The sequence below is a fragment of the Elephas maximus genome, chromosome 7 (assembly GCF_024166365.1).
Source record: "Elephas maximus indicus isolate mEleMax1 chromosome 7, mEleMax1 primary haplotype, whole genome shotgun sequence".
NCBI lineage: Eukaryota > Metazoa > Chordata > Mammalia > Proboscidea > Elephantidae > Elephas > Elephas maximus.
This window is the reverse complement of record NC_064825.1, coordinates 48,117,723-49,271,155: the sequence shown is the minus strand read 5'-3', so window position 1 is coordinate 49,271,155 and position 1,153,433 is coordinate 48,117,723. Positions and strand designations below refer to the sequence as shown.

The following is a 1,153,433-nucleotide window of genomic DNA, read 5'->3' as shown; positions in this document are numbered from 1 at the left end:
TTTGCTTTTGTTGGAATTAATGATTGTCTCAATGTACATTCCTGGGAAGGACACATTGTATAGCTAAAGAGAATTGCGAAGAAATCTTAAACAGTGTTTGTTCTCATATTGTGAGCAATAATATGAGTACTGATGGTTTGAAACTATACATACAGTAGGGTATAACAAAAATGTAATTATGTAAATGTCATTGGAAACCAAGATTTTCAACATAAGAGAAAAAAGACACAAATATAAAATTAAAGAGGGGAAAACTACTGTGATCTTAAATTTGAATTGGAAACATCAGTATGAACTCATGATGCATTTTTTCCTTTTAAAAAAAAAAAAAAAATGTATTTCCCTAAAGCTCCAAACCAAAGAACCAAATCCTACGAGATTTTTGGTTGTACATAAGCAGCCTCAGCCATTAATCTTTTTTTTATTTTTTTTTCCCTGTAAACATATCTATTACATAACTTTCACCAATTCAACTTTTTGCAGGTATACAACATATTGACAATTTTGTCTTTGTTTTCTAGTGCTGCCATAACAGAAATACCACAAGTGAATGGCTTTCATAAACAGAAATTTATCCTCTTACAGTCTAGGACATGAGAAGTCATAATTCAGGGCACCAGCTCTAGGGAAAGGCTTTCTCTCTCTGTCAGCTCTGGGGAAAGGTCCTTGTCACCTTTCAACATCTGTGGGCACAGCTTTCCTTGGAAATCTCCATGTGTCTTGGCCTCAGTCTTAGCCTGAGCCTAGGAGGTTCTTAGAGCAGGGACTTTGGGTCCAAAGGATGTGCTGTGCCCCAGGCTTTTCTTTCTTGGTGTCCGTAGGTACCTCTCTTTGCTGGCTTCTCTCTCGTTTTATCTCTTGTAAGATAAAAGGTGATGCAGGCCACACCCTAGGGAAACTCTTCTTACATCATGAGTAAGAGTGTTGCATCCCACCCTAATCCCCTTACAATGATTGGCTAATCACATGAGATCATAGGGGATGATTACATCATTTCATAACTCCCAAACCACTGAGAATCAAAGCCCAGCCAAGTTGACATATATTTTGGGGGGACATAATTCAATCCATGACAGACAGCAATTACGATAATTGACTATATGCAGCCCTACCCTTAATCAATGTGATTTTTCCATCACGATCAGCTCCCTCTTCCCCACTTCCACCTGCCCCTGGTTACCACTAATAAACTTTGGTCTCTATACATTTGCTTTTCTTGTCTTTTTAATATAAGTGAGGTCATACAATATTTGTCTTTTTGTGTTTGACTTATTTCACTCAGCATAATATCTTCAAGCTCCATACAAATTGTAGCACATATCAAGACTTAGTTTCTCCTACTGGCTGAGTAGTATTCCACTGTATGTATAAACCACATTTTGTTTATCCATTCCTCTGTTGATGGACATTTAAGTTGTTTCCACCTTTGGGTTATTGTGAACAGTGCTGCAGTGAACATTGGTTTGAAGTTTGGGGTCATGGTTTCACAGGACATCTCAGTTAATTGGCCTAAGAACGTGTTTAGAGCTTTTGTTCTACGACCTAGTTTGTTGTGTAGTGCCTGGGCTCTTAAAAGCTTGCAAGCAGCCATCCAAGTCACAAAGATTGGTCTCTATTTGCATGGAGCAACAAAGGAAGAAGGAGGGTCAGGAATAGGAGGAGGATATGGAATGTGTGGCTAATTGCCTCCATGAACAACTGCCTTCTTTGTCATGAGACCACAAGAACTGGATGGTGCCCGACTACCATTACTGGACATTTTGATGAGATTCTATAGAAGAATCCTGATCTAAATGGAAAAAATGCAGAATAGAATTTCAAATTCTCAAAAATCCAGACTTTCTGGACCCATTAAGGCTGGATGAACTCCTGAAACTATTGCCCTGAGTTGATTTTTAAACCTTAAACCAAAAATATCCACTGACGTCAGCTTAAAGCCAAACAATTGTCTAGCTCAACTAGTAAAAAAATGTATGCTTTGAGCATTATGCTTCTTTAAGAACTGTCTACGAGGGTTCAAACTGACAACAGCAACTTGAAAGTTTAGATAGGAACCTTAGGGGACACTGAGTTTATGTTAATGGAGCTGGGAAAAGCTCAGAAAGGGAGGGTGAGAATGGTTGCACAACTCGAAGATTGAAATCAATGTCACTGAATTGTACATGTAGAAATGGTAGAATTGGTGTATGTTTTCCTGGGTACATTCTCAACAACAACAATGAAATTAATTTTTTTAAATGTATTTCCTATTCTAACCACTAAATAACCTAGAAGTAATGGCCAGCCCAGTAGTGATGAGAACCCCTAGCACTTGGGTTGTAGTCTAAAATACATTTCCCAGAGAAATGACTGATCCCAGGTCTAAGGCAAGAAATGTACAAGATGTGTCCAAAATATTTTTTTCAAACTGGAAAGCATATTGTTAATATTACTAAGGTAGTGTCTACAGGGTATAGGAACCAACCTGAAATGGCAAAACTGACCCAAGGAGTATTTTGATTATCAAAAAGAATAATGTCTACAATGGATTAAAATAGATACAAATCTGAATCTCATGTTTCAATCAATGAGTTTATAATGATACTAAAAGCAAACTCACAAGTCATCTTTGTAGGTCACTAGCTTATCAAGAGAATCCGTGGTGGGGCATTGATTAAGCACTCCGCTGCTAACTGAAAGGCCAGTAGTTCAAACCCACTAGCCACTCCGAGGAAGAAAGATGTGGCAATCTGCTTCCATAAAGATTTACAGCCTTAGAAACCCTATGAGGAAGGTCTACTCTGTCCTATAAAGCCACTGTAAGTCAAAATTGACTTGACGGCAATGGGTTTGGTTTTTTAGCTTATCAGTGTATTATTCTGAAAATTAAAGGGGAAAGAATTCAGCATTTATCCTGTCTTTCCTATACAAACTGTATTTCAAAGTAACCAAATAGTTGATAAAAGTTCTTCTTTATAGAAAGATCCCAGCCAATAAATGAAGAAGAAATGGTAGAATTAAATATTACCATTTCCCATACCCTCATGAAGTAATAATGCATCTAGGCCCGGGCTATCCAACATGGTACCTACAAGGGGCTATCGAGCACTTGACATACAGCTAGCCTAAACTGAGATGTGCTGCAAGTATAAAATACACACAGGATTTTAAAGGCTCAGTACAAAAAAAAAAAAATTTTTTTAAATATCTCATTGATTTTTTAAAATTGATTATATGTTAAAATGATAATATTTTGGATACCAAAAAAACCAAACCCACTGCCATCAAGTCAATTCTGATTCATAGCAACCCTATAGGACAGAGTAGAACTGCCCCACAGTGTTTTCAAAGAGCAGCTGGTGGATTAGAACCACTGACCCTTCAGTTAGCAGCTGAGCTCTTATGTGCCACCAGGACTCCAATATTTTGGATATAATGGGTTAAATAAAATATATTATTAAAATTGATTTCATTTATCTCATTACTTTTTTAATGCGGTTACTTGAAAATTTTAACTTATACATGTCTTGCCTTATATTTCTATCGCAGAGTTGGTCTAGGCAGTGATCACCAATGGCTGCTACTGGATATATCAGGCTGAAAACATCTGTGCCCACTGACCAATATTAACGTCACAAAAAAGAGAGAACTAGATATTACGTCTTACTGTTGTGATGGATAAGGAAGTATATAACACCATCTATGAAGAATTCTTGCCAAAAATTGAACCGCAATCTGATCAAACCTCTCAATCTTTCAGGAAATCAAGGTACAGAGGAACATGTTAAATGACAATTTGGAGCAGCAACTAGCCAGATCCAGAATTTGAGAACTTTTCTAGGACAAAAGACCTGGTTTTTTCAATAAATAAACGAGAAAAAAGGGGGTGGGAGGAATAGACACTACCGAAGTCAAAGCCAAGGCCCCATCTCCCCCCACGGCTACAAAGGCACAAAGTCCCAACTCCCAAAATACTCAGAAGTCATCTTGAAGGGAAGCAGGAGGAGGAAATCTGAAACAGGGTTGGAAGTGGGGGGCCACATTTAGTTTTCTCTGCCACTCACTGGAGCAGCACTCAGGAGTATCATTGGATCTGCTATAGAGGATAAGGGAACTGCATTTCATTGTACACATCTCCCCAGATAGGAAGACCTGGTGGATACATCTTCTCAGGGCCTGAATTTATCCTTATGTTTTAATAAGTTGTCTCCATCGTGGGGAACCTGGCCTTGATGACTCTAACTGCCCTAAATTCTCACCTTCACACGTTTTCAATCAGTCCTTTAAGGATCTCTATTGCTCTTCTGTTTTCACCCACAAAATGTTGAGAACCTTTGTACCAAAGAACATTGGCTCCTGTGGCTGATAGATGACTCAGCTATTTTTCTGTCTTTGTTATCAGTTAACATGAATGGCCTCTGATAGCTTTATGGCTATCTGTAATCCATCACTGTACAAGGCCACTACGTCCATGTCTCATCAGCTGTGTTTGGTACGTGTGTGTGTATGATGGAATTTGCTGAAGCCACTGCCTAGACAGAGTGCAGGCTTAGGCCAGCCTTTTGCAATGCCAGTGTCATCAACCACTATCTGTATGACAGCCTGTTGGTCCTCTAAGTCTCTTGTACCAGCACTTATGTCAATGGTAATGGTATGTTATCAACCCTCAGCATTGGGGGTAACTTTATTAAATGTGACATCTTGATTTAAGGAAGTATTGTTTTTCTTGTTTAATTTTCAAGTTAATAATGCACTTACATAGTTCAAACAAAAAAATATTAAAAGGTAAACAGTGAAGAGTCTCCCTACCATTGACAATAAGAGTAACCATTATTAGTGGTTTCTTCTTTCTGTTTACAGATAATTGTGTGCATATACAAGTCCTAAAAGCTGTGTGTTCTTTTTTTCTTCCTTTATACACAAAAGGCAGCATGCTATACATACTCCTGTACCTAGCTTTCTTCTGAAGATTTCTCGAAGACCTTTCCACACCAGTACGTTGCTAATGTCAGATGGATCTTGGCTGAAAGCAGAGAATACCAAAAATGTATTTGCCTGTGTTTTTTTGACTCTGCAAAGACATTCAACTGTGTGGATCATAACAAATTATGGGTAACATTATGGAGAATGGAAATTTCAGAACACTTAATTGTGCTCATGCAGAACCTGTACGTAGACCAACAGACAGTCATTTGAACAGAATAAGGGAATACCGTGTGGTTTAAAATCAGGAAAAGTGTGTGTCAGGTTGTATCCTTTCACCGTAATTACTCAGTCTGTATGCTGAGCAAATAACCTAAGAACCTGGACTACGTGAAGAAGAATGCACATCAGAGTTGGAGGAAGACTCATTAACGACCTGCAATATGCAGATGACACAACCTTGCTCGCTGAAAGCGAAGAGGACTTGAAGCACTTACTGATGAAGATCAAAGACCACAGCCTTCAGTATGGATTATACCTCAACATGAAAAAAACAAAAATCCTCACACTGGACCAATAAGTAACATCACGATAAACGGAGAAAAGATTGAAGTTGTCAAGGATTTCATTTTGCTTTGATCCATAATCAACACCCATGGAAGCAGCAGTCAAGAAACCACTGTATTGTATTGGGCAAATCTGCTGCAAAAGACCTCTTGAAAGTGTTAAAAAGCAAAGATGTGACTTGGAGGACTAAGTTGCACTGGCCCAAGCCATGGTATTTTCAATCCCCTCATATGCATACAAAAGCTGGACAATGAATAAGGAAAACCAAAGATGAATTGATGTATTTGAATTACGGTGTTGGCAAAGACTACTGCCTATACCATGGGCTGCCAGAAGAATGAACAAATCTGTCTTGGAAGAGGTACAACCAGGATGCTACTTAGAAGCAAGAGTGGCGAGACTTCTTGTCACGTACTTTGGACGTGTTATCAGGAGGGACCATTCCCTGGAGAAAGACATCATGCTTGGTAAAGCAGAGGGTCAGAGAAAAAGAGGAAGACCCTCAATGAAATAGGGCCACACAGTGGCTGCAAGAATGGTCACAAACATAGCAGTGATTATGAGGATGGCACAGTACTGCGCTGTGTTTCCTTCTGTTTGTAAGAGTCAGAACCAACTTGACGGCACCTAACAACAACAACAACATTGAAAAAAAGCTTCCGGGTTCTGTTTACAGGCCTAATTTACTTAACCAGCTCCCTATAAATAGGCATTAGGTAGTTTGCAATATTTAAAGATTGTTTTATTGATTTCTTAAAAACTGAAATGTATGAAAACCTCAACTCTCTTTATTATGAAGTTTAAACTATTTAACCAAGCAATAGTGTCTATCTAAACCTCAGATTCAATATGTCTGATGTAAAAGTGACAGAGATTTTTGGTACTAAGTGAAAGATTTGCCCCCCTGATCCCAAGGTTCAACGCTCACGTAACTTTGCTTCTTGCTCCACATGCTAATTGTATTACTCTCTCTTTCCCTGCAGTCTCAGGGCCAGCAGGCAGGGCTACAGAGGCCCATGGGGCTCCAGGGGCAGCCTGAGTGGCAGTTCTCTGTGAACTGTCACCTCTTTTGTCATAGGCACTGTGCTCCCTTTAACGTTGACCAAGAACGTATTTACTTATGTATCAGAAACAATTCTGGTGGGCAGGAGTCTGGTAAGGGGGAGCTGGGCTGAAAAGAGCAAGGCCTAAATCCTGCCTCCGAAGTCTTGAGTTCTAGTTCTAAACAACACTTCCTAATTGTGTGACCTTAAGCATGTAGTCTCTCTGAGCCTCACTTTCCTCATCTATAAAATGGGAATAACAAGAGCACCTACTCAGCCTCCATGTGAGAATGAAGCATGACAATGTATGTAAAACACTTAGCACAGTACTCACTCGTAATACACATGCAATAAATGGTAGCTTTTTTATTAGTAGACCTTGGAAGGATGAACAGGGACTCACTAAGAAGATAAGGAAAGGAACAGCATTCCAAGAGAGGGAACAGCATATAATGGCAGAATTTACAAACTATAAGCCCTCAGAACTGGCCATGGGAGGGAGGCAGGGCAGGGATTGTTGACCCAATTTTGTAATTGAGGAAACTGAGGCCCAAAAAGGGGCAGTGACTCATCCAGGTCTCCAATCAATGTGGGTGGAGGCAGAAGAACCTAGACCCCTAAGGAAGAGCATCCGGAGCAGGAATTCCTGGGTCATGAGCCTGCGAATTAACACTTGGTGGGGCAACCAGAATGTAGTGGGAATGGGAAAGGGGAACTTCCAGGAGAGGTGCTCCTGTTCAGGATATGGGCTGACCATACTGCTCAATTGACAGGGAAAACAGGGCAACTTGGGTTTCCTGGGCCTCAGGAAAAAGGCCAGGGATCCTGGGACTGTGGATGTGACTCAAAGAGCAGTACTGGCCCCAAGAGGAGGCCACAGGCACATCAAGGCTGGGAGCTGGCAGGGGCAAAGGAAATCTTGGTAGCATATGGAAGTGCCAGACACAGATCATCTAGCTCTGAGTCTTTCTGGACACCTGCAGCTGCTAAGGTTTCTTAAGCCATGGGCTGAGCCTAGGAGGGGGAGGAAGGGAGAGGAAGAGGAGGAAGTAAGCTTGCTGCCAGACACCACTTAGTTCAGGTCTCCTTAACCTCTCCTAGGGCCAGCAGGGTTGAGGCCTGGCTCCGAGGCCCAGTTCCGACCCTGCATCCCTCTCCTCCTCCTCCGCACCCATATTCCCTGGGCCTCAGTGGCACTACACTGCTCTACTTCTCTTCTTACTGATGTCTGTTCCTCGTATTCAACCCTGAGCATCTCCTCATTTAACTGATGGCTCCATCCTGAACCCTTTGTCTTCTCTTGCCCCTCAAGCAATTTCACCCACTGTATGCCTCAAGAACCAAACATTAAGCTGGTAAATCCCAAATCTGTGTCTCCAGCCCGCTGCCAAACTTAAAGGATGGGATTTTATTTATTTATTTATTTATTAAAGAGTCTCCAGCCTTCTCTGCCATGATGGGGGTGTAGAGATCAAACCTTTGGCTAAGCTGAACCATTTCATCAGAGTGGGAATTTCCAAAGGCTGGGGCATAGTCTCAGGACAAGGCTGAAGTCAGGGCAAGGCTCTGAGCACTCAGGAGGAACTGGGGTCAGTGGGTGGGCCAAGCAAGAAAAAGGGGAGGATGCAGGGGAATAGAGTCAGGGCCACTGAGTACAAAGCAGTCCATCCCTCACAACACACAAGGCTGAATTAAGGGGCAGGCTAAGTAGTTGAACACCACCCAGGGACTCCTCATTAGTCGTTCAACCCGACCAACCCGTTACTGTCGAGTCAATTCCAACTCAGAGCAACTGTATAGGACAGAGTAGAACTGCCCCATAGAATTTCCAAGGAGTGCCTGGTAGATTAGAACTGCCGACCTTTCGGTCAGCATCTTTAGCTCTTAACCTCTACATCGCCAGGGTTTCCCTTTAGTCATTAAAGAAATGCAAATCAAAACTGCAATGAGATATCACTTCCATTCACTAGAATGACTATCTTTAAAAAAAAGGAAAATAACAAGCGTTGGCGAGGATGTGGAGAAATTGGCAGCCTAGTGCATTTATTGCTGGTGGAAATGTAAAATGGTGCAGATGCTGTGAAAGAGTTTGGCAGTTCCTCAAAAAGTTAAACATAGAATTAGCACATGACCCAGCAATTCTACTCCTAGGTATGAGGCCAAAAGAATTGAAAGCAGGGACTCAAACAGATACTTGTGCACCAATGTTCACTGAAGCATTATTCACAAGACCTAAAAGGTGGGAACGACTCAAATATCCATCGGCAGATAAATGGATAAAATGTGGTATTTTTTTTTTTTTATATCGATAGAACGGAATATTATTCAGGCATAAAAAGGAGGGAAGTTCCAATACATGCTAGAACATGGGTGAACCTTCAACATTGGTGAACCTTGAAAATACAGTAAAGCCTGCAGGAACCTGTGTAAGGTGGAAACCTGTCAGAGAAAGAAAACTCAAATATTTTCCACTAACAGAGTGTGATAGAAAAGTGGCGTCTACAAGGCAGACCCTTTGAGTCCTGGCTCTCGCAGGTTTCACTCTGTGATGCTAAGTCAAAGGAGCCAGACACAAAAGACCACACACTATGTGATGTCATTTATATAAAATATTCAGAATAAGTAAACCCATAGGACTAGGAGCGGGGGCAATGGGAGCTATTGCTTCATGGGCACAGAGTTTCTGTTTGAGGTGATGAAAGGTTTTAGAAATAAGATAGTGGTGATGGTTGCACGACATGGTGAATGTAATTAGTGCCACTGAGTTATACACTTTAAAGTGGTTAAAATGGCAAATTTTATGTTATATGCCTTTTACCACAAGAAAAAAATTTTTTGGTCAAATAAATAAATAAGCTATCCCTTTCTGCCCTATGTGCCTCTGATACGAAGTGGGTGAAGGGCACAGGCTTGAGCTCAGAAGCACACAGGATTAAATCCTGACCAAAACAACAACCACAACCACTAATTTCCCCAAATACCATTAAAAATTCTTTAAGCCTTTAACAATCCCATGGTTCTCTGCATAGCATAGAGCTGCACTGCCCAGTATGGCACCCACTAACCAAGTGAGGCTATTTAAGTATAAATGTAAATTCATTAACATTAAAAAATTCAGCTCCTCAGGAGCACTAGACACATTTCAAATGCTCAACGGCCACAGGTGACAAGAGGTCACCGTATTGAGACACAACCCTGTTAAACCTGACAAGGCCTTGCCCTCAAGATGCCTTCAGTCACAGGCACAACCACAGTTCATGACCCTAAAATCTTCCTGGGTCTGTCCTCTGGCCTCTCTCCTCGATCCCTCCACGGGCTAGCTGCCATCCTCCCTTCCCAGACTGTGGAACAGTCTCCTAGCTGGGCTTCTGCTGCCGCCTTGCCCCTCCCACCCGTCCTTCACTCTCCATCCAGCAGCCAGACAAATTTCATTAAAACGATTTTTAATTATGTCATTCTGCTGCTCTAAATACTTGAATGGCTCCCATGGCTGTTCAGACAAAGCCAATGTCCCGAGCGTAGCCACAAGGCCCTGTTGGACTAGCCCCTGCTAGTTCCCAGCCTGTCTCTGACCGTGCCTCCTGGCTTGTAGGGCACCCCTCACTCTGGCTGTGCTTCGATTCCTGGAACATGCCAAGATCCTGCCTGCCCCCGGACCTCTGCCTGGGATTCTCTTCCCCTTACTTTCACCTGGCTAAGTCCAACTCCTCCTCCTGGTATCAGCTAAAGTGTCACTTCCTCTGGGAAGCCTTCCTGGATCTCCCAATTTAAATTAGATGCTCCCCTCCCATTATAATATCTAGCCCTTCACTTTTCCTTCTTAACACTTATCACAGTTCCTAATTATGCATTAATTTGTGTGACTGCTTAACGTCCATGTTCCCCACTAGATTATAAATTCCATGAGGCCAGTGCTGTCTGGGCTGTCTTGTTCCCTTGCATCCTCGGTACCTAGTACAGAACCTGGCACATAGTAGGAACTCAACAACTGCTGAATAAAATGGCTGGCTTATATCTGGGGGCTACAGATCAGGGGAGATTGCAGATACAAGGGAATTGGAGGCCCTTGTCTAAGGGCCGGACTTCAGGAAATAAAAGGAAGGAATAGAGGGAAGGAGAGTGACAGCCAGGAGGAACATTGACATCAATTGAGCACACCCTATGTGTCAGGCCTGTACCATTACACTTACCCTCCCCAGCATCATCCCCACCCCTGCCCTCATCAGCTAGTGATGTTATACTAGCTGGGTGACCTGGGGCAAGCTAAACTCCCCAAGCCTCAGTTCCTTAATCCGTAAAATGGACTCGTAACCAAGGTCCTGGAGTTGTTATATGGATCGAGATCAGTGTCTGACATGGAAAGTGCCACCAAGTCACGCTTCAGGAGTACTTGGGCTCTGGAGTCAGACTGCCTGAGTTCAAATCTCAGGTCTGCCACTTATCAGCTGTGTGGCACAGCTAGTCACTTCATCTCTCTGTGCCTCATTTTCCCTACCTGTAAAATGGGAGTAATACAGCTGAAATTATTATTAGGATTAAATGAGGTAATACATTAGAACACCTTGCACCCTGCCTGGTACTTAGTAGGTACTGAAGAAATAATACTTAAAATAATCCCCTCCCCCCACCCCAGAACTGTAGAATGTCAGACCTGGAAACACCAGAGGAATCATCACTTAAGTCCGTCTACCTCCATTCTACCACCAATACAGAGAGGAAAACTGAAGCCAGGGAAAGAGTCTGAGGGAGTCTGGCCTGGAGTCCAGGGATCCTGGGTCCCGGACTACGGTGCAGTCCCCTAAAGCTGTGGCTTCTTCCAAGCATATCCCGCTTATCCCCAGGAGCTGGCAGCCACAGCCCCAGGGTTCTTGTTGGGCGGGACTCCAGAGCCCTACCTACTCCCCCTCCCCACCCCTTTGTGCTCTCACAGCACTAGGCACTGGGGACATTTGGGACTACAGCTGCAGCCACCACCTACGTGGCCCCTGGGTTCCAGGTTTTGCTTCCTTTGCCGGAGTGAGCAACATCCTTGACCAGTTGGCATCTGGTGCTGCATGGCCCAGGTAAGGACTTGTGCAAGGAACCCAGAGAGAAAGCAAGTACAGGATACTGGGTAGACCTGCCCTCTCCAGGCTGGCTGGCATCCTGGGTGGGGTTCCTGGAGATTCAGAGCTCCTCCTGTGAGTACCGGGGATGTGAATCTGTGTGTATGTGTGTGTGTGTGTGTGTATGGTGTGGACAGTGTGTCAGTGATTGGTGTGGGCAATGTGTGGATGCTGGGTTGTAGACAGGTTAGTGTTCAGTGTCCCAAGTGTGACCAGACGGGTTGTAGTGTGTGTCCCCGTGTGAGAAGTGTGTGTAGTATCTATGGCTGTGGGTGCCTGTGCCAGTGTAACCCAGGGGTTCCATAGGTGTGTGCACTGTGTGGTGGGAGCCGTTGCACCGTGGTGCACTGTGTGCGTGTGTGCACTGTGTATTTGCGAGGTGTGTATTCTTTGTGTGGCCCATCCAGGGTCCCTTGTAGTGTTCTAAGCCAGGTAATGGGGGGGTGGGGGGCAAGGAGCATGTGTGCAGCCATTGCTTCTGACAGAACATTTTCCAGGGCCCCACAGCAGTTCTGACTTTTCCACCCAAGCTCACCCTGGACCTGGTGGAGGAAGCACAACTCTGCTCCATGCTCACCCTCCCATGCTCAGACATACGCACATCAGAGAAGCTTCTTCGAAGATTCATTTTTTTTAATCTTGAAAATTCCTGTGGATTTTGCATTCCTCTCCTTAATATTGCTGAATTTGTTTTAGTGTATAAATATTGTTTCCGTAATTTAGCAACCAAAGACGTGTCCAGCTGGGCCAAGATGTAGCCTGAGAGGGGAAAATGCTGTGTCTTGTGCTGTGTCTCTGGCGAGGCCCGGGGTGGAGTGTGGGAGAGAGGATGGGGGAGGAATGAGGGCTTGGGTGGAGTCCTTTCTCTCCTGACAAACACTAAAGGAACAGAAAAAATGCTACCTGTATGTGCACTTGGGCAGTGTGTGTGGGGGGATGGGTGTGTGGAGGGGGTGGCGCTTGGAGACAATCAGGGGCAGGGCCCGGGTGTCTTCTTCCTGGAAAGAGGAAAATCAAGAATATTTCCAGGAATATTTGGTTCCCTGACCATGGGAGGCCCTGGGAGCCGGAAGAGAGACTGTGAGGTCAGAGTTAGAGCAGGTGGGCCTGGACAGACTAGGCGACCCCTCAGGCTGGGCTTCGTTTCTGGGCAAAAATGTTTGTGTTGGCAGAGCAAGAGCCCCTGACTTCAACAGATCAATTTGGAAAGGTGCCTGGAGGCCTCAGAGGAGGAAGGAACATAAAAGACAGTGTTGGGAGCTGTGGAAACATTTTTAGGGAGGGCACCTTAATATAACCCCTGTGGTGGCGGGGTGCTATGATGGGCTGGTGGAGAAAGCTGGGGCAATGACAGGGGCAGAGGCAGAGGCAGACCATGGTCCCCACTGTCCCCAGCAAGGAAATGCTTTGGCCTTGGAGCCCCTGAGTGCTGCCCCACGAGGTCTGGAGGACAGCGCTGCTGGGCAGCAGGAGGACTGGCCCAGCCCTCAACTTGCTGGGTGATGAGGCCAAGTATCTCTTCTCATCTGTCAGGGAGGTGGATGTGAATGATGGCATCACTTCTGGCACCAATTTCCTTTATTCCTCAATTCCAGCTGCACTTGTTTATTATTCTACCTTTTGAGTCTATCATTCCAACTCAAACAATGTGAAAATCTATTATTCAAACTCCAACTGCCTACACTCCAGTTGCAACATTCCCTGATTCCCGCTCAAGTGTTAGATTCTGACTCCCAGCTCTGGCAGTCCCACGCTTTCAAGCACATAAACTATCTGGAAAAAATATAATAGAGGCCATTTCTGCAAAATGATTTGAGAAATCCCAGGAAATGTCCCCTCCCCCCATAGCCAGCCACAGCTGCCATTGGAGCCACTCCTCTGGGGTGAGAGAAGGCCTTGGGATGGGCAACAGTGAGCCCAGAGTTCCCCCTCCTCATCAGGGCAGTGGAGGTGCTTGGAGTAGCTCAAAGGCTTTCGGGGAGGTGGGTCTTGGAAGGTAGGCATCCCTCAGGATGAGAGAATTGTGGGGCCACAGGGTACCTGGAGGAGGACACGGACAATAAGAAGGAAGAGAGCAAGAGAGAGGGCTGAAGAGACCCCAAAGGCAAACCTCGTTCCATCTGACACTTTCCTGAGCACCTGGGAGTGCAGAAGACTCTTATGGTGTTAGCATGAACAGTGTCATTCATGCCCAAGCCATGTTTGAACCAAGAATGGACTAGGAGTGGAGAACTGACTGCCAGTCTCGACTTTCACTGTGTGGCTTTGGACAAGTCACTTTCCCTTCCAGACGTCACTTCCCTCATCTAGCAAACTGGCAAACAGGACTAAAAATCCCTGCCCTGCCTTTCTCCCTGCCCTGTCTCTCCATTAAGGAGGAAATCAGCGCCATAGCAGAATGCCTGCCCTTGAAGGTCAGGGTATAAACATTAACTGAATGAATGAAGGAATGTGTGATCAGTTGAGTAGATATGAAAATACAGCATAAAGCACCATGATTATGGTCTCCCTTCCCCTCCTCCCCACCCAGCATCAGCCCATGTGTGAGAAATTCATCTCAGAACTAAAAGACTGATGGACATTCGCAGGGGCTCATCCTCTGGAAAGAGCCAGGATTGGCTGAGAGATTGAGGGGATGGGGGCAGGAACTCCCTGGGCCACCTCTTGCCCTGCAGTGTTCACACCACCAGCCCTGCCCCTAGTCCCGGGCAGAAGGCCTCCTGATTTCCCACACTGTCAATTATTTTCCTGGATCATTCCCATCTCCCAATCTGATGATTGAAAGAAGGGCGAGATTCGGGGTCAGTAGCTCTGGAGGCTGGAGTGTTAAGCAGAGGCCCCCAAGGGGGCAGTGTAAAGACTGGAGGCTGCAGGGGTCTTGGGTTCCTGGGAGTGGTGAGGCTCCCAGATGGGGCGCGGGTAGATGTGGCCCATGTTCAAGCAGGGATAGGCACAAATGAAGAGAGCTAGTGCCCATTTACCAGACACCTACTATGTGCAGATATGGTACTCAGTCCTTGCCCAAGTGCTCACTTCCTCCCACCCCACCCTGGCAGGAGGGCAGTGTTCCGGCACATCCTGAGCTTCTTCCTCCATTTCTCCTTCCTCACCTTCCCCATTCAGTCATCAAGCCCCATTGAACCCACCTCCCAAATATCTTCACATTAATCCTCTTGTTTCCATCCCTGTGACCTTGGCCCAGATCTGGAATCCTCACCCACCTCTCCACCTCCAGCCCCACTCCTCCCTCTGCCCCCAACAGCAGCCAGGGCAGCTCCTCCAGCACAGACCTAACTACTCTCTCCCTTCCTCAGAGCCCTCCCATAGCTCCCCATTGCTCTGGTGAAGCCTCAGTTCCTTGGGCTGCCTGCCTCATAGTCCAGGCCTCCACCCCTTGCTGCTACAGCTCCTCTTTCCAGCCATTCTCCAAACCTGACTCTTTCTACCCTCTGTGCCTTCGAGTCTGCTCTTTCATCTGTCAGGAATGACGCCCTTGTGAGCTCTAGTTATGCCTTGGGTCCAGCTCGGGCTCTCTCCTCCCTCTCATGTATCCACACACTCTAGAATCTCAAAGGCTCCAAGTTCTCCAGCCCAGGGGCTCTCCCTCCTTTAACAACCAACAGCAGGGCTGAGCCCCTTCCAAGCGTTTGCAGCAAACTCTGCCATTGTGGGTTCCCATCCCCAGGTGTTTCTTGGACTCCACAGGGAATGAGCCTTGCCCATGCTATAAACCCTCCTGTTTGTCACTTGTTCCCTCTCTCATCCCTTTCTGTGGGAGCCCCTGGCTGTCTCCTAACCTCTGTCCCCAATCTACTGCTCACCCTCCATTTCCCTAAGCATGGCTGACCTCAACTGTAATGTATAACAAGCTTTACCCCAAGCTGGGGAGCAGGGGTGTCGTAAGGGAATCACAAGACACAAAAGGACAATTTTAGCTAGGCTTTCAGGCATCCCTGTTCCTGGAATCTGTTCACAGTTTCCCCCACAGTGGGTGCCCTTCTGTTTGCTCTCTGTTTCTCTTCTTAACTCCTACCTGCTACTATATGGCAGGGGCCCACTTGGAAACCCATCACCCCATCATCCCTGCCCCAGTGCCCAGGGCCTCAACCTTCTCCGGGGCCTCAGCCAGAGGGAGAAAAGCTCTTCAACGCCATCATCCCATTTCAACAGCCAGCTCTTGGGCCTCAAGGAAGACAACCTTGTATAAGGCATCTTAGCTCCTCATGTCCTGGCTTCACCGTGGAAAGGCAAAAAGGCTACTTGGGGGGTTTTTCCCCAAACGCAAGTACTGTGGCCCCAAAGATGCATTCAGGCCCCACCTTCCACAACACAAAAAAAATCTGCAGAGGCTTTACAATGACAGGTTTTTCTTAAAGTTCTCAAAACATTTCTTAGCTCAGATCAAAAACCCTGGACTTCCACCCTCATTCCAATAGCTTTTACAAGTGGAAGTTTCCCCAAAAACACAGCCTTGGATAATGTGTTGTTTGTGTGGGGGCCAGTAGGCCCAGCTCCAAAAGGTCATGGCCCTTTCCTGTTATACCCTCTGCCCTGTGGTTGTCACTTTGCTTGTGTATCTCCCTGGAGAGCCAAGACCATGTCTTTTTTCACCCTGTGTCCCAAGTTCATAAATACAGACAGTGCATAATAATGCTTACTGAATTGGATTGTCTTTTCCTTGGCATGGCTCTCAAAACACCAGAAGGATTACCCAATGGTGGGACCCATTCCTCCAAATCAAATATTTGGCTTCCTTTTATCATAGAGAGAGAGCCATAAAACCGTGTTCTGTTTCCTTTTTTACTTTGGCTGCCAGGAAACTCAATCACCATTTTAGCCTCAGTTTCTGCTACAATTTTTTCTGCCCTACCTCCAACAGGATCATGTGGCATATGTGGTTATAGTCTAAGTAGCCTCCAGCTTTTTCTGGATAATGTTATAAATTCTAAAGCAATCAGAAAGATCTGGTATGTCCTAGATTCTTACAAGCAAGTCCTCTGGTTCCTTGAATTTTTCAATTTTCTTTGTTGCCTCCCCTACCACACTGAAACACTGCTGCTGAATAAGGCAATGTATACAGTTTACAGCATTGTATTCAAACCCTAGCTCTGTTAGTATTAGCAAGTTACTTAACTGCTCAGTGCCTCATTTCCCCATCTGTAATTAAAAAAAAAACCATTGCAGTCAAGTCAATTCCAACTCATAGGACAGAGTAGAACTGCCCCATAGGGTTTCAAACAGCGGCTGGTGGATTTGAACTGCCAACCTTTTCGATAGCAGCCAAGCTCTTAACCACTCACCACCAGGGCTCCCCATCTGTAACAGTGGGATAATAAAGACAATTGCCTCATATAGTTGTGTGAGGTTTAAACAGGATAGCATAAGTAATCTGTTTAGAACAATGCCTGGCCGGTGATATGCACGATGTGTTTGCCAGGATAGCTATTACCTGAATAGGTCTTAGTCATGAGAAAGCCAACAGGGGAGAGGTTGACTCTGTATGGAATATTCTGTACCAGTGCATCTCAAAAGTCACTATATACATGAATCACCTGGCATCTGATTCGGTAGGTTGAGGAGGGGCCTCAGATCCTGAATTTCTAGCATGCTCCCAGATGACACCAAATTCAGAGTGATTAGCTTGAAGCCTCACTTTGAGCTGATGACAAACAGGGTTGGCAGCCTACTGGGCAGGCCAGGAGTCACACTCCTAAAAGGGGCCTTTGCCTGCTTTCTCTGAGCATTCTGGCCAGGGTTGGTGTGAAGTGGCCAGAGAAGACAGGCCAGGCATTCCAGCCTCTCCCTGTCTGTGTGTGTCCTTGGGGAAACCCCTCAGCATCTCTGGGGTAGGGTGGGGGGTGGGGTATGGGGAGCAGAAGAAAAGCCTGGGCATCTGAGGACTTTGCTCTTCCCCTTCATGTCTTTCCTTGTTCTGAATGTTCTTCACAGGAACTTTCTGCCTGAGCTGAGCTACAGCCCTGCGTACCCTGGGCTGAAAAAGGGTGCATACATATGGGGTGAGCGTGTGCATGGTGCAGTGGCAGGTTCCCAATTGTCACAGGTGCCCAGACACAGATGCAGAGGCACCCATGTGAACCTGTGTGAGTTATGGAGCTGTGAGTCATCTGAGTGCACTGTGTATGTACCAGTATGGAATTGCACCAATGGGTACATGCTCCTTACTCCTCCTAGGCTCTCAGATTGACAGCCCAGCCCCCTCTGTTTGAGGAGACCATCAAGCATGCTTCCTGAAAGCCTGAAACAGAGTCACCTCCCTTTGATCTGATCTGAATCCCAGCTGGGGCAAGTCTCCTCCCTCAGACCACAGCAGTCTTCTGTTTCAGACAGAGGACAAGGGTAGTATTTCCCTTCCTGGCTCCTGGGAGTAGCAGGGGCCAAATGGACAGAGCCCTGAGTGCCCAGGATGTGCACAAAGCCATCCATGCCTGCCCATGGCCAATCACCAGTCATAGAGGCCCTTCTCAGCCCTTGACCTACGTGGGCAGAAATAGATTCATTCTATAGCTGGGGAAACCAAGACTCAGGAAGGGGTGAGATCCACCCAAGGGAGGGGCCAGTGCTCTACTGTGAGCCCAGTCCAGTGCCAAGAGTGGGGACCCTGAGACCCACCTGGCAATAGTAGCTGCCTGGGGGGCGAGGCCCCCAGGGGCAAGGCTCCCTGGTCCACCTGTCCAGTTATGGGGAACATCGTCTAACAAAGACATGTGGGGTATAAATTTCAAAGTGCTTGACTCTTTTACAGGAGTCAGGGGCTCCTGCAGAGTGACTGGGGGCCAGAGAGAAGCTGTGGAGTGGTCGGTGCCCACAGGCAGTAGAGGAGTAGAGGGTCTGATGATCCAGGGAGGCAGAGCTTCAGCATTGGGCACACTTCCCAGCAGAGGAGCTGACACCCAGAGCTGAGCCAGGAGAGCCTGAGCCTGAGTTAATCCTCTCAGCCTTCCTCCTCTTGTGTAACTGCTTTTTGTTTCTGGGGAAAATCAAGTCCGCAGTGCCCAGGAACCCCACAAATCTCCCACGGCATCTGGACCGGCCTGGGGTTCTGGCAAAGCCTGCTGAGCCTGGGATAATGAGGCCGGCAGACTGGGGGTGTGTAGGGCTCCTGAGGAGAGAGTGTGCATGTGCACGCGTGTGTACCATGTGCAGAGACACAGGCACAGGCAAACACATGCATGAACAAACATACACTCCTGGGCTACTCACACAGACACACACACGTGTGCACATACATGCAGGTGCCATTCCAAATACAGGCACCCCTGTGCAGACATGTGCACCCTCCAGGTCAGGCCCACCCAGGTGTCAAATCCCCATGCCAACATGTGTGTGCCTGATTCTCATGTACAGCTGCAACCACTCCCAGGCTGGGGGCCTGAGGTGGGGGTGGGTGACCGTCACCATCACCTCAAGCTTATGCCGTCCCCTCTCAAATAAGCTTTCCCAGGCCTCCTGGCCTGTTTCCCATCTCTCCCTCCTCATCTTTTACCACCAGGACAGAGGAGAGGCTCGCCTGCTGGTCAGGAGCAGAGGTGGCTTTGTTTTTTCTTAAGAACTGGTTCTGTAGAATTTCCCTTGTTTCCTATCAGGGGTTAAGGGACAGCTCTGGGAGCTGCCTCAGGACCCAACAAGCACAAGGGAGCTGCTTTTTAGACAAACAGGGAGGTTACGTATATAACAACCTCTTCATCAGGATAGTGCCTAAAACTTTGCAAACTGCCTTCTTGCCAGTGTTTTACTCAGTCTTCATGGCAGCCCTGAGATGTAGATGCTTTCATTTCCTCTATTTGCCAGATGAAGGAACTGAGGCCCAGAGAGGGATGAGACCTGACAGAGTTGACCAGAACTCCAGTTTCCGGAGCTTGGGCTAAGAGGAAAGTGGTTTGGGCCTGTCAGGATTTAAAGTAGGAGAATGCGGTTTGTTAGAGCTGGAGGGTGGGCCAGGCTGGGGCTGCAAGTGGGCCCAATAGGGGAGCACCTCACACTCCTTTGCCAGGAGTTGGCTGAAGGTACAGCCAGCCTGGTCACCAGCCAGCACTCTGCCATGAGAACATTCCGGAGGAGAGGACAGAAGGGGGACAGGACACTTCTGTCTTTCTATGTGATATAAGCACGTCCCTCTCTGGGCCCAGAACCCTCTTCTCTACAATGGGATGTTGGGGCTGGTTGAGGATGCAATCTCTCTCTTTCTTTCTATCTACCTGAGCCCACAGGGCGTTTCCATAGCTCCAAGAGCGGAAGGCAAGCTCAGGATATACCACGACAAAGCCCTGGTAGTCACAAGCCACAGCCTGTGCCCAGGGAGCCCTAGCCCTGCCCTCCGGCCTGCTGCTGAGATCTGCTGAGGCAGGGTCTGATATAGATTGGGGGCTTGGGACCTGGACAATGTCTTCTCCAAACTAAAATAAACTCATCTGCCCCACTAGAATGTAGGCACCATGAGGGCAGGGACTTTGCGTGTTCAAGTGCCTTGAACATTACGTACACGGAACAGATACCAAATAAATACCTGTGGGGGAAAAAAATGACTAATATTATGCAGAAGCCCTAGTGGTGTAGTGGTCAAGAGCTCAACTGCTAACCAAAAGGTTGGCAGTTAGAATCCATCAGATGCTGCTTGGAAGCTCTTTGGGCCAGTTTACTCTGTCCTATAGGGTCGCTATGAGTTGGAATCAACACAATGGCAACAAGTTTTTGGTTTTAATGTTTAGATGGGGAGGGGCCAGCCTGGGCCCACCATGTGCCTGAGGCAGAACTGGGGTTGGAACCCACTCTGGCAGCCTTCTCCTCATCAAGTCCAAGCTAAGGGGATGGTGGCCTGGGCTCAGCCTTTTTTCCTAAAAATCACCCTCAATCTGAGGAGCTGTCCTCAGTCCTCTTAGAGTGAGGGCCATCTGGACCCATGGGGACAGAGCTGCAGACAGCAGTGCTGCTAATCGTGGGATCTCAACCTCTCTTAATGGACCTTCCAGGCTCTGCTAAGAATACCAGGTTAATTGTGTCCTGTAGCAGCAATGAACAGGTCCCAGGACTATGCCCAGACTTGAGAAAGGCCAGGAGAGGGAGGGAAAAGGGGAAAGAGGAGGAGGAGAAAAAGGGTCATTGGAAGAGTGCCTACAGTGTACCAAGCCATTGTCCTTAAATGTTATCTCATACCCTCTTCACAACAGCCCTGGGGTTACATGATTACACCCAGGAGTGGATTAACCAGTAAGCATGGCAGTAGCCGGTTTACAGTAAGCAAGGTATGTATGGGCTTAATTATGTTTACTTACTAATCTTTAGTGCACAATTTCACATGGATTTCACATCTTTGTTTCCTATCATCTCTGTGGTGAAATCCATGTGAAATTGTGCACTACAGATTACTAAATAAACACAATTAAGCCTGTGCATATCTTGCTTATTGGGTAATCTTTCCCTGACACCCATTCTGCGGTGAGCAAACTCAGGGGGGAAGAGTCTTATGCACAGCTAGGTAGTGACTGAGTCAGCCTTGGCGTCAGGGACTTGATCTTGAAGGTTCTTGGAATTCACGTCCTAGCCCTGACAGTTTCCAGCTCTGTGCTGCGGCAAGTTACTTCCCCTCCTGGAGTTTCTTGGTTTCCCCATCTGCTCCCTCCCAGGATTCTATGAGACGTTGCACGTGACAGTTTGTGGCACAGAATCTGTCTAACAGGAGGGACTGCTCCAGGAATCAGAATTTGCTCCAACATTTTCTGCGGATCAAGACGGAGCTCACCAACTCCTGGGTGAGGTTTCTGGGTAAACGCCCTGAAGGTCCTTGAGCCCCCACCTCCTCTAGGAGCTTGCTGAGTGCACGTGGTCCATTTGCAGGCACAATGGCTTGTGTGAGGGGCCCTCTTCCCCTCCTTGGCCTGGTAGTGCCTGGAGCCCGCAGGCACAGCGTAGGGGTGGGGGGTGAAGCACTCAGGACAGGACCGGAGGAGATGGAGACATCAGGGCTGGGTTGTGCTATGGTAGAGGAGTGGAATAGTGTACAATGGGGGTGGGACAGGGTAACAATGATTTCTGTTCTGGTTCCACCTGAGTATTTGAAAATTGCTAAGTGTTGTATACCAGTGAGGGTCCCTCAGGGAAGAGGCTGGGCTCTGCCTTCAGAGAACCTTGAGGGAGGAATGATTAAGTGACCAAACGGGAGTCCGCAGACAAGGCCCTTTGATGGCCTCTGCCATCCCAGCTAAATCTCAAGACAACCTGGACCTGACCCCAGATGACAGGTGGGGAAATTGAGCCCCTGAGTCCAGGTGAGACTTGCCCAGCTAAGGGGGAGAGAAGTAGGGTAATGAGTGTATCTGGGGGAGATGGGTTAAAACTTTCTAGAGTTTCCGTTGCCATTCAACACTCGCTGACACGATAGCAGGGAAAATGAAGGCAGGACAGCCCGTGGGATAGGCCCCAGGCTCTTGAAGATATTGGGGATTCTCTTGTCTTGCCGGCCCTAGAATGGGCTCTAAGCTGATTCAGGGACCGTCTCCCTCACCCCTCCGTATCAAATGAGAAGATTACTGTGGAGGCTCTTTGCGAACTGTGAAGTGCTGTGCCTCTGACGGTGCATCTGCTTGTGTCAGTGTGTGCATATCCTTGGGTGTGTGTGAGGATGTGCAGCTTGTGAGTGCACATGCATGTGTGTGCACATGACCAAGTGAAGATAACTCTCCACCCTGCCCAACATGCCCTGTTTGGCTGAGCCTTTTCTCCTGAAAACATCTTAGAATCTTTTTTGGCATTTCCTCGCTGTTTCTCAGTTTACCAGAAAGGGAGGGGGCCATGGTCCGGAAACCTAGCAATTGTCTGTGAGCCAGCCAGCTCTTCTCCCCTCCCGCCCTCGCTTCATCCTGTGGCTGTCCCTGGAGACCCAGCTGCCCGGCACTGCCAGTATGGCTGGTCTACGGGGCCAGCCGCTTGCCTGGCTCCTCTGTGTGTCCCTTCTGCCACCTGCTTTCCCTCCAGGGTGTTGTGCTGGCTGCTTTTAAATCTTTGTCCCATTGACTCTTCACAACACCCTAGTTTGGGGGTGCTGTTATTGTTCCCATTTGATAGGCAGAAATGAACCCTCTGTGGAGGGACAGTGGGTTTTCCAGAGTTACTGAGTCAGCTGGCAGCACTGCTGGGACTTCCACTCCCACCTGTCTAACTGCAGAAACTTTATTCTTAACTTTGGGGCCCACCTAGTGATATATTCTGGCTGGTTGGCTGAATGCATACACGAATGGAAGAGCAAAATATACGTTTTTTGGTCAATATTGAGCTAAAAGGGGAAGTTAAAGCAATGATAACAATGGTTATCATTTATTGACCATCCCTGAGTGGTATAAACGGTTAAGTGTTCTTCTACTAGCCAAAAGCTGGCTATTCAAACCTACTGTCTTAGTCATCCAGTGCTGCTATAACAGAAATACCACAAGTGGATGGCTTTAACAAAGAGAAGTTTTTCACAGTCCAGTAGGCTAGAAGTCCGAATTCAGAGCACCGGCTTCAAGGGAAGGCTTTCTGTCCCTGTCGGCTCTGGAGGAAGGCCCTTGTCATCAATCTTCCCCTGGTCGAGGAGCTTCTCAGCACAGGAACCTAAGGTCCAAAGAACATGCTCTGCTCCTGGTGCTGTTTCCTTAGTGATATGAAGTCCCCATGTCTCTCTGCTTGCTTCTCCCTTTTTATAGCTCACAAAAGACTGGCTTAAGACACTATCTAATCCTATAGATCTCATCAATATAACTGCCACTGATGCATCTTATTAACATCATACTGATAGGATTTACAACACATAGAGAAATCTCATCAGATGACAAAATGGTAGACAGCCACACAATACTGGGAATCATGGCCTAACCAAGCTGACACATACTTTTGGGGGACACAATTCAATCTGTGACACCTACCCAGAAGCTCATCAGGCGACAGGCCTGGTGATCTGCTTTCGAAAGCTCACAAACTTGAAAACCTCACGTAGCAAAGTTCTACTCTGCACACTTGGGTATGCCATGAATGAGAATTGACTCAACAGCAACTAATCACAACAACAATATCATTTATTGAGCACCTACTATGTGTTAAATCCTTCAAATAAAAGGAAATGGAGCTAGGATTATTGTTATTCCCATTTTTCAGTTGAGGAAGCTGAGGCTCAAAGAAGTTAAAACATCTCGTTCAATGTGGGATTTGGGATTCTAGTTAGTCAGACTCCAGAACCAGAGCTCTGACCCCCAGGCTGTCCTGGTTCCCTAGACACGGGGTGAGTGTGGACAGGTGCCCATTTCAGCAGAGACACTGGGGCCAGTCAAGGCTCTCAGGGAGCTGGCTCCACAGGGCCCACCTCATGATACCCACCCCCACTCTCTCCCACTTTGGAGCCGCTTCCCCATTTGTCTCGGAAATGGGTTTCTATTTCAGTCTAGGATGGAGGATCTGCCAGCCCAGACTCTGGCTCTTCCTCTCTGACTGTTGGAGCATATAGTTCTGGCCAGTACCCTGGCCTGGGATGTGGAGGAGTTCTCTGGGCACCCCCCCTCCAGCCAACCCCAGAGCCAGCCCTATCATTAACAGCTTTCATGGTAGGGCAGAGCCAGCAAAAGATGCAGTGGTTGGCCTGTGGAGAGGCCGCAGGCTGGGTCGAGGGAAACACTGATGTCCTCTGTGCCCAGTTCAGTGCTGAATGCTGGGGATTCAGGGACAAGTAAATCCAGCCTTTTACTTAGGGAACTCCTAAGCTAGGGAGTGAGGCCTGGGAGGGCTGGGACAGAACCTGGCACCCTGACTCCCAGTACGGTGCTGGCTGCTCAGTGGCCCCAGGAGACAGCTGCACCTGTGGAGCATCTAGGAGGCAGATTTGAGCTCAAAGTGAGGAATGACATTGTCTCTGTCACGCCAATGAGATAGGAACTGGCCATTCAGGTCAGCCCACAGTTCCTGAGTGCCTCCTTTTGGAGGAACCCTTCACAGGGGAAAGAAGTCAGACTTTGGAGTCAGAGCTGGGTTTGAATGCAGGCACCTGCATTTATTGGCTGTGTGATCTCAGACAAGCTACTTAAAGTCTTGGAGTCTCAGTTTTCCCCATCTGTAAAATGGGAGTAATAGAACCCTTGAGCTGTTCATGGAGTGGATGAAACAAGATAATGCTTGTAACATTACTTGTAAGTCCTTCAGAAGTCTTAGCTCACTTCCCTCCTCACTCTGGAAAGCCCTTGATCTGAGGGAGAAGACATTCTCTTAGCCCAAAGCTAGCCTGATGGTTGAGGCAAGACACATAACTTGTAAGATGTTAGAATCTACTTTACAGATTCACAGATAGTTGACATTGTGGTATACAGTCTGGTTCCTCATGCCCTCAACATCAGTTCCCACACTCCCAGGGTGAGCATGCGTCCATATCATGAAAAGGAAATATAGGCACAGAGAGGTTGTATTTGAGGCAGTCCAAAATACCTGTGTTGTAAATAGTTGCTAGATAAAGCAAATAATGGATTAGAAACCAAACAGTCCTCAGCCTAGATCTCCTGCCCAAGATGGAAATCACTAGATTTAGACTCATTAGTGAGGTTCACTGAGCACCTTCTTAGTGTCTGGTGCACACCAGGGCTTTATATGGATTCATCTTTACAATTAGAAGTCCTGGAGGCCTAACAGTTAAGCATTCGGTTGCTAACCAAAAGGATGGCTGTTCAAACTCACCCAGCAACTCCTTGAGAGAAAGAAATGGCAATCCACTTCCATAAATATTTCAGCCTAGAAAGCCCTATGGGGCAGTTCTGCTCTCCCAAGGGGTCGCTATGAAAATTGACTCAATGGACAATAACAAGTGTTGGCAAGGATGTGGAGAAATTGGAACCCTCATACACTGCTGGCGGGAACGTAAAATTATGCAGCCATTTTGCAAAAGTTTGTCATTTCCTCAAAAAGTTCAACATAGAGTTACCATATGACCCAACAGTTCCACCCCTAAGTATACACCCAAGAAAACTGAAAACTCGTGTTCACACAAAAAACGTGTACACAAATGTTCATAGCATCATTATTCATAACAGCAAAAAATTGAAAACAACCCAAACGTCCATCAATTGATGAGAAGATAAACAAAATATGGTATGTCCATCTGTTGTCATTGTTAGTTGTCATCGAGTCAATTCCAGCTCATGGAGACCCCATGTGTGTAGAGTAGAACTGCTCCATGGGGTTTTCAAGGCTGTGACTTTTTGGAAACAGATTGCCAGACCCGTCTTCCAAGCTGCCTCTGGTTGCATTCAGATCACCTACTTTTTGGCCAGTAGTTAAGTACTTAGCCATTTGCACTACCCGGGGACTTCTTATCTTTGTTATACCAGGTAGTAAAAAAAAACCCTGGTTTGTGCTCCAGAGAGGGACACTATCACTATAGTCCAAGGCTGTTTGTGATACCAAACATCCTTGAGAAGGTAGCCTGGAACATACAGAAATCTGAGGAGCAGGCGTGAATGTTGAGAACAGAGAGGTCAACAGGAACCAGATTTGGCTTTATCCTCAGGCACTGGGAGTCAAAGAAAGGCTTAGGCAAGGGAGTGATGAGGCCTGATTTTTGCTCCCTCTGGCTACGAAAGGGGATGGATTGGCAGGGGAGATGGAAGACAGGAGAACTATTAGGTGGCTATGGCCTGGGCTGGGGCAGGAGCCATGCGATGAGAAAAAAGATAGCCTGACAGATGTAAAGATGGAGCATGTCTTAGTTATCTAGCGCTGCTACAACAGAAATACCACAATTGCATGGCTTTAACAAAGAGAAGTTTATTCTCTCACAGCCCAGCAGGCTAGAAGTCCGAATTCAGGGCATTGACTCCAAGGGAAAGCTTTCTCTCTCTGTTGGCTCTGGAGGAAGGTCCTTGTCATCAATCTTCCCCTGGTCAAGGAGATTTTCAGCACAGGGACCCAGGTCCAGAGGGCATGCTATGTTCCTGGTACCTCTTTCTTGGTGGTATGAGGTCCCCATGTCTCTCTGCTCCCTTCTCTCTTTTATAGCTCAAAAGAGATTGGTTTAAAACACAATCTAATCTTGTAGATCTCATCAACATAACTGCCCCTAATCCACCTCATTAACATCATAGCGATAGGATTTACAACACATAGGAATATCATATCAGCTGAAAAACTGGTGGACAATCACACAATGCTGGCAATCGTGGCCTAGCCAAGTTGACAGATATTTTGGGGGGACACAACTCAGTCCATTACGGAGCATGAGCAGGACTTGGTGACTGACTTGAAATGCAGCCTCAGCTTTCCCAACAGGGAAATGGTAACAAACAGGCCCTGTCCCCTGGCTTCTTCAGGTGGGTTTGGAGGATGGCAGACATTTCAAACAGTAAACATTTCTCCGTGGGACACTCCCACCCCTGGGCAGGGTCTAGGTCAAGCACAATGCCAGACACCAAGGGCCCTTAGCTGAGTCTGCAAGCTTTAGGGGCCAGAGCCAGGCTCCCCACCCAACCCCACCAAGGGAGAGCTGGTTGGGGCTGAGAGGCACAGCCTGGATGAGCTGTGCTGATGGGGCACCTAGCTCCACTGGGCCCACACTCCTCCCCTCAAGGAGAGGCCAGCCAGGCCCACAGCTCCCTGAGTGAATGGCATGGGGTTTCTTCCTGTTTTGCCCTCCTCAGCCATGCCCCACAGAGACAGAGATGGGATGGAAGGGGAGGGAGTACAACCTGGGGATGGTGCTGGGGACAAGAGCCAGGCACTGGTGACACTGAAACTCCACCCCTCACCAGCTGAGTGTCCCCAGGAATCATGAGTCCATCTGTCCAGCAGCAGGGCCAGGACTACCTGTAAACCTGTTGCCGTCAAGTTGATTCTGACTCACAGCAACCCTATAGGACAGGGTAGAATTGTCCCATTGAATTTCTAAAGAGCGGCCTATGGATTTGAACTGCCAGCCTTTGGTTAGCAGCAGAGTTCTTAATCACTGTGCCACCAGAGCTCCAGGGCCAGGACCAGGACCAGGACCCAGGTATTCTGATTCCCATCCCAAGGCCCAGATGGTCATATTTATCTTCTTTCTGAGCCTCAGTTTCCTCTGCTGTGAAGTGGGCCTGAAGTAGGACAGGAGAGAATTCTGGAAACTCTAAGGGCTCCCTTCCCTGGTCTGAGAGACGAGGCCTATATGGTCCTGGCAGTTGGAAAAAGTCATCCTCTGGACTCCTCTGAGTCCCCATCTATGAAAGCCATACCCTGTGTCCCCAGGAAAGGAAAGCCAGACTGGAGCATCAGCCCTGGGATGAGGCACAGGAAGGGAGGCGCCCCACAGGCTCACTGCAGGACTATAGGCCATTCATTCTCTTGCCTACTCTGGGCCTCAACTCCCCGCCTATGACCTGAAGGGTAGAGTCGACCATCTTTGAGATATCCCTTTCTAAGTCTGTCTTTTTTAGGACTCTGGTTGTCAGGGCTTGCGGAAGGGTATATTGGAGGAGGGGTGGGAAGCTGTTGTGAGCCCAGTGTTCAAGGCCCCTGATTTGACCCCACCACCTGTTGGCCCCTGCAGCCTTCTTGTACCAGGACCAGTGCCCCACTTCAGCCCCTAGTATCTCTGGCGCAGACTCTAACAGCAATCAATCCATCCTCCATCCGACAGCTCAACAGAGCCTCTTAAGTCTCAAATTTGATTATGCCTCTGCCTTGTTCCACAAACCATCAAGGGCTCCACAGATGGCACCCCACAGTGCAGAGGCTAAACTTGGTAGCCAGCATTTTAGGCCTGTTGGGACCTAGCTCTCATGACCTCTCAGCCTCCCCTCCGGCAGGGCCCCTCAGCTCCTGCAAATGCAGACACTTGCAGATGCCCTCGTGCCTTGGCATCTCCAGCCTTTGCCCAAGCAGATCTCTCCACCTGGAATACCCTCCCTTACCTTGTCCATACTTCACAAAAGAATCACCTCCTCCAGGGAGCTTTCCTTGATACCCCAGCTGGGGATAGGGGCCTCTTCTGCCTTTCCAGAGGCCCCTGGGTCTCCCTTTTCATCTCTCTTCCCTACTAGCTTGGACTCCTCTGGGACAGAGACCAGAGCCCAGTGAGGTTCTCACCCATTGTAATGCACCCAGCAAGTGCATGTCAAAAGGATGAATAAATGAGAAAAAAAAGCAAAGGTTGCAAGTGAGGCCATTTCTCATGAGTGTAGCTGGTCTGGGAAATAATAGAAGCTCCACTGAGTGAATACCTGCTGTGTGGCAGACCTTGAGCTAGATGTTCTAGAGCCATTGTTTTTCCTGGGAACCAGGTCTGCTGGGTGCCCAGCTCTGCAGAGGGAACAGGGCGTGTGGCAGAGGGGCATAAAAGCCAGGAATGGGCATTTGGATCTGATTCTGTGGGCTGGGGCTTGAAGAGCTCTGAGTTTCCCAGACGGCTCTGATGAAGAAAGGCCTATTCTATCTAGGAGCAGCTTCTTACTTTTTCTATCCCCAGGGCAGGGCCAGGGAACAATTTGGGGAGCTTTGTTCTGCCCCCTTCACCCTCATCCACTCCATAACCTACCAAAACTAAACCCATTGCCGTGGAGTCAATTCTGACTCATAGTAACCCTATAGAACAGAGTAGAACTGCTCCATAGGGTTTCCAAAGCTGTAAATCTTTATGGAAGCAGACTGTCACATCTTTTTCCCACAGAGCAGCTAGTGAGTTTGAATTGCTGACCTTTTGGTTAGCAGTCTGGTGCTTAACCACTGCACCACCAGGGCTCCTTTCATAACCTACAGGCCCTTTTATTCTGTGATACAGACTCAAACTGATGTCATGAGCTATGCAAAGATATCATTACAACCAGCCCTCTCACACCCCCTATCCAGAATCCCCCCAAACAGATCTTTCACTGCCACCCTGAGCCCTACTCCACCTTCCGGGGCAGAGTCCAGTCTCTTTCCTGGAAGCCACAGAGATGCTCCCCCTTGCCACACACACACACACCAGCCTGGTCCTGGGATGTCACACACAAGGTCACCTCGCAGTGATCTGTTTTTCATCAGGCCTGTTCTGCAAAGGTCACGTCCAAGATCTTCTTTGTGATGGAGCTCAGATGCGCCACTAGCTCCCATGGTCCCATCTCCTCAGCCTCACCTAGAAAGGTAAGCTGCCCACTGCTCTTCACTGAGCTGGGCCCAAAGGCTACCCGTTCTGCCCTGTGCCCGGCCCTAGCCAGGGAGGTTCCTGTCCGGTGAGAGAAAGAAGCCCACGTGTGAGGGTGTGAGAAGTGGGGGGTGGGGGGGGGCGGGAGGAAGTAGAGGCAGAATGTATGGAGAACTTCCAGAAACTAGCTTGTGAAAGGAGGAGGAGGCACAGCTAGAGAGACACATGGGGTCAAGGATGAGGTTTTACTAAGCCGGGAGAGACTGAGGAGTGGAAAGTGTTTGTGGACTAAGAGGAAGGAGTCAGCAGAGATGGCAGCATCTTGGACAGGGCTAGGAGGAGGGAGTTCCAGGCACAGGGGGCCTGCAGAGCAGGCCAAGGAGGTCATGGAAGAAGTAGGAGAGAAGGGAGCAAACTCAGGGGGTTTTCTAGGTGGCTGGGAGGTTGAAGGAAGCCCTTCTGCAAAGACTCTGCTCTGAAAAAGGAGTCGAGGGCAGTTGCGGGTGAGGGTTCAGGGCAGGCAGGCAAAGGCTTAGAAGACAGAAGCCGACAGGACAGGCAAAAGATCAAGGACCAGCGACCTGCTGTGTGGGGTCCTAAGGTACTCTCCCTGGTCATGTCCTCTAACCACTGTCAGCTCCACAGAGCAGGACAGAGCAGTGTGATGATGCTGTGAGCCAGGGGTGCAAATTGACAGGGTGTGTTCAAGGGAATCCTGGGTCCTGGCGTACAGGTCCAGGCTGGCAGTGGAAGGAAGAAAGGCCAGGAAAATGGACCCAGTATGCTGGAGGCCCCTAATCAGAGACCCAGAGGCAGAGAAAGCAATCGTGTGCAGCTGGGAGGCTCTGAGAGGAGAGCCCGATGGAGCAGGGCCAGTGTGGGGTACCAAGGAGATAAAGGTCAGGGAGGGGAGAGGACCAGGGAAGACTTCAGACAAGGCAGATGGAGAGACAGGCAACCCAACCCCTCCAGGCCACATCCTGTTCACCCTTCTTGCCTGGGACTGTTCACAGCCTGAATCTTGCACACACTGCCAGATAGAGGCAGCCCTAGCATACACTTAACCGCCTTAAATTCTATTAGTCCCTAAACCAAAAAATAAATGAATAAAACTGTTGCTGTTGAGTCGATTCTGACTCATAGCAACCCTACAGGGACAGGGTACAACTGGCCCATAAGGTTTTCAAGGCTGTAAAGTCTTTACAAAAGCAGGCTGCCATATCTTTCTCCAGAGGAGCTGCTGAAGAGTTCAAGTCACCAACCTTTTGGTTCGCTGATGAGCACTTAACCACTGTGCCACCAGAGTTGCTATTAGCCGACAGGCCCCCCAATAAACACATAATCTAAGTATCAACTGCAGTTTGCAAAGAGAGCCTCAAACCAAGTCCCCTACCCTCACTCTCAGTTTCCTGTTCCTAAGTCCTCTTCGTGTAGCATTCTTGAACCACTTCTGGAAATTCATTCATTCCCTCATTTGATAAATATTTCTTAAGAACCTACTGTGTGCCAAGCACTGCCCTATGCACCAGAGATGTGGTACTGAATAAAACATGAAATGTCCTCCCCTGAGGGAGCCTACAGTGCCACTATGAGTCAGAATCGACTTGGCAACAACTCTTTTATAATAGTTTATACTTAAACTGCAGTTATATAATTATGCATTATAATTTTATAAGTTCATAATTATAAGATAAACTATTTTATTAGTAAAATGGTATGCTAAAAGGTAAATGCTTATTCAAAATCGCCAAAAGGTAGAAACAACCCAAAGGGTCATCCACAGATGAATGGATAAACGAAATGTGGTGTATCCATACAATAGAACACTATTCAGCCATAAAGAGAACTGAAGTTCTGATACATGCTACGTACAGCATAGATGAACCTTGAAAATATTATAAAAAAAATTTTAAATTAAAAAAAATTTTTTTTATAATTATGCTAAGTAAAATAAGTCAAACACAAAAGGACAAGTATTGTATGACCCCACTTAACATGGAATATCTTGTTGTCGTTAGGTGCCGTTGAGTCAGTTCTGACTCAGAGCAACCCTGTGTACAACAGAATATCTATAATAGGCAAATGCATAGAGACAGAAAGTGGATGGGCAGTTGCCAGAGGCTGGGAGAGGAGCAGTGGTTAGTTGTTACTTAATGGGTATAGAGTTTCTGTTTGGGGTGATGAATAATTTTGGAAGTAAATAGTGGCGATGGTTGCACAACATTGTGAATAGAATTAATTTTTAAAAAGATGATAAATGCTAAGGAGAAAAATACAGCAGAGGAAGGAATCAGAAAGCACATGTGAGGGGTTGAGGCTTGCGATTTTAGCTAGCATGGTGAGGGAAGGCCTTATCAAGAAGGTGCCATCTGAGTAACCCCTGAAGAAGGTGAGGTCTATTCAGAGTTCTTCATAGTTGGAACAACGTACTCCACAGCAGGAACCACCTGCTCACCCCCAGCTCCCACACTGCACTCTGAACCAGGTGCTTGGCCCTGGCTTTGGTCTCCTCCCAGTCGGCCCCTCAGATACCCACAGGGCCCTGCTCCACTCACAGTGTTGGCCACTAATGGAGGCACCAGTCTCACATGACTAGCATTAGAAATTGAGGATTTGGGGTTTGATGGAAGGCAGCCCAAGTCTGACTGGAAGGCCACTGACAAAGTTACTAAACTTTTAGGAGCCTCAGTTTCCTCCCTTCAAAATGGCAAGAAGAAGCCATGTCCCAACTCACAGGGCCCCAGGCAGGGAATGAGACAGAGAGCAGAAAAGGGCTTTGTCCTCAGTGTTAGAATGGTCACAGCTCCCTGACCACATACATGCCGGGTTTATAGGCCTCACTGATGGGTTTCCTCGGGCCTGGGCATGAGCACTGGAATTGCCTGGTGGGAATGAAGACCAATTGATGAATGGTCTTGAGACAAGCTCTGAGGAGAGGCCTGGGGCTTTAGGGCAGCCAAGCTCTGTGGCCCCAGTGGCAGGCTGGACTGGGTGAAGGAAGCAGTTACTAGGGCAGATCTCAGGATTTGGTGTGACAAAGCACATCTGTCAGGGAGATTTCTCATGGTGGAATGTAGTGGCCTGAGACAGGAGTGAGCTCCCTGTCATGGGGAGTATGCAAGATAAGCCCTTCTCTGGTGGGAGGGGTTTTTGGGTCAGATTCTCTTAAGACTTCTCTGGCCATGAAGGTCCAGAAGTCATGGCCCTGTCACTTGACCCCCAGCCTCTGAGGTCTAATTGGGTGTTTTGTCCCTGACAGGTGAGCTCAGGCCCCAGGAGTTGCTGGGGGTGGCCAGGACAGGAGCCAGGGCAGGTGGCTGCCATTCATGGGAGATGAGGGATTCTCAAGGCTCCCTCCACACCCAAACCTTCCTGTAGAGCTTAGTTATCTGGGCCTTAGTATCTGTCTGCAAAACAGGCAGGATTATACCCCACAAGAAATATTCAGGCAGTGTTGGTGGCCTGTCCTTCCTGAGGGTTGGGGTGAAGGGGTAGCGTAGGCAGACTTAGGAATCCTATTCTTGCAGCCATTATGTTCGTTCTCTGTGACAAGTCTTCGCTGTCATCAACGAAGACAAAGTTTTTTTATATTGAGCCAGACAGAACCACAGGCAGAGCCCCAAGGCTCACCTTCGCAGACTGGAGCCACTCATTCGACATTTCCCAGTGCCTCTTAGGGGCTGGAGCCTGTGCTGCTTTCTGAGGCCCTAAAGGCAAAGCAGACTTTATCCCCAATTCTTAACAAAATTAGGGGAGGGAGGAAGTCCAGCTGACATTGACCCTTGGGCTGTTCTTTCCTGCTCTAACTCCTGGCCCCATTTCTTTGCCCTGTCTCAGGTGGCTCTGTTCCTGAGAGGCAAGCTGTCATGGTGGATTTACTGTACACTTTGAACAAGTTCCTCATCTTCCTGGCTTCAGTTTTCTCAGGGCACCTCTCTTCTTGAGCACAGATTTTATCATCTTCGGATCTGTGTCCTAATCCCCACTTGCAGCTGACTCGCTGCGTCACCTTGGGCAAGTCACCAGCCCTATCAAAGCCTGTTTCTTCATCTGTAAAACGGGGATCACAAAACCCACGGCACAGGGCTGTCGTAAGAGAAAATGAGATCCTGCGGCAAAAACACTTAGCTCAGTGCCTGGCACCTACAGAATAGCAAAGAAACTGTCGCTCAGGAAACTGAGGCTCAGGGAGGTGAAGTGACCTTCCCAGGATCACACAGCACGTAGGGATGAATCTGGGACTGGAACCCAGGTGTCCAGCTTTCCTGTTTCCTGCCCAGAAGCTACTGAGGTGATACAGTGGTTACTCCGGGAGCTGATGGGAGAGGCATCTCCTCATGGGAAAAGAACTGAGGAGGGCTTCTCTGACGACCCGCATGGAGGACCAGGCTTGGCTTGTCAGTCCCTCAATCTCCACCTGCTCCTTTGCTGGTGGCCTCCATGTGCACTGCCAGTTCCAGTCTCTCCTGCAGAAATGTTGGATTCTGGGGCAAAAAAAGCTGTGAGCATGGGACAGTAGAGAGAAGAGAGGGGAAGTACAGGGTGCAGGTCTATAGGCAGGACTCCTGGTTCTAAGTCCACTGGTGGGTAAAGCTTCAGGTACAGCTGGAACCAGGCACTCAATGAACTTCTCAGTAGCCTGTCTATTCCCATCTCTAGACTTTGCCGTTCTTTGGCTTTATTTTAGACATTCTCCTCCCTGGTGGTGATGTCTCCAGGGCCTAGGACAGTGCCTGGCACATAGTTCAGCTGACTCCAGAAGCTCCAGCAGCTTCAGCCTCATTTCCTACCAGCTTTGCAAACACAGTGGAAAACATGTCTTCTTCCCAATATCCCAAGAAAAGCCCTAGGACTGACTCGAAGGGGCCCAGCAAAGGTCACCCATCCACCCATAAGCTGGCCACAGGGCCTGAGGGGCCCACTTTTTTCTCACTGGTAGGCCTAGGTCACAGACTCCAGGAGGGTAAAGAAGGAATCCCCTGAAAGAAGAAATAGGGGATGAGGCTGTCATCATGGTGTGGGAGCAGGTGGCAGGGGAGGATCTGGGAGCTGGGTGAGGAGAAATTACAAACCAAAAAAAAACTCAAACCTGTTGCCGTCGAGTCGATTCTGACTCATAGCGACCCTATAGGACACAGTAGAACTGCCCCATAGAGTTTCTGAGGAGCACCTGGTGGATTCAAACTGCCGACATTTGGTTAGCAGCTGTAGCTCTTAACCACTATGCCACCAGAGTTTCAGAAGATAAACTACAGACAAGCAAAATAATGAATGCCTGCAGGGCAGGCCAACCCGCTGGGCCTGGGCCATCTTCTCCCCAGCAGACTGGAGCCTGGCTATCTGTGAGGAGGGGTGGATCCCAAAGGCACTAACTGAGGCCGTCTGCCAACTACACTCCTTGCAGCTGAACAGCAAGTCCTTTCTGGAAGGGAGATCCGAGAGGCAGACCCCTACAGTTGGCACAGGGAGATAAACAGGACAGCCTGGGGGTCTAGGCAAGGAACAGAGACCCTCTTGCTGTAGCTCCAGGGACCTGTTACCAGTTCCCATCAAGCTGATTCCGACTTATGGCAACCTTATGTGTCTCAGAGTAGAACTGTGCTCTGTAGAGTTTTCAATGGCTGATTTTTCAGAAGTAGATCATCAGATCCTTCTTCTGAGGCACCTCTGGGGAGGCTCAATTCTCCAACATTTCAGTTAGCAGCTGAGCATGTTAACCATTTACACCGCCAGGGACTTGAGCTCCAGGGAAAGAACGGTTTATTGGAAGGCTCTGAAGATAATCTCCCAGAGCCTGGGTGGGAGGTGCTATGGCCCCAAAGACATGGACTTGGAAAGCCAGGCACTGTCTCCCCTCTCCCCCCCACCGCCCCCCCGGCTCACCAGGGACTGCCCTGTCACCACTGATCTCTGAGTCTCTATGCTCTCTCTCCCCACAGTTTCTCAGCCCAGAAGTTTGCTGGGACCTCTCAGCCTTGTGCCCACCAAGGCGGCCATGGTCTTCAGCCCCCTTCATTCACATTCCCAAGAGACAATCTCTTATTAATTTTACTGAGCCTCAGTTTTCTCATCGGTAAAGTAGGGCTAGTAATTGTGAAGGGTAAATGAGATACTGTATACAAAGCATTTTGCACAGCACTTGGCACACACCCAATGCTCACTAAAAGCGTTTGCCCCGGTTGTGGCGAGGATTCTGTGAGCTCATGGACGGGCAGCTGGCGCATAGTAGGGGTTCAAGAGATGTAAGTTCCCTCTTTGCTCAGCCTGTACAGGCCAGAAAGAAACCAAAAGAACCAGCCTTGGCCCGTAAATTCCCCCAAAGCGACAGCTTCCCCTTCCTTGCACTTCAAACAGCTGTTTCAGTTCCAGGTTTGATTCCCGTTGAGTGGGAGGTGAGAAGGGGAAGTGGAAAAAGAGAAGAGAAATAAGGTTCCCTACCCTCCCTGTGAAAACCTTGGTGGCGTAGTGGTTAAAGTGCTACTCAGCAGTTCAAATCCGCCAGGTGCTCCTTGGAAACTCTGTGGGGCAGTTCTACTCTGTCCTATAGGGTCGCTATGAGTCGGAATCAACTCGACGGCACTGGGTTTGGTTTTGGCTTGGACCCTCCCTATGCCCTCCCTCAGCCATGCCTGCTTCTTTCGAGGCTAACTTGGCACCACTGGTGGGATTGAAACTTTTTGGGGGAGGGATGGGCTCTGCCCACTGCCAACTGTCTCCTGGTACATCAGGTACCTGGCCTCAGGCTACCCCAATGCAGGCCCCAGGATGTACCCCTTCTGGATGCTGCATGGGATCAGGGCTGGGTTGGTGAATAGAGCACAGAAGGCATAATGACCCTGTAAGGTAGTTCTGTTTACCAAGTGAGGGCCTAGGCTCAGAGAGGGTAGGTGACTCTCCCCAGCCACACAGCAAGTCTGCGGTAGATCCCAGCCTGTCTGACTCCTCAGTGAATGGAAGCTGGGTCTTGACTCCTGTCATCCTGTGCCCTTGCCACTAAGCTCATGGGCCAGGGACCAGGCAAGGGGGTTTCCAGACTTTGTTTCCCAGCAGGCAGTCAAGCCAAGGTTGGGAAGCCTCTTCCCATGTCCACCCTGGTCTGGGCTGGTTCCTGCCTTGGCTGGGTAGCCGGCAGTGACTCAGGCTTCCAGCTCCTGCCTCTGGCCATCAGAATTGCTCATCCCCACAAATATGAGGGCATTGGGGGAGGGGGGTGTGGGGTCATGTAAAGGGGTATCACTTTCTGAGACATAGGATACAAGCAACCCAAGAGGCGTCAATCCTTGTCAGTACTTCCTCGTGTCTAAACTAAATTTCTCCTGCTTTGGGCCTAAACTGACCCCATGCGGTGTCATCTGAATTGAGACTAACCTGGCAGAGGCTGTCCCCTCTGTGGAGTGAGGGACTTGAGTGTTTCTGCCGATGCTACATCTGTAATGGAGGTGAGCAGTGGATGCCTGGCTTCAGGGCCTCTACCTCAGGCGCACAGGGCTCAGCACTGGCCCTGTTGCCCCTGCCAATGTCTCCAGTTGCTCCTATGAGTCACTGTGACCAGCGTGAGAATCTGAGAACAAGGGCTAGAGCCCTTGAGCCTGGGAAGGCCATCTGGGAAGCCGGCCTGTGTCTTGAGGATAAACAGGAGAAAGGCTGGGGACTGGGTCAGGAGAAACTGAGTTTGGGAACCCAGTACTGAGGCTGCTCAGTGCCAGCCAAGGAAAAAGGCCTCTGCTGTATGCAGACCCTCTCTGCATCCCTCTGCCCAGGGCAGCAGACAGCCAGAGCCAGCTTAGCTGTCTGGGGCTGTCCGCTGGTGCCATCTCATGGCAACAGGCCCTCAGCACAGGCAAGACACAGCCTCTCTGGGATCCCGTCATTTGAGCATCTAAGTATGGACTTTGGGGACAGCAATGGAAAAGGGGTTCTTAGAATTGGAAAGACTGTGTTGAAATGCCACCTGGCTGGGACACCTTGGGCAGCTACTGGCCCTTCCTGAGTCTTAGTTCCCTTATCTATGGAGAGTAATCTCTACCCCCAAGAGATACAGACAAAAATCTGGCACAGAGTAGACGCGTAAGAAATGACCCGCGGAGCTAAGGGCCCAGAGACTGATGGAGACTGAAGTAGGCTGAGGGAGGACAAAGTAGGGGGCATTTGGGCTGGGCTTGGAGTTGATTCATTCAGTTAACAAATGTTTATCAAGTACCTACTGTGATCCAGGGCGCCTCACAGACATGGTTTCATTTAATTAAACAGCCCTGTGTGGTAGGTGCCAACAATCATCCTCATTTTACAGACGAGAAAACTATAAGGAGGATAAAAACCAAACCAAACCCATTGCTGTCAAGTTGATTCCAACACACAGCGACCCTGTAAAACAGAGTAGAACTGCCCCATAGGGCTTCCAGGGAGCGGCTGGTGGATTCAAGCTGCCAACCTTTTGATTAGCAGCTGAATGCTTAACCACTGTACCATCAGGTCTCCATAGGGAGGATAAGCAGGAATTATTCAGAGAAAGTGAAGGAAAAGCATTCCTGGGAGAGGGAATAACCTGTGCACAGGCCCTGAAAAGCCAAGTGGAGAAGGTGGGACTGGGCCAAGGGAGCCCTGGCAGGCTTGGGAGCAAGTCAGTGGCATCTGGACCCTGCCTTGGAGGTTTTATGACAAGCCAACCCCGCTCAGGCCTCCTGCCTGGCCCTCTCTTTGCACAACTCACCTCATGCTCTTGCTGCAATGTTTGCTCCTCTTTTCTCACATAGACTGGCCTCGTCTCCCACCGCCTGCCTTTGCTCATACTGTGCACCCTGCCTCTTCACTCTTTTTATGTGCCCAAGCCCCCTGGCCCTTTAAGACTCTGCAACAGGTACACCTGCCCCAGGAGCCCTTGCAGGTCACTCCTTTACAGGCTCCCCTCCTAACCCCACTCCCCCTCCCCCAGGCCAGTCAGGTCAGCGGGCAAAGCCAAGACCTTGTGAGAACAGGCTGTTTCCTTTGCTGTGATTCAGTCATCCTGAGATTCTTTGAAATCCCAAGCCCTGTTATACTTGGCTCAGAGGCCTTGTGAGCCCTAAGGTGGAAACTCATTTGATAAGGCAAAGAACCAAAAGGCTGGGTGGGTAATGGGCACTTGGTGGCTGCTGAGGTGCCAAGCCAGGGGTCCAGAGATTCTAAATGCTCTTGAACCCCTGGGAGGGATCAAGAGGGTGGGGAAGGAACAACAGTCTCTTTCTTTATCTGTGAAGTGGGAGCCAGTGAGCCCTCCCTATGCTCCTGAGGTTGCACCAAGCACCCTTGTCTGGACAAAGGGGCAGGACTAGGGCTCTCCAGATCTGCAGACCTCTGAGTCACCTTGGTGAGGCACAGTGGAGATGGCCTTGTGTTTCCCAGGATGGCAGGAGCCGAGACCGCTGAGGTGGCCAAGCCAAGCCCTACTCTGGGACTGACACCCTCAGGAAGCCCTTGGAGCTGCTGTCATTCCTGGGACAGACAGTACCTCACCCTGGTAGGAGTGGTAGGTCATTCTGGGGACCCTGCAAAGCTGCTGGGCTGAACACTGAGCTGCCTTGCCCTCCTGGACCCCAGCACTGCTCAAAGCAGACCAGGAAGTCCATGCTCTCAGCCAGTGCAAGCAACCTCCTAGCACAGGCTTGAATAAGCAGTAGGTGCTCAAACTGTATGCAACTGGCTGAGCATTTACCAGGTGGTTCAAAGCCTGAAATTTTCCAGTTTGGTCCATGCTTTTGGCCCCCATCCAGTTCTTCGATCCCTTTGCCTATAAAATGGGTTTGGTGGTGAGGTCAGTGGTTTTAAGGAAACCTTCAGCTCCCGACACTCTTGGATCCTAAGATTCTGCACAGCACTTTACAGTGTACAAAGGCTCCTTACTCCCTCCTTGGCAGTTCATCCTCCCAACTTTCTGGAGATCAATGTCACCAAGTTCCACCGAGGAGGCTCAGAGACAGGAAGGGACTTGTCCAGAGTCAGGCAGTGAGTAAAGGCAAAGGTAGGGTGCCAACCCAGGCCTCAAATTCCCAGGGCAGTGTTTTTTTCTCTGCACCATCCTGCCCCCATGCCCAGTTGCCTTAGCCGCTCCAAATCTAAGCCCACCTCTTCCAGGTCACCCTCCCTGATTGCTGCCATCATTCCTGGAGCTGGCCTCCTCGGGACAGTGAAGAACCATCTCTCCTCTGGCCATCCTAACAGCTCTGAGCCCTGCCCTGGTCTGGTGGTGAAGAGGGACCAGAGGAGGGCTTGGCACAGGCAGAGAGAATCTCAACCAGGTGATTTCTCAGGGGCATCACCCCTGTCCCCACAACCCAAACACATCATTCTTAATGAGCTCTAGAACTACCAAGTGGGAGGTGGGCAGTGACTGCTAAATGAGGGAATATGAGAGGATCTGATGGCATATAACCCAAAAACCAAACCCATTGTCAAGTTGATTCCGACTCATAGCGACCCTATAGAACAGAGTAGAACTAGGTGCTTCACAAATGTTTGTGAAGAAAAGGAAGGGAGGGAGAAGGTGGCCAGATAAGTGAGTGTATAAGTGGCTCACTACACAGAGGGCACATCAGTGAATGAGCAACTGAATGAAAGAAGGAAGGAGGGGTAGATAGAGGAGTAAGTGGCTGGGAAGATGAATGCATACCCACTGGCTCCGTGGGTGTTACAGCTAAAGACCTAAGAGTTCTTTAATCATCAGTCTGCTCATTTGGCAAATGAGAAGACTGAGACAGGGCTAAGGGCTGGATCTGTGGGGCTGGCCTTTGACCGGAAGCCTCTGGTCCTCCCCCATCTCTCTCTCCACTCCCTCACCTTCCTTTCCACTGTTGGGTGGGAGAGGGTTGCTGGAAGGAGGCCTTTTTCCCTGCCTCTGTGCTCCTCCAGGCCCAGTTTCCGCCAGGCCTTGGCACTGGGCGGAGGGGGCGGGGGGCAGGGAAGTGACCATCCCCACAGGGGCTATTTCAGTCAGAGACAGGCCCTCCAGGAAACAGGAAGCTGCCTGCCCCGTCAGAGGTGTCCCAGTCTGGGCTGAAGGCAGGGGAGTAGGGAGCCTCAGGTCTGACCTCCCCTTGCCCCAACGCACACAGGGCCACCAAAGTGCTGTGGGAACAGGAGACTGCACGTGAGTGTCAATGTGTTCAAGGTCATGGACCAGTGTGGAGGCTGGGGAGGGGCAAACAGCTGGACACAAGGAACTGTGATTTTGGGCAGACACGCTGAGTCCAACACTGACCTAGAGGAGATCCACGGAACTGTGGAACCTAGAGGAGATGAGCAGAATTGGGGGTTCCAGAGGAAGGAACTCCAGCCAGCTGGAGGATCAGAAAACTAAGAAGCCACTTCGGATCTGGGGATTGATGGGTGGTTAGGGTTTTGACGAATGGAGGTGAGTTGGATGGCACTTTGTGTGAAGGGAACAGCAAAGATGGGGAGGCAGAAGATGGGGTCTGGGCCTCTGGCCTATGAATGGCTGTGTGGCAATCTCAATGTCTGGGGAACAATGTGACCAGAGAGAAGGGGGGCAGGAATGAGGGGCGGGGTGGAGTGGGGCTGGGGTACTTTAGATGAGGCTGGAGGGCTTGACAGGGGCCTTGATTGTCAGGAGAGGGGTTTGGGCTTTTCCCCAAAGAACAGAGGGATGCAGGGAAGGGTGTAGTTAGATTCACCTCTTGGAAAACCCCCAACCTGGCCAGAGTAGTGGCTGGCCAGTAAGAGGCTGGTGTCTGAGCTGTTCCAGGGCTTAGGGCCCAAGAGTAGGTGACAGATGTGAGAGATAGTGGGAACCACATCAACTGTTGCCTGAGGTCTCACTGAACCAGCCCCTGCCAGAAACTGGGAGAACAGCTCACCCCTCCTAGGTCCTCAGAAGGCAGAGCAGATGGAGAAACTAGGCAACAGCCAGCCCTGTCTCTGCCGGCACTACCCTGTAAGTTTGCCCGGAAGGCAAAGGGCTCCCTAGATCCCCTTGTGCAGCCCCCTGTCTCCTTCTGAGAAAGAGGGAAGGGCTCCCGTGAAGGCCAGGAATTGGGAAGGGCAGAAAACAATTGAAGTCTCAGGGCACCTGAGGCAAGGGGCTCTCTCAAGGGGTAGGTCTGAGGACACCAGGCCTCCCAAAGAGAAGCTCGAGGGCACAGTACCCTTCCTCCTACCCACTTTCTCCTCACCATAACCCTCAGCCCTAGCAGGCTGGCTTCCTCTCAGATCCTGCTTGCTTCACCTTCCTCCCCACCTGAGGTATCCTCAAACCCCTCTCCACCATGGAAATCCTACTCAACCACCAGCGCCCTGCTTCATCCTTCAACCTCCTCTGAAAAGCCCCCTCGGTCCTCTGGACTACACTGGTCTCCCCCTCACACTAGCATCTCTATCTCTGCTTCGTGTCTGTATACCGTGCCCTCCGGTGTCCAGCAGGCAGCAAATAATCAGTAAATGTTTGGAATGTGAAAATGAGAGAACAAATGCACGAATGAGTAAACAGCCTTAACAAATGAATGCAAAGATGAATGAATGAATTTTCTCTTTCTTGTACTGGTGTGGGTTCCTGGCTACACTGGGGGGACCACCACGCTTCCTTTTCTGGTCTTAGCTGGGCACCCAACCCTCAGAGCGCATGGGCTGAAGCCCTCAAAGGAGCTTTGATGGTAAAAGACCAGGTGGTGTGGGACATGGGCTGCAAACTAGAGAATCCTAACATCATTTTTGCAATTGCCAGAATTTGAGTAAAATATTTTCATCAGAATCAAATTTAAGTTGAAAAGAATTAGTTTGGAGAGTTTTTCTTTAATACAGTTTTGTAAAATCTCTACTTAGCTGATTCCTACTGACAAAGTATACTCACATTAAGAACAGTTAATACGTGTGCCAGGCCCTGATCCTCACCACACTTCTGTGATGCAGGTACTGTATCACCCCATTTTGCAGGTGGGGGAACTGAGGCACAGAGGTGAAGACCACACCACTCACACATGGGAAGCTGAGATTTGAACTTGACTATTTGGGCCAGGATCCGTACACATGGTCTCAACCTTCTACCACCCTCTGAATGTATTTGCAGGACTTCATTTTTTTTTTTTTTTTTTTTTTGAACCTCAGTTTATCTCGCTAGTAAAACAGGGAGTTGGGAGGATTGGATCCACTATCTCAAAGGCTTTGCCCTAGAGGTCCACTGAATTTAGGCTGTAAATTCTCTCTAGGTGCCAGTAAACATGGAAATCCCAGTTTGGAGGTAAGTATACAGGAGCCAGACTTTCCCTGTCAGGAAACCCCTTAAGGCATTTGTGCTGCTGCCCACCCACCCAAAACCCAACCTGACAGATGAGGGACTAGGTGTGATGTACAACAGCATGGCATTTGTTGAGCACCCACTGCATGTCAGGCCCATGGCACATTTTATTGATAAGAACACAGGCCCAGAGAAAGCAAGTGACACGCCCTAGGTCAAACAACACGGAAGTGAGGGAGTCAGGATTTGAACCCAGACCTGCCTAGCTCTGAAGCTGGGCTTATAACCTCTGCGCCCTGTGCCTGTGAGCTACACCAACTGCCTCCTCTGAGTCACATGATTTATGTTCTGGTTCTGGATCTGTTTCTAACTCAGTGAGTAAGAGGGAGCAGTCACTGCCCCTCCATGTGCCTCAGTTTCCCTCTCCATAATTTAAGGGGTTGACTTGATTGGTTCCTCACCCATTTGCCTTCAGGGAAGCTGTTCTCACTCTTACCACCAGAGGGAGCTGCTGCCTTAGTGGTTCTGCCAGATCAGACTTTGTAGCCCAAGTCAAGTGGAAAAAGGCCTCGGGAAGTTTCTGGATCCCCTCCTTTCTTCGTTTTACAGATAAGGAAACTGCAGCCAAAAGAAGGACCGAGGCTTTGGAAGGTGGAGTCCAGACTGAGGTCATATCGGTTAACTGGGCTAGGATCTCAGACAGAGAGGCACCAGACCTGGCACTTCTTCTCAGGGGGCTTCCAGTCCTCATGGGAAAGACAAGTAGGTCCACTGCAGTCACAATCTCCAAACTCCAGGGAGCCCAGGGATAGCAGGAAGTCCTGCAGTGTCTACTTGACAGCCCTGAGGGGTAGGTGCATCATTCCACCATTTTCCAAGCTGAGGCTCAGAGAAAGTATATCACTAGCCCGAGGTCACACCACTAGTAAGTAGCAGAGTTGGGATTCGAAAGCCAAGTCTGTCAGGCTCCACTAAAAGAGAAGGAGACATTTGACCAAGGTTTTGAAGGATAAATAAGTTAGTTCACCAGGAAGGCTGCTGAGGAATGGATACTATAAAAAAGAAAGCAAATTGGATTTCTCCCAAGCTTGAGTTTTGTTGCACTCCAGGTTCCCTAAAGTGAGGGCTCTGTGGGGCCTCTGTGTGGGTGGTATATATCAGAGATGGACAAAGCTGGTACCTTCATTGTTCAGATGGGGAGATCAAAGCCCAGAGAAGGTCAGGGGCCTATTGGGTACTCAGTGGCCGTGGTCACTGACAGGTTGTGTTACTTCCCCAGTGTCTCCCAACATAGGAAGCCCAGTTGGGTAGCCATGGAGTTGGACAATGGCACTGACCAGGATGTGGGCTCACTACCCAGTAACTGCATCTACCGTGAGAACTTCAAACGGCTCCTCCTGCCACCTGTGTACTCAGTGGTGCTAGCAACTGGCCTGCCGCTTAACGTCTGCGTTATCGCCCAGATTTGTATGTCCCGTCGGGCCTTGACCCGCACGGCTGTGTACACCCTGAACCTAGCCCTGGCTGACCTGCTGTACACCTGCTCCCTGCCCTTGCTCATCTATAACTATGCCTCTGGTGACCACTGGCCCTTTGGGGACTTCGCCTGCCGCCTGGTCCGATTCCTCTTCTACGCCAACCTGCACGGCAGCATCCTGTTCCTCACCTGCATCAGTTTCCAGCGCTACCTGGGCATTTGCCATCCTCTGGCCCTCTGGCACAAGCACGGGGGCCGCTGGGCTGCCTGGTTAGTATGTGGGGCTGTGTGGCTAGCCGTGACCGCCCAGTGCCTTCCCACAGCTGTGTTTGCCACCACAGGCATCCAGCGTAACCGCACCGTCTGCTACGACCTGAGCGCACCTGCCCTCGCCACCCACTACATGCCCTATGGCATTGCCCTCACAGTCGTCGGCTTCCTGCTGCCCTTTGCCTTCCTACTGGCCTGCTACTACCGCCTGGCCTCTCACCTGTGCCGCCAGGATGGTCCGATAGGGCCCGTGGCCCAGGAGCGGCGTAGCAAGGCGGCCCGCATGGCTGTGGTAGTGGCAGCCACTTTTGCCCTCAGTTTCCTGCCTTTCCACATCACCAAGACAGCCTACCTGGCAATCCGCTCTACATCCGGAGTCCCCTGTCCCACGCTGGAAACCTTTGCAGCTGTCTACAAGGGCACACGGCCCTTCGCTAGCTTCAACAGTGTGCTGGATCCTATTCTCTTCTACTTCACCCAGAAGAAGTTCCGCCATCGGCCACACAAGCTAATGCGAAAACTCACAGTCAAGTGGCAGCGCCAGGGTCGTTGAGCCCATGGAGGCAGGACACCCAAGGCCTGGTCAACCATCATGTCTGCCATTGTCACTGGAACAGTAGTTGTTAGGTGCCTTGGAGTCAGTTCCAACTCATAGAGACCTTATGTACAACAGAATGAAATTCTGCCCAGTCCTGCACCATCCTCACAATCGTTGTTAGGCTTAAGCCAAGTGTTGCAGCCACTGTGTCAATCCATCTCTTTGAGGGTCTTCCTTTTTCACTGACCCTCTACCAAGCATCATGTCCTACCCAGCAACTTGTTTCTCCTGATCACATGTCCAAAGTACATGAGACAAAGTCTTGCCACTCTCATTTCTAAGGAGCATTCTGGCTGTACTTCTTCCAAGATAGATTTGTTCATTCTTCTGGCAGTCCATGTATATTCAATATTCTTCACCAACACCATAATTCAATTCTTCTTTGGTCTTCCTTATTCATTGTCCACCTTTCCCATGCATATGAGGTGATTGAAAATATACCATGGCTTGGGTTTTTTTTTGTTTTTTTTTTTTTGAGTTAGGCACACCTTAGTCCCCAAGGTGACATCTTTGATTTTTAACACTTTAAAGAGATCTTTTGCAGTAGATTTGCCCAACGCAATGCATCATTTGATTTCTTGACTGCTGCTTCCATGGGCATTGATTGTGGATCCAAGTAAAATGAAATCTTTGACAACTTCAATCTTTTCTCCACTTATCATGATGTTGCTTATTGGTCCAGTCATGAGGATTTTTGTTTTCTTTATATTGATGTGTAATCCATACTGAAAGCTGTGGTCTTTGATCTTTATCAGTAAGTTCTTCAAGGCCTCTTCACTTTCAGCAAGCAAAGTTGTGTCATCTGCACATTGCAGTTATTAATGTGTCTTTCTCTAATCCTGATGCCTGTTCTTCATATAGTCCAGCTTCTCGGATTATTTGCTCAGCATATGGATTGAATGGTGAAAGCATTCAACCCTGACGCACACTTTTCCTGACTTTAAATCACTCAGTATCCCCTTGTTCTGTTTGAGTGACTGCCTCTTGGCCTATGTACAGGTTCTTCATGAGCACAGTTAAGCATTCCGGAATTCCCATTCTTCACAATGTTATCCATAATTTGTTATGACCCACACGCTTGAATGCCTTTGCATGGTCAATGAAAGAGGTAAACATCTGGTTTTATCTGCTTTCAGCCAGGATCCATCTGACACCAGCAATGATATCCCTAGTTCCACGATCTCTTCTGAATCTAGCCTGAATTTCTGGTAGTTCCCTGTGAGTGTACTGTTGCAACTGTTTTTTAATTATCTTCAGCAAAATTTTACCTATGTGTGATATTAATGATATTGTTCAATAATTTCCACATTCTATTGGATCACCTTTCTTTGGAATGAGCACAAACATAGAACTCTTCCAGTCAGTTGGCCAAGTAGCTGTCTTCTAAATTTTTGGCATAGCTAAGTGAGCACTTCCAGCGTTGTATCCATTTCTTGAAACATCTCAATTGGTATTCTGTCAGTTGCTGGAGCCTTGTTTTTCACCAATGCCTTCAGTGCAGCTTGGACCTCTTCCTTCAATACCGTCAGTTCTTGCTCCTATGCTGCCTCCTGAAATGTCTGAACACTCACCAACTCTTTTTGGTACAGCAATTCAGTGTATTCCTCCCATCTTCTTTTGATGCTTCCTGTGTCATTCAATATTTTGTCCATAGAATCCTTCATTATTGCAACTCGAGGCTTGAATTTTTCTTCAGTTCTTTCAGCTTGAGAAATGATGAGCATGTTCTTCACTTTTGGTTTTCTAACTCCAGGTCTTTGCATATTTCATTATAATACTTTACTTTGTCTTCTCAAGCTGCTGTTTGAAATCTTCTGTTCAGCTCTTTTATTTCCTCATTTCTTCCATTTACTTTAGCTATTCTACATTCAAGAGCAAGTTTCAGGGTCTCTTCTGACATCCGTTTTGGTCCTTCCTTTCTTTCCTGTCTTTAATGACCTCTTGCTTTCTTCATGTATGATGTCATTCCACAACTCGTCTGGTCTTCAGTCATTAATGTTCAATGTACCAAATCTATTCTTGAGACGGTCTCTAAATTCAGGTAGGATATACTCAAGGTCATACTTTGGTTCTTGTGGATTTGTTTTAATTTTTTTTCCTCTTCAACTTGAACTTGCATGTGAGCAATTGATGGTCTGTTAAGAAGCCAGCTCCCAGCCTTGTTCTGACTGATGATACTGAGCTTCTCCATCGTTTCTTTCCACAGACACAGTCCATTTGAATCCTGTGTATTCCATCTGGCAAGGTCCATGTGTATAGTCACCATTTAGGTTGTTGAAAAAAGGTATTTGCAATGAATAAGTCGTTGATCTTGCAAAATTCTACCATGTGATCTCCAGCATTGTTTCTATCACCAAGGCCATATTTTCCAAGTACTGATGCTTCTTCGTTTTCAACTTTTGCATTCCAATCACCAGTAATTATCAATGCATCTTGATTGCATGTTTGATGAATTTCAGACTGCAAAAGTTTGGTAAAAATCTTCAGTTTCCTCATCTTTGGCCTTAGTGATTGGTGCAGCAGAAGCCCCACCAACCCCAGACCATGCATACAGAAAATCAGAGCTCAGCTCAGCTAGGCATGGAGGGAGGTCAACCACAGACCCAAAAATCTCATCAGTAAATATATACTGAGCCCATTCTCTGAGGCAGGCATTCCTAGGCCTGGGTCTAGCCCTTGAGAAGGTCCCAGTCAGCCATGGGGAGCTAGGGAAACCATGTTAAACTGCTCACAAAAATATAATGTGACATATACTATAGTCAGGGGGTATGCTACGTGCTGTCAAGTCACCAAAAAAGGGGAAGAGGGAAGATGGGAGGGGGAGATTAAAGCTCCTGTGAAGGGACATCTGAGCTGCATTTTGAGGGATGACTATGAGCTCTCAGGGAGGGGGTATGACATTCCATTCATTACTCAAACCTTTACTGACACCTTGTGTTTGAGCCTTGGTTGAATCTGGGGACACCAGAAGAACTAGCCCCAACCCTGCCCCATATAGGCTCCCAACTCCTGAAGGTACAGACACTGATACAGTAAGGTCAGAGCTGGAGGTGGGGAGATGCCCAGAGAATGCCTCTGGCATCCAGCCCAAGGAGTCAGGGAAGACTTCACTGGAGAGGAGCCATTTGAACAAGATGTTGAAGGTTGACAGGGAGCTCGGCAAATGAAAGTAGGGAACAATTTTGGGCTACTTGGGCCAGTCTTGTGCTAGGCTTTGCCCTGAAGAGGATGGGCAGAGGGCTGGGGCAGATAGCATATGGCTTTATATGTGAGAAAACAAGAGCTGTCCCACTGCCACCCTCCAGACAAGGGTGAGAGTGGGCCAGATACTCCAGGCTGGAGGAGCTCTGCAGAGGTAGGAATCAGGAGGGGTTCTTGGAAGAGGTGGAGCCTCAGCTGGGAAACAATTTAATAAGCAGATAGGGAGGCTGCTCCTGGTGGAAGGCACTGCGTATGCACAATCCAGAGGTAGAAAGCAGCATGACTATAAAGCAACAATGAGTTTCAGATAAGCCTGGAGGGCTGGGTGTGTGGCGGGAGATGGCTGGAAAAGGAGCTGGGGTCAGAGTATCAAATGCCAGGAAGAGGCCCAGACTCCCACCTCTCCTTCACCCACCCCTTCAAGGTGGTTCTTTCAGGCTCGGTGCAACCTTGGTGCCTGGAATAGAAGTGTGGGGATGTCAGAAGACAGAAGTTGGTTCTTATTCCCTATACAGTGCAATGTCGTGCCAACCAATACAGATATTACCCACCTTAAGACCAGGCTCTTCAATTGCCTGTAGCGGGTGAGTTGGGGGTGAGGGGAGAGAGCAGAAGACAGAGCGTCTCTGCCCCTGCGCACAGCCCAGGCTGGGCCCCTGAGCAGGGTCCCAGGTGACTGTTCCAGCAGACTACCAGGAGCCGGACCTTCTGGTTACTTTTCCAGGAGTCGAAATTTTGGGTCACACGTTAACTCCATTCCCAGCTTCCCTTTGAGAGGCAGAATAGTATAAAGGGTACAGACACCAGAGCCAGACCACCTGGGCATATCCAGGCTCTGCCATTTACTAGCTATGTTACTCTAGGCAAATTACTTAAACTCTTTGTGCCTCAGCTTTCCCAACTGTAAAATGGGAACAAAAATAACACCTACCTTGTAAAGATGTTGTGAGGACTAAATTGATTAATATGTACAAAGCACTTAGAACAATGCCTGGATCATAGTAAGCATACAATAAGTGTTAGTATTATCATTATCTTGCCTTATTGGAACACAGACTCCTCCAGGGTTCATTCTAGGGATAGGCAGAGAAGGTTTCTAAACAGGTGGCTTTACACAAGGGGTTGCAACTCTTCCTTTCTCCCTCAGCACGGAGAGGCAGCTGATCTTTCAAGAAAGTAAGCTCTGCACACTTTTTTGAAAACAAGAGCCATAATCCTTAAGTCCCATCTGTCCCTATAAGAAGGAAAACCCACTTAAATGCCAGTGCCAGGGACTCTAAGCAATATTTAGAGGGCTTAAATTCCTCCTTCTCCTCTCCTTCCCTCTGTCTCTTTCGTCCACCCTCCTCCACTCCCTATCCACCTACTTTCTCCTCATTTTAACCCAGATCGTATTCAGTGATGGTTGGTGGGGCTTGCTCTTGGGATGTTTTGCTTGGCGGGATGGGACATAGACCAGGTCACAGGCAGGGGTGTGCAGACAGAGTGTGGTGGGCTAGGGGACTATGAGGGTTCAGAGGGGCCTAAGGTTAGCCTCTGCTGGGTCAAAGAAGACTTCTGGCTGGATGGAGCAGTGCAGCTGGATCTTAAAGGCTGGAGTAATGGATTGAAGGAGAGAGGACCTCTGGTCCAGGGAATAGCATGGGCAAAGGCATGAAGGTTGTTAAAGGAGGAATTTGAGGGATAAGGCTGGAGAGTTGGTAGAGCTAGTGAGGGAAGGACTTGGGTGCCCTGGAGAGGCTCTGGGGAGCCATAACAATGATAGTGGTCACCATTTACTGGGCCTTCCGGGTTCTAGGTATCTTGCAAAGTGTTTTACACATATTTTCTCATTTAATCCTTATAATACCTACTATTACAGATGGAGAAACTGAGGCCAAGATATGGAAACTGATTTGCCAAGACCACATACTTTGTCAGAGCCTTTCACTAACCCACATACTAGATCTCTCCTGCCTTATCCTCCCTGCCTTCTCTTGCCTTTCCTCACTTGTCAGCCAAGTGCCCACTCCTCCACCCAGTCCCAGCAACTGGGGACCCTTAGAAAGGTGTGACAGAGGCAGCTGGATGCCAACCACAATATCTATTCTCACCACCTTAGGTGGGCACATGGCCTATCAGGATGAAGACTTCATTTCCCAGCTTCCCTTGCAGCTAGGTATGGCCAGGTAACTTACTCCTGGCTAATGGGTGCAAGCAGAAGTGCCCTAGGGCAGAGTGATATGAGAAGATGTTCTTAAGAGTTAGGTGGTGTCTTTTCTTTGCCTCTCCGAATCAACCAAACCACCCCCCCACCACGGCCACCACCTTTTTATTGCTTACAACGTGGATGTGACAGCTGGAACGCCATCTTGGACCATTAGCTTCTCTATGGCTGATGGAGCAGAAATCTGTGGTAGCAGGCCAGCCTAGATCCTTAAATGCTGTCCCTCCTCACCATGGAGATTCCTAAGCTGTGGGCCCCAGCGAACTCACCTCAAGGCCAAGCAGCAGGACGCTGGAAACCTGTGACCTAAGTCTTTATTCCTTTCATCAGTTTGCCCATCTGTGATATGGGGGATAAGGACCTCTATGCCAGGAGTGATATAAAGACAATATGAAGATGTGAAGGAGTTTGGAAAAGTACAAATTTCAGACAGTAGGGGCCATCATATGGGGGAGAGTGGGGGCTCCTGGGATGAGGGTCTCCCTCATACCAAAAATTTCCTCAAAAGAGTGGAAAGAAAAGACTCTAGAGGAGACAAGAGTCTGACTTCAAATGACAGAATCTGAAGGGGAAAACAGGCTGCTTTCCATTAGTTCACTGCTGTTTATGTTAGTTCACTGCTGTTTTCCAAGCCCCTGTTATGTGACCTTGCTGAGGCAGTCTTATGTAACCCTCTAGCATGGAGCCACCTTTGTCCTTGACCAGTATAAAACCTCCACCGCCCTGCTGCTGGGCATGGAGGTCTATCTTGGTCCTCCTGCTGCTGGGGACCACTGCCTTGATATGTAAATCTCCCTAATAACAAACTCCTTCACCGCCACACTGGAGTTGCCCTCCTCTTTCTTTGATCTCCTGGCACCCTCCAATTTTGGAGGCAAATTTCAAGTTACCGGTCCATGCCTGGATAATTGGCAAGCCAACCAGGAGACCAAAGAAATGGTGAGTGGAAGTGAGGCATCCACAGGGTAAATCCTGGGTTGGCCAGCGACCTCCATGTGGGAGGTCTGGCTTGTACGCTTGATGCACGCAGTCCACCACATGAGTACGGGGACACCCTGAAAATGCCAAGTGGCACAGCACAGCTGTGGGAAGACACACACCTTTATAAGTGTGGAAAGGAAGTTAGGGGACTAGCAGCACCCATGGTACGGCCACTGCTTCTAGGCTGTTCAGCTGGCCACCAAGACCCAGCTAATGCCTGAAGCACGCGTAAGAGCCCTACAAAAGAGCTGCAGTTAAAAAGAAATTTTTGCCAGTCCTGTGTGGCAATGCTGGCATATTACGTAGCTGCATCTGAGAGCAGGATGAGCAATTAGAGACCTCACCTGTGGGTTTGTAAAGCTGGGGTAGGGAGCAAAGTGCCAAAGGCAAGGATTAGGGCAGTGCTAATGAGAAGTGACTGGGATGTGAAAAGGTGGAATCCGTGGGAGAGTGGCTCTAGTAGTGAATCTGATGTGGAAGTGACAGTGTGAGAGTCCGACAATGCAGAGCACCCTCCCCCCGCCCCAACGGCCACTCATTACTCATAAGATGAAAGCTAGCTGGGAACCTGATTACCCCAGACATCAAATCCCACCAGCAAACTCCATGATAATGTGGGAGCTTATTGAGTTGTGTGGGTAATTTCATCAGAAATGGAAGGAAGCTATTGCAGCTTGGTTACTACTTCTGTGGGATATTGGGGGAGACAGTGTCTCTTTAAATGGAGCCAAGGGTGAGAAAATGAGCAGTATAACACCCCACCCTTCAGCGGCATTTACAGGAAGCTTGGAACACAGAGGGCACACACAGCCTCACAGATTGGATCACATTGTGTTAGAGAAGAGCGTGGCTGAATGAGGGGGACTGTCCCAGCACGGTTGGGAAATGGTCCTCCATAGAAGAGTTACAGCAGTTAATTCCGGAGTTAGGTATGCGCCACGCCATTTACGCCCAGCACTTCCAGGGCCCAGACTATCGAACTTCTTACTGCAGGAATGAAAACAAGGATCCTGCAGGCGGCTCCTCCCTCCTGGTACCACACAGTGTGTCAGGTGTATCAGGTGAGTCAAGCTGTAGCTGATTTAGGTGAAACCGAGAAGGCTAGGGAGGAGAGGGTGCAAGCTGTGGGAAAAGAAGAAAGACTGAGAAAGCTTTGAGACAAAGCTCCAAGGGCCCTTTGAAAGTGAGCTGAAGGCAGATGTGGGTGGACTTAGCGACTGCTGGAACAGCCGCGCACAAGATAGATAAGCAACTGAATTCAGTTTTGGCTAGCCTTTGGAACGATCCGAAACCAGAGCAAGGAGATCGCCCTCTGGGTCCTACTGCCTCGTGTGACCTGGAGACTAGTCAGGGGTCAAGGTCACCCACAGGTCAGGGCCCTGAAGGGAGACCAGAGGACGCATGTAGAGGTCACAATACATTGGTCAAGAACAAACAAGCAGCGGGTGTTAGCTGTGGTTGATACTGGAACGGAGGGCACTCTTCATCTTTGGGAACGCTGAGTGGTTTCAAGGACGCTCCCCCACCTTGGTAATGGATGGGTATGGTGAGAAGACCATCTGTATACACCAGGTACTTCTGACACTGCACGTAGGACACACTCCCCCTAAACGGTATCAAATTTCTATTTTCCCAATACTGGGATATATTCTAGGGGTGGATGTCCTCATGGGACTGATTTTGACCATGTCTGTGGGAGAATTCCGACTGTGGCTGAGGGTGGTAAAGGCAGTCCTGGGGGGAAATACGGCATAGGAACCAGTGACCCTGCCCCCACCATGAAGGGAGGAAGACATCAAGAAATATAATTTGCTCAGAGGACATAAGGAAATTAGTGAAACTATTTTGTAATTAAAATGAGTAGGTATCCTCCAGGAAGCCCACAGTGCTTTTAATAGCAGTATGTGGCCTGTGAAGAAACCAGATGAGTCCTGGCACATGTGGACTATAGGAACTTAACAAATTGATCTCTCCTGTACATGCTACAGTCTCGAGCATAACTTCTTTGTTAGAAACCCTTAGTAGGGACCTGTGTTAGATCTGACCAATGCGTTCTTTAGCATCCCTCTAGCCCCATCCACCCAGGACCAGTTTGCCTTCACCTGGGGGGGGGGGGGAACAGCAATGGACATTTCAAGTGCTCCCCCAAGGATGTTTACATAGTCCCACTATTTGCCATGGTATCGGAGCTAGAGATCTGACTCTTTTCCCCTTCCCTGCTATGTCCGTTGATTTCATTACATTGATGACATCATCATGTTAACTGCTAAGGATGTTTCTGTGTTACAGGAGTGTCTAGACATCCTAATCATCCCCCTATAGGGGAGAAGATGGGCCGTGAATCTCCACAAGGTGCAGGGGCCCGGAACGTCAGTAAAATTCCTAGGGGTTGTCTGGACGGGTAAGACCCACGTGTTGCCTGAAGCCATAGTTGATAAGATACAAAGTACCCCATCCCTAGGATGCCAAAGGAAGTGCAGGTCTTCCTGGGTCTTTTGGGGCATTGAAGAGTATTTATTCCCCACTTGACCCAGTGTTTGAGACCACTCTATCAACTGGTAAAAAAAAGGGTGCCTCTTGGGATTGGGGTACTGAATAGCAGCAAGCTTTTGAGAAAGCAAAGGTGTTGGTTGCAGAAGTGAAAGCACTGGGCACAATACCGGAAGGGTTACCCTTCCAGTTAGACGTGAACAGTGCCAAGAATGGCTTTGGATGGGCCTTCTGGCAAGGCCATGATGCAACGGAAGTTCCCCTAGGGATTTGGTCCCAACTGTGGAGGGGGGCAGAAAACTGATACAGTCCCATGGAGATGGAATTATTAGTGGCCTATCATGCTCTCTGCCAGGTAGAGCCATTAACAGGGTCAGGAGCTGTCACCCTTTGCACAGCTTTGCCCATATATGGGTGGGTCAATGGGCTATTTTCCAAATCATCATCAGCTATCGCCCAGACAGCTACGCTGACCACATGGCACACATACCTGCAATTGTACAGTGACCTTTCTGCTAGTCTGTTGTCCCAAGTGTTACAGGCTGTACTTGGTCCAGTGACATATCAAGATGACCCCCCAGCACAGGCTAGTGCACAACTGGAGCCACCTCCCCTTTCCTGCAAGAGAGGGGAAGGCCCATTGCCAGCAAACACCTGGGACACAGATGGATCTAGCCAAGGTATGCCACATTGTGGACAGCGGTGGCTGTGCAAGCCTCCACTAACATCATTTGGTTTGAAACTGGCTCAGGGCAAAGCAGTCAATGGGCCGAACTAAGGGCTGAGTGGATGGTCATCACCCATGAACCCTGGCCCTTAACCCTATGTATGGACAGCTGGGTGGTAGCCTATGGGCTGACTCTGTGGATAGGCCAGTGGCATAAGAGGCAGTGGACAATAATGGGTACAGTCCTGTGGAGGAAAGCCTTGTAGCAGGACATCTGGGATCACTTCCAAACCCTGGATGCTGACCTGTTTTTCAGGTAGCAGCCCATCCACCCCTTTCCCCACCAGGAAACCAAGAAGCAGACAGTATAGCACAAATTAGAATGGTGCATCCTGAGGGGGAAGCTGCCCATTGAATTCACCAGAAAAGCAGACACTGTAGTGCCTGTGTTGGTTAAAAAATAGCCAAAGAGGCAAGCGTAACAGTAAAGTATAGGAATCTGGTAAGTGCTGTACAAAATTGCCCCGTGTGCTGTGCCAACACCTAAGGTGTCTGCCACACAATCCTGGGAAGATACATAAGAGAAAACAGCCAGTAACTGACTGGCAGGTAGATTAATAGGGCCCCTACCCCCTTGTTTTTTGTTTTTTGTTTTTTTTTCCACTGCCCCCTAGTGAAGGAGTGAAGTACACTCTCATTTTTGTGGATAGTGTCACCCACTTGACATAGGCATTCCCATGTAAACAAGCAAACCAAGCTGCTACAATAAAGGGATTACAAAAATTGAGTGTTATGTATGGTGTCTTAGTTATCTAGTGTTGCTATAACAGAAATGACATAAGTGGATGGCTTTAACAAACAGCAGTTTATTCTCTCACAGTTTAGGAGGCTAGAAGTTTGAATTGAGGGCGCTAGCTCCACAGGAATGCTTTCTCTCTCTGTCAGCTCTGAGGCACGGTCCTTGTCTTCAATCTTCCCCTCATCTAGGAGCTTCTCAGTGCAGGGACCCCAAGTCCAAAAGATGTGCTCTGCTCCTGGCTCTTCTTGCTTGGTGGTAATGAGGTCCCTCTCTTCTCTGCTTGATTCTCTCTTTTATATCTCAGAAGAGATTGACTCAAGATACAGCCTAGTCGTATAAATTCTGTCCCACCTCATTAACTAACTGCCTCTAACCCTGCCTGATTAACATCATAAAAAAACGAAAAATCTATTACCATGGAGTCGATTCCGACTCATAGTGACCCTACAGGACAGAGTCAAACTGCCCCACAGAGTTTTCAAGGTGCACCTGGTAGATTCAAACTGCCGACATTTTGGTTAGCAGCTGTAGCTCTTAACCACTACACCACCAGGGTTTCCATTAACATCATAACCCAAAACCAAATCCAGTGCCATCGAGTCGATTCTGACTCATAGTGACACTACAGGACAGAGCAGAACTGCCCCGTAGAGTTTCCAAGAAGCACCTGGTGAATTCGAACTGCGGCCCTTTGGTTAGCAGCTGTAGCACTTAACCACTACACCACCAGGGTTTCCATTAACATCATAAAAAAAAAAAACATAGAGGTTAGGATTTACAACACATACAATAACCACAACAGATCACAAAATGGAGGACAACCACACAATAAAGGGAATCATGGCCTAGTCAAGCTGACACACATTTTGGGGGGACACAATTCATTCCATAACATACAGGATACCCCAAAGGGTTCATAACGACCAGGGGATACACTTTATAGGTCATGATGTGCATGAACGCGTGGCTGAGAATGAAGTACAATGACATTACTACCCGCCCTACAACCCCTAGGCTGAGGGCCTGGTGGAAAGGAAGAACGGTGTCCTGAAAACAACAAATTCAAATGCTTACAGGCAAGGTTTCCCCAGCAGAGTGGACCAAGGTGCTTCCTGAGGCTTTCAGGTTGATAAATTCGGTTCCCACTGGGGCTTTAGCCCCCGTATGCCAGACTCTCCAGCAATGATCCAAGTGACGTCACAGACTCCGGAAGCGTATCTACCAAGGTTGTTGCTAGAACAAAACAGCATGGTCCTCCAGACATCCTAGGACCTGGTGCCAGGAAGTGTAACTATCTATTGGCACCTGTCGTGGGTCACCCCACCTGGGTGGATTGGTTACTTCGTCCCTCTGGAGGCAGAGGAACTAATCCGCCTAACGTGGGAACCCACCATCCTACTGCATGGAGGGCCTCAGCAATCACACCTCTCACGGAAGGAAACGACGGCTATACCACGAGAGATTGAAGTGGGTCTCCTTTTCTGGCATATAGCAAAATGGGTACCTTTACTCATAAACTCTCAGGTGACCTCCCCAGGGCAGCAAGTATGGTCTACTTAACCAGGGAAAATCCCTAAAGCAGCCACTGTTCTCACTACCCGAGGGGAAGCCACTAGCGTGAACGTAATAGAAGGGGAAGATTTGTACTTACTAAACATTTGTCTTTTGGACCACAGGTATGGCCTACCCTGCATTCTTCCTTTCTGGGGTGCCAGCCTCTTCCTAGAGTGGGCACAACAAAAGCAGCTGCTGGGTCTGTGGACTACTCTTCTCAAGTGCCAAAGGCATGCCTTGGACTGTGGAGCCCTTGACCAGAACGAATTGTGCAGCCCTCTAGCTGGCATGGCGTTCTTTTCCTGGGTATAGCGATTATCTGCTGTGTTTGTCTGCACTGCTTGTGTGGTCTGTGCCTCCAGTTACAGCAAGGCTTTCTATCCTTACAGTGAAACCTCCTTTCAGGGCCCTCAGGGACTTTGCAGAAGAGGGGGATTGCACAGATTATAAGAGCCTCGAGGATTGGGCTGAAGGGAAAAACAAGCTTTGCAAGGCCAAACATGGCTGCCCTCACGCTTTTCGTTAGCTCACTGCTGTTTATGTTAGTTCACTGCTGTTTGACAAGGCCCTGTTATGTGACCTCGCTAAGGCAGTCTTGTACAACCCTCTGGCATGGAGCCACCTTTGTCCTTGACTACTATAAAACCTTCACCAACCCTGCTGCTGGGCGAGAAGGTCTGCCTTGGTCCTCCTGCTGCCAGGGACCGCCACCTCGGTATGTTGTTGTTAGGTGCCGTCCAGTCTATTCCAACCCACAGCGATTATATGTACAACAGAATGAAACACCGGTCCTACACCATCCTCACAATCATTATGCTTAAGTCCATTGTTGCAGCCACTGTATCTCTTTGAGGGTCTTCTTCTTTTTCACTGACCGTCTACTTTACCAAGGACGATGCCCTTCTCCAGCAACTGGTCCCCCCGATAACACATTCAAAGTATGTGAGACAAAGTCTCACCGTCCTTGCGACCAAGGAGCATTCTGGCTATAATTCTTCTAAGACAGATTTGTGCAGTCTTCTGGCAGTCCATCGTATATTCAATATTCTTCACCAACATCATACTTCAAAGGCATCAATCCTTCTTTGGTCTTCCTTATTCATTGTCCACCTTTCCCATGCATATGAGGTGATTGAAAATACCACGGCTTGGATCAGGCACACCTTAGTCTCCAAACTGACATCTTTGATTTTTAACACTTTCAAGAAGCCTTTTGCAGCAGATTTTCCCAATGCAATGTGTCATTTGACTTCTTGACTGCTGCTTCCATGGGCAGTGATTGTGGATCCAAGTAAAATGAAATGCTTGATCACTTCAATATTTTCTCTGTTTATCACAATGTTGCTTATTGGTCCAGTTTTGAGGATTTTTGTTTTCTTTATGTTAATGTGTAATCCATACTGAAGGCTGTAATCTTTGATCTTCATCAGTAAATGCTTCAAGTCTTCTTCACTTTCAGCAAGGAAGTTTGTGTCATCTGCATATTACAGGTTGTTAATGAGTCTTCCTCCAACCCTGATACACATTCTTCTTCATATAGTCCAGCTTCTTGGATTATTTGCTCAGCATACAGATTGAATAAGTATGGTGAAAGGATACAACCCTGACACATACATTTCCTGACTTTAAACCATGCAGTATCCCCTTGTACTGTTTGAATGACTACCTCTTGGTCTATATACAGGTTCTTCTTGAGCACAATTAAACATTCTGGAATTTCCATTCTTTTCAAAGTGTCATAGTTATCTTATGCTGCTATAACAGAAATATCATCAGTGAATGACTTTAACAAAGAGAAATTTATTCTCTCACAGTTTTGTTTTGTTTTTTTTTTTTTTAGGAGACTAGAAATCCAAATTCAGGGCGCCAGCTCTAGTAGAAGGCTTTCACTGTCAGTTCTGGGGGGAAGATCCTTATCATCAACCTTCTCCTGGTCTAAGAGCTTCTTAGCGCAAGGGCCCACACTCTGCTCCTGGCTCTGCTTTCTTGGTGATAGGAGGCCCCTCTGTCTCTCTGCTTGATTCTCTCTTTTATATCTCATTAACATAACTGCCTGTAATCCTGCCTCATTAACATCATAAAACCTTCATTGCTGTTGAGTGGATTCTCACTCATAGTGACCCTATAGGACAGAGTAGAACTGCCCCATAGAGTTTCCAAGGAGCTGCTGGTAGATTCAAACTGCCAACCTTTTGGTTAGCAGCCAAACACTTAACCATTGTGCCACCAGGTCTCCATTGACATCATAGAGGTAGGATTTATAACATGTAGGAAAACCACATCAGATGACAAAATGGTGAACAATTACACAATACTAGGAATCATGGCCTAGCCAAGTTGACATACATTTTGGGGGGACATAATCCAATCCATAACACAATGTTATCCATAATCTGTTATGATCCACACAGTCGAATGCCTTTGCATAGTCAATAAAACACCAGTAAACATCTTTCTGGTATTCTCTGCTTTTAGCCAAGATTCATCTGACATCAGCAATGGTATCCCTTGTTCCACGGCCTCTTCTGAATCCTGCTTGAACTTCTGGCAGTTCCCTGTCAATGTATTGCTGCAACTGCTTTTGAATGATCTTCAGCAAACTTTTACTTGTGTGGGATATTAATGATATTGTTCAATAAAGTCTGCATTCTGTTGGATCACCTTTCTTTGGAACGGCACATAATGGATCCTTTCCAGTTGTTTGGCCAGGTAGCTATCTTCCAAATTTCTTGACATAGATGAGTTACCGCCTCCAGTGCTGCATTCATTTGTTGGAACATCTCAACTGTTATTTTGTCAATTCCCGGAACCTTGTTTCTCACCATTGCCTTCAGTGATGCTTGGACTTCTTCCTTCAGTACCATCGGTTCTTGATCATACACTACCTCCTGAAATGGTTGAATGTCGGCCAATTCATTTTGGTACAGTGACTCTGTGTGTAAATACGTAAATCTTGGTATGTAAATCTCCCTAATAATAAACTCCTTTGCTGCCACACTGGAGTTGTCCACCTCTTTCTTTGGTCTCTCAGCATTCTCCAATTTTGGAGGCAAATTTCAAGTTACTGGTCCATGCCTGGAAAGAGTCAGACAGGAGCCCCTTGGGGAAAACTAGACCCACTCTTCACTTTTCAGATGAGGTAGCTGAGGCCCAGGCAAGTGCAGAGATTTACCGAAGATCACACTACAAGGCAGGTGCAGAGGGACACTAGGCAACGTACGGCTCTCTGCCTTGCCCATTAATTTCCCAGTGAAGAGGGAGAGATGTGCTTGGTGGCCTTCTTAAGGCAGAGCTGGGCCAAAGCTGGGGTGAGGGAGTCACTGGAGGCTAGTCTCAACTCAAAGAGTTTTCTCCCTACAGAAATTTCCCACAGCCTAAGGTGCTGCCCAGAGAGTAGAGAGTGGGCTCCCCATCCTGGGAGGCATGTGAGCAGCAAGCAAGGTCCAGAGTCCTGGCAGAGTCCTCCCTCCCTCATTCCTAGTCAGGCAATCTGGGTGTCCACCATCCTGCCCTACCCCCATCCCCTGACCCTCCTTCCCCCAGGGCCCTCCTTCCCCCAGTGCGTCCACAATCCCCTTGGCCAGGACTGGGAAGTGGTGATGGAGCAGGCTAGGTAAAGCACAGGCTGCTGTTCTAACCATGTCTACCCCTAAGGCCTGGCCGCTGGGTGAGGGTTGGAGGGCCCAGGCAGGCTTGATGAGGCTGAAGCAAGCTGGGGCAGGGCTGAGGGTAGCATGAGTCAGACCAGGCTGTCTTCTGTTCCCAGGGAGGATAAACCCAGGCCCAAGGAGGAGGGAGAGGCTGCTGGGGGCTCCAAGGAGAGGGAAATCCTTTTTTTCACCAGGAATCAGACCAGGCAAGGCTGTCTGGAGGAAGCATGGTGTTTGAAGGCCCTGAGATCTGGAAGGGATCACAGCAGGAACTATTTCCTGACTTTAAGGCCAACTAGCCAGTCACTTCTTGAGGATTCATAGAGAAGGGGCAATTATATCTACCTCCAAGGGTATTTCGAGGATTAAATAAAATAACTGAAAGAATATCATCCACACACCATTGATTTGCACTCAATGCATTTTCATTAATTCAGATGTAGATACATTTAGGCTGGGCCCAGGGCGATGAATGGGGTCGGGCAGAGGAATAGCTTGAGCAAAGGTCTGGAAGTGCAGAGAGGGGTGACTCCCCCCCGCCATCCCGCCCCAGTTACAGAACAGTGAGAAACCCGCCAGACTAGGCAGAAGTGGGAGGGGAGCTCAAGGACTGGATCAGAGTGAAACTCTGGAGAAGCGACCTACACCTTCCCACCAGGAAGGTGGAGCTGCCGCAGGTAGAAGTGTAGACTTGGTAGTGAGAAGCTCAGGACGTTCCCGTCGAATCTCTTTTTGTGTGTGAGGCGGAAGGAGAGGCAGTGAGCTTTGCGAAGGGATCAGGTTTGAAACAGCCCGGAAAGGACTAGAAAACGACTAAAAAAAAAAAAAAGGAAAGTGAAATCTCGCTGCTTTACCTGTCCAGGGCTCCGCAGGCTGGGAAGGTCGGCCAGTAGAGGGCGCAAGAGCCGCGTTCCTCCAAGCGCTGTGGAAGGAGGGGCGGGGGCGCAGGGCGGAGCATAGAAGAGCAGGGCCACCGAGACGGCGGGGGCAGGTGGAGGGGCGTGCCTGGGGCGGGTCAGCTGGAAAAGTGAGGGCGGGAGGGGACGTGTCACAAAGGGTGGGGTTTCTATAGCGGCGAGGGGCGGGTTAGAGGACAGTCAAAACTGGACCTGCCGCAAGGAGATGAGAGGGGGCGTGGCAAAAGCAGGGCCGGACTGTTGGGGAGCGATGGGCGGGCAGGGGGCGCGACCACCGAATAATTAGCTCAGAGGGGGCGTGACCTGGGCGGTGCAGGGAGCAGTGAGCGCACAGGTCTGCCCGCGGGGCCCTGGGCCCCTCCCATAGCCGAGTCCCGCCCCTTTCCCGGCCGGGAAAGTGTTTCTGCGAGTACCTGAGTATCGGTGTGTACGAGTCTATGGGTCCCAAGTTGCCATGTTGGTGCCCTTAGGGCAGTGGGTGTTTCCGCGCGAATGCAGTTAAACTGTGCTAGGTGCGCCGCCCTGACTGTGTGTCCGCATAGCTGACCAAGCACAGAGCTTGCAAGTGTCCGAGCGAGTCCCTGGAGGGCAGCTCGGCCCACTGGGATCCCAAGGGGCTTATCTGGAGGTTCGCTTTGGTAGGCCAGCGCCCAGGCAGTCTTGTTCCTCCTTCGGCTCCTCCCCGCTTTCCTCCCTCCCCCTGGTTCCCAGCGCGCGCCTGGAGCCCACCCCCTCTTTTCAGCGCGAAGCCCCGCCCCCCGCCCCCTTTTCTCTGCCACAAAGTTATTTGCAACAAAAGGGAGTGAAAAGCTAGCAGCCAAGGGGGGGCGGTGGGAGCCGGAGCGGGAGCGCGAGGGGAGGCAGGCAGGCCGGCGGGCGCCGAGCCGAGGAACGGAGCGCGGGATCCCGCCTGGGCCCGGACAGGCCGCGATGCCCCGGGTCCCGTCGACTGAGGCGGGGGCCGGGCCCGGGGGTCGGCGCTGAGGCGGGAGGGGCCGCAGGGGATGGAGCCGCCGCCGCCCGCGGCCGCAGAAACTTGAGCTGGGGTGAATAAACCTCTGCACAGATCTCTGCACCCTGCCCCCAGAGCCGCCGCGCGCCGCGGGTGCAGGAACGCAGGCCTTCGGACCGCCGCCGCTGCGCTCCTTCGGGGCGGGAGCGCAGGGGGGGTTGGCCGCGGCTCCCCGAGGCCAGCCCCCCCGCAGTGAGTGCCGCCACTATGGCGGACGGGGCGCCCCGGCCCCCGCTTTATCGCAGCGTCTCTTTCAAGCTCCTGGAGCGCTGGAGCGGCGGACCCGGGCGGAGGGAGGAGGAGGTCGCGGACACCCCCGGGCTACGGCGCCGCGCCTCGTGCCGGCCCTCCGCCGCCGGCCCGGGCCAGCCCTCCCGGCGCGTGTCCAAGCTGGCGTCGGGGCCCCCGGCCACCCCTGCGCAGCCGCGCCAGCTCCGCAGCCTCTCGCCGTCGGTGCGCCAGCTCTCCCGGCGCTTCGACGCGCCTCGTCTCAACGACGACTCAGCCGAGGCCCGGGACGGAGGCGTCTCCCCAGGGGCCGTGGAAGAAGCGGCCGAGGTCGCCGCGCGAGGGGCCTGGCCCAGCGTCACCGAGATGCGCAAGCTCTTCGGCGGCCCTGGCTCCCGGCGGCCCTGCGCCGACTCTGAGGCCCTGGGGACGCCCAGCCCCGACGGTGCAGCATGGGAGCCCCAGACCCGAGAGCCCCGGCAGCCGCCGACGCCACCTCCTCGAACGTGCTTCCCCCTGGCCGGCCTGCGTTCAGTGCGGCCGCTCCCCGGGCCGGGGGTCGAGGGGAGGAGGCGGCAGCAGCAACAGGAGCGGGCTCAGCGTCCGGCGGATGGTTTACATTCTTGGCATAGCTTCTCCCTACCGCAGGCCGGGGCCCGGGCCTCCTGCTCCTCCTCCTCCTCCATCGCCTCCTCCTATCCTGTCAGCCGCAGCCGGGCTGCCAGCTCCAGCGAGGAGGAAGAGGAGGCCCCGCCGCCGACAACGACGACGACCGGGGCTCAGAATCCAGCCTACCACGGCGGCCACTCTTCGGGCAGTGACGAGGACCGAGACGGTGAGGGCAGCCACCGCTGGGGAGGGAGGCAGGGGCCCACGCCTGGAAATGTCCGCTTGGGACGTGACTGCAGCCTGGACCGTGATGGGTTAAGTCTGGGCAGCATGGACTCTGCAGGGGGAGCCAGGAGGAGCCCTGAGCCACCAACATCTCCAAGAGCCCCTAGCGAGGAGGGATCCCGGGAGTGGGGTACTGGCACACCACCCTGCACCCTAGGCCCCCAGGAGGGTCTGCGGCCCATGCCGGACGCTGTGGGGGGAGCTTTCCGAGTGGCCAAGGTGAGCTTTCCCGCATACTTGGCCAGCCCAGCAGGCTCCCGTGGCAGCAGTCGTTATTCCAGTACGGAGACTCTCAAGGATGAGGACCTGTGGTCTTCCCGGGGTTTGGGGGGCTGGGGTGTGTACCGCTCCCCTAGCTTTGGAGCCGGGGAAGGGCTCCTCCTGCGGTCCCAGGCTCGAACCCGTGCCAGGGGACCTGTGGGCACCATGAGGGCATTGAGGGATGGAGGATTGGAGCTGGATAAGAACCGGCAGCGGAAGTCTCTGTCAAACCCAGATATTGCCTCGGAGACCCTGACACTGCTCAGTTTCCTGCGCTCAGACCTTTCAGAGCTGAGGATCCGCAAGGCTGGCCGGCATCCTGGGGACCCTGAGAGTGACCCTTTGGATGGCAGAGACTCACCAACAGCAGGTGGCCCTGTGGGGCAACTTGGGCCCATGCCTGACCCAGTCCCAGCATCACCTGGAACCCGCCCCACACTCAAGGATTTGACAGCCACCTTGCGCAGGGCAAAGTCATTTACCTGCTCTGAGAAGCCCATGGCCTGCCGCCTGCCCCGGGCCAGTACTCTGAAGCCCAGCTCTTCTGAGCTCCTGCTGGCAGGCTCTGGTTCCGAGGAGGATCCACTACCCCTCGTTGTCCAGGATCAGTATGTACAGGAGGCCCGTCAGGTATTTGAAAAGATCCAGCGCATGGGCGCCCAGCAGGATGATGGAAGCAATGCCCCCCCTGGGAGCCCTGACTGGGCAGGGGACGTGACGAGGGGGCAGCGGTCCCAGGAGGAGCTCTCAGGCCCTGAGTCCAGCCTGACAGATGAGGGCATTGGGGCGGACCCTGAGCCTCCTGTTTCAACATTGTGCAGCCTGGGTTCCGCAGGGGTATGGCGACCCCTTTCCTCATCTTCTGCCCAGACCAACCACCATGGCTCTGGGACAGGGGACAGTCTGGGTGGGTGGGCCCTCGTGTCCCCTGAGGCCCCTCCCACGCCAGGTACCATCCGCCGGCGACGCAAAGTCCCGCCTTCAGGCCCTGGTGGGACTGAACTGAGCAATGGGGAGGCAGGTGAGGCCTACAGGTCTCTGAGTGACCCGATTCCACAGCGCCACCGAACTGCCACCTCTGAGGAGCCCTCTGGGTTCTCTGTGGACAGCAACCTCTTGGGCTCACTGGGCCCCAAGACAGGGCTTCCAGTGGCCCCAGCTGTGGATGAGGGCCTGACCAGTGGTCATAGTGACTGGTCTGTGGGCAGTGAAGAGAGTAAGGGATACCAGGACGTTATTCAGAGCATTGTCCAGGGGCCTGGTGCCTTGGGGCGTGTGGTAGACGACAGGACTGCTGGCAAAGCCCCCAAGAAGAAATCTCTGAGTGACCCCAGCCGCCGTGGGGAGCTAGCTGGGCCTGGATTCGAGGGCCCTGGAGGGGAGCCCATCCGAGAGGTCGAGCTCGTGCTGCCTCCATCCAGCAGTGAGCCCATCCTTGCAGAGGAACGGGCAGAGCCCCAAGAGCTCAGTCCCGCCAGGGGACGGGCACAGTCTGAGAGGGCCCTGCCTGAGGCCCCACCTGCCCCTGCCACTGCCCACTGTGGTTTCCACCTTGACCCTAAGTTGGCTGACATTCTGTCCCCACGGCTCATCCGCCGAGGCTCCAAGAAGCGCCCAGCCCGGAGCAGCCACCAAGAACTGCGGAGAGAGGAGGGCCATCAGGACCAGACTGGCAGCCTGTCTCGGGCCCGGCCCACCTCCAAACATGTTCGCCATGCCAGTGTGCCCGCCACCTTCACACCTATTGTGATGCCTGAGCCACCCACCTCCGTTCGCCCCCCTGTGGCTGTGCCAGAGCCCATGGGCTTCCCTGCACGAACCCACCCCGCCTTGCAGGCACCATCACTCGAGGATGTCACTAAACAGTATATGCTGACCCTCCATTCGGGTGAGGTCCCTGCCCCAGGGCCTGTGGACATGCCCTGCTTGGCTCGGCTTTCACCGCCCTCTGACGAGGCCAAACCCCCTGAGGCTGCCCGGGCTCCACATGAGCCTGCCCCAGCCAGCAAGTGCTGCAGCAAGCCACAAGTGGTGAGTCGTTTGTGAGGGGCCTTCAGTGGGGTGGGGCGGAGTGGGGCCAAGGGAGGTCCATATGCACCGACTTCGGCAGGAGGAGCCCTTTGAGTGCACTCATTGGGCAGGTGCCCAGATCTGAGGGTGCTTATCTGGTCCTGCAAGTACCCAGGCAGTTTTAAGAGTGTTAATGACACAGGGCTCCTGTCTGTTCAGTCCCAAGGCTTCAGGCTTCGGCTGGTGCTAATATCAAAAGTTCTTGTCTACTCCAAGGTATTCTGGGTGCTAATTACAAAGGATTCTTATCTAGTCTTTTAGGTGTTTCTCAGAGACTGGTTTTAGAAATTCCTACCTGGTTCTTCACTGTAAATACAACAGGGCATATGAGAGTCATGGAACCTAGCTGAATGAAGCTCAGTCTTCCCTGTCCCCCCCCCACCCCCGACTCCCCAGCCTCACTAAACTATTGGTCAGACCCCTTGTAGGATGTTTGGGCTCTAGGGCCCAGAGTTGGCATAGGTTTGCCTCATGTGGCCTTCCTGTGGCAGGTCAGAATGTGGGTCTGTTCCTGGGCCCAAGAACATTTGGGAGGTCCAGGGCGTTACTTAGTCCAGTAGACAAGGGGGCTCAGAGCTCTAACCCCACCTCTGTCCCTGACTTGCTTTGTGACATTGGTGAGGCCCTGGATTTTCTCTTTGACTCAGTTTCCCCATCTCTAAAACCAGGGGGTTGTAGACAAGGTGGTGCCTGTGTTTCTATCCAGGTGGTCCTGCACAGATTTGGGGAAAGTCTGTGGGCTTGAGTTGGGGCTCAAAGCCTTGGGGGCTGAGGCCTGCCAGAGGCTTTTCCAATTAAAATGGGGGTCTTCTAGCAGAAGGCAGGGGCAGAGAGGGGACCACTGAGGCTGAGGGGCCTTTGGAATGGTTGCGGTGAATCTCGCCCCTTCAGGTGGGGCTGCTTCTATAGGTGAGGGTGGAACCCCTGGTCTCTCACAGCTCTGCCTGCTTGCATCTTCTCCCCAGCCCCGCCCCCTTCCTGGTGACTCTGAAATGCTTCCCCTACCTGTTCCAGCCCCTACCTGGGCCCCAAGATCTCACCGTCCCTGAGGCCCCCACTTCTGTGTTCTGTCTTCAGCCATCATCGGAGTCTAGGCTGTGGGTTCAGAAGGGTTCTAGGCAGCATGGTGCCCTGGAACCTGGGTTTGAGGCTAGATTCTAGGCTCTGGGTTCTGGGCTGAGCGCAGAGATGATGGCTGCAGGGATGATGGCCAGGAGATTTCCACCACTGCCTGCGCTCCCGCTGTGTTTGCTGCTGTGTGAGGAGCCTGGAAACTCTAAACCCTGGACTAATTTGGTCACTCCCTGTTCCCAGCGCTCTCACGGCCCCTCTGAACTCTCTCCCTCTTTGTTTCTTTCTCCTTGTCTATTTCCTCCCGGTCCTGGCTCTGCTGTCTCCCACTGAGGTTGCAGAGGGAGTTGGTGGGTGGAGAAGAGGGTGCATTTTGGATCTGTCCTTCCTTCTGAGACCTTGGTAGGGCAGCTGGGTGCCCCTAAACTCCAGTGCCTGTTCTGTCTTGGAAGACAGGGGTTGGGGAGGCAGAAGAGAGGGTGAGAGCAAGGGTAGCTCCTGCCAGGGGTTTGCTCCCCAACTTCTTTTGCCATGTAAATACCTCCTCTGGGAGCCCTGAAGGTTCAACTCGGAGATAGGGAAGGGGTGAACTAAAGAACTTAGGGAGACTTGCAGGGTACTCCTAAGAAGAGGCATTGAGACCCAAAGAAAAGGTGAGAGCCTTTACAGAACATGATGTGACTCCTGTCCCCATCTGCTGTCACGTTCTTCCTGTCCCTCCCCTTTCCCCTTGAGAGAAGCTTAGCCCCACCCCTACTCCCATGGGACAAATCTGCCCAGAACACTGGCTTCCCTCTACCCTGAACAGAGGCTTTTTCCGGCCTCCAAGCCTTTGCCCACTCCAGTCCTCCCACTGTTCCCAGGCGCAGCTCCACATCCCTTATTACCCTTTAGGGAGAGAATCCATGTGTCCTGTAATTAGAAGAATAGGGTTTGAGCCACTGCTCCAGCTCTGTGTGGCTTAGGGTCAGTCACATCACTGCTCTATGCCTAAACTTTCCCTTCTGTAAAATAGGGGTATGGTCTCTGCCTGGTCTCAGACTCCTGTACGAAGAGTGGGTGGGGTGAGGCGCCAGGCCCCAGTTGTTTCTCAGTGACCAGGGAAAGGCTTGGCCCCACCTCTTCTGTCCCCTTCCACCCCCCCACTAGGTTTCTGGACACAGAGCTGGCACATGGGGCCCCAGTACAACCTGGTGGACTTGAGTAGGCTCAAAAGAGATTTCCCCATTCCCTGATCCCTGCCTGCTCATAAAGCCTGGAAGTTCTCCCATCTGCTAGCCTAGATCCCTCCTGTTGTCCCCTTCCTTCTGGCTCCTGGAGATGGGGAGCAGCTGTTCGCCCCCTTACCGGCCTCCATGGAGGAGACAATGTTCCCTTGTTTTGGCTCTGGGGTTCCAGTCACGCTCCCTGGGCTGTGGGTGGAAATGGCATGGCGCGGGCTCCAGAATAAGAAGGAAAGAGAAGAGGCTGTCACACTCTGCTGATGGTGCCGAAACCAATGGGAACCTAGCCAGGGGCTGATAGGAGAGACTTCAGGTTGAGGGGACCCCCCTGGCCCAATTCTGGGCTGTGGGGAGTCACTCAGACTCAGGCTTCTCCTAGCCCAGAATGCCCTTATTCACCCATTATGTGGTGTTACCCCATTGTTGGGAGGCCTGAGTTCCAGGCCTGGTTCTGCCCCGACTCCCTCTGAGACCTGGACGTGGTCCTCTCTTTGGGCCTCTGTTTTCCCATCTGTACGGTGGGAGGTTAGACTGCCTGGTCTTTGAGGCTCTGCAGGAAGGACCTGACCCATCCTGCAGGGTGGTTGAAAGAAATAGGAGAGGTCAGGGGTTTGGCTGGAGCAGAAGGAAAAGAAGGGCTGCTCTGTGCCAACAGCCGTAAAAACCTAGAAGCCCCGGGAATGCAGGATAGCTCATGGTTCATTTATTCTGTGAACACCTGCTTGCATGGGGGGTGAGGAGGTGAAGGCTGTCTGAGCTTCCCTGCTCCCGCCCACACGTCTTATTATGTCCACTTAGGAGCACAATAGCCAAGATGATCAGTAGCTCTTCACTTCAGGGCTTCCCCCAACCTGGCCTTAAAGTACAAGTCTTGTGGTCTTCGGAACCTTTATACCCATTTGACAGATGTAAAAACTGTAGCCCAGAAATAAGAAGTGGCTTGTCCCTCAGAATCATAGATGGACTAACTCACAGAACTTTAGCATAATGAAATAGCAGTAACAATGGCTAACATTTTTTGAGTGCTTACGATGTGCCAGGCACCCTGAACGTTTTGTTCTTTGATGTGAGAGCTTAGAATCCCAGACGGTTAGATTCACACTGAATCCTAGAATGTCAGAGTCTTGGAGGTGAAGGGGCCCAAGTGGGCCCTGTTTCTCAGTGTAGTTGGCCTGCCACCTGAGTGGGCGGACAGTTGGGAACATCATCTCTACACCCCCAAAAGCTGAGCACGTTCATTTGATTATTTAATTCACCAGGGTCTGTGGCTGGAGGAGAAAGAACTTATGTGACCCAGAAAGGGAGAATGCTGGATCTAAAGTCACACAGTAAGGCAGGGCAGAGCCAAGCCAAATCACCAGAACCCCGGTCTTGTCTTCACCCCCTGCCCACAAGTCCCCCTCCACAGCTCCCCGCCTTGCTGAGGCAGGCCTGGACTGCAGCTCCTCTCAGCACCTTTCTTCTGTCTCCCCTTGGCAGGGAAGCCAAGGAGTAGGGGCTATCTCCTTCCCCTCCTTGGCTCTTTGCTGTGATTTGTCCATGGAAACTGGTTCTGGGAGGGGAGGCGATTAGGACATTTGGAATTCTGAGTGGTACCAAATATCTATAATTAAATGTTTTGTCACCCTGCGGGAGGAGGGTGGAAAGGGGGAGGACGGGCAGAAGGGCTGTCCTTTTCCTCTGTTTATTCCCCAGGGGCCCCCACTCCTTCCTGAGGGCCCTAGGCTGTTGGGGGAGTGTGGTTCAGGAATGGGTCCACCCAGCAAGGAAAGATTGGGGGATGGACCAGAATTGAGTCTGACATTTTCCAGCCCCACATTTCTGGGACCAGCTGGGTTTGGGAGGCTGCAAGGCTGCTGCTAATCCTGTCCCCAACCCCCTCTCCCAGTGTGGGACTTGGGCCTCCTGCCTCACTCCTTCCCATCTGTGATTTCTCAGGATGCTCCCCGCCCCACAGTGGGGTGGAGGCCCCCCAGGCTGCCTGGGGAGGTGAGACACTCAGAGCGTTCAGAATCTAGAAGCCAACTAGAAGAGGCTGTAGGATGTTAAGGAACCGGCCAGGGGACTGGCTGGGGAAGCTTCCTGGAGGAGGCTCTGTCCGTGAGTCGGCCTTAGGGACAGAAGGAGCTGGAATAGCCAGAGAAGAGAGGGAAGGGCTTCTAGGGGAGGGCACAGCATGAGCAGAGGCTAGGCGCTGGGGAAGAACATGGTAGGTCGTGGGCAGAAAGAGTTGGTTTCAGAGACTGGGAGGTGCTTGGTGGGGTGATGCATATATCCATCTAGCAGATACTTACTGAGCACCTAGTCACTTAGGCACTCTTCTAGGCCCTGGGGATACAACAGCAAACAAAGCAAAGTTCAGCAGTCATGGAGCTTCCAGGCTAGTTAGGACACCTGTCTGTAAGTTGTTACATTATGATAGGGACCTGGAAGAAAAATAAAGCAGGATAAAGGAACAGAGAGTGACAGGGAGGGGGTAATATTTTAAGATAGCGAGGTCAGGGAAGGCCTCCCTGTGGAGGTGACATTTGAGCAGAAGCCTGGAAGAAGTGAGGGAATAAGCCAGGTGGCATCTGGGAAGAAGAGCATTTTGGGTAAAGAGGAATAGCAAGTGCAAAGGCCCTGAGGTGGAAGCATGTTTGATAGATAGCGGGACAGGGCGGGGGTTATGGTACGATGGAGCAGAGACATAGGAGATGAGATTAGAGAGGTATAGGGAAGATGGAGGTGGTTTGAGGACAGACAGTAAAGATCTTGAAGAGCATTGGGAGAATTCTGGCATTTATGTGGAGTGAGACAGAGCAGATTCTGAGTCGAGCAGAGACCTGATCTGACTTATATTTTCACAGGTCACTCTGGCTGCTGTGTGTAGAATGGACTTCAGGGTGGAAACAGGAAGGGCAGTCAGGAGGCAATTAGAATAATCTGGGCAAGAGATGATAGTAGCAGCTTGGGCTGGGGTAGGAGGTTTCTGTTGCAGCCCAGACAGTTTTGTGAGGGCCTGTCCCCAGCATTCAAGGGGAATACCGCTATGCTCATACGGCTGCATGTGTGGCTGGGTAGTGTGTGCAAGGCAATGTGTAAGGAGTCGCTTAGGGTGGGAAGGGAAGATTGACAAAGCCCCAGAGCTGACCAGGGCTGTGGGCTGCATTGGCCTCCCCACCCCAGCCCCAGCTTGGCTCAAAGGCTAGGAGGGCCCCAACGAGGCAGGTGACAGTGCCGTATCCCACCGGTGTCTCCTCTGTAGCCACTGTGAAGGCCCATCCAGCCCCAGCTTGCATGTCTCCTGGGACAGAAAGCTCACTTTAATCTCAGGCAGCCCCATCCCTCCCATTTGGTCTTCCAGTTAGATGGGCATTGCCATGGCCCCAATGTATAGATGAAGAAACAGGCTCAGAGTGTGCAGGGGTTTGCCCAAGGCCTCACAGCTCAAGTATGGGATTTGGCCCCAGGTGTCCTGACTCCCAGCACATGCGTTGGCCCCACAGAGTTCCCACTGAGCTAAGTTGGCGGGGATGTCAGTTGTAGGGCGGGGGGTGGGGAGCCCATGTTTCCCAGAAAGACTCAAAGCCCTGGCGTACTTGTTGGGAAATGTGCCCAGGCAGCCTGGCGCCTTGTTGGCAGGCCCTGAAATAGGGCCCCCAAGTCCCCTGGGAGGCAGGTGGGGCCAGGGCCTTGGCCCTCCTAAGCCTATTGGATCAAGTGCCCTCCCCCCATGGGAATTGATCCTCCCCTCTCCCACTTCCTGGCCCCCAGGGGATTCCAGGGGTGGATAGAAGTAGAGGCAAACTGCCAGGCTGCTGGGCTCTAAGCAGTGAGCGAGCTCCAGCCTGTGAGATGCAAGAGTCTAGGGGCCCAGTCAGGGTCTCTGAGCCCCCAGAGGGGCATCCACAACCCCCCCAGTGACTGTGGAGGTCACTAGGGATGGCCTGGTATAAAGTCTGGACTAGGAGTCAGGAGACCCGGGTTCTAGCCTTGGCCTCACCATTTTCCTGCTGTGTGTTCTTGAATACGTCCTTTCCCCTCTCTGATCCACACATTCCTCCATGCCCTTGGGCACCAGGATGAAACCTCCTCCCAGGGTGCTGGGAAAGGCCAATGCTGTTCTGTGTGGGATATCAACTTGTAGACTGAGTAGCCATCCCTGGTGAGGGAGGCAGGAGGGCAGGTGGAGGCTTGGCTCTGTTAGGCCACTGAGGAGTGGAGCTGAGACTCAGATCCAGGCCTGACCCCCTCAGAGCTCCTCCTCCAATGCCAGCGACTGCCCCAGGTCTACCCTCTCAGCACCCCACACACATACACACACACGGCCTCTCCCCAGACTTGGGCAGCCTGTGGTGCCTGCTCTGGGGCCTGCTGCCAGAGTGCTCTGCTGCTGGGACATTTAAACGTCCTCTTGTTTGTTTGTGGTGGGGCCTAGGAAAGGCACAGGGGGCTGAGACCTGCCCCAGGCAGGGAGAGGATGAGAGGTGAGTGCAGAGGGCACCTGGGGGGAGGGACACAAGCTGATTCCAGAGGTCTAGGCTGGCAGATAGGTGGGTGGCAGATCGGTTTTCTGTTGTTGCTCTAACAAATTACCACAAATGTAGTAGCTTAAATCAACACAAATTTATTATCCTACAGTTCTGGAAGTCAGAAGTCCAAAATGGGTTTCACTAGGCTAAAATCAAGGTATAGGCAGGGCTGTGTTCCTTTCTGAAGGCTGTAGGGGAGAATCTGTTTCCTTGCCTTTTCTAGCTTCTAGAGGCTTCTTACATATGGAGCCCTGGTGGCACCATGGTTAACCTCTCGGCTACTAATCCGTAGGTTGGTGGTTCAAACCCATCCAGCGGCTCTGTGGGAGAAAGACCTTGTGATCCACTTCCATAAAGATTACAGCCCAGAAAACCTTGTGGGACAGTTCTGCTCTGTCACATGGGGTCACTGTTGTTGTTGTTGTTGCTAGGTGCCCTTGAGTCAGTTCCGACTCATAGCAACCCTATGTAGAACAGAACGAAACACTCCCCAGCCCTGCGGGATCCCCACAGTTGTTATGCTTGAGCCCATTGTTGCAGCCACTGTGTCAATCCATCTCTTTGAGGGTCTTCCTCTTTTTCACTGACCCTCTACTTTACCAAGCATGATGTCCTTCTCCAGGGACTGATCCCTCCTGATAACATGCCCAAAGTATGTGAAACGTAGTGTCTCCATCCTTGCTTCTAAGGAGACCTCTGGTTGTACTTCTTCCAAGACAGATTTGTTCATTCTTTTGGCAGTCCATGGTATATTCAATATTCTTCTCCAACACTACAATTCAAAGGTGTCAGTTCTTCTTCAGTCTTCTTCATTCATTGTCCAGCTTTCACATGCATATGAGGCTATTGAAAACACCATGCCTCCGGTCAAGCACACAGTAGTCTCCAAGGTGACATCTTTGCTTTTCAACACTTTAAAGAGGTCTTTTGTAGCAGATTTCCCCAATGCAATGAGTCTTTTGATTTCTTGACTGCTGCTTCCATGGGCGTTGATTGTGGATCCAAGTAAAATGAAATCCTTGACAACTTCAATCTTTTCTTCATTTATCATGATGTTCCTTATTGTTCCAGTTATGAGAATTTTTGTTTTCTTTATGTTGAGGCGTAATCCATACTGAAGGCTGTGTGGTCTTTGATCTTCATCAGTAAGTGCTTCCTCTTCACTTTCAGCAAGGAACATTGTATGATCCGTGTAACACAGGTTGTTAATGAGTCTTCTTCCAATCCTGATGCCCCGTTCTTCTTTATAGAGCCCAGCTTCTCAGATTCTTTGCTCAGCATACAGATTGAATAGGTATGATGAAAGGATAATCCATGGCACACACCTTTGGGGTCACTATGAGTCAAAAATCAACTCGACGCACCTAACAACAGAGGCTTCCCACACTCCTTGGTTCGTGGCCCCTTACTCCATCTTCAAAGCCAGCAGGTTAGCATCTTCACATCTCTCTCAGACTCTGACCCACTTACCTCCCTCTTATAAGGACCCTTATGATTACATTGGGCCCACCTGGATAATCCAGGATAATCTCCCCATCTGAAGAGCCTAAATTTAATCACATCTGCAAAGTTTTTTACCATGTAAGGTAAACATAGTCACAGGTTTCAGGGATTAGGACATGGACATCTTTCGGGGCCATTATTCTGCCTACCATGGATGGGCAGAGGGACCACGCTCTTAGCTCCTGAGATCCAGAGCCTCCAGCCGGTGCTGGCCCTGAAGCAGAGCCCGTAAAGTCAGACCCACTGCATTTATCCCTTATTCATTCCTTTCCATGTTCATTATTCATTCATTCATTCATGCAGCAGTCAGTCATTAAACCCCTTGATGAGGAGTGGGCACACACAGGGAAAGCTTGCATACTGTCCCTGCTTTCCAGGAGCTTTCAACAAGGGCTAGCCCCCTGAGGTGGTTGGGGTCCATAGGGAAGCTGAGCCCAGGCCTAGTCGGGCAGGGGCAGAAGTGCTAATGGGTCCTCTGGAGACAGGCCCTAGATTTGCTGACTGGAAATTAAGCTGGAATGTTACCAAGAAGAGCAGTTGGCAGGAGAGTTTAGAGCCAGGACAAACAGGGAAGGTAGGGGCCTAAGGCCGTCCCAGCCAAGGGCAGATCTGGAAGCTTGGGGGAAGGTGGGAAAGAAGCTCCCTATCCCCGTGTGCTGGGAACTCCACACTGGGGATTAGCAACTCTGGTGCTGTCAGACTACCCGGCCTGGCAGGTCTTTTCATGCTCTGAGTGGCCCAGGTGCTTCCAAGGAGATGATATGTAGAGGGTCCAGAATCGCCTCTCCCCCCATGCCGGCTTTGGGACCCAGGGCAAGCATTTGGCTCCTCTGAGTCTGTAAAATGGGTGCATTATCCACTCACACCACAAGGGATTATTGTTAGGCTTAAATGGAATAATGCAAAGAGGGTTTACTTAGTAGGTGCTCAAGAAATTCTAGTTCCTACCCTCATGATTGGGCTGCTAAAATGTTATGATTCCAAGATTCTAGGAGATGTTGATTCCTTGATTCTCAGCATCTCTTCCCTGCTGTGAAGCAGCTCCAAGACAGGAGGGCGGGCTGGGGTTCTGGCAGCACCTGGGCAGGGTTGGTGGTAGCTCAGCAGCCTGGGCCTTTGTAGGTAAGGAGGAGCAGAGGAGCCAGGCATTGTCCTTGCTCCTCTCTCCAGCTCCCCCTCTATGTTTGTTCCTCCAGCCCCAACCTGGGACATGTCTGGGACAGCACAACGCAGGGCTAAGAGGCAGAGCAGAGCCAAATCCCTCCCTGGGTCAAAGCTCCAGAGCCATTGGAACCAGCCCGTGAGGCAGAGCTCAGTCCCCTCTGCTTCCCATTCTGTGTTTGGAAGCCTCCCAGTGGAGTCTTGCTTTGAACTCCAGGACTCTACAACTCTGAGGGTCTGTGTGGCTGGTGAGCTTTGGGGTCAAACTGATAATGGGTTAAATTTTCAGCTCTGACCTCACCCTCTGGATGATGTTTAACAAGTCACCAGAACTCGGCTCTGAGCCTCAGTTTCCTGCTCTGTAAAATGCGGACACTTATTAATCCCAGCCTCAAAGGGGTTATTGTAAAGGCTAAAGGAGATTGTTGGTGTGGTGCCCTCAGTCCAGGACCCCCGGTGTAGACACTTCTGAAACATGGCCACTTCAGAAGTGTGTGCTTTTCAGGTTATTGTGTCTGAGTCTAGAATCCTGTGGTTTCAAGATGAAGGATTCTGACTGCTTTGATTCCAAGAGTCCACGCCTCTTAGCTTGATTTTGTTTGTGCTTTTGAGATTCTTACTCCTTGGTTCTGACGGCCTTTGGTTCTGAGATTTTGGGGTCAGGGAGAGGTGGGGCAGGCCCTGGGCCAGCCTGGGCCAGGGCTGTGGTGGGGGTGGGGCATGACAAGGGGCTGGGGTGGCTGAGGGAGCAAGTGCTAGGTTGGTGTCTGTTTCCTGTTTATTGGTTCCCAGGCAGTGAGCAGCCCCTGCTCCCCAAGCTGCTCTGTGGAGCAAGAGGGAGGGAGGCTTGGGTTCCTGGCTGCCAGCCAGCCCCACAGCCTGGCCTCGTGGGACTGCTGAGACCACCCCCCAACCCCCTTGGACAAACATTCAGTCCTTTCCCAGGACAGGGCACGGGGGGTCAGGGAGCAGATGTGGAGGGAAGGGGCGGAAGAAGGAAGAACGGGAAGGGACCCCCTCCCCCCAGAGTCCTGCTGACTCCATCTTTCTTGGCTGCCTGCATCACTAAAATCTCACTCCTGGTTTCTCACTGTTTCCCTCTGTCTCTCTCAGTTCCCCTGGGGTGAGACCTGACGGTGAGATGTCCAGCTTCTGGGGAGGCCAGGAGGGCTAGAAGGCAGGAGGAGGATATCTGCTGGAGGAAGAGGGCCAGGGCCTTGAATTTAAGGATGGCCCACCTGGAAAGACCCTTGGAAGCCAGCTGTCTTTTCTAGCCGCCTCCGCCCCTGCATTATTTGGATGGGGAAACTGAGGCCCAGAGAGGGGAGGGACCTTGCCCAAGGCCATGCAGTACTAGAGCAGACCCAGCAGGCTTCCCCGTGCACTTCACTACTGCTTTTTTGTGCTGGGTAGAAGGGGCTGCTGAGAGTTCTTGAGCAAGAAGGTGACAAGGTATACTTGGCATTTTAGGGAACTGGTCTGAGCCAGGGCAGGAAGGGGAAACCTCTATATGTCCAAGACCAAGAGGGCAGGGAGGTCTCAGTTTGAATGAGATCCAGGTTGACCACCTCGAGTGCCAAGGTGAATAGCCTGGGCTTTGCCCTGTGGGCAGCGGAGAGCTATGGAAGACTAGGAGTGGAGGAGGATCGTGCTGGGTTTCCGAGTTAGAAAGAGTCCCCTGGTCATGGAGAGGTGGTCAGGCTGGAGGGAGCAGGGAGTGAGAAGCCTGAGCTTGTTGGTGGCGGGGGAGAGGGGGATAGGTGATATGGGATGGCAATAAGACTGTTGGGGAGATAATTTGGAGGTAAAATCTGGGCATTTGAACTTAGGCTCAGTGGCCCTGAACAAAAACTGGATTTGGGGAGATGGGGGCCCACTTCTTTGGTTTGAGTCAGAGAATATGGCAGTGGGACAGGACACAGGGTCATCTGAGTCATTGAGGGGGCCTGAGCCAGCTCGGGTCCCTGTCTCTGTGCCCAGTATGCTTTCCCTCCTACTTCACAGAGCTTTAGGCTACACCCCTACTCCTGCCCTCTGTGAGAGGCCTGGGGGTGAGGATAGAGTGCTGGGTGGACGGACAGGCAGGCAGCTTTGCTGGTGACGCTCACAGTGGGTCTTGGAGTCGGAGACAAAGTACTCTCGTGATTTTGGAACCATAGACCCCAAGACAAGTGCTAGTCTGTGGTTGTACAGCCCTGGAGGCCTTCCTGTAGGAGGGTAGGGCAAGGGCCATGGGGTAAAGGAGTAACCCAGCTTTCATGGCCTGATTTAAGCCTCAGTTTCCCCATCACGTGCCTAAGTACGCTTCTCGCTCTGTGTTGCTCCTGATTCCTCTCCTTTCCCCTCCTGCTTGGACCAGCCGCTTCCAGGCTTCTCCCCAAGGCCAGCGGGGGCGTTACCCAGGGCGGGTGAGGAATTTCCGAGGAACAGCTAAATTCAGCCCCAGCTAAAAATAGTCCGGGGCCTGGCCCCAAGACTGGTGGAGGAGGAGAAAGGCGGGACAAGCTGCTTTTCTCCTCCTGCCCCACCTCATCATCTGGGCCCAGGGCCGGGGGCGGCTGCTCCTCTGGATCCACTTGTACTGCCTCCACCAGGCCTTCCTCTCATTGGGGGCTCCTTGCTTTCTTCTCTCTTCCCTCCTCTGTCCTTCGCCCTGCCCTTCTCCCTGGGTCTTGCTCCCTCTGTCTTTTGTCTACTCTGATCCTCTGTATCTCCCTACCTCCTTCAACAGTGCTAGACAGAAGCCCGTGGCAGAGCCGAGCCTTCAGAAGAGGGCTCTGTAGAACTGTCCCCATTGGCATCCCAGCCCAGTGTCAGGACCCCCTATCCCAGGGACACACAGCAACCATTGCAACTCCTCTCTGCTTGGTGGGAAAGAGGCCTTAAGGACTCTGGGGTGTGGAGATGTCAGTGGGGGCCCCAGTTCACCTGTGACCCAGTGCTTGGTTCTGGTCAGGCCAAGCCTTCCCATTTCTGGCACATGGTGGGGCTTCAATGTATATTTATTAAATAAATCATGAGAATAGGATAGGGGACACAGGAGGAGGAGAACTGGGTCCTGCCCTTGGGGAGTCCCCAAGTTGCTCTGAGCTCCACCCCACTGCCTACCCATACCCAGCCCTGTCTTAGAAGCCAGAAAATGGGCAAAGGGTACTGCCCCAAATCAGTACCAGTTTGGTGGCAAGTGGCAAGATACTGAGGCCCAGAGAGGTGAGATACCTAGGTCAGCCTACAGAGCCCAGAAGGAGAGGAGGTGGTATTTGAACCCAGCGCAGCATCCCTGCAAGATTGGGGGAGTTAGTCTTGTCTAATGCAGAGAGATCAGGGAGGAAGCTGATGGAAAGACTCTGTAGATGCAGAGCACCTGGATAATGGTGCAGGTTGGGGGGCGCAGAGTCACAAATAATGGTAGCAAAGCTTACAGCGCTCTCACTGTGTGCCAGGCACTGTTCTAAGCATTTTGCATGTATTAACTCATTTAATGCTTGTATCAACCCCATGAGGTAAGTACTGTTATTATCCTTGCTTTACAGCTGAGGACCCTGAGGCACAGCATGGTGAAGTAGCTTCCCAGATTAGGAGACTAGCCCTCAGCTAGTTAAGTGGCAGAGTTGGGGTTTAAACCCAGGCCGTCTGGCTCCAGAATCCGGGAACATTACTCAGGCTTCTGGCTTTCAGCACTGCCTGGGTGGAGGTGGTGCATCACAGGGGAGGAGAGGGTGGACTTGGCTTTGGGGATATCGATCCCACTGCATTCACAGTCCAGTCATAGCCCCTGGAACTAGCACATAATAGCTGCTCAGTAAATGTAAGTTGACTGGTGCAGTTGAGTTCGAGGGGCCCTTAGGAAGTGAGAGGAGGTGATGGGCAGGCAGATAGAAGGTGTGAGTCCTCCCTTCACTGGCCCATGGATGTTGTTCTTGGTGCTGGAGAGCAGCTCAGGCGGGTGCTGGGCACTTTGCTGGTGGGGAGTGCTCTGGCTCAGGAGGCTGGGAGGGTGCTGAGATGGGCCATGGGCAGCAGGAGGAGGGATGGGTGGGAGCAGGCCAGGCAGTGCTGGCGCAGTCCCGCCTTGCAGTATCTGCAAAGCAGATCTCTTGGGCCATGGCCGGCATGACTCAAATGGAGACAAAAAAACCTTCCATATTTGGACAAAGAGCCCAGAGAGGCCCAGACCCAACGCCAGCCAGGACCGCCTCCCCCACTCATGGCCTCCTGCCCTGTCTCCTGCCAGGCCCCTATCCCTATCCCTGAGTTTAACTCTCAGGCCTCACGCAGCACCATGGTCCCTTCCCCTCAGTCATCAAGCCTTTAGTGTGGCCAGGCCAGGACTGCGGGTGCTGGGGTAGAAAGACCCTATACCCAGGCTAGAGCGGGGGGATACACACTGAAACCGACAATTCCCACACTGTGGAGTAAATCAACAATAGACCCCCACCTATCCCAACACAGGTGAAGCCCAGGCTGCGCTGTATATAGGCATATGTGTACGCACGCACACACGTGCACACACACACACATGTGCAAACTTCTTTTCAATCCCCAGCAGATTTCTATACCCACAGAGACATCTGTGCAGATAGATATCAAAAGTGAAGACGAGCCTTAGAACCCTGCTCTCCTAGCTTCCCCAGAGCAAGCTCGACGACCTTAAGGATATCTCCTCTATAATGCCAGCAGACGGAGTAGATAGGGGCGACCAGATGTCAATTTAGCAAGCACTGTAAATAGGTATTGTCCTCCTGGAGAGATGTGAGCAGAGCAATGTGTCCCTGCACTGAAACTTCCTCAGTGCCCACCATGGAGCTGGGCTGGGCAGTGGGTGCTGGAGCCAGGTGAGTCGGGGGAAGAGCTCAGCCCACCACCTGCCTGGGAGCAGGACCTAATTCCCATGGGGAAAGCCCAGCAATTGACAGAATCAGAGCGCTCATTGCCATGAGTGAGTGGATTCACTCAGAGCTGACTGCACAGCGCTCCTACCTCTTCTAATTAGCCCTGCATAATTAACCCTGGATACGCCCTCAGATTGGCAGAGCAGGCCTGTCAATGAGGAGCCCAGAGTTACCTTTAAAGTTGAATTCCACTGGTGCCTACAGGTACAGTGTTAACACCTGGGCTACAGGATGAAGAAGTGGTTCCTACCCCCAGGGGGCCCATCTGAGAACTTGGGGTCAGAAGGATGCCAGGAAGGGGGAGACTAATGAGGCAGTGGCTGGAAAATGGTCAGGTGGTCGTCAAGCAGAGCCTTGAGGACCAGCAGGGCCTTGACAGGCAGAAATGGGGCAAGAGCCCTTTAGGCAGAGAGTACCATACAGGCAAAGGCCTGTGTTGGAAAAGCCCTGGTGCACCTGGGGTACCATGAAAGCTCCCTTGTTCTGGAGATGCCGGGTGGGTCCTGAGCAGTCTTGAAGGGCAGACCTGGAAGTCTGGACTTGATCCCAGGGCAGTACTTTTCAAGTTTTTAAAAATAGTGGAACCCTTTTTTCTAGGAGAATCTTGACACAGAACTATAGAACAGGACAACCTGGAACCTCACTGATTTAAGTGAAGCTGTGGGGGTGACCATGTCACCCTTCCCATGCACTAACATGAAGCCCCACAGGACACAGGTCTCGGTCAGAAAATCCCTCTTTTGGGCAAAGGGAATCCCTGGTGGATGGGTTTAAAGTAGAACAAGCCTCTACCTTCAGCTTCTCCACCAGCTCAGAAGTTCAACCCACGCAGGCCTCCTGGGCAAAGATAAAACCTGTTAGGACCAGGTCCCCAGAAGAAGCCAGGCTGATGGAGCACCCCCACCTGCCCGTGAGGTTCCTGTGAGCAGGTCGTGCCTGGTGCCCCCCTCTCCCCCAGGGCCTCTGGAGTTGGGCTGGACTCCAAGCCTGGCCAGGCTCTCCCTGTGGGCCCACTTGATCAGGAGGACAACCTGCTAGAGTGGCATGAAGACTCTGTTTGTCCACTGTCACCACCTGGGAGGATACAGGCCCTATGAGGGAAGGTAGGAGCTGGCAGCCAACCATGGCCCCAGAGTGGGGACCCTGTCTGAACCCAGCTCAGTGGGTTACACTGACTGAGGTCAGGTGGAGGCACACTCTCTAGAGGCCCAAGAATCCTCCTTAACTCTCTGAGAGAATTTACGTTAGACATGAAAAAGACTTCCTTGGAGTTTGGAGTGAGCAAAAGGAAGAGTGTGAACAAGTATTCGAAGGAGAAATTCTGAGCTCTGAACCTGACAGGTCCAAGACCCTTCAGGACCTGGATTTTTCCCACCTCAGGCACCAGCACATCAGCTCCCTGGCCCACCACACACTGTGGGCTCCCACCTCTTTGGCCACCAAAAACATAGGATGAGTAGGAAATTGCCAAATATAAAAACAAGGGAGGGTGCACCTGGCAGAGAGACAGCATCTGCAAAGGCCTAGTAGTGTAAGAGAGTGGATGGGTTGGAGAAACTACTACTGTCAGAGCATGATGCAGCTAGAGCACGGTGGGGAAATTCACCCTGATGGGTCAGCAAGTGCCAGGTCACCAAGGGCCTTATAGGTCAGCTTGAGTGCTTGGACTTGATCCTGCAACCAGCTGTGTTGGTGTAATGGTTAGAACACAGACTATGGAGCCAAATGGCTTGGGTTCACATCCTGGCTCTTCCTCTTAGTTTTGTGAACTTGAGAAAGTTTATCTGTAAAATGGGCATGTTGATGATGATGATGGCACCTTTCATAGGGTTGTTACCCTTGAGGGAAGTCAGAAAGCAAGTTGGTAGCCGAGGAAGGGCCCCAGGGATGGAGAGATGTGGATGGGGTCACTGAGAGGAGTTTACAAAGTTATCTTTGGGAGAACTAGCTGAATTCCCTGAGGGAGGTTCAGAATTTCCCCTCAGGCAGCTGCCCATAGGAGAAGGGGCTAAGAGGGGATAGGACTCTGGGTTTGGGGCTCTGCTGGATTTTCACTGGCAAAAATCCCTGTCCTGGTGTCATGCTCCTCGTTGTACAGACGGGTATCCATGGCCCAGAGAGGGGCAGGATTGCCAAAGTCACCCAGTGAGTTCTGACCCCGGGGCCTTGATTCAGGATCAGGACTCATTTCCAAGCTCTGGCTGAGTTGAATCCCAGCTATGAGGCCAGCCTGTGAAGGAGGAATTCAACAATTCTCTGCAGAAGGGGCTGAGCAGAGAATGAACTGAAGTGCCAAGACCCCCTCTGACTCTAAGATGGGCAGGGAGGGCTTCCTGAAGGAGCACCACATGGGAGACTGGAATTGTCCAAGGGGAGACCGATCAGGAAACCTCAGAGAGAAAGCACAGACAAGCTCCAAACTCAGGGTCCCAGAGCGGCCCCTCTCCACCCTCCCCCATTCTTTCATGTGGTCTTCATTCAGCTCATGGAGGCTGGGAACACAGGGGAGTGCCCAGGCTATGAGAAGACAGATGCAGGTGCAGACTGGGACAGACTGGGACAGCATGGGTGATCAGGACAGAGAGAATCCCAGAGTGTCCCAGCCCAGGAGGAAGTGTGTAGAAAAGAGACCTTCCTGGGAAGGAAGCTGAAGGGGGAGCCTTGAAGGATGAGAAGGAAGATGAGGGATGCAAAGGCTGTTCAAAGGCAGCAGGGGCTAGGTGGCGAGGTCCATTAAAAAAAAATCAGTTTCTATATTTGTTGAGGAAACCCTGGTAGCATAGTGGTTAAGTGCTACGGCTGCTAATCAAAGGGTCGGCAGTTCAAATCCACCAGGCGCTCCTTGGAAACTCTATGGGGCAGTTCTGCTCTGTCCTATAGGCTCGCTATGAGTTGGAATCGACTCGACGGCACTGGGTTTTGGGGTTTATGTTTGATGTTTTGAATAGATGATATATTTACGTGGTTTAGTAAAATCAAAAAGGGTAAAAAGCCTTCCCACCTAGCTGCCCAGTACCCACCCTGTCCCACCCCAAGACACCCAGTTATTACTTTCTTGTAAATCCTTGTATATGCAAATAGGAGCAAGTACATCATCTCTGCCCCACATTTACACATGGCGGCATACCATCTGTATACCGCTCTACCCTTGCTCTTTTCATTTAATAGCTCTTACAGTTCTTGCCTTACCAGTACATTCAGTACGTCCTTATTCTTTTTTTGTGCTGCATGGTCTTCCATTGTACATGTGGTTAAATGTATCTAACCACAAATTAAAGGATAGGTTATTTTTCTCTTTGGCTGTAAGGAGCAGTGCTGCAGCAGACAAGCTCAGGCATAGGTCATTTTGCAAGGGGGCTAGTGTAGCTTTAGGGCAGCTTCTTAGGAGTGGAATTGGTGGGACAAAGAGTATATGTAATTGTCATTTTGGTGCCATCCACAGGGACCTACCACCAGGGGTGTGTGAGAGGCCCATTGCCCCACAGCCTCACCAACCCCTACAATCCACAATTCAGACCTCCTGATATTTTCCCAATTCAAGAGATGAAAAATGGTATCTCAGTGTATTTGAATTTGCCTTTAATATCTTGCAATGAGTGAGAGTAAGCATCTTTCTGTATGCCCAAGAGACACTGGATCTTCTGTGAATGGTCCATATCCTTTGCCCAGTTTTCTGTTGGGTTGTTGACCTTTCGTGTTACTGATGTCTAGGAACCCTTTATATATTACGGAGGTTAGTCCTTTGGGCCACGAGTTGCATTTCTTTTTTTTCTGATTTATCACTTGGCTTTTGATTTTGTTTACAGAATATTTTTTAAAATTATTTTGTTGTTGCTGTTGAGAATATAACACAGCCAAACATACACCAATTCAACAGTTTCTACCTTGCTATTTAGTGACACTGATTATAGTCTTCACATTGTGCAATCATTCTTACCCTTTTCTGAGTTGTTTCTCCCCCATTAACATAAACTCACTGCCCCCTAAAGTTCCTAACCAGTCTTTCCAGTTGCAGTTGTCACTTTGATCCCATAGAGATAGTTCTTAAAAGAGCATAATGCTGAAGGCAGACCTTTTTTCTAGTTAAGCTAAACTATTGTTTGGTTTTAAAAAGACTTCAGGGGATATTTTTGGTTTAAGGCTTAAAGATGATCTCAGGGCAATAGTTTCAGTGGTTCATCCACCCTCCTGTGGTATATTTTTTGCCGTGCAGAGGTTTTATTTTTATGTGGTCAAATTTATCAAGTGTTTATTTTATGGCTTCTGGATTTGGAGTCCTAGTTAGAAAGGCCTCTCCCACTCCAAGGTTACAAAGCAATTCTCCCATGCTTTTCTCTGGTACTTCTATGTTTTGTTTTTTAACATTTAAATCTTTGATCTGTTTGGAATTTATCCTGGTGTGTTGTTTGAGTTATGGCTCCAACTCTGTTTTTTCCCCAGATGGCTGGTGCTTTAAGCCAGCGATTTTTCTGGGGTGGGCGTAAAGGTCAGCTGAGGGGAGTAAGGCTTGGCTGTTGAGGGTCAGTAGCAGAGGGGTGAGGAGAAGGGCCTGGGGTGGCACCGTGGGAACTTGGTGGACAGTCAGAGTTGGGGGCATCCACTGGTGACACAACATTCCCAAATTTGTCATCTGTGCTGTGTGACTTTGAGCAAGTGTCATCCCCTCTCTGGGCCTAGAATATTATAGCTGGGAGGGGCCCTTGATATCACCCTGATACTGGGGTTGACTGTGAGGGAAGAGGCTCCCAGCAAGAGGGGGCTGCCCTGTAGGTGGATGACCATGAACCTGGAACCCACTCATGCTTGGCCAAAGTGGGGAATAGGGGTGCTGGCAGCACAGTTTTCTATGTCCTTAGAGTGGGCAGGTGGGAAGGCAGAGAGGGGTGGGCACCTGTTTAAAAATACCCACTGGAGCCTGGCACGGCAGGTGGGGGTGGGGGCAGGCCCTCTGCCAGTGTTCCGGATCCAGGAATGCTGGGGCTGCTGGGGGCGGGAACATCATCAGCTGCCTCAGGACTGTGGGCCCGGCTCAGCCAGGACCATTCTAGGGGCACCCCCTTCACCTACCATGAAGCAGGTACCCTTGTCCTCTCCTGTGGAAAACCAGGGAAGCCAGAGTGGGCAGACCACACCCTCAAGGTCTAGGGCTGGCACCACCCTGGATTTCAGGCGAGTGAGTCCCTGTCCTCTGGGCCTGGAATCCCCATTCATCAAAGAGGATAACTGGCCTTCCCCTACCTGCCTCCTGCTCCCTGCAACCCTTACCCAGGCCCCAGTTTGGAGTAGAGCTGTAAAGAGAGATCTTAAGGTCATGCCTCTTCCCCCTTTACAGATGGGGAAACTGAGGCCAGGGAGGGGACCCTGGATTGCCACCCCACCTTTGTTCTTCCTGGTTTTCCTAGGCCTCTGGACCCTCCTCTCTGCCCCCAGCCTGGCCTGTACCAACTCCCCACCCCCACTACTGGGCCCCAGTGGTCAAATTCCAGGGCTGCCATTGCCATGGCAACAGCTAGAACATGGGCCCCTCCCCTCAGGGTTCTCTACTAGGCCCTTGTCCAGGAAGAGGGCAGAGAGGGCCTCCTGCCCCTGGGGGACTGAAGGGGTTGGGGGGGATGGTGGAGAGGATGGTGGAGACCCAGCTGGTTTCTCATTTGTTTTCTGAAGGAGAAAATGGGAAAGGCACAAAGTGCTGCCAACAAACACTGCTCTGTTATCCCAGAGAGAGTGAATGGGAGGGAGGTGGTCACCTGGGCCGGGGACAGGTGAGCCACTCAGAAAGCCTCTCCCAACCTAATAACTGGAGAATCACCCCACAGAAGGGTCTAAGACCAGTGGATTTTAGAATGGGAGGGGGATCCCAAGGTCACAGTCATTCAGTGCTAAGGGATGCACCCTAACTTGCCCCAAAGTGGAATGAGTGAGCTCCTCAGCCCTGTGGGCATGCAAGCAAGGGTTGCTGGAGGATGCCTGCTCTGCGAAAGGGCTTGTCTAGTGGACCTCTGAAATGACCCTTCTTCCATGAATCTCTGCTACAGTAAAACCTGCAAAAGATGGAACCTGCGTAAGGCGGAAACCAATCAGAGAAGGAAAACTCAATTTCCACTAAGAGAGAGCAATAGAAAAGTGGTAAGACTGCACCCTGTCAAAGGTGGAAAACTTACAAGACTTGGAAAAACAGTCCCATCAGGTTTCAATTCTTACAGCTTTCACTGTATTTCATATTAACAGTAAATATTTATTGAGTACTTTCTTTGTTCCAGGCACTGTGCTAAGTAAGCTCTTTATATTCTCTATTTTATAGAAGAGGAACCTGAGGCACAGTTGTGGGCTTCACGGAGATGCAGGTAGCCATCAGTGGAGGGTGATCTCTGGCCTTGCCCTCTGTCTTAGGCTGGGTTCTCTAGAAAAGCAAAATCAGTGGAGTGTGTATATAGATATATAAAGAAAGAAATTTATCTCAAGGAAATGGTTCATGTGGTTGTAGAGGCTAGCAAGTCCCAAGTCTGTGGGTCAGGCATCAGGCTGGAGGTTTCTCCCGACTCACGTAGCTGCAGGGGCTGATGGTCCGAAGAAGATCACCTGGTCAGACGGCAGGCCACTGGCTCACAGGCTGCAGAGGCTGACAAATACCAAGATCAGCAGGTAAGCTGCTAGCTCAGGTCCCAAGAGCTGGAGGTCAGATGATGACGAGCCAGATGTGGAATCCATAGCAAGAGCCTTGCTGAATATCTATTTATATACTGGAGGCAGGCTCCACCCCCAAGAAAACTCCCTTTGAAACTATTGTCTGCTCATAGCACATCTCATCATGGAGTTGATTATATCATTACATAACTGCCAAACTACATCATAACTGCCAAACCACTGAGAATCATGGCCCAGCCAAGTTAACACACAGCCTTAACCATCACACCCTACTTTTTCCAGGAACCCTGCCCACTGCTACCATTCTGGTGTATTTCTTTCCAGGCTTTTCTCTTTGCATATATAGAAATGTCTGTGATGTTGAGATGGTTCAGTATGTACAGCTCTTGCTTTGTTCATTTAATATGACTCCTGAACATTTCTCCATAGCATTCAAAGATCTCCATAAGTACCATGACTCACTCGACCACCCTCTGGGGTTGGACGTTGAGGTCGTTACCAGTTTCCACTGTTGTGAGGAAGGCTATGGGAGCAGATTCCTCATGCTGGGAGCCTGGGGTGCTTTCTGGGTTAATCCGTTAAGCTAGAAGGTGCCCCTCTCTCTCCTGGGACTATGAAATAGTTGTGGCTTTCCTGACTCCTCTTCCACCTGGGGCTCCCTAGGGACTTGTGAAACCTTCATCAAGGTACTTAACTGCCCTATGCCTCATCGTCCTCCTCTGTAAAACACGGAAATAATAGAGCCTGCCCAAGAAGTTTATTTTGAGGTTAGATATCTCTGAAGTGCTTAGTAAGCAGCACACAGGAATCTCTCAATAAATATTAACTCCTGTTTTTATGCTTTTGTTCTCTTCCTGTCCTCAGGCTCAGCGAGGTTAAGTAATTTACCCATAGTTCTAAGGCAAGTCAGTAGGAGAAAGAGGAATTTGACTCCCACTTCTGCCACCTCTTAGTCTTGAGACCCTGAGCAAGTTATGGTGCCTCACTGAACCTCAGTTTCCCACAGGGCTTCAAACTGGATTGTTCTGGTTCAAACCCCTGCTGAGAATTTGTATTTCTAACAAGTTCCAGGCAATGCTAATGCTGCTGGTTAGGGACCAATTCTGAGTATCAGTAGTAGAGCAGTGGTTCTCAAAATTTATTATATGTAAGAATCACCTGAGGATGCTATTAGAATGTAGATTCTGATTCAGTATATCTAGGATGGAAACGCAAATTCTCAGCAGGGGTTTGAACTGGAAAGAACCAGTTCGAAGCCCTGGTCTCCCCATAGAGTTGCTGTGAGGTTCTGATGAGATTAGGCTCTGCAAGCATTTTATAAACTGTCAACTGCTAAATGGTTGCACTTATTGTCAATTATCATGACAACAAACCTAGAGAGACCCTGGGTTTCAAGGCTGCAACTCAAGGCTGAGGTGCTCAGGGGAGGGGAGTGGGCAGATTTAGGTATCAGAACAGCTTCCTGGAGGTGGTGGCCCTGCCCTAGGGTCTCAAGAGAGTGGAGCCTAGGCCTGGTTCAGTTTGACCTTCAGTCAGTCTTTTTGCCCACCCTGTACACAACACATACACACACACACCACACATACCACATACACACACACACACACACACTCAGGTGGCTGAGGCTGTCTAGGCAACAGGGCTGGTCACCAGTAGCTGCAACAGTGCAGTAATGCCTAGAGGCCAAGGTTGCAGCATGGCCCAGGCCAGCCTCCTGGAGGCTAGGGTCGGGGAGGGGGGTGGTCTTTGAGCGGGGCATGGAGACTACCTTAGTTCTGCCCAGCCTAAAGGAGGGTCTTCCTTGGGCTCTGGGAGGGGAGCTGACTGGGTTGGGCCAGAGTCACTACTTGCTCCCTCCTGGGATTGTCCTCTGGGTCTTGGAATGGGGTGGGGGCAGAGGAGATGGGGATCACAGTACCTACCAGGTGGTTGGTCAAAATATAGTGGAAACACTCCAAGAGCCTATTTCTAGCCTCAGCTGACTGCCTGCTGCCCTGGGGGTCATGAGGTGCTCTCCTCTCTGCCCCTTAGTGCCCCCCATATGTAAAGTGGGAAGGAATGGTCCCTTCTCTGCCTCTCCTTCAAGGGAGGATTGAACCGGGACATTTTAAACTTGTCATACACATTCGTTACGCTGATACTTGCTTTCATCCATCCACTAATTCATAAATCTGTAGTGAGCACCTATGGACCAGGCTCTGTTATAGGCACAGGGTACTACTGGAACAAGGCAGAGGTACCCCTTACCTTTTGGAGCTCACAGACTTCATTATGTATCCTCTAGTACCTTGGGCAACCTGCCCGAGGGCAAGAGTAGCTCGTGTTGTTAGGTGCCATCAAGTCAGTTTCAACTCATAGTGACCCTACATACAAGAGAACGAAACACTGCCTGATCCTGCGCCATCCTCACAGCTGTTGCTGTTCTTGAGCCCATCGTTGCAGCCACTGTGTCAGTCCATCTCATTGAGTGTCTTCCCCTCTTTCACTGACCCTCTACCAAGCATGATGTCCTTCTCCAGGTACTGGTCCCTCCTGATAGCATGTCCAGAGTATGTGAGATGAAGTCTTACCGTCCTTGTTTCTAAGGAGCATTCTGGCTGTACTTCTTCCCAGACAGACCTGTTTGCTCTTCTGGCAGTCCTGTGTTGAAAATAGGAATGAATTGATTGGGGAGTTGTCACAGAGCAGTTTTCTCAGTGCTGGAGCTGTAGTGAGGACAGTTATTGAGGAAGAATAGGTCAGGGAGGGCTGAGGATTTACAGGCGGCTTCCTGGAGGTGGCAGAGCTTAAAAATTAGGTGGCATTTGAACAGCCAAGAGCAGGGAGGGCAGTCCAGATAGGGGAAAAAGCTTGAACAAAGGTGTAGAACTGGAAACAAGCCTGCTGTTGAGCAGGCAACAATGAGGAGAACTGCCTGGCTGGATGTAGAAACTGGCAGTCAGATTAGTAGGCTAAGGGGGAGCTGATAACACCTCAAGCTTCCCCAGGACCTTGATGGCCTTCTGAGATCAATTTCTGGCACTGCAATAACTGAGGAAGGTGGTACCATCCCCAGCATTGTATCTATAGCTCAGGCAGGCCCTACTCCCTCCTCCCTGCCTCTCAGCTCCCTGGGGCTCTGGCCTGAGGCTGGCCTGGCCTTTCCCAGGGTGCCTAGTTCACAGTCCAGTGAGTCATCTTCCGCCTCAAAGGCAGAACACCCCAACCACACACAAACAGAGTTGCCCTCCCTTATGCATGGATAGAAGGAGGGAGGGAACCGGAGGGGCTGGAAACAGACCCTGGATAACTTCCGTTCCCACGATCCCTCACCCCGGCATCCGTGCACATTGAAGAAGTGAGTGAAGGCAGGGAAGGGAGGCTTCTATTCCGGAGCACCTACTGTGCAGTAGTGTTCACTTTCACTTTTCAGGTGACGAAACCAAGGCTAAAGGGAAGGGATGGTCACAGCCAGAAGGTGCCAGGCACTGGGCCCAGGGACCATACGGGCCCAATTCCCTCTGCAGTGTTCTCTATTGCTGAGCAAGCTTTAAACATTTTTAATGAAATAATTTTTAGAGCTGGGAGGGGAAGGCCCTGGGAAAGTCACCTCATCTACAGGTTCTGAGCCAGGGCTGGGACTGCAGGGCCATACCAATACCGTGGGCAGAACCGTGTGTGTAGGAGTTCGATTAGTAAGTAGCTGGTGAGTGTGTGTGGATGGGTGCATTTCCTGGGAGCCCCTAAAGTGGAGATGCTACTAGCTTTAGCAAATCCTACTCGAAGGCATCGTTAGATTCCCAGTGGTAACCCTGATGCCTCTCCTCCACACCCAAAGGTGGGGCATCAGGTCCCCTCAGACTCAGATGTGGGACCCAGAAGATCTGAGTTTCGGTTCCTCTGCCTTAAAGTGGGGTGACAGTCCCAGTTTCCTGGTCAAGGCAGACACTGAATCCAGAACTCACTGGCTCCTCGGATGTTTTTCACATCTGCTGGGGTTTGTCTATCCACCTATCCCCCGCCTACCTCCTGCTTCCGGCCGTTATCCATGATAAGAAAATTTTCCTTCCCAGACTGGAAGGTCCAGCTGTATCTTCTTGAAATTAAGGAGGGAGGAGGTGGGGAGAAGAAGGAAAAAAAAAAAAAAAAACACTGGCGTTAAATTCAAACCACATGCACCACAGCCCCTGCCATGCGGCCCTCTGCTGCCGCCTGTGGGCGTCTGGAAGGAGTGCAGCTCCGGGAGCCTCAACTTCCTGACTGAATCCAGAAGGCTTGATTCTGACACCGGAAATGAGGAAGGTTAAGCTGTCCGTCCCCGGTCTCTGAGCGTGATTTCACTCCTACCACCTCCTTCAGGGATCCTGGTGGGAAGTTTAGAGTCCAGCTGCACTCTTCCTCCTTTCCCATTTATTTACAGAGGAGGGAACTGAGTCCCAGAGTGAGAAGAAACTTGGCTAAAGTCACAGAGCAAGGCAGTCAGTCAATAGGTATGTATTGTGCACCTACTGTATGCCAGGGACAGAGCTGTGAACAAGAGATTTCTGGCATCTGTCTTTATGGACCTTGCAGGCTGCGGGGTAGAGACAGCCAGTGAGACATTCTCATTTTCACCTGTCTCCCAGTTCTCCAGGGAAGAGAACACAGCCCCGCCTCCTAATTCAGGGTGCTCCAGGCTTGGCTTGACTCCTCATTTATGTGCTCTGTGACCCTAATGAAGTCACTCAACCTGTCTGATATGCCAGTTGCTTGGGTTCAAATCCCAGCTTTGCCATATTCCGGTTTTGCCACATCCTGACTTCATAAACCTCTGACAAGTTGTTTTACTTCTCAGAGACTTTGTTTTCTCATCTGTAAAATGGTGATAATAGTAATACATAACTCAGAGGATTGATGTGAGGATTAATAGCGATACTACATGAACAGCACCTCGTTAAATGTTAGTTCATCGTTGAAGCAAGTCCCCACCAAGGATATGGGGATGCACATCATTCCTGGAGGCCCAGGAGGGGGTCAGGAGTATGCTGAGTGGCAGTGTTTCTTCTGGGCCTGAGCCCCAGCATAGGGAGTGAGCTGCCACCTCCATCTTTCCTTCATTGATCAGGAATGGCTCTGGGAAGGGACAGTGAGATTTTCCAGGGCTGCTCAGGATGTGGTCCCAGCTGGACCTCTCTGGGCCAATAGATGAGGTCTGAATCTGCAGAAGTCATCCCCTTGTTTCTCACATGAGGACATTAAGGACTCTGGGTTCATAACCCAGGTCTGCCACTTACTGGCTACATAACCATGGCTCCTTAACCTCTCAGAGCCTCAGTTTCTTCACCTAAGTAGTTCTCACTCAGAGTTTTTCATACAATTGGAGTCAGATAGTGTCTGGGCTGGAATCACCTTAAAGGCTTCCTCACTCACAAATCCGGCAGTTAATGCTGGCAGTTGACTGGGGCCTCATCTGGGCTGTCAGCTGGAATATCTACACCTGGCCTCTGTATGTGGCCTGGGCTTCCTCATGACATGATGGCTGGGTTTCAAGAATGAATGACCTGAAGAGAACAAGGTGGAAGTACATGGCATTTTTATGGCCTCGCCTTGAAGTCACATCATACCACTTCTGTTGTACCTTATGGTCAAGACAGTCACAAAGATCCACTCAGTTTCAAGGGGAGGGGACTTAGACCTCATCATGGGAAGACTGTCAATAAGAAGAGCTTGTGGGATAGAAAATATTGTGGTAGCCATCTTTGAAAAATACAGTCTGCCATACCTCCCTCAGGTGATTATGAGGATAAAATGAGACAAAACGTGAAGTCCTTAGCCCATGCCTAACCTCAATAAACATCTATAGCTATTTTTATTATTATTATTCTTGAAGTTGTCCCTTCACTTTCCACCTCTTCCATAGAACCACGTGGACCACTGCCCATAGACTGGCTATGCAGCCACGTGTCTGCAGAAGACCACTGACAGAAGGGCATACAGAGACACAAAGATGAGTCCCCACAGATGGGATCCACGCTGTGTCGCTCATACTGTAGTCCCACCTCCAGTGCACACACAGTCAGGTACACAGACCCACCCAAACAGGGCAGTGTCACTGTGGCAGGAAGGTCCTGAGGCTCCGTAAGCCCTTACTCTCTCCTTCCCATTCCCAAAGCACGTTCCCCAGAATTACAGGCCCACTCAGAGCAGCCAGTCCTGGGGGAGCCTTTGTGGCATGGACGCTTTGCTTCCAGCTGTCTATGGAGCCTGGGAATGCTATGGCATCTTGAGGGGCTCCCCTTCCAGAAGAGAGGGTATATAGGAAGCAAGACGTGGCTTTGGCAGGCGAGGAGAAAGGACAGATGATGGGAAGGAACTCAGACAGGAACAAATGGAAAGACTGAGGCCCCAAGAGGTAAGGTGGCTTGCCCAAGGTCTTACCACCAGTAAGTGGCTGAGCCCAGATTTGAGCCCAAGCTGTCTGGCTCCAGTCTGTCCTCTTAGTCTCTACACCAAAAGCCCATCTTTTGGAACTTTCATCTCATTGATGGACCCGAGGATGGTAGAACCCCTTAGGTTGGAATATCCAGTACTGACTGCATGCTCGTGAACACCAGTGAGGTCAGGAGCATCAGACAGTCCATCTGGGCCATTAGCCAGGGTTTGTTTGGTTCCCAGGGAAGAAGATCCCCCTTGATCCCAGCTTTGCCTGCGGATGGCATTTTGTTTTCCATCAAAAACTTCCTGGGTCAGGGGAACTTGGTCATGTCACTATCTCAGTAAAAGTGAAGCTGGAGAAAAGCAACTCAGGCAACCAGTACACCAGGGAGGCAAGGGAAAACTGAGCTGAGGGCACAAGGCCAAGGGAGGTGGGATCTCCCCCCACCACAAGGGGAGATGAAGACATGGGCTCTGGAGACAGCCAGCTGGGCTCTACTACTAGAAGCTAGGTAACATCTGTGAGCCTCAGTTTCCTTGTTTGTAAAATAAGGGAGTAACAATACTCAAGCATTTGGTATAGGGCTCTTGGGGGATTAAAGTAGCCAGGGCTTGCAAAGCATTTTGTAGGGTGCCTGGCACATGAAAAGTACTCAAAAAGCATTAGTGAGAATGGGGAGTCTAAGATTATGGCATTCCCAGTGTTCCAGTTTGGGAGTTCTGAGGCCCAGACATCTCTTGGCAAATATTTATATGGAGCTGTACAAATGTAAAAGGCTGAATACCCCCACCCCACCCCACAGGCGTCTGATGAGACCAGCTGCCCCAGAACCTGCATTTCTTCATGACCTACGTTACACTTGTCCTTTGTTCTTCAGTTTCTTCATGGAAGGAAGCTTACATAGACTGAGGTGCCCAGGCGGGCAGGAACCTCTTTTCTTCCCTGTAAACCCCCAGCACAGTGTTTGGCATCTAGTAGGGGCTCCAGAAATATTTGTTGAACTAATCAACAAACAAATAAAATATCCAATTCGCTACTCATCTATCACATCATATGTCTGTGGATCCATTATGTATTCATCTGTCATTCTTTCATCTCTCTTCATTTACTTAGCCATTACTCATCATCCACCCACTTGTCCATCCATATGTCCAGCTCTTCTCATCACTGATCCCCCTGCTGGTCCAGCACCAACTGCAGGACCAAGTAGCCCCCAAATAGTGTCCAGATGCAGGTGGTCTTGGTGGGGCACATAGTAGGCAGTGTGTCCAGAGGCAAGCAAGTAGGGCATTGTGCTTTCCTCAGAGATGAGGCAGTTGTCAGCAGACTGGGCGTAGGTAGGTGTTCCCCAAGACTGGCAGAAGGGTGGTCCCACAAAGCTGGGAGTGTCCAGCCTTTCTTTCCTAGAGCAGGGTGGTGGCCTTCTAGGGCAGAGCTCCTTTTCCCCTTCCCCTCTCCACTGGGCCAGGGGGAGGGGGAGGGGGTAGAGAGGGGTGTATGTGTTATGGTGGGGTAGAGGGTATGGAGAGAAGAGTTGGGCAGGACTTTACTAACCACCCTGTACATATCCAACAACTCTTCTGAGCCAAACCAACTCCAAACAACTGCAGATACCCAAAAGGAAAAAATAAATCAATGTCCGCGGTGGGAGCCCAGAGGAACAAATAGAACCAGATCTGCACAGGGGTGCCCTGGCATACATGGTGCCCCCAGCACACCACCCCCCCCCCACAGCTCCCCTCGCCCTGAGGGGCTCTGATGCCTGTGTGCTGTTGTAGGGACGATCCCTGAAGACCCTGATTCAGCAGCTGTATACTCCTGTTCCTTTTCTCAGCTTCCTTTCATTTCCCTGCCCCCACCAGCTCCCAAATGACAGAGGCTGCCCCCCTTGTTGCCATAGCAACAGGCTCAGATCTAATTAGCCATCCTTAATGAAGCAGCAGCAGCAGCAGCGCCTTTGGCTCTAAGCCCCACCCCTTTCCCTGGCAGGGCCCTCAGGTGAACTCTGCTTTCCAGGCACCCACATGCCTCAGGATCTCTTGACCTCAGGACCATGTTCAAGCCTGTCTCCTCCAAGAAGCCCTCCCTAACTGCCCCTCTGCCCAGGCAGAGATGACTCCCTTCATTGAGCCCCATGAGACGAACCCCATGCATTGTCTGGGAGCTCCTGGAGGCCAGCCAGGGTAGATGGGTTTCTGTAGGGCCTGATCCCACTGAGGTGATGAGGGAGTGGATGCACCTCACTATTTAGCCTGAGCTATGTACCACCTCCCCACCACTCAGAGGAAATGAAGGCCCAAGATCACGTAGCACGAGACAGAGTCAGATGGGGAAAGAGGTATTCCACGTGAATCAAGCAGTGGGCCAGGTGCTAGCGTGGGCTTTTCTGTGGGACTGGCTATCTGGACTGGACCACGGTGCGTGCCCATCCTCCCTGCTCAAACCATGGCTCAGTCAGCTGGTCTGGCTGTTCCAAACTCTGCTGCCACATGCCCAGCCCCGAGAAGAGGAAGAGGAGGAGCAGGCCATGCCCCCAGGAAAGCCCACAATCCTGGTTGGGAGGTTAAGAGGCAGGTGAATTTCTTGGTCCAAACTGGGGACAGAAGGGGAAAGGCCTTGAGGCTGTCCTGGAGGACCTTGGCTTCTGCCTCCCAGGGTCAGAAGGGGCTTGACAAGGACCCGCTGCCCCAGAACGGGACGAGGTAGCCATGCAGGCTCTAGGCCTCAAGGGCTCTGTGCTGCCAGTGCTTCAGAATCACCTGGAAGGTTTGTTAAAGCACAGGCTGCTGGGTCCCACCCCCAAGTTTCCGACTGAGCATGGGATGGTGAGGCTGAGAATGTGCATTTCTGACACACTCCAGGAGATGCTGAAGCACCCAGGGACCGCATTTTGAGAGCCACTGCTGTAAGGGGACCAGAAGAGGGGTTCGTGCAGAGCACACGCTCATGCCTTCAAACTGACTGAGCCTTTCCTCTGGGCCAGGCCTCTCGTGGGGCCCAGGGGAAACAGATGGGTTAATTGATGGTTCATTTGTTTATGCAACACAAACTTAGGCACCTGTCATGTACTGGGCTCTGACTCCCCAGTGCAGCCCCTGGGAGCGGCCCCACCTCCTGTCTGTGTTGCAGTCACTGCTCTGGGATTGGCTGCCATGTGGGGTCCCACTGGTTTTCATCTTGCTGCTCTCTCGGAGTTCTCAGTGCCTGTTTATCGTTGGCTGTTTGGGCCTGTCTGCCGGGGAGTTAAAATTTTCACGTTGGGGCTTTTGGTCTCTGAGGAGGCCAGTGCTGCCAGGGCCCATGGCTTGCCCTCTCAGGAGTTATAGGGAATCACATGCCGTTGGCCAGGTGGGGGGTGTGGACCCAGCTGCTTGAGGGCTGGGATGGGGGGTGGGGGGAGTGGGGCAGAGCAGGACAGGGGATGGGGAACAGGGCCACAGGGATGTCTGGGAAGCCATGCAGGAAACTGCATGAGCTGGTTTGCCTCTACTGGGTGACTGCTGAGCATGTGGGGTGAAAGAAGGGAGGAGGAGGAGTTATTTGGAACCTGTTTATTAGCTAGCTCCTACTGTGTGCAGAGTGCTGTGGCTTACAAAAGGGACATGGACCCTGCCCTACAGTCTCCTAGGAGGAGATGGGCATCGACTTAGTCATTGCCCAAATGTATAATTACAAACTGTTAAGGACAACTGAGAATCTTTGGAAGCACAGAGCAGGTGCACCTGACTTAATCTGGGGATCAGGAGGGCTCCCTGGAGGAGGTGACATTTGAGTTGAGACTGGTCTAAAAGGAAGGGAAAAGGCAATCCTAGGAAAGGGAAAAGCATGGGCCAAGGCCCTGAGGCAGGAGAGAGCACGGTCTGTTTCTGGAAGTGAAGGCAGATGTGGCTGGAGCATACTGTGTGAAAGGGAGTGAGAGGTGGACTGATGGGACTGGGCTGCGCAATGGGGTCGGGATGTCTCCACTGTGAAGTCCCCTGGGAGTGCCGGTTTGGAGAGGGGATCATTTGGAGGCATGATGATGAAGTCAGCCAGGGCTGAGGCAGAGCAGCGGGCCCCCCAGTCGGCTGCAGGGTGCATCAGACAGCCCAGGTGAGGGTGGGAGCTCGTGCAAAATGAAGATTACCCTCCACCCCAGTCCTAATGAAGTAGGTATGGGCTAGGTTCTGGTGTCACTGGGATTTGGGGAAGCAGGCCCTGAGGATCCTGCTTAGAGACATCCTAGACCAACAGTCTGGTGGGGGGAGGGCAGCATAAGTGCCTCAGCCCTCCCCAGCCCCTGCCAGGAACCCTCTGGGACTATTTCAGATAGAAGACACAAGCCAGGCCGGGTAGGGTGGGGGTAGAGATGACTCAGGGTGGCCCTTTTCATGCCCTACCCAAGTGTCCCTCTAGAGCCTCCAGAGATGTATGTTGTTGGGTGCCTTCAGGGCCATTCCCATTCATACTGACCGCATGTGACAGAGTAAAACTGCCTTATAGGGTTTTCTTGGCTGTAATCTCCAGGTCTTTCTGGGTGGGTTCAAACTGCCAACCTTTCTGATAGCTGAGTGCCCGCCAACCTCTCAGCTACTGTGTGCCACCCAGGCTCTTTCCAGAGATGCGTATGTGTGCCTGGACATGTGTTTTGGTCTCTGTCAGTGTGGTAGTAGTGTGTTGAACACAGCAGTGCTCCGGAGTGCACAAGAACATGTCACTGTGTGCGGTACTGGTGGGCCCCATGTGTGTCCGGTTTCGGGTGTGTATGGGACTATGTTGGTATGTGTGCACTTGGGTCTGAGTCACGTGTGTATATGGATCAAGGTCTGAGAGCAGGTTGCCACGTACATGTGTATGTATGTGCGTACCCCGTGTGCGCCTGTCTCCTCAGTGGGGACCTGGGTTTTGTGTGTGCCTGTGCTGGGTACAGGTGTGTACAGAAACTACGTGTGGCAGCATGTGCTCGCCTTTGTCCACGGGTATGCGCCAACTTGTGTCCTGGGGGTAGGGGGGTAAGTCCTCGACTGGATGCCGTTGTATGGGGAAAAGGTGGTTGCCAAGTTGGGTCGCTCTGGGCGCGTTGGGAGAGATGGGGCCGCGCGGGGTGCCGGGGCCGAGGGCGCTCCCCCGTCCCCCCCCTCCCGCAGCGGCGCCGCGCGCGCCAGGCTCGCCGGGTGCACTAGCTGCGCGGAGGAGGCTACAGCGTCGCCGCCAGTCCGCCGAGGCGCTTCGGTCGACGCTGGGACCGTTACCGCGACCGCCGCCGCCGCTGCCGCGCCGAGCCGCCGGAAGGGAGCGAGGGTGGGAGGGGGCCCGCTGACCCGCATCCCGCTGCCGTCCCGGCGCCCCCGCCCCCAGCGGCGGGCCGGCCGCATGCTGCAGATGGTGAAGACCCTGGCCCAGTTCACCATCGCGCTGGAAGAAATGCGCGATTTGGGCCCGGCCGCTGCCTCCGGGGAGCCCGCCCGGAGCAGCGGCGCTGACGCGGAGGAGCCTGTGGAGGCCCAGGTACAGAGGCGGAGGGGCAGCCAGGTCAAGGCCTAGAACTCAGCCCACCCCGGATTGGAGGAGGCATGGGGAGATGCTGGGGCCCAGGGCCTGGAGCTCAGATCAGGCACTCCAGCCTGCTGACCACGGGGCTGGGAGCACTGTGACCCATGATGGGGGAAGGGAGACTGAGGGAGTTGTGAGGAGCCCCGGGCAGGGGGTGGTGCGGCTGGCAGGGCGGCTGGTAAAGTGCTGAGGTTTGGCGCCACCAGGATGCAAGCTCGGGATGGCATAAGGGCTGGCAAACCCAGCTAGGGTAGGGGGCTTATTCCCTGAGACCCAGCCTTGCAAGGTCTAGGGGAACTCAGCTGATCATATGGGGCAGGGTGGGAGAGAGACTGCCCCCAGGGAGATCCTGGATCCACAGGCTGGGGAAGGGGAGCTTTTCCCAAGTCTCTAGAGGCAGCCCTCAGGTGTATCTATGTACTGGGGGTATCCGATTTTGCTCCCCCCTCCTTGCCATCCTCTCCCTGCTGCCAGACCTGCCGGGCCATGGAGGTGTGCTGCCATCGGAATGGTGGTGTCCCCATTCCTGGCTCAGTGTGTGTGCCCCTGTGGGGGAAGGGGAACCTTCCAGGGGCTGTTTCCCTGCCTTTGTGTGTCTCTCTGGGCCTAGACTCTTGTTTGCTCAGCTCTCCCGGGCTCCAGTGGGGGCTGTGGTTCTGTGTTCCTGCCTGCGCTATGGTGTGTCTCTCCTTCCACTGCCTCAAGCCTCTGGGCTCAAGGGCCTGGCTCTCAGCTGGATGTCTCAGCTGCATTTTTTGTTTCTTTGTAGGGTATCGCGGCCTATACAGCTCATGTCTGTGTACGTGTGTTTCTCTTCATGCTGTGTATCTCTCATGGTCTCAGTCTCTGGGCCATGATGCCCCCATCAGACTGGGGCTCTGTCTCCCTGCTATACCCCTCTCTCCCCATACCTCAGCACTCTGTGTATTGAGGATCTGGAATGGAGCTGTTGAGGGATGAGGGGCTCAAGGAGGCAGACCTGGGTACAGCTGGGCCTACAGGGCTATCCCATCTGGAGCAGGTGGGCCTGCTGACCTAGTGGACAGCTGTGTTGCCTGTCTCCTGCTTCCAGGGCCCTGTCCCCCCTACCCCTGCATACACTCACACCCATGTCTGGGCACGTGCAGGAGAGTGTTCAATGCAGTGACAGGGAGCTGGCCTTGTTTTCCGTGCCTTCACCTGACAGCTGAGTGACAGCCCACTGTGCTTTTAAGCAGGGGAGGAGTTCGGGAAAGGCAAGCATTGCAGCGTCAGCCTCCCCGAGTTACCCTGGCCCCCCTGGGCACCAGGCCCAGTGCCAGCCCTCCCTCCCTCAGGAAGCCTCCCTGATGATGACCCTCAATGTGCCCAGCTGGGCCTGGCAAGGGTGGGGATTATGGGTGGAGGAGGGTGGCTGTGCAGCCGAGGGCTGAGCCTGGCCTGGTCTTACTCTCAAGGACTGATGCAGACAAATAGCTTTGCTGACATAGAATAAGAATGGGCACTGAGGACCCACCGTGTGTGGAGAGAGCTGCTCCACCCCCCATCTGCCTGCTTTCACAGTGCTGGGAGGGAGGTATTAGTTCCATTTTCCAGAGGAGGATGTGGGAACCTAGGGTGGTTAGGTGACAACCCCAGGTCACACAAGCATTAAGAGCAGAGCCAAGGACCCGGTGGCCCGAAGCTACCCTGTCATGCTGGGCAAGAACTCTGGGTGCTGGGGCCCCAAGACACAGCATGAGTGGTTGAAGGCACTCTGGTCCCAGCTCTGCTGGTCACTGGCTGTGTGACTTTGATCAAGGTGTGTCTCCTTTCTGACTCTTGATTTCCTGATCTTTCAAGAGGAGACGATGACATCTGTATTGCAGAGCTATGAATGTTTAGCTGAAATGAGGCCATGTCTGTGAAGTGCTGCAGTGTCTCCTGGAGACGGGATGGTGGGGAGACTGGGAGGCTGGGCCTTTTCTTGGGAGGCCCTTCTGGTCCTTGTTGCTCTTCTAAGCTCTCCATCCTAGGGTGGGTCCAGCTCATGCTACCTCCTACTGGAAGATGCCCTGATTTTTAAAGGCCCCAGAACCACTGAAGAGAGATAGTCTGGTTTAGCTGAGGGCTCTGAGGTAGAGCCTGGTGCCTTCTCACCCCACCAGAACAGCACAGGGTGGGGCAAACCAGCCTCCTCTCCTCCCCCAAGGGGGAGTCATTCACACGCACACCCCTGAGTTCCTAGAATAGGAACCCACTTTTCTGAGTGTGCCTCATTGTAGGACAGGTTTGAGGGACAGGCCTGACCTCCAAGTCCCCAGGTCAGAGGGAGGGGGACCTCGAGGTAGGCAAAGCACAAACAGAGCGGTAAGCAGTGGCTGGGTCAGGCAGGCACTGACCCGGGGCATAGCAGTGACCAGGACAGCCCCACTAGTTGAGTCTCTACCCTGAGGGTCACCCTGGGTAGAGATCGGAGGGATGGCACGGACGTGGACGCCCACCTTGGCACTGGCATGTGCAAGGAGTCCTGCTCAGATCTGCGGGTCTTGATGACTGGAGCTCGAAGCAGGGCCAAGTCCAGAGATGCGTGGGCCAGGTTGAGGCCTGGGATGAGGGTGGAGAGGAGAGAGTAAGCCTCAGAGATCTGGGGCTCAGAGGGCTTAGTGGCTTTGTCCAGGGTCACTCCAGAGTCTTCAGGAGGACAGGGAGGAGACCTGGGAGTAGAACCCCTGCCAAGAAAGAAAGGCTGTTGGGGCTGTTGCCATCTGGGAAGGCTTCCTGAAAGAGCAGTGGGCCTGAGCCAGTGGGGCTGGTGAGAGAAGGGCAGTAGTTAAGCTCAGTTCCAAGGGATTGAACACAGAGGGGGTATCCCTAGGCTGGCTTCCAGCAAAGCTTTCCCAAAGGGCAGGGGTCTTCCTGACAAGGATGAGCCTCCTATCCCCAAGGGTGTGGGGACAGAGGCTGGACAACCCCTTGGGGGCTCTGTAATTCAGATCATCAGACCCAGCCACCTGCCACACTGTACACACCACGTACACACCAGGCTCTGCCTTAGTGGCCCAGCCCTCATCAAGGTTCCTCCAAGTGCCCTCATGGGCCTCTACTCTTGGGCTCTGCCTCCTCTTGGGACTCGAGATGTCTGTGCGCAGACCGCTGTGTCCCCACCCTTCCGTGGATATGCCTCCCCTCTGACTGTTCCTGTGGTGACCGGGCTCTTGTTTCTCAGGATGAAGGCAGCAGTGCCTGGATCTCTGCCCTGGCGCTGGTGACTTGGATTAAGTTACTTTGCTTTTCCATGCTTCCTTTTCCGCATCCATATAATGGGAAAAATAATAACACCTACCCCACAGGGCAGTTGGGAGGATTAAATAGTGTGCGTACAATGCTTAGAACAGAACCTGGCACATAATAGGGTTCAGTTAACCTTTTTAAAGAAATAATTGGGATGCAGCCTTGTCTGAGGGTGGCTGGGCCCTGACACAGTCTGACTGTGTGACCTTCAGCACCGACTTCACCCTTCTGGGCCACAGTGTCTTCATCTGTAAAGAGAGCAACAGTTTCTATTCCCAGGAATGGTGTGGAGCCCAATCAGGTGGGGCATGTCCCCAAAACACCAAGCCTGAAGGTGGGGGCTCCAGGGCTGGCAGCTGGAGTTGGGCGTAGCCTGGAGACATTCTTGTTTGCAAATGTAAAAGATTATTTGTTTTTGCTCTCTAAGAAACCTTTTCCAGAGCCCAACAAGGGGGTAAAGAAGTAAACAGAGATTTACAGATCTGCCAACAGCCATGGTGACGGAAGTGGGGTGGGAGGGTGAAGGGCAAACTCTGTGGGGGTGGTGGGGGGGTGTTTGAGATGCAAGGGGAGGGCATTGCCAGCAGGGGGACCACTTGAGCCAAGGACTGGCACAGTGGAGGTCCACCATGCATTGGGGAACAGCCAGGAGCCCTGGGTGGCAGGAAGGCATGACTTGAAGGCCAGGGAGGGGGTGTGCACGGCCCCTCTGGGCCCCAAGTGGCTTCAGGTAGCATGGGCACGGGAGTGAGGCACTGCTCACCCTCTGCCCCCTGTCTCCTCAGGACATGAGGAAGCACGTGACCATGACCCTGTTGGACACCGAGCAGTCGTATGTGGAGTCACTGCGCACCCTGATGCAGGTGAGGCTCATGGCCAGTCCATGTCTCGGACACCTTCAGAAGAGCGGGAACAAACCCGTTTCATGGACAGGGGGCCTGTGCTAGAGAGGAAAGGGGAATGACCAGGGCACACCATTCCACCATGGAGAAGACCCGCATGCCTGCCCCAGGGGAGGAGGAAGCCCTCTCCAGGGCAGAAGACAGGAGCCTCAACAGGCCAGGCCAGGCCTCCCCGAGGGCTCCCTATTCCCACAGCCCCTCCACCTCCACCTGATAGCCCTGAGCCTCAGCTCTGTGGACCCCTCTGGTGTGCCTCCCCCACACCATTTCATTCATTCATTGGGGAAACGTTTTTTCAATGGAATTAAATGTTGAGCACCTACTGTGTTCCAGCCCGTGTTCTGTTCTAGATGCAGGAAGCTCACAGTCCTGCTGAGGACACAGTTGAGTATACGGGGCTCTCTAGAACCACCTAGATGTAGAGTCAGGGAAGATTCCCTGGAGGAGGTGCCGAGACCCAAGTTCTCAGCAACAGGAACAGCATGTGCAATGTTGAGTAAGAAAGGGCCTGGCATGTTCAGAGGTCCGTATGGCAGCACAGAGCACGAGGGGTTGGTCTCACAGTGAAGCTGGGGTAGCCAGCAGGGACCACATGGTGGCACCTTGAATGCCAGGAGAAGGGTTTAGACCCTACCAAGGGCACTGGAGAACCAGGAAAAGGCTCTGAACAGGGGACATGTGTAACCTGATTCATGTTTTACCAAGTGTGATTACTGGGAGGGTGGGTGTCACAGAGAGAGGCTGAGGCAGGTAGAGGCCACCACTGAGGTCAGGCGAGGGAGGAGAGGCCAGGAGCAGGGTGAAGGCTCCAGAGAGGGAGAGCTGCGGACAGATATTAAGGAGGTGGACTGGTCAGCCAGGCATGGTAACTGGCCCAGTGTGGGGGATGAAGTGAGGAAGCCCAGAATGATGCCTGGTCTCTGGGCCTAAGAACCTGGGCACTGGAGGATCCCTACCTGGGAAAGGTGGGACACAGCAAGGAGCAGTTCTGGGGCAAGCTGGTGAGTTCAGGCTCAGATGTGTGGGGCCTGGGGAGGCCCAGGAGCCTGGATGCACATGTAGGCCTGGAGCCCAGGATGGAGAGTGTGGGTCTGGGCTGAAGTGAGACCTGGGGGCCCCCTGGTTGAAGATGAGCTTGCTCAGGCCTCCTGGGCAGAGTCAGGCGAAGGGCAAAGGCTAGAGCTCTGGGAAACATGGTTCAGGAACAGACAGAGGACTCATTCATTCCTTCATTCACTCATTTGCTCCACCAGTCCACACTGAGCACCTTTGCATGGCGGGCAGTGTGCTCTGCACGGGAGGTACAGCAGTGGGCATGAGTGACAAGGTCTTGCCTCCTGAAGCTCCCAGTTTATGTCTGAGACCAACAGTAACCAGGCAGCAGATCATGAATGATAATATAAATAGCGATGCCAAACTACACGGAGATGAGAACGCAGGATGGGGGTCTCCCCAGGTGTGGGGTCAGGAAAGGCTTCTCTGCTGTTGGGGGAGGTTTAGCAGAGACCTGAACGGCTGGTAGGAGTTAAGGAGAGCCCAGAGGGAATCATTCCAGACTAGGAGTCTGGAGGGGGCCTGGAGCAGTCAGGGCACGGAGAGGGGGCCAATATGGCTGCTGGAAGGGAGGAGGGCTGAGCGAGGCCGGAGCCAGGCAGGACCGGAAGCAGCACCAGGCTGTGCAGGGCCCCAGGGCTGCTAGGCAAGGAGCCAGGCTTTGCTGTAAGCACAACCGGAAGTCATAGGAGCGACACAGCCAGAGTTCCATCTTTAAGGAACCCCTCCACCCTGGCCACCAGGCAAGAGTAGACATGCAGGAGTCTGAGAGGAGTCCTATGCCATCTCCTAGGTGAGAGATGAAGGCATTGGGATCAGACAGCCCAGGTTGAGTCGCTTGCCTGCTTGCTGGGTAATACTAGCCTAAATCACCTTGCTTCTCTGAGCCTCGGTGTTTTCGTCTGCAAAATGTCGCTAATAACATCCATCTTTCAGGGAGAGGATTAAAAGGTGATGATTCGGTTCGTGCCTCATTCAGACAGGAGGCAGGAGCGTGGGGGCAGGCCAGGCCTGGGCGTGTCTTTTCCCCTGGAATCTCCCGGGCCTACCCAGGGTTGCAGACATGGAAGACGCAGAGCACCTGTGGGCCGAAGAGCAGAGGCAGGATTGTGCTGAGGAAACCAAGGACTGAGAGTGCCGTTGGGGGAGGTGGAGGTGTGCAGGAGGGTGTCAGCTGAATCCCAGGACTGTCGTTCCAGGCAGCCCTGGAATGCTGTAAGAAGAACTGAGGTTAAGCCAGGGGTCAGGAGCACAGCTCTGGAGCCAGACTGCCAGTGTTCAAACTTAGCTCCATCTGCTGACCAGCTATGTGTGACCTGGAGCAAGTTACATAACCAATCTGTGCCTCAGTTTCCTCATCTGTAGAGTGGGGATAATAATGGTACCTGCCTCACTGTGGGGACCATGGTCTTAGGGAACATAGAGCTCAATTGGCATAACATAGATTATAAAGAAAATGTTCTGCATTCTACTTGGGTGAGTAGCTTCTGGGGTCTTAAAAGCTTGTAGGCAGCCATCTAAGATACTCCACTGGTCTCACCTTGTTGGAAGCAAGAGAGAATGAAGAAAACTAAAGACAGAAGGGAAAGATTAGTCCAAGGAATTAATGGACCACAGCCTCTACCAGACTCAGTCCAGTACAACTTGATGGTGCCTGGCTACCACCACTGACTGCTGTGACAGGGATCACAGTAGAGGAACCTGGACAGAGCTGGAGAAAAATGTAGACAAAACTCTAACTCACAAAAAAAGACCAGACTTACTGGCCAGACAGACTATGGCTCCCAGACATCCTTTTAACTCACTAATGAAGTCACTCCTGAGGTTCGCCCTTCAGCCAAAAATTAGACAGGCCCATAAAACAGAACGGGACTAAAGTGGCACACCAGCCCTGGGACAAGAACTAGAAGGCAGGAGGGGACAGAAAAGCTGGTAATAGGGAACTCAGTGTGAGAAGGGAGAGTGTTGACATGTCGTGGGGTTGGTAACCAATGTCATAAAACAATACGTGTACTAATAGTTTAGTGAGAAGCTAGCTTGTTCTGTAAACCTTCATCTAAAGTACAATAATGGTAATAATGATACCACCTGCCTCAGTGTGCAATACCCCTGGTCTTTTCAGAACCCCACCATCAGGTGAGAGGATTCTGCTGAGCTTTACTTTCTCAAGTTTGTTTTGTAAAATAATCCAGACTTATAGAAAAAATTAATATAAATTTTACTGCACCATTGTATATACCTATGAGTTGGAATCAACTCCAAGGCAATGGTTTTTGTTTTTTGTTTTGTTTTTGCTTTTTTGAAAGCCTCTCTGTCACCTGTAGTTACAGTTCAGACCAGTAGAGGGCGACCTCTCATAAAGTGTATCAGCTGCGAAGCATGGCTGCTTTTGTTCAGGGAACAACACTGGATACAGATTTGAGGTGAAAAATAGGAATTTTAGTCACAGAGTAACCAGCAGATCCACAGCTATTAAAATGACATTCAGATAATGTCACTAAAATTATCCAATGACCTCCTTTATGGCTTCCCGTACCTATATATCCTTTTAACTTACTATATCATCACCACGTGTAATCTATTCTAAGACACATGTTCTTCACGTTTTAAACATCTTCGAGATCGGAGTTCGTTATAATTGACGCCATATGATCATTTAATTGGCAGCACCTTTTTTTCCTAAAAGATAAATAAAAGTAATGATGCATCTTCAACTTAATGAAATGTGTTTTATTTTCTACGCCTTTGTTCTGTTTGATCTGCTTCATTCGACTAGGTTGTAATCTCTATCAGGGTAGGGATGTTTGTCTTTCTTGTTTACTACCGTCTCCCAGTTCCTTGAACTGTGCCTGGCACATATTAAATGCTAAGTAAATATTTACTGAATGCATTAGTGAGTGTGGGTCTCCCACGGGGCCCTGTCTTCTAGCTTTCCGCACGGCAGACTCTGTTCATTCATCCAACTTCCCTGAGCCCCCACCCTGTCTTGTGCCAGGCCCTGGGGTGAGCAGTGTGGGCCGTGGGGATAGGTCTTCCCATTCCCCTCCTGGAGTGCCTCGTCTAATGAGGGAGATCCAGGAGGCAGGGCACTGAGCCCTGCAGGCCAGGTGATTTTGTGTGCACTCACACAGCTACCTGCAGGCAGGGATGTCTGATCACCCATCTGCAGGTGGGGTGGGGGTGCCATCTCTCTGAGGGGACCTGAACTGACCCCATGGGCCCCACAGGGCTACATGCAGCCACTGAAGCAGCCGGAGAACTTGCTGTGTGACCCGTCACTGGTGGACGAGATCTTCAACCAGATCCCCGAGCTCCTGGAGCATCACGAGCAGTTCCTGGAGCAGGTGCGGCACTGCGTGCAGACCTGGCATGCCCAGCAGAAGGTGGGAGACCTGCTCGTCCAGTCGGTGAGTGGCCCTGCCGCCCACTGCTGCTAGCCCCCACAAGCTCTGGCCCCTCCTGGAAGGGGCTGGATGCTGCCATGGACCTCATAACTGGGCACTGACCCTGATCCCAGATCCCACCCTAAAACTTGACCAGACATTGGCACTGAACCCCAGCCCCTGGGTTGGCCTATATGTGGACACTGCCCAGCCCCAGACCTTGGCTGGACTCTGGCATGGACCCCAACAAGACACTGATCCTGACTGCAGACCAGCCCATTTCTGGCAGTGACCTGACTCCTGGCACTAACACTGACCTAGATCTCTGTTGGATGATGCTGTTGGCCCCAGCCCCTCTCTTGACCTGAACAAATCATTTCAAAAGCAAAATTACAAAAATCTAAAAATTTTACTGGAAAGGAATAGCTATTTTGTGGGATGTAGGTGTCTTTTTATGTATCTGTTACGATATGGGGTAGGGCCTTGAACCTAAGAAAGTTTTAGAATGTCCCTACCGACCTGGAAATTGATGTGACCAGAACCTTGGCCCCGGGGATGATGGTACCCCAGCTTGGACTGAGTGCTGACATCTCCAGCCCATCACCACCCTTGGTGTCCCTAGGCCCAGCCACCTGCCAGGACCTTGATGCTGACCATGGACTGAGGTGGAAGCCCTGGGCCCCCAGGAGGGGTCACCATAAGCTACCCTATCCCAGGATCAGGGTGGTTGGTGGGATCTGTCTTCCCTCCTGAGCTGCTTCAGCCTCTGTTCTGCCCCTGTCTCTGTCCAGAGGTGGGGAGGACAGGGACAGTTGGCACCTTAGAGAGACAGGGACACTGAGGCCTGGAAGAGGTCAGAATCACCACCATAGGTCACCTAGCCCATCCATGGTACAGCTGAGACAGGAACCCAGGTGTCCTGACTGCAGCTAGGGCTTCTGAAAGAGTACTCGGTTGTCAGTTGGCCAACGGGTGCTAGGCACTAGCTGTGTGCCCTGCCCTGAACAGGGCTTTCCTGTGGGCAGATGGGAGCATCTGCCTAAGAGAGGGAAGATTTGCCCTGGTGGACCAGGGGAGACTGGAGGCCAGCTGTGGCACCAGGCAGAGTCCTCATCAGGGCAGGGAGTGCTTCCTGGAGGAGGTGGAACTGACTGGAGCTCAGCCCTGAGGGCTGGGTGAGATTGGATGGTAGAATGGCATTCCTGCTGGAGGGAATTATATGAGCAAGGGTCCAGTGGCTGGAAGGAGCCTGTATCTCTCAGAAGACAGTAAGCAGGGAGACCTGCCTGACTGGACTTGGTGAGGTTGGAGACCAAGAGATAGAAATGCCCATTTGGAAGTGAGAGAACCAGGTCTGAGCGCACAGGACATGTCTAGGCACATATAACATACGTGCACGCAGACACATACACAGTAAGATGTATATATGTACCATATACACACGCACACATGCCTAGTCATAGTCACACACATAACACGTACACACTTAGAGACAGCCAGGACAGGGTGAAGTGGGTGAAGGGCCCCAACCTGCCTCCGCCCCCACAGTTCTCCAAGGATGTCCTGGTAAACATCTACTCCGCCTATATCGATAACTTCCTCAACGCAAAGGATGCAGTCCGTGTGGCGAAGGAGTCGAGGCCTGCCTTTCTCAAGTTTCTGGAGGTACCGTGGAGTAGGGCAGGGAGATGGGGCCACCCTCACCCATGGGCCAGCTTTGGGGGCCCCAGGAACTCCCGGCCTGGGCACCATAGCTCTTGCTAGTGGGCCAGCCTTTGCCCTATGGCTGAGCTGGAGGGGCCCCCCCAGGCCTGTCCTTGAACGTACCCTTGCATGTCGTCCCTCACACGGGTGCATATCCACCCTGCTTTGGGTTTCAGCAAAACATGCGGGAGAACAAGGAGAAGCAGGCACTGTCTGACCTCATGATCAAACCTGTGCAGCGGATCCCACGCTATGAGCTTCTGGTGAAGGTGGGTGTAGGGCTGGGTGGGTGGGCAAGGCCTGGAGGCATGGGGGGGATACAGGAGGCCATGAAGCCCTGCTTGGTTGAGCCTGGTACCAGAGACCCCAGGGGTCAGGTAGGAAAGGAAGTCCTCTCTGGTGTCTGCCCACGGTCCCTCCTGCTGCAGCAGTCAGTCTAGGGCCCCGTTGCTGGTCAGGGGCCACTCAGCAGGCAGGTCTGGTCCCCATTCCCACCCAGGACCTCCTGAAGCACACACCTAAGGACCACCCAGACTACCCACTCCTGCTGGACGCCCAGCGGAACATCAAGCAGGTGGCTGAACGCATCAACAAGGGCGTGCGGAGCGCCGAGGAGGCAGAGCGGCATGCCCGCGTGCTACAGGAGATCGAGGCTCACATCGAGGGCATGGAGGATGTGCGTGCCACCTCTCCCTGCCCCCTCTGTCCTCTTGTCTTCGGGGTCCTCATCTCTGGGCACCTTCAGTCATGGCTGTGTCCGCGTCCACGTCTGTTGTCACCTGCGATCATGGCCATGTCATGTCCGTATCTGTGGTCACCTGTGATCTGCTTGTGTCCACATCCGCATCTGTGGTCACCTACAATTGTGGCCATGTCCGCATCCGCATCTGTGGTCACCTGTGATCGCGGCCATGTTCACGTCCACATCAGCGTCTGCAGTGTGTTTGTACCCATGTCTGTGTCTCCACCATCACACATCTCCTCCATCTGTGTCCACATGTCTGTCCGCATTCATGTCTCTTCCATGTTTGTCTCTGACCATGTGTTCCACAGCCTGACAGCACAGTATTCTGAGAGTGGACAGGATGCTGCTTCCACTGACCTGGGCCCATGGGGTGAGGCTGAGGGCTCACTGGGGTCTGTGGAGGGGATTGATGACTAGCCTCCAAGACACCTTGTCCTTCCTGCCCCGCAGCTCCAGGCCCCTCTGCGGCGGTTCCTGAGGCAGGAGATGGTCATTGAAGTGGTAAGAACTGTCCCGTTGTCTGCCCATCTGTCCTTACCTGCCTACTTTGTTCACACTTCTGCTCATACCTGCTTTCCATGGGTCCCCCTGCCTCTTCCATCCCAACAGCAGACTCAGGTTGAGTCCCAACTCTGCCTCTGACTCTGGGCAGCTGGTAGGGGGAGCCTTCACCTCTCCCTGGGCCTCACTGTCCCTTGGGCACTGTGGGCAGGTGGGTGGGCCTCTGGGCTGTGTCCATCCAGCCTGAATCCTGCCCTTGGCCCCACAGAAGGCGGTCGGTGGCAAGAAGGACCGGTCCCTCTTCCTGTTCACGGACCTCATCGTCTGCACCACCCTGAAGCGGAAGTCGGGCTCTTTGCGGCGCAGCTCCATGAGCCTGTGAGTGGCTGGGCCAGGGCCAGGGTGACTTGGGCAGTGGGGAGCAGATTCTTTCCCTGGACCCTACTCTCCCACCCCGGTCAGAGCTCCCAGTGGCTCCCCACAGGTACACGGCAGCCAGCGTCATCGACACGGCCAGCAAGTACAAGCTGCTGTGGAAGCTGCCCTTGGAAGATGCAGACATCATTAAAGGTGGGGTTGGCTCGGGCCTGCTGGGGTATCTGGGTGTCAGAGTCTTCCTCTGAGAAGCCCCCCTGGAGAGTTTGAGCTTTGGTCAAGCCAGCTGCTTGTCTCTGCTTCTTTGCATTGGTGCCTCACTTTCTCATCCAGTACAAGGGAGTTAGCTGGTATGCAGGACCTGCTTGGTATCTGAGGAGCTAGACCAGGCCCTGCCCATGTAGACCACCTGCTGACCACCAGGGGATGAGGCTGGCAGGTTGGGGGCGGGGTGCAGGGAGAGCAGACACGGTCGTCATTAGCCATTGGTTCGTCTGCGCAAACTTGGATAAGCACCTAATAGTAGGTAGTTTTACACTGTTCTGGTTCAGCAGTTTTGTACACAGGAAGAGAGACCTACTCAAGTTAGTACAGGAAAAAAGGTTGACTGGAAAGATCCACATTGTTTCGGGGAGACTGTCAGGAGCTGAGGCAGCTTCAAGGAGCCTGTCCTCCTGCCATACCATCTCTCTCTCCCCGTCTCATTGCATCTGCCCCGTTCTCCTCTCTGCTCTCAGCTTTCTCAGCTTCCCCTTATAACTCCAGCCCTTCATGCCCCACAGGGTCATCTCCAGTGCCAGTGTCCCTGGTCACAGAGCCATTTCCAAAATTGTCAGTTTTAGGATCCATTTCTCCTCTAGTGCTGTCATGATGTCACCCAGGTCTTTCTTACCATTCTGCAACCTGTGGCCTAAATGGTAAATTTGTATCTACCAACAACACACCCTATAAACAAGGTTGGAGGAAAACAGAAAAAGAAATGTCATTCAGGAAAAAGCAAAAAGAAAGAAGCCTCTTGCCCCTTGATGTTAAGACTTGTGTGTTCTGACCCAGGAGGGTAGGGGAAGGTCACAGCCCCATCGTGGGCCACTGGTCCAGAGTGTACACCCCCAGCCAGGCAGGGAGGGGTGCCAGGCTGGCCTATAGGACCTGCTACTTGGAACCGTCAGGTGTGGGATAAAACAGGGAAATCCAGGGCAGTAGCTCCTTGCTCCCTCCCTGGTGGGGAAGTGAGTCCCGTGGTCAGCATATTTGACTGCCTGAGGCTCTGTTTGCTCCCCTGACACCCCCACAGGAGGCTGCACCACTGCAGACACCCCCGTGGGAGGCTTCACCACCACAGAAGTTCAGCATCAGCTAGAGCCGCATAACCTGCCGAGCCATCTGCCTTTTTATTCTTTGCCTGGGCCTGGCACCCTGTGCCATGTAGCTCTGAATCAGGCACAGTCCCCTGCCCCCAGACCTGGGTTTCCCTGGGAGCTGCCTGTTAGCTTGGGGTTTATAAGATCTCAGTTTGTCAGGCCACTCCCTACACCCAGCTGCAAGTTACGCAGTGAAGTGAAGCATGCCTGTCCAAGCCTGCTGTTCTTAACCTCATGCAGATTGTTTTAAGGCAACCCCTGCCACGACTCCGAGGCCTTGCCCACACTGAGCATGTGGTTGGTCTTGAAGAATCACAGGCTTTATGAATGGTTTAGCCTCTGTGTGCTCTGAGCTCCTCGGCTGGCACGCAGCAAGCCCCGCATCCCCTCTGAGCATCTTTTACTTGCAGCTCCACTCCAGGTCTTGTGCTTGTTAGGCTCCTTCGGTTGTAAGGGACAGAGATTCACTCAAGTTGCCTCAAGAAAAGGGGAGTTTATTCTAAGAATACATGAACTGGAACTGGAAAAGTACCAGAAACTGAAGGATCTCTTTGGGCCAAATAGCCCCATGTTTTCCTCATTCTTTTCTAGAATACCTGCTGCGTTTTCCACTGTATTCCAGTTGCTATCTCTAATCATCTGTGGTTTCTATTCCTCCATATTCTGGCTTCTCCGGCGCTCCTTCTACATCACACCTTTTAGCTTCTTCAGCTTCTTCTGCAGACCAGCCTGATTCAAATTTATGAGACATTCTAATTGGCCTAGCCTGTCTCTTTAGGTCAGTCTATTGATTATAGACCTCAGCCAAGCCTCCTAATCTGCTGCGCTTGAGCCAGGGGCTACCCTGGGACAGTCCATTTGGGAGGGTGTCACATGAGAGCAAACATGACTACCCCATTGGGAGGGCAGTTGCCCATAGCAAGGGTGGAGGTGTGGCAAACACTGTCAGGTTTGTCCTCTCCAGTACCACTCACTGCCCCCTTTAGTCCTTATAACCACCCTGGGAGGTAGGAGGTGTTTTTACCCAGGTTACAGTTGAGGAAACTGAGGCTGAGATATGAAGTGGCTTGCGTACATTTGCATGTAGTAAGGGGCAGCGCCTGGCTCTGAGCCCAGCTCAGTCCAGCTCTGAAGCCAGGAGTCTTCCTACAGATCCTGCTGCTGTAGTAGCGTTTCCGCCTGGGAACAGAGTGTGTTTGGGTGTGGGTCAGCAGAAGGGAGGGGGACTAGGCTGCAGCCAGGTTAGAGAGAAAGGCTTCCAGGGCGGTGGAGGTCTTGGGCTCCACATCGTGTGCCCCAGCCTCTCTCACTGACCCTATCTCTCTGTCTGTCCGTGGCCTTCCTCTACCCCGACCAGGGGCTTCCCAAGCTACTAATCGAGAAAACATCCAGAAGGCCATCAGCCGCCTGGATGAGGACCTGACCACCCTGGGCCAAATGAGCAAGCTCTCCGAGAACATCGGTTTCCCCCACCAGGTCTGTGCCCCCTGCCTGAGGCTGCGAGTAGTTCCCTGACCCTGTGTGAGGGGGAGATACAGCCTGCCGCCTGCCTGAGGGAGGAGACATCCCTCCGCTTAAACTGAGGGAAGTGATGGGCTTCGCGTCTGAGAGTGGAGAAGTGGCTCCTTTCCCATTTAAAGGAAGAGAGCGGGCCGGGCCCACCCTGTCTGTGGAGGAAGAATCCAGGCTACCTCTTGGTCTGATGGGGGGAGACAGAATCCCATTTTCTGTCTGAGGGGAGAAGCACTTCCCTACACACACTCCCAGGGTCTGGAGCAGATTATGGTGAGACCGAGATCTGGGCCCTCTTCCCCACAGAGCCTGGACGACACACTGCGGGACCTCTCTGCCGCCATGCATCGGGACCTGTCGGAGAAGCAGGCTCTGTGCTATGCTCTCTCCTTCCCGCCTACCAAGCTGGAGCTGTGCGCCACGCGGCCTGAAGGCACTGACTCCTTCATCTTTGAGTTCCCCCACCCTGACGCCCGCCTCGGTTTTGAGCAGGCCTTCGATGAGGCCAAGAGGAAGCTGGGTGAGCCGGGATTCTTGCTGGCTCTCTTCTCCCAGAACCTTCTCCCCACACTCCCCAACACATACACACACGCACAGTCTCTGAGAAAGCTGCTGACCATGGTGTGTGGCCTAGAAGAGTCTTAGAGACCTCTGGATTCAACTCCCTCGTTGTACAGTTAGGAAAATTGAGGCCAAGGACATAACCCATAGCAACCTCGTTCTAGTGTGGCTGTGATCAGGCCCCTACCTAGAGAGACCCTGAGGGGCAGGGGAGGAAAAAAAATGGGGCAGGGACAGGACCAGGGTGAGGTCAATGCTGAGCAGGGTCTGTCTCCCCCTGCCCCATCCCCTTGTCTGTGTGTTTGTCCATCTCCACCACAGCGTCCAGCAAAAGCTGTCTAGACCCTGAGTTCCTGAAGGCCATCCCCATCATGAAGACCCGCAGCGGCATGCAGGTGTGTCTGCACATGGGCTCTGTTGTGGGTGCACGTATTCAAAGCTGGCATGCATTCGTGTGGTTTTGTTTTGTGTACGTTACATACATATTTTAAACATGGAAATTGCTCATATGCCTTTGACTGTAGAGCTGTCTGTATACACACGTGGGCCCTGCTTATGTGTCATATACGTATGTTATCATTCAGTCTCTATTTGCATTTGAGCCAAGGCTATACATATGATGAGAAGGTGGCTAATTTATGCACTTGTATGCATCTGCACACAAAGCATATGTACAGAGATTACCAGTGTCAGCTTGTTATGTGTGTGTACACACGATCATATTCAGTATGTGTATATATGTGTGTGTGTGTACAGGTATGGATGATGGCGGTATAACATAGGTATAAGTGTATATGATGTGTAAAGAGTGTCATGCGTGCTGTGTGGATGTGTACACATGTGTAGGTAGACGATGTACTGAGAATCCATATACACCCATGCAGGCCTCTTTGCCTCTGTTCTGTTGGGGTCAGGGATAGAGCAGCTGGGAGCTGGCAGCAATTCCTCTATTCACCTTCCCCTGTCCTCTGGCACCCTCACAGTTCTCCTGTGCAGCCCCCACCTTTAGCAGCTGCCCTGAGCCCACGCCTGAGGTGTGGGTGTGCAACAGCGATGGCTACGTGGGCCAGGTGTGTCTACTGAGCCTGCGGGCTGAGCCGGACGTGGAGGCCTGCATCGCCGTCTGCTCGGCCCGCATCCTCTGCATCGGGGCAGTGCCCGGCCTGCAGCGGCGCTGCAACCGGTGAGTCCTGGGGTAGCGGAGGGGCAAAAGGGTGGGCGCACACTGTGGGCCTAGGAGACAGCTTCTGCCCTCAACACAATCTGAGGCCACCTTGATGTGGTCATGGGCAGGCTAGATAGGTATATCCGTGGGCGGGACCTACAGATGGGCCTGTGGGCAGAGCTGGTAGAGACTTGACTCCTAGCAGCTTTCATCCCACCATTTGGTCTCTTTGGTATCGCAGGGAGCGACCTTCCTCACTGAGGAGCCCTCCTGAGACAGCACCAGAGCCCACTGGGCCGGAGCTGGATGCCGAGGTTGCCGTGGACGAGGAAGCCCCTGCGCTGGCAGAGCCGGGGCCCCAGCCTTGCCTGCACATCTCCATTGCAGGCTCAGGCCTGGAGATGGCGCCAGGCCCTGCTGAAGGTGACCCCCGCCCCGAGTTGGTACCTTTTGACAGCGACTCAGATGATGAGTCTTCGCCCAGCCCCTCAGGGACCCTGCAGAGCCAGGCCAGCCGCTCCACCATCTCCTCCAGCTTTGGCAGTGAGTTCCCAACTTGGAGCTGTCAGGCTAAAGGGACTGCCCAGAGGAGGGGCATCTGGGTGGTCCTGATGGGTGAGGAGGGATCAGTGTAAAGACATGGGATCAAATCTCAGGATGTTAGTGCCCAGAGGGATGGGGGCCAGCAAGGTGGACGGGAGCTGACACACCAAGAACTCAGAGAGCAGTGGGACAGTCAGGCCTGATATTGAGGACCCTGGAATGCTTAGTTAAGGAAGATGGAGTCTGGGATGGAAGGGTTGGTCCCTCTGTCCATGGTGTGTCAGGCAGATCATAGGGGGCCTGGCCAGGACAGGAACCTGTGGCACTGAGCTATCAGTGAGCCAGGTAACAAGGCCTGAGCTAATGCAGAGGCCTCAGGGATGGGGAGGAACAGCTGTGGGAAGGCATGGCCAGGAGGAGTATATCAAGGGGAAACTGAGGCCTAGAAAGATATCAGACTCTGGCCTGGGTGGGGGAAAGAAGAGCCTGGAGATAGAGACTCTCAACTCCTTCAGATGAGGAGACCCCAAGCTCCAAGGAGGCCATGGCGGAGACCACTAGCTCAGAGGAGGAGCAGGAGCCTGGATTCCTACCCCTCTCTGGCTCCTTCGGACCTGGCGGTCCCTGCAGCACAAGCCCCATGGATGGGCGAGCACTTCGCCGTTCCAGCCGAGGCTCCTTCACCCGGGGCAGCCTCGAGGACCTGCTGAGCGTCGACCCTGAGGCCTTCCAGAGCTCTGTGTGGCTGGGCACTGAAGATGGCTGGTAGGGGCAGGGGCGGGACCATGGGTGCAGTGTCAGAAGCCTGAGCTCCCTACTTTGGAAACCATGTGCTACCTGAAGCAGAAGCAGGAGGACTGTGTGTCAGACCTGAGGGATACTGCCAGCCAGGTGTATGGGCGGGTCTAAAAGCACAGCAGGGGTCCCAGGGGAGGCTGTGGGATCTCAGTATCTTGGGCGGACACTGGGCATGGTGGAGATGGTGGTGGAGGCAGAGGGATGACTCTAGGGACTAGCGTGCCCCAAGCATTTGTCCCAGCTGCACACCCCTGATCCACAGTGTCCATGTGTACCAGTCCTCCGAGAGCATCCGTGATCGCAGGAACAGCATGAAGCTCCAGCATGCAGCCTCCGTGACTTGCATCCTGTAAGGCACCAGGATGGCCCTTCCTGTCCAGACCCTTCCTAGCCATATATGCAGGCTTCCTGTTCACCTGGGTCCCCCTGCACTTCTTGGCCTTTCCTTTCTGTGGAGGACAGAGGCCAGAGGCCAGGCCCTAGGCCAGCTCTGCCTGTTAACCACTGTGTGACCTTGGGCAAGTCACCACCCCTTCTCAACCTTAGGTTCCCCCAACTTGGAGAACAAGGAGGTGGGAGGAGGTGACCTCTTGGGAGCCATAGCCATTCTATCTGTGATTCCCTGGCCCCAGGTGACCTGCTTTGGTCTCCTAAAATCTCTGACTCCTCCCTCTTTTCCTTAGGTATTTGAACAATCAGGTGTTTGTATCTTTGGCCAATGGAGAACTTGTGATTTACCAAAGGGAAGCAGGTGAGCGTAGGCTTGCTGGTGTTGAAGCTCTCTTCTGGGCAGGGCCAGGACCTCAGGGCCAGGATTCTGAAGATGTGGCTTTGGGCAACTTCCAGGCCCTCTCTGGGCCTCAGCATCCTTGTTTGTAAATAGGGATGTTAACACTTCATTTCAGGGGAGGGTGAGGCTTAAATGTGATACTGAACTGAATTTGCTCTGTTTTCTTTATACCATTCCTGTCCCAGGTCATTTCTGGGACCCACAGAACTTCAAATCAGTGACTCTGGGAGCTCAGGGGAGCCCCATCACCAAGATGGTGTCTGTGGGTGGGCGGCTATGGTGCGGCTGCCAGAACCGAGTCCTTGTCCTGAGCCCCGACACACTGCAGCTGGAGGTAGTTGGGCTAGTGGGGCAGAATTAGTGACTTGGGGTGAGCCAGGCCCAAGGAGAGGAAGATGAGATAATGGACCATAAAAGAACATGCAGTCAAGGGGTTGGGACCTTCCCCTGACCACTGTGTGATAATGGGCCTGTCCCTGTCCTCTCTAATCTGCATTTCTTCTCTGGGCGATGACGAATACAATAAGTGCCCCATGTCTGTTAGAATTCCTTATTTATCCTTCTACTCCCAGCCCCATTTCTCAACTCAGGTACTAGGGTCTTTAGGAAATGGGACAAAGGTCCTTCCTAATGTCAACATCCCTTAGCATTAGACCCTGGCCTTTAGTCCTGACTTCATTTCCATACACATCAGATATTTCCAGCCTGGGTAGTATCCAGGGGTAAGAGGTTCCCTTAATTTCCGTCTCACTGATTGATTCTGTCACCCACTGGGCTGGGAGTAGAGCCCTGAGTTCAGGCCCCAGCTCTAAGACTGACTTGCTGTGTGGCCTTGAGTAGGTTACTTTTTCCCTCTAGGGTCTAACTTCCCCATCTATCCAGGGAGAGGCCAATGACTGGTCATAACCCCCCTCCCCAAGCTTTGAAATTCTCTGATCATTACATCACTCAAGTTTCATGGGGAAAGGGCACCTTCATTTTAATTCCTGAGGATCAAGTAGAGAGGCTCCAGTGAAACCAAGCTTTGAAAGATTAATCATCCAGACCAGGGACCAAGGCTACCTTTACTATCAATGCGGGTGGGCTGCCTGGAGAGGTTTGCTGTGAGTTGTAAGGAGGGAGGGATGGGCAGTGGTGAAGCACAAGGCAGGGAGGGGCTGGGGAAGACAGGCCTGCCACTCACCCTTCTGCTCTCTACCACCCCCCGAACCACAGCACACATTTTACGTGGGCCAGGATTCAAGCCGCAGCGTGGCTTGCATGGTGGACTCCAGCCTGGGTGTGTGGGTGACATTGAAGGGCAGTGCCCATGTGTGTCTCTACCACTCAGATACCTTTGAGCAGCTGGCAGAGGTAGACGTCACACCTCCTGTGCACAGGATGCTGGCAGGTACTGACCTCAAACCACCACTGCACCCTCCTTTGGAACCTTCCTGCCCCTGTCATCAGTGAGTCATTGGGGACACTGAGCCAGGTTCAGGATTTGGCCCCAGCTCTGGTCTGTTTCCCACCCTAGGCTCAGACGCCATCATCCGGCAGCACAAGGCTGCCTGCTTGCGGATCACAGCGCTGCTGGTATGTGAAGAGCTGCTGTGGGTAGGCACCAGTGCAGGCGTGGTGCTCACCATGCCCACCTCACCCAGTACTGTCAGCTGCCCACGGGCACCCCTCAGCCCTGCTGGCCTAGGCCAGGGACACACAGGCCATGTCCGCTTCCTGGCTGCAGTCCAGCTGCCAGACGGCTTCAACTTGCTCTGCCCTACTCCACCACCTCCCCTAGACACAGGTGGGTCTGCACAACCTACCCCAATCCAGGGGCTCTGGACTTTTGGTTTAGGACCCCCGCTGTCCTGCCAGAAGAGGTTTTAAGAGGGAGAAAATGTATAATACAGAGCTGGAAATGGCATGCATTCATTATAGAAAGTAAGCTATGGAAAACTCAAAATGAAATCTAGGAGATAGCACGTGTGTGTAAAATTCTGCCCAAAGAAATAGCATGGGAGCCAGGAAGTGAACAATAGGTTAAGAAGTAAAACTTAGCAGCGGAAGGTATATGCAGCAGGAAATAATATGGGACTAGAAATAGTGTATAGGGCAGGAAGTAGAATCAGGAAATGATGTACAGAGCAGGAAATAGAAATAGCACCAGAAAACAAGACATAAAATGGCATATAGGATAGGAAATGAATGGTGAGAATTAGAAAGTAAAACATATTAGGAAATGATGTACCTCAAGGAAGTCGCAATTAGAAAAGTCTTGGCTTGGAAGGACAGGAAGCCATTTTCCCCAGAGGAAGTGGCGTGTGGGAATTAGGAAAGAGTAAAGCCTTGGTCAGGAGCTGGGTCCAGAGAAGACCTAAGCTATGTAACTGGGAAAGGGCTGTTGGAAGTAGGACACGAATATTAAGGGGACATTATATATGTGGAGCCCTGGTGGCACAGCAGTTAAGAGCTACAGCTGCTAGCCAAAAGTTTGGCAGTTTGAATCCATAAGCCGCTCCTTGGAAACACTATGGAGCAGTTCTACTCTGTCCTGTAGGGTCACTACCAGTTGGAACTGACTTGACGGCAACGAGTTTTTTTTTTTTTTTATGTGTAGTAATCGAAAGAGAAAGGAGCTCTGGTGGGGCAGCCGTTAAGCACTCAGTTGCTAACTGAAAGGTTGGCGGGTCACATCCATCTAGCAGCTCCATGGGAGAAAGACCTGGTCGTCTGTGCCCATACAGATTACAGCCAAGAAGACCCTATGGGGCAGTTCTACCCTGTCACAGGAGGTCACTAGGAGTCAAAAATTGACTCTACGGCACCTAACAACAACAAACAATCGAAAGAGATAGAAATGATGTGTCTGTCCCTGAGATGTAGTAACGCCTGACAAGAAAGTACTGATGAGAGATAAGAAGTGGTCTGGCTGCCAGTAAATGGGCATTTTTTTGCAAATAAGTTCTTGGCTAACAGGAAGTAGAATCCCACACAGGAAGTCTGCATGTCTTTCTTCTGTCTTCCGGGGTACAAGAGCCAAGGCCGTTAATGGAACAGCGAAGCCATCGGCCATCCCCCAGGCTGATGACTCCTCCCTCTGCCCTCCAGGCCCCGAGAAGCTGCCGTCACTGGAGCACCAGGACTCTCCCCGACACAGAGGCCCTGCCTCAGCCAGGCCTAAAATGCTGGTTATCAGTGGAGGTGATGGCTATGAGGACTTCCGACTCAGCAGTGGGGCTGGCAGCAGCAGTGAGACTGTGGGCCGAGACGACAGCACAAACCACCTCCTCCTATGGAGGGTGTGACCCTGTCCACCATGGCCTAGGACTCCCCGCGCACCTGCCCTCAGCCTGCTTGCCTCTTCCTAGCCCACATACAGACTCTGAGCAGGAGTGTCTGACCAGGGGCGCACATGTGCCTGCATGGGCTCCCTCCCCATCTGTACGGAAGCGTTCCTAATGGAACACCACTGGCCAGCCGGGCCGAGGCCTCTCCTGACCCTCTGGCTGCCTGGTGCTCCGAGTCATGATGGTGGGGCACGCAGGCTGCCCAGGACCTCTGTCCCTGGAGCTTCTACCAAAGACATAGCCGGGCCTGGACCTATGTGGCTGGGGAGGGCCATGTGCAATATTTGGAGGGTTTTCTGGAGGCAGCAGGAAGATGGGGGAGGGGGGCAGAATCCCTTCCCATGTACAGTATTTATGTTCCCTTTTTAGATGTGTACTTTCCCAAGCACTTATTTATGCAATGATCTGAGGCAGAAGGTGATTAGAGGAAATGATGGGGAGGATCCCTATTCCTGTCCTGGGGGGCCACCCTGGGACCCTAACAGCCTTCCTGGAGGGAGCAATGCCCCTTGCCCCCAATATATGCATACACACACACACATACACTGCACATTCAGGGCACTAAACCACTGCCCTTTAACATACACTTTCCAAGGCCCTATTCTGATTGGGCTTCCCTCCATTGTCAAGGACCAGGTCCCCTCAGTTACCCAAAACAAGATGACAACTGTTGGGGGCAGTGACTCTCATCTGGGGGACCTCCCAAGCCTTGGCATTTCCCAGCTTGTCAGCAGTGCCTTTAGTGGTTTCTTAATTTGGGAATGCTGATGGGGCCTTGGACATGGTTTTTCCTGGCTTTATCAGGTAAGAGAAAGGTGCCCTCTTGCTCTCCTTGCAATGGCCCCTGGCCCCCAACCTCCTGCCTCCCTGTGTCTCATGCACTGGCACATATGGTCACCTTGGGGGCAGACCCAGGAGTCCCTTCACTCTGGCCACTGAATCCCTGTCTTCATGCCCCTTCCTGCCAGGGGCAACCCCTTCAGGAAAGATCCAAGAGCTGAGGGGCTGGACGTGGCCTCTTCAACTGGGAAGGCTCCCGTTTGAGGGCCGCCTCTCCCCCACCCTACAGACTGCAGGGCATCAGCCTGACCCTCAGCCCCCTCGCTTCTCCAGCTACTACTCCAAAGGTCTGGTTTCAGATGGGGTTTGTTTTGTTCTGTTTGGTTTTGTTTTTGTTTGGGGTGGGTGGGTCCTTGGGATCTTAGATTATGTTTCTCTTGCTACCAAACAGTCATGTATTAACTCTCCTTGGATGATGAAGTTTAAAGAGTCAATAAATAGAAACGCCAAATGCCTGCTCCCTATTGGTGGCCATGGTGGCCTCCAGCCAGCAACCTCAGGGACCTGCCTCCCCAACGCATGGGCCTCCTGACGCTGACTCACTTGAGAAGGGAGGCCTTGGAGACCCAGAAGAGTGCTGGGATGGTGAGCTGCCATTATGTTACCCTGGGCAGGTCACTGCCCCTGTCTGGGCTACAATTTCCTCATCAGGAAAATAAGGGGTTGTGCTAGTCCAGTGCTTTGTAACCAGGGCTTTGTGTTAAAATCTCTTAGAGGTTACACATGTAAATATCAAACATAATACATAAAATAGATATACATTTAAATACACATTCCCAAGGCCCCCTCAAGAGCTTCAAGTCGGTGGGTCTGGAACGGGGAACTGAGAATCAAGCTGACCGTGCTACGTGTGAAGAAGCAGACAGTGCACCCATGAGCTTGTCTGAGGTGAGTCCAGGAAACTTTTCCAGCAAACCCTCGCGGCTGACAAGGGCTGAGGTGAGTCCAGGCTTTGGAGCACAGCTAGGATCCAAGCCTATCTGATTTCTGGTCCAGAGAAGGTGTTAAGAAATCAGACACAAGAATGCCAAGGCCTTCACACCATGGTAGGCCCCGCAGAAATCAGGAGGCTGGCTACTAGAAAAGGGTGGAGCATGCCTCAGCTCTGCTGAACACACGTTTGGACGTTTCCCAACCTAAATGTTCAAAACTTAAATCAGTTTCTGAAGGGGAGTACAGGCTCATGCTTTGCAACCTGGCACTCGCCCCTCTCGGGGATGCCGGTCCTCAGCACGCGGGACACGCGTGCACATTGCCCTGCAGCTTCACTTTACATGGAGGATCTTGGAGGAAGGTTTATATTATACATAGATACATTACAGAGTAGAAGGAACATTCACATGAAATGTAGGATGATACAAAGCATCAGCACAGGCTTTGCTGCTGGACAGACCTGGTTTGAAATCTTGACTTTGCCACTAACTAGCCGTGCAACTTGGGACGAATTGTGTGCCCTCTTAACCTCCACTTCTTCATCTGTTAAGTGAGCCCATGTGCAGGTCTTTGGATTTCAAGGAAGAGATTCATTCAGCTCCTGAAATAAAAGGAGGTTTATCAGTGGAGACATGAACTGGCAGCAAGTAGTCATCAGGAAACACAGTGGCCCGCACATTGGAGCTCCATTTCAGGCGCAGTGGCCTACCCGATCTGGTCTCTGGTTCCTCACTGCCTACCAGCTGTTGCTCTCACTGCTTCATAGCTTCTGCTGCCTCAGGGCCCTTGCCCATCAACATAGGGGCCCCTGGATAGACATTCAATTTGAGCACTGGATACCCAAGGCCAAATCCTCACTGTTTTCACAACTCAAGTGCCTCAGTAGGAATGGGATTGGCCCAGCCAATGGTACTTAGAAGGCCACATCCCAGGGTATTGGCCAGGCCATGGGCAGCTATCTTCAGCCAGGTGCTCAGCCCTGAGCCAGTTAGTTGTGGGCAGGGATGTCCTGGGATGAATTGGGTCATGCCCCAGGCCCAGGGAGTCTTCTGGAAAGACTAGTTCTTTTAAAGCAGTGGTTCTCAACCTTGGCTGCACGTTATAGTCACCTGGGGAGCCCAAACCACATCCAAGACTAAATTAGAATTCTGAGGATGGGACCCACGTATCAGTATTTTTTTTTTTTTTTTTAGAAAACTTTCTTGAAGTATGTTTGAACAGTTAAGTGTACAGATCATTAGCGTGCAGCTTGATGACTTTTCACAAAGTGAGCACACCCAGATTGATGGCATCACTCCAGAAGCTCCTCTCACAGCCCCTTCCAGTCTACCCCCCAAGGGTAAGCACTACCCTGGCTTCTGACACCATGGTTTACTTTTGCCAGTGATTCCAAAGTGCAGCCGTGGCGAGATCCACAGCTTTAAAGGTATGGCCATGGTTGGCCACTGGGTGGGAGAAGGTAGGACTTAGCTTTGGTGTGGAGGGAACAGTTCGTGCAAAGGCAAGGAGGGGTGTCATAGCCTGGTGTGGGGGTCCCTGGTAGAGCCCCACTTGGAGCAGAGGGAGAAGAGGAAGAGGCAGGGGAAGTTCCATGAGGGCAGACTGTTTTGTTCTTTGCTCTCACTGCTCTCACTGCCAGGCCTGCTACCGTGCCTGACACACAGTAGCTGTTCAATAAATATATGTCGGCTTGAATCTGGAGAGTTAACTTAGGCTCCAACTCTAGGCTTTGAATGCCATAAATCAGTAATCCCAGCTGTCATTTATTTAGTGCAGCAAGCAAGGCACATGGATCATCTCATTTAATCCTCACAACAGTCCTGTAAGGTCAATGCCATTATCAGCCTCTTTCAGATAAGGAAATTGAGGTTCAGAGGGGTTAAATGCTTTCCTCAGAGTTAAGCAGCTACTGGATTCACGTTCAGTCTATCCACTCATGTCTCTGCCTCATGAGGGGATGGGTGGGGGCTGGAGGTCAGTAGAATGGAGCCTGAGTGGCCAGAGCTACATCCAGTCACTCATGAGGGGCCTGACTCATGTTCCTCAGACCAACTCTTGGCTCTGGGAATTCTGACCCCAGAGGAGTGGGAGAGTTGGGGCCAAAGGCCATCTCCTCCCGAAGAGGATTCTCTAGGTGGTCCCTTGGGCTAGGAACAGAGGGCCGGGTTTAGCCGGGCCATCCACCTCATGCGGAAGATGAGGCACAAAGGGTTAGGGACTCACCCGAGGTCACACCAAAGCAACCTTGAGGCTGGGGGGTAGAGTGGGAGTAGAACGGTCAGAAGATCAGGAATGACCCTTAAAAACCAGAGGAGACAGAGGGCTAGACTAGTTAGCCTCTAGGGACCCCATGGCACATGTAAAAAGCGTCAGCACTAGTCTATAGGTCCAGAGGGCTTGGCAGAGGGAGCAGAATGTACAAGTAAGTCTTTGGCTTCATCCCAGGTGAGGCCTGGGAGGGGGCAAGCTCAAGCCCCAGCTCTGGCTTTCCCATGCTGTGTGACTCTAGGCAAGTGTCTACCCCTCTCTGGACCCAGGTGACCTCTAAGAGCCCTTCAGATCCTTTGCGGGCCTGCCAAATGCCAAATCTCTCTTCTGTCCTCACAGACCTTATGCCAAGGTCCAAGCTGCAGGAAGTGGTAAGGGGATGTGCTATTTTGAGCCCAATTATGGCCAATGTGGAGCCCTGTCTGGCAAAGGCATCCCAAGCTGGGTCAGGGTAGACTGCAGGGCTAAGCTGGAAAGGAAGATAGTGAGCAGGCTCAGAGATAAACGGGTGCAGGCACCCAAGCTCTGCCTACCCTGCGGGTCCACCGGGAGGAACACAAGGAAAAACGGCATTGAGGGAAGGGGGAGGAGATGGAGCAGACAGCTTCCAAGCACAGTGGCTTGGAAGAAGCTGGTACCCCCCACATGGAGTCTCCATATACTCATAACATTCTGGCTGAGTGAGTTTACATTCAGAGAGGTGAAGTCACTTGCCTAACGCCGCACAGCCTGGCAATGGCAGACTGGGACTTGGTCCCTATCTGTGTGACCCCAAAGCCTGTATTCTTCCATTTCCACCCTCAGATTTTTCTTCTCTGGGCTCCTTAACCTCAAATGCTTCAGCAAGCCACCTGCCTCCCTAAGCCTGGGTGCCCAGCCCCTGGACCCAGAGGGTAACTGGACTGAAAGTGTGACCTGGGAAGCCCCCAGGGGTCTCCCCAGCTGCACTGCCTACAGTTTGTGACTCTGAGTTCCTCTCAGACCCACCAGGAACTGAGAGGTCAAACCAATAGGGCTCAAGCCAGAGATGGATACAACTAAGAGTATTGGATCTCCTGTGAGGGAGCCAGTGAGGCCAGGGTCAAGGACTTGAGACCCCAACCCCAGTAGGATTCCAGACCCAAGCCAAGGTCAAGACCTAAATGTGGGCTGACCTTGGCCCCAGCTCAGCTCAGCTCTTGCCCTGGCTCCACATTGAGCCCCACCCTGACCTCCTAGCCCCAGTTCCTCCTCAGCAAGAGCCCACCCTTCCCCTGGAGACAAGGCACAAATACGAGAGGGCAGCTCCCCTTCCACAGGGGTAGGACTTGGCAAGCTGAAGGTCACCCAAAGACAGAATATTGAATTTTTAAGTTCATGCCCTCGACATTCCTCCTGCCTTGGACTTTCATGTTGGAATTCTAGCGCAGCCAGAAGGGGGTGCCACCATTTCTGGCCCACAATTCCAGGGGCCATGATCTACTTAGACCTCCTGTAAATAACTGCACATACATGGTTCTGATCTGTGGTCCAGGATCCCCACAGGATCCAGACAGGGCTGGAGTAGGCATTGCATCCATGCCCTTGCCACCAGGTCACTATCACAGCTCATCCCAGGTTACTGGGGCCTTGTTCTGTGCCTCCCAGGATGAGCTGTGGGCTTTCTCTGGGCTTGCTTCCCCAGCTGTACTATGAGAGGTTCAACAAGATGGGCTCTCAGGTCCCAGCTCAGGGAGTCAAATGCTAAGATTCTGCGGGTTCATCTGAGACTCCAGGATTTTAAAAGCCTATGGTTTACACAGTAAAAAAAAAAATCCTGTGATTCTGAGAGTCCTTTGTTCTCCAGCCTGTGGTTCTCTAAGCTCCATAAAAAGCCAGTCTGGGTAGAGTTGCACGGCTGATGATTGTAATTGCTGTCGATAAGTTGTACACCTGTAAAAAGAAGAATTGGCAAAAATTGTACGATAGGTATATTTACAACAATGACCAAAAAAAAAAAAAAAAAAGCTGCTGAGGCTGCTTATGTACAACCAAATACCTCATGAGATTTGTTGCCTTGTTTTGGAGGTTTAGGGTCATGGTTTCATGGTACACCCCAGTTAATTGGCCTAATAACGTGTTTAGTGCTTCTGTTCTACCTCCTATTTCATTGTGTTCATTGCGTCGTGCCTGGGGTCTTAAAAGCTTGCAAGTGGCCATCCAAGGCTCAACAATTGGTCTCTATTCATCTGGAGCAACAGAGCAAGAAAGAGAGTCAGGAATAGGAGGAGGATATGGAAGGTATGGCTAATTGCCTCCATGAACAACTGCCTTCTTTGCCGTGAGACCAGAAGAACTGAATGGTGCCCAGCTGCCATTACTGAACATTTTGATCAAAGATTCCATAGAAGAATCCTGATCAAAAGAGGAATATGCAGAATGGAATTTCAAATTCTCATGGATTCTAGACTTTCTGGAGCCATGGAGGGTCGGTGAACCCCTGAAACTATTGCCCTGAGATAATCTTTAACTCTTTAACCAAAAACATCCCCTGAAGTCATCTTAAAACTAAACAATAGTTTAACTTTATTATTAAAAAAAGGTCTGCCTTGAGCATTATGCTCTTTTAAAACTATCCATATGGGATCAGGTTGGCAACTCAAAAGATTAGATAGGAACCTTAGGGGGCAGTGAATTTATGTTAATGGGGGAGGAACAACTCAGAAAAGGGTGAGAATGGTTGCACAACTCAAAGAATGTAATCAATGTCACTAAATTGTACGTGTAGAAACTGTCGAATTGATACATGTTTTGCTGCGTATATTCTCAACAACAACAAACTAAATAAAATTCAGAAAGAAAACAAACAAAAAAAGCTAATCTAAATCTCATCTGTGGCCTCCACAACTCTTTCTGTCTTCCCAGTGGGGTGAGGGGAGAACTTGATGCTCCCAGAGTCTCAGGGAGGGTCCCATCTGCAGTGGTTTGGCAGTCGGAGCCAGCTAGAAGAGGAGATGGCCTTCCAACCAGCAGTAAATAATAATTAAGTTCCATCATAACCTGAGGGGTGCAGGGGGTGGGAAGGTCAGAGGGGTTAGGGAGGCTGTGTAGGCTGTGGCTTCAGGACTCCTGACTAGATAGAGCCGCATCCTGAGAGCCCAGGGTTTTTGACAAGGGCTCCAGAACCATGGGGAAAACATGCCTCACCCCCTCCACCCCTGATTTTTTTCTTCTGGCTCAAGTCCTTGATCCCCATCTTTACAACTCAGCCAGAGCAAGGAGATGGCCTCCTTCCACAGAGAACTAGAATGTTATTTAGGCAACAAGTTCAGCACTCGAATTTTCAGACGGGAAAACAGCCCTGGGGAAAGGGGGAGGATGATCAAAGCCTCACAGAGAGCTAGTAGTACAAGAGATGGGCCTAGACCCTCCTAGGATGTCTGATTAAAATCCAGCGTTCCTTGACCATAAAGCATATTCCCCATTTGGTCCATTGAGCAGCACCTGAAATGCCACCAACTGGACTCCAGAACTTGGAACTGGGGTATGGAAGGTCCCCTTACCCAGAAAAATTTCTGGGAGTAAGGGGCAAGAATAAACATCCTTGGACCCACATGCCAGCATCCTGAGCTGCCCTGGTTCCCTCATTAGGTCCCCAGCATGGACCCTCTCTGGGGTCCCTTCATGGCTGGGATGTGGGACATGGGATCCTGGGGGTCGCCACTGACACAGGAGGGGGCTGGGACCATGATCCTGATGTCAGTGACCTGGAGGTCTTTCTGCCCTCCCCTACAACCTGGGCATGGCCCAGGGAAATGGAAACTCTTCCTCTGACGTCCTCCTGCCACAGGTGTCCAGTTCTCTTCCTGGAATCTCCTGGACTCTGGGGACCTGACCCTCCCCACATCCTCACTGGGAGGCTCAGATTCTCTGACTCGGTTAGTATGTAATTCTGCCATCCTCTGTCTATCCCCAACAGACTTACCTACCTGCCTCCACCTCTGTCATGGACTATGATTATCCTGATCCCAGCCACGCCTCTGCCCCCAACACTTGGCCCTCCTTGCTGTCTCAGTCTCCTCCCAGCCCTGCTGTCCTGGGGTCTACCTGGGATCCCCTGATTGGTTTTGAGTCAGGGAAAACTCTGGACAGCTGAGCTGCTGTCTCCGGTCCTGGCCCACCACATGGCACAACTCCAGGGGACACAACTCACAGAGCCAGGAATACAATGTCATTAGTGCCCTGGAGTTTGCGCAGCCGTGCCCCTGGCCACTGTTCTTGTGGACACCCTGGGCGTTGGGTATCCGCAGGGGTGGGAGATCTGGTGGTAGGGAGGGAGAGCAGTGTGTCACTTGTTCTGCTGGAGGGAGGGACTAACTACCCTGGCAGAGCGATATAGGGTGCAGAGTGGTGGCAGGAAAGGCATTCAGAAGGAAAGAGATTTGGGCTGGACCCTGAGGGGTGTGCAGGAGCCCACCACGTGAACCTCCTTTATAGACTCACCTTCACTGGGGCTTTTCTCACCAACTAGGTGGGCCCTTCCAAGGGACAGCCTGAGTCTCATCTTTGCTGCTGATTTCCAGGAGGAAGCCGAGGTCTATAAGGGACAGCTGTTGTAACCCCAGTTAAACAAGCAATGATGACGGGACCAGGAGTAGCATCCAAGTTTCCAATCCCTTGATCTTTCTTGGCTTGAAGCCCTGTAGGGGGCTAATCCCAGAGGGCCCCCTGGGCTCCGCGGCCTCGTCCCGCGCAGTGCCCTGCAGTTCCCGGGGAGCGCGAGAGATGGCGACGCAGAGCAGCGAGGTCAGGCCGGACAGACGCGAGCCCCTCCGCGGCATCACGCGGTGGGGGGGCTCCGCGGTACAGCCCGGGGCTTTGACGTCTGGGCCGGGGCCGGCGGCTCTGACGCGGGGGGCGGGGCTCCGCGCCTTCCCGGCCCCGCAGGCGATTCATTCAAAAGGCGCGCAGGCTGCGCGGCGGGGCCAGGCTGCCGCGTTGAGCGCGGAGCGGATCTGGAGCTGCGGCTGCGCGGCCAGGTAACGAGGGCGCGGGAACCCCCACCCCCGCCCGGATCCCTGCGCGCAGGGCCCGGGGGATGCGGACCCGAGTGGCACCCCTGCCTCCCCAGCGTCTCTGAGGAAGTTCGCCCGCCCGGCTGATGCCGCAACGCCGTCCCCGCGCCTCCCTACCCCCGCTGCTGTCTCAGAGCCCCCTCACCCGGGCCGTGTCCCCTCCTGCCCCAGTCCTCCGCGTCCTCCGGCCGCGACCTCGGGCCCGGCCCTGCGCGGCGCGGTGTTGGGAGGTGCGTGAATGGGAAGGGGAAGCCGCGGCCGAACTTGCAGCTTGAGGAGCCGGCGGGGCCTGGAAACTTGAACCGAGACCAGGACCGGGTGCGGGACCCGACTGTGGCGCCTCGGTGAGGCCGCGGCGTGGGGCGGCCCGGGGTGGGGTTGGCAGGGTCTGAACGGTGTCAGCCAGTGACCATGGGTGACACGGCGCGTGAGACAGCCCGGCCTGGGCGAACGTGTGTCTCGGACACTGAGCAGGCAACACAGAAGGGCTCTGTGTGTCAGTGACAGGCAAGTGTGTGTGTGTGTGTGATTGTGTGTGTGGGTGAGAGACCTCGGATCACTGTGTGACCGTGACCCCTAGCTCACTGTAATACCCTGGTCACCGGGGTCACTGAGTGTGTGTGGCCTGTGGTGTGACCAGGGCAGGGCCAAGGACCCATGGACAGGCGGTGTGAGTATGTAAAAGGGAGAGAAACTCAAGTGACTGTGAGAAAGAGCTCATGAATCACTGGGGCCATAGTGTGTGGGGGATCAGGGTGTAGTGTCACTGTGCCAGTATGTATGTGCCTCAGGGCAATGAATAAAAGGTAGAAAGAGGAGGGACCTCAAACGTTTGAAGGTTGGGAGGGGCAAGTCTGAGCTATTGTCCCCAAGAGAATGCCCCCTAGGAGCTCAGTTTGGTGAATAGTGTCCACTCAGTTTAGTAAGGGGGGGACCCTAAATGACTTGCCCTGGCAGCAGCAGAGGGCTCCCAGGTAGCATCAGACTCAACTCCAAACAAATACACTGAGGTTCCTGAAGCCTGACAAAGCCCTGGCACCCTGGTAACCTGTGTTCTCACTGGGCCCAGGCACAGTCTTGCTCTCTCAGACCCTGCCCCCACTGAGCCTCAGTCTCCCCATCTGCGCACTGAGGTGTTGGGCTGTGAATGAGTTGTGAATCATCACTTTGGGATTTTCTATTGTTTTTGGGTCAACCACCTCTGTTCTCCCTTCCCTTGTTCCAGGCAGAAAGACAGCAGTGGGGGGTGGGGCAGGGTGTCTGCTGGGGAAGGAGAACCCTCTCCACAACTGGCCAAGGAGACCTCACCTCCGATCCAAAGTCTGCCTGATCCTGGGACAAAGCCCAAAATTTTGATCTGTAAACTCCGACTTCTCTGGCCCAGGTTTCCTTTCTTCAGTTCCCTGGTTGGAGGTGGGTGGGGGTGGGAGGGGAATAGATTTGTTCCCCAGGAGTTCCCCAGGTCTAGGAGGCTAAGTTCGGGCTAGAGGGCTGGAGCAGGGACCCTTCACCATGTGGGCCGGACCCCTCCAAGGCCCCCCATGTCCACAAGAAGGTCTGGGGTTCATGCAGGGTGGAATGGAAATCGGGCTCCCTAGCCCTGGAGGTGGTGGAGAGCACCTGCTGAAGGGTCTGGAATTTGTCTTCTGCTGTCATTCTCTGAAAATGTTGATTGCATCCGTGAGGGTAGGTAGGGGCAGCAGTGCCAGGCACTGTGCCGAACACTGTCGTGCGCTGTCTTGTTGAATCCTCATGGTGGTTCTGGGATTGCTTACCGTTTTTCAGAGAAGGAAACTGAGGCTCAAAGAAGTAAAGTAACTTGCCCAAGGTCATGTAGAGTTAGAACAGTGCCAGAACCAGAATTCAGGTCTTCTGACCCTGAATGAGATGTGAGATGCTTAGAGAGGACCACCCCTTTCCTAATACCTGCTCATGGCTTATCTAGGCTTCCTACTCTCAAACTCCGTTGGCAAGCATGGCCTTGCCAGGGTGTCCCACTGTGAGCTCTGGGTGTGGCGTGTGCGTGCACTCATGCCTGAGACTTTGAGGGTAGATGGGTGGGTTATGTGGTTTTCCTGCTCTTCTTCTTCCTCCTTATCCTCCGCCCCCTAACTAGTCACCCCAGCCAGAGGTCACCAAAAAGGCTTATCTTCTGCCTTCTAGAGCCTGCAACTGGCTTAGGAAGTGTCCACATGGCTCTGAAGAGTGTCCAGAGTTAGCAGCATAGCTCAAACTCCAAGGGACAGGGTTGGCAGGAATAATTGAAAGTCCCAGGTGACCTTCACCATACCCAAGAGGCCACTATCCTACTCTTAGTTGTCTAGGGCACGTTCCCAAATCCATCACAATCTGTGGTGGGAAGCAGGCTGGGAGTGACCTTGAGCTGGTGCCTGCTTTCTCTGGGCCTCAGTCTCCTCGTTTTTCCTGAAGAGAGGCCCCTCCTAGCTCTGATCACTGCTGCTCCTTTGCTGGGAGCTGGGGTTGGGCATCATGGTGGCCCTGGGTTCTCTCTGGAATGACTGGAGCAGTGTTTCTTGGGGCTGATCGAAATAGCTGTCCTGGTCCCCAGGGGCTAAGCCCGAGTTATTTCCATCCCCAGCAAAAAGGTAGAAATAGCTTAGGGCCCGAGAGCAGGAGATAGAGGGGAAGGGTTAACTTTCTCTTCTCATCCCAGTCTTGCTGGAGGCTCCCCTGTGCCCCATCAAACCAAACCTTTTCAGGTGGGGCCAGGCTAGGTTTCCACATGTGGCGCCAGTTGGGACTGGTATGATAATTGGTGGAGGGAAGTGAAGTGCCTGTGTCTGGCCAAGGAGGGGAGAAATCAAGGGACAATGAGCACCCACTCCTACTCATAGGGTCAGGCAACAGAGCCAAGAGGCCTAGCCCCATCTTATAGAGGGAGAGGCTGAGGTTCTGAGAAGTGCAGGAGTGCAGGGACTTAGCCAAGGCTCCCAAGAACCCTGATATCCTGATTCTGCCTTCCAGAGTACCTACCGTCTGTCTTGCCACACGTTCCCAGATGACTGGGAAGGACCAGTCTGGCCAATCTGAAGGGGAAAGGAGTGTGGGTAGGGCTGTTTAACACCTGACCTTGCTTGGCAAGGCGAGACTCCCTTCGTTATGGGGCCAGCCCTTCTGCCAGGTAGACAAGAGGAATGAACCAGAGACGAGTTTGTCCTGAGGGCCCGTCAGGCCCTATCCCTCACTCAGGATTGGGTGGCACCAGAGTATATGGTCCTAGGCAGAGCTCAGCACTCCCCGTGTACTGAGGCCTCGTGTGCCTCAGCCTGGGCTTGGTAGTGCCACTGGGTGGGGCGAGGGTGGCAGGAAAGACAGGAGAGAGCCAACGCTGTCCCTATGGGTGCCCAACCCTGGGATTTAGGGCTGAAATTCTCACATCCTCAGCCTCATGCTCCAGGAGGGTCATCAGTTCCCTCCAGGTCCAGGCAGGGAAACCAAGGCCCAGAGAAGGGAAAGGACTTGCCCATGGTCACCAGCAAGACCGCAGTGTTGCTGGGATCCAAACCCAAGTCTGTCTGCCTCGAAGGCCAGAGTTCTTTTCCTTGGCCATCCTGGGAAAGATGAGTAAGAGAGCTCTATAAATAACCTGCCCATGTAGCTTCGAGCGTATGCCCTGGCTGGTTGGTTTTGACAGACAGGGACGGAGGGGCCTCCACAACCAGTTAAAGGCAGGACCTGAGTGTGAAGGTGGGAAGAGAAGGGAGAAGGGCTTCCAGGAGGAGGGACCTAAACTTGGACCAGCACATCCTTACTTGGCAAGGGGACAGTGAGAGCAGGGAGGGACCCAGTTGTTCCATACTATGGCCCTGCTGCATGCCCAGCCTCCAGCACTTACCTGTCTGCCCTCCCTCCCTCAAGGAGCCCCCATCCCTTCCCCATGTCTTAGTCTCAAGATAAGGAAAACAGTAATGGCTGATGGGGCCAAGGCCTGAGGGGGCCGGGGGAGGGAAGGGCTTCCTGAAGGAGGTACCTGGGCTGAGTGAGGCCTGGTTGTAAGAAGAGCCACTGTTCCCTCCCTGTGAAGTCACTGCATCCTCTGGCCACACTGAGGTCAGCTGAACAGGCACAGCTGTCCTGAATTACAGAGGAGGAAACTGAGGCTTGGGGCTGTGGGACCGGGTCCTGACCGCTGAGCCGCTTATGCTCAGCCCTTTCACCTTCCTGACTGACCTCAGCTGGCATGGGAGCAGGTGGGCACAGGCCTGTAGAGGGACTAGGAAATGGGCATTGAGGCTCCTTCTACGAAAGTCAAGCCCCTCCACCCATGCTGCTGGGATTTATGTTGGGTTCCCCAATACACTCTTGCTGGCTTCTAAGCCACTGTGTGACCTTGGCTGGGCCCTGCTCGTTCTGAGCTTAGGCTCCTCCTCTGGCCCTCATGGGGATATGGTGAGAAATGATACTCAGGAGAGACCATCAGGCCAGGCACTGCGCAGCACTACTCACAGTGGCTCCCCTTATCCCCTCAGCATCCCATGAGGCAGGGGCAAGCACCCCTGTGTGCAGAGGAGGACCCCGAAGCTGAAGGAGGGTAAGTAACGTGCCCAAGGTCACAGGGCTGCTAATTGGCAGAGCCAAAGTTTGAACCCAGGTGTGGCTGTTCCAGCCACTCTTCACCCCTTCCCACTTCACATGTGCTGACCCCAGTCTTCACGACAGCTCCGTTGGGTAGGGCCTGACACAGAATTGCTCAGGGATCTCTTTCCCAGCACCCTGAGTCTGGAGGAGTTGGAGAATGGGGCAGGCTGGGGCTATGGTCTCCCCAAAGTCTCTCCAGAAGTCTCCATCCAAGTCTTCCCGGGAGGGATGGTGGTGGGCAGGGTCTGTGCTGAGCAGGCTGTGAAACGCCCTGGCACTTTGGTGATTCAGTTCCAGATACATAGTTGTGGCAGGAGGCAAAGGTGGCCTAAAGCTTCTCAGAGGCGGAGGTGGTTGTAGGGTGATGGGTGCAGTAGCGTGTCCCCTAGCCCATCCCAAGCCTCTTGCCTTCCCCGTCTTAGGGCCTCCCCCTGCCCAGGGCCATGCACGAAGCCCCACAGTGCTGAGTGGTTGAGTGGTGGGCTAGAGGCAGGACAGGGAGGAGCAGTGTGGAGGCTGGGCAGTGGGAAGGCTGGGCCTGGGATGGGATGGACAAGGGCTGCTGCTGCCTCCCCCACCCAGGGTTGATAAACCTTGTCTCCTCTGAGACCAAGTTGTTACAGGTCATCACTTAGCCTCTCTAAGCCTCTGTTTCCTCAACTGGAACCCTTTCTTTGAGGGGTTTGGGGGAATCCTGTCTGAAAAGGGCATGGGGCATGTAGTAGGTGCTTAGTGAGGAGGGTGATGGGGAGCCCCAGCTCTCCCGCAGGGATGACTGTCTGGTCTCAGACACCCCTCTTCCCTAACCCCAGTCTCAGCCCAAGGAAGGGGGAGAGGATTGCATCTGTGCCATAGCCAGACAGGGAGGAGCTGGGTGGGCCAGGTCTGGCCACCTCAGCCCTTTTCTTAGTCTCAAGGGGCCAATTAGCCCCCCTCACCCCCTCCTGAGCCACTGAAGCCTGGAGGCAGCCCAGGCCTGGAGGCAGCGGGGATCTGAAGGGGAGAGCTGTGGGAGCTGGGCCGGGGTGGCCAGGGATGTCCAGGGAACAGCTCCTGCCTGTCCATGTAGTATTGCAGGGTAAAGCTCCAGCCTGCTTGGAGTACTCACCCCAAGGTTGTAACCTGTGAGATCACGGCTGCCCAAGGCCTGGGAGGGGGCGGGAATGGGGGCTCCCTTCTTGCTGGGTGACCTTTAGTCAACCTCTGCACATCTTGGGCCCCCAGCCTGAAGCACTAGGGAGCTGGGACCCCACCCAGCTTCTCTCTCTGGGAATTCCCAGCCTTCCCAGCTTTCCGAGCCTTCCCCAGCCTTTCTGCTTCTTACAGTTCTCTGTACCCCTTCCCGCCAGAGCTGGCACAGACTAGGACAATAGGCGAATGAGTATGGGTGCAGGCAAATCTCAGGGGCCCCAGAGACTGCTGAGGTGGGGCAGCACCTGCTTCCTGGGGGCCCATCTGGGTCCTTTGTGTGCATACACCCTCCGTTGAACCACCTACTGTGTGCTACTAGCTCACTGGCTAGCCTCCACCAGCATGTAGGCAGCTTCTTTGAGCATTTGTGTGCTGAGCCCTGGGCTACTCCTGAGAGTGAGGAGAGGCAGAAATGAGGCAAAGACTTAAAAATGAGGTGGAAAGTAGAGTCAGGCAGCCCTGAGCTCCATCTCTGCTTCACCATTAGTAACTATGTAACCCACACTGCCCTGGCCACAGTTTACCCAGATGTGGAACAGGGCTGTTCATCTCTCTTGTGAGGTGCACTGGGTCCCTGCTTCGGGTGGAGAATGGGAAGTAGGCAGACCTAGCTGTCCTCATCGCAGCCTGCTGTGGGCACTGCCCTATTTCAGCCCCAGTTGCCAGGGAACCATCGGGTTCCTTGCTAACCTGAATTTCTCTATTGATGGGTGGCCTTTTTCTTCCTGCGTCGGGTGCAGCCACCTCCGGGGGAGGCCCGTGTCCAGCTGTGTTTCCAGGCAACCCTTGCCTCAGGAGGCTGAGGGAGGTCCACAGGCTCTGGAGCAGCTGTCCGGGGAACAGAAGTGCCTGCCTCCTGGCCCCCTCTGCTCCGGGACCTACACCAGAGAGCCCCTGCCAGATATTGGGTACCTGCCTCCCACCACCATCTTCCCCAGTCCTGCCTCCACTTGGCAGGCAGCCCAGTGAACCCTCTGAAATGCAAATTGTTCCACATCTCTCTCTCCCCTGCTTAACCCTTCAAGGCTGCTGTATGCCCTGGGGAAGGCCAAGCATCTCAGCTTGTAGGTGAGCCTTGGTATGACCTGGGCACTGCCTACCAACCTTTCCAGACTCCTCTACCTCTCTGGCACCCCAACCCTCAGATTTTCTCCACAGCTAATTGGACACCTCCTGTGTACCTGGCTCGGTGCCAAGCACCACCCATAAACATAAATGAGAATATCTCATTTGTATCTCACAGCTCCCTGTCAAGTGTGTGCCATTACCCCGTCCCCAATTTACAGATGAGGAAACACGCAAAGGGAATAGCTGTTGTTGTTAGGTGCCCTCGAGTTGGTTCCAACTCATAGTGAACCCCCCAATTTACAGATGAGGAAACACGCAAAGGGAATAGCTGTTGTTGTTAGGTGCCCTCGAGTTGGTTCCAACTCATAGCGAACCCATGCACAACAGAACGAAACACTGCCCGGTCCTGTGCCATCCTCACAATCATTGTTATGTTCAGCCCATTGTTTTAGCCACTGTGTCAATTCATCTCATTGAGGGTCTTGCTCTTTTTCAATGACTCTCTACTTCGTCAAGTATAATGTCCTTCTCCAGGGACTGATCCCTCCTGACAACATGTCCAAAGTATGTAAGATGCAGTCTCGCCATCCTTGCTTCTAAGGAGCATTCTGGCTGTACTTCTTCCAAGACAGATTTGTTCTTTCTTTTGGCAGTCCACGGTACATTCAATATTCTTGTGATGGTTATTGCTCTGCGCCAGGCCCTGTGCTGAGTGCTTAATATGAATTTTCTCATTTTACCTTCTGGGCAGCCCTCTGCAGGGGATCTCCAGCCTCAAAGCCAGTGAAGAACAGAGCCAGGCAGGCTGACCGCAGCACTTGACTTACACAGTGTATACCCCCAAGTGAGCCCAGGGGTTCAGATGCCAGTTCAAACCCACCCCTGCCTAACCCCAAGCTCTGCGCTCCTTAACCATCACCCAGCTCTCTGGCCCTCCCTACCTTGGCATAGGCTCTACCCTCTACTGTGAGCGCCCCTTTCCAGATCCCTACCTCCCTGCCCCCCATTCAGTTCAGCACCTATCTACATACCAGGGGCGGGCCCTGCACTTGGCATTGGGGATGGAGGGCAGCACTTCGTCGATGGGGAAGGGGCTGGTAAACAGGATCATCACACGCAGGGATGGCAATTAATGCTGAAGGGGAAGTGGTGGCTGGGGGGAGGAAGTGACTTTGAACTGAGCTCTGAAGGAAGATGTGTTGGCCAGGTGATGGGAGGGGCTTCAGGGCAGAGGAAACGGCAAGTACAAGGGCTGGGGTAAGGGACAAGTGTATCTGAAGGCCCAAAAGAAGCTCAGGTGGCTGAAGTATGTGGGCAGGGAGGGACGGTTGGCATCAGGACGCCATCTGAGAGTGACAGGCTGGGCCAAGACCAAACCTCCTTGTCAGGATACCTTGGCTGCAGGGTGGTTCTGAACTGGAGGCAAGAAGGGAAAGGTAGAATTATCTTCAGGATTTGGGGTTCAGTAGAGCTGGCAATGGAACCCTTTGAGGAAGAAGCAGGGCCAGGACAGGGGACAGGGGAGTATATGGGAGGAGAGGAGGACCCCAGGCTGGGGGAGGGAGACATGGCAGAGGTCTGGGTGACCCAAGCTTCAGTTCTGGGAAAGGGGAAGTTGCCTATGGACTGGGCAGGCGGAGTGGCCGGCTTCCTCTTTCTCTGAGGACTCTCAGGCTGCACCTCCCTGGGCCATACGCCTCCAGCTTCCACCTCTCTTTGGGGCCCAAGGCTGGGACTTTGCTAGTTGGCTTCTTCCCAGGAATTTCTCACTCTAATTGTGTTGGCATTTTTTTGTGGGAGGAGGGGGCAAGTCTGAGGAAGCCCTCCCCCCAACCTCAAGGAGCCTGTTTTATGGAGGCTTGCGCTGGGCCCCAGACACTAGACTGAGTGTGGGGTTTTGTGGTAGATAAAACAGACATCCTTGCGCTTGCTACTGTCTGGTGGGGAGTAAGCAATAAACAAGTAAGCAAACAAATACCTAATTACAAACCAAGATAAGCGCAAGCAGTGCAGAGGGGAAAAAAGGGGCAGGGGAATCACACCACCTACTTTAGACTCATTACCTCATCTAAGCCTCGTGACAGCCTTGCCATGGGAGATGAGCATCCCCATTTTGCAGATGAGGAAATTGAGACCCAGTAAGGCGAGTCCCTGGTGGCATAGTGGTTAATAGCTACGGCTGCCAACCAAAAGGCCGGTGGTTTGAATTACCAGGTGCTCCTTGGGAACCCTTTGGGGTAGTTCTACTCTGTCCTGTAAGGTTGCTATGAGTCGTCATCGACCTGACAGCAATGGGTTTGGGGTTTTTTTTTTAGCAGGAAGGGCCGGGCTCTTGTCCCCCAGGGAGTTGCTGGTAGTGGGAATAGGCCCCCAGCTTAGGAGACGTCGGGAGGAGAGGCCTCTAAGCTAACTTTCTTCTCTGCTAAAACCCGCTGGGCCAGACGATGATGAGGCTACTGGGAAAGTGCTCAGTCCACCCTACTGCAGCTGCAGAGGGGATCTCCTGGCTGTAGGCTGAGGGTGCTTGCACTCCCTGGGGCCTTGGTCTGCCCCTCCTGACACCTTCCTCCAGGAAGCCCTCAGGAGGCGCTTGGCTTTGGAAGGTCACTGACTGTTCAGCCTTCAGCACAAGGCAGAGGGATGGGGATAGGGCCTTCATAGCTGCCCAGGCAGGCTGATTGGCTTCTAAATGAGCTTGCTTTTAGGTCATGGCTCCAGGGCTAAGGGACTAGACACCACAGGTTTAGTGGGGAAGGGGTGCATGTGACTTGGGGGCCGGAGCAGCAAGTGCATGCACAGGTGCAGACAGGATCTTCAGGGCAGCCAGGCTGGCCCATCAGGGTTCTGTCTGGGCTGAGTGGGGGCTGAAAACAGAGACTCGGGCAGCCAGACTGGAGTAAGTGCCGGTTTGGGGGTAATTAGAAGGCACGTAATTAGAAGGCAGAAGGCACATGTAGCTAGGCAGTGAGTGTCTGTGAGTGGGCCCCCCGCTGGCATCATGTCTGGGCCTTTGGGCCACATTTTCCTCCCTGAAGTGTCCAGGTTACGGGGTGCCTCTTCTGACTGGAGGCAGCGGGGCACAGCGCCCCCTGCAGGCTGAGACCACTCAGCCAGTGCCAACCAGGGTGCGAGATGGAATGGGGGCTCTCTCCTCTGTACTTGCTTGGCCCCACGCTTTTCACCCTCCATTCTCCCCCACACCACTTGGCTCACCCTGGACGTGAAGGAGTACTAGGGGTTGCGCAGGGCTGTGGGGACAGCTGAGAACCTAGGGTTCATGTCAGGTCTGTGGGTTGAGTCCCTTGGAGAACAGGGAAAAGGGTCATGGGGAGATGGGCCTCAGGGGGAGGTGACCGTGGGCCAGGGGTAGGGACACTTTGGGGGTAGAAACTGGAAATGAAGACTTGGCGACCGGATTTGAGGAGGGACAGTGGGTGGGCGAATCAGGGAGTGCCATCTGCTGGGTACTGACTGCTGGGTGTGGCCTTCACCCTGCTTTGTGGCCAGCCTTTTCCTGTCCCGGTTTTCCCCTGAACTGGCCCGGGGCCCAGAGCTGCTGCCAGCGACCTGGAGAGTCCCGGGGATGATGTGACTGCCACCCCTCACCCTCCTCCTGGGACGTAACTCAAACCCCTGGCCCTGAAAGGTCTATGTACGGCCAGGCAGCGAGGTCGAGTGGATTGGTTTCCTCAGCTACTTTTCCAGTCGAGATGCCCAGCCACCCACAGGCAAGGGGCCCTCACATGATCTGTGATCTACTTCAACCTGGCTGTCCCATAAGGCTTGGCATCAGACAGTGCAGGTTCCAGCCAGGGTCTCCCTAGCCTGCTGGAGTGCCCTGGGCCTCTTTCCTGATCTGAGGCCTGGGAAACAGGGATGTTGCCCTTGGGGTTCAGAGGCTGCGTGTGGCCTGTTGCTACCGCTGGGCAAATGGGCTTTCCCTCACCTACCTGACCCTGAAGCCAGGCCACTTGGCAAGTACAGGATGGAACTCCTGGCTTGCCACAGTCCCTTTTGTTGTCTAATCCAGACCCTTCTTTCTGCTGTGTCAACCTTGTCTACTGACTCTACTCTCACTTGCTTTGTTTTTCTTGCTGCTTTCCACCTTCTGGCAGAGGATCACTCTCTGGAATGTGAGCTCCCCAGGACAGGACTTTGTCCCTTCAAACCTATTGCCCTGGTGCTGAGGGCGGTGCTTAGCACACAGTAGGTGCTCTGTACACAGTAGGTGCTCTGCACACAGTAGGTGCTCAAGAAGTGACTGGAGGCTGGTGCTGGCCGCCATGGCCACCACCACCCCCACAGGTCTGCCTGACCCCAGCCTTCGCCTGATACCAGGGCAGAGATATAATCAGACGTGTCCCAGCCCTCCTTTGGGGATCAGCCAGCAGTGGACAACGGGCCATGGCCACGTGGAAGGACTAGGAATGTGATGGGGTGGAGGTGGGACACACACAGGAGCTCTGGGGGCCAAAAAAGACCCTGACCCAGCTTTGGGGAAAGGTGAGGTCTAAGGAAGCTTCTGGAAAAAGAGGTATTTGTACTGGGATTTGAAGGGTGGGGGAAAGGGTCTTCCTTGGAACAGAAATGGCAAGAGCAAGGTCAGAGAGCATAAGAGAGTTGGCATGCTTGGGGACCTCCAAGCAGTTCTGGGTGGCAGGAGTCTGAAGAGTTGGAGATAAGAGTGGAGAGGCTAGGGGAGGTGGTGCCAGCCCCTCAGTCCCCTTCTCCCCCAAGGGCCACCTCGGGCTTCCTCCCTTGTAGGCTCCCCTGGCTGTGGTCCAGGCACCTGGCTGTTTATGGAAGAGGAAGAAGCCCTTCCTCCTCGGGAAAGCCTCCCAAGCCTGGCAGAGCCTCTGCTTCCTTTCCCTGGCCCCCCACAGGGCACCCCCGCTTCTATCCAGGCTTCAACAGATGGTGTAGGCCAAGCTCCTGGTGCTTAACCTGCCCTACAGCACCTGTAGGTCCAGCCCTGTTGGCCTGCTCCTGCCCCCCACTGAGCCTTCCTCCATCTGCTCTAGGCTGGTGACCGTCCTGGACCTGATGATGAAGCTGAGCCCCCTGCACTGGTCCCTGTCCTGCCTCCTTGTGGTGAGCTGGGGATGGGACTGTGGGGAGCTGAGTAGCCAAGTCCTGAGCCCTGAACCCCAGCCCTCTAGGGAGGAACCCCAAGGTGGGGTGGGGGCTGGGTTGTCGGCTCTTCATTTGAAGAATCTGAGGCAGTCAAACCCTTGGATGCCCTCCTGGTCTACCCTGCGGGGAGGGAGAAGGCAGGACTTGCTGGCAGTTGTAGACAGGCCAGTGTGGCTGAGGGCAAGATGCCTATGAGGCGTGGGAATAGAGCAGCAAGGAGGATAGGCCGGGAGAGAGAAGAAATCAGGCAAAAAAGGCCTGGGATTTGGAGCCTGAGAACCTTAGAGCCTCAGATACTGGGACCACCCCAGAGTCCAGATCTCAGAGTCAGAGACTGGCCAACTGCACAGAGCCTCATGGGACCTGGTTACAGACTTGCAGCCTCAGGCGGTACCTTAGAGTCTGGTCTGGGGTCTGTTTTTCTGCTGTGACACCAGAAGCCCAGGGAGAGCGAGATGTGGCTTCAGGCCTGGCCAAGGCTACTCCAGTGCAAGAGGTCTCCAGGGCCCAGCAGGTGCTGGGAGCCAGGCCTGGGGAAGGAGGCGGTCCCCGGAGCTTCTAGTGTGGCATTCTCTCTGCCCTCAAGAGTGGCTTTCACTGATCTGTGCCCCCCTTCCTGCAACCAGCACCAGCCTAACCAGAGGACAGTGGTCTCCCCACAGCAGAAGGAATTAAGGGAGACAGGTCACACCTGAGAATGGGAGGCAGTGGGAGGTCCTCTCCCAGTGGAATAGGCTGGGGGGAGAGGGGACACATTCTTTTGGGATGTACCTTACCCTCTTTGGGTGCAGGGGTGTGAACAGAGTGGCCTTGCATGGTGGGAGGTCCTGGAGGGGACTGTGAAGATGCGGAGGGACGGGAATAGGAAGCACCAGCTGCAGACTTGGCCCCAGGGAGAATAAGCAGAAGCCAGTTAATGACATGTCCAGCTGTGATGGGGGTGGGAGGCAACCAAGGTAGCAGGAAAGGGGGTGGAATTTGAGAGAGGAATTCGGAAGCATTTCCTCCTCATCCTCCTGGCTAGCTGAAGAGGTTGTGACTCAGAGATGCAAGAGCTTGAGATCCTGATCCGGTCCTGTCTGGGGCTTTCCAGCACTTTCTGGAAGCAGATGTTGTTCTCTGCCTACCCATGTGGATGGTGATGCCACAGGCCTGGGGCAGGACAGGTTTCACGTGCAGTGTGAGGTTTGGGGTTAGAAGAGTGTCCCTGGAGCTCGGACAGGGTGGCCGTGTGTGGTCAGTAGTCCCTACCTCTGAGGCCTCAGGGAAGTGGGTTGTGGATGAATGTCCCAGAGACCCCATGCCCTGGCACTTTCTGCCTCCCTCAATGCATTCCTGCCTGCTCTTCTTCCAGCTGCTGCCCTGGCCTCCGGCCACTCCAGCATCCACAACACCTTGGCAGTGCCCACCTGGAGAGGAGCCCAGCTTGGTGAGCATGGCCCTAGTCTGTTCCCATCGCCTAGTCCTGGGAAGGCTGTTGGGGACAAGGGGAGGATTCTCCAGGCCTGGCTTCCCCTAGTGACCTCAGTCCGGGCTCCTGGCTTTGTTCTCACCGTTTCCCTCCCACAGGACTTGGGGCAGGGTGCGTTGTGCAGGTCCTGCCCCCCAGGCACCTTCTCAGCCTCATGGGGCCCCAGCCCATGCCAACCCCATACCTGCTGCAGCCCTCGAGGGAGGCTGGAGGCCCAGGCGGGCTCGGCGACTCGAGATACACTCTGTGGAGGCTGCCGGCCTGGGTGAGCCACGGGTAGGGTGTGGGGCTCATGGCCGCGTGACCAGGACCCTGGGTCACCCCCACCCTGAGTAGGCCTCAGTCTCCCTATCTGCGAACTGGGATTGGTCAGCACCAAGGAGGGTGCCTGGGTAGGAGTCCAGCCTCTCTTAAGGATAGATTTTGGGGAACCAGTAACATCTTCCCTCCCTGCAGGTGGTTCGTCCCTGAGGGGGCCCCCCATGTTCCATGTCAGCCATGCTCCTGGGCACCTCTGGGTACTCGTGGCTGTAATGGTGAGTGGCAGTTTGGGGCTAGGACAGGTGGGGTGATGTGTGTGGGAGGGACGAGCTTGAGCCCAGGAGCCCTGCAGTGATCATCTAGGGACAGAGAGGTCCTCACCGTGGTGGCCCAGGGAAGGGGTGCAGCCAGAGGGTGCCCAGTGGGACATGGCCACTGGCTGCACTGGCTCTGTGTGTCTGCCCACCTTGTTTCGGAGTAGCAGAGACCGCCCAGCAGGTGGCAGCCACAGCTGGACCCGCACAGCACAGGGGTGGGCGCTGGGCACCTGGGGCTGGTGAGTTCACATCCCGACCAGCCCCCTCCCCAGGCCCCTCAGAGACCCATGTAGATGAGTGAGCACACTCACATGCATACATTTGCACACACATGCACGTGCACACACCTCCTCTCCTCACCCATTGGGTCAGTCACTTTCTGAGGCAACTAATCCACATACCGAGTCATGGGGCTGCCCATCCTGGGTCCCTGTGTCCACATGTGTGCCATGTGCACCCTCTGCTCACCCCCTTGGCCCCAAGATGTTGGGTAAACAGGGGGCCGAGGGCTGGCTGTCCAGAAGAGGCTGCAGTAAGAGGCAGGAGAGAGGCCTTGAGGCTGAGGAATCAGATGGCTAAAAGGAGCGGGGAGGGACGGATTACCCAATAAGAAGCAAAGTACACAGGGGCTTACTTGTGTTTCTTTACTAATCTGTAGTGTACAGTTTCACAACCCATATGAGACTGTACACCCCAGTTTAGTAAATAAACACAGGTAAGCCTGTACATACCTAGTTTACTAGTTAATCCGCCCCTGGGAGGGGGAAGGGTGAACTGGCCTTTGCGTCCCCAGTGTGGTGGGAGTGGGCTGCTCTGGACACCTCAGTCCTACCCCACTACCTCCATCTACCCACTCTGCCTCTCTGTGTTTCTTTCTGCCTCTGTCTTTCCTTGCCTCAGTGTGGGGGCGCCGGGCCAGGCGCGGTGTAGAGGTGGCAGCAGGGGCCAGCAGCAGTGGGGAGGCCCGGCAGCCTGGGAACGACACACGGGCGGGGAGCCCTGAGGAGACGGCTGCGCAGTATGCAGTGATCGCCATCGTGCCTGTCTTCTGCCTCATGGGGCTCCTGGGCATCCTGGTGTGTAACCTGCTCAAGCGGAAGGGCTACCACTGCACAGCCCACAAGGAGGTCGGGCCTGGCCCCGGAGGTGGAGGCAGCGGTGAGGGCCAGCCTGGGGTCACGGTGGGGAGGTCAAAGGGCATGGGTTAGCCCAGCCCCGGCTCAGCTTGGGGGCTCCCAGAGGGAACCTACCTTGCCAGGGAGTGTGCTAATCAGGAGGGCTTCCTGGGGATGCTACACGTGGGGCCACAGGGGTTACAGCTGCCTGCCGACTTCAAAGGGCAAAGTGGCCGGAGGTGTAACGGGAGCAGAGCAGAGGCAGGACAGCTGGTCAAGTGGCTTCAGCAGGATTCCAACCCTGGGTGAAGCCCCGCCCAGCTGCAGGGTTCTGAACTCTTTGGGGCCTCCAATTGTGTGTGTGTCTCAAGGGTCAACTGCCTCCTTGGTACTCAGTGCGACCTCTGGCATGGAGCAGGTGGAATTCCCAGTGTCAGGAGGGCTGGTATGGGGAGCTGCCCAGGGCAGGCACCACAAGAGGGCTCAAGTTTCAGCTCCAGGCTGGGGTTTGAGTTACAAGTCCTGGAGCCAGAGGGAGAAACGCATTCCTCCCTCCCACCCTAGGACGCTGCCGCCTTCCCCCTTCTCTCCAAAGGCCAGTAGGACAGGGTGCCCCCACATGCGCATACACTATCCTGGGCCCACAGGAGCCTGTTGCTGAGTCAAGATTAAAATGACTTCTCCCATGCCAGCACCTCAGGCTGTCTGGGGGCTGGTCCGAGCCCCTCTCAATTACTAACACTAAAGTCTGGAGGTGGCAAGCAGGCAGAAAGATGGTGACTCAGGGTCATTATGCCTAGGATGGCACTTGTTTTCCTAGCCTAGTGACTTCCTTTAACTGCTAGCTGCTGTCTGGGTGCAAGTCCTGGGAGCTCTGCTGCTGGCCCCAGGATTGAAGACAGTGGCTCTGTTCTCACTCCCTTGAGGTTTTGGCCCAAAATTGATCAAGGGCCCTCAGTTAAATAGTTATATAGACAGGGTGATGTGCAGGAAGTAGTATGCCTGGAATGGCTGTGTGTGCTAGAGATGGGGGCTCTGGGCAGGGAGGCAGCCCCAGGAGTTCAGATGGCCCCCAAAACCACTAAGCATCTGGGGTTATGGGGTGCAAGAAGTGGAGATGATGAGTAATAAAGGTGATAATGGCTTTTCTGAACCAAGGCTGAGGCCAAGAGTCCCATGTGTGCAGGGCTCTGGAGACCCCGGCCACCTAAACACACAGATGCGCACACCCTCAGCCTTGGCTGCTGTGTCTCAGGTCTGGTGCGCCCTCTGCTGGCAGATCCTGGCATAGCTCCTGAGCCCGCAGTCCTCCCTCAGACTTCCTGAGATCACGGTCCTTCTACTTACTCTCTTTCCCAGGGATCAACCCTGCCTACCGGGCTGAGGAAGCCAACGAGGACACCATCGGGGTCCTGGTGCGCCTGATCACAGAGAAGAAAGGTGAGGGGATAGTCCTACCTGCCCCAGTGCCCCCTCGTCCGTGCAGGCCCCTTTCCTCCTGTTCTTGCCTGATGAGGGTGGAGGAAGAGGCACACAGCCCAAGTTGGGGGTGGTGGGTAGTAGATAGGGGAGGCCTGCACGGGGCGGGGGGCAGCGCCCCTCATGGCCAGAGCTGGGCTCTGACTGCTGCTGTTCACAGAGAACGCGGCAGCCCTGGAGGAGCTGCTGAAGGAGTATCATAGCAAACAGCTGGTGCAGACAAACCACAGGCCGGTGCCCAGGTGAGCAGGCAGGTGAGGCAGGAGGGGGGCCAGAACCCACAGATGATCAGCCTGCTTCCTAAGGACTCAGCACCTGGGCATTTTCCCTCTCCTGTCACCCTGACTCCCCTCCTCCACCTCCTGGTGTCTCCTGGCCCTGGGCTCTCATGTGTGGTTTTTGCAGGCTGCCACCGGGCCCTCCCAGCACGCCACACATCTGCCCGCATCGCCACCACCTCCACACGGTGCAGGGCCTGGCCTCACTCTCTGGTCCCTGCTGCTCCCGATGTAGCCAGAAGAAGTGGCCTGAGGTGCTGCTGTCCCCTGAGGCTGCAGCAGCCACCACTCCTGCCCCCAGCTTCCTGCCCAGCTCAGCCCGGGCTCCTAAGGCTGCGGCCAAGGCGGGACGCCAGGGGGAGATCACCATCCTGTCCGTGGGCAGGTGAGGCAGGCACAGAAACCGCAGGGTCAGGGCAGCTGTGTAGGGTGCCAGGGCCCTGGGTCAAGCCCTGAACACCCTGCTCATGGGTGGACCCCCCTTCCTGGGCCTCAGTGGGGTCCTCTCTGAGCAGTGGGGGTGGCCAGAGAGAAGTCCAGCCCTCCCAGCACGCTGTGTCTTATATGGAGCCCTGGGGTCCCCAAGGCAGGCAGGATCTTGATCCCCATTTAGGGCAAGGGACAGTCCACCTGCAATCTAGGGGGTGGGGGCTCAGGGGCTGGGTACAGAGTGAACCCTCATCTGCAGGTGGGAGGGTGCTGACAGCTTCAGGGTTTGATCTGTGAACTTGCTGTGTGATCCTGGGCAGGTGCTGTCCTTGCTGTGCCTGGCATTCCCCACCTCTAACGGGCGGGGGGCCGCACCACCTCTCCTCACAGATTCCGTGTGGCTCGCATTCCTGAGCAGCGGACAAGTTCAGCAGTGTCTGAGGTGAAGACCATCACAGAGGCTGGGCCCTCAGGGGGCGATTTCCCTGACTCCTCACAACCTGGCCTCCCCCCTGAGCAGCGGGCACTGCTGGGCAGTGGCGCAAACCACTCTAAGTGGCTGAAGCCCCCACCGGAGAAGAAGGCCGAGGTGAGGGTCAGAGAGGGGAGGTGTCTGTTGGCATGTGGCCCGACCCTGACCAAAGACAGGGCAGATGTGGGGGTGCGGGGGGCCCTGGGCAAGGGCCGCTTTCCCGGAGCCCAGAAGGCCCCTGACTCAGCTCTGACCCTCAACTCTCCCCCAGGAGAACCGCTATGTGGTCCGGCTAAGTGAGAGCAACCTGGTCATCTGAAGGGCTGTCTAGTCTGCGGACACTGCAGCCCTGCCCTGGGAGGTGCCAGTGGCTTCCTGAAGGAGGTAGAGCTGCACCTGGCCCCGTGAAGACCAAGAAGCAATGGCCCAGCAGATAGAACAGCAGAGGCCAAGACCTGGAGGTGGGACCAACCACCTAGTGGGGAGGCTGGCCGGTTGGCAGGCACTGTGTAGGAGCAGAGCAAGAGCCCACCCCAGGCCCCTGCCGCCCCTGTTCCTCCCCTGCAGGATGCCCCTACACCTGCCCTGGCCAGATCCTAGGAGCCTGCAGGATTCTTTGTACCAACAGGGAGCCTAACCTTGGTACAAGGGAGGGACCCTCTGCTCGGCATTCCCGGCCCCACCCCTGCTTCTGTACAGGGCCCCAGAGCAGAGGTGCCTCTTCCCCCTCTTCCAGCAGGTCCTATAAAGGGAGGGGGCACCAAAAAGCCCTGGACTGGGGGCTGAGTTCCTGGGTTCTAATCCTGGGCAAGTCCCTGTCCATCACTGGGTCCCAGCTTTTTGACTGTGAAGTGGGGAGAAAAGGATGTCTTGGTGCCCAAGGCCTGTCCAGCTCCTTGCACGTTCTGGGCTGGGTCCAGTGTGGGTGACGAGCTTGACTCTCTGCCACCCCCCTCCCATTAGTAGCTTTATCTGGCCCCGTTTTTGCTGCTGCTGGGGGCTCTGCCTTTAAGGCCCCCATGGGGTTGTTCCATCTGTGCTCTGCCTACCAAACCCAAAATCCAAACCCATTGCCGTTGAATCGATTCTGACTCATAGCGACCCTATAGGACAGAGTAGAACTGCCCCATAGGGTTTCCAAGGAGCGTCTCGTGGATTCAAACTGCCGACCTTTTGGTTAGCAGCTGAGCTCTTAACCACTATGCCACCAGGGTTTCTGCTCTGCCTACAGAAGAGGCCTAATGCATGTGCCTGCCCCTCTTCCCACTGTTTTTAATGAAAATGGAAAAACAGACTTGACCTGGGTGGGGCTGTGGTACAGGAGCCGCAGCCTGCCTAGCCACCCCCTCCCACAGGATCTCCGGAGCTTCGGGGATGGGGGAGACGAGGCTAGACAGGTGCCTGTGGCCTCAGTGGTTCCTGTGTCCCTGTGGTGTTGGTGTGTCTGTCCCTTAGCCCTGGGCAGCGCGGGCGACTGCCTGGCCCAGTACCTGTCCCCACACTCTGCTCAGCAGCCTGGTTATTTATGTGGGCGCCGTGCAGGCGCGGGCCCACTGCCCCCATTATTTTATTTATTGAAACTGTGCTGTTGTCCTGTCCTCACATCCCCATCCATTTATTGAATAATAAAAGGTGGGAGAGTGGTGTCGTGAGGAGCTTCTTTTGCTGCTGCCTCCTCAGGTCGTCTGTCCATTCAGCAAATTGCTCAAGTGCCGCGACTGAGTTGGGCACTGTGTGCTAGGTAGACCTCCCTCCCTCCCAGGGCCTGGTCACCTGCAGGTGAGGACCTGGCAGCAGTGAAGCAGGGCTCCTGAGGAGGTCCCTGACCTCACCTAGGTCTCAATGAAGTGTCTGAAGGCAGTGCTGGCCACAGAAATAGAATGTGAGCCACATATGCCATTTAAAATGTTCTAGTAGCCACATTTTTAAAAAAGTAAAAAGACCAGGAAGCATGGCAACCCCCTATGTGTAAGAGTAGAACTGTGCTCCATAGGGTTTTTAATGGTTGACTTGTCTCCAGGCCTTTCCTCTGAGGCGCCTCTGGGTGGACTTAACCTCCAACCTTTCAGTTAGCAGCCAAGAGCATTAATCATTTGCAGCACCCAGGGACTCCAAAAAGAAACAGGTGAACTTAATGACAATAGTAACGTATTTTATTTGACCCAATAATATCCAGAATACTTTCACTTCAACATAAAATCAATTTAAAAATTATTAGTAAGCTCTTTTACATTCTTTTTGGTAAAATCTGACGTGTATTTTACACTTTACATATTTTACATCTCAGTATGAACTAGCATATTTCAAGTGTTCAAAGCCACATGTGGGTAGTAGCTACCATATTGGACAGTACGGCTCTAGAGGAAGTGAGAGTCGTGTGGCACCTGGAGGATGACTGAGGGTAAGCAAGACACACAGGGGGCTTGAGAATGTGGGAGGTGGGAATGTGTCCAGGGAGAGGGAACCTCACGTGGAAAGGCCAGGGATCAACAGAAACATGAAGAGCTGGAGAAATTGGAAGAAGTACAGTGCGACTGGGGCATGGAGACCCAGGCCAGGGAGCAGCAGAAAGCAGGCCATGTGGGCTCCGGAAGCCATCAGCCTTACACCAAGGGTGCTGCAGAGCCTGTAAAAGGCTTAGGAAGGGAAAAGCACGATACTTCACCTCACTCTTGGCCACAGTGTGGAGAACGGGCAGAGGAGGAGCAACAGGAGCAGAGGTACCACAAAGAAGCTGATGCAGCCATCTAGGCAAGAGATGATGGTGGCCGGGCTGTGTGGGTGTGATGGAAAGAAACAGTTGGACTCAGGAGATTGGTCGGACTTGGTAACAGAATGTATGGGTCAAGGGATTGGGGCAGCTGGGAAAACAGGAGTATCAGTCCTGAGGGCAGCAGTGTCAGTCAGGGCCTGGAAAACAGCCCTGTGGGAGGTCCTGAGGCATCTAGATGTGAAGGCCTGGAGCTCTCAGGAAATAGACCCAGGCTACAAGACTAACTAGAAACAGGTGGGTGTTTATGCCAGGACTGGGCTAGGGAGGAGGGGGCATGTCCCAGGTAAGGCCCAGGGGCATGGCAGAGATAGCACTGCCAGGGAGGTGGGAAGAAAATCAGAGAAGGATGAGTGTGTGGGGGCAGGGCTAGGCCACAAGGCCAGGTGCTGTTGGGCAGTCAGGACTGCAGCATTCCCTGGGCTAATTGACACAGGGACTTGGGTGGGAGTCACTTCAGGCCAAGTCCCAGTGGATTGAGGGAGAGGGCAGAGGGAAATAGGGCCAGTGCCAGCATCCAGACAGCTCCCTGCAGAAGCCTGGCTATGCCAGGCATGGCTGGTAAGACTACCGGAAAGAGTAAGTTTTTTTCTTATCCGATAAATCGTTTTATTTTCCATCAGACGAAGCTCCACACATAGAAAGTTCATGGATCTGAGATAGGGTTCTTTCATCAAAAGGTAATTTAACTCTACATGATTAATTAATTTTGTTGTTGTTTGGTATGTTTTTTAAAGATGGAAGAAGGACACACATTTAAATTCTAATGGAGGGGGGAGGTTGAAGAACTAGAAAGAAGGCAGCACTTGATGGAGCCTGGGGAGGTGTAACGAGGGACAGCCCATGTGGAGTCTCAGGCCTGCCTAGCAAGGGGGCTGCAGTGCCTCAGACTCTGGGGGGCCCAGGGGCAGCCATACTGGGGCCAGAGGAGGCCAGGCATCTCCAGAGTGGAAGCTGAGGTGGGGGCCTGGCCTAGCAGCTGCTGAGGACACTCCCACCCTGGGCAGAGGCTGGGCAGATGGCTTTGAGATTTGACCTCCCCCCAGGGTAGTGGACACAGGCTTATGTCTGGGGTTCCTTGATTGGGCAGGAAAGGTATAGAGGCACCTGAGGGCACCAGAGACGGAGCTTCATCTGCACTAGGAGAAAGGAAGCAAGGAGATGGGGGGAGGGAGATTAGACACTAAGAGGAATTTTCTGGAGCAGCAAAGGCTGCCAAAGCCTAAATAAAACAAGGTGTCCATTTGTACGGAACTAGTGGGTATCAACAGAGCCCTGGTGGCACAGTGGTTAAGCATTTGGCTGTTAACCAAAAGGTCAGCAGCCACTCTTTGGAAACCCTATGGGGCGGTTCTACTCTCTGTCCTATAGGGTCACTATGAATTGGAACTGAATTGACGGAAACAGGTTTTTTTGTTTTAAGTCGGTGTCACCAGTGCACCCAAGGAAATGCTCCTTAGGGCCACCAGGATACACTTGGCATCCCTCTTTGCCAGCTCTGTAGGTGTATCTCAAGATTTGGCTTTTCAGACGTGGCTGTCCCCTCCATTAACCCTGCTTCCGTCGGGACTGGGATGACACACCACCCACTCTGAGGTGGGGAGGGTGATGAGACAGCACCTGACGAGTGGGGTGGGAGGCTGGACCCCATCCACTCTCTGGCCTCAGCCTCCCTCCCCGTGGGAAAGCTAGACTCTGGCCTCAGCCTCCCTCCCCGTGGGAAAGCTAGACTCTGGCCTCCACATGCCCTTTCTCCCACCTGCCCACCCAGCCCAGAGTGAGCCACAAACAAATGCCAGCCATGGTGAGGATTTCCAGGTAAGGGTCACCCCTGGATCCCAGGGTAAGCAATCTGCTCCCCTCCAGACCACGCCTGTCCCAATTTCCTGTCTGCTTGGAAGGGTGGGGTTGGTGAGGATATGGACCTTGCCTCAGTTCCTTCACCTGTCTCTTGAGGTTATTCAGGCCAGCTCCCAAAAGAGTAGGATGAAGAGCTGAGGTATCAGGCGGAGTGTGTATGATGACCATGGCCCCAAGGGCCGCCGCCCTCCCCCCCATCTGGAAGCCCTACTGGCTTTCATCTTCCCAGGCTTGCCCTCTCTAAACCAGCAGGTGAGGGGGCTGGAGGCAGGGAGAGTTCTGATGAGTGTGACCCCACCTTATTCCTTCCTTCACTCTTCCGCCACAAGTTAGAATGGTGGCCCAGGTCTCAGCCTCCCTGCCTGCTCCTGGTCCTCAGCCCTGCCCTTGTGAACTGGAACTGAGTTCCTGGGAAAAATCCCATCTTGCCCTGTCTGCTATGACACAGGCCAGACAGTGCCTCCTGTGGCCAGAGATGTCCCCCACTGCGATAGTGCTTTCTGCCCAAAGGGCGGGAGAATGAGTCAGGTCAAGGGAAGGAGGAAAGACTGGGGAGGGGGTTGCAGAGGCACAGGGTAAGATTTGGCTTTAAGTCCTGAGTTTTAATTATAGGTTTAATGTGAGCGGGTTAAGCACTAGACTACTAATCCACTTGGAAGAGCCTCAGAAGAATGGCAATCTACCTTCCAAAAGGTCACAGCCTTGAAAACCCTATGGAGCAGTTCTATTCTGCAACACATAAGGTCACCACGAGTTGGAATCAACTCGATGGCAAACTGGCTGAGTTTTTGGTTTGGTAGTGTGAGCCAAGTCACTTAGCCACTCTAGGCCTGTTTTCGTCCCAGTTAAGGAGGTTGAATTACTTGGAGGCACAGCCATAAACTGGTGGCATGAAGGTAGGGCTTGGAAGTAGGGCTCTGGCCACAGTGTGGAGCATAAACTGTAGAGAGCCAGGTCCTGGGAGGGACTGAGGGACATGACGACCCAGCGAAGAAGCCCAGGCCTGAAGTAGGGTAGTGCTGGCTTTACCCAGAAGAGAGTCAGGGGATTTAGGAGATGAAAGTGACAGCACTTGATGTCTGTTTGGATGGTGGTCACATGGCCAGCCTTGAATCTCCTTTAACTACAAACCGCCATGCCCCTCAGTGTCCCATCTGGCACATCTACCCTTTAAGAAAGCTCAGGCATTGCCTCCTTTGGATGGCAGGAAAATGTGGGGCTAACCGGGCTGCCCTCACAGTGTTGTGAAGATTGAGTTAACAAGCATGAAGTGAGCAGTGCCAGCCACATGTCAGCTCTTACCATCAATGGCCTCACTGGGCTCCCGTATCACACAACATAGCCCAAGGTGCCAAAACTGCCACTTCATATCAACCGTGAGACCGGAGGACAGGACCCCTGCCACATCCACTGTGAGATGTATCAGGTATTTCTTGACGGGTAAAAACAAGTTTAGAATCAACTAGAAAGATGCCCAGGGAACTCGCTGACCCAGGAGGTGGTCTTCTGGGCCTTCTGTCCCCCTCTCCCAAGAAGCACTCAGTCTGGTCACCTAGGACTTTTTTTTTTTTTTTTTTGGAAACTTTTTTAATAGTTACTGAATGTTCTACAGCTTACAGTAAATACCATAGTTACAAATTCTTGGCTTCAATCTTTCATGATCACTATCTGATCTTAAAACAGAAAAACCCAAAAGAATCCAAAACAACAAAACCAGATTTACACTTCATACATACAAGTGAGGCCATGGGGCTTTCCCATCTTTACACTCCAGGCTATGTTTTAAAAACATCTAGAAGTTTTTTGATCAAACTACTTGGAAGACACCGGTCAAAGGTTTATTATTATTTTAAATGCTTTTATTTCTTTCTTAAAATGTGAGTTCCAATAAAATTTAAAAATTAGACTCCAACCTGTAGATTAAAATGAATTAAAAAATACAAAATCATATACAACGCTCTCTCACAGGGATATTACATGCCATGAGAACAGGTTTCTCTCTCACGTGATATGAAACAGGGATGCAGAAGCCTTGAAGTCAGGAGATGGGGGCAGGCCCTTGGACATTTAAAGGTTATCACAGGACAACTACAAGTTGCTAGAGGCCTGGCTTTACCTCTCGTTTAGTAAGGAGGAAGTTGAGTCACACCACAGATCCAGACAATCTGGTTGACCCAAAGGAGGTCTCTGGGCCAGTCCTACATTCACGGCCTCTAGGCATGAGAAAGGCTGGAGCCTGGAGATGCTGGTCTTGCTAGGATGGGACCCAAAGCTGATTTCACCCATTGATTCCTGGTACTTCTCTGCAAGGCTGCTGTATCTGTTCCTTTCAGGAAGGAAAACACCCCCTCCCAGGGGCTGGAATGATATAGGGCCTCACTGCCACAGCAAGGATACCTAGGGATTATGAATACAGCCATAGGGAAGTGAGTGCTGCAGCTTCCCTTTCTGGTTTTGTGGCAGCCAGTTCCAACTCCTGGACTCCTCACTTGGCCTCTGGGCTGGACTCCACAGCATGCAAGATAGCAAATACCCACTGAAGAAACAGAGAGAGGAACTCAAGTCTGCTTCAGGCAAGGTTGGCCTGTGGAATGTTGAAGCTGGACTGCCAGGAATTTTGAAGGCTGGGCCCTAGAACCATGTAATGCCTAATTTCAAAAATAAGGAGTCTCATAGGAGAGGGGAATGTAGACAGGTAACGGACAAATCCAGCAGCCAGTGTGTCGTGCCTACAGAAGCCTGAGCTCTTAGAGGCTCAGGTGTGGAATTTAATCAGTTTGCCTGGCTGGGTTCCTTCCAGTGAGATACTGCTTTCCAGGTCTGGTCTTCTGGGGCTGCACACCAGCACGAAGCCTGCTACCTACTTGCCCACTCACTACCCGACCTGCCCCCTTTGGATTTACACCTTGTGGCGGAGCCCTGATGGTGCAGTGGTTAAGAGCTCAGCTGCTAACCAAAAGGTCAGCAGTTGGAATCTACCAGCCACTCCGTGGAAGCCCTATGGGGCAGTTCTACTCTGTGCTATATAGGGTTGCTATGAGTCGGAATCAACTCGACGGCCATGAGTTTTTTAGTGATGTGGTGGAATACAGGATGTCAAAGCAGAGCTTCCACATACTTTCACTCCAGTTGAGACGCATAAGTGCCGCGGTGAGATCTAGATGACTGATGTAGCCAACGTGCTGTGATTAAGACCACAAGGCCCAGAGTGGGACCCATCCCCTCTGGGTCCTCCCCGTCTTGTCACAGAGCAGAGCCAAGGGAATTTGATATGCTGGCTCTAGTCCTGCCTCAACCAGTGCCTTGTTGAGACCCTGGATATGTCCTGTGTCTTGTCTGCACAATGGGGACACTAGATCTTGGTGTATATGGGGCCTGCCCTACTTTTATGTTCCATGTGATTGATTTCTGAAGGCTCCTCAGAACAAAATAAGCCGCTGCAAAGAAGTCCCTGCAGATCTCTGGGAGTGGAGTACCTTAAATTTGGAACAATTTGGGTGAAGCCAGGGGAAAGGATTGGGTAGGGACGCATGAGGCCTACTCATTCAGTGTCTCTCTAGGTCCTGGTTCTCGTCCATGGGAAAAGCAAGCCTAGAGACTTGAGTCCAGAATGCTTTTGGCCATTCAGGGCCACACCAGGTCCCCTTGAATTGCCTGTCCACTGGATCTGGGCAGCAGCCAGGCTCTCTGGGATCAGAAAGCAAGAGTGTGCAGGCGTCTCAGGGACAAGAGTGTTTTCAGTCCTGGCCATCATGACTCCAGAGTATTTTATTCAGGCCTTTTGTTGCCAATTCTCATCCTCCCTGTGCTGCCAGCTGGATATATCCCCAGTGCCTCCTCACAGGCCCTGGCCCAAAGCAAAAGCTCACAAAAATCTGCTCAGTTAGGAGGACTAAGCTTCCCAGGTGTCCACTGAGCCTTCCTCTACTCTGGGGCAGACAGGCAGCCCATTCCTTCTTCATGCCTGCCACTCAGAGACCCACCAGGTGCCAGCAGAGGACTGAAGAGTTCAAATCCTGGCTCTTTCATTTACAAGCTGAGTGACCTTTGGCAAGTCTCTTAAGCCTTCTAAGCCTTAGTTTTTTCAACGACAAAATGGGGATTTTTGGCAATCAATGTCGAAGTACTTTGTACCAAGAAAACTCTTGACAGACACATGTGTGCCTGTATATGTGTGTCCCTGTTGAATACAATACAGAATGAGTGTGTTTGGGAAAGACGATACACACTGTAGGGTCACTGCCAAGAATGAGAGGAGCAGCAACTGTCCTGTGTCATGGGCAAGAAACTAAATCTACTCCCCACCGCCCCACCCAAATGTGGCAAAAGATTGTTTCAGGCATTTACCACCTGCGGACAGTCCAGCTTCCAGGCTCAAACTTCTTTGGCCCCAGGCTGGTAAAGAGAGGAATCAGGTAGAAGTGGGGGAAGCCAAGAGGATTTGATAACTGAAACCACCTCTACCTCTGAACCTGGTCACCATGCTTGTGGCACATGGGGAGAAGCACTGGAGTGGGATGGAGATAAGGGTTTGCTTGCTGGTCCAGCTCTGCAGTTCACTGTCACAAGGACATGCCCTCTTGGCTTGCCTGCACCTTCCTACAAAGAGAGGGCCTGTCCAGCTCTGACCTTCTTTCCATCCTGACCACTAGGCTATCTAGAATCTTTGGATGATACCTATAGTACCTCCTAACAGGTGCCTGTGACCTTACTGGAGGCACACTACTGCACTTGTTCTCCTGGACTCAGTCCCTATGCACTGACTCCCCAAGCTTGGCCAGGCTTGTGGATCTCAGTCAAGGCAAAAGGGTGAGGCCAGATGAACTCTGTGCTGACACTGAGAAAGAAATGCTGGGCCTGCACTCTCCCAGACCATAGCCTTTCAGTGCTTTCTCTTTGATCCTGAATTACATACTAGGGGCTACAATAGAGTGCAAAGCATAGATACTTGAGTATGTGAGCCTGTGTGTGGAGTCAGAGTGGAAGGGAAAGAAACAGCAGACAGACTAGGATTCAAGGGGCTCTGCTGATATTAGCAAGTCAGTTTACCTTTCTTTCCGAGCCTCTGTTTCCTCATGGATCAAATAAGAGCAATAATCTCTACTTCATAGGTTGTTGGAAGGATTAAACCAGATGAAGTATATGAAATTGCTTTGTGAACTGTGAGGTAATAGATGTTAGATTTTTACTTAGTCATACAAAAAGCAAAGTGACAGGGTCATTTCTAGGTCTCCTCCTTGCCTCCTCCCTCCATGGTTCTACCCAAGCCCACTGGGAAGCAGCAAGGTTTGGGGAGCCTGTCAGGACACCAGCGTTCTGCTCACTTTGAGCAAGTTCGTTTTCCTTCTATAACCTGGGTTTCCTCTTTTGTCCAGTGGGTGTAATAGCTCTGGACCCTGTCTCTCTCTCTCAGGGTCAGTAAAATAAAGGCTGTGAAGTGCTTTGGAATTTATGAAGCACCTGACAAATGCAAAGGTTCCCTATTATTATCAGTATTATTATTTTGGCATTTTTGAAACACGTATGACATAATCTAATATAACCTTTACCTACCCTTACAAAACTACAGCAAATGGGAGGAGGTATCTGCAAAAATGGATTAACACTGGAAAACTTCCTGCTGTTTTAAAACCAAAGCTCTTCAGCATCCCAGAACTAAAATGACCATTCACAACAGTTGGATTTTTCCTTACTGGTTCTCAAGCTCCCTGGAAGGCCAGGAGGGTGGGCCCCTAACTCCTGGCTCTGGGCCAAGGATACTGATGGGCTTTTGCCCTCCTGGGAAGGGCTGGACAGCTTCTGAGGTCCTGCCAGCCCAAGGGTTTGTCCTCATTTTTTCCTCCTTTAGGGAGACATTGGGGGAGGGGGCGGGGGGTAGGGGGAAGAGAATATCCAAGTTTGCACCAATTTAAAATAAAAACACAAATTTCAAAGTCCCAAATGTTCTCAATGATCCCATTTTGTACAGTAAAATGTCAGGTTCCTGCCCCACCCCAGAGGGGTTGCTGGCCCAGCCAAGCACTGGAGGGCAGGAGAGCAGTGCTGGGCAATCCAGGCTCCTAGCTCAGACAAGCAGGGGCCCCTTGTCCCTGGGGCACCTCTTCTCCCAGATAAACCTATGTCTGCTGGGCCTTGTCCTCGTCCTCCTCTCCTGATGGCTTCCATTTTCCTCTCAGGAAGCTCTTTTTCCTCTCCTCTCAATGAGGGGATACTGTCCTAAAATCATGGCCTCTCCTTTTGAGCCCACTTGCTCCCTCTCCTAGGGTTGGAGTCAGGTATAGGATGAAAGTTGCAGATGTCTTCGCAGAATTTCCAAATGCTATTTCTTCCTTTGCATTTTCTGTTCCTGCCATCTGCCCTCATGCGGCCTCCGCCCAGTCTTCAACCCCTACCTTTGGAATCCATGAAGGAAAAGAGCAGAAACAAAAGCCCAGAGACTGTTCCAGAGTTTGCCAGGTGTGGGCACTGTTGACTTAGTTTTTTAAAAAACCAAGCCAGTCCATCCCTAGGTAAATTTTTGTAGGGAACATGCCCCAAGGTAGGATGGCTGCATTTAATGCTAATCTACTGTGAGGTCTCGGGAAGTCTTTTCCTCCTGTCTGGGCCTCAGTCCCTCATCTGTCACACGGAATGGATGAGATGATTGCTAAGGTCCCTTCAGTTCCATGAGTCTATGAAATGTTTATTGCTATTGCTTTCCTTCACTATCATGACCTTCAGAGCTGCCAGCACCCACCTGGAATATGGTTCCTTCACTTTGGCCATGAATGGCACAAGGTAACCAAGAGCTTGGCCTGCCTGCCAGCCCCACGGACAGACAGGTGAGCCCTGGCACTGGGAAGGCCTGAGGGAAAGGGAGAGAAATGCTGCAAGTTCCCATCCCAGTCAGGAGGAAGCTCCTCATCTAAGTGGGTATGTGAAGGCTCAGAGGCCAAGGTTTGGATTACACAGGGCACCTGGCCTTCCAACGTCTTGGGACACTGCGGTCCCACTGCCCCATAACTGCTTGGCATGTCTAAGGTCAAAACCACCTTTTGAGGAAGTGCCAGGTCTGTTTACATCACTGTGCAAATCAGAAGGTCCAGGCCCAATCTGGCCAGAGACCTTTCAAACAAAGCCAGCAGGCAAGCACCCTCTCCCTTTCTTCCCTCCCCCTTCCCACCGTGCCCTACCTCCCCCACCCTCCCCCAAGTTCTCCCAAGGAAAAAGTCTGGTTTTCCCAGGTGCTCAGCCTGGTGTATCAAGCGGCTATCAACACTCCTACATAATCAGGTGGTTTTGTTCTTGGTTTGTTGCGATGGTTCTCAGAAGATATTTCATTTGTGTCAGGACACAGTAATGCCCTATACGAATCTTGCTTAGGAAACACCCCCTCCCCCCCCCCACCAAAAAAAAAAATAAAACCAGAGATGTGGCCTGCTCAACAGCTCTGAGTTCCTACCCTGGACCTGAGGGCCACATCTGTTTATGCTCTTCAAATGAAATTGAGCCTTCAGCTGAACCAATGCATAAACCCCATTCACTGCTTGCCACTAGACTGGGACCCCTGGGAACTGAGTACTTGGGGAAGAAAAGAAGAGCAGAGAAGATGTGGCTGGTCAGGTAGGAGGAGGGGGTGGAGCTGGAAGGGCAGCCGGCTAAGAGAGGAGGCAGTCGGGGAGAGGCAGGAGATTAGAAAAAGCAGCTTTTACAAAAATCAAAAATAAAAACCAAAACCACTAAAATGCATAAAGTGACCCTTGCACTTCTGTTGTCTCTTCTTGCAAATAGAGGTGGTGCTGCTAGGGAACTGCTCCAGCACCTGTGTAAGACTTGAGTAGTTGCATACAATGTGTGACTCCAGATCTGGGGAAGAAGGGGAAAGTCGTTAGTGACAGTGATATTCCTGTAGCCACCTCCAGAAGCCTCTGGACACCCTCCCCCAACTTGGGAGTACCCCTAAATGGAGCCCTCTGTGCCTTCCCAGTGGAGCTGCTTGCTTCCACCCAGGAAGATGTGCTCCAGCATCAAGAGCTCCTGGAGGAGGTGAAGGCAGGGGAGACGACGAGGCCAAGGATTTCACACTGACATCCCTGAAGCCCTGAGGTTCACTGGCACTGCCTCAGGAGCTGCTGGGGGCAGTGGGAAAGCTGGCGGTTGGGCAGGCTCCAGGTTCTCCACCCTGCTCCAACCACAGCTAGCGTGTGATTTAGGTAAGATTACATTTCACAAATGGGGCCCACAGTTAAAATAAGTCTGAAGACTATAAAGTAGTAAGGAGGGAATTTAAAATCAAAGGATTGGAATTCAAGTTCCGGCTTCATTTTTACTGGTTAAGTGATGTTGAACTATGTGTTTATATGTGAGAGAGAGCTAATGGTCCTTATTTCATACAGCTACTGTCAGGATTAGGAGATAACCTGTGAAGTATCTAGAATATCTGTAAAGTGACACCTATTATTATGAGTGATATTACTGAAGCTGGAGCAGGACCACAACTGATAACTGCTGCCTGCCATCTGCTGCCACCTGTGCTCCAGACGCAAGCCAGGGGCTTTGTAACAGTTCCTCTATGTATTCACCCTCCTACCTCTCCCGCCCAGGGCCCCACTCACTTGGATGGGCTGCAGGCTTTACCAGTGAGGGGGCACATAGCTGTACGCAGGGGTTCCTTGGGCCCTGTATGTTGGCATGGAGACAGGGTGTGCCCCGATCGCAGTGTGCTGTGGTGTAGTCAGCAGGGTACCTGAGCATCCAGACAGAGAAGAGTAAACCCAACAAAGCTGTACCAAGGCACCCCCCCACTCCCCCGCCAGCCTGCCTGATGACCTGCTGTCTGTCCCTCCCTACTCTGCTTCGGTGGCCTCCTCTTCACTTTTCTTTGTATGCTTCTCATCATTACAAATATCATACTGAGTGGTAATTGTTGGTCTATGTGTCCATTTCCCACTAACCTGGGGGCTCCTCAAGGGCAGGGCTCTGGTCTGATTCCTCTCTGGTCCCCAGAACCTGAACAAGGCTGACACTGAGCAGTCAACAGCTTGCTGACCGGATCTGAAGAGAGGACCTCAACAACCGCCAAGAGAAGCAGAATACAACTCAAACTCCCACCTCCCGCCCACTCTTCCCCTTATATTCTCTTCCTTTGATCATGACCCAGCTGATTCATGAACACTTGAGTCTCTAAAGGTTATTCATTGCCCTCTTGTCTTCTCATGCTCTTTATCTGAAGATCCAGTGGTTATTTCTCCCTGGGTGTCAACACATCCAGACTTCCCTAAATCTGCTCTTCCTCTAGTGTCCCTTCCCACCCTCCACCTTCAAGGTGGCATAAGTCAGAAATGTGAAGGGGTCATCCCCTGGACTCCTCCTCTCCCATCCCTATAATTAATTATTGCTCAGGTCCTTAAGACCCTGTCTGTTAATAGCATTGCCCATGTGCCGTCCTTTCTGGGCTCCCTGCTTCTACCTGGGTCCTAGCATCATCTCTTCCCTAAACTAAATCAACAGCCTACCCATGGGCCCGTTTTTTTCCAGCCTCCACTCTGCAGCCAGAGAGAATGTTTAAGCCAAACCCATCCCTCCTCTGCTTAAAACCCCTTACTAAAAAAAAAAAAAAAAAAATTTTCCCTTACTAGCTCCCTGTTAAATAAAGGTATTCAAGACTCTTTACCATCTTATCTTTGCCAACTGCTCCACCCACTCTCCCAATTCCATACCCCTATTTTCTAAGTGCCTAGACCGTTTCCACTCTGTGAACATGACATATTCATGTCCTTCCTGCCTGTACTGCCCTTTACTCTTTCATCTGTCTGGTAAGCTTCTGTTCGCCCTTTAATGCCTAGCTTAACATGCCCTTCTCCATGAAAGCTTCCCTCATCACTGCAGACAGATTTAAAGGGTCCTTCCTCTGGACTTGCAGGCCCCCCAGCATAGGACTTCTCAAGCTATACTGCAGTAGATTCCATGACTGTGTTCTCCACTCTGTCACGAGCTCCTGGAGAAGAAAGATGACTATTGATGGAGAAGTCCTCACCCGCTGACATTGCCATGGTGGTGCCTGCAACCATGCCCATGGCCACACCGTTGGTCCTGGGGGCAGCGACGGGTGCTGGGTAGATGGCAGAGGGAATGCTGTTGGGCTGGACAACCGTGGTATGGTGGATAACATGGGGCTGGGCGGCGTATACCGGCTGTGTATAGTAGGCTCCCTGGGAGAAAGAGACTAAGGTCACACAGGCTTTTGGAGAGGTGGGGTGGGACCTGGAGAAGTGGAGTGGGACCTGGAGAGGAAGAGGGGAGGGGAGCCTCTGTTCCTCCTAGACCCTAAGACCTGGGCTCCAAGCTAGGGCCCTGCTTCTACCTTACACGACTGTGGATAGTTCAGTGCAGCGCTCAGCTTTTGGACTGAAAACTGTGGCTCACAACCCCATCCTGCCTTACTCCTAGGGCTGCTATGACGATCTAATGGAATAAGAGCTCTACTCCTTTAACCCTGGTTTTAGCATTTTAAAATGTCTGTTTCTTATTACAATGTGCTTTTATAAGCTGCCTAAAATTTAGAGACAGGGCCTACCATCAGTTCATTAACAAGGCTGTGAACATGTGTGGTGAACCCCAGAGCACAGCAGGTACACACGAAGGGCTGTTAGTAGTTGCATCATCACACTGGTGTGAATGCTGGCATCTGTGCTTACTGAGAATATGTCACAGACCGAAAGCATTTCCCAAGATGTTTCTTACTATCTATTTCCCTTTAGGCAAAAAGGTGAGGATGGAGACTGATTTGAGGTGACGTCCCACTGCCTGGGTCACATGGCTGCTTCCTGCTGCTACAGTCCACTGGCCTGCTGACTTCTGAGGGGAAGCAGATAGAGACCCTTGAGATCATTTTAATCCAGAGCTTCTCAAATGTTTCTATTAAATAATGCCAAGAGCCCCAGAATGTGGGTTTATAACCTCATAGGTCGGACAGCATAGTCCAAAGCAGCCTACCATAAATGAGAAAAATGTATCTTGAGCCTATTGTCTTAATCTTTTAACAGTTTGCATTCTACACTATAAAATAGCTGTTTTTTTAAATTAAAAAAAAAAAATTGTTCTCACCACTTAAACCTCATGTAGAATTGTCACTCCAGAAAAACGTGCCATGTGTATGCTGTCACTTTATGTAATCCCTATCTCATAGCCATCCCCTCAGAGCACACACTCTCCAGTTTACAGAGGCCAGATGGGGGCACTAAGGCACAAAAAGAGAGAAGAATTTGCCCAAGGTCACACAGGGCAGTGGTCGAAGAGCGTGGACACTCTTCTCCTTCCCACTTGGCTCACAGACTTTATCAAGGAAGGTAGATGTGGGGTAGCAGGGAAACATGGAGACATATGGCATCTCACTCTGACTCAACCAATAGCTCACCGTGCCTAGGACAAGTCACTCTCATCTCTGGGTTGCTGCTTCCCTACTGTGTAACAATGGAGACGAGCTAGATGATCACTGAGGGCTCTTGTCCCTGACATTCTGGGTTCTATTAATCTAAATAACTTTGCACATCATACCTCTGGGGGCTGAAGTGGAGTGAGGGAGTAGGCAGACTGCAGAGAGGATGCTTCAGTGACACAATAGTGACAGTGGGCCCAAGCCATGAGCTCTACTTCCCTCTCTTCTTCACCCCATCTGATCCTACCCTACCCCACCTGGCTGATGGCTCCTCTGCCTGCAGAAGAGGTGGGCCCAGGCTTCCACAAGTACTTACCTGGGCATACAGATTCTGCTGGGGGTAGGCACTTCTGATTGGATACATGGCCGTCTGATATGGGTTGGGTGATGGGGAGTAGGGGGGCGGAGCAGTATTACTCTGGGTTGGTGGGACCTTGTATGGTGTCCCTGCAGTATATCCTGTACCAAGGCAATAAGAGAAACTTCCAGTTAGTTGGCAGAACAGCATGGCTGGAAGGCAGGAGGTCCCAGTCACGACTCCCCAGACAAGGATAAGTTGAATCCAGGCTGGAAACACAGGTAAGAACAGACAGAGAACAGGGCTCCTCCCACAAAGCCCTGGTCCCAGAGGCAGCTCCCTCAGTCCTGGTGCACGGGGCTGCACGTGTGATTCTGGGCATCTTTTGTTTCTCTGGGTCTCAGGGCTCTCATCTATAAAATAAGGCTGGGACGAGATGATCTCTTAAGGGACCCTTTCAACTCTGACAGTCTAAGATTCTGAGCTATCTGCTGTGAGACAGGCAGGGGCACGCAGGTGAAAGACCCTCAACCCACTTGCTCTTTCTTGCTATTCTCCATCTTCTTGCTTTTCTGACTCCTCACCCAGTACCCCAGGGTTTCTTCTACTGCTGTTTTCATCTTTCTGTCACTTTCTCCTTCACTCTCTATTTCTTTCTCTCCTTACATCTCTATCCCTTTTTGGACTTCACATCATCATATCCCCTTCCTCCACACCAAGTTTTGAGGTCAAAAACCCATACAAAACCCTATTCATAGATCTTCAGCTTCTGGGATGCTGAAAAACTACTTTGTTTTATAGAGCTGGCTCCTCCCACCCCCATCCCCCACCCAGGATTGGGTGAGGGCTACCTCTACCTGAAGAGCCAGAAGTCAAAGATCACAAAAGTTCACATCTACCTGGAACCCAGGCCATGTCTATGCCTCAGCAAGGTGGACAAAATCTGGGGCTGGAGCTGAGAAGTCAGGCCCCAGGGAGCCAAACAAACAACTTGTGCTGCCTCTGTATCCTCTGGAAAAGTCAGATTCTGTGTTCACAGGAAAAATTTGAAATACAATCACTCAAAAATAAGACTGTATCCTTAGAGAACCATAAAGTGGAATGATTCTATGAAATCCAAGTGATCATAAAGTGACCCCAACCTTCTCACTTTACACACAGGGGATACTGGTGCTCAGAGAGGGTAGGCCCTGTTTAGAAACTTCTGAAGACTTTAGGCTTTTATTTCTGAGTTGAAGGGACACTGCCAGGGGACCTTGGTCACAGAGCCCTAATGAGGTAGTATTGGGGTTTCTTCTTCTCTGTGGTTCTAGTCCTGGTTGGGTCTGGCCAACATTAATCACTGAACCTCTCTGGGCCTCACTCAGCTCTTTCAGCTGTAAGATGCTCTCACCAACGACCCTTTTGGCTAGCTCCAAGGTGCTGTTTCTTCAAGGAGGGACTAGGGGCAGAGTATAGAGGGTACTACACTGGAAGAGAAGAAATCTAGGCTTTAGTTCTGGCTTTCCCTCTAGTTTGCTGTGACTGTTGCTGAGTCTCTGGGCATTTGTTTCTTTGGTTGTAAAACGAGGAGGTTAAGAATAAAGATTCCTTCCTGAACTAAAATTCAATGACTCTAAAGATACAGGGGTTCTTCTACCCTAACCCTGAGTAAAAGCAAGTCACCCCATGGTTATAAATCTCTCAATCTATATCACAGCCTTGGCTTGGCACTCCTCAGCCCCTGATGAAGTACTCAGGAGGGCAAGAGAGCTACTGTTCAGTTACCACAAAAGGCAACTGCTAGTGTCCTGTCCTCGCCCCTGGAATGATGTCATTTATTTTCCCACCTGCAGAACTATAGTTTGTTGCATGAAAAACTGGTTCTGTGGTCAAATATGCTTGGGAAATAAGCATCAGTGAGGATGGAGTAGAAAGGATGCATTAAGGAAACACACCTAGAAGGCAGCACTGATAAGAACTAGAAGCTAACTGGCAGAGGGGATGGGAAGTCATTTGAGGGAGACGTCTACAGCAGATTCTTCAAAAAAGTTTCTAGATTACAGAGCTAATAATGGGATGTGGCTGTAAGAAGAGAAGTAGATACTATGGGGAAAAATAGGGAGTCTAGGTTTGCAGACATCTAAAGGAGCCATCTGATGAGTACTTCACCTCATAGCCACAGTTTATTTACCTATAAAAGGGGTACACAAGATGGGCATGTCCCAAGTGTGTGTGATGGGCTCCTGATTCCCAGAAACCTTAATAGCTGTGCCAAAAAAAAAAAAAGTTCCATGGTCCTATAAGTTTGTGAAGTATCATATAAAATAGAGATAAATAGGGTTTTTTATTCCATGAACTAGGAAGTTTTTAAAATGACAGGGTGAGCTGTGAATCTCTAAGACAGGAAGATGTAGGAGACTGAATTTCCCAAATTTATTTCATCACAGAACCTTTTACTCATACTATTAACATTTCAGACAGACAAACCACAGCCAGTCATTTTTGTAACTGCAGCCTGCTTTGGTAAATAGTTTTACTGTAACACAGTCACGCCCATTCACTTAGGATTGACGTTGGCTGCTTTCCTGCTACAACAGTAGTTATGACAGAGACCATATGGCCTGCAAAGCCTAAAATATTTATCTGGCCCTTTACAGGAAAAGTTTGCCAACCCCTGATTTAAAGGAATAAAATAAGGTGTGGGAGTTCGGCCAAAGTGGAGAGCACCTCTTCTCTAGGCAGAAGAGCAGAACACCCTGAAGCATGAGATGCCTGTCTCTGAAAGCTGTGTGCCACAGAATAGTGGTGAAGAATGGTCTGGAGCCAGACTGACTGACTGGGTCCCAACCCCACCTCTGCTACTTAGCTGCTGCAGAATCTCTACATACCAGTCTCCTTACCTACAAAATGGGGATAATAACAATATCTATTTCAAAGGGTTACTATGATAAATATGTTAATTAATAAGTACAAAATAGTTAGAACAGTGCCTGACACAGTGTAAGCACTTCATAAGGGTTAGCTATTATTATTTTCTCACTGTCTAAAGATTGTAAGTTTTTTGTTCTGAGGATGTACAAGAAGAGGCTGGTCTGAAAGGCTACAATAGAAAGAGGTTAAACTATGGTTTCTATGGTCTGTTCCAACTTGGAACATACATTTCAGGATTCAAAGATTCTAAAATTTTATGGTTTAAAATGCCACGGTTTTATGATTTGTTCATCTTAGCAAGCCAGTGGCTTTTTCCTTTACGCTCCTCAAGAATTTACTCTGCAATTTTTATCTTCCCTGGGGCAGCCCGCACTACTCCCTGTCTCCCTCCATGCCAGCCACAAGGACAACCATATTACTAAGGGTTGAGACTATCTCTCTAAGGAAATTCAAAAGACTCTAAAAGCTTACAGTAGAATTTGGTTTCTACATCTAAGAATAACCTTGCCTGAGAATGTTTCTCTTTCCTTGAAGTTATGAAATGAGACATAAGCATACTCAGAATACAAAATCAGTAGCCAAAACACCCTTGGCAGACAAAGCGATGATGCTGCAGAAGAAGGCCTTGATGTTTGTCCAGACAGTCTGAGGTGGGAGAAGTGAACTGCCAAAGCACCTGAGGTCTTATAGATCATTTAGACCAAACACAAACATTTCACAGATACCCAGTAGATGCCTAAAGAGCGAGCGACTGCTCACAAGGGCCCACCACTCAGTTCTTCCTCTAGCTACACTGGTTCTCAAGGCTTTCGTTTGTCGGGAGGATCTTACATGAGTCTGCAGAAACTGTCCTGGGCCCTCATCCTGACTCTGTCACTGACTCACGTCAATTCCTCTCTCAGGGAATAACATCATTGGGATTAGATCATATCAGAGGGCCTTTCTGATGCTGACATTCTAAATCTCTGAGTATTTCAGAGGCTTTTTTGGGGAAATCATTGCACAGAACTTTCTACAATTAATAGTGGTCCCGTCCATTTCCTTGGGGAACAATGGAAATTCCCCTGGGGCTGCAGCCAGAGCTACCTTGGGTATGACAAAATCCAGGATTTATTACTTTGTCCATCTAAGTAAAAGAAGCTGTTGGCCTTAATGGAAAAAAAAAAAACTCATGGATTTTACCCAAATGAACTGACTCAACTCCCTCACTGGATGTCTGGCTATCGTGAAAGGAATTGTACCTCTATCTGAATTCTACCTAAATCTGAAGGTCATGGAATTAGGACTTTCGGATGCTATGCCTTAAAGACAATAGATTTGTACTCAACCCTCTCTGTTTCAGACGAAGAACCTGGAGGCCAGAGAAACAATGACTTTCCCAAAACTGCACAGCAGATCAGTGCAGAGCTGGGCCCAGGGTTCATGGCTGATCATGTCCTGGGCAGAGCTCTTTTCTGAGTGAAAGGTCTCTGTAGTCCATTCTCAGGCATTTGGTATATTAGCTTTTGGGCCCCCATTTCACTAAAAAGCAGTATCATGAGAGTAAACAATTTAATCACTAGCTGTCCCAGCTCTATCTTATGAAAGGGGCTTTGTTTATGACGCCCTGTTCTTTCTCTCGGGTTCCTAACCATCATTTTAAGCTCCATTAAACAGGATGATAAAGAGAATGTGTACATTAGCAAGAGAAAACCTATTCAGCCCTCTCTTCAGTCCTTTGGCACTGTCATAAATCTTTTTCATTGTTGTGCTCCTACTACCTTCAAAGGCACTGATCCTCACGTAATGGATACCTTTTAGACTAATCAGTTTATTGATCATCAAATGTGTATGTTGGAACAAAGTTCTATGTCGGAATCTTGCTTTGACCCCCAAGTCTCCTTGTTGGTAGCTGAACAAGGAAGTGCTGAGTAAGTAGGAGGGAGACCTAACTACAAACGGGCTTAGCAAGTATTGGTGGAACTGAACTGATTTTGTCTAAGTGTCCTGAATTTCCTGTGGCACTAGAAGCCAGAAAAACTTAGTGCTGGGAGGGACCTCGGTAAGCACGGGAGGGTCAATCAATCCCAACTCTATTAAGAGATTGCAAAGGTTCATACATTGCATCCTTAAAAAAGAGGGGTATGTTTTGGTCCTCTTCAGGGACTGTGATGGCCTGTCTGGGAGGCAAGCAATGAGATACAGCTACTGAACTTCAGGAAGAGTTCAAGAAATTATAAGGCATAGCTTTCTAATACTCAGACTTTCTAACTGTGGAAAGGGCTACCCTGGAAGGAATGAGTACCCTATCTTTAGAGACATGTGAGCAAAGAATAGTTGGCCAGCTACTTGTCAAGGTGGCTAGAGAGGAGGTCCCTGCCAGGGTAAGGGATACTGGGTACCCAGAACTAAGGTCACAGAATCAGGAGTCCAATAGCTAGTGAGAACCTTAACAAATACCTAGCCCAGCCCCTTCATTTTAGGGTTGGAAAAACCAAGGTCCAGAGCATGGACATGAATTATCCAAGGTTACACACAGCCAAGTCTGGAATCCAACTCTTCGGGCTTCCGCTCCAGGCCTCCTTCTGCTACATGGTGGTGGTAGGATTGTTAGCTGCTGTCAAGTCAGCCCCCGACTCATGGAGACCCCATGCATAACACAATCAGACAACTGTGATTCATAGGGTTTTCACTGGCTGATTTTTGGGAAGTAGATTGGCAGGCCTGCCTTTCTAGTCTGTTTTAATCTGTAAGCTCTGCTTAAACCTGTTCAGCATCATAGCAACACACAGGCCTCCCCTGACAGACAAGTGGTGGCTGTGCTTGAAGTGTACTGGCCAGGAATTGAACCTGGGGTTCCTACCCGGAAGGCGAGAACTCTACCACTGAACCGCCACTGCCCCCCTACATGGTGGTAGGTGTATCTACATACATCTACATCTATATGTGTAGATCTGCATAGTGAGACTGTGTATACGCCATTTGCATATATAAACTTAAAGATGTTCCGTCAATTCCACCTGAGGCATCTGGAAAAGTTGTCTGCCATCCCTCTTCTAAAGAGACAAAATTAATCTCACGAAAAAAAGTCAGTAATAGAAATTTAACCTGCGCTGAGTATCTTTTTCCAGTTGTGCTGCTTACTGGCTGGGTGGCATTTCATTACAGTTTGATAGCTGAGGGCTCAGTTATCAAACTGGAATGAAAATCCACCCAAATAACTTAAACAGGACTTCAGTGTGGGTTCAAGAAGAGGGTGGTTATGAAAGCATATTCTCCAGAAGATGAGAGTTGTCCCCCTAAGCTGATGTTGGCATCTAGGAGCAGCAACTACGCAGAGAGTGACATGGGGTATCTTAAAGAAAAAATGTAATGAATTCTTTTAATCTATTTAATAGATTAATAATTTGCTGAACCACAGACTATCAGGCCTAGTCTACAACATCCCTCTGAGGGTTCGACTAGCCTCTGCTGGCACAACTCAAGAGACAGGTGCTCACCACATCCCAAGGCAGCCATTCCTTCACTAGACAACTCCAGCAAGGCACAAAGCTCTTCCTCACATGAAGTCAAACGCTACTCAGTAATTTCCTAACATTGGTCCTAATTTTACCCAGCAAAGCCATCTTGTGTTCAAAATCAGCTTTTAGGGTGGAGGTATCAGTCACCTTACTGAGCCCAAGACGAATGTGACCAATCTGACTGGCTAGACAGTTTCTGTCCTCCCTAAGGACTCCATGTACATACCTTTCTCCTACTATGTGGCTTCCACTAGGGCGGGGTGTCTCACTCAGGGGGTAGTTTTGCCCTTCAGGGGAGATTTACAATGTTTAGAGACATTTTTTCATTTTTACAGTTGGGGTTTGCTACTGTCATCTCATAAGTAGAGGCCAGGAATGCTACTAAACATCCTACAATGCACAGGGCAGCCCCGACAACAAAGAATTATCTGGTCCAGAATGTCAATAGTGCCGAGGTTCAGAAACCCTGCATGAGCGGAGGAGCCATCTCTGTCCAAAGGCTCACAGGCCTGCAAAATGTATCCTCTGTCCTTTCCTCTAAAATGCAGTAATAGTCCTTCTCTAACCGAACTTACTTCCTTCTCCTTCCCTCACTGCTCTGTATCTCCCCAAAGCTGAGTACATGATCAGAGAGATGACCTTTCCTGAAGGAGGGGGAAGTCTCTTAAAAGTTTCTTTTAAATGTCATTTTTAAAAGTGCCCTTTCCTTTCTGCCTAAGAAACAAATCAGTTCCAACCAAGGGGAACAAGGAAAGGAGATACAGGCTGTATTTACTGAAAGCCGCAGAGGACGCTTGATAAGTTCGGTTCTCGGTCCCGGTGTCCACTGGGAGGTGGAAGGTGCCTTCAGGGCCACAGGAAGACGAGTTCTGTGGCCAGGCCTGTTTCATCAGCAGAGTTGCTTAAGGGAAGACACAAGAATGGCATTAGGCAGAAATAGGAAGTGGGCACCACCAAACACAGACACAAAACAAGGCTCTTGTGCTGAATGAAAATATAACGCAAGGGGCCCTATTGAGACACACAGGATGGTTCAGCCTTTCTGAGATGGGTTGGTGGGTTGGGAGGGGTACTGAAGAAAACTTCCAAATGATTTGAAACCAGGGAAATCTGAGCTTATACTAAGAGAGTCAGGATTTTCTACTACTATACCCTGATGAGGCCTATGAATACCACCCCCACTCCCTGACATGCTGGCCTAAGGCTCTGGGATATTCTTTAGCAGCTTCTTCATTAATGTGTAGCAACTTGGGGCCTTGGACTGTATACTGGGCCAGATCAACTGAGTCTTCTTTTTCATGTCTGAAGTCTCATCTGGAGGTGTATTTAATAAGTTGCTTTCAAAGAGAAATCCCAAAATAATCACCGTATTACATGAACCTGGATGGACTGCCACCTCTTTTAAAGGGACTGGCAGCTTAGAAGGCACAGAGGCAACTGAACCTAGTAGTTGAGTGGGGTACTGCCTGATACCTTTTTCTCCTGTACATCCATCTGGAGCCAGAGAGACCTACCTCTTGCGTACCTCTAAATATCTCCTGCTGAATTGCTCCTGAGCGCCCCACCTGAGATATCGCCTCATGAGTTAAAGAAAATCCTCTGGGCCATGAGGAAAGTAAATGTCAAACTTGAGGTAGGTGTGAAATACAGCTGAGGCCCAGCTTGGGCTCTGCAGAGACATCTCAGGCTGACTCAGAGCTCAGCTTGAGAAATTTGAAGGACAAGTGACTGAAAAACTTACCTTTTGGTATCCTGAGGAAAAGAAGAGAGGAAACAGGGTTGCAAAGGGGGTGAGGGGTATAAAGGTATTTCCTTTGCTATACTTTCAAACACTAGAAGAGAAACATTTTGACCCAAATTTCCACTTATGGTAAAAAGAGTGCTTTTAGCAACATCCCTTCCACTCAAATAAGGTCTTGGGAGTCATGGAGGTGGGATATTTCAAAGTATATTAGCAAGAAGCAGAGCTGCATTGGCAACAGCCAGATATACTTGAAAAAAAAATTTTTTGTGTGGGTTTTTAAAAAATAATAATTTTTATTGTGCTTTAAGCAAAAGTCAGTCTCTCACATAAAAACTTGTATACACCTTGCTAAAAAAAAAAAAAAAAAAACACCTTGCTAAATACTCCCAATTACTCTCCCCCTAATGAGACAGCCCACTCCCTCCTTCCACTCTCTCTTTTCGTGTCTATTTCGCCAGCTTTTAACCCCCTCTACCCTCTCTTCTCCCCTCCAGGCAGGAGATGCCAACATAGTCTCAAGTGTCCACCTGATCCAAGAAGCTCACTCCTCACCAGCATCCCTCTCCAGCCCATTGTCCAGTCCAATCCATGTCTGAAGAGTTGGCTTCGGGAATGGTTCCTGTCCTGGGCCAACAGAAGGTCTGGGGGCCATGACCACTGGGATCCTTCTAGTCTCAGTCAGACCATTAAGTCTGGTCTTTTTGTGAGAATTTGGGGTCTGCATCCCATTGATCTCCTGCTCCCTCAGGGGTTCTCCTCTGTTGTGTTCCCTGTCAGGGCAGTCATCAGTTGTAGCCGGGCACCATCTAGTTCTTCTGGTCTCAGGATGATGTAGTCTCTGTTTCATGTGGCCCTTTCTGTCTCTTGGGCTCGTAATTACCTTGTGTCCTTGGTGTTCTTCATTCTCCTTTGATCCAGGTGGGATGAGACCAATTGATGCATCTTAGATGGCTGCTTGCTAGCGCTTAGGACCCCAGACACCACTCTTCAAAGTGGGATGCAGAATGTTTTCTTAATAGATTTTATTATGCCAATTGACTTAGATGTCCCCTGAAATATACTTGAAATATTTTAACAAGGGACTGAAGTAAGAGAGGGTGGTATGAGAAGAAAGTACCCCTGTACACCCTCTAATTCTACCAGGACAAAGATATTCCACCTCCAGACATTCCACAACCCTCTCTGCCCATCAGAGGTAACAGGTAATGCCTCTGGTTCCTTCAATCACGGAGGTACTAGGACCAGAGAAGAAATCAATAACTCTGTTAGTTTTTGTTGAACCAAGGCTAGAAGTGTAGCTATTCTGGGCTGACCCTGCACTTGCATTAATGGCCCGCAATATATACAGCTGATGCTGAGAAATGAGAAGGAAATCATGGGCAGAGAAGTGACACTAAAAGGATAATTCTGACAGAGGAAATGTAGCCCCTGCAGAACTTCCATGCAGAACGAGAGGAGTCAATTTTAAACAATCATTTTGGGCTTCTTTTCCTCAGGGGGTAAAATTAATAAAGGATCCAATTGATGTTGAAAAGTCTTATCAAAATGTCTCCAAATTTAGAGCCTGCCATGACAGAGGCTGGAAAGCCCCCAGCCACCCAAAACAACTCCCCAAAAAGTGAGCGACGTAGCTCTGAAAAGTCAGACTGAGCAAGCCCATGCTCTCAAGATCCCATGGGACACCACCAGGCGGCAGGAAGCCTGAATTTGGCTGCAAGGAATCTGAAGAATTTGGAGGTCCTGTTCCATTCTAATTTTCCCCCCAAGTGGTGCATATTTTACCATAATTTTCATCATAAGCAAAAAGTCTGACATTAGCCTGAAGGGCTGGGTAACAAAGTAAGTAAATAAAAACTAACCAAAGAGTGACTGAGGCCTACACTGCAGTCAGCACTGAGGGGAGCGCCACAGTGGACAAGAACACATGTGGGTCACAGTCACCGCACACAAGATACTTATGGCCTAGCTGGGGATGCAACACAGCCACACGCCAACCAGGGAGTGAACAAGACAGCATTATACGCAGTAAAACAACATTCCAGGTTAACCAGGAATGAGATAAGTGTGACTTGTGCCTTTGATTATGCCCTTCCCAACTGATTAAGTGAACAAGCTATGTTTCTTAAGAAGGAGGTATTTTCTTTTGGTTTCATTATAAAGAGAATAAGGAGGTCAAGAGCTCTGCTGTATGCTTACGCTGTATATAGAATACTTAATAACTTAAATACTTATGTAAATACGAAGATTAAAAACAACAAATATAAGCTGTCAACTTGGCCTCATTAGTTGTACCGTATGATCTTCCTCCATGTAGTTGGTGGTAACAATTCAGAGGGATGAAGATAATCCCAATGAAGCTTTTAGAGGCATGGTAATAGAGGAGGCTGCTCTGACATGTATGCCCGCTCTTGGGTGCTATGAAAGGTACCACTCTTAGAAATGTTTAATATTTTGAACTGGGTAGTAGTTAATATAAGTGTACACATATGTTAAACATTATTAAGCTGTACTTTTAAGATTAATGCACTTTATGTACTTTATATATGTTATCCCTCAATTAAAAAGAGAGAAAAAGAAAAAGAGAAGGAAGAGGGAAGGAGAGAGGGAAGAAAAGTGGGCGAGAGAGGAAAAGGGGAGAGAGAGAAACGAGCCCTTGGCAGTGAAGGGCTATATGGGCTATGGGCGCAGGCACAGCATACCACCCCACCTAAATGCTGGATTGTTCACTTCCCCAGATACGGGGCCCTCACGCCCTCTGACACTTGAACAATTGTTAAGCACAATTACAAGGAGGCGAGGCAGCAAGGGACCATCATCCTGAACAATGAACTGAATCAGGAAACCTGAGTTCTAGCCTGGGCTCTGCCACTTATTAGCTGTGAGACCTTGGGCAAGTCACGCTTTCTAAGCTTCTTTTTTTTTTTGTCTCATAAAATAGCAATAATAATCACTCCCTGCTAACTTCATAGTACTGATGTGAGGCTAAAAAATGGTGTTGTCCAGTCTTGTAGTCTCTAATTCTTGTGTCTATCTGCCCACTCTTCCCTCCCCACAGTTGCCAACAGCTGTAATTTAAGCTGTCACCATCTCTCACCTGAACTGCTACGACTGTTTCCTGACTGTTCTGTTTGTTCTTAAACCTACCCTCTGCAATCCATCCTCCAAGCTGCAATTAGAGTGATATTTCTAAGACCTACACCTAATCACAAAACTCTTTCTTAAAAACTTTCCATGGTTCTCCACTGTCTATAGGCTAACGTTTGAACTCCTTGTATGGCATTCAAAGCCCCCATGATCTAGTCCTGATGATCTCTCTAGCCTCCCTCTCATTGTGCTCACTCTCCAACCCTATACTACAGCTTATGGTTCCCAGAATACGCCAAGGAGCTTCACATCTCTGTGCTTTTGCTCACACTGCTTGCTCTTCCTGGCATGTATTTCCCCAGCCTCTACCTAGTAAGCATTTTTAATCCATCAGTCATGAGCTAAAGACCTGACTCTACTCTGAAGTCTTTTCTTCCCCCCACCCCTTGATCACAGTCCCCTCACATATCCCATATAGCTGGCTAACCCAGTTCCTGGGATCCTTACATGCCCCTGTACTTGTGGCTGGTCTGTGTCCCCCACTCAACTGTGTACTCCTTGAGAACAGGGACCTTGTCTTACTGGTCTTCAAAAGGTCAGCTTAGGGCCTGGCACAGAACAGTCTGTGAAGTGAAGAGCTCCATCCATACTCTCTATAAACTACTTCCATTTCAGATGCTTTAACCAGGAGGGTGAGGAAGCATGAGAGCCTCTCTTACTCTTTACAGAGTCTTCTGTCCAAGTTCATACATCCTGAGGCAAACAAAAAATGACTCCCAATAAATGATGAGAAACAAGTCTGCCATTAGCAAAATCAAAATAATGAAATTATAAGAGGACAGAGTGTTAGCATTTAAAGGGACCTCAGAGATCATCTGGAATAAAACAACTTTGTCTTATAAACTATGGCCTGGAGATATTAGCAAATTGCCCAAGATCACACAGCCCACAGCAGTGGCAAGGAGGAATTTCAAAGCTCATCTCCTGGAAGATGTGCCACAAGCAAATTCAATTCCAACATCCAAATAATTCAAGGTTAAATGTCAAGGAAGGGTACAGAGATTTTACGAAAACATTGTCCTGAGCAGCCCAGGTGAGGGTGGTAAAGGTGATAAGTCCCTCCCATGGTCCCTTCCTGTCTATGACAAAAAGGACCTAGTCAAGTTACACTGCTGGGACCCTCACAGGTGCCCAGAAGTTCCTGTGGTGCCTTGGGCCTGGAGTCCACACTGTCCACAGAACCCACTTCTGGTCTCTGGCTCATTAGCACACTTGGCCCCCAACTCTCACCCTCCAGGAAAATGCCCTGCAAATGAGTCCAGAGCTCAAGACCTCGGCTGAGGAGAGCAGATTGCACCTAAAGTCAACCAGGTCTTCAAACACGTCAGACTGCCGACAGAGATGAAAACGCTGACCCTGGGGCAGACTGGTTTTTGGGTTCTTACAGGCATCAATCAGGTACTCCTCCACAGGAGCTACGACTTAGCCAAGAATGGAGGCTCACACAGGCCCAGGAATTTTTGTTCATTTGTTTGAATTCAGCAGCCAGGTTAGGTGAAGGCTTCTGACCTAGGTCAGACATGAACCCCAGAGGTGAGGAGGGGAAGAGGCGCCTTTTAGTGCCATGACCTTCACTGCTGCCTGGGCACAGTTCACGTGTGTCTCCAAGCCATGATTCTGCACCATCAGATACGTTCCTGCATGCTTGAGGAACTGCTGCTGAGCCACCTGGGGAGCGCCCAAGCCGAGGGAGGGGGTTTGGGACGGGAAGGAGAGGGAGTCCACCACTGTCACAAGGTAACACAGTCATAGGCCGTAATAAAGATGAGGAAAAATAGCTCTCCTACCATAAGCTGAATGCAGGAACTGAAACTCTGTTGGATAGAAATGTTAGTTGAAGTTATCACTAAGAATTTGTGGAAAGATGTACACATTGCAGTTATATAAACAGACTTTGTCTTGAAATAGCGGTTTCCCCAGGCTACACAAGAAACAGTGAATCCAGAGGGTGCAAAGTGCATCTACCCTGGAGGAAGGTGACAGGCTTGCCATCCAGGAAAGCTCACGGAACAGAAGCATCTCCCTAGATGCCATGGCACCTTCCAGGAAGCTCACCCAGAAGTTGCCTAAATATGGGCAAGCCCAAGCTCCTACCCTTTCTTGTCCATGACAAGAATGGTTTTTAATTCTCCCAAGTACTGCAGAGGGACTTCATACGTGACACAGTCTTTAGATGCTGGAAGAAGTGAAAGTTCAGGGACAAAACTGCCATTTTCTGTGTCTGAAGAGCACAGCCCCAGAGAGCTAGGACTAATGCAGAGGCATTTCATTCCCTAGAGCCTCTGTGGTAGTATAAGGCTGTAGAAGGAGCATAGGCTATGGGGTCAGACAGACTGGGTTTGAATCTCACTCTATTACTTTTTTATTGTGAAACTTTGGACAAGTTATTTAACCTCCCTGAGCAAAACCGAAGGCAAGAAACTGTAGCTCACAAGGCTAAGGTGAAAATTAAATGTTTCTGACATGCCTTGCATAGTGCCTGGAACACGGCAGATGCTCAGAAAACACAAACTCCTTTCTCCTGCTCTTCCCCTGGTTCCTCATATGCAAAATGGGAATAATGTAATTTATACTTTACAGGGCTCCTATGAAATCAACTGAGACAACAGATGAAAATGTTTCATAAACAGATTTCCTGTGAGGAGGTATTTTACTTTTATCTATTTAGTTATCCTGTTTATCCTCCCTCTTCATTTTCAAGTCAGATTGCCATTAGCATGACACATCTTTTGGTCTCCAGATTCTGAAAACCAAGTCTCAGTTGGCTCCTGCCTCCTGTGGGGTCAAATAGTTCTTAAATAAGATCTCTGAAGTCATTAAGAGATTGGGGGAAAAAAAAAAAAAGCTCCAAGTGCTACACTGCTTTCAGAACCAATGCAAGAGTGAAACGTTTCCCTGTATCCTGGACAGATGACATCTTAGGGTACTCAGAGCTGCTAAAAATAGCTCTCTCTAAAGCAACTTCTTGGTCTCCTTGAAGCGGCTGAGAGAAATTTAAACCTGAGAGCCTGGCTTCTTTCTAGACTTCTAGCCCAGCAGGCTTCTTTCTGTATTACAAATAGGCTGGCTCTGGGAGGAGGCTCAGAGTAGCCTACACTGTCCTCTCTGACCTTCAGCCAGCTCCTCCATGGTAGAAGCTTCCTTCCCCACTGCAGTCAGGAGACCTGGTGAATGATGCAGAGGCCAGCATCCAACATATGAAACAGACCCAGGTGTGTGTATGCGTGTATATAAATGTGTGTGTATATTTTTTAGCTCAAAAGGGAAACTGACCTGCCCAAGGTCACACCAAAAGCAGTAGCGGAATTAGTGCTACAACCCAGATCTCCCAACTCCCAGTTTGGAACTTCTGACACAATGCACTAACAACTCTCTCTCCCTTGGATTTTATGGGGTTTTGAGAAAATGGTCTGGGTTAGTTTGGTCATAGCTTAGAAGTATTGTTGGCTTTCCAAAACATAAACATGAGGAAAACCAAGTTAAACAAGGACTGATTTTGTTTTAAAATTAAAACCTAACCAGTACTTTATAGATGCAAGGGGCTTGCAACCCCTCCATTTTTTGAGACTCAGGCTCCTCCTGTCTGCATTCCCTTCTCTCTTTAGCCTGGTTGCTCTAGTCTAACACCTCAATCTCCATCTGGCCAAATCTCTTAACTGTAATGAAGTAGTTAAGAGCACATGTGGCCTTGGTGGCAGGATACTTGGGTTTGTATCTTTGGGCTAGTTACCTAATTTCTTCAAGGTTTAGTTTTTCCATTTGGAAAATGAGGATAACAACAGTACTGACTTCAAAGGTCTGTTGTGATATAAAACAAGTTAATATCCATAAAGAGCTTAAAATAGTGCCTGGAACATAAGAACCATTCAATAAATATTAGCTATTTATTTCCTGTCCTTCCATTGCATCTTTCCAGCCAAACTTTAACCAGAAGTGCTGAATATTATGAGAAAACGCCCCAGTGCTGTGGATTAGAGCCATGACAAATTTACAAACTCCACCCTCAGAGGGGATCCAACAGTACATTTACAGGACCTTGTTATCTTTTGGTAGTTTCCTCTTCTGCTACTTACTCTCTCCTTAAGAACCCTTCCTCCAGCCTTGCTCACCTCTGTCTCAGCAATTTACACTAAGGATGTTCATCTGTGACAATTCCTTCAATCTCAGAGGAAGAGCTGCCCTCTTCCTGTGTGAGGCACCCCACCTCCACCTGCCACCTGACTCCCCAAAACAAAGAAAACTGAACTCTGGATTTCCCACCCCCACATCAGCCTCCTTGGGGCCTGGCTCCATCTGGCACCCCTTCTCCTGCATCTCTGTCTGTCCTCTCCACTTGCTCCTTCCCATCAGTACTTACTTAATCATGCTCATATCCTAAAAATCCCTTTTAGTTCTGCATTCCCTTCTAGTCAATGCCCTCTGCTCTCCTTTCCCTTGTAGCCAGGCTTCTTGTAAGAGTAGTCTGTACCTGCTAAATCTACTTCTTCAATTTCGAGTTCACTGTAGTCTGTTTCCAGCCTCACCACTTCACTGACACTGATTCCACTGAAGAAGTCATTGGTGGCCTCTTGACCAGAAAGACAATGGATCTTTTCTTCAGGACCGATCTTATCTGACCTTCTGCAACAATTTACCTCATTTTGTTTTAGACTGGATAGTTTACAAAGTTAATTTACAGATCTCACAGTATTTAATTACTTGATAATCAAAACTACAATAGCTTTTAAGATAAAACTTACCAAATCTGATTAAGTATTTTATCAGAGACAATTTCTGTAGCCTTAGTAAAGGAAATATATATTTTACTGATCAAAAGTAAATATAAACATAAAATAAAATACGCTGAGATGCCATTACAGATTTTCAGCTCATGTGTCACTGCTCCTCTCAAAAGCTCTTTCAGGGCAGTGACTACAGCTTCCTCAACTTTGAATCATCTACAATGTCTTCCAGAGTGTCTTGGGCATAACAGGGACAAAATAAATTTCTGTAGAATAATACATCTATGGAAGCTCTTTAGAGGTTAACGTCACTTATCTGCATAAAAAATTCGTTTGCTTAAAAAAAAAAAGAGAGAGAGAGAGACTGGTAACTTCATGCTGTTGTTTATGCTGTTGTTGTCAGTAGGTGCCACTGAGTCGGTAGCGACCCTATAGGACAGAGTGGAACTGCCCCATAGGGTTTCCAAGGAGTGGCTGGTGGATTCAAACTGCTGACCTTCTGCTGAGCAGCTAAGCTCTTAACCACTATGCCACCAGGGTTCAATGGTGTGTATATGTATATATAATGTGAATTATGATATAATTCCTGCTTTAGAGATGAAGAAATTAAGGTTCAGAAAGGTCAGCTGACTTCAAGATTGTTCATCTAGGATGTGATGGGAGTCAGGACTCAAATCTAGGTCTTCTGACATAGCCCACGCTCTTCTGTCCTTTAAATGTCTCATAAGAAAGGAAATGGCAGTAGAATGAGTTCTGGATTGGTACAGAAAAGAAAGAGGCTGAGAGACAGGAGATCTGCCAAGGGTTTTTCTAGTCCACATGCTGTTGGCTGATTCACTGGGTAATTGGGACAAAATACTGCTCCTCTCAGGATCTCCCCTATCAAGAAAAGGATTCACTGAACTGGAAGATCTCTAAGGCCTTTACAAGATTTCTAATTCTATAATAATAATTACTGAACAAGCAAATGGAGGTACCATCATGAAATTGGAGCCCTGGTGGTACAGTGGTTAAGAGCTGGGCTACTAACCAAAAGGCTGACCGTTTGAATCTACCAGCTGCTCCTTGGAAACCCTATGGGGCAGTTCTACTCTGTCCTGTAGGGTCACTGTGAGTTGGAATTGACTTGACAGCAACAGTTTTTGTTTTTTTTGCCTGCTTGTTTGTGTTTAATTATGACATTCAAGGTCTTTTCAGATTTGGCCCTTGCACATCTGTAGTTCAGACTTACCTATGATCCTCTCACATTCTATGCTTCAATCATTCCCACTACCTTCTAGGTCTCTAACCATGTCATATTCTCAGATCTCCATGTCTTTGCCCATGCCTGCCTTTGTGTGCTTAAAAAAACTCCAACTTCTCCCTCAAGTATCTATCGCTAGCCCCACTGAGAAGCCTCTCTTAAGTTTTCACACTCAGATAGACAGTTATTCCCTCCTCTCTTCTTGTATGTATTCTTTTTATAAAATTTATCACACCGTATTACAATGAATTTGTTTATATGCCAGGCTCTCAAGTGGACTGTAAGCTCCCTCAGACAAAGATGGTATCCTTGCATTTCTCCATCCTAATGTGGATGACATTCAACAAATAAATACTTGTTGAACAAATGAAAAGAAACTTATATAAAGCCATCCACAACACTGAGGTAGGTGGCTGCATTCTTCAGAGAGGTGAAGTGATTTGCCCAAGGCTTCACAACTAGTTGAGTTGAATAATCAGGATTCAAACCCAGGACTTTCTAACTGCACAGCCCATCCTCTTTCACCTACTCCTTGAGTGCTGAAGAATCGCTGAGCGTGAAAGGATTAAGATCAGTGTGGTAATATCTCTGTACCACTGCTCCTGCCAATCAGAACAAACCTTTGCGAGGTTTTCAAACCTACTTCAACTTCTATCCAAGGAGTATGGAGCCATTTTTATTTTTGAAAACAAGCAGCTAACCAGTTCTTTACCATCTGATGGCAAGTCTCTCACCTCTTCCAAATCCACACCCAGGAAGCCTGCCTATGTATGTGTGTATATGCATGTGTGTGTTTCCCAATGGCACCCTTAGGGGAAACTAAGCAAAGAAACAGATTTGGACAATGTTTGAGAGAGCAGAAAAGGTTCTATGAGGAGGGCACATGTCTTGGACATTCCAACAGAGGAGAGGTGGGCCAACCTGAAGTCTCAGGGAATATGGAGAAGGTTCTACTCCCACCCTGAGCTGAGGTTGATGGGCCCCAATTCCCAGAGGCGACTCCCAGGAGAATCAGATCTGGACAGGCTGAGCCCAGAGCAATTCAGTACAGGGCAAGGACAGCACATGTGTTTGCTTTTCTAAACAGAGCCCCACCTTCATCCCATTCACCACTGCTGTTCCCAAATTCTCCTCACCTGGAGCATAACTGGGACTATTGGTGGGGTAGAGACTGGGATTGTAGGCAGGAGCCGCTGCTGGGTAGGCCGTGGGGTAACCTAAAAAGAGACAAGAAAAGGCCCATTTAGTTGGGCAAGAAGAAACAGCAGATTTTGGAGGAAACAGAACCCAAGTCCCAAGCTTGGTCTTCAGCCTCTTCATGTGCCATTTCAGATAGCATATGCAACTAGCTTTTAGCCTCTCAGAGGAAAAGCCACCAATCCCACATTCCCAATATATGCAGATTTTTCATCCCTTTTTTAAAAAAGTACAAGAAGTATATATCTATATGGTCACTGTAAAAAATTCAAACAATATTGAAGTGTATATGCTAAAAAGAGTATGTTTCCTTTCACACCCTCGCCACAATACTACTCTCCTCCCCAGAGGTAACACCATTACCAGTTTGGTATCTATCCTTTCAGAAATAGTTTTCTATTTCTTTTATATGTATATATTCAGTGGTGTACTGATAAGTATTTAACCACTGGCTCAAGGGGATGGGAGTAGTGGGATGGGAGGCTAGGGTTGTGTGGAACAGCCATAGTCTTTGTAAATCCCACCAAATGCATAGTCCCACCATATGCAAATGAGGTGCTTGTGGCCCATCAAAGGGATTAGATAGTTTGCTAATAATGTAAACAAGGTGCACAGCACCCTTGTGAGATGGGACCATGCAAATAAGGTATACGGAACCCTAACAAGGGGATTGCTCAGTTTTGCCATCCTGCTAGGCTCAAAGGGAGACACTGAGAAAAGAGTTGTAACGTGAAAGTGAGAAATGGTTGGCACAGCAGTACCAAGAGCAAGAAGCAATGGCAGCAGAGACAGCAGAACTAGGACACTTGACAGGAGATGGCACAGTGGGCTTCCTGGCCCACTGAACAAGAGAGCTGAGCGCCTTTGGGCTGAGGCTTCCAGATAGAGTGGGGTGCCCCCAGGCATCTACTGGCAGAGCCAAAGAGCTTTGTAACACTTGCTGGAGTAGGGCAGTGTCCAGGCTGAGGGGCTAAGGGGCCAAGGGCTAGAGAGAGGCCTGCCTGCAGTCACAGCAGAAAGGTGGCTATTCTAACCGGAGAACTATATCCTGAGTATTTCCTGATCCTGAATTGTAACCTGTTACTTCCTTAATAAACCCCATAATTATGAGTATGATCTGTGAGTTCCGTGTGGCCAGTACAACGAATTACCGAACCCATCCGAGAAGTACAGAGTGCCCTGGGAGGGAGAGAGAGTCTCAGAATTGGTAAAAAGGTTGGGGAGAGGAGGTATGTCTGACCTCCATCTCATAACAATCAGTCTTGGGGTGTTGGTGCTGATAATGATTCTCTCTCTTTTCCCTTGTGGAGTTAGAAGAGGTCAGACACCTCCTCCACACCATTTTTACAGGCTGGTAACCCTGCTTTGTATTGTTTGCCAATTTCTGCCGTGTAAGTACAGATTTCATGGCTGAAATCTGTATTCAGCCTCATGTGAGAGACTAAGCAGACACAGATAATCACATCCCTGATTTTGTCTTTTCAGAGACCTTTTACTTTAGGGACAATTATAAAATCTTCCTACAATGTTTCCAAGTACTCCCACCATGGCCAGTTTCAAGCCACTGACATCACTGAATGAGTAATTACGAAGAGATGCTCAAAATCAGTTCTACAGAACCCACACGAGCCAGCTCCAGCCCACTACTGCGTATTATATATAGTTTTCCCCTTCAGCATTATAAGCATTTCCCCATGTAATTAAAATTAAAAAAAAATTTTTTTAGTTATCTTCATACTATTTCATTATGTGGATAACAAATGATTCAACCATTACCCTGTTTTTAGGCATTTAAGTTGTTTGCAAGTTTTCAGTATTATAAAAGCTATCAGAACAATCTTCTAACTAAACCTTTGGCTCCATCTCTCATTTCTTTTTTTTTTTAATTAACTTTTATCGAGCTTCAAGTGAACGTTTACAAATCAAGTCAAACTGTCACATATAAGTTTATATACACCTTACTCCGTACTCCCACTTGCTCTCCCCCTAATGAGTCAGCCCTTCCAGTCTCTCATGACAATTTTGCCAGCTTCCAACTCTATCTCTCATTTCTTTAAGAAAGAATTCTAGAAGTGAGATTTCTAGACCAAAGGACAGGGCTATTTTTAAAGTTCATCCATTCAACAAATATTTGAAGATCTACTATGTGTCAAATGGTGTCCTTATGGAGCTTACATTTTAAGGGAGTGGGAGAAAACAGACAACATACACTAAGTATAGACAAAGGACATCATGTTTGGTAAAGCAAAGGGTCAGCAGAAAAAAGGAAGACCCTCAATAAGATGGACTGACACAGTGGCTGCAACAATGGGCTCCAGAATAACAACTGTGAGGATGCAGCAGGACCAGGCAGTGTGTCGTTCTGTTGTATGTAGGGTAGCGAGGAGTCAGAACCGACTCGATAGCACCTAACAGCAACACAGACGAAGATTTTAGTACTCTGAACAAGAGAAAAAAGGGCAGGGTAAAGAGCATCAGAAGCGCCAGACGATCAGGGCAGGAAGGAAGGGCACTGCAATATTGAATAGTGATCGAGGTAAGACACATTGAGAAGTACGATTTTGGTAAAAACTTGCAGGAAATGACAGAGTTAACTAAGCAGGTAGCTGAAGGAAGAGCATTTCAGACCAGGGAAACAGTGCAAGGGCCCTAAATTGGAAGCATACAGGATACAGAGCATGTTCCAGGAACAGCAAAGAGGCCAGTGTGGGAGGAGAGGAGCAAACAAGGAGGACAGTAGTAGCAGAGGAAGTCAGAGGGATAAATGGCTGGTCAGTTCAAGCTGGGCCTTAATAGGCTACTGCAAGGACTTTGACTTTTATTCTGAATGAAACGAGAGGCCATAACAAGGTTTTGAGCAGAAGAATAACATGATTTGAGTTATGTTTGAAAAGGTACACTCTGATGTCTGTGCTGAAAAGGGGGGCAGGAATAGAGAAGCATAAAGACCAATTAGGAAGCTACTGCAAACTCCTGGCGACAGATGATAGAGCTCAGGATCAGGGCAATAGCAGGGGAGGTGATAAACAAGTGACATGCTGAGAGTCTTCACATACTTTGCCACACTGCTTTCTAGAAAAACTGTATCAATTTTTACTTCCACTAAACATGTAAGTAACTGTCTCACTGCTCCCTGTAGTTTTTTAATGCTCATTGGTATTTTGACTGACAATGCAAAGCTGATTTTAAAAAGTCAAAGATTAAATCCCTAAATCCCTAAAAGCTTCTTTAGGATTTGTGAATATTGGAGCTTTAATAATGTATCTTTGTTAATATGCCTTTCCCTAAGTTCTTTCCAACTCCAAAGAAATTTCATCTCTCTTTACCCTCAATGATTTTCTGCTTTCAGAAGAGGTAGCCAAATTATTGCCACCTAATTAGTAATCCAGGGTTCTGCCGCTTCTGGAGAAAAGGGTCAGGGGTTTAATCTGGGAAGCGATGTGATCCAGCCTCATGGCTGAAATCTGTATTCAGCCTCATGTGAGAGACTAAGCAGACAGAGATAATCACATCCCTAATTTTGTCTTTTCAGAGACCTTTTACTTTAGGGACAATTATAAAATCTTCCTACAATGTTTCCAAGTAGAATTATTTGTAGTTCACCTGAATTTGGCAGATTTCATAGAATGGCAGCACTAGATCAGGGCTAATGTGCTACAAGTCATACTTGTTGCTTGCCACTGAGTGGATTCCAACTCATGGCAACCCCATGTGTGTGGAGTAGAACTGCTTCATAGGATTTTCAAAGCTATGACCTTCCGGAAGCAGATGACCAGGCCTGCCTTCTGAAGTGCCTCTGGATGGGTCTGAACTACCAACCTTTCGGCTAGTAGTCAACCGCTTAACAGTCTACGCCACCCAGGGCCTCCATATAATTCACACTAGCACTTGCTATTTTCTAGTTATTTTCTGCTGGAACGACCTCCTCCAAGCATACTCTGAAGACTCTCCTAACAGGTTCTGCCACATCCACTTGAGCAGAATGCATTCCAGGTCCTGGTCCCCTCAAGGCTGCCTGGATCTGCTAAAACTCATCAGATGTAAAGCACAGTGAGTTGAAATTATATGCCATGTGTACTTAACCCACTGTTCATACAAAGGATTATTTTTATACCTGCTATTCCATTTGAGCCTCAAAATAACCTAACCTTATTTCCCCCACCCACTCTGTAGATAAGGAAACAGAGGCTCTGGGAGGTGTAGTGGCTTTTTTGACTAAGATTATTCAGCAAATCAGTGGTAGAGCTGGGACAGGTATCCCAAAAGCAATGCCTTTTTGACACCTACCAAATAACTACAGCTTGGTCCTTGGAAATAAGTCTCCCCCTTCTGTATTTATATTCTTTCAAGGTTAAGAGCGAAGAGATAAAATGAACACAAGTCAGCACTTTTCCTTTGCATCCCAAAGGCTGTAGTTGTGATCAGGTTTCCTAGGATTCTAATGTGTACATTTTAATTGCTTTATAGATGTCAAAACAATCTAATACCCTCATCTTGTTGTTACTAGGACTAGGACTGAGGAAATGTAAAGCTATTTTTTTTTTTATTAACTTTTATTGAGCTTCAAGTGAACGTTTACAAATCCAATCAGTCACATATAAGTTTACATACATCTTACTCCGTACTCCCACTTGCTCTCCTCCTATTGAGTCAACCCTTACAGTCTCTCCTTTCGTGACAATTTTGCCAGCTTCCCTCTCTCTCTATCCTCCCATCCCCCCTCCAGACAAGAGTTGCCAACACAATCTCAAGTGTCCACCTGATATAATTAGCTCACTCTTCATCAGCATCTCTCTCCCACCCACTGACCAGTCCCTTTCATGTCCGATGAGTTGTCTTCGGGGATGGTTCCTGTCCTGTGCCAACAGAAGGTCTGGGGACCATGGCCACCGGGATTCCTCTAGTCTCAGTCAGACCATTAAGTATGGTCTTTTTATAAGAATTTGGGGTCTGCATCCCACTGATCTCCTGTTCCCTCAGGAGTTCTCTGTTGTGCTCCCTGTCAGGGCAGTCATCGATTGTGGCCGGGCACCAACTAGTTCTTCTGGTCTCAGGATGATGGAAGTCTCTGGTTCATGTGGCCCTTTCTGTCTCTTGGGCTCTTAGCTGTCATGTGACCTTGGTGTTCTTCATTTTCCTTTGCTCCAGGTGGGTTGAGACCAATTGATGCATCTTAGATGGCCGCTTGTTAGCATTTAAGACCCCAGACGCCACATTTCAAAGTGGGATGCAGAATGTTTTCATAGTAGAATTATTTTGCCAATTGACTTAGAAGTCCCCTCAAACCATGGTTCCCAGACCCCCGCCCTGGCTCCGCTGACCTTTGAAGCATTCATTTTATCCTGGAAACTTCTTTGCTTTTGGTCCAGTCCAACTGAGTTGACCTTCCATGTATTGAGTGTTGTCTTTCCCTTCACCTAAAGCAGTTCTTATCTACTGATTAATCAATAAAAAACCCTCTCCCTCCCTCCCTCCCTCCCCCCGTCGTAACCACAAAAGTATGTGTTCTTCTCAGTTTTTACTATTTCTCAAGGTCTTATAATACTGGTCTTATACAATATTTGTCCTTTTGCCTCTGACTAATTTTGCTCAGCATAATGCCTTCCAGGTTCCTCCATGTTATGAAATGTTTCACAGATTTGTCACTGTTCTTTATCTATGTGTAGTATTCCACTGTGTGAATATACCACAATTTATTTACCCATTCATCCGCTGATGGACACCTTGGTTGCTTCCAGCTTTTTGCTATTGTGAACAGAGCTGCAATAAACATGGGTGTGCATATATCTGTTTGTGTGAAGGCTCTTGTATCTCTAGGGTATATTCCGAGGAGTGGGATTTCTGGGTTGTACGGTAGTTCTATTTCTAACTGTTTAAGATAACGCCAGATAGATTTCCAAAGTGGTTGTACCATTTTACATTCCCACCAGCAGTGTATAAGAGTTCCAATCTCTCCACAGCCTCTCCAACATTTATTATTTTGTGTTTTTTTCGATTAATGCCAGCCTTGTTGGTGTGAGATGGAATCTCATCGTAGTTTTAATTTGCATTTCTCTAATGGCTAATGATCGAGAGCATTTTCTCATGTATCTGTTGGCTGCCTGAATATCTTCTTTAGTGAAATGTGTGTTCATATCCTTTGCCCACTTCTTGATTGGGTTGTTTGTGTAGATTTTAGAGATCAGGCGCTGGTCTGAGATGTCATAGCTGAAAATTCTTTCCCAGTCTATAGGTGGTCTTTTTACTCTTTTGGTGAAGTCTTTAGATGAGCATCGGTGTTTGATTTTTAGGAGCTCCCAGTTATCGGGTTTCTCGTCATCATTTTTGGTAATGTTTTGTATTCTGCTTATGCCTTGTATTAGGGCTCCTAGGGTTGTCCCTATTTTTTCTTCCATGATCTTTATCGTTTTAGTCTTTATGTTTAGGTCTTTGATCCACTTGGAGTTAGTTTTTGTGCATGGTGTGAGGTATGGGTCCTGTTTCATTTCTTTGCAAATGGATATCCAGTTATGCCAGCACCATTTGTTAAAAAGACTATCTTTTCCCCAATTAACTGACACTGGGCCTTTGTCAAATATCAGCTGCTCATACGTGGATGGATTTATATCTGGGTTCTCAATTCTGTTCCATTGGTCTATGTGCCTGTTGTTGTACCAGTACCAGGCTGTTTTGACTACTGTGGCTGTATAATATGTTCTAAAATCAGGTAGAGTGAGGCCTCCCACTTTCTTCTTCTTTTTCAGTAATGCTTTGCTTATCCGGGGCTTCTTTCCCTTCCATATGAAATTGGTGATTTGTTTCTCTATCCCCTTAAAATATGACATTGGAATTTGGATCGGAAGTGCATTGTATGTATAGATGGCTTTTGGCAGAATAGACATTTTTACTATGTTAAGTCTTCCTATCCATGAGCAGGGTATATTTTTCCACTTAAGTATGTCCTTTTGAATTTCTTGTATAGGTCTTTTACATCCTTGGTAAGATTTATTCCTAAGTATCTTATCTTCTTGGGGGCTACTGTGAATGGTATTGATTTGGTTATTTCCTCTTCGGTGTTCTTTTTGTTGATGTAGAGGAATCCAAGTGATTTTTGTATGTTTATTTTATAACCTGAGACTCTGCCAAACTCTTCTATTAGTTTCAGTAGTTTTCTGGAGGATTCCTTAGGGTTTTCTATGTATAAGATCATGTCATCTGCAAATAGTGATAACTTTACTTCCTCCTTGCCAATCCGGATACCTTTTATTTCTTTGTCTAGCCTAACTGCCCTGGCTAGGACTTCAAGCACGATGTTGAATAAAAGCAGTGATAAAGGGCATCCTTGTCTGGTTCCCGTTCTCAAGGGAAATACTTTCAGGTTCTCTCCATTTAGAGTGATATTGGCTGTTGGCTTGCATAGATGCCCTTTATTATGTTGAGGAATTTTCCTTCAATTCCTATTTTGGTAAGAGTTTTTATCATAAATGGGTGTTGGACTTTGTCAAATGCCTTTTCTGCATCAATTGATAAGATCATGTGGTTTTTGTCTTTTGTTTTATTTATGTGATGGATTACATTAATGGTTTTTCTGATATTGAACCAGCCTTGCATACCTGGTATAAATCCCACTTGAACATGGTGAATTATTTTTTTGATGTGTTGTTGGATTCTATTGGCTAGAATTTTGTTGAGGATTTTTGCATCTATGTTCATGAGGGATATAGGCCTACAATTTTCTTTTTTTGTAATGTCTTTACCTGGTTTTGGTATCAGGGAGATGGTGGCTTCATAGAATGAGTTGGGTAGTATTCCGTCATTTTCTATGCTTTGAAATACCTTCAGTAGTAGTGGGGTTAACTCTTCTCTGAAAGTTTGGTAGAACTCTGCAGTGAAGCCGTCCCGGCCAGGGCTTTTTTTTTGTTGGGAGTTTTTGATTACCGTTTTAATCTCTTTTTTTGTTATGGGTCTATTTAGTTGTTCTACTTCTGAATGTGTTAGTTTAGGTAGGTAGTGTTTTTCCAGGAATTCATCCATTTCTTCTAGGTTTTCAAATTTGTTAGAGTGCAATTTTTCGTAGTAATCTGAAATGATTCTTTTAATTTCATTTGGTTCTGTTGTGATGTGGTCCTTCTCGTTTCTTATTTGGGTTATTTGTTTCCTTTCCTGTATTTCTTTAGTCAGTCTAGCCAATGGTTTATCAATTTTGTTAATTTTTTCAAAGAACCAGCTTTTGGCTTTGTTAATTCTTTCAATTGTTTTTCTGTTCTCTAATTCATTTAGTTCAGCTCTAACTTTTATTATTTGTTTTCTTCGGGTGCCTGATGGATTCTTTTGTTGCTCACTTTCTATTTGTTCAAGTTGTCGGGACAGTTCTCTGATTTTGGCTCTTTCTTCTTTTTGTATGTGTGCATTTATCGATATAAATTGGCCTCTGAGCACTGCTTTTGCTGTGTCCCAGAGGTTTTGATGGGAAGTATTTTCATTCTCGTTGCTTTCTATGAATTTCCTTATTCCCTCCTTGATGTCTTCTATAACCCAGTCTTTTTTCAGGAGGGTACTGTTCCTTTTCCAAGTATTTGATTTCTTTTCCCTAGTTTTTCTGGTATTGATTTCTAGTTTTATTGCCTTGTGGTCTGAGAAGATGCTTTGTAATATTTTGATGTTTTGGACTCTGCAAAGGTTTGTTTCATGACCTAATATGTGGTCTATTCTAGAGAATGTTCCATGTGCGCTAGGAAAAAAAGTATACATTGCAGCAGTTAGGTGGAGAGTTCTGTATAAGTCAATGAGGTCACGTTGGTTGATTGTTGTAAGTAGGTCTTCCGTGTCTCTATTGAGCTTCTTACTGGATGTCCTGTCCTTCTCCGAAAGTGGTGTGTTGACGTCTCCTACGATATTTGTGGAGGTGTCTATCTCACTTTTCAATTCTGTTAAAATTTGATTTATGTATCTTGCAGCCCTGTCATTAGGTGCGTAAATATTTAATATGGTTATGTCTTCCTGATCAATTGTCCCTTTTATCATTATATAGTGTCCTTCTTTATCCTTTGTGGTGGATTTAAGTCTAAAGTCTATTTTGTCAGAAATTGATATTGCTACTCCTCTTCTTTTTTGCTTATTGTTTGCTTGATATATTTTTTTCCATCCTTTGAGTTTTAGTTTGTTTGTGTCTCTAAGTCTAAGGTGTGTCTCTTGTAGGCAGCATATAGATGGATCGTGTTTCTTTATCCAGTCCGTGACTCTCTGTCTCTTTATTGGTGCATTTAGTCCATTTACATTCAGCATAATTATAGATAAACAAGTTTTTAGTGCTGTCATTTTGATGCCTTTTCATGTGTGTTGCTGGCCATTTCATTTTTCCACATACCTTTTTGTGCTGAGACGTTTTTCTTAGTAAATTGTGAGATCCTCATTTTCATAGTGTTTGACTTTATGTTAGTTGAGTTGTTACTTTTTCTTGGCTTTTATCTTGAGTTATGGAGTTGTTATACCTTTTTGTGGTTACCTTATTATTTACTCCTTTTTTCTAAGTAAAAACCTAACTTGTATTGTTCTATATCGCCTTGTATCACTCTCCATACGGCAGTTCAATGCCTCCTGTATTTAGTCCCTCTTTTTGATTATTGTGATCTTTTACCTATTGACTTCCATGATTCCCTGTTATGTCTGTGTTTTTTTTTTTTTAATCTTAATTTGTTTGTTTTTGTGATTTCCCTGTTTGAGTTGATATCAGGACGTTCTGTTTTGTGACCTTGTGTTGTGCTAGTATCTGATATTATTGGTTTTCTGACCAAACAATATCCTTTTGTATTTCTTGTAGCTTTGGTTTGGTTTTTGCAAATTCTCTAAACTTGTGTTTATCTGTAAATATCTTAATTTCGCCTTCATATTTCAGAGAGAGTTTTGCTGGATATATGATCCTTGGCTGGCAGTTTTTCTCCTTCAGTGTTCTGTATATGTCGTCCCATTCGCTTCTTGCCTGCATGGTTTCTGCTGAGTAGTCTGAACTTATTCTTATTGATTCTCCCTTGAAGGAAACCTTTCTTTTCTCCCTGGCTGCTTTTAAATTTTTCTGTTTATCTTTGGTTTTGGCGAGTTTGATGATAATATGTCTTGGTGTTTTTCTTTTTGGATCAATCTTAAATGGGGTTCGATGAGCATCTTGGACAGATATCCTTTCGTCTTTCATGATGTCAGGGAAGTTTTCTGTCAGGAGTCCTTCAACTATTTCCTCTGTGTTTTCTGTCCCCCCTCCCTGTTCTGGGACTCCAATCACCTGCAAGTTATCCTTCTTGATAGAGTCCCACATGATTCTTAGGGTTTCTTCATTTTTTTTAATTCTTTTATCTGATTTTTTTTCAGCTATGTTGGTGTTGATTCCCTGGTCCTCCAGATGTCCCAGTCTGCATTCTAATTGCTCGAGTCTGCTCCTCTGACTTCCTATTGCGTTGTCTAATTCTGTAATTTTATTGTTAATCTTTTGGATTTCTACATGCTGTCTCTCTATGGATTCTTGCAACTTATTAATTTTTCCACTATGTTCTTGAATAATCTTTTTGAGTTCTTCAACAGTTTTATCGGTGTGTTCCTTGGCTTTTTCTGCAGTTTGCCTTATTTCGTTTGTGATGTCTTGAAGCATTCTGTAAATTAGTTTTTTATATTCTGTATCTGATAATTCCAGGATTGTATCTGCATTTGGGAAAGATTTTGATTCTTTTGTTTGGGGGGTTGGAGAAGCTGTCATGGTCTGCTTCTGTATGTGATTTGATATGAAGTGCTGTGTCCGAGCCATCACTGGGAAACTAGTTTTTCCAGAAAATCCGCTAAAAAAAAATGCAGTCAGATCCCTATCAGAGTTCTCCCTCTAGCTCAGGCTATTCGGATGTTAATGAAGCCGCCTGGGGAGGGTGGGGGAGGGATCAGAGAGATAGGAGAGTAGCACCTCAGAATATAGCCAGAGTTGCTTGTCTTGCTTGGAATGACTATTATATCTGAGATTCCTGCAGGCCGCGTCGTCTATGTGTGCTGGCTGTGTGGAAATTGCCCCCGGGGGGTCTGGCCCGCTGAAGTCACGGTCAGATCCTCCGCTGCCAGCCCCACGCCCAATGTTAAGGTTCCCCTGCTGGGACAGTGCACTCTCGACTCCAAAATCAGTCGTTGCCTCCCGGGGACTTCTCGTCCCGCCAGCCGCGTCGCCGTGCTGCTCCCACAAACCGGCTGGGCCCCCTCCCGGAGTGAGTTCGTGGGCTAGGGCTGGGCCCCTTGTTTGTGCCGTCTGCTCCCCTGGGCTCTGCCCCTAATCGGGCGCCGAAGGTTACCTGACTGGTACGCTGGCTCCAGGCTCTGAAAACAATCGCTGCTTCCCCGTATTTGTTCGTTCTCCGTCTCTAAATCTGTGTTTGTTGTTCAGGGTTCATAGATTGTTATGTATGTGATCGATCCACTTGTTTTTCCGAGTCTTTGTTGCAAGAGGGATCCGAGGTAGCGTCTACCTAGTCCGCCATCTTGGCCCCGCCTCCAAGTATGGTCTTTTTATGAGAATTTGGGGTCTGCATCCCACTGTTCTCCTGCTCCCTCAGGGGTTCTCTGTTGTGCTCCCTGTCAGGGCAGTCATTGGTTGTGGCCGGGCACCAACTAGTTCTTCTGGTCTCAGGATGATGTAGGTCTCTGGTTCATGTGGCCCTTTCTGACTCTTGGGCTCTTAGTTATCGTGTGACCTTGGTGTTCTTCATTCTCCTTTGCTCCAGGTGGGTCAATTGATGCATCTTAGATGGCCGCTTGTTAGCATTTAAGACCCCAGATGCCACATTTCAAAGTGGGATGCAGAATGTTTTCATAATAGAATTATTTTGCTAATTGACTTAGAAGTCCCCCCAAACCATGGTCCCCAAACCCCCGCCCTTGCTCCACTGACCTCTGAAGCATTCAGTTTATCCCAGAAACGTCTTTGCTTTTGGTCCAGTCCAGTTGAGCTGACCTTCCATGTATTGAGTATTGTCCTTCCCTTCACCTGAAGCAGTTCTTATCTACTAATTAATCAGTAAAAAACCCTCTCCCACCCTCCCTCCCTCCCCCTCGTAACCACAAAAGTATGTGTTCTTCTCAGTTTATACTATTTCTCAAGATCTTATAATAGTGGTCTTATACAGTATTTGTCCTTTTGCCGCTGACTAATTTCACTCAGCATAATGCCTTCCAGGTTCCTCCATGTTATGAAATGTTTCACAGATTCGTCACTGTTCTTTATCGATGTGTAGTATTCCATTGTGTGAATATACCACAATTGATTTACCCATTCATCCACTGATGGACACCTTGGTTGCTTCCAGCTTTTTGCTATTGCAAACAGAGCTGCAATAAACATGGGTGTGCATATATCTGTTCGTGTGAAGGCTCTTATTTCTCTAGGGTATATTCCAATGAGTGGGATTTCTGGGTTGTATGGTAGTTCCATTTCTAACTGTTTAAGATAATGCCAGATAGATTTCCAAAGCATTTGTACCATTTGTAAAGCTATTTTTTGATTAATATGGAAATTAGAAATTACTTTCAGGAGAAATCAGGGGACTATTTTTGATACTACTTGATCTTTAGGAACTAGAAACAGCAGAGTGTGAAAAGTTAGGGGAACCTCCTAGAAATTAAATACTTATGCTTATCAAAAAACTTTACCAAGAGCTGGACTATAAGATAGACAATGACAATGATACTGGTGAGGAGTGAGCTTCTTGGCTAAAGTAGACACATGAGACTATGTAGGCAATTCCTCTCTTGTGGAGAGATGGGAAGGAAAAGGGGGACAGGAGTTGGGTGAATGGACATGGGGAATACAGGATGGAGAGGAGGAATGTGCTGTCTCATTAGAAGAAAAGCAGATAGGAGTACACAGCAAGGTTGTGTACAACTTTTTGTATGAGAGACTGACTTGATTTGTAAACTTTCACCTAAAGCACATTTAAAAAAAAAAAAAAAAAGCTTTACCAAGAGAGTAAGAAGAGAACCTATAGAATGAGAAAAAAATCTTTGGCAACAACATATCTGATAAGCGTCTAATCTCTAAAATATAAAGAAAACTTCAATGACAAAAAGACAATCCAATCAAAAAATGGACAAAGGACATGAACCAAAGGGTACATTCAGGTAGCCAACAAATATATGAAAAAGTGCTCATGATCATTAGCCATTAAAAAACCAAAAAAACCCATTGCCATCGAGTCGATTCCGACTCATGGCGACCCTACAGGTCATTAGCCATTAGAGAGATGCAAAGCAAATTACAATGTGGTAACATCTCATACCTGCAAAAATGGCAATGATAAAAAACAACGACAAATGTTGCTGAGGTTGTGAGGCAACTAGAACTCTTATACACTGCCGGCGGAATTGTAAAATTGAACCACCACTATGGAAAACAGTATGGTGCTTCCTCAAGAAGAAATATCTTATGATGCAGCTATCCCACTCCTAGGTATACATCCAAGAGATCTAAGAGCAGTGACATGAATAGACGTATCCACACCTATGTTCACTGCAGTATCATTCACAATAACAAAAAGATGGAAGCAACTTAAGTACCCATCAAAGGATGAATGGATAAACAAATTGTGGTCTATAAATACAATGGAATACTATGCAACTATAAAGAGTAATGAGGGATCTGTAAAACATCTTCTAACATGGAAGAATCTAGGGAACATTATATTGAGTGAAATAAGTCAATCACAAAAGGATAATATTGTATGGTCCCACTATTATAAAAAATCAAGAATACACACAGAAAACAACATTCTTTGATTGTTACCAGAGATGGGAAGGAGAGGGAGGGGGAATCACTTTCTAGATAGCAGACACTTGTTATTTTTGGTGATGGGAAAGGCTATACCAAATATGGGTGAAGTCAGTACAACGTGACCAAGGTAAATAAAGACATTAAGAAGTACACAAGAAAAAAAGGACAATTTCAGTAAATGCTATAACATATAACTTTGGAACAACAATAACAATAACCAAAAAATATGTGTGTGGTTACACAGGTAGATACTTCTGCTTTTATGCATATAAGAAGGTATATGCAAGTAACTGCACGTGCATGTAGAAGTGTATCTGCAGGCATATGTATATACACGCTCGTGTGTGCTGCGTACATGTCCACATATATAAAAAAGCACTTAGGAGGCACAGATACGGAGGCTTCCTAGATAGATCCAAACAACTCGGGGATTGGTTTACCGGGTTGGAAGGCTTAGGACCACAGTCTTGTGTGACAACTTAGTCAACTGGCATAATATAGTTCATAAAGACAATGTTCTACATCCTACTTTGGTGAGTAGCATCTGTGGGTCTTAAAGACTTGCAAGCAGCCATCTATTGGTCTCTACTCGTATGCAGCAAAAGAGAATGAAGGAAATCAAAGGCTCAAAGAAGAAAATAGTCTGTACGACTAACAGCCCACAGGAACCATGCCCTCTTCTAGTTTGAGACCAGAAAAACTAGATGGTACACTGCTACCACTACTGACCGTTCTGACCAGGGACGCGAGAGAAGGTCCCAGATGGAATGGGAGAAAAATGTAGAACAAAATTCAAATTCCTATAAAAGGCCAGGCCTCTGGACTGACAGAGACTAGAGGAACCCTGAAAACAATTGCCTTAAGATAACCTTTGAACTTGGAACTAAAGCTATTACCAGAGGTCACCTTTCAGTCAAAAAATATATGGGCTTATAAAATAAACAATATCATCCGTGAGTAATCAACTATATGAGACCAAACGGTCAACATTAACCCAAAAGATGAGACGGCAAGGAGGGGAAGGGAAGCTAGATCAATGGAAATAGAACAAACAGAATGGAAATAATGAGAATGCTGACACATTGTGAAAATTGTAACCAATGTCACACAACAACTCATACAAAAATTGTTAAATGGGAACCTATTTTGCTGGGTAAACTTTCACCTAAAACACAATAAAATATTATTGGGAAAAAAAAAAAAAGGAAAGAAAGAAAGGCTAGGGGAAGACTAACTCCCCAGCTCAGGAAGACGAAGAGGATTGCTCCTTTTTGGGCAGGGGCACACTTAAAGTCATTTTAAGTCTGAAAGGCATAATTAAAAAAAGAAAACTTCCTCCAAGGCCAGAGTGACCAAAACAAACAAACCCCACCCAAACCCACTGCTGACTCATAGCAGCCCTATAGGACAGAGTAGGACTGTCCCATAGGTTTCCAAGGCTGTAAATCTTTATGGAAGCAGGATGCCACATTTTTCTCCCACAGAGCAGCTGGTGGATACAAATGGCCCACCTTTCGGTTAGCAGCTGAGCTCTTTAACCGCTATGCCACCGGGGCTCCTTATCGACCAACTAAGGCAACTTTAATTCTCTCAAAATAAAAAACAAGACAAAAGAGGAAGGAAACAGTTTTAAATCTGTGGTTGTTCTGGGTATTGTGCTAGTCACTTCTTTATTTTTTAATTTTCACCCTACTGTTGTTGTTGGGTGTCATCTGGTAGATTCCGATTCACAGCGATCCCATTTGACAGAGTAGAACTGCCTCATCGGGTTTTCTTGGCTGTAATCTTCATGAAAGCAGATTGCCAGGTGTTTTTCCCACAGACTGCTGGGTGGGTTCAAACCACCAACCTTTTGGTTAGCAGCCAAGTACTTAACTGTTGTGCCAGTAAGCTAATCTTCACCCTAATGCCATGAAATGTATGATTCATGCCATTTCAGAGATTAGGATATTGAGGTTTAGATTTACATTACTCTCACAGCTAGTAAGTTGAATGGAGACATAACTCTATACCTACTGAGTGAGACAAAATCCATCCCTACCATCTTTCCTACCAGCCTCCCTACCTCACCTCAAAGCCTGCGTCTTCTCAGCGTAAATCTCAGAATTTGACTGCCATTTTCTTTCCCAAGATTCTTTTATCTCTGCTTTAAAACCAGAGAAAACAGGAAATTACTCTGGAGAGTCAATCTGGTCAAAAACAGTTCAGTTACAAAAAAAGCCATTCTACTCCCACTCAGTGTCCTGATATAGGTTATGCTCATGTTACCGAAAAATATCACACAGGCACTGCATTACAGAGTTGGAAGAGGTATTAGGGGTGATTGAGTCCAATTTGCAACTCAGCACTGGACTGCCCTTTACAGTGGCCCGCGTGGCTGGCAGCACGGCCTCCGCCAGCACACCCTTCTAATGATGGTATGCTCAGAACCTCTTTGGGCAGTCAAAGCTCCTGCTGGAGAGCTCTGCTGGCTAGAAAATTCTTCACTTTGAACTAAAATCCACCTTATTAGGAATCTTACCCTGAATACCTTCTCAGCCCTCACAAAACATGTCTGTTGCCTCTGCTCTAGGACAGTACTCTAGAGATAGGAAAATATCAATTATTCTTCCTGAATCCTCTCTTGTCCAAATTCAACAGACCCGGTTCCTTCAACCCTCCTCCATCCTGATTACCCACTTCTAGCGAGACATTAGTTTGCATATTCTCTTCCCTTAAAACAATTCGATTTTCTTCCTGTCTTGTTCACTATTCCGCTGATGATTTTGTCCTTACTCTGTGCCAAGCATAGTGCTAGGCTATTTACATAATTTTTTTTTTTACAGGCTAGTGGAAAATAATTTATTTTATTAATATAAATGCCTATGTTATTTTCCACTAGTCTCTAATCTCCTACATAAACAGCCTAGCACTATGCTTGACACAGAGTAAGCATTTGCTAGATGCTAACTCCGCTCATGGGTGATGACGAAGGCATCTGGATTAAATCACTTCAGGCCTTCACTAACTGCCTATCACCAAAATCTGGTTATGTCAATTCAATTAAAAAACAAAACATAAAAACATCAGGAGGAAAAAATCATCAGCGGAATAGTGAACAAGACAGGAAGAAAATTGAATTGTTTTAAGGAAAGAGAATATGCAAACTAGTGCCTCGCTAGAAGTGGGCAATCAGGATGGAGGAGGGTTGAGGAACTGGGTTTGTTGAATTTGGACAAGAGAGGATTCAGGAAAAATAACTGATATTTTCATATCTCTGGAGGACTGTCCTGGAGCAGAGGCAACAGACATGCTTTGTGAGGGCTGAGAAGGTATTCAGGGTAAGATTCCTAATAAGGCAGATTTTAGCTCAAAGTGAAGAATTTCTAGCCAGCAGAGCTCTCCAACTGGAGCTGTGACTGCCCAAAGAGGTTCTGAGCATACCACCATTAGAAGGGTGTGCTGGCGGAGGCCGTGTTGCCAGCCACGCGGGCCACTGTAAAGGGCAGTCCAGTGCTGTGGAAACCCTGGTGGCATAGTGGTTAAGTACTATGGCTGCTAACCAAAAGGTCGGCAGTTCCAATCTACCAGGCGCTCCTTGGAAGCTCTATGGGGCAGCTCTACTCTATCCTATAGGGTCGTTATGAGTCGGAATCAACTCGATGGCAGTGGGTTGTTTTTTTTTTTTTTTATAGGCAATATATACGTAATCAGAGAATGTTGGGGTGTTATCAGAACAAGGAAGAGGTTAGGGAGCAGAGAATGGCTTCTCAGAGGAAAAAAAAATTTTTTTAGTTGGTCTTAAATAAAATAGAAGGAGTTTGTAAGAAGTGTGTGGGGCTGAGGACAGAGAAATATATATTTATTCCAAGCATGAAGACATGAAAGTACATGTCATATTAGGGAAATGGTAAATAGTTCAGTATGGTTAGTTTACAGTGAGTTGAGGAAAAGTGGCAGGAAATGAAGATAAAAGGGCAGACTGGGGACAGAGTGTGCAGGAATCTGAATGCCGGGCTAAGAGATGGAATTTATCAGTAAATAATAGAAAATCATTGGAGGGTTTTAACTGGGGAGTTTCAGATTTGTGTTTTATACAAACTACTCTGGCCGCAGTGTAGAAAGTTGCTCAGAGTAGGTGAGATCATAGAGAAAGTTACTGCAGTAGCCCAAAGGAAAAGTTAAAACAGTAGATATTGTTGTCGTTAGGTGCCACGGGGTCAGTTCAGACTCACAGGGACCCTCTGCACAACAGAAGGAAACACTGCCCAGTCCTGTGCCATCCTCACAATTGCTGCTATGCTTGAGCCCATTCTTGCAGCCACTGTGTCAACCCATCTCACTAAAGGTCCTCCTCTTTTTCGCTGACCCTCTACTTTACCAAGCATGATGTCCTTCTCCAGGGACTGATCCCTCCTGACAGGTCCAAAGTATGTGAGAATCAGTCTCGCCATCATTGCTTTCCAGCAGCATTCTAGTTGTACTTCTTCCGAGACACATTTCTCATTCTTTTGGCAGTCCGTGGTATATTCAATATCCTTCACCAACACCACAATTCAAAGGCATCAATTCTTCTTCAATCTGCCTTATTCATGTATGCATATGAGGCAATTGAAAACACCATGGTTTGGGTCAGGAGCAGCTTAATCCTCAAGGGGACATCTTTGCTTTTTAACATTTTAAAGAGATCTCTTGCAGCAGATTTGCCCAAAGCAATGCGTCTTTTGATTTCTTTACTGCTGCTTCCATGGGTGTTGATTGTGGATCCAAGTAAAATGAAATCCTTGACAACCTCAATCTTTTCTTTGTTCATCACGATGTTGCTTATTGGTCCAATTGTGACGATTTCTGTTTCCTTTATGTTGAGGTGTAATCCATACTGAAGGCTGTGGTCTTTGATCTTCATTAGTAAGTGCTTCAAGTCCTCTTCACTTTCAGCAAGCAAGGCTGTGTCATCTGCATAATGCAGGCTGTTAATGAGTCTTCCTCCAATCCTGATACCTTGTCTTTCTTCATATAGTCCAGTTTCTCGGACTATTTGCTCAGCATACAGATTAAATAGGTATGGTGAAAGAATACAACCCTGACGCACATCTTTCCTGACTTTAAACCATGCAGTATCCCCTTGTTCTGTTTGAACAACTGCCTCTTGTTCCATTACAAATTCCTCATAAGCACAATTAAATGTTCTGGAATTCCCAATCTCTATAATGTTATCCATAATTTGTTATGATCCACACAGTGGAATGCCTTTGCATAGTCAATAAAACACAGGTAAACATCCTTCTGGTATTCTCTGCTTTCAGCCAGGATCCATCTGACATCAGCAATGATATCCCTGGTTCCATGTCCTCTTCTGCAACCGGCCTAAATTTCTGGCAGTTCCCTGTCGATATACTGCTGCAGCCGCAAAACAACGGTAATGAGACAAAATAGAGGGGGGAAACTACAAAGATGTTTAGGAGACAGAGCCTACAAAACCTGATACTGATCACAAACTTCACTTTATTGCTATGAGCTGAGAGGCTGCAAAGAAATATGAAAAACATTCTTGCTGCAAGGTTTGCAGGTTTTTATGTATTTGTCTATTTTTAATTAAACGAACCTTGAATTAGTTAGCTCCAGAGAACTGCCTGAATCTGAATTCCTCTTAGTAGCTGGGAGGCCTGGCTGCTGAGAGAGCTATACTGGTGAGAATGTAGGTCAATCCAGACAGGCAGTGGTTCTGCAGTGCTGGCTCTGGGCCTGCCCACCAGATCTGAATCTTGAAGGGACCTCTATTTCGGGTTCAACGTCCACCTACCCACCCTCCCACCAATGAGTCCGAGAGAATTGTAAAGGGTATGAACTGTAAGTAAGACACTCTTCTTTCCAGTCAGGGCAAGGCGACTCTCCCTCGGTTCTTCTACCAAGAAAGAGGGAAATATCCAGAACCAACTGTGCTCCAAATTGTGCTGCATCATCAGGGAGAACATGCCCACACAGGCAGAAGGCCAGCAACCTCTGGATCATTCACCTAGGCTGAGCCCTAGCAGAGGCAGGCTGTTAAAATGAAAGCAGGCTCAACTTGATATGTCTTTAGTGTAGAAACAATGTCAACAACAACAAAAAAGACAAGAAAATAGACTGCTAAAAATCTAATAATATAATTGCTCCTAGGTAAACATATAAGGCCAAGTGCATGCTGTTCCTCAGGCGAAAAAACTCTCTAACAAATCTAAAAATATCTCTGCAGTTCTCTATCTGCTGGTATGGGAGAAATTTTAATGGAAAGCAGATGGCCTGTTCTGTCTCAATCTATACTCCAAGACTGTGCTCCATTTTTCCTCCCTGCATCTGTGAGGTGCTTGGGAGGTATCCAGGGCTTTATAGGTTGTTTGGTGAGTGGTTGTTCCTGCCCTTGGGTACATATACCTTCTAAAAACAGGCAACAGAGCAAGGTAAAATTCTGCAAAATGATGACTCGATCCATTAATTCCTGTCCCTCCCAGACCAATTCAATCTTTCATTTCCATTATCCTGTTTAAAGAGATCAGGCAAAGGGAAGAATCTTGCCCACATTAAAAAAAACATATCAGGATAATGTTTTCCATGTGAAGAAAATAACAACAAAATTAAATCCCTACCTCACACGTCTCTAATTCCAGAAAGACCTAAATAAAAAAATAAAAACTTTAAAACTATTAGAAAAAATATAAAGGAGAGTATTATTATGACCTTGGGACTAGAAAGGATTTCTCAGATGAGTCCAAAAGGAAAAACCACAGAAGAAAAGGTTAATAAATTTAACTCATCAAATTTAAGATGCTGGCACAGTGGTTAAATGCTCAGCTGCTAACCAAAAGGTTAGCAGTTCAAACCCGCCAGCCATTTTGTGAGAGGAAAATGTGGCAGTCTGCTTCCATAAGGATTACAACCTTGGAAACCCTATGGGGCAGTTCTACTCTGTTCTATAGGGTCGTTATGAGTTGGAATCAGCTTTACAGCAATGGGTTTGGTTCGGGTTTATTACAAAAGATATCATTAACAAAGTTAAAAGACAAGCACTAAGTAGGAAGATGTATTTGTAAAACATATAACAAAGGATTAGTATCAGAAGTTAAGAACTCACAAAAATCACTAAGAAAATGAAAACAAGTTAGTAGGATGTGATCAGGAAATTCATACATGAAAACACTCAAATGACTTCAGAGAAGGGGAAGAAGAGAAAAAGATGTTCAACCATACTAAGTAATTAGCAAAATGTAAATAAAACATTATTTAACACCTATCACACAGGCAAAAATTTTAAAGTCTGATGATATCAAATGTTGGGAAAGATCTGAAACAATGGGAATTAGTAAAACCATTTTGAAGGGCAATTTTTCATTACCAAATAAAGATGTGCAACCTAGCAACTCTGTTTCTAGGTATATATATGCTTGGAAAACTTAAACTTAAGTTGAGCCTGTGGAATGGGTAGGATTCTGACAGGCAAAGACTAAAAAACTGGCATTCCCAAATAAAAAAGAATAGTGTAAACAAGTCACAGAGAAAAGAAAACCAGTGTTCAGAAAACAGCCACTTTAATTTTGCTTCCGCACAGAGGGCCCAAAAAGCATGTAATAGGAAATGGACAGAATATGTGGATGATCAGATCACAAAAGGTCTTGAATAAGACATTAAAAAGGATAGGATGTATTTGATGAGTGACAGGAAAGCAATAAAACTTTCAAACACATGTTCTTTAGGGAAGAGCTCTATGGAGGATATGTGGAAGATGGCCTGGAAGAAGGCAGACAGACCACCTAAAAATGATGAATCTGATGTTGAGTGAAAGAAGCTTGACACAGGAGTACATACTATATAATTCTAAGTTCAAAAACCAGGGAAAACAAATCTATGGTGTTAGAAGTCAGGATAGTAATCATCCTTAGGGGGTGAGTAGTTGCTGGGAGCTGGAAGGGGCACAATGGCAGTTTCTGGGGTGATGTTACATTCTATTTCTTGATTTGGGTATAGTTTATATGAGTATTTTCACTTCGCAAAAATTCATCAAGCTGTACGCTAATATAATCTATGTATATTATACTTCAATTAAAAAAAAAAGATAAATCCTGAACTAGGTGAATGGCAAAGAATTAAAAAAAAAAAAAAACTGGGTTGTTTCCACTTTTTGGATATTATGAAGAATTCCACTAAGATACCTGTGTACAAGTTTTTCAGTTCCACTGATGTATTTATCGCTACGCCAATACCACACTGTCTTGATTCCTGTAGCTTTGTAATAGGCTTTGAATCAGGAAGTGTGTATCTTCCAACTTAGTTCTTCTTTTTTCATATTGTTTTGGCTAATATAAAAAAAAAAAAAAAAACCCACTGCTGGCGAGTCCATTCTGACTTACAGCAACCGTAGAGAACAGGGTAGATCTGCCCCATAGGGTTTCTAAGGAATGGATGGTGGATTCCAACTGCCAACCTTTTGGTTAGCAGCCAAGCTCTTAACCACTGTACCACGAGGGCTCTACTTTGGCTGATATGGGTCCACTGAATTTCCACACGAATTTCAGGAATAGCTTGTCAATTTCTGCAAAGAAGCAAACTGGAATTTTGATAGCAATTACATTGAATCTGTGTATCAATTTTGAGAGTATTGTCATTTTAACAACATTAAGTCCTTCGATCCATGAACATGGGATGTCTTTCCATTTATTTAGACCTTCTTTAGTCTCTTTCAGCAATGTTTTTATTTTCAGGGTGTAAGTTTCGCACTTCTCTTGTTAAATTTATTCCCAACTATTTTATTCTTTTTGATGCTATTATAACTGGAATTGTTTTCTTAATTTCATTTTTGGATTATTCACCACAAGTATATAGAAATACAATTAAGTTTTGTATATTGATCTTGTATCCTTAACCTTGCTGAACTTGTTTATTATAATATTTTTTATTGGTTGCTTAGAATTTTCTAGATGAAAGATCATGTTATCTGTAAATACAGATAGTTTTACTTCTTCCTTTCCAATCTAGATGCCTTTTATTTAATTTTCTTGCCTAACTCTCCTGGTTAGAACCTCCAGTACAATGCTGAAGAGAAGTGGTGAAAGTGGACATCATTGCCTTCTTCCTATATTACCCCTATATTAGGGGTAAAGGATTCACTCTTTCTCCATTAAGTATGATGGTGGTGGTGGTGTTAGTTGTCATCGAGTTGGCTCCAGTTCATGGTGACCTTATGTATAATAGAACAAAATGTTGCCTGGTCTTGTGCCATCTTCAAGATCATTGGTATGTCTGAGTCCATTATTGTGGCTACTGTGTCACTGCATCTCCTTGAGGGTGTCCCTACTTTTCGCTGACCCTCTACTTCACCAAACAGGATGTAGCTGTGGGTTTTTTGTAAACATTCTTTACCAGATTGAGGAAGTTCCCTTCTATTCTTAGTTTGTTGTATGTGTGTGAGTATGTGTGTGTTTGTTGCTGTTTTTATATCATGAAAGGGTATTGGATTTTGTCAAATGCTTTTTCTGTGTCTGTTAAAATGATTGTTGGGTTTGTCCTTTATTCTTCTAATATGATGTAATACATTAATTGATTTTCCTATGCGGAACAAACCTTGCATCCTCAGGATAAATCCCACTTGGTCACAGTGTATAATCTTCAGTCTCTCCATAATAATACCTTATACACATATGATGGGCGTTAATTTTTTTTTAACATACACTTATATAACACTCAATATGGGCCATGTAGAGTTCTAAATGCTCTCAAATATTAGCTCATTTAATCTTAACAACTCATGAAGTAGATACTATTAGTTTCTCCATCTTACAGATAAAGAAAGCAAGGTATGCAAAAATTATTCAGTCAAGGTCACATGGCAAGTAAGTGATGAAGCTGGTATTGAAATTCAGGCAGTCTGACTCCAGAGTCGACGCACTGAATCCCAAAGTTATTTTGATCTTCTATGTATATATCACAGTAGGTTAAAGCACAGTTCTAGAGTCACAGAGAATCGGGTTCAAATTGTGGCTCTGCCGCTTACTAGCTGGGTAACCCTGAGCTTTATGTTCTTATCTCTACAAAGAGGATAATAATATTTCCTAAGCCATAATGGAAACCCTGGTGGCTTAGTGGTTAAGAGTTGGGCTGCTAACTAAAAGGTCAGTAGTTCCAATCCACCAGGCACTCAAATTGAGAGGATAAAGTGAAATAATTAAGATAAAAACATTAGGCATGGTAGCTGACACAAATACATAAGAAATGGTAACGGTTATTTGTAGGGCGCAATACAGAGTTCTCAGGACATTTTTACATACATCTGGGAAATCTGGGAATCTGGATTCTAGTCCTGGCTCTGCCTGGAGGATGAATGGCAGTTATTTAGAACAGATGAAATGTGTAACAATAGGATATTAATGGAACCTACCTAAGAAGACACTAGTAAGATCATTTGATGGTTTCTTTTGTTGTTTTCCCTCATTTCCAAAACAATGTGTGCTCATTTGAGAAAAATCAGAAAATTTTTACAAATAAAAACATAAAGAACATCCATAATTCCCCTGATTGAGGGACAATCACTGTTAACACGTTGTGTATCTATTTCTCCAGATGTTCTTATAGGAATACACACACACATTATTCTTCAACAACGAGATCATATACTGTCCTGTAGCCCACCTCAATTTATTTAAGGAATTGTGACTTGTTGGGTCACTTAGACTTGTTTCAGTCAACCCCGTCATTAGAGATTTAGGTTACTTAAGCATTCACTATTAATCAACAGAACGAAGCAGAAATATAGACTAAAAATGAATTAGAAATAAAAAGGCAAAAATGTGTGGACACCTTTATTTACACATTTTTAAAAAGGAACAAAAATGCTTTACAATGCACAGAAGATTGTAAACACACACATATACATAAGTGCACAAAAAATTAACTCTATTCAAAGAATAGTGACTGGTTTGTTGTTGCCACAAAAAAAAATCCATGCTGACTAGAAGCTTGCTTTTGTCCAGCTCATATTTGGCCGAAGGGCAACAGGCATGATCACCTGAAGCCATGTGGGGAGGAACAAAAGGCAGGAAATGAGGGACAAGACTGAGGATCTGGAAGCTTTTCATCAAATAGTCTAAAAATCTATGGGTAAAAACAACCATTTCCAACAAGGAAATTTTAATGAAAGGGATGGGGTAGGGGACTAACATTTATTGAAGCACCTACCTGCCTGTGCCAAATATTTATACTAGGTATTTGCACGCTACCTCCTTTAATTTTTTCGGCTGCCAGACAGAATATCCCTGTACTCCTGAGACTAGGGTGAAGGGATGTGCCCAGTCTCATGTCTGGTAAGTGGTACAGCTGGCTTTCGAATCCACATTTACCTGCCTACAGGGCCCCTGTTTATCCCATTGGACTGTGATGGCTAGAAGATTCTGCTTCTAGGTATGGTTGGCATCTGTCTCTCTCCCAACCCTACAGCACATTCCTACAGAATCAAAGCCTCTTTTCAATTTTACAGTCCCTTAACAGGGATGGATGACCCAGTAAGCAAGGTAAACACAAGTAAGCCCATGCTTACCTTGCTTACTGGGACCCATCCCACTACAAAGAAAGTCCAAGACTCCTCTGCTCACTTTCCTAGCCAGCCCACATGCAGATATAGGAGAAGGATTATAAATCATTTTTAAATGGTCTACCTGCCTTCTTCCAGGCCATCTTCTGCACAGCCTCCATAGGGATCTTTCCTAAAGCACGTGTTTTTGAAAATGTTTACTGCTTTCCTGTAATCCACTAAGTAAAACCCATCCTCCTTAACGTCTTATTCAATAACTTTTGTGATCTGATCGTCCACAGGTACTGTCCCATCTCCTATTACATGCTTTTTGGACACTGTGCAGCAGCAAAACTAAAGTGGCTGTATACTGAACACTCACTTTCCTATCTCTGACTCTGCTTACACTGTTCATTTGGGAATGCTAATCCTTTTAACTTTGCCTGTCAGAATCCTACAAATTTAAATGGCTGATATTATAGAGACTTGTCAGCCCACTGGTGGAAACAGGTGACAAATAGGTATAATGTGCATATACCAGGATTGGGCTTCCAAATAAACTGAAGTATGGAACACATCTTAGGTCAAAAAACCCCCCAAAATACTACTTGTTCAACACATTTTTTGTTTATAGCTGCCACTAGGTTACTATGTGACCTGGGCAAGGCCCTAGCCCTCTCTGAATCTCAGTTTCCTCATCTGCAGAATGATAATAATGACAGGATTCAAGGAGCCTGAAGAACCCCTGAAACCAGTGCCCTGGGATAATCTTTAAACTTTAAACCAAAAAATTCTTCTTAAAACCAAACAGCAGTCTAGCTTAACCAATAAAAAATGTCTGCCTTAAGCATTATGCTCTTTTGAGATCTATCAACAGCAACTGGAAAGATCAGACAGGAACCTCAGGGGGCAGTGGTTTATGTTAATGGGGGAGGACCAACTCCAAAAAGGAGGGTGATAATGGCTGCGCTAACTTCCAAGAATGTAATCAATGTCACTGAACTGTACATGTAGAAACTGTTGAACTGGTATATGTTTTGCTGTGCATATTTTTCACAACAATAAAAAAAAAAAAAAGGACAGCTACAATAAGTGAATATCTCCCATATTGCATTTTACAGGTAAGAAAACTGAGGCTCTGAGAGGCTAAGAAATTTGCCAACAGTTATGGACATGCCAGAGTTAAGATAGAAACCAGATCTATTGATAAAAAAGATTAGGGAAAAAAAAAAAAAAGAATTGGAATGGGGAACGTTAGCTTCTGCTTCTATGTGTTATTTTATTTTTTCCTTTTCACACTTAAGAAGGCATCAGTAGAACTGTCTTTGTGTAATGAAAATGATACAGTGCACTCTGTTGGATTGAATTAGAAGGTGCACTGAATTACAATTAACTCATGGCCTTATCCTAACAGCTGGGTAATCAGATCAATCTAATTTTCTGAATTTTACTGCTTGTTTTATTATGGCATATAAGCAGTTGAAATTACAATGGGAATCCAAGTGTCTTGCACAAAGATAACACACTGTAAAGAACATCTCTTACTCTGGGTGATAGCAGGAGGTTACTGAACCTCTCTGCACCTCAGTTTCCAAACCTATAAAACAGAAAAAGTAATATCTTGACCCACGGTTGTCAAGGTGTATTAAATTTAGAAATGCCAAGCAATAGGAAAAAAGGTAATTCCCTAAGGGTTATGAGAAAATTACCTGAGAAATATCTAACAGAAAAGCTCCCTGACACACACCGGCCTCAATACTCCTGAGAACTCAGTGATAAGCATGACCAACCACCCTGTTGCCTAAGCCAAAGCAGGCCTGGGATAAGTCCGGATTCCTCCTCGCTTACTCCTCAAATCCAGTGTAAAGTCCTAACTTACTTATTCATATTCCACAAATATTAAAAGTCTACTGTATGCCAGATACTGTTCTTTCGAAAGATGTCTCAAACATGTCCTCTCTTCTCCATCCCAAATACTATCCCTAGTTCACTTCTCTTGAACTTCTCCTAACTGGTCTTTTAACCTCCAGTTTCTCCCTCTCCAATCCATCGTCCTCACTGCATCCAGAAGGATCTTTCAAACATGCCAATCTAGCCATCATGCCTACAAATCTCTGTTGGTTCCCCATCGCTAAATGTAAAATTCCAAACTCCTTGGCATGACATTAGGACTCTCCACGTCTGGCTCCTGTCCATCTAAATGTCCAACTTCCTCTTTTGCCAATCCTCGTCTGGCATTTTACACTTCACCAACACCAAACGCACAGCTGTTCTAGCACATTCCATTTGACTATTCTGTATCCATGCCTTTGTTCAGACTATTCTCAACACTTGGCTTGTCCTCCCTTCACTCTTCACTTCATTTGCTTCTCCTAAAGTCTTCCTTGATCCTCCTCCAACCTGGCTAGATTAGGGGTCCCTCCTGGCTACTCCTACAACTGACTTTTCTGATAAAATCGAAAACCAAACCCATTGCTGTGAATTGATTCCGACTGCCTTGTAGGGTTTCCGTGGCTGTAATCTTTACGTGAGCAGAATACCATGTCTTTCTCCCATAGAGTGGCTGGTGAGTTCAAACTGCAGACCTTTCCGTTAGCAGCCTAGTGTATAACCACTGTGCCACCAGGACTCCTTAGATTTTCTGACAGATTAAATTTCCGTTGATCTCAAATATTTAGCCCCCAATTTGGTGGATGTGGTATCAGTCTAGTGATGACCACCTAAGCCATGGTTCTCTTTGTACCTGTATGTCCTAGACGAGGGTGTTTCCTTGGGCTCTCACCACCCAAATCTGTTCTTTTCAGTCTCCCTCCTTCAGTAGTCACCAAGTCTCATGGCTGAGGCCCTGGGTTTTCCCAAGACAGACTTCCCAGCAAACCAGCATTTCCCTACTGACTCCACTTTCAGCCCAGAAAAAGGAGCATGGAATTTACATTCAGATGTAGATTCTAATACCGGTTTTGTCATTGCCAAACTGTTTAAGTTCAGACAACTTATTTCCAGTCACTGTGCTTCAGCTATCCCATGTAAAGTAGGATAATAACTTTGCAGAGTTGAGATGATAATAATGCTAATAATAAAACAAGTAATATTATTAATTTGTCAAGTATTATGCTAAGCACTTTACATTTGTTTCATTTAATCCTCACAAGCCCCACATGAGGTAGGCTCTACTATTATCGCTATTTTATAGATTAGGACACCATTCAGAGAAGCTAATTGCCCAGGTCATTGTGACAGACATTATGAACTGGCTAACCCAACGCTCATTCCCAACTCCCTTTGCCCTTGCCTGCCTCCACTACTAAGGCTGGAAAATGTAAATACTTTCCCAGCCTTTCTGGCACCTAGGAGTGGCCATGTGGCCCAGTTCTGTCCAATGAGATGTACAGAGAAGGTTGCTGGGGAATTTCAGAAAAGCCTTTCCTTTCCTAATAAAAGGACAGGCATTACTGATGTCCCCTACTCTCCTCTCACTTTTTTCTACCTCAATCACAGACATAATGCCTGGAGCTGTAACAGCCATCTTAGATGAAGAGGGAAAGGCCAAAAGAGTCATGAGGATACTAGTTTTGAAATCACTGACCTAATGAATAATGCCACCTGCCACTGACCTCCAGATTTCTTTTTATGTGAGAAAAATATACCTTCTATTTGCTTAAGATACTGTTGGTCAGATCTTCAAGTACTGCATCTTTAGGTATTTATAAAAGATATACAGTGATCAAATGATGGAGTTGGGATTCAATCCCAGCCAGTCTTAAATACTAAGCTACATGAAAAATGCTTAGCACTGGGCTTAGTAGAGAATGGATGCTCAAATAAGGAAAATGGTTATATCAACCACTCAGCCTACCTCCTAAAGGCTCCAAGCTCCTGTGGAAACTCAGGATTGTCACTAGCCTAAATCACAACAAAGCTGCTTAGGAACCAGGGCTTTGAACCAGTTCAGTCATGGCCGACAAAGCGAAACCAGAACAGACCCAAATTTTTACAGTTTGGGTGATCCAGAACGATAACCAGAATAGGAAAAATTATAGGTAGAAGCCCTGGAATGAGAGACTCAGAAGAGGTGTAGTAAGCCCTTTCAGGTGGTTGATGCGGGAGACTGCATTACTGGCAGAACTGTGGAGAATGACACACTTTCAAAGCAGTATGATCAGCCACCATCTTTGAGTGAGGCACCATTGTTTTAGACACTGCTCAAAATCCCATGGGCAAGAGATTTGGTTGCTATGCAACGTCTACGCTGCCCTTGTTTTCTAAGAGGGAGATTAGACTTCTGGCTGAGCTCTGACCTGTAATTTTTCACATTTCAGTTATCATTTGGTTCACCTAAATTTTAAAAAGTCAGGACTGTTCCGGTTTCACTTACTTGGCCATGACTGAACCTGGAAGAACTGATTTGAAGCCCTGTTAGGAACAAGCTACCTCTCTGTTTTCCTCTCTTGTCCATATTTCTGAAATCAGTTCTCCCAGTTCAGGAGGGAAGAGGAAGGTGAGGTCTGAACTCATGTCTTAGCTCTCTATTCACCCTTACCTATTTCATGGTATCACAAAGATTCCAGGGCTCCTGTCATGCAGTCACAAGACAACAGAGTTCAATAAACTCAGCATAAACTTACAATCATGACAGGACTTGTGGTGACATTAGAGGCCCAAATTTCTCCCTGAAAGTCAGTGACCTTTGGAGGAACAAGAAGACAGGGACTATTGATTTTTCTGCCTCTTCTCCTGCTGAGAGCAGTAATAGCAAAAATCTGATTTAGACACTTAAATTCAAGTACCTTCACCACCAGCTGAGCAATTTTCAAGTAATCACACTTTTAACCTCACCCAACATGAGTCCTTTAAAAGGCAATTTTTAGGGCCAGTTATTTAGTTTTCCTAAGATGTGCAAGGAAAAAGGCAGTACTGTTGGTTATCCTGCTGGGAACTGTAGCTTTTATCCCCATGTCCAGGGTTTAGGGTTGCCTGTTCACAGATATCCCAATCTGTCTGAAAGGGGGCCAACTACCTATAGTTGACACATGAACTCTGCTTCTAAAGCTGTTTGGAACTCAAAGGGCATTTCCCAGAGAAATCATGACATGTATGACGGTAAGAGTCTAGACAAGTTCACAGAATTGGGAGAGAAGTGAGACTATTGAACATTTACTAAATGGGAGGTATGTGCACCAGAATCACCTGGAGGGCTTGTGAAAACAGATTGCTGGGATCCGCCCCCAGTTTCTGATTCAGAAGGTCTGGGCTGGGGCCCAGGAATCTGTATTTCTATCAATTCCTACATCCAGGGACTACACTTTAAAAATCATTGCTATGAAATTAAATCGATCAATCACAAAGACTCTGGAAACCCATACTTGGCACCTCCAGATGTTGACAAAGTCTCTTCATCCCTAAGAAGAAGTTCACTATATCAGGATATTCATCTCATTAATACCCTTTATTTATTTACTTTTACAAATAAATAATTAATTAAAAACAAAGTCAATAGTGACAGGTTTCCAAATGCTTTAGGACGCTGTACAATGCCTGTAGGTTTTCATAAGGCAAAGCTCTCTTAAAAAGATGCTTTGAGTTCAGAAGAAGTCTCCTAGAAGCTCCACACAACACATTCTAGAAGACAGGGCAAGTTTGCAGTGGGGGTTCACCAATCTCTCAGAGTGTGCACATACTACCACAAGCTGCTATTAAGAAAAAAAATCTTTAAAAGAACGATTCTCAAGCTTTTCCCACAACACACCTGTGCTCACCATAGTAATGTTCAGAGGTAGATGGGTACCAAGATGGAAAAGAGAGAGTGTATGTGATTGTGGGGGAGGTGTGATGGGGAGGGAGAAGAGACAGACAAAAACCACACAATTCCGAGATACACTTCATGGTAGCTTAAGGTGTTGTAAATGGGTTATAGGTGAGTTGAGATACTGATTCCTTAAGCTCTCAGGTGTTTGGGAAGGAGGTGGGGCACAGGAGCTCTTGGGCAGCCTTGTCTGTTTATCCAGGGTATTCTACAAATATTTTCTGTATGGAAGCACTAGCTTAGAGCCGACTGTGAATCAATGCTTTAGAGAAGAGCCTCAGAACAAAAGAGTCTATTTCAAACCCTGAGGTCAATTTGCCAGAAACTTACGGACCTCTGAAAGGCTTCGTTATTAGGGACTGGATCATTTAATCACTCATTCATTCAGCAAACCAGTATTTACTGAGAGTTTACTTTGTGTTGGACAGTGTTATGCACTGAAGACATAGTGATTGCCTAAAGGAGCTATGGGTATTACAGAAATACTGTATAACTGTAAGGCAGTAAATAATATAGTAGACTACACACAGCTCAGTAGTTAAGAGCATGGAGTCATCCAAACTTAAGTTTGATTCTGGCTCCACTATTTCCTGACACTGTATACAGGGACAAGTCTTTTCATCTTTCTTGACTTGTGTATACATCTATTAAAGCTTTGATAATAAAGATTAAGTAAAATAATGATAACATAATTCTGAAACTGGTTATAGGTATGCCCATGGATATTCAGCAATATGCTGGAGGGTACATGAATGCATTAGATAAATATGGTACATCTTCCTGGGGTGTTAATTTTACCACATGGTAAATAATTCATAAATATTTGTTTTACAAAAAACAAGTACGATTATATAATAGTGCATTAAGGCAAAATTCATACGAATTTTGTAGATAAGACATAGACTTTAAATAAATTTTAACCTTGGAGTAGCTGCTCTGGGCTATTCCCCCATGGATCCTGGGAATGAATTCATTCTCCTCTGATGTTAGGTACATTTGGTAGGAAAGTTTGCAAAACACTAAGCATGGCCCATAATGGATGCTGAACAGATAAACAGTAACCATTATTAAGAACCGATAGCTGCTATTCTTAACCCGCCCACTGGAGACACAAGCTTACTCTGTGGTGTTTGGGGCATAAGATAGAGCCCTCTCTAACCAAATATTCTTTTTTTCTAAGCTGCTCTGGACCTCTCTAGTTACTGCCCAAAAGTCCAAGATGACTCTATGGGAACTAGAACTCTAGAAGGCTCTGCCCCCAAATGTCAGGGTGAGTTCTCTTCAAAACAGAGGAGAAACATTTCAACACTAGTAAGGTAGCTCATCTCATTAACCTCCTGGCCTGCGGCCTACAACCTGCACAAGCAGGTAACCTCTAGGATAAGAACAGTTAAGTTCAATTACTGACCCAGCTCTACCATAACTAGCTTTGCCTCATTTACAAAACTCTTACAGACCAATTATCTCTTTAAAGTCTTACAAACAAGTGACAGAGTATGTATTATTCTTACTTTATAGAGGAGAAAACTATGAAGTTTCCTCAGAAGTGAGCTTGTTCAAGTTTTTAGTTAACAGGCAGAGCCAAGAGTCAAACGCAGGTCTTCCGATTTCAAGTGCAGGCTCTCCCCATTAAATTAAGTATGTGAAATCATTCCAATAAGAATCTATGCAGTTCAGCCAAAAGTTCTTCAAACCCTTTATCAATTTCTCACTAATTTTCAGCTGTATTCAGGGCCAGAAAAATTATATTGCCAATGACCAAAAACCATAAATAGCTAATAAAATCTTAAATTGCATAAGCTTAATTAGCAGAAAAAGGAAGCTCACTCACTGGTGGTGACTACAGCTGACCTTTCACAGGGGGATACTTGTGAAAAGGCTTTCATGGTTTCCTATTAATCTTGCCCAAGAATGTCAGGAGCTCTGAGGCAAGAAGTCCTGGGCTGACAGAAAGTATTGCCACCATAGGAGAGGGCTCTGAGTTAGGGTACTGGACTCACCTCATCTTCTCTCTCATTGAACCTTTCACTAACACCAGGGATTCCAAGAAAGACACCAAAAAACGTTTTCAAGAGGCAAAATAAATGGATTAAAGCAATGAGTTGATCTACAAGAAAAGAGATCTAGCAAAAAGTTATAAATTCACAGAATGTTAGAGCGGGAAGGGAAACTGCTGAACGCTCATGGGAAACTGAAGGCAACAGAGACAGGTAGGACTTGCCCAGTGTCTCGCAGTCATTAGTAAAAAAACTAAACTTGGAACTCAGAACTCCTTGTGCTTCAAAGACCTAGTTCCACATTTGCCTTCCTAGAAGTCTTTCCTGATGCCAACCTCTGATGGAGTTGTGGCCCCCATCCCACTCCCAGCGTGCTTCCACAGGAATGTCTGTATCCACTCATGATGCTAAGCTCTTAGAACACAGAGGCACATCCCTCTGATACAGCATTCGTTGCAGTATGCTGCAACTGTCTCCATAGACGCCTGTGTCTTTCCCCTTCTCACGTATCTGTGCTAGTTAAGGTGGAGAGTCTCTGCAGGGACTTTAAACACAAAGAACACATAGTCATTGTGGCTGTATCTTCAAAAAGCTGATAATCTTTTTTTTTTTTTAATAATTTTTATTGAGCCTTAAGTGAACGTTTACAAATCAAGTCAGTCTGTCACATATAAGCTCATATACACCTTACTCCATACCCCCATTTATTCTCCCCCTAATGAGTCAGCCCTTCCAAAAAGCTGATAATCTTGTAATTTGAAGACTAGAATATATAATAAAGCTGAAAGATCAAAGTTCATCTAGACCAGTTCATTTAGGCCCCCTCCTGTGGTGGCAGAACCCTTTCTTAAAATAAAATCTTGCCTGGAAGCCTAAACTATAAAATGGGCATGAGCAGATCTTCTCTACTGAAAAGGAAGGGATCACCTATGTGGTATACCCCTGCCCTTTAATAGCTCCTAAGGCATCTCAGTCTCAAGGGGTAACCTCTTCATTTCTTGAGTGAGGAAACTGAACCAAAATAAAGAAACTGTTTTGTTCTAGGCCTTCCCTTCATTCAGCATGGGACAGTTTCACCTTTGGAGCCAGGCGAAACTGGAATGAAATTTTCTCTGACCTCGGAAAAATTATTTAACCTGCCTGTGTCAGTTTTTTCATCTACAAAACTCAATAATAACATCTATCTTGCTCTGATGTTATGAGGGTTAAATGAGATGAAATATACATATATAAATATATAAGCAGTGCCTGGTACAACCAAGATGCCTGATACAATAAATAGTCACCACAGAATAACTAAGTTACTTAACTCAGCTAAGCCTTATTCTCTTAGAAGTAAAATGATAAAAGCTCTCCCTTGCAGGGCTGTCATGGAAAATGGAGACAATTTTTGAAAAGTGCCTGGTGTGCCACTGACAGTCATTAATGGTAGTTATTAATATAATAATTATTAACAGCAACATTAACATTGTAATTAAAACAAAATAATAATTATTAGTATTTAATTCAACACTTATTTTTTGAGTAACTGCCACAGGAGTAACTAACAGACACAGGAGGTACATGACTCCTACCCTCAAGGAACTCACAGTCTAAAAAGACATGCAAAAAGTGAACAACTCCCACAGAGAACAGGAAGCCAAGAAGGATTTAGGAGCAGGGGAATAACAACCCAACACATCAATACTTCTTTCTTTGGGGGAAAAAGTTGGTCTTTTCTACAGAGGTGGAACATAATTTTTTTTATCCAGGAAAGTAAATCAGTCACAAGCCAAACAGCAATTCAGTTTCATGTGCATGTTTCTTGCCCAGACAATATTCAATCCATCTGCTTTTTGTACCGGCATCACATAAAGCATAGCAGTGATAGCCGCACTCAATGCTTGTGTTTATCCCCAAACCCACAGAGGCCTTGCCTGATAGCTTGATGGAATGGAGAGAGCATCCAATTGGGGTTTCAAGCCTAGCAAGCCTAAGTCCTAGCCCTGGCTTTGCCATTTACTGGCAGTATGACCTTGCATACATGTATTAACCTTTAAGAGTCTTTCTTTCTTTAACTGTAAGATGAATGTTTTAATGGAAATTTCTGAAACCTCACAATACTGTTATAAGAATTAACAGATCACAAATGATAATGAACTTTTAAGTTGTAAAGTATTATAGTTCTTATCTATTATTATATGGTTTTTAGGGCCCTTGTTCTCTCAAGCTTCAGAAAAAATTTGTCAAAGGAAAGTTGTCTTAGTTATCTAGTGCCGCTATGACAGAAATAGCGCAAGCAGATGGCTTTAACAAACAGAGGTTTATTCTCTCACAGTTTAGGAGGCTAGAAGTCTGAACTCAGGGTGCCAGCTGTAGGGGAAAGCTTTCTCTCTCTTTTAATTCTGCAAAAGGTACTTGTCATCAATCTTCCCCTGGCCTAGGAGCTTCTCACCGCTGGGACCCCGAGTCCAAAGGATGCACTCTGCTCCTGGCTCTGCTTTCTTGGTGGTAGGACGTCCCCCGTCTCTCTGCTTGTTTCTCTCTTTTATATCTGAAAAGAGGTTGACTTAAGACACAACCTAATCTTGTAGACTGGGTCCTTCCTCATTAACATAAGTGCCTCTAATTCTGCCTCATTAACGTCATAGAAGTAGAATTTACACACATAGGAAAATCATATCAGATGACAAAATGGTGGGCAATCACACAACACTGGGAAGCATGGCCTAGACAATTTGACACATTTTAGGGGGACACAATTCAATCCATGACAGAGAGTCAAATTTTGTTTTTAAAAATTAAATCTGGCTTTGTTGGCAAAGAAGCTGAGACTCAAAGTGAGCCACTCCAAAGCTGAATGCATAGGTAATATAGGAGGTTTGAGGATGGCTCTTCTTTGCCAGAAAGCTCAAAAGAATTGTCAGGGACTTCAATTATCATTGTTCTTAAAAAAAAAAAAATGCTACAAACCAAGTAGACAAGGCAAAAGGGGAGAGGGCCCCCTGTTGTTTTCAGTGAGGGTCTCTGCTTATCTCCATACAGACTTATAAGCAGAAAAATCTCCCTCCTCCGGGTGTTTCTTTCCATCTGCTCCATCCAGAGGTTGACCAGTCACAACAGATCATTCCAATGAATTTTTCTGAGCCTCAGTTCATCACCTACAAAGCAAGAACAATCTCTCCCACAACAGCTACCTGTCCCAGGCTCTCCTTGTCCCATCAGAGGGCTACTCATTAGCAGGTGTACCCAAGTCAAAGGCATCTTTCTCTCAATCCCTCCTCATACTTCTCTGCTACGGCCTGTTTCACTTATTAGATTCCCATCTTCTTCCCTTTATTTCTTTCTTCCCGCCTTCCCTTTCTTCCATCAAAATATACTGAGAGTCTTAACAACAAAAAGACAAACAATCCAATCAAAAAATGGGCAAAGGACTTGAATAAAAAGATATACAAGTGGCAAACAAGCACATGAAAAGATATTCAATGTTATTAGTCACTAGGGAGGTGCTAATCAAAACCATAGTGAGGTAACGTTTGATTCCTACTAGGATGGCTATGATAAATAAATAAATAAAGGAAAACAACAAGTGTTGACAAAAATGTGGAGAAATTGGAACCCTCATTCATTGCTGATGGGCATCAAAAATAGTACACAGCCACTGTGGAAAACATTTTGCCAGTTCCTCAAAGAATTAAACACAGAAATACCATATAACCCAGAAATCCCAATCCTGGGTATATATGCAGAAGAACTGAAAGCAGGAATGCAAACAGAAAATTGCACACCAATGTTCACTGTAACACTATTCATAACAGCCGAAAGATAGAAGCAACCTAAATGTCTGTCAACAGATCAATGGACAAAATGTGGAACATACAAAAAATAGAATATTGATTATTGATGCCCTTTATCACCATTCATATTTAACATTGTGCTGGAAGTCCTAGCTAGAACAACAAGGCAAAAAAAGAAAGAAAGAAAGAAAGGGCATCCAAATTGGAAAGGAAGAAGTAAAACTATCCCTATTTGCAGATGATATGATGCTATACATAGATTCACAAGATTCCACAAGAAAACTACTGGATTCAGTACAAAGATTCAGCAGGTAGCAGAAACATACAAAAATCAGTTGGATTCCTATACACCAACAAAGACAACTTCGAAAAGGAAATCAGGAAAACAATACCCTTTACCATAACCACCAAACTAAACCCAGTGCCGTTGAGTCAATTCCGACTCATAGTGACCCTATAGGACAGAGTAGAACTGCTCCATAGAATTTCCAAGGAGCTCTTGGCGGATTTGAACTGCTGACCCTTTGGTTAGCAGCCATAGCACTTAACCACTATGCCACATAAAAAAAAAAAAAAAATAGCCCCTAAAAAGTTAAATACTTAGTAATAAATCTAACCAGGACTTAAAAGACCTAAACAAAGAAAACTATAAAACACTATTGCAAGAAACCAAAAGAGACTATATAAATGGAAAAACGTACCATGCTCATGGATAGGACGACTCAACATTGTGAAAATGTCAATTCTACCCCAAGCGATCTACAGACATAATGTAATTCTTATCCAAATACCAACAGCATTCTTTATCAAGATGGAAAAACTAATCACCAACTTTATATGGAAAGGAAAGAGGCCTCAGATAAGCAAAGCATTACTGAAGAAAAAGAACAAAGTAGGATGCCTTATACCACCTGATCTCAGAATCTACTGTACAGGCCCAGTAGTCAAAACAGCCTGGTACTAGTACAACAACAGACACATAGACCAATGGAACAGAATTCAGAACCCAGATGTAAATCCATCCACCTATAATCAGTTGATCTTTGACAAGGACCAAAGTCCATTAAATGGGGAAAAGACAGGCTTTTAAACAAATAGTGCTGGCAAAACTTGATGTCTATCTGTAAAAAAAATGAAACAGGGCCCATACCTCATACCACACACAAAAACTAACTCAAAATGGATCAAAGATCTAAATATAAAACCTAAAACAATAAAGAACATGGAAGAAAAATAGGAACAACACTAGGGGGCTTAATATATGGCATAAATATAATACAAACCATAACTAGCAATGCACACAGAGCAAAAGGTGAACTAGATAACTGGGAGCTCCTAAAAATTAAACATTTACGCTCATCAAAAGACTTCATCCAAAAGAGTAAAAAAAGGACCTACAGTCTGGGAAAAAAAATTTAGCTACAAAATAACTGACAAGGGTCTAATCTCTAAAATCTATAGAATGCTTCAACACCTCAATAACAAAAAGACAAATAATCCAATTAAAAAATGGGCAAAGGTTATGAACACACACTTCACCAAAGAAGACACTGAGAAGGCTAACAGACACAAGAGGAAATGCTCCAGATCACTAGCCATTAGAGAAAAGCAGATGAAAACTACAATGAGATACCATCTCACCCCGACATTACAACACTAATAAAAAAAAACAGAAAACAAATGTTGGAAAGGTTGCGGGAAGACTGGAATTCTTACGCAGTGCTTTTGGGAATGTAAAATGGTACACCCACTATAGAAAATGATATGGAATCTACTTAAAAAGCTAGAAAGAGAAATACCATATGATCCAGCAATCCCACTCCTAGGAATATACCCTAGAGAAGTAAGAGCTGTTACATGGATACACATATGCACACCCATGTTCACTGCAGCACTATTCATAATAGCAAGAAGATGGGAACAACCTATGTGCCATCAACAGACGAATGGATAAACCAATTACAGTACATACACACAATAGAATACTACACAATAAAGAATAATGATAAATCCACAAAATATTTCACAATATGGATGAATCCGGAGGGCATTATGCTGAGTGAAATAAGTCAATCACAAAAAGACAAATATTGTATAAGACCATTATTATAAACACTCAAGAAAAGGTTTGATTGTTGTTGTTGTTAGGTGTCATCAAGTCAGTTCTGACTCGTAAAGACCTTATGTACAACAGAATGAAAACACTGCCCAGTCCTACATCATCCTCACAATCATTGTTATGCTTGAGCCCACTGTTGCAGCCACTGTGTCAGTCCACCTCGCTGAGGGTCTCCCTCTTTTCTGCTGACCCTCTACTTTACCAAGCATGACATCCTTCCCTAGAGATTGGCCTCTCCTGATAACATGTCCAAAGTACATAAGCCAAAGTCTCTCCATCCTCGCTTCTAAGGATCATTCTGACTGTACTTCTTCCAAGACAGATTTGTTCGTTTAGACACAGGAAAAAAAAAAAAAAAGATCTAAGAAAGACAATACACAACACGGGAAGTCAGCACAACTTGACCAAACCAAAATCACAGAAGCTTCCTAGACACACTCAAACACCTTGAGGGACCGAGTTCCTGAGGCTGAGGGCTAGGGTTCCTGGTCTCAGGGGACATCTTAGGTCAACTGGCATGACATAGTTCATAAAGAAAATGTTCTACATCCTACTTTGGTGAGTAGTGTCTGGGGTCTTAAAAGCTTGCAAGTGGCCACCTAAGATACATCTATTGATCCCATCCTGTCCAAGACACAAGGAAAATATTAGTCCAAAGGACTAATGGACCACATGAACCACAGCCTCCACCAGGCTGAGCACAGAAGAATGAGATGGTACCCAGCTACCATCACCAACCACTCTGACAGGGATCACAACAGAGGGTCCTGGAGGGAGGGGAAGAAAAAAGTAGAACAGAATTCAAATTCACAAAAAAAGACCAGACTTACTGGCCTGACAGAGACTGGAGAAAGCCCTGAGACTATGGCCACTGAACACCCTGCTAATTCAGAACTGAAGTCATTCCTGAAGTCCACCTTTCAGGCAAAGGTTAGATAGGCCTATAAAACAAACAATAACACATGTGAAGAACATGCTGCTTAGTTCAATCATGTATACGAGAGCAAATGGGCAATGCCTGCCCAAAAGCAAAGACGAGAAGGCAGCAAGCGACAGGAAAACTGGATGAATGGACACGGGGCACCCAGGATGGAAAAGGGGAGAGTGCTGACACATCGTGGAGACTGCAACCAATGTCACAAACTGATTTTTGTATAAATTTTTGAATGAGAAACTAAGATACGCTATAAACTTTCTCCTAAAGCACAAACCAAAAACCTGTTGCCTTCAAGCCGATTCCTTGAAGCAACCCTATAGGACAGAGTAGAACTGCCCCATAGAGTTTCCAAGGAGCACCTGGCGGATTTGAACTGCCAACCTTTAAGTTAGCAGCTGTAGCACTTAACCACTACGCCACCAAGGTTTCCCCTAAAGCACAATAAAATTAAAAAAAGAAAAAAGAATATTACTCAATCATAAATAACACTATTTTTTATGATAGCGTAATAGTCTATATTTCAAGAAAAATGAAGTCCTGGTACATGCTACAACACGGATGAATCTAGAAAACCTACTGACTAAAATAAGTCAGTCTCAAAAGGACAAATATTGTATAATGCCACTTACACGAAATACCTAGAGTAGGCAAATATACAGAGACCAAGGTTTATTAGCGAGTACCAGGGGGCGTAGGGAGCGTGGAAAGGAGAGTCACTGCTTAGAAGGCGCTGATTTTCTGTTAATGGTAATGGAATAATTTAGAAACACAGTGGTCATGGTAGCATAACATGATGAATGTAATCAATTGTACATGTAAAAAATGTTGAATTGGCAAATGTTTTGCTTTATGTATTTTTATCACAAGAAAAAAATTCTGTAAAAAAAATTTTTTTACTGAGCATCTACTCTATCAGTCCCTTAGCCAGGTGCTAGAGATATAATGAACCAATAACAAAACAATGACTACTCAGTTCTTTAGTATCTAATAAAAGCCGAACTACACACCAGATGCTGTATCCATATTATGTCATGTAATCTTCAAAGCACTATGAAGTAGGCAGTTACTACTATCCTCATTTTATAAATGAAGCTCAGAAAGGTGGACAATGACATAAGAAGATGATAGAGTTACCCGTTTAAATGAAATCTAAATAGATGTCTTGGAAATAAAAAAGCAGCCTAAGGTGGACAGAAGGAAAACTAAATTGGTTTCCAAAGTTCTGGGTTCTACTTCCAGCTTTGACATTTGTCCATCTGTCCATTTATCTTAAAAATACTCGATCAAGATTGATGGTGTGCCAGGGGCTCTGCTGGGTACTAGACATACAGAAGTAAATCAGATATCGAATTCATTGCGAGTCTGAATAAGTGCTTTCCTTAGGCACTTACTACACCTCAGGTTCCTTGCCTATAAAACAAAAGGATTAGACTTGACGATCTCGAATAATGTTATTGCTCTAAATGAAAACATACCACCAGCCACCAGCTGAACTGAGGATATACATAAATAAGAGAGGCAGGAAATCGGTTGGAAATATCAAAACAGGTCATAAGTATCTCCTATTTTATACCAGGTTAAGGAGTCTGGACTTTATCCAAAGGACGGTGAAGAATCATCGAGGGGTTTTAATAACCGGAGTGATGTGATCAGATTTTCAAGTTAGAAAATGATTCCGGTTGCTGTGTAAAGAATCGACTGGGGAAAAGGTATGTGACAGGAGTCAGAAAGACCAGTTAGGGGCAATTCAAATAATCCCAGAAAGAATGATAATGGCCTGAGTGATAAGGCTGGGAAGGATAGGGAAGAAAGGTCTAATCTGAGAAATATAAAGGAGGTTAAAAAGAAAAGCAGGACTTAGTGATTAGACAGAAGACAAAAAGACAAAGGGATACCAAGGATGACTCCCATATTTCTGATTTGAGGAGAACTGGGGGATTGTGGTAGCAATCACAAGTTGATAAAGGGAAAAATGGGTTACAGCCAAAGTTAAGATAATAAGCTCGGTTTTATACATGATGAGTCTGAGCAAAGTATGAGATATTCATGGAGGAGATGTTTAGAAGAGAGCTAGATAAACTAGTCTAAACCTCAAAAGAGATTTGCTGCAGTTAGAGTTTATGAATCATCAACCTACAGATAGTAGCTAAAGCTAAGAAGAGAATAGGGCCAAGGCTGGGCCCTTGAGCAATACCAACTTTTTAATGGGTGAGTGGAAGAAGAAAAGCCTGAAAAGAGTCTGAGATTCACGAACAGCTGAAGAATAAGAAAGGAAAAAATAAACAGAAAAAGTACTGCAGTACCAATGAAAAGCAAGAAAAGAGAAACCTTAAAGAAGTGAGGAAACCCTGGTGGAGAAGTGGTTAAGTGCTACAGCTGCTAACCAAAGGGTCAGCAGTTCAAATCCACCAGGCGCTCCTTGGAAACTCTATGGGGCAGTTCTACTCTGTCCTATAGGGTCACTATGAGTCGGGATTGACTCGATGGCACTGGGTGTGGTTTGTTTTTTTGGTTTAAAGAAAGTAAGTGTCAGGGGTGTTAAATAACATATAAGAAACAGAAACAAAACCCATTGTCCTGGAGTTGAATTCCGACTCACAGTGACCCTATAGGACAGAGTAGAAGTGCCCTATATGGTTTCCAAAGCTGTAAACTTTATGGAAGCAGATTGCCACATCTTTCTCCCATGGAGCAGCTGGTGGGTTCTAACCGCAGACCTTTCAGTTAGCACCCAAAAGCTTAACCACTTCACTACCAGGGCTCCTTGTCAAATGACAAAAACTCATTCCCATTGAGTTGATTCCAACTCATAGTGACCCCATAGGGTTTCCAAGGCTGTAAATCTCTACAGAAGCAGGATGCCACGTCTTTCGCCTGGGGAGCTGCTGCTGGTTTTGAACCTCCAACCTTTCGGTTAGCAGTCGATTGCTTTAAATGTCAAATGATATAAAGGTGTCAAATTAGATGAGGACTAAAATGGGTCCATTGGATTCAACAAGGAGATTACTAGTAACTATGGTGAGAACAGTTAATAAAAATTCTCTTCAGAGGCTCATCCATAGATGAGAAAGTAATTAGGTGGCCTGAGAGGTCTTAGTTTGAAGTGTCACGGATTGAATTATGTCCCCCAAAAACATGTATATCAATATGGCTGGGACATGATTCTCAGTATTGTGTGATTTTCCTATATGTTGTAAATCCTGTAGGGTGGCTATGAGCTGGAATCAACTCAGCAGTGGGTTTTTTTGGGTTTTTGTAAATCCTGCCTCTATGATGTTAATAACGGAGGATGGGCAACAGTTGTGTTAGCAAACCAGGATTCAATCTACAAGATTGGATTGTGTCCTGAGGCAATCTCTTGAGATATAAAAGAGAGAAGTGTACAGAGATACAGGGGGACCTCATACCACCAAGAAAGAAGCACCAGAAGCAAAGCAGAGTGTGTCCTTTAGACCGGAGACCAGAGGTCCCTGCACTGAGAAGCTCCTAGTCTGGGGAAAGACTGATGAGAAGGGTGACAGAGGGAGAAAGCCTTCCCCTGGAGCTGACACCCTGAATTTGGACTTTTAGCCTACTTTACTGTGAAGAAATTCCTCTTTGTTAAAGCCATCCACTTGTGGTATTTCTGTTATAGTTGCACTAGATGACTAAGACAGTAAGCAGAGGAGATCAGTTTGAACATCAAAGAGGGTTTTCTCACCGGAGATCCTAGTGGTCCCCTAGATGCAGCCAAGTGTGCTAGAGTGCTAAAAGCACTTGCTTTATAACTCAGGGGGTCCCTGGGTTGTACAAATGCTAACACAGGTGGCTGTTAAACAAAAGATTGGAGGTTTAACTCCACCTTGAGGTGCCTTGGAAGAAAGGCCTGGTGATCTACTTTTGAAGAATCAGCAACTGAAAACTCCACAAAGCACAATTTACTGCACTGAAGTTTTTTTTTTAACATTTTACTGTGCTTTAGGTCAAAGTTTACACAGCACATCAGTTTTCCATTCAATAATTTATATACAAATTGTTCCATGACATTGGTTGCAATTCCCACAATGTATCAGCACTCTACCAATTTCCACTCTGGGTTCCCTATTTCTAATCGTCTGGTTTCCCTGCCTCTCCCTGCTTTCTCATCTTTGCTTTTGGGCAAATGTTGTCCTTTTGGTCTCATACAATTGATTTTTCCATGAAGCACATTCCTCATGGGTGTTATTGTTTATTTTATAGGCCAGTCTATTATTTAGCTGAAAGGTGGCCTCTGGAAGTGGCTTCAGTTCCAGTTCGAAGGATTGTCTTAGGGCAAGAGTCTCAGGGGTAGGGGGGAAAGGGTTCCTCAGTCTCTCTCAGACCAGTAAATCTGGTCTTTTTTATGAATTTGAATTTTGTTCTACATTTTTCACCCATTCTAACAGGGACCTTCTATTGTGTTCTTAGTCAGAGTTGTTTGGTAGTGGTAGCTGGGGACCACCTAGTTCTCCTGATTTCAGGCTAGAAGAGGCTGTGGTTCATGTAGGCCATTAGTCCTTTGGAGTAATTGATTCCTTGAGACTTTGGTTTTCTTCACTCTCCTTTGTTGCAGATGGAGAACAGACCAATCATATCTTAGATGGCCGCCCGCAAGCTTTTAAGACTCCAGATGCTACTCGCCAGCCAAGGATGTAGAACATTATCTTTATGAACTGTGTTATGCTATCTGACCTAGATGTTCTCCAAGACTATGATCCTTAGCCTCCGGGCCCAGTAGCTCAGTCCCTCGAGGTGTTTGGATATGTCTAATAAATTTCCATAACTGTGTTCACTATGTGCTCTATTACATATATGAATATACATGCAACACATACAAATATTCATGCCGAAACAGCCACAACCATACCTATATATGCATACAGGTGTACTCCCATATGACCTCCCACACCTATTTAGCATACATATCTACATATGTATCCACTCATAAATTACTGTTTGTAATTTCTGTTGCAGAATTGTACATGTTATAGTATTTATCATAGTTGCCCTTTATTTTTACATACCTCTCAATGTTTTCCTTTGTCTTGGTCACGTTGTGCTCACTTCTCCCGTATTGTGTATTGACATCTCCTTGACCAGAATTAACACATGCCTATATTTTTTTATTATATATTTAGTGATTGTCCCTCCCTCTCCCTGTGCTTAAGTATTTTAAAATATTACACATTACATTCTCTGAATTCACTTTTCCAAGATGTATAAGGAGTTAAAAAAAATAAGGAGTTAGTTATAACTAATTCATCAGATTGTTTTAAGTATAAAAATATACAATGTCTTTAAAATGCTGAGCTTGGTTTTCGGCACACAGTTAAGTACTCAGCAAAGGGTCTGTTGCTGTTAGATGCTGTTGAGTCAATTCCAATTCATGCAGATTCCATGTGTGTGGAACAGAACTGCTCCATAGAATCTGCAAGGCTGTGACCTTTCAAAAGCAGACCACTAGGCTTGTCTTCTGAGGCTCCTCTGGGTGAGTTCGAACCGCCAATCTTTTGGCTAGTAGTCTAGTACTTACCGTTTGTGCCACCCAGGGACTCTTCAGTAAAGAGTAGTCATAACATTATAAAAAAGAGTGAGAGAACACTGTCAACTGGCTAGATGACAGCTGCTCACTGGAATATACTGCACTGCAAAGCTATACTTTATTTCCCATCCAAGCCTTCAGAGAGAATTTCAAATTTTGACCCCTTTTTCTCTGTGGCCACCACCTCATTGCCTCTGAAGCAGATTACACTTATTATAACAGACTTGGCCTTCCAATTTTGCGTCTTCTGACCACCCACCTCAACCACCTGTTGGCCAGGAGCAGGCTTCTAGCTCCTCATAGGGGAGGCCCCCAGTCCTCTTAACTGAAAAGATAAACTTCTCGTAGTCTGGCTCATTACTGACAGCATTGAAAGGAGCTTATATTTTAAGACAGATCAGCGTGCTATAACAGAAACCACATATACTTTGAAATCATGAAGACTTGCGTTCAAATCTTGACTCATCCTTTAGAAGCTATATACACTGGCCAAATCATATGACCTGAAATTAAACTACCAGTTTCTTTGTCTGTAAAAGAGGAGTACTATGAGGCTTATGATCAATAAAGATTACAATTGATATGTATACATAAAGTACTTTTTAACATGACCATTATTGTTACTGGAGCCCTGGTGGTGCAGTGGTTATGAGCTCAGCTGCTAACCAAAAGGTCACCAGTTTGAATCTGCCAGCGGCTCTCGTTGGAAACCTTAAGGGGCAGGTCTACTCTATCCTAAAAAGTCACTATGAGTCAGAATCGACTCGACGGCAACAGGTTTGGTTTAGTTTGATGAGGTTTATGATCATCAATAAAGATTACAATTAACGTACATATGTAAAGTAACTTTTAACACAATCCTTATTGTTACTAACAATAATAACAAACGTTGACTATAATGTACTATATCTGGCATTTGTTTACAAATTATTTCACTTGGATCTTCTATTTCCAGCAATATGGATGAAAAAATAACTTGAAAATCTGCCTACTGCACTAACACCTAGAAAAGCTTAATAAAGTGTAACAAACACCTCATTCATAGGCAGAACTGAGACTTTAAAAAAGAAAGAGAAATCCCCAGGGGCCAAAAAATAAAGAGGAAACTAAGCAGTAAGTTGATGTTGGACAGCTCTGGGGAGGTTTTTGGTTTGGGCAATCAAAGGCCTTGCTTTTTTACAGCCACCTGGGGGTGGGAGATGAGGCTTTGGGCCCTGGAGAGACCAATGCTGGAACTCAAATTCCCATGGCATAAAGTTGCTGAGACCTCAGAAGAATTATATTGCCAGTTTAAAAAAAAAAAAAAAAGTCAATCCAAAAGTAGAGAGAGACAACAAGAAAGCTTTGGGTTAAAAAAAGCATTTGAAACCCTGGCCTGTGTGAAGTCTAAATTTATTCTACTTGTGTGAAGTCTACACTACCTGTGTGGTCCTAGAATCTCCAGCACAGGAATTAATTTAAAACAGTTTCAGGCTGATAATATTCCTTGGTGATTAGTAGAAACAAACATAATCTTCCCTCCCTCTGGAGCAATATGAATTATATCAGTTAATTCTCACAACTGCCCTATGAAATAGATATATTATCCCAGTTTAGAAAAGAAATTAAGTTTAAGGAGGTTAAGCAATTGTCCAAATTCACCCAGCTATTACCTGACAGAGCTGGGATTTGAACCTGGCTGTTGTTCATTCAAGGAGCCCTTGTGGTGCTGTGGTTAAATCAATCACTGCTAACCGAATGCATGGTGGTTCCAACCCACCCAGTGGCTCCTCAAAAGATGTGGCAGTCTTCTTCCATGAAGATTTACGGCCTTGGAAACCCTATGGGGTAGTTCTACTGTCCTTTAGGGTCACTATGAGTCAGAATCAGCTCAATGGCAATGGGTTGGTTGTTTTTTGTTTTGTTGGGCGGGGGGCGGGGGGGAGACAGGGGACTTAGTTCATTAATTAAAACACATTGACCAAGTTGTGCCAAACAGATACAAGGTCTGTTCCCTTTCCAATATATCACACAGCCTAATCTTCTTTGTGCAAATCAATAGACAAATGCAACTGTTTTCTTCCTTCTCAAATTTAGCAACTCATTAAAAATGAAGGATTGTAGCAAACTGGAAACCAAAGTCCCACAGGATTCCCTAGGGTCTGTCTGCCAAAGCAGCTCAGTTCTCTGTGGCAAAGGAATCTAGTTTGCTGGAACACCCTAGATTGGGACGGGGAAAAAGCAACAGGCTCCCTGAACTACTGGGGTGTGAGGTTGGTGTGTATGTCCAATGGGTCCTGGTTACTGGAATTAATTTTATTAATATAAATATATAGTAGAAGTTCAAATAGAAAATATTTTTAATGTTAAATAATACAGACAAAGAAGCTGTTGTGATAAACAGAACACGTGAAATTGAAAGTTAAGGATGACAACTGCAGTCATATCAGGCTCAACCTCCAATGTATTTCTGAACGTCATACAGATTGCATAGCACTCAGAAAATCCTGTGATTTTCCTGAGAAAAATTAAAATTTTTTTAATTAACATGTATTCTTAGAAGCTTAACACATTGGTCATCTTATGTGTGTGTGTGCATTTTATAAAAATAGTTCTAAATATTTTTTTCAAATCAAATGAAATGTTTGAGGAATCTCTGAAGCACTCCCCTAAGGTTCTTGTAGAACAGTTTGGAAACAACTAGACAAAGAGTTCTCTGAGATCTCTCCAGTTCCAATTCTAGGATTCTACACACCATTATTGTGGTTGTTGTTAGTTGCTGTCACGTCAGTTCTGACTCCTGGCGACTCCGTGCATGCAGAATACAACTGCTCCATAGGGTTTTCAAGGCTGTGACCTTTTGGAAGCAGATTGCCAGGTCTGTCTTCCAAGGAGCCTCTGGGTCAGTTTGAATTGCCAACCTTTCAGCTAACAGTCAGCGCTTAACTGTTTGCACCACCCAGGGACTCCTTTTCCACTCTTTACCCCACCTAATCTCAAGTACTGACCACACCCTGACTGTATTGTCTTACCTCCATGTGTCTGCTTATACTGTTGCCTTCGCCCTGGATTTAAACCCAGTAAATATTCTCTAAGACTTACATTGTCAAGCACTATGCTAGACAATTACATATATTTTTTTCATTCACTTCCATTGCCACAATCCTGCCCACCTTTAGTTATATGTAAATAATAACAGCCATCATTAAGCACTTACTTTGTGCCAGGTATTAAATGCTGAGCACCTTATACTAGTTTATTTAAGCCTTACAGCAGCCCTATGAAATAAAAAAAATGAAATAGAGTAATACTATTTTTTTATTACCCCCATTTTAAACATGAAAACACCACAGCTCTGGAAGATTAAAAAATTTGCCTAAGGTCAAGTGAGGAAGAGAATGTTTCTTGGAAAAGTGCTGTCTGAGCTCAGAGCTGAGTTCTAAAAAAATAAGGTAAAGATGTCAGGGGACAAAGGCATCCCAGAGAGATGCACCACAATAAATGAAAGCAGAGAAGTGGGAAACAGTTCGGTTATACAGTTCAGGACAAAAATCAGCCTTGAGAATCAGGAGGCCTGGGCTCAAATATCTATCCTTGTTTCGTTTTGTGGTGTCTTACTGTAACTATGGTTTTCTCAACTGTGAAATGGTGATAACAAGTACACCTTGTAGAAATGCTTTAGGGCTAAAGTGAAATAAATTATGTGAAAGTGCCTTGCACAAGGTCAAGCCCATGGTAGGTACTCAATAAATGTGTCTTCCTTCCTTCCCCCTAGTTGACAATTCAATGATCCTTAGTTTCAAGAGCATCATTTCCATCTCCACTAGACCCCAAACCTTCAAGTTTCCAAGCTTTACCAGGGCTTTATGCAGGTTCAGTATACCAAGTCATTCACCAAGTTGTTTGGTAACATCCTTAACCACCATTTCTCAAAGTGAGAGTCATTCTCACACCACTTACCTGTGTAGGCCATGTTCTTGGGGTTGCCATAGGGAGCCCCAGGCTGCACGGGGCTGTAAACAGGGTTCATTGTGGAAGACTGAGGATCCTAGAGAGAAAACAAAGAAAATAGTGTTGATTATTGATTGCTCATTCTAGTTGACATCAGTTTCCCCTCTAAAACCTCCAGTTCATGCTCAAAGGGAATCATCATCACAGTGTTGTGGAAAGAGACCAAATAAAAAGCTCATTTTTTTTGTACTTGGCCCTATGCTAGATACTTTTCTCATTTTACAGAGAAGTAGAGTGGTGCAATAACTTGCCTAATGTCAACCCAGGCCTTTTGACTCTCAGTTCAGTGTCAGTCCCAATATGCCACAGACTACTGCCACTACCAGACTATGTGGCAGTAGTCAAGTCACTTCCCTCTCGATACTTCAATGTCCTGGTGTAAAACAAGATAATTAGTTTAGGATACTGAGTCCTCTTATAACTTTAATAATGCTAGTCCAAGAGCTGGGAAAGGACATGCTTCTACTGCTCATTAGGGGAGCCCAGGTATCTGCTGATGAACACACACACTGCTAGAAAGAAGAGCAGCAAATGGCTCACCTGCCCCTCACACCTGCACAGGACAAGATAACACTTACTAACAGCTTTGAGAAAATAGGAATTTATTGCCATTGACCATTTTAATGCAAACCAGGAAACTTAGCCAGGATATCTTTCCAAATTTATTCAAAGGAAAGAAATAATCTTGGAAATTTGTGTGTGGTAAGTACCGCCTGCACAAGTATTCTGGTTAATTATCTTAATGAAGCACTCTCCATTCTGATTAACAGAAAATCCATCATTAAACTCTATTATCTAGTCAATTTGTCCCACCTTCTTTCAGGAACCATTTCTCACATATAGGCTGCTGAAACAAGTTTGAAAACATGTCTCCAGTTATATTATTTACACATCATAAAACTCAAACAATTCCCTCCTAACTAGGCTCACATGATAGATATGTAATTTTGGGGGTCAATAACTTCTCCTGTAGCACCTCAGGATAGGAAACAAGTCAAATGTTGAAGGTAGGCAGTCAACAGCTGGTTTGATGACAACTGCTCTGTGGTTAATTAGTTCTGGAATAAGAGGTGCAGAAACAATGGATTGCCAAGGAGAGGAAGCTGGGGCAGTCAGACAGGTTAAAAGCTAAAATACTACTGGTCAATTTCAGAGGACAGACCTTCTGGAAACATACCCCAGGTACAGCCCTGGCAAACCACTCCAGGGCAACGACCTAAATTAACGTGGCATCAGTTGCCAAACTGAAAGTAGGACAATTTGGGGATGAAAGTTAAAGGAAGGTATGTTTCAGCTCAAGGGGCCCTGGTGGCGCAGTGGTTAAATGCTCAGCTACTAACCAAAAGTTGGTGGTTTGAACCTACCAGCCACTCCATAGGAGAAAGATGTGGCAGTCTGCCTCTGTAAAGATTTACAGCCTTGAAAATCCTTGGGGCAGTTCTATTCTGTCCTACAGGTTCGCTGAGCCAGAAGTGACTCGATGGCAACAGGTTTTTTTTTTTTTAATTTCAGCTCAACTGAAAGAAAAACATATTCTTACAGCCAGTTACCCAAGAACACAGTCAAGTAACACTGTATCTCTAAATATTAGCACTCACCTCACCAGATACTGAGAGAATCACAGCTGTTAAAATACATTACAAACTATAAAGTGGTACGCAGATATAAACAATGATAATGATGATGATACAACAGTAACACAGAAGACTGCCTGTACACTTCGCCTGCCTTTTGATCTCTTGTAAAAACAGCGTGGGGGCAGTGTCTGAACTCTTCTAATTTCAGAAGGGGAAAGGAGAATCAAGATTGACAGTTCAAGGCTGATTCCCATGATTCGGAGGTCAGACACGCCTTCTCTCTCCACCACCTTCACCAACTCTGACATCAACCATCCCTCTCACAGCACTCCCTGCTCCTCTGCTGGGTTCGATAATTCATTGCAATGGCCACGAAGAACTCACAGATCATACTCATGATTATGGGGCTTATTAGGAAAGTAAGAGGTTACAATTCAGGCAAAGGAACATACAAGGATATAGTTCTTCCATCAGGACAGCCTCTTTCCACCTGTGTTCAGAGGCATTCCTCTCCTGATCCTCGGTCTCTGCCCAAAGGCACTCAGCTTTCTCGCTCCACAAGCTGGGAAGCCCACTGTGCCTTCTCCTGCAAGTCTCTCCTGCTGATCTCTCTCTCCTTTCTTGGTGGTGGTAGGTTCTCTTTCCCACCTCTGGGGTGGCTCATTTCAAGTCCAGTGGGATGGCAAAACTAACCAATCCCTTTGGTGGGCCACAATTACCCTATCACACAGTCCCACCCAATCACTTGGGAGGGAGTTACAAGACCGTGACTAGAAAGGAAGTTATCTATCATGCAGCATCTCTCCCCTACCCAACCAGTTTCTCTACCTAATAAGATGGGGCGGGCGGTGGGGGGGGGGGTGGGGAGAAAACTGTTAAAGTGCTAAGCTGCATAACTGGTCCTATAAACATCTGAGTACTCTCTCGCTGAGAAGGCACTCTGTGTCACTGATTGGACAAAGTATGAAATTGCTTCTCATAACCAAAGAAACTCATCAGCTTTGAAAATGGTCTCCAGCTGCTCCAAAATGAGGGCCACAGCCACAGAACGGGATCATGCCTGGGGCAGCATTCCATAACAGCATCAATTCCAATCCCAACTAATGACTGACAGAAATGAGATCTGCCAGGGGTTCAAAATTTGGTATAAGAATGTGACAGCCACTTTTGGGGAGCTACGCAAATGCAAGCAAAGTTCCTGGCTTCTAAGGGAAGGCCTGCCTTTTACAACAGAACCTACATACTGTTAACAGCTTCAGAAAAAAAACCAAAAACCCATTGCCTTCAAATTGATTCTGATGCATAGTCACCCTACAGAACAGAGTAGAACTGCCTCATAGGATTTCCAAGGAGCAGCTGGTGGATTCAAACTGTCAACCTTTCGATTAGCAGCGAAAAACTTAAACACCGCCAATAGTTTCAGAGAGATGCTAAAAATGAGTAGGAAGAATTCAAGTTCTACGATCAGACAGATTTAAATTCAAATCCTGGAACTGCCACACACAAACTATGGGATGACAGGAGAGACTCCTAACCTCAGTTTCCCCTAACCACAAAATGAAAAAGAATAATACCTACTTTATGAAGCTGTTAGAAGGTTTTCTTGCTTTTGTTTTTTTAAGTCAGGTTTATTGAGATACAATTTATATATAATAAAATTCACTCTTTTTGGGTATATGCTTCTATGAGCCCTAATAAATGTATATGGATGCACAAACACTACCACAATCAAAATATAAAATATTTTCATCACTCCAAAGAGTTCCCTCATGCCACTTTATAGTCAATGCTCTCTCCCCCAACTCCTAAGCCACTGGCATACATTGACCTACTTTCTGTTCTAATGATTTTATAGGTGTGTGTGTATGTGTCCCCTGGTACAATTAACTGACCACTGTTATTATTCTTTCAGATGAGATTAAAATGAATTGGTGAAGAGGAAAAATAATCATAAAAATAAACTGGGCTGTACATTTCCTTTATCTTCATCTTTTCCAAGTGGAAAGTCTAGGGAAATGCTGTCCAATAGAACTTTCTACAATAATGGAAATGTTATATATCTGCTGTTAGCCACTGGCCCATGTAGCTATTAAGCTTCTAAAATGTGGTTAGTGTAACTGAGTGAATTTTTAGTTTAATATTAATTAATTTAAATTTAATCATATGACACTATTCATTCAGAAGGGCATTTTATTCAGAAGAATAGTATTCATTCAAAAGGATGCATTTTACAAAGATATCAATATTCTACTGCATTTGGAAAGCACCTTATATGTCCTCTGCCCAAGTTCTTTCCCATTTATTATATCATTTCATAAATCACAGAGAAGAAAAGTTTAGGGCTAGAAAAGTAACCTTAAATTTAGCTAAATTTTACAGATGAAAAAGTAGGGCTAAGAAAAGGCAAATGAATGGTCCAAGGCCACAAAGCAAGTAAGAGACAGAGTCAAAACTAGCCCTGAAATAGATCAAAGACCTAAATGTAAGATTTAAAACTACAAAATTTAAAAACATGAAACTATAAGCCTCTTAGAAGAAAGAAGAAAATGCAGACATAAACCTTTGTGATCTTGGATTCAGCAATGGTTTCTTAAATACGACACCAAAAGCACAAGCAATCGAAGAAAAAAAAACAGCTAAATTCTACTTCAAAACTTTAGTGCTTTGAAAGGCACCATAAAGTAAGTAAAAAGATAACCCACAAAATGGGAAAAAATATTTGCAAATCATTTATCTGATAAGGGGTGTGTATCCAGATTATGCAAAGAACTCTTGCAACTCAAAAAGAAAAAGACAAATAACCCACTTAAAAAACAGGCAATTAAACATCATCCTAAAAGGAGAGAGACTGAAACCATTCCCACTGAGAACAGGAACCAGACAAGGATGCCCTTTATCACCACTCTTATTCAACACTGTGCTGGCTGTCCTAGCCAGAGCAATTAGGCCAGATAAAGAAATAAAGGGCATACAAATTGGTAAAGAAGTAAAAGTATCTCTGTTTGCAAATGACATGACCTTATACACAGAAAAACCTTAAGAATCCTTAAGAAAACTATTGAAACTAATAGAAGAGTTCAGCAGAGTATCAGGATACAAGATAAACATACATAAATCGGTTGGATTCCTCTACATCAACAAAGAGAGCGACAAAGAGGAAATCGCCAAATCAATACCATTTGTAATAGCCCCCAAGAAGATAAAGTACTTAGGAATAAATCTAACTAAGAGACGTAAAAGACCTATACAAAGAAAACTACAAGACACTACCACAAGAAACAAAAAGAGACCTACATAAGTGGAAAAACATACCTTGTTCATTGATAGGAAGACTCAACATTGTAAAAATGTCTATTCTGCCCAAAGCGATCTATAGCTACAAGGCAAACCCAATCCAAATACCAGTGACATTTTTTAATGAGATGGAGAAACAAATCACCAACTTCATATGGAAGGGAAAAAGGCCCCAGATAAATACAGCATTACTGAAAAAGAACAACAAAGTGGGAGGCCTCATGCTACCTGATTTTAGAATATATCATACTGCCACAGTAGTGAAAACAGCCTGGTACTGGTACAACAACAGATACATAGACCAATGGAACAGAATTGAGAATCCAGACATAAATCCATCCACATATGGGCAGCTGATATTTGACAAAGGCCCAAGGTCTGTTAAATGGGGAAAAGACAGTCTCTTTAATAAATGGTGCTGGCATAACTGGATATCCATCTGCAAAAAAATGAAACAAGACCCATACCTCACACCATGCACAAAAACCAACTTGGAATGGATCAAAGACCTAAATATAAAATCTAAAACGATAAAGTTCATGGGAGAAAAAATAGGCACAATGATAGGAGCCTTAATACATGGCATAAACAGTATACAAAACATTACTAGACCTGCACAAAAAGCAAAAGAAAAATTAGATAACTGGGAGCTCCTAAAAGTCAAACACATATGCTCATCCAAAAACTTCACCAAAAGAGTAAAAAGATTACCTACAGATTGGGAAAAAGTTTTTAGCTATAACATTTCTGATCAGCAGCTGATCTCTAAAATCTACATGTTACTGCAAGAACTCAGCAACAAAAAAAGACAACCCAATTAAACAATGGGCAAAGGACACATAAACCAGAAACTACATCAACCTGAGACCAGAAGAACTAGATGGTGCCTGGCTACAACCGATTACTATCCTGACAGGGAACCAACAGAGAACCCCTGAGCAAGCAGGAGAGCAGTGGGATGCAGAACCCAAATTCTTGTAAGAAGACGAGACTTAATGGTCTGACTGAGACTGGAGGGACCCCGGAAGTCATGGTCCCCTGACCTTCTGTTAGCCCAAGACAGGAACCATTCCCAAAGCCAGCTCTTCAGACAGGGATTGATCTGGACTATGGGATAGAAAATGATACTGGTGAAGAGTGAAGCTTCTTGGATCAAGTAGACACATGAGACTATATGGGCAGCTCCTGTCTGGAGAGGAGAGGAGAGGGCAGAGGAGGTCAGAAGCTGGCCAAATGGACATGAAAATAGAGAGTGGAGGGAAGAAGCGTGCTCTCTCAGTGGGGAAGAGCAACTAGGAGTATATAGCAAGGTGTATATAAGGTTTTGTATGAGAGACTGACTTTATCTGTAAACGTTCACTTAAAGCACAATAAAAATAAAAAAACAGGCAATTAGGGGACACTGAGCTTCCGTTAGAGCCCTGGTGGCACAGTGGTTAAGGGCTCTGCTGCTAACCAACAGGTTAGCAGTTTCAAATCCATCAGCCACTCCTTGGAAACCCTATGGGGCAGTTCTACTCTGTCCTACAGGGTAGCTCTGAGTCAGAATCAACTCAAGGGCAATGGGTTTTAGCTTTGGAGCTTCTGTTAAGAGTGATGAAAAAATCTGGGAATAGTTAATAGTGATGGCTGAACAGCATGATGAATATATTTAATTTCACTGAACTGTACATGTGAAGATTGTTGAAATGGCAAATGTTTTGTTATCTACATATTTAACCCCACCAAAAAAAATTTTTTTTAAAAAATTGGCAAGCTGAGTGAAGTTTTCCAAAGAAGATATACAAAAAGCCAACAAACACATAAAAGATACAAATCCAAAGAACAATGAGATGCCACTTCACACCCACTTCAGCTGCCATCCACCAAGTCAATTCCGATTCAGAGTCACCCAAAGATGGCTATAATAAAAGAAGACAGACAATAACAAGTGTTGGCAAGGGTGCAGAGAAACTGGAACCCTCACATTGCTGGTGGAAATATAAAATGATGCAGCTGCTATGGAAAACAGTCTGGCAATTCCTCAAACATAAAACACAGTTACCATATGACCCAGCAATTTCACTCCTAGGTATATGCCCCCCCCCAAAAAAAAACCAAACCCATTGCCATCGAGTTGATTCCAACTGATAGCAACCTTATAGGTATATACCCAAGAGGACTGAAAACATGTTCACACAAAGACTTGTGCATGAATGTCCATAACAATATTATTCATAATAGCCATAAAGTTTAAATAACCCAAATGTTCATCAACAGATAAATGGACAAAATGTACCATATCCATACAACTGATTATTCAGCAATAAAAAGGAATGAAGCACTGATACATGCTACATGGATGAACCTTGAAAACATTATGCTAACTGAAAGAAGCCAAACACAAAAGTTACCTATTGTATGATTCCATTCATATGAAATGTCCACAATAGGGAAATCTATGCAGACAGAAAGGAAACTAGTGGTTGCTTAGGGCTAATGGCTACAGGATACGGGGTTTCTTTCGGGGTTTTAAAAAAAAGTTTAAAGTCAGGAAAGGTGTGTGTCAGGGTTGTATCCTTTCACCATACCTGTTCAATCTGTATGCTGAGCAAATAATCCAAGAAGCTAGACTTTATGAAGAAAAACGGGGAATCAGAATTAAGAGGAAGACTCATGAACAAGCTGCGTTATGCAGATGACACCACCTTACTTGCTGAAAGTGAAGAGGACTTGAAGCACTTACTGATGAAAATCAAAGATTACAGCCTTCAGTATGAATTACGCTTTGACAAAAAGAAAACAAAAATCCTCACAACTGGACCAATAAGCAACATCATGATAAATGGAGAAAAGACTGAAGTTGTCAAGGATTTCATTTTATTTGGATCCACAATCAACACCCATGGAAGCAGCAGTCCAGAAATCAAAAGATGCACAGCATTGGGCAAATCTGCTGCAAAAGACCTCTTTAAAGTGTTAAAAAGCAAAGACATGACTTTGGGGACTAAGGTGTGCCTGACCCAAGCCATGGTGTTTTCAGTTGCCTCATATGCATGTGAAAGCTGGACAATGAATAAGGAAGACCGAAGAAGAATTTACACCTTTGAACTGTGGTGCTGGTAAAGAATAGTGAATATACCATGGACTGCCAAAAGAACGAACAAATCTGTCTTGGAAAAAGTGCAACCAGAATGCTCCTTAGAAGCAAGGTTGGTGAGACTTCGTTCTCACAGACTTTGGACATGTTATCAGGAGAGATCAGTCCCTGGAAATGGACATTATGCTTGGTAAAGTAGAGGGTCAGTGAAAAAGAAGAAGATCCTCAATGAGATGGACTGACACACTGGCTACAACAATGGATCTAAGCATAACAATTGTGAGGATGGCGCAGGAGTGGGCAGTGTTTCATTCTGTGCACACAGGGTTGCTATGAGTCAGAACTGACACAATGGCACCTAACAACAACAATAAAGTTGATTGCGGTGATATGTTAAATTGGTAAATTATACGATATATGAATTGTATCTCAATAAAGCTGTTTTTCAAAAAACGGAATCAAGAATACAGGTTACAACATGGATGAACTTTGAAAACATTATGCTATGTGAAAAAAGCCAGTCACAAAAATTACATATTGTATAATTCCATTGATAGGATATGTTCAGAATTGGCAAATCTATAGGCAGGAAGTAAATTGGTGGCTACCTATGGCTGCAGTAATAAAATTTAATTAGAAATTAACAATAGAGTAAATTTAGGAACTCCACAAATATTTGGAAATCGTTTAAGACACTTAGAAATAATCCAGGAGTCAGAAAGTATAAATTACAAGGACAATTGGAAAATATTTTGAGCTTAATGAAAACAAAACATCAGACTTTACTGAAAGCAGCTAAAGCAGTGCTTTGAGAAAAGTTTCTAGCTTCTAACATCTATATTAGAAGAGAGATCTCAGATCAGTGACCTTCATTCCATTCTAAGAAGAGTAAACTGACCAAAGCAGGCAGAAGGAAGGAAATAAAGATTAGAACGAAATTCAATGAATTAAACAAACAGAGAAAAACCAACAAAACCTAAAGTTGGTTCTTTGAAAAAAATGAATAAAATTGACAGCTAGACTGACCAAGAAAAAATGAGGAATCAAAATTACCAAAATCAGTAATAAAAGAGGCGACACCACCACCAACTCTACAGAAATTAAAAGAATTAGAAGGGAGTAATTATGAACAATTTTATGCCAACAAGTTAGACAACTAGAAAGACACAAATTACCAAAACTACATTAAGAAGACACAAAAAAATCTGAATAGACCTAACAAGGAAAGACACTGAATTAGTAATTTAAAAAACTTCCCCCAAATAAAATCCCCAGAATAGGCACCTTCAATGGTAAGTTCTAGTAAAAAACTGAGAGAAGAATTAATACCAATCTTTCACAAACTCTTCCAAAAAAAGAAGAGAAAGGAATACTTCCAAACTCATTTTATGAGGCCAGTTACCCTGGTATCAAAACCAGGCAGAGACATCACAAGAAAACTACAAATATCCCATTTCAACACAGATGTAAAAATCCTCAACAAAACACTACCATACAGAGTCGAACAACATCTTAAAAGGCATTATACACTATTACCAAATGGTATTTTATCCCAGGATGCAAGATGGTTCAACATAGGAAAATCAATCAATATATATATACCATATTGGAAGAATAAAGGATAAGGCAAGAAAAACAAATAAATGATATTCAAACTAGAAAGGAAGAAGTAAAACTATCACTATTCCCAGATGATATGATGATACTATACATAGAAAACCCCAAAGATTCCACAAGAAAACTACTGGAACTAATACAAAGATTCAGCAGAGTAGCAGGATACAAGATCAACATATCAAAAATCAGTTGGATTCCTATACACCAACAAAGAGAACTTCGAAAAAGAAATCAGGAAAACGATACCATTTACATTGGCCCCTAAAAAGTTAAATGCTTAGCAATAAATATAACTAGGGACATAAAAGAATTCTACAAAGAGAACTACAAAACACTATTGCAAAGGAGAGACTGGAAGGGCTGACTCATTGCAGGGAGAGTAAGTGGGAGTATGGAGTAAGGTGTATATAAGCTTATCTGTGACAGACTGACTTGATTTGTAAACGTTCACTTAAAGCTCAATAAAAATTATTAAAAAAAAAAAACACTATCGCCAGAAACCTACATAAATGAAAAAACATACCATGCTCATAGATAGGAAGGCTCAACATTGTGAAAATGTCAATACTACCCAAAGAGAGCTACAGATAGAACACAATACAAGTACCAAGAGCATTCCTTATCAAGATGGAAAAACTAATCACCAACTTGATATGGAAAGGGAAGAGGCCCCAGATAAGCAAAGCATTACTCAAGAAAAAGAACAAAGCAGAAAGTTTCACACTACCTGATCTCAGAACCTACTATACAACCACAGTAGTCAAAACAACTTGTACTAGTAAAATGACAGGAACACAGACCAACGGAAAAGAATCCAGAACCCAGACATGAACTCATCCATCTTTGACAAAGGATCAAGGTTCGTTAAATGCGGAAAAGATAGGCCTTTTAACAAACGGTGCTGGTAAAACTGGTTGTCCACCTGTAAAAAAAAAAAAAAGCAGGATGCATACTTCACACCATATACAAAAACGAACTCAAAATGGATCAAAGATCTAAATATAAAACCTAAAACGATAAAGATCATGGAAGAAAAAACAGGGACAATGGTAGGGGCCCTAATATATGGCATAAATACAATACAAACCATAACTAACAATGTGCACACAGCAGAAGGTGAACTACATAACTGGGAGCTCCTAAAATTAAACACTTGTGCTCATCCAAAGACTTCACCAAAAGAGTAAAAAGAGAACCTACAGACTCGGAAGAAGTTTTTTTAGACAAGGGTCTAAATCTTGTCTAAAAAAGTTTAGACCAGGGTGTAACCTCTAAAGTCTACAGAATACTTCAACACTTCAACAGCAAAAAGATAAACAATCCAATTAAAAAATGGGCAAAGGATATGAACAGACAATTCACCAAGAAGACATTCAGGCAGCTAACAGACACATGAGAAAATGTTCACAACCGTTAGTCATGAGAGAAATGCAAATGAAATCTACAGTTAGATTATCATCTCACTCTGACATTACTGGCACTTATCAAAAAAACAGAAGGTAACAAATGTTGGAGAGGTTAAGGGGAGACTGGAATGCTTATGCACTGCTGGTGTGAATGTAAAATGGTACACTCACTATGCAAAACCAGATGGCACACCTCCTTAAAAAGCTAGAAATAGAAATACCATACAATCTGGCAATCCCACTCCTAGGAATATAACCTAGAGAAATAAGAGCCACCACACAAAGAGACATATGCACACCCATGTTCACTGCAGCATTATTAACAATAGCAAAAAGATGGAAGCATCCTAAGTGCCCATCAACAGATGAATGGATAAACAAATTATGGTACAAACGCACAATGGAATACTATGGAACGATAAAAAGCAATGATAAATCTGTGAAACATCTCACAACATGGATGAATCTGGAGGGCATTATGCTGTGTGAAATAAGTCAATCACAAAGGGACAAATATTGTATGAGACCACTATTACAAAAACTGAAGAAAAGGTTTACACGCAGAAAAAAAAAATCTTTGATGGTTACAAAGGAGGTTAAAGGGAGGGAAAATCACTAACAGATAATAGACAAGTTAACTTTGGTGAAGGGAAAAACAATACATAGTACAGGGGAAGTTAGCACAACTTGACCAAGACAAAGTCACAGAAGCTGCCCAGACATATCCGAACACCTTGAGGGACCAAGTTACTGGGGTTGAGGGCTGGGGACCATGGTCTCAGGGGACATCTAGGTCAAACTGGCATAACATAGCTCATAAGGAAAATGTTCCACATCCTACTTTGCTGAGTAGCATCTGGGGTCTTAAAAGCTTGTGAGCAGCCATCTGAGCTGTATCTATTGGTCCCATCCTGTCCAGAGCAAAGGAGAATGAAGAAAACCAAAGACACAAGGAAAATATCAGTCCAAAGGACTAATGGACCACATGAACCACAGCCTTCACCGGCCTGAGACAAGAAGAACTAGATGATGCCCGGTTATCACCACTGATGGCCTTGACAGGGATCACAATAGACGGTCCTGGACAGAGCAAAGGAAAAATATAGACCAAAATTCAAATCCACAAAAAAAGACCAGACTTGCTAGTCTGACTGGAGGAACCCCGGAGACTATGACCCCCAGATAGCCTGCTAATTCAGAACTGAAGCCACTCCCAAAACCCACCTTTCAGCCAAAGGATAGGCCTATAACACAAACAATAACATATGAGGAATGTGCTTCTAGTTCAATCAAGTATACAAGACCAAGTGGGCAACATCTGCCCAAAAGCAAAGACAAGAAGACAAAAGAGACAGGAAAACTGGACGAATGGTCACAGGGACCCCAGGGTGGAAAGAGAAAGTAGGAAAGTGCTGACACTTTGTGAGGTTTGCAACCAATGTCACAAAACAATTTGTGTATAAATTTTTAAATGAGAAACTAACTTGTGCTGTAAACTTTCACCTAAAGCATATGTATTAAAAAAGAATAAAAGGATAAAAACTACTAGACCTAAAAATGAGCTCAGCAAAGTTGCAAGATATAAGATCAATATATAATAAACCAATTGTATGTCTTACACTAGACATGAACAACCCAAAAATGAAAGCATAAAAGAAATTCTATTCACAATAGCATCAAAAAGAATAAAATACTTAAGAATAAATTTAACAAAAAGGCACAAGAGCTGAACTTGGAAAGCTACAAAACATCGCTGAGAGAAGTTACAGAAAATTTAAATAAATGGGAAGACATTTCATATATATGAATTAGAAGACTCAATATTTTAAAGATGGCAGTTCTTCTCAAATTGACCTAGAGAATCAAAGCAATCACTACCAAAATTCCAGCAGGTTATTTTTGCACAAAATGACAAGCTGATCATAAAATCTATATGGAAATACAAAGAACCCAGAACAGCAAATAAATTTTTTGGAAAAAAAAAAAAAGAACAAAGTTGGAGGACTTTCAGTTCCGGTTTCAAAACATACTGTACAGTGACAGTAATCAAAAAAGTGTGGTACAGCCATAAGGATAAACATACAGACCAATGGAACAGAATTTAGTGTTCAGAAATAAATTCTTACCTTCAATTGATTTTTTATAAAGATGCCAAGGCAATGCAATCGGGAAAGGGTAGTCTTTTCAACAAATGGTGCTGGGATAACTGGATATCACATGCACAAAGATGAAGTTAGACCCCTGTCTTACATCAAAGAAGTCCTGGTGGCACTCAGCTGCTAACCAAAAGGTTGGTGGTTAGAACCCACCCAGAGGCTCCATGGAGAAACACCTGGCAATATCCTCTCTGAAAGATTACAGTCTAGAAAACTACATGGGGCAGTTTTAGTCTGTCATATGGGGTTGCTATGAGCTGAAATCAACTTGATAGCACCTAACAACAACCTTATATCATACTTAAAAATTAACTCGAAATGGATCAAAGGCCTACTTATAAGAGCTAAAACTATAAAACTTTTAGAATATAACTCTTAGAGAAAATCTTGTAACCTTGGGTTACACAAAAAATTTTTAAATAAAAAATCAAAAGCAGGATCCATTAAAGACAAAATTGATAAATACACTTTCATTGAATTAAAAACATTGGCACTTTGAAAGACAAAATGACAGTAGCTGCTGAGGCTGTTTATTTACAACCAAACACCTTATGGGATTTGGTTCCTTGGTGTAGAGGTTTAGGGTCATGGTTTCATGGGGCATCCCGATTAACTGGCCTAATAACGTGTTTAGTACTTCTGTTCTACCTCCTAGTTTGTTGCACAGTGCCTGGGGTCCTAAAAGCTTGCAAGTGTTTATCCAAGGCATGACAATTACTCTCTGTTCTCCCGGAGCAATGGAGGAAAAAGGAGAGCCAGGAATAGGAGAATACAGAAGGTATGGCTAACTGCCTCCATAACAACTGCCTCCTCTACCATGAGAACACAAGAACTGGATGATGCCTGCTACCATTAATGAACATTTTGATTAAACATTCTATAGAAGAATCCTGATCCAAAGGGGGAATATGCAGAACCAAATTCCAAATTCTCACGTAATCCGGGCTTTCTGGATCAACGGAGGCTAGATGAACCCCTAAAACTATTGCCCTGAAATAATCTTTAAACCTTAAAACAGAAATATCTCCTGAAGTTTTCTTTAAACCAAACAATAGTTTAGCTTAACTAGTAAAGAATGTCTGCCTTGAGAGCTGCATTCTTTTAAGATCCCTATCTATACGGGATCAAACTGACAAAAGCAACTTGAAACATTAGACATGAAAATTAGGGGGCAGTGAGTTTATGTTAATGAGGGAGGAATAATTCAAAACAGTAGGGTGAGAATGGCTGCACAACTTGAAAAATGTAATCAATGTCACCGAATATTACATGCAGAAATTATTGAATTGGTTGTATGTTCTGCTGCATATTCTTCACAACAACAAAAATAAATCACTACAAAAATGAAAAAACAAGCCACAGGCTGGGAGAAAAGTATTTGTAAATCATACATCTGATAACGAACTCCTATCTAGAATATATAAAGAACTCCCCAAACCCAGTAATAATGCAAATAATCCAATTAAAAAATGGGCATAAGATCTGAATAGCCATCTGTGATGGTTAAGGTTATATGTCAACTTGGCTAGGCCATGATTCTCAGTGGTTTGGCAGGTATTATGTAATCATCTGACATGAGCAGCCAATCAGTTGAAAAGGGAGTTTTCTTGGAGGTATGACCTGCAGTCAATATATATATAGATGTTCTGGCAAATCTCACACACTCTCTCAATCCTACATCCAACTCTTCATCTCTGACCTCTGGTTCTTTGGATGTGAGCCAGTAGCCTGCCGTCCAACCTGCTGGTTTTGGGTTCATCAGCCCCTGCAACCACGCAAATCAGGAGAAACCTCCAGCCTGACACCTGACCCACAGATTTGGGACGTGCCAGCCTCTACAGCTGCACGAGCCATTTCCTCGAAATAAGTATCTTTCTCTGTCCCTGTCTCTCTATCTCTCTGTATATATACTTCACTGATTTTACTCCTCTAGGGAACCCAGCCTAACACATCTGTTACTGGGAGTGTGGTACTGCTCTAACAGATACCTAAAATATGGAACTGGTTTTGGAATTGGGTAATGGGTAGAGGCTGGAAGAGTTTTAAGCGCCTAATAGTAAAAGGCTAGATTGCCTTGAAGAGACTGTTGGTAGAGTTACGGACATCAAAGGCAATTCCGGCAAGGGCTCAGAAGGATGTGAGGGAGCCACAGAGAAAGTCTCTGTCATCTTAGAGAACACATACAGCACCAGCAACAGAATGTTGCTAGAAATACGGGTATTAATGTGCCTCTGCTGAGGTTTTAAGAGAAAATTATGAACCTGTGATTGGACAATGGAGGAAGGGTGATGCTTTTTATGCAGTGACAAAGAACTTGTCTGAATTATGTTCAAATGTTTGCTGGAAGGTAGAACTTGTAAGTAATGAACTTGGATATCTGGCTGACGAGATTTTTAAGCAAGATCTTAAAAGGACCATGTGGTTTCTCCTTGCTGCAGTAAAACACGAGAGGAAAGAGGCAGACTTCAAAATGAACTGTGCAAAGTAAAAACAGAACCTGAAGAACTGGAAAAGTCTGTTGTACAAACTAAGGACACATGTACTAGAATTTTCACGAAGAACGTGGTTACACAATGTTTTGTTAATTGGTGGATGTAATCGGCTAATATTTTGTGACTAGTGTTATCTAACCAACTACCACAGCAGAAAACCCATTAGTTTAGACTGAAGGCAACAGAGAGAGAACAAAAAGAATGCTGTCTGCCTCTTGGAATTCTACAGGCAGGAAACACAGGCCAAAGGAGCTACATCTGTTGTCCTCCAAGAAAGGAAAACGACCATCCCCGGAGCAGTGTGGAGATCAGCAGAACTGTTGGAAGGAGCATAGGAAGCAAGGCTGCACTGGTTTCAAAGGGTAGAGTCATAGCCTCCTAGGTTTAAAAAAGTCAGATCTTCACCAACTCGGTTCCGCTGTGTAGGGCTGCTGTTCACAAGTGTCAGGGGTATGGAACCACAGCCCAAAGCTGAAAGGGTGGGGCTGCCATGCCTAAGGGGCAGAAGAATGGGTGGGGCCTGCCAAGGCTGAGGGGGTGTGTTCGCCACTCAGATGAGCTAGGAGAATGGGGCCGCCCAAAGCTGAGGGATCAGAGTTGCCATCCCAGTGGGCCTGGAAGGCAGAGTTGAAGCCCAGGGCCCTCCCACCCGGAATACAGAGGGTGTGGCCAACACCCAGATTCTAGAAGGCATACCCCTTGCCCAGATGGTCTCAGAGAACAAAAGATTATTTTCAAGGCTTGAGAGCTAATGTAAATTGTTCTGCTGGGTTTTGTACTTGCTTGATGCCTGTTATTCCCTCTTTCCCTCCAATGTCTCCCATTTGTAATGGAAATGTCTACCTTGTGCCTATTCCACTATTGTACTTTGGAACTAGATAACCTCTTTAGATTTCATGGGTTCACAGACGAAGAGGAATTTTTCCACAGGATGGAATACGCCTGAAGTCTCACCTATATGTGATTTATATGATTCAGAAGATAAGATTTTGGACTTGGAGTTGATTTAAGAATTTTGGGATAACGTGATGGGGTAAATGTGTTTCACATGTGGCAAGGACATGAATGGGGGGCAAGGGATGGAATGTTATGGACTGAACTATGTCCCCCAAAAACACGTGTTGTAAATCCTAAACTATGCCTGTGGTTATAACCTCACTCGGGAATGGGTTATCTTTTTTATGTTGATGACCCAGGATTAGTGTAGGGTGTATCTTGAGTTAATCTCTTTTGAGATATAAGAGATTGAATAAGCAAGCTAGCAAGCAGAGACGGTGGTAGATGCCAAGCCACACAAAGATCACCCAGGATGAGAAGCTCAAAAGAGACAAGAGACAAGGAAGTTCCTCTGAGCCAACAGAGACAGAAAGCCTTCCCCTAGAGCCAGCACCTAAATTTGGACTTCTAGCCTCCTAAACTGTAAGAAAATAAATTTGTTTGTTAGAGCCACCTACTTGTGGTATTTCTGTTATAGCAGCACAAGATAACTAAGACACTATCTCATCAAAGAAGATACATATGAATGGCTAAAAAGCACATGAAAAGAATATTCAACATCATTAGTCATTGGAAAATGCAAATTAAAATCACAGTGAGATACCACTTCAAATGCACTAGTATGGCAAAAATCAGTAAGACAGACAATGCCAAGTGTTGACAAAAATGTGGAGAAAGTGAAACCCTCATTCAATACTGGTGGGAATGTCAAATAGCGCAGCCACTTTAAAAATTTTGGTAGTTTCCTAAAAAATGAAACATGTGAAACATTTGGTGTGTATATTTTCACAATTTAAAAAAAAAAAAGACAACAACGAAGAAATGCACAGTTGAAAGAAAAAAAGTGAAACATAAATTTACTCTCATTTACCATTTACCATATGACCCAGCAAGTCCATTCCTAGGTATCCGCTCAAGAGAAATGAAAACACATGTCCCCACAAAGACCTGAATTCGAATATTCATAGCAGCATTATCTGTAACAGTCAAAAAGTGAAAACAATCCAAATGTTCAATAACTGGTGAATGAATAAACAAATGTGATATATACACAATGAGCTATTATTCAGCAATAAAAATAAATGAACTATTGATACATGAGATGACATGGATGAACCTTAAAAATACTATGCTAATATACAAATGATGGAATATAACTCAGCCATAAAGAGGAATGCAGTCCTGATGCATGCCATGACATGGATGAACCTAGAAGACATTATTCTGAGTAAAAGAGGTCAGTCACAAAAGGACAAATACTGAACTACCTTACATGAACTCCCTTCCATGAAATAATCAAACATATAGAAACAAAAAATTATTAGTGGTTACCAGAGGTAAGAGGGAGGGAGAAAGAGGGTGTTTTTGTTAGGGTGCATTGAATGTATGCTAATGGTGGTAGAATAATTTGGAAAAGGATAGCAAGGACGGTTGCACGACTTGAAGAACATAATTAATGTCACTGAATTATACATATAGAAATGGTTGAGCTGCTGCATGTTTTGTTGTGTACATTTTCACCACCACAATTAAAAACAAAAAAACACTATGCTAAGTGAAAGAAGCCAGAACAAAAGACCACATATTTTATGATTCCATTTATATGAAATGTTCAAAAAAGGCAAATCTACAGAGGCAGAAAGTAGATTTTTGGTCGCCTGGGACTTGGAGTGAAATGGGGATTGAACGTAGACAGGATTAGGTGATCTCTTGGGGGTAAAAGAAATGGTCTAAAACTGGATTTTGGAGACAGTAAGTTTATAAAAAAGTTTAAATTATACATTTAAAACGGGTGAATTTTATTATATATAAATCATATCTCAATAAAGCTATTAAAATACAAATTGATGATTCAAGAAATAGTCACAGTTTTTTTCTTTTTTTTAAATAAACTAAGAGTTAAGGCATTTAGTTCAACACTCTCATTTTATACACATAAAGTGAGATACTTCCTGTGGCAGGCCCTGTGCAAGGTATTATGGATTCAGAGATAACAAGACACAATTTCTATCTCTGGGGTGTTTACAGTCTGATTAGGAAGACAGACGAGGAAACTGACAATTAATAGCAATATAGTACTGTTACTGTACTGAGTGCTAAAAATTGAAGAAAGAAAACTAACTTGGGCAGGGGTAGGGGGTGCAGAAACTCTCACTAGTGGCAATATGTTCAGCTAAAAGGATTCTATTTCCCAATCCCTCTTGCTTGTAGGTGTGGTTATGTGATTAGTTCTGCCCAATGAGATATAACTAAAATATTGGGTAGGACTTCTGGGAAAGCTGCTGAAAGGAAACTGTCAGCTGGGAGAGATGCTCTTTATTTTTGTCATGCCCTCCCCTCTACTCTCTCCTGCTGTCTAAAATTAGGACATGATGGTTGGAGCTCAGCAGCCTTATTTTCCATGAAGTGATCTTGAGCATGGAAGCCCGAAACCAAGGATGGCAAAAGGAGTCTGGGTTCCTGATGACTTCATGGAAAAACCATTTAGCCCAGGACTACCGACCTCCGTACTTCTATTATACGAGAGAATAAACCCCTATATTTTTTAACCAGAGCCCTTGTGGCGCAGTGGTTGAGAGCAAAAAGTCAGTAATTCGAATCTACCATCCACTCCTTGGAAACTCTGTGGGGCAGTTCTACTCTGTTCTATAGTGTCGCTATGAGTTGGCATAGACTCAATGGCAATGGGTTTGGGTTTTTTTTGTTTTGGTTTATTTTTTAGCCACTGTTACTTTGGATTTCTGTTACATGTAGCTGAGACTAATCCTATTTAATTGAAGGGAGAGGTACTGAAGGTTTCAAAAGGATGTGTCATCTGTTTTGAAGGAAGACAAATTAATCTGTTTTGAAGGAAGACAAATTCTACAGAGGGAAAAGGAGAAGGAAAAGCCATTTGTGAAATTACACCATGAGAGGGCAAAACACATTCAGAGAATACAAACTTCTAGTTCTGGAAGGCTGAAGCATAGATTCTGAGGAAAAACATGGCAGAGATGCTATCATCCTGTTTCCTGTCTCCATTTCTCAATTGTACCCACTCAGCTCTTATGCAGGATCTCAGAAAACTAGGTAGGGCATGGCTACAGGTCATTCTGTGATCTCAGAGCTCTCTTAACTTTTGTTATAAACATTCATTATAACCGTAATTTGCTTGCCCAAATCTTTTCTTCTTGCTAGGTTTTAGGCACATGAAGTCAAGGGACCATGTCTGTTTTGCTCACTACTGAATTCCTAGAAAAGGGCCTGGTATAAAGCAGGGTGCTCAATAAATATGACTGAATTAATGGGTGAACAAAAAGATGAAAACCTTCTTTTAGAATTCAACACATTAACTTAAGCTTTTTCTTACCAAATTAAAGAAAACTCACTGTTTGAGTAGAGTTTTTCCTTAATTCCATCAGTATGATATACAAGGAACCCCAGTTTTTTTTAATAGTAGCTAATTTACAGCTCTATATGTAACATTTCATCTTAGAAAATGTCTCAATCTGAAGATAAAATAGAGAAGAACTCTGATTTCTAGGAACCTACCAAAGAGGATTTCAATACTTTAGGGCTTCCACAGTCAACAGAAGGATTTTTTCACACATAAACTCAATAACCAGCTTTTGTGCCTGCCTGTAAATGAGACACTCATCTGCAAAACATCACATTTCAACCACGAGGACACTCACCCCATTGAAACAGCCTTAAGAAAAAGACTTCTGGCTAATCAAAAACCCAACAAAACTGTCTTTAAAGCCAAATGCTTGCAAATAATACAAAATTTCTTCTCCAGGATTTTTTTTTAAGGGCAAACAAATTTTAGAGGCACTCTCCCTTAATATAGAATTCAATTTTTCATTAAACCACACAAGTACTTTGGGCTTACTATGTGCTAGGTCTCTGCTCTTTTTAGAAGAACTCATCACCTTTTAGTGGGGAGACAGTAATGTATAAGACTGACTAGAATGCAAGAAGCTATACTAGAATAAAGAGCTTGAGGCAGAAAAAAAAAAAGATGTCATTCTGGTTGGCAGAAGGGTCAAGGAAGGCTTTCATTTGTGTAGCACTTTTATAGCTATATAAGGAAGAGTTAGCAATGACTATTTTGCAGATAAGGAAATGGAATCAGAGACATTAAATGATTTGTCCAAGGTTTCATAGGTGGTTAGTAGAAAGCCAGGGGCTCAAATCTAGGTCTTCAGACTCCTTTGCATGATGTCATGCTGTTTCACAATCCAGATGTGATGCCTAAAATGGTTGTAATTTCAAAATAACATCCTCCTACCTTCACACTTTGTACTCGAACACACTCGATCTTTTTGAGTTGTCTTGCCTCTGACTCTTTACACATGCTATTCTCTTTGCCTGAAATACCATCCTTTGCTATCATTTCTGGGTTGTCCTTCATCTTCCCTATCCCGTAGTCCTGATTATTCCTACTCTTCTATTCAGAGCTCAGTCAGATATTATTTTTTTCTGGGAAGTTTCTGTAGTATTTACCACAATGGAATGTAACCGTATCCCATCCCTGACTATAAAGCCCACGAGAACAAAGACTTGTCTTGATCAAGGGTTTTATTCCTAACACCTAGCACAAAGTCAGGGACATAGTAGATGCTTGGAAAATATCTGTTGCATAAATTGATAAAATACTATGGTTTCACAACTGTACTACCCAATTACCTTAAATTATCATACACCCTAGGAGGGAAGTTATAATTTGCTGCTAGCCTGCTGAATTGCTGCAAGCAGACACCCCAAAATATAAGCAATGATCAGGCATTTCTAGGGAGACCTTCTTTAATGGTTACTTACAAGAGGTTAGATTTGCAACGCAAATATATAAACCAGGTTTTATTTTCTTAGTCAGATAAGGCCGGATGCAAAATACAAAAATACTGGTGCTCCCTTTCAAGAACACAACCGCCACATTACCTACCACATCTGGTTGCAAACAGCTAGTTAAAGAGGTCCATGGTCACGGCCCACCATGCATCTGTCAGTTTGTCATACTGTGATGGTTTGTATGTTGCTGTGATACTGGAAGCTTTGCCACCAGTATTCAAGTACCAGCAGGGGCACCTAAGATGGACAGGTTTCAGCAAAGCTTCTAGACTAAGACAGACTAGGAAGAAGGGCCTGGCAGTCTACTACTGAAAAAATTGGCCACTGAAAACCTTATGAACCAGCAGCAGAACACTGTCTGATACAGTGCTGGAAGATGAGCCCCTCAGGTTGGAAGGCACTCAAAAGACGACTGGGAAAGAGCTGCCTCCTCAAAGCACAGTCAACCTTAATGAAGTGGATAGAGTCAAGCTTCTGAGACCTTCATTTGCTGTTGTGGTATGGCTCAAAATGAGAAGAAACAGCTGCAAACATCCATTAATAATCAGAATCTGGAATGTATGAGGTATGAATCCAGGAAAGTTGGAAGTTGTCAAAAATGAAATGGAATGCATAAAGATCAATATCCTAGGCATTAGTGAGCTGAAATGGACTGGTATTGGCCATTTTGAATCAGACAATCATACGGTCTACTATGCCAGGAATGACAAATTGAAGAGGAATGGCGTCACATTCATCATCAAAAAGAACCTTTCAAGATCTATCCTGAAATATAACACTGTCAGTGATAGGGTAATAACCGTACGCTTACAAGGAAGACCAGTTAATGCAACTATTGTTCAAATTTACGCACCAACCACTAATACAAAAGATGAGGAAACTGAAGATTTTTACCAACTTCTGCAGTCTGAAATTGATCAAACATGCAATCAAGATGCGCTGATAATTACTGGTGAATGGAATGTGAAAACTGGAAACAATGATGGATCGGCAGTTGGAAAATATGTTCTTGGTACTAGAACAACGTGGGAGATCACGTGATAGAATTTTGCAAGACTAATGACTTATTCACTGCAAATACCTTTTTTCAACAACATAAATGGCAACTACACACATGGACCTCACTGGATGAAAAACACAGGAATCAAACTGGCTACATTCATGGAAAGACAGGATGGAAAAGCTTGATATCATTAGTCAAAACAAGGCCTGGGGCCGGCTGCGCAACAGACCATCAATTGCTCATATGCCAGTTCAGGTTCAAGCTGAAGAAAATTAAAACAAGTCCAAGAGAGCCAAAATATGACCTTGACTGTATCCCACCTGAAATTGGAAACTATCTCAAGAATAGATTTGACGCACTGAACACTAATGACTAAACACCTGATTAGCTGTGGGAAAACATCAAGGACATCATACATAAACAAAGCAAAAGGTCATTAAAAAGGTAGGGAAGAAAGAAAAGACCAAAATGCATGTTGGAAGAGACTCTGAAAGTTGCTTCTGAACACAGAGTACCTAAAGAGAATGGAAGAAATGATGAAGTAAAAAGCTGAATGGAAGATTTCAAAGGGCAACTCAAGAAGATAAAGTGCTATAATGACATGTGCAAAGACTTGGAGTTAGAAAACCAAAAGGGAAGAATACATTCAGCATTTCTCAAGCTGAAAGAACTGAAGAAAAAATTCAAGCCTGGAGTTGCAATACTCAAGGATTCTATGGGGAAAATACTGAATGACACAGGAAGCATCAAAAGCAGATGGAAGGAATACACAGAGTCACTGTACCACAAAGAACTGGTAACATACAATCAAGAACGGATGCTACCGAAAGAAGTCCAAGCTGCACTGGAGGCATTGGCAAAAAAACAAGGCTCCAAGAACAGACAAAATACCAATTGAGACGTCTCAACAAACGGCTGCATCGCTAAAGGTGATCACTTGTCTATGTCAAGAAATTTGGAAGACAGCTACCCAGCCAAACAACTAGAAGAGATCCATATTTAGGCTCATCTCAAAGAAAGGTGATCCAACAGAATGCGGAAATTATCAAACAGTATCATAAATATCACACATAAGTAAAACTGAGCTGAAGATAATTCAAAAACAGTCGTAGCAGTGCATTGAGAGGGAACTGCTGGAAATTCAAGCAGGATTCAGGAGAGGACATGGAACAAGGGATATTACTGCTGCTGTCAGATGGATCTTGACTGAAAGCAGAGAATACCAGAAAGATGTCTACCTGTGTTTTATGAAAACATGAAAAGCTTTCGACTGTGTGGATCACGACAAATTATGGATAACATTGAGAAGAATGGGAATTTCAGAACACTTAACTGTTATCATGAGGAACCTGTACACAGATCAAGAGGCAGCCATTCGAACAGAGCAAGGGGATACTACATGGTTTAATATCAAGAAAGGTGTGCGCCAGGGTTGTATCCTTTCACCATACTTATTCAATCTGTACGCTGAGCGAATAATCCAAGAAGCTAGACTATATGAAGAATGTGGCATCAGGACTGGTGGAAGACTCATCAACAACCTGTGATATGCAGATGACACAAACTTGCTTGTGAAAGCAAAGAGGTCTTGAAGCACTTACTGTTGAAGATCAAAGACTACAGCTTTCTGTGTGGATTACACCTCAACATAAGGAAACAAAAATCCTCACAACTGGACCATAAGCAACATGAGGATAAATGAAGAAAAGATTGAAGTTGTCAAGCATTTCATTTTACTTGAATTCACAATCAATGCCCATGGAAGCAGCAGTCAGGAAATCAAACGACTATTGCTTTGGGCAAATCTGCTACAAAAGATCTCTTGAAAGCGTTATAAAGCAAAGCTGTCACTTTGAGGACTAAGGTGCATGTGACCCAAGCCATGATATTTTCAATCACCCCATACACATACGAAAGCTGGACAATGAATAAGAAGACTGAAGAATTGATGCCTTTGAACTATGGTGATGGTGAAGAATACTGAATATACCATGGAGTGCCAAAAGAACAAGTCTGTCTTGGAAGAAATACAGCCAGAGTGCTCCTTGAAGCGAGGATGGCGGGACTCTGTCTCACCTACCTTGGACTTGTTATCAGGAGGGACCAGTTCCTGGAGAAGGGCATCATGCTTGGTAAGGTACAGAGTCAGTGAAAAAGAGGAAGACCCTCGATGAGAGGGATTAACACAGTGGCTGTAACAATGGGCTTAAACAAAGCAATGATTGTGAGGATGGAACTGGACCGAGCAGCATTTCATTCTACTGTGCATAGGGTCACTATGAGTCAGAGCCAACTCGACAGTACCTAACAACAATATGGTCATGGCATATAACGATCTTAGTGTTTTTTTTTTTTCTTTTAGAAGAGAAAAATGAAATGCAGAGAACAGAAGGAACTACCTTAGAAATACATTCCAAGTCAGGGTCATGGACAAGACCATGAACAAAACCCAGGCCTCCAGGCTTTAGACTCGAGCCTTTCCACTGTATCACCTTCATGCCATCCTCTGGATGGATAATGCACAAATAGTGAGATGGAAAGACAAATGAACAATGAGCTCTATGACAATACTGTCCCAGTAAACCCTCTCTTCCACCCTTTTTCTGGTCATAGATCTTCCCTGGTATTTTAAAGCTATCATAAGACATAAGAAACTGAGGGAATCTAAAGAAGTGTACCTATTTGTTGAACTCATACAGTCAAGGTGTTCAACCAGAATATGTTAGTTCTCTGAAGCATACTCATGAATCTCATTAGATTGGAAATACTAGCAAGTTTACAGCATACAAAGCCATCACCTTCCCTGGAGAAAAAACATGTGCAAAGTGCTGCCTAGAAACTTCAAACAGTGACTAAGAACATAGGTTTTAAAGTCACAGCAGCTATGAAGTCTTAGATAGCTTACTTAATCTGTTTCCTCTCCACACACTGGGAATGCTAGTAGCATCTAGATCCTAGGACTTGTGGGGAGAATTAAATTAGATAATATATGTTCTGCCTGAATACATGTAAACAACTAAATAGTGGTTTTATCATTACTTCATCTGAAACATCTTCATCACATGTAATCTTCAATATTCCACAGCTGTAATGTCCACAGGGACACTCAGGGCTCTTGACTGACCCTTGCACCCAAGCCTAGGTTTTCAGGAAGGTAATTATAGAGAGCCTCAAAAGAGTCAAGGGACATATCTACGTTCATTGCTGTATTATTCACAACAGCAAAAAGATGGAAACCACCTAAATGCCCATCAATGGATGAGTAGATAAATTGTGGTACATCCATACAAATGGAATACTATGGAACTATAAAGGATAATGAGGAGTACACAAAACATAACACATTTAGAGGACACTGTGCTGAGTGAAATAGGTCATTCAGAAAAGGACAAATATTGTATGGCCCCACTACTATAAAAAGTCAAGAATAGGTATATACAAGGAAAGCAATGTTCTTTGATGGTTACCAGGGATGGGAAGGGAAACGAGGGGAATTCAACTTTCTAGACAGTAAACCCACTGCTGTCGAGTCGATTTCAACTCATAGAGACCCTATAGGACAGAGTAGAACTGCCCCACAGAATTTCCAAGGAGCACCTGGTGTATTTGAACTGCTGACATCTTGGTTAGCAGCCGTAGCACTTAACCGCTACGCCACCAGGGTTTCTAGATAGTAGACACTTGTTATTTTTGGTGATGGGAAAGGCAACAAAGGGTCGCTGTAAGTCGGCATCAACTCCATCACAATGGGTTTGGGTTTTTTTGTTTTCTGCTAAGGGAACTATATTGCTTCAGAGCAGCCAGAGTCTTCATTCTTGAAGCTTGCCCTGCCCCCTCTCCCCGCCCCTTTAAGCTTTCATCTAGGCATTTATGGCCAGGGAGGTTCCATGTTGAACTATACACACATCTTTGTCCCTGACTTACCAGCAGCAAGTCCCTTAGAATCAATTTTCTTATCTACCTACCTCTCAAGGCTATTCTGAAGATCAAAAGAGAGACAGAGTACATATGAAGGCACTTACTATACTGTAGAATACTATACAAATGTAAGGTGTTGGGAAGGGGTTTCATTATTTGTAATATAACGTGAGTATGGCTGCTCAAAGTTTAGGCAGGCAGTCTTGTAGGCACTGGAGGCTCAAAACAGCGGTTTTTAATAACATTCCAGGCTTTCCATTTCAGATAAAGATGATCACAAACTACAAGTCTGACCACCATTTATTATCTTCTCAAGACAAAATGAAAAGTTCACTAAGATTTTTTTTCCTGTAGCACTCTCGAGGTTTCCAGATTGATTTGTAACCTAGAATAACTACTTCTAAATAGATCATTTAGATGGAGCATCCTGCTACTCTGAAAATAAACTCCAACATGTTCATTATGACACAAGATGACCCTCAATAAAAAAGACAATGTGATATCAATGTTTGAATAAAGAAGATTAATGCTTAAAACAAGCTACTGATCTGCTCTGGTACTGCCAAATGCATTTTCTTATCGGGGAACAAGTGTGCACCTGTCTGGTTTTTATAATGTACCTACAAATGTTTCATATTTGTCATGAATTATGTCCCCCCCAAAATGTGTCTATCAAATTTGGCTGGGACATGACTGCCGGTATTATGTGATTTTCCTATAGTTATAAATCCTGCCTCTATGATGTTAATGAGGGAGGATGGAAGGCAGTTGTGTTAGTGAGGGCTCAATCTACAAGATTAGGATTACATCTTGAGGCAACCTCTTGAGATATATAAGACAAAGGCAAGCAAAGAGATGGGGGACCTCACACCACCAAGAAAGCAGTGCCGGGAGCAGAGCGGGTCCTTTGGATCCAGGGTGCCTGCAGGGAGAAGCTCTTAGTCAGGGGGAAGATTGATGAGAAGGCCAACAGAGAAAGAAAGCCTTCCGGGAGCTGACGCCCTGAATTTGGACTTTTAGCCGACTTCATGGTGATGAAATAAACTTCTCTTTGTTAAAGCCAACCACTTGTGGTATTTCTGGTATAGCAGCACTAGATGACTAAGACAATATTCCGAAGTAGTATGTTTGAACATTTGCTAATAAATTTACATCATCCACACTGATGAGTCATGGATTATTTTTTAACTAGCAATCAGGTCTTATTCCAAATGTCATTAGAAGACTAATGCAAATAGAAGTATGAATGATTTCACTACGATCAGAGAAGACCTCAGGAGAAGTTGGGGGTGGTGCTTGCTTTTCTTTTTTTGTGAGGACATCCAAGCCATCCCTCATCTCCCAGACTCTAAGCCTATGTGGCTCTGTAAACTGCATTTTCTGACCCCCATCTATCTCTCCTCTTTATCTCCTGACCTTTTCCACTGTACCCTCTGGAACTGAAAGACTGAAAAAAAAAATTCCTTTGTATCTTCAACCTCTTCTGTGACTGTCCCCCTCACCTTCTTGCTCAAACGGAAACCTGGCTCTCCTTAATGACAATGTTTCCTCTGCAGTCCTCTTAAACCAGGGCTGTTTTTTCCTCTCATTCTCCACTTGCCACTGGGCCTTGAACCTCATTGTTGTTTCCAGATCCTCTACAATATAAACATCCAGCTTTGAAACTGACATTATCAGACTACATCACCCAGCACTCCCCCATTACAGCCATTTATTACCTCCCAGTACCCCTTCTTATGCCTTAAAAATTGTAGCTCCTGGCTCACTGAAACTCTCATCAACACTACTTTTGTAACAATTCTTGGTAATTTCAATAACTACACAAAAAATGGTTATAATACTCTGGCCTCTCAGTTACTTGACTCCCTCTCTCTCTCTTCTACTGATCCTCCATCCTACCTCAGTCTCTCATTTCCATGGTTATACCCTTGATCTTGTCATTACTAATAACTGACAACCTTCTATATAATCTTAATTTCAAACTTTTCATTCTCCAGCCACCATCTCCTGTCTTTCTGGTTCATTCACTGTAGTAGCCCCAATTCTAATAATCGTTCAAACTATCAGGGCATTAAATCTACTGATCCTACCTATGTTTTATTGCCCATCACCTTCCTCAAATTCTCACTTGCCTCCTAACCCTAGCCTTAAATTCCGTGGTCAATGTTTACAATCACTCCCTTGCACCTCTATCACTTTTATTAACACTAAAGAAAGCCAAAACTAACACTAGTTTGGCTAAATTCAATTTACCACCTACTCTATGCCTATAATTGTACAGGTCTTGGGAGGAGAAAATTATGCTCACTGAAGTTAAAGTTTCACTTTAAACTTATGATCACTATTTTCATGTGATCCCTAAATGCAGGCTAACAATCATTTTATATTTGCCTAGACCATTCACTTTCCTACAAGACTATTTCATGCTTTCTCACTCTCAACGAGTGATTTTGCTTATTTATCTAAATAAAATTAAGCATTTAGAAGAGAACTTCCACAAACTCCCAACACATTTACCTACCAGACTGCATCTATACACATATACTTGAACTTCTCTCCTATTACTATAATAAGGCACATCCAACCCTCCAGCGATACACTAGATTCTATCCCCTCTCACCAAAACAAAGATACTACTCCAGTAATTTCCTCCCTCTTTTTTCATCAGATTTTCCTCCTCTACAGGAATACTCCTATTAACATACTATTACTCATCTCATCTACATAAGTTAATTAACAAAATAAAAACCTCTTCCTTGATTTCATCTAACATACCAGCTACCAGTCCATGTCTGTCCTTCCTTTCACAACAAAGCTCCTAGAAACAGCTGTTCATATTTGCTTTCTCTTATCCTCCCTCCCACTCTTTGGAGCCCATTCCAGTCAGGTTTTCACTCCTACCACACCACCACAATTGTTTTTATCAAATTTATCAATGATCTCCACCATGCTAAAACTAATGGCCAATTTTCAGCCCTCACCTTTCTTGACATATTTTAGCAGCCTCTGACCCAGCTAATTGAGCTCTCCTATTTGAAACACTTTCTTCATTTGATTTCCAGATACTACACTGACCTGGTTTTTATCCCCATCGTTTTGGTAGCTCCCTTCTCAACTTCTAAACTTTAGGGTGACCTAGACTCAAGTCTTGGGCCTCTTCTCTTTTCTGCCTACATGCACTCCTAAAGTCACCCCATCCAATCTCATGACTCTAAATACCATCTATATTCTTCTATTCACTAACCTCTCCTCCAAAATTTGTTTATCCTGAAATCTTCCCCAGTTCAGTTAAAGGGAACTCCGAACTTCCAACTGCATAGGCCAAAATTTTGGTGTCATTCTTTTTTTTTTTTTTTAATGATTTTTTATTGTGCTTTAAGTGAAAGTTTACAAATCAAGTCAGTCTCTCACACAAAAACGTACATACACCTTGCTACATATACCCTCCCCCTAATGAGACAGCCCACTCTCTCCCTCCACTCTCTCTTTTCATGTCCATTTCACCAGCTTCTAACCCCCTCCACCCTCTCATCTCGCCTCCAGGCAGGAGATGCCAACACAGTCTCAAGTGTCCACCTGATCCAAGAAGCTCACTCCTCACTAGCATCCCTCTCCAACCCATCGTCCAGTCCAGTCCCTGTCTGAAGAGTTGGCTTCAGGAATGGTTCCTGTCCTGGGCCAATAGAAGGTCTCGGGGCCATGACCACCGGGGTCCTTCTAGTCTCAGTCAGACCATTAAGTCTGGTCTTTTTATGAGAATTTGGGGCCTGCATCCCACTGCCCTCCTGCTCCCTCAGGGGTTCTCTGTTGTTTTCCCTGTCAGGGCAGTCATGGGTTGTAGCCGGGCACTATCTAGTTCTTCTGGTCTCTTGGTGTCATTCTTGACTTCTCTTTCTCTCACACCTCACAACTAGTTCGTCAGCAAATCTTTTGAATTCTACCTCTAAAATATATTCAAAATTCAATCAATTCTCACTATCCCCACCTTCCACCACCTTAATCTAAGCCACTATCATCCCTTACCAGGATTAATGGAACTGCCTCCTAACTGGTCTCCCTGCCTTTGTGTTTACACTTTTTCCTATCTATTCTCAACACGCAGTCAGAATGATTCAATGAAAAAATCAAATGAGGTTACTCCATCAAAATCCTCAATGACTTTCCATCTCACTCAGTGGAAAAGTCAAATCTTTACTAGGATCTAGAAGCCCAACAAGATATGCTCCCATCCCAACCTTTTGATTTCTGTTATTATTCTCCCCCTTGATCACATCACTTCAGCCATTCTAGCCTCCCTGCTGTTCCTTGAGACATGCCAGGTCCAGCCTCAAGGACTATGCACTTGCTATTTACTTTGCATGGAATGGTCTTCCTCCAGTTCACTCTCCCTTTCTTCAGATCTTTATTAAAAGTTACCTTCTCAGTGAGGCCTTCCTTGGCTCCCTATCTAAAAGTGCAAACTTTTATCCCTTGTTCTGTGATTACACACAGATCATGGATAATGCAAACTCTTAGTCACTGCCTACTGTATGTCAGGTGCTAATTCCAGTTGACCTCACTGATGTTAGTCCATTTTCTCCTCCTAATAATCCTGAGCCTTCAAGGACCAGTTGTTGACAAAAAACAAAACACACACACACACACACAACTCTCAGACAACTGGGAAGAGTAGGAGGTTAGGGGCTAATACCAAGAAAAAAATGCAAACCCATTGCCATCGAGTCGATTCCCACTCACAACAACCCTATAGGACACAGTAGAACTGCCCCATAGGGTTTCCAAGGAACACCTGGTGGATTCCAACTGCCAACTTTTTGTTTAGCAGCCAAGCTGTTAACCACTACACCACCAGGGTTCCAGGGGCTAATGGGATATGAGAAAACGGCCCATAGAGAGGGAGAATCACAAACAGAAAGGAGATATGATGGGAAGTTACTTATGGTAATACCATTCCAGTGAGAGGCCAACCTGTTAATGTTTGATCATCATCATGGTGGAAGCCTTCAGGTTTATACTCTCACATGGCTTCTATTCCATGATCTCACATGGCACAATTCTTCTCACTGGACTGGCAGTCCTGGGGGACTGTCTCTTTCACCTCTGCAACCTCAGAATCCTGATAGCACAGAATAGACTCCCATAAATGTTTGTTAAACTGAGTAATTATTTGAGGTATTTATTGAGCAATATTATATAAGATGCTCAAGGGCAAGTATCCTCTAAGTGACAAGCCACAGATTTGAATTCAACTTCCCTATTCTTTCTCCTGTACCACACTGTTGTTGCTGTTATACACGAATGATAATCTCCGAACACTGACCCTCTCTCCAGTTTCATCTCGTATCTGGGGTTCAGATCTTTTTCCCCAGCTACACTCTGACAAAAGATGTCACAGACAGGATCTTCACAAGGCAAGCCAAGTGCCCAAACTAAACCCACAAGTTGGCAAATCCCACATTCAAGTATTTGCCCCTTCCCCAACCACCCCCTTTGTTCACTCCCTTAATTCATGTCCATTCCTGCCTGCCCAATTTACACTTAAAATCTTTGGAAGGCAAAGGCCATGTGTGATTCTTCCTTCTATTCCTCTTATCCTCTAGCACAAGACTTAGCACATTATAGGCACTTGTGAACATTTGTTAAATTAAAAATGCTAAAAGCCAAAGAAATAAAGAGAGTGAATTTTGACTTTCTAAAACACTTCACAGTCACCTGACCTGGGTATTCAGGGCTGGGATTAGCCTCTACTTTACAAATGAGAAAACTAAGTCCCAAAGGAGAGAAGCAACTTGCCCAGAATTTACCCTGACTTCGCACAGTCCACGCCAGTGTTCCTTTCATCACGTCATAATGTTCACTATAATTCTTAGAGGCAAGAAGATGGCTGAGGCAAGAAAGAATAATCAAGATTGACAAAAAGACTGTCACATATTATAAATTAATCACTTAACAACAAGGTACATTCTGAATAAATAAGCAAATATGACATCCATATCACAGCAAGACACTTGGTTTAAAATAAACAATCCCACATCTAATGGCACTCTGCTATGGATCACTTGTTACATGAAATCAGTTGGAACAGGCATAGATGATGAGAGAATAAGATATACTGTTTGCTCGTACAAGATTCAAAGTCTAGTAGCAGAAGAGACACCAAACACTCAGAGCTTAAAATCCTGGTGCCAGACCAAATGAGAGGAGCAGTTTGAACTCATAATTCCAGATAATAAAAGGCTAAGGGAATTTTACAGGTAACTTGTACACCTATACAGCTATCACAGGAGTTCAGAGAAGGGAGAAAAAAATCAATGTGACTCTGTGTATGTGTTTTTAGGTGTTCTTTGTATTTTAGTTGTTGTTTTTGTGAAAACTGTGGCAGATGAAGAAGGAAATGGGCTTGGAGACTCATATGGAGATGAAGAGAGGAAAGGATAACAGAACAGAGGTGAAGACAGGACCAAAGGCTCAAACACTAACCTCTACATGAAGTTTTGCGGATCCCTCCAGCTAGAACTAACAAGTCTGTTCTCTGTTCCACCCATACTTATTGATAGCCCCATTCTAGGCCTACTTCAAGTTCAAAGACCCAGTTATTTATGTGACTGCTTCACTCCTGGGCTATGAGCTCTGTGAAAGCAGAGGCTGTCTTGCTAACTATGGAGTTCCACAAAATGTCTAACACACAGCTAAGCACACATAAGTACAGAATTTGATTAAGTGAACTGAACCAAAGAATGTTAGAGCTTAGAACCTCGAAGATCATTTAATCCAACCCCTTCATTTTGCAAGTTAGAAAACAAAGACCAAGTGACTTGTTCAAAGTCACAGAGCAAGTTGGTAACAGATCCAGAACAGGACCTCAGATCTCCAGAGTTGTAGCCCCTTAACTCGGCAATGAAGCCACTCTTGTACCCAATGCACAAGAGATCTCCTCTACTTACTGGTTATTTCAAAGACTACTAGGCCCTTGCAGTGGGAGGTCCAAGGCTCTGAAACAAGAACTTCTGCATTCCGAACAGCTGAGACTGATGACCGGGCCAAGTTCTTTGTCTCAGGACAGAACGACTTCAAAAAACCTGGCAGAACCATCCTTGTTATAATGCAAAGGCCCCAGGACTCTCTGGGCTGCAAGCCTGGGCAGAGGATCAGGAAGAGTTCTATTGCCACGAAGCTGAAGAAAAACTGGGGAAAAGTATGGAAGGAGGCAGCAAGGAAGAGGTAAGATTCCTATCCAGCAGACACTAACACTGAGAAAGCACTTTTTCTTGTAGTTATCCTAGATTATTTTATTACACATATGTATTAAAATTTTAATAGATAATGCATTAATATAGTTTAAATGTCAAATATTTGAAAAGTAAACGTGAAGTCTCCCTTTTATTTTCTGCCTCCATTTACCCAGTTCCAATCTCCCAATATATATATTTCTATAATATGTATTAGCCTATATATTTAACACAAACTATAAATATAAATGCAAATATACATATATTCTGTTTAACCCCTCATTCTTATGCTAATGTAGCATAAAGCACAACTTTCTTTATACCTCCTTTTTTCGACTGAGAAAGCACTATTAAAAATTAGAAGAAGCTAAAAGCTCAGGAAATGGGAGAGAGGGTAATTTCAGGACTCAGTTAAGACTCCCCTATCAGAATCACCAGGGGCACTTATTTAAAACACAAATTTGTTTTGGACCCATGCCAAAACAATTACATCAGACCATCTGGGAATCAGAATTGTAAATGACATCCCCAGGTATTTCTGATATATGGACAAATTCAGAAACTGCTGGTTTCAAAATAAAGTTCAAACTTTATTTTGGCATCAAAGCCTTCCATGACCCAATCCCTATCTCTCCATTCTTTCCATTTGCTCCTTCTTGGACTTTGGCCTTTCTACCCCCCTGCACCCTTCCCACCTAGGTAGGACTAGAGCACCACTATCCCATTGAGCTTTCTATGATCACGGAAATGAAACGTTCTACATCTGTGCTATCCAATATAACAGCCATTAGCCACATGGGGCTACTGAGCACTTGACATATGGCTACCAGTTGCCACCTAGCGGATTCCAACTCATGGTGACCCTATGTGTATCAGAGTAGAACCCTGCTCCATAGGGTTTTCAATGGCTGATAGTTTAGAAAACAGATTGCCAGGTCTTTCTTCCAAGGTGCCTCTAGGTAGACTTGACTAGGGGCTACTATACGGAATAGCACAGGACTAGAGCAACAGAAGAGTCCCTAGAAGTCCCCAGAAGAGAGAGGCCAAGCACAAACTCAAAGCAACTCCATATAACTTTTTTCTCAAATATACATTGATGTGAGAATTCATTCGTTCAGTCAGTCATTTAACAAATGTTTATTGCTTATTATGTGCCAAGTACTATTTTAGGTACTGGGGATACAAAAAAAAAAAAAAGTGAACAAAACAAACATCGCTGCCCTCAACAAACTTATGTTCTAATGAGGCAGTATAGTACAGTATAGCGGTTAAGAACAAGATTCTGGAGCCAGAGAGCTTAAGTTCAGATTCCAGCTCCACTGCTAACCACTTGTGTGTTTTTTGAAAATCACTTAACTTCTCCATGCCTCAGTTTCTTATCTGTAATCTCGATGATAATAACAACAACAACAACAAAAAAAAACTACACAAACTCTCTGGGTTAAGGGATTAAAATGGTTAAAGGCACAGGCCATTAACCCACCCTGACTACTCTGATATGTACTCTGGACAGCCACTTCCTAAGCAGCTCCACACCAGGACCTCTATGTTAACTACAGGTTGTGCATAGAAAACAGGCATTTATTAAGACCAACAAGCCTCAAACACCAGGAAGGAGAGGTAAATTATACATCATAAATAAATGCCACTGCTTCCAGCCAGGCCTTTGAAGAAACAGCTCTGCAAGATGTGCACTGTTGGGAAACTATGATCAAAAGTTAGGTTCAACCTACTGAACCTTTTCTAATCTAACCTTGGTACACAAAATATATAGAAATAAGGTTGAAAGGGGAGCGAAATGAAACCCCATGTCCTTACTGTACATATAAAGAAGTCAGTAGTTCGAAATACTTTCAAAAATATTTTCTCTGTATGTTTTAACCATGCTCATGAAATCTCTGTGAAAATATTGGCAATTTTTTCCAGAAAATGATTAGCGCTGCCATGAGCGGTAGATTCTAGTCTTCCTCAAAAACTTACAAGAAAAGTCATTTCCCCTTTCTGAGCCCCAGTTCCCACATCAGTCAGAAGTAAAGGCTACACTAGATATTCTCTAAGGGTCTCATCTTCAGCCCTTCACAGCATGTTATATTAACAACAAGACAGTATCTGAACACCTTCAGACTCAGACCCAAAATTCATTCACTCAATAAACATTTACTTACTCAATAAACATTTATTGAGTACCAACAGTACGTGAAACACAAACATATTATAAACAAATAAATTCATGAAAAGTTTCACATATGTTGCTTTTCTCACTTACACACATAACATTTTCTCACTCATAAAAATTTCAGAGTTGCGTTCCTGCTAAAAAACAAAACTTGGCTCCATCCAAGTTTCTGTAGTTTGAAGAAAAAAAAAAATTTCACACATAAGAACACTATAGATCTTTTACTATGTACACTATACTTTTAAACCCTCAAAAAAAAAAAAACTGTCCTTATTAAATCATAGCTCACACTGACCTTTCCCTTTTTAAATCACACATAGCCTGAACTACCCATTCAGGGTATTTTTCCCACTTACTGTCTGGTGAGAGCATCTCTAATTGTCATGCACATGTGTTTTTCTTACAACCAACCATTAGTTTCTTGAAAACAGATCCAACATCTTAGTGTTCTTTGCATCTCCAATAGGGCTTTTTAAAAATTTACTTATAATTCATACAAAGACTAATCTGAAAGAATGAAGTGGTTCATCTTATTAAGGAATAATAATAATAAACAAAACCCATTCCTGCAGAGTTGATTCTGACTCACAGTAACACTATAGGATGAAGTAGAACTGCTCCATAGGGATTCCAAGGAGCAGCTGGTAGGTTCAAACTGCCCACCTTTTGGTTAGCAGCCAAGCTTATTACCACTGCGCCACCAGGGCTCCAATAATAAAAAGACAGCCTTATTTGTTAACTTATTCTGGACTGCCAGAAAAATGAACAAATCCATCTTGGAAAAAGTACATCTAGCATGCTCCTTAGAAACAAAGACAGTAAGGCTTCGACTCACATACTTTGGACATGTTATTAGAAGGCACCAGTCCTTGGAGAAGGACATGCTTCGTAGAGGGTCAGCCAGAAAATAGGAAGACCCTTGTCAAGGATTGAACTGGGTCCCCCAAAAATATATGTCAACTTGGTTAGATCATGATTCCCAGTATTATGTGGTTGACCTCCATTTTGGATTGTAGTTTTATGTTAAAGAGGATTAGGATGGGATTTTTAGCACCCTTACCCAGGTCACATCCCTGATTCTATGTAAAGGGAGTTTCCCTAGGGTGTGCCCTGCACCACCTTTTATCTCTCAAGAGATAAAAAGGAAAGGGAAGTGAGTAGTGAGGGGGGACCTCATACCACCAAGAAAGCAGCATCGGGGCAGAGCATATCCTTTGGACCTGGGGTTCCTGTGTGGAGAAGCTCCTAATCCAGGGGAAGATTGATGACAAGGACCTTCCTCCAGAGCCAACAGACACAGAAAGCCTTCCCCTGAAGCTGATGCCTGAATTCGTACTTCTAGTCTACTAGATTCTGAGAGAATAAATTTCTCTTTGTTAAAGCCATCCATTTGTTGTATTTCTGTTATAGCAGGACTAGATGACTAAGACAACCCCCAATGAGATGGACTGACAATGGCTGCAATAACGGGCTCAAACATGGCAAGGATTGTGAGGATGGTGCAGGACCAGGCAGTGTTTCATTCTGTCATTCACAGGGTCACTAAGAGTCAGAGTCTACTCATCGGCACCTGACAACAACAAGACAGCTAAAAATCAAAATGAATTTAAAAAATCAATAGGAAGACAGATTTTAGGTCAAATTATCAAAATCCAGGTCCTATATTATCATAGGGAGCTCTGGTGGTACAGCAGCTAAGTGCTCAGATGCCAATCAAAAGGTTAGCAGTTCAAACCCACCCACAGCAGCTTTGCAGAATAAAGACCTAGCAATCTGCTCCCATAAAGATAACAGCCTAGAAAACCCTACAGGGCAGTTCTACCCTGTCATATGGGGTCACTACGAGTCAAAATCAGTTTGATGGCACCTAACATCAACGATAACATATCCACCATATATGTGCCGTGTGATTACTAGCAAGTTATAATCCCTAAGAAGTCTCAGCTTGCTCATGCATAAATGAAGATACAATCTCCATATCTCAGAGAGTCGCTAAAGCACAGAGGTTAAGAAAATCAGCTCTGGAGCCAGGCACTGTGGGATTCAAATCACAGCTTTACCACATATTAACTGTGTGATCTTTAACCTCTGTAAGCGTCAGTCTCTTCATCTGTTTCAAATGGGAACTATACCACTTGTACAGCGGATATAAACGTTAAACAATGCGTGTAAAACACTCAGCACAGTGTCTGTCACATAGTAAGTATTCAATAAAAAGTAGCTGTTTCCATGACCTCCAGGTAGTTTTTGAAGATATATTATATACGAGGGAAAGGCTATGGCATTTAAAGTGCCATGAAAACGTCTGGTATCACAAAATTACGGGGTAGATTAATAAAAATGTGTTCAAAGAGAGTTGTCTTAAACAACTTTAAATATAGTTTCTTATACCTCTCTCTTTTGCACTTCCGGCCTCCTTTCAAACATCTTTAATACTGCAGTAAGGACAGGAGTGGAAATGCAAGCTGTTCACTTGCAACTGATAGGAAAGATGAGGCTTGAGGTTTTTCTACCTAGTTGGGACAAAATTGCCATGCCTCCTCCTTCTAGCCCTTCAGGACAGGCTTTTCCCATGGCTGCCTGAGCAGGAATTGATCATCTGTAGCTTCCAGGAAGGCCAATGAAACTGAAGCAGCTGGTTGTCTTTTTTTCCCCCTAATACTAGTAGAACACCCGCCACATGTCTGTCAGTTTGTCCTACTGTCGGGGCTTGTGTGTTGCTGTGATGCTGGAAGCTATGCCACCGGTATTCAGATACCAGCAGGGTCACCCATGGAGGACAGGTTTCAGCTGAGCTTTCAGACTAAGACAGACTAGAAAGAAGGATCTGGCAGTCTACTTCTGAAAAGCATTAGCTAGTGAAAACCTTATGAATAGCAGCAAAACACTGTCTGATATATTGCTGGAAGATGAGCCCCCCAGGTTGGCAGGCACTCAAAAATGACAGGGGAAGAGCTGCCTCCTCAAAGCAGAGTCGACCTTAATGATGTGGATGGAGTAAAGCTTTCCGGACCTTCATTTGTTGATGTGGCACGAATCAAAATGAGAAGAAACAGCTGCAAACATCCATTAATAATCGGAACCTGGAACGTACAAAGTATGAATCGAGGAAAACTGGAACTGGTCAAAAATGAAATGGAACGCATAAACATCGATGTCCTAGGCATTAGTGAGCTGAAATGGACTGGTATTGGCCATTTTGAATCGGACAATCATACAGTCTACTATGCTGGGAATGACAACTCGAAGAGGAATGGTGTTGCATTCATCGTCAAAAAGAACGTTTCAAGATCTATTCTGAAGTACAATGTTGTCAGTGATAGGATAATATCCACACACCTACAAGGAAGACCAGTTAATACGACTACTATTCAAATTCACGCACCAACTACTAGGGCCAAAGATGAAGAAATAGAAGATTTTTATCAGCTGCTGCAGTCTGAAATTGATCAAACATGAAATCAAGATTCACTGATAATTACTGGCCAATGGAATGCGCAAGTTGGAAACAAAGAAGGATCAGTAGTTAGAAAATATGGCCTTGGTGATAGAAACAATGCTGGAGATGGAATGATAGAATTTTGCAAGACCAACGACTTCTTCATTGCAAATACCTTCTTTCACCAACATGAACAGCGACTATACACACATGGACCTCGCCAGATGGAGCACACAGAAATCAAGCTGACTACATCTGTGGAAAGAGACGATGGAAAAGCTCAATATCATCAGTCAGAACAAGGCCAGGGGCCGACTGTGGAACAGACCATCAATTGCTCATGTGCAAGTTCAAGCTGAAACTGAAGAAAATCAGAGCAAGTCCTCGAGAGCCAAAACATGACCTTAAGTATATCCCACCTGAATTTAGAGACCATCTGAAGAACAGATTTGATGCACTGAACACTAGTGACCAAAGACCAGACGAGTTGGGGAATGACATCAAGGACATCATTCATGAAGAAAGCAAGAGGTCACTGAAAAGACAGGAAAGAAAGAAAAGACCAAGATGGATGTCAGAGAAGACTCTGAAACTTGCTCTTGAGCGTTGAGCAGCTAAAGCAAAAGGAAGAATTGATGAAGTAAAAGAATTGAACAGAAGATTTCAAAGGGCGTCTCGAGAAGACAAAGTAAAGTATTATAATGACATGCAAAAAAGAGCTGGAGATGGAAAACCAACAGGGAAGAACACGCTTGGCGTTTCTCAAGCTCAAAGAACTGAAGAAAAAATTCAAGCCTCGAGTTGCAATAGTGAAGGATACCATGGGGAAAATATTAAATGGCACAGGAAGCATCAAAAGAAGATGGAAGGAATACACAGAGTCATTATACCAAAAAGAATTAGTCGATATTCAAACATTTCAAGAGGTGGCATATGATCAGGAACTGATGGTACTGAAGGAAGAAGTCCAAGCTGCTCTGAAGGCATTGGCGAAAAACAAGGCTCCAGGAATTGATGGAATATCAATAGAGATATTTCAACAACCAGATGCAGCGCTGGAGGTGCTCACTCGTCTATGCCAAGAAATATGGAAGACAGATTCCTGGCCAACTGACTGGAAGAGATCCATATTTATGCCTATTCCCAAGAAAGGTGATCCAACCGAATGTGGAAATTATAGAACAATGTCATTAATATCACATGCAAGCAAAATTTTGCTGAAGATCATTCAAAAACGGCTGCAGCAGTATATTGACAGGGAACTGCCAGAAATTCAGGCTGGTTTCAGAAGAGGACGTGGAACCAGAGATATCATTGCTGATGTCAGCTGGATCCTGGCTGAAAGCAGAGAATACCAGAAAGACGTTTACCTGTGTTTTATTGACTATGCAAAGGCATTTGACTGTGTGGATCATAACAAACTATGGATAACACTGCGAAGGATGGGAATTCCAGAACACTTAATTGTGCTCATGAGGAACCTTTACATAGATCAAGAGGCAGTTGTTCGGACAGAACAAGGGGATACTGATTGGTTTCAAGTCAGGAAAGGTGTGCATCAGGGTTGTATTCTTTCACCATGCCTATTTAATCTGTATGCTGAACAAATAATCCGAGAAGCTGGACTATATGAAGAAGAACGGGGCATCAGGACTGGAGGAAGACTTATTAACAACTGGCGTTATGCAGATGACCCAACCTTGCTTGCTGAAAGTGAAGAGGACTTGAAGCACTTACTAATGAAGATCAAAGACCACAGCCTTCAGTATGGATTGTACCTCAACATAAAGAAAACAAAAATCCTCACAACTGGACCAATGAGCAACATCATGATAAACAGAGAAAAGATTGAAGTTGTCAAGGATTTTATTTTACTTGGATCCACAATCAACAGCCATGGAAGCAGCAGTCGAGAAATCAAAAGACACGTTGCATTGGGCAAATCTGCTGCAAAGGACCTCTTCAAAGTGTTGAAGGGCAAAGATGTCACCCTGAAGACTAAGGCGCGCCTGACCCAAGCCATGGTATTTTCAATCACATCATATGCATGTGAAAGCTGGGCAATGAATAAGGAAGACCGAAGAAGAGTTGACGCCTTTGAATTGTGGTGTTGGCAAAGAATATTGAATATACCATGGACTGCCAAAAGAAGGAACAAATCTGTCTTGGAAGAAGTGAGGCCAGAATGCTCCTTAGAGGCAAGGATGGTGAGGCTGCGTCTTACATACTTTGGAGATGTTGTCAGGAGGGATCAGTCCCTGGAGAAGGACATCATGCTTGGCAGAGTACAGGGTCAGCGGAAAAGAGGAAGACCCTCAACGAGGTGGATTGACACAGTGGCTACAACGATGGGCTCAAGCATAACAACGATAGTAAGGATGGCGCAGGACCGGGCAGTGTTTTGTTCTGCTGTACATAGGGTCGCTATGAGTCGAAACCGACTCGATGGCACCCAACAACAACAGTAGAACACAGTGGTGCCTCTGGGCCTCTGGACTGTTCCACAGGTACAGCCAGAACATGACGGCAGCAGAGGACAGGGCACAAGAAAAATACACAAAAAGCCAGTGTAGCATAATCACCAATGGAAAGAGTTTCAGGCATGTCAGCTGAATAATCCAACACGTATGCAGTCACTGATATAATTATGTTTCAATCCATTATGAACTGAGCATATGAAGAGTGTTTAAAGGAAAAAAAAAGGCTGATTTGTGTCCCATATACATAATCAAAAAAAAAAAAAAGCACCCGTTGCCATTGAGTCAATTCTGACTCATAGCAACCCAATAGGACCGAGTAGAACTGCCCCTAGAAGGTCCAAATACATAGAATTCTGAAGTAACAGAACTAGAAGAGCCTTTAGAGATTATCTAGTCCACCATTATTGTCACTATGGATTTAAGAACTAAGGACCAGAGAGGGCAAGAGGCTTACCCATGGTCACACAGGCAAGTTGAGGGGCAGAGCTGAGTTCAGAAGCCAAGAAACCAGGCTGACTGTGGACTTGAGTACAAAGCGTATGGGAAGAGAATATATTAAGAACCTTATCATTTGTAAACAAATACCCAGAGAGGGTTTAAGAATCACCAAATTCTCATGAATAAGGACACAAAAATTCTCAAAATTCTAGCCAATAGAATTCAGCATCATATATATATAAAAAAAAAAAATACAGCATAACCTAGTGGAATTCATACCAGGTATGAAAGGATGGTTCAACATGAGAAAATCAGTAAAATTCACCACACAAATAGAGCAAAAGAAAAGAGTCACATGATCATCTCAATCGATACAGAAAAGGCATTTGATAAAGCCCAACACCCACTCTTGATAAGAACTCTCAATATAAGGAAAAAGAAGGGAAATTCCTCAGCAAAATAAAAGGGTATCTATACAAAACCAAGAGCCGGAATCATTCTCAACAGAGACAGGCTGAAAGCATTCCCCTTGAGAATGGGATCAACACATGGATGTCCTTTACTACTACTCCTATTTAACATTTTGCTGGAAGTCCCAGCTAGAGCAATAAGGCAAGAACAACAACTAAAGGGCATCCAAATGGAAAGGGAGAAGTAAAACTCACCCTATTTGCAGAATATATGATCCTATACATACAGAACCCCAGAGATTTCACAAGAGAACTACTGGAACTAATACAAAGGTTCAGCAGAGTAGCAGGATCCAGGATCGGCATACAAAAATCAGCTGGATTCCTAAAGACCAACAAAGCTAGCTCAAAAAGGAAATCAGGAAAACAATACCATTTACAATAGCCCCTAAAAAGTTAAATACTTAGGAATAAATCTAACCAGGGATATGAAAGACCTATACAAAGAAAACTAAAAAATATTATTGCAAGAAACCAAAAAAGACCTACATAAATGGAAAAACATACTCATGGATAGGAACACTTAATATTGTGAAAATGTCAATTCCACCCAAAGTGATCTACAGATATAATGCAATCCCGATCCAAATACCAACAGCATTCTTTAATGAGATGGAAGAAATAATCACCAACTTTACCCGGAAAGGAAAGAGGGCCTGGATAAGGAAAGCACTACTGAAGAAAAAGAACAAAGTAAGAGGCCTCACATTATCTGATCTCAGAACCTACTGTACAGCCACAGTAGACAAAACAGCCTGGTACAGGTACAACAGACACATAAGCCAATGGACAGAATCAAGAACCAAGATCCATGCACCTATGGTCAGCTGATCACTGACAAAGGACCAAAGTCCGTTAAATGGGGAAAAGACAGGCTTTTTAACAAATGGGGCCGGCAAAACTGGATGTCCATCTGTAAAAAAAATGAAATAGGACCCATATGTCACACCGTACATAAAAACTGGATCAAAAAACTAAATATAAAACTAAAACAATAAAGATCACAGAAGAAAAAAATTGGGACAATGCTAAGGGCCCTATACGTGGTATAAAGAGAATACAAACCGTAACTAACAATGCACAAACACCAGAAGATAAACTAGGTAACTGGGAGCTCCTAAAAACTAAACACTTATGCTCATCAAAAGACTTCACAAAAAGAATAAAAACAGAACCTACAGACTGGGAAAAAAAATTTTTGGCTGCAACATAACCGACAAGGACCTAATCTCTAAAATCTATAGAATACTTCAACACCTCAATAACAAAAAGACAATCCAATTAAAAAATGGACAAAAGATACAAACAAGACACGTCACCAAAGAAGACATTCAGGCAGCTAACAGACACATGAGGAAATGCTACTGATAATTAGCCATTAGAGAAATGCAAATCAAAACTACAAAGAGGTATCAACTCACCCTGACATTACTATCACTAATCAAAAAAAACAGAAAATAACAAATGGAGAGGTTTCGAGGAGACTGGAACTCTTATGCACTGCTGGTGGGAATGTAAAACGGTATGCCCACTATGGAAAATGATATGGCACCTCCTTAAAAAACTAGAAATAGAAATACCATACAATCCAGTAATCCCATTCCTAGGAGTATATCCTAGAGAGATAAGAGCCATCACATAAGCACGCATATGCACATCCATGTTCACTGCAGCATTATTCACAATAGTAAAACGATGGAAACAACCTAAGTGCCCATCAACAGATGAATGAATAAACAAATTATGGTACATACATCCAATGGAATGCTACACAACAATAAACAATGATAAATCCTTGAAAGATCTCACAGCCTGGACAAATCTGGAGGGCAATAAGAGATCGCTATTATAAAAACCCAAGAAAAGATTTACACACAGAAAAACAAAAACAATCTTTGATAGGGAGGGGAAATTACTAGCCAGAGAGTAGACATATGTTATCTTTGGTGAAAGAAAAGACAACACACGATATGGCGAAGTCCACACAACTTGACCAAGTCAAAGTCATACAAGCTTCTTAGACATATCCAAACACCTTGAGGGAATGAGTTACTGAGGCTGAGGAATGGGGACCATGGTCTCAGGGGACATGGAGGTCAATTGGCATAACATAAGAAAATGTTCTACATCCTACTTTGGTGAGTATCTGGGGTCTTAAAAGCTGTGACCAGCCATCGAAACTCCATCTATTGGTCCTATCACGTTCAGAGCAAAGAAGAAGAAAACCAAAGATCCAAGGAAAATATTAGTCCAAAGGACTAATGGACCACATGAACCACAGCCTCCACCAGCCTGAGCCCAGAACTAAATGGTGCCAGGCTACCACACCAACCGCTCTGTCATGGATCACAATAGAGAGTTTCGAACAGAGCAGGAGAAAAAGGTAGAAGAAAATTCAAATTCACAAAAAAAGACCAGATTTACTGGTCTGACAGAGACTGGAGAAACCCCAGAGCCTATGGCCCCCGGATACCCTACTAACTTAGACCTGAAGCCACTCCCAAAGTTCACCTTTCAGCCAAAGATTAGCCAGGCCTATAAAACAAATGTGAGGGACGTAGTTCAAGTAAACGAGACCATGTGAGCAACACCTGCCCAAAAGCAAAGACGAGAAGGCAGGAAGAGCAGGAAAACTGGAAGAATGGACACGGAGAGCCTGGGATAGAAAAGGAAAAAGGAGAGTACTGACACATTGCAGGGACTGTAACCACTGTCACAGAACAATTTGTGTATAAATTTTTCAATGAGAAACTAACCTGTACTGTAAACTTTCATCTAAACCACAGTAAAATTTAAAAAAGAATCCCCAAATTTATGAATTTCACTAATTGTAAAACAGATGCTGGCTGGCTGATAGGAGGCAATCCTTAGCTAAGCCATACCCACCCATCACTGCCTCATCAAGTGCTTTTCAAATGTCCGCCTCAGGAAAATGGTAAATCACTACCTGCCAGGGACCTTGGAGAACCTCTCAAGAATAGTCAAAGCTGCCTATGGTAAATTCATCAAAGTGAGATACCTAAAACAAAGCCCAAATTTGTAAAGAGTAACGAAGGTAGAGAGTTCACGACGCAGCTGCTGTCTAGGGCACAACCCATCTTTGAAGAGGGAACACATCTACACTGGTATTAACAGAAATAAAAAGTAAATCCTCAAATATAGAATTCCAGGCTCTTTAAAGCCTAGTCTCAACCTCTAGCACTCCTCACCCTCTGACAATGCTCTAACCAAACTGGACAGGTACTTGGCTTTCCAACATTGTTTAAGGAGAACGAGCAGTGTGCTCACTTTCCTCCACAAACCTATGTCATACCTGTAAATTCAAATACTAACCGTCCTTTAGGCCCAGCTCAAAGCTTCCATCTCCAGACAGCTTTCTCTAAAAAGCCCACATCAAAGTGATCTCTCCTCTTTGACTCTGAATCCTTTTCACCTTTTTTTCTAGCATCTCCCACTGTTCCCCCACTCTGGCCTCTCCACCCCAGCATAACTTAATTCAGTCTGTGCTCTGACCACATCAGTCTAGTTGCTTCTCTCCAGGTGCAGCAAACACTCATTGCCTTTGGAGCTTTGCTTTGTCTGGACTGTTTTTCCCAGATCCAAATCATACCAGTCCAATTATAGGGTACCAGAAAGAAGACTGAACAACTTGGGCTCAGAAGATCTGAGTTGGAACTCTAGCCCTGTCAATTCCTAGCCAAGATTCCCACCTAAATCTATCTAGCTCCTTCAACTAGGCAACACGTCCTCCACATGTAAAACCAGGTAATAACTACTGAGAAGTTACACCAAATAACCTAGGCTCTCTGAGGGAAGTGAAGGTACATAAAGCTGATCTGTGTCCTCTAAAAGTTTATGATCTTTATGGGAAAATAGGAGGTAGTAGAGCCTGATGGGGAAAAACTGTCCTGGCATCATCGGGGTCCTGCTCTCACCCCTACCACAGAATCTGTAGGATTTGGTTAGGTGCCTTCCCTCTCCTGGGCCTCCACTCTCCTCTTCTGTAAAATGAGCAGAGGTTAGACTCAGTGATTTTTAAGGATGCTCCCAGCTTTGATATTCTATGGAAAACCACCACAGTACTAGCTAGTTCATGCAGCAAGCCAAAAGGGCAGTACAGATAATGCCTAATATAACCAGAAACAAGTTGCTGCGTTCAAAGGAAGCTGCTCTGTGACTGTCTGATCCAAATGGAACCTGAAGGGGGTAGAAGTGGGCATGGGAAAGTTGAAGCCAGATGATGAATGCATCTGCTGCTAGGAAGTCATGGCTAATCACAAAACACTCTGCATTCAGGAAGCTCTGCACAAACCCTTCATTCAGGCCCTAAGGTCCCTTCCTACACAAAGGAGCCTCGTGGCCCAGCGAGGGTGAGGTACCCATCAGGAGCCTGGCAGCAGAGACAATGGACAAAGTCAAATGGGGCAAAGCCCATCCTGCTCAGAGCTGAGGCCACATCTTAGGCCTTTTCAGGTTTTTTCTTGCCAGAGCAGGTAAAGGGGAACAACAGGACAGACAGCAGGGCTCTGGCAGAGTTGAATTTTTCAAAACATGTAATGAATCTCAAAGCTTTTTTAGCCAATAAAATATTGTTTTTGCTTTGCAGGGCTTATTTACAAATTTCTGAGAAATAACAGCAATTTTTTTTTTTTTTTTTTAGTAAACATCAGAAATAAAAAAGCACACATTATGTAATTGATTGGATTCCGGTTCAAATCCCAGATGAACTACTTACTGTTTGTCTTAGTCTTCTAGTGCTGCTAAAACAAAAATACCACAAGCAGATGGCTTTAACAAAGAGAATTTTATTCTCTCACAGTCCAGTAGTCTAGAAGTCTAAATTCGGGGCACCGGCTCCAGGGGAAGGCTTTCTCTCTCTGTCGTCTCTGGAGGAAGGTCCTTGTGAAACATCAGACTTCCCTTGGTCTGGGAGCATCGCAGCACAGGAACCTCAGGTCCAAAGGACACGCTCTGTTCCAGGTACTGCTTTCTTGGTGGTATGAGGTTGCCCTGTCTCTCTGCTCACTTCCCTCTTTCATATCTCAAAAGAGATTGGCTTAAGATACTATCTAATCTTATATATCTCATCAATATCACTTCCGCTAATCCATCTCATTACATCATAGTGATAGGATTTACGACATATACAAAAATCATACAAAATGATGGACAATCACACAATACTGGGACTCATGGTCCAGCTAAGTTGGGGGGACACAATTCAATCCATGACACTGCTTAACCCTGGGCAATTTACTTAACATCTCTTAGCCTTAGTTTCCTCATGTATAATAATGTAGCTAAGAACCTCCAACTCACAGGGTTATCCTCAGAATTAAATAAAATAAATGAGAAGCATAAAGCAGCGACTCAATGTGAATTCCTTTTTCCTTCCTGCTCCCATATCACACTATATTTACTTCTAATAAAAAAACTAACCACCACTTTACTGTACTCCTCTCCTTATATAGCTGCCTCAACCATGATAAGATTGTGAACAGCTTGAGAGCCCCTAAACAGTGCCTAACACAAAGTAGGGGCTTGGATGAGTATGTCTACCACGTGTCCAATCTTATGCTCAGTGCTATACAGGGAACAAAGTAACGATCATGATAATGTTGAAGATAATAGTAATAAAGTAACAACGAACACACAGCATTTACTCTGGGCCAGGCACAATTCTAAGCCCTTTACATTAACTCATTTAATCCTCATAACAACCTGACGAGGTAGTTACTACTCCCACTTTATTGATGAGAAAACTGAGGTACAGAGGGTGAAATAACTTGGCCAAGTCCAGAACAGGCAAATTCACAAAGAAATAAAGTAGATTAGTGGTTGCCAGGGGCTAGGGGGAATGGAAAATGAGAAGTGACTGGTAATAGGTATGGGGTTTCTTTTGGGAATGATGAAAGGTCCTAAAATTAGATAGAGATGATGGTTGTACAACTGTGAATATATACTAAAAACCCACTGAATTGTATAACAGGATGAATTTTATGGTTTATGAATTATATCTCAATAAAGCCCAACTTCACAGAGCTAGTAAGTGGTAGATGTAGAATTCTAACCCTTAAAATCTGTGCTTTTGACCACTATTATATACTGCTCTCAAAGAACTTAAAATCTAGTACAATCTAACTGTTACTATTACTTACTAAGATATTGCAGAAAAACACAAGGCCTGGAATTGCAGGTGTTCAATAACATTTCATTGAACTGAATGGAAAAACAGTAAGCTCGTTTATTAATTTAATTCCTGACGTCAAGGCACTTACAGTATAAACTGTGGCCCAGACTTATTAACACAAACTATCCCTAATGTAAGCTAGAAGGAAACAAGTACTCTGTAAAAATAATTTCCCTAGGGAAGCATCTGTTGTGAAGTGGTCTGGCAGAGATATTCACTATTCACTGAATATGCATGAGCTCCTCTACAGTTCCTGACTATGGAACAGACCATCAATTGCTCACATGCAAGTTAAAGCTGAAACTGGAGAAAATTAAAACAAGTCTACAAGAGCCAAAATATCACCTCGAGTATATCCCACCTAAATTTGGAGACCGTCTCAAGAACAGATTTGTCGCGCTGAACACTAATGACTGAAGACCAGACCAGCTGTGGGATGACATCAAGGACATCATACTTGAAGAAAGCCAAAGGTCATTAAAAAGACAGGAAAGAACAAAGGGCCAAAATCAATGTCAGAAGAAACTCTGAAACTTGCTCTTGAATGCAGAGTAACTAAAGCAAATGGAAGAAATGGTGAAGTAAAAAAGCTGCAAAGAAGTTTTCAAAGGGTGGCTCAAAAAGACAAAGTAAAGTATTATACTGAAATGTGCAAACACCTCGAGTTAGAAAACAAAAAGGGAGGTGCACACTTTGCATTTCTCAAGCTGAAAGAACTGAACAAAAAATTCAAACCTCGAGTTGAAATACTGAAGAGTTCTATGTGGAAAACACTGAACGATACAGGTAGCATCAAAAGAAGATGGAAGGAATACACAGTCACTATACCAAAAAGAAATGGTTGATGTTCAACCATTTCAGGAGGTAGCATATGATCAAGAATCGATAGTACTGAAGAAGTCCAAGGTGCACTGAAGACCTCGGTGAAAAATAAGGCTCTACGAATTGACAGAATACCAACTGAGATGCTTCAAGAAATGGATGCAGCACTAGAGGTGCTCACTCATCTATATCAAGAAATTCGGAAGACAGCTACCTGGCCAGCTGACTGGAAGAAATCCACATCTGTGCCCATTCCAAATAAAGGTGATCCAAAAGGATGTGGGAATTTCAAACAATATCATTAACATCACACGCAAGTAAAATTGTGCTGAAGATAATTCAAAAATGGTTGCAGTACATCAAGAGGGAACTGCCAGAAATTCAAGCCAGATTCAGGAGAGGATGTGGAATCAGGGATATGACTGCTGAGTCAGATGGATCACAGCTGAAAGTAGAAAACACCAGAAGATGTTTACCTGTGTTTTATTGACTATGCAAAGGCATTTGATTGTGTGGATCATAACAATTATGGGTAACAAATTACGGGAATTCCGGAACACTTAACTATGCTCATGTAGAACCTGTACATAGACCAAGAGGAAGTCGTTCAAACAGAACAAGGGGATACCGTGTGGTTTAAAATCAGGAAAGGTGTGCATAAGGATTGTAATCTTTTCCCCATACTTATTTGATCTGTATGCTGAACAAATTATCCGAGAAGCTGGACTACATGAACGAGAATGGGCCATCAGGATCAGAGGAAGACTCATTAATAACATGCAATACACAGATGACACAACTTTGCTTGCTGAAAGCAAAGACTTGAAGCACTTACTGATGAAGATCAAAGACTTCAGCCTCCAGTATGAATTACACCTCAACATAAAGAAAACAAAATTCTCACAACTGGACCAATAAGCAACATCATGATAAATAGAGAAAATGCTGAAGTTGTGAAGGATTTCATTTTAGTTGGATCCACAATCATCATCCATGGACACAGCAGTTAAAAAGTCCAACAACGTACTGCACTGAGCAAATCTGCTGCAAAAGACCTCTTTAAAGCATTAAAAAACGAAGATGTGACTTTGAGGACTAAGATGTGCCTGACCCAAGCCATGGTGTTTTCAATCCCCTCATATGCATGCGAAAGCTGGACAATGAATAAGGAAGACTGAAGAATTAACACATGTAAATTATGGTGTTGATGATAAATACTGAATACACCGTGGACTGCCAGGAGAACAATGTCTGCCTTGGGAGAAGTACAGCCGGAGTGCTCCTTGGAAGCAAGGATGTACTCTGGACATGTTATCCGGAGGGACTGGTCCCTGGAAAAGGACATCATGCTTGGTAAGGTAGAGGGTCAATGAAAAAGAGGAAGACCCTCGACAAGATGGATTGACACCGTGGCTGCAACAATGGGCTCAAACATAATGATTGTGAGGATGGCACAGGATCAGGCAGTGTTTCGTTCTATACAAGGTCACTAGGAGTTGGAACTGACTTGATAGCAGCAAACAACAACCACCACCTCTACAGTTACCGGAAAGCACCATGTGACTCGTTTTGGCCAATGTTGTTACGTCCAGGCAGAAGTATTAACAGCTGGTGTATGATCTGCCAGCTCTCTCTTTTCTCCTGCAAAGGTGTCCTGGAAGTCTCATGGTGAGATGGTGGCATAACAAGAATGAAGCAGTCTAAATGCCTGAGTCATCACATCCTAGAGGACAATTGCCCTTGTACAATCCAGCAATCCCACTCCTTGGAATATATTCCAGAGAAATAAGAGCCTTTACATGAACAGATATATGCACACCCATGTTCACTGCAGCACTGTTTACAACAGCAAGAAGATGGAAGCAACCAAGGTGCCCATCGATGGATGAATGGATAATGGACTACTACACATCGATAAAGAACAATGATGAATCTGTGAAACATTTCATAAGATGGGGGAATCTGGAGGGCATTACACTGAGTGAAATTAGTCAGTTGCAAATGGACAAACATTCTATGAGACCACTATTATAAGGACTTGAAAAATGGCTGAAACAGAGAAGAAAATATTCTTTGATGGTTATGGGGGTGGAGAGAGGGAGGGAGGGGGTTTTCACTAATTAGATAGTAGATAGGAACTATTTTAGGTGAACGGGAAGACAACACACAATACAGGGAGGTCAGCATAACTGGACTAAACTAAAAGCAAAGAAGTTTCCTGAATGAACTGAACGCTTCGAAGGCCAGCGTAGCAGGGGTGGGGGTTTGGAAGCCATGGTTTCAGGGGACATCTAAGTCAACTGGCATAATAAAATCTATTATGAGAATTCTGCATCCCACTTTGGAGAGTGGCATCTGGTGTCTCAAACGTTAGCAAGCAGCCATCTAAGATGCATCAATTGGTCTCGATCCACCTGGACCGAAGGAGAATGAAGAACACCAAAGACACAAGGTAATTATGTGCCCAAGAGACAGACAGGGCCACATAAACCAGAGACTACATCAGCCTGAGACCAGAAGAACTAGATGGTGCCCGGCTACAACCGATGACTGCCCTGACAGGGAACACAAGAGAAAGCCCCTGAGGGAGCAGGAGAGCAGTGGGATGCAGACCTCAAATTCTCATAAAAAGACCAGGCTTAATGGTCTGACTGAGACTAGAAGAACTCCAATCGGTCATGGTCCCCAGACCTTCTGTTAGCCCAAGACAGGAACTATTCCCAAAGCCAACTCTTCAGACAGGGATTAGACTGGACTATGGGATAGGAAATGATACTGGTGAAGAGTGAGCTTCTTGGATCAAGCAGACACATGAGACATGTGAGCAGATTCTGTCTGGAGGGGAGGTGAGGGGGCAGAGGGGGTCAGAAGCTGCCCCAATAGACACAAAAATAGAGAGAGGGAAGGAGCGGGCTGTCTCATTAGGGGGAGAACAACTAGGAGTATATAGCAAGGTGTATCTAAATTTTTGTATGAGAGACTGACTTGATTGCTAAACTTTGACTTAAAGCAAAATAAAAATTAAAAAAAAAAAACAAAACTCCCCCAAAGCATCAAGATTTCCTTTTAGGGGAACATCTCAGAGCTCTATAAAATGAGCCTATAATACAATACAAAGAGATCTGATCTTGTCAAAATACCTTAATGAGTCCTGGCTCTGTTCTTTACCAACTGTTACCTCAGGAAAGTTATTTAACCTCTTCTCTGATCTCAATTTCTTCATCAGTAAAGTGGGGAATAATACCTTACTGGATGACCTTATGGGATTGCTGAAAGAGTTAAAGGAGATAAATGGCTGAAAAAGTGCCTGATAAAGTGTAAAGCATTTAAAAATTTTTAAGAGATTGATAGTAGCACATGTAAAATTAATATCCTTGTGATTAATACCCTTCCATTTCTATACCATGAAAGAATAAGCTTAAGTAATCTTCAATTTTTAAATTACTGCTAGAATTGAACATCAGTACATTTCCAATAAACATATTTCAAACTCTAAACCCAATTAAGTTTTACTTTTAAACACAGATTCTTCACCCTCTTCTCTAGCCTTCTGTAGAACTTCACATGAACTTCTATTATAATTTTTTTCCTTGTCCATCTCTTCTAATAGACTTTTGAGTGCCTCTAGGGCAGAGATTATAGGCAATTCACCTTTATTTAAGTGCCTAGCAGTAAAGGCCTGGTCAGTCTATAAATTAATCAATGGGCCTCTGGTACCCTAAAGAGTTGTCTCCGTGTAGTAGAAAATCCTTTGTTCATTCATCCAACAAATATTTATTAACTGCCTATTATGAGCCTGGCATTGTGCTGGATCTTACAGAAGAAGCAATGAACAAGGCAGACATGATCCCTGCCCTCATGGAGTTTATTGTCTAGTGGGGAAGACAGATGACAGATATAGAACAAATAATTACAAGCATACTGATAAGTTGTTAAGAAACGAATACAGATTGCTTCAGGAGCTTATAGTAGACAAGATCATGTGGTCACAGAAATTTACAGCTGTGAGGCACCTTCAAAGTCAGAGTCTACATACTTTTTTTTTTTAATTTAAGAGAGTGAGTAGTAAACAACCTCCCCATCTTAACTTCCACCCACCACCACCTCAAACAGTTAGTCTAAAATCCAAGTCGTCTGACTGCTAGATGCTACTGCTCTTTTCACTATTCCAATTCATAGATTTCTAGGTCCAAAAGAAATTGATGTTATATTATTAACAGTTAAAGAGCACTGTTTAATTGGGGGGGGGGGGGAGCCTTATACATATCATGATGGATTGTGCTTGCCCATTAGTTCTCTGAAGGTATACTCCGAGCATACATAAATACTTTTAACCCTCAAGGAAAAATGACGACAACTCCAAAGTTCCTATTACACCTCACAACCTTGGTCTTGGCTTGGGGATACCAATTATTTTTTTGAAATACCTAATAATGACCTGGAGTGTTTTTTAATATGAAGGTAGATAATGCAGCTTTTCAATGCAAGACAAAAAAACATAAGCAATTCATATTAGGGTCACTTACAAAAGCAGAGATTTGGAACCATTCCTTTCAGGATAGGTCATGGCTCAATAGTAAATGCCTATAAAAAGGGCTGTGGAGTTTAGGGGGGAAAGGAGGGAGTCCCAGTGACTCCACTCATTGATTATGTGACTTTGGGGCAAGGGCAAAAGCTCTCTGATTCTCTATTGCATTTTCAGTGCCTTATATGATGTCCAAGTCTTGGCACATAGTAGGTACTCAAAATACATTTGTTGAAAGCCTGAATGAATGAAGAAATCTCTTAAGTTTTTCGATAGGTTTTTTGTTTTTTATTACTACTGATGCAATTCGAATCCACCAGCCGCTCCTTGGAAACCCTATGGGCAGTTCTACTCTTGTTCTATAGGGTTGCTATTAGTCAGAATCGACTCAACAGCAACGGGTTTGGTTTTTTGGTTTGAATCTGGGCTGGCCTGCCCTTATGATACACTTATAACCAATAGAATGCTGCAGAAGTGATGCTATGTGACTTCTGAAGCTACATTAAAAACAGCCATGCATCCTTTGCCGGGTTCTGTTTGGATGCTCCCTAGAAAGGATCCGTGAAAAAAAATTTTTTTTAAGATACTCCTTCATTCATTAAAGCTTTCAAAAATATTTGTTATGAGTTTCTATTATGTGCCAGGCCCTGGGCATTGTGTTACACACTGAGAATGCAATAGTGAACCACTCAGCTGCTGTCGTTATCCTCAAAGAGTTTATACTTTAACCAAGGAAAGAGATGAAAGGCATGTGGAATAGACTACTACATCCTATAATTGCAACTTGTAAGCGAATCTCATAAGGAAAAACAAACTCAGAGACTTGCTTAAGAATGGCAAGTCAAGAAAGGATACTCCCAGGCAATGATGTTTAAATAAGCTGTAACACAGGAGAAGTTGGCCTTGGAGAGAGGAGCAGGGAAACATTTTAGAAAAAAAAAAAAAAAAAGCAGTGTGGGCAAAAGCACTGAGGCAGAAAAGAACTTGGCATGCTCTCCAGGGGAACTGAGAGATGACAAGTGTGGCTGGAACAGAGTGAAGGCAGGGAAGAGTGGCACAAGGACCAGAGCATAGATTTTTGAAGTAATACTCTTGGGTTAATCATAGGTCAGTGAGTACAGCATATCAGCAGATGCACCTCTTAAAATTATAATTTAAATTCATTTTAAAGTCAGCTTTAAGTAACTTCAGATATAAAACAAAACAACTCAAGTAACGAGTACTGATACTGAGTACTGTAGAGCTAGATGTAGTTACCTGCACATTATGTAAAAATTGGAATGTGTCTAAGACAAAGGAACATATGGTTTGAAGCCCTTCCTGTAATTAACCCCTTCAGGATTTTAGGACACAGACAGAAGTGACTTTCTCATTGCCTCACTAATGGTGCATTTCATAAATCATACCTGATAATATTATTTGACCTAGTTTCTTTAGCAGTTATTGAAAAATGTTCCACTGAAATCATAATCTTTAAATGGGGAAGATGATAAAGCCTATCACCAAAGGATGTCTTGTCTAAAAAGAAACTTATTCCTTTAATGGAATTCAGAACATCAAAGTGGCTTCCTGCATACCTTACCCGGTTTTGTCCTCTCTTATCAGGTGTCAAGCCCTTGGAAAAGAAGAATTGGGTTTACACATTATTTCACACTACTGTCAAACATCTGTCAGAGAACCCAAAGACAAATGAAGTAACCGAGTCCTTCCTGATAATGGCTTCCAAGAAAGTCCCTCATGGGACCTGGGACCTTCCAACAAACACTACCTTATAGCAAGGCTTTCTTCCTTTCGTCTAGAAGATGTACCCCTTACATTGGTTGAAACTAATAGGTTCCAAGTTATAAATGAGCTGATAAAATTTTTTTATGGTACAGTAGTTTCAGTAATCATACCAGCTATTCTTTTAATAAGACTAATTTTAGTCTTGTAACTTAAAAGTGTTGATGGCTTGTTATACATGTGCAACCTAGCCTATGAATGTTGATTACTCTCAGTGAGAACAATGATATCTAGCTATGCCTATCACAGAAGGAGCCCTTTGGCCCCCTCTCCAGGGCAGTCTGAATAACAGAACATACACTCTGTACTCCTCAGGGACAAGAGAGAGGAGACACTACCTACTGTGGTCATGGGCACTTGACCAGGCTAAGCCCTCCCCCCTTCTTCTCCACTAAGCCCAGAGATGACAGGGATAAAAATAAAACCCTGTTCTTGTTTTTGCTCATATCTGCTCTGGGGACAATAGGGAGAAATAACTGCTCTTAATTTCTTCTTAAAAACTAGGAAATTAGTAGACAAAACAGCCACGGAACAGACAAAAGCAAAGAAAACTCAGGGATCTCGCAGCTGATACCTGTGGAAATGAATGTTTTAATGGTAATAACAATGGGAAGGGGGATAACCTAGTAGCTGAAGTAAACCACCAGGACACTGACTCCTTCTGAAGCTTTCACTCTGTGTTTGAATCTTGGAGTTGGCACATGAGGGCAAAGAATGAATCCCCCACACTAGACAATGGGGTTCCTCACTGAGAATAAAATTCTCATGCATGATGGATGAGTGATAAATGATTTACACAAGTGTTCCAAAGGACTATCTGGGACACAGAAAATTGGGAACACTGGAGTTCAACAAGGAGTTCCTAGATGACACGAAGAGTTAAGTGCTTGACTACTAGCTGAAAGATTTGCAGTTCGAACCCACCCAGAAGCATCTCGGAAGACAGGAGTGGCAATGTGCTTTCAAAGGATCACAGCCTTGAAAACCCCATGGAGCAGTTCTACTCTGCATTCATGGAGTTGCCGTGAGTTGGAACCAACACATCAGCAACTAACAACAACAAGGAGTTCAACAAAGGTGTCAAGGAGGGAATTCTCAGGGAAGTTGAAACTAAAGCTTAAAAAACAAAGGAATTATATTCCACTAAAAGGAAGGGTGGGGGAACAAACCAATAGTTCGCATTCAAATCCTCTGACTCCCGAACCCAGGCTCTGACTTCCCTATCTTATGACAGAAGTGTTTCAACAGAAGCCAAGAATCAACTTTTAAACTGAACAAGAGTACAGATACATGTAATTCCTATAAAAGAGTTATTCCCAGTCCATCAAAAGAAAAAAAAAAAAATGAACATGGTTGCTGAGCTGGCATTTGGGAAAGCAGTTTCATGGTAATTTTATTGCCCCAGCATCGGCTACTCAGGAACTGGGTCATTAGGACTCTTGTTTGCCCTGTCAGGCACTCCGCAGTGTCCCACATGCAGACTCAGCATCATCCAGTATAAGAAATACTGAGAGGACACTGTTGGAAGCAAAGGCTTTCACTCCTATGAACATTACCAGCAAACACCTGAAGCAAAGTGGAGCAGAAAAAGCATTAGTTAAGACTCAAACAGCCAAAGCTGGGTATTCATTCTAAAACCCTGGGCCCCTACCGCTCTCAGCCTTATTTCCATGTACTGTAATAACCCTTTATTTCACATGCTTTTAGGGGAAAAGGCCGTAATAATTATTTTAGAATTTAATCTAACTTTATTTTTTATCAAAGTTAATACGTATATAGTTTTACAAGTCAAAGTCAATAATACCATAAAACTCATAACTAAAAAGCAATAGACCCCCCTAGCCTATCCTGATTTCTGCTTCCCAAAGGCAATCAGTTTCCATTTTTAGCTCTTTCTTCTAGTATTTATGTCATTATTTCCAAATAACATACTTACATGGGCATTTTGTTTGGTTTGGTTTTGTCAATTTTAGTCACTATTTATTGTCTTCCTGTGATGTGGATTTCTCTTTTATGCCATCATCATCACCTCTAACACACACATACCACGCTTACGTATAGGAAGACTCAACATTGTAAAAGTGTCAATTCTGTACAAAGTGATCTACATATATAATGGATTCCTGATCTAAATACCAACAACATTCTTTAAGGAGATGGAAAAATAATCACCAACTTTATATGAGTAGGAAAAAGGCCCTGAATAGGTAAAGGATTACTGAAGAAAAAGAACAAAGCAGGAGGCCTCACACTACCTGATCTTAGAACCTACTATACAGCCACAGTAGTCAAAACAGCCTGGTACAGGTACAACAACAGACACATAGACACATGGACAGAATCCAGAACCCAGATGTAAATCCACCCACCTATGGTCATCTATCTTTGACAAAGGACCAAAGTCCATTAAGTGGGGAGAAGGTAGCCTTTAATAACAAATGGTGCTGGCAAAACTGAATGTCTACCTGTACAAAAAAATTCAAACAGAACCCATACCTCAAACCATACACAAAAACTAACTCAAGATGAATCAAGGACCTCAATGAAAAAACTAAAATGATAAAGATCACAGAGGAAAAAATACAGACAGCACTAGGGGCCCTATACATGGCACAAAAAGAATACAAACCATAGCTAATAATGCACAAACACCAGAAGATAAACTAGATAACTGGGGGCTCCTAAAAACTGAACACTTACCCTCATCAAAAGACTTCACCAAAAGAGTAAAAAGAGAACCTACAGACCGGGAAAAAAATTTTGGCTACAACATATCTGACAAGGGTCTAACCTCTAAAATCTATAGAATACTTCAAATGCCTCAATAACAAAATGACAAATAATCCAATTAAAAAATGGGCAAAGGATATGAACAGACCACCAAAGAAGGCATTCAGGCGGCGAACAGACACATGAGGAAATGCTCGCAATCACTGGCCATAAGGCCATTAGAGAAATACAAATCAAAGCTACAAGGAGATAGCGTTTCACCCCAACATCACTGGCACTAATCAAAAACACAGAAAGTAAACATTAGAGAGGTTGAGGGGAGACTGGATCTGCAGTGCTGGTGGGAATGTAAAATGGTACACCCACTATAGAAAACTATATGGTACATCTCCTTAAAAATCTAGAAATAGAACTATCATACGCTCCAGCAATCCCACTTCTATGAATATATCCTAGGGAAATAAGAGCCGTCACACGAATAGCCATATGCACGTCCATGTTCACTGGAGCATTATTCACAATAGCAAAAAGATGGAAACAACTTAAGAGCTCATCAACAGATGACTGGATAAACAAACTATGGTACATACATGTAAGGAAATACTGCACAACAATAAAGAACAATGATGAATCCAAGAAACATCTCACTACATGGATGAATCTGGAAGGCATTATGCTGAGTGAAATAAGTCAATCGCAAAAGGACAAATACTGTATGAGACCACTATTATAAAAACCCAAGAAAAGGTTTACACAGAGAAAAAAAACAATCTTCGATGTGAGAGAGGGGAAGAGTGTTGAAGGGAAAGACAACACACAATATAGGGTAAGTCAACACAACCTGACCAAAGCAAAATCATAGAAGCTTCCTAGATGCTTCAAAACACCTTGAGGGAATAAGTTGCTGGGGCCCATGGTCTCGAGGGACATCTAGGTCAACTGGCACAACACAGTTCATAAAAAAAATGTTCTACACCCTAGTTTGGTGAGCAGTGTCTGGGGTCTTAAAAGCTTGTGAGCAGCCATCTAAACTTTATCTTTTGGTCCGATCATCTCTGGAGCAAAGGAGAATGAAGGAAACCAAAGACACAAGGAAAATATCAGTCCAAACGAGTAATGGACCACATGAACCACAGCCTTCACCAGCCTGAGCCCAGAACAACTAGACGGTGCCTGGATATCACCACCAACTGCTCTGACAGGGATCACAATAGAGAGTCATGGACAGAGCAGAGGAAAAACGTAGAACAAAATTCAAATCCACAAAAAAAGACTAGACTTACTGGTCTGACAGAGACTGGAGAAACCCCCAAGACTATGGCCCCCAGACACTGCTAACTTAGAACCGAATCTACTCCCAGAGTCCACGTTTCAGCCAAAGATTAGAAAGGTGTATAAAACAAACAGTAACGCACATGAAGAACGTGCTTCTAAGTTCAATCAAGTATTCGAGACCAAGTGGGCAACAACTGCCCAAAAGCAAAGACAAGAAGGCAGGAAGTGGCAGGAAAACTGGGTGAATGGACACGGAGAACCCAGGGTGGAAAAGGGAGAAGGGAACAAGGGAACACGGCTGGCACACTGCAGGATTGTAACCCATGTCACAAAACAATTTGTGTATAAATTTTAAAATGAAAACCTAATTTGCACTGTAAGCTTTCACCTAAAACACAAAATTAAAAATATATATATATTGCACATTGTGGTGCTCTTTACACACATACTGTATCAATGTCATTTTCCTAGGTTTGATATTGTATTGTAGTTATGCAAGATACAACCAACTAAAAAAAAAAAAAGATAACAATGGGGAAAACTGGATAAAGGGTTTACAGGACCTCTCTGTAGTATCTTCCTGTAAATCTATAATTTACAATTTCCTTTAAACCTATAATTACTTGTAATTTTTAAAAACTTAACTAATATTCAAGGTTTACCTTATAATTATTTTCACATCTGAGCCACACAATATATTATGATTGTATTGCTTTTCTTGGACAGCTAGAGTTCAACACAATTTTTTAAAAAAAAGAGAGAAAGCAAACCCCATGATCACAAGTCTACTCTGACACGCATGTGGTCACCATGAGTCAGGAATTAAGCCCGGTGGGGCAGGGGGAAGGTATATTAATGATGTTCAGTGATGCTATTAAATGGAAACAATCCACATGTCTATCTTAAAGGGAAAAGTTTAATAAATTATGACACATCCATATTACAGAATACTGTACACCATTAAAAAGGAGGAGATAGGTTTTGTGTTCTGACATTAAAATCACCAAGACATATTTTCAGGTGATAACAACAAGCTGCAATCCTCACAATGTGACAGCACTCTCCCCCTTTCCACCCTGGGTTCCCTGTGTCCGTTCCTAGTCATAGCAACCCTTCAGAACAGAGCAGAACTGTCCATAGGGCTTTCCCAAGGAGTGGCTTGTGGATCCAAACTGCCAACCTTTTGGTAAGCAGCTGAATTCTTAACTACTGCACGAATGGGAGGGGAGGGTTGGAAGGGGTAGTGAAGGGAGCACAAGGAGAGCAATGCTCCCAGTGATGATCAGAAACCTAGCACCTAAAAATAAAACGGTCTTCTTGCTCCTGAGTCCTATTTCTAGCCTTACTCTTGACTTAGTATGTGACTGAACAGGTCACCTTCCCTTCTCTGGGCCCCAATTTCCTCATCTGTTAAAAAACAAAAAACGTTAAAAGTATCTAATCTGCTTATCTCACAAGAGTGTTAAATGAAGTAAAAAAGCAACACCGGAAGAAATCTAGGTTTGGTTTCACCATACGACGTCAAAAAAGTCCTCTAATCTTTCTGTTCAGTATTTCAAAACCTCTAAGAATTCTATGAGAAAAAGGAGGAGAAATGAAACCCTTGAATTGAAACAGGTGGAATTCATACTTCCCAGGTTCTCAGGAAGGAAGAAGCTAGTAGATCACTGCCTCACTTTACAGAGACATCCAGTTTACTGGTTCATAAAATATTTTTTACTAGCCAACCTCGCCCTTGGCTTGTACCAAAGAAATAGTGAAATAATAGCATGACCACATCTCCTTGAAGGCCTCTCACAAACCATTCTTAGTCTTGTCTACAAGAGACTGGACCTAGAAACACAAGCTACTAGAGGTTTTGAACCACAACCCAGCTTTTACAATCTACTTTCTCTATAGGGAGCAACTTGAACAGTAGAAATAGCACAGCTTGAGAAGGCAACTCCCAGGGAAAACAATTCCATTGTTCTGTCTACAGACATAGTAGGAGAAAGAACACTAGCACACCCAAATAAAACTGTCCCTAGTGGAAAAGACGAGTGTTCCCACTGAAAGAATTGATCAACCAGACACTCCACTAGACGCTTCCATTTATATCATTTCGTTTCTTTCTCAAACCAAACCTACTGATGAGGAATTACTGCCTACATTTTACGGATACACAGAGGTTCAGAGAAATTAACATATTTACCCAAAATCATAATCATGGATCACTATTATTATCACTGTTATTACTTATTGTCTTAGTTATCAGTGCTGCTGTAACAGAAATACCACAAATGGATGGCTTTAACAAAGAAAAATTTATTCTCTCACAGTCTAGGAGGAATTCAGGGCGTCAGCTCCAGGGGGAAGGCTTTCTCCCTTTGCTGGCTCTGCGGGGAGGTCCTTGTCATCAATCTTCCCATGGTCTAGGAGCTTCTCTGAGCAGGGATCCCGGGTCCGAAGGATATAGTGTGCTCCCAGTGCTTCTTTCTTGGTGGTATGAGGTCCCCCTGTCTCTCTGCTTGCTTCTCTCTTTCATGTCTCAAAAGTGATTGGCTCAAGACACAATCCAATCTTGTAGATTGAGTACTGTCTCATTAGCATAAATGCCGCTAATCCCAACTCATCAACATAATAGAGACAGGATTTACAACACATGGGCAAATCACATCAGATGACAAAATGGTGGACAATCACACAATACTGGGAATCATGGCCTAGCCAAATTGATACTCATTTTTGCGGGGGACACAATTCAATCCATAACACTTATCATTACTCTCATTTTAATGAGAAGTAAACTGACCCTGAGAAGGGATAAACAGCTATTAAGTTATTAAGTAGCAGAATGGGGTTTTACCCCAGATGCTTCTATCAAAGCCCATACTAATTTCACTATACCGCATTCAATGCCTTTCTTGTTCTATGCTCAACCACAAAATGAATGTAAGATTTCAACTTCAATGAGTATGCAGCTAAAAATAAATGACATGTATAAATTCTTTTTTCAGTTCCTTTCAAATAATTAACATCGTCCCTTCTGGAAAGCAGCACTGTTTACAGCAAGGAAAGTCAAGGGGAAGGAGACTATCCTAAGATAGTACCAAAAGGGAAAATGATGTTGGTCCAATGGCTTCTCACTCTCATGATGAAATTACACTGCCAAGAATAATCTCAGTGGTCATCCCACTGGGTAATCACAAAATAACCAGCTAAGTGATTTGATTGGCAAATCCTAACAATACCGGCCTCACTCAATGCCTTTACTGTAATAATGCCTCTCTTGGAACAATATCTCTCCCAGGCAATACGCAATACTACGACTCTTCAAGCAATGAGACAGGCATCACGGTTCCCAAACGCTGCCGACCTGAGAAAGGAATAGCTGACTCCCAAATCTAAATAATTTACGTAGAAGCTTTGTCTGTGCTGGCCCAGAAGCAACCACCACACTAACCTCATAAACTTTGCTCCTTAATAATAATTAAATGGTCTATCTAGCCTCAGCCTCAGGAAAAGGAAAGAAACCTGTAAGAACAAGAGAAGAGAGGCTTAATATCGCAGGGAATGTATCAGAATTCTTTTGTGAGCTGTTAATGTGGGATTTAAAAAATGAATAATACCCTGCTGCCAGATAGCAAATGCTTCACAAATAAGGCGTCTGAAGCTCACGCTCAAACTGGCTTATTTAAAAGGCCAATTATTAGCAAACACTAACACTGCAGCCTTGCCAGCGCTGTTATTTGGCTCTGCTGTTACCTGTCTCAGCCTAAATGGCCAAAAAGAGAAAACAATTCCACAGATTTCTGCCAGCAAAAACTCTGTGCTTGCCCTCATAAACTAGAAGAAGGAAGAGAGTGTTGCCTTGTTCAAATTTTAGAACAGCCAAACCTCGGCTCATATCCTAGCTATTCTACTTACTAGCTGTATTAACTCTGTTCAAGTCCCTCAACCTTTCTGAGCCTCAGTTTCTCCACCTGGAAAATGGAGATAATACACTGGAGTGTGGGGATGAAATGAACTAAGAACATGGCACAGAATACATTCGTCTCTTTGCCCTCCTGAGGCATACCCTTGTGTACAAAGTAATTACACTAGATTTCAGATCATCAACCTTTAGGAAAGGAAATGTTTAATTTCATAGAATACATGAATGTTAACAATAGAATGTTCTCCCTGTCTTTACTTCAGTATCTAACGCAGATTTTGCACGTTAACAATAGAATGTTCTCCCTGTCTTCACTCTTGCATCTATTATCTAACACAGGTTATGCACATGACAGACACAAGACAAATGACATTCGATAAGGCTTTAACTTACAGAATAACAGAGCTCCTAGGGAAGATGCCTAGTCCTGCCCCCAACCCTTCCAAGAATAATCAGACTTAAGCCAACCTAAAAAACACCTAAATTTCCCTGTCTTAGAGCAACACTCCTTCATTCAAATAGCATCTGCTGACCAACTCTTTAGTGCCAGGCCCCATTTCGGGCAATGCGGAGAGAGACAAAACAGACACAGTTCTAGCCACCATCGATCTCATGGTACAATGAGGAAGACAGATATCGAAACAACTACAATATACCAAACCAAATCCACTGCCGTCAAGTCGATTCCAACTCATAGCAACCCTACAGGACAGGGCAGAACTGCCCCATTGGGTTTCCAAGACTGTAATCTTTATGAAGAACACTGCCACATCTTTCTCCCACGGAGAGACTGGTGGGTTCAAACTGCTGACCTTTCGTTAGCAGCTGAGTGCTTTAACCACTGTGCCACCAGGGCTCCTAATTACAATACAGAAGTTTATAATGATTGCCTTACAGCTCCAAACCAATTCTTCATTGCCCTGCTCTATGATACCAGACTGGACTCTGCAGACTACCAGTTTTCCTTTCCCAGATAACTTCATGTTGGGTTCTGTCAATAGATGGTGCTGAAGGGAGAGAGACTACAAGGCTAGTGGAGGAAGAAGGGACTTTCCCTGTTTCCAGTGTTCTGTTTTCGGCAAATAGATCAGCATGCTAGATTTCACTACAGTGGTTCTCCAGGTTCTGAGGCTATTGCCCTCCAGCCAGTTTCTTCTTCACCAGAGCAACAGACAGCGTGTTCCCACCACAGCATACACTCTCCTGAGAGGTCTGTGCAATTCTCTGCTAAGCTCCTAAATTCTTTCCTTGTTCACTTTTTGTTCAGCTTTTAGGGATGGTAATCATTTTCTACAGTTGCTACCTACATTAATACGCCTTAGAGTTCTTTCTTATTTCTTTTAGTAGTTAACTATCTTTTACCTACTTAACAATTCTTTGTATTGAATTTTACCTCTTCAAATTATTGGTGTGGTTTCTGTCTCTGTAACTGGAGCCTGGCTGATATAAATAGAATAAATGCTACGATACTGGTCAATGAGTACAGCCTCCATATTTTACAGATAAGAAAACTGGAGTCCCAAAAAATGTTAAGTGACCTGCCCAACACCACACAGTGGTAGAAAATGGGACTAAAACTTCTAGTTCCTAACTCTCAATAAACAATCAACATGTACCAAACCTCAATTCTGTGTCCAGGCCTTAGATTGGCTGCTGAGTAAACAAAGAGGTGAACTAAAGCAAATTCCTGCCCTCAGGGCTCCATAAGCTAGTAGGGGAGACACACATTGCAATAAGAGAGTTTTAGGGCAAGGTAACAAGCACTAAGACAAAGAAAAAAGGAATTATTTGCTCTCTCTGGGAGGGTCAGAGAAGGATTCCCAGAGGTTCTCATTTCATACTTTACTCCTCAAATTGAGAGATTCCTGAGATGAATGGAAGGTTAAACAGCCTCAAAATAAACCTGTAACCAAGAAATTTAAGTAACCAAACGATAAGCCTTCATTCTGGGCATAACCAAAAATATCACTAATGGTGACTCCTTCAAGAAAGGAAGCATTACAGAAACAAACTATGGATGAACAGCCATCAACATTAACTGGGGAGCTGAAGTGCACTGGCTCACAACGGGCAGCACAGCTCTGGAGAAGAGAGGTATCAGATGGGCCAGAACGGCCACGAAGGCTTTATCACAAAAAAAAAAAAAAAACACCAAACCCATTGCTGTTGAGTTGATTCCAACTCACGGCAACGCTATAGGACAGCAAAGAACTGCCCTAAAAGGTTTCCAAGGAGCACCTGGTGGATCTGAACTGCCAACCTTTTCATTAGCAGCCCTAGCAGTTAACCACTATGCCACCAGGGTTTACAGAGGGTAATCATGCCGGGCAATGAAGAAAGGCTAGCAAGACTTGGAGAGGGGAGGCAGCCTGTTTTAGAGAGCGCTTACATGAAAAAAAAAAAAAAAAAAAATTTTTTTTTTTTTTTTACATATGAGGAAGAAGAATAGATCTATGGGGACCACAGGATAATAGGAAGAGTCCTTGAGAGACCGGGACCAGAGAGAAGGCCTAGTTTACCTTACTTTCCAGTTCTAGCTGCACTGCTTAAATTCTCACCGGGTTCCTTCAAACAGCAAGCTCTTTCGTATTTCTGAAATTTTGCACATATTGTTCCTTCTGCTTACAACGCCCTTCATCCTCTTTCCGTCTAAACATCTGGCCCATCCTTACAGGCACAAATCAATCATCTTCTCTGTTAAGTTTTCTCAAATCACTCCCCTTACCCTTGACCTGGACAGAATTCATCATTCTCTATTCCATGTTCTTTGTATATCTCAATTATAGCATTTCATACACTGTAATGTAATTATCTGCTTGTGTCTCTCCCCCAACTATACCATGGGATTCCTATTAATGCTTATTAATATCCCAAGTACATGGCAGAAGCTCAATAAATATATACAGAATTGTTCTACTGAACTGACTAAATAAACCCAGCCTTTAAGCCTAAGAATGAAGGGATTTTAGAGTCCTAACATTCCCTGATGCATAATGAATCCCTCCTGTGGTCCAGAACATTAAGCTGTACTAGAAACCCAGTAAGTATTTCTTCTTGAGAGCTTAAGTATTTCCTTGTGCTAAACTGGCAATGCAACTATGTATCTTTAGTGCTTCCACTAAAGGAATTAAGTTTGTTTCAAGTCTAAACACAACAGGTCTTTATCCTCCTCCTTTACATAAGTTGGACAAATAGCTGGAGAATGTCAATCAGCTGAACACTCCCAGGGAAGAGGACTTAGCTGTTTACTAACATTTCAAACCACTGCTGTCTAATATCTATGTGGCTGGCATATTATCTGTCTTGGGAGCTCATCCAAATTTAGGGAGGAAGTATTACACACTACAATCAGCGACAAGGATTTGGAGTCAAAAGAAGAGAATAAGTCCCAGCTCTGTCAATACTTGCTTTGCCTTGTGATCTTGAATAAGTCATTTAGCCTCTATGAGCTTCAATTTCCCCAACAATACTACCTGTCCCACTGCGCTACCATAAGAATCAAATGAGGACTAAAGGGTATTTCTTTGCATTGTGCTCTGACCTTATGAGTTTGACCCTCTCTGTAGAAAGCCACATGCAAAGAAACAGAACAGTGAAGAGACAGAGCACTAGGGCTTGAGTCAGACAACCTGAGACTGGCTCCAGCTCTACCTCAATTATGTGATCTGAGCAAGTCAATTATCTCTCTGAACCTCAAATTGCCGTATCTATAAACCAGGAATAATTCTACCTGCCCTATTTACTTACAGAATCACCATGGGGATTAAAATAAAAATCAGACGATATGGATGAAAGCGCTTTACTTGACAAACTTTGAAGTTTTATTATAATACTTCACTTGTATGAAATTCTGCAATCCAATAACCTTGTCTTCCTGGAACACAGAGAGAACCTGGAAGTAAGCCAAAAAGGCCTCTCCAAAGCCAAACTAATGATCTTTAATTCCTCACACTTTACTACTAGGCTGGTCCCTAGAGCCCTGCCTTTCCTTTAAAAGCACTTCTAATAAAAAAATAATAATAATAAGCTTAGTTATTTGGGAGCACCACCCATAGGTGAGAAATGACAAAGTAAGAAAGGACAATAATATTCTCTGTTGTGTTTCTACACAAACAGCAAGAAGAAAGGCAGAAACTAATTTGAAAATAATTACAAGACTCTATACACCAGCAATGAAAAACCTGAAAGGGGAATTAGGGGAACAACTCCATTTACAATAGCATTTAAGAGAATAAAATACCTAGGAATAAATCTAATCAGGGACATGAAGGACTTACACAATGAAAACTGTAAAACACTGCTGAAAGAGATAAAAGAAGGCTGTAAATAAATAGAAAGATGTTCCATGTTCATGGATTAGAAAATTTAATACTGCTACGACGTCAATACTAACCAAAGTGATCTACAGATTCAATGCAATCCTGATCAAAATTCCAACAGCCTTCTTTACAGAAATAGAAAAACCAAGCCTCAACTTTATATGGAATGGTAAGAGGCCCTGAACTGCTAAAACAATGTCGAAAGGGACGAACAAAGTAGGAGGACTTACACCTCCTGATTTTAAAACATGCTACATAGCCTGGAAACCTGGTGGTGCAGTGGTTAAAAGCTATGGCTGCTAGCCAAAAGGTCAGAAGTTCGAATGCACCAGGCACTCCTTGGAAACCATATGGGGCAGTTCTACTCTGTCCAATAGGGTCACTGAGTCGGAATTGACTTAACAGCAACAGGTTTTTTTTTTTTTTTTTAAATACAGCTACAGTAATAAAAACAGCCTGGTACTAGTATAACAATAGACACATACATCAATGGGATAGAACTGAAAGCCCAGAAATAAACACACACATCTATGGTCAGCTGATTTTTGACAAGGGTGCTAAGTCCACTTGATGTGGAAAGAAAAATCTGTTCAATAAATGACACTAGGCAAATTGGACTTCCACATACAGAAAAATGAAGCAGGATCCATGCCTCACAACACACAAAAAAACAAATTCAAAATGGATTAAGGATTTAAATGTGCACACTAAAACCATAAAATTCTTAGACAAACAAAGAGGGGCAACACCGTCATCTCTAGCTTTCAACAGTGGATTTTCTAATATAACAACAAAAGCACAAATAGCAAAAGATAAAATAAATGGAACCTCATAAAAATTAAAAACTTCTGTTCATCAAAAGACTATCAAAAAAGTGCAAAGACAAGCTACCCACTGAGAGAATATCTTTGGAAACCACATATCTGACAAGAATTACTAACCAAAATATACATAAAAACTCAACAACAACAAAAAGACAACCCAATCATAAAATGCGCAAAGGACTTGAATAGACATTTTACGAAAGAAAACATTCAAATGGCCACCAAACACATAAAATGATGCTCAGTGTCATTAGCCATCAGAGAGATGAAAATCAAAACCACAACAAGATACCATTTCACTCCCACTAGGATGGCTTAAAAAAAAAAAAACAGAAAACAACACGTCAGCTAGTATACGGGAAAACTGGAACCTTTACCCATTGCTGGTAGGAATGCAAAATGGTACAGCCATTGTGGAAAACAGTGTGACGCTTCCTCAAAAGACTAAGAACAGAACTACCATATGACCCAGCAATTTTACTCCTAGGTATACACCCAAAAGACTTGAAAGCAGAGACTCAAAAAGACACTTGTACACCAACGTTCACTGAAGCACTATCCACAATAGTCAAAAGGTAGAGACAACCTAAATGCCCATCAAAAGATGAATGGATACACAAAATATGGTACGTACATACAATGGAACACTACTCAGTCAGTAGGAGAAATGACATCTCGATACATGACACAGTATCGATGGAGATTATACTGAATAAGCCAGTCACAAAAGGACAAATATTGTATGGTCTTATTTACATAAAAAGACAAGAAAAGGTAAATGTATAGAGAACAAAGTTTATTAGTCGTTACTAGGGGTGAGAGGGAGGGGAAAAAGGGGGGTTAATGATGATACGAATATCACATTGATTAAGGGTAGGGTTGCACAACCAATTATTGTAATTGCTGCCAAGGAGTTGTACACCTGAAAAATGCAGAACTGGCAAAACTTGTGTGATAGATATATTTACAACAATGACCAAAAAAAAAAAAAGGCATCTGCTGATGCTGCTATGTACAACCAAACAACTCATGGGATTTGGTGCCTTGGTTTGGAGGTTTAGGGTCATGGCTTCATAGGACATCCCAGTTAAATGGCCTAATAATGCGTTTAGTGCTTCTGTTCTACCTCAGAGTTCGTTGCGTAGTACCTGGGGTCTTAAAAGCCTGCAACTGGCCATCCAAGGACCAATAATTGGTCTCTATTCCCCTGGACAACAGAGGAAGAAGGAGAATCAGGAATAGGGGGAGGATAGGGAATGTGTGCCTAACTGCCTCCGTGAACAACTGCCTCCTTTGCCATGAGAACTGGCAAGGGCTGGATGCTGCCCAGCTACCACTACTGAACATTTTGATTAAAGATTCCACAGAAGAATTCTGACCAAAAGGGATAAACTGCAGAATAGAATTTCAAATTCTTATGGACTCTAGACTTGCTGGAGCCATGGAGGGTGGATGAACCCCTGAAATCATTGCCCTGAGATAATCTTTAAACCTTTAACCAAAAACATCCCCTGAAGTCATCTTAAAACTGAACAATAGTTTAACTAGTAAAAAAGAAAAAAAAGTCTGCCTTGAGCATTATGCTCTTTTACAAACTATCTATATGGAATGAAATTGAAAACAGGAAGACAAATAATTAGATAAGAACCTTAGGGGGCAGTGAGTTTATGTTAGTGAGGGGGGAACAACTCAGAAAGGAGGAAGAAGGCCTCTCATTCCATGGCACTTCACCTTCAGAAGTCAGAGGAGACTGCACAGAAAACATGACGCTCAAGAAGAGCTCTAAAAAAGAGTAGAAGCTTGTCAGGCAAAACAGATGGGTAGGAAAGAAGTACAGCATAGCAGAAAGACTAGCATGGGCCAGAACATAAATGAGCATGGAAGGATTGAGAAGATGCAAACAATGCAGTGTCACTAGAGCACACGCAAGAGCAGTGGGAGACGAGGCTGAAAGGGTAGGCAGAAGTCCTATCAAGAAACACATAGTATGTCATAGAAAGAGTCTGGACTCTAATCTGAAGGCAACAGGGAGCCAATGAAAAATTTTAACAGCGAATTGAGATGACCAGATTTTATCTTTAAATAGATCATTCTGATGATAACGTGACAGATTTTGCTGTGGGAAGGAAAGGACTGGTGACTACAACTTTCCAAGCTATGTACTAGCTGATTCCAATATGCAGTTCTCATGCTTACAAACCCCAGGTTCTGTTCTCAGCTTATTATGAAGCAGATTATTCTATCTTTAAGAGACCAATAGCTACCAGACACTCTAATGGTCCTCCTGAGGAAACCAGCATCCCAAGGCCGCCACCTCCAGGTTCTTTCTTTTTCCCTCCTAAGGTTTTCTTTAGGACTATGAATAAGGGAGACTGAAGAAGAACTGCTGCCTCTGGATTGTGGTGTTGGCAAAGAATATTGAATATGCCATGGACTGCCAAAAGAACAAACAAATCTGTCTTGGAAGAAGCACAACCAGAAAGCTCCTCAGAACCAAGGCTGGCGAAACTGTCTCACATACTTTGGACATGTTATCAGGAGGGATCAGTCCCTGGAGAAGGATATCATGCTTGGTAAAGTAGAGGGTCATTGGAAGAGAGGAAGACCCTAACAAGATGGACTGACACGGTGGCTACAACAATGGGCTCAAGCGTAACAACAATTATGAGGATGGCACAGGACCAGGCAGTGTTTCGTTCTGTTGTACACAGGGTTACTATGAGTCAGATCCAACTTGACAACACCTAACAACAACAACATCTCATTAAGAGTGTATCTTCCAGACTTGTTTCAAAGAAGACACACATCTGCCCCAAACCCTCACCTTCCAGTTCCCAATGACTGTATGGCAAATTCCAACCACTTGTTGTTGTTGTTGTTCTTGCCGTTGTTAGCTACCACCCAGTCAACCCCCAACTCATGGTGACCCCAAGCACAAAACAATGATATGATGCCCAGTTCTGCACCATCCCCATGATCGGGTGTGGACTAGACTGTTGTGATCCACATGGCTTTCACTGACTGATTTTCAGAAGCAGATCACAAAATCTTTCTTCCTAGACCTGTTCAGCGTCATAGCAACACGCAATCCTTCACTGACAGACGAGTGGTAGTTGTGCATGAAGTACACTGGCTGGGAATCAAACCCATGACTCCCATATGGAAGGTGAGAATTTTATTACCATACCACCACTGCCCTCAACCACTTCTCACAACTATATTAAACACACACACACGTCGCTTATATCATGTCTAATTTCCCTACGTACAGTCCTTAAGGGGATGGGAAGAAAGATGGAAGGAAATATTTAATGAGCACCTACTTAATGCTTGGCACTAAGCAAGATCCTTTCCTATACATTCTCCCGTTTAATTCTCAACAATAACCTTGGGCAAGGTGGATATTTGTATCTTCATTTTCAGAGGTGAAGAAACTGTGGCTCAGAGTTTAGATGATTTACACAAGGTGACAGAGCCAGTGTAAGGAAAGCTGAAAAGCTCTTCCACTACTTTGCGCTAGGTTCCCCTGTACATTATTTTATTCATTACTGACTGAATCTTCACTTAATACAATCTGTTGAATTGCACTGTACTGAGCCACTCACTGAATGGATCAGCAACCTGGAAAGACAAAGAGAAAAACAAAGGGCAAGCAGAAAATTTGGACGACAGATGCAGGTACCAAAAAAAGCAGCAGCAGCAGCAATCCCAACAAGTTCTTCAGAGCCCTGGCTGATACTGGCAAGAACTGGAATAGCAAAGCCCATGGTGACAGACCTCCATTCCAGATTTTTATCTCCTCTTCAGGCAACCTCAGCAGAGTCCTGGTAAAATACTGCCTAGGTCAGGCACACATCACAAATGAATTCCAATAAGCAGATGCAATCTCCTCTTGAGGTCTTCCCACTCTTATAAAACCACCAGGAACTGGAAAAAGCTTTTGTTCTCCATCTGAACAATTGCCTGCAAGCCCTTGGTGGTAAAGGGAAAATGGGTTCGAGAAGCAGATGGCTTGTCAAAAGGCCTACAACCTAAGGTAAAAAGGAAGCAATTTACTAAAACTAACCATTCTAAAAGGGAAACCAAGCCTCTCTGAGGTAACACAGAGTGTTGTCATAGTTGTGAGTACCCCTCCAAATAGAGACTCTCCAAAGCACCTTGTAGGAGGGGCAGAGGCCATTTTGGTCAAGATTCAGACTAACTCTAGCTGTATTCTACCACAGATAACAACACAGGCTCACATTAACAATCTAGATTTTTCTGAAAGTAAACATCACTTCTTTGCAGTAACTGTGTTTTGTTATGGATATTTGATTATGGAAGAATTCTGTCATGGAAGAAAAATACTATTACATTATTAATTAGACCCTCAATATAATAAGGGGAAAAAGAAAGGAACTTAAGGGCTAAATAAGATAATGTAAGTAAAGAGCCTAGAAAGGTATCTGGCACATCCGTCACCCACCCATTGCCATCAAGTTGATTCCAACTCCTAGAGACCCTATAGGACAGACTAGAACTGCCCCATAGGGTTTCCAAGGAGCAGCTGGTGGATCTGAACTGCCGACCTTCTGGTTAGCAGCTGGAGCTCTTAACCACTGTGCCACCAGGGCACAAGGTGGATGCTTAATCAGTCTTGGCTAAATTGAACTGAAGGAAGAGAAGAAATTAGCATTTGTATCTTCTAATTATAAAAAATGACCTAGGCAGCTTTCATATACATTGTCTCATTTAATCCTCAGAACAATTTTGAACAAGTGTTAATAATCCTCATTTTATAAATAGAGGTTCCAAAAAACTAAGGAACTTGCTCAGTCACTCAGTTATTAAGGAGCAAAGAGATATTAGTAGGTCAAGGTATCACAGCAAGTTATCAACTGAGCAAAAAATAATAATAATACCATCTCATATATGGATATTGCCCAAATATTTTTCACGACACAACACAACATGGGGAAGTAAGCACTGGGATGGGAACTAGGATATCTGAGTTCTACTTTTGGCTGTGCCTAACTGCTATGTGCAATATAGGGACTTAAATTAAGTCCCTTCCCTTCTCTGGAAGTTAATGGCCTCACCTAACTCAAGAATGATACAACACCTAACTTAAAAGAATCAGTTGAGTTAAATGATTTCAAGCACTCCAGGAACCTAGGATACACAATCAAGACTCTTTACTGGACAACAAGTTCTCCCTTGTTGCCCAATGTTCACCCTGCTCTTCCTCTGGCTAACAGCTTACCTCCACCTGTCCATCAGCCATTTCTAAGCCAGAAGCATCCTTCACAGTACAGCTGGCCACCTGTGCTGGATTCTTCAGGAAGTGCAAAGCTGATACTGTACTTTGCCAGAAGGTTGGTGCACAAATGTTACCTAGAGATGAATAAATCATTCCAGTTGTGTTGGGTTGCAATTGTTCAGGGCAGCAGCTGCAGGTCTGAAAGCAGATGGTCTTATAAGGATGGTGGATTTGGCTCCTATTTGATTTTCCTAAGGCAAGCAGGTTTGGGTCAGCAGGAAGACTGGCTGGGAAGTGCCTGTGTAGAACTAGTATTTGGTGATGAGGGAAGATGACAGAAATGCACATGGAGTCTCTTTCCATAATAAATAATGTATCAGAGACTGCAATTACCAGAATCTCAAGCCCTTATTTTTGTACCTACTCATCAACTTCTAACTCATTTTGTTTTCAGTCCAACACTTTCTTCCCTGATTTCAACACAAAGGTGAGATCAGGGAGCATGCCTTGTACAGCCCTGGCACAAAAAGGAATTTTAAGATCTGCTGACTAAAACAAATGGAAAAAATAAAAAACATAAAAAACAACTAAATTCATTTGATAACCGTGGAATGACTGCCTAGAACATTGTCTAATAGTAGGTATGCAGTAACCGTATCACCATCCTAGGTGTTTTATATTCATTCTCTCTTTTCACTCTCAAGACCACCTTCTATCATCTCTGTTTTATAGATAAGGAAATTAAAGCTCAGAAAAATCAGGTACTCTGCCCACAGTCACACCACAAAGTAAATGACAGGAGTCAGAACTGACCCCCAGGGTTAAATGAATCCGAAGCTTTATGTGCTTTGCTTATCCACCTCATGTCCTACCAAAAGTCTTCTTGCTGTTTGTAAAGCACACCTAGGTAGTTGCTGTCCCTGGACCTTTCTCATTAGCTGTTTTCTCTGCTCTGAACCACCACGTGTTCTCATGGTTTTCTACTTCAGATCATTCAGGTTCTCTACTCAAACACCATCTCTTCAGAGAGGCTTTCCTTGATCACCCCCCACCCCCAATGTACCCTGTTCTTTTATACCCTGCTTTATTTTTTATGTCCCGAAAGTGGGCCCTGGTGGTGCAATGATTAAGAACTTGGCTGCTAACCAAAAGGTCAGCAGTTCGAATCCACCAGCCACTCCTTGGAAACCCTACGGGGCAGTTCTACCATGTCCTATAGGGTTGCTATGAGTCAGAATTGACTCTATAGCAATGTGTTCGGGTTTTGTTGTTGCTGTTGTTAAAGTTATATTATTTGTTAGTATGTTTGTTTACGGTGAGTCTACCCACTAGAATAAAAGATCTATAAGAGAAGGGACTTTTTCTTGGCCACAGCTATACCACCAGCACTTGGAACAGTAACTAACACATGGCAGGTATTCAACAAATACTTACTGAACAAATGAATTCTATGTGCTCAGGGTCACAGAACTGTAGAATGTTAGTGTAAAAAGATAGTTGTTGCACAGAAGAAAAGAACACAGGTTTGGTATCAGGCCAAACTGGATTCAAAACTCTGACTATGTAACCTTGGATTAACTTCTTTAATCTCCTCATCTGTGTTAAAAATGTATGTTAAAAATAATGAAGATGAAATAAACACATAAAAATTCTTTGTACAAACTATAAAGTGTCATATAAATATGTTTATTACTATCATGGGGGAAGTTTATAGAAAATCTAGTCAAATCTTGCACATTGGAGATCAGGAAACCAATACCCAAGGACATAAAGTGAACTGTCCAATGTCCCACAGTTACTTGGAGCCACATTGTAATTAGATTTCGCATTCCAGATTACCAAGCCAAGATACCTATTATCTCCCACAGATTATCTGGTTCTGGGACTCCACTTTGACTTGGTGCTTCTTCTACTTCACTGGCTATTCCTTCGATCTTCTCAGCCTCTTAAATTCATCAAATCTCTTCTCTGATCTATCTGCACATATGTCTTACATGATCTCCAGTCCATGGCTTTACATATACTACTGACTCCCAAATTTATATCTCCAACCCAGACTTCTCCTCTGAATTCTAGACTTGTATATCCAAGTGTCTATCTGACAACTCCTCTTGATTGTCTATTAAATATCTTAAATGCGCTATGTCTAAAAATAAATGCCTAATCCCTCCCTACAAACCTGTTCCTCCCAGTCTTCCCCATCTGTGTAAACAGCAACTCCAATCTTGTAGTTGCTCAAGACAAAAACCTCAGAATCATCTTTGACTAGTTTTTTACTCTCATAATCCTCATCCAATCTATCAGCAAATTTTGTCAGTTCTACTTTCAAAATATATCCAGTATCTAACCACTTCTTATCATCCCTACTGCTACTACCTTGAACTACCCTGGTTCAAGCCTTCATTATCTCTCTCCTTAACTGCTGGAATGGCTTCCTATTTGATCCACCTGCTTCTGTCCTCACCATCTGTCTATCCTCTGTTCCTTTCTTCCCAGAAGCCAAAACATTCCTTTTAAATTCAATTCAAATCATGACACTCCACTTGGTTTACAATTCTGCAATGGTTTCTCATCTCACTCAGAGTAAAATTCAAGGTCATTACCATGGCCTATAAGACACCGTGCCGTCTAGCTCCCTTCTACCTAGCTGATCTCTACCACTCTCCTGGGTCATTACACTTCGGCCACACTACAGTAAAATTAAATTTTAGCATCAACTTTCATGCTGCTTGGAAATACTCCAACAGTGGCCAACAGTAAGGACCAAGAACATGCAAGCCTCAGATCCCTTACCGTGAACAGCAGTAGGGGCATGGTTCCCTTTTTGTTGTTCCTTGATAAGACAAGCAGAATACTGCCTCAGAAACTTTGCACTTACAGTTCTCTCTGCCTAAGGCATTCTTCTCTTGGATTATCAATAAGACTTGTTCCTTCATTTCATTAAGATCACCACTCACACGTCACCTCATGAGGTGATCAACCTAAAATATCTAAATATCTAAAATAGCATCCTTTCCTTCAATCACTCCTTTTTCTCCATACCTTGCCTGATTTTTTTTTTTTTTCTATACACTAGCATGCTGGGGACTCTGTTTTATTCACTACTGTATTCCCAGTGCGAAGATCAAATTGTTAAGTGTTCTATAATCAATATTAGTAATTAATTCAGCTTTTAATTGTTCCTTAATTACATCTTAAGTCCTCAATCTGGTCTTCCCCTAAGCAGACTGAATATTCTTTGAAAACTTCCCTTTTCTGGACATTCTCACTGAGGACTTACAGCTCAACTAGCGTTAAAATCAAAACCAAACCTGTTGCTGCCCTGTCATTCCAACTCATGGTGACCCCATATGTTACAGAGTAGAGCTGCTCCATATGGTTTTCTTGGCTGTAACATTTTATGGAAGCAGATCACCAGGCCTGTCTCTTGCAGTGCCGCTGGGTGGGTTTGAACTGCCAACCTTTAGGTTAGTAGTTGAGTGCAAACCATTTGCACCACCCAGGACCTCAGCTAGTGATAAAAGTAACAAAAAAGAGAGAATAAGATGACACCATATTTTTTCCTCTGGTGTCCTCTTATAATCAGGTAACAAATCAGTAAGCATTAATAAGCACCTCTGGGTGCAGAGTGCCATCCTACTAAAGGAGGATATTGCCTAGCTGGGTAGAAAACAGAGAGACATGTAAAAATAATAACAAGCTGTGTTACTGGAATTCAGCAAGGATGGATTCATTGTGGGCATACACAGAAGGCTTTTCAAAGGTATAAAGGTATGAAGTGTTAAAAGGGCAGGACTTGTATAATAAGCTAGCAGTCTACCTACCACAAAGTTCAAAATAATATGCATCAGAAAAACAATTCCTGCATCCAGCAGAAAGCAGGTCTTAATGACCTCTAAAAGACTCTAAGTTCAATCCTTTTTTTTTTTTTTTAACTCTATTCAGCAAATCCTTGGAGATGTACCAAATTGCTAAGCCTATGAAGGGTATAGAAAGGTAAGCAAGACAACCAGGGTCCTTTCCTCAGAGAGTTTGCATGTGGGGGAAGAATTTAATGAGATAAACGAAATAAACATGAATAATATCATCAGCATCCAAAAATCATAAAGACATACTAGGAATTCTGATAAAAGTATGATGGAAAAGAGTTTGATATTACTGGCTTACAATGTGGTTTGGGCCACTAAAAAATGATGAAAACCAATAAAGTTCAGCAAAGTTGCTGGATACAAGATCAATATTGTCTTTCTACATTCTAGCAATGAAAAATCTAAAACTGAAATTAAGAGAACAATTCACTTACAATAGCATCAAAAAGAACAAAATACTTAGGAATAAATTTAATAAAAGAAGTGCAAAGCTTATACTCTGAGCACTACAAAGAATCACTGAAAGAAATTAAAGATCTGAATAAATGGAAAGTCATTCCACATTGATGGATCAGAAGATTCAATGTTGTTAAGATAGCAGCACTCCCAAAGTGATCTACAGTTGCAATGCAATCCCTACCAAAATCTCAGCTGCCTTCTTTGCAGAAACCTACAAGCTATTCATAAAATTCATGTGGAAATTCAAGGGATCTAGAATGGAATCTTTCAAAAGAATACTGAAAAAGAACAAAGTTGGAAGGCTCACACTTGTCAATTTCAATACTTACTATAAAGCTACTGTAATCAAAACAGTGTGGTAACGGCATAAGGATATACATACAGATCAATGAAACAGAATTGAGAGTAAAGAAAGAAACTGATACATGACAACTGATTTTCGACCATTCAACTGGGAAAGAACAAGCTCTTCAACAAATGGTGATCGGTCAACTGGATATCCACATGCAAAAAAATAAAGTTTGACCCACAACTCACAAATTAAATCAAAATAGATCAAAGATCTGAATGAAATAACTAAGACTATAAAACTCTAAGAAGACAGATGGGTAATCCTCATGACTTTGGACAAGCTTCTTAGATATGACACAAAAGGAAAAGCAACAAAATAGACAATAGACTTACTTCATTAAAAACTTTTGTGCTTCAAAGGACACCATCAAGAAAGTGAAAAGACAACCATGGAATGGGGAAAAAATATCTACAAATCATAGATCTGATCAGGGAAATGTAAAGCAAATCACAATGAGGTAACACTTCACACCTAGTAAAGACAAAAAACAAGAGAAATCAGAACACTCATACTCCACTGATGGGAATATAAAATGGTGCAGCTGATTTAGAAAACAGTCTAAAATTCCTCAAAGGTTTAAACATAGAGTTACCTATGATCCAACAATTCCATTCCTAGGTATACACCCAAGAGAACTGAAAACATATGTCCACACAAACACTTGTACACAAATGTTCATGGCAGCATTGTTCATAATATCCAAAGTTGAAAGAACCCAAATGACCAACAACTGATGAGTGGATAAACAATATTTTACAGCAGTAAAAAGAAATGAAGTATTTACACATTTTTTTTCACAACATGGAAGAACCTTAAAAATATTATACTCAGTAAAAAAATCCAATCACAAAAGCCCACATATTATATGATTCTATTTATATAAAATGTCACATAAAAATATACAAATAGGCAAATCTACTGTTGAAAGTAGACTGGTGATTGCCTAAGGTAGGGGATACGGGAAGAAAGGGGTGATTGCTAAAGGTACAGGATTTCTTTCGAGAGTGATGAAATTATTCTAAAATTGACTATGGTGTTAGTTATACAACTCTGTGAATACATTAAAAGTCATTGAATTGTACACTTTAAATTGATGAACTGTCTGATATGTAAATTATGTCTCAATAAAGCTATTATAAAAAAACTTTAAAATATGGTCTGGCACTTATTTTGGGTTCCATTTATCTTTCCATTCACATTCAACTTAACATTAATTGAAGACTCGGTACTCTTGCCATCTTTACTGTACTTAATACTCACAACCAAAAACCCTACGAGATAGGGGTTATCAGCTCAGCCATTTAGCAGATAAGAAACCTATGGTTCAGAGAAATTAAGTCATTTGTTCAATTATCTGTAAGAAGTTATTAGAGCAGAAATTGATTCTACATATACTAACTCCAAATATGGTTCTTTCTCAGCTCTCTTCCCCCCCACTTCTTACCAAGTGGGCATAATCAAAACATGGATGTAGCATTTTTTCATAAAAGCTTCTACAAATCAATAAACCAAAGACTAAGAAACCATAAGAATACAGATTTAAAATCACAGATTGAGAGAATGAATACCAAAACTGCGTGTCATAAAATCCAATATTACCACATTTAATTACTTAGTAGTGCTCTGCTACATGAAATGAGGGCGCTAGGTCTGATTCCCAAGGTCACTTATGTGATTAAAAAAAGAAGTACAGAGCACACCAACCGAAAGTCATTAAGTACTTTGGATTGATTTGCAACTGACCTTAACCATGCTTGAAACAAGAAAGCTTCTTGAAAGCACTACTGAAAAGCTCCTATTAAAAATCTAGCTATGGTATTATGACATATAAACCAATGGAATAGAATTAAGAGTCCAGAAATAAAACAACACGTCTATGGTCAACTGATTTTCCACAAGGGTGTGAAATCTATTCAAAGGAAAAAATAATCTCTTTAATAAATGATGCTGGGACAACTGTATCTCCACATGCAAAAGAATGAAGCTGGACTCATACCTTACCACCATATATGAAATTTAACTCAAAATGAATCAAGGACCTTAGCGTGAGGACTAAAACCATAAAACTCTGAGAAGAAAATATAGATATGGCACCAAAAGCATGAGAGCAACAAAAGACAAAATAGATTAAACTGGATTTCATCAAAATTAATAATTTTTATGCATCAAAACTTTATTGACAAAGTAAAGAGACAACCTACAGATTGGGAGGAAAATTTTGGGAAGCATATATCTTGATAAGGATTTCATATCCAGACTATATAAAGAACTCCTACAATTTTACAACAAAAAGACAACGCAATCAAAAAATGGGCAAAGGACTCAAATAGACATTTCACCAAAGATATACAAATGGCCAACAAGCACAGGAAAAAACCCTCAACGTCATTTGTCACTGTTGTTGTTAAGTGCCGTCCAGTCAGCTCTGACGCACAGCAACACTATGTACACACCACAGAACAAATACTGCCCCCTCCTGTGCTATCCTTACAGTCGTTGTTATGCTTGAGCCCACTGTTGCAACCACTGTGTCGATCCATCTCGTTGAGGGTCTTCCTCTTTTCCACTGACCCTCTACTTTAACAAGCATGATGTCCTCCAGGGACTGATCCCTCCTAACAACATGTCCAAAGTATGTAAGACACAGTCTCGCCATCCTTGCTTCTAAGGAGCATTCTGGTTGTACTTTTTCAAAGACAGGTTTGTTTGTTCTTTTGGCAGTCCATGGTATATTCAACATTCTTCGAGGACACCACAATTCAAGGGTGTCAATTCTTCTTCAGTCTTCCTTATTCACTGTCCAGCTTTCACATGCATATGAGGTGACTGAAAATACCATGGCTTGGGTCAGGTGCACCTTAGTCTTCAAGGTGACATCTTTGCTTTTCAACACTTTAAAGAAAAGGTCCTTTGCAGCAGATTTGCCCAATGCAGTGCGTCTTTTGATTGCTTGACTGCTGCTTCCATGGGTGTTGCCTGTAGACCCAAGTAAAATGAAATTCTTCACAACTTCAATCTTTTCTCCATTTATCGTGATGTGGCTTACTGGTCCAGTTGTGAGGATTTTTGTTTTCTTTAAGTTGAGGTGTAATCCATACTGAAGGCTGTGGTCTTTGATCTTCATTACTAAGTGCTTCAAGCCTTCTTCACTTCTCAGCAAGCAACGTTGTGTCATCTGCATAACAAAGGTTGTTAATGAGTCTTCCTCCAATCCTGATACCCCTTTCTTCTTCATATAGTCCAGGTTGGTTCTCGGATTATTTGCTCAGAATACAGATTGAATACATATGGTGAAAGAATACAACCCGGACGTACACCTTTCCTGACTTTAAACCAATCAGTATCCCCTTGTTCTGTCTGAACAACTGCCTCTTGATCTATGTAAAGGTTCCTCATGAACACAATTAAGTGCTTTGTAATTCCCATTCTTCTCAGTGTCATCCATAGTTTGTTATGATCCACACAGTCGAATGCCTTTGCATAGTCAATAAAACACAGGTAAACATCTTTCTGGTATTCTCTGCTTTCAGCCAGGATCCAGCTGACATCAGCAATGATATCCCTGGTTCCACGTGCTTTTCTAAATCCGGCCTGAATTTCTGGCAGTTCTCTGTCAACATACTGCTGCAGCCGCTTTGGAATGATCTTCAGCAAAATTTTGCCTCCATGTGATATTAATGATATTGTTCGATAATTTCTGCATTCGGTTGGATCCCCTTTTCTTGGGAACAGGTATAAATACGGATCTCTTCCAGTCGGCTGGCCAGGTAGCTAGCTGTCTTCCAAACTTCTTGGCACAGACTAGTGAGCACTTCCAGCGCTGCATCTGTTTGTTGAAACATCTCAACTGATATTCCATCAATTCCTGGAGCCCTGTTTTTCACCATTGCCTTCAGTGCAGCTTGAACTTCTTCCTTCCGTACCATCGGTTCCTGATCATATGCTACCTCTTGAGATGGTTGAATGTTGACTAATTCTTTTTGGTATAATGACTCTGCATATTCCTTCCATCTTCTTTTGATGCTTCCTGCATCGTTTAATATTTTCTCCATAGAATCCTTCACTAGTCATTAGTGAAATCAAAACCACGATGAGATACCATTCAATGTTGCAGCATATAATTTGCTGGTATTATTATTATTATTATTATTATTATTATTATTTTTATCATTCTCAGATGTTCACTCACAGATTTCAATTTTATGATTTACTGTTCAAAATACTGTTGTATAATAGGCTATAGCCTGGTCTACAGTGAAGTCGGTGGCAGCGTCAGGAGTGGTTAACCAGCAGAAAGTTGGGCAACGTTCAACTCTAACAACATATGACAACTGAACTGCCCATTCGCTCGACAACCATTAGGACTTCTACTTCATTGTTATGACACTGACACCAACTTCACTGAGAGACCAGGCCTATAGCATGATCATGTTCAGTGTCTTGTACCATATGAAGCATCAGCTGGTAATCTGAAGCCTAGCTGTTCAAGTTTCTCTAACTGTAACATCTGTATTGCTTATACCAAACAATATTATGTCTAGCAAAAGACTCATGCCACTGAAAGTCCTAATCGGAAAAAAAAAAAAAAACGGTGAGGAAGGCTCTAGACATGAATATAAAGATTAAGATCATTAAGGCCTATGATAATGGAAAGAAAGTCAGCGAAACAGCATGTGAAGAACTGTGTCATTCGATGTTTTGACTATCATTAAGTATAAGAACAGGATTTTGGAGGCAGTTAAAGAAGGAACTGGCATAAAACCAACAATTTTAACAAAAAGGCAAGGGCCAATCCAAGAGATGGAGAAGCTGTTGATGATTTGGATAGAAGACCAAACCCAGAAGAAGACTCCTACGACTTTACTGATGATTCAAACGAAGGCACGCAGCCTTTTTGAAAACCTGAAGGAACAGCAAGAAGAGGCCTACCGCAAGTGCTTTATGCCAGCAAGGGCTGGTTTCATCGTTTCAAACGCAGATTTGGCTTACATAACATGCTCCTTGGAAACTCTACGGGGCAATTCTACTCTGCCCTTATAAGGTCTCTATGAGTCGGAATCGACTCAACGGCACTGGGTGAACGTGCATATAACTGGAGAAGCAGGAAGTGATGTTGAAGCTGCCGGAAAATTCAAGGATTAACTGGACAAGATGGAAGAGGAAGGGCAGAAGTTGTCAAAATATTTTACAGTGAAAGGATTAGCTGGGATTTTTCCTAAACTAAATCTGGGCCTTCAGCTGCTTGAAAACATGGACCCAAACACTGATCACTTTGCTCAAGTCGACAGACAGATTGGGGAAGCAGTTGACTTGTCACTGCAAAATACATGAAAAAAAAAAAAGAAAAGGACCATGCAGACAGTTCTCACTAATTTTCTGACTAGAAACGCCACCCCCCCATTCCCAGGGTTAATCCAGATGATCCAGAATCTTCCACAAGTGGAGTTACTACTGCAGTTAACAAAATGCCAATGTCATCAACTCTTCTTCAACAGAGTAAATTTTTATAATTTGTGAACTTTTATGTATGTACATATTAAAATATATCTTTAAGTTTATATGCAATGTTTCCAACCCCCAAAGACAAATAAAGATTGGATTTATAAAGATACTGATAATAAAGGCTATAATAATAAAAACTAAAAAAAAAAAAGGTATTCAACTTTTATCACAACTGACTTATGACAGAGTCATGAGAATGGAATCCTATCATAAGTCTGAGACTACCTGTATATATTTTTACCACAATAAAATAATTTTTATAAAAGCTAGCTATAATAAAGGAGGTTTTTAGGGTGACAGAAACATTCATATCTTGAATGTTATAGTGATTACATGAATCCGTGCAAAAAGTCAATTTTTCTGTTGTTAACTTCAAAATAAATTTTAAGAAAAACTGCATATTAAAAAAAGATAAACTAAGCATGCATGGTAATGTAATATGAGGTAAAACGAAAATAATAATGGCTAACATTTACTGAGTGCTTACCTATGAACAGAAACCCTGGTGGTGTAGTGGTTAAGTGCTACAGCTGTTAACCAAAGGGTCAGCAGTTTGAATCCGCCAGGCGCTGCTTAGAAACTCTATGGGGCAGTTCTACTCTGTCCTATAGGGTCGCTGTGAGTTGGAATCGACTCGATGGCACTGGGTTTGGTTTTGTTTTGGGTACCTATGAACGGGCATACCCTGGTGGCGTAGTGGTTAAGTGCTACGGCTGCTATCCAAAGGGTCGGCAGTTAGAATCCGCCAGGCGCTCCTTGGAAACTCTATGGGGCAGTTCTACTCTGTCCTATAGGGTCGCTATGAGTCGGAATCGACTCGACGGCACTGGGCTTTTTGGTTTCAACTCTTAAAATGGGGACTATTATTATCTCCCTTTTACAAATAAGAAGGCTGAGTCTAGAAAGTAAAAATCACTTGCTCAAGATCACTTGGCTAATAATTGAATGAGACTGAATTCAAACTCAGGCAGTATGACTCCAAAGCCCAGGCCCTTAACCACTATAAACAAACAAACAAAAAACCCAAACCCACTGCTGTCAAGTTGATTGCGACTCACAGCAACCCCACGGGACAGAGGAGAATTGCCCCGCTGGGTTTCCAGGGAGTGGCTGGTGGATTCGAACTGCCAGCATTTTGGTTAGCAGCTAAGCTCTTAATCACTGCACCACCACGGCTCCTTAACCACTATACTGTATCATAAAATACTATATAAAATACTACAGATAGCATCCCACTTTGGAGAGTGGCGTCTGAGGTCTGAAACGCTAGCAAGTGCCCATCTAAGATGCATTAATTGGTCTCAACCCACCTGAAGCAAAGGAGAATGAAGAACACCAAAGACACAAGGTAATTATGAGCCCAAGAGACAGAAAGGGCCACATAAACCAGGGACTACATCAGCCTGAGACCAGAAGAACTAGATGGTGCCCGGCTACAACTGATGACTGCACTGAGAGGGAACACAACAGAGAACCCCTGAGGGAGCAGTGGGATGCAGACCTCAAATTCTCGTAAAAACACCAGACTTAATGGTCTGGCTGAGACTAAAAGGACCCCGAAGATCATGGTCCCCAGACCTTCTGTTAGCCTAAGATAGGAACCATTCCCAAAGCCAACTCTTCAGACAGGGATTGGACTGGACTTTAGCATAGAAAATGATACTGGTGAGGGGTGAGCTTCTTGGATCAAGTAGACACTTGAGACTATGTGGGAAGCTCCTGTCTGGAGGGGAGATGGGAGGACAGAGGGGGTCAGAAGCTGGCTAAATGGACACAAAAATAGAGGGTGGAGAGGAGTGTGCTGTCTCCTTAGGGGGAGAGCAGCTAGTAGTATACAGCAAGGTGCATATAAATTTTTGTTTGAGAGAGTGACTTGATTTCTAAACTTTTACTTAAAACACAATAAAAATTAAAAAAAAAAAAAATACTACAGATAGAAGTTGTCAGGCCAGTCCTGACAGCCTAAGTTTTCAACTGAAGAAAGCCACATCAGAAGCAGACACACTGCACATCCAATATAGCAGATCAGAAGCATAGCAGAAATACCAAGAATATTCTTGTACAAAATTTACATATGTAAATTTAGCCAGCCACCACAGCCTCTCTCTTTGGAACCCAGCCCGTAAAAGAAAGAGTAAACCAACGGTAGTTCTAGACCATAACTCAGGCAGGATACACATACATACACATACACACATCTATTAAAACCCCAACAATGTTGATACACTGTAAAAAATGTAACTAATGTCACTGAACAATCTGTATAGAAACTGTCAAATAGGAACCTAATTTGCTGTGTAAACTTCCACTAAAAACACAATAAATTATTTTTTAAAAAAAGAAAAAGATTCCAATATCCCAGTTTCAATATTGCCCTCCAGTACTGTCAGACTCAAACGCTACCAGCCTCCCTTCTGGTTCTTTGGACCTCTGAGTTGTTGCTGTTGTTGTTGTTCTTAGGTGCTGTACAGTCAGTTTCTACTCATAGCAACCCTATGTACAAGAAAACGAAACACTGCCAGGCCCTGCGCCATCCTCACAATCATTGTTATGCTTGAGCCCATTGTTACAGCCACTGTGTCAATCCATCTCATTGAGCGTTTTCCTCTTTTTTGCTAACTTTCTACTTTACCAAGCATGATGTCCTTCATAGACTGATCCCTCCTGATAACATGTTCAAAGTATGTGAGACATAGTCTCGCCATCCCTGCTTCTAAGTAGCATTCTGGTTGTACTTCTTCCAAGACAGATTTGTTCATTCTTTTGGAAGTCCCTGGTATATTCAATATTCTTCACCAACACAATTCAAAGGCATCGATTCTTCTTCGGTCTTCCTTATTCATCATCCAGCTTTCACATGCATCTGAAGTGATTAAAAACACTATGGCATGAGTCAGGTGTACCTTAGTCTTCAATGTGACATCTTTGCTTTTCAATACTTTAAAGAGGTCTTTTGCAGCAAATCTTTTGGTTTCTTGACTGTTAGTTCCACATGTGTTGACTATGGATCCAAGTAAAACGAAATCCTTGACAACTTCAATCATTTCTCTGTTTATAATGATATTGCTTATTGGTCCAGTTGTGACGATTCTTGTTTTCTTTATGTTGAGGTGTAATCCATACTGAAGGCTGTGATCTTTGATCTTCATCAGTAAGTGCTTCAAATCCTCTCCACTTTCAGCAAGCAAGGCTGTGTCACCTGTGTAACGCAGGTTGTTAATGAGTCTTCTTCCAGTCCTGATGCCCCTTTCTTCTTCATATAGTCCAGCTTCTCGGATTATTTGCTCAGCATACAGATGAACAGGTATGGTGAAAGAATACAACCCTGATGCACACCTTTCCTGACTTTAAACCACACAGTATCCCCTTATTCTGTTTGAACAACTGCCTCCTGATCTATGTACAGGCTCCTCATGAGCACAGTTAAGTGTTCTGGAATTCCCATTCTTCGCAATGTTATCCATAGGTTGTTATGATCCACACAGTCGAATGCCTCTGCACAGTCAATACAACACAGGTAAAAATCTTTCTGGTGTTCTCTGCTTTCAGCCAGGATTCATCTGACATCAGCCATGATAGCCCTGGTTCCATGTCCTCTTCTGAATCTGGCTTGAATTTCTGGCAGTTCTCTGTCAATGTACTGCTGCAGCCGCTTCTGAATGATCTTCAGCAAATTTTACTTGTGTATAATACTAATGATATTGTTCGATAAATTTCCACATTTAGTTGGACCACCTTTCTTGAAAATAGGTATAAATATGGATCTCTTCCAGTCGGTTCGCCAGGTAGCTGTCTTCCAAATTTCTTGGCATAGACAAGTGACTTCTGAGTAGGTTTCATATTTGTTCTGGGCAAGGGACTCTCCACTTCCGTCCAAGGCACTGTAGAACTAACATCATCTTCTACATCTCCACTCCACAAATGGAACCTAGAACTTACTCCATGCCCAAACCAAAAATCCAAACCTGCTGCCATCGAGTCAAGACTCATGGTGACCCCATGAGCAGAGTAGAGTAGAACTGAGCTCCATAGGGTTTTCCTTCCTGTAATCTTTACAGAAGCAGATCACCAAGCCTTTCTTCCATGGCACAGCTGGGTGGGTTCGAACCACCAACTTTTTGATTAGTAGGTGAGCACAAACTGTTTGCACAACCCCAGGACTGTTACTCTATACCCAGTACTGTGCAAATCTCTCTTGTTTCTACTTAAATTTTTTATTTCCTTTTACCTCATAGCCTATGAGGTTTATTTACTAGTTATTTAGTTGAAAAACAGAAACTTTAAAAAAAAAAAAAAAAAGGCACGCTAAGCTGATCTAAAGAACCAACAGCATGAATGGGGGCCCAAGAAGGAGCCTGATTACGGAAGAGAGAGATACAAGGCTAACTTTCTGCATAATCAGTCTCTACTATTCAGGGAAGTTCAGTGAAGGTTTCTCAGCACATGACTTCTTTTATCTTCTGTAGTTTCCATCAAATAAACATGATATATTATATAATATACACACTTGTTAGCTTTATTTATTAAACTCTAGGCCACGTTTCTTAACTTTTCTACATTTCTTCATAAAATTTCTTAGTCTATCCAGGAATTTTAATCCTTTTCTTTTAATAAGAATCCCTGATTAAACAAAGTAGTAAGAGGCTCACATTTAATCAAACTTAATTGAGCACCTACAATGTTTCTGAATTGGATTTTTTCACAGGAGGTTTCTCATTTAATCCTCAAAAAGAACTCTTTGAATTAAGCATTACTGGCTGCCATCCTTACTCTTTTTTTAATCACTAAATGATAATTACAGAGTTAAAATAAGGTGCAAAGATCATACAAATAAAAAGTAAAGGGAAAAGAAAAGTAGAAGAGCCAGAATTCAAACTCAGCCCTTCTGTCCCACCTCTTTGAACCTCAATGTCTTCATCTGCAAAATGGAAATAATTATCTATCTTCAAGGGCTGTTATAAGAATTACATGATATAACACAGGCAAAGCTCTCAGATCAGTGCCTGGTATTCAGGAAATATTAGTTCTTTTCCTTCTTTCTTCATGTCCAAATTGCCTGGTTTGTTGTTTATTCCAAACAAATAGAAATTTTAAATATTAACACAATATATTTTTAGCTCTTATTAACTGGTTTTGTCTTGGTCCCAAGGAGCACTTCTGGCTCACCTACCAGTTGAGATGCCTGCAGCAGAGCTCTTAAAGCTCTGGGATCTGCATAAGGACTACTTCCCTCTCCTCTGTTCTCCCTTAGACAAACAGACTCCTTTGCAGGTGAATTTTTTTTAAAGCCATAATTAACTTAATTAACATAGAGTGACAGAAATAGAAAACGCCACAGTGTTCTATCCAGGCAGCAAGCTGCAAGGGAATCAAGAATTCTCTGGCTAGCAAAACGAGGCGAGAAATAGGCACCCGTTAAGGAGGAAAAGAAATGATGGCCATAAGGCAGGGACTAGAAAATGTGTAAAATGGACAGTCAGCACTATCTACCAGGGCCCTCATCCTTGTTCTCCAGTACGGGTTTGGGGCCCGTGATCTACTGAACAAGAAACACACCAGATAAAAGTCTAACCACAAGCTCCTTGAGAGCCTAAATTTTAACTTACATCTAGATTCCCAGGACACAGAATGTGGCACAGACAGGCATGTATTATTTCTTGAATATTGTAAAAATGGCTTAGGGGCAGCATCTGACCTCCTCTAACCACAAGAGGAGGAGAGAGAATCACCATCGCATCAGCCCAAGGCTGATTCCTATACGACGGAGGTCAGACATGCCTCCACCCTGCAGCCTTTTAATTCTGACACCAGCCATCATCCCACGGCACTCTCTACTTCTCTGCTGGATTCAATAATTCGCTGCAACAACCACACAGAACTCACAGACCATACTCATGATTATGGGGCTTATTAGGGAAGTAACAGGTTACAGTTCAGGTTCACAAACACTCAGGATACAGTTCTTGGATCAGGACAACCTCTTCTCAGCCATGCCTGCAGCCAGGCCTCTCTCTGGCCTTTTGCCCTCAGCCTGGCCTCTGCCCTGCTTGGGCAAGTGTTACGAAACTCTTTTAGCTCTGCTGATAAATGCCCAGAGGCACTTCACTCTGCCAGTAAGCCTCGGGCTTAGGCACTCAACTCTAGCATCGTGGGTCAGCAAACGTAGCTCCACCAAGTGTCCGGAGACACCCTACTCCAGCAGCAACCCTCCTGCCTGAAGTCACTCAGCTTTCTTGCTCCAAGGGTGTACGCCATCTCCTGCTGGTCTCCTGCCTCCACTGCCACCACTTCTCTGCCACCACTTCTTACATCTTTGGTGTTGCAACTCTCTCTCGGTCTCCTAGTTCCAGAAGCTTCTCAGTGCAGGGATCCCAGGTCCAACGGCTGCACTCTACTCCTGGCTCTTCTTTCTTGGTGGTAGTGAGATCCTCTCCTCCCGCCTCTGGGAAGGTTTGTTTTAAGCCTAGTGGGATGACAAAACTAACCAATCCTTTTGTTAGGGTTCCATATACCATATTTGCATAGTCCCACTCAACCACTGTGTGTGAGTCACAAAGACTATGGTTGAAAGGGCCATATTAAGTAATTTGTTGTACTGCAAATATATAAGTAAATGAATAAAGCCAGATTAAGGGGGCTTTTCCATCTTTTCCACAGTATTCAAGTATTATACAAGGAGGGTTCCCATTAACCCTGATACAACACATAACTCCTTATAAACACCCCCATATACATAAAGCACAGTGTATCTTCAGGCCATTTTCCCAAGAGTTCTAAATAACCCACAACTGCTTCTGAAAAAAAGCAACAGCAAATCCCAAATAAAATCTTCAAACAGATTCCCACTGCCTTCGGAATAAAGTCTATACACCTTAACTATCACGTAAGGCACTTTTACAAATTGGCTCCTGACCTTTCTTTCCAAATACACCTTTTCGAGAACTCTAAGCCCCTGCCAAACATGAACTCACGCACCCTAATATGCCCGGCATTCCTGCTTCAGCACCTTTGTTGCCACAGTTCCCCCCAGGCCCACCACCACCAAAGCTAAGTTTACCTAATTCCATCTACCTTTCAACAACTCAAGTCTCATCAGTTTTAGAGAGTGTATTATAATTATTCCAAACCACGATGTTTTCTTTCTTGAGTCAGGGGTGTAATGTACACTCATCCCGCACTCAACATCCTGTTGTTATCGTTATATAGAGGGCATATATCCACATGCAGATAAATACAGGGTATGGTATGATCCTCCAACCTATAAATTTAATAGCAAGAACACCTATGTTAATCTATTACAATTGGCTAGAAAACTGGCCTATAACTAGTAAGTGCTGCTTGTCCATGCAAAAATTGAACATTTTTTCCATTTCAAAGGGCGAGTCCCAAGTATCAAATAACAACATTGGTATTACCATTCAAAAAAAGGAATTCTCAATTTACCAACTTTCTCATCAATTTAATATAATAAATGATTTGATAATAATAATAAAAACCAAACCCACTGCTACAGGGTTGATTCCAACTCACACTGATCCTATGGGACAGAGTAGAACTGCCCCATAGGGTTTCCAAGGCTGTAAATCTTTATACAACCAGACTGCCATATCTTTCTTCCACAGAGTAGCTGGTGGGTACGAATCACTGACCTTTTGGTTGGCAGCCAAGTGCTTTAACCTCTGCACCACTGAGGCTCCTAATAATGACCCAGAAACATTTACAAATTCCTGTGTTTCTTTCTAAATCAAAGATAAGATTTTATTATACATGGTAAAGTTTTAAGAGTAACTGTATTATACCTTGATTCTTGGAAAATTAGTAACCTATGAATGCTCTAAGACAGTGGTAACTAACTCATCTTTTAAAACTCATAAAGTTATGACTCTTTTCTGGAATCCCCCTCACCACTCCCAGAACTGACTACTCTACTTCTTCCTTCGGGTTCTGCTTTACCCAGATAAGGAGCCCTCATGGCACAGTGGTTAAAGCGACTGGCTACTAATCAAAAGGTCAGCAGTTCAAGCCCACCAGCCGCTCCATGGGAGAAAGATTTACAGCCTTAGAAATCCTATGGGGCAGTTCTACTCTGTCCTGTAGGGTCACTCACTACCAGTCAAAATTGACCGGACAGCAATGTGTTTGACTTTTTTCTTTTTGGTTACCCCAGATATATTTTATCTGATGTTAGATAGAAACCTAAGTGTATTTCTATCATAGCACCTATTACACTTTATTGTACTTCTTTATTTACATCTCTGTCTCCCCACCGATTTGCCCGTCTAAACCTGGACTTTCAAATATAATAGCACTAGCCACATATTGTTATTTAAATTTAAATTAATTAAAAATAAAATTTCAAATTCAATTCCTCAATCTCACTAGCCACATTTCAAGCACTCAAGAGCCACATGTGGCTGGTGACTACCATATTAGACAACACAGATATAGAACATTTCCATCACTGCAGGGAGTTCTACTGGATCATGCTATGTCCCTGAGGTACACACAGTCTAACAGGCAATGTGGCAGAAGCTATGTCTTGCTCATTTCTGTATCCCAGAACCCAGTCCTTAGTAAATCTCCAGTAAATGTTCCTTAGGAATGGCACTGAGTAACAGAGAGCTTGTTATATCTTTCTCATCACATACGATCCAGGGCCTCTGCTTCACAAATTCACTGTCACAGGCTAGAATCAGTGTAATATCCAATCATTATCTCAACTTCGGGAAAAAGGTAAAACTCACAATAGTTAAAGGCAACCAGAAAGCCTCTGTTCAATTCCTCTCCTCAAACCAAAGCTTCATTACTTAATGTAAGAATTGTCTAAGAAGAGGGCTTATTTTTTATTTCAGGCTTGACATGTAACTAAACTGCAGGTAATTCCAAGTGGATTTTTTTTTTTTCCAACTATTGGAACAATCTCACAACTCAGCAGAAATAAAAAACGGGGATACTGGTCAAAGTTTGTTACACTTTTTGGGACTCCATGAATGTTTTTTTTTATGCTCTTTATGAGGATCCCTGGTGGTACAGTGGTTAAGCATTCTGTTGATAACTGAAGTTCGGTGGTTTGAACCCACCAGCCACTCCACAGGAGAAAGATGTGACAGTTTGCTTCTGTAAAGATTTACAGCCCTGGAAACCCTATGGGGGAGTTCTACTCTGTCCTATAGGGTCTCTCTAAGTCAAAACCACTTCGACAGCAATGAGTTTGGGTGTGGTTGGGTTTGGGTGTGGTTTATGCTCTCCATATGAAAGACATCTGACAAACATTTTCTGAGGGCCTATTAAGGGATAGGTGCTAAAGAGAGAAAATAAATTCTAGTCGCAGACAAAAACTTACATACTAATAATAAAAAGTGGTAATAAGTGCTAGAAGAGAGGAAAATACCAGGAACTATGAAAAGATAAACAAGAGGCTCAGAACCCTGTGGTGGAATGGGGTAGGGGTGTAGCAACCAAAAGGGAGGCTGCTCAGAGATGATACTCAAGCTGTTTTAAAGGGCAATTAAGAGGATGGGAGACAAAGAAAGAGTGGGAAGGTGTTGCAAATAGGGGGAATGTATGGATATAGATATAGGAATACGACCTGGACAGTAAATGCCCAGTAGCTCAGTCTGGCTGGAACAACACATGAGTAAGAAGTTGGATATGAGGCAGGCAGAGGTCAAATCATAAAAGAGCCTTGCAAAATAAGTTAAAGGATTTGGATTTTATCCTCAGACCAATGGGTAACCATTGAGGGTTTTAAAACAGAGAAGAGAGTATAATCTATGTTTAGCAAAGCTCATAACACAGTATGTAGGATGTGAGACAGGAGGAAGGGATACCAGTCAGGAAGCAGCTGCAGAAGTGAGAATCAGGGCCCATCTGATGCAAATAGTTTTGAATACAGCCTATTTTAAGTGGTCTCTCTCCATTAGTCTATGCTTCTCAAAGCTGTAACACCATGATTCAATTATACAGCACAACTACAGAAACAACTGTTGAAGTTAGTTCCATAAGCTCTGAAAAATTTCACTGCATTCCTTTATTCAACAGCCATTCTATACTTCAAACTAAAACTGCCTATTTTTCTCTTTTCTACTGTATCCAATTTTGGAAAAGCATTTCAGCCAGCTGAGCACATCAGTGCAGTCTACAACAAGTATAAACAATTTAACAGGAGTTTAATGAAATATTTCTTATTCTTTACTGCAGAAAAAATTAGAAAATTCTAACATAGCAGCATCAGGTTGCAAAATGACATTTTAAAATCAGGCATTTTGTGTTTTGTTTTGTTTTTAGTATGAACATGCCAATTTTAAATTCCACCTGCTTGCATGGTGCAGCTGCCCTGTATGAATATAGCATTTTCAGTTATTAGGTACTTGGCTGAAGCATTCAGGGCTGCCACGTGCATCAGCAGCAATAGCCACAAGTACAGTGCCGAAGAAGTACCTATATATTCTCATGCTATCAAAGGTTATCTTAGCCTGGAGAGGAAGCAACACATAGGGAAATGAAAGGATCAATGCTACATTTTAAAGAAAGTATCTTTCAGTTTTTCTTCCCATTTCCTTAATAGACAATGGACTCTCCTATCTTTGGTCTCATAGTTCCTTAGCCTAGAGAATTTTACGTACCATCCTGGCTTCTACCAACAAAATCATAAGAACCAAGACTTTAGAACTGGACTATAACTGGGTTCAATTCCAACTCCACCTCTTATAAACTCTGTGAACTTGGGCACATTTCTTAATCTTCTTGAGACTCTATTCCTCATATGTAAAATGATAATACCTACCCAACCTTGCAGGTTTGTGGAGAGAATGAAAGAAAATGTATTATCAAGTACCAAAAGAATGCTCATAGTGGGCATTCAATAAAGGGTAACTACTGTATCTATAGATAACAGTAATTATATTAAAGGTTTATTATGATAATTAAATTTAATTAATTAATACAGGTAAAGTGCTTAGAACTGTGCCTGGCACATAGCACACATTAAGTGTTAGTTACTGTTATTGTTGTTGTTAATATACAACAGTATCATAGCATATTTCACATTGAAGTGTAATATCCTCTCCATCTAGTACTTAGCCTAAAACATTGCAAAATAGGTACTCAGTAAAAATCCTCTGACTGACTAAATGAACCAACTTGAATAAATGACCTGGAGATATCATAGTTCTTTGACAAGAGGAATATTTCTCTGAATTTACCACTATCTTGCACGCAGCAGTTATTCAGTAAAAATGTATTGTTTTATAGATTAGTTAATCTTCTCATGTCTGTGTGGTAAATAGGGGAAGTATTACTGTGGGTTTGTTTTACAGATAAGAAACAGAATACCAGAGAGATTAAAGGTTAAGATCACTCAACTAGGGCTGGTAGGAGCTAGAATCCCCTTTGGTTTCTTAGTAACCACTGCTAGATCTTTTCAACTAGGGCTTGCTCTCTCTCCATATTTTAAACATCATCTATGGGATGGGTCAAGTTTTTCCAAATCTCTGTGATTATAAAAAGAAACACCTGGGTCATATGATACTACCAATGAGTGATGGAAAGATGAAGAAGGAACATGGTAAGAGAAAAAATGAGGAAAAACTTACTGTCTCTTTGAGAAAGGAGCAAAGACCCTATTTTATTTGGCCTAAGCATAAAAAGAGCAATGAAGTGTGACATTAACAAGAGGATAAAGCACTAACTATGAACACAGAGGAAACCCTGGTGGCGCAGTAGTTAAGTGCTATGGCTGCTAATAATCAAAAGGTCAGCAGTTCAAATCCCCCGGGCGCTCCTTGGAACTCTATGCAGCAGTTCTACTCTGTCCTTTAGGGTCGCTATGAGTCAGAATCAACTCGACGGTAGTGGGTTTGGTTTTGGTTTGGATGAACAACGAGGAAAGAGAACACTTAGAGGGTCATGTATGAAAGGGGGGGGGATGAAGGTTACAAGCACGCATTCCCTCCTATATAGAGCATGACTAAGGTATAGCATTTCCTTCATTTAATAAATACTTACTGTGTTCCTGTTATGCACTAGCAGAGCAACAGTATGTATTAAGAGCCTTAAATATTTTACACGTTTACTCCAATTACCCTATTCAAAGACTTCATTTTACAGAGATCCACAACCAACGTCCATGGAAGCAGCAGTCAAGAAATTAGACGATGCATTGCATTGAGCAAATCTGCTCCAAAAGACCTCCTTTCAAGTCTTAAAAAGCAAAGATGTTACTTTAACAACTAAGGTGCGCCTGACCCAAGCCAGGGTATTTCCAACCACATCATATGCATACAAAAGCTGGACAATGAATAAGGAAGACCTAAGAAGAATTGAAGCCTTTGAATTATGGTGTTGGCAAAGAATATTGACATGCCATGGACTGCCAGAAGAACGAACAAATCTGTCTTGGAAGAAGTACAGCCAAAATGCTCCTTAGAAGCGAGGATGGTGAGACTTTGTCACACACACACTTTGGACATACTATCAGGAAGGACCAGTTCCCTAGAGGAGGACATCATGCTTGGTAAAGTAGAAGGTCAGCAAAAAAGAGGAATACCCTCAATGAGATGGATTAACACTGTGGCTGCAACAATGGGCTCAAGCATAACAACAATCATGAGGATGGCACAGGATCGGGCAGTGTTTCATTCTGTTGTACACAGGGTCACTATGAGTCAGAACCAACTCAACGGCACCTAACAACAAGAAGAAAGTTATCAAAATTTATGATGAAAGATGCTTATCACAATTTTATTTACAATATCCAAAAAATGGAAAACAGCCCAAATGTCTAACAATAAGGAGATGACTAAATAAGTCATGTTATGCAATGCAATAGCGTACAGCCGTTAAAACTGACGCTTAAAAAAAATTTTTAGTAACATTGGAAAATGCTTATGATCTATGTTAAATATAAAAACCCTCCACAAAATGGTATCTATAGTATGATTGTAACAATATAAAATAGAAAAAAACTAAAAAAAAAAAAAAAGCTGATCTCTGCGTGGTAAAATTATAGGGAGATATTTGCCAAGTTTTAAAAAGTTTTGTATACTAGGTTTTTAAAAAAGAATCTGCACGGGATTTAAGGGAGAAAAACGAGGACATTAAATGCCCTTGGGATTGATCAAGATCACTGGAGTCTCTGCTCGGTGAGAAGGATATAAAGGCATATTATTTTTATACAAAAGGATTATGTGGATCCTACTTAGAACTGACACAACCGCAAGGTGAAACACAATGAGAAAGCAATAAAGAGGAAATCCATCAGATTCCTAGGAGGCTACTTACATTCCAGAATGTCTGCAGCAGCAAAGCCAACTTCAATGAGTGAGGTGCAGAATGAAGCTTGATGGGTAAAGAAGATCGGAGAATCTAGCTATCACTTAGTGCCAAAAACTGAGAGTTCCTTGAGAGCATGGAATCTGTGATAAATAAATGCTATGATGGAAGGCGGCAGCCAGCCCATAGGAGAACAGACTAGAGGGGGTCAGGAAAGGCTTCCTGGAAGATGACTGATTTAAAAGGAGAAGAGTCTGGAGAAAGGCGAGAAGGACATTCCAGGGAAAAGTAACAGCCCAAAGAATAGAAACAGTTCAGTATGCCTGGAGAAACGACATCCATTTCAGTGCTGCTTGAGTACAAGGTGCCAACCAGGCAGTGGTGAAAGGTGTGATTGCAGAAGTCATCAGGGGCCTATCCCAGAGGACATGAATGCCTGGTCTATTGTTAGCCAAGCACCTGAACATGAATCAATCAACGAGGGCACTCATCCAGAAAAAGCTCACTCTAGCAGAAGAGACAGCCAGGAAGCATTATGGTGAAGATAAGTAAAGGGTGGTTAGAGCAGAGAAGGAGCACCCAACTCAGCCTAGGAGCTCATAAAAGGCTTCAGGGAGAAGGTGCCAGAGTGGAGGTACAACGTAAAAACGGGGCTAAGGACAGTGACATCCAAATGGTAACATATTGAGGCCTGGCCTAATTCCAAACTCTGCAAATCAAGGAACCAGTCCCTGCAAGGCTTCCAAAGAGGGAAACATTCTCATCACCAGAATATAAGCCAAGGATCTTGTTTATCTTGTTCACTGCAATGTCTTCAATATACTCAAAACAGTGAATATAAAGAAGCTGCTCTATAAATATCTGTGAATAAAAAGAGACAAAGTGGGGGCTTTCTATTAAAAAGCAATGGAGAAAATAAAAGATATGTAAAATAGGGTAAAGAAGTAAGAGTACAACTCTGAAGATCAAGGCCAACCCTCAGGAGTCTGGAGCCAAAGACAAACAGAAGTGTCTCCTCCATCCCGCCCTTCAACCATCATTTCCATCTCCATCTCCATCGAACTTAGTCATTTTATATGTACTTGAGTCCTAATTAAAACAAATACTAAACACAGAACCCCCAAGTGGTCACAAAAAAATTAAATCAATGGGTAATCTGAAAGAGGTGCTATAAAAGCACAGTTTCATTGATTTTTCCTAGTTATTGTTAGTAACAGCAATATAAAACTATCATTTATTTGAACATCTACTATGTGACAGGCACTGTGGTTGGAGCTTTATAACCTATCACTAATCCTAACGGTAACCTTGAAAGGTAAATGTTACGATGCTATTTTCACAATAACTTATCCAGAATGATACAGATAGTGAATGGAAAGCTGAAACTGAATCTAGGTCTGATTCCAAAATACTTCAGGAGTGGTCAATTGTTCCAAAGGAACTAGCTACCTTCCTCCCCAACCAGGTACCTCTCTGTGCTGCTAATAGAGCCTGGGCCCGTGACTTGTCCTCCCCTCCAGCTTTGCTGGAAGTTAACAATTGGGAACACCTAGATTGAGTCACTGCCAAATAGCCTTCCAGGCAGTCCCCAATGGCCAGAGATAGAGACGTGCTTGGCACTAAGCCACTAAACAACAAAAAAAAAACAAACCAAACTCACTCCCCATAGAGTCAGTTCTGACTTATAGAGACCCTACAGGGTTTCCAAGGCTATAAATCTTTCCAGAAGCAGACTGCCACATCTTTCTCTCATGGAGCGACTGGTGGGTTTGAACTGTCGACCTTTAGGTTACCAGCCGACCACTTTAACCACTGCACCACCAGGGCTCCTACTAACCCAAGAGGGAGGAGGAAAGAGGGGTGGGTCGCCACAGGCCTTTCAGACCCCAAATTTACCAAGCAGGACACAAACTAAAGAAATTTGTAACGTTTCCTCCACGAGAACAAACACTTCACTGGCACTGCCTAAAATACTACTGCTACTAAACAATGCTTCACTGATTAACAGCCTTCACTTCCTTTTCTCCTCCAAACCTACCCCAGAAATCATTAATCAGCTCCACTTTCCTTCTAGCCCATTCTTCCTCAGTCTCTCCCATCTGGACTACTCTCACTACCACCACTGAGTTCAAAGCTAATCTAAGGAAGATCATTTCTTCTCCATGTACCTTTCAAAACATTGCAACTCTATGGTCCACCCCTTTACCTAGGTCGGCTAGGTGACAACTACTATCAAATGAATGAATGAACATCTGTACAGTTCTCAGGCACGTTCATATACACTAAATCATTTATTCTTGAGCCAATGTGGCCTAAGTAAATTAGCGGAGCCCTGGTGGCGCAATGGTTAAGTGCCTGGCTGCTAACTGAAAAGTCAGAGGTTCAAACCCACAAGCCAATCCACAGGAGGAAAGACGTGGTGATCTGCTTCATAAACATTACAGCCCATGGAGGTGAGGCCAAGATGGAGTAGTGGTCCCTCATACAGTAAAGACCCAAAAAAACAAGTGAATCGATTACATATGACAATCTAGGAGCCCTGAACATCAAAGACAAAGTTGAGGAGTCGGACTGAGAGGCAGTGGGAGGAAGAGACAGTTCAGAAGCAGCGAGGGAGGGTTTGACAGGCCTCACCTGGCTGGCACCCTGAAGGCTGGACAGGCCAGCACACATGGGGTGAGGCAAGCAGTTGCGCAGGGGACACATTTTCCACACCAGGAGAAACTGAGTGGTAGAGAGTCTACACAAGCCTCCAGAACCTGGGAGAAGCAACACTGAGTCTACAAAAGTTAACAGCAAGTGTCTAACCTACCATGCAGAATAAAAAAAACCTCCCTCATCTGGGAAGTACCTCTCTCACATTTACCAACCCCCTCCCCACTCTGCTTCAGTTTTGATCCAGCTTCAGTGACTGCCACGCCGCCTAGGCCACAAGTGGTACCCTCACATGCCCTCAGCCATTCTTCCAGCTTTAGAGAGGGAACAAATTAACAAACAGGAAAAAATAATGTGTCAGCTCCCCTAAACCAGGAACTCAGGGCAGGCACAGACATAAGGGGTCCATGGACTTTGAATGCCTTTCACCCCTGCCTAGACCTCTGTGGGCCCATTTCAACAGCGTAGGCCCTCATTAGCACAGTACAACAGGGTATATACCTAAAGCCTATTTTCAACTGCAAAAGCTAAGGGGGAGCGGCAGATTCATGACATTTGACACCACTCTGCCCATTAAGCAGGGTCCTCATCTACCCACATCAGGGGCCGGAGGACTGGTAGCTCCACCCAGTCCACCTAGCCACCCACAACAGGGGTCTGAGAATAAGCGGTGCCTCCCAGTCCTTACAGCCAACAACATTGGGTGCCCAATGTCCAGCTGCAAAACGCATCCACCTATGTACTTTAGGGAACAGAGACACGCCTTCTACCCAGGCACTCAGGGGCTGCCATCAGCCCCCTACCTTGCTCAGCACATGGCCCCCTACTGTACCCAGGTACCTGTGCCTACAGCAATCACCTCTACACAGCCCTGCCCGTCTAGGACAGTAGCTGAGAGCCTGCACCACACACTCAGTGACCAACATCCTGGACACCTGAATCCACGTGAGAAAAGTAAACAAACACCTGGGTTCTGGTTCACAAACCTAGGAACAGATCTAACCACCTGGTAACAAGATGTGATAGCATCAAAGACACAAATAATCAAACTAACACACAACCAGCCTATTTGGACATATCAAAACAAAACAAGAAGCTAGGACACAGTAAGCAAACTATATAAATAAATGTAATAATTTATTGATGGCTTGGAGACAACAGTCAATACCAAATGGCATAAAGAGGCAGACTGTGATGGCTTCAGCAAATGACCAAAACAAAGAACCAAGAAACCTTCCAGAGGAAGATAAATTCATGGAATTACCAGAGGTAGAATTCAAAAGATTAATATACCGAGTTCTTCAGGAGATCAGGCAAAACACAGACCAAGCTGAGGAACACACAGACAAAGCAACATAGGAACTTAAGAAGGTTATACAGGAGTATTATGACAAATTTAACAGGCTGTAAGAATCCATAGAGAGACAGCAAACAGAAAGCCAAAAGATTAACAATAAAATTTCAGAAACAGACAACTCAATAGAAAGTCATAGAACAGAACTGAGTCAATGAAAGTCAGAATTAGTAGGACTGAAGATAAAGCACTTGAGACCCATTTATTTGTGGAAAAATCAAATAATTAAAAAAAAAAAGAAACCCTAAGAATTATGTGGGACTCTATCAATAGAATAACCTAGGAGTGACTGGAGTACTAAATGGGGGTATAACAGAAAATACAGAGAGAACTGCTGAAGATCTGTTGGCAGAAAACTTCCCTGATATCATAAAAGATGAGAAGATATCTATCCAAGAAGCTTATCAAACCCCACACAGGGTAGATCCTAAAAGAGAGTCACCAAGACATATTATACTCAAACTAGCCAAAACCGGAGATAAAGAGAAAATTTTAAGAGCAGCTAGGGATAAACAAAAAGTCATCTACAAAGGACAGTCAATAAGACTGAACTCTGACCAATCACCAGAAGCCATGCAGGCAAGAAGGCAATGGGATGACATATATAAAGCCTTGAAGGAAAAAAAATGCCAGCCAAGAACTGTATATCCAGTAAAACTGTCTCTCAAATATGATGGAGAAATTAGGGCATTTCCAGATAAACAGAAGTTAAGGGAATTTGTAAAAAGCAAACCAAAACTACAAAAATACTGAAGGGAGTCCTCTGGTTAAAAAATCAATAACATCAGATAACAACCCAAGACTAGAACACAGGACAGAACAACCAGATTATCAACCCAGATACAGAAGTCACAAAAATAAATCAAAGCTAAAACACTAAAAATAGGGAAACAGAAGTGTCAATACGTAAAACATGACGACATTAAAACAAAAAACAGGGACTAAATAATGCAGTCATAGGACTTTCATATGAAGAGGAAATCACAGTGATATCAAGAAATAAAAGACTGGTTTAAACTTAGAAAAACAGAGGTAAATATAAAGGAAACAAACCTACACATCAAAATAAAAAAGGAGAAAAACAAAGACTCAGTGAATACAAAAACAATGACAATGAAAAAGTTGAAAATACATCAAGAAAAACAATTCAGCACAAAAAATTAAGTAGAACAAAGAAACTGTAAACAACACACACAAAAAAATACATCTAAATAACTGCACTAAACTCATACCTATCAATAACTATGCTGAACGTAAATGAACTAAATGCACCAATAAAAAGACACAGAGCGGCAGGATGGCACAATCCATCTATATGCTCCCTACATTGTACACACCTTAGGCTTAAAGACACAAACAAACTAAACCTCGAAAGTATGGAAAAAAATATATCAAAGAAACAACAACCCAAAAAGAGCAGGAGTGGCAATATTAATTTCTGACAAAACAGACTTTAAGGCAATACCCACCAAAAAGGATAAGGAAGGACACTAAATAAGGTTTAAAGGATCAATACACCAGGAGGACATAATCATAACAAATATTTAAACACTCAACAACAGGGCTCCAAAATACATAAAACAAACTCTAACAGCTTTGAAAAGCAAAATAGCTCAACAATAATACAGAAGAAGACTTCACACCACTGTTGGTAAAGGACAGGCCATCCAGAAAGAAGCTCAATAAAGACATGGAAGATCTAAATGCAATTAAACAACTTGATCTCATGGACATACACAGAACACTCCACGCAACAGCAGCCAAGTATACTTTCTTTTCCAACGCACATGGAACATTCTCCAGAATAGACCACATATTAGGCCATAAAGCAAGTCTTATTAACAAAATCCAAAGCATCAAAATATTACAAACTATCTATTCTGACCCTAGAACCATGGAAGTAGAAATCAATAATAGAAAAAGCAAGGAAACAAAATCAAATACATGGAAATTGAACAACACCTTGCTCAAAAACTACTGGGTTACAGAAGAAATTAAGGACGGAATAAAGAAATTCACAGGATCAAATGAGAATGAGAACACATTCTACCAGAGCCTTTGGGACACAGCAAAAGCAGTGCTCAGAGGTCATTTTATAGCAATAAATGCACACATTCAAAAAGAAAAAAGGGCTAAGATCAAAACATTAACCCAAAAACGTGAACAAGTAGAGAGCAGCAAAAGACACCCACAAGCACCAGAAGAGAAGAAATAATAATAATTAAAAAAGCAGAAATAAATGGAATACAGAATAGAAAATAAAATGAAAGAATTAACCAGACCAAAAGCTGGTTCTTTGAAAAGACCAACAAAATTGATAAACCACCGGCCAAACTGACAAACGAAAAACAGAAGATGAAGCAAATAACTCAAAAAAGAAATAAGATGGGTTATATCACAACAGACCCAACTGAAATTAAAAGAATCATATACTAATTAAATTAAATAAATTTAATTAATTAATTAAAATTATTAAAAGAATCAATACTTTGAAAAACTGTACTTCAACGAATTTGAAAACCTAGAGGAAATGGATAAATTTCTATAAACACACTACCTTACCTAAACTAACACAAACAGAGGTAGAACAACTAAATAAACCTACAACAAAAGAAGAGACTGAAGAGGTAAGTAAAACACTCCCAACAACAACAACTACAAAAAGCCCTGTCCCTGACAGCTTCACTGGATAATTCTATCAAACTTTTAGAGAAGACTTAATACCAGTACTACTAAAGGTATTTCAGATCAGAGCAAAGGACAGAATACTCCTGAACTCATTCTACGAAGCCAGTATAACCCTGGTACCAAAACCAGGTAAAGATACCACAAAGTAGGAAAATTACAGACCAATACCCCTCATGAATATAGACACAAAAATCCACACCAAATTCTAACCAACAGAATTCAACAACATATCAAAAAAATAATCCCCCATGACCAAGTGGGATTCATACCCTGTATGCAGGGATGGTTCAACATTAGAAAAACAATATAATCTACCACATAAATAAAACAAAAGATAGGAACCACAGATCTTGCCAACTGATGAAGAAAAGGCATTTGACAAAGTCCAATACCCATTCATGATAAAAACTCTCAGCAAAATAGGAATAGAGGGGAAGTTCCTCAACATAATAAAAGGCATTTCTACAAAGCCAACAGTCAACATCATCCTAAACAGAGAGAGACTGAAAGCATTCCCCTTGAGAATGGGAACCAGACAAGGATGCCCTTTATCATCACTCTTATTCAACATTGTGCTGGAGGTCCTAGCCAGAGCAGTAAGGTAAGAAAAAGAAATAAAGGGCATCCAAATTGGTAAGGAAGAAATAAAAGTATCCCTATTCACAGATGATATGATCTTACAGAAGAAAACCACAAAGAACCCACAAGAAAACTACTGGAACTAATAGAAGAGTTCAGCAAAGTATGAGGATATAAGATAAACATACAAAAATCTGTTAGATTCCTCTACACCCAAAAAGAGAACTTCAAAGAGGGAATCACCACATCAATACCATTTACAATAGCCCCCAAGAAGATAGAATACTTAGTAATAAATCTAACCAGAGACCTAAAAGGCATATACAAAGAAAACTACAAAAGACTACTGCAAGAAACCAGAAGACCTACACATAAGTGGAAAAACATACCTTGCTCACCTTACTCATGGATAGGAAGACTCAACTTTGTGAAAATGTAAATTCTACCCAAAGCAATCTACAAATATAATGCAATCCTGATCCAGATTCCAATGACATTTTTTAATGAGATGGAGAAACAAATCACCAACTTCATATGGAAAAGGAAGAGGCCCCAGGTAAGTAAAGCATTATTACTGAAGAAGAACAAAGTGGGAAGCCTTGCACTACCTGATTTTAGAGCCTATTATACTGCCATGGTATAGCACTGGGTTTATACTGCCATGGTAGTCAGAACAGCCTGGTATTGATACAACAACAGACACATAGACCAATGGAACAGCTCATATTTGACAAAGGTCCAAAGTCCATTAAATAGGGAAAAGACACTCTCTTTAACAAATTATGCTGGCATAACTGGATATCCATCTGTTAAAAAATGAAACAAGACCCATACGTCACATCATGTACAAAAACTAACTCAAAATGGATCAGAGACCTAAATATAAAATCTAAAATGATAACATGGAAGAAAAAATAGGGACAATGCTAGGAATCCTAATACATGCCATAAACAGAATACAAACCATAATTAACAATGCACAAACTCCAGAAGGCAAATTAGGTAACTGGGAGCTCCTAAAAATCAAACACTTATGCTCATCAAAAGACTTCACCAAAAGAGTAAAAAGACAAACTATAGACTTAAAAAAATTTTGGGCTACAACATATCCTATCAGGCTGTAATCTCTAAAATATACAAGATACTGCAAAACCTCAACAACAAAAAGGCAAATAACCAATGGAAAACTGGGAAAAGGCTATGAACAGGTACTTCACCAAAGAACACATTCACGTGGCTAACAGATACATCAGGAAATGTTCAAGATCATTAGCCATGAGAGAAATGCAAATCAAAACTATAATGGGATACTATCTCACCCCAACGAGGCAAGCATTAATCCAAGAAACACAAAATAATAAATGTTGGAGAGGTTGTGGAGAGACTGGAACACTTATACACTGCTGGTGGGAATGTAACATGGTACAACCACTTTGAAAATCAATTTGGCTCTTCCTTAAAAAGCTAGAAATAGAAGTACCATATGATCCAGCAACCCCAGTCCTTGGAATATATCCTAGAGAAATAAGAACCATCACAAATAGATACATGCACACCCATGTTCACTGCAGCACTGTTAACGATAGCAAAAAGGTGGAAACAACCTAGGTGCTCATCAATGGATGAATGGATAAAAAAATCATGGTATATTCACATAATGGAATACTAAGCAATGATAAAGAACAATGATGAAGCCACAAAACAACTCACAACATGGATCAATCTGAAAGGCATTATACTGAGTGAAATTTGTCACAAAAGGACAAATATTGCATGAGACCACTATTATAAGAACTCAAGAAAAGGTTTGAAAACATTCTTTGATGGTTATGAGGGTTGGAGGGAGGGGATTCACTAACTAGATAGTACACAAGAGTTATCTTAGGTGAAAGGAAGGACAACACACAGCACAGGGGAAGTCAGCACAACTGGACTAAACCAAAAGCTAAGAAGTTTCCTGAACAAAATTAAACACTTCGAGGGACAGAGTAGCAGGAGCGCAGGTCTGCGGACCATGGTTTTGGGGGACATCTTGGTCAACTGGCATAACAAAGTGTATCAGGAAAATGTTCTGCATCTCACTTTGGTGAGTAGCATCTGGGGTCTTAAAAGCTTTTAAGTGGTCATCTAAGATGCATCTATTGGTCCCAACCCACCTGGAGCAAAGGAGAATGAAGAACACCAGAGACACAAGGAAAATATTAGCCTAAGAGAAAAAAGGTCCTCATAAACCAGAGACTCCATCATCCTGAGACCAGAAGAACGAGATGGTGCCCGGCTACCACCAATGCCCACCCGCAAGGGAACACAAGAGAGAGTCCCTGATGGACCAGGAGAAAAGTGTGGTGCAGAACTCAAACTCACATAAAAAGACCAGACTTAAGGATCTGAGACTAGAGGAACCCCAGAAGACATGGCCCCTGGATTCTCTGTTAATCCAGAGCTGAGACCATTCCTGAAGCCAACTCTTCAGACAAAGATTAGACTGAACTATAGGACATATACTGTCAATATACTGCTCCAACCACTTTTGAATGATCTTCAGTAAAATTTTGCTTGCATGTGATATTAATGATATTGTTTGATCATATCCACATTCTGTTGGATCACCTTTCTTGGAAATAGGTGTAAACATGGATCTCTTCCAGGTGGTTGGTCAGGTAGCTGTCTTCCAAATTTCTTGGCATAGACGAGTGAGCCCTTCCAGTGCTGCATCCATTTTCTGAAACACCTCAGTTGATATTCCATTAACTCCTGAAGCCTTGTTTTTCGCCAATGCCTTCAGTGCAGCTTGGACTTCTTCCTTCAGTACCATCAGTTCCTGATCATACGCTACCTCTTGAAGTGTTTGAATGTCAACTAATTCTTTTTGGTATAACGACTCTGTATATTCCTTCCATCTTCTTTTGATGCTTCCTGCATCATTTAATATTTTCCCCAGGAATCCTTCACTACTGCAACTCAAGGCTTGCATTTTTTCTTCAGTTCTTTCAGCTTGAGAAACACCAAGCGTGTTCTTCCTTTTGGTTTGCTATCTCCAGCTCCCTGCACGTGTTATTACAATACTGTACTCTGTCTTCTTGAGCCAGCCTTTGAAATCTTCTGTTCAGTTCTTTTCCTTCATCATTTCTTCCTTTTGCTTTAGCTGCTTGACGTCTGACAGCAAGTTTCAGAGTCTCCTCTGACATCCACCTTGGTGTTTTCTTTCCTGTCTTTTCAATGACCTCTTGCTTTCTTCATGGATGATGCCCTCGATGTCATTCCACAACTCATCTGGTTTTCAGACATTAGTGTTCAACACATCAAATCTATTCTTGAGATGGTCTCTAAATTCAGGTGGGATATGCTCAAGGTCATACTTTGGCTCTCGTGGACTTGCTCTGATTTTCTTCAGTTTCAGCTTGAACTTGCATATGAGCAATCGATGGTCTGTTCCACAGTTGGCCCCTGGCCTTGTTCTGACTGATGATATTGAGCTTTTCTATCGTCTCTTTCCACAGATGTAGTCAATTTGATTTCTGTGTATTCCACCTGGCAAAGTCCATGTGTATAGCTGCTGTTTATGTTGGCGAAAAAGGTATTTGCAATGAAGAAGCCATTGGTTTTGCAAAATTCTATCATTCAATCTCTGGCATTATTTCTATCACCAAGGCCATGTTTTCCAACTATCGATCCTTCTTCTTTGTTTCCAACTTTTGCTTTCCAATCACCAGTAATCATGGATGCATCCTGATTGCAAGTTCGATCAATTGCAGTCTGCAGAAGCTGATAAAAATCTTCAATTTCTTCATCTTTGGCCTTAGTGGTTGATGCATAAATTTGAATAATCATCATATTAACTGGTCTTCCCTATAGGCAGATGGATATTACTCTATCACTGACAGCGTTGTACTTCAGGATAGATCTTGAAATTTTCTTTTTGACGATGAACGCAACACCATTCCTCTTCAAGCTGTCATTCCCAGCATAGTAGATTATATGATTGTCCGATTCAATTCAAAATGGCCAATACCAGTCCATTTCAGTTCACCAATGCCTAGGATATCTATGTTTACGCGTTCCATCTCGTTTTTGACAATTTCCTATTTTCCTAGATTCATACTTTGTACATTCCAGGTTCCGATTATTAATGGATATTTGCAGCTGTTTCTTCTCATTTTGAGTCGTGCCACAACAGCATATGAAGGTCCCAAAAGCTTTACTCTCTCCATGTCATTAAGGTCAACTTTACTTTGAGGGGGCAGTTCTTCTCCAGTCGTCTTTTGAGTGCCTTCCAACCTGAAGGGATCATCTTTCCGTACTATGTCAGACAGTGTTCCACTGCTATTCATAAGGTCTTTACTGGCTAATTCTTTTCAGAGGTAAACTGCTGGATCTTCTTCCTAGTGTGTCTTAGTCTGGAAGCTCAGCTGAAACCTGTCCTCCATGGGTGACCCTGCTGGTATCTGAATACAGGTGGCATAGCTTCCACTATCACAGCAACATACAAGCCCCCACAGTACGACAAACTAACAGACATGCAGAAGATCATTCAAAAGCGGCTGCAGGAGTATTTCGACAGGGAACTGCCAGAAATTCAAAAGAGGATGTGGAACCAGAGATATCATTGCTGATGTCAGATGGATCCTGGCTGAAAGCAGAGAATACCAGAAGGATGTTTACCTGTGTTTTATTGACTACGCAAAGGCGTTCGACTGTGCGGATCATAACAAATTGTGGATAACACTGTGAAGAATGGGAATTCCAGGAACACTTAATTTTGTTCATGAGGTACCGGTATATAGGTCAAGAGGCAGTTGTTTTGACAGAACAAGGGGATACTGAGTAGTTTAAAGTCAGAAAAGATATGCATCTGGGTTGTATCCTTCCACCATACATATTCAATCAGGATTGGAGAAAGACTCATTAACAATCTGCTTATGCAGATGACACAGTCTTGCTTGCTGAGAAGTGAAGAGGACTTGAAACACTTACTGATGAAGATCAAAGACCACAGCCTTCAGTATGGATTGCACCTCAACATAAAGAAAACAAAAATCCTCCCAACTGGACCAATAAGCAACATCATGATAAAAGAAGAAAAGGTTGTCAAGGATTTCATTTTACTTGGATCCACAGTCAACAGCCATGGAAGCAGCAGTCAAGAAATCAAAAGACATGTTGCATTGGACAAATCTGCTGCAAAAGACCTCTTTAAAGTGTTGAAAAGCAAAGGTGTCACCTTGAAGACTAAGATGCGCCTGGCCCAAGCCAGGGTATTTTCAATTGCATCATTGCATGTGAAAGCTGGATTATGAATAAGAAAAACCAAAAAAGAATTGACACCTTTGAATTGTGGTGTTGGTGAAGAATATTGAATATACTATGGACTGCCAAAAGAACAAACAAAACTGTCTTCGAAGAATAACCAGAATGCTCCTCAGAAGCAAGGATGGTGAGACTTCATCTTACATACTTTGGACATGTTGTCAGGAGGGATCAGTCCCTGGAGAGGGGCATTACGCTTGTTAAAGTAGAGAGTCCGTGGAAAAGAGGAAGACCCTCGATGAGATGGATTGATGCAGTGGGTACAACAATGGGCTCAAGCATAACAACGACTGTAAGGATGGCGCAGGACTGGGCAGTGTTTTGTTCTGTGGTACATAGGTTCGCTAGAGTTGGAACTGACGCGACAGCACCTAACAACAACAATATAAAACAAAAAATAATACTCATGAGGAGTGTGCAAGTAGATTAAGTGAGGAGAGTTCAAGTAGATTAAAAAAAAAACCCATTGCCATCGAGTCAATTCCGACTCATAGCAACCCTACAAGACAGAGCAGAACTGCCCCACAGAGTTTCCAAGAAACACCTGGTGGATTCAAACTGCCAACCTTTTGGTTAGTCGCTGTAGCACTTAATCGCTACGCCACCAGGGTTTCCAGTTCAAGTAGATACAGGAGACTAAATGGGTGGCTCCTGTCCAGAGGCAGGATGGGAGGACTGAAAGGGCTAGGAGCTGGTTGAATGGGTGGAAAAGGGGAGTGTGCTTTCACATTGTGAGGATTGCAACTAGAATCACATAACAATGTGCATATTAGTTTTTGTATGAGAAGTTACCTTGAGCTGTAAACTTTTACCTAAAGCACATCAATAAAAAAAAAAACCATTACAGCCTAGGAAACCCTACGGAGTAGTTCTACTCTCCTATAGGATCACTACGAGTCTGAATCAACTCGTTGGCACATGACAACAACAAGCAGAAAATATTCACCAGAAAAGAAGGCCACCTTTCTCATCTCTTTTTTTGAAGCCAACAATCTTTCTTTGAAGCCTCCAGCAGCCTTCCTGTCACGTTTTACTGCCCAAACTTTGGACATATACCCATTCCTAAGCCATTCACTAGTAAAGGAATGGTATTAACTGACTTAAACTAACTCTTTGGAATGGAACAAAAGTTGACAATTACACAATTACCACAGTGCACATCACCTCTAGGACATAGTAATGAACCAATAAAAGATGAAGATTGCCTCTAGATCCCTGTTAGTATGTTTCCTTCATATCATGGGGACACTCCAGACTCCAGGAGTCAGGACTGCTAGCCTAGCTAAGGGGAAGCAGATAGTGTGTAGAGTACAGAGTCTGTGGCAAGTACACTGAAGAGGGACTCAAGAGACCTTAGTTTTAGTAATACTAACAACACTAGCTCTAATCCTAAAACCTGCTGTGTAGGCTCTCCCCAAGCCTCAGTTTCCTCTTCAGTAATAAAGGACCATCTAGATCAGTATTTTCAAGTTGTTCTACATGTTTATCTAACTGCGTACTTGACATCTAACCTTAGATGTCTTACAAAAGTCGCCTCAAATACAACATGTCTAAAGCTGAACTCATAATATTCCATTCCCCCGACGGATCCTTTTCCAGTATCCCCATGTCAGTGAACATGGAACAATAACCGAAAAGTGGAAACATTCCAAAGTCCCATCAACCGGGAAATGGATAAACTGTGGCATATACACACAATGGAGTATTATTCAGCCATAAAGAGAATGAAGTTCTGATACATGCTCTGACATGGATGCACCTTCAAAACATGCTAAGTGCAAAGCCAGCCATAAAACGGCAAATATTGTATGATTCCACTTATATGAAATACCTAGAATAGGCAAATTTACAGAGACAGAAAGTAGAGGTTACCAGGGGCTTGGGAGAGAGGAGAATGGGGAGTTATTGTTTAATGGATACAGAGATTCTGTTTGGGGTGACGAAAATTTTTGGAAATACTGGTGATGATTGTACAACATCGTGAATGTAATAAATATCACATTTAAGCAGTCAAGAAATCAAACAATGGATTACACTGGGCAAATATGCAGCAAAAGACCTCTTAGAAGTGTTAAAAAAAAAAAAAAAAGATATCACTTTGAAGACTAAGGTGCACCTGACCCAAGCCATGGTATGAATTATGGTTTGACAAAGAATACTGAATATACCACCGACGGTCAGAAGAACGAACAAATCTGTCGTGGAAGAAGTACAGCCAGAGTGCTCCAAGGATGGCATGACTTCATCTCATTGACTTTGGACATGTTATAAGGAGCGACCAGTCCCAGGAGAAGGACATCATGCTTGGTAAAGTAGAGAGGTGGTCAGCATCAGCAAAAAAAAAAGGAAGACCCTCAATGAGATGAATTGACAAAGTGACTGCAAAAACGGACTCAAACACAGCAACAATTTTAAGGATGGCACGGGACCAGTCAATGTTTCGCCCTGTTGTACATGGGGTCGCTGAGTCAGAACTGACTCAACGGCACCTAAAAACAACCTATGTTTAAAAATGCTAAAAAATAGCAAATTTTATGTTACATATAATTTATTACAACAAAATTTTTAAAAAGAATGAGAAACAAAACAAAACTACAGGGAGTACTTACAGGTATAAATCATTTTTCTGATTTTATAAATGGAGACAGTAATACTAATCCCGAAGGGTTCCTTTAGGAATTATATATATAAATCACCTAGAAAATAAGTAGTATCATTTGATTCAGAACTTGGAGTACAATCTAGACATCCTGCTTCAAGGTATTTTCCATCATAGAATGAAGTCTGTAACACAAGTTAGACTTTTTTCCATTTGATTTTTTGCTTAATCTGGTTTCCGACTTTAAAGCTCAATAAAGAACAAAAGGTCACCTACCAACAGACTGGTTCTGCCTGAGCCTGAGCAAAACATTCCCTAGGAACTAGTCAAGCATATTTAGCAAGGTATGAACTCAAACGGCCCCAGGGAGGAGGCATTCACTAAGCTATTCAATGGGGCATCACCATACTATACACAGTACCCTTGTGACCATGATTTCCAATGCCCCTACTCGCTATATCTTTCATTACTTCATAATGGATGCAATGGATTGGTACAATAAATGACACAATGCCAAGAAAAGATCTGAAAGTAGCTTTTCAACCAGTTCCAGACCAAGTTTTCACACCTACCACATATTTACTTGATGTTCACCCCTATCATTCACCTAAGGCAGACCCCTCAAACTTTTCTGGTATATGTTCTGGAAGGCTCAATTACATTTACACCTACTCCTTACGTATCGATTAACTCGTTATCTGACATTTCACATTGATAGTAGCAGTAAACAAAAATATACTATCCAACTATTTTACAAATTAACAACATACATCTGGCAGTAACCCTTTCATGACCTGTGGGACACACAACACCCACCTACATTTTCCACTTCTCAGGTCCACAAGGACACGTGTCCCACATAATGTTTTGTGATCTGATGTGGTCATTCTCCATTTTTCCATAATGCTAAATTTTGCATAACAACCTGGTTTTTGGAACCTAACCATGTCAATAAATGAGGAGTGGGTGTATTTTCCATCACAACTCAACCAACAATTTCAGCTCTGCCACTGTAAAACCTAACCTCTGAAGATAACACTATGTGTCTAATAGCTATCTAACAGGTAGTGCCATTAGTTTAGTAGAGTTTGGAGATAATTTACGTAGAATGTCTATACAACGTCTGGCCCAAAGAAAGTATACAACAAACTGTAGCTTTTATTGTCATCATTAATAAGTATTCATGAATGCCCACTATTCTCTCAATATTGTGCTGAGCAATGTGGAGAAAACTAAGTATGTAAGATGCAGTCTCACTCTCAGCGAGTATATAATCTAATTGATAGGAAAAAAGTTAACTGTTATACTATAATTATAATGGTTAGAGTTATAGGAACAATTAAGTGAACTGTTTGGTATAGACTAAGTGCTGAAGGACACCAAAGAGTTTTTGCTTCTGTTAACTCCATTAACTCACAACAACCCTTGAGCCAGGCAGTATAGAAATTACTATTCCCATTTTATAGAAAAAGAAACTGAGACTAAGAAAAAAGAAATCCCTGTTCATGTTCCTGGTGGCATGGTGGTTAAGCACTATGGCTGCTAACCAAAGGGTTGGCAGTTTGAATCCTCCAGGCGCTCCTTGGAAACTCTATGGGACAGTTCTACTCTGTCCTATAGGGTCGCTATGAGTCGGAATCCACTCGACAGCACTGGGTTTGGTTTTGGGTTTGGTTCATGTTCCTACAGTTCATTCATTAATGCATTTAACAATCTCTGGCCCAAACTCTAGGTACAGAAGAGGAATGGATCAGTTAAGACTCTTACAGTTGTAAATAACAGAAAACTCAACCCAACTTGTTTAAGCAACAGGAGTCCCTCCCTGGGTGGTGCAAATGGTTAACACACTCAACTGTTAACTAAAAGGCTGGAGGTTTGAGTCCATGCAGAGGCACCTCAGAAAGGCCTGGCAATCTACTCCCAAAATAGCTGCCATAGAACACCCTAGTGCTCTCTGATACACCCGAAGATGGAATCGACTCAACGGCTACTGGCTAGTTTAAGCAACAAAAGCCTAATTACTGGCTTAATTAACTGAAGACCTGGATTAGGGTAGACTTTCAGAATGCCTCAATGTTACTGTCTCCATCTCTTTAACCTTGTTTCCTCAGTACTTGCTATATGACCAGCCAGACCCCTCCACTATGGTGACGAAACGGCTGTAGCAGCTCTAAGCATACAGCCTTCTAGGCAAGCATGATGGGGAGAAAGTCTTTTCTAGGGGCTCCCACAAAGTCCTGAACATTTGGTTCACACCAGCTTAGAACATGTGTTTACCCCTAAACCAAGCCCTGTGGCCAGATAATTGTCATGCACTGGTGAGCTTGGACCTGGTTCATATAACATCAGAGCTAAGAAGTTCTCACCCAAACCACAATGGACATAGTTAGAAGTGTGGTTCCCAAAATCAACATCTGAGGCTATTACCAAGATAAGGGGGAAAACATGCAAAGGAAGCAAACTATAAATGTCTACAAGAAACCCTGTGAATGTGCCCTCACAGAATATACAGTTTAGGGCAATGATTCTCAAGTACAAATACGTCTGACAGAAAAAAGGGGACAGAGGTAGTTCTAGCTAGAATGAAACATAGTTACAGTACAATGTGATAAATGCCATAGTGGATACGTGAACAACGTGTCATAACACCCAGAAATAAAAAGGCACTGAGGCCACCTGGGGGACTCACGGGAATCTTCACAGAGGTGGCATGTCCTGAACTTTGTCCTGAAAAGGTCACTTAGCCAATCACCAAACTGCAACTGCAGAACCAAGGCTTCCTGATCCCGTCAAGAGATCTTTCCACTACTAGATCCTAATGACAGGAGAGGAAGATGGGCACTGGGGCATTAATGGAGATGACTGCCACAGAAGCTTATTTAAACCAGCTGTTAAAATTGCTCAGCACTGAAATACACTGTGGAGGCCTTGTCCACACAATCAGCAGGGCCACAAAGACCCTGCCAACCCTAGGGAAGGATGCTTCAGCTAGATACATCATGATCCAAACACGGAGTTAGGCAAATCTGTCATTTTCCAGCACCTTAACTTCTTCACTTACTACCATGCTGCCTTTTTCCTGCTATATGTGTAAGAATTGGGAAAGCTCAGAGAGAAAAACATCAGACGCACTAAGCTGAGATCACATTATCATACGACAAAATGAGTTAAAGGAAAACCTGTTAAACTGACATTTCCACACTTGCAGTTTATGCTCGGTGAGACAGCATGATGTACAAAAAAGGAGGTAGGGTCTGGGGTCTGCATCCAGTCCCTACCACTTCCTAATTGTGTAATCTTGGACAAGTCACTTTTTTGACCCTCAGTTTCCTCACGTGTAAAATGGGAAACATGATTATAGTATTCTTCATGGAACTTTTATAGGAAATAAAATAAGGGAAAGCACTTGGTCAATCTGTAAAATGACATATAAATATTATGTTTTTTAACTTAATTCTTTGCAGAAGGATGTTTCAAAGTATTATATGACTTCTACTTTTATAAAAAGTTAAATGCTCAATGCTCCAAAACACAGGGACTGCATTTCCTTTTGTACTTGAAGACCAAAATTTCTACTAGGGAGGGCTTATAAAAACACCACATTAAGCATGAATGATGTGTTTTAAGAGCTGGTATGCAATTAAGAGTATTCCACTGTTTCACCAGGCTCTTGTGGCATCCAATTAAGTAATAACATGAGAGAGAAGCTCTTAATTACGGAGGAAAACTTCCACAAGCCAGTGACAGGTGTGCAGGACTCAAGCCGAGATCAAAATAGTTACTACAGCATTAATCCCCATCCCTTCCTTTTTTCCCAAAGACACTTAAGTTTGCATGCAATTAATTGAAAAGTAAACCAGACCAAATGACTGCCATATTTCAAGATTTATTGCCTTTTATTACGTTAACATCTACCAACTGTGTTTTAAAGGATTAACACCAAAACAGATGGTTTAAACCCATAATAAATGAGCTTCGGTGATCAGAAATGATAATGGCCAAGCTGAATTTACACTCATCACTGATACGTAACCATGTTTCCCTAAATTGTGCTTACTGTAACTTGAAGCTATCCCTTTCTCATTTTCATGTGCTTTGTAAATAAGAATATAACCATTCTTTGCACAACAACTAATGTAACTGATATCACTAAGTTACACACCAGAAAAAGGGCCAAATGGCAAGTGTTTTAGACATGATTTCTCAACAGCAGCAACCAAAAAAAAAAAAAAGGATGCAGTTGCTGAAACTACGTAGGTACAACCAAGCACCTCAAGATCAGTTCTCCTGGTATAAAGGCTGAGGGTTATGGCTTCATGGGACAGTCCAGCCAGTTGGCCTAGCACCGTTTTTAGAGTTTCTGTTCTACCCCCCAGTTCGTTGAGTAGTGCCTGAGGTCTTAAAAGCTTGCTTGCAGCCGTCCAAGATACAATTCATCTCTATTCTTCTGGAACAGGAAGGAGGAGACCCAGGAATCTGAAAAGGAACTGGACTGCATGTCTAGTTGCCTCCATGAACTACTGCCTCCTCTGCCATGAGACCAGAAAAACTGGATGGTGTCCAGCTACTGTTACTGAATGTTTTGATCAAAAGAGGGAAAAAATGTGGAATAGAATTTCAAATTTCTTATAGAATCCAGATTTACTGAATCCATTGAGGCTGAAGGAACCCCCAAATCTGTTGCCCAGAGGAAATTTTTCAACCTTGAACCAGAATTATCCCCTTAAGTCATCTTCAAACTAAACAACAGTTGAGCTGAACCAGTAAAGAATGTTCGCCTGAGCACTGCACTCTTCTAAAGATTATCTGTATCAAATTGAGAACAATAACTCAAACATAGATGAGTAGTCCATAGGGCAGTGAGTGTAAGTCAACAGTTGTGAAACAAGGTATTAAGAATTGTGATACAACATGAAGAATGTAACCAATGTCAAGTTCAGTGCTGCCCATCCATCAGGCAGGATAAACAGCAGGAGAATTAGAATCTATTGTGAATCAGTCTGCCTTGCATCCAACCTATGAACCTCGGAAACGACGAGAAACATAAGAAACATCATCAAAAAGCAGCCTCTCTGCCAAAGCTGCACGAGAGGGCTCATCTTGGCCATATTGAAGCCTTTGACAACAAAATTCTCAAATACTTCTGGAGGGGAGCTGAAAAGATGAAATCCTATGGGCAATCTGATATTATCATAGAACCAGATGATGCCGATTCTTAGGACAAGGAGATATTAAACTGGGTATTAATGATATGAAACCGCCACAGGATGTTTTCATTGGAAGTTATTTGAAAAGGTCACTAGGAAGGCTAAGACTGGAGACCACCAGTATCAGCAACAAAAAGGTCAATTTAATCTAGCTGATTCTGGGGAACAAGAAATTTGAATTATGCCAAGCAGAGGGGGAAAGAAAACCTACCGCCACTGAGTCGATTCCGACTCATAATGACCCTGTGAGACAGGGTAGAACTGCCCATTAGGGTTTCCAAGGAGCAACTGGTGGATCTGAACTGCAACCTTTTTGTTAGCAGCTGAGCTCTTAACCGATAGCCTCACTAGGTCTCAAACAAAGGAAAGGTGATAGGAATTCTACAGTCCCGATGTGTAAACCACTCAAGTTTTCACTCTAGTAAAGACTTTACTGTTTTTTTAATGATGTAACTTATGTCATTGAACCACACATGCAGAAACTGTTGAATTACTGTATGAGCTGTTGTGTATATTTTCACCAAAAATAAAATATTAAATATATATATATAAAACCATGCTTAACGGGATGCATTTTTGTGTAATTTGCCTACCTTTCTTCCAAAATGTACAACTCACCTCTTTTGTCTCTTGATGTAATCAATAAAAATTAAAGTCAAACATCCAACATTATTTACAGGTTATAATGGTTTTAGCAGCACCTGCATAAAATATCAAATAACGTACATCCCCAAAATCCTAATGAAAAAATTTTCCCACAAATTTGATTACTATAAGATCAAAGTTTGACCTTTCAAAGACACACTCTTATAAATGGCAATTAAACTGTTTATGTGGACTCTAAACATGTTACAGGGCAATGACAATGCCACAAAAGCACCCATTTGTTGAAATAGCTCTGCAAGCAGTGCTACTCTTGACTGCCAAAGACAGGCACTCCTGGAATGTCAGATCTCCCAATGTGGTGCTGGGAAGTAACCCTAGAAAAATATGTACATACTCAGGCAGGATGAGTCATTATAAGAAAAACATAGGATTTGGATTCAAGTAGTAATTTGTCACATACTCCATTCATCAAGTAATTACTGAGTGGCTAGCTGCTCTCTACCAGGCACAGTACTGAGTGCTAGGAATACAAAAACAACGCATCAATTAGTACAATAAAGTCTTACAGGTTCTATGACAAGCATTAACACAAGAGAAACAAGGAGAAAATGGTCATTTCTATCTGGAAAAGGAGCCCTCATGGCAAAGTGGTTAAAGCGATCAACTGTTAACCAAAAGGTTGGCAGTTTGAAATCACCAGCAGCTCTGAGGTAGGTAGAAAGATGTGGCAGTCTGCTTCTGTAGAGATTTACAGCCTTGGAAACCCTATGGGGTCGCTAGGAGTCAGAACTGACTCGATGGCATTGAGTTTTTTTGGTTTTTTAATCTGGAAAAGAATAACAGCTTTGTAGAGGAAATGATGTTGGCACTAGATGATAAAAAATAAAATAAGACTGTGTTTGCCAACTTGAGAAGAGGAGAGTCCTGGGAACTGCAAGTGGTTTGGCAGGGTTGGGCTCAGTAGAGTGGGTCACTGGAGGTGACCCTGGCAGCAGAGAGAAGAATGGAGGCTACTGAACAGACAAGAGATGCTATGTTGGGAGTCTGAGCTAAGGTGGGGTTGGAGAGAAAGGCACCGGTTTGAGAAATGTTAAGGGATAATACCTATGGGTCTCAGTGACAGAGGCAATGCGGGGAGATAAAAAATCCCAAATTTCTAGTTCGGGTGATAGAAAGAATGGCAATGCCACTCACTGAGATAAGAAACACAAGAGAAGTAGATGTGGGAAAGAAGATAATGAGTTCAGTTTTAAGCAACTCATATAACTTTAAAACACACCTTAAAATCAGTTTCCCTGTTAGTAAAATGGTTCCAATACCACCTCCCTCAAACGTTGTGGAGAGAATTAAGATAATGAAAGAAGAAGTGCTATATCATTATTATCTTCTACCTATGTCTCCCTGGAAGAGACTGTTAATTGTACTCATTTTCCCTTTCCCTACAGATACGCCCCGACCCTCACCCTCTGCCAAGATTTAACTGGGCACATACAACCCAGCTGGGAACTACATTTCCCAGTGTTACTTACAGCTAGGTATGCCATGTTTCCAAGTTATAACGAATGAGATACCAGAAGAAGTCATGTATGCAACTTCCAGCTCATTTTTTTTTTTCCAGGCAACTACTTACCCTCCACTCACTCTTATTCCTTCTCATGAACTAGAAGGTAGATGTATTACTAAGTGTTTTAGAGCATGAAGATGAAGACAACATCCCAGGAGAACAAGGAGACAGAAGGAACCTGGATCTCCGGAGGTTTTCAAGGAGCAGAGCCTCTGACCACTGGAACGCCTGCCTACCCCTGGGACTGTGACATGAGAGAGAAGCTCCTATTTTGTTTGAGTCATGGAATTTTTGGGTCTGTTTCGGCAGTTTATCCTGTACTCTAACTACATATACTCTCCAAGCTTGTAAAATTTGTAAGGAAACTGGGCGAGACAAATTACAGGGCCCTAAACTAGACTGGCTCGATGGGACTAGTTTTTTTTTTTTTTTAAACTAGACTGGAGAGGGGAACATTCACTAGTACATATGCTCAAGTGCCCTCATAAACATAAATGAGAGAAAATAGTTGGACTGATGTCTGACAAGTGACAGAGCAGGTCCAGGACTACAGCTAACTAGTCAAGATTGAAAATTACAATTTCTTATTTCACACAGTTTCCCCATTAAAAGGACTAACTCTTAAAAGACCCAGTTATATGTAGATTACTACCTGGCACTAAAATCCACAATCTGGAACAATGGAGTTAAATATGGCATTCCTAGGTGGGCCAATTGACTTGAACATAACAACCATGTCAGACTAAAATAAGAAGGGAGGCTTAGGCATTCTCAAGTATTTTGAACTATATATAATTGCACACAAAAACAATGCAGGCCAGGGCATCTGGAAAAGCTACCAGCTAGGCTATGATACAACTGTATTTGGATGTTTTTTTTTACTGCCTAGAAGCTAAATGTAGCAAAACTGGCCTCTTCTCAAAGACCCAGGAAGAAAGCTATTAATGGAGCTAGCCACTTGATCTGTTCATTACCGTAGAGATGTTCCTAACAAAAGTCAATTCTTTTTTATTTTTTTTTTAAATAAAAGGGATATAATATATATTTGCAGGACAGGTAAGCCAAAATACTTCAGCCTGTGATTCTGGCCATGTGACTTCATCTTTAGAGCAACACCTGACTTCAAAATTGTAAAAATAAGAAAATAATTTTCAAAAAGGAAAGAGAGCAAGGAAACCTGGTATCATGGATTGAATTATGTCCCCCAAAAAATGTGTGTATCTCTGGCTGAGCCATGATTTCCAGCATTGTGTGGCTGTCCTCCATTTTGTGATTGTAATTTTATGTTGAAAGAATTAGGGTGGGATTGTAACACCACCCTTACCCAGGTCACAACCCTGATCCAACCTAAAGGGAGTTTACTTGGGGTGTGGCCTATACCACCTTTTATCTCTCAAGAGATAAAAAGGAAAGGGAAGCAAACAGAGAGATGGGAACTTCATACCACCAAGAAGGTAGCGCCGGGAGCAGAGCACGTCCTTTGGACCTGAGGTTGCTATGCTAAGATGCTCCCAGACCAAGGGAAGAATGATGCCAAGGACCTACCTCCAGTGCCAACGGAGAAAGAAGGCCTTCCCCTGGAGCCAGCACCCTGAATTCGGACTTCTAGCCTACTGAACTGTGAGAGAATAAACTTCGTTGTTAAAACCACCCACTTGTGGTATTTGTGTTATGCAGCACTAGGTGACTAAGATAGAATTCAGTACTGGGAGTGGGGTGCTGCTCTAACAGATACCTAAAATGTGGAAGCGGTTTTGAAACTGTGAATGGATAGGGTTCTGACAGCAGCAGAAAACCAGCAGTGACAGAGAAGCAGCAACAGCAGAGAACCTGCAGCAGCAGAATCAGGAGACCAGTACCAGACAGTGCTGGAGACAACCCACGGAGCAAGAGAGCTGAGTGCCTTGCACAGGAGGCTTCCTGGAGGAGTGGGGTGCCTCCAGGCACTTATCAGTGGAGCTAGGCTTGCCGACCCACGGAGCCAGAGAGCTGAGTATCTATGTGCAGGAGGCTTCCTGGCAGAGTGGGGTGCCCCCAGGCACTCATTTGTGGAACTACAGAGCTTTGGAACACTTGCCCCAGCAGGGCAGATGAGGGTGTGAGGCCTGAGGAGCCAAGAAAGCAGGAAGCATAAGCTGGAGAGACAGCACAAGAAGCCCAGCCGCCTCTGTCCCAAAAGGTATGGCCATGACCTCAGGAGCTTCAAAGGGTGAAGCCATGCTCTCTGGTGTTTCTAAGGGTGGAGCTGCCACTCAGATGGAGGAGGAGAATGGTGCGCCTAAAGCTGAGGGAGCAGAGCTGCTGTCCCACTGGGCACAGAAGGCAAAGCTGAAGCCCAGGGCCAAGGCCTCCACTCAGAATCTGGAAAGTATGGCCAATACCTAGAGTCTGGAGGGCAAGGCTATTGTGTAAATGGTCTCAGAGAACACAGGATTATTTTCAAAGCCTTGAGGGCTGACGTAATGTGTTCTGCTGACTTGCTCGGCGCCTGTTATCCCTTCTTTCCCTCTGGTTTCTCCCATTTGTAATGGAACTCTCTAGCCTGTACCTGTTCTGCCATCGTACCTTTGGAAGCAGATAACTTGTATTCTAGATTTCACAGATGAAGAAGAATTTTTGGATTCTGGACTTGGAGTTAAGACTTTTGCTATGATATGATGGGATGAATATGTTTTGCATGTTGCACGGATGTGATTTTGGGGGGGCCAAAGGATGGAATGTCATGGATTGAATTATATCCCCCCCAGAAAATGTGTGTATCTCTGGCTGGGCCATGATTTCTAGCATTGTGTGGTTGTCCTCCATTTTGTGATTGTAATTTTATGTTAAAAGGATTAGGGTGGGATTGTAACCTTACCCAGATTACAACCCGGATCCAATGTAAAGGGAGTTTCCCTGGGGTATGGCCTGTACCACCTTTTATCTCTGAAGAGACAAAAAGGAAAGAAGCAATCAGAGAGATGGGAACCTATACCACCAAGAAGGCAGTGCCCGGGGCAAAGCGCGTCCTTTGGACCTGAGGTTCCTATGCTGAGATGCTCCCAGGCCAAGGGAAGAATAATGCCAAGGACCTTCCTCCAGGTCAGACAGAGAGAGAAGGCCTTCCCCTGGAGCCAGCACCCTGAATTCAGACTTCTAGCCTACTGGACCATGAGAAAATAAAATTCTCTTTGTTAAAACCATCTTCTAGTGGTATTTCTGTTATAGCAGCATTAAATGACTAAGACATCTGGTTTCTACTCCCAGGTTCTCCATTACAAACTGTATGACCTTGAACAAATCAACTGACTTCTCTGGGCTTCCAATTTCTTATGTATGAGAGTGGGTGGACAGATAACGATCTCTTCTAGCTCTACGAGTCTAACGTTTTTAAATCTTCTAATGATATACTACTGAGTTAGCCTCCTGTTATTTTAATGCCAATATTTCAATGTAAAAATGAGAAATCACAGAATACAGCATCACTTCAAATTTCTTTATTTAAAATGAACACTTAAGCAAATGAAAAAAGAGCAGGAAAACTAATTTGCCACTGCCATCTCTTTTTCATAGAAATACAAAAGACATCTGACAAGGCAATCAAAGAGAGTCCAGTACAATTAAGTTCACCCAGACATTAGAAAAATCGCTTGTATATTAGAAATGCTTAACTGCAATCCTTCTCTCAGATGAAGGTTCTGTTATACACAGTTACCATATACTGGCTCAACTATATTAAATGCCACTGTAATTGGTGTTACTGTAATAACTCAAACATAATCAGAGAGTGACCAAGAACAAAGCAATCAGAATAAAGCTCATGATATAAAGGTAAACTAGCAATTTTAGAATCGTTACTCTCTAATAATACCAGATTTAGCATCAACTTTTTCAATCATGATTCCCACAGCAACCTTTAAGAAAACATGCTCTGTGCCAGGTGCTAGGAAAACATAATTCACACACATACACAGCTGTCCTATCTGCCCTCAAGCAGTTCGCAGTCTAACTACCATGGAATTTTACTTAGATTTGAGAAAGAAAAAGGCACACAAAGATTTTTTAAGGCTGCCTCTGATCAGTTAGTCTAGATGAAGGAAACAATTTTCCATATCAAAAGATTCTTGTGCATTCCCAAGAAAATAGGTACGTGGTCTTAATCAATAGCTAAAAGTATGATAACCAAACCCACTATCTTCAAGCCGATTCCAACTCACACTGATCCTATAAGACAGAGTAGAAATGCCCCATAGGGTTATAAGTCTTTACAGAAGCAGACTGCCATATCCTTCTCCCACAGAGAGACTAACTGCCCACGCTTTGGTTGGCAGCTGAGCACTTCAACCACTGCACCACCAGGGCTCCCTAAATGTATGATAAAAGGGGGAAATTTTTGAGACTTCGGAGTCAGGAGACCAGGGATTTTTGAGTCCAAATTCTGCCACTCACCGACTGTATGATCCTGTGTAATTAACTCGCTTTACTTTTCTTCGCCAGACAGAAAAAGCATAATGGATACAAAAAGCATAACATTTGCTTTGGAGTTTTAAGGCACAAATAAGATAGATAACATGTTTCATGTATACCTGTACACATACACATATAAGCCTTTTCTGAGAAAATATCATGGTAAGTATGTAGGCTCTGAAATCAGATTGCTTGGGCTCCAATCACAGCCGCATCCCTTCATCAGTGGTGAGACTGAGCAAGTTACTTCGTTTCTCTGAGCCTCAGTTTTCTCTTCTATGAAATGAGGATACCAAAAACAAAACAAAACCTGTTGCCTTCAAGTTGATTCTGACCCGTAGCAACCCTACAGGACAGAGTAGAACTGCCCCCTAGAGCTTCCAAGGAGCACCTGGTGGATTTGAACTGCCAACCTTTTGGTTAGCAGCTGTAGCTCTTAACCACTATGCCACCAGGATTTAAAAAAGGTTTAAAATAGGGATAGTAAAGATTAAAATAGATAGCACAATACCTGACATTCAACACAGTGTTAGTCATCATCATCATTTTTACCTCTGTGTGAAATATAGTGAACACAGAGAAGAAAAATACATGGTCCTGCCCCAAAAGAGCTATCAGTAAAAAAGAAAAAAAAAAAATTAATAACATAGAAATACTTTACAAACAATTATTCTATATAATGTTGACATTATTATACGTAAAGTTAACAGGATAAAGTAACTCAGAACAACTGAATGAGGCATATGGAAATAAAGCTCCTTATCTAATCACTGCACTACCTTCATACTAGCAGACAAAGGCGATACAAGAAAGAAGCCTAAATGTGTTCTTACAATCAAATAAAATGGAGACCTTGAAACTGTTCTGTACTGTACAATAGATATTCTACCCCAATCTCAGTAGAGAAGGCAATGATCCAGACAACCTAATGCGATCGATTGTAGTAAAGAAAAAAAAAAACAGTCCCTTGAAAGAAAAATAAAACTAGTATCAAAAATTGAGCCTTTCATCACATAAACAAAACCTTAACCAATAGACTGCAGCATTCAGATGCATCAATAATTAAAAACATCAAAAATTTTGGTTGATGTTCCACTCAGGAAAAATATCATCCACATTACTGAAATGCTGTAAACAGAGCCAATTTCCAGAGTTCTCTTATCTAAGCTGAATAAAAAAAAACCTGAATAAGGCTGCATAAAATTAAGGGTTCAGTCTGTGGAAATAAATTCCCTACTTACCAGCCACCTGCACCTCTTTAAATGAAAATATGCCAGTTTGCTCACCTGAGAGCTACCACTGGACTCATGCATGATAAACACAAGACTCACTGGGAACTTTCCCCCAAAAAATGGGTCACAATTAGTTGTTGGAGGTTAAGGGGAGCTGGGAATGAACCAAAATCTATTTTAATTATGAAGCAAAGGTAGCAACAAATTTTAACTTCTGTATATATTCCTAAAAGACTTAAAACTGGGATTTCAACTTGAATGTCCTCAAAGGGGAAGCTATAGCTGTCACCTCCATCCCCAGTCCTTCAGCCAATTCTCCACTCATTGCCCAGTGTTCTCTTTTTTCTGACCAAGGAGCCTCATTTTTTCAGCTCTATTGAGCAAGATTAGACCAAGATCCAAATCTCGTATCTAAGCTGTTCCCTGAGTACCCCCTTGGCCTGTCTCAGTTGTCCCTCCACACCTCTTCACCTCCATCTTCCAATTATATTCACTCAATACTTTCTCTACTCAGGATCTCTTCAGCTGTCCCCAATGACTATAATAAAACTAATCAAGATGTCTTCTTATATAGTTCAAATAAAATTTAAATTTCCCTCTTAAAATGGTACTGAATTCCCACTAAGTCATACCTGATTATGAAAATCACATAATAATTACTATCTTGTCTAGCATTTTTTTTTTTTTTTAATTTAAAAGGCATTTTTACATCCATTATCTCATAACAGATGGGAAGGTCAGCCATTATTATCCCTATCCCAAGTCTCAGCCAGGGAAAGTCAATTGTCCTAAGATACTCAGGTAGTAGCAAAGCAAGAACTTCAACCAAGTGTATAAGACCACAAATCCAATGCCCTTTCCTCATTTGTACTTACCTTCTTCACCAAAAGAATGTAAATAATAAAACAGCTGTCTATACATCCCTTAAACAAATTACCTAGCTTGAGAAGCAAAATCCTAGAGAACAATGAACTGTCAGTTTAACAGCATCAACATGTAATCTAACATAATGGCACTAGAAGTTGACCATCTTTTAATAAATCCTGTTGCCAATCAATGATAAAAGAGCTCTAGTGGCTCGATGGTTAAGAGTCTGGCCGCTAACTAAAAGGTCGGCAGTTCAAATCCACCAGCCATTCCCTGGAAACCCTATGGGGCAATTCTACTCTGTCCTATAGGGTCACGATGAGGCAGAATCGACTCATCAAATTATCTCCTGATACTTCAGTAGTAGTAGAGTTAGTAAAGAAGGAAGGAAATCAATATATTGAGCCCCAGGCCTCTCGCTCTGCTTTCAAGGTCACAGCTTTGAAAACCCTATGGAGCAGTTCTGCTCTGCACACAAGAGGTCACCATGAGTCAAAATCGACTCAAAGGCAACTAACAACTATGTTAGAGGCAAATACTAGGTCCTAGCACATACCTGGAGTCTTCGTGGTACAGTGTGGCTAAGAGCTCGGCTACTAACCAAAAGATCAGCAGTTCAAATCTACCAGCCGTTCCCTGGAAACCCTAGGGGGCAGTTCTACCCTGTCCTATCAGGTCGCTATGAGTCGGAATCAACTCCACAGCAATGAGCAGCACATACCTGGATGATGCAAATGGTTAACGTACTCACTGCTTGCTGAATGTTGGAGGTTCGAATCTACCCAGAGGCACCTGGGAAGAAAGGCCTGGCAATCTACTTCCAAAAAAGCAGCCACTGAAAACCCTACGGAGCACAGTTTTACTCTGACACGCATGGGGTCTCCAAGAGTCAGAATCGACTTTACAGCAACCGGTTTTACTGGTATCACATACCTTAATCCTAACATCTCTGTAAAGTGGGTATCATATCCCTATTTTGCAGATGTACGAAATGTGGCTCAGAGATAATTAAGAGATTTATCCAAGATTACCCAATAAGCAGCAGAGGCAAGATTTGGAAACCCAGTCCCCAAACTCCAAGACTGGGGCTATATCTAGCAACTACACTACGCTTTGGAGCCTTTTAAAGAACTCTAAAACCAGTAAATATCTAGAATTCCTTTAATCCTGGTGAGATAATCAAAATACCCTGTGTATTTCTTGCTGCAATACAAGATTAGATGACAGGAAGAAACAAATACACACATCTGTGATAGATAGTTAATTCATATATAATACATTTTTGAGCCAATCACTGAACCATGTAAAAATGTAACAGAGCTTTAATGTATCTTCAGAATGTCTTACACTATAATGGAAAACCTAGTGTGAGCTTTGAATATGGTGAACTGCCTGGGATACCTTAATTTAGTTACTTTTCTGAATTTAAGTTTCTGCATATGCAAAACAGAAACCATACCTACCTCTTAGGGTTCTTGTTATGATTTAGAGATAACGTATGTAAAGCACCAAGGACAATGTCTAGCACATGATAGTTACTATCGTTCTTTGCCCTCTGAAAATTCCCAGGAAAAAGAAAGTAGATAAAAATAAAAACTCAAACATATGATATTCCAAATATAACTAGATGTTTGGCACCATGAAAAATAAATAAAGATGACTAAAATTTTAAATTTTTATCCAGATATTTTGGCATTGGATAGACAAAACCTTTAAACCAAAAAATTCCCAAATGACAATCAGAATCAACCCAGCTATTTCCCTTGAATCCCTATGCAGAATTTCTTTCCCCTTCAGAAGATCCTCTAGTTACCTAGTAACCACCTGCCAGCCCCAAACTCAAAAAAATTGGCTCAGCGCTGGGCTAATTACCCAACCAGGCTGAACAATCTAAAACGAAGTCTGGAATAAAAGGAATCGTCAGCCAGAATGTTAGTGAAATTATCCACAACAGGAGACCTGAGAATCCAAATACCACCGGGCAGCTATTTCCATGAGAATAAAATCACAATTTATAAGCCCTGCAAATTATACCATTATTAAAACAAACATTTCATTGAGGCTACAGCTATCAGATAAATGGCCTTTTTGTTCCCATTGTTTCATCCACTGCAGCAAAGAGGTGCAAACTGATCACGCATTTACCAGAAGCAGCAATTTCTAGGAAATGACAATGCAGACCTCCATCTTAAAGCTCCCTTTGTGTTGGGCTGTAAACACTCTGGAGGGGAAAGGACTAAGAATCAAGTCTTCTCCACCTCCCTCAAACTCAAAGATCCTAACAACTTTATAAGCAGAACTTCCCAGTTGTTCCCACATTTTCCTATTTGTCCCCCCCACCCCACCCTCCCCCACCCCCCACCGTAGGTCATTCCTGGGCTCACCCAGGAGGAAGAATCTGGGCTCAGCACATCCATCTTATTCACTAAGAAACTTTTAGATAATCCTCCAACCCAAATAAACACAGATATAAGAAAATGGCCCCCGGTTTCCCTGGCTCCCAGAATACAAAGTACCTCTAGCTAGAGCAATGAGAATTAATGAGAAAACACAAAAGCACGGCAGAGGCTCCTCCCATTATTAAAAATCCCTTCACAATAACTGCTAGCATCATAAACCTCAAACTACATTTTAAGACTTAAATGGGAAATCTGAGACACACAGAGGGCTTGTCCTAGCTACCCTGTGCCAAACTGCATCACGCAATACGGAAGGGAAAAGTAATCCCTTCAGTGATAACTCACTAAACTCCACAAATCTACCAATTTTGGAAATGGAAGGAAGAAACCTAGCATCACTGGGTGCAGTGTGATGAATAACTTAATATAGCGTTTATCACCCTAGGCTTGTTAACTCCCACCCAGGTAGTTGGGTGGGGCTGTGCAAATCAGATAACTATGGCCAACCAAGGGGATGGTCAGTTCTGCCTTAAAAGAAAAGCCAATTCCAGAGCAGAAAGAAGAGCCCACCATCACCACAGCAGGGGAGGCCGGCAGGGGAGGCCGGCAGGGGAGGCCGGCAGGGGAGGCCGGCAGGGGAGGCCGGCAGGGGAAGGCACATCAGGCTTCCCGGCCCACGGAGCAAGAAAGTTGAGTGCTTGTGGGCAAAGACTGAGGACCTGGGAGAAGCCTACATCTGACCCAAGGATTTAAGACTTGCCAGCCTCCACAACCACATGAGCTATTTCCTTTATACCATTTATAAGTTCTTCGTATTTGGGTACCCCAAGACAGGAGGGAGAGTGCTGAGGGGAGAGGGGGTAGATGATGTTAGAGATGATGGAGTGGCACAGAAGCCTGGAAAAAGCTGGACTCATAAGAACCAGCTTTGTGCTGACCCTTATAAAAGAAATTATTTGTTTACTGAGCATCTACTATATGGCAACCACTGTGCACACAGTGGACCCCTGATGGCACAGTGGTTAAGAGCTCAGCTGCTAACCAACAGGTTGACAGTTCAAATCTGCCAGCCACTCCTTGGAAACCCTATGAGACAGTTCTACCCTGTCCTATATGGTCACTATGAGTCAGAACTGACTCAATGGCAATGAGTTTTCTTTTGTTTTGTTTTAATACACACATTATCTGTAATCCTCATGCCAACCCTCGGAGGTAGAATAGATATCCCTTAATGACAGGTGAGAAAATAAAGGCTCAGAGAAATTAAATAATTAGCCCAAGGTCACAGAGCTACTAAACTAGGATCTGAATTCAAGGTTTGTCTGACTTTAAAGTCTAAGCATTTTCAACTTTTGGTTTTTGCTTTTTAGCTCTACCTGTAAGTAGAACCTAATATATACTTTTTAAAAATCTAAGATACCAAATTTAAATGCTACCTGAACCTTTTACAAAGTTCTAACACTACAGACAGTCATGGGAAGACGTAGATGAACTATGACTTCATCACACAATTCATTTCCAAAATTCTCCTTTGATCACCCCAACAAACTTGTAAGGTATGATTCTCCCCACTTTATATGTAAGAAGACTGAGGATCGCAAAGGTTTTATGATTTGCCCAAGGGACAGTTGAAGCTAACACTGAGAAATCTCACTATGCACTCCTTGTTCACGCATGCAGCTTTATCACAACGCAAGGCTTAAATATAGGTATGAAGAACTAAAAAATCTGCTGTGGAGTTTTTTGTTTATTTATGAAGAGCATCTGTTCATAATAGGATGTGGAAAACACTGGGCATGGGAGGAAGAAGGAGAGAGCACCAGATAAGCGCCCTTAGGGCCTCAAACTGCCTAAATCTAAGCTTTTCTGTTTCAAAAACACCGGAAGCCCATTCAGTAAGAGGGGACACCAGTTCTAGGAGGTAGAAAAGCACTTTGGGGCAAAAAAACAAGTGTATTCTGGACTATCAAATGAAAGCTTAGCTGGTAATATTGGTTTCCAAGAATTGAGGGCCAAATATGTGTCAAGCACTATGCTAGACTCTTTCTATACATTTTTCCTAACCTTTCCCATATTCCTTTGGGCTGGTGGTAGAATCCCTATTTTACAGATGAATAAATTGCTGTTGCGTGCAGCTGAGTCGCTTCCAATTCACAGCAACCCTATGTGACAGAAGAGAATTGTCCCATAGGGTCTCCTGGGCTGTAATCTTTATGGGAGCAGATCGCCAGGTCTTTTCTCCCACAGAGCAGCGGGTGGGTTCAAACCACCGGCCTCTGGGTTAGCAACCAAGCACTTTACCATTGCACCACCAGGGAGTCGATGAATAAAGCTGAGAAGTAAAGTGACTTCTCTAAGGTTACCCAACAAAGAGAGTGGCAGACTATGGGCCTGTATCCTGATTGGTCCCATTTCAAAACCATTGTTTAATCTATAGATATAGAAAGCCGATGCGTGCAGTTTGGGAATTTGCGGGGGGAGGGGGCAGGAAAGAGAGATTACCGAGGGACACTGGGAAGCTTTTGGGAGTAATGGATATGTTCACTGTCTTGAATGTGGTGATGGTTTCACAGGTGTTTACATATGTCAAAACTCAGCACACTGTACATTAAATGCATGTGGTTTATTGTATGTCCGTTTTACCTCAATAAACCTGTTTAAAAACAAACACCATTCTTTTTACTAACTACTGAACATCACCCAGAATAATCTGCACTTAAACTGAGTCAGATCACGTGGAAGTCAAGCCAAAGAATTCTTTCTCTAACCAATTTAGCTCTGAGTTTATGTAACGACTATTAGTAAAACATCACTAAAAAAAAGTTTTAAATACCTAAAAGTAACAAAGTATTTCCAAACACTCTCCAGCATTTCAGAATACATTTCCATACAAATGAAATGTTAATTACAAAACAGTCCTGGTAAAAGAATAAAGAGTAAAGGTTCTGGCATCACATAAACCTGGACAGAATCCCATCCTTGATGCTTACTAGTGAACCCAGCCAGGCTGCTAAATCTGTGTCCAGTTCTTCATTTGTAAAATGGAAGTGATAATAACAATGCTACCATTTATTAAACTGTACTATGTGCCAAACACTGGACTAAGCACTGTTTATCTAATTATCTCATTTAATCCTCCCAACAACTCTATAATGCAATAACCATTATATCCCTCTCTCATAGATGAGGAAAATAAGTTACAGAAAGATTAAATAATTTTCAAGGTCACACAGCCAGTAAGTGCAAGAGCTAAGATTTGAACTTTGTCTGACTCTGTAACATCTCCCTCCACCTTGCAAAATTATTCAAGGAATAATCTAATCTTAAAGAAAGAAGTAAAATACTAACAGTTTTGGTATAGTTTAAGTGGTAGAAGCTCCCTCCATTTTTTAAAGCAAGTTTTCTAAAAAAAGACTATTTGAAAGGAAAAAATTTTTTAAATTCTATAAATTAAACTTTTAACTGATTTAAGACTAGTGGTATGTACTTTATCCAGCTTATTCCTAATTCTCAGCCTACAAGATAACTATCACTTCCCTCTGCTTTACTAACGGAGAAAACGAAATTCTGAGATGTTAAATGACTTCAGTGGTGGCAATGACGTAAACTGCATCACTGTAATGCAGGCATTAACAGGAAATAGAGCTGTTTCCATTACGGCTTGTTGTCATCCACACCCCTCATGACCACATTCAGTATTTTTTCAGAGACCACTCCTTAAGCACTACTTCCATAAAAAAAATAATAGTTTAGAAATAAAGCTTCATGGATTCTGAATGCAAAAATCTTTGCCCTAAATTCACAGCACTCACACTGTCAGCACTTCATAAATGCCACTAATATTCTCAATCTTTTTCTCCCTTATTTCTCATTTGAGTAAGAAAATTGATACTCCAATCTATCAAAATGCTATTTTCAATGAATAAACAAAAACCAGAATATATTATTTGTAATCGCACATTTCTGAGGCTCTTTTTTAAATCCTCCTAACAATTTTCAATGGTAGCTATAGATATGATTATCCTCACTCTGCAGAGGAAAAAACAGATTCAGAGAGCTTAAACAACTTGTCCCAAGTCAGACAGCTAATAAGTGGCTGAGCTGGGGTCCAAATCCAGGTCTTCTGAGTCCAGAATCTTCCACCCACAAAACTTAGTCTTCTTTCAGAAATAAGAACACTTCCCTAAAAAAGGATTAATACTTCCCTCTCTATTTATTTTATGACATCTATAACACATTAAGGAGCCCTGTTGGCACTGTGGTTAAGTGTTCAGCTGCTAACCTAGAAGGCCAGCGTTCAAACCAAACAACCGTCCAGAGGGAGAAAAGACGTGGCATTCAGTTTCCATAAAGATTTACAGCCTATGAAGCCGTTCTACTCTGTACTATAGTGTCGTTATGAGTCAGAATTGACTCAACAGCAATGGGTCTGGTTTTGGGGACAGCACATTAACTAATGCATTTGTTTATACCTTATCTCCCATGCACTTGGGAGCTCCTTGAAGGCAGGGACCACATCTTACTCATGCCTGTTATCATCAGAACCTACCTAGCACAAAGTCTGACAACCAGGTAAATCAATACATGCTGACTAAGTGAATGGATGCATGAACGAATTATTTTTGCTTTTATTAAGCCTCTAATTCACAAAATATTTTTAAGGACACATAATTTAAATCACCTTTTAGGAACTACTAAAGGCTTACTAGAGCAGTCATAAAAACCTCACCATTTCTTAAAGTCTCACTCATCCCACCACCTTAACAAATAAGTCAAATTCTATACTTAGGTTCAAAATATCAAATGAACAAGTACGGTACTCATAAAATTTGGTTTTGTGGCATTCATTTTAAGTTATTTAGAAGTTAAAATTGAACAAAAGGCTCATAATAAGGAGGATACTTAGAAGCAAAGAAAAGAACACTAGATTAAAAGAGAGAGTGATCATCAGGTCCCAGGTCTGCCACTTACCAATGTGACCTTCATCCATTCCAAGTCACATTCCAGGATCTGTCACAAATCAAGTTCTGAGTACCTACACGCCTACTGTACACACAGCTCCACTGGCCCCGTCATGGGCAGAGAGAAGAGATAAGCTGCATGAAGACTGGGGTAAAATGGAATGAGAAAACATAAGAAGTGGGGGGCGGGCATGAAGTGGGTGGTAAACACAGAAAAACCACTCTACTAAAACTCAGCCTAGAGCAACGTGGAAAAACTGCAGCTGGGCCTGATCTCTAAAATCTACATGATACTGCAAAAACTCAACTAAAAAAAAGACAAATAACTCCAGTAAAAAATGGGCAAAAGATATGAACAGACACTTCACTAAAGAAGACATTCAGGTAGCTAACAGATACATGAGGAAATGCTCATGATCATTAGCCATTAGAGAAATGCAAATCAAAACTACAATGAGATTCCATCTCATTCCAACAAGGCTGGCATTAATCCAAAAAACAAAATAATAAATGTTGGAGAGGTTGTGGAAAGACTGGAACACTTATAAACTGCTGGTGGGAATGTAAAATGGTACAACCACTACGGAAATTGATTTGGCACTTCCTTTTAAAGCTAGAAATCGAACTACAATATGATCCAGCAATCCCACTCCTTGAAATACATCCTAGAGAAGTAAGAGCCTTTACACCAACAGATATATACACACCCATGTTCATTGCAGCACTGTTTACAATAGCAAAAAGATAGAAGCAACCAAGGTTTCCTGAATAAACTGAACACTTCAAAGGCCAGCGTACCAGGGGCGGGGGTTTGGGGACCATGGTTTCTGGGGACATCTAAGTCAACTGGTATAAGAAAATCTATTAAGAAACATTCTGCATCACACTTTGGAGAGTGGTGTCTGGGGTCTTAAACGCTAGCTAGCGGCCATCTAAGATGCATCATTGGTCTCAATCCACCTGGACCAAAGGAGAATGAAGAACACCAAAGACATAAGGTAATTACGAGCCCAAGAGACAGAAAGGGCCACATAAACCAGAGACTACATCAGCCTGAGACCAGAAGAACTAGACGGTGCCCAGGTACAACCGATGACTGCCCTGACAGGGAACACAACAGAGAACCCCTAAAGGCACAGGAGAGCAGTGGGATGTAGACCTCAAATTCTTGTTAAAAAGACCAGACTTAATGGTTCGACTGAGACTAGAAGGACCCCAGAGGTCATGGTCCCCAGACCTTCTGTTAGCCCAAGACAAGAACCATTCCCAAAGCCAACTCTTCAGACAGGGATTAGACTGGACTATGAGATAGAAAATGATACTGGTGAAGAGTGAGCTCTTGTATCAAGTAGTCACATGAGACTATGTGGGCAGCTCCTGTCTAGAGAAGAGATGAGAGGGCAGACGGGGGCAGAAGCTGGCCAAATGGACACGAAAATACAGAGTGGAGGGAAGGAGTGTGCTGTCTTACTAGAGGGAAAGCAAATAGTAGTATATAGCAAGGTGTATATAAATTTTTGTATAAGAGACTGACTTGGTTTATAAACTTTCACTTAAAGCACAATAAAAATTTAAAAAAGAGGCACAATGAATGGAGCTTGAAGACATGACATTGAGTGAAATAAGTCAATTACCAAAGGACAAAAATTAGATGACCTTGCTAGTATAAAAAGACCAGAAAAGACAAAAGTATAGAGACCAAAGTTTATTAGTGATCACCAGGGTAGTAAGGACAGGGGAAGAGGGGGGTTAACGGTGATGGGAAAATCATACTCATTAAGGGTGGGGTTGCACAGCTGATTATTATAACTGTTGTCAAAAAGTTGTATATTTACAACAATGACCAAAAAAAAAAAAGAGTAGCTGCCGAGGCTGCTTATGTACAACCAAACACTTCATGGGATTTGGTGCCTTGGTTTGGAGGTTTAGGGTCATAGTTTCATGGGACATCCCAGTTAATTGGCCTAATAACACATTTAGTGCTTCTGTTCTACCTCTAGTCCCTGTACAGTGACTAGGATCTTAAAAGCTTGCAGGAGGCCACCCAAGGCTCAACAATTGGTCTCTATTCACCTGGAGCAACAGAGGAAGGACAATCGGGAATAGGAGGAGGATATAAAATGTGTGGCTAATTGCCTTCATGAACAGCCGACACACTTGCCATGAGACCAGAAGAACTGGATGGTGCTCAGCTACCATTACTGAACATTCTGATCAAGGCTTTGATAAAAGAATCCTGATAAAAAGGGGAAAAAAATGCAGAAAAGAATTTCAAATTCTCATTGGCTCCAGACTTTCCGGAGCCATGAAGACTAAATAAACCCCTGATACTACTGCCCTGAGATAATCTTTAAACTTTAAACCAAAAACTTCCCCTGAAGTCTTAAAACCAAACAATAGCTTAACTAACAAAAAAAAAAGTCTGTCTTGAGAAACGAATCTCCTCTGTGAACTTTTATCTCTTACAATTTAAAAAAAAGAAAGTCTGTCTTAAGCAGTATACTCTTTTAAGATCTGTCTACATGGGATCAAAGCAACAACATCTCAAAAGATTAGATAGGAACCTTAAGGAATGGTGAGTTTGTTAAAAGGGGAGGAACAACTCAGAAAAGGAGAGCAAGAACGGCTGCACAACTTGAAGAATGTAATCAATGTCACTGAATTGTACACGTGGAAACTGCTGAATTGGTGTATGTTTTGCTGTGTATATTCTCAACAAAAAATAAAATTTTAAATAAAGACAGAAAAGTGAAGTAACTTAACAAAGGTCTCATAGCTTGTAAGGAGAAGAACCAGGGCTAAATAGATGTCTTACACATATTTCTAAAGAGATCATTGACAAGTGAAGGAAAATGCATCCCATTAGATCTTAGTTTCTAAATATCTAAATTAGTTAAATAGTTTTACAGAGATTATCTTAAGAAGGTTGACTCTTTGCCCACAGCACCAAACCATATCTTATAAAACCAGGCATACTTTGTAGCATCAACACACTGTAGGTCAGAATGGTTATGTTACACTCTACTCTGCATAAAGCACTGTTCACTCACTCAGCACTTAATTATCCAACAAAAATTTACTAAGTCTTTACTAGGTTCCAGGCACCTAGAGATGCACAAATAACCAGAAAGACACTGTCCCTAGAAAAGCATTGGCACATGGGAAAAAGCACTCATGGGCTTTGGAGGCAGAAAAGCCTGGGGATAAATCCTGCCCTTGTCACTTACTGGTTGACGACCCTAAGCAATTCAACATCTCTGAGCCTAAGTTTTCTCACAGGTAAAAAGAAATAATTATGACCACCCTATAGGTTAATTGCAAGGTTGACATACCACATGTAAACTGTCTAGCACAAGGTAGGCACACAATGGACATTAATTCCCTTCCCCCAGAAGTAAGGTTCCAAGCTTCACAGGGGTGCTGGTCGGGGACAAAACAAGGCACAACACTATGACTTGTCTAGCCTACCTCCTTCTCCATCCCTCTGCCCAATTACAATGAAAAACCAGTCACTGCACAACAAAATTATCTAGCTATGGCTTCATCTGCATCTTTTTCTTCATCTACTACAAATACCCCAAGCTAAGAAGGGTGGAGAGACCTAATGGAACCACTTGTCTTCATGCACAGTTCTCTGGGGATCACTTAACATCTTTCTTTCACCACAAAGTGGAGAAGGATAAGCCCCAAGCCCAAGGATTTCCTAACATCTTCACAAAGTGGTGAAACTGCTCATCTAAAGTTTCTGGTTCTACTAAGCCAAGAAAAATACAACCGCATCCATGCTGGCTTTCAAAACAGCATTTTTAGCAAAGGTTTAGCAAACTACCTATTCTCCTAATAAAAAGTAATCATATTAATAAATAAAAATATACCATCCTCTATTGAATCAAGGCAGTGACATCAAACTGTATCAGCATCACAGTATTCTTCATGGCCATGACAAAAAAAAAAAAAAAAGTTGTACTTTCACTAAAGAATGTTCTTCAGTAAGCCATAAAAAAATACTAATTTTACTAAATCTCAGTCCTTAATTATACATCTTTCTATTATTCTCTGTGATGAAGTGCGAAGTACACATCAAGCACTTCTGCTGCATAGTGAAGTACAAGAACTGTCTGGAGGAAAAGCACTAAAGCACTTGCGCAATGGAGTTGCAAGTTGAACCAGCTGCTTTTTTCCTGAAACACCATTTTTACTTGAAAGAACGACTGGCAGACAAGCTATGGTTATTCAGACTTCGATGTCTGGCAGACATTTTTTTGAAAATGAATACTGTGACATTGTCACTTCAAGGAAAACAACTGCCAGTATTTGTTAACAATGCTAAAACTTGGGCTTTCAAGCAAAAATTAGAAAAAGACTTCTGACAAGACTGGTAGTGATATTAACAAATGTGATTTTTTGACATTGTATATTGGAATGTGTCAACATTCAGACGATCTGCATAACTCAGTGAACCAGTATTTTCCAAACGACGAACAATGCTACAAAATCAAGCATGAGTTAAAGATCTATTCAAAGTGCAAAACAGACCAATGGATTTTAATGTAACAGAGCATGAAAAGTTCACTGGTATGGTTTCAGATTCCACAAGGCAACCCACCTTAAGAAACTACCACTTGTCAAGTTTTGGTGTAGTATCAAAGAGAAATACCCTGAACTATGTAAAAAGACAGTTGAAATACCCCTCCTTTTCCAACTTTGCAACAGGATGCAGAAGCAGATGTGAATCCAGCTGACTTAAATCAGACATTAAAGAGATTTACAAAAATGTAAAACATTATTTTTCTCACTTTTGTTCTTGATAATATAGTTATTTTCATAAAACATCAATATGTAATAGATTTTATTATTTTTAAACAAATACTTTTAAAGTTTCTCAGTTTTAGTTTTTAACATAGAAATACTGGCATAGATAACCCACAAACAAAAACTCTTTGGGGTACTCAATTTATAAGTGTGTGAAGAGACCAAAATGCTTGAAAACTATTGCTACACGACAATGAGCAAGAACAAACTATTGCTCCGCCAAGAACATAAATTAATCTCACAATGTTGAGTGTAAAAGCCAGTCATACCTTATGAAATTTCAAAAACAGGTCAGACCAATCTACAGCATTGGGAGTCAAATACAGGTTTTCTTGGAGGAGGGAAGGAGCCCTGGTGGTGCAGTGGTTAAATGCTCTGCTCCTAACCAAATGGTCAGCAGTTCAAACCCATCAGCCATTCCACAGAAGAAAGGCGTAGCAGTCTACGTCCTTAAAGATTACAGCCTTAGAAACCCTACAGGGCAGTTCTACTCTGTCCTTTAGGGTCACTGAATCAGAATCGACTCATCGGCAGTGGGTTTGGTTTGGGTTTTGGAGGAGGGGATAATGTTCCTTTTTTTGATCTGAATGCTGGCTACACTTTTTGTGTGCCTCTTTTTATACAGTTATATGTCAATACAATTTCTTTTCCAATTTATATTTTCTATATATACATATGGAGCCCTGGTGGCACAGTGGTTAAGAGCTTGGCTGCTAACTAAAAGGTCAGTAAGTTTGAATCCACCAGCCACTCCTTGGAAACCCTATGGGGCAGCTCTACTTTGTCAACTCGACGGCAATGGGTATATACACATATACCCATACACACAACACCTGCCTTAGGCTCACCCACAGAATTTCTGTTAGCCCTGGTACAGAATGGAACACGGGCATGTGGTTTTTGTTTTGTTTTGTTTTAATACCTCCTCATGTGACTCTAATGTGTAGCCAAGAATCTACCTATCCAATAGGTTGAAGAATATTGACTTAAGAATTTAAAACCAGGGAACTTTGTACGCAATACAGCAAAAAGAAAAAGTGCTTTGAATCAAGGCAGGCCAGATTTTTAATACAAGCTTCTCCTACTAGCTATGTAACCAACTGTAAACTACTTAATCTCTACCAGCTTCAGTTGCCTTAGTTTCGCCTTCTGTAAAATGGGTACAATATCATATACAGTACAAACATGAGAATTTAATATAAGAGGTAAAAAGTACCCAGCATACTGCCTACCATAGATTCTCAAATATCTGGTCTCTTTGTCTTTCCATCCTGACCCCCTACCAGTCCTAAGGCCTGAGACAAATTGCCCTCTGAGTCTTGATTTCTTCATTTTTTAAATGAAGATAATGCGACCTCTGTACTGTAGATCAAATAAAATAGTATAATCATATTTATAGTAATATAGTAATATAGCTACATTTACAAATAGGGAGTTCTGCTATCAACTCAAATAAAAGAGGTAGGAGGCCACATTACAAAATCAGAATATGCAAATTACAAAACAGAGGCTAGAAAAGAAATATGAGCATCAACAGAATTGTCAAGCCTGAAGGGCATGATCAGAAGGCAAGTCAAGATCATAATCTCAAGTCAGGCAGATATTGAAGTTTACTGTGAAAAATATGAATAGCCAGGATTCCTTCAGAATGTCTGTACCTAAGAAAAAGCATAACCTATTTCATCATAAAAACAGGCATATCCTGAAAGGACCCAGACACCTGCCTAAGTGGAGGCGGGGGGAGTTGTATTGGAGCTTTATAAACCAAGGTGTTCTTTGAGCATCTTCATATAGAGATAAATAACCCATTTAAAAAAATGTTTTTTAAATAAACAGTAGTATGACAAAAAAAATATTCCACACAATTGTTTTCAATACTAAAGATATGCATAACTGCCCAAGCAACTAGATTTTATGAAGAAAATAAAGCAAGGAATAGGAACTTGCTTTAGGTTCTGTGTTCTTCAATATTCTACAACTTCCAGTTCAATTTCTGATAACATACCAGAGACAGGCAAGCTACGGCCCACCCATGGTCTCTTTTTGTATGGCTTATGAACTAAGAATGTTTTTTACGTTTTGAAACACCTGTATAATAAGAAAAAGAATATACAAGAGAGACTGTAGGTGGCCCACAAAGTCTCAAATATTTGCTATCTGATCCTTTACAGAAAAAGTTTGCTGACACCTAATTTGGCCATCTTACTGTCTTCTACTTTTGAACCTTGTGCTATACAGATCTGCTCCCCAGGCAGATCAGGCCCTGCCAACCTCCACCCTCCCCAAGCTGGCTGTCCATGCCGCCATTGTAGAATTTGTCCCACTACGCTACAATTACGTGAGACATGTCTGTAGGCTGCTAAGATCTAGAGAATTTTAATTTTTTATATCCCTTATTCCCAGCACAGCGCCTACTATCTAATAATCACTCAACAGGTTATTGTTGAACAGATGTCTTGTACATATCTGTCATGCACAAGACTACTAACTCCTTGGCCTTAGAATGTGTTACAGTTATAGATTTGTGTTCTTTGTTACACTTTACTTATGATAACATTAAAATAAATTTACATTCTAAATGTACATAGAGTGAGGGGAGATGTAGCCCAGGAAAATAGTAACAAAAGAACAGCCTGGAGGAAAAATTAGCTCTAAACAATTCACAAGTAAAATTAAAATTAAAGAATTATATTAAGAGCTACCATATGAAGCACCAAATAGGTTCAAGGTAGAATTCTCACCTTTCATGCAAGAAACCAGGGTTCAATTTGCGGCCAACACACCTCAAGTACAACCACCAGCCATCTGTCAGTAGAGGCTTGCTTTTGACTAGGATGGTGAACAGGTTTAATCTGAGCTTCCAAACTAAAAAAGACTAGGAAGAAAGGTCAGGTGACCTACTTCCAAAAATTAGCCAAAAACCCTATGGATCACAATGGCCTGATCTGCAACCAGTCATGAGGGTGGCAAAGAATCAGGCTGCATTTCCTTCTGTAGTGCATGGGGTCATCATAAACTGGGGTTGACATGACAGCAGCTAACAACAGCAACAATGCATGTGCCAGACAGTGTTCCAAGTACTTTGACTCTCTTTACTCATTTAATTCTCACATCAGTCCACCAATGGTATATTATTGGTGCACAAAAAATCTTTATTACTATACCACCCGTCTCTGTAATAGTCACAGGTAGAAAATGAAGAGAGAAATGCTGTATTTGTCAGGCTAATGAACAATAAACGGTGCATACTGCATTCTCCACTTCAATAAAGTCTCAATTGTTTCATTTTGAGCTAGCCAACATAGTTAAAAGGAGCCAGGTTCCATAAATTCACTAGGAGAAAGTCCTCCAGTAGCTTCTCCATCCCACTAAACCCAACAATATTCTAGTTTCAAGGAAGAAACTATGAGCTGACCTCCACTAGGAGAAGAACCCTTCAGAAAGGCAATAAACCAAATATGGCAAGCTTTTTGCCTGTCTGGGGTGTTCTGATTTCAGTTTTATAAACTAGGAGGGGGAAAAAAAACACCAACTAACACTTATACAGTCTTTTATAATTTAAAAAGCATTTTCACATTTATTATCTCATTTGAGCCCCCATTTACAGATAATTAATGAATTTAGATTTTAAATCCCTTAGAAAATTCTTGGCATATAGGTTGCTAAGCTTCTGATACGTGTAAGTATCGGTTTCCTCAGTACGTCAGATGACAGACCCTCCTGCACAAATTAGGAGAGGTCCAACGTGCCCGGCTGCCTTTCTGCAAAAAAGAAAGACGCACAAAAATTCTGACCAGAATATCTAAGTGACTTGCCAAAACATGACATAAAGCCTCGAGCTGATATGAGAATTATTAGCTAGCATATAAAGAACTCCTGCCAATGACAAAGAAATACTCCAAGACAGTACTCTTTCAAGTATGATGACTGATTCACATCTGGGTAATCTCATCACTAATAAATGCAAACTGGCGTCCTCTTTCGCTCTGGACTACCCATAAAAAAAAAATCCTTCAGTATATGCGTTAAAAAACAATAGGGGGCAGAGCCAAGATGGCGGACTAGGCAGACGCTACCTCGCATCCCTCTTACAACAAAGACACGGAAAAAAAAGTGAATCGATCACATACATAACAATCTACGAACCCTGAACAACAAACACAGATTTAGAGACGGAGAACAAACTAATACGGGGAAGCAGCGATTGTTTTCAGAGCCTGAAGCCAGCGTACCAGTCACGTACGGCACAAGCACAGAGAGCTGCTCCACCCCCCTGAACTAACCCCAGGAGGGGTACCAGCCGGTTCCGCGGGCAGCGTGGGACGCAGCCGGTAGGAGAAGTCCCCGGGAGGCAGTGACTGGTCTTGGAACGGGGAGAGCAGCGTCCCAGCCAGGGAACCATCCCGCCGGGATTTGGACTGGACGCAGCGGATTTTCTGGAAAAACTAGTTTCCCAGTGATGGCTCGGAGACAACAATCCATATCAAACCACTTAAAGAAGCAGACCATGACAGCTTCTCCAACCCCCCAAACAAAAGAATCAAAATCTTTCCCAAATGAAGATACAATCCTGGAATTATCAGATACAGAATATAAAAAACTAATTTACAGAATGCTTCAGGACATCAGAAACGAAATAAGGCAAACTGCAGAAAAAGCCAAGGAACACACTGATAAAATGGTTGAAGAACTCAAAAAGATTATTCAAGAACATAGTGGAAAAATTAATAAGTTGCAAGAATCCATAGAGAGAGAGCATGTAGAAATCCAAAAGATTAACAATAAAATTACAGAATTAGACAACGCAATAGGAAGTCAGAGGAGCAGACTCGAGCAATTAGAATGCAGACTGGGACATCTGGAGGACCAGGGAATCAACACCAACATAGCTGAAAAAAAATCAGATAAAAGAATTTAAAAAAATGAAGAAACCCTAAGAATCATGTGGGACTCTATCAAGAAGGATAACCTGCGGGTGATTGGAGTCCCAGAACAGGGAGGGGGGACAGAAAACACGGAGAAAATAGTTGAAGAACTCCTGACAGAAAACTTCCCTGACATCATGAAAGACGAAAGGATATGTGTCCAAGATGCTCATCGAACCCCATTTAAGATTGATCCAAAAAGAAAAACACCAAGACATATTATCATCAAACTCGCCAAAACCAAAGATAAACAGAAAATTTTAAAAGCAGCCAGGGAGAAAAGAAAGGTTTCCTTCAAGGGAGAATCAATAAGAATAAGTTCAGACTACTCAGCAGAAACCATGCAGGCAAGAAGGGAATGGGACGACATATACAGAACACTGAAGGAGAAAAACTGCCAGCCAAGGATCATATATCCAGCAAAACTCTCTCTGAAATATGAAGGCGAAATTAAGATATTTACAAATAAACACAAGTTTCGAGAATTTGCAAAAACCAAACCAAAGCTACAAGAAATACTAAAGGATATTGTTTGGTCAGAAAACCAATAATATCAGATACCAGCACAACACAAGGTCACAAAACAGAACGTCCTGATATCAACTCAAATAGGGAAATCACAAAAACAAACAAATTAAGATTAATAAAAAAAAAATACACATTAACAGGGAATCATGGAAGTCAATAGGTAAAAGATCACAATAATCAAAAAGAGGAACTAAATACAGGAGGCATTGAACTGCCATATGGAGAGTGATACAAGGCGATATAGAACAATACAAGTTAGGTTTTTACTTAGAAAAATAGGGGTAAATAATAAGGTAACCACAAAAAGGTATAACAACTCTATAACTCAAGATAAAAGCCAAGACAAACGTAACAACTCAACTAACATAAAGTCAAACACTATGAAAATGAGGATCTCACAATTTACTAAGAAAAACGCCTCACCACAAAAAAGTATGTGGAAAAATGAAATTGTCAACAACACACATAAAAAGGCATCAAAATGACAGCACTAAAAACTTATTTATCTATAATTACGCTGAATGTAAATGGACTAAATGCACCAATAAAGAGACAGAGAGTCACGGACTGGATAAAGAAACACGATCCATCTATATGCTGCCTACAAGAGACACACCTTAGACTTAGAGACACAAACTAAAACTCAAAGGATGGAAAAAATGTATCAAGCAAACAATAAGCAAAAAAGAAGAGGAGTAGCAATATTAATTTCTGACAAAATAGACTTTAGACTTAAATCCACCACAAAGGATAAAGAAAGACACTATATAATGATAAAAGGGACAATTGATCAGGAAGACATAACCATATTAAACATTTATGCACCCAATGACAGGGCTGCAAGATACATAAACCAAATTTTAACAGAATTGAAAAGTGAGATAGACACCTCCACAATTATAGTAGGAGACTTCAACACACCACTTTCGGAGAAGGACAGGACATCCAGTAAGAAGCTCAATAGAGACACGGAAGATCTAATTACAACAATCAACCAACTTGACCTCATTGACTTATACAGAACTCTCCACCCAACTGCTGCAAAATATACTTTTTTTTCTAGTGCACATGGAACATTCTCTAGAATAGACCACATATTAGGTCATAAAACAAACCTCTGCAGAGTCCAAAACATCAAAATATTACAAAGCATCTTCTCAGACCACAAGGCAATAAAACTAGAAATCAATAACAGAAAAATTAGGGAAAAGAAATCAAATACTTGGAAACTGAACAATACCCTCCTGAAAAAAGACTGGGTTATAGAAGACATCAAGGAGGGAATAAGGAAATTCTTAGAAAGCAACGAGAATGAAAATACTTCCTATGAAAACCTCTGGGACACAGCAAAAGCAGTGCTCAGAGGCCAATTTATATCGATAAATGCACACATACAAAAAGAAGAAAGAGCCAAAATCAGAGAACTGTCCCTACAACTTGAACAAATAGAAAGTGAGCAACAAAAGAATCCATCAGGCACCAGAAGAAAACAAATAATAAAAATTAGAGCTGAACTAAATGAATTAGAGAACAGAAAAACAATTGAAAGAATTACCAAAGCCAAAAGCTGGTTCTTTGAAAAAATTAACAAAATTGATAAACCATTGGCTAGACTGACTAAAGAAATACAGGAAAGGAAACAAATAACCCGAATAAGAAACGAGAAGGACCACATCACAACAGAACCAAATGAAATTAAAAGAATCATTTCAGATTATTATGAAAAATTGTACTCTAACAAATTTGAAAACCTAGGAGAAATGGATGAATTCCTGGAAAAACACTACCTACCTAAACTAACACATTCAGAAGTAGAACAACTAAATAGACCCATAACAAAAAAAGAGATTGAAACGGTAACCAAAAAACTCCCAACAAAAAAAAGCCCTGGCCCGGATGGCTTCACTGCAGAGTTCTACCAAACTTTCAGAGAAGAGTTAACACCACTACTACTGAAGGTATTCCAAAGCATAGAAAATGACGGAATACTACCCAACTCCTTCTATGAAGCCACCATCTCCCTGATACCAAAACCAGGTAAACACATGACAAAAAAAGAAAATTATAGACCTATATCCCTCATGAACATAGATGCAAAAATCCTCAACAAAATTCTAGCCAATAGAATCCAACAACACATCAAAAAAATAATTCACCATGATCAAGTGGGATTTATACCAGGTATGCAAGGCTGGTTTAATATCAGAAAAACCATTAATGTAATCCATCACATAAATAAAACAAAAGACAAAAACCACATGATCTTATCAATTGATGCAGAAAAGGCATTTGACAAAGTCCAACACCCATTTATGATAAAAACTCTTACCAAAATAGGAATTGAAGGAAAATTCCTCAACATAATAAAGGGCATCTATGCAAAGCCAACAGCCAATATCACTCTAAATGGAGAGAACCTGAAAGCATTTCCCTTGAGAACGGGAACCAGACAAGGATGCCCTTTATCACCGCTCTTATTCAACATCGTGCTGGAAGTCCTTGCCAGGGCAATTACGCTAGACAAAGAAATAAAGGGTATCCGGATTCGCAAGGAAGAAGTAAAGTTAGCACTATTTGCAGATGACATGATTATATACACAGAAAACCCTAAGGAATCCTCCAGAAAACTACTGAAACTAATAGAAGAGTTTGGCAGAGTCTCAGGTTATAAAATAAACATACAAAAATCACTTGGATTCCTCTACATCAACAAAAAGAACACCGAAGAGGAAATCACCAAATCAATACCATTCACAGTAGCCCCCAAGAAGATAAGATACTTAGGAATAAATCTTACCAAGGATGTAAAAGACCTATACAAAGAAAACTACAAAGCTTTACTACAAGAACTTCAAAAGGACATACTTAAGTGGAAAAACATACCTTGCTCATGGATAGGAAGACTTAACATAGTAAAAATGTCTATTCTACCAAAAGCCATCTATACATTTAACGCACTTCCGATCCAAATTCCAATGTCATATTTGAAGGGGACAGAGAAACAAATCACCAATTTCATATGGAAGGGAAAGAAGCCCCGGATAAGCAAAGCACTACTGAAAAAGAAGAAGAAAGTGGGAGGCCTCACTTTGCCTGATTTCAGAACCTATTATACAGCCACAGTAGTCAAAACAGCCTGGTACTGGTACAACAACAGGCACATAGACCAATGGAACAGAATTGAGAACCCAGACATAGATCCATCCATGTATGAGCAGCTGATATTTGACAAAGGACCAGTGTCAATTAATTGGGGAAAAGAAAGCCTTTTTAACAAATGGTGCTGGCATAACTGGATATTCATTTGCAAAAAAATGAAACAGGACCCATACCTCGCACCATGCACAAAAACTAACTCCAAGTGGATCAAAGACCTAAACATAAAGACTAAAACAATAAAGATTATGGAAGAAACAATAGGGACAACCTTAGGAGCCCTAATACAGGGCATAAACAGAATATAAAACATTACCAAAAATGATGAAGAGAAACCCGATTAACTGGGAGTTCCTAAAAATCAAACACCTATGCTCATCTAAAGACTTCACCAAAAGAGTAAAAAGACCACCTACAGACTGGGAAAGAATTTTCAGCTACGACATCTCAGACCAGCGCCTGATCCCTAAAATCTACATGATTCTGTCAAAACTCAACCACAAAAAGACAAACAACCCAATCAAAAAGTGGGCAAAGGATATGAACACACATTTCACTAAAGAAGATATTCAGGCAGCCAACAGATACATGAGAAAATGCTCTCGATCATTAGCCATTAGAGAAATGCAAATGAAAACTACTATGAGATTCCATCTCACACCAGCAAGGCTGGCATTAATCCAAAAAACACAAAATAATAAATGTTGGAGAGGCTGCGGAGAGATTGGAACTCTTATACACTGCTGGTGGGAATGTAAAATGGTACAACCACTTTGGAAATCTATCTGGCGTTATCTTAAACAGTTAGAAATAGAACTACCATACAACCCAGAAATCCCACTCCTCGGAATATACCCTGGAGATACAAGAGCCTTCATACAAACGGATATATGCACACCCATGTTTATTGCAGCTCTGTTTACAATAGCAAAAAGCTGGAAGCAACCAAGGTGTCCATCAACGGATGAATGGGTAAATAAATTGTGGTATATTCACACAATGGAATACTACGCATCGATAGAGAACAGTGACGAATCTGTGAAACATTTCATAACATGGAGGAACCTGGAAGGCATTATGCTGAGCAAAATTAGTCAGAGGCAAAAGGACAAATATTGTATAAGACCACTATTACAAGATCTTGAGTAACAGTAAACCTGAGAAGAACACATACTTTTGTGGTTACGAGGAGGGGAGGGAGGGAGGGTAGGAGAGGGTTTTTTTATTGATTAATCAGTAGATATGAAATGCTTTAGGTGAAGGGAAAGACAACACTCACTCAATACATGGAAGGTCAGCTCAATTGGAATGGACCAAAAGCAAAGAAGTTTCCGGGATAAAATGAATGCTTCAAAGGTCAGCGGAGCAAGGGCAGGGGTCTGGGGAACATGGTTTGCGGGGACTTCTAAGTCAATTGGCAAAATAATTCTATTATGAAATCATTCTGCATCCCACTTTGAAATGTGGCGTCTGGGGTCTTAAATTCTAACAAGCGGCCATCTAAGATGCATCAATTGGTCTCAACCCACCTGGAGCAAAGGAAAATGAAGAACACCAAGGTCACACGACAACTAAGAGCCCAAGAGACAGAAAGGGCCACATGAACCAGAGACCTACATCATCCTGAGACCAGAAGAACTAGTTGGTGCCTGGCCACAATCGATGACTGCCCTGACAGGGAGCACAGCAGAGGACCCCTGAGGGAGCAGGAGATCAGTGGGATGCAGACCCCAAATTCTCATAAAAAGACCATACTTAATGGTCTGACTGAGACTAGAGGAATCCCGGCGGTCATGGTCCCCAGACCTTCTGTTGGCATAGGACAGGAACCACCCCCGAAGACAACTCATCAGACATGAAAGGGACTGGTCAGTGGGTGGGAGAGAGACGCTGATGAAGAGTGAGCTAATTATATCAGGTGGACACTTGAGATTGTGTTGGCAACTCTTGTCTGGAGGGGGGATGGGAGGATAGAGAGAGAGAGAAGCCGGCAAAATTGTCACGAAAGGAGAGACTGAAAGGGCTGACTCAAGAGGGGGAGAGCAAGTGGGAGTAGGGAGTGAGATGTATGTAAACTTATATGTGACAGACTGATTGGATTTGTAAACGTTCACTTGAAGCTTAATAAAAGTTAATGAAAAAATAAATAAATAAATAAAAATTGCCATTGAGTCGATTTCGACTCATAATGATGCTTCAGGACAGAGGAGAACTGCCCCTGTAGGGTTTTCCAAGGCTGTAAATCTCTAAGGAAGCAGACTGCCACATTTTTCTCCCTCAGAACGCTTTCCAGCTGTTGTTCTTTTGGTTAGCAACTGAGCACTTAACCATTGCACCACCGAGGCTCCTTTCAGTATATGCATAAATATGTTAACAGAAAGTGCTGGTGGGTTAAGGGCAATTTCGCTTCTTTTTTCTTATTTGTACTTTCCAATTTCTACCATGAGCACATATTATTTTAATGGTGGAAGAAATAAACTCTTTTACAGTTAAAAAATAATAACATAGCATGAAAAAACAAGTCCAAGAAGAATACCTACACTCTGATCTATATAAAGCTGCAAAAGTGAAAAAAATCTATTGTTTAGAGATAAGCATGTTCAGTAAAACCATACAAAAAAGCAAGAGAATGATTCATACAAAATTCAGGAAAGTGGTTACCTTTAAGGGACAAGAAAGAAGAGCAATTCAGTCAGACAGGGCCTCACAAGGAGCTTCAAAGGTACTAGTAATCTTTTTGTTAAACTGGGTAGTGAGTACACAGGTCTTCAATTATTATTATTCTTTAAATTGTAGATTCATGTTATATGTACACTTCTATACATACAGCTTATTTCACAATATAAAAATATATAGATCCCTGGTGGCACAGTGGTTTAGCACTTGGCTGTTAACAGAAAGGTTGGGGGTTCAAACCCACTAGCCTTTCTGAGGAAAAAGATGTGGCAGTCTGCTTCCTGAAGAAAAAAGAAAGCTACAAACAGGGTTGAAGTATCAAAATTTCTGGTCTGTAACCCAGACTCTCCTACTCACTGGCTGTGTAACCTTAAGGAAGTTATTGAACCTCTCAGAGTATAGTTTTTCTTATTTTATACTTGAGGAAACTAAAGCTAATATCTGTTGAGTACTTTATTATTTAAAGTTCCTATACTAAAACAGTACAAATATGCAAATAAATTGTGAGATCATAATAATACAAAATAATACCTCACAAAAAAAAACACCATTGCCGTCACATCAATTCTGACTCATGGCAACCCCTTGTGTTACAGAGTAGCCCTATTCCATAGGGTTTTCTCGTTTGTAATCTTTACAGAAGCAGATCACCAGGCCATTCTTCCATGGTGCTCCTGGGTGAGTTCAAACCACCAACCTTTGGGTTAGTAGTCAAGCACAAACTGTTTGCACCACCAAGTAACACAACACCACAATACTAAAAACTCACGTGTTAGGCACATAAGGCCCTTCACATTCTAGACTCTGCCTACACTTTTTTAATGTGTGCAATTTTTTTTTTATGTTAACACACAGGAGCTCTGGTTGTAGGGTGGTTAAGTGCTCAGCTAATAACCCAAAGGTCAGCAGTTCAAACCCACCAGTCACTTTGAGGGAAAAAGATGGCAGTCTGTTTCCATAAACATTCACAGCCTCATAAACCCTATGGAGCAGTCCTACTCTCTCCTATAGGGTTGCTAAGAGTTAGAATCGACTCTGGGGCCATAGTTAAGTAACACACACTGCATTAAATCCTTTCCATGGATTATTTTGTTTAATCCTCTGTCTTAGTTATCCAGTGCTGCTATAACAGAAACACCACAAGTGGATGGCTTTAACAAACAGAAATTTATTCTCTTGCAGTCTAGGAAGCTAGAAGTCTGAATTCAGGGTGCCAGCTCCAAGGGAAAGCTTTCTCTCTCCGTTGGCTCTGGGAGAAGGTCCTTGTCATCAATCTTCCCCTGATCGAGGAGCGTCTCAGCACAGGGACCCTGGGTCCAAAGGACGCACTATTCTTCTGGCTCTTGTTTTTTGGTAGTATGAGGTTCCCATGTCTCTCTGCTCGCTTCTCTTTTATATCTCAAGAGAGATTGGCTTAAAACACAACCTAATTTCAGGGGGCATCTAAGTCAACTGGCATAATAAAATCTATTAAGAAAACATTCTGCATCCCACTTTGAAGAGTGGTGTCTGGGGTCTTAAACGTTAGCAAGCAGCCATCTAAGATGCATCAATTGGTCTCAACCCACCTGGATCAAAGGAGAATGAAGAAAACCAAGGACACAAGGTGATTACGAGCTCAAGAGACAGAAAGGGCCACATGAACCAGCGACTACATCATCCTGAGACCAGAAGAACTAGATGGTGCCCGACTACAACTGATGACTGCCCTGACAGGGAACACAAGAGAAAACCCCTGATGGAGCAGGAGAGCAGTGGGATGCAGACCCCAAATTCTCATAAGATCAGACTTAATGGTCTGACTGAGACTGGAAGGACCACAGTGGTCATGGCCCCCAGACCTTCTGTTGGCCCAGGACAAGAACCATTCCCGAAGCCAACTCTTCAGACATGGATTGGACTCGACAATGGGTTGGAGAGGGACGCTGGTGAGGAGTGAGCTTCTTGGATCAGGTGGACACTTGAGACTACATTGGCATCTCCTGCCTGGAGGGGAGATGAGAGGGTGGAGAGGGTTAGAAGCTGGTGAAAAGGACATGAAAAGAGAGTGGAGGGAGAGAGCAGGCTGTCTCATTAGGGGGAGAGTAATTGGGAGTGTGTAGCAAGGTGTATATGGGTTTTTGTGTGAGAGACTGACTTGATTTGTAAACTTTCACTTAAAGCACAATAAAAATTATTTAAAAAAAAACCCACAACCTAAACTTGTAGATTGACTCCTGCCTCATTGACATAACTACTGCTAACCCCAACTCATTAACATCTTAGAAGTAGGATTTACAAAACATAGGAAAATCACATCAGATGACAAAATGGTACACAATCACATAATACTGGGAATCATGGACTAGCCAAGTTGACACACATTTCTTGGGGGACACAATTCAATCAAAACAACTTTACGAGATTAGTTCTATTACATCTGCTTTCCAGATGAAACCATTTTGCCCAAGGTTATTCAGGTAGTACTAAGTGGTATACAAACTTCAGAACCCACATTCTTAACTACATATTTTTGCCTTACTTTTCACACTATATTTAAATTGTCTATCTCACCCATGACACAAAAGCTCCCTGACAACTGGTTTTTGTTCACTTTCATCCCCTAGCACTTACAAACCTATTGCTGTTGAGCTGATTCCAACTCATAGCGACCCTATAGGATAGAGTAGAACTGCCCCATAGGGTTTCCAAAGAGTTGCTGGTGAATTCAAACTGCTGACCTTTTGATTACCAGCCAACCTCTTTACCACTGAGCCACCAGGGACCACCCCCGCATCAGCACTTATAAAAAAAAAAAAAAAACCACTGCCATTGAGTCGATTCCGACTCATAGTGACTCTATAGGACCGAGCAGAACTGCCCCATAGAGTTTCCAAGGAAAGCCTGGCAGATTCGAACTGCCAACCACTAGGTTAACAGCTGTAGTACTTAACCACTATGCCACCAGGGTCCCCGGCACTTAGCAGGCATTAAATAAATAGTGAACAAATATTAAATAGTGAAACATATCAATGTTCTCAGGACATAAACTGCTATCATATGCATAAGCTGATTTGTTCCTCTTGATAGCTTTGTGAAGTATGTAAGCTTTTTAATGATTTTACCTAATCACTCACCTATTAAAGTGGTGGAACTGGGATGTGAACCCAGGACTCACTGACTCCTAAGCCCATGAGTTATTTATTCTACCAAAGTGCCTATCTACTAATATCTCTACCTGCTCTCCCCTTCTCACCAGACTATCTGGAGGATCAAATGAGGTAAAGATACTGAAACATTTTATATACATTTCTACTGAACAGGTGACCACGGCTGTGAGGGGTAGGAGGAAAACTCTACCAAAATATTTCTCCCAAGCTATTACTTTTCATCTTGAGATTTCAAAAGCTAAGGCTTTAACACATATATCCTACCTCTCAAGCAAGCCTTCAGACCCACAAAAGCAGTGTGTGGACCCCTGAGTAAAGTTATGAGCGGAATTGCTTGCATTACTTAGGTTACACTCTCACTGAATTACAGGTAACAGCTCAAACTTGATTTTCATTGTATTACAGAAAGCTTCCTCATAACAAAACACTTTCAATTCCAAGGGTAAGTCCAACCTTCCATCATTCTGCCCATTTAGGAACTACAACAAAAAAAAAACAGATTCTGAATATTGGATATCTTTGTGTGATCAACTGTGAAAGCCATGGAAATAATCTGTTTGCTAGCTAAAATCTGAAGCTTGAACAAAGACAAAATTATTTTGATCCTATTGGTGCCAATTTTATCCTCTTTACACCTCTCCCCGTTTTTTCTCAGCCCAACTCTAATCAACAGCCACTTCAGGCTTAACATATCACAGTTAATGCAATTAAGTCCAAAAAACTATTTCCCTAAAGATGTTTCCTCCATTCACACCCCTCTCTACCTTCCATCTTCACCATTCTGCCAAGAGAATAAACATATCGCTAAGCTTTAAAACAAATTTCTGATGAATAGATAATGTTTCTGTGGTTAATGCAATGTGCCCATATCAACACCATCCCCTAAAACGTAAGATAAAAATGACTCGACACGCTTATTTATCTACATCTGACAGGTTTCTAATCACCTAAAATCCTTTAGGAGAAAATCCAATCTACAGAAATACAGTCCAGTTATTTTTAATCTTATCAAGTAACATCAAAAGAGAATCAAATGAAAAACTCCATCAGTACCAAACCATCCCACCAATGAATATTTATGACATTTCCATACTTCCTGTCTTCTCTCTGTTTACATAAAGCAGTGGTGCCAAGACTCATCTCAAGATTATTAGCCTGCAATACAATGATGGGCCTAATTGCCTTGCAAACCAGGACACCAATAAATGGAGTCTTCAAGCAATCAATTTCAAGGGGTGGGGGGTGGGGGGGGAAGGCCCAAGCTCTTTCTGCATACTTGCACAGACATTGCCTGCCTAGGAAATAAATCTGGCCTCATATTTTTCAGTCTCATTCATCAGTTCTCAAGCAAAGAACACTCCCTTAACGATCTCAATCTCATCAAACCTATTTAAATTCCAAACTCCAGGACTAGTTTTTAAGTGCACCAGGGAAAGGCAAAGGCGGAGACATCATACAGAAAGATATCTACCACATTCCATTTTTATCTTCTCCCATCTTCAGTTTGGGCGTGGATTTTCCCAACTTTCTTTTTATGATATATAAATAACAGAAAGAAGATGCCTTCCCTTCCTTAATTCTACCCTAACTGAAATCTTTATTAACTTTACTGGCCTCTGGGTTGACTTCACTTCTAAGTGTGATACTGATGTAAACAAAACAAACAAAAAAATCAAACAGCTTAAGACATCCTCTAGGAAAGATAGTCTTTAAAATACCTTTTCTGTCCCCTGCCAAGTCCCCTCTTAACAACCCTCTGATTACTGTCCCTCCTCCAGTCACAGCCACAAGAGCTATCCATTTAAGTGTTCCAACCCCTAACCCTCTTGTGTCTCTTGGAGGCCACCTCAATCCCTCCCCCTCCAGAATCACCCAACCCACCTCATCCCAGCACTGCTCACTGCGTCCTCCATCCCTACAACTCCTGGTCTCCCACCCCCTAAATCTGATGGACACTCCTTAAATTTCCCCTCTGCCACTTCACTATCATTAGCCACCTCTCCGGTCTTACCAGCTTGTCTCAGACATTCCTTCTTCAAAACTCCCTCTGACACCTTGACCAAAGGATGTCTTCTTCAACATACCATCCCCCAACCCTGTTCACCACCTGCCACTATTCTTTCAGTGAGTCCAGCCCAGCAGCTTCTTCTGTGCCCTCTGCCTCAACCCTGCACCTAGGGAGCCATCATGCCTCTGCCAGCGATTCTAAAATCACCCTAAATTCCATTCTACTGTGCTCCCCCCTCTCAGTTTCAATCCTTGTCAGCCCACTTCGGGCCTAACTCCAACTCCCCCCCTCCTCCCTGCCCCCCCCCCCCGCGAGCTCACCATCATACTCCCCTCATTGGAAGTCCCACCCCCTATTTCACCCTCATCAGCCCATCCCGGGAAAACCCCAAATTCCACCCCCTCTGCTCTATCCCAACCTCTGCTATTCCATAAGAAAAAAAAAAAGGCTCCATAAATTCCACATACCCCAGATAACAAACACCCACTTAAGGCTTAGGTCCCAATCCATGCCAAACCCCTCATCCCCAGCTCCTACCATCTCCATCAGCCTGCCCCGGGTCCATCCCAAATTCCACCCTCCGGAATCAACACCCCCCCACCAGGGTCCTATCCCAACCCTGTACATCCCACTCTCCATTGAAAGCATCCCCCTATCTCCTACCCCAGCTCAGATCCCAAGCTGTCAACTGTTCCAGGCCAACCCCAAATCCACCACCCTCATTCAGTCCCCTCCCCCATTAAAAGCCAACCCACTCCAGTCTTATCTTCCATCTCGCCCCCGAGACCATCCCAAATTCCACCTTGACCCCCCACTCCACACTCCTGTCCTAGTTCTGGTCATTCCCCATTAAAAGTCTCCCTTCCCTTGTCGCCCCCCAACCTGCTTGGGTCCCACCCTCACCCCACCCCCAGCCCGCGCCTGGGCAAGTCTCCCCCTCCAGCCTGCCGTTCCACAGCGACCTTAGCTCCCTCCCCCAAACCCACCCAGGGGCTCCGCAGCCCCCACTCTCATTATCCCCAGTAACACACCAGCCCAGACTCAGGACAAGCGGACCAGGTGGGGGGGGGAGTGGAGGATTTCCTCACCGGCGAGAGACTGCAAGCGAAAACGGCGGCTGCTGAAGCGGCGATACCCTTGTCTTCTCTGGCGGCTGCAGCGGTGACGCTCTCACTCCCTCGCCCGTCTGTGGGGTGGCCGATGGCGCGCAGGGACTGGGAGCCTCCTCCTCTTCAGCAACTCGGCTCTGAATCCTCTGCAGTAGCGGCGGAGGAGACCGACGGGTTGGGGGAGGGGACGCTCGGATGCAGGCGAAAGAGGAGGGGGCGGAGGACCGCTGAGAAGGGTGGGGAAGGAGGAGCCGGCGCGGCGCCACGACACGTCCCACCGCCTCAGTGTGCCAGGACCACAACTCCCGGCATGCCCTGCTTCACCTGCACCTACCCCCGCGCACGAAGTGAGGAGGCACTGTGTTTTCCCGGTCCGGAACAATGGAATAAAGTCAACCATCCGCGTGTGGCTATTGTAGACTCAAAGACCACATGTGAGGGAAGTCAGGGTGTCCGCAGCCCCATCGCCAAGTGGCGAGGCTCCTGGCGTCTCCACACGCCTCCCAACACACACACACACACACAAAAAAGCCTCTCGCCGGACTACATTTCCCAGCGTTCTCACGCCCTCCGGCCCGCTTTCCGTACCAGTCTCAGACCCTGTACAACTACAGTTCCCGAGGAGTGTGGTCACTGCGAAATGCTGGGAGATGCAGTTCTTAGTTCTTCCTCCATGTTAAGAGCAAGAAGTGAAAGAGGAAAAAGGGAAGGACCGTGCCAACCCACCGAGGACAGGTCTAAGTGGGCTAAATCACCTGTGAGTCTGTACTTGCCATCTCTGTTTCCACTGTCTCACAGCAGAACAAATGCAGCAGCTTCCTCACTGATCTCCCTGCAAATCTGACGACGGTTTGGCAATTTGAATACAAAAGTAAAAAGGGCATACTTCTTGACCCAGTTCCATTACATCTAAGAATTTACCTTAAAATTGTCATCGAGCCACTAAATTGTACATTTAAAAAATGGTTAAAATGGTAAATGTTAAGTATATTGTACCACAAAAAAAAATTGAAACAATTTGGAAAAGATGAATGCACAAAATTGTTCTATGAGGTTGTGGATTATAGAGGGGAGGAAGGTAAATGTCCATCAACAGGGAGCTGGTTAAATAAATTATGATATATACCTACAAGGCAGTACTAAGTAGCCATTAAAAATGATAATATCTGTTTATTGGCATGAAAGGTTATCCACAATTTATCCTTGAGGAAAAAATTGATTACAGAGTAGCATGTTTCGGATGGTCCAATTTATGTGAAGTCTAAAACAATATTCTATAAGCACAGAGAGATTTTACTGGAGGCTCCCTTTGTTGGAGGAAAGGGTATCAGATTTCAAGTAATTCTTATTTTCATGTTGTCTGATTTGTTTAAAAGGAGCACATACCATATTTTTGAAACCTTAAGACTGTATTCAGTTTCCAAATCCAACAACCTCTATGCTGCCTGAAAGCTTTGCATGGCTCCCCATTGCTGTCAGTAGTGCTCCAGGACTATTGCCTTTTTTTTTTTTTTTTTTTTTTCTTTTCTTTTCTCTCTCTCTGTGAGCTCCGCAGTTCATGATTAAAGCCAGTAGTGTTGGCCACTTACAATTCACAAAAGAACGTTAAATTAGTAGGAAGAATTTTCTCACTTTTCAATGCCTCTTGTCAAAATTTTCCTCCTTTTGGCACCTGTGTGTCCATCTACCCTAGAATACCGTATCAGATGATCTAATTTAGCACAAATTGTATATTTACAGTATTTTTTATTGTATATGTCATTCTTTGGTGTTCTGCAAGGAACACAAGGCCATTCAAGCTGCACCACTGAGCCCACTGGAGAATCGCAGGCCTGTAGGAGGAAGTCCAGGATATCTAGCTCAGAAGATAGCTTAGTCCAAAATCCTACTGCAACCTATTCCTCCAGCTTCACCCGATAGTCAGTTCCTTTTCTGAGAATAGTGAGAAAAGTACTTATGACATGATGGCTATGTGACACGCAAGTCCCTTTCCCTCTCCAAGTATTGCATTGATGGTCCCCTCTTCTAAACCCTGTTTTCACTTCTTTTCCCCACTTCACCCAGTTGGCAGAAAGTGGAAGGCTGCATGGTCAAATTTAGAAGGGTTCTGGTCTTTCCAGGAGTAAAGCATTATCTGAGTTAGATATGAAGAAGCTGAATGAACTGGGAGGAGCCCTAGTGGCACAAATGCTTAACCATTCAGCTGCTAGCCAAAAGTTGGTGGTTCGAACCCACACAGCACCTCTGCAGAAGAAAGAGCTAGCAATCTATTTCTGCAGAGATTACAGCCCAGAAAACCTTACAACTCTACTATTGCATGGGGTTGCTATGAGTTGGAATTGACTCAATGACACCCAACAACAGCTATAGTGGACTAGGAATCTTGGTAAACAAATAATTTATAAGGATCAGCACAAAGCTGGTTCCTATGAGTTGGAGGTTAAAGATGTCCCAAATGTCTAACTTTTCCAAGCTGCTGTATTACTCCATTATTTCTAACATTGAACTACTCCCTCTTGGGTCAGCAATCTCACTCTGTCTTTGGGTTCCCTGATTTCTTGCAACATCTGACAGAACTCACAGACCGTATAGAGGAAATGGCTCACAAGATTTTGGAGGCTGCCAAATCCCAAATTCGTAGGTTAGGCATAGACTTTCCCCTGGCCTTCAGTCTCTGCTCAGAGGCACTCAGCTTTCTTGCCCTGTGAGCCAGGATGTCCACTGTGCCATCTCCTGCGGGTCCCTCTTTCTTCAGTGGTGGTGGGCTCTCCTCTTTGTTCTAGAATTTGGTCTCTTTTAAGGCAGAACTGACCAATCACCTCGTTAGGCCACAATTACCCTATCACACAATCACCTGGGTGGGAGTTACAAGACCATGGCTATTAAGGCCACACACAAAAGTAATTAATTTACCACAGGCTACCCCCTGGCTTTTCTAGTCATGATTCTTTCATATTTGGAGGATAACTTCTCCCTCCCAATCATTTTACCTCTCCAAAACAGTCATTAACAATTAGTCCTTCAACAGGGCAAAGAGTCCAAAGTGTAAGTTTACTCAGGTACCAGCCATCAAGGTCTGCTGCAGGTTTTCATCTGTTCTGGTCAGGTGCTCCAAAAGTCATCTAGTCTTCACACATTCTGGTCTCTGATAAAATTCAACTGAGAGAAGATTATTTATTCCCTTGCTCTGAGTCTCTCTCAAGATATCAGTATAGTGTTAGGTTTCCCCTGCTGCATAACCCATTTATTCATTCCTTTACCTTCAGCTATTATTTCTCCTTCCTTCTATTTGTCATTTATTTTTACCCAAACTTTTCCACCTTGGGAAGGAACAGTAGGTTCAGCTGCTGTGCTAGTCCAGACTGCAGGTAGCAAGACCAATCTAGCAAGTGCTTCTCCCTCAGTCCACTCCCGTTTATGTTGGATAAGGTTACATAGGTACAACACTAGTGGACTATCTTGCCCACGAGGCAATACAGCAATATTCACTGTCAACCCCAATTTTGCCAGATGGGGGGAAAGTATAATCCATCCCTTCAGACCCTTGGGAATTCTGACATACATGTTTAGGAATATAGTTACAGTCTCTTGCTTAAGGATCACCCCTGCTTTTGGCACCCACAGCTGCATCCCTGGTCCTGGAACCACAACATTCGGCAGGCAAAAAAGAAGAACTGTACAGTGGCACCAGCATCCTCTCCCACCCTGTCTTCCCCAAATCCCCCAGAGAAGCTTAGGAGTCTGTCCTGTGGTGATTCTCCCTTTGTCCCCCTCATGCTGAGTATGATGACACACTCATGAAGGCATGTGACCCAGCCCTTCATGCCTTTGGATAACAAATGTTTCCATTGGCCATTCCAGTTCTCTATCAAACCATTACTGTGAGAGTGGTATGCAACATGGTGTGTCCATTTAATATGATGTTTCTTGGCCCGTTACTCCACCCTGTGGGCTGTAAAGTGTGTTCCTTGGTCTGAAGAAATACAACTTGGTGGCCCAAATTGGTACAGTATCTTTCGCTCCAATCCCTTAATGGTATTTTTGGCATTTGCATCTGTCGCGGGATATCCAAAGCCCAGTCCAGAGTAAGTATTCCTGTGGGAACCCATTTGTAGCAACTTCGTGCCACTGGCATCATTGGTCGAATATAGTCAACTTGCCAGCTATGTGCAGGGCCTTCTCCTCGGGGAATCTGCCCTATAGCCATCTGGAACCTCTGTCTTCCTTGCTGGCAGACAGAGCAGTCCTTATTTTAGCATTTTGTGCTTCAGAGGGTGCAAGGGGAATGTGTCTAGATTCGGCCCATCTTGCATTCCTGCAGTACCCCTATGTCTGCTCATTTCATGGGCCCAATTGGCCACTTCAAGTGAGAATACCAACTTGCTGATTCCACCTGCTGATTCCAGTCACCTTCTGATCCAGGAAGGGGGTTTTTGTGATGGACATTGACATAGCCTACTCTGATGTGCCCTCTACATTCCCAGAGTGCTTTCTGTAGGCTCATGCCCCGCACAGGTGTCCCCTTAATAGTCCAATATTCCATAGCCCATTTGCCTGACCATATAGCTAGGCCATTGGCCACTGCCCACGAAATCGGTAAAAATCCAAATATATGTGCTCTCACCATTGCAGAATTCTTCCATCACTGCTAGGAAGACAACATGCAGTTTGGCCCATTGAGCTGACCTGTTCTTACCTTGTTCAATCAGACTCTTTCCATCTGCTGGTCTTAACGTAGCAGCTTTCTACATCACATGTTGTCCATGTACTCTGGAACTGCCATCTATAACTAAGCAGCCTTCTGCTGATCAGCAGAAAGTTGTTCATGGGGCACTGTCAATGTAGCAATGGGCTCTGGAAGCTTCTCAAGTGGTTCCAGGGTAGGACCTATGGGAAAAGAGGCTACCTGCTCGTGGATACAGTGGTACCTCCCTGCCTTACCCCAGTAGCTTCTTCTTGTATGACATTCCCATTTTGTTATGGAACTATTTGGAGCACGGCCTTCCTGATGTCAGAGCATTTCTCTGACATCACCTAAGACATTCTAGGTATTTCAGGTCTCATGACAATTATATGCCCTTCTGTCATTGAGGCAGTCTCAATCAATGCCCAATAGCAGGTGAATAATTGCCTTTCAAATGGCATGTATCACACTGCAGTATCTGGAAACTCTAGTCCAGAATCCCAGTGGTCACTGTAGGGCAGAATTCTCAGGTTTTTGCCATTAAGCTCCAGTCTGCATATGTACATGTGGCAAACACCTCCAAAATCATGTCTGTATGTGGATCATAAGGGCCTAAAGGCAGGTAAGTGACACCGCTTCCTGTACTTCAGACATTGTCTGCTGTTGCTCTGGTCGCCATTCGAAAGCAGTTTTCTTCTGAGTGATTTTATGGATGGGGCCCAGCAATATTCCCAGATGTGGAATATGCATTCTCCAAAATCCAAATAAACCAACCAATGTTGGGCCTCCTGCTTAGTCTTGGGAGTAGGTAGCAACAACAACTTATTTTTAGTTGCCTGTGGAATGTCACAGGTGGCTCCTTCCCAAGTTACTTCCAAGAATTTCACCATTTGGGCAGCAGCCCTGGATTTTTGCTGGATTTATTAGCCAGCCTCTGTTGGTCATGTGGACCACCACTGTATTCAAATCAACCCTAGCCTATTCTTCAATGCTTGATATTCACATAATATATCATTGTACTTGAGATCTACACCAAGTCCAAGTCTCTTATAACCAAACTATGACAGTAAGCTGATGAATTCAGGTAACCCTGTGGCAATGTAGTGAAAGTAAGCTGAGATCCTTCCCACATGAAAGCAAACTGTGGCTGGCTCTTTTCTGAGATGATATGGAGAAAAAGGTATTTGCAAGATCAATCACTGAGTACCAGTCTCCTTTAGCCTGCTGTCTTTTCTCAACTGTTGATACCATGTCTGCAACAGCTGAAGCCACAGGTGGTACTACTTTATTTAGTTCTTGATAGCCCACTGTCAGCCTCCATGAGCCATCTGCCTTTTTCATGGGCCATACAGGGCTGTTATGCAGAGAATTTGTTGGCACCAATATTCCACCCTTTAGTATGTCTTTAATCAAGGCAGTAATCTCCTTTTGTCCACTAGATATCCTATACTGTTTCAAATTAACAACCTGAGTGGGTTGAGGCAATTCTAGTGGTTTCCATTTAACATGTCCAATCAATACTGGCCTATGGGCAGACTTACACACTTTCAGTTTTACAATATCAGGTAGAGGGAATGTGCCCCAATTAGACATAATATCCATACCAATAATACATTCAGGTAAGGGAGATGCACCTACTTCATACAAAATCTGTTGAAATCTTCCAATTCTCATCCAAACTTTCACCTTAGTCCCATCAACAATTGCATCCCCATATACCCCCAGTCTAACCTTATGCCCCTGCGATATTTTATTGACAGGTTTTGGAATGACAGTACCTTGAGCTCCTGTATCCAGGAGCCCCAAGAAGTTCTCTTTGCCACCCCCAGGCCATTTCACCCACACATGTGCATATGGCCTTCAGTCCCTTGCTGGGGGCTGGGCCAAAAGATGCTGGGCCCCTCATCAATCCTTATCTTGATCAACCAGGTGAGCTTCTGCTACAAATGGTCCCAGATGGGAATTCCCATCATTATATACCTCCCACCTGGGGTGAATAGGATGGACTTTTTAGGCCTCTTTAACATTGATAATTTAACACTTAACATTGATAATTACTAGAGATTAGAATGCAAAAGTTGGAAATGAAGAAGGATCAGTAGTTGGAAAATATGGCCTTGGTGATAGAAACAATGCCAGAGATCGAATGATAGAATTTTGCAAAACCAACGACTTCTTCATCGCAAATACCGTCTTTCACCAACATAAACGGCGACTATACACATGGACCTCGCCAGAGGGAACACACAGAAATCAAATTGACTACATCTGTGGAAAGAGATGATAGAAAAGCTCAATATCATCAGTTAGAACAAGGCCAGGTGCTGACTGTGGAACAGACCATCCATTGCTCATGTGCAAGTTCAAGCTGAAACTGAAGAAAATCAGAGCAAGTCCACGAGAGCTAAAATATGACCTTGAGTATATCCCACCTGAATTTACAGACCATCTCAAGAATAGTTTTGACCCATTGAACACTAGTGACTGAAGCCCAGATGAGTTGTGGAATAACATCAAGGACATCATCCATGAAGAAAGCAAGAGGTCATTGAAAAGACAGGAAAGAAAGACCAAGATGGATGTCAGACGAGACTCTGAAACTTGCTCTTGAGCGTCGAGCAGCTAAAGCAAAAGGAAGAATTGATGAAATAAAAGAACTGAACGGAAGATTTCAAAGGGCCTCTCGAGAAGACAAAGTATTATAATGACATGTGCAAAGAGCTGGAGATGGAAAATCAAAAGGAAAGAACACGCTCGGCATTTCTCAAGCTGAAAGAACTGAAGAAAAAATTTAAGCCTCAAGTTGCAATAGTGAAGGATTCTATGGGGAAAACGTTAAGTGACACAGAAAGCATCAAAAGAAGATGGAGGGAATACACAGAGTCGTTATACCAAAAAGGATTAGTCAATGTTCAAATATTTCAAGAAGTGGCATATGATCAGGAACCGATGGTACTGAAGGAAGAAGTCCAAGCTGCTCTGAAGGCATTGGCAAAAAACAAGGCTCCAGGAATTGATGGAATATCAACTGAGATGTTTCAATAAACAGATGCAGCACTGGAGGTGCTCACTCGTCTATGCCAAGAAATATGGAAGACAGCTTCCTGGCCAACTGACTGGAAGAGATCCATATTTATGCCTATTCCCAAGGAAGGTGATCCAACCGAATGTGGAAATTATATAACAGTATCATTAATATCACGTGCAAGCAAAATTTTGCTGAAGATCATTCAAAAATGGCTGCAGCAATATATCGACAGGGAACTGCCAGAAATTCAGGCCGGTTTCAGAAGATTACATGGAACCAGGGATATCACTGATGATGTCAGCTGGATCCTGGCTGAAAGCAGAGAATACCAGAAAGATGTTTACCTGTGTTTTATTGACGATGCAAAGTCATTCGACTGTGTGGATCATAACAAACTATGGATAACATTGCAAAGAATGGGAATTCCAGAACACTTAATTGTGCTCATGAGGAATATTTACATAGATCAAGAGGCAGTTGTTTGGACAGAAGAAGGGGATACTGATTGGTTTAAAGTCAGGAAAGGTGTGCGTCAGGGTTGTATTCTTTCACCATACCTATTCAATCTGTATGCTGAGCAAATAAGCCAGGAACCCTGACTATGTGAAGAACAGGGCATCAGGATTGGAGGAAGGCTCATTAACAGCCTGCGTTATGCAGATGACACAACCTCACTTGCTGAAAGTGAAGAGGACTTGAAGCACTTACTAATGAAGATCAAAGACCACAGCCTTCAGTATGGATTGTACCTCAACATAAAGAAAACAAAAATCCTCACAACCAGACCAATGAGCAACATCATGCTAAACAGAAAAGATTGAAGTTGTCAAGGATTTCATTTTACTTGGATCCACAATCAACAGCCATGGAAGCATCAGTCAAGAAATCAAAAGACAGATTGCATTGGGTAAATCTGCTACAAAGGACCTTTTTAAAGTGTTGAAGAGCAAAGATGTTACCTTGTAGTCTAAGGTACGCCTGACCCAAGTCATGGTATTTCCAATCGCATCATATGCATGTGAAAGCTGGACAATGAATAAGGAAGACTGAAGAATTGACGCCTTTGAATTGTGGTGTTGGTGAAAAATATTGAATATACCATGGACTGCCAAAAGAACGAACAAATCTGTCCTAGAATAAGTACAGCCAGAATGCTTCTTAGAGGCAAGGATGGCAAGACTGTGTCTTACATACTTTGGACATGTTGTCAGGAGGGATGAGTCCCTGGAGGACCAACATGCTTGGCAGAGTACAGGGTCAGCTGAAAAGAGGAAGACTGTCAGTGAGGTGGGTTGACACAGTGGCTGCAACAATGAGCTCAAGCCTAACAATGATTGTGAGGATGGCTCAGGACCGGGCAGTGTTTTTTGTTCTGTTGTGCATGGGGTCGCTATGAGTCAGAACTGACTCAGCAACACCTAACAACAACATTGAGGGATCAGTAGGAATTTCCACTGGCCCACCCAACCGCCCGTAGTGCTGCCTTAGAACCTTTGTCTCAACTCCATCAGTGTCCACTATATTCATCCCATTTCTTAGTAACCATCTAAAAATCTCTTTCCTGCTGGAGTAAGTTCTTTCCCCATTGCCTCTTTCCATTCTTCTGTATATCACCTTTAAGTTTCTTGCACCCATAACATCCGTGTGGGGACGGTGTGTCAACATATCCAACCAGGTTCCTCAGATTGTTGCTTTGTTTTACAGTATCAAGGTTAAATGGGGTGCCCATGTAGAAGGGGCTCCTTTCATTACTGTATCTACCATGCCCTGTGTAAGGGGCATACTCATTGGATGAATATCGCTATCAACATAAAGCTATCCCGGCATGGCTTGCATAAGCAGCACATCAGTTGCTTCCTTTGGAGTGTTCTATTGGGTATTTAGAGGGACAGTATTCCTCCTCAGGGTAAATAAATCTCATCACAAATTTTATCCAGTCTGTCAGGCTGGCCATCCCCTCTGGGTTAACCTCCTGTGTGAATGGATCTTGTATCATCATTCGTGACTGTTCCATAGTGAGTTGTGGGTCTTGCATCAACCCAAACATGCTCTTCCATTCTGCAGCATTCAAAACTAAAGACACTGCCCCTAGATTAGTCACTCTCATAATCCATTTAAGTAATGGTTCCTCTGGAAGCTGATGATACCAATCTACAAATTGAAGTAACTCCTTTACAATATGCCCCCTGATTTCTGTAGTTTCTTGGTTTCGCCCATTTCTCTCCCAGACTAACTTCTGGTGCCCAACAGTCATAAAACAGCTGCCTGTTGTTCTGACTGGATTTTCCCTTTTGGAGTTGGCCCTGAGACTGTACCAGATCTGGGCTTGGATGAGTACTAAAATTAGCCCCTATATTCTTTTTCTCTACCATTGCAGCTATTACAGATAACAGAAACCAAGGAAGTATGTCTGGCCCTTTCCTTATCACACTGTATTTCCATATGCATCCAATTAGCCAATTCCTCAGGGGTTAGATCCACCCTTCCTAAATCCCATGAATACCTTTTTCTTGGGTAACTGATGACAACGTAACAGCTGCTTCAATCCACGGGTGTTTTTTATTCCATCCAGAAACCAAAGATTTCTTATTCTTCCATTTATCCCCTTTTTCCAAAACCACGTATTCAAATGAGTCTGGGCCGTTGCAGCGAACCTACCATTCTGGCACCAACTAAATGAATAATTTCTTTTTTAAGGATCAGCACAAAGCTAGTTACTGTGAGACAGAGGTTAAAGATGTCCCCAATGTCTAACTTTTGCCAGCTGCTGTACCACTCCATCATCTATAACATCAACTACTCACTGTCGCCCCAACACACTCCCTGTCTTTGGGTTTCCTGATTTCTTGCAACATCTCACAGAACTCACGGACCATATAAAGGAAATGGCTCACGAAGTTTTGGAGGCTGGCAAGTTTCAAATTTGTGGGTCAGGCATAGACTTCTCCCTGGCCCTCAGTCTCTACCCAAAGGCACTCATCTTTTTGTTTCCATGGGCCGGGAAGTCCACTGTGCCATCTTCTGCAGGTTTCTCCTTCGGTGGTGGTGTGGTGGTGGTGGTGGTGGTGGTGGTGGTGGTGGTGGTGGTGGTGGTGGTGGTGGTGGTGGTGGTGGTGGTGGTGGTGGTGGTGGTGGTGTGATGGTGTGGTGGTGGTGGTGGTGGTGGTGGTGGTGGTGGTGTGATGGTGTGGTGGTGGTGGTGTGGTAGTGGTGGTGGACTCTCTTTGCTCTGCAATTGGCTCTTTTTTAAGGCAAAACTGACTAATCCCTGACAATTACCCTATCACACAATCACCTGGCTGGGAGGTACAAGACCATGGCTATAAAGGCCGCACACAAAAGTAATTAATCTACCACACTTGGAACAAGAGCCTAAACCAAACCTTGCCCTGAACATGCTAGGTGACCGTAAGTTTCCTTAACTTTTCTGAACCTCAGTGTCCATATCTGTAAAATGGGAAGAATGATTCCTGTCCTGGCACCTCATAAGGCTGTTCCAAGAATCCGATAAGACAATGGATGTGAAAATGCTTTGAAGACTAAAGCGGCACTTATAGTTCAGACCCTAATTTGAGAATTCTCCCTCCAAATCCCTGCCAAGTCATAGTATGTAAACTTTTTACTCAGAATTGTATCATCCTTAATGAATTTCATTAAGAAAACATTTAAGGAATTAACTCCATTAAGCTAATTTAATTCCTTAATAAATTTTCTATAAAGCACAGTTAAACAATTTCTAGCTTTTCTAGACTTTTTCTGTATTGAATTTTCGTCAAGATCTTTTCTCTACGAACTTTAAAAGAAAGATTTGATTCATCAATTATCTTTCATCTTTATCGAACCTTACCGATTATTGCTTCAGCCATAAAATTTATTTGCTAGTCATTATTTCTGCCAAGTCCACCTTTTTCTGGGAGCAATTTTAGCCATTGTCAGTTTTATTTTGTGTTGATTATTTCTAGCAAGGGGAATTTTCTCAGGGGTCAATTTTGCAGTGTTCAATGTTACCAGCAAAGAAGGGATCATTCATTTTGCTTTTCCATCCATAATAAATTTTACCACATGTAGTTTTAGCCATTGTCAGTTTTATCTTGTGTTGGTTATTTCTATCAGCTCTAATTTTTTTCTGCAATCCCATCAAAACAAACTCAGGGTCAAAATGACAGTGTCCTTTGCCTGTTACTATCTGATTAACTCAAACTGTGAAATAGTTTTGTCCCAGCTATGTTATTAAGTTTGCTTTGAGCTCTCTCTCAAAGCATCCCTTAGGAATCCTTGGCTGATGTAAGAATTGCTTTAGAATACAGGAAAATGGACGTTAAAGGCTTTATCAGGAGAAGTGATCTCTAAATAGGTGCTATGCTGGTGTCTAAGATCCATTACTTCATTAAATCCTTCACCCTAAACTTCATCCACATGCTCATTTTATAGTAGAGGAAATTGAGATCAAGAAAGAGGAAAGGGGAGGCGGGGCCAAGATGGCGGACTAGGTAGACGCTACCTCGGATCCCTCTTGCAACAAAGACTCGGAAAAACAAGTGAATCGATCACATACATAACAATCTACGAACCCTGAACAACAAACACAGATTTAGAGATGGAGAACGAACAAATACGGGGAAGCAGCAATTGTTCTCAGAGCCTGGAGCCAGCGTACCAGTCAGGTAACCTTTGGCGCCCCATTTAGGGCAGAGCCCAGGGGAGCAGACGGCACAAACAAGGGGCCCAGCCCTAGCCCCCGAACTCACTGCGGGAGGGGGCCCAGCCGGTTCGCGTGGGCGGCGTGGCGACACAGCCAGTGGGAGAAGTCCCCGGGAGGCAGTGACTGGTCTTGGAGCTGGGAGAGCAGCGTCCCAGCCCGGGAACCGTCCCGCCGGGATTTTGACTGGGCGCAGGCACGGCATAAGCACGGAGACTGGCTCCACTGCCCTGAAATAACCCCAGGAGGGGGCCCCTCTGGTTCACGCAGGCGGCGTGGCGACGCAGCCGGTGGGAGAAGTCCCCGAGAGGCAGCGACTGGTCTTGGAGCAGGGAGAGCAGCGTCCCAGCCAGGACACGCGGTCACGGCACAAGCACAGGGAGCTGCTCCACTCACCTGGACTAACCCTGGGAGGGGGCCCAGCCCATTCGCAGGAGCGGCACGGCGATGCGGCTGGCGGGACGAGAAGTCCCCGGGAGGCAACGACTGATTTTGGAGTCGAGAGTGCACCATCCCAGCAGGGGAACCTTGACGTTGGACGTGGGGCTGGCAGCAGAGGATCTGACCATGACTTCAGCAGGCCAGACCCCCCGGGGGTAATCTCCACACAGCCAGCACACATAGGCGACAAGCCCCGCGGGAATCTCAGATATAATAGTCATTCCAAGCAAGACAAGCAACTCTGGCTATATTCTGAGGTGCTACTCTCCTATCTCTCTGATCCCTCCCCCACCCTCCGAAGCGGCTTCATTAACATCCGAAATGCCTGAGCCAGAGGGAGAACTCTGATAGGGATCTGACTGCATTTTTTTTAGCAGATTTTCTGGAAAAACTAGTTTCCCAGTGATGCCTCAGAGACAACAGTCCATATCAAACCACATAAAGAAGCAGACCATGACAGCTTCTCCAACCCCCCAAACAAAAGAATCAAAATCTTTCCCAAATGAAGATACAATCCTGGAATTATCAGATACAGAATATAAAAAACTAATTTACAGAATGCTTCAAGACATCACAAACGAAATAAGGCAAACTGCAGAAAAAGCCAAGGAACACACTGATAAAATGGTTGAAGAACTCAAAAAGATTATTCAAGAACATAGTGGAAAAATTAATAAGTTGCAAGAATCCATAGAGAGAGAGCATGTAGAAATCCAAAAGATTAACAATAAAATTACAGAATTAGACAACGCATTAATAGGAAGTCAGAGGAGCAGACTCGAGCAATTAGAATGCAGACTGGGACATCTGGAGGACCAGGGAATCAACACCAACATAGCTGAAAAAAATCAGATAAAAGAATTAAAAAAAATGAAGAAACCCTAAGAATCACGTGGGACTCTATCAAGAAGGATAACTTGCGGGTGATTGGAGTCCCAGAACAGGGAGGAGGGACAGAAAACACGGAGAAAATAGTTGAGGAACTCCTGACACGAAACTTCCCTGACATCATGAAAGACGAAAGGATATCTATCCAAGATGCTCATCGAACCCCATTTAAGATTGATCCAAAAAGAAAAACACCAAGACATATTATCATCAAACTCGCCAAAACCAAAGATAAACAGAAAATTTTAAAAGCAGCCAGGGAGAAAAGAAAGGTTTCCTTCAAGGGAGAATCAATAAGAATAAGTTCAGACTACTCAGCAGAAACCATGCAGGCAAGAAGGGAATGGGACGACATATACAGAACACTGAAGGAGAAAAACTGCCAGCCAAGGATCATATATCCAGCAAAACTCTCTCTGAAATATGAAGGCGAAATTAAGATATTTACAGATAAACACAAGTTTCGAGAATTTCCAAAAACCAAACCAAAGCTACAAGAAATACTAAAGGATATTGTTTGGTCAGAAAACCAATAATATCAGATACCAGCACAACACAAGGTCACAAAACAGAACGTCCTGATATCAACTCAAATAGGGAAATCACAAAAACAAACAAATTAAGATTAATAAAAAAAAAAAAAAACACATAACAGGGAATCATGGAAGTCAATAGGTAAAAGATCACAATAATCAAAAAGAGGGACTAAATACAGGAGGCATTGAACTGCCGTATGGAGAGTGATACAAGGCGATATAGAACAATACAAGTTAGGTTTTTACTTAGAAAAATAGGGGTAAGTAATAAGGTAACCACAAAAAGGTATAACAACTCCATAACTCAAGATAAAAGCCAAGAAAAACGTAACAACTCAACTAACATAAAGTCAAACACTATGAAAATGAGGATCTCACAATTTACTAAGAAAAACGTCTCAGCACGAAAAAGTATGTGGAAAAATGAAATTGTCAACAACACACATAAAAAGGCATCAAAATGACAGCACTAAAAACTTATTTATCTATAATTACGCTGAACGTAAATGGACTAAATGCACCAATAAAGAGACAGAGAGTCACGGACTGGTTAAAGAAACACAATCCATCTATATGCTGCCTACAAGAGACACACCTTAGACTCTGAGACACAAAAAACTAAAACTCAAAGGATGGAAAAAAATATATCAAGCAAACAATAAGCAAAAAAGAAGAGGAGTAGCAATATTAATTTCTGACAAAATAGACTTTAGACTTAAATCCACCACAAAGGATAAAGAAGGACACTGTATAATGATAAAAGGGACAATTGATCAGGAAGACATAACCATATTAAATATTTATGCAGCCAATGACAGGGCTGCAAGATACAGAAATCAAATTTTAACAGAATTGAAAAGTGAGATAGACACCTCCACAAATATCGTAGGAGACGTCAACACACCACTTTCGGAGAAGGACAGAACATCCAGTAAGAAGCTCAATAGAGACACGGAAGACCTACTTACAACAATCAACCAACTTGACCTCATTGACTTGTACAGAACTCTCCACCCAACTGCTGCAAAATATACTTTTTTTTCTAGTGCACATGGAACATTCTCTAGAATAGACCACATATTAGGTCATAAAACAAACCTTTGCAGAGTCCAAAACATCAAAATATTACAAAGCATCTTCTCAGACCACAAGGCAATAAAACTAGAAATCAATAACAGAAAAATTAGGGAAAAGAAATCAAATACTTGGAAACTGAACAATACCCTCCTGAAAAAAGACTGGGTTATAGAAGACATCAAGGAGGGAATAAGGAAATTCATAGAATGCAACGAGAATGAAAATACTTCCTATCAAAACCTCTGGGACACAGCAAAAGCAGTGCTCAGAGGCCAATTTATATCGATAAATGCACACATACAAAAAGAAGAAAGAGCCAAAATCAGAGAACTGTCCCGACAACTTGAACAAATAGAAAGTGAGCAACAAAAGAATCCATCAGGCACCAGAAGAAAACAAATAATAAAAATTAGAGCTGAACTAAATGAATTAGAGAACAGAAAAACAATTGACAGAATTAACAAAGCCAAAAGCTGGTTCTTTGAAAAAATTAACAAAATTGATAAACCATTGGTTAGACTGACTAAAGAAATACAGGAAAGGAAACAAATAACCCGAATAAGAAACGAGAAGGACCACATCACAACAGAACCAAATGAAATTAAAAGAATCATTTCAGATTATTACGAAAAATTGTACTCTAACAAATTTGAAAACCTAGGAGAAATGGATGAATTCCTGGAAAAACACTACCTACCTAAACTAACACATTCAGAAGTAGAACAACTAAATAGACCCATAACAAAAAAAGAGATTGAAACGGTAATCAAAAAACTCCCAACAAAAAAAAGCCCTGGCCCGGATGGCTTCACTGCAGAGTTCTACCAAACTTTCAGAGAAGAGTTAACCCCACTACTACTGAAGGTATTTCAAAGCATAGAAAATGACAGAATACCACCCAACTCATTCTGTAAAGCCACCATCTCCCTGATACCAAAACCAGGTAAAAACATTACAAAAAAAGGAAATTATAGACCTATATCCCTCATGAACATAGGTGCAAAAATCCTCAACAAAATTCTAGCCAATAGAATCCAACAACACATCAAAAAAATAATTCACCATGATCAAGTGGGATTTATACCAGGTATGCAAGGCTGGTTTAATATCAGAAAAACCATTAATGTAATCCATCACATAAATAAAACAAAAGACAAAAACCACATGATCTTATCAATTGATGCAGAAAAGGCATTTGACAAAGTCCAACACCCATTTATGATAAAAACTCTTACCAAAATAGGAATTGAAGGAAAATTCCTCAACATAATAAAGGGCATCTATGCAAAGCCAACAGCCAATATCACTCTAAATGGAGAGAACCTGAAAGCATTTCCCTTGAGAACGGGAACCAGACAAGGATGCCCTTTATCACCGCTCTTATTCAACATCGTGCTGGTAGTCCTAGCCAGGGCAATTACGCTAGACAAAGAAATAAAAGGTATCCGGATCAGCAAGGAGGAAGTAAAGTTATCACTATTTGCAGATGACATGATCTTATACACAGAAAACCCTAAGGAATCCTCCAGAAAACTGAAACTAATAGAAGAGTTTGGCAGAGTCTCAGGTTATAAAATAAACATACGAAAATCACTTGGATTCCTCTACATCAACAAAAAGAACATCGAAGAGGAAATCACCAAATCAATACCATTCACAGTAGCCCCCAAGAAGATAAAATACTTAGGAATAAATCTTACCAAGGATGTAAAAGACCTATACAAAGAAAACTACAAAGCTCTACTACAAGAAATTCAAAAGGACATACTTAAGTGGAAAAACATACCTTGCTCATGGATAGGAAGACTTAACATAGTAAAAATGTCTATTCTACCAAAAGCCATCTATACATATAACGCACTTCCAATCCAAATTCCAATATCATATTTTAAGGGGATAGAGAAACAAATCACCAATTTCATATGGAAAGGAAAGAAGCCCCGGATAAGCAAAGCACTACTGAAAAAGAAGAAGAAAGTGGGAGGCCTCACTTTACCTGACTTCAGAAGCTATTATACAGCCACAGTAGTCAAAACAGCCTGGTACTGGTACAACAACAGGCACATAGACCAATGGAACAGAATTGAGAACCCAGATATAAATCCATCCACGTATGAGCAGCTGATATTTGACAAAGGCCCAGTGTCAGTTAATTGGGGACAAGATAGTCTTTTTAACAAACGTTCCTGGCATAACTGGATATCCATTTGCAAAAAAATGAAACAGGACCCATACCTCACACCATGCACAAAAACTAACTCCAAGTGGATCAAAGACCTAAACATAAAGACTAAAACGATAAAGATCATGGAAGAAAAAATAGGGACAACCCTAGGAGCCCTAATACAAGGCATAAGCAGAATACAAAACATTACCAAAAATGATGACGAGAAACCCGATAACTGGGAGCTCCTAAAAATCAAACACCTATGCTCATCTAAAGACTTCACCAAAAGAGTAAAAAGACCACCTATAGACTGGGAAAGAATTTTCACCTATGACATCTCAGACCAGCGCCTGATCTCTAAAATCTACATGATTCTGTCAAAACTCAACCACAAAAAGACAAACAACCCAATCAAGAAGTGGGCAAAGGATATGAACACACATTTCACTAAAGAAGATATTCAGGCAGCCAACAGATACATGAGAAAATGCTCTCGATCATTAGCCATTAGAGAAATGCAAATTAAAACTACGATGAGATTCCATCTCACACCAGCAAGGCTGGCATTAATCCAAAAAACACAAAATAATAAATGTTGGAGAGGCTGCGGAGAGATTGGAACTCTTATACGCTGCTGGTAGGAATGTAAAATGGTACAACCACTTTGGAAATCTATCTGGCGTTTTCTTAAACAGTTAGTAATAGAACTACCATACAACCCAGAAATCCCACTCCTCGGAATATACCCTAGAGAAACAAGAGCCTTCACACAAACAGATATATGCACACCCATGTTTATTGCAGCTCTGTTTACAATAGCAAAAAGCTGGAAGCAACCAAGGGGTCCATCAACGGATGAATGGGTAAATAAATTGTGGTATGTTCACACAATGGAATACTACGCATCAATAAAGAACAGTGATGAATCTGTGAAACATTTCATAACATGGAGGAACCTGGAAGGCATTATGCTGAGCAAAATTAGTCAGAGGCAAAAGGACAAATATTGTATAAGACCACTATTATAAGATCTTGAGAAATAGTAAAAACTGAGAAGAACACATACTTTTGTGGTTACGAGGGGGGGAGGGAGGGAGGGAGGGAGGAAGAGGGTTTTTTATTGATTAATCAGTAGATATGAAATGCTTTAGGTGAAGGGAAGGACAACACTCAATACATGGAAGGTCAGCTCAACTGGACTGGACCAAAAGCAAAGAAGTTTCCGGGATAAAATGAATGCTTCAAAGGTCAGCGGAGCAAGGGCGGGGGTCTGGGAACCATGGTTTGAGGGGACTTCTAAGTCAATTGGCAAAATAATTCTACTATGAAAACATTCTGCATCCCACTTTGAAATGTGGCGTCTGGGGTCTTAAATGCTAACAAGCGGCCATCTAAGATGCATCAATTGGTCTCAACCCACCTGGAGCAAAGGAAAATGAAGAACACCAAGGCCACACGACAACTAAGAGCCCAAGAGACAGAAAGGGCCACATGAACCAGAGACCTACCTCATCCTGAGACCAGAAGAACTAGTTGGTGCCCGGCTACAATCGATGACTGCCCTGACAGGGAGCACAACAGAGAACTCCTGAGGGAGCAGGAGATCAGTGGGATGCAGACCCCAAATTCTCATAAAAAGACCCTACTTAATGGTCTGACTGAGACTAGAGGAATCCCGGCGGCCATGGTCCCCAGACCTTCTGTTGGCACAGGACAGGAACCATCCCCGAAGACAACTCATCAGACATGAAAGGGACTGGTCAGTGGGTGGGAGAGAGATGCTGATGAAGAGTGAGCTAATTATATCAGGTGGACACTTGAGATTGTGTTGGCAACTCTTGTCTGGAGGGGGGATGGGAGGATAGAGAGAGAGGGAAGCTGGCAAAATTGTCACGAAAGGAGAGACTGAAAGGGCTGACTCAATAGGGGGAGAGCAAGTGGGAGTACGGAGTAAGATGTATGTAAACTTATATGTGACAGACTGATTGGATTTGTAAACGTTCACTTGAAGCTTAATAAAAGTTAATAAAAAAAAAAAAAAAAAAAGAGTAAAGGATTGGCAGAGTTAGGATTAGAAACCAGGCCCTGGTTTAATTCTCAGTGTAATTTCAATGGTTATATATTCCAAAGTTATTTAATCTTTAAGCTTTTGCAATTTCCTAGTTATAAAATTAAATATAACTTTTTAGTTTAGCTAGAATATAAAACAATTAAAAGAAATCACATGAATGTAAACAAAGCACTCCCATAGAGCTTTGTGTGGTAGCAAATGAGACAAGGAGTATGAAAATGTTTTGAAAATGGCCCCACACTGGGCAAATGGAAGTTACTGCCATTTGTGCTGAAGGCTGTTATGTAAACCTGTTATGTGAGCTTGGTAGAGTGCTAGACAGCTAATAACACGTTAACAATGTTCAGTAGAGGGCCATCAAAGGCCCACCAAATGTTTAATTCTAATAGCCAACACTAAAGGAATAAAATCTCATCCCACCTGTCCTATAAGACCAAATTCAGACATCAAGAAGCCTCTCCTTACCCACTGGCTAGGTTAGGTGCCCATGCTGGGCTCCCACAGCCCTGCTCACACTGTGTGTTCACTGTCTTATTTACTGCTCTCAAGCAAAGGACCAAGGTGATCTGGTTCATCTGTGGCCCAGAGCTCAGCCCAGCCTGGTGCTTCTCATAGGATAAGGGTTCAATAAAAGTCTGTCTCCAAATTCAGTCAATGAGCATGACAAGTGCATAGACTATATAGATAATCAGTTGAAATGACAAGCAAAATGTACACATTAAATAAAGTTGGAGTCCTGGTGGCACAGTGGCTAAGACCTTGGCTGCTAACCAAAAGGTTGGCAGTTCGAATCCACCAGCTGCTCTTGGAAACCCTACCGGGTAGCTCTGCTCTGTCCTATAGGGTTGGTATGCATTAGTAGGGCAGAAGTAAATCACAAATGAATCTGCATGCACTGATTACAGCTACTAAAGCCCCTACACAACAGCAGCAGTACCAGGTAAGAGCCTCGAGGGCCTGGGTTAAATCCTGCCTCAGCCACTTCCCCGCTGAGTGTCCTCAGTCATTTCCCCTCCTGTGCCTGTTTCCTAATCTATAAAATGGCAAGCCTTGCAGACCTCCCAGAGCAGATTAAGAAAACCAAACCCATTGCCTTTGAATCGGATAGAAGAGTTGATTAAGGTAACAGATGCTTTGTATGCATGCTATGAAAAGTTAACAGAGGTGAGCACTGTTACTGACAAAAGCCACAAGAGAATTTGAAGGGAAAGGTTGGAGTTTAAGTTTAGGAGAATCCTTTTTATAAAGCTACTCAAGTTCATAAACTTAAATATTTTATAAAATATATATATATAAAAAACCCAAACCAACTCATAGCAACCCTATAGAACAGAGTATAACTGCCCCATAGGGTTTCCAAGGAGCGGCTAGTGAAATCGAACAGCCAACCTTTTGGTTAGCAGCCGAGCTTTTAACTACTAGCCATATATGTCTATACGTATATTAAAAAAAAGAATCCCAAACCTGTTGCTGTTGAGTCAGTTGTGACTCATGGTGACCCTATAGGACAGAGCAGAACTGCCCCACAGGGTTTCCAAGGAGCGGCTAGTAGATTCAAACAGCTGACCTGTTGGTTAGCAGCCAAGCTCTTAACCACTACATCACTAGGGCTTTATATATATATTTGCCAATTAAATTGGAAACCCAAGCTAATCATGGAATTAGCAAATATTTTAAGTTTCCCGAATAGATTCAAAGGGGGACCATTTTGGTAAATGTTTATCAGTTCCATTTAAATTTTTATCTCTAACAACAGCTATGAAAAATTGATATTAACATCCATTGTCCTTGAATCTTTGTCTTTTTTTTAACTCTTACTGAATTCTTAGTTCTTGCTTTGTCTCCTGGGATGGCCAATACTTCTAATTAATGTGAAGAAGTCTGTTGTCATACAAGGTGCACAGACATGGGTTGATCAGACCTAGGTTCATATCACAGCTCAGTCACTTACAGTGACCTTGGGAAAATCATTTCTCCACACTGGACCTCCATGTCCTCAGTTGTAAGGTATGGCTAGTAATATCTCCGTCACAGGATAAAATGAGTTAATGCAGAGAAAGCCTAGTGCCTGACCTAGCAGTTTCATAACTTCGACTTGTCCAGACAGCAAGAGAGGTCTTTTTTTTTTTTTCTGTAGTGCAGGGTGTTTGGATGGGAGAGGGGAGAAGGAGCAGCCAATTTTCATTTCAGCTAGAAAGTGGGAAAGCCTTCCAGAAAAAGCGCAAGAACAAAGGGGCTTTGTTCCCAGAAGAGTTGAGTTTCCATAGGCAGGTGTCTATGAACCCCATGAAAGGGGATGGACAGTGTTGGATAGTTATTCATTATTCTCTCAGTATAAGGTACTGACCTCTGCTCTATACCAGGCCATTTGCTGGTTCCAGTGTCCCAGGGCTGAATCAAACATGGTCTTGTCCTCAAGGAGTTCACTGTCTTGGGTAACACACTGACAGGTAAACAGTTACATCCCAGTGTGGTCAGTTCCATGGTGAAAGAAAGCAAGGGGCTGCAGGCACCCAGGGGGGCCACCTAACCCCAGCCAAAGGGTCAGGTGTAAACTCAGTGTTGCCACCTGCAGATTCTTCTCAAGATACTGTAAGCACCCTGAGAGCTAGGATTTTTGTCTATTTGGTTTACTGTGGTATCCCCAGTACTGAAACAGTTCCAGGTGTATAGTAATATTCAATAATATTTGTCAAGTGAATGAATACAAATTAAGTCACGTTGCATAAGACCTCCTGCCCCTACAAAGTCCCCTCCCCCATTCCTTATTATCTTATGTTCATTCATTCATCAAAATTTTACTGAGTACCTCCCATGTGCCAGACGCCATGCTGGGTTCTGGATTCTGAGTGGTGAGCCAAACAGATAAGGACCCTGCCTTCATGAAACTCACAGCCTAGGAGAGACCTAGGTACAAATCAGTTCCCTGTATAATCTGCATGCTCCCCAGCCCTAGCCCAACTCCCCTGTGCCCCGTATTGATGTCCCGTTGGCTCAGCCTCAGGATCCAGCAAAGCACCAGATTGCATTCAGAAGGACAGAGATGGATTCTCTCCCCTGCTCTGCATGTGGTCAGCTGGGCTCCAGGCAGCCAGGGCTCTTGTACACCTGGAGCTTTACCAAGGCTCTCCTCCAGCCTCTGACTCAGCTCTGCTAACCTCCACCAAAGATCACCAGGAAAGCAAGCCCCTTGCACTGGCAAAAAAATAAGGCTGCCCTGTACAGCAGCAGCTGTTTGGGAGCAGGTGAAGGAAAGTATGGTGCAGACAAGGGGTCACCGGCCTTCCAGTCTCAAATTCCATTCTGGACTGAGCTTCTTTGGGGAAGTTTACTGAGGTGGAGACCCTTGTATTATGCCTTGAAGGGTAAGAAAAACGCAGAGAGAATGGAAAGGCCTTTGGGGAGCCAGGGAAGCAATCTGTAAGAAATACCACCTGAGTTCAGGAAAACTTAAGTCGGAGGTTCTCAACCTTCTTTGTGCCACAGGATGCTTGAAGCAGACTGGTGAAGCCCATAAAACTCCCTCAAAATAACATTTCTAAATATATAACATACATCCCATAAACCTGTTACCATCAAGTTGATTCTGACTCATAGCAACCCTATAGGATGGAGTAGAACTGCCCCATAGGGTTTCCAAGGAGCAGCTGATAGATTCAAACTGCCAACCTTTTGGTTAGCAGCTGAGCTCTTAACCACTGAGCCACCAGGGCTCCATGCATAACATACATTGGATTGAAATACAGTTACCAAAATGTTTTAAATGTGATACAGTAATATATATGTTTACTAATAAATAACAAGATCCTATTACCAGTTTAATAACTATTGTAATTTCAAGATAGTGGTGAACTCAAACAATATTTTGAGATACCTGCAACAACTGTGATGTGATATGAAAAACATCTGTGATTTCTGTTGGTGACAGTGAGAGGTACTGAGATACTGCTAACACTACCTGCAGTTTGTTGTCTATATTCAAGGTTAAAAGAGATACTAAATTTCCCTAAAAGTTAATGGACATAAAAATGTAAATTTTTCCCATCCAAGATCACAGACCTTCTGAATTAACTCCTTGGACTTTCTGAAAATAAATAACTCCTCTCATTAGACTATACAGCATATAGTATGTGGGAAGGAATGACAAAAATTGAGGGCTTGTGTCTGAGACAGAAGTTCTTAATAAAGTGCAGAGTTGAAGTAGTAGAATGTGGTTGGTAGAGACCAAGGAGCCAGGCAGAAGCAAGACCACCCCAAGCCATGTGATCTTGGGCAAATCATTTCACATTGCTGCAAAATGTAGGTATTCACACATATCTCAAAGGGTGTCGTGAGAGTCGAATATAAATTTCTCTTCAACCCTAGAGCTTAATATTATCAAATATACATTTAGTGTTCAAGTTGCTCCAAGTGTCCCATAATTTTTTTTGTTTATAGATGGTATTTTTATTCGAGATCCAAACAAACTCCATTCATTGCATTTAGTTGCTATATCTCTGAAGTCTCTTTTAATCTATAGGCTCCTCGTCTCCCTAATTTATTTCCTTATTTGCCTCTAAAAGCCCCCACAGTCTGGATTCTGCAGGTTTCATTCTCATGGAATCCTTCGACATGTTCCTCTGCACCCTGTATTAGCTGAAAATTGGTAATTCAAGAGAAGTGATTATATTCAGATTTCATTTTTTTTTTTTTTTTTTAAATGCTCCTAGAAAGTAGGATGTACTTCCATCAGGGCATATGTCATGCTGTCTCTCTTTTGAGGTTGTTAGCATCCATTAATGATCATGCCTAGATCCATTACTTCATTAAAAGTTACAAAATAGCGATATTCTATCATTTTTTCTTCATTTTGTAGCTAGAATTTTTCTTCTTCTCATCAACTACTTAATTTCCCTTAAGTATGTAGTTTGTTCAGAAAACACCAGGATAAATGTTTAATTCTTTATGCACAAATTTTCAGTAATGAGTTGGTTCCTAACATTCTCCAAGATCACCACTGAGGTTTTTTTCTAATTTTTATTGTACTTTAGATGAAGATTTACAGAACAAACTAGTTTTTAATTAAACAATTAGTACACATATTGTTTTGTGACCTTGGTTACCAATCCCACAACATGTCAGCGCTCTCCCCTTCTTGACCTTGGGTTCCCTATTACCAGCTTTCCTGTCCCCTCCTGCCTTGTAGTCCTTGCCCCAGGGCTGGTATGCCCCTTTAGTCTCATTTTGTTTCATGGGCCTAACCAATCTTTGGCTGAAGGGCGAATCTCAGGAGTGATTTCATTACTGAGCTGATAGGGTATCTGGGGGCCATACTCCCTGGATTTCTCCAGGCTCTGTCAGACCAGTAAGTCTGGTCTTTTTGCTTGTTTTGTCACCAATGAGTTTTTGTTTTCTTCATATTGTTTTGAATGTATGGATTTAGACATATTTGATGTGCTTTCGGAAACCCTCGTGGCATAAGTGGTTAAGTGCTACCACTGCTAACCAAGAGGTCAGCAGTTCGAATCCACCAGATGCTCCTTGGAAACTCTATGGGGCAGTTCTACTCTGTCCTATAGGGTCGCTATGAGTTGGAATCGACTCGACGGCAGTGGGTTTGATTTTTGGTTTGGATGTGCTTTCATCCTTTGAAATTATTATTCTTGGCCTCATCTATGGCCAGGGGGAGCTTCTTCAAGTTGGCTCTTGACACAACTCAGTGGTTTTTGATGGAGCCCTTGATTCCTGATTTGATAGGAATTTCCAGGCTTATCTAGAACTTTTCCTGCCCTAGATCTGTAATGAGTCATTTCTCCAAGAAGCTCTGGTTCCTTTTACTGGGGAATGACATTTAGAAAACACAGTCTAGGTTTAAAGGTGCTTATTGCTACTGGACTGGCCATGGCCTTTTTTTAGTGTACAGAGCTAGGAAATATTTTTTTTTCCTAAAAGAAAAATGTATCATGAGTTTATAATGATACTATCAATTCTAGATTCATGGAATTTTTACTTCTTTTATTTTTTATGTAGCTATATTTTTCCTCTTATATTGAAAATCTTGGCTCCTATTTAACATAATTACTAATTTGTTTACTCCGACTCAGCAGTTTGCATCCACCAGGCTCCTTGGAAACCGTATGGGGTAGGTCTATGCTGTCCTATGGGGTCGCTATGAGTTGGAATCAACTCGACAGCAGCAGGGACTATGTATGTGTGTATGTATGTAAATATATATGTGTACACTGAATATTAAGAACACTAGATTAAAAATACCAGTGTTATTACTAACAATATGATTACTGAGATTAGATAGAATTTCTGCAGTCCATTTAGTCCTTTGTATATATTCCCCTAGGAATGTACAATCAAATTGCTGTGCTTTAAAGTCACTTAAAATAATTCCTCTCTGACTCAATACATAGTTTTGTTCATTTTACATTTAATTTTTAGGAATTTTTTTTCTTTTTAAAATTTTGTCTTAAATGATGTGAAGTATTTACATAGCTTCAAAGTCAAATCTACAAAACAAGGTATATCCTCCAGAGAAGCATAGCTTCTACCCCTTCTCTCTACCGTGTTCTCTCCCTCCCATACAGCTAAACTTTGTTCCCCTTAGTTTTTGGTTTATACTACCATTTTTTAATATATTCAAATCTGTAAGTATATTTGTATCCCTTTCGCTTAGCGAAATAGTTATGCACAGTTTTCTCCATCTTGCTTTTTTTACTTTATATTATATCCTGGAGATCACCCTGTAAATGTATATAGAGATGTTCCTCATTTCTTTTTACAGCAGCATAGTACTCCATTCTATAGATGTACCGTAGTTCATTCAAGCAGTCCTCTATGGGTAGGTGTTTGGGTTTTCCCAGTCTTTTGTTATTACAAACAGTGCTACAATAAATAACCTTGTGCGTATATCTTTTAGATTTCTTTGTACTTGGATCTACAATCAATGCCTGAAGTAGTAGTCAAGAAATCAAATTACATATTGTATTGGGTAAATCTGCTGCAAAAGATCTCTAGAAAGTGTTAAAAAGTGAAGATGTCATTTTGAAGACTAAGGTGCACCTGACCCAAGCTATGGTGTTTTCAATCACCTCATACGAATGTGAAAGCTGGACAATGAATAAGAAAGACTGAAGAAGAATTGACGCCTTTGAATTATTGTGTTGGCAAAGAATATTGAATATACCATGGACTGCCAGAAGAACAAACAAATCTGTCTTGGAAGAACAGCCAGATGCCGCTTAGAAGTGAGGATGGAAAGACTTCATCTCAAGTACTTCGGACATGTTATCAAGAAGAAGCAGAAAGACATCATGCTTGGTAAAGTAGAGGGTCCCTGGAGAAAGACATCATGCTTGGTAAAGTAGAGGGTCAACAAAAGAGAGGAAGACCCTCAAAGAGATGGACTGACACAGTGGCTGCAACAATGGGCAACATAGCAACGATTGTGAGGATGGCACAGGACCAGGCAGTGTTTTGTTCTGTTTTACACAAGATCGCTATGAGTTGGAATCAACTTGATGGCACCTAGCAACAATGACAGCATTTGCCAGTGTACTGGAGGAATGGCTAAGCACTCCACTAGCCAAAAGGCTGGCAGTTTGAACTCACCCAGAGGCACCTCAGAAGACAAGCCTGGATATATGCTTTTGAAGAGCCACAGCCTTGAAACCATATGGAGCACAGTTCTACTGTAACGCCCATGCGATCGCCATGGGTCAAAACTGACTCAATGGCAGCTAACGACAACAATAATATTGGAGGAATAGAGTCTTAGAAGTGGATTTCTGGGTCAAGAGGTAAGTGTATTTGAAAATTTTTAAATATTGCCAAACTCCCTTCTATAAGTGTGCCATTTTGTATTCTCGCCAGGAGTATATGAAAGTGCCTATTACCTCATGGATTCAAGCCAGATTCAGAAGAGGACATGGACCCAAGGATATCATTGCTGATGTCAGATGGATCCTGGCTGAAAGCAGAGAATACCAGAAAGATGCTTACCTGTGTTTTATTGACTATGCAAAGGCATTCAACTGTGTGGATCAAATAAATTATGGATAACATTTGGAAGAATGGGAATTCCAGAACACTTAATTGTGCTCATGAGGAACCTGTGCATAGATCAATAGGCAGTCTTTTGAATAGAACAAGGAAATACTACATGGTTTAAAGTCAGAAAATGTGTGCATCAGGGTTGTGTCCTTTCACCATACTCATTCAGTCTGTATGCTGAACAAATAATCCAAGAAGCTGAACTATATGAAGAAGAAAGGGGCATCAGGATTACTGGAAGACTCATTAACAACCTGCGTTATGCAGATGATACCACCTTGCTTGCTGAAGGTGAGGAGGACTTGAAGCACTTATTTATGAAAATCAAAGACCGCAGCCTTCAGTATGGATCACACCTCAACAAAAAACAAAAATCCTCACAACTGGACAATAAGCAATATCATGATAAATGGAGAAAAGAATGAAGTTGTCAAGGGTTTCATTTTACTTGGGTCCACAATCAGCACCCATAGAAGCAGCAGTCAAGAAATCGAAATGACGTATTGCATTGGGCAGATCTACTGCAAAAGACCTCTTTAAAATGTTAAGAAGTAAAGATGTCACCTTGAAGACTAGGGTGCGCCTGACCCAAACTATGGTGTTTTTCAGTTGCCTCATATACATGCAAAAGCTGGACAATGAATAAGGAAGACCGAAGATGAATCGATGCCTTTGAATTATGGTGTTGGTGAAGAATATTGAATATACCATGAACTGCCAAAAGAATGAACAAATCTGTCTTGGAAGTACAGCCAGAATGCTCCTTAGAAGCAAGGATGGTGAGACTACATCTCACATACTTTGGACATGTTATCAGGAGGAATCAGTCCCTGGAAAAGGAGATCATACTTGGTAAAGTAGAGGGTCAGCGAAGAAGAGGAAGACTCTCAACGAGATGGATTGACACAGTGGCTGCAACAATGGGCTCAAGCATAACAACAATTGTGAGGATGGCACAGGACTGGGCAGTGTTTCATTCTGTTGTACATAGGGTCGCTGGGTCAGAACAGACTCAATGGCACCTAACAACAACACATTATCCCACAGAGCCCTAGTGGCGCAGTGGTTAAGACCTTGGCTGCTAACCAAAAGTTTGACTCTACCATCCACTCCTTGGAAACCTTATGGGGCAGTTCTACCCTGTCCTATAGGGTCACTATGAGTTGAAATTGACTCGACAACAATGGGCTCAAGCATAACAACAATTGTGAGGATGGCACAGGACTGGGCAGTATTTCATTCTGTTGTACATACGGTTGCTATGAGTCAGAGCCAACTCGATGGCACCTAACCAAAACAACAACAACCTGGATGAACTAAGCGGAAAGGGAATTTGCCTACTTCTCACCCAGGATAGCCTGGGAAGCTGTTTTCTGGAAAGCTCATGAATGGGTTATGTTGACGGGTGGGTGGAAGGAGAGAAAGCCAGTGTCTTTCTAGGTAGTGAAAAAGAGGAGATTCCCAGGACAATAAGGAGGTCTGGGTTATGGACACATGTGAGACCTGCTCTCTGACTGTGAAGGGCAAACAGCATTGTGATAGACAGAAGTGCACTAGCATTCACTAAGAATGGAAGAGACCTCCCCAAATGTTTTGCTCTATATAAGACCTCAGACCCCTTGCACAATGCTGAGGTGGAGGGAACCCAAATAATGACCAGGATGTGAGTTCTGAGTTGGACTTAATTTGACTTAAAGTGAATAAAGTAATATGTCATTTCTTAGTCTCCTAAATTTGTAGAGTAAGATTCATAACCACTACATAATCGACAGAAAAATATAACTGACAATAGCTGGATTGCACACAGTGAAATTTCTTATTGACTAAAAATTGATGGAAAATCAAATAAGTCTTCCTGGCAAAAATGAAGATCTGTAAAATTTGTCCCAGGAAAAGTGAACTTGATAGAAGTAATGACCACAAAACTTAACTCAACAATGGCAGAAGCTATAATTATCAAACTGTGATATGGATTTTTAAAACTGACTTATGAATCAAGTCATTATAAAATTTATATGGAAAATTATTTTTCAGATGAAGATAATTACAGTTCAATTTAAGTGAAAATGGAAATGTTGGAAGTAGATTTAATAAGCTGTGTAGAAAAACCAAAGGCATTGAACTGATCTAATGACATTTGTTCTGGGAAATATTTTTTCAGTGAAAAGTAATCAATATAGCTCCAACTAAAAGTCTATTAATAAACATAAGACAAAAACATGGTTAAAACAGGCTCTAAATATCCCGACTCCTCTGTTGAAGCTCCTAGGGACAAAACAGAAATGGAGACAATGACTGGGCCTATGTCATGATTCCTGAACCTCCCACTGCCCCCCAACTTTTGCAGAACTGTATCTTGTCAAGATTTATTTTATTTTTCCATTTTTTTTTTTTTTTTTTGTCGATAAGAAATTTCTCTGTGGACAATTTAGCTGTTGTCATTTTCATTTTTTCTGTTGGTTATGTAGGGTCAGTGACCACCTGGTTAAGGTCCCTGCCTTGGAGTCTCACCATTCGTTACTCACTTGGGTGAATTTGGAGGGCCTCTGTGAAATGGGGGGGTCCTGGTGGCACAGTGGTTAAGAGTTCAGCTACTAACCAAAAGGTCAGCAGTTCATATCCACCAGCTGCTTCTTGGAAACCCTATGGGACAGTTCTACTCTGTCCTATAGGGTCACTGTGAGCCAGAATCAACTCAAAGGCAATGAGTTTGGTTTTGGTTTTGATTCTGTGAAATGGACCTCATATACACATGGGGTTTTCAGGGAGCTCAGAGGAGGAATCAAAGGATGCTTAGAGAGCTACTGCGTTAGGCCTGCAACCAACCCAGAAGAGAAACACCTCTCAAGATTTTCAAGGAAGCTTCAGAATTTCATAGTAGCAAACAACAAAAACCAATTCTGGCTGATTGAAGAGAAGGAATTTATTTAAAAGCTATTGAGAATAAGCACATAAGAAGATGCTCCACATCATTAGTCATCAGGGAAATGCAAATCAAACCACAATGAGATACCACTTCACACCCATTAGGATGGCTATAAAAAAAAGGCAGATAATAGCAAAGTGTTGGTGAGGATATGGAGAAATTGGCACACTTATACACTGCTGGTGGGAATATAAAATCATGGAGATGCTTTGGAAAATAGTCTGGCAGTTCCTCAAATGGGTAAATATAGAGTTACTATAACCGAACTGAACCCACTGCCATCGAGTCGATTCTGACTCATAGCGACCCTATAGGACAGGGTAGAACTGCCCCATAGAGTTTCCAAGGAGCACCTGGCAGATTTGAACTGCTGACCTCTTGGTTAGCAGCCATAGCACTTAACCACTATGCCACCAGGGTTTCCAGAGTTACTATATGACCCAGCAATTCTACTCCTAGGTACATACCCAAAAGAACTGAAAGCAGAACACAAACAGACACTTGTACAACAATGTTCATTGCAGCATTATTCATAATAGCCAAAAGGTACAAACAACCCAAGTGTTCACCCACAGATAAATGGATAAACAATGTGGTATATACATACAGTTGAATATTACTCAACAATTAACAGAAATGAAGCACTGGTACTTGAATCTTGAAAATATTACATTAAGTGAAAGAAGCCAGTTACAAAAAACCACGTATTGTATGATCCCGTTTATACGAAATATCCAGAGTAGGTAAATCTATAGAGATAGAAATTAGATTAGTGGGTGCCTTGGGATGAGGGTGGGGCCTGGGGGGTTGGGGGAGAGTAAGAGTGACTGCTAAAGGGTACAGGATTTCTTTTGGGAATGATGAAAATGTTCTAAAATTGATTGTAGTGGTGGTCACACAACCCTATGAATATACTAAAAACCTTTGAATTGTACACTTTGAATAAATTGTATAATATGTGAACTATATCCCAATAAACATTATTTAAAAAAAAAAAAAGAGGCTAATGGAGAGCTCACAGAATCAATAAAGGGCCTGGAGAACCAGGTTTGGAGCCAAGAACATCACCCCAAATCATAACAAAACTGTTCATGTTTGCTACCTCAAGCGCTAGCCGCAGCAGATTTTTTTTTTTTTGCTTTAGTGAAGCAAGCAGGCCTTCTTTTTCATATTTACCTTATTGGATATATAATTTACATACAATAAATTACACCCATTTAAAGGGTATAGCTTGATGAGTTTTGACAAATGTATATACCCTGTCTAACCACCGTCTCAATCAAGATACAGAGTATTTCCATCTTCCCAAAACGCTTCCTCGTGCCCCTTTACAGTTCCATCCCCAGCCCCAAGCAACCACTGATCTGCTTCCTGTCCACTTCCTGAGCTTGGTTCTCTCACCTTTCCATCCATTCTGTGAGCTACCCAACATCCTTTCAATGAATTCCTTTTCTGTTAAAATGAGACACAGTTGATTTCTGTGTTCACAGCCAAGTATCTTGACTGAGAAAACAGGGAGAGAACAAGTAAGGAGGAAGGAGAAGAAAAGTAACTCAGAGAAAACATGTGCACTCTGAATTCATTTATATAAAATTCAAAAACAGAAGAAAATAACTGATTTATTGTTTAGGGATGCATCCACGTTTGGTAAAACCATGAAGAAAACCAAAAGCCTCTTTGTGATAGTGTGGGTATGGTTTAGCAAATATTTACTTCCCCTCCCTCGACTGTGAAAGGAGTGTTTGCCTTCCCCATTGATGTTGGGCTTGGCCATGAGACTTGCTTTGGCCAATGGAATGTTAGTAGACATGACATAGGCGGTAGCTTTAAATGTGTTTGTGTTATTTGACTTGGCTCTCACACTTCGGTGAGCTGCCATGAGAAGAGATATGCAGATACCCTCTGATCCAAGGAGGATGACAGCCTTGTGGAGCAAGACTGGACCCAGCCTGCAGATAGAGCTAAGCCCAACCAACCCACAGTCTGAAGCAAAGCCACCTCACCAAGCCCAGCCTAGATTAGACAAACTGCAGCTGACCTGCAGACCATGAACATGAGAGTAATTGCTTATTGAGTTTTGAGGCAATACGTGGCATGATTGTGGCAAGAGCAATACAAATTCAGGAAGGGAAAGGAGGCGAAGTGACCGGGGAGGGGCACACAGGGCTTTAAAATATTAAAACAAAAAAACAAATTCATTGCCGTTGAGTCAATTCTGACTCATCGTGAACCTGTAGGACAGAGAACTGCCCCATAGGGTTTTCAAGGAGCAGCTGGTGGATTCAAAGTGCCGATCTTTTGGTTAGCAGCTGAACTCTTAACCGCTGGGCCACCAGGGCTCCTTCAAGGTATTAGTAATGCCCAATATTTCAAGCTGAGTGGTGGGTTCACAAGTGTTCACTACATCATTTTTCTTTAAACTATACACATCTATTACACACACTCTGTTATTTATGAAATTTTTTGTGGGGAAAAAAGTGAGGGAGGAATCTGGGGCTATGGCCTACAACAAACTTTTATTTGCTGAGTGGAAGGTGGTGGTTTGTGAGTAGGTGGGGAGATTTAAAGGGCTGGTGCAGAATGGGGCTAGCAGGGGGGTGGGGTGGGGCATAGCCAAGATGGATAAGACCAAAATACTATCAGGGATTGGATCTAGGTGGTAGAATATTAGAAAATTTTATTTTCTTCATCTTTTTCTGGATTTCTCATATCTACAATGAACACACATGACTTTTGTAATAAGAGGAAAGAACAAAAAATATTATGGCAGACATAGTTAATCACTTCTCAACAGGCATTCTTCCCTTCTTCCCTGCTGACCAGATGAATGATGATTGGTACAAGCCAGTCATGGTAATAGTCTCCCCTCCCCCTGTGGTTGGTTTAGTGGCACCTGCATGCCCTAGTCTGACCAATGAGATGAAAGGAGTCTGCTGGTGGGTGTTGGGGCAGGATTTTATGAAAGATTTCCCTTCCTGATAAAAACAAGAGAGAGAGAGAAGGGGACACCCTCTTGATATCCCTTTCCACCGTGAGTGGTGTGATATTTGGTTCTGGAGCAGCCATGCAGCCTTGAGGGAAGATGTCGCCAAGAAGGAAGACTGAAGGGAGAGACAGCAAGGTCCTAGATGACAGGTTGAGCCACTGAGTCAATCCAAGGCCTATTCTGCTGACTTCCTATTAAGTGAGACTATAAAACTCCTGAGGTCTAAATCACTTTCAGTCAGGTAGACTATTAATTACAACCAAAAACATCCCAACTGACACAGGATGTTTTTTTAAGTGTGTTGAGGGACATCCTGATGGCTTTAGAGGCTCATTTCATCTCTCCTTTTGGTAGCTTAGCAGAGAGCTAGCTCAGCATGTCAGGATTAGCTCAATGGAAGAACTGGCTGATATCAGCCATGGGCCCCTATGGCTCCCCCTTTCTAACTAGGCCACTAGTTGGGGGAGCTTCCAATGTGACATAATTACGTAGATGTTCCCTGCCCTTGACCACACTATTTAAAAGTTTCATTTTCTATCATTCATTTTAACAAAACATGTTCCTTCCTTATTTCAGCACTACTAGAACAGGACCCTTTTTTATTGGGACTCTGGCCATGGTGCTGTTGGAGTAATGAGAGTTCCAGAGATTGCTAGAGCTCTACTTTTTGCTTGGAAGTTTCCCCCTGTTAAAACCAAACCTGTGTTTTTTGTTTTTTTCTACTTTTTGCTTGGAAGTTTCCCCCTGTTAAAACCAAACCTGTGTTTTTTGTTTTTTTTCTACTTTTTGCTTGGAAGTTTCCCCCTGTTAAAACCAAACCTGTGTTGTTTGTTTTTTTCTACTTTTTGCTTGGAAATTTCCCCGTTAAAACCAAACCTGTTGCTATTGAGTTGATCCTGACTTACAGTAACCCCATGCGTTTCAAGGAGTTTTCTTAGCTGTATTCTTTTTTTAGACATTGAACAGATTTATTGAAGGGAATGCTTGAGAAGGAAACCAGTGAGTGTCCGAGAAGGTAAAGAAAGCATTTTAGGTCTAATCCCTGTGAAGGAGCGGAGGAAGGATGGAGGGTTGCCTAGGAAGGATCTCAGACTGTTCTACAGTTCTACGAATATTTTGTTGAGGCTGATGGGGAGTTCTTAAGACAAAGTTAGCCACTAAAAGAGTCCTGCATTTTTCAGTAATTGACTTGAATTAGTACCCCTGCCATGCCTAGTCATGGGTTGGGAGTGGCCCACTTAAGCATATCTTGGATTTCTTTCCTTTTTTTTTTTTTTTGTAATTTTTACTGTGCTTTTTTTTTTTAAGTGAAAGTTTATAAATCAAGTCAGTCTCTCACACAAAAAACCATACACACCTTGCTACACACTCCCAATTACTCTCCCCCTAATGAGACAGCCCACTCCCTCCCTCCACTCTCTCTTTTCGTGTCCATTTCACCAGCTTCTAACCCCCTCTACTCTCTCATCTCCCCTCCAGGGAGAAGATGACAACATAGTCTCAAGTGTCCACCTGATCCAAGAAGCTCACTCCTCACCAGCATCCCTCTCCAACCCATTGTCCAGCCCAATCCCTGTCTGAAGAGTTGGCTTTGGGAATGTGCTTCCTGTCCTGGGGCAACAGAAGGTCTGGGGGCCGTGACCACCGGGTCCTTCTAGTCTCAGTCAGACCATTAAGTCTGGTCTTATGAGAATCTGGGGTCTGCATCCCACTGCTCTCCTGCTACCTCAGGGGCTCTCTGTTGTGGTCCCTGTCAGGGCAGTCATCAGTTGTTGGCTGTATTCTTTATGGAAGCAGATGGTCAGGCCTTTCTTTGCTGGCACCAGTGGGTAGGTTTGAACCACCAACCTTTCAACTAGTAGTTTAGCACAAGCTGTTTGCTCCACCCAGGGGCCTTTTCTCCCTATGATACCCTATCTGAGGAGACGTGGTGATACAGTGGCTAAAGGCCTCAACTGCTAATTAGAAGGTTGATGATTCCAACCCACACATGGCTCTGCAGGAGAAAGATTTGGCACTTTGCTTCCATAAAGACTAAAAAAAAAAAAAGAAAACCCATTGCCATCAAGTCAATTCTGACTCACAGCAACCTTATAAGACAGAGTTGAACTGCCCCATAGGGTTTCCAAGAAGCGACTGATGGATTCAAACCGCCAGCCTTTCAGTTAGCAGCCGTAGCTTACCATAGCTCTTAGCCATTGTGCCACCAGGGCTCCCTGTAAAGATTCCAAAACCCAAATCAAACCTGTTGCCATCAAGTCAACTCCGACTCAGTGACCCTCTAGAACAGAGTACAGCTGTAGTCCCACTCTGTCCTACAGTTCTACTCTGTCCTATAGGGTCACTATGAATTGGAATTGACTCGAGAGCAACGAGTTTTTGGTATACCCCACCTGCACTACTAAGTGGGGCTAGTGGTGTGTGTCCTGAAACCTCTTTGCATGACAAAGTGGAAACCCTAAGACAGGAACAGCAGTGTAAACATAAACTAGAACAGACCAATGTCAGTATCTACTGATTGCAACTAGGTTTGTTCTCTCAACCACACATGCTTCTCAGATTGCATGCAGGGTGAACCCCCAAGGTGTGAGAAGTGGGAGGCAAGGGCCGCATCTACTTATGGAGTCCTCCCCCAAGGGCCCACTTTCCACAGCCCTTCATCCACAAGGTCTCACCTCAAGAAGTCACTAGTTCACCCTGACTTTACAGAATGTGCCTGCTCACATTGGCAGGTCATAGCCTGTGAAGTCTAGGAAATCCATGGCTGTGTCCCCTAGCTCTTACTGAAGCTTCCCACATACCACACCTCCTCCCACAGGACCAGAGAAGAGGGATGTTATGGCTTGAGTTTTGTCCCTCAAAAATATGTGTTATAAATTCTAAACCCCCATACCTATGGCTGTAATCCCGTTTGGGAATAGGACTTTCTTTGTTACGTTAATAATACTATATTAGTGTAGGGTATGTCTTAAGTCAATACCTTTGAGATATAAGAAGATCAGATTGGGATCAAAAGGGGGGATATGCAGAAGAGAATTTCAAATTCTTATATATTCATGGAGACTTTCTGGAGCCCTGGGGGCTGAATGAACCCCTGAAACTACTGCCCTGAGATAACCTTTAAAACGTAAACCAAAAATATTGAAGTCTTCTTAAAACCAAACAGTAGTCTAGCTTAACTAGTGAAAAATGTCTGCCTTGAGCATTATGTGCTTTTAAAAACTGTCTATATGAGATCAGAGCGACAACAGCAGCTGAAAAGATTAGATAGGAACCTTAGAGGGCAGTGAGTTCATGTTAATGGGGGAGGAACAACTCAGGAAAAGAGGATGAGAACAGTTGAACAACTTGAAGAATGTAAACAAAATCACTGATTGTACATGTAGAAATGCTAGAATTGGTGTATGTTTTGCTCTGTATATTCTCAACTACGACAAGAAAATAAATTTTAAAAAAGCTTCCAAGTAGCCATCCAAGATGCAACAGTTGTTCCCTCTTTGCCTGAGGCAATAAAAGAAGGAGAGCCAGGAATAGGAGGTGGAAATGGAATATGTGGATAATTGGCTCCATGAACAACTGCCTCCTTTGCCATGAGACCAGAAGAACTGGATGGTGCCCAGCTACCATTACCGAATGTTTTGATCAAAGATTCTGTGAAAGAATCCTGAATAAAAGTGGAAAGTACAGAAGAGAATTTCAAGTTCTCATGGACTCCAGACTTCCTGGAGCCATGGAGGCTGGATGAACCCCTGAAACTATTACCCTGAGATAATCTTTAAACCTTAAACCAAAAATATCCTCTAAACTCTTTTTAAAAACCAAAGAGTAGTTTAGCTTAATTAGTAACAAATATCTGCCTTGAGCAATATGCTCTTTTAAAATCTATTTATATGGGATCAAATTGACAACAGCAACTGAATTGTACATGTTGAAATTGTTGAATTGGTGTATATTTACTGGGTATATTCTCAAAGAGAGGGACAAAAATAAAATAAATCATATATATTAAAAAAAAAAAAAAGAGCAGATTCGGCACAAAGAAGGAAGCACAAACAGAGGGGAAAATACATGCCACATGAAGATTACCAAGGAACCGAGAGGAGCAGGACTGAAAAGAGACAAGGACCTTCCCCCTAGAGCCATCAGAGAGAAAGCCTTCCTATACCTGGCATCCTGAATTCAGACTTCTAGCCTCCTAAACTGTGCAAAAATAAGTTTCTGTTTGTTAAAGCCACCCACTTGCAGTATTGATATTATAGCAAAGGGGAAAGCTCCAGAGAAGCTGGACTTCAGGGCTTCAGGCACATGAGCATGCTGAGAGTCCTTCCACATACTCTGTTCTGAGAGTGCCAAAGCCACAATCACTACTGTCACCACTTGTGAATGGGGAGACCCTATAGGTGGCACCTCTAACATGCCTGAATGGAGCAGAGTGGTGTGGGGAGATATAACTGTATAGGTGCTGCCCAGACTGGGGACTGTAGGTCAGCTCAGCTGAAAGGGTTGCTCTAAAATGCCAGCCCAGAACAGAGCCCAGTTTATCTAGTTGACCTTGGTGAAAGTACTCCTCACCCGGGTGCCTTGCTTGGTGCAATAACCAAATATGGCCACAAGGGGACAGTGATGCCTGTAACTGTCTGCAGGGGTTTGGCTTCGACCAGGAACATCTCAAGATGCTTCTGTCCTGCTAAAGCAGAAGGACGTACCTGTTTAACTAGCACCCAGATCAACAAACAACAGCTTCACACCTTCTCCTAGGTGCTACCCACAAGGAGTACAGTTTTTATTAACAGAAAAGTAGTTTCTTTTCATCCCCACTAGATACATTTAACAGTATTTAAAGAATGTAATTTTTAAAGGCACATTGTTACTTGCCTTCATCAGGGTACCCACAAAACCACAGATCTCCATCCGGCCCTACAACTCATAGCGACCCAATAGTCGAAATTGACTTGACAGCAACAGGTTAAAGCAGAAAGGCCAGATGGAGATTTATTTTATTTACTGAATGTAGCATGCTTTTTTTGAGGAGAGTTAATAGGCAATACATTTACAAGTTCCAAATTCAAATGATTCAAAAAGACGAGTGAAAATCTCTCACCTCCTGCCCTCCAGCCACTCAATTTCCTACTGGTGTGTAATAAATCACCCTAAAACTGGAAGAAACAACCGTTTTATTTGCTCATGGTTTTGTAGGTCAGTAATTTGGGCCGAGCTCAGCTGGGCAATACCTCTGCGGGTCTCACCTGGGGTGAAGCGTGCTGCTTTGGTCCTCTGGCAGCACTCACATGTCTGGCTGTTCCTGCTGGCTGTTAACTGGGCCTTACTTTCCCTGTGGCTCTCATCTTCAAGGCACTAGCCTGAACTTCTTTTTCACATGGTGGTCTCAGGACAGCAAGAGGGCAAGAGCGGAAGCTGTGAGGCCTCTTAAGGTTTAAGCCCAGAACTCTGACAGTGTCACTTCAGTTGCATTGTACTGGTCAAAGCAGGTTACATGGCCAGCTAGATTCAAGGGTGGGGGAGAAACAAACTCCTCCTCTTGATGAGAAGAGCAACAAAATCCCATCGCAAAAGGCCATATGTACAAGAATTGGGAGGAATTTGTGGCCATCTTTCGCAATCTACCATACCACCCATGGAGTTTCTTATACATCCTTCTAGAAATATTTTGTATATACAGTGAAACCTGTGAGAGCTGGAATTTGACTGGACTGCCTTGTTTTCCAGGTCTCGCAAGTTTTCTGCCTTTGACGGGGCGAGTCTTACCACTTTTCTATCACTCAATTTAATGGAAAATATTTGAGTTTTCCTTCTCTGACAACTTTCTGCCTTACACAGATTCTGGCTTTCACGGGTTTTACTGTACATAAACCAATATGCACACACATATACAGAGAGCATACACGTGCACACACACATGTCTCTACTTCAAGCCAGAAATCTAGGAATCTTTCCTAAATTCTCCCTTTTACTCAAGATCTACACCAGGTCCATTAGCAAATTAGTAAAATCTCCAAAATGCACCCAAAATCCATCCACTTCTCCATCTCTGTTGCTATCTCGCCCTTCCAAGTCACCACCGTCTCCAGCCTGCCATGGTCTCCTAACTAGCAGCCCTGCTTCCGTTCTTGTCCCACTTGAAGCCATTCCCCATCCAACAGGTAGAGTGAGCTCTTAAAAACATATATCATGTCATTTTTTTGGTGGAAAACTTCCACACTACTCAGTCTAGTTTGTTCCTATCTTCTTCCTTTCTGAGTGCATCTCTTACTAATCTTTCCCTCTTTGTTCACTGAGGCCCAGCCGCTCTGCTCTTCCTTTTGGGATTTGGCTCCTTTTCCTCCTTCATGTCTTAGTGTAGCTAGTATCTCCTCAAGGAGAGCTTCCCTGACCAGCACTCCCCCTGCCACCTACACCCTCACTACTATTTTAACACCCTTTTTATTTCCTTCAGTATTTATCACATTATCTTGCTTATTTATTAGTTTTATTATATGTTTCCTTTCTCCTCCTTCTAGAACATAAGGACTTTTGTCTTTTCACTTATGAATCCCCTGGGCCTAGTATAATGTCTTGTCTATAATAAGGGCTCAATAAATATGTGTGGGTCAAATAAAGATTAAAAAGGACATGAACAGTTATTCTGTGGTATAATAGAAGGAAGACCTTGGCTAGGAGGGCATAGAAGAAGTGTTAGGGACCAGGCAGGGCTCCCTGGGGTGGCGGCCCCTGAGATGCAGCTGAGCATATTAGTCCATGGTCAGCTGAGGTTCAAGACAGCCCAGTAAACCAGGGTTACTTAAACAACTTGGAGCAGATGCTATACTGCTTATGAACACCCACTCTAGAAAAGGGTATTTTAATCTAGGGTCCAGAGACTCGTATAATTCAGGAAGCCTGTGAACTTGGATGGGGAAAATAATTACATTTTTACACTCACTAACCCTTCACGAAATTTAGCATTTCCTTCCATTATGAATGTAGGCGACCAACCCCTGTAGTATTAGTAGTAACTGTGACTATGCCACCAACAGAAACTACAGCTATTTTCACACCACATTGCAGTTGTTACATTATGTCTTTTTTTTTAGATAATTTTTATTGAGCTTTAAGTGAACGTTTACGAATCAAGTCAGTCTGTCACATATAGGCTTATATACACCTTACTCCATACTCCCACTTACTCTCCCCCTAATGAGTCAGCACTTCCAGTCTCTCCTTTCATGACAATTTTGCCAGTTTCTAACCCTCTCTACCCTCCTATCTCCCCTCCAGACAGGAGAAGCCAACAGTCTCAATTGTCCACCTTATACAAGTAGCTCACTCTTCATCAGCATCTCTCTCCTACCCATTGTCCAGTCCCTTCCATGTCTGACGAGTTGTCTTCGGGAATGGTTCCTGTCCTGGGCCAACAGAAGGTTTGGGGACCATGACCGCCAGGATTCCTCTAGTCTCAGTCAGACCATTAAGTCTGGTCTTTTTATGAGAATTTGGGGTCTGCATCCCACTGGTTTCCTGCTCCCTCAGGAGTTCTCTGTTGTGCTCCCTGTCAGGGCAGTCGTCGATTGTGGCCGGGCACCAACTAGTTCTTCTGGTCTCAGGATGATGTAGGTCTCTGGTTCATGTGGCCCTTTCTGTCTCTTGGGCTCTTAGTTATCGTGTAACCTTGGTGTTCTTCATTCTCCTTTGCTCCAGGTGGGTTGAGACCAATTGATGCATCTTAGATGGCCGCTTGTTAGCATTTAAGACCCCAGATGCCACATTTCAAAGTGGGATGCAGAATGTTTTCATAATAGAATTATTTTGCCAATTGACTTAGAAGTCCCCTTAAGCCATAGTCCCCAAACCCCCACCCTTGCTCCACTGACCTTTGAAGCATTCAGTTTATCCCGGAAACTTCTTTGCTTTTGGTCCAGTCCAATTGAGCTGACCTTCTGTGTATTGAGTATTGTCCTTCCCTTCGCCTAAAGTAGTTCTTATCTACTAACTAATCAGTAAATAACCCTCTCCCACCATCCCTCCCTCCCCTCCTCGTAACCACAAAAGTATGTGTTCTTCTCAGTTTTTACTATTTCTCAGGATCTTATAATAGTGGTCTTATACAATATTTGTCCTTTTGCCTCTGACTAATTTCGCTCAGCATAATGCCTTCCAGGTTCCTCCATGTTATGAAATGTTTCACAGATTCATCACTGTTCTTTATCGATGCGTAGTATTCCATTGTGTGAATACACCACAATTTATTTATCCATTCATCCGTTGATGGACCCCTTGGTTGCTTCCAGCTTTTTGCTATTGTAAACAGAGCTGCAATAAACATGAGTGTGCATACATCTGTTCGTGTGAAGGCTCTTATTTCTCTAGGGTATATTCCGAGGAGTGGGATTTCTGGGTTGTATGGTAGTTCTATTTCTAACTTTTTAAGAAAACGCCAGATAGATTTCCAAAGTGGTTGTACCATTTTACATTCCCACCAGCAGTATATAAGAGTTCCAATCTCTCCGCAGCCTCTCCAACATTTATTGTGTTTTTTGGATTAATGCCAGCCTTGTTGGAGTGAGATGGAATCTCATCGTAGTTTTAATTTGCATTTCTCTAATGGCTAATGATCGAGAGCATTTTCTCATGTATCTGTTAGCTGCCTGAATATCTTCTTCAGTGAAGTGTGTGTTCATATCCTTTGTCCACTTCTTGACTGGGTGTTACAGATGTCTTTAAATACCATTTACACTCATCACTTCTTCAAAGTTCAGACAGTTATTAGACTCACTGCTAGATCTTGTTACTGAATGTGTTAACGAAGAAGCATATATATTATTATATCTCAAATATGGTTTTTTAACATCTTGATGATTTCGATAATATCGGTTTCCTTTCTAATCATATGTATTTTGTGCACTTAAAAACATGATTCTGAGGAGGGGTTCAGAGGGTTTCCCACACAGCAAAAAGGTTTATGGCAGAGAAAAGATGAAGAATCCCTCTTCTGAACCAAGCTGCCTGAGATTAATGACCAGCTCCGCCACTCACTGGCTTTGTGACCTTGAACAAGGTATTTAGGTCTCCTGTGCCTCAGTTTCTCTATTTGTAAAACAACATTAACAATAGGACTTACCACAGAGAGCTGTTGTCAGGATCAACCTAGCTAATATATCTAAAGTGCTTAGAACAGAGCCTGGCATAGAGTAAGAGCTATGTAAGCGTTTGCTATTATTAGGGTTATTATTATTATTATTATTATTATTATTGAGATACATCAAGAAATAGTCCCAAAGCAAGGAGCTGGTAGGTAGGAAAGAATGAAGCAGACACAGAGTCCAGGGGAGAGAGAGAGAAGGAATATACTTTTTGTTGAAGCTAGACCCAGCCTTCTGCATGTGAAACCAGAAACCCTGCCTAAAATAGGCTGCTTCTGCTGAACTCTCCTCCTGATCAGGCATGCTTATCTGTAAAGAACTGGAATTTACGCCATTTTTATGACTAGAAGGCAAGTATATGGTGGAGTTAATGTTTAAATTACCCATACCTCTACTGCTAAAGCATAAAGCTAAAACATAGCCTCAAAAATATTTGCTGTTTCCATCAGGTTTCTTCCCACTTGAAACTGGGATGGGTTGGTTTTTTGCACTGTGTGAAAGAACCATGGTACAATAGATTGCAAGCCACTACCTTACACAGACTAGTCTTGGGGCTGTCCTGTCTGAGAACACCCGGGCCAGGCAGTCATTCTAACCCCTGCAATCTGTCCAACCAGAGTATTGAAAAATGTCAATAACAGCTCCAGATGCAAGCACAACCTGGGAAAATCCAACAAAGTTAACTTATCTAGGACACAGAAGGAAGCTGGTACAGCCAGGATACACAACAGTGAGACCAGCAATATTCTCCAGGGTCAAAGGTGGGAATTTCCGGATCCCTCCCAAGAGGCCTCACCAAGGAGACACAGCTTTGGATGATTAGTCTGAGTGAGTGGGGGTCCTACTACACCTTCTGCACCCTCGGCTGCCTCTCTCTCCCTTCAAAACTGCATCACCAGCACTAAACTCATTCATACCTGGCACATGGAAGTATTTTGTAAAGGTTGGGTAAACTAATCAATAAAACAAACAAAAAAACCCATTGCCTTCAAGCCAATTCCGACTCATAGCGACCCTATAGTTCAGAGGAGAACTGCCCCATAGGGTTTCCCAGGAGCAGCTGGTGGATTCTACTAGTTAAGAGTCCTCACTTGATTCCTAGATGAGCCATGTTACTAAGAAGCAGCACACAAGCCAAAGGGTGAATGGTTCCACCCACGAAGGATGTGAGAGATCGTGTCCTTCTTGGGGAATTCAGTCTTCCAAGTCCACTTCCTGCTGGTGACTGTTCAAGGGTCCAGGGAGTCTTTTGAGGGTTGAGCTCAGGCTCTGACAGGCTGAGTTTGGAGTTTCATTGGTAGCACAATTCCTTCAAAAATTTAGTAGGCCTTTGGTCTCTGTGATTCTCGTCAGTTCCAGTGTGAGTAACCACAGCCAAAGATCTTTACTTACTTGCCAGTCTTCCAACTTAATGGTGGATCTCTTCAGACCATCTGAAACAACAGGCTTAAGTAAGAAAGCAACATGCTTAATTTCCTCTTGCCAAGTGGCTCACAGATTTTGTAAAGAGGGCACTAGTCTTAACCACTCATAATGTCTACAGTAGGGAAGAAATTGGCTTTTTCAACTCTATAAAACTCAATATTGAAGGATTCTCAATTAACCCAGAATGTAGGTTATAGAAGAATACCTCACTCAGCAAAGCTGTATTTCTTTTCTTCTGTGCTCACAGAGTAGTTAGCTTTAGCTTGAGTTTATCCATCTCTTTCTCTCTTGTAAAAAAGGACTTGGCTAAAAGCAGCAAGAAGGATCCAGAAAACATCAATATTCTGAAGTTACCTATCATTTCTCTCCCTGCTACTACCTCAGTCAGCCCATGGATCTGCCTTCCAAGGTCAGGCAGCTAGTGTCCAGTTTTGCCCCTAATGAACCATACCTCCCAGGATTCACAACCTTGTGTAACACCCTCCCCTTAAATCTGGACTAGCCCTGTGACTCACTTTAACCAATAGTATGTGTTATGCAGATTACACAACCTTGGAGGACTTGAAGCACTTACTGATGAAGATCAAAGACTACAGCCTTTAGTATGGATTACATCTCAACACAAACAAAACAGGCTTTAGTATGGATTAAACCTCAACATAAAGAAAACAAAAATCCTCACAACTGATCCGATGGGAGACATCATGATAAACAGAGAAAAGTTTTGAAGTAGTCAAGGATTTTGTTTTGCTTGGATCCACAATCAATACCCATAGAAGCAGCAGTGAAGAAATCAAACGACATATGGCATTGGGAAAATCTGTGGCAAAGGACCTCTTTAAAACGTTAAAAAGCAAAGATGGCACTTTGAGGACTAAGGTGCATCTGACCCAAGCCATGGTGTTCTCATTCGCCTCATATGCATGGAAAACCTGGACAATGAATAAGGAAGACTAAAGAAGAATGGATGCTTTTGAATTGTAGTGTTGGTGAAGAATACTGAATACACCATGGAATGCCAAAAGAACAAACAAATCTGTCTTGGCAAATGTATAGCCAGAATGCTCCTTAGAGGCAAGGATGCCGAGACTTCGTCTCACTTTCTTAGGACATGTTATCAGGAGGGACCAGTCCCTGGAGAAGAACATCATACTTTGCAAAGTAGAGGGTCAGTGAAAGAGAGAAAGACTGTCATGAGATGGATTGACACAGTGCCTGCAACAATGGGCTCAAGCATTACAATGATCGTGAGGATGGCACAGGACCAGGCAGTGTTTCATTCTGTTGTACATAGGGTCACTATGTGTTGGAATCGACTTGACAGCACCTAACAACAACAACAACATGCAGCAGAAGTGACACTGCCAGTTCTGGGCCTAAGTCTTTTCTTTTTCTTTTTTTATTGTGCTTTAAGTGAAAGTTTACAGCTCAAGTTAGTTTCTCATACAAAAATTCATACACACATTGCTGTTTGACCCTGGGTGCTATCCCTATAATGTGTCAGCACACTCCTCCTTTCCACCCCAGATTTCCCGTGTCCATTTAACCAGCTCCTGTTCCTTTCTGCCTTCTCATCTCACCTCTGGACAGGAGCTGCCCATTTAGTCTTGTGTATCTATTTGAGCTAAGAAGCACATTCTTAATGAGTATCATTTTATGTCTTATAGTGCAGTCTAATCTTTGTATGAAGAATTGGCTTCCAGAATGGTTTTAGTTCTAGGTTAAAGGAGAGTCCGGGAGCCATCTTTTCTGGGGTCCCTCCAGTCTGTCAGATCATTAAGTCTGGTCTTTTTACCAGAATTTGAGTTCTGTACCCCACTTCTCTCCTGCAGTCCTAAGTCTGAAGAAGGTCTGGCAGCTTCCACTTCTGCATTCTTGGGATCCAGCCACCATGTAAAGAAGCCCAAAGCTAAGCCATGCAGAGAGAGATACCTCAGCCTTCCAGCTGTCCTCCCAAAACACTACACATGTGAATAAAGCCATCTTGGATATTCCATCCCCAGCCACCATCTGACTACAACCTGTGATAAAAAAGACAAACAAGAAATCAAGCCTGTTGTCGTTGATTCCAACTCATAGCAACTCTATAGGACAGAGTAGAACTGTCCCACAGGGTTTCCAAGGAGTGCCTGGTAGATTTGAATTGCCTACCTTTTGGTTAGCTGCCGTAGATCTTAACCACTATGCCAGCCAGGGTTTCCAGAACCTGTAATACCAGCAGAAGAACCACCCAGCTGATCACAGTCAACCCACAAAATTGTAAGAAATAATAAAATGCTTGCCATTTTAACCCATTATTTAGGGGTAGTTTGCTACACAGTAACACTTCATTGCCATCAAGTCAATTCTGACTCATAGCAACCTTATAGGACAGAGTAGAACTGCCCCATAGGGCTTCCAAGGCTGTAATCTTTACCTAAGCAGACTGCCACATATTTCTCCTGTGGAGCAGCTGGTGGGTTCCAACCACTGACCTTTCGGTTAGCAGCTAAGTGCTTAATCACTGTGCTACCAGGGCTCTTTCTACACAGTAATAGATAACTAAAACACAGAGTTTTGATCAAATGTTTTATTGCTCTGTAACAAGGGTCACAAGCTTTCCAGAAGTCAATTCCTGAGCCCTTGCCATCTGCAACCCAACCAAATTCATTCATTAAGCATTTAGTTCTGTCACTTTAGTACTCTATTTCCAGATATCAAATTCAACATCAATTAGAATCAGTTTTGCCTGTGACAGAAAAATTAAAATAATAGTGACTTAAACTAAATAGAAGTTTATTTTTCTCACACATAAAGGAGGTCCAGAGATAAGTAATCTAGAGCAGGTTTGACTGTCCATAGTTCAGAGACCCAAGCACTTTCTCTCTTGTGTTCCACTGTCTTCAACACATGGCTTTCCTCTCATGGTCCAAGATGGCTGCTTAAGCTCTGTCTTAGTTTGTGTTCTCTAGAGAAGCAAAACCAGTGAATTGTATAAATATATATCCCAAAATACATAAAGAGAGGTTTATATCAAGGGAATGTCTCATGCAGTTGTAGAGGTTGGGAAGTCCTAAGCCCACGGGTCAGGCTGGAGGCCTCTCCTGAATCACTTAGCTGCAGGAGCTGGTGAACCCAAAACTGGCAGGTGAGACAGCAGGCCTCTGGCTCACAGGCTGTAGAGGCTGACAAATCCCAAGACTGGCAGGTAAGTTGCTAGCTGAAGTCCCAAGAGCCAGAGATCAAATGAACAGGAGCGGCTGCAGGATCCAAAGCAAGCAAAAGCCAGTAAGCTTTGCCAGAAAGTCCACTTATATTGGATGCAGACCACACCCTCAGTGAAAGTCCCTTTCACCTGATTGGCTGCTCACAACAAATCTCCTCATGGAGGTGATTACATTATATCAGATCTCATTATGGAGGTAATTGCATTATTACATAGCTACCAAGCTACATCATAACTGCGAAACCACTGAGAATCATGGCCCAGCCAAGTTGATACAAACCTTAACCATCACAAGCTCCAACCGTAATGATTACCTTTCAACCAACAGAAAGGTGAAAGTGACAAAGAAAGGTGTACCTCTCTGTATTAGTTTCCTAGGGCTGCCATATCAAAATACCAGATTTATGGCTTATAAGAACAGAAATTTATTGTCTCATTGAGGCTAGTGGTCTGAATTCAGAGTGTAGGTAGGGCCATACTCTCTCTGAAGGCTCTAGGGGAAGATCCTTCTTGCCTCTCTCAGCCTCTAGTAGCCCCAAGTATTCTTTGGCACTTAGATGCATCTTCACATGGCCCTCTTTCCTCTCTTCTTCACCTCCCTGAAAGTTCTGAAAGGAGTTTTAAGCTCTCTTAAGGGAACCACAAGTGTTATATTTGAATCTTCAGGGATAGCAAATAATGCTTTTGTCGTTCCTTAATTCACTCACTCATCCATTCATTCTCTCCATAAATATGCATGGAGCACTGAGGACCTACTCTGTACCAGGCCCTGCCCTGGGCACTGGGGATCCAGAGATGATGAGGCCCAGTAATTATAGGATGGGACTTGCTCCCCAAGTGGGTAGCAAGAGGAAGCCCTCTCCTGGCAGAGGGAACAGCAAGCACAGAGGACAGGATGAACCTCTAGAAGGAGACATTTAAGTAGAGAAAATAATGGGCCCTGGGCAAGGTTGAGGGTATGTGAGTTCTTTGTTGTATTAATCCTGACCCCCCTGTATCCTCAGGACTCATGGTCTGCCCAGTTGCCAGAAGCAGGGGTGCTTTTGGGTGGAAGCTTGCTCAGCGTTGTCCACAATGTTGTCCTGGCAATGGCTGGTGGTTCTGTAGTAGGCTGGGTGCTATAGAGGGACTTCATCCTACCACAAATGTTGAACCTGGTAGATACTGCAGAATTCTATGCAGAAGTACCTGACAATGTGAGACCAAGTCTTGCTCTCTTCAAGCATCAATGGAAGATTGTGCTCAGTGCCACGATGGTATCTGTGCTAATAGTTCTCTTAGTTTAGGCAGAATTTTTCAGTCAGCAAAAAAAAAAAAAAAAAATTTTTTTTCTGTACTGAATGGTAAGAAACACATCATTAACATTTCAGCATTAATTCTAGTAAAATTAAAGCTCTTGTCAAGTTTTGCCATGCAATGAAAGAAAAGCCCAGAAGTGCCTGACACCCTGGGTACATCTAGCCCTCTGATTTGATCCATCGTATGCTTAAATAGGAGTCTCTGGTTGGTGCAAATAGTTAATGCACTGGGTTGCTGACCAAAAGATTGGAGGTTCAAGACCACCCAAATGCACCTCAGAAGAAAAGCCTGGCAATCTCCTTCCAAAAAATCAGCCATTGAAAACCCTACGAAATAATGGCTGCACAACATGAAGAATGTAATCAGTGCCATTGAATTATACACGTAGAAATTGTTGAATTAGTGAATGTTTTGTTCTCTAAAGTTTCACCGCAATTAAAAACAAAACAAAAAACAACCCTAAGGAGCACAGATCTACTCTGACACACACAGGGTCACCACGAGTCAGAGTTCACTCAACAGCAGTTGGTTCGTGTGCTTAAATAGCAAACCAGCTAGGAAGAGAAAAACCTCAATATTCAGATCAAGATGAGCCAATCTCTCCAGTACCAAGAAAAAGATCCTGTCTCTAGAAGCAGAAACCAAATTCATAAAAACACAAGTGGAAAAAGTGAAAACAAACTTAAAACTATTTTGGGGAATAGAAGAAAGACTCAGGACCTTCATACAGAACTCTAGGGCATGTGTGAAGAGTCAGATCAAGTCTCTAGAGGAATGTTTGCTAAAGATGAATGACCTGACAGCTTCCCTTGGAAAAGAGAACACGGAAAACAACTTGAACTCAGGAGGTGGAGGCAGTATTTATGACCAGACAAGAGGAGCCAGGAGGAAACTGTCTGATGTCGAAAAGTCAAGTGATCATTTAAACATCCAAGATGGAGAGAAAAATCAATTCTATGCCAACATTGCTAAAGAAGAAAACAGAAAACTGGCATGACAGATGATCTTAAAAGCCTCCAGGCTGAGCAAACCTTGATTAAAAGTGCAGATCAAAAGCTCCAGGAAAGAGGAAAATGAAGTGACCGAACTTTGTCAAGAGAAGGAAATGAAGCTTCTTGAGACATTATCTGCCCATTACTTACAGCAAGAGCAGGAAAGCTCTGAAGCAGATGACAAGATGAGTGTGCAGACGAAGAACTGGAGATCTCCAGAAATCGAGTCAAAGACTTTGAAGAAAAGCTAGAAAGAACAATTTGTCCTTCTCATAGCCAGATTTTTTTCCCTTGAACTAAAAGTTCATGATCGTTACTTGAGAGTGCTTTAACAAAGAGAAATTTATTCTCTCATAGTTTAGGAGGGTAGAAGTCCAAATTCAGGGTGCCAGCCCAGCGGAAGGCATTCTCTCTCTGTTGGCTCTGGGGGAAGGTCCTTGTCATCAATCTTTCCCTGATCAAGTGCAGTAACCTCTGGCCCAAAGGACATACACCGCACCTGGCACTGCTTTCTTTCTTGGTGGCATGAGGTTCCCATTTCTCTCTGCTCTTTCTGTCTTTTGTATCTCAAAAGAGATTGATTTAAGACACGACATAATTTTGTAGATCGAGCCCTGCCTCATTAACATAACTGCCTCTGATCCTGCTTCATTAACATCATAGAGGTAGGATTTACAACACACAGGAAAATCATATCGGAAGACAGAATGGGGGATAATCACAGAATACTGGGAATCATGGCCCAGCCTAGTTGGCAGATATTTTTGGGGGACACATTTCAACCCATGACACCACATGACCCTTCTACACAAAATCCTGAAACACTGCCAGGTCCTTTAAGTCATTTCATTTTTTTTTTTAAGATATTTTTAAATAATATTTTTTAGTTTAAAAAACTTTTTGCGACAATTAAAACAAATATCCCAATTAAAAATGGGCAATAGATTTGAATAGACATTACTCCAAAGAAAATGTACAAACGACCAATAAGCACACGAAGATAGTCAACATCATTAGTCACTAGGGAAATATAAATCAAAACTACAATAACACTTCACACCCACTAAAAAACAAAACCCACTAGGATGGCTAAAATAAAAAAGAGAGACAATAGCAAGTGTTGGCAAATATGTGGAGAAATTGGAACCCTCATCCATTGATGGTGGGATTGTAAAATGGTGCAACCACTTTGATAAATAGCCTGGCAGTTCCTCAAAATGTTAAACATAGAATTATAACCCAGCAATTCCACTCTTAGGTATATACCCAAGAAAAATGAAAACATATGTCCACATAAAAACTTGTGAATGAATTTTCATAGCTGTCTTATTCCTAATAGCCAAAAAATAGAAATGACCTAAATGTCTATCAGCTGATGAATGGATAAACAAAATGTTGTCTATCAATACAATGGAATCTTATTCATCAATAAGAAATGAAGTGTTGATACATGTCACAACATGGATAAATCTTGAAAAAAAAGTGTTATGCTATGGGAAAGAAGCCAGTCACAAAAGAAGACATATTACATGATTCCATTTATATGAAATGTTCACAGTAGGCAAATCAGTGGAGACAGAAAGTAGATTAGTGGTTGCCAGGGGCTGGGGTTGAGGGGGAAATGGAGGGTGAAGGCTAAAGGGTATGGGCTTTGTGGGGGTGATGAGACTGTTCTGAAATTGATTGTGCTGATGGTTGCACAACTCTGAATATTTTAAAAAGCACTGAATTGTACACTTTAAAAGGGTAGATTTTATGCTATGTGAATTATAGCTCAATAAAGCTATTATTTAAAAAAAAAGACTTTTTACAGGAGTGGTTTAATTGTATCTTGATATAGATATAATTTAACTATTTTCATTATATTATACTGTCTAGAAATTGTAAGTAGTAAATTTTAATTTGATGAGCCAGTCCACTGTTTTCTAAACAGCTGTGAGCTATTCATTCACCAGAGACATCCCAAATAGCAAAACACTTTTCTTTCTGCCAGTGGTTCTATGTACCACAGTTACAACAGAAATGTGGAAGTTACTCGTTGGCTTATTGGTCTCAATAAATTTTAACTGATTAAACAAAGTCCCCCACAGGCAGCACTGCTGGAGCTAGGTTCCCTGCTATGCTCTCAGCCTCCCACTCCCCAGACCACACTCTTTTCCTAAATCTGCACAGCTCTGGAGATTAAAAACAATCTCAACAGTGAGCTTCATGGCTTCTATGAACTGCCAGGAATTATATGCAAAATGTTATGGTTTCGTGCGTGCATTTTCCCCTGAGGAGTCTACAGCGTTTATCAGCTTCTCAAAGAGGGTCACTGACCAACATTTTAGAGACATACGCCAGGTCACACTGCATTCAGAGTCTGGAAAGGTGTGGCAGTTTGCCGCTGTAGAGATTTACAGCCTTGGAAACCCTATGGGGTGGTTATGAGTCCTAATCCGCTCGATGGCAGGATTCGGACTCATAGAGGCTTTTGTAAGAGCCGTGGTGGCGCAGCGGTTAAGCGCTCGGCTGTTAACCCAAAGGTCAGCGGTTTGAACCCACCAGCCACTCCGTGAGAGAAAGATGTGGCAGTCTACTTCCGCGAAAATTTACAGCCTTGGAAACCCTATGGGGCAGTTCTACTCGGTTCTATAGGGTCGGTTTTAGTCGGAAAGGAGTTTACTCCAACGGGTAGAAGCATCTGTGGTTTTAGTTTGCCCAGCATCCTTTCCCTTTTTTCTTGTCTTTGAAGGGGGTAGGGATGGGAGAGGCCTTTCTCCAGAATTCTGGATGCTAAATCGGAAGAACGTAATTTACCAGCTGTCTGCACCGTTCCCTCCACCTCACTTCACCCCCTCTGTGAAGAAAGCCCAACAACCTATCATGGATGGAAGCAGCGAGAGCTGGGAAGAGGAAAGAGGGGACAGCTCCACTCCTGGACTTCTCGGGCCGAAGTCCAATAAATTCCCTTTTTTGGTTTAAACCGTGAGGAGTTTTTTTTTTTATTATTATTATTCCACCCGGACCTCCTGGAGCTGAACTCCTTTCTTCCTTCCTTCCCCTCACCTCTTCTTTCCTTCCTTCCGCTGTGGGGATGAAGAATTGAGGGGTTTAACGTTCCAGGGACCAGATATAGAGAGTGGAGAAGAGCTGCGTGGTTTGGGGAGCTGGTTCCTGGGGCTGCAGGGAAGGGATGAGCTAGTGGCTAATAGGATTGGCCATGGCGAATCCCCTAGCAAGTCACGCACTGCACGCAGGGCCGAAGCGCCAGGGTGGCCCGAGGTCAGGATTACAGGGACCCAGAAGCAGGAGAGGGAGGCTCAGGGAGTCAAGCCGCGTAGCCGGCGCTGAGGTGATGGGCACTGCTCAGCCCAGCCGCAGAAAGGAGTCTTAGCCCCGCCCCCGACCAAGGAAGGAGGAGTAGCCCGCCCCTCTCCCAGCTCCCAGGATTTTGGCGAGGAGAGACCACCCCCGAATCACTGATGACTAATTATTGCCGAGTGAGCTAAGAGTGAGAGCCTGGCGTCAGTTGGGAAAGTTGGAGAGGTGACTAAAGAAAGAGGACGACTTTCCCCAGGCTCTGTGCACCCCCCTCTCTGCCTCCCCCTTCCGGCTCCCACTTGGTGGCATCTTCCTGATCCCCTTATCTCTAAGGCGCTCAGGGGAATAGCCCCTGCAGGAGCCTTCTCAGAAATGCTGCTCTGGCCGTCCAGGAACCATGAGCCCTGCAGCTCCGGTAAGGACGAGGTGTCTGGGACAGGACGAAGGGGCCTAGGGCAGAGCAGGCGCCCTTCCCAAAGCAGGGGATGGGACCAGGAGGCTTTTAGGCCCTGACAGTCCCTGCTCTCTGCATAGCATCCTGTGTCTGCTTGTAAGTAGGTGTCTCCGGAGATGAGATAGTCAGGGAAATGATCTTGGAGGGGCAGATCTAGATGGTAGCTGTACAGAATCTTCCTCCTCCAGTTGTGCCTCTTCCAATCCATTTTTGACTGGGCCCTGGAGGGACTTTTCTGGCCCACCACTCGGACCATCTCATTCCTCATCTTGAAACCCCACCCCCAGGCTCTAGTCACTATGTCATAATGTCCAGCTTCTTGAGCATGTCATCCATGGCCTTCCTGTTGTATCCTTGCAACCTCTGCAGCTTTATTACCGCCGTCCCCCATGTTCTCCCCACCCCTGCTCTCTACCTTCCAAACATCCAAATGCTAAACACTCTTTTGAACTTCCTAACCTGTGCTCTTACGGGTTCCTTAGGTGCCCCCTGGGAAACACCTTTAAGACCCCTTTCAGCCTCCTCCAGGGAGCCTTCCTGAACCTCTTAGACAAAAAAAAAAAAAAAAAATCAGTCTTTTCTTTCCCATTGTTAAATCGCATCCTGTAGGCTAATTGTGCTTTATATCTGGTACCCGCACCAGACCCGCTGCTGGGGGTGGGAGGGAGGGGTCATGTTGGATGCGCCTCCGTGTTCTCCCCTAGTACCCAGTGCAATGCCTGGCAAAGACTGAGTGTCGAGAAAATATACAAAACTAGGAGGCTGTAGCTTAATAAGTAGCGAATGTCTACCTTGTGCATTATGCTCTTTTAAGACCTATCTGTATGGGATCAGACTGGCAACTGCAACTGGAAAGATTAGATAGGAGCTGTAGGCTGCAGGGAGTTTATGTTAATGGGGGAGGAACAACTCAGAAAAGGAGGGTGAGAATGGTTGCGTAACTCCAAAAATGTAATCAATGTCACTGAATTGTACATGTAGAAGCTTGAATTGGTGTATGTTTTTGCTGTGTATGTTCTGAACAACAAAAGAACAAATTATTAAAAAAAAAAAACTAGATTAGCTTCTCCTTGTAACTTCACTTTTTTCTAATAAGCAAGTTTGTAGGTTCTCAAGAAAAAGTATTTTATGATGAATTTTAATGAGTGAACAGATGTCTTAATAGAAACACAAAATCGCAGGTGCAGCCTCTCACAGGGCTGCCATCCCCGACAGGCCTTGCGTTGCCCAGCCCCAGGCCTGCAGACTACAAGTCCCAGCATGCCTGGTCAGCACGTCCCTCCACGCCCTGCTCCCTCCTCAGGGCTGGGGCGGGTCCGGAGGGCGGGACCCCAGGACAGCTGAAGCCCCAGGCTCTCTCCCGCACACAAAGCGCAGGCGCAGCGGGTTGGTGGCTGCAGCATCGAGCAGCCTCCGCAGTGGCAACATCATCCACAACAGGTGTAGACAGGTGGGTGCGTCAAGGGGGAGTGGAGAAGGAGCAACTTGGCCTCCTTGTCTTAGTTGTGTCAGGGCTTGGAAACCGGAGGGAGCGGCAGGAGAAGTGCGACCAGACAGGCCTTCCAGCCTAGGTGTGCCAGCCCTTGCTACGCAGCAACAGGTGTGAGCAGGTGGGGGAGGGCCAGAGGGATCTGCTCTCAAGTAAGTCGGCCTCAGGGATGGAAGGCCCCTGGATCCCAAGCTCCATCACATATGTGGACAAGTTGGAGTAAAGATCCCTATCCATCTAACAAGGTTATAGCAGGGACAAGGTGGGTGGCCGTATCATATATGCAATGGTGCCCAAACTTTGCTGCACCTTGGAAATACCTTGGGATCTTTAAAGTCTACCACTGTTTGGCTCTCGCCCCCAGACATTCTGATTTAATTGGTATGGGGTGTGAGCTGGGCACTGAGGTTTTAAAAGCTCCCACTAGTATAGTGGCAGCTAACCGCTGGTATAGTGGTTAGAAGCCAGGACTGCTGGCTCCTTTGCTTATTAATCAAGTAACTGAGCAAGTGACTGGACCTGTTCAAGCCCAGTTTCCTCATCTGTAAAATGGGAATAATAAATAGTGTTGTGATGAAAGAATGGAGAACAGTACCCGGCACATGCTGCTTAATCAATAATAGCTGTTATTTCATGTTCTTTGTAAATAGCTCAAGAAGGTTCCAAATACAAGGGAAGCTTTTCTTATTATGAATCCTCTATTCATTGTTATGATTCTAATATTCTTTGCAGCCATTACTTCGGAATTTCAGCATTTCCAACATTTTAGGAGTTCCTCACTCCAGCCTCTACCTGCCTCACAGACACACTTTTACAGATCTGGAAACTGAGGCCAGGGCCAGAGGGGCAGGGATCAGGGACTTGACCAAGGTCATAGAACTGAGATTGGAATCCAGGTTCCTAACCTCTACCACCCATCAGCTGCCCTGCTGACCCCAGAGGGACAGTGCTCCCATTATCTGCCTGGGGCAGAGAATGGGGAGGAGACCGAGGCAGCCTTGCCCTTGTTTGTTTACTAACACTCCCTTGAACGTTTCCTCGGTGCCTCCCCCAGGGAGGACAGGGCTGGGGCTCCTCTCTGAGGAGCTGCTCTGGAGCTGCTGATGAGGCCTGTGTGTCCTGTGGCTCCTCTGACAGGTCCCACCTGACTCTGCCCTGGAAAGTCCTTTTGAAGAAATGGCCCTGGTGAGGGGCGGCTGGCTGTGGAGACAGAGTAAGTGAGCTGGGTCAAGCCCTTGTCTGTCCTGCACCTCAGTCCCCAGCACCTTGTCCTGGGGCAGGGGTGAGGGAAATGGTTTGTTGGGCATGCCGCAGGGAACCCTTCTCCTAAAAAGCCAGTGCCTTTTTATCCTCCTTACTCTGTCCTTGCCCTTCCCTTGGCCTGGAACGTCCTTCCCATCTCTGACTTCTTGGTTAGCTTCTACTTATTCTTCAACACCCAGCTCAAATGTCCCCTCTTTGAGGAGACTTCTCCAACTTCGTCTCACCCCTACCTCCATCCCTCCTGTAGCACCAAGCTGGGTTAGGGGCTCCCTTCTCAGCTCCCACAATGCCTCATACCCTGTTATCAAATTGACCCTCCTATAATATAACTGCTTTTGCCTATGTGTTTCTCTACTTCCTCAGCCCATACTAGCCCCAAACTGTGAGCTCCTCAAGGGCAGGAGTGGAGTTTGACCCTCTGTGTGTTCACAGCACTTCAGCCCAGGGCCGGACACAGAACAGAGCACAGAACAAAGTGAAAAATGCCTCTGTTCAATGCTTTGGAATCTGTAAAGCTCTAAAAAACTCTTATGCCTTTGCTCTTTCCTGTTAAGATTTCCCACTGCAAAATCTCTGAGACTATAGGGCTTAGGCTTCCAGACCCACCCCTGACCAGAGTCATGATTTGAACAAGAGCTATCGCAGAGACCCCTGGGACTAGGACCCCCCTTTCATGGACCCCTTCCATTCTCAGTTTGGTTCAGTTCAGCAAACACTGAACACAGGTTCTGCTGGGTGCCAGGACCTACATGGCAGCCGTGGACCCTCAGTCTGGTGGAGGAGGCAGACACTGCACAAATGACTGTCGCATAAGTCAGAGATAAGGAATAGGATGGTGGCTCAGGGTAAGGAGAGGTCTTTACCCTTAAAGAGACCTGAGGCTTGGCCTTGAAATTTACCATTCAGCACATTTATTGAGCCTCTGCTGTGCGTCAGGCCCAATGGGAGGGGATGGGGTGAGCGAGACAGAAAGAGCTCCTACCTTCTTTTCAGAGGGGAGACAAGGGAGGGGCAGTTACAACACTGGGTGCTATGGGTGAGGGGGCCCTGGGAGCACATCTGGGGCTCCTGCCCCCCTAGCAGTCTCTGGGATCAGCCTGTCTGGTGGGTCTGGAATATTGCACAGGCTCCATCCTCCGCCGCTGGAAGCGGAACTGGTTTGCCCTGTGGCTGGACGGAACCCTCGGCTACTATCACGATGAGACCGCGCAGGATGAAGAGGACCGTGTGCTCATCCACTTCAACGTCCGTGATGTGAAGGTCGGCCAAGAGTGCCATGGTGAGCAGGCATCCCTTCCTCCCTGGTGCTGTGACTAGAGGTGGGGTCTTCTCACTGTGTTTGAGGATACCTGCAGTTAGAATGCTCTTTGCAGCTTTCAGATAGCTTCCACGGACGTTGGTTCTGGGCCTCTGTCAACTCCAATTTATTTGGGTGTGAATTAATACATCAGTTCCTTATGGACTTCCTACCCTGTGCTGGGCCCTGTGCTGCGGTCACAGAGGTGAGCCAGACACAGTTTCTGCCCTCTAGACACTAGGAACTGGATAAAGATGAAATAAGGATACTCAGAGAAGGTCAGTGACTACTCCGGAGTCACATGGCAAATCTCTAAATTCCTCATCTAAAGCTCTGGTCACAGCTATAACAGTGTAGTTGGAGGATGTACCAGGGAAGCAGGCAGTGTGGAAAGGCTGAAAAGGATTGAGGAGTAGATTGGAACCCCAAAGAAAGCATGTGGGATCAGAGAAGGCTGGCAATGGCAAGTAAATAGGACCTAGAGAAGTCAGTTCTTACTGTTGTTCTCAGTATGCTGGGGGGCCTGGGGCCTGTACCCTGTGGAAACCTATATCTGTGTGTCTGCCTCCAGACGTGCAGCCCCCGGAGGGCCGGAGCCGAGATGGCCTGCTGACCGTGCACCTTCGGGACGGCTCCCGCCTGCACCTGTGTGCGGAGACCCCGGATGATGCCATGTGAGTCACTCCCAGGAGAGGATGGGGCGGGATCTTGGGAATGAAACCAAAAGCCCTCTCCTCCGTGGGCCTTCTGGTTCCCCGAGGGTAGGAAGAGGGGAGGAACACCAGTCAGCATGGTTGTCTCCCTGGGGGCTGGGCAGAGTGGACTTGAATGGCTCATGGTGATTGGTTTGATACACAGTAAACTCCCCACACAGATTACGATAAACTCAGGACTGTTGGGGGGTACACATCTACCTCAGCTCTGTGGTCCCTGGTCATTCAGAGTCTGGTACTTAGCATCCTCTAAGGTGAGGCTTGCCGGGGGGTGACACAAAGGAGCAGACAAGCCTAGTACCATCCTCAGAGCGCCCTCTCTCCTACTCCTTTCTGAGAAGATGGCTGTGGTCCTGCCCTGGTGTAGGGGTAAGGGGACTCTAATCTGAGGAAGTAACTCAGAGGCAGCCCGGGAGTGTCCCAGGGGTACCCTAATGTCAGATGCATACCCACACGCGAGACTGGGTGTGTCCTCCTTAGGCGCCATCTGCTCCCTCACATTCCTTCCCTTCCTACCCTCTGGCAGGGGATCAGTTGGCCTCTGCCCTGTAGGAGAGTGAAAGAGATGGGGTATGTGGGGGAAGCTGAGCTCTGGGCAGACAAAACACAGAGCCGCCTTGTCTGCCCTAGCCAGGCACCATGACAACCAACAAAGGCCCAGTTGTCTGAGTCTACTGAGCCTTGCTGGAGCTCCAGGGTCAGAGCTTTGGGGAACTGTGTTTGTAGGTTCGGGATGTGGAGGTGGGCTGCAGCTAGAGAACCCACCCAGGATGGTCAGACTGAAGGCCTGTTAGAGGCTACCCACGCCCAACTTCCCATTGTATAGATGGGGAAACTAGAACTTCTCGATGGGAAGAGACTGTGGACCATGAATGAATTAGGAGGCTCCAGCCTAACTGAGGTCTCTATCCACATGTTGAGCAGGAGACAGGTCACCTTTGTCTACACAAAAGGAGTCAATAAGGGGCTTGAAGCTGAGATGGGGAGGAAAGTCTGAAATGTGGGGACCCAGTCACCCTTCTCCCAAGCCCCCTCCTCATGGTCTGGTGGGGTTTGCTTTTGCAGAGCATGGAAGACAGCACTGATGGAGGCGAACTCCACCCCGGTGAGCCCCCCATCCCTCCCTCTCTGCTCTCTACCCCCATCTGCCATGGAATCATGGGTGACTCAGACTCGGTCTCCATCTGCCAGGAGTTCCCAGTCTAGTGTGGGTAGACTGAAATGCCCTGAGTCCCAGGTGGAAAAGGATAGAGGACAGCCAACAGAGGACAGAGGGGGCAGAGACAGCAGCTTCCTGGAGACTTGCTGGAGTGGGTGGCATGTGACCCGGGGGAAAGGAAATGTCTTTTATCGAGCAGCTGTTATGTGCCAGGCGTGGTGCAGGTGTTATCCCAACTGATCCTTACAATAATCCTGCAGATGATAAAACTGAGGTTCAATAATCAACACAACAAGTATTTATGAGTTCCTACTATGTGCCAGGCACCATGCCAGGTGCCAGGGATCGGAGGTGAACCAAGGAGATATGGGCCCTTCCCTCCAGGACTCAGCCCAGCAGGGAGACAGATGTGAAACCACTGATTACGCAGATAATGATTTCAGTGCAATGGTGGTAACTACTCTGATGGAGGAGTGCAGTGTGCAAGCAATGTGAGGCCACCTGATCCAGGTGGGTGTTCAGACAAGGCATAAGCTGAGACCTGAAGGATAAATAGAAGTCAGCTGGGTGAAAGGTTCAGGGTAGAGGAAGGAAGTCACTTCCCAGGCAGAGGGAACAGCATGTGCAAAGGCCCTGAAGGACTTAAGACCTTGGCAAGTTGAGGAACAGAAGGCAGGCAGGGGTAGCTGGAACTTACGGAGTGAGAGGGAGGTGGAGTAGGAAGGCTGGCAGGGCCAGGCCTTGTAGGCCATGTTAAGGATGTTGGTTTTTGCTGAGAACACTGGAAAGCCATTGAGGGACAGAATGATGAGATTAGATCAGATTTGTATTTTTAAAAAGACAGTATGGCTGTTAAGTGGGAAATGGATGTAGGGGGCAAGAGAGGCCACTGGAGACCAGTAAGAAGAATGGGACGAGTGACAGGCTGGAGGTCTGCATTAAGACCTTGCTGGCAGAGACAAACTGACGAAAACAGAACATATTTAGGAGGTGGACTTTACAGAGCTAAAGAGACTGATGGAGGTGTGAGGTTGGGTTTGGGGAGCTGCCCAAGGCTCTCAGATCAAGGATGGTACAGCCTGATCTCAGTCCCACCTGCCTAACTCCAGATTCTGTGCTTGCCCCTTCTCTCTGGGGCACAGTGGAGTCCCTTCTCATCTAGAGGTAAAGTCCACAGGAAAGTAGCAGGGGAGACTGGGATGCATTTAGAAACCCCCTCGGGCATCCACCTGCTGAGGGCCAGGCATTGTGCTGAGCACCTGGATTTGGTTACAGCATTTAAGATCATTCTAACAACAACCCTGGCAGGAGGAGGGGTGGGGGCTGGTATTATTATTACCATTTTATAGACAGGGAACCTGAGGCTGAGAGAGGGGAAGTGACTTGTCCAAAGTCTCAGAGTCTTGTCAATGGAAAAGCCTCTGAACCTAGGTCAGTGAGATTTTGAGAGGAGGACATTATCTGCAGAAGGGACTGCGTGACACTGGCAGAGGAGTGATGTGTGTACATGTGTGCATACATGTGTGTGACTAAGGGCCAGGAGGCCGGCCTAGCTGAAGGGTAGCACACAGAGGGAATGCAGTGGGAGAGATGACCTCTGATGTCATCAGGGGCTAGGTCACGAAGGCTCTGGAAGTCCAGTTGAAGGAAGTGGACTTTATCCTGAGGGTGTGGGAGCAATAACAGGCATTCAGCAGGGGGACCGGGCAGATCTGTGGGCAGACTCAGGCTTCCAGGTGGAGGCTGGATTGAAGGAAGCTGGGAGTCAGGAGGATGGAGTAGTGGTCAGCAGGGTGGAGGGACCCAACCAAAAAAAAGGAAAACAAACCCATTTCCGTCGAGTCGATCCCGACTCATAGGGACCCAGGGTTGGGCAAATCAGTCCCAACTAAGGGGACAGAGTAAGGAGGTGAGGGCTGACCGTTCTGCACTCTATGACTCTATGAAGCTACCTTGTTTCTTCTCTGTCCACCCTCCTGCTCTTCGGCATACCACATCTCTTCCTGTCGCCTGAACCCCCTTTCTACCTCTTGCTGCTCTACACACATACACCCCTCTGGTCCCAGGACTTATTAGAACAGGTGTGTGTTTGTGCCTCTGTGTCTTTGTTCCTGTGTCTGCCTGTCTCTGTGTGTGTTCACGTCTGGGCTTCTCTCTGCCTTGGTGCCTTTGTAGGAGTGACCTGTACTTTGTCCTTCCATACCCTGAAGGTTCATGTCCCACTCTGGTTGGATGCCCCAGGAGGAGCCCCTGACCTCAGATGTACCAGGGAACCTAGGACCTGGGGGGTGTGGCCAGGTGCAAGACTGGGGGGCTGCTGTAAAGAAGGCCAGGTCAGAGGGCATATCAGAGCTGCCCTGTCCTCCCTGGAGACTGGGAGCCTCAACTGCCCGAAACAGGTGAAGGTGGGCTAATCCTGGAGAGAGACTACCAGTCCTTCTCTGTGTAACTTTGACAAGGTCACCATCCCTCTCTGAACCACCCCCATTACCATGGGCTGAGGAAGAAGAGTTTACTCCCTCTCCCACCCCAACTAGCAAAGGACTCTGGTAGGGTCTATTAAGAGCTCTGATTCTCTTAGGGTGTAGAGGGCCTCTGACACCTCCTTCCCTCCTCCTTCTCGGGTTTCTGTGGCTTGAGCAGGCCCCAGCTGGAGCCACAGTCCCTCCCAGGAGCCGCCGGGTTTGCCCCAAGGTCAGGTGTGTGACCCGCTCATGGAACCCCTGTAAGGTTGAGAGGCGGATCTGGGTAAGTGCTGGCTCAGCCCTCCCTGCCTCCATACTGGCCACCAGGATGAGTCTCCCAAACTGGGCCTGCTCACATCCCTTCCCTGCTCACAAACCTTCCATGGCTCCCCATCACCCACAGAACACCAGCTACAGCCCTGCTTTCAGAGCCCTCGTGATCTGGCCCAGGCCACCGTCTTCTGTCTCATCGCCCTCATCCTCTGTTCTCCAGCCACTCTGCTGACCCTCTGCTCCCAGCTGCCCCAGACCTTTGTCCTCCTCCCAGCCTAGGACAGGCTGTTCTCTGCTGAAAAGATCCTTAGTTTCCTTATCCACCTAACAATCCAATGCTCGTCCTTTAAGACCCATCTTAAAGGCCGCCATCTCCTCAGTGAGGACTTCCCAGATGCCAGGCATTGTCAGAGAGGGAGAGGATTGGAGATCAGGCCCTAAGTTTCTGTCCCTGAGGACCCCGGGACCTCACCTGCCTGCCTGTTGCCAGGTGACCTACATGAGTTTGCCTTTGGGCCTCCCAGGCCTGGAGGGTACAGACAGATGCCCCAGAGGGACATGAGCTGGTGTTTTCCACCCCTACCCCCTACCCCCGGGGCCTACCAAAGTCACTGGCTTACTGCACCTACAGGGCAGGTAGACACCTTCTGGATCTCAGCTTCTCTGCCTATTAAGTTGGGGATATGAAGGGTTAGATCCTTCTGATCCCTCCTGAGCATGGTGCCCAAATCCTGGCCATCTCCACCAGAAAGCCCTCTTGGATCGCTTCTAGGGGGAGGGTACAGTGAGGGGAGTTACTTGAGACTGAGGACCCACATCATTGCTTGTCTGATCCTCTTGTACTGCCCTGGGACTGTTCATTCTCCTAACTTGAAATTGGTCTCAGAGTTGGGTGACCTTGGCTCTAGTCCTGGTACTGTATTTGGTTCACTTGAGGACAATTCAACAAATATTTAAATATTAGGCACCTACCATATGCCAGGCTCTGCCCAATCTGGCCTGATTAGACCTAGTCCCTGCCCTTGGCGAGTCTCCAGGTCTCCAGGAGAGACACACACAAGGACACAAGCAATGACGATACAGTGTGATCAGTGCTGTGACGGAGGGAAGCCCAAGAGCTGCGGGCACCCAGATGGGACCCCAACAGAGCCTGAGGTTCAGGGAGAATGACACATGAGTTGCATCTAAAAGACAAGTCCGGTAGTTGAAAGAAAAAAAGGGTGAGAAGGGTATCAGTATCAAAGGGAAATGGATAACCAAAGGCATGGAGACTTGAAATCACGTAGTTTGCTTGGAGTGCTTCCTTTGTAGCTAAACTGTTTGACAGAGATGCTATTACATGTTGATTCCATTCCTCACCTCTCAGCTATTCTCTAGCCCTCCATAGTATGGATTCTCTCCTCAACCACTCCTCTGAAAAATGTTTTTTCAAGATCACCCACATCTTCCAAGTTGCCAAAACCAATGGCTTATTCTCTTAGCATTGGCCATGAGGATGGACAGGAGAGCATTTTTAGAAGATAAAATCATGAGTCCTGGTGGCTGATTTGATATGGAAGGCGAGTGTGAGAAGGCAAGGTTGACAGCCTGATTTTTTGGTTTGGGCGCATGCTGATGGCATTTATGGCATTTACAGAGAAGAGCATTTACAAGAAGAGGAGCAGTTTGGGAGATGGAGAGACGATGTAATCAGTTTGAGATGGGTAGAGTTTGAGACGCCTAGACTTCTAAGGGGAGCTGGACCCTTTAGGTGTGAAGCCCAGTTAGAGAGAGATATGGAATAGAAGGGGGTTAAGAGGTAGGAGCCAGAGGAGAAGGGGATCCTGTCTCCTCTCTGGGGCTGCTCCTCCATGAGTAAAATGAGAGGATTGGATTGGGAGCTTCCATTTAATTCAGCACAAATTTATTGGTTCCTGCAGATGACACAAATGAATGAGTCCTTGCCTATAGGCAGCTCACAAATGGGGTTGGGATGTGGGTGGCAAAAGCCAGGAGAAAGGCTAGGAACAAGAAGTACAAGCAAAGTCTACAGAGAACTTGAGAGAATTCTGAGACCAGGATGTTTCCTAGACTGGGGCAACTTTTGAACTAGACTTTAGAGGATTGGTAGAAATTCTCCTCTGAGCCTCAGTCTCCTCCTCTGTGGTAAAATGGGAGATAATAATGCTTGCCTTAAGATTAGAGGTGGTAGCACACTGAACACCTCCTTCAGGACCTGGTACATGGTAGATGCTCGATAATAGTTACTTTAGTTACTTCCCATTCCTACCCTAACCTTCCTTTCCTCCCTCTCCAACCTGGCAGGGTTTACATCCTAGGAGTGGTGCTTGGCCAGCTCCCCCTACCCCTGACTAGAAGAGTAGAGAAATCCATTGAGTTTCTTCAAGTGGAACCATTGTAGAGCGGCTAGCAAATACTAGACCATCTATAAAGGGAAGATGGGAGCCATGGAAAATTTTTGAGTAGGGGAGTGCTAGGTAGGAGGCTAGGGTAGGAGCTGGATGTAGGGGATGATGTTTTAAAGGACAAGGACCATGGACCTTATGGAGATGCAAGGACTCTTCTAGGAGCTTGCTGGTCCTTGGAAGCCCATTTCTAAACTTGGGGAAGTGGCTCCGTGGGGCGCAGAGAGGCCTGAGCCGGGTGTGGGAGGCAGAGGACCAAACCCTGGCCAGGGAGTTCTTGGGTAGCTAACCCGGCAGGGCTCCTCAGGTGCGCGTCTACAGCCCGTACCAGGACTACTACGAGGTGGTGCCACCAAATGCGCACGAAGCCACATATGTCCGCAGCTACTATGGGCCGCCCTATGCCGGTAAGTCTCCCGCACGCCTCGCTCTGGTGCCCGGCTCCGCCCGTGACCTGTAGACCGCGAACCGGCCCTGTACCCCCACCCGCCACCCTGGCCCCACTCTTTTAGTGACCATGGGTTTTTCCCCAGACGGGAACCTCCTCCGAGGTTTTCCCTGTCTTGAGATATAATAGCTCTGGGACAAGCCTCCCTCCCCACTCTAGAGCTGACCTCACCTCTTCAGGTTGGCCCCTACTCGGCCGGCTGGCCAGCGGTACCCGTTCCTGTGCTGGTAGGGACACCTGGTGGCTAATGTGGGAACAGCTGCCTCCTTCCCGCTCCAGGGTCTGGCGGTTAGAGATACCCATCTTCATTTGTGGTCTGGAGGGACTTAAGAGATTCCGGGGTTTCCTAGCCCCACGATCCCAGAACGTCCGAAGCAGCTCCAAGGCCTGGAAGTCTTGAGGACGTAGCCCTTCCTGTTTCAAGGCCTTGGTTTCCCCGCCTAGGAGTAGAAGAACGGGCTCAGAGCCTTCTCTCGGTTGGGGTGGAGTCGCACAAGGAGGGGGACAGAGTTCTGCTTGCCCCCTTTGATCCCTGCCCCTCACGGCTCTCCCCGCAGGCCCCGGCGTGACGCACGTGGTAGTGCGGGAGGATCCTTGCTACAGCGCGGGTGCCCCGCTGGCCATGGGCATGCTCGCGGGGGCCGCCACGGGCGCAGCGCTCGGCTCGCTCATGTGGTCGCCCTGCTGGTTCTGAGCCCTGGGACTCAGCGCGGAACCCTGACCTGCCTCTGCGTGGACCGCTAGACCCCTCTTTTTCCTAGATCCCACTTTCCATCCCCGCAGCGACCCACATTCCAATCCCTGCTCCGGGAATTGGCCCCTTCTTTTTTCCTTCCCTACCCCCTCCTAGAAGCTTGGACCACCGCCTCCTCCCCCTTCCCCCACACACAAAGAAGCTGTCGTTCACAGGCACCATCATCTCCCAAAACTCTCCTACCTACTGCCAGACAGCCTAGAAATCCCTTAAGGAAACATATGGCTGTATTTCCCCCGTACACACTAAAAAACACACACTAGGGCGCAACAAACATAACTCATTTGGCTTCAACTTCTCCAGGCGCTGGGGACATGCTCCCTCCTCCGGGAGCTGCAGGCCTGGTGGGAAAAACAGAAGTAAACACACTTGACAAGTGAGTCGTCGGCCCTTTAACAGGGATGTATGGAGGCAGGGAGCGAGGCAGGTAGGCTATGAGTACTGTCGTAGATAAGGGTGCAGAGCCATGAACGTCATGGCATGTCCTGGGAATTAAGAGGGAGTTCAGCTGGGCTGGGATAGGCCTCCAGGCTAAAGAGCTTGCTGGGTAAGGAGGATCCGAGAGCTTTCTATGGAAGGTTGTTTCATGATTGCATTTATTATGTATTGCCTGTTTAATTAATACTGACACATACTGATACACAAACCACACCCCCAGTTTATTCCACCCTTCTCACCACCAGTTTCCTGGGTCCTCTGTTCCTTCAGTGCTCAGAGCAGTTTGGGACCTCCAGCCCTACCTATGAAGTTGCTTCCATCAGGAGATGACTTTCTAGTTCCCAGAGCTTGGCCATCTGTCCATAGCTGTGGCTGTTACCATCTCAGGCTTAGTCTCTTCCTTCACTCTAGGAAACATGGAGGTGTTCCTTTGGGAGAATGGCAGTGTTCACCTCTGGGGCTTGATCCACCTTTCCCCAGCCCAGGAGGTCCCATGTGTGCCTAATGTAGGTGGCCCAGCAGTCCATTTGGTCACCTCCCAGTCCCATCCCCCATCCTGTCCCCACCACCAGTAGAAGTGCTAACATACCTGCCCAGTAGCCAGAGTAGTCTACTAAAGATTTTCTGTAGACGGGGGCTTCACCGGCTCTGCTGCAGAGACTAATAAAGGTGTGGTTGGCTCTAGCTCTGGCTCTAGCTTTATTTGTTCTCCCAGGAGGCCCTGCCCCCTAGGTCTCTCTGGGACAAGTCCATGACCCCAGCAACAACCAGTGCCTTCTCTGGCATAGTGAGAGGAGTATGGATCCTGAGGTTACGTGGACCTGGTGACAGTGCATTAGCTGAGCAATTTGGGGTAAGTCACTTAACCTTTCTGGACCTTGGTTTCCCCACAAATAAAGTGGCAGGTTGAAGTTGGCCCTCCCTGAGGGCTCAAAAGAGAGGCAGTGTCAGGGGCTCTGTCATCTGAGCTGATGGATGACCCAGGGCATACCCCGTCTGCTTTCTGAGAGTCCTGTGGTATCGGAGTCTTTTCAAGCTCTGGCTCTGCCTGGCCACACTCAGTCATCAGCACACAGGGTGACACTCCACACCATGCCCATCCCTGAGACCGTCCACCTCAACAGTGAAGGTCTGTGTGTCCACGCTCTGAGTATTCCAGTAGTGGGTGCTTCTCCAATACCTATGTTTTGGGATTCCTATGTCCAGAAGGCTAAGCTGGAAAGGACCCTAGATGCCCGTTGAAACTGATGCCTCCCTCTACCAGATAGGACCTGTTTTACTACTTTCTGTCATGTTTAGGAACAGGGAGTTCACCCTTATAGGGTGGCTAAGCTTGTGGGACATCCTTCCTCAATGTGAGCTGAGAATTGCCTCCTGTGAACTCCCAGGAGTCAAGTTCCATCTCTGCTTGTAGGCCTTAGACTACAGCACCCCCCCATCCCTGAAACTTCTTAAGGCGGTTTGGAGATACCTAATTGGTCCTCAGGAGGCTTCATTGTCAGAGACACATCCCAACTAAACTGTCTCCCCTAAACCCAGAATACAGAACCTTGAGGTTTGACCCTTTTTACATTGGTTACCAGCATTGGTGGATAGGGAAAGAGAGGTCACAAGCTGAGGCCCAGGATATGCTAAGGCAGGGAAAGTATGTTGAATATAGAGTTCCAACTATAATGCAGATGTCAGCCATCCCTCCCCTAAAAGAATCACCCTCTTCCTTTATGTAATATGGGAGGGAGAAGGCCTTTTCCGCTAGCCAGCTGCTCTCTAGGTGGTTCCTTTTGCCCCACATCCTAGTCTGTGTGGACTTACTGGTCACCATTTGGAAATCTTGACAAGAGGGAAAGGGATGGATATGGGGTGGTTTCCCTTTTCTGCCCTAGCTCTTCATTCTCCATGTCATCACCATTCTTCTCACCAAGATAGTATGCATCAGACTTTACAGAAAGGTTGGGTATCCAAAGGGAAAAGAAGAAAATGAAAATTCACATTAAAGGAATTTCCTATAGTCCAAGACTCTAAACCCTTTATCCTGTGCCCCCTACCCCACCCCCTCACACACACATATAAGGCCCTGCTTTATCTTGCTCCTGTCATTTGTTTTGCCTCCCCCTGCCCCAAATCTATTCTTTTGCCATGGTGCTTTCTACTTGCCCCACTGGACAGAGCAATAGGAGTGCAAATGGATCCTCAAGGTACAGTTTGCTCCAAAATTTCTCCACTAGTAGGATTGCAGCATGAATTTTTTATTTTTCCAGCTGTCTGGCAGACAATTTTTAAATTATTCATACACACATTAAGACAAACACTAATCCTCATAGACAACACTGTCTAAACTAGAGGTGATGTATGGGCCACATCTGACACACATTGTGTTTTGTTTGGTCAGCACAGTATCTAAAAAGTTTTGAATTAAAATGTGGCATCACTACACACTAACTTAAAGATGAAAAGATTGGTGTGTAGTGGATAGTGGTGTGTAGTATGTAAAGACAAAAAAGACAGACAACATTAAGTACTGATGTGGCTGTTAGGTGCCGTCCAGTCGGTTCCGACTCCTAACAGCCACCACCACCGTTAGCTGTTTTCCATGTTCCCATACAGCCTTCTACTGTTGTTGTTGTTAGGTGCCATCAAGTCAGTTCCGACTCATAGTGACCCCATGTACAACAGAATGAAACACTGCCCAGACCTGTGCTATCCTCACAATAATTGTTATGCTTCAGCCCATTGTTGTAGCCACTGAGTTAATCCATCTCGTTGAGGGTAGTGCTCTTTTTTGCTGTTTACTGGTGTGGAGCAACTGGAAATCTCAGACACTGCTGGTATGAGTGTAAACTGGTACAATTGCTTTGGAAAAGTGATTGGTAAAGCCAAACATAAGCATGCCTTTTGACCTGTAAATTCCACTCCTAGAGTACACTCAAATGTCAAAAAATGTCTTAAAAAAAAAAAGGTAATAAAATGTTCAATGCACACTGGAAACAACTCAAATTCTATCACAGAGTACATCCATTGGTATATTCACAAAATGGACAATATTCAACAATGAGAATTATCTATCCACAACTATATGCAAAAACATGGATGAATCTCACAAATAACAGAATAGGGAGGCAGTCAGAAAATGGAATTATTCTACTATAAGTTTCCTGTACCTTATGTGAAATAGTACAATGTTAACACTAAGTATATGGTAATAAAGATACTAAAGATGCACATTGTAGTCCCTAGAGCAACAACTGAAAAAATAATGCGAAGAGGTTAAGCTAAAAACAAAAAAAGAGGAAAAAACAGATGAGCCAAAAAGAAAACAAATACCAAAATGGTAGCTCTAAAGCCAAACATATTAATAACATTAAATGTATGTGGACTAAACACACCAATTAACAGGCTAATCGAAATAAATAAGCAAGACCCAACGATACGCTTTGTACAAAAGATGCACTTTAAAATACAAAGACAGTAAAGACAGCAAAGTAGAAGGATGGAAAAAGCTATATACCATGCAAACAGTAAGTATAAGAAAGCTGGAGTAACTATGTTAATATCAGACAAAACAGACTTCAAGATAAAAACTACTACCAGAAATAAAGAGAGACATTTCACAAAGATAAAAAGAGTCAGTACATCAAGAAGACATAAAAGCTATAAATGCGTATGTACTAACAGAGCTTTATAATGCAAAAACTGATAGAACTGAAAATAGAAAAACCCACAATTATAATTGGAGATTTTAATACTCTTAGTAATTTTAGTGATTGATAGAAAAAAATAAGGTGTAAAATTAATAATATGGGAAATCTAAATACTGACAACCACTTTGACTTAATTGACATAGAACACTACACCTAATATATTTGCATAATACATATTTTTTTCAGGTGCACATGGAACAGTGTGATCAAGATGGACCATAAAAATGGTTCATAAAACAAGTCTCGATAAATGTCAAAAGACTGAAATCTTCCAGAATATTTTCTCAGACCACATAAAAATTAAATTAGAAATTAACAAAAATATCTAGAAAAGCTTCAAATGTTTGGCTATCAAAAAAAAATACTTCTAAATAACTCATGGGTCAAAAAAGAAAGCACAAGGGAAATTAGAAAATACTGATAATAAAAATATAAAACAGAAAAGTTTGTGAGATACAGGTAAAGCAGAGCTTTTTAAAAAGGAAATTTATAGTTTTAAGTGCTTGTATTAGGAAAAAAGGATTAAAATTAATGACCTAGGTTTCCATCTTAAGAAACCAGAAAAAGAGAAGCAAATTAAACCCAAAATAAATAGAAGTAGAGAAATAATAAAGAACAGAAATCAACAAAATAGAAAACAAAGAAACAAGAAATTTAGAGTTAAAGGTTGGTTCTTTGAAAATATTAATAATGTTGATAAACCCTAGGAGGACTGATAAAAAAAAAAAGAGCAAAATCACAAATGAACAGTATCAAGGATGAGAGAAGGATATCACTACAGACCCTCAAATATCAAAAGGATAGGGAAGTATTAGGAACAATTTTATGCAATAAATTTGACAATTTAGGAGATAGGGACAAATCCCTTGAAAAGCAATTTTCATACACTGACATAAGATGGAAACCCTGGTGGCGTAGTGGTTAAGTGCTACGGCTGCTAACCAAAGGGTCGGCAGTTTGAATCTGCCAGGCACTCCTTGGATACTCTATGGGGCAGTTCTACCCTGTCCTATACGGTCGCTATGAGTCAGAATCGACTCGATGGCACTGGGTTTGGTTTTGGACATAAGATAAAATAGAAAATCTGAAGAATGCTGTATCTAACAAAGAAATGGAATTACTTAAAACTAGCACAAAGAAGATTCCAGGCACAAATAATTGTTTTGTTTTATTCATTTAATTTTTATTGTGGTTTAAGTGAAAGTTTACAAATCCAGTCAGTCCCTCATACAAAACCTTATATATACCTTGCTATATACTCCTATGGAAACCCTGGTGGCATAGTGGTTAAGTACTACGGCTGCTAACCAAAGGGTTGGCAGTTCGAATCCACCAGGCGCTCCTTGGAAACTCTATGGGGCAGTTCTACTCTGTCCTATAGGGTCACTATGAGTCAGAATTGACTCGATGGCACTGGATTTGGTTTTTTGGTTTATATACTCCTAGTTGCTCTCCCCCTAATGAGACAACACATTCCTTCTCTCCACCCTGTTTCTGTATCCATTCAGCCAGCTTCTGTCCCCCTCGGCCTTCACATCTCCCCTCCCCTCCATGCACCTACTTGATCCAAGAAGCCCACTCCTCACAGTATCATTTTCTGTCTTGTAGTCCAGTCCAATCCCTGTCTGAAGAGTTAGCTTCGAGAATGGCTCCTGTCTTGGAGGAACAGAAGGTCTGGGGACCATGACCTCTGAGGTCCCTCTGGTCTCAGACCATTAAGTCTGGTCTTTTTACTAGAATTTGGGGTCTGCATCCCACTGCTTTCCTGCTCCTTCAGGGATTTTCTGTTGTGCTTCCTGTCATGGCAGTCATCAGTTGTAGCTGGGCACCATCTAGTTCTTCTAGTCTCAGGCTGAAGTAGTCTTTGATTTATGTGGCCCATTCTAACACTTGGGCTTATACTTACCTTGTGTCTTTGGTGATCTTCATTCTCCTTTGCTCCAGGTGGGTTGAGACCAATTGTTGCATCTTAGATGGCCGCTTGCTAGTGTTTAAGACCCCAGATGCTACTCTCCAAAATAGGATGCAGAGTGTTTTCTTATTAGTTTTTATTGTGTCAATTGACCTAGATGCCCCTGAAACCATGGTCCCCAAACCCCTGCCCCTGCTACTCTGGCCTTTGAAGTGTTCAGTTTATTCAGGAGACTTTTTTGCTTTTGGTATAATCCAGTTGTGCTGACCTCTCCTGTATTGCGTGTTCTCCATCCCTTCACCTAAATTAGTTCTTGTCTACTATTTAGTGAATCCTCCTCTCCCTCCTTCTCCCCTCTCATAACCATCAAAGAATATTTCCTTCTCTGTTTAAACTATTTCTTGAGTTCTTATAATAGTGGTCTTATACAGTATTTGTCCTTTTGCAACTAATTTCACTCAGCATAATGCCTTCCAGGTTCCTCCATGTTATGAAATGTTTCACAGATTCATTGTTGTTCTTTATTGATGCGTAGTATTCCATTGTGTGAATACACCATAATTTATCCATTCATCTGTTGATGGGCACCTTGGTTGCTTCCATCTTTTTGCTATTGTAAACAGTGCTGCAATGAACATGGGTGTGTATATATCTGTTTGTGTAAAGGCTCTTACTTCTCTAGGATATATTCCAAAGAGTGGGATTGCTGGATCGTATGGTAGTTCTATTTCTAGCTTTTTAAGGAAGTGCCAAATCAATTTCCCAAGTGGTTGTAACAAACATTTAAGGAAAAGATAATACAATTTTACATAAAACATTTCAGAAAATACAGAAAAACTATTTCCCAACTTATGAGTATAGCATAACCTTGATACCAAAATCTGAAAAAGACATTACAAGAAAGGAAAATTATAGATCAATATCCCTCATCATAAACATAAAAATCTATAACAAAAGATCAGCAAACTAAATCCAGCAATATAGAAAAAGATAAATCATCTGACCAGGTGGGTTTATCTCAGGAATGAAAGGTTGGTTTAACTTACAAAATTCAATAAAATAATAATCATATTGCTTAATGGGTACAGTGTTTCTGTGTAGGGTGATGGAAAAAAACTGAAAATAGTGATGGTTGTACAACATTGTACATGTAACTAATTTCACTGGAATGCACACTTAAAAATTATTAAAATAGCAGTTTTATGTTATATGCATTTTACCACAGTAAAATTAAAAAATCAACCAATGTAATCTACCACATTAACACAATAAGGAGAAAAATCATGAAGTCAAAATAGATACAGAAAAAGCATTTGAAAAAAAATTCAAAATCCGTTCACTTAAGAAAAATCTCAACAAAATAGGTATAGAAGAGAGCTTCTCAATTTGACAAAGGGTATCTATATTAAACAAAACCAAACCACAGTTAAAAGAATAAAAAGACAAACCACAGACTGGGAGAAAGTATTTGCACATGTATCTGAAAGGACATGTATCCAATATATACAAAGAACTCTTAAAACTCAATTATAAAAAAGCAAAAAACTCAACTGAAAAATGGGCAGATATGAACAGACACTTCACTAAAGACAGAGAGATGATAAATAAGTGTATAAAAAGTTGCTCAACATCATTTGCCATTAGGGAATTGCAAATTAAAACAAAACCAACAATGAGATACCAGTACACACTTATTAGAATGACTTAAAAAAGAAAAAATAACCCAACAATACCAAATGCTGGCAAGGATGCAGATCAACAAGAAAATGAACTCAGCCATTCTGGGAATGCAAAATGGTACAGCCACTTTGGAAGAGAGTTTGGCAGTTTCTTACAAAGTTAAACATAGTCTTATACAATCCAGCAATCACGCTCCTAGGTACTTACTCAATTGAGGTGAAAATTTATGTCCACACAAAAAACCTTTACATGGAAGTTCACAGCAGCTTTATTCATACTTGCTCCAAACTGGAAGCAACCAAGACGCCCTCAGTAGGTGAATGGATAAACCGCGGCGGTATATTCATACAACAGAACATTATTCAGCAATAAAAAGAAATGAGCTATCAAGCCACAAAAAGACATAACCTTAAATGCATATTGCTAAGTGAAAGAAGTTTGAAAACAGTGTACGATCCCAAGTATATGACATTTTGGAAAAGGCACAACTATAGAAACAGTAGGAGTCCCTGGGTTGTTAAGCACTCGACTATGAACCAAAAGGTTTGTGGTTCAAACCCACCCAGAGGCTTCTCAGAAGAAAGGCCTGGCGACCTATTTCCAAAAGGTCACAGCTTTTAAAACATTACAGAGTGCAGTTCTACTCTGCAACACACATGGTTGCCATGAGTTGGAATAGACTCAACAGCTACTGCTTTTTTTGGTTTATAGAGACAGTAAAAAGATCAGTGGTTACCAGAGGTTTGAGGGAAGTGAGGGAGGGTTGAATAGGTGAAGCACAGGGGATTTACAGGACAGTGAAACTACTTTGTATGATACTGTAATATAAGACATTATGCATTTCAAAACCCACAGAACTTTACTGCCCAAAGGGTGAACCTCAATGTAATCAAATTAATTATTATTTAGGAAGTCTGGGGTTCCCAGGGAGGAATGCAGACTGTGACAAGAGAATCTAACCGTATTACAAATATATGAAACCACCTTACTGAAAGGGATGGGAAGGAAAGGTACCTAAATAACTGTGAAAATAAGTGGAGCCTGTAAGACTGAAGTCAAAAGTGCCTACACATAAGCAGTGTACCAAAAGGTTTGCAGTTCGAATCCACCAACCACTCCTTGGAAACTCTATGAGGTGTTTACTCGGTCCTATAGGGTCGCTGTGAGTTGGAATCAACTCGATGTCAAAGGGTTTGGTTTTTTGGTTTGCTAGTCGATAAAGCTGTTTCCCATGGGGACATGGATAACCGATTCTGGCATTGTTATACATTTATACAGGCACTGAACAATTAAGTAAATGGATGGCAGATGGTGGGAGCCCAGTTTCTCAATGTTGGAATGGTGATTTACAGATAAGCAAGGAGAAGAGGCTAGAATGATCCTTGTGGTAATGGAGTTGGAGAAATCAGTAGGAACTCTAGTGTGATACAGAGATGGCTATACAGAGATATTTGTAGATATTACATACACATGTTAGTAAACGCACATATATCAGTATACACACATCAGCTGACAGGGTGTAAAAGAAAGGACACATCAGTGGCAACAAGCACACTTAGCATCCAGATCTTATTTCTAGTATCACTCTCCAACTGAAGGAAGCAGAGCTCCTTGGAGAAATGGCTAGGTCAGGAAATAGACGAGATGAGCCTGGAGCATGGTATAGTGCTAGAAATGAAAAAAAGTGCTCAAAAACAACCCAAAACTCACATACCCAAACAGGGCTATGTCAAAGGGGCAAACGACTCAACTGCAAGAGATCCCAATGGCCAAAACTGGAACAATTTGAACGAAATAAAATGGTAGTATCGTACTCAAAGTATAAAACAAGTATCTGTGAGTCCATACTCATATAAATGATTGAATAAATAAATAAGCAGAGAAAGAGAGACAAAGCTCCCTTGCAGAATTCCAGATAATTTATGGAGGTATTCCACTCTCAAGGACAAGCAACAAAAATTCCTATCCCATTAGTTGGGCTGTACATAGTGAGTTCCTTCTGAAGAACAAAGTATGGCAAGGGGGGAGAGTGACTTTACAGTGGAGAAATCGACAAACACTACCTCAGCCAAAATAGTGGTCAAAATAGTGATAAATCATGCTGATAGTATGTACCCTGGATATGAGGTGATGAAAGTGGCACTTACCACTGTGGTCTTCCTCCCCAAAATCTATAACCCCAGTCTAATTATGAGAAAAATATCAGATAAATTCCAATAGAAGGACATCTTACAAAATACTGGCCAGTATTCCTCAAAACGGCCAAAAAAAAGGTCATTAAAAACAAGTAAGTCTGAGAAACTGACAGCCAAGAAAAGCCTAATGAGACATTAATAAATGTAATGTGGTATCCTGGATGGCATCTGGGACAGAAAAAAAAAAACATTATATAAAAACTAAGGACATCTGAATAAAATGCGGACTTTAGTTAATAATGGCGCAGCGGTTAAGAGCTCGGCTGCTAACCAAAAGGTTGGCAGTTTGAATTCACCAGCTGCTTCTTGGAAACCCTATGAGGCAGTTCTACTCTGTCCTGTGAGGTCACTATGAGTCGGAATCAACTTGACAGCAATTTTTTTTTAATTGATTAATAATATTGTATCAATGTTTGATCTGTTAATAAAGGCATCACCGTAATGTGCGATGTTAATAACAGGGGAAACTGGGTTTGGGGAAATGGGAACTCTGTACTATGTTCTCAATTTTTCTGTAAATTTAAATCACTTCTATCTTATATACAAGTCTATCATAAAAACAAAACAGAGTTAGCATATGACCCAACAATTCCACTCCTAGGTAGATACCCAACAGAAAGAAAAACCTATGTCCACACAAAGATGTGTATGCAAATGTTCACAATAGCCAAAAGTGGAAACAACTCAAATGTCCATCAACTGGCAGATAAAATGTAGTATATATCCATACAGTAAAAAGGAATGATGTACTGATACACGCTACGACATGGATGAACCATGAAAACGTTATGCTAACTGAAAGCCAAAAACAAAAACCCACAGATGATCGCATTTGTAGGAAATGTCCAGAATAGGCAAATCTAGTGACAGAAAGTAAATGAGCCTAGGGAGGTTGAGGTAAAATGGAGAGTGACTGCCAATGGGTACAGGGTTTCTTTTAAGGTTGATGAAAATGTTCTAAAATTGTGGGGATAGTTCCACAACTCCATAAACATACTAAAAAAGTCATTAAATCCGATGGTGTAAGCGGGTGAATCGTATGCTGTGTTACTTACAATTCATTAAAACTGTTTTGAAAAACCACCACAACACAGCTAACACGTAATTACCGATGAAATGCTAAATGTTTTCTCCTAAGACTAGGATCAAGGTGAAGTTATCTATTTTCATCACTTCTGTTTAACATCGTACTAAAAGTCTTAGCCAGTACAATAAAGCCAGCAAAAGAAACACAAAGCTAAGATTTGGAAAGGAGAAAGTAAAATTGTCCCTGTATGCAGTTGACATGATTATTTCTATAAAAAAACTGCAAGGAATCAACAAAAAACCGATAGTATAAATGAGTTAAGCAAGTTCAAGTCAATATATACAGTGAGTTAGCTCTTTATGCCAGCAGCAAACTGGAAAATTCAGTTACAAACAAAACAGGACACCGCTTCTTTTAAATAGCATTAAAAACACCATAAAATGCTTAGAAATACTAAGTTCAAATTTTTTGTGTGTTTTCAGTACTTTAATTCTTGCATTTTTTCTTTCTGGAATTGCTACTGGATGTTAGCATTTATTATCTTCCTTTTTTATTTCTCTGCTAATGGAAGAGTTCACAATTTAATGTTCTCACTACTTCCATCAGTGGAAACCATTGTACCCTTTATCCCATCTATGTGTTCATTATTTCAATTATATTTTATTTGGTTATTTTATCCTTGTTCCGCATTGCTAGTATCTTGACTCTTCTTACCATACCGTTTTTAAATTCTTGCTCGTCTTTTCAAATATTTCTGCTTCCTAGGTATTCACCTTTTCTTTTGCAGCAGTTTTCAGGCATCCAACTAATCTGGCTCATGAGCTCCAATTTCCCTGGTGGTACAGGCTACTGGAGCCCTGGGGGCATAGTGATGAAGAGCTTGGCTGCTAACCAAAAGGTTGACAGTTTGAATCCACCAACTGCTCCTTGGAAGCCCTATGGGGGCAGTTCTACTCTGTCCTATAGGGTCGCTATGAGTCGGAATTTACTTGACAGCAACGGGTACAGCCTACTAATCTGGTGAGAAATACTGGGCAAGGGTAAGAGGCCAGACTGTTAAGTGTTCAAGGACGGCATCCCACCAAACCAACCAGTTGCTGCGGAGTCAGTTCTCACTCATGGCAAACCAATCTGTGCAGAGCAGAACTGCTCCATAGCGTTTCATGGCTGTGACCTGTCAGAAGCAGATGGCCAGGCCTTTCTTCTGAGGCATCTCTGGGTAGGTTCAAACTGCCAACCTTTCAGTCGGTAGCCTAGTAATTAACTGCGCTACCCAGGGACCCTACCCAACCATACCTTGTATCAGAGCCTTACCTTTAAATCCCTTTCAACCCAAGTAGCTCTTACAGGGGGCAGTCTCCCAGTGTCCCTTAATTACAGCCCACTAGCTCTGAATGGGAAAAGGTGGAGTGAGATGGCTAAGGCAGGTCATTCCACACCTATTTTCATCAACTTCTCCCTTACTTATCAGGGTCTTTTCACTGCCCTGTTATTACCCCGGTGGTTACCTGCACCAATAGTCTAGCCTGTGGCCTCCATTTCTACCGTACGGGGGTCAGCTATGATTGTCTCAAGGCAGAGGGCTGCCCATTTTTCCATAAAGGGCCATACAGTAAATATTTTTGGCGGTATGGGCGAATCAGTCTATCACTACTACTCAACTCTGCCTCGGTAGTGAGAAAGCATGGCTGTTTTCCTATAAAACTTAATTTTAAAAACAAGCAGCAGGCTGAATTTGACTAGAGGGTCATAGTTTGCCAATCCCTGTCCAAAGGCAAAGGTGGAGTTGGGAGTAAGAAGGCAAGAGAAGAACTATTTTTTTTTTTTTTATTGTGCTTTAAGTGAAAGTTTACAAATGAAGTCAGTCTCATACAAAAATTTATACACACCTTGCTATATACTCCTAGTTGCTCTCTGCCTAATGAGATAGCACACTCCTTCTCTCTACCCTCTATCTGTGTCCGTTCAGCCAGCTTCTGTCCCCCTCTGCCTTCTCATCTCCCCTTCAGACAGGAGCTGACCACATAGTCTCATGTGTCTACTTGATCCAAGAAGCCCACTCCTCAGCAGTATCATTTTCTATCTTGTAGTCTAGTCCAGTCCCTGTCTGAAGAGCTGCTTTTGGGAATGGTTCCTGTCTTGGGCTAACAGAAGGTCTGGGACCATGACCTCCGGGGTCCTTCTAGTTTCAGTCAGACCATTAAGTCTGGTCTGCATCCCACTCACTACTCTCCTGCTCAATCAGGGGTTCTCTGTTGTGTTCCCCGTCAAGGCAGTCATCAGTTTTAGCCAGGCACCATCTAGTTCTTCTGGTCTCAGGATGATGTAGTCTATGATTTACGTGGCCCTTTCTGGCTCTTGGGCTCATAATTACCTTGTGTCCTTGGTGTTCTTCATTCTCCTTTGCTCCAGGTGGGTTGAGACCAATTGATGCATCTTAGATGGGCACTTGCTAGCGTTTCAGACCCCAGACGCCACTCTCCAAAGTGGGATGCAGAATGTTTTCTTGATAGATTATGCCAATTGTCCTAGATGTCTCCTGAAACCATGGTCCCCAAACCCCTTCCCTGCTATGCTGGCCTTCAAAGCATTCAGTTGTATCCAGGGAACTTCTTTGCTTTTGGTTTAGTCCAGTTGTACTGACCTCTCCTGCATTGTGTGTTATCTTTCTGGTCACCTAAAGTAGTTCTTATCTACTATCTAATTAGTGAGTTCCCTTCTCCCTCCTTCCCTCCCTCCCCCTCTTGTAACCATCAAAGAATATTTTCTTCTCTGTTTAAACTATTTCTTGAGTTCTTGTAATACTGGTTTCATACAATATTTGTGCTCTTGCAAATGACTAATTTCACTTAGTATAATGCCTTCCAGATTCATCCATGTTATGAAATGTTTTACGGATTCATAATTAGAACTAAAATTACTTTTCTTAATATATCCTATTACTGCCTCTACCAGCACAAGTTGCAGCCACCCTCCCCTTTCCCCAACAGTTGAAAACTGTCTTCTGACTCTCCAGGGGTTTCTCACTTTTGTTTTTCTGGATTCCATTTTCCCTTTAATAGTTCTTTTAGGTAGGAAGCAAGAAAACAAAAAAACAAAACAAAACAAAAACTTGTTGCCGTTGAGTCCATTCCGACTCATAGAGACCCTATAGGACAGAGTAGAACTGCCCCATAGAGTTTCCAAGGAGTGCCTGGTGAATTCAAACTGCTGACCTTTTGGTTAGCAGCCAAGCTCTTAACCATTACGCCATAAGGGTTTCCAGGAAGTACATGCTAATTCACCACTTTGGCAGGAATGGGAAATGAAGTCAACAATTGTTTTCTTTATGTATTTTTGGCAGTAAAATTATGTTTATTAAAAAATAAAAAAATCTGGACCATGAACACACTTCACTGCTTCAGTTGAAAAACCCCAAGCCAAATAATAAGACCAATGTTGAAAGCACGTAACTGACTACTTTCTTAAAGATACATAAAAAGAATCAAATGCTACAGTGTAGGAAGACAATCTGCCCCTTGTCAGAAAGCACAACATCTTCTAAATAAAGAATATGACCCATCTGCCATATTGAATTGATATTTATTTTAGGACATGCCATGTCAAAATAAAACAAAAGAGCCAACCCTTGCCTTTAACAATTAATATTGCATTATAAAAGCACTTTACAACTCCATCTTGTCTTTGAGCATAAGTTACTGGTATGTGGGCTAATGAGTATCTGAAAACATTTCTCTATTCAGGTCAATAATTCAAGTGCTCTCTGAATATTACAAGGTGACAATAAGTGGGAAGTGGAGGAGGACGAAGAAAGCGAGGGGAATAAGGTTCCCAGGTAAAGGGTTTTGTTGCAATGAGGGGATGAGGAAGTATGAAGATATTTTTGTTGTCTTTTCACCTTTATACTGTGTTAAGTAATGCTTACAACATAAATTTAACAGGACATTCCTGAGCTGTAACTCAGGAATTTTCTTCCTGCAAACAATGTATTTACAAATGTGTTTATTAACTTACACAGCAATCTCACAACAACTAGTAAAGATTAAAAGGGTACACTCCTAGTATATGTGTTTACAGTGTTTTAAGGGAAATACATATTGCCATGGTGATCAAGCACTAAGTACTGAACAAAACGTCCAAAAATTGAGTAGTTAAAAAAAAAAGGCAAAGAAATAAATATCACCAAAGAAAAAAGATTAATTGTAGCTTAAATATAAAACTAAATCACTAGTTAATTATCCAAACTATACAGATCTACAGATCTAATAAAAGACAAAACCAGCCTGACCAACCCAACAAATAAAAGAAAAACTAAAAAATAAGGCATAAGTCTGCATAATATTAAATTTTATTTCCATTCTCTTTCCCCTCTTCTCTGTATGCTTTTTCAAATCTGCCTATTAAAAACAAACAAAAAAGAAAAAACTGTTTCCTTCTTCAATTTGACCTCAAATGTCCTGAGTAAAGTATCTGCTATTCTGCTGAGGGTTCTTTACTGGTAAGCTTTAGATATCACTGTTTCTATTAGTTATACTAGTTTTGATCATGGTGCCAAATTAAAATTCTTCCACTGGTGGTTCTTCAACAGGGCCTTGCCTGCACAGCATTTAAAAAAAGAAAGAAAGAAAGAAAACCCAAGAGAAATCTATTGCTTTAAAAGGTTTTTCTAACAAACAGTAATAGCTGTAACTTGAAAACTGTAAAATCTTGGGAGCAATAGTTCAGGACGACTTTGTGATTTTCACAATAAAGAATTAAATATTAAAAACCTATACCGAAGCATTTGTTCACATCTCTCTCCCAGAGTCTAATTAAGCACATGTGAAAGGGTCATTTGTTGTGGTCAGAAATACATTTTATGTTCCTCTACTTATAAGTACTCAGTATGTTCATTAGGATTCATTTTGAAGATGTATCAGAACCCTTTTCTTATTGAAGCACTGCCCACTATGATAACTAAGTTTTGACCTCAAAGAAGGTTAAGTAATCTGTATCAGTGCTCAAGAATTATTTTGGACATTTTGGCCCAAAAGGCCTAATAGAAGTGGTATTCCTAAAATTGAAAGATAATTCCAATGGGCTTGGTCTTATGGCTGCTTTGCCACATTGTTTGTTTTGAGGAAGGGAGGGTGAGAATAGGGAACGGAAGAGTTGAGAAAGGAAGGGAAAGATCATGTAGGTAGGCAAGTGCTGCTGTGAACATACTGCTCCTTAACCAAGCCATACTCATACTGTTGAGATTTTCATCATTTTGAAGTATATTATCATAACATTAAAAAAGGAAAACAATGTTAAGAAAATGTACCTAATTTTTAAAGTTATTACTGGAATATGCTGAAATCTTTTGGCTTTTTGTAAAACATAAATAATGAAGACACTGACTTTTTTGTGCTTGTGAAGCTAATAGGTCATCTCCACGAGACAGGCAGCAATGATGAATTGCAATACGTTATTACTGAAGGGAAAAGGTTCAAGCCAATATTCACACTGCAGTCAATGAAAGAGTAAGGGGGCCAAAGCAGTGAGCTTCTGGAGAAGGGCTGAAGATGCTGGGGGGGATTAGCAGGAACAGCCTCCTTCACTGACTGGTTGCTCCTGAGGCTTTTCCAGTTTTATGTCAATCACTGAAACAAAAGTTAAGGACTCATAAATGCGGAAATACAATTCTGCTCAACACTGACTTCTCTGCCAAGCCCCTTACATTTCTATTTGTCTTCAGAGTCTACATAGTCACTATTTCTACACAGCTACCTTATGATATGAGGATATGGAATAAGCTTGCTTATATCCACTATATGCAGTAAGGGTCAGAATGAGGTTCAAGCCCTACTCGTCAGAATCTATCCTAAGGAAATTATTCTACAGGCACAAGAAACCATATGGAGATAACATTCCTTACAGAATTATCTGTAATAAAAATCTGAAAACAGCCTTGAAGAAAATTCCAACAACAAAGAGAGAATCTAATATACTCTGAGACTTTGACTCAGTAGAACACTATATGCCATTAAAAGTAATAAAGGTTTTGAAAACAAAGTGCTATGAACTCTATGGCTTAATAAAAATGTCCATATATGAATAACAGCAGAAGGTAAATATACAAGCCATGAAAATATCAAAATTCAAAATCCTTTGAACCAACGAAAATTAGATGTGCTTCATTATGTTCTGTTTCTGAAGGCTCCAGGCTGAGTTATTTCCTGCCTATGCCAAGTAAAAAGCTCAAATGTTAGAAAAACCAGAGAGTGAGAGAGAGAGAAAAAGAAAGATATGCTATGGGGGAAAAGCCCAGAGCCAACAGGGACTCAGAAACAAAGGAGGAGGCTGGGATTCTAAGAGTTTCCTGCTCACTAAAAAAAGAAGCAAGCAAACAACAACACCCTCTCACTGACTAATTACAGTGAGCTGCAGGCTGTAGAGGGTGCCTGAATAACCGTTTGCTGTAGAAACCTCTGAACTTCTATGCCTCTGTGCCATCACCTCCTGCCTGTAAAAGGCAATGGCACAATATTCCTTAGCCAACATGGGGCTCCAAGGACAAGTATTAATAATAAAATTTTCTGATGAAACAAAAAGGATACTGTCTTCTCTGCTTCTGTCCTGTGTGCTTTCCATTCCAGGCAATGCTGCTGCAACACGTCGGAAGAGCTGTGGCAACGAGAGAAACGTGATAATTGGGAAGGAAAATTTATTAAATGGTATCAAGAAAAGGTGGATAACCATTGGATGACTTAAAGGATATGGCTCTCCTGGGTTATTCATCACTTAGACTTTAGCATCATGAGCATATCAAAATGTCTATTCATTTTATAAATGAATATTATATAAAAAGCAGTATGCTACATACAAAGGGGTATGAAGACATGATCCCTGCTTTCCAACTAGTGAGATAAGACATGAACAAACAGTTATGAAATAAGCAGAAAAATGTTATTTGAATAATAAAAATATTACAGGAACTCAGAATAAGAACAGATTATTCATTTAGTAAAACCGTATAGAGACATTCAAATCTTTCATGAGTTGTTAGGTTCTATAGTCAATATATATATATATATATATATATATATATATATATATATATATATATATATATATATATAGTAAAAGTCAATCTGGTCAAAATTACCCTTGATGATTCCTTAGGAAAACACTATGTTAGAGATTTAGCACACCACCTTTCAAGTCCAACCCAAGCTGGCTTTTCCTCTATCATTGGAATGAGCGCCAGTAGAAGTGGCTGACTTGTGTTTGAGATGTGATGTTATGAAAAATATCTCCAACAGGAGAATCACCTCAAGTCTGGTAAGATGTTCACAATGACAGGTGTGCAGGAATGGAAATCAGCAGAAGGAAAACCAGATTTATACCTGTGACCTTGTCTGATCCTAGGCATAAGAATGGCAAGTAGAACTGCCTCATGTTTTCAGCGATCTCTCTTTTTGTTAGGCATGCACATGGGATGTTAACTCCCTTGTACCAAGTACCTGCTTAGTTGAGGCACTGTCTCAGGTTCTCTAGGGGACAGAGCAACGAATGAGATGTTTTTGAATTCATACAGCTCACAACTTGACAAATGACAGAGACTCAGACAAGTCCCTATGTCACAATGTGATGAGTGCTATAAACCAAGGAAGTACAAAATGATATGAGAATACAGAAGCAAGAACATCCCCTCAGCAGGCTGGGAAAAATCTCCAGGAGGTGTCATTTGAATGGAGATTTAAAAGCAGTTTTAAAATCTCATTTGGCTGAAAAACACAATGTGCAAACTGCTAAGTTTAAGCACTCCATAAATGTTGCTAAATTGAGAAGAAACAGAATGAACAGAAGGCCAGAGGTAAGAGACTGGAACTGCAATGACAATTAGAAGAGACCAAAGATTAACTGGTAGATCCATTAGTCAAGAGAAAAATGCATACAAGGAAACTGACAAGTCTCCATCATCTACAAAGTTAAAGATATTAGAGAGACACAGAAGAGTAAACAAGCTGTGACCTCACAAGTATTTCTGTTTATTTTGTTTTTCTTATTTTTACCTTTGAAAGTAATTAGAAAGGAACACTTTAGGAAAGCTTCCTGGAAAAGTTAAGGTGTGAAGCCCTTTCCTTTTGACCAGTGGTACTCAAAACTCATATCAGAATTACCTGGGAAATTTAAAAACAGATTTTGAGTCCCACCCCCAAAGACTGATTCAAATGGTTTGGAGTGGGGATGAAACTTCAGTGTTTTACTCGAAAATACCTAGGTTCACAACAGCCAAAAGTAGAAACAACCTAAATGCCCATCAACAGATGAGGAATCATGCAGGTGAGTTTTTGGCTACCTCAGGTTGTATAAAAACAGCTCAATAATGTGGGATTCTTCCTATATTTTCTTGTCCTTTCTCCTCAAAAAAATACTCCTCTTATAAACACTGCTGAATCATCAGCAGTTTATTAAGGAACCGATAAAAGTTGTGAATGTACTTTCACAACAAAACAAAGCATCGTTCCTGACAGCAAATACTTGCTTTCTTTCATGACAGTCTTATATCTAAGTGTGAAATAAGGAAGAACTACTTTTTAACCAATACAGTAGGAATGCAGTGGAAGTATGGTGAGTTCAGAGTCTTGTAATCACCATCTTAAATTAACAATGAAACAGTTATCCTGTGCATAATCTGAAATTTTAGCAAGCGTTTTCTTTTTTTCCAAAAACTAGGCTACATTTGTATTTTTTCACTGTTTGAAAATAGTTGCTAGGTCATGAATCTAAAATCTTAACACTAAAGAATACGTGTACCATTATTTCACAGTATGTTTTAAAATCTGATAACCTCAACCATACTCAAAGCACACTTACCTGCTTTACATTATATCCTGCTTTTGCACTAGTTTCAATAAACATAACATTCAGCTCTTTGGCTTTCCTCTCTCCCTCCTCAATTGACACTTGCCTGTAGAAAAAGAAAATAAATTCTATTTTTCAACCAAAATATTATAAAAACTATGAACGAAGTTCTAAAAATAATTGTTCTTGATATTGGTGTTGATTACATGGGCAAATCTAGTTTAAAAATTCATTAAGCTGCAGCACACTTTTCTGTTGTTATACTTCAATAAATAATTTTTTTTAAGATACTTTTTACTGATTTGCTTTGACTTGGCTGAGCTCATCCTTTTAATTAAAAACTTTTTAATAGCCTGCTTCCCTCCTTTAATATTGGATTATACCCTTGTGATTCAAAGCTTTATGTAAAATAGTTTTCATGACTGTACGTTGTCAATTTACTACTATAAACTATGTACAAATTATGAGCATAAATTATATAACCATTCCCAAACTGTTTTCAAATTTTACACTATGAAGAATGTTATAAACATCTTCGTGCCTAATATTTTGTGCACTGTGGATTATTTCCTTAGGTTGGAGTTCCTGGAGTTCTCTAAGTAGAAAAACTCAGTCAAAAGACTCAGACATTTTAAAGCCTCTTGATACGTAATACTAATACTTTAACACTTCTTTTACAGGGCATTTTGGGATGCATTATAATTAACAGTGTGTTTCGAACTATGAGCTCTTCAAGTGTAAGACTCTTATTTACCTTGGTATTCCTAATGCCCAGCTGGTACACAGGTATTCTATATGTATAAATGTTTTTATTAAATAGCTTTACTCCATCCACGTCATTAAGGGCAACTCTACTTTGAGGAGGCAGCTCTTCCCCAGTCATCTTTTGAGTGCCTTCCAACCTGGGGGACTCATCTTCCAGCACTATATCAGACAATGTTCCGCTGCTATTCATAAGGTTTTCACTGGCTAATGCTTTTCGGAAGTAGACTGCCGGGTCCTTCTTCCTAGTCTGTCTTAGTCTGGAAGCTCAGCTGAAACCTGTCTGCCATGAGTGACCCTGCTGGTATCTGAACAGCGGTGGCATAGCTTCCAGCATCACGGCCACACACGTGCCCCCACAGTACAACAAACTGACAGACATGTGCCGTCGAGTCAGTTCCGACTCATAGTGACCCTAGCCACAACAGAACGAAACACTGCCCAGTCCTAAGCCATCCTTACAATCCTTGTTATGCTTGAGCTCATTGTTGCAGCCACTGTGTCAATCCACCTCGCTGAGGGTCTTCCTCTTTTCCACTGACCCTGTACTCTGCCAAGCATGATGTTCTTCTCCAGGGACTGATCCCTCCTGACAACATCTCCCAAGTATGTAAGACGCAGTCTCACCATCCTCGCTTCTAAGGAGCATTCTGGTTGTACTTCTTCCAAGACAGATTTGTTTGTTCTTTTGGCAGTCCATGGTATATTTAATATTCTTCGCCAAAGCCACAATTCAAAGGTGTCAATTTTTCTTCAGTCTTCCTTATTCATTACCCAGCTTTTCACATGCATATGATGCAACTGGAAATACCATGGCTTGGGTCAGGCACAGCTTAGTCTTCAAGGTGACATCTTTGTTCTTCAACACTTTAAAGAGTTCCTTTGCAGCAGATTTACCCAATGCAATGCCTCTTTTGATTTCTTGACTGCTGCTTCCGTATCTGCTGACTGTGGATCCAAGTAAAATGAAATCCTTGACAACTTCAATCTTTTCTGTTTATCATGATGTTGCCTACTGGTCCAGTTGTGAGGGTTTTTGTTTTCTTTATGTTGAGGTGCAATCCATACTGAAGGCTGTGGTCTTTGATCTTCATTAGTAACTGCTTCAAGTCCTCTTCACTTTCAGCAAGCAAGGTTGTGTCATCTGCATAACGTGGGTTGTTAATGAGTCTTCCTCCAATCCTGATACCCCGTCCTTCTTCATACAGTCCAGCTTCTCAGATTATTTGCTCAGCATACAGATTGAGTAGGTATTTTGAAAGAATACAACCCTGACGCACACCTTTCCTGACTTTAAGCCAACCAGTATCCCCTTCTTCTGTCCAAACAACTGCCTCTTGATCTACGTAAAGGTTCCCCATGAGCACAATTAAGTGTTCTGGAATTCCCATTCTTTGCAATGTTATCCATAATTTGTTATGATCCACACAGTCGAATGCCTTTGCACAGTCAATAAAACACAGGTAAACATCCTTCTGGTATTCTCTGCTTTCAGCCAGGATCCATCTGACATCAGCAATGATATCCCTGGTTCCATGTCCTCTTCTGAAACTGGCCTGAATTCTGGCAGTTCCCTGTCGATATACTGCTGTAGCTGTTTCTGAATGATCTTCAGCAAAATTTTGCTTACATGTGATATTAATGATATTGTTCTGTAATTTCCACGTTCAGTTGGATCACCTTTCTTGGGAATAGGCATAAATATGGATCTCTTCCAGTCAGTTGGCCAGGAAGCTGTCATCCATATTTCTTGGCATAGATGAGTGAGCACCTCCAGTGCTGCATCTGTTTGTTGAAACATCTCAATTGACTTTCCATCAGTTCCTGGAGCCTTATTTTTCACCAATGCCTTCAGAGCAGCTTGGACTTCTTCCCTCAGTATCGTGGGTTCCTCATCATATGCCACCTCTTGAAATGGTTGTACATCGACAATTCTTTTTGGTATAATGACTCTGTGTGTTCCTTCCATCTTCTTTTGATGCTTCCTGCGTCGTTTAATATTTTCCCCATAAAATCCTTCACTATCGCAACTCAAGGCTTGAATTTTTTCTTCAGTTCTCTCAGCTCGAGAAATGCCGAGCGTGTTCTTCCCTTTTGGTTTTCCACCTCCAGCTCTTTGCACATGTCATTATGCTTTACTTTGTCTTCTCAAGCCGCCCTTTGAAATCTCCTGTTCAGTTCTTTTACTTCATCAATTCTTCCTTTTGCTTTAGCTGCTCAGTGTTCGAGAGCGAGTTTCAGAGTCTCCTCTGACATCCATCTTGATCTTTTCTTTCTTTTCTGTCTTTTCAATGACCTCCTGCTTTCTTCATGGATGATGTCCTTGATGTTATTCCACAACTCGTCTGGTCTTCAGTCACTAGTGTTCAGTGCGTCATATCTATTCTTTAGATGGTCTCTAAATTCAGGTGGGATATATTCAAGGTCATATTGTGGCTCTCAGGAACTTGCTCTGATTTTCTTCAGTTTCAGCTTGAACTTGCATAAGAGCAATTGATGGTCTGTTCCACAGTTGGCCCCTAGCCTTGTTCTTTCCACAGATGTAGTCAATTTGATTTCTGTGTGTTCCATCTGGTGAGGTCCATGTGTATAGTCACCATTTATACTGGTGAAAGAAGGTATTTGCAATGAAGAAGTAACTGGTCTTACAAAATTCTATCCTTCGATCTCTGGCATTGTTTCTATCACCAAGGCTATATTTTCCAACTACCGATCCTTCTTCGTTTCCAACTTTCACATTCCAATCACCAGTAATTATCAATGCATCTTGGTTGCATGGTCAATCAATTTCAGATTGCAGCAGCTGATAAAAATCTTCTATTTCTTCATCTTTGGCCCTAGTGGTCTGGTGTGTAAATTTGAGTAACAGTCGTATTAACTGGTCTTCCTTGTATGCGTATGGATGTTATCCTATCACTGACAGTGTTGTACTTCAGGACAGATCTTGAAATGTTCTTTTTTTTTTTTATTAACTTTTATTAAGCTTCAAGTGAACGTTTACAAATCCAATCAGTCTGTCACATGTAAGTTTACATACATCTTACTCCGTACTCCCACTTGCTCTCCCCCTATTGAGTCAGCCCTTTCAGTCTCTCCTTTCGTGACAATTTTGCCAGCTTCCCTCTCTCTCTATCCTCCCATCCCCCCTCCAGACAAGAGATGCCAACACAATCTCAAGTGTCCACCTGATATAATTAGCTCACTCTTCATCAGCATCTCTCTCCCACCCACTGACCAGTCCCTTTCATGTCTGATGAGTTGTCTTCGGGGATGGTTCCTGTCCTGGGCCAACAGAAGGTCTGGGGACCATGGCCGCCGGGATTCCTCTAGTCTCAGTCAGATCATTAAGTATGGTCTTTTTATGAGAATTTGGGGTCTGCATCCCACTGATCTCCTGCTCCCTCAGGAGTTCTCTGTTGTGCTCCCTGTCAGGGCAGTCATCGATTGTGGCCAGGCACCAACTAGTTCTTCTGGTCTCAGGATGATGTAGGTCTCTGTTCATGTGGCCCTTTCTGTCTCTGAAATGTTCTTTTTGATGATGAATGCAACACCATTCCTCTTCAAATTGTCACTCCTAGCATAGTGGACTATATGATTGTCTGATTCAAAATGGTCAATACCAGTCCATTTCAGCTCACTAATGCCTAGGATATCGATGTTTATGCGTTCCATTTCATTCTTCTCTAAAAGATATTATTCTAGAAATTCTCCCCTCTCTAAAAACATGGACATTCTCTTACACAACACTTCAACTGTGAACATTTCACATTTGCTTTATCATCTTCTGTCTGTAGTTGTGTGTATGTATATAAATAAAATACATACACACTTTGTTTTTAACAATTTGAGAGTTAAGTTGCCAATCTGTAGCCCTTTACCCTAAATACTTCAGCAGTGTGAATTCTCTAAAAACATTCTCTTACATAGCCACAGTACAATTATTAAAATCCAGAAATTCACATGAGTATCATCCCATTATAGTCTACAAATTTTATTCAGGTTTTACCACTCATCCCAATAATGTTCTTCATAGAAAATTAAATATTTCTTTTAAAGAGAAACTTTCCCCAACTATTTGGTACCCATGCAACAGAAAAAAAAGATAAACGCTGAACAAAATATCATTATGGTTCATGAATTTAAACATTTTCCAGTAATTATTATTGATTCGCAAATTTTTTTATCTTTGGCCAGCAGAGCTTCTTTGATTTAGCTCCTGAGTCTGACACAACCCCAACAGTTTTTAATAAATTCCTTGACTTATAGTGTGACAAGATTATCCAGATACATCTTCTACATTTTCTGCCTCAGATTTCAAAGTGATTATTTCTTTAAGTAGCCCTGGTTCCTTTAGAGAGAAATGGTATTTTGAGATGGCAGTCTGGTCGTTCCTCCCCGTTTAGGTCTTTTCAGTGAACTGAGATAGAAAATATTAAAAATTTTAATGCTAAAACATATCATGGTGAGGAGTGGGCTTCTTGGATCAGGTGGACACTTGAGACTATGTTGGCATCTCCTGCCTGGAGGGGAGATGAGAGGGTGGAGGGGGTTAGAAGCTGCCGAAATGGACATGAAAAGAGAGAGTGGAGGGAGAGAGCGGGCTGGCTAATTAGGGGGACAGTAGTTGGGAGTATGTAGCAAGGTGTATATAAGCTTTTATGTGAGAGACTGACTTGATTTGTAAACTTTCACTTAAAGCAAAATAAAAATTATAAATTAGAACATATCATGGGGGGGAAAAATCATGAATTCATCATACTTTGACTACTGTAATTACCTAGTTTTTCTTCTTTTGTGGCCAATTCCTCCTTTCTGTTTATTTTGCTATTTCCTCATTTCCTTAACCTCTAAATCAGTGGTTCTGAAACTGGAGCAATTTTGACCCCCTCCCACCATGGGACATTTGCTAATGGTGGGAAAAATTTCTGGTTGTCACAACTCGGGGGAGGAGAGCACTATTGCTATCTGGCGAGTGTAGGCCAGGGATGCTACTAAACATCCTACAATGTGCAGGACAGTCCCCTACAACAAAGAATTATCTGGCCCAACTCTTCAGACAGAGATTGGACTGGACTATGGGATAGAAAATGAAGAGTAAGTTCCTTGGATCAAGTGGACACATGAGACTATGTGGGCGGCTCCTGTCTGGAGAAGAGATGAGAGGGCAGAGGGGGGCAAAAGCTTGATGAATGGACATGAAAATAGTGGAGGGAAGGAGTGTGCTGTCTCATTAGAGGGAGAGCAACGAGGAGTATATAGCAAGGTGTATATAAGTTTTTGTATGAGAGACTAACTTGGTTTGTAAACTTTCACTTAAAAGCACATTAAAAAAAAAAAAAAAAAAAAAGAATTACCTGGCCCAAGAATGTCAATCATGCTGAGGTTCAGAAACCCTGTTTTAAATGTTGGATGTCTGAAAATGTACTGCTTGGACCTCTTTATCTAAAATCATTCCCTTGGTGATCCCATCCAGTTTCATGGCTTTAAATATCATCTATATGCTGATGGCATCCAAACTAATATATCTAGCCTGAACTTCTCTGAACTCCAGACTCATATATCCAACCGCCTACCTGATATCTTCCCTTAGATATCTAATAGTCATTCCAAACTTTACATGACCAAAACTGCGTTCATGATATTCGCTCCCAAACCAGATATTCATTAATTTTCTTCCATCTCAGTTAATAACAGGCACTCAGGCCAAAAATCTAGGTATCATCCTTGATTCATCCTTCTTTAACACCCCACTTTCTATCAGTATATCCTGAAAGCTCTATCTCCAAAATATATCTGCATTTGACCATGTATCACCACTCAAGCTGCCACCATCCTGGTCCAAGTCATCATCTTTTCTTGTCTGAATTGCAGCCTGTATCAGTCACCTAATTGGTCTCCCTGATTCTACCCTTGCCCCTATATTTTCAATAAATCAACAGTGATCCATGAAAGGTATGTCAGACCAGGCTATTCCTCTGCTCAAACCTTCTAATCTTATTCAGAAAAAAAAACCCTTACTTTGCTCTACATGATCTGGCCTTCATTATCTTTTTCGTATTTTCTACCTCATTGCCTACCACTCTTCCCCTCATTATCTTGGTCCAGTTACATACATCTCCTTGCTGTTCTTCGAGTAAGCTAAGTATGTCCCTGCCTCAGTGCCTTTGCATTTTCTGAGCCTTCTGCCTAGAACCCCTTCTCCCTCAAGGTATCTGCATGGTTAGCTCCCTTACTTCTTTCACATTTTTCCTCAAAGTCTACAGTTACCTTCTCAGTGAGGTCTTCCACTGCCATTTTATCTAAAATTTCAACCCAACCCTTGACATTTCACATTCCCCCTTCCCTGCTTTTGTATTTCCCCTTAGCATGTACCACTATAACACACCATGTGTTGTACTGTATGGTTCAGTCTTTGGAACAAAAGCTCCTTGAACACTTGTCCTCTTTTGTTCACTATCCTATAGCAGCAGCATCTGGCACACTGAGTGATAATAAATATTTCTTGAATGAAGGACAGTTTGTAAACCTTACATGTGACGGACTCTAGGCAGAAATTACAACTGATTTTAGACCCATGAGCATAGTCACTAGGGTATCTCTAACTAGTTGCCATTGAGTTAACTCTGAATCATGGCGACCCCACGTGTGCCAAAGTAGAACTAAGCTCCATAGGGTTTTCAGTGGCTGATTTTTCAAAAGCAGATCACCAGGTCTTTCTTCTAAGGCACCTCTGGGTAAACCCAACCTCCAACTTTTCAATGAGCAGCTGAGCGCTTTAACTGTTTGCACCACCCAGGGACTCCAGGGTAAGAAGTCACACTAATAAAATGCTTGAAGGTTGGTTATAGCAATGGTCCTAGACAGTGGTTTGATTTTATCAGTATCACTTAGGGAGACTATTTAAAACAGATTCATCGGTCCCACTGCAGACCACTGAATCACAGTATCTACAGGTAGGACCAAACCCCTAAATTAAAAAAAAATTAACCATGATTCATTAAAGCCACGGTCATATAATAGTCTAATAAGCTGTATTTACCACATGATTCTCAGGCTTGAAATGTCTGGGAATCACTAGACAGAAGGAGATAGAGAACTGAACGCCTAGGAGATTATGTCAAGGCAGTGAAACAAATATCCTCTACCTTTCCTCCAAGTCATTTTAAAAAAGCATTAACTCTCAAAGAAAGTAAAAAAGACATTTAACTTTGAATTTGTTTGTAATTAAAACCTTTTTTGACTGCAAAAGTAATAAACTTTTAAAAAGATTGATCATTACAATCGATCAAGCAAGCAATAAAAAGTCCTCCATAACCCCACCTCTTTCCCAGAGACAAGTATAGTAAGTTTCATTTATTCTTATCCAGATTTGTTTTTAAGTAAATAAATGTATCTCTACTGTCTTTTCTTTTTAACAGAAAGGAAATTATGCTACACACCCACTGATCAAGTATTTTGAAAGTTTCATGTTAAAAAACATCAATAAATTCCTCATTCTTTTTAGTGACTACAAAGTATTTCACTCATAAATTACTATTTAAATATCCAATCTGCTACTGATTGACATTTAAATTGATTTTGTTTTTCTAGTATTACAAATAATGTTGCAATAAACATCCTTGTATATTCATCTTTTTATACTTCTGTGTTACTGTAGGATAAATTACTGGAGGTAGCACCAAGGCAATGAATACTTAAAACTTGGATATTGTCAAATCCCAATAAAGTTGTGATAGTTACACTTTTAGTGTATGAGTTTTTTGTTTATTCAGGCTCTTGATGATTCTTCTAAATCTTGGTCAATCCAATAGGTGGATCTTTATATTTATGTATTTAAACTTCTCAGTCTTTCCCTTTATAGCTTCATGGTTTCATGCCACTCACAATCAAAAGGTTCTTTTAATGCTTTTAGGGTTCATTTATTAACATTTAAATATTTCATCCACTTGAAAATTATTTCAATGGAATGAATAAGGCTCTAATGTTTCTTCCCCCTCAGTTCTTTTTCCTAAATTTTATTTATTCCAATGTTGTTGAGAATGTACACAGCAAAACCCACAGCAATTCAACCGTTTTCACATATACCATTTACTGACACTGATTACATTCTTCTAGTTGCACGACCACTCTCACTCTCCTTTTCTGAGTTGTTCCTCCCTCATTAACACAAACTCACTACCTCCTAAGGTAATCTTTTGAGTTGCTGTTGTCACTTTGATCCCATATAGATAGTTCTTAAATGAGCATAATGCTCAAGGCAGACACTTACTAGTTAAGCTAAATATTTTTCAGTTTTAAGATGACTTCGGGGGTATTTTTGGTTTAAGGATTGAAGATTATCTCAGGCAATCGTTTCAGGGGTTCATTCACCCTCCATGGCTCCAAAAGGTCTAGAGTCCATGAGAATTTGAAATTCAGTTCTGCATTTTTCCTCTTACGATCAGGATTCTTCTATAGAATCTTTGATCAAAATGTTCAGTAATGGCAGCTGGGTACCATTCAGTTCTTGTGGTCTCACGGCAAAGGAAGCACTTAGTTGTTCATGGAGGCAATTAGCCACACATTCCACATTCTCCTCCTATTCCTGACTCTCCTTCTTCCTCTGCTGCTCCAGGTGAACAGAGACCAATTGTTGGCCTTGGATGGCCGCTTGCAAGCTTTTAAGACCCCAGACACTACACAATGAACGAGGAGGTAAAACAGAATCAATAAACATGTTATCAGGCCAATTAACTGGGATGTCCCATGAAACCATGACCCTAAACCTCCAAACCAAGGCACCAAATTCCATAAGGTATTGATTGTACATAAGCAGCCTCCGCCATTTTTTTTGTCATTGTTTCAAATATATCTATCACATAACTTTGCCAATCCAACTTTTTACAGGTGAACAGCTTGTTGACGGCAATTACAACAACTGGCTGTGCAACGCTACCCTTAATCAATACGATTTTCCCATCACTGGTAACCCCTACTTTCACCTTCCTCCCCTGGTAACCACTAATAAACTTTGGTCTCCGTATATTTGCCTTTTCTTGTCTTTTTATACAAGTGAGTTCATATAGTTTTTGTCCTTTTGCGATTGGCTTACTTTGCTCAGCCTAATGCCTTCAAGCTCCATCCATATGGTAGCAATGTATCAAGACATCATTTCTCCTACAGGCTAAGTGGTATTTCGTTGTATATATGTACCACATTTTGTTTATCCATTCATCTGTTGATGGGCTTTTAGGATGTTTCTACCTTTTGGCTATATACCTAGAAGTAGATTTGCTGGGTCATATGGTAGATCTATTTTTAGTTCTTTGAGGAACAGCTATACCGTTTGCTCCACAATGACTGTACCATTTTGCATTTCCATCAGCAGTGGATAAGGATTCAATTTCCCCATATCCTTGCCAACATTTTGTTACTTTCTTTTTTTTAAAAAAATCTTAGCCATCCTGTGGGAGTGAAATGGTATCTCATCGTGGTTTTGATTTGCATCTCTCTGATGGCTAATGACACTGAGCATCTTTTCGTATGTTTGATGGTCATCTGAATGTCCGTCCTCTCTGGTGAAATGTCTATTCAAGTCATTTGCCCATTTTATGACTTTTTTTTTTTTTTTTTATTGTTAAGTAGTTGAAGTTATATATATATATTTTGGTAAGGTTCTAATCTTTTTAAATGTGAATAGCCAAGGGGCTACAGTCTGGCAAAAATTACCCTGAAGGATGGTAATTCCAAAGCACAGGACAAATATTATCCTAAAGAAAAATTCTAGCATTTGTACACTGAACTGAAATATTAAGCAATAAAGGAACAGATACTTATTAGCACCCTCTTAGATAACTCTCACTACAAAGTGAAACAATTTAGATATACAATTTTTCTATTAAAAATGAGGGTACCTAGGAAATCTCTACTAGAATGAATGTAGCAATATAATCTTCAAATTACCGTACTGGTGATAAATAGTGAAACCTTATACCATGGCAATTCATGTCCAAAACAGCTTTTCATAAGGAAAAGATGAAGTCATACTTCGAACTTACTCTTAAGACTTTTTTGTATCTGTACTACCATTTCCAATTGAGGTACTACCGGGAAGAAATGGGGTTAATATCTTTACAAGCCTCTAAACACATTGGATTTCTTGGCAACATTTTAATTTAACGGCACAAGTTCGTTACCTGAATTTCAATATCCAACTCATGAATAAACAAATAATAAATAGTAAAAATGCCTGCTGGTAAACAGAATGGTAAAGACTATTTAAAGCAGAAAAAAATAACTGCAAATATCCAATAGGTCACTTAAGAACACTGAAAGCACATATTCAACCCGTGGGTTCTACAGTGAATGTTAATACATTTCACACTCTGTGACTTGAATATGGTTTTGCTCATTTGACTAAGGTATCACAATCAAGCTATTCAGTTCAACTACACAGTCTGGCTCAACCATACAATTAAAAAAAAAAAACAATCCTACATCATTGAATTAGAGTGAATGCTTATAAGAAGATCACCAAGAAAAGAGTGTGTATTTAATCATTATGAACAATTTTTTTAAAGATAGGATTTGTTTTTGTAAGATGTTCTATTCCTAAGAAAAAAATTGCTCATGCTTATAAATCCTAAAAATACAAAATATTTATCAGCTTCCTATGTAAACAATCTCGCAAGAGAGTTGCTTACACAGGCTTACACAAAACAAAACTAGTATTCCTTTCTGGACCAGGTTTAATATTTATATTTCAGGTTCTCTCACTGAAGAAAAGGTGGTTGGGGGTTAACTTAAGAATTAAACATGTTTCCTTTCAAAATAATCCTTTAGTGACAAAAATAAATAGGCTGCTAAATATGGAAATCAAACATTCCATACACACAAAATCACTCCATACCTCTTGTCAGCAAGATCTGTTTTATTTCCTACTAGCATGATGATAACATCACTTCCTCTTTCTGTTCTGACATCATCAATCCATTTCGTAGTTTGCTGGAATGAGTTAACATCTGGTGTAGGAGGGTAGACAGAGAGATTAGTGCTATTGCAAATGTCTCCCCAAGTGATGGACTCCCCCATCAAAAAAAAATCCCTGGAATTGGAAGGGGGCTGGCACATTAGGACCCTACTTTTAATGTGCCTACAACATAACTCCATTTTATCTGATTACAACTGTCAGTGATCTATAGAAATCACAAGAAAAAGAGTTCTAAAGGTTCCTTTTATAGTAGTTTTAAAAGTTTTGGACATGACCAAATGAGTACTAAATACACTTGGAAAAAAATAACATTTTAAAATGTATGGACAGCTATGGCAGATAATATGGTGTCACATTGCCACAATACTTTTTGATCACTTACACATACCAAACACAACAAAGAAAGCATCTCCAAAAGTATGTCAGCCAGTAAGTCCCAACACATTCAGAAAATTTGTAAAGACTTTAAATAGCTTTTCGACACCACTGTTTGCATTGCTTACTTAGTTTGTGATCACTTTAACTTGAAGTTCATTAGTTTACTGCACCACAATTATCTGTAACAAAATCTATCTTTTCTAATGTTGGACTCTAAGTAGAGTACTTTAACACTTTTTACAGGTGCTAAAGAAAACAATTTACTAATATTACTTTAACCACATTTATGCCGTGTAATTTTTAAAGAAGAATATTCCAGGTTTCACTTGCTTTGGTTAAAGTAAGCACAAACATTTTAAAGCTGCAATACATGTCAATGCACAATAATGAACATACTTTAAAAAAAAAGTAGCACCCCAAAGTGAAGCTGCAAGAAGAGACTGCATATAGCCATCTATCCAAAAAAAAAAAAAAGTCCCTGAATGACAAACTTCTAATTCTGTCATGGCAACTACTGTTAAGTAGGTATGACTTCTGACTGGGCAGATATGCAAAAATGTATAGTATCACTAGCTCAAATCAACAGTGTCTTTATTTTTAAAGTCCTGGAAGCTGGATAATTACAGGTTTTCCTATAAATTCTTTTTTTTAATTGTACTTTAGATGAATGTTTACTGAGCAAATAAGTTTATTTCTCTATAAATTCTGGACTACTATATGGAATATGCTTAATATTACTTAATGTATGTCACAAGCCAATTTACAGACAATTTCAATCAGAGCATTTTCTTGTCAGTCACCATGCTCCATGGGAAATTTACAGCCACTTAAAATGCCCAAAGGCATTATTCAGTCTTTGGGGAAAAGAAAAAGAAAAACCATTATTTAAGTGGTCTCTCATTTTTTTATTTTGTCTTGGTGAGAGATGAAAACATAATTTCTTATCAAAGAAGTAAAGCAGTCTTAGTCACAGAATCTAGATACGACTCAAGTGAAAATGATTAATAGAAAATCACACATTATGTTTTCTCTGTCTTCCTCCATAGGCAGAGGATGGCAGGAAGGGGAGAGCAGAGAAAAGCTGGCTAGCAGAAGCTTTTAAAAGAGGCCTTGGAGGATTTGGGAAACTTGGCGAGAGACTTAAATGCAGATTGTTTTATTTTAGAAAAATATGAGATCAAGTTAAATGAAATAGGAGACCATCCTCCTATTATAATCATGGTATGGCTCAGTGATACCAGGATGCTAGAAAGCCTTGGGGAACAGTCATAATCAGATTCAAAAGAAAATTTCTGGGAGCAAATAATCTAATACAGTAGAAATAAAGCATATTGGCACAAATACCAAAGTAAATATTTCTGACCTGGTTGGTCTGTGATAAGATTTGCTATGATAAAACTCACTTTTACATGCCAGTATGGAAAACAAGCACAAGACAAGAACATGCATGCAGCTAAGCTAAAGGTTAAAAGAGGATTAGAAATGCATTATTCCCCCCACTCACTTGTGATATCATAAACAACAACTGCCACAGTGGAGTCACGAATGTAGCTAGGAATCAAGCTCCTGAACCGCTCTTGACCTGCTGTGTCCCATAATTGCAATCGTACCTAACAATAAAATCAGTCAAACAAGCAAAAAAAAAAAAGAAAGAAAGGTCAACCCGTTGCAAAATACCTACTTGTGATATCGTAAACTACTACGGCTGCAGCAGAATCACGGATGTAACTGGGAATGAGGCTACGGAAACGTTCCTGACCCGCAGTATCCCACAGCTGCAGCCTGATCTGTGGGATGGGAAAAAATAAATAAAAAAAAAAACAAACCAAAAAAAAAAACAAACTAATACTGAAAAGAAAAAAGAAATAATGTTTTTAAAAAGTGAGGGAAAAGGGAGGGAGGGAGGGAGGTAGAAAGGAGGTGCATGCAAAAGGCCGAAGAGGTGTGAGAAATTAAAGTAACACAAAATTTTCCTTTTTCAAAAGGGAGTATTAAAAAATTTTGCTTGCTTGGTAGGTACATGACTGAAAAGTGGCACTGGAAAAGATTTCACAGCATCGAAAACATTGTTTCCCTTTTTTACTTCCTATAACCTCTCTTTGAAGCTCTATGCCTTCCAGATGGCAAAAAAGTAGACTCTGTTGGTGTTTAAATGGTGAGAATGAGGAAAAAATGAAGGTAAATGTCAAGGTGCAGCCCAGGCTATCAGAGGAAAGGAATTAATGCTTTTCTGAAAGCCTTTCTAAAGGTAAAATGTGTCCCTTTCCCACTGAGCCTTTGAAATTGGGTCTGGATATTTGCTTATGATCCCCCTCATACATTTCTCCCAGAACATTCTATACCCATTGCTATCAAGTCACTTCCAACTCATAGCGACCCAATATGTATGAGAAACGCTCTACAATCAACAAAAAAGAAAAATATCCTTTTGCAACTCTGCATGAGTAATTTCTTTCTTTCCATATCTACATTAGAGGAACAGAAGCCTGAAAACAAGTTCTCTTACCATTATAAGGCAGTTTCCAAGCTTTCAAAATGGCATGCTATATATTAAGCATAAAAGAGAACATCCAAAAGAACAAAACTCACACATTTATGAGACAAAACAATGTTTCTTGGGTACAGGTCTAGAGATATTGTGTTTAATTTTCAATGCATAGTAGGCTAGCCATTTCTAGAAGCAGAGTATGGAAATTACACTGTATTTAAGGGTAAAGGATGGAAGACAAAAATCCAAAAAATAAAGACATGTTATTTCTTTTTACTCACAGTCTATTTTGACAAAGAAAAATCTTACAGTTCACAAACTGTGTAATATTCAAATGAAATCTTCTTGAATAGTAGCATTAAAAACGTCTTTAGCAGCTCTAATTTCTTCAGGAAAATTCTCTTTTAATTGTCTCTTAACCTTATGGATTATTATTTTTCCAAATCAAGGAGACAAAATTTGTTTAGCAGGCCTAGGGCTATAATGATTTTGCAAATAACTTGGTTTTCTCTCTCCTTTGGATTTCACTTGGGGATAAGAAGTCAGAGTAGTAAATACTATTAACTCTGTAATAACAATTTTCCTAGAGGCCTATAAACTAACTTTGGTAACTTTGCTAAGTACCTCTTTTGGTAACAACCACTGATTACAGTTTTGATGACAGTTTTCTAACCTAAGTGTTGCAGAAAATTGCATGCTAAAAACACTACTCACTGTTCGATCTTCCAAGTACATTGTTTTTGATAAAAAGTCAATCCCAATTGTTGCCTGCAAAACAAAACAAAGAAGTTAACAGATATAATAGTTTAACAGTGGTCAGCAATTTAGGGTTCAAATGGGAATTAAGGATGAAGAAACACATAAACACGTCATAGTCAGTAAGAACAAATTTTTCAGTGATGATGGCCTCCATCTATTACTGTCAGGGACTGTTTTAGGCCCTTTATTGACATAATCATCTCTAATCTTTATACATCTCGGCAAGGTAGCCAATATCATCCCTATTTTTCACATAAGAAAAACAGGGATAAGAATACTGAGGTTTAGAGATGCTAAATAACTTACCTAGTATCACACAGCTTCTGTCATGCAGCTGAGATTGTCTGACTATAAAGTCCAGACCTTTCTAATACACACCAATTTTTTTTTAACAAGATGATTTTATTTTTTGTTGTTACTGTGAATATACATAGCAGAACACACACCAACAATTTCTAGATGTATAATTGACACTGATTATAGTGACACTGATAATTGGTAAGTGGGAAGTAGGTGTGGTTGGTATAATAACTTGATTTCAACTGCTTTCTTTTAGTAATACACTAGATGACAGGCCAAGTAAAGGAACAGTGAATTTCCATGGGGGTAAATGCCACTCTTATTTATCAAAAAAAAAAAAATGGGGGGGGGAGGAGAAGAGCTTTAAGAGCGGATTTAAAATCTGAATTCTGCCCTTTTTCAGTATGTATCTTCCCACATTTGAAATATTTATTTTACTTTAGGAATATGTTTTCTTATTTGAGCACTTGAAAAATCTGGACATTTCCTTTCTAGGAAAGCCATACAATGAGCTTTAGAGTTAAAAAGGATCTTTATTTACATCTTAGTTCCACCATTTAGTTGTTGGGTGATTTTGAACAAATTATTTAATTTTTCAGAGTCTTTATTTTCACATCTATAAAGTGAAAATAGTAATCCTTCTGCAAGGTGATTTTTTTCTCCTTTTGGGGGAAAAAAGCTCTACTGTTTTATGGTTATTGTCATTTACCATTTAGAAAAAAAAAAACATTGTTTTGATTACTTCTTTCTTTGAAGATTGTAGTACCTGCCTTAAAATATTCCTCTCCATTCTCACTTCTTAGCACTTTAGGCAACTATGATGTTCATACAGAAGACCTACTAGCCTCCTCTCCTTTTATCTGCATGACCTCATCATGGCCTTACCAACTCCCACAGTCACCATCAGGAACAGCCAGATCTTTTCTAAAAATCATTTGTTCAGATATTCTCTCCTCTGACCAGAATTTTCTATCCTTCTATTTCTCTTAGTCAGGTATTCTTAATAAGGTAGTTCCTATTTCAGCAGTACACACATAAACCTCAAATCCATTAATTCCTCCACATTATCTGTAAATATCAGGTCCTACGCCTTTCGTCTTTACTCCTTTTCTAGGTTAGACTCCATAGGAAATACCCTTAACTTTCTAACCCCTTGTTTGTCAATCACATTTAGCTGGCAAAATCTGTATGATGATTGAATCCAGTCATTTCCTTTCTCTACATCAGTTCTCCAATACATTGGTGGAGTTAACGTCAACTGTGTTGTCAGTTTTGACAAGCAAGCTTATTTCTTATCTCACTCTGTGGAGTAACTGTTTCATACTTGTTCTACACTCCTCAACCTAACCTTAATAAAGGTTGCTACCACTCTTCCCTCACCCTTAGTAGAAGATCTGCTTTGTTTCTCAGAGATACAGAAGTCATCAGATAGGAACACCCTTATTTGTTTGTTTATACCATATTTGCTATAAACCTGATTGTATTTACACTCATACTCTCTTTCACCCCAAAGTAGTGAAGGTCCTCTTTCTATTAAAGGTCCATCTTCTTTGCATTCATCATTCTCAAATCATTAATTGTTCTTTTATTTCCTGGAGTGTTTATTATACGCCTATCACTATTCTACATCCTGGACACAGGGCAGTGAATAAAAAAATTCAGTCCTGCTGTCATGGAAACTCTAGTGGGGAGAAGACAGACAATAATTTAATTTCAACTAGTCAAAAGTGCTATGAAGAAAAACAAAAACAGTAAAGAAAAAGAGACTAGAAAGCAGGGTTCTACTTTAGCGAAGATGTTCAGCAAAAGTTTTTCTAAGGTGACATTTTAGATGAGAGGTCAGAAAAATTAGAAGAAGCAAGTTATAGAAATCTGATGTAAGAACATTCTAGTGAATGCAAGGACATATAGCCAATTTGTTCAAGAAGGTTGTTGTGTCCTATGTGGACTGAAGTGAGAGATGAATGCTGGGAGATGAAGCTAGAGAGATAGTGGAGGACCATATGATATAGTACTTTAGAGGCCATTAGAGGTTTTTTTAAATAATTCATTTTTGTTATTATTGAGAATATACACAGAACATACATCAATTCAACAATTTCTACTTGTATAATTCAGTGACACTGATTACATTCTTTGAGTCATGCAACCATTCTCACCCTCCTTTTCTGAGTTGTTCCTCCCCCACATTAACAAAAACTCACTGCCACCTAAGCTTCCTATATCATCTTTTGAGTTGCTTTTTTCAATTTGATCCCATATAGCTAGATCTTAAAAGCAAATAATACTCAAGGCTACCATTCTTTACGAGTTAAGCTAAAGTACTGTTTGGTTTTTAAGACTTCAGGGGATATTTCTGGTTTAAGGTTTAAAGATTTATCTCAGGGGAACAGTTTTCAAGGGTTCATCCAGCCTCCATGACTCCAGAAAATCTGGAGTCCGTAAGAATTGAAACTCTACTCTGCATTTCCCCCCTTTTGATCAGGATTCTTCTATAGACTCTTTGATCAAAATATCCAGTAATGGTAGCCAGGCAACATCCAGTTCTAGTCCCATGGCAAAGGAGGCAGTTGTTCATGGAGGCAATTAGCCACACATTCCATTTTCCCGTTCTATTCCTGACTTCTTCTTCCTCTGTTGCTCCAGGGATGGAGAGACCAAATGTTGTCTCTTGGATGGCCACCCGCAAGCTTTTAAGACCCCAGGCACTACACACTGAACTAGAAAATATAACCAAAAACCAAAACCAAACCCATTATCCTCAAGTTGACTCCAACTCATATCGACCCTACAGAAGGTAGAACAGAAGCACTAAACATGTTACTAGGCCACCAATTAACTGGGATGTCCCATGAAACCATGACCCTAAACCTCCAAACCAAGGAACCATATCCCATGAGGTAGCCTCAGCAGCTACTTTTTTTTTTTCACTGTAAATGTATCTATCACCCAACTTTTGCCAATTCAACTTTTTACAGGTGTACAACTTATTGACAGCAACTACTTTAATCAGCTGTGCAACTACTTAATCAATGCGATTTTTCCATCACTGTAAACCAAAAGCCAGTGCTCCATAAGCAATAAACTCCCTTTCCCCTCCCTCCCATCCCTGGTAACCACTAATAAACTTTGCTCTCTGTACTTTTGCCTGTTATTGTTTTTTTATATAAGTGAGGTTATACAATATTTGTCCTTTTTTGTGATTTACTTATTTCACTCAGCATGTCTTCAAAATCCATCCATATTGTAGCATGTATAAAGACTTCATTTCCCTTACTGGCTGAGTAGTAGTCTATTGTATGTATGTACCACATCTTGTTTATCCATTCATCCACTGATGACCGTTTTGATTGTTGTGAATAGTGCTGCAATGAACCACTTGGTGTACAACTCTCTGGTTTCAAATCTTCTGGGTATATACCCAGGAGATGAACTGCTGGATCACATGGTAATTCTTTTTTCAGTTTTTTCAGTAAGCACCACATTATTTTTCACAACAGCAGTGGGTCTGGGCCTGTGAAGCAAGCAACTGAGAGCTGTTTTATTAACATTTCAATTAAAATACATATTAATAAATATTATTTAAAATGCCATTGTTACTATCATCTATTGAGTGCATCGTTTGTGCTAAGTACTTTACACTCTTCTCCCTCATTATCTGCCATTGCATACTTATGACAATAGTAAAAAATCTACTATCTGACTATTTTGCACATTAACAATATTCATCGGGCAGTAGCAAATGCCGAGTAAGGCTGGCTGTGATGGTTAAGGTTATGTGTCAACTTGGTTAGTCCATGTTTCTCAGTCATTTGGCAGTTATGTAACAATGTAACTCCATGGTTATATAATGACGTTGTCACCCTCCATTTTGTGACTTGGTGGATGCTCCGTTTTTGCATAACAACAATTTTTTTATGTGACTTTTAAAAAATTTTTATTGTGCTTTAAGTGAAAGTTTGCAAATCAAGTCAGTCTCTCACACAAAAATTTATATACACTTTGCTACATATGCCTTAGTTGCTCTCCCACTGAGTCAGCACACTCCTTCCCTCCTCTCTATTTTCGTGTCCATTCAGCCAGCTTCTGACCCCCTCTGTCCTCTCATCTCCCCTCCAGATAGGAGATGCCAACACAGTCTCATGTGTCTACTTGATCCAAGAAGCTCACGCTTCACCAGTATCATTTTCTATCCCATAGTCCAGTCCAATCCCTGTCTGAAGAATTGGCTTTGGGAATGGTTCCTGTCCTGGGCTAACACAAGGTCTAGTGACCATGACCTCCAGGGTCCCTCCAGTCTCAGTCAGACCATTAAGTCTCATCTTTTTATGAGAATTTGAGGTCTGCATCCCACTGCTCTCCTGCTCCCTCAGGGGTTCTCTGTTGTGTTCCCTGTCAGGGCAGTCATCGGTTGTAGGTGGGCACCATCTAGTTCTGGTCCCAGGTTGATGTAGTCTCTGGTTTATGTGGTTCCTTTCTGTCTCTTGGGCTCATAATTACCTTGTGTCTTTGGTGTTCTTCATTCTCCTTTGCTCCAGGTAGGTTGAGACAAATTGATGCATCTTAGATGGCCGCTTGCTAGCGTTTAAGACACCAGACGCCACTCTCCAAAGTGGGATGCAGAATGTTTTCTTAATAGCTTTTATTGTGCCAATTGACTTAGATGTCACCTGAAATCATGGTCCCCAAACCCCCACCCCTGCTATGCTGGCCTTCGAAGTGTTCAGTTTATTCAGGAAACTTCTCTGCTTTTGGTTTAGTCCAGTTGTGCTGACCACCCCTGTATTATGTGGCATAACACCAATTTTTACATAACAATGGTTGGAACCTAATCATGTTCATAAGCAAGGAGTGGATGTACATAGTAATACAGATGCAAAATAGAAAATCAGGTTAAGGGTGCCTTCATTTTTTTTTTTTTTGGTAACAAAAGTATTTCAAAAAGTTAGCACAGAAAAATTCCTTATACTGTGCTTAGGACCTCAATGAAAGTAAACAGTTGTAAGATTGCTTGCTCTTTTTTGTTAACTTGTTTTTTTTTTATATTTTGTTTTGTAATTAAGCCACTTGTTTAAAGGAAATTATACACACAGCACACAGTTGTGTGCTGTCAGCTGATTCCAACTCACAGCAACCCTATAAAACAGAATAGAACTGTCTCATCAGGTTTTCTAGGCTGTAATCTTGACAGGAGAAGATCAACAGGTCTTTTTTCCTACAGAGCCACTGGTGGGTTAGAACCATTGACTTTCAGTTAGCCTTCAAGTGCTTAATCACTGCACCACCAGGGCTCCTTAAATTTTATATCACATACATAAATTTTAACTGAATGGATTTTTACAGTACATGAGACACAATTCATATAACATTTACCCTTTTAGAGTGTACAAATCAATGCCTAATCAAAGGTCATGAAGTTGTACATCTATGTTTTCTTATAAGAGTTTTATAATTTTAGCTCTTACAGTTAAGTTTTTGATCCATTTTGAACAAATTTTTGTAATAGCGAGGCTAGGAGACCAACTTCATTCTTTTGTTACATGGATACCCAGTTATTCCAGTACCATTTGTTAAAAAGACTATTCTTTTTCTAGTAAATCTATTGACACCCTTGTTAAAAATCAACTGACCATAAATGTACAGGTTTTTTTCCCTAAACTCTCAATTCTATTCCATTTATCTATATGTCTATCCTTATACCAGTACTACATAATCTTGATTGATACAGCTTTGTGATTGTTTTCGCTATCAGGGGTTCTTTGTATTTCTGTATTAATATTAGGGTCAATTTCTGCAAAGAAGTCAGCTGGAATTTTTATGGAGATTCCAGAGAATCTGTAGATCAATTTGGGGAATATTGCTATCTTATCGATATTAAGTCTTCTGATCCATAAATATGGGATGTTTTTCCATTTATTTAGGTCTGCTTTAAATTTCTTTCAATGATGTATAATTTTCAGTGTAAATATTTTGCAATTCTTCTGTTAAACTTATCCGTAAGTATTTTATTCTTTTTGATGCTCCTGTAAATGGCTGTAAAAATGGCCTGGCAGCAGCGTCCAACTTCATCTAACTTCACAACGCAGAAGGAGAAATCAAGATCAACAGCCGAAGGCTGATTCTTGCGAGTTGAGGTCAGACATACTTTCTTCTCTTCAATGTTTTTATCAATTCTGACAACAGCCGTCCCTCAAAATCATTCTCTACTTCTCTGCTGGGTTCAATAATTTGTTGCAACTGCCACACAGAACTCACAATATTAATGATAATGGGGTTTATGAGAGAAGTTAACAGGTTACAACTCAGGATCAGAAACAACTCAGGATACTTAGGACATGTTCTTGACCATGCCCACAGACATGCTTCTCCCTCGGCCTCTCGGCCCCTCTGCCTCTTGGGCCAGCCAGGCCTCTGCCCTGCTCAGACAAGTATTAAAAAGCTCTTTAACTCTACCAATAAGCGCCCAGAGGCACCCCACTGCTCCAGTGAGCCTTGGCCCTAAGGCACTCAACTCTCCAACGCTGTGAGTTGGCAAGCCTAGCTCCGCTGACAAGTGCCCCACTCCACCTGCAAGCCTCCTGGCTCGAAGGCACTCAGCTGTCTTGTTCTGTGGGGCAGGAAGCCTACTGCACCATCTCCTGCCAATCTCCTGGTTCTGCTGCCGCTATTTCTCTGCTGTAGATTCTCACGCTGTCTCGTGTTACAGCTCCTAAGTCTAGGAGGTTCTCAGCACAGGGACCCAGGTCCAAAGGACACGTGCCACTCCCATCTCTTTTTTTTTTGGTGGCCGCGGTCTCCCCTTTCTGCTTCTGAGATGACTCATTTTAAGCCTAGCAGGATGGCAAAACTAACCAATCCCCTCATTAGGGTTCCATACACTTTATTTGCATGGTCCCACCCCTACAAGCGTTCTTTCCATCTTTCTTTGCATTGGCAACAAGCTGTCCAATCCCCTTGGTGGGCCAATAGAACCTCATTCACATAGCCCCACCCAGCCATTTGGTGGGAGTTACAAAACTATGGCGAAAAAAGCCATATAAAAACAATCTATCACTCTGCAGTGGCGGTTTCCTTAATTTCAATTTTCTGATTTTTCATTACTATTATACAGAATTACAATTTATTTTTATATATTTATCTTGTATCCTGCAATCTTCCTGAACTCTTTTATTATTATCTCTAATAGTTTTTTTTTTTTGGTGTGGATTCCTTAGTGTTTTCTATATACACAATCATGTCATCTGTAAGTAGTTTTACTTCTTCCTTTCCAATCTGAATGCCTTTTCCTTATTTCTTTTTCTTACCTAATTGGCCTGGCTAGAATCTCTAGTATAAGACTGAACAGACATGTTCGGAGCAGACAGATTATCGTTTTTTATCTTAGGGGGAAAATGTCTCAGTTATATATTAACAATTTAACAGAAATACCACAAGTGGATGTTTTAACAAACAAATTTATTTTCTCACAGTTTAGGAGGCTGGAAGTTCAAATTCAGGGCACCGGCTACAAAAGACTCTCTCTCTCTGTAGGCTCTGGGGAGAAATCCTTGTCTCAGCTTCTCCAGCCTGTCACCCTTGGAGTTCCTGCGCTTGTAGATTGGTCTGTCTCGATCATCTTCAGATAGTATTTGTCCTCCCTCTGTGCCTGCCTTCTCCTGTGCCTAATTTGCTCTTTTATATCTCAAAAGTACACACCCGACACTGATATGGACTCATTAATGTAACAAAGAAAGCCCTGTTCCCAAATGAGATTATATTCATAGGCATAGAGATCAAGGTTTATAACACATTATTGGGGGAGGGGCATAATTCAATTCATAACAAGGTATTCAGTCTTTCAACATAAAGTATGACATTACCTGTGGATTTTTCACAGATACTATAAGAATGGTGTGACAGGGGTGTCTGACCTCACTAATGTCACAAGGGGGAAGAAGAATTATTATCGCCATCAACAGCCCAAGGCTGATTGCTATGAGGGGAAGGTGAGATATGCCTTCCACCCTCCAAACTTTTTACCAAATCTGACATCAACTGTCCCTCCCACAGCACTCTCTACACTTCTCTGCTGGGTTCAATAATTCGTTGCAATGGCCACAAAGAACTCACAGACCATACTCACAGTTATGGGGTTTACTAGGGAAGTAACAGGTTATAATTCAGGTTCAGCAACGTTCAGGACACAGTTCTTCGATCAGGAAAGACTATTCTCAGCTGTGCCACTGGCAGGCCACTCCCTGGCCCTCAGCCTCAACTCTGCCCACACTGTCTCCTGCTGGTCTCCTGGTTCTGCTGCTGCCGTCTCTCTGGTGTTACAGCTTTCTTTCCCTCTGTCGCCTGGGTCTAGGAGGCTCCTAGCACAGGGACCCCAGATCCAAAGGACATGCTTCACTCCCAGCTCTTCTTCCTTGATGGTCATGAGGTTCCCTCTCTGCTCTGGAATTGGCTTTCTTTTAAGCCTAGCAGGATGGCAAAACTGACCAATCCCCTTCTTAGGGTTCTATACACCTTATTTGCATGGCCCCACCCACACAAAAATGCTGTGCACCTTATTTACATAATTAGCAAGCTATCCAATCCCCTTGGTGTGCCACGAGCACCTCGTCTGCACAGTCCCACCCAGTCATTTGGTGGGAGTCACAAAGACTATGGATACAAGGGCCATATTAAGTAATTCACTGCAGTGCAGATGCCATTTATCATGTTGAGGAAGATCCCTTGTATTTCTAATTTATTGTTAATATGAAAGGGCGTTGGATTTCGTCAAATACTTTTTCTGCATCTACTGAAATAATCTTGTGGTATTATCCTTTGTTCTATTCATATGATGTATTACATCGACTGATTTTCATGTGTTGAACAACCTTGCATTTGTGGGCTAAATCCAATGGATCATGATATATGTAATCGTTTTTACATATTGCTGGATTCAGTTTGCTAGTATTTTGTCGAGGACTAATATGTCTATATTCATAAGAAACATTAGTTTATAGCTTTTTTTCCTTTTGATGTCTGTCAGATTTTGTTATTGGGATAATACTGGTCTTGTAAATTAAGTTGGGAAGTGTTTCCTCATCTTCTATTTGGTGGAAGTGTTTGTGAAGGACTGACATTAATTCTTCTTTAAATGTTTGGTAGAATGCACCAGTGTAGCCATCTTGTCCTGGGATTTTTCCTGGGAAGTTTTTTGATTATTAATTCTATCTCTTTGTTATAGGCATATTCAGATTTTCTATTTCTTCCTGAGTCAGTTTTGGTAGATTGTGTCTGTTGAAACTTGTCCGTTTCATCTATGTTATTTAATTTGTTGGCAGACAACTGTTGATAATAATCCCTTATAATCTTTATTTCTGCACGGTCAGTAATAATGTCCTCGTCCCCTCTTTTGTTCTTAATTATTATAATTTGAGCCTTTTTTGTTGCTGTTGTTAGTTTTGTTAATCTTTTCGAAGAACCTTTTTTGGTTTTGATGATTTTCTCTATTGTTTTCTATTCCCCATGTCACATATTTAAGAACCCTCGGTGGTAAAAATGGTTAAACACTCCGCTATCCAAAAGGTTGACAGTTCTAATCCACCCAGCAGCTCCATGTTACAAGATCTGGCGATCTGCTTCCATAAAGATTATAGCCAAGAAAACCCTATAGGGTAGTTCCACTCAGTCACATGGGGTCGCTATGAGTAAAAAACCACTCCATGGCACCTGTTTTAGTTATCGAGTGTTGCTATAACAGAAATACCACAAGTGGATGGCTTTAACAAAGAGAAATTTATTCTCTCACAATTTAGGGGCTAGAAGTTCGAATTCAGGGTGCCGGCTTCAGGGTAAATCTTTCTCCTGCAGGTCCCTGTCATCAACATTCCCTTGGTCTAAGAGCTTCTCTGTACAGGAACTCTGGGTTGAAAGGACGTGCTCTGCTCCCAGCACTGCTTTCTTGATGGTATGAAGTCCCCCACTCTCTGCTCGCTTCTCTCTTTTATATCTCAAAAGAGATTGGCTTAAGACACAACCTAATCTTGTAGATTGAGTCCTACCTCGTTAACATAACTGCTGTTAATTCCATCTCATTAACAACACAGAGACAGGATTTACAACACACAGGAAAATCACATCAGATGACAAAATGGTGGACAATCACAGAATACTGGGAATCATGGCCTAGCCAAGTTGACATATATTTTGGGGGACACAATTCAATTCACGACAGCACCTGTAACACCAACATTTCATGTATTTACCCTCTAACCCTTATAGGGTAGCCGTGAGTTGGAATCAACTCCCTGGCAAAGGTTTTTTTTTTTTAATCTTTTGGGTTCCTTCCTTCTGCATGCCCTTCGGTTTAATTTACTCTTCTTTTTCTACTTTCTTAAGGTGGAAGGTTAGGTTACTGATTTGAGGTCTTTCTTCTTTTTTATTATAGAAATTTACTGCTGTAAATTTCCTTCTAACACTGCTTCAGCTGCATCCCATAGCTGTGGTATGTTGTGTTTTCATTTTCATTTGTTTCACAGTATTTAATGATTTCCCTTGTGATTTCTTATTTGACTCAGGATTATTTAGGAGCATGTTAATTGCCACATATTTGTGAATTTCCCAAATTTCTTTCTGTTATTGATTTTTAATTTCATTACTCACTCTTGAGTTCAACTTCAGACAAAAATATCACAGAACCTATACTTAAAAGAAACCATTAAAAGAAAATATCTGCAATCATTGCTACTTTCATCCCAGATGGCATCAGAGATAATTTTTAATAAACTTTGGAATACAAGACAAAGTATTCAAATGAAAAAGTTGAGAACATCTAAATTTTATGTAGCATTTTACAGGTTACAAAAACGGCTTTTATAGTCATAAGCGCAAGAAAATAATGAGTTTTTTAAAAATTTCTTAAATATAACTTGTAACACAAAATAGACACAACTAATAAGGTAGGCAAGACAAAATACCTGATAGGTGTTGTCAAAACTGTCATACATGAATCTGGTGATCAAGGATGTCTTTCCAACTGAAATGAAAATGAAAAAAGACATTTAGTTAATTGGGTTTTCACACAATTCTTTGGGTTCTCACACAACTCTTCTACAGAGAACTGCAATTAAACTAAATGTGAAATATCTACCATAATATCTGCAATGGATCCACTAATAATAATTAAAAGCCATTTAGCCTTGAGTTTGTTACATGTCTTTCGTTAATAACAGACAAAATCTCTCAAATTAAGAGCACAGGTAAAGAATATTTACTACAAAGAAAGGCCTGACAATCTACTTCCAAAAATCAGCAATGAAAACCCTGTGGATGATAACAATCTGATTCTATCGTTCATGGGGTCACCATGAGCTGGAGACAACTCAACAGCGGCTAACAACATCACATAAAGAAAGGACTAAAACCAAAAACCAAACCCACTGCCATCAAGTCGATTCTGACTCATAGCGACCCTATAGGACAGAGCAGAACGCCCCACAGAGTTTCCAAGGAGCACCTGGTGGGTTCGAACTGCCAGCCTTTTGGTTAGCAGCCGTAGTAGCACTTAACCACTACACCACCAGGGTTTCCAAGAAAGGACTAGACGTGTCCAATACAGTCTAAATGGGCCCAGCCATGACCCAGGGATAAAAGTTACTGAACAACTGCACTGTAAGGCAGGCACTCTAATTATTGAAATTTACACATATTATTAAATACACTTGTCTTATGTCTGTATTACATCACTGATAAGAAGCAAAGCAGGGTTCATAATACACATCTGTCCCAAGTTCTTAACTGTTATGCTGTATTTCTATCAACTTTTAGCACCTATAGGTGCATCGTATAATATAGAAAATATAAATCATAGGGATGTTTCAAAAGGTACATGCTTGAGAGTCTGCATTATCCTTTTGGAATTGGTGTCAAGCCTCTCCAAGAAACGAGATGCACTCTCAGACTCAACAGGGCTGTTGACAGGGGAGAATTAGGAAAGAAGTTTGTTGTGGACTGAATTGTGTCCCCCAAAAATATCTGTTGTAAATCCTAACCGCTAAACTTGTAGATGTAATCCCATTTGGGAAGAGGGTTTTCTTTGTTGTGTTAATGAGGCCATCAGTGTAGGGTATGTCTTAATCCAATCAACTTCAAGATATAAAACAAACAGACTAGGCATAGAGAAGCAAGTACAGACGGTGGAAGATAGATAACACGCCACATGGGATCTCCCAAGGAACCATGAAATGGAAGCTGAAGAGACAAGGCCATGCCCCAGAGCCAAAGAGACAGAAAGCCTTCCCCTAGAAGTCAGTGCTCTAAATTTGAACCTTTAACTTGCTACGTGTCTGTCAGTTTGTCGTACTGTGGGGGCTTGCACGTTACTGTGATGCTGGAAGCTATACAACCAGTATTCAAACACCAACAGGGTCATCATGGCAGACAGGTTTCAGCTGAGCTTCCAGACTAAGACAGACTAGGAAGAAGGATCTGGTGGTCTATTTCTGAGAAGAATCAGCCAGTGAAAACCTTACGAATAGCAGCGGAACACTGTCTGATACGGTGCCAGAAGATGAGCCACTCAGGTCAGAAAGCACTCAAAAGACAACTGGGGAAGACTGCCTCCTTAAAGTAGAGTCGACCTTAAAGATGTGGACAGAGTCAAGCTTTCTGGACCTTCATTTGCTGATGTGGCATGACTCAAAATGAGAAGAAACAGCTGAAAACATCCATTAATAATCAGAACATGGAACACATGCAGTATGAATCTAGGAAAATTGAAAATCGTCAGAAAGGAAATGGAGTGCATAAACATCGATATCCTATGCATTAGTGAGCTGAAATGGACTGGTATGGGCCATTCTGAATCAGACAAGCGTATGGTCTACTATGCTGGGAATGACAAATTGAAGAGGAATGGCGCTGCATTCATCGTCAAAAAGAACATTTCAAGATCTATCCTGAAGTACAACACTGTCGGTGATAGGGTAACATCCGTATGCCGACAAGGAAAATGAGTTACTACTACTATTATTCAAATTTACACACTCACCACTAAGGTCAAAGATGAAGAAATTGAAGATTTTTACCAGCGTCTGCAGTTTAAAATTGACTGAACATGCAATCAGGGCGCACTGATAATTACTGGTGATCAGAATGGGAAAGTTATAAAATCAACAAGGGTCGATGGTTGGAAAATACAGCATTGGTGACAGAAATGATGCTGGAGATCACATGATAGAATTTTGCAAGACCAACAACTTACTCACCGCAAACACCTTTTTTCAACAACATAAACAGTAACTATACATGTAGGCTTCACTGGATGGAAAACACAGGAATCGAATTGAGTACAGCTGAGGAAGGAGACAATAAAAAAGCTCAATATCATCATAAGAACAAGGCCAGGGGCCAACTGCTTCAAAAGACCATCAACTGCGCATATACAAGTTCAAGCTGAAGATAATTAAAACAAGTCCACGAGAACCAAAATATGACCTTGAGTATATCCCACCTGAATCTGGAGAACATCTCAAGGAGAGATATGACGTTTTGGTCACTAACAACCGAAGACCAGTCAAGTTATGGAATGACATCAAGGACATCATACATGAAGAAAGCAAGAGGTCATTAAAGACAGGAAAGAAAGAAAATGCCAAAACGAATGTAAGGACAAACTCCAAAACTTGCTCTTGAACACAGAGTAGCTAAAGCACAAGGAAAAATTGATAAAGTAGAACAGCTGAACAGAAGATTTCAAAGGGTGGCTCAAGAAGACAAAGTAAAGTATTACAATGACATGTGCAAAGACCTGGATATAGAAAACCAAAAGGGAAGAACACGCTTGGCATTTCTCAAACTGAAAGAACTGAAGAAAAAATTCAAGACTCAGGGTGTAATAGTGAAGGATTCTATGGGGAAAATATTAAATGAGGAGGGAAGCATCAAAAAAATTGGTCAACATTCTACCATTCAGGGGGTAGCATATGATCAAGAACCGATGGTACTAAAGGAAGAAGTCCAAGCTGCACTGAAGGCTCTGGCGAAAAACAAGGCTCCGGGAACTGATGGAACACCAAATGAGATGTTTCAACAAACGGATGCAGTGGTAGAAGTGCTCACTCGTCTATGCCAAGAAATTTGGAAGACAGCTACTCGCTGTCTACCAGCTACTGGAAGAGATCCATATTTATGCCTGTTCCCAAGAAAGGTGATCCAACCGAATGTGAAAATTATCGAACAATATCATTAGTATCACATGCAAGCAAAATTTTGCTTAAGATCATTCAAAAGCTGCTGCAGCAGTATGTCCACAGGGAACTGCCAGAAATTCATTTGGATTCAGAAGAGGCCATGGAACCAAGGACATCACTGCTGCTGTGAGATGGATCCTGGATAAAGCAGAGAATACCAGAAAGATGTTTGCCTTTGTTTTACTGACTATGCAAAGGCATTTGACTGGATCATAACAAATTATGGATAACATTGCAAAGAATGGCAACTCCAGAATACTTAATTTTACTCATGAAGAACCTGTACATGGATCAAGAGGCAGTCGCTCAAACAGAACAAGGGAATACTGAGTGGTTTAAAGTCAGGAAAGGTGTGCGTTAAGAGTTGTATCCTTTCACCACACCTATTCAATCTGTATGCTGAGCAAGTAATCCGAGAAGCTGGAGTATATGAAGAAAAACAGGACATCAGGATTGGAGGAAGACTCATTAACAATCTGCATTATGCAGATGACACAACCTTGTTTGCTGAAAAGTAAAGAGGACTTGAAGTATTTACAGATGAAGATCAAAGACCACAGACATCAGTATGGATTACATCTCAACATAAAGAAATCAAAAATCCTCACAACTCGACCAATAAACAGAACATCATGATAAACGGAGAAAAGATTGAAGTTGTGAAGGATTTCGTTTTACTTGGATCTACTATCAACACCCATGGAAGCAGCAGTCAAGAAATCAAAAGATGCATTGCATTGGGCAAATCTGCTGTAAAAGACCTCTTTAAAGTGTTCAAAACCAAAGATATCACCTTGAAGAGTAAGGTGTGCCTGACCAAAGCCAAGGTGTTTTCGATCGCCTCATATGCATGCAACAGCTGGATAATGACTAAGAAATACCGAAGAATTGATGCCTTTTAACTGTGGTATTGGTGAAGAATACTGAATGTACCATGGACTGCCAAAAGGATGAACAAACCTGTCTTGGAAGAAGTATAACCAGAATGTTCCTTAGATGCAAGGATGGCGAAACTGCGTCTCACACACTTTGGACCTGTTATCAGGAGGGATCAGTCCCTGGAGGACATTATGCTTGGTAAAGTAGAGGGCAGCGAAAAAGGGGAAGACCCTCAATGAGATGGAGGGCTGCAACAATGAGCTGAAGCATAACAACAATTTTAAGAATGGCGTAGGATCAAGCAGCGTTTCACTCTGTTGACTGATTCGACAACACCTAACAACAACAGCAGCCTCCTAAACTGTGAGAATATAAATTGGTTTGTTTTTAAAAAAGAAGAATATTTATTTAGTTAAGAGCAGAGTACTGAATCAGTTCAGTTCAGCCCCCTGCTGAGAATTTGCTTTTCTACCCCTAGATATACTGAATCAGAATCTACAGTATAACAAGATCTCCAGGTGATTCTTATAGTCCCTCAGGTTTACATAAGAACCACTAGGAAATCTTGTTAAAATGTAAATTCTAATTCAGTATATCTGGGATGGAAAGGAAAATTCTCAGCAGAGGGTCAATCGGAATGAACCAGTGGAAGATGTGGTAAGAGTTGAAGAGCTATGAAAAAACAAGACAAACAAAAACAAACAATTATACAAACATCCCCAATTTACAAAAGGCCAAGCAAAAAAGCAGCACTGTATGTTGGAAGAACTGAGCAGAGATTTTAGTTGCTGCCCACCACCAAAAAAAAAAAAACCTGTTGCTGTCAAGTCGATGCCGACTCATAGCAACCCTACAGGACAGAGTAGAAGCACCCCACAGAGTTTCCAAGGAGTGCCTGGTGGATTCGAACTGCCAACCTTTTGGTTAATAGCCGTAGCACTTAACCACTATGCCACCAGGGTTTCCACTGCCCACCACAGGGGAGTTTAAAATTAAGAGTTTAAATTCAGCCAACTCAACTGCCTTCTAAGACAAAAATTACCCTTTGGAGGAACAGCAAAATCTCTCTATATGTGGTCTTCATTACATGCAGCATACAGTCAAAAATTATTAGACATGGGAAGAAGACGAAACGTGTAATTAATACTTAAGGAAAAAAGTAATCAATAAAAACAGGTTATGAGATGACCCTCTGAATGCAGTTAGCAAAGATTAAAAGAAACCACTATAAATATGTTCTAAGACTTAAAGGGGAAACCCTGGTGGCGCAGTGGTTAAGTGCTACAGCTGCTAACAAAAAGGTCAGCAGTTCAAATCCACCAGGCACTCCTTAGAAACTCTATGGAGCAGTTCTACTCTGTACTATATGGTTGCTATCACTCGGAATCGACTCGATGGCACTGGGTTTGGTTGTTTTTTTTTTTAAGACTTAAAGGAAGATAAACACATAAGAAATGAACAAAAATCTCAGCAGAAAAACAGAATGAGATAAAAAGAACCAAATGGAAACTCTGAGTACAATAACTGATAAGAAAAAATAACTGTTTAGACTTATCAGAAGATTGGGGGTAGCAAAACAAGCAGTGCACCTGAATACATATCAACAGAAATTACAAACTTGAAGAGAAAAATTATTAAAGAAAAATGAACAGAGTCTCAGTTACCTACAGTAGAATATCAAGTAGTCTAACCTATGTATAATTGCAGGATAAAAGAGAATAGGGAAAAATATTTGTAGAAATAATAGCCCAAAACATCCGAAGTATGGTCAAAGACAAGAACTCGCTGATTCAGGAAACGCAACAAACTCCAAGCAAGATACATATAAAGCAAATCACACCTTGGCAAACTGCTGAAATCCAATGATAAAGAGAAAACCTTGAAAACAGCCAGGGAAAACACATTACACCTGAGGAGCAAAAGGGGAGGAGAAAGGAAGGGGTAGATAAAATTTTTTACTAACTTCTCCACAGGGTAAATGGGAACAGAAGACAATGAAATGACATCTTTAAATCACAGAAAGAAAAAAAAAAGTTCAACCCCAAAATCCTAAATCCCATGAAACTAACCTTACAAAATGAGGATGAAATAAAGATACTTGCAAATAAACAGAAGTGAGAGAATTCTTTGTCAGAAGACCTGTACTATAAAAATGCTTGAAGAATTTCTTCAGGATGAAGTAAAATGACAACATATAATAATCCTAGGTAGTAAATATGAGGATAAAAATAAAAGATTACATATTTTTCTTTTAATTTCTTTAAAAGACAAAATTTTAAAGTAAAAATTATAATACTATACGATTTATAACACAAACATGTAAATATATTACAAATATAACATGACACTGGGAGGTAAATGCAACTATACTGTTGCAGTGTTTCTGTATTTTACATGAGTAGTACAGTATAGACTATGAGAGATTAACGACACATACCTGTCAGAGATAAGCCCTGGCAACCACTAATGCAAAAAGGAATAAAGAGTCAACAGAGGGATCAAAACTGAATACCAAAACAAGAACAAAAACTAGATGAGACAAATAAAAAGTAAATAGCAAATGGCAGACCCAAATCCAGCCATATCAATATGTACAGTATATACAAAGTAGATCTAAAAATTCCAGTTGAAAGAGACTGTCAGGCTGGATAAAAAAAAACAAACACAACTATTTGCTCTCTATAGGAGACACACATTAAGTACGAAGAAACAAATAAGTTTAAAAGAATATAAAGAATTCTCACCAAGAAAACTACAGGCCCACATTGTTTCACTACTGAATTCTAATCAAAGATTTAAGTAATAAGAACAATTTTACACAAACCTTTTTAGAAAAAAGAGAAAAAATATTTTCCAATTCATGGCATGGAACCAGTATAACCACAATGTTAAAACTTGACAAAGACATTACAAGAAAGGAAAATTATAGACTAATAACTCTCATAAAGACACACTCAAAATTTCTTAGCAAAATATTAACAAATCAAATTCAGCTGTTAAAAAAAAAAGAAAAATCCTCATAACCAGATGGGGTTTATCCCAGGAATAAAAGGTTTAACTATACAAAATAATCAATGAAATCCAGACTATTAACAGAAGACGAAAATCCACATAATCATCTCACTATAGATAAAGTGACACAATTTGACATGAATTCATGACGAAAATTCTAAGGAAACTAGCAAACCAGGAATAGAAAGAAACTTCCTCAATGTGAAAAACAACACGTGTATATAACCTACAGCTAACATCACACATAACAGTGTAACTCTAAAATACTTTCCTCCTAAGCCTAGAAAAATGGCAAGATGTCCAATCCTACCACTTCTATTCAGCATGGTACTGGTGTAAGATCTTAGCCAGTGCAATATTGATTAAAAAAAAAGAAATAAAAGGCAAACTGTTCTATTCACAGATAATTCCCGTAAACATGATTGTTTAGATATAGAAATACACTAAAAAGCTAATTTAAAAACGTTTACTATGACTAATAAGTTCAGCAAGGACTCAGCATACAAAAATCAATTGAATCTCTATAAACAAGAAGCAAACAATTGGAAAATAAAGGTTTTTAAAACTCCACATATATAGGATACTATGAAAGGCCATGCAAATAGAATGCAAAATTTTTATTCTTCCTAAGTATTATGACTAATGCATTATACAATTAATTTTCCAAAGAATTAGAACTGGTTTCTTCATAAAATGTATCCTCTATGAATATCACTCTTTGACTCCCCAAGGAAAAGCCGCCTCCCTCTACTAAAAGACATTCCAAAAGAAAGGAGCAGCACATTTCTAAATTTCACTCAACAGCAGGAAAAGGAATCCTAGAGTCAAGTGAATTAAGAGATTTGCTGATGAGACACAAATTTAAAAAGGTTAAGTTAGGAAATTACAAAAGAATGGTTAAAAGTGAGCAAACTCACTGTTGTGGAAAAACTAAATCCTTATCTATATAGTGTAAAAAAAAAAAAGTAAGTTTAACAAGATGTGTAACACCTCTACATTGGAAACTACAAAGCATTCTGCTGAGAGAAGCTGATGAGAATTTAAATAAATGGGGAGATATACACATGGTTAGGAAGAATCACTATTATTAATATGTCAATTTTCTTGAAATAATACATTCGACACAATCCAAATCATAACCCCAATAGCCTTCTTTAAAACAGAAATTGACAAGTTGATTCTGAAGTTCATATGGAAATAGAAAGGATCTAGAACAGTTTTTTAAAATCTTTGAAAAGATTAATAAATTTGATGGAACTACAGTATCCAGCCTCAAAATTTATCATAAAGCTACAATAATCCAAATAGTGTTGCACTGGTTTGAAGACAGAAAAACAGATCCAGGGAACAGAAGAGAGTCTAGAAATAGACAAAAATCTCTAGGTAGTTGAGTAACCTCTCTATGCCTGTGAGACCAAAACCCTACTCCTCTATTTATACCCCCAAAGAGGGCCAGAGAACAGACAATTCTCTTTTCTTCCACACTGGCACACTTAAGGATATTAAAAGAAAACAGAGATTTAAAAAAGATGTTTGTAGCTACATAGTTTTCCCAACGTGTAATTATGACATTTTATTCCCAAGCAAATATTTCTACAACGCTGATACTGTTCTGATTACCAGAAGTTTTAGGTAATACATGCTTTCATCCTAACCCTCAACCTTTCCAAAATTAGTAAGGTAGAGATCTCTCTTCTGCCAATTCCTGTTTAAGAAAAGCATTGGATTTTGCTTTGTTGTTAGGTGCCAACGAGTCAGTTCTGACTCAGAGCGACCCTGTGCACAACAGAACGAAACACTGCCCAATCCTGCACCATCCTTACAATTGTTGCTATGCTTGATTGAGCTCACTGTTGCAGCCACTGTGTCAATCCACCTCATTGAGGGTCTTCCTTTTTTCCGCTGACCCACTTTGCCAAGCATGATGTCCTTCTCCAGGGGCTGACTCCCTTCTGACAATATGTCCAAAGTATGTAAGTATGTCAGTCTGTCATACTGTGGGGGCTCACGTGTTGCTGTGATGCTGGAAGCTATGCCAACGGTATTCTAATACCAGCAGGGTCATCCATGGAGGACAGCTTTCAGCTGAGCTTATAGACTAAGATTAGGAAGAAGGACCTGGCAGCAGATTTTGCTAGCAACAGGGAAAAGTAGCTTTGGGATAGGATTAATGCAATGTGGAAGATTTTAGACAGCAAAAATTAATAAGGTGGTTCTACATTTTACTAAAACCCAAAAATCAAACCCATTGCCCAATTTCAACTCACAGCAACCCTGTAGGACAGAGTAGAACTGCCCCATAGGGTTTCCAAGGCTGTAAACCTTTATTCAAGTAGACTGCTACATCTTTCTCCCATGGAGCAGCTGGGGGGTTCAAATCACCACCCTTTCAGTCAGCAGCCACCAGAGCTCCTTTACTTCACTAAAGACAGTTCAAACAGACTGAGATCCCTTAGGTAAATAGCGTTATACACATATTAGCATTCGCATTTGTAGGTAGCCAGACATTTTTATGCTTTGTTCCAAAACAGGCTGTAGAAGGAGATTCAAGACACTGTCACTTTAGAGAAGACAATATTCATTAACTCATTATTATACGCTTAAACACTGTGATGGTTAAGATTGTGTGTCAACTTGACTGGGCCATGATTATCAGTGCTTTAGCAGTTGTATAATGTTGTGATCACTTCCCTATTGAGATCTGATATGTGATCACCCCCATGATAGGATCTGCTGTGAGTAGCCAATCAGTTGAAAGAGAGTTTCCTTGGGTGTATGACCTGCATCTGAATATAAGCAGACATTCTGGCTTTTGGCTGCTCTGGATCCTGCAGCTGGCCCCTGTTCATCTGACCTCCAGTTCTTGGAACTTGAGCTAGCAGCTTACCTGCGGTCTTGCCTGCCAGTCTTGAGATTTGTCAATCTTCACAGCCTGTGAGCAAGAGCCCTGCTCTCTGACCTGCCAATCTTGGGTTAGCTAGCCCCTGCGGCTATGTGAATCAGAAGAAGCCTTGTGGTATTGCCTGCTGATCCTGGGATTCATCCATCTTCACAGCTTGTGGGCGAGAACCCTGCTTTCCGAACTGCTAATTTTGGGTTCACCAGCCTCTGCAGCTGCACAAACCAGAAGAAGCCTTGTAGTTTTGCCTGCCAATCACAGGATTTATCAATCTTCACAGCCTGTGAGCAACAGCTCTGCTCTCCAACCTGCCAATCTTGGGTTCACCAGCCCCTGCGGCTACATGAATCAGGAGAAGACTATCCTGATCCACGGAGTTGGGACATTCCTGCCTCTACAAATGTGTGAGCCATTTCCTTGATATAAGTCTCTATTTTTTTATATATATATTTATAGACTTTACTCTTTCTGCTTCTCTAGAGACCCTGGCCTAAGACAAATACCAAAGTTTATTAAACCATCTGAAGGTATATTGAATCAAATTGTTCAAGAGAAATGTTCCAAATTCCACTAGCACATCAGCACTGTCGATATTGCTTACCTTTGAGGAATATCCTAAAAAAAATCTTCAAAAGGCTGAAATAAATACCTTTGCGTTTGATAAGTTAAAGATCTTTTTCTAATGAGCTTTTTCTGTTTAATGAGACAGAAGAGAACATAAAATAATAAAGCTATTCATTTTACAAACTGAATTAAAGACCCTTCAGTTACACAACTGCACAAAGACGTTTTTGAGGACCATTTTTTCATCTCACAGCTGTTCACAACCACTGTGAGAAGTAAGGCTGCTCCACTTTATAAGGTACTCTCCCTGGTGCCACTTTAAAGTCAGGAAAGGTGTGCGTCAGGGTTGTATCCTTTCACTAAACCCATTTAATCTGTATGCTGGGCAAATAATCCAAGAAGCTGGACTATACGAAGAAGAACATGGCATCAGGATTGGAGGAAGACTCATTAACGACCCGTGTTACACAGACGGTACAACCTTACTTACTGAAAGTGAAAAGGACTTGAAGCACTTACTAATGAAGGTCAAAGACCACAGCCTTCAGTATGGATCGCATGTCAATATAAAGAAAACAAAAATCCTCACAACTGGACCAATCAGCAACAACACGATAAATGGAGAAAAGACTGAAGTTGCCAAGGATTTCATTTTTCTTGGGTCCACAATCAACAGCCATGGAGCAGCAGTCAAGAAATCAAAAGATGCACTGCACTGGGTAAATCTGCTGCAAAGGAACTCTTTAAAGTGTTGAAGAACAAAGATGCCACCTTGAAGACTAAGGTGTGCCTGACCCAAGCCATTGTTATTTTCAATTGCATCACGTGCATGGGAAAGCTGGACAATGAATAAGGAAGACTGAAGAAGAACTGACACCTTTGAATTGCGGTGCTGGTGAAGAATACTGAATATCCCATGGACTGCCAAAAGAACAAACAAATCTGTTTTGGAAGAAGTACAACCAGAATGTTCCTTAGACGCAAGGTTGGTGAGTCTGCATCTTACATACTTTGGACATGTTGTCAGGAGGGATTGGTCCCTGGAGGAGGACATCATGCTTGGCAGAGTACAGGGTTGGCAGAAAAGACGACTCTCACTGAGGTGGACTGACACAGTGGCTGCAACAATGAGCTCAAGCATAACAATGATTGTAAGGATGGTGCAGGACCAGGTAGTGTTTTGTTCTGTTGTGCATGGGGTTGCTATGAGTCGAAACCGACTCAACAGCACCTAACAACAACAACATAACAACACCCTGGTGCCATAGGGGTTAAGAGATCAGCTGCTAACTGAAAGGTTGACAGGTGGAATCAACCAGGTGCTCCTTAGGGACCCTATGGGGCAGTTCTACTGTCCTATATAGGGTCGTTATAAGTCGGAATTGACTCAGTGGCAATGGCTTTTTTTTTTCTTTCTCCCTATAAGGCGATCAGCTCATTTGTGACAAAATGTGAAAAAGTTCAAGCCTGAAAACCAAAATCAAACCCCTCTCGCCTTGAGTTGCCTCCCAATCATAAGGCTAAAAAAAAACCAAACCTGCTGTACCTGAGTTGATTCCAACTCAGAGTGACCCTACAGTACAGGGTAGAATTGCCCCACAGAGTTTCCAAGGAGCGCCTGATGGATTCAAACTGCCGACCTTTTGGTTAGCAGCCATAGTACTTAACCACTGTGCCACCAGGGTTACCAAGGAGCTTTCAAAAACAATGTAAGTTGTTACTGAGGGCAATTCGGAGGAAATCAATAAACTCATTTTAGATAAGGGCTGAACTGCAGGCTAGCTATTTGGACAAAAGAGATGGCTAGAAGGAGCCTTCGGGGGCTCAGGAAAAATCTCAAACACTGACCTCTGGACCTATTCTTTCCAAAAGAGCCTGAATTTGACTGGATCATCGGTGGAGCAATTTGTGCCCCAGGGCATTGTTGAAAACAATAGAGCAATCAGGTGACAACTAGTGGAGCTTAACAGCTAGGTAAGGAGCACTCCTGGTACAAAAAGCACTCAAGCCATGCTGACCGGAAGGTCTGTGGTTTGAACCCACCTGAGGCTCCATGGGAGAAAAGACCTGGAGATCATCTACCATAAGGATTTCAGCCCAGGAAACCCTATGTGGCAGTATAAATGTACACAACAGCAGCTACATGTGATCAGGGAAAGAGGCAGTTAAAGAGAGTTCTAACAAAGCCACTGTCATACCAGAGTAACTATGGGCATACTCAAGGCTGTAGTTCCTGAGGAACAACATCAGAGGCTTCACACTGGTTGACGGAAGGGGGACAGAGAGGAAAGAGGGAGTAAACCTCACTAAAATAATCATGCCAGTTACTAAACAAGGAACAAGCAAATAAGTCCCAGAGTGGGAGTCCAGTACCCACAGTGGCTACAATTTAATATCTAAAATGTCCATGTCCAATGAAAAATTATGAAAGACTCGAAGAAACAAGAAAGCATTAACTATATACTAAGAAAAAAAGAACAGGCAATACAAACTGCCTGGGAGAGCAACCAGATGTCAGACTTAAGAGGCAAAGACTTTAAAGTAGCCATTACACGTATGTTCAAAGAACTAAAGGAAACCATGAGTAAAGGAGTAAAGGAAGGTAAAATGGTAATACCGCATTCGTAGACAGAAATTATTTGAAAAATGAACCAAATGGAAATTCTGGAGTTGAAAAGTACCATAAATAGATAGGGTACAATCTTGAAGATAAACAGAAATGATGAGATCCAGAGAGCAAAGGGAAAAAAATGAAGAAAAACGAACATACTCTCAGAGAAATGGACACCATGAAACACACTAACTTACGTGTAATGAAAGGAGAGTAGAGAGACAAAAGACCAGAAAAAATATCTGAATAATTGAAAAACATTAATCTACATGTACAGGTAGTTGAACAAACTCTTAGTAGGAAAAATGCAAAGAGATATACAGACACATGATAATAAAAATGCTGAAAGCCAAACACAACGAGAAAATCTTGAAAACAGTAAGATAAAAATGACTCATCACTTACCTAACAGCTAACAGTTGATCAGAAACAATGGACACCAGAAGGCACCAATAACATATTCAAGGTGTTCAACAGAAAAAAACTAAGCCAAGAATCCTATAAAACCAAAAATAACCCCGATGTCTTCTACAAACCAGTTAAGCTTAACTAGTAAAGATTATCTGCCTTAAGCATTATACTCTTTCAAGGTCTATTTAAACAAAACAACAATAAAAAACAACCTACAAGGTCTATTTACACGGGATCAAATCAACAACAGCAACTAGAAAGATGGGGGGGCAGTGAGTTTATGTTAATGGGAGAAGAACAACTCAGAAAAGGAGGGTGAAAATGGCTGCACAACTCGAAGAATATATCAATGTCACTAAATTGTACATGTAGAAACTGTTGAATTGGTGTATGTTTTGCTGTCTATGTTCTCAACAACAAAATAAATAAAATTAAAAAAAGAAATACTGAAGGAAGGTCTTCAGGTAGAAGGTAACTGACCCCAGATAGTAATTAAAATCCACATTAAAAAAACAAAAAGCACCAGTAAAGCTAATGATAATAATTATGAAAAACAGTATAAATGCATACTTCTTCACCTTTCTTCTCTTAACTGATATAAAAGGCAACAGTATAAATCAATATGTATATAACATATTGTTGGGCCTATGAAATTTAGAAATGTAACATTATTTGTCAATAAACAGCAGCACAAAGAAGGTGGGTAGGGGCTACCGATAGTAACAGAAATCCACAGAAATAAAATAAGAGAGCCAGAAATGATAAATAAGGTTAATATAACAAAGGCTATAAACATATACTTGCTCTCCTTTCATCTCTCGGCTTCTTTAAAAGGTATAAAATTATATAAAGTAACAATTATAACAACATATCGTTGTGTTTACAGCATTTATAGATGTAATATCTAACGATACCACCACAAAAAGGGGGAAAAGGAAATAAAGCTATGTAGGAGTAATGTTTCTATTATCTCATGAGAATTAAAAAAAAAAAACTAAATTAAGTTCGTATAAATCAGAAGCTGATAAGATATACAGTGAAACCTGTGAGAGCCAGAATTAAATGAGACTGCCATGTTTTTCCAGGTTTTATAAGTTTTCTGCCTTTGACAGGGTACAGTCTTATCACTTTTCTGTTGTTTGTTTTAGTGGAAAATATTTGAGTTTTCCTCTCTGGCAGGTTTCCACCTTACACATGTTCTGGCTTTCACAGGTTTTACTGTATACAGTAAGCCCTACAGCAACCAATAAAATAATAACTCAAAAAAAAGTTTAAAATGATCATTAACCCGGGGACTGCCTGTAATTATATTTTGTAACTTTTTCCCACAGAAATACGCCACTATAAAAGATTAATGTACTATGATAATAACAGTCACTGAAATCAAATACCATGATTTTAATAAATGAGCTAAGCCAAGAACACTGCCTGTAGTCACTGTTCCATCATAGTAACAAAGACAGCTGAAAAAGGTACCCAGGGACCACAGCAGAAAAGCTCAGCTGCGAGCAAAACCCAATGCAATATCACACCTAAGTATGTATCATCTAGGTGATGCAATTCTATAGCAAAAGAGAAAAACCAATTAAAACAAGTTAATGTTACTTCTATGTCGCTAACCTAGTCAATAACATTAAAGTTTAATAGATCTAGTAGCCTTTCTCTACAGACCTAAATTGAATATTTTGTTTCTTCCTGTAGGGTTGCTTTGAGTAGGAATTCACTCGACGGCAACAGGTTTGGTATTTTTGGTTTATAGCTAAAAAAAGGAAAAAAAGACAACTACAACTACACTTTCATAATCATATCTAAAAATGTGAGAATGAGTCTGGCTGTATAAAATAATTGCTGAAATAAGTAATTTGCATCTATGGTTCAAAAGTTGTTTTTAAAGGTGTTTTATTTATTTACAATAATATTTATGGTAAAGGCATTTAACTATAGTATAAAAAAAAAAAAGCTTCCAGAATAATGAAATGGGACATCCAAAGTGAAAACAAAAAATACTCTCCATTGGCTTCTCTCACCAAAGATAAGAAAAAAGTAAACAAGTATTTTAATCCTTAGATGTATTTACTTATTTCTCACTTCATTCCAAAGCTACTAAATGCAAGGAAAAAAGGAGGTTGAGGAATGCAAAAACAAATGAGTAAGGCAGACCTCAAAGCAGTTTACAGTCCACTGAAGAAAACAAACATGTACACGTACAAGAAGGTGAACAAGAGAAGGACACACTGAGCAAAGTGTCCAGCCTCCATACTGTCAGAGGTATCTTTCCTCAGTTCATGACAGGAATCCCCAGTATCCATAACACAACGCTGAAAATCTCTATCTCTAGCAGGCATTCAAGGACGTTACAATCAAACTTCAGCCTAGCCTCATCTCCTACCCTTGCCAAACATAAACTTCATATGCCAATCATGGAAGGCTATTAGTTATTTCCAAGCATACGATATGCTTTTTAAGGCTTTGAGCCTTTGCTCGTGTAACCTCCTTTTGTGCAAGCTTTCTCTCCTGGTTACATCATGGGCCTATAAATTTGATATCATAGAAGGCTCTGCCTGAAGAAAAGAGAAACAAGGTTACCTTTCAAAATTACTTTCAGCCTAGGAGTATGCTTCAATGAATATTTCAGACAGCAGAAGGGCTCTTAATTTATTCCTATAACAAAGTCAACATACATTGGTTACTATTGTAAGGAGAGAAGATGACTCAAAAATAATCCATACCCTCAAAAACTGTCAAGTGCAAAGTTCCACATAAGTACTACCATAAGACTCATTTTATCAGCATGAGCTTTATTTAAAAACTCGTGTAGAAATTTAAGGTAAGGAAATGCATGATCCACATTTTCTTATGGGAAAAGTAAGAAAAATTGGCAATATGATAAAAAACCCGCCACTATCTCAAACTATCTCGTTCATGTATATTTACTAGTTTACCTCTCCAAACTTGAAATGTAAGATACAGAATAGGAACCTTATTTATCTTGTTCATTGCTACAGTGTCTAGAACCTATCCCTGCCTGGAACTCAGTGAACTAAACAATGAAAGAAATTTCACCAGACAGCATTCACTACTTTAGGCAGGTAATATGGCCCCGAGTTTGGCCCACAACAGCCTACATTCTTGGGAAAATGAAAGTGATAGGGTCGCTATGAGTCAGAATCGACTCGATGGCAGTGGGTTTGGTTTGGCTGGGTATAGCTCTTAGGGACATAGTTACAATAAAGTTCAAGAAACAGGTATAAAACCAAAAAGCTACATTTACTAATTTACATTAAGAATAACTTTCTTAAAGATGGAAATATTCAAAGTTAATATGACTTGCAAATTCTCTCATTCAAGCTATACACTTATGATTTGTATACATTTGTTTCCCTTACAAAAAATCTAAATAATCACTCTTTTTAAAACTGTAAATTCAAAATAACACCAAGAATAGAGAAAAAAATCCAGGACAAAAAGAAAGCACAAATAAGATGGTAGATTTATTCTAAATGCAAATATATAAGTAATTAATTACGTTGAAGGTAAATATATTAATGCTACAACTCTTTTTTTTAAAAAAGTTAGACTGGACAAACACAAAATCTAACTAGATGTTGTTCGCTAACATCTAGTTAGCAAACATCTACTAACATTACTTTCAACCGAAGAATACAAAAAGGTTCAAAGTAAAAAGATAGCGAAAAAAAAAAAACTATAACAACAATAACCAAAAGAAAGGGTATTAACCTAAAAATAAACTTCAGGGCAAAAAGCATTACTAGAGTATAAGGAAGAACACTTAATTATGACAAAAGGTTCAACTCACCAAGAATATATAATTTGTATACACGTAATAACAAACTAAAAATGTACAGAACTACAAGAATAAACAAAGAGCCACAATCACAAAGAGAGATTTAAAAATTCACTAAGGACACAGAAAATTTGAATCACATGACTAACAAAACTGACCTAAACCCATTGCTGTCAAGTTGATTTAACTTACAGCAGCCCTAAGGGACAGAGCAGAACTGCCCCATAGGGTTTTCAACCCTGTAAATCTTTTACAGGAGCAGACTGCTACGTCTTTCTCCCACGGAGAGAGGCTGGTAGGTTCAAACTGCCAACCTTCTGGTTAGCAGCCGAATGTTTAACCACTATACCACCAGGTATCCTAAACCTGACCTAGTGACTATAATATGGAATCTGCACCTAACAACTGCAAAATACGCATTCTTTCAGGCAAAATGGAAGTGCTATGCAACTTTGCAGTTCTACCGAGATCTGAACAAGAGAAAGGCTTAAGCTGAAACAGTTTAAGTGACTGATTTCACTTGATTTTAATCAGTTTATTATGTAGCACTGGTGGGAAGTGAGATAGGAAGAAAAGCATTACTACAACATAATGTGGGAAGTTTTATGTTTGATTACACAGGGATATTAGGTGCAAATGTAAACACTGAACAACAAATGAAGAGCCACAGTATTCAGGATAAGACCAGTTAGGTTCTCACTGAGATGGTCATCAAGAACTTCTGATAAAAAGGAAACTTACATGAAAGCAAGTAAGACCAGCTAAAACCAAAAAAAAAAAAAAAAACTAGCAAACATAAATATTTAATTATCAACAAATATGATTCTATATATCTCAAAATACAGCCTGTTAAGTTTTCTAGGTATAGTTCTAGTTCTGTCTGGGTGACTCTAGCTCTTCCAAGATATTATTTCTGTATTTTAAAAAACAAAATATACTCTAGATGATTTCATAACCTAATGTTTCTACAACCCTTTTAGTCAGGAAATTCTTCTGCATCTGACTTAAACTCAGCTTAAGTCTTTCTCTTCTTGTTAAGAATTGCAAAGTAACTAGCTATTCCCTGCATCATTACAAATCCAAAACTTTTTTCAATTGTACTTTTGCCTTCTCTTTGAGACTGAACACATTTATGAAGTACTTTAATACGTATTTTTTCATTTCAGCATCACATTTTAATTCTATGACTAAATAAACCTATGACTTTCCTAATGTATAGATACCTTTTTTTGTGATTTTTTAAAAAATTTATTTACTGTCCTTCAGGTGAAAGTTTACAAATCAAGTCAGTCTCTCATACAAAAAGCCATACCCACCCCACTGTGCACTCCCAGCTGCACTCCCCTTAATGAGACAGCACATTCCTCCTCTCCACCCTGTATTTCCTGTGTCCATTCAACCAGCTACTGCCCCCTCTTCCTTCTCATCTCACCGCCAGACAGGAGTTGCCCGCATAGTTTCAGGTGTCTACTTGAGTCACAAAGTTCACGCCTCACCAGCATCACTGTCTGTCTTATAGTCCAGGCCAATCCCTGTCTGTACAGTGTACAGATAGTATTTTGAAATATTTCTGATAATTCAGTTATCAGTAAAATGATCATTAACATAGCAAATTTTATCAAAGCCATTGAGCTTTCCCTTAACTACACCATTGCCGTCAAGTCAATTTAGACTCACAGTGACCCCTACAGGACACAGTAGAACTACCCTTTCCAAATAGCAGCTGGTGCATTTGAACTGCCAACCTACTGGTTAGCAGGTGAGCTCTTAACCACTGCTCTACCAGGGCTCCTCTTAACTAGAAGTTACATGAAATTAAGAATTTTGTCATGTAAATGACAAAAGTCCAGTAACTCAAAATATCTAAGAAACAACCTTATTTAACAAATTTTGTTCATATAGCTAGATTTGCCAGGGATGGTTTAGTTTTTTCACTCTATGTTCCACGGAACACATTGGGTGAAGTACCCTGTAGATATTTTCTGCATACGAGTCAGAACCGGCTCAACAGCACACAACAACATACGCAATTTTCGTTAAGGAAAGTTAATAATAGTTTAGTGTTTAAGAACTTTAATTCTAGAACCTGACTGCTAAGTTGGGATTGGATCAACTTGGCCACTTGCTAACCATGCAACCATGGACTAGTTACTTACCCTCTCTATGCTTCGGTTTCTTCACTGTAAAACAGAAATAATAGTACCTATTTTACATGGATATTTTATTTGGAAATAATTTTAGGCTTACAGAAAAGTTGCAAAATAGGACAGGTAATTTCAGCATACTTTTCAAACAGCTTCCCCTAATGTTAACATCTTACATAACCAGAGTACAAGTACCAAAACTAAGAAGTTAACAGGGATACAATGTAATTAAGTAAACTATAGGATTTATTCAGATTTCACCAGTTTTCCTAACAATGCTCTTTTTCTGTTCCAAGATTCAATCCAGAATCCCACATTGCATTTAGTTAGTATGTCTCCTTAGTCTCCTCGGACCTCTGACATTCCCTGTCTTTCCTTGTTTTCACAATCTTAACACCTTTGAAGAGTACTGGTCAATTATTTTGTATAATGTCCCTCAATTTAGACTTGCCTGATGCTTTTTTATGATTAGATTGAGGGCACGCATTTTTGGTGAGAATACCACAGAGCTGATGTGCCCTTGTCAATGCATCACATGAGGGGTACACGATGTCATTATATCTTATTCCAGGTGATGTTCTTTATCACTTGGTTAAGGTGATGTATATCTACCACAGAGCTGCTATTTTTACCATGTACATAATAAATATCTTGGGGGAGATACTTGGAGACTATGCAAATATCCTGTGTGTTCTCAAACATTTACCCACTAATTTTAGCATTCATCAAATGGATCTGCCTGCAGCAATCATTACTGTGGTATTCTAATGATGATTTTCTACTTTCCTTATTCCTTCCACATATATTAACTAGAATTCTTATATAAAGAGAAGGTATCCCTTCTCCCTTATTTATAAATTAGTGGGTATTTTTATCCTATGGGTTATAATCCAATACGAAACCAAACCCAGTACTGTCGAGTCAATTCCGACTCATAGCAACCCTGTAGGACAGAGTAGAACCACCCCATAGAGTTTCCAAGGAGTGCCTGGTGGATTTGAACTGCCAACCCTTTGGTTAGCAGCCGTAGCACTTAACCACTCTGCCACCAGGGTTTCCAATCCAATACCATCGTTATTTATTTGTTGCTCAAATTGTTCCAGCTTTCCCTGCTGGGAGCTCTTTCCAGTTGGCTCCAGTGCTTCCGTTCTTTTTTAAGTACTTCCTTACCTTCTGGCACCACAAGATGCTCCAGGCTCATCTTTTACATTCCCTGCCCCAGCCCTGAAATAAACCACTTCTCCAAGGAGCTCACAGGGTTGGTTTTAAGGGTTAAATGAGTTAGAAGCATAAAGCACTTACCAACAGGGCCTGATATACAGTAAGTAATCACTTTAGTTGATATTAAGATAACATATGCTAACGAATATACTAATATAAGGAAACAGCCACAAAACTGTGGATTTATTCACAAAACTAAGGTAGTCTAACTATTTTTAAAAAATTAGTAGTTTGGCAGAAATTATACTTAAGTTATTACCCACTACTATTGTCAGGAGGTGCTATATGGAGTTTTCTATTTCATTAGAAAGGGTTAAGTACAAATGTAGAAATCCTTAAAAACAAAAATAAATGGTCACAGTATTCAGAATACTATCAATCAGATTGAGGATGAAATGGCTATTTAGACTGGGGAGTGCAATTCAGGGCTTGAACTGGTCCAAACCAGTTCAGTCATGGCCAACGAAATCAAATCAGAACAAATTTCAAATCTGGGTGAAATAAAACGGTTAAATGGAACGGGAAAAACTATGGGTCAAAGCCCTCGAATGGGAAACTCGGAAGAGGCATAGTGAGCCCCTTCAGGAGACTGATACAGAAGACTGGATCACTGCCAGGACTAAAGAGACTAGCACACATTCAAAGCAGAGAGGTTGGCTGCCATCTTTGAGCAGACAGAGCACCACTGTTTCCACCTCTGCTGGTCAAGAGATCTGGCTGCCATGCAACGTGCACGATGCCCTTGTTTTCTAAGAGGGAGATTAAGTTTCTAACAGGGCATCGACCCATAATTCTTCCCCTTCTGGTTATCGCCCCAGTACACCCACATTTTATAAATTCGGGGCCATTCTGGTTACACTTCATTGGCCATGACTGAACTGGGAAGAACCGGTTTGAAGCCCTGGTGCAAAGAGTTAAGCACTCGATTACTAGCGGAAAGGTTGGCAGTTTGAGCCCATTCCTTGGAAGGCAAGCCTGATGATCTGCTTCTGCAAGGCCACAGCCTTGAAAGCCCTTGAACGCTTCTACTTTGCACACATGAGGTTACCATGAGTTGGAATTCACTTGACAACAAATAATAATATATCAAATACTATAAATATTGCAATAGCAGAGATTTTGAAAACACATGCACAACATTTTGGAGAGGAAATTAAGTTCAGCTGAAGAACTGTGAACTATAAAAGGAATGATATACTTAAGATTAGGCATAGCCAGTCTTTTTCTGAAGAGGAACTGCTTTCAATTTCTGGAAGCTTTGTGAACATTAAGCAGGTAAGAATACATGAGAAAGTGCTGACTAAAAGTCCTTGGGTGGAGCCTACAAAGGGACCACCTATACGGGAAACAAAAGATTCTTCTCATTTTACATATGATGAAACTGAGGCAAAAAGTTAAAGTGATCTTTTTAAAAGTATAAATTGGCAGAACCGAGATCAGAGTTTAGTTTTCTCCTACGCCTACCCCCCATACCACAATAACTATAATTATTTTGTAGGCAAAATGAAAAAAATGTTTCATATTAAACAACTTGATAAATAGAGCTTTAAAGGTTCACAAAATAAGTAATAACATCCTGTCATTACTTCAGTATCAACCAGTCTTTTCCTATTTACTTAACGTCAATACGATAACACTTGTCTCTTCTTAAAAAAGAAACACAGACCTATTTTCCAGCTTTCTATGACTGAACAGATTCAGTATTTTATAGTCGACTATATAAAAGGCAGAGCCCTGGTGGCACAATAGTTAAGCACTCGGCTGCTAATCAAAAGTTAGGCAGTTTGAACCCACCTGACTCTGTAGGAGAAAGATGTGGCAGTCAGCTTCCATAAAGATTAAAAACAGCCTTAGAAACTCTATGGGGCAGTTCTACTCTGTCCTATAAGGTCTCTGTGAGTCAGAATCAACCGGAAGACAATGAGTTTGTGGGGGTTCTCTGCACTAGAGATTACTATTATTCTATTTTTTTTTTTTGGTATTCACTTTCTTGTCTTGCTTTACTTAGAGCTTTACCACTTAAGTATCCATCTCTAAATAATAGTTTAATTTTGGCTCTTTTGGAATTTTGTATAAATGGATCCATACTGTATGTAAAAAAAAAAAAGAACAAAGATAGAAAACAGTATGACATTATCTAATAAAGTTGAATATATCCATATTCTGTGACTCACTAAATCACTTGGTGTATTCCTAGATACGGAAAACCCTGGTCGCTTAGGGGTTAAGAGCAACGGCTGCTAACCAAAAAGGTCAGCAGTTCAAATCTACCAGGAGCTCCTTGAAAACCCTATGGGGCAGTTCTACTCTGTCTTTTAGGGTCACTATGAGTTGGAATCAACTCAACGGCAATGGGTTTGGTTTTCTGGTTAGTATTCCTAGGTATAAGGAGCCCTGGTGGCGTAATGGTCAAGCACTTTGCTGTTAACCAGAAGGTCAGTGGTTCAAATCCACCAGAGCTCCGCAGAAGAAAAGACCTGGCAATCTGCTCCTGTAAAAATTACAGTGTAGCAAAACCCTATGAAGCAGTTCTACTCTGTCATATAGGGTCACTATGAGTTGGAATTGACTCAATGGTACTCAATAACATTCCTAGGTATAGACCCAAGAAATATACATGCTTATGTGTATCAGGATACATAAACACGTTCACAGCAGCATTGTTCTTAACTGACAAAAACTGAAAACAACCTCTAAGACCATCAACAGTAAAATGGATAAATATACCCTGTGTATTCATTCATATTGCTGATTGCTATACAGTAATGCTTATTAACAAACACAGATTTTTTACAAAACACAGATGAATCTTAGAAACAATGTTAAGGAAAAAAATCAAAATCACAAAGAATCACACACAACTCATAAGACACTGACTCAAAAACAGGTAAAACTTATTTAGGAAAGCACACACAGATGGTAAAACTAAAAAGATTAGTAAAAAATTATCATAAAAACCAGGCTGCTGCTTACCTCTGGGATACGAGGGAGTTTAACTGCTAAAAGATAACGCACAGGACTTTTGGAGTACCAATAATGTTCTATTTCTTTTCCTGGGAAGTGACTGTATGGGTATCCATTTTTCAATGATTTGTTAAAACATGTATGTCCATTTTATGCATTTTCTGTATGTTTTATAACACAAATGTTTTAAGAAATATACACACAAAAATACACTGACATGATATTCACCAAAACGCTAATAATGGCTGTATGTGTATAATGGGTTCTTGGTGAGATTACAGGTGATTCTTTTTCTAGCCCTTTACACATCCCTTTATTATCCAACTTTTCTATGACTTAGTTTCAATTTCATAAAATGTATTTTTTTTAAAGAATGGTTGGGGGAGTAGAAAGTCTGAAAAACCTGAGCAATTTTAAATGCCTAAATATATGTATTGGTTATCAGAAAATCCAAATCATCCAAGTTTGTAAGCTAAAAAGCAAATGAAAAATTGTAATTGACTTCATAGACTGCCAAAAGATAAATTTTACACTAACAGGGAAAGCAAAGAAACAACCTGATTTGTGCCACAGAGCACATGTAGAAATAATAAACAGCAGGAATACAAGCTAGCGTGTTTAAAAGGTAGCCTGACCACATGCTCACCTATATTCCATACAGCCAAATCCTTACCTAACTCCATCAGAAGATCACAGAGGATTATGCTGTCCAGAAGAAAAACAGAGGGTTTCTACACTGAAGGATACAAGGTACGAATGAGGGTTAGAGAGCATACACAGTATTAAAAACAAGGAGATTAAATCTACTTACTGTATGTTATAACTTCAAGCCTCTCTCCACTCAGATCCAACAATGCTAGCACTCAGGTTTATCCTCTCCAGCAAGAGGCTGGATAACTCTTTTTTAGGAAATCTGATCAGCAAAAAAGACTTAAAGATCTAATACCAGGGACTTTTCAAAAAAGAACTCAGTTAGATGACCCTACAGTAAAGCCCTATAAATTCAAACACGATCTTAAAAGCAAAATTTTAGTGCTCAACAATTGAACAGAAGCAAAGAGCCAAGAATAACTAGTTTTTTGAAAGGACCACTTCAAACAGGACATAGAGAAACTAAAACAAACAGGGAGTGAAAAGTTTACAAAATCAGACCATGCAAGAAGAATAAAGCCCTGTATCTCATTAATATCCTCAAAATGACAAGAAAAGATACTAGAACCTAAAGGATGCTATAAAATAAGAACATTCAGAAAACAAAAAACTCTTTGAAATTAAAATATGATAGCAGAAATAAAACTTAATAAAAGGACTGGACGAAAGTTCAGAAAATCTTGTGAGAATTAAAACGGAAACAAAAATAGAAAAGAGAGAAGAAAATTAAAGGATCAATTCAGGAAGTCTCATAAAAATTTCAGAAAAAGAGAACTAGCAGAGAGCTATCACAGTACTAATTCAATAAAACTTCCTGAAACTAAAGAACATGAGTTTCCAGTTTGAAAGGACTTACACCTATTACCTAACACATAAAATGAAAATAGACATCGCTATGTAGCTTAAAAGACCAGGAGTCAGAATGGCAACACTGGAATCTACAAGACAATAAAGTAATGCCTTCAAACTTCTGAAGGAAGAATATGTCCAACCTAGAATTCAGTGTAAAGGATTTATGAAATTTCATACACACATGGTCTCAAAAAAATTTGCCCTCATGGTCCCTTTATCAGGAAGCTATCTACTGGAGAACATAAGGAGTAAATCAAGAAATAAGAAAAAAATGGAACCTAGGGAACAGGGTGTTATGGATCGAACTGTGTCCCCCCCCCCAAAATACATGTTGTAAGTCCTAGCCCCTATGCCTGTGGTATAATTCCATTTTGGAATGGGTGTCTTTGTTACCTTAATGAGACATGATTAGTATACAATGTGTCCTACACCTATCTCTTCTGAGATATAAAAGAGATTCAACAAGCAACGAAAAGAAGCAGAGATGGGGGAAGAGAGATGCCAAGCCACATGAAGGTCACCCAGGAGCAGAAGCTCAAAACAGACAAGGGCCCTCCTCCAGAGCCCACAGAGACAGAGAGCCTTCCCCTAGAGCCGGCACCCTAAATTTGGACTTCTAGCCTCAACTGTGAGAAAATAAATTTGTTTGTTACAGCCACCCATTTGTGGTATCTCTGTTACAGCTGCACTAGATAACTAAGACAGAATTTGGTACCAAGAAGTGGGGGTGCTGCTCTAACACATACCTAAAATGTGGAAGTGGTTTTGGAATTGGGTAACAGGTGGAGGTTGGAAGAGTTTTAAGGTGCCTAATAGTAAAAGCCCAGATTGCCTTGAAGAGACTCTTGGTGGAATTATGAACGTCAAAGGCAATTCTGGTGAGGGCTCTGAAGGAAATGAAGAAAGCTATAGAGAAAGTCTCTACTGTCTTAGAGAATACATATGGCACCTGCAACAGAATGTTGCTGGAAATGTGGACGTTAAGGGTGCTTCTGGTGAGGCTTTAAAACAGAATGATGAACATGTGATCAGACAATGGAGGAAGGACGATCGATGCTTTTCATACAGTGGCAAAGAACTTACAAGTGATGAACTTGAATATGTGGCTGAGCGGATTTCTAAGAAACATCTTAAAGGGGCCATGTGGTTTCTCTCTGCCTCTTATAAGGTGTGAAAGGAAAGAGATGGACTTAAAAATGAACTGTACAGAAAAAAATAAAGAACTTAAAGATTTGGAAAAATACTGTTGTACAAAATAAGGACACGTGTCCTAGAATGTTCACCAAGGATTTGGCTACACAATCTTTTATTTAAAAGATTAAGCCTGTGACTGATGGACCTAACCAACTACCAGAGCAGAAAACCCAACAGTTTACACTGAAGGAGACAGAGAAAGAATGAAAGGAAAGAATGCTGCCTGCCTCTTGGAATTCTACAGGCAGGAATCAGGCCAAAGGAGCTACACCTGATGTCCTCCAAGAAAAGAAAATGATCATCCCTGGAGCAGCTCAGAGATCAGCAGAACTGTTGAAAGGAGCATGAGAAGAAACACTTTCTCAGTTTCAAAGGGCGGGGCCACAGACTCCTGGATCTCAAAGGGTGGGACCACAGCCTTCTAGGTTTCAAAGAGTCAGATCTTCACCAACTCAGTTCCAGAGTGTGGGACTGCTGTTCACAAGTGTCAGGGGTATGGCGCCGCCACCCAAAGCTGAGCAGGCACAGCTGCCATGCCCAAGAGGCAGAAAAACAGGGCCTGCCAGGGCCATGGGGGTAGGGTTACCACTCAGATGGACTAAGAAAATGGGGCCATCTAAAGCTGAGGGAGGAAAGTTGCCATCCCAGTGGGCCTGGAAGATGGTGCTGAAGCACAGGGCCAAAAGACCTCCAGCCAGAATCCAGAGGGCCTGGCTAATACCCAGAGTCTAGAGGGCAGGGTCATTGTCCAGATGGTTCCAAAGAACAGAGGATTATTTTCAAGCCTTGAGAACTAATGTAAATTGCTCTGCTGGGTTTTGGACTTGCTTGGTACCCTTTATCCCTCCTTTCTCTCCAATTAATCCCATTTGTAATGGAAATGGCTACCTTGTGTTTGTTCTACCACTGTACTTTAGAAACAGATAACTTGCATTCTAGATTCCACAGTTCACAGATGAAGAAGAATTTCACCCCAGGATGGAATATGCCTAAAGTCTTAACCATATTTGATTTAAATGCTTCAGAAGATGAGATTTTTAAATCTTTCAGGATGATTTGATGTGGTGAATGTGTTTTGCATGTGGTAAGGACATAAATTTGGGGGGGCAAAGGTTGGAATGTTATGGATTGAATTGTGTCCCCCCAAAATAAAAATATGTGTTGTAAATTCTAACCTCTATGCCTTCTTTATGGAGACCGGGTGGTACTGTGGTTAAGAGCTCGGCTGCTAACTAAAAGGTCAACAGAACAAATCCACCAGTCGTGCCTTAAAAACCCTACGGAGCAGTTCTACACTGTCCTGTAGGGTCACAATGAGTCAGGATCCACTCATGGCAACAGGTTTTGGTATGCCTACTTTGTGGTTATAATCCCACTTGTGAATGGGTTGTACTTGTTAGGTTAATGAGGACTAGTGTAGCGTGTGTCTTGAACCAATCTCTTTTGAGATATAAATTAAACAACATGGTCTTGAGGAACATCTAGCTCACAAACAAAATGTTGTACATTCATTCTACTTTGATGAGGAGCATCAGCGGTCTTAAAAGCTCTGAGCAGCCATATAAGATACTCCGCTGGTCTCATTCCATCTGGAGTATGGGAGAATGAAGAAAACCAAAGACACAAGGGTAAGATTTGTCCAAAGGACTAATGGACCACAAGTACCAGAGCCTCCACCAGACAGAGTCCGGTACAACTAGATGGTGCCCGGCTACCGCCACTGACTGCTATAACAAAGAACACAATAGAGGGTCCTGGAGAGAGCTGGAGAAAAACATAGAACAAAATTCTAACTCATCAAAAAAAAAAAAACCACCAGACTCACTGGTCTGACAGAGACTTGAGAAACCCCAAGAATATGGTCCTGGATACTTTTATAGCTCAGTAATGAAGTCACTCCTGAGGTTTACCTGTCAGCCAAAGATTAGACAGGCCCATAAAACAAAACAAGACTAAATAGACACACCAGCCCAGGGGCAAGGGTGAGAAGACAGGAGAGGGCAGGAAGCAAATAATGGGGAACCCAAGGTTGAGAAAGGGAGAGTGTTGACATGTCATGGGGTTGGAATCAATGTCACAAAACAATATGTGTATGAATTGTCTAGTAAGAAACTAGTTTGCTCTGTAAACCTTTCATTTAAAGTACAACAAAAAAATATTTTAATAAATCAATAAAAGAGGTTAAAGAAAGCAGAGACGGGGGAAGTGCGATGCCAAGCCACATGAAGATGGCCCAGGAGCAGAAGCTCAAAAGAGACAAGGACCTTCCTCCAGAAGTGGCAGAATGAAAGCCTTCCCCTAAAGCCCGCACGCTGAATTCAGACTTCTAGCCTCCTAAACTGAGAAACTAAATTTTTGTTTGTTAAAACCACTCATCTGTGGTATGTCTGTTACAGCAGCATTACAGTAATTAAGACACAGGGGATCCAACCAACAAAAGAGAAAAGCAAAGAAAATCTTCAAAATGATGGTAAAGGAAGATCCCAGGTTGACAGTGGCACTAACTAGTCTAAATTAAAAAAAGGCTTCAGGAGAGATGTCCCAAGGAGGTCAAACTGGACAAAAACCTGGTGCATTCTTACATACTGCAAGGTGATTCACACTGTTGGGAGTCTGGAGATAATTCAGTAGTATTCATATAAATTAAACAAAGGAAAAAAGCGAGTCAACTCGTGCCACAAAGGAAAATAAAAATACTGTAGAAGAAAGTGCAAGTAATCAGCACAGCTGTGAATACCATTCACCTAGTAATAATAGTGTAACGATTATATAATGATCTAACTAAAATGTATGACACCTATATTCAAACAATGGGGAAAACAACACTGCCCGTATCTCCATGTCAGAAATGAAAAGAGCTAAGGCTTAAAAAAAGGCTTAGACAGGTTAAATAAGTTTTCCACGACCACACTGTAAATACTGGGCTCAGGATTAGAACCAGAGGCTGACTGTCCCTAGAGTTGTCTTTATCACAATATATTGCCTCCTTTTTTTTTTTTTTTAAGAAGAAAAGCTTAACTATATAGCATGAGCATAGATTTAAGAAATCCAGAACAGAGAAGCTTGATATTAAAATTGCAAAATTTGCTTTTCTTAAGAATAGGATATGGTAACTAAGAGCGGTCCAGTTTAAAGTTCTAAGAGACCTGGATTAGATGATCTCTCAAAGTGTCCTCCAACTTTAGAATGCTCTAATTCAAGAATTTCAACTAAAAGATGCTTGAACTACTAGATACATTTATGTGCCTTCCTTGAAACTACGCATTGTCTGTCACCCCTCTTTTAACTCCACTTTTAAAAGCAGCTGCACTCATCATACTATACTGTTGTTGTTAGGTGCTGTTGAGTCGGGTCCGACTCACAGCAACCCTATGTACAACAGAACAAAGCACTGCCTGGTCCTGTACCATCCTCACAATCATTGTTATGCTTAAGTCCACTGTTGCAGCCACTGTGTCAACTCATCTCATTGAGGGTCTTTTTTGCTGACCCTCTACCAAGCATGACGTCCTTCTCCAGGGGCTAGTCCCTCCTGATAACATGTTCAAAGTACATGAGACAAAATCTCACCATCCTTGCTTCTAAGGAGTATTCTGGCTATACTTCTTCCAAGGCAGATTTGTTCATTCTTCTGGCAGTCCATGGTATATTCAGCATCATCCTACTATATTAAGTATTATGTATTTCTTCTGGGATGAAATGTAAGTTCCTTCAGAGTAGGCTCTACCAAACCACTTGGCATGTTAGTAGTTTTCAATAAACATTTGTTAAGTTAAAATATTTACTGAGCACTTCCCATATGCTACACACTATTCTAAATACTTTATATTTATTAACTAATTTAATCTTCACAATAACTCTGTATGATAGGTACTAGTATTATTTTAATTTTATAGATAGGAAACCTGAAGACTAAAGAGAGGTTAAGTAATTTGCCCAACGTCACTGGTCGGCGCTAAAAATACGAAACCTAGACTTTACGCTCTTAATCATTAGCTCTAGTTTTAAGGCTTCAAAAACAAGATATGGCAAACATTTCCCTTGAGTGTTGTAACTTGCAACATGAGACTAAAAGAGGATGCAAGTGGCTTGATACCAGCAATTCTTCAAGTGTGGTCCACAGACCCCTGGAGAATCCCAAGACCCTTCAGCGGTACACAAAGTCAAAATCATTTTTATAATATTAAAACGTCATTTGGCTTTTTCACTCTCATTCTCTCATGAACGTATTGTGGAGATAGCACAACAGACTGAATGCTGAAGTAGCTACAAGAATCCGGCTGTCTTTATTAAGTTAAACATTAAAGAGATTTGCAAATATGGAAAACAATGTCTCACTAAATTTTTATTTGGAAAACAGTTCTTTTTCATAAAATTATTATGTTAACATGTAATGAATTTATTACTATTATATCTAAATGAATTAAATATTTTTAAATTTTCTCAGTTAATTTTTAATACAGTAAATATTGATACACATAAACAGAACTCTTCAGGGTCCTCAATAATTGTAAGAGAATAAAGGGGTCTTGAGAAGGAAAACTCTAAGAATGGCTAACCCAGTCAATACAAACTAGTCAGTACTTCCGTGTCTCTGATAGTAAGACACTTTTCCCTACCTAGCACAATGCAATTAAAAAAAGACTGATGTAAAATTGACTAAAAAAGCAACATAAAGTGAAAAAACGCCAGACATTTTATGTTTCTCCTGCTATTACATTTCCTAATTTCTAACCCATGACGTTTGTGTGTAGCAAAATTTTCTACTGTAAACTATGAATGGAATTCCCAAAAGTGCCCCTGCATTTCAAGACAACAGCCAGAGGTAGTAACAAAAGAAGCTCAAGTAAATTTCAGATTCAAATTGTATACTTCAACATTCCTTTATTAAACCACTTATAAAGAAACCATAAGAGTCTACAAGAAGATTATCAAGGCTGGTATGTCATTAACTCAATTAATCTTCATTATAGAGCACAGTACCTTAAATTTTTGATAAGCCAAATAAATACAGTCTAACTCCAAGTCAGTTCCACAAACATGTCTTTAATATCATTTAACAAACTTTTATGTGCTATGTTAACAGCAAATATTTTAGCAATAGCTTAAACAAAGCAAAATTTTACTCAAATTAAAAAAAAAAAAACCCAGGTCAATCTTTTTTTTTCCCCCCTTTTCTTTTTTCTTAAGGCAAGTGGTTAGGCCTATAAATTATTGGATCAGGTCTCAACACACGCTCCACCACCCGCCAGCATCTAGAGTATCCTTGTACACGATCAAACAACACAAGTATAAAACGTTAAACCAATAATTGCGTAAGGAAAAAATTGCGAAAGTCTTCCCCACAGCAAAGAGTAATAAAGGTTACTAATATATTAGCCTTGATTACTGCAAAATTTCATCATCATTCATTCAACAAATATTTCTGAGCATCTACTGTCAGCCTGGCACTATGCTAGGAACTGTGGGATACAAAGAACAAGAAAGGTAACAGTTTTTTATCATCGTGGGACTTGCATTCTATGGTGGAAAATAAATAATTATAAATGTGGTAAATGCTATTAGGGAAACAAACAAGGCTTTGCCATAGATTATAGTTTTTGAAAGCTGAATTGTGGAATTCTAACAGACCTAAAAATAAATAATTCATGAAGAGTGACATCAAATGGCACGGATTCTACATATCTTTGCTAATGCATAAGAAAACTACAGACGTTGCCCATGAAAACAGAGATCACTCTTTCATTGTCAAAGCTACAGAAGAATGGCATTACTTAACTATATAATAGCCTCAAAAGAAAATCAACTTCACAATTTCACAGTGTAAAAAGCATGTAAACACAATCCTAGAACAGCTAAATGTTCTGTAGTATCCTGGATGAAATCCTGGAACAGGAAAAGGACATTAGGCAAAAACTAAGGAAATCTAAATAAACCATGGATTTTAGTTACTAATAACGTTAATATTGGTTCATTATTTTACCAACTGTACCATAATAAAGTAAGATGTTAACAATAGCGGAAACTGGGTGCAGGACATAAGAACCCTCTGTACTATCTTTTCAATTTTTCTGTAAATCTAAAACTGTTCTAAAAAAGTCTATTAAAAAAAAAAATCTAAGATGGCTTTAGGAATTACTTGGGAGAAAAAGTTATTAAAGGTTTAAAGAAAGAAAAGAGAAGCCATAAAACTCTGCACTATAAATTAGAACATAATTTCTCCGGAAACCTGCTGATATGTAAGATCTCTATTCACACTAAAATCTTCCTAGGATGAGAGATTAATGGGCTTTTCATGCAAACTAAATAGCTCTGCATCATAACATAAGGCAGACAATAACATCCCCAGAGTGCACAGTAAGCACTTTAGATCTAATTCATCAATAATGACCTATAGGCTATCTTTTATGTATGGTCTGTCCTGAAACTGACATAAAATGGCTAGACCAGGATCAACCCCACAGGTTCTATCAAGTTACTCACCTAGAGAAGCAAGCTTCAACTTGCTTCAGGAAAACTCGTAAGCAAAGAGGCTATATTTTTCCTTGGTAAGGGGGAAAAAGACCATCTATATGTGAAAGGAGAAAACTGATTGCTCAGGTCCAACTGGAGGCAATTTTGCAACTAGTGTCAACCTACTCTAATGCCATACAACTTAGTATAGATAGTTCAAAGTATTAATAAAAGCTCTGAATCTACATCAGTACCTGCCTTCCAGTCAAAACAAATAACTAACGTTTTCTACAACCTCACCTAAGACATCTAATAGGTACCCAATGACACATAATTTGGGGAAACTAATCTCTCAACGTCTGAATTTTTAAAGATGGTCAGGAAACGTGTGAGAAAAACAAATGAGGGTGATAATCTCTTAATTGCCGAGTGTCAAGTCGGCATAATACAGCACAAAACTGGAATTACTACAAGAAGAAATTTTAGAGACAACCATCACTAAATTAGGTTCTTGTATCTAATACAAAATACAGTAGTGACAACAGAAACCTGACCAGGTAAATGACATTACATTTTCACTCATCAGATAGTATGAAATGTCAAGCATAAGAGTCACTTAGCCAAAACGATGTAACATATGTAAATCTACTTTCGATAACTAGATGATGAATCTATTACTACCGTACTCCATTCCTCCCTAACCCCAAAGGAAATCCTACAAAACAAAGATGCTCGTTACTCTCAAGCCTCTTCTCTCAGAAATCCTAAATATATAATCGGAAAATACTGAAAAGGAAATGAACAATTAATAGTTTTCCAGTAATTCCTGCCTGCACCACCATGAGAATCAGTCACCGCTTTAGGATGAAACGAGAAAGAGGGGAGGTGAGAGGTAAAAAATTCCAAGTAAAATGATCATGACATAGCGTCTGGCAGAGATCTGAAAAGCATCAACACTACCAAAAGAATTGTCAGTGATGAAAGTCAGAGAAGAAAATGGGGGTTTCCGACAAGCCACAGCTCAACCCAAGGGGGGCAAAAATCGCACCACCGCCGCCACCCCATTTTCAAGTCGCCTCCAATTCAGATATCTACCATAACCCAAACTAATTCCCCACGGAAGTGAGAACCATCCAAGAATTTTCTCCGACCACCATTTCCCACCTTCTATAGGATCCGCACTTCCCAGAGCCAAGCCCCTGGGGAAAACAACGCCCAGATCCCACCCTCCTTGCCCAAGGTTGCAAAGGGCCTGTTCCCCGTAGTGTGGCTTTTCGGGGTAGGCCTTGCAGAGCAAATGAACTGGGCAAAGAGCATGGAATTACGGGTGCGGTTCAAGAAAGGGGGCTGGGGTTGAGAAGACGACGGAGACTGGAGGAAGAAAGGGACAGACAGGAGGCAGGGGCTGGGCGGGGTGAGGACTGGGGAGGGCAGATCGGGAAGAGAGGGAAGGGCTGCGGCGAAAGGAGGCGGCCGAGTCGGGGAGCGAAGGGCCAGGAGATAAAGAGTAAAAAGCCGAGCGACGGATGAGGACGAGGAGAAGCCGGGGGCAAGGCAGGGTCGGCGAACGCTGGGAAGGGCTGGGGGTGGAAGGGAGCACGAACGCGAGGCCGGCAGGCAGCCTCCGCGGACGGAAGGGCCGCACTGGGGGCGGTGCGGCGAAGCCGCGGCCAGCTGCCAGGAGTGGGGGAGCCGCGCACTCACCGCTCTGCTCCCCCAGGAACACCAGCTTGAATTTCCTCAGCGGATTCCCGAAGTCTCCGCCCGCGGACATGATGGAGCCGGAGGAGCTACCGCCGCCTCAGTCCAGAGACCTCCCGCGCCGACGCTGCTCCAACCGACAGACGAAAAAGGCGAGAGGAAGGGCAGAAGCCGCGCTCTCTCGGCCCCTGCAGGGCCCGGCGGAGAAGCAAGGCTGGACGTGAGGACTCCTCAACAGAACGCCACGGAGCCGTCGCCGCCGCCTCCCCACAGAGTCGCCTAGCACCTAGAGAGGCCCGCGGCTGGAAGGGGAAGGAGGGCGGTGTCGGAAGCAGTCACCGGTGTGCTCGGGGTTCCCAAGGTTAGCGCCCTTGTCAGCCGCGGCACCCGGCACGAAGACTGGGATGAAAGAGGCGGAGGGTGACGGACCCGGAGCCGCAGACGCGCCTGGGACCGCTCAAACGCAGCGCCTCAGCTCCCCAGCTGCCGCTGCCGCCGCCGCCTCCGCCTCCGCCGCCGCCGCAGCCCAACCTGCTGAGTGCGCGAGCCTCTGGCGCGGCGCGGGGCGAGCCCGGGCGCGAGCCTGCCACCCCTTCGGCAGCCGGCGTGCGTGAGTGCGTGCGTGCGTGCGTGCGCGTGCGCGCCACAGCCAGCGCCTTCCTGGTTCGCCGGATCTCCCTGCTTCTCCATGAGCAGCGAGACGAGGGAGGGTTCGATTGCCACGCCCATCGGGAGAAGGAAGGCGGAGTTGGGGCGGAGCCAGCGGAAAATAAGGGGGTGGGATTTGGGGCCCTTACGTCTCTTACGTGATGAGCCAGTTAGAACAGACCCATGGCAGGCAGAAGCGGGAGGGAGCTGGCGGCGCAAGAGTGGGCGCGGCCCTCGTGCCATGGAAAGGATCGCGCCGCGGCGGCCATATGAAGTGTGGCGCGTCGCAGCCTCAGTGGAGGGAAGGCGAGGCGAGGCGGAGGCGAGGCCGGGGCAGAGGTAGAAATGACCCTAGCAATGTGCGGGTGGGTTCGGGGAGCTTTAGGTGCCTCTTTTTTGAGCCCTCAGCTCTCCCTCACCTTCCTCAAATCTGCCATTTAGCCCTGCACCCTTCTGCATCTTTTTTCTCATCATCATTCCCCGCACGGCATCTTACTAGGTACATCATCCCTCGTTGCTCGCAGGGGGGTTTCGTAACTGCCAGTAGCAGAACTTCCACAATTTGCGGATGAGGAAACTGAAGCCCAGAAGGAGGAAAATGAATTTTAAAAAATCCCCACAGACAGGTTTGAAATCCAGGTTTTCTTATTTTCCCCCACTGAAGCGCTGCAGCCTGCTTATTGATTAGCCCACCCACTCCCTGGCCTGACCTGGCTTGGTTTTCTGTTACCAGCCCTTGTTTCTCACACGTTGACAACTCTAGGGGTAACGCCCACCTTCCGCCAAGGTAGAAAAGACTTCATGTAAACCAAACCCCTGATTTCACAGGTGGTGAAACTGAGACCGTCATAGGAGAACAGCTTTGCAGAAAGTCAGTCAACGTTAGGGGCGGAGCCTGAGCTGGAGCCCATATCTGGGCAAGGGGATGTTTTAAAGCTCTCCCTTTCCTCCTAAAGCAGGCCTTCTGAATTGGCGAGAAGACTTCCCTTAAATTAAACCCATTAACCCGTTGCCATCGAGTCTATTCCGACTCATAGTGACCCTATAGGGCAGAGTAGAACTGCCCCATAGAGTTTCCAAGCAGCGCCTGGTGGATTCGAACTGCAGAGTTTTTGGTTAGCCATTGCCCTTAACCATTAGGCCACCAGCGTTTCCTCCTTTAAATTACCCATCTAAAACATGTGCGTTTCACTGTGAAGAGAGTCCATAGCTTTCATCAGATTTTCAACCAAGTAGGTGATCCAAAAGGTAAAAGATTAATGCCACAGTCAAGAGGCGCTTAAGGAGACATGACAACTAATGTGGTATCCTGGATGGAATCCTGGAACAGAAAAAGGACATTGGACAAAAACTAAGGAAATACGGATAAAGTGTGGACTTTAGTTAGTAACAATATATAAATATCAGTTCATTAATTGTAACAAATGTACCATCAGAATGTAAAATGCTAATAATAGAGGAAACTGTGTGAGAGGGGCATATGGGAACTCTGTACTATCTGCTCAATTTTTCTGTAGATCTGAAAGGATTCTGAAAAATAGTCTCTTCATAAAAGATAAATAAAAGGTTAAAAACCACCAAATTACAAAATTTGACAACCCCACAACTTCAGCCACACCTACACCATGCAGCAAAACAGGTCCAAAAAGTAATTCCTGCCTTTGAAGAGGGCATTTTTAAAAACTGGCATAAAAAATACTTTCCAGGAGTCAAAATGGGCCGCAAAAATCAGAGACTACATCACCCTGAGACCAGAAGAACTAGATGGTGCCTGGCTACGACTGATGACTGCCATGACAGGGAACACAACAGAGAATCCCTGAAGGAACAGGAGAGCAGTGGGATGCAGACCTGAAATTCTTGTATAAACACCAGACTTAATGGTCTGACTGAGACTAGAAAGACCCTGGAGATCATCGTCCCCAGACCTTCTGTTAGACAGGAACCATTCCCAAAGCCAACTCTTCAGCGGACAGGGATTGGACTATAAGACAGAAAATGATACTGGTGAGGAGTGAGCTTCTTTGATCAAGTAGTCATATGACACTACGTGCAGCTCCTGTCTGGAGGGGAGATGTGAAGGCCAAGAGGGGACAGAAGCTGGCTGAATGGACACGGAAACACAGGATGGAGAGAAGGAGTGTGCTGTCTCATTAGGGGGACAACAACTAGGAGTAGCAAAGTGTATATAAGGTTTTATATGAGAGACTGACTTGATTTGTAAACTTTCACTTAAATCACAATAAAAATAAACTTTCCAAGTTAACAAAAAATATGTCCTTAAACATTTGTACATTGTGTCTTACGTTCACAAAACAAATTTATATACCCAAAAAACCAAAAACCCACTGCCGTCGAGTCGATTCCGACTCATAGTGACCCTATAGGATAGAGTAGAACTGTCTGATAGAGTTTCCAAGGAGCACCTGGCGGATTCGAACTGCCAACCTCTTGGTTAGCAGCCGTAGCACTTAACCACTATGCCACCAGGGTTTCCCAATTTATATACATATTTTCATTATTCAGGTGTTATTATTTACTTAGCTTATAGAAATGGCAGGGTTAAATAAGCACCTTTTCAAGCCCAGGGATGAATCACTGACCTACAATAAATTAAGGGGAGGAACTGAAGTTCTTAAAATGTCATCTGTTCTGGCCTATCAGGACAATAGCTATAACCACAAATCTCCTTTCTATAAAAATTTACTCACTTTTGGTTCCCTTAGCCAAGTGACAGGATTTTGGCACATGAATCTAAAATGAAATGGTAAAAACCTGAGTCATGACTTGGACATTTGATTATTTAACTATTTGATTTTAAAAGTAGTTCATCAGGTCTGGTAGGGCCCTCCCACCAGTAACCCAGAACCCTGGCATGCACAAAGGGCAGCCAATACCAAGAGATATTTTAAAAGCTCTTGCAAGCAAAAGTGAGTGGCAATTTTTTCTTTCTGACGGGTACCAAGTTTTCAATACATTTCCTGAAATAGCCTTTAAAGTAACATCTGAGAATTGGAACAATAACTACTTTGTACTTCTGCCAGAACTTTATGAATCAATTTCTCCATGCTGCGTTGGCCCCTGTAGTCACCTAAACAGGTGATGCTATTCCCTATCATTTTGAAGAAAGTGTGGTATAATCCACCACTTACCACGAATGTTTTAATGTTTCAAGCTGATATTTTCCGTTGGCACACACACAACCTCATTCTCTGAAGGTGCACTTGTATTTATCAGGTACCTTCTCTGTGTAAGTCACGTGTTTTGTCTTCATAGATTTTATGATCTGAATATTGCATGATAAGTGCTGTGGAGTTCAGCAAAAGGAGAAATTGCTTGGAAAAAGAAGGAGTTACAAAGGCCCTTTTCAAGGCCACTTTCACCTCTATGATTTCCTACACTCACTTCTCTTTACCTTGAATGCTTATGCCCTCCTTTCTTTTCCCCAGTTCTTACTCATCCTTCAGGTGTCATAAGAAGCCTTCAAGGACATTTCCAGTCTGTCGCCACCCACATCAACAGTTTAAGTGTTGCTGCCTGTCTTCCCATTGTACCCTGTTCTTCCCCACCACTTGTTGTTTTTAATTATGTTTTCCCCACCTGACTCTAAGCTCCATGATGTCAGAACTCAAGTATTGTATCCCTAACACTTGAATGGTGCTTTTTGATATAATAACTATGCTACAGATATTTGCTGAGTAAATCAGAGGAATTATGTTTAGCTATCTTTATAGGATAATGGGATTTGGGCATGTAAAGATAGAAGATGACAGCATTTTGGAGAAAGAACACACAAAACCATGTTACGTAAATTCGTTTCTTAACATTGCTTATGAAAAAATTTACAGATCAGATCTAGTTACTAAAAACTGGGGAAAAATAGGAGAGGACAGCCTTGGCTGCTCCAAATTCAAAGTAGCTAGAGCAACTTTCTTTAATCAATTTAAAAGAGTTCTCTAATTTGAAGCTCTTGAGTGTGCCCAGAAATCTAGCATACAGGAATTACAACCTAATTATAGCACCCTTTGCACCTTGAAAGAAACCAAACTTCTTGAGGAAAGACTGAGATTTCATCTTATTCCTGGTGGCAGACACTATGAGTTGCCTACCCAACAGCACACATACACACACAACACACTTCCACAATATATTCTAGAGATGACAGATACTTTTCCAGCTTGTCTTCAGCTATGGTATAGGCGGATGACTCAATCTGACCCACTGGAGACAAAGGAAATATGCTAGAGGATTCTGAGATAAATTTTCTTCTCCAGTGAAATGAGATACACGAGGGAAAACTGCCGTTTCTCTGCCATAGGATGTGGTTATGTAAGGACGTGATACCTACAGGTAAGTAAACCACCTTGTGAACATTACTACTTAATTCTGAGAATAAAAGCCAACACACTGATGATGGCTAAGCAGAAAGCTAATAAGCATCATTGGGCTTTTCAGTGACCTTGGAACTGGCCTTCCTCTGGATTTCTTTTGGTGAAATAATAAATGTCTTTATATTTTGTGATGTCTTTAATAATATAAATGTCTTTGTATTTGTCATTGTTACTTGCAGCTGAAAGCATCTGATGTTCTTATCTTTAAATCCCTTAAAAAGCCTTGCACAGTTCCTTGAGCATTAGACACTCAGTAGTGTGTGTGTGTGTGTGTATGTGTGTGTATATAGTAATAGTTATAAGACTTGAACTGCCTTTTTCTGTTTACTACCCCCTAAAAAGGATTTATTACTGTTGGAGAGGCAGGAAATCAATAGAGGGAGAAAAACTATCCAGGTAAAAGGACTGAAATCATAGTGCTCATATTTGAAACAAATAATAACTCTGGCAGGAGTTCAAATTCCATCAAATACAGAGTCCTTCTAACCTACTCTGCAGGTTATTATAATCATTGTTGCTAAAAATAATGGTGGGTCAATATACAAAGCATAAAAATGACAAATGTTCAAAATTCAAGGTGACCAATTAAATGAGCACCAATTAACACAAAATATATTTAAGAACATCTCTTTTTAAAAGTACCACACACACACACACAAAATGGTGGTAGAAGGGTCTCATGTCAACACCTGTTTTCTAAATACCTTGACCTACAAGTATGTGGCATGGGAAAAGAATAAAGGTTATTTGATGAAAGTGGAAGAGAAGGTGATAGAACTCCAGCAGAATGATCCTATCTGTGATTATAACCAACTCACAAGCTAAATCAGAAGATATTTTTGCTACAGATTGATCTACAGCATCTATTTTTGATAATCCCATTTTGTTCAGTTCATATGAATCATGGTCCCTGTTATGAACAATGTGCTTTCTCAAAGTGATATAGGTGGGGTGTTACTTCCAGGCTTTGAAATTGCATGGGGGAAGAAGTTGCTTCTTTTTTTGCTAGTCCAAAATGTGTAATACTTGACATATTGATGAAGCTCTCCTCTCCCCACACTCTATCCCCCACAAATAATAAAGTCTCCTCTAAGAAGTACAGGAGAATGAATCACTCCACCTGCTACTAAGAGATAATCACTCTCAGAGTAGAAGAGAACAACTCCTTCTATTGCTGTTTATTTAAAGAACAGAGCATCTTAGGACAGAAAAGTGAGACCAACACTGTTTGCACTGAAATACCAACAGACTGTGCAGCCAAATTGTAATTTGCCTAAGATGCCAAGAGAAACTATCTTTCCATGAACATTTCTTCAGATTTTTGAATAACACGAAGTGACTAAGACTTCATTTATATAAAAACTTAAAGATATAAAAATCATTACAGTAGTTATATATCTTCAAACTATCCACTGAGATGGTAAGTCCCAGGATCAAGAGCTTTAGACCACAAAATTATGGGGAAAAAAACTGAGCAGACTTACAGTCTGCCTCCTTCCTTTTCTGAAATCATGCCAAAACAAGAATAAAAAATGGAAATACATGGAAACTAATAATGGTGATGGATGAACAGCATGATGAGCGTAATTAATGTCACTGAATTGTGTACACAGAACATGTAAAAAAAAGTTAAGATGGCAAATGTTTTCTTGCATATATATTCACCACAACTTAAAAAAAAAAAAAGAAATGCTAACTCTGGCTTCAACGACAGTAACCCAGAGCCATAATAAGTTGGGAGACAAAGAACAGTGGTAACTGACTAAAAAAGAGCATACAAAGGTCTTAACCAAAAAACTAAGCAAAACCCCTTGACATCCAGTCGATTCCAATTCATAGCTATCCCATAGGACAGAGTAGAACTGTCCTATAGGGTTTCCAAGAAGCAGCTGGTGGATTTGAACTGCCAACCTTTTGGTTAGCAGCCATAGCTCTACTGGAGGGAGAATAACGAGAAGTAAGCCAGCAAAACAAGCAGAACCCCTGAAAGGTCATGAATGTGAAGCATCAGGTCCTACAGAGGGTGGGTGTTATAGATTCAATTGTGTCCCCACCTATACCTGTGGATGTAATCCTATTTTGGAATAGAGTTTCCTTTGTTATGTTAATGAGGCCATGTCAGTGTAGGGTATGTCAAACCTACCCACTTTTCAGATATAAAATGAGCAGATTGGGCACAGAGAAGCAAGCACAGATGGAAGGGAAAATACTTGCCACATGGAGATTGCCAAGCAATCCGGAAATACTGGGTCTGCAAAAACTTAAAGAGATCTCTTGCCCCCCCCCCAGAGACCACAGAGAGACCCCTTCCCCTAGAGCCGGTGGACAGAATGCCGACCTCAAGCCTCCTAAACTGTGAGAATATAAAGTTCTGTTCTTTAAAACCATCCACTTGTGTTATTTCTGTTATAGCAACACTAGGTATTAGGAAAAGGGGCCAAAAACAAGAAAACTGGTCAAAGTGTATGTAAACAAAACTATTTCTCTATATAGAACTTGAGGAATTGAATACAAGGGCCTCTAGGCTCACATAGCCAAGCGTAATATAGTACTAGGGTAAGGTGCTGGCAAAAGATGTTGTTGTTGCTGGGTGCCCTTGAGTTGATTCTGACTCATAATGACCCCATGTGATAAGTGAATTGAGAACCAATTGTCTCTCCCCAACAACCTTCCATAACACCGACGACAGCTAGTCTTATGTGCCTGAAAAAGAGACTAAAAAATCCTTCTCCAGACAAACAGAAACATCTCAGGGAAAAGACATCACGAATCTTGAATATAGAAGTCCTTCAATAAAAAAAACTAGTTCACCAACAAATCATTCTTGTAATGAACTCTTCTAATCAATAACCCCTACACACTCACTCACACTGAGTTTCCATTTAGTTTGGTGACTACTACTTTTTTTTTTCCCCTAGTTCAAAAATTTATACACAAGTTGTTTCGTGACATTGGTTGCAATCTCCACAATGTGTCAGCACTCTCTCCCTTTCCGCCAGGATTTCCTGTTTCCATTTGCCCAGTTTTCCTGTCCCTTCCTACCTTCTTGTCTTTGCTTTTGGGTGGGTGTTACCTACCCATTGGGTCTCTCATACTTCGATTTATCTAAGAAGCAATTTCCTCACGTGTGTTATTGTTTGTTTTATAGGCTTGTCTAATCTGTGGCTGAAAGGTAGACTTTGGGAGTGGCTTCAGTTCTGAATTAGAAGGGTGTCCAGGGGCCGTAGTCTAGGGACTTCTTATAGTCCCTGTCAGACCAGTAAGTCTGGTCTTTTTTGTGAATTTGAATTTTGTTCTACAATTTTCTCCCACTCTGTCCAGGGCCCTCTATGTGATCACTTTCAGAATGGTTGTTGGTGGTAGCCAGGCATCATATAGTTCTTTCGGGCTTAGGCTGGTGGAGGCTGTGATTCATTAGTTCTTTGGACTAATATTTTCCTTGTGTCTTTGGTTTTTTTTTTTTTCCTCCTTTGCTGTGGACAGGATAGGACCAATATTTGTACTGGCTGCTCACAAGCTTTTAAGACCTCAGATGCTACTTTCCAAAGTAGGATGTAGAACATTTTCTTTATGAACTATATTATACCAATTGACCTAGATGTCCCCAGCCCTCAGCCTCAATAACTCAGTCCTTCAAGGTGTTTAGATGTGTCTAGGAAGCTTCTATGGCTGTACCCGCTTTGTACTCTATTTTATATATATGAATATACATGCTGTATGTACAAATATGTATGTAAAAATAAACTCCTATATGCCTTCCTTCACCTATTCAGCATACGTATCTGCCTATGTACCTGCTTGTAAGTTATTATTTGTTTTTACTATTGTCGTAGGGTTGTATATGCTCTAGCATTTCCTGTGGTTGTCTTTTGATTTTTTTTCACCTGTATTCCTGCATGTGCCTTCCTTTGCCTTGGTCAAGTTGTGCTGACTTCCCTTATATTGTATGTTGTCTTCTCCTTCTCCAAAGTTAACATTTGTCTACTATCTAGTTAGTGATTTCCCCTCCCTACTCCTCGTCCCCTCTCTCACAACCATTGAAGACTGTTTCTTTCTGTGTATAAAACTTTTCTTAAGATTTTATAGTAGTGGTCTCATACACATATTTATCCTTTTATGATGGACTTATTTCACTCAGCATACTGCCCTTCAGATTCATCTGTGTTGTGAGATGTTTCATGGATTCATCATTGTTCTTTATCGTTGCTTAATGTTCCATTGGATGTATGTACCTTAATTTGTTTATCCATTCATCTATTGATGGGCACAAGGGTTGTTTCCATCTTTTTGCTATTGTGGATAATGCTGCAGTGAACATGGGTGTGCATATGTCTATTTGTGTGGCAGCTCTTATTTCTCTAGGATATATTCCTAGGAGTAGGAATCCTGGATCATATGATATTTCTATTTCTAGCTTTTTAAGGAAGCGTCACTTTGTTTCCCATCGTGATAGTACCATTTTACATTCCCACCAGTATTGTATGAGAGTTCCAATCTCTCCACAACCTGACCAGCATTTATTGTTTTCTTTATTTTTGATCAGTGCCATTCTTGCAGGGGTAAGATGGTATCTCATCATGGTTCTGATTTGCATCTCTCTGGTGCAGTGGATAAGAGCTCAGCTGCTAAACGAATGGTCGGCAGTTCAAATACATCAGCAGCTCCTTAGAAACCCTATGGGGCAGATCTCCTCTATCCTACAGGGTCACTATGAGTCGGAATTGACTTGATGGTAATGGGTTTAATAGCTAATGATGGAGAGCATCTTTTCATGTATTTGTTGGTTGTCTGATTGTCCTCTTTGGTGAAGTATCTGTTTGTGCCCTTTGCCCATTTTGTAATTGGGTTGCTTTTCCTTTTATTATTGAGTTGTTGAAGTTTTCTGTATATTTTAGAGATTAAAGCTTTATGAGATATGTTGTTGACAATGATTTTTTTCCCAATCTGCAGGTTCTCTTTTTACTCTCTTGGAAAAGTCTTTTGATGAGCATAAGTATAATTTTTACAAGGTCATGGTTATCTAGTCTATCTTCTGGAGTTTGTGCGTTTTTAGTTATGCTTGATATTCTATTTATGTCATAAATTAAGGCCCCTAGTGCTATCCGTATGTTTTCATTTATGAACTTTATAGTTTTAGGTTTTGCATTTAGGTTTTTGATCCATTTTGATTCAGTTTTTGTGTATGGGGTGAGGTATGAATCCTGTTTCATTTTTCTCCAAATGGATATCTAGTTTTGCCAGCTCCATTTGTTGAAGAGGCTATTCCTTCCCCATTTAATGAGCTTCGACCCTTTTTCAAAGATCAGGTCTCCATAGACGGATGGATTTATTTCTGGGCTCTTAATTCTGACCCATTGATTTATGTGTCTGTCGTCGTACCAGTACCAGGCTGTTTTGACTACCATAGCTGTATAGCAGGCTCTGAGATCAGGTAGTGTGAGGCCATGTCATGGATTGAATTATGTCCCCCTAAAAATGTGTCTATAGACTTGGTTAAGCCATGATTTCCAGTATTGTGTGATTGTCCTCCATTTGTGATTGTAATTTTATGTTGAGAGGATCAGGGTGGGGTTGTAACATCACCCTTACTCAGGTCACCTCCCTAATCCAGGGTAAAGGGAGTTTCCCTGGGGTGTGGCCTGCACCACCTTTTATCTCTGGAGAGATGAAAGGGAAGCAAGCAGAGAGTTGGGGACTTCATACCACCAAGAAAGCAGCACCAGGAGTGGAGTGCATCCTTTTGATACGGGGTCCCTGTACCCAAGAAGGTCCTCGACCAAGGGAAGATTGAGAACAAGGACCTTCCTCCAGAGCCAACAGAGAGAGAAAGCCCTCCGCTGGAGTTGATGCCCTGAATTTAGACTTGTAAACTACTAGACTGTGAGAAAATTAATTTCTCTTTGTTAAAACCATCCACTTGTGGTATTTCTGTTACGGCAGTACTAGATGACTGCAACAGGCCTCCTACTTTACTGTTCTTTTTCAGTAATATTTTACTTATCCAGGGATTCTTTCCTTTCCATAAAGTCTGTGATTAGTTTTTCCATCTTGGCAGAGAATGTTGTTGGAATTTGGATCAGGATTGCATTGTATCTATAGATTGCTTTTGGTAGTATTCACATTTTCACAATGTTAAGTCTTCCTATCCTTGACCATGGTATGTTTTTCCATTTATGAAGGTCTTTCTTGGTTTCTTGTGTAGTGTTTTGTAGTTTTCTTTGTGTAAGGCTTTTGCATCCCTAGTTAGGTTTATTCCTAACTATTTTATCTTTTGGGAGCTATTATAAACAGTATTATTTTCCTGACTTTCTTTTCAGAATTCTCTTGGTTAATGTAGAGGAATCTGACATATTTTTGTGTGTTGATCTTGTACCCTGCCACTTTACTGAACCTTTCTATTATGAATTTCTTATGAATTCTTTGAGATTTACTACGTATAGGATCATATCATCTGCGAGTAGGGATAGTTTTTGTTCCTTAACAATTTGGATGCCCTTTATTTCACTTTCTTGTCTTATTGCTCTAGCTAGGACTTCCAGTACAATGTTGAATAAGAGTGATGATAAACAGCATCCGTGTCTGGTTCCTGTACTCAGGGGGAATGCTTTTACTTTCTCTTCGTTGAAAATAATGCTGGATGTTGGTTTTGTATATATGCCCTTAATTATGTTGAGGAACCCTTCCATTCCTGTTTTGCGGAGAGTTTTTAGTCAGGAATCAATGTTGGACTTTATCAAATGCCAGTTGAGATGATTATGTGATTCTTTTCCTTTGTTTTATTTATGTGGTAGATTACATTGATTAATTTTCTAATGTTGAACCATCCTTGCATATCTGGCATGAATTCCACTTGGTCATGATATATTATTTTTTTGGTATGCTGTTAGATTCTGTTGGCTAGAATTTGTGACTACTCTTAAATATGAACAAACTGTCAAGGTTTGCCATATATTTGAGAAAGTCTTCCACTATGAAATAAAGAAAACAAAACAAATGAGCAGAAAAAAAATTGGAAGGCCTATGATAAGAGAAAATATATCACATTTATGAAGCAAGAAGATGCTATTCTTAAAGGAAAAAAAAGAATATTGGAAGAAAAGCAAGCTTTCTTAGAAAACAAAATTATGATAGCCAAAGTTTAAAAGTAAAATAGAAGAATTAGAGGACAACATTAAGGAAATGTTCTAAAAAATATAGCAAAAAGCTAAGAGATAAAAAAAAAAAAGCTAAGAGATGAACACTAGAGGAAAAAAGAAAATTTGAGGATTAATAGAGATACAGCATAAAAATAACATGAATTATGGAGAGAAAGAAAAATTTAGAACAGAGAAAATTACAGAATAATATAAGTAAATTGCCCACACCTGGGTGACACAAGTGTCTAGACTGAAAAATTATACCAGAGTCTCAGCAAAAATAAATAAATAAATAGCCACCTGAAATGAGGTCATCATGAAATCCTACAATATCAGAGATAAAAGGAAATCTTAAAAGTTTCTAGAAAGTAAAAACAAAACATTGAAAAGATTGAAAACCAGAATGGCATCAACTTTCTCAATAACAACATTGGAAACTGGCTAATGATGAAGTAACAACTTCTAATTAAAAAGGGTTTTCCATCTAGAATTCTATTCCCTGGCAAACTATCATTTAGATGTGTAAGAGAGGCAAAAATATTTGCAGATATGCAAGGTCTCAAAAATTCACCTCCCAAATGCTTTTTTTCAAAAAGCTATTGGAGGAGGTAACAAGGAGCTAAACCAAAGACAAGGAACTTACAGACCCAGGAATAGAATAAGTAAACCCTGCACAGGAAAGGAAACACTGTGGGTTAGTTCTACTCTGTCCTACAGGGTCACTAAGAGTCAGAATCAAGGCAACGGGAGTTTTTATACAGGAAAGGAGTAAAAGCAATTCCACGAAAAGCAAAGTCACAGGGTAGCAGCTGTACAGAAGGCCTAAAAAGTATCCAGTCCGGAATGGAGCTGAAGGTTGAAAGTTAAATTGTACCGTGTAGAAAACTGAATTGAGAGACTACTGTGGGATGAAGAAAAAGTTATTAAGTGCAGTAATAACTAGGCAAACGAAAATAGCATTTTAGTACTATTAAACTTTTTTGTTTTTTAAACTCTGTGGCTTTTTTGGGTATGTAGCTATATCATTTTAATTAATAATTGTACATACCCAATTTTTTTTAGCTATATCACTTTAATTAATAATTGTAATTGAAAAGACAGCCTGAGGAATGGAAGAAAATATTGACTACCAATATATCTAGTAAGTGTCTAGAGTCCAGAATATATAAAGAACACTTCCAACTCAACAACAAAAGGACAAATAACCCAATTTAAAAATGGGTAAAGGATTTGAGTAGACATTTTCCCAAAGATACATAAGTGGCCAATAAGTAAAAAATACTCAGCAACATTTATCATTAGGGAAATGCAAATCAAAACCAAAATGAAGTATCACTTTATACCCACTGCAATGTTTGTAATAAAAAAGACAGAAAATAACAAGTGTTGATAAAAAAAAATATGGAGAAATTGGAACCCTCGTACATTGCTGTTGGGTATGTAATATATGCAATAGTTTGGAAACCAGTTTGGGAAGTCCTCAAAATGTTAAACATAGAGTTTCCATATGACCCAGGGTATATCCACTACTGGGTATATATCTAAGAGAATTGAAAACATATGTCCACACAAAAACTTGTATGTGAATGCCCATAGCAGCGTTATTCCTCATAGCCAAAAAGTAGAAACAACCCAAATATTCACCAACTGATAAATGAATAAACAAAAAGTGATCTATATGTGCAACAGAATATTATTCAGCCATAAAAAAAGGAATGAAGTGCTCATCCATACTACAATATGTTTGAATCTTAAAAACATTATGTTAAGTAAAAGAAGCCAGACACCAAAGGCACATATGGGTTTTCCTTTTTGGGGTGATGATATGTTCTGGAATTAGTGGTGATGGTTGCACAATGTTGTGCATATACTAGAAATCACAGAATTGCACACTTTTAAAGGATGAATTTTATGGTATGTTAATTATATCTCAAAAAATAAATAATTACTACTACTTCACATTATCTACGAGCATTGTCACAGGTACGTTTGTTTGTTTTATCCTTGTTGAAGATGGGTGAAAAACTGTTAACTGTAAGGGAGAGAGAGTCCTTTTAAGAAAAGCTCTTTGGAAGTAGAATTATAAAAACTCAAGATGGTAGAAGGAAACTGGCGGTTATTTGAAGGGCAGGTTAGGCTAAGGATCCAAAGGTAACAAAAGATCAGAGGCCAACTGGTTTAACAGATAAATGAAACACAGATGAGACTGAAAAGTACAGTCTAATCCTATAGCTTAGAGAGAGGCCAAATAAATCAGTTAGTAGTTATCCACGGGTCATTAAAAACAAAGCCAGAAACACTTACTACCACTCAGTTTGCATAGCATTATTCTAAGCCCTTTCTTTACTTTAAAATTGCTTTTAAGAAATACTAAGTAGATCCAAAGACTATTTATAAGCACCTCTGGGTGGACTCCAACCACCAACCTTTTGTTAGGAGCAGAGAATGTTAACTATTTGCACCAGTCCATTTGTAAGATACAACAAATACCTGTGAACCTATCATCAAGCTTCTATACATTTTTTAATGCATTTAAACATTTATTAAGGACAAATGTTACACAGGCAATGTGCTATGTGCTGAGGTGAGGGTTGTTGTTGTTGTTGTTAGGTGCCATCGAGTTGGTTCCAACTCATAGTGACCCTATGCAGAATAGAATGAAACATTGCCTGGTCCTGAGCCATCCTCACAATCGTCGTTATGCTTGAGCTTGTTGTCGCAGCCACTGTATAATCCACCTCACTGAGGGTCTTCCTCTTTTCCTGACGCACACCTTTCCTGACTTTAAATTAATCAGTGTCCCCTTGTTCTGTCTGAACAACTGCCTCTTGATCTATGTAAAGGTTCCTCATGAGCACAATTAAGTGTTCTAGAATTCCCATTCTTCGAAATGTTATCCATAATTTGTTATGATCCACACAGTCAAATGCCTTTGCATAGTTAATAAAACACAGGTAAACATCCTTCTGCTATTCTCTGCTTTCAGCCAGGATCCATCTGACACCAGCAATAATATTCCTGGTTCCACGCCCTATTCTGAAACCAGCCTGAATTTCTGGCAGTTCCGTTGATATACTGCTGCAGCTGTTTTTGAATGATCTGCAGCAAAATTTTGCTTGCATGTGATATTAATGATATTGTTCTCTATATTTTAGGTGAAGGGAAGGACAACACACAATATAGGGAAAGTCAGCACAGCTGGACTAAACCAAAAGCTAGGAAGCTTCCTGAATACAAGCAAACACTCTGAGGGACAGAGTAGCAGCGGCGGGGGTCTGGGGACCATGGTTTCAGGGGACATCTAGGTCAACGATATTACAAAGTATATCAAGAAAATGTTCTGCATCCCACTTTGCTGAGTGGCTTCTGGGGTCTTAAAAGCTAGGAAGTGGCCATCTAAGTACATCAAATGGTCTCAACCCACCTGGAGTAAAGGAGAATGAAGAACACCAAAGACACAAGGAGAACAAGAGCCGAAAAGACAGAAAGGGCCATATAAACCAGAAACTCCATCAGCCTGAGACCAGAACTAGATGGTGCCTGGCTACCACCAATGACTGCCCTGACACAGAGAATCCCTGATGGAGCAGGGGAAAAGTAGGATGTAGAACTCAAATTCTAGTAAAAAGACCAGGCTTAGTGGTCTGACTGAGACTGGAGCAAACCCAGAGTACATGGCCCCTGAACTCTGTGTTAGCCCAAAACTGAAACTATTCCTGAGGCCAACACTTCAGACAAAGATTAGACTGGACTGTGTGACAAAATGATACTGGCAAGGAGTGTCCTACTTAGCTCAAGTAGACACATGAGACTATGTGGACAGCTCCTGTCCGAAGTGAGATGAGAAGGCAGAGGGGGACAGGAGCTGGCTGAATGGACACGAGAAATACAGGGTGGAGAGGCAGAGTGTACTGTCGCATTGTAGGGAGAGCAACTAGGGCCACGTAACAATGTGTGTATAAGATCTTGTATGTAAACTTTCATTTAAAGTGCAATAAAAAAGAAAAAAATAATTTCATAGATATAAAAAAATGTTCCTTGCTGTTGTGCTTTCCTGTTTCTATTGTTTACTAAGTTACCAAATGTTCTCTGAAAATACTGGCCCACATCTCTAAACTCTCTAGTCTTGGTTTCGCCATAAGTTTTAAATTAAATGATGTCTGTAAAGCACTTAACAGGCCTGCACATAGAACTCAATAAATAGTTACTATCATTTGGAGGGAGAGAAGTTATGAAAAAAATGTTTTGTAGAGATGTTGCCCGCTCCATCCTTGGGATGTTGTTGTTGTTGTTAGGTGCCGTCGAGTCGGTTCTGACTCGTAGTGACCCTATGCACAACAGAATGAAACACTGCCTTGTCCTGCGCCATCCTCACAATTGTTGCTACGCTTGAGCCCACTATTGCAGCCACTGTGTCAATCCATCTCCTTGAAGGTCTTCCTCTTTTTCACTGACCCTGTACTTTACCAAGTATGATGTCCTTCTCCAGGGGCTGATCTCTGCTGATAACATGTCCAAAGTATGTGAGATGTAGTCTCACCATCCTTGCTTCTAAGGAGTATTCTGGTTGTACTTCTTCCACGACAGATTTGTTCATTCTTTTGGCAGTCCATGGTATATTCAACATTCTTTGCCAACACCACAATTCAAAGGCTTCCTTATTCCTTGTCCAGCTTTCGCATGCATATGAGGTGATTGAAAACACCATGGCTTGGGGCAGGTGCACCTTAGTCCTGAAGGTGACATCTTTGCTTTCTAACACTTTAAAGAGATCTCTTGCAGCTGATTTGCCCATTGAGATGTGTCTTTTGATTTCTTGACTGCTGCTTCCATGGGTGTTGATTGCAAATCCAAGTAAAATGAAATCCTTGACAATCTCAATCTTTTCTTCGTTTATCATGATGTTGCTTATTGGTCCAGTTGTGAGAATTTTTGTTTTCTTTATGTTGAGGTGTAATCTGTACCGATGGCTGTGGACTTTCATCAGTAAGTGCTTCAAGTCCTCCTCGCTTTCAGCAAACAAGGAATAGCATCCCTTTTATAATAATTTAATAGAAATTTAAGATTAGTATCTGAACTACTAACCTATTTTACTTATAAACTCATAAATTAGAGAATGAAATTATTCACATTACAAAAATTAATCAATTACAAAGGGATCGCAGGGTTCCTTTACCTGTTGCTGTGGAGTTGATTCCTACTCATGGCAATACTATGTGTGTTAGAGTAGACCATTCTCCATAGGGTTTTCAATGGCTGATTTTTTGGCAGTAAATGACCAGGTCTTTCTTCCAAGCGCCTCTAAGTGTACTCAAACCTCTAACCTTTCATTTAGCATCCAGGCTTGTTAACCATTTGCACTATCCAGAGACTCTCCTTTTAAGACCAAAAAAACTACAAACAAACCCATTACTGTCAATTCCAACTCATACTGACCCTATACACCAGAGTAGAACTGCCCTACAGGGTTTCCAAGGCATGGGGGGTGGCTGGTGAGTTCAAATGTTCAGCCTTTTGGTTAACAGCCAAGTGCTTTAACCCCTGTGCCACCACAGCTCCTCTTTTAGGACAGGATCTAAGAATTCTGCCCTCCTGTCCTGTGGCGTCTAATTAATTGCCCTCTTCCCTAAACGTTATAGTCTTGAAGGAAAAAGATGCTGTTACTTTAAAATGTCCAGAAACTAACATGATGGGGCAGCGTTGGCATTGCGTGTATATCACATTCATCTTGATTTGGATACATGGTAGACGGGCTAGACTTGTTCAAGCTCTAATAGAGTGTACCACATAAATTTCAGAAAAAGAAATTTCCAGTATTTTGTTTATGAATTAATGGATAAGACTACAGACCCAAATAGACCCCTTGCATTTAGCAAGTTCTCTGTTGAACAAAATGATTTTAATCTTTAGACATGTGTCCCCAGTTTTTTTTAAAAAGCCAAATTTTGCAAGGCCATTGGTATTGAAATGTTGTTGTTAGCCCCTCTCCCGCTCAAGGTGACCTCATATTCAACAGAACAAAACAAAAATGCTGCCCAGCCCTCTGCCATTTTCATGACAAGTTGCAGATTGAACCTAGTCATCCACAAGGTTTTCACTGGCTGATTTTCTAAAGTAGATTCCAGTCCTTCCTTCCAAGTCTGTCTTAGTGTGGAAGCTCTGCTGAAACCGTACAGCATCATAGCAACACACAAACCTGCATTAACAGATGGTTGATGACTGTACATGAGGTGCATTGGCCTGGGAATTGAACAGGCCTCTTGCCTAAGAGAATATTCTATTGAACCACCAACGCCCTTGTTTATTAACATACATTAATGAAAATTTTTTAAAGTGAAACTGACATTTTGACTCTTGGCTTCTGACAGGTCTCTCTAGTAACTAGGCCAGGAAAGATTTAGATTTCTAAAAATCCTACCATCCCAGACCATATATTAAAAGGCCATTCTATAAGCTTTATGGCCTGAGGTAAACTTTTATTTTCTTTATCAAAGACAAGAACTTTTGTTTGTTTGTTTAATACTGACCCAAAACAATCCTGAAAATCAGAATTGACTACTGTCTTAATGATTTGAACTACACACACAAACTTCTGTCTTTATTCTGGAAGCAAAACTGTTCTGAATGTTCTACTCCTTACACCGTTTTATAATTGCAAGTAAAACTCCACCCAATGATTTTTTAAAAATTGTTTATTAGCACAGGTTTTAAAGAGAACTCTGGGTCTTAGTCGCAGCTGTCATTAACTTCCTGTGACTTTGAGCCCTCGGGCCTAACTCCCTGTAAGCTTTAATTTCTTAATTTGTAAAATGAGATCGGCCTAGGACCCAGTGATCTCTAAGTAAGGTGGCCAGGTGTTCTGGGACAGTCCACATTCACACTGGTTGTGCTGAGCTTAATAGTGTCCCCTTAGACTCTCAAAGGTGTCCCCGTTCGGACAATAAATTATATGGCTACCCTATGTAGGAATCTCTGATTTTCAGTAGTTCTGATAGCCCAACCTCCGGCATTGTGACCTTGGAAAGGTTTTGTGGTGACATCATCTCTGCAAAACTAAAACCCACTGGACTCCAGGGAATACGTTGCAGTGCAGGAGACGTTTGCACTTCACACAAACGCCCAGCTTCCAGGCGAGAATCATTTCAATAGTGAACCACCTCTTTCCTTTGGCCCCGAGAGCCGGAGACTGAGAGGGAACACAGGGAAAGAAGGTGGTATTGAGTCAACGGCACCAGCAAAAGAAAGCGGCCCCACAATGCCCTGCCCAGGCACACTACGCATGGCCGCCCCTGCCAAGGTAGGAGGGCGAAACGCCCCACCTCTCGCAGGCCCCAGAGCGGCCAGGCCCTGAGAGAAAAACGAGCTTCAGCGGACCAATGGGGAGAGGCGAGGGCGGGGACTAGCCGGAGGCGTCGGGAGGAGGGGCAATGGGGGTGGTTGCGGCCCCTCGAGCCGGGCTCGCTAGTCACGCGTGCCACGTTATTCCCAGCCTTTGCGGCTGGAGTATGCCGGGTGGAGTGCCACCGTCAGCACTTCCGGGTTGAACTCCGGCTGAGCCGATCAGTCTCCACCGTATCCAGTGCTTGCCCGCCCCTTCAAAGCCAGCCCTGGACGAAGCCCAGGTGGCCCCTCCTGTCCTTTGAGATGACTCATCCTTGCGTCCCAACTCCTAGATGAATTGGTACCAGGTGTGGCCTGACGAGTTTGAACTTAAAATATTTTTTTTTCTGGTTATAAAAATACCTACGTATTTTAGGTGATTGGGAAAATTAAGAAAAGGGTAATGAAAATAAAAACGATTTATTATTCTACCAACCAGCAACTATCTTGTGATTAACTTTCATCATTTTTCCGGTGTTTTCTATGTATGTGTAGATTTTAACATAATTGGAACAATGCTGTATAGAGTTATACATTGTTTCTCACATGCTAAGCGTTTTTCTTTGTCATCTTAGTTGCATAAGCTCCTTGCTGTCAAGTCGACTCCAACCCATAGCGACCCTATAGGACAGAGTAGAACTGCCCCTACAGGGTTTCCAAGGAGCAGCTGGTGAATTTCAACTGCCGACCTTTTGGTTAGCAGCTGAGCTCTTAACCATTGCACCACCTGGGCTGCTTTTAATTTCATATTGTTGGAAATCCTGGTGCCTAGTGATTAACTGCTTTGGCTGCTAGCCAAAAGGTCAGCAGTTTGAACCCTCCAGGCACTTCTTGGAAACTCTATGGGGCAGTTCTACCCTGTCCTATAGGGTCACTATGGGTTGGAATTGACTCAACGCCAACAGGTTTGGTTTTTTTTGTTTACATAATATAAAATATTCCATGGATGAATGTGCCATAATTTTCATACTGTTTCCCCACTAGACATTTAAACACATTTGAACTTTAACTGGATAGCACATTTGGTGGTGGGGTGGACAGGGAAGGTGAGGCAACTAAGAATTGGCTATTCCACAATTCCGTAAAGTTAATTCACAAGAATGACAAGATTTTAGAGGCTTGGAGCTTTACAATTTTAGGATTCTAGAGTATTACAATCTCAAGAAACTCAGAATCATAATATTTTGGGGTGGTAGGGACCTTTGAAGAAACAAATCCAAATTTTCACCAAATGTAGGGCTATCTAACAATCAGAGCCTTCTCAAAACCTTGGTCCTTTACATTTATAATGTCACCTCATTCTAACTTAGTGTCTCTCCTGTGTCAAGATGGCCCTAATGAGTCTTCACAGACTGTCAAGAAGTTTGGCCTTCCAGCCCCAGCCTGCCTAGCTAGAAGCTTTCCTAAATCTTAAATGCTACTTCTGTTGCACTATAGTTTCTAATTAGGCAGATAAGCAGGATAGGAAAGGGGAGTTTTCCATGGATTTATTTATTTGGTAGGAGAGAAATCACTTTTTCGTCCTTGTATTCGTTTTCTAGAGCTGTGGTAACAAAGCACGGCAAACTGGTGACTTAAAACAACACAAATTTATTTTCTCTCGGGTCTGGATGCTAGAAGTCCAAACTCAGGCTTTCAGCAGGCAAAGCTCTCTCTAATGGCTGTAGGGGAGAAACCCTTCCTTGCCTCTTCTAGCTTCTGGTGATCCCAGACATTCCTTGGCTACCAGACATTCCTTGGTAGCATAACTCCAATCTCTGCCTCCATCTTCAAATAGCTGTCTTTCCTCTGTGTCTCTCTCTGCCTCTATGTCTCTTCACCTTTTATTATATGGAGACCAGTTATATTGGAGTAGAAGAGCCCTGATGGTGCAGTGGTTAAAGAGCTCAGCTGCTAACTGAGATGTCTGTGGCTGGAACCCACCAACCCCTCCGCAGGAGAAAGGTGTGGCAGTCAGGTTCCATAAAGATTTATAGCATTGGAAACCCTATGAGGCAGTTCTACTCTGTCCTACAGGGCCTCTATGGGTCGGAATCCACTCTATAGCAGTGGGTAAACTGGAGTAGGACACACTTTACTCTAGTTGGAAACCCTGGTGGTGTAGTGGTTAAGTGCTATGGCTGCTAACCAAGAGGTCAGCAGTTTGAATCCACCAGGTGCTCCTTGGAAACTATATGGTGCACTTTCATTCTGTCCTATAGGGTCGCTATGAGTCGGAATCGACTTGATGGCAGTGGGTAGTGGGAACCTCATGTTAATGAATTACATCTGGAAAGACCCTACTTCCAAATAAGGTCACATTCACTGGTACAGGAGATTAGGACTTTGACATACCTTTTTTGAAGACACAATTCAGTGCATAACAATCCCTTTTAATCCCTTCCACGTGACCCTAGGGTTGGACGAACTGACTGCTCAGACTCAGAGGCTCTATAATACTTAATGATAACCTGGCCTGAACATGAGTTTCCAGCTAAAAATTATCAAAGGAGATAATGTTGAGTGGTAGTGACTGAATGAAAAGGGCACTGGGCGAGGAGACCAAGAACCTGGGTCCACTTGGCAACCATGTGGTGTTAAGCAAGTCACTTCAACTCTCTGAGGCTTAATTTCCTCATTTTTTGATAAGAGTCTTTCCTTACTTGCTTCATAAGACTAGTGATGAGCAATTCAGAAAATATATGCGAAGGTGCTTCAGAAAAAAGAAGGCACTATGTTGCTGTTGACATCATTGTTGCTGTTGGTAGTTGCCGCCGAATTGATTCTGATTCACGGCCACTCCTTGAGTTATTATACTAAGCCCCCCCCCCAAAAAAAACCCCAAACTGATTCTGACTCATAGAGACCCTATGAGACACAGTAGAACTGTCCCATAGACTCTCCAAGGAGCACCTGGTGGATTTGAACTGCCTACCTTTTGGTTAGCAGCTATAGCACTGAACCAACTATACCAGCAGGGTTTTCGTTATTATTACTAGATGACATAACATTTTAAAAGGAAGGTTTTGAAATTTTTGAAGAATCATTATAATTTGGAAAAATGAAGGAAGAGGTGTGGCAAAAGGTAGTGGTATAGCAACTCCCATATGTCTACGTGGCTGAACACATAAGGGAGACATTCATGAGGCCGGTGACTAGGTTCTATGCTGTGGATAGCATTATTACCTCAGGGGGACTTCTGTTTTACTCTGAAGAATTCGACTCTTTTGGTTTAAGGAACAGAGTTACCTCAAGTTGTTTAGGGTGGGGGTGGTCGGGTTTATTGAGCATTCCATTGTTAGAATGTGCATGCTGGAATCCCCTGAAATGCTGAGCAACTCAGTGTCAAGAATAGTTTGGGTTCAGGAGGAGAGGGTGGTTCTGGATTCAAGAAGCCTCAGGGACCAGAGTAGAGATGGAAGTTTTTACTTCCTCTTAGCTCCTATTCACTTGAACTGAGCTTCAGTTCCTTCTATAAAATGGCAATAACAACCACAGAATTGTTCTCTAAGTGGGTCACTTCCTATGTATGTTAGAATAATGGAATCCAAGGCTACTAGACATAGAAGATCCTTAAGAAAAAAAATTATAAAAACAGATAAAATGGGAGCTACACTAGTTAAAGTGGAGGGCTGGAGTTTTGGAGGGTAGCCCCACATACTCGGCCTATCCCTCGATCTTAGAGTGCCTAGCCCATCATGCTCACTTTATAGATTTGGATACTGAGGCCTAGAGAGGAGAAATGACTTGCTCCAGGTCACATGCTGGCAGAGCTGGGACCAGAACCCAGATTTCCCAAATCCCAGTATGGTGTTCTATCCCTGAATACAAACTGCCTCCTAAAACACAGTAAGAGTTTATATAAAAAGCTGAAATTGCCAGGAAAAAAAGTATTAATACCTCAAAGGATAAATGGGTAAAGAACACTAATAAGCAATTTGCAAAGGAAATACAGTGAAACCTGTGAGGGCCGGAACTCAGTGGGACTGCCTTGTTTTTCTGGGCCTTGCAAGTTTTCTGCCTTTGACAGGGTGCAGCCTTACCACTTTTTAATCGCTCATTTTAGTGGAGAATATTTGAGTTTTCCTTCTCTGACAGGTTTCTGCCTTATACAGTTTCTGGCTCTCACAGGTTTTGTTGTAAAATTGGATAAGAAAGAATAGGGGAGAAGAGCAACCACACTAGCAATAAAAATAAAAATGAAAACAAGGTACAATTTTTAAACTACCAAATTTGCAAAGATTCTTTTTTTAAAATTTATTTTGTGCTTGTTGAGAATATACAAGCAAAATATACACCAATACAACAGTTTCTACATTAAATTCAATGACATTGATTACATTCAATGTGCAACCATTCTCACCCTCCTTTTCTGAGTTGTTCCTCCCTCATTAACATAAACTCACTGGCCCCTAAGCTTCCTGTCTAATAATTCTAGATGCTGTTGTCAATTTGATACCACATAGATAATTCTTAAAGGAGTGCAGTGCTCAAGGCAGACATTGTTTACCAGTTAAGCTAAACTATTACTTGGTTTTAAGAGAACTTAAGAGGATATTTTTGGTTTAAAGTTTAAAGATCATCTCAGGGCAATAGTTTCAGGGGTTCATCCAGACTCCATGGCTCCAGAAAATCTGAAGTCCATGCGAATTTGAAATTCTGTTCTGCATTTTCCCTCTTTTGATCAGGATTCTTCTATAGAATCTTTGATCAAAATGTTCAGTAACAGAGACTAGAAGGACTCCGGTGGTCATGGCCCCCAGACCTTCTGTTGGCCAAGGACAGGAACCATTCCCAAAGCCAACTCTTCAGACAGGGATTGGACTGCACAATGGGTTGGAGAGGAATGCTGGTGAGGAGTGAGCTTCTTGGATCAGGTGGACACTGAGAATATCTTAGCATCTCCTCCCTGGAGGGGAGATGAGAGGTTAGAGGGGGTTAGAAGCTGGCGGAATGGACATGAAAAGAGAGAGTGGAGGGAGGGAGCGGGCTGTCTCATTAGGGGGAGAGCAATTGGGAGTATGTAGCAGGGTGTATTTAAGTTTTTGTGTGAGAGACTGACTTGATTTTTAAACCTTCACTTAAAGCACAATAAAAATTAAAAAAAAAAAAAAGTTCAGTAATGGTATCCAGGCACCATACTTCTACTTCTTACGATAGCTATCATTAGAAAGTAATCTTTTATATGAAACTTTAATATAATCTATAATATCAAAAGCAAACATTTAGGATACCATCTTCATAATAGATTATTAAAAAAAATTATTAGGTAGCTAAAAATGATAATTGCAATGGGTATTTTATAAACTAGGGAAAAGCTTATGTCATAAGGTACTGAGAACAAAACTGCCTCTAAAATTGTATGCAGGTGCTATTAAAACTATTTTGAAAAGACATGGAGAAAAGAGAAACATAATGAAATGTTAATATACCAGCTATCTTTGGGTGATGTAAAATTTTGTGGTTTTGTTTTTACTTTTCTCCAAATATTTTACAGTAAGTATGCCCTTTTATTTTTTTAAGAAAAGGGGCAAATAGGAGTAGCTTATCATGTCAACTATCTCTATCTCGATCACTAAACCCTGACACCAAAGGTCTTAGTATTATTCAGCAAGCCCAATGATCATGCACAAATATTTTCTGGTGCCTACGATATGTAAAAAAAAAAATTTTTTTTTTTTTTTTTTATGATATGTAGATGCTATTAAAGACGCCGGGAGAAACTTAGAGCTGAATCAGACAAGGATCTTAAAATCAAAGAGCATGGTCTGCTGGTCAAACAAAACACTTGTGAAAATAACTGTAATATAAATAATAAAGTACATAAGGGAGGCATAGGAAAATGTGTTGAACAGAGTTATCAGCGTGGCAGGAGCAATGGGTATTTGAATGGGAACAGTTAGAATGGTAAGTTGGAGATAGATCATGAGAGTTTTACATGCCAAGCTGAAAAGTGTGTTGTTAAACTGGAGGGCTGTAAGAAACTATTGAAGGTCCTTGGGTGGTACAAATAGTTTGCAATCACCTACTAATCTACCCACCATGCAGCACCATGGAAGAAAGGCCTAGCAATCTGCTTCCGTAATGATTACAGTAAAAAAAAAAAAAAAAATCTATGGAGTAGTTCTACTCTGTCACACATGGGGTTACCATGTGTTAGAATCAACCCAATGGCAATGGGTTAAGTAGTTATTGAAGTTTTTAAAATTTTATTTATTTGTTTATTATGACGTGCGTGTGTTTTAAAATCATGATGTCCATATGTGCCTCAAGAAGGCTGTTTTTGGGTAGAAACTGGAATAGAAATGGGAACGAGAATGGAGGCTGGTGATCATTTAGAAGGCCAGCAGAATTGTTTAGATGAGGTGATAAAAGTGAAACTTGGGCAGTAGATGTGGAGGCAAAAAGGAAGGAGCATTCAAATGAAGAGAGAGACTGGATAGTTGGAGAAGAAAGTCAGAAGCTCCTATCTCATTAGATCAAGGTGGTATACTATCTTCTGAGGAATTTGTTTCAAAAACTTCCTCTCCACATCTGATTTTGTAAAATCTGCACCTGTGTCTTCCAATCTTGGGCTGCTAGGCAGGAGAATTACACTAGTGGCTATGAGTGGTTTGCTAGGGTGGAATTTTATATTTTTCTGTTTCTGTTTTCTAGTACACATGTGCCATCTGGGCCTTAAGCAGCAGCAACACAAAGGGTTCTTCCTAGTCAATAAGACAACTTTTCTTTTTGTTGAGTAATACTGTAAACTACAAAGAGCGGCTCAGTGCTGGCCCATCTGAGGGGAGGGGGGAATAGGATAGCCTCTCAGGTGTCTCCCATTATGCCTATGTTGGAGGAGCTCTGTTTAGGGCAAGGTGGGCTAAGCCAACCTGAACACAGGTCTTGGGCTTTCAGAAAGAATACCATCTCAGTTGCCCAACCAGCTGCCTCGTGAGTGGTTCTCTCCCTTCCTGCTTACCTGACTCCTATGAGCTCACTAACCGCTTGAGCTTCCCTCTTGCAGCCTCTTTCATCATACTTTCACCCTCTCTCTAGGGTTAGGTAATCTCCACGTTTTCAGAGCAGCCCTGTACAAGCAGAAGAACTCTTCCTAAAGCCCAGGCTGGCTCTTCCTAGGTAGCTAGCTCTCTTCTAGCTCTGACCTCTTATCTTTTTTCTTTTACATGTGATTTTCTTTTTAACAAAACCATACCAAAAGAAAAAGAAAAAAAAAAAAAGGTCCCATTGAAGCTAAAGTCGTTTTCAATTTGAGGTAGCTTTTTTTTTTTTTTAAGCCATAAATTAAAGCTATTTGGAGCTGTTGGGAAACTTTCTATAAAAAGGTGACCATAAAATTGTTAGTTTAAAGGAAGTTTAACTTGAGATCAAACATAATCTTCTAAGGGCCTTCCTTTATTCTCTCTTATTCCCTAAGGCTTTCTCTGATGTGGTTGTGCTGAGGACTGGAGCAGGTTTTTTTTTTTTTTTTGTAAAGCTTTTAAAGAGGGCTTACTTATAAAAATAAAACCAGAAAGGCAAAGCATCTCTGTGCTTTTTTTGTGGGTGCAAGATCTTGGAAAAATCTAAAATCCATGATGTCTAGGAACTTTTTAATCATCATTCATTCTTTATTTCATTTAACATTTATTGTAGCCTCATTGTTTCTATGGCCTGTGCCGAATGCTGGGGATACAAAGAAAAAAGAAAATTTCTTTTAAAATTCTTACAATCTAGTGAGGCAAGATATTCAAGTGAACCGATAATTATAATACACTGTGTTGAGGGCTTGAAAAACGGGCTATGGAAGTACAGAGGAGAGACCACATCATTCCTGTGAAAGGGTTGGAAGAGGCTTCATAGGAAAGGTAGAATTTGAGTGTGTCTTTTTTTTTTGGAAAGAGTAGGCGTTTTCCAGGTGAATGAGTAAACAAAGGTCATTTCAACAAAGGGAACTGCAGGTGCAAAGGCAGGGAGATGTGGCCAAGCACATCATGATTAGAGAACTACAAGGATTTTTATTTTGGCTGGTGTCTTAGTCATTTAGTACTGCTATAACAGAAATACCACAAGTGGACCACTTTAACAAAGGGAAGTTTATTCTCTCACAGTCAAGTAGGCTGCAAGTCCAAATTCAGGGCATTAGCTCCGGGGGAAGGCTTTCTCTCTCTGTCGGCTCTGGAGGAAGGTCCTTGTGATGCATCACTCTTCTCTTGGTCTGGGAGCATCTCAGTACAGGAACCTCAGGTTCAAAGGATGTGTTCTGCTCCTGGCGCTGTTTTCTTGGTGGTATGAGGTCCCCAACCCTCTGCTTGCTTCTCTTTTATCTCTTGAGAGAGAAAAGGTGGTGTAGGCCACACCTAAGGGAAGCTCACTTTACATTGGATCAGGGATGTGACCTGGTAAGTATGTTACAATCCCACTCTAATCCTTTTAACATAAAATTACAATCACAAAATCGAGGACCACTACAGAATACTGGGAATAGTGGCCTAACCAAGTTGATACACACATTTTTGGGGGGACATATGTTCAATCCATGACAGCTGGAGAGTATTATTTGTGTTGAAAAGGGTAGAAAATAAGGCTAGGTAGGTAGGCAGGAGCTAGAGAGTAAAGGACTTAGTACGTCACGTTCTGGAGTTTGGACTTTATCCTATAAGCCACTATAAAAACAAATAAGCCACTATAGGGAGTCATTATACATATGTGGCCCCCCACTGCTGTCAAGTCAATTCTAACTTATAGTGACCCTATAGGACAGAGTAGAACTGCCCCACAGAGTTTCCAAGGAAAACCTGGTGGATTCGAACTGCTGACCTTTTGGTTAGCAGCTATGACTCATAACCACCATGCCACCATGGTGTCCCACATGTGGCCAGTTACATTTAAATTAATTAAAATTAGATCAAATTAAAAGTCAGTTTCTAAATTGTAGAAATTACATTTAAATTATTCAACAGTAACATGTGGCTGGTAGTTATGATACTGGACAGTACTGATACAGAAATGCACATAATTGGAGAAAGTGCTATTGCATAACACTGCTATAGGCAGTTTGTGGGAGCCATTAAATGACCTTGGGCAGGGAAGTGACATAGTCAAACTTATGTATAGAAAGATCACTCTGATGGCAGCATAAAGAATGAAGGAGGGAGAAAGAGATTTGTCAAATCACTTTAAAAGTGAAATGATCACAAATTTACTATTTGGTTCTCTCTTCTTTAGCCCTACTGCCATAGCTGCCTTTTTTCCAACATCAATTCATTGTGAAAGGCAAAACTATCCAGGATTTAGTCCTAAATAATTTACTTCAGGCAGCCTTTTAAAGGTAACACTCAAATGTTCTACCCTTTAGGGATTTGGTAACGCTTTGCTGTTGGGTTGATTCCAACTCATTGGAATTGGACAGGGTAGAACTGACCCATAGAGTTTCCAAGCAGTGTGTGGTGGATTCAAACTGCCGACGTTTTGGTTAGCAGCTGTAGCTGTTAACCACTACACCACCAGGGTTTCCAACCCTTAGTCTATGTCCTACTCTAGGGTGATTGCCACAGGTGCTCCCAGGAAGTAAAGAGAGGGGCAGCAGCAGGCTGCAGGCCTGGTAGAATGGGAAACTGGCTTATCTGATACCTAGTTGTAGACTGATGGTTAAATACCCATCTCAGATTGTAACTCAGAATGTCCTTTATCTAATCAGTCACCAAATTCTGCCCATTCTACCTCCATTGAATCTCTCATATTGATTCCTCTTCTCTCTATCACTGCCTTAGACCCTCCTTCTTCTCACATTGCTCCCTTAATCTTTTGGCTGGTCTCCCTGGCTCTTTTCTCTCCTCCACCATTCCATTCCTCACTGAATCCTGACTGGTCAAAGCCTCCCTAATTCTCTGGCATGGCAAGAGTTATCTATCCTGCTTCTCCAGTCTTGTTTATCACCAGTTTCTTCTCTGTATCTACTTTTTAGCCAAACCTGAAGTCCCTAGAACATTCAGCCCTCTTTCTCTCTTTTTCAAAACCACACCAAGGAAGGACTGGATCTAAGGTCTGTCTGGCTCCAAAGTCCAGGTTCCAGGCACATTCTCCCACCCCTATATGCTGACAAGAAATGTCATTGTGTAAATGGGCTGTAGGTGGAAGAAAAAGGAGAGAGAAGAGGAAGGTTTAGTTCAGTTCAGCAGATGTATATTACCATAGGCCATTCCCTGGGCTAGATGCTGGGGATACAAAGATGAATAAGGTATATCCTGACCTTGGGGAGCTTATAGAAGGATGAAGCAAGAAGGCAGGAACATTGGTACCTGGAGAGTGGCCTGTGGAGCTCTCTTGTTTTCCCCAAAGACATCTTAGTGTTTAAGTCTGGTGAGAAAATAAGTCAGAAAAGCCACAGAATGATGGATATGCAAGGATTTCTGGTCACATCTGTATGGAAAGTCCTTCTGGGAAGCTCAGTAAGCTCACATTCCTTTATAATGCATCACATCATCAGCAGAGCTTGACAACAATAATCTCCATCCCTACACATTCATGGATATTGTTAAGGTACCTTTACTGATTTCGTCTCCCTTCTGGGTCCTAGATTTCTGAACTTCTGAAGCGCTCTAGTAGTCTTGGGAATCCTCTTACATTCACATAAAGAGCTAACTGTCCACATGCTCTTCTCTCTCCTCCCACAACTTCATCCCTGGAGTGTATGAAAATGGATTTGTATCTTACCAGATTGTATTTACCTGGCCTAGACAAGGAAAGAAACACTTGCTGGCCTAGCCACCTCACCCTTTTGGAAACCTATAGCTGCAGTCCTTTGGAGTAGAAGGAGCACAGGCATTGCAATCAGACAGTTCACCACTTAAAATGTGACCTTAAGTTAACTACGGAACTTCTTAGTGCCACTGTTCCTCATTTATGAAATAGATGTAATGATCTTTAACCTCACAGGCTTATTGGGAATATTGAATGAGCTCAAATAGCTGAAAAGACCTGACGACACATACTAAGCACGTGATAGATATTTGCTTATTTTCTTCCTATTTAAAAATTCACTTCTAAAATCCCCATAGCGTTTAGATACCCATGAGAGCAATAACCAGTCACTGTGGTGGAGGAGGTATGACAATTTATCTCTTCGCATGGTCTCCTAGCAACTCTGCCCCCAAAGGGAGAAGGGCTACCTTTGGGGGAAACAGGTTTACCTTATTTATCTCTGTTTGCAGCCCCTTGGAATTTCATCATAGGAAAAGTTGATAAAACATTAGGATAAGGGATCTTGGCAGCGTTTGTGACAACAAAGCAAACTATCATTGAAGCGACATTCATACTGACCAATTTCTATACCTTCTCCTTGCAATAGTAGTAATAATAGGAACGATAGTAGCAGCAACAATAAAAACGATTGCATGTACTCCCTTTGTTCACAAAGTTTGTGTGTATACCTCTGTAACTTAAATTCCACACTGTTTTATAATTGCCTGTTTATGACTTGGCCTCCCCACTCATCTCCATGAGCTACATAATGTTAGGGACTATGTCACATTCATCTGTGTTCCCAGGGTTCAGCTAAAGGACTGGCACTAAGTAGTACTAAATAAACGGTTGGTGTGTGTAAAGTAAGTAATGAATGTGTGCAGTGACATTATCATCTCATGTGAGAAGGTGTGTGTCAGAGGGAAAACACTTTGCAGTAATGGAGACTGAAATTCAGCTTTGCCTCACTTGATTGACATCAGACAAGTCACTTAACCTCTTGATTGCACAGTGTCCTTATCTGTAAAATCGAGTGATCTCACTAATAGGGTTGTTGTGAGGAATAAATTAAGTGACGCATTGGGCATAATGCATTGCACATAGTGATCCCTCAATAAAAGGTAGTTATTATCAATTATTATGTAGCAATTGTCAGAAAGGTTCACTTAGAGGGTCAGCCAGCTCATAAATCGAGGTTAGCAGTCAGATCTCCAGCTCTGTTAGATCCCGGGATGAATTAATCAGAAAGGACCTCAGTCCTTGAAGAACTCACAATAAATATTGGGAAGAGATAGTGACACATGATTAATGTATAGTATTGCATTGGGCAAATCTGCTGCAAAAGACCTCCTTAAAGTGTTAGAAAGCAAAGATGTCACTTTGAGGACTTAAGTGCACCTGAGCCACGCTATGGTATTTTCAATCACCTCATATGCCTGCCAAAGCTGGACAGTGAGTAAGGAAGACCAAAGAAGAATTGATGCCTTTGAATTATGGTGTTGGCAAATAATATGGACTATACCTGGACTGCTTGAAGAACAAAAAAAACCTGTCCCCAAAGTACAGCCAGAAAGCTCCTTAGAAGGGAGGACAAAGACTTCGTCTCACGTACTTTGGACATGGTATCAGGAAGCACTATTGCCTGGAGAAGGACATCATGCTCGGTAGAATGTCAGCGAAAAAACGGAAGACCCTCAACAAGAAGGGCTGACACAGTGGCTGCAACAATGGGCTCAAACACAGCAACGGTTGTGAGGATGGCGCACAGGACGGACGGGCAGTGTTTCAGTCTGCTGTGCACAGGATCGCTACTTCTAAACCGACCAGACGGCACCTAACAGCAACGTGGTAGGTGAGATACCAGAGTTGTGTGCAAAGTAGTGGGGCAACACAGGGACGGCAATTAATTCTACCTCGAGAAACGGCAGTGAAGGTGACACTTGAGCTGCAGTGGGAGAGGAATTTGGGGAATTTCTATTTCTCGGCACTAAATCTCAGGAGCTTCCGGAACTAAAGTACTGCGAGAATTAAGCGAGGCTCGGTCGGATATTGATACTGGACCGATCAAGGCCATTCCGTCACTGTTTTCAGGCGCTCAGGGATCGCGGCTGCTGGAGCCGGTCTTCGGCTTGCGTAACTATACGCCGCAGCAGCTAAGAATGAGCGGAGCCCTGGGAAAGGTAACCTAGGTCCCACGCACGAGGGGCGCGAGGGTGGAGGGGAGAGAGGAGAGGTGGGAGTGGCGGCGCGGGTTTCACCGCCTCTGCAGACATCCGGGTCTGAGACATTGGCGAGAACAAGCCTCTTCCCGGCAGTCCTTGCGGCGCTCCCTTGTCTTCGCCCCGGGCGGCCGCCGCCATGCTTGGCTGCCGCCATGCTTACCCCCGCCTCGGCGCTGCTCGCCAGCCTTGAGCTCGGTGGCCTGGAAAAAGGCGAGCCCCGCACTGGAAATCACGATACCAGGATCTAGTCCAGACAAATCGTGTGACCTTGGGCAGGTCGTTTTATTTTTGCGTTGTCATCAAATAACGGAATTTTTTCCAAGAGTACCGTTTTGACTTGCTGAACGGATTGGGATGTGAGGCTTCTTGGTGGTGATAAAGGAAGAGCAGTAATAAACTACACTTTTACTTCTAAAGCCTTATTTAAGTGACTGTGATAAAACGGTATGAACCACCATCAACACAGTCCTTGCCCCCCCCCCCCCCGTTTTTAAACATTTCAGTAGTGCTCTCTCAGTTGTATCCTGCTGCTTGAATTAATGGCTCGTTTTTCACCAATTTATATTAACATTTTAATTTGTGCTTTAATTGTAGAGACTGAGAGCCCTGGTGGCATAATGGTTAAGCGCTTGGCTGTTAACTGAAAGGTCTGTGGTTGAAACCCAGCTGTTTTTGAGAGAAAGATACGGCAGTCTGCTTTCCTAAAGATTTAGGGCCTTGGAAACCCTATGGGGTAGTTCTACTTTGTCCTATAGTGTCGCTGTCAGTCGGACTCCACAGGCAACCGGTTTTTTGTTTTATCGGAAGCATAGATCAGCGTGATCATTGCTGCTCGTGGATCTGCCAGGCAGTTTACTTGGAATCAGCCCCTGAATGTCTCTAGGTTTGAGTTCCCCTAAGGGCTTAACAGTTACTTCATCATTTATGAAACAGTTTGCTGTTGTTCACCTTAGCCAGTTTGTGAGATTTTGGCCAGATCTAGTGCAAGGGTAGTAGGAAAAAAAAAAAAAATCAGGAAGTTTCAAAATTCAGTTGCTGAAGATGGTAAGATTGGTGACTCCGCTCTACTGCCCTAATAGACTTGGTTCTGAGGAAGGCTGGAAGGGAGGGATGACTTATTAAGGAATCCTGTTTCCAACCATTTCATACTCCAGGAGAGTCCATGGGACTCTGTCATTAGGCAATCATTTAAAGATACACAGGCACACAGAGCCCTTCCAAGTCTGATGCCACTTCCAGACTCCTCTGATGGTGCCTTTGCTCTCCCATTCTGCCCACCTGCTATGGCCATCTAGTCTCATTTTTTCCCAAATGCTGAATTACTTTCTTGATACTTAATCTTCTTGTGTCTTGTCCAAATGCTTCATCCTTGTAGTCTCATCTTTTCCATAAAACTGTTCTGACTATTCCATCTCAAATGCCTCTTTATTTTCTGAACTCCTAGCAGGGATCATCTTTTGGTACCTAATCATATGCAGTCCTGTGACCATCATTGTCACAGTCTGTTTTGAATTATTAGTTAATACTTTACTTTTTTTTTTTTTTTTTACTTTACAAGGAAAGCCCATGGGGTTTGCATCTGATATGGATTCTATCCCTTATTAGCTGTATGACCTTGGGCAGGCCATTTAACCTGTCTGAGCTTCAGTTTTATATCTGTAAAAATGTAGATGATGTCTGCCCCATGGAACTGTAAATACTATAGAAGATGATGTAAGTAAGAGGACCTTGTAAGCTGTAAAGGAATACTATACAAATAAGAATATTGATATTATTCTGTAGTTAATGAACTGCTTTCATTTGCATGGTTTTTTTTTTTTTTTTTATCTCCACAATATTACAAGATAATACTGACAGACACCACAGATGAGGAAACAGAAGCTTCTGGCACAGAGTCTAGTATATAATAAGGTCTCAAATATTCTACTGAATTAATGAATGCCTTGCTTATATGTCACATAGCCTTTAAGCGGGGTACTGAGACTGGTGCCTAAATTTTTTACCCCTCCTAAGACCCCAGTTGCTTTTCTAAGTATTTCACAGCTCCCTAATTTGAGAATAATCCCAGCTTTCTTCATCTGTGAAATGAGGAATGAAAACCTCTGACCTCCCCAGTTGTTAATCCTTCCCTTCTTTGTGACCTATAAGGTCCATTATATTGATCTCCCATTGTAATATAATTAACACTTTGCACATCTGCTTTCTTCACTAGAAGGGTTTGAGGCTAGGGAATCGTATTGTCTTCATGCACTTAGGGCACAGTGTACTTGGCTTAAAGTAGGTACCTGACGAATGTTGAATGAGTAAGTGAATAAACAAATGTTGATACTACATAGTAAGTATGCAGGAGGCTTGGGAGTAGAACTTCTGACTTCTAGTCCACTGCTCTTTCCTTGGGACCCTAAGAAGTGTTTGGCTTCAGATCATCTCAAATTTTATATGGGTGAGAGAAGTCCAGGTTTGCCCGCATGGAGTTGGGTGGAATAATATACCTCTTTGGGCCAACAGAAGTAGTGCAGGAAGGTGGATCCTGTTAAGACATCTAAAGCTGATACTCATCAGACCCCAGAAAAGATATTGATTGATAGAGATGGCAGGGTGGTGTCTGGGGGAATCAGAATGCACCAGGGAATGGGTAATGATTCACCTTCTGAGTCAATTTGCACAGGAAATTGATGACCCTGGAGTATCAAGTTCAGATCTGGATGTCACTCACCCTGTGATTATCCCTCTTTTCTCAGGCACTACGATATCCCTGAACCATAGGGTATGGCTAGGGGAGTGGTGGTGATCACAAAAGGTATGCCAGGGTATGTCTAACCTATCAGCCTAGAGGGAGCAGCCTCAGGGACTGATGAAAAAGATAATAAGATGTTTTCAGGAAAAAATGTTGAAGGCTAAAATGGATCAGAGTTTCTGTGAACAGATAGCAGTGAGGATTGAAGCAAATGACAAACCAATAGACATGAATTAGGAAGACATAAGAGGACACAAACTAGGAGGACACAAATTTCAGAATGCCAAAAAGCCCAGAAAAACAAGAAGTTAGCTATTTCCTGATCACTACTAAACTGTAAGCTCAGGCACATAGGGATGGACATTATTCCATTTTTTTTCATGGTTTTAACTTCAGCACCTATCACACACTTAAGGTACTCAATACACATTGTTTAATAAATGACAAGCTGAACAATCACTACCTCCATTATCAACCACTGCTACCAATTTGACCATTAACCATGGTTTTTTTTTTCCTGTACTTACTAATCCCTTTTCAGATATTATCTAATTTAATCATGTCAACAACTCTATAAGGTAGATATTTCTATAACCTCTTTAGAAATAGGAAAAGAGGTTCAGGAGGATTCATTAATTGATCAGCATATATTGCTTGAGCACGTTATGTGCTAGATAGAGCCCAGTGGAGCAGTGGTTAAGGCAATCGACTACTAATGGAATGGTCAGCTGTTTGAAACCACCAGCGGCTCAGCAGGAGAAAGATGTGGCAGCCTGCTTCTGTAGAGATTTACAGCCTTGGAAACCTTGTGGGGTCCCTATGAGTTGGAATCAACTCGATGGCTTTGGGATGGTTTATGTGCTAGTTGCTGAAATGTAGCTCCCATTTTCATGGACTTTTTGTTCCTTGCAAGAGACAGACATCAAACGTAGAACTACTTAACTGTGATAAATGCCGCAAAGAAATGATCAGGGTGCTATATGAGTGCGTAACAACAGGATTTAAGGAAATCTGAGCAGACAGGAAAGTTTTCTTAAGGAAGTTACATGATTAAGACTTAAAGAATGAGTAGGATTTAGGAAGAATATTCAGGACAAAGAGGAGAGCATGTGCAAAGACCCTGAAATGGGAACACACATGGACTTCCAGAGGGCCCGGAGGAGGTTGGGAGGGAGAGAAGTAGTGGGTCTTAGTTCAAGGGAGAGTGTGTGGAGAATTATGGAGATAAGAGTTGGGGAGATGGTAGAGGATTGGACTTAACACATTTCAGGAAAGCATTGTGAAACTGAATTAGTCCTGGAGGAAGTTAGGGAATTGGGCTTAACAGAGCCCAGCTGTGGCCCCCAGCAGTTGTGTGAGGTCAGGTATGTCTTTCCTTTATTGTTTTTTCTTTTTTTAAGTTGAGATGTAATTCACATACTTTAAGATTCATCCCTTTAAGGTGGGTAATTCAGTGGTTTTTATTATGTTCATGAAATTGTACAACTATCACCTAATTCCAGAACATTTTCATCACCCCAAAAAGAAACCCCGTACTCATTAGCAGTCACTCCCCATTCTCTCCTGCTCCCAGTCTCTGGCAACCACTACCCTGTGTATGGATTTATCTTTTCTGGACATTTCATAGAAATGGAATCATATATGAGGGCAGGTTTTTCTTAAGTGACTCCTCCAGTATCATACAGCTAGTACAATGGAAGTGCTGATACGAAAACCCAGGTCTAATCTAAAACTTGTGTTCCTGTCATGAGGACTCAGTGCAGTGACAGACTTGATGGTCAACATAGCAAATATTCAAAGGAGAATGACCAAAAGAAAAGCTATAAAGAAAGGCAATTTTTGAAAAAATTTGGGAAAAGAAAACCTGAGGGTAGGAGTGGGGAATGAACATTGCCTTCAAATACTCAAGGGGCTGGTAGGAGAAATAAGAAGTGAACTTATTCTCTGTGGTCCCGGAATGGGGAGCTAATCTCAAACCATGGAAGTTACAGGGAGACTGGTTTGGATTTTCTATGTGGAAGAACTTTCAGATAATTAGAAGTGTTTGAACGTGTTTCAGTTCCTGATCAGGGAGGTGCTTATGTAGTGGGAGGATCATTGCGGGTTGAGGACTAGCGTTAGCCCTGTATGCGAGAAAGGTAGTGGTGGGCACTGACCGAGGGTGGGAGACCAGTGAGAAGGATTTGAAAGTATTGACGGATGGACCCTGGCAGGGACGGGGCTATGAAAGATGCCTAAGATAAAAGGAACCTCTGCTCTGCTGCGAGTATTGGAATCAGATCAAGGTGTTGTTCAGCCCAGGGAGGAAAATGAGAATTGTTGTGTAATTGCAGAGCTTGCTTTGCATCAGGAGTATGTCATTGTGGAAAGAACCCTGGTTATGGAGTCACCTGGAACACCACTTATTAGCTATGTGCATTGGGCATATTAATTTAGCTTCTGAGCTTTGGTTTCTTCACTATACAACAGGGTTAGAAATATTTACCTCACAGAGTGGTTGTGAGGATTAAAGGATGATATTTGGCACATTGAAGGTCCTCAGCAAATGGTGGGATTATTGAGGCTATTATTATCAGCATGTGAATTTCAGTAGTATAAATTGGAATCACTATTTTGAGCGATAGTGTGGCAGTATGGAAAACATGGCCTTTGAATTCCGGCAGACCTGGGTTTGAATTCTTGGCATCTCTTAACAAACCTACAACCTTGAGCAATTTCCTTAAGCCTATAAATTTTTTTATATATATTTTTTCTCTATAAAATGGAGGCAACTATCTGTAAAGGATAAGTGAACTAGTATATACAAAGTTCTTAGCACAAAGGATGCACTCAATACATGCTATTTGAAATAATATTTATTAATATATGAATATATTTTAATTGAAATGATCAATCCTGTTAGTAATATTCATAAAACAGCTTTCAGTTGCTTGCATCACAGGCCCCAGATTCACTGCTCTCACCACTCACCCTGGGGCTCTGATGTCTGAAGCTACTCACACACTAAATATTTTGCCCTGTGACAGGTTCTTTGGTGGCTGTGCAATCCTTTCCAGGTTCCCAGCTCCCGAGCTCAGGGGACAAGTATTTCTGTAACCAGCTGTAGCAGCTGTGTCCTCATTCATTCATTCACTGCATCACAGCCCTGCTCTTCCACTTCTCCATTAGCTCCAGAGCCGCAACTGCTCTTCATTTGCTGACTGAGGAGAGGGGGGTTGTCATTTGTGGATAGAGTCCCAAAATAGATTACTTGTGTCCTGGTAAACAATGCCGAGCATTGCAGGGGAGAGGAAGCACATTTCCCAGAGCTGAAGGGAGAGTTCATGCCATAATTTGAGTGTCTTCCAGAAAGTTGTCAACTCTTAAGCCTGGCTTTTAGATAATTAAATCCTTGGCTATTGTAGAAACTCAGAATTCTGAACAATTAAAGTGAGGAAAAAGCTGTCTCATCTAGATCTTCCCACCCAACGCCTCTTCTGTATGAAGTGACCCATTTAAAAATATATTCTGTTCACTCTGATTTTCTGTTCTGTTTGTCACGGTTGACAGATCTTGGACCTAGAGGGACCTTAGACTCATCAGCTCCAGCTCCAGAGAGGGGAAATACTAGCTGAGGTATGGCAGCTGGTAGTGGGGGAGCCGGCTAGAGTTCCAGAGGCCCCCAGGACTCCCAGTTCCCGACTCTATCTTTTATGCCAGCCAGTATTAGGTTAAGCATATTACACACATACTTTACAAAATCCTTTAGTATCTTATTTAATTGTGATTTTTAGGATCATGTAGACATTTTGCCCTCCCATCTGCTTATTCACATCCGTCCCAGTCTTCGTGACCTCACGTTCTCCAGACTTTCCCTAAATTTGATCTTTTTCTTCCCTGATTCCCTAAGCACTAACATATTAAGTCTTATGAGAGAAGGTGTGGAATCGTGGAAAAATTATGGGCTTTAGAGTCAGAAAAACCTAAGATCCTATGCTAGTTCTGATAGTAGCCTTGCAACTTTGGGAAGGTTACTTAATCTCAGTTTCCTCAACTATTAAACAGGGATAATATACTTGTAAGGTTATTATGATTTAGAAAAATGGTAGATACTCAACAAAATAAATGTGGGTGCTTAATAAATGGTAGTGATGATTATCACTCATTTGCTTTCCAGTCACTTATTTATTCATCAAAACAAACCTTTTTGAGTGTCTACAGTGTGCATGAGGAGTAAGACATGCCCCTTGGCCCTGAGGATCTCTTGGTTTAGCATATGGGCCCACAAGTGATCTTAAGGGTTTCAGCTGAATCTCTTGAAGTGTGTATTCGTTTGGTATGCTTTTGTCTGGGGAGAGTATACATGTCTTTGAGAAGATCCTTAGCAGCCTCTGTTAACACCCCAAAAGCTAAGAACTTCTTCTGACCATCTTCACTTGGATATTCTGCCAGGGGCACTTGTTGTTCATACCACCTATTTTGACTTAATCGTGTAATGCTGTGGTGTTGCTTCGCTGTTAAAGATGAATGTATATCCATATCTCCAGCCATTTGAACTCCTGTAGGGTAGGGATTGTGCATACATATTTTTTAACAGTTTTATTGAAATGTAACTCACATACCACACAATTCACCCATATGTACAATTCATTGGCTTTTAATATATTCACAAAGTTGTGCAACCATCACCACAATCAATTTTAGAATTTTTCATCATCCAAAAAGAAACCCTATACCCCTTAGCTGTTACCTATAGTGCCCCAGCCCCCTTAGCCCTAGGCAACCACTAATCTACCTTCTGTCTCTATAGATGTGCCTATTCTGGATATTTTCTATAAATAGAATTATATAATATTTGGTCCTTTGTGGCTGGCTTCGTTCTATAGCATGATGTTTTCAAGGTTCATCTGTGTTACATTTTGTTTTTCTATTACCTTTAATATTAACTATCTCTCTGCACAGTAGTAGGCACATAATAGGCTTTTTAAAAATAAAGCTTTTATTTTAGATTTATCAAAAAGTTACAAAGATCATACAAAGAGTTGGCATATACCCCACATTCAGTTTCTCCTATTATTCACATCTTACATTAGTATGTTACATTTGTCACAATTAATGAACCGATATGGACATATTAACTAACATCCATATTTTATTCAGATTTCTTTAGTTTTTACCTAACGTTCCTTTTTCTGTTCCAGGATTCCATCCAGGATACCACATTATATTTAGTTGTCATATCTCCTTAAGCTTTTCTTGACTGACAGTTTCTCAGACTTTCCTTGTTTTTGTATAATAGGCTTTTAACACATACATGTTGTAAGAATTGAAATTGTTACCTGTAGTGAGCATGAGCAGGATTTTCTCTTTATGTTATAGGAGCTTAGCCCACTGCCATTGAGTCGATTCTGACTCATAGAGACCCTACAGGACAGAGTGAGTAGAACTGCCCTATAGAGTATCCAAGGGTGTAAATCGTTTTTTTTTTTTAGTTTTTATTGTGCTTTAAATGAAAGTTTACAAATCAGGTTAGTCTCTCATACAAAAATTTATGTACACCTTGCTATATACTCCTAGTTGCTCTCCCTCTAATGAGACAGCACTTTCCTTCTCTCCACCCTGTATTCCCCATGTCCATTCAGCCAGCTTCTGTCCCCTTCTGCCTTCTCATCTCTCCTCCTGGCAGGAGCTGCCCACATAGTCTCAAGTGTCTACTTGAGTCAAAAAGCTCACTCCTCATTTTCTATCTTATAGTCCAATCCAATCCCAGTCTGAAGAGTTGGCTTTGGGAATGGTTCCAGTCTTGGGTTAACAGAAGGTCTGGGGACTATGACCTCCAGGGCCGTCTAGTCTCAGTCAGACTATTAAGTTTCGTCTTTTTACGAGAATTTTGAGGTCTGCATCCCACTACTCTCCTGCTCCATCAGTGATTCTCTGTTGTATTCCCTGTCAGGGTAGTCATCGGTTGTGGCCGGGCACCATCTAGTTCTTCTGGTCTCAGACTGATATAGCCTCTGATTTATGTGGCCCTTTCTGTCTCTTGGGCTCATAATTACCTTGTGTCTTTGGTGTTCTTCATTCTCCTTTGCTCTAGGTGGGTTGAGACCAATTGATGCATCTTAGATGGCCGCTTGCTAGTGTTTAAGACCCCAGGTGCCATTCACCAAAGTGGGATCCAAGGCTGTAAATCTTTATGGAAACAGACTGCCACATCTTTCTCTCATAGAGTGGCTGGTGGATTCCAACCACTGACCTTCCGGTTAGCAGCCGAGTGCCTTAACTACTGTACCACCAGGGCTCCTCATAGGACCTTAAGAACATTTAATATATATTCTCTAATTACTTCATAAAAAGATCCCTCTATGTTAAACACTCCCTTAGTAAATCTATACCTCTGATCTTTTGGGTGAGTGCCCCAAGGTCAAGGCAGGGTGAAACTGCAATAACTGCGGAAGGGGAGGCTTAGGGATAAAAGCTGCCACTGCCACTGCCTCTTCTCATTGTTATTGTCTTGTTGATGTTGGTATCATCATATTATCACTGAGAGAGACACTGTGCTGTAACAGGTGTAGCTTAGCCCCTTGTTAGCTATAATTTCTTGGAATATAACCTCTATGGGGCTCAGTTGCTTCACTTGTAAATTTGCCTTGGAGTATTGTTTTAAGAGTTAGAGAAGATTTAAGAAGGCCCCTTGCATTATACCTGTATACAGCAGATATGTAATAGTTGTTGATGGATATTAGAAAAAAATGGATCAAGATAGGAAACAAGGTAATATAAAGCAGGGTGAGGAAGGGGGCTTCTGTTTTTGAGAGTTTTCCGTAGGGGTAGAGTAAGAAAGATGAGGACCTTAGTTTGCCTATATGTTTGGTGTTAACTGTAGAACAGTTTCTTTGCTAGGCAAGAGCCTTTGAATCCTTTTGGTTTGTGTACTCTGAGTTTCTAGCCCTCTTTGAGAAGAGGTGCTTGGAGGTCTGTGAATGCTTAAGATTGTCCTAACATGGCTGTTTTGCTGTAGGTGCTGTGCCTGAGGAATGATTCCATTTTCAAACAAGCTTTTTCCCTTTTAAGGTAAGGATAACAGTAATTAAATATAGCTAATACTTGTGTTCTTTTTCATAGCTCACACAGGATTTTTCTTTCATCATCTTTATTTACATGTCTACTAAGTACCTCAAATCTTAACTCCTTTGACATCTTGCTCCTTTCCCATTCTCAATAAATGGCAACTCTGTTCATCTAGTTGCTCAAGCCAAAATCCTTGTCTTATTCTTGCAACTGCTCTTTCACTCTGCATGCAGTTCTTTTCATTTATTTGTTTTGTTGTTGTTGTTGAGAATATACACAGCAAAACACACACCAATTCAACAGTTTCTACATTTACAATTCAGTGACATTGATTGCATTCTTCAAGTTGTACAGCCATTCTAACCCCCTTTTTAAGTTGTTCCTTCCCCATTAATATAAATTCACTGCCCCCCCTAAGGTTTCTGTCTAATCTTTTGAGTTGTGGTTATCAGTTTGATCCCATATAGACAGTTCTTAAGAGTATAGTGTTCAAGGCAGACGTTCTTTACTAGTTTAGTTAAGCTAAACTATTGTTTGGTTTTAATAAGAAGACTTCAGGGGATATTTTTGTTTTAAAGTTTAAAGATTATCCCTGGGCAATAGTGTCTTAGGCTGGGTTCTCTAGAAGACCAAAACTAGTGAAGTGTATATATAGAAATAGAGAGAGAAAAATTTATCTAAAAGAAAGGATTCCCACAGTTGTGGAGGCTGGCAAGTCCCAAATCTGTGGGTCAGATGTCAGGCTGGAGGCTTCTCCTGACTCACGTTGCAGAGGTTGACGAACCCAAAATTGGCAGGTCAGGTGGAAGGCTTCTGGCTGAAGGGGTTCAGGAACTGGCAAATTCTAAGATCTGTAGGTCAGGCGGTAGGCTGCTGGCTCATATTCCAAGAACCGGGGGTCAGAGGACCATGAGTTGGATGCAGGATCCAGAGAGAGCTTTCTCAGAACATCCATATATAGGGGACGCAGGTCATACCCCCAAGGAAACTAACTGGCTTTCAGTTGATTGGCTGCTCACATTGGATTACAAAGTGGAGGATAATTACATAATATCTGCCAAACCACTGAGAATCATGGCCTAGCCAAGTTGACACATAACCTTAATCATTGCAAATAATTTCAAGGGTTCATCCCCATTGTTTTTCTCTAGGTGCTGATGAGAGGCATTTGGTAGTCTATTTCTCTATTCAGCAGATATTCCCCGGGTGTGGCAGCCACAGGATATAAAACAATGAATTGTATATATTCCTGGACCACATGGCACTTATGAGCCTGGGTGATTTCTTGAATTCTTTACATTTACTGAAGCCTTTCTCCCCTTTATGCCGTTCCATCTAAATCTAGTTTTTTCCATCGTTAATCAACCAACTAATATTTGTTAAGTACCTATCATGACAACATGCTAAGCATTTTACATATATTATCTCTAATCTTTACAAAGACAGTACAGGAAAAATACAAATGTCTTCATTTTACAAAAGAGGAAACCAGCTCAGAGGGTTTAAGACAGATTTCAGTCCCATGAGGTAGGTACTATTATATGCATCTTAAAGATGTGATAACTGAGTTACAAAGATATGAAGCAACTTGCCTAAGGTCACAGTTTGGAAATAGTGGAGTCAGTGTTCAGTCACAGATTTGCTTGTCTCTTATCTTGCTGCACAGTTTAGTTTCTGAAATGTGGTGGCTTCAGACCTTGCCTAACTTCAAGGGTAGAGTTGATAATCAAGATCAGCCCAAAACTGATTTCTGTGAGGTCGAGGTCAGACATACCTCCATTCTCTAACCTTTTTACCAGTTTTGACATCAGCTGTCCCTCTCACAGTACTCTCTGCTTCTCTGCTGGGTTTGATAATATGTTGTAGTGGCCACACAGAACTCATAGACTATACTCACAATTATTGGGTTTATTAGGGAACTGACAGGTTACAATCCAGGATCAGAATCAGTTTGGAAGTGACAGGAACTCGGGAGACAGGATACAGTTCATCAATCTGGACAGCTTCCAACCTCTCAGCTCCTTCTCTACCATGCCCACTGCCAACCCTTGCTCTTGGCCTCTGCCCTTGCTTGGGCCTGGCCTCTGCCTTGCTCGGGCAAGTGTTATGGCTCTATGGCCCCATGGACACATGCCCAGAGGCACCGCACTGTACGAGGAAGCTCTCTCGCTTCATGGGTCATTGAGCCGATTGTAGCCATCTGCTGGTCCTGCGCTGCTGTCATCTCAGTGTTACAGCTCTCCAGTGTTATAGTCCTCTGTCTCCTGGACCTAGGATGTTCTCAGTGCAGGGATGCTGGGTCCAAAGACATGCTCCACTTCTGGCTCTTCTTGATGGTAGTGAGGTCCTCTCTCAACCTCCGGGATTAGCTCTTTTTAAGCCTAGCGGGATGGCAACATTGACCTATCTCCTTGGTGGGCCACAGGCACCTTATTTACATAGTCTCTGTCCACCCCTGCAAGAGTTTTATATGCCTTATTTGCATATTCCCGGCCAATCATTTAGTGGGAGTTAAAGATCATGGCCAGAAAAATAAAAAAACAAACAAACCGGTTGCCGTCGAGTCAATTCTGACTCATAGCCACCCTATAGGACAGAGTAGAACTGCCCCATGTGGTTTCCAAGGAGCCCCTGGTGGATCCGAACTGCCGACCTTTTGGTTAGCAGCCGTAGCTCTTAACCACTTTGCTACCAGGGTTTTCCATGGCCAGAAGAGCCATATAAAAAGAGAAACCCATTGCCCTGCAGTTTCAAAGCTTCTAAGGATGCTGAATTAAAATAATGTGATTGCCTAGTCAGCTAAACTAGAAACCCAGAGCCATATTACTCTCCTTCTATCCTCTGGCTCCATATGCATTCTGGCACCAAGAACAGCTCTCACAGCTGTCCCTTCCTCCTCATCTTCCCTGCCTGTTTTAATAATGCAAGGTTTATCCCCTTTTTATTGCAGGAACCACCTCACTGGTTCTCTTGCCTCAGCCTCTCCTCTTCCTATTAGTTGCTCGCCTGTTGCCAGAGTTATTTTTCTAAAACTTGAATGTGGTCATGTCACTCTTTTTTTTACTGTTGAGATATTTATCTTTTTTTTTAATTAATTTATTTTTTGTTGCTGTTGTTGAGAATATACACAGCAAAACATACACCTGTTCAACAGTTTCTACATGTATAATTCAGTGACACTGATTATATTCTTCGAGTTGTGCACCCATTCTCAACCTCCTTTTCTGAGTTGTTCATCCTCCATTAACATAAGCTCGCTGCCCCCTAAGGTTACTATCTCACCTTTCAGGTTGCTGATGTTAGTTTGATCCCATATAGATAGATCTTAAAAGAGCATAATGCTTAAGGCAGACATTCTTTTATTTATTTATTTATTGTGTTTTAGGTGAAAGTTCACAATTCAAGTCAGTCTCTCATACAAAAACTTATACACACCTTGCTACGTAACCCTAGCTCCTTTCCCCCCCTAGCTCCTTTCCCCCTAATGTGACAGCACACTCCTTCTCTCCACCCTGTATTCCCCATGACCATTCAGCCAGCTCCTGTCCCCCTCTATTAAGGCAGATACTCTTTACTAGTTAAGCTAAACTATTGTTTGGTTTTAAGAAGACTCCGGGGGATATTTTTGTTTTAAAGTTTAAAGATTATCTCAGGGCAATCATTTTGGGGTTCATCCAGCCTCCATGGCTCCAGAAAATCTGAAGTCCGTGAAAATTTGAAATTTTGTTCTGCATCTTCCCCCCTTTTGATCGGGATTCTTCTTCAGAATCTTTGATCAAAATGTTCAGTAATGCTAGCCGGGCACCATCCAGTTCTTCTGGTCTCATGGCAAAGGAGGCAGTTGTTAATGGAGGCAGTTAGCCACACATTCCATATCCTTCTTCTTCTGTTGCTCCAGGTGAATAGAGACCAATTGTTCTGACTTGAATGGCCACTTGCAAACTTTTAAGACCCCAGCTACCATACAATGAACAAGGAGGTAGAACAGAAGCACTAAACACATTATTAGGCCAATTAACTGGGATGTCCATGACCCTAAACCTCCAAACCGAGGAACCATATCCCGTGAGCTATTTGGTTGCACATGAGCAGCCTCAGCAGCTACATTTTTTTTTATCAGTGTTATAAATATATCTATCGCGTATCTTCTACCAATTCAACTTTCTACAGGTGTACAACTTATTGACAGCATTTACATTAATCAGCTGTGCAACCCTACCCTTAATCAATATGATTTTTCTATCACTGTATACTGAACCTCAGTACTCCATGAGTGTAACCCCACCCCCACCCCTTTCCCTGTTGCTCCTGCCCCTGGTGACCACTAATAAACTTTGGTCTTTATGCCTTTGTTGGTTCTTGTCTTTTTATGTAAAAGAGATCATATAATATTTGCGTTTTTCTGATTGACATATTTCACTCAGTATAATGTCCTCGAGCTCTATCCCTATTACAACATACATCAAGACTTCATTTCTCTTACTGGCTGAGTAGTATTCCATCATATGTGCGTACCACATTTTGTTTATCCATTCATCCATTGATGGGCATTTAGGTTGTTTCCACATTTTGTCTATTATGAATAATGTTGCAGTGAACATTGGCTTATAAGTATCTGTTTGAGTCTTTGCTTTTAAGTCTTTTGGGCATATACCTAGGAGTGGAATTGCTGGGTCATGCGGCAGTTCTATTTTTAGTTTTTTGAGAAAGTGCCACACTCTTTTCCAAAATGGCTGTATCATGGTCGTATTACTCTTGTGCTTAAAATCTTCCAAGAGCTTCCCACTGCCTAACAGCAAACTCTTTAGCATGGTGTGTAGGGTTCTTCATATCCTGGCCCCTGATTACCCCTCCAGCCTTCTCTCTCACCCTGTCCTCTTCTCTGCAGCTTAAGTTCCAGTGCCATCCAGCTGCTTGCTGCCCCCCAAGCACACCACTTTCATACCTTTGCCTAGGATGCTTTTCCTCCATTGCTAAATAGCTGGGAACAAAGGCTAATTTTTTAAGACTCAGCTCAAATAGTTCCACCTTCCTGATAGGTGACCACATTTTCCTTTGTGTTTACCATATCCTGTATATGTTTCTGTCCCGAATCAGTACCATATTGTGGCTCAGATCTGTTTACATGTATCTTTCCCAACTAGGCCTTGGGTAGAGACATCTTACTTGAATGGGAAGGGGGCATCATGCTCCCAGAGAGGTGAAGCCACAGCTCCAGAGGCAATTAGTGCCAGTGCTGGGACCAGAGCTCCAGACCATGTGTAATCTGGTGCATTTTCTACCAGTAGGCCACATTGCCTCTCAGGCTAAGGGGGCCAGGGGCAATAGAGATGAAAGAAGGCCCATTGTGATATGGAGAGAAGCAGGGCAGAAGGAGGCAGAGAGGAAAGCAAGCAAAATCTGGACAGGGTTGTGGGTTTCCTGAGGGCCTTCCAGGGCCTGGTATTTAGTGGGTGCCAAGTAAATAGGTGTTTGCTAAATTATATCAACTTCTTGGTCTGCATCCTGTTGTCTCTTGGAGCATGCCCCTTTGCTGGGCACTTCTCTATACAGGACAGGCAGTAACAGGGCTAACCCATACCTTCTACCTACGCCTTGTTTCACCATCCCACAGTACTCTGGAAGGGGACACATACAACCTGATGTCACGGTTTTCCGTGAGGTCATCGTGGTGGCACGTAAGGATGTGGAAGCACCCCATTCCTGGGAGCCAGGATCCTGGCCTGGAGTCTGCCCTCTGCCACAAGCTTATCAGGTCACCCTGGACAAGTTGCTCCATCTTTTATGGGCTTTCCTTTCCTCTGCTGTTAAATGGGCATAACGATGCCAGCCCAGCTTACTTCTCAAGATGGTCTGGAAATCTAAGGAATTTAAGTTTGAAAAGGATAAAGTGCTGCAGAAATGTAAGGATAGGAACAAACTGTAAACACACTTGGCTCCCACTTCATAGCTCAGTCAGGGTTAGTTATTATGATTCATTGATGTCTATTTCTGGACCAGCCCAACAACTTTTTTTTGTACTTTTTATTGTGCTTTATGTGAAAGTTTACAGAGCAAATCAGTTTCCTATTCAATAATTTATATACAAATTGTTTTGTGACACTGATTGCAATCCTCACAGTGTTTCAGCGCTCTCCACCTTTTCACCCTGGATTCCCCATTTCTATTCCTCCAGTTTTCTTGCCCCTTCCTGCCTTTTCATCTTTGGTTTTGGGCAGATGTTGCCCATTTGGTCTTGCATACTTGGTTGTTCTAAGGAGCACGTTCTTCATGGTTGTTATTGTTTGTATTATAGAATTAATATGTGGCTAAAAGGTGACCTTTGGGAGTGGCTTCAGTTTTGAGTTAGAAGGGTGTCTAGGAGCCATAGTCTCAGGGTTCCTTCAGTTTTTGTCAGACCAGTAAGTCTGGTCTTTTTTGTGAATTTGAATTTTGTTCTGCGTTGTCTCCTGCTCTGTCTGGGGCGCTCTATTATGATCCTGGTCAAAGCAGTTGGTGGTGGTGTCTGGGTACCATCTAGTTCTAGTCTCAGGCTAGTGGAGGCTTTGTTGGTTGTAATCTTCATGGAAGCAGATTGCCAGACCTTTCTTTCCTGGCGCCACTGAGTGGGCTTGACTGGTAATTTTTCTGTTAGTAGTTGAGTGCAAACTGTTTGTGCCACTCAGGGTCCTGCCTGGCACATAAATAGGTGCTTAATAATGTTTGTAGAAGGAAGAAAGGCAAGGAGGGAATAAGAAAATATCTGTTGTTAGGTGCCATCAAATCGGTTCCAACTCATAGTGACCCTATGTACTACAGAATGAAACACTACCCGGTCCTATGCCATCCTAACAATTGGTTGTTGTGCTTGGGCCCATTGTTGCAGCCACTGTATCAGTCCATCTAGTTGAGAGTCTTCCTGTTTTTGCCAACCCTCTACTTTACCAAGGGACTGGTCCCTCCTGATAACACGTTCAAGATATGTGAGATGAAGTCTCGCTATCCTTGCTTCTAATGAATATTCTGGCTGTGCTTCTCCCAAGACAGGTTCGTTTGTTCTTGTGGCAGTCCATGATATATTCGATATTCACCAACACCACAATCAAAGGTGTCAGTTCTTTCAATTGCATATGAGGCAATTGAAAACGCTATGAGGCAAATTGAAAACACCATGGCTTGGGTCAGGCACATCTTAGTCTTTAAAGTGATATCTTTGCTTTTTAGCACTTTAAAGAGGTCTTTTGCAGCAGATTTGCCCAATGCAATGCATCATTTCATTTCTTGATTGTTGCTTCCATGGGTGTTGATTGTGGATCCAAGTAAAATGAAATCCTCGACAACTTCTATATTTTCTCCATTTACCATGATGTTGTTTATTGGTCCAATTGTGAGGATTTTTGTTTTCTTTATGTTGAGGTGTGATCCATACTGAAGGCTGTGGTCTTTTATCTTCCTCAGTAAGTGCTTCAAGTCCTCTTCACTTTCAGCAAGCAAGGTTGTGTCATCACAGGTTGTTAATGACGTATCCTTAATGAGGATCATCCAAGTTTTGGTAACACTGTGTGAATAAATTGTGGGTATCTAATTATGTGTAAACATACTTTCCCCCTCTTTTTAGGTGCAGAACTTCAGGAGAGAATCCCATCTATTCTGTAGGTAAGCAATTTTTTCATGATGCTTTAAGTGACCTGCCTGCTTTAAGTGACCTTCTAGTATTCAGTAAATATTTTGTCTAAGAACATTCCTAGCATATCTTTGAGGAGAGTGACTGGGACCAAATCCCACCCGCACATGGACTAGTGTAATGGGAAAGAACATAAAGGAGTGGTTAAGAGCAAGAACTCTAGAAAGTTTGGATTCTGACTCCAACATGTATCAGTTCTGTGACCTTTGGCAAGCTATCTAGCCTCTCTGTAGCTTGGTTTCCTCACTCAAAAAATGGAGATGATTATGGGACAAACTGAAGTGAATTTGAAGATTCAGTGAGATAAAACCCATAAAAGGCTCAAAAAGTTAGCTGCTATTATTACAGACCTGTCTTTCATGTCCATCAACTACCAGGAGAAGGCTTTTCTCACAGTGGTTTATCCAAAATTAGTATCCATTCAATCTGATTAACTCAGTGTATTTCTATTTCTGCTTCAACCCAATTACTTTCCATTTTTGCTTTGTCTGTTGTGACAAATTTCAAAGAAGTTATTGGGTTTTCATGACATTTGTCACGTGACTGAAGATTATCAGAGGTAAAGGAATGGGAGCAAGGAAGTATGGCATATCTACTATGTGCTAGGCAGTGTGTGAGAGGCTCTACATTATTTTGGAAGATGGCAGCAATGTGTAGGGGATCACCAGAAAGTCTTTGTAGTAAAATAAAAATAAAGTGGCAGGACTTTACTACTGGGCTCAATGCTCAGCATCTCAAAATATGGGTTTTTTTTTTTTTTTTTTTTTTGCCTGAATATACTAGTGGGCCATGAAAAGCTAAAGAAAGATTTAAATATGATTGGGATTTTAACTCAACATTTTGGGGGAAAAGCCTTTTAAGTAGGCATGTCTTCTAAAGTTTTCATTCATTTATTCATTCACTCAAGAAACATTTATTGTACCAGGTTGTAGATTAAGTACTGGGGATACAAAATTAAAAGGATAGTCCTTGCAGTTTAGAAGCTTACAGGTTTATACAAAACAATATTTTTCTCTAAGAATAATACAATGAACACCTCTGTACTCACCACCTAGATTCAAGTGTTATTAACATTTTGTCATATTAACGTTCCCTATCAGACATGGTGCCACTTCACCCCTAAGTACTTTAGCATGCATTTCTGGAAATAAGGACATTCTCTACATTCTGTTAAAGAACCACAATACCATTATTTCACTCAAGAAAAGTAATAACAACGCCCCAATATCATCTAACACCCTGTCCGTTTTCTCAGTTGTCTATAAGATATCTTTTATGGGTGTTGTTTTTAATGAGGAGCCAGTGACGTTTCACACTTTGCATTTAGTTGTTATGTCACCTTTAATTTAGAACAGTCCTGCCTCTTTATTTTTTTGTTTTACTACAAAGACTTTCTGGTGAGACCAGACCATTTGCATTATAGAATGTCCTCCCTCCTGGATATATCTGACAGTTTACTTATGGTGTTGTGTAATGTGTTCTCCTATCCCCTTCCGTACAAATTGGAATTTAGATAGGTCTAAAAGCTTGACTAGACTCACATTAAACAATTTTAGCAAGAAAACTTCATAGTTGATACTTTGAACTTCATATTGTACCCCTTCAGGAGCTTTTTATAAACAACTAAGAATATATGGTTATAAAGGTAATATATATAAAATTTTAGGAAATATGGAAAATAAACATTAAAAAAGGGCTGAAGAATAAAATAAAAATCACCTGTAATCCTACCGTTGAGGATAATTGTTTCACATTTTGATGTATATTCTATCAGATCGTATATATATATATTTTTTTTTCTTGCAGTAATAGAAACAAATGATACATAATGCTTTATAATCTGCTTTTTATTCACCTAATCTGTGAACATCTTTCTACTTAAGAAATAAATAACTACATCATTATTTTGAGTGGCTGCATTGGACTGCATTAAATGAAACAATTTTGGGGAAAGTTTCTGAGTCTGGTTCTGAACATGTGGAGTTGGAATGCCTGTGAGGAGGATATATTAAGTAGCCAATTAGATACATTGATCTCAAGCTCAAAAAATTGGTCTCAGTTGGAACTTTAAGTTTGGAAGTCATGATTTTGTTGGTTTTAATTGAACACATGGGAGTGAATGAGATTCCCTAAGGAGAAAAGGTAGAGAAGGGCCCAAGGATTGGGACCTGAGGACCTCCAACATTAAAAAGTTGGGTAGAGAGATGAAAGAGATAGCTAATGAGGTTCAAAAAGGGAGGCCAAAGTGGTAGGAGAAAACCCAGACAGTATAGTTTGATAGCAACTCAAAGGAGAGTATTTCAAGAAGGAAGGAGTAGTTAACTGTGTTTCAGCTGAGTGCTGCTGATAGATCAAGAAAGATACGAACTTAAAAATATTCCTTGGCTCTAGCAACATAAAGGATACTGGTGACCTTAGTGAGAGCAGTATCTGTGTAGGTGGGGTGGGGTCAGTTGCAGAAATCAACCTGGAGTGAACTGACAAGTGAATGGGAGTTGCGGAATTAGATAAAGCTACTATAGACAATGCTTTTAAGAAGTCTATATGTAGAACAAAATTTTAGCTCACAAAATAGACCAGACTTACTGGCCTGACAGAGACTGGACTAAACCCTGAGAGTATAGCCCCCGGACACCCTTTTAGCTCAGTAATGAAGTCACTCCTGAGGCTCACCCTTCAGCCAAAGATTGAACAGGCCCATAAAACAGAACGAGACTAAATGGGCACAACAGCCCAGGGGCAAGAACTAGACAGCAGGAGGGCACAGGAAATCTGGTAATATGGAACCCAAGGTCAAGAAGAGACAGTGTTAAACAGGAGGTGAGAGAATTGGCAGGAGCTCGAGCAGGTTATGGGGCCAAGGAAAGTTTTTTTTTTTTTTTTTTTTAATGATTATTTCTTTTTCCTGCACCTCGGCATCATCTCTCTCTCTCTCTCTCTCTTTTTTTTTTTAATTGAACTTTAGGTGAAGGTTTACAGAACAAACTAGAGCTTCTCATTAAACGGTACACATATCGTTTTATGACATTGATTAACAACCCCACGACGTGTCAACACTCTCTCTTCTTGACCTTGGATTCCGTATTACCAGATTTCCTGTGCCCTCCTGCTGTCTAGTTCTTGCCCCTGGGCTGTTGTGCCCGTTTAGTCTTGTTCTGTTTTATGGGCCTGTTCAATCTTTGGCTGAAGGGCGAGCCTCAGGAGTGACTTCATTACTGAGCTAAAAGGGTGTCCGGGGGCTATACTCTCAGGGTTTGTCCAGTCTCTGTCAGGCCAGTAAGTCTGGTCTTTTTTTGTGAGCTAAAATTTTGTTCTACATTTTTCTTCAGCTCTGTCTGTGACCTATATTGTGACTCCTGTCAGAGCGGTCTGTGGCAGCCGAGCACCATCTGGTTATACTGGACTCAGTCCGGTGGAGGCTGTGGTCGTTGTGGTCCATTAGTCCTTTGGACAAATCTTTCCCTTGTATCTTTAGTTTTCTTCATTCTCCCTTGCTAACAAAGGGATGAAACCGGTAGAGTATCCTAGATGGACACTCACAGGCTTTTAAGACCCCAGACGCTACTCACCAAAGTAGAATGTGGAACATTTTCTTTATAAACTATGTTATGCCAATTTAGCTAGATGTTCCTGAGACCATGATCCCCCAGCCCTCAGCCCAGCAATTTGGTCCCTAGGCAGTTTGGATGTGTCTGTAGAACTTCCATGACTTGCCTTGTACAAGTTGTACCAGTACCAGGCTGTTTTGACTACCGTAGCTGTATAGTAGCTTCTGAGTCCAGGTAGTGTGAGTCCTACTTTATTCTTCTACTTCAGTAGTGCTTTACTTATCCAGGGCTTCTTCCCTTTCCATATAAAGTTAATGATTAGTTTTTCCATCTCTTTATTTATTTATTTTATTATACTTTAGATGAAGGTTTACAAAACAAGCTAGTTCTCATCAAACAGTACACATATTGTTCCATGACATTGGTTAACAACGCCCCACTATGTCAACACTCTCCCTTCTTAAACCTGGGTTCACTATTACCAGCTTTCCTGTTCCCTCCTGCCTTCCAGTCCCTGCCCCAGGGCTAGTATGCCACTTTAGTCTTGTTTTGTTCCATGGGCCTGTTCAATCTTTGCCTGAAGGGTGAAACTGAGGAGTGACCTCATTACTGAGCTGAAAGGGTGTTGGGGGCCATACTCTCAGGGTTTCTCCAGTCTGTCAGGCCAGCAAGTCTGGTTCTTCTGTTTAAGTTAGGATTTTGTGCTACATTTTTCTCCGGCTCTGTCTGGGACCTTCTATTGTGATCTCTGTCAGAGTAGTCAGTGGTGGTAGCTGGGCATTGTCTGGTTGTACTGGACTCAGTCTGGTGGAGGCTGTGGTAGATGTGGTCCATTAGTCCTTTGGAGTAATCTTTCCCTTGTATCTTTAGTTTTCTTCATTCTTCCTTGCTTCTGAAGGGGTGAGACCAGTGGAGTATCCTAGATGGGCGCTCACAGGCTTTTAAGACCCCAGATGCTACTCACCAAAGTAGAATGTAGAACATTTTCTTTATAAACTATGTTATTCCAATTGACTTAGGTGGTCCCCAAGATCATGGTTCCTACAGCCCCTAGCCCAACAATTCACTTCCTCAGGGAGTTTGGATGTGTCTATGGAACTACCATGACCTTGCCTTGTACAGGTTGTGCTGGCTTTCCCAGTATTGTGTACTATCTTACCCTTCACCAAAGTTACCACTTATCTATTGTCTATTAAGTGTTTTTCATCCCCACCCGCCCTCCATCATAACCATCAAAGCTTGTTTCTTTTTGCATGTAAACCTTTTCATGAGTATTTACAGTAGTGGTCTCATACAATATTTGTCCTTTTGTGATTCACTTATTTCACTCAGCATAATGCTCTCCAGATTCATCCATGTTATGAGATGCTTCACAGATTCGTTACTGTTCTTTATCGTTGTGTAATACTCCATTGCGTGTACATACCAGTTTTTTAATTCATTCACCTGTTGATGGGTATCTAGGTTGTTTCTATCTTTTTGCAATTGTGAACAACGCTGCAATGAATATGGGTGTGCATATGTCTGTCTGTGTGACGACTTGTATCTTTAGGATATATACCCAGGAGTAGGATTGCTGGATCATAAGGTATTTCTTTCTCTAGCTTTCTAAGGAAGTGCTGTATCATTTTCCAAAATGGTTGTATCATTTTGTATTCCCAGTCTTATGCACTGCTGGTGGGAATGCAAAATGATACAACCATTTTTCCATCTCTTTAAAGAATGTTGTTGGTATTTGGATTGAGATTGTATTGTATTTGTAAATTGCTTTGGGTAGCGTTGTCATTTTCGCAATGTTGAGTCTACCTATCTATGAGCATGGTATGTTTTCCGTTTATATAGATCTCGGTTTCTTGCAGTAGTGTTTTGTAGTTTTCTTTGTATAGGTCTTTTACATCCCTGGTCAGATTTATTCCTAAGTATTTTATTTTTTTAGGGGCTATTATAAATGATATTGTTTTCCTGATTTCCTTTTCATAAATGATTATTTTTTAACACACTTTTCATTTTGAGAGAGATAAAAAATATAGAAACTAAGACAGGTAATATATCAAATAAACCCAGAATTGGCAATTAGTAACAATTTTTGTAATTCTTTCATCATCTTTTTTATATTTAAAATGTAGATGATGTTCAGGTCTCCTGTGTGCCCTAACCTTGGTTTCATCCCTCATCTCCAACCAGAGGCAGGGTTTATTTTGAACTGGTATATATTCTGAGGAAGGTTTTTTGTTTCTTTTTAATTACTATTAAAATTATCAACTGTTAAAACTTTTAAATGACTGCAAATGGTAAAAATAGATGTAAAGTTACTTCATAGTGGTGTCCACTGATACCAGTTTCTTGTGCATCTTACTGAAAAGGTTTATGCACATATGAACGCATATATTATGTGTGTGTATAAAAGTTTATTTTACACACATGGGATCATATTATAAATGGAGAACACCATTGTATGAATGTATCTTAATCTGGACATTTAGGTTGTTCTTAGTTTTTTGCTATTTCCAAAAATGCTGCAGTAAACATTTTTATACATAAATCTTTTGCAAACTTCTTCCAGTATATTTGCAAAATAAATTCCTGAAATTGAAATTGCTGAGTCCATGGATTGTAAATTGAAAATTTTGGTAAGTTTTGCCAGATTGCCCTTGAGAGAGGCTATACTAGTTTAAATTTTCACTAACAGTATGTATGTCTGTTTTCTGGCCAAAAGTGGACTTTATAAAACATTTTATTTTTTTACTAGTGAAAAATTATGTCTCATTGTTTTAATTCGCATTTTTTGAGTTAGTCACCTTTTTGTATGTTTATTGGCCATTTGTATTTCTTTCCTTGTGAACTGCCTGATTTTATTTTTTGCCCAGTTTTCAATTTGATCATTTGCTTTTTTCTTTTTGATTTATCAGAAATTCTTATTTAATAAGGAAATTGGCATTTTTCTGTCATATATACCATATTTTTACACAAATGATGTGTACCTTCTATGTTTGTTTGGCAGCTACTCCCTCTCCTGTATTTTCATAAGTACCACTATGCTAATTTTTTTTACAGCAATATGTAAAAAAAATTGGCATAGGAGCCTCTACAAAAATACCTAGTGGGGGGAACACCTGACAAATGTAGAAGGCACATTATTTGTGTAAAAATACTGTATTTTCTATTTTTTACATTCATCTATCTCTTCACTTTGTTTTTTATTGAACAGAAGTTTTAAATTTTTATGTAGTTGAATAATATTTGTTTGACTTCTAGATTTTGTTTCATGCTTAGAAAGATCTATACTCCAAGATTATTTTTAAAAAGCTTTGTTATCTTCTGTTACTTTTTTTTTCTTTAAATACATTATCCATCTAGGATTAGAAGTGGGGTAAGGATGCAGTCTTTTCTCCCCAAATGAAGTCAGTTGTTTTAACATTTATTGAAATATTTACCTTTTTCCTGTAGGCTTGAGGATGTCAATGTTATCATATGCTAAGTTTCCACGTAGATCTGGGCCTTTTTTTTTTTTTTTTTAATAATTTTTATTGTGCTTTAAGTGAAAGTTTACAAATCAAGTCAGTCTCTCACATATAAACTTATATACACCTTACTACGTACTCCCATTTACTTTCTCCCTAATGAGTCAGCCCGCTCCCTCCTTCCAGTCTCTCCTTTCGTGACCTTTTTGCCCATTTCTAACCCTCTCTACCCTCCCATCTCCCCTCCAGACAGGAGATGCCAACACAGTCTCAAGTGTCCACCTGATACAAGTAGCTCACTCCTCATGAGCATCTCTCTCCAAACCATTGTCCAGTCCCTTCCATGTCTGATGAGTTGTCTTCGGGAATGGTTCCTGTCCTAGGCCAACAGAAGTTTTGGGGACCATGACCGCCGGGATTCTTCTAGTCTGTCAGACCATTAAGTCTGGTCTTTTTATGAGAATATGGGCCGATTTTTTAACTTTCTTTTGTTTCATTGATCTGTCTGTATATTTGATGCTAGTACCAAAGTGTTTTAATACTGTTTTCCATAGTTTTAAGGTGCAATTTAGTATTGGATAGGGCTTATTATGGGGTAGTTTTTTGTTTTGTTTTGCTTTTAAAACTGGGGTTAAGTAGTGCATGTTAAAGGCTGATAGAACAGACGCAAAAGGGACCCTTTTGAAAAGAGTGGGAGGGTAACAATTTATTCGAACAACTTCCTATTTGGAGAAATTTAAACTGTGTCAAAGGTTTTGCAATGTAAACAACACTATAATAAACATCCTTGTACATTAATATTTGTGCCCATGTCTTAATATTTACTTAGGATACATTTATAAAAGTGGCACTGTTGGGTCAAAGGAAATGTACATTTATAAGGCTATTGATGCATATTACCAAAATGCTTTCCAGAAAGATTGCACCACTTTGTACTTCTTTGGTATAGAAGAGTGTCTTTTTTTACATACTCATCATCATTAGGTGTTATAATTTTTAATATTTGCTATTACTATAGGTTAAAAAATACTATCCCTTGTGTTTATAGCGTACATTTTTTGATTTCTAGTAAGTTGAACACATTTTAAATATCCTTTCCTTTGCCCATTTTTCAGTTGTAGTCAGGGAATCCCAGTCCTTAGAAGATTCAAGACCCAGGGTAACTTACCAGTATGGGTCTGCATAAGATAATTCCACTTGAAAAGAGACAGCTTTTTTTGACATTTTTCATACGTTTTTTTTTTTTTAATTTATTGTGCTTTAGGTGAAAGTTTACAGCTCAAGTTAATTTCTCATACAAAAATTTGTACATATATTGTTATGTGACCCTAGTTCCAATCCCTATAGTGTGACAGCATACTCCCCCTTTCCACCCACGGTTTCTTGTGTCCATTTAACCAGCTCTTATCCCTTTCTGCCTTCTCATCCCTCCTCCTGACCGGAGCAGCTGCCCACTTAGTCTAGTGTATCTACTTGAACCAAGAAGCACACTCCTCGTGAGTATTATTTTATGTTTTATAGCCCAGTCTAATCTTTGTCTGAAGAGTTGGCTTTAGAAATGGTTTCAGTTTATGGGTTAACACAGAGTCCAAGGGCCATGTCTTCTAGGTTTCCTCTAGTCTCAGTCAGACCATTAAGTGTGGTCTTTTTATGTGAATTTGAGTTCTGTACCACACACTTCTCTCCTGCTCTGTCAGGGACCCTCTGTTGTGTTCCCTTTTAGAGCAGTCATTGGTAGTAGCTGGGTACCATCTAGTTCTTCTGGTCTCAGGCTGATCAGGTCTCTGGTTCATGTGGCCCTTTTGTCTTTGGGCTAATATTTCCTACTGTCTTTGATGTTCTTCATTCCCCTTTGCTCCAGGTGGGTTGGGATCAATTGATGCATCTTAGATGGCCACTTGCAAACTAAGTGCTACTCACCAAAATGGGATGCAGTACATTTTCTTAATGAACTTTGTTATGCCAGTTGATCTACATGTTCCCCGAAACCATGGTCCCCAGACTCCTGCCCCTACTACTCTGTCTCTTGAAGTGTTTGGTTGTGTTCAGGAAACTTCTTAGCTTTTGGTTTAGTCCAGTTGTGCTGACTTCCCTTGTATGTTGTCCTTCTCTTTACCTAAGATGATTCTTGTCTATTATCTAGTTAGTGAATTCCCTTTTCCTTCCCTCCCCATCGTCGTAACCATCAAAGAATGTTTTCTTCTGTGTTTAAATCTTTTCTTGAGTTCTTATAATAGTGCTCTCATACAATAATTGTCATTTTGTGATTGACTAATTTCAGTTAGCATAATGCCTTCCAGATTCACCCATGTCGTGAGATGTTTCGTGGATTCATCATGGCTATCGGGGCCAGGGTTTTTTTTTGCTGGGAATTTTTAAATTACCTCTTCAGTCTCTTTTGCTATAGGTTTATTGAGTTGTTCTACCTCTGTTTGTGTTAGTTTAGGTAGGTAGTGTGTTCTAGAAATTTGTCCGTTTCCTTTCGGTTTTCAAATTTGTTGGAGTACAATTTTTCATAGTATTCTGTTATTCTTTTAATTTCAGTTGGGTCTGTTGTGATATCACCCATCTTATACCTTATTCAGGTTATTTGCTTCCTCTCCTGTTTTTCTTTTGTCAGTTTGGCCAATAGTTTATTGATTTTGTTGATCTTTTCAAAGAACCAGCTTTTGGTCTTGTTAACTGTTTCAATTGTTTTTCTATTCTCTATTTCATTTACTTCTGCCCTAATTTTTATTATTTTCTTTCCTCTGGTGCTCGTGGGCGTCTCTTGCTGCTTTCTATTTGAATTGTAGGGTTACTGTATTGATTTTGGCACTTTCTTCTTTTTTTGTATGTGTGCATTTATTAATGTAAATTGACCTCTGAGCACTGCTTTTTCTGTGTCCCAAAGGTTCTGGTTGAATGTGTTCTCATTCTCATTTCACTCTGTGAATTTCTTTATTCTGCCCTTAATTTCTTCTATAACCCAGTAGTTTTTGAGCAAGGTGTTGTTCAGTTTCCATGTATTTGATTTTTTTTCCTTGCTTTTTTGTTACTGATTTCTACTTTTATGGCTTTATGGTTAGAAAAGATGCTTTGTAATACTTCGATGCTTTGGATTCTGTTAAGTCTTGCTTTATGGCCTAATATATGGTCTATTCTTATGAGTCAGAGATGGCACTGGGTTGGGCTGGCTGGGCATTCTGGAGAACGTTCCATTTGCATTGGAAAAGAAAGTATACTTTGCTGCTGTTGGGTGGAGTGTTCTGTATATGCCTATGAGGTCAGGTTGGTTGATTGTGGCATTTAGACCTTCCATGTCTTCATTGAGCTTCTTTCTGGATGTCCAGTCCTTCACCAAAAATGAAGTGTTGAAGTCTCCTACTATTATTGTGGAGCTGTCTATATCTCTTTTTAGTGCTGTTAGAGTTTCTTTTATGTATCTTGGAGCCCTGTTGTTGGGTGTATAAATATTTATTATGGTTATGTCCTTCTGGTGTATTGATCCTTTAACCATTATATAGTGTCCTTCCTTATCCTTTGTGGTAGATTTTATTTTAAAGCCTATTTATTTTGTCAGAAATTTATATTGCTACTCCTGCTCTTTTTGGATTGTTGTTTGCCTGATGTATTTTGACTTTTAGTTTATTTGTGTCTTTGAGTCTAAGGTGTGTCTATTGTAGGCAGCGTATAGATGGATTGTGTTTTTTTATCCATTCTGCTACACTCTGTCTCTTTCTTGCTGCATTTAGTCCATTTACATTCAGTGTAATTATTGATAGGTATGAGTTTAGTGCTATCATTTTGATGTACACTTTTGTGTGTGGTTGACAGTTTCTTTGTTCCACTTAATTTTCTGTGCCACGTGGTTTTTCTTTATGAGTTTTCTTTTCATCGTTGTTGATTTTGTATTCGCTGAGTCTTTATGTTTTTCTTCTTTTTTATTTTGATGTGTAGAATTGTTAATTTCCTTTGCAGTTACCTTAATGTTTACCTGTATTTTTCTAAGTTAACGCTAATCTTTTATTTGTTGATTTCCTCTTCATATGAAAATTCTTTGACTATTTAGTCCCTCTTTTTTGTTTTAATGTTGCCATCTTATACCTATTGATGTCTCTGTTTCCCTATTTTCAGTGGTTTAGCTCTGATTTATTTTTGTGACACACCTATCTGGATTGATACCTGGTTGTTCTGTCCTGTGTCCTAATTTTGGGTTGTTATCTGATATTGTTGATTCTCTAACCAGAGGACTCCCTTTAGTATTTGTAATTTTGGTTTGGTTTTTACAAATTCCCTTAACTTCTGTTTATCTGGAAATGCCCTAATTTTGCCAACGTATTTGAAAGACGGTTTTGCTGAATATATAATTCTTGGCTGGCGATTGTATTCCTTCAAGGCTTTATATATCCCATCCCATTGCCTTCTTGCCTACATGGTTTCTGTTGAGTAATCAGAGTTTAGTCTTATCAACTCTCCTTTGTAGATGACTTTTCATTTATCCCTAGCCGCTCTTAAAATTCTCTTTTTATCTTTGGTTTTGGCAAGTTTGATTATAATCTACTGTGTGTGGGGTTCAGTGAGTTTTTGGATAGATATCTTCTCATCTTTCACAATATCAGGGAAGTTTTCTGCCAACAAATCTTCAACAATTTTCTCTGTATTTTCTGTTATCCTCCCAGTTCCAGTACTCTAGCTATTCATAGGTTATTCCTCTTGGTCCGGTCCCCCGTAACTCTAAGGGTTTCTTTATTTTTTTTAATTCTTGTATCTGATTTTTCATCAAATAAGTTGGTGTCAAGTGCAATTATCTTGAATCTCACTAATCCTTACTTCCATTGTCTCAATTCTGCTTCTATGACTTCCTATTGAGTTGTCTAATTCTGAAATTTTATTGTTAATCTTTTGGGTTTCTATTTGCTGTCTCTCTATGGATTCTTGCAGCCTGTTAGATTTGTCATTATGCTTTTGTATAACCTCCTTAAGTTCCTCTCTTGCTTTGCCTTTGTGTTCCTTGGCTTGGTCTGTGTTGTGCCTGATCTCCTTCCTGATCTCTTGAAGAGCTCTGTGTGTTAATCTTTTGAATTCTACCTCCAGCAACTCCAAGAGTTTATCTTCCCCTGGGAGGTATCTTGGTTATTTGTTTTGGTCACTTGCTGAAGCCATCATGGTCTGCCTCTTTATGTGATTTGATATTGATGGTTGTTTCCGAGCCATCAATAAGTTATTATATTTATTTATTTTATGTTTGCTTACTGTGTCCTAGCTTCTTGTTTTGATATGTCCAAATAGGCTGGTCATGTGAGCTACTTTGATTATTGGCGTCTTTGAAGCTCTCATGTCCTATCACCAGGTGGTTAGAGCTGTTACTAGGTATGTGAGTTCAGGAGTCTGTTTACTTTTCTTGTGTGGATTCAGCTCAAGTCTCTAGGTCATCAGTCACTGAGTGTGTGGTGCAAACTCTCAGCTACAGTCCTGGACTGGCAGGGCTACGTAGGGGTGATTGGAGTAGGCACAGGTATCTGGCTGCTATAGGGGGTTATGTGCTGAGCAAAGTAGGGGGCTGACGGCTGCCCCTGGGTGCCTGGGTGGTAGGAGTGTCCCTGTTCCTAGAGTGTTTTCATGTGTGTAGTGTGTAGGTGGGTGGGTTTTGCAGCTGGACTTTGGGGACCCAATGCTGTTGGCTGTAAGGACTGGGAGGCACCACTTATTCTCAGACCCCTATTGTGAGTGGCTGGTTGGAGTGGGTGAAACCACCAGTCCCTAGGCCCCTGGTGTGGGTAGGCGAGGACCCTGCTTAATGGGCAGGGCAGTGTCAAATGTCATGAATCTGCTACTCCTCCCGAGCTGTTGCAGTTGAAAGTAGGATTTAGGTATATACCCTGTTTTACTATTCTAACGAGGGCCTATGCTGTTGAAATGGACCCACACAGGTCTAGGCAGGGGTGAAAGGCATTCAAAGCCTATGGATCCCTTATGCCTGTGCCTAGGCAATGAGGCTGTGCCTTTATGAGTGCCTGGCTTAGGGGAGCTGGCAGATTATTTTTTCCCTGTTTGTTAATTTGTTCCTTCTCCAAAGTTGGGAAAATGGCTTGAGGCATGAGACAGATCCCACTTCTGGCCCAGGGGGTGCAGCAATCACTAATGCCTCAGCCTAGGACCAAAGCAGAGTGGGGAGGAGGTGGGTGAATGGGGGATAGGTACTTCCCAGAGAGGGGAATGGTGTTTTTGATCCTGTGCAGTAGGTTAGACCCTTGCACTTAACTTTTGCTGATTCACTGTCGCCTCTCCTTGGTTCCGGAGGCTTGTGTAGACTCTTCGCTGCTCGGTTTCTTCTAGTGTGGAAAACGCGTCCTGAGTGCTACTGCTTGCATCAGCCCACATGTGCCAGATTATCCAGCCTGCAGGGTGCCTGCCAAGTCAGGTCTGGCAAATCCTCACTGCTTCTGAACTGTCTCTCCCTCTCCCTGCCACTCAGTCTAACTCTTCAACTTTGTCTTTGATGTTCTGGGCTCCTAAAAAAAAGTCATATATAATTGATTCACTTGGTGTTTTAGTTCTTTGCTGTAAGAGGGACCACAGGAAGTATCTGACTACTCCACCATCTTGGCCCTGCCTCCCTCATAGATATCTTTAAAGCCAGAAATTTCAAAACTGTATTAAAATGATGTTCAGAAACAATACAGGAGCAGTGCCCATACCTACCTTCACCTGTGTGGGCCCCGGGGTACCATCCCAGCTGCTCTATTCAGGGGATGGGCCTGATTGTGTTGACTATCTTTTTTTGTTGATTTAAATGTACATAGAGTAGACATGAGCCCTGCAGATGCAGTGGTTAAGGTGCTGGGCTGCTAACCAAAAGGTTGGAAGTTCAAACCCGTCAGCTGATCCGCAGAAGAAAGATGTTGCAGTCTGCTTCTGTAAAGCTTTACAGCCTTGAAAACCCTATGGAGCAGTTCTACTCACTCTGTCCCGTAGGGTCTCTATGAGTCCGAATTGAGTTGACGGTGGGGTTAGAGAGGTAGCAGTAAATATATATAAAAAGGTAAAATGAAGGGAACTCAGAGTGCTCTCAGAGCATGAACAAAAAAGTGAGAAACATATTCAAGTCCAGGTAGTTAAGTATAATTAGAAGAACTAAAAGAAGTTCGAAAAGGGCAGCACTTTGAAAAAAGTAGGCAGCTGCCAGGAACAAATCATTGCAGATTGTCTACACAAAATATCGTAAGAACTTTTTTTAAATATACATTTATTGAACACATACTGTTTGCCAGATATTGGCATTGTATCTGCACTTGAAGACCTTACATTCTGTTGAACGGAGAAAATATCCCGTAATTAGATCCTTCGCTGGGGCTGCCCACATTTTTTCCCCTTTCTTTACGTGCACAGCTCTGCTAAAAATGCTTGTTCCAGTATTGAAGGGGAAATAAAATGAAGCTCTTTACTGCCATCCTGGTTTGAAGAATCTAGTTCCCAGTTTTTTTTACGTGCACAGCCCTGCTAAAAATGCTTGTTCCAGTATTGAAGGGGAAATAAAATAAAGCTGTTTACTGCCATCCTGGTTTGAAGAATCTAGTTCCCAGTTTAGTAAACAAGAACTTTGAAGGGCAGTTGGCTCTGGCATATATAAATGAAAGGCAGGGGATGTAAGGTAAGCCAGTGCATGGTTACACCCTGTAAATGTAGTAATCGAGAGATTTTCAAAGCCTCTTATTGAAACCCTGGGGTTCTGTGTCTTCATTCAGTGAAAAGAGTTGTCAGTTCTCTCAGGAGGCTGCACGTTAATGTGATAGCAGGAAACTCAGCTTAATGACACAGAGCAGGGGGAAAAAACCAGCCTCTCAGTTGAACTTATTGGAAATCAGAGGCTTTCAAACTTATAAATTTTATAATGAAAACAACTGGCTAATTAAGCAGTTTAACCACTGGTAATTCGACCAAAACCTTTCATTGAAGGGGGAAAATAGTTAATTTAACAGTAGTTTGAACTGGCTTTTTAATTAGCCATCTGCTCTAATTATAGGAATTGCCCCAGATGAGTGTGAAAATGCCGCCTTGCCAAGGAATTCCAGTAGAAGAGAGGCTGAGGCAAGCATTTCTAGCACTTTTAACTAAGTGCTTCATCATCTCAAAGATCAGTTTTGGTTCTGCTGGTTGAGACCATCAGTGGGTGATTGAATTTCTGTGTACTTAAAGATGTTGATTGGCGCATGAGTTTTTTATTTACACAAAATGTTTTACTATCTAATGGAGGCATGGGAGAGCTATAACTGTTGAAGTAAATTCTTGATGATCTTTGTATGTGTAGTGCAGAAGAGTTTCACAGAAAAAGTGACACTTGAGCTGGCCTCAGAGGCTGTGTTGGATTTCACTGATCAGAGAAATGTAGTCCAGCAGGAGGAACAGCCTAGCAAGGCACAGAGGCAGAAAACTGTATGGCTTGTACACAATGGCAAGTGTAGCTATGTGGCTGTGGAGCAGGGTTTTGAAAGCCTGGAGGGGTGTAGTAGGAACCAGATTATAAAATAAAAGTCCTTATATGTTTACTTAGAGAGTTTGACCTTTGGTCGGTGGACATCCATCAAATACTTGAAAATATGGCAAAGACCTCTTTCTTATTCATTGTCTCACCAGTGTGTGGAATGAATAAATGGTAGAGTTAATGTGAGTTAATGAAAGAGAATAACATGATTAGATTTGTTCGTTAAAGGGATTACTCTGTCAGAAGAAGGAGGATCGGAAATCAGAATAGGAACTGAAATGTGAGTATAATTAACTCCTTGAACAGCTGTGTCCTTTGCCATGAGACAAGAAGTACTGAATGGTGCCCAGCTCCCATTACTGAACACTTTGATCAAAGACTGTATAGAAGAATCCTGATCAAAAGATGAGAAACAGAATTTCAAATTTTCATGGGTTCCAGATTTTCTGGAGCTATTGAAGCTGGATGACCCCTCCTTCCCCACTATTGCCCTGAGTGGAAACCCTGGTGGTGTAGTGGTTAAGTGCTACAGCTGCTAACCAAAAGGTCGGCAGTTCGAATCCACCAGGCACTTCTTGGAAACTCTATGGGGCAGTTCTACTTTGTCCTGTAGGGTCACTATGAGTCGGAATCGACTCGATAACAACGGGTTTATGGGTTTTTTTTTTTTTTTTTATTGCCCTGAGGACATCTTTAAACCTTAAACCAAAACTGTTCCTTGAAATCATCTTTAAACCAAACAATACCAAAAACCCACTGCCGTCGAATCGTTAATTAGTGTAAAAAATGTTTGCCTTGAGTGTTGTGATGTTTTAAAGAATTATTTATTTGTGATCAGATTGGCAACAGCAACTGGAAAGGGTAGATAAGAAGCTTAGGGGGCAGTAAGTTTAAGTTAATGATGATGAAATAATTTGGAAAAGGATATCAAGAAAGGTGGCACAGTTTGAAGAACGTAATCAGTATCACTGAATTGTACATGGAGAAATTGTTGAATTGGTGTATGTTTTGCTGCATATATTTTCACCAAAAAAAAAAAAAAAAAGAAGAAGAAGAAGGAATATTTTGTCAGCTTTATAGAAGGTGGAATAGAGAGGGAGGGTGCAGGAATATGTCCACCAATACCTTAGCTGAGGCTTTAGCTGTAATCTTCCATCCACATTCCTGCTCCTCTATACAACAACCAAAGTAATCTTTTTAAACCATACTTCAGAACATATAATTTCCCTGTTTGTGGCTATTCAGGATGAAATCCACACCCTTACCAAGACCCAGCATGGCTGGTTCTGTATCACCACTGATGTCTCTGATGCACTCTGCACGCCTCTCCTTTTGCTTCAGCCACTCTGGCGGTCTTTCTCTTCCTTAAATATGCCAAGTGGTGTCCGCCTAGGTCCTTGGGTAGTTCAGACAATTTATACTCAACTACTAACCTAATAGAGTTGGCAGTTTGAACCACCCCCAGCTATACCTTGAAAGAGAGGCCTGGCAATCTGCTTCTATTGAGATTACAGCCAAGAAAACCCTATAGAAGAGTTCTACTCTGTATCATATGGGGATTGCTGTGAACTGAAATTGACTCAACAGCAATGGGTTGTTTTTTTTATTTTGTCCTGCATTAGGACCTTTGTACATAAATTTCCTCCTGCCCAGGACATTCATCCTCCATTTTTTACCTCATAAACTCCTAGCTGCCTTTTAGGTCCCACCAAACCAACAAACCAAACCCACTACCATCGAATCAATTCCAGCTCTGTCCTGGAGGACAGAGTAGAACTGCCGATAGAATTTCTAAGGCTGCCACATCTTTCTCTTGAGGTCTCAATTTTATTTAAATTTTTAAATAGGTAGAGCATGTACATGGAACAAAATATAAGGGGTACAAGAGTATAAGGTAAAAAGTAAGCCTCTCTCCCCTGCCTTCTAGCTACTTAGTCCCTTACTCCCTCCCTGGGGGATAACCATTATTATTATTTTCTTCTGAATTCTGGTCTCAGTTTAAATGTTATTTTTTCAGAGAGCGCTTCTCCAATACGCCCGTCTAAATAGGTCTACCAATTGTATTGCCATAGTTTTCTGTGCTTTTCCTTTTTAGCGTTTGTCACAATTTGTTTTTTTATGTTTATTTTGTGACTATTCTGTTAATGATTTCCTCCTCCCACTAGACTGTAAGCTCCACAAGCAGAGTTTTGTTGGCCTTGTTCACTATGATTTCCCCAGCTCTCTGCACAGTGCCTGGCATATCATTAAAAAAAAAAAACCGAACCCATTGCCATCAAGTCAATTCTGATTCATACCGACCCTACAGGACAGAGTAGAACTGCCCCACAGGGTTTCTAAGGAGCAGCTGGTGGATTCAAACTGTTGACCTTTTCGTTAGCAGCCAAACGCTTAACCACTGCGCCACCAGGGCTCTGGCATATCATAAGTACTCAATAATATAAGCCCTCCCTAAGCCTTGCCTGTTTCTCTGAGCTCATCTCTTACGCTCCTCCTTATACTCTGCCTTGAAATTCTCTCTGGTTCTTCTGCTCACTATTTGTATTTCCTTCTGTCTAACTCCTTGTCATTCTTCCAAGTTTTACTTAAAAACCACCTGCTCTAAGAATCCTTCCTTGACTCTGCAAGTCCAGGCTAAGTGCACCACCCATGTATGGCCCTTACCATAGCCCTTATCACCCTGCATTGTAATTACTGTCTGTTTCCCCACTGTCACAGGGGCTTTGTCATTCTTTGTTCATTGGTGTAGCCCAGGCTTCTAGGGCAGTGCTTGGTAGGAATCAATCCTGTCATGGATGTTAGGTTGGTTGTCCATTGTACAACTCTGGAGTGTGCCATTCACATCATTGTGAGGTTACAATTACATTGGCTACTCTGGTGAGTAATATTTGTTGAAAGAATGAACATATTTTAGAGGGTCCAGTGCTTTTTTAGAAGGTCATATTTTGAGGTCATAGCAAAATCTTGTTGAATGAGATTCTTCTGCAAGGCTCCTCTGGTCTGAGGATCGTTGTGTACCCATCAGGGGGATTTGGACATCAACTCCTTGGGTGAGGTCCCAGATTGCAGAGTCTGGAGGCTGAAGTCCAAAAGGTTAAAGGTCTTAGATTCAGAGAGATGGAATTGGGGCAACAGCAAGAGGACACCTCAGGTATATTCAGTGCTCTTTGAGAGCCTCTGGCCAAAAATACCACCCTCTTCCTTGCATGGTAAACTGCTACTCTTTCTGAACCTGTTCACCTGTATTTTCTGAACCTGTTCACCTGTATTCGCTCCACCCTTACCCCTCCCTAGCTCCACCCCTACACAGGGCATAGTTAGGTGTTCTTTCCTTTGGATATTGACAACATTGCTCACAACTCCATCAAAGCACTTTGTACACTGTAAGGTAATTATCTCCTTTCCCATCACCACCCCTAGTATACCTTGAGTGTCTCAAGGACAAGTAGCATGTTTTATTCATCTTTGTAACTGCCCCAGTGTCCATATAGTTGTTGGCATGTAATAGTAAGTGTGGAGTAACAGATATCATGGAAGGGATATCCCTGCATTGTGTTGATGAAATAATGTGTACTGTAAATTCAGAGACATTCTTTGAAGCCAGGACTATCTCTGTCCCCACACAGAGCCAACCTGCTTGGAAACCCACTTAGGGAAAGAAGGCCTAAGCAGTCTTTCACCTGATGTCACTTAGACTTCTCCATACATTTTGTGTTTATCCCTCTACAGAGTGGTCATCCTGCAAAGACAAGGGTAGCATCCCAGGAGCCAGGAGGAAAGGGAGCAGAACCTAGGACTAGTTCTCCAGAAAGTAGAGAGGAAGCAGGAGAGACAGACATACAGACAGACAAAGCAAAGGTGTGTAGGGCTAGTTTCTTATCTAGAGATAAGGAACTAAGATCACAGCTAGAAAACATCCGGTCTAGTTGTATTTTGCATTCCAGAAATTCAAGTATTATAACCTAATGCTTATGGACACAGGTGTTCAGTTAGGTAGACCTGCGTTTAAATTGCAGCTCTGCCTCTTACTTGCTGGATGACCTTAAATCAATTCGTCACATTTTTTTTTGCTGCAGGTTTTGAATTTGTGATGAGGATAATAACCGTGAGGATTAAAGGAGAAGTTATGTATATGTATGTGTGTATATTTATATATCTCTTCATATATAAAGCATTAGCAGAGGCATATGGTAAGCCTGTAGCAAATAATAGCCATGTTATCATCATGTTGCTTAAAAGCTTGTTTTAAATTTTATTTTGTGAAAGTAATACATGAACATGGTAAAAGTTCAAAAAGTACAAGTGATAAAAAGTTTCCCTCTCTGATCGCCAGATTCCCAGTTTCCCTCCCAGGAGTTGACCACTATGACTAGTATTTTATGTATCCTTTGAGGGAGCTCTTAATACTTTATATTATGCTGCAGAAGTAGACACTGAAATGGAGTTTGGAGTGTAAGGTGTTTATGAAGGATTAACTCCTGGGAAAGGAAGGGGGAGGATGCAGGATTGGGCAGAAGGAGAAGTTAGATTCAGACGTAGGACCAACAAAGCCGTGGTCAAAGTGACAGGGAGCTTTGGAGTGAATATCGTCTGTCAGAGTTGTCCCACATTGAGCCAAAACGGTCAGGCCTTCATATCCCTACCTTGCTTAACCCATGCTTAGTCAGTGGATATGGGCAACCCTGGGAGGGGTGTGACCTGTGGCTGAGGCTGACTCTGAAGGAGCTGTCTGCTGATGGCACAGCTCACAGCTGGGCAGCAAGTCCTTCAGCGAAGGGGAATCTGAGCGGCTCGTGTCTGGGTCTACCACAATGTACATATACATAGGTATTCTTTTTTTTTTTTTACCTAGTAGTATTAGACATATAGAGGACCCTGGGTGGTGCAGTTTGTACTCAACTACTAACTGAAAGGTTGGCAGTTTGAACCTACCCATGGTGCTGCAGAAGAAAGGCCTGGCCATCTGTTTCAGTAAGATTACAGCCAAGAAAACCCTACTGAGCTCAGTTCTACTCTGTAACGCATGGAGTGGCCACATAAGTTGGAATTGACTCAGCGGCAATGGGTTTGTTTTTTTGGAGGGTGGAGTATACACATGCAGTGGAGCCCTGGTAGCGCAGTGGTTAAGTGCTTGGCTGCTAACCAAAAGGTCAGCAGTTTGAACCCACTAGCCGCTGTGCCAGAGAAAGATGCAGCAGTCTGCTTCTGTAAAGATTACAGACTTGGAAACCCTATGGGACAGTTCTACTCTGTCCTGTAGGGTTGCTATGCATCGGAATCGACTCAACAGCAATGGGGTTTGGTTTTTTTTTTTTTTTTTTTTGGTTTTATAAACATGCACCCTTCTATACCTTAGATTTTTATTTTCATTTTTGCTTTTGTTTACTTAAGATATGTTAACGATTGTTCCATATCAGCACAAATAGACCAGATGAGATGGTTTTTAAAGCTTTCTGGAACTCTGTCATTCTCTTCTTTGCTGGTTATTTTTGCCCCCTGTTTCTTTCTCTATATGATCCCCATTAGAAAACTTCAAAAGGGCCATTACCTGTTGAGGGACAAGAGGAGAGGGGAGCCCTCTGCGAATATAAAATATTTTATTCCCCCACTCACCAGTGGCTCTGGTGGGAGAGAATTCCTCAAAGAAGGATGGGTGGTGGGGATTAGCTATATCCCAGGTGCCAAAAGGAGAAAAAAAACGGGTAAACTGAGACCCAGTCCAGAATCAAGAAATATCTATGATTTTTTTAAACCAACAAGAGGCCCTGTATTCCCACATATCCCCTGCCTGTGGTGAAGAAGTTGCCTCCTCATGTACGATCTGCCTATCCCTGGAGGAGCTTAGAAACAGTTTTAATTTTCTCTTTTTTAGGTGGCTTTCTATTGAGTACCAGTCGGCACTACAAAACAAAACCCACCCATGGCATTGGAAGATACAAGCACCTAGTTACAGCACAACAGGTAAGAGGAGGGGTGCCTTTAGAAAAGGATAGGGTACAGCTTTTGCAAAGACCCCAAAATCAGATATGTACTGGTTGGGTAGAAAGGATAGGAATTTCTCCTCAGTTCTCTCTGGTTATTTAGTGTGGAGGTTATCTAGACTGGAGATATTTCTACCATAGGCCAGGTTATCACAGTGAAAAACGAATGAGTTGATTTTACTATTTGTGGTAATTTTTAATATCATCTTAGTACTTAGTGCAGTATGGGCCTCAGAGTTGAAATATAAATTCAGTTGAGATGAATGAATGGCTTGTGGCTAGTAGAGGGAAATTGACATTTTTAGCCAAATAGCTGATTTTTATAATTTTTGCAGGTTTAAAATATATATGATCTTTTTTTTTTTTGAATCTTTAAATTTCTTAACTACACAAATTATTTTTAAATGATATTCATCTGCTATGAAGACATGATTAGTTCTTTCATATTTCTTCCTTCCTCACTCCTCAAACCTCCTGGTTTCATCGGTTATAATGCTTATAGACTTTTTCCAAGTTTATAACATGTATACTGTATAATGCAATCAGATTTTCACTTTGAGCCTTAGACTATGTTTAGTTGGATTCATTATTTGCCACCATCCTTTTTTTTTTGTGCTTTAGGTGAAAGTTTACGGTTCAAGTTAATTTCTCATACAAAAATCTATATACATATTGGTATATGATACTAGTTGCAATCCCTACAATGTGACAGTACACTCGCCCTTTCCACCCTGGGTTTCCCGTGTCCATCCAATCAGCTTCCATCCCTTTCTGCGTTCTCACCCTGCCTCGGAACAGGAGCCATCCATTTGGTCTGACTACTTAAGAATGTGTTACTTAAGAAACATACTCTTCACGAGTATTATTCTGTGTTTTACAGTCCAGGCTAATCTTTGTCTGAAGAATGGGCTTCGGGAATGGTTTTAGTTCTGGGCTAACAGAGCATCTGGGGGCCATGGCTTTGAGAGTTCTTCCAGTTTCAGGCAGACCATTAAGTCTGGTCTTCTTATCTGAATTTGAGTTCTGCACCATACTTTTCCCCTGCTCCGTCAGGGACTCTCTGTTGTGTTCTCTGTCAGGGCTGTCATTGGTGGTAGCTGGGCTCCATCTAGTTCTTCTGGTCTCAGCCTGATGGAGTCTCTGGTTTATGTGCCCCATTCTGTCTCTTGGGCTAAATTTTCCTTGTGTCTTTGGTATTCTTCATTCTCCTTTGCTCCAAGCGAGTTGAGACCAATTAATGCATCTTAGATGACCGCTCACAAGCTTTTTTTTTTTCCTCTTTTTTTTATTATGTTATAAGTGAAAGTTTACAGTTCACGTTGGTTTCTTATGCAAAAATTTATACACATGTTGTGACTCTAGTTGCTCTCCCTATAATGTGACAGCATACTCTCCTTTCCACCCGAGATTTCCTGTGTCCATTCAACCAGCTCCTTTCCCTTTTTGCTTTCTCATCTTGCCTCTGGACAGGAGCTACCCATTTAGTCTCATGTATCTGCTTAGCTAAGAAGCATTCTCTTCACAAGTATTATTTTATGTCTTTATAGTCCAGTCTAATCTTTGAATAATTGGCTTCGGGAATGGTTTCAGTTCTAGGCTAACAAAGAGTCTGGGGGCCATGTCTTCCAGGGTCCCCCCAGCCTCAGTCAGACCATTAAGTCTGGTCTTTTTGCTAGGATTTGAGTTCTGCACCCCACTTTTCTCCTGGTCCATCAGGGACTCTCTGTTATGTTCCCAGTCAAGGGTGGTCATTGGTGGTAGCCAGGCACCATTCTCCTTTGCTCCAGGTGGGGTTGGAACCAAGTGATGCATCTTAGATGGCTGTTTGCTAGCTTATAATACCCCAGACGCCACTCACCAAAATGGGATGCAAAACATTTTCTTAATAAAGTTTGTTATGCCAGTTGACCTAGATGTCCCCTGAAACCATCATCCCCAGATCCCTGCCTCTGCTACTCTGTCCCACAAGGTGTTTGGTTGTGTTCAGGAAACTTCTTAGCTTTTGGATTAGCCCAGTTGTGCTGACTTCCCCTGTATTGTGTGTTGTCCTTCCCTTCACCTAAGATGATTCTTGTTTACTCTCTAGTTAGTGAATTCCTCTCTCCCTCTCTGCCCACTCTCGTAACCGTCAAAGAATATTTTCTTCTGTGTTTAAACCTGTTCTTGAGTTCTTATAATAGTGGTCTCATACAGTATTTGTCCTTTTGCAACTGACTAATTTCACTTAGCATAATGCGTACCAGATTCATTCATGTCGTGAGATGTTTGGCGCATTCGTCATTGTTCTTTATCGTTGTGTAGTATTCTATTGTATGAATATACCATAATTTGTTTATCTGTTTGTCTGTTGATGGGCATCTAGGTTGTTTCCATCTTTTTACTATTGTAAACAGTGCTGCAGTGAACATGGGTGTGCATATATCTGTTCGTATGTCAACTCTTATTTCTCTAGGATATTAAAATATATATGATTTTGAATTTATTATCACAGATAGCTGGCAGTTAGTTCTAAGTATAGTAAGAGTATTTAGCCAATTTCTCTGGCCCCAGCTGCATGATTGCTTCTATGTGGTTAGGTTTCTGTGCTTGTCCAGAGGATTTTATGATGGAATGGACACAACACTGGCCTGAAAGTTGAAAGATCTGGCTTTGAGTTTTGATTCCATCATTTCCTGTAAACAGTACAATTAGGAAAATTTTGCCGTTCTACTTGGGGAGACTTCAACATCGCCTTTGGTTTTTTGGCTTACGTTAATGCTCCCACACAACGGCGTACATCTCCCATTGCCTCTCTTTCATTGGCAGGGGTCTAACACCACTGTATTTGAGCTTCAGAAGCCACTAAACTTCCTGTGTTCTCCTGAGCATTATCCTAATACCAAGGAATTTCATGAGAGAAGCATTGCCAGGTCTGAGGAAACAGGTGCCCTACTAAAATTTTTCCTTTGTAATGGGAAGAGAACTGAAGTGGAAACCAGGGAACTTGTGTTCTAGGCCTCGTTCTGCCACTTCTCAGCTTAGTGACTTTGGCTAAGTTACCTTACCGCCTAGGCACGGTGAGCCTGGAAATTGTATGTAAAATTTTCCTGTGTGTGAATTGTTCTGAGAAGACTCTATATCTTTTACCAGACTTTTCACAAAGGTTGAGAAATCCTGGACTAGAGTATCTTTAAGAATCTGTAACCTCTTTGCCACATCTACTGCGAGAATGAAGACCATTCTTAGCAGACATTTCCAGAAAATGTTGACGTCACCCTGAAGCGATGCGCAGTTATTGTGAAGGGCAATAATGCATCCCCTGGGAGGGAAACCTTGCGGAAGGACTTCATTCACATCAGTGTAGAACTCAGTTTCCTCGGAAAGAAAAAGAAGAGGCTTCTTGTTGACAAAGGGTGGGGAAATAGAAAGGAACTGGCTATAGTTTGCACTATCTATAGTAGTGTACAGAACACAGTCAAGGCTGTTATGCTGGGCTTCTGTTACAAGATGAGGTCTGTGTATGCTCACGTTCCCATCAACACCATTATTCAGGAGAGTGGGTCTCCTGTTGAAATCTGAAACTTCTTGGGTGAAAAAATACATCCATAGCGTTTGGATGAGGCCAGGTGTTATTTGTTCAGTATTTTAAGCCCAGAACCAAACCCAAACCCGTTGCCATTGAGTTGATTTTGACTCATAGCAACCCTATAGGACAGAGTAGAACTGCACCATAGGGTTTCCAAAGAGCAGCTTGTGGATTCGAACTGCCAGCCTCTTTGTTAGCAGCCAAGCTCTTAACCACTGTACCACCAGGCTCCCAAGCCCAGAAAGATGAGTTAATCCCTGAAGGAAATGACATGTAACTTGTATCAAATTCAGTTGATTTAATTCAGCAAGCCACAACAGTTAAAAACAAGGATGTCCAAAAATTGTTGGATGATACCTATGTCCCTGAAAAAAGGAACCATTCAACAGGCTAATAAGTAAGATCTGAGAGTTGTCTAGCTACAGAAACAAGGCCAGATGATTCCTAAGACCTATGGGCAATATTTTTAAGATGCAATAAAGTTCATCTGTTCATTTGGGTCTGTTTTAATGGCTATGCTTTCCAACTTAAAAAGAGTCTTTCAGCTCTTGATATCATGTGACTCTATGATGCTGTGAAATATTTATTGAACATCTTTTATGTGCTAGGCACTGTTGGGGATGTTGCCCATTCAGAGTGGGTTAAAATCAAATCTTACAGAAAAAATGAACAAGAACTAGTTCATGCTCTGAGGGTGCAGGTGAACCAGTAGAGGAAATAAGACACAGATAAGTATGCTCCCAGGCAGAAAGTGGCAAGTGTTAAAAGAAGAGTACAAAGTGCCATTAAAATTCAGAAGAGTGATTTATTTACACCCTTACTGAGTTGTGACACCTTAAAGTGAGTTGCTGGAGTTTTTTTATTTTGGGACATCCCCCTTCTAAAAGTCCCACATAAATTAGCTGGAAATACAATTAGTTTTGTTTGGGTTTTTTTTTGTTTTTGTTTTTTAATTTCTTGGTATCCTCCCTCTAAGACAATTTTCTGCATATACGGACCCAGTCCTTAGCTTGATATAAAAGGCAGCGTAATGCCATCTGTCCCCATTGTCCTCTCCAGCCTCTTCACCCATCTCGTGGATACCACACTTTAGCTGCATTGTGCCTCATGCTTTTTGTCCAACTCATCATGCTCTTTTAAGGCTTCTTACATGCCTTCTGCCTACTTGGAAGAGGTTCTTCCCTTCTTGCTAACTCCTCCTCAACCTTTAAACCCCACCGAGAAAGCAGAGTGAGGAGGGACAAGAATGAATCTCCTCTTCTGAGAAGCCTCCCTGGATTTCCCAGACTGGTTTACTTGCACTACCGTGAGCTGCCACAGTTGCTTGTGCTTCCACTGTCACAGGGCTCACTGCTTATGTTTTGATGATGAGCTCCCCTTCTAAATTGTGAGCTCCATAGGACAGAGGCCATGTCTCATTTTTCTCTGTATCCTCAGTGTCCAGCACAGGGCCTGGCATCAAGCAGGAAGCAGTAAACATTGATTGAGCTGAACTGAAATGCAGCTATGGGAGCTGCCTGAGGCTTTGCAAATCAGAACTGGCAATCACAGCCCCACTGTTTGCAAACAGCTGGCTCCGGATGACTTTGGGTGCTTGAGGGTAAAGATGCTCCCTTTGGTTAGGGCTGCAGGTTTTGTTTCGTTTTGTTTTTTTTGATGTCATTCATTCAGTGCCTCAGGGTGCTAGGGCAGTAGTGCCAGATATTGGTGGAAGCTGCTTCCAGGCTCCTCCCTTTTTGCAAGGGACAATACAATGAAAGCACTCATCTGTTAGTTTACAGAGGCTCTGCCCCAAGTCCTTGTCTCTTTTACTGCCCTGGGGAATTGACCTGGATAAGGTAGAAGGAATCTTGTGGCCCCCTTTCTTTCTCTCCCTAAGCCTAGAAAAAAACAATTAGCAACCAGATTTCATTTCTTCCTGTCTGGGTCTCAGTCTGGCCTGTCTACTTTCTAGAGCCCAATGTCCCCGAGACAAGTTAATTCTGCTGCACAAAATGTCCAGTTCTTGCCCCATTTCTGGTGGTATAATCCCTTCATTCCTCCTTCCAAAGGTCCCACACTTAGTCTTGTGACTCCAGAACCGTGGGAAGTAAAAGGACATCTGCTTCATCTCAGCTTTCCCTGTGAATCCTGGTTTTGCCTTTTTCTTTCTTGCATGGCCTGGCTTATACCTCTAGGTTGGTTCCCATTCCTCCATCCTGTGCCCTGTCCCTAATGCTTCTCTGAGGATGTAGTGAGAGGAGAGATGAGCATGAAGCTTCCCCTTGCATGACAGCATCAGGGATGACAACAAATTGTGGTATTCCAGGTCCTTCACAATGTGGCCCCAGCCTCCTCAGTGATTTCCCTTTTTTTACCCTATGTTTCAGGCACATTTTCCCAAACACTCATGCTCTTTCTTGATGCTCTGCCTTTGCACATGTGCTTTCCTCTGCATGGGATGAGGTCCATCTTTTACTCTGTGGTGCTCATCCTGCAAGACCCAGCTTGACCCATGGCATTAAGGGATCACATTTCACGCCGCATCTCAGACCTAGCACTGTGTCTGTAGATCTCATTATTCCCTCAGGGCCCTGCGTCATTCTGTTGAATTTAAAAGGCTTTAGATTTTTTTTTCCTAGTGATTTATATTTGACAGAAATAATAGTAATTGTCCCTCACATTTGTATAGTACTTGGTCATTTTTCCTCAGACCACTTACTTGCCTTCAGCTGTGGTCCAGCCTTCAATCTTCAGCTAATAGCAGCCCAAGAATCAGAGGATTGCCATGAGGAAGATATGGGAGGATGAAATGGAGGTAGCATAAATTGCTGTCAATTGCTGTTGTATGTTCTTATTTTTCCAGGCCCTGGGACAAGAGAGTAAGATGTGTCTGTCGTAACTCAGGCAGTTTCCTTCCTCCTTATTGAATGGCTCCTAGGAATCAAGATTCCCTTGGACACGGCCTGCTGTTTTTACTGTTGACTTAAAGGAAGTGACTGTCATTTTTTACACCTATTTATTTTGTTGTAGCCACATGTCTGTAAGGAGACTGTGGCACCAGTCCCAGAAAAATCAGCAGATCAGACTCACTTTATAGTGACAGTTCTAGCTTGCTGGGTGCAGAAAGACTGGTTTTCCTGGTCTAGTGACTGTAAGGCCAAACACAGATTATAGGACTGGTTTAGGGAGAGTTGTTTTATACTAGCATCCATGTTTTCTCTCAAGTCTGTTTCTTGTAACTCATTGAAAAGAAAATTCATCCTTGAGCATCTACTATGTGCCAGGTACTGCGCTGAGTTCTGATGATGCTCAGATGAATGGAACACAGTCTTTTCCCACAAAAAGCTTACATTCTGCTGGGAAAGATAATACTTAAAAATGTAACTAGAAAAATATCCCCTGAAATCTTCTTTAAACCAAATAGTAGTTTAGCTTAATTAATAAAGAATGTCTACCTTGAACATTGTGCTCTCCTAGGAACTATCTAAATGGGATCAAATTGACAACAACTCGAAAGATTAGATAGAAAACTTAGGGGGCAGTGAGTTTATGTTAATGGGGGAGGAACAACTCAGAAAAGGAGCGTTAAGAATCGTTACACAACTTGAAGAATGTAATCGGTGTCACTGAACTGTACACAGAAATCGTTGAATTGGTTTATGTTCTGCTTTGTATTCTCAACCGTAACAATAAATAAATAAATATGTAACTAGATACATTGTGGTAAATGCATTACAAGAGGAATGAACCAGCAAGACAGCAAAGATAAACAAGCAATTCTCTTTGAAAGGGTCCGTGAAGGTGTCACAGACTTCGCCGCAGCAGATATTTATTAAATGGCATCTGTATGCTTGGAACTGGGCATGTAAAGTTGAACAAGACACTCCTCTAGGAATATCCATTTGCTTGGGTAGCCGCTGACACTGAGGCTATAAAGAATATAAAAAAGTTCTCCAGAGGAAGCCAGCACAACTTGTACAAGGCAAAGTCGTGGAAACTCCATAGATACATCCTAAGGGACTGAATTGCTGGGCTGAGGTCTATGGGGACCATGGTCTTGGGAACATCTGGCTCAATTGGCATTATATAGTTTATAAAGAAAATGTTCTACACTTTACTTTGGTGAGTAGTGTCTGGGGTCTTAAAAGCCTGTGAGCAGCCATCTAGGATACTACACTGATCTCGTCCCTTCGGGAGCAAGGAAGAATGAAGAAAACTAAATATACAAGGGAAAGATTAGTCCAAAGGACTAATGGACCACATCTACCATGGTCTCCACCAGACTGAACCTAGTACTAGATGGTGCCCAGCTACCACCACTGACTGACTGCTTTGAGAGGGATCACAATAGAGGGTCCCAGACAGAGCTGGAGAAAATGTAGAGCAAAATTCTAACTCAAAAAGAAACCCTGAGAGTATGGCCCCCAGACACCCTTTCAAATCAGTAATGAAGTCACTCCTGAAGTTCACCCTTCAGCCAAAGAATGGACAGGCCCATAAAACAAAATGAGGCTAAAGGGACACACCAGCCCTGGGGTGGGGACCAGAAGGCAGGAGGGAACAGGAAAGCTGGTAATAGGGAACCCAAGGTTGAGAAGGGAGAGTGTTAACCAATGTCATAAAACAATATGTGTGCTAACTGTCTATTGAGAAACTAGTTTGCTCTGTAAACCTTCATCTAAAGTACAATTTAAAAAGAAAAGTTCTCCAGGGCTTTTCTAGGCACAGGGAGTGACTCCTGTGAAACTCTTTGCCCCCAGTCCTCCAGCCCACTGAAAGTCTTACCCTGCCTTGTCTGTTCTGCTAAGACAACTGTGTCAGATTTTTAGATGGATTTGTATTTGATGTGAATAATCGTAATGATCCCTTTCCATTTTCAAAGTACTTTCACATTCTCATCTCAGAGCCTCTCAAACTACACTCCCTTGGAACTCTGGTGGTCCTAGAGCTGAACCCCTCCTCAAGTTCAATAACAACAGGCTTTTCCAAATTTTAGAAAACATTAAGTTAATGGATAGAATTTTCTAAATCTCAAGTTTTTCTCCTATCAGTTTTACTTGATGAAAATAAGTATTAACAGAGACACTCGTATGTGCTTTCATGTTTTACAAGATGCAGAGGACTCCGTGTATATAATATAACCATGTTTTCTGCTAGTAAAGTTATTCTTGTTGTATATGATGAAAATGTGTTAATAAAAATAGTTCATGATGTTTCACAAAGATAAAAAGGATGTTTTAAGCCCTTTGCAATCAGAACAAATTTGAAAACCATGCCTTTTGATTCACCAGCAATCCTATGAGGTAGGCAGGGCGGAAAAGGAAATTGATTTAGGAACCTAAATGATATCTTTACGACCGTATGGCTAGTAAATAACAAAACCAGAACCAGAATTCAATTCAACTAAACAAAAAAGTATCAACACTTAATATTGCCAGGCTCTAGGGATACAAAGATAAATGAGACATACTAACTTCTTATATAAGTTAGGATAGAGGGTTGGCAGCCATAATAGAGAGACCCACAATAATAGGGGCCTAAGCTGCATAGAAATTTATATCACTCTCACATAAAAGTAAAAATAGATATTCCAGCATTTTTTTTTTTTTTTTTGCCATACTATCATGCTGCCTCTGTCTTTGGTCCAAGATGGCTGCTCCCTCTTTAGCCGTCATGTCCACATTATAGCCAGGAATAGGAAAGGGGGAAGCAGTGGGCATGATTATGGAGATGAAGTTGGGAAACTTTTGGCAGTTTGCTAATCCTGGAGTCTCAAGTGGGCACCAGGGGTTGAGGGGAGATGAGGCCCAAGAAGTAGGCGGGTCTGGGTCATGGAGGTCTGTGTGTATCATGCTAAAAACCTAGGGGTACTGACTGTGCCCCTTTCAGCTGCACCCACCCGAGGTAGTTGCCCTTGGGTTTCTCTTAGGCATTTAATTGGTAGGATGCAGGGAAGGTAGTTATGTTGGATTCACCTCCCACACAGGAGGTCGGGTTCTCTTTATGATTAAATAGAAGAGACTCTGCCCTCTCATGTGTGTCTTTTATCTGTCTCTGCATTACAAGGCCCTTGATGGCTGGGACTGTGTTTTCTATTTCTTTGGTGTCTTTTGCAGTGGTGGAAAAAGGACTTTCCACACAGCAAGTGCTTAATAAATGCTTCATTCTATAAAGAATACCAATAAGATATCAGGAGGATGCTTACCTCCAATTTATAGTAATAATAATGTCCTATTTATGGATATTACTCCATCTTTTTTTAAGATACCATTTAGTGAGTAACTACTATATACTAGGTGCTGTAACTACTATGTGTGAGGCTTTAAAGCATTATTTTATGATATTACAAATGATGTATTTTATCTAATCTTCAGAATATCCTATGGTTATTAAAGACCCTGTTTTACATATAAGGAATATGAGAGATTAAATGATTTGCCAGGTGGCTACTAATTTCCAGAGCTAATATTTGAATTGAGAGTGGTCAGAACCCATTTAAAGTGTTTGCTTTTTCCATTTTATATGAATTTGCTGTTTACTGAGCTTCACAATGATTTTAGGTGTTCTGGATGAGGAAACTGAGGCCTAGAGAAATCACCCAATATCATGTAGTAAATACAAAGATAGTCAGGATTTGAGCCTAGATGTTTCTTTGACTTCCATGTAAGGCTAGTGCTCTTTAAGCAGCTTGCTGCCCCAGTCAGAACCAAGCCTCCTGTCTGGTTTGCGTCAATCAACTATGCCACATTAAGTTCTAAACATCATTCAATCTTTATGGACACTTCAGAGCTCTATGGACTGTTCAGAGTCCCCAGGTGTAAATTTTGTTATTTCTAGAAGCTGAATATGTGGCAGGCATATCAGCCTTTTTGTTTGAGGATTAGGACAACACAATCCTTCCAAACTTTCCTCTCCTTCAGAATGTTCCCCTTAGTAATAGGTAGGCAGTATCACTTTAGCAGGAGCTGGAGGAGAGACCCTGGGCTTGGAGGCAAAGACTCAGCTTCCAGCCATGACTAGGCATAAAGTAGTTACCTTTCCCATTCCCTTACTATTGTAACCTTAACAAGCCATTTCCTCCTCCTGGGCCTCAACTTCTTCCTTGTGAAAAATTATGGAGGGAAGAAAGGAGAGACTAAATGATCTCTTAAGATCCCAAACAAATCTCTGTTGAAAGAAGGACAGCCAGAAAGCTCCCCGGAAGCGAGGATGGTGAAACTTCATCTCACTTACTTTGGACATGTTATCAGGAGGGACCAGTCCCTGGAGAAGGAATCATGCTTGGTAGAGGATCAGTGAAAAAGAGGAAGACTCTCAGCTAGACAGACTGACACAATGGCTGCAACAGTGGGCTCAAACATAGCAACAATTGTGAGAATGGCACAGGACTGGGCAACATTTCATTCTGTTGGACATAGCGTTGCTATGAGTTGGAACTAGCTCTACAGTACCTAACAACAATAACAGCAAAGATCCTTTCGAAGCCTGTGATTCTAATGTGCTTTCTTTCTCTTATCTGCTCTTTCCCAGAAAAGTTTTCCAGTAACCTTGGGTAGATCAGTTTCATTCAGAAGACCTTGGTTTTGTGTCTGTAAAATAGGGGTGATAATGTGGACATTTTTGTACAAGTTTAATAATTTATCCCATGGCCCATTTTGGGAACCAAGTACAATTCTACAGGGACATAAGAATGGCCAACTTTGGCCATCCCACAGTGAATCCAGGCTAGTAATAGGAGTGCCAAAATTTGCTAGTGGTCAGTAGTCCATTTTCTCTGCCACTGTCCAGCCACTTTTCTCCTAGCCTGCCTCTCTGCCCTGTGCAGCCAAGATGGCCTTCCCAAAACACAGCACTGATCATGTATATCTCTTGCACAAGTATCTTTAATAGCTTCCCATGGCAGTCATGAGGGCCTGTACTCAGGCAGTAGGAATAGAGAAGAAAGGGTGAATATGAGAGAGACTGTGCAGATAAAATTATAGGAACTGGTATTATACGTAGTCAAACTCTTTGCTGGCTATGCTGTGTCCTGGCTCAGGACTGAAATATAAGAATGGGCTCCTGATGGTGCGGATTGGTCTGGACAGATCTAGGCCAACACGGAAAAGCAGGTAAGATGCCAAGGGGGATACTGGAATCAGCTCTGCTTTTTTTTGTTGTTGTTGTTCTTCTCTTAAAGTGACACCTTTAAAGAGCCTGGCATTTTCCCTGCCTTAGCAAAGCCTCCTGCAGGCTTCAGAGAAGCTCCTCCCCTCTCTGCTGGAAAATTTCAGCCGCTCCGCATTGCATTCTGGACTTGAGCATTCTTCACAGCTCTAGCTGCAGTGCTGACTGTCATGATGAGAAGTCCTGATTGCTGCATTTGGCCACTGGTGTGGCGGGCTCCGTGGAAGAGACAGACAGGCCTTGATGGTTGGTCTATAGAAGCTGGCTTCTCACTTATAGCACCGTGGGGTGGCCACCTCTGTTAACAGTGTTAGTAACGCAGGGACTGCAATGGGAAAATTCCAGTATTCATTGTCAGGAGGTCTGGATTTTAGTTCCTGAAATCTGTTCTTTAAGATTCTGATGAAAGCCAGGGATTCTCTCTTCAGAAAAATGTGCACGCATATAATTTTGGGGGTTCACAGATGTCTTGAAATCTATCAGGGGTTCCATGTTAAGAATCTTTGATTTAGCACAACCCCATCATTTTATAAATAGGAAACTGAAGGCCAGAGATGGGAGATGAGTCTCACAGCAAGTTAATAGCAGAAGATAGTCACATACATTCATGTTAAAGTAATGCCAACAGTATTCCCTTTCCTTTCATTGGCTGATGTCACAGCTGAGACCAGTAAGAGAAGTTACCAGTTCTTCCTAGGAGGACTTCAGTTTATAGATATGGTGACCAGAGAGTAAAACGGTAAACACGTTTATTTGAAAGATTGGTTCTTCTTTATATCAAGATGGTTATTATTAGAATTTCTTGTATAATACCTTGATTTGTTTCTTTCTCTCTTTGTTTTCTGTCCAGCCCAAGAAGAAGAAGGCAAAAGTAGAAGTGAAACCCATTAATTTGGGGACAGATTATGAGTATGGTACTGTAAACATTCACCTGAGTGCATATGACATGGCCCTGGCAGAGAGTTACGCCCGGTATGTTCACAACCTCTGCAATGGCCTCTCCATTAAAGTCGAGGAAAGGTATGAAGCGTGCATATGAAGGGTGTCTTTGCATGGAATATTCTTGGCATGGGTAGCATGCTCTGATTTTTTTTTTTTTTAACTCAGGTTTTTGACATATGATTTACTTGTAGTAAAATTCACTCTTTTTAGGTGTATAGTTCTATGAATTTTGACAAATATATACAGTTGTATACTTACCACCACAATCAAAATATAGAATAGTTCCATTTCCCCAAAAAGCTCCCCAGTGCCCAGGTGTGGTCAGTCTCCTCCCTCCCACCCTCCAGTCCCTGGCAATCACTGATCATATTTTTTGTCCCTATTGTTTTAACTTCCCCAGAATAACATGTAAATAGAATCATACAGTATGTAACTGTTTGTATCTGACCTCTTTTACTTAGCATAACGCTTTTGAGATTCATCTGTGTTGTTGCAAGTATTTTATTGCTGAGTAGTATTCAATTGTATGTGTGGACCTTAACTGGCTTATCTATTCAGTAGCTGATGTACACTTGGGTTGTTTCCAGTTTACTGGTGATTATGAATAAAGCTGCTAGAAGCATTCTTATTTACGTTTTGTGTGGCCATATCTTCTTTTCTTTCGGGTAATTACCTAGGACTGAAGTTTTTGGATTGTATGTTAAGTATATATTTAACTTTATAATAACCTGCCAGACTGTTTTCTGAAGTGGCTGCATCATTTCGTATTCCCACCAACAATGTATGAAAGTCTAGTAGCTCCTCATCTTGGTCAGCACTTGGTATTGTCACTTTTTAAAAAGCAATTCTAATGGGTATATTGTGCTATCTCATAGTAGTTTTAATTTGTACTTCCCTAATGGATAATGATGCTGAGCATCTTTTCATGTGTTTATTTGCCATCTGCATATTCTCTTTGGTGAAGTGTCTTCAAATCTTTTATTCATTTTTGAAACTGAGTTGAGAGTTCTTTATATATTTTGCATACCCATTGTTTTTCAGATATGTGTTTTGCAGATAAGTAATGTATTTTGCAGATAAGTCAGTCTATGTCTTGTCATCTTCTTAACTGTATTTTGAAGAGCAGAAATCTTTGTTTGATAATGTCCAGTTTATCAGTTTTTTCTTTTATGGTTTGTGTTTTGGTGTTTGTTTAAGAAATCTTTTCCTTACCCAAGGTCACAAAGAATATCTCCTAAAAGTCCTATAGTTTTAAGTTTTACATTTAGGTCAATGACCCATTTTGAGTTATTTTTGTATATGGTGTAAGAGGTTCTTTTTTTTGTTCGTGTGTGTGTGTATGGATGTCCAATTGTTCCAACAACATTTGTTTAAAAGACTTTCTTTCTCCAGTGAATTTTCTAAGCACCTTTGTTGAAAGTCTTTGATCACATATGTGGGCGTCTATTTCTGGACTCTATTCTGTTACACTCGTTTGTGTATCTATCCCCCTATCTGTGTATGAAGGCAGACCTGGCTTGATTCTCGGCCAATGCACCTCAAGCCCAGACACTACCCATCTGTCACTGGAAGCTTGCGTATTGCTACGATGCTGAGCAGGTTTCAGCAGAGCTCCTAAACTAATTTGGATTAGGAAGAAAGGCCTGGTGATCTTCAAAAAATCAGCCAATGAAAAATCACAATGGTCTGATCTGCAGTTGGACCAGGCAGTGTTTCGTTCCATTGTCATGGGGTTGCTACGACTCAGGGACTGACTGAACTTTAGATGAAGGTTTACAGAACAAACTAGTTTCTCATCAGTTAGTACACACATTGTTATATGGCATTAGTTAACCCCACAACATGTCAACACTCTCCCTTCTCAAACCTGGGTTCCCCCCACAAGAAGATAAAATACTTAGGAATAAATCTTACCAAGGATGTAAAAGACCTATACAAAGAAAACTACAAAGCTCTACTACAAGAAATTAAAAAGGACATACTTAAGTGGAAAAACATACCTTGCTCATGGATAGGAAGACTTAAGATAGTAAAAATGTCTGTTCTACCAAAAGCCATCTATACATACAATGCACTTCCAATCCAAATTCCAATGTCATTTTTTAATGTGATGGAGGAACAAATCACCAACTTCATATGGAAGGGAAAGAAGCCCTGGATAAGTAAAGCATTACTGAAAAAGTAGAAGAAAGTGGGAGGCCTCACTCTACCTGATTTCAGAACCTGTTATACAGCCACAGTAGTCAAAACAGCCTGGTACTGGTACAACAACAGACACATAGACCAGTGGAACAGAACTGAGAACCTAGATATAAATCCATCCACATATGAGCAGCTGATATTTGACAAAGGCCCAGTGTCAGTTAATTGGGGAAAAGATAGTCTTTTTAACAAATGGTGCTGGCATAACTGGATATCCATTTGCAAAAAAATGAAACAGGACCCATACCTCACACCATGCACAAAAACTAACTCCAAGTGGATCAAAGACCTAAACATAAAGATTAAAACGATAAAGATCATGGAAGAAAAAATGGGGACGTTAGGAGCCCTAATACAAGGCATAAACAGAATACAAAACGTTACTAAAAATGACGAAGAGAAACCAGATAACTGGGAGCTCCTAAAAATCAAACACCAATGCTCATCTAAAGACTTCACCAAAAGAGTAAAAAGACCACCTACAGATTGGGAAAGAATTTTCAGCTATGACATCTCCGACCAGCGCCTGATCTCTAAAATCTATATGATTCTGTTAAAACTCAACCACAAAAAGACAAACAACCCAATTAAAAATTGGGCAAAGGATATGAACATGCACTTCACTAAAGAAGATATTCAGGTGGCTAACAGATACATGAGAAAATGCTCTCGATCATTAGCCATTAGAGAAAATGCTCTCGATCATTAGCCATTAGAGAAATGCAAATTAAAACTACAACGAGATTCCATCTCACTCCAACAAGGCTGGCATTAATCCAAAAAACACAAAATAATAAATGTTGCAGAGGCTGCGGAGAGATTGGAACTCTTATACACTGCTGGTGGGAATGTCAAATGGTACAACCACTTTGGAAATCTATCTGGTGTTTCCTTAAAAAGTTAGAAATACAACCCAGAAATCCCACTCCTCGGAATATATCCTAGAGAAATAAGAGCCTTTACACGAACAGATATATGCACACTCACGTTTATTGCAGCTCTGTTTACAATAGCAAAGAGCTGGAATCAACCAAGGTGTCCATCAACGGATGAATGGATAAATAAATTATGGTATACTCACACAATGGAATACTATGCATCAATAAAGAACAGTGATGAACCTGTGAAACATTTCATAACATGGAGGAACGTGGAAGGTATTATGCTAAGTGAAATTAGTCAGATGCAACAGGACAAATATTGTATAAGACCACTATTATAAGATCTTGAGAAATAGTATAAACTGAGAAGAACACATTCTTTTGTGGTTATGAGAGGGGGGAGGGAGGGAGGGTGGGAGAAGGTTATTTACCGATTAGATAGTAGATAAGAACTACTTTAGGTGAAGGGAAGGACAATACTCAATACAGGGAAGGTCAGCTCAACTGGACTGGACCAAAAGCAAAGAAGTTTCCTGGATAAACTGAATGCTTCAAAGGTCAGCGGAGCAAGGGCGGGGATTTGGGGACTATGGCTTCAGGGGACATCTAAGTCAATTGGCAAAATAAATTCTATTAAGAAAACATTCTGCATCCCACTTTGAAGTGTGGTGTCTGGGGTCTTAAACGCTAACAATTGGTCTCAGTCCACCTGGATCAAAAGAGAATGAAGAACACCAAGGTCACAAGATAATTATGAGCCCAAGAGACAGAAAGGACCACATAAACCAGAGACTACATCAACCTGGGACCAGAACTAGATGGTGCCCAGCCACAACCGATGACTGCCCTGACAGGGAGCACAACAGAGAACCCCTGAGGGAGCAAGAGAACAGTGGGATGCAGACCCCAAATTCTCATAAAAAGACCAGACTTAATGGTCTGACTGAGACTAGAAGAATCCCGGCAGTCATGGTCCCCAAACCTTCTGTTGGCCCAGGACAGGAACCATTCCCGAAGAAAGCTCATCAGACATGGAATGGACTGGACAATGGGTTGGGGAGAGATGCTGATGAGGAGTGAGCTACTTGTATCAGGTGGACACTTGAGACTGTGTTGGCATCTCCTGGTCTGGAGGGGAGATGGGAGGGTAGAGAGGGTTAGAAACAGGCAAAAAGGTCATGAAAGGAGAGACTGGAGGGAGGGAGCGGGCTGACTCATTAAAAAAAAGGGGGAGAGTAAATGGGAGTATTTAGTAAGGTGTATGTGTGTTTTTTTTTTTATGTAAGTTTATATGTGAGAGACTAACTTGATTTGTAAACTTTCACTTAAAGCACAATCAAAATTATTAAAAAAAAAAAAATCTGGGTTCCCTATTACCAGCTTTCCTGTTCCCTCCTACTTTCCAGTCCCTGTCCCAGGGCTGGTGTGCCCCTTTAGTGTTGTTTTGTTCCATGGGCCTGTTCAATCTTTGGCTGAAGGGTGAACCTCAGGAGTGGCCTCATTACTGAGCTGAAAGGGTGTCCAGGGTCCATACTCTCAGGGTTTCTCCAGCCTCCGTCAGGCCAGTAAGTCTGGTCTCTCTTTTTGAGTTAGAATTTTGTTCTATATTTTTCTCTAGCTCTGTCTGGGACCCTCTATTGTGATCCCTGTCAGAGCAGTCAATGGTGGTACCATCTTGTTGTACTGGACTCAGTCTGGTGGAGGCCGTGGTAAATACTGTTTCTCTTTTTGAAAATCGTTTTGACTGTTGTAGGTCCTTTAGTTTTCCAAATCAATTTTAAAATCAGCTTGTTGATTTCTACAGAAAAAAACCTGATGGGGTTTTGAATTGGATTGCACTGAATCAGTAGATCAATTTGGGGGTAATGGACATCTTACCTATTTCGAGTCCTCTGATTAATGAACTCTGAATATCTCTCCATTTATTTAGGTATTCTTTGCCTGCTCTGCTTTTCATTGGATATGCTGAAAAACTGTACAGGAAGGAAACCAGCATTTACTGACTACCCACTCTAGGCCAGGCACTTTACGTATCTTAGTGTTTCACAAAGTGTGGGATGTTCTCTGGTTTGCCTTAAATAACATTAAATCACATGTTGAGAAATTTCTTCCCTTTTAAATTCTCATTCAACCTAATTATGTCAAGAAGAAATTCTCACTGTGCTGCTGGTATGTATTTAACACCATTGTAGCACTTCCTAATCTTTGTAACAGAGGGACCTCAGGCTTAGTCTTTGACAGGCAGTAGTATCTAGCTAGACTTGTGTAACATTATTTTGTTTTCATTGTATTTATTTTTAACTTACCTTCTATTTATGGCAGCTGATAGTGGTTTTGCATTTACACCGCTAAAATCGAGTTTTCTTAAGTTTTTTGAGGTATAATTTACACTCAGTAAAATTTACCCTTTTGTGAACAGTTCTGAGTTTTAATAAATGCACGCAGTTGAATAAATACCACCATAATAAAAATATAAAATATTTTCACCATCCCAAAAAATTTCCTCCTGCTTTTTTGTAGTCAGCTCCTTCCCTGACCCCCAGTCCTTGGCAACCACTGATCTGTTTTCTGTCCCTATAGTTTTGTCTTTTTCAGAATGTCGTATAAATGGATAAAGGATACAGTATGTATCCTTTTGAATTTGGGTTCTTTTACGAGCATAATGCATTTAAGATTCTTCCATGTTGTTTCCTGTATCAGCAGTTTGTTCCCTTTTGTTGGTGAGTAGCATTTCACTGGCTGCATGTACACAGAGTTTGTTTATCCATTCATCAGCTGAAGGGCATCTGAGCTGTTTCTAGTCTTTGGCAATTATGAATTAAGCTACTATAAACATGTACACGCTTTTGTGAAACCATAGTTTTCATTTCTTTAGGAGTGGTATTCCTGGGTTGGATATTAAATATATTTTTAAATTTATAAGAAACTTCCAGACTGTTTTCCAAAGTGACTGTACCATTTTACATTCCCACCAGCAACATAAGAGTTCCAGTTGCTCCATATCTCAAATTTATTTTTTAAATTAATTAAAAAAAAAAAAAGTTCATTTAACTAAAAACATTAAGTAAATTGTAGTTTTGGTACTTTGCCATTATGGCATGGTAGTACACTGCACAGAATGTGGATATGGCAAAAATTATAGTTCCTTACACATTTCATTTTCACAACTCTATAACTTAAGTGTTAGTATATTTTATTTTACAAATGAGGAAACCAAGGCTCAGAGGGTTAAGTAATTTGCCAAAAATTACAGAATGAGTAAGTTGCCCGGATTTAAACCCAGTTCTGCCTAACCCCAGTATTTTTAATTATATAGGGTCTTATTTTAAATTGTTAGCCAAATTTGAACCTTTTAAACCTTTAAAACTTAAAAACCTTCATACCCTGAAGTATAACTGTGCTAAAAGTGCTCTTTAGAAGATTTGATAATAAACTGTGACTTTAACTGTCACAGCCAACGGTACTTCACTTGTTTTAGGCCTAAGGATGTGCTTTATCTTTTTCTGATGCCCCAGAGGGTTGGTTGCTCTTTCAGCGCTTGGCAACATACCTCTATCATGGCATTTAGTGCTCTGGGTCATATGATCTCCTTACATATCAGTACCTCCTTCCCCCTGTACCCAGTCTGTGCATTCCTTGTAGATGAGGACTGTGTTCTTTATTTCTTCAGCACCTAACACAAGGCCTGCCACATGGGGGACATTTAGTCAGCTGCCACAGGATCTTAAATATGACTACACAGTCCAGTTGTGTGGTGTACTTTTCCTAAAGTTTAATGAATATGTTTTTAATTAATTAAAAACCATTGATTGAGCCTCTGCTTGCTATGTGGCGGGCACCGTACCGGGGATTCAGGCTGGAGGATACTGAGGTGAATCTGACATAGACCCTTATTTCAGAGAGTATATATACATATGCGTAACACACACACACACAGAAGTAATTGTAACATTATGTGGGAGGTGGTAAGTGGAAGGTAAAGTGTAATGTCAGTTCAAGGAGGCAGAATAGCATATAATTTAGAGTGGTGCTTCTCGAAGTACCACTCTGCAAAGATAATCAGATTATGCCAAAATGTACATTAATACTTTGCCTCCTTTATTGAGGAAGTCTTGCTATTAAAAAAAGTCAACAATTAAACTGTGTTTAGTAACTGGTGAATGCTCCTCATCTTGTCGTGGACTTGTAACAAGCAGTTTGCTCACCTGTAGCTTGTCTGTGGACCACACTTTGAGTACCAACTGGCTAAGAGTACAAGCTCTGGAATCAAACTGCGCACGTTCAACTCAAATTCTAACTCTACCAATTACTAGCTTTATTACTTTGGGCATTTCTGAACCTCAGTTTCCTCATCTGTATAATCAGGAGGGTAATTTTCCTATTTCACTGAGTTCTGAAAATTAAATATTACATAACAGCACTTAGCAGAGAGACTGGCACATTATAAACACTCTAAATAATATTGTTATTAATAATGGATGAAGATGTTTTTTCAGCCGGTAAGGGTTAGGGTAATGTCTCAAAGGTTCTACTGGCAAAGAAGCATTAAATGTCATTTACAGAATGTTGCTTTCATACCCACAGTGAATTGACACCCTAGAGTAGTGTTTTAAACATTGAAAAGGACTCTTTATTTTTTTTTTTTAATTGTGCTTTAGGTGAAAGTTTGCAGCTCAAATTAATTTCCCATATATAAATTTATACACACATTGTTATGTGACCCTAGTTACTATCCCTATAATGTGACCGCACATTCCTCCTTTCCACGCTGAATTTCCTGTGTCCGTTCAACCAGCTCGTATCCCTTACTGCCTTCTCATCTCGCCTCCAGACAGGAGCTTTCCGTTTAATCTCGTGTCTCTACTTGAACTAAGAAGCACACTCTTCATGAGTATCATTTTATGTCTTACAGTCCAGACTATTCATTGTCTGAAGAGTTGGCTTTGGGAATGGTTTTCGTTCCGGGTTAACAGAGAGTCCAGGGGCCATGTCTTCTGGGATTCCTCCAATCTCAGTCAGACTATTAAGTGTGATCTTTTTACTAGAATTTGAGTTCTGCACCCCACTTTTCTCCTGCTCCGTCAGGGACTCTCTCTTATGTTCCCTGTCAGGGTTGTCATTGGTGGTAGCTGGGTACCATCTAGTTCTTCTGGTCTCAGGCTGATGGAGTCTCTGCTTTATGTGGTCCATTTTGTCTCTTGGGCTAACGTTTTCCTCATCTTTGGGGTTCTTCGTTCTCCAAAAAGAACTCTTTTTTAAAGATGCTTCTCATTAAAGCTTGACCATAAGAAGCCCTGGTTGCATTTGAGTGAAGGCAGGAGGGCAATAACACTTGAGCACCTACTGTCAGTCAAGCACTCTGCTAAGCCCTTTTTTTTGGTATATAACTTAATTCAGAAAAGCACCTTGCACATAGCAGATCAAAGCATGAACTCTGGAGCCAGACTGCCTAAGTTTTGCTCTGCTGTATTCTTACTGTGTGACATTGGGCAGTTTACTTAATCTCTTTGTGCCTTAGTTTCCTCATCTGTAAAATGGGGTTAATAAAAATGCCTACCTAAAAAGGCTGTAGTGAAAATTAAGGGAGTTAATATATGTAAAGTACTTGTGTGGGATGCTATTATTATTATTGAGGTTTGCCCATAGTCACATACCTAATAAGTTGCAAGTTTTGAATTTGATCCCAGTTTTTTTTTTCCAGTTCTTGATTCCCTCTAACCAGTTCTTCACATGGTAGCTAGGGTGACTTTTCTAGAATGGAAATATGATTGTCACTTTGCTTTTTAAAATCCTTACATGGCTTTCTGTCCCCTTAAGATCAAAATAAAAGTTCTTTATGTTTTGCTAGGTGCCCCATGGCCTGAGCTTGCCTCTCTTGCCTTAACTCACACTTCTCTCATCCCTTCTTCTACTTCCAGTTACACAGACTTTGTTTTCATCCCTTCCCACCTCAGGACCTTTGCATGTGCTCTCTAAAGCTTAGAATACTCTTCCCCTTTCACCTAACTCTGACATTTTCTTAGGCTTCATCTTGAATATCACTTCTTCAGGGAATCTCATTAAGTTAGGTCCTGCTGTTATATATTTAAGAGAAGTAAAAGATATATGACTTCTCTTTCATATCACTCATTCCTTACCATTGTAATTACTTATTATTGGTACTCTCTACTAGACTGTTTCTGTCTTCGGAGTCCTGATGGCACAGTGGTCAAAAGCTTGGCAGCTAACCAAAAGGTCAGCAATTTGAATCCACCAGCCACTCCTTGGAAACCCTGTGGGGCAGTTCTGCTCTGTCCTATAGGGTCGCTATGAGTCAGAATCCATTCGATGGCAATGGATCGGGTTCCTATTTTCATCAGTGGTCTAATCATGGGGCCTTGCCTAGTACCTGGCACTAGTAGGCAATGGTTTAGGTTCTAACAGGCATAGGCATGATTCCTAGAACAACTGAATGTGCTCCTTTTTGCCATTTTACTAGCTCTTTGCTCCAAATTTCACGGAGCATAAAGAGATGTTTTTAGCAACTCACTTCTGCTTTGATTGAGGTTTTCAGACCATTATATTGTTAAGCAGTCTCACTGCCCAACTTTTCAGAGATAAAATGATTTTCTTTTCTTCTGATTTTTATTTCATCTTGATCCATTTTTCCTCTGGGAATCCAGGGTAGGAATGACAGCCTTGACCTTGAGATGGAATTGGGCAGGAAAGCTATGTACCGGCTTTTGTTCTGAGAATGGTTTGCCTTGCTGCTGCTGCAACTCACTCAGATGGAGAGGAGAGGAAGAGGCCTTTCTCATAGGTCCCTTAATTTGCTTGTACCCTGCCTGGGATATAGAAATCTTTCTTATGTGGGAGCAGCTTCCACACTTGAGAAGTGAGCTGATCAAGCCCTGTGCTCCATGGAGAGTAAAGGCATCACCCAGCATCACTCTCTGTGAAGCTAATCTTTCCCTTTTTTTAAAATCCAGTTATATTTTAAAAATTGAGGTATAATTTATATATAGTGAAATACACAGACTCTAAGTTTTCCAGCACCCTAGCAGTTTCCCGTATGCCTCTTCCCAGTCAATATTCCCCAAAGGTAGCACTATTTTGTCATGTTAGGTTGACTCTTGAAATTCAGTAATTTCACTTCTTCCTTTCTGTTTGAGATCCAAGTAATATTTATTGCCAAAAATTTAGAAAGTACAGAAAAGTATAAAGATGCTGAAGAAAAATTACGTATACTGTTTCCACTCAAAGTCCTGTTCTACTTTGAAATGACCTGAGTTCCCAGTATTTCTATATAAACTTTGTCTGGTTTTTCTGTTGATTGTCTTTGAGGGCCTCTCGTGCTTTCTTGCCCTTGTAAGTATTGCTGCACTTTCTTGGAACGCCCTCCAGGCAAACATCTATACTCATTCTTTTCTTTTTTTCTTTTGTCCTTTAGGTGAAACTTTACAGAGCATATTAGTTTCTCGTTCAACAATTTATACACAAATTGTTTTGTGACATTAGTTGCAATCCCCATGATGTGTCAACACTTTCCCCTTCCCTACTCCAATTCCCCATTGCCATCCGTCCATTTTTCTTGTCCCTTCTTGCCTCCTTGTCATTCCTTTTGGGCAGGTGTACATGATTGTGTGTGTGTATGAATTTGAATTTTGTCCTACATTTTTCTCCTGCTCCATCTGAGACCCTCTATTGTGATCCCTGTCAGAGTGGTTGGTGGTGGTAGCCTAGCTGGTCACCATCTAGTTCTTCTGGGTTCAGGCTGGTGGAAGCTGTGGTACTTGTGGTCCGTTAGTCCTTTGGACTAATATTTTCCTTGTGTCTTTGGTTTTCTTCATTCTCCTTTGCTCTGGATGGGATGGGACCAGTAGATGTATCTTTGATGGCCGCTCACAAGCTTCTAACACCCCAGTCACTACTCACCAAAGTTGGATGTAGAGCATTTTCTTTATGAACTTTGTTATGCCAGTTCACCTAGATGCCCCTCCTCCACCCCACCATGGTCCCAGCCCTCAGCCTCGTAACTCAGTCCCGCAGGGTGTTTGGATGTGTCTATGAAGCTTTTTTGACTTTGCCTTGATAAAGTTGTGCTGACTTCCCCTGTATTGTGTACTGTCTTTCCCTTCACCAAAGTTAACACTTATCTACTATCTGGTTAATGATTTTCCTCCCCAACCCTCCCCTCCTTCAAAACCATCAAAGATTGTTTCTTTCTGTATGTAAACCTTTTCTTGAGTTTTTGTAATAGTGGTCTCATACAATATTTGTCCTTTTGTGACTTATTTCTACTCACCTGTGAAACCTTCCCTGGGCCCCCCTTCTCTCCCTCTTGTTCTTATAATATTCAGTACATATCTACTATTGTCCTTGTCTTACTGTGCTACAGATGTTTGTGTACTTACCTGTCTCTCTAATACACTCTTAGTGAGTTCCTTGAAAGCATAAACTGTGTATTGCCCACCAGAGTGCCTGGGACAGAATAAGCTCCCAGTAAATGTTTGTTAAACGAATGAATAAACATGTATGCTGGGCAAATTACTTGTGTAATCTCATTTAATCAATGCAACAACCCTATGAACCGTCCCTTTATAGGTGAAGAAACTGAGACTTACGAGAACTGAATTAATTTCCCAAGGTCAAATAGGTAATAAGTGGCAGAGCCAAATTTGAATCCAGAACTGGTCTTTTGTCTCTAACCCATTTTTCATTCCACCAAACTGCCTTCCTTTTGTAGAGGTTCATCTGTAGAGGGCCATACCCCTTGCTATTAATTAATGAAACTTTGTGAGGCATGGGAGCCCTGGTAGTGCGGTAGTTAAGAGCTACTACATCTGCTAACCAAAAGGTTGGCAGCTCGAATCCACCAGCCACTCCTTGGAAATCCTATAGGGCAGTTCTACTCTGTCCTATAGGGTCGCTATAAATTGGAATCGACTCGATGGCAACAGGTTTGTTTTTTTTTGTTTGTTTTTGTGAGGCATGAAAATTCAGGAATTCTACTGTATAAATTATTTTACTTATCTTTACTTCGATGAACTTTTTTGGATAAGATGAAGACAACACTAATACCATGTTTCTCTGTAGTCATTAGTGTTATCGCCACACCTGATCCTCACAGTAGTCTGTTTATATAGGCCCAGATTATAGTTCCATTTATACTGAGGCCCAGAGAGGAAGTGAGTTGCCTAAGGAAACACAGCTAGTAAGTGGCAGGGCCAAGACTTGACTCCAAGTCCAGTGTTCTTTTCACTACAGCCTGTGGATCTACTAAAGCTGATTATGTGGTTGAATGGACACAGGAAATACAGGGTGGAAAGGAGGAGTGTCTGTCACATTATAGGGAGACCAAGTAGGGCCACATAACAATGTGTGTATAAATTTTTGTATGAGAAACTAACTTGAACTGTAAACTTTCACTTAAAGCACAATTAAAGGGAAAAAAAAAAAGCCAATTATTGTAAGCATAGGCTCTATAACAGTGGATCTCAGCTGGGGGCTATTTTGCCCCACAGGGGACATTTGACAAGTTCTGGAGCCAATTTTGATTGTCACCACAGGGAGAGGAGTGCTACTGGCATCCAGTTGATAGAGGTCAGAGATGCTGCTAAAGATCCTATAGTGCATAGACCAGCTTCCAATAACAAAGAATTTTCTGGTCTAAAATGTCAGTGTTGAGAAACCCTGCTCTAGAACAATTGAGTTCCGTTCCTCATTTCTCCAGGAGAGATGAAATACCCAAGGTTAGCCTCCAAAGCATGCCTAATGATGAACCTAATTCTTTCAGAACTGGCTGTTCTTCAGTAGCCACAAACACTTAATGATTACCAAATTTTATTCAGATCATTGTATTAGGCATGATTGGGGATGCAAAAAGGCATCAGACACGTTCTCTCCTCAGGGTGTTTAGAAACTTCCGGAGGAGGTTTAAAGAGCTCTGTTTACTTTGCTCATGGTTGTAGATAAACTCACAGTTGGCTTAGCCTCCTCTGGATTCCAGGAGCTGCTGCACGCAGCAGTGGCTGTACCCAGCCAGGGGTCGCCCTGACTCAAGTGGCGTTAAGAGCTCTTGCTGCTGCTTGGTTAAGGGAACCGTCCCAATAACTGACTTTTCCTTCCGACAGTTACGCATTGCCCACGAAAACCGTGGAGGTGTTGCGGCTGCAGGACCAAGGCAACAAAATGTTCCTGGACTCAGTCCTTACCACCCATGCGCGAGTGGTTCAGGTAGGCATTCTGGGAGAAGCTTCTCCTAGTTCTTCTCTCTGTTCATTTTTTCCCAATTATTTTGCCAAAATATACATAATATAAAATGTACTTTTTTAACCATTTTGAATGTGCTATTCTTTTTTTTTATTCAGTAGCATTAAGTATGTTCACTATGTTTTACAACCATCACTGTTATCTATTTCCAGATCTTTTCTGTCATCTCAAAGAGAAACTCTGTATCCATTAAACAATAAGTCCTCATTACTCCATTCCTCCAGCCCCTGGTAACCTCTCTTTTCCTTTCTGTCTCTGTGAATTTGCCTATTCTGGACATTTCACATAAATGGAATCATGCAATAATATGGTCTTTTGTATCTGATTTATTTCATTTAGTATAATGTTTTCAAGGTTCATCCATGTTGTAGCATGCATCAATACTTCATTCCTTTTTATTGCCAAATAATATTCCATTGTAGGGACATCATCCCTTTTTGATCCATTCAAGAAACATCAGCAAGGTAATGAATATTAAGGCAGTAATACCTTAAATCCATGCCAATTTTTTCTAAAAATAATTACTTACAAACATTGATTCTTTAAATATTAGTAGGAATAAATTATTCCTAATAGTATTTTCCTGTAGGATAAAGTTTGACCCCTGTAGATTAGCATTCAAGTGTCTTCATAATTATCCCGCTCTTCCTCTTCACATCCCATTCACTCCAGCCATACACGGAGGTACTTTTAATTCCCCAAGTACTGTGTTATGCCTCCACATCTTCCTGAATGCTGTTTCCTCTGCCTCGAAAACCCTCCATACAGCTGTTGAATTCTTCCTGTTTACTCCTGGTTTTCTTCAAGACTCCACCTAGATGTTACCTCTTCAGGAAGCCTTCTTTGACCTCCCTTGATTGAGTCAGGTAGATATTTCTCTTATTGGTTTCTGCAGCTCTCTGCATGCCCTTCTGTCACACTTCTGATTAACCTCTGGATTCTCAGAACAGGATCTGACACCAATAGGTCCTGATCAGTGTGGGTAAACCTGAGTTGAATCAGAACATCAGCCTGGACCTGATAACCTCTTGATCCAGTTAGGACATCTCCTATAGGAAGAGATATTGGCAGTGACCATCTAAGCAAGCAGACGCCTCAGCAGATAGAGAAATCCTGTAGAAGCTGGGCTCAGAAACCAGCTCTGGATGTTGACCCTCCAACCTAAGCCTCTGCTGGACCTGGCATTTCAGTTCATGCCATCTCTGCCCAACCACCTGATTTTCAGGGCCCTCCCTTAGCAGCATCTCCTTTCCTTTCGCAGATCAGCGGTTTGAGTGCTACGTTTGCGGAGATTTTCTTGGAAATAGTTGGAAACAATCTTCCTGAAGGAGTCAAACTGTCAGTGAAGGAGGTAGGTATTAGTTTGGGAAGACACCTCCCTTGTGGCCTACCTGTGTTCAAAATGTGGACTGAGCTGTGGGGGTGCTAAGAGCATCTGGACTGCCTGGCTTTAGGAACAACTGGGAGAAGTGGTTAATTTAGCCTAGACAGTAACCAGAAAAGGTCCACAGGGTCATTTTTTTGGCTCTTCTGAGGATCAGGGATGATGCTTTATGGACCACAGGAGCTGACCTCATCGTGAAGTTAGGGGTGAGCTCATGACAGCCCAGAATTCCCTCCTTTCAGGTAGTTGTATAGCAGAAAGAACATTGTTTAAGATTAATGTACAGTATTTTTTTTTTTTTTTATAATAAATCAGAACCTGAAAACCAAACCCGTTGCCGTCAAGTCGATTCCGACTTATAGCGACCCTATAGGACAGAGTAGAACTGCCCCATAGACTTTCCAAGGAGTGCCTGGTGGATTCGAACTGCTGACCTTTTGGTTAGCAGCTGCAGCTCTTAACCACTATGCCACCAGGGTTTCCTAAACCAGAACAGAAATGTGAAAATATAGAGAGAAGATTCCTGGGCCTACAAGGCTTGACTGTATATAGCCTGACTGAATATATTCAGTATAGAATGTTAGAAGGAAGTCTGGTTGGGCACAGAAAACTTGAAAAACATTAGGATCCTTTGATTAAACACTGAGTATTCTGGTCCTGTTGCCAAGATGATCCTTATAATGACACAGATCTATCAGGTCATCTTAGACTGGTGTCATTTGCTTCATCCAGCTCCCCTTGTTCTGAGTTCATGCTTGCCAAGCCTCTTCTGCTTATTTTTTGGGTTTCACATAGATCTGTACACAGGGAGAGAATGTGCTGGTCATGCTGACTTCAGATATTCCTGTCCCTGTGACTCTTATCTCTATTGTAAATTGATAATTTGGCATTCTCTTTTTTCCTTAGTGCCTCTATTGTGATACTTAAAATTTTTTGGCATTAGTTCTTTCTGTGCCTGTCTTCTCTCATCAAACTATGAGTTTATTGAAGACAGGGAGGAAGCTGGATTTTACTTTGAATACTTGGCACCTAATGCAATGTCTGGTACATATTAGATACTAAAAAGTTAGTTGAATGTGAATCATTCTCTGCGGAACTGATGGGTTTTTGGTTGCTGTGTACATTTGGGTAACAAAAAGCTCTACAATGATTCCGACTTATTTTCTTCTTCCCAGCACACCGAAGAAGACTTCAAGGGAAGGTTCAAAGCTCGACCAGAACTGGAAGAACTGTTGGCCAGGATGAACTAGCTCCCTGTAGACCCTTTCATACCAGCACTGGTGATACTGAGTGCTAAGGAGAAGACCTTCCAGGGTGGTCAGAGTTAAGCAGGAGACCGCGGGTCTTAGATATCACAAGTACCTATTCTCACAGTCAGGGATGCACCTCCTCTGTGTGGTATGGCTCTGCTTGCCATTTGTCAACCACTTTCCTTTAAGCTAACCCCAGGTATCCTCCATCTAATAAAAATCTACTACAAAATCAGCCCACCGTGTGCGGTATCTTTAACTAAGGGATTCTGTTTTCTCTTTGCGTGGTGCTTTAGCATAAAAGCATTCTGTCCATCAGTATTTCCCCAATTGGAATGAATTTATCCTTTAAAGTAATCTGGCATGGAGTCCTTTAGTGAAGCAGAGGATCATAACATATGTAAGCACCCTATGGATAGAAGTCATAGGGAGGGACATTTTGGGTTTGTATATGAAAAAAAACTAGATAGAATTAGGGTCTGACCATAACCCTAAGTGTAAAAAGTGCTTTATGGGGTAGTGAATGACTTGCCATAAATATTCAGGCAGATGTTACGTAACTGCTAAATAGGGTTGCCAGGAATGAGTTTAAGGAGAGAACTGAAGGATCCTCTTGGTCAGGGGTCAGCAGACTACTGCCCATGAGCCAAATCTCACCTAGCCCATTTTGTAAATAACATAAAGGTTTTTTGGAACACAGCCATGCTCTTGTTTGCTTGTATATTGCCTATGGCTGTTTTTATGCATCAGAATCACCTGGAGGGCTTTTTAAAACAGTTTGCTGGGCTTCACCCTCTAGATTTTCTTATTTAGTAGGTCTGGAGTGAGATCCTAGAATTTGCATTTCTTACAAGTTTCCAGGTTATGCAGATGCTCCCGGTCCAGGGTCGCCTCTTTGAGAACCAGTGGTCTAGGTGATCCCTCATGTTCTTCCTATTCTGAGCATTAAAACATTTTTGTGCGTAATAACTATCGTTTATTGAGCTAGACCCTGTGCTTGGTGCTATATTAGTGCTAATTCTCAGAATAGTCTTTCAGGATGTGTATGAGTGTGCATGTGAATGGGTGTCTCTGCGTAAAACTGTGTGTGTATGTGCACAAGAGTATCTGAGTGTGTGTATGTATATGAGTGTGAGTTTATCTTACATTTATTGACCCCTGTTGTGCTATGTGTTTTATATGAATTATCCTTGAGGATGGTGGTATTATCATCTCAGTTTTAGAGAGAGAGAAACTGAGGTTTGAAGAGATGAAGTGACTTCCTAGTGTCAAACAGCTAGTAAGCGGCAGACCTCTTTTCCCTGCCACCCCACTGCTCCTCTGGGGTACCCCCACAAAGAGGTCTGTGGGCACTCAGAGCATTCTCAGCATTGGATGTACTTTTCTGAAACCCAGCAGCTTCAGTCCTGAAGTTATTCTCATTTCTCTACCTTGATCTTCAAAGGCAACATGAGGAAACTCCAATTTCCTCCCAAGGTGCAGCACTAAGGGAGGGCTGTCAAGGTGGCAAGTGCCCTCGATTAGGGTCTGAGCATTCAAATTGAAGGACTTCCAACTGAACCCCACTGGGCGTGTAGGTAGAATTTTCCCTGTGAGGACTGATGTTTTGGTTGTAGAACTGCATATCCCTAGGTGTCTTTTAAAAAAAAAAAATAGGGAAGATAAAAGAGCAGCAGCTAATATGTGAATGTAAACCTTGGGAATGTATAGCAACATAGAAAGGCAAATAAACACATACATAGAAGCCCATGTTAAAAAAAAAAAACCCATTGCCCTCAAGTCGATTCCAACTCATGGTGACCCTACAGGACAGAGTAGAATGGCCCCACAGAGTTTCCAAGGAGTGCCTGTTGGATTCAGACTGCCAACCTTTTGGTTAGCAGCCGTAGCACTTAACCACTATGCCACCACACATATAGACGTATGTATATAAATATCTACATATATATACCTATATCTCTCTCCCTCTCTCCCGTATCACATAGACAATGGGCAATGTCACATGGACTCCATTTAGGAGGAAACAGCAGTCTTTAATAATTGCCCAGTTTAGGAAGTTATCAATATTGGAAGCAAGACTTAAGATTTCATAAATTCCCAAGATACTAGATATTAGAGCTAAAGGACCTTAGGAGTCAGCCAGCCTGACCCTCTTTTGTAGTGAGTGCAGGCTAGGGGCCCAGAGAGATCAGTGCTTTGCCCAAGGTTACAGGGTGCATCATTGGCAGGAGCAGGACCAGATTTCTTGATTCCCAATCCACCCCTTTCCATTACATCACTGAGGGATGAGTCAGGTTTACCCCTTAAACCGGAGGCAGCTGGATTCTGTCACCCTGGAGCTCCTGTGTCACTGACCTAGTTGATTTATCCTCTCACCAGAGTCAAAGGGCTTTTGTTGCTCATGATGAGTCTGCCCTGAGACAAAGGAAATTGCTTTTAATGTCTTATCCCGGCAAGAGGGATGGGAGATATTCTCACTGCTGGAACCTTAAGGCTACAAAACAATTATGAACTCCTTTTGACTCTCTAGAATGAGCCCCAGAGGGAAAAGGACTTTCCTAGGATCACATGGCAGTGAAATCAAATGGAACACTAGTCTCCTGGCTCCAGGTTGAAAATACCTCCTCTTCCCTCACTGAGGCAGCCTATTATAAGAAAAACAGGCAGACAAACCTGGCTTATGCCTGGTTTCTATATTTGTTAGTTTTGAGGCCTCTGGAAAATTATTTTAACCTCACCGAACCTCAGTTTTCTGATCTGTAAAATGGGGGTAATCCTTTTTTAGGGGTTTGTGATGGTTAAGGTTGTGTGTCAACTTGACTGGGCCATAATTCTCAGTGGTTTGGCAGTTATGATGTAGTTTGGCAGCTATGTAACGATGTAATCACTTCCATAATGAGATCTGATATAATGTAAATCACCTCTATGATGAGATCTGATATAATGTAATCACTTCTAAGATAAGAATTGCTATGAGCAGCCAATCAGTTGAAAGGGAATTTCCTTGGAAGTGTGGCCTGCATTCAAATATGTAGACTTTCTGGGAAAGCTCTCTGGCTTTTGCTCACTCTGGATCCTCATCTGACATCTGGTTCTTAGGACTTAAGCTAGCAGCTTACCTGCCGATCTTGGGATTCATCAGCCTCCACAGCCTGCGAGCAAGTAACCTGCCATCTTACCTGCCAATCTTGGGATTCATTGGTCTCCGCAGCCTGTGAGCCAGAGGCCTGCTGTCTGACCTGCCTATCTTGGGTTCGCAGCCCCTGCAGCTACCTGAGTTAGGAGAAACCTCCAGCCAGACCCACAGACTTGAGATTTTCCAGCCTCTAGTACTGTGTGAGCCATTTCTTTGATATAAATCTCTCTCTCTTCTCCCTATTTGTATAAGCTTCACTGGTTTTACTTCTCTAGAGAACCCAGCCTAAGTCAGGGTTTAAGATGGAGATAAAATATATAACGGACTAGCAAGTGGTCAGTAAATGTTAGATCCCTTCCATTCTAAAGTTCTTCAGCATACTTTTTTAAAGTTTTTTTTTTCATTTAAATACAGCTTAATCAGTTTTGAAAATGCATTCATCCGTATGACCCACACATCTATCAAGATAAAGAACATTTTCATGACCCCAGAAACTTCGTTCATGTTCTTTCCAGACGCAACCATCAATCTCACTGCTATTACCATTGATTCGTTTTGCCTATTCTAGCACTACATATAAAGGGAATACCATACAGTATGTACTCTTTTGAGTCTGACTTCATTCATTCAGTTTAATGTTTTTGAGATTTATCCATGTTGTTGCATGTATCAGTAGTCCATTCCTCCAGCATACATTTAGTTTTGAATGCCCCAGTTAGGGTTGAACTATGCCTAGTATTGCCATGAAAATATGAGGGATAGGCCAGGAGAAAAGACAGGGAAGGTCAATGGATTGGGAATCAGGGTAGCTGGATTCTAGTCTTGGCTCTGCCAATACATGACCTTTGGGATAATCTATTTTAGTTTTCATTTTACAGATGAGCTAACAGGCCTAGGGACTGGAAGAGACTTGTCCAAGGTCACCCAGTTAGCCAGCAGCAGAGCCAGGGTTAGCTCTAGGTCACTCAATTCCTGGCTCAGTGCATTTTTGAAATAGATTTTTATGAAGATCAATAACTTTCAAGAAGGACAAACTGCCTTGGTCAGATGTGTAGTTTTCCTAGTTAAGTCCGGCAGATTCATGTTTTTGTCCCTTTCCTCTGACTTAAGGATGTCTTGTTCCTCCACCATGAAAGCCTGGAAATGGCCAGCTGTGGATTCTAAAAGGGTATGTTATAACCCTGAAGAAAGAGATGGAATCTGGGTATTTCAGCAATGCTCAGAGACTCCTGGTCCCCCTTTCTAGGGTGTAAAGTGTACCTTAGGAAGGAAAGCTTTCTGAGTGTGCATTCGGCATGTCTGGAACTAAACTTGGAAAGGCACTGCAGACAGAGGCGGCCAATGTGTCTTGTGCTGTTTAATCTGAATTTGCTCTGTGTTGTTTTTGTCTTAAAATGACTGATTCCCCTGGAGAATCTAAAATGATTCAATTAACTCTTACAGTCCCCTAGAATAATTTTCATTCTCTGACATTTCAGATTTGGGGAATCAGTTTACCATTTAGATAGAATACGCAGGCTCTGAAAGGTACCTGGGTTCTGAAGAATGAAAACTCTTCAAAAGCTGTAGCTGTTAGCTGCTGTTGAGTAGGCCCCTCACTCGTGGCAACCTCATGCACCAGAAAGAAATGCTGCCCATTCCTACACCATCCCCATGATAAGTTGCGGGTCAAATCCTTATGATCCACAGGATTTTCACTGGCTGATTTCCAGAAGTAGATTGCCAGGCCTTTCTTCCCTTCAAAAGATAGCTGCTAGAGAAAGATAGCTGCAGAGAAGGAAAGAATCCCTCCCACTTCCTCTACCTGCTTTAAGTCCCTGACAGAGCTGAGCAGGGAGCTCCAGAGTCCTCTGCAGAGGGAGAGTGTAAGGTTTCAATCTGGGCTGGCTCCAGTTCCCTTTGTCTTAATTTCTAAAGTCAGCAGCCCAAGGACTCAGTCTGGCAGCTTTACCTGAGGGGGAAGTAGAAGGAGTATCTTCTTACTCATCTAGTAAAACACATTGCAGTGCACCTTTGTACTGAACACAAGGCAAAGTCCCCAGCCAAGGACTTTGCAGGGAAGAGCCAAATCATGAGGCTGCCTTAGGCCTAGCCAAGAGGGGCACCTAGCCAAGAGGGCTCTCCATTCATCCCTGGCACCAAGCCTATCTGCAGAGATGACCCAAAGCTGCCAGAGGTTAGGTGTAGATTGTATAGACAGGCATGGGCCACTTTAAACTCCAGCCCCATGGCTCTAGGCTGCAGAGCTGAAACAAACAAACAAAAATACTGATATAGATCATTGTGGGCAACTTGCACTTATTAATTTCCTTTTTGAAAAAGTAAAGCAATATTACATAGTAAATGTGCCTACTTACCGTTAAATGCAGTATTAGGCACTTGATGCCTGTGAAAGAACACTGGGCAGAGGAGCGCACAGGGTTCGGAATGAGGTATACTTGGAGTGTGATTCCCATTTGACTCTTATTCCTCTAAAAAGAAGTGTTATGAGGATTAGATGAGATAAAGTAATGCTGGACAGTGACTGTCACACAATAATAGTGATGATGATGATGAACAGTTAACAGTCACTGAATGCTTATTATGTGCCATAAAAAAATTCTCAACAACCCTATGGGCAAGGCACTATAACTCGAACAGCTGACCTTTGGGTTAGCAGCCTGAGATGCTGAGTAACTTGCCGAAAGACACATAGCTAGTAAGTGGTATAGCTGGGATTTTAAATCAGTGTATCGGAGGGATTGAGAGCAGATTCTGAACTAGACTGCCTGGGTTAAATGTTGAAAAAATATTAGTTGTAATAGTTCAATACATGGTAACAAATTTCATTAGCTGTGATTTAGAGATTATCCCCATTTACTTGAGGAAACAGGCTTAGGTGGCGTCAGAGGCCCCTTTGCCTAATGCAATGTGTCTCGTTACCTAGTTCTGCTGTAACAGAAGTACAAGTAGGTGTCTTTAAGAACAGAAATTCATTTTCTCACAGTTCAGGAGGCTAGAAGTCTGAATTCAGGGTGTCACTCTAGGGTGACGTCCTTCCTTGTCTAATTTCAGCTTCTAGTAGCTACCAGCAACCCTTGGTGTTCTGGGCTTGTAGATGCATCTGTCTCCATCGCCTGATTTCCTCTTCCTTGTGTGTCTGTGTTTACTCTGCCATTTCTGTAACTCAGAAGTGATTTAGGTTTAGAAGGTCGGCATTCCCTGGAATCCCTATGGGGCAGCTCTACTCTGTCCTGTAGGATTGTTATGAGTCTGAATCAACCCAACAGCAACAGTTTTTGACCTAAGTGATATAACAAAGAAAACCCTATTTCCAGAAAGGATCATATCCACAGGTATAGGGGCCAGGACTTCAATACATAGTTTTTGGAGGGGCCACAATTCAATCCATAACAAAGGGCATTCCTTCACGCACCTAGGGTTAGCTTGCTTGAATCCTCCGAAACTGGCTCCCTCCATTTAACTGCTGTGGAAGCCATTCTTCCTGCTAAGGGTGTCCTTCCATCCTTCCTCTTTGCTAGTACCCCGCCCCATGACTTATTATTTCTACTTTATTTACACAAAATAACACATCGATACATTCCTGTTGGAAAAAAAATTAACATATAATCAAATATCCACATTGATAGAAATTTACATCGTAATAATTTACTCACCATCATAAACAATGCTGCAATGAACTCCAACCCCATGGCTCTGGGCTGCAGAGCTGAGAGACTAAAGAAAAACATATCACTGTGGGCAACTTGCACTCATTAATTTCCTTTTTGAAATTGGACATATATCTTATAAAAATATATTTAAGATTTCTGAAAGAGGAATTACTGTTTAAATATCAAAAATGTATAGATCCCACCAATGCTGCTCTCTAAAAGCTGTTAATTTATGATCCTTCGATAGTGTGTGTGCCTGTTTCATCCCATACCTACCAATTCTCCACCAAAAAGCCATTGCTATTGGGTCGATTCTGACTCATAGTGACCCTATAGAACAGAGTAGAACTGCTTAATATGGTTTCCTAGGCTATAACCTTTATGGGGAGCTCTGGTGGCACAGTGGTTAAGAACTTGGCTGCCAACTCAAAGGTCAGCAGTTCAAGTCCACCAGCTGTTTCTTGGAAACCCTGTGGGGCAGTTCTACTTTGTCCTATAGGATTGCTGTGAGTTGGAATTGACTCAAAGGCAACAGGTTTAATCTTTATAGAAGCAGATTGCCACATCCTTCTCCCATGGAGTGAACCACTGACCTTTCGGTTAGCAGCTGAGTGCTTAACCACTGTACCATCAACAGCTCCTCCACCAATACTGGTCATTATAAATACTTTTAATTTTTGTCAATAGTTGTTAGCTGCCAAGTCGATTCAGATCAGTCATGGCAACCCATGTGTGTCACAGTAGAACTGTGCTTTATAAGGTTTTCAAGGCTGTGAATTTTTGGATGTAGATCATCAGGCCTGTCTTCTGAAGAGCCTCTGGGTGGGTTCTAACTGCCAACACTTTGGCTAGTAGTCAAGGGCTTAACCGTTTGCACTGCCCACGGTACAATCAGCTAATAATTCTTTGTTTTTAAAATCTGCATCTCTCTGAATATCAGTGAGTGGAACATATTTTCCTATATTTTGGGGCATATTTAACTTTGTTCACTTTTCTATTGGGCTGTTTGCTTTTTCTTACTGATTTCTAGGTACTTTCTATTTACTTTGGATGGTAATCTTGTATTATATGTTACAAATAGGTAATGTCTACTTCATCTCTAAAAGTTCAACTCAACTAACTCCTTTTCTTCTGAGACCCTTGCTGACTGCTTCTGTCACTCTGCTTGCTCCCTGTGATGACCCAGAGCACTGAACACATGACCACACGAAGATGCATCTTTTCATATGTGTGTGTGTATACACAAACACACACACACACACCTGGTCATCCTATATCCTATTAAACTGTTGAAACAGAATTTTATGGTTTTTTAAACTGCCTCTCCTCATATCTTCTCTTTTGTCTTTGCCTTTTCCCCAAATACTAATACAAGGGCTCAAAGATTTAAAGCCTACCATACTTCATTATTTCTAGTCGACAGCACTGGGTTTATACTTCATTTGGAGCCCTGGTGGCATAGCAGCTTAAGAGCCTGGCTGCTAACCAAAAAATTGGTAGTTCCAATCCACCAGCCATTCCTTGGAAACTCTACGGGGCAGTTCTCTATCCTATAGGGTTGCTATGAGTTGGAATCGACTTGACGGCATCAGGTTTTTTTTTATACTTCAATTGGACTTCTAATACTCAAGAAATGTTTATTATTGTTGATAATGTGAGCATACGGCCCCCTCTGCAGTCCAGCTTCTATGGCAGTGGTCACAGCACCCACCCCCCATGCCGTACAGGGCTAGGCAGGAAGTAAGAGAATGTACAGTAACCCCGTGAAAGAAAAATGAAAAGAGATGGCAATTGTTATGAGTTGGTGAAAACAACCCCCTAAAAGGAGGCCTTATAATTCAGCTTCAGCAAATTATTATGAAGTGGGAATACAAACTCTAGGTTGACAGATTTTCCATTCTGTAAATCGCTGAAAATCTGTATTTTAATGTTAAATAAAATTTTTAAATGTTAGGCCAACGTTGTATCTGTTGGGTTTAGAGTGCACTGAAGTCAGAGTCTGGATCGGGTTAATTTAACTGAGTATGGCAGATACCAGTCACTCAGTGTTTGTTGAATAAAAAGTTTCCCCATTTGCTTTCTTCCTCTCATTACAGTGAAACATCCAGAACAACAGATGAAAGATAAAGGCACTTGTATCACTGCCATGAATTCGCTGTTCCAGAGTTGTTTTATTTCTCCTTCTCTTAAACTAGATTCTAAACATGAAAGGCAAAGATCATGTTATTCATCACATCAGTTTCCAACACAATGCCTGGCATATGGGAAGGTCTCAGAAATACCTGCTGTTATTGAACAAATGACTGAATAAATGAAGACCTGATCAAGCAACCAATTTAACTTTAGATTGTGAATTTTACTTTTAAAATTAAAATGTTCACGTTATCAGTTTAGTACTTGGCGCACTGACCCAAGATGTGGGGTAGGGGGTATCCTTAACCCAACTTCTTGTTTTACATGACGAAATAGGTGGAATAATATAGGTGAGGCTGTGTGGAATCTGACCATGAAAACACGACAGCTCTTTATGGCAGTCATGTCCATACCCATGGTTGTCTGACTCTCAACCCAATCCCAAAGACTAAGCCCAAATTTTACACCTTCTGGTCCGCACTTTTACTGTTTAGGATTTCTTCCTCCCATGATCTCTCTGGGTGTGGGTTTCTGCAGGGCCCTTGGTTTCTGCAGGGCTGTCCTCTGGGAATAGGTGGGTTGGGGTCTCAGCGGTGGGCACTGGCTTGCTCTTTCTTCCTCTGCAGCTCCTCCCGCCGCCTTGCCTGCTGTTCACTCATGCAGTTTTTGAAGGCCTGCACCTGTGGCTGGCATTGCCGCCAATCCTGGTGCTGGGCCATGCACTCCTGCACAGCATAGTGAGAAGCAGCACAGCCAGAGCGGGAGATCAGCTGGTCCAGCGGGTCTTCTTCCTCATCCTCCTCCTTCACCTGTCGGGCCCAAGTATGGCCTTGAGGGACTCTGGTTGACATCTTGGGGAGTCTCTAGAACATCAAGACAGGCATGGTTAGACCAAACCCAAAACCGTATAGGATGTGGTAATATATGACGTTCCTCTATTATAAACAGCACTGACCAAATGGCACTATTACAACCTGTTTATGTATCTGTCTTCCCCAGGAGACTGTAACTTCTTTGAGGACAGATACTGGGCCTGATTTGCCTTGGTATCCCCAGCACTGCCCAGCACTAGGCCTGGCAGAGAGCAGGCCTGCAAAATGGTTTGAACTGAACTGAATGAAATAAAGTGTCCGAGAAGGCTTAACACAGCAAATGGCACTACGTAAACTCAATGGATTCTGCTAATAAAATTTGAGTTAGATAAAATGTCACCTTTTTGGAGACACCATCTCTGATCCACCCCAAAAGAAAATATCTTTTTTTCTCCTATAGGCCTTATTCTTTAGCTAGAGAAAAGAGTTTAGCACTTGAGAGAGTACCCAAATGTGGGTCGAGTCTGACACATGGGAGGAATGGAGAGTTCAGTATGCCTGTACCATAGAACAGGCGGGGGCTAGGGTGAAAAATGCATCTGTGAGAGTACTTTGTCAACTATACAAAAACCTGAGGTGTATTTGCCCAGACTGTCTTCCCAAGACCATTTACTTCAGTGCATGCAGCAGAAGGTAGCATACAGCACACAGAAGGAACTTAAAGTTTTGAAGAGAGATGACCTTAGCCTTGGCACAAATTTCACACGGAGGGCTGGCTATAGAAAAGCTAAAACAACTGCTTGATGCCTTTCCTGTGTGTCTCATTCATTCATCAAATGATCATTGAGTACCAATCATGGACCAGGTACTACGCTAGAGCTGAGGATACAGGAGTGACCAAGACAGAGGCAGTCCCCTGCCTTCTTGGAGTTTATAATCTAGGTAAGTAACCAGGCAGTTTACCATACAATGTGTCTTAGACACCTAAGACTGGGAACACAGAGGAGGGGTACCTAATCCATACAAGGGTAGGAATAGGCAGGAAAGACTTCCTGAAGGAAGTGATTTCTATGCTGAGGCTTAAAGGATAATGGAGTTAGCCAGACATGGGGAGGAAAAATATTCCCAGCCAAAGAAAGAGCAAGTCCAGGCTGGAGATTGGAGGCAGAGTTTAACACATGAGAAGACTGAAAGTTCAGTATTACTTCAGCATAGAGTACTGAGGAGACCAAGGCAACAAATGAAACTCAAGAGATGAAAAAGTGTGAGCATGACAAGACCATGATCATGTTAAGGAGTTCGACTTTTACCCTGAGGGGCAAAGAGGAAGTCATGAGAGGGATTTAAACACTGTATGGCCATACACAAAATTCTTTTGCTTTGGAAGGTAGTATAACCTAAGTGGATGGGGGGAAATGGGCACTGAAAACAGACTTAGGATGGAAATTTAGCTTTGTTACTGACTCATTGGGTGACCTTGGGCAAGTCGCTTAGTAATCTCTCTTGAAAAAGATAATATCTACCTCATGGGATTGTTGAAGCTAAACGAGAGAATGCATTTAAGGAGCCTGGCACTTTCGAAGAGTTCTATAAATGACAATTCCTATTACTGTTCATGTTTCTTCTTCCTAAATAGATTGTGAGCTCTTTAAAAGAGGTAAACTCTTACAGAAAGCATGGTAGAAAAGAAAGTATGCTGGGCCCCAAGCCTACAGATCTGAGTTCTAATCCTGATGTTATGCCTTACTATGCAAGCTTTTTAGTTTCTTCATTAATAATATTTAACTCACAGAATTAAAATGAGCATTAGTATGATAATGGGGGCAATGGTGGTTCAGTGGTAGAATTCTCCCCTTCCATGTGGGAGACCCGGTTGACTCCCGGCCAAAGAACCTCGAGTGCAACCACCATTCATATGTCAGTGGAGGCTTGCATGTTGCTATGATGTGAAACAAGTTTCAGGAGCGCTCCCAGACTACGAGGAACTAGGAAGAAAGGCCTAGCGATCTATAGCCAAATATCAGCCAGTGAAAACCTTATGATCACAAATGTCCGATTCTAGGGTCACCATGAGTCAGGTCAACTCCATGGCAGCTAAGGACAACTACAGCAATATGATAATGAGTGAAACATGGATGGGTTACAATTTGGAATTTGTAATTACTACTGGGCTCTTCCGCCATTACATCATCCACTACATCCCAGCTTCGGTGTTCCTAGATGAGACTAAAATGAGATCGGGCAGGTGGTCGGCAACTTGATCGTGGAGTCCGGCCTGGAGGAGAAATGCATGGGAGGGAATTGGAAAACGCTTAAGTCCGGGTGACCAGGTGACCTGAGCCTCCTCGCCAACTTTAAACAGAGGATGCATGCGCATGCGCGACAGCCGACTCCCCGGGGACCCCCACCACGCCTACCCACGCAAGGAGGCCGCACGCGGCGCTCACCAGACCAGCGGCAGAAGAGAACCCGAACGGGCCCTCCTGCGCAATGGCGTCAGTTTCGCAGCAGCGGCTCTAATGGCAGCTGGCGATCTTCAGTCTCCTACAGGAACCCGTCCCCGATATCGGGAGCGCGTGCGCGGGAGCGGAAGAGTGAAAGGACCCACCGCACATTTTCATTGGCGACCTCTCTGTAGAACCCGCCCTCCGCTGTCTTCACCGCCCCTTGGGGACTACTTCCGGGAAAGCGCGGGGTAGACGGGAGAGGTGGGTTGCTGGAGGCGGGGTCAAGATGGCGGTGCCTTTGAGGATTCAGAGCGACTGGGAGCAAGCTCTCAGGTGAATCCAGGCCCAGGACCCGGGAGGAGGAGGCGGGTAGCGAATGTTGCCTTTGCGTCAAGAGACCCATGCCTTCTCCAGGATATCCATAGGGGTTACCTCATCAGTTGTTGAGGGTAATGTAGGACACTGGGTCTAGAAAAGACAAGTCTCAAACCCACGAGGTCATTTTATTCTCTGAAGAACTTCCCTGAGACCAAGAGAACAGATAGGCGCTGGCAGACCCCAGCGTCACGACTAGGATCAATGAGTTGGGAAAAGACAGGAAAACTGGGAGGCAGGAAGACTCTGGGCCCAATAGTCACTTAGCAAATATTTATTGGTTATCAGTTATTTGTACCCACTACTACCATCACATAGACTTAGAGTGACAATGTTGACAATCTTTGTATGCTCCTCAGCAACTAGTGCTATATTGGGCATAATGGACAATTGTCTTAAGGAAATGACGCAACACCTACCATAACCAGGCCTCGTACTAGATACTTGGTTGAGTCCACAGGTGTATTCTGAATTTAAGAGGTGTTTTTTTGCCCCGAAGAAGCTGACAACTTGGGAATACACAGCAAACCAGTCATTTAACATGTATTTATTGATCATCTACCATATCAATTATTATTCTGGGCACCAGGATGAGTACTGCAATGCAGTAAGTGGCAACTGTTGTCTCAAGCTGACAGTGTAATTGGGAGTGCACATCAAACCATTTCATTCATTCATTTAGCATGTATTTATTGATCGTCTGCAGTGTGCCAGTTATTAGTCTAGGCACCAGGATGGGTATAGCAATGCAATAAATGGCAACTATTATTACTACTAAGGGTTTTTCAAATTGAAACAGTTGTGAAGATGAACAAAACATAGCATCCTACATTTAAAAAACTTATACTTTACTAGGTGGGTTACAATAAATACAGAGTGCTTACTGCAACACAGAATGTGTGATAAGTAATAAAGGAAGAACCCTAATACTTATTGAGTGCCACCACAAGGCTATGAGAATGCAGGATCAGAATCAGAGGAAGTAACTTGCCCAAGATCATACAGCTAATAGTGATAGAGGTTTGCCATCAACCTAAATTTTTCTTAAAGGCTTAGACCCGTTCTCTACACCCTAAAAGTTTTAGGGTGAAGAGATCAGGATTTGGATGGTTGAGAAGGTACACTCTAAAGCATGTAAAAAGGCAGTGTAAGGTGGTAGAAAGACCACAGACCTTATTGTGTACCAGCATCAGGTTCCAATTCCTACTTCATAGCTAGAGGACCCTGGGCAAGTCACTTCTCTCTGAGCTTCAGTTTTCTATCTTTAAATGGGGATAACAAAAGGTATCTTGTTCAGTTGTTGTGAAGTTTAATGATGCTGTATGCGAAATACTTAACAGAGAGCCTGGTTTACAATAACCCCAGTAAATAGCTAAATATAAAATAACTATTATTTTCAGAGCTGTGTAGCAATAAAGGTAGTTAACTCCCTATCAGTAGAAGTATTCAAATGTTCATTTAACTAGCAAATATCTAGTCATTAAATACTTAATCCACAAATATTTGTTTAACGAATAAAATTCAACTGTCTTAGAATAATCTGTGCCTGAATGGGCAGCTGAACTAGATCATGTCTAAGTATTATGGCCAACCTGGGGATTATGACCTTCTTTCTTCCCTTGCTCCAGTGGCATCCTTTTCAGCTTTGGGTGAGCCTAATTAGGCTTTTGTTTCTCTTCATAGGAAGGATGAAGGGGAGGCCTGGCTAAGCTGTCATCCCCCAGGTAATGTTCCTAAATCTGCATGCTCTCCCTTTAGAGAAGGATTTACTACAAGAAGAGAGATTCCTACTTTGTTTTGACCCAGCCTCCTTGCACTATGCTCATGGTCCCCAAACTTGCTTGACCAGTCTGCTGTTGAGGACACCCTGACTCCTCCATTCCAGGGAAGGGCCTTCAGACTGATTTTCCATATTTGGAAGCCGCAGACTTATTCATGAAAACATTGCTGATGTATCTTAATCATCCCAATACTATTGTATTCTAAACAGTTCTACAGATTCAATTGTGCCCTTCCTGACTGTGATTTCTAGATCTATAGCTATAGCCTTGACCTTTCTTCAGGTTCAAGGAGAGATCACACAGTTGCCAGCTAGACACTTCTGCTTGCAGGTGCTGCTGTCACCTTCAGTTTAACAAGTCCAGAACCAGGCCCAGCCTTTCTGTTGTCAAATGGGTTCTCTTTCTTGATTTTCTCATTTCTTCAATTCCCATAATTCTTCCAGGCATGAAAGTGAAAAATGTAAAGTCACTTCACCCTGCCATTATCGGGGCAGCTCCCAAGTCCCATCAGTTTTCCTTTGAAATGACTCCTGTGTCTTGCCAGGTCATTGGGTTCATATTGTAGCCAGTGTGGTACCGTACTACTACGGCTATTAAAAATAATAATGTTTTATATTTGATTATTATTTGGTTTTCAGAGTAGTTTCTAGTTACTCATGTTTTGGGCAACTTTATGAGTTAATCATTGTGTTTTCCTCTAGGCTTCAGTTTTTTTCCTCTGTTTAATTTGATCTAGATGGCCTGTAAAGTTTATTTTTCCTCTGTGTGCCTGTTAGTTCTTCCACAAGTGCTCCATTCCTATCTAGGCCAACTCATGTCTAAACTACCCAATTATTTAATCATTTAACAACATTTATTAAGCAGCTGCCCTGTGTCTGGGGACATGAAGGCAAAGGACAATGTCTCTGCTCTCTGGGGACTTAGAGCATAGAAGAGGGAGACTGATGTGTAAATATTTAAGTGCAGTGAAGTGTCAGTGATCCTCTGATAAATACAACAAGGATTTCTAACTCAAATCCCTACGAGAGTCAGACAGGCAATAAAGTACAGATGAGACTGATTAGTCAGTAGAGAAGAGCGTATGACTGAAGGATTATGCTGGCCAAAATAAAAATAGGTGGGTTAGGCTCTTTGTGACCTTTAATCACTAGAGAAACAGAAGCTTAAAACAACCTTTTTTGGGGAACTGTAGAGCGACTGTAGCATAGTGTATTGGTGGAACTCAGCCAAAGATAAGTTTGGAGAGAGGCAAGAATGGGTCAGTAAGATCATGGAGAGCTTTGTCATGTCGAGAGCCTGGACTTGGTACCATTAGCAGTAGGAAACCATTGAAGATTTTTATGTAATGATGCAGCAGTCTCAGACTTATGTTTTTAAAGTTGCTCTGGCCCCAAATATGGATGATGGACTGGAGACAGGAGACCAGTTGGAGGGTCATTGTGAGTAATCTAGGTGAGAGATGGTGAGGACTGAACCATGAGAGAGAAGATAGGAATGGAGAGGAGGTATAAGAGAGATGTTCAGAGGGTAAAAACCTATGAACTTGGTGAGTGAGTGTTGTGGGAGGAAAGGAAGAGCCTTAGATGTCTCCCAGGTTTCTGGCTTGTGGTACTAAAAAATGTGGTACTAGGTGGGTGGTAATGCCACTCACTGGAATAAAAAGGAGCAGGTTTGTGGGAAGGGAAGTGAATTTCATTTGGGATGCATTGAATTTCTGTGCTTGTGGGAAATTCAGGAGGAGCTTTCCATTACACAGCATAAAAGTGTTTGCTTAGCTTTGAAAGTAAGTGAGATTGCTGAGAAAACATGTGAAGTGAGTGAGAAAACAGACTGGTGACAAGACCCTGGGGAAATGCTGAAGAAATGAGGAGACTGAGATGTAATAAAGAGATAAAAGAGTATGGAATGTATGGTATTGGGGAAGTCTAGGGTGGCAGAAGGAACTGTCTGCCAGTAGAAGATGGTTCTAAGGTCAAGTAGAATCTGAGAGTAAAGATGGCTGCTTAGGATGGATACTTAGGGAAATCATAAATAATAAGTTCTTAAATCCAAAGAGAGAAAGATATGATTAAAGTTTGGGGAAATTCTGCACTCAAAAAAAAAAAAAAATTAACATTCCTTCTAGATTCTGAGACAGTTTTGTATTACTGATCATTTTCATTTCAGATACCTTTAATGGGTTTATATATACAATAATCTGTTTCTATGAGAAACTAAGTTTTAAACATTGAGTCTGCTTTTGAGGAAATTGGTGCTGCATGGGAGAAGAAAGAGTGGTAGCTAGAAGGCCTCATAGTCGAGTTTTGTTTTGCTTTTAGAGATGGGAAATAAGTGGGAAAAAAAAAATTTTTTTTTAAAGCATAGCCCAAAGGTAGAGGAGAGAGGACTAACTGAAGAATGAATGTCTTAGAGAAGAGAAAAGGATTAGGTCTAAGCAACTAGACAAAAGAAGGTGAAAGTAAGGGCAGATGTAGGTAAATGTGTAGGCAAGGACATGGAAATTTGAGGGTGTTTTTCCATATTTCTTTGTGAAGGAGTTTTTTTTTTTTTTTTTTAAATAACAGCTTTATTGAGATAAAGTATACATGCCATAAAGTTCACACTTTCAAAGTGTATCATTCAGTGGACTTTATTATGTTTACAAGGTAGTGCAACCATCACCACTATCTAATCCCAGAACATTTTTTCACCCCAAAAAGAAACTCCATGCCCCACTAGCGATCGCTGCTCGTTCCCCATCCCCACTCTCCCCAGTCCCTAGCAGCCTCTAACCAACTTTCTGTGTCTGTGGATTTGCCTACTCTGGACATACATGGCCTCTTGTGTCTGACTGCTTTGACAGTATTTTCAAGGTTCATCCATTTTGTAGCCTTTAAGTACTTCATTCCTTTTTATGGCTGAATAGTATTCTGTTATATGACTGTTACCACGTTTTGTGTCTTCATTCATTAGTTGATGGACGTTTGTTTCTACTTTTTGACTATTATGAAGCAAGAGGGTTTTTTTTTTAATTATTGTTTTTTCGGTGAGAGTTTACACAACAAAATAGGTTCCCATTCAGCAATTTCTGCACAGGTTGTTCATTGACACTGGTTGCGTTCTTCGTGTTGTGTCAGTGTTCTCATTATTTCTGTTCTGGTTCTTCCATTTCCAGTAATCTAGTTTCCCTGCTCACATACCTTCTCATCTTTGCTGTGGGGTAATTGTGGGCCATTTGGTCTCATATAAATGATTTTTTAAAGGAGCACAGTACTCAAGGGTGATATTCTTTATTTTATGAGTCATCCTGTTATTTAGCTAAAAGGTGACTTCAGAGGACAGTTTTGGTTCAAGGTTTAAAGAGCATCTCAGGGGGGCATCTGGGGTCTTAAAAGCTAGCAAGGAGCCATCTAAGATGCACTAATTGGTCTCAACCCACCTGGGGCAGAGGAGAATGAAGAACACTAAGAACAGAAAAATACGAGCTCAGGAGACAGAAAGGGCCACATAAATCAGAGACTCCATCAGCCTGAGACCAGAAGGACTAGATGGTGCCCAGCTACCACCAATGATTGCCCAGACAGGGAACTCAACAGAGAATCCCTGATGAAGCAGGAGAAGAGTGGGGGGCAGAACTCCAATTCTAGTAAAGAGACCAGACTTAATGGTCTGACTGAGACTGGAGGGACCTCAGAAGACATGGGCCCCAGACTCTTTGTTATCCCCAAAATAAAGCCATTTCTGAAGCCAGTCTTCAGGCAAAGATTAGACTGGACTATAAGACATAAAATGATACTACTGAGGAGTGTGCTGCTTAGCTCAAGTAGACGCATGAAACTAAGTGGGCAGCTCCTGTCTGGAGGCGAGATGATGAAGGCAGAGGGAGACAGGAGCTGGTTGAATGGACATGGGAAATACAGGGTGGAGAGGAGGAATGTGCTGTCATGTTATAGGGAGAGCAACTAGGGTCGCATAACCATGTGTGTATAAGTTTTTGCATGAGAAACTGACCTGAATTGTAAACTTTCACTTAAAGCATAACACACACACACACACAAATCTAAAAAAAAAAAGTATCCGAGGGCCACAGTCTTGGGGATTCCTCTAATCTCAACCAGTCCAGTAAGTCTGGATTTTTTTAAGAATTTGAGATTCTGTTGCACATTTTTCTCCCATTCTATCGGGACCCACCTATTGTGGCCCTGACCAGAACAAAGGAGGAGGATTTTGATGGCAGGATAGGTGGCAGGAGACCTGGCTGCTGTGGGGAATGGGAGGGGCAAAAGTACTACAAAACTGTGCTGAATTTGGACACATGAATTTGTAGTGGTGCCAAACTACACGGTCGTGTCCTTTCCTCTAGCGGCATTCAGCAGCCTGCACATAGGAACGTAGAGGTGAGTGGTTGGATTGATCCCAGTTCTATTCTGTAGACAAATGTTCTATTCTTTACAAATGTTGAGAAATCATTGAGAGTGCTGACAGGAGATTGGTTGAAGTGATGTACCTTTGGGGGCTAGATGTCATGGGGGGTTGATGAATCCAGGGAGGATCATGGAGTTGGAAAAAAAAGCGGAGCTTTCTCAACCCTGTTTTTCTGGCATCTTTCAGAAAATAGCACTTCATGGCACTTCCCTGCCCAAAGCTTCTTCACTAGATCTTCTCTAGTCCAGACTTCTACCCTAAATTGTGATTGTCTCTATAATTCATTCTTCAACTACCTTTTCCATGACTTCTGAATTGAACTGGTATGCTAATTGATGCCTCCTTCTCCCTTGTTCTTTATGTTTTTCTTTTATTCTTGACATGCTCCTTCCTGATTTGGAGTTTGCTTCCCCTTTCAAGTCCTGACCCTCTCTAGAAAGCCCTTCTACTCTGTGAATCCATCCTGATTTCTACTTCCCTCTTTTTCCTACAACCTCAGTTTGGTACAACTGTAATTTATTGAATAACTTGTATTGGTTAAGCACCCTGCTAGTTCGTGAACTCAGGGACTTCACAATATAGTTGGAAGTCAGACATGTGAACAGCATGTCATGGGATGTTATAGAAGTGTGTGTAAAAGGTACAGAAGAAGAGAGACTTTTTAACTCCATTCTATCACCTGCATATGTTTACGTGTAGGATAATATCTTACGTAGCTCACATCACCTCAATAGCAGTGTTCTACTTAGGCAGATTTTCTGGATTACTGAGGCTTAGCTCTTTACTCTGTATTATGTGTGTATTAAAAAAAAAAACAAAAAACAGTTGCCATTGAGTTGATTACAGCTTTTGGCGACTCCATGTGTGGATACTGTGGATAAATGCGTATATGCATGTTGATCTCCCCCTTTCATCCTGGAAGAATTCTATTTCACAGCCAGTAAAACTGACGTTGAAGTCACTCTAGTAGCTTTCTCTAAAACTGCGTATTATATCTCTAAATTGTTGGCTTTAGCTTTAAGCCCTTCCAAATTAGGTTTGCCTACTCTAGCGCTCTTTTCCCTTCACTTCACTTTTAACATGGGTACCTGCTTTTTTTTTTTTTAATTGTGTTTTAAGTGCAAGTTTACAAATCAAGTTGGACTCTCATACAAAAATTTATAAACACCTTTCTGTATACTCCATGGAAACCCTGGTGGCATAGTGGTTAAGTGCTATGGCTGCTAACCGAAAGGTTCAGCGCTTGAATCCATCAGGGGCTTCTTGGAAACTCTGTGGGGCAGTTCTACTCTGCCGTAAAGGGTCGCTATGAGTCGGAATCGACTCGACGGCAGCGGGTTTGGTTTGGGTTTATACACTCCTAGTTGCTGTCCCCCTAATGAGGCAACATACTCCTTCCCTTCACTCTCTCTTTTTGTGTCCATTCTGCCAGCTTCTGACCCCCTCTACCCTCTCATCTCTCCTTTGGACAGGAGATGCCAGCACAGTCTCATGTGTCTACTTGATCCAAGAAGCTCATTCTTTACCAGTATCATTATCTATCCATAGTCCAGTCCAATCCCTGTCTGAAGAGTTGGCTTTGTGTATGGTTCCTGTCTTAGGCTAACAGAAGGTCTGGGGACCATGACGTCCGGGGTCATTCTAGTCTCAGTCAGACCATTAAGCCTAGTCTTTTTATGAGAATTTGGGGTCTGCATCCCACTGCTCTCCTGCTCCCTCAGGGGTTCTCTGTTGTGTTCCCTGTCAGGGCAGTCATCAGTTGTAGCTGGGCACCATCTACTTCTTCTGGTCTTAGGCTAATGTAGTCTCTGCTTTATGTGGCCCTTTCTGCCTCTTGGGCTCATAATTACCTTGTGTCTTTGGTGTTCTTCATTCTTCTTTGCTCCAGGTGGGTTGAGACCAATTGATGCATCTTAGATGGCCACTTGCTAGCATTTAAGACCCCAGATGCCACGCCCCAAAGTGGGACGCTGTAGCTCCATTTCTTTTATGGACTAATTTCTTACCACCTATAACGATGAATCCAGGAGAAAAATGTTAGATTATTTTTAATTTTTGAGACCTACTTTTGTGTTATGCAGGGAAACCAACTTTGTATGGCAGCTTGACTTGTCAAGGAATTGGCCTAGATGGCATCCCAGAGGTTACAGCTTCAGAAGACTTTATTGTGAATGAAATAAACAAGGTAGGTTTTTAAGTCTGCTAGGCAGCGCTGTATTCAAAACTATGTTAGTACCTGTATGTATACTTTAGATATTTGTATTGTTATCCGTGTATCTCTGTTATGTCCATTTTGTTTGCCTAGTAATCAATTTTTTGCTGCCTTTGAATGTTGAGATTTTTTTCTTCTTGTACTTACATATACTTTTAGATGCAAACTTTTCTTATTTCCTTATACCAGTGCTGTGCAGTAGATAATGTGAACCACATATGTAATTTTAAATTTCTTAATAGCCACCTTTGAAAAGTAAAAAGAAACAGTGAAGTTAATTTTAATCACATATTTTATTTAACCCAATATATCCAAAATACCATTTCAACCTATAATTAATGTAGAAAATTACTGATGAGATATTCTACATTTCTTTTTTCTTAAGTGATACTTTACAGTTTTATCCATATGCAGAATCCAGTGTGTATATTACGTTTACAGGATGTCTCAATTCAGACTCTAGTTTTTTATTGGAAATACTTGATCTGTATTTAGGTTTCATAAAATTTATAGCTGAAAAGGTAGATTCACATGCTCAGGTAGTTCCAACATACTTTAAAGTTCTCCAATTGAGAATTTAAATTTTAAATCAAATAAAATTAAAAGTTCAATTGCTCATTTGCACTGTCCACATTTCAAGTGCTGTAGCCTTACCACATTGGACAGTACAGCCTTATACTTTGTATCTGGGGCTTGGTGAAGAACCCATGATAATAGGGCTTAATAGGATTTTCTCACTGGTGTTTGAGGTAAGTGTATGGCCAATAGATGGCCAAGCTAAACGTTACAGAACTAATGATCTGACTTCCGCTGCTCATTCTGGCTGTTGCTGTTAGTATGCTCTTGGTGAGATGATTCCCAAAGGGCGAACCGGACATTTTGTGTGTCTGTGTGGGTGTATAGTCAACATTTTTTTAGTTGTAAAATATTTCAGATTTACTAATAAGAATAGAGAATACTTTTTTTACATAAGATTTTTAGCAAATTTTGTTCATTCCCCTCTTTGAAATAATAGACAACCTGTTTTATTTTGTTTTTCATAAGCACCTTTGATATTGTAGAAAGTGTCAGAAGATCTGAGTCAGTTTTAGTTAATCTGATACTTGGATACTGTTATGTGATCTTGAACAATTAACTTTGTTCTCTGAGCCTCAGTTTCCTCATTCATAAAATGAAGATAATATCCCACCTCATGGATGGTTAATGGGTAATGAGAGTGCATATGGATAAAACTGTAAATGCAGAAGCGATACTTTACAGTTTTATCCATATGCAGTCTCATTGTTGTAATGATCCTGTGAGACTGACATTTTAAATTTCCATTTTGCAGATAAGCAAATCCTAATAATCATAGCTACTTCGACTGTGCCAGAATTGAAACCCAGTTCTATTGCTTCAGGTTTAACACCATCTTGCAAGACTACATGTTCCCCAGGTGTTTTGCCAGTACCCACTCGCAGCCGAAGTGCTGACTTCCTTTTTCCGTTCATACTTAGGCCCTGACACAATCCTTATCTCTTCCAACATCATTGCTAATTTCTGCTGTGTACCTGCTGGGTTCAGACAGTAAGTGCTTATAGTTGAGTATTCATTTGTTTCCTAACAGCCATGAGTCACTTTGCTTATTGATGCTGCTACATTGTTATACTCAACAGTGAATCCGTCATTATGCTTAAATGCCTAACCTTGGGAGGATAAAAAGTTGGACTTTGAATTTTATCTTAGTGTGGCATACTCACACTTTCCCCCCTGAATTTTGTCTGTTTTCATATCTCCTGCAGCTTTTCTTTAAAGTACTTATTATTAACAGCATGATTCTCTGCTGCTGACATTGGCAAGTAGTTCAACATTCATCTTTCTTCATAGTCTGCTTATGTATTACAGGTTGATTTGCAGCACTGAGTAGGAGAAAAACACTGATTCTTGAAAACTTTAACATAATTGGCCCCAAAGAAATGAGGTCTTCTGATAACAAACCTAATTCTTACAAAGGCCTGAACACTAAACTCTAGGAGCTTCTTGCCTCCTTGCTGGTGTAAATATTCATCCAGGAGAGTTTAGCCAACGCCTTAGTTTCTGGTACAGGAGGCAGTTCCAGATCCAGGTCAGCTCTCCTGCAGCTGCATCGGCTTTGTCATGCAGTTAGAAGCAAAATCTCATTTAATAAAAGGCCTGCAGGCAGCCAGGCACGAATATGCTGGCTAAGAAGGTACTGTTTGTACAGATATTCTAATCCTCTCTTAACAGGAGTAGACCTTTAATGAGAGCGCATTTTCAGTGGTGAGAAAAAGGATGAGAATATTATAACTTTGAAATTGTTCTTTGTAATGAACTGTGAAAACCCGTGCTTGTTGGACATAGAACAGCCTTACAAAGAGGTTCAGAAAATCTTGATTATTGAAGTTATTTTCATTGTCCTATAGAATTCCCAGAAATTTTAAAGTAGTACTATAGAGGAGATAATGGGCTAAAGGCTATTTGGTAAGTGCAGCTCCTCAGCCTCTAATGGAGTATTTATTAATGGTATTCTGCCAGTTTAGAGTGAGGGATGATAATATTGCTGGAATCCTTGAGGAAGAATTTACCAAGCCTTTTATATGTCTACATGTGCCACCTCAAAACACCAATATACTTAGTTTAAATGGTTACAAAGACTGCCTTTAGCAAGTCATGTTACCTGAATCTAGCATCTGGTTCCAGGTATAATTTCCTACTCCACCACTAGGGTTATCTTGCTACAATACCTGAAAGATAACATGGCAATGACTAGATAGAACGCATGGGGAATCACAGTACAGCTGTGTGACAATGACCAGTCAGTGAACACGTACAGTCAGTTTAAGTCCTGGGTGGAAGTAGACACTGAAAACCTGATCAGGGCCTATACTTTGTATGACTGTAACATGATTTTTTTAATCCATTTTCTCAGTGACTATACATGTCAGTAGTCTAACTTTTTTTTTTTTTTTTTTTGAAGTTCTTATAGGCAGCAAGTTTACTTTTAGACTTGTCTTTTAGGCCCTAGGCTTGGGAGCTGGTGCTAAGTTTCTTCACATCTCTGTGTTCACACTTCTGCTGATCCTGTTCCTTGCCCTACTGCTAATTGCAAGTACTAGTATTAGATTTGCTTCTAAAAATTAGTGCTGTCATGTTTGTCAGTCATATCTTGTCGTTGACCTGATGTCTCTGGGACATATTACTTCAAGATAAAAGAGATAAGAAAAAATAATGTCATCCTAGGGATACCAGATTACATTGCAGCCCTCTGCAGTGAAAGACTGCTGAGCTGTGGGGGACTGGGTCTTAGTTTTGTCAGGCGGGGAAGGATTAGAGAGGGCATCCTTAAAAGGTAAGAATTTCCTATAGTCCTAATGTTTTTTTAAGAGGCCTTGATTACACTGAAATATTGAACTGATAGATTTCATCTTTCCCTCTCTGTTTAGAAAAGCATTCATATTTCATGTTTAAAGGAAAATGCATCATCTAAGTTTTTGGCACCATATACCTCCTTTTCCAGAATTCATACAAAAAGTGTAAGTATTTTGGTAAAGTGAGGAAAAAGCATAAATAGCATGTTAATTTTTTGTTTTATCTACTTGTGCTGTAAACATATTCATAATTAATGTATCTTTCATTTTCTTTGCATTTTAAGATAATACAGCTGATAAAGTGTGATGTGTTTGGTAAAACTCGTACTCATGTCCTCATAGAATATGTGTCAAAATGGGTTTTTGGTGATCTTAAAGAAAGGAATTCTATGAAATTTCCTTTATATGTGTTCTAGCAGAGCTTCTTACTGGCTTTTGGGTAATAAAGATAGTAGCTAATGTTTTACATAATAGGTTGCTGCTCATATATGCCTGTCCACGTGCCTATAGGACCGGGACATTTTCTCAAAATTCCAAGTGCAGCATATTGAGAAATAATTTTCAAAGGTCTTTGTGATAAACCCTTTTCTACTACCGTGGACTTTTTGAAAGGAGAAGTGAGAAACAGGTGGATAAACTGATTATATTAAAGCCTTTCACTTCTTACTGTGCGAAACATTTTTTAAAATAGCTATTTTTTTTTTATTGTTTACCGTTATTACAAAACAAATATATATTTAGTGATGAAAATACAAGAAATATAAAAGAAAGTGAAAATCATTTATATTTCTGCATTCTGAAGATAACTGCTGTGAACTTGTATCATAAAGCCTTTATTAATAACTATAATAGTAATAGCTACAGAGCAGAAGATTTCAAAGGGCAGCGTGAGAAGACAAACTAGAGTATTATAATGAAATGTGTGAAAACCTGGAGTTAGAAAACCAAAAAGGAAGAACACGCTCGGCATTTTTCCAGCTGAAAGAACTGAAGACAAATACAAGCCTTGAGTTGCAATTTTGAAGAATTCTATGGGCAAAATACTGAACAATGCAGGAAGCATCAAAAGAAGGTAGAAGGAATACATAGTCACTGTAGCAAAAAGAACTGATGGACGTTCAACCATTTCAGGAGGTAGCATATGATCAAGAGCTGATGATACTAAAAGAAAAAGTCCAAGCTGCACTGAAAAAAAAAAATTTTTTTTGAAGGCATTGGCAAAAAAAAAAAAAAAGTCTCCAGGAATTAACAGAATACCAGTTGAGATGTTTCAACAAATGAATGTAATGCTGGAAGCACTCACTAATCTATGCCAAAAAAGCTTGGGAAAAACTACTTGGCTAACTGACTGGAAGAGCTCCATATTTGTGCCCATTCCAAAGAAAGGGATCCAACAGAATGTGGAAATTATCGACCAATATCATTAACATCACAGGTAAGTAAAATTTTGCTGAAGATAATTCAAAAACCACTACAGGAGTACATCAAGAGGAAATTGCCAGAAATTCAAGTTGGATTCAGAAGAGGACATGGAACAATGGATGTCATTGCTGATGTCAGATGGATCTTGGCTGAAGGCAGACAATATCATAAAGATGTTTACCTGTGTTTTATTGACTATGTAAAAGCACTTGAATGTGTGGATCATAACAAATTATGGATAACATTGCAAAGAATGAGAATTCTAGAACACTTAATTGTGTTCATGTAGAACCTGTATGTAGACCAAGAGGCAGTCATTGGAACAGAACAAGGGGTTCTAAATCAGGAAAAGTGTGCGTCAGGGTTGTATGCTTTCACCATACCTATTCAATCTGTACGCTGAGCAAATAATCCAAGAAGCTGGACCATATGAAGAAGAATATGGCATTGGGATTGGAGGAAGACTCATTAACCACCTGCGATATGCAGATGACACAAGCTTGCTTGCTGAAAGTGAAGAGGACTTGAAGCACTTAACTGATGAAGATCAAGACTGCAGCCTTCAGTATGGATTAATCTCAACATAAAGAAAACAAAAATACAACTATACCAATAAGCAACATCATAAAAGGAGAAAATATTGTGATAGGGAGAACTTTTTATATGAAATAAGAGACTACAGATGATCACAGGAATATCTTATCATTTGGAGAAGTAAAAGGTGTTGGTCTGGTCTTGTTGGAAGGTTGGTGGCTTTAACTTAACATGCTGTGGAGCCTGGGTTTCAAGAAGTCTTGGAGGAGTATTCAACTGGGGAAGTTTATATTTCAACAGAATAAGACCATTTCATCATTTTAAACACTGGTTGTTTTCTCTTTGAACAGATAACATGCCTGGACATTTCCAGTGGAGGAGGCCTTGGCGTGTCTTCTAGTACCGATGGGAGCATGAAGATCTGGCAGGCGTCCAATGGAGAACTCAGAGTAATGGCTTTGGATATATTAAGGGCCTTATGCATAAGGGATGGTTTGAGAAACCATGGCCTGGGTCATGGAAGGAAGAGTGGCCCATTTTAAAAATGTAGGACTACTGTACTTTAATTAGTCTCTATTCTCTCATTTGTAAATCTGAGAACATCTCCAAACCTGGTGATTTGCCAGAACAGAGTGGAACTGGAGCATTGGAGGAGCCAGGCCAGTGGATGTCTAAATGGGTAGTCTCCTTAGTGTGAACTGTCTTCTATGGTTGGTTTCCAAGATAAAGTAGCTAGGTTATTACACTGAACAAAAGGCTTAGCTCTCTAACCTATACAAAAGATTTTAGAAAAGATGGATAAAAGAGTCACCATGCATCATTAGCTCCTTATATGTTAGAACTAGACCTGTGGATGACCGTGAGAGCCGTGGAATTCGATTCCACAACATCTGTAGCGAAAGCCCAGGAAAGGGAGCCACATAGCTCTCAGAGCACTACCTGTTGACAAATGAGCTAAAGAGATTTTTTGGACATCCTTAGTTTTACAGCGCAGCATGTGGATTTAGCATGTAGGTATTTCATATGAGAGATCAAGGATATGGGAAATGAGAGAATATCAAGGGATGAACAAGAGAACTAGCATGGAATTTTCTTTTGTTTTTCCAGAGAGTATTGGAAGGACATGTGTTTGATGTGAATTGTTGCAGGTTTTTCCCATCAGGCCTTGTGGTTCTGAGTGGGGGAATGGATGCCCAGTTGAAGATCTGGTCAGCTGAGGATGCTAGCTGTGTAGTAACCCTCAAAGGTCACAAAGGAGGTATGAAGGGTGATGGGTGATTTTTTTTTTCCCTGAAAGGCTTCTCTAATGATCCTCAGAGACGAATCACCAAAAAAGAAACAGAAGCTAGTTAACCCACAAAAACACAAATAATTCATCTAACTCGTCATTTAGATTAGCTGCTATTTCCCAAGGAATAGAAATTCCTTTGTTAGTTTTGTTATTTCTACCTAGAACTAACTGCATTACACAGATAGCTTTTGCCATAATTGATAAGGGAAAAAAAAAACCTTTCCAAGAGATCATCTATATGTGTTGGGGCGGGGGGAGATAGAGGGGACTACATTTTCTCATCATTAGTCCTTTGGCTGAAGAGTGAGTAAAAGCTAAGTGGCAAATGGCTGCATCACCAGAATTAAGAGATAGAACGTGGTACTGACTTTTGATTCTCATAGATTTTAGATCACAGTTCAGAGTTTAATAATGAATTAACCATATAACCAGTTAATATCAGATAGTAGAGACAGCCTCACATGTCTGTCAGTTTGTCATACTGTGGTGGTTTGCATGTTGCTATGCTGCTGGAAACTATGCCACCAGTATTTCAAGTAACAGCAGGGTCACCAATGGTGGACAGGTGTCAGCAGAGCTTCCAGACTAAGACAGACTAGCAAGAAAGACCTGGCAGTCTATCTCTGAAAGAGTTGGCCAGTGAAAACCTTACGAATAGCAGTGAAACATTGTTTGATATAGTGCCAGAAGATGAGCCCCTCAGGTTGGAAGGCACTAAAAATTCGACTGGGGAAGAGCTGCCTCCTCAAAGTAGAGTTGGTCTTAAAGACATGGATGGAGTCAAGCTTTCGGGACCTTCATTTTCTGATGTGGCACAACTCAAAATGAGAAGAAACAGCTTCAAACATCCATTAATAATTGGAATCTGGAATATACAATGTAGGAATCTAGGAAAATTGGAAGTCATCAAAAATGAAATGGAGCACAAAAAGATTGATATCCTAGGCATTAGTGAGCTGAAATGAACTGGTATTGGCCATTTTAAATCAGACATTAGTATGACCTACTATGCCAGGAATGACAGATTGAAGAGGCATGGCATGGCATGGCATTCATCGTCAAAAGAACATTCCACATCTATCCTGAAATACTGCACTGTCAGTGATAGGATAATATCCATATACCTACAAGGAAGACCAGTTAATATAACTATTATTCAAATTTACACACCAACCATTAAGGCCAAAAAGAAGAAATTGAAGATTTTTACCAACTTCTGCAGTCTGAAACTGATCACACATGCAATCAGAATGTGTTGATAATTACTGGTAATTGGAATGCAAAAGTTGGAAACAAAGACAAAGGATCGGTAGTTGGAAAATATGGCCTTGGTGATAGAATCGACACTGGAAAATAATAGATTTTTGCAAGACCAGCAACTTATTTATTGCATATACCTTTTTTCAGCAACATAAATAGCAGCTATACCCGTGGACCTCCACAGATGTACTCAATCAAATTGAGTACATCTGTGGAAAGAGACAATGGAAAAGCTCAATATCATCAGTCAGAACAAGGCCTGGGGCCAACTGCTGAACAGACCAGCAACTACTCGTATGCAAATTTAAGTTGAAGCTGAAGAAAACTAAAGTCCACGAGAACCAAAATATGACCTTGAGTATGTCCCACCTGAATTTGGAGACCATCTCAAGAATAGATTAGATGCATTGAACAGTAATAACTGAAGGCCAGTCAAGTTATGGAATGACATCGAGGGCATAATACATGAAGAAAGTAAGAGGTCATTAAAAAGACAGGAAAGAAAGAAAAGACCAAAATGGATGTCAGAAGAGACTTTCTAACTTCCTCTTGAATGTAGAGCTACTAAATAGAGTAGAAGAAATAATGAAGTAAGAGAGCGGAACAGAATATTTTAAAGGGTTGACCAAGAAGACAAAGTAAATTATTGTAATGAATAGTGCAAAAGACCCGGAGTTAGAAAACCAAAAGGGAAGAACACACTCGTTATTTCTTAAACCGAAAGAACTGAAGAAGAAATTCATGGGCAAAATAGTGAATGATGCAGGAAGCATCAAAAGAAGATGGAAGGAATACTCAGAGTCACTATACCAAAAAGACTTGGTTGATGTTCAGCCATTTCAGGAAGTAGCATAGGATCAAGAACCAATGGTATTGAAGGAGGAAGTCCAAGCTGCACTGAAGACACTGGTGAAAAACAAGGCTGTAGAAATTGATGGAATACCAATTGAGATGTTTCAACAAATGGTTACAGCGCTGGAGGTGCTCGCCTGTCTATGCCAAGGAATTTGGAACACAGCTACCTGGCCAAGTGAGTAGAAGAGAACCATATTTGTGCCCATTTCAAAGAAACGTGATCCAACCGTATGTGGAAATTATCGACCGATATCATTAATATCACATGTGTCTTAGTTATCTAGTGCTGCTATAGCAGAAATATCACAAGTAGATAGCTCTAACAAAGAGAAATTTATTCTCTAACACCCTAGTAGGATAGAAGTCTGAATTCAGGGCGTCAGCTCCAGGGGACAGCTTTCTCAGTCGGTTCTGAAGGAAGGTCCTTGTCATTAATCTTCCCCTGGTCTAGGAATTTCCCAGCATAGGAACCTCAGGTCCAAAGGACGAGCTCTGCTCCAGGCAGTGCTGTTTTGGTGGTATGAGGTCCCCATGTCTCTCTGCTCACTTCTCTCTTTTATATCTCCAAAAAGATTGGCTTAAGATACAATCTGATCTTGTGGATAGAGTCCTGCCTTATTAACGTAATCCCACCTCATTAGCATCATAGAGACAGGATTTGCAACACATAGGAAAATCACATCAGATGACAAAATGGTGGAGAGTCACACAATACTGGGAATCATGGACTAGCCAAGGTGACACACATTTTCTTTTTTTTTAATTTTTATTGTGCTTTAAGTGAAAGTTTACAAATCAAGTTAGCCTCTCATACAAAAATTCATATACACCTTGCTATATACTCCTAATTGCTCCCTCCCAAATGAGACAGCCTGTTCCTTCCCTCCACTCTCTCTTTTCATGTCCATTCCACCAGCTTCTAACCCCTTTTACCCTCTCATCTCCCCTCCAGATAGGAGATGCCAACATAGTCTCAAGGGTTTACTTGATTCAAGAAGCTCACTCTTCACCAGCATATTTTTCTATCCCATTGTCCAGTCCAATCCCTGTGTGAAGAGTTGGCTTTGGTAATGGTTCCTGCCCTGGGCTAACAGAAGCCCTGGGGGCCATGACCTCTGGGGTCCTTCCAGTCTCAGTCAGACCATTAAGTCTGGTCTTTTTAATGAGAATTTGGGGTCTTTTTTTTATCCCACTGCTCTCCTGCTCCCTCAGGGGTTCTCTGTTGTGTTCCCTGTCAGGGCAGTCATTGGTTGTAACTGGGCACCATCTAGTTCTTCCTGTCTCAGGCTGATGTAATCTGTGGTTTACATGGCCCTTTCTGTCTCTTGGGCTCATAATTACCACGTGTCCTTGGTGTTCTTCATTCTCCTTTGGTCCGGGTGGGTTGAGACCAATTGATGCATCTTAGATGGCTGCTTGCTAGTGTTGAAGGCCCCAGACACCACTGTCTAAAGTGGGATGCAGAATGTTTTCTTAATAGATTTTATTATGCCAATTGACTTAGATGTCCCCTGAAGCCATAGTCTCCAAACTCCTGCCCCTGCTACACTGGTCTTCAAAGTATTCAGTTTTTTCAGGAAACTTCTTTGCTTTTGGTTTAGTCCAGTTGTGCTGACCTCCCCTGTATTGTGTGTTGTCTTTCTCTTCCCCTAAAGTAGTTATCTACTGTCTAAGTAGTGAATACCCCCTCCCTCCTTCCCTCCCTCCTACCTCTCATAACCCTCAAAGAATATTTTCTTCTCTGTTTGAACTGTTTCTTGAGTTTTTGTAATAGTGGTCTTATACAATATTTGTCCTTTTGCAACTGACTAATTTCACTCAGCATAATGCCTTCCAGATTCCTTCATATTATGAAATGTTTCACAGATTCATCATTGTTCTTTAATGAGTATTCCATTGTGTGAATATATCATAATTGATTTATCCATTCATCCGTTGATGGACACCTTGATTGTTTCCCTCTTTTTACTATTGTAAACAGCGCTGCAGCAAACATGGATATGCATATATCTGTTCATGTAAAGGCTCTTATTTCTCTAGGATATATTCCGAGGAGTGGGATTGCTGGATTGTATGGTAGTTCTATTTCTAGCTTTTCAAGGAAGCACCAAATCGATTTCCAAAGTGGTTGTACCATTTTACATTCCCACCAGCAGTGTATAAGTATTCCAGTCTCTCCGCAGCCTCTCCAACATTTATTATTTTGTGTTTTTTGGATTAATGCCAGCCTTGTTGGAATGAGATGGAATCTCATTGTAGTTTTGATTTGCATTTCTCTAATGGCTAATGATTGTGAGTATTTCCTCATATATCTGTTAGCTACATATGTCTTCTTTAGTGAAGTGTCTGTTCATATCTTTTGCCCCTTTTTTAATTGGGTTGTCTTTTTGCAGTTGAGTTTTTGCAGTATCATGTAGGTTTTAGAGATCAGGCGCTGATCTGAAATGATGACACACATATTTTGGGGGGACACATTTCAATCCATAACAATACACAAGTAAAATTTTGCTGAAGAACTTTCAAAAACGATGGCAGCAGTACATCGAGAGGGAACTGCCAGAAATTCAGGCTGGATTCAGAAGAACACATGGAGCAAGGGATATCATTTTTGATGTCAGATGGGTCTTGGCTGAAAGCAGAGAATACCAGAAAGATGTTTACCTGTGTTTTATTGACTGTGCGGATCATAAGAAATCATGGATAACATTGCGAAGAATGGGAATTCCAGAACACTTCATTGTGCTCATGCAGAACCTGTACATAGACCAGGAGGCAGTCATTAGAACAGAAAAAGGGGACACCGCGTGGTTTAAAATCAGGATAAGTGTGTGTCAGAGTTGAATCCTTTCACCCTACTCATTCAGTCTGTATGCTGAGCAAACAATCTGAGAAGCTGGACTATATGAAGAAGAATGTGGCATCAGGATTGGAGGAAGACTCATTAACAACCTGTGTTATGCAGATGACACAACCTTGGTTGCTGAAAGCAAAGAGGACTTGAAGCACTTGCTGATGAAGATTAAAGACTACAACCTTCAGTATAGATTATACCTCAACATAAAGAAAAAAAAATTCTCACAACTGGACCAATAAACTACATCAGGATAAATGGGGAAAAGATTGATGTTGTCAAGGATTTCATTGTACTTGGATCTACAGTCAGCGCCATGGAAGCAGCAGTCAAGAAATTAAAAGATGCATTGTGTTGGGCAAATTTGCCGGAAGAAACCTCTTTAAAGCATTAAAAAGCAAAGATGTCACTTTGAGGACTAAGGTGCACCTGACCCAAGCCATGATGTTTTCAGTCGCCTCATATGCATACGAATAAGGAAGACCAGAGAAGAACTGATGCTTTTGAATTATGGTGTCGGTGAAGAATATTGAATATACCATGGACTGCCAGAAGATCCAGAAACCTGTCTTGAAGGAAGCACAACCAGAGTGCTCCTTGGAAGAGAGGATGGTGAGACTTTGTCTTGTGTACTTTGGACAAGTTATCATGAGGGACCAGTCCCTGGAGGAGGACATCATCCTTGGTAATATAGAGGGTCACCAAAAAAGAGGAAGACCCTCAGCGAGAAGGATTGACACAGTGGCTGCAACAATGGGCTCAAACATAATGATTATGAAGATGGTGCAGGAACAGGCCGCGTTTCGTTGTGTTGTACATAGAGTCACTATGAGTTGGAACCGACTTGACGGCGTCTAATAACAATAGAGAGAGCGCTAGAGCATCTTCCCTTTATAAGAGATTGGTAGGTTTTTTGGGGGAGAAATAATTTAGAGATGTTTTATTCTCAATTGGAATATTAAAAAAGTGATAAATATGCTATTGTTATTTTACATGTTTGGGTATTTTTAAAATGTAGTAAAATCCAGACCTGTAATACATATCGTCTAAACAATTCATTTGGGCATTAATTTTGTGTTGTCTTACATAACTCCTTACACCTGTCAGCTCTTCAGGATGAATGTGAGGAAGGCTCCAGACACCCTTTTCATTCCCTCTCTATGTTCCCACGTGCTCAGCCTTTCAAGTAAACCATCTATTTGGTGGATCATTTGCATTAATCCGGTAAACCATTATATTAAATATTATAAGACATATTAAAACTCAGTCTCTGCCCAGAAGTTACTTACAAAGATGGTGTCAAATAGTACAAATCTTAAATAGTAGATAAAAACCACTAGCCGTCTGGTGCAAAGGAGGGGTCAAGTAAGGAATTACTAGAATTGTTAATCCCTGTGTATTTTGGAATAGTCAGAATATATCCAGAATCAAACCACTTCCCATCACCTCCATTGCTATCACCTTGGTCCAAGCCACCATCATCTCTTGCTATAAGATAGCAGTAGCCTCCTGATACCTCCTGGTCTCACTGCTTCACTTTTGTGCTTCCTACTGTATTTTCAACACAACACCCAGAGAAATTCTTTTAAAATCCAAGTCAGATCTTATTGCTCCTCTGTTCAGAATCTTCAGAGTTAAAGCCCTTGTAAGAGCCTATTTTGCCCTTACAATGATCCCTCTTATCTCTCTGAGACTTTATTACTCTCCACCTTGCTGGCTGTGGTCTGGCCACAATGGCCCAGCTGTTTCTTAAACAGGCCTAGAATGCTGTTGCCTCAAATAGCCACATTCTTTGTTCCTGCACTTGCTTCAGGTATCTGCTCCAGTATTGAAGAGGCCTTTCCTGACCATTATGTAAAATAACACCCCACTGCCTTTACCACTTCCTGTCTTATGTATCCTGCCTTTTCTCCATTGCATTTATCCCTATTTTAAATACTTGTACGTGTGTATATCCACCCCAGTCTCTAGGTAGAGTGTAAGTTCTGTGTGGGCAGGGACTTGGTCTGGGTGGTCATTTCTGAAGTACTAAAATCTCAGCAAAGAATTAGAAGTTGTAATAGCCCTTGGTTATTACATTTTTCAGCTTAGTGGAAGCAGCACTGATTTTTCAATCCAAGTTCTCAAAGATGTCTACTTAATTTTTTGTTTATAAAAAGAGTTTTGAAGCCAAAGTAAAAGCTTAAACAGGAGTTTGAAAACCACAGCTCTAGAACACTCCACTTAAAATTAAATCCAGAAATTGTTTTTCCATGTCTCTGTCACAGTGAGTCTTTGAGCCATTGGAAAGCAAGGACTGTGTTCTGTTTACTGTGGTTTTGTTTTTCCAGCACTTGAACATGCCCGGAATGTGGTTCATACCCAGTTCATGCTTATTAAACAAATGAAATCACTCATCCAGATCCGTCTTCTCTGCCCTTGTAAGTTCTTCATTGCCTACTCCATCTTAGGGACTTTTTTTTTCCTTTGGCCAGGTGTCTTGGATACAGCAATTGTTGATCGGGGAAGGAATGTGGTATCTGGTTCTCGAGATGGAACAGCACGACTTTGGGATTGTGGGCGCTCAGCCTGCCTGGGAGTTGTTACAGACTGTGGTTCTTCCATCAATGGAGTGGCTGTGGGTGCTGCTGACAACTCCATAAACCTTGGCTCCCCTGAGCAGATGCCCAGTGAGTTGATAAGGATCTGTTTGCCTTAGTTTCCCCTTTTCTTCGTCATCCCTTCCTGCTTTGTAGCTAGTATTTCTATTTTCACTGTAAGATTACTATTTATTGAATACCTAATGTTTCTTTTGGTTTGGGATCTACAAAGAAAGTATCTGTCATAGTCACTGCTTTGCAGTAAATACAGGCTAATTTAGCAGATGAGACTAATGCCTGTATCGTACCATTTTGGCTAAAATACATTAGCGATTGTTAATGCAAATAATAATAGGTTTCAGAGGAAGGGAGTAATTTAGGTTAATATAGATGAGAAAGGTGTCACAGTAGTAGTTGGCTTGAACCTTGATGGCTGAATTGAACATATAGGAATGGGAAGGATACTTCAAGGTTGAGAGCTAGGCAAGGGGTAGAGGTAGGAGCAGTTTGCATTAAAAAAAAGCTTAGAGGTGAAATTGAGTGCTGTGTAAAAAAAGATACATTTGGAGTATTAGTGACGGGAAACACTGACTGGTGAGTCAGAACGAGGAATGAACTAAGAAGACAACTTTCATTCTTATTTTCCTATGCTAATAGACTAATAATCGCTTCTCGGTTTCCTTGGGACTGTTTTTTTCTACCATCATCTTTGCCCCTCTATTTTGACATACTCAGGTGCTCTACCTCTTCTCTTAAACTTCCTGTGTAAACTCACTGTGGTCCAAGGGCTCCTGTTAAAACTATCTCTGGCCACAAGATGTTCCCTAGCCTTCTTTAGGAATTAATAGGTAGAGCTGTGTTTCCTAAAGAGTGATAAATGTGCAGTTAGTGGTGAGCAAGGTCATTTTTAGTCAGTATACATTTTTAAGTTATATTTTAGTATAATATATATATATACATACATATATCACATTTAAAGCTAATATTTCACAGATATTATTTCAAGCAAAGTTAAGCTTTTAAAAATTAGTTTATTTGAAATAATTTAAATGAAAACAGTCCTGTTTTCTTTACTTCTCACTTCCCAGTTACTATTTAGCCTGTTCTAGGTTGGTTTATGTCCCAACTGCTTGACTGAAATGGCTCTTGTCAAGGTTACCGATGACTCCCATGTTGCCAAATCCAGCATTACTTCTCTGTGCTCTTCTAGCTGAACTCTTGTTGATGCTCAACACGGTAAACCCCTCTCCTCAAAACATTTTTCTTTCTTGGTATCCATATTACCACACTAACCGGATTTCTTCTTCTCTCACTGGCTGCTGCTGCTTAGTCTCCTTTTATAAGACTTCTCTATTCTTCCTTTAAATATTGGAGGGCCACAGTTTTCAGTCCTGTACCCTCTGTTCTAATTACTTCTTTTTTCTAGATGATCTCATCAGTCCCATAGCTTTAAATATTGAATTTAAGCTGGTGATTTCCAAAAGTATACCTGAAGCCCAGGCTTCTTAACTGAAATTCAGACTTTATTTGGTTGTCTAATAGACATCTCAATCTTACCTTGTCTAACATGGGGTATTTTATTTCCTCTCACCCAACTCTGTTTTCCCTGTCTCAGTAAATGGCACCACCGTCTGCGCATTGATCAAGCCCAAAGTCTGAGATTCATTCATGACTCACCCTTTCCTAATGTTCCACACAGCAAAGCCTGTCATCTTTACCTCCAAAGTGTTTCTAATTTTTTGACACCTACCTGTCTACCTCTGCCTCTGCTTTGACCTCTGCCTCTATCTTTACCCTTATCTTCTTTCCCCTTGCACCAATATCCTGGTCCAATCTATCATCTTTTGCCTATACTACTACCTATACTATTCTCCTATAATCCATTCTCCTCAGAGCCACCAGTGTGGTCATTTAAAAAACATAAATCGAGTCATATCACTCTCCTATTCAAAACCCTACAATGGCCTCCCTTTATACATATATTAAAATTCTAAATCCTTACTATGGCATACAATAAACCCTTTAACTTTCTACCCTTACATTCCTTTCCAGCCTCATGTCAAACTACCCTGTGCCAGGCCCACTTGTTCCAGCTACAGGCCTTCTGTTGGTACTTTCAGGACAGCAGTCTCTCACCCAGCCTCCTGGCCTTTGCCTTGCTCTTCCCTTAGTCTGGAATATACCTCCCACAACTCTTCACGTGACTGACTTCTGTTCATCATTCAGGTCTCAGTTGAAAAGTGTCCTCTGAAGAGCCTTTTTGAAGTTAAGGTTGCCCTCTCCTACCCTACCTCCCTCCACCTAGTCACTTTTGGTCGTATTTTTCTGTTTTATTTCCTTCGAAGAATTTATCACTGTCTTTAAAATTATCCTATTTTTTTTGTCAATGGCCTCATTCCACTGGAATCCTTGAAAGCAAGGGCTTTGTTAGTTCATCACTATTTCCTCAGTGCCTAGAATAGTGTCTAATACATAGTAAACCTTCAGTAAATATTTATTGAGTGACTGAATAAATTGCATTTCCACCAGAGCCTTGAGGCCAGAGCCTGTCTATTTTGTTCAGCAATATACCCCTGCTCCTAGTATGGTGCCTGTTTTATTACAAAGGACTTAATAATAATTTTTGAAGTTGCATGTGAGGTATAATTTACATACAGTAAAACTCACTCTTTTGAAGTGTATAGTTCTGAGTTTTAACAGATGTATACAGTTGTATAAATATCACCACAATCAAGATACAGAGTATAATAATTTTTTTTTAAGTTAATAAGTGAATCACTAACATAGAGCGTAGTCAGTAAACGGCCTTTGCCACTTGTGGTTTGTGGGTACTGCCAGCTGATCAGCCCGGCCCCTTAATGACATAGCGCATCTGTCATGCAGGTGAACGGGAGGTTGGAACTGAGGCGAAAATGTTGCTGTTGGCCCGAGAAGATAAGAAGCTTCAGTGCCTGGGACTACAGAGCAGACAGCCGGCAAGTGATTCCTATAAGACCTTTGAACTCTGAGGCAACCTGGGTCACTCACTTTCTTGGAAAGCTGTGTTGAAAACATTTCTATTTGCCGCCTTCATCTTTTGAGGAGTATGAGTGGATGAAAGTACAGCGTAGTGATTAAGAGCAGGGTGGTATAGTAGTTAAGAGCTGGTCAGCAGTTCGAATCCATCAGGTGCTCCTTGGAAACTTCATGGGGCAGTTCTACCTCATCCTATAGGGTCACTATGAGTAGGAATCCACTTGATGGCAACAGGTTTGATTTTTTTATTTGTTTTATCCACTTGATGGTGACAACACTGGGCAAGTTACTTAACCCCTGTGAACTTCAGTTTCTTCATCCCTGAACATATTAGAAGACTTAGCTTGTAGAGTTATGTGATGAAGATTAAATATTCTACTGCTTTGCCATCTTTAAGTCAGTTTTCCTCTCTGAGCCTTAGTGTGCTGAAGTGTAAAATGAAGAGAGTATATAGATGCTCTTTATGGCCCCTTCTACCTCTGAGATAATGCATAAGAAATTCTAAGTAACGGACTCATGGAATCAGGGCTCTCAATTAATGACCTGAATGTCTCTTATAGAAGAATTCACTGAATTTTTGTCTTTCATATTCTGCAGTTTGAGACTGTGCTCTTGAGTAAACTTTGTCTTCCCTGAGATTAGATTTATTAAATTTCCTTCTAGCTCCTGTCGTCATTACCCAGACAACTTTAATGATTTGATTTGGCCACAGGCTTTGTATTTTCATTTCACCCCATTACTCTTGTGCTTATGCCATTTTCATTTGCAAAGTTTGCTCCAGGAGCATCACTCTTTTTTGATAAAATTGCCTTTGCACTATGAATTTCCATACTGGCTCTTACTTCCAAAGGGGAATTAGGGGTTTTTGTTGGTTTGGATTTTTTTTGTTTTTAGGACATTTGAGGGAGAAAAGACCAGTTTGAGAAAATAGTAAGGAATAAATGAAATCATAATAAATTCCTTTTTCAGATACACAGGGAGAATTGCGATTCTTTAAATTGCCACCTTATTTAAGCCTTTCTTTTTTTTTTTCCCTACAAATTACCACCTTCAAAATGTTGCTTGAAGTGACATGAAGCAAACCCCAAATGTGTGAATTACAAGTGTTTGTCAAGTGGGGGAGGGTGTTGTAATAAAAAGAATTTTTGGTGATAGGGATCTTATGAGTCAGTGGTGTTGGGGTGGAGTGGTGGTTTGAAAGCTGCTACCCCACAGTATGGCGTTATATAAACTGCTCAAGTCCTCAGCCAACCTGAGGTTCCTGAAATCCTGGGAATGCTTCCTCCTCAGTCGTTGGTGAATTCTTTTTTACTGCTTGGGAATGCATAAACGAGTAGAAAGAAAAATATCTAAAAATAGTGAAGTTTTCCTTTTCTTGGTGCCTATTTATTCCTGAAAACAAATTAATCTTTAAACAGCTTTTTTGGCTCCTGTTTGTCCCCAGGTGTTCCTCTTTGTTGGCTCAGATGCCTTCAACTGCTGTACTTTTCTCTCTGGCTTCTCACTATTGGCTGGGACGCAGGATGGAAACATTTATCAGTTGGATGTAAGGAGTCCAAGGTGAGTCACCATCTATTTGCATGATGCAGGTCTTTTGCAGAGTGGAATTTTTTATTGGCTTTAACACTGATTTAGCCTAGCATATAGATGACTGTTGATCAAGGGTATATTTTTCTATTTATAAAAGTTTTCCAGTGTGAATGATCTGATCTTATTATTGCTTAAAGCATAATAAAAGATAATTAGATTCATACCGTCCTGACTGTTCTGCTGTAGTGATTGCATTTAATGAAATGAAATAGCATTTCATCAGAAATGATTGTCTAGAACTCTCAGTTTTAAGGAACTCAGCAATTACTGCTTTGGTATTAGACTTGGGCTAGCCTAAGATTGAACAGTCGTATTTAGATTACATAAGCCAGCTCTGTTTCTTTAGTTTTAGTAATAACCTAAGACAGACTTAATCCTAGTCTTAAAGATATTCAGAGAGAATATTCACAACTCTCTGTTCCAGGACTTAACAGTCTCTGCGATTCTCTGCCTTCTTTTATTTTCTTCCCTTGTTCAACTGATAATTTATTGAGTGATTTCTGTGGGCACCAGGCTTTGTGCAAGGCACTGAAAAACAGAAATAAAAGATGCAAACTCTGCTTTTGAGACGCTTGAGGTCTAAGGGTAAAGAAAGGCAAGTAAAAGTCTGTTGTGGTACTGTCTGATGGGGATATACTATACTCAGAAATTTGAGGAAGCAGCAAGGAGGGAAGGAGATGAGACTGCCTCACCCAGGAAACGAAGCTTTAATTGGATCTCGCGGAGTGGGAAGTTGCAAGTAAAGAAGAGAAGGACCTTCCCTAGGTCGAATAACATACAGAAGCATGCAGGCATGTGAAAGCATGACACTTTCAGGGATCTCTGAAAAGCTTAATATGGTAGGCATGTAGCATGCATTTGGGGCAGTGGTGAGAAGTGATCCTGAAAACAGGAGCCTGCTTAATAAGGCCTTACATACTGTCTTAAGGAGTTTGGACTTCATCCCAAGAGCAGTGAAGAAATTCCAGATAAGGTCACTAGTTTACATCTTTTCTTACTGATTTTTATTAACATGTATCCAAAAACTCAAAACCAAACCCCTTGCCGCTGAGTCGATTCAGACTTACAGTGACCCTATAGATCAGAATAGAGCTGTCCCATAGGTTTCCAAGTAGCAGCTGGTGGATTCAAACTGCCAGTCTTTTGGTTAGCAGCTGAGCTTTTAACCACTTTGCCACCAGTGTTCCTTGACATGTATAGCCTTGCTGAAAGGCAAGTCTCTACCCATGGTGAGGTATATTTCTCTAATTCCCGTTCTTCAGTACCTTTTTAGTTCTACCATAGTGATTCCTTTCCAGAGTGGGAAGAACCTAGCAGTTCTTACCAACCCTCACGCAGACCCTGACCATCACAGTGACTAAGTGTACTTGTGCCTGGATTTAAATCCCACCATCAACCATTATTAGCAAATTATGTAAGCTCTCTGAGTCACAGTTTCCTCATCTGAAAATGGGGTTTATGATGCTTACTTTTCTGTAATATAGTATCAAATAAATGAGATACAGTCTGTAAAATGCCTAAAATAGCCTCAACATTTGGCAGCTATTAATATTTTTACCATTATCATCACCATCATCACCGCACTGTCACCTAAGTAACAGATGGAAATGCAACTCCAAGGACCTGGTGGCATTTGACTCTGCTGTCTTGAGGCTCTGTTGTAAAATGACCACTTCTCCCCACTTTATCATAATTTTCATCTAGTTTGTCATCAGCACATCAATCCTCTTCAGACATGCTTTCTAGTCTCTGGTACCATCCCTCGTATCCCAGTGGGAAGATCTTCAAGGGGATTTTGAGTGGCTTACCTGGATCTGCCAGTTAGGATTTTGCCAGGAAAGAAGCCATATGGATGTTTAATCTCCTTCTGTATTTGTCCACTTCACTCTTCTGTGGTTAATACTGTATGTTAAATATAGTCAAGCATTGTTGTGGAAGAAAAAAAGTAAAGTTGTCCCTTTTATTCTGAATCCTAGGGTTCCAGTTCAGGTGATCCACAGATCAGGAGCACCAGTTCTCTCCCTGCTGAGTTTCAGAGATGGATTCATTGCTAGCCAAGGTGGGCCCAGGGGACAACTGAGAGGTCCTTTCTTGTGGTTCAGTTAATTAAACATAGTTTTACATGTCTTCCCTGTGGCTGGGTTAGGGGCGTGGTCCTCCATGATTCTTTGGTACATTATGCTTATTGCATAGCACTTACCACTGTACATTGTAACTATCTTTGTACTCCCTTGAGAGTAGAAACTGCCTTATTCAATATGTTATCCCCAGCATTTAGCCGGGTGTTAACCGTGTGGGAGTGTCAACCATGTGGTAGGTGCTCAATAAACGTTAAATGAGTTTAAAAAAAAAAAAAGCCAAACCCATTGCCAACGAGTTGATTCTGACTTGTAGCGACCCTATACAACAGAGTAGAACTGCCCCCTAGGGTTTCCAGGGAGAGGCTGGTGGATTCAAACTGCTGACCTTTCAGTTAGCAGGCGAGCTTTTAACCACTGTGCCACCAGGGCTCTGGAATGAGTGGGCCCATGTTATTGCAAGACACTGAGAATTCAGCAATGAATCAGCTACAGTTTCTGCCCCGAGGAGCTCACAGATGTTAAAGAAGACAGACATGGGAACATGTGATTGCAGTACAGTTTGCTAAGTGCTGCAGTAGAAGCCTGCGTGGAGAGCAGCTAACTCTGGTAGTGGTGGCTGTTAGGTGCCGTCGAGTCGATTCTGGCTCAAAACATTGCATGATCCTATGCCGTCCTCAAAATCATTGCTATGTTTGAGCCCCTCATTGCAGCCATGTGTCAATCCATCTCATTGAGCGTATTCCTCTTTTTTGCTTACTGCTAAACGTAATGTCCTTCTCCAGGCATTGGTCCCCCCTGAGAATATGTCCAAAGTATGTAAGACGAAGTCTTGCCATCCTCACTTCTAAGGAGCATTCTGGCTGTACTTCTTCTAAGACAGATTTGCTCATTCTTCTGGCAGTCCATGGTATATTCAATATTTTTCACCAACATCATAATTCAAAAGCATCAATTCTTTGGTCTTCCTTAGTCATTGTCCAGCTTTCACATGCATATAAGGTGATTGAAAATACCAGGGTTTGGGTCAGGCGTACCTTAGTCCTTAAAGTGACGTCTTTTTCACACTTGAAAGAGGTCTTTTTCAGCAGTTTTGCCCAATACGTTCTTTGATTTCTTGCCTGCTGCTTCCGTGGGTGTTGATTGTGGATCCAAGTAAAATGAAATTCTCAACTTCAATCTTTTCTAAGTCAGTGAAGATTTTACCAGGTGGAGATGTAAAGATGGACGTTTAAGACCAAAGCTGTAGTGGGTGCAAAGGCATAGATGAGGGAAAAGGAGTGAAAAGAAGGGACCTAGCCTTTACTGAGTGCCTGCTATATGGTAGGTACTGTATTTGATGGGGAAACCCTAGTGGCATAATGGTTAAGAGTTGGGCTGCTAACCAAAAGGTCAGCAGTTTGAATCTACCTGCCACTCCTTGGAAACCCTATGGGGTGGTTCTGCTTTGTCCTATAAGGTCACTATGAGTTGGAATCGACTCAAAGGCAGTGGGTTTGGTGTTTTGGTACTCGATGCTTTATATATATGTTCTTGATAAAGTGAGTAGCTTGGCGTAGTCAGGACAAAATATTTGGAATGGAGTTTGGGAGTGAGGTTGGGGAAAATGCCTGGAGCAGTGTATCCATTAAGAAATACTGTGGCTTCTTATAGAAATCATGTAAGTGAGGAGGACGGAGCTGTACGGCATGGAGGGGCCACCTAACCTGAATATTCCAGTGTTAACAGTTACGATGTTTTTGGCTATTAATAGCAGAACACCAACTTAAAAATGGCTTAAATAGGAAAGTATACTATTTCACCTAAGAAGTCCAGGTATATGGTGGTTCCAGTTTTACATTAATTTGTTGTTTTGTTGGGTGCCATTGAGTCAGTTCCAAACAACAGCAACCCCATGTATTAGAACTGTCCCATAGGGTTTTCTTGGCTGTAATCTTTAAGGAAGCAAATCACCATATCTTTCTCCCACAGAGCCTCTGGGTGGGTTTGAACCACCAACCTTTCACTTAGCAGCCGAGTACTTAACCATTGCAGCACCAAGACTCCTTTAAACTAATTTAGTGATTCAAAAACAAAGTCAGTAGAGGAGAGTAAGGAGACTTGACAGCTAAACCAATGTGGTGTCCTAGATTGGATCCAGGACATTAAAACTGGTGATAGCCGAGTAAAGTATGGGATTTAATTAGTAGTGTTGTACCAGTGTTGGTTTCTTAGTTTTGACAAATGTAAAATGATAACATTTGGAGAAACTGAAACTGGCTGAAGGGCATATGGGAGCTTTCTGTACTATCCTTGTAACTTTTCTGTAAATCTAAAATTATTCCAAAATGCAAAGTTTATTTAAAAAAAAAAAACTTTTTTAAAATAAAAGCTTTAGCAAGGAAAAAGAAAACCGAGAACCCAGCTTCTTTCCATCTTCTGGCTTTCTCCTCCCTAGGTTTTGTTCGCAGGCTTATTCCCTCATGATCACAGTGCAAGACAGCTGCATCAACTCTCATCCGCACATAATAGTGGGTACTATTACATTCTTTTTAAGAATGAGGGAAGTTTCCTCAGGAGCATCCCAGCAGACTTGCTGTCTTATCTCATTGGCCAAAATTATATCACATGCCCCTGCTTAAGGTAGTCACTGGCAAGGGAATGGAATTATCATAGTTGGTGTAGGCTAATCAAGTTTTACCTACTGGGTCACCTTTTACTAGAAACAATTTGAGATTGTGTTAGCAAGGAAAAGGGCTGGAGAACAGTTGTTTGGGTAGACAGCCTACAGGTCTGGATTTCATGGCCATCTCTCAAATGTCTTTCATCCCGGTCAAATTAATGCCTTATTTCACGGGCCCTTGTTCAGAATTTGCAGACCGTAGTAAAGAGTAACCGGCAATCTATAGACCTAAGTTTCTAGCACTCTGTGCTCACTCTGCCTTAATTGCTCTTCCCGTGGCTTGGCACCAGTTTGTGATGCAGCAGTCCCGTTACAGAACCTTGACAAGACAACAGCTGGTATAGGCTTGTGGCAGCTCACCTTGATGCTGCTACCACCACTCACTATGATCCTTTTTCTTTGATTCCCTTTGCTGCCAGATTTCTGGGATGAGAGTTTTGCTGCCATGTCATACGCTTCCCCTGAGAACTCTCAATAGTCTGGCTTCCATCCCTGTCCCTCTGCTCAAATTGCCCTTCTAAAGGCCACCAATGATGTGCTTCTTGCTAGATCTAGTGACTTTTCCAGTTATAGCCCTGTCTCATCTACTAGCCTCTAAGTTTCTTTCAGGGCATGTACCATGTCTTCTTCATCTCTGTTTCCCCAGCTCTTACACAGGCCAAAAGGCTCTTAGCACATTTGTTGAATGAATGAGTAAATCTCTGCCTTTATCTTACATGACTCCTGGTAATGAATTCTGTAACAGCTATTTCCTTCTTCTTAAACTATTAGCTCCTTTGATCTCTGTGATACTGTATGATTTTCTGGTTAATCCCTCTCTTCAGTAACTGCTTTCTTTGGTTTCAATAACTTATATTTTTAAGTACCTTACATGATTCATAGTATACTATAGGTTTTCAGATCGATTTGTTGAACTTGAATTCTTTTGCTGTTCCTGCTGTTGTACCATCCATAAACCTGAAATATTTCCTGATGCAGCTTGTCTTAGTTTCTTAGTGCTGCTGTAACAGAAACACCACAAGTGGGTGACTTTAATGAACAGAATTTTTTTTTTTCTAACAGTTTAGAAGACCTAGCAGTCTGAATTGAGGGCACCAATTCTAGGGAAAGGTTTCTCGCTCTGGGCTCTGGGGGAAGGTCCTTGTCTCTTTTCAGCTTCTGTTCCTTGGAGAACTTAATGTGACGTGGCATCTTTCTTCCCCCTTGTGTGCTTCCTTGCTTTTGTGCCTATTCTGTTCTTTTTGTATCTCAAAAGTAATTGGGTTTAAGACATTGCCTACATTGATATGACTCATTAACATAACAAAGAAAACTCTGTTACCAAATGGGATTATATCTGTAGGTATAGGAGTTAGTACTGCAACACTTTTTTTGGGGGGGGAGGTGAGGGAGGACACAATTTAACATAACACTGCTTTTGTCTGTCTACCTTTTCTTTCTTTACACTTCCTCAAAGACTGACCTCGTTGTTTCAGCTGTCATCTCCGTGTTCATGATTGAAATTTATAGCTGCTGCCCTACCTCCTACATAGCCCTCATTTTATTGGGCAATAGCATGATGTGGAAAGAGCATAGATTTTGGACCTATACTGAACTGAGTTTAAATCCTCAATCCACCACTTACTATTAGATTGGCCTCCAAATCCTCCCAACCCAGCATTCTAAGCAGGCGCTATCCATCATTCATAGTTGGCCATGTGATAAAACACAGTTAGGTGTCTTAGGACTATCTTCTTAGGCTAGTGATCTACCAAAATAAATCAAAAGATTGAGTTTTTAACTCTTTTGAATGCAGCGTTCTCTTCAGTTATCTGAATTTTCTTTCTGTCTTTTAGGTGATGGAAGCTGTTTCATTATCCAGCAAGATTTAGACTATGTCATGGAACTCACCGGGGCTGACTGTGACCCTGTGTACAAGGTACAGGCCTGGGAGGAGACCAAGCCTGGGTGATTCTCACCCAGGATCTAGGGCTTCAAGGGACTGAATCTAGCTTCCTTGTCATTAAACCTGTTGCCGTCAAGTCAATTCCGACTCATAGTGACCCTATAGGACAGAGTAGAACTGCCCCATAGAGTTTCCAAGGAGCACCTGGTGGATTCAAACTGCCAGCCTTTTGGTTAGCAGCTGTAGCTCTTAGCCACTACACCACCAGGGTTTCCTTGTGGTCACTAGGAGTGATAATTTTTATTTTATAAGCAGTATGGTGGGATGGAAAGAAGTCAGGGTTTTAAGTTAAAAGTGACTTCACTAATTGGCTTTAGAAATTTGAAAATCACTTTGCCTCTTTAGTCTGTCAATCCATCTGTAAAATGAGAATGATAATGTATATGAAAGCTTTTTGTAAATTAAAAAAAAAAGTATTAAATATTAGCCGTTGTTATTTAAAGTTCAGTACTGATTTGCTCATTTGATTAGACTGGAAAGAAAAAAATGAATGAGGAAATATATATTGACCACATATTATGCAGGATGTTTTACACGTATTGTCTCATTTAATCTCTGTTAAGGTATTTTGTTGTTGTTGTTGTGGTTCTGACTCAGAGCAACCCTGTAGGACAGAATAGAACTTTCCCATAGGGTTTCCAAGGAGTAGCTGGTGGATTTGAACTGCTGACCTTTCGGTTAGCAGCTGAGCTTTTAACCACTATGTCACCAGGGCTCTTGAGATATAGGAGTCATTATTCCTATTTTTCATATACTTTTTAACAAATTACACACTGATAATACATTCCTATAGAAAGTCAAGCAGTACGGGAAGTGTACAGACTTAAAATCTCCTTTAAAATCCTTTAGTTCTACTCCTCTCTCCAGGAGAGGCTAGCATTGACAGTTTGGCATATATCTTTCAAGACTGTTTTCAGAGAATTTGCACACATACCTTTGTGTTTATATATTTATGTAAATAATATAGTTTTATCTTAGCACACAATTGGGATCATTCTATGTATTTTGCCCTATGACTTTTTTTTTTTTCTTTTTTACTTGTTAGAATTCTTTCCAGGTAGATAGTATATAGATCCACTCTTTCTATCTCTCTGTATCTATATATTTTTTAGTTCCTGCGTAGTGTTCTATATTGTGAATTAACATACTTTACAAATGAGGAAACTGGGGGCCAGGAAGGTTAAGAAATTGCCTTAGCTTATGCTGCTACACAGCAGCAAACCTGAGATCAAGCTAACTCTAAAATTCATGCTATTTCCACTAAATTACTGGTTCTTAACTTTCTTTGAATCTCAGGCTTCTTAGAGAACTTGAAAAATCTTCCCAAGAAAAAAAAGACACATATTCAGAACTTTTTTGCATACAATTTTATGAGGTTAAGGGGTACCCAAGCCTATCTGTGGACATCTCCTCCCTAGGTTCAGACCCTCTGCACTAAACCATGTGCAGCACTGATGGGTTTTTACTCTCCACTTAGGTCAATTAGGTTCTCTACTCTGTAGTCCTACGTGCACCCTTGACCCTGCCATTTTTAAGTACATACCATAGATGTAATTCTTCATGTCTTGCCTTCGGAGTTATTAAAGCTTCTCAGACTCCCTTGGGCTAATGGGGACTATGACGAGCTCTGTTTTGTTGTTGTTGTTGTTTAATTGTACTTTAGATGAAGGTTTATAGAAAAAAATAGTTTCTCCTTAAACAATACACATTGTTTTGTGACATTGGTTACCAACCCCACGAAATGTCAACACTCTCCATTCTTGACCTTGGGTTACCTCTTAACAGCTTTCCTGTCCCCTCCAGCCTTCTTGTCCTTGCCTCTGGGCTGGTGCCCCTTTAGTCTCGTTTTGTTTTATGGGCCTGTCTAATCTTTGGATGAAGGGTGAACCTTAGGAGTGACTCCATTACTGAGCTAAAAGGGTGTCCAGGGGCCATACTCTTGGGGTTTCTCCAGTCTCTGTCAGGCCAGTAAGTCTGGTCTTTTTTTTGTGAGTTAGAATTTTGTTCTACATTTTTCTCCAGCTGTGTCTGGGACCTTCTATTATGATCCCTGTCAGAGCAGTCTGTGGTGGTAGCTGGGCACCATCTAGTTGTACTGGACTCAGTCCGGTGGAGACAGTGATAGTTGTAGTTCATTAGTCCTTTGGATAATCTTTCCCTTGTGTCTTTAGTTTTCTTCATTCTCCCTTGCTCCAGGTGGGGTGAGACCAGTGGAGTAACTTATATGGCTCCTCACAAGCTTTGAAGACCCCAGATGCTACTCACCAATGTAGAATGTAGAACATTTTCTTTATAAACTATGTTACACCAGTTGAGCTAGATGTTCCCTGAAGACTGATTTTCGAAGCATCCCAGGCTTCTTTTGAAATGTGAACTCTTGTGTTCTAGGTGGCCACATGGGAGAAGCAGATATACACTTCCTGTCGAGATGGTCTTGTGCGACGCTATCAGCTTTCTGACCTTTAACCCCTTGGAAAGAGAAGTCCCCAGCTAGTGAAAAGATTGATGCTGATCAAGAATGAGCAGAAACGTCATCAGTCCTTCCCAAGGATCATAGCCCTTTATTGACGTGGGCATCCCTTGGAAGTCACAGAAACTCAGCTACACTGGCCCATGTGGAACTGTCATCTGATGATGAGACCCTACTTTGAACTCAGTAAGAAGCTCACATGTGCTCAATGCATTTGCCACAATTTCTTCTTGTGTAAACTCACCTCAGCAACATAGGACAAGGATATGGGTGCTTATAGTGTGATCTCATACCGACTGTGTTAGATGTTTGTAAGGACCAGTTGATTGAACCCTTTTCTCTGAAGGAAATAAAGGAAATGTGTTTGGAGGGGCTGAATTTGAAAACTCTGTTCAACACTCTCATTCCAGCAAAAAGTCAGTCAAGCCAATGAAGCTCCTCTCTCAGGAACTCCCTGTTGGGTTGGCCATAGAGAAGGGCTGCTTGACAGTAACGGTAAATATCCCATAAGCAGCAACCCGGGAGAGATTTGGAACATTAACCTCTTATACAGGTGGGGTGACCAACCACCCCAGTTTGCCTGGGACTGAGGGGTTTTCTGTGACATGGCACTTTCATTGCTAAAACTGGGAGAGTCCCAGGCAAACCAACATGATTGGTCAGCCTGTATACCGGTAGAGAAACTGAATCACAATCAGTGTAAAGGCAGTAGCTGTAAAATGTAGGCCCTAGACTTATGCCATTATCACCTGGGAACTTGTTAGAAATAGAAACTCTTGGGCCCCATCCCAGACCTGAATCAGAAACTCTGTGGATGGGTCTACCAATCTGTGTTTTAACAAGTCTTCCAGGTGATTCTGGTGACACAGAAGCCTGAGAACCACTGACCTGGAGGAAAAGATGGTGAGGGGCACTTTGGATATAGCTGTAACTTAAGACTCCTAGGATGATGAGCGTGGTCTGTAGGATATGAGGCTGAGGGTTTGGGAGAACTCATTATAGTGAAGGGACTTGAATGCCAGATAAGGAGCTTGGACCTCACTTGGTCAGCAGTGGGGAACCACTAAAGGTTTAAGCAAAGGAATGACATGGTCACTTTTTTTTCCTAAATATAAAAACCAAATCATAATATATGTATTTCATGGCTTATTTTCACTTAATATCTCTGAGATCTTTCCATCTTAGTACATTTAGACCTTCCTCATCCTTTCCAACAATTTTTAGAGTAAGTATATCATAGCATTTATATTTTAGAGATTATCAGATGAAAGGTTTCTCGAAGGACGTAACACTTGAGCTGGGCAACATAGGATAAGATTTGTGTTTACGTTAAGGAGTGTCTTAGTTAACGTGTTGTTGTCGTTACGTGCTATCAAGTTGGTTCTGACTCATAGCAACCCTGTAGAACACAGTAGAACTGCCCCATAGTGTTTCTAAAGAGCAACTGGTAGGTTTGAACTGCCGACATTTTGGTTAGCAGCTGAGCTTTTAACCACTGTGTCACCAGGGCTCCCTTAGTTAACTAATGGTACTATAACAGAAATACCACAAGTAGATGGCTTTAACAAAGAGAAATTTATTCTCTCACAGTCTGGAAGGCTAGAAGTCTAAATACAGGGTGCCAGATTCCGGGGAAGGCTTTCTCTCTCTTGTCAGCTCTGGGAGAAAGTTGTTGTCATCATCCTTCCCCTAGTCCAGGAGCTTCTCAGCAGGGACCCTGGATCCAAAGGATGTGCTCTGCTCCTGGCACTTCTTTCTTGGTGGCATGAGGTCCCTGTCTTCTCTGCTCAGTTCTCTCTTGTATATCTCAAAAGATATTGACTCAAGATACAACCCAATCCTGTACATTGAGCCCTGCCTCATTAACATACAAACCAAAAACCAAACCTGTTGCCGTTGAGTCGATTCGGACTCATAGTGACCCTATAGGACAGAGTAGAACTGCCCCATAGTGTTTCCAAGGAGTGGGTGGTGGACTTGAACTGCTGACTTTTTGGTTAGCAGCTGAACTCTTAAACACTGTGCCACCAGCTGCTTCTAATTCTGTTTCATTAACATCATACAGGTTGGGATTTATAGCACATAGGATAATCACATTGGATCTCAAAATGGTGGGCAACCATATAATACTAGGAATCATTGCTTAGCCAAATTGATACACATTTTTGGAGGACACTATTCAGTCCATAACAGGGAGGAAGGTAATTCTTGGCTGGGGTAATAGAATGGTTGACAGAATTTTTAAAGGTATATTCTCATGCAGGCACCTGGGTGGCACAAATGGTTAAGTGCTCAACTACTAGCCAGAAGGTTGGTTGAAACCCATCCAGAAGTGCCTCAGAAGACAGGCCTGGTGATTTGCTTCTGAAATGTCACAGCCTTGAAAACCCTATGGAGGAGTTCTACTCAGCAGACATGGGGTTGCCATGAGTTGGAACGGACTCAATGGCAATTAACAACAACAATGTTCTCATGTAATCCTTATAACTACTCTGTGACATGTAGGTGGCGATACTCAAAGAGATGAAGTGATTTGCCAACGGCCATAGATAGCAGAAACATGAGCACAGCATACCTTAACCTTAAATCCCATTTTCTTTTACAATACCCTGTTGCTTATGCATAAACCAAAGTGTAGAAATAAAATACTACAATTCATTGAGTACTCTCTTGTTGGTATTACATTTATATATTTAATCCTCACAACATTCTTAAAAACTAAATGGCATATGTCATGGATTGAATTGTATCCCCCAAAAGTATGTGTATCAGTTTGGTTAGGCCACGATTCCCAGTATTGTGTGGTTGTCCACCATTTTGTCATCTGATGTGATTTTCCTAGGTGTTGTAAATCCTATCTCCAGGATGTTGATGAGACGGGATTAGTGGTAGTTATGTTAATGAGGCTTATAGGGTCGCTATGAGTCGGAATCAACTCGAGGGCACTGGGTTTTGGGTTTATGTTAATGAGGCAGCACTCAATCTACAATATTAGGTTGTGTCTTAAGCCAACCTCTTTTGAGATATAAAAGAGAAAAGCAAGCAGAGAGGCATGAGGACCTCATACCACCAAGAAACCTGCACAGAGAAGCTCCTAGACCAAGGAGACATTGATGACAAGGACCTTCCTCCAGAGCTGACAGAGACAGGAAGCCTTCCCCTGGAGCTGGCATCCTGAATTCAGACTTCTAGCCTACTAGACTGTGAGAGAATAAATTTCTCTTTGTTAAAGCTATCCACTTGTGGCATTTCTGTTACAGCAGTACTAGATAACTAAGACAGCGTTATTCCGTTTTTACACATTAGCAAAACTGAGGCTCAAGAAATTAGGTACCAGAGCCAAAGCTATGATTTAGATCTCGGTCAGTCTGTCTCCAAAGCTTGTTTTTCTTCCACTACATCATGTAGTCACGAGCAGGTAGCAAGAGACCTCCGTGGCTACAGCAATTTCATTTTGAGAAGCAAGGGAGCAGAGGCCAGCCCTCAGGTGTCCCGTAGTCTTGTCAGCGATGAATGGAATAGGAATGACTATGAGGATGATGCAGGGCTGGGCAGTGTTTTATTGTGCTGTACTCAGGGTCACTGTGAGTTGGTAGACAGCACCTAACAACAACACTATGGATAGAAGCAGGCCTAGTTTGCAGCAGACAAAGCTTGTTTTTTCTTTAGGATTGAAGAGTGCATTCTGGGTAAGGAAGGGTAGGGCAACCCCCATCCTCCCGCACCCCTGCAGGCCTAGTGAAGCTCTGTGCTAGACCTCGTTTCTTGGCTTTCAGGTGCCCCCTTGTGGCTTCTGGTGACAGAGGTCTCTTAGATCTGAAAAACTGGCAGCGGCATCAGCTATTGAGCTATTTATATTCTGTGCCAGGCACAGTCTTCACAATAGCCTTGCAAGGGAAACGTTTTTTTTTCTTGGACAAGTCTTTTTGTGGATGTATTTAATCTTCTTTTTCTATTTCATTTTTTAAAAATACTTCCAAACTTACTGAAATAGTTGCAAGACTAGTACAAAAGATTCCAGTATAGACTCACTCAAATCTTTCAATTGTTAACTTTCTCTTATGTTTGCTTTATCATTCTCTCTATCTACATATATACACATACAGGTTATATATGCTGTATATGTATGTATTTTTTTAATCTCTTGAAAGTTACACGTAAACATTATGTTCTGTTACCCTTAAAACACTTTGGTGTGCATTTGCTGAAAGACACTCTCTTACATAACCATAGTACATCCATCAAAACAAGGGCATCAGCACTGGATGTCATCTAGTCTGTAGACCCCATTCAAGTTTTCCTGGTTGCCCCAACAATATCTTTTAATCAATCTTTCTTTTGTGGTCCAGCTGGTTTTTAGTTTCTGAAATGTCAAACTTTCTCTTCCACAATTAAGAGATAAGGTTTAAAATGCAGCACTCCTCTTTCCCTATATGACTGATACTAGATTGTTTTAAAAAACAGGTTTCCGTTTGAGAGATTGAGGTGAAGGAGCAGCACTTAGAGAAGATACTCCTGAACAAGAAGATTAAGAAGTAATTAAGATAGTGTGGCATTGGTCCAGGAACAGAACAACAATCCAAACAAACCCATGCATATGTGAAAACTTGATGTATAACCCAGCAGTCAATACAGGTTGATGAGGAAATACTACACTATTAAATAAATGGTTCTGGAACAGTTGGATATCTGAAAGAAAAAAAAAAAAGCCATCTTGTCCCATACACAAAAAAAATCAGTTCTAGTGGATTAAATATGTAAATGTGAAAGGATTTTTAGAAGAACATATAGGTAAACATCTTTTTGACCTCAAGTAGGGAAACATTTCTTAAACTAGATACAAAAAATATAACTACAAAGGAAAAGATTGACAAATTTGACCCTATTAAATAATGTTCTTTTTATCAAAAGACAATATTAAAAAAAAAAAATGAAAAGACAAGCTCCAAATTGAAAGAAGGGATTTATAACCAATTGCCAACAAAGAATCTATTTTCCAAAGAAAAAGACAGGCCACTTAAGGGGCACTGAGTTTCTGTTAAGGGTGATGAAAAAATGTGGAAATGGGTAGTGGTGATGGTTGCACAATGTGGCTAATGTAATTAATGTCATTTGAATTAATACATGGTAAAATGGTTGAAATGGCAAATGTACATATATTTCACCACAATAAAAAAAATTTTTTTGAACGATAGCCCAGTAGAAAAATGGGCCAAAGACATGAATTAGGCATTTCACAATGAGGAAAACAAACGGCTAATGTATTACCTAATATGCTAACATATGGCTAATAAATATGTAAAGATGCTTAACCAAGAAATGCAAAATAAAATTCACAATGAGATGCCATTTCATACGTACTGTATTGGCAAATATTTAAAAACTTGACAGTAAGTGTCGGTGAGGATGTGGAGCAAAAGAAACTTTCATATGCTGCTATTGCCAGTGTAGGATAACCACATCAGAAAACTGTTGGGCATTACCTTAACAAAGTTGCCACATAAACCCAAATGTCCATCAACAGAGTACTATATAGCCTCTGTGCAATAAATCACACAGACAAAAAGATGTACCATTTGTATAAAGGATGCCATTTGTATAAAGTTCAAAATTATGCAAACGTAGATAGGTTGTTTGGGATACATATAGTGGTGTGCTGAAGCTGTCCGGTATCAGCTGGCAAGATTTTGGCAAATGCGCTAAAGCCACTCCTGAAGTCCACCTTTCAAGCCAGAGATTAGGCAGGTCTGTAAAACAAACCGTAACACGTGAGGATCGTGCTTCTTAGTTCAATCAGTTATACGAGACCAAATTGGCAGCACCTGCCCAAAAGCAAAGACGAGGTGGCAGAAAGGGACAGAAAAACTAGACGAATGGTCACAGAGAACCCGGGGTGGGAAGGGAAAGGGGGAGAGTGCTGAGACATTGAGGGGATTGCAACCAATGTCACAAAACAATTTGCACATGAATTTTTGAATGAGAAGCTGTTTCGCACTGTGAACTTTGACCTAAAATGCAGTAAAATTAAATATGTATGTGTATATATATATATGTATATGTATATATATATATTGTGTGTGTATGTATATATATAGGCAAATGCTACAAATCAGGGTTTCTTTAACTTCAGTGAGCTGGTTGTTAAAAATTTACAAGCATACTACCAAATACATACATACATACTGAGACTATGAAGAAAAGCAAGAGAACGGTACACAGGTATCAGAATAGTAGTTACCTTTAAAGGTAGAAGAATACAATCAGGAAAGGGCACACAAGGGGCTTCAACAAGGAATGTTCTAATGCTACCCTTTTGTGCATATAAACTACATAAGAAAAAATAATGAGTTAGCTGGGTTGAGGGCAGGGTCAGTGGGTGTATGGTGGGGAGGGTTCTGAACAGGGGTAGCAGCATATGTGAATGTGAAAGAGAAAATAGTTTGGGCAGTTGCAAGCACTGTTGTCCACTGCCTAGCAATAGGTGCATGCAGGGTGCTGGTAAGAGGTGAGGGTGGGAAGGAAGGGATCAGATCACAATGGGCCTGTGTGCTAGGGTAAGGAGTTTGGCCTTCACTATGGGCAATGCAGAGTATGGTCTAGCAGGGTAGAGATAATGCAGGCAGAACAGTGAGGGAGCTGTGGGAATTCAGAGCCAAGGCCATGGCATGGGGAGGAAGAGCAGAGGAGTGGTCTGAGAGGTGTCTAGGAGGTGGGATAGACTGAGCTTGGTGACTGGTTGGATGTGGTGAGTAGGAAACAGGGTTCTGTACCCTCAAGGAGGTGGAGCCTAACTCCCGTAAGTGTGGGCTGCATTAATGACTTCCTTCCAAAAGTACAGTACAGAAAGGGAGAAAAAGAGCAACTTTACGGTAGAGCAACCTGACAAACTACCTCAGCCAGATGATCAACATCAAGAGTGGTAAGTCATGAAGGTGGAGCCAACATGGCACTATAGACAAAAGCACCATGCATCATTCCACAGCAAGGACCAGAAAAACTAAGTAAAACAGAGACAAATGTCAGTCCTGGAACCCGAACTGTCAAATGAAGGGATAAAGAACTCAACCAAACACTGAATGGAGTAAGAAACTGACAGAGACCAGAGAGCGAGGAGAGCTATGGAGTGGAGGTCCTCTATCAGCTAATGTGGCACAGATTCACCATCTTTGACTTCACCCACCAAGAAGTACTTGAAGGCAGTGTGATGGAGCTTCCAGCGGGAGACAGAGCACCGAGTAACCAGTGATGCACACTTTCCCAGCCTGCACCTTTCTTCCCCCTTCTTGGCCTCCGCCACTTTCCAGTGAGCCGTGGTAGCTCAGCCAGGGAGACGCTGGTTCCATCTCACTTGAATTCACCTGTCCATACCAGCCGGTTCCTTCAGCACCATTTTTTGTTGTTGCTTTTTGGGGCTTCTTTTGGTTTCTTCTCTCTCACCCCCTTCCTTTTCTTTCTCTTGAACACCTGGCTCCATGTGCCATCTCCACTCCTTCCTGACTGCTGTGCAGTGCTGCTCAGCTGGGAGACCACTTCCTTGGTTTGTGCCACCAAGCCAGAAGTTTCCTTGGGGCATTTTTTTCTTCTTAGTTTCTCAGACAAATCATGGAAGAATTCAGAAAAATAATACAGAAACAAAATGTCAAAACAAACTCGCAACTAGAAATCATACAAAAACAACAATTAGAAACCCAAAAGATAGTAATATTTCAGAAATGGACAGTGTCATAGAAGTTTTGAGGAGCAGTTTTGAAACAATGGGAGACAGGATCGGGTAAATTGAAGACAAATACTTGAATACCACTTTGAGGAAATATAAAAGAACAAAGATAAATGAAGAAACCTTGAGAATGATGCAGGGTACAACCAAAAGCAAAAATTTATGAGCGATTAGAGTTCTAGAACAGGGGAAAAAGGGAAAACACAGAAAAGGTCACTGAAGAATTTCTGACAGAAAACTTCTCTAATATCATGAAAGATGAAAAGCTGACCATCTAAGAAGCTCAGTGAACCCCATATAGGATAGACCCCAAAAGAAAATCACCAAGGCATATCATAATCACACTCACTAAAATCAAAGACAAAGAATCCTGAGAGCAGCTCAAGAAAAATGAAAAGTCACATACAGAGGGGAAACAGGAAACAATAAGGTCACTCGGCAGAAACCATGCAGGCAAGAAGGCAATGGGATGACATATATAAAAACTTGAAAGAAAAAAATTGGCAACCAAGAATAATATACCTTTACAAAACTCTCACTCAAATCTGATGATGATACTAGGACATTTTCAGATAAAAAGAAACTAAGGGAATATGTAAAAACCAAACCAAACTTACAAGAATTATTAAAGGGAGTCCTTTGCTTAGAGAACCAACAACATCAGACAACAGCCTGTCAAGGATAAAACAAAACTAAAAGGTTTACAAGAGGGAACTAGAGAGGTTAATCTGTAAATGACAACAACTTAAGAACAACAAAAGAGGTAAATGGTATAGAACTTTCAGTGGAGAGGATACCAAGTAATAAAAGACTGGTTCAAACTTAGGAAGATAAGGGTAAATTTCAAGGTAACCACAAAGCAAGTTAACAAACCTACTCAACAAAACAGAGAAGAGAAACATAACATCTCAGTAGACACAAAATCTATAAAAAAGAGAGAAATGAAAAAAAATCCACAAGCAAAAGGAATTCACACAGAGAGTAAGAGGAACAAAGAAAATGTCAGCACCACAAAAAAAAAGCACTACAAAATGACACCAAAAACCCACACCTACCAATAATTACACTGAACATAAATGACTTAAATACACCCATGAAAAGACAGAGAGTGACAGAATGGATAAAAAAAAATAGGACCCATCAATATACTGTCTACAAGAAACACACCTTAGAAACAGAGGCTTAAATTTATTAAAAATCAAAGGATGGAAAAAGAATACATCAAGCAAATAGCTACCTTAAAAAACCAGGGGTGGCAATACTAATTTCAGATAAAATAGACTTTAAAACAAAATTCACCATAAAAGACAAAGAAGGGTATTATATAACGATTAAATGGATGATCCATCATGAAACCCAATGACAGTGCTCCAAAATACATAAATCAAACTCTAACAGTATGAAAAGAGAAATTAACAGTTCCACAATAATAGGAGACTTCAACACACCAGTCTCAGTAAAGGACAGAACAACTAGAAAGAAACTCAGCAAAGATACAGAAGATCTAAAGGCACAATCAATAAACTTGACCTCATAGACATAAATAGAACACTCCACTCAACAGCTGCAAAGTACACATTCTTTTCCAACGCACATGGGATGTTCTCCAAAATAGACCACATCATAGGCCACAAAGCAGCCGTCAGCAAAATCAAAATGCTGAGATAATACAAACTATCTTTTTTGATCACAACACCATCAAAGTAGAAATTAACAACAGGAAGAGCAAGAAAAAAAAAATCAAATACATGGAAACTGAATAGTAACTTGTTTAAAAACCACTGGGTAATAAAATAAATCAAAGATGGAATTAAAAAATTCCTAGAATCAAATGAGAATGAAAACACATCATACCAAAATCTTTGGAACACAGCAAAGGCAGTGCTCAGAGGTCACTTTATAGCAATAGATGCACACATCAAGAAAGAAGAAAGGGACAAAATCAAATCATTAGCTACACAATACAAACACATAGAGAAGAGCAAAAGAAGGCAACGGCCACCAGAAGATAGGAAATAATAAAGATCAGAGCAGAAATAAATGAAATAGAGAATAGAAAAACAACAGAAAGAATCAACAAAACCAAAAGTTGATTCTTTGCAAGGTTCAACAAAATCGACAAACCATTGGCCAAACTGACAAAAGAAAAACAGGAGAGGATGCAAATAACCCAAATAAAAAATGAAATGGGGAACATTACAATACACCCAACTGAAATAAAAAGGATTATAAAAAGAGGACTATGAAAAACTATACTCCAACAACTTTGAAAACCTAGAGGAAATGGACAAATTTCTAGAAGCACAATACCTACCCAAGCTAACACAAACTGAACTTGAAAATCTGAACAGACCCATAACAAGATGAGAGATTGAAAAGGTAATTAAAAAAAAAAAAAAAAAACTCCCAACAAAAAAAAGCCCTGGCCCAGGTGCCTTCACTGGAAAATTCTACCAAATATGCAGAGAAGAGTGTACACCAGTACTACTTAAATTATTTCAGAGCATAGACAAGGAAGGAATACTTCCAAATTCATTCTATGAAGCCAGCATAACCCTGATATCAAAACCAGGCAGAGACACCACAAAAAAAGAAAATTACAAACCAATATTTCTCATGAATATAGATGGAAAAATTCTCAACAAAATTCTAGCCAGTAGAACTCAACATCATATCAAAAAAATAATACAGCATGACTAAGTGGGATTCACATCAGGTATGCAAGAATGGGTCAACATTAGAAAATCAATCAATGTAATTCACCACATAAATAAAAGAAGCACATGATCATCTCAATTCACACAGAAAAGGCATTCAACAAAACCCAACACCCATTCCTGATAAAAATGCTCAATAGAGGTGGAGCCAAGATGGCGGAATAGACAGACACTTCTGGGGAGCCCTCTTTACAACAAAGACCAAAAAAAACAAGTGAAACGAGTATATTTGTGACAAGCTGGGAGCCCTGAGCTTAAAAGGCAAGCTTAGAAAATGCACTGAGGGGCAGGGGGAGGAAGAGATTGTTCAGAAGCAGAGACGAGTCACCAGACCTGAATCATGGGGAGCTCTCAGGCACCATTTCTGGAGTGGCTGCGGCGGCGGTAGGCAGCAGTGGGCTGGTCCTAGCATTCAGCCGTGGTTTCCTCAGGGAGAAGCAGCCAGCCACACAGCCCAATCACACCTCTGGAACCTGAGCAGAAGGGCCCTCTCGGCAAAAGCTAAGTACTTGCGTATATTTTACCGCGCCACCGCCCTGCCCCAACCCAGCTTCAGCAGCTGAATCCCTAGGCCTGAGATAGACCCTGGTGAGCACCTAGAGCCATCCCCCCAGCCTTGGGGAAGGAAAAAATTAGCATTTGGGGGAAAAGATAATTTGCTAGCTCCACTAACCAGGGGACCTCAGGACAGAAGCACCTCCTGTCCAGGCATAAAGAGTCCATGGACTTTGAGCACCTTTCCCTTCTCCATGGACCTGTGTGGGCCTATTTCAGGAGAATATGCCCTTGTTGGCAGACTCCAACCATTTCAGCTCTGTGGTGGAGAGGTGGGTGTTTGATGTTTGACATTGTTTTGCCTATTAAACAAGGTCCTCACCTACCCACATCAGGGGCCTAAGGACTGGTAGCTCCACTCAGGTCGCCCAGCCACCCGCGACAGAGGTCCAAAGATAACTGGTAACTCCCAGTCCTTACAACCAGAAACTTCGGGTGCCCATGATCCATCTGCAGAACCCACCCACCTGCACACTCTAGGGAACAGGGACATACTTTCCTTAGAGACACTTGAGGGTTGGTTCTCAGACCCCTGCCTTTTTCAGAGCATGACCCCCTGCTGTAATCAGATACCAGTATATATGCCAATCACCCCTGCCCCTCTAAGACTGTAGGACACACTTGATGATCAGCTACCTGGAAACCTGAGCTGAATTCATACAAGAAAACTGAATGGACTCCTACACTGATATACCTGATAATAGCTCCAGCCATCTGAGGACAGGATGTCAGAGCTCCAAAGGTGAAAATAATCAAGCTAGCTAACTCAAGCAACCGATACAGGTATAACAAAACAAAACAAAGCAAGAAGCTATGACACAGTAAGCAAGCATAAACTAATACAATAACTTATAGATGGCTCAGAGACAACAGTCATTATCAAGTCACATAAAGAAACAGACCATGATCACCTCAACAGGCTCTCAAAGAATCCAGGGATCTTCTAGATGAAAGTGCACACCTGGAATTACCAGAGCCGGAATACAAAAGTTTAATATACAGAACCCTTCAAGACATCAGAAAGGAAATGAGGCAATACACAGAACAAGCCAAGGAACACACAGATAAAGCAATTGAAGAAATTAAAAAGATTATTCAGTAACATAATGAAAAGTTTAATAAGCTGAAAAAATCCATAGACAGGCAGCAATCAGAAATTCAGAAGATTAACAATAAAATTACAAAATTAGAAAACTCAATAGAAAGTCAGAGGAGCAGAATTGAGCAAAGAGAAGCTAGAATTTCTGAACTCGAAGATAAATCACTTGGCACTAATATATTTGAAGAAAAATCAGATAAAAGAATTTTAAAAAATGAAGAAACTTTAAGAATCATGTGGGACTCTATCAAGAGAAATAACCTATGAGTGATTGGACTACCAGAACAGAGAGGGATAACAGAAAATACAGAGAGAATTGTGGAATATTGGTTGGCAGAAAACTTCCCTGATATCGTGAAAGATGAGAAGATATCTATCCAAGATGCTCATCGAACTCCACATAAGGTAGATCTTAAAAGAAAGTCACCAAGACATATTATAATCAAACTTGCCAAAGCCAAAGATAAAGAATTATAAGAGCAGCGAGGGATAAACAAAAAGTCACATATAAAGGAGAGCCAGTAAGAATAAGCTTGGAATACTCGGCAGAAACCATGCAGGCAAGAAGGCAATGGGATGACATATTTAAAAAATTGAAGGAAAAAAATTGCCAGCCAAGAATCATATCCAGCAAAACTGTCTCTTAAATACAAAGGTGAAATTAAGACATTTCCAGGTAAACACAAGTTTAGGGAATTTGTAAAAACCAAACCAAAACTACAAGAAATACTAAAGGGAGTTCTTTAGTTAGAAAATCAATAATATCAGGTATCGACCCAACACTAGAACACTGGGCAGAGCAACCAGAAGTCAACCCAGAGAGGGAAATCCAAAAAAACAAAGCAAGATTATTTAAAAAAAAAAAAAAAAGAAGTTCAAAACACGGTAACAGCAATGTTATTATATAAAAGAAGACAACATTGAAATAATAAAGAGGGACTAAGAAATGTAATCATACACCTTCCATATGGAGGGAAAGATACAGCAATACAAAGAAATAAAAGTTAGGTTTAAATTTAGAAAAATAGGGGTAAATAATAAGATAACCACAAAGGAGAGAAACTATCCTACTCATTAAAATAAAATACAAGAAAAAAATAGAGACTCAGCAGAATCAAAATCAACAACAACAAATATGAGGAAAGGACAATATATAAAGATAATCTACTCAGCACATAAAATGAAGTGGGAAAAGAAACAGTCAACAACACACAAAAAAAGACATCAATATGATAGCACTAAATTCATACCTATCCATAATTACCCTGAATGTAAATGGACTAAATGCACCAATAAAGAGACAGAGTGGCAGAATGGATTAAAAACAAAATCTGTCTATATGCTGCCTACAAGAGACACACCTTAGACTTAGAGACACAAACTAAAACTCAAAGGATGGAAAAAAATATATCAAGCAAACAACAATCAAAAAAGAGCAGGAGTGGCAATATTAAGTTCTGACAAAATAGACTTTAAAGTTAAATCCATCATAAAGGATAAGGAAGGACACTATATAATGATTAAAGGGACAATACACCAAGAAGATATAACCATATTAAAAATTTATATACCCAATGACAGGACTGCAAGATACATAAAACAAACTATCAGCATTGAAAAGTGAGATAGACAGCTCCACAATAATAGTAGGACACTTCAACATACCACTTTCGGTGAAGGACAGGACATCCAGAAAGAAGCTCAATAAAGACACAGAATATCTAAATGCCAAAATCAACCAACTTGACCTCATAAACCTGTACGGAACACTCCACCCAAGAGCAATCAAGCATACTTCCTTTTCTAGTGCACATGGAACATTCTCGAGAATAGACCACATATTAGGTCATAAACCAAGCCTTAGCAGAATCCAAAATATTGAAATATTACAAAGCATCTTCTCTGACCGTAAGGCCATAAAAGTGGAAATCAATAACAGGAGAAGCAGGGAAAAGAAATCAAACACTTGGAAACTGAACAATACTCTGCTCAAAAGAGACTGGATTATAGAAGACATTAAGGATGTCTTACATTAAAGAAATTCATAGAATCCAGTGAGAATGAAAACACTTTGTATGAGAACCTTTGCGACACAGCAAAAGTGGTGCTTGGAGGCCAATTTATATCAATAAACGCACATATCCAAAAAGAAGAAAGGGCCAAAATCAAAGAATTATCCCTACAATTTGAACAAATAGGAAAAGAGCAACAAAAGAAACCCACAGGCACCAGAAGAAAACAAGTAATAAAAATTAGAGCTGAACTAAATAAAATAGAAAACAGAAAAACAATTGAAAGAATTAACAAGACCAAAAGCTGGTTTTCTGAAAAAATCAACAAAACTGATAAACCATTGGTCAAACTGACAAAATAAAATCAGGAGAGGAAGCAAATAACCCAGATAAGAAATGAGATGGGCGATATTACAACAGACCCAACTGAAATTAAAAGAATCATATCAGATTACCATGAGAAATCGTACTCTAACACATTTGAAAACCTAGAAGAAATGGATGAATTCCTAGAAACACACTACCTACCTAAACTAACACAAACAGAGCTAGAGCAACTAAATAGACCCATAACAAAAGAAGAGATTGAAAAGGTAATCAAAAAACTCCCAACAAAAAAAAAAAGCCCTGGTCCTTAGGGCTTCACTGCAGAGTTCTACCAAACTTTCAGAGAAGAGTTAACACCACTACTACTAAAGGTATTTCAGAGCATAGAAAAGGACGGAATGCTACCAAACTCATTCTATGAAGCCATCATATCCCTGATACCAAAACCAGGTAGACACCACAAGAAAAGAAAATTATAGACCTATATTCCTCATGAACATAGATGCAAAAACCCTCAACAAAACTCTAGCCAATAGAATTCAACAACATATCAAAAAAATCATTCACCGTGACCAAGTGGAATTCATACCAGGTATGCAGGGATGGTTCAACATTAGAAAAACAATTAATGTAATCCACCACATAAATAAAACAAAAGACAAGAATCACATGATTTTATCAATTGATGCAGGAAAGGCATTTGACAAAGTTCAACACTCATTCATGATAAAAATTCTCAGCAAAATAGGAATAGAAGGAAAATTCCTCAACATAGTAAAGGGCATTTACACAAAGCCAACAGCCAACACCACCCTAAATGGAGAGAGCCTGAAAGCATTCCCAGTGAGATCGGGAACCAGACAAGGATGCCTTTATCACCACTCTTACTCAACATTGGGTTGGAGGTCCTAGCAAGAGCAATTATGCTAGATAAAGAAATAAAGGGCATCCAGATTGGCAAGGAAGAGGTAAAAGTATCTCTATTTGCAGATGACATCCTAAGGAATCCTCAAGAAAACTACTGAAACTAATAGAAGAGTTCATCAGAGTATCGGGATACAAGATAAACATACAAAAATCAGTCGGATTCCTCTACACCAACAAAAAGAACATCGAAGAGGAAATCAACAAATCAATGCCATTTACAGTAGCTCCCAAGAAGATAAAATACTTAGGAATAAATCTTACCAGAGATGTAAAAGACTTACACAAAGAAAACTACAGTACACTTCTGCAAGAAACCTAAAGAGGCTTACATAAGTGGGAAAACATACCTTGCTCATGGATAGGAAGACTTAACGTTATAAAAATGTCTATTCTACCAAAAGCAATCTATACATTTAATGCAATTCCGATCCAAATCCCAACAACACCCTTTAATGAGATGGAGAAACAAATCACCAACTTCATATGGAAGGGAAAGAGGCCCTGGATAAGTAAGGCATTACCGAAAAAGAAGAATGAAGTGGGAAGCTTTTAACTTTACCTGATTTTAGAACCTATTATATCGCCACAGTAGTCAAAACAGCCTGGTACTGGTACAACAACAGATACGTGGACCAATGGAACAGAATTGAGAATCCAAACATAAATCCATCCACATATGAGCAGTTGATATTTGACAAAGGCCCCAAAACAGTTAAATGGGGAAAAGACAGTCTTTTTAACAAGTGGTGCTGGCATAACTGGATATCCATTTGCAAAAAAATGAAACAAGACCCATACCTAACTCCATGCACAAAAATGAACTCAAAATGGATCAAAGACCTAAATATAAAATCTAAAACGATAAAGATCATAGAAGAAAAAATAGGGACAACGTTAGGAGCCCTAATACATGGCATAAACAGTACACAAAACATTATTAAGAATGCAGAAGAAAAACTAGATAACTGGGAGCTCCTAAAAATCAAACACCTATGCTCATCCAAAGACTTCACCAAAAGAGTAAAAAGACTACCTACAGACTGGGAAAAAGTTTTTAGCTATGACATTTCTGATCAGCGCCTGATCTCTAAAATCTACATGATAGTGCAAAAACTCAACTACAAAAAGACAAGTAACCCAATTAAAAAATGGGCAAAAGACATGAATAGACACTTCACTAAAGAAGACATTCAGGTAGCTAACAGATACATGAGGAAATGTTCAAGATCACTAGCCATTAGAGAAATGCAGATCAAAACTACAATGAGATCTCATCTCACTCCAACAAGGCTGGCATTAATCCAAAAAACACAAAATAACAAATGTTGGAGAGGCTGTGGAGAGATTGGAACACTTATACACTACTGGTGGGAATGTAAAATGGTACAACCATTTTGGAAAACGATTTGACGCTTCCTTAAAAAGCTAGAACTACCATAAAAAAAAGCAATCCTGCTCCTTGGAATATATCCTAGAGAAATAAGAGCCTTTACACAAACAGATATATGCACACCTATGTTTATTGCAGTACTGTTTACAATAGCAAAAACATGGAAGCAACCAAGGTGCCTATCAACAGATAAATGGATAAATAAATTATGGTATATTCACACAGTGGAATACTGTTGTTGTTGTTGTTAGGTGCCATCGAGTCGGTTCTGACTCGTAGCAACCCTATGTACAACAGAACGAAACACTGCCCGGTCCTGCGCCATCCTTACAATCATTATGCTTGAGCTCATTGTTGCAGCCACTGTGTCAACCCACCTCGTTGAGGGTCTTCCTCTTTTCTGCTGACCCTGTACTCTGCCAAGCACGATGTCCTTCTCCAGGGACTGATCCCTCCTGACAACATGTCCAAAGTACGAAAGATGCAGTCTCGCCATCCTTGCTTTTAAGGAGCATTCTGGTTGTACTTCTTCTAAGACGGATTTGTTTGTTCTTTTGGCAGTCCGTGGTATGTTCAATATTCTTCGCCAACACCACAATTCAAAGGCGTCAACTCTTCTTCGGTCTTCCTTATTCATTGTCCAGCCTTCACATGCATATGATGCGATTGAAAATACCATGGCTTGGGTCAGGCGCACCTTAGTCTTCAGGGTGACATCTTTGCTCTTCAACTCTTTGGAGAGTTCCTTTGAAGTAGACTTACCCAATGCAATGCATCTTTTGATTTCTTGACTGCTGCTTCCATGGCTGTTGACTATGGATCTAAGTAAAATGAAATCCTCGACAACTTCAGTCTTTTCTCCATTTATCATGATGTTGCTCATTGGTCCAGTTGTGAAGATTTTTGTTTTATTTATGTTGAGGTGTAATCCATACTGAAGGCTGTGGTCTTTGATCTTCATTAGTAAGTGCTTCAAGTCCCCTTCACTTTCAGCAAGCAAGGTTGTGTCATCTGCATAACGCAGGTTGTTAATGAGTCTTCCTCCAATCTTGATGCCCCGTTCTTCTTCATATAGTCCAGCTTCTCAGATTATTTGTTCAGCATACAGATTAAATAGGTATGGTGAAAGAATGCAACCCTGACGCACACCTTTCCTGACTTTAAACCAATCAGTATTCCCTTGTTCTGTCCGAACTACTGCCTCTTAATCTATGTAAAGGTTCCTCATGAGCACAATTAAGTGTTCTGGAATTCCCGTTCTTCACAGTGTTATCCGTAGTTTGTTATGTTCCACACAGTCAAATGCCTTTGCATAATTAATAAAACACAGATAAACGTCCTTCTGGTATTCTCTGCTTTCAGCCAGGATCCATCTGACATCAGCAATGATATCCCTGGTTCCACATCCTCTTCTGAAACTGGCCTGAATTTCTGGAAGTTCCCTGTTGATATACTGCTGCAGCCATTTTTGAATGATCTTCAGCAGAATTTTGCTTGTGTGTGATATTAATGATATTGTTCTATAATTTCCACATTTGGCTGGATCACCTTTCTTGGGAATAGGCATAAATATGGATCTGTTCCAGTCAGTTGGCCAGGAAACTGTCTTTAATATTTCTTGGCATAGACGAGTGAGCACCTCCAGCGCTGCATCTGTTTATTAAAACATCTCAATTGATATTCCATCAATTCCTGGAGCCTTGTTTTTGGCCAATGCCTTCACAGCAGCTTGGACTTCTTCCTTCAGTACCATCAGTTCCTGATCATATGCCACCTCTTGAAATGGTTGAACAGTGACTAATTCTTTTTGGTATAATGACTCTGTGTATTCCTTCCATCTTCTTTTGATGCTTCCTGCATCATTTAATATTTTCCCAATGGAATCCTTCACTATTGCAACTCGAGGCTTGAATTTTTTCTTCAGTTCTTTCAGCTTGAGAAACGCTGAGCGTGTTCTTCCCTTTTGGTTTTTCATCTCCAGCTCTTGGCACAGGTCATTATAATACTTTACTTCATCTTCTCGAGAGGCCCTTTGAAATCTTCTGTTCAGTTCTTTTACTTCATCATTTCTTCCTTTTGCTTTAGCTGCTTTACGCTCAAGAGCAAGTTTCAGAGTCTCCTCTGACATCCACCTTGGTCTTTTCTTTCTTTCCTGTCTTTTCAGTGACCTCTTGCTTTCTTCATGGATGATGTCCTTGATGTCATTCCACAACTCGTTTGGTCTTCGGTCACTAGTGTTCAAGGCGTCAAATCTATTCTTGAGATGGTCTCTAAATTCAGGCGGGATATACTCAAGGTCATATTTTGGCTCTCGTGGACTTGCTCTGATTTTCTTCTGTTTCAGCTTGAACTTGCATATGAGCAATTGATGGTCTGTTCCACAGTCAGCCCCTGGCCTTGTTCTGACTGATGATATTGAGCTTTTGCACTGTCTCTTTCCACAGGTGTAGTCAATTTGATTTCTGTGTGTTCCATCTGGCTAGGTCCATGTGTATAGTTGCTGTTTATGTTGGTGAAAGAAGGTATTTGCAATGAAGAAGTCGTTGGTCTTGCAAAATTCTAACGTTCGATCTCTGGCGTTATTTCTATCACCAAGGCCATATTTTCCAACTACTGATCCTTCTTCTTTGTTTCCAACTTTTGCATTCCAATCACCAGTAATTATCAATGCATCTTGATTTCATGTTTGATCAATTTCAGACTGCAGCAGCTGATAAAAATCTTCTATTTCTTCATCTTTGGCCCTAGTGGTTGGTGTGTAAATTTGAATAATAGTCATATTAACTGGTTTTCCTTGTAGGCGTATGGATATTATCCTATCACTGACAGGATTGTACTTCAGGATAGATCTTGAAATGTTCTTTTTGACGATGAATGCAACATCATTCCTCTTCGAGTTGTCATTCCCAGCATAGTAGACTATATGATTGTCTGATTCAAAATGGCCAATACCAGTCCATTTCAGCTCACTAATGCCTAGGATGTTGATGTTTTTGATTTCCATTTCATTTTTGACGATTTCCAGTTTTCCTATATTCATACTTCATACATTCCGGGTTCCGATTATTAATGGATGTTTGCAGCTGTTTCTTCTCATTTTGATTCGTGCCACATCAGCAAATGAAGGTCCCGAAAGCTTTACTCCATCCACGTCATTAAGGTCGACTCTACTTTGAGGAGGCAGCTCTTCCCCAGTCATCTTTTGAGTGCCTTCCAACCTGGGGGGCTTATCTTCCAGCACTATATCAGACAATGTTCCACTGCTATTCATAAGGTTTTCAGTGGCTAATTCTTTTCAGAAGTAGACTGCCAGGTCCTTCTTTGTAGCTTGTCTTAGTCTGGAAGCTCAGCTGAAACCTGTCCTCCATGGGTGACCCTGCTGGTATCTGAATACTGGTGGCATAGCTTCCAGCATCACAGCAACACACAAGCCCCCACAGTACGACAAACTGACAGACACAGGGCAGTGGAATACTACGTATCAATAAAGAACAGTGTTGAATCTGTGAAACATTTCATAACATGGAGGAACCTGGAAGGCATTATGCTGAGTGAAATTAGTCAGTTGCAGAAGGACAACTATTGTATAAGACCACTATTATAAGAACTTGAGAAATAGTTTAAACTGAGAAGAAAACATTCTTTTGTGGTTACGAGAGGGGAGGGGGAGGTAGGGTGGGAGAGGGATATTCACTAATTAGATAGTAGATAAGAACTACTTTAGGTGAAGGGAAAGACAACACACAGTACAGGGGAGGTCCAGCACAACTGGACTAAACCAAAAACAAAGAAATTTCCTGAAGAATCTGAATGCTTTGAAGGCCAGTGTAGCAGGGGCAGGGGTTTGGGGACCATGGTTTCAGGGGACATCTAAGTCAATTGGCATAATAAAATCTATTAAAGAAACATTCTGCATCCCATTTTAAAGAGTGGTATCTGGGGTCTTAAACACTAACAAGCAGCCATCTAAGATGCATCAATTGGTCTCAACCCACCTGGATCAAAGGAGAATGAAGAACACCAATTACAAGCCCAAGAGACAGAAAGGGCCACATGAACCAGAAACTACATCATCCCGAGACCTGAAGAATAGATGGTGCCCAGCTATAACCAATGATTGCCCTGACAGGGAACACAACAGAGAACCCCTGAGGGAGCAGGAGAGCAGTGGGATGCAGACCCCAAATTCTCATAAAAAGACCAGACTTAATGGTCTGACTGAGACTAGAAAGACCCCGATGGCCCCCAGATCTTCTGTTGACCCAGGACAGGGACCATTCCCAATGCCAACTCTTCAGACATGGATTGGACTGGACAATGGGTTGGAGAGGGACACTGGTGAGGAGTGAGCTTCTTGGATCAGGTGGACACTTGAGACTATGATGGCATCTCCTGCCTGGAGGGGAGATGAGAGGGTGGAGGGGGTTAGAAGCTGACGAAATGGACAGGAAAAGAGAGAGTGGAGGGAGAGAGGGGGCTGTCTCATTAGGGGGAGAGTGTGTATCAAGGTGTATATAAGTTTTTGTGTGCGAGACTGACTTGATTCGTAAACTTTCACTTAAAGGACAATAAGAAGTATTAAAAAAATGCTCATTAAAATAGGTATAGAAGGGAAATTCCTTAGCATAATAAAGGGTATCTGTGCAAAACCAACGGCCAACACCATTCTTAATGGAGACAGGCTGAAAACATTCCCCTTGAGAACAGGAACAAGACAAGGATGGCCTGTACCACCACTCGTATTTAGTACTGTGCTGGATGTCCTAGCTAGGGCAATAAGGCAAGAAAAAGAAATAAAGGGCATCCAAATTGGTAACAAAGAAGTAAAACTGTCCCTATTTGTGGATGATATTCTATACATAGAAAACCCAAAAGACTCCATGAGAAAACTATTGGAACCAATAGAAAGATTCAGCAGAGTAGCATGATATAAACATACAAAAATCTGTTGGATTCCTATACACCAGTAAAGAGAATGGCAAAAAAGAAATCAAGAAAACAATACTATTTATAATTAAAAAAAAAAAAAATAGCCCCTAAAAAAAACAAACTTAGGAATAAATCTAACGAGGGATGTGAAAGATCTATACAAAGAAAAGTACAAATCACTACTGCAAGAAACCAAAAGAGAACTACACAAATGGAAAAACATACCATGTTCATGAATAGGTAGACTCAACATTGTGAAAATGTCAATTCTACACAAAGCAGTCTACAAATACAATGCAATCCCTTTCCAAATACCAACGGCATTCTTTAAAGAGACGGAAAACTAATCACTAACTTTACATGGAGAGGGAAGAGGTCCCAGATAAGTAAAGTACCACAAAGAAGAGGAAAGTAGGAGGACTTGCACTATCTGACCTCAGAACCCACTATACAGCTAAGGTAGTCAAAACAGCCTGGTACTGGTACAATGACAGATACATTGACCAATGGAACAGAATTGAGAACCCAGATGTAAATCCATCCACCTACAGTCACCTGATCTTTGACAAGCACCCCAAGTCCATCAAATGGGGAAAAGACAGTTTTCCAACAAATGGTGCTAGCAAAACTGGATGTCCATCTGCAAAAAAGTGAAACAGGACCCATACCTCACACCATACACAAAAACTAATTCAAAATCGATCAAAGACCTAAATGTAAACCAAAAACTATAAAGATCATAGAAGAAAAAAATAGGATAGGATCAATGCTAGAGGCCCTAATACACGGCATTAACAGGATACAAACCATAGCTAACAGCACAGAACTCCAGAAGATAAGCTAGATAACTGGGCTCTTCTAAAAATTAAACACTTATGCTCATCAAAAGACTTACCAAAACAGTAGAAAGAGAACCTACAGAGTGGGAAAAAAATTTTGGCTATGGCAAATCCAACAAAGGTCCACTCTCTAAAATCTACAGGAAAATCCAATGCTTCTACAGCAAAAAGACAAATAATCCAAATAAAATATGGGCAAAGGAAACAAACAGACACTTCACCAAAGAAGACATTCAAGTGGCTAACAGACACAGGATGAAATGCTCAAGAACACTAGCCATTAGAGAAATGCAAATCAAAACAACAATGAGATAACATATCACCCCAACATTACTGGCAGGAATCAAAAAAACAGAAAATAACAAATGATGTGGAGGCTGCAGGGAGAGTAGAACTCTTATGCACTGCTGGTGGGAATGGAAAATGGTACAACCATTCTGGAAAACGATATGGCACTTCCTTAAAAAGGTAGAAACGGAAATACCATATAATCCAGGAATCCCACTCCTAGGACTATATCCTAGAGAAATAAGAGCTGAATAGACATATGCACACCCATGTTCACTGCAGCATTGTTCACAATGGCAAAAAGAAACAACCTAGGTACCCATCAATAGATGAATGGATAAACTATGGTACTACATACATGCAATGGAATACTACACAATGATAAAGAACAATGATGAATCTGTGAAGCATCTCACAACATGCATGAATCTGGAGGACATTATGCTGAGTGAAATAAGTCAATCACAAAAGGACAAATATTGTATGAGAACACTACTATAAAAACTCATGAAAAGATTTATACACAAAAATAAACAACCTTTGATGGTCACGAGGGTGGGGAGGGGTAGGGATAGAAAAACACAAATAGACAATAGATAAGTGGTAACTTTGGTGAAGGGGAAGACAGTACATGATACTGGGGAAGGCAGAACAACTTGTTCAAGGCAAGGTCATGGAAGCTCCATAGACAAATCTAACACCCTGAGGGACTGAATTACTGGGTTAAGGGATGTGGGGCCATGGTCTCGGGGAACACCTAGCTCAGTTGGCATAACATAGTTTATAAAGAAAATGTTCTACATTCTACTTTGATGAGTAGCATCTGGGGTCTTAAAAGCTTGTGAGCAGCTATCTAAATTACTCCACTGGTCTCACCCTGTCTGGAGCAAGGGAGAATGAAGAAAACCAAAGACAAGGGAAAGATTAGTCCGAATGACTAATGGACCACAAGTACTACATCCTCCACCGGACTGAGTCCAGCACAACTAGATAGTGCCTGGCTGCCACCACCAACTGCTCTGACAAGGATTACATTAGAGGGTCCCAGATAGAGCTGGAGAAAAATGTAGAACAAAAATCTAACTCATGAAAAAAAACAGATTCATTCTTTCTTCTGACAGAGACTGAAGAAACCCTGAGAGTATGGCCCCCAGACACATTTTTAACTCAGTAATGAAGTCACTGCTGAGGTTCACCTTTCAGTCAAAGATTAGGCAGTCTCATAAAACAAAACAAGACTAAATGGGCACACTAGCCCAGGGGCAAGGACGACAAGGCAGGAGGGCACAGGAAGCTGGTAATAGGGAACCCGAGGTCAAGAAGGGGAGAGTGTTGACATGTCCTGGTGTTGGTAACTAATGTCACCAAACAATATGTGTACTAATTGTTTAATGAGAAGCTAGTTTGTTTTGTAAACCTTCATTTAAAGTACAATAAGAAAAAATTTTTAAAGCGTCCTTCTCATATTGAGTTTAATGAGGTGCTGTTTTCCCTCATTTGCTATTTAGAATGCTCTATTTATTGTGTGGTGTAACAGTCTACACCATTGTCTTGGTTATCTAGTGCTGCTGTAACAGAAATACCACTAGCGCATGGCGTTAACGGTTTATTCTCTCACAGTCCAGTAGGCTAGAAGTCTGAATTCAGGGGAAGGCTTTCTCTCTCTGTTGGCTCTGGAGGAAGGTCGTTGTCATCAGTCTTCCCTTGGTCTGGGAGCAACTCAGTGCAGGAACCTCAGGTTCTGCAGTGCAGGACGAGCTCTGCTTTCGGCACTGCTTTCTCGGTGGTATGAGGTCTCCCATGTCTCTCTGCTTGCTTCTGTCTTTTATATCTCAAAAGAGTTTAGATTAAAACACTAATCTTGAAGATCTCATCACTATAACTGCCACTAATTCATTTTGTTACATCATAGTGATAGGATTTACAACACACAGGGAAATCACATCAGATGACAAAATGGTAGACAATCATACAATACTGGGAATCATGATCTAGCCAAATTGACAGATATTTTGGGGGGACGCAATTCAATCCATGGCAACCACTAAAAGTTATCAAATGCCAAAATAAAAAGTGTGGTAATTCATGTTGATAGTATGTACCCTTGATTTTATATGAAGAGAATGACTCTTTACTTCCGTGGTCTTCCTCCCAACAACCCATAACTGCAGTCTAATCATGAGAAAAACGTCAAACAAATCCCAGTTGAGAGGCATTCTACGAAGTACCTGACCAGCACTCCTCACATGGTTAAAAGTTATCAAAAACAAGGAACATCTGAGAAACTGTCACCAGCAAGACGATCTAAGGAGACATAACCAGTAAATGTAATGTGGTATCCTGGATGGGATTTTGGAACAGAAAAAGGAAAGAAATCTGAATAAAATATTAGTTAACAATAATATATTAATATTCGTTCATTAATTGTGACAAAGTTACCATACTAATATGAGATGTTAATAGTAGGGAAACTGGGTGTAGGGTATATGAGAACTCTCTGTGCTATCTTTGCAACTTTTCTATAAATCTAAAACAATTCTAAAATTAAAAAATTACTTAAAAAAATCAGCCAAATGCATTTGTTCCAAAAACTTTCAATTAAAACTAATTGCTGCTCTCCTTAAAAACAAAGAAAATAAAACAGGGTTCTGTGATTCCCTGGTTTCTGAGTTGGATGACCTTTATCAGGACTACAGCGTCAGCCCCAGTTCTCCCAAATGATTCATTCGCTCTTCTAAGAGGCAGAGCAGAGAAAGTGGGTTGCCTAGGAAGGACTACAACTCCCAGAGTGCCCCAGTGTGGTTGTCAGGAGCAACCAAGGAATGCAGACTAACAGCCCTGCTGGAGTCTGAGGGACCATCCGTCTACTGCCTGCCGGCCAGTCAGCCATGGGCCAAGATTATTACTCTGTGCTCCAAATCACTCGAAATGCAGAAGATGCCCAGATCAAGAAGGCGTAAGTTGGGGTGGCAGCCAGGCTTTGGGATGTGCCCGTGCAGGCCCTGCCCTCATCTCTTCCCTACAGAGCCTTCCTGCCTAGCTCAGGGCAGGCAAGTTAAACTTCGTTCCTTCTTTTGCTTCTTGCACATCTATATACTGGCTTTGGGCTGGGCCAGGGTCCAGGTTGGAAATTTGGACACCTCAGCTCCTCAACCTGCTCTCAAGCCATCATTTACCCTCTATGCCCTGGCTTCTCTCCTGGGTACCTCAGTTTTCCTGGCAATGAAATGAGGACAAAGGAGACATTTGAACTTTATCCTGAATATTCTGGAGAACCAAACGATTTGAAACAAGCAGTGAACTGGACAGATGGGTGTGTGATAAATCTCATTCTGGCCATTCTATGGGTTTGGGGCACTGAATAAACTGCATCTCTTAATATGTCCATCAAGTCTTGGGGACTTTGTGGTCCATTCCTAAGAAAGTCTAGGACAGGAGTCAGCAAATTTTTCTGAAAATTTGTTTTTCTTAACACACATTTATTGATCACCAATCGTGAACCAGACAGATGTCCTTTACCTCATGCAGCTTAATTGTATTGGTAAATACAGCTGTTGTGTAAGTCACCACAACTGTGATGAATGTTAGGAAAGGGGAAGTGCAGGGTGCTGTGGAAGCTTATATCAGAGGGAGAAAGACCCCTTGGGAGGCTGTCCTGGTAATCAAGACAACAGGTGAGGCTTAATGTAGGACAGTAGGGTGAAGAGACGAGGGGGAATGGACTTGGCAATCAAATGAGTCATTGGAAGATAATGAAAAAGGGAGGGATCTGGGATATCTCAATCAATGGAGTTTGGGTAGTGATAAAACCCACTGTCATCGAGTGGATTCTAACTCAAAGCAACCCTATATGACAGAGGAGAACTGCCCCATATGGTTTTCAAGGAGCGGCTGTTGGATTCGAACTGCAGACCTTTTGGTTAGCAGCTGAGCTCTTTTTTTACCAGGGCTCCAAAATTCTGGGGTATTTACACTGCGGGAGCCCTGGTGGTGCAGTGGTTAAGTGCTCCACGGCTAACTGAAAGGTCAGCCGTTTGAACCCACCAGCAACTCTGCAAGAGAAGGATGTGGCAGTCTGCTTCGGTAAAGATTAACCTGTTGCCATTGAGTGGATTCTGACTCATAGCTACATTTATTGAATGTGCAGGTGCTGTTCTGAGCACTCCATCATTATTTCTTTTAAATCCTCACAACAACCCAGAGAGGTAGGTGCCATTATTGTCCCAAGGCCACACACCTAACAGATAGCAGAGCCAGTATTGAGATACCATGCCTACTATAATTGCCTACTGTGGGCTCAGCCCTGAGCCAGGTCCTGTAGGGGGTCTAAGTGAGGAAAATGAAGAGTCTACAATGTGGTTGAAGAAAATTGAGAAACGTGTAACACAATTAGAGAACAGTTCAGGACAGCATGTGATGTCACCCACTGTTCAGGGCATTTTATTGGCCCTGGGACCCATCTAGGGAAAGGTCACCAGAAGGGAGGGCAGCTGTCCTGCAGAGAGATAAGCAGGGCTTGATCACTGGAGAGTTGTTGTGTGCTGTTTAGTTGGTTCCAACTTATAGAGACCCTATATGACAGAGTAGAACCGCCGCATAGGGTTTTCTAGGCTGTAATTTTTACAGAGGAGCCCTGATGGTGCAGTGGTTAATTGCTCGGTTGCTAACTGAAAGGTCAGTGGTTTGAACCCACCAGCTACTCCGTGGGAGAAAGATGTGGCAGTCTGCTTCTGTCAATAGATGTCCTAGATGTCTGGCTTCCTGATGCATCCTGCTAAAGGAGAGCTCAGAGCAGGAGACTGGAGGAAGGAGGAGAGTGGGGCTGAGGAATTTATTCCAAGCTCCCTTCCTATGGGTTATCTTTGGGTTGGCTGTGTCCCTTAACTGACGGTCACAGCTCCCCCGAAGGCGCCTGTTCTTTCCTGGGTTTCAGTAACACTCCCTCCCCTCACACCTATAGGCTCAGAAGCAGTAGGGGTGCCTCAGTGTTACAGCTCAGGGTACTATCATTTGTGGCTTCCTTCCACCTTGGCCACACATTGGTGAATGGCCCAGTATTACCCAAATTACCAAATCCATGCTGTCTCTTTTCTCCTGGGACACTGATGATACAGATCTCAGATGCTGTAGGCATTGCTGCACCGAGTGGTGGGAGTGGCCAGATACAGAAGTGAAAAACGAAAGAGCACAGGACTGGAAGACAAGGCAAAAGGACCTAACATTCACCGAGTGCCTCTTTGTACCAGGCCCTTGTATACCTTATTTAATCTAATCCTCCCAAGAAGTCTGAGTGCCGGTTCAGGTCCTCCGAGGAGCAGACACCACGATAGGATTAGATGTACAAGAACTGAACTGGGGGAAACACCTGTGAAGGGTAAGGGGGAGGGAGCAGAGTATGCAGGGAGTGCTTCAGACCGTAGTGTAGGTCTGACACCTATGAAAAGAGATAGGGAAGGAAGATTGGGCAGGAAATTGCTGCAGTGTGGTTCTGGGAAAATCTCAGCTAGGCTTGCAGGGAGTCCTCAAGCAAAGGTTGCCTTTTGGAGGAGTCCCTTGTCCTGCCCTAATATTCCCACCATGTTTAGACATTGATCAGGAGCAGCTTAAGTAAAGTGGAGCCGTGGCACAGATGCCCAGAGTGGCTATAGCTGGGCTGTCATTCAACTACACTCCCCACACCAGGTTCTCTTCAAGGAAATCTGAACATTGCACCTCCACGGCCATCACAGCCTATGAGGTCAGGGTTATCATCCCTGATTTACACCAGGGAACATCAAAGCTCAGGGGGGCTACTAAAGTAGACAGCACAGCCAGATCTGAACCATGGTCTGACCCTTAAAAATAGGTCAAATATTATGACTTGTATTATTCCTCCTTCTTCAAGGTACCGGAAACTTGCTCTTCAGAACCACCCCCTGAGGTCACTTGAGCCAGCTTCAGTGGAGATATTCAGGCAAATAGCAGAGGCCTATGATGTGCTGAGTGACCGTGAGTGACTGGGGGGCTAGTCACCCACCTCTCAATTAAGATCATTCCTTAAGTTTCTGAAGTGTTGGGTTTTCTAAAGGGCCCAAAAGAGAGTAACCCTTCCTCTTCCCTGCCCAGAACCTAAACAAACTGAGAAAGAAAACAGGATAAAGAATTGCCCTTAGCAGTAGACACAAGTTAAGGTGGAGGACATGGCAGTACATGGAGACCCCAGGATCAGGCTGCTTTGCTCACCCAGTCAAGGCAGTGCAGGACTTGGAGGGGGGCAGTGCTTCCACAACACACCACACCACACCTATTCCCTGCTTTGATGGAGCCTTCCCCTGGAGCAGCAGAGTGAGATGCCTCAGGCTGAAACTGCGGCAGGAATGCCCAGTTATTTTCCTCAAATTTACCAAGCAGCTAAATCTCCATCTTGTCAAGGACAGAATGTGTAAAGGGGCAGAGAGAGACCAGGAGTAATTAGAAAATGTCTCTCCTATAGAAACCAGAGGAGTGAGGAAAGGGTGATTCCCCTGCCCCAACATGGGGCAATGCCCATGTGGGTTTCCCCACTGGCTTATTCAAGAGACAAGAAGAATAGCTAGATCAGCAAGATTTCTCCAGCCCTGGGTTTTCAAGACTTCAGAGTCCTTAGACTCTAGGATTTCAAGGTTCTAGAAACTGGAGGCTCTACAACACTTATATTTCAAGGCTCTAGGATGCTATTTATTCTAGATAACACAGTAGCTATGATGACTGAGTTCAGCCAAATCCCAGTACTATAGCCCGACTCTTAGTCTGTCACCTCTACCTCTAATCTGCATGCCATCCCCAGCAAGTCAAGACTTTCCCACCTTTCTTTTGGGCTATGGGGGACATATCTAGGCCCACCTTGGATGAAATTAAACCCATAGCTTCTAGGGTCTCATTCCGAAGATTCCCAGAAAGCAGGTATTTTGAAAATAAAGCTATTTTTGCCCTTGCCCATAACCTTGGTCTTCCCAGCCCCTCCATCTATCCCAGCATCCAAGGCTGGATGCTCCTCAAGGTGACACATATCCACAGCTGTGAAGAGAGGCATCTATGACAAGTTTGGAGAGGAGGGCCTGAAGGGCGGGATCCCTGTGGAGTTTGGATCACAGACCCCATGGACAACTGGTTACGTCTTCCACGGCAACCCTGAAAAAGTTTTCCATGAATTCTTCGGGGGAGACAATCCCTTCAGTGGTAAGATGTCCTACCCACACCCTTGCATTACTAAGAAAGGAACTAGCTTTAAAGATGTTTTTCTTTGAGTAGGTTTTTTTTTTTTTTTTAATTTAAGATAGATAGGTAGATAGGTGGGTAGGTAGATAGGAAGGAAGAAAATGGTAAAAAATTAAAACAGAATTTATTGAAAAAGAAATAAATTGCAGCCCTCCATTTACCTCTCTAGAAGCAGCTACTCATTGTTAACAGTTTATGTACCCTTCTAGAAATTTTCTATGCATTTGTAAGCATATATTTATTTTTAATTTTTTTAAAGAAAATGGGACCACATTGTACAGAATATTGCATACTGATTTTTTCATGTAACGATAGATCTTGGATATTATTATATATTATATATAGACCTACTTTGTTCATTTTAATGATTGTGTAAGATTTCATTCTACAGATGTGTATTAGTCAGAGATCAGCTGCAGAAACAGACAGGACGATAGCCATGTTGAGCAGAAAAGGGGTGTGTGTAATATAGGGAATTAGGTGCTTAAAAAAATCATTGGAAAAAAAAAAATCATAGGACAGCCTGGATGAGAGGGCTCTAGACAGGCCCTCCAGAATTTCCCCTAGAAAAACACCTCTAAACTGGCCTATAAGGAGAGCTGCTGTCTGCCACAGTCATGAGGAGGGGAATCAGGGGAACACCAGTATTGTGTTGCAGAACACACCATTGTAGCTGCAATCATAGCTTAAGGAATTTGCTGCCATTGCTGCCCTACTTGCCTCTTGACAGGCATGAAACTAGTGGGTGAACACTGAACATTGCTGCAGTATCTTCATGACAGTGCTCACCAGATCCAGCCAAAGCCACAGAAAGATGCCTGCCTCCCCTCGTTCTGCCTTCCAGATATCTCAGTTTACCTAATTAGCAGAGTTCAAAATCAGAACCCTAACTGCAAGAGAGTCTGAGCAGTGTTCTTTTCCAGCTGTCCAGATTCTACGGTAGGAAATGTACAAGGAGGAAGATGGAATGGATGCTGAGTGCCAATTCACCACATCTACCACTGGATGTTTTATAATTTATTAATTTTAATCTCTCTCTCATTGATGAATATTTAGCTTTTTTTCCCCAGTCTTTTGCTAATATTGTACACATGGGAAGATGCTCTTTGCTCTTTTTTTCTGTTGAAACCATTCTCCTCATGCTACTTAGAGTTGGTTTTCCTAATACGCTTGTCATCCTATCAGACTATGAACTCCCCAGAGCAGGGCCCAGGACTGATTGAGCTCTGAGTATCCAAACCCCAGCCTAGGATCTGAGAAGAGTGAATAGATTGGTGGATGGATGGATGGATAGATAGTAAGATGAAAGAAGGACGGATGTCCGGAAGGAAAGACGGATGGGTGGATGGGTGAGTGGATAGATGGGTGCATGATCCAAAACAGACTGACAAACAGTTGATATCTGAGACCCTGAATTGTCTTGCAAAAACAGTTAACCTTCAGCCCTGTCTTCCTGGCTCCAGTGATGCAGCTCAGGGAGCCTAGATTTTCATTGCCTATTTTTTTTTTTTTTTTTTATCCACCTGCCCCACCCCACCCCCAGCCTTGCCGTCCCACCTCCTTCTCCCTGGCCATACTACAGATTTTCTGCATTCCAAAAGTTCTCTCTCTTCTTCTTGATAATAAGGCAATGAGCTGCAGCCCACTGCCCCTTCACCTCAGCTCCCCTCCCACTGTGTATTGCCTTCATATGTCTGCAAGGAAGCTGAGTTTATAAACTCCAGGTGAGACTGGAAAAAGCAAGGGTCTTGGAGTCGGAGGGTCTGCCTCAAACCTATGTTCTGCCACTTATCAACCATGTAATCCAGGCAAATCTCTTTGCCTCTCTGAAATCTCAGCTTCCTCATTGTGAAATGGCTGTAATAATCCACGCCTCACAGGTCATTATCAAATGAGATAATGCTTATGAAAATGGGCTTTGCAGTCAGAAAAGAATACCAGGCAGTGGGCCTGCGTCTCCCAGGGAAGGTGCATGAAAAGAGGCCATTTAGAGGTACCAAGCGAGGGCTTACAGGGGCTCATTAGAGAAGGTCAGACTCGGGACTCTGTGGGGTCCCATAGGCAGTGTCCAGGAGTTATCCTGCTACAATGCTCCACCCCAGGGATTCTTGTGTCCCATCTACCTGCAGGGCTAAGCTGGGTCTTCCTGTGTCCTGGCTATTGGGGTATCTCTTACCTGGGATACCATAGGTTGTGGGTGAACAAATGAACGCTGGGAAGCAAGAGGGGACCAGGTAATTCACAGGCCTCCACATTACCCATCACATCTTAGAGCAACTGAGTGTGAGGCCCCTTGTTCTCCTCAGCCTAAGATCATCTCACCGTCCCAGCCTGTGAAGTTCATTCTGTTGCATTAATCATGAGAGACAGAGGACAGCAAATCTTAATTCTAATAGGCACCCCGACCCTACAGTTTACAAAGGACTTCCACATGTAGCAAGATAGTGTAGGGGAACTGGACAGAGACAAAAAAAAAAAAAAAAGGTTGAGGAAAGGGGAGTTTGGGGATATGCTAGTGACCTCTTAGATTTGTTAGGGACCACCATGCCCCTATCCCCAGTCTTAGCTACTGACGTTATAGAAACATGAGCCTGGAGTCTCTAGTGGTCTTGGGCTGGGCTGGCCAGTGAGGAGGTAGAGGTCTAGTGTGCTGCGCCTCCTCTCTCCCCAGGCTAATGGTGCAAGAGTAATTTCTGACACTACCACCAGAGGGCACTCCTCTCTTTTCTGAGGTCATAGGCGCAGAAGGCGGGGCAGGGAAGTGGGAGGATGCCCAAAGTGGAGGATGAAGCAGTGGGGAGTGGCAAGGGACGCTAATCACTGGCCCTGCAGTTGAAGGCAGCTTCCTGACCCGGCCAAACAGCCTGAGTCTGAGAGGTGGGAATGGGACGCTGGGTATCACATCTGGGGCGCTGAAGAGGTGGAGGGTGGCCTGTGAATCTGAGTCTCTGGGCACAACTCTTCTATTCCTCTTCTCTCCCCACCTCCTACAGAGTTTTTTGATGAAGAAGGAAGTGAGGTGGATTTGAACTTTGGGGGGCTCCAGGGCCGAGGGGTCAAAAAGCAGGACCCCTCAATTGAACGAGACCTCTACCTGTCCCTGGAGGACTTGTTCTTTGGCTGCACCAAGAAAATTAAGATCTCCAGAAGGGTGGGTACTTGGCTTGCTCCTGTTGGGAACCACCATCTCCCCCTCCAACCCTACCAGTCACCTCCTTCCTGACTCTAACTGGAGAACTCAGACATGGTCTCTGATGGAATCATGAAATCTTAGATCTAAAGTTTGGCAGGGACAAATGAGGATAGTAGTCTGGCTTTTTCCTACTGCAGGAGTTCCCTTTGCAGTTTTCCTAACTAGGATGGGATCTTTCCCTTCCTCTGTCTCAGTTCAGCCCCATCCCTGTGGGAAGTGGGAAGGTTCTGAAGGGAAGGAGACCCCTGTGAATTCTGCCCTCTGGGCATTCCTAAAGGCATTTCCAGACCATACCTCCAGGATTTCCGCAGGGTATACATCTCAGGGTTAAGAGGGAGCAGTGTGGGCCTGGTGGGTGGGCTGAGAGACAGACCGAGAGGTTACTGGTTGGAGGAAGGCCATCAGTGCCTGAGGGTCCAGTCCTTGGCTTGGCCCTATCCCATGACCCAGCCCTGTGCCAGGCTCAAGAACAAGGCCCTTTCACCTTTGCCCAGCAGAGGAGATGCCGAATGTGGCCATACTTGCCACAGATGGCACCCATCTGGGCATGTGATTGGTGAGTGGATGGACAACATAAGGGAGAATGGGTGAGGCTCAGATATATTGACTTCTATGGTCTTTCTTCCTTCAGGATTAGATTTCTTGCCCTCTGGGGCTGGGAGGGAGGAACTAAGTACATTTTTACTGAGCATCGATGTTAGTGGACAGGGTCACATAATTTCTGGGACTGGAGTTGTGGGCTTGATCAACTCATGGGGGCTGCTTGGCATCTCAGGCCCCAGTCCCAGTTCCATGCCATGCTCTGCCATCTAGTTCATAAATTCTTGGTTCTAATGGCAAGGGGGTGAGAGTGGAGATGGCTTGTTACTAGGATACTGAGCCTGAACACAAATCCCACAGAGCCTCTTTCATGTGTACAAAGGCCAACTAGTTTCCTATGCACACGGAAATCCTGAGCAAACCCCCTGTCCCCAAACCCCCTCGCTGTAGGTGCTGAATCCGGATGGGTACTCTTCCACCATCAAGGACAAGATCCTGACAATTGATGTGAAACCTGGCTGGAGGCAGGGCACACGCATCACCTTTGAGAAGGAAGGGGACCAGGTAAGGGGGAAGAAAGACCAGTGTCCCCAGCTCCCACTCTTGGGCCAGTCACTGGGCTCTGGTGGGGAGAGTGAGAGGGAAGGAAGTGGCACATCTCCTGCCCTGGGCTGATAGGTGACTAGTCTGCAGAGTGGGTGGAATGACCCTTAATGTCTTTTCCGAGGGCAGTGCCTCACAATGCTTCTATGAGTGGGCAGCCCAGGAATTACCCCTTTACAGAGTGAGAAACTGAGGCCCAGAGAGGAAAGGAACTTGCCCAGAGCAAGTGCACAAAGCTGAAAGGATAACCCAATCCTAACTCCAGTGCCCTTCCTGATGTTTTTCAGTGCTTCTCTAATTAAAGCCCAGCCATAGGAGGTACACCGAAACCATTTATTAATAATAATTTAAAATTAAATAAAAATGTAAAGTGATTGCCCAGGGCATGCTGAGTCCTTATGTCCTGAGGACAGGCAGAGTGGCAGAGTAATCAGAGCCAAGAGAGATGAATTCCTCTGCCTACACTTCTTGCCTCCCTTTTCATTTAGAAAACATCTACTTCCAAAAACACCCATCAAGACCCAGCTCCAAAGTTCCTGCCTCTGGACAGACTTCCCAGACCTCCTGAGCTCCCCAGCCTCTGGGCGTCCCTTTATCACAGCCTGGAGCATGCTGTGTTTCACCAGACTGGGAGCTCCCTCGGGGTAGGGGCCAGTCTGATTCCTCTGTTCCCAGTGCCCAGAAGAGACCCTGGCAGAGTTTCGGTGACTTAATGAAGCTTGCCTAGGGGGTGTCACTCACGGAGTTACTGGCAGGAAAGAGGCCTGAGGAAGCCTCGTGGCCCTCCAGCTGAGTGCATCTATTTTGGGCATGCTTCTAGAGGAGGAGGGTTGCTATGAGTCTGAATCGACAGCAACAGATTTGGTTTGGTTTTTGGGTAGGAGAAGAGAAGCAACACTGGGGGAGCCATTGGGTAGGCTTCTCAGGGCAAGGGCGAAGGAGGCCGAACTGAAAACGCACTTTCAGAGCACCTGGTCCAATCTCCCCATTGTACAGATGAAGACACAGAGACCAACAGGGGCAGGAACTTAGCAAAAGTCACACAGCCAGTTAGTCTTTGTCACTCCTTGGCCTCCCCTGCCCAGGGCCCTAACATCATTCCAGCTGACATCATCTTCATTGTAAAGGAGAAGCTTCACCCTCGTTTCCGCAGGGAGAATGACAATCTCTTCTTTGTGAACCCCATCCCCTTGGGCAAGGTAAGTGGGCAAAGTGGAGAAGCAGGAAGGGGAGGGATCATAGCCAGCCTCATCTGTTCAGGGGAGACCCCAAGGCAGGTAGGCCTCCCTCTCTACTCACCCCAGTGTGAGGTCTAGGCCTTCAGAACCTGCTGTGTCTGCCACACAGAATCAGAATCAAACCAAATCAGAATCTTTGTGCTTGTCTTCAATCCGGGGAGTGAATGACCCTCCCACAGCCTCACAACCCAGTCACCAGCCTAGACTTTGTCTCCCCTCCCCAACCCACCTACATTCAATCACTGTTAACTCCCATGAAGTCAGCCTCTGCCTGAGTCGTGGCTACCCCATCCACAACCAGACTGGACTGTTGTGATGCTGTCTACCCACCTTGTTAAACTGGTAGGGTCCTCCTTACCCTTTAAGGCCCCCATCAACTGTTACTGCCTCTGTGCAGCCTCCCTGTTCCCTAGACTAGTTTGGGGGCCTCTCTTTGGCTCCCAGAAATCGCCTTATAAACTCCTTTAAGGGCAGGCAATTGCTTGAGTTACTCACCTGTGAGTCCTTGAACAGCCTTTTGTCTCCCTGGTGCCCAGCTCAAGACATGGCACTGAATAGGCTCATAAAGTGCTTTCTAAAAAGAATGGCCATGGTGGCCCCCACCCCCACCTTTGGCCTAACCCTCCCCCAGGCTCTTACCTGCTGTACTGTGGAGGTGAAGACCTTGGATGACCGTTTGCTCAACATCCCCATCAATGACATCATCCAGTGAGTTCATCTGTCTTGGGCCCCAGTAGGCAAGGGAAGGTGTGGCTCTGAGCCTTGGGAGTAGTGTCAGGCAGGTCTGCCTGATATGGTATAGTTGTGCAGGTTGTGCCCAGCTGAGGAGGCAAGAGAGGGCCAAAATCTAGCCGACACCCTGGCCAAACTGTGGGCTGCATTTACCTAGCTAAAGGTGTGCCTTTCTCTAATTTGCACAAAGCCACTGTAGAGGCTGGAGGCCTCCAGTGTTGGGCAGTCCCTGCTGCGGCACCCTCCAGAACCTCTCACTAAGTTCTGAGTTGCGTCCTGTTTCCAATAAAGGCCCTCTGCATGGGAAGCTTTGCTCAGCAGCTCTGCTGTCCTCCCCCCTATCCAGGGTCTGCTCTCCTTCCTTCCCTACCCTGTTCCCATATGTAAAACAAACTTCCTGGGACCCTCCATCAGAGTTGGTGTAAATGGGGCCAGGGACCAGGCTGTCTGGGACAAGCCAGCTCTTCTCCCTCCTCCCACTGGAGCTAAGAGCCATTCCATGGTGGAAGGTGTAGGGATTGCCCCATTTCTGACATTACGTGAATAGGGATGGCATGGGACCTGTTGAGGTTCTGCTCTAGGGTGCCCTCTAATCTCCCTTTTTTATCCTTCCCTGTCTCAGCCCCAAGTACTTCAAGAAGGTGCCAGGTGAGGGGATGCCATTGCCTGAGGACCCCACCAAGAAGGGGGACCTCTTCATCTTCTTCGACATCCAGTTCCCTACCCGCCTCACACCCCAGAAGAAGCAGATGTTGCGCCAGGCATTGCTGACATAACTGCGGTGGGCTGGAGACCAGAGCAGGGCTGGGAAAAGGCCAGTCAGGCCTTACCCCACCTGTCACCTACTCATGGCCTTGTGTGCAGGGAAGCCAGCCCACTGCACAGATGTGAAGGTCAGGTGGGATGGCATATGACTTTTAAGCTGACATAATAAAGACTTATTTCTGATCCTCCAGCTACACCCAGGAGAGTATGTTGGAGGGAGAGGAGCTTCATACCAGCCCTCGCTGGAGCAGAGGGAAGAGCAGGGCCCAAGAACCTATCTTGCCTGCAGCACTGACCTGTGGTGAGGGCAGGTCGCTGAGCCTCTGTGCTCCTACCTTTGTAAAGGTAGGAGCCTCTGTGTGGCCTCTGAGGGTCCCCAGTTCTGCTCTGGTCTTTCATGACACATGACCTTTAGAAGGGGCAGTCTGTAGAATATGACATGGGCATACTGTAGAGACAAGAAAACTAAAGGCCAGAGGAAAAAAACACTTGTCCCAGATCGCACAGGTGTCAGTGGCTATTACTCCAGCCAAGGCCATTTCCTGCAGACTCACCCTGCTTAGAGAGGGAGGCAGCCTGGTGCAGCACAAAGAGCACAAGCCCTGGAAACACTGTTTCTACCTCTCTGGCATCAATTCCCTGGTCTTAGTTGGGTCCTGGGTTGTCTCTAGACACAACGGCCTGGGAGGCAGGAGACCTGGGTTCTGGTCTCAGCCCTGCCGCCCACTCCTTAGACCAGTCACTTCCCATCTTGTCAGTAAAGCAGAGCTCATAACCCCACCTCACACACTTGTGAGGTTTGAAATCGCCAGTATGAAAGTGCTTGGTGAACTTACTGCTTCAATTCCAGGAAGAGTTACGTCATTGCTGCTGTGGCCTGTGTGGAACACACCTGCCACTCCAATCTGCCTTCCATCAGCCATCAACACTGGATAATGCGCTTCCTCCTTGCTAGGGCAAAGGGGAGAGGCCTCCCACTGAGCCTGCGTGGGCTCAGGATAGGCCCAGGCTTATGGAAAGTAGGTGGCCACTTCTACGAAGTGACTTTGGAGTAGCCAGAAAAGGCTCCCACGTCATACATATTGCTTGGAATTCCACCATTCATGTCAGCTTAAGAAGGTTTTGTTTAAACAGAGGGTCAATAGCACTTACCAGCCATTTTAAACCATCAGGGAGAAGGCAACAGCAGACCTTGAGACATAGAACCTGGAGACCAGGATCCTAGGAAGCATCTGAGCACAGTGGGCTTTGGAGTCTGACACACCCAAATCTGAATCCCAGCTATGCAACTTATCAGCTATGTGCCCTTGGACAAATTCCTTCACCACTCCGTCAATTCCTTACCTACCAGCAGGGACTAAGGAACCCTGGTGGTGCAATGGTTAAACACTCAGCTGCTGATTGAAAGGTTGGTGGTTTGAAACCACCAGGGGCTGAGGGAAAAAAGACCTGGTGATCTCCCATAAATATTACAGCTTAGGAAACCCTATGGGGCAGTTCTACTGTCATGTAGGGTTGCTGAGTCTGAATTGACTGGATGGCACATAGCACCTTGCAGGCCCTTTGTGGAAACCACATAAAGCCAATTCTGCCGTCTATGAGGCACCCAGGTGCAGTTGCTCTGTTGAGAGGAAGCAGAGGGTGGGAAGTGTGGTGCCTACTAGCCAAGCTCTTAAACTTCCAAGTCTGTCTCTAGGAGTGGGGAAGCCTGATCTCCAGCCTGATGGTAGGACCTTAATGAGATTTCTCTCCTTACCTCAGTGCTACCCTGTGAGTCAGGCAAAGTAGGGCTTATCATAGGCCCATGTTCTAGGTGTTAAGGACTGAGATCAAGACAGGAGGAAGTGACCTACTCATAACCATGGTTCCACAGCCCCAATGGTACACTTTTCCAGTGGTTCCCATCACCTTCCTGGGCTCCTCATTGTCTCAGGGACATGCCCAGAACCAGCTGACAGTGCTTATTTCCAGTCAGCCTATTTAACTCTACTAACACACCTGGGGCAATTTACTGCCCATTTCCTCCAGTATAAAATAAACCTGCCTTTTGGGATTAATGTGAGAATTAAGATAACATATATAAAGCATGCATGCGCATGCACACACACGAGTTGCCCTCAAGTTGACTCCCACTCAGGGTGACCCCACGTGTAGAACTGTCTTCCACAGGGTTTTCAATAGCTGATTTCTTTAGAAGTACATTGCCAGGCCTTTCTTCTGAGGCACTTCTGGGTGAATTCTTACAGCCAACCTTTTGGTTATCAGCTGAGCGTGTCAGCTGTTTGAACCACACGTGGGTTTCATAGTCAAAACTGACTCAACGGCAACTGGTACTAGTATACAAGGGACAGTGACCAGGTTCTCCTTTATGCCGACTCCTTGCAGTTCAGTGGAGAGAACAGCTTGACTGGGCCACCTGCCACCCGCACCCTAGCTTGCTGCCTCAAAGTACCCAACTCTGCCCCTCCTGGAGACTGAGGCCTTGGCTTATCTGTCAGAACCCAGTCCTGGGACCTCCTTCTGAAGCACTGAAGGGTCTACCCCCCAGCTTTAACCAAGGGGCTAAGGAAGGGAGGGAGCAGAGGCCTCAATGCTTTAGGCTGTGGGAAGAGAGAGGGAAGAGCCATGTTCTCTGAGCCTGGCTCCATAGCTACCAAACAGGCCTTTCCACGACCCCCAGCTTAGTTTCTGGGGAGGAGTCCAGCTGTTTTGTGTCCTTGCCTGCGTGACCTGTCTCAGACCTCAGCTTCTTCAGACATCTATAAAATGGGGCTGCATGACTTAACTCTAAGGGCCCAGGCTCTTCCAACAATACGCCATGGGATTCTGGGGCCTCAGAAACCCCCACCCCTTGAAATAGAAGTAGCCCTGCCCACCTGCTTTCCTGCTACAGGACAGGTGGAAGAACAGGGACTCTGCCCCAGGTAGAGGATGAGATTTCAAACAGAAAGTATCCTCAGGCAGAGGCAGAAGTTTGCTCCTGCCCTGCAGACTGAACCTAGCCTCAGCTGAGTCAGACTGCCCCACCCAGCTCAGTAACACTTCCTCCCCTGGGTGTGACAGCGGAGGATGGGAGGGGCCAGACTTGCCCTCTCACTTGGTCTGGGACTTTCGGGAGGTGGGTTTCCCATTTATAACATGGAATAAATTAAGCCCACAGCACCTAAGAGTCCCAAGTTCCTCTAAATCATCAGGAAGCGCTGGAGAGGCAGGGCAGACAGAGCCACTCTCATCTTGCAGATAAACTGTCCTGGGGCCAGTGGGGCAAAGAGGGACTCTTGTTACAGGAAAGGTAGGCACTGGAGTACCAGGAACTGGGTGAGTGGAAGTTCAAGGGGCTTGGCAGGGGAAGTGGGGAGAGAGCAAAGCCATTGCTATGTCTTGCCCTTCACTTGCCACCTCAGCCCAGGCCCTGGGTCCAGACAGAGGAATGGACTGGATGACCTCTATGGGCCCCAGGCTGGACAGTGGAGGTGGAAGGTGAGTCACACTCCCCTTTCCAGGCCAGGTGGCTCCTCCCCTGTCTACCAGTGTGGACCCATTGGTAATACTTCTGGTAACAGCTACAAGAGAGGAAGGAGACACCAAGGTTGAGCTTGCTTTATGGGTGACATGCTGGCTGGGCTGGGCGGCAGGATGAAGATTTGGGCTGAACTTTTCAAGGGACTAGGGGCTTGGGATCTTGGTTGGCTCTAGGACGGGGTCAACTCCACCAGGATTGAAAGGCAAAGGGGAGATGAAGTAGAGAGGAGGGGTGAGAATATAGGGGGAGGGAAGGGAGGTGGTGGCAAGAGGAAGGGAAGGAAAGCAGGGCCTGGATGGGCCAAAGCCAATGCCTGAGGTGGTCAGGCCAGCAGCAGGAGAGGCTCAAAGGGGAGCCTCCCGGGAAGTGCAGGCAGCCATGAGGGCTCGTTTCAGCTGCTCATAGGTGACAAACATCACCACATTCCAGGAACCCAAGCGAAGAAAGGAGGGCATAAACCTAGGGGAGAGAAAACACAGGTTACGGGGTGTACCTTGGTGACACTGGAGGCATCTCTACCTCCTGCTCACCCCACTGGGCCTGGCATCCAATTCATCCCGGCTGTTCTGTCCCAGAGGTGTCTGGGAGGGCCCCAAAACTGAGTCTCACAGCTGTGTGGCTAGGAGCAAGTATCCTCTTTGAGTCTGAATTTTAATACCTCGAAAATAGGGAGGAGTCCTGGTGGTGCAACAGTTAAGCACTCAGCTGCTGACTGAAAGGTTGATGGTTTGAACCCACCCAGTAGCTCTGCAGGAGAAAGATCTGGTGATCTGCTCCCATGAAGATTAGAGTTACATGGGGTTGCTATGAGTCTCCTCGAGGGTACCTAACAATCACATAAAATAGGGATGATAGCAACCCTGGGAGGAAGAGGGAGTAAAGAGTATGAGTGAATGTCTAATACCAGGACCAGGATCAGAAATAGTTTGACACTTGGTTATTACTTAGCTCCAGGTGGTTCTCTCCCGTGTGACATGTGGGTGGCCAGGAGGAATTGGGTGGGGCGGATCAGAGGCTCACCCTTTGTAGAAGGCTCGGGGCCCCTCCTTCTGGAGCATGGTAAGGGCACAGTGACCAGCGCTGCTGTACTGGCCCAGGGCAGAGTTCATATATCTCGTCTTGACTACGTCGACAGGGGAGGCGATGACGGTGGTGCAGAAGCCTGCCCCGAAGGCAGAGGTGAAATGGCAAGGGAGGTCATCTGCCAGGGAGGAGGACAGGCAAGGCAGTCAGGACTCCTCACCCCATCATTCCAGAAGGAAAACCAAGGGCCTAGAGAATTCAGTAGCTAGGGGCCTTGTGGAGGGACAGAGACTCCAGCCGGACCTCTCCCGAGGACCTATAACAGTCATTTTACCAATCTAGTTTTGGTTCCTCAATCTGCCAAGTGGGAGCTTCATCTCAGCTGGCTTCAATAGGGCAGGTTGGAGACAGAAACTCAGTCCATAAGCAAAAGGGCAATAGAATAAGAAGATGTGGTCTTTAGGCAACCAGACTCCCATACACCCTCCTGGGTTGGGAAAAGGGCAGGACACAGCACCATCTACCCTAACTCACCTGTCATGAGGTTGGCTTTCAGGAGGGCATCCTTGATGAGGTCATAGGTCACCAGCTCAGTACAGTTGACAATGGCATTACGAGCAACATTGGGAGAGGTGCCTACAGGAAGAAGGAGAGCCTATGTGAGAACAGGGAATGGGGGATGAGGAAGGTGAGGGAAAAGAAACATCTGACACACACCTTTCCAGAGTCCCCGGAACCCTTCCTCCCGGGCAATGGTCTTGTAGGCATCCACAGTGCTTTGGTACCTCCGGCCACCTCCAGCCCGGGCCTGAGCTTGGAATCGGACCTTCACCACATCCGTGGGCTGGGCCACAGCCACAGCCAGGGCACCTGTGGTGCTGCCTGCCAGGAGGCGGCTACCAATGCCAGCATCTGTGGGCGAATCACGGGGGCAGTGGTCAGCTGGGTTTGCACTCATCTTCTACCTCACCGCCACCCCCTCACCAAAACCACATTACTGTAACCTCCTGCCTTTCAGGAATAGAGTCCAGACCAGCTCTTGCTCTAACAGCCCCTCGCACCAAATAAAATATCATTGTGAATGTCTACTACTTGCTAGCCACTGGGACAAAGCAAGGAAGAAGAGAAAAACAATACTTAGTGCTTTCTTTCATAAAGCATTTTCACTTCATTTAATCTGCTCAATAGCCCTGAGAAATCAGAATCATTTCCATCTAACAAATGTGAAAACCAAGGCTCAAGAGAGAAGTGGCCTTTCCAAGGACTGGCCTTGGGTTCTCTTCTGAGACCTACTTCCCCCTGCCATGTGATCTCGGGGAAGTCAACCCTTTTTTCTGGCTTCTCAGTTTCTTCATGTTTAAGATGGAGGGTTGGCATGGCTTGCTAGGGAGGTGAAATGGAAGCGTGTTGGCCTTAGCAGCGGCCGTTATGTGCCCTTGGCCAAGTCCCTTTCCCTCTTGAAGTCTGCTTCTTCATCTGTAATACTGGGATGATACTACCTACTTCCATGGTGGCTGAGAGGAATGTCACAGAATGATGTCCATAGGCCTGGCACAGCCCAGGGGCTCGGAAATCATTAGGAGAAACAGGACCACTTCCAAGTTCTCAGTTTCTCAGATCCTCTCAGGGATCTTGTGCCCAAAGGAGCTATTCTGGTAAATGAACTAAGATCAATCAGCACCAAGAAAGGCCTAGGACACACACTCACGCTCAGAGCCTTTGGTGTAGAACTGCTTCACGGAGTCATAGAGGCCGATGCGGACAGAGGCAAAGCTCATCTGACGCTGCAGGCCAGCGACCAGCCCGTTGTAGAGGCTGCAGGGGCCCTCTGTGCGCACCATGGTCAGGATGGTCCCCAGCACGCCGCGGTACTGAGTGCTGGCCATGGCCCGCACTGGCCCCTTACCTTCTCCTTGGATCTGCAAGGCCAAGACAGGGTGGCTTATAGGGATAGGCAGGTTGCCTTCCTCATCTGTGTCCTTGGGGAGGGAGCAGACTAGATTGCATTAGGACCCCCAAGCATCACCTCCTCACCTGCAGCCGGACTTTAGCGGTATCCAGGGGGAAGGTGATCAGATCTGCAATGCAGGCGGCCGTGCCAGCCCCCAGGAACTTCACAGTGGCAGTCGGGGGCACATCTGTGGCCTTGAACCCAACCATGATACTGATTTCCTGCAACCTCCCAGAAGCTGGAGAAGAACTGGAGAAGGGGGCACCTTCAATCAGCAACAAGACAAGATAGAGGAACTCTGCCGGAGGAATCTAAGCCAAGAGGAGAGAAGCCCATCAGTGGCAGTGCCCCCAAGCTCTCCCCATCACTATCCTGCCCCCACCTTCTCTGATAGCACCAATTCCCTAAGCAAGGATGCAGAATGCCCCATAAGAGAAAACAGGAGTGAGCTCCGGAGGTATGGAATTGGGTCGGAGAGGCAATTCCTGTCAGAGGAGTCCATATTTAGTGAATATGTGTCTCTTTTGTGGACAAAGAGTGGGATCCAGCTGTCCTAGTGCTGCCTTGCAAAGAGCCACTGGTCCAGCCTTTTGTCTGCTAGGTATGGAGCTTTCACTGATGTTGGCCACAGCCGGCTCCTGCAGATCTGACTGGAGAGCTTCCAGGAAGGAAACAGCTTCAGCCAAACCACACCCTGACAGGCACATGCAGGGCCACAGGCTTATGTCCTTGCCAGGAGGGGTTCCTATGGGTCTGGAATTAAGTCTAGAAGAAAGGGGACAGGCAAGATGATCAATTCAATCCCTTCCCAACCCATCAGTCTAATTCTCTCCCCCAGCCCCCACATGGCTCAGGCTCTCCGGTCATTCTTTCAGCAAGGCTGCTTTGGTGGGTACCAGTACACTGAGACTCAGGAGACATTACATTTGTCCCATTGTTGTGTGCCATCAAGTTGATTCCGACTCATAGCGACCCCATGTGACAGAGCAGAACTGTCCCATAGGGTTTCCTAGGATGTAATGTTTACAGGAGCAGATAACCAGATCTTTTCTCCTGAGGGGCACTGGGTGAGTCCTAACGGTAGGCCAACCTTTCATCGTACGGCATGGGGAAAGGGCAGGTGATTGAAGCTGCATTCGGGGCTTGCAGGATATATTCTGAAGATGCAGAGGAACAACTAACTACATCAGGAGACAGGCTGGGAAAAGTGGACGATCAGAAAAGCCTTCTTCAACAAGGTAACATTTAGCTGGACCCTGAAGGATGCTAGGCAATTCTCAGAGCTGACAGTAAGTATGTAGGCGCTGGGCTCTCTCTCAACTGGCCTACTGTGTGACACAGAGAAAGTGCTCTCCCTCTTGGCCAGTTTCCTTTCCTGCAACATAGGGGAACCCAATCTTCACTACAGGAGAGGTGGGGATGTGGAAGTGTAGGTAAGAGGCTATGAAGAATGACACAGCAAACCAAGAGCTCCATTGTGTTCTCAGAGTAGGAACACCCTCCTCTGTTGCCCAGGGAGGAAGTGAGTCCAGCACCCAACTAAGGGAGGGACACCTGCTTCTCTCCCTAAGCTGGCTTCTCTGACTTCATAGGAGCTGCTGCTCTGAGTGCAGCCTGATTGGCTGCCTCTGTCGCTGGGGCCCAGGAGGAAAGAACTGGCTTTCAAGGCAGGATGTGGTGGGAGTCAGCTGTGAACACAGAGACTCATGGAAATAAACAGCTCACCCAGCTTCTTCCTCCTAGGTTTCTCCCCCAGGTGACTGGGGCAAACAGGGAAGTCAAGAGGCTACTCACATCAATTATATCTGTTTCCCCAGAGCCTGGCCCACATGAGGCTCAGTGAAGATTGGTCCTCAAATGGCAGAATGGGTTGATGGAAGGTGCTCCCACGCTCCCCAGTCCAGCTCCAAGAAGTTATCCCTGCTCTGACACCCCCACCACCTATGAGGTGCTTTATACCTTTCCCACTCCACCGCCTGGGGTGGAGCAGCTCTGTGAGGTGGCTGCCCTTACTTCCATGTTACAGATGAGGAAACTTAGAAGCCTCCAGTTTACAGGCTCCAAAGTTTATGCTATTTGCTTTGCACCTGTTCCTTATTTGTTTCTTGTTTTTTCAGCCCTAGGCATAGAGGGTTTCTCCTGCCAACGCTAAGTTCTCTCAGGCTAACAGTTCTGAGACGCTAACGTGAGTCTACCATGTGCCTGATCTTGACGTGCACTGCAGGGTGTTGTGAGGCCAGAGAACAGTTAAGCCCTGGCTCCTCCCCACCTCAAAGAAAAGTCCACAGAGGCTCAGCTGCCATTTTGAATGCTGCGTTGGTGTTATAGATTGAATTGTGTCCTCCAAAAACAAACGTGGAAGTCCTAACACCTGTACCTGTAAGTATCACCCCGTTTGGAAATAGGGGGCTTTTTCTGCTATGTTAATGAGACCATACCAGAGTAGAGTGGGCCTAAACCTAATTACTTCTAAGTGGCGTCTTATAAAACGAGCAGATTATACAAAGATGCCCACAGCACACACATACACAGGGGAAAACAAACGCCATGTGAAGATACATCTACAGGCAGCCAAGGAACACCTGCAGTCATAAGGAAGGACAAAGAAGGACATTCCCCTAGAGCAGATGTCTTGATTTGTACTTCTAGATTCCAAAACTAGGAGACAATAAATTCCTGTTCTTTACAGCCACCCACTTGTGGTATTTTATGTTATGGCAGCACTAGGTAACTAAGATACTTGGGTTTGCCAAAAGTCAGGACCTTCAAAGTGGTGCATATGGGGGCAAATATCATTTGTGTTAAAGACCCTACTAACAAAAGTCAATTCTGACTCACAGCAACCCCATAGGACAGAGCAGAACTGTCCCATAGGGTTTCCAAGGCTGTAATCTTTAGGGAAGCAGACTGCCACATCTTTTTCCCATAGAGTGGCTGGTAGGTTCAAACTGTAGACTTTTTGGTTAGCAGCTGAATGCTTAACAACTGTGCCACCAGGGCTCCCTATCATTTTATAGCCCCTGGCAAATAACCAGTTTCAGAGCCCAAAAAAGGAAACTAATCTCAGTCTCAGACGTAGTCAAAGCTGGATTCAACAATACGTCGTGAGAACATTAGGCTCCTGTCCTAGCTGGACACCCCTCCGCCAGTTTCCTCCTTTGTAAAATGGGGACCACCATTCTTGGTTTGTGAGGGTCGACTCAAGGACCAGAATAAGACAAGTATGTATGAAAGAGCTTTGGGAATTGTGTACATCGACTTCACTCTAAATGGTGGTGGTTATTTTTGTTAATGTCCTCCCCTTATAGACCCCAGAGCTAGGAGGCAGTAGGAGACCCCCTTCCTTAGACTGGAATCTTACCCGGCCTTGTAAGGTCTCACGCTGAGGCCTCCAAGATCAAGCTTCTCTAAAGACGTCCCATTCTTCAAAGCTGCCAGTGGCTATCATGATCTGGTCTCTTTGGTTTTCCATAGAAAATGGCTGGGAGACAGAACACCTAATGGTCATACTATGTGTCCTGTGAGTGAGGACAGAAGCAAGTTTAGAAATGGAGATCCACCTTAAAGGACCACATACACCCCAGCAGGATAAGCGCCACCTGCCCAAGGCACATATGTCCACTCAGTCCTTGCCTTGAAGGTCAGGAGGAAATAGGACCCATCTCATCCAGGGCAGCCAGCGCTCAAGGCGGGGGAATGAACCCAGGAGTCCTCCCTCCCCGCTCTGCTCTCTTGGTATTGCATATTGGCTCTCGTCCAGGCTTCTGCCTTAGTGACTCAGTATTCCAGATATGCCCCAACACAATCAGCAGACTCTAGGGAGTGGGAGCATTATGAGGGGGTCATGATGGGTCAGACATTCTCTGGGAGCCGTCCAGGTCCAGGCCAGGACTGCGAGGAGGTTGGAGCCGCTGGGTGTGGGCCACGCAGAGGCTGGATAGAGCAGCTCAAAGTCTCCTTTCAGCAGAAACAGCCCCAGGAAAGGTGCTGGGGGCGCAAGACCAGGAGCCGCCAACAGGCAAGCCCACAGCCCCCGGACTGGGGAGGAAGGGGTCGCTCTGGTCATCGAGGGAGCGCCGAAGGCCCCCACCCAAGGAGGGACTCGGCATCCTGGCCGAGGGGTGGTTGTGGGAGAGGGAAGGGTTCAATTACAGCCAAATGAATGAGAGAGGTAAAAACAAAGGGAGATAGAAGAGGGGTGAGAGGAGAGAGATAAAGAAAAAGAACCGAGAACTAAGAAAAAATACAAAACAGTCTGAGAGGAGAGAAGGAAAAATTAAAGAGAAGGTTGCACGCGGAGCCGCATTGCCGGGCTAGCCGGCGTGGAAGCCCGAGGCAGGAGCAAATGGAGCAGGCGCAGGGCTGGGGCGGGTCGGGGCCGGGCTCACCGGGCCGCGGGGAGAACACGACAGTGCGGAAGGCTCTGTCTGTCGGCAGGTGCAGCGCGTGGAGGGAGCGCGCAGGGTCACGATCCGTAGGCGCAGCCCGCGAGTCTTGCAGAGGTTGAGGGAGAAGTGCAGCAACTGAGGCCTCGGGGCGGGGCCTGAGGAGCAGGGGCGGAGCCTGTGAGCCCGCCAGCACCTGCCGTGGGTGAGGGGCCCTCAGCCGCCGCACTAACGCACGGACGGCCACGCCCAGGGCTTGTCCCGCCTTCTTCCACTCCCACGGCCGTGCCGGCGGGTCACCGCGTTTACTCCCTCGTTCTGCCCAGAGTCGTCCAATTCCCCCCCCACCACACACACACTCCTCTGGTTCCGCCAGCCTCCTTGTGAGAATGGCTAGACCGACGGCCGGCGAGAAGCGGACGCTTGCCCAAGGTCACATACGCCTCTGCTTCCCAGCCAGGGCTCTTTAACAGCAGCCCAGAGGCTGGGGTATGTGTACTCCCTCCTTTTCCGTGCCTTTGGGGCACTGCGAACCCCCAAACTCCGCAAACCGCCCACCAGCCTGAGGCAAAAGCGCGGGCTCGTGCTGGGCGGGGCCTCCCGACCGGCCTGGGTGTGGATTGGTTAAAGCCGCGGTGTTGCCCGCGGAAAGACCCAATCCAAGCTGGATCGGCTGGTGGCTGGGTGGTCTCCACCTGCTGCTGGGCGTGGCTGGGCTTCCCGCCAACTCCCGCCTCTGACCAGCCTCGCGCCGGGGGACCCGGAGACTTCAGGCCGGGTCTGGGCGAGTGCCTCAAGCGTGACGCGACTGCTCAGGTTTACTGAAGAGTAAGCGGGTCGGCGCTCCGCCAGTGAGAAGGCAGAACAGGGCCTGCGCCTGTTGTGTGCCCAGCCCTGGGCTACGAAAGGGAGTTAGGAGAGGAGTGGGAACTGGGGTACCCTCGGGTGACTGACTGGGGGCGGGGGGCGGGGGTAACAGATACATAAACATCCAATGATTGGGTCCTGCGACCCGGACAAACACATACCTTTTGGGAGTAGAAGGAAATCGGTCTCTGTTCCCCCTTTGGACTCTGCCCCTACGTTTGCGTCCCTCTCTCCCTTTCTTCCTCCGTTTTCATCCCTGCCTGTCTAACAGGACTGACTGATTTAAGGCTTTTTTTTTTTTTTTTTGAGATAGTGGACGGGAGGAAGATGTGGCAGTCAGCTTCCGTGAAGATTTTCAGCCTTGGCAATGGGGCAGTTGTACTTTGTCCTATAGAGTCGCTATGAGTCGGAATTCCACTCTACAGCAATGGGTTTGGTTTTTTGATTTTTCAGGTAGTGGAACCCGCCTCCCTGATTACACTGTAAGCCCCTCAAGAGCAGGAACCTATTTGTTTTTCAGTAAGGGCCTATCAAACAAAAAAACAAACCCAGTGCCATCGAGTCGATTCCGACTCATAGCAACCCTATAAAGACAGAGAAGAACTGCCACATAGAGTTTCCAAGGAGAGCCTGGTGGATTTGAACTCCTGACCTTTAGGTTAAGCAGCCATAACACTTAACCACTATGCCACCAGGGTTTCCCCATATGTAGTAAAAATGTAGTAGGGGCTCAATATATGCTGTTTCTGCTGCTATTTTAAGTGCCTTGAAAAGTAAAATGGGAGATTAACATTTGTTGAATGAAGTTACTATGTGTTGGGTTCAGTGTGGATAATTCACATAACCCCTGTGAGGCAGGAATTAATCTTCATTTTACATATAAGGAAACAGTCCCAAAGAGGCTAACTCACCTGTCTAATGTCACACAGCTAGTAAGTGGTGGGCTGTGACTTAAGCCTTAATGAATCTAGTTCCATTTGTGTGTTTCCTATATTGTCCAGAAGCTGAAGAAATTGTCAGAACAGCTGAAGGGACTACAACTGGATTGGGACTGGATAATTATTAGCAGGAATGGAAGACACACTGGGCATGTGGTCCTGGCAAAAGCAGAAGCAAAGTGGAAATTAAGTCAAGACAGAAAATTATTTGTGGCACTGAGGTGTCTCACAAAGCATCTGGATGCTCAATGAATTTGCTGGAGAGATTGCTGATCTTGTCAGTGATCTCTGAGAGACAGGAGAAAATAGAACCAAAGCCTGGAAATGCAAGTGTCATCCTGCTTGTCAAAACAGGGTCAGGTTTCCAAAACTATATACTGGTGAAAATTTTTGACCATCCCTGGCAAAATTCAAGGGACTGGTAAAAGGATGATGTTTGGATACTTAAAAAGGAGAGTGGAGATCACCAGGACCCAGCACAGATTGCTTCAGAAATTATGTTAGAATAAGTTTTTTTTTTTGATAGAGCCAGTCAGATCACAGTAATGCTACAGACAAACATAACATGCACTTAATTTCTAGCTCATGTAGGACAAAGCAGAAAACTAAACTACATTTACCCCAAACTGGGCCACACACACACACACACACAAAACAAAGCAGTTGCTATTGATTCTGACTCACAGTGACCTCATTGTTTCAGAGTAGGGCTCCATAGGGTTTTCACTGGCTGTAGTCTTTCGGAAGCAGACCACGAGGCCTGTTTTCTGAGGCACCTCTGGGTGGATTTGAACTGCCAACCTTTCGGCTCTAGTTGAGTGTTTAACTGTTTGTGCTACCCAAGGACTCTGTGCCACAGATAACCTGGTCCAAAATATTCAGTTCTATAAAAAAAAAAAAATTTTTTTTTTTCATAACAACAACAACAAAAAAAACAGTGCCATCGAGTCTATTCCGACTCAGCGACACACATGGTTATGTTAACAGTTTTTTAAAAAACAATTCTAGAACAAAAGATCATCAGCAAAAATATTTAGGAAAATATTTAAGAATCTTGAAAATAACATTTCAAGATTCCTGGTTTTCTACATATCTTTTTTTGGCCAATTTGGTTACAGTTCTAAATGAGCAAACAATTACCTGATAGAAGAACCACATTAAACTGTAACACGACACAAACTTCCTAAGGATAACTTGAAAAATCTTAAAAGTGATTCCAATTACTTCTAATTAACATTTAAGGTAGGAAAAGAACCAGTGACTCAAGAAAAACTTTGAAATCATTCAGTTTATCTTTAAAATTAGGCTAGCAAAATTGAAGATCCAGATTACCTAATATTATGTCTTCATAGCAGATTTATCACTAGAGTTTTGATATGGAAACATACGCTTGATGCTTCTCATGTGTAATTCTAACAAAAACCACAATCCTTGGTTTGCAAACATCAAATTCAATTTTATATTATTTGGTACAGCAACTAAACAAAAATTCTTAAATCTGGGTGAAAAGATGCAATGCCATAATGCCAAAGTGGAAAAATTATATTTTCCCATAAAGATCCTATGACATGAAAAACCAAAAGCAAGTAACAAAGTCCATATATAAACATTGTTCAAAAATAGAATGTTTGCTGCATCCCACTTTGAAGTGTGGCGTCTGGGGTCTTAAATGCTAACAAGCGGCCATCTAAGATGCATCGATTGGTCTCAACCCACCTGGATCAAAGGAGAATGAAGAACACCAAGGTCACATGATAACTAAGAGCCCAAGAGACAGAAAGGGCCACATGAACCAGAGACTTACATCATCCTGAGACCAGAAGAACTAGTTGGTGCCTGGCCACAACCGATGACTGCCCTGACAGGGAGCACAACAGAGAACCCCTGAGGGAGCAGGAGAACAGTGGGATGCAGACCCCAAATTCTCATAAAAACACCAGACTTAATGGTCTGACCGAGACTAGAGGAATCCAGGCTGTCATGGTCCCCAAACCTTATGTTGGCCCAGGCCAGGAACCATTCCCAAAGACAACTCGTCAGACATGGAAAGGACTGGACAGTGGGTAGGAGAGAGATGCTGATGAAGAGTGAGCTACTTGTATCAGGTGGACACATGAGACTGTGTTGGCATCTCCTGTCTGGAGGGGGGATGGGAGGATAGAGAGAGTTGGAAGCTGGCAAAATTGTCATGAAAGGAGAGACTGGAAGGGCTGACTCATTAGGGGGAGAGCAAGTGGGAGTGTGGAGTAAGGTGTATATAAACTTATATGTGACAGTCTGACTTGATTTGTAAACGTTCACTTGAAGCTCAATAAAAGTTAAAAAAAAAAAAAGAATGTTTGCCAAAAATGGAAACAACACAATGCCTGTCCAGCAATGACTGGATGAATAAAATGTAAATAAAAGTGTATAGCCATACGATGGAATATTATTTGGTAATAAAAAGGAATGAATACTGATCCATAGCTACAACATGAATGAACCTTGAGAATATGATGCCAAGTGAAAGAAGCTAGTCATAAAAGACCACATATTATGATTGAATCTATATAAATTGTCCAGACTAGGCAAATCAACAGAGACACCAAGTAGATTAATAATTGCCTTGGGCTGAAGGGAATGAAGGGGTTGGGGGTAACAGCTAAAGGATACAGGGTTTCTTTTAGGGGTGATGAAAATGCTTTAAATTGATTGTGATGATTGCACCACTCTGAATAGAGGAAAAGCCATTGAATTGTACACTTTAAATAGATGAATTGTATGTGTGTGCATTTTATCTCAACAAAGAGGTTACCAAAAAAAAAAAAAAAAATTCCCCAAAACAAAATGCAAATCATACCATGTTAACGTCCTTTCAAGGACTGCACATTGCACTTTGGATAAATTCTAAATGCATAAAGAAGAATGTTTTCTAAAGCTTCTCATGAAATATCAGTGAATCTTTATAGCCTGAGTTAAGACTTTACAAAGCAAGGTTAAATTATACATAACTACGCTTATTTGAATATCTTCAAAAATGTTCAACTGATATGCATAATTTATAGATATCTACAGGAATTCTTTTTTTTAAAATAATTTTTATTGTGCTTTAAGTGAAAGTTTACAAATCGAGTTAGTCTGTCACATATAAACTTATATACACCTTACTACATACTCCCATTTACTCTCCCCCTAATGAGTCAGCCTGCTCCCTCCTTCCAGTCTCTCCTTTTGTGACCATTTTGCCAGTTTCTAACCCTCTCTACCCTCCCATCTCCCCTCCAGACAGGAGATGCCAACACAGTCTCAAGTGTCCACCTGATACAAGTAGCTCACTCTTCATCAGCATGTCTCTCCAGCCCATTGTCCAGTCCCTTCCATGTCTGATGAGTTGTCTTCGGGAATGGTTCCTGTCCTGGGCCAACAGAAGGTTTGGGGACCATGACCGCCAGGATTCTTCTAGTCTCAGTCAGACCATTAAGTCTGGTGTTTTTATGAGAATTTGGGGTCTGCATCCCACTGTTCTCCTGCTCCCTCAGGGGTTCTCTGTTGTGATCCCTGTCAGGGCAGTCATCGGTTGTGGCCGGGCACCATCTAGTTCTGGTCTCAGGATGATGTAAGTCTCTGGTTCATGTGGCCCTTTCTGTCTCTTGGGCTCATAGTTATCATGTGACCTTGGTGTTCTTCATTCTCCTTTGATCCAGGTGGGTTGAGACCAATTGATGCATCTTAGATGGCCGCTTTTTAGCATTTAAGACCCCAGATGCCACACTTCAAAGTGGGATGCAGAATGTTTTCTTAATAGAATTTATTTTGCCAATTGACTTAGAAGTCCCCTTAAGCCATAGTCTCTACAGGAATTCTTAATGCCTCATCATATCATCTCTCAATACTTAATGTTTATTGTTTTATATTTTACAACTTCAGTATCAAAGAGCCTTTTCACCAGAAGAGTTAAATCTCTTTCCATCATGCCCAAAAGTGTAGGTAACAAAATATAAAAGTAAACAAGATTTATGTTTGATAAACACAGAAAATCACCATTGCAGTATTCAGAGACTGCTTATAAATGTCAATGGTTATCATAAAGCCTATAAAGTATATCTTTAGGTTTAGAAAGGAAATGCATATTATCTCGATAAAAATGCAGTGGTGATGGCTAAGAAGCTTTTTGTTGCATTAGGATGTGATATAATAAGCAAGAGGAGTAGTTAGGTGATGAAATAGTTAAGCACTGGAGTACTCACTGAAAGGTTGAGCATTGGAACCCATCCAGGGGCGCCTCAGAAAACTGACCTGGTGATCTGGTGACCGAAAGGTCAAGGTCTTGAAAACCCTATGGAGCAGTTCTACTCTGCACACATGGGGTCATCATGAGTGGGAATGGAAATGATGGCAATTAACAACAATAACATAATAAACAAGACTCCAAACTACAACACAGCAAATTTTAACATCATTTAAGCCTAAGTTATTCTGCAACAGCAGGATGTTTTTTAGTGACTGGCACTATAAAGCTAACTTTAAGAAAGAAAAAAAGACACGAAATATGAATGACAAATGATGAAATCAAATTACTGCAAATGAAGCAGTGAGAAGAGAGGAAGGTGGCTGTCTACTTCTGATAAGATACCAGTTCTAAATATTGTTCTTTGCAGGAAGTGAAAGCAAACTCACAAAACAGGCCTTAGCGTGAGCGTGCAGTGTTGAAACACCTTCCTAGAGTGAGTGGACAAAATTTAGAACATACAGGTTTCTACTGGAATAAAAGTTTTTAAAGGATGCGTGTAGCAATTTTCCTACAAACTTTCTGGTTTCATTAAAATGAAACAGTGGGATTCCAAAGCACAGCTCAAGAGGAACCTAGGCTGCTTCTATTGTGGCAACAGCCAAGTTTTGTTTTGTTGTTGAACCCATAGTTGCTTCCTCAATGACTGTTTCAAATGATTTTGTACCCCTGTTTACTCTGAGCCAGAAGTCAAATCAGGTTCTCCTTTCTTATCCGAAGCATCGAAGCATCCGGTTTTCTGTTTGCAAGTCGACTAAAAGTGGACAACAGTGCACCAGCCCTGGGGCAGGGACTGGAAGGCAGGAGGGAACAGGAAAGCTGATAATAGGGAACCCAGGGTTGAGAAGGGAGAGTGTTGACGTGTCGGGGGTTGTTAACCAATGTCGTAGAACAATGTGTGTACTGATGAGAAACTAGTTTGTTCTGAAACCTTCATCTAAAGTACAATTAAAAAAAAAAAAGACAACGTGGTGACCTATTCACAGAAATTCTGCAAGCCCACTTTGTTCCTTAATATTTGCAATGCTTTCTTAACACCTATATTGACGTGAGCAAACTCTCCTTTTAGTTCTGTTTCATCAAATGGAAAAGATAATATGAACAGTTTCTCCCCATCATTCAACATGGTGAACATATCTGAAGTAGGAACTACTTCAGGATCATGACCCCAAGAAATTAATATTCAATAACAGCTCTGTAATAGATCTGACAGTTTTTGAAGTCTTATACCTTTAGATAGTGTATTAGTTTCCTAGAGCTGCCGCAAGAAAGTTCCACAAGGTGGGTGACTTTAAACAACCGAAATGTATTGTCTCACAATTCTGGAGGCTAGAAGTCCTAATTTAGAGTGTCAGCAGAGCCATGTTCTCTCTGAAGGCTCTAGGGAAAGACCCATTTTTTTTTTTTTTTGTCTCTCCTGGCTTCTAGTAGCCCTGGCTGTTCCTTGGCTTGCAGCTGCAGCGTAATTCTGTGGTCACTAGGCGCTGGCCACAACCTACGGTAAAGAGCTGCAGCCGATGTCATGAAGGTCTTAGTCAGAGACAGAGCTGCTTAGCCTCAGTCACTGAGACCCTAGGAGTTGCTGCTCAGCCTACTCAGACACTGGGATCAGCTCTCCACCTCTCTGCCCAAGTACACAGTTTTTTCCTGGGAGGAATTATCTCTCTGTCTCTTTAAGGATACCACTCAGATTGGATTAGGACCTAATCTACTCAGGTATGACCTTGTGTTAATTAATAACATATTCAAAGACCCTGTTTCCAAACAAGGTCGCATTCTCAGGTACCAGGGTTTAGGACTTTAACAAATTTTGGTGGGACACAATTCAATCAGACAGCAAAAGAAATGGGGCTCCTTGCACAATAATACGGTAAATGTGCAGTTTAAACCAGATGGCACTGACTTCTGGGATAGCTAGTCTAATGTGCCAAGTAGGACAATTGCTCATGGGCTGGATTTTATCCATGAGAGGAGGAGCCATGGAAACAAACAATGTGGAATTTTTGTTTAGAACTCTGCTGCAAGCCACGGGGTCCAAATCAAGAAGGCTTTCACAAGTGTAAGAGATTCAGAGGAAAACCATAATTGGGTTGTTCTAGTTGTGTAGTTGTGCAATTATATTTTTGTTTTGATGCAGAAACAGTATTGTGTTTCTCAGAGTAAGTGCATGATCAAAATATCTCTGCCCTTCTCCATCACCAGTGTTCTGAGCCTTTTATAGTTCTATAAGGAAGCTGTCAGAGACTCATCTAAGAGTTTTCAAATTTGAACATTGTGACTGCGTGACTTTGCTTGATGAAAGATCTCTCATCATTGAAAAGGCAAGAGTAGAATCATATAGGAAAGCAATATATCCTTTGCGTATCCTGTAGAGAGTAGACAGACTCAAATTGCATATATTGGCTGTGTCAGTTGGATCTTGACTATTTGTAACAGTAGCAGACTGTCTTAGTTATCTAGTGCTGCTATAACAGAAATACCACAAGTGGATGGCTTTAACAAACAGAAATTTATTCTCTCACAGTCTAGGAGGCTAGACATCCAAATCCAGGGTGACAGCTCCAGGGGAAAGCTCTGTCTCTCTGTTGGTTCTGGTGGAAGGTCCTTGTCATCAATCTTCTCCTGATCTAGATGGTTCTCAGCACAGGGACCCAAGTCCAAAGGACATGTTTCACTCCTGGTGCTTCTTTCTTGGTGGTGTGAGGTCCATCTCTTCTCTGCTCGCTTCTCTCTTTTATATTTCAAAAGAGATTTACTCAAGATACAACCTGTAAATTGAGTCCTGCCTCATTAACATGCCGGTCCTGCGCCATCCTCACAATCGATGTTGTCCTTGAGCCCATTGTTGCAGCCACTGTCTCAGTCTATCTCGTGTGAGGGTCTTCCTCTTTTTCACTGACTCTTTACCAAGCATGATGTCCTTCTCCAGGGACTGGTCCATCCTGATAACATGTCCAAAGTACGTGAGATGAAGTTTTACCATCCTTGCTTCTAAGGAACACTCTGGCTGTACTTCTTCCAAGACAGATTTTCTCATTTTTCTGGCAGTCCATGGTCTATTCAATATTTTTCACGAACACCATAATTCAAAGGTGTCAATTCTTCTTCCATCTTCCTTATTCACTATCCAGCTTTCATATACACTTAACATAGTTAACATCATAGAGGTTAGGATTTACAACACATAGGATAATCACATCAGATCACAAAATGGAGGACAATCACACAATAATGGAAATCATGGCCTAGCCAAATTGATACACATTTTTGGGGGGCATAAGTCAATCCATGACACCAACAAAGCTTCTTGTGCAGGACATCTACTTTCCCTGCCATCCTATGATCCCATGATCTTTTGTAAATCTAAAAAAAAAAAAAAAAAGACCTTTAAATTTGTTTATAGATAGAACATTCCACCATGATGAATGAAGTTAATCCAATTTTATTACTTGTCTTTTCTTAGGGACAAAATCCAAATGGCAATACCTGAAAACAGCATTCTTAGCCCGTGATAAGCCTATCTCAAGGACATCTGCAAGCTCTGCAAAATTAGTATGCTCCACTACTGAAAGAAATGTAAAGTTTTAAAGTAATCAACTAATCAGCTTGTACTCAATTCACTACAGAACTTTCAAGAGGAGGAATACACTTGTCATCAGATATTGGTTGTTGTTGTTGTTAGGTGCCATCGAGTCAGTTCTGACACATAGCAACCCTATGTACCATAGAAAGAAACACTGCCTGGTCCTGCACCATCCCTAAAATTGTTATGCTTGAGCCCATTGTTGCAGCCACTGTGTCAATCCATCTCGTTGAGAGTCTTCCTCTTTTCCGCTGACCCTGTACCTTACCAAGCATGATGTCCTTCTCCGGGGACTGATCCCTCCTGACAACATGTCCAAAGTATTATGTAAGACGCAGTCTTACCATCCTTGTTTCTAAGGAGCATTCTGGTTGTACTTCTTCCAAGACAGATTTGTTCGTTCTTTTGGCCGTCCATGGCATATTCAACATTCTTCGCCAGCACAATTCAAAGCCGTCAATTCTTCTTTGGTCTTCCTTATTCACTGTCCAGCTTTCACATGAATACGATGTGATTGAAAATGCCATGCCTTGGGTAAGGCGCACCTTAGTCTTCAAGGTGACATCTTTGCTCTTCAACATTTTAAAGAGGTCCTTTGCAGCAGATTTGCCCAATGCAATGCTTCTTTTGATTTCTTGACTGCTGCTTCCATGGATGTTTATTGTGGACTCAAGTAAAATGAAATCCTTGACAACCTCAATCTTTTCTCCATTTATCATGATGTGGCTTATTGGTCCAGTTGTGAGGATTTTTGTTTTCTTTATGTTGAGGTGTAGTCCACACTGAAGGCTGTGGTCTTTGATCTTCATTAGTAAGTTCTTCAAGTCCTCTCTGCTTTCAGCAAACAAGGTGTGTCATCTGCATAACACAGGTTGTTAATGAGTCTTCCTCCAATCCTGATGCCCTGTTCTTCTTCATATATGTGAAGAGGAACAGGGCATCAGATATTGGTACATTCTGAAAAATACTTTTTTACATAAACTATGTACCACATTATAATCTAGTGACCCAGAGAGTTGAGGACCTCAATTAATAATCTTATCAGTAACACATTTCTCAGGAAAAGTGTGTATCTTAAGTCATTTTTGTGATCTAACTAGCCACACCACTCACCATAGTGATTCCCATTGGCTTTATTCATAGAAGATGACCAATATGTGACCATTCTTCAGATTTCAAAAGAAAAACTTTTGATGATCTACAATGATTCATAAGATCAATGTCCTGGTGTCTTTCTATGCCATGAAGCTGTAGACAGTTGGCTTCGGTAAAACGGGGCAATGAATCATAACTTCTTTCATTGTTTATAATGTCTTCTGTAATCCTAGTATAATACGAAAATGATGTTATCCTCAGGCCCTTTGCCATAAAAAAAAAAAAACATAATATCCGATAAATGGTAAAGGTCCAGCATGACATGACTTCCCACCTTGCTCCTGTAATCAATTCTTTCTTGACTTATTTGAATCATCTATCTGTCAATCCTCTATCTACTTACCTATCTATCTCAAAGCAACCCTCAGGACTTTCTTACCTCTTCCACAATGGCTATTTTTTTCTCCTTCCTCTGCCAAACTTTCCAAATAATTGGCTGTCAGAGCTGATTGCTCAGCCTCTGGGACAGCTCTTACATATTTGTTGAATGAATAAATGATCTCACATTCACCTCCTCATTCACCTCCCTCCAACCTCACAGACCTTTTTTCTGTTCTTTAAACATGTCAAGTTCATTCCCACTTTTGGGCCTTTGAACTGGTTGTTCTCTCTGCCTGGAACACCCTTCCTCAGGTCTTTACCTGCCCAGCTCCTCTCATCCCTGTGCACATGCACACACACACACACACGCACACTTATTGGAGATCACCAGTGGTCTCTTATTCAACTTAAATGCACTTTTAAAGTAAAATTTTTATTGAGGTGTAACATCCTTGTAAAACAGTGCACAAACTGTAAGCAATAAACTTTCATAAAGTGAACACCTCTATATAAGGACACTAACTTCCCAGAATCCACCTGTTTCCCACCCGACACTATTTATCCCCAAAATGACCACTATTTCAAACACAAAATATTAGTTTTTCCTATTCTTAATCTTCATATAAATGGAATCACACAGTATGTACTGTTTGGTACCTTTCACTCAACATTATGTTTGTGAGATTCATCCAAGCTGCAGTTCTTTAATTCTTATTACTGTGTAGTATTCCATTGTGTAAATACTTCTAATTTATCCATTCTATTTTTATTGTTGATGGGCATTTATGTTGTTTCCAGTTTTCATCTACCGTAGTAGTACTGCTGCGAACATTCTAGGACATAACTTTTTTTTTGTTTTTTTCACTTTTAACAGCTTTATTGAGGTACAATTTAAGACCGGCATTTATCGTTTCCAGTTTTCATCTACCGTAATATTACTGCTGTGAACACTCTAGGACATAGTTTTTTTTTCTTCACTTTTAACAGCTTTATTGAGGTACAATTTAAGAACCATACAATTAGTCCATTGTTAAGTGTACAGTCTGATGACTTTTTAGTGAATTTATACAATTGTGCAACAATTACCATAATCCAGTTTCAAAACACTTCCAACTCCCCCAAAAGTTGTGTTGTGTCTGTTTGCGGTCAATTCTTTCTCTCACCTTCAGCACCAGACAACTATTGATCTTTGTCTCTATAGTTCTGGATTTTCTAAAATTTTTACGTACATGGAATGTAGTCTTTGGTGTCTGGCTTCTTTCATTTAGCATTAAGTTTTTTGAGGTTCATTCATGGTGATGCAGGTATCAGTAGCTTGTTCCTTTTAGTAGCTAAGTGATATTTCATTGAAAGGATATAGAACATTTTGTTTATTCACCAGCTGATGGACATTTGCATTGCTTCCAGTTTTTGGCTGTTATGCATAGTGCTGTCATGGTCATTTATGTACAAGTCTGTTTTTTTTTTGGACATATGTTTTCATTTCTCAGGTAAATACTAGGAGTGGAATGGCTGGATCAGATGGTAGGTGTATGTTTAACTTTTATAAGAAGCTGTCAAGCTTTTCCAAAGTGGCTGTGTCATCTTCCATTATCACAAACAATGCAGTTTGTTTCCTAAGAAGTTTACCACCAACACAGGTGTGGAATTTTGCTCTCTGCCAAATATTATCCACATTTTGTGGATGAAGAAACTGAGGCTCAGGGAGACTAAGAATTTTACCTACATAGCTAGTAAGTGTCGTAACTGGGATTTCTAACTTTGGTTTCTGTTACAAGGTCCATATTCATTCCATTTGTATGAATTCAGACATATGCTCATATACTTAAGAGATTTTCATCCCTGTAAAAGTAGATTATTTAGTGTATTTTTGGCTCCCAGCAGCAATTCTATATTTCAGAAAGTTTTTTTTTTCCACTCATTTATTCATTTATTTTGTAATGTTCCAGGTACTCTGCTAAGGAGTGGGGATACAATGACTCTGTGCATTCTTGCAGAGAACGTGCAGGCCCGTGGGCAGTGAGACAGGTAAACAGTGATATGCAGTGCAGTGTGACCAGGGCTGTGGCAACTCGTCAGAGGGGCACTTATATTCCCCATGTATGTCAGGACTCAGCATATGTCTAAGAAATAATAGGAGTGGGCAAGGACAATAAATGCTGCAACATCTGTGCCTTTGGCTCATTATCAGAAAGCTCTCACACAGAGCTGCCCAAAGGAACCTCCATTAGAATCTCCAGAGATGGCGAGTCCATACTACCCAAGTGGTTTTGTTCAGAAGCCAGAAAACCATTTGTTGGAGACATTACTGAGGATATTTTTATGTTATTTAAAACATGTGAGCATCATGCTTCACCTCTCTTTCCTCACACACCCCTCCAAATAGAATCTTTTCAAGCGCTATTGGTTTTCTTACTACGCCATTCTCTCAACCCCCATTGCCAATACCATAGATAGGGCCGTCATTTCCTCTTGCCTGAATTTTGACCACAGCCTCATCTTCCTAGCACCAGGGTCCATCCACTCCCTGCTTGAAACACTTCAGTGGCTCCACATCACCCTCAGAACACAGTCCAAGCTCCTTAATGTCATTTCTACAGCCTTTCAAGGCCCTTGTTTTCCTCTTCATCTCCATCTCTCTCACTATTTCCCTTTAAGTCTCTAATCCAGCCATACTGAACTGCTGACAATCCTTTGAATCCACCTCATTCTTGCCTTGTGTCTTGCCTTTGCACAAGCTGTGCCCTCCGAGCAGGATGACTTACTCACTCTCCTTTGCCTGGATCCTTGTCCTTTGGTGTCTTATTTAGATGTCACTTCCTCTATAGGGTCGCTATGAGTCAGAAATGACTCGATGGCAATGGGTTTGGTTTTTTTGGTCCTCCAAAAAGCTACCCTAGTCCCCAAGCTAGGTTAGATGTCCCTCATATGGGTTCCTGCTCTTGAGTGGCTTATAATTACTTCTATTGTAGTTTTTATCACTCTGTATGGTAATTAATGGAGCCCTGGTGGCACAGTGGTTAATGGCCTGGCTGCTAACCAAAAGGTTAGCAGTTTGAATCCACCAGCCACTCCTTAGAAACCCTATGGGGGGAGTTCTATTCTGTCCTGTAGGGTTGCTACGAGTCAGAATCGACTTGATGGCAATAGGTTTGTTTGTTTGTTTTTTTTAATAACTTTTATTAAACTTCAAGTGAACGTTTACAAATCCAATCAGTCTGTCACATATAAGTTTACATACATCTCACTCCCTACTCCCACTTACTCTCCCCCTCTTGAGTCAGCCCTTTCAGTCTCTCCTTTCTTGACAATTTTGCCTGCTTCCCTCTCTCTCTATCCTCCCATCCCCCCTCCAGACAAGAGTTGCCAACACAATCTCAAGTGTCCACCTGATATAATTAGCTCACTCTTCATCAGCATCTCTCTCCCACCCGCTGACCAGTCCCTTTCATGTCTGATGAGTTGTCTTCGGGGATGGTTCCTGTCCTGTGTCAACAGAAGGTCTGGGGAGCATGGCCGCCGGGATTCCTCTAGTCTCAGTCAGACCATTAAGTTTGGTCTTTTTATGAGAATTTGGGGTCTGTATCCCACTGATCTCCTGCTCCCTCAGGGGTCCTCTGCTGTGCTCCCTGTCAGGGCAGTCATCGATTGTGGCCGGGCACCACCTAGTTCTTCTGGTCTCAGGATGATGTAGGTCTCTGGTTCATGTGGCCCTTTCTGTCTCTTGGGCTCTTAGTTGTCGTGTGGCCTTGGTGTTCTTCATTTTCCTTTGCTCCAGGTGGGTTGAGACCAATTGCTGCATCTTAGATTGTTTGTTTGTTTTTGATGGTAATTAATGGTTTATGATTTATTTGTCTTTCCTGTTCTACCATCCTCTACCCAAATGAACTCCTTGAGGGCAGGACTGGCCTTGTTCACCTCAGCACCTAGTGCAATGTGTGGCTCACAATGTATGCACAATGAATATTTTCATGTGTATCGATAGCATTCTGTAGTTTTCAAAATGCCTTACACAAATTCACTCCTCTTTAAAGCTATGATTACATTTCCTAACATTTACTTCTTTTGAATAAAACATTCCTTTTAAAAATATTGTCTTTACCTACAATATTTCTGTCAGGCCAATTTTTCATTACGTCACTAATGTGACTGAGTCAGGCCCCAAACTGTCTCATTTTTGCCTAAACGTGAAGAGTTTGAGAAAAAGCAGATTTTGAATGACTTGACTGCAGGTGGGTGTTGTGGTGGGGGGGGAATGGGTGCACGGAACTAAGAAGTGGGCCTCCCTGTGTGCACCTCAACTGGTAATCTGACCTTCTCATGAATTCCTATCCCTGGCTTCTTGGTGGCAGAAGGTGGGGCCAGGGCTACAAAGGGCACACTGTGACTTGGAGGAAGCTGTCTCTCAGTTCTTGGAATCACAGAACCTTAGAGCCTTAGGTCATCTGGTTCAAACTCCACCTTTCATAGTGGAGAAAGAGACCTATCTTGCCCTGGAAATCTCAGAGGACCTCCTTTCAGTCTTGTTTTCCCTTCTCCAAAAGGCTGGAATCTGAGATCACTAGGCTCCTGAGCCCAATCAAAATATCTTGTAGGAGAATTTATCCCCTCTCTTAGCCTCCTCATTTGAATAGTATCCTCTAGGTAGATAATGTGTTAATATTGCTATATAGAAATTCATGGAAGGCATAGTTCCTGGCCTCTAGGAACTTATGAACCGTGACCAGGAGTTTGAGTGTGATTTGCACGTGTCAGTCAAGTCAAAATAAAAAGAATTTTTAAAATATGCATTTAATTTAAAAGCCATATGGCCAGCCAAACCAGACACTAAATCACAGTAATTTTTATATTTTTGCCTCGATTTTAACTATCTGGTTTGTATATGGAAAAAAAAAAATTATAATTTAGGAAAGTGCTGAGGATGAATGGATATTCACTTTTTCCCAGGGTGTGAAGGACTTAGAGAGAGGAAGGAGGGAAATGACATTTACTGAGCACTTCCTGTATTCCACGTGTTTTACATTGATCCTCAAAACAAGCCTGTGATGTAGGGATTATCACTCCCACTTTTCTGGTAGGACTCTGAAGTATAAAGATTCCTGGTGATTCAGATGCTAGTAGGGGAGTGAGGAGAGAGGTCTGAACCCCGTTCTGACTATCAGCAGAGCCACACAAGGCAGGAAAAGGCACTGATATCCTGGGTTTCTGTCATCCCTTTGAAAGAGGTTCAGTCTTAAGTTTGGAAGGGAGTGATGTGTTACCCTCATTCTCTTGCCTCTTTTTGTATCATTTTAGAAAAATCATCGTTCAGAAGGCTCCGTCCCACGAGGAGGGAAGGAAGGCAACAAAAACAAGCAGGTATTGAGATTAATGAAGACACAGGTATTTTGTCAAAGCCTCCAAGTAGCTTCCCACTAGGTGCCCTAATGCTCTAGAATAAAGGGTCCTGCATCCCCCTGTGTGCCTCAACTGGTGATCTGATTTTCTCATGAGTTCCTGTCTCTGGCTTCCTGCTGGCAGATGCCGGAGGCTTGGAGGAAGCTTTCTCTGGTTCTTGGAACCACAGAACCTCAGAGCCTTAGGTCATCTGGCTGAACACCCGCCTCTTAAAGATGGAGTAGCCAAAGCCCTAAAAGGCCAAACAACTAGTCTGCAGCCACCCTGCAAGAGAGCAGAAGTGTCGCTTGGTGGGGTCAGTGCACCTGCTGGCTGGACAGAGCCCAACTCTGACAAAGAGGAAATGAAAAGGGAAAATTCCATTCAAAAATGAGAAGGCAGAAAAGGAGCTGCTCTTATTGTCACACCCAAGGTGTGAGTTCCTTTATTGAATCATAATAATTTTCTAAAAATTCTGAGTCCTGCTACTTTGGCTCTCAGGCAGGCATCTACCTCTTTTTCCTCAAGCTCCACAACACTTCAAGTTGACTCATAGTCCAGCAAAGGAGTGGGGACTGCATGGGGACAGGGCTCTTGTGGCTTTGCTTTACCCTGTCACCCGCCTCCCCACCACCACGCCCCTGGTTCCCTTGGTCTCAACTCTAGACAGCTGTGTCTTTCCAAAACTTCTTCCGTGGCAGTTCCTCTCTGTCTTGACAAAAATGTTTCCCCAGGCATTGCCCTTATATTTGCATTTATACAGATCATGAGCTTTTGTAAAGTGCTTTCATGCCCAGCTTCTCCCTTGATCCTCATAACACCCCTGTGAGGTAGGCAAGGAAGGGATTATTCCTCCCATTTTACAGGAAAGGGGATGGAGGCTGCTGTCTAGGTTCTCCAGTGTCGTCAGGGAATAGTTACAAGCCTCAGCCTCACATTGGCCGAGCAGCGCTTCTTTGGCACAGGTTCCAGGTTTCCTCTTTTTTCCTCACATTTTCTAGAATCCTAATGGTTCTACATGGCAGGCACATTACAAATGTGGATGAAGACCCACAGTTACTCACATGCTGCACTCATATACTTTGTGTTGCCTTCGCAGTGTCCCTGTACATTCGTTGGCTGATTTCCTACTGAATTGTGGGCCACCCTGTCCTAGGCTTGCGGTGTTTCCTGTTTATATTTCTTTGCCTAATCAGATTTTCAGGGGACACAAGTGTGCAAACTTCCATCTTATCCAAATGGATCTGCTGAATTATTTTCTCTTGCCTAAATGTTAGGCATTCCACCTAATAAGTTTCAAAAATTAATATAATTTATTTTCCATCTTGTCAGTGCAAAAGGAAGTGTCCTTAAGACAAAGCACGGAAGAGCTGAATCTCTCTTCTGCTTCTGATACTCCTACAGCAAGTAGGCAGTTCTGTAAACATGTGGGAGTCTGTGTCCATGTGTGCATGGGTCCACGGTTTTCTTCCATCCTTAACTGGTTTTATAGCCGTTAAGTACAAAGTGGCCTTCTTGTCTTGTTCAAAATGGAGATTCCCGTAGTATCTGGACTTTCATCAAGGCCCGTTTCAGCTGCTCGTAGCTTACAAACATAATAACATTCCAGCTTCCCAAACGTAGAAAGGAGGGGGTAAACCTGATGAGATAAACAACCAAAACATCAGGTGGACTGGATGAAAAGACCAGAACCAGGTCTCCTCTCGTGCTCGCCCCCAAACACAGTGTTAGAGCCAAAGGACTAGTCACGAGCATTTTCTGAGCTCTGGTCAGTCTTTTTCTTCTCTGCTGGAGGAAGTTAGGCAGAAGTTGGAGTCAGAAAAGGAAAGAAAACTAACATTTATTTTGAGCCAGGGTGGCGTCAGGAAGCTTCACACACATTCCCTCAGTTGATTCTCACAACAATTCTGTAAGGAAGCTATTGTTGTTGCCAGGTTTCATTTTCAGAGACTGAGGCAAGGTAGGCGAAGTATAAGTAACTCAAGTGAAATAACACAGTTAGTAAATACCAGAGATGGAGATCAATGAACTCTGTGTGGCCTGACTCCACCCTGCTGCTGGGTGTTTCTGGGTTCACTTACATCCCAAGTGGCCAATTCTGAGGAGGCTCCTGCTAGGACACCCAGAAGCTGGAGCACTCTTCCCCTTGGTCTGAGCGAGAGCTTAGACCCAGGGCCTTCACTGGCAGGGTTTTAACACTGTGGTACCAAATCTAGCTAATTTCCAGAGAGCCTGCCTGGAGGAAGAGAGTCCCCTACCTCAGCTGTGCTTCACAGACTCAGGGAGAAGTCTGTGACCTCCTCTTCAGCCTCTCTTTGCATCAATCCCTCCTAGCCCCCTCTGTTAGTCCACTTCTCTGATGATCCCAGGTCTGCTTAATTCCATGCATTCGCTCATGTTGCTCCCTCTGCTTGGAATGTCTCCTACTCACTTCTTTGCCTGGCTAGCTGCGCTTTGCTCTGTAAAACTCAGCTGAGGCCCCATAACCTCATGCCATGTTCTCACTGAATCCAGCCTAGGTCCTTCACAGGGACTACAGCATTGTGGCAAAGAGTGTCAATTCTGGAGTCAGACCTGGGTTCAGATCCTAGCTCTACCGGTTTCCAGCTTTATGATCTTGGACAAGTTATTTAATCTTCCTGATCTTTGGTTTTCTCATCTGTAGAATGAGGAAAATAACAGTATTTATAAAGTTGTCATGAGGATTACACGAGTTAATGTTGTAAAGCACACAGCACAGGGCCAATATCAGTAATGCTCAAGAAATGTCACATACTTGTTGGCTGCTCTTTGAGGGAAGCATAGCTCAGGGCCTTGCACACGCAAGATGCTCAACAGTGTTTGACAAGTGAAAGAATGAATTGAGACAGCGGCTAAAGCGGAGGACTGTAAAGATAGAGGCACATATAGGAAAGGAACAGCCAGTCAACTGAAATGCCATTTTATCATGTCATTCCCAGGCTCAAGAGCCTCCAGTGGCTACTATTTGCTTGTTGGATCTAATCTAACACCAGGATCCAGAAAACAACCTGAAGGCATTGGTGCGAGGCAAGAGGCTCAATAGAAGAGCTTATGGTAGGACAGATGATAACTTGGAGTGTAAGCAACAATAATAGCTCCTTTATAGAAATGTGGTAAGAATTAACTGATGGTCTGGGTTTGAGCCATGGCTTTGCTATTTTAGCTATGTGATATTGGACAAGTTACTTAACCTTTCTGAGTCTCAGTCTCTTCCTCAGTAAATGTGGCAAATACTACCCACCTCAGGGAGCTGTTGAGATAATATGTGGAAATTGCTTAGCACGAGGCCTAATATGGAGAGATTCAGCTATCATGATGATTATTATTAACTACATTAAGTGTTTGCTCTGTGCTAGGAACCCTGGGAGATAAAAGATGCGTAAGTCACCACTTCTGCCTTCAGGGAGCTTGTGCGCTAACAAGAAATATTAAGTTTACAAATGCTATAATACAAGGTCAAAAAACCCATTGCCGTTCAAGTCGATTCCGACTCATAGCGACCCTACAGGGAAGAGTAGAACTGCCCCATGGAGTCTCCAAGGCTGTAAATCTTTACGGAAGCAGACTGCCACATCTTTTGCCCACGGAGTTGCTAGTGGGTTCAAACTGCGGATCTTTCAGTTAGCAGTTGATTGCTTTAACCACTGTACTACCAGGGCCCTTTTAATACAAGTTAGGAGGTAGTACATGCCATAAAAATGGTATCAAGGAGGTGTTGTTGAAGTTCACAGGGAGGAGAGAAAATTTACACCTGAGAATATCAGGTGGCATCTGAACTAGTCTTGAAGGATGGCTGAGACTCAGAGCGTGTAGACAGTAAGGGAAAGGCATTCCACACAAAGGGAATAGTCAATACAAAGACCCAGAAGCAAGGACTCCCGAGGAGTGCTGGAATAGTGAATAGGGCACCTCAGCTACTGTCAATCTGGTGATCGGCATTGTGGCAGTAGGCTGGAGTAGGCTCAGAATCGCTAAGCTCCTTTCCCACTGTTCCTCTGCCCAGTAAGTTTGGGAATAGCCAGCACAAAAGGCCCTGGGTGGTGTAAAAGGTTAAGTGCTCAGCTAATAGCTGAAGGTTGGTAGTTTGAATTCACCCAGAGGCACCATGGAAGACAGGCCTGGTGATCTGTTTCTGAAAGGTCACAACCTTGAAAACCCTACGGAGCCGTTCTACTCTGCACACATAATGTTGCCATGAGTTAGAATCAACTCGGACAGCAACTAAAAACAACAGACTCCTTTTTGCTCAATCTTTCCTGATTCTCCAAATCAGGCTTAGTCTACTCTTTTTTTTTTTTACTTCTTTATATGTTTCTTTTGTGGCATTTACATCTGTGCTGTTCACCACTGCATCCCCAGCCTGATCCTTGATAGGTACATTATACATGAAAAAAGAAGGAAGGAAAGAAGGAAGCCTGGCTTCTCTGGGAGAGAATATGGAGGCAGGAGGAGGAGGCTCACCCCTTATAGAAGGCTGTGGGGCCCTCCTGGGCCACCATCTTCAGCATACAGTCCAGGGGGTTGTGGTACCAGCCTGGGAGTGAGTTCATATACCGGGTCTTCACCACATCTACCGGGGAGGCCACCACTGTGGCACAGAAGCCGGCTCCAAAGGCAGAGACAAAGTGGCAGGGGAAGTTGTCTGCAGAGGGGAAAGGAAGAGCAAACACCAGTCTGAGGATGGGGCATGCACGTGCTTTCTGTTCCTTGTGTGTTCATTGTTTGTACCCAACAAAGCTGTGAACTCTTTGAGCGTAAGGATAGCATTTTCCATATCTCTCACGGTACCCAGGGCTGAGTTCTTGGTAAAAAAACAGTTGCTGTCAATTCCGACTCATGGCGACCCCATGTGTGTCAGAGCAGAACTGTGCTCCATAGGGTTTTCAGTGGCTGATTTTTTCAGAAGTAGATCACTAGGCCTTTTTTCTGAGGTATTTCTGAGTAGGTTCAAACCTCCAACCTTTCAGTTAGCAGACAAGCATATTAATGTTTGAGCTACCTAGGGACTCTGAGCTCTTAGTAAGTACTGGCAAAATAGAACTGTTCTGTCTCAGAATTGGAGGGTTATCAAGTCCAAGTACGTTTGGCCAGTAAGGAAACTGGAGTCAGAGAAGGTGAGTGACCCTTGCACTCAACGTTACATAGGAAGACGTGGCACTGGCACTGGAACCCTGGTCTCTGGCCTCCTAGTCCAGGGTTCTTTCATCACTGATCTTTGAACTGGGCAACACTCCTCTCTCTACTCCTTCTGAAGCCTAGTTGTCTCTGGGTGGGGTCTACTGTATTACATTCTAGGTTCCCTCCCTGCTGTGCCCCAGAGGACTCTGGGCAGGTCTGGCTGGCTGCTGTGGGAAGGGTGTCAGCCTGGAGCCATGGCCTCACCGGTCAGCAGGTGATAGTCCAGCAGCTTCTCCTTGATGATGTCATAGGTCACCATCTCAGCACAGTTGACAATGGCATTCCTTGTGACGTTGGGCAAAGTTCCTGTTAGGGAGTAGGGATGGGGCTGATGAGAGGGGGTGGGAGATGCAAGGCCACAAGTAATTTCTTCCAGCCCCCAGTTTGGGTGGCATAGTGCCCCATTCCCGTGGCCTCAGCCAGAGGAGTCCATACCTTCCTTTCTACCGTTTAACAACTTTCACATTATCCATGTCCTCACCAGAGACAGAAAAGAGAGAAGCCTACTTGTGTTTTTTTGGCCACATTTTAGAAGGCATTTGGCAACGGCTTTCAAAATTCAAATATGCCCCTGCTCCAAGACCTAAATGGAGTAAGAAAAGGAAGGCTGCTTGGAAGAGGGAGGCCGGGCCCTTGGGACAGTGACAGAGTATAGTGCTGGCAGGGCCCTTGGAGAGTATCAAATCCACCCCCCTCATTTCTCAGGAGAGGAAACAGTTTCCAGGAAGGCATACAGCAAGTAAGGGCAGAGTCAGTGTTATGACTCAGGTGTTTTGTCCTTAAACCATGTAGCCTTGAACAACTTAACTGGGTCATAGTCTCTTCTGCAAGGATTGACGTGACCCCGGATCTGCATGTGGGACAGACTCCAGCATTTGTCAACGTGGCCACTGTGTGGACACACAGGGAACTCTAAAGCCCCTGTTGCTAAGGAAGCCCCCTTCTCCTTGCCCCTCCCTGCCCCCCATCCTTAACACTGTGCTCCTCCAGTGTTTCTCCTCTCTGTCCTGCAGCTGCCCCTCTTAGACCTTTTCTTGGAGAGCCCATCCCTTCCACCTCCGTGCATCTAGAGCCTGCTCAGCCTTGAGGCCCAGCTGAAATGTCACCTTCTCTCTGGAACCGGGCATGGTCTCTCCCACCTGTGGATCTGCACTGTGACACAGCACCCAGCACATCCTGCCCTGTGGTACAGCTGCTCCTTGACGTGTCTTATCTCCTCTGTGTCTTATAAGGGCCTTGAGGGTATGGAAGGTGTCTTTTACTCATTTCTGTCTCTCTCACAGCTGCCTGCACATGGTGAGGGGTTGGTAAATTGAACTGGATTTTAAGGACTGTGGCAAGTGAATGATAATTTTGGCTGGGATGTTCTTTCAGAATGACTGCAATAGCAGCTTACTGGGAGCGCCCTCCTTGCTCCTTTCCCTACCCCAGACCTAGACCCTCAGAACCTAGAGCTCAGACCTACCCTTCCACAGGCCCCTGACTCCTTCCTCCTTGGCGATGGTTCTGTAGGCATCCATAGTCCCACTGTATTTCCTGTCACACCCAGGCCCAAGGTGTATGCTGGCCTGAAATCGGACCTTCACCACATCCGTGGGCTGTGCACAGGTCACCGCCATGGCCCCCGTGGTGCAGCCCGCCAAAATCCGGGTAGTGACACTGGAGTCTGGGGAGGCAGAGATGAAGAAGAGGGTGTGGGCCCCTGTGCTGCCACCGCACACCATTCTGGGATTGATGTTGTTCCTCTGTGGGGCTGTCCCTGCCTGATACCTGAGCTCTTTTCCTGGGTTAGGGTTTTTGGTGTTTCCTTGATGGCCTCACAATCTCCTCAAGAAGGGTCTGTTACCAGCTTCCCCATGCCCCAGCTCTGCCTCTGAGTCTGGCCTGCCCCAGTCTCCTGACTGCAGTGTGGAGTGTCTGCTTCTGCCCAGCCCTCTTGGTGTCCAGGCGGTACCCAGGCACTCACGATCCGATCCTTTGGGGGTGTAGAACTGCTTGACAGAGTCGTAGAGGCCGATGCGGATGGAGGCAAAGCTCATCTGGCGATGAAGACCAGCGACCAGCCCGTTGTAGAGGCTGCGGAGCCCCTCCATGCGCACCATGGTCAGGATGGTGCCCAGCACGCCGTGGTACCGCACGTTTCGGGCCGCCTGGGCCGCCTGGTTCTCCCCCTGGATCTGAGGGACACCCCGATGCAGCAGTGTGAGGAGCTGGGGTGGGGTGGGGTGGAAAGGGGCAGCAAGGTGGCAGAGGGACCCTGTAGGGTCTGGGACTGCCTGGGCTGCACCTTGAGAACACGCATGATGATTAGACATCGCATCGCAGGAAAAATAGCTAAGGCGTATGCAGCATTTTACAGCTCACAAGCCAATGTTATACATCTGGTGGCACTGATCCTCAGAGCAAATCGGAGGGGCCCAGCGGAGGCCCAAGGGAGTTTTCCGCACAGAAAACCCTAACCAGGAAAAGAGCTCATGTATCAGCCAGGGACAGCCCCCCAGAAGAACAGTGTCAATCCCAGAGAGGTGCTCAGTGGCAGCACACAGGCCCACACCCTCTTATCCCTTTCTGCCTCCGATTTTCCCATTTTACAAATGGTCAGTGTCTTGCCCAAAAACCAAAACCCACTGCTGTCGAGTCGATTCCGACTCATAGTGACCCTATAGGACAGAGTAGAACTGTCCCATTTCGTTTTCAAGGAGTGCCTGGTGGATTCAAACTGCTGACCTTTGGTTAGCAGCTGTAGCTTTTAACCACTACGCTATCAGGGTTTCCATCTTGCTCGAGGTCACACAATTAATTCATTCCTTATCTTTACCTCACACTTTATGGTTTACAGAGTAGGGGTTATCATGCTGAGTCCAGGAATTTAGATTTTTTAAGACTTTTTTTTTGCCTTGGGTGATGGTGATGGGGTGGAGTCGAGGAGGGGTCCTAAGCAGTGGAGTGAATGACTTGGTCAGGGTTCTGTCAGGAAGAGGATGACGGCAGAGATGTAGGTGCTATGGAGAAGGGGAAAACTCAGCCCCTCCTTTGATGTGAACAATGACCCTTGGCCAAAGGACACTTACCTGTAGGCGGACCTTGGCTGTGTCCAGTGGAAAAGTAAAGAGGTCAGCAAAGCAGGCTGCTGTGCCTGCCCCCAGGAACTTCACAGCCGTTGTGGGAGGCACTTCTGAAGGCTTCAGTCCAACCATGGTCCCAGAAGGCTCTGCCTGGTCCCTCCGGGGCCCAGCGGGGGCCCAAGGAGAGAGGCCACGCTGCTGCCCTGGGCTTTAGTGCTGGGAGGAGGCTGCAAGAGGTAAGAGACAGGCCAGAGGAGGCAGATGGAACCTGTGCTGTCTGGCCTCGGTCCCCAGGCTTCCCTCCATGCCTGGGGGGCTTTAGGGAAGTGAGGAGCCTAGACATTGCCACACGGGACCTGTGTGAATTCGGCCTACAAAAACAGGTCACTTTCCCATTCCTTATCACTTGCAATCCTCAGCCTGATCCCTACCCTCCCCCGTGCATCCCCCCCACCACGGAGCAGGCAGGGCTGGTGGTGGTATCTTGCATAAGTGAGGAAACTGAGGCTCAGACAGGGTCCAGACCCTGGCTCAGACTCCAAACCCCAACTCTGTCCTCTTTCCCCAGTATCAAGTTGCTTCCTCTGAAAAGCCTTGTCTGTTAATCCTCCTCCAGAGGTGCAGAGTCTGCCAAATGTCATCACTTCAGATCGTTCTCTCCTGAATAAATGAGATAAACATTCCTTAAGACTCAACATAAACTGCTCTCTATCTTGGACGAGGGCACTTTTGTCTTTGCAAGTTTACCTGATCGAACTGTTATACTTAAAACAAACGAAATCCTCCTTCGGTTCCTTCTCTGTCACAGGAGGGTTTCTGATTGAAACCATTTTCCTCCCAACTCTGCAGAGTTCCTAGGGGTGGGAGGGAGACCATCCCTTGGGCTGCTCTGTGGCACTGCCTCCCCAGAGGGCTCTGAGGGAGACGGGGTGAAATGAGTCCTTCCACTAATGTTCAGGGCAGTTTTGGCTGATGCCCTTTCTTTCCTCACACGTTTCTTCTCAGCTGAAGAGGATAAGCCCCTAGACAGAGGGGGATCAGTCTTGGCTCAAGGGAATATGCTGTCTCCCCCATCCTGCTAGAACATGTGTGCATACCCACACACATGATGGGTATTTGGGCCTGCACTCGTTTTACTGCTGGTTAACCAGGGGCACGTCTGCATCTCAGGGTCTCAGTTAAGCCTTGGTTTCCTTGGAAAGCTGGACACTTGTCATGGACAGCCCTATGTTCTTATAACCTGGACTTTCTTTGGTGCTGATGCCATTTTTTAGCTGTTCATACCACCTGGCACCCTAATTCACACACACTTCTAGGGTACTGAGGGTCTTGATGTTCTCACCCTTCTAACTGGGGCCAGTCACATGGAACTGTGAAGCAGACAGAGTGTATGCTCTGTTCTTCCCAGGGTAGTAGAAAGGGCTCTAGGCCTGTGGTCAGGAAACCTGGGTTCTGGTCCTGTCTTCATGGCTTACTAATTGGGTGACCTTGGATAAGTCATTTAACCTCTCTCATAAATGGGAATAACATATTACCTGTTCACTAGTGGTAGGATGGGCAGCAGAAGATAGGAACTGGGCCAGGTGATCTCAAGAGGTTGTTTTCAAGACTGCCATCTACAACTGTGCTATCTCCTTAACGCTCAATTCCCCACTCAGGTACCCTCTTCCTGGAAAAGCCTATTCTTGGGAAGGAGCTGATGCACTAATTCATGCTAAAATATAAGCGACTATCTTAATGATCAGTTATATCTTTTTTTTTTTTATTAATTTTTATTGTGCTTTAAGTGAAAGTTTACAAATTAGGTCAGTCTCTCTTACAAAAACTTACATACACCTTGCCATATACTCCTAATTGCTCTCCCTCCAATGAGACAGCACATATCTTCCCTCTACTCATGCTACTCGTGTCCATTCGGGTAGCTCCTGGCCCCCTCTGCCCTCTCATCCCCCCTCCAGACAGGAGATGCCAACATAGTCTCCTGTGTCCACTTGTATCATTTTCCATCCCCTATTCCAGTCCAATCCCTGTCTGAAGAATTGGCTTTAGGAATGGTTCCTGTCCTGGGCTAACAGAAGGCCTGGGGACCATGGCTTCTGGGGTCCCCTAGTCCCAGTCTGACCATTAAGTCTGGTCTTTTTATGAGAATTTGGGGGTCTGCATCCCACTGCTCTTTGCTCCCTCAGGGTTTCTCTGTCGAGTTCCCTGTCAGGGCAGTCATCAGTTGTGGCCGGGCACCATCTAGTTCTTCTGGTCTCAGGATGATGTAGTCTCTGGTTTATGTGGTCCTTTCTGTCTCTTTGTTCATAATTACCTTGTGTCTTTGGTATTCTTCATTATTCCTTGTTCCAGGTGGGTTGAGACCAGTTGATGCATCTTAGATGGCCGCTTGCTAGTGTTTAAGACCCCAGACTCCATTCTCCAAAGTGGGATGCAGAATGTTTTCTTAATAAATTTTATTATGCCAATTGACTTAGATTTCCCCTGAAACCATGGTCGTCAAACCCCCGCCCTTGCTACACTGGCCTTTGAAGCATTCAGTTTATTCAGGAAACTTCTTTGCTTTTGGTTTAGTGTAGTTGTGTTGACCTTTCCTGCATTGTGTAGTCTTTCCCTTCACCTAAAATAAAACTTATCCACAATCTATTTAGTGAATACCCCTCTCCCTCCTTCCCCCGTCTCGTAACCATCAAAGAATATTTTCTTCTCTGTTTAAACTGTTTCTCGAGTTCTTAAAATAGTGGTCTTATACAATATTTGTCCCTTTGCAACTGACTAATTTCACTGAGCATAATGTCTTCCAGATTTCTCCATGTTATGAGATGTTTCATGGATTCGTCATTGTTCTTTATCGATGTGTAGAATTCCACTGTGTGAATATACCATAGTTTATCCATTCATCCATTGATGGGCACCTTGGTTGCTTCCAACTTTTTGCTGTTGTAAACAGTGCTGCAATGAACATGGGTGTACTTATATCTGTTCATGTAAAGGCTCTTACTTCTCTAGGATATATTCCAAGAAGTGGGATTGCTGGGTTGTATGGTAGTTCTATTTCTAGTTTTTTTAAAGAAGCACCAAATCAATTTCCAAAGTGGTTGTACCATTTTACATTCCCACCAGCAGGAGATAAGTGTTCCAGTCTCTCTACAACCTCTCCAACGTTTATTATTATGTGTTTTTTGGATTAATGCCAGCCTTGTTGGAGTGAGAGAGAATCTCATTGTAGTTTTGATTTGCATCTCTCTCTTTTTTTTTTAATGGCTAATGGTTGTGAGCATTTCCTCATGTATCTGTCAGGGGCCTGAGTGTCTTCTTTAGTGAAATGCCTGTTCATATTCTTTGCCCATTTTTAATTGGGTTATTTGTCTTTTTGTGGTTAAGTTTTAGCAGAATCATGTAGATTTTAGAGATCAGGCACTGAATGATCAGTTTTATCTTGACCACCATGCTAGGCACCAGGGAAGGAAAGATATGGAATGAATCAGGCTTGTCTCTTGCCCTCAAGGAGCTCTCATGCTAGCCAAGAAGACAGATGTGTGCAGAGTTATCCAAAGGAAATGGGATGCAGGAGGATGGACTGAGGTCAGAACTCAGCAGCCACTGGGTCCCAGTCTAGAAGCCTGAGTTATAGTGTGGGGGGACAGCTTTTAAATCCTGCCCTGGGGGAGGAAGTGCTTTTATTTTGATCCTTTACAGCACGAATCTGCATTACCTTCTTTATTTTTTAAATGTTTAAAACTGAGGTGTAATTTTTGCTTTTGTGTATGGTGTGAGGCATGGATTGTGTTTTATTTTTCTGCATGTAGAAATCCAATTTTCCCAGCATGATTTATTGAAAAGACTCTTCTTTCCCTCATTGAATGGACTTAGCTAAAAAAAAATTAGCACCTTTGTCAAAAATCAGTTGACCGTAGATGTGTGGGTTTATTTCTGGACTCTCAGTTCTGTTCTGTTGGTCTATGTGTCTGTTGTCATACCAGTCTTTCCCCTACTTTTGGATGTGCATACTGAGGATCAGAGAGATGTTAATGTGCTCAGGTGCCAGCCTCTAGTGCCAAAGCCTGGGTTCACTCTTCTATGCTAGGCTTGAAACAACCCTGGAAAGCATTTAAATCCAGTTTACAGATGAGAAAACATAAGTTTAAGATGGTAAAGGACTGGCCCAACATCATGGTGCTCCAGACTGACTCACCTGATGCCAAGGCAAAAAAGCTCTCTTCACTATTCCATCCAGGGGCACTGGTGGAGATGTTAGTGTGGGTACCATGCTCTTGTCTTTTACTGAGGGTATTCAAAGCCCTTTGCAGATTCTAAATTATATGTAAAACCCATCTATGAGAAATTAAGTGTTAAGCATATGAAACAAGAACATGTTGAGGAAGGCTAAGTGAGCATCACTGCCCCACAGGGCACATGAAGAAAATGGGCCCCAGACAGGAAAAGACTTGTGCACAACAGAGTCAGGCCTCAGACTCCCTCTCCAGTGCTCTTCCCACAGTACGTCCATCTTCCTGCCTTTCTGCATTGCCGCTCTGAGGGAAGGGCCCAAGAAAGGTCTGATCTCCTTGGGAAGATAGCATGGAGGCTCAGGGGCCCACTGAGCTAAGCCTTGCTGAAGAGACAGCATTGCCAGGAAATACAATCTTTCAGTTTGTCTCCTTCCCCACTCCCCTCTGCCCTACAGAAGACCACCTCTTGGGGTGCTGGGTTCAGTTGCCAGCAGGGAGGCTCTGGCTCCTCTGCCTAGAGGTTGGGACCTGCAGTGCGTGTGTGTGAAAGAAAAGAGAGAGAGAAACAGCACGAGCAGCTGCCTCTCCTAATGCTCACATCCTGTTAGGCTCCCTCTGCTTCCAAGCCCTGGCAAAACTGTGCAGAGACCCCTCTACTGCCCTTCCCCTTCTGTGAACTGAGCTGCCCAGAATCTCGCATCATGAATCTGAGAGTCTGACTCTCAGACTTGGGAAGACCTTGGGTATTGTGTCCTACTGTCTCCTACTGACTGTAGGAGTCCCTTTTTCGAAAAACTTTGTCTGGTGGCCACCCAAGCTCTGTTGCTGCGTACCAATGGACTCAATTTAGACTTACAGACATCCTACAGGACAGAGTAAAACTGCCCCATAGGGTTTCCAAGGCTGTAAATCTTTACGGAAGCAGACTACCACATCTTTTTCCCAGGGAGCGCCTGAGGGCTTTGAACCTGCGACCTTTCTATTAGCAGCCGAGCACTTAAACACTGCACCACCAGGGCGCCTTTCTACTAGCATACTATTCCCAAAAGAACCCTACCCGTTAGGTACTTTTACCCCTCCTTTCAAAGTCACAAACTGAGGCCTAGTGAAATGACATTACACAGCTAGCAGAGTAGCAGAGGTTGGAGTCCCACCTAGGGCTGTGTGTCTCCAGTGCATCCTATGCTCTAGGCCACCTGGTATGGGGTATCGGCCATGTGTCAGGCCCTGCAGCGGGCGCTGCATGGGCTCTGCCTCCTGCTGAGGCTGGGTCTGTCTCCCTGGGGCCAGAGGGCTTGAACGGTCAGATGAGACTTCTCTTCTGAAACTACTTTGTCCCCAGCCACCCCTGACTCCAGACCTTCTTGTAGAATTACTCATTAACTGTAATTGTTTTCCCCCTAGATGCGGAGCCCACAAAACAGGGGTAGGTTCTACTTATCCTGATTCTTTGCGAAGCCTGCTGGTACAGGTTTGACACTCACAGGAGGCCAGGGAAGATGGGTTGACCAAGGAACCCCACTCGCTGAAGTTTTGGGGGAATGGGAAATGAGAGATGTCCACAGGGCTTTTGGCAGAGGGCCTTGAACACCAGGTTTACACTTAGAGAATGGGGAGTGGTTGGTGGTTTGCAAGTAGGGGAAGGACACTGTGGGACCTGTGTTGACAGCATGCTGGTTCAAGTGTGGAGGATAGACTGGGAGGGAGAGACTAGTGAGGTGACAGGAGATGCTGAACCCTGAACTCAGTCAAGACCAGTGGCCAGAGATGAAGTGGGAGCCTATTCCAGGGCAGTCCTGAGCCACCCACAGGAGGCAGAGCAGATGGGCATGGACTCAGGTGAAAACCATACCTGCGGAGGCTCTAGAACTAACTTTCACAGGTCAAGTGGGAGGGAGAATAAGCCATGATCGTGGGCACAAGCAGGGGCTGCCCCCAGGGCCAGAGCTCTCTAACCTCCTTTCCCTCTCCCTCCTGCCTCCTGAATTGGCACTTGAGGAAACCCAGAAGCTAGTAAGCCTTTGGCATTGGCCGGTAGAGGAAGAGGTCAAGAGCGAAATTCTCATCCCTGCAGCTCTGTTGGGGCACCTGAGGGATGGGATGCCCCAGTCTGCATGACCCAGGGTACAGTGATGCCCTGTTACCATTTTTGAGCACTTCCTGTACCAGGCACTGTGCAGAGGGCATTATAGGCATGGACTAATTCAATCCCTTTATCAGGCTATGTAATAGTTGCTATTACTCCCACTTCACATACACGGACCTGAGGCTTCAGGAGCTTCAGCTCCTCATACAGCTGAAGTGATGGATCTGGGACTGGAGCCCAGGTCTGTCTCACACCTGAATCTGTGCCTGTTTTGCTGTCCAGTGAGTCTCAGACTCCAGTGAGAGCCTAGGGTCCCTTGAGCTGCTTCCACACAAAGTGGATTCTCACCCTAGAGATCCTGATTCCGGTTTGGTCTGGGATTAGGAATCTGCACCAGAAACAAGTTCCCGAGGTACTCTGAGGTAGCGGTCTGAAGATCCCATTCTGAGACACCCTGCCTGATGCCATGGTGCCCCACACCCCCACCTCCAACCCAATTCTTCCTGGTTGGACTCAGAGGTAAGATCCCATTCTCTTCTCCACAGCATCTCAGCTGAGGGAGCCGCCTGGGCAGAGAGTCACCATGGGCTCTGTAGACCTCCCAGCATACAACTTGGGCCAGGTCTCACCATCTTTACTAGGAAAGGGGACTCCAGGGTCCTCATAGGGAGAGGCACTGGGCATCATGCCCTGGAGGAATCCTGAGGGTTCTGGGCCAGACCAAAGACCAAGTCACCTCTTATCTATGGGAATTTATAAAATCACACGAGAGGCAACCAGCAGAGTGAGGGGAAGTGAGTCTGGAGTGAGCCACACAAGTGCTGGGCTGGAGTCCCAGGCTTGTGACCACTTTGCTCATTAGGGCTGCGGTTCCCTCATCCTGACAAGGAGGGGCTGGACTAAATCTCTGCCAGCTCTGAACCGCTATGGGTAGTGATCCAACAGCTCCTGGATGCTCCTGGTAAACCTCTGATGAAAGGGGAAATACACAGAAGGGAGAGGGAGAGAGAAAAGAGTGGGGTCTTACCTGTGAGTCCAGCCAGGGTAGGGGGAACACAGGGGCTCCTTAGGGTTTCTTAAGCTCCATCCTGGGAGGGCAGCAACAGGCATCTGATTGTCTGTCCTTGCCATTCACTGTTCCTCTGCTGCCGCTGGCTTGGCACTGATCTTTATACACTCCAGCTGACCTGAAACCTTATCCTAGAAAAGCTAGTTGACAGCCTAGATCACTTTACGAGAGGTGGCTGTGAGGGACAGGAAGCTGAGAGGGAAAGGTCAGTAAGTTTCAGATCTTGGTAGTTCCCTTGACTTGAGGCTCTTTAAAATAGCTCCTTCAAGGGAAAGAGGCCCCGGATAAATAAGGCATTACTGAAAAAGAAGAACAAAGTGAGAGGCCTTACTTTACCTGATTTTAGAACCTATTATACCGCCACAGTAGTCAAAACAGCCTGGTACTGGTACAACAACAGATACATGGACCAATGGAACAGAATTGAGAATCCAGACATAAATCCATCCACATATGAGCAGTTGATATTTGACAAAGGCCCCAAAACAGTTAAATGGGGGAAAAGACAGTCTTTTTAACAAATGGTGCTGGCATAACTGGATATCCACCTGCAAAAAAATGAAATGAGACCCATACCTCACTCCATGCACAAAAGCTAGCTCAAAATGGATCAAAGACCTAAATGTAAAATCTAAAACGATAAAGATCATGGAAGAAAAAATAGGGACAATGTTAGGAGTCCTAATACATGGCATAAACAGTATACAAAACATTATAAAGAATGTAGAAGAAAAACTAGATAACTGGGAGCTCCTAAAAATCAAACACCTATGCTCATCCAAAGACTTCACCAAAAGAGTAAAAAGACTACCTACAGGCTGGGAAAAAGTTTTTAGCTATGACATTTCTGATCAGCGCCTGATCTCTAAAATCTACATGATAGTGCAAAAACTCAACTACAAAAAGACAAGTAACCCAATTAAAAAATGGGCAAAAGACATGAATAGGCACTTCACTAAAGAAGACATTCAGGTAGCTAACAGATATATGAGGAAATGTTCAATATCATTAGCCATTAGAGAAATGCTGATCAAAACTACAATGAGATTTCATCTCACTCCAACAAAGCTGGCATTAATTAAAAAAAAACATAAAATAATAAATGTTGGAGAGGCTGTGGAGAGATTGAACACTTATACACTGCTGGTGGGAATGTAAAATGGTCCAACCAATCTGGAAATCAATTTGGCGCTTCCTTAAAAAGCTAGAAATAGAACTACTATAGGATCCAGCAATCCCACTCCTTGGAATATATCCTAGAGAAATAAGAGCCTTTACACGAACAGATAAATGCACACCCATGTTTATTGCTGCACTGTTTACAATAGCAAAAAGATGGAAGCAACCAAGATGCCCATCAATGGATGAATGGATAAATTATGGTATATTCACACAATGGAATACTATCCATTGATAAAGAAGAGTAAGGAATCTGTGAAACATTTCGTAACATGGAGGAACCTGGAAGGCATTATGCTGAGTGAAATTAGTCAGTTGCAAAAGGGCAAATATTGTATAAGACCACTATGATAAGAACTTTAGAAATAGTTTAAACTGAGAAGAAAATATTCTTTTGTGGTTATGAGAGGGGGGAGGGAGGTAGGGTGGGAGAGGGGTATTCACTAATTAGATGGTAGATAAGAACTACTTTAGATGAAGGGAGAGACGGCACACAATACAGGGGAGGTCAGCACAATTGGACTAAACCAAAAGCAAAGAAACTTCATGAATAAACTGAATGCTTTGAAGGCCAGCGTAGGAGGGGGAGCGGTCTGGGGACCATGGTTTCAGGGGACATCTATGTCAACTGGCATAATAAAATCTATTAAGAAAACATTCTGCATCCTACTTTGAAGAGTGGCGTCTGGGGTCTTAAACGCTAGCAAGCAGCCATCTAAGATGCATCAATTGGTCTCAACCCACCTGGATCAAAGGAGAATGAAGAACACCAAGGACACAAGGCAATTACAAGCCCAAGAAACAGAAAGGGCCACATGAACCAGAGACTACATCATCCTGAGGCCAGAAGAACTAGATGGTGCCCGGCTATAACCAATGACTGCCCTGACAGGGAACACAACAGAGAACCCCTGAGGGAGCAGGACAGCAGTGGGATGCAGACCCCAAATTCTCATAAAAAGACCAGACTTAATAGTCTGACTAAGACTGGAAGGACCCCGGTGGTCATGGCCTCCAGACCTTCTGTTGGCCCAGGACAGGAACTATTCCCAAAGCTGACTCTTCAGACACGGATTGGACTGGACAATGGGTTGGAGAGCGATGCTGGTGAGGAGTGAGCTTCTTGGATCAGGTGGACACTTGAGACTATGTTGGCATCTCCTGTCTGGAGGGGAGATGAGAGGGTGGAGGGGGTTAGAAGCTGACGAAATGGACAGGAAAAGAGAGTGGAGGGAGAGAGCGGGCTGTCTCATTAGGGGGGAGAGTAATTGGGAGTGTATAGCAAGGTGTATATGGGTTTTTGTGTGAGACATTGACTTGATTTGTAAACTTTCACTTAAAGCACACACACACACACACACACACACACACACACACAAATAGCTCCTTCGAGCTGCTGAAAGAGCTACCTCTGGTGACAAAAGTGTATGGGAGAGGGGGTGGACCTGTCACCTTTGAGAGTCCAAAGGCCAAGGTCTCCCATGATAGGCTGGGAAGGGCTCCCCCAGGCCTCGTCTTAAGAATAGCAGTAATAACTGGATGCCTACTATGTGCTAGATAGTTCATATACATTTCTTCCAACTCTGATGTAGGTATTATTCGATTCTAAATTTTTTTTAAATAAAAGCTTTATTGAGATAGAATTCACATACCATACAATTCACTTATTTAAATGTACAATTCAGTGTTTGTTAGTGTATTCACAGAGCTGTGCAACCATCATCACAATCAATTCTAGAACATTTTCATTACCCCAAAAAGAAATCCTGCACCCATGAGCAGCCACTTCCCTTTCCCCCTACCCCCAGCCCCTGGAAACCACAGATGTACTTTCTGTCTCTATAGATTTGCCTATTCTGGACATATCATATAAATGAAATCATACAATATGTAATCTTTTGTGACTGGCTTCTTTCCCTTAGCATAATGTTTTCAAGGTTCATCCATGTTGTAGCACTTCACTCCTTCGTGTTGCTGAGGATTCTAAATATTTGAATGCTAATTTTAAAGAGAAAAACTGAGTCTCAGGGACGGACCATGACTTATCCAAGTCACATAGCTAGTACATGGCAAGGCCTGATCTCGGGCATCCTGTGAAGTGCTTCGGACCTCTCTGCTGTGACTGCTCTCTCTGACATGATACTTGGAGGCTTCAGCATGGATACAACTGGAGCCAAAGGGAGCTGGTGGAGGGGGTCTGAGGGCAGGTTGGGAATGGTCCCCTGGACTGGCTGCTGCAGGCCCCATCCTTAGGTCCTGAGGGTAGGGATTGGGCATGCCTGAACCTGGGACCCAGGTGACAGAGGGAAGAGGGTGGAGAAGGAGTTAACTGGATGAGGCAGGGGAAGGGTAGGCAGGGGCATTTCTGGCTTTGGGCACAGGGCAGGTAGTCAGAAGTCCGAACACTCAAGTGCAAAACCTGGGTTGTGCTTGGGCTGTTCCTTGGACCAGGCCCTGCCCTAAATGTCAGCAGGGCAGTCGGTTGCACTAGTGTTAGGAGGGAAGTGGTTGCTCCAGCTGCTGAGTTTGGGAGGGCTCCTCACAGGAAGTGGGCTCTGAGCTCAATCTGAAAATACTCATCTGGAGGTGGGGGTAAATTGCAGGGGGAGGAGGACAGGAGGATGCGAGGCAGGGATAAGCAGTAAAAAAAAAAAAAAAAAAAAAAATTTTTTTTTTTTTTAGCAGTATGAACCCAAATAAGGGGGCAGCAACTGGCATATGAGGTACTGGCCTCGCTAGTGGGTCGAGGATTGGAGAGACAGTGTAGGGCTAGGCACTAAATGCCTGGTTTGGGCACTGAGGTTTTGTACTGTGGGCAATGACAGGGAAAGAGAGAAAGGCTCAACCACTCATTGAATAGCTGCTCCGTGTGAGGTATTGGGTGTTTTATACTTTACCCTATTTCAGTGATTCTACTGGTGTCACTGGGAGCTTGTTAGAAATGCAAATTCCTATGCTTCCATCTGGACCTACTGAATCGGTCTCTGGGGATGGGGCCTAGAGACCTGTTTTAACAACTTTCCAGGTGATTTGCATGCACGTGGAACTTGAGAGCCATTATTTATTTAATTCTCACAAGCACCTTTTACAGACCTTTTCTGGGTGCTGAGCCTTGAGGGTACAGTAATTCACTCAAGAGCCCTCGACTACTAAGCAATGGAGACAGGACTCAAACCCCAGCTGCCTGGCTCTGGGGCTGTGCTTTGGTCTCTGTACTGTGGGGCAGGCATTATGTGAAGTCACTGTGGCTCTGGGCACCTAAGGGGTAGACATTCTTTCCCATATTTTGGGATCTTTCTTTGGCTGCAGAAGCAAGATATCTTGTTTCTAGTGCAGATTCCCAATCCCAGACCAAACCACCAGATGGGCTGGGAAATGGTAGGTAGGTCTTTGGGGTGGGTGGGGTTCCACGGCCACCAGTCAGGAAGCCCAGGCTATAAGGCCTGCTCATCAGGCTGTTTGTGGCCTCTGTGCCTTTGCTTCTGCTGTTCCTCTGCTAGAATGCTCCATTACCCCAAACCCTCTCCCCACCATGTCCATAGGAAGAAGTAGAAAGTTCAGGCCCTTGAGTGAGGGAAGGCTCAGCTTACTGCGGCCTGGAAGCTTCTTGAGGGTAGGACCAGCTCTGTCTGTTTTGGTTTCCTGTCCCCAGAACCCAGCTTATGCTCAGAAGTTCCAAGGTTGGCTGCTATGGGCTGGGAGGCAACTATCCTCTGATGGCTAATAACAATTTTCAGGTGTCTGTGGAAGAGTGCGCAAATGGAAGTGGGGTGACAATGGCCAGTTGTATTGGTGGGTGCGAACTTCTACTTCACACCTTTAACCCATTCTGTACGACTGGCAAGTCATTTCACCTCCAAGCTGTGACTGGGAAGTATGTTCAACCTCCAGAGATAAGATACTGGTATAGAATACACTCTTTGTAAGCTTATGGTAGGAGGTGGGTTTCAGACTCTCCTGGTGCCATTGTGTCATCTGAGGCTGCCCTCAGCCTGGGGCAGGAGCAGCTCATGTTCTCCGGTGGCCTTATCCTAACTTGACCCAGATCAGGTTATTTACAGGAGCTGTAGCAGGATTTGGGAGTAATATTTTTCACCTCAGGCTTTACCCTTCAGGCCTGGGCTCCCAACTGCCTCTCTGTAGGTTCTTCATGGCCTCGTGGGAGCTGGGTCCCTTGCCCTTGAAAGTTCTGGGCTGGTGACCTATGAGGGAGGCTGGCCTCTGTGGCCCTGGGGAGGGGAGGGTGAGCTAGTGGGCTGAAGCTTAAGAAGCCGAGATAAACAGATAAGAAAGGAGGGCAGGTGGGTATGAGCAGGTCTGAGGGTGTATCACCAGTAAGGAGGGTATCCCTTCTCAATGTTCCTGTATCACTTTGCATCCTCTGAGGGCACTGGGCATGTTCTACCTTGTTTTACAGTTATCTGTGGGCTTGCCTATCTTCAAGTGCAAGGAGGATGGGGGAGGAGGGGGCAGGGCTAACATTTCTCAATCCTTCCACTATGTGCCAAGTGCAGGCGAAGCACTCTTACAAATGTCATCTCATTTAATCTTCATAACAACACTATGAAGTCAGGGTTATTATCCCTGTTTTACAGATGAGGCAATGGAGGAAGAGGGAGAGTCAAGCCTGAGGGGACACATTAAGGAGGTAACAGAGCCAGACTGGCAGATGCAGAGACCCCTACAAATTCTCTCCTGACAGCAGTCCATGACCAGGCAAATCTTCTGGGCTCACCCCAAGACCTGTATCTTCTAGCAAGCCTTCCCTGACTGCTCCAGTCTGCATAGTCTTTCCTTTCCCCAAATTCCGTGCACTTACTGTCTGTACCTTGTTTTGGTCACTGAGCACAGCAGTCTTGTGACATCTCTGGCGATGACTTGTGTGGCAATTCACCTTCTAGCTACATAGAGGCAAATCACTTGTTTGAACATCTGCTTCTTTAACGAGAAAATGGGAATAATGTCTAGGATATAGAGTTGTTTTGAGGATTAAATAGCATGTGGTTAGGGGTGGGAAGCAGGGCCCCTCAGGTTCGTTTCCTTCTGTCTGTGTCTCCCCACCACACCGAACACGCCTAGTAGGCAGGGCCCGTATTTGCTCTTTCCCTATGCTCCCCACAGGGCCTTGTCTGTGGTAGCTGTTCAAATGTTTATGGTCTGACAGTTTAAGCCAGAGCTACCCATCCCAGAGATGGGGGATTCTGAGGAGACCTGGTCCCTCCACTTTGCTGACAGACTGTAAGCACTAGCAGAGAAAATGTCGGTTGTCACCCTAATCTGGGCCAGCCTGATCTTCCAGGGAGCTCTGAAGTCTCATGGTCATCTTGGTGCCTTGTTCTGGATGAGCTTCTCCGAGAGAACATAAAGTTGTCAAGTTTTCTCTCTGCCACTTGGAATACAAACGAATTTACCTGCATTCCCAGTGGTCAACCCAGGAAACGCTTGTGCACAGAATACAAATACTAATAAGATTTTATTCAAACAGAGGCAGGAACAATAACCCTCAGAGCTGGGTAAAAACAATAAATTAAAAGCATGGTTAGAATTTCAGACAATCAGTTAAAAAGCTGAAGGAGGTGATCACCACCCTCCTATTGATTAATCCGATACAGCATAAAAACAATTCATATCCATAAAAGTCCTTATTCCCACGCAATGAATTGGAGGTGGCCCTAGGATTTCCTTGGCTATGGATGATGCACACAATGTACAAACGTGCCCCATCACCCCAACTGGAAGGCAAAAGTGGCTCATCAATCTCAGGCAGAGGGTGGTCTGATTCAGGGACACTGGGAGGAGGAGTTTCTCAGCAGAAAGATGCCTGCTTTGGTCCTTTGGTCAGAAGATCAGTAGGCCACTTGGGTGCTGGAGTTCATTTTGTTTCTAGTCTTTGCCTCATCATGGAGGGAAAAAGCATAAGTCCTAGCAGGTGGACACAGAGCTCGGTTATGAAGTTCCTCCAGTCTGGGCTGACTGGGGCTTAAGATGCCAAGGGACTAGGCTGATGGTGGTTTCAGGGCTACGACAGCGCTGTGGCCTCCCACAGGCTGGGCAAGGCTGATGGAGAGGGGGCAGATGGCTCCTCCCCTCAGTCTCTCAGAAGGTTACATTAATCTTTCTGGGAGAACTGGGAAGAGAATATTCGTGCGATCCTTCGAGTTTCTTCTTCAGGCAGATTGGGAGGAAGCAACTTAGGTCTGGGGCGACAGGGCCTTTGGGACAGGGCTCCTCTGGTTGTCTCATTCTTGTCCTGGAGTAGAAGAAGTCAGCTTGTTTAGCACTGTGGATACGGTACTACCAAGAGATGATTTAGATTTCTCTTATCTTTCGGTCCTTTGACTAATATGTATGTGGACCTGACCAGCTTACAAAGTACTTTACATACCGTGTTTCATTCTCACCTTGACCCCATGAGGTGGGTGTATCATTCTCCCTATGTCATGGACGAGGAAACTGCAGCTCATGTTAAATAAAGTCAAGGTCCCACAGTTCTGAGTAGCAGAGCTAAGATACGAACTATGGCTTGTCTGGCTCCAAAGCTGGACTCTTTCCATCCTATGTCACTGACTCTGGAGAAGGATGGGGCAGTCATCTCCAGGACAGGTTTGAAGCCTCATCCCTTCTCTTGCTGCATGACTATAGATAAGTCATTTGTTCTCTGAGTTCTGACTGTTCCATGTGTGACCCTGGGAATATATCCAACTCTCATGACTAAGATGTTGTTGAATAACACACTCTGTGTTATTCCTGGAGCTTTGGTGTTCCTGGAGCTGCCAGGTGACACGAGGCCACAAGCAAATACCCTATGCCCTGCTACCAAACATCTCTGTCTCGGGCCAGTAGGGCATCACTAATTTTACCTTTCAGGTGCTTGCCTTTGGGTTATGGCATAAGGGTCCTCGGGACTCCTCTGTGGCTCACTCATTTACTCAGTCAACCTTTCCTTGTGTACTTATTCCATGCTAGGTTCCTACCCTGAAGGAGCCTGAAATTATACCGGAAAGCCACCCAGAGAGATGGCTGAGTAAGGCCCTGGGGAAGAGGCGGAGGCCTGACTAAGGCAGTGCTGAAAGGAGGTGGGGGTGGCCACTCCAGGAGAAGCTGGCTGACTTCACAGCTACATAGCCAGCCCTGTGGATAGATATCTCTTCCCTGCCTCCAAATCCCATGAGCCAAGATCTTCACAAGCTGCTGGGGCCTGAGAGCACACTGTTTGTGCCACTCTCGGTGCACTGAGAATCAAATTGGTAGAGATGCTTAGAGGCTGGGGCTAACACTCTCCTCTCTACCACCTGCAATTCTGCTAATGAGAAACTGAGGCCCAGCTAGGCAAAAGGACTGGAGTTGCTTTTGGGATCCATAACATTCGTAATTCCTGTTTCCTTTTTTAACGCCTACTGTCAGAGGGAGACAGAAATGAACAGAAGTCAATTTCTGACCTCCAGGAGCTCAGAGGTAAGCTGGGGAGACACAGATCTACCCAAAGAATTAGAGCACCAGCTAGGATGTGAGAAGGGGAGTAGGAGTTAGGCATCCCTGCTCTACTGACTGGGCATCAGATTCCCACATATGAAATAGTGCGGGGGGCAACCTGGAGGATCCCTGCCAATCGAGAATTCTAAATGCCAAGGGAGTATATACAACTGAGCAAGCACTCAGTGCTGTCAGCCCATGGGTACGGTTTTCTTACGACCAAGAGCAAAGCGGTGGTAGGGCTGTGAATGCACAGCAGAGGCTAGAAGATCCATCTCCCTGTCCTCTAGGCAGGCCCAGTCTAAAAGGGAAGAGGGAAACCCACCCTTTACTGGTGTTTATGGCCCTTCCTTCCAAAATGAGAGGTATCTGAACCCCATTATACCTTAGGCCAGGGGAGGTCTGTGGGCCAGGCTACCTGCTGCCCTCCCCACCCACACTGGGTGCTCCTGCAGGGCATGGAGTGAGTCTGATGCCTGTGTCCCCAGCTGGACCTAAGACAGGAGCTTGGTAGCTGCTAGATCAGCCACAGTAACCAGGATAAGCAGGCTGGGCTGTGGGTGGGGTGGGGAGGAGACTGGCTCTTACAGCAAACATCTCTAGTACCAGTGGTTGGAGAGGTCAAATCCTCTCAGGTCTCTGCAGCACTTTTAGCCTCTGTATACTCCTAGCAACTCCCAACAGCCAAGAGTATTGTTTCCTGAGCTATTTAGGGATTTAGAGGAGACGCTGAGTCCTCTTCCATCTAGCTCCCTGGCTGTACTGCAGATGGACTAAGGAAATGTCTATTCTATAAGCCAGACAGGAAAACAGGCCTAAGAACATGGTCTTCTACTTAAGTCCTATAACCAGACTTCTGTTTCCTAGGTGTCAGAAGAAAAGGAGTCTCTGTATTGGAGAGGCTCAGACGGCCCTTGTCCTCCATGGCTTAGAAATGACCATAAACACACCTCTGTCAGTGATTCATCAAACCTTTCAGGAGCCTAAGATCTACTCAACCATATCTGCTCCTAAAGACAATAGACAGATATGGCTGAGTCCTCATGGGGTTGCTCAAGCTAGAGGGTAGACAGACACTTATCTATTCAATTGTCATAAAGATGAGGCTAAGAGCTTGGGAGCACTAAGAAAGAAGCAATTAGTAACAACTGGGAAGGTCAGGGGAGGTGTCAAACAGGCAGGATCCAAGATGGGCAGGGTTTCAACAGAGCTGGGGGTGGGTGTGAGGCCATTCTATGTGTAGGGAAAATGGCACAAGCACAGGCCTGCACCTGGGACATTCACCTGCTGGCTGGGGAAACATCTGTACTGGGGCTGAATTGAATGGGGGTTGGTTCAGCCAACCTTCCAGCACATACACTTAGACCCAGCCATCTAGGAGGGCTTATCTGCATGGCCCAGGCTCAGGGACCAAAACAGGGACAGGGGTAGGCTCTAGATGTACAGGGCAGGGCAAGGCAGGGATGTGGAAGGGCAGAGAACACATACTCAGCAGCATTTGGCTTTTGTTGACCTCAGTGTTGTTAGGTGCCATCGAGTTGGTTCTGACTCATAGTGACCCTATGTACAACAGAACAAAACACTGCCCGGCCCTGCGCCATCCTCACAATTGTTATGCTTGAGCCCATTGTTGCAGCCACGGTATCAATCCATCTAGTGTGACAGTCTTCATCTTTTTCACTGACCCTCCACTTTACCAAGCAGGATTGTCTTTCTCCAGGGACTGGTCCTGCTGGCTGACCTCAATACAGTTTAAAAAACATCTTGACTAATAGTAAAGGTTCTTTCCTCATCAGGGTTGTGACCCCAAAACATACCAAGCTGGAGGGGCTGGGCAGAGGTGAAAATGCCCGGAGCAGGGACACCCACATGTGCACTAATGGCTCACCTGAAGCACTCCCATGTTCCTGCTGGGTGCTCTGGGGGCACAGTGAATCGTCAACACACCCTGTGCTCTGCAGGAGCCAGCAGACTTCCTGGGGAGGCAGGGAGGAGGCCACATGGAAGCAGAATTATCAAAGCTGGAGAGGCTGCAGGGACGTTGGAGTCTAGACAGTGAGTGTCATATATGGGGTGATGTCCCTGGGGAAGGGTATTTTGAAGAAGAGGGACTTGAAAAACTATGAAGGTAGAATTTTAACATAAGAAAATCAGTGAGGGAGTTCCAAGCTGAGGATCAGCTTAAGCAAAGATGTGAAGAATTTATATGCTAGAGAAAGAAATGGGATGGGCCTGGCTGGACTGCATGATATGGAGAATAAATCCAGAAAGACAGGCTGATGCCTGCTGAAGGAAGTCCCTGAATGCCTGAATGAAGAATCTGACCTTATTCCTCTTGGATATCAGCAAGCTGATCTGTCAGAACCTTCCCAGTGAACAGTGGGGTGACCACTGTCCTGGGCTAAAGGACAGAACTGGCTTTACTGTGGTCTGGTGTCAAGCATGGCAGCAGGTCAGTAGCTCTCAGACTGCCCTGTTAAATTCACCCAGCTCTCCCATTTTAGTCTCCCACTTCCAAATCTGGGGAACTTGCTCATTTCTGGAACCTGAATACCCAGGCCATGAACATGATAAGCTTCTCCCACAATAAATGTGTCTTAAAGAAGCCTTCAGTGTCAAAGGTAGACACCCTGCTGGGGAAAAAATAAAGCACCATGGAAGGGGTAAGAAGTGGTGGTAGAAGGAAAATTTGGGGCTTCCCGGGGCTCCTCAAACCAGGAGGCTCTGGCTGGGAGTTGGTTCTAGTTCTGGCTCTACCATTTCTTAGTAAGTGGCTTTGGGCAAGTCATTTTCTCCTTAGGCCTCAGTTTCCTCATCTGAAAACAGAGATCAGGATGAGTAGATAATGCAATAGGAGATGCTAAATCATGAACTTGGCCGTTGGCTCGCTTTTTGGCCAGGCCCCTGTGAGGGTCCAACCCTCTTCTTTCAACTGAAATGTGATCTGATCCAAGCCACTGTGTTCTGGGTTCTCTCTACTCCACATGCTCCCAGGAGGGTGGTGGGTACAGATGCCTTTACTGAACAACCCTGCTTACAGGGTGTCTTAGTTATCTAGCGCTGCTATAATAAAAGTAGCACAAGGGGGTGGCTTTAACAAAGATAAATTTATTTTCTCACAGTCTAGGAGGCTAGAAGTCCAGATTCAGGGTGCCAGCTCCAGAAGAAGGCTTTCTTTTCTCTTTCTGGCAGCTCTGGGGCAAGGCCCTTGTCATCAATCTTCCCCTGGTCTAGAAGTATCTCAGCACAGGGACCCCGGGTCCAAAGGACACGCTCCTTTCCCAGTTCTTCATTCTTGGTGGCATGAGGTCCCTATCCTCTCTGCTTGATTCTCTCTTATATTTCAAAATAGACTGACTCAAGATACAACCTAATCCTGTAGATAGAGTCCTGCCTCATTAACGTAACTGCCTCTAATCCTGCCTCATTAACATCATAGAGGTTATGATTTACAACACACAGGAAAATCATATCAGATCACAAAATGGCAGACAACCACACAATACTGGGAATCCTGGCCTAGCCAAGTTGATACACATTTTTTTGGGACACAATACAATCTATAACATAGGGTGTCCCTGGAACTTTCTCAGAGTGGTGGCAGTGGAGCGGAGAAAAAGGAATACTGGTCTGTGGCCCAGCCGCTACTGTCCTATTCATTTAAGAGCAAGACACTTCCTCCTTCTGGTCCTCAGGACCTTCATTGCCAAATGGAGCTAAGAACTTCTGTTTGGTCTCCTAGCTCCAGTCTACTGTGAAGTTCAAATGAAATTCAAGTACGACCAGGACTCTGGCCAGGTACATCTTGCATAGGGGCTAGGCTGAAGCTAGGGCTGATGCCAGCTGCAGAAAACCAAGCGAGACCTTGCTGTTCCCAGCCCCCACCCCAGGCAGGGGGTTAGGCTCAAAAGGTCCAGAGCAGAACTAGGGTAAATCACCTCTCCAAGGCATGCCCAGTGCAAGACCAGGCCTGCCTAAGCTCTCTCCACTCCATCAGACTCCACTCCCCACCATCTCTGCTTTCCCAATGAGCCTCCAGGCCTGGGATCAGAGCTAAGGTTTTATTCTTTTCCAGAGCAGCTCCCCTAAATGACATCAACACTGACTCAGAGAGCTGGAAGCAAAACCTTCCAAAGAGCTGAGAACTGAAAGTAAACAGCCGTCTGGTTCTGGCTGGCTAGATGGGCTTGTCAACGGGTTGCTGCTTCAGACACTTCAAGGCTCAATATAGCTGCCTGCCTTGTTCAACGTTCAACCCCTTGGCTGGCTGCCTTCCCCTGGGGTGGTTCCCAGAGGCCTCTGCTGAGGCTGGGTTTAGGACTTCCTTGAGCAGTAAACTCAGCAACCACAGAGAGGAGCAGGGGGTAAGTAGGGACAAGACATTTAGACCAGTGGCCCAGCTATGAGAGGCAAATCCTAAATCTGACTCACCCAGCTCAGTCCAAGCATACTGGTCTACACACTGAGCTCACCCTCTATCCCTACTGGTCAAATAACTCATTACCTAAATGCTCCCTCCATTCTTCACCACCACCTGATGCCCCCCGTCCTTCCTCTGAGAAGCTGTCCCTGACTGGCTCGATCCACAGAGCCAGGAGACAGAAGACCAACAAACTCTGTACCTAAGCTCCTTACTCACTGTGTGTCTCAGTCTCCCCCTCTGCACAGTAAAACGACCTGACTAGATCAAGACTCCTTAACTCTTTTGAGCTCATATCCTATTGGTGAGAGGGTTCCTGAGAAGGAAAAGTATGCTCCTGGAAGAGCTCCTGGTTCCTCCCAGACTCTGGCCTCTGAGCCTAGCACCTGCCTAGCAGGCCTGTGGGCCCTTTCCTTGAGGTGCCTGCCTAACTGGCCGTTAGGGTAGTAGGCATCAGCCAATTCTGGCCGTTTTCCCTTGACTTCTGTATACCCTTGGCCAGAGAGCTCATGTCCTCCCAAAAGCTTTGTGTGGCCTTTATCAGAAACTCTTGGACCTGCAGGTCTCCTATTGGGGCTCTGTAGATGGCTAGGGGCTTGGGTGCTCAAAGAAATGAGACAATAGGCCACGGCCTCCTGTCCTATGAGGGCTTGGACCACAGGCTGGGGAGACAGGATACTGGCTGGGCTCAGGAAGGTCCCTCAGGTCCCTACCGAACAGAACCCAGAGGGCTGGGTTTCTTTATCAGGATTGTGCATCTTTCAGATGCCTATGGACTTATGAAAGGGAAAACAAGGAACAGAAACATTCTTTGGGTCCTTAGGAGAAAAGAAGCAATCTGAAAACCTTAAGCCAAGATTCAGAGACAGGCTTCTGAGGCTAGGGCTCTGTCACCCTTAGATGGGGCCTGTGTGTTGTCCTGGGCCTCTAACTCAGGGTCTGAACTGAGCACAAAGCCACTGCTACAGCCCTGAGCACTGCTCTCCATACTTCTGGGGGTACACCAGGGGGAAGAGGGAGGTGCGAACATCCCAACTCCCCACTCCTGACGCTAGGCTTTTGCTGACGTTCCTTATCCCTTAGCATTTCTTTCCTACTAGTTCCCCTCCCCACAAATGCAACAGCATAAAAGGGAAGCCGTCTGAATAATAATAATGGTAATAACAACAAGAGCTAACATTCACACAGTGCTTACTATGTCATGTGCCAAGAACTGTTCTAAGTACCATACATATATTAATTCACTTAATCCTTAACAAATTTTATGAGACAGGTACACATATACCTATTTTACAGATAAGGAAACTGAAGAGAAGTTGGGTAGTTTGGTCAAGGCCATACAGCTAGTAAGTGGCAAAGTTGACCTTTGAACTTGTCTGGATTCAGAGGCCATGCACCTAACCACTATGCCTAGTGGGGAAGAAGAGAGAAGTACAGCTACAAATTAAGTCTGTGTTGCCTCCCCAGAGACTAGAGACCTCGCCCAAGGCCTCGGAAAGCCAACGGCAGAGCTGGGGCAAAAACCTGGTTTACTGACTCTTGGGTCCACAGCTGCCTGGGAATACCTTGGTCCCTGGTGATGTCTGAAATACTGTGGTCTGGCTAAGTGGAGGTGAGAACACACGGTGGGAGAGGGTGCACAACTCAAGGCTTTTAAGGATACACTCACGCCTGGCCTTGCCTCCTATTTCCTGCCTCCTCATGAATAACACCATCTGGCCCCATGCCTGTGGTTAATCTAAGGGCTCATTTATGATGTGGGTAGAGCCTGGGCTTAGTACAAGAAGGTGTGGAACAAGACGGGAATCATTTCAGTGTAAGGAACTGCCATGTAGGCAGGGCAGAGCCAAAGCTCAGATAACAGGTTGCTTCTTGCTCTTTGCTTCTGATTCCTATCCTGCCTTGACTGTTTCAGACCAGGCCCATCTCTCCCCTCCTCTGGCCTCTTCTAGCACGTATCATTTGTATCTGCCAGATGCTAAATTCTGTAGGTTCTCTGAGGGATTTCTTCTTTCCAAAGCCACAGCCTGCAAAACCTTTCCCTCATCTTTGCTGAATTCTTCTCAGGCCATCCCATGTGGCTCCATCTTCTTCTCCTATAATCTTTCCCTTGGCTGTTTTACTTAATGCTGATATAGATTAATATCACTTGTGAAACTCAGTGAGTGGTTGGAGGGCCAGTGCCTTTCTGAAGCTCCTTGTAGACAGGGTCAACAGCACCAGATCCAGGCACTAGGTAGGGGTTGATGGAAGTGGTACAGAAAGCTGGCTCCCAGGGCAACTGTGAGCTCCCTAAGGGAAGGGGCATAACTCCTTTTTCTGTCTTCTCCTGCACCCAGCTTAGGGCTATGGTTTTGCACATTTGCTGCAAGATGAAAATTTTGAGTTTGAGGCCCAAACTACCCTCCTGCTCTCTGGCTTGCCTATCCCCAAGCCCAGCTCTGGCTTTCTTATTCATCAAAGAGAAGTCTTTTCTGTTTCCCAGAATCTGGAAGGCTGGGGAAATGTCCAGCTTTTTGTTATTTTAGAACTTTGGGCTAGGAGGACAGGATCCTGGGTCTACCTGAGGACTACACATTGGAAGAATGATGCCAGTCAAGGAAGGGGCATTTTCCCCATCACTGCTCAGTCTCTGGGTTTTGGATGATGCTGAAAGTTTCTAATTACCAAAAGCAGAAATAAAGTCTGTTTATGGGGATTAAGTACACCTCAGAATCCAATGTTCATGTAATTTTCCTTCCTAAGAAAAGGAAGGTAGTATAGTGGTTAACTGCTGTGGCTGCTAGCCAAAAGGTTGGCAGTTCAAATCTATCAGGCACTCTTTGGAAACTCTGTGGGGCAGTTCTACTCTGCCACATAGGGTCGCTATGAGTCGGAATTGACTCGACAGGAATGGGTTTGCTTTTTTGGGGGGTTTAAGAAAAGGAACAATAGTAGACCCTTGTAACTGCGAGCAACCCAAGTCCCTGATACACGGAATTTTCTAATCATGTGTACTGGGGTGCTATAGTAGGAGGGTCTCTTTGTCAGAGGGTGTGCTCAGCTGCTTACAGTCTTGCCTAGGCTGGTAGCTGTTCAGGAAGTAATAAAAGCTTGATGTATGTGTATGTCTGTGTAAGCTCTGAAAAGAAAGCCAACTTAGAAGCTGATGATGGAGGGTAAATGTGACCCTATGAAATATCAGAAAAAATATTCTTGCTGAATTAAAAAGTTAGATTACTGTATTTATTAAATTATTAAGGGCCTCTGAAGGGTCATGGAAACCCTGGTGGCATAATGGTTAAGAGCTACGGCTGCTAACCAAAAGGTCAGCAGTTCGAATCCACCAGGCGCTCCTTGGAAACTCTATGGTGTAGCAGTTCTACTCTGCCCTACAGGGTTGCTGTGAGTTGGAATTGACCTTATGGTAGCAGGGTTTTTGTTTTTTTTTTGTGAAGGGTATTACTTCTGTTTTTAAATTATACTTTAGTGATAAATTATATATGCAGTGGCCTTCTTCAATTTGGGGATTTCGAATAGTCTTATAAATACCCAATGAAAATACTGAAACTCATCCTGGGGTGAGGCCAGTAAGAGTTATTGTATTGTTGTGACCAAAAGGAGGTGGTTTAGCATCTGTGCCAGGAACTCTGCAGACCAGTTAGGAGGTGTGGTCTTTGTCCTATAGAAATTTCTATCCAAAACGCTGACTGTTCAAATACACATGAATACATACTGTAACAGAGAGTTGGATAAGTAAATATGGATAAAAGAAGTTACAGAAATATAGGCTGTACAGCTGCACACATAAAAGCTGAATCTGATGCTTGAGAAAGACAGGTTTCTACAGATGCCTTAATAAGCTGTATTAACACAGATCAAGGCAGGCAGCCAAATATACGCATGTGGTCTAAAATAGACAATGGGACAAAATACATCTAAAACAGACAGATGCACAAATAATTTGGGCTTACTGAAGGCTGGGCTTCTGTATGACTTTCCTCAGGGGCCCAGAGTATATAGACACCCAGGCCATTTTGACAGACCTGGGTTAAATACACCAACAGCAAAATTCACAGCTAATGCATTTGTAGTCCTTCATTTAACAAAACATTTTTTGAGGTAGGTATTTTAATTTCATTTTCTTCTAAATGGGTAGCCAACTGTCTCAATGTCATTGATAAATAATCCATTTCTTCCCCACTAACTGAAATGAGAACTTTGCCATATATCTAATTTTCATTTACTTGGATTTATTTCTGGATTTTTACTCTATTCTGATTTGTCTATTCCTTGCTTGCAGAAACCTTATAGCAACATCTTAATAAAATGGTAAGGCAAGATCTCCATCATATTTTAAAACTGTTGATAATTTATTAACATAATTCTTTCAAATTAACTTTAGAATCACTCTGTTAAATTCCAAGTCTTTTTCCCCAAAGGAACAAACTCACCTTTAGGATTCTGAATGGAACTTAAGCATATTTATGCATTAGCTGGAGAATGAGTGACAATTTATGACACATTAAGTTTTCTCATCCAGGAATATCATGTACCTTCATTTATTTGTGCCTTAATTTATGCCCTTTAGAAAAACTTTTAGAGTTTTTTTTCACATGAGTCTTATATCTTAAATTTATATCCACTTACCTTACAGATTTTGTTGCTATTGTGACTGGAATTTTTTTTTTTCCATTTCAATTTCCATCTGGTTATTGCTAGTATAAAGGAAAGTCTTTTTTTTTTTTTTTTTGCATACTGGTTTTATACTTAAAGTCATCTTACTAAATTAAAATCTCCTATCAGTTTTTTTTTAGCAGAGTCTCTTGGATTTTCTGAATACTCAGTCATATAATCTGCAAAGAATGGTGATTTTCTGTCTCACTAATTAGTATGCCCCTCCCCTCCTTAAAACTGGTATTTACTGAGCACCCGCTCCACCTGGAAGAACTCGCTCAGCATTTCTCAAGCTGAAAAAACTGAAGAAAAAATTCAAGCCTCGAGTTGCAATAGTGAAGGATTCTATGGGGAAAATATTAAATGATGCAGGAAGCATCAAAAGAAGATGGACGGAATACACAGAGTCATTACACCAAAGAGAATTAGTCGATGTTCAACCATTTCAAGAGGTGGCATATGATCAGGAACCAATGGTACTGAAGGAAGAAGTCCAACCTGCTCCGAAGGCATTGGCCAAAAACAAGGCTCCAGGAATTGATGGAATATCAATTCAGATGTTTCAATAAACAGATGCAGCGGTGGAGGTGCTCACTTGTCTATGCCAAGAAATATGGAAGACAGCTTCCTGGCCAACTGACTGGAAGAGATCCATATTTATGCCTATTCCCAAGAAAGGTGATCCAACCGAATGTGGAAATTATAGAACAATATCATTAATATCACACACAAGCAAAATTTTGCTGAGGATCATTCAAAAACGGCTGCAGCAGTATATCGACAGGGAACTGCCAGAAATTCAGGCTGGTTTCAGAAGAGGACACGGAACCAGGGATATCATTGCTGATGTCAGATGGATCGTGGCTGAAAGCAGCGAATACCAGAAGGATATTTACCTGTGTTTTATTGACTATGCAAAGGCATTCGACTGTGTGGATCATAACAAATTATGGGTAACATTGCGAAGAATGGGAATTCCAGAACACTTAATTGTGCTCATGAGGAACCTTTACATAGATCAAGAGGCAGTTGTTTGGACAGAACAAGGGGATACTGATTGGTTTAAAGTCAGGAAAGGTGTGCATCAGGGTATATTCTTTCACCATACCTATTTAATCTGTATGCTGAGCAAATAATACGAGAAGCTGGACTATATGAAGAAGAACGGGGCATCAGGATTGGAGGAAGACTCGTTAACAACCCGCGTTATGCAGATAACACAAGCTTGGTTGCTGATAGTGAAGAGGACTTGAAGCACTTACTAATGAAGATCAAAGACCACAGCCTTCAGTATGGATTGCACCTCAACATAAAGAAAACAAAAATCTGGACCAATGAGCAACATCCTGATAAACGGAGAAAAGATTGAAGTTGTCAAGGATTTCATTTTACTTGGATCCGCAATCAATGGCCATTGAACTGGCAGTCAAGAAATCAAAAGAGGCATTGCATTGGGTAAATCTGCTGCAAAGGACCTCTTTAAAGTGTCGAAGAGCAAAGATGTCACCTTGAAGACTAAGGTGCGCCTGACCCAAGCCATGGAATTTTCAATCGCATCAGATGCACGTGAAAGCTGGACAATGAATAAGGAAGACTGAAGAAGAACTGACACCTTTGAATTGTGGTGTTGGTGAAGAATATTGAATATCCCATGGACTGCCAAAAGAACAAACAAATCTGTCTTAGAAGAAGTACAACCAGAATGCTCCTTAGAAGCAAGGATGGCGAGACTGCATCTTACATACTTCGGACATGTTGTCAGGAGCGATCAGTCCCTGGAGAAGGACATCATACTTGGCAGAGTACAGGGTCAGTGGAAAAGAAGAAGACCCTCAATGAGGGGGACTGACACAGTGGCTGCAACAATGAGCTCAAGCATAACGATTGTAAGGATGGCTCAGGACCGGGCAGTATTTCAGTCTGTTGTGCACAGGGTCGCTGTGAGTCGGAACCGACTTGACAACACCTAACAACAACAACAACACTCCACCTGTGGTGCTGTGGACATGGCGGCGTTGCACAAGGCAGGTGTGGTCTCTGCTTCCATCAAGCTAATCTAGCAGAGTAGAAAGATAAAAGTTAGCCAGTTACGCAAAAACTTACAAGTGTGGTAAGTTCTGTTTAGGAAGAGTAGTCTTTGCCCCAGGACCATATAAAGGTAAACCTAACCTATCTGGGAATCACGTAGGAAGTGATTTGAGAAAGTGCCTTTTACGTTGAGATATGAGAGTTTAGGGGGAGTTAGGTGAAGTGGGGACAAAGAATCGTGCACTGGGATGCTGGCAGAGGGAACAGTTATGTACAGACAGGAAGCAGGATGCATCATGTCAAGTTTTAAGAACTGAAAGAAAACCACTGAGGCTGGAGTGTAGTGAGCAGGAAGAAAAGATACAGATAAAGCTGGAGGGGTAGGCAGGAGTCAGACCATGCAGGTTATGTTCACGAGTTTGGACTTTATTCTAAAGGTAACATAAAACTACCGAAGGGCATGAAGGGTTTTAAGGAGAGTGATATGATTTGATTTGTATTAAAACAAATGATTATTCATTTTAAAAAACGTTCTAAGCACCTAGTATGTGGCCTGTTTTAGGTACTAGGGATAGAGCTACAAACACAACAAAGTCCTTACTTTCATGGAACTTACATTCTCATGGGAGGAAATAGGCAATAAGCCAATAAATGAGCAAATACATGTTATATCAGACGTTAAGTGCTATGGAGAAAAATAAGCCAGGGTAAGGATGACAGGGAACGCCAGACACACGTGCAAAGGGGTCTGTCTGTTATTTCACCTGGAATGATCGGGAAGGACCTCACTGGAAAGGTCACGTTTGTATAAAGAAGGATGTGAGGGATCAAGTCATATGAGAGTATCTGGGGAAAGAGCATCTCAGGTAAGGCGAACAAGGGCAAAGACCCTAAGGCAAGAAAGTCTCAGCACGTTAAAGGACTAGCAAAGCAGTCAGTGTGGTTAGAGCAGAGTGGCAAAGGGGAGAGAAGCAGGAACTGAACCCAGGGAAGTCACGGAACTGATCATGTAGGGCTTTGTAGGGTCTTTGGCTTTTGCCGTCAGTGAGATGTGAAGCTCCTGGAAGATTCTGAGCAGAGAAGCCACGTGATTTTATTTAACCTCTTAAAAGGGTAACAGAATAGAGGGTCCTGGACAGAGCAGGAGAAAAATATAGAATAAAATTAAAACAATTTGTGTATAAATATCTGAAAGAGAAACTAGTTTGTACTGTAAACTTTCTCCTAAAGCACAATAAAAAAAAAAAAAAAAAAAGGCTGAACCCCGCTGATGATGACTAAAGCTCCCAGAGTCTAAAAAAACAAAGATACCAGGATACCGTATGGGTAATGGGTTATAAGGGACAAGGACAAAGGCCAACAGGCAAGTTAGGGGACTACTACAATCTTCCAGGCAAGAGATGATGGTTTAGACTTGGGTGATAATGGTGGAGGTGATGGGAAGTAGTTGTATTTGAATATATTTCAAAGGCAGAGCTGCCAGAATTTCCTGGTTGGAAAGAAAGGCATTAAGGAGGATTCCGAGGGCTCTGGGCTGAACAACTAAATTGGAAGGAGAGAGTACCTGTTAACTGAGACGAGGAAGACTGAGGGAGAAAAAGGTTTGTGGAATAAATCTGGAATTCAGTTTTGGACATGATGAAGTGAGATATCTATAGACATCCGAGGGGAGATGCTGAGTAGGCAGTTGTACATATGAGTCTGAGTCTGAGGACAGGCCTGGGTTAAGATAACGATTTGGGAGTCTTTAGCATACAGAGGGGGCTTAAAGCCTTGAGGCTGTGCAGAATTACCTAGAAAGTAAGCATGAACAGAGAAGAGAAGCCTGAAGACTGCCTTACGGAATTCCAATATTAAGAGGTTGGGGAAAAGGATGAACCAACAAAGAAGGCTGAGCAGGAGCAGTCAGTGAGGGAGGAGGAGAGCCAAGACAGAATGATGCCTCAGAACAAGTGAAGAAATTGTTCAAAGGAGAGAGATCAACTATGTCACATGCTGCTAAGAGGTCTAATGAGTTGGGCACTGAGATTTGATAACTGGATTAGGAATATGGAGGTTTTCCGTAACCTTGGAGAATCTCCCCTTCCTCCTGTGGTGCGAGGTAAAAGTCTGATTAGAATGGGAGATCACGTGGGCTCCAGTATGGAGAATGGATAAAGCCAAAAACCAAACCCATTGCTGTTGAGTCAACTGCGACTCAGTGACCCTCTGGGACAGGGCAGAACTGCCCCATAGGGTTTCCAAGCAGTGGCTGTGGATTCAAACTGCTGACCTTTTGGTTAGCAGCTGAGCTCTTAACCACTGCACCACTAGGCCTCCGGAGAATGGACAGTGGTGGATAAAGTGTGGATATGAGTGAGGCTATGCTCCTTAAAAGCAAGGATGGCCAGACTTTGTCTTATGTACTTTGGACATGTTATCAGGAGGGACCAGTCCCTGAAGAAGGACATCATGCTTGGTAAAGTAGAGGGTCAGCGAAAAAGAGGAAGACCCTCAATAAGAAGGACTGACACAGTGGCTGCAACAATGGGCTCAAACATAGCAACGATTGTGAGGATAGTGCAGAATCGGGCAGTGTTTCGTTCACTGTACGTAGGGTCGCTATGAGTTGGAACTGACTCGATGGCACCTAAAAATAACAAAAACAACAGTTAGATATAGTCACGGGGGAAATGACTGGAGCTAGACAATGGAATGGGGAGATGATATTTAGGGGGTAGAAATAACAGGCCTTGGTAATGGATTGGCTATAGGTTGTGCGAGATAAAGGAGTAGGAGGAATGAAAGATGACCTCTATGCAACTGGCAGGAGTAACTAAGTAGATGGTGGTTGAATTTACTGAGATAAGGAATGTAGGCAGTAGAGCAAAGGAAGACTACAAGCTCAGTACTGGACATAGTGAAATGCTTGTGACACATGAAAGAAAAGGCATCTAGTATGTACCTGGATCTACATATGTCTACAGCATGAAGACATGGAACACAGAGAGGTCTGCACTGAAGATAAGGATTTAAGAATCATCAAACTGTAAATCATAACTGAAGCAATCAGAGTGGTTCAGATTTTCCTGAGAGAGAAAATGTACAAGAGCAAAGACACAGCACCGAGGAGAATAACATGTAAAGAAAATTACTTCTGTTCTCATCTTCTACCTGTCTCCTCCCGTTTAGGGAAGCTGATGAAACTAGTTTGCTCATAAGCAGCTAAGCATAAAAAAAAAAGCATACAGAATCAGAAATAACTTTAAAACAAGGAAGCTACTGCACTAAAGTTATTTTATCACAAGAGGGAAATGAAAGCAGAAGTAGCTGGATGCTTATATGGCAGTCCTACTAAACCAACAATCCTATCTCCTTCCCTTTTTGAAGAAGTGACAACCATAAATGAGGTGGTCATGGGTAAGGGGAGTTAAGGGCAGCCTCTAACAGATGGCTCCCTCCCCTATCTGTGTGGCACTTGGCACTCTGCAGTACAACCACCCTGTGAGGCTCGATAAGCCTATCTGACAGATGAGGAAGCAAACTCAGAAAGGTCTGAATACTTAACTGATGTCACAAAGAAGCCTGTATCCACTATACTGGGGGGAAAAGGAAGGGAAAAACCTGTTTCACAAATGCTTCAAGTGAAGATTGTCTGTGTTCAGGTGCATCAGTCTAATGTGGGCTGAAGGGTTAGGTCCTCCCTTAGATCCTGTAGTGAGGATCACCAGAGCAACTGACCCAGCACTTACAAACCCTCTCCTATTCCAGGCATGGATCACTTGCCCTGGTCCTGCAGTAGGTCAGCTACATATACAGCAACTCCAAGAACACTGGCTGAGAAGAACCCAGCAACCTCTTAAAATGCTCCCCCCCTTCAGCCTCCAGGCTGGCCTTATGAGGAGGTAGAATAGAGTCCTCAAAAGGGGATACACTTCTGCACTCCCCTCCTACTCTCACTTGACTGTGCCTGAAACATTATTGAGAAAATAGAAACCTCCATCAAACGGGAAACCCCACCTACGAATCTCTAATCCTATCTGCTTTAGCACCCATCTTCTCTGCCTTCTTTCATGCTACAAGGGAGAATTTTCTTCCTCCTCTAAAGGGCCAATACCTCCAGATATGCTCTGGATCCTGTGCCCTCTCTGACCCAAGGACTGTTCTTTCTATTTTCTCTTCCCCTCCTGCATCTTTCCCCCCTTCTCTCTTTCTCTACTGGATCACTGCATTAGCAGATAAAAAGCTGTAGATGGTCCCATATTAAAAACACGAAACCAAAAAAAACTTTCCCCTTGCACACCCATGTTCATTGCAGCATTATTCACAACAACAAAATAATGGAAAGAACCTAAGTGCCCATCAACAGATGAATTGATAAACTGTGATACATACACACAATGGAATACTATGCAATGATAAAGAATGATGAATTTGCAAAACATCTCACGACATGTGAAACTGGAGGGTATTATGCTGAGTGAAAAAAGTCAATCACAAAAGGACAAATATTGTACGAGACCACTATTATAAAAAGTCAAGAAAAGGTTTGCACACAAAGAAAAATTCTCTGATGGTTACCAGGGTTGGGAAGGGGAGAAAGGGAAAATCACTAACTAGACAGTAGACACGTGTTAACTTTGGTGAAGGGAAAGGCAGTACACAATACGGGGGAAGTCAGCACAATACAACCAAGGCAACGGAAATCACTGAGAGGAATGCAAGAACAAAAGGCAATGGCAGTAAATACTATAACATATACAATCCTGCAATGACAGTAATAAAAATAATTTATGAGTGGATACATAGGTAGATATGTATACAGAACAGGTTGGGAGAGGGTGTATGGGAATACACTCACATGCATATACAGGTTTGACTGTGGATATTTCTACACATGTGCTGCGTGTATATTCATACATATAATAGAGCACACAAGGGAAAACAAAAAAAAACCCAGTGCCGTCGAGTCGATTCCCACTCATAGTGACCCTATAGGACCGAGTAGAACTGCCCCATTGAGTTTCCAAGGAGCGCCTGGTGGATTTGACCTGCCGACCCTTTGCTTAGCAGCCGTAGCACTTAACCACTACGCCACCAGGGTTTCCTTCACAAGGGAAAAAGCCATGGAAATTTCACAGACGTAACCAAATGCCTCCAGTGTCTGAGTTATTGGGCTTGAAGGCTAGAGACCATAGTCTTGGGAGACATCCAGGTCAACTGGCATAACAGTTCACGGAGACAATGTTCTACATCCTACATAAGTGAGTAGTGACTAGGGTCTTAAAAGCTTTCGAGCGGCCATCTAAGATACAATTATTGGTCTCTTTCCTTCTGGAGCAAAAGAGAGTGTCATGGATTGAATTATATCCCCCCAAGAATGTGTGTATCAGTTGGGCTGGGCCATGATTCCTGGTATCGTATGACTTTGCTATATGTTGTAAATCCTGCCTCTATGATGTTAATGAGGGAGGATGGGTGGCAGTAGTGTTAGTGAGGCATGACTCAACCTACAAGACTGGATTGTGTCTTGAGGCAATCTCTGGAGATACAAAAGGAAGAAGCGAGCAAGCGGAGAGCGGAGGGACGGGGGACCTCATACCACCAAGGAAACAGTGCCAGGAGCAAAGCATGTCTCTTGGACCCGGGGTTCCTGCGTGAAGAAGCTCCTAGTCTGGGGGATGATTCATGAGAAGGCTGACAGAGAGAGAAAGCCTTGCCCTGGAGCTGACACCTTGAATTTGGACTTTTAGCTTACATTACTGTGAGAAAATAAACTTCTCTTTGTTAAAGCCATCCACTTGTAGTATTTCTGTTATAGCAGCACTAGATGACTAAGACAGAGAGTGAAGAAAACCAAAGACTCAAGGAAGCAATTAGTCCACAGGACTAATGGACCACAGGAACCACAGCCTCCACTAGTGTGAGACCAGAAGAACTAGATGGTGCCTGGTTACCACTACTGACCATTCTGACTGGGATCACAGTAGAAGGTCCCAGTTACAGTGGGTGGGAAAAAAAAAAGAACAAAATTCTTACTGGTCTGAGACAGACTGGAGGAACCTCTGAGACTACAGCCCTTACCCAAACCACTGCCATCGAGTCGACTCCGACTCATAGTGACTTATATAGCCCTTAGACACCCTTTTAACTTGAAATGAAGCCACTCTCAGAGATCACCTTTCAGCTGAAAAGACAGGCCTATAAAATAAACAGTAACACCTGTGAGGAAAGTGCTCCCTAGAACAATCATCTATATGGGAACAAAAGGACAATATCAGACCAAAAGCAAAGATGAAAAGGCAAGAAGGGGCAGGAAAACCAGACGAATGGAAACGGGGAACTCAGGGACGTAACAGGGAGAGAGCTGACACATTGCGGGGATTGCAATTTCATGTAACAATGTGTGTATAAATTATTGAATGGGCAGCTAATCTGCTCTGTAAATCTTCACCTAAAGCACACACCAGAAAAAAAAAAAAAAAAGGAGAAAGAAAATATTGGTATTGAAATACCTTCCCTTGACCCCATATATCATTCCAGCCACTATCCTATTTCTCTGCTCCATGGTCACAGCTGAATTTATCATCAATTACTTAAAATTTTAACCACATATGATTTTATGATTTCATTACATAATATACCAAAGGGCCTCTGTAATACATGTAAATTATGAAGCATAATAAAAAATAAATACCCATAAACCTACAACCCAATCTAAAAACTAAAACTTTATTAATAATGTGCTCTTCCTCCCAATTCCATTCCTTGCCTTCCTATCAAAGGTAACTACTGTACTGAATTTTTGCTTCTCATTACTCCCTCTTTTTAAACAGCATTTTCAACATATATGTATCTTAATATATCCCTAACAAAATTTATTTAGTGCTGATTGTTTATGAGCTTTATATAGCATTATATTTTATGTACTTATGTAGTTTTCTTTTTCAGTCAACACTATGTTTCTAAGATTTATCCATATATTGTGTATAAATGTAATTCATTCACTGTCATTTTGTATAATCCATTGTTTAAATATCCCACAATTTCAAGTTTTTATATTTTTCCATCTCTGAACAGTATTGCTGTGAATATTCTCCTGATGCACACGTACAAGTTTACCTGGAGTATATTCCTAGGATGGACTTAGGGTAATTATAAGGTAAAGTCAAATCATATCTCACAGAGATTATACCTATTTATCGAAGCCCTGGTAGTGCAGTGGTCAAGAGCTTGGCTGCTAACCAAAAGGTCAGCTGTATGAATCCACCAGCCGCTCCTTGGAAACCCTATGGGGCAGTTCTACTCTGTCCTATAGCATTGATAAGAGTCAGAAATGGCTCGACAGCAACAGGCTTTGGTTATGAGATTTCTTTTTGATATATACCCTTGCCAACATTTGAGATAGGAACAGCTTTCTTAATTTTTGCCAATCTTGTGAGTTTGTAAATTGGTATCTTATTGTAGTCTTAATTTTAATTTCTTTGATTATTAATAAGGTTGATTATCTCTTTGTGCTTATCTGCTATTAGCCTCTTTAGTAAAATGCCTTTAAATGCTTTGATTCCATTTTGGATCATCTTTTTCTTATTGATTTGTGGGAGGTTTTTATATATTCTGGATGTTAGACATTGTTAGTAATGTGTGTTGCAAATCTTTTCCTAATTCACAGTTTATCCTTTTCTTTGTGGTACATTCTGGTGAACACAGTTTCTTAAACTTGGTTAACCAAACTTATTAATCTTTTCTTTTATAGGAAGCTACTTTGTATCTTATTTAAGAAATCCTTCCTTACCCCAAGGTTACAAAGGTATTGTTTTCTTTGAAAAGTTTTACCTTTCATCTTTGAGTTTTAATCCACCTGGAATTGACTTTTAACGTATAACGTGAAGCAGGAATTCAATTTCTTTTTAGGCAATACCAGCAGAATTACTCAGCCAAGCCTAGTCTAAATTGCCAACTTAGGCTCAATTTTAGAAACTCGTAAGTCATTAGAAAGTTATTTAGAAAATTTCTCAATTTAGACATTGTTATGGATTCAATTGTGTCTCCCAGGAATATGTGTTGCGAATGCTAACCCCTATCCCTGTGGTTATGGTGTAACAGATTACTTTTATGTGGACTTTCTTGCCATGGTCTTGTACCTCCTACCTAACAACCTCCCTCATCTCTAACCTTGAAGAGAAGATGCGACATTTGGCTAATCTCTAAGACTGTAGGAAGACATAACATACTAGTCTTTGATGTCACACTGGCCCTTACTGTGTAACGCCAAGGTGAGAATTTCACATATAAACCCTGAATTTCTGCTCACTTACTGAGAGAATACAGAGACAGAGTATCACTCTCTCAACTCTAACACTCTCCAAAGAGGAGACCCTGCCAGAGGTGCAGGCTGAGACTCTGCCCGCCGCCATTGACCTTGGATCCTAGCTAAGGGGAACCTCCGTGGAGTATGAGCCATGGTCAAGCCTTCCTCCGGACATCTCTGGTTAAAGGTAAAAGCCTGAAGTCTAAAGATCTGGACTCCAACCATTGAACTAACATTGTAATTGTCAATTATGATTCTCCAATTCTAAATGAGTGTTACAAAGTCTTACTTGCATGACTTGCCATGGCTAGCTTGCAATAAACTAAATGAGTTCATGTAAGTCAAACCTGGGTAGCTCTGTATTAATTTCTAAGATTAAATCGTATACCACAGAGGATGGGTTGAACAGCAGACTGGACACAGCAGAAAAATTAGTGAACTCAAATAAAAATTATCTAAACTTGAAGGACAGAGAGAAAAAGAGAATGAAAAAATATAGAACATTGTTTGATACTTGTGTATAATATCAAACAGGGTAACATACATGTAATAGGAGTCTCAGAAGAAGAGGATAGAAAGAGGAATCCCGGAAGAAAAATTTTAAGGGATAGTAATTGAAAATTTCCCAAAATTTATGAAAGACTCATCAGGAGATCCCAAGCAGGAAATTAAAAAGATGCTCACAACCATGGACATGATAGTCTAAGTGTTGAAAACCAAAGACAAACTCTTAAAAGCAGCCAGAGAATAAATGCCAGATTATATTCAGAGCAACAAGAATCTTGGCTGTTTCTTGTAAGAAACAATGGAAGCCAGTGGAATTGTATCTTTAAAATGCTCAAAAGAAAAAAAAAATCAACTTAGAATTCTTTTTGAATATTGAAATATCTTTTGATGAAGGCAAAATAAAAACATTTTTCAGACAACTGAAGCTGAAAGAATCAGTTACGAGTAGATCCATATTACACAAAATTCTAAAAGAAGTTTTTTGGGCTGAAGGTAAATGATACCAGATAGAAATCTGGATTTGAAGGAGGTATGAAGGACATCAGAAATGGTAAATATGTGGGTAGATACAAAAGAATATTTTTTGTCTTAAATTCTTCAAAGTAAGGCCACTGTTAAGGCCTTCAGAGATCTCAAGCACTGTCAAGATTGATTATGGAACCCCTGCTCAAATGTAATTCACAATTAAATCTAAAAAAAAAAAAAAGTAAAAGTAAAAGGAAGTCAATCAAAGTTCTGACATCTCACAGTAACTGTTCAAATGCTTTTCAAAAAACTCTTACTTTTTTTTTCCTCCCTCTTAATTTTGGTGTCTCTATTTGCTAGTGCCCTGAACATATATTCGTTATCAAATAATGAGAGACGATAGGGTGACCCAACAATTCTGGGATTTCAGTGCTGAAACTGGGACAATTCTGAGCAAGCTGTGATGGTTGGTCATCTTAATTGGGGCCCAAATTAAGGTCCTGAGGAGAGAGGTGGCCCTGAGAGTAGCAGTCAGCACAGTTTTGCTGGGGGCAAGAAAAAAGGTCATAAAGTGTATGACACTTGCTGTCTGCATGAAATTAGACTTGCCCTTTAACTGAAGCAAAAATTCTTATTTCTCCCTCTCCCACCCTTTGTATCCTGTGTTTAATACTTCAAAGACATTATGTCCGCCTGGGAGTTGGTGTATCATGAAGCAAAAACAAAAAGCAGGGATGACATTTTGCCTTCTCTTTGGAACTATAACCCCAGCCCCTCAGGATACTTCTGGTCTGATCCCATCTTTTATCAATGTGCTCTGGGAAAGTATATAAAATGTTTAAATGTTAATTGCTAAATGAAACCTATTAAAAAGAAGGCAATTGGCTGGAAAAACATACCATAACCAGGTATCGTGATTTTCAGGTGGTAAATGGAAGATTATAGAATATGAAGTCACACAATCCAAATTTCTGTTCCACCACTTACTCATTGGGTGACTCTGGGCAAGTGACTTAACATTTATACATCTCATTTTCCCAAATATATATGTAAGACGGAAATAGTAATACCTCGTAAGTTTGTATAGGAAGCTCTGAGTCTCAGTTTCCTCATCTGTTAAATGGGGATAATAATGGTAAACCTATGTCACTGGGTTGTTGGGGGAATTAAATGAGTTTACATATGTGAAGTACTTAGAATTATGTGTTGAATAAGGGTGAGTTATTATTATTAACAAACAAGCTAATCCATTTCCTTTACAGCTTGTATCACTTCCTGAAATTATCTTGTTTTTAAGCTCCATGAGCCACAGGCTTTGTGCCTAGTTCACCTCAACACCTAGAACAGTGCCTGGCACACAACAGACCTGATGCTCCCTTCTCTGCTATATAACTGCAATTACTCTTTCAAGATCACCAATGACCTCCATGCTGCCAAATCTGACAGACAATCCATTCTCCATTCAGCACCCAGGGTGAGTTCTTTAAAATTTAAATCAGTTTATCACTCCCCTGTTTAAAGCTTTTCATTGATATCCTTGCATTTAGAATAAAATCTAAACTCCTTTCCATGGTTCACAAGATCTGTACAATGAAGGGTGGAGCGGGCCTTCTACCTCACTGTGCTAGTCTCTATTTTCCAGTCTCAGTGGCTTTCTGTAAGTTCCTAAATTATGCCAAGCTCTTTTCAGCCACAGGACCTTTGCATTTGATGTTTTCTCTGCCTGGAATACTCTTCTCTAAGTTCCTTACATGGCTGGCTCCTTCTCAGTATAGTAGTTAGGAACACACATTCTGAAACCATACTGCTTGGGTTCTAATTCTGACTCTACCACTTACTACCTGCGTGACAGTGGCAAGTTACTTAACCTCTCTTGTGCCTCAGTTGCCTCACCTTAAAATAGGAATAATAATAATAATATGTACCTCATTGGGTAACTCATTAAATGAATTAATATACAGTGCTTAGAATGGCCTGGTACTTGTTAAGCACCACTATGATCATGATCTTTCAGGTGTCAGCTTAAACACTGCCTTTTCAGAGAGCCTGTTTTTTATCATAGCACCTAGTACTCACCACAATCTGTAAATATTTTATCTTTTGTTTACTTGATGATGCCCAAACAGAATTTGGATCTTCTGTGTCTTATTTACTATTACAGGCTCAGCATCCAGCACAATGCCTGATACAGAGTAGGCGTTCCTCTGCTCATACTGCCTTTGCTTAGCTGGAGTTTCCACGGCAGTCAGTATACATTCCGTAGCCAACTCGTTTTTGTGTTTCTGCACTGTTCCTTTCTTCCACATGTCAGGCTTAGCTTTTGCTCTTACACTTTTGCTTTTCCTTATTTTTCCTGAGCTCTTTGCCTACTGATGAGCCCACAATACATGCTCAGTACAAGCTTGAGGAGTGATCGCAGTTGCTGCCTTTCAAGAAAGATGGCCCAGAGCAGCTCTACATTCTGCACACACTTTTACAAAGGAAGAGACAATGATTCTATAAGAAATAGTGAGGTCAGCTGGCTGTTCTCTTACCTGATCTGCTGTGGTTGGTGGCGGCAAATCTGCAGAGAGCGAGAGCATCCGCAGGGAGGCCTCCAACTGCTGGGGAGGCAAAAAGAAGTTGGGCACCACAATGGGCTCTGGGCTGTAATAGCTGTTAAGGGACAAATTTCTAAGGGACAGATTTCTACCCTCCTGCCAGGCCAGGGTCTCCACTGACCTCATTCATCGCCATTCATGTTTCTTTTACTGATTATTTCTATTTACGAATCCTTTGCTCACACGGTTCCTACCCGTAAAGTCTCTCCCACTCCTAACAAATCATACTCTATTACGGCTCAGTTCAAATCTTGCCTCCTCCAGGAAGCCTTCTCCTAATCTTAGCCCAGTGATCCTTCCTTCCTCATATCACAGAGCATGATCGGCAACACAGGATAATGCTTGATTATTTAGTGCGACATGGTTGTTTCCCCAATATTCCCTAAGCTCCTCAGAGGGCAGAGGTGGTATAGTTTCCTTCAGTCACCTCACTACTCTCCCTTCCCTATAGCCCCTCATAAGGATGGGAGGCAGCAAGTGAATAATACTTGCTAATGGCCTCCTGGCCAAAAACTGACCTGTTGGAAGTCAATCAGACAGTGTGGGGTGGAAGGGTGGCTCCAGGGACTGTGTCTTAGGTTGGAGGGAGACGCCTGACACTGAAGAAGGGCCTGTCCTACTGGTAGCTGTCTATTCACATGCAGGATGAGAACATAAGGGGATTAGAACAGAAGTGCCTGTGGACACAGCTGAACCACCCAATCTGGTTATGAGTCCTAGAAGGCAGGTACCATATCTTGCACTTCTCTGTATCCTCCTGAGGTGCTCTACAAATTTATTGAAATCAAAGCACTGATTGAGTTTGGTTGAACTTCAGAGGTGAGGGATTATTTTGATGTTCCAATTTTTTGTTCCTTTTCAATAATTAAAGGAGGCCTGGTGGCACCGTGGTTAAGTGCTGGGCTGCTAATCAAGAGGTAGGGGGTTTGAACCCTCCAGTTGCTCTTCAGGAGAAAGATGTGGCAGTCTGTTTCCATAAAGATTTACAGGCTTGGAAACCCTATGAGGCAGTTCTACTGTCCTACAGCGTTGCTATGAGTTGGAATTGACTCTATAGCAGTGCGTTTGGTTTTGAGTTGGGTTCAATAATTTTAGCAAATAGCCGAGTGTGGTTCCTATTCAAATCAAGTTTTCTATTTTATTATTATTCTTTCATGCTAGACTTTGAACTCCAAGGGGGCAGGGATATCTGTCCCCTTCATAGTTGTATTTCTGTCACCTAGCACCTATCATAGTACATGGAACACAGTTAAGTGCTTAATAAATACCGACTGAATGAATGAAATGCATCTATTCCTTGCTTTGGTTTAAGCCCCTAATTTTTCTGTAGAGGTGGGGGTGGAGTTTGAGATCCTAAAGGGAAAGGGCCCTGCCTTTTGAGTGCAGGCCGTCTCAAGAGGCCGGGGGGGAGGCAGGGTATATTTGTTGATGCTGTGCGGAAGGCACAGCTTTGCTGTGAGGTGTCAGTGGTGTGTCTAAAGCACTGCAACTCCTTTCAGTCCATCACCTTGTTCCTCTCTCTCCATCGTTAAGCTCTTCTCAGCTTATGAAAATGCTCAAGTCTTCCATTTAGGGGAAAACAAAACAATCCTGACCTTGCGTTCTCTACTAGTTACCCCTGAGATCTGTCACTTACTAGATGAATAACTTCAGGAGGGTTCACTTTTTGCGCCTCGGTTTCTTTGTAAAAGAGGTATAATAACAGTATATTTTGTTTCGAGGATTAAATGAGTTTATACATACAAAACGGTTAGAACGATGAGCATTCAATAAATGTGACATTTCTTTCACTGACCATACACTCTGAGCACATTCAAACTGACTGTAATGGCAGCCATGTCAGAAGCCAAGACAGAACTCCAGAGGAGGCAGTCTGCTTTCAGTGCTATCTCCAGCCATCTGACCCTATAAGCCCTTGCTGAGCCCATACCCACTACCCTTAGGTTTCTCTGTCTTGCATCAAGAATCACATCTGAATGGTGCTTTTGTTTCTATTTGTTTGATTTTTTTTTCAAGAACCCTGTGAAACTGTGATAGTTCAATCTACATTTACCGATCACCTCTCTATGCAAAGTCTGGTACTGGGGCCAGAAAAAAAAGACAAGAACCCTGATCTGGGGAAGTTATGTTCTGGTGGGTAAAGGATTAGTGCCTTCATTTTATAGGTGAACACTGAGGCTCAGAGAGGTTAAACTATATGCCCAAAGTCACACAAGTAATAAGGAGTTGGATCTACAAGGGTCTAGAAGACAGACTCCCTGACTTCTAGTAGAGAAAAGAGCTCTATTCAATAAAGCAAAGTACTTTACCTAACAGCAATAACCCTGCTTGTTGGGATGCCAGGTGAGTTGATCTGAGCAGCTTATTAGGCTATGGTGGTAGGGTCTGTTGATGGTCCCAAGTGTCTCCCTTTCCCTCTAACTTGCCAGTCTGCATTTCAAGGAGGGAGGGGGGATTGACAGATGCCCCTTCACTCCATTAACAATGCCAGACTGGGGGCTTGGGCCAGTCCATCTCAATACCGTCCACTTCCCCTTGGTGCCATCACTTGCTCCATATATATAATTAAAAAAAAATTAGTTCTTACACAAGTCATTATATAAATCTGAGCCTCAGTTTCCTCACTTGCAAAAGAGAAATGATGATATCTACCTTAAAGATTTGCTGTGATGATTGAATAAAACACATATGTAAGTGCCTGGCACAGAGCAAATCCTCAATCAATGGTAGTACTCTTCCTCCCCCTCCCTGTGTCCTCCACTTCTATTTTAACTGAGATGAATGGTCTCATTCCATAGATCAATAGCCTTGCCTTCAGTTGGTAAAATATCCCACAGATTAATCACATAAATCTAGCTAGGCTGGGTTAGTGAATATGCTACCAACACCTAGACTCAATTCAAGGTATTATGCTTCAGAAGGCTGGTGTTAATGGTAAAATTGTAAGCACCTTCTCAGTGCAAGAAGGAGCCTTGGTAGCGCAGTGGTTAGGCCTCGACTGCTAACTCAAAGGTCGGCAGCTGGAACCCACCAGCTGCTCCATGGGAGAAAGATGTGGCAATCTGCTTCTGTAAAGATTATAGCCTTGGAAACCCTATGGTGCAGTTTTACTCTGTCTTATAGGGTCACTATGAGCCAGAATCAACTTGACGGGCAGTGGGTTTGGTTTTGTCAGTGCAGATAAGCCTTTCAAAGGAGGGTCTTCTCATGCCCCTCAGCACGTTACATGAGGGTGCCCACTGCTCATGTTCATGCTAAGTTAGTCTAAGCACCAGCATCCAAAGTGCCCAGAGCTGGCTTGCAGGGCCACTGTGGGAAACACCAAAGGATACAGAAGGAGATTCTGTCTTGTTGACACCTCTGAACCAGGTGTTACTTGCTTCTGCCTGATGTCAGACGAGTTGATGGGTGGCCCCTTATGGTTTTCTCTTCTGGTTTGGGAGGCTAGGTGTACAGAGAGTTTCTCAAAGCTATCAGTAGAGTCACTTGGCTCACTGGAGGCAACCTCATTCTCAGTCTGAGGCTCTGGTTTGGGCTCCTTTTCCTCGCTTGCCCTTGATGAACTCCATCCAACAAAGGTGTTGCTCTGTTGGGTTCCTGAAAGTGTCAGGTGTGAGATGAGCTGAGGGTTTGCTGAGGCAGGCTCTTCAACCTTGGTCTTAGAGGATCCATCCTCACACGGAACATGACTTTGGCTAGGAGAACCCTTTCTAGGCAGGTGAAACTTAGCAGCCCTTTCTGGGCTGGAGAGAAAGCTACTTCTGACCTGAAGCTCCTCCCTGGGGGAAGGCTCTGAAGAAGGACAAGAGGGACTTTCTCTCTGCACCTCATTAGGCTGAAGACTGATGACTTCACTTGTGTCTGAAACAAAACTGGACCAAGGGCTGGTTTTGTCTGTCACGGTGGTGATCTCATTTAGAGTCCTGGGCTCAATGATGTCTTCTTCATAGTCCTCATCGCTGTAGGCCAGGCCTGCCTCAGTGTCCTCACTGCTCTGCATCTTTGTAAACATCAGTGATTCAGCATCATTTTTGGGTGCTGTATGTCCCAGAGCCTCATGGAGCATTCCCCTCCCATCTGAAGTCTCTTCAAGAGTAGGGGGAGAAGGGGAATTTGTGCCCCTATCTGGAGCTCTTGCCAACGGGTGGTATGAAGTTCTGCTTCGTTCTTGTATGGCCTCTGTGTCCTGAGCATCTGGGAGGATGGTAACCTCTTGGCTTCTACTTCTGGCTTGGTGAGAACTCAAAGACACTTGAGAATTCCTGGTGATAGTCTGCAGATCTGAACAGCAACACATTAGCACTCTTACTACAAGGCAGGGCCACAGATCACTCAGGTTTCCCACACTAGCCTCTAGCTCCAGAAAGATTCTTGTAGTCAGACTTTGAACAAACGTTAAAGACAGTTAATTCACCCAGGAGTCAGTGAAACTATATTCAAGGCAGTACAATTTCTAGCACTTTATTCTAATATCAGAGGACCAAAATCTAATCTACTTATAATTGTGGATACATCTGTGGAAATGCTTTCAGACTATCTGCTCATACTTAGGAATTCTCAGGAGGTGGAAGTCCTGGCGGGCATGTTCATGCTTCCATTTACTTCAGTAATTACCTATATTAAAAACCAAAATGAGAACACACTTATTTACCTATTGACAACAATTATTAAAACTATTTTACTTGGAAAATAAAAGCCAGGAAATATCTACTACCCAAATGATAAAGGCAGGGGAGGTTTACAGAGAAAATGGAGGCAGCATGGTGTTTTGGAAAGAACACAGGCTTTGAAGTGGGTCAGTCCTGGGTTCAAATCCCTACTGTCACTTGTTAACTATGTGGTTATGAACAAGCTACCTCTCTGAGCCTACTTATCTTTTAAAATGTGATTAACGCCGCCCATATTCTATGGTAAAGAATTTATAGAACAAATGGGCACACAGTATGTGGCACATACATAGGTACTTAAACGGAAGCTGCTAGTCTCCTCAAATTATTTGGGGGATGAAACGGCTTCATTCTATAAGGAGGCACTTAAGAACATGCTGCCACGTAATAGTCTCTCTGTATGCTTCCCCGAGAAACTCTGAGCTTCTCAAAGGTAGGGACCATATGTCTGATTCATGCTGTGCTTCCAGGGCCCAGCAAAGGGTCCAGCACACAGATGTTACATCGATGAAACCCTCAATGACTCACTCTCAAGCTTCACTTGTATCCACTTCTCTCATGGCCTCTTCAAAAAGGTGTACTGAGGTATGGTGGGGGCAGAAGATGTGTTTTAATTTTTTAATACTCACTTTCCTAATGCAATCATATCTCCCTTTCCAAATTCATCCTGTTCTTGTGAAAAGTGCTTCTCCTTCTATCATCCGCTTCCCCAGAACTCACCATTTTCTTCCAGGATAAGGATTAAACTCCCAAGCTTGGCCTCAAGACTCTCCAGCTTCAATCCTTCAATACATTTCTCTCTCCTTTTTAATATATCCCTTTAAAGGGACCCACCATTTGCTCCCACCTCTACCCTAAACAAGGCTCCTTCTGTTTTGCTCTTATACTTTCTTTCTGGGGGGAAGTGAGTTGGCTTGACTATAAGCTTGATGTAGGCAGAGACAATGCCTGTCTTGTCCACTACTGTATCCTTCCACAACTAGTAAGAGAACAGTGCCTAGCATAGTTGGTGCTCCATGAATAGTTGACTGAATATCTTCAAGCAAGTGTATGTCTGGGGCCCTGGATACCAACAGGTTAGGCATCTGGGTAAGAAGGTTTGTACCTAGTGTCAATCATGGCATTTCCCTACCCCTTCCCCGCCCACCTTTAAACAGAGAAAACTGAATTTATTCATCCCTGGGTGGAATCTGCACATTTTGCTAGAAAGCCAAGTACGTGCTAAAAATCTTGATCTGGTTGATTTCAAAATGTTCCCCAAAGCTTCCCTGATAAGATTTCCAGCTTTCACTCTGGATTCCAATTCAGTAGGATGGAGCAGGACCCAGTAATCTGTATTTTAAAATAAGGGCCCCAGGTAGTTGTTATACTCAGACAAATTTGGGAAGTACATACTTGTTCTAGAGTTGTCTCAGCCTTGGCTGCACACTGGAATTACCTGGAGATATAAAAACATACTGATGCTTGGGTCCTGCCCCCAGAGATCCTGACGCAATTGATCTATGGGTACAATCTGGATATCTGGATTTTTAAAAGCTTCCTAAATAATTCCAATACGCAGCCAAAATGAGAACCACTGATTTAAGGTGTTTTTCAAAGACTGGACCACCAACATCCAAAATCATCTGGGGATTCTTGTTAGAAATGCAGATTTCTGGGTTCTGTAGAATAAGTATTTTCATATGTTGGTAGTTGATTTTTTGAAAACAGAGTGGCACCGGTTCGTGAACTGATACCTGAAGAACCACTCACCTACCATTCGTCTTCCCCCTCTTTTTTTTTTGGTTGGGGAAAATGACACTTAAGAAGGGAAAGGATATGCTCAGACTCAAATAGCAAGTTCATGCCAGAAACCCATCAAGGACCCAGGTCTCCTGACTCTCAGTCCAATGCTCTTTCCATTGCCCCATTTTCCTGTGCCATACTACTATGTCTTTCCTGTTAAGAGGAAGATGGTGAAAGCTTCTGGTCTTTATTTATCACAGGGGCTTGTGTGAGGGCAGACATCCAAATGCTTTTTGAATGGGCATCTAATAACTTTAACAAGAAGGGTCCTAAGCCATACCTGCGATTAAGGAGCTGACTTGCAACACCAGGTTATTTGATTTCTCCAGGATGCACTGGCTCTCAGGGTTCAGGCTGCTGGCTCCTGGCCCAGGATGGTCCCTATGACTCTCCTGGCACTGTAAGATGGTTGTATGAGACTGAGGGCTGAGGGGTAGGAAAGGCTTGGTGAGCTTCTGGCTGAAATACCGCTGGATCTGATCTAGCTCACTCAGATTCCTCCTGTAAGAAAAGACGGGAAAAGAGCACAAAAGGATCATTCACTAGGGTTACAAGCATCTTCTGTCTCCCTGACATTCTACCACTTGAGCCAGGATCTTAATACCTCTCACTTAGTCTTCTGATACCAGGGCCCTCTATCTCCAATTCACCAATTAATTTTTCACTCTTCTGCCTACAACTCACTGCCGGGGACAGCTTTCTCCCCACTCTGTTTAGCTAATATGGTTCCTCTTCTGACGTCCAGCAAAAATGCCATCTCTTTATAGGGAACCATTCTTGATCAGCATTCTCAGTCATCACTCCCCCTTACTCTGATAGAATGAGGTCCCACTTCAGGGTAACACTGTCCTTTGCTACCTCATAACCATTCCTGATCCTTGAAGCAAGTGACCCTCTTCTAGCAAGCCTTCCCTGACCCTCTAAAAGGGTTTAGGGGCCCCTCCTTTGTGCTTCACAGTTCTTTCTATACTCTTCAGTCATATCAGTTTGTTTTTTTATCAGTCTGCCCAATATACTGTGAGCTTTGTGCAGATTCCTTTGTATCTACTGTACCCAGCCATGTTTGGCACAAAATAAATGAATGTTGAATGGATAAATGGACAAAACCCTTTAATGGGGCTACATTCATTCTTACCACTCACCAATGACATTAGCACCTTCAGTTACTTAGGATTTTACATTTTGTGCTTTCATATACATGATCTTGTTTAATTCTCAGCCAACCAGATAACATCAGTAATTATTATTTTACAAATAATGAATGTAAGATTCAGAGACTTTAAGTGATTTGTTCAGGATAAGTAGCAGTATGTAGCTACTCAGGATTTGAGACTCCAAGTCCTGCGCTCTTTCCATAATAGATGGGCTCTGTCCCCACTGGCTTCACTCCTGCCTCACGCCTCTGTTCATGCTGGCACTTGAGTTCAAGCTACTCCCTGCTTTGTCTTATTCCATGCCACTTTTAAGGTGTAACTCGTATATCTCCTTTTCAAAAGTTTATCATCCCAAATCACTGAGCCACCTCTCAAACTCCTTCATTCTCCACATCTCCATCACACCACCTTCTATCTTAGATTTCCCAATAATTTTCCAGTCATGGGTTAATTCATTTTCCCTAACTAGGCCAAAAGCATCTGGGAAGAGAAAATGATATCTGAAACTTCTCTATTTCTCTCAATATGCCTGGTACAAATGGCAGAGTAGACACTAAACACCTGTGAAGTGAACTGAAAGTCTTTCTCCCCTTTTTTTAGGAAAAGCCTTGTGTGTCTCACAGTCAAATCCAAATTAAATGAGAGGGTAAAGCTGATACTTATTCTATCTCTGAAGGCCATGGCTCTATCAAATCACAGTGGATTTACTCAGGTGTCTATACCCTGGTGTATGCCACATGGATAAACACCTGCTACAGGAACATGCAAACAGATGTAAACTTGAGCTTTAGAAGATATGCAAACCCACTGACTTTGTCAGGGGTGTGGGTACAGAACCAATGGTACAGGAAGGCACATCAACTATTTACAAACACCAAGCTGCAATTTTCTCATTTGTGAAACAGTTATTAATACTTGTCCTGCAGGCCTCAGAGGACCGTTGTGACTCAAATGAGGCACTGTGTTATGGTTCTATGAACCAAAGGAAGTAATGCAAATTACATTATCTTGTTTCATCTCCATCTGGCAGAGAATTCCTCTACAGCAGTGGTTCTCAAAGCCTGGTTCTAGGACTAGCAGCATCAGCATCACCTGGAAACTCGTTAGAAACGCAAATTTTCAGGGACAACTCTAGTCCTAGTGAATCTGGAACTGTGGGGACAAGTCCCAGCAATCGGTGTTTTCATAAGCCCTTCGGGTAATTTTGATACACACTGAATTTTAAGAACCACTGCTGGATGCTTGTAAAGTCAACGTGAGGCTGTGTAGAAGTGAGGGTGGTTATTATTAAGTTTTGGTGAGCAACCTAAAGTTCCTGTATTTATAAAATCAGTCAGGGATGGATTACACAATAAGCAAGGTATGCATTGGCTTAATTGCATTTACTTGCTAATCTGTAGTGCACAAGTGAAGCCCATGAGAAACTGTGCACTACAGATTAGTAATTAAACGCAATTGAGCCTGTGGGTACCGTGCTTACTGGTTAATCTGACCCTGGAATCAGTGACAGAGCCCTCTGAAAGCAATGGAAACTCCCAGCTGAGATTAATCTATGAGGAATTTTATGAGGCTCCATGACCTAACTTGCACGAGAGCCCCATGCTAACCTCCTGGGGCAGTGGTAGCTGATGGAAAAGCAGTACTGCACGTCGCCATTGCCTATTCACCTTGTGCTCTAATATGGCTTCCTGTGTTTTTTCTTAACAGAGAGCCTCACCTGAGAGAAGTCAGAAGTGAGGGATTGGAGGACAAGGACGATGTGATCGGTTTGTCATCACTTGTCAGCACTGCCTCTCCCTGGTGCAGGGATTCATGAAATCGACGAATGTTCTGCACATGCTCTTCATGACGTGATGCCTGGCTTCTTGAGGTACCACTTCTGTGAAGAATAAATGGGGTCAAAGTAAATTCTCAACCAATGAGATAACTCCTATTGTGACAATTAACAAATTGCCCTCCTGAAATGGTACTGCAAATCCACCCCCACTATCGGAGTTCTGGCTTCATCAACTCTTGCTTGGATTACAACTGTCTTTGAAATGATCTTGCCTTCAATCTCACACTGCCTTTAATCCCTTCTACACATTATAGTCTGAGTAATCTTCCAAAAACAAGAATAACCGTATTTATGGAGTACTTATTATGCAGCCCTGGTGCTGCAGTGGTTAACTGTTCAGCAGCTAACCAAAAAGTCAGCAGTTTGAATCCACCAGCTGATCTTGGAAACCCTAGGGGGCAGTTCTATGCTGTCCTTTAGAGGCTCTGAGTCAGAATCGACTTCACAGCAATGGGTTTGGTTTTTGTTTTTTATTCCTTTTGAGCTTTGGCTTCTCCTCTTTTATCTACCCAGTCTGATTCCAATTCATAGCGACCCTGTAGGGCAGAGTAGAATTACTTCCTAGGGTTTCCAAGGAGTGGTTGGTGGATTCGAACTACTGACCTCTTGGTTAGCAGCCTGAGCTCTTAACCACTGCGCTACCAGGGCTCCATTTTAACCTACAGAATAAATTTCAAATTAGTGTGGCATTCAAGAATGTGATTCCAGCAAACTTTTTTTCCATTTTTTTCAATAACAGCTTAAAAAAAAAAATGAGATATAATTCACTTACCATACATTCACCTATTTAAGGGATAAAACTCAATGGTTTTTAGTATATTCAGAGTTGTGCAAACATCACCACAATCAATTAAAAACATATTCGTCACCCCATAAAGAAACCCAGTACTCATTATCAATCACTCCCTATTGCCCTCCAACCCTCCCAGCTCTAGGAAACCACTACTCTACTTTGTCTCTACTAAAAAACAAACAAAAAACATTGCTATGGATTCTATTCTGACTCATAGCAACCCCACAGGACAGGGGTTTCCAAGGTTGTAATCTTTACAGAAGCAGACGGCCACATCTTTCTCCTGCGGAGAAGTGGTGGGTTCAAACCACCGACCTTTTGGTTAGCAGTTGAGTGCTTAACCACTGTGCCACCAGGGCTCCTTCTGTCTCTAGATTTGCCTATTCTGGACATTTCCTATAAATGAAATCATATAATATGCAGTCTTTTGTGACTGGCTTCTTTTTCTTAGCATATTTTCAAGGTTCATCCATGTTGCAGCATGTACCAGGACTTCATTTTTCCCTATGGCTGAATAAAATTCCTTTGTGTGAATAAACCACAGTTTATCCATTTATCCATTCATCAGTTGATGGACGTTTGGGTTGTTTCTACTTTTTTTTGCTACTATGAGTAATGCTGCTATAAAGATTCATGCACAAGTTTTTGTGTGGACATATGTTTTCCCTTCTCTTGGGTATATAACTAGGGGTGGAATTGCTGGGTCATACAGTAACTCTATTTTTAACTTTATGAGGAACTGCTAAGACTTTAGCAAAGCAGTTGCAACATGTTACATTCCCAACAACGAGGGTTCTTTTTTATCTATAGAATAAATGTCAAATTTCTGAGCATGACATGAAAGAACTTGATCCCACCAATTTTTCTTTTTTGTCAGCCATAAAATGAATGAAATTCTGATACATGCTACAACATGAACTCTGAAAACATTACTTACACTTTTATGCAAATAACCTGTGTGTCTTAGTTATCTAGTGCTGCTGTAACAGAAGTACCACAAGTGAAGATCTGACTCTTTTAAACCTAGGAGGCTGGGACTCCACATTTTGAAGTGACTCTGCCTTTGAAACTGATGCAGCCCTGCTTCCTGTGCTCCTTCCAACAGTTCTGCTGATCTCTGAGCTGCTCCAGGGATGGTCCTTTTCTTTTCCTGGAGGACAACAGCTGTAGCTCTTTTGGCCCGTTTCTTGCCTGTAGAATTCCAAGAGACAGACAGCATTCTTTCCTTTTTTCCTGTCCCCTTTAGTCTAAGCTGATGGGTTTTCTGCTGTGGTAGTTGGTTAGATCCATCAGTCACAGGCTTAATCTCTTTAACAAAAGATTGTGTAGCCACATCCTTGGTGAAAATCCTGGGACACATGTCCTTAGTTTGTACAACAGAATTTTCCACATCTTTAACTTTTGTTTTCATTTTGCACAGCTCATCTTTAAGTCTCTTTCCTCTCACATTTTACTATAAGTGGCATGGGGAAACCATGTTGCCCCTTTACGATCTTGCTTAGAAATCTCCTCAGCCAAATATCCAACATACAGATTGAATAGGTAAGGTGAAAGGGTACAACCCTGATGCACACCTTTAAGCTATGCAGTATTCCCTTGTTCTGTTCAAACGACTGTCTCTTGATCCATGTACAAATTCCTTATAAGCACAATTAAGTGTTCCAGAATTCCTATTCTCAGCAATGTTATCCATAATTTGTTACGATCCACACAGTCGAATGCCTTAGTACAGTCAAGAAAACACAGGTAAACATCTTTGCGGTATTCTCTGCTTTCAGCCAGAATCCATCTGACATCAGGAATGATATCCCTTGTTCCATGTCCTCTTCTAAATCCGGCTTGAATTTCTGGCAGCTCCCCATCAGGACTGAAGGAAGACTCATTAACAACCTGCATGAAGCAGATGACGTAACCTTGCTTGCTGAAAGTGAGGAGGACTCGAAGCACTTACTGATGAAGATCAAAGACTACAGCCTTCAGTATGGATTATACCTCAACATAAAGAAAACAAAAAATCCTCACAACTGGACCAATAAGCAATATCATGATAAACTGAGAAAAGACTGAAGTTATCAAGGATTTAATTTTACCTGGATCCACAATCAACACCCATGGAAGTAGTAGTCAAGAAATCAAAAGACACATTGCATTGGCCAAATTGGCTGCAAAAGACCTCTTTGAAGTGGTGAAAAGCAAAGATGTCACCTTGAGGACTAAGGTGTGCTTGACCCAAGCCATGGTGTTTTCAATAGCCTCATATGCATGTTGAAAGCTGGACAATGAATAAGGAAGGCCAAAGAAGAATTGATGCCTCTGAATTGTGCTGGCGAAGAATACTCACTATACCATTGTCTTAGTCATCTAGTACTGCTGTAATAGAAATACCACAAGTGGATAGCTTTAACAAAGAGAAATTTATTTTCTCACAGTCTAGTAGGTTACAAATTCAAATTCAGGGTATCAGCTCCAGGTGAATGCTCTCTGTCAGTTCTGGAGGAAGGCTTCCCCTGGTCAAGGAGCTTCTCAGGCGCAGGGACCCCATGTCCAAAGGATGCGCTCTGCTCCTGGTGCTGCTTTCTTGGTGGTATGAGGTCCCCAACTCTCTGCTTGCTTCCCTTTCCTTTTATCTCTTGAGAGATAAAAGGTGGTGCAGGCCACACCCCAGGAAAACTCCCCTTACACTGGATCAGGGAGGTGACCTGAGCAAGAGTGGTGTTACTATTCCACCCTAATCCTCTTAACATAAAATAACAATTACAAAATGGAGAACAACCACAGAATACTGGGACTTATGGCCTAACCAAGTTGATACACACGTTACGGGGGGACATAATTCAATCCATGACAACCATGGACTGCCAAAAGAATGAACAAATCTGTCTTGAAAGAAGTACAACCAGAATGCTCCTTAGAAGCAAGGGTGGCGAGACTACATCTCACATACTTCAGACGTGTTATCAGGAGGGACCAGTTCCTGGAGAAGGACATCATGCTTGCTAAAATAGAGGGTCAGCAAAAAACAGGAAGATCCTCAATGAAATGAACTGACAGAGTGGCTGCAACAATGCGGTCAAGCACAGCAACAATTGCGAGGATGGTACAGGACCAGGCAGTGTTTCATTCTGTTGTGCACAAGGTCGCTATGAGTTGGAACTGACTTGATGGCACCTAACAACAACAATATCCAAATTCATCATTTACAAGTCCTACCTTCCAACAAACGCTTGAACATAATTCAGACAAGTTCTTTGCCACTGCAGAAAAAGCATCACCCTTCCTCCACTGTCCAATCACATGGTCATCATTTCCTTTTAAAGCCTCACCAGAAGCACATTTAATGTCCACATTTCTAGCAACAGAATGTTGCTGGCGCCATATGTATTCTGTAGGACGATAGAGAATTTCTCCATAATTTTCTGCACTCCCTTCTAAAGCCTCACCAGAATTGCCTTTGACATCCATAATTCTATGAACAATCTCTTCAAGGAAATCTAGGCTTTTACTATTAGGCGCCTTAAAACTCTTTTAGCCTCTACCCATTACCCAACTCCAAAACCACTCCCACATTTTAGGTGTCTTTTAGAGGTACACTCCCACTTCTTGGTACCAAGTTATTAGTTATCTAGTGCTGCTACCACAGAGATAGCACAAGCAGATGGCTTTAGCAAACAGAAATTTATTCTCTCGCAGTTTAAGAGGCTAGAGGTCAGAATTTAGGGTGCCAGTTCTAGGGGAAGGCTTCTCTCTCTGTTGGCTCTGGAGGAAGGTCCTTGTCTCTTCTGAGTTTCTGCTCCTGGGCAATCTTCATGTGGGTTGGCATCTCTCTTCCCCCATTTCTGCTTCTTGGTTTGCTTGTGTAATCTCTTTTATATCTCAAGAGAGACTAATTCAAGACACACCCTACACTAACACTGTCTCATTAACATAGCAAAGACAACCCATTCCCAAATGGAGTTATAACCATAAGCATAGAGGTTAGGATTTATAACACATTTTGGGGGGACACAATTCAATCCGTAACAGTACACATTATATGTTTTTTGTCAATTGTGCAACCCCCTTGCATGTTATTTTTCTAAGTGTACTATGCGTGTTACATGTGTGGGCGTGTTATTTAGGTGGGCATGTTATTTCCAAAAAATACGGCATACTAAGTAAAATAAGCCAGACACTAAAGGTCAAATATTATATGATTCCGCTTACATAAAATATCAAAAACAGGCAAATTTGTAGAGATGGAAAGAGGTCCAGGGAATGGGGATGGAAGGAATGGGGAGTTATTACTAAATGGGTAGAGATTTTCTGTTCGAGGCGATGAAAAGTTTTAGAAATAAATAGTGGTTACGGTTGCACAACACTGAATGTAATTAATGCCATGAGCTACACACTTAAAGATGGTTAAAATTGAAAATTCTATTATATATATTTTACCACAGTTAGGAAATATATAAAAAAAACTTTACCGAATAGGGAGCACCAGAGGTATGCTGCCCTACCCATATGTCTCACTGATTGGCTATGTCAAAGGAACACCTATAAAAAATATATACATAACTGAGGAATCATCTAAGCCTGGGATCTAGGATTTAACAGACTGTAAAATGGTGGTAGTGGAAGGATCAGTGTCAGAACCTAACTTCAGGGGGGATAACTCAAATTAAGATCAGCCTAAGGCTAATCCCTATGAGGTGGATGTCAGACATACTTTCATGCGCCAACCTTTTTACAAATTCTGACACCAGCCATCCCTCCCACAGCGCTCTTGGCTTCTCTTCTGGTTGGATAGTCTGTTACAATGGTCAGAACTCACAGACCATACTTTACAGTTAAGTGGTTTATTAAGGAAGCAACAGGGTGTAACTCAGGATCAGGATCAACAGCCTACACCGTAGGATCAGGATCAGGATCAGGAAGCACACAGGCAAAGTTTGGAAGGCTCTCCCAAGTGGAGACCACATCCCTCCCTTCTTTGGTGCAGGTCTCTCAGCTTCTCTTCGCCGTGCAAGCCAAACAGTACTTTCTCTCTGCTGTACATGCCTCTTCTCGGCCCCCTGAGGACGGGCTCCCCTTGGTCCCCTCAGGACAGGGCTCCTCTCAGCCCCCTGAGGACAAGTTCCTCTCAGCCTTGAGGCCAGACTCCTCTTGATTCTGTCGTCTGTCATCTGTGACTCTGCTGCTGGGCCCTCTCCAAGCCTGTTGCTGCCTTTAGTAGAACAGCCCTTGACTTGTATTATACCTTTTTTAGGAGGTTCCTTGCCTCCTCTCTCTCTGCTTCTCTCTTTTCTTTCTTCCTTCTTCTTTCTGTCTGTGAAACCTCTGTGGGGTTAGCTACTTACATCTACAAACTCCTCCTCAATTTCAAGGTACGGCCCTCCCATCAGGGCCACAAAGTGACCAATCCCCTCTTGGTAGGCCATAGATACTTGCACGGTAGGCTACAAACACTTCATTTGTGTAGTCTGTAGTCACGTCATCTGCACAGTCTGTTGACCAATCCCTGCAAGGTGCGTATCAATCACAGGGCATGCTGCAAACCAGGACCAGATAGAAAGTATCAAACCAAATTGTTCACAGCTTACCCAGGAAAATGTCAATCAACCTGGCAAAAGTAACAGATCCTCTTGGTCTTTGCCTTAAAGTACGGGCAAACATTACTCCTTAGGGTTTAGGGGAAAAATCTTTGAAGCAGTTTTTCCAAAGAACCAAGGCCAAAGGCCGCATAAAGGAACACATTTCACCGCAGAGACACAAACAGTGAAGGGTCTCTTCATGCAGCACTGAAACTGGCCTTTAAGTGTTTAAACAGTATTGGAGTGTCTTCTTTGGAATAAACAGTCTCCTCAGTAAGTACTGTAGAACTGGCTGCTGTGGGGGAAGATCCCTTGCTTTCTCGCCCAGGTGAAGAAAAAGATATGGAAAAGACTCTGGTGGAGGCAGGAGACCACCAAATGGCACTAGGGCTTGGAAGAGAGTGGGGTGGAAAGATACAGTCTTATTCTTACATCTTGCCCTTTGATGGAATGGAACATGCTCTTGCCCCAATCATATGCATATCCAAGGCTGGCCTAGTGAAAGGATGGGCCACTTATTTTTTGCAAAATAACTTGGCACATTGGTTTGGGATGGGAAAGATTATGATACATTTCTCACACAGCTACTGACTGATTTTAGGAATAAAAGGGCCTGTGAGGATAAGAGGAAAGTGTCCTTTGCACTGAAGTGATCCTTTTGATAGCAGTAAAAGTTCAGGTTCCTATCTTTCTTAGTTATCTAGAGCTGCTATAACGGAAACACCGCAAGTGGGTGGCTTTAACAAGCAGAAATTTATTCTCTCACAGTGTGGCAGGCTAAAGTTCGACTTCAGGGTGCCAGCTCCAGGGGAAGGCGTTCTCTCTGTAGGCTCTGGAGGAAGGTCCTTGTCAGCAATCTTCCATTAGTCGAGGAGCTCCTCAGGCACAGGGTCCCTGGGTCCAAAGGACGTGCTCTGCTCCCAGCACTGCTTTCTTGGTAGTATGGGGTCCCCATGTCTCTCTGCTCGCTTCTCTCTTTTATATCTCAAAAGAGACTGGTTCAAGACACAATCCAATCTCGTAGACTGAGTCATCCCTCGTTAATTTAACTGCCGATAATCCCATCTCATCAACACACAGAGACAGGATTTACAACACATAGGAAAATCCTATCAGATGACAAAATAGTGGACAATCAAACAATACTGGGAATCATGGCCTCGCCAAACTGATACACATATTCTTCATCCCCTTTCAATAAAAGACCCAATTCGATCCATGACATTATCTTATAAATAAAACTTTGTTTTCATAGAATCCTGGGGTTCTAAGAGGTTGTGTGACAGATTAACAAAGCCCTTTTCTTGTCTCCAGTTTCTTTCTCTAATAAAGGAAAGACAACACTTCTACTCTTTTGCCCCGTTTCTTTTCATCATCAAGAAATCACTCACCTCCCAGGAGAGGAAAAATCAAGCTCTTTTGAAGAGGTGTGAGCAAGTTGTTCTGGGGTCTGTCTTGCAATGTAGCTGGGGAATGCAGCATAAATATCAGAGGCAGGGATGGAAAAGGGATTGTATTTTGGAATCTTAGAAGAAATGAGAAAAATAGTACACTTGTCACCACAAATTCTTTTGGAAAAGGGTATAAATACATTTGTAAAATTTATTGTTATGTACATAGATTTAATTTACTAATTCTATTTGTTGTTATTCCCATTTTACAGACTATGCTTTCAGATTGTCTTTTAGTTGCTTTATCTATGTTTATGGTCTTTTTCCTCCAGTTAGTCTGAGCTCCTGGCTGGGTCATCATCTTGTTTTACATGTGAGGATAATCTAGCTGTGACATCTCTTGTCCCACTGACTACCAGAGTTGAACTGACAATAAGATCTTCCCATAAAAGGATCATTTAGCTCTTTTATCATTTTCTCATGTATGCATTCATTCAGTATTTACTGATGCCCACTCTGTGCCAGGTCTTAGACCAGGCATGTGTGACAGAGAGAAGAATAAAAAAGTCTTTGCCTTGACACAGCTCCCCTATCTGGGACAGTGTGTAGCAGGAAAATTCTCCTTTCTTTTACAGTTAAACTGCTCAAAAGAGCTGTCTATACTTATCATCTTAAATTCCTCTTTTCCTATTCTCTTTATTTTTATTTTTTTTAAAGAAAGACCAATGGATTTTAATACAACAGAGTCTTAAAAAGTTCAATAGAGATGGTCCCAGATTTTACACTGCACCTAATTTTGTTCTTTTTAATTGAGATATGTCACTTCCCATAAAATTCACCCTTTCCAAGTATGCAGTTCAGTGGTTTTTAGTATATTCAGAGTTGTGCAACCATCACTGCTGTTTAATTCCAGAGCACTTCATCACTCTAAAGAGAAACCCTGTACCCATTAGCAGTTACCTTCCAAATTCTCCCTCCCCCAGTTTCTGGCAACACCAACCTGCTTTCATCTCTATGGATTTCCCTATTCTGGATACCTTTCGTGTCCAGCCTCTTTGATTTAGCATAAGGTTTTTGAGGTTTATCGATGCTGTAGTATGTATCGGTACTTCATTTCTTTTTATGGCTGAATAATATTCCATTATACAGATATACCACATTTTCTCTGTGCATCAGGTGATGGATATCTGGGTTGTTTCTACCATTTGTGTATTATGGATAAAGCTTCTATAAACATTTGTGTACAAGTTTTTGTGTAGATGTATGTTTTCATTTTCCTTGGATATGCACCTAGGAGCAGAATTGCTGGGTCATATGGTAACTCTATGTCTACGTTTACGAGGAACTGCTGGACTGTTTTCTAAACTGGCTATACCATTTTACTTTCCAACAGCAATGAGAGTTCCAATCTCTCCACATCCTTACCAACACTTGTTATTGTCTCTTTTTGATTATTGCTATTATAGTGGGTATGACTACCATTCTCTCATGAACTCACTGCAGGCTTTTCCTTTCCCCTGCTCCAAACAGCTTGTCAAGATCACTGAGGAACACCATGCTGTTAAATCCAAAACTTGATTCTCAGTCCCCATCTTTATCATCAGCAGAATGACACAATTGGATCACTTTCTCCTACTTCAAACACTTTAAACTTAGTTTCCAGGCCACTACATTTTTCTTCTACCTTATTAGCTGCTCATCCTCAGTCTCATTTGCTGGTTCTTCATTAACTCCCTAACCTCTTACCATTGGAGTACCTCAGAGATTAGTCCTATTCTTTGTTCTGTTTCTAATCATGTACTTGGTGATTTCTCCAGTCTTATGGCATGAAGTTCCAACTGTTTGTTCAGAACTCATGATTTAGATCCCAACTTACATCATTCTTTGTACTCTGGTCTGCCCACTTGATATCTTCACTTGGGTGTTTAACAGGCAGCTCAAACTTATGTCCATGCTCCAGATGGACTGCTCTAATTCAGTTAATAGCCATTCTGGTCCTTTAGTCAAGGCTAAAAATCCTCGCTAACTCTTCCGTTTTTCTCATTACTCCACACTGAATCATGTTGGCTTTACCTTTAAAACATATCCAGAACTTACCACTTTTTACCACTTCCACTGCTACGACCCTAGTCTAAATCACTACCTCCTGCTTCTGACCTTTAGTCCATTTTCAACATAGCCGATACAGTGATTGTTACTATTTAGGTCAGTTCATGTCACTCCTCTGCTTAAAATTGTAAAATGGCTTCTCATATCACTTAAAGTAAAAGCGAAAAGCCCTTTCAAAGGCCAACAAGGCCCCACATAATTTGGCTCCCATTACCTATCAACCTCATCTCCTTCTACTCTCACACTTGTCTCTACTGCTTCAACCACAATGGCCTTCTTCCTGCTGTTCCTCAAAAACAGTAGCCATCCAAAGAAGATACACCAATGGCCCACAAACACACGCTGACACCTTCAGTCATTAAGGAAATAACAAAAATCAAAACCGCAATGAGGTACCCGTTCACACCCATTGAAAAAACCAAACCAGTTGCCATCAAGTCGATTCTGACTCTCAGTAACCCTATAGGACAGAGCAGAACTGCCCTATAGGGTCTCCAAGGAGTGGCTGGTGGATTCAAGCAGCTGGCCTTTTGCTTAACAGCCGAATGCTTAACCACTGCGCCATCACGGCTCCCCAAAATTGAGAACTGGTAGTCAAACAAATATACGTATACACATTTTGAAAGCAGCACTACTCACAACAGCCAAAAGGTAGAAACAGCCCAAATATCCATCAGTGGATGATAAATTGTGGTAAATATACACAATGGAATATTATTCAGCCATAAAGAGAAATGAAATTCTGATACATATTATGGCATGAATGAACCTTGAAAACATCACATTGAGTGAAATAAGACAGACACAGAAGAATAAATATTGTATGTGCCCATTTATATGAGATACCTAGAATAGACAAATACACAGAGACAAAAGTTTATTAGTGGTCACCAGGAGTTGGGGAGAGCAGGGAATGGGGAGCTATTGTTTAAAGTTTGAGTTTCTATTTGGAGTGATGAAAAAACTTTTGGAAATGGATAGTAGTGATGGCAGTACAACACTGCAAGTATAATTAATGCCAATGACTTGTGCACACTTAAAAAATGGTTAAAATGGCAAACTTTTTGTTCTATATATTTTTTAAAAAATAAAAAAAGGAATACTGCCTGTTTTTTTCCTGAGGTGGTTGTGAGACACAAATACATAATATATTCTGTAAGCTGGGAAGTAGCAAATGTATGTAAAAGATCTATTTTCTCATACGTTTTGTTCAGTAGAACCCATATTGTTTAGGTGTGTGAATCAGGATACATACCAGGGATCCTGGGGTCTTGACCCCACGTCTTGCTTGCCTTTCTTCTTTGAAGTGCATCAAACTCTCCAAAGGGGAGATGGCAACTTTTATCTGCCCCTGGCACTCTCCACTGAAGTCCGTGATGTTGTACCAGCCACAGACAAACTGGAAGCCAGAAAGAAGTGGGAACAGGTCCACTGAGGCAAAGCCAATCACCCTTTCCTCACCTGTGAGAAAAAGAGAAGAGTTGGGCAGTGTGACTGGGCATGTCCACTGAAATTAGAGGCTACACACAGAGAAGCTGAGTCAGAGACTGGGGGAGTTCAGTGATTCTAAAGCCATCAGAGAAGACAGATAAGAAGGATGTGAGAGATAGGAAACCAAAGCCTGTTTTGGCTATTATGAATTCCCTTTCTGTTTGGTTGTGTTGAGCTTTGAACTCTTAATACAGCCAATTGAAAAGCACCTCTAAACTTAAGAAACCCTTGTTCTTTTCCCTAAGCATCACATTCCAATGATTTTCCTCAGGGAGTGAGTCCTGAAAAAAATCTTTTGAAAGACCACTACTCTTGGAATGATGAAGGGATTTATATTCATCTGTCCTCACATCTTATTCTTCTGAGTCATCTAATCTTACCAGCATGGTGAAGTACAAACAGTGAAGGTATACAGCCAGTCAGAGTTGGGTTCAAATTCTGGCTCTACCATATACTTATAGCTAGGTATATGACCTTAGTCAAGCCACTAAACTTCTTTGGGCCTCAGCTCTTTCATCTATAAAATTAGACTAATTGTTTTTTTTACCCTGCAGGATTACAGATGTTTGTAAAGCTCTTAGTACGCTGCCATTCACTTCAAAAAAAAAAAGAAAAACCACCAAAAGCTGAGATGGTATTTACTAAGTCTGAGGTACTCATTTAATTCTCCCAAAAGTCCTATGAGGTAGTCCTATTATTATCCCCATTTTATAGATAAGGAACTAAAGCATGGAGGTTAAGTCATTTACCTGAGGTCATACTGCCATAGTAAGGGACAGAGCTGGCATTTGAATCCAGTGAGTCTGGATTAAGAGTCTATGCTCTTAACACTACTGTATTCTGCCTCTTAATAAATGGTAACTGAACAAAAACAGATTCGAGGAGCATGATATTAGCACCTCACTCGTGGGGAGTCTCTTAAAACAAAGACAGACTAGCTGTCAGACTCTAGTCTTGTGTGCTGCTTGAAAGTGCTAGGGTCTTGGTTAATAAGCCAGAGTCAACAGAAGGCATAATATCACACAAAGGGGGCGGAAACCACTTGTGTGTGGTACATTACGGTTGCTGACTGATACAAACAAAATGATATCGAAGGATTTAAATCCCATAAGAGAGGCCTAAAGAACATGGCATTTTGGGGGATTAGTCTTTGACACATATATACGTGCCCAGCACTATCACTGCCATGGTTTCACTTGGTTAGATAAAGAAAAGGATTGATAAATTGTCAACAGGATGTGACCTTATTTTATGAGATAGATAACTCATGGCACAGAGTTCATACCTCCTTTATGCCAAACTTTAAAGACCAGGGTCTGTTGTGGGTCCAGGAGAAGCTCTTTTGATAACCTATTAAGAAAAACACCACCATAAATTAACTGTAAGGAAGCTTCTGCAGTATGAGACTTAGATTTTAAGAATATATTACAGTTTTCAAAGCACTCTCTCAAACACCATTTCATTTTATCTTCATGGCCACCCTCTAGGATAGATTTTTATCTTCACAGTCAAAAGGAGAAAATGGAAGCTCAGAGAGGTCCAGTAACTTGCCAAGACTTGAAAACCTGATTCAGTGCTTTCCCCAACCCTCCCAATAATTTCTACCACATTCAAACTCTGTTTCTCTACAACAGAGGTGGGAATGTGCCAAGGGAGCTCCTCTACACGTAATGAACAGTTTTACTGGGACAGGTGAGTGAGTATTCATGCTATGGGGTGGGAGGATGGTGAGAAGGGAGGAATAGGATAAAAAGAACATTTACTGAGTGCCTACCTTAGGCCAGGCATGGTAACAGGTGTTTCACACACATTTAATCTTCACAAAACTGTGATGTGGGTATTATTGCCCCTATTTTATAGATGGTGAAGTTGGTCTCAGGAAGTAAAGTGATTTGGTCAAGGTCACAGATGAGGCAATAAGTGGCAGAGCTGGGATTTGAACACTGGTTTGCTTGACTCCAAAGCCATGAGGCAAGGTACCCAAATAAGAAAGTGTTCAACTTTCATACCAGATACAGATGTCGACATGGGATTCACTGAGTACCTCTAATAACTGTATATTGAATGAATTACACAGTTTTAAATCACAAAGATTTGGAAAGCTCCCAACTAAGCATCACTACTCTAGGTGACCAAGATGGAGATTCAGGGAAAACAAAGAGACTAATTTCCCATGTTTCTTCCACAAACACCACTGGGGGACTGAAGAGAGCCTGAGCCTACTTCAAGACCATGAGGCAGTGTGTTGAAGTGAAATGAATACTATGCTAGAGATCTGAATTCTAGCTGTGAGTCGAAAAACGCACCTTCAAATTCCAGCTCCACTATTATCAGCAAAGTGACCCTGGGCATGCACCTACTCTCTTTGAACCTTGGTTTTCTCATCTGTTAAATGGGATAATATGATCTATCTTAAAAGGTTGCTAGGAAGATCAAATAAAACAATTTTGTGATAAACAAATTGTAAACAGTATCATTATTCATTATTCTTCTAATCTTGACCCTGCTACCAAAAGACCATATAGCTTCCCTGGAGATTGCTAACGTCCCTTCATCAAGCTTGTGAAGTTAGGTTCTGAATAAACAAATCGCCTTCGAGAATCAGAAGCTCAGCCCTCTGGTTTCCTGACTTTTGGGACAGATGTGATATTTCAGCTAAAGCACCCTGATTTCAGCTAAAGCACCCTGGCTATTCTGGCTGGAATAGCTTTCATTTCCAGAAGGTCATCACAGATAGTACTGCGTTTTCATCGCAATTCTAGCTGCTGACTCAGGCCAGTCTCTCAAATTACAAAACACTGAACATGGGAGCAACTGCTGAGACTAAAATATGCAAATACTATGAGAAAGAGACCAGATCAGGCAGCATGTGGTATGGTTTGTGTTGGCAGACAAGAATCACACTTTATACAATGTGATGAAATGCAATGACAACAGTAACAATAATTAGTTTTAGAGACCATTTGTAACAATGACTGGGTAACAGAAGAAAAGGGAAGACCAGCCTTGCAGCCGGTAGCAGGCCTCCTGTGCTAGCCCCTTATTTCTGAGCGGTGCTGCAACATGACTGATGGGACTTCTCCTCCTGTTTTTTGAGCTTTCCAAAGGAGATCTAATATTTGCTGTGTACCTACTATGTATCATAAGGTAATGTTTCTAAATGTCATCTAATTTGGACCTCACAACAACCCTGTAAAAATTATCCCTAGTTTACAAATGAGAAATCTGAGGCTCAGAGATGCTATGCAATTTGTTCAAACAGATATGAAATGAAAGAGATGGGATTGGAGGTTAACCCTCTTCCAGCTCTCGTTTCACTGCACCAGAAGTCTTTTCCAAGGATGGATAATACACAGCCTTTCCTGAAATCAGTTCTCTCTGCCTGGAATACCCTTCCCATCCTTCTTCACCTAGATAACTTGTATACATTCTTCAATATTTAGCGGAGGTGTCTTATTCATGAAGCCTTCTCTGAACCCCCAAGTTGGACTAAATACTCTTTTCCTGAGCTCCACTAAGCATCCTTTTTACTCCGTTATAGCACTTGTCACACTCTATTGTAATTTTTTGCTTGTCTTTTTTCCCAGGTAGACTGTGAATTCCTCAATAGCAAGGACTGTCTTCATCATCTTTAATTCCCCAGTGCCTTGAACAGAGCAGGGCATGGAAGGGGTTCTCACTGAATAATTTTTGAGCTGTACTAAGTAGAATTAAAGAACACCACAACAAAACTTCTAAACTAGCACTAGCTGTGAATTTATAAACACTAAGATTAAATAACTGCTTTGATAAGAAAAGCATTTTCCAGGTCTGCTCAAATATTGTGTTATATTCTTTGCCCTGAGTTGGTCTCCTTGAACAAAAAGCAGATTCTGGAAGGGTGACGGGACATCAGAAAATACAAACCGTGACTGCTGTTGAAAATTCCAGATGGGGGAATCTGTGTTTTCAACCACTGGGGTGTACACAGGAGATTGCTCATCGGCTGTCACAAAGGATACACAACAACTGGGTACTGACACTTTCCGCTCCGTCAAGGGGATTCCTGAAATAAAATACAATGGAGTGATTGTACCTTACATTACCAAAAAGAATGCGCTGGAAGCCTCCCATTATAGAGGTACAAGCAGGATCATTTCCAGCCCTCTCCACTGCTGGGTCTTTACTTGAACTCTTCCCTGTATCTGAAACATTTCCAGTAACCTTTCGGCTACTGTAACCATCCTTTCAAAGCCCAGTTAAATAGTCCCCAAAGAGAAGTGCCTTCTACATCTCTTAGAGTGCCTACCTTCCTACACTTTGTGGGATGATGGAAAATACTGGACTGAGGCAAAACATAAGATAGGACTGCAAAGAGCCCTGGGTTTAGAGTCAGATGATCAATTATCAGCTCTGTTATACACATTTTGTGTGACCTTATGCAAGGATTATCCAGGCCACAGCTTTCTCAACTGTAAAATGGGGCATATTATGCCTACACCACCTAAGGTGTCATAAGGATTAAAAATAAATAATAATAGTAGGTACTACTTACCTATCACTTGCCGTGTGCGAGGCTCTGTTTTAAGAACTTTATATACATTATCTCATTTAATCCTTACAACAAGGAGTCCTGGTGGTTCAATGGTTAAGCACTTGGCTGCTAACAGAAAGGTTGGTGACCCTCTAATCATGCAGGAGAAAAGACCTGGTGATCTGCTCCTGTAAAGATTATAGCCTAAAAAACCCAATGGGGCCGTTCTACTCTGTCATGTGGGGTCACTATGAGTAGAAATCCACTGGATGGCACGCAACAAAAACAACCCTTATAACAGTGTTATGGGATGTGTACTATTACTACCCCCATTATGTAGATGAGAAAATGGGGGTACAGAAAGATTGAATTAGTTGCCCAATGTCACGATTCACTAAATGGTGAAACGGAGAGTCAACATTTCAGCATTCTGGCTCCAGAGTCCATTCTCCAAACCATCTCCCATATTGCCTCTACTGCTGGGTTAACAAATATAAAACACTGGGCACTGTGCTGAGAAAGATTCCTAACGTTAATTTTTACAAGATCAGATTGCCAATGTGGAAGATTCAGTCATTAATTCTTTAAAAAAATGTGAAACAAAGATGGTTGATTGGATACTAGATAGTCTAACTGAGCGATGCATATGGGAACTGTTAGCCACACATGGCTATTTAACTTTGAATTAATTAAAATTAATTAAAATTAAAAACTCAATTCCTTTGTTGCATTAGCCCCATTTCAGGTGCTCAACAGCCAAGGTAGCTAGCGGCTACCTTACTGTATCAGTGAAGATATAGAACATTTCCATCATAGCAGAAAGTTCTTTTGGATAGCCCTGGATAATAGAGACTCTGGTGGTGTAGTGGTTAAGAGCTTTGGCTGCTAATCAAAAGGTTGGCAGTTTGAATCCACCAGGTGCTCCTCGGAAACCCTTTGGGGCAGTTCTACTCTGTCCTATAGGGTCACTATGAGTTGGAATCGACTCGATGGCAATGGGTTTGGTTTTTGGTATATAATACATGCAGTCCCTGAGCAGTACAAATGATTAACACGTTTGGCTGCTAACTGAAGGGCTGGAGGTTCAAGTCTACCCATAGGCACCTAGGAAGAAAGGCCTGGCAATCTACTGAAAAATCAGCAATTGAAAACCCTGTGGAGTACAGTTCTTCTCTGACACACGTGGGGTTGCCATGAGTTGGAATCAACTCAACAGCAACTGGTCATACCATATAGACTCTATATATTCTGTAAGATTCCCCCCAGCTCTAAAATGCTACGACCCTCAGGATTATAAATGAAGAGAAAAGAACAGAAGAAAAAAAAGTACGTCCTGAACATAAATTTATGTGATACTGAGGAACAAACGCTGTACATGGATTTTAACTGCTCTATCTTCTTTCTACCTTTTTAGCCAAAGGTTTCTCCGAATCCATACTCCCACTCCACTGTATACGTGAAGTTTGTCTTTCGGTTCCATTCTGTTCTTTCTCTATCTGGATGATCATTTTACTAATTACTTCTCCTACATGGTTTTGAGATATAGACTTCAGGCTGTTCCAGTGGATAAAAAGCAATCAGACAAAAAAATTCATATGTAGGAACTGCTGACTTTACTCTCCTCTACAAGCGGCATTTACATTTACTAAGTACCTTTGGAGCCCTGGGGGAAACTGGTTAAGAACTTGGCTGCTAACCAAAAGGTCAGCAGTTTGAATCCACCAGCTGCTCCTTAGAAAGCCTATGGGGCAGTTCTACTCTGTCCTATAGGTTTGCCACAAGTCAGAAATGACTCTATGGCAATGGGTATAAGTAGCCTTTAAAAGACAGACTCCAGCATCATCTGCTCTGAGAATCCTCTTGACTCTCTAAGCAGAGTCACTAAACCACAGTTTTGCTTTGATATATTTTCCTCAACCACAAGAATTTCCATTTGAGTAGACCAATTCTTTTTAAAATTTCCACATAAGAGTAACACAACTACAACACAACTAGGGAGAGATAATCTGTCTCTATCATAGCAGTTACGATAGTTTTCTGTAATACTCTGTTGTGCTTGTGTTCCCTCACTAGAGTAGGTGCTCCCTGAATACACAGCTAATTAATGCTTGATTCCTCTGAATTTTTAGCACAGGGCCTGGGCTTGGCATAGAAGAGGCCCCCAAGTCTTTATTCTAGGTTTGCAGACTCCCCACCGCCCTTTGTCACAGATGGTTGCCAGGGCTGTAAAATAGAGAGGAGCTGCCTTGTCTGCTTACAATGTGTACCACCACAGCACAGAAACCTCTGCTCTGAGAGACTGGCAGAGATGACCAACTGCTGTTCTGCAGCAGGACGTCTAGGTTCCAGTGCACTTTGCCATTGATTTTTGTTTGTTTATTTTTTAATAATATTTTATCGTATTTTAGTGACAGTTTACATAGCAAATTAGGCTCCCATTTCATAATTTTTATACAAATTATTCACTGACATTAGTTACATTTTTCACAATGTGTCAACATTCTCTTTAGTTGTGTTCTGGTGCTTTGTTTCCAGTGCTCTAGTTTCCTTGCCCTCTTATTTTCTCATCTTTGTTTTAGGGTAATTATTTTAGAATTCAATTTTGTTGTTGTTGAGAATATACACAGTAAAACATACACCAATTCAACCGTTTCTACATGTACAATTCAGTGACACTGATTACATTCTTCAAATTGTTCAACTATTCGTGCCCTCCTCCTTTTCTGAGTTGTTCCTCTCCCGTTAACACAAACTCACTGCCCTCTAAGCTTCCTATATAATCTTTGGAGTTGATGTTGTCACTTTAATCCCATATAAATAGTTCTTAAAAGAGCAGAACACTCAAGGCAGACATTCTTTACTAGTTAAGCTATTGTTTGGTTTTATGACTTCAGGGGATAATTTTGGTTTTAAGATTTAAAGATTATCTCTTTAAACAGCTTTAAAGCAATAGTTTTAGGGGTTCATTCAGCCTGCCTGGCTCCAGAAAGTCTGGCCATGAGAATTTGAAATTCAGTTCTGCATTTTTCTCCTTTTGATTAGGATTCTTCTATAGAATCTTTGATCAAAATATTGAGTAATGGTAGCTGAGCACCATCCAGTTCTTCTGGTTTCATGGCAAAGGAGGCAGCTTGTCTTGGAGACAACAGCCACCCATTCCATCTCCTCCTCCTGTTCCTGACTCTTCTTCTTCCTCTGTTGCTCCAGGCAAACAGAGGCCAATTGTCGTGCTTTCGATTCTGCCATTGATTTAATGTGACATATTGGGTAAAACCACTTCATTCTGGCTCTCTGGGCTTCCCTTTCTTCATCTGAAAAAATGTGCTCTCAAATTACTTCTCACAATAAAATTCCATGATTCTAGATATATCAGCAGAAAAGAACTGCTCAGATTTCTCTCAAACCATTCCCCTGTCCCTTTGAGGTTTGTCATTTTGAAGCTACTATTTTTAGTATTTGCTAAAGAGAGCTCTGCTGGCGCAGTGGTTAAGCATTTGGCTACTATCCAAAAGGTCGGCAGTTTGAATCTACCAGCCGCTCCTTAGAAATCCTATGGGGCAGTTCTATCCGTCCTATAGGGTCACTATGAGTCTGAATTGGCTCGACAGCAACCAGTTTTTGTTTATTTGCTAAAGGCCTTGAAACAAAACTACTGTTTTGACTTTGGAGGAAAACTGTTCCTTAGTCTTAAACTGAAACACTCCTTTTAGCCAAACAGGCAGGTGACAGAGAAACCAGCTTGGGAAAGCAAGTCTATCAGGTTTCCCTGGCTCTCCTGTGGGTGGAAATTCAGCTGGGCCTATTTACGTTCTGGAAAAGGTCAAGTTCTGAAGCATTTTTGGAGGTAGCCCGGAATACAGCTGCTATAGCTCCTACAGGGTTGGGACATAAATTGAGAGCAGTTGAGAGGACTTGAGGTCAATCAGCTCTCCCATTTTTAAGAATTTTCACTGAATTCCTATGTTTTATGTAAGCTGGAAAAGCAGTTTTATGCATTAAAAAAAATGCATAATGTTCCAATGAGATTAAAATAATAATTTCTTATATTTAGAGAACATTTTATAGCTTGCAAACGTTTTTCTTACACACTAAATGTGCTGATAACATCCCTGAGAATCACACATGATAGGTGTCTCTATTCATATTTTACAAATCAGGTAACCAAGGAGGTAAAGTGGCTTGCTCAAGTCACACACCTGGTTAACTGGCATTTGGAAGATCCAGTCAGGTTTCCTGATTCCTACCCCAGGGTATTCCCATTGAAATAGTTCTTATTAGTTCTACCTGGGTCGCTATGTGCTGGAAGCCACTCTGTGGCAACAGGTTTGGTTTTTATTGGTTTGGTTAAGAAATGAGCTTTCCTACCTGGTCAGGAGAGACTGAAATGGAAGCTTTCCTCTCAAGCACTGATCAACTTCTATGGTAATAAAATTTTAGTTGAGTTCTATTACGCTAACATTAATTGACACCTCTTCTGTATCAAGCCCTTGCACAGATGAGTCAGATTAGATTCCTGATGGGGGGGAGGATGACGCAATGATAATAATACTGTAATATTATCTTATAATACAATAGGATAAAAACTATGCCGGAAGTATAGGGAGCTGTGGGAACTGAAAGGGGCACCTAACCCTGCCTAGGTGGATCAAAGAGAGCCTCTGAAAGCAATGACACTGAAAGTGTGATTTTGTTTTTTATTGCAGTATAACTTACATTACCTCAAGTTACCTCTCTATTGCTCAGTTGCCTCATTTGTAAAACAGAGCTAATCTTAAGAGAATTGAAGTTGATTCTTAAAGGAAGGCTCTTCAAACTATTTTCTAACAAAAATGTCCAAGAAGCTATTTTATTTTCAGAACCAGGACCATGGAAGTTTCAAAGATGCTTCAGGTCTAAGCTTTCCTGAAGGCAAAGCTCATGACTGAGGGCTGTCTGTGAATCCTCTGTATACAGCTCTGCACTAAGGAACCACTTCCAAGGTGGCAGAGGGATAAACACAGCCTGCAAGGACTGTCAAAGGTAGGAAAAAGCCAATGCGGACACTAAGAAAGCATGTACAGGATTTCTGCAAAAGCTTGGCGAGTTATAACTGACTCACAGAGTGACATGCTGCCCTCAGCTCCCTATTCTTGGAAGATGAGAGCTGAAGAGAATCTTAGCAATGATCTTGTATAATCATCATTTTTTACAACTAAGGAAAAGGGAAATGGTTTGTTCAAAGTCACAAAGCAAGTTAATGGCTAAGCTAAATCAAAACCTAGGTCTCGTGACTCCCATTCCAGAACTCTTTCCATTATACCATTTGGAAAGCACACTTAGAAGGGCTATTTCAGAATGAGAACAAACAGGTTTGTATTTTCAGAGTCCAACACAGTACCTGACTGACATATAATGTTTGTGAGACCGCAAGGAATGCAAGGGCAGGAGTCAGGGTACAGGAGAGACCTCTAGAGGTCAGATGCCCACCCTGATGCCTGTTCTGATCTAGAGAAACAGAAAGAGGCCAAATAACAAATGATCTACAGGATTGTAACTCATGTCAGAAATGTGAGATGTGTTGACTCTCATATTCACAAAACATGAGGGCATCACGTTTGCTTAGTCGCATCATGAGGATCAGGGTGCTAGGATACAATAAAATAAACAACAGGGTCTCTATCCCCAAGGAAGAGCCTGGTGGAGAGGCACATTAACAGACATTTTCAATACAAAGTAATAAATGGTGTGAAAGAGAAAAGCTGTGTGTATGGGCTGGGGACATGGTGGTGGTGTTGGGAAGCTTTGGGAACAGAAAGTTTTTGTTAATAGAGGTGGATCATGGCAGGCTCCAAAGTGTTGGTGCCACTTTAGTCTTGAAGGATAAGGAACAAGTCTGCCGAATACAAGAGGAAAAGGATATTCTAGGAAGAGGAAATAGCACGATCAGAGAGAATGGAACATTGGCAAAAAGCAAGTTGTTGAATGTAAGAAATGGTGAAAGATGATGCGGCAAGACTGATTAGGCCAGACAGGCAGCACATGTGTTGTACTACAGAGGCTGGCCTTTATTCTGTGGGTAATACGAAACCAACAAATTATTTTAATCAGTAGAGAGACAAAGTCAGATTTGTTGACCAGGCCTAACCATGATGGCAAAATGAAGAAGATATTGGAGAATTTTGGAAGCAGCAACCATTGAGAAGGCCATTGTACTAGTTCAAGTTCTAAGGTCTAAGGTGGCAGTGAGAATGGGAAAAAGTGACAGAAGCTTTCTGTCTAAGAGGCCATGATCCTATACCATATCTTGGACACAGGGGAAGCTTAATAAGTATTTGCTGAATGGATCTATTAATACCAAAAAACCAAACCCAGTGCCATCAAGTTGATTCTTACTCATAGCAACCCTACAGGACAGAGTAGAACTGCCCTTATAGGGTTTCCAAGGACTGCCTGGTTGATTTGAACTGCAGCTGTAGCTCTTAACCACTACACTACCAGGGTTTCTATTAATCTATTAATACCTGTGACTTGTTCTCTATAAAATTCCTTAAACTCCCTGTGGGACAGCAAAGTAGGAAATCAAAGATCTTAAAGAGAAGAAGGCATTTGAGCTAGGCTTCAGATTCGTCAATTTCCTCATTTAACAAATATTTACTGCTTATTACGTGCCAGATGCAGTTCTAAGTAATAAGGATTCAGCAGTAGATAAAAGAAAACACAAAATCCCTGCCCCTGTAGGACTTAACATTCTTCTGAGAAAGACAGAAAGTAAACAAAATACACAAAGACCATAGACAAAAATAAAGCAAGAAAGGGGGAAAGAAAAGTGTTGGGAAGGGAGCTGTAATTTTAGATCAGGTGGCTAAGGAAAGCCTCGCTGAGACATGGTGTCTTTTCACTAAAGGCTTGACAGGAGCGAGGAGTACTCCAGGTTCAGTGAACATCAAATCCAAAGGCCCCGAGACAGAAGTCTTCCTTTGTAAAAAGTAACGCGGCCAGTGCGGCTGGAACAGAGTGAATGAGGAGAACAGGGTGATGGGGCAGAGTTTGGTAGCTGGGAAAGGGATAAACGAATCCAGGCCAAGAAAGTGTTTGAGCAAAGGCATAGGGACTAGCCTGTTGTTTGTTACAGGAGGAAGGAAAAGGAAGCCAAGTGCTGCTGGAGAACGTTACTATTGTGCTGTCCAAGGCCACTCTAAAAAACATGTCAGTCTTAGTTGGGGTCTTTCTGGGCCTCAGTAATTTTCTCCTTTATTTCTTCATAATATAGCTCTCTTGCAAAGACCATGAGTTCCAGCCAAACAAGGTCAACTGTTACTCCTGCCTCCCTCAACTCTCTAAAGCAAGCCCAGAACATACTTTCCCACTTCGATACCTTTGTTCAAGTTGTTAATGTTGAACGTCCACTTGGAATTTCATTCTCACTTTTCTGAAATCCTACTCATTCTACAAAGTTCTCGTGATTTCTAGATCCATCTTCTGTTTTCTAAACTCTTTAAACACTATATATTTTATACATATATAGACACTCCCCAGAGTTACAAACGTCTGACTACGAACCAACCCCCGCAAAGCCTATTATATTAAAAATCTGAGGTACATAAAATGCCTTGTAATAAAAAACGGGCACTACTTTGTGTTGCCCATCAAAACATTATTATTACTGTATTATGTTAAAGATGTTTTAGTGTATCTGGAAGTATTTCTTTAATGTTTTTTCAGCATAGAAAGATATACCATATACTATATACTAAGACAAATATTTGACCAATTGACCTTAGATACGACCTGTATTTAGCTGCTCACACTTAGTACAAATTCGATTTAAAGACAGACTTAGGAATGGAATTTGTTCCTAATCTGGGGACTGCCTGTATATGTATTCCAGTGGATTCTGCCTTAACTGGGTTATCAGCTCCTGGAGGAAAGAAACTGTGTCATGTGCGTCTGTACTCTCTGTGGCTAGCACTAGCCCAGCACACATTTAGCACTCGCTGAACTACCATTTCCACAGTGTTAGCACAGGACTGGGTGTGTAATACATACCCATTCTGGACTTGACTGAGTGGTGAACACAGAGCGAACACAGGATTAACCGTCAAACATAGCTATATCTACTACCCGAGGGGCGGGAAGGTATAAAGAGTACAGGTCTTGTATCAAGACATAGCTGGATTCAAATTCTGGTTTGGCAGCTTATCAAGTGTGTAACTTCAGGTCATTTAACCTTTTTGAGTCTCAGTGTTCTCATATGAAAAATGTGTATGTACTATTATCTATTCATACTATAATCCCAGTCATGGTAAAAATTAAATGAGGTAATTAATGTACAAAAGCTAGAGTAGAACCTGGTACACAACAGATATTCAATAATTATCAAATTTATTTGCCAAGTTGTATTTAAAAAATGTAATTTACCTCTGGGACACAGCAAAAGCAGTGCTCAGAGGTCAATTTATATCAATAAATGCACACATACAAAAAGAAGAAAGAGCCAAAATCAGAGAACTGTCCCTACAACTTGAACAAATAGAAACTGAGCAACAAAAGAATCCATCAGGCACCAGAAGAAAACAAATAATAAAAATTAGAGCTGAACTAAATGAATTAGAGAACAGAAAAACAATTGAAAGAATTAACAAAGCCAAAAGCTGGTTCTTTGAAAAAATTAACAAAATTGATAAACCATTGGCTAGATTGACTAAAGAAATACAGGAAAGGAAACAAATAACCCGAATAAGAAATGAGAAGGACCACATCACAACAGAACCAAATGAAATTAAAAGAATCATTTCAGATTATTATGAAAAATTGTACTCTAACAAATTTGAAAACCTAGAAGAAATGGATGAATTCCTTGAAAAACACTACCTACCTAAACTAACACATTCAGAAGCAGAACAACTAAATAGACCCATAACAAAAAAAGAGATTGAAACGGTAATCAAAAAACTCCCAACAAAAAAAAGTCCTGGCCCGGATGGCTTCACTGCAGAGTTCTACCAAATTTTCAGAGAAGAGTTAACACCACTACTACTAAAGGTATTCCAAAGCATAGAAAATGACGGAATACTACCCAACTCATTCTATGAAGCCACCATCTCCCTGATACCAAAACCAGGTAAAGACATTACAAAAAAAGAAAATTATAGACCTATATCCCTCATGAACATTGATGCAAAAATCCTCAACAAAATTCTAGCCAATAGAATCCAACAACACATCAAAAAAATAATTCACCCTGATCAAGTGGGATTTATACCAGGTATGCAAGGCTGGTTTAATATCAGAAAAACCATTAATGTAATCCATCACATAAATAAAACAAAAGACAAAAACCACATGATCTTATCAATTGATGCAGAAAAGGCATTTGACAAAGTCCAACACCCATTTATGATAAAAACTCTTACCAAAATAGGAATTGAAGGAAAATTCCTCAACATAATAAAGGGCATCTATGCAAAGCCAACAGCCAATATCACTCTAAATGGAGAGAACCTGAAAGCATTTCCCTTGAGAACGGGAACCAGACAAGGATGCCCTTTATCACCGCTCTTATTCAACATCGTGCTGGAAGTCTTAGCCAGGGCAATCAGGCTAGACAAAGAAATAAAAGGTATCCGGATTGGCAAGGAAGAAGCAAAGTTATCACTATTTGCAGATGACATGATTATATACACAGAAAACCCTAAGGAATCCTCCAGAAAACTACTGAAACTAATAGAAGAGTTTGGCAGAGTCTCAGGTTATAAAATAAACATACAAAAATCACTTGGATTCCTCTACATCAACAAAAAGAACACCGAAGAGGAAATAACCAAATCAATACCATTCACAGTAGCCCCCAAGAAGATAAGATACTTAGGAATAAATCTTACCAAGGATGTAAAAGACCTATACAAAGAAAACTACAAAGCTCTACTACAAGAAATTCAAAAGGACATACTTAAGTGGAAAAACATACCTTGCTCATGGATAGGAAGACTTAACATAGTAAAAATGTCTATTCTACCAAAAGCCATCTATACATTTAACGCACTTCCGATCCAAATTCCAATGTCATATTTTAAGGGGATAGAGAAACAAATCACCAATTTCATATGGAAGGGAAAGAAGCCCCGGATAAGCAAAGCACTACTGAAAAAGAAGAAGAAAGTGGGAGGCCTCACCTTACCTGACTTCAGAACCTATTATACAGCCACAGTAGTCAAAACAGCCTGGTATTGGTACAACAACAGACACATAGACCAATGGAACAGAATTGAGAACCCAGACATAGATCCATCCACGTATGAGCAGCTGATATTTGACAAAGGACCAGTGTCAATTAACTGGGGAAAAGACAGCCTTTTTAACAAATGGTGCTGGCATAACTGGATATCCATTTGCAAAAAAATGAAACAGGACCCATACCTCACACCATGCACAAAAACTAACTCCAAGTGGATCAAAGACCTAAACATAAAGACTAAAACGATAAAGATCATGGAAGAAAAAATTGGGACAACCCTAGGAGCCCTAATACAAGGTATAAACAGAATACAAAACATTACCAAAAATGATGAAGAGAAACCCGATAACTGGGAGCTCCTAAAAATCAAACACCTATGCTCATCTAAAGACTTCACCAAAAGAGTAAAAAGACCACCTACAGATTGGGAAAGAATTTTCCGCTATGACATCTCCGACCAGCGCCTGATCTCTAAAATCTACATGATTCTGTCAAAACTCAACCACAAAAAGACAAACAACCCAATCAAGAAGTGGGCAAAGGATATGAACACACATTTCTCTAAAGAAGATATTCAGGTAGCCAACAGATACATGAGAAAATGCTCTCGATCATTAGCCATTAGAGAAATGCAAATTAAAACTACGATGAGATTCCATCTCACACCAGCAAGGCTGGCATTAATCCAAAAAACACAAAATAATAAATGTTGGAGAGGCTGTGGAGAGATTGGAACTCTCATACACTGCTGGTGGGAATGTAAAATGGTACAACCACTTTGGAAATCTATCTGGCGTTATCTTAAACAGTTAGAAATAGAACTACCATACAACCCAGAAATCCCACTCCTCGGAATATACCCTAGAGATACAAGAGCCTTCATACAAACAGATATATGCACACCCATGTTTATTGCAGCTCTGTCTACAATAGCAAAAAGTTGGAAGCAACCAAGGTGTCCATCAACGGATGAATGGGTAAATAAATTGTGGTATATTCACACAATGGAATACTACGCATCGATAAAGAACAGTGACGAATCTCTGAAACATTTCATAACATGGAGGAACCTGGAAGGCATTATGCTGAGCGAAATGAGTCAGAGGCAAAAGGACAAATATTGTATAAGACCACTATTATAAGATCTTGAGAAATAGTAAACCTGAGAAGAACACATACTTTTGTGGTTACGAGGGGGGGAGGGAGGGAGGGTGGGAGAGGGTTTTTTTATTGATTAATCAGTAGATAAGAACTGCTTTAGGTGAAGGGAAAGACAACACTCAATACATGGAAGGTCAGCTCAATTGGACTGGACCAAAAGCAAAGAAGTTTCCGGGATAAAATGAATGCTTCAAAGCTCAGCGGAGCAAGCGCGGGGGTCTGGGGAACATGGTTTACGGGGACTTCTAAGTCAATTGGCAAAATAATTCTATTATGAAATCATTCTGCATCCCACTTTGAAATGTGGCGTCTGGGGTCTTAAATGCTAACAAGCAGCCATCTAAGATGCAGCAATTGGTCTCAACCCACCTGGAGCAAAGGAAAATGAAGAACACCAAGCCCACATGACAACTAAGAGCCCAAGAGACAGAAAGGGCCACATGAACCAGAGACCTACATCATCCTGAGACCAGAAGAACTAGTTGGTGCCCGGCCACAATCGATGACTGCCCTGACAGGGAGCTCAGCAGAGGACCCCTGAGGGAGCAGGAGAGCAGTGGGATGCAGACCCCAAATTCTCATAAGAAGACCAAACTTAATGGTCTGACTGAGACTGGAGGAATCCCGGCGGTCATGCTCTCCAGACCTTCTGTTGACACAGGACAGGAACCATCCCTGAAGACAACACATCAGACATGAAAGGGACTGGTCAGCGGGTGGGAGAGAGACGCTGATGAAGAGTGAGCTAATTATATCAGGTGTACACTTGAGATTGTGTTGGCAACTCTTGTCTGGAGGGGGGATGGGAGGATAGAGAGAGAGGGAAGCCGGCAAAATTGTCAAGAAAGGAGAGACTGAAAGGGCTGACTCAAGACGGGGAGAGTAAGTGGGAGTAGGGAGTGAGATGTATGTAAACTTATATGTGACAGACTGATTGGATTTGTAAACGTTCACTTGAAGCTTAATAAAAGTTATTATAAAAAAAAAAAAAAAAAACAAACTGAAATCCAAACTTTAAAAAAAAAAAAAAAAAATGTAATTTGCTGTCTAATTCAAAAGTTAAAAGTGTATTTTGTTTTTGCATTATGGAGTTTCCCCTAAAATCGAATGTAAACTGTATTTTGGTATATCTAATTTTATTTTCAACGTAATGACAAAAAAATCCTTTATAAAAATCAAAGAAGCTTTATTGTATTTTTCTTAAAATCTATTGTTTTTTCTCTTTAAAAAAAAACTCAGTTTTCATGTATTAGACTCGTCAAAAACAGATAGTTAAAAAGTAAAAACTGTTTCCTATTTTGTGACTAAGACAGGATCTCAGTATACCAATATAGCAGAGCAAGACTGCTTGGGGAAGACTTGGTTTGATATAAAATATTTCAAAGTCTGATACATAACGGTTATGATGGATGAGAACCTCAAGGGTCATTACAGAAGCTTACACTTCTGAGAGTGATGTCTGTTCGTGGTGCTGTGTGTGGGGGCAGGAGCAGAGGGGAATGAGAACTAGGAATGAAAGATGAACAATAGTTATGAGCATAAGTTTTGTTCCTGCCCCAAAGCAGTAAGGACACAAAGCACAGTCGGGGAGAGGTCAACACAGAGATGATGGAAGCCAGGTAGGTAGGTCAAACCAAAAGATGTATACTGAAGCCTTCTGTACTTACAAGTCATTTACAGACAGGAAATTCAAGACACAAAGAGAAACAATAATTTCCAGCTCACTGCCTGGAAATACAGGGATAAATATGTTACTACTAGAATGTAAGTTCCCTAGGCACAAGATTTTTGTCTGTTTTGTTCATATCTCCAGCACCAAGGACAGTGTCTGGCACATAGCAATCACTACGTACATTTTGTTGCTGAATGAATGAATGAGTTAAGGTATCTGTTCTTGACTAGCAGAAAACAATGCAAACAAGCAATTTCAGCACCGTGTGATATGTTATGCTAAAGAGGACAAAAGTGCTAGAGAAGCAAACAGGAGAGGGGCCTTTATGTCAGGGAATGGTGATGCCTGAGCTGTCTTAAAAGAAGAGCTGGTATTAGCCAGGCAAAAGAGAAGGGTGACAGCAAAGGGAACATTTTAGGAGACACTGCAGGCTGAATAACAGTAGAGCAGGGGTTCTTTGTGCCATGGACACAGACTGGTGAGGCCTATGGGCCTCTTCTTGAAATAGTGCTTTTTAAAAAATACATAATGTAAAATACATAGGATTACAAAGAAACTCAATTATAATGACATATAGTTACCAAAACACTAAAAAATACTTTGTGATATAGTAATATATGTGCTTTATTAATAACAAGATCTAACAGAAGCTTTAATAATTACTGTAATTTTAAATGATGATAGGTATAAATGATATTCCAGGATGTCAGAGATAACTATAATATGATATAAAAATACCTGTAATTTCAATTATTGACAACATCATAGGTACCGTTATTATTATTAGGGTCTACAGCTTATATTCATAATTGGAGGAAATATTAAATTTCAGTTAGAGGTTAGTACAAATGAAGATGTAAATATTGTAAGTTGAGAGACTCTGCTTTCTCCATGGACCCCTTGGGAGTTTATGGATCAGTGCTAAGAACCCCTAGTCCTAGGTGCATAATGAAGAGGGTGTGAGTTAGTGGGGATGAAGAAGCAAGACATATGAGACAAATTTAAGGGGCAGAATTGAATGGAACTGATGAACTGATGGTACATAAGGGAAAGAGAAGTATCTAGATTGAGCCTCAGGTTTCCGGACTGGGGATTTTATGATACTCAAAATAAGGATAATTGCTAAAGATTCAGTGAAGCTCAGAAGGACATTCACATTGCTTGCACCTTTAGGATTGAGAAGTATAATAATTATTGACTAAATGATGAACAGTTCTTGCAGATTTTGCCATAATTTGAAAGATTCATGAAGACAGAACCATATAGTGGGTAGTCAAACATACGTTGCTGGAGAAGTAAACAGAGCTTACCTCTCAAGCTCAAATGCATTGCTCTTTCTACCAGGATGCTGACTGCAAAAGTTCCACCCAACTCAGCAGGGCCCTCCTGGGCTGAACAAACTTCAGCTGTGGTGCTGTTGCAGGGGACCTGGGTGCAGGCAGGAGACTTCTGGTTACCATGTTGGGGAGGGAGCTGGATCTCAGCCCTTCTGGGGAGCTGCTCGGCCTCACTGGGGCTGCTGCAGTCTACGGAGTCCAGCTCATGAGTAGGCTCAGGGAGTGGGGAAAGAGGGGAAAGAATCACATGAACTCGCAAGGCAGCTCCTGAGAGGTTGGAGGCATTTCGTCCAAACAGAGGATATACACCTAGAGGAAGAAAGAAGAGAATAAGCCCAGGCAGGGAGGAACCAAGAACATTCTCTAATATTGGAAGAAATACTCACTGAGGGTGTTTGTGGTCCTTCTTCCTTTGATAGACCTACAGGTCCCAGTATGCCAATTTGCAAAAGATGCTGTGAAGTTGGGGTAAAAACTGTCATGTTTTTATAAAAGCATGACAGTTTTTACCTCACCTTTACTACCTCCAACAATGGAAAGTAGTGAGGTCTCTGATTCGAAGCCAAAGCCAACTGATCACCATGCAGAGCTGTTGTGGAAAGCATTCATGCGTTTAGGGGCAGCTAGACTTAGATGACTTATGAAACCTTTCGCAAGTCTAAGATTTAATGAAATCAGGAGTAGCCTGTTTTCTCTTGCATGTGTTCCATAAACCAAAGCCTGTAGCTGCACAGCAGATTCTGACTCATAGTGACCCTACAGACAGAGCAGAATGGCCCCATATAGTTTCCAAGGCTGTAATCTTTATAGAAGTGGACTGTCACATCTTTCTCCAGTGGAGCTGCTGGTGGGTTTGAACCGCTGACCTTTCGGTTAGGAGCAGAGTGCTTAACCGCCATGCCATCAGGGCTCCTTACATGTCCCACAGGCTCCTGTTTTTAGACCTTCTCCCCATTAGGAAGCTGTCCTGGTGCTCAATTTGGCCTTGTTTTCATCAATTCAGTATGTTCTGGGAAGTTGGCAGTAGCCCTGAAGGTCAACTGGAAGGGAAGATCAGTTGGTAAGAGGTGAAAAGAAAGAGGGTAACGGAATTAATATTTGTTGAGTATTTTCATGTGCCAGAATCTCAGAGGGGTTATGTAACCTGTCCAGAATCACTCTTCCAATAAGTGGCAGATTTAAAGCCACGGATTTGAAATTTACCAGCTTGTTAGAAATTAAAATAAGATTTAATTTATAAAGCAGAAGGAACTGATGGTTCCTTCAGAACATCCAAGTATGCTTCCTAGAAAACAGAGACTCATTTCAATTCAGGAAGCTAGAATTAATTGATTCATAGATGGTAAAAAGATGGAACTTTTCCTGTCTTTTTCTAATAGGGAACCTGTTATCTTCTAAATGCAATGTGTAAATTATTATAATCATCACAAGCAGAAAATAAGTGCAAGTCATGGCTGAGGGAAAATACCCCAAAGCAACATAGTTAAATTCTTTTTCTCAAGAAACTTAATATGTGGGAGGATGATGTCTTAGTTATCTAGTGCTCCTGTAACAGAAATACCACAAGTGGGTAGCTTTAATAAACAGAAATTAATTTTCTCACAGTTTAGGAGGCTAGAAGTCCAAATTCAGGGTGCTAGCTCTAGGGGAAGGCTTTCTCTCTCTGTTGGCTTTAGAGGAAAGTCCTTGTCTCTTCTGAGCTTCTGTTCCTGGGCAGTCTTCATGTGGCTTGGCATCTTTCTTTCCATCTTTGCTAGCTCACTTGCTTAATCTTTTATATTTCAAAAAAGATGGACTCAAGGCATACCTACACTAACCCTGCCTCATTAACATAACAAAGACAATCCATTCCCAAATAGAATTATAACCACAGGCATAGAGTTTAGGAATTACAACCCATATTTTGGGGGGCATAATTCAATGCATAACAGATGATTAGATGGACGATTGGATGGAATGATTCACTCGTTCAAGAGACACATCACGTGTCACACCTTATACAAGACCCTGAGGATAAAAAGTTTAGACTAGTGGGATGTGGAGAAGTATGAGGGAAATGGAGGATCTGAAAAGTTAAATACCACCTCCAGTATCACTCAATAAAATGGAGTATTCGTGCTTGAGTTCTCACCCTTAGACCTATACTCAGTGTCCTTAACCTACTTCCTTCAGCTGAGTGAAATTAAAAGCCTACCTTTATGAACTTCAGTTCAAGACGGCAAAAACATGGACTTTTTCTGCAGTCTCTCTGAGGTGACTCTAGATCAGTTCAGATAAATAAGACACATGGAATGTGGTGGGGTGCTCAGTAGAGCCAGGCTTACACCTCCTGCAAGGCCTAGAGAGAACCAGAGAATCTGGAACGACCAGCCAGAGACAACTCAATTCTCCTCCTGCTCATCCCTGCTCAGCACAAAGCTAACAGGGCTAAAATAAGGTTGTGAATCAGTTTCTAGAACTGGATAGTGGAAGCAATAATAACTACCTTATAGGATTGCTGAGATTAAATACCATGTTTGTAAAGAATCTACTCTGGTTACCTCCAATTCATTCTCCACTATAGTTACCAGATTTATTTTTCTAGAACTGCAAAGCTATGTCACTCCTTTATTCAGAACACATTACAATAACTTTCCATAGTGCTCAGAAAAAAAGTCCAAACTCTTCTGCTTAGATCTTCAATATAGTACTCCTGCTCATCTATCTAGCTTCATCTCCTATCACTTCCCAACCTATATATCCTTTCATCTAGTCATACCAAATTATTTACAATACCTAAAATGTACCAAACTGCTTCATGCTTCTGCGCTTCACTCATGCTGTTCCCCTGTTTAGAATGCCTTTCTTTGGCGTATCCTTTGAATAAGTCTTGGAAACTCAGGTCAAGTATCACTTTCACTGAAATGGCTTCCTGGAACTAAAGAGATGTCCCATTTCTATGCTCCCATAGCACCACTGATAATATCCTTTTCATAGTTCTTATGCTTCACTCTAATGATTTATTTCCTACTCTATTCTCCCATTAGACTGTAAACTCATAGAGGTCAGGGACTATTTGTTACTCATCTTTGCATTCTCAGGGTCAAGCACATGTATCAAGTCCTCAAACAAATGTTTAAAAAGAAAAGCACCAGCATAGAACGTCACTTGCACCTTTCCCCTTTCTGCCTTGTGAGCTAGTTTACTACCATGTAGCTTTTCCTTCATGGTTCCAAGATATGCTGACTAGAAAGGAAGAATATCCTGGCCCTCTTAGGGAGGCTAATTCAAAAACTACCATTCTAGATTATTAGATAGGTTCTTACACATTTGGTTAAAGGTAGTTCTCTAAAGCCACTCATTCTTATTTTCTACATCTTAACTGACTGCATACAATGTTCTAGATGCAAGAATCTGTTGACTGCTGGAAGCACTCTGGAGCCACAAAGTTCACTGCCAGCTCTTAGATGCGCAGTGATCCCACCAAGGCGTTATTACTATGTAATGCCCTTTTTTAAGGAGGCAGCTGACCTCTTACTTTTTGAAATCTCTAGTTTCAAAAAGCACTACTAAATTATGATTAATCTTTCATCATGCAATAGCGAAGGAACGTTTACTAGCTTGTGACCTTGTGCAGGTTATCCAACTTCTCTGAGCTTCCATTTCTGTGTCTGTAAAATGGGTCTAAGGTCTCTGGGTGGTGCAAAGGTTTTGTGCTCGACTACTAACCTCAAGGTTGGTGGTTCGAACCCAATCAGAGGTGCTGAGGAAGAAGGGCCTGATGATGTGTTTCTGTGAAGACTATAGCTGAGAAAATCCTATGGAGCAGTTCTACTCTGTAACACATGTGGTCGCCATGAGTCTGAATCAACTTGACTACAATGGGTTTGTTTTTTTAAATGGGTTTAACCCTATCTCACAGGATTGCTGGGAAGACCAAATAAAATAATGTCTGCAAGAGTGTCTCACATAGCGTCTGACATAAAGCAGGTGCTCAAATCACAAGAGCTGAGCCTGGCTCCTCACTTACCACTGACAGTTAGTGTCCTTGCTGACCTCTCCCCAAGTCTGGTCAGGTCCACATAGGCTGAGCCAATCCAGCTATCTGTCTGGTGAGGCCTCTCCACATTATCATTGCCATAAGCCCGCCATACTTGGATCTCCAGCCTCTCTTCCCTGAAGTACCAAAGAAGTGATGGGCCCCTGCTGACTTCTGCTCTTCTGAATGCCTTGAAAGTAACCACAACCTGGCTTTTGTCTACAGATTCCTTAGGCTTCTTTAGAGGGGTCCAAAAGCCTTTGTGATCATATAGCTTATAGCGAAGGTAGCAGTAAGTGTTCTTATGAATGTGCTTCTGGCCGGCAAGCAGCACACAATGGATAGGCAGCCAGAGCCTTGGGGTGGAGATGGTGATGGTGGCTGGCTCTTCTTTATCCATATTGACAAGATCCTTCAGACCGTTATCAAAGCTCCAGCCCAACAGCTCAGCAGCTTCCAGCACCCGCTCTCTATCTCCAGGATGAGTAAAGGAAACTGAAAGTTCCAGACCACCCACAATCTTCTGCATGAGCTCCAAGCTGTGAGTCAGGACCCCATCTTCTGGAAAAATGACAGGATACCACCCTGTGATCCCTTATGGGAGAAAAGAAAGACTTTCAAGTATTGTCTTAAAGGTAAAAAACAAAAACAAAAAAACTTAGCCACTCCTCACCCCAGAGCCACCACCACCCTAGCCAAGACAGAACAGAAAACATGTACGCACAGTGAGATGGAGTTTGTGTTTCATCTGACCACTGAAAGGCAGTGACACTTGGTGGGAAGAATGAAGGTCAGGGGTTGGAAGACCTGAGTTCTTTCCTGGGCTTAATCCAAGACTAGTGGTTCATTCTGGGAAACCCATTAATCTCTCCCATCTCTTTTTACTCTTTTATCTATTTTTTATTTTTATTGAGTGTCTATTCTGTCAAAAGTCTGCTAGTGATTTGTATGTATTATTTCATTTAATCCTCCTGATAAACCCGTGACGTCCTGAGGATTAAATGGGATAATGATCTCCATTTTAAAAGTAAATACACTGTAGTTCAGAGGCAAATCCAAGTTATTACAGCTACCCAGTGGCAGAGGTACGTTTTGAACCCAGGTCTACATTTCACCTACTACAGGTTCACAATTTCTTATCTTAAACCTTTAAGGGTGATTTATGTCTAAATTTAGAATTTTTCAGAATTTAGAAAGGTAATACAAAGCATAAGCTGAATATTATGTAACAGCCAGGAGTAGTATAAGTCAGGGGTTGGCAAGCTGACTCTATAAAAGGCTAGATGGTAAATATCTTAGGCTTTGTAGGTTATATGCTTTCTGCTGCAACTACTCAACTCTACTGCTCACCATAGTCAATACGTAAATAAATGAGTTCCAATAAAACTTTCTGAAAAGAGGCAGTGGGCCTAAGTCAGAAAATAAAGACTAAATAGTCTCATGTCAGCTGAGGTCAGATTTGGCTGCTTAATGAGTTAATAAAAAACATTTTTTTAGAGCTTTTTGATTTTAGAATTGTGTACATTGTGGATTAGTAATCATCACAGCAATTTTCTGAGAAAGGTTATATTAATTATACTTTATGGATGAGAAGATCTGGGCTCACTGAGACTAATTTGCCAAAGATCACTGTAAGGTTTTGTGACTTTTGGACAAAGCATTTAATTCTTGAGTGTCTGTCTGTAAAACGAGGAGAATGAACATGTTGATCCGTAAGGCCCCTTTCAGCTTGGACCTTCTAAGAACCTACGGCCTTGGCTTAAACAATGTCTCATCTCTGGTTCCTAACATTTTTTGGTCACAGACCTCTTTGGCTCTAACAAAAGCTATTACTCCAGAAAGATGCACACAGGTATGTACCCACAAAATTTCACACCGTTGCTATTAGATGGTCCCTTTTGCGGTATGATTCTGTAATTGAGACCACTGGCAGGAGGAAACAAAACAATGTTCACTCTAGAGTAACTCCGAATACAAAGACAAATGATATACCTCAAATTAACAGATTTATTTCCAAAGGTTAATTTTAATGCTTAAAGATGAAATTTCCCAGATAGTGCCTGTCCCCTGACAAACTCTGAAGTAAGTTTCAGGAGGAGACTTACTTTTTTATTTCAGGAGAAAGGAAACTGAGGTGTCCTATGTGACTGTGCACAGCCCAGTGCCAAAGCCTTTCACGTGTATAATTGCACTAAATGCTTCAATAATCTTGTAGAACAGATCTTATTAGTTCCATTTTTATAGATGAGGAAACTATAGATCTGAGAGATGAAATGACTTGTTCTAGATCACAAATAGTAGCTGACAGAAGTGAGATTTGAACCCTGTATCAAGTTGCACAGACTTGTCTCTGGAAGGCACATGGGCAATACCTGCCTATTACAGTACTGCTCAAATTAATTCACAATTAAATTTGGGAGATGTGTGACAGAATTCTAGAAATTAGATTACATAACCCTAGGGAGGAAGATGAGCAAGAGAAAGAAAACTAACATTTACTAAGTGTCTACTATGTGTCATGTACTCTATTTATCTTATTTCATTAATTCCTCCCTTACAGATTTGTAACTGTCTATGGTTTTTTTTTTTTTTTATGAGATAATTTTTTTTTATGAGATAAGAAAACAGGTTCAAAGAGGTCAAATCAACTGGTCAAAGTCACCCAGCTAGTAGTAAGCAGGATTTGAACCAATATTTCAGACTGCCTTGGTGGTTGTATTCTTTTGAGCCATTTATTACTCCATACCCTTATTGCTTCTTCAGGAGCGAGAAGAATATAATAGAAAAATAATGGGCAAATCTTGATTTCATTTTCAGTCCTGCTACCCATTAGCCATATGATTTTTGCAAATCACTTAACCTCTCTGAACCTATGTTTTCTCATCTGTCAAATGAAAATAATAAGATCCTGTATGCCCGCTAGGCACGGTTATCATGGAGAACAAATAGAGATGAGAAAATATTTTACAAAGTGCTATATGATGTAATGGGTATTACAATGTTCGTTATTACATTATCGTCATTATCATCTTTCCTACAGCAGCTTAATAGTACAATGTTTTAAGGTTTTTTGCTTTATTGGAAAACCTCTGGAATGCTTAGGAGAGGATTTAAAATGCTGTGGAAAACTTTTGGGATACCAGGGAGAATTCAGAAGCACGTGTTAAGGGTCATATTTACTTTTGCTTCTCTTGCAAAAGAGATCTTGCAAGAGATGACCTCTTGTAGGAAAGTGAATGGGGAAGGGTAGGATCAGAAAGTGACAATCCAGAATCCTTACCAGATCTCTTGACCAGTAGCTCTTTTGTTGGAACCTTTACTACTCCGAGCAGATAATCTCTGGATGTCTGGAGACTGGCTATATCGTTGACTGTTAAATCAAGCAAAAAAGAAAAATTATCTGGTGGTCTACTAAAGGCTATGTTTATAGTATATCCATATAACCCTCTGTTTACACTCACTGAATCTCAGTGTTGGAAGATATATTAGCGGTCATCTTGCTCATACCGTAGTCAAAGCTTGAATCCCTTCTATGGCATTTAAAAAAAAATTAAACACTTTATTTTGAACAATTTCAGACACATGAAAAAGTTTTAAGAATATTACAATGAACTCCTACATACTCTTCATCCAGATTCATCCAATATTAATATCGACACATCTGCTCTACTGTGTGTGGATGTGTGTCTCTCTCATACACACCCACACTAAGCATATTCTTATTTTTTGCTATTCCCTTCAGAAGTGATTATGATCTTTCACCCCTAAACACTTCAACATGTATGCCCTAGGAACAAGGGATTTTTAAGAAGTATACACATTAATAGTGCAATGATTAGAATTAGGGAATCTACAATTGATACAACACTGTTTTCTAATACAAACTCATATTTAAAATTAAATGTCTATCCCAATATTGTCCTTTATAACAAGACTGTTCCTCAACTCAATTTAGAATCTTATTCAGGACTTTGCATTGCATTTAGTCCAGGTCACTCGCAAGGTGGATAGTTCAGTTTGGAGTAGCATGGAGAGATGGGTAGGGAGGCCAGATGAATCAATAGTTATCTATATTCTTTTTGTGTTTTCCAAATGTGTGATAGTGAAAACATATTTATATTGACAAAGTAACAATTTTACTTACATAAGCAGTTTTTAAAATCTAGGTATATACTAAAACCTAGAAAGAATTAAATACAATATTCATGATAAAAATTGTTCAGCAATCAATAAAGAATTCTTGGCTGGGTAAGTCCTTGAAAGACTCTTGAGTCTATCCACCTCCCTGCTTTTCAGCAGAACCACAATTAAAGAAAGCTGTATATTAGTACCAAAATGGCTAGCTTTTTTCGCTCTCTACAGTGATTATAAAAAAACTTCCTATAGCAAATGGTTAATGCAGTCAGCTGCTATCTGAAAGGTTGGAGGTTTGAGTCCACCCAGAGGCATCTCAGAAGAAAGGCCTGGTGATCTATTTCTGAAAAAAATCAGCCACTGAAAACTCTATGGAGCACAGTTTTACTCTAACACACACGGGGTCTCCGTGAGTGAGAATCAACTCAACGGCAACTAGTTTTTGGTTTTTTAAGCTTCTCATAAAGGTAATGTCTTCTTTTTCCTTCACAGCATTTGGCACATGACAAATTATTTTAAAAAATGCTAAAAATTATCTTTTATTTTCTTAAAGATCTCCAAGGAGAAGATTTTCAAATGTATTTTGGTAATATGTCCCAAAGTTCTTTGAGTTTTATTTAAAAAAAAAAACTTGAAAGACTACAAAGTTAGGACTACAACCTGGGGTTCATTTCTTAGTTCAGGACTTTCCAAAAATTCAGTCAGATGTTCTTCCTATGCGACCCCTAAACCACAGGCTTACACTTGTTATACCATACCATGCTGCCTCTCCCAGAGATGCTAATGAGAACAGGGAGTTTCCTGTTCACCATCACATCCTCAGCAACCAGCACAGTCACCTGGCTAACAGTACATATTCAATTATCTGCTGAACACATAATGAAGGGTTGTATCATTCAAAACAGAGCCCTTTTTTAATCCTGTTGTGATGAGTCATTTGGTGCTCACCTGACTTGGTATCTTCATGATAAATAGCAAAAATAACTTCTGCAAATTCCAACAACTCTGCCAGGAAACAGGTCTCCCCACTGCAGTGCTGAGTTACCAAGTTACACGAGAACTCAACATGATGGGAGAACTCAGGGCAGAAGGAACAGGCCACAGGGTGGGTTTGGCGCTGCTCTCCCTTGGGCAGGAAGGAGAGATGAGTGGTGACAAAGGCATTGACTCCGAACGTGGCACTGAACTGGAGAGTGGGTTCCTTCTCAGCCAAAGCCCTGCAGGGGAGAGGAGTGGGAATGAGGAGCTATGGTAATATCAGAAATCAGCCTGATGGCCTAGAAAATACCTCCACGACTTTCATCAGGCCACCAAGACTGACCAACCGTATGCTTCCTGTCTAGGCTTCTGGTGGTACCACAATGTGCTTTCTTATAAATCTAGAACGAAGCACAGACGTGTACGGGGATTAGGGGAGGAACAACATTCATCTATCTACCACAGTGACACTCTGAGGACATTCCATTGTCTTGTCCACGCTCTTCAGCCAAAGATCATTAAGGACCAAATGCAGTTGAACAGTTGGGTTTACTGCTCCTTGTGATAAAGGAGAACATACACCATGGGGAATAACGAGATGTTTCAGCATGAGGTGTCAGAAAGGACTTCTAGGACTGAGTTCATGTTAGTTGATTTAATAAATCTTACCTAAAGGGCTAATGCTATAATCAGTAAAGCAGCAGCAGCTACTCATTTTAGCTAGGCTAAGGGGAATGTGCGGTATTTTTTGTGTGTTCTGTTTGTGCTCAGACACGGCTGTGAGGTAGTCTTGTTTTTTGCCTCATTTCGTCATGGTCAGAGTGTGGCCTTTTCTGATGTTAGTGTTCTGTGAGATTGTTTGTGTTCAACAGGAAAACACCAAAGCCTAGCTGTGAATGAGTTCCAGATGTCAGGGGTGGCTTTTGTCTTTCTCAGTACAGATGTTCCATGATATACAGGCAGAATCTACACATCTTTAATTGACATTCATAAAGAGTAGTCAAGTGTTTTTAGAGTGTGGGCACAGTCTGAGACAAAAATCCCTCATCCCGAATTCCCCAAAGGGATAAAAGTGATGTTTAGGCAAAGAGGTCACCTCTCTGAATCGTTCCTTGATATTCTCAAAGCAGACTTAGGGGTTCCTTCCTTTAAGGTCCTTGCAATACTTGGTATAAACCAGCAGAGGGTAATAATTTGGAGTCATACAGATCTGGGTTTGAATCCTGGCTCCACCATCTACTTAAACTGTGTGACCTTGGACAAGTTAGTCAACCTCTTCCCAGTCTCAGTTTCCTCTTCACTAAAATGAGGACAATTTATAAGAATGCAACAAATACTAAGGATGTAGTGTATATTTGGATGTTTACTGCAATTTTGTTTCTAATGAAAAAGGAGAAACCTCCTAAGTAATCATGAAAGGAAGACTGGTTAAATAAATTACAGTGTGTCCATATGACAGCATACTATGAGGTATATATTGTACCTAAGGAAACGGAGACGGAAATAAATAAAATGTTAATAGTGGTTAAAAGAAGAGGCTATTCACAGGATATTAATAAAGATTACATTAGATAATATACACAAGACAGAACTTGCCTAGGGCAGTGAAAAGATTTTAACAGCAAACTCTTAGTGATGGCAGTGAGATGGCAGAAAGGCTGTGGCCCAAGCTGGTCTGAATTCATTCGTTCAGTAAGTACATACTAAGCATCTGCTCTCTGTGTCATGCGTTAGGCTCTGAGCTGGATATATAGTAGTGAAATAGTTACAATTTCTTCCCCTCAGTGAACTCAGAATCTAGTGGCTATTCCCAGGAAATTTCTATTCATTCTCATTTAAAGATCAGGTGAGCGAGAAGAAGCAAATGAATCAGAAAAAAATGCCTCCTTCACAAAGATTCCAAAAATGTATTTTCAAGAAGACCATGAGGGCTGGTGTCTTTTGAAGGGAGGGGTGACTTCCCAGTACCCGCTACCTAAAATACTGGAGGGAGAATTCAAAGGAGGATAAAATTGAGAATGTCAAGAATTCTTGTCTTCAATTAGAGGCAATGCAAAGCTTATTTCTGATCTTCTGCTGGCTAATGTTATATAAAAAAAAGTTATATAGGTAACATTAATTATCTAGATAAGTGAAATTAATCATAAAAATCCTCACATTTGTACAGCAGTTAGTGGCTTCATATTTATTAATTTTTATACTAGTCCTTATAAAATCAGGGCAAGTGTTTATAATTTCCATTTTTTACATGAAAAAAACAGAAGTTCAGAGAGGTAAAAAAAACTAGCCCAAGATCACACACAGCTAGTATGAGATGGGGGTGGAACTAGAAGCCAAGGTATCTGATTTCTAGTGCAGCACTGTTTCCATCATACTATGCTGTGTCTCACATGCTGTGGGACCCTCCCCACCCCCCACCAGGACAGTATAGTGCTAGAACTGTCCTGGTTTCTTGCCCTTTCTCCTAGATATTGCTCCACAGAACAAATTCAAGACTTTCAGCAAACTGCTTGCTATTCAATCTGGCTTCCCCCATGAGACCTGACAGCCCTCAGAGAGAAAAACTGCCGAGTTTCTTATCTATTATCCAGTCTGAGATCTACTGGGTATCTAAATTTTAAGTCCTTTTCTGTCAATTAAACACTTGTTAATTCAATACCACGTTGAAGAATTTTTTACCTTGGCTGGGTTTTAGACAGAACTTTTACCTATTACCCATTGCCCTCGAGTCGATTCCGACTCATAGTGACCCTGTGGGACAGAGTAGAACTGCCCCACAGTGCCTGGTGGACTGAAACTGTGATGTTCTGGTTAGCAGCCGTAGCACCTAACCACTGCGCCACCAGGGTTTCCTTACACAGAACAGGCACTCCATATACGTAAGTTTCATGCCTTCGTATTTGCACATGTTCTCCAATTTGACCAGAATAATTTCCCCCTCTGGGGTATCTTTATAACTCCTATTTTTATTTAAAGACTAGGATTAAGATATTTTGAAGGGCCTCGAATGCCAAGCTAAGGAGGTTGGACCTATTCTATGGACCAGCAATCTCTAAAATAGAGTGTATACAAACTGGAGGCGTTTAAAGGGTAAACTATTGGGGCACGTTGTTGTTGTTATTAGGTGCTGATGAGTCAGTTCCGACTCAGCGACCCTATGCACAACAGAACGAAACACTGCCCGGTCCCGAGTATACTTAACTTAAACCAAACAAAAAACAAACCCACTGCCGTCAAGTCGATTCCGACTCATAGCGACCCTATAGGACAGGGTAGAACAGCCCCATAGAGTTTCTGAAGAGCGCCTGGCATATTTGAACTGCCAACCTTTAGGTTAGCAGCCGTAGCACTTAACCACTACGCCACCAGGGTTTCTCATATATAAATTATATTAGGGACTTCTATACTAATATGTGAAATACATTATAAAATATATCATAAAATTGTAAAAATGAATATATGCGATAAATACAGAAGTTTTAATATTTTCTTCCTATGCCCCAATGTTCTGCTGCTATTCAATGAAAACCTTATGAATAGCAGCGGAACCCTGGGGCATAGGAAGAAAATATTAAAACTTCTGTATTTATCGCATATATTCATTTTTATAATTTTATGATATATTTTATAATGTATTTCACATTTTAGTATAGAAGTCCCTAATATAATTTATACATGAGTAAGTATACATATATTTGGATGGAAGGCTAAACACTTTTTTATTAATAGGAATGCATAATTAAAATTAGGAGACTATTGCTATTGACAATGGGAAACCATAGATTTTCAATGTAAGGCAGCTGCATGATTTCAAAGCTGCCCTGGTGTCACTTTCACTAACAAAAAATGTTCTGGGGCAATTTTGAAAAAGACCAGTCTATTTGGAGAATAGTGAGGAAAATTTTACTAGCTGCTTCAGTGTCAGATATCAGACAGGTAATAATTTGATTAAGGTTGTTTGGAAACTATGAAGTTAAAGCATAATTAGGAAGTTATAATAGGGAAAAAGTTAGGGAACATTTGCTTGCTTCTTCTTGAACTCAGGTCCGAAGTAGACTAGTTTAAGGCAGGAGCCTGATCTATTTCTCTTTCTTACTGGGAACCTCCTACGTGCTAGAACTATGCTATGTAGTGTGGATACTGAGAGGAGTTCAGACAGTGTCTCTGACTACAGGAACTCACAGCCAAGTGGAGGAAAATGTGGACCAGTCACTGAAACAGTGATACGTGCTACTACCAAGGTGCTATCGGAGAAAGGAAAAGGCACCAATTCTGCCTACATAGGAAGAGATTAAAAGAAGGCTACAAAGAAGCTGCAAAGTCTTAAAGGAAAATAGGAGTTTGTTAAGTGGACAAAAGGAGGAAGAGCATTCAATGCCAAAAGAAGTATGAGCAAAGACCTGAAGGGGGTGAATGGGAGGGCCAGGATGTTTATCTACAGAAACAAGTGTTCAAGAGAGAGAAAACAGCAAGAAAAAGGCCTGAGGGGGATAGGCCTCTGGTGTGTTCAGAAGCAACAAAAGGCCAGTGGCTAGAGTACAGAAAGTAGAGGGGAGGATGGTAGGAGGAAGAGATGATGTCACAGGTATAAACAGGTGGTCAGATCATGTGGGGCTCTTATAGCCATGTTAAAGGCTCTGGCTTTTACTCTGAATAAGATGGAAAGTCATTGGTGGGTTTTAAGTAGAGGCATGTCAAGATCTGACTTACATTTTAACAGGATGGCTGGCTAATGTATTAAGACCAGACTGAAGGAGGACAAGATGGAAAAACAGGAGGTGGTACTAAAGAGACTGAAAAGCTTAAACACAACATTATAAAGGAGTTGCAGTGATTGGTCAAAGCACAGTTTGAGGGTGTATGTTATGACCACAGGAGTAAGTAGTTAAGCAGGGTAGAGCTTAAGATTGCTGGAGAAGGTCAAAGAATTTAGTTACTAATAACAGTATAGTAGAGTTTGCAAGTGATTTACCCACTTGTATTCTGAAATGCTTTCTTAAAAGAGAAGAGTAGAGTTGTAGTTAGTGAACTGGAAATTGTACACAGGAAAGTTTTAGGTATCTGATTATCATATGAACTGCAGTGGAAAAGGTGTAAGAACTGCTTTTCTGAAGCTGACTTACTTGGCTGCTGCTTGCAGACCACAGGCTCTGATAATCTGGACTGAGATGGAGACAGTTCGGGCAGCAAGAACTCCCTCTGCTGTCCTTGGAGTACGCCTGTACCTTAGGCCCACATCCAGCAAACCTACACAATGAGGATAAAAGGAAAAAAAAAAAAAAAAAATTACTATCACATTTCTGGGAAAGTTTTCAGGAAAAACAGAACAGGCTGATCAGTGAGGGTCAGGAGGAACAACTCAATCTTAATTTTGCAAAAATAAAATGTTTTGTTTTGGCACACAGTTCGGCAAGCATGCACAGTTACTTGATTTAAGAGGCTAATCCTAATTATCTGATGATGTATTTGAAGGGCAGGTCATTCTGCTGGAAACATTAGGATACAATGCTGCTCAAAACTCCAAATTCTTAGAATCCCTTCCAAGTTTAAACCCTAACCTCTTCCTCCCTTACACTGAATTTCCAGCTCATGCTAACTCTACTCCACTAATCACACACTTGCCTATGTTGCCTTGGAATAATAATTCTCTGAGTACATCTGTGAAATATTTGTTCTATGGGGGCTTATATTAAACACTTGTTGATATTAAAGGTAAAATGAGCAGAGGTTCATGGAACTATGAATTTTCTAAAATTGTGGGCAAAATTTGCACTCTGTGTTCTATACTCATTTTTTTTTAAAAAGAGGGCATCTCATAGTTTTCATCAGATTCTCAAAAGGGTTGTTGGTTCCTATGGAGCCAGATCCAACTCATGGCAACCTTAGGTACAACAGCATGAAACAATGCCCGGTCCTGTGCTATCTTCATCATTGTTGGTATGTTTGTCAGGGCCCCATAACAGTGAAGAATCACTAATTTAGAGAGAAAGGGATATTTATGTATACTGACTATGAAAGGGAAAGGCAAACTAGTCTTTAATTACCTGATGATTGGTTCTTCAATTCTTTCCTGTTCTCAAGCCTGGGGGTTAAGGGGAGATTAAAAGTCTGTTTTCCCACATCCTCACGGTGCTGCATGGTCACCATAGCACAGATCCTTGATAATGGCAAGGTTCCTTTGGCGACCATCTGGTCTCTCACATTAGGATAATAGTATCTGTAAGCCATACAAGCACAGTCAGTTGGAAGAATTAGGCAGATGAATGATTCACTCTGCCCTGGGGATCAGCTTTCAGTATCTAGTTATCTTTGTAGTCTGTACCGGTGGTATAGAGTTATGGTCCTGTCTGGCTGGATTTACTGCCCACTATACCTCACAAATTATACCCTGTGTTCAGGACAAAGCCTAGCTTCACAAAAGGCTTTCTGTTTGAGGTGTCTGCATCTGGCCTGGATCTCTAGCAGTAATTTTTCTATTCAGCAGCAGCAAAAGTGGTTCTAAGTGGAACAATCGCAGTCTTTTCTAAGGCTCACCTGTCTTTAGGTCTAGTCTCCTCAAATCTGGAGGAGTAATAAGGATTTGTCAGTATCTCCTTTATCTCCTTCTCAGGTCAAAACATTCCATTCTTAGATCACAAAGTTGTAAATCAAAGCTAGGTGATTTTTTTAAATCTGTTCCCCCTGAATTGTATTCAGAAGTTCCTGGGATGTGTACGGTACTCTTCCCTTGTTCTGTTCCTTTCATATTAATAATATTAGGTCATTTTAGTTGGTTTCTTGGGGGTGAGGATGAAAAGAGGTAAGTCAAACATCTGTATTCATGCCATTATGTTTCCTGGAAATCGTCTGCCCAAGTACATTACATAGATAGATTTATATTTTATAAAAGTTACTCTTCTAGCAGTGGAAAGAACAGATTAAAAGAAATGAATCCAGAAGTAGGCAGACTAGTTAGGGGGTTATCACAGTAATTTAGGCATGATATGACGAGGGCCTGAACTAAATAAGGCAGTAGGAAAATCAGAAAAAAGATGATTAATACGTTCAAGGGGCACTAGGACGTAAAACTGACTTCACCTCCAAATGTACATAGTAGTGAGAAGTATGAGATACAACTGCTCCCAAGAGCCCAATAACTTAACATAAAACCAGGCGAAAGGGGCTCCTTAGCTTCCTTTCAATAATTTAACCTAGGCTGGTTAAGGACCCTAGGCATAGAACTGGGTTCTCCATGCTATACCTGCACCAGATTTCAAACTGGACTCCACCGCCAGGCACGAGCCCCTGTGCAGAGAGGGCACTGAGCAGGAGCCTTTGCACTGGAACTTCAGTTGGCAATAGGAAAGAGTGATGGTGCTCACTGTTAAAGATGGCGTCTGGAACACACAGTGTGGATGCAGATCTGAAGGGCTTCAGAGTGATTCCTTTGGAAAACAAAACCAATTCAGAATAATCCAAAATATCATTTAGTGTTTTACATACAGTAAGGGATGCTAATGACACTTTATATTTGTACAGACCTTTAATTAAAAAGGACTTTAATATCCAGTGTTCAATTTTATCCTCGTAATACTCCAGTGAGGAAAACAAAGCAGATATTATTACTCCTATTTCACAGATGAGGATATGAAGAGGTTCCATGATTAATCCAAGAGACTGAGAGCTAGTAGGTCACAGACCTGGAGCCAGAGCTACATCTTCTGACTGGGATACTCCTTCCAAGGTCCATTTCCCTAGTAGCTGTGGTCCCATGATAATACAAAAGAAAGTGATCCCTTTGCTGGATTTTATAGCTCCCATTATGTCTACCTCAGCACAGAAATTAGACAGTACCCAAGTTCAAGCCTGATTCAAAGAGTAACAAAAAACATTTTTTTAAATTGAGATATAATTTACATACCATAATACTCATCCTTTTAAAGTGTACAATTCAGTGGTTTTTAGTACATTCAGATGGTTGTCCAACCATTGCCACTAATTCCAGAACAATTTCATCCCCCAACAAGAAACCCTGAACTCATTAGAAGCCACTCCCCATTCTCCCTCTTCCCAGCCTGACAACCACGAAGCTACTTTCCATCTCTATGGATTTGCCTATTCTGGACATTTCATATAAATGGAATCATACAATACGTGGCCTTTTGTGTCTGCCTCCTTTCACTTAACACAATGTTTTCAAGTTTCATCCATATTGTAGCACATCAATACTTCATTTCTTTTTATGGCTGAATACTATTCTACTGTATAGATACACCACATTTCGTTTATCCATTCATCAGTTGATGTATATTTGGGCTGTTTCCACTTTTTGGCTATTATGAACAATGCAGCTATAAACATTTGTGTACAGTTTTTGTGTGGACATACTTTTTCATTTCCCTGGGTAAATGCTTAGGAGTAGCACTGCTGGGTCATTTGGTAACTCTTCTTAAGGAATTGCCAGACTGCTTTACACAGCAGCTGCACCAATTTACATCACACCAGCAATATAAGTGGGTTCCAATTTTTCCACATCCTTGCCAACACTTGTTAATCAGTTTTTTGTTTTTAAATTTCTTTGAAATGAAGTTTCGATACATGCTACAACATGGATGAACCTTGAGTTATGCTAAGTGAAATAAGCCAATCACAAAAGGACAAATATTGTATGATTTCACTTATATGAAATAACAACAGGCAAATGTGTACAGACTATAGTTTATTAGTGGTTAACACGGGCACAACTGACAGTGAAAGATGGATTATTGTTTAGGAAGCCTGAGTTTCTGTTTATGGTGATAGAAAATTTGGCAACAACTATGAGTGATGGGTGTACAACATGATTAATGTAACTGATATCACTGAATTGTACACCTGAAAAATGTTGAGTTGGCAAATGCTGCATTACATACATATTTTTACAACAACAAAAAAATAAAATAAATAAATTATAGCTGCCTTAGTGGGTGTGAAGTGTTATCTCATTGTGGTTATGATTTGCATTTCCCAAACAGCTAATGATGTTGGGCATGTTTTCATGTGCTTTTGGCCATTTGTATGTCCTTGGAGAAATGTCTATTCAAATTGTTTGCCCATTTTCTAGTGGGGTTATTTGTCATTTTATCACTTAGTTGTAAGAGTTCTTTATATATTCTGGATACTAGACCCTTACCAAAGATATAACTTGAAAATATTTTCTCTCATCCTGTAGGTTTTCTTTTCACTTCTTGAGTGTATGCTTTGATGCATTAAATTTTAAAAATTTGATGAAGTCCAACTTATTTTTTCTTTGGTTGCTTGTGCTTTTGTTGTTGTATCTACGAAACCTCTGCTTAACCCAACATCATAAAGTTTACACCTATGTTTTCTTCTAAGAGTTTTATTGTTTTCAAATATATATATACCCACTCCTCACTTAACATTGTTAGGTTCCAAAGGCCAGGTTGTAATTCAAAAATTAGCATTATGTGAAAATGGAGGATTTTTTTTCCCTGTGTTCAGACCATTCGTTCACCTGATTTTTTTAATTTAGAAAATATGATCATAGAAACAACATCTAAGGCTTACTGATGTACTCATCACTGTGATGAGTCCGGTTACAGATTATTCCTCTGTGGAGAAGGAGGCTTGGAGGAGAAAAAGTTGGTTAGAGCCAGGCTGTGTGACTGGAGGGCCCATAGGTTGACCATTTCACTTTCCTCCTATGCTGGGTAAGAGTGTCCCTCATGGAGCCACCTCCAGGGCTCCACTCTTATCCCGGCAAGCCCTACATTCACAATCTGGAGCCTGCTCTGCCTTCTGGGTCTGGCAAGTCACTGAGGCTCAGGGCTTCCTATAATGGCACTGGAAACCTGGCTGAGCACCTGGCTCCACTGAGGCAGAGGATTCCGGCCCAGTTTGGCTCACTTTGGGATGTTGTGAAACTTGTATGCATTTCTTCCAAACACCCTCTCCAATGTCTCTTTCTTTTCTCCCTTCCCAACCCACAGCAATTTTGAGCAGCAGGGCCTCAGGCTGCATAGAAGCTGGGAGCCCAGAATAGGTATCCTCTGGATCCATGCTACCTGTGCATTTGCCTGGAGGCCATGGCCATAGAGGAGGTCAGTCTGGGTGGCAGCTAGACACAGCACCCCCTGCCGGCAGAAGGAAACAGAGGGCACAAGCAACATATCCCAGCTTCCCAGAGGCCACCCAGAGACCTGCCTTGAGGAAGGGGATGCTCCCTAGCTATTGCCACCATGCCTACTGCCTTGTTAATGCACAAAATAGTTGGGCAGTAGATTTTTTACTATTGTCAGAAATGCAAAATGTCAAACAGGATAGTTGATAAGTGAGAAACAGGTGTGTACTTAAAGAGGTTTTATCCGCTGTAACAGTACGGTACCTTCTCCAGGTTTCTTTTACCCAATCTTTCCCATTTTAACTGGTAATCTACATAACAAAAACAGCTGGAAAGATTCCTGAACTAAAACCAAAACCAAACCCAGTGCCCTGGAGTCAGTTCAGACTTCCTAGAGCTACCTTATTCAAGGACTTAGCTTCTTTATTGTTCCATATCTACAGCTATCATTAATAAATCCCATACTTAAAATACTGTTCCCTAAGACACAGGGGACTGAATTCCTATCAAAGGAAAGAGAAAATAGTAGAAAAATTCCAAAGGGCTTGGTTCACAAAAGAAGAAGCCATTATATAAATGTATGGCCATTTAAGTCTTTGTTCTGAGGAGACAAAGTCGGACAATGAACGGAGGTAGATGATGCAGCTCAAAAGTTCCTGGCCCTTCTGTACAGTTCTGTGTGGCCTACTTAGCACCACATAACCCTGTATTTGCACAACATGGGGAAACAATAGGAATAAAGTGGTTAAGAATGCAAATTCTTACCCTTGCCAAGGTAACCACAATAATAACAGGTATTCACACAGTACTATTTTATAGCTAAGAAAGCACTTTTAAAGCTATTATTTTCAAAATAAGAATCCCTATGAGGTACACTTTTTTTTTTTTAATCATCCGTATTTAATACATTTACAAACAGGCTAGGTGAAATCCAACATGCCCAAGATTACTGAGTTGAAAGAGAATTTAAACCCTGGGCTTCAAATTTCCTGTCATGGGCTTTTCTATCACATCAGGCTAAAATACCTAGCTAAGAATTGACACACCCAATCTCCGTGTTAAGAGAGTGATTCTACCATAGCACATTTCACGTATGTATACAGAAAGTAATCTAATCCATCCATCTATCCATCCTTTCATCCATTATTTGCCAAAAGTATATCAGTACCTATCTTCACGGAGCTGAAAATCTAATGTGAGAGACAGAAAACTAAATCATTATTGTGACATGATAAATAATAATCACGGTGATCATAACAGGGGTGTTTCATCTTTTAAACAGGAGAAAATTGAAACTCTGGTTTGTGGTTTTGCCTCTAAGTTTGAAGGATAATCATGGCTTGGCTTAACTAAGAGAAGAATTTCCAGGCATGTGAAGCCATTTGTTTGCGGGTAGATGATTAGGAAGCTCTAGCTCAGTGCTAAATAAAACTCCTCTTCTAATTCCTTTTAACACTGAAAGGCAAGCTGGAGTAAAGGCAAGATGTGACAGTTAATTCCATGTGTCAGTTTGGCTAGGCTATGATTCTTAGTGCTTTGGCTAGATACTGGATTGGCTGCTGTTCCATAACGTAATGTAATGTAATCACCTTCCATGATGGGGTCTGAGGTAATCAACCAACCAGCTGAACAGGAAGTTTCCTTGGAGGTGTGGTCTGCCTCCAGAATATAAACGGATATTCTGGCAGAGATTGCTCTCTCTCTCTATTGATGCTGCACTCTTCTCATGGCCTGACCTATGAATTTAGGGACGTAAGCCTGCAGAAGTCTCCAGCCTGCTGCCTGACCCATGAATTTTGGACCTGCCAGCCCTACAATTGCATAAGCCAATCCCTGAAGTAAATATCTATACCTCTATGCTGCATGTTTATGCAAATAATGCGCCCTTCTACATTCATTTACCAACCACACCCTACCCCAGCAAGGTATTTTTGTAAGCACTGCTGTCAATTTTTTTTACATGTTGCTGTAAAAAAAAAAATTAGCGTATCATGCTTATGAAAATGCTTTGCGGGAGGGGGAAGGCGCAGTTGGCAAACAAAAGTAGAAGGTACATGTTGTTTGCATAAAAATACTGTATATATACATCTCATTGGTTTTGTTCCTTAAGATAACCCAAACTAAGTCACAAGACTTGACTAAATACTATCTAGAACGTACAGAGACAAAATTGTGACAGTAGTTGAGAACAATTGCTTTTGATATAAGGTGGTATAATGATTAAAAAAAAAACTTTTTTTTTTTTTTTTTTAGTCATTATGGTCCAAAACCTGTTGCCAGGTTCAGAAAAAAGTTACTATACATATAGATGGGTAGAGTGAGTAGGCATGTAAATGATATAAAATAGAGTAAAATGTAAATACTTGGTGGATCTGGGTAGAGGGTATACAGAAGTTCTTTGTACTATTCTTGCAACTTTTTTATAAATTTGATATCAAATCAAAATAAAAAGCTACATGAAACAATTAAAAAAAATAAAAGTAAAAAATTAGCCCATTTCCTACCTTAGTGCCCAAGTAAGACTATAAACATTCAGGCACATAAAATTCACACAGGAAAAAAATTCCTAAGTATATGTATAAAAATGACCATATAAGAATGAGAAGGCATAATCTCCCAAACTTACCATTTTCAAGGAACTCAGGTCCTTCTAGCACACTGTATTGTGAGTCTTGAGCTGGAAAGTAGTACTGGACGTAACAATCTGCTTCTCCCCAAACTGTTGCCTGAAGAGGGGCTAATCCTTTAACCTTCTCTACGTGGAACTCAAAATGGTGCTCCATCAATCCACTTCCTTGGCCCTCTGCCTATTAAACAGAAGCACTGGTGGGCTTTAAAGAGTAACTTGCTTAGAATATTCCTGCTTCTCTGTGGAGTCTGAGTATAGGTGAACAAGTAAGTGTAATTAAAAAAAAAACTGATAATAAACAGATAATTAATTTTCATTGTGTACAGATCTCACAACTGCTCAATACAATAAATCAGAATAAGTAGGATTTACTCTAGACTGAGACTGAGTCAATATTAGGAAATCCATTAATGCAATTCAGCATGTTAATGGAACGAAGGAAAAAAAAATAACTCAATAAATGCTGAAGAAGTATTTGATAAAATTCACATTTGTTCCTGATAATAGCCTTAGTACACTCAAAACAGAAGACTATTTCCTTAAAAGGATAAAAACTACATATTTGAAATAAAATGAATAGTTATTAACTTACCTAGTTACCATCTACTAAAGTTGGAAATAACAGTATTTGGACTGTCCAATAATGGTATGGACTACTTGGGAAGGTGGTGAATACAGTTACTAAAGGTACTGCTACTAATAACTATTAATAATGTATTTAATATTTACTATAGGCAATATGCCAAGTACTTCACTTATATCAGCTAATTTAATGTGCGTATTAATAAGCAGTGGATCCACGGTGTGAGTTCAGGTAGCCTAGCTCCAAAGCCAGTGTTCTTTACCTATATTCTATACAGCTTTAGCAGACACCAGGCAACTAATTGTTGGGAACACTCAAAGGGGGGGATTCAGTATTCAGACAGGGTCAGACTGTAGGATTTATATGTATTTAATATTCTAACAACCAATCCAATAAATTTGGAACCGAGATAGCATTAGGTCTTCACTCTGAAATCTAAAAACATATGTCAGCAATATCTGTTCAAAGTTTCCTTAGGGAAACAGGAAACTTGCAATTTGATTCCTTGGAGGCCCAAAAAAAAAAAAAAAAAAATTTCAGGGGGAAAAAAAAATCTCCAAATCACATCAGTTCCTTAATTTGGCCATATAGTATTATAGGAATTTAATAATTCAGTTCAGCAGATTCTCAACTGGATGAGGCAAAGGAGTGTAGAGGGAAAAACAACTGTATTTGTAGATATCTAGCCTCACGGGCAAACCTTCTAAGAACTTCCTCTCTGCTCATACTGATACTCGTACAGTTTCTAAGTTTTAGTATGGAATTTAACAAAATCTGAGTTTACACTACAAAGTGAGGGTCATATAACACCTAACCAGATCTGGGAAAATTACATTATTTGTGCTTTTAATTTTTAAATTAAAAAACACTATTATTTATTGATAGACACCAATATCTAACAGAAATAGCAAAGAAAGGTTTAGAATTCAAAACATATGAATAAACGATACTCTACCAATGGATATTTTCCTAATGTTCTTTCCATGCTAGAAGAGACATTTAAATGTGTCACTCAGATTCACATTTTAAAAAATTACATATTTTAATAGTGTGGAGACTGTGATTTGGCTATACTTGTAAAGATACTAAGTGTAAGATACAGTACAACATGATATAGTGGAATGAAGACTGGACTTGGCAGTCAGAAGATCTGCCTGAAACCCAATTCTCCCACTCTTAGCTATGTGGCCTTGGACAAGTACCATATTCCCTTTGAATCTCACAATGATCCACTTCACAGAATTGTTAGGGAAATAAACTATCAAGACAAAGTATATCAATGTGTTTCCTTAATTGTAGAGTGCCGTATAAAACAAATTACTTTTAAGTTATAGCAGAAAAGCAAGGAACCTCACTATTAACTTTCCAATATGGCCTTAGCCAGGTAACCAAGTAAGATCTTGCTGGTTCACATTTATAATCTCCACAGCACCCCACTTTTTTAAAGGCAACTAGGTAAATTATAGGATTAAGATTTCGTTGCCCAATTAGATTTTCTTATAAATTCAGGGAGCTCAGAGGGACACAGAGATCCATTTAAACCATATCAGAAAAATACTAATGATTCATTTGATTTATAGGAAGCCTGAGAGTTCAAGTTACACTCTTTCATTCAGCCTCTCATTAATGAAATAAGGATTTGGGCATTGGTTTTACTAAAATGTGCAAGATAAAATGAGATTATGGTTTTTGTGAACAATTAAGTGTTTAGTCACTACCATAGCAACAGATGCTTTAGATGGCTGGTCCAGGAAATGGGCTGGCCTAGGGCTGAAGGGCGGGAGTGTTCCTTCTTCATTCTTTAATCTTTGCAGTGTTATTATCTGATCCGAAGAGCCCATAGCTAAAAAGACTCGAAGGCTCCCATTCTGGTGGCCTGAGAACACATCTATCACAGGCATGTAGCTGTCCACCGCAACAACTGGGTACTGAGCACCAAGGAGCAGGCGAGAAATCTTAGGATCTCTAGAGTGGGGAGAAATTGTAGATGAGCAAATAACAATCATCAATCATGTCACAGGACTGTTTCACTTCTTATTTGGCTTGTTTTCTCAGTTTGTTAAAAATGGATCTACAACTAGAGAATAGTAGTTTTTTAAGTATGATTCCATCAGTAATCCATCAAATAAAAATTACCAGGCAGATAAATTCAAAATGTAGTAGTCTGGGGGCAGGGGATAGGTCTAATTTATCTCTGTATTATCAAGGCCCCAAGCCTAGTGTCTGGATTGAACAGTGTCTCAGCAGCTTGCTGAATAGCACTATTTTACAGGGAGGCAAGTGTGGAAAACTGGAAAGAATGTGGTTTTGGAGTCTAGCAGGTAAGATTTGGATAACATTATTACCAATAATATCTGCCCTCTACTGAGCATCTACTATGTGGTATGTGGTAGACACTTTACATACGTTGTTTCTAATCCTCCTAATGCAGCAAAGGTTGGTATTACCCACTACTAATACATGAGAAAAGCTAAATTCAGAAAGGTTAAGTAACTTAGTTAAGGATACACAACTAGTACGAAGTTGAGCTGAGATTCAAACTCTGATCCATATGATCCTAACGTCCAAATGCTGAATCTTAGCTCCGTCACCTACCTGCTGTGTGACTCTGGGTAATTTAACCTAAGTCTGATTCCTCATCTGCAAAATGTAGATAATAAAATTTCCATCACAGAGCTGTTGTTAGGACTAAACTGAGATAAATATAAAATACCAGCAATGATGCTTGGTACGTGGTAAGTGTTCAGAAATTGGTGGCTATTATTTGTTATTGTTTTACGCTCTTTCAGGAAAGAATGGGGTCTAATGGAATGAGAGGGGAAGAAAAATACCAGACCCGACTAATACCACAACTAAAAACAGGGGGAAAAGCCAAAAGCCTACAGCTGACAGTGGCATACGTGATTCCAGTAGTTCTCCTTAGCCTGATTATGCTTTCCAATGTTACCATCATTAAGTATTTAACTGTTCACACAAGACTTGCCCATTTATTTTCTCACTGGATCCTTATAATTATTACACAAAAGAGATAAGGGATCTATCATCACCCTCATTTTAAAGATAAGGAGAAGAATGCCAGAGAAATTAAGTGGCTTGTTTAAGTCAGAGGAAAAGTTTCTCATTTGCAAAATGGGAATAATGATAATACTTTATAGGGTTACAAAATCAAAAACCAAACCCACTGCCGTCAAGTCGATTACAACCATAGCGACCCCACAGGGTTTCCAATGCTATAAATCTCTACGGAAGCAGACTACCAAATCTTTCTCCTGCGGAGCTGCTGGTGGTTTTGAACCACCAACCTTTTGGTTAGCAGTCGATCACTGTAACCACTGCACCACCAAAAACCAAACCCACTGCTGTTGAGTTGATTCTGACTCATAGCAACCCTATAGGACAGAGTAGAACTGCCCCTTATGGTTTCCAAGGAGCACCTGGTGGATTCGAACTGCGGACCTTTTGGTTAGTAGCCGTAGCTCTTAACTACTACACCACCAGGGTTTCCTTACAGGGTTACAGCAAGGCTCAAATGAGGTAGTGCTCATAAAAGTGCTCTTTATAAAATATAAAACACAACATTTAAAACATACAATCATGAGAAGGCTGCTGCAAAGAGGTCAGTGCTAAAATAATGAAAGATCAGAACCTTAAATCAAAATAAAAAACAGTCTGTACTGAGGATAGAAATAACCTTCAGATAAATCAACACTCCATCTGGGTGACAAAGTGAGGTACGGCAATCAAATCTGAGTTCCTAAAGGACAATGCTCACTATAGAGATCTTATTGATTTCTACAAAAATAGCTGATTGGGTAATACTGAAGTTTTGACAGACAGACAAACCATATGTTTTGTGAGGTAATAACCTTCAGCAGCAGCTTCTTGGTGAAGAGGGTAGACTCTCTTATAAGGTTACAAAACCAAAAACCAAACCCACCACCATCAAGTTGATTATAACGCATAGTGACCCCATAGGGTTTCCAATGCTGTAAATCTCTATTCGTGACATAACTGACAAATTGTTTAACTCCTCTGTGGCTCTGTTAACTCATCTTTAAAATAGGAAAAATGATAGTACCTGCCTAAGAGGGTTGTTGTGAGGATTAAATGACCTAACGTATATAAAGTACTAAGCACTGTGCCTGAAGCATGGTAAGCAGTACCTATAAGACTACTTAAAAAAACAAAAAGGGCAACTGTGGTGAATTTAAGAGAAATCCTCCAAGCTATTACTGGGCTTGTCATGCTTGCAAACCAAAAGAATTCTTCTTCAGCCCATACAAAGTTAAAGATGCAAAATAGAGAACTCCAAAATAGCCTATTTACTTGAATGACATGTAAAATTGATGGAGGGGGAGTTTCACCAGCCCGAGCAGCTTGTCCTGTCCTGGGCTCCGCACCTTGTTCCAAGTTTCAATTATCATCATATTGTTTTTAAGCCTTTCCAGGTATTTGGAAGACAGAGAGACAGGAATCACCTGGGGGAGAGGGAACAGCCAAAAACAAAACAAAACAAAATAAAGACCCATACCTGAGATAAATGATTAATTTATACATTTATTCAACAAGCATTTACTGAAAACCTGTGTGCCATGTGTAGTGCCAGGAGCTGAAGACATCAGAATAAAGCCTACTCTGTATTCTCAAGAGAAACCAGTCTAGCGTTAGAGACCACCATTTCAAGGCCAAATACAAGGCAGTATGAGTTCTCTGACGACAAAGCTCACAAATGGAACTTCGGGGATACAGCGAAGATTGTTAGACATGTTTAACATGCTGCCTGCCAAGCTCATGCAATCCTTTCCACCTATTCGTAAACTCTACCTAAGAAAAGGATGTTTTTGAAACAAGGATGGCTACAGATTTGGATAAGGTTGAAACATCTTATCAAGGTCGGCCAATCCATTGGCTGGATGGTATTTTATGAAATGGTCTAGCGTAAAAAGCTCTGCCCAATAAGTGTTATGGTACATAACAACACCAATCATCCATCTGGATTTTCAACGTAAAATTACTCTGGAATTAGCCAACTAGTAAGAGAAAAAAGAAGTCACAAAGAGATCCACTGATCTAGAGCCAAGAGCAGCTCAGTTAAATTAATGGGTCCACGAATTTAAAGGAACCCTTTTGGTTGGTGGGAAGCTGTTGTAACAACTTTAACGGCAGAAGGAAGAGAAGCCATAATAATGAAACCAATAGAAAACATGAAAGGCAAAAACTGAAAACATGAATACTGATGAATACTGAAATAAACTGAGGAATAAACGAGAGTGAGAAAAATAAATACAATAGAGACTGAAGATACAGGAAGGAAAGGGGATGCTTAACTGATCAAGAGTCCTATGGGAAATAAAAAGGAATAGGATCACAACTCAGACAGAAGAAACAGTAGGAACTCATATCAACTGAGACTGAACAGAAAGAAAGGCACAAACAGTTTTACAATGTTGTAAATGTCTTTTCCTTTTGCCATTCTATAGCGGGATTGTATGGCATACCAGATGGTTGTAAAGATCCCTTCCAGTCTGAACATTCTAGGTTCCTTTTCAGATGGAATTATCATTTGGGAAACATTTGTCTCCCACCCCCACACATCCTTAATGGATATGGAATGTTAAGACATGTATGAAGTTACCTGAGAAAAGTTAAAGACTGGTTGTGCTGTGCCCCACGCGATGACAGATCTGGTGACTTCCTCTGTGCTGAAGAGTTTACAATTTAAATAAACGTTGCATGGTAGTTGTTTCTCAGATTCTCCAGTAATGAAATCTTTTCCATCTGGCACCATTAACAGCACATGCAACAGTAAAGAACTCTCTTCTGCTGACTCACTTGTTTCATTTACGAAATTGTGGGAAGCTGGCATAGCCATGATGGTTGAAGGATTTGGTGCTACAGGGCTTGGTGACTTTGGGCGGAGGAGCAACAAATTCTGTTCTTTCTTTGCAGTTTCCTCATGATTTTGATTTAGGGACTGTGGATTTTTGGCCCCAGTAACATGTTGGTTAGTTTCTGGCGGCATTTTATCTGGACTTGCAAGAGCACAAAGTGGGGTTTGCTGGGTACCGCTACTAAGCTTAGTATTGACACCAGTGAAATCTTTGTTACCTGTAACAAGCTCCACAGTTACCTATAAACATAAAAGGAAAAGAGTCAGTAACAACGTCACCTAGAATCAGAATCAGGTTGTTAGGAAATGAATTAGTGTGTCCTCAAACACTGTAATATCAAGACCATTAACACACTGTGTATAGATTAACTTGCCAAGACTAAAAAAAGCTAGGGAGATGATTTATCAATAATATAAGCCTGGAATATCTTTTTTTGTCAGAAAATGAGCGCTCATAAAATGATGGAGAAATGATGAAAGGCCACAGAAGCCAGATAAAGGGACTTCTGCTGGCCAAATCTGGGACAATTTGAACATCAAAATGATTAATAACAGCAATGGATTATAACTTACTGAATAATATAACAACTGATATGTTCATATTGATATCAATAAATACAAGAAAAGGGATAACTCTCCAATATACCCACTGGCATCGAGTCGATTCTGACTCATACTGACCCTACAGGACAGGGTAGAACTGCCCCATAGGGTTTCCAGGGAGCAGCTGGTGAATTTGAATTGCCGACCTTTTGGCTAATTAGCTGAGCTCTTAACGACTGTGCCACCAGGGCTCCACTCTTCCATATAGTAGAATGCTAATCAAAAAAAAGCACAGTAAATGGTGGAGTTAGAAAAATTACCACTTTGCAATCACCATCTTAATAACTGATTCAGATGAACTCAAATGGAGGGATGTTCTACAAAACAACTGGTCTTACTTTTTCAAAAAATACCAATGTCGTGAAAGATAAAGAAAGGCTGCAGAACTGTTCCAGATGAAAGGAGATCAGAGAGATGTGACAACTAAATACAAAGGATGAGGGAAGGTGGGGCAAAGATGGAGGCTTCCTGTGGTTCCTTTTACAACAAAGACCTGAAAAAACAAGTGAATTGATTACATGTGGCAACCTAGGAGCCCTCAATATCAAAGACAAAGTTGAGGAGCTGGACTGAGTGAAAGTGGAAAGGAGAGACAGTTCAGAAGCAGAGATGAAGTCACAGGCTTGAGTGAGCTGGTACCCTGCAGGCTGGATCAGCTGATACATGCAGGCTGAGGCAAGCAGTAGCACTCAGAACACATTTTACTACGTTGGGAGAGACCAGGAGGTGGAGAGTCCACAGAAGCCTCCAGAGCCAATGGGAAGTGGGGCTGGATCTATGAAAGTTAAGTGCAAGCGTCTAAACTACTGCACAGGATCAAAATAACCCCTCTCCCTCTAAGAATTTCATAGTGGAAAGTGCCTCCTTTTCCCTTGCCCATCCCCCTCCCTGCTCTGCTCTGATACCAGTCTGGCAGTATTCAACAACTGCCACCCTCCCTAAACGGGAAATAGGACCTATTGCTCCCAAACCAGTCTCTTGGCTTTAGGGAAAAAAAACCAAACAAACCAAAAAAAAAAAAAAAAAAAAAAACTCCACTAACTCCCCTAAGCCAGGTACTCAGGACTAATCACGCCCAAACCAGTCTTGGCTTAAAAAAAAAAAAATCACCAAGAATAAGTGGTGCCTCCCAGTCCTCACAGACAATAGCACTGGGTCCCCAAAGTCTGGCTACAAAACTCACCCAACTACGTGCTTAGGGGACAGGGACACGCCTTCTACCTAGGCACTCAGAGGCAGCCATCAGCCCCCTACCTTGCTCAGCACATAGCCCCTACTGCAGCCAGATACCTGTGCTTGCTCCAATCACCCCCATGTAGCCCTGCCAGTCTAGGACTGTAGGTGATAGCCTGCACCACACATGTGGTGACTGATGACCTGGACATCTGAGCTGAATCCAAACAAGAAAAGTAAATGGACTCCTGGGCTCGCACACTTTGGCGTAGCTCTAACCACCTGGTGACAGGACGTGAGAGCTTCAAAGACGCCAATAACCAAAGTAGCTCATGTGCCCAGCCTATTTGGGCATATCAAAACAAAACAAAACAAAAAGCTAGAACACACTAAGCAAACATACAATAAATATAATAACTTATTGATGGCTCAGAGAACAGTCAATATCAAATCACATAAAGAAGCAGATCAAGATGGCTCCAGCAAGCCAACAAAACAAAGCATCAGGAAACCTTCTGTAGGGAGAGGAGGTCCTAGAATTACCAGAGGTAGAATTCAAAAGATTAATATACAGAGCTCTTCAAGAGATCAGGAAGGAGATCAGACAAAACTCAGCCCAAGCCAAGGAACACAGAGACAGAGCAACAGAGGAATTCAGGAAAGCTATACAAGATCAGAACGACGAATTTAACAGAATCCATAGAGAAACAGCAAATAGAAATTCAAAAGATTAACAATAAAATTTCAGAATTAGACAATTCAATAGAAAGTCATAAGACCAGAATTGAGGCAATGGAAGTCAGCATCAGTGAGAATGAAGATAAAACACTTGACATCAATTTGTTTGAGGAAAAATCAGACAAAAGAGCTTAAAAATATGAAGAAACCCTAAGAATTATGTGGGACACCATCAAGAGGAATAACCTATGAGTGATTGGAGTACCAGACCTGGGGGGATAAGAGAAAATATACAGAGGATTGCTGAAGATTTGCTGGCAGAAAACTTCCTTGATACCGTGAAAGACGACAAGATATCCATCCAAGAAACTCATCGAACCCCACACACAGTAGATCCTAAAAGCTGGTCACCAAGACATATTATAATCAACTTGCCAAACCCAAAGATAAAAGGAGAATTTTAAGAGCAGCTACGGATAAATGAAAAGTCACCTACAAAGGAGAGTACATTAGTCCAAGCTCAGACTATTCAGCAGAAACCATGTAGGCAAGAAGGCAATGGAATGACATACATAAAGCCTTGAAGGACAAAAGTCGCCAGCCAAGAATTATATATTTAGCAAAACTGTGCCTCAAATATGAAGGCGAAATTAGGACATTTACAGATAAACAGAAGCTAAGGGAATTTGTAAAAACCAAACCAAAATTACAAGAAATATTAAAGGGAGCCCCCTGGCTAGAGAACCAATAATATCAGATAACAACCCAAGACTAGAACACAGGACAGAACAACTAGATTACCAACTCAGATAGGGAAGTCACAAAATTAAGTCAAAGCTAAAACACTAAAAATAGGGAAACACAGATGTCAATATGTAAATGATGACAACACTGAAACAAAAAACAGGGACTAAACAGTGTAGTCACAGAACTTTCACATGGAGAGGAAGTTAAGGTGGTATCAAGAAATAAAAGATCAGTTTAAATTTAAAAAAATAGAGGTAAATTTTAAGGTAACCACAAAGGAAACTAAGAAATCTACCCATCAAAATAAAAAAGAAGAAAAACATAAAGACTCAGCAAATACAAAATAAATAATAATGAAAAAGATAAAAAGAAAATACATAAAGAAAACGACTCAGCACACAAAATTAAGTGGAACAAAGAAACTGTCAACACCACAAAAAAAAAAACATCAAAATGACAGCACTAAACTACACCAATCTATGATTACACTGAACGTAAATGGACTAAATGCACCAATAAAGAGACAGAGTGGCAGAATGGATTAAAAAGACACGGTCCGTCTATATGCTGCCTACAAGGGACACATCTTAGAGTCAAAGACACAAACTAAACCCCAAAGGATGGAAAAAATACATCAAGCAAACAACAACCAAGGAAGAGCAGAAGTGGCAATATTAATCTCTGACAAAATAGATGTTAAAGCAAAATCTACCACAAAGGATAAGGAAGGACACTACATAATGATTAAAGGGTCAATACACCAGGAGGACATAACCATGATTAATATATACACATCCAATGATAGGGCTCCAAAATACATAAAATAAACTCTAGCACCATTGAAAGGAGAAATAGACAGCTTCACAATAAGAGTAGGAGGCTTCAACACACCACTTTCAGTGGAGGACAGAACATCTAGATGCCACAATCAACCAACGCGACCTCACAGACATATACAGAACACTCCACCCACAGCAGCCCAGTATACTTTCTTTTCCAACGTACATGGAACATTCTCCAGAAGAGACCACATGTTAGGCCACAAAGCAAGCCTTAACAGAATTTAAAACACTGAAATATTACAAAGCATCTTTTCTGACCATAAAGCCATAAAAGTAGAGGTCAATAACAGAAAAAGCAAGGAAAAAATCAAATATGTGGAAATTGAACAACACCTTTCCCAAAAACTATTGGGTTATAGAATAAATCAAGGATGGAATAAAGAAATTCACAGAATCAAATGAGAATGAAACCACATCTTATCAGAACCTTTGGGACATAGCAAAAGCAATGCTCAGAGGTCAACTTATAGCAATAAATGTACACATCCAAAAAGAAAGGGCCAAAATCAATACATTAACCCTACAACTTGAAGAAACAGAAAGACAGCGGCAAAAGAAGCCCTCAGGCACAAAAAGAAAGGAAAAAACGAAGATGAAGAGCAGAAATATGTGAAATAAAAAAACCTGTTGCCATCGAGTCAATTCTGACTCATAGCAACCCTATAGGACAGAGTAGAACTGCCCCATAGAGTGTCCAAGGAGCGTCTGGTGGATTCAAACTGCCGACCTTTTGGTTAGCAGCTGTAGCACTTAACCACTATGCCACTAGGGTGTCCAGAATAGAAAAACAATTGAAAGAGTAAATAAGACCAAAACCTGGTTCTTTGAAAAGATCAACAAAATCGATAAACCACTGGCCAATCTGACAAAAGAAAAACAGGAGAGGAAGTAAATAACCTGAATAAGAAATGAGATGGGCGATATCACAAGAGGCCCAACTAAAATTAAAAGGATCATAACAGAATACTATGAAAAACTATACTTCAACAAATTTGAAAACCTAGAGATGGACAAATTTCTAGAATCGCACAAATTTCTAGAATCTCACTACCTAGCTAAACTAACACAAACCGAGGTAGAAAAACTAAATAAACCTATAACAAAAGAAGAGATTGAAGACGTAATAATAAAAAAAAAAAACTCTCAACAAAAAAAAGCCCTGGCCCTGATGGCTTCACTGGAGAATTCAACCAAACTTTCAGAGAAGAGTTAACACCAGTACTACTAAAGGTATTTCAGAGCATAGGAAAAAAAATGGAATACTCCTGAACTCATTCTATGAGGCCAGCATAACCCTGATACCAAAGCCTGGTAAAGACACCACAAAAAGAATTACAGACCAATATCTCTCATGAACACAGATGAAAAAATCCTCAACAAAATTCTGGCTAACAGAATTAAACAATATATCAAAAAAAAAGTAATTCATCATGACCAAGTGGGATTCATACTGGGTATGCAGGGATGGTTCAACATTAGAATATCAATGTAATCTATCACATAAATAAAACAAAAGAACTATATGATCTTATCAATTGATGCAGAAAAGGCATTTGACAAAGTCCAACACCCATTCTTGATAAAAATTCTCAGCCCAATAGGAATAGGAGGGAAATTCCTTGACATAATAAAGGGCATTTATACAAAGCCAACATCCAACATCATCCTAAACTGAGTCTGAAAGCATTCCCCTTTAGAACAAGAGCCAGACAAGGATGCCCTTTATTACCACTCTTATTCAGTATTGTGCTGGAGGTCCTAATCAAAGCATAAGGCAAAAAAAAGAAATATATGGCATCCAAATTGGTAAGGAAGAAGTAAAAGTATCCCTATTTGCAGATGATATGATCTTATACACAGAAAACTCCAAAGAATCTACAAGAAAGCTACTGGAACTAATAGAATATTTCAGCAAAGTATCAAGTACAAGATAAACATGCGAAAATCAGTTGGATTCCTCTACACCGACAAAGACAACTTTGAAAAGGAAATCGCCAAATCGATACCATTTACCATAGCCCCCAAGAAGATAAAATACTTAGGAATAAACCTAACCAGAGACATAAAGACCTATACAAAGAAAACTACAAGACATTACTGCAAGAAACCAAAAGAGATCTACATAAGTGGAAAAACATATCACGCTCATGGATAGGAAGAATGAACATTGTGAAATGTCAATTCTATTTAAAGTGATCTACAGGTACGATGCAATCCTGATCCAAATTCTAACATCATTTTTTAATGAGATGGAGAAACAAATCACCAACTTCCTATAGTAAGGGAAGAGGCCTCAGATAATTAAAGCATTACTGAAGAGGAAGAACAAAGTAGGAGGCCTCACACTACCCGATTTTAGAACCTTTTATATACCCCCACGGTAGTCAAAACAGCCTGGTACTGGTACAACAACAGATACATAGACCAATGGAACAGAACTGATATCTGACAAAGCAGCTGATATTTGACAAAGGCCCAAAGTTCGTTAAATGGGGAAGAGGCAGTCTCTTTAACAAATGATGCTGGCATAACTGAATGTCCTTCTGCAAAAAAATGAAACAAGGCCCATACTTCACACCATACCTCAAAATGGATCAACGACCTAAATATAAAATCTAAAATGATAAAGATCATGAAAGAAACAATAGGGACAATACCAGGAGCCCTAATACCGGACATAAACAGAATACAAACCATAACTACAATGCAAAAAACACCAGAAGAAAAACTAGATAACTGAGAGCTCCTAAAAACCAAACACTTATGCTCATCAAAAGACTTCACCAGGAGAGTAAAAAACAGAACCTACAGACTGAGAAAAAATTTTGGCTATGACAAACCTGATCAGTATCTAATCTCTAAAATCTGCAAGATACTGCAAAACCTCAACAACAAAAAGACAAACAATCCAATTAAAAAATGGACAAAAATGAACCGGTCTCAACCCACCTGGAGCAAAGGAGAATGAAGAACACCAAAGACACAGGGTAATTATGAGCCCAAGAGACAGAAGGGGCCACATAAACCAGAGATTACATCAGCCTGAGACCAGAAGAACTAGACGGTGCCCAGCTACAACCAGTGACTGCCCTGACAGGAAACACAACAGAGAACCCCTGAGGGAGCAGGAGAGCAGTGGGATGCAGACCTCAAATTCTCATAAGAAGACCAGACTTAATGGTCTGACTGAGACTAGAAGGACCCCAGAGGTCATGGTCCCCAGACCTTCTGTTAGCCCAAGACAGGAACCATTCCCAAAGCCAACGCTTCAGACACGTATTGGACTGTACTATGGGAAAGAAAATGACACTGGTGAAGAGTGAGCTTCTTGGATCAAGAAGACACATAAGACTATGCGGGCAGCCTCTGTCTGGAGAAGAGATGTGAGGGTAGAGGGGTCAGAAGCTGGCCGAATAGACACAAAAACAGAGAGCGGAGGGAAGGAGTGTGCTGTCTCGTTAGAGGGAGCAACTAGGAGTGTACAGCAAGGTGTATGTAAGTTTTTGTATGAGAGATTGACTTGGTTTGTAAACTTTCACTTAAAGCACATTAAAAAAAAAAATGGGTAAAACATATGGATACTTCACCAAAGATGACATTCAGGCAGTTAACAGATACATGAGGAAATGCTCATGATCATTTGCTATTACAGAATTACAAATCAAAACTATAATGAGATACTATCTCACCCCAACAAAACTGGCACTAATCCAAAAAATATGAAATAATAAATGTCAGAGAGGTTGTGGAGAGAGGGGAGCACTGCTGGTGGGAATGTAAAATGGTACAACTACTTGGGAAACTGATTTGGTGCTTCCTTAAAAAGCTAGAAACAGAAGTTCCATGCGATCCAGCGATGCTGTTCCTTGGAATATATCCTAGAGAAATTAAGAGCCGTCACATGAATAGATACATGCACACTCATGTTTACTGCAGCACTGTTCACGATAGCAAAAACATGGAAACAACCTCGGTGCCCATCAGCAGATGAAGGAATACACAAATTAGGTGCACACACACAATGGAATACTACGCAACAATAAAGAACAATGATGAACTCTTGAAACATCTTACAACATGGATCAATTTGGAGGGTATTACACTGAGTGAAATTAGTCAGTCACAAAAGGACAAATATTGTATGAGACTACTATTATCAGAACTCAAGAAAAGATTTAAACACAGAAGAAAACATTCTTTGATGGTTATGAGGATCAGGCGGGAGGGAAAGGGGAATTCACTAACTAGATAGTAGACAAGAATCACCTTAGGTGAAGGGAAGGACAACACACAATACAGGGGAAGTCAGCACAACTGGTCTAAAGCAAAAGCTAAGAAGTTTCTGGAACACAACCAAACACTTTGTGGGACAGAGTAGCTAGGGCTGGGGTCTGTGGACCACGGTTTCAGGAGACATCTAGGTCAACTGGCATAACAAAGCTTATTAAGAAAATGTTCTACATCCCGCTTTGGTGAGTGATGTCTGGGGTCTTAAAAGCTTGCGGGCAGTCATCTAAGATGCATGAACTTGTCTCAACCCACCTGGAGCAAAGGAGAATAAAAAGCACCAAAGACACAAGAAAAATATTAGTCTAAGAGATAAAAGGGCCACGTAAACCAGAGGCTCCATCAGCCTGAGACCAAAAGAACTAGATGGTGCCAGGGTACCATCAAGGACCACCCTGACAGGGAACACAACAGAGAGTGCGTGATGGAGTGGACGAGGAGCAAAGCACAGCTCAAATTCACGTAAAAAGACCAGACTTAGTAGTCTGAGACTGGAGGAACCCTCGAAGCCACGGTGCCGGACATTCTGTTAACCCAGAACTAAACCCATTCCTGAAGCCCACTCTTTACACAAAGATTAGACTGGAGTATAAAACATACAATAATACTCATGAAGAGTGTACTTCTTAGTTCAAGCATATAAGAGACCAAATGGGCAGCTCCTGTCCGGAGGCAGGATGAGAAGGCAGGAAGGGACAGGAGCTGATCGAATGGACACAAGAAACCCAGGGTGGAAAGGGGAACGTGATGTCACATTATAAAGATTGCAACTAATGATGTCACATAACATGTATAAATATTGTATGAGAAATTGTGCTGTAAACTTTCACCTAAAGCACAATAAAAAAAAATTACTGATAAAATTTTACACATGGTAATAATATTGTGGTTATGTTAAGTCATTATCTTTTAGAGATACATACTTATTTTTTATGGAAGTAATAAAATACTGATGGGTATAATTAAAAAAAGAACAGATGATACATGACTGGAGAAAAATTTGCTATAAAGGAAAGTATTAAGACAATCAGTGAATTTGTGTATGGGCTATAGACAGAATTAATATCAGTACTACAATGCCTTTTTTAACTGTGCAGTGTTATGTATGATAACATCCTTGTCTCAGGAAATACACCCTAAAGAATTTAAGGAAAAAGAGGCATGTCTGTACCTTACTCAAAGGGTGTAAGAATAAAAAAGTGTGTAGTGCAACTGTATATGTGTGTGTATATATATGTAAAAAAAAAATCTCATGTTAAATGTCACCTCCTCAGAGAGACCTTCCTGACCACCGCCTCTTACTTCCTCCCATTTGATCACTACCACACTGTACCATTTATTTCCTTCACAGCGCTTCTGCTGCTCTAATTCAATATAAGCTCCGTATTAGCAGAGATCTTTATTTTCTTATTTACTGCTATATTCTCAGTGCCAGACAATACTATGTGCTCAGTAAATATTTCTGACTACATGAGTGTGTATCTATATACCTTGAGGGGGCCAAGTGGGGTCTGACCATTTTCCTGTTGCACTGGAAGCTGGTCACTGAAAGAAAGAAGTTCTGACTGAATGACAGCTCGCAAAGGAAGTGATGCAGATCCAATTACTTCTGGCTAAGGGAAGAAGGAAAGAAAAAGTTTAGGTTAAATTAAAGAGGAGCCACAGGTGACTTTAGCTGAAGTGACAACATATAACAGTTAATAAAAGACACAATGCTTCATAAAGTAAATAGCTTAATTATTTGACTGAGCCCCCTCCAAGTGGGATACCATATTCTGCCATATTTTGACATCCCTTCTGGTTTCCCTATGTCTCCGTAAAAGATTACAGAGGGTTTCATAAGGCACAAATCGGTTGAATGATTACCGTTTACTATTTTTAAGAGTTAGATCTTTATGAAAAATGTTCTTCACTATTAAAAATAAAAAAATAAAATTTAGGTTACATAAATCTTTGCCTTTAAAGCTAGTAAAACTATAAAAACTAATATACCTGATGGCACAAAGGGTATGGAAAAACAGAGACTGTCATATGTCTGATGTTGGTAATATAAACTGGGAACATACTTTTAGAAAACAAATTTGGTAATAAATACAAAAAACTTTAAATTCCTATTTTTTTGGCCCAGTAATCCCACTTCTTCAAAAGAAATAATATACAGTAAACAGTTATATATAAATAAAAAAATTTATACAAATACGTTATTTCCAGTATTTTTTTAAAAGTAGTTGAAAATTATAAATGATTGGGAGTCTAATAATCAGGAATGATTAAGTTAAATTATAGCACATTCCTACAATGGAAGACTACACAGGCATTAAAATGATGTTTACTAAGAGTTTTATAATAATATAAATAATATTTGCTATGTTTGTAAAAACAGCAGAGTACTATAAACTTTCAAATATTAAAAAATTATGTGGAAAAGATTACATACATATTTTTGAAGAATAATGAATAAAAACACGACAATGTTAATGAAAAAGCAGGATAAAGACTGCATATAAAAGTATACTAATAGTGTCAAAGATTTACACATTTGTATTCATTTGAAAAAGACAAAGATACACATAAATGTTAACAATAGTTATTTCCTGGTGATGGAATCATAGAGAAATTTTGCTTTTTTAAAAAATCTTTGTCAAGGTTTCTTTTTTTTTGACAAAAATTAAGATGTTTAATGTTTATTCATTGCCGGAAGGTGTATAAATTGATACAAACTTGTAGGTAATTTGGCATTAATTGATCAGAATTTAAAAATGCATATACCCTTATCTCATTAATACAAATTATTTTCCTAAATATATTCTGGCACATGCACAAAGGAATATTACAAAGATATGCATTACAGCATTGTGTTTTTTTTTTTTTTTTGAGTTTTTGGTAAAAGTTTATACAGCAAGTTAGGTTCCCATTTGACAATTTCCACACAAATTGTTCACTGACACTAGTTACATTTACAATTTGTAAACATTCTCTTCATGTCTATATCTGTCCACATGTGCTCAAACACTCATTTTTACCTTGGCTATACTGAGCACTCCACATCCACATTCACTGCTCTTTTCCCATCACGAAAAATAACAAGTCTATGTTTTAAAGTGTACTTTCCCCTTCCCCTCTCCTCTCCCCGGTAATCACCAACGAACACTGGTCTCTCTATGCTTATCTGTTCTTGTCTTCTTATAAAAGAGGGAGCATACAATATTTGTCCTTATATGCTTGACTTATTTCACTTAGCATTATGCCCTCCAGGTCCATCCATGTTATCATATGTTTCAAGGACTCATCACTGTTTTCTATAATTACATAGTAGTTCATTGTATGGATGTAGCCCAATTTGCTCATTCATTTATCCATTGATGGATACTTGGTTGTTTCCATTTTTTTGCTATTGTAAGGCTGCAGTGAACGTAAGTGTGTGTATGTCTGCTCCTGTCAGTAATTTTAGGTCTCTCGGGTATATCTTTGGAGCCTTGGTGGCACAGTAGTTGAGAGCTCGGCTGCTAACCAGAAGGTCAACAGTTTGAATTCGCCAGCCGCTCCTCGGAAACCCTATGGGGCAGTTCTACTCTGTTCTATAGGGTCACTGTGAGTCAGAATGAACTCAATGGCATCGGGTTTAGTTTTGGGTTTAGAGTATATTCCCAGGAGTGGGACTGGTGAATCATAAGGTGGTTGTATTTCTAGGTTTTTGAGAAAGCACCATACTGTTTTCCATGGTGGTACCATTTTATAGTCCCACCAGCAACAGATGAGGGTTTCGATCTCCCCACATCCTCGCCAACATTTGTTATCTGTTTTTTTGTATCAGTACCATTTTAGTCAGGGTGAGATGGTGTCTAATTGTAGTTTTGATTTGCATCTACCTAATCGCTAACGATTGTGAACACCTTTTCGTATGTTTGTTGGCTACTTGGATGTCTTCTTTGTTGCAGGTTCTGTTCGTGTCCTTTGCCCATATTATAACTGCGTTATTTGTCTTTTTCTTGTTGAGCTGCTGAAGTTTTCAATAAATTTTGAAGATTAGGCTCTTATCTGATAATGTCATTTCATAAGATTTTTTCCCAGTCTGTAGATTCTCTTTTTACTCTTTTGATAATGTCTTTTGATGAGCATAAATTTTTAATTTTTATGAGATCCCATGTATCTATTTTGTCTTCTCCTATTTATGTATTTGTTGTAATGTTTGTTATCCTATTTTTATAAAACATTAGGTCCCATAGTTTTTTCCCTGTGTTTTATTCCAGGAGTTTTACAGTTAACGTTTAGGTCTTTGATCCATTTTGAGTTAGTTTTTGTATATGATGTGAGGTACAGGTCCTGTTTCAATTTTCTGCAGGTGGATATTCAGTTTTGCCAGTACCGTTTATTAAAAAGACTGTCTCTGCCCCAGTGAATGGGCTTTGACACGCTCACGTTTTCTATAAAAAAAAAAATACAATTCTTTTATGATTAGAAAAAGTCCATTAACTAGGTATAGCAAAATGGTTCATTGTAAATACATAAAAATGTTAACATGGGTTGTCTTAAGGTTGTGGAATTATGTGCTTCCCCTCCTTCTTATTTTGCTGTGTTTTCCAAAAAGAACTTGTATTATTTACAGCCTCGGAAAAAAACAAAAGAAAATGATGCATTTCTCACATTATTCATACCAAAGTGGAAGTCTGATTATAAAAGGCTACTCTTAGTGAAGCAAAAAATGCTTATGACCTAGTTTATTGATTTAAGTTGTGCCAGTTGCAAGTGGATTTTATATATTTAGAATTACCTGATCAAAATTTCTACTCATAATTATATTATTTGGGATACAGGCTGGAAACCTCACTAATTCTGCTTGGGAACAGGAAGAAGACTCTAAAATTAAGCCTAACAGTCTACATAAATATGGTCAACTCTTCATAGTAGGGGCATACTTAAAGAGGTTAAGAGCTTGAGATCTAAAGTCAGAAGACTTAGGTTGAAGTCCTGGATTTGTCTTTTATTACCTTTGGTGACCTTGGATAAGTTACTTAATGTCACTAAATCTTAGTTTACTCATCTGTAAAATGAAGATAACGAAGCTGTTGTCAAGATTAAATTTGATAGCATATTCATGTACAGCCTGTAGCATAACATTTGGCTTATAACAAACAGCAGACATAGATTAATAATAATAATAATAATAAAAATTGTAGCCATTAGTGTTGCTTGAGCCTGGAGAAATTCTTAGTTTAAGCAGGCATATAATTTTAAGTACGCTCCAAATCCTTGGTGTGGACAGAAAGGGAAAAGGTCAAAATCACCTAAAGTACCTTTTTCTGTGGACTTCTCTTCGTGTAAATTTGGAAAGTGAGGTTGGAATTCCACCAGTGCTCTATCATTGGGCCACCAAACTGTACTGGAAACACAGATCGCTGCTGGAACTTTACCACTGTAAGGAGAACCATATGTCACACCATCTAACTGGAGTCATCATCAATCTATGCCTTGCATACCCCACCAGCCTCTTTCAAATATAACTCAAAGCTCTTTTAGGAATCTAGTCAGTATGATTTCATGGAAAGTGTTAAGGTTATGGGACTGAAAAGCAGACATAAAGAGAAAACCCTAGGTATAGTGTATGGAAGAGAAGTGCTATGCTGCTCCGAACTACTATGAGAAATGAATGTCAAGCATATGAGCACCCAAAAAAAAAAAATTTTTTTTTTTTTTTTGCTCTGATCTACCATGAGAAATGAATGTCAAGTATATGAGCACAGGTTGTGTGAAAAGACAGGTCCACACACTTCAGTGAGCATGTGATGATATGACTTAAACAGTTGTTAAAAGACAAGTTGGTAGGCATTGTATCAAGAGGGTTTACCCAGAGAGATAATGTCTGTGTACCTCAGAAGAGGTCTAGATGGAGTGATAAATAAATAGCAGAACTGAATCAAAAAACATAATAGCAAAAATGAATTTATCTTCTGGCTAAAGAATAGGGGACTCTTGCTACCATACTCTGACAAGGTACCATGTACTGAAGTTAGTTATCTGTGTAACGGTGCGGTAGAGTCCATCTCCTGAATGGAAAGGAAGGGGTTTCTACTGTAATAACAAATGTAAATGGGGTAAAGTGATGATGGTGTTTGACAGAGTTTGTGCTCATCGCTACGGGTAAATATAAGGAATTTGGGACTAGAATCAAAGCATATGAGTTCAAGCCCCAGTTGTTACTAGTGACCACCTCAGCTACATTTATGACTTACAAAATGATCTTCCTGTCCATTCATTTCTAGGCCCATAAAACTGATCTAAAGAACCCTCATAAAAGGCCCAGTTACAAGAATCTGCTATCTCTGGTATTCATTCAAACCGTCCATTCTGACCTATTGATCTATTCATCTCTGGCCATCTTAGTTCTTAACTCTGTACACTTCTCTTAGTACTCTTAGACAATATATGGGTCTTGCTATATGAATCTACACATAGGAACTGTGAACAAAAGGTTTGGCCCAGAAAGTCCACACCCACTAGACCAGCTTATCTGGTCATCCTGCCAGGAGAAGGGAAGACAACACCTACACCTCACTGGTGTGCTAAGAGGATCAACTGAGGTTATAAGTAAGTAAGTACTTTGGACACTGTAAAATCCTTCATGTACAAACAGAACTCTGTTTCAGTCTGCTGCTACTCAGATTTCTCACTACCTGGGTACTTTTTTGTACTATATTATCGTATTTCTCACATAATTCTGTTTCTTAAGCTTTTTTATTTTTAAACCACCAAAATTGAGTTAAGGTGATAATGGAAGAGAAAATTCATGGAAATAAATTGCTAACAATGTTCCAGAGAAGGTTTTTTTTTTTTTTTAAAGAGTTGGAAAGGATCCTAAAAATACTTATTTCAGTCCATGTCATTGTTGGGAAGCTCACAGAGGGAAAAGGGAGTTTGAGTAAGGTCACACAATTAGTGTGTGCTATAATCAGAACTGCAACCCAGTCTTCCAATTCCTGGCTTGATGCTTATTCCACACTTCCCATACGATCTTTCTAAGAAAGATATGTGGAGAACTCAACCACTGTGGCCAAAAATAATAATAATGCTTGAGAAGCAAAATAGGTTAAGAGCATATGACTTGGAATCAAAACAGTTCTGGGTTCAAATTCTGGTTATATCATAAGACAGTTGTGTGATCTTAGACAAGCTACTGAATGGATTTATGCCTCAGTTTCCTCTATAGTTGTAAGAACATGATCTGAGTGTTAGAAGTCCTTAGCTCTACTCTCAGCTATATTACTGACTTGCTACCTTGTATCAGGACATGGCATCTCTGGACCAATTAACTCACTTATGAAATAAAGGAATTAAAGTAGATTAATTTAAAATTTCTTTCTAGTTCTAAGATTCTATGATAATATAAATTTCAGATGAGAAATCAAGAGTTCAAAAATTCTTCAAAGGTCATAATGTCTAAGGAGCAGAAAACCAGTCTCTCTCTTACTTCCATCTGTAATTTTACTGGAGGCAAGTCGAACGACCTCAGTGATCAAAGCTGTCTTTCTCAATCCACTTTTGGAAAAGCCCACAGGAAAGTGATATTCCACAAAGAAAGTGCTAAAAATCAAAACAAAAAAGAGGATTAAAAAAAAAAAACCCAAACGCGATGAACAGATTGAGCACAGGGCATTTTCAGGGCAGTGAAACTATACTGTATGAGACTGTAATGGTGGACACATGTCACTAAGAATTTGTCAAAACCCACAGGACTGTACAACATGAAGAGTAAACCCTAATGTACACTATGGACTTCAGACAATAATAATGTATCAACACTGGTTTATCAATTTCAGCAAATGTACCACAGGAATGCAGACTATTAATAAGAAACAATGTGGAAGGGGGAACAGGGCATATGGAGACTCTGCACTTTCTGTACAATTTTTCTGTAAAACTAAAACTGCTCTAAAAAATAAAAAATGAAGCCTATATAAAACAAAACAAAAAAAGCACCCCCAATGAAACGTACACGTCTTTGAAGGCCCTATCCAATGCTACTTCTTCTTCAAAGCCTTCATCAGTCCTGTCAGAGAGAATTAAGGGCTCCCGTTCTTGTGTTCCCATAGCATTTTTAATAAACATCTCTTTTGGCCCCTAAAATCCTGTATTATAGACAGCCATTTAAATGTTTCTCTCTCCTATTAAATATAAGCCTGCAAGAACAAAGTCTGGGTCTTAATTTTGTTTCCACATTTACCTAGTATAATGCTTGGGACCTAGTGGGGAACTCAATACTGACTGAATTATGCATATGAAAGCATTTTACAAATCATAAAGTGTTACACAACTATATTATTATTATTGTTATTAATATATACTCCATAAATGGCAAATTTAGCTTTCCTATATAGAAGACATACCGCTTTTTTGCTTGGCTATTTGTCAGGCTAGGTGGTTTCCCAGCAAAGTTTTTTTTGCCAAGTGTCATCTGAGGACTATCTGGAGGAACTCCCATTGTTTCAATGATGATCCTGATTGAATGTGTTCTACCCAGAAGGGCCAGTCTATCCACACTTAATGTCATCATTTGGGAATCTTCTGGAATTTCTGAGAGCATCTGTTGTTCAACCAAATTTCTGAAAGGAATTCATACATAGGTAAAGATATGATGAGGCATATGGTCAGAGACCCAAAATGAAACAACCTAACTTGCATGGGCAAGAAGAAAGAGAAACAAGTATTTTAATTTATAAGTCACCAAGAATTGAGAAATGGCTTTAATTATCAGAATTAAGGTCCTAATCTACAGTGAAAGAAATCTCACAAAAGGTAGAAACATTTTTCTAATCTAAAGGGTTATTTTCACAAAGGTACAGAAACTGATGTTATTGAAAAAGGTTTTTCTGCAAGGAATAAAGACTTTACTTCAGTTTTAAACAGTAAATGGGATTTTTTTCCCCAAACCATGAAAGTACCATATTTTCCACAAATAATGCACCCATGTAAGTAATATGCACACACACGTAACACACATAGAAAAATAACACATGAGAGGTAGCATGGTTGGCAAAAGTGTATGAAGCAGTAATTATTTGCAAAAAAATATTGTAAGTACATATTATAGCACATTTGGAATAGAGTGAATGAGAAGAAAAAAAACTAAACCCACTACCCTAATATAACTACTATTGTCACTTCTGTTTACTCCTTTTTTAAGGCACATTTTCTACATAGCTGTAATCACAGCACACATACAACCTAGAATTCTGCTCTCTCCCCTTACATTTTATGGTACCCATCTTTTCATGTTATCACATTTTTAACAGTTGCGATCCTTACTGATCCTAACTTACTTAACCACTCTGATAATGCTGGGAAAATACGTATCGTTTTAATTTACGAGCTCTTTTGAAGATAATCTTTTTTTGCTTTTGCCTCTAAACAAGCATTCATAGAGAGGCTCACCTATTTTTGTCTGCTGCCTTCTTCTTCAGCTTATGATTACCTGAGTCCCGAGCCTTAGAAGATCTGGCAAGAGCTTTTGACTGGTTCATTTTTTTGGAAGGGATAATATCATCATCTTCACTGGGGAAATCACTAATGCTGGTATCAGATTTCTACAGGGAGAAGAAACAAAAGTTCACTAAAAGATAACTGCTTTAGTGATAATGGTAATGAAACATTTCTCTTAAAGTAAGCAAACTCTCTTCTGCACATATATCATTCCCTTAACCAAAGAGATAACTGACTGACACCAGGGAGATAACCTCATGTTTCTGCCCATTCCACAAAAATAATCTGAAGTTCACAAAAATAACCTACAAGTTCAATTAAAAGAAAATAATGAAAATAAATTCTTCTTTCAAATTCTCACTAATAATAACAACCAGTTTATTGACTGCCCACTATGTACCTGGTACTATGCTAAATGCTGCATGTATATTTCTAATACTCATCACATTCCTTCCAGATGTCCTTATCTCCATTTTTACAGGTGAGAAAACAGAGGCTCAGAGAAGTTAGGCAGCTTGTTTTTGACCCATATCTGTAGGCAGTAAAGCCAGATTTTAATCACCTTAAGTTCCAATGCCTGTATTTCTACCACAATTTGAGGTCAAACAACTAGTACAATGTTATCTAACTCATTATAATTAGCTGGATTTAAACACTGTGCTTTTTCTCACCACTCAATACTACCAATAATTCATTCTGCTTTTCATCTTGCTAAGATGAAGTGTTTATTTCTCAAATTTCATTAATAGGGAAACCACTAATTCATTTATTTTGGGAAAAGGCTGCTATTACAACTGATTGATTGGTCCCTGATATCACAAAATGCAAAATAAAAAGAGAAGACAGGGTTATAGTTATTTGACTCCAAATCAATTAAAAAAAAAAAAAAAAAAAAAGGCATGAAGCTTGAAAACATAAACTCAAGAGACCAAAGTCATTTTAAGTTTATCAAATCTAACTCTCTTTTATCAGCATCTCAGGGTATATAATGTGTTGACCTGTGATAATGGGGACAAATTAACAATTAAATAAACATGATAAGTATGTCTTTCTAACAGTATACAAAACATTACCAGCAATGCACAAACACCAGAAGAGAAGCTAGATACCTGGGAGCTCCAAAAAATCAAACACCTATGCTCATCCAAAGACTTTGCCAAAGAGTAAAAAGATTACCTACAGACTGGGAAAAAGTTTTTAGCTATGACATTTCTGATTGGCATCTGATCTCTAAAATATACAGGATCCTGCACAATAAAAAGACAGATAACCCAATTAAAAAATGGGCAAAGGATAAGAACAGGCACTTCAACAAAGAAGACATTCAGGCGGCTAACAGACACATGAGGAAATGCTCACGATCATTAGCCATTAGAGAAATGCAAATCAAAACTACAAAGAGATTCCATCTCATGCCAACAAGGCTGGCATTAATCCAAAAAACAAAATGACAAATGTTGGAGAGGTTGTAGAGAGGCTGGAACACTTATATACTGCTGGTGGGAATGTAAAATGGTACAACCACTTTGGAAATCAATTTGGCGCTTCCTTAAAAAGCTAGAAATAGAACTACCACATGATCCAGCAATCCCACTCCTTGCAATATATCCTAGAGAAATAAGAGCCTTTACAAGGACAGATATATGCATACCCATGTTCACTGCAGCACAGTTTACAATAGCAAAAAGATGGAAGCAACCAAGGTGCCCATCAACGGATGAATGGATGAATTATGGTATACACACATAATGGAATACTATGTAATGATTAAGAACAACAATGAATCTGTGAAACATTTCATAACGCGGAGGAATCTGGAAGGCATTATCCTGAGTGAAATCAGTCAGTTGCAAAGGGGCAAATATTATATGAGACCACTATTATAAGAATTCTATAAAAAGTTTAAACAGAGAAGAAAATATTCTTTGATGGCTACAAGGGTGGGGAGGGAGGGAGAGGGGTATTTACTAACTAGATAGTAGACAAGAATTATTTTAGGTGAAGGGAAAGACAACACACAGTACAGGGTAAGTCAGCACAACTAGACTAAACCAAAAGCAAAGAAGTTTCCTGAATACAACCAAATGCTTTGAAGGCCAGAGTAGCAGGGACAGGGGTCTGGGGGCCGTGGTTTCAGGGGACATCTAGGTCAACTGGTGTAACAAAATGTACTAAGAAAACGTTTTGCATCCCACTTTGGTGAGAGGTGTCTGGGGTCTTGAACACTAATTTAAGATGCATCAATTGGTCTCAACCCACCTGGAGTAAAGGAGAGCGAAGAACACCAAAGACATATGGTAAAGATGAGCCCAAGAGACAGAAAGGGCCACATAAACCAGAGACTCCATCAGCGTGAGACTGGAAGAACTAGATGGTGCCTGGCTACCACTGGTCACTGCCCTGACGGGGAATACCACAGAGAATCCCTGATGGAGCAGGAAAACAGTGGGATACAGATCTCAAGTTCTTGTAAAAAGACCAGGCTTAATGGTCTGACTGAAACTAGAGGGACCCTGGAGGTCATGGTCCCTGGACCGTTTGTTAGTCCATGATTGGAACCACTCCTGAAACCAACTCTCCAGACAGGGATTGGACTGGACTATAAAACAGATGATACTGGTGAGGAGTGAACTTCGTGGCTCCAGTAGACACATGAGACTATGTGGGCAACTCCTGTCTGGAGGTGAGATGGAAAGGAAGAAGGGGACAGGAGCTGGCTGAATAGACACGGGGAATACGGGGCAGAGAGGAGGAATGTGCTGTCTCATTAGGAGAAGAGCAGCTGGGAGTACATAGCAAGGTGTGTATAACTTTTTGTATGAGACAGACTTGATCTGTAAACTTTTACTTAAAGCACAACAAAGAAATAAATTAAAAAAAAAAAGAGTGTCTTTCTAAGAAGCAATACAAGTTTTTCAAGGTGAGTTATGAAGCTTTTTGCTCTAAGGTTTTTCTTTATTGAGTGGCAGCTTTTAAACATAATTGATAAGGAAATAAAAATTTACAGAGGTCCACGGCCTCAAAGAAATTAGGGTAAAATCTGGTAAAATTTCAGGAACCAAAAACACAGGCTAACAATGATGAATTTCTAAGCTGGGGATATTCAATATTAAGAACATCAAACACTGATGCTGGGGAAAGCTATGATCATTTTAACTCCTTGGGCTTTCCATTCCCTCATCGTCATCTGGTTCACTCCTCCCAGTCAACAAACATTTTCTACGATTATTTTGTTCAAACAGCATTAATGGTGCCACTTATACATTCACTTATTCACTAAGTATCTACTGATTACTCAGTATCTGTCAAGCCTTTGCTATGCTGGTAACATAAAGATAATAAAGACATGATCTATTTATTTTTTATTTGTTCCTATTCTTGAGAAATTGTATAGTACTATGTGGTAAGGACTATAATATATAGGTATGCATAGAATATTGCGGCCATTCAGGCAACAAATTCTGCTTGAGGGTGTCTGGGATGGTTTCTTCATAGAGGTGACAAGTTGACTGAACGAAGGGAAGTTTATCAGATGGATAAAGGAATTTCAACATTCAAAGGAGAAGGATCAGTACAGGCAAAAAAAGATGGAGGTGCAAAAACAGATCGAATGTTTCAGGAATGGTGAGACAAATCAGTATGACTAGAGTCTCCAGTGGATAAAGGGTAAACATGGGAGATGAGTTTAAGGAGGTAAGTCAGGGTCAGATTCTAATGTCATGCTTAAGGCTTATGAGATGCTTATTAGTCTAGGCTTTTTGCCAGATAGACTAGGGTAAGAATTTCAGTTCTGCCACTTAATTATTTATAAAGAGCCTCTCTAAGCTTTTGTTTCATAATATGTCAGAGACAATGTTATCTCATGGGGCTGGTATAAGAATTAAATGTAATAATGAATTTAAAATATTTGGTACAATGCCTGGCACATACCAAGTACCCAGTAAATGACATACAATATGTTAAGTTCCAGGGACAAAGAAAATGTATAAAAAATATAAGTTCAATTTCCTCTTTATTCCATAGGTAACACGGTATCAGCAATGATTTTTAAGTTAGGAAGTCATGAAATTCAAACAATTCATGACGTCTTTTATCTCCTTCTTTTCAACCCCATTGTTGTTACTCTAATTCAGGCTGTTTCTCTCTCTCACATACACCTCCAATAACCCAAGTGCTTCCTATTTGTCTCTCCCCTCAGTCTGTTCCCTACATCAATGCCAGATTAATATTCCTAAAACACTATTTTCATTATGTTATTTTCTCCTCACCTAACATTCAAAGCCCTCCAGACTGCTGTAATGTGCTATTCTGCCTTACGGCTCCTTTTCCACGCAAATTCTCATCCCCAGGGATCTCATTTGTGCACTGTGGATCCCTCACGGTGTAAAAATATGCTTATCTACATAGGTCATTCTTTCTATACCCACTTCATTTCCTTTCTGTGCCTCACAAAACACTACCTATCTTCAAGTCTCGGTTAAAACTCTTCTTCATGATGTTCTTTCATGACTATCTCAAGTAAAAGCTTTCTCTGCTTCCTCTGAACCCTGGTAGTCCTCATTGTCTTACCACTGAGTTGGTATAAATAATTGTGCATTAGTTATCTTTTTTGGCCTGAATAAAAGGAAAATTAGGAGTATGACAGCAATCTTCACAAATAAAAACGATTATTTGTAGAAGAGGGATTGGACTTATTACGTATAGACTTTACAAGATTCTAAACCAATGAATAGAATGGAAGGCTTGACATAATAAAGAACTCTGAAGCAACTAGAAATGCTTGAAAAGAGAATGCCGTGTCTTAAGGGTCAATGGGAGTATTTGTTATCTATTACCAGAGGAGTTGCTGGAATATTTTGAATAAACACCTATCAAGGGTGATTCTGAGAGTATACCTGCAATAGCGTTCCCTTAGAAGAGCTTTAAGGAAGTCATGTATTAAGAGCTTAGGCTTTGGACTCAGGCATACTTCAATTTGAATCCTGGCTCTCACATCTACTTGGTATGTGACCTTGGACAAAGTATTTAATCTTACTAAGCCTCACTCTCCTCATCTGTAAAATGAGGATAATATTTTCCTTTTCAGGTTGTCATGATTAAATAAGGTTAAGGTATAAAATGCATACCATTGTGTCTGGCATGTGGTAAATGTGCCTGCAGCTCCTAATATTAATACTCTTGTTGTCTAATCCCCAAAGCTGCAGATTCAATACTTACAGGTGCTACATAAAATAAGTTCTCCAGGAGACTCTGGTCATACTGAGGGTCATTCAGCTCACTGCTGCAATACACGTCACTCCCAGGAGATGGGGAATCTGGAGGAGAGCCTAGCCCATTCCAGTAATGACCCTGGGATAATTCAGCACTGTAGAGATAAGAAAAACAAAGTAGAAGGACTTTCAAAGACATTTTAGCTCAGCTATTCATTCTTTAGTGAAAATTTCCTTAAGTTCTAAACATAGAAGATAACGTTAAACAGAATACTCACGTTAAACAGAAACAACACTATCTGGTAAATAGTCCCAAATTATATTCCCTCTCCTCTGGGATGCCAACAGCTAGTATTCAAAACATGCTACTGATACTGATTGTGATCTCATTCATTTATTCAATAAACATTTATTGAGCACCTATTATTTGTCAGGCATGGTGCCAGGTCCTGGTTGATGAAGAGATGGTTAAGCTAACAAAACTTCTACCTTTTTGGTGTTTATGGTCTAGCAGAGAGAAAAAAGGTAAACAACTAACTACATATAACTCCATGAGTTACGTGTTATATGCTGTTTTTGTGAAGAAATGGCTGATTCATAAATATGTCTTCTTCCTTTAAGAATATATATACATATTTTAAATTAATTATGGCAAGATCAATTCTGAGAAATACAGAAATAAATAAAAGATACCTTATTTACAAATAGTTTGTAAACTAATAAGATAAGAAATATATAAATTACTATAACCTCAGAATTTCTAGGGAATTAATTTCTCCTTTTTTTGAAATTCCATACCATACTGGTAACTTTTCTGATAGCAATCTTTATTCTTTACCTTTCCTTTTAGGTCTTTGTATAAAATTCTGTATTTGCCCTCAAAGTATAAGCTCCTTGAGAGCAAAGTATCTATATATTCCATTCATTTTTGTTTCTCCTATACTGACTAGCACTTAACGAACATGTGCTGTATACTGACTAGCACTTAACGAACATGCGTTGTATACTGACTAGCACTTAACGAACATGCGTTGTATACTGACTAGCACTTAATGAACATGTGTTGTATACTGACTAGCACTTAATGAACATGCGTTGATAAACTTAATGAATTCTTAATAAACATCTGTTGTTAGTAACAAAAGCAATAGTATTTATTAAATATTTACTATGTGTCAAGCACCATCCTAAGCATTTTGTTTATTTTTTTCAACTTTGCTTCTCCTCTAGGCTAGGTGCTGTAACACTCCTCCTTCATTAATTTTTCAAGAAAATAGCACATAATCACTACCTTCAAATTAGATCATGTTCCTACATTATTTAGAACAAGCAGACGTTCATTAAATGTTCCCTTCCTGACGGGGTAAATTTCAAGGTAACCACAAAGAAACTTAACAAACCTATTCATCAAAATAAAGAAGAAAAACATAAAGCCTCAGTAAACACAAAATCGACAAAAATGAAACAAACAAAAAATACACACAAAAAAGGCATCAAGCACAGTAAGAGTAACGAAGAAAACATCAGCACACAAAAAAAAAAGCACTACAAAACAACAGCAATAAATTCACATTTATCAATAATCACACTGAATGTAAATGGCTTAAATTCACCCATAAAGAGACAGAGAGTGACAGAATGGATAAAAAAAAAAGAAGGTCCACTAATACGCTGCCTACTAAAGATACATCTTAGAAACAAAGATATAAATTTATTAAAAATCAAAGGATGGAAAAAATATATCAAGCAAACAACTACCTGAAAAGTACAGGAGTGGCAATATTAATCTCAGATAAAGTAGACTTTAAAACAAAATCCACCATAAAAGATAAAGAAGGGCACTACACAATGACTAGAGGGACAATCCACCATGAAGACATAACCGTAATAAGTATCTATACACCCAATGACAGGGCTCCAAAATACATAAAATAAACTCTAACAGCACTGAGAAGAAAAATTGATAGTTCCACAAAATAGGAGACTTTCTAGAAAGAAACTAACAAAGATACAGAAGATCTAAAGGCCACAATCAACCAACTTGACCTCATAGACACATACAGAATACTCCACCCAACAGCAGCAAAGTACACATTCTTTTCTAGTGCATATGGAACATTCTCCAGAAGAGATGACATCTTGGGCCATAAAGCAAACCTCAACAAAATCCAAAACACTGACATGATAATAAAGTGTATCTTCTCTGATCATAACACCACTTGAGCAGAGATTAGTAACAGGAAAAAAAAAGGAAAAAAAAAAAATCAAGTACATGGAAACTGAATGACACCCTGCTTCAAAATCAGGGGGTAATAGAAGATTCAAAGATGGAATCAAAAAGTTCCTAGACTCAAATGAGAAAGAAAACTCACTATACCAAAACCTTTGGAACACAGCATAGGCAGTGCTCAGAGGTCAATTTATAGCAATAGATGCACACATCAAAAAAGAAGAAAGGGATAAAATCAAATCATTAGCTACACAACTGGAATGAATAGAAAGAGAACAGCAAAAGAAGCCCACTGCCACCAGAAGAAATAATAAAGATCAGAGCAGAAATAAATGAAATAGAGAATAGAAAAACAATAGAATCAACAAAACCGAAAGTTGGTTCTTTGAAAGGATCAACAAAATCAACAAGTTATTGGCCAAACTGACGAAAGAAAAACAGGAGATGACGCAAATAGCCCAAATAAGGAATGAAATGGGGGACACTGCCACAGACCCAACTGAAATAAAAAAGGATCATTAACAGAGTACTATGAAAAACTATACTCCAACAAATTTGAAATCCTAGAGGAAATGGACAAATTTCTAGAAACACACTACCTACCCAAACTAACACAAAATGATGTTGAAAATCTGAACAGACTCTTTAACAAGAGATTGAAAAGGTAATTAAAAAAACTCACAACATAAAAAAAGCCTTGGTTCAGATGGCTTCACTGGAGAATTCTACCAAAGATTCAGAGAAAAGCTTACACCGGTACTACTCAAACTATATCAGAACATACAAAAGGAAGGGATACTTGCAAATTCATTCTATGAAGCCAGCATAACCCTGATACCAAAACCAGGTAAAGACATCACAAAAAAAGAAAATTACAGACCAATATCTCTCATGAATATAAGATGCAAAAGTTCTCAACAGAATTCCAGCCAACAGAATTTTCCATCATATCAAAAAAATACACCATGACCAAGTGGAATTCATACCAGGTATGCAAAGATGGTCCAACATTAGAAAATCAATCAATATAATTCACCATACAAACAAAATAATCACACGATCATCTCAATCAACACAGAAAAGGCATTCGATAAAGTTCAACATCCGTTGCTGATAAAAACGCTCAATAAAATAGGCACAGAAGGGAAATTCCTCAACATAATAAAGGTTATCTATACAAAACTAATAACGATCATCACTCTTAATGCAGACAGGCTGAAAACATTCCTCTTCAGACCAGGAACAAGACAAGGATGCCCTTTATCACCACTCCTACTTAACATTGTGTTGCAAGTCCTACCTAGAGCAATAAGGCAAGAAAAAGAAATAAAGGGCATTCAAATTGGTAAGGAAGAAGTAAAACTGTCCCTATTTGCAGATGATATGATACTATATATAGAAAGCCCAAAAGACTCCATGAGAACATTACTGGAACTAATAGAAAGATTCAGCAGAGTGGCAGGATACAAGATAAACATACAAAAATCAGTCGGATTCCTATACACCAATAAAGGCAATGACGAAAATGAAATCAGGAAAACATACTATTTAAAATAGCCCCTAAAAAAAAAAAGAAACTTAGGAATAAATCTAACCAGGGATGTAAAAGGCCTATATAAACAAAACTCCAACACACTACTGCAAGAAACCAAGAGAGACCTACATAAATGGAAAAACATACCATACTCATGGATATATAGATTTAACATTGTGAAAATGTCAATTCTACCCAATATAATCTACAAATACAATGCAATCCCAAGCCAAATACCAACAGCGTTCTTCAAAGAGATGGAAAAACTAAACATTAACTTTATATGGAAAGGGAAGAGGCACCAGGTAAGTAAAGCACTACTGAAGAATAAAGCAGGGGGACTCACACTACCCTACCTCAGAACCTACTATATAACTACAATAGTCAAAAGAGCCTGGTATTGGTACAATGACAGACTAATTGACCAATGGAACAGAATTGAGAACCCAGATATAAATCCATCCACCTACGGTCACCTGCTCTTCGATAAAGGCCCAAAGTCCATCAAATGGGGGAAAAGACAGTCTTTTTAACAAATGGCGCTGGCAAAACTGGATGTCCATCTGCAAAAAAAAAGGAAACAGAACCCATACCTTACACCACAGACAAAAATTAATTCAAAATGGATCAAAGACCTAAATATAAAACCAAAAAACCATAAAGATCATAGAAGAAAAAATAGGGTCAACATTAGAGGCCCTAAAACACATCATTAACAGGATACAAACCATAACTAACAATACACAAACACCAGAAGATAAGCCAGATAATTGGGTTCTTCTAAAAATTAAACACGCTCATCAAAAGACTTCACCAAAAGAGTAAAAAGAGGACCTACAGACTGGGAAAAGATTTTTGGCTATGGCAAATCTGACAAAGGTTGAATCTCTAAAATCTACAGGAAAATATAACACCCCTACAACAAAAAGACAATCCAATTAAAAAATGGGGAAAGGAAATGAACAGACACTTTACCAAAGAATACATTCGAGGGGTAACGGATACACGAGGAAATGCTTTTGATCACTAGCTATTAGAGAAATGCAAATAAAAACCACAATGAGATACCATCTCACCTCGACATTACTAGCATGACAGAAAGTAACAAATGTTGGAGAGGCTGTGGGGAGACTGGAATTCTTATGCACTGTTAGTGGGAATGCAAAATGGTACAACGACTTTGGAAAACGATATGGTGCTTCTTTAAAAAGCTAGAAATAGAAATACCATATGATCCAGCAATCCTACTCATAGGCATACACCCTAGAGAAATAAGAGTTGTCACACAAATAGACACATGCACACCTATGTTCACTGCAGCATTGTTCACAAGAGCGGAAAGACGGAAACAACCTAGGCGCCGATCAACAGATGAACAGACATGCAAACTGTGCTACGTAAACACAATAGAATACTACACAATGATAAAAAACAATGATGAATTTTTGAAGCATCTCACAACATGAATGAATCTGGAAGGCATTATGCTGAGTGAAATACGTCAGTTACAAAAGGACAAATACTGTATGGGCCACTACTATAATAACACATGAAAAAATCTGCACACAAAAAGGAACGATCTTTGATGGTTACAGGCAAGGGGAAGGGTGGGAAGGAAGAACACTAAATAGATAAGTAGTAACTTTGTTGAAAGGTAAGACAGCACACAGTACTGGGGAAGCCAGCACAACTTGTCCAAGGCAAGGTCATGGAAGCTCCATAGACACATCCAAACTCTGTGAGGTAACAAATTTTACTGGGCTGAAGGCTGTGGGGACCATGGTCTTGGGGAACATCTAGGTAAGTTGGTATAACATAGTTTATAATGTAAATGTTCTACATTCTACTCTGGTCAGTACTGTCTGGTGTCTTAAAGGCTTGTGAGTGGCCATCTAAGATACTCTACTGGTCTCATGCTGTCGGGAACAAGGGAGAATGAAGAAAACCAAAGACACAGGGCAAGACTAGTCCAAAGGACTAATCGACTACAACTACCACAGTCTCTACAAGACTGAGTCCAGCACTACTATATGGTACCCACCTACCACCCACTGCTGCTCTGACAGGGATCACAACAGAGGGTCCCGGGCAGAGCTGGAGAAAAATGTAGAACAAGATTCTAACTCACACACACACACAAAAAAACAGGCTTACTGGTCTCACAGAGACTGGAGATTCACCTTGAGAGTATGGCCCACGAACATCTTTTTAGCTAAGTACTGAAGCCACTCCTGAGGTTCACCCTTCAGCCAAAGATCAGACAGGCCCATAAAACAAAATGAGACTAAACAGGCACACCACTCCAGGCGCAAGGATGAGAAGGCAGGAGGGGGCAGAAAAGCTGGTAATGGGGAACCCAAGGTCGAGAAGGGGAGAATGTTGACATGTCGGGGGCTTGGCAACCAATATCGTAAATCAATATGTGTATTAATTGCTGAATGAGAAACTACTTTGCTCTGTAAACCTTCATCTGAAATACAATTAAAAAAGAAAGAAATCAGCTAATAAAACCTTATGGCTCACACTGGTCTGATCCTGTTGTGCATGGGGTCTTCATGAATTGGGGGCTGACTGGATAGCAGCTAACAACAACAACAAGGGATGGGGGAGGAGAGGGATTGGAGGGATTGTGGAGTGACAGCTAAGGGGTGCAGGGTTTCTTTTCAGGGTAATGAGAATTCTAAAATTGATTATGGTGAAGGTTGCACAACTCTGTAAATGTACTGAAAGCTACTGAATTGCATGCTTTCAACGGGTGATTTGAATAGTATGTGAAGTATATTAAAAAAAATCAATAAAGCGATTAAAAAAAAAAAGTTTCCTTCCTCACTTTTATTCTTTCCTTAATCTGAAGCAAGGATTTTCAACCTTAGCACTATTAACATTTTTGACCAGATAAATCTTTGTTTTGGGGGGCTATCCTGTGAGGTTTTTTTTTAAATAATTTATTGTACTGTTGTTGTTGAAAATATACACAGCAGAACATACACCAATTCAAACTTCGACATGTACAATTCAGTGACACTGATGACATTTTTTGAGTTGTGCATCCTCATCCTCTTCCAAATTATTGCTCCACTATTAGCATAAACTTACTGTCCCCAAGCTTCTTATCTAAACTTTCGAGTTGCTGTTGTCAATTTGACCCCATATAGACAGTATATATGCCGAATAAAACTTTCTTTTTGTTTTACTACACTTTATGATCTTTTTACCCTACAACACTTATTGGAACTAAGGGGAAATTTTGAACTAGGTTAAACCGGGCAGGCAAATTCTGATTGGCTAGCTTCGGTTTCTGTTTCCGGGAGTCAATCCAGTGACCCGGATTTTGGCTCCTGGGAAAATTAGGCATTTACTAACCTAAGAAATAGAAACTTAGGTTTCAGTTTGCTGACATGGGGCTCAGTACAAGACACTCCAATTTGGGCTTAGTTTAGTCAGGTTAACATGACGAAGAACTTGGTTTCTGCTTTCAGTCAAGGAGGCAGAATACTCCACACCCAGCTCACGGGAGGCAGGGTGATGTCAGGTAGAAGTGATAGGCACACAGGTTAAGTCCCAGAAGGAAGAGGGAGACAGAAGCCTAAGCCCATGTAAACCATCAGGGGCAAGGAATATGTTGCTGAAAGGCCTGCAAACAACCCCCAGAGGGTGCGGGCAGAGGGAGCCCTGCTGTGGCCCTTGTGCTGGGGGGTGGGCGATCATGCACGGCCCAGGAGGACCCAGGCTACAAGCGCATTTCCTCCCCACCCTCAGAAGGGACCAGGATGTTTCATCAGAAGGAACCGTCTTCACTCCTTCTATGATCTTCCTGGGACCATGGTTCATGTTCAGGCCCAGATCTCCTAAGGGATTTCTATCGATTAGGATGTTTTTGATGAAGTCTGTCTGGAGTCCCTGGGTAGTGCAAACAGTTAGGGTCTCAGGGTGGTGCAAACAATTGATGCGCTTAGCTGATAACCAAAAGGTTGGAGGTAGACAGTTCTTTCAAAGAGCACAACACTCAAGGCAGACATTCTTTACTACTTAAGCTAAATTACTGTTTGGTTTAAAGAAGACTTCAGGGGATATTTTTAGTTTAAGGTTTAAAGGTTATCTCAGGGCAATAATTTTAGGGATTCATCCAGAAAGGCTGGATTCTATGAGAATATGAAATTATGTTCCAAATTTTCCTCTTTTTCAGCAGAATTCTTGTAGAATAAGTCTGATCAAAACATTCAGTAATGATAGCCAGGCACCACCCAGTTTTGGTCTCAAGGAAAAGGAGGCAATCAGCCACACTTTCCATGTCTTCCTCCTATTCCTGACTCTCCTTCCTCTGTTGCTCCAGGTGAATGAAGACCAATTGTTGTGCCTTGGATGGCTTCTTGCAAGCTTTTAAGACCCCAGTAACTACGCAACAAACTAGGAGGTAGAACAGAAGCACTAAACACAATACTAGGCCAATTAATGGGATATCCCATGAAACCATAACCCTAAACCTCCGAACTAAGAAAATAAATCCCCTGACGTGTCTGGCTGTATATAAGCTGCTTCAGCAGCTGCTCTTCATTTTTGTTGTAAAAATATGTATTACACAATATGTGACAATTCAACTTTTTACAGGTGTACAGCTTAGTGATATCAATTACATTAACAGACCCAGCAACCATTACCCTTGAACAATGCCAGATTTCCCATCACCATAAACAGAAACTCAATGCTCCATAACAATGACTCCTTTTACACCCTTCCTCCTGCCCCTGGTAGCCACTAATAAACTTTGGTCTCTATACCTTTACCTATTGTCATTTTATATACGTGAGGTCATAAATACTCATCCTTTCGTGACTTATTTCACTCAGGGTATTGTCTTCAAGGTTCGCCCATGTTCTAGCGTGTATAAGGACTTCATTTTTCTTTCTGGCTGAGTAGTATTCCATTGTATGTACATTTGTGCATTTCGGATTTCTGGCCTCTACCCACTAGACACCAATAGCACTCCCTCAGTGTGACACCCCAAAATATCTTCGGACATTACCAATTGTGTGTAGGGAGGACACTCACCCCAGGTTGAGAGCCACTGACCTACAGTAATCACTCTTTCTCAAAGGTCAGAAGGAGTCCCTGGTGGTGGTAATTGACAAAATCCAACTAACAACTTCCCAATCTAGTTGGCCTCTGTAGCTTCTGAGCATTGTTCCTTTTTGAAACTCTAACTTCTTGGTATTCTACAGAACTCTTTTATTTGACATTCGTGTAATATTTTTGCCTACTCAGTTGCTTGCTTTTTCCCCTCTATGCATACCCTTAAAATTAGAGAGATCTACACTGTTAAATATAGTCTTCCATTTTTTACTTTTTTGAAATTGACATTACACATTAAACAGGGTTGAATTTGCCTGTGTCCCTTGGTCACAAGGTAAGCTCACTCCCAGCACTATCTTCTCTTTCTTCTTAAACATGTCTTTTAATCAAAGAATATATATATGTAGTTTAAAAGTCAAATAGGTCTACAGTATCTGCCTGTGTACTCAGAGGCGATCACTCTGAACTCCCATAGATGTTTTCTCCTGGAATTTTTATATATCTAAGTAATGTGTGTACTGCTATTTTCTAATTTTTTTTTAATAAATTTTATTGTGCCTTAAGTGAATGTTTGCAAATCAAGTCACTCTCTCACATAAAAACTTATACACACCTTGCTACATACTCCCAATTACTCTCCCCCTAATGACACAGCCTGCTCCCTCCCTCCACTCTCTCTTTTCGTATCCATTTCGCCAGCTTCTAACCCCCTCTACCCTCTCATTTCCCCTCCGGGCAGGAGATACGAACATAGTCTCAAGTGTCCGTCTGATCCAAGAAGCTCACTCCTCACCAGCATCCCTCTCCAACCCATTGTCCAGTACAAACCATGTCTGAACAGTTCGCTTTGGGAATGATTCTTGTCCTGGGCCAACAGAAGGTCTGGAGGCCATGACCACCAGGGTCCTTCTAGTCTCAGTCAGACCATTAAGTCTGGTCTTTTATGAGAATTTGGGGTCTGCATCCCACTGCTCTTCTGCTCCCTCAGGGGTTCTCTGTTGTGTTTGCTGTCAGGGCAGTCATTGGTTGTAGCCGGGCACCATCTAGTTCTGGTCTCAGGATGATGCAGTCTCTGGTTCATGTGGCCCTTTCTATCTCTTGGGCTCGTAATTACCTTGTGTCCTTGGTGTTTTTCATTTTCGTTTGATCCAGGTGGGTTTGATGCATCTTAGATGTCAGCATGCTAGCGTTTAAGACCCCAGACACCACTCTTCAAAGTGGGATGCAGAATGTTTTCTTAATAGCTTTTATTATACCAACTGACTTAGGTGTCCCCTGAAACCATGGTCCCCAAACCCCTGTAACTGCTACGCTGGCCTTCGAAGCATTCAGTTTATTCAGGAAACTTCTTTGCTTTTGGTTTAGTCCAATTGTGCTGACCTCCCCTGTTACGTGTTGTCTTTCCCTTCACCTAAAGTAGTTCTTATCTACTATCTAATTAGTGAATACACTTCTCCCATCCTCCCTCCCTCCCCCTCTCGTAACCACAAAAGAGTGTTTTCTTCTCAGTTTGAACTATTTCTCAAGTTCTTATAATACTGGTCTTATACAATATTTGTCCTTTTGCAACTGACTAATTTCACTCAGCATAATGCCTTCCAGGTTCCTCCATGTTATGAGCTGTTTCACAGATTCATCACTGTTCTTTAACGACGTGTAGTATTCCATTGTGTGAATACACCATAATTTATTTATCCATTCATCCGTTGATGGGCACCTTGGTTGCTTCCATCTTTTTGCTATTGTAAACAGTGCAGCAATAAACATGGGTGTGCATATATCTGTTCGTGTAAAGGCTCTTATTTCTCTAGGATATATTCCAAGGAGTGGGATTGCTGGGTCATATGGTAGTCCTATTTCTAGCTTTTTAAGGAAGTACCACATCGATTTCCAGAGTGGTTGTACCATTTTACATTCCCACCAGCAGTGTAGAAGTGTTCCAATCTCTCCACAGCCTCTCCAACATTTATTATTTTGTGTTTTTTGGATTAATGCCAGCCTTGCCGGAGTGAGAAGAAATCTCATTGTAGTTTTGATTTGCATTTCTCTAATGCCTAAAGATCGTGAACATTTCCTCATGTACCTGTTAGCTGCCTGAATGTCTTCTTTAGTGAAGTGTCTAGTCATGTCTTTTGCCCTTTAACTGGGTTATTTGTCTTTTTGCAGTTGAATTTTGCAGGATCATGCAGATTTTAGAGATCAGACTCTGAACGGAAATGTCATAGCTAAAAACTTTTTCCCAGTCTGAGGGTAGTCTTTTTACTCTTTCGGTGAAGTCTTTAGATGAGCATCGGTGTTTGATTTTTAGGAGCTCCCAGTTATCTAGTTTTTCTTCTACGCTCTTCATAATGTTTTGTATACTGTTTATGCCATGTATTAGGGCTCCTAACGTTGTCCCTATTTTTTCTTCCATGATCTTTATCATTTTAGATTTTGTATTTAGGTCTTTGATCCATTTTGAGCTTGATTTTGTGCATGGAATGAGGTATGGGCCTTGTTTCATTTTTTTGCAGAAGGACAACCAGTTATGCCAGCACCATTTGTTAAAAAGACTGTCTTTTTCCCATTTAACTGTTTTGGGGCCTTTGTCAAATATCAACTGCTCATATGTGGACGGATTTATGTCTGGATTCTCAATTCTGTTCCATTGGTCTATGTATCTGTTGTTGTACCAGTACCTGGCTGTTTTGACTACTGTGGCGGTATAATAGGTTCTAAAATCAGGTAAAGTAAGGCCTCTCACTTTATTCTTCTTTTTCAGCAATGCCTTACATATCCAGGGCCTCTTTTCCTTCCATATGAAGTTGGTGATTTGTTTCTCCATCTCATTAAAGAATGTCGCTGGGATTTGGATTGGAATTGCATTAAATGTATAGGTAGCTTTTGGTAGAACAGATACTTTTATAATGTTAAGTCTTCCTATCCATGAGCAAGGTATGTTTTTCCACTTATGTAAGTCTCTTTTGGTTTCTTGTAGAAGTGTACTGTAGTTTTCCTTGTATAAGTCTTTTACATGTCTGGTAAGATTTATTCTTAAGTATTTTATCTTCTTGGGGGCTATGGTAAATGGAATTGATTTGGTGATTTCCTCTTCGATGTTCTTTTTGTTGGTGTAGAGGAATCCGACTGATTTTTGTATGTTTATCTTGTATCCCAATACTCTGGTGAATTCTTCTATCAGTTTCAGTAGTTTTCTTGAGGATTCCTTAGGGTTTTCTGTGTATAAGATCATGTCATCTGCAAAGAGAGATACTTTTACTTCTTCCTCACCATTCCAGATGCCCTTTATTTCTTTATCTAGCCTAACTGCTCTGGCTAGGACCTCCAACACAATGTTGAAAAAGAGCGATGATAAAGGGCATCCTTGTCTGGTTCCGGATCTCAGTGGGAAAGCCTTCAGGCTCTCTCCATTTAGAGTGATGTTGGCTGTTGTCCTTGTATAAATGCCCTTTATTATGTTAAGGACTTTTCCTTCTATTCCTATTTTGCTGAGAGTTTTTATCATGAATGGGTGTTGACCTTTGTCAAATGCCTTTCCTGCATCAATTGATAAAATCATGTGATTCTTGTCTTTTGTTTTATTTATGTGGTGGATTACATTAATTGTTTTTCTAATGTTGAACCATCCCTGCATACCTGGTATGAATCCCATTTGGTCATGGTGAATTATTTTTTTGATATGTTGTTGAATTCTATTCGCTAGAATTTTCTTGAGGGTTTTTGCATCTATGTTTATAAGGGATATAGGTCTATACTCTTCTTATTTTGTGGCGTCTTTACCTGGTTTTGGTAACAGGGATATAGTGGCTTCATAGAATGAGTTTGGTAGTATTCCGTCCTCTTCTATGCTCTGAAATAGCTTTAGTGGTAGTGGTGTTAACTCTTCTCTGAAAGTCTGGTAGAACTCTGCAGTGAAGCCGTCCGGACCAGGGCTTTTTTGGGGGGGAGTTTTTTGATTACCTTTTCAATCTCTTCTTTTGTTATGGGTCTACTAAGTTGTTCTACCTCTGTTTGTGTTAGTTTAGGTAGGTGCTGTGTTTCTAGGAATTCATCCATTTATTCTAGGTTTTCAATTTTGTTAAAGTACAATTTTTCATAGTAATCTGATACGATTCTTTGACTTTCAGTTGGGTCTGTTGTAATATTACCCATCTAATTTCTTATTCAGGTTATTTGCTTCCCCTCCTGTTTTTCTTTTCTCAGTTTGGCCAGTGGTTTATCAATTTTGTTAACTTTTTCAAAGAACCAGCTTTTGGTATTGTTAATTCTCTCAACTGTTTTTCTGTTTTCTATTCCATTTAGTTCTGCTCTAATTTTTATTATTTGTTTTCTCCTGGTGCCTGTGGGTTTCTTTTGTAGCTCTCTATTTGTTCAAGTTGTAGGGATAATTCTTTGAATTGGGCCCTTTCTTCTTTATTGATATAAATTGGCCTCTGAGCACCACTTTTGCTGTGTCCCTACAGTTTTGATAGGAAGAGTTTTCATTCTCATTGGATTCTATGAATTTCTTTATTCCATCCTTAAAGTCTTCTATAATCTAGTCTTTTTTGAGTAGGGTATTGTTCAGTTTCCAAGTGTTTGATTCCTTTTCCCTGCTGTTCCTGTTATTGATTTCCACTTTTATGGCCTTATGGTCAGAGAAGATGCTTTGTAATATTTCAATGCTTTGTATTCTCCTAAGGCTTGCTTTATGACCTAATATGTGGTCTATTCTCGAGAATGTTCCATGTGCACTAGAAAAGAAAGTACACTTGGCTGCTGTTGGGTGGAGTGTTCTGTATGTGTCTGTGAGGTCAAGTTAGTAGATTGTGGCATTTAGATCTTCCGTGTCTTTATGGAGCTTCTTTCTGGATGTCCTGTCCTTCACCGAAAGTGGTGTTTTGAAGTATCCTACTATTATTGTGGAGCTGTCTATCTCACTTTTCAATGCTGATAGGGTTTGTTTTATGTATCTTGCAGCCCTGTCACTGGGTGTATAAATATTTAATATGGTTATGTCTTCTTGGTGTATTGTCCCTTTAACCATTATGTAGTGTGCTTCCTTATCCTTTATGATGCATTTAACTTTAAAGTCTATTTTGTCAGAACTTAATATTGCCACTCCTGCTCTTTTTTGATTGTTGTTTGCTTGATGTATTTTTTCCATCCTTTGAGTTTTAGTTTGTTTGTGTTTTTAAGTCTAAGGTGTCTCTCTTGTAGGCAGCATATAGACAGATTTTGTTTTTTAATCCATTCTGCCACTCTCTGTCTCTTTATTGGTGCATTTAGTCCATTTACATTCAGCATAATTATGAATAGGTATGAATTTCGTGCTATCATTTTGATGTCTTTTTTTGTGTGTTGTTGACAGTTTCTTTTCCCACTTCATTTAATGTGCTGAGTAGATTATCTTTTACATATTGTCCTTTCCTCATATTTGTTTCTGCTGAGTCTCTATTTCTTGTTGTATTTTATTTTCATGAATAGGATAGTTTGTCTCCTTTGTGGCTACCTTATTATTTACCCCTATTTTTCTAAATTTAAACCTAACTTTTATTTCTTTGTATCGCTGTATCTTCCTCTCCGTATGGACGGTGTATGATTGCATTTCTTAGTCCCCCTTTATTATTTTAAGGTTCTCTTCTTTTATATAATAACATCACTTTTACCCTGTTTTGAGCTTATTATTATTATTTTTTTAATCATCTTGCTTTGTTTTTTTGGATTTCCCTGTCTGGGTTGACTTCTGGTTGCTCTGCCCAGTGTTTTAGTTTTGGGCTGATACCTGATATTATTGATTTTCTAATCAAAGAACTCCCTTTAGTAGTTCTTGTAGTTTTGGTTTGGTTTGTACGAATTCCCTAAACTTGTGTTTATCTGGAAATGCCTTAATTTCACCTTCATATTTAAGAGCCAGTTTTGCCAGATATATGATTCTTGGCAGGCAATTTTTTTCCTTCAATTTCTTAAATATGTCATTCCATTGCCTTCTTGCCTGCATGGTTTCTGCCGGATAGTCCGAGCTTATTCTTACTGGCTCTCTTTGGAGGTGACTTTTCATTTATTCCTTGCTGCTCTTATAATTCTCTATCTTTGGTTTTGGCAAGTTTGATTATAATATGTCTTGGTGACTTTCTTTTAAGATCTACCTTATGTGGAGCTCCATGAGCATCTTGGATAGATATCTTCTTATCTTTCACAATATCAGGGAAATTTTCTGCCAACAAATAAATCTTCAAAAATTCTCTCTGTATTTTCTGTTATCCCTCCGTATTCTGGTTCTCCAATCACTTGTAGGGCTCCACAATTTCCCTGCTGCTTTCCAGGTCACTGGGGTTCCTTTTTCTGTCTTCCAGTCAGAAATCTGGGGCTTTATTTACCCTGTTCTTCTATCCGCTTTGACAACTGTGCTCAAGCCTGGGACCAAGCAGTGAAAAACAGAGGAAAAAAGCAACGGAGGGGGGCCAAGATGGCTGACTAGGTAGAAGCTACCTTGGACCCCTCTTGCAACAAAGACTCGGAAAAACAAGTGAATGGATCACATACATAACAGTCTACGAATGCTGACCATCAAACACAGATCTAAAGAGTTGACCTGAGTGACAGAGACTCAGCCAGCATAAGCAGGCTGCACACTGGCACGGCTAACGAGAGAATGAGCAACCGCAAGGAAGCAGCGACTGTTTTCGGAGCCTGGAGCCAGCGTTCCAGTCAGAAAACCTTGGTGCCAGGCTTTGGACTGGGCGCAGGGGAGCTGAGCACGGCATCCTGAGATGGCACAAATACGGGACGCAGCCCTAGCCCCCAGAAGTGACCTCAGGGGAAGCCTGGCCAGTGCACGCAGGCAGCGCAGCGACAGGGCTGACAGGAGGAGAAGTCATCGGGAGGCAGCGACTGGTTCTGGAGCCTGGAGTGCGGCGTCCCAGCTGGGGAACCTTGGTGCTGGGGTTTCAACTGGGAGCAGAGGAACTGACCACGGCTTCTGAGACAGCACAAGCACAGGATGTAGGCCTGGCCCTCGGGGGCAATCTCAACTCAGCCTCACACAGGCTATCTCAGATAAAACAGTCATCACCAAGCAAGATAAGTAACTGTGTCTATATTCCTGGGTGCTACTCTCTCTTATCTATCTGATCCCTCCCCTCCCCTTCCCAGGTGGGTTCATTAACATTGGAATTTCCTGGGCCAGAGAGTGAAGTGCTTTTTTTTGTGTGTGTTTTCCTAACCCATTCTCCTGGCCTGAGAGAAGCAGGTACAAAAAACCCAGGGACCAAAAATCCTTCCCTGACTTCCCGAAATTGGACTAAAAATACAGAACCAGCTCCAGCCAAGCATACGAGATCTACAGTCTTGGGTTTTCATCCCTACAGGGAACAAGGTGGCTATTATAATGCAAAGGCAATTCTGATAGGGATCTGACTGTAATTGTTTTAGCGGATTACTGGAAAGACAAGTTTCCCCAGTCTGATATCTCTACCTATTAAACAAAGCCCTCAATGATCCACAACGGGGAACTGAGGGCTGAAGCTCCACCCAAACCACCTAGCCTCCTGCCATAGGGGTCTGAGGATAGTGACATCTACCAATCTGTAAAGGTACATGCATTGGGCGCCTAAGGTACAGCTGCAGAGCCCACCCACCAAAGTGCTTTAGGAATAGAGACACACCTGCCTCACTGGCACTTGGGGGAAGCCTGTCAGCATCCTGCCTGCCCCTGGAGTGTGATCCCCTGCTGCTACTAGAAGCTGGTGCACACAACTATCACCACTACTCCTCTAAGTGAATAGGTGACAGTCTACACCACACACTTGGAGACCGAAAATCAGATTCTACTCAAGAATAGTGAATAGACTCTTAGGCTTATATATCTGGTAACAACCCAAACCAGCTGGTAATAGGACATAAGTGATTCAAAGGCTACAACAATCAAGACAGCGCAAGCTAGTAGCCCATCTACGTATATTGAAAGAAAACAAAACAAGACTCAGTGAGCAAATATAAAATAAACCATTACAATATCTTACAGATGGCTCAAAGACAGCAGTCGATATCAAACCACAGAAAGAAGCAGACCATGACTGCTTGTACAGCTCCCCAAATTAAAGAATCAAAATCTTTCCCAAATGAATAAACGATCCTGGAATTGCCAGATGCAGAACATAAAAAACTAATTTACAGACTGCTTCAAGACATCAGGGATGACCTCAAAAGTGAAACAAGGCAATCTACAGAAAAAGCCAAGGAACACACTGATAAAGCAGTCGAAGAAATGAAAAAGATTATTCAAGAACATAGTGGAAAAATTAATAAGCTGCAAGAATCCATAGAGAGACAGTATTCAGAAATCCAATGGATTAACAGTAAAATTACGGAATTAGACAACTCAATAGGAAGTCAGAGGAGCAGAATCGCGCAATTGGAATGCAGAGTGGGGGAGTTGGAGGATAAGACAATTGACACCAATATAGTTGAAGAAAAATCAGATAAAACAATTAAAAAAAAATGAAGAAACCCTAAGAATCATGTGGGACTCTATCAAGAAGAATAACTTGCGTGTGATTGGAGTTCCAGAACAGGGAGGGATAACAGAAAATACAGAGAGAATAGTTGAAGATCTGTTGGCAGAAAACTTCCCTGACATCATGAAAGACGAAAGGGTATCTATCCAAGATGCTCATCGAACCCCACGTAAGATTGATCCAAAAAGAAAATCACCAAGACATATTATCATCAAACTTGCCAAAACCAAAGATAAAGAGAAAATTTTAAAAGCAGCCAGGGGTAAAAGAAAGGTCTCCTACAAAGGAGAATCAATAAGAATAAGTTCAGACTACTCAGCAGAAACCATGCAGTCAAGAATGCAAGGGGATGACATACATAGAGCACTGAAGGAGAAAAACTGCCAGCCAAGGATCATATAGCCAGCAAAACTCTCTCAAATATGAAGGTGAAATTAAAACATTTACAGATAAACACAAGCTTAGAGAATTTGCAAAAACCAAACCAAAGCTACAAGAAATACTAAAGGAAACTGTTTGGTCAGAAAATCAATAATATTAGATACCAATGCAACACAAGGTCACAGAACAGAACATCCTGATATCAACTCAAATAGGGAAATCACAAACACAAATTAAGATTAATTTTAAAAAGAAAAAAATGCTCAATCACTTGTAGGTTCTCTTTGCAGAGTCCCACATGATTCTTAAGGTTTCTCCATTTTTTAAAAATTCTTTTATCTGATTTTTCGTCAAATATATTAGTGCCAAGTGATTTATCTTTGAGTTCAGAAATTCTGGCGTCTACTTGCTCAATTTTGCTCCTCTGGCTTTCTATTGAATTGTCTACTTCTGTAATTTTATTGTTAATCTTCTGAATTTCTGATTGCTGTCTATGGATTTTTCCAGCTTATTAAGCTTTTCATTATGTTCCTGAATAATCTTTCTAATTTCTTCAATTGCTTTATCTGTGTGTTCCTTGGCTTGTTCTGCTTATTGCCTCAATTCCTTCCTGATGTCTTGAAGGGTTCTATATATTAAACTTTTGTATTCTGGCTCTGGTAATTCCAGGAATGCACTTTCATCTAGAAGATCCCTGGATTCTTTGTTCTGAGAGCCTGTTGAGGTGATCATGGTCTGTTTCTTTATGTGGCTTGATAATGACTGTTGTCTCTGAGCCATCTGTAAGTTACTGTATTAGTTTATGCTTGCTTACTGTGTTGTAGCTTCTTGCTTTGTTTTGTTTTGATATACCCAAATGGGTTGCTTGAGTGAGCTAGCTTGATTATTTTCAGCTTTGGAGCTCTGATGTCCTGTCCCCAGATGGCTAGAGCTGTTTTCAGGCATATCAGTCTAGAGGTCCATTCACTTTTCTTGTATGAATTCAGCTCAGGTTTCCAGATAGCTGGTCATCAAGTATGCGGTACAGGCTCTGTCCTATAGTCTTAGAGGGGCAGGGGTGATTGGCATATATACCGGTATCTGATTGCAGCAGGTCACATTCTGAACAATGCAGGGGGTTGAGAACCAACCCCCGAGTGTCTCTGAGGAAAGCGTGTCCCTGTTTCAAGAGCGTGCAGGTGGGTGGGTTCTGCAGACAGACCATGGGCACCCAAAGTTTTTGGCTGTAAGGACTGGGAGGTACCAGTTATCCTTGGACCCCTGTGGTGGGTGGCTGGGTGACCTGAGTGGAGCTACCAGTCCTTAGGTCCCTTATGTAGGTAAGTGAGGACCTTGTTTAACAGGCGAAGCAACGTCAAACATCAAACACCCACCTCTCCACCGCAGAGCTAAAATGGTTGGAGTCTGCCAATGAGGGCCTATTCTCCTGAAGTAGGCTCACACCGGTCCATGCGGAAGGGAAAGGTGCTCAAAGTCCATGGACCATTTATGCCTGGACAGGAGGTGCTTCTCTCCTGAGCTCCCCCGGTTAGTGGAGCTAGCAAATTATCTTTTCCCCCACTTGCAAATTTTTTCCTTCTCAAAGGCCAGGAGGATGGCTCTAGGAGCTCAACAGTGCCTATTTCAGGCCCAGGAAATTCAGCCGCTGAAGCCAGCTTGGGGGTCGGGGGGGGGGGCCATGGTAAAATATACAGAAGTATTTAGCTTTTGCTGAGAGCGCCATTCCTCTCTGGTTCCGGAGGTGTGAGCAGGCTGTGTGGCTGGCTGCTTCTCCCTGAGGAAACTGCGGCCAAATGCTAGTATCAGCCTGCTACCACCGTGCCGGGAGTGGTGCCTGAGGGCTCCTGGTGACTGAGGTCCGGTAACTCCTCTCCGCTTCTGAACAGTCTCTTCCTCCCCCGCCCCTAAGTTCATTTTCTAAGCTTGCCTTTGAAGCTCAGGGCTATCAGCTTGTCATAAATATACTCGTTTCACTTGTTTTTTCGGGCCTTTGTTATAAACGGGTTCGCCGGAAACGCCTGTGTATTCTGCTATCTTGGCTCCGACTGTAAGAGTCTGTAATCTTCTACTTTCTAATTTTTAACTTTTCTAAATTATCTATTGACTTCCTATTATGAAAAATAAATGGTTCACTGTCTTATACCATTACTCTTGGACACACATTCCCTTTCCTCCATGTTCCCAATTTAGTTACATTAAATTTTTTGTGAATTTTCAGGGTCAACACTTACTGGAGCCAAGTATAGTATAATGTATTACACTCTCTTTCTTATACAATTTCTAGTTTTCTGTGGCATTAATAATTTTCTATGTTTCTATTACTATTTCATCATTGAACTCTTCAAACCTTCTCCCCGTAAAAAACAAACAACAACCCACTGTCATAGGGTCAATTCCAACTCACAGGAACCCTATAGGTCAGAGCAGAACTTCTCCATAGGGTTTTCAAGGAGCAGCTGGAGGATTTGAACTGCCGACCTTTTAGTTAGCAGCGAAACACTTAACCACTGTACCGCCGGGGCTCCAAACTCTTCAAGGGAACTGAAAATTTCCTCTACTCTTGATCAAACACATCAGGAAATACATGGTCCACTTCCTCCCCTTAGAAATGTCCCTACTGAAGCTCTCCTTCCTGCTCCAATGTGGACTGGTTGCTTTCTAAACAGGACACAAATTCTGAATTTCCTTTTATGTCTCTTACGTTGTACACCCTAGTTTTTGGACTCCATGCTTTCCTCTTTCTTCGTTTACTCTTTTTTGAAAAGGACATTCTCCTGTGGATTCCTAAGGAATACTGCAAGGGAGGTAAACTTATGAAATGCTGAATATCTTAAGATATTTTCACTCTACACTCACACTTGATTGCTAGTTTGGGAATGAAATTTCAGGTTAAGGTAATTTTCTTCCAGAATTGTGAAGTACAGACTTCTGGACTATCTTCCATGGTTGTTGGTGAGAAATCTGATGTCATTTTAATTCCTGATATTGCATATGCCATTTTCTCTCTGGAAGTTTTTAACATTGTCTCTTTATACCTGAAATTTTAAGATTATAAAACTTGGTGTGTCTTTTTTCGTTCACTGTGCTGTATTCTCAATGGATTGTTTTTTGTTTTTTTTGCAGCTTTATTGAGATAGGAAACCCTGATGGCGTAGTGGTTAAGTGCTATGGCTGCTAACCAAAGGGCTGGCAGTTCGAATCTGTCAGGCGCTCCCTGGAAACTCTATGGCGCAGTTCTACTCTGTCCTTTAAGGTCGCTATGAGTTGGAATTGACTCGATGGCACTGGGTTTGGTTTTGGTTTGGTTACTGAGATAAAAGTCCACATATTCAATTCATCCATTTAAAGTATATGATTCAAAAGTTTTTAGTATATTCACAGGTATATGCAACCATCACTACAGCCAATTTTAGAAAATTTTCATCACTTCAAAAATAAACCCCATACCTTTTAGCTACTACCCCTTTTCCTTCCAAGACCAATCAACCTACAGTCTTCAGGAACCACTAATCTACTTTCTTCCTCTATAGATTTGCCTTTTTTGTACATTTTGTGTAGATGAAATCATATCTTATGTGGTGTTTTCTGACTGGCTCCTTTCACTTACCATAATGTTTTCAAGATTCATCCATGTTGCAGCATGTATCAGTACTTCAAAACTTTTTATGGCAAAACAATATTCCATTGTATGGAGATATCACATTTTATCCATTCATCAGTTAATGAACATTTGGGCTGTTTCCATTTTGAAACTATTAATCATACTGCTAGAAACACTCATGTACACATTTTTTATTTGTCTTGGGCATACAACTAGGAGTGGAATTGCTGTGGTAACTCGGTGTTTACCATTTGAGTGACTGCCAGTATGTATTCCACAGCAGCTGTATCATTTTATGTTCCTGCCAGCAGTGTATGAGAATTCCAATTTCTCCACATTTTCATTATCACTCGTTATTATCCAACTTTTTAATTCTATTCATCCTAGTGGGTATGAAGTGGGATCTTATTGTGGTTTTGATTTGCATTTACCTGATGACTAATGGTATCGAACATCTTTTCATATGTATACTGACCATTTGTATATCTTCTTTGAAGAATGTCCTTTGCTCATTTTTAAATTGAGTTATCTGTCATTCTATTTTTGAGATGAATGAATTCTTCATATATTCTAGATACCAAAAACCAAAGCCATTGCCGTCGAGTCAGTTCCAACTCATAGTGACCCTACAGGTACAGAGTAGAACTGTCTCACGGGGTTTCCACGGAGCAGCTGGTAGATTTCAACTACTGACCTTTTGGTTAGCAGGCAAACTCTTAACCACTGAACCATCAGGGCTCCATATTCTACATACACGTCCCTTATCAGATATATAATCTGAAAATATTTTCTCTCATTCTGTGGACTGCCTTTTCACTTTCTCGTTAATGTCCTTTGCAGCAAGCACAAGAGTTGTTAATTTTAATGAAGTCAAATTTATCTTTTTTTGTCTTTTGTCGTACATACTTTTGTGTCATAGCTCAGAATCCATTGCCTAATCCAAGATTTATCCCTATGTTTTCTTCTAAGAGTTTTATAGTTTTAGCTCTTACGGTTAGGTCTTTGATTCACTTTGAATTAATTTCTGTAAATGGTGTTAGATAAGAGTTCAACTTCATTTTTTTTTTTTTTTTTCATGTGGCTATCCAGTTGTCCCAGCACTATTTGTTGTAAAGCTCTTTTTTCCCCACCAAATGGTCTTGGCACCCTTTTTAAAAATCAGAGGACCACAGACACATGATTTTATTTCTGGACTCCCAATTCTATTCCATTTATGTATATGTCTGTCCTTATGTCAGGACCACACTGTCCTGATTACTGTTATTTGGTAGTAAGTTTTGAAATCAGACATGTGAGCCCTCACAATTTGTTCTTGTCACAATTGTTTTTGCTATTCTTGGTCCCTTGCAATTCCATATGAATTTTAGAATCAGCTTGTCAATTTCTACAAAGAAGCCAGCAGGGATTCTGATAGGATGCGTTAAAATATGTAGGTCAATCTGGGGAGTCCTGCTATCCTAACAATGTTAAACCATCCAATTAATGAACATGGGATGTCTTTCCATTGTATTCTTTTAATTTCTCTCAACAGTGTTGCATAGTTTTCCATGCACCTCTTTGGTTAAATTTATACCTATGTGGTGTATTGTTTTTGATGCTTTTAAACGGAATTACTTTCTTGATTTCATTTTTGGATTTTTCACTGAAAGCGTATAGAGATACTATTGATTTTTGTAAACTGATCTTGTATTCTGCAATCTTGGTCAACTTGTTTATTAGTTCTAATAGTTTTTAGTGAATTGCTTAGGATTTTCTTAATCCAAGATTATGCCATCTGTGAAAATAGTTTTACTTCTTCCTTTTCATTTTGGATTTATTTCTTTTACTGTCTAATGCAAAGGCATTCAACTGTGTGGATCATAACAAATTATGGATAATGCTGTGAAGAAAGGGAACTCCAGACACTTAATTGTACTCATGAGGAACCTGTACATAGATCAAGAGGCAGTTGTTTGACAGAACAAGGGGATACTGTGTGGTTTAAAGTCAGGAAAGGTGTGCAACAGGGTTGTATCCCTTCACCATACTTATTCAATCTGCATGCTCTGTAAAGAATCCAAGAAGCTAGACTATATGAAGAGCGTGACATCAGGATTGGAGGAAGGCTCATTAACAACCTGTGTTATGCAGATGACACAACCTTGCTTGCTGAAAGTGAAGAGGACTTGAAGCACTTGCTGATGAAGATCAAAGATAACAGCTTTCAGTATGGTTTAGACCTCAACATAAAGAAAACAAAAATCTTCACAACCGGACCAATAAGCAACATCGTGATAAATGGAGAAACGACTGAAGCTGTCTAAGATTTCATTTTACTTGGATCCACAATTAACACCTATGGAAGCAGCAGTCAAGAAATGAAACTATGCGTTGCACTGGGCAAATCTGCTGCAAAAGATCTCTTTAAAGTGTTAAAAAGCACAGATGTCACCTTGAAGACTACAGTGCACCTGACCCAAGCCATGGTATTTTCAATTGCCTGAATGCATGTGGAAGCTGGACGATGAATAAGGACAGCCGAAGAAGAACTGGCGCCTTTGAATTGTGGTGTTAGCAAAGAATATTAAAAAAAAAAAAAAAATTTAAGCTTTCTATTGACTGTCAAAAGAACAAACAAATCTGTCTCAGAATAAGTACAGCCAGAATGCTCCTTAGGAGCAAGGATGGCGAGACTACATCTCACATACTTTGGACATGTTATCAGGAGGGACTAGTCCCTGGAGAAGGACATCAGGCTTGGTAAAGTAGACAAAAAAAAAAGTAGACAGTCAGTGAAAAAGAGGAAAACCTTCAGTGAGATGGACTGACACAGGGGCTGCAACGATGGGCTCAAGCATAACGATTGTGAAGATGGTGCAGGGCCAGGCAGTGTTTTGTTCTGTCACACTCAGGGTCACTACGAGTCAGAACTGACTCGACGGCACCTAGCAATGAAAACTGCCTTGGCTAGAACCTTCAGTACAACGTCGAACAGAATTGGTTAGAGTGGACATCCTCGTTTTATTCCTGATCTCAGGGGGGAAGCGGGTTGTCTTCACCATTAAGTATGATGTTTGCTGTAGGTTTTTCATAGATGTCCTTAATCAGGCTGAGGTACATTCCTTCTATTTCTAATTTGCTGAATGTTTCTATCATCAAAGGGTACTGGATTTTGTGAAATGCCTCTTCTGCATCTACTGAGATAATTATGTGGTTTTTGTTTTTTATTCTATTGATATGGTACATTACATTGATTTTCAGATGTTAAAACAACCTTGCATTCCTGGGTCACAATGTATAGTTTTTTTTATATGCTGATGAATTTGGTTTTCTTTCATTTGGTTGATGGTTTTTACTTCCACATTTATAAGAGATATTAATCCGTATTTTTTTTCCTTCATGTCTTTGTCTGGTTTTGGTATAAGGGCCTTATAGAATGAGTTGTGAAGTGTTCTTTCTCTTCTATGCTGTGAAAGAGTTTACAAGGAACTAGTATTAATTCTTCTTTAAACGATTGGTAGCATTTAGCAGTGAAGCTGTCTTGGCCTAGGCTTTGTGGGTAAATTTTAGGTTTTTATTTTAAAAAGCTAAAAAAAATTTACAAGAAGTTGTTAAAAACATGTACAGAGATGTTTTGTGCACCATGGGTAGTTTTTTGATTACTAATTAAGCTTCTTTATTTGTTACAGATCTGTCGAGATTGTCTACTTCTTCTTGAGTTTTAGTAATTTGTATCTTTCCAGGAATTTATTTCATTTAGCATACCCAATTTGCTGACATACAATTTTTCATAGCATTCCTTCATAATCCTTCTTATTTCTGTAAGGTCAGTAATAATATTCCCACTTTCATTTCTGATTTTAGTAATTTGAGTCTTTTTTTTCTTGGTCAATTTAGCTAAAACCAAATCAAACCTGTTGTTGTTGATTGTGACTCACAGCAACTTCATGTGTTACAGAGTAGAACTGCTCCATAGGGTTTTCTTGGCTATAATCTTTACAGAAGCAGGTTGCCAGACCTTTCTTATGCAGTGCCACTTGGGTTTGAACTGCCAATCTTTAAGTTAGTAGCCGATAGCAAACTGCTTTTACCACCCAGGGATCTACCTAAAGGTTTGTCAACTTTGTCCATCTTTTCAAAGAACCAGCTTTTGGTTTCATTGATTTACTGTTTAGCAGCCTCAAATTCAGACAGTGCCCTCGGAGATACCTGCTGTTTCTAATTCCTAAGTCCTTCTGGGCTTCTGCAATGAAATTACTAGTCCTCTAACCAAGAAAGAAGATCTTTCTCTACCTTGCTACACCAGTCACCCTTGTCCCTCTGCTTTCTAGTTTCCAAAATTTTGTTGACATCTTTCACCTACTGTCACTTCCCCTACTCTTTTCTTAAACGTTCTTGTGAGTTTATCATTATTTTACTGAGGTTTGAAAAAGGAGTGGACAGAAAAGTTGTGTCCTTTATTCTTACTTTCATTCTACCACTCTCAAGGTTTCAATTACTGTACTATAGGCTGGGTGATCTTGTCCTCTCTCAAGGTTTCAATTACTACAGTATGGGCTAAAAAATCCCAAATTTTTACCTCTAGGCCCGTCCTCTTTCCTGAGCTTCAGTCCTATATAGCCATCTTTTTTTTTTTTTAACCAGATACTACACTCTAATGTCCCATAGGCACCTCAAATTTAACAGATTTACAGACTCAAACGTGAACTTAATGTCTTCAACTTCTTGTCTCACACATGCCTAAGTATTCTGATGTCAATTAATCATTACAATCCATGGAATTACTGGAGCAAAACCCTAGGAGCCATTTTTGACTCTGTCCTCTTTCTACAACTAAAAAAAAAATCAAACCCATTGGTGTTGAGTCAATTTCTACTCATGGCGGCCCTACAGGACAGCGTAGAACTGCCCCATAGGGTTTCCAAGGAGCAGTTGATGAATTCGAACTGCCAACCTTCTGATTAGCAGCTGGATGCTTAATAAAATCCTATCATTTCGACTTTTGATGTTTTACCTCTTCACCTCCACTAAAAAAACTAGGGGGGAAAATTCCCACAAGCTTTCCTTAGTCTCCCATCTAGCTGATTTTCCATACTGCTGCCAGAGTGATCCTTCTACTCTTCTGCTCAAAATACTTTAATCTTTACCCAATTTCTATAAGATAATGTCCAAACTCATTAACATAACATTCAAAGTGCTTCAAAGTTTGGCTTCCATTCTTATCTTTACACTTACACCTCTACTCAGTCTACCTATCCTAACTTTAGCCATACCAGAGGATTATGGTCTTGCCATTTTTCTATAAATTGTCTAAACTTTAGCCAAATCAAACTAATTGAAATTTCTGAAACATACACGCTTTCACACATCTCTGTAATGGCACATATTGCTTTTAAACATCATACCCTATTACCTTTCCAAGACAGAAATGTAGATAGTATTTTATTTAGGAGAAAATAAGTAAATAAGTCTACTCCAGGGCACATGTTAGTAATAATATGAACAACATCAAAAATAGTATCACCAATACCATTTATTGAATACCTACTATCTGTTAAGCATAGTATTAACTCTTTTACATATATTATTTCTATTGCTCACAGCAATTTTGCAAGGTTAGGTATAATTCTAATTTTACTGACCTCTCTGAGGTTCAAAGATACTTAAGGCCACAGAACTAATAAGAGACAGACTGTGGTTTCTGACTTGTATCTGTTTAAGATCCATGCTCTTTTTATTACCTCACGTAATCACTGGTATTATGTAAGGAGTTAGGAGGTAAGAATGGAAAGCTAGATTGGAGACCATTATGTAAGAGAAGTCAAGAATAAAGGTTGTGAAGATCGGATTTTTATTCAGTAGGCAGTGAGGAGTATTTGAAGAAACAGTGAATGATTTGGTTATTATAGTAAGTGTTGTTTTAGAAGAACGAATTCCGTTAAGCATGTACGTTAATGAATTGGAGGAAGACTTTAAAAAGAAGAAAGCTAGTCAGGAGCTCTTACCTGCCTAATAACAGCTGTATGGCTCTAGTATCGGCTTTTGGGTCATGTTTCCAAAAGGCATTCTCAGCAGGACGGAGAAGTTGATCTTCAGTGTGGTCTTTAAATTGATTCCTAGGCAAGACTCTGATTCTAAAGTTTGGAAAAAATAATTTCTCAGTGGATAACAAATGGGAAAAATCTAAATCACAATGAACTGAGCTACGAGTTGATACATGAAGCTAGTCCAAAATTGAAAATTTAACATACTTTAAACTTAACAGAGTCCCTGGGTGGTACAAACGATTAACATGCCTGGCTGCTAACCGAAAGGTGGGAGGTTTGAGTTCGCCCAGAGGTGCCTTGGAATAAGGGCCTGGTGACCTGCTTCTGAAAAATCAGCCAGTTCTACTCTGACACACGTGGGGCTGTCATGAGATGGAACTGACTTGATGGTAACTTTTTTTTTTTAATTAAACTTAACAGTAGTGCTACCTTATGTACAAAACTTTACAATTTACAAAGCTCTTTCCCACATTAAAATCTCATTTCATTTCTGTGAGGCAGGAAGGAGAGAACATCCCCAGTTTATATGAAAGTATGCAGGTTCAGAGAGAGGAAAGAATTTATCCACTAACCACATATTAAAAGCCAGTATCTTAACTCTTAGTTTAGGATTCTTTTCCACTACATTTAGAATTATTTGCAGAACATTTGTAAGAGTATTTATTTTATAACTTGACAAAAAACACAGCTTAGAATTAATAAGAAATGAAATGTTGACATTTACTTCTATCGTGTAACTTACTGTGTTGATGCTCTAAGAGAATCTTCCTTAACAGGAGGATGAACTTCGTCCAACAAAATGCTAGTGTCTGGGCTTGATTTCATCGCAGAAACCACCATGGCATTACGCAGTTTACTGCCTCGTTCTAACAGAGCTGAAGAGGGAAAAGCAGAACATGGAAAATCTAAAATCCAACAGAAACACTTGCAATGTTCAGCCCATTGCTTTCTATCACAGGGCTTACCACAGTGTGTTATAACGGTTTACTTCTCTGCCTTCCCCATTAGCCTGAGAATTCCTTGAGGACATTCACTTAACAACAAATGTTTACGGAGCTACTTACTTTGTGCGCCGGTTTAGCCGCTGGCATTACAGCAGTGAACAAGGTTTCCATTCTGGACCGACTGACTTCCTTGTGGGAGTAGTTATATCCATTCATTGAATCTGCCAACTGGTGTTTGTACATAAGGCGGCTAGTGATGTCTATATATTATTTTTGTATCCAGACACCTTACTGAATTCTCTTATTATTTATATGTTTTAATGCCATTCTTATCCAAAAAACACTAGCAACTATACCAGCTAAACCTTTAGGAACTATAGTGATATCTATTCCAATCTTGTACTTTTACAAATGAAAAAAAGAATGCCAAAAATTTTCCATGGCTTGCCCAAGATAATATGGCAGGTTAATGGAAAAATCAGGTTGGAGCCCAGTCTTGAGACGTTCCTACTAGTAAAATTTACTTCACTCCTAAATAACGATAACAATGTAATTATAGCAGGTAACATTTATTGAACCTTTATCATGTGCTAGGTACTATTCTAGCTATTTTATCTATATTAACTCATTTAATCCTCTCAATAACCCTCTTAATTTTCCAGATGAAGAAATTCTGGCAGAGAGAAGCAGCAGCTTGCCTAAGTTATGCACGCAGCACATGTACAGCCAGAATGACGCCATATCCTGTGCTTTTAACCAATATGCTACACATGGGTTTGCTTTACTTCTTAGGCTTCCTTTTAAAAGCTGAGGACCAGCAGTGTTGTTCTGGGAAGTACTGTCATTTTCTTGAGGTTCCACAGTTCCTTAGAAGGTAAATAGGACCAGAAACTAAGTGCCTGCTTCCTAGTCTGGAGATTTATAGCTTTTAACAGTAAGGAAGACATGTGGTCAGGCCATGGAAAAAAAAAAAACCCAACCAGATGCACGAACATCTGACATTTGCTAATATCACATAAAAACTTCTTAAAAACTTAGATATCATGTTCAATATGTGATGTGAGAAATATAACGAAACAAAAAGGAAATAAAGGTCACCATATGGTAGGCAGAATTTTAAGAAACCCCGCCCCCCCCAAGATTCCCATCCCCTGGTACACATATACCTTGTCCAAGTTATTTAATTACTAATCTAGCTACTGCTGTGAATGGATTCTGCAGATGTAATTAAGGTCCCAAATCAGCCTGGAAACCCTGGTGGCATAGTGGTTAAGTGCTATGGCTACTAACCAAGAGGTCAGCAGTTCAATTCCACCATGTGCTCCCTGGAAACTCTATGGGGCAGTTCTACTCTGTCCTATAGGGTCGCTATGAATCAGAATTGACTCGACAGCAGTGGGTTTTTTAAATCAGCCTACCTTAAAGCAAGGAGATTATCTTGGTGGGCAGATCTAACCCCATGAACCTTTTTAAAAGTAGACTTTTCTCTGGCTGGCTGCAGAAGAGGAAGTCAGAGATTTGAAGCATGAGAAGGATTTAATGTATTGTTTGCTGGTTTGAAGATGGAGGGGGCCATGTGGCAAGAAATGCAGGCAGCCTCTGGCAGCTAAAAGTGGCTCCCGGCTGACAGCCAGCAAGGAAACAGCACCTGAGTCCTATAACTCCAAAGAACTGAATTCTGCCAGCAACAAAAATGAGCTTGGAAGTGAATTCTTCCCCAGAGTCTCCAGATGGGAGCTCAGGATATACCTTGTGATATCCGAAGCACAGAAGTCAACCACACCATGCTAAACTTCTTACCTACAGAACTGTGAAGTAATAAAAGGGTGTTGTTTTAAGCCACTAAAACAACAACAACAGAAAATTAATATACCCATTAATACCACTACTCAAGAACATCCACTGTTAATATTTTGATGTCTTATAGATTTTTTAAAATTGTACTTTAGATGAATGTTTACAGAACTAGCTTCTTATTAAATAACATGTACATATATTGTTTTGTGATATTTGTTTTACTGATTTTTATCTACCATGTATACACTTGTATTATGTACTTTTTTTTTATGTACAACTATTTTGCTTTTGCAAAAATGCGGTATAATATATACTGTTTGTAACTGCTTTTTCATTTAACAATATACATTAACTTTTTTCTGTCAATGGCTGCACAGTATTTCATTCAGAACTTACTGTATTTATATTTAATTTTACATTTATTTAAAAAAGATTTTAAAACTCGGGATTCAGCTAGGAAGAGACTATTCATTGAGAAAGGCTGAGGAAAATATGGTCTGCTAGCATTGGAAATTTGGCAGACATCTAAGTTTTCCAGCTAAAGAAGCTTGGTATATGACAGCGAACTCTTAATTTCTAGTTAGCACTTGGCTTTATTTGATATGGTTTAAAGTTTTTTAATGAGGCTGTTGCACTCAATAAATACAAATGAAGTGCTCAATGATCAGTAATGCCATAATAAATTCTGTTAGATTTCAGAGCCATTTACAAAAATAATTTTTCTGCTGACACTCAAAATGTTTCAAGAGAGATGACACTGTTAGTACTTTATGATCTAACCATACCAAACTATTTTCATTTCCTTAAACACAATACTTCCTCTATGCTGTCAAAGTTCCTAAAATTTAACTCAAAGAATTTATCATGTAGGGTTATAACTGCCTCCCTCAATCACTTCTGAGTTCAGGGGTTGGCTCTTGTTGGTCTTTGTATCCTTGGTGCCTGGTACAGTGCCTGGCATATATCAGGCACTTGATAAAATGTTTTCAAACGAATACTTCCACTGTTACATACATCACACATGGCTGTAATGCACCGCCTTTAGAATCTGTCTCCTTTACTAGAGTGAATTCCGTGAGGGCAGACACTGAGTCTTATTTATCTTTGTATCCCAATGCTCAGAACAATGACTGGCACACAATAGACGCTCAAAAGATTTCATCTCTATTAAATGTAAACTTCTCTAGGAATTGGTAATATTTTAAGAGTTACTTAATCATCTGAATCCAAAAGGTTTCACTGCTGAGATAGCCATGATGTGCAAAAGGATCTCTAAAGTCTAAGCCATGGCAATGAGAATATTTTTTCTCCACTTCTCAAGGGGAAGCTGGTACCCTACAATATGAGCTGTCACGGAATCTTCCACGTGATGCCAGTTCAATAATCATTTCCTGAGCACACAGAAAGGGCAATCAGATGAGTTCAGGACAAATATTTCCCTTGTTTATGTCTTATATGCCCCTCGTACGGCCCCCGCTAAACGCAAAGGTATACGGCTTCTAGTTTTTGTTTCAACTCCCTTCTATCTATTCTAAAGCCCAACTCTTACAAGCCGGTGTGTAGTTAATGTTTTGTAAATACTAGCTGGTTGGCTGATTTAGTTCTGCACTCCTTTTTCTGGTATAATAATACACTGAAGAAGAGAAAGATAATTAGGCTATGTATCTGCTGCGTCCCTCTCTTGACCTCAGCTCCAGACCTACTCAAGTGACCCACTTAATCTCAGTAAGTCAGGATCTCGAGGTTAAAATGAACCTCTAATGATCATATCCAACTGTCTATTCGGGGATTTAATCCAATCTGTAAGAGTCCCATCAGGAGGCTATCCAGCCCATGTTTGACCATTTCTAGTGATGGGAAACTCACTACCACTTGGAGCAGTCCTCTGCCACCTTTGCGCAGGCTGTACTATTAACACAGACTGAGCCAAAATCTGTCTTGTTTTATGTTTAAACTCACTGATCCCAGTAACTCTTATGGAAGAGGGTGCACACTGGCAGCCCATGGATTGTACCTGGCTGTGGACATGCTTTGTTTGGTCTGCCCAGTTGACCAGTAGTAATTATTTAAAAAAAAATTTTTTTTTAAAGCAAGTCTAGGTAAACAATGAACTTACAGTAGGATTAAGCAGAGGACTTTGTCGTAGAGTCTAAGATAATAATAGAACTGCTGCTGAGGAGCAGCTGCCCCCTTGACAGGATATGAGCTGCCCTGCTCACAATTCTTGCCCTGCTTCACAACAATTATATCACTTGGTTGGTCCCTGAAGGTACTCTGCTATCCTTGTCGTAGACAGTGTTAAAAACAAGTCACTTAAAAACTCTGAGCCTGTGTTTTCATTTTAAAATGGGGATAGTAATCCCTACCTTATATGGTTTTTGTGAGGTTTACATAAGATCATGTGTGTAAGGTACTTGGCATAGTAGCTAGCACAGAAGTAGTACACAATAAATGATAACTGTCTTCTACAGGCTAAATATTATCTTCTGGTGGAGTTACTCTCCTTAGGAGGAATTCACCTTCTTTACTCTAATGTTACCTTCTCATTAAGGCCTTCCTTTGCCAAACTATGTAAAACTAATATCCCCTCCTCTCAATTTTCCTGCATCATGTCCCTCTATTGCCATTATAATCATGAATACTACATACTTATTTATCTAGTTTGTCATTTGTCTTCCCCACTAGAATATAAGATCCATAAGCAGGATTTTTTTTTTTTTTAAATGCTATATTCCTGACATCTAGAAGAGTACCAGTTACTTGGCAGCTGCTGAATAAATAACTGCAGAATGAATGAATATCTTTCCCAACGCCTGGTGCCCAGGTGTACACAAAATATTCCAGGTGTGAGGTGACAAGTTCTGATTACAGTGGGACTATTTTCTTTCTTGCAAATATAGCCTAGGGTTGCATTAAAGACTAAAATTAGTAGATTATAATCTTGCAGTATATTTTTAAAAACAGGGGATCATAAGACATTTCAACTGAAAAATGTTCCCTTAATGTAAATTATGTACTCAGTTATTCAAAAGACTTTTATATGAATGCCACAGATACTGTAATTTGAAACTTTTATCTGTAGGGATGAAAACCAATTCCCGTTACGCTCCTGATGTCAGAGAAATAAACAGCCGACCATTATACAGTCGGTGTAACGTAGATGCCTCAACAGCTTTTATCATACTACATGGGGTAGTCTAATTCTGTTTCTCTTTGTTTTTTATTTCAAAGCCCTTACAAGGGTAAACTGACTCCTTCTACTTCTGTTTTAACAGCAGTCTAGCCAGAGTCATATTTAATTTCCAGGCTTAAGATCAGCACTGCTGTGCACTGCATGTCCGCACTGAGGCCAACAGTTTTCCAAAAGTGAAATGGGTTTGGTACTAGGTACACATAAATGATGATAATGAGACAGAAACCTAACCTACCTTGAAATAATTGGGAAAAAATAAGTGCTAATCATTTTCTGTGATAAAGACTCTCCTCCCACTGTCTAGGTTTCTTTTAAATGGTTTCTTCCCCAAACCTACAATTATAAACACCTAGTAATTATTTAGTAGTTACTTAGCAGTTTAATAGGGTTGCCTTTAAATAGTGAGAAATTCTGGAGTGTGGCAAGATTGCTCACTTTTATTTGGCTATTTATAGTTCGAACAGAAATCTCAGTTGCTCTTCATAGGCTGGCTAACAAGCAGAGTAATCTCAATAAATATAGCTTAGTCTCAGCTCACAAATACACGTAAATATATACATATAAATTTATATATATATATATACCTGAAAGAAGGTCCTTGGTAGGAGGGTTGTTTGAAGAAAGGATGCATGAGTCACTTTGACTCTTGGCAACTGTCCTAGTTTGAGGTTGGAATTCAGAACTGTTGAGAAGAGACATCTGTTTCCGTGGGGCTTCGCCCTTCAGAGTTACAGACTTTAAACTCTGTCCTGAATTAAGACGGTGCTGTAGTCCAAAGAAAGAGTCCTTTATTGTATCAGAGTTCTCCGCAAAGTACAAGTGGTCCTTCCCCCTGTTTTTCAAAAAAGAGAGAATTCAGGAATGTAGTTTCTATTATGCCAACATCCTACTCTGTCAGAGACAGAAAGTGGAGTGGTGCTTTATTGCAGTGTAGCCTAGACTCTGAAAAAGGTGATTTATTTCAATATTTTATTGTTTTAGGTGAAAGTTTGCATAGCAAATTAGGTTCCCATTTAACAATTTTTATCCAACTTGTTCCATGACATTGGTTACATTTTTTCACAATGTGTCAACATCCTCATTATAGCCACTCTTTTTGTTCTGTTTCCATTAATCTGGTTTCCCTGCCCCTCCTTAGCTTCTCATCTTTGTTTCAAGATAAATGTTGACCGTTCGGTCTCATATAGTTGATTATTTAAGCAAGCAGGGAGGAGACTGACTTGCTATGCGATTTTTTGTAAATCTGTTTTTCATCTCCCAAATGAAGGAAATAATAGATGTTTTACCAATAGTTGTGGCTTAAGTGAGACAATGAAACAGAGTTCAGCAAAGAACCTGATACAAAGAAAATGCTTAGTAAATAATTACTTAAAAAACTGTTTCTCTTACTCCATTCTATTTCAGAACGTACTGCCCTTTCCCTTTTTTTTCTCATAGACATCTATGATGGCATCTATACATCATTTAGTTGTTCTTATTTTTACGTCTGCCTCTCCACGAGAATGTCAGCAGTCCTTGAACACAGATATTGAGTCTTATAATTTCTATACCTGGCACCTATTACGGGACCAGAAACATACTGGGTACTTATTTGCTGAATGAATGACTATGTTCCTCTCTCCCTTTAGTCTTTTTACTCAACCACAAATGAAAGGCAGAAACTATGAGTACAGTGAGACTGGACAGATTGGCTGGTATTAGGCATGTTCATTACCTTGGAGTGGTTGACCTACTATTATTGGTTGTTAAATCTTTTCCATCAATTTTGGTGACAGGAATTCCATGAGGCCTGGATGGAACCGGAAACTGGGTATTGCTGGGTTCAATGTTCCCTCTGAGTCCCTGCTCAGATAAAAGCACGTTTTCTGTCACATCAGTGGTAGGAAGAGGATTGTAGCTGTCAAAAGTTTCTGACAAAGGCTCCAGGGCAAGTGAGACCTGAAAGAGAGATTAATACATCAGAAATTTTCTGTAGCACTGATTAGCTTATTTTAAGACTCCCTTGCTTAACATAATGTTCGCATTCCTTACAGGGTTAAGTTAAAATTCTGGCCTATCTCAGACGACTTATCTCTCACTGTGCTCCCCTCTTTCATCCCTCTGTCCTGGATACTCCAATTACTTCGGGTTCTCTAAATGCCCTTCATATTTCATTCCTTTCTGCCTTTGTATATACAGCTTCCTTCAGCATTACTTCCTTAGTGAAAACATCCAGGTAGAGGTGTCATGTCTATTCCCTTCTCTGTGTTTTTATACTCTGTGTCTATCCATCAATACAACCAACACCATTTATTGAACATTTTACTACAGGCCAGGCACTGTGTTAAGCTCCTCACACAGAGAAGGTCATGTAATGATATAGCTCTGTCAAACCCAACCCGTTGCCTTTGAGTCGATTCCGACTCATAGCAACCCTATAAGACAGAAGAGAACTGCCCCACAGAGTTTCCAAGGAGTGCCTGGTGGATTTTTTTTTTTTTTTTGGGTGAATTACTATTATTATTTTAATTTTTATAGTGCTTTAAGTGAAAGTTTACAAATCAAGTCAGTCACTCATACAAAAATTTACACACACCTTGCTATATACTCCTAATTGCTCTCCCCCTGATGAGACAGCACACTCCTTCCCTCCACTCTCTATTTTCTGGCCCAGTCAGCCAGCTTCTGGCCCCTACGCCCTCTCATCTCCCCTTCAGACAGGAGATGCCAACATAGTCTCATGTGTTCCCTTGATCCAAAAAGCTCACTCCTCACCAGTATCATTTTCTATCCCATAGTCTGGTCCAATCCCTGTCTGAAGAGTTGGCTTTGGGAATGGTTCCTGTCTTCAGCTAACAGAATTTGCGGTCTGAATGTGGGATCTGCATCCCACTGCTCTCCTGCTCCCTCAGGGGTTCTCTCGTGTTCCCTGTCAGGGCAGTTGTCGGTTATAGCAGGGCACCATCTAGTTCTTCTGCTCTCAGGATGATGCAGTCTCTCGTTTATGTGGTTCTTTCTGTCTATTGGGCTCATAATGACCTTGTGTCTTTGGTGTTCTTCATTCTTCTTTGATCCAGGTGGGTTGAGAGCCATTGATGATTCTTAGATGGCCACTTGCTAGTGTTTAAGACTCCAGAAGCCACTCTCCAAAGTGGGTTGTAGAATTTTTTCTTAATAGATTTTATTATGCCAATTGACTTGGATGTCCCCTGAAACCATGTTCCCCAAACCCTGAACCTGCTACGCTGGCCTTTGAAGCGTTCAGTTTATTCAGGAAACTTCTTTGCTTTTTGGTTTAGTCCCATTGTGAACTCTCCTGTATTGTGTGTTGTCCTTCCCTTTACCTAAAATAGTTCTTATCTACTATCTAATTAGTGAAAATCCCTCTCTCTCTTCCTTTCTCCTCCCTCTCGTAACAAAGAATGTTTTCTTCTCTGTTTAAACTATTTCTCAAGTTCTTATAATAGTGGTCTTATACAACATTCGTCCTTTTGCAACTGACTAATTTCACTCAGCATAATGCCTTCCAGGTTCCTCCATGTTATTAAGTGTTTCACAGATTCATTGCTGTTCTTTATCAAAGTGAAGTATTCCACTGTGTGAATATACCATGATTGATTTATCCATTCATCCATTGATGGACACCTTGGTTGCTTCCATCTTTTTGATATTGTAAACACTGCTGCAATGAACATGGGTGTGCATATATGTGTTCATGTAAAGGCTCTTATTTCTCTAGAATATATTCCAAGGAGTGGGATTGCTGGATCGTATGGTAGTTCTATTTCTAGTTTTTTTAAGGAAGCGCCAAATCGATTTCCAAAGTAGCTGTACCACTTTACATTTCTAACAACAGTATGTAAGTGTTCCAGTCTCTCCACAACCTCTACATTTATTGTTTTGTGTTTTTTGGGTTAACGCCAGCCTTGTTAGAGTGAGATGGAATCTCATTGTAGTTTTGATTTCCATTTCTCTAATGGCTAATGATCATAAGCATTTCCTCACGTACCTGTTAGCTACCTGAATGTCCTCTTTAGTGAAGTGCCTGTTCATACGTTTTGCCCATTTTTTAATTGGGTTATTTGTCTTCCTGTACTTGAGTTTTTGTAGTATTATGCAGATTTTAGAGATCAGGCACTGATCGGAAATGTCATAGCTAAAAACTTTTTCCCAGTCTGTAGGTAATTTTTTTATTCTTTTGGTGAAGTCTTTGGATGAGCATAGGTGTTTGATTTTTAGGAGCTCCCAGTTTTCTGGTTTCTTTTCTGCATTGTCAGTAATGTTTTATATACTGTATATGCCATGCATTAAGGCACCTAATGTTCTCCCTGTTTTTTCTTCCATGATCGTTACTGTTTTAGATTTTATATTTAGGTCTTTGATCCATTTTGAGCTTGATTTTGTGCATGGCATGAGGTATGGGCCTTGTTTCATTTTTTTTTTTTGCAGATGGACATCTAGTTATGCCAACACCGTTTGTTAAAAAGACTGTCTTTTCCCCATTTAATGGACTTTGTGCCTTTGTCAAAAATCAGCTGCTCTTATGTGGATGGATTTATGTCTGGATTCTCAATTCTGTTCCATTGGTCTATGAATCTGTTGTTGTACCAGTACCAGCCTGTTTTGACTACTGTGGCAGTATAATAGGTTCTAAAATCAGGTAGAGTGAAGCCTCCCACTTTGTTCTTTTTCAGTAATGCTTTACTTATCTGGGGCCTCTTTCCCTTCCATATGAAGTTGGTGATTTGTTTCTCCACCTCATTAAAAAAAAATCCTTGGAATTTGAATCGGAATTGCATTGTATCTATAGATCACTTTTGATAGAACAGACATTTTTAAAATGCTAAGTCTTCCTATCCATGAGCAAGGTATGTTTTTCTACTTATGTAGGTCTCTTTTGGTTTCCTGCAGTACTGTCTTACAGTTTTGATTGTATTTACATCTCTGGTAAGATTTATTCCTAAATATTTTATCTTCTTGGGGGCTACTGTAAATGGCATTGTTTTGGTGATTTCCTCTTTGATGTTCTTTTTTTTGGTGTAGAGGAATCCAACTGATTTTTTTATGTTTAGCTTGTATCCTGATACTCTGCTGAACCCTTCTATTAGTTTCAGTAGTTTTCTTGAGGACTCCTTAGGGTTTTCTGTGTATAAGATCACGTCATCTGCAAACAGAGATACTTTTACTTCTTCCTTATCAATCTGGATGCCCTTTATTTCTTTATCTAGCCTAATTGCTCTGGCTAGTACTTCCAGCACTATGTTGAAGGAGAGCGGTAACAAAGGGCATCCCTGTCTGGTTCCAGATCTCAAGGGGAATGCTTTCAAGCTCTCTCCATTTAGGATGATGTTGGCTGTTGGCTTTGCATAAATGCCCTTTATTATGTTGAGGAATTTTCCTTGTATTCTTATTTTGCTATTTTTATCATGAATGGGTGTTGAACTTTGTCAAATGCCTTCTCTGCATCAATTGATAAAATCATGTGATTCTTGTCTTTTGTTTTATTTATATGATGGATTACATTAACTGTTTTTCTAATGTTGAACCATCCCTGCATACCTGGTATGAATCCCACTTGGTCATGGTAAAAGATTTTTTTGGTATGTTGTTGAATTCCATTGGCTAGAACTTTGTTGAGGAGTTTTGCATCTAAGTTCATGAGGGATATAAGTCTGTAATTTTTTTTTGTGGTGTCTTTACCTGGTTTTGATATCAGGGATGTGTTGCCTTCATAGAATGAGTTTGGGAGTATTCCATCCTTGTCTATGCTCTGAAATACCTTTAGTAGTAGTGGTGTTTACTCTTCTCTGCAAGTTTGGTAGAACTCTGCAGTGAAGCCATCCGGACCAGGGCTTTTTTTTTGTTGTTGAGAGTTTTTTGATTACCTTTCTAATCTCTCCTTTTGTTATAGGTCTATTTAGTTGTTCTACCTCTGTTTGTGTTAGTTTAGGTAGGTAATGTGTTTCTAGGAACTCATCCGTTTCTTCTAGGTTTTCAAATTTGTTAGAGTACAATGTTTCTTAGTAACCTGATATGATTTTTAATTTCAGTTGGGTCTGTTGTAATATCGCCCATCTCATTTGCTTCCGCTCCTGTTTTTCTTTTGTCAGTTTGGCCAACGGTTTATTCATTTTGTTAATTTTTTCAAAAACCAGCTTTTGGTCTTGTTAACTCTTTCAATTGTTTTTCTGTTCTCTATTTCATTTAATTCTGCTCTAATTTTTATTATTTGCTTTCTTCTGCTGCCTGAGCGTTTCCTTTGTTGCTTTCTTTCTATTTGTTCATGTTGTAGGAATAATTCTTTGATTTTGGCCCTTTCTTCTTTTTGGATGTGTGCATTTATTAATATAAACTGACCTCTGAGCACTGCTTTCGCTGTGTCCCAAAGGTCTGATAGGAAGTGTTTTCATTCTCACTGGATTCTACGAATTTCTTTATTCCATCCTGAATGTCTTCTATAACCCCATCTTTTTTGAGCAGGGTATTGTTCAGTTTCCAAGTGTTTGATTTCTTTTCCCTGATTTTTCTGTTATTGATTTCTACTTTTATGGCCTTATGGTCAGAAAAGATGCTCTATAATATTTCGATGTTTTGGATTCTGCTAAGGCTTGCTTTATGACCTAATATGTGGTCTATTCTAGAGAATGTTCCATGTGTACTAGAAAAAAAAAGTATACTTGGCTGCTGTTAGGTGGAGTGTTCTGTATATATGTACAAGGTCAAGTTGGTGGATTGTCACATTTAGACCTTCCGTGTCTTTTACTGAGCTTCTTTCTGGATGACCTGTCCTTCACTGAAAGTGGTGTTCTGAAGTCTCCTACTATAATTGTGGAGTTGTCTATCTCACTTTTCAATGCTGTTAAGAGTCTGTTTTATGTATCTTGCAGCCCCATCACTGGATGCATAAATATTTAATATGGTTATATCCTTGTATACCGTCCCTTTAATTGTTATATAGCGTCCTTCCTTGTTTTTGTGGTGGATTTAGCTTTGAAGTCTATTTTGTCAGAAATTAATATTGCCACTCCCGCTCTTTTTTGATTTTTTTTTTTTTTTTTGCTTGATGTATTTTTTTTGCATCCTTTGAGGTTTAGTTTGTTTGTGCCTCTAAGTCTAAGGTGTGCCTCTTGTAGGCAGCATATAGACGGACCATGTTTTGTAATCCATTCTGCCACTCTGTTTCTTTTTTGGTGCATTTAGCCCATTTACATTCAGTGTAATTATGGATAGGTATTTTTATGAGTTTAGTGCTGTCATTCTGATGTCATTTTGACAGTTTCAGTTTCTCACTTCATTTTTTGCACTGACTAGTTTATCTTTCTATATTGCTTTCTTCCTCTTATTTGCTGTTGATTTTGTTTCTGCTGAGTCTCTATTTTTTTCTTGTATTTTACTTTGATGAGTAGGATTGTTAGTCTCCTTTGTGGTTACCTTAATATTTACCCCTATTTTTCTAAGTTTAAACCTAGCTTTTAATTCTTTATATCGCCTTGTCTTCCTCTCCATATGAAAGATCTATGACTACATTTCTTAGTCCCTCTTCATTGTTTTAATGTTGTCTTAATAAGATCGCTGTTTCCCTGTTTGAGCGTTTTTTTATCTTGATTTATTTTTGTGATTTCCCTGTCTGGGTTGACATCTGATTGCTCTGTCCAGTGTTCTAATCTTGGCTTGACACCTGATATTATTGATTTTCTAACCAAAGAACTCCCTTTAGTATTTTTTGCAGTTTTGGTTTGGTTTTCACAAATTCCCTAAACTTCTGTTTATCTGGAAATGTCCTAATCTCACCTTCATATTTGAGACAGTTTTGCTAGATATATGATTCTTGGCTGGCATTTTTTTTTCCTTCAGTGCTTTATATAAATCACCCCATTGCCTTCTTGGCTGCACGAGTAGTTTCTGCCAAGTAGTCTGAGCTTATTCTTACTGACTATCCTTTGTAGGTAACTTTTCCTTTATCCCTAGCTGCTTTTAAAATTCTCTTTTTACCTTTGGTTTTGGCAAGTTTGATTATAATACATCTTGGTGACTTTCTTTTAAAATCTACCTTATGAGAAGTTTGATGACCATCTTGGATAGGTATCTTCTGATTTTTCATGGTTATCAGGGAAGCTTCTGCCAACAAACCTGCAACAGTTCTCTCTGTGTCTTCTGTTATCCCTCCCTGTTCTGGTATTCCAATGAATCATAGGTTATTTCTCTTGATAGAGTTCCATGCGATTCTTAAGGTTTCTTAATTTTTTTTAATTTATCTGATTTTTCTTCAATTATATTGGTGCCAATGCCTTGTCTTCAAGCTCACCAATTCTGCCTTCCACTTGCTCAATTCTACTCCTCTGACTTTCTACTGAGTCGTCTAATTCTGTAATTTTATTTTTAATCTTCTGAATTTCTGATTGGTGTCTCTCTATGGATTCTTGCAGCTTATTAAAGTTTTCATTATGTTCTTGAATAATCTTTTTAATTTCTTCAACTGCTTTATCTCTGTGTTCCTTGGCTTGTTCTGAGTATTGCCTGATCTCCTTCCTGATGTCTTGAGTTCTTTAATCTTTCAAATTCTGCACCCAGTAATTCCAGGAAGGCACCTTCATCCAGAAGATCCCTCTATTTCCTGTTTTGAGAGCTTGTTGAAGTGATCATGGTCTGCTCTTTATGTGATTTGATATTGACTGTTGTCTCCATGCCATCTATAAGTTACTAGTTTATTTTATGATTGCTTACTATATCCTAGCTTCTTGCTTTGTTTCATTTTGATATGTCTAAATAGGTTGCTCGAGTGAGCTAGCTTGATTATTTTCGCCTTTGAAGCTTTAACGCCCTGTTATCAGACAGCTTGAGCTGTTAACAGGTATATAAGCCTAGAAGTCCATTCGCTTTTCTTATAGGGCTTCAGCTCAGGTGTCCAGGTAGTTGGTCATCAAGTGTGTGGTACAGGCTCTGTCCTACAGTCTTAGAGTGGCAGGGAGGATTGGTATAGGTACTGATATCTGGTTGCAGCAGGGGTTCATGCTCTCAACAATGCGGGGGGCTGACAACCGTCCCCCAAGTGTCTGTGAGGGAAGCATGTCCCTATTCCCTACAGCGCACAGGTGGGTGAGTTCTGCAGATGGACCCCGGGCACCCAGTGCTTTTCGCTGTAAGGACTGGGAGGTACCAGTTATCCTTGTACTCCTGTCGCGGGGGGTGGGTGACCTGAGTGGAACCACCTGTCCATAGTCCCCTGATGTGGGAAGGTGAGGACCCTGTTAACAGGCAAAGCGGTGCCAAACATCAAACACCCATCTCTCCACCACACAGCTGAAACAGTTACAGTCTGCCAAGAAGGGCCTATTCTCTTGAAATAGGCCCACACAGGTCCACGCAGAGGGGAAAGGTATTCAAAGTCCACGGACCATTTATGCCTAGACAGGAGCCACTTCTGTCCTGAGCTCCCCAGGTTAGTGGAGCAGGCAGACTATCTTTTCCCCAATTGTGAATTTATTTCTTTTCCAAGGCTGGGGCAATGGCTCAGGGCACGCAACGAGACCTATCTCGGGCCCAGAGAAATCGGCAGCCACTGAAGCTGGCTTCAGGGCTGGGGGTGCAGTAAAATGTATGCAAGTACTTAGCTTTTGCCAAAAGCGTCATTCTTCTCTGGTTCCGGAGCTATGAGTAGGCTGTGCAAGTGGTGTTTCTCCCTGAGGAAACTGCAGCAAACGCTACCACCAGCCCACTGCTGCTGTACCTGGTAATGCTGCCTGAGGGATCCTGGTGATTCAGGTCCGGTAACTCCTCTCTGCTTCTGAACAGTCTCTCCGTCCCCCTGCCGCTCAATCCGTTTTGTATCTTTGCCTTTGATGTTCAGGCCTTCTAGCTTGTCATAAATGTAATCATTTCACTTGTTTTTCTGGGTCTTTGTTGTAAGAGGGTTCACCGGAAGGGTCTGACTATTCTGCCATCTTGGCCTTGCCTCTGCCTGGTGGATTTGAACTGCTGACTCCTTCTTTCCTTAGCAGCTGTAGCACTTAAGCACTAAGCTATACCAGGGTTTCCATATTATCCTAAGTGGAAGATTAATAAGAAAGAAAGAAAAGAAAGAAGGAAAGAAAGAAAGGAAAAAAGGAGAGGTCTAGAGAAGGTATTTGTAACTTTTAGTTTGTTTATCATCCCAATTAGACTATAAATTCCTTGAAGGCATGGCCTGTCTGAAATAATTTTCCTGTGGACTAATTAGCATAGTACTTGATATGCACACAGTAGTTAACTTATGCATAAAAAAATGCATAGAAAGACTGAAATAGCACTTTCTGCATTCTTATTGTTATGTGCCTGGGAAAAATAAAGCTCTAGTTCTAAGCTGGGGCCTCAGAGAGGAGAGAAGGGAAGAAGGGAGGAACACTAAGAAGAAAAAGTAATCACTTAAAGTTTTTTTCATCATGTCATTCCTGAGTTCAGGTTTTCTATTTAAAAACTCTCTAGTCCTCTGACATAGGAGAAAAGCATAATGGAGGGATAAAAAATAAAGAGCCTAAAACAAAATCTTGGAGAAGACACTGGTTAATATGCTCCAAAAGAAAAGAACACTAGTGTTCAAACTTTAGTTTCTATAACAGAAGGAATTGTTTAAGCAGTCAAGATGCAAATAATGATGAATGGCCTAACACAAAAATGAAAGATTGCAATTAGATATTGTAAGATGTCTCTGGGAAGGTCAATAGAATAATTTATGCAGAGAAACTGCCAAGGCATAGACTCGATAAAATTCATTTGGCTCTTGATTAGAATTCTGTTCATGAACCAGGTAATATAAAGTCTTTTAAATCTATTAATCATCAAGATTTTTCTATAAAGACAAATGAAAGGAATGCAGCGGGATACTGTGTGCAGTGATCACTGTAATAGCATCACATAAAATCTTGGCTGCCCAAATGTAAATGTCAGAAAGTGTTCCCTTACATCACTTGCCAAAAGACAACCACTGGTATTCTAGAAACAAAGGAGGCACTTGTTTTAAAGGCTGCATCCCTGGTGTTAACAGTGACCTGCTGACTGATCACTGAGTTCTACTTTTTCCTAAGCAGATATGAACAATTAACAAAACAACTGAAAGGCCTAAACTACCACTGGCCCTTGAAGAAAGGGTTGGAAAAAGTCCACACACCTGCCTCATCCATCTTCCAATCAAAACACAGGTGCTGGCCTAAGTCCTCTGTTCAATGAAACAAATATTTACTGATGTCATCTCTGCAAGCTACACTCTGCACTAGCTGCCTGTAGCAAAGCAATTAAAAAAACATGTAACCTGACCCAGATGGTCACAGTACTTTGCAGAGAAACTTATAAAGAGGTGATTTTAATATAAAGCGATAAGTTCTGACATAAAGATGTATAGTTGGTGCTATGGGACTTGGGGAAGGGGTAACCTTTTGAGATAAGTTTCCTTCATTCTATAAAATACCTTTGAGATTTATCCATGTGGTTGCATGTATCAATAATTCATGTGTTTTTATTAGCTCAATAGTATTCACTGTTAATATGTTGCATCACACTGATTGATTTTCGATTACTGAAACATTTCCATTCCTGGGATAAATCCTACTTGGTTGTTGTCCTAGTTATCTAGTGCTGTTGTAACAAAAATACAAGTCGATGGCCTGAACAAACAGAAGTTTATTTTCTACAATCTAGTAGGCTACAAGTCCAAATTCAGGGCATCAGCTCCAGCAGAAGGCTTTCTCATTCTTTTAGCTCTGGAGAAAGGTCCTTGTCATCAATCTTCCCCTGGTAAAGGAGCTTCTCAGTGCAGGAACCCTGGGTCCAAAAGGTACCCTCTTCTCCTGGCTCTTGTTTCTTGGTTCTCTCTTTTATATCTCCGAAGAGATTGGCTTAAGACATAATCCAATCTCGTAAATTGAGTCCTGCCTCATTAACGTAACTGCTGATAATCCCATCTCATCAACATCATAGAGACAGGATTTAACACACACAGGAAAATCACATCACATCACAAAATGGTGGACAATCACACAATACTGGGAATCATGGCACAGTCAAACTGACACACATTTTGTGGGACACAATTCAGTCAATGACAGTTTTGGTGCTATTGTTCTTTGTGTATATTGCTGGATTCAACTTGCTAATATTTTGCTGAGGATTTTTACATCTAGGCTCATGAGGGATATTCGGTCTGTAGTTTTCTTTTGTTGTCTTTGTCTAGTTTTGTATCAAAGTGTTATATGCCTCACAAAAATAAGTTGAGAAGTATCTTCTGTGTGGAACTGGTATTAGTTTGTCTTTAAATGTTTGACAGAATTCACCAGTAAACCAGTTGGGCCTAGAGATTTCTTTTTCGGAAGGTTTTTAACTATAAATACAATTTCTTTAATAGTTATAAGTTTGTTTATCTAATTCATCTTGCGTGAGTTTTGGTAGTTTGTGGGTGTCTTAGTTATTTAGTGCTACTACAACAGAATTCCACAAGTGGATGGCTTTAACAAAGAGGAATTTGTTCTCCCACAGTTTAGGAGGCTAGAAATCCAAATTAAGAGTGCCAGCTCCAGGGGAAGGCTTTCTTTCTCTATCAGCTCTGGCAGAAGGTCCTCGTCATCAATCTTCCCCTGGTCTAGGAGCTTCTCAGCTCAGAGATCTCGGGTCCGCTCCCAGTGCTTCTTTCTTGGTGGCATGAGGTCCCCCATCTCTCTGCTCGCTTCTTTTATATCTCAAAGGAGATTGACTCAAGATACAGCCTAATTTTGTAGATTGAGTTTTGCCTTATTAACATAACTGCCTCTAATCCTGCCTCATTAACATCATAGAGATAGGATTTACAACACATAGAAAAATCACATCAGATGACAAAATGGTAGACAATCACACAATACTGGGAATCACGGCCCAGCCAAGTTGACACATATTTTTTGGGGACACAATTCAATCCACAACAGTGAGTTTTTTATTTTGCTGTTGTTGAGTATATACACAGCAAAACATACACTGATTCAATAGTTTCCACACATACCATTTAGTGGCACTGATTACATTCTTAGAGTTGTACAACCATTCTCACTCTCCTTTTCTAAGTTGTTCCTTCCTCATTAACATAAATTCACTGGCCCCTAAGGTTCTCATCTAATTTTTCAAGTTGCTGTTATCAATTTGATCCCATATAGTTCTTGAAGCCCTGGTAGCACAATGGTTAACAGCTTGGCTGCTCCCTGATGGACCAAATTACTGGGCTGAGGGCTGGGGACCATGGTAATTTGGTCCATCTAGATCAACTGGCATAACATAATTGATAAAGAAAATGTTCTACATCCTACTTTGGTGAGTAGTGTCTGGGGACTTAAAAAGTCAGAGTGGCCATCTAAGATACTCTACTGGTCCCACCCCTTCTGGAGCAAAGGAGAATGAAGGAAAATTGTTACAGGGAGAGTGTTGACGTGTTGTGGGGCTGGCAACCAATGTCACAAAATAGTATGTGTATTGTTTAATGAGAAACTAATTTCCTCTGTAAACTTTCATCTAAATTAAAAAAAAAAAAAGCTCGTACGCTAACCAAAATGTCAGCAGTTCAAATCTACCAGCCACTCCTTGGAAAGCCTATGGGGCAGTTCTTCTCTGTCCTATAGGGTTGTTATGAGTCAAAATCAACTCATGGGCAACAGGTTTGGTTTGGGTTTTAGACAGTTTTTAAAAGAGTATAATGCTCAAGGCAGACTTTTTTTTTTTTGCTAATTAAGCAAATTATTGCTTGGTTTTGAGAAGACTTCAGGGAATTTTTTTTTTTAAGGTTTAAAGATTATTTCAGGGCAATAGTTTCAGCGGGTAGTTTGTGGTTTTTGAAGACATTGTTGACATTGGATTTGCATGGATATTAGGCAGCTTAGTGTTGGGTGTGGTTTTAAAGAAATATTTTGAGTTCGAGTTAAAAGAAGTCTGGTTCATGTTGTCCAAGGAGAAATCTCTGCTTCAGATGACCAGTAGAGACTGATCAAATATAACCAAAAAAAACTAAACCCATTGCCGTCAAGTCAATTCTGACTCATAGCAGATCAAATGTAGGGCCATTTTAATTGACACTACAACCCATGTAAATAAATTGATTACTCATCTGCAAGTGCACTCACAAGGAACTGTATACAACTCAATTTACTCATTCTTTGATAATTATATCTTTGGGAAATTTATTCGGCAAGAAACAATCTGTCCTGCTTTTCTATATTTCTTTGTTCATCATTTTTGGACTAGTTTCTTAAATACCTGTTTGTTTTCTATATGAATTACAGAATATATTTGACAAGGTATTAACCCCCCTCCAAACTTCTAAGGAATGTGACTATAAAGAATTCTCTAAGAGGCTCTCCCTGAAGAGCCCTTCTCAGGAAAGAGACCCTTCTATGTTCTCCCTCAGCATCCTGTGCATACCTAAAGCAGACTATGTCTTATGCTGTGTCCTACGTGTTACTTTTTCTACTTCTTCCTACATGACTTTGGAAAACTAAATATAAAGACCATCTCTATTACAGCTGTAGCGTAAATTAGAGGCACACAACAATGTATAAAAAATTGTAAGGTGAATCAATGAATGAACATATCAAAGATATCACTTATATAAGTCAAACATGCATTTATTGATTAGCATTATGTTAACAGCAGGGCTTCGACGGTTCATTTGGTTTGACCCCCTGCTGAGAATCTGCCTGTCCACCCAAGATATACTGAATCAATCTACAGTTCAACAAGATCCCCAGGGGATTCTTATAAGTACATTCTTATTTACACGTAAGAATCACCTGGGAATCTTGTTTAAAATGTAGATTCTAATTCAATATATCTGGGGTGGAATGGCAAATTTTCATCAGGAGACTGAACTGGAAGGAACCCCTTTGAAGCCCTGGTTAGGAGCTCTGGGGAAAGCAAAGAAAGGAGATATCATTGTCCTACCTCCCAGGGAATCTATAGACTAATTAAAGGGAGACAACTAATATACAATTTTGGAGGATATGTAGGATTATAATTAGAACAATGATTATGTAATTAATGGTACTGCAAATTTAATAAGAGTACAGAAAAGAATAAGTGCAGTAGGAGCTGAGAAGGACTAGAACTTGAGAGAATTTGGATAAGTGGGGAACAAAGATAGGTTATAATTTCTGAATACGTGAACAAAGGCATTAGGTGGGAATTAGTATGATATACAGGAGTCACATACACATCCATCCTATAAACATACTCAACTATTTCTGACCAAAAAGTTTTATTTTATGGAGCAAAGAATTAAAATATTTTTACCTCAAGTTCTCCAAGTTTCCTAGATGTTGGTGAGACAATAGTAAAAAATCCATTGATTTGATGTGTTGGAGAAAGCTGGGCTAGTCCGCTGATCTGAACTCTACCAACTGGAAGATGATCAAGTCTGGTGATTACGTCCAGCACCAGCACAGCCATATCTATCCAGAAACAAGTACAATTTACTCAGATATTTTTCTTTTTTTTCAAACTCAGAGGAGCACCCATTAGAAAACTTTTACTTAAAGAATTTTTTATTTTATTTTCAAATAAACTAGGCACTTACCATACCATTTCAGGAGTGGAGGGTGAACCCAAGGTCAAAAGAACAGTAAAGTTTTAGAGAACAAGGACAAATACCTCACATGGAGGAAAAACAAAATTACATTGAATAAAAATATTTATCATACCAAGTAAGGAAAATACATTTAAAAGAGTATTGTTAAATTTATTTGCCTAGAACTTAGGCTTTGGTTTTTAACTATAAAGGCCACAAATTTCAGTTCTATCATTCTCACCACTTCTAGTTTTGGAGAGAGGGACTTTTGCACAGCTGCAAGGTTTGGGCTCTGCCTCCCAGGGGTATCTAATTGCTTACTCCTGGGTTGTATCTGGGGCCCTGAGATCAGATTCCCCTAGTTGCCATGGGACTTGGAACTAGGAGCGGAAATAAGCTTCTTAATGTATTCTTTAATTAATCATTAAGATCTAATGCCTTTATGGCCATAATTCACAGCAGGAAAAATATAATACATGCATACAGAATCAAAGATCATTTCAGGACAGTATGACTTCTGAATGTTTTCTTACCAAAGTTGAAAAAGTAGTTCATTTTACAAACCATTTGTTTAATACTATAGTGAAAAGAGCATAGAACTTGCAATTAGAAGAGCTGTGATTGTGTCCTGGCACCAATATTCACAAGCTACTTCTGTGTAAGTCACACTGCCTGTAAAGTAGATATCATAATGCCCACAGGATTGCTGCGTGAGGAATATGGGTACTGCGAGTAAACCACATAGCACAAACTCCTCACACATACTTGCTTGTTATATTACTTAAGGCAAATTACTTAACATATCACAGCCCGTTTTACCTATTCACTGTCATCAGAAAATCACACGTACTAATAGATGTAAAAGTGCTTTGTAGACTATAAAATGATGTAGAATAAGGAAAATCACCAACATTTGTGGCTACTTTACTAACAGTCAGGCTTTCCACGTCTCATTAATTTTTTTTAACTTATGATACAGGTGTTACTATCCCCATTTTGGATAAAACTGAAGGTGAGAGAGGTCATGTAACATTCCTAAATTCACCCATCTTTAAAGTGACAGAAGTGGGTTAAAACTCAGTTCTATCTGACTATAAAGTCTATTACACAATGCTGCTCCTAGGCAGAAAAAGTTTGATACCTAACTGGCTTCTGACCTCTAGCCTTCATTTTTTGCTGGGGAATTCGAATCCCTATTGTCTAGCACTCCACCCACTCCCATTTCTTTCAGATTTCTAAGCGAATCCTATTTAATGGAGAAAAAAAAAAAAAGGCAAAAAACAAGTGGTGAGGCCCAGTGAAGTAAAATTTTCTCAGTTTCTACTCTAACCTTCCCATGTTCCAAACATGTTCATGACCACTGCTATTTGCTACAACGGGATAGGAATGAGGGGGGAAAGATGTAAGAAGGCCAAGTTCATAATCTTACAATCTTTCTTATTTCCGGAGGCTGCGTGGCATAGTAGAAACACTATGATCTTAGAATCAGAGAATCCCTGAAATTAGGGCTGGACTTTGGTAAGTTGCTTTTAACTCTTTGGGCCTCAAATGCATCACCTAGAAAATGGAGACAATATCTCCTGCACATAAACAGGGCCTTAAAGCATGCATTCTTGTACTTCACAGAGGCTTCATCTTATTCCTCCCAGTGTATTTTCCCTTAAACAAAAGGTTCTAAAATTTTAAAGACTTTCTCACTAAAAAAAAGTCTTACTGTATTTAACCTATTTTTGCAATTGTCTTAACTTCTGTTCAGAGTAAGATGAGATAGATATAAAGAAATGAATACAGTATAACTATTCCATTTACTCCACAGCATTATTTTAAACACCAAATTAGATGAGGGGCTTGAAAGTATTCTGTAACCTGTAAAATGCTACTCATTTTCCCTTGTTCCTACACGTCATTGTTTCCTGAGGGACTCATAGTCCTTGTTCTAGCGCCCTCTTCTTTCCATCCTGGACTTATTCATGTTTCATGCTCATGTGTGACAACATGTTCGTTGATTTACCTTTCGAATTTTCTTTTCTTTTAAATGAAATATGCACACGCAAGAGTATACATAATTTAAATAATAAAACAAATGCCTAACATGCTTTCTCCCAAGTTTTCAGTTAGAGCACATATCCTTGTGAACTGATGTTTGATCACATCTCATCATTTTCTAAAAAATATTTTGTGCTCATGTCTGCAGCTGGGCCATCAATTATGAGATTCACCTCATATGTCTCCTATCCAAATCCTACCTTCTTCATGGCTTTTTTCCTAACTATAATCATGAAATTTGGGTGCTGGCACACTTGGTGTTCAGTTTCAATTTACTAATGGGAAAATTAAAGCCCAAGAGAACGAAGTGGCTTGCTCAAGGTCAAGCAGCAAGTACACAGAAGAAACAGGATCCGGGTTTCCTAGTTATTTATGATCACTTTAGCCTTTATTAATCTCCTAGAACATTCATATGGAACTTACTGTATATACCCAACAATTGGAGATTTAATTATATACTAACTGACATTGCTCATTACTGTTTCATGAATGTTAGTTTTGTTTTTTCAAATAATCTGGAAGTTCTTTTTGGATAGAGATTATATCTTAAATCGCTGTATCCTCCAGTGCCCAAGACTTTACATTTTTATAAGACTTGTACCTATAAGGTGCCAGGTACTAGAGCAATCACTTTACATTTTTTCATTTAATCTTTGCAAAAATCCCTGCCAGGTAAGTGTTATGATCCCTAAATAACAAATAGAAAACTGAGACTCTAAGACCTTAAGGAACCTCCCAGCATCACACTGCCATCCAATCCTGGAGCCAGAATTCAAACTCAACAGTCTGACTTCAAAGCATATGTATGCCAATTTAACCAGGTTGCTCCTTTGTGAAAAAACCTAGAAGGTGAAAGGGTAGTTGTTGGATCCCATTTTAGATGAGGAAAGAGGGTCAGAAATGCAAACGGACTTTCCCAAAGTCTCACAGCTGGTAAAAGTGATGGAAAAGTTCAGACATCAAGTTCGATGCATTATTTATTATACCAAAGGAATCTCAAATAAATGTCTGACTTGTTGATTACCATTTTAATAGGTACCTTCTCTTATTGAAGAATTGCTACTCTTCATTTTTAAAATTGTATAAAAATACCACCCAAGGATTTAAGTTTTAGGCTTACAGTATGACAATGTAAACTTAATATTCCCTTATTCACCACTGTTGGTTAAATCTGGGCAACGGAATATGGCTAATTAAACAATAGAGACCCAAGTCCACGAACCTTCTTTAGAAGATCTGATGAAGTCAAATGGTTGGCATAAAAATGAAGCGAAATATTCACTACAGCTATCAGTTAATAATTAAAAACCTGGGGGGAAAATGTTGCAAAAATAATAAACTGATAGCAAACCAAAGAAGAAGAGGTGGAGAGAGTATTTATTTTATTGCCCTGCCATTTTTCCTCCATCTTGTCTCTAGAATTGCCTTATCTTATCCATTGCTTAGTTCAGGCCCTTATTATATCTTACTTGGATTAGTGCGATAACCTAAATAGTCTTCTTGCCTTCAGTCTCTTCCCTCCAATCCACCTGAAAGTCACATGAACCTTCCTAAAATGCAGGTCTGAATAGGTAATTTTTAAAATAAAACATAGTGACTCTTTGCTGGGTATAGAATAAAGTCCAAAATCCTTAGCTTGACAACAGGAGTCCTCCCAAATATGGTTGCAAGTTTCCTTTCCAATTTAATCTTGCCTCATCTCCCTCCACAGACACTGCACTTCAGTCATTAAGCTACTCATTGCCCTAGAGCACCCTTCATACTTCCATATCTCCAGGTCTCTGCTCAGCATAGAATGCTCTGCTCTTTTTCTGAGGCCTAAATTAAATGGCATCTTTCCCATGAAGCCTTATAACCATAATTTTGGGAACGGATAGCTCACTCCTCTACATTCACAATAGCTTGTTTCACTCTTACAGTAAGCAAAATTCTCATAGCATGTTATCTATACTGTTTTAATAGCACCACTTTCTACCCATTATTAACTAAACTTCTCTGTGAACTTGGTTAGAATTAGATACTTCTCATTTTTTCTGACTCATTTTTGAAACCCCCACAGTGCCAACCACATTGACTAGCACATAGTAAGTATTCAATATGCATTTGTTGAATGACTAAATTACAGCATTTACTGTTGTGCTGTTCTTTATATTTTAATTTGATTTTTAAAAAATTTTTTCTTGACAGGATGTAAGCTACTTAAGGACAGGTTAGTTTTTAATTCACCTTTGACTCTCCATTATTCCTGGCCCACCAATGTTTACATGACACGTGCTTAATTTTTACTGACTCGAACCAGTATGATTTGATAAATAAGCCCACTACTCAAAATGTGTTTATGTGAACACCTGACCTGGATAAAGAATTAGCACAATACCCTTGGAATACTTTCTTCACACAGAAATGAAAAAATCTTGGCTTCCTGGATCCTTACAGAGGGATCCTTCTCTTCTCTGAAAACATGTATTGCTAACTCACTAAACTACTCAGCTGGCACTTAGAATGTATCATCTTGTATTATCAGTAAATTTTACATCTGCAGTCTCTTTCCTCAGGCATAATGTAAGCCAAAAGCAGAGACATTACACTTATTAACTGAAGAAGCATGGTATAGTGAAAAGAGCATGATTTTTGGTGTCTCAAGTCCTAGTTCTGCCATCTATCAACCATGTGACTTAGAGAGTATTCATTTCATCTTTCTGAATCTCAGTTTCACTGTCTACAAAACAGAGGAACTACTTATCTTGCAGAGTTATTCTAAAGATTAGAAATAATACATATAAACCGTTAGCACATGGTGTATACTCAATAAAATGGTTATTATAAAGCCTCTTTGACTCTTCAACAAGTAGCAATGCCCACCACATACTAGGAACACAATAACACTTATTGCTAACAACATAACCACATGCTTACTAGACCTGCAGGTTAAATAAGACAAAAACATACCTGTTAGATAAGAGGTAAACTGCTTTGGACCACAGCGAACAGCATAACGTGTGGTTGTTCTCACAGCTTTTGGCTCAGTCTGCAAAGCATCTCTAGGACAAAAGAAGGTTCCGTCTGATGTTTCTCCCCACCATCTCACTCGGACAAGTACACAAGTGGGAGGCTTTGCAATCTTCCATATGACTTTATTAATAGTAAGTTTCAGAAAGCAGCGCAATTGGCCTTCAACCAGAGGTGGAAGGCTTGTAGATGGAGAAATATCACTCAAAGCTGTGGAATAATCCAAGAACCCTGAGTCAAAATTTAGACTAAATATAAAAATCATGAATGAAAAACAAACAAAAAACACTTTAGTCTCTACAGAGAGAAGGTTTTTTCTACCTACTTCAATACATGATAAGTAACTAGCTAACCAGGCTGTGGAATAACCTATCTGGTCGTTTACACCACCCTGATTGTTGTTGGGAAACCCTGGTGGTGTAGTGGTTAAGTACTATAGCTGCTAACCAAGAGGTCGGCAGTTTGAATCTGCCAGGTGCTCCTTGGAAACTCTATGGGGCAGTTCTACCCTGTCCTATAGGGTTGCTATGAGTTGGAATTGACTCGATGGCTGTGGGTTTGGTTTTGGTTTTGATTGTTGTTGTTAGTTGCCATCACATTGATTCCAACTCATGGTGACCACGTTTGCACTGCAGAACTGCTCCACAGGGTCTTCAAGGCTGGGACCTCTCGGAAGCCAGGCCTTACACTTCCGAGGTGCCTCCGGGTTGGTTTTAACCGCTAATCTTTAGTTAGTAGTTTAGTGTTTATAACCATTTGAGCCAACCAGAGACTCCAGCCATCCTGATAGCCCATTAGTATTTAGGCTCTGAGTCAGGTTATTCTAAGTAAAGAACATACCAACTTAAGACATACTAATATAAACTTCTCTTTAATTGAAATTAATTAATTTAAAAAATACAAATACAATGATACAGTTTTTTAAAATCTCAGAAATAGCTGAATTTTTGCTGCCAAATACTGATGTTTTAAGGCAACATCCATGATTTTTAAGATATGTTATCTTTACCCAATTCACTTATTTTAAAAAACTATCAACTAAACATAAAACAGCAACAACTCCCTTCACTGAACTCCCAAACAATTTAGTGTGTGCCACACAATCCAATATTTCAATAAAGACCATCTTAAACTGTGTCTTGTCTCTCCTACCAAAATCATAAAGTCAATGAAGACAGAGACTATCATCTTTACATTCTGCCGCTACTTTTTAGAACATTGTTGGATTCACAATATTTATTGGCTTTCAGAAAGATAATACATCAACATGGGGCAATTATCATGACTTTCTATGAAGCTTTGCTTTAACGGCCTTGTCTTCCATTCACAGCATCATTTCACCATGTGACTTTGAGTTTTCCTCTGACTTTTCTCTTGAAGAGTGGTCATGCCTCATAAGAAAATACACTTGAACCAGAATCTAACAGATCAGGAATCTACAAAAATAATTCTTTAGGTTTCTGAAGCAAATACCCTTTACTGCCCTTCATAATGGAAAAACTCCCACCATAATCTTTATGGAGCCTGGTGGCATAGTGGTTAAGAGCTCGGTTGCTAACCAAAAGGTCAGCAGTTCACATCTACCAACCGCTCCTTGGAAACTCTATGGAGTTGTTCTACTCTGTCCTATAGGGTCACTATGAATGGGAATCAAGTTGACCACACCTAACAACAACAATGAAATCTTTACGGATAATTAGTTTCAATATAAAAATTATACACAGGTTTGTACATGTGCCTCACTGCATATGCATCTGTTATAGCAAGAAGGACGTTATTTTCTATACTACGGTTGTCATTTCTACTTTGGTTTGTCTTTTATCAATCAAATGTGCTTGACTGATTTGCCAAAGGGAGCACTGGCATTGAAAACCTCCATGTCTCTGTATCAGATTCTCCTACCATATCTGGCAGGAAAAGCACTGCCTCACAACTGCCTTACAGCTTGGATAAGATTCTTTCCCATACAGTAGCTTCAGCCTTCAACCCAATGGCCTTAATGTACTATCAGTATTCCTAATACCCTTTCTTCACTGTTGCTGTTGTTAGTTGCCATCTGGCTCATTGTGACCCCATGTGTGCAGAGTAGAACTGATTCATAGGGTTTTTTAAGGCTGTGACCTTTTGGAAGCAGATGGCAAGGCCTGTCTGCTGAGGTGCCTCTGGGTGAGCTGGAACCACCAACCTTTCAGCTAATAGTTGAACATGTAACCACTTGCACCACCCAGGGTCTCTTAAAGTGCCCATAATATAAAAAAGTCATGGCCACCTAATTTTCTTTTTTTCTTGAAGGCAGCCCTAGAGAGATCCAACTTCCAGTTTTCTGATCTGCCCTGGGTTCCTAGCATGACTGTTCTCACTACAGCTAACACACTCCTACCCTTTTGGACACCTTGTTTCTCCATCAGTGTCCTAACCTAATGAGGTCCTCTTGCATCTCTGCAGCCTGCCCTCTAATGTTCCCCTTCCTAGCCACCTCACATCCTTCAGAAGATCCTCATGCCTTCACTCCCACTCCAATCCTACCACACCTTGTCACTACCCCTTTGCTGTTAAGTCCAATCCGACACATTGGGACCTTATTTTTTCAGCTCGTCACTACCCACTCTTTTCTCCCTCTCTGTTGCACAACTCTCCCAACTCTCGCTGGTAGGCCTCACTTGCTTCTTTCATTCAACTAACATTTATTGAGTAATGCTTTGCGCTAGTCCTTGGGGATCCAATAATGTATAAAACGTTCTTGCCCACTGACTTAGTCCCCTCTCCAACTTATGTTTCCTGTGGCCCCCTGAAGACCTTCAAAGTCTTTACCCCCCCCCCACACGTTTAACTTTGTTATTAAAAACACTCCTGGAATTTTTCCTTCCCCTCTCCTAGAGATGTCCTACTTGTACCTTTTTAGCCCTCACCAGCCCACTCGTTCCCGTTTTTTGCGTCGCACCCCATTTCCTTTTCATTCTTTGGAGGGCCAACTGTCCTCTCTTTTAACCTTCTGACTCCTTGGTTATTTTCCTTCTTCGTCCCATCTTTCTTTTAAACCCTGCTCCTTGCCCAAACCCCGCCCGGTTACGCTTTTTTCAGCCTTTGGTTGCTCGGGTTACCTCTCTTTTTGCGGCCACGGCCACCCCCAGGTCCCTGGCCTTTTCGTTGTTTCATGCCGAACCCGAGCTCTTTTTCACCAACTTAGCTCCGGACCCAGCACCGACGTCTTACCCTCCCGCCATCCCTTCTCCTGGCGCCAGCGTTCCCCGGCAACCGGCGCCGCTGGGCAGCCTGGGAGGAAGGAAAAAGCAACTCTCTCCTTAACAGTTTCTGGGAAGCCGTCAGAATGGAAGGCGCCAAGACTCCTTCCCGCCAGTAGACTACAACACCCAGGATGCTTTGCTATGCTACCTCTGCGGGGTCGGAAGCGGTCACCTCCCGCTGCGCAAGCGCGAAGGGCTAGGCCCTTAGACGACTCCATTGCCCAGGGTGCATTGCCTTTCAGAGGGCTCGTCTTTCCGGCGAGAGCTGTCGAGTTCTCCACTTGGGGTTTCAGCGGTCCGCAGACTCCGTTACCCAGCTTCCTTTGTGGGAGTGCTGTGGCGCACTTCCGGTGGAGGTGCTGAGAGAGGGGGTGGAGTCTGAGGAGCCGGTGGGCGGTAGGCGGTGCTGCCGGTGGCTGAGGGCTGTCTAAAGGCGACAGGGCGTCGCTAGGGAGCCATCTGTGACCGGTTGGCCCACACTTAACGTGGGACGAAGCTTCGGCTGCTGTTTGAGTACGTGCGGCCTCGCTTTCATGTCGGCCCTCGAGAAGAGCATGCACCTTGGCCGCCTGCCCTCTCGCCCTCCCCTACCCGGCAGCGGGGGCAGTCAGAGCGGAGCCAAGATGCGAATGGGGTACGTGACCCATACCCCTTCTCCCTAGAGGCCAGGCCCCGGCCATTGGAGAATGGCGTTTCTGGGCGTTTAGAGCAGCACGGGAGGAGAGGCTAAGGATAGAAGAACGCTGGCAGCGGCCTGGGAGAGGTTTGGTTGGAGTAGAAGGCAGATCTGGGAGACTAGAGGAGTCGCCAGGTCAATGGAAATTGGAGGACACCATCAGAGACTGGCTTGAAGGAAAAATTAGAGGAATAGCGATGTTCAAGGGAAAGGGAATGAGGCAAAGATTAGGGAAACTGAGAGGATAATTAAGGGATGTGGGAGGCACCTCCAGAGGAAGGAATGAAAGAGGTTTGAGGAAAGGAATAGAGCCGTGACAAAGGTGGGAGGTAAATGTGCCAGGCAGTGCTGGAGGAAATACGGAATGACTGAGAGAAAAGTTGAGGGGAATTGGGGGAACGGCTTGGGAGTAGTAAGAAGACTGTGAGAACTAGATTTTAGAAAAGCTGAGGGGCATAGGGAACACCTGAGGTAGGGTTGGGGAAGAAAAAAGGAGAGCTTAGGAGCAGAAGGTTCTAGACAGAGTTCCCAGAGGCATAAGAGACAGATCCAGGGAGTGAGGGGTGACTAATAGATTAGGTCTCTTAAGGGTGAACTGAGAAAGCTTGGTAAATAGGCCTAAAGAAAGATGGAGAATATAGCCAGGAAGATTGTTAAGGGTAATAGGAACGTTTTTTGAGAAGCTGGGAAGGAGTGACGAAGGAGAGGTCTGAGGAGTTTAGAGAGTGATGGTGGGCCCTAGGGATTGAGAAATGATTAAGAATAGGGTTTAGTGAATGGAAATGATGCAGAGGCGAGGTCTGGGAAGCTTTAAGAAAAAGATTTGGACAGTTGATTTTTGCCGGACAAGTAGATTTGAGGGAAGCAACGTACTGGCCTTACAATTCTCAGAGAAGTCATGAAGCATTGGGAGTAGCTGCTTAAAATAAGAAAGTGTTGGGGGAAAACAGTTTGATTGGGAGAGATGGAGCCGTGTGGAAGGGATAGGCTTTGGAATTTTAGGTCACTGAATGGCTTGTGCCAGGTTTGGGGATACTTAGGCAACAGAAAGAAGTCATAAAAGTTGAAGATGGGAGAGGCAATTGCTGGAAAGTAAAGGGAATTGAATAATCAGTTGGGATTGAGGGGTGTTTGTAGTGTCAGAATTCTGGGGACTAGTGACTGTAGAAAAGGGGTAGGAAGGATATGTAGGTATGAAGTAGTGAAGAATGTGTGTTTGGGACTCCAGAGGTGGGTTGGTTGATATTCTGGAAACGAGGACTCCTGAGGAGAAACTGTAGGTTCTGAAGAAGTAATAATTTACAAAAACTGATCAAAAATGAAATAAGCAAGAGATGCAGTACTGTGAAATTAGGTCCTAGGAATGAAGGGAAAGGAGAATCCTATAAATTAAAACAGTGGGGCAGAGAGATGGTGAGAATGGTTGGAGAAACCAGGGAAGGAAACGAAGATGTACAGTAGAAGAAATGAGGAAACTTTGACAGAAGGAGAGAGATTGGTGTATGCACAATAGAAAGACGTGGTAGAAGGCTACATGAAAGATAAAATGAGGATTGCTTTGGCTTTGGAAGAATGGAAGGTAGGACTAACATGAATAAAGGGAATCTGGAAACTGATCCATAGCAGATTATTTGGGAGAATTAATCTGGGGTATAAAATTAATGTAACATTTAGTTGTTGCCTTTTTCAAACTAAAATTTCCTCTTTCAGTATACCAGCACACTCTCTCTATAAATATAAAAAATATATTTTTAAAAATAACTAAACTATATATACTTTGATGTTGTTAGGTACTGTTGAGTCGGTTCTGACTCACAGTGACTCTATAGGACAGGGTAGAACTGCCCCATAGGCTTTAATAAGGAGCTGCTGGTGGATTTGAACTGCCAACCTTTTGGTTAATAGCCAAGCTCTTAAGCACCATGCCACTAGGGCTCTGTACTTTCAGTAAGTTTAATTAGAGCTCAGCTCCTCACCTTGTCAAAACCAGTTCTCTGAAGAGGAAGGGGTGGGGGGGAATAACCACGAGAAAACAAAGGAGAAATCTGCTGATTAGAAGATTGTATAGTTGTTAGTAACTTAACTTTTTCAGTAACTTGTCCTTTTTAAATAGATGCTTTGGGCTTCGTGATTTAGGTTGGCTGCTTATCTTGAAAAAATAAAGTTATTTAGGAAGATGCGTTTTTATCATAGTATTGGGAAGAGAAGAGCATGATTTTACTATATTGGTGAATTTTGTGTGATCCTCAAGTGGCTTATTTTCCTATATTTTTGTTTTCTGCTTCCTTTTTGGTACCTTGGCAAGGCCTCACCTAAGTCTGATGGTAGTGACAGAATGGACTGTCTTATCTAGACTCATAAAGCTAGACAAGAGCTTAGAAGTGATCTCATTTCACTACTTCATTTTATAGTTGAGGAAACTGAGACTCAGAGAATTCTGTATTCTGTGAGGCAAGCTAGGGCAGGGGATATTTTCTCTTGATAAACGAAAAAATTGAGGCTCAGGTGTTCCTGCTCTTAGGCAGCCTAGGAACTTAGTGGTAGGGCCACTAAGGACTAGGGTCACTTGACTCTGAGACCCATTGTTTTTTGGATTCATAGTTGTTATCCTGGAAATACTAATTTGAGTTGTATAGCTTATTCCTTTGCAGATACTCTAGGATTCAGTCTTTCATTTTCCCCAATCAGTGCTGATTTATGAAGTGTTACTTCCACCAATTTCAAAGCATTCCTCTTTATTTCTCCTTCTACTCACTTTCTTTTTTCTTATCCTTCCCCTTCTACTTCCTCATCTATCTCTTACTCTCAAGTGAGCGTATTCCCTTGATCATCTCTCTTGTTTGACTTACTTGTTCAACCATTTTTCATGGTCTGTTGCTTTCAGTTTCATTGAAATTTTATTTAGGTGTGTTTCAGTGTTCAAGGTGATTTTGAGTTCATGATTTTTCTTGGGCTTTTGTAATTTACATAGCCAAGTCCGATTTAGTAATTCCAAAGTATTGCTGGATAATTCAATAACAAGTTATTTTTGTTGTTGTTTTGGATACATACTGTGTGTTAGGCATTGTACATTGTAGTAGTAACTTTATGTACATTATTTAATCTGCCCACAATCCTGCAAGTTAGATATTTTCCTGCATTTACAGGTAAGGAAATTTAGACTAAGAGTTTAAAGGTCACTCAACTCATATGTAGCAGAGCCAGGATTCAGTCTAGGTTTAGTCTCTAGAATCCGTTTCCTTTTCAGTACACCACTTTCTCTTGAAATGAGAAAATGAAATCCTGGTTTCATTGTTCTTAACAGATGCCAGTAGAAGTTGCCAAAGAATGATATTTGGACTTTTTGTGGGGTTCTACTTGCTTTGCACCCCTGGGGCACTTGAGAGGAGTATGTTTGAAAATTACTGCTGTACATTTCATTACCATGAGAAAAACTAGAGAATATTAAAACCATTCATTATTCAACACTTTTTTTTTTAACCAGTAGTATGCATAGTCCTTTTTTTTTATTGAGTTTATGCATAGTCCCCAAGGTAAGGTGGGGCTCCGTTCCTATGACTGCATAGAAAATCGGTTCTGACGGAAGTCGAATACCTCTTTTTTTTTTTTTTTAAGATTTTATTATTATTGCCTTTTATTATCAGTATCTTTATAAATCTGATCTTGGAACACCTGTGAGTGAACATCTGAGATTGATAATATCAGCAAATTATGTGTTACAACACTGTACATAGTACATATTACTAATGATAAGATGTACAAAAAAAAAACCACATGGGGGTAAGTGCCCTTTGTCATAACTCTAATACGTTGTAAGCCGGGGACGACCTGTACCACTTTTCTTTAGTACTTTGTCTTATACTTCTGTAGTTCCTTAACTGACATGTATATATTATTGCCCTTTTGTATCCTATGAGATAAGCCAGGGCTTGTTTTTGTGTTAGCTGCCATGGAGTCTGTTCTTGACTCATGGCAATCCCAGAGTAGAACTTCTCTGTGGGATTTTCTTGATTGTAATCTTTATGGAAACTGATCACCAGGCCCTTCTTCCACAGAGGCACTGGGTGGGTTTGAACCGTCAACCTTTAGATTAGCAGCGAATTACAAACACCTTGCGCCACCCAGGCTCCTAAACTAGGGCAGGAGTTAATATATTCTTTTAGTAAATGCAAAAACTGAGACTCAAATATTCATTGACTTGCCTGAGATCACAAAATCATTAGGTAGCAGAAACAAAATACAAACCCAACATTTCATATTTTTTGTCTGTTGATGTCGTTGCTATGCCTAGAAGTGAAGAGATATGGAAGCAGGAGATTGGTGTTTGGAATGATATCGATCTGAGTTTGAAGCCCAGCTTGAGTATTTACTTTGGTCAAGTCATTTAACCTCTTACAGTCTGATTTTCATCTCTAAAATGAGGATGCTTCTGCTTAGCTTACAGTGCTCTGAGAACGAGATGATATACAGAAAGCAGTATGCTTCCTGATACATAAGCTCTTGATGAATGATAACTGGTAGAATTCTTTTGGTTATATGCTGTGAGAAAGGTTTATTCTTCGTGAGGTACATGCTCTTCTTTCAATTTCTTCTAATGTCAGCATCCCCACCCCTCCAGCTATGTATTTATTCATATCTGATTAGGTTGTCTTCCACTTAAATTCTTTAAATTATTATGGCTATCAGGGCTCTTAGGAAGGCTTTAATGAGCTTTTCACACAGATGGGAAAATAAAGTACAAAGTGAAGTTATTTGCTAAAGGTCACAGATTGAGTTATTGAAAGAATCAAATCCTACTTTTTTTGATTTGTTACCTTTTAGTAAACAATTTTTTAATTAAGTTATAATTCGCAACTATAAAATTTACCCTTTTAAAGTATACGGTTTAGTGTGTTTCAGTATATAGGTAGTCCCCAACTTACAATGGGGTTCCCTTCCAAGGACTCCATCATTAAGTCGATTCTGACTTAAGTCAAAAACCTATTTATTATTATTATTATTATCTTTTATTATCAGTGTCTTTATAAATCTGATCTTTATTTGTCTTTGAACATCTGCAAATGATCATCTGAGAATGATAACATCAGCAAATTACATGCTGTGACATTGTATGTAGTACATGTTACTAACAATGTATAAAAAAAAAGTAGTAAGCGTGATTTGTCATAGCTAGAATCCTTCATAAGTCAGAGACTATCAGTATTCACAAGGTTGTGCAACTAGCACCACTGTCTAATTCCAGAACATATTCATCGTCACAAAAAAGAACCCTCTTACCCTTTAGCCCTCACTCCCATTCATCTCTTCCCACAGTGCCTGGCACCACTAATCTACTCTCTGCCTCTATGGAGTTGCCCCTTTTGGCCATTTTATAAAAAGAATCCTACCATCTGTGGCCTTTTGTATCTGGCTTCTTTCACTTAGCATAATATTTTTAAGGTTTATCCGCATTGTAGTACTTGTATCAGTAGTTCATTCTTTTTTTTATGGCTGAATAATATTCCATTGTACGTTATACCACATTTTTTTATCGATTCGTTCATCAGTTGATGAGCTTTTGGGTTTTTTCCACCTTTTGCCAATTGTGAATGGTGCTGCTATGAACATTTGTTTACAAGTTTTTGTTTGAATACCTATTTTCAACTCTTTTGGTTATATGACTCAAGCTCTGTGCCACAGTAGTTAAGAGCTCAGCTGCTAACCAAAAAGGTTGGCAGTTTGAATCCACCAGCCACTCCTTGGAGACCCTGTGGGGCAATTCTACTCTGTCCTATAGGGTCGCTGTGAGTCGGAATCGACTCGATGACAATGGGTTGGTTATGTACCTAGGAGTGGAATTGCTAGATTATATTTAACATTTAGAGGAACTGCCAAACTGTTTTCCATAATGGCTGCACCATTTTACATTCCCACCAGCAGAGGTTCCAGTTTCTCTACATCCTAGCGAAAACTGTTACTACCTTATCTCTCTTTCTGAGTATATCCATTCTGGTGGGTATGAAGTGATGTCATATGGTTTTTGATTTTCATTTCCCAGATGGCTGTTGATGTTAAGTGACTTTTCATGTGCTTATTGGCCATTTGTAAATCTTTGTAGGAATGTCTGTTTAGATTCTTTGCCCACTTTTAAATTGGTTTATTTGTCTTTTCATTATTCATTTTTAGACTTAACTCGTATATTCTAGATATAAGTCCTTATCTGAGAAATGATTTGCAAATATTTTCTCCCATTCTGTGGGTTGTCTTTTCACTTGTTGACAGTGTCCTTGGATGCACAAAATTTTTATTTTGATGAAGTCCAACTTACCTATTTTTCTTTTCTTGCATGTGCTTTTGGTGTCATATCTAAGAAGGCTTTTCCTAACCCACAGCTACAAACATTTGCACCTATGTTTTCTTCTAAGAGTTCTATAGTTTTACTGCTTACATTTAGGTCTTTGATCCATTTTTAGTTAATTTTTGTGTTTGGTGTGAGATAGGGGTCTAACTTCATTCTTTTGTCTGTGGATACCCAGTTTTTCCAACAGCATTTGGAAAAAGACTCTTCTTTCCCCCATTGAATTGTTTTGGTGCCCTTGTTGAACTCAACTGATGGTAAATGTGAGAATTTATTTCTCAACTCTCAATTCTATTCAGTTGATCTATGTGTCTATCCTTATGCCAGTACCACACTTTCTTGATTACTGTGACTTTGTAGTAGGATTTAAATTGGGAAATGTGAATCCTCCAACTTCTCCTTTTTCAAGATTGTTTTGACTACCAGGGTCTTTTGCATTTCCATATGGATTTTATTTAGGTTGAGCTCTTCCATATCTGGAAAAAAAGGCAGTTGGAATTTTGGTAGAGATTACATTGAATCTGTGGAGCAGTTTGGGGAGTATTGTCATCTTAACAGTATTCAATCTTCCAACCCACGGACATGGGATATCTGTTTATTTAGGCCTTCTTTAATTTTTTTCAACCATGTTGTGCAGCTTGCAGTATACAAGTCTTATACTTCCTTTTATCTTTTTTGATGGTATCATCAGTAGGATTGTTTTAATTTTATTTTCAAGTTGTTCATTGCTAGTGTATAGAAATAAACAATGGATTTTTTATATTGATCATCTGTCCTGCAACCTAGCTGGACTCTTTTTTTCATTCTAATAGTTTTTTCTTGTGTGGATCCTTTAGAGTTTTCTATTTGTAAGGTCATGTCCTCTGCAAATAGAGATAGATTTCCTTTTTAACCTGAATGCCTTTTATTCTTTTCTCTTGCCTAATTGCCCTGGCTAGAACCTCTAGTACAATGTTGAATAGAAGTCGTGAGATCCAACATCCTTGTTGTATTGCTGGTCTTAGGGAGAAAGCATTTACTATTTCACCATTAAGTGTAATTCTTACTATGAGATTTTCATAGATGCCCTTTGTCAGTTTGAGAAAGCTCTTTTCTGTTCCCAGTTTACTATGTGTTTTATTTTTCTTTCTGTTGTTTGTTTTTAATTATGAAAGGGTGTTGGATTTTGTCAAATGCTTTATCTTCATCTATTATGATGATCATGTGGTTTTTGTCCTTTATTTTTTATCAGTGTAGTGTATTACATTGATTGGTTTTCATATGTCGAACCAACCTTGCATTCCTGGGCATAAGTCCTTCGTAGTCATGGTGTGTAATCCTTTATATATGCTGGTGGATTTGGTTTGCTAGTATTTTGTTGAGGATTTTTGTATCTATATTTATAAGAGAGGGCGGCCTATGGTTTTCTTTCATATCTTTTGCTGGTTTTGATGTCAAAGCAATACTGGCCACATAGAATGAGTTATGATGTGTTCTAATCACAGTGTTTTTGTTCCTGTCACTTGGGATAACCAATTCCTTTAGAATAGGGAGTGCTATTAGGATTGAACTTTATAATTTTCAGAAACTGTTCTTCTCAAGAGATGGTGAGGCAAACAGAATAATCTTTCATGCACATACTGAGGCACCTTGGAAGAAAGACCTGGTGAGCACCTTCCAAAAAATCAACCATTGAAAACCCTATGGAGCATAGTTCTACTCTGACCCACGGGGTTGCCATGAGTCAGAATCAACTCTCTGGCAACTGGTTCCAGTTTTATCCTTTTTCTATTAAGAAAATATAGTTCAGAGTTGTTGTGATAATACTTGTAAAGTGCCTAGCCCAAAGACCTGTGTGACTTGTTTCATTTAATCCTTCGTATCCTTCTAATTGGAAGTACCCTGGTGGTGTAGTGGTTAAGTGCTATGGCTACTAACCAAAGGGTTGGCAGTTTGAATCTGCCAGGTGCTCCTTGGAAACTCTATGGGGCAGTTCTACTCTGTCCTATAGGGTTGCTATGAGTCAGAATCAACTCGACGACACTGGGTTTGGTTTGGTATCCCCCTAATTAATTAGCTTTTCCTTAAACTTAAAAACCATAGTTCAACCAAAAGACAAATAACCCAATTAAAAAATGGGCAAAGGATATGAACAGGCACTTCACCAAAGAAGACATTCAGGCAGCTAACGGATACATGAGGAAATGCTCTTGATCATTAGCTACTAGAGAAATGCAAATCAAAACTACAATGAGATTTCATCTCACTCCAGCAAGGCTGGCATTAATCCAAAAAACACAAAATAATAAATGTTGGAGAGGTTGTGGAGAGACTGGAACACTTATGCACTGCTGGTGGGAATGTAAAATGGTATAACAACTTTGGAATATCGGTTTGGTACTTCCTTAAAAAGCTAGAAATAGAACTACCATATGATCCAGCAATCCCACTCCTTGGAATATATCCTAGAGAAATAAGACCCTTTACATGAACAGACATATGCATACCCTATGTTCATTGCAGTACTGTTTACAATAGCAGAAAGATGGAAGCAACCAAGGTGCCCATCAATGGATGAATGGATAAATAAATTAGGGTATATTCACACAATGGAATACTACGTGTCGATAAAGAACAATGCTGAATCAATGAAACATTTCATAACATGGAGGAATCTGGAAGGCATTATGCTGAGTGAAATTAGTTAGTTGCAAAAGGACAAATGTTATATAAGACTACTATTTTAAGAACTCAAGAAATAGTTTAAACAGAGAAGAAAGTATTCTTTGATGGCTATGTGGGTGGGGGTAGGGGTATTCACTAATTAGATAGTAGACAAGAACTATTTTAGGTGAAGGGAAAGACAACACAATACAGCAGAGGTCAGCACAACTGGACTAAACCAGAAGCAAAGAAGTCTCCTGAATAAATGGAACCCTTTGAAGGCCAGCGCAGCAGGGGCTGGGGTTTGGGGACCATGATTTCAGGGGACATCTAGGTCAATTGGCATAATAAAATCTACTGAGAAAACATTCTGCATCCCACTTTGGAGATTGGCATCTGGGTTCTTAAGCACTGGCAAGGGGCCATCTAAGATGCATCAATTGGTCTCAACCCACCTGGAGCAAAGGAGAATGAAGAACACCAAAGGCACAAGGTAACTATGAACCCAAGAGACAGAAAGGGACACATGAATCAGAGACTACATTATCCTGAGACCAGTAGAACTAGATGGTACCCGGCTATAACCCATGATTGCCCTAACAGGGAACACAACAGAGAATCCCTGATGGAGCTGAAGAGCAGTGGGATGCAGACCTCAAATTCTCATAAAAAGACCAGACTTAATGGTCTTACTGAGACTAGAAGGACTCCGGAGGTCATGGTCCCCAGACCTTCTGTTAGCCCAAGGCTGGAACCATTCCCAAAGCCAACTCTTCAGACAGGGATTGGACTGGACTATAAGATAGAAAATGATACTGACAAGGAGTGAGCTTCTTGGATCAAGTAGACACGTGAGATTATGTGGGCAGCTCCTGTCTGGAGGGGAGATGAGAAGGCAGAGGGGGACAGAAGCTGGCTGAGAGGACACGGGGAGTACAAAGTGGAGAGAAGGAGTGTGCTGTCTCATTAGGGCTAGAGCAACTAGGAGTACATAGCAAGGTGTATAGAAATTTTCATTTGAGAGACTGACTTGATTTGTAAACTTTCACTTAAACCATGTTTGAAAAAAAAAAAAAACCATGGTTCCTGATCTATAAAAACCACTTTTTGTTCAGTTTTCTCTGCTAATCCCTGCACTACAACATTATTATTAGCTGAATTCATTGCAAAAGGCCTGTGGTTTAGGCTTAGGGAGGGGAGCGATACCCAAAGAACCTTCTAATACTTCATAATACATCAATCAACAACCTACTTTACAAACCTATAATAGAAAATATAGATCCATCTTTAATTTGAAGAATCTCTATACTAACATTTTTTTCACTGAATATTGGGAAATGTAATCTTTTATTGGTAATTAAATAGCAGATTTGTGCCTTTGCCTCTTCTCTGTCCAGGTCAATACTTAATAAAAATAGTACTTTAAAATTTTATAGCATTTGATGTAATAAAACCTTCACACCAAACATCATCTTCTTGAATCCTTTCCTGGCCGAATTCAATCCTCATATGTGTCCCAAGTAAGATTAGATATTTCATCTATGAGTGCTCATGGCACGCTAGGCTTATTTCTGTCAGAATTGTAGTGTAAAGTGACTGTTTACTTACCTATTTTCCCTCAGGCATGAGCTACTTGAGGACAAGGACCAAGTTTTATTCATCAGTGGGAACTTCTGGCCTACTGATTTCCCTAGTGCCCAGGAAGTGTTTTAGGGCCTGGCATAGAGGGCATACTCAAGTGTCTCTCTAATTGGATTGGAATTAAATTAGTTGCTTATGTAAGCAAATTGTGACTAGAAAAGAGGCTCTAAAATAATTGCTCTAAAGATATTTGCTGTCTGTCTACAAAATATATCTTTTATTCTAATCATGGGCATGCAAGTGAGTCTGGGGAAGGGATTGTATGGCTGTTGGTTCTAAAATATACTTCATTAGAGGCTTTTATATGGAGTTCATTGGCTTTAAACTCTGACCCTAAACCTGCTTGTTTTCTTCCTGTTGTGTTACTGTCTAGGCATAATTGTAGCTTACATAAGGTCTGATTGCTGGGTAATGGCACACACATTAATTATAAGGGTGAGCAGCTACAATTAGCCCATGTAAAATGTCAGAAAGACTTGCATTCTGTCTTCTTTCTTGCTTTATTAATGATGTCTCAGTGGCTGTGTTTTTGTTTGAACCAAGATCATTTTAGAAAAGTTGTCGTTAATCTTTTTTTCTCTTTACTTTTAGGGTTTTGGAAAAAGAAAGTATTAATTATGCTATTGTCATGTTGGGTGGGTGGTGGAAATAAAATTTAGAGTCCCCCCCCCCCCCCCCCTTAATTTAGGCAAAGCAGAGTTCTTTACTATCAGAGGTATAAGATTGCAGCTTTTCTTCCTGTGCAGGTATAGTCAGTCTTTATCTACTTAAAGCAAAGCGTGTTTTTGTATGGTTTACCTCAGTAGATTGAAAGTTCCCATGGATGAGGTATCTTATCTGAAAACGATGTTAGTGAAGTAAGTTTTTATTTGATTGAAACCACATCACATATTCAGCCGTAAGTATCCTGTTTTATCTGAAGCAAGACATTATGTGAAATGCTACTATTCCTATTTATGGATTCTGCGATGCCCAGTTATGAGATAATTAACATACTAACTAATGGCCAACACAGAAAACTAATAGGAATAGAAGTACATGGTGAATTAGTATTTAATAAGTTGGAATCTCTTTAAGAAGGCTTCCTGTGTTCTCTGTGAACGGCATCAGATAAACTTAAGAATAGTCTTTGATTCTTCCTTCCCACTCCATTCTGCTACTCCCTTCCATCACTATCATTGCACCTGTAACTCCCCCACTCCATCCCCCCTCCTCACCCCATCTCAGTGTGGGCTCCTTCTAGTCCATCTTTCACAAAGCTACCAGAGAGATCTTCTTAAAATGTAAACTTGATTATGTCATACCCAACTTGAAATCTTTCGATGATTCTCCGTAACTATCAGGAAAAAGTCCAAACTTCTTAGCATAATACAGTGCTCATCAGCCAAGAGCATTCGTAATATGATGTGCTAAGGTTTATTGACTGAGCGTGTAATATAATCTATAACATTAGTTCTTATTGCCATAACTCCGACAGCATGTAAATATAATTATGGTGTGTGTAATGGATTTTTTATATATGTATTTTAAAAATTAGGTCACCAGTGTTTTTCTAGATCCCCAGCATGGCTTTTTACACATCTTCTGTGTTTCCATGGTACCTTAGACTTACCTTTATTGTAGTTCTTTTTCTTACCTGATTCTGCCCCTAGACTTTTAAGTTTCTCAAAGGCAGGGACCTTCGTTTCCAGGGTTTAGCATGGTACACGGCATGTTGTAGATAGATTTTTTGTTGTTGTTGTGGTTGAAAATATACACAGCAGAACATACACCAATTCAATAATTTCTACATGTACAATTCAGTGACAATGATTACATTCTTCGAGTTGTGCAACCCTTCTCACTCTCCTTTTCTGAGTTGTTCCTCCCCGATTAACATAAACTCATTGCTCCATAAGGTTACTAGTAGGTAGACTCTTAATAAATGTTTGTTGAATAACAAAAACAATCAAAACACAAATCCAAGTGTTCTATGATATGCAGACATTCTCTGTTTTAAAATGTTTTCTAAATTCTAGTACTTACGTTTTTGTTCTTTTTTTTAAGTTGAAAAGTAATTCACATACTGCAGAATTTACCCTTTTAGAATGTACAGTTCAGTGGGTTTTCCTATATTCACAAAGTTGTGAAACCTTCATCACTGTCTAATTCCAGAACATTTTTGTCACACCAGAAAGAAACTCTGTACCCATTAGTAGTCATTCTCTAATCCCCCATCCAGCCCCTGGCATGCAGTAATATACTTTCTGTCTTTGCCTCTTCAGGACCTTTTATATGATTAGAATCATATGTGGCTTTTTGTGACTGGCTTCTTTCATTTAGTATGTTTTCAAGGTTTATCCATGTTATAACATGTATCAGTACTTTATTCCTTTTTCTGGCTGAATAATATTCCATTGTATGGATATTGGTACTGAGTTTTACATACACCAATCTTGGAATTATGCTTTCCTGTTATGGTCTCTGTGTAACTGGAAACATCTTTATATCACTTTCATTTTTTTCTTTGTTTCTTAAGTGTTTTTGTCTCTTTTTGAAACAATTACAGGACAAAGACCTTTTTTTCCCTGACCCTCTTGATCGTGAATTGCTGACTGGATGTCCCATTTACCCCCAGATACCTGTAGTGTGTATTTCCTACAAAGACATTCTCTTTACGTAATCACAATGTAACCATCAAAGTCAGGGAATTAATCTAATACATTGTTATCATATAATCCTAAAACCACATTCAGATTTCACCAATTACCCAAAAATATCTTTTGTAGAAAATAAATCCAGTTTAGAACCACGTGTTCCTTTTTGTTGCTGTGTCTTCAGTATTTCCTAAAAGCCAAGTCTTTCCAGACTTTTATGACCTTAACACCTTGGAAGTTACCAACCAATTATTTTTTAGAAGGTCCCTCAGTTTAGGTTTGTCTAATGTCCTCATGATTAGATTCCGATTATACATCCTTGGCAGGAATGTCTCAGAGTAATACTTCATTCTTCTCACTGAATTCTGTCAGGTGGTGGATGGTTTCAGTTTGTCCTGTTATTGATTAAGGTAGTGTTCATTAGGTTTCTCTACCGTAAAGTTACCCTTTTCCCTTTTTTAATTAATAATACAGGATTTTGTGGGGAGGTACTTTGAAACTATCTAACTTTTGATTTGTTCATTTATTTGTATCTATATTGACTTGTGGTTTTTTATTGCATTCAATAGGTTATAATCTGTTACTATCATTATTTATTTTGATGCTGAAATTGTCCTCAGTTTGGTTAATGAGAGCTCTTCAAAATGAACCTCTAGGTCCTTCTTACATGTCCCTGTCATTCTCTGGGCACTTTAATGCTCTTTGTCACAATATGTTCCAGGCTCATCTTGTACTTTTCTTGATCAACCCCTGGAATCAGCTTTTTTAGTGGAAAATGATTTTTAGAAGTCAAGATCTGAGCACTAGGTATGCACCTTGCTATTGGATTGTTGCTGCTTCCATGCCCTCTCAGTGAAATGTGTATGTACATATATGTCAACTATATACACTTATTTGATATATTTGTATAGATATGTATATAGACAGTCCTTGGGTAGTACAAATGTTTTTATATGTATGTAAACACGTATGTATACACACACACACACATATACACTATACATCTGCTGAAAACCCTGGTGGTGTAGTGGTTAAGAGCTATGGCTACTAAACAAAAGGTTGGCAGTTCGAATCCACCAGGTGCCCCTTGGAAACTCTATGGGGCAGTTCTACTTTGTCCTATAGGGTCACTATGAGTCGGAATCGACTCGATGGCAATAGATTTCTTTTTTACGTATATACATATACTTATTTGTATATCTGTATATATTGAGATGAGTTTACATGCAATTCCAGTCCATCATCACAGGGTTCATTCAGTTTTCTCCCTTTCCATATTTGTAACTTCCTTCTTCAACGGTGAGAAAAGTGGTTTTTGTTATTCTTAATATACTTATGTAAGGTGTGTCACTCAAATATCTTCTATCTCTGTCAATACTTTCTCCCCATAGGAACATTCCTGCCTGCTCAGGCTCTGACTTCATTCTGGTCCTGTGCCCTCACCTTGTCTTACACCTTAACAACCTCCTATTCTGCTTGGGAGCACTGGTGGTGCAGTGGTTAATAGCTTGGCTTCTAACCAAAAGGTTAGCAATTCGAATCCACCAGCCACTCCTTGGAAATCCTATGGGCAGTTCTACTCTGTCCTGTAGGGTTGCTATGAATCAGAATTGACTCAACAGCAATGATGTTTTTTTTTTTTTTGGTATTCTGTCTGAGCTCTGACATCCCATGCTGGGTTGTCCCCATGCTTAAATGTCCAGCTTGCCCTGTTTGGGTTCTGACTCCCTATACCAAGCTGCCCTACAGCCCTGCATGGACCCCTTCTTCATTCCACTTTGGCGTAGACACTCCTCCCAGACCATCCCTCATTGTGGACATCTTCACCTTTTTCAGGCTGTGACACTACACCAGGCTGTTTGGCCACATGGGCACTCCACTTGGGATCTTGTAACCCACTTGAGACCAATCCCCCTCCTGCCTCCACCACCATGTAGGTACCCTCTTCATCCCACTTGGGGTCTGACTCCCCAGCAAGACCACCGCCTGGCGTGGACGCTCCCCACTCTGCCTGGGACACTACCTCAATACTCCTCAGTGTGGACACCCTCCCCAACTGGCTTAGGCTTTAACCCCCACAATACCAGGCTTCCACATGAATATCCTCCTCTTCGCATTTGGGTTCCAATATTCCATGCCAGATCAGCACTCATACTCTGACACGCTACACAGACCACTCCTCCACTGCACCACCCTCCTCACCTGTTTGGGCTCTGAATCCTCACGCCAGATCCTTCAACTTATTTACAGCCACCTCTCCTACTCTGGCTGATCCCCCACTCAGGGCAACCACAACCTCCCTTCCTGCCACTAAGCCTTCTTAATGGTTTTAGGACTGAATTGTTCGGAAGGAGAAGGGAAAGCATCAATTCTTTACCTCAATGAGATATTTTAAGTGGTTGATTTATTTTATTACCAACTTGTACTCTGTGGGAGGATCAAGTGATCCTAAATCTTTCTGGTGACATAAAAAGTTATTAATCTTAAATATGGTTCATAGGTCACTTTGTAAGGAACTTTTTCTGTATATACTTTGAAAATAGTTTTCATTGTTCATAAATTATTATTGAGATTGGTTCAACTTAAGTGAGTTTCAAGACATACTACTTCTCAACTAATATTTATCATATTTTACTTATCTTTAAAAACATTTAGAAACAACCTAAGTGTCCATCAACAGATGAATGGATAAACACAATGTGGTATATGCATACGATGAAATATTACTCAGCTGTAAAAAGGAATGAAGTTCTAATATGTGCTTACAACATAAATGAACCTTGAAAACATAAGCTAAGTGAATTAAGTCAGACACCAAAGGACAAATATTATCTGATTCCACTTGTATGAAATATCTGTTGTTAGGTACCGTCGAGTCGGTTCCGGCTCATAGTGACCCTGTGTTCAGCAGAATGAAACACTGCCCGGTCCTGTGCCATCCTCACAATCGTTACCATATTTGAACCCATCGTTAGAGCCACTGTGCCAGTCCATGTCATTAAGGGTCTTCCTCTTTTCTGCTGACCCTCTACCAAGCATGATGTCTTTCTTCAGGGGCTGGTCCCCCCGATAATGTGTTCAGAGTATTTGAAATGAAGCCTCACCATCCTTGCTTCTAAGGAGCATTCTGGATGTACTTCCTCAAGGCAGAATAGTTTGTTCTTCTGGACAGTCAATATTTTTCACCAACACCATAATTTAGATGCACGAATTTTTCTTTAGTCTTCCTTATTCATTGTCTAGCTTTCACATGCATAGGAGGTGATTGAAAATACCACGGCTTGGGTCAGATTGGGTCAGGCGCCCTTAGTCCTTAAAGTGACATCTTAGCTTTTTAACACATGAAAGAGCCTTTTGCAGCAGATTTGCGTAATGCACTAGTCTTCTAATTTCTTGACTGCTGCGTCCTTGGGCATTGATTGTAGATCCAAGTAAAATGAAATCCTTGACTACTTCAATCTTTTCTCTGTTCATCGTGAGGTTGCTTATGAAATATCTTAGAGACAGAAATTACATTAGTAGTTGCCTAGGGCTGGTAGATTTGGGTGGGTAAACAGGTGGCTTCTAAAAGATACAGGGTTTCCTTGTAGGGTGCTGAAAATGTTCTAAAATTGATTGTGGTGATGGTTGGTATCCTTCCAGACATATTCTAAACATATACAAGCAATTATTTTTATATGGTTGTTTTTACTCAAATGGTAACGTGTGCATTATGTTTGTTTTATGTATTCATATATAAAGAATTTCATTAGTATATAAATACTTTTTTCCTTCTTTTTAAAAATGAGTAGTATTTCTTTATGTGGAAACCCTGGTGGCATAGTGGCTAAGTGCTATGACTGCTAACCAAAGGGTCAGCAGTTTGAGTCTGCCGGGCGCTCCTTGGAAACTCTATGGAGCAATTCTACTCTGTCCTGTAGGGTCGCTATGAGTCAGAATTGACTTGACGGCAATGGATGGGTATTTCTTTATGTACCGCAGTTGATGTAGCCAGTCTTCTGTTGATGGATGTTTTGGTTGTTTCCAGTTTTCTTCTGTTACAAACATTGAATACATAAGTCATTTTACTTCTGTGTGAGCATATGTTTGGATAAATTCCTAGAAGTTCAGAATATCGATATTGCCAGTTTCCCCTCCATGAAGGTTGTGCATTGTCTGAGAAATGACAAAAAAAGTATGAAAGAGTATGAGGTGTTAAAGATATGAAGAATAGTAACCAAAATGGTTGTAGCAGGAGTATTAAAGTGGGATGAGAGGATACGGATGAGCCTAAGCCAAGAGCTGAGAGAGAAAACTAGCAGGTTTTGTGGTATGTATATACATGGAATTTATTCGTCATTAATATCTAATCAGTTAATTTCCTGAAATCCTAAAATTAGTACTCTTATTTGAGCTTATTTATACGTTTTAATGTGATGTTTTATGTATGAAATCTCTTTATATCTTTAAGAGAAAATACCCTTGATATTTTCATTTCAGATTTACATTCAGCATTTGTTGACCAAGATTCTATCTTTTCATGCATAAATACTTTTTACTTGAAATGTATCTTTTTTTCCCCCTTAGCCCTGGAAGAAAGCGGGACTTTTCCCCTGTTTCTTGGAGTCAGTACTTTGAGTCCATGGAAGATGTGGAAGTAGAGAATGAAACTGGCAAAGATATATCCTTTTGTAAAATGGCTTATTCCTTAATAAGCTTATAACATTGTCTAAGTTAGAAAATTTGTTACATTTCTAAAATATTCTTTATTCTTGCTGTTTATTTCATTTTATTCCCCACCTGTATAGTGTGGAATATTACCTGTAAATCCATGCCAATATCTTATTGGCTATAATTGTCTGATGCATGAGAAAGGATTAAGAAGTAAATTGTTGAACCTAATACATCTCAAGAAACCTTTCCCTGGGCCCTTTACATCTCTTAAGGGCCCAGGGAAAGGTTTCTAGAGTCAGGTGAGTTGAACCGGTTTAGTTTCTAGAAACCAAGGACTGTGTCTTCATTAGGGCAAAGGGAATCTTTTTTTTCCCATTGAAAAAACTGGTGTACTGACTCCATGCTTCAAAAAACAGAGGTTTGGTGTCTCAGAAACTTACCTATTTAAGTTTCTCTTAATTTTGGCATTCTGTAGCTTTCCACGTAGCTTGGTGCTGCCTGAGTTTTCTAATTAGTATTATTATGACTAAATAGTTACAAACATCAGTGAGTAAAAACTTAGATGTGTTATCTTTAACTATTCACACACTTTTCGTGTTTACAAGAGTGGTTCAGAGGGCCCAGTCCTACTCCTTCTGCATGGGGGAGGCCATTCTGCCCTTTCCTGGGCTGTGTTCACAGTAAGTAAATTGTTGATAGTAGAAGTTGATCTTAGCACAATCATTGTTTATTCTAGATGAACCTGATTAGCCTAGCTCTTCTATATGGCTTAACGTAAGAGGATTAGAGATTTGAGTGGATTCCTGAACCTTTAGTATAGTAGGAGCAAGATCACCATTCATTTAAACCGAAGATTTTTAACTAGGGTGGGCCTTAGTTCATGAATTCTTGGAACAGTCTGTAAATTTGTATATATGTACTTTGGGATGAAGGGGATGGAATTTGTGCATTATTAAAAGTAGGGGTCTGTATCCCAGTGATGTAAATAATGGGTTGTGGGTAAGCAGACATGTTTTATTCACGTGTTCTACATAAATATAATGTCTCTCGCTTCGTTTCCCTCGCAGAGCTTATTGTAGTACTTTGGAGATGGTCCATAAATATTTGGGAAGTGTTTCTTCCTTTTTTTTGAAATAATGCCTTATGTTTTAATGGCACTCATGAGCTACTAGGAAGTAATCAATATTTGATTGATGATACCATGGTCTACAGTAGAGGATATGTGCCTGTGTAAAGACAGACCATGTACAAGGGGAGATACTGCAAAGGAAGATACTGGCAACATTGATATCTAAAATAAAGTTGTTATCTCTTCTTGTGCGTATCAAGCAAGTATACATACTACTTCTGTTTACCACTAGGGAGCCTGAAGGACAGAAAGTGGAAGTGGGAATGCAGCACTATATACCTGGAGCCAAGTAGCTGTGGAGTTTAGGAAGGCCCTGAATATATTACCTTGTTCTTGGCAGTGGGGATTATTGGATTAAGTATAAAAGCACCTTCTTGTCTCTTCTATTATACCATGAATTCCTTGAGAGCAGGACTCTTGTCTTATTCCTTTTTATTTCCCAAATGACTGAAACAGTTTTTGACATATAGGCACTTATTCAGCAGTTGTTAAATGGTCAAATGATTTGGCCGCTTTCTTCATTGCTACTTCCTCTCCCTTTAGGATACAGCTGTGTGATGTGCCTGTAATTGCCAGGCTTTTTCATGTCTCTGGACCAGCGTAGTCTGGTAGAAATATAATGCAAGACACAGATGTTACTTTAAATTTTCTAGTAGTCCCATAAAACAGATAAAGAATATTAATAAAATTAGATGAAACTAATTTTATTAATATTTATTTTATTTAACCCAATATATCTAAAATACTACCACTTCAGCAGATAACCAGTATAACCAATTGAGATGTTTTACATTCTTTTTTATATTAAGTCTTTGCAATTCAGTATGTATTTTACACTTACAGAGCATCTCAGTTTGGTCTAGCCACATCTCAAGTGCTTAGTAGCATAGCTCTAGACATTACATTCCTCCTCAACTTAATTGTGAGCTTTTTTGGAAGCATGACAACCATGGCTTATTTATGCCTGTTGTATAATGTATGCTCAAGGAATACTTTTTGAATGAATGAGTAACAGCACACATGCCTGTTTGTGATGTGGCAGCTCTAGTAATGTACCCAGTTGCCTTGAATAGTCATACCCAGATCAGAGCCACCAGAAATGGCTTATGTACCTTAACTTGCCTGTCTCTGCTCTAAGCAAATACACTGTCACCGCTTAGCTAACACATTGGAGACCTGGAAGGAAAGAGATATATGACTGGGAAGAGGAAAGAAGGACCATCTTGGCATGTCACATTGATACAACTGCATCATAACTTTTTACTGGGGATAGAGACTTTAGGCTCTGTTTCATGAGAAATTTAACAAAAAGTCTGTGGATAGGAAAGTACTTAATGGATCACAAGATATTATAAAATTTTGAGAATTATGTATGTAGGCCATAGGTAGCGTCACTATAATTTTTGAACTTTTAATCAGCTCCCCCAGGACTCCAGTGCAAATTCAGAGCTAATATTATCTGTTTGAGCATTCAGGGTCCTTACAGGTGAGGGACCCAGGAAGGGCTAGAACAGACTTTTCCATGAAACCCCGTTTTGATACTAAGGGAAATAAATATGAACTAGGAGTCAGGCAATGTGATTTCTAGTCCTGGTTTTTACCACTACTGGTCATGTGGCCTTGTGCAAGGTACTTTAAGGCCTTACTTTCCAGATATAGTCTCTTTATATTTCAAGGTCTTTTTGAAGGTTATATAAAATAATGGACATGAAAATTATTTGTAACTTACAAAGACTTATACAAATATTATAATCATAAGGTATTTATTAACATGTGTTGATGTTAAACATTTTTATCGCGTAGATAGGAACAGTGGAATAACATGGAAGTTGCCTGGCATGTGGGAGGTGAATGATAAATGACTGTTGACATCATTATTATATTATCATTGAAGAGGATATCACTACTTCTTCTTTTACTAAAGTATATTCTGCAGACTACTAATTCCGTGGGAAATTAATGGAATAGGGATTTTATGATTAAATGGGCTTGAGAAATACTGCATATAATATCCCTCTCATCTCTCTTTTGGAAATTCACCCTATATACCAGTGCATTAAAGACTCTGAGATGTTGTTCTAAATAAATCTATTTAGTTTTAACTGTGTCTTCGAAATGTATCTGACCACTCAATTCCTTTTTTCTAAAACATCTATTAGCATCTCATACTTTGGGAAACCCCCATGCATCTGTCAGTTTGTTGTATCTTGGGGGCTTGTATGTTGCTGTGGTGCTGGAAACTATGCCACAGGTGTTCAAATACCAGCAGGGTCACCCATGGCAGACAGATTTCAGCTGAGCTTCCATGCTTAGACAGACTAGGAAGAAGGAACCGGCGGTCTACTTCTGAAAAGAATTAGCCAGTGAAAACCTTATGAATAGCAGTGGAACATTGTCGGATATAGTGCCGGAAGATGAGGCCCTCAGGTTGGAAGGCACTTAAAAGATGACTGGGAAAGAGCTGCCTGCTCAAAGTAGAGTCAACCTTAATGACGTGGCTGGAGTCAAGTTTTCGGGACCTTCGTTTGCTGATGTGGCACTACTCAAAATGAGAACAGCTGCAAACATCCATTAATAATTGGAAACTGGAATGTACAACGTATGAATCTAGGAAAATTGGAAATCGTCAAAAATGAAATGAAACTCATAAACATTGATATCCTAGGCATTAGTGAGCTGAAATGAACTGGTATTGGTCATTTCAAATTGGACAATCCTATGGTCTGCTATGCCCAGAATAACAGTTTGAAGAGGAATGGTGTTGCATTCATCATCAAAAAGGACATTTCTAGATCTATCCTGAAGTACAGCACTTTGTCAGTAATAGAATAATATCCATATGCCTACAAGGAAGACCAGTTAATACAACTATTGTCGAAACTTATGCACAACCACTAAGGCCAGAGATGAAGAAATTGAAGTTTTTACCAACTTCTGCAGTCTGAAATTCATCGAACATGGAGTCAAGATGCATTGATAATTACTGGTGATTGGAATGGGAAAGTTGGAAACGAAGAGGAAGGATTGGCAGTTGGAAAGTATGTCCTTGGTGATAGAAACGATACTGGAGATCACATGATAGAATTTGGCAAAACCAACAACTTCTTCATTGCAAATACCTTTTTTCAACAACATAAACAGTGACTATACATGTGGACCTCGCCAGATGGAATACACAGGAATCAAATTGACTACATCTGTGGAAAGAGAACAGAAAAGCTCAATATTATTAGTCAGAACAAAGCCAGGGGCTGGATCAGGCCATCAATTATATGAAAGTTCAAGTTGAAACTGAAGAAAATTAGAACAAGTCCACAAGAGCCAAAGTATGACCTTGAGTATATCCCACCTGAATTTAGAGACCATCTTAAGAATAGATTTGACATCTTGAACACCAGTGACCGAAGGCCAGATAGGTTGTGGAATGAATCAAGGACATCATACATGAAGAAAGCAAGAGATCATTAAAAAGAGAAGAGAGAAAGAAAAGACCTAAATGCATGTGAGAAGAGACTCTGAAACTTGCTCTTGAACGTTGAGTAGCTAAAGCAAAAGGAAAATATGATGAAGTAAAACAGCTGAACAGAAGATTTCAAAGGGTGGCCTGAGAAGACAAAGTAAAATTTTATGATGACATGTACAATCACCTGGAGGTAGAAAACCAAAGGGGAAGAACACTCAGTATTTCTCAAACTGGAAGAACTGAAGAAAAAATTCAAGCCTCGAGTTGCAATACTGAAGGATTCTACAGGGAAAATATTAAGTGACACAGGAAGCATCAAAAGAAGATAGAAAGAATACACAGAATCGCTATACCAAAAAGAATTGATTGACGTTCAACCTTTTCAGGAGGTAGCATGTGATCTGGAACCAATGTACTGAAGGAAGAAGTCCAAGCTGCATTGAAGGCATTGGTGAAAAACAAGACTTCAGGAATTGACTGAATACCAGTTGAGATGTTTCAACAAACTGATGCAGCCCTGGAAGTGCTCACTCGTCTATGCCAAGAAATTTGGAAGACAGCTATCTGGCCAACCCACTGGAAGAGATCTACATTTATGCCTATTCCCAAGAAAGGTTATCCAACCGAATGCAGAAATTATCAAACAATATCATTAATATGACACGCAAGTAAAATTTTGCTGAAGATCATTCAAAAGTGGCTGCAGTGCCAGAAATTCAAGCTGGATTTAGAAGAGGATGTGGAACAGGGGATATCATTGTTCATGCCAGATAGAGCCTGGCTAAAAGCAGAGAATACCAGAAAGATGTTCACCTGTGTTTTATTGACTATGCAAAGGCACTCAACTGTCTGGATCATAGTAAATCATGGATAACACTGCAAAGAATGAGAATTCCAGAACATTTAATTGTGCTTTTGAGGAACCTGTACATAGATCAAGAGGCAGTTGTTTGAACAGAACAAGGGGATACTACATGGTTTCAGGTCAAGAAAGGTGTGCATCAGGGTTGTATTCTTTGAGCATACCTATTCAATCTGTATGCAGAGCAAATAATACGAGAAGCTGGACTATATGAAGAAGAATGGGGCATCAGGATTGGAGGAAGACTCGTGAACAACCCATGTTATGCAGATAACACAACCTTGCTTGCTGAAAGTGAAGAGGACTTGAAGCACTTACTAATGAAGATCATAAGACCACAGCCTTCAGTATGGATTGCACCTCAACATAAAAAAACAAAAATCCTCACAACTGGACCAATGAGCAATGTCATGATAAACGGAGAAAAGATTGAAGTTGTCAAGAATTTCATTTTACGTGGATCCACAATCAACGGCCATGGAAACAGCAGTCAAGAAATCAAAAGACGCATTGCATTGGGTAGATCTGCTGCAAAGGACCTCTTCAAAGTGTTAAAGAGCAAAGATGTCACCTTGAAGACTAAGGTACGCCTGACCCAAGCCATGGTATTTTCAATCGCATCATATGCACGTGAAAGCTGGACAATGAATAAGGAAGACCGAAGAAGAATTGATGCCTTTGAATTGTGGTGTTGGCGAAGAATATTGAATATACCATGGACTGCCAAAAGAATGAACAAATCTGTCTTAGAAGAAGTACAATCAGAATGCTCCTTAGAAGCAAGGATGGTGAGACTGCGTCTTACATACTTGGAACATGTTGTCAGAAGGGATCAGTCCCTGGAGAAGGGCATGGTGCTTGGCAGAGCACAGGGTCAGCAGAAGAGAGGAAGACCCTCAACAAGGTGGATTTACACAGTGGCTGCAACAATGAGCTCAAGCATAACAACGATTGTAAGGATGGCTCAGGACCGGGCAGTGGTTCATTCTGTTGTGCATGGGGTCGCTGTGAGTTGGAAATGGCTCGACGGCACCTAACAACAGCAACAGTTCCCTGCCCCTCAATTAACTTATTTTGGACTTTGGTTAAATTTATCTGCCCTTTGTTTTTGTTAGTCTTTAAAGTATATTGAGCCACTGAATGAGTTTATATGTGATGGTGGTTTGAAAGTAAATGGCTACATAAAAATTAGTACTGTAGCAATTGACTTGACTCCAGAAGTCAAATTTCCTCAAGCATTGGAACATGTCTGTGGATCCAGAAGGCAGCTATGGCAAAGAGCAGGAATAAGCCCAAGCACCTTATCATGAGAGAGAGAACATCCCTCAAATCTTCACCCAGATGATTTGGTAAAATAAGGTAGTGTCTTAGTCATCTAGTGCTGCTGTAACAACAGTACCACAAGTGGATGGCTTTAACAAAGAGAAGTTTATTCTCTCACAGTCCTGTAGGCTATACGTCTGAATTCAGGGCCCTGGCTTCAGGGGAAGGCTTTCTCTCTCTGTTGGCTCTGGAGGAAGATCCTTGTCCTCAGTCTTCTCTTGTTCTGGGAGCGTCTCAGCTCAGGAACCTCAGGTACAAAGGACACGCTGTGCTCTGGCGCTGCTTTCTTGGTGGTATGGGGTCCTCACATCTTTTATATCTCCAAAGGATATTGGCTTAAGACGCTACCTAATCTTGTAGACCTCATCAGTATAACTGCCATTAATCCATCTTTCTACATCATAGCAATAGGACTTACAACATATAGGGAAATCACATCAGAAGATAAAATGGTAGACAATCATACACTCATACAAGGGAGTCATGACCTAGCCAAGTTGACAGCTGTTTTGGGGGGACACAATTCAATCCATGAGAGATAGGAAAATAGAAACATAGCTGGAGGATAAGTATACTGACAACCAGAAGCAGAGATGAGCAACTGTGATTGACATTCATGATGCTAGATTGTGAGCTCTTTGAAAGCAGGCACTATGCCTTATTCCATTTACACAGGATCTGTCATAGAGTAGGTGCTCCACAATTATTTATTGAATAAGCTAATGCTGACCCTGAACAATTGAGAAAAGGTTAAATTTTGTTCATTATATTCTCTTTAATAAAACAAAGTATGTAACTAAAGGCTTTTTCAAGTGACAGGGAGTCATTTATGTGCTACTAATAAATAAAAAAGTCAAATACACGATCACAAAAATCCCAAAGTCCAGGAGACACAAGGCCAAAGGACGTGAACAGACAGTTCATGGAGAGTAAACAAACATGGGGAACATTTATCCGTGCTAGTATCAGATAGGAAACCCTGTGTGGCATAGTGGCTAAGAGCTATGGCTGCTAACCAAAAGGTCGGCAGTTTGAATTCACCAGATGCTCCTTGGAAAATCTATGGGGCAGTTCTACTCTGTCTTGTAGGGTCGCTATGAGTCGAAATCGACTCAACAGCAATGGGTTTCTTTTTTTTTTTTAGTATCGGATAGGAGCCCTGGAGGCTCATGGGGCAGTTCTACTGTGTCCTGTAGGGTCAGTATGAGTTGGAATTGACTTGATGGCATACAACAACAGTTTTTGTTACAATTTATAGGAGGTGTGATGTTTTTACATATCAAATTAATGTTTTTCTAAACTAATCCCCAGTGTTGATAAAGGTACCAGAAAACAGACACTTTGAAGTAGTGCTTGTGGCATTATAGATAGGTAGAACTTTTGGGGAAATTAATTTGACATTTGATCAAATCATCAAAGTATTTGTATCAGTTGACACAGAAACCTCTCTTCTGCAATCTGTTTTAAGGAAATAGTACTAAATACAGGAAAAGCTATTTGTCTAAAATTAACAGTCTCAAATGTCCAATAATAAGCAAATGGTTAAAGAAACTGGATGTACCTGTAAGACAGAATATTATACAACCTTTTAAAATAATTTTCCTAGACACTGTTTAACAGAGATCAGTTTATGAAATGTGAAAATATAAAGTTGCACATACAGTGAGTATGATTAACTTTTTGGCGAGATGATAGTAATCGTGGAAATGGGTAGCTAAAATGATGAGAAGGAAGTATTGTATGCCTTAAAATGAAATAATTGTTGGTTAAGAGTGGTGTAATTATGAACCAGAGACTTACGTCATCCTGAAACCAGAAGAACTAGTTGGTGCCTGGCCATAACCAATGACTGCCCTGACAGGGAGCACAACAGAGAACCCCTGAGGGAGCAGGAGATCAGTGGGATGCAGACCCCAAATTCTCACAAAAAGACCATACTTAATGGTCTGACTGAGACTAGAGGAATCCTGGCGGTCATGGTCCCCAAACCTTCTGTTGGCCCAGGACAGGAACCATTCCCGAAGACAACTCATCAGACATGGAAGGGAGTGGACAGTGGGTAGGAGAGAGATGCTGATGAAGAGTGAGCTATTTGTATCAGGTGGACACTTGAGACTGTGTTGGCATCTCCTGTCTGGAGGGGGGATGAGAGGATAGAGAGAGTTGGAAGCTGGCAAAATTGTCACGAAAGGAGAGACTGGAAGGGCTAACTCATTAGGGGGAGAGCAAGTGGGAGTATGGAGTAAGGTGTATATAAACTTATATGTGACAGACTGACTTGATTTGTAAACGTTCACTTGAAGCTCAATAAAAGTTAAAAAAACAAAAAAAAAAGTGGTATAATTATAGAATTATGAGTGATTTTTTCTGTTTTCCGTCGTATATTTTTATTTCATAATTTAAAGATTGCTTTTTCCTTTAATAGAAACTACTTCCAAAGAAAAAAGTGTTATATTTACTTCTGGATCCCACAAGTTAAAGGGAGATTGGCAATTGGAACATGTCCAAAACAGAGCAGCCAGAACTTGAGTACTCGAAACCATAGTGTTTAAGGAAATTTGAGGGAACTGAAGATGTTTGGCATAAAAAAGGAAAGACTTAGAAGACAATGATATTTGTTTTCAGCTATAATTTTAAAAAAAAGGCCATGTCTTTTAAACATTTACTGTGTGCCAGGTACTGTGCTAAGTGCTTCTATGCATGATCCCATTTAATTGCTTTTGTAATGAAATGAGGTTAGGCAAATGAGATAATTGAGATTTAGAGAAATCGTAGCCATGATAGCGCCAAAACTCAAACCCACCACTGACTCCAGTGTACATGCTTCCCATCCATTATAGACTGAATTATGTCCCCAAAAATCTGTGTTGTAAATCCTAACCTCTATGCCTGTGGTTATAATCTCATTTCGGAATGAGTTGTCTTCGTTATGTTAATGAGGCAGGATTAGTGTAGGGTGTATCTTGAGTTGATCGCTTTTGAGATATGCAAGAGATTAAACAAGCAAGTGAGGGAATCAGAGACAAGGGAAGACATATGCCAAGCCACATGAAGATTGCCCAGGAGAAGAAGCTCAGAAGAGACAAGGACCTTCCTCCAGAGGCAACAGAGAGAGCTTTCCCCTAGAACCCAAAAAAACCCTGAATTCAGACTTTAGCTTCCTAAACTGTGAGAAAACAAATGTCTGTTTATTATAGCCACCCACTGTGGTATTTCTGTTATAGCAGCACTAGGTAACTAAGACACCCTCTGAAGACCAGTTTTGTACTACCTGAGAGGAAAGCTTGTGGCAGAAATCACAGACATATTTTCGATGCACATAAGACAGAACTGCTAATGGTTAGGAGTATTTCAAAGTGGCCCAGGCCCTCTGCAGAGGAAGAGTAAGCATTATCCCACTGGTGGTATCCCTGTACAGAGCATACTGTAAGACTTAATTGTGAGTGTATTCTTAAAATTCCTTCTAATCCATTATTCCGTAAAATTCCCGAACCCGAGTTAAACCCCTTTTCCATCTGAATGCTTTGTGTTATTGTTTTTGGGAGGTGGAGGAAGAGGGAAGACAAAAATTCACCAGGAGTCCTATTAAAAGAAAATATTTCTACTTTGGCTTTAGTAACAGAAAAACAAAACTGTCAAGCACATCAGAAACTTTTGGTGGTGGTGGTAGTTGTGTCAGGTTGATTCTGACTCATGGTAACCCATGTGTGCAGAGTAAAACTGTTCGGTAGGGTTTTCAAGATGTGACCTTTCAGCAACAGATCACCAGGCTGTCTTCTGAAGTGCCTTTGGGTGGGTTTGAACTGCCAACCTTTTGGCTGGTATTAAAGCACTTAACCATTTGCACCACCTAGGGATTCCCCTGACACCTTCATCTAATAATCATTTCTGTGGAACTAATAAAGGGTTATAAATAGTAGAGGAAAATGATGATGCTTTAAAGGGTAAATTTCAGATTTCTAGAATACTTATTTTGGGGGAATCCTTATTCCAATAAACTAGTTATTACTGTACTTGCCATTATAGTAACAAGTTGATCGTATATAATGGGTAATATCTAGGGTTTCCATAGTCCTCTCCCATCAGCAAGTACTGCATATAACAGACAGGCATAGTTGTTGGAGAATCCAGGACTGAGCAGAAACTGCACTTTTTGCACCCTAACTCCCCATTCCCTTCTCTATTTCTGTATCAGTTTCCTGGGCAGGGGGTGAGGCCGACTTGCATTTCAGCGGTTATTGGCATGTGTTCTGCTTATATGAAGAAATTTTGTTTGCTTCTCTTAGCACCTGAGATTGGCTGTTCTCTTTGCCCTCCTAAATGTTAGGGGTGGAGCAAGGCAGCAGAAGCTGGCGAATAGCACTTGTGCCTAGAAATTGGAAGCCATCAGTGCTTGTGTACAGTGTTTACAGGGAAGCTGTTAATTGCATTGAAGAGAAAACCTTTGAGTGTATGAAAGGGCTTGGCAGCAGGAGAAAGCCAAGAAAGCTTCTGGTGGCAGTGACCATCTGCCCGGGTTAAAATCTGTTAGCCTTTGGTTTTGGGGTCAAGGGCTTCAATTCCAGATGGCTGTTTCCTTATCTGCAAAATAGCAGTAAACGACAGTGGCTCCTTTATAGGGTTATTGTGAAGATTTAATAAGGTAAACTGAAAACCAGTTAGCTCTTTGCCTGGCATATATTCTTTATGAACTATGTTATACCAGTTGAGCTGGATGTTCCCTGAGGCCATGGTCCCCATAGCCCTCAGCCCAGTGATTTGGTCCCTCAGGGAGTTTGGATGTGCCTCTGGAGTTTCCATGACCTTGCCTTGTACAGGTTGTGCTGGCTTCCCCAGTGTTGTGTGCTGTCTTACCCTTTACCAAAGTTACACAGACAAATTTAAAGGATTCTGCTATGTAGAGTTTGATGAGGTGGATTCCCTTAAGGAAGCTTTGCTCTTGTTTTGTTTTATGGGCCTGTCTAATCTTTGGCTGAAGGGCGAACCTCAGGAGTGACATACATTTTTCTCCAGCTCTGTACGGGACCCTCTCTACTGTGATCCCTGTTGGAGCTGTCGGTGGTGGTGGCCAGGCACCATCTGGTTGTCCAAGACTGAGTCTGGTGGAGGCTGTGGTATTTGTGGTCCATTTTTCCTTTGGATTAATCTTTCCCTTTGTCTTTGGTTTTAATTCTCTGCCTGTTACCCACAGGAGCTAAAGGTCCCTAAAACTCTTCCCCACGTCAGCAGGAAGTAGCCAGATGAGTTGCTGACTGTTATCCCTTAAGATTAAGAATTGCAGCAACTCAAGGGGGGGACTGTAACCTGACCTTACGAATGCTGGTGAATTTCCATTAGTCCTTAAACTAGCCCAAGCCAGAGTGGGCCCGTGGCGTATGTGCAGAAGGGCCAGCTGTGACCACTAATTGACTTCAACAGCGGACACAGTAACAGGTGGAATGAATCAAAAGGAAAATCATCACCTGGACCCTATTTTGAAGCGGGAAGTCCAACAAGAACCACATCACCTCCTGATTTCTGGCCGCCTTCTAGAAATTTTCCCTCCCCAGTATGCCTGTGCTGTCACCATCTTGCTGCCCAAATTATGTATAAGCCCTGCTTCCCCATACCACAGGAAGCAGGATCTAAGGAACTTCCTCCTGGCTCCTTGTTCTCCTCATTGCAATAAAGTTACTTTCTCAAAAAAAAAAAAAAGAAAAAGAAACTGCACTTGGCTGAAACAGAAGAGAGTGACAGTAGGTGTGGGAGCTCATTAGCAAGTGCAGGCTCAGTAGGGAGATTTGCCAGCCTCCAGTTTTCAGCTTTGGTGCCTCTAAGGGACCTGGGACCTGGGACCAAGTGTTAATTGATTGAAGCCAAGAATTGATTCTGATGTGTCTGCTGATTTGTTCTTCCAGTTAATTTCATTATTTCAGCAAATATTTACCAAGTATATTCTATGTTCCAGGCTTGGTGCTAGATTTCTAGGAGTAGAAAATGAGAGTTTGCCCTCTAATAAGATCAGCCAATCAGCAAATGTTTATTAAACCTCTGCTCTGTACCAGGCATTATGCTAGGGTCTGTGGATTCAGTGAAGAATTAAACAGACATATTTCTTGTAATATTTAAGTCTAATGGGAATGATAGAAAAAGAGAGATGAGACATGTATAGAAATAATACAGTAAAAATCTAAGAAACTTTTATCTCACACCAACTGGGGTTTGAATCTCAGAGCAGCTTAATCTATCAAAGCTTTAGTTTCCTAATCTATAAAATTGGTATAATACCGTCTGGTTAATAGGGTGGTTGTGAGAATTAAAAGGTAAAAGGTTCTTGGTTAAGTGCTTGACTTGTAGTTTGCACTAAGTTGTTAGATGAGTTTTACAGCTTCTGTGTACAAGATACAAAGGTAACATAGAGGAATGAATAACATAATAGCAGATTGAATAAAAAAAAAGTAGTAAAAGAATAATACATGATGACCAGGTGTTTTATCTCTGTAGTTCATCTCAGTAGTGTTGGGTAAAGGAACTACAAGGAAAGTTTCATTAGCAGAGGACATCTGAAGTGAGTTGTAAAGACTGAGTCAAAGTTGGATTAGTAGGCATTCAAAGGAGAGGTGGAAGCAAAGGCAGTGAAGAGTGTAACAGTGAAACATGTTTTGGAAATTACAAGTAGCTTGGTTGTAGTTTTAGAATACAGTATGAGGATGTGGAACAGGGGAAGAGATGACCAGAGAGATCATAGTGACGAGGTTATGGGAGGGCGTTGTATACCTGGCTAGGGAATTGACCTCATTCTTTAGGTCGGCAGTAATCATAAGGGAGCTGTTTTAGGAACAGCACAACACTTCGCCCACCTGTACCCACACTATGCACATTTTAGGCATACCAAAATTAGGGAGAAGGGATAGAGAACATGTCCAGATTGTAAAGTCCTAGGGAGATAAACATTTTGGTACTCATCTACCCTACTTGTAATTGAGTGCTGCTGTTTTAGGCAGTGGGGAGCCATTGAAGGACTTCAGAAAAATTGAGGCATTAGTGTAGTTGGTGGAGTCCCTGAGTGGTGCAGGCAGTTAAAGTGCTCACTGCTAACCAAAAGGTTGGATGTTCGAGTCCACCCAGATTGTGCCTCAGAAGAAAGGCCTGGCAGTCTGCTTCCAAAGATCACCATGGAAAACCCTATGGAGCATAGTTTTACTCTGATACACATGGGATCTCCATGGGTCAGAATTGACTTGACAGCAACTGGTTTGATTTTTTGGGTTTTAGTATAGACGATGGGTTGGGTAGGGAGCACAAATTGGAGACAGAGACTAGTTAAAAGGCTGTTGTATTATTTGGTTCTAAATACTTGATAGCTCTCTCAAAAAGGAGAAAGTTCAATTTAAATCTCCCACCAGGTAAAAACACTATAATAACACTCCTTTAAGCTATCCAGCTTATTTTATGAAGGTAGCATCAATCTAATACGAAAACTGGTCATTGACAATACAAGAAAACTGTGAGCCAATCTATTCTTAAAGTAGATGCAAAAATCCTAAATAAAATAATAGGAAATTGAATCGAAAAGTGTAAAAAAAAGTGTAGTAAAAGAATAATACATTGTGGCCAAATGTATTGTTTCTATGTAATCTGTTTCTGTAACTCATATCTCACCTCACTTGATGCCAAAAAAAGTATTTGATAAAATACATTACCCACACATGCTGAAAATTCTTGGAATAGATGAGAAACTTCCTTAACTTGATAAAGCTTATATACCAGGAAATTACATAAATACCATACTTAGTGGTGAAGTATTGGTTACATTCCTTTTTTTTAGGTGAAAGTTTACAGTGCAAATTAGTTTCTCTTTCAAAAATTTGTACACAAATTTTTTTTTGACATTGGTTGCAATCCTCACAAAGTTCAGCACTCTCCCCTTTTTCCTTTATACCCCAAGTTCCTTATGTCCAGCATACATTCCTTTTAAAGTCAGGGACAAGACAAGGATGCTATTTGCAACATTTTGCTGGAGGTTCTAGCTAACCAATAAGACAAAGAAAAATGAGTCTTGAAAGATTTGAAACTATGAGCTACAACAGTCATTATTTGCAGATATTGTCTCCCTAGAAAATCAGATGACAAACTACTAGTTAAGAGACAGTTTACAAAGTCAATACAAAAAAAAAACTATTTTTTCTAAGTATTAGCACTCATTGATTTAGAAATATAATAGGAAATATGATCCTATTCACGTTTACAACATTTTGGTTACAACTATAGCAACAAAACTATAAGATATCTCGGAATAAGCCTTATTTTTAAAAGATACAGTATAAGACATTTATGGAGAAAACGATAAAACTTCACTGAAGGATATAAAGGAAAACCTGAATAGAGAAGTAAATCAAGCTCCTATATGAATCTGGCTACACCAGTTAAAATCTCCATGGGATATCTCGTGAAACTTAACAAACTCTAAAATTCACATAGATATCAAAGTCTATTCTAAAACCCTATTAACTAATATTATGATATTGACAGAAAGAGTCAAGAAATAGGTCCAAAAGGAATTTAATATATGATAAAAATAATCCAAATGCTTTAAAAGAGTTGACTTTAAAGAATAAACCTAAGAGCACTCATATGACCTTAGGGCAGGCATACCTTAAATTTAGTCACAAGAAGAAAAAGCCATAGAGGAAAGACTGATAAATTTGATGTTGCCAAAACAAAAAATTTCTGGGCAAGACACTTAAAAATTAAAACACAAGGTGTGTGCTAGGTAAAAAAAAATATATGTGTGTGTGTGCAATATGAATAACAGGCAAAAAATACGTTATGAAGGAGTTAATATTGTCATTGTATGAAAAAGAAAAAAAAACTGCAGTAAGAAAAAGACAATCCAATAGAAAATAGGCAAGCAATACGAAGTAGCAATTCACAGAAGAGGAAATAAACTAGGTGATAAATTTATAAAAATTGTTCAGTCTCACTTATGAATGAGGAAAATATAAAGTAAAATTAGGGGATTCCACTTTTAACAGATTGGCCAAAACTTTAAAGGTTGAGGCTATTGTGTGTTTGTGATGGTACCTATTTCTTTACACCTTCACCAATACTTGATGAAGTATTTGTCTTACCAGCTACAAAACCGGGGTAATGTTTTTCCAACCTACTTCTCAGGGAGATAATCTGAGATAATTTGGTGAGATAACAAAGTGGTACAGAAACGTGTTATCAGCACCCAGATCATCTTCCAATCTAGTCTCGTATTCTCTAGTCTAGGGCTAGGCTAGTGGTCCTCAGCCTTAGCTGGACATTGGAATCACCCTGGGAACTCTGGCATTAAATACGGGTGACCTAGCCCCCACCCCAGATCACTTAAATCAGAATTTCTGGTGGGCTAGCACCTGGGCAGCCTGGTTTCCTGAAGTTCCCTAGGTGATTCTGTTATGCAGCTCAAGTTGAGAACCCCCTGGAGCCAGACTGCTAATGATTTGAATCTGGGCTCTGGCATTTATTAGCTGTTGGGCCTAGGCAAGTTACTTAATATCTCTGTAAAATTATGAAAATTTTGTCTGATTAGTAAAGAGTTGTAAGGAGAAAGTTATAATTCATTGGAAGCACTTAACTTGGTGGTTGGCTCATAATAAGATCTTATAAATATTAGCTACTACTGTTGTCCCTGGGTGGTGCAAATGGTTACACTTTTGGCTACCATCTGAAAGGTTGGCGGTTCCAGTCTGCTCAGAGGAGCCTCAGAAGAAAGGCCTGGCTGTCCGCTTCTGAAAGATCACAGCTACTGAAAGCCCTATGAACTGTACTTCTACTCTGAAACACATGGGGTTGCTGTGAGTTAGAATTGACTCAATGACAGCTGGTTGGTTGCTATTGCTATTGTTGCTGTTACTGCTAACACCAGAAATTCTGTTGAGAAAATGGATAAATTTAGTTCTTAAATAGCTACTTTTTATTAAACCGTTCCAGAAGTGGCAAAGTTGTACTGTTTGAGAAGATCTGGAGTGCCTTCCATTGGTATGCCTTGACATTTTTTATTGTCTACAAAGCAGGTATTATTCTTAGAATTTACTGTGTTCATTTATGATTTTCTAGTCTTTCTCTGCCACATCATGAGAACAGTGACATTGCCTATCTTTTTTCACTGCTGTAACCCCATTACTCAATTGGTGCCAGATTTATAGCAAACATAGTTTAGAAAGATTTGTTGAATGAATAAAACATCTCCAGATTGAGTGCCTTACACCCTTTGTGTTAGTTTCTTAATGCTGCTGTAACAGAAATACCATGAATGGATGGCTTTAAAGAACAGATGTTTATTTTCTCACACTTTAAGAGACTAAAAGTTCGAATTCAGTGTGCTGGCTCTAGTGTAAGGTTCTCTCTCTGCTCTGGGAGAAAATCATTGTCTCTTTCACTTCTCTTCCTTGGTTTTTTGGTAATCTCCACATGGCATCAATTTTTCCCCATTTGACCTTGGTTACTTCTGTGCCTAATCTTTTATATCTCAAAAGTGAATGGTTTCAGAAGAAATGGATGGTGCCCAGCTACCACTACTGAACGTTTTGATCAAGGGCCTGATGGATGGATTCTGATCAAAAGAAGGAAAAGCATGGAACAGAGCCTCGAACTTATATGGAAACTAGGTTTACTGAATTCATTGAGACCGGGGGAACCCCTGAATCTAATGCCTAGAAATAATATTTAAACCTTGAACCAAAACTATCCCACGAAGCTGTCATTAACTAAACAGGTTACCCAATCAATAATGTTTGCCCCAAGCATAGCACTCTTATAAAGAATTACCTGTATGATTGTAAACTGACAAAAGTTAATCTAAAGCACTGATGAGAACTTTAAGGGGCTTGTTGTTATTATTAACTGTCATTGAGTCAATTCCGACTCATAGCAACACTGTGTACAACACAACAAAATACCGTACGGTCCTTTGCTATCCTCATGATTGTTGTTATGCTTGAGCCCATTGTTGCAGCCACTATGTCAGTACATCTTGTTGAGGGTCTTCCTCTTTTTCGCTGACCCTCCATTTTACCAAGCATAATGTTCTCCAGGGACTGATCCTTCCTGATAATATATCCAAAGTATGTGAGACAGAGTCTCGCCATCCTCACTTATAAGGAACATTCTGGCTGTACTTCTTTCAGGCCAGATTTGTTTGTTCTTTTGGCAGTCCATGGTGTATTCAATATTTTCGCCGACACCATAATTCAAAGGCATCAATTCTTCTTCAGTCTTGCTTATTTATTGCCCAGCTTTCACATGCATATGAGTTGATTAAACCACCATGGCTTGGGTCAGGCACACCTTAGTTCTTAAAGAGACATATTTTTAACACTTTAAAGAGATCTTTTGCAGCAGATTTGCCCAGTGCAATGCGTCATTTGGTTTCTTGACTGCTGCTTCCATAGGCGTTGATTGTAGATCCAAGTTAAATGAAATCCTTGAGAACTTCAGTCTTTTCTCCACTTATCATGATGTGGCTTATTGGTACAGTTGTGAGGATTTTTGTTTTCTTTATGTTGAGGTGTAGCCCATACTGAAGACTATGGTTTTTTATCTTCATCAGTAAGTACATGAAGTCCTCCTCACTTTCAGCAAGCAAGGTTGTGTCATCTGCGTGACTCAGGTTGTTAATGAGTCTTCCTCCAATACTGAAGCCCCATTCTTCTTCATATAGTCCAGCTTATTGGATTATTTGCCCAGCATACAGACTGAATAAGTATGGTAAAAGGATACAACCCTGATGCACACCTTTCCTAACTTCAAACCACACAGTATCCCGTTGTTCTATTTGAATGACTGCCTCTTGATCTATGTACAGGTTCCTCATGAGCACAACTAAGTGTTCTGGAATTCCCATTCTTCTCAGTGTTATCCATAATTTGTTATGATCCACACCCTCGAATGCCTTTGCATAGTCAATAAAACACAGGTGAACATCTTTCTGGTATTCTCTGCTTTCAGCCAGGGTGCATCTGATATGAGCAATGATATCCCTTGTTCCATGTCCTCTTCTGAATCTGGATTGAATTTCTGGCAGTTCCTTGTCTATGTACTGCCGCAACCACTTTGGAATGATCTTCAGCAAAATTTTACTTGCATGTGATATTAACGATATTGTTTGATAATTTCTGCATTTGGTTAGATCACCTTTCTTGGGAATAGGCATAAATATGGGTCTCTTCCAGTCAGTTGGCCAGGTAGCTGTCTTCCAAATTTCTTGGCATGGATGAGTGAGCACTTCCAATGCTGCATCCGTTTGTTAAAACATCTCAGTTGGTATTCCGTCAATTCCTGGAGCTTTATTTTTTGCCAGTGTCTTCAGTGTAGCTTGGACTTTTTCCTTCAGTACCATCAGTTCTTGGTCATGTGCTGCCTCCTGAAATGATTGAGTGTCAAGCATTTCTTTTTAGTATAGTGACTTCGTTTATGCCTTCCAATTTTTTTTTTGATGTTTCCTGCACTGTTGAGCATTTTGTCCGTAGAGTCCATCAGTATTGCAACTCGAAGCTTGAATTTTTCCCTCAGTCCTTTTAGCCTGAGAAATTCCAAGCTTGTTTTTCCATTTTGGTTTTCTAACTCCAGGTCTTTGCATATGCCATTATAATACTTTACTTTGTCTACTCCAGCTGCTCTTTGAAATCTTCTGTTCAGCTCTTTTACGTCATCATTTCTTCCTTTCTCTTTAACTAGTTGACATTCAAGAGCAAGTTTCAGAGTCTCTTCTGACATCCATTTTGGTCTTTTCCTTCTTTTCTGTCTTTTTGATGACTTCTTGCTTTCTTCACGCATGATGTCCTTGATGTCATTCCACAATTCGTCTGGTCTTCAGTCATTAGTGTTCAGTGCATCAAATGTATTCTTGAGATAGTCTCTAAATTCAGGTGAGATATATTCAAGGTCATACTTTGGCTCTCGTGGACTTGTGTTGTAAACCCTAACCCCTGTACCTATGGCAGTAATCCCATTTGGGAATAGGGTTTTCTTGTTATGTAAATGAGGCCATATCAGTGTAGGGTATGTCTTAAACTAACAACTTTATAATAATAGTAATAATTTTTTTTAATTTATTTTTGGTGGTAATATACATAGCCAAGGAAACCCTGGTGGCATAGTGGTTAAGTGCTATGGCTACTAACCAAGAGGTCACCAGTTCGAATCCACCAGGCCCTCCTTGGAAACTCTATGGGCCAGTTCTACTCTGTTCTATAAGGTTGCTATGAGTTGGAATCAACTCAACAGCAGTGGGTTTTTTATACATAGCCAGATACACATCAATTCACAATTTCTACATGAACAGTTCAATAACATTGTTATTGTTAAATGTTACAGATTTCACGTTGTGTTACTGTTCTTTCTACCTAAATTAATGATGATGAAACAATATGGGTAGAGAGAATGGTAACACAAAGTGAAGTATGCAACCAGTATTATTGAACTGTGTTTGGCTATTTATATTGCCACCAAAAATAAATACTTTAAAAAAAACTAATAATTGGTTTAAGACACACCGTATACTCTTATGGCCTCATTAACATAACAAAATCCTATTCCCAAATGGGATTACAGCCATAGGTATAGGGATTAGGGTTTATGACACATATTTTGGGGGATACAATTCAATCCATAACACTGACTGACAGTTTTTATCTAAGGAATTCCCCTTCCATAGTAGGGAAAAGATATTTAGGGAAAATGGATGAAAATCCTAGATAATAGCAGAGCTCAGAGGGTCATTGCCTAGAGGAACTTACTCTGTTTCAGGAAAGGCCAGGAAAAGTTAAAGTTAAAAGAGGGATTTGATGTGAGGAAAACCAGATTTGAAGCTGGGACAGGACTAGCTGTAACTGAAAAGCAGAGAATCATCATTATTTTGCTTAAAAATGAAAGGTCTTCTTTTGGTTCTCTTGAGTTCCTTGAATTCTCATATAGCAGTTCATTTAACAAAATCATCATTGGTCATTGAGCAAGATTTACTATCCCATATGTATTTTACTTTTTGTTTTGGGTTATGTATTTTACTACTTTCTTTTTTCTGTTTCTCCTAGGCAGCAATCATTAGTAGAGTTCAGTGTAGGATTGTGGCTTTGGATCTGCGAAGTCATGGTGAGTGACTTGATGATGTTATAAATTTCGGTATGGCCATAAAATAATCCAAGTTGTTTCCTTTGGGCATTTTGGAGGAAATCCTAGCTTCCATTCTTTATTAAACATTATGTATATTTGCTTAGTTTAGCTAAAAAAAAAAAAAGTCCTTCAGACCAAATTCTGATGCTAGTAATGTTTAAGGAATGTGGATTAATCTTTGCTGGGCTACTGTGATATTTTCATTTGTAGTGGTTTTACAGTCAACTATCAAAATGTGTCTGTAATGTAGAAATTCTTGCTAAGCCTGTGATATGAAATTGTAGAGGCTCCGTTTTATTGTCCGAAGGTGGGACCTTTAGAAGAGAATACTCTTGCTTTTATAATTCTGTCTTTGGGAATTTTATTTTTATTTCCTTTTTAGGTGAAACAAAGGTCAAGAATCCTGAAGACCTGTCTGCAGAAACAATGGCAAAGTAAGTATCCTAATATTGCTTATAATTGCTTGGCTTCTGTTACTATTATAAGTAGTAGTACAGGTTTCATCATTAATTATTGGACAACAATTAGCACAGAAGAAAGTCTTTACTTCTTTCTTCTCTACTTTTGGGTTCACCTGACTATTTAAACTTGGAAGAAACGTCCATCTTTTTTTATGTGTCCAATATGTTAGTCATCATATAAAGCATTTGAAAATTCAAGGCACAGTTTAATTTGTACAGTTTAGTTTGTGCTGGCATATGAAATGTTTTCTTCTATTGATGGAGTTGAATAGAATATAGACTTCTATTGTAGGCCCAAGCTTGGAAAAGTATGCAAGAGGCCCTAATAGTATGTTCTTAAGGTGTTCTGCCTATATCCTTTGTCCAGTTTCATAGAAAGATGGAAACAGTGTATTTTAAAAAATCACTGTCTTCGTTATGTAATGCAGCTATAACAGAAATACCACAAGTGGATAGCTTTAACAGAGAAATTTATTCTCGCACAGCCTGGAAAGCTAGAAGTCCAAATTCAGGGAGCCAGATCCAGGAGAAGGCTTTCTCTCTGTCGGCTCTGGGGGGAAGGTCCTTGTCATCAATCTTCCCCCGTTGGGGAGCTTCTCAGTGCAGGGACCCCAAGTCCAAAGGACATGCTATTCTCTTTGCTCTTGTTTCTTGTCATGAGGTTTCCCCATCTCTCTGCTTGCTTCTCTTTTTTATACCTCAAAAGAGATTGATTTAAGATACAACCTAATCTTGTAGATTAAGTTCTGCCTCATTAACATCACTGCCTCTAATCCTGCCTCATGAGCACCGTAGAGGTAGGATTTACAAAATGTACGAAAATCCGCATCAGATGACAAAATGGTGGACAATCACACAATACTGGGAATCATGGCCTAGCCAAGTTGACAGATATATTTGGGGGAAACACAATTCAATGTATTAGCGATCACTAATTACACATTTCCCTGGGCCTCAAAGTAGCACATACAGTAGCTTTCAAACCTGGTTGCTTATCAGAAGAATCACCCGAGTACCTATATAAAAATACAGATGTTTTGGCCCTACCCCAGATCTACTGAATTAGTTACTTATATTAGTGGCATCTAGGCATTTATATTTTGATAAAGCTGTCTAAAAGAATTTGATGTAGCCAGTCTAGCGACTGGTGTTTGGAAGCCACTGACCTATAGCATAATCAGGAATCATCTAACTACCCTGCTTTAATACATGCTCTCAGGTTAATACATATTCTCTCAGGTATTTGGCCAATTTAGGCCAAAAAAATCTGACTCTTTTACCTTAGTGGCTTTAATCCTTCAGAGCCTAAACTCATGGCCATAATTTTATTATCATCATTGGTGCCCTTTGCATGCTTTCTATCAATCAGACTTTATTAAATGTAAAATAAGTATTTGTTAAACTTAAATAATTTATTTTAATTAAATTATTTATTACAATTAATCTACATTATTAACTATAACATAGATATTATCCCTTTTTTTAAAGAGGAAATTGACTCAAATAGGTTGAATAACTCGTATGAGGTCACATGGTTAGTAGACTGGAATTATGATCATTCAACTATAGTGCTTGTCAAAGAGAGAGAAGTAACAATGTAAATGGTGTGAGTACCAGTCCACTCAATGAATATATGCCTGAGAGACCATGAAAAGGGATCCAAGAATCTACTCCCACAGTTGGTGTTAGTTCCTAATGCCTTTTGTAGTATGAGCAATAAAACCTGGAAAAGTCAAGCATGTTTGTCATATCTGTGGTAAGATTTGTGAATGATTTTAAGAATTTAAAGGTTTTCTTTACTGTTGACAAAAAAGTGAAATACATTATTTAAATGGCCAGGCAGCTAGACAATAATAATAATTTATCAATCATAATTTATCAGTAATAAGTGTATCAATCTGGGTCCACTCAGGAGAGAGAAACCACAGTAATTTGAACAGGGAAAGTTTCATATAAAGAATTATTAGCTATAACAGGGGATTGGAGTAATGAAGGATTGGCTAGTCAGTAAAAAAGAACTATAAAGAATAGAGGACTAGCAGGTAAAAGAAACAGCAACTACCCCTTGGGCTGAGATAGTATTCTTAAGGAAGACACCCCCCGCCCCCGCTCCCGGGGGGCCGAGAAGTAGAACTTATTGGAGAGGGCACAACTGTGGCTCACTGAAGGGCAGAGAAGCCAGTATGATGCCACGTTAGCAGAACTTGCTGGAAATTGGCTCTCTGGAACTTGCTAGAAACTTGCCCTCTAGGGTGCAGGGGAAGCTATTGCGGGGAAGTGTCTCACCAGAGGCGCTTTGCTACAAAAACGTTGAATGGGAGAAGGGAGTGTGCAGTGCTGGAGAGGGCACCTGTGCTGCAGGAGTTGGGTCCTGAGGAAGCCATGTATGCTGCTGTAGCTGGTGGCTTCTTGTGCTGCAGGACCTAGGTGCTGGAGAAGTCTTCCACACTGCTGGAGCCTATTAATAAGTGAACGCACACAAACTAGAAAGCAAAACCCTTTCTTCGAGCACTGTCTCTCCAGTGCCTTCTACTGACATAGTTTAGCTTAATGCCAGTAGGCAAAGGATAAATAAATATTTAAAGGACTCAGATCCAGCTTTGTAGAGCAAGCCATGAAGGATGAATTGGAGCTGAGAGACAGATAAGTTGATAACTGGCACAAAAAGTTAAAAAAATTATAAAAATCATTCACAATAGATGAAGGTGATGACCAAGAACCAGAAGGGCCAACAAGTTGGATTCTTGCTGAAATAATCCATGTTATAAAATGTTTCAATAATATCTGAATTCAGTCACCCTATGAAACAAAAATTTTTTAATGGGCAGACCTAATGGGCAAATAATGGTATCTTCAAATAATTTTGATAACACGATTTGTGCCTTACTTGTTAACTTCAAAACCTACAGAATCCTACATAAGATGCAACTCCACTGAGAGTAGAAAAGCCAAGATTTGAACTCAGTTCATTCTGTTTCTGTTATGTCTGGGCTGTACAATAGAAAATGAACCAAGTATTACAATAAATATGACAGTCCACTTAGAAAGTATCTTCTAAAATCTAATACATCCAGTTACAGACTAGATTTGTAGGTAACCCTGCTACTTCATCTTTATTTCTCTGGAATTTCAGTACATGTCTCAAGTAAGACACTAATCTTGGTGACCAAATACTTTGCCTGACTTCAGTAAGAATTAATTTCTCCTGTTGGTAGATGATCAAGTGACTGATTGTAACCACCTTTTTCCTGGGTAAATACACCTTTCTGAAGCTTAGACATGCTATCAAGTTGTGTTGTTTCTGATCCTGTCTACCTTCATACATGAAGCAGATATAGAACCCTCTCCAACACAGTTAAGGAGGATTTTAAGGAAACCTAAAAAATTACATAATCTTCCATAGCATCGTTTTGAAGCCCTGGTGGCACAGTGGTTCAGAGATCCAAAAGGTTGACTGTTCGAATCCACCAGCTGCTCCTTGGAAACCCTGTGGGACGGCTCTACTCTGTCCTGTAGGGTCACTGTGAGTCAGAATCAACTTGATGGCAATGAGTTTTGAGTTTTAGCATCCTTTTATTATACTCATTATATCTGTTACCAAACAGAAGTTTCTTGGACTTGTTCAAGAATTATACTGGAAATTGTACATTGTTATGTAGCACAAACGTGATCTGAACTTTAGTCTTTAAAAATCACATCAACAAGGTTTTAGATTAATCAATTGAACCTATATATTTTTTTCCTGGTGCATCATTTTTATATGCAAAATTAACTTTGGAATATGACCTGTTTTTATTTTTCAGAAACTCCATATAATTTTCCTTTGTGTTGCTTATTCCAAAGGTAGCCTGTTAATCTAGTTTTTGTTCCTGATGTATTCCAGTAGTCTCTGGGCAAAGACACCATAGTTCTTTTTTTTTTTTTAATTTTTATTATGCTTTAAGTGAAAGTTTACAAGTCAAGTCAGTCTCTCATATAAAAATTTATATACACCTTACTATGCACTCCCAGCTGCTCTCCTCCCAATGAGACAGAACTTTTCTCCTCTCCACCCTGTATTCCCCTGTCCATTCAGCTAGCCTCTGTCCCCTTCTGCCCTCTCATCTCCCCTCCAGACAGGAGCTACCCACATAGTCTCATGTGTCTACTTGAGCCAAGAAACTCCTCACCATAATCATTTTCCATATTATAGTCCAGTCCAATCCCTGTCTTAAGAGTTGGCTTTGGGAATGGTTCCAGTCTTGGGCTAACAGAGGGTCTGGGGACCATGACCTCCAGAGTTCTTCTAGCCTCAGTCAGACCATTAAGTCTGGTCTTTTTATGAGAATTTGAGGTCTACATCATACTGCTCTCCTGCTCCATCAGGGATTCTCTGTTGTGTCCCCTGTCAGGACAGGCACTGGTTGTAGGCGGGCACCATCTAGTTCTTCTGGTCTCAGGCTGATATAGTCTCTGATCTAGCTTTGTAGGCTTTGGGCTCATAATTACCTTGTCTTTGGTGTTTTTCATTCTCCTTTGCTCCAGGTGAGTTGAGACCAATTAATGTATCTTACAGATGGCTGTTTTCTAGCGTTTAAGACCCCAGATGCCACTCACCAAAGTGGGATGCAGAATGTTTTCTTAATAGATTTTATTATGCCAGTTGACCTAGATGTCCCCTGAAACCATGGTCCCCAGACCCCCGCCCCTGCTACTCTGGCCTCGAAGCATTTGGTTTATTCAGGAAACTGCTTTTGGTTAAGTCCAGTTGTGCTGACCTCTCCTGTATCGTGACAACATAGTTCTGACTCTGTGGATTTACCCTGAATCCACAATCCCCTATCCCAAGGGAAAATGGCTGTAGCATGCTTCAAAAGGTAGCAGGAATCTGCAAGTCTTCTTACTTTGATAGAAATTTAGTAATGTTTTGATAGGCCCAATGAGAGTAATTGACTTGACAAAGTCGTAACTGTTGGTAGACATTTCCTCAGTTTCCTTATCTATAAAACAGTAAAATAGACCCATCCAGACAGTGCTGTTAAAGGATTACATTAGATGTTATGGGAAAGATGATGTTATAGCACGTAATAAGCACAGAATAAATACTAATTTTCTTTTCTTCCTCTCATATAATTTTGTCTTCCAAAGAGAATTTTGTGTTAGTATAGAAGCAATGCTGGTGCAAAGAAACTTGGGTTTTATGTCTTAACTCTATTATCTCTTCATATGACTGCTTAAGCTGCCTTACTTTGTCTTAGCCTTAAATTTAACTTCAAAGGAATATTAAACAATTACTTGTTTTTACTTGTAAAATTGGGTAGTCTCCTTATCTCCCATTCAGTTTGTTTGCAGATGCTGCAGCTACCTTATTTTGTACCTGAAATTGTTACATGAAATTTTTTAAATTACTTCCTTCAGAAGTAATTTAATTATGAGTATTGTGGACATACTTGAAAGGCTATGTCTCAGCACCCAAACCTGCTATGTTTGGTTAACACCGTGAGTGCTTGAGGTATATAGTGATGCTCATCAAGACAAAACTGTCTTTTGAACTTGACTGACTCAGCCTTTTCTAAAAGAAGGCAAGAGTCTCTAGAAACGAACTTTACTGTTCTCATTTCGCCTATTACTATAGCAAAGAAGGCCAATATTACAAACAAAAAGTAAAGTTCATATTTCAGTTCCCATTTTCAAAAGCTTCAAAGTTTGACTTTGTTAAACAGCTTTACTCGTAATTGAAGGCTGGAACAGAAAGCCAATAAAAACTGGCTTTGAACACCTTTCTAGTATATCAGAGCATTATAACTTATGTTTATGTTCATCCTTCAAACAACTTTACATGACAAATTATGATTATTAAGTTTGGAGTAACACTTTTCAAAGTAGTTGCACATTCACTGCCTCATTTATTCCTCAATCTAGAGTAGTAACTGACATTCTTGTAATTTTATAGGTGTTTAAACTCAGTGCCTGAAAGACTAACTGATCCAAGATCACATAATAAAAAATAAACTGGAGCTGGCTCAGTTTGTGATTCCGAATCTTACGACATTATAACGCTTAAAAAAGTTGTTTTCCTGTTTTGTAGATGAGGAAACTGAGGCATAGAGCAGGTCAGTGATTTGTCCAGCTCAAGCCTAGGTTCAAAATAAAGGTATATGTTTATGTAATTGAACTAAATGTAGACCAGTAAAAGCGTGGTATAAAGGAAAAACAGAAAATTTGGATTTTTTAGTCTTTAACCTGCCATTTGTCAGGAGCGCAAAGTGTGTGGCTACCTCTCTAGATACTGGGGAGCATGTTAGGAGGTTTACATAGGTATGTTTACATGATATCACAGCAGACCTTCACAGTCTCCCAAGACTATGAATTACAGACTAAAAGGAAGGAAGTGGAAAGAAAACCATTTTTACAGTGCTATCAGAAAGCATTCCCAGTTTTGTTGCTTCTCTTTGCAGAGATGTTGGCAATGTGGTTGAAGCCATGTATGGGGATCTCCCTCCTCCAATCATGCTAATTGGACACAGCATGGGCGGTGCTATTGCAGTCCACACAGCATCATCCAACTTGGTGCCAAGCCTTCTGGGTCTGTGCATGATTGATGTTGTGGAAGGTAAGTTTTCTTAGTGCTGACCAAATCAGAATGTTTGACATCCATGGTAGATTATTGTTATCTTGTTTTAATTTTTGTCAATTTCATGGATCTTAAAGTATGCTCCTCTGTCTTTTTATAATCAGCATTTTTCCATGCCAACAGAAACTTTTCATAAACAGCTTTTTCAATGACTGCATAGTATTTCAACCGTGTGGATGTCCCATAATTTTGTTTAACCACTTTCCTGTTATTGGGACATTTAGGTTGTTTCCAGTCTTTTACAAATAATTTTTTTTTAGAATTTGTTTTATCTTTGTTGTTGTTGAGAAATATACACAGCAGAACATACACGAATTCAACAATTTCTACATGTACAATTCAGTAACATTAATTACAGTCTTCAAGTCATGCAACCATTCTCACCCTCCTTTTCCAAGTTGTTCCTGCCCCATTAACATATATTTACTACCCCTAAGTTTCGTATCTAATCTTTCGAGTTGCTGTTGTCAGTTTGCTCCCATATAGGTAGATCTTAAAAGAGTACAGTGCTCAAGGCAGCCATTCTTTACTGGTTAAGCTAACCTATTGTTTGGTTTTAAGAAGACTTCAGGGAATATTTTTGGTTTAAGGTTTAAAGATTATCTCGGGGCAGTAGTTTCAGGGGTTCTTCCAGCCTCTAAGACTCCTGAAAGTCTGGATTACATGAGAATTTGAAATTCTATTCTGCATTTTCCCCATTTTGATCAGGATTCTTCTATAGAATATTTGATCAAAATGTTCAATAATGGTAGCCAGGCACCATCCAGTTCTTGTGGTCTCACGGCAAAGGAAGCAGTTGTTTGCGGAGGCAATTAGCCACACATTCCGTTTCTCCCTTCTCTTCCTAACTCTCCTTCTTCCTCTATTGCTCTGGGCAAATAGAGACTGATTGTTGTACCTTGTATGACCACTTGCAAGCTTTTTAAGACCCCGGACACTGCACAATGAACTAGGAGGTAGAACAGAAGTGCAGTAAACACATTAGGCCAGTTAACTGGGATATCCCTGAAACCATGACCCTAAGCCTCCAAACCAAGAAACTGAATCCCATGAGGTGTTTGATTGTACATAAGCAGCCTCAGCAGCTACTCTTTCTTTTTGTCGTTTTTGTGAATATATCTGTCACACAAATTTTGCCGATTTAACTTTTTATGGGTGTGCACCTTATTGAAAGCAATTACATTAATTTGCTGTGCAATCCTACCCTTAATCAATGCAATTTTTCCGTCACCGTAAACCAAACTCAGTGCTCTGTGAGGAATAACCCCTGCTTTCCACTCCCTCCTGACACTGATAATCACTCATAAACTTTGGCCTGTTCTTGTCTTTTTATATAAATGAGGTCACATAATATTTGTCATTTTGTGATTGACTTATTTCACTCAGCATAATGTCTTCAAGCTCTATATTGTAGCATGTATCAAGACTTCATTTCTCTTACTGACTGAGTAGTATTCCATTGTATGTATGTACCATATTTTGTTTATCAATTCATCTGTTGATGGGCATTTAGGTTTTTTCTACCTTTTGGCTATGAATAATATTTTTATATAAATTTTGTTTACAAGATTTCATATTATTGTGTTGTGTTTTTAATTATTTTTTAGGATAGGTGGCCAAAAGTGGAAATACTGGGTCAGTGGACATGGACGTTTTAAATGTATATCTTATTTTGGTTTCCAAAAAGTATGGCCTTTTAGCTTGGATCAAAAGACAATGGGCCAAGCATGTATGACTAGATATTCTATTTTGTCATATCCAGAAAGAATGAGTTTTGTTGGGCCCAGGAAAAAGTACAAGTTGAATATTTAGTTTCTGAACTACTCTGCTAAGTGGAGGTCATTTGACAGTCAGTTAAAGTAAGTGAAGCCTTTTTAAGACTCTGTGTAGATAACCAGTGTCTAATCAGAGTATCAGAGACATAGGCAGACTCCACCAGCGTAATCAGCGTCATGCAGCTTACTCTCTTCCTGAGATTGTGTTTACAGAAAAACCTGTGTCAGGCAGCAACCTGTTAGAGAAGGAAAATGCAAATATTTTCCACTAATAGAAAGCAATAAAAAAGTGATAAGCTACACTCTGTCAAAGGTCGAGAACTTGGCAAGTCCTGGAAAAACAAGGCAGTCCCATCAAGTTCTTGCTTTCACAGGTTTCACTGTATATGCAAACATTTTAAGAAAAGGTAATTTTTAAGTATTTGTGGGAAGAAACAGTAGCAGGAGAAAAATCACTGTTTAAATTTTTCGTAAAGGTAGAATCAGCATTTGGAAATAGTCTGTGCTCAATCCTCGTTATGTTAGCTGTTATTTATAGAGTATAGGTAAAGGTTACCGTTGGTGACTCTGGTAAGTGTTTTTCCAATCCCAAGAATGTTCTCCTCTGTAGAACCTAGGGTTTATCCTACTAAAATTGAAAAAAAAAAAAAATGAAAAAGAAGATCCAGATCTGAGAATTCTGTCGTCAGGTATCTATTGTTGCCTAGTATATTCAAAATTTGTCAGCTTAAAACAGTAATAAACATTTGTTATCTCACAGTTTCTGTGCGTCAGGAATTCGGGAATAGCTTAGCTAGGTATTTCTAGCGTAAGATCTTTTAGTGAAGTTGCAGTTAAGATGTTGGCACCAAAAAAAATTAAAAAGATGTTGGCAGGTGCTATAGTCACCTGAAGACTTAAATGATGTTGTAGGACCTGCTTCTGAGATGATTCACTCATGTGACTGGCAAGTTGGTACTGGCTTTTGGCAGGAGGCCTCAGTTTCATGGGAACCTCTCCATAGGTCTGCTTGAGTGTCCTTATAACTTGACAGCTAGCTTCTACCAGAGTGATGATCCAAGAGAGAGCAAGAAGGAACCTGCCATGTCTTTTATGACACAGCCTCAGAGGCCACACTACTGGTTATACCCATCAAAAAACCTGTTGCCATCAAGTTGATTCCAATTCGTAGCAATCCTATAGGACAGAGTAGAACTGCCCCATTGGGTTTCCAAGGAGCAGATGATGGATTCAAACTGCTGACCTTTTGGTTAGCAGCTGAGCTCTTAGCCACTGTGCCACTAGGGCTCTGCTGGTTATACAAGTGTCTTAGGCTGGGTTCTCTAGAGAAGCAAAAACAGTAAAGCATATAAATATATATAGAGAGAGATTTATATCAAGGAAATGGCTCATGCAGTTGTAGAGGCTGGAGCATCCCAAGTCTGTGGATCAGGATAGAGGCTTCTCCCAATTCACGTAGCTGCAGGGGCTGCCGAACCCAAGATCTGCAGGTCAGACAGCAGGGCTCTTGCTCACAGGCTGTGAAGATCGACAAACCTCACGATTGACAGACAAGACCACAAGGCATCTCCTGATTTACATAGCTGCAGGGGCTGGCAAACCCAAGATCGGCAAGTCAGAGAGCAGAATTTTCACTCACAGGCTTTGAAGATCCACAAATCCCAGGATTGACAGATAAGCTGATAGCTCTAGTCCCAAGAACTGGAGGTCAGACAAACAGGAAGCAGCCACAGGATCCAGAGCAAGCAAAAAGCCAGAAGGTCTGCTTGTATTCACATGCAGGCCACACCCCCAAGGAAACTCCCTTTCAACTGATTGGCTACTCATAGCAGATTCTATCATGGGAGTGATGACGTATAAAAACTTGGCCCAGCCAAGTTGACACACAATCTTAACCATCACAAGTCAGCCTATTCAGAGTTGGAGGGGACTATACAAGGCAGTGAATACCAAGAGGCAGAAGTCAAGCCATTGCATCAGTCTTCCGAGCTACATTTGGTTTTTATGTTTACTTTTTAGGTCCTTTTTTTTTTTTCAATTATGGTACAAATATATATAACAAAACATTTCATAGGATGTATTTGCCGTTTCAACCTTTTTTACATCTACAATTCAGTAGCATTAATTGCATTAACCATATTGTGTAAACCATCACGACTATCAGTTTCCAAATTTTTTCATCACCCTTAAAAGAGACTCAGTGCCCCTTAAGCAATAACTCCCTCTCCCCCTCACCTGCTGTCTTCTGCATTTTCTTAAACTGCTTTTTTTTTTTTTTCCTCAAGCATCCCTAAATTCTACTGCCACTGAGGACAGATACATATAGATGACTCAGGAAATGTAAATGCTTAGAATACATTAAAATTTTTGTTTAACATCTAGGTACAGCCATGGATGCTCTTAACAGCATGCAGAATTTCTTACGTGGTCGTCCTAAAACCTTCAAGTCTCTGGAGAATGCCATTGAATGGAGGTAACCCACAAATCTGTACTTTCTTTTCAAAGTTAGTTTGTAGCTTTCCTTTTTCATCAGTTCTATTACCATGTTCAAAGGAATAGAAATTCAGTTTCTGAGCTTAGCTTTATTGTAATCACATGAGAGGAAACATTTGTGTAAAGAGCAGAATTTTTTTTGAAATAATTGGAATATTTCAAACTTGGCTAAGTTGTCTAACTCTAAAGCCCATCCCTTTTTCAATACACTGTAGTACCTCCTAGAATCTTGGTGATTTGGTATCGTCTGCTCTCTTGCTGTCTATCTCCTAAGGTAAGACTTGGACTAGGTGGTCTCTAAGACTTCTTCAGTCTCTGATGCAGTGGTTTTAGATTCATTTTCCGTATTCCAGATAAAATGATGGAGAAGCAGAGAGGATGGGTGTAGATTCCTTTCTTCTGTTTTTATCTTGGGTAAATAATTTATCTCAGTATTGAGCTTTCATAAAAATCACTGACAGAATTGGCTATGGCTTCCACGTAAGTAAAGGCTATTCAGTTATTACTTTATTCGTTAGTCAATAATTTGAATAAACTTTTATTAAACACTTACTTTGTACTGAAGGTTGAAGATTCAGAGATAGTAAAACTATCCTTTCTTGCAAGGGGATCAGTCTTGAAATAAAGTATCCTCACCATCCTGTCTTCAAAATCCATCTCCAATTCCTTCTCTAGAACCCCTTCTTTAACTCCCCCAGATGCTCAGTAAAATTCAAAAGACCTTTAAATCTGTATTATACTGTATTGTTTACCCCTTAAGTCTTCCAGTTCTCCCTTGAGGGATATGCTCATCTTATTTTCATTAATGCCATTTCTGCATCTTAAGGGCAGGAGTTGTTCTCACTTTCTTTTGCACCAGAACTTTGAACCCCACTGAGAATTTGCATTTCTAACAAGTTCCCAGAAAGTTATACATAAGAATCACCTGGGGATCTTATTAAAATGTAGATTCTGATTCAGTATATCTGGGGTGGAAATGCAAACTCTCAGCAGGGGTTGGGAACTAATCTGTTCAAAGCCCTGTTTTGCACAGTGTACAGCACAATGCTGGCTGCCCTAGCAGGCAGAGTGTATCTGTTGACTAAATCAGATACATCAAGTAGAAATTTAGAGCCTGGTAAATATATCCTAGGGAGTTTCCTAGGACAGAGGGTCTCTCATGCCAGAATGTGGCTTGCCGAAATGATGTTTGTGTTTGGTGAAGTTGCTTCTACCACCCCTTGTTTACAACCAAGACAGAAAATTCATGTTCTCTCAGAGGCACCAAATCTCTCTCTCTGATGGGTAGCTGCGGCATTAAGGATGCAGCTGCTGTCAGCTTGGCATGTACTTTAGGCACCCTGCCTGCGTCTCCAGTAACAACCAGTGAGGAAATTGTTCCAAATCATCATTTTTTAATTTATTCAATAAACTTTTAAGTATGTAAAATATGTCAGTGCCTGATTTAAGAAGTGGGGATGAATCAGGCCCAATTCTGATCTTCAAAAAAGTGGGGATACAAATGTTTACAAACATTTAAACATAATACAGTGACAGAAGAACAGGGGATACAGGAAAGAGTCAGGCACCCAATCTGCCCCTGGGGATCATGGTTAACATTCTCTTAGAAAGAGTTTTGATTCCATTGCCAGATGTAAGAGATGATAAGGGTTTTATTTGTTTAATGTTAAGATGTCCCACATTCTGTGATCTTCAGAGCTCATTTTCTGAGCCTGAGAATCTGAAAGAATGCTATGAGGTGTGGTTGGTAATTTTGTTACATACTGGCTGGATATCTAAATTAAGTTTATGACTCATGGCCATTTTGACTGTTCCAGAGTTAAAAAAAAAAAGTGTTGAAATACAGTAAAGGTTTAAAATGAAGTGGATTCCTGCTTTGTTCTCTTCATCTTCCAGATGGGAGGCAGTGTTTTGTTCTGTTGTATATAGGGTCACTATGAGTCAGAACTAACTCAACAGCACCTAACAACAACAACATGATGATGATGAGCATAGACTAGGATGACAACAGAGGAAGTGATAAGGTCAAATTTGGAATATGTTTTGAAAGAGAACTGACAGGACTTGCTTATGGATTGGATATTGGAAGAGAGAAAAAGAGAAGTCAAGGATGACTCCTAGGTTTTTAGTTCAAGAAGCTGGATGAATGATAGAGACAGAGGTAGATTTGGGAGCAGGTGAGGGGTGGGGGAATCAGGAGTTTTGTTTGGATAAGCTGAAATGCTTATTATACATCTGAGTGAAAAAGGCAGTTGTATATAGTAGAAGATACTGAGCTAGAGATAGACTGGAGAATCATCATCACCCAGATGATATTTAAAACCATGGGATTGGATGTAGATAGAGAAGACTGCCTTGGGATACTCCATAACATTTAGAGCTTGGGAAGAAGGGAAAGATGCAAAAAAGGGCACTGAAAGTCACAGTTGATGAGGTAGAAGGAAAACCAGGAGAGTACAACAAGTCTTTCCAGAAAGAGGGAGAAAGCAACTAGGTGAAATGCTGCTGAGAGATCAAGATGAGGACCAAGAAAGGACCATTGGAATGGAGGTCTTGGTGACCTTGACAAAAACATCTTCAGAAAATAATTGGGAAACAAAAACTGATTGATACAGGTTGGGGAAAGAATGGGAGGTGACAAAGTAGAGAAAGGGAAGTGAGATAACTCATTTAAGAAGTTTTGTTGTATAGGAGAGTAGAGAAATGGGGTCATAGCTGTAGTGAATGTGGGGTTAAGAACATTTTTAAAGTCTAGATAGTACAGTATGTTTATGATAGCCAATGAAGAGAGAATAAAATTGGTGACACAGGAGAGAGATGGGCCAACTGAGGGAAACAAGATCCTTTCATAAGCAAGAAGGGATAGGAGCCAGTGCCCAAGGCTGGCCTTGAACAGGAATAGAGATATTTCATATATTCAGTAGGCATCAAGGCAGAGTTGTTTTGTCGTCGAGTCGGTTCCGACTCATAGCGACCCTGTGCACAACAGAACAAAACACTGTCCGGTCCTGAGCCATCCTTACAATCGTTGTTATGCTTGAGCTCATTGTTGCAGCCACTGTGTCAATCCACCTCATTGAGAGTCTTCCTCTTTTCCGCCCACCCTGTACTCTGCCAAGCATGATGTCCTTCTCCAGGGACTGATCCCTTCCGACAACATGTCCAAAGTATGTAAGACGCAGTCTCGCCATCCTTGCCTCTAAGGAGCATTCTGGCTGTACTTCTGAGATTTGTTCGTTCTTTTCGCAGTCCATGGTATATTCAATATTCCTCGCCAACACCACAATTCAAAGACGTCAGTTCTTCAGTCTTCCTTATGCACTGTCCAGCTTTCACATGCATATGATGCAATTCAAAATACCATGGCTTGGGTCAGGCACACCTTAGTCTTCAAGGTGACATCTTTGCTCTTTAACACTTTAAAAAGGTCCTTTGCAGCAGATTTACCCAATGCAATGTGTCTTTTGATTTCTTGGCTGCTGCTTCCATGGCCGTTGATTGTGGACCCAAGTAAAATGAAATCCTTGACAACTTCAATCTTCTCTCCGTCCATCATGATGTTGCTCATTGGTCCAGTTGTGAGGATTTTTGTTTTCTTTACGTTGAGGTGCAATGCACACTGAAGGCTGTGGTCTTTGATCTTCATTAGTAAGTGCTTCAAGTCCTCTTCACTTTCAACAAGAAAGGTTGTATCATCTGCATATTGCAGGTTGTTGATGAGTCTTCCTCCAATCTTGATGCACCATCCTTGTTCATATAGTCCAGCTTCTCGTATTATTTGCTCAGCATACAGATTGAATAGGTATGGTGAAAGAATACAACCATGACACACACCTTTCCTGACTTTAAACCAGTCAGTATCCCTTGTTCTGTGGGAACAACTGCCTCTTGATCTATGTAAAGGTTCCTCATGAGCACAATTAAGTGTTCTGGAATTCCCATTCTTTGCAATATTATCCATAATTTATTATGATCCACACAGTCAAATGCCTTTGCATAGTCAATAAAACACAGGTAAACATCCTTCTGGTAATCTCTGCTTTCAGCCAGGATCCATCTGATATCAGCAATGACGTCCCTGGTTCCACGTCCTCTTCTGAAACCGGTCTGAATTTCTGGCAGTTCCCTGTCGATATACTGCTGCAAGCTGCTCTGAAGGCATTGGCGAAAGACAAGGCTCCAGGAATTGATGGAATATCAATTGAGATGTTTCAATAAACAGATGCAGCGCTGGAGGTGCTCACTCGTCTATGCCAAGAAATATGGAAGACACTTCCTGGCCAGCTGACTGGAAGAGATCCATATTTATGCCTATTCCCAAGAAAGGCGATCCAACTGACTGTGGAAATTATAGAACAATATCATTAATATCACACGCAAGCAAAATTTTGCTGAAGATCATTCAAAAATGGCTGCAGCAAGATATCGACAGGGAACTGCCAGAAAATCAAGGCAGAGTATGTGGTTACAAATGCTGTCAGATTAGTAGAGTCACTTGGTAGAAAGAGGATATAGTAGTACTCATTGCTTCTGCTTAGCGTTAAATAAGAAACAAGGCCATATGTAAGTGGTTAGGAGGAGCTTTAAGATTTTGCATGACTTTTTAAGCTTAAAAAATCTTTCACTTGGCGTTTACAGTTCTACCTGGGGTATGCAGTTATTCTGCTTTGCCCTTCGGTGTACTTAGGTGGACTAGTGTGAAAAGACTAAGAGTCTAAGCTATATGGTACAGCATGCAAGGCCCTCTAGGACCTAGCCCCTGCCTACCTACCCTATCCTGTCACATCCCTATTTGCTCTCTCCTACTCTTCCTTGTATTCTGTCCTTTAAAATCACTATCCTGCTCACTTTTTCACACCACATTGCCTTTATACACAATGTGCCCTCTGCCCAGAATGCTCTGACCACCCTCTTTTATCTTTCAGTTAACTTCTCATCTTCAGTCCTCAGTTTAGACAGAACCTTTGGGAAGCCTTCTCTAACCTTCTTATTCAGAATAACATGCTTCCTTTAAATACTTGCATTATTATATTAAAATTATCTGTTTGTCTCCCCCTTCCCCATTTCCCTCCCCAATTGAGTTTATGTGCTTCTTGAGGACAGGCCTGGCACATAGTGTCCTCTTGGTATATATTTGCAGAATTGAAATAGCTACAGTGTCTTCAGTTCATTTTCACTACCTGGCTTATAGCCACCATAGCCAGGTGGGAGTAGTGGTAATCTCCATAGGAAGCAAGGTTGGTAACCACAACTCAGAAGCAGATCATTTTTTAGTAGGTCCCACAGAATCCACAGAATTATTCATTTGGCTCTGTGATGTAATAAGATGGGTGCTGAATAACCTCCTACATCCTTTCTTTTTTTCTCCTTCTAGTGTGAAGAGTGGCCAGATTCGAAATCTGGAGTCTGCCCGTGTCTCAATGGTTGGCCAAGTCAAACAGTAGGTCTTATTTTGCTTCCCTTAGGCTGGCTAGAGGCTGAAACCGGTGAGGGAATTATCGATTATAACCAATCTGTGTGAGTGTATGTGTGTTTAATTGTCACATAGGTAACAGCTAGGAACCTTCCTGCCCTTCATGATCTAGGTGAAATTGCCTGGAACCTCCCAATTCGTGGGCTGTGGAAGTCCAAAGCACTTGGCTTAGATTTGAAACTTGACACTTCAGGTCTTCATTTAATAAAACATTTGTGAACATGCACTTTACTGAAGGTTTGGTAGAGGAGACGGAGAAGAAGTTATCATTCTTAAAAATCCACCTCTGTGAAGGATTGTAAATCCTTTAGTTTATCCCAGCCTGTCTGCCCATCTGCCTTTGTTATTTATTTGTTTTGCAAAAATATAACACATTTGTCAGTTGAATCCAGACTTTTTTTTTATTATTATTTTATCTTGTTCTATTTCCTTTCCTCCCTTATCTCCCTCCCTCTCAAGGGCAATATAACAAATACCTCTCTCTCTCTATCATGCAGAGTAAGCCTTGGTGTTAGCTGCTCCCAGACCCTTGGAATTTTTACCTCTAGCACTTGCCAGTGTATTTTTCCAGAGTTTTTTCTAAAAGAAATTATGGTACCAATTGTTTATATAATTTTCTACTTTATTACATAATAATAAACAGGTATAGTTTTTTGGGGGGGAGACAATACTTGATTGGATTACATGTCCTAATCTCTAAGGCTCAGCTGGCTATGGTTGCTAATTTTCTATCAGCTAATTAAAAAGTAGGAGTGTCTTAAACTATTCTCTTTGAATTTTCTTCTACTGTAAGCTGGGCATAGCAGAAAAGCACCATACTTTGGAGTTAGTTGGGCCTAGATTTGCATCCCAGCCTCATCCATTCACATGCTAGGTGACTCTGGGCAATTTTCTTAACTTCTTAGGGCTATTTAATAGGATTAATGTGAGCATTATATAATATAATGTCAATAAAACCCTTGTCACCATGCCAAAGGAAATGTTTACTTCCTTCCTATGGATCAGTATTCGTGAAAGATCTAGAAACCAGCCCTTGGAATGTAGTCATGCATTGGCCATGATCTTCCACAGCCCTGGTCTACTTTTGCACACTTCAAAATGCACATTTTCCCATCCTCCTTCTCCCAAGAGCATTGTAAAGTTTTAGCTAATATCTCATTATACAAGGCCATAAGTATCAGTATCTTTTGAGATAATTTGTATATAGAAGAGAGATGTGTGATAGCATTTTTTAAAAACCTAGGTGTGAAGGAATTACAAGTCCAGAAGGTTCAAAATCTATAGTGGAAGGAATCATAGAGGAAGAAGAAGAAGATGAGGAAGGAAGTGAATCAGTAAACAAGAGGAAAAAGGAAGATGACATGGAGGTGGGTGAAGGCCTGCATTCTTGGAAGGATGGGGTAGGAAATGGTTCCAAGCTTGTGTGGGTAGGGAAGGGGAGGTGACATTGTTCTTTTCATCCACCATTAGATTTTTTAGAGAGCAAAGGCACTCTATTTAAAGCTAAGAAAACTGAGACTTGAAGTAGCTTTTCCAGGAAACCCACAGGTAGTGATGGAACTATAAGTTGCATTCAGTCAGATCTGACTGACACAAAGCCTATGTTTTTAAACACTTTTCAAGTGAGGCATTGGGAGATAATGAGAAGCCCCTGGCTGATACCCTTGGGTGGAAAACTGCATCCTGTCCAGCTGAACATCCCAGGAAGACTGATAGCCAGCTTTCTGCTTCTCCCACTCAACAACTAAATCTCATTGTATCAGTCTGTTTTATTACCATTTGTCAGAGGAAAGTATCTAAACTTAAACTCACTCTATGATCCAACTTTGCAGTAATTGCCAGACAATGCTGTCAGCACAGATCAGTCCACACTGGTGGCCTTCATTGACGTTTCCTGTTTGCTAGCATTACAGTCTCTCTCTTCCTGTCTGAGTGGATAAATGGCTGTACTATAAAATCATTCAGTGTTAGTGCATGTTCCCTTATTAGCCCTAGCCACTCTGCAGAGAAAGGATTTATTTTCAGTACCCTACAGGAGCAACTCTAATTCTATCTAGAATTCTTTTGCTTTTGCAAATTTTAGGGCTTGAAATGAAGTTATTTATTTACTAACAAAATATTATTAACTTTGGAAGTTCTCTTACCTTGAGTTTGTCGCCTGCATGTGAAGTCCAGCGTACACATGGAAGGGATTAGTAAGATAATGCCCTGTCTCGGACAGTGGAGCTGATCTGTTAAAAATAGCTCATAAATAGAAGGTGTTGCAGGGTAATAGGACAGGCTAAGGTTCCAGGTTGAAAAGGGAGTTAGAGTTCACTTTAAAGGGTGCTATGTCTGGAAGATAATCATTAGAAGAATGTGGAGGGAGTTGTCTAATGAGAGCATGAAAGCCATAAGGTACCTTTATGCCTCCTTTTACTGATGGGAAACCAAGGCCCAGAGAAGCAAGGAATCTGAGCAAGTCAGTAGCAAAGACATGACTAGAAGATCCAAGTTTCCTGATACTGCATCCAGTTCTTTAACACAAAATGTTGCTGTGTTGTGTCAACTTATAACTTATCATATTTTCATTGATATAGTATCCCAGTTATTTATCTCAATTATATTATTTCAAATGTTTCAATTAAGCAGAAAAGTACAGAGAATCTTGTATTTGTTCAACTAATATTGATGGTACTCTGTGCCTGTCCACTTACCAACTATCAAGATTTAGCAGATGTAGACATTTTTCATATTTGTGTCAGATTTTCTTTTTAAAATTACTATGCAGGAACATTACATCATTATCATAAATCAAAATATAAGAGAAAAATGTACTACCAATAAATAAACCTATTTTCACTTTTCCCTTCCAGGTCTTTCCCATAAGCATACCACATTTTTCCAGTAGCAATCCTAACTTAGATTTCATTTTGTACTTCACTTTTTTAATTTAATATTATATCATAAGCATTTCTTTTTCATACTGCACTGTGTTCTTTGTAATTATCCTTTTGATGATATATCCTTTTTACCAACTGGGTAAAGAAAAGCACAGTTGTGGCTTTACCATTTATAACCTTGCGATCTTAAAGTTTTCTAAGTTCACTGAAGCTAATAGAAGTAAAAAGTAAACATCTAAGTATCTAGAAATGGTAATTACTACAATAACCTATCTCACAAGGCTATTATAAGGATTAAATTTGTATTAAAATGTCTGGGACACAGTAAACTCTTAAGAAGTGCTAGTTTCCTTCCCGTTCCTTTTCCCAGGACACCTAGTTTTTATCCTGTTACTCCAGGGTTTGTCTTTGGAGATTCAACTTGTTCTTACTCCTCCAGACCAAGAAGGACCATCCATACACCTGGAGAATTGAACTGGCAAAAACAGAAAAATACTGGGATGGCTGGTTTCGAGGCTTATCCAATCTGTTTCTCAGTTGTCCTATTCCTAAATTGCTGCTCTTGGCCGGTAAGTGTATATGTGGTGTGGGTATATTGTCACCTGGAAATGTCCTTGTTAAAACTCCTCACCAAATGAGTTTGGTTCTGCCATAGTGGAGTACCATCCTCACTCATATGTGCCATTTTTCTTTCCTACACCAAATTCTTAACCCTAACTCAGCGTAACCACCCCCCTGGGATGGCTAATTCTGGCTTGGCCTCTATACCTGCTCAAGCCCAAGTTCTTCTCCTAGAGCTAGATATAGTGGTAAAAGCATGCCCTGAGTGCAGTGAGAATCTAACAAGTAAAACCCTGTTTTTTTAAGCCAGTTTAAATGAGCAGAGTGAGTATAGGGGAACTTCAGCCTGGGAGACTTCATCTGGTGAGGATACACCCTCTGGGAATTAGGCTTGGCATCAATATGAATTGACAGTGGCATCACATGTACAGTTTGTAACAATTTGTACTTACTACCTAAACAACAAACCCTTTTTCACAGAGCCTTTTCTAGTAAGCTACTTAAGGACTCTCTTGTGTTCTTTTGTGTTCTAGGTGTTGATAGGCTGGATAAAGATCTGACCATTGGCCAAATGCAAGGTAAGTTATCGAGAAGTGATGTCTCTGGGCGCTTGTCAGCCTCTGAAGGCAGAGAAAAGTGAAGGGTCATATGGAAATTAATGTTCCGATATGTGGAAAGAAAGCTTTTGAGTTGGACCCAAATTTGACATCTACCTTTACTACTGATCACTGTTTGATTATGAGCAAGTCATTTCTCTTTGGTGAACTTCGATTTCTTTTTTTTTAATCTAAAAATGGAAGTTATAATATTACCTTCATCTGAGTTGTAAGGGTTAAAATGAAGCACTGTGTTTGAAAAAGGAATTAAAAACTAGAAAGTACTCTATGTTGTTATTGTCGTTAGGTGCCATCTAGTCAGTTCCGACTTATAGTAACCCTATGTACAACGGAATGAAATACTGCCTGATCCTGAGCCCATTGTTGCAGCCACTGTTTCAGTCTATCTCATTGAGGGTCTCCCTCTTTTCTGCTGACCTTGTACTTTACCAAGCATGATGTGCTTCTCCAGGCACTGATCCCTCCTGACAACATGTCCAAAGTATGTAAGACACAGTCTCGCTATCCTTCCTTCTAAGGAGCATTCTGGTTGTACTTCTTCCAAGACAAATTTGTTTGTTCTTTTGGCAGTCCACGGTATATTCAGTATTCACCAACACCACAATTCAAAGACATCAGTTCTTCTTTGGTCTTCCATATTCATTGTCCAGCTTTCACATGCATATGATGCGATTGAAAATACCATGGCTTGGGTCAGGTGCACCTTAGTCTTCAAGGTGACATCCTTGCTTTTCCATACTTTAAAGAGGTTCTTTGCAGCAGATTTGCCCAGTGCAGTGCAACTTTTAATTTCTTGACTGCTGCTTCCATGGCTGTTGATTGTGGATCCAAGTAAAATGAAATCCATGACAACTACAATCTTTTCTCTGTTTATCGTGATGTTGCTTATTGGTCAAGTTGTGAGGGTTTTGTTTTCTTTATGAGGGGTAATCCATACTGAAGGTTGTAGTCTTTGATCTTCATCAGTAAGTGCTTCAAGTCCTCTTTCATCTTCAGCAAGCAAGGTGTGTCATCTGCATATCTCAGGTTGTTAATGAGTCTTCCTCCAATCTTGGTGCTCTGTTCTTCATATACTCCAGCTTCTCAGATTATTTGCTCAGCATACAGATTGTATAAGTACGGTGAAAGGATACAACCCAGATGCACACCTTTCCTAACTTTAAACCACGCAGTATCCCTTTGTTCTGTCTGAACAACTGTCTCTTGATTTATGTACAGGTCCCGCATGAGCACAATTAAGCATTCTGGAATTCCCATTCTTCTCAGCGTTATCCATAATTTGTTATGATCCACACAGTTGAATGCCTAAGTATAGTCAATAAGACACAAGTAAACATCCTTCTGGTATTCTCTGCTTTCAGCCAGGATCCATCTGACATCACCAGTGATATCCCTGGTTCCACGTCATCTTCTGAATCTGGCCTGAATTTCTGGCAGCTCCCTGTCGATATACAGCTGCAGTGGCTTTTGAATGATCCTCAGTAAAGTTTTACTTGCTTGTGATATTAATCATATTGTTTGATAATTTCTGCATTTGGCTGGATCACCTTTCTTGGGAATAGGCATAAATATGGATCTCTTCCAGTCGGTTGGCCAGGTAGCTCTCTTCCAAATTTCTTGGCATAGATGAGTGAGCATTTCAGCACTGGATCTGTTTGTTGAAACATCTCAACTGGTATTCCATAAACTCCTGGAGTCTTGTTTTTTACCAATGCCTTCAGAGCAGCTTGGACTTCTTCATTCTGTACCATCGGTTCCTGATCATATGCCACTTCTTGAAATGGTTGACGGTCGACTAATTCTTTTTGGTATAATGACTCTGTGTATTCCTTCCATCTTCTCTTGCTGCTTCCTGCATCGTTTAATATTTTCCCCATAGAATCTTTCACTATTGCAACTCAAGGATTGAATTTTTTCTTCAGTTCTTTCAGCTTGAAAAATGCTGAGTGTGTTCTTCCCTTCTGGTCTTCTGGCTCCAGCTCTTTGCACATATCATTATAATACTTTAGTTTGTCTACTTGGGCCGCCCTTCTGTTTAGCTCTTTTACTTCATCATTTCTTCGTTTTGCTTTAGCTGCTCGATGTTCAAGAGCGAGTTTCAGAGTCTCTTCCAACCTCCATTCTGGCCTTTTTTTTCTTTCCTGTCTTTTTAATGTCCTTTTGCTTTCTTCATATATGATGTCCTTAATGTCATTCCACAACTCGTCTGGTCTTCGGTCATTAGTGTTCAATGAATCAAACCTATTCTTGAGATGGCCTCTAAATTCAGGTGGGATATACTCAGGGTTTTACTTTGGCTCTCATGGACTTGTTCTAATTTTCTTCAGCTTCACTTTGAACTCACATATGAGCAATTATTCATCTGTTCCACACTCGGCCCCTGGCCATGTTCTGACTGATGATATTGAGCTTTTCCATCGTCTCTTTCCACAGATATAGTCGATCTGATTCCTGTGTATTCCATCTGGCGAGGTCCATGTGTAATAGTCACCGTTTATGTTGGTGAAAAAAGGTATTTGCAATGAAGAAATCATTGGTCTTGCAAAATTCTATCACGTGATCTCCAGCATCGTTTCTGTCACTAAGGCCATATCTTCCAACTACCTATCCTTCTTCGTTTCCAGCTGTCACATTCCACTCACCAGTAATTATCAGTGCATCCTGATTGCATATTCAATCAATTTCAGACTGTAGAAGCTGGTAAAAGTCTCCAGTTTCTTCATCTTTGGCCTTACTGGTTGGTGCGTAAATTTGAATAATATTCCTATTAACTGGTCTTCCTTGTAGACATATGGATATTATCCTATCACTGACAGCATTGTACTTCAGGATAGATCTTGAAATGTTCTTTTTGACAATTAATGCAATGCCATTCCTCTTCCAAGTTGTCATTCCCAACATGGTAGACCATATGATTGTCATATTCAAAATGGCCAATACCAGTCCATTTCAGCTCACTAATGTGTAGGAACATGTCTGTCAGTTTGTCGTACTGTGGGGGCTTGTGTGTTGCTGTGATGCTGGGAGCTATGCCACCGGTATTCAGATACCAGCAGGGTCACCCACGGAGGACAGATTTCAGCTGAGCTTCCAGACTAAGACAGACTAGGAAGAAGGACCCGGCAGTCTACTTCTGAAAAGCATTAGCCAGTGAAAACCTTATGAATAGCAGTGGAACATTGTCTGATATAGTACTGGAAGATGAGCCCCCCAGGTTGGAAGGCACTCAAAAGATGACTGGGGAAGAGCTGCCTCCTCAAAGTAGAGTCGACGCATTGCATCGGGCAAATCTGCAAAGGACCTCTTCAAAGTGTTGAAGAGCAAAGATGTCACCCTGAAGACTAAGTTGCACCTGACCCTAGCCATGGTATTTTCAATCACATCATATGCATGTGAAAGCTGGACAATGAATAAGGAAGACCAAAGAAGAGTTGACGCCTTTGAATTGTGGCGTTGGTGAAAAATATTGAATATACCATGGACTGCCAAAAGAACAAACAAATCTGTCTTGGAAGAAGTGCAGGCAGCCAGAATGCTCCTTAGAAGGAAGGATGGCGATATTGCATCTTACATACTTTGGACATGTTATCAGGGGGGATGAGTCCCTGGAGAAGGACATCATGCTTGGCAGAGTACAGGGTCAGCGGAAAAGAGGAAGACCCTCAACGAGGTGGATTGACACAGTGGCTGCAACAATGACCTCAAGCATAACAATGATTGTAAGGATGGCGCAGGACCGGGCAGTGTTTCGTTCTGTTGTGCATAGGGTCGCTATGAGTCAGAACCAACTCGACAGCACCTAACAACAACGATGCATAGGATATCGATGTTTATGTGTTCCATTTCATTTTTGACAATTTCCAGCTTTCCTAGATTCATACTTCATACATTCCATGTTCGGATTATTAACAGATGTTTGCAGTTGTTACTTCTCATTTTGAGTACTCTCTAGGTATATAATATTCTGAAAGTATATATTCTGAATTCTGCCGACTATTTTTATTATTATAGATTTCTTAGGGAAAGGCCGAAGATAATCCATATACAAAAAAGTATAAATTCTGTTTAGAAAAGAGCATGGTGAGGTGGTAAAAGCAAGGGCTCTGAATACTAATACTTTCCTACTAATTTTTTTATTTAGGCAAGTTACTCTATCTGCCTAAGCTAGTTTTCTTAATCTGAAAAATGAGAAAATTGATGGCTGTCTCACAGTGATCGTGAGGTATGAGTAAGAAAATGGCATATTGAATACTGTGCAAAGGTGCAGAGCTGTGTTGGCAGATGATAGTGGAGTCAGTGGGACCAATTTTGTGGATGCTTTTGGTGTAGTATGGGCAAAAGACTTGGTAAAGGTAGAGTCAGTAGGCATTGGCAACTTCTGGTAATGGCAAGAAGAAGGTGTCAACTCTAAGACCAAAGTTTCAGGCTTAATCAGGTTCTGTCCTTGACCTTCCTTCTTCTCTTCTTACTATTCCCTGGGCAGTCTCATGGCTTCCACTTATACCCTGATGACTCCCAAAGCTAAATGTCTAACTCACACCTCTTTTCTGAGCTCTAGACCTGCCCCAGGTATCAGACTGCCTGCTGGACATCTCTATTTGGATGTTTCATGGGCCCCTCAGACTGTTCCTTTAGCCATCCATGAGCTTTCCACAGAGAGAGGAGCTGTAATCCCTCATAATACTTGTTCACAGGCTTTTGACGGACTTCTAAAACTCTGGCCCCAGACCCTCATACCCTTACCTTCCTCTGACTACGTAGTGTCCTGAGGCCTGGGGCAGGACCATGTGCTGGGACTGTGTGATTTTTATGGCACTGATATTTGTAATGCTAGGATTAGACATACACTCTTAACTTCAATTTAAGCAAACTTTCATCAGCACCCTTTCTGTGCAAGACCTGTGCTTGACGCTGGGCAGATAGAGACGAATCAGACATGGGCCCTGTTACTATCTAAAAGCAGTTGACCTGGACTAGAATAGCATTCAGGACCAATGTTCATCACCAACTTTGGAATTAGACAGTCTGGGTTTGAATCACTGTTCTGGTTTTGTGACCTGAGTGAATTGCTGACTTCTTTAATCCTGAGTTTCTTCATCTATAAAATGGAGATAACGATATACCTCGATATGGTTATGTGAGGTTTAAATGAGAAAATGTAGGAGAACTAAGAGTCTGAGAAATGATACCTATCATTATATCCAGAAAGCACTCACAATTCCTCATTAGATGCTCTCCTGTTTCCCCAGTGTGGGTTACACTAAGACCACCTTTTCTTTCAAAGCATCCCGTGAGTATAGAGAATAAAGGGTTAGGATGCACGATATCCCCTAAAACAAGGAAAATTGTTAAGACTGCATAGATTTATACAGCCTTTCCTGCACTGTGTTCAAATCAGTTGAATTAGTTACAGAATCCTAGAAACTCACTACTTATTCATGGTGCAACTTGAATGAATAATTCAGGTTGTCTGAGCCTAAGGTTCCTCATCTATAAAATAGGAAAGGAGGATTTGGCAATATTCGCACCTCCTAGAATAATTGTGAGGATTGCTCATGATCATGTTATTTTATGTGTACCTGACACAGTGTTATTCATATGTGTGACTTCTCCCTGATGCCTTCTATGCACTCTTCCAAAGAGGAATGAAAAATACATCCCTAGTCATCAGAGCCTGATTTAGTAAAAAGACCAGGGAGAGGTTGGAGTTGTTAAGTTTTGGGTCTGGTCATTCGTTCATACATTCGTTCATCCAGGACTTACTAAATTGCGCCCCATTAGGAATATAGAGCAAGTAATAATACCAGCCCCTATTCTTGGGGAAATGACATGCTCCTGGAGAGACAAGCTCCAGCGGCATGGAAAATATAAGCTTACAGAACAAGAGGGTCACAAGCTGTTGTTGCTTTATGTTTGATCCAAATGCATTCACAGTAGTACTTTAGGAAACAGAAGGGAGAGGTGACTCAGCTTTTGTTGCTTTTGTATTTTACTCCTCCACTGGATTCTAAATCCCCTGAGAACAGAATTCATCCTATTTGCCTGGCCCATAGTAAGTACATACTAGATAGTAACCAGAGAAAACAGTGAAGGGAAAATGGTTTCCCCAAGATTACTATTTTAAGTATTACCATCTTCATCAAAGCCCAGTTACTGAGTCCAGAATATTGAGGGGTGGTGGTAGAAATGGGAAAGACCTGGGCTTCTGTAGTAACCTGTGGGAGTGCAGGGGTGGTAAGGAGAGGGTTGTTTTAGTTTCTGAGGTTGCCTTTGTTTGTTTTCCATCCAGGGAAGTTTCAGATGCAGGTCCTACCTCAGTGTGGCCATGCAGTCCATGAAGATGCCCCAGATAAGGTGAGTCTGATGCTTGAGGTCAGTAAAAAGACCAACTGTAAGAGTAACCTTGGTTCTAACAAAAGATGGGATGGACTTCTGAGTCTTGGCCTGCATTGCCTGAAGCCGTGTGGGGCCTGTGTAGATGCAGTTCCTCAAGGACCCCAAACCTTTCCCTGGCTATGGGCTTGGCTTTCTCTATATAGACTGAGGAGCTGCTGGCACTTTGATTATTTTATCCCAGGGTCCTGTGATTAAGATTCTAAGCTCTACTTCCCCATTTCCCCCGAAAAACCAGATGGTAGAAGGGGATGATTGGGATAGAAACTGTTCCCTGAACTACAAGCACAACTAAGAATTAATATGGGCACCTCCTGTAGGAAAAAGGTGCTTTATAAGTCTAAGGAGATGAGCCCTTCTCATCACTCCTCTTGACCTCTCTAGAACCATTCCTGTTAAAGATAGTAGAAAGGAGTCTCCCAGTCCTCCCAAGAGCCAGGTCCTTTTGACTTCAAGCTCCTCAGACCTATGGGATTCATGAGTCTACCACAGAGCTGAACCTTCCAACAGAAGTCCACAGGATCTCCAGGGTTGAGCCTCATCACTAACCTTCATGGGACCTGGAATATCTCCCCCTTTCCTAGGTAGCTGAAGCTGTTGCCACTTTCCTGATCCGGCATAGGTTTGCAGAGCCCATCGGTGGATTCCAGTGGTAAGGAAGAGCTTAAGGACCCTAGCAATGCTGGCCTCCTCTAACAGACAGATATTTACAAGGTTGTAAACGTCTCTGCCTTACCCCAGCCTGGTTTGCGTCACCATGCCTCGCTTCCTCTCCTCAACAGAGAGCCCAGCATGTGTGTTTCTACAAAGCCGTAGTTTATTGTTTCTGCGTGTTCTGGTCCGGTGGGTAGTTACTAAGGTTGAGATGAAATTGTGCCTACCCCACTGCCCACTGGGATGTGCACTTCTTCTTGGAGTGCCCTTATACATGGAGGCTTCAGTGGGAATCTGTGCTTATCCAGGCTCTTAGAGAAGTTCTCTGCCTTCTCCTGCCCTGCTGTAAAGAAAGCCCGGCAGGCCATGGAGGCCTTGTAGAGACCTAGAGCAGGGTTTCTCAACCTCAGCACCATTGACATTTTGTTTCCCCTTCTCTTCCCACTCTTGACAGCATGTTTCCTGGCTGTTAGTGACCTGCTATCCATCCCTCCCTCAGCATCGAGCTCTGTTATAAATACATCGCGCCAGAGGTCACTGTGATGCCGCTGTCTCCTCCTTACCATCCTGCCCGGCCATGTGACACCGGCTTCCTGTAGAATGGGCATCCCCTGATATACAAACCCTTTCATGTATTCCTGCTGCAAAAGCATTGTTTTCCAGGGCCCTTGACCAGCATTGGTCTCCCCAGCCCAGAGCTCCCTAGCCCCTACCCATTTCCTGTACAGGGGTAGCCCCTGTCTCTCCCTGCCTTGCCTAGGGTGAAGCTGCCATTAGAGCTGCCACTGGGCCTCTATTCCTAGTATCAGGTGATGCACCTGGGTCTAAATGTTTCCCCAGGCTCAGGGACCTCCATTCTTTGAGATTGTTCTTAGCATGGTCCTGCCCTACCTCATGGGATGGACCATGCACAGGTTGGTCCTTATTTTCTCTTGCAAATAAAACACCGGTCAGGTACCTTTTTATCCCAGTCTTACTCTTTCAGGCTTGGGAGACCTGGGGAGGCCAGGATCCCATCCTTAGGTATAGGAAGGGGTAGCGGATAGCATCACCACAGCCTGAAGATCAAGTCCAGCCAGTCCAAGCACATGGCCTCTCATCTGAGAAGGGCCCACTCTCCCACTCCCACATGTCTGGGCACCTGCCCTGGACTGAGGCCAGGCTGCTCCAGGGCCCTCCTGAGCCCTCACCTACCCAGGTTAATTACAGCCCGTGCACAAAGCCACAGCCTGTGGGATTGTTTTTAATATTCCAATTTAACCATTTTCATCCTTGGTCCCTGGAGGTGTGCAAAGTGCCCATTTGCCTCTTCTAGACCCACAGCTTCTCTTTGCCATTTGTGGTTTCCTTGTCACTCTTCAAAGAAACAGTATAGCCTGGGATCCCCAATCCTTGTCCCCTTCCAGCTGCCTCATCATAACACTGCGGCCTCCCCCTGCTGCCCTGGCACGTCATTTCTAAGGGCAGGAGGAGCAGTCTCCTGAAGCCCATCTTTCTGTGACTGTCTAGATGATACATAGGCCCCTCCACCATTCCACTCAACAACTTCCTATCCCTGTCCTGCTGCACGGTCCAGAGCCGGGGACCTAATTTGTTTCTTTGTTATTTATGACCTTGTTTAATGAAAATAAATATTTCCCAACCTTTATTGGTCTGGTCTTTCTCTGTAGCATTGTCCTTATTTCTGCTGATTGAGGGCAGGAAGCATTTCATTGAATTCCCGGCAGCCCATAGTCATATGCTCTGCCTGCTCCTCAGCTCCAGCCTGCACTGCAGCCAGAGACTTGGATTCCTGAGCCCTATCTTCTGATTACTGCTGTGTTGACTTTGGCCCAGGATAGTGATTGTGCTTTCTAGAGGACCTCAGTCACTTATGGCTTCATATATGCCAACATCCAAAATTTGTCCACAACCAGATCATCTCCTGAATTCTAGATGCTTAGGTCCATTTACTTCCTCATATCTCACACAGCTGACCAAAAGGTACTTCATATTGACCATTTCTAAAACTGAACTCACCATCCCCCTGAAACTGACTGTTCATGTTTCCTAACTCAGCAAATAGCTGGTACCTTCGTCTCTCCAGCTGTGCAGCCAGACACCTGAAGTCTCCTCTAGACTGATCCCTCTCTTATACCCATACCCAGTCTACCACCAAATTCTGTCCACAGCCCCTGCCCTGGCTTGGACCTCATCATCGCTCACTGCAGTGCCCTTGCTGGTCTCCTGCCACAGCCCCTCCCTAGGTCATCTGTACACCATTGGAGTTAGCTTCCTGTAGGCTTTGGAGCTAGAAGTGCCTAAATTAGAACCCAAGGTACACTTATTACTGGCTGTATGATACAGCAACTTGCCTTCTTTGTTTTTGTTTCCTCATCTAAAAAATGGAGATAAGTAGCACCTACTCCCCTGGGTCTTGAGGACTTAAGTAAGTTAATATAGGTTAACTGGCTCAGGAACTGGTACGTGGTAATAAATAGTTGCTGTTATATCATTTCCATATGATACTTAAGACCTTCATTACTCAAAGTGATCCATAGGCCAGTAGCATCAGTATCACTTGGAAGATGGTTAGAGACTCTTAGTCCCACCCCAGACCTACTGAGTGAGAATCTGACCTGAATTTTAACAAGCACATTAATGTTTGAGAAGCTGTGGTTCAGATATTCACTAAAATTTCAGGGTAGAGCATGAGCTTCCAAACAGAGGAGAAAAGTCCTTTGTATATGATCTGATTCCTCTGACTGAGCCCTTTGGGAGTGCCTTTGCTGGGCTGTGTGGCGTATTGTCCACAGGGGGGCAGCATGACCACATGCATGGTTTTCAGGGGCATTTACATCAGCTATTTTGTTCACCAGGCAAGTCATAATAGTTACCAAATTTTGAGCGTTATCTAATCCCACACACATTTCATTCAGTCCTCACAGCAACCCTATGAGGTATGTGGTGTTACATTCCTTTTATAGGTAGATACCGCAAACAAAAAAAAAAAATCCATTGCTGTTGAGTTGATTCCAACTCACAGCAACCCTAAAGGACAGAGTAGAACTGCCCCATAGGGTTTCCAAGGAGCACCTGGTGGATTTGAACTGCTGACCTTTTAGTTAGCAGCCATAGCTCTTAACCACTGTGCCACCAGGGTTTCCAAACCTGTTGTCCTCAAGTTGATTCCAACTTACAGAGACCCCATAGGACAGGGTAGAACTGCGCCATAGAGTTTCCAAGGAGCGCCTGGTAGATTCAAACTGCCAGCCCTTTGGTTAGCAGCCATAGCACTTAACCACTACACCACCAGGGTTTCCTACAGGTAGATAGGTCCAAATTCATACAGCTCACAAGTGGTGGTGTTAGAATTTGAACCTAGGCTGTTTCTATTTCACATTGCCTCCTGGATAACATAGGATGAATTTGGTTTGGGCCCAGATACCTGTGACTTAACAAGAGGATAACGACCAGTGAAATGAGGCCTCTTCAGGTTTGATGGATGAAGGCTGAGAATGAATGAAACCTGTGCATTGAGCTTTGTGTTAGGTATTGTACTAAAAGTACTAGGCACTTCCAAAACCAAAACATTGCCAATGACTCGATTCTGACTCATGGCAACCCTACAGAACAGAGTAGAACTGCCCTATTGGGTTTCCAAGGCTTAAATCTTGGCAGAAGCAAACTGCCACATCTTTCTCCCATGGAGCAGCTATTGGGTTTGAATCACCAAACTTTTGGTTAGCAGGTGAGTACTTAACCACTGTACCACCAGGGCTCCTTGCTGGGCACTTATATCTCCTCTAATCCTTTGTATCTTCTCTTTTCATCCTTGTGAAGTATAGGCATTATTACTTTCAATTTAAAGAGAAGGAAATAAGCTCAGAGATGTGAAAGGGCTTGCCCACCACAGCCACAGCTAGGAGGTAGCAGCACCTTTGTCTTCTGACTCTAAGTCTACCGGCATCATTCTTTTGTTATTTTAATGTATCTTTAATGAGCACCTACTCTGTGATGGCCATAACAATGTCCTTGTTACATCCCAGATCAGCATATATGAACTCAGGAAGGGAACAAAGGAGACCCCAGGACTTGAGTGAAGGATTGCCACAGAGCCAGAAGGAGTATGTTTAGGTCAAGCCAACGACCACTGAGTTACAGACATACACAATAATCTCCAAGGCGGACTTCTTCTCAAAAGAGGAAGACAGGCAAATTTTGGGGTAGACACATCTGATTGGGATGTGGGAGAGAGGAGATTGAGAGGAGCTTGGCATGACTAGGTGCTGTTCTCTCCTTAACGTACTATTGTGAACATTTTGCTGATTAAGTAAACCTGAGCACCTACCCTGGACCATATTTTCAACAGACTTTGGAGACAAAGGTAAATAACGATGCCCTTAAAATAAGACAGTTATTAACAGTGATCACACTGTATAAAGTGGAAGGGGAGGGGCAACTAAATCTACTTGGAAACAGGTCAGGGAAGGTTTCACAAAAGAGGTAGCTTTTGAGCTGAGCCTTGAAGCATGACAAGGTGGAGGTGTAGAAGGACGGGCAATACATTTCAGGTAGAGGAAACAGCATAGACAAAAGCCCTGGAGACTTGAAAGTTAGTCAGAGAACTGGCAAGAAGGTATGTTTGCAGTATAGGCTGTGACAGAAGATGAGCCCAGAGAGACAGGCAGGAGTCAGAGCATAAAGACATTGATTGGCAAGAATGGGGGGTTGTCAGAAGGTCCTAAGCAAGGATGTGGCATGATCAGGTCTATTTTTTAAGGAAAGTCACTCTGGTAACCTGTGTAGATGGATTGGTGGGCACCAGACTAGAAGGACGGAGGTCAATAAGGAGGTAGTTGCAGTAGTCCAGGTGAGGGACAAGGGTACACTTAACTAGGACATGGCCCACAGGGATAAGAGAAGGGGACAGGCTCAATATTTTCGAGATGGAATGAACAAGACAGAATCTAATTGAATTTGGAGAGAGAGGACCCGCTTCAGTTGGATTCAAGGGCCTATCATCTGAACTAAATGATGGGGTAGGTAATTAAAAGGTCAAGACTTAAGGGAAAAGCAAGAAGAGAACCTACAACAGGAGCAGAGAAAGAAAGCAAAAGGCAGTCACACTTCTTTCAGGAACAGCACTTGTCTTGCAATCTTTGAACCAACTCTTCTGTCCCAGTGGGCCACTCCATCTGCAGCCAGAATCATCACATTCTCTGTCTGGGTCCAGGGCTCAGAAAGTTATGTAAACTCAAGAGGCTGCCTTATTCCTGGAGCTGGCTTCCTCTCCCAGCAGTTTGCTAGAAAACTCCAGCCCATAGCCAGGCAAAACCTTGAAACCTGAGGCCAGTGAAGTATTTGCCCTTTTCCAGATGGGTGGTGGGAATAGTAAATAGTTAACTGAGGGTGGGGGAGAAGATTTTTTGCTGATGATCAAGGATGACACCATATATCTCATGACTAATCAAACAGGCTTAGAATGACATGATCAGTATGTACCATTCTTTTTTTTTTTTTAATATTTTATTGTATTTTTGGTGAAAATATACACAGCAAAACACACTCCCATTCAATAATTTCTGCATAGTATGTACTACTTTTTTCTGAAAAAAATTTTTTTATTGTACTTTAGGTAAAAGTTTATAGAACAAACCAGCTTCTCATTAAACAATGAGTACACATATTGTTTTGTGATGTTGGTTACCAACCCCATATGTCAGCACTCCCCTTCTTGACCTTGGGTTCCCTAATACCAGCTTTCCTGTCCCCTCCTGCCTTCTAGTCCTCGCCCCTGGGCTGGTGTGCCCCTTTAGTCTTGTTTTATGGGCCTGTCTAATGTTTGGCTGAAGGGTGAACCTCAGTAATCATTACTGAGCTAAAATGGTGTCTAGGGGGTTTCTCCGGTCTCTGTCAGACCAGTAAGTCTGGCCTTTTTTTTGTTGTTGTTGACTTAGAATTTTATTCTACATTTTTCTCCAGCTCTCTTTGGGACCCTCTATTGTGATCCCTGACAGAGCAGTTGGTGGTGGTAGCCAGGCACCATCTAGTTGTGCTGAACTCAGTCTGGTGGAGGCAATGATAGATGTGGCCCATTAGTCCTTTGAACTAATCTTTCTTTTGTGTCTTTGGTTTTCTTCATTCTCCCTTGCTCCAGACAGGGTGAGACCAGTGGAGTATCTTAGATGGCCATTCAACATGCTTTTAAGACCCCAGACACTAGTATGTACCATTTCTAAAGCACATTCATATCCTTCTGAGTCCTTACAACTGTCTTGTGAAGTGGGTAGGGCAGACAGGTTAGCAATGTCATCCTACAGGTAAGGAAATGGAGTCTCTGATAAGTGATTTGCCCAAGGTCATATAATAGCACAGTCTAGAGCTCAGAACACTTGATTCCCAGACCAGGGGATGTCCCATCGCTCCCAAACCATACCAGAAAAGAGATGAGGGATGACGCAGGTGTGTGCCTGAGAGAAGATTGTGGTCCAATGACCAAGAAATGGAACAGAAGAGGAATGGGACAGACAAGAAGAGAGAAAGAGGCAGGCTCTAATTTCTAAGGGGGAGAAAATTGTGGGGATCCTAAGGTGAGGAAAAAGAAGAGAAGCAGCTGCAGGGTAAAAACCTAACTAGCTTCAGACCACGGCTCTGCCCCTCCCTACCTGTGCGTAAGTCTTTTCTCCAAGCCCTAGTTACCTCCTCTGCCAAAAGGGAATGATACTTCTTGTGAATACGATAAAGTAGATAAAAAGGCTGGCAAAGACTAGGTGTAAATTTTTGTTTCCTCTCCCTAGCCCTTAGCTGATTTCAAAGTTTCACTGAGTATATAGGGGTGAATGCCCCTCCTCCCTACCCACCCCACCCCTCTTTTACTCACATGGCTCCTTTGGCCTCTTGGGCTTGAGCAGCCAAGGTCCCAAAACAGGGGACTCTTTGAGTGGTTCCATGAAAGAGCAGTTTGTGCTGCTGTTGGCTTCACTGGACAAGGGTCCCCAGAATCAACACCCTTTCACTTCATCCTCCCAAAACTCTCTTTCTGCTCCCTTGTTTTGTGTGAAAGGAGAACAGAGAGGTGGCAGCTATTCCCCACTCTCCACAGGTGCACATTCTCACTCTTTCTGTTGTGTTCGCAAGGCTGCAGAGTGGAAGCCTTTCAGCCCATTCTAGCTATAGGACTCCCCTTCTTCTCCCAGCACCCATGATCCTTAGGGGAAGAGCCACACAGCTTTCCACTTGATTATATCCCATTCTCTGTTCTCCATGTTTGGGCGTGTGCTCGTTTTGACTCAGACATTGTAAAAGTAGTGGGTAAAAGCACAAGGCTTGAAGCCAGACTGTGGAACTGGACAAGTTACCTAACCCTAAATCTGCTCTTTATCTGTAAAATGGGGATAATGATTACACTGATCTGAAGGGATTGGGACAAACATTAAATAATACATGTAAGCCCTTACAACAGTGCCTACCACACAGTAAACTCATCATAGTTAGCTCAGACTGACCCTGCAATTCTGAGAAGCCCCCGTTCTAATCCTGACAGCTGTGAAGAAAGGGGAAGAGTTTCACCCAGAGACAGCAGCTTTCTGTCTCAGGACTGTTTCTTTGGGGCTGGAGGAAGCATTTTGTGAATATGTGACAGTAATTTAGCAAGAGAATTTTCCAGAATCCTAGCTCACTCAGGAAAAATACTGGGGATATGACTAGGCACTCACCAAGGCTCTGGAGGAAGCAGGATATTAGCACATCAGAACCCTCTCCTTGGGCGACCACAGAGCTATAAGAAGCTGAAGTGATGGCGTGCATGGTGCAGGGGCAGCACAGCATCTAACCACCCTGTGTGGCTTCTTTGTGAGCAAGACGCACCCACATCCCTGTTGAGGAACTAGAGCCAAGTGGACTGACATGTTCTTTTTGCACAAGTGCTCAAATAAACACTCATCAATACAGCCTTAGTTTATGCTAGTCCTTCAGCTGGGAAATACTTCTCATTAGTCTCTGCCTATAAAAGGTCTACCTGTCCTCCAAAGTATAGCTCAAATTGTGCCTTCTTATTAGTTTATCTGTAAATATTTGCTGAGCACCTACTTATTTTGAACCAGACCTTATTCTGGGGATACTAGAGGAATAAGGAGCTCAGAGTCTAGTGGGAGCAGCCAGACAAATAAATATTGATACTCAGTGAGATAGGAGCAATAATAACCAAAACAAAAACAAACAAACAAACAAACAAAAAAAAACCCATTGCCATCGAGTCAATTCCAACTCATAGTGACCCCGTAGGACAGAGTAGAGCTGCCCCAAGGGTTGCCAAGGAGCAGCTGGTGGATTTGAACTGCTGACCTTTTGGTTAGCACCTGTAGCACTTAACCACTGTGCCACCAGGGCTCCAGGAGCTATAACAGAGGCATTAAAAAAGTAGAGTGGTCCCCAAGAGTATGGCCCCTGGACAAAATTTTTAACTCAGTACTGAAGTCACTCCTGAGGTTCACCCTTCAGCCAAAGATTAGATAGGTCCATAAAACAAAACGAGACTAAATGGGCACACTAACTCCGGGACAAGGACGAGAAGGCAGGAGAGGACAGGAAGGCTGGTAATGGGGAACCCAAAGTCAAGAAGGGGAGAGTGTTGACATATTGTGGGGTTGGCAACCAATGTCACAAAACAATATGTGTATTAATTGTTTAATGAGAAGCTGGTTTGCTCTGTAAACCTTCATCTAAAGCACAATAAAAAATTAAAAAAAAATAACCATTTTGGACTTTATTATGCAAGAAATAAACTGTCATGTTTGGGGCAAAAAAAAAAAAAAAGAGTGGGGTCATAAAGCACCCAACCTGGGAGTGCCAGGAAAGGCAGTTCACCATAATTAAACAAGTGAATAAAGTACTTTCATATTGAGATACATGCTATGTTATGGACTGAATTGTGTGCCCCCAAAATTTATGTTGAAGTCCTAACTAACCCCTGGTACCTGTGAACTTGACCTTGTTTGGAAACAGAGTCTTTGAAGATGCTATCAGTGAAGTTAACTTGAGGTATACTGGAGTAGGATGAGTCCTAATCTAGTCTGAGTGGTGCCTATAAAAGAGAAGATACAGAGACAAGCAGAGGGAATAACATCATGTGAATAGAGTTATGCTGCAGCTGCAAACCAAGGGACACCTGGAGCAACCAGAAACAGAGCAACAGAACAGATTCTCCTTCAAAGGCTTAGAAAGAATTGACATGGCTGACGCCCTGATCTCAGACTCCTAGTTTCCAGAACTGAGAGGCAATAGAGTTCTGTCCTTATAAGCCACCCAGTTTGTGGTACTTTGTTACAGCAGCCCTCAGAGACTAATAATGCTATGAAGAAAATAACGTAGATTAATGTGAAAGAAAGTGGCTGGAAGGGAGGTTAGTCAGGGGAGCCTCTCTGTAGTGATGCTGAGCCAAGAACGGAATGATGAGAAGAGCTCAGCCATCAGAAGATTTGAAGGAGCAAATGAAAAGGCCTAGGAAGTGAGAATGATGATGATGGGGTATGCCTATTTTTAAGGAGTAGAAAGAATTTTCAATGTGTCTGGAATGTAGTGGGGAAGGGGAGCCAAGCTGAGATTGTAGCATGAATAAAATTTTATACTCTGTTTTCACTCATAATTTAATATTCTCAGTTATGAAAAATTATTTGTAAACATTTTTAATGGCTGTATTTAAAAAAAATCACAGACACTCTGCTGCTAGGCCTTCAGCAGAAGTCGGTGAGGAGAAGGACTTAAAGCCATGGAAGTCAAGCTAAGCCCCCTCCTGTAGGCATCCTCATTTCCACTTCTGAACCCCTATGGTTAAGGCTCAAAGTGGCAGAGGCTCCATGGACCAAAGCCCAGAGACTATCAGTATGTCCCGTTCCCAACACAGTATCTGAGCCCCAGAAATTTCTCTCAAGTCTCCGTCGCTGTCTCCTTTGTAGTGTCCATTCTACTCTGATTCTAATGGCTTGAGGAGAAACAAGTGTAAATTCTCAGATGTCTCCTGGTAAAGACCACTTCTTTGTCTCCCACCATTTTCGAAGAACAGCCAATGCTGAGAAGAGCCGTCTTCCAGGAGTCTGCTCTCCTTTCTCCTCTCTTCTCCTAACTTTTGGCTTCTGGCTTTTCTGGAAAGCCACAGGACTTCACCAACTTCTCTTTGCTAACATTTCAGTCTTCAGGGCTTGAGCTGCAGGGTCTGCGGAATTCCTGTCCATACTCATGTATCCATTTGTTGGCCACTGGGAGAGAATGGGAAGGAAGAAGAGAGAAGGCTCAGCAGAGTGGATAGTAGCTATGGGCCAGGGCTCACCGTCAGGGTCATGCAAGTGCCTCATTAAATTCTGCACCCTAGGCACCTCACTTGCCTCACACTAGTCCCAGCCCTGCTAATGGACTATAAGATGTCTTTTCTGGCAGATAAATAGCAAAGAGCACACTACCCCTGGAAAAAGTCCCTGGCAGGTCCTGTCTACCACAGACTAACTTTCAAACCTGTGGGAACTAGGGTCCTTTGCCCTTCATCCATGCAGCCCCTAAAAGCCCACCTACTCCATAAAGCTATCCAGATTAATGAGAGAAAATGCGATGGCTTCTCTTGGCAGTATCAATCTCAGCACTAGAGTCCCTCTTCTACTTCCTTTTCTATCTTCAGAGCTAAGTGCTCTTAGACGCCTATATGATATAAACACTTCTGCTGTTTATTTCTCTTCTGTGTTTTACCATCTCTTCATGGGGAGGCACTAAATGACAGAAGTAATTGTTTGGTGGCTCTCTCCTTGGAGTAGAGGGTCAGGGGCTTAGCAACATATTCCTCCTCAGCTGTGCTCAGTCAGGTTAATAAACCTTTACTGATACCTGCTCTGTGACAGGACCCCTACCCTTTGGGGCTCCATATCTATTTGGGGCAACTGACTCAGAATCCGATCATTTAAATACAACATGGCATTGTAACAAAGCTCACAGAATGGAAAGGCTATGCTATTTTCCACCCACCCCCTATTTCACTTTAGTCTGCACCCCTCGTCCCATTCTCACCCCCAGAAAGGCAGGCCTTACCCCACTTATCTCCCACCAGGACAGGACAGCCAGCGTGAAGGGTGTCACCATCCCCTTCACCACTCCTATGCAGGTTCCACCAAAACAGTGCTGCATTCTGAAAATGAGAGGACCCAGCCCAGGAGGGTCAGCCCAGAATCCCAGTCCTTGGGAAGCACACGTCTAAGGACAAATGCATGCGTGTCGTTAAACAAAAAAACTCTCCATGCAGATGAGGGACAGAGCATGCATAAAATGGAACAAAATGGCACTTATTTATTCATGCAGAAGTCACTTATTGAGGGTCTACTCTGGTCCAGGCCCTGGGAGTGTAGAGACAAATCACATCCAATTCCGAGCCTCAGGGAGCTCACAGTCTAGTGGGAGAGGCAAGCATAAAAACAAACCACACGATGCAGTGTGGCAAGTGCTAAAAGAAAGGTAAGCCCAGGGTGTCACTGAATCACTGAGGAGAGACACTCAACAAAAACCTCAGGGAGGAACAAAATATTCATTATACAATGGAGAACTTAATTCAAAAGTTTACCCTCCCTTAGGCACTTACTACTAATAACACCCCCAGGAAGAAGGCATCATCATAATCCTCATTTTAAAAACCAAACCAAACCCATTGCAGTCGAGTCGATTCCAACTCATAGTAACCTTATAGGACAGAGTAGAACTGCTCCATAGGTTTCCAAAGAGTGGCTGGTGGATTCGAACTGCTGACCTTTTGGTTAGCTGCCGAGCTCTTAACCACTGCGCCACAGGACTCCAATCCCATTTTACTAGCGATAAAGTTGAGCAAAGTCAGGACTCTAACCCAGGTGCTTTGGCTCCAAATCCTACATGTTTTTTTTCGCTACATGCTGTTGTTTCCTTACTTTACCCTCAGCCATTAGAAGTAGACAAAATCCAACGTGATAATGAAGAGTTTTCCAGAAGGCACTGGCAGCCCTAGTTTTCCCAAACCTATAGGAGACCTCAAACCCCTCAGTATTTATAGATATCCAGCATTTATGTAAAGAATGTTAGAATGTACCAGGCACCATGCTAAATACTTCACAGGCATTATCTCATTTATTTTTCTTCATTTCATATCTGAATAGGTAAGGGTTGCCAGGGAGTTTAATTAATATGGAATTTGGGAGAAATAGTCATTCATTAAACAGCTTGCCCCTCTCCTGTACCTTTTTCATAGTTCTTATCACAATACATTGTCATTGCCTGTTAACTTACTGCGAGTTCCTGGAAGACAAGGACTATGATTTTTTCTCTGTACCCTCAGGGCCTCCTGCCCTTAATGTTTACTGAATGAATGACTGAAGGGACTAGTTGTGGTAGAGGATACAAAGATGTATGACAGAGAGTTTTGCCTTTGAGGAACTCTATTGTAACAGGGAAGACGGATACGCAATCATCCACTTATAATGTAAGTGAAGATCAAATAAAAGATAGAGGCACAAATAACATGCTGTGGTAGCAAAGAAGAGGGAATGACTGTCTATGATTCTGGGAATCAGGGAAGAACTCTCTTTATGCTCCCAGGAATTGGCTTGCAAGCAAGACAGCATGAAGGCTAGGATGTTAGTTCTATACTCTTATAACACCAAGCCCCACTCACCTTAACCACAGGCATGCTGAAGTTGGCATAGATGAAGGCTGTGGCTCCTCCAGCTTCCACCGCGCTCAGCTACAATGCCAGAGGAAGAAGCCAGAGTTTAAACAGCCGCTGCCTGTGCTACTCTGTCATGTGTTCATTAACCTGACATCCTGATGTCATTTCTGCATCGATTCCTTCCTGTGTTCCCTGATTCCAACTTGGGAGTAAGGAAGCCTACTCAATGGCATTGGTGTTTGCCTGCAGGGCCACAGGAGGACCATTTTACTAGCTAGGAATTCCTCCTCTCTTTACAAACATCCATACTGAGGGCTTCATTAGATCAGTAGATTCAAACTTTTTTGACTGAGATCCTCAAGAAGAAATACACTTTATGTCACAACCCAAAACACACACACACACACACACACACAGAGCTGGGCTGTTAACAGCCATACTACTTTTACCATAGTAACTGGGCTTCTGTAACAAGGGAACAGCTGGAGGAGATAAATTGGGAAGACAAAGAACAGAGATATCTTAGGCCCCTAGATGTCCTAGTCTCTGGCTGATAGCTATATTATTCGCAGCCTGTGACCTCCCACACCAGCTTGAATCATCAGCCACAGGTGCAGTGGTAGATGCCAATCCAAGATGTGCCCCCTGCCAAGATACGTGACTTTGACTATGCCCCTGTGTCTGATCAGATGCTCAGAATGACCACTGAAAGGCCAGATGCCCATGTAAGTGTCAGCCTTTCAGTTCTGCAGGAAGTATAAAGCTGGGCCACAGAAAGAAACACGCTGCTGTTGTCAGCATTGTAGACGACCAAGTGCGGCCTGACTGCCTTTTCTTGGCTGCACTTTGGAGAGCAGATGCAGCACTAAGAGAAGAGAAACTGCTGGGGGCGGAGTGGGGGTGGGGAGTCTGATAGGACTTCATCTTTGATTGTTGTGTAGATCCCTTCTATTTAACATGTTTATTCCTTCAGTTAATAGTGATAAATCTCTTCCAATTTAAGTGTCGGATAATTGAAATTATAACTTCTCCACAGAGAAGAAAGTAAGGGAAGAGAGTAGGTTAGATATTAAGACTGGGACCGAATCTGGTAGGATCAGGTCTGGAATTAGGAGAGGAGGGCACTTTATTTTTTCATGGGGTATAGTGTAGATTTTACCAAAGATTTTATGGGGAGATAAGGAATTTTCACTACATATTAGAGTGAAACACTTATTAAATTTTTCTACAGGCATCTCTGTTCTTCCCTCAAAATTCCTCTTTTACTCTTAGCTGTTTCATCTCTCCTCTCTTGCACATCACAGCTCTACAACCTCCACTTACAGGCCCATATTTTCTCAACAGCAACTATGAGGCTTCAGAGACAGCCTCTCACCTCGTCTTCCTGTGTTGTTCAAGTCCCGCGATCTCTTGGCCTTCACTATAAGCACATTTCCATTCTAATCCACTGCCTATGACAAGGTCGTATTTAGATCTACAGACTGTAAGCTTTTTGAGGGCGGGAATTCTATCTTGTATTTCTTTTTATCTCCTATACTATAATGCCTAACAAAACTGCCCTAACAAAAAATGCTGTCTGAAATCCACAAAATTGTGCTTAATAACTATATAGTGGTTGCTGTATCAGATAAAATTGATAGGTGAAATCGCTTTGAAAGCCACAAAATAAAATAGAGCTGTAAATAGTCATTCATTAAATTAAGAAACCCTGGTCCCTCCAGAGCAACAGACTCACATAGATCATAAATGTTGCAACTCGATTTCCAGACTTCATTCTGTACAGAGGACTGCTCGGTGACTGAGGCAAAAACAAAACATATTATTTTATGTAGGAGGCACTAAAGTGACAGCCAGGACTTCAGCACGATACAAACAAACATTGCCGTTGACCCTACAGGACAGAGTAGAACTGCCCCATAGGGTTTCCAGGGATCACCTGGTGGATTCAAACCTTTTGGTTAGCAGCCATAGCTCTTAACCACTACACCACCAGGGTTTCCACCATAATACAGGGGGGAGTAAAATGGGGGTGTCAAGGATGGGACAGAGCCCCAAGCTACACCTAGTGCAGGATGTGCCCATCTTTACTGGCAGATACTCAATATACTTTTTTGGACTAAATAATGAAATAATATACATGAGTTATGTACTAATCAAACAGAATTGCTTGTCAGTAGTACTATATGTAGATATATGATGGTTTAATTTTCCCCTTGGGCTCTCTGTGAAATAAAGAAGTTAATATATAAAATATTACAGATAATTATTCTGTGGGAATACCAAGTCTTAAGACTGGAGTTCCCAATTATTTGGTGAGAAAGAGATGTCTTTATTTTGTTATGCAACAGTTTTATTGAGATGTGATTTACATATCATAAAATTCACCCATTGTTAGTGTACCATTCGACTAGTTTTAATAAATTTAAACAGTGGTGTACTGATTCTCACAATCCAGTTTTAAAACACTTCCATCAACTCAAAAAGTTCCCGCATGCCTGCTTGCAGTCCAATCCTTGCTCCCACCCCTAACCTCAGGCAACCACTAATCTGCTTTCAGTCTCTATATTTTTCCTTTTCTAAATATTTCATATAAATAGAATTATACAATATGTAGTCTGTGTGTGTGTGTGTGTTGGCCTTCTTTCACTTAGCATAATTTTTTTAAGATTCATACATGTTGTTGGATGTATCAGTAGTTGATCCCTTTTTATTGTGGAGTAGTATTCCAGTGTATGGATATACCACAATTTCTTTATCCACTTATCTGCTGATGAACATCTGAGGTGTTTCTAGCTCTTATCTATTACAAATGAAGCTGTTATAAACATTCCTGTACAGTGTTCATATGGACATATATTTCCTTTTGTCTTGGGTAAACAGAAGTAAAATAGCTGGATCATAAGTATAGGCATATATCTAACTTTTTAAGAAATGGCCAGATTGTTTTCCAAAGTGGTGGTACCATTTTACATGCCCATCTATAGATCAATTTTGGGGAGATATTTTTAATCTTCAAAAAAAATGAAATTTGCTGAATACCTGTCAGCAAAGATGGGCAGTTGAGATCATGAGGAAGGGAGAGTAACCAGAAGGAGAATCCTCACTGGGGAGTCCCCATGTGAAGCAGGAGAGAGCATTCCATTACAGGCCATGTTCTTCTCCCCCTAGCAAATTTTAGATAGGTGGATGGTAACAGATAAGAAAATGAACCAGCAGAAATAAGCTTGAAACCAAGGTTTTCAGATCTTCCTGGAACAAAAACATTTGTCTTATGATTTCACCTAGTTTCCCCTGAGAGCCCTATGTGAATTCTGCCTCAGAGAAGCAAATAATTCCCCAGCTCCCTTTCCCAGAAGATTGGTCATCAACCCCATCATTACCGTAGCATGATCAAAGTGAGGCTCATAGTGTCCTCCGATTCCATAGTTCACCACCTGGAGATACTCTGCATAGGGCGGCTGGACATCAAGTCCTGTGAGAGCAGCAATGCGGTGGTCAAGGGTCACCAGCATTGGGTCAACACTGTCCTTCAGCCAGGCACTAGAACACACCAGAGATTGGAGAATCAGTGACTCCTAGTCAGGCCCCAGTCATTCTGGGTAATGCCAGAAATTACTAAATGATGCTTGTGAATGAATGAATGAATAATGTCGATTGTAGGAAGGAAGGAAGAGAGGGAGGAAAGGAGGAAGGGAAAAAGACAGGAATGCCTAATGACCTACTCATCCCTCATATCGTCTGCCCACTCTACTTTGTCCTCTATCTCAATATTCACACTGTCCCTCACTCAAAAAAACATTCTCTGAGGCCTCCTAAATGCCAGTCCCTGTGCTAGGTGCTGAGGCTACAGTATGAAGGTTCACAGTCCCCAGGCACTGAGATACAAAGATTCAAAATCTCTGCCTTTAGAACAGCTATATTTTAGAGGCATCACAACAGAGGGAGTTGGGTCCAATGGAAAAAGCTTGAGGTTTAGAGTAATAAAGACCAGTTCTTGATCCTCTGCGTGATCCTAAGTCAGGCACTTAACTCTTAACCTCTCCAAGGTTCAGTGTATTCATCTATAAAATCAGAATGATAATAATATCTACTTCACAGACTTGTGGTGATTGTGAGAGATGGTGTATGAAGATGCTTTGTAAGCTATATGTCAGCGATTGCCATTAAACACAGGAAAATCTGTGTTCTGCTGCTCTGCTCTAAGAGAAACCAGGATACGTCAAAGGCCAAAGAACAAAGTCTAGCCTTTTTTCCTGAATGTCTCATAGAAGCTGGGACGAAGTATAGGATCTGGAATCACAATTTAAGTCCCTGGAAAATGTACAAGTGTTTTTTTTTTTTTTTTTTCAAGCAAAGCTAGTAACCCTCCTAGTGACCCTCCTGGGGGAGAGCATGAGGCCTCTGAAGGGAAGAACCTTGGCATGATACGGGAAGACCACTTCTTTGCACTTTAAATCATGGATTAATTTGGTCATCTTTTTGTTCTCTCACAAAGTGCTATGCTACATGTTCTTAGGTTTACAAAAATACCCAAGAAAAAACTGTTTCTTTCAAATACCTCATGGATCAAGTGGGAGAAGACAAAAACAACCAAATACAAATTAAGGTAAAGTGAAAAAATACAAAATAGACTTTCGGTAAAAGTGGTAGGAAAGCGCAGAAAAAGGTGCAGTTAGTTCTGACCGGGCACTAGGTTAAGACGGTGATGTTTAAGCCAAATTTTGAAGGGTGAGTAAAATTTCAATGGATAGAAAAGATGTAGGGATATTCCTGGCTTAAGATACAGCATATGTGCAAATACAGAGGTCTGATAATACATGGTATGTACAGGAAATAATGTATAGCTAAAGCATTTGTCCATGAAAGAAGTAATGAGAGAGAAATCTGAAAGAAAGAAGGCTCAAGGCATGTTGTAGAAAGCTGAGGACACCATGGTAAGTAATCTGGACTTTACGTTATAGATAATGGATAGTGAAGGTTTTTGGGCAAGAAAATGATTTGAGAGTTAGGGATCTGTTATGGATTGAATTGTGTCCCCCCAAATATATATGTTGTAAATCCTAACCTCTATGCCTGTGGTTATAATTCCATTTGGAAATGGGTTGTCTTTGCTATGTTAATGAGACAGGATTAGTGTCGGGCGTTTCTTGAGTCATTTCTTTTGACATATAAAAGAGATTAAACAAGCGAGTGAGAGAAGCAGATGGGAAAAGAGAGATGCCGAGCCACATGAAAACCACCCAGGAGCAGAGGCTCAGAAGAGACAAGGACCTTCCTCCAGAGCTGACAGAGACAGAAAACCTTCCCCTAGAGCCAGCACCCTGAATTCGGACTTCCAGCCTCCTAAACTGTGAGAACGAACAAATCTGTCTTGGAAGAAATACAACCAGAATGCTCTTGAGAAGCAAGGATGGCAAGACTGCGTCTTAAATACTTTGGACATGTTGTCAGAAGGGATCAGTCCTTGGAGAAGGACATCATGCTTGGTGAAGTGGAGGGTCAGTGAAAAAGGGGAAGATCCTCAATGAGATGGATTGATAACGTGGCTGCAACAATGGGCTCAAGCATAACAATTGTGAGCATGGTGCAGGGCCAGGCAGTGTTTCGTCCTGCGGTATACTGGGTCACTATAAGTCGGAACCGACTCGATGGCACCTAACAACAACAACAAACTGTGAGAAAATAAATTTCTGTTAGTTAAAGCTATCCACTTGTGGTATTTCTGTTATAGCATAGATAACTAAGACAGAGCCTGTTCCAATGAAGCTGTGATGGTAGAACCAAAACTCAAAGGATTGAGGAGTGATGGGAGCTGGGAAAGAGGAGGCAACTCTCCATCTTAAAAGGGAAGAAAATACCGCCTACTACCATAAAAACAATGTATCCAAAGCCAAGGATTTCCTCTTTGACACTAGATTGTCTGGAAGGTAGAAAAGCAATGAAGCTGAGGTTGTAAGGATCTTCCAGAGTTTAGAGCATAACTCCTAACGTGAAAGGTCCCTAAATGTACGAGACCAACTAAGTGAAACCAGATTATTCTGAATCACAGATTTCATTATTCACTTCGCTTCTGAAAGAAGGCCGAGGCCAAACTAACCACATATACTGAGGTCTGGCCTCTCCCCAAGGATGCTGACCTCACTGTCTTACATGGTTCTGAGGGGTGGGTCCTCATCTTACTATACCATCAGCCCCATCGTTACCGCAATGGAGGGGCTGCAATGGGGGGTGGGCAGGGGCCCTGGGAGGAAAAAGTCGGGCTCTCACATCTGAATCTGCTCCTCTAAAGAAGCCATGATATCCAGAGATTCTATTCATCCTTCTCGCCTAAATGTTGGCAAGTCACACTTTAAATATGAGTCAGGAGGTGGGAATGGAAACTTAGAGTAAAATTACAAATGTGGACGAGACTGTATTCTCTGGAAAAGCAATCCTGGTTTGAAGAACAACTCTGTGTTTATTTTTTTGGTTTAGGGCATAGGAGCTTTTTCAAATCTTTCCCTAACGGCTTCCTAGTTAAATTCTCAGACAATGTAACAACCTGTGAGAAAGGTCCTTGGCTGAGGAGAGTGAAAACTTCTTCCTCTCAAAAGGACTGCACAGATAGAAACGTGAACTAAAAGGTCGCCAGTGGCACCTCTGGCCGTAGCTGAGTGGCAGTCAGCTGGGCCTCAGGGCCGAGGGCCGAGGGAGGTTATTACAGGAAGTTTCTGCTGACAAGAATCCTTCGTACCTTTTGCTGATGCGGTAGTCCACTTGTAACTGCTTTTCGCCTGACGCCACCACTGATCTCTGTAGCTGGTGTGAAGTACACAAGAAAAAGTCTAAGTGGTTATTATGGAAAGCGGAGTGGCTCTTTCACTTCCATAGACACGCCCCCTCTCTTAAGCATAAGGTTTGCCAGTTCCTCCCTAATTAAAGAATATTTTGCACATGCTACTAATTTACCGGAGTCCCTGGGTGGTGCAAACAGTTAACGCACTCAGCTGCGAACTGAAAGGTTAAAGGTTTGAGTCCCCGCAGAGGTGCCTTGGAAGAAAGGCCTGGCAATCTACTTCTGAAAAATCAGCCACTGAAAACCCTGTGGAGCACAATTGTCCTCTGACACACAAGGAGTCATCATGCACTGGAGTCACCTCGACTGCAACTGGCTTGGTTTTTTTTTCACTAATTTACTGGTAACGATGGATCTTTAAAAAAAAAATGGAGTGACCAAAAACCTCAGGGTTGAAACTAACCGTTTAGCACTGTGTCTGGTAGACAAGTAACCACACAGTAAAAATCTGTTGAGTTCTGCAAAAACAAGGGCTATTCTCACTCATCTTCGTATCCCCCGTGGCCAGCACAGGGCCTGACCCTGGTAAGCATTAATGAGTGTTCGTCGAATTAAAGGAATGATCTCCTCCAGCAAGAGGAAACCCTACCTTGAGGCAGCCTGCTCCTTCTGAACAATTCTGGCCAAAGCCCTTCCTTACAGAGAGTCAAAATCTATTTTCTGTAACTGCCTTTATTGTGGGGAACACAAACAAAAAAAGCTTTGGGATTACTAATTTAGCTGAATGTCTCTATTTTGTTTTAAATGTCTGGATATTAGTGTTTATTTTTAAATGAAGTGCTTTCTACTTGCAAACACTGTAGTAGGGGAAGAAAAATATTTATTTACATAAGAATTTGTCTACCTCTGTCTCTGTCATCAGAATGTCAGCTCCATAAGGGCAAGGCTTGGCAGGGAGCAGAAGCTCAGTTCCCATGGCACAGCCACTGCCATGTAAGCCCCAGGCTTACTCTTGGGAGAGCCAGGGACCAGACAGGGACCAACAACCCCAGTGAGAAGTTTCTGGGGGAAGGAAGTGTGGCAAGGTCTATGCATGCCAAATGGATGACCTGGCCATGAAGGATTAAATGAGCATCTCTGGGTGGGCCGTCTGTCCTGTTACCATGGCAAACAGAGTTGTTCTAAGGAAAAAACAGCTGCTGGCCAAATACCACCGCGAGCTCATGGAGAAACCGAAGCTATTGCAAATCCAATGTTCCAGGGCACCAGCGGAACTTAGTCATCTCAAAAACCTTCAGCACAAAGACTCTAGACTTCACTGGAGGGGCTTTTAGATAAAATGGTTATTGCTATTCTTCTACTGTCAGAGTCTTCTTTAAAATCCATAAGCCTGATCATGCCATTCTCCTCTTTGAAACTGTCCAACAGCTCCCCCATTGCCTACAGGATAAAATCCAAGCTTCTCAGCATGATGTTTATAGTGTTTCCTAAAGAGGAGTCACCGTCTAGCTGCATCTCCTATCACCTCCCATCCCACCCGTTGCCCACTTCAAGCTTCTCCCTGTTCCCTGAACACATTCTGTATCAGGCCCTTGCACATACTGTTTTGCGTTCCTGGGATACCCTTTGCCACCATGTGGCACCCTGTCCCAATTACTCTGATGAATTTCACTGCCACAGTGAAGCCTCTTTCTTCCTCTCTCTCCCTCTGCTCTTCACCCAACTGCCTCTTCTTCAGAGGAAAGCTCACTTTTTAATGCTACATAGCACAACCCTCTGCACACACTTCCATCACAGCACTGACCATATTGTTGTTGTGTGTCATTGAGTCGATTCTGACTCATAATGGCCCTATAGGACAGAGTAGAGCTGCCCCATAGGGTTTTCTAGGCTACAAACTTTATTGGAGCAGATCACCAGGTCTTTCCTCCCCTGGAACAGCTGGTGGCTTCGAATCGCTGACCTTTCGGTTAGTAGCTGAGTGCTTAACCATTGCGCCACCAGTGCTCCTTACACAAATCATAGTTGTTGTGGTTGTTAGGTGCTGTCGAGTTGGTATCATAGTATATTGTAAACATTTATTTTTCCCCAATATGCAGGAAGTTCCTAAAAGGAAAGGACCAATACTTAATTTTCTTTGTAAAAAGAGCAGCACACTGTCTGTCTCACAGCAGGCTCTCAGTACATTTGGTGAATGGCTGGATGGATGGGTGGATGAACAGCACACTACTAAGTACCTCTGGCTTGACTGCTCCCCTAGGGCACTCGGAAAATAAGACAGAGGCAGCATTAATGTGCTGTTTTTAAAGAGGCAACATGCTTACGGTAGTGAGGTAGATTATATTATTTTTCTAAAAATTTGCCACCCTTGCCATCCCCCCTCCACTGACATCCAGCATGACTCGTGGTGCCTTCCCTGTGGAAGAATGAGATATACTGTCCCTTTGATCTCAATAGCGGCCACATGATTTCCTTTGACCAATGCAACATGGATAGAAGTAATATTTGGCACTTTCAAGCAGAAGATTTAAGATTCAGCTCATGGTTTGCCATCTGTCTTTTTCCCTTCCCATGAGATTGGCCATGTCCCAAATAGAGGCAGCTATGTCAGACTGGGCCCCAGAGTGAACAGAATGCGGAGCAGAACTGAAGCCAGCCCAAGACAGACATGTAATCTGAAAAAGAAACACACTTTTACTGTTATTGTCACTGAGGTTTTGGGGTTGCTTGTTACCGAGCATATCTTAGCCAAAGTTAATTGATACAAGAAAGGGAACAGCAGAGCAGCAATTAACCTACCTCTTTTTTTTTTTTTTTTCTATGATCCAGCTGTGGCTCTGTCACTAGTTAAATGGGTGACTTAATCTAGTCCTCCCTTCTCTGAACCTCAGTTTCCTCTTTAACAAAATAATGAAGCTGAACCAGATCATTTTCCACTCTGTAATTCTGTATGTCTGTGCTAGAATTTCACTCTTACCCCTGTCATTTCATCTCTTTTTTCCTACTATCAATCATATGCAGTGTTGACACGTTGAACTCCTAGACTAAAGTGTCTATCTAGGTGTCAAGGCTGCTGTTCTCTCACTCCAGCATGTGAAAACACAAAGGGAAGTTCTTGGCAGACTTTGGGAACACTCACCCATGGTTCTGCAAGCCCTTTAATTTTCTGAGCCTCCATGTCACTGACAAAGTCATGGTAGAGGACAACATAGGGCTCCAGGTGGATGACCTCCTTCCGGAAAGGCTGGAGCAGCAGGTAGGGGTTGGAGTTGGTCTCATAGGAGCAGTAGAGGCTAGGGATCTGGTAGTGAGTGGGCTGGAAGGGAAAGAGCAGATTCAGCATAAGAGAAGAAGCATCTAGGAGCCGAAACTAGTTTAGGGGATCTATGTCTTCTTTTTTTTTTTATGTCACCCTGAAGACTAAGGTACGCCTGACCCAAGCCATGGTATTTTCAATCACATCATATGCACATGAAAGCTGGACAATGAATAAGGAAGACCGAAGAAGAGTTGACGCCTTTGAATTGAATATACCATGGACTGCCAAAAGAACGAACAAAGCTGTCTTGGAAGAAGTGCAGCCAGAATGCTCCTTAGAGGCAAGGATGGCAAGACTGCGTCTTACATACTTTGGACATGTTGTCAGGAGGGATCAGTCCCTGGAGAAGGACATCATGCTTGGCAGAGAACAGGGTTAGCGGAAAAGAGGAAGACCCTCAACAAGGCGGATTGACACTGTGGCTGCAACAATGAGCTCAAGTATAACAATGATTGTAAGGATGGCGCAGGACCAGGCAGTGTTTCGTTCTGTTGTGCATAGGGTCGCTATGAGTCGGAATTGACTCGACGGCACCTAACAACAACATGACATTAAAAAAAAAAAAAAAACTGGACTGTCAGGGATACGAAACGAGGTTGTTCTGATGCTGTTTTTTTTTTTTTTTTTTTTTTAATGCATCAGGCTTTCCCCCTTCACATTTTTCCCAATTCTACATTCTCACTTTTTAGCCGAGCCTGTCCCCCTTTCCCTTTTCCTGAGAAATCCTACCTGGGAACCTAGGGTCTGACACAATCCTTCATAGGTGTCTCTGGTCTGCAGGTGGGGGACATTGGGCCTCTGGATGACAGCTTCGGCTACCATCTGCTTAGGGCTGTCTGCCAAGAGCCTTTCATATTTCAAGACATTTCTGGCCATCCTCTTATTATCTGGACCTGAGAGAAATCATAGCTGGAAATAACATACATTAACAAACAACACCCCAGGGAGTTCTGCCAAGGTTTCTTACAGTTTCATTGTCACATAGGCCTGGCAACTGAACACCCTGAGTAACTACTTGTGTCAATACACAATACCAGAAGTGTATCTGGAATTTTTAAAAAAACGATTGAGTTGGACCTTGTAGATAAAAAGGTGCAAAGAACTTTGGGAAGAAATTGGTCCTTACATTCTTAGACAAAGGAATCATGAAGATGGCTACTCTAGTGTCTTAGTTATCTACAGCTGCTATAACAGAAATACCACAGGTGGGTAGCTTTAACAAACAAATTTATTTTCTCACAGTTTAGGAGGCTAGAAGTCCAAAATCAGAGCGCTGGCTCTAGGGAAAGGCTTTCTCCCTCTGTTGGCTCTGGAGAAAAGTCCTTGTCTCTTCAACTTCTGCTTCTTGGTTTCTTGGAGATTTCCATGTGTCTTGGCATCTGTCTTACCCTATCTCTGTTTGCTAGCATGTGTTTAATCTCTTTTTATATCTCAGGAGAGACTGACTCAAGTTACACCCTACACTAATCCTGCTTCATTAACATGCAAAGACAACCCATTCTCAAATGGGATTATAACCACAGGCATAGAGGTTAGGTTTACAACACATATTTTGAGGGACACAATTTAATCCATAACATCTAGGATAGTGGGATGGTCAGTTTTATGTAGAGGGAAGAGGCCTCATTCATTCATTCTTCAACCATCCACTCAATAAATTTTCAATGAACATGTACTATGTACAAAATACTGTGATAGAGGCTAATCTCCTAGAGCTTAGAGTCTACCTGGGAAAAGAGATATCAAATAACTACCACAACAAAACATGATAAGTAAGTTTTATGAGAGAAATCCAGAGAACCAAAGCCTATAGCAGAGAGACCCAACTTATTCTTCACTGGAGAGCTAGAAGCTAATTCATTCTCAATTCTACAAAGTCTTTGAACATCCTTAACTGGTCTAGACACAGAGCAGAGCAGTATGGGACAAAGCGGTTCCAGCCTGGTCCCACAGAGTCCCAGGGAAACCTGGTAAATCTTGTCTTACTTGTGCCCACCTGTTTGTACCCACTTTGGCTGCAAGATGCACCATGGGTTGGCAGCTACCCATGGCCTGCTGGCCTCTGTGCATGGCTCTCAAGTGCATCTCAGAAAGAGGTGCTAAATTGTTCTAATGCTCCCACAGCATCTTTCTCTGAGAAGCTCAATGTGCTTCTGACCACCACTACCACCACCACCACCACCACCCTGGTGAGGGAGAAAAGGAGGGGACAGAAATTACTATCCTTTCTTAACAAGAGGAATAATACAGTTTTAGAAAATGGAAGTGTTGATCCCAAAACACCAACAAAAATATTGCAAAGCCAAAAATGAAACCAGGAATCTCAATTTGCCATAACCTACTTATTCACTGTAAGAGCACACAACTTAGGTTCCTTGGGAGAGACAGGGATTTTAATAGATCAAGCACAAAGAAATAAAGGGGTAGCTGAGTCATAATTTTGCCTTTACCTCTAACTACCCACATGTTTCCAGACCATACATCTACTTCCTTATTCTACTGTTTGCCAAATTATCAGAAAGGAAGAATGTTACTAAATGGATTCATTAAAAAATTATGAATACAAAATGTGGTATATACATACAGTAGAATATTGCTGAGCCATAAGGGAAATGAAGTTCTGATACATGCTACAACATGAATGAATCTTGAAAACATGTTGAGTGCAATGTCAGACACAAAAGGACAAATACTGTATGATCCTGTTTATATGAGTTATCTACAATAGGCAAATGTATAGAGACCGAAGTTTATTAGTGATGACCAGTGTGGGTGGGAGGGAGAAATGGAGACGTTATTGCTTAAGGGATACTGAGTTTCTGTTAATGGTGAGGAAAAAATTAGAAACAGCTAATGGTGATGGTTGTACAACATGGTGAATAATGCCAATGAATTGTACTCATAAAAATGGTTGAAATGGCAAATGTTTTGTTATATATATTTTACCACAAAAAAGTTGTGAATAAATACAATCATAAAGTCCTACATGAAATGTTTTATACATATTAAAAAACAATAGTGATTTTAGCATCTGAATACCTTGTTAAAGGAATACCTGGGGAGCCATCTACTATCAAAATTTTAAGCAACTGTTTACAATAGCAAAGAGTTGGAAGCAACCAAGGTGCCCATCAATGGATGAAGGGATAAATAAATTATGGTATATTCACACAATGGAATATTACGCATCAATAAAGAACACTGATGAATCCATGAAACATTTCATAACATGGAGGAATCTAGAAGGCATTATGCTGAGTGAAATTAGTCAGCTGCAAAACAAATATTGTATAAGACCACTATTATAAGAACTCGAGAAATAGTTTAAACAGAGAAGAAAATATTCTTTGATGGTTACGAGGGCGGGGGAGGGAGGGAGGGAGAGGGGTCTTCACTAATTAGATAGTAGATAAGAACTATAATTAAGTGAAGGGAAAGACAACACAATATAGGAGAGGTCAGCACAACTGGACTAAACCAAAAGCAAAGAAGTTTCCTGAATAAACCGAACACTTTGAAGGCCAGCATAGCAGGGGCGGGGGTCTGGGGACCATGGTTTCAGGGGACATCTAAGTCAATTGGCATAATAAAATCTATTGACAAAACATTCTGCATCCCACTTTGGAGAGTGGCATCTGGGGTCTAAAACACTAGCAAGCGGCCATCTAAGATGCATCAATTGGTCTCAACCCACCTGGAGCAAAGGAGCGTGAGGAACATCGAAGACACAGGGTAATTATGAGCCCAGGAGACAGAAAGGGCCATATAAACCACAGACTACATCAGCCTGAGACCAGAAGAAGTAGATGGTGCCCGGCTATAACAGATGACTGGCCTGACAGGGAACACAACAAAGAACCCCTGAGGGAGCAGGAGAGCAGTGGGATGCAGACCCCAAATTCTCATAAAAAGACCAGACTTAGTGGTCTGAATGAGACTGGAATAACCCTGGAGGTCCTGGTCCCCGGACCTTCTGTTAGCCCAAGACGGGGACCATTCCTAAAGCTAACTCTTCAGACAGGGATTGGACTAGATAGACTATGGGATAGGCAATGATACTGGTGAAGAATGAGCTTTTTGGATCAAGTAGACACATGAGACTATGTTGGCATCTCATGTTTGAAGAGGAGACGAAAGGGTAGAGAGGGTCAGAAGCTGAAGCTGGCTGAATGGACTCAAAAAGAAATAGAGGAGGAAAGGAGTGTGCTGTCTCATTAGGGGAAGAGCAATTAGGAGTATATAGCAAGGTGTTTATAAATTTTTCTATGAGAGTCTGACTTGATTTGTAAACTTTCACTTAAAGCACAATAAAAAAAAATTTTTTTAAATTTTTTTAAGCAAAAATTTCCAAGCACAGCAGAGCTAGGAAGAGCCTCAGACCTGTTTAACTCGCTGTGTTGGTAGAAAGGCGCTCTCTCAAGGGGGTTGAAGCTGAAATCTGCGGCTAATTGGGCAGGAAGCCTGCATAGCACAGTGAGTGCTGGTTGAAAGGGAAGGATTAATATCTCTCTGTCAAGTGAATAATCCTGCTGAGTCGCCCTCCTTCTTGCACACACAGCTCTCATTGATTTCATTCATTCCCAGGTCTACTTGCAACACCTGGGTCTTTGAAACGTCTCTGAAGAAACTGGCTCCGAATCCTGGGCTTGCTCCCCAGGGAAGCCGCACTAATATATAACTGGTTGAGTGTGGAGGAGGAAAGGGATAGGTTGATTTCTTCTTCACATTTCCTAACTTAAAAATGTCCCCCTGATGCACTGATCCGCATATAAGTAGGATTTAATCCCAAATCTGCAATGAGCCTTATATCATGATGTTAGAAGAATAAAAATAGACATCAACATTTCACTTGCGGGAACTAAAGACCAGAAGCGGAAGGGATTTTCCCGTAAATCAGACCTTTGGTTTATCTTTATCATTACGTACTGTAGAGAAGAAACTCTCGGGAGAGGCTGAGGGCATATGAAACATTTCCTGCCTACAAAAAAAAAAAAAAAAAAAAGGAAAGGAAATAGTTAACGGCACTGAGGATATCTCCTCTGACCAAATCATTAAATAGATTAATAATAATAATAACCTACAAAATATTCTTACCACAAGTAGATAATAAGACTAACTGAGATGAGCAGTAGGCTAGAAATTTAGAGGTTCTTCATTTTAATCCAGGATCTACTGCTAATTTATGTGTGGCCCTGATGCAAATCAAGTCTCTTCAGTTACAAATTACTTACTACCACCCTTACTTTGGAAGGCAGAAAATAAATTTTCTAAATAAACAAATTGCCTTCAAGTCTTAAAGCATGCCAAACCATGTGACTGCAGGGAGCTGTTTACATTTTATTGTTAAACTTAACACGGAAATATAAAAACTCTAGTAAAAATATAACTTGTTCTCCAGGCTCAGACTTCCTAGTGTCTACAAAGTTTGTGGGAGTGAGGTGACCAAACCTGTTGCCATGGAGTCAACTTCTACTCATACTGACCCTACAGGACACAGTAGAACTGCCCCATAGGGTTTCCAAGGAGGAGCTGGTAGATTTGAACTGCTAACCTTTTGGTTAGCAGTCAAATGATGCTTAACCAGTGGGTCACCAGGGCCCCAAGAGAGGTGAAGGAAGAACTAAAATGGAAACATTGCCCAGTGCATGCTAACTGCCTCGCCCGGCAGCCGTTAAGTTTCGGGCTAACTGTGGTCACAGGTAAACAGTGGCTTTCCAGACAAATCTGGGGAACAAAATTCAGTATAGATGGGCTGCTCCCCTCCTCTGGGTGCCAGGAAATACCAATTAACTGACAGAACCGGATTTCCTTTCAATCATTTTATTTTTGCATATTTTAAAAAATGCATTTTTAATGATAAGAGTAATAATAAGCACATGAATTGCTCCACTGAAATTCAGACACTGCAAGCACTTTTTTTGATAATACATAGTTTTTACATGGTTATATTTTTATATAAAAATTTTTAACTATTTTTATAATTATATTTTTCAAATATTTCATTCTACATTATTCTCAATGTATTTTTTATGTTATTACATAGTCTTCGTAGACAACATTTTTAATGGCTGCATTTTCCTCCATCCAGAAGCTACATCACAGATGACTTACCCATTCCACTATTGTTACACACGTGGATTCTTTTTAATCATTTAATATTATGAATTATTCTCTTCTATATGGGGTTTTTATATTTAACAGAGGAATACTTAAGTAATCTACAGATATAATGTCGATATTAACTCAAAGTTATAGCTTCTTCAGGGTCACTGAGTGGCGCAAACTTTGTGTTCAGCTGCTAACTGAAAGGCTGGCAATTCAAATCCTCCCAGCAGCACTGTAGAAGAAAGGCCTGGCAACCTACTTCCATAAAGATTACAGCCGTTGAAGACCCTTTAGAGTATAGTTCTACTCTGCAACACTTGGGGTTGCCAAGAGTCAGAATTGATTTGGATGGCTATGCACTTTTTTTATAGCTTCTTCAAAGTCTTTGTGAGATGAAGAGAACTAAAATACAATTTTACATCTTTTTAAAACTCAAGGGCCTACACATAAGATACAATTACAGCTTATCAAGACCAAAGTTAGGACTACTTTTGACATCCCAGTTAAATTTCTTTGGAAATGTATATTCTAAATAACGTTAAATGAAAGAGTGCAACATACATTTCTAGTGTACAGTGTCATAGTAATAGCTCACATTTTTGAGTGTTCATGACGTCTCACACATTGTGTGAAGGGCTTTACATGTAATAGCCCATTTAATCCTCACAACAACCCTTTGAGGTGAGTATCATTACTATTCCCCTTTTACAGAGAAGAAAATTGAGGCCCAGGGACATTAACAAAGTTGCTCAAGTTTTCACAGACTATGAACCCAGGTCTGTCTGATGCTGGAGACTATGGTTTAACTACTACGCTCCCCTGTCTTATTATTAGCAGTTACTTAGTTTTTAAAAATTAAAATATAATATATATATGTAAAATACATATATTAGATTTTATATTATAATGAAAGGTTCACGGAGGGACAGCTACTCCTAATTTACTGGGGTGAAAAAGGGAATATAAATCACCTACGAGACAATGCCATATGTGTTCTATTACTGTGGAATAAAAGAAAGTGCTGTAAGAGTACAACAGAGGAAAGCATGGGAAGTCTGAGGAGACCTAAGAACAACTTCCGAAAGTAGGTGACATTTGTGCCTTGTAAGGTAAGTAGAGTTTCACCAGACAGTACGAGATTGTGGAAAGGGAGTCTATCAGCGAGTAGAGGAGAAATCTATGTCATTATCCACCAATAACTTTTTTTTTTTTATAGTTAGGAAAAAAACAAAAACAAGCAAACAAAAAAGAACTAATAATTAGACACTGTATTTAAAACCCGTCTTTCAGGGTAATCTGCTTTAGTTTATCTTCTCTGAGCCTCTCCATGTCATTTCTCCATTTTCTTCCTTTATTAAAATTCAATTACTTCTCACCTCTCTTTATAAGTTAAAAATCTTCTGGAAACCCAGTTTACTCGTATGTGATATGGAAATAATAAAATAACTGCCCTGCTTAACTCACATTTTGTTCTGTTAGGAAGATGAAAGGCCTGAAAGTGCTTAGAAAATTGTGAAGCAGAAAGCGTTATACTTATCTTGATGAACACACTGAGCCTCACGTACTTCCCTACCTGGAAAGAGGCAAAAGCCAAGTGATCCAAGGCGTCTTCTAGACTTGCCTCGTCCTCTGTGTTCCACTTTCCATAAGATCCTCGGAAGAGACTGACAGCCTCCTCCAGCCACGGAATGGCATGGTAGTAATCCCCCATGTCATAGGCCACCTATAGGGGACAGAAGGCCCATCACTAAAGTCTTAGTCCACAGGTCAAGGGAAGGAAACGATAAATCAAAGAGTAAGAGGGCCTTTGGAACCCAAGAAGGCAAGTTTTACTCTTAAATTCATTTTAATTCAATTTGATAATAATTTATTAAGCATCTGGAATCTGCAAAGCATTATACTATGTGTAGAGAAGGCACAAGGGTTCTTTCACTCAAAGAATTTATAATCTAGGGGAGAAGAGAAATGCGAGCTCAAGTGACTTTAATATTGAGCAGAATGGCATGAGAACTTAAAGAATATATGCAGAATATGCTATGGAGGCATAGAGAAGGGAGGAGGCTGGGGAATCTCAGAAGGCTTCAAGGAAAAAGGAGCATCTGAAATGGGCCTTCCGTGAAGAAGGAAAAGGATTTCAACAAGCAGAGAATGGAGGAAGAGCAGTCTAAGATGAGGGAGGGGATGGCAGAAACAGAACCCAAAAGCAAGAATGTGTTCATTGTGGCTGCAGCCTACAGTAAAAGGAAGCAGAAAATGAACTTAGAAAGGCAGTATGAGCTAAGCTAATGAAAGCCTTGAATACCATGTATTTTAGGAAGATATTGCTGGTAGCAATGGACAGAATAAATTATATTCATTCCAGTATTTACTGAGTGTTTACTATGTACCTGTGGTCCCTGCCCTTACAGAGCTTATAGTCAAGTGAGGGGCACACAAACAAACCAATGATTGAAACACAGTGCATTAGACACCATAATGATGGTAAACATGGAAATGCTAGGGGAACCCAGAGGATTTGTTCTGTAGCAAATTTTGAAACACTGAGTAATACAGCAACACGTATCATACATAGCACCTGTCTCATAACAGAACCAATAAGTAAGTTTAGCAATGTCTCAGGACACAAGGTCAACATATAACAGTCCATTGTATTTGTATAGACTAGCAGCAACTAGAATATCAGAACTGCAGGTGGAATTTCCTTGAAGTTGATGTTGGAGCTGGCATGGAATTATGAAGTCACAGAGTCGGAAGAACTCTTACAAAATGATCTAATTCAGTTATAACTCCCAGGCAGGGCAGAACCTAGAGACACTGCATCTCTGTAGTCTAACCAATAAATGAAGTCCTATCCCAGGTCTATAGTTCCCCAGGTGGCACAGTTTGCACAGAAAGGTTGGCAGTTTGAACTCACCCCACAGCACCTCAGAAGGAAAGCCTGTGCTCTGCTTCCATAAAGATTACAGCCAATTAATCCAAAAAAAACACAAAATAATAAATGTTGGAGAGGCTGTGGAGAGATTGGAACACTTATACACTGCTGGTGGGAATGTCAAATGGTACAACCACTTTGGAAATCGATTTGGCGCTTCCTTGAAAAGCTAGAAATAGAACTACCATACGATCCAGCAATCCCGCTCCTTAGAATACATCCTAAATAAGAGCCTTTACACAAACAGATATATGCACACCCATGTTTATTGCAGCACTGTTTACAAAACAAAAAGATGGAAGCAACCAAGGCACCCATCAGCAGATAAATGGATAAATAAATTATGGTATATTCACACAGTGGAATACTATGCATCGATAAAGAACAGTGATGAATCTGTGAAACATTTCATAACATGGAGGAACCTGGAAGGCATTATGCTGAGTGAAATTAGTCAGTTGCAAAGGGACAAATATTGTATAAGACCAGTCTTATAAGAACTTGAGAAATAGTTTAAACTGAGAAGAAAACATTCTTTTGTGGTTAAGAGAGGGGGGAGGGAGGGAGGGTGGGAGAGGGGCATTCACTAATTAGATAGTAGATAAGAACTATTTTAGGTGAAGGGAAAGACAGCACACGATACAGGGGAGGTCAGCACAACTGGACTAAACCAAAAGCAAAGAAGTTTCCTGAATAAACTGAATGCTTTGAAGGCCAGCATAGCAGGGGCAGGGGTCTGGGGACCATGGTTTCAGGGGACATCTAAGTCAATTGGCATAATAAAATCTATTAAGAAAACATTCTGCATCCCACTTTGGAGAGTGGCGTCTGGGGTCTTAAACGCTAGCAAGCAGCCATCTAAGATGCATCAATTGGTCTCAACCCACCTGGATCAAAGGAGAATGAAGAACACCAAGGACACAAGGCGATTACGAGCCCAAGAGACAGAAAGGGCCACGTGAACCAGAGACTACATCATCCTGAGACCAGAAGAACTAGATGGTGCCCGACTACAACCGATGACTGCCCTGACAGGGAGCACAACAGAGAACCCCTGAGGGAGCAGGAGAGCAGTGGGATGCAGACCCCAAATTCTCATAAAAAGACCAGACTTCGCTTCAGAGACAGTTAATTTTCCAAATTATGCTCTGCCATACTGAAGTAATTCCAGAAATTATATTCTGTAGTCACGCAAGGTAAACCTGAGGAATCAATCAGCAGGATATTCTCTCTCTGCCATTCATGGATGCTTCTATGCTTTCAAAGAAGGAGCAAAGATTGCCACGGATATGTAAGAAAGCAGAGGCACTGAGCCATCAGTAATCCCTGATAGTCTTGCCAAAATATCTGCAGCAGTTATCAATAATGGCTTTGACTGGGCATAGCAGTGCAACATTTTCAAATAATTGCAGCATTGAGGTTTCCCTCATCTTCTGGGAGAGAAGAAAGTTTAAGTCAGTTATTACAACATCTAGACCTAGGCTCCATGAGGACCACAGAGGCTCTAGATTAAAAGATAATAACAACAGAGTCTAGTAGAACTCAAAGTGCATACAAAGAGTTTTACGGATCCCTGTTTCTGTGGATTCTTTGGGAGGACCAAAGGGATCTGTCAATTTTTATTTCGTCACTGAAAAAAAAGCATTTTCAAGGTATTATTAGAGCAAAGTTTTGGTCGGCAAAAGAAATAGATGTGAAATATCATACTTCAGAATAAATTTTCTATTTTGTCTCAGAAAAAAAAAAAAAAAAGACCAGACTTAATGGTCCGACTGAGACTAGAAGGACCCCGGTGGTCATGGCCCCCAGACTTTCTGTTGCCCCAGGACAGGAACCATTCCTAAAGCCAACTCTTCAGACATGGATTGGACTGGACAATGGGTTGGAGAGGGATACTGGTAAGAGTGAGCTTCTTGGATCAGGTGGACACTTGAGACTATGTTGGCATCTCCTGCCTGCAGGGGAGATGAGAGGGTGGAGAGGGTTAGAAGCTGGCGAAATGGACATGAAAAGAGAGTGGAGGGAGAAAGCGGGCTGTCTCATCAGAGGGAGAGTAATTGGGAGTGTGTAGCAAGGTCTATATGGGTTCTTGTGTGAGAGACTGACTTGATTTGTAAACTTTCACTTAAAGCACAATAAAAATTATTAAAAAAAAAAAAAAAAAAAGATTACAGCCTAGAGAAGCCTGTAGAGCAGTCCCACCCTGTAACAGATGAGGTCACTGGGAACTGAAATCGACTGGAACACAACAGTTTTGGGTTTTTTTTCGTTTTTTAATCCCAGGTCTGCCATTAACCTGCTGTGTTATCTTTCTGGACCCCAAGTTTCCTATTTTAAAAAGCTTGAGTAGAAGAATAATCAAAAATGATTAATTTTTTTTCTGCCAGGTTAACAACGTATTTAAGATCTCCATGAGGAATTTCAAGCCCTAACAATGTGGTATACTGATAACTAGAATCCTTCCAATCACAAATACTTATAAATTTTGAATAAAACACAACAAGCATTTTGTTACACATTTGCAAGAAAAAATGGAAAATTCCCAGGTACCAGAAACAAAAAAGCTGAAAACCCAAGAAATAAGCTTATAAGCTGATGCTGAAGATATCCAAGGTGGGCGTGGGTATACATCTTAGTAACTCTGGTGGTTAGATAATCTTAGATTATAATGCCTACATGAGGACAGAAGATAAGCCTTCCTTGCTGCTGTCGTTGCTGTGTGCTGTCGAGTCATTCAACTCATAGCAGCCCTGTAGGGCAGATTGGAGCCCTGGTGGTGCAGAGGTTAAGAGCTCAGGCTGCTAACCAAAAAAGTTTGGCAGTTCGAATCCACCAGCCACTCCTTGAAAACTCTATGGGGCAGCTCTACTCTGTCGTACAGGGTCAGTATGAGTTGAATTGACCCGATGGCATACAACAACAATAACAATAGAGTAGAACAGCCCCATAGGGTTTCCTAGGATATACTCTTTACAGGAGCAGATTATCAGTTCTTCTCTCTCTACGTGCCACTGGTAGGTTCAAACCGCCAACCTTCCTGTTAACAGCCAAGCACTTGACCATTGCACCACCAGGGCTCCTTAAATCTTTCTTAGATTTCTAGAGTTCCTGGAAGAAGCAAACCCAAAACTCTTTGGAGGGATATTCCCACAGCTCTGGGCACAGACATTCTTTTAGGGAGAAAAACTTAAAAACAAGCTCACATTAATCTTAGGTGAAGGGAAGGACAACACACAATACAGGAGAAATCAGCACAACTGGACTAAACCAAAAGCTAAGAAGTTTACTGAATACAATCAAACACTTCGAGGGATGGGGTAGCAGAGGCGGGGGTCTCAGGACCATGGTTTCAGGGGACATCTAGGTCAATTGGCATAACAAAGTTTATTAAGAAAACGTTCTGTGTCCCACTTTGGTGAGTGGCACCTGGGGTCTTAAAAGCTAGCAAGCAGCCATATAACATGAATCAATTGGTCTCAACCCACCTAGAGCAAAGGAGAATGAAGAACACCAGAGACACAAGGAAAATATGAACCCCAAGAGACAGAAAGGGCCACATAAACCAGAGACTCCATCAGCCTGAGACCAGAAGAACTAGATCGTGCCCGGCTACCACCAAGGACTGCTCTGATAGGAAACAGAGTGTCCCTGATGGAGCAAGAGAAAAGTGGGGTGCAGAACTGAAATTATAGTAAAAAGGCCAGACTTAATGGTCTGCCTAAGAATGGAGGGACCCCAGAGGACATGGCTTCCGGACTCTTATAGCCCAAAACAAAAACTATTCCCAAAGCCAACTCTTTGGACAAAGATTAGACCGAACTAGAAGATATAAAATGATACTGGTGAGGAGTGTGCTTCTTAGCTCAAGTAGACACATGAGACTAAGTGGGCAGCTCCTGTCTGGAGGCGAGATGAGAAGGCAGAAGGGGACAGGAGCTGGTTGAGTGGACATGGGAAATACAGGGTAGAGAGGAGGAGTGTGCTGTCATAGGGAGAGCAACTAGGGTCACATAACAAGGTGTGTGTAAGTTTTTGTACGAGAGACTGACTTGAATTGTAAACTTTCACTTGGAGCACAATAAAAAAATTTCTAAATACACACAAAGTTCATAGAAACGTGCACGTGTAGTGATAAGTACAAGAATATCCATAGGACGATATGCACTGACTTCAGGATGATGGTTACCTGGGCAGAGGTGGAGTACAAAGGGGAGAGGGGAGGCAGTGAAAAGGAATAGGAGTGGGACTTTAGCTAGATGTTGCATCCTTAAAAAAAAAAATCTGAAATAAATATAGCAAAATTTGAACGTACATTTAATCTCAATTGTAGGTATAATTGCCTGCTGTATCGACGGCACTGGTTTTTTTTTTATTATTATATTACGTAGTTTTCTTATGTTTGAACTGTTCTTGCTTTCAAAATAAGTAAATAAATACAGAAATAAAGATTGCCAGTGAGACTTTCAAGAAGCAACTTACTACATTTTCAACAGAGGATTTTGGCTTGAGAAAGGTCCCACTAACGAAGCATACACAGAACTATTTTAACTGGTTTAAATTTAAATTAGCATGAACTCGATGACTGAGCTGAGTCCATTCGGGACCTCAGAAAAGAAAAATAATACACAGAGAGGCTTAGGACAACCCAGCCTGCACGATTTAGAGACTAATCCCAAAAGTTGGTTTCATGAGGCCCACTCTCAGATCTACTAACAAAAACTGTAGGGACCAGGAAAAATACATTTTCCTGCAATACGCATCCTTAAAATTAAAAAGGGCTACTCCATTACTGCTTGAGGGAAAGGCTGGGAAAGAGTATATGATAAAATGGCCCTAACTGTGAGTATAATTTTGATCAAAGATTAGTTAAATACCTCATATGGAAGTTTCCTGAAGTGTATTTCCTCAGTAAAGTTTAAGTGAATGGCCTCAGGTTTTTGACACTTCTTTATTTTATTATTTCTTAATGCTTAGTGTCTCAGTTATCTAGTGCTACTATAACAAATACCACAAGTAGGTGGCTTTAACAAACAGATATTTATTTTCTCACAGTTTAGGAGCCATCGAACATAGAGCAGCAGCTCTAGGGAAAGGCTTTCTCTGTCTGCTCTGGAGGAAGGTCCTTGTCTCTTCAGCTTCTGCTTCCTGATGTCTTGCAGATATTCCTGTGTCTTAGCATCTATCTTACCCCATCTCTGCTTCATTTGCTTGCCAGTTTATTCTCTTTTATATCTCAAAAGAGATTGACTCAAGACACAACCTACACTAATCCTGCCTTATTAACATAATAAAGACAGTCCATTTCCAAATGAGATTATAACCACAAGCATGTTGCTGTTGTTAGGTGCCACCGAGTCCATTCTGACTCATAGTGACCCTGTATACAACAGAACAAAACACTGCCCGGTCCTGTACCGTTCTCACAATCGTTGTTATGCTTGAGGCCATTGTTACAGCCATTGTGTCAACCCATCTCGTTAAGGGTCTTCCTCTTTTTCCACTGGTCCTCTGCTTTGCCAAACATAACGTTCTTCTCCAGGAACTGATCCCTCCTGATAACATGTCCAAAGTATGTGAGACAAAGTCTCACAATCTTTGCTTCTAAGGAGCATTCTGGTTGTACTTCTTCCAAGACAGATTTGTTCATTCTTTTGACAGTCCATGGTGTATTCAATATTCTTCGCCAACACCACAATTCAAAGGTGTCAATTCTTCAGTCTTCCTCTTCCTTGTTCATCGTCCTGCTCTATGCTTAGGGTGACAAAACGAGCAGTTTGCCCAGATGGTCCCAGTTTATATCTGTTATCCTGGCATAATTAATAATACCCATTTCGCTCTCAAGAGTGTCCTAAGTACATGATCACCTTAGCTATTGTGGAAAGAATGTGAGAAATAAAGACCTGGGTTCAAGATATAGTTCTGCTACTTAAAGTTGTGCAGCCTTTGGCAAGTTATTTAGATGGCAGTGTTGGTTCAGCGGTAGAATTCTCACCTTCATGTGGAAGACCTGGGTTCGATTCCTGACCAATGCTCTTCAAGCACAGGTGCCACTCGTCTTTCGCTGCCAGTTTATGTGTTGCTATGATGCTTAATGGGCTTCAGCAGAGCTTCCAGACTAAGACAGACTATGAAGAAAGGCCTGGTGATCTTCTTCAAAAATCAGCCACTAAAAACACTGTGGAGCACAATGTCCTGATCCCATTATGCATGGGGTTGCCATGAGTCTTGGGCCAATTCAACAGCACCTAACAACGGACAAGTTATTTATCCTCTCTGATTCTCAGTTTCTTCATCCAAAATGGGAAATAATACCAAATTTCTAAGTATGTTGTAAGGATTTACTGCTGTTAGCATGCACAAAACGCTGCCTTGTCCTGTGCCATCGCCATGATCAGTCATGGATCAGACCGCTGCAGATCAGATCATTGGATCCCAGGATTTTCAGTGGCTGATTTTTGGAAGTAGATCACCAGGCCTTTCCTCCCAATCTGTCTTAATCTAAAAGCTCCACTGAAACCTGTTCAGTATCATAGCAACATACAAGCTTCCACTGACAAACGGGTGGTGGCTGTACATGAGGTACATCGGCCGGGAACTGAACCCAGTTCTCCCGCATGGAAGGTGAGATTTCTACTACCGAACCACCAACGCTGTAAAAATTAGAAATACATAAAAAATAATTGGAACACAGTGAATTCATCTCTAAGAAACTAGCACTGTGCAATTGCCCTGTTTCTGAATACTGTTACCTTGCCAACTTGGAAGCAGTCGTCTGCCGTGAGGGAGAAAAGCCGTCTGGGACTGTAGAGGTTGGTGACAGCAGAGCCGGTAACTCTCTGGAAGAGGCCTCGAGCCAGCCCCTTCACATTGAGCATGTACACGTCCTGCAACCGCATCAGGGCCCTCGCTGCCCCTTCAAGGTCCTCAAAGGCTGGAAGGTCCTGCTCCACTTTCTGATAACCATCCTTCAGAGCTGTACAGGTCATAAAAGCATCGTCTATCATTCAAAAAACTGGTAGTGAGCATCAGTATATACAAGGCAAGATCACCTGTCCAGATATGTCATGAGCAAAGGTAACGTTTTAATCGTCTTTGTGTTACCAGTGGCAAGCACAGTTCCTGGCACAGAATGGATGCTTAATACAATGTCCTGAACAAGGAACAAATGATCTGGAGTAAAAAACAAGGCACACACTTCATCATGTTGTCCCATCCTATCTGTCTCCAGGAATCTTACCCTTTGGGGAAATAACTCTGCCTCTTCCCCAAAGTCAACCAACTTCTTAAAGTATAAAATACAGTAAATAAGGAAAGTGACCGCCCTACAGATCACACTGTAGAGGCAACTTAATGAAACAGAAATTATTTTAGAAGACCATTGCCTTCTACATATACAAAAAGGGGGTGATATATCCTGTACTTCTGCATAGGGATGTAGTGAAGATCAGATGAGATAATGGATATAAAAGTGCTTCCTAATATAAATCATATAAACATATTAACAAGGGGACCTAGTTCTTTCTACTAGCTACAGCTAAGGAAATCAATAATACCCCACCACGTCATTACCCCTTATCACATCCCATCAGACTCTCTCTCCTTTCCTCTGAGTCAGAAGATAACAATCTCTTCCCTCTTACCCTCCATTCCTTCTCCACATTACCTTGGCTGTTCTCACTGGCCTCCAGACTGTGCACTACATTCCTCCAGTCTGACTGCAGGCGTTTGATGAGAGTAAACGCAAGCAGAGGGTTAGCCACAGGGGTTGCTGAATCCTCATGCAAAGAAAGCACCTTGTCATAGAATCTGAAAGAGAGGAACAGAGTGATCTTGCCACCACACCGAGGGAAGGCTGCCATGGTATATATGCATAAAAAGTAGCCAACATTGAAATGCTAAACCCCTTGAGACTCAGGTAATTCTCTAACCAACAGACTATACAAGCACAAAAAATATGAAAACCAAAAATACAAGAAAAGTAGGTCCACTCATTTGTTCACTCAATGAGTCCATCCATACCAGTCAATTATTGTATGTCAGGCACCATGCTAGATGCTGGAGATACAAAGGCAAGACAGGGTCAGCTCGTAAGGAGTTCACAGACAAGAAAATGATTGTTCTCTCTCATCACTCTACGCTCAATACTTACGATCTGGTGGAAGCTCAGAAACACTGTTGAATTAATTACAAGAATTGTGATTCATGCTATGAGAGAAGTGAGCATAAAACACTATGGCAACTAGTAGGCAAGGCACCTAACTCAGGTGGGAGTAAGAATGGGGTAATGGAAGACTTCTCAGAGAAGATAGCACTTGATCTGAGTCTTGAAGCATTAGTTAAAATATTAATAGCTAGATGTTAGAGCTAAAAACCAACAACTTAATAAATAAAAATAAAATAAATAAATAAATAGCTACTACTTATTGAGCCCTTACCGTGTATTAGGCATCTGCTGAAAGAGCTGTAAATATGTTGTCTTATTTAATCCCCTAATAACCTCTGGAGCAGATTTTATTATGCCCATTTCACAGGAGAGGAAACTGAGACTAGGCTACACTGTTAGTAAATGGCAAAGCCAGTATTTGAACCCAAGTCTGCCTGACTCTAAAGTCTGAGTTCATAGCTAATTTTGCCATACTGTTTCCCACGGAACTAGAACAAAGATGGAAGGAAGTATTTGGGGCCAACAAAGGCACAGAGGCCTGACATATATTTGTTTATTCAATTAAGTCAATCTATGCTGGTCACTTGCTCGATGTCAGAAGCTAGATTCTGGGGATACAAAGACAAGATAGGGTTCAGTGATGAAGGATTTCACAGACAAGAAAATAACTTTCTCTTATCACTCGATATGTAAGCTCAATAAATATTTTTATGAATGAATGGATGAAAGCTACTTTTCTAGGAGCTAGGAACAAAAACTTGAATAAGACAATAACCTTAGGGAGAACAGAGAGGGGGTGATTAATTAGGCCAGAGGAGGTCAGGGAAGGTTTCACAGAGGAGATAACAAATTATGACTTGAAGGGTAAATACAAATAATGAGAAAGGGAGTAGGAGGCCTCCTTTCAGGCAGAGACCAGTCATGGTACAGAGCGAAACATCAGAGGGATTACAAGTAGCTTAGTATTGGGGGACGGATGTGTATTGGGAGGATGGGTAGGAGATCAGGCTGGAGAAGTGAGCGGTGCCTCATAGGCCTTGCTGAGGAATTTGGTTTTTACCCCGAGTGCCATTGCTGTTGTTGTTGCCTAGAGTTGACTCCAACTTATGGCAACCTATGTACAGAACAAAACACGGCCTGGTCTTGGGTCATCCTCACAATCGCCAGCATGTATGAGTCCATTGTTGCGACTGTTGTGCCAATGGCCCTCTACTTCATCAAACATGATATCCTTCTCTAGTTACTGATCCCTCCTGATGACATGTCCAAAGCAAACAAGTCAGACAATGTTCTGTCGTGATCTATAAGGTTTTCATCGGCTAACTTTGGGAGGAGATCACCAGGCCTCTCTTCCTAGTCTGTCTCAGTCTGAAAGCTCCACTGAAACCTGTCCACCCTGCTGGTATTTGAAATACTGGTACCATAGCTTCCAGAATCATAGCAAGATGAAAGCCACTACAGTACAACAAACTGGCAGAAGGGTGGTAAAGTGCAATTAGGAGCCACCAAATGGTTTCAGGGGGAATGGGACACACTATGATTTGTTTTCATTTATAAATCTGTTGAGAAGGTGAGGTGGATGATTCAGAGATGGAAGCAGCTAGAGGCAGAAAGACCAGTTAGGACACCATTTCAAAACTGTAGGCAAGAGACAATGAGGGTCTGAGCCATGACAGCAACGGTGGGCAGAGGATGGAATGGATCTAAGAGAGGTATTTGGAAGTAGACTATATGTAGAAACTGGGGAGACCGTACACCAGCAATGAAGAGGTGGGGTTGTCTAGCATGCTTCCAACATTTCTGGCTTGGCAGCATTCGCAGAAAAGGGCCAGAAATGGTGGGTCCTGAATTGATCATCTTTCTAGTTAATTCTTCTCCTCCCCAGATACTATATAAGCAAGAGATGCTATTTCCTTTCCGGGTATACTAGGGTTATTCCATTCTTAACACACTAAAAGATTTGTTATTGAAATTTATTGAGTGTCTATAATACAGCAGACTGAAGAGTTCTAGTTCTGATTTCTGCAACCTTTTTTCTCTTACTTTAAAATTATTAATTTCAAAAACAGTAGAATACCAACAATGGAAGTAAAAGAGAAAAAGGGTGTGTGAAAAGGAGATGGATTTATCTGATATAGCTTAAGCGTTTAAGAACATGTGAGGATATAGGAGTCCTTAGGCAAGAGTGGGGGCACTGGTGGCACAGTGGTTAAGAGCTCAGTTGGCAGCTCGAATCCACCAGCTGCTCTTTGGAAACCCTATGCAGCAGTTCTACTCTATCCTATAGGGTCGCTATGAGTTAGAATTGACTTGATGGAAGAGTTTTTTTTTTTTTTTTTTAGGCAAGAGCAGGGGTCTTCCATGAGTGGAAAGTGATGAGGGGAAGACTAGAGGGAGTGGCAGCGTAGAGGGATTTCAACCTTTGAAGCAGGAATCTGATTTCAGAATTTCTCAAGGGTGGTGCCCTCAACTGTGAAATGGGGCTTGAAATAGAAGATGACTTGCTTCATGGTGCTTCCATGGAGCCTAATGGTTCAATTCAAGCATAAACAAAGGATTGTGGGTCTAGGTGCCGCAGGGAAGAAATGAGAAGCCTGGCAAGTCCCAGCTTGTCTCTGATCCCAATGACAAGGCAGTTTGAGACTGCTTCTTTAGAGTTTTGAAACTAAACCAGCCTCCGGGGAGTGGGAGTTTTTACTGTCCATTATTCTCTGCTTCGGCTCCACATGGAACTACTTAGTGAAAGATATTCCATTGCTAGATGAAAAAACTTACGAGCTTTTTTCACGGGTTTGAGTCCAGACTGAAGAGTAAGTATCCAGGAACAAATGAGGCTGACTGGGCGGTGATTTTAGAAGACAGTCAGGTAGGGAGGAGCTGGGAGGAGACTTGAGATTTATCCTGGCCCAGCTTCCAAACACCCTTCAGTCTTCCCTTCTGCAGAACGGAAGAACTGGTCTGGTCTAGAAGACTTGTCTGGGTCCTTTCAGAATGAACATTCTATTATTTCTTCCCATCGCCTTTCTACAACTGAATAAATAAATTCCTCATTTGGTGCCTGAGGACTAATTTTTAACAGGCATCAGAGGAAAGTGAGGCACAAAGGCAGAGAAGCAGGGCAGAGAAGTGGAGATTTGCGTCAAGTCATCCATCAGGTCAAAAGCACTGTCTTTCTTGTTTTCTTCACATCCACTCCGCATTATGGGTTCTATTTGTTTAGGCCAGCAGCCTGCTCTCTCCTGCAGCGCACCAATTCAATCCAGTGTCAGATATGTCATTTTTCTGAGACACAAAGGGAAAAAAAAAACTATCATCTAGTATCTGAGACTGGTTTGGAATCCAAACATTGGCCTTATGCCCAGTCTCTGAGCAAATAGTTGGTTCCAGAGAACAAGTTACTGGATGCTGGATTCAAACCTCAAGGTTTCCTAAATGGCTTTTTGCTTTAACAAATGCTGCTGCGAGTGGAAAATCAGATCCTTTCCTTCAAGAATCTGCACATAAAATTTGTAACCCAATCCTGTATTAAGCATAGACTGGGAAGGCTATCCAACCACAATACATGGGCTATTTCAATCCAACATGTTTCTCCTTTGGAATTCAGAAATGTTTTGTCTCAGTTCTTTGGAGACATTCTAAATGTTTAATTCCTAGCACAATAATTGCCGCTGATACTACTCTCTACTCTTGGTGACGTTGTAAACTAAAACAAAATGAACAAAAAAACTTAGGGATTAACTTTACTTTCTATAACTAGTATAGTTTTCATTCATTAACTTGGACGGGAAGTAGTTGCAACATTAATACTTCATTTTTTGATCTAGAAATTTGAAGAATATGAACTGAGGTCCTTACAAATAACATCTCAAGTTACATAAAATCACTAGTTTGGGAATATAGAAAAATGAGCAGAAGCTGCCAAAATTCTTGTTTTAAAAGGCAAACATCTCGCTAGGCTTTACAGCATTGACTAGAGAACAGAATGATCGAGTCCCCAAAATATCAAACCAAATTAACAAAATTAAATGTATAGAGCTCCCTCATTCATACTCTTGTTCATAAGAAAAGAATCTGAAATGCTTCTTAATCTTTTTTATTATCTGGCCTCTCACAATCCTAGTTAATACTTAAAGCCAAAAGTGGAACTAGTTTCACCAGCTTGTCTTAAACAACAACATAAAGAGCTAACATTTGTTGAGCATTATTACATTCCAAGCAGAATGATAAATGCCTTTAAATGATGAGATTATTTCATTTAATCTTCCCAACAACGCTGTGGGGATAGGTACTGTTATTATCATCATTTTACAGATCAAGAAACTAGATCTTAAAGAGGTAAAGGAAGTTGCCAAGGTCAGTACCAGGGATTAGAACAGAGGCCTGTTTAACTCCCAAATCCAGACTTTTAACCACTATGCTCTGTGGCCTCTCATGAAACCCCAGGGCTTGGTCTGTGGCCCTGGTATATTAGGCAGCAGTAGGGACCTCATTGCATGAGGAGAGTTGGATTAACAAGTTTTTAAAAACTGTGTTCTAGTCCTGGATTTGCTACCTACTAGATTTATAATCTTGAATAAGCAAATTTACCTCTCTAAACTTTAGTTTTCTCATATTGTCAATGACTCTCATTTGTTAAAAAAGAATAATACATATCTATCTCAAAGGGTTGCATGTGCATAAGAATCAAATAGGATAAGGTTTGTGCAAGACCTGCTACTGTGACAAAGATATGACAATGACAGTGGTGATAAGACAGTGAAGGAGACCAGCATGCAGAGGGGGCCCCCTGGCCAGCTGCAAGCAATCTCCTCTGAGACCGTTTCCTGAAAGGGCTGGCACCAGGATCCTGATCCCCCATCTCCACCTGAGCCATCCAAGGAAAGAATTAGTGGTATGAGAACAAGCAAATGGCTAGCAGAGAGCATGTTGGGATCTGAAATCAAATAGAAAAAAAGTCTGTCCTATTTCCATCAATGAATTTGGACTCTGATTATCCTGTTCTAAGAACAAAATTAAAACACTTTTCTCTATAAACATAGACCCACAGAATGCTAAGCAACTATACTACTGCAAAGAGTCGACAAGAATTATCAACATTATAATTTATTGTTAGACAAAATTAATATACATGTACATATATTCTATATGTATATCATAACCTAGTCACACTATTTCAAACTAACAGAAAGTTCAAACATACTTGCAAGCTTCATACATAGTCACGTACTAAATTACATTATTGTTCATTCGTTCAGTCACCATTGAGTAACAACCAAGATCAATCACACACCCTCTACACACAAACTAGTACATGGGCTCTCTCACAGTCGTAGTCATACACACCTTCTTTCCATGTCACCCCAGAATCGGCATGACCATCATATACAATCACACTCACTCACAGCTTCATAAGCAGTGCATTGTGACACAGCCCTTGGTTGTCTCAGTTCAGCAGGACACTCACATGATATGAGTACAATATTATATATTCATATTGCGATGTGGTCACAACCATTGGGTAAAAACAGCACCAACTGTGAAAATGGCATAGCGGCATCAGACCTCTAACTTCATGTGGAGGGAGAACCATCATCATCAACAGCCCAAGGTTGATCCCTTCGAAGTAGAGGTCAAACACACCTCCACTCTCTGACCTTTTTACCAATTCTGATGCCAGCTCTCTACTTCTCTGCTGAGTTGGATAATTTGTTGCAATGGCCACATAGAACTCACAGACAATACTCACAATTATGGGGTTTATTAGGGAAGTAACAGATTACAGTCCAGGATCAGGAACAATTCAGGATATAGTTCTTCAATCAGGACAGCTTCTTTTCAGTTGTGCTTGCAGGTAGGTCTCTCTCTGACCCTCTGCCTCTTGGCCTGGCCTCTGCCCTGCTCAGGCAGGTGTTACAAAGCTCTTTAGCTCTGCCAATAAGTGCCTAGAGGCACCCCACTCCACCAAGAAGCCTCCTGCCCAAAGGCACTCAGCTTTCTCGCTCCATAGATTGGCAAGCCTAGCTCCGCTGACAAGTGCCCAGAGGCATCGCACTGCACCATGAAGCCTCCTGCCTGAAGACTCTCAGCTCTCTCACTCCATGAGCTGGCATCCCCACTGAAGCCACCCTGCTCCTTGGGCCGGGAAGTCTATAGTGCGGTCTCGTGCTCGCCTCCTGGTTCTGCTGTTGCTGTTTCTCTGTGGCTACTATTTCTCTGCTGCTTCTAGCTGTTCTGTGCCATCTCAGATGTTACAGCTCTCTCTCTGTCTCCTGGGTCTAGGAGGTTCTCAGCGCAAGGACCCTGGATCCAAAGGACACACTCCACTCCCAGCTCTTCTTTCTTGATGATAGTGAGGTCCCCTCTCTGCTCTGGGATTGGCTCTCTTTTAAGCCTAGTGAGATGGCAAAACTGACCAATCCCCTCATTTCGGTTCCATATGCCTTATTTGCATGGTCCCACCCCCACACAAGGGTTCCATGCACCTTATCTGCATTTTTAGCAGTGGACCACAAGTACCTTATTTGCATAGTCCCACCCAATCATTTTGTAGGAATCACAAGACTATGGTGAGAAAGGCCATATAAAAACAATTCTGTTTCTCACAGTGTTGTAGGAATTCTCACGTCCCAAGAAGAGAAAGCAAAATACATACTCATATACATGCAATCATATACAATCACTCACTTTCATAGCTGGACACAGAGTCAATAAATGCTTACACTACCCCAGTGTCCAAGTCTTGTATTATTTTATCCCACAGTGTGTAGCCCTAGAGTTTGTTGATTCTATAGCAAAACAACATTGGCTAAGCATCTGTTTGTGTGTTATATACACAGTATCTTCCAGTCGCAAGTATAGTTATTCACAATTTTTTCTTGGTGTCAAAGGCTTTCACATACATATAACATCTCGGTTATTATTTATCCAGTCTGTAGGGAGCTCTTAGCATATGTGGTGGCATAGTGGTTAAGAGCTACTGCTGCTAACCTAAAGGTCAGCAGTTCATATCCATCAGGTGCTCCTTGGAAACCCCATTGGGCAGCTCTACTCTGGGTCACTGTGAGTCAAAATTGACCTGACAGCTATAAGTTTTTTTTTTTTAAAGCATGTGTAAGAGACACTGTATGGCACAACGGTTAAGCACTTGGCTGCTAATCAAAAGGTTGGCAGTTCAAGTTTGCCCAGAGGCACCACAGAAGAAAAGCCTGACAATTGACTTTTGAAACATCAGCCCCAGAAAACCAGTTCTACTCTGACACACATGGGTCACCGTAAGTCAGAACCGACTTGACAGCAACTGCTTTGATTTTTGGTAAAGATCAAGGGAAGGGGGAACTGAAAGCAAAAGAGGAGATGGACATCACTGGTCAGCAGTCATGATGCAGAGGCTCCAAGCTCTATCCCAGGGCTTAGAACAAAGCTTGGCTCATAGTAAGCACATGTGTTGAATGAATTAATTTTTCATACTATATATAGTTACTTCTACTCAGCATATTCCACATGCATAGCGTGATACCCATAGTGCCATGCCCATCCAGTCCCAATGACATATATGTTTCATACAAAGTCACAGAATCTCCTCTGATACATCATATAAAATGTCAGTTCACCGGGTCACACAGTGTTTCACAGTTCTTGATTCACAGTGCCAACTCACAAGGTCAACACACGTGGGGCCACAGCATCCCCATATTCTCTACATTTTATGGTCACAGTGTCTGTGTCATTGCATGGTTCCACTGTGTCTGTGTCACTGTGACAGAGCTGGGGTCCCCTGTAGCATGACACAGTGCCTTGTGAGGTCATACTCTGCCTCAGAGTATTCCATCACACTTCTCCACAGTGTGTCAACTTCACCGTGTGATGCTGGATCTGGGGTGCCACTACCTGTGTGATGGGAGTGTGGGGCCCCACACAATGTGACACAGTGCCTGTGGGCTCATACTCGGTCTCAGTTTCCCCACCACCACACAGGGACCGGGGTCCTACACAGGGTCTGGAATCACACCAGACCTCAGAGTCACTCCCTATCCCACACCACAGTTTCTCAGTCTCACCGTGTGACACTGGGTCTGACGTCCCACGCAGAACGACAGTGAGTCTGGAGTCACACGCTGCCTCAGTCATTCCCACTCTGCACCGCAGTGTCTCGGTCTCGCACTGTGAGTCTCTCCCACTCAGGCTTCTCTGTCGCCCCGCCCCACTGTCCTCACCTGGTCAGGTCCCGCAGCCGCGCCTCCTCCCCGCGCAGGTAGCGCCGCAGCAGGGCCAGCAGCCGGCGCTCGGGCGCCAGGGCGCGCGCCACGCTAGTCAGCGCGGAGAACGTGTCCCCCTGCGCCGCGGGCCCCGCCGGACCCCTGGGCCCCAGCGCCAGCAGCGCCAGCAGCGCGGCCAGCCGAGCCACGGGACCCATGGCCGGCGCTCGCTCGCGTCCTCTCAGACGGTGCCGCCCGCCCTGCGCCCGGCGCTCGGAGCTCCAGCCCTGCTCCTCCCCTGGGCTTCGCCCCGCCCCTTCGCCTTGCCTGTCAGGCCTGCTTAGCCCCCCACCGCCGACTCCTTACTTGCTCTGACCGCTCCTCGGGTTCCTGCCTCTCAGCTGCTCAGACTGCGTGAGCGGACTGCCTGCAACCTCAGTGGCGCTCCCTTCACTAAATCACAGCCCCAGGAAGGTGTTTCCTCTGTGCCCATTTCACGTATGTGGAAACTGAGACACGGGGTGGTGTGAGCGCTGAATTCACTGGCCTAAGGCTGTACAAAGGAGCCCACTGGGCTGCTAAACGAAAGATTGAAGGTGGAACCCACCAGCCCCTCGACCAGAGAAGGATGCGGTAGAAAATCCTATGGGGCGGATCTACTCTGTCATATAGGGTCGCTGTGAGTCGTAATCAACTCCACGGCACACAAAAACAAGGCTGTACAAGGCCACCCCAACAATATTCACCCCCTGGTTCAGGGGTGGAACTATAGAAACATTACTGAATTCTGATTGGTAAATCCAGGAGAGCAAATAATGCGGTATAATAATAGAGGTACCATAGCGACGTGTGTGTGTGTGTGTGTATGTGTGTGTGTGTGTGTGTAAAGAGCTGTGGGAGAGCCCCAAACCCAAAAAACCATTGCCTTCCAGTCGATTCCGACTCACAGTGCGGGAGAGCAGAGGGGAGGAAAACATTTCACAGAGGACGTGACATCTGAGCGATCCTGAATGATGAGTAGAAATTTGACCAGGAGGTTAGGCGTGATGAAGGGCATTAGGACCAGTGCATAACGTTTCTAGGACTTAGAGGACCTAAAACTCTGGGATCCCAAGTCTCTGCTCTACACAATATATTACACAGTTACTTAAGCAAGCAAACAAAATTATTATTTACATCCTACTAGGTTACTTATTTTTTCCCAGGCATTTGTTCATTCATTCAACAAATGTTTACTGGTACCTACAGTACTGCGTGGCATTTCCCAGGCATTTGTTCATTCATTCAACAAATGTTTACTGGTACCTACAGTACTGCGTGGCATAGTGGTTAAGAGCTAAGGTTGCTAACCAAAAGGTTGGCAGTTCGAATCCACCAGTGGTTCCTTGGAAACCCCACGGGGGCAGTTCTACCCTGTCCTGTAGGGTCACTATGAGTCGGAATGTACTCAACAGCAGTGATTTTTTTTTAAGGTACCAGGCTGAGGACACAGAGAAACAGCAGACCCAGCGCTAACCCCGGTCCTAATGAGCTCACAAGAGGAGACAGATATGTAAACAAATAACCACAATAAAATGTGATTAGGGTAACCAAGGGTGGGGCCATCATGTGCAATGGCAGCACTGAGCAGGAAGCCTGTGCACATGCGTCGGTGGTGGAGAGGGCTTCACAGAGGAAGCAACGTGCACTGGCCCAAGGGATGAAAAAGGATTATCTCCACTGTGGCAGGCAAGGGAGGGATGGGCAGAAGGTGCCTATGGGTACCAAGGTTCAGGGGTGGAAAGTAGTTTGAGTTTTGGAAGTGATGAAAAGTTTCTTTGGTTGGAGCTGTCATATTGTGAAGGGGCTTTGCATGTCGTACTAAGAAAATTATCCCGTCATCTATGAAAATCCAATGGAAGCACAAACAACAGAAGATCAGCTTGATAATTGGGGCCTCCTAAAAATTTAGTGCTTATGTTCATCAAAAGACTTTACCAAAAGGGTAAGAAGAGAACCTACAGACTGGGGAAAAAAGATTTTGACAACAACACATCTGACAAGGGTCTAATCTCTAAAATGTATAGGAAATGCCAACACCTCAACAACAAAAAGACAAACAATCGAATCAATAAGTGGGCAAAGGACATGAACAGACACATCACCCCAGAAGACATTCAGGAGGCTAACAAACATATGGAGAGATGCTCCTAATTATGAGCCATTGTGTTGTTGTTGTTAAGTGCCATCAAGTTGATTTCGACTCATAGTGATCCTATGTACAACAGCCCTTCGCCATCCTCATAATCGTTGCTATGTTTGAGCCCATTGTTGCAGCCACTGTGTCAATCCATTTTGTTGAGGGTCTTCCTCTCTTTGGCTGACCCTCTAATTTACCAAGCATGTCCTTTTCCAGGGACTAGTCCTTGCTGATAACATGTCCAAAGTACATGAGATGAAGTCTTGTCATCTTCCCGTCTAAGGAGCATTCTGGCTGTACTCCTTCCAAGACAGATAGATTTGTTTGTTCTTCTGGCAATCCATGGTATATTAAATATTCTTTTCCAACATCATAATTCAAAGGTGTCAATTCTTTGTTCTTCCTTATCCATTGTACAGTTTTTGCATGCATAGAAAGCAACTGAAAATACCATGGCTTGGGTCAGGTACACCGTAGTCCTAAAAGTAACATCTTAGTTTTTTAACACTTCAGAGAGGTCTTTTGCAGTAGATTTGCCCAATGCAATATGTCATTTGATTTCTTGACTGCTGCTTGATTGTGGATCCAAGTAAAATGAAATCCTTGACAACTAAAACACTTTCTCCATTTATCATGATGTTGCTTATTGGTCCAGTTGTGAGGATTTTTGTTTTCTTTATGTTGAGATGTAATTTATACTGAAGGCTGTAGTCTTTGATCTTCATTAGTAAGTGCTTCAAGTCCCCTTTGCTTTTAGCAAGCAAGGTTATATCATCTATATATCATAGGTTGTTAGTGAGTCTTCCTCCAATCCTGATGCCAAGTTCTTCTTCATATAGTCCAGCTTCTCATTAGCCATTAAAAAAAATGAGAGATGCAAATCAAAACTACAGTGAGATACCATCTCACCCCTGTAAAAACAGCACTGATCAAAAAAAAAAAAAAACAGAAAACAACAAATGCTGGCAAGGTTGTGGGGGACACTGGAACTCTTACACACTGCTGGAGGAATATAAAATGGTACAACCACTATGAAAAGCAGTATGGCACTTTCCTCAAAAAGCTATAAATAGAAATACCATATGATCCAGCAATCCCACTCCTAGGTATACATCCTGGAGAAATAAGAGCAGTGACACAGATAGACATACACACACCCATGCTCATTGCAGCATCATTCACAACAGCAAAAAATGGAAGCAAGCAAAGTATCCACCAATGGATGAATGGATCAAGAAAATGTTGTGCACACATACAATGGAATAGTACACAACAACAGAATAATGATGAGTCTGTGAAACATTTTATAACATGGATGAATCTGGAGGACATCATGCTGAGTGAAATAAGTCAATCACAAAAGGACAAATACTAGATGATGCCACTTTTATAAAAAGTCAAGAATAGGTTTACACACAGAAAGCAACGTTGATCATTACCAGAGAGGGGAGGGAAAACCACTTACTAGATAGTAGACACTTGTTAATTCTGGTGAAGGGAAAGGCAATACACAATATGGGGGAAGTCAACACATCATGACCAAGGTAAATGAAGACACTGAGAGGTATGAAAGGATAAATGACAACTACGATAAATCCTATTAACATATACAGTTCTGCAACAACAGTAATAACAACCAAAAATTTGTAAGTGGTTACGTAGGTAGATATATATACTATATAGGTTTGGGAGAGTGTATGGGAGTACATGTGTGTGCGCATACAGGTATAGTTGTGGGCATTTGCATATACATATTTGTATGTGCTACATATATATTCATATATATAATAGAGCACATAGGGGGCATACCCAGTCCAAACTCAGTGCCGTCGAGTCAATTCCGACTCATAATGACCCTATAGGACAGAGTAGAACCACCCCCATAGAGTTTCTAAGGAGCACCTGGCGGATTTGAACTGCCAACCCTTTGGTTCGTAGCCGTAGCACCTAACCACTACACCACCAGGGTTTCCAATAGGGGGCATAGTTATGGAAATTTCCTAGACATCCAAACACCTTGTGGGTCTTAGTTTCTCGGTTTGAAGGCTCAGGACCATCGTCTCGGGGGACATCTAGGTCAACTGGCCTAATATAAAGATACTGTTCTACATTCTAGTTTGGGGAGTAGTGTCTGAGTCCTAAAAGCTTGCAAGCAGCCATCTATGATATAACTACTGGTCTCCTCCCATCTGGAGCAAAGGAGGGGGAAGGAAACTAAAGACTCAAGGAAGCAATTAGTCCACAGGACTAATGGCCCACACGGACCACAGCCTTCTCTAGCCTGGGAGCAGAACTAGATAGTGCCTGGTTACCACTACCGGCTACTCTGCAGGAACACAATAGAAGGTCCCAATTAGAATGGGATAAAAATGTAGAACAAAATTCAAATTTATAAAAAAGACCAGATTTACTGGACTGATCAAGACTGGAGGAACCCCCAAGACTATTGCCCTAAGACACTCTTAACCTGGAACTGAAGCCACTCCCAGAGGTCACCTTTCAGCCAAATAATAGATCGGCCTATAAAATAAACAACACCGGTAAGGAATGTGCTCCTTAGAACAATCAACTATTAGAGCAAATGAGCAACATTTGCACCAAAAGCAAAGATGAGAAGTCAAGGGGGGGCAGGGAAAATTGGACAGGTAGAACTGGGAAGGCAGGGTGGAAATGAGGAGAGTGCTGACACATTGCGAGGATAGGAACTAATGTCACAGAAAAATTTCTGTATGAATCATTGAATGAGAAAATAATTTGCTGTGTAAACTTTCACATAAAACACAAAAAAATGTTCAAAAAAATCCGATGGAAGTCTTTAAGGAGGCAATAATGATGACAACAATAGCAACAGTGAAAATAACAGTTAATACTTGCTATGCATTCTGCGTGCCAGGCACTGTCCGAAGCATTTTACATGTATTAGCTTCTTTAATTCTCATGCTAACCATATGGCGTAGGTAGTATCACTGATCCCATTTTACAAATGAGAAGAATGAGGCATAGAGAGAATAAAGAACTTACCCAATGTTAATCACTTGTAGATAACATTCAAAGGTATATTGGAAAATTGGCTCTCTAGGGAATGGGGAAAAGCCTTAACTTGTGGCATTTGCCAATTTCTGTGGTGTAAATACTCCTGCTGTGGCTGATTTCAAGGTACCTAGACTACATCACTGAAAGCAGTTGGACAGAGATGCTAAAAATCGGTGCTCACAAGCTGGTGTGAGCCAGCTTCCGAACATCACTGCTTATGGTAGACATGAAGATATGCCATCGGGTCCCCCTTGAAGGGAAAACTTGCTGTACCGCTGTAGGGAATCGGTCAGAAGAGCCTCCAGTTGTCAGCTCCTTCAGGGTCTATGCTGAAGCAGAGAGCAACCTTGCCCTAGGCCATGCCCCTCCTTGGGCAGCACACATCCAGTCACTAAGGAATGTGAGGGAATAAAGACCCAGCCGCTTAGGCTCAACATGAGATAACTCTGACAGGCAATACTAGCTTCAGTGCTCCTGCCTCCTTGATTAGGCCTCTTTGACCTGATCCTCTGCCCTTTCCTGCTTCATCTCCTTTCCTACCATAGGTGTAGATTCCTAATAAACATCTTGTACCCCAAACTCCATCTCATCATCTGCTTCTGGAGAACTCAATTTGCAATTCCACATAATCGGCAAAAACAGCTAGTGAGTGGTAGAGTAGGGAACTGAACCCAGGTAGTATGGATCCGGATTCCACGTTCTTAATCACTACCAGAGGCAGGTTTACCATAAAGCTTTTGAAGTTTAAGCTTCAAGGCCCTTAACTTCAACAGGCCCTTTCCCTGTCACTTGGTAGAGGAAGTAGGGGAAAGATTAGTAATGGGTTCACATAGTTACACATATTTGTAAAAATTGCAAAAGAAAGCTATTTTAACCACAGTTGATTAAATTGTCTCGTTCCACTCTGGCTTCCTCTCTATCACTCTTTCCCTCATAACATTTCCTTTTATGTTGGGAGTATTAAAATAACCAGGGGCTGTGTTTGCAACGAAATAGTCTCTTCTCAGCCTGCTTCCTGCCCTTAGAAGGTTAAGGGTGTAGAAGGCTATAGGGTCATTATGAGTCAGAACCAACTTGATGGCACATAACAACAACGGATGGAGTAATGGTCCCCCAAAGATCAAAGACAACAGCCTTCAGTAAGGATTACACCTCAACATAGAGAAAACAAAATTCTTCACAACTGGACCAATAAGCAACATCAGGATAAATGGAGAAAAGTTGTCAAGGATTCCATTTTACTTGGATCCACAATCAACAGCCATGGAAATAGCAGTCAAGAAATCAAAAGACGCATTGCACTGGGCAAATCTGCTACAAAAGACCTCTTTAAAGTGTTGAAAAGCAAAGATGTCACCTTGAAGGCTAAGGTGCAACCTACCCAAGCCATGGTGTTTTCAATTGCCTCATAAGCATGTGAAAGCTGGACGATGAATAAGAAAGACTGAAGAAGAATTGACACCTTTGAATTGTGGTGTTGGAGAAGAATATTGAATACACCATGGACTGCCAAAAGAACAAACAAATCTGTCTCGGAAGAAGTATAACTAGAATGCTTCTTGGAAGCAAGGATATCAAGACTATGCCTCACATACTTTGGACATGTTATCAGGACGGATCAGTCCCTGGAGAAGGACATCATGGTTAGTAAAGTAGAGGGTCAGTGAAAAAGAGGAGTACCCTCAATTGCATGGGTTGACACAGTGGCTGCAACAATGGGTTTAAGCATAACAACTATTGGGAGGATGGTGTCAGACTGGGCAGTGTTTCATTCTGTTGTACATAGGGTCGCTATGAGTCACACAACAACAACAACAAAGATGTACATGTCCTAACTTCCAAAACCTGTGACTATGTTACTTACACGGCAAAAGGGACTTTGTAGATGCAATTAAGTTAAGGACCTTGAGATGGGGTAAGATTATCCTAGATTGCCCAGGTGGGCCCAATATAACCGTAAGAGTCCTTTAAAAAGTCGGAGAAGGAGATGTGAGAAGACAAGTAAAGACAGAGAGAGATTTGAAGATGCTACACTGCTGACTTTGAAGATAGAGGGGTCATGAGTCAAGGAATAAGATGCAGCCTCTAGAAATCGGAAAAAGCAAGGCAACAGGTTTTCCCCTAGAGTCTCCAGAATGAACATAGCTGTGCTGACACCTTGATTTTAGCCTAGTGAAACCCATTTCAGACTTCTATACTTCAGAGTTGTAAGATAATAAATTTATAAGAAATGAATACATGGGTCCAAAGGTATCTTTTTATTTTGTATTGTCTCTATTTTATTCCAAGCTGGCAATGTTTCTGCTGATATAATTATCTTAAAACTTTTGAGAATTTCCTATTAGTCTATTGGATTTCACTCCATTAGAGAAAAGCCACACTCATACTTCTTTCCAAGACAGGCCCTTCTCTAACTTTGGCTGAGAGTCAGCATGCTGTGCTACGACAGCTTTAAGATTCTTAGAAGTTTTTTGCCGTTTTAAATACCATACCTAACGAGGCACACCATTAAGACTCCTAAAGACTCTCTTGTCTAGCAGAGATAATCTAGAAGGCATGCCCTTAAGATTCTTAGAAGCTCTGCTAGGCATGCCCTTAAATCTTTCTGAAGTCTCAAAAAAGGGTCTTCTAGCCACACCCTTTATCTTCATTAACTTTATGGGATATACCATCTTAACCAAGTAATGAAAGTTAAAACCACCAGCAATGGTACCATGTTTTACTGATTGCTCCTTGGATTTGTTCTTTACGCTGAGTCATTTCTTTATTTGAGGAACATTTACTGGTTGAAAAGACTGTCCTGGGCCCTCTATGTATTTCCTCCAACTTCTGCTTGGAAAAGGAATAGTTCCTTCTGTAATTTGTCTCTTACTTCTTGAGTTTTATCATACACAGCTAGAAGAAGCCAGTTTCCATTTTCAACATTCTGCCTGGAGATCTCTCTAGCCAGATCTATAATATCATTAGAACCTCTTCTATTTTCACATTACCTGCAAGCAACAGTTTCATTAACTATTCTACCATACATAATTGAGTGTTCTCTTCTTCAACTTCCAATAATATTTTCCTTTCTACCCTTCATATCCTCATTAAAAGTCTCCTAGAGGCTCTTCCGGATTTCACTAACAGCCTTCCAGCTTCTGATCACCAGCCAGACTCAAAACCAATGACAATGTTTTATGTTTTTATTATGGCAGCATCCCTTTCCAGGTACCAAATTCTATTCTAGTTCTCTATTGCTGGGTAACAAACTACCCCACAACTTATTGGCTTAAAATAGCAACTATCCTATAATATATTAAGATTCTCTGGGTCAGGAATTCAAGCAAGGCTCAGTTAGATGATTCTTCTGCTTTATGTAGTGTTGACTGATGTCACACAATGATATTCAACTGGCTTTGAGGTTCAGAGAAGGCTTGGCATATGCTTGACACCTTGGTGGAAGGATGTCTGTAAGACTAGGTTCAGTTGGACCCCTCATCCTTTCCATATAGTCTCAAGGACCCTCCATGTGGTCTCTCAAGCAAGGATGTCAATTTTTTTTCCCCTAGCACTAAGAGACCAAGGTGGAAGCTGCCAGTCCTTTTATAGGGTAGGTCTGTAGCTGCTATAGTGTCACTTCCACCATACTCTACTGGTCAAAGCAGTCACAGGGAGCCCAGATTCCAGGGAAAAGGGAAATAGATCATGAGCGGGAATTGACTTGATGGAAACGGGTTTGGTTTTTTTTTTCCTCAATGAGGAGCCCTGATGGAGGTACAGTGGTTAAGGGCTATGGCTGCTACCCAAAAGGTCAGCAGTTCAAACCTACCAGCCACTCCTTGGAAATCCTGTGGGGCACTTCCACTCTGTCTTATAAGGTCACTGTGAGTCAGAATCGATAAGGTCACTGTGAGTCAGAATCGATTCAATAGCGATGGGTTTTTTCTCAATGGGAAGAGTGTCAAAGAATACATGATCCTTGTAACTCTCCATACCCCTTTGTACTTCGGTGTGTATGTATTTCCTAAAAATAAGAACATCCTCCTACAAAACTGGGGGACTCACTTCCCCCTCTCTCCTCATTTTCTTCTCTATATTCTGAAGGAATTAAAGCAACAGATCAATGTTTCTCAAAGTGTGGCCCACCAATCACCTGTATCAGAATCGTGGGGTAAATGGTGAATATTCTAAAGAAAAATCAGAATTTAGGGCCCCAGCCAGACACATTGAATTCAAGCAATAGAAAGTGAAGTCCAAGAATCTGCATTTTTAACAGACTCTTAAGGTGACTTTTATGCACAACTAAACTGAGACTACTTTAGGTGATTTCCAAAGTTCCTTTCAACTTAGATAGTCTTTGCTTCTAAGACATTAAATTGGTGGGTGTGACTTTGTATCCTTATCATTTTTTACAGAACTTGGTGCCCAATATATTTTTAGTAAATGAATAAATTTGGGTTTTGAAAATACAGATTCAAGTCCTGCTCAGGTATTTACCAGCTGTGATTATTTGGAAAAATTACTTAACCTTTCTGACCCTTGGAGTTATTTTTAAGATGGAAATAAAAATAGTAATTCCTATCATGGTGCCAAGGGTTGATGTGGGAGATAAATTAGATCATGCCTGCGAAAGCTCTCCTGATGATTTCAAATTGCAAAACTACTATAGGCACAAAGAGGGCCCAAAGAGGGTTTACGTCAGTTCTTCGAACACACAAATGGCTCAGGTAAAGCTTTATCCAGTGGACGGAACAGGGGGCTTATTAACACACAAAACAATGACCACCTTTGAAAATTACATTCCCACTGAAAGTAGTAGGGTCTTACCAAGGAAATAACATGATTTTTAGGAGAAATCAGAGGCAGTTCCATAGTGCCCCCTGGTGGAACTTCGAAGTTAACTCAATTTATTTTTCAAATAATTTGTGAAACATGCCTGTTTGCTTTGCAAAGAGATTAATCAATATATGCATCTGTTCCCCACCTAGACTAGGGGCTTTTTGTGGAGTTTCTCTTTCCCCAGAGCCTAGCATGCATTAATCCATTTATTAATTCAACCATTACTGTGCATCTGTGGTGCCAGGTGCTGTGGTTGGCACCCAGGGATACAGCATAGGACTGAGTTGGAGTCCCTGCCCTCAGGGCTCTTGTAGCCTAGTAGTGGATAAACCAAAACCAGACCCACTGCCGTCCAGTCGATTCCCACTCATAGTGACCCTATTGGACAGAGTAGACCTGCCCCAAAAGGCTTCCAAGGCTGTAATCTGTACAGACTGTCAAATTTTTCTCCCTTGAAGTGGCTGGTGGGTTCAAATCACCAACCTTTTGGTTGGCAATTGAGCGCTTAACAACTGCACCACCACAGATTAAAATCAATAACAACAGAGATACATGCCATGAAGGAGGAAGTGCAGAGAGCTATGAAACCACTTTCTTTGGCCAAAACTCAGTGACAAGTTTTGAGAAAAACACGGTACACTGAAGGATGGATGGCAAAACATAAGGCATGAAGTATAAATTGGAGGCAAATGGTTAAGCGCTACTGTATTAATGAATTTGGATTTTACCCTAAGTTCAATGGGAAACAACTGAGAAGTTTTAAGGAAAGGAATGATGTGATTAAAATGCTTTTTAAAGATTATTCCAACTACAGTGGGTAGAGCTGATTGGAGGAGGCAAGAATGAGGCAGAAAGGCCAGTTAGAAGGTTGCTGCAGTAGTTCAGGTTAGAAAGGAATGTTAGGAGGGTCACAAAGGGCATTTAAAATGTATTGGTAAAATTCCATTTCTTTCCCTGAGTGGTAGGTGCATAAGTGTTTTACTCTTTATACCTTACATTTTTAAATAAATTCTTTGGTATGTATGAAATAGTTCATTTAGAAACATACAAAGTCACAGAAAAAAAATTTTTTTTGTATATACATATGTCATATAAATAAAGAATAGGGAAGATAGGATGCATGCTAAATTAATGATGAGAGTAGCCTCTGAGAAGGTGTGGTAGGTTGTAAAAATGGTCACAATCTTTATTCCCTGCTGTATTCGTGCACTTTGCTGTATGTCTTTGCACCGCCCCCCCTTTAAGAGGCGGGGGCTATTCCCCTTCTACTTAAATCTGGGAAGGCCTTATTGTTTTCTTTGACAAATAAAATGCAACAAAAGGGGCAGTGTGCCAGTTCTGAGCCTAGGCCTCAAGAAGCCTTGCATGCTTTGTCCTCTTTTTGGAACCCAGCTCAGCCACCCATGTAAACAAGCCTGTTGGAATATCAGAGATCAGGTGGAGCAGAGCTTGACCATCCTAAATTAACTAGCACCCAGTTAATTTGGCAGCTAACCTCAGACATATGCATGGATCCAGCAAAGTCCAGAAGAACCACCCTGCTGAGCCCAGCCCAAATTGCCATTCTGTAGAACAATGAGATATATAATTACTGTTTTAAGCCATTAGGTTTTGGCATAGTTTGTTTCACAGCAAAAGTTGACTAATACAGAAATTTCTATCTGAATGTGAGATGCTGCCTTTAACCAAACCCTAAAATTCATGGCAATGGCTTTGGAATCAGGGGATGGGTGGAGTCTGAAAAAAATGGCAAGCAAACTTAGTGGAGTTTGAAAAAATGGTGAGGAAATTGTTATTGGAGCCTGGAAAAAATCATTTCTTAGTAGCAAAACAATTGGCATAACTGTTGCCTAAGGTAATTTAGAAGATGGAAAAGGTACTTAAAGAACTTCTGGATTTGCTACAGAGATCTCGAGGCAGAATGTTGTATCAGTTGTATGTTCCTAAGTGTGTACGATAACCTTGTAACAGGAAGAGATGCAGCAAAAAAAAAAAAAAAAAAAAAAAGAACTGGCCTGTTTGCAAACAGAATTTAGAGAAAACATAGAGGGGCTGGACTTACTCGGTTAAAAAATAAAACTCTTTCATCTTGAGGTGCTTTAGCCAACTAAGGATTAGTATAGTAAAATAGAGACTGGATATGTAGATCACACCAAAATTGTGGATGTAAAACACTTTGTAAAGATCTCTGAAACAATTAAAGTGATGCCTAGTAGACCCCTAGACAAAAGGGAGTCTCAGAATTCATTCAGCTAAATTGCACCCAACTTCCTAATCCACGAAAATGGCCAAACTCACACATGCGGCTATTGACAAGAACCTTAGTTCCTCACCACATGAGCCTCTCCGTAGGGCTGCTCATGACATGGCAGCTGGCTTCACCCAGAGCAAATCGTCTGAGAAAGAGTAAGAGTGACCAAAATGGAAGCCACAATGTCTTTTCTAACCTAATCTTGGAAGTGGTTTACCATTAGTTTTTCAAGATGAGGATCATTGGAGCCATCTTAGAGGCTAGCTACCATATTGCTCAAGGTCTCATAGCTAGTAATCTGTGGAGAGGAAGTATTTGAACCTAGGCACTCTGACATCAGAACCTGTGTTCTTAACCACTACAGAGTAAAGAAGGAAAAAAGGGAATGGACTTTATATATATACTGTACAATAAAACCCTAAAATAATTTAAATGGCAACTATGGCTGAATCTCAAATCCTGTCTGAACTAATGTTATTGGAGAGGAAGGCAAGACTCAGTACATAAATCACAGACAACTCCAATTCTGGAACCGGGAAGTGAAGATGGGTCCCCAGCGTTCCCTTTTCTCTTAAGCCAATATCCTAGATTAGCTGACTAACCAGAATCTTTGCTGCCATCTTGAAGTCCTAGCCAGCCTCAGCAATTGTTTTTAAGTAGTACCAAGTCACAGACAGAGCTGGATGGATTTGGATGGTACAACCAATCCCTGGGACTCCAGGCTGGCTCCACTATCCTAGTACTCATATGACTCTGTATTTTATTCATTTGTAATTAAAAAAAAAATCCTCACCTCCATCCTGTTGCATTAAGAAGGGGTTTCCAAGTATTTAGGAAGAAAAATTGGCAAAATCAGATGCTTAAGTTTGTGTTGGGGTGGGAGGAGAGAAAAGAAAGAAGTAATGAATGATGACTCACTAAGATTCCATAAAGAAGGAACAAGCTTGGGGGCCTGAGTGGGTGGGTGGGTAGGTGTGAATCAGCGGTAAGAAAGGAAAGGAGTTTAGGTCTGTACTCATAAATTTGAAGTGCCTGTGGGATAACCAGGGAGAGATGACTTGAAAGCCATTGAATGTATGGCTCTGAAGCTTGGAAAAGATGTCTGGCCTAAAAAACATAGATCTGGAAATCATCAGCTTCAGAGTGATAGTTGGAACCTTGGGCATGTCACCCAGAAAGAGTGTGTAAAATTAGAAGTGCTTTTGGCTGAGATCAGAAACCTATTTTCAAACCTTCCCAGAACCTGCTGTCTGCTTTCTTCTTCCTATCTCCCCTGCCTGCAATGTCCTCCCTCTTTTCTCTTCCTGACAAACACCTCCTCATCCTTCAAGGCTAGGCTCTCATCCCAGCTCTTTCTTAAAGTCCTCCTGGACCCAGCAGTTTCCCTTCTCTTTGTACTCTTGCACCACTTTATACTTACCTCTGTTGTAGCACTTCTATTGCATCATAATTATTTTTATCTTCTTAAAGGTCTAGAGTACATCTTACCAACTTTTTATTCATTGTCCTGCTCCTAGTAGGTTGTTGCCGTCAGCTGATGTCAAGTCAGTTCCAACTCACAGGCACCCTGTGAACAACAGAATGGCTGCCTGGTCTTGTGCCATCCTCACAATCATTGCTATATTTGAGCCCATAGTTGCAGTCACTGTATCAATCCACCTTGTTGAGGGTCTTCTTCTTTTTCACTGACCCTCTACTTTACCAAGCATGATGTCTTTCTCCAGGGACTGGTCCCTCCTGATAACACGTCCAAAGTATATGAGATGAAGTTTTGCCATCCTCCTTTCTAAGGAGCATTCTGGCTGGGCTTTTTCCAAGACAGATTTGTTCATTCTTCTGGCAGTCCATGGTATAGTCAATATTCCTCACCAACACCACAATTCAAATACATCAAAATTAGTAGGTTAGTAAATATTTATACAGAGGAAGGAGAAAGAGTCTATGAGTCAGGAGACCTGTATTAGTCATAAATTTACCACTGACTTGCTCTGTGACCTCAGGGAAATCACTTGTCTTCTCTGGGCCTTAGTTTTCTCCTGTCTAGAAGTAGGGAGGGGCCTTCCTGTCTGGAAGACTGAGTCACTGAATGAATTTTGACAAGCCAGTCTTAGTTTGTGGGAGTGAAAGCAGCAGGTTGGGAGTAAGATGACTTGGGTTTTGTAGAAATCCATTCGGTTGATCCCCTCCCTGACCCTCAGGCATCCCTAACTGTAAAGAAAGATGTTTGGATTGAATTTGGGTTCCTTCCAGAGCAGATATTCTGAGTTTCTGTTAGTGGGACACAGATCATTGGTCACCATGGGGAAGCATGCATATATGGGAATGGCAAACAACTGGAAAAAGCTAATAAGAGCCAGTTGCTTTTTTTTTTGGTCTTCTGCGCTTACTCCCTGGCCACGTAGGAATAAATCCCCCTTACCCCTCCTCCCCATTCTAGTTTTCCTTATTTAGCCTAACTTTTGGTTTTTTTCCCCTTTGCTCATGAGTTTGCCGCAGCCAAAGCTTGGCTGGAAGCCCTCTACAAGTCCAGGTACTCCTACTTCCCAATCTTCACTCCCACGTTCCTCTTGCTTTGAGTTGAACTTATTCATGGGCCATGTTCTTCCTCCTCTTTGCTTATCTACAATCAAACTCAGCTCATACTCCAATTCAGTTCACTTCAGTTCAACAGCTTTTTTTTGCTGATGGCTCATTATATGACTGGCTCAGTTCTGGACACGAGGGATACTGCAGTGAATCAGTATCAATTCCAGCTTTCATGGACAGCTTGATACATAAATAGATCATTTAATATGATATGGGAAGTGCCGTAACAGAGGTCAGCAAAGGGAGCTATGGAAGTACAAAGCTGAGTTAAAGGAGGAGGAGTTATTTGCAAAGTGAAGAGGGGTTGAGGAGTGTGTTGTAGGCAGAGCCTCCTCCGTTTCCCGTCTTAGTGTTATTAAAATAATATTTTATTATTTATTTTACATAACATATTTTTTAAATAATATTTTTGCTCAAAATTTACACAGTAAATTAGGATGCCTTTTGACAATTTCTATACAAACTGTTCAGTGACATTAGTTACATTTTTCACAATGTGTCAACATTCTCTTTGTGTTTTGGCTGTTCCATTTTTAGTACTCTAGTTTCCCTGTCCCTTTTTATTTTCATCTTTGCTTTAAGTTGTTGACCTTTTGGTCTTATATAGATGGTTTTTTAGTACAGCACTGTACTTACGGGTAATATCTTTTATTTTGTGCGATGCTCCATTATTTCGTTAAAAAGTGATCTCGGGATAGTTTTGGTTTAAGGATTAAAAAGTATCTCAGGGCAATAGTCTCGGAGTCTTCTGGTTTCAACTGGTCCATACATCTGGCCTTTTAAAAAAAAATTTGAGTTCTGTTCTACATTTTTCCCCCTCCCATTTTACCTGGCACCATCTATTGTGATCCTGATCAGAGCTGTTGTTAGTGGTAGTCAGGCACAGGCACCATCTAGTTCTTCTGGTCTCAGGGTAGATGAGCCCATGGCTCATGTAGGCTGTTAACCCTGTAGACTTGTTTCATCTCTGCGACTTTTGTTTCATTCTTACTCTTTTGGTCTTGACAAGAAGAGACCAATAGTTGTATCTTAGATGTCTGCTTACAAGCTTTTAAGACCCCAGAAGCTACTCAATTCACTAGTATGCAGAATGTGAACTTCGTTAATTATATTATGCCAATTGACTGAGTTATCCCATGAGACCAAGGTCCTAAGCCTTCAAACCTAGAAAATTAATCTTGCAAGGTGTCTGGGTATGCCTGAGAAATATCGGTAAATTTTGTCTTCTGTGAGTGTCTCTTACGAATATACGGGCCCACACACACATATCTGTACTTATATGTACATATAGATAACTTCTATCTGTGCACACATATGTATATACCTGTACCTATCCATATACACCTATATGCCTACATACATACATATGTGACCATACACTCATATTTTTGGTCATTGTTGGTGTTGTTGCCAATTTATATGCGTCAAATTATTTAGTATAGACATTCTTTTTTCTTGAGAACGTCTTAGTGACATAATTTACTTCAATCAAGCTATGCTCATTACACCCACATTTGGTGCTACTTTTTCCATCACCAAAAATAACAAGTATCTACAATTATCTACAATTCCTCCTTCCCTCTCTTCTTCCTGGCAACCACCAAAGAACAGGTCTCTATATATAGGTCCATCCATGTTATGTTTCATGGACTCATCATTGTCCTTTATGATTGCAGAGTATTCCATTGTATGTATGTACCACATTTTACCCATTTATCCATTGATGGGCACTTAGGTTGTTTCCTTTTTTTTTTTTTTTGCTATTGTGAATAATGCTGCAATGAACATAGGTATGCTTATGTCTGTTTGCATCACTTCTATTAAGTCTCTAGGGCGTATACCTAGAAGTGTGATTGCTGGATCATAAGGTAGTTCTGTTTTTAGTTTTTTGAGGATGCACCATACCATTTTCCATAGTGGTTGTACCATTTTACAATTCTATCAGCAATAGATAAGGGTTTCAATCTTACAACAACCTCTTCAACATTTGTTATGTGGTTTTTGTTTGTTTTTAATCAGTGCCATTTTAGCCTGGGAGAGATGGTATCTCATTGTAGTTTTGATTTGCATCTGTCTAATGATCGTGAGCACATTTTCATGCATTTGTTGGCTGCTTGAATGTCCTCTTTGGTGAAGTTTCTGCTTGTGTCCTTTGCCCATTTTACAACTGGACTGTCTTTTTTTGTTGAGTTGTTGAAGTTTTCTATAAATTTTGGAGATTAGAACCTTATATGTCATTTCCAAAGATTTTTTTCTTAGTCTGTAGGCTGTCTTTTTACTCTTTTGATAAAGTCTTTTGATGAGCATAAGTCTTTAATTTTCTGTCTCAGTTTAGATGCCCTTCATGTCAAGTAGAGATCCTACCTTTCTCTACTCTGGCCAGAATTGCCATTTATGGACTATTAATTTCTAGACCCAGAGTTTTTGTTTTTGACAAATTGATCATAGGGTCATCAGGAAGGTGAGGGGGGGTCAAAACAGGTCATACAAGAAACAATAGTTGAATTAGGCATAGTTAGACTGAGTGGAAATACTTGGGGTGAAAAGGAAATGGACTTTTGTATAACACTAAGAAATTTCCAAGTGCAACCAACCAAAGGGTAGAAGCCATGGGGACAGATTTCAGCTGAACACAAGAAAGAACTCTCTATTGGCCTTTCTCTAAAAGAGAACAATTTGTCTTGGCAAATTGTCACTGGAGAGGTTTGAACAGATACGTTCCCACTTGGTTGTCATATCATAGAAAAAGATGAGAGTTGGATAAAAGGCCTTTAAGGTCCTTTCCAATGGTGGATTCTATCACACCACACCACGTCACACACCCATCATCCGTATGCAACTCTCTGCCTAAACTATTGCATAACTCTCATCTCCTGCCGACTGCTGTCCAAGCTGCACAGCACAGAGGACCCTCTGCCACCTCTCCACTCACATCCCTATCCACAACCAGTCTCAAACTCGACGATGCAGCAATATCAAACTACTTGTAGTTCTCTGCACTCATGCTCCCTTCCTTCTTTGCCTAGCTTTTCTTATTCAACACTCTGCTCTGGCACTGTAAAGGATGTCTGTCACTTTTTGTCTACACTGTTAACTTCCTATTGGTGAATTAACTCATTCCCATTGTGTATACAGTCTTGATGGAAGGGTAACTGCCTCTCACCACCTTTCAGAAAGAAGCAAAGAGGTTCAGATCCTCCCCTTCTCACTCTCCATTATAGTTACAAGACAGACATGTGACCTAAGTCCAGCCAATTGAACCTTCTCTCCAGGTGCTTTGAATCCAAAAACATAAAAATAGATAAAGGGGATTTACCTCACGGTGTCCTAAACAGGCTGTTCTGGCATTAACATGGTTGCTGTGTCTTTTTTCTTACTACTTTTTTAGCCTTCTGGAATGCCCATTTCCAGGTCAATAAAAATTTGTAAAATGAATAAATAAAACTGAGGGACAAAAGCCAAAGGCTTAATGTAAAGCAAATTACATGCAAGGTTGGACTACTTAGTGATTAGAACCAGAAGTAAAAAGAGGAAAATAATGATAAACAGGAGAAAGGTTGCATCACTAACATAAACAAGGACATGATAGTTTAAGGAGGAAGGATAATGAATAACAAATTTTTATTATAATTTCCCTCCCAAGACATTTCCATCTATGTATACAGCAGCTCTTCTCCTTTGAGGGTGATAACAGAAATTCAAACTGGATTCAGAAGACTATGTGGAACGAGGGATACCACTGCTGATGTCAGATGGGTCCTAGCTGAAAGTAGAGAATACCAGAAAGATGTTTACCTGTGTTTTACTGACTATGCAAGGCATTTGATTGTGTGGATCATAACAAATTATGGATAACATTGTGAAGAATGGGAATTCCGGAACACTTAATTATGCTCATGAGGAACCTTTACATGGATCAAGAGGCAGTTGTTCGACCAGAACAAGGGGATACTGCATGGTTTATCAGGAAAGGTGTATGCCAAGGTTGTATCCTTTTACCATACCTATTCAATCCATATGCCGAGAAGCTGGACTACACAAAGAAGAATGGAGCATCAGGATTGGAAGAAGACTCATTAACAACCTGTGTCATGCAGATGACACAACTTTGCTTGCTGAAAGTGAAGAGGACTTGAAGCACTTACTGTTGAAGATCAAAGACCACAGCCTTCAGTATGTATTATACTTTAACATAAAGAAAACAAGAATCCACACAACTGGACCAATAAGCAACATCATGATAAATGGAGAAAAGATTGAAGTTGTCAAGGATTTCATTTTACTTGGACCCACAATCAACAGCCATGGAAGCAGCAGTCAAGAAATCAAAGACTCATTGCATTTGGCAAATCTTCTGCAAAATACCTCTTTAAAGTGTTGAAGAGCAAAGACGTCACATTGAAGACTAAGGTGCGCCTGACCTGAGCCATGGTGTTTTCAATTGCCTCATGTGCACTCAAAAGCTTGACGATGAATAAGAAAGACTGAAGAACTGACATCTTTGAATTGTGGTGTTGGCGAACAATATTGAATATACCATGGACTGCCAAAAGAACAAACAAATCTGTCTTGGAAGAAGTACAACCAGAATGCTCCTTAGTCGCAAGAATGGTGAGACTACGTCTCACATACTTTGGACATGTTATCAGGAAGGATCATTGGAGAAGGATGTCATGCTTGGTAAGGTAGAGGGCCTGTGAAAAATAGGAAGACCCTCAATGAGATGGATTGACACAGTGGCTGCAACAATGGGCTCATGCTAACAATGATTGTGAGGATTGCACAGGACAGGGCAGTGTTTCGTTCTGTTGTACACAGGGTCACTATTAGTGGAACCAACTCGACAGCACCTAACAACAACAGCACACAACACTAAGCCGAAATATTCATTCAGACTCAAAGTAGATTCTAGGGTATGCCAATGCACATATTTCTTTTGTTTGTTTTATTAAAATTTAGATGAAGGTTTACAGAACAAACTAGTTTTTCATCAGTTAGTACACACATTATTGTACGACATTGGTTAACAACTCCATGACATGTCAGTACTCTCCCTTCTCAACCCTGGGTTCCCTATTACCACCTTTCCTGTTCCCTCCTGCCTTCCAGTCCCTGCCCCAGGGCTGGTGCACCCCTTTAGTCTTGTTTTGTTCCATGGGCCTGTTCAATCTGGCTGAAGGGTGAACCTCAGTAGTGGCCTCATTACTGAGCTGAGTGTCCGCGGGCCATACTCTCAGGGTTTCTCCAGTCTCTGTCAGGCCAGTACGTCTGGTCTTTCTTTTTGAGTTAGAATTTTGTTCTACATTTTTCTCCAGCTTTGTCTGGGACCCTCTATTGTGATCCATGTCAGAGCAGTCAGTGGTGGTAGCCAGGCACCATCTAGCTGTACTGGACTCAGTCTGGTAAAGGCTGTGGTAATTGTGGTCCATTAGTCCTTTGGACTAATCTTTCCCTTGTGTCTTTAGTTTTCTTCATTCTTCCTTGCTCCTGAAGGGGCGAGACCAGTGGAATATCTTAGATGGCTGCTCACAGGCTTTTAATACTCCAGACGTTACTCGCCGAAGTAGAACGTAGAACATTTTCCTTATAAACTCTGTTACGCCAGTTGAGCTAGATGTCCCCAGACCACGGTCCCCACAGTTCTCAGCCCAGCAATTCAGTCCCTCACGGAGTTTGGATGTGTCTATGGAGCTACCATGGGCTTGCCTTGTACGGGTTGTGTTGGCTTCCCCAGTACTGTGTACTGTCTTACCCTTCACCAAAGTTACTGCTTATCTACTGTCTATTAAGTGTTTTTCCATCCCCACCCCTCCCCTCCCTCATAACCATCAAATATTGTTTCTTTTTGTATATAAACCTTTTCATGAATTTTTACAGTAGTGGTCTCATACAATATTTGTCCTTTTTGTAATTGACTTATTTCACTCAGCATAATGTCCTTCAGATGCATCCATGTTATGAGATGCGTCACATATTCATCGTTGTTCTTTATTGTTGCGTAATCACTGTGTGTATGTACCACAGTTTATCCATTCCTCTGTTGACAGGCATCTAGGTTGTTTCCATCTTTTTGCTATTGTGAACAATGCTGCAATGAACATGGGTGAAGGTGTACACATCTATTCGTGTGACGTCTCTTATTTCTCTAGGATATATTCCTAGGAATGGGATTGCTGGATCATATGGTATTTCTATTTCTCACTTTCTAAGGAAGCCCCATATCGTTTTCCAAAATGGTTGTACCATTTTGCATTCCCACCAGCAGTGCATAAGAGTTCCGATCTCCCCGCAGCCTCTCCAGCATTTGTTATTTTCTGTTTTACTGATTCGTGCCAGTAATGCCAGGGTGAGATGGTATCTCCTTGTGGTTTTGATTTGCATTTCTTTCATGGCTAGAGATCGTGAGCATTTCCTCATGTATCTGTTGGCCACTTGAATGTCTTCTTTGGTGAAGTGTCTGTTCGTTTCCTTTGCCCATTTTTTAAACTGGATTGTCTTTTTGTTGCAGAGGTTTTGGATTTTCTTGTATATTTTAGAGATTAGATTTGTAATAGCGAAAACCTTTTTCCCAGTCTGTAGGTTCTCCTTTTATTCTTTTGGGCATAAGTATTTAATTTCTAGAAGATCCCAGTTATCTAGCTTATCCTCTGGAGCTTGTGTGTTGTTGGTTGTGATTTGTATCCTGTTAATGTCATGTATTAGGGCCTCTAGCGTTGATCCTAGTTTTTTTCTTCTATGAACTTCATAGTTTTTGGCTTTATATTTAGGTCTTTGATCCATTTTGAGTTAGTTTTTGTATATGGTGTGAGGTATGGGTCCTGTTTCATTTTTTTGCAGATGGACATCCAATTTTGCCAGCACCATTTATTAAAAAGACTGTTTTTTCCCCATTTGATTGACTTTGGGCCCTTGTTGAAGATCAGGTGACCACAGGTGGATGGATTTACATCTGGGTTCTCAATTCTGTTCCATTGGTTAATGTATCTGTCGTTGTACCAGTACCAGGCTGTTTTGACAAAAATAGCTTGTATAGTAGGTTCTGAGGTCATGTAATGCAAGTCCTCCTACTTTATTCTTCTTCTGTCAATGCACCTATTTCAAAAACACGTTCAGTTCAGATAGCAAACTTTATGAACTACATAGTATCTAAGATAATAGAAATTACATGGAAACCCATGCCTATGAAGCAGACTGTTTATTACTGATAACACTTCATTTGGCTAAAATCACAAGAAATCCCACCCCAGACACCCTTTTAACTCAGTACTGAAGTCATTCCTGAGGCTCACCGTTCAGCCCAAGATTAGACATGCCCATAGAACAAACAATAATATACATAGCTCAACCTCATATACGAGACTAAATGGACACACCAGCACAGGGGCAAGGATGAGAAGGCAGGTGGGCACAGGAAAGTTGGATGGATGGAAATGAGGAACCCCAGGTCGAGAAGGGGAGAGTGTTAATACATGGGGTTGGCAAGCAATGTCACAAAACAATGTGTATTAATTGTTTAATGAAAAACTAATTTGCTCTGTAAACCGTCATCTAAAGCACAATTTAAAAAAAAAAAAAAAACCTATGGGGCAGTTCTACTCTGTCACATGGGTCACTATGAACCAAAATGGGGGAAAAAAAAAAAAGACCTACAAGAAATCCACAAACACACAAAGTGAAAATTCTTACAAGCTGTACGCATGATGTACCCTGGGGTTTTTGTAGGGAAAAATAAGATGTTGACAGAAATTAAGAGCACCATTTTGAACTACTGCTACACACTTAGTAAAAAAAAGAATTCATTCTTACCTGTGTGTATTTTATCTGGCATATTCAATAATGTACACAAAGAGTTTATTCTAGCCAGTAACAAGAAGGCCTCACCATCTACAGGCTCTGGCTTGAGATCACTTTTGAACCTAGTTTTATTATGACTTGTTAGACATATGATGATTCATAACATTGCAAAAAAATACACCAAATAGTATCAAATTAGTTGTGGTTCACTTGGAAGGTAGCGTTACCAGGCTCAAAATGGCATGTATATGAGTGATACTAAGTCTCCATAGACACAGTTTCTTAGTTTTCTTGGCCAATACCTTACTTTGAGTGTAAAATCTAGGCACTGTATATAAATTCCAAATAAAAATATGCTTTCTTCAAAGAAACTAAGTGTTAAATGGTGTGAGTGCTTAATAAACATTACTTATGAATTTCAGTAATGAGAATCACTGTTTTAAAAGTCAGATTAGAAAATTAGACTAATATTTTTTTGTTTCCTAAACTATCTGCTTGAAAATGAAACCCCTTAACTCCCGTTTTTATCAATTAAACACTCTATATTCGATACTGAACTAGGTGGTGCGGATATGAAAAATAATAAACCATGATTCCTGCTCTCAAGGAACTGATAGTCATGTGCTCCTTCTTAGTTAAGGAATACCAATGCATTAAATAGAAACAAACTGGCCAATACCTTAGATGATATTATAAACCCAAATAAGGTTCACAATTCTGCAGTAACTTAATTCTTCAGGTGAGTTTGATCAGTTTAATTTGGCACTAATACTTTAGAATGTCAGCTGGTAAAGGACACAGAATATCCTGGATATGCTCTATGTTTATCCCTCTCACAGTAGAGTCTGTATGCATACTATACCCCTGGGAATATGTAGCAATGATGGGGTTGAGGGAAGGCTGGGGAAGAAAATTGAGAAGCCATGTGAGAAAAATGGCCCCCCCTTCTGGCAGCACCAGTTTCAATGAAGACTGGAAGAGATCATTTTTATTTGAAAACAAACAGTTTTATTACGGAGAATGTAAAATTCACTTACATTTTAAAGACAGAACATGAAATTTCCTATTAGTGGTGGGCTGCTTTCAACTTTGCTCTCAGGCCCCTTTTATTCTCCTATGCTTTAGGGTTACACTGGTAGAAAAATTTGAGAAGCAAACTCTAGATATGTTACTTTGCTCCATGTTGGGCACTTTACTCATTCTTGTAGGTTCTCTCTTTTAAGTCTGTGGTCTTGAATTAACAGGGTAGAGGAAAGATGACTTAATGATTATAACAGTATGGTATTTTAAAGTAACTAATAGTTGTCACTAAAGATTTTCCTTTAACTTTGTTTCCAACTAGAACTAAGGTATGCTATATAAAAGTCAGACATTGAGCTATTCTCTTCTTTCTACTTAGGCATCTTACAGCTTTGAATGAGAAGTATGAAAAAAATTTCCTCAAATCTTGTGCTTTGGATGACCAAGGTACAAGCAGACCTGAAATAAAATGCGAGATGAATGGACCATTCATTTTGATTACTATGACTTTTTCTTCACCAGTTCCTAGAGCAATCTCAGCATGTGAATTGAAAAAGCCCATAATAAATTAACACATAAAAAAAGTAGCCAAACACATCAAAATAGCTTATGAAATAGATTTAAAATTACTTCTCACAATAAGTTCTAAAATATTCTGACAATAACAAAATAATAATAGTCCATAAACAAACACAGTTTATGAATAAAGCATTCTGAATGAATACAGTTAAGATTTCTTATCAGTGAGGTAATAGGATGATAGCTTTTCACAGTAACAAAACATGGGAGGGTGCCTCGGAAAAAAGGGAGGTAGAGAGAAAAAGGCATAAAATTAAATGCATCCAAGTGGAATTTGGATTTTTCAAGCATCACAAACATCAAGAAAATATCTGGAAGAAATAACCAATAGCAGCAATTAATAAAACAATTTCTCCAGTAAACTCCAGCTAGTATCTTTGTCGCATCAATTCCAGAAGTAGCCTCCTTAAGAAATGGGAGGCCAACTTCCTGTACGAAGATATTCCAAAGTATCCAATTTCTTAGAGCCTGTCTGCTGAAGTTACTACATCCACGTAATAATACTTTATATTTAAAACAGAAACCTAAAGTGTCCTACAATGCTATACATTCTTCAAGATGAACAAAATTGTGTTCAAGTCTCATAATTCACCAGGTTAAATTAAAAATAACATCCCAGCAAGACTTTATTCATTGCACTCATGCATTGCACTATTCAAAATATACAAAACTATTTTGTGACTAAATTCTTCTAGGTACGGAGTGAAACTGAAATGTTACTTTTAGTGCTCTTTATATCATCTTTGCTCAAACCCAAGTTTTAAAGTATTGAGCCTTAAAAAGCCCTTAATATTTAAAAATTTAATTCCCTTAACTAAAAAAAAATTTTCAAATTGAAGACTTCATGACAATTTCTGTTCAAAGAAGCTCTTAAATCTGAGTTTGAAATTTTCATGCTGCTCCCCCCACCCCCTCCTTTTTTTTTTGAAGATTCCCTATTGCTTCTTGTTCTGTCCTCACCGGAGATGGATAAGTTTGTTATATTACTTCTTACTTTAAGTTCTTCAATAAAAGCCTCAATTAATAACTTGAGACTTATTAAACTATCTCAAAAGCTTTCCTTCTTCAGTTAAATGATCTTAATTCCTAGAGCTTTTCCTTAACAGGTTTTATTCCAATCTATGTTTTATTCCTGTTTATTCCTGTCACATCCCCTCCCGAGTTCTCATACCACCCTCAGACACAACATCCTAGCATGAACTGAATCATCTCTGAAAACTCGGCCTCTTTTTAAGGATCACTAAGAAAGGACACCAATAGGCTCAACATCTGCTCATCATTATACCAAATCAACACAAGTAAACAACTCACACTCAGTTTATTGCCTACTTTTAGGGTGATAGGTTTGCCCTTCACAAGTAGCATTTCCTGTTGCCTTACCGTCCTTTCTATTAATTTCTACCATTTATCTCCAATTTATGCTTTGATCTTGCCCCACTAATTCTTTCTTTTTCCCCAAAGCTCTAGAAAAATCCAGTTCTGCTCTACACACTCAATGAGGAAGCATTCATTTCCATGATATTGTTCATGAAAGAAAAGGATAAATGATGCAGTGCCCAAGGCTGATACTTACCTGCTAGCACTTTTGTCTCTTCTGGCTGGCTTGGGTGATCACTGACTTTAGCCTCTTGGACAGTGCGCACCCACTGTGTCTAGTTCCTGTTAAATGTCATGCTCAGACACACTCAAGAGCTTGGCTAAAATCAAGTAATTCCTTCCATATATACACTTTAGGAACATTTGTAAGCTTTTGTTAATTTTAACTTTGTGTTTTTAAATTCTGAAATAATATTCCAAGCTTCAATAACTTCTCACCTTAAGATGACCCAACTGTTGCATTACATTAAAGTACCCAAATAAAACTGTTTTCTTCGTGCCCTGCCCTTTGCCCTTGAGTCGATTCCAACTCATAGCGACCCTATAGGACAGAGAAGAACTGCCCCATAGGGTTTTGAAGGCTGTAATCTTTATGGAAGTAGACTGACATATCTTTCTCCTGTGGAGTAGCTGGTGGGTTTGAACTGCCAACCTTTCAGTCATCAGCCGAGTTCTTTAACCACTATGTCCCCAGGGCTCCTTGTTTTCTTCATAACAGAATGAAAATCATGACATGGCTTTAGTGATTATGAATGGGCTTCTGTAATCATTTTAGCTCCACTCTGTTCTTCAGTCACCGAAACACAGATAGTAAAACACAAATATACATATTTTTTCACATATATAAGCATTGTTCACACCACTCTGTAGAACACAGGCCATTTCTTAAATTACAATATACATTCCTAAAAGCAAATAAACCAAAAGATTCTATGGGTTTCTTCTTCAGTGCAAAGCCTTTGAAAACAAGCTCATTCGGTCAAATGATGCTCTACATTTTAACTAGCTGTCTATTATCTATAGTCATACAAGATCCAGCTATATGAAAGTAAGCAAGGAACAAATTAACAATAGTGGCAATACAATAATTTGAAAACTATACTTGGATTATATGAGCTCAACCAAATATTAGCTGACAGCTGTGGCAAATCAAACAATGATTTAATGAACATTCTAATCAGTTCAAATTTTATATTAATTTTTTAAAACAAATTCTCTAAAGCCAGTGCTATTTTCTATAGGCAGTTCATTTAGTTTTATTATACCCAAGGCCTTGTTCTTGTTACTTCTTATGTACGTTTATCCCATGTGTTAAAGGATGCTGTAACCTACAGGACAGGATACACTTTAAGAAGATTAAACAGCACTTCTTTATTAAGTCTTTTTCAAAAGACTGCAGAATCAACAGTGACCTTCCAACAAATATTTTTCTACATTAAAAAAGTAGTAGTTATGTGATCAGAAATTCTGCAGTAGCCAGCAAAATGTTAGAATAAACTGGACCTTAGTTTTTAAAACATGTAGTTTTAAGTGTTTCACAATACTTAAATCTTGATGTTTTATTTTTTAGTAAGTTATCTTTACTTCATCAGATAAAGAAATAAGCTACATAAAAACTTAAGTCAAAAGTTAGACTTCTAAATAAATTTGGAGCTCCTTTCTCAGTTCAGATTTTTTTCTTTACTTAAAGGTTATGATAATTGACAATTTTTACAGGAAGACCCTTAATTAAGGTTCCATTAAGCCTGCTTTTGTTAAGATCTTGATTGATTTTTAAATCAGTGGACCTTCGATATACTGGGGAAGCACATATATAGTTTGGAAGATTTTCCTTAACTGGCCCAAAATTAGGTGGTTAAATTACATCCAATGCAGGAACATTGTTTTAGTTCATACCAGACCCCTGGGAAGGCACTGAAAACTTTGACAAGAACAAAGTCACTAGAAGTGTTGCCACTATTGTTCTATGTTCAGTAAACGTCAGAATTTTAAACACTTACATACATACTACGCCAAAAGCACCTGAAACAGAGGTGCTGAAACCACATATTGTAACATCTGTTCTAAAGGAGAAATTCTAAACATTCTATTTTAAATACTCTATTTTGTACATTAATACCTGTGATATAACAATGACACTTTACAACAGCAATCTGGGAGCAGTGCCATTTTCTCACTGACTTCATTCAGCTAACTCTACAATTGTAAAACATTTACCTGCTTTCTTTTTTTTTTAAACCGTGCTATACACAACTACAAGAATATGGAACTAAGCTTAATCAGACTTTAATAAGAAAACTCACTTTTATATTGTTATGTTTCTGTTAAAGGAAGAATAACATATTACTATAATACTTTTAATGTAATGACTTTTGTTCAAGATTATGGAAAAATCTGAGTCATTTCCTTCTAGTTTGTTTATACAGTATTGGTTCTAGATTCTATGTAAAAGAATACCATTTCAAATTTATACAGTGTGTTTAGTTTACCAAAAAGAAGAAAAAAGGGAAAAAAATACTTGACCTGATGAAAGACAGAAAGAATGCTAACACAAGATTCAATACATGAAGTTCTTGGTTGTTCTGTTCCATATGCCAGTGCAAAGTAACGAGAGTACCGGTGTACGACTAAACAGAACGCCAGATCAGTCCATTCCTACTGGGCTCAAGAAAATTCTCAATCAGAGCTTCAATGAGTTTCTTCAGTTCTTCTTCCAGTAAGGCAGTGTTACTGAGGAAAAAGATTAAGGGTTTTGAAATTCTTTATTTTCATAGCCTTAAAATACATTCAAATTGTTATAACTTTTGAAGAGGGCATATACCTGATAAAATGATTAAAAATTAGAGAACTAAAGAGAACTTCACTCAGTTAAAACCACAGCAACAAAAAAAGACTCCCCCTCTCCAAAATCACACACACAAACATCAAAGTTGAACTGCATTAATAGGAGTTCCTTGGTACATGATACATGGATGAGTTAGAGTATGTATAAAGAATTCTCTAGGTCAGGCAATTTAATGACTTAGGCCACCAATACTAGCTATGAAAATAGCTTCCTGAAATACTCTGAAGAATACTCAGTACAGATATTACAAGATGATATCACATATCTTTCAGGTAGCAGAGGGAGGCGTGATTAAAAGAATGAGATGTTTAAAAAACAAATATACACTTAAAAGTTTGCCTTTCAAAGCCGTCATCTGAGGAGCTGCTGTTGTCTAAAACATTTCTAGGGAGGTCTCTTTTAAACTGCCTTCACAGTAATTTTACAAGCTCTACGAAGAAGTCAGTTTTTATTACTTTAATAATCAGTCTTTGTTTTTTTATAATGGTATTTTTTGTTACAGTTTTATATATGTATATATACACACATGCATATATATATATGTATATAAATATAAAACAAAATGTAATTATTCTTCATTTTTAACCAAATACAGGTAGTCCCGGACTTACGATGAGGTTCCATTCTGATGATTTCATCGTTAAGTCGGTTCTGACTAAGTCATATACCTCATTTCTTTCTTTTTAGTTGTCATTATTATTGTCTTTTATTATCAGTATCTTTATAAATCCAATCTTTATTTATCTTTGGTAGTTGGTATGGGAATGATAGCATCAGCAAATTATGCGATGCAACTTTCTATGTAGTACATATTACTAACGATAAGATGTACCAAAAGAAGAAGAAAAAAAAAAAAAAGAATGCTGGTAAGTGCGGTTTGACGTAACCAGAACACACTGTAAGTCGGGGACTACCTGCATAACATTACTCAATTTGGTTTACTTTGAACTCTGTTCTGAATGACTTCAAGAAGTCTTTTTTCCCACCAGAGGAAATAAAATTTGCTCTTAAAATGCAAAGATTTAGAGAAATATAAAATAATGTACCTTGAGCTCTAAAAACAATTTAAAAAAAACCCTTCCCAATATATTTTGGTCAGTGACAACATTATAGGAAGTACTACTTTTAATGTGCTTAAACCAAAAAAAGTCCCAAACCTGTTACCATTGAGTTGATTCTGACTCATAGTGACCCTATAGGACAGAGAAGAACTGCCGCATAAGGTTTCCAAGGAGTGTCTGGTGGATTCAAACTGCTGCCCTTCTGTGGCTAGTTAATATGCTTATGCTTAAGCAGTGAACAAATATGCTTATTAAAGTCAAGTTAATTTAATCACAATTTATACTCTTAAAAGGAAATAAATTGAGCAGATTAAATCAAATTATATCAGATGTAGAAAGTGAATATTTGGCAATAAATACAAATCATTTGTTGATATAAATTCATTAAAATTTAAAAAGTCATTTCTCAAATGGTACAGCTGCTTTGGAAAATAGTCTGGCAGCTCCTCAAATACAAAATTGTTCTAAAATTGATTGTGGCGATGGTTGCACAATCTTGTGAATATACTAAAAAACCACTGAATTATACACCTTAGATGGGTGAATTGTACGGTATTTGAGTTGTATCTCAATAAAGCTATTACATGCATATATGGATATATATAAGCTTTGTGTGTATATATATATATGCATATCTATAAAAAGCATATAAATACTTGTCAATTCTCACCTCTGGTCAGGTGACGCACACATTTCTGCATAATACTTTATCTTTGGTTCTGTCCCGCTTGTCCGAAGAGTAGCAACACAACCATTTTGAAAAGTAAAAGTAATCATTTGGCTGTTTTTACTCACAGGCAGCACCTATCACAATTGCAACAACAGCTTAATTACACCTGGTATCTTTTTTCATTTTCAAGAATCATAAAATACAAAAGAAGATTACTTTTATAATAATTTATATACTATTTAACAAACATTTATCATAGTCCATGCATTGGGTTATATACCTCTCGTACTTGATCTCTAGGCCTCAGCAACAATCCTGCAAAGTAAAGACGAGGCTGAGAGAGTAAACGATTTGCTCAAGGTAATCAGCTATGCGGCACAGCCAGAAGTGGAAGCCAGGTCTATCTTCCCCAAAGTCCAAACTGCCTTTATATGTGCAAGGTGCTTTACAATTTCAAAGCATTTTCACAAACAGTTTATCAGTGGTCTCCAAAGCAGAGTGCACATATCCTAGGGGATATTTAAAATAACCTACTAGAGTGCAAAAATACATTATTTATAATTTTGACCTAAAAATCAAGAAAGAACTTAAGCTTTACTGATATTTGATACATGGACTGACATTGGTATTCTTCCTGGACCTCAGATCAGCCTGTCAAGGCATCCTAAGGGAACTGTAGGAATTGTACTATCCCCTCAGTTGGCAGTGGTGCTTGCACTTAGGTGTCCTGAGTCTTGGGCCTTTCCTTGAGATCCCTCTCTCCATCAGTGTTAGTACCATACACCAGTTGCTTAAGACAAAGACCTTCCTCCCCTTTCTCACTCACAGACCATCAACTCAGCAAGTCCTGTTTATTCTAGCCTTTATTTAACTCAACTTTGTCCAATTCTCTCTACCACTACTGCTACTATGTTAAATTCGGACTACCATCATTTTTCACCTAGATTGTTAAAATAGCATATAAACTGCCTGGAAGTTTGTCCCTCTTCAACCCATTCTCTGTATATACCATTCTTCCCTCACTTCCTACTCCAGTTAGTGAACTACTTGTGGTTCCCTGAAGGAGATATGCCTTTCATTTCCACACCGTGCTTTTTTTTTTTTGCCTGAAGCACCTTTTGCTCCTCCTGCATCTGGGTAACTCCTAATCATACTCTAGAATTCAGCCCAGAATAGCCCACTATAATATCTTCCCTAAGCTCCCAAAATCTGAACTAGGAGTCTCTCCTATGCTCTTCCATGGCATTCAATACATTCCCTGGTAGCACTATCATATTGTAAAATAACCGTTGTTTACTTGTCTATTTCCCCACTAGAATATTTCTTGAGTGCAGAAACAGTGTCTTTGTCCTTGCTGTATCCCCAGAGTGCATGTAGCACAGAAGGGTCTTAATAAACACCTGCTGAAAATACAGATGAATGCCAAGGTGTAGTGTGGAGAAAGAACTCGAGAAATCTTTGCCACTACCTTTGTAACCTTGGGGAAAACAACAACTGTGCTACTTGCTTTACAAAACTATTGTTAAGCATCAGAGGAGAGCAGATGAAAAAGCACTTTGAATACAAATATCATAAACTTCAAAGAGAGTTAAGAAGAAAAAAGCATTACATCAAGGATTACTGTAAACACAGCAATATTAGAGAAATAAAAGGAAGCAGAAGCACTGGTTCTTTCTCTCCAAATAGTTTACAAAGTCAGAAAAAGACACGCACACACACACATACACGAGGAATACCGAAAACTGAGAGCTAGTATTTCTTGACTAGATGAATACACAAAAATGGAACATGGGTAGTATTCTACATAAAAGGTTGCACATCTCCCAAGATATATTATGGCCCTAGAATCTTGAGACGACACTAGAGCACTATGAATTGAATGCTAGGCTAATAATATAATCATGATAACAACAACAAAACGAATATGATCAGCAATCCATGGTGTTTAAATATTTATGGAGCATCTTAAACGCAGACAGGAGCTTTGAGAGGCAGAAAGGTGTTTCAGAAATGGATCTGCTATGTACAACACAATAACATAAGATGGAAAATAATAAATGCCCAGGAGGGAAGGCCCATTATTTAATGAAACATCAGAGGGAACATATCTGATTACAGAATCTAAAGGTTATGTGGAGGAGGTGACATTTGCCTTGGGTCTTAAATAATGTTGAGGTATAGACCTGTAGCAGTAGAAGTAAAAGTCACAGACTGAGCAAAAATTACAGAAATAAAAAAATATGCAGGTATGTAAGAAACTATAAATTGTTCTATTTGGCCAGAGGTATATAGGGAATAAGATTAGAAATGGAATTTAAAATTAGAAAGGTGCATGGCTTTAAAATTATAGGCTTTTAGACTTTATTTTCAACATCATTTAGCATCAAAACATACACATACACACAACAATATTCCAGGGGTAGCACAGATGATTATTTGGTGGGTGATAAGGAGAAAATCAGAGGCAGAGAGACCAGTTAATGGACTTGTAATTGCTCTGGAGAAAAATAATGGATCCTAGTCTCAAGAAACTCATAAGCTTGAAGGCCCACTATTTTACTATTGTATGAATTATTAAAAATATGTAAAAAAATTATTTAAAAACTAGGTACTTACTGATTTCTTATTAGGCTGGCTGCTGTCATATCCAGTGGTAATGTCCCGTACATGCAATATAGCAAATTCCCCACAAAATTTCGGATATTCTTTTGGAGAATCAAAATTGCGAAGTCTTTCAAATATACTTTTGATGGTAGGTGGATCGTAACACAAGAAATACGAAGTTTTTGAAATATGATAACCATATCTGTACAAAGATTTAAAGTGTTAAAATCAGATTTCGGGTAACTCGTTAAAAATATACATATATTAAAGATAAGCCTATTACAGTATTTTGTAGAAAATGGCAGCCTTTAATTTAGACAATCTTTATACTTCTTTTTAAAAGATTGACTATTCCTCAAAAACAAATTTAGAAAGCAAGTGTAGGATGAGACAATGAAAAATCTAGCATGTGAAATTCACAATAGTAGAACATACTTTTCATAAACCTTAATCAGTTGCTGTCTCAATGTGATGTTCATGGTTTCAAGGTAAGATGCCATCTCAGCAGTAACAACAGCTGCACTGACCCCATCTTTATCCAACACTGATGTCCCACACAGAAAACCTGAGGATTAAAAACATCTTTAGAAAAGACACTACCAGAGGAAAACTTAAACTGACAATTTTCAATAATTTTACATTTCTTCAGAAGGGCCAATGAACTTAAAAGCCTTGTATTAGATGAAACTCATTTATACTGAAGGTATCTAGAGACCTTTATTTTTTCCTGATGAGAAATCCATCTACACATTTCTGAGTTCTCTGTAGTTTTTACAACTCAAAAAGCAAAACCGGAAGACAAAAATTCCTTTCTATAGAATTACCATATTTTAAAAAATGTTCTCAATCAAATTTCAAAGATTTTAATATTACTACATACCAATAGACTCTTCAAATGCAAAAAGGACTTCTTTCCCATTTTCCAGGAGGTCTTTTATTCTACTTCCAATCCATTTAAAACCTGGTAATGTTTCCTGAAATGCAGAGGAGGCCACTCTAGTTAAGTGACTCTCTCATAAATACATACAGAAAAAAATCTGTCACTAAATGCACATAACACTTGCATAGTGGTCTTCTGTTATGGTTTTCGGTTCCCAAGATTTTCACAGCGGTAGATATATAGTCATAAAGTGCCATGAATATACATACCGCCACCACTCATCACCTAGTAGTTACTGAGCATAAAAAAAACCAAACCAAACCTGTTGCTGTCGAGTCAATTCCGACTCATAGTGACCCTATAGGTCAGAGTAGAACTGCCCCACAGAGTTTCCAAGGAGCGCCTGGTGCATTTGAACTGCCAGCCTTTTGGTTAGCAGCTGTAGCACTAAACCACTATGCCACCAGGGTTTCCTACTGAGCATAGGAAGGTGATTTACACCAAATATAATCCAATATGTATAAGCGGTGATGTGAGGAGTCACAAAGTGACACAGGTACATTCACACATTATGATCTTCTACTATTTCTCAAGCATTGTAATAGCTGCTTTACATCCGTTAGATTTCTAATTCACCTCTCTATTTCCTAACAAAAAAAGAAAAAATCAAAATCTCCCCCACACAACAGAAACAAGCAAGCAAATGTATCATATTGGTCTTTAGAATCATTCTCTTTTTCTCTTTTGTGCTCATCATACATTTTTCTTGCCATAGATATAGAAATGGAAAATATTAACATTGCAATTCAGAATTTTATACTTGAGTAAACTTTCAATTTCTTTTGTTATCTGTGTTTTAGAAAGGCTACGGTTGGAAAGTTCTATCTCATAAAGACAAGTACAATTTTCTTTTACCCAACCAATTAGTGTTAAGACCTGTATGACTATGGCTCAAGAAAAATACCCAAATGAGACATTTTTCACTGACATTTGGCAAAAATGACAGGTTAAAGGCAACGTAATTGACATTTGTCCCAGTAGCTTCAAAAATGACCTATGAAAGATCAACTTAACTACCTGAGATTCACAAAGGTTAATGATCTATGTTGAGAGAGAGAGAGAGCCATTACTTACCCTTTGGATATAGAATTGGTCTTAAGTTACAACTTAGAAGACTACTTAAAGTTGCTTAAGACTGAGCTTGAAGGGCCTAAACAAGTGGTTGGTAACACTAACAATTTTTGGAGTACAGTCTATGTTATTCATGAGGCCACTAGGAGCCAGATTTTCCCAGTATGAAAACCAGATATTGTTGTATGGAATAGTAAGTGTTAATGTAATGTTTTAGAAAATCTTATCTTAGTCCCTCAAATTGTCCACATACTGGAAAATTTGGCTTAAGGTGTCTGAACTATCAAAGAGAATTCAAAAGTGTTAACAGAATTAGAAAAAATGAAATTACAAATAAAATCAACAAAAGCCAATTTGGGTGGGGAGAAATAGATGTAGAAGAGCAGCACACAGATATTATCTGTTCTTACTTCAAAATGAAATCCTTCTTTAAGTGCAATTGCCTTCAGAATTTTAGAAGAGACTGTGGTGGCTAACATATAAACATTCTTCACATCAGCATTTCTTGATTTATTTTTCTCCCAGCAGTCAAACATCCACCATCCAAACAAAGCAGCCAATTCATTGCCTGTGAAAACTTTCCAATGACCACTGTAGAAAGAATGAAAATTTAAAGTCAAGGCTTCTCTACTTTCTCATTAAAACTTGTTGATTCTGAGACCTAAAAATCAGAATCCTTCAGACAAGAACAAACAAAAATTATCACATAGGATCTTTGAGAAAACATTTACTACTACTTTGCTAACAGCACAGGGCTGGGCTCAGGGTAGGAATGGCTGCAATATTTTTTAGAAAATGATTATTACATTGTTACTTTTATTCCATTATTTAATAAGAAAACAGTTATGACAAATGTTTAAGCCTTTCTGTGTAAGGATATTTGCCACAAAATTAAAATGCAAAAATACCTAACTACCCAAAGGCAAACATTAGGTAACGAGTAAATAAGTTGATAATCAACATGTTAGGATATTATGCTATTTTTAAAATTAATGTTCTCAAGCAATATTTAAGGACAGGGAAGACAGCTTATAATACAATGTGAAGTGGAAAATAATCAGGATACAAAACTATATATAGTATAATCACAATTTTATAAAAACAAATTTATCTTTAAATATTTGATTAAATAAAAGAGTAGAAGGAAGTGTCAAGATAATCAACTTAACCCTTAGATTATGGAGTTTATAGAAAGAAGATTTACATTCTTCTTTTTTCATTATTTTCAATGAAACTTTAAGACATAAATTAAAGATTGTTTTTCAAAGTTTAAGCTTTTAATCAAATAATCGGTTCTACTTACTTTTCCTGAAGTTCTGCCACTGCCAGTCGGTCTGCATCGGGGTCTGTGGCTACAACAATACGGGCATTTTCTTTCTCTGCTAGTCTCAGAGAAAGTTCCTGAAACAGTGACCCGAAAACTTAGATTATACTAAAGAAGTTAAAATCAATGTTAATATTCCTAAATGTAGGCACTATGTCAGTCACGTGAATTTTAGAAGGAATATCTACCTGTTAACCTGTTGCCATTGAGTCAATTCCGACTCATAGTGACTCTATAGGACAGAGTAGAGCTGCCCCATAGGGTTTCCAAGGAGCACCTGGTGGATTCGAACTGCTGACCTCTTGGTTAGCAGCCATAGCTCTTAACCAGTATGCCACTAGGGTTTCCAGAAGGAATATAGTTTGGCTAAATTTAAAATAAGAAGCCTAGCAGTAGGGATACCACCATACAGATTTCAATCTAAAATGGAACATAAGGGTCCAATATATCTTAAAAGATGTAAACTAAAGTGGATCTTGCTTTTGTAAGTAATTTTTGAATTGTCATTGAGTTCTACCTATTCTGGTGAATTTTCACAAACGAATAATAATTTAAATAGATATTTAAAAAATACCAGCACAGATTCTCCTTCTTCAGGATTTGGGCATTTAACTGTAGAAAAGTCTGGATCAGGATCTTTTTGTTCTGGTACTGGAATTGGGGGCTTAAAACCAAACACTTGAAAAGCCAACTGTACGTAGTCATGTCCAACACCATGAAAAGATGTATGAACAAATTTCAAGGTGGTCTTTGAGTTTATTTCCCTGTAAAATAAAATCATCATTCAATCAATATCATAAAAGTTATTACTTGTGGTATAAAGAAAAACAGTCAAATTCTGAGAAAAGGTCATTAAAGCCCTTTAGCAGATGTCTAACGTATTTAAAAAAACAAAACTCCATAACTATGCGGTATTAACTTAAAGATCAAAAAGACTTTGAACTCAACTGCATTCTTTCTTTGTGGTTCAGCTCCTTGACCTGGATAGCTTTCTTCCAACTGCTGTGCCATTACCCTTAGCAAGCCACCATCATATCATCTCTGACTGGAATCACTACAAAAATTTTCTAACTGGTTTTTCTTACTCTCCAGCAGATTCCTCCTTTCTTCACTTCCTGTATTTTCAGCTCAGATCCCAAGATATCTAATTGCAATCACCTTTTTATATCATCTCAGTTACTTTAATGCTCCAATACCGCAATCCTTGTTGAACCACTATGTGTGTTCTCCAGGTGTGCATCAAAATAGCTAAATATTGCTAGAGTAAATCTCAGAAAAAGGTTTGAATGGCTTCATTTTAAATGGATGTTCAACACTGTCAGGCAATCCTACTTTGCTATCCAAATAAGCTTACTTTTTTTACTCTTTAAGATGATGATTTAATTAATACCTTCTTGACCGACAACCTAATCCATTGCCATAGAGTCAATTCCAACTCCTAGTGACCATGTAGGACACAGTAGAACAGCCCCACAGGGTTTCCAAGGCTGTAAATATTTACAGAAGCAGATTGCCACTTCTTTCTCTCATAGAGTGGCTGGTGGGTTCAAACCTTGGACCTTCTGGTTAGGAGCCAAGCACTTAACCACTGCGCCACCAGGGTAAAGGCTCTGCTGCTAACCGAAGGTCAGGGGTTTGAGCCCACCAGCTGTTCTGTGGGAGAAAAATGTGGCAGTCTGCTTCCCTAATGATTTATAGCCTTGGAAAGCCTATGGGGCAGTTCTACTCTGTTCTATAGGGTTGCTATGAACCAGAATCGACTCAATAGCAATGGGTTCTTGGCTTAACCCTCGCATATTCCTTTCCTCCCTCTTCACCTCATATATCATTGAGACACAGAAGCCATCTAATGGGAACTTCCTAATCTTCCCACACAAATCTACCCCACCAGCATCTGTACCGCTTCTTTTCCTTCTTCTACCTGACAACAATGAGGAAGCATTCTTCTTCCTATCAAGGTCAATCCTTCCACTTCTGCTCTGGTCCCCGGCTTCTCTCACTCAAAAATTTTAATAGTTTAGTTAGCCTCTCTCTCCCACATCATTCCCGTTAGGATCTAGTCCCCATTTATCTTGTCCCTTTCACAGCAAAACTCTCTACATCCTTATCTGCCATTTACTAGCCCCCTTTTTTATTATGACAATTTTCGAAAGTACAAAAAAGAAGAGAGAATAACGTAATATCTATATATCCATCACCTTACTTCACATTTATCAACATTCTGCCAATCTAATTTCATTTATTCAAGACATTATTATACATGAAAGCGCTTTAGAATTTAAAAACATAACCAGAATACCATTATCACAGCTAACAAAATTAACAATAATTCCTTAATATCTAATACCTCTCTGTGTCCAAAATTTCCCAAGTGTCACAAAAATGCTTCTTATAGTTGGTTTACTCGTATCACTATGAGTCAGAATCAACTTGATGGCAATGGGTTTGGTTTGGTTTTTGGTTACTTGTATCAGGACATGAACAAGGTCCACATCATTTGGTTGATTTGTTTCTCAAGTCTCTTTGAATCTATGAATGTTTCTTTCCTCCTTTACTCCCCATGTAATTTATTAGCTGAACAAACTAGATTATTTGCCCTACATCTTGATATGCTGATTGAATCCTCTTGGTATTAACGTGTTCCCCCCCCTTGTTTTTTCTGTAAATAGGTGGTTGAATATAGAGGCAACATTAGATTCAGTTTCAATTCTTTTGGTAATGGGTGCTGTGTACCTCCTATGGAAATCATAAGGGGAGGCACATAATGTCTGCCTTACTTTTAATAACATTAAGTTTCATCCGTGTTTGTTTGTTTTTATCAGTGATTATTCTTTTTTATGTCAATTGTCCCATTATTGTTCAGTGGGAGCCCCTTCAACTTGGCTTTAAGATCCTTTTGATATGACCCCAGTCTCTTATATTTCTTTCTTATTTTCTGATAAAAAAAAAAAAGACATCCCAGGCTCATTTAGCACATTTTCTCTCCTAGTTCCTTGAATTAGCAATTTTTCCAAGGAGTCCTGCTTCCTTTTAGTGGGAACTGGTATTTACCATATCCAAAGAATATTTCTTTGTCATTATCTTACTTGATCCTCAACAGCATTTGATATAGCCAACCACTTCTTCTTGAAACACTCCCCTCACTAGACCTTAGTGATACCACATTCTCTTCTACCTACATAATTATTCCTTCTTAACCTTCTTTGGTTACTTTTTTGCTTGCCTGCTGAATGTTAAAGACTCTCTTCTCTCCTCTCTTTCTACACATTCCCACCTGGGTAATCTCATTCATTTTCATGACCTTGTATACCTTCTATGTGTTGACCACTTCAAAATTTAGATCTTCAGCACAAACGTCTCCTTTTATCACCAGGCTCATATGTAACTACTTACTTGATATCGCCTCTTAAATATCTCATAAAACAAAAACAAAAAACCCAAAAAACAAAAAACCAAACTCGTAGCTGTCGAGTAGATTTTGACCCATAAGGACCCTATAGGACAAAGTAGAACCGCTCCATAGGGTATAGTGTTTCCAAGACTGTGATCTTTATGGAAGCAGACTGCCACATCTTTGGAACATCTGGTGGGTTTGAACTGCCAACCTTTTGGTTAGCAGCTGTGTACTTAACCATTGTGCCACCAGGGCTCTAAATATTCCATAGGTATCTTAACCTTAAAAATCTAACACTGAACTCTTTTTTTTTTGTTCTTAATAGTATTTTATTGTGTTTTGGTGAAGGTTTACATAGCAGCTTAGGTTCCCATTCAATAATTTCTGCATAAGTTGTTGTATTGGCTACATTCTTCACAATGCGTGAACAGTCTCATTATTTCCGTTCTCATTGTTCCATTTCCATTAACCTAGTTTCCCTGACCTCTTAGATTCTTATTTTTGTTTTAAAGTAATTGTTGACCATTTGGTATCATACTCCATTGGTCAATGTATCTGTTGTTTTACCAGTACCAGGCTGTTTTGACTACCATAGCTGTACACTAGGTTCTGAGGTCAGGTAGTGTGAGTCCTTCTACTTTATTCTTCTTCAATAGTGCTTTACTTAACTGGGGCCTCTTCCCTTTCCATATAAAGTTAATGATATGTTTTTCCATCTCTTTAAAGAATGTTGTTGGTATTTGGATCGGGATTGCATTATATACATAAATTGCCTTGGGTAGAAGTGTCATTTTCACAATGTTGAGTCTACCTACCTACCCATGAGCATGATATGTTTTTTCATTTATGTAGATATCTTTTGGTTTCTTGCAGTAGTGTTTTGTAGTTTTCTTTGTATAGGCCTTTTACATCCCTGGTTAGATTTATTCCTAGGTATTTTATTTTTTTAGGGTCTATTATAAATGGTATTGTTTTCCTGATTTCCTTTTGATCATTCCCTTTGTTGGTGTACAGGAATCCAACTGATTTTTGTATGTTTATCTTGTATCCTGCTGCTACTCAGCTGAATCTTTTTATTAGTTCCAGTAGTCTTCTTGTGGAGTCCTTTGGGTTTTCTATGTGTAGTTTCAAGTCATCTGCAAATAGGGTCAGGTTTACTTCTTCATTGCCAATTTGGATGTCCTTTATTGTTTTTCCTTACCTTATTGCTCTAGCTAGCATAATGTTAAATAGGAGTGGTGATAAAGGGCATCCTTGTCTTGTTCCTGTTCTCAAGGAGAAGTTTTCAGCCTCACTCCATTAAGAATAATGTTGGCTGTTGGTTTTATATAGACACCCTTTATTATGTTGAGGAATTTCCTTTCTATACCTATTTTATTTAGAGTTTCTATCAGGAATAGGTGTTGGACTTTGTTGAATGCCTCTTCTGTGTTGATTGAGATGGTCATGTGATTCTTTAATTTATGTGGTGGATATCATTAATTGATTTTCTAATATTGAACCATCCTTGCATACCTGGTATGAATCCTACTTGATTGTGGTGTATTATTTTTTTGATATGATGCTGAATTCCACTGGCTAGAATTTTGTTGAGGATTTTTGCATCCATATTCACGAGAGATATTGTCTGTAATTTTCTTTTTTTGTGGTGTCTTTGCCTGGTTTTGGTTTCAGGGTTATGCTGGCTTCATAGAATGAATTTGGAAGTATCCCTTCCTTTCCTATGTTCTGAAATAATTTGGGTAGTACTGGTGTAATTTTTTCTCTGAATGTTTGGTAGAATTCTCCAGTGAAGACATCTGGGCCAGGGCTTTTTTTTGTTGGGAGTTTTTTTCTTTTTTTTTTTTTCACCTTTTCCATCTCTTCTCTTGTTATGGGTCTGTTCAGGCTTTCAATTTCAGTTTGTGTTAGTTTGGGTAGGTAATGTGTTTCTAGAAATTTGTCCATTTCATCTAGGTTTTCAAAGTTGTTGGAGTAGAGTTTTTCATACTACTCTGTTATGATTCTTTTTATTTCAGTTGGGGCTGCTGTAATGTCCTCCGTTTCATTTACTTGGGTTATTTGCGTCTTCACCTGTTTTTCTTTTGTCAATTTGGCCAACAGTTTGTCAATTTTGTTAATCCTTTCAAAGGACCAACTTTTGGTTTTGTTGATTCTTTCTATTGTTTTTCTATTCTCTATTCTATTTATTTATGCTCTGATCTTTATTATTTCCATTCTTCTGGTGGCTGTAGGCTTCTTTTGCTGTTCTCTTTCTATTTCTCTGAGTTCTATAGCTAATGTCTTCATTTTATCCCTTTCTTCTTTTTTGATATGTGCATCTATCGGCATAAATTGACCTCTGAGCACTGCATTTGCTATGTCCCAAAGGTTTTGGTATTATGTGTTTTCATTCTCATTTGATTCTAGGAATTTTTTATCCCATCTTTGATTTCTTCTATTACCCAGTGGTTTTTAAGCAGGGTGTTATTCAGTTTCCATATAATCGATTTTTTCCCCTTACTCTTCCTGTTGTTAATTTCTACTTCAATGGCATTGTGATCAGAAACGATACTTCGCATTATCTCAATGTTTTGGATTTTGTCGAGGGTGTTTGTGGCCTAAGATATGGTCTATTCTGGAGAATGTTTCATGTGCATTGGAAAATAATGTATACTTTGCAGCTGTTGGGTGGAGTGTTCTATATATGTCTATGAGTTCAAGTTGGCTGATTGTGGCCTTTAGATCTTCTGTATCTTTACTGAGTTTCCTTCTAGATGTTCTAGCCTTTACCAAGAGTGGTGTGTTGAAGTCTCCCACTATTATTGGGGAACTGTCAATTTCTCTTTTAAGTGCTGTTAGAGTTTGTTTTATGTACTTTGGAGCCCTGTCATTGGGTTCATAGGTATTTATTATGGTTATGTCTTCATAATGGATCATCCCTTTAATCATTATATAGTGTCCTTCTTTGTCTTTTATGGTGGATTTTGTTTTAAAGTCTATTTTATCTGAGATTAGTATTGCCACTTCTGCTATTTTTTGGTAGCTGCTTATTTGATATATTTTTTTCTATGCTTTGAATTTTAATAAGTCTACATCTTTGTTTCTAAGGTGTGCCTCTTATAGACAGCATATTGATGGATCCTTTTTTTAAAATCCATTCTGTCATTCTCTGTCTCCTTATGGATGCATTTAGGCCATTTAGGTTCAGTGTAATTATTGATAGGAATGAGTTTATTGCTGTCATTTTGTGATGCTGATGTTTTCTTTGTTCCTCTTACTCTCCTTTGCTGAATTCCTTTTGTCTGTGTATTTTTAATTCATTTCTTTTGTTTTTGTAGATTGTTTTTACTGAGACTTTATGTTTTTCTTCTTTATTTTGATGAGTAGGTTTGTTAACTTTCTTTGTGGTTACCTTGAAATTTACCCTTATCTTCCTAGGTTTGAACTAGTCTATTATTACCTGGATTTGTCTTGCGTTCCTCTCTGTTAGAAAGCTCTATACCTACATCGTTTATTCCCTCTATTATTGTTCTGACGTTGTTGTGATTTACAGATTAAGTTCTCTGGTTATCTGTTGTAAATCTTTTGGTTTTGAATAGTCCTTGAGAGTTCATTTCCTAGGTTGGTATGTGGCTGGTGTGATCTTGTGTCCTAGATTCAGGCTGTCGTGTGATATTGTTTGTTCTCAAACCAAAGGACTCCCTTTAATTATTACTGTAAGTTTGGTTTGGTTTTTACATATTCCCTTAATTTCTGGGAATATGTAAAAACTTCACCATCATATTTGAATGAGAGTTTTGCAGTATATATTATTCTTGGTTGGCAATTTTTTCTTTCAAGGTTTTATATATGTCATCCCATTGCCTTCTTGCCTGCATGGTTTCTGCTGAGTCATCAGAGCTTAATCTTACTGGCTCCCCTCTGTCTGTGACTTTTCATTATTCTCGAGCTGCTCTCAGGATTCTTTCTTTGTCTTTTACCAAGTGTGATTATGATATGTCTTGGTGATTTTCTTTTGGGGTCTATCCTATATGGGTTTCATTGAGCTTCTTGAATGGTCAGTTTTTCATCTTTCATAATATTAGGGAAGTTTTCCATCAGAAATTCTTCAATGATCCTCTCTGTGTCTTCTGTTTTCTCTCCTGTTCTGGAATTCCAATCACTCACAAATTTTTGCTTTTCATTATATCCCACATCATTCTCAGGGTTTCTTCATTTTTCCTTGTTCCTTTTTCTGATTTTTCCTCAAAGTGGTATCCAAGAATTTGTCTTCAATTTCGCTGATCCTGTCTTCCATTGTTTCAAACCTGCTCTTCAGACCATCTATGACATTGTCTACTTCTGAAATCTTGCTGGTTATTTTTTGGACTTCTAATTGTTGTTTTTGTATAATTTCTAGTCGTGAATTTATTTTGACATTTTGCTCCTGTATTATTTGCCTGAATTATTCCACTGTTTTACCTGTATTTTCCATGAATTTGTCTTTTTTCCCCCCTCATTTTTGTCTGTTTTTTGCTTCAATTCTTGGATAGCTCTGAATATTAGAGACCTGAATTTCCTATCAGGTAGTCCTAGTACCTTTTCTTCTACCAAAAAGTCATCTGGTGTTTTATTCTGGATGCCTGCTGGAACCATCCTGTCTTGTTGTTAATATGTTTTGATGTTGTCTGCTGTCTTCAGGACATTCAGTAGTTACTTTCTTTGTTTATTATTGCAGATTTGTTTGTTTCTTCCTGCTTTTTTGTTGTATTTCGTTATGTCTGAGCAGGTGGGCTGTGTATTCTTTGCTTTGTGCTCATCTGTTGGCACGATACCTTTCATCTTCTTGTCCAATGGGCAGGGACAGTCTCTTAGCTATGGTGCAGCAGAGCAGGTCCAGCTGAAGGGGAGGGGCTGGGATGGGTTGTTTGTGGCATGTACTGGGGCTGACAAGGCAGGCTGGGGGTCAGTGCAGGGCAGGTTCTGGTAGGCCGTGCCTATACTGCTCAGGGGTGCAATGTTCAGTGCACGGTGAAGATAGGCAGGAGGGAGAGGGAGGTTGTGATGTGTGCAGCTAAGTTAGGTATGGGAAAGAAGAGAGAGAGAAAAGAGAAATAAGAACAACAAAAAAAGTGCTGAGGGAGCCTGTCATTGGAGTGGAGAGACGAGAAACCAAGAAATGAAGAAAAAAAAAAGAGAGAGAAACAATAAATTAAATATATTTTTTTAAAAATGCCCCCAGGGATCCCACTGGCAACTGAGAAGTGGCTCCCAGGCCTCGTGGCACAGTTCGTCTACAAGGGGGTGGAGATAACACACAGCACCAGGTATTCAGGAGACAGGAAAAGAAGTAAAGCAGAGAGAGATGAGAAACTGAGAAATGAAGAAAAACAAAAAGGAAAAAAGAAAATACAAAAAAAAAAAAAAGAGACAGGTCCCCCAGGGATCCCACTGGCAAAGCTGCATAGACCAGGGAAGTGGTTCCCAAGTCGTGCAGTACAGCCTGGCTAGAAGGGGTGGAGATGGCACACAGTGCCAGATATTCAGGAGACAAGAAAAGAAGGTGAGTAGAGAGATGGGAAACAGAAATGAAGAAAGACAAAAAGGAAAGAAGAAAAAAAAAGATAAGAAATGCCCCTAGGAATCCCAGTGAAGTACAGCTTGGCTAGAAAGGGCAGAGATGGCACATCGCACCAGGTATTTAGGAGACAGGAAAAGAAGGTAAGTAGAGAGGCGAGAAACAGAAATGAAGAAAAACAAAATGGAAAAAAGAAAGAGAAAAGAAACAAACAAAAAAAAGGCCCCAGAGATCCCACCTGCATGGCAGCACGGACTGAGGAAGCAGTTCCCCAGCCGAGTGGTATTTCACAGCCTGTTGAGAAGAAACAAAGATGGCACACAGAGCCAGGTGTTCGAGAGAAAGGAGGGGAAGGAGGTGAGAGGCACAGAAGGAACCAAAAGAAGCTGAAAAAAAAGCAACATCAGCAACAAAGAAATGGCACCGAAGGAGCCAACCAGTGCAGGCAGGGCGAATCCAAGTGGCACAGAACAGGCGCCTCCTGGCTGAGCGACCTCATCCCACTGAGAAGTGATGGAGGCTGTGCAGGGGGAAGAAGGGTGGGGGGTGGAAAAGTGTGAATTGCTGGTTACTGGGTGCTGTCTCCTCTGGGAGCTCCATTAAACTGCTTTCCCATACTCTCTGTTTGCCAGTCTTCAACATGAGCCCAAGATGGCGTATTCATGCTGCATTAGCTGACAGGGGACCTCCGCTCGTATCTCTCCTTGCTCTCTGTTCTCTGTTAGTTTCTTACTCGATTCGGTGCTTGGTTGAGTTATCTCTTCATTTGATGGTTAGTGTTCCAGGATTGATGTTTGTCTGTTTTACTTAGTTTCTAGGGTCTTTGCTGTAACACTGAACTCTTGAGGCTCCTTTTTTTCACCCTATTCCCCAATCCTCATTAAACCTATATCTCCTTCCTTTTCTCCAAATTATTAATTTGCACCACTATCTACCCAGCTATTAAAGTCAGAAACTCACTAGTCATCTTTAAGTCCTTCCCTTCTCTTTCTGCCTACATTCAATTCATCTACAAGTCTGTCTCCAAATATCTCTTAAATCTGTCTACTTCTATTTCCACTGTAACCACTCTAGTCTAAGCTATTACCTTTTCTTTCTTTCTAACTAACTGGTCTCCCTGCTTTCACTCTTACATATATACCAATTGCCATCAAGTTGGTTCCGATTCATGGTGACCCCTGTGTGTCAGAGTGAACTGTGTTCCATAGGATTTTCAATTGCTGATTTTTTCTGGAAGTAGATTGCCAGGCCTTTCTTCCGAGGTACTTCTGGGTGAACTCAAACCTCCAACCTTTCAGTCAGCAGCTGAGCATATTAACCATTTGTTTTACCCAGCAACTTTCTACTCTTAAAAACTTCCCTCTAATCCAGGCATAGTAGCCAGAATGATCTTTTTTTAAAGTAAATCAAATAGTGCTACCACCTGCTTAAAAGCTCTTCAATGGTTTCCCAATGCATCTGGAATTAAATCTCAACTCCTTTTCATGGTCTACAAGGAACCACTTTGATCTGTTTCCTGCCTCATTTTCCCCCTCTTTCATTCCCACCCTCTACTCCCACACTTCACTTACTGCCCTCTAGTTTTTCTGGCTGTCTGTCTTTTCTCAGAATACACCAAGCTCTTTTCCATTTCAGAATCTTTAGCTTGCTGTTTCCTCTGTCTAGAATGTTCTTTCTTGTCTGCCAGCCCTCTCATCTGTAATCAGGACTAACTCATTACCGTTCTTCAGATCAATTTAAATGTCATTTCCTCAGAGGAGCCTTTTCAGACTACCATTCTCTAAAGGAGATCTATCCCATTATCCCCATCATAGCACCCTACTTCCTTCATAGCACCAATGACAATCTGTAACTATCTTATAATTGTTTTATTTGACTGCTGAGAAAATGTAAATTCCTTGAGGTAGAGACATCATCTGTTTTGCTCGAAATTTTCAGTGCCTGGATCAGTGCTTGACATATAACGTGTTAAATGATTGACAATTCTTTTCGTGATACTTCAGAGTTAAAATGACTCTTATTAAAGTGTATATACGTAAACACACAGATAACAAAAATACCAAATTCTTTTAGATTTACTATAGGTAGCAGCATTTGGAGCCCTGTTGGCGCAGTGGTTAAGAGCTTGGCGGCTAACCTGACGGTCAGCAGTTTGAATCCACCAGCTGCTCCTGGGAAATCCTATGGAGCAATTCTACTCTGTCCTATAGGGTTGCTATAAGTCAGAATCCACTCGACCACAATGGGTTTAGGTTTTTTTTTAGCAGCATTTAGCTGGTACTACTGCTCACTTCTCATTTGGGAAGGAGAAACAAATAATTTATAGCTTAATGGAAGTATTTTTAGAAATAAAAAACTAAAATCTATTTTGTACCATAGGGAAAATACATTAGCAAGCCAGGTTCTTTTCTATCAAGTGTGAGCTTCATGTGAAAGTCAAATTTCAAACAAAATATCCTGATCTTATATAATAGAGCTTTTTAAAAAGCTTTATTGAGATATGATTCACATTTTATAAAATTTAACCAATGTAGAGCATACAATTTAATGGCTTTCAGTATATTCACAGAGTGGTGCAACTATCACCACAATCAATTTTAGAACATTCTCATTATCCCAAAAAGAAACTCTGTATCCCAAAGCCACCACCCCCAATTCTCCCATTCCTCCCAGCCCTAGGCAACCACTAATCTACTATCTGTCTCTGCAGATTTGCCTATTTTCGACATTTCATATAAATGTAATCATACATTATGTGGTTCTTTGTAACTGGCTTCTCTCACTTAGCATATTTTCAAGGTTTATCTGGTTATAAAGTATCAGTACTTTATTCTTTTTTGTGGCTGAATAATATTCCACTGTATATATATATACCACATTTTATTTATCCATTCAGTTGATGGACATTTGGTTTGTTTCCAATTTTTTGCTATTAGGAATAAAGCTATTTAGCTATAATATTTTAAAATAATGAATAGATAACAAATTTTTATCCCTCTTTCCTCCTTTCATTTTTTAAAATTATTCTGAGGTAATGCTACCCTATATTCCCACTTGGATACCTGTAAAAACAGATCTTTTTCAGATCTTCCATGTATCTTTTACAAATGTCCTGCAGAGGATCTTTCTTCAGTGGGCTGGTATCCACTAAGTTATCATTCCAGGAACCATTCCAGGGTTCCACGCATTCTTCTATACATTTCAGAATTTCTTTATCATGAGGAGATGTGATCTGGGCACCAGTTTCCCAATAAACCTAGAGATAGGTAAATACAGCTATAATTACTTGAATTGTTTGTCAGATTCTATCTTAACTACAGTAGAGATCTTTGGCTATATAAAGGAGCATACCAAGCGAATCAAACAGAAGATGTTGACATGGGGCTAATTTAATAAATACCAAAGGATACTGATGTTATTGAAGACTCCACAGAGACTCTTCAGTAATACAATCACGCATTATTTTTCTCTTTTAGAAGTATACTTTAATAACAATACAAATAAAATATAAGCAGGGTATCATTATGACAACATTATAATATACCATACTGTCAAATCGTATCCTTAGATTTATAATGATATACTGAAGATAATCTTAGAAAGAATGGAATATCTCACAAAACTTGATACTAATTATAAAATGGTTCTGTTACATGATATAGAAGAAATAATTTTTCAGTTATAAATTAAAGTAGAATTTATGTCATACCAGATAAAGTCAGGAAAGATTATTAACATGTTAATTACTCATTTACATTTCCCAAGTTGTCAGTTTGCCAAGTAGCTGGATCAATAAGACCTTAGAAGTTACCCAAAAAGTCAGAAAATGAATTTCTAGTAATTCACAGTTAGAAGTGACTCTGCTTAGAGGGTATCTATACCGGCTTCTACCATGTATATGGCATTATATACCAAGCTCTATGCTAAGTAATATGGTAGACTAGATGACCCGAAAACGCTTTAAAAATACCTCAAAATGCTAGATAAAGTATTAAAAAAAAAATTATCTAAATGTATAGCTATTGACTTTGGTGAAGGATAAGACAATACACAATACTGGGGAAGCCAGCACAACCTGTACAAGGCAAGGTCATGGAAGCTCCATAGACACATCCAAACTCCCTGAGGGACTGAATTGCTGGCTGAGGGCTGTGGGGACCAATGGTCTTGGGGAACGTCTAGCTCAATTGGCATAACACAATTTATAAAGAAAATGTTCTACATTCTACTTTGGTGAGTAGCGTTTGGGGTCTTAAAACCCTGTGAGTGGACATCTATGATACTCCACTGGTCTCACCCCTCCAGGTGCAAGGAATAATAAAGAAAACTTAAGATATAAGGGAAAGATTAGTCCAAAGGACTAATGGACTTCACCTACCATGGCCGCCACCAGACTGAGTCCAGTACAACTAGACAGTGTCCAGCTACCACCACTGACTGCTCTGACAGGGATCACAATACAGCATCCCACACAGAGCTGGAGTAAAATGTAGAACAAAATTCTAACTCAAAAAGAGAGATCAGACTTGCTGGCTTGACAGAGACTGAAGAAACCCTGAAAGTATGGGCTCTCGACACCCTTTTAGCTCAGTACTGAGGTCACTCCTGAGGTTCACCCTTCAGCCAAAGATTGAACAGGCCTATGGAACGAAACAAGACTAACGGGGTGCACCAGCCCTGGCACAGGGACTGGAAGGCAGGAGGGAGCAGGAAAGCTAGTAATAGGGAACCTAGGGTTGAGAAGGGAGAGTGCTGATATGTCGTGGGGTTGTTAACCAATGTTATACAACAATGTGTGTACTAACTGTTTGATAAGAAACTAGTTCTGTAAACCTTCATCTAAAGTGCAATTAAAAAAAGGAGAGGAAAAAAAATGAAATGTATAGCTATAAAATAAAATAAATGCATAGCACAGCTCACAAGGCGGAAAGGGGAAATTCTAGGCAGTAGGGAAAAAAATAAAGAATTGAAAACCAGAGTGATAAGGCACTGAGTAGGCTGATGTGGTGCCTGGGGTTTAGAGGCTGTCCATTTATTTAGCTCTTGAGTTGCAATGTCCAAGTGCAAGGTAGGGAGTTGGAACTTAGACCCCGTAACAAAAATGGGATCCTGAAGGGTTTCACTTCTGATGAAACTATAAACCAAACCAAACCAAACCCAGTGCCATCGAGTCGATTCCGACTCATAGCGACCCTATAGGACAGAGTAGAACTGCCCCATAGAGTTTCCAAGGAGCGCCTGGCAGATTCGAACTGCCAACTCTTTGGTTAGCAGCCATAGCACTTAGCCACTACACCACCAGGGTTTCCGATGAAACTATAGAACAGAAAAATTTCTGCCCACTGCTATGGAGAGATGACAAGGAAGTCTGTCTCTTCCTGGGTTCTAGGTAATTGAAAAAAAACAAACTCCCTTGAAAATTCAAACCCTGAGGTCTGAACCTCAATCATCTTAGGATAAGAATTGATAAATTAATACAGAAATTGCTCCCAAGTCAGTGGTCCTGTAAAAATCTGACAGATATTAAAAACAAAACAAACAAACAAAAAACTGCTCTGGAGGGATGTTCCTGCATTCTAAGCCACAAAAAAAGATTCTTTCCATAAGCCCTGAAAGCTCACAGTGAAAATTTATAAAACATGAGAAAAAATTCCTGGCACATCTATCTTTGCCCCTTCTTCTTGTCTTGTGTGTGGACATGACACCTGGAGGTACAGCAACAATTATGTGATGGCCATGCTTAAGGGAAATGTCAAAAAATTACAGTGATAATAGGCCTGACATCACTGAGCTACAGAACCATGCCAGCAGCCACCTACCTCTGGACTTCCTGTTATGTGAGAAAAATAAATAAAATCAGCTTAAGCCACTTTTTTGGGGTTTTCTGAACCTACAGCAGAAAGCACCCCTAATTTTTTTTATATAGTAATAGGAAAATCGATCCAACAAAATATACTCGACCAAAAGGTTGGAGGTTCAAGTTCATCCAGAGGTGCGCCTCAGAGGAAAGGCCTGATGATCTACTTCCGAAAAATCAGTCACTGAAAACCCTGTGGAGCAGGGTCCTACTCTGACACACAGGGGTTGCCAGGAGTCGGAACTGACATAACGGCAACTGGTTTGGTTTCAGAAAAGTTTCCTTTAGTAAGCTTTAAAAGAAATGTGAAAGATCTATTTAAAAAAACAAACAAACTTTAGAACACTACTAAAGGATCTAAAAGAAGTCTTGAAAGAATAGAAAGACGTATCCTATTCCTGAACAGGGAGACTTCTTAATATTAAAAAGATATTGAAGCTCTCTAAATTAATCTATAAATACAATGTGATACACCAATAAAGATGCCCAATTTTTTTTTGATTGGAAAAATACATTCCAAAGCTCATATAGAAAAATTACCATATGACCCAGAAATTCCAATCCTACGTATATACCCAGAAGAATTGAAGGCAGGAATGCAAACAGAAACCTATACACCCATGTTCATTGCAGCACTTTTTGCAACAGCCAAAATGTGGAAACAACCAAGACGTCCATAACCAGACGAATGGATAAGTAAAATGTGGTATGTACACACGATGGAATATTACTCAGCCATAAAGAGAAATGAAGTTCTGATGCATGCTACGCCATGGATGAACCTTAAAAACATTAGGCCGAGTGAAATAGGTCAGTCTCATAAGAACAAATACTGTATGATCTCACTTACAGTGTATATTTTCACCACAATTAAAAAAAGGAAAAAAAGTCAGCAAACAAAAAACTGAATTAATTATACTTTTTCCCCTATCCCTGCCCCTGTGAATGGTAACTATCTACCTAGCTGGTGTTGTGAATTGAATTGTGTTCCCCAAAAGCATATGAAGTCCTAACCCCTACATCTGTGAATGTGACCTTGTTTGGAAACGGAGTTTTTCTGTTGTTATCCAGTTAAGTAAAATGAAGTCATACCAGAGTATGGTAGATCCTAATCCCTTCTGAATGGCATCTTATAAAAGTGAAGGACAGACACAGAAACGGAGTCACATACAGAAAGAAGTCACCATATGAAAATACAAAAAACAAAGGAATGCCAAGGATTGCTGGCAGCTACTAGAAGCTAGGAGAGAGGCATGAAACAGTTCCTCTCTCAAAGCCCTCGGAGGAAACTGACACAGCCTGTATCCTGATTTGGACTTCTAGCCTCTAGCTTCTTCAAAGCCACCCACCTCGTGGTTTTGTTATAGGAGCCCTAGGAAACGGAGACAGCTTGCCACAGCCAAGAGGTTAGATTAGTATTAAACCTTCTTTTTCCCCATAAAACAGAACTCAGCATGCCCAAAATCCGCCCAAACAAAAAGAGAAACAAATACAAGAGCATGGATTCATCCCCAGAAGCCCCAAGCACTGATTCAGTACTGTGCCCGATACCTTCTATTTGCCCCTCCTTTCTCCACCTTTCTCTACTCTGCTATCACCCCAGGAGGCTGACACATCAAATGCATCCTGTGGCTAATGCGGAGCCCTGGCAGAAGACTGGAGGGAGAGGAGAATGAGGTCAAGGAGTTTATGCCTCTGGCTCTGCAAACAAACTCCCATTCATTCTTCAAGTTCTTGGTATAATACAATTTTACTTCTGAAATGGCAGGGAGAATGGATTTGAGATGGGATGGGGAAACCAAGCTCAGTGAGACACAGAGTAAAAAGAGCACTGACGAGACTTTTGTAACAGTACAGGCTGAGAAGTAATAAAGACCTTAGGAATATGCACTCATTGAGGGCCAGCCTCAGTATTTTCATCTTTCTGTCCCCAATATCTTGCCCTCCTCCCCAGTGTAAGAAAGCAAACTCAGTACATATTATTTAAATAAGAACTATAAAATAAGCAAAAGGTCAGGAGTCAAGGTTTACCTTGTATCCATTATCTTCCTTGCGGTTATGAGATGCAGTAATCATCACACCTGCAACTGCTTTGAGCTCCTGAACCGCATACGGCTGAAAAAACAAAGACACCATAATTTCATTTTGCTTCCTAGCTACTTATATCTTTGACATTAAATTAATTTTGATTAACAGAAAAAGATACGATGGTATAAATGGCCTAAAACCTCAACAATCAACCCCAGGCTCACTTTATCTGATAATACATTATTTAAAAATGGAATTCTTTTAAATCAACAGCACTGATACCACACATTTTTGTCATGCTCTATTTCACTTAATTTAAAACACTGCTTCCTTTTCTGAAAAACTCAGAAGATAACATGTTTTTATCCAGGAGAGCTCTCAAGAGCACATTTCTTACAATTCTAGCACGTGCATTTCATAGACTGTGGGGAGGATAGATACCACACACATGAGGTGGCATCAGGAATATGGTTTTAGACATGCTACATTTTAAATACCTATTATTCACTTAAGTAAAAGTATTAAGTAGAGAATTGTATACTCAAGTCTGGAGTCTCAAAAAGACAAATACCATATGATCTCACTTATAGGAAACCAGCAAACATATAGAAACCAAAGATGATTAATGGTTACCAGAGGTGGGAGGGAGGGAGGAAGAGGGAGTTTTTGTTTGGGAGGCATTAAATTTATGTTAATGGTAGTAGAATATTTTGGAAAAAGACAAGGATAATGGTGGCACGGCTTTAGTATCTGAAATCTTCAGTCCATGAATCATTATGTAAATAACAGATATCCAACATGATCAGTCATTGTGTCACTTCTTTCAAACTATCAGTGATTGGTCACTGAGCATCTGTTATTTAGCTGTCACACAGAGAGCAAAGCATGAAGTTGTGTTGCCTCCTTGTCTCCCAGTAATAAACTCATGTGACATTTTACAAAAATGGATAATTAAAAGAGGGAAATGTCCAACAAAGATGAAAGTACAGCAAAGAAACAAAAGGATGAAGTGACACCAGCAAAAAACTTAACAGTAAAGGAGCTCTAGAAACCCTGGTAGCACAATGGTTAAGTGCTCAGCTGCTAACCAAAAGGTAGGTGGTTGAAACCCACCAGCTGCTCTGTGGAAGAAAAGATCTTGTAATCTGCTCCCATAAAGATTACAGCCTAGGAAAGCCTATGGGGCAGTTCTACTCTGTCCTACAGGGTTGCTGTGAGTCGGCGTCAACTCAATAGCACCAAACAACAAACGAACCCTCAGAGATATTTCACAACATTAAAAGTACAAAGGAGAAAATGTTGGAAGCTGATCCAAACTTAGGAAGGACCATGACAATTCACAGAAAAGATACTTGCTCTTTATCTTAAGTCATATGCCAAGAAAGGTAAGCACTGTTTAAATTACTCTTTTTAAGTTTTTTACAAAGAAAACACTTTAATTCTTAATGTTTCTAATGTTTTACATTACAGTATACTAAACATTAAATTTACTATTTTTTTTCATTTTCCTATACATTTATAACCAACAGTAAGAGTACTTTTAATGTTTTAACAAAAATCTTTAAAGATCACCAAACAATTGTAATTTTTCCTACTGATTATTAAGATCACCCTGCATGGTTTTAGCTTGCAGTCATTTTTATGGTTCTGCACTACAGTACAAAGTGAGAAGTGCCTGTTGTTTCTAATGTTCATTATGCCATCTTTTTAGTTCATAAATTATTTATTAATGTCTTTAAAAAATTCCAAACATAAAAGTTTCTGTGGCTTTCCTTATTTCTAATTTTATTGCACTGGAGTCTGGAGACATGGCCTGTTCTCTGGTATTGAGACTTCCTTTGTGGTTCTGCTTGATAAGAATGTATTCTATCAACATTGGATACAGGGTTTTACACAAGCCCACATACACACCAGATCAAGTCTATTAATAGTATACTCAAATCTACCCTAACTCATTGTTGAATGATAAATCAGTTTCTGAAAAATGAGTATTAAAATATTTCACCATGACTGTGTATATGTCAGCTTGTTTAGATTAAGCTCTTAGGAGGTTCAACAAATGCTTGTTGAATGAAAACAAATGCAAGGCAAGTTTTATTTTCCTTCCTTTGGTCCTTCGTATCACTTAACATAGAACTACATGGATGACAAAGATTCGCACCTTGGTTGATTTAAGAAATCATTTCAAGGGCAGAAAATAACACAACACAAACCAAAACCAAACCTGTTGGTGCTGAGTCAGTTTTGACTCACAGTGACCCTAGAGGACATAGCAGAACAGCCCCACAGGGTTTCCAAGGCTGTAAATCCTATGGAAGCAGACTGCCACAACTTTCTCCCATGGAGTGGCTGGTGGGTTTCAACCTCTGACCTTTCAGTCAGCAGTTGAATGTTTAACCACTGCACCACCAGGGCTCCTTTAACATGACATACTTACTACAAAAGGTGTAGGAACGTATCTTGAAAAAAGGTACACAGGCACGTCTTTAGCCAGTAAGACTGCAGCAGTGAGTTTAGCAAGCCTTAAAAAGGGAGAGAGATTTCACTTAGTTTTTAAAAATCAACCTTCCACAAAATAAATGCTTCACCTTACAAGTATTCTGAATACACAGTAGCCTAATACAACCAATTCTTATAATCACTGGCTATTTAAGCTTCTTGCTCCAACTTAAAGATAAATAGAATTTTTTAAAAAAGGAGTTTAACAATGAACAGAAATTAACAATTTAACCTCTTCTTTTCCCTTTATTCACTTTTCACTTTTCATGGCTCTTTTACCAAGAAATAAATACCACAATAAATAAATAAAACCATAATAAATAATCAATATGCATAATTACCCCAGAAAAACAAAACAAAAAACATTACCTGTTGAGCTGACTCAGACTCATGGCAACCCCATGTGTGTCAGAGTAGAACTGTGCTCCATAGGGCTTTCAAAGGCTGATTTTTTCAGAAGTAGATGGCCAAGCCTTTCTTCCAAGGTGCCTCTGGGTGCACTCAAGCTGCCAGCGTTCCAGGTAGCAGCCAAGCATGTTAACCATTTGTATCACCCAGGGACTCTACCTTCTGAAAATAAGACCCTGAAAAAAGGTATCACTGTATCATGATTATCTATGTACGAATATAGCCTAGAACTACTGAAATAGGACTATAAAGACAGAATATAAACCACAAAATAACTCCTGCCCACTACAGTTTACATTCTAAGTACAAACTCTTTAAATATTTAAAATTTAACTCCTTTCTATAAAAGCTAAAGCTTATCTTTGAAATGCTGCTGTTTCCATTTCAGCTGTAAAATCAACCCATTTCTATTTGATAGTCTCCTGTTTCAGAAATCCTACTGTTGGAAAAAAAAAATAATAATAATGTTTTATTCCAATCCAACTTAACCTTTGAAACAATTAACACTATACCTCTGGCTGCTGCAGCTGCTAGTTACTTGACCCCGGGTGTCATACCCAACAACAAAGCCTCTCTGCTTGAAGTCTGAGAAAGATCTCTCAAGGTATTTGTACATCCCCTGAAGCAGATAAACATAAAAGATTAGGTCCTGACTAATACTTGCATTTTATAAAACTTAAAATCTCTTATTTTCATGTTTGGTGTATAGCTTGTTGGCTCCCAGGGAACTAACTGGCTTTTGCCTTTATGCTCATGTTTACTAATATGGGAATGATATTGTTCAATCTACAAATGCAAGATGACAAATTTATTTATTTCCTGGCATTTCAGACACATTTAATATCATAGAAATCTCAATTAAGTAACCATCTAATCTAATACAATACATAAAATATTGCAAAAAAAAAAAAAAAGACTTGGAATGAGTCAGTATGCTAAAAAGATTGTTAGAAGTGCCAAAAGAAATGATTTCTTGCCTTCAAGGCTACAGAAAACAGAATTTTGTCTATTTTAGGCCCTTGCTAAATCCTATGATTGCAGCTAACCAAAAGGTCTAACCTATTTATGATCCAAACATTTTAAAATCAAACAACATATTTCTCTATTAGAACACATTTTAATCCCATTTGTAACTCCTTGGTTTTAAAATCTCATGGAAAAAGAAATCTCACAAACTATGAAAATTTGCAATCAAGAGTCACAAAAAAATGTAATGAAGTATTTAACATTGAAAACATTGCGATAAACTAAAACCATTTAACTATCTATGGATGATTTGTTAATTTTAATAAATGAACACTTTCATTCTCTAAAAATAACACTTTATATTGTTACAGTCCTTCAAAATTACTTTCATAAATGTTGTCATGTTTAATCCTTACAATAATCCTGAAAGCAGGAAATGCAAATATCATTCCTATTTCTGTCTCTGTCTCTAACATTTCTTCAAAAAAGAGGAGTCAGTATAAGATCAAAGCTCCATCCAAGGCTATTCATTCAGTAAAAATTAAGTGATACTGATTATGGAAGACCTGCTAGTGTATGGCAGATAGTAAGTGTGTATGTGGCAACACCAAACCAGGCTCCAATGACTTCTGGTCCATGGATGGTCTTTCAGCTATAATTACTTTAGCTCCCCTCCCTATCTACTCCCTGTGTGTGTGGGCGGGGTGGGGGGAGGCTTCATATAGACCAAATTATCCACTTTCACCAATTTATTCACTTCTGATGATGATATCCATTGCCGCTGAGTCGATTCCAACCTATAGCAGCCCTATAGGACAGAACAGAACTGCCCCATAGGGTTTCTAAGGAGCGACTGGTGGACTCGAACTGCCCATCTTTTTGGTTAGCAGCCAAGCTCTTAGTCACTGCACCACCAGGGCTCCTCTAATGATGATGCTGTCCTAAAGCCTCACAGAACTTATATTTCTCTCTGCTATGAGAATCCATCTTTTTTTTAAAGAATCCATCTTATCTTATCTTATCCCCTTATAGCTAGATTCTGAAAAAGGCTGAGGTTTAAGAATCAAATTCAATGAGATTCAAATGCCTATTAAATGTCACACTTTTATAGAAATTGATTTTTTCAATCACCTCCTCCACTTCTTTTGTTAAAGTCAAGAAGTCTTCATTTCAAATGAAAGCTTATGAGGAAACCCAATACAGGTAGTCCCGAACTTGCGATGTATTCAAGTAACAAAGAATTGCACTTATGACTGTTTTTTTTTTTTTTTTGCTTGTACTACATACAACGTTTAAGCATGTAATTTGCCGATGTTATCATTCTCAGGTGTTCACTTGCCAATATTTACATGTAATGTTTCCAACCCCCAAAGACAAATAAAGATACTGCTAATAAAAGGCAATAATAATGAAATCTTAAAAAAAAAAAAAAAAGAGGTATTCAACTTACATTAGAACCAACTTATGACGGAGTTGTTGGAACAGAACCCTGTCATAAGTCGGGACTGCCTGTATGAAACAAAGATTTAACTGAAGCATCTCTACTTGAGGAATAAAAAAGACATGAGAGATAAGGTGATATGTATCCCACCTACTCAGCCCCTGCATTAGCCCTTGACTTCATAGAACCCCTCAGAACAAGGCTAAAGCTTGATTTACTCTTTGGCAGTATCGATTAGAATTATGCACACTGAGCAATTCTCCAGTCCAGAACTATTTTTTGTATACGTTAAATGTATTCTTGGCTTCAAAAGTAGTTCCTTGAAGTAGAAATTTTCACTTGAAAGAAAAGTAATTTGTTTCACCAAGAATGAGCTGCATAAAAATGCTGAGAAATAAAATAAATTGTATCATATCATGCATTGTCTTAAAGAACTCTCAAAATGGACACAGAAAGCCATGTTAAAAGGACATATATTCGACTAAATTTTCCAAATACTTTGGTTGACCTTTATCAATGGCCATATGCCAAATTGAGGGTATTCATCTTCTTTCTAAGTTTGTTTCTTTGTACTAATTTGACATGTCAATATCCACTTCCTGATTTTAAATGCAAAGTAAAATTATTACAATGATAACTAAAATAACAGTCAAAAAGTTAGTCTGCAACCTTGAAGGCACAGAAATGATTTCTAAAATAAGCCTTAGGGAAGACCAAAAGTACATTTTATACTTCATCAGAGTACGTTCCTAAAAATAAAGTTAATTTTTAAAAATAAAGGCACTACCTAATTCATAAAACAAACAAAAAAAACCAAGAATGAGAAAAAGTACACATATAACACTTTATAATAAATTACCTGTGTTGACTGTATTACTGTAAGATCATTAATATAGCAAAACCCTGCGCCCATGGCAGAACGAAGTCCTGCAGTCCCAAAGGTCATCCGACAACAAAGACGATCTCGAAGTTCCTTGTTCATCCCATTTCGTAACAGATTCTCAATTTGCTCTTTTGTTTTGGGATTCTATAAAAAAGAAACATTAAAACCTAATCAGGATCATAAGCAGAGTCCTAATACTAAGAGTTTCTGAGGCGCCAATAAGAATTATGCGTATATCACAAGGTTCTACATTCACTAAAAATTCCATAGTGCTACTTACAAATATTAGTATGTATAATAAAAATAATAGATGCCATTTACTGAGTCCCCAAAGAAGCCAGGACCTATTGAAGATGATTTATGTATCTCTAATCGTCATATTTTTATAAAGGGCACATACTAGTAAATACACAGCCTACATAAAAATACGAGTATCTATTAAGAAGAAAATTTAAACAAGGTTATTTTGGCTACTATCATATTATTCCAATGACTAAGATACCATCAGATATGATAGTGAGGTCAAAGAGATTTAAAACTAAAAGATAGGTGCATGACTGGCAAAAATGAAAATGACTGAAAATCTTCAGTACGATAGAGGGTACCCACCACATATCTGTCAGTTTGTCATATTATTGAGGCTTGTGTGTTGCTGTGATACTGGAAGCTTTGCCACCCATATTTCAAATACCAGCAGGGTCACACTTGGTGGTCAGGTTTCAGTGGAGCTTCCAAACTAAGACAGATTAAGAAGAAGGGCCTGGCAGTCTACTTCTGATAAAACTGGCCAGTAAAAAACCTTATAAATAGCAGCAGAGCATTGTCTGATATAGTGTCGGAAGATGAGCCCCTTAGGTTGAAAGACACAGAATATGACTGGGGGAAAAGCTGCCTCATCATGACGTGGATGGAGTCAAGCATTCGGGACCTTCACTTGCTGATATGGCATGACTCAAATGAGAAGAAACAGCTGCAAATATCCATTAATAATCAGAATGTGGAATGTACGAAGTATGAATCTAGGAAAATTGGAAGCTGTCACAAATGAAATGGAACGCATAAAGATCGATACCCTAGGCATTAGTGAGCTGAAATGGATTGGTGTTGGCCATTTTGAATCAGACAATTGCATGGTCTCTATGCCAGGAATGACAACTTGAATAGGAATGGCATTGCATTCATTGGCAAAAAGAACATGCCAAGATTTATTCTGAAGTACAGGATAATATTCATATGCCTACAAGGAAGACCAGTTAATATAACTATTACTCAAATTTGTGCACCAATCACTAAGGCCAAAGATGAAGAAACTGAAGATTTTTACCAATTTCTGTGGTCTGAAATTAATCAAACTTGCAATCAGGATGCACTGATAATTACTGGTGATTGAAACGTGAAGGCTGGAAACGAAGGATCAGTAGTTAGAAAACATGGCCTTGGTGATAGAAACAATGCCAGAAATCGCAAGATAGAATTTGGCAAGACCAACAACTTCTTCAATGCAAATACCTTTTTCCAGCAACATAAATGGCAACTATACACGTGGACCTTGCCACATGGAATGCAAAGGAATCAAATCGACTACATCTGTGGAAAGAGATAATGGAGAGTCTCAATATCCTCAGTGTGAACAAGGCCAGGGGCCAACTGTGGAACAGACCATCAATGGCTCATATGCAAGTTTAGGCTGAAACGGAAGAAAATTAGAACAAGTCCACAAGAGCCAAAGTACAACCCTGACTATAAGCCACCTGAATTTAGAATCTCAAAAATAACTTTGATGCATTGAACACTAATGACCGAAGACATGACGACTTGTGGAATGACATCAGGGACATCATACATGAAGAACGCAAGAGGTCGTTAAAAAGACAGGGAAGAAAGAAAAGACCAAAATGGATGTCAGAAGAGACTCTGAAACTTGTGGAAGAAATGATAAAATAAAATAGCTGAAAAGAAGATTTCAAAAGGCAGCTTGAAAAGATCAGGGCTGTGACCTGACTAAGGGTGTTGCATCCTACCCTAATCCTCTTCCACATAACCTACTGTGTGGTTGAAAATCAGGAAAGTTGTGTATCAGGGTTGTATCCTTTCACCATACCTATCCAATCTGTATGCCAAGCAAATAATCTGAGAAACTGGACTAGATGATGAAGAACTCGGCATCAGGACTGGTGGAAGATTCATTAACAACCTGTGGTATGCAGCTGATACAACCTTGCTTGCTGAAATTGAAGAGGACTAGAAGGACTTACCGATGAAGACCAAAGACCACAGCCTTCAGTATGTATTATATGTGAATACCTTTTACCTCACAACCTGTTCTCCTTTTCTCACCCATAAACCAAAAAAAACAAACCCAGTGCCATTGAGTTGATTCCAACTCATAGGAAACCCTGGCGGTGTAGTGGTTAAGTGCTATGGCTGCTAACCAAAAGGTGGGCAGTTCGAATCCACCAGGCACTCCTTGGAAACTCTATGGGGACAGTTCTACTCTGTCCTATAGGGTCGCTACGAGTTGGCATCGACTCGATGGCAATGGGTTTTCTCACCCATAAAACCTATAGACGCTATTAATAAGTTCTGAATCTATAAAATATACATTAGAGATGCTTTCTCAAATATAAATTATTACTTGGTTTTTAAATGTGCTCTCTCATTCACAATTCATTCATTACTTGAGGGTAGGAGAGGCCTAGTCAGCAAAAACAAGAGGAAAATTGTTCAATCTATGCCAACTATTAAGAAAAGCACCTCTAAAATTATGTCAGTATGGAAGTTATTTGATTTATACCCATTTCAGAAATGTTGATCTACTATATAAAATGAAAATTAATTATTTAAAAAGTATATGCATTGAATCTGAACTAAATTTGCTATTAACATATCATAGAATCCTAATAATTTTAGTACCCAAAAAAAGTAATCTTGTAGACAATTCGAAGAGATTTTAGCGACTGCTAACATTTTCTATACTTCACCAGAAATAAAACTGATTGCTTAGTATGAGATCAGTAAGCTAAAGAATACAGAATTAAAGCCATGCATTATTTTTAAATTTTACCTGTATACCAAAAATTTTCCTTTAGGTTCTAATCCTACGAATTGCTGCAACTTTACATGGCTGAAATGAAGAAAGCAAAGTGTCTTCTTACATAACACTTCACGGAGTTTTAGTTTTTCCATATTGTAGGACCATAAAGCTCAAAATTCAAAGAAACATAAAAGAACGGATTAAAAAACCAACCAAAAAATCATTTTTTTGAGCCTCTTCTAACAAACTTAACTTCTTACAAACTTTCATAGATGCGAAGAAAGCTATACACCAGACCAAAATCACATCATATAAAAGTATTAGCATTCACTTATGAAGGATCATTTTAGATTTACCCCCAAGCTTTTCTGAACCTATTAAATTTGTAATTAGGGGACTTCTGTATTATTTATGCATAAAACATGAGAAAAAATTAATCATCATTATATAAAACAAATTAAGTTTGCCAATGAGGCATTTATCTGTAAATCTTCTTTCCTACTTTTTTATAAACCTAGTATTTTTATAATTTTTATATACTTTGAACCTATCAATATTCTAGTACTAAACTTAACAGCTTAAAAACAATCTAAACCATGACCCTCACTATTTAGGTTAGAACAGATCTAGAAGAACATAATATATATTAATAACCCCAAATCCTATTGTTACATATCTAAAGAGAAACCAGTATGCAAAATTGACTCTTTAGTAACTTAAATACATCTAAAATTGCAAAACCATAAATATTTTTAAATGTTACTGACAGACTTGTGTCTAAACAATAAATACCACTTTTCTGTAACTGCAGAGAAAAAACTTTTAAGTTTATTTGTAAACAGAAGTTAAAAAAAGAAACTGCAATCTGAAAATCTGAAGAGTAAACACAACTGACATTTACTTCTGAGGGTCAGCCAGCTTGAAGATCCAAAACTACAGTCCAGAAGCAGAACATGTTTTCCAAACCAGGTCCTTCTTTACTGAGTTCAAAATGTACTCGTGCAGAATCAATCATTATTTCCCATTTAAAAGATCTTTGTGTAAACTGTAAATTTAATTTCCTTATCTTTAAGAAGAAGGTAGGATGGTAGAGAAGCATCTCAGAAACGGAGGGTGAGAATGGTTGCACAATTTGAAGAATGTAATCAATGTCACTGGACTGTACTTACAGAAACTGTTAAATTTTTTTTTTAACTTTTACATTCATTATTTTATTTCTAAATTTTATTTATTTTGTTGTTATTGAGATATATACACAGCAAAGCATAGACCAATTCAAGTTTCTACATATACAATTTAGTGACATTGATTACATTCTTTGAGTTGTGCAGCCATTCACACTCTCCTTTTCTGAGATGTTCCTCCCTCATTAACATAAACTCACTGCCTCCTAAGGTTCCTATCTAATATTTCGAGTTGCTGTTGTCAGTTTGATCCCATATAGTTCTTAAAAGTGCTTAGTGCTCAAGGCAGACCTTTGTTACTAGTTAAGCTAAATATTGTTCAGTTTTAAGATGACTTCAGGGAATATTTTTGGTATCAGGTTTAAAGGTTATCTCAGGGAAATAGTTTCAGGGGTTCATCCAACCTTCATGACTCCAGGAAGCCTGGAGTCTATGCGCATTTGAAATTCTGTTCTGCATTTTCCCACTTTTGATCAGGATTCTTCTATGGAATCTTTGATCAAAATGTTCAGTAATGGTAGCCAGGCACCATCCACTTTTTCTGGTGTCATGGCAAAGGAGGTAGGTTATTCATGGAGGCAATTCCATATCTTCCTCCAATTCCTGACTCTCCTTCTTCTTCTGTTGCTCCAGGTGAATAAAGACCAATTGTTGTGCCTTGGGTGGCTGCTTGCAAGCTTTTAAGACCCCAACCACTACCCAGTGAAATAGGAGATAGAATAGAAGCACTAAACATGTTATTAGGCCAATTAACTGGGATGTCCCATGAAATCATGACCCTAAACCTCCAAACCAAGGAATTAAATCCCATGAAGTGTTTAACTGTACATAAGCAGCCTCAGCAGTTACAATTTTTTTTTGTCATTGTTGTAAATATATCTATCACACAACTTTTGCCAGTTCAACTTTTTACAGGTATACGACTTACTGATAGCAATTACAATAACGGGCTGTGCAGCCCTATCCTTAGTTAATTCAGTTTTTCCATCACCTTTAGTCCCCCTTTTCCCCCTCCCTCCTGTCCCTGGTAACCACTAATAAACTTTAGTCGCTGCATATTTGCCGTTTCTTTATATATATATATATTATATATATATATATATATATACATACATGAGGTCATACAATATTTGTCCTTTCATGATTGGCTTATTTCACTCAGTATAATGTCTTCAAGCTCCATTCATACTATAGCATGCATCAAAACTTCATTTCTCCTACTAGTTGAGTAGTATTCCATTGTATATATGCACCACATTTTGTCTATTCATTCATCTGTTGATGGGCATTTAGGTTGTTTTCACCTTTTGGCTATTGTGAATAGTGCTTCAATGAACACTGTTGTAAAGTCTCTGAGTCTCTGCTTTCAAGTCTTTTGGGTATATACCTAGGAGTGGAATTGCTGGGTCATATGGTAGTTCTATTTTTAGTTTTTTGAGGAACCACCACACTGTTTTCCCCAACGGCTGTACCATTTTGCATTCCCACCAGGAATGGATAACGTTATAATTTTCCCACGTCCTTGCCAACATCTGTTATTTTTTTTTTAACTTAGCCATCCTAAAAACCCATTGCCATCGAGCCAATTTCGACTCACAGTAACCCTGTAGGACCAAGTAGAACTGCCTCATAGTTTCCAAGGAGCGCCTGGTGGATTCAAACTGCTAACTTTCAGTTAGCAGCCGTAGCACTTAACCATTTTGCCACCAGTGGAAGTAAAACGGTATCTCATGGTTTTAATTTGCATCTCTCAGATGGCTAACGATGCTGAGCATCTTTTCGTGTGTTTGGTGGCCATTTGAATATCCTCTTGGGTGAAATGTCTATTCAAGTCCTTTGCTCATTTTTTGATTGGCTTATTTGTCTTTTTCTTGTTGTCAAAGTTTTATATATATTTTGGTTATTAGATTCTTGTTGGATATATGGTTTCTGAAGATATTCTCCTAGTTGGTAGCATGTCTTTTCACTTTTTTGATAAGGTCTCTTGATGAAGTTTCTGTGAGGTCCCATTTATTTTCTCTTTTGCTGCTTGTGCTTTTGTTATTATATTGGATATTCCATTATTGAAAGCTAGGCTTGACAGCGTTACCCTTGCTTGTTCTTCTAAGAATTTTACGGTTTTAGTTTGCACATTTAGGTCAAATTGACATACATTTTGCTGTGTATATTTTCAACAATAGAAACAACAAAAATAAAATATTATTTAAAAAAAAATGAGATACCACTTCACATACACTAGAATGCCTATATAAAGTCAAAGACAATAAATACCAAGTGTTGGCCAGGATAAACCGGTATCTTCATACACTGCTGGTGGGATTGTAAAATGGTACAGCTGCTTTAGAAAACAGTCTCATAGTTCCTCAAAAGGTTAAACACAGAGTTACTGTATGGCCCTGCAATTCCACTCCAAGGTATATATACCCAGGGAAATGCAAAGATGCAGTCACATAAAAACTTGTACACAAATGTTCATAGAGGTATTTTTTAAAATAGCCAAAAAGTGGAAGCAACCCAAATGTCCATCAGCTGATGAACAGATAAACAAAATGTAGTGTATCCGTACAGTAGAATATTATATAGCCATAAAAAAGAATGAAGTCTCAGGTCGAGAGCCTCACTGACATGTAACTGATACACACTACAACAGGAATCTTGAAAACATTACACTAAATGAAAGAAACAGTCACAAAAGACCACATATTGTCCATTTATATGAAATGTCCAGAATAGGCAAATCTACAGAGACAGAAAGTAGATTAGTGGTTACTACTGCTTGAGGGGAAGGACTCTGGGGAGGGATTTGAGTAACTGCTAATGGGTATGGGGTCCCTCTTTGGGGTGATAAAAATGTTCCAAAATTGGCTGTGGTGATGGTTACGCAACTCTGTGAACATACTAAAAACCTTGGAATTACACACTTTAAATAGCTGAATTGTATAGTATGTGAATTAAAGCTCAATAAAGCTGTTTTTTTTTTAAGTAGGTAGGAATTTAAAAAAAAAAGCATACGTTAAATTGGCTTAGGAAAAAAATTGAATGACTATATTTGTCATATAAAATGAGATTTATTTGAATGATAATCTCTTAATGAATACAAAAATCACATCCAGGAAAAAAAGACACTAACTACCCTCAAAGTAGAAAATAACCTTTCAAATGTATTGTTACTATTTAAGTATAATAGTGAATATACCAAGATTAGTAGGAAAGATAAAAATAAAACTGTTAACATTTTATTTCAAAACTTAAAATTACAGTCTTTTGTTATAGTTTGAGTTTTTTCCTCACAAAGCAGATACATTGGGCTGATTTTTACTGTTAAATGATACAGTGAAGCTTAAGTCTCTGTAAAGTTTTAAATATAAAATATTTCTCATATAAGGTAACCAACATAAAACATTTCAAATGTTCATTTTCTTTCTCTACATATTGTGACCCATCATTCCTTTCTTGACAAATGAAGGACCCAAATGTTGGTCAATGAGCTCAGGTCATTGTAGAATATGGAAAAACCACTGAACTACGATTCCAAAAGGTTTGGCCCAAATCTTGAATCTGCAATTGGTTAACTAGATAATCTTGAACAAACACTTGATCTCCCCTTAGACTCTAGATTCCAAATACGATGTGATGGCTTTTGAGATTATCTTTTTCAAGCTCTACACGTTTATTAGTAACTGATCATGTGAGGTACTAGGTATAAGGGCTTCAGTCAGTAGCATCTACTACTAGCTTTATGATCTTGGACAAGTAATTTCACTCTAGTGTCCTCACCTGTAAAAAAAAAAAGAATAGGAATAATGTTCTACTCTTCTTCCTGGGCACAGAGCAAGAATATATTTTTCAGCCTCCCTTGGAGCTAGATGAGACCATGTGACATAGTTCTGGTACATGGATAGAGTAGAAGAGATGTGCACAACTTCCATTCTTAACCCATAAGGCCACCCCCGCACCCCCCACCACTGCTCCTCTCTTGGGCAGGTAATTTCTCTCTGGGGCTCACCAGTACAATCAATTTGTGTTGTTTTTAGGTGCCATCGAGTCAGTTCCGACTCACAGTGACCCTGTGTACAACTGAATGAAACACTGCCTGGTCCTTCCCCAGCCTCACAATCTTTGTTATGCTTAAGCCCATTGTTACAGCCACCGTGTCAATCCATCTCATTGAGGGTCTTCCTCTTTTTAGCTGGCCCTTTTTTCTACTTTACTAAGCACGATGTCCTTCTCCAGGGGCTGATCCATCCTGATAATATGTCCAAAGTATGTGAGACCTAGTCTCGCCATGCTTGCTTCTAAGAAGCATTCTGGCTGTACTTCTTCCAAGACAGATTTGTTCCTTCTTTTGGCAGTCCATGTTGTCGTTGTTAAGAACCATTGAGATGGTTCTGACTCTTAGCAACCCTATGCATAGCAGAACAAAACACTGCCCAGTTCTGCCCCATCCTCACAATTGTTATGCTTGAGTCCACTGTTGCAGCCACTGTATTCAGTCCATCTCATTGAAAGTCTTCCTCTTTTTTGCTGACCCTCTACTTTACCAAGCATGATGTCCTTCTCCACAAACTGATCCCTCCTGACAACACGTCCAAAGTATGTGAGATGCAGTCTTACCGTCCTTGCTTCCAAGGAGCATTCTGATTGTGCTTCTTCCAAGACAGATTTGTTTGTTCTTTTGGCAGTCAATATTCTTCGCCAACACCACAATTCAAAGGTGTCAATTCTTCTTCAGTCTTTCTTATTCATTGGCCAGCTTTCTCATGCATATGGGCAATTGAAAACACCATGGCCTGGGTCAGGCACACCTTAGTCCTCAGGGTGATATCTTTAACACTTTAAACAGATCTCTTGCAGCCAATTTGCCCAATGCAATGCATCTTTTGATTTCTTGACTGCTGCTTTCATGAGTGTTAACTGTGGATCCAAGTAAAATGAAATCCTTGACAACCTCAATCTTTTCTCCGTTTATCATGATGTTGCTTATTGATCCAGCTGTAAGCATTTTTGTTTTCTTTATGTTGAAGTGTAATCCATACTGAAGGTTGTGGTCTTTTGTCTTCCTCAGTAAGTGCTTCAAGTCCTCTTCATCTTCAACAAGCAAGGTGTGTCATCTGCATAATACAGGTTGTTAATGAGTCTTCCTCCAATCCTGATGCCCTGTTCTTCTTCAGATAGTCCAGCTTCTCGGATTAGTTGCTTGGCATACAGATTGAACAGGTATGGAGAAAGGATACGACCCTGATGCACACCTTTCCTGACTTTAAACCATGTAGTGTCGCACTGTACTGTTCGAAAGACTGCCTCTTGATCCATGTACAGATTCCTCATGAGCACAATTAAGTGTTCTGGAATTCCCACTCTCCAGAATGCTATCCATAATTTGTTATGATCGACACAGTCAAATGCCTTAGCATAGTCAATAAAACACAGGTATTCTCTGCTTTCAGCCAGGGTCCATCTGACATCAATGATATCCGTGATTCCACACCCCCTTCTAAATCTGGCTTGAATTTCTGGCAGTTCCTTGTCAATATACTGGTGTAGTCACTTTTGAATGATCTTAGGCAAAATTTTGCTTGCATGTGTTATTTATGATATTGCTCTATAATTTCTGCATTCAGTTGGATCATCTTTCTTGGGAATAGGCATAAATATGGATCTCTTCCAGTCAGTTTGCCAGGTATCTGTCTTCTAAATTTCTTGGCATAGACGAGTGAGCACTTCTAGTGCATCTGTTTGTTGAAACATCTCAACTGGTATTCCGTCAATTCCCAGAGACTTGTCTTTTGCTAATGCCTTCAGTGCCACTTGGACTTCTTTCTTCAGTACCATCAGTTCCTGATCATACATTACCTCCTGAAATGGCTGAATGTCAACCAATTCTTTCTGGTATAGTGACTCTGTGTATTCCTTCCATCTTCTTTTGATGCTTCCTTCGTCATTTAGTATTTTCCCCACAGAATCCTTCACTGTTGCAACTCGAGGCTTGAATTTATCCTTCAGTTCTTTCAGCTTGAGAAACGCTAAGTGTGTTCTTCCCTTTTGGTTTTCTATCTCCAGGTCTTTGCACATGTCATCGTAATACTTTGTCTTCTCGAGCTGCCCTTTGAAATCTTCTGTTCAGTTCTTTTACTTCATCATTTTTTCCTTTTGCTTTAGCTACTCAACATTTAAGAGCAAGTTTCAGAGTGTCTTCTGACATCCATTTAGTTCTTTTCTTTCCCTCCTGTCTTTTTAATGATTTCTTGCTTTTTTCATGTATGATCTCCTTGAAGTCATTCCACAGCTCATTTGGTCTTCAGTCATTAGTGTTCAATGTGTCAAATCTATTCTTGAAAAAAAAAAATTTTTTTTTTTTTTATTCCTGAGATGGTCTTTAAATTCAGGTGGGGTATACTCAACATCATACTTTGGCTCTTGTGGACTTGTTCTAATTTCCTCCAGTTTGAACCTGAACTTGCATATGAGTAACTGATAGTCTGTTCCACAGTCAGCCCCTGGCCTTGTTCTGACTGAAGATATCGAGCTTTTACATTGTCTCTTTCCACAGATGTAGTTGATTTGATTCCTGTGTATTCCATCTGGCAAGATCTACGTATATAGTCAATGTTTCTGTTGGTGAAAAAAGGTATTTGCAATGAAGAAGTTGTTGGTCTTGCAAAATTCAATCAAGCGATCTCCCACATCATTTCTATCACCAAGGCCATATTTTCCAATTACTGAGCCTTGCTCGTTTCCAACTTTTCTTTTTTTAAATAATTTTTATCGTGCTTTAAGTGAAAGGTCACAAATCCAGTCAGTCTCTCGCACAAAAACCCATATACACCTTGCTACACACTCCCAGTTACTTTCCCCCTAATGAGATAGCCTGCTCTCTCCCTCCACTCTCTCTTTTCGTGTCCTTTTCACCAGCTTCTAACCCCCTCCACCCTCTCATCTCCCCTCCAGGCAGGAGATGCCAACATAGTCTCAAGCATCCACCCGATCCAAGAAGCTCACTCCTTACCAGCATCCCTCTCCAACCCATTGTCCAGTCCAATCCATGTCTGAAGAGTTGGCTTCAGGAATGGTTCCTGTCCTGGGCCAACAGAACATCTGGGGGCCATGACCACCGGGGTCCTTCTAGTCTCAGTCAGACCATTCAGTCTGGTCTTTTTATGAGAATTTGGGCTCTGCATCCCACTGCTCTCCTGCTCCCTCAGGGGTTCTCTGTTGTGTTCCCTGTCAGGCCAGTCATCAGTTGTAGCTGGGCACCATCTAGTTCTTCTGGTCTCAGGATGATGCAGTCGCTGGTTCATGTGGCCGTTTCTGTCTCTTGGGCTCGTAGTCACCTTGTGTCCTTGGTGTTCTTCATTCTCCTTTGATCCAGGTGGGTTGAGACCAATTGATGCATCTTAGATGGCTGCTTGCTAGTGTTTAGGACCCCAGACACCACTCTTCAAAGTGCGATGCAGAATGATCTGTTAATAGATTTTATGATGCCAATTGACTTAGATGTCCCCTAAAACCATGGTCCACAGACCCCTGCCCCTGCTATGCTGGCCTTCGAAGCATTCCGTTTATTCAGGAGACTTCTTTGCTTTTGGTTTAGTCCAGTTGTGCTAACCTCCCCTGTATCGTGTGCTGTCTTTCCCTTCACCTAAAGTAGTTCTTACCTACTATCTAACTAGAGAATACCCCTTTCCCACCCTCCCTCCCTCCCCCCGGTAGCCACAAAAGTATGCGTCCTTCTCAGTTTAAACTATTTCTCAAGTTCTTGTAATAGTGGTCTTATACAATATTTGTCCTTTTGCAACTGACTAATTTCACTCAGCATAATGCCTTCCAGGTTCCTCCATGTTATGAAATGTTTCACAGATTCCTCACTGTTCTTTATCGATGCATAGTGTTCCATTGTGTGAATATACCACAATTTATTTATCCATTCATCCATTGATGGGCACCTTGGTTGCTTCCATGTTTTTGCTATTGTAAACAGTGCTGCAATAAACATGGGTGTGCATATATCTATTCGTGTAAAGGCTCTTATTTCTCTAGGATATAGTCCAAGGAGTGGGATTTCTGGATCGTATGGTAGTTCTATTTCTAACTTTTTAAGGAAGCGCCAAATCGATTTCCGAAGTGGTTGTACCATTTGACATTCCCACCAGCAGTGTAGAAGTGTTCCAATCTCTCCACAGCCTCTCCAACATTTATTACTTTGTGTGTTTTGGATTAATGCCAGCCTTGTTGGAGTGAGATGAAATCTCATTGTAGTTTTCACTTGCATTTCTCTAATGGCTAATGATCGTGAACATTTCCTCATATATCTGTTAAATACCTGAATGTCTTCTTTAGTGAAGTGTCCATTCATGTCTTTTGCCCATTTTTTAATTGGGTTATTTGTCTTTTTGCAGTTGAGTTTTTGCACTATCATGCAGATTTTAGATATCAGGCGCTGATCAGAAATGTCGTAGCTAAAAACTTTATCCCAGTCTGTAGGTAGTCTTTTTACTCTTTTGGTGAAGTCTTTGGATGAGCATAAGTGTTTGATTTTTAAGAGCGCCCAGTTATGTAGTTTTTCTTCTACATTCTTTATAATGTTTTGTATACTGTTTATGCCATGTATTAGGGCTCCTAATGTTGTCCCTATTTTTTCTTCCATGATCTTTATCGTTTTAGATTTAGGTTTTTGATCCATTTTGAGTTAGTTTTTGTGCATGGAGTGAGGTATGGGTCTTGTTTCATTTTTTTTGCAGATGGCTATCCAGTTATCCCATCACCATTTGTTAAAAAGACTGTCTTTTCCCCATTTAACTGTTTTGGGGTCTTTGTCAAATATCAACTACTCATATGTGGATGGATTTATGTCTGGATTCTCAATTCTGTTCCATTGGTCTACGTATCTGTTGTCATACCAGTACCAGGCTGCTTTGACTACCGTGGCAGTATAATAGGTTCTAAAATCAGGTAGAGTAAGGCCTCCCACTTTGTTCTTCTTTTTCAGTAATGCCTTATTTATCTGGGGTCTCTTTCCCTTCCATATGAAATTGGTCATTTGTTTCTCCATCTCATTAAAGAATGTCCTTGGGATTTGGATCAGAATTGCATTAAATGTATAGATCACTTTTGGTAGAACAGACATTTTTATAATGTTAAGTCTTCCTATCCATGAGCAAGGTATGTTCTTCCACTTATGTAAGTCTCTTTTGGTTTCTTGCAGAAGTGTACTGTAGTTTTCTTTGTATAAGTCTTTTACATCTCTGGTAAGATTTATTCCTAAGTATTTTATCTTCTTGGGGGCTACTGTAAATGGCATTGATTTGGTGATTTCCTCTTCGATGTTCTTTTTTTTTGGTGTAGAGGAATCCAACTGATTTTTGTATGTTTATCTTGTATCCCGATACTCTGCTGAACTCTATTAGTTTCAGTAGTTTTCTGGAGGATTCCTTAGGGTTTTCTATGTATAAGAGCATGTCATCTGCAAACAGAGATACTTTTACTTCTTCCTTGCCAATCTGGATGCCCTTTATTTCTTTATCTACCCTAACTGCTCTAGCTAGGACTTCCAGCACAATGTTGAATAAGAGTGGTGATAAGGGGCATCCTTGTCTGGTTCCTGGTCTCAGTGGGAATGTTTTCAGGCTCTCTCCATTTAGGGTGACGTTGGCTGCTGGCTTTGTATAAATGCCCTTTATTATGCTGAGAAATTTTCCTTCTATTCCTATTTTGCTGAGAGTTTTTATCATGAATGAGTGTTGAACTTTGTCAAATGCCTTTTCTGTATCAATTGATAAAATCATGTGATTCTTGTCTTTTGTTTTATTTATATGGTGGATTACATTAATTGTTTTTCTAATGTTGAACCGGCACTGGGTTTTATTGGTGAACCATCCCTGCATACCTGGTATGAATCCCACTTGGTGACGGTGAATGATTTTTTTGGTATGTTGTTGAATTCTATTGGCTAGAATTTTGTTGAGGATTTTTGCATCTATATTCATGAGGGATATAGGTCTATAATTTTCTTTTCTGGTGGTGTTTTTACCTGGTTTTGCTATCAGGGATAAGGTGGCTTCATAGAATGAGTTTGGTAGTATTCCATCCTTTTCTATGCTCTGAAATACCTTTCGTAGTAGTGGTGTTATCACTTCTCTGAAAGTTTGGTAGAACTCTGCAGTGAAGCCATCCAGGCTAGGGCTTTTTACTTGTTGGGAGTTTTTTGATTACCTTTTCAATCTTTTCTTTTGTTATGGGTCTATTTAGTTGTTCCACCTCTGTTTCTGTTTGTTTAGGTAGGTAGTGTGTTTCTAGGAATTCATCCATTTCTCCTAGGTTTTCAAATTTGTTTGAGTATAGTTTTTCATAGTAATCTGATATGATTGTTTTAATTTCAGTTGGGTCTGTTGTAATATCGCCCATCTCATTTCTTATTCGGGTTATTTGCTTCCTCTCCTGTTTTTCTTTTGTCAGTTTGGCCAATGGTTTATCAATTTTGTTGAGTTTTTCAAAAAACCAGCTTTTGGTCTTGTTAATTCTTTCAATTGTTTTTCTGTTTTCTATTTTATTTAGTTCAGCTCTAATTTTTATTCTTTGTTTTCTTCTGGTGCCTGTGGGTTTCTTTTGTTGCTCTCTATTTGTTCAAGTTGTAGGGATAGTTCTTTGATTTTGGCCCTTTCTTCTTTGTGGATGTGTGCACTTATTGGCCTCTGAGCACCGCTTTTGCTGTGTCCCAAAGGTTCTGATAGGAAGTGTTTTCATTCTCATTGGATTCTATGAATTTCTTTATTCCATCCTTAATGTCTTCTATAATCCAGTCTTTTTTGAGCAGGGTATTGTTCAGTTTCCAAGTGTTTGATTTCTTTTCCCTCCTTTTCCTGTTATTGATTTCCACTTTTATGGCCTTATGGTCCGAGAAGATGCTTTGTAATATTTCAATGTTTTGGATTCTGCTAAGGCTTGCTTTATGACCTAATATGTGGTCCATTCTAGAGACTGTTCCATGTGCACTAGAAAAGAAAGTATAGTTGGTTGCTGTTGGGTGGAGTGTTCTGTATACGTCTACGAGGTCAAGTTGGTTGACTGTGGCATTTAGATCTTCTGTGTCTTTATTGAGCTCCTTTCTGCATGTCCTGTCCTTCACCGAAAGTGGTGTGGTGAAGTGTCCTACTATTATTGTGGAGCTGTCTATCTCATTTTTCAATGCTGATAGAGTTTGTTTTATGTATCTTGCAGCCCTGTCATTGGGTGCATAAATATTTAATATGGTTATATCTTCTTGATGTATTGTTCCTTTAATCATTACATAGTGTCCTTCCTTATCCTTTCTGATGGATTTTAACTTTAAAATCTATCTTGTCAAAAATTAATATTGCCACTCCTGCTCTTTTTTGTTGTTTGCTTGATATATTTTTTTCCATCCTTTGAGTTTTAGTTTGTTTGTGTCCCTAAGTCTAAGGTGTGTCTCTTGTAGGCAGCATATAGATGGATCTTGTTTTTTAATCCATTCTGCCACTCTCTGTCTCTTTATGGGTGCATTTAGTCCATTTACATTCAGTGTAATTATGGATAGGTATGAATTTAGTGCTATCGTTTTGATATCTTTTTTGTGTGTTGACAGCTTCTTTTTCCCACCTGATTTAATATGCTGAGTAGATTTTCTTTTTATATTGCCCTTTCTTCATATTTGTTGTTGTTGATTTTGTTTCTGTGGAGTCTGTATTTTTCCCTTGTATTTTATTTTGAAGAGTAGGATAGCTTGTCTCCTTTGTGGTTACCTTATTATTTACCCCTATTTTTCTAAATTTATAACTAACTTTTATTTCTTTGTATCGCCGTATCTTCCTCTCCGTACGGAAGGTGTATGATTACATTTCTTAGTCCCTCTTTATTATTTTAATGTTGTTTTCTTTTATATAATAACATCGCCATTATCCTGTGTTGGGCTTTTTTTTTTTTTTTTTTTTTGGATTTCCCTATCTGGGTTGACTTCTGGTTGCTCTGCCCAGTATTCTAGTCTTGGGTCAATACCTGATATTATTGATTTCCTAACCAAAGAACTCCTTTTAGTATTTCTTGTAGTTTTGGTTTGGTTTTTACTAATTCCCTCAACTTGTGTTTACCTGGAAATGCCTTAATTTCACCTTCATATTTAAGAGATAGTTTTGATGGATATATGATTCTTGGCAGGCAATTTTTTTCCTTCAATTTTTTAAATATGTCATCCCATTGCCTTCTTGCCTGCATGGTTTCTGCCGAGTAGTCCGAGCTTATTCTTATTGACTCTTCCTTGTAGGTGACTTTTCTTTTATCCCTCACTGCTCTTATAATTGTCTCCTTATCTTTGGTTTTGGCAAGCTTGATTATTATATGTCTTGGTGACTTTCTTTTAAGATCTACCTTATGTGGAGTTCAATGAGCATCTTGGATAGATATCTTCTCATCTTTCACAATATCAGGGAAGTTTTCTGCCAATAAATCCCTAACAATTTTCTCTGTATTTTCTCTTATCCCTCCCTGTTCTGGTACTCCAATTGCTCGTAGGTTATTTCTCTTGATAGAGTCCCACATGATTCTTAAGGTTTCTTCATTTTTTTAATTCTTTTATCTGATTTTTCTTCAAATATATTAGTGCCAAGTGATTTATCTTCGAATTCAGAAATTCTATCTTCTACTTGCTCAATTTTGCTCCTCTGACTTTCTACTGAGTTATCTAATTCTGTAATTTTATTGTTAATCTTCTGAATTTCTGATTGCTGTCTGTCTGTGGATTTTTCCAGCTTATTAAACTTTTCATTATGTTCCTGAATAATCTTTCTGAGTTCTTCAGTTGCTTTATCTGTGTGTTCTTTGGCTTGTTCTGCATATTGTCTCATTTCCTTTCTGATGTCTTGAAGGGCTCTGTATATTAAAATTTTGTATTCTGCATCTGGTAATTCCAGGAATGTACTTTCATCTAAAAGATCCCTAGATTCTTTGTTCTGAGAGCCTGTTGAGGTGATCATGGCCTGTTTCTTTATGTGACTTGATATTGACTGTTGTCTCTGAGCCATCTGTAAGTTATTGTATTACTTTATGCTTGCTTACTGTGTCGTAGCTGCTTGCTTTGTTTTGTTTTGGTATACCCCTGTGGGTTGCTTGAGTGAGCTAGCTTGATTATTTTCACCTTTGGAGCTCTGGTGTCCTTTCCCCAGCTGGCTAGAGCTGTTATCAGGTATATCAGTCTAGGAGTCCACTCAGTTTTCTTGTATGAATTCAGCTCAGGTTTCCAGGTAGCTGATATGAACTGTGTGGTACGGGCTCTGTCCTACAGTCTTAGAGCGGCAGGGGTGATTGGCGTATATATCCATATCTGATTGCAGCAGGGGGTCACGCTCTGAACAAGGCAGGGGGCTGAGAACTGACCCCCAAGTGTCTCTGAGGAAAACGCGTCCCTACTCCCTACAGCGTGCTGGTGGGTGGGCTCTGCAGAGGGACCATGGGCACCCAAAGTTTTTGTTGTAAGGACTGGGAGGTACCAGTTATCCCTGGACCCCTGTCACGGGTGGCTGGATGACCCAAGTGGAGCCACTAGTCCTTAGGTCCCTGTTGTGGGTAGGTGAGGACCTTGTTTATTAGGCAAAGCAATGTCAAACGTCAAACACCCACCTCTCCACCGCACCGCTGAAATGGTTGGAGTTTGCCAACAAGGGCCTATTCTCCCGAAATGGGCCCACACAGGTCCATGCAGAAGGGAAAGGTGCTCAAGGTCCATGGACGGTTTATGCCTGGACAGGAGCCGCTTCTGTCCTGAGCTCCCCCAGTTAATGGAGCTCGCAAATTATCCTTTTCCCCCAGTTGCAAATTTTTTCCTTCCCCAAGGCTGGGAGGACGGCTCCAGGTGCTCACCAGGGTCTATCTCAGGCCCAGGGATTCAGCCGCTGAAGCCAGCTTGCGGGGCGGGGCGGGGGGGTGGTAAAATATACGCAAGTACTTAGCTTTTGCCGAGAGCGCCCTTCTCCTCAGGTTCTGGAGGTGTGAGTGGGCTGTGTGGCTGGCTGCTTCTCCCTGAGGACACCACGGCCGAACGCTATGACCAGCCTGCCACCGCTGCCGCTCCGGAAATGGTGCCTAAGGGCTCCCGGCGATTCAGATCCGGTAACTCCTCTCTGCTTCTGAACTGCCTCTTCCTTCCCCTGCCCCTCAGTTCGTTGTCTAAGCTTGTCTCTGATGCTCAGGACTCCCAGCTTGTCACAAATATACTCGTTTCACTTGTTTTTCTGGGTTTTTGTTGTAAAGAGGGCTCAACGGAAGTGTCTGTCTATTCTGCCATCTTGGCTCTGCCTCCTCCAACTTTTCCATTCCAATCACCAGTAATTATTAGTGCGTCCTGATTGCATGTTTGATCAATTTCCGACTGCAGAAGTTGATAAAAGTCTTCAATTTCTTCATCTTTGGCCTTAGTGGTTGGTACAGACAATTGAATAATAGTCGTATTAACTGGTCTTCCTTGTAGGTGTATGGATATTATCCTATCACTGACAGCACTGTATTTCAGAACAGATCTTGACATGTTCTTTTTGCCGATGAATGCAATGCCATTCCTATTCAAGTTGTCATTCCTGGCATAGTAGACCATATGATTGTCTGATTCAAAATGTTCAATACCAGTCCATTTCAGCTCACTAATAATGCCTAGGATATCGATCTTTTCACGTTCCATTTTATTTTTGACAATTTCCAATTTTCCTAAATTCATACTTCATACATTTCAGATTCTGATTATTAATGGATGTTTGCAGTTGTTTCTTCTCATTTTGAGTTGTGCCACATCAGGAAATGAAGGTCCCAAGGGCTTGACTCCATCCACATCATTCAGGTCGACTCTACTTTGAGGAGACAGCTCTTCTCCAGTTGTTATTTTCAGAGCCTTCCAACCTGAGGGGCTTATCTTCCGGCACTATATCAGACAATGTTCCACGGCTACTCATATGTTGGAAGTGATGTTGGAAGCTATGCCACCGGTATTCAAATACCAGCAGGGTCACCCATGGAGGACAGGTTTCAGCTGAGCTTCCAGACTAAGACAGACTAGGAAGAAGGACCCAGTGGTCTACTTCTGAAAAGAATTAGCCTGTGAAAACCTTATGAATAGCACAGAACATCTGCAGCCCATAGTATATTCAATATTCTTCGCCAACACAATTCAAAGGTGTCATTTCTTCAGTCTTCCTTATTCATTGTCCAGCTTTCACATGCATATGAAGCAACTGAAAATGCCGTGGCCTGGGTCAGGCATACCTTAGTCTTCAAGGCAACATCTTTGCTTTTCAACACTTTAAATAGATTTTTTTGCAGGAGATTTGCCCAATGCAATGTGTCTTTTGATTTCTTGACTGCTGCTTCCATGGCTGTTGACTGTGGATCCAAGTAAAATGAAATACTTGAGAACTTCAATCTTTTCTCTGTTTATTATGATGTTGCTTATTGGTTCAGCTGTGAGGATTTTTGTTTTCTTTTTGTTGTGGTGCAATCCATACTGTAGGCTTTGATCTTCATCAGTAAGTGCTTCAGGTCCCCTTCGCTTTCAGCAAGCAAGGTTGTGTCATCTGCATATTACAGGATGTTAATGAACCCACCTCCAATCTTGATGTCGGGTTCTTCATATAGTGAAGCTTCTCAGATTATTTGCTCAGCATACAGACTGGTGAAAGAATAAAATCCTGATGCATACCTTGCCTTATTTTAAAGCACATAGTATCCCCTTGTTCTGTTCCAACAACTGCCTCCTGATCTGTATACAAGTTCCCCATGAGCACAAGTAAGTGTTCTGGAATTCCCATTCTTCTCAATGTTATCCATAATTTGTTATGATCCACACAGTTGAATGCCTTTGCATAGCCAATATCTGACAATGTTCTGCTACTATTCATAAGGTTTTCACTGGCCAATTTTTTTAGAATTACACAGCCAGGTCTTTTTTCCTACTCTTCTTAATCTGGAAGCGCCACTGAAATTGTCCACCATAGGTGACCCTGCTGGTATTTGACATACTGGTGGCACAGCTTCCAGCATCATAGCAACATGCAAGCCACCACAGTATGACAAACTAAGAGATAAGATACTTTTTTAAAAATTCTATATAAACTGTTTATATAAGAAATGTAGTACTTGAATTTTGATTCATTTGAGCATTTTCAGGCATTCAAATAGTTCTTAAGTCGTTAAAAAAAAAAAAAAGAAGAAGTGTTTAACTTCCATTGCCATCTTTATTTGACTAAGTGAAAAACAAAATTTTTAACCAAATAGGAAATTCAGACAAAATCCTAGAATTCCTAGATATGCTTTGGTTACTTCGGAGAAAGGACGAAGGGAGGAAAATGGGATCAGGGAAGTGGGTGTACATGGGAATTTAAACTATATCTGTCATTTATTTCTTTAAAAAGGATATTTGACTCAAATTTAGTAGAATGTTATGACTTAACAAAATAAGAGCTGTTCATCAGTTTATCATTCTCTGTCTTTTTAAAAAGAGAAGAAAAATCAATTTGTTAATAACACTTATTGCTTCCTTAATTTTCTTAAAAGGAATCCTAAAAGCATCCTAATGTAAAACTTTAACATCCCTATTTCTACAACCGTTTGCAGGCTATCCTCCACAACTCTAATCCATCTCATTCTAATTAAACATTACAATCAGATTCATCAACCAAGAACCAGCAATAGACTCCAAATCCAGTTACATCAAACCAGGGCTTCAAACTGGTTCTTCCCAGTTCAGTCACACCCAAGGAAGCAACACCAGAACAGACCTGAATTTTTAAAATGTTGGTGAGCCAGAAACATAACCTAAACAGGAACAATTATGGGTCAAAGCCCTACTAGAAACTTAATTGCCTTCTTGGAAAACAAGGGCGGGGTACACGTTGCACAGCAACCCAATCTCTTGCCTGCAGGGTTTTGCACAGAGTTGGAAACAATGGTGCTCTAGTCAAAAACGGTTGCCAACCACGCAGATCTGAATGTGTGTCATTCTCCTCAGTCCTGGCAATAATCCAATCTCATGCATCAGGCTCCTGAAAGGGCTCAATACTCCTCCTCCAAGTCTCCCATTCCAGGGCTTCAGCCATCATTTTTCCCATGCTGGTTATGGTTCCGGATCACCCAAATTTTCGAAATTCAGTTCTGTCCCTGTTTCACTTCATCAGCCATGACTGACTGGTTTGAAACAGTTTGAAGCCCTGCATCAACTATAAAGCTTAGGAGGGATGAGATTGGATCCCAAAGGGCAGAGGAGTTCAAAGTCTTTTAGGACTCAGATACTCTCCCGGTTTCTGTGAGCTTAAATTTGCATATAGGTTAAAAGACGTGCACAATTACCTCAAACAATCCTTGGGAGGATTAAGAGTCTATCTACATGAAAGCATCTAGTACTGTCTCTGGCATGTGATCACTCAATAAACACTAGTTTTCCTTTTCCTCTTCTTACCCTCCACAATAGTTCAACACATATACTATATTTGAGTTAAGAAAATTTCTCCACTGTTGGATACCTCCTACTCAGTTTCATTTTCCATTTTACTATTCTATTTCCTCTTCCTTGAATTTTCTGTTTCGATAACCAGTTGCCAAGTCCATTCTGACTCATGGTGACCCCATGTGTATCAGAACAGAGCTGTGCTCTGTAGGGCTTTCAATGGCTGATTTTTAGAAGTAGATCACCAGGCCTTTCTTCCAAGGCACCTCGGGCTGGACTCCAATCTCCAACCTTTCAGGTTGCAGCTGAGCACATTAACAGTTTGCACCACCCAGGGGCTCCTCTGTCCCCACAGCCTGCACTTATTCCTATCCTACTTATTCAGCTAAAATTCTACTTCTTATGTATTCCTGAAAAAGCCAGTCACCTTCTCTTCCTTGAACTCCTAATGCTTATAAAAACCAGTGACGGAGAGCTGACCACTTATTTTTTTGTTTATATTTGAAACTTTTTAAATAATTACAAAATATATTAATACATTTCCCTTGTTTTAAAGAAATACTAAAAATACAGATACAGCTACAGACGCCTTTGACTATTATTCTCATTCCCAGACACAGTAAGGGGTAACCACTTAGTGTTTGTGATGAAACTTTCCAGACAATTCTGACTCATAGTGACCCTATGTACAACAGAAAGAAACACTCTCAGTCCTCAGCCATCCTCATAATCCTTGCAATGCTTTAGCCCATTGTTGTAACCACTGTGTCAATCCATCTCGTTGACAGTCTTCCTCTTTTTCTCGATGACCCTCTAGTTTACCAAGCATGATGTCCTTCTCCAGGGACTGATGCTTCCTGATAACATGTCCAAAGTATGTGAGACGCCGTCTCGTCATCCTTGCTTCTAAGGAACTTTCTGGTTGTGCTTCTAACAAGACAGATTTACTCATTCTTTTGGCAGTCCATGGTATATCCAATATTCTTCACCAATACCACAATTCAAAGGCATCAATTCTTCTTCCATCTTCCTCATAGAAGTATAGTTTTGCTTTATCTCTCTTCTTTTATACATATGGTATTAAACTGTACATATATAGTGTTCTATAACTTATTTCGATTAATATACCCTTTCAGTACATGTAGATGTATGTTATTCATTTCAACTGCAGAAGAGTATTCCATGGTTTATTTAACCAGTCCCCTACTGGAGAGCATTTAGGTTTTCTCTAGTTTTTAATTGCATAAATAACGCAATGTTTCAGAGAAAAATGACGTGAGAAAATTCTGAAGCAGAAACTGTGAAATAAAACCACTACTTACATTAAAGAGATTTTCTAAGAAGGTAGGTTCTGGTTAACTAAAAGCTAAAATCCCTTTGTATCTGAGAGCTATAGTATTTTTCATTTGCATTATAACTTTCATACCCTTTGAGGCATTAATATGACCATTTTCATAGTTCTGTTTGGTAAGCTACAGTTCTCTTTAGGTTATTTGGTGTAAAAGAGCCTATGCAGGATTGGATATACTATCCTGCTCCATGCATTCCCTGGCTAGTCTTCTTCATCAGCATTAATCACTTTCTCCAACACCAGAGGGCAGCAGCCTCAGTACTAATCAGCAGTAATATAGACAGCAACCAGTTAATGAAAAATACTCCTTGAGTAAAATCTGTACTAAATTACTGATCAACCTCTTATTTAAAAAAAAAAACACAAAAGATATATGAAGTAGCTAAAATTGATGAAACAGGCACATCATACTGTCTTTTCCACAACAGATAAATGAAAGGTAATTTAGATTACCCAGGGAGAGACCATGAAAGTGTAAGCTAGTAGAATATATTAGGATTTACATTCTGTTGCTAATTTAATGTATCTCACAAATAAAATACGGAAGAAACAAATGAAGATAAATTTCTATTTATTAGATTACCATGCTATCATTCTTTTTTTTTTTTTTTTTAAACAAAAGAAAAAAGGAAGAGAGAGAGGGAAAATAATTCCAAACCAAAGATATATCTAAGCAGACTTTCTAATGGCCTTGTAGAAAACAAATAGCCCTTATGAATGGAAAAATAGGGTTAAAAAGGCTCCCAAGAAGCCAGCACAACTTGTACAAGGCAAGGTCACGGAATCTCCACAGACACATCCAAACTCCCTGAGGGACTGAATTACTGGGCTGAGGGCTGTGGGGACCATGGTCTCGGGGAACATCTAGCTCAACTGGCATAACATAGGTTATGAAGAAAACGTTCTACATTCTACTTTGGTGAGTAGCATCTGGGATCTCAAAAGCCTGTGAGCGGCCATCTAAGATACTCCACTGGTCTCACCCCTTCGGGAGCAAGGAAGAATGAAGAAAACTAAAGATACAAGGGAAAGATTAGTCCAAAGGTGGTAGCACGGCCTCCACCAGACTGAGTCTAGTATAGCTAGATGGTGCCCGGCTACCACCACTGACTGCTCTGACAGGGATCACAACAAAAGGTCCCAGACAGAGCTAGAGAAAAATGTAGAACAAAATTCTAACTCAAAAATAAAGACCAGACTTGCTGGCCTGACGGAGACTGGAGAAATCCCGAGAGTATGGCCTGTGGACACTCTTTCAGCTTAGTAATGAAGTCACTCCTGAGGTTCACCCTTCAGCCAAAGATTGGACAGGCCCATAAAATAAAATGAAACTAAAGTGGCACACCAGCCCTGGGGCAAGGACTAGAAGGCAGGAGGGGACAGGAAAGCTGGTAATTGGGAACCCAAGGTTGAGAAGGGAGAGTGCTGACATGTCGTGGGGTTTAACAACCCCATGTCGCAAAACAATATGAACACTAACTATTTAATGAGGAATTAGATCGTTCTGTAAACCTTCATCTAAAGTACAACAAATAAATAAAACCACAGTGAGATACCATTTCACTCTCACTAGGATGTCTAAGATAAAATTAAAAAAAAAAAAACAAAACAGAAAATAACAAATGTAACAACAAAAACAACACCCCCAAATAACAAGCTAAGTAGCCAGTCTATTTTGAAAACTGTCAGGTAAGAATCTCTTCCCTTCCAAGCACATATGTTATTTGAAAAAATAAAAGAACAGAACTTGAGTTGAAGATGAAAAATTTAAACATTCACTGGCCTCCCCTCCCACCAGAGGACTCGTCACAACCACAGTAAAGGAATAAAAGGACTAAACCCATAATGCGAAAAAGGCCTGTGGAAGGAATCAGTGGTACCCAGGAGAGGAGGAGAGATTTCAACAAATTTTTGAAAGTAGGATAAAACAAAGCAGAATAAGCCAAGGCCCAAAATATGTCAATAACATCTACATTTTGTTTTGTAGTCAAAATTAAATCTTGTGTTTTGTCCTCAGGATGTAAATAATGTAAGCACTAGGTTAAGATCATCTAAACATTGTTCACTGTACATCCCAGTAATGGGATCACAGTAAATTTCCTGATCTTCAGGTCCACTCTCCCGAAGTTTGTGTTACCTGAAGGTGCTGAGATCAAATGGATTTTTTTCTTAAGCTCCATTGTCTTAGGGTGGGTTCTCTACAGAAGCAAAACCAGCGAAGCGTTATGTGTGTGTGTATATATATATACACGTGTATATGTGTATATGTATACACATACATATATATATTACATACCTGCCAAACTACATCACCACATAACTGCCAACCACTGAGAATCATACCCAGCTAAGCTGACACACAATCTTAACCATCACATCCATCAGTTAATTGTTCAAAATCATGCACCATTTTAATTTGCTTCATTTTTGGACGAGACTTACTCAGGTTATTGTTTACTTCTCTGCTTTTCCAGGAATGGATAACCACTTCCCTTTTTTTGATGTTGCTGTTGCCAGGAATGTCATGCCATCTTCACCTATCACTAATGTCTTCCAGCTTTTTAGGATTTATGGAACTGATGCTGCATTCTTTCTAAGACACATTTCTTCAAGTTCAATGTGGATCTACTGCACTGTTGTCACCTGGGATTTCTTTTCTTTGGACTCCTGGGTTAGTTGCTCCATGTCTCAAATTCCCTCATATTTCCCATTTCTTTGTGCTATGTGTTTCTTCAGCTTTAACTCATACTTTCTATTGCATTTTGGGGTGGGAGGATGCAATCACTTTTTTCTTTATTTCTAAGAGCTCATTCTTGTTTCCTGGTCCTTTATTCTGCCATCTTTTCCTTATTTAATGAAATAATTAACTTCCTAAGTTTAATTAAAATTTTAAAGTTCTTACGTTTTTATTTCTCAGTTTTTTTCTGGGTTCATAATTTTATTTTGGGCTTTCTCTTTCATACCGATTGTTTTCTTCTTATAGCTTGATTCTTGGTTAGTCACTGATAGTCACAGACTTTTCTGGAAGCCACTGTGGGTTTTCTATTTTTTTGTGTGTATATAATATGTTTTCTGCTAGGTATCCCCTTATAGAGAATGGCCAATTGGGATGTCAGTGTTTGTGTGTTGGGTTTACTGTCCTATAGGCTTTGTTAACACTAATTATATTATTTAAACTTTCAAAAGAATAACTAAAACTAATAGCATAACTGTTAAATTTAGGAGGACCTAGAGAATAATATAAGTGAGTTAACCTCCCATTTTTCATAGCAGGTATTTGATAAACTGCACTTAAAGTTTTAAAATAAATCAAAACAAAGAAGTATTAGCATATTTGGCACTTTGATGATAATGACCAGGATAACTAAAAATAAGTAGTTAGAAATGGCTTTCTAAGGTGCAAACCAAGAATAAGAAGAGGCATTTTGGAGTACTGCTTTCCATTATAACCCTTATGTGCTATTTTTTTTTTTTTTTTTTATCCTGAGCATATTTTTCTTTGAAATAAATTGAAAATAAAAATGAAAGAAACTGAGGGGGAAATGTAAAACACTTGGAAATATAAAGAAAAATGAACTGTATTTTTAAAATGGAATAAAATAAAATAGAATTTTACTTCTAAAAAGGAGAATAAAATTTTAAAAAGGAATAAGATAAACTCAAACACTCATTTTAAATGTACTAAATTTCTTGGACAGAGGAGAAATATTGTTGTCAAGGAGACAAAAGCAACCGCTAAGCTACGAACTCAGCTCTCTAACAAAATTCCATGACAATTTATTCTCCAGAATATTACACCCTACTCCAGCTTTTACAAAAGCCAGTAAGATTACTTTCATGAGGTCTTTGAAACTTGGTTTATAATACCACTAGTATTTAATAAACAGTTCAGAGAGTCTAGGACAGTGATAAGACTAAAAGTCAGACAACCTAGATTCTAGTTCCAGCCTTATCACTTAATAGTCATATACCCTTGAGTAAGTCATTTTCCTTTTCTGAGCCTAAGTTTCTTTACTTGTAAAAATGGGGATAACTACTACCTAGTCTGCCTATCACACAGGGTTACTGTGAATATCAAATGAGAACGACAGCATTTTACAAACTTTGAAACACTACACAAATAAATTCAAGAAATTAGTACTAACATTTTCCAAAGTTAACAAAGCCATATGTGCTCTGTATTCCTCATGGTTAAATGCCAAATCAAATAAAGTATTAGAAAAGTATGGACAAAATTATACAGATTAGTATAGTAAAAACAAGATTTACAGTAAAAACAAGATTGAACTAGATGGCAGATCCAAGCTCAAGACCAAGCTGCACTACAACTGGACAGTTTCCACAACTTCTTTGGGTCTCTTTACAATGGAATTGGACTAGGCCACCTCTGTAGTGGTGCTTCAAGGGTGTATTTTCCATCACACAATGATGATTCAAAAGAGAATCAGTTTACCTATTGTTTTTTATCTGCGCTTACACTGAAGTCGTTTTTCTTTCTTTCTCAGGCTTTTCATAACCCTCACCTATCTTTAACTTTGCATTCTACTCTTTCTCAGTATGGACATCCATTAGGGACCAGAGTGCTCTACTCAGTATTTCTGAAAATACCATGACCAATTCCTGCCTCCACATTGCTGTCAATACATGAGAAGTTCAACACCTTTGCTATTGCTGCTGTAGCTGCCTGACCACCTTCAGTTCTACCCTCCCCCCACTCTGCCCATCCACCCAAACTTGGCCAGTGCCTATTATCTTGGATATAAAACTATTTTCAGAAAGTTAAAATTTATGCTGGATCAGAAAGTGAAGATAGTTGTTATATTAAAGAGAGCCTGGCTTCTAAGCCACCAAGACTTATCTGTACCAAAAGAAAGGATCAGGGAGGAGGTAGGAGTCTTAGTTAACCCTTATTGTTGTTAGTTGCCTTTGAGTCGGCTCTTAGCTAGCGGTGACCCCATGCACAATGGAACTAAACACTGCCCGTCCTGTGCTATCCCCATGATCAGTTACGGATTAGACCATTGTGATCCATAGGGATTTCACTAGCTGATTTTTGGAAGTAGATCACCAGGCCTTTCTTCCTAGTCTGTCTTAGTCTGGAAGTACCACTGAAGCCTACTCAGCACCATAGCAACACACAAGCCTCCACAGACAGATGGGTGGTGGTTGCACTTGAGGCGCATTGGACAGGTATTGAATCTGGGTCTCCCACATGGAAGGCAAGAATTCTACCACTGAACAACCACTACTCTCTTAGTGAATCCTTGAACATAGGGGGAAAAAAAGGAGGGGAAAGAATATTGGTAGTAGTGTCCATCTTGCACTGTCTGGGGGAGGAGCACCTTAATCCTCTGACTTGTTGGGTCCCAGTGACAGAATTATCCATCATGAGATAGAGGTATCTACTTACTTTATAGGTTGATACTGTTAAATGTTTATGTCATATATCTAACTCCCCAAGATTGGATTTAATGTTCACCAAAGATCTTCTGATTCTTTCACTTTCCTTACGGTGCATCTTAGAAAATGGCCTTACTAAAGACAAATCCACTCAGCTATTAGATCTGTACCACAAATTAATAAATTGCATTCTGAACTCAGAATCAGTTTCTATGGCCTTAAGCAGGCTAAGTTCATCCTGACACCAAGTGGGCTAACAAATTAGCCTGAAGGCACAGATCCTGGAGTATGGTAAATTTACCAAGACATTCACCCCATGGAAACCACACAGATGGTCTGTTGGACTGTTGCAATAAACACCTGGCTTTGTTATACTTTTTTTTTTTTTAACACTTTCATATACTTTTATTTATTCAAGGTCGTTAAAGAAATACTAAAGCCCTTCTATGACCTGGTCTCTCCATATCTTTCCACCAATTTCTCACTATAAAAAAAAAACAAACTTATTGCCTTCAAGTTGATTCCGACTCATAATGACCCTATAGGACAGAGTAGAACTGCCCCATAGAGTTTCCAAGGAGCGCCTGCTGGACTTGAACTGCCGACCTTTTGGTTAGCAGCTGTAGCACTTAACCACTACACCACCAGGGTTTCCAATTTCTCTCTCTAAACCCTAAACTCCAGCAGAAGCAGATGTTGTAAGTACGTGCATTACAGTTCCTGTTTTTTTGGAACAGCGCTCCTCCATGCCAAGTCTAAATTTTAACAAATCCTGAAAGTTCAGCATAAATACCACCTTTTTCATGATAACTTTTCAAAGTACACCACCCCACCAATGCTAAAATTAGCAATTGTGGTGGTCTAGGCAAGCAGCAAGGAACCCTGGTGGCTCAGCGGTTAAGCACTCAGCTGGTTGGCAGTTTGAACCTATCGGGCTCTCTGAGGGAGAAGGATGTGGCAGTCTTCTTCTGTAAAGATTACAGCCTTGGAAACCCTATGGGGTAGTTCTACTCTGTCCTATAGTGTCACTATGAGTAGGAATCAACTTAACAGCAATGGGGTTTGGTTTTAGGTGAGTAGAAAAGTACCCTCAGATCAATGTATAACTTACGACGTACTCACCAAAGGGAGTTATTAAGAATCAGGGGCATCTGGTAGGTCTCGTTTTTAACTAAATGGGTACTAACCAGGTGTTAAACTCAGTTTCTATATGCTTGAAAGCCTGTGTATGCTGTCAGCATGTAATGTAATAAATGCTGTATGTACAAGCTATTTAAATCATTATTTTACATTTCTGCACTCTAAATTTTAGTGCCCTGGGAGATAGCCTAGCTTACCTACAGTATCTGTATACAGTAGAAACACCTTTGATTCCCAATTAAAAGCATTCTCTTACATTAAGGACCGATTATGATTTTTATTAATTAATAAAAATATTTAAATCTATGCCTCCGTTAAGGGCACTTATTACTTGCTCTTTGTATTATATTCGTGAACCTTTGTTTCATCTCCCCTTCTATGTTCTTTGAAGGTATAATCCATATCTATTTCATCTTTGTATGTCCCAGAGGTTCTCAGTCAGTGCCTTGAGTGTAGAGGGCACTTTAAGTATAAATTAAGAATTACTCTTCCACTTTCAAGGAAGGCTCTCCTCATTCTTTTATTTGTATCCCATCTTCTTATGAAGTCTTCCTGGATCATCCCAGTCCACAGGCCACTCCTATATCTGAACTCCTGCCTATAGAACTAATTGCCTATAAACCATTCAACTGCTACCAATACTACCCTACTGTGATCTTTTTATGTGTAGATTTTATAGTCTTTTTATATTTCAGTTGATCTCAATAGTATCTAAGCACAGCATTTTGAATTTATTAAAATTCATTCCAACTCAGAATCGATTTGACAGCAGTGGGTTAACCTTTTAAAAATCAATCAAGAGGCTCAGGGAAGTATAGTCAAAACTGGCACCTAAAGAGAACAAAAAACCTCTATGGCAATGAAAGCTAAACTCCTACTGTTAAAGGGCTAAAGGCTTTGACACACATGATAACCAAAAGAACTCACTGCCATTGAGTCGCTCATAGCAACTTGATAGGACAGAGTAGAGCTGCCCCATAGGGTTTCCAAGGAGCAGTTGGTGGATTCAAACTGTCAACCTTTTGGTTAGCAGCCAAGCTCTTAACCACTGCGCCACTAGGGCTCTAACATACATGATAGTTACTACTACATTAAATTGTATTGGGAGTCTACAAGCACCTTTGAATTTCATGAGTCTTCCTTTTCACTTTCGGAAGACATACGCCACATTCATTTCTATCCAGACCAATGAAAGCAGATGCCTTTAAACAAAAGCAATTATATTAAAACATATAAAGACAAAATTCATTTGTAGTTTAGTTTTCCCTGCTGAAGACATTTATATGTTCAGTTTGTAGTGCATATCATTTTACCCTATGCTAAGCCTTAGCTCTTTTATTTCTATTATGTTTCGTTTTCCCTGATGGTCTAACAGCAGAAGAGCACTCTTTGAATCTTCACTTCATTTGTATCCTTCCACAACAAGGCAGCCATTTAAATAAATACTGGCAGAATGGCATTAAAGTTACTTGCATTTTGAACACCTTTATGATAATTAACAGAATACCACAGATTTCACACTTTTTTTTTTAATTATATATATCGTCAAATTCTACAATAAGAAAAGGCGTTAGTTCTCTATTTCAGTATCTCAATCAGAACAAGTATTGGTCTTGCTACTCAGACTGTGGTCCAGAGACCAGCAGTTGTGGTATTACCTGGGACTCCCTCTTAGCAATCTCAGGCCCCACCTCAGACCTCCTGAATCAGAATCTGCATGTTTAAGATCCCCAGGTGATCTGTAAGCACTTTAAGGTTTGAGAAGCACAGGTTTTAAACTCTAGAGTAAGAATCAGAATGTCTAAGATGCATATAACGAATTAATGATAAATACTTCACTATGCTTGCTTAGTTGTCTTCATAATCTGCTAACCGAAGGCTTATGGTGGCCAGGAACCCTTTCTATCTTGCTCACCATAAGTATTCCCTGGTGGAGCAGTGGCTAAGAGCTTGTCTGCTAACCAAATGGTTCAAATCCACCAGCTGCTCCTTGGAAACCTTATGAGGCAGTTCTACTGTGTCCTACGGGGTCACTCTGAGCCAGAACTGACTCTACGGCAATGGGTAATAAGGCCTGGAACACTATCAGGTGCTCAAGAAATATTTTTTGTTGACTGAATGATGACAGAACAAAGTAAAAATAAAACCTTTTCAGGAAGCTAATCCTTCAGGAAATTTTTCTCTACACCGTGATTTCACTACTGTATTAACTTTTCAATTCAGTATTATTAATTCCATTTAAAATGTGTTGCCTTCTCTACTTCAACAAGTCCATTTTATGCATTTGCCAAAACAAAATCTTGAATCATCTTCCTCTGTTGGACTCACCAGAGGCTTCTTTTACAAGTGAGATGGCTGCATTTTAATTCTGGCTCTCATAAGTTCATCCCATATGCCTATGTAATCACCACAATTTGAGGAGGAGGGAGCAGAGGAGAAATCAGTAAGGCAAAAACAATGCTGTATCAGGAGCATCATAGGGAACCTGGAAAATGTGATTCTTTGAGCAGGGTACTTCCAGAAGAACATTCTCGGCAAGGGAAAGAAACAGGATGTACGAGAGCCCTTACCTTCTCAAGAGCAAAAGGTGATACTCCAGAATACAACGGGGTAATTAATTAAAGACTGCATACTGCCTAGCGACAGAAGGTGGAGACACACCAGCCCAGAACCAAGGCGGATAGCGGTTAGAAACCAAAACCGGGCAAAAACCATTGCAGGTTTGCAGAGAAGGAAGTCAACGGAGAAGCACGGGGAAAGGAAATAGCTGGGTGAAGGGTATAACACGATGATGATGATTCTTTTTTTTTTTTTTTTTTGAGAAAGAGAAATGACACGCACTTGATGGGGGGGGGGAGGAAGGGAAGGAAGATTGCAATTTAGCGCACTGCAAAAGGAAGCGACTGCAGATGTCCCTCCCTGCCCAGCTCACACAGTCCGATGGAGGCAGTCTAGGCAAAGGTGGGTGGTAACGCCCGGCTCCGCTTGCCCCCGCCCAGTGGCCAGAGCCATCTCCTCTGAAGTCTGCAGAGCACTGGGTGGGGTCGTGAAAGGGCGGACTGTGTGGGGGAGAGTCTGCAGGACCAGGGGGCGGATGCTGGGCTGACCAGATACCCACCTTATCCCAACGGAGCCACTGCCCGATGGCCGTGTCTAGCTGAGGGTCCCCGGTGTGGTAGCGGGTGTGCAGCAGGTTGGAGTTCAGGTCCCCCTCTGCATTTTCAGCCATGGCAGCCAGACAGGGGTGTGCACGCCTGGGGGGCTGAGAAGTCACCGAGTCTGCGAGAGGGACCCCTGGAGTGCGCTCACCAGGGTCCGGACGCCCCCTCCTCACTGAAGGGCATTGGAGACCAACCGCCAGGTGTTTTCGCTCTAGGTCCTGCCGCAGCTTTGGGGACGCGAGAGAGGGGGATAAGACCTCCCGGTCCCCACCAGAACAGCTTCTGGTCTCTGGGCGAACTGACTGAGGCGGTCCCCCGGTCAGAGAACAACAACAACCCCAGCTGTCTGGGTCGTGGCCGCCGCCACCGCCGCGCTCGCCGCCTGTGGTCCCGCCCCCACGCCGTAGGCCCCGCCCTTTCCCGCCCCTGATGATTTAAGCGCTGCGCTCGTGAGGCGCTAGCCCAGGAATGCGCTACCGGCGCCTTCCCAGCCGCGCGTGTGTAGGCTTTGCCCGGGTAGTGAGGCGTTGGGGCACGGCGCTTTTTATTTTTTAATTTGACTGACGCCACGCGTCTTATTCGTTTTAGCAAACCCACACACGCCCACGAGTCACCATTCCTCCATCTGCCGTCATGGCCACCAGAAAAGGCCGTCTCAACGCTCGTTCTGCCCGTCTCGGGTGCGCGCATAGGCCTCCCTCCCGCGCTCCGCTTTGGTGCACGTGCCTGGTGGCGGGGTGCGCGGCTGCTCTCGCACGGCCTCACGGAAGTTGTAGTTATTTCCTTTCCCCAAGGACTGGGGAAACCGCCGCAAAGACTACGACTCCCAGCAGTCTCGCTCCCTCCCTTTCCTCAAAGGAAAAAGATCTAGCTCGAGGCTGTTCCCTAGGGGCGCGCCCTGTCTCTGTTAGTTATGCTGTGTGATGTGGCCCGGGGATTAAATTAAGTTAATTAAATTAAGTTAACATTCAACAAGGAATAATACAGTAAAGTAACAACCGGCATCCATTCAGTGCCTTACGAATCGCGTTTTATCGCTTCCACCATTCTGTGAGGTAGGTGGGCGTGATCCATCCTTGTTTTACACACAAAGAGGAAAATGACCTTCTGAGAGATGAACAGACTTTCAAAGTAACAGAGTTCGTAAATGATGGAAACAGGATCCTGACTCCGTTTCCAGTCATTTTGTTTTGCTGCTGTTAAGGAGGAAAGACAGGTCAGCATTTAACCATAACATAACAACATGTAAGCCTTGTAAGAGAGAGACAAAGGGAAATGGGAATGCTGAGGAAGAAGAAATTGGTTTTCCCAAACTGAAATAATTTTCAGTTTCTCCATATGGAATGCTCGCTTTTCAAGTCACTCAACTAGAGGTCTGGGAAGGTGCTGAGAAGTGCCTACTTGTGACAGACAACTGGCTGCTCGTGGGTTTCTTGGTTTGGCATTCTTACAATTCTATGATTTTGACCAAGTACCTTGCAGCCACTGTGTCAGTCAGTCCATCTCGTTGAGGGTCTTTCTCTTTTTCAGTGACCCTCTCCTTTACCAAGCATGATGTCATTAACATAATAAAATCCAAACTAACAAAGTATAAAAGGATTGCGGTGCCAATTCCTGAAAAATAATGTACCATAGTTGGGAGTTACAGTTTTTGCTAAGCGTTTGGGTGCCTTTTTAATGGAGTCAGCAAGTTATTTAATCACACAAGGCCTGGGAAATAATTATGTGTCCTGGAGAGGAATTCATCCATTACTATCATCACCATTTTTATACATGACAAATATTAATTGAA

General features: G+C 42.3%; 16 protein-coding genes, 3 long non-coding RNA genes and 1 pseudogene across 43 annotated transcripts; 10 read left to right on the top strand and 10 right to left on the bottom strand.

The window, feature by feature from the left end:
- Window positions 1-3,534: 3,534 nt before the first annotated feature.
- Window positions 3,535-6,210, top strand: LOC126079032 (uncharacterized). The gene is made up of 2 exons (XR_007518187.1): window positions 3,535-3,748; window positions 4,906-6,210. It is a non-coding gene; the product is annotated as an uncharacterized LOC126079032 (long non-coding RNA).
- A 15,065-nt stretch (window positions 6,211-21,275) lies between these two features.
- On the top strand, window positions 21,276-55,251 carry P2RY6 (pyrimidinergic receptor P2Y6). 4 transcript variants are annotated; one of them, XR_007518183.1, is made up of 3 exons: window positions 21,311-21,384; window positions 52,684-52,751; window positions 53,980-55,251. XR_007518183.1 is itself a non-coding variant. In XM_049889917.1 (2 exons), exon 2 carries the CDS (start codon window positions 44,271-44,273, stop codon window positions 45,255-45,257), a length of 987 nt encoding a protein of 328 aa, XP_049745874.1. In that variant the 5' UTR covers window positions 21,276-21,384; window positions 44,237-44,270; the 3' UTR covers window positions 45,258-45,724. The 4 variants fall into 4 exon arrangements, 3 of the variants coding, with proteins under 3 accessions (XP_049745874.1, XP_049745872.1, XP_049745873.1); XM_049889917.1 differs by lacking the exons at window positions 52,684-52,751; window positions 53,980-55,251 and adding an exon at window positions 44,237-45,724 and having other exon boundaries at window positions 21,276-21,384; XM_049889915.1 differs by lacking the exons at window positions 21,311-21,384; window positions 52,684-52,751; window positions 53,980-55,251 and adding exons at window positions 40,377-41,121; window positions 44,237-45,724.
- A 7,318-nt stretch (window positions 55,252-62,569) lies between these two features.
- On the top strand, window positions 62,570-128,002 carry ARHGEF17 (Rho guanine nucleotide exchange factor 17). 2 transcript variants are annotated; one of them, XM_049889902.1, is made up of 22 exons: window positions 62,570-63,842; window positions 64,398-66,193; window positions 103,205-103,282; window positions 107,602-107,781; window positions 109,306-109,422; window positions 109,638-109,730; window positions 109,961-110,137; window positions 110,657-110,707; window positions 110,976-111,085; window positions 111,192-111,277; window positions 113,801-113,919; window positions 114,262-114,475; window positions 114,838-114,911; window positions 115,500-115,699; window positions 115,923-116,224; window positions 116,740-116,989; window positions 117,285-117,371; window positions 117,706-117,773; window positions 117,998-118,146; window positions 119,028-119,202; window positions 119,329-119,598; window positions 120,903-128,002. In XM_049889902.1, exons 1-22 carry the CDS (start codon window positions 62,987-62,989, stop codon window positions 121,097-121,099), a joined length of 5,649 nt encoding a protein of 1,882 aa, XP_049745859.1. In that variant the 5' UTR covers window positions 62,570-62,986; the 3' UTR covers window positions 121,100-128,002. The 2 variants fall into 2 exon arrangements, with proteins under 2 accessions (XP_049745859.1, XP_049745858.1); XM_049889901.1 differs by having other exon boundaries at window positions 62,571-66,193.
- A 1,661-nt stretch (window positions 128,003-129,663) lies between these two features.
- On the top strand, window positions 129,664-150,790 carry RELT (RELT TNF receptor). Of its 4 annotated transcripts, none has more exons than XM_049889906.1 (12): window positions 129,872-130,179; window positions 134,706-134,767; window positions 142,095-142,164; window positions 143,561-143,635; window positions 143,776-143,942; window positions 144,134-144,213; window positions 145,156-145,413; window positions 146,730-146,810; window positions 147,010-147,091; window positions 147,255-147,512; window positions 147,947-148,145; window positions 148,300-150,790. In XM_049889906.1, exons 2-12 carry the CDS (start codon window positions 134,712-134,714, stop codon window positions 148,345-148,347), a joined length of 1,374 nt encoding a protein of 457 aa, XP_049745863.1. In that variant the 5' UTR covers window positions 129,872-130,179; window positions 134,706-134,711; the 3' UTR covers window positions 148,348-150,790. The 4 variants fall into 4 exon arrangements, with proteins under 4 accessions (XP_049745862.1, XP_049745860.1, XP_049745863.1 ...); XM_049889904.1 differs by lacking the exon at window positions 129,872-130,179 and adding an exon at window positions 130,473-130,559 and having other exon boundaries at window positions 148,300-150,786; XM_049889903.1 differs by lacking the exon at window positions 134,706-134,767 and having other exon boundaries at window positions 129,668-130,179; window positions 148,300-150,789.
- Window positions 150,791-159,844: 9,054 nt separating this feature from the next.
- Window positions 159,845-389,080, bottom strand: FAM168A (family with sequence similarity 168 member A). Of its 3 annotated transcripts, XM_049889919.1 has the most exons (10): window positions 388,758-389,080; window positions 233,643-233,795; window positions 232,228-232,315; window positions 182,774-182,854; window positions 177,461-177,487; window positions 171,561-171,686; window positions 164,391-164,533; window positions 162,674-162,848; window positions 161,253-161,383; window positions 159,845-160,503 (listed from the first exon to the last, which is right to left on the bottom strand). In XM_049889919.1, exons 2-9 carry the CDS (start codon window positions 233,652-233,654, stop codon window positions 161,271-161,273), a joined length of 765 nt encoding a protein of 254 aa, XP_049745876.1. In that variant the 5' UTR covers window positions 233,655-233,795; window positions 388,758-389,080; the 3' UTR covers window positions 159,845-160,503; window positions 161,253-161,270. The 3 variants fall into 3 exon arrangements, with proteins under 3 accessions (XP_049745876.1, XP_049745877.1, XP_049745878.1); XM_049889920.1 differs by lacking the exon at window positions 177,461-177,487 and having other exon boundaries at window positions 388,758-389,079; XM_049889921.1 differs by lacking the exon at window positions 233,643-233,795 and having other exon boundaries at window positions 388,758-389,079.
- A 54,388-nt stretch (window positions 389,081-443,468) lies between these two features.
- On the top strand, window positions 443,469-455,517 carry PLEKHB1 (pleckstrin homology domain containing B1). Of its 2 annotated transcripts, XM_049890794.1 has the most exons (8): window positions 443,469-443,586; window positions 444,763-444,838; window positions 446,015-446,167; window positions 446,757-446,859; window positions 447,964-448,003; window positions 450,701-450,805; window positions 453,508-453,607; window positions 454,206-455,517. In XM_049890794.1, exons 2-8 carry the CDS (start codon window positions 444,802-444,804, stop codon window positions 454,340-454,342), a joined length of 675 nt encoding a protein of 224 aa, XP_049746751.1. In that variant the 5' UTR covers window positions 443,469-443,586; window positions 444,763-444,801; the 3' UTR covers window positions 454,343-455,517. The 2 variants fall into 2 exon arrangements, with proteins under 2 accessions (XP_049746751.1, XP_049746749.1); XM_049890792.1 differs by lacking the exon at window positions 450,701-450,805 and having other exon boundaries at window positions 443,473-443,586.
- A 13,400-nt stretch (window positions 455,518-468,917) lies between these two features.
- On the bottom strand, window positions 468,918-536,035 carry RAB6A (RAB6A, member RAS oncogene family). 2 transcript variants are annotated; one of them, XM_049889862.1, is made up of 8 exons: window positions 535,427-536,035; window positions 500,790-500,848; window positions 489,496-489,549; window positions 487,798-487,903; window positions 485,835-485,946; window positions 474,197-474,290; window positions 471,934-472,000; window positions 468,918-470,976 (listed from the first exon to the last, which is right to left on the bottom strand). In XM_049889862.1, exons 1-8 carry the CDS (start codon window positions 535,494-535,496, stop codon window positions 470,912-470,914), a joined length of 627 nt encoding a protein of 208 aa, XP_049745819.1. In that variant the 5' UTR covers window positions 535,497-536,035; the 3' UTR covers window positions 468,918-470,911. The 2 variants fall into 2 exon arrangements, with proteins under 2 accessions (XP_049745819.1, XP_049745818.1); XM_049889861.1 differs by lacking the exon at window positions 487,798-487,903 and adding an exon at window positions 487,975-488,080 and having other exon boundaries at window positions 535,427-536,034.
- A 197-nt stretch (window positions 536,036-536,232) lies between these two features.
- Window positions 536,233-635,663, top strand: MRPL48 (mitochondrial ribosomal protein L48). The gene is made up of 9 exons (XM_049889852.1): window positions 536,233-536,410; window positions 567,681-567,862; window positions 577,639-577,691; window positions 585,286-585,323; window positions 606,697-606,785; window positions 619,369-619,538; window positions 632,656-632,758; window positions 634,056-634,145; window positions 635,354-635,663. The coding sequence occupies exons 1-9, from the start codon at window positions 536,233-536,235 to the stop codon at window positions 635,426-635,428; spliced, it is 978 nt and encodes a 325-aa protein (XP_049745809.1). The 3' UTR covers window positions 635,429-635,663.
- Window positions 600,438-606,153, top strand: LOC126078993 (uncharacterized). Its single transcript, XR_007518180.1, has 2 exons — window positions 600,438-601,104; window positions 604,901-606,153. It is a non-coding gene; the product is annotated as an uncharacterized LOC126078993 (long non-coding RNA).
- Window positions 635,664-635,749: 86 nt separating the features above from the next.
- LOC126078992 (cytochrome c oxidase assembly factor 4 homolog, mitochondrial) lies at window positions 635,750-647,771 on the bottom strand. Of its 4 annotated transcripts, none has more exons than XM_049889859.1 (5): window positions 647,610-647,771; window positions 647,327-647,437; window positions 644,818-645,213; window positions 640,922-642,281; window positions 635,750-640,810 (listed from the first exon to the last, which is right to left on the bottom strand). In XM_049889859.1, the coding sequence occupies exon 3, from the start codon at window positions 645,199-645,201 to the stop codon at window positions 644,938-644,940; it is 264 nt and encodes an 87-aa protein (XP_049745816.1). In that variant the 5' UTR covers window positions 645,202-645,213; window positions 647,327-647,437; window positions 647,610-647,771; the 3' UTR covers window positions 635,750-640,810; window positions 640,922-642,281; window positions 644,818-644,937. The 4 variants fall into 4 exon arrangements, with proteins under 4 accessions (XP_049745816.1, XP_049745817.1, XP_049745814.1 ...); XM_049889860.1 differs by having other exon boundaries at window positions 647,349-647,437; XM_049889857.1 differs by lacking the exon at window positions 647,327-647,437 and having other exon boundaries at window positions 647,580-647,771.
- Window positions 647,772-647,821: 50 nt separating this feature from the next.
- PAAF1 (proteasomal ATPase associated factor 1) lies at window positions 647,822-688,327 on the top strand. Of its 2 annotated transcripts, XM_049889854.1 has the most exons (12): window positions 647,842-647,942; window positions 649,668-649,708; window positions 656,251-656,354; window positions 659,825-659,914; window positions 662,056-662,154; window positions 662,813-662,963; window positions 670,437-670,631; window positions 673,425-673,516; window positions 675,001-675,116; window positions 677,123-677,205; window positions 681,722-681,804; window positions 684,220-688,327. In XM_049889854.1, exons 1-12 carry the CDS (start codon window positions 647,896-647,898, stop codon window positions 684,295-684,297), a joined length of 1,179 nt encoding a protein of 392 aa, XP_049745811.1. In that variant the 5' UTR covers window positions 647,842-647,895; the 3' UTR covers window positions 684,298-688,327. The 2 variants fall into 2 exon arrangements, with proteins under 2 accessions (XP_049745812.1, XP_049745811.1); XM_049889855.1 differs by lacking the exon at window positions 670,437-670,631 and having other exon boundaries at window positions 647,822-647,942.
- A 1,638-nt stretch (window positions 688,328-689,965) lies between these two features.
- LOC126079304 (uncharacterized) lies at window positions 689,966-721,793 on the bottom strand. The gene is made up of 3 exons (XR_007518196.1): window positions 721,705-721,793; window positions 720,551-720,732; window positions 689,966-690,048 (listed from the first exon to the last, which is right to left on the bottom strand). It is a non-coding gene; the product is annotated as an uncharacterized LOC126079304 (long non-coding RNA).
- DNAJB13 (DnaJ heat shock protein family (Hsp40) member B13) lies at window positions 709,960-721,712 on the top strand. Of its 3 annotated transcripts, XM_049890228.1 has the most exons (8): window positions 709,960-710,057; window positions 712,986-713,089; window positions 714,137-714,298; window positions 717,331-717,488; window positions 718,521-718,634; window positions 719,759-719,872; window positions 720,543-720,619; window positions 721,266-721,712. In XM_049890228.1, the coding sequence occupies exons 1-8, from the start codon at window positions 709,990-709,992 to the stop codon at window positions 721,417-721,419; spliced, it is 951 nt and encodes a 316-aa protein (XP_049746185.1). In that variant the 5' UTR covers window positions 709,960-709,989; the 3' UTR covers window positions 721,420-721,712. The 3 variants fall into 3 exon arrangements, with proteins under 3 accessions (XP_049746185.1, XP_049746187.1, XP_049746186.1); XM_049890230.1 differs by lacking the exon at window positions 712,986-713,089; XM_049890229.1 differs by lacking the exons at window positions 719,759-719,872; window positions 720,543-720,619; window positions 721,266-721,712 and adding an exon at window positions 719,162-719,432.
- A 3,201-nt stretch (window positions 721,794-724,994) lies between the features above and the next one.
- On the bottom strand, window positions 724,995-732,588 carry UCP2 (uncoupling protein 2). Of its 3 annotated transcripts, none has more exons than XM_049890231.1 (8): window positions 732,294-732,588; window positions 731,267-731,423; window positions 727,989-728,216; window positions 727,663-727,873; window positions 726,672-726,866; window positions 726,489-726,590; window positions 725,952-726,132; window positions 724,995-725,390 (listed from the first exon to the last, which is right to left on the bottom strand). In XM_049890231.1, the coding sequence occupies exons 3-8, from the start codon at window positions 728,112-728,114 to the stop codon at window positions 725,276-725,278; spliced, it is 930 nt and encodes a 309-aa protein (XP_049746188.1). In that variant the 5' UTR covers window positions 728,115-728,216; window positions 731,267-731,423; window positions 732,294-732,588; the 3' UTR covers window positions 724,995-725,275. The 3 variants fall into 3 exon arrangements, with proteins under 3 accessions (XP_049746188.1, XP_049746190.1, XP_049746189.1); XM_049890233.1 differs by having other exon boundaries at window positions 727,989-728,154; XM_049890232.1 differs by having other exon boundaries at window positions 731,267-731,386.
- A 6,191-nt stretch (window positions 732,589-738,779) lies between these two features.
- LOC126078987 (protein FAM91A1-like) lies at window positions 738,780-743,073 on the bottom strand (annotated as a pseudogene).
- A 3,911-nt stretch (window positions 743,074-746,984) lies between these two features.
- UCP3 (uncoupling protein 3) lies at window positions 746,985-757,193 on the bottom strand. The gene is made up of 6 exons (XM_049889847.1): window positions 757,068-757,193; window positions 755,963-756,173; window positions 755,462-755,662; window positions 754,201-754,302; window positions 753,280-753,460; window positions 746,985-750,436 (listed from the first exon to the last, which is right to left on the bottom strand). The coding sequence occupies exons 1-6, from the start codon at window positions 757,191-757,193 to the stop codon at window positions 750,322-750,324; spliced, it is 936 nt and encodes a 311-aa protein (XP_049745804.1). The 3' UTR covers window positions 746,985-750,321.
- Window positions 757,181-944,311, bottom strand: C2CD3 (C2 domain containing 3 centriole elongation regulator). 6 transcript variants are annotated; one of them, XM_049889844.1, is made up of 34 exons: window positions 944,064-944,311; window positions 940,903-941,172; window positions 935,634-935,791; window positions 922,093-922,316; window positions 920,963-921,210; window positions 915,187-915,319; window positions 914,403-914,531; window positions 887,112-887,259; window positions 881,847-881,998; window positions 880,802-881,017; window positions 879,886-879,998; window positions 877,715-877,833; window positions 873,911-874,033; window positions 863,836-864,330; window positions 862,527-862,678; window positions 859,919-860,165; window positions 857,615-857,795; window positions 852,130-852,313; window positions 850,934-851,106; window positions 850,013-850,136; window positions 844,860-845,128; window positions 843,058-843,147; window positions 839,769-840,371; window positions 835,733-836,068; window positions 820,770-820,908; window positions 818,149-818,213; window positions 816,628-816,833; window positions 813,264-813,397; window positions 805,390-805,551; window positions 802,799-803,019; window positions 799,399-800,347; window positions 796,001-796,112; window positions 774,989-775,076; window positions 771,786-771,877 (listed from the first exon to the last, which is right to left on the bottom strand). In XM_049889844.1, the coding sequence occupies exons 1-34, from the start codon at window positions 944,116-944,118 to the stop codon at window positions 771,867-771,869; spliced, it is 7,029 nt and encodes a 2,342-aa protein (XP_049745801.1). In that variant the 5' UTR covers window positions 944,119-944,311; the 3' UTR covers window positions 771,786-771,866. The 6 variants fall into 6 exon arrangements, with proteins under 6 accessions (XP_049745799.1, XP_049745800.1, XP_049745797.1 ...); XM_049889842.1 differs by lacking the exons at window positions 771,786-771,877; window positions 774,989-775,076 and adding an exon at window positions 757,181-757,288; XM_049889843.1 differs by lacking the exons at window positions 771,786-771,877; window positions 774,989-775,076 and adding an exon at window positions 766,605-766,792.
- A 192-nt stretch (window positions 944,312-944,503) lies between these two features.
- Window positions 944,504-1,012,817, top strand: PPME1 (protein phosphatase methylesterase 1). Its single transcript, XM_049889838.1, has 14 exons — window positions 944,504-944,841; window positions 962,707-962,801; window positions 963,382-963,473; window positions 983,628-983,685; window positions 984,089-984,140; window positions 990,605-990,759; window positions 994,938-995,028; window positions 1,000,423-1,000,488; window positions 1,001,765-1,001,888; window positions 1,003,843-1,003,972; window positions 1,004,498-1,004,542; window positions 1,010,871-1,010,935; window positions 1,011,559-1,011,626; window positions 1,012,083-1,012,817. The coding sequence occupies exons 1-14, from the start codon at window positions 944,741-944,743 to the stop codon at window positions 1,012,099-1,012,101; spliced, it is 1,161 nt and encodes a 386-aa protein (XP_049745795.1). The 5' UTR covers window positions 944,504-944,740; the 3' UTR covers window positions 1,012,102-1,012,817.
- An 8,435-nt stretch (window positions 1,012,818-1,021,252) lies between these two features.
- P4HA3 (prolyl 4-hydroxylase subunit alpha 3) lies at window positions 1,021,253-1,059,985 on the bottom strand. Its single transcript, XM_049889583.1, has 13 exons — window positions 1,059,786-1,059,985; window positions 1,051,072-1,051,214; window positions 1,050,158-1,050,381; window positions 1,042,050-1,042,199; window positions 1,039,298-1,039,349; window positions 1,035,101-1,035,264; window positions 1,034,192-1,034,368; window positions 1,031,011-1,031,075; window positions 1,027,658-1,027,817; window positions 1,026,013-1,026,075; window positions 1,024,284-1,024,352; window positions 1,022,681-1,022,777; window positions 1,021,253-1,021,863 (listed from the first exon to the last, which is right to left on the bottom strand). Exons 1-13 carry the CDS (start codon window positions 1,059,983-1,059,985, stop codon window positions 1,021,793-1,021,795), a joined length of 1,635 nt encoding a protein of 544 aa, XP_049745540.1. The 3' UTR covers window positions 1,021,253-1,021,792.
- A 23,265-nt stretch (window positions 1,059,986-1,083,250) lies between these two features.
- On the bottom strand, window positions 1,083,251-1,152,018 carry PGM2L1 (phosphoglucomutase 2 like 1). Its single transcript, XM_049889830.1, has 14 exons — window positions 1,151,599-1,152,018; window positions 1,118,914-1,119,081; window positions 1,116,160-1,116,266; window positions 1,115,178-1,115,262; window positions 1,112,744-1,112,827; window positions 1,107,918-1,108,111; window positions 1,096,497-1,096,686; window positions 1,095,902-1,095,999; window positions 1,095,009-1,095,189; window positions 1,093,468-1,093,561; window positions 1,093,023-1,093,152; window positions 1,092,600-1,092,789; window positions 1,089,984-1,090,117; window positions 1,083,251-1,088,137 (listed from the first exon to the last, which is right to left on the bottom strand). Exons 1-14 carry the CDS (start codon window positions 1,151,707-1,151,709, stop codon window positions 1,088,035-1,088,037), a joined length of 1,869 nt encoding a protein of 622 aa, XP_049745787.1. The 5' UTR covers window positions 1,151,710-1,152,018; the 3' UTR covers window positions 1,083,251-1,088,034.
- Window positions 1,152,019-1,153,433: the final 1,415 nt, after the last annotated feature.

Excerpts from the sequence above, each read along its gene's own strand:
- P2RY6 (XM_049889917.1), top strand. The coding sequence starts at position 44,271 with ATGGAGTTGGACAATGGCACTGACCAGGATGTGGGCTCACTACCCAGT.
- ARHGEF17 (XM_049889901.1), top strand. The coding sequence starts at position 62,987 with ATGGCGGACGGGGCGCCCCGGCCCCCGCTTTATCGCAGCGTCTCTTTC. Across the intron at positions 114,476-114,837 it reads TGAGGCCAAGAGGAAGCTGG|CGTCCAGCAAAAGCTGTCTA; the intron begins GTGAGCCGGGAT and ends TCTCCACCACAG. Across the intron at positions 119,599-120,902 it reads ACCACCTCCCCTAGACACAG|GCCCCGAGAAGCTGCCGTCA; the intron begins GTGGGTCTGCAC and ends TCTGCCCTCCAG.
- RELT (XM_049889903.1), top strand. The coding sequence starts at position 129,926 with ATGGCGACGCAGAGCAGCGAGGTCAGGCCGGACAGACGCGAGCCCCTC. Across the intron at positions 142,165-143,560 it reads CCCTGTCCTGCCTCCTTGTG|CTGCTGCCCTGGCCTCCGGC; the intron begins GTGAGCTGGGGA and ends CTCTTCTTCCAG. Across the intron at positions 145,414-146,729 it reads CCCCGGAGGTGGAGGCAGCG|GGATCAACCCTGCCTACCGG; the intron begins GTGAGGGCCAGC and ends TCTCTTTCCCAG.
- FAM168A (XM_049889919.1), bottom strand. Across the intron at positions 177,488-182,773 it reads TAGTCCCAGTTATGCTCCAG|AGTTTCAGTTCCTGCATTCA; the intron begins GTGAGGAGAATT and ends TCTATCCAACAG. Across the intron at positions 164,534-171,560 it reads AGCGTCCTCTGCGGCTTTCA|GATATACTGCAGGGACACCA; the intron begins GTAAATACAGCC and ends GCCTTGGTACAG.
- PLEKHB1 (XM_049890794.1), top strand. The coding sequence starts at position 444,802 with ATGGCCCTGGTGAGGGGCGGCTGGCTGTGGAGACAGA. Across the intron at positions 448,004-450,700 it reads TGGAGGCGAACTCCACCCCG|GCCCCAGCTGGAGCCACAGT; the intron begins GTGAGCCCCCCA and ends TGGCTTGAGCAG. Across the intron at positions 450,806-453,507 it reads AGGTTGAGAGGCGGATCTGG|GTGCGCGTCTACAGCCCGTA; the intron begins GTAAGTGCTGGC and ends AGGGCTCCTCAG.
- RAB6A (XM_049889862.1), bottom strand. The coding sequence starts at position 535,496 with ATGTCCGCGGGCGGAGACTTCGGGAATCCGCTGAGGAAATTCAAGCTG. Across the intron at positions 500,849-535,426 it reads GTTCCTGGGGGAGCAGAGCG|TTGGAAAGACATCCTTGATC; the intron begins GTGAGTGCGCGG and ends TTTTCATTTCAG. Across the intron at positions 487,904-489,495 it reads TGTACTTGGAAGATCGAACA|GTACGATTGCAATTATGGGA; the intron begins GTGAGTAGTGTT and ends TTTTATTGTTAG.
- MRPL48 (XM_049889852.1), top strand. The coding sequence starts at position 536,233 with ATGAGCCAGTTAGAACAGACCCATGGCAGGCAGAAGCGGGAGGGAGCT. Across the intron at positions 606,786-619,368 it reads ACCTAGTTACAGCACAACAG|CCCAAGAAGAAGAAGGCAAA; the intron begins GTAAGAGGAGGG and ends TTTTCTGTCCAG. Across the intron at positions 634,146-635,353 it reads TCAAACTGTCAGTGAAGGAG|CACACCGAAGAAGACTTCAA; the intron begins GTAGGTATTAGT and ends TCTTCTTCCCAG.
- LOC126078992 (XM_049889857.1), bottom strand. The coding sequence starts at position 645,201 with ATGTCAACCAGAGTCCCTCAAGGCCATACTTGGGCCCGACAGGTGAAG.
- PAAF1 (XM_049889854.1), top strand. The coding sequence starts at position 647,896 with ATGGCGGTGCCTTTGAGGATTCAGAGCGACTGGGAGCAAGCTCTCAG. Across the intron at positions 649,709-656,250 it reads GCTAAGCTGTCATCCCCCAG|GGAAACCAACTTTGTATGGC; the intron begins GTAATGTTCCTA and ends TGTGTTATGCAG. Across the intron at positions 677,206-681,721 it reads TGGATTCATTGCTAGCCAAG|GTGATGGAAGCTGTTTCATT; the intron begins GTGGGCCCAGGG and ends TCTGTCTTTTAG.
- DNAJB13 (XM_049890228.1), top strand. The coding sequence starts at position 709,990 with ATGGGCCAAGATTATTACTCTGTGCTCCAAATCACTCGAAATGCAGAA. Across the intron at positions 718,635-719,758 it reads TTGAGAAGGAAGGGGACCAG|GGCCCTAACATCATTCCAGC; the intron begins GTAAGGGGGAAG and ends TCCCCTGCCCAG. Across the intron at positions 720,620-721,265 it reads CCCATCAATGACATCATCCA|CCCCAAGTACTTCAAGAAGG; the intron begins GTGAGTTCATCT and ends TCCCTGTCTCAG.
- UCP2 (XM_049890231.1), bottom strand. The coding sequence starts at position 728,114 with ATGGTTGGGTTCAAGGCCACAGATGTGCCCCCGACTGCCACTGTGAAG. Across the intron at positions 726,591-726,671 it reads GTTCCGGGGACTCTGGAAAG|GCACCTCTCCCAATGTTGCT; the intron begins GTGTGTGTCAGA and ends TTCTTCCTGTAG. Across the intron at positions 725,391-725,951 it reads CCCCGAGCCTTCTACAAAGG|GTTTATGCCCTCCTTTCTTC; the intron begins GTGAGCCTCTGA and ends TCTCTCCCCTAG.
- UCP3 (XM_049889847.1), bottom strand. The coding sequence starts at position 757,193 with ATGGTTGGACTGAAGCCTTCAGAAGTGCCTCCCACAACGGCTGTGAAG. Across the intron at positions 756,174-757,067 it reads CAGCCAAGGTCCGCCTACAG|ATCCAGGGGGAGAACCAGGC; the intron begins GTAAGTGTCCTT and ends GGTGTCCCTCAG. Across the intron at positions 754,303-755,461 it reads AGTCAGGGGCCTGTGGAAGG|GAACTTTGCCCAACGTCACA; the intron begins GTAGGTCTGAGC and ends ACTCCCTAACAG.
- C2CD3 (XM_049889840.1), bottom strand. The coding sequence starts at position 944,118 with ATGAAACAACGAAAAGGCCAGGGACCTGGGGGTGGCCGTGGCCGCAAA. Across the intron at positions 887,260-914,402 it reads ATACAGCTGTTATTAGGCAG|TGCTGAATTATCCCAGGGTC; the intron begins GTAAGAGCTCCT and ends TTATCTCTACAG. Across the intron at positions 845,129-850,012 it reads GGTCTGCAAGCAGCAGCCAA|GGCTTTGGCTGAGAAGGAAC; the intron begins GTAAGTCAGCTT and ends TCTCCCCTGCAG.
- PPME1 (XM_049889838.1), top strand. The coding sequence starts at position 944,741 with ATGTCGGCCCTCGAGAAGAGCATGCACCTTGGCCGCCTGCCCTCTCGC. Across the intron at positions 990,760-994,937 it reads CATGATTGATGTTGTGGAAG|GTACAGCCATGGATGCTCTT; the intron begins GTAAGTTTTCTT and ends TTTAACATCTAG. Across the intron at positions 1,003,973-1,004,497 it reads TAAATTGCTGCTCTTGGCCG|GTGTTGATAGGCTGGATAAA; the intron begins GTAAGTGTATAT and ends TTTGTGTTCTAG.
- P4HA3 (XM_049889583.1), bottom strand. The coding sequence starts at position 1,059,985 with ATGGGTCCCGTGGCTCGGCTGGCCGCGCTGCTGGCGCTGCTGGCGCTG. Across the intron at positions 1,031,076-1,034,191 it reads AAGGGCTTGCAGAACCATGG|CTACAGAGATCAGTGGTGGC; the intron begins GTGAGTGTTCCC and ends ACTTCACACCAG. Across the intron at positions 1,021,864-1,022,680 it reads CCTGGTGGGAGATAAGTGGG|TGGCCAACAAATGGATACAT; the intron begins GTAAGGCCTGCC and ends ATTCTCTCCCAG.
- PGM2L1 (XM_049889830.1), bottom strand. The coding sequence starts at position 1,151,709 with ATGGCTGAAAATGCAGAGGGGGACCTGAACTCCAACCTGCTGCACACC. Across the intron at positions 1,096,687-1,107,917 it reads AAAAAGATCTGTTTTTACAG|GGAAATAAACTCAAAGACCA; the intron begins GTATCCAAGTGG and ends TTTATTTTACAG. Across the intron at positions 1,093,153-1,093,467 it reads TGCATTTGAAGAGTCTATTG|GTTTTCTGTGTGGGACATCA; the intron begins GTATGTAGTAAT and ends TTTAATCCTCAG.